This window comes from Pipistrellus kuhlii, unplaced genomic scaffold (assembly GCF_014108245.1).
Source record: "Pipistrellus kuhlii isolate mPipKuh1 unplaced genomic scaffold, mPipKuh1.p scaffold_m20_p_13, whole genome shotgun sequence".
NCBI classification, from domain to species: Eukaryota; Metazoa; Chordata; class Mammalia; order Chiroptera; family Vespertilionidae; genus Pipistrellus; species Pipistrellus kuhlii.
In genome coordinates, this window is record NW_023425438.1 from 40,468,048 (window position 1) to 41,621,480 (window position 1,153,433).

General features: G+C 35.9%; 1 protein-coding gene, 1 non-coding gene and 2 pseudogenes across 3 annotated transcripts; 2 read left to right on the forward strand and 2 right to left on the reverse strand.

Moving 5' to 3' along the window:
- Positions 1–8,626: 8,626 nt before the first annotated feature.
- LOC118717782 lies at positions 8,627–9,765 on the reverse strand (annotated as a pseudogene).
- Positions 9,766–72,502: 62,737 nt separating this feature from the next.
- On the reverse strand, positions 72,503–754,635 carry LRRTM4 (leucine rich repeat transmembrane neuronal 4). 2 transcript variants are annotated; one of them, XM_036435848.2, is made up of 4 exons: positions 754,335–754,635; positions 753,878–754,028; positions 750,404–751,950; positions 72,503–73,743 (listed from the first exon to the last, which is right to left on the reverse strand). In XM_036435848.2, the coding sequence occupies exons 2-4, from the start codon at positions 753,879–753,881 to the stop codon at positions 73,522–73,524; spliced, it is 1,773 nt and encodes a 590-aa protein (XP_036291741.1). In that variant the 5' UTR covers positions 753,882–754,028; positions 754,335–754,635; the 3' UTR covers positions 72,503–73,521. The 2 variants fall into 2 exon arrangements, with proteins under 2 accessions (XP_036291741.1, XP_045436899.1); XM_045580943.1 differs by lacking the exon at positions 753,878–754,028.
- LOC118717727 lies at positions 249,276–250,317 on the forward strand (annotated as a pseudogene).
- On the forward strand, positions 555,114–555,216 carry LOC118717906. Its single transcript, XR_004987654.1, has one exon. It is a non-coding gene; the product is annotated as a U6 spliceosomal RNA (small nuclear RNA).
- Positions 754,636–1,153,433: the final 398,798 nt, after the last annotated feature.

Below are 1,153,433 nucleotides of genomic sequence, written 5' to 3' on the forward strand. Positions count from 1 at the left end.
CTGTTCAGATAGCTAATTTCTTAGTCACTTACATGTGACAAAGTAGATATATTTAGATTAGTAGATTTTAGCATTGTGTCAACTTAACCCCTAAAATAAAAAATAAAAAAGAAGATGTGATTATTGGTATAATAATTGATAGGAAACATATAGAGAAACAAGAAATCCTACCAATTTTCTCACATAGAAGCAACTCTATTTACACAGCTTCATCAGACCCATTCATATAATTGTAAAATATAGATGGTTCACTTTAATTTACAGATTCTGAAAACTGTGCAGAGTCTTATAGTACCTCACTTATTTATTTTATGTTGTTGAGATTCTATTTTTCCTAAATAGTATCATTACACACAAATTCCTTAAAACATGATAAATAAAAATAAAATCATCCTATTATACCCACCAGAAAAACAAAAAAAAGGACGTTAAATTATTTGTTCTGTGGGTTAGTGCCATACTTTTCTTGATTAGAAACTGCAAGCTGGAACTTTTTTTTTTTTTTTTTTTTTTACCTCCCCTCTCCCCCGCCCCTTTCTTCTTCTATGCCATCTGGGTAGGCAAACCCAATTAGCACATGTTGAAATCTAGCGACACCTTTTACAACATTTCAAAGTTTTGGCAAGCTTTAAAAGTTACTGTGTCACATAAAAGCTCATTTGGCACATTACTAGGGTTTTGCAGTATGAATTTATCATATGGAATGATCATTTTCCAAGTGCATCCAGAACATACAGCGGGCAATTCGATTTGAAAAGATCAGTTGAAATAAACATCATAATTGTGGTTCTAGGATCAATGCATTCAATCTCTTTAATGGAGTTCTTCACCTTCTTTTCTCACACAAAAGACTACGGTCCAGAAAGGCCTCGTCTTGGTTTAAGGCAGCTTTATTGCTGGCACTATGTCAATTCGCTAAAGGAATGTTGGAAAAGATGGAGATGAAGGCTCCAAGTTTACACTACAGGTTTCATAACATTTCCTGATATCTGCGTCTTTCTCATTATGCTAATGGTTTCCAAGGCTGCTCAAAGCTCAGCCATCATTGCTTTCCTCAACAATTAACTCCCTGAAACTGGTTGCCAATTACCCACCAATTTCTCCCTTCTACTTCAGGAACACGCATTAGACAAATTCTCTGGTGTATTACACTTGTCTATTATGGTGTCTATGCTAAATTGTGTTATTCACCATCTGTTCCAAACTCCTTCAAGAGTGCCCTCCTTTATTGAAGAGGCTGGACAACAAAATATTACATTTCCCAGACTCCATTTTACCTGGAGTTTCAGATGTAATTTAGGACCCATCATTTGGATACGCTTGCCTGCGTGCTGAATCTATAATTAAGTCGGGAGATGGGCAATAATTCTTGAAACATCCATTTCACTGTTGCACATCAAGCAATCCTTACAGGGCTCTGGGGCAGGCAGACTTGACAGCAGCTCCCTACTCCCAGAACAGGACTCAAGCAGCTTAGTCAACAGCTACCCCAGGTTTCAAGATTCTGGATTGTGGCAGAATTGGCATTTCTTTTGCTTGGCCAGTTTTATGAATTTTTCCTCCCTTCCTCCCTCCCTCCCTCCCTCCCTCCCTCCCTCCCACCCTCCCTTCTTCCCTTCCTCCCTTCCTCCCTTCCTCCCTTTCTCCCTTTCTTCCTTCATTCCTTCCTTTTTTTTGTTAAGATATTTTTTACAGACAGGAAGGGAGAGGAATAGAGAGTTAGAAACATAGATGGGAGAGAAACATCAGTCAGCTGCCTCCTGCACACTTCCCACTGGGGATGTGCCCACAAACAAGGTACATGCCCTTGACCAGAATCAAACCTTGGACCCTTAAGTCCACAGACTGACACTCTATCCACTGAGCCAAACCGGTTAGGGCTGTTAAGATATTTTTTAAAAAAATTTTCAGAGCAGGAGGGAGAGGGAGAGAGAGATAGAAGCATCAATGATGAGAGAGAAGCATTGTTCAATTGCCTTTCGCACGCCCCACACTGGGGATCAAGCTTTCAACCCAGGCATGTGCCCTGATTAGAAATCTAACCATGACCTCTTGGTTCATAGGTTGACTCTCAACCATTGAACCATACCAGCCAGGCATGGATTTTCTATGTGGTGACCTTCTGTGAATCTCAGACAGACCCTAGCCTACCAGTCCTATCAGTAATTTGTTTGAGATTCTACTTCCCAGTAGTAAATGTCTTTATGTTCAAAATAACTAGTTTTCATCTGGACTGAATTCTGACTCATTCAGATGGTGTTATAAAAAGATTACTATGTCCTTGATATCAAACTACATTTATAAAACTATTGCAAATTCTTTTACCTCATTGCCCACACAGAGATGAGAACATGAGGAATAATTTTGGAATTCAAGTATCATGGTTGTTCAAGAAGACAAAAGTTTGTTATAAAAATCTTGCCATCATGCTGGAACCGGTTTGGCTCAGTGGCTAAAGCATCAGCCTGCGGACTGAAAGGTCCCAGGTTAGATTCCTGTCAAGGGCATATACCTTGGTTGTGGGCACATCCCCAGTAGGGGGTGTGCAAGAGGCAGCTGATGGATGTTTCTCTCTCATCGATGTTTCTAGCTTTCTATCCCTCTCTCTTCCTTTCTGTAAAAACTCAATAAAATATATATATCTATATATTTTTTAAAATCTTGCCATCAAAACAGATAATTCTAAAACTATTTTTTTAGGTTTCTATCAGTAAAAAGAACTATTTTAATGCATGCAACATTTACTTCCATACACACATACCAACATTTTAACCACCCAATGAATACATCTGTTTGAATGCTCCATTGTAAGCCTGCCCACTCTCCCAGTTTAAATCCCAAATTTGGTAAAATACAAAAACAAAACTGACACTGAAAATATTACCTTCACTCTATTTATGGTCATATGTTACTCTTTTAAAAAATTATTCTTAATATCTAAACAGATTCTATGTTTCATTCTTCTATCACAACTGTACTTCATCAAGAAAAGCAGGTTACCTTCACTCTATTTATGGTCATATGTTACTCTTTTAAAAAATTATTCTTAATATCTAAACAGATTCTATGTTTCATTCTTCTATCACAACTGTACTTCATCAAGGAAAGCAGGATGCAGTGGGGCCAACAGGTGCTACGCTACCACATTCTAGATCTCTGTGAGTGACTGACATAATAGGTGCTCAATAAATTGTTGCTTCCTGTCTGCTGTCATCATTCTCCACCCAGCAACCATCATTGCATACCCTTGTGTTGCAAGGTTTCTGGCTGGGACAGAAGCTATTTAGATTGAGAGATCACCATGTAAGAGGTCATTATGTGGGAAGACCTAGTTGTCTTGTAGAAATACATGAAATCATAGTTTTTTTTCCATAAATTTCTATAATGATTCCATCAAAGTAGTATTAAGTCTTTACTGATAAGACAATCGTTAGCAACTTCTTCCTCTATCACAGGTTTATAATCTTTAACTCTATATAATTCTTACATTTTCACATATTTATGTTTTTCTAATTAATAAACTGGACCGATGGGTTGTGCCAGGGCTCAGGGCTTATTCTCCAGTCTTTGCTGCTTATCACATTATAGATACCTTAAAAAGGCGCAGATTGATCTAATGTTTAGGGTTTTAGGATAAGTTGCATTCTTGAATCACTGTAATACTTTTAAGTCCCATAGTAATTTTTCACCCATATAGCTGCCTCTGTCTTATTTATTTTATTTTTGTACACTCTTAAAATACCACTTATTTTTTTTTTTACAAATATCTAATTTGTTAATCTGACCCTTTGCTACCAGAATTGAAATCTGTTCAGTCTTACAAAAATAGCTATTTTTTAAATTACACTCAGTCTCAAAATTTCTGATTTACTGATGCTAAAATGCCACTCAAACTTATCACCTTGTGAGAGGTGACCAAAAGCCATACTGAATGGACTCTGCTTATCATGAGATACATCAGGCTGTCCCAAAGTGATCTTTTAAGTGGCTAACACATCTCACGTGTCATAATGAAAATTGTTTAAAAAGTAAAAATGGCTGACACATCTCAAGTATCACAATTGTTTAAAAAGTAAGGGCTGGGAGGAGGTAAATGGGGAGAAAAAAAGGCTGCATATGACTACTCTTTGTAATACCTTAAACAATAAAATAAAATAAAATAATAAGAAAAAATAATAAAAGCAAATAAACAGGAAAAAAAAAAAAGTAAATGAGATGCTCTAGCTGCTTTGGTTTAGTGGGTAGAACGTCAGTCTCTGGACCAAAATGTCCTGGACTTGATACTGGTCAAGAGCTTGGATATGGGTTGCAGGTTCCTCCCCGGCCCAGGCCCTGGTCAGGGCTCATGCAGGAGGCAACCAATCAATGTATTTCTTGCACATGGATATTTCTCTCTGTCTTTCCCTTTCTCTAAAAACCAACTAAAAAAATGTCCTCAAGGGAAGATTTAAAAAAAAGTAAATGAAATGAAGATCCTTAATAGCACAATGTCTGCAAGAGGGAAATTTTTGTATTGTCCTCTAAAGATAAACTAGAACCAATGATGGTTTATTCTCATAACGTTTAGTTTATTGTCTTATAATGTTATATTCATAAATATTATTATTTATTTTAGAACTTATTAAATATCAAGTGTGAAGCAGCACGTACATAGGAAAGTCTGATGTGTAAAAGTTGCCTATATATTTGGATTGAATTAGCCTGTTGTTGGCTGAAATGACAACATACCAATTCATATTAGTGGCCTGAGAGGTTAAATATGTCAACAGCGTTATTCTCTTAAAAAGAGTCATTGTTTCCTCACCCATTATGCAAAAACTTATGTAATATGGACCCCTGCTCAAAAGGCTCATTTCTACAGGGTAAAGAAGAAAGCCAAAATCTGAGTTCCCAACTGAATGAAGATGTGTTCATTCCTCCCACTCCAGGGAGGTGTCAAAAAAGACTGTCAGATATAAAATTATGCCTCTTGAGCAGATGGGTGGTGAGGCATTCTGTGACATTTGAGAAGAAAATAAATTTAAAACCCTAAAAATAACAATAAAGAAACTTATAAATAAAATGCATGCTCCAACACACAAGTAAAATATCTTCAAGTAGTAATGGGTTTTTTAAAATGACTAGAGACCCATTTGTTAGCTAGACCTTTCTTTGTTTATAGTACACACACCATCAGGTTTTACAGCAGGTCATAACAAAAGACAACCCTGAAGAATGTTCCAGAATAGCTACATACGTTTGGAGCCGATGAATTTATGCAGTATGAATCCACAGTTTGCTCCAGCTTTGACTCAGTCACAGGGAATAGCAGATGCAGTGAACAAGGTTAAAATTATAATATAAAGCAAGATTCAGGGGAGGGGATGTTAAGTCTCAGCCTTTGTTCCATTCATTCAAAAAGAGTGAGAAACACATAGGAAACTCACAGCTTGAATTCCTATCTTAACCTGAAGGCTACCTGGCTCTCTAAATTGTCAGGCTACTGACAGATGATAAAGATTTCCATTCTCTGAATCATCTGTACCCTTTCTGTATGCTGTCTTTTCCTGATAGGGTTTCTTTGGGTCCACTGAGTAGATAAACACCGCAGGTTTAGGTGTGAACAGGCCAGCTAGAGAGGCATGAAAAAGAATATTGACAAGTCATTTATTCCTCTTGTCTTTGTTGCCAGATCCAGAAAACCAAGGAAGAGGAAAAAACATAACAACAAAAGACTAAACCAAAACAAATAATCAGTCAAACAAAGATAACCACTAAAAGACAAAAGCCAGAAAGATTTCAAAGCTCACATCAAATTTTGGTTGATTTAGCAACACTACACATGGGTCCTACAGTGACCAGGGTTGCTTTAATAAGAAAATACCCTCAATTTTTAAATATAATGCATTTTCAAATTATACAAGCAACACAGGCTTATTATAGAATAAATAGAAAATAAAGATAAGCAAAAAAATGAAATTAAGCATAATTCCACTTTCTACAGGTCTATACTATAAATATTTGGTATTAGGTCTTTCTGGAATTTTCTATACACACATATCTATATTTGCAAAAATAACATTATTCTTAACTTAATTCTTTTTTAGGCTGATTTCCCACGTGTATTTGTTGACAACTTGCAGTGATGTTATATTCCTACTTTTAATGATTTATATTGCTTATGTGTATATATATATATTATATGACAGCTACAGGTACTACCTAGTTGCTATACATTTTTACTAAATTCTGGTCAGTATTAAGTATTTCACTTTGGTTATTTAGGAGTAGAGTTGCTTGGTCAAAGATAATATAGACACACACATTTTTAATGGTTTTTCCAGAAAAACCTCTATCAATTTTAGCTACCCCTAGCAATTATTATAATGCTCAATTCTCTATACCTTGTCAAACCTGTTATATTTTCTAACCTTTCTTATATCAAAAATGTCATTAATCAATTTTCCATTTAATTTATACTATTTGGTTACCAGGGATGAGGAATAGTAAAGGGCAAATGGGAAGAAATTCATGGTGACAGAAGAAGATTTGACTTTGGGTGGTGGGCACACAATGCAATACGCAAATAAAGTATCATAGGAAAATATGCTTGAAACCAATATAATCTTGTAAATCAATGTCACCCAAATAAATTAATAAAAAATAAAATATAACATGTATTTTTAAATAAAACAAAGGGATTTTATTGAACTAGAGCAGTGGTCGGCAAACCACAGCTGGCGAACCACATGTGGCTCTTTGGCCCCTTGAGTGTGGCTCTTTCACACAATACCACATGCAGGCGGGCACGTAAATTGTGATTGAAGGAGTACCTTAATTAAGTTAATAACAATGCACCTACCTATATAGTTTTAGTTTAAAAAAGTTGGCTCTCAAAAGAAATTTGAATCATTGTACTGATGATATTTGGCTCTGTTGATTAGTGAGTTTGCCGACCACTGAAATTGAGTAAATAAGACTATGAATGTTGTATTTCATTTTGTATTGTCACTGTATAACTAAAATTTGTTCATCAGTAAAATTATTAAACAATTTAAGGTGGTTAAGTATTATTTTTAAATCTTGTAATAAAATAAAATAGGATATAGATACCTTTTAATTTTTGTGATTTATTGTGACTAAAATTATGAATGAAAACTCTTTTAGACATATGTGTATATACACCTATTATATCTATATCTATATGTCCATATATCTATATCTATCTATCTATCTATCTACCTACCTACCTACCTACCTACCTACCTACCTACCTACCTACTATTTATCCTAGTGTAGAGAGATCTAAATATTACCTTAATTCTAGTTATAACATTAATTCTCTGTCCTTGGGTTCTCAGGATCTTTTATAGTACTACTAGTGGTCCGGTGCATAGAATTCATGCATGGGGGGGTGTCCTTCAGCCTGCCCTGCATCCTCTCCAATCTGGGACCCCTGTGGGATCTGGTCTAAACTGGCAGTCGCACAACCCCTTCACAATCTGGGACTACTGGCTCCTAACCACTCACCTGCCTGTCTGCTTGATCCCCCTTAACCATTCTGCCTACTGGCCTATTTGCCCTCAACTCTAACCCCTGCCAGCCTGATCACCCCCAACTGCCCTCCTCTCCTGGCCTGATCACCCCCACCCCCTCTGTCTCGGCCTCACCACCATGGCTTTGTCCAAAAGGTCATCTGGAAAGTCTCATGGTTTAATTAGCACATTACACTTTTATTAATATAGATAGGATATGACATACCACCATAATTATAACATATCTACCATTATTACTCTATGAGAATACGTACTTCATGCTATAGGAAGGCATCTAATACATTACATTGTATATGTTGTAAGTAGCAAGAAATACTGTATTTGTAGCAATAATATACACACTGTGACTTCCTTTCCTGATTTTGGAATGGTTCCCCAGTTCTTTGAATGTTTCCTGGCCCCTAATGTATTTTTTTTTTTGTCATTCAGTGTAACTTTATTTACTGTTTATTGCACATGATTTGGGGTCTTTAATTTCTTTTTTAAAAAATATATTTTATTGATTTTTCACAGAGAGAAAGGGAGAGAGATAGAGAGCTAGAAACATCGATGAGAGAGAAACAGCTGCCTCTTGCACACACCCTAGCGGGGATGTTCCCCCAACCAATGTACATGCTCTTGACCGGAATCAGGACTCTTCAGTCCGCAGACTGACGCTCTACCACTGAGCCAAACCGGTTTCGGCGAGGTCTTTAATTTCTAACCACCAAATATTCAAAGGACTGTTTTTTTTTTCCATGAAGTTTAACATTAACATTAGTGAATTCATGTATTCATGTGTTTTTATTGTAAACATCTGAATTATTCACATTGTCATAAATCCTGAACTTATAAATGTGGACCATACACAGGCTGGCAGCAAGCCAGGAAACCACTGTGCAAGCAAACAGATGCTCTGCATTAGGAGAAAAGTCACAACACATTTAGTGTCCAACCTGAGTCACCTCAGAACGTTATATATCGATATATTGACGTCTTAATTCATATAATATTGGGAACTCAACTGCTTGGTTGCTGATGGGGTTGACTTGGTTTCAGGAGGATTATTTTTGAAATAATTTAAAAAGGGGGGGGGAGCTCAATCTTTTCTTTGTTGCTTGCTCCTCCCCAGCACCTTCATCTTTCTTCTCATCATCAGCTTCTTGGGCATCTTCTCCTTCACCTTCACCTCTTTCTTCCTCTTTTGTGTCCTCAAATTCTTCCTCAGCCTTTTCCTTCTCCTCCTCTTCTTCAGCTTCTCCTTCAGAAGGGGCTTCGTCCTTAGCTTCCATGGCTTTTGCAGCCTCAATGGTCTCTTCCACTTTGATCTTGGATGAGGCTAGTGTATTAAGAAGGAAAGAAGTGAGCAGACATTAAGTAGGAGCGGGTCTGTAAACCACTGAAGGAAGATCAACCAAAGACCTGGGAACTCTGGGAGTAGCCGCTGGCTATGCTTCCCACGCTGGTGAAACTGAGCCGGGTCTCCTCACCTTTCAAGAGTTTCCTGTAAGCTACAATATCAATGTCCAAAGCCATCTTAACATTGATGAGGTCCTGTAATTCTTTTAAATATCGTGCCTTTCACTCTTTATAGTTCTCAACTCATTTTCTAATTTGTTGAGTGTGTCCTGCACAGCACTAATGTTGGAGTTCTGCTTATCCTCCAGCTCTTGCAGCTGTTGACTTAGAACTTTGTTCATTCACCGGATTGCTTCTATCTCCAGGATCTTGGCCTTGGGCAGTTAGCGGCTCTCAGATAGTTCATCATTGGCAGTGCGCACTGCTTAGGTGTTCTTGGCAGCACTCTCAGTCAGCATGGTGAAGCAGCATTTGTACCATTCTTCCGCATTCTGCATGTTCTTGACAGCCAGCTTCTCCCACTGGACACTGATGTCCTTGAGCATAGCGGAGAGGTTGGACTTGGAGAACACTTCCATCTCCATGGGGATCGGAGCATACTGGATCTGCACCTGCAGCTCGGCAATCTCTTCTTTGTGCACCCTCTTCAGAAAGGTGATTTTGTCAAGGCTGTGGATGCACTTTTCCAGCTCAGCACTGGCAAGAGCTGCCTCATCAGCAATTTTGCACGCCTTCATCAGCCACCTTCTGCATCCTCATGGTTTAGCACCTTTTCCTGGTAGCCTGCCTGCAGGTTGCTCCCAGCCAGTTCAGAGCCCCAGTGCCATACCACTTCCCTCTTCTCGCCAGGGACCTGGCACGGTGGGGCAGGGCACAGGCATCCCCTTTCCATTAAAATGTTCAGCCCGGGCCTTCTCCAACAGTGTCCACAGGTGGCCCAGGGGCAGACAGTGATCCCAGAGACCCTGGTCACATCCACCTACCAAGGTCCCTGATTGCTGTCTGGAACCCGAGGGTGACATCAGGCACTGAAGGTGCTGCCTGCCCTGTCCCTGATCGTCACCAGGACCCAATGGGCAGTGTCAGGCTCTGCCTGCTGGGCCTGGTCCCAATCAATGCCTGGACCTTCCAGGTGACATCAGGTGCTGGCAGTGCTATCTGCCCTAGTGCTCTATCATGGCCTGACCCTGCAGGCGATGTCAGGTGCTGTCTGTGGGGCCCACTTGGTCCCGATCTTTGCCTGAATCCTGTGAGCAACATCAGGCTCTGCCTGTTGCCTGCATATGCAAATTTACCTGCCATCTTTGTGGGGTTTGTTTGCATATCACTCCTAATTGGCTGTGGGCATAGCAGAGGTACAGTCAATTATCATCTTTCCCTTTTATTAGTGTAGATTTTATGTAAGCTTTACTTTAAATTTACCATATAAAAACAGATGTTATTTTTTTTATCTTCTGTAGTTAAGAACTAAGTTCATGTAGATTAGGTGGCATGCTCAAGAATTCAAAGTTAGTACATGATAAAGCAGAAGTCCATGGTGGGTCTCATTGGGTTACATTCAAGGGGTTGTCAAGGCTGAGTTCCTTTCTGGATACTCCAGGAAAGAATCTATTTTGTTGCCATCTCTAGTTTTTAGAGGCTGCCCAAATTCCCTTTCTGATCTGCTTTTATCATCACAGCTCTTTCTTTGAGCTCAGTCAAGAAGAGTTCTTTAATTTTAAGGATCCATGTGGTTAGACAGGCACACCAGGATAATTAAGGAAAGCTTCTTAATCCTGGAAGCCTTGAATTAATCACATCTGCATAGCCCATTTGTCATGTCAAGTAAAATATTCACAGGTTTTAAGGAATATCATGTTGACAAGCATGAAATTCTTCGAATAAGTACTGTATCAAAAAATAAAGACATGTCTTGATCAATCTGTCATTGGGCTTTAGAATGAATGGATTTCAGATTATTTTCTGAGACAAAGGTTTTTTTTTTTTGTTGTTAATCTTCACTCAAAGATATATTTCCATTGATTTTTAGAGAGAGTGGAAGGGATGGGGAGAGATATAGAGAGAGAGTAACATCAGTGTGAGAGAGACACAGGGATTGGTTGCCTCCTGCACACATCCCAACCAGGACCAGGGATTGAGTGCCCTGACCAGAATTGAACTCACGACTCTTCAGTCCACAGGCTAATATTCTATCCACTGAGGCAAACCGGTTAGGGCTGAGACAAAGTGTTAACTTGTGTTTTATGGGATGTTTCAGGCTTCCCAGCAGGAGAAGGTGGGACTTTTTTTAATTTTAATTTTAAAATATATTTTATTTATTTTTTACAGAGAGAAAGGGAGAGGGATAGAGAGCTAGAAATATTGATGAGAGAGAAACATTAATCAGCTGTCTCTTACACCCACCCTACTGGGGATGTGCCCACAACCAAGGTACATGCCCTTGCCCAGAATTAAACCTAGGACCTATCAGATTGCAGGCCGATGCTCTATCCACTGAGCCAAAACCATCAGGGCGACGGTGGTCACAGATAACATGTTGTCCAGGAAACCTCTAGTAATATTGCAGGCAATCCTTTTCCTCGACAAAGCCCCCTAAATGTATTAATATTCAAAATAGTGCGTTACTCAGGATGAGAAACACTGGTGTTTAGGATTCCATATCCAAGTCGGCTCCACCCTGTCATGTGCAACCTCAGCCACATGTGTGGACCCTAACAGGGTTGAGCATGCCATGTTTCTTCTGTCAGACTCACTCCCTAAGGAAAAAGAAGCCTGGGGGCTTCCCCAGCTCCCATGTTGGATGCAGTGGTTTCTACACAGAGAATGATCAACCGACTGTCAGCTGCTGTCATGTTTCAGCTGCTGTGATGGCATGGATGATACAGGCAGCTTTCCACTGGGCAGCCAGATGGAGAAGAAGTCTGTCTCCAGGAAAGCGCCCTCTGGATGAGTAACTCTTCTCCCTTTCCGTCCTCCGAAGCTCTGGGGAGATCTCCAGGATGAAGCGTCCTCCAAGCCCTTTCTCGTCACGCTGCTCTTTCTGTTGCTGCTCTCTCCCCGCAACCTCGCGGCACGTGCCCAGCGTCGGGCAGATGTGCTCATTCTGCCGCCTGCTTATTTTTCCTTGAAGTGGTTGGCACGGCAGATGTTCCTGTAAGTGTTTTCTCCTTCGGCTCTTTACAATTCTGCTACAAAATAGCAACTGTACGCATGCTATTGCCCTTCAGATTTCAAAGAGAAAGCTCTTCACATCCCTCTTCCTACCTCAATGGAAACTGCCTTCCTCCTCGCCTCCCGCAAGAATGTAATTTAGTAGGAGAGCATGTCCCATCCTTCTTTTCCCAGCTGCTTCTCCACTCCCAGGTGCCTTTCCTTGCAGCCTGATTACTGCATAGTGTTGTTTTGTTTTGTTTTTTTCTCTCTCCAGATTTTTCTGCTTCTTCTAACTCAGTCGCAGGCAAACTCATTAGTCAACAGAGCGGCAAACGGTGGCTCAGGAGCTGCATGTGGCTTGCGAGCCACAGTTTGCCGACCCCTGTTCTAACTTGGTGGCATTGCTGACAGAGCAGTTTTGTCATACCTGTATTTTTCTTAGTCCGTTATGCGTATTGCCCAGCTTCTGAAAATGGTAATACAAGGTCAAATACCATCGGAAAAGAAAAGCGCATCCCTGTTAATTGCATTATAGTAATGTCTGCAGTATGGTTTAAGTGATTATATATGTGCACTTTATAAAGCCAATACACTATTGTAGTAAGATCAAATACATTACATGTTAAGTTATTGAAGTGCATTTACTGATCCATTTTACCAATATTTCATCAACACCTAATACATGCCAGCTTTGTGTTAGGCTTGAAGGGCAGATGCCAGCCACCAAGTCTTATTTATTTTATGTTAAGAACTTAATATCCTATCCAGCATATGAACTTCCATTAAATGTGTGTGGAATATTCTTAAAGAACTAAAGCAGCAGCTAAATATAATGGCTCGTCTCCTTGTCATTAGGCAGCAGTAGGCAAACTCATTAGTCAACAGGTCAAAATATCAACAGTACAACGACTGACACTTTTTTGAGAGCCAAATTTTTTAAACTTAAACTTTTTCTAATGGCACTTCTTCAAAATAGACTCATAAAGGCCATAGTATTATGTGGAAGAGCCATACTCAAGGGGCCAAAGAGTCGCACGTGGCTTGTGAGCCACAGTTTGCCAACCACTGCACTAGAGCAGTGTATGCCCAGATTCAGACAAAACTGAGAGCACATTGAGATGCTGATATTCAATGACTGTGCCCTGGGAGAAATTATTTAACATTTCTAAGACTCAGTTTACTCATCTGTTAGACATTGTAAGATCAAACGAGACAATATCTGTAAAATCTTTCTGATAGTGCCTGGCATAGAGTGAGCCTGGCATATGTTTTAGTTCTCCAGCTGTTGGTTTTGTCATCACTTCCATGATGGCACATGGTTAGAGTACTGAGGGCTAGTGCCGACTGACTGCTCTAGCACAGGAAGAGAACAATTACACAACTTCCAATATGAAAATGCAGAAAATGATCATCAGAAAATTTGGAAAACTATCCTCCCTTACAAAGAGAGGATCGAGTTCTCAAACTGAAGAGTTGAAGAGAGCTGATGGGATGTACATGTTAGGCAGAGATGTGTTAGTTAAGACATTGAGGTAAATCCCTCAACCAACCAACCAACCAACCAAAGCCTTTGCTCATATGGTTGTTCTTTTGTGTAGCGCCACCTGGTGTCTAATGAGATAGCTAATGAAAACATCCTCTGTAGCTGTAGATGGGTTGCTATGTTCAGGGCCAGGAACAGTATGGATGCTGGATTTCACCCCTACTTTAAGTAAACCATTTTGACTCATAAGGTATTGAGTGACTACAATAGAAAAAATCAGCAACCACTTTCACCCCAATGCTAGTGGCAGTCCACTTACTCGACTGAACACATCAGACCCTCTTTCTCAAACATTTTCCTCTTTTCACACACAGAGTGAGATTGTCTAATAAAATATAGCACTCCTAGGTAAATTTTCATTTCAGCTAAACAATAAATAATATTTGGGCAGTCTCAAATTTAACTCAGATATTGCATAGAATGTTTATTGTTTACCTAAAGTTCAAAGTTAATTGGACATCCAAATTTTTTACTATTTATTTATTTATTTATTTAGCTAAATATGGCAACCTTAAAGGAAAGTTAATTTCTTTTGTCCATTTGCTTCTTACTCTTGTCAAAGGAGTTAATAAAATCTCTTTCAAACCATGCTCCCTGACAGAAAGCAAGGACCTGGGTCAATGTGACCTTAACAATGCCTCAGGGAAACCATTTGGTTCATCTCTAAGCTTTAAATAGAAAGTTCTGGAAGGGATTCTTATGCACACAAACTTTGGGAAACTATCTTGTATATGAATAAATGAGTTAATGTTTTAAAATGTATTACCTTTATTAAATATACTTGTTATTCCACATTACAGATGAGAAAATTGGGATGGTGCTATTTTAATTTACTTGATTTCCTGAGAGCTGATATTCAAGAGCAGGTTCTACTAATTGGAGTACCTACTCATAAATACCATGCTATTCTGTCTTCAGTTGATATAACTTAAGATGTAATATCCAAAATTAATTCAAAGACAAGAAATGACAAGAAATGACACTTTTCTTATATCTCATAAAAGTTTAAATTATCTAGATTCATCAACCAGTATGAGCCAGATGCCATGATAATCCCAAATCCTATATAATAAAAGCCTAAACAACCTGCAGCAGAGGTGGAGGGCTGGGACAGTGAACGGGCAGCACCAAGCTGGCCAAGGTGGATGCCAGTGGGGTGCCCTGATCCCGCTCAGTCGCCCCACAGATTAGCCCTGATCACTGGCCAGGCCCAAGGACACTATCTGTGCATGAATTTCATGCACCAGTCCTCTAGTATTATAATAAGCACACTAAAAAATGTTCCAAATTGGGCTTTACTTTATCAAGCAAATCTTTCCCCCCCCCCCAAAGTAAATTAAAGATAATATATGTCCAAATCTACTTCCTTTTTTCCTTATATTGTCAACTAGTGGCCCAGTGTATGAAATTTGTACACATTGAAAGGGAATTAATTAGAGGAAATATTGTAATATTGTTATTTGCCTTTTGTCTATAACAGAAGTGTCAGAGTTGAAAAAAAATATTAAAATGTATATGGAAATCGCCCTCCTGTCAGAGTCTGGGGTGTGCCTCAGGACTTAAAGTGAAGTCCCCACCCACCACCTGCATGTCTTTGAAAACACAGGAGACCCAGATCTGGCCAGCCTCCCTCCCATCAAGCCCTGCCAGGTGAGGGGCATGGCCTGAGTTCCCTCTCCCCAGCCAGGCACCATGCAGCCTTAGGTCCCTGCTGTCCTGGCAGTGCTGTTGTGGTGTCCTGGGCTAATTTGCATATTCCTCTATTATATAGATAGATTCCCATGCAGAGGAAGCATACACAGTCCTGGGCTCATTCCAATGCCACCACTGTTGCTCCTTCAGTAATGAGCGATCACTCTAATAACAAATCATTTACAACTTCCACATTTCTGAAGTTCCTGGAACTCACCAAGATACATACTATATACAAATAACAGAACATCAGCCCTGAACTCACAGCAATTCTAAAATATGACCAAATCTCAGATTAGTTCCCTGATGGCTCCCTTGAGGATCTATCATTTTTCATCCTGTTCCTCTCTCTTATTTAAAAGCTTTTACTTCCCCTTGGTTTTTTTTTTTTTTTTCCTAGCATTTCAGTGCTAGACTGATGTGGGCTTTCTATAAAGAAAAGTCAATTTTCTTATTGTCAGAGATTCCCCATAATTGAACCGGCAGCCTCCCTGCCTCCATATTCTAGTCCTCAAGATGCTTGTGTCCCAGGGCTGTTTATGATGGCATTTCCTCTAGCTGTGACCTTTAATCAAGTGATCTTCTAAAAATCATGCCTACCCTTGTTTTGGAAATGTGCTGCTCCAAAAACAGTATGGAGTCATATTAATGTTTTATTTTTCTACTGTAGCATATTCCTGTATGTTTGTTTTTGTGTTTTTTTTTTCTGGGTTAATATGTCAGTCACTCACCCCAAGAAGAAAATAAACTTTTAATTCTAAACACAATACCACCCACTAGTTTCTGGTCTCTCTAAGCTGGACCCTCACAGTGAGGTTCTGCAGGAAGTGCTTCTCTCTCCAGGAAATAAAGCCCAAGCTCCACCAAGGCTTTCTCTGCCTATAGGACTCTGCCTGAGTGGGTTCAGCTGCCTTGCAGTTTGAGACCCTACATAACTCTGCTTCAAATGCTAAAATTAATTTTTCTCCTGCCCAGGAAAAATTCTATCTTCTAATTTCTTCTACTCCATGTGAGATTGTATTTGAAAAAAAAAAAAAAAAAAAAAAAGCTGTTAGTTGGAATAGCAGTTTAAATCTAAGAGAAACTTTTCCAGCCTGAAAGCAAATATCTCGTCCTCATTAAAGCAAGATCCTCTGAGAGATATGAACAGCATTTACCAAGGGAAATACTCTTGTGTCAGCAGACTGAGATGTTACTCCATTTGCTCAGGTAGGGTTTATTCTAGCCCCCATCCATTGCATATTCTCAATCTGGGAAGCCATGCAAAACCTCGTATTCTAAGGGATGCTAAAAATACAAGTACTAATAATATCATGGTATATTACATTTTAATACTACTAATATTTCTTTGTGGAATTAAGACTTTATGAAAAATTATTGTTGAAGTATGAAAATTTTTTAAAAAAATAATAGATGAAGCATTCATATTAGCTTTGAGTTGTTCTTTAATCCTTGTATAATATCAATACAAGGATTTTTTAAAAAGTAGAATCTCATAGAGGAAATGAAAAAAAATTACCAACAACACTTGGGAAGCAAAAAGAAGGATGAGTGGAACCTGATTTGGCATATAGAGCCAAAGTAGAAAAAGCTTAGATATCACTAAGATGCATCAGAAATAGTCAATCACAGGTGATCTGCAAGCCAGAGTAAAGATGGGGCTAAACACAGAAAGATCACAATCTGGAGCAAAGCTGAGGGGAAAAAACATCAACCTAAGCTATTAGGGCAGGTAACAGAAACTGGCTATTATAAGTATGGGCTACTCTGACAGTAAAAGATTCCCACCCCAATGCTGCACAGCTGGGTAGCTCTCCCTTCCCCTCATCCAGGCAGAAGAGGGTAAACTGGAGCAGGACTACAGAAAGCCCAATTGACATCAGGTACATGTACATGATATAAAGGAATTAAGTGAGCATATATTAAATGGAGAAATAACCAGCCCTCTTCTCCCATTCACAATCACAGGCCTCTCAACCAGGTTGACACCCTCCTGGCAAATATTATAAGGTGGTCAGAGAGGTCCAAAGAACCTGAGTAGCCCAAAGAGCTACACATCAGAAAGCCTCAACCATATAGCCCAGGACATGATCTTTCAGAGAAACTCCCACATCAGTACATATTTATAGCACTTCAGTGAGCTTTCTGGTTAGAAACGTAACAACCAAGGATCAACAAGCATATAAAGAAAACCTCTAACTTGAAATTAGGCCAAAATAATAAAAAATGAAATTAAATTGAGGAAAGGCTGAAGGGACAAATACTTCCAAACACTGAAGATTTAAAAAAAAAAATCAAAAATTTTAAAATTTTTCTAAATTTTCAAATTAGAAGTTATTCTAATATAAATATGATATATATTAAATATAAAAATATGTAAATTACATACATATACACCCAAATTAAATAGATGTAAATATTGATATATAATATTACAAGTGTGAATATTTGTATAAAAAAAGAAAAACGGGCAAGTGGAAAATCACCATGAAGGATGAATGTATAGGATTCAAATTTAGAGCTTAAGTGTATTGCAGGGCCTTTTAATAAGCATACAGTTTCGCTTCCTTCTCCTCTTGATCATTGTTTGAGATTGGGAGAGTTCAATTCTTCATTGGGCCCCTCATTTGTAACAAAAAGATAATAAAATATACCTCCTATAATTGATTTGTAAATTAAATGAGAAATGGATGTAAAGTTCTGAGTATAACCTTTGTCACTTATGAGATATTTAGTATTGGTAGCTATTCTTATATGTATTGATAGAAATAGAGTTACTATTTGCTAGGTAAAGTAAAAGTAAAACTAATCAACTTATCATTACCAGTACAAACAGCCCTGCTGTTTACACATCCATGTATATTTCTGACCACACATGAGAAATCAGGGACTCTCCTGTTGGACCCCCCGAAGGAGACCCCTGCCCTTACCCAGGATCAGCGACGACCCAGTCAAACGCAAGAGACCCAGTCAAACGCAAGAGACGGCACTTGATGCAAATAGCAAGAGGATTTATTCCAGCATGCTGGGACCTGACCTGTTACTCACGCAGGAGCAGCCAAGTCAAGTCCCGAGCAGAACTTCTTACAGGCTTATAAAGGCAAAAACCGCAAAGTTAGAACAAAGGACAAGGGGAGGGGGTCTTCCAGAAAGAGGGACAGGAATTCCTTGAGGGGAGGATAGACATTATCACAAGGAACAGGGTGGAACCGCCTCAGGACGTTGATAATACATCCAGTTTACTACCTCTAGGGGCTGAGTCAGGTGGCCAGGTGCTGTGTGGCTCATACCCTGTTTTTCCTGGGGCAGTTCTAAAGGTCACATTCTCAAGGGAAGTCTGGGCTAGCAGGGGAATTTTTCTATATTATTTCTTTCAGCCTCTACATTCCCCTCTTTTTCTTTTTGGTAAGTTCTAATCATGGAACTTCTGTCTCTACATATCCTTCTCTGAGGCTATCTCCCTGACTGAGGGACTGGTAGTGCTGCCTGAGCATTATTACCTGTACAGCACTTATTCTCTCCCTGATGAAGCTGATTAGGTGATTCCTTGTCTAAGAGAAACGGGGAAAGGCACAAGGAGTTATTCCGTTGGTATAAGCCCACCAAGTCCCTTCAGGGGCAGCCAGCAGGGCTGCTTCTCCTCGAGATGGCTCCTCCGGTAGCAGGATGGTGGAGGCGCAGGACGAGGCGTAAAAAGAGTCCTTCAGAGGGTAATTTGCAGGCATCAAGCACATCCCTTGTCCTTGTAGATCCCAGAGAGTAAGTTTCGGGTTACAACTCCACTGGCAGTGACCCTCCGCAGTGTCCATGGAGATGTTTCTTCCTGTGGGGTATCTCCAAGAAAGATGTTAATAGCAATCCCAACAGTCATTTGGGATTAGGCTGGGGTGAGTCCTTGGACAGTGAACTTCTTTACCCACACTGAGTCTCCGGGCTGGAAGGGGTGTACAGGGTCCACGGTGGGCACTGGCAGTGTATCTGGAACAAGCTTACAGGTGGCTCTCTGGGTTAACTGCAGAGCTTATAAGGACTTGAGCAAGGGAATGGTTATGAATTCCAGCTTTCAGTTTCTCCCTGACCCCAGGATGAATGGAGGGAGGTCTACCATACACGATCTCAACAAAGGGGGGGGGGGGGGAACCTCTCCCGTTAGAGAGTACACCTGGCCCATAAGAGGGTGAAGGGCAGGGGGTTGGTCCAATTTTCACCGGTTTTTAGGACAAATTTAATTAAACTTTTTAGAGTTCCACTCATGCCTGTCCTAAGGCTTAAGCTATACTTTGAGATACCTTGCTACAAAGGCTGGGCTGTTATCTGATCCTATAACTACTGGCAGCTCGAATCTAGGTATGATCTCCTGGAGTAATTTCTTGACTACTACAGAGGCACTTTCTATCCTATGCTTCAACCTAATCTGAGAAGGTGTCTATAAAAACTAGCATGTACTTGTACCTTAATGCTGGTGGCTTAATCTCTGTGAAACCCACCTTCTAATGCTCTCCTAGGGAATTTCCCTGGGGCCCGAATTCCCAGGGGGTCCCTCTATTCTTGCTTAGCATTTACCTATATCTGCCTCACAGAAGTTTAGAAGTCTTGGTGACACCTAAGTGGGTAACCTGGGATAGCAGGGCAACTAATGTCCGACCTAGAGCCTCTGGGACCAGCAATCTGTCATCTGGAAGGGGCCACCAGCCATCTGGTCCTTTAATGACTTGCTTCTGTTCAGCCAATTCTTCCTCTTGTTTGTTGTAGGTTGGGGTCCTGCAGACTTGTAAAGGCCCTACTGGTCTTTGGGCATCTTCCTTAGCAGTTTGGTCTGCGGCCCTATTTCCTCTGGTTTCAATTGTCTCCCCTTTCTAATGTCCTTTGCAGTGCACTATTGCAACTGCTTTCAGGAGTCAGATGGACTCAAATAAGCTAAAATCTCTTCCTTATTTTTAATGTTCTTTCCGGCCGAAGTTGGTAATCCTCTTTCCTGGGGGACGGCACTGTGTCCCCATAGAAGGGCCTGGATTAAGGCCAAAAGTTCAGGAACTGTGCCCAAATGGTGTGGTCCAGGGTGACTACTGCTGCCCCTGTATATCAGATCCCATCCCGAACGTAACTGCTCCCATCTGTGAACAGTACCTTGTCTGGTGATGACGGCAGGACATCGGTCAGTATTGCGTCTGTTACCTCTATACGGTCATGAATGGGTTCCTCTGGATCATCTGGAAGCAGGCTGGCAGGGTTGATGGCCAGTGTCTTATGGAACCGGACGCATGGCTCACTCATATAAAGGTGGAAGGGCTTCGTAACATCTGGCAACGCTAGGGCAGGTGCTGAGATGAGAGCCTTCTTCAGCTCCTCAAAGGCCTGTTGTTCTACTTCAGTCCAGTTCAGCAGCTGTGTTCTTCCAGTATGTGTTCCTTCTTAGGTCTACAGTCCTTCTTGATGTCCAAGGAAAATAGTCAGTTTGTCTGGTGGCTCCCTGGACTGATATCTTCCTAGAGGTCCCATCGGCTCTGTCAAGACTGAATAAACTGCCCAGTGCTCACCAGGAAATTAATAGCTTTGCCTCTCACTTGTAAGGTTACCCTTGGGAGCTTAGTTGAAAGGAGCCCTGGTCCCATCAGGGCTCGAGGTTAAAAAACCCTTGGAATCTAAGTCTCCCTTTCTTTCAGATTGTCTCTATCTCTTCTGGCCTCACCTTCTGTCTCTCTCCCTCTCTCACATACACATTTACACTTATATACCCATATCACTTTCTCTTCCAATCTTTCTTTCTGCTTCTGTCTAAATCCTTCCCTCTCAGACTCCCAGAGTCTCTTTCTTAAGTCTCTGTTTCGTTCTTTCCCTCTCTCCCAGTTTCTCCTTCTCATCACATACATAACTTTCATAAAAACTTCCACTATTTTACATTAGCTTTTAAACCTTCTTTCTATGTCCTTCAAAAATCTATAACCATACCTCAAATCTTCTATTATTTTAGAATATTTAGAAAAGGCAGAGGGAAGAGAGAGCAGGTCTAGCACTCTGTTCCCAGTAGCCGCTTGAATTTTAAACTGCCACATTCTTCCTACAGATAAAGATCTCAGATTCTGATAAGCCTGGAAAGGGGAATGGGAGAATTTCTAACTGTGCCTTTAAGTCCCCTAATAGAACACGGTGAAAAGTGTCCAAGCAGTCAAGGGGGGGTTAAACCATGTTTTCACATTGTTTTAACACAATTCTAAATAAATTATAAACCTTTGTGATGAAGTCTACTTAAATCTATAAAGTAGATACACATGACTGAAACCAAAAATGATTCCCAAAGTTTAAACAAAATACAAGATGCAGGTACAAGCCCAAATTCAAGCTTACAATGCAATTAGAAATGATAACAATGGCATATGAGAAAAGCAAAACAAAACAAATTAATATGGCTATCACTTTTTCTACATTAAGAGAAAAATATATGACTTGGCCTACTTCTTCACAAGAGGCACACTATAAATTCCCAACAAATTTACTTAGGTCTGTATGAAACAACCTGGATAGGGCTCAAGCATCATATAGATTCCTCATCTGACAAATGAGAATAAACCAATCCTTGAGATCTTTGATCATTACTGCTTATTCTTATCACATGTAATACAATTTAGCCTGCCATATTCTAGGCATTGTTACTGCAATTAACTTTTCCTAATTCAATTTATACTTTGAACTTTTAAAGCTGGCAAGTAACATTACATTTCTCAATCACAATTCATACTTAAGTAGCTATATGACTCTGCTTAGCTGATACCAATGACAAAAACTAAACATTGTAAGCAAGGCCATGGAACCACCTGCCACCCCCTGCAGATCATAGTTTCTGCCTCATGGTGGGGAATTTTAAAAGCTGCTTACAATGACTTGGGAAACCAGTTTTAATTTATCTGCTGCCTCCAGCTACTCAAACAACTCTTGGAGGTGAATGGAGGCAGGGAGCAAGCAGGTCCCAGGTGGCGAAGGCGGTGCTGCCACCAGGGCGTTTTCATCAGACTGTCCCTCGCTTGCCTCTTGCTAGCAAAGGTGCAATGGGGGAACCGGTGACCCCTCCACTGCAATCACACTCCCTGAACTTTCTGACAAGCTCTTACTGATTTTAAAATTATAACTTGAGTTGACACACACACAAGGACCAAATGGCCCACAAAATATTTTCCTTTTCCTTTAAAGATTTTACAATGTACTGTAATCATTAATTACATTAAACTTAAATGGCTAATTGAAACAAACAGTTCTGAGACCGTTCCTCCAGCACTGATGAAGACTGGTGGAGGCAGGTGTCTGAAATAAGATTCATTTAGTTTCTGAGCTCGCTGGGCAGACTTGGCGACTTTGCCAGTTCAAGCTTCTTTCTTGTAAATAGTTAACTTTAGAATTTGGTCTCTGCTTTTAATTTTTTTTGTACCATAATTGTTACAATTTTATACCTTCAAATCAATAAACATATTGTTAGGTGGGCTGATACCCCTCTGACAGAAAACAAAGCACCCCTGGGAAAAAGGAATCCCAGTGGCCACTCGGGGCGGTTTGCTAGCCATCAGAGCACTCAGCTTTAAACAAATTAAAGGTTTCTTTCTTTCTCTCTGCTCGCCTGTGGCCGGGCGAATAAGACGGACCTGGGAGGTCTCTTTCCCAATTTTCCTTTGTCAAAGGGACAACCACACTCCTTCAGCCATTTGGGGTTATCAAAAAGAACATCAATCCAGATATCAATGTATGGAATTTGGTCCGGATGCCCAGGGCTCCTATAGACTATCCGCCGGACTCCTGTGCAGGGCCCCATGTCTAGGGTCCCTGTTGAAGGCCGATCAACCCCAAATGTCGGCCACTCCAACTCACAGAGTCTTTGGAGAGTGAAGGCATCTACAGAAACACCATAGCCTTCACCTCGTTAAGTCCGGAAAATTTTTAACCATGCATTCAAGGGGACTTAGGTGACTCTCCTTTGAGTTTCCTTGTCCCATTTTTCTCTTTCTTCCCAATTTATAAACAGTTAAGCAACAAATAATTCCAAAACAAATCCAAAAGAGTAAAAACAAAAACACTTTTACCAATTCCCACACACTCAGTTGAGGCCGCACTCTCTCAACACAACAACACTCATTCAGACCAGAACAATACCTGATTGCCGGGACTCGAACCCGACACCTGACTGCCGGGGCTCGAACCCGACACCTGATTGCTGGGACTCGAACCCGACACCTGATTGCCGGGACTCGAACCCGACACCTGATTGATGCACCCTTGGGGCGTCCCCCAGGGTTGCAGCCTGTGGCCCTCCGGCACGTCTACCGACCACTGTCCGGCCACTCTTACGAGTCACCGAACGGCTGCCAAACCAAAAGTGCGCGCCCAGAACCTGAACAGAAACTTTCACAGACAATGAACACGACACAGCACAGAACCAGACGGACAGACAATGAACACAACACAGCACAGAACCAGACGGACAGACAATGAACACAACACAGCACAGAACCAGACAGACAAACATGGGGTACCCCTTCTTACCTCCAAGGTCTGCTCCGCGGTTGAGGGGTGGCCGCCGATCCCGGACGAGCCCCCAAATGTTGGACCCCCCGAAGGAGACCCCTGCCCTTACCCAGGATCAGCGACGACCCAGTCAAACGCAAGAGACGGCACTTGATGCAAATAGCAAGAGGATTTATTCCAGCATGCTGGGACCTGACCTGTTACTCACGCAGGAGCAGCCAAGTCAAGTCCCGAGCAGAACTTCTTACAGGCTTATAAAGGCAAAAACCGCAAAGTTAGAACAAAGGACAAGGGGAGGGGGTCTTCCAGAAAGAGGGACAGGAATTCCTTGAGGGGAGGATAGACATTATCACAAGGAACAGGGTGGAACCGCCTCAGGACGTTGATAATACATCCAGTTTACTACCTCTAGGGGCTGAGTCAGGTGGCCAGGTGCTGTGTGGCTCATACCCTGTTTTTCCTGGGGCAGTTCTAAAGGTCACATTCTCACGGGAAGTCTGGGCTAGCAGGGGAATTTTTCTATATTATTTCTTTCAGCCTCTACATTCCTAGATGAATAGAGACTCATGGCTGGAGGTCATAGTCACTGCCATGTCTCCATTGCTCAATGAATGGTGTTGGAATGAACTCATAAGTCTTCAAAGTAGGAAAGACTGGAGAACATCAAGAATATAAGTGTAATATCTGAAAACCCATAGGGAATAAAGGACTCCATCCCACTGAAGAGCATCCCAGTTTGTCCTCCCAAACCCGGCTTTCCCTCCGCACTCATCTTCAGAGCACAGTGGGCCTACGGGAGTGTGTGCTCATAGGATATTCAGCTCACTCTGGAGTCTGATCCCTCCACCAGGCATCCTTCCTGTACTCTGTGGCACAGTCACAAGTAAATAATGAGATGATACGAATAAAGCACAATAGATCTGATCAGTATTGCGGATAAAAAAGAAATACACAAACAGAAAGTAAGACTCAAAGGAAATAGCCCAATGCAGCAGAATCAGAAATTACTACCTCAAGCCCAACAATAGCTACAGCCAAATGAGTTCTCCTTGAGGTGAGGTGATTTCCCCCTGCTGGCATTGTTATCAGGTTTGGCTGACCCTGCGCTTATGCCATGCTGTTTTGGTGCATTAGCCTGCTGCTCCTGTCTCCACCACACCAGAGGGAGCAGTCTTTGAGAAGTAAAACTGCTTGACACAATTGAATAAGACAAAGCACACTCTTCCCTTTCTTAATGTTTTAGGACAGGAAATCAAGCAGTTTATAAACAGGCTGGTCTGTCCGATTATGCGTTCTCTTTCCTATACTTTCTGTCCATATTGGAACAAATGGATGCACATATAACTCATAAACATTTACATAAATATACTCATGTCAATAAAATATACATTTAATAATTTTAAACATAGGAAAGCATCCCTGTTACAGACTAAAGTTAAAATAGACGCAAGTTCACAAGTACTGTGGCAAAGAAAGAACTAGAATTAAGAGGTGGGTGGTTAACATTTCAAACATTTTTCTCTCTTCTCAAGCAGATGTGTCCACACTAAGATTTGATGTTTTGTTAATTGATAAGCTTTTCATACTGAAGGTAAAAGCAAAGTTATTATGGAGGAAAAATGTACATCAGAAGAGAGTTTAGTTCTTTCCATTCTAAGAGGTCTTTGTTCTGTAAATAAACCCTGATTTGAGAAAGAAGAGGAACATTGTGATTTCAAATGTGATTGATATTCATGTGAAAACACCATTCTCAGTATTTTTGTAATTTGTTTTCAAGCTGAATTATATTTTAAGCTTATATAATTCCACCTTTCCACAGCTCTGTGTAGCAAATGTAATTATAGGCTCCCGAATTCTGAAGCAGGAAAAACAAACAAACAAACAAACAAACAAACGAACAAAACAATGGGCTTTTAAAAAATATATATTTTTATTTATTTCAGAGAAGAAGGGAGAGGGTGAGAGAGCTTGAAACATCAATGATCAAAGAGAATCTTTAATTGGCTGCTTCCTGCAGGCCCCTACTGGGAATTGAGCCTACAAACTGAGCACTTACCCTGACCCCAGGCCCTTGAGTCCGCAGGCCAAACTGGCTAGGGCAAACAATGGACTTTATTCTTACTTGATTGCTATCTCATTCTTCATGAGGCACTCATTTGGTCTTGTTACTTCTCCAAATTAAAGTAATAGCTCTAAGCTCATTAGCCACAAGTACTTCCCACCACCTGCTGGTTTTCCCATCCAGCCAAGTCTGTCCCTTTTCCCCACACCCTTTGCTGTTTCTATCTTGTCTTGCTTTTGTATGTTTTATGCACTGAGTTAGGTATTTTATATGGGTTGTCATAACACAGTCTTACAAAGTATACACTTTATTCTTAAATTTCAACTCAGATTTGTCCAAATCTTTGTATGTACTATAGCACATCCTTTGTAGAGTTCACAATTTGTCTGATATCCTGGCAAGTTTAGACTTTCCATTTTTATGTGGTTAGCTAGCTCATAGGGTGGGGATATTAAACGTCAAATAAAAATTATTGCAAAAATCACAGTTATTGCAGTTATTGGCAAACATTTAATATGATAGATGTTTATTCATAAATGAAGAACAATGTAAAGGTTATTAGTAATATGGTCCCAAAAGACATCACCCAAACCCACATGGCAGCCCCTAATGAAAAAGAATTTTTTAAAGCTCTCTGCTGGGCACTTATATATCACACAATATCCCAGAATTAAAGTTTTATATTAATGACAAGTGCAAGTGAGTGTTAAGATAAAGTTAGAACTATTGAGGCTAATGGAATATTTTCAGGAATAAACCTGCAAAAGTCTTGGTCATACATCTTTGCATTGCTCCAGGGTCTAAACAGAGAAATAGGAAAACACACACACACACACACACACACACACACACACACACACACACAGGCCACAGTTCCAGACGCATTCTACTGTTATGCCCATTAACTCTTGGAGAGAATACAGACGTGCCACCTAATGATAGCAATTTCCAGTCAATCTAGCAAAAGACCTGACCTGTTCTGGGTTTCCTGGAGGTTATAAGAACATTGACTAATTTACTGAGCCACTGTAATAAAATAACCAGATGGAGAAGCTAATGGGCTGAGACAACGACAGTTAAACATTATTTGCTAACACCGGTATAGTGGAGAATGGAGTATATTATAGGCCAGTACTTTCCTTTTAATTAAGATAATACTGTTTTCAGCATTATTTTAATATAGCCGTTAGGCAACATGGATTCAGGCTACCAGCCTTATTATGTTTTTTTTTTTTTAACTTCTTTTGGGATGACTGCTTAAGCAAAGTCAGACAACCTGAATCCCACAGTATTTTGATTCAGCTGTTGGAGGACTATTTCACTCTACCCAGTTAATATTTAAAAGAATAAGAAGCAGTAGAGTAATAGTCACAGGAATCAAAAAACCTTGGAATTGAAAATAAAAAATTTAAAGATCATCAAGTACAATCTCTACCTCCAGTCTTTGAATTTTAATGATCTATAAAACATTGCAATTTAAAATATCCCCTTTAAGTTTCTGTTTTTAAGTACTTTTCAGTTGATTATTCTAGCAAGACATGAAGATATTTCCTTAAGCAAATTCGTTTCAGTGGCTAACACTCTTCTACATCTATTTCTATGATCAATATTTCCAACAATTCGGAAATCTAAAGTCTGATCAAATACCATCGACCATTTGTGGTTTGGGGATACTTTTGCATCACAAAGCCTTGAAGGTATCTTTATATCTCCTTATTTCATATAGATTTTTTTTTTAAATCTTAACCTATGAACTTAATTAGAACAAATAAAACACATGTTTCCTTTTGCCCACTTAATCTACCCACTATTATTTTTCCTCCGTGTGCTTATCTTTAACTTATTGTCTCTGCCTCTTTCACTACTTTCTTTCTTTCTCTGCCCTTCTTTATCCCTTTCTTTCTCCCTTGTTTTACATTCCTCTCTTCATTTTTTGTTGTGCTTTCAGTCTTTTGAATTTACTGCTTGGTCTTATTTTAGTACTTCTGCATCTTTTGAGTCATAGTTTGGATTTTAATTTTATTTTTCTAGCTGTAATCTTTGAATGACATACACAAACACTAACAAAACTAGGGTCAAAATACACAAGACAAATATGCAGACACAGGAATTAAACAACAACAACACCACCAATAACAACAACTTTACTCCTCATTCTTCACATAAGTAGATAGAAAGTAGTGATAGCCAGTATGGATTAACTAAAATTTTGGCTCGCCAAATATGTATGTATAACAATAAAATCATGTTTGAAGAAAAGTCATTTTTAAGATACTTTAATAGACTATTTTTTTTTTTGCTTACTCACTCAATGTAATATTCTATTACAGGTAGTTGAACTAATAAAACTATATACAGCTTTTGTGTGTGGTCTATGCTACCATACAGTAGTCCACACCTATCTGCAGGGGACATGTTCCAAGACCCCAGTGGATGCCTGAAACAATGGGTAGTACTGGTTTCTAAATATGTCATATTTTTACCTAAACAGGCATATCTATAATAAAGTTTAATTTATAAATTAGACACAATAAGAGATTAATAACAACAAATACTAGCAAAATAGAACAATTATAAAAATGCACTGTAATTAAAGGTATGTGAATGTGGAAACTTGACTCAGGGGATCCTCTGCTGAAGTTCTCATATAGACTCAATGCTTTCTGGTGCAACATGTTGTTGCCCTCATTGGGAACACGTGTTCTGTTCATGTCTTCCACCCAAAAATTCAATGCCTTTCCCCTCTTTAAAAAAAAAAAAATACTTTATTGATTTTTTACAGAGAGGAAAGAGAGGGATAGAGAGTTAAAAACATCAATGAGAGAGAATCATTGATCAGCTGCCTCTTGCACACCCCCTACTGGGGATGTACCTGCAACCAAGGTACATGCCCTTGACAGGAATCAAACCTGGGACCTTTCAGTCCGCAGGCTGATGCTCTATTCACTTTCCCTCTTAACAGATTACTTACCACATGCTGTGGATGTAACTTTTGCAGTTTATGATGCAATGGCATAACTAGTTTAAATTTCTTTCTTTTTTTTTTTTCTTCACAATTTTATGGCTAGAAGCTGCATCCCTACCATAAATCTTAGCAACCTCAGTAGGCACCTTTTTTTTTCTTCTTTCCTTATTAAATCAAGAACTGTCACTCAGTGTCCTCACCTGAGAATGGAGAAAAAAGTGGACTTCTAGGCTTATGAATGAAACTGAACAGCAAAATTGGTGATTTTGTACCAACATTTCTGATGAGGAAAACTATAAAGGCTATACCAAATAACTTAAAAATCTGCATGAGGGCATAATAAAACTACTAAGTTGGTGACTTATCTTTGAGCCAGATCCAGGAGTCGTAGACAGAAGCTTATGGAGTTGGTCCTATTAGGTCAGCTCTTCCTTCTGGAGACTTGCTGATAACAAGGGAGATGATTGAGAGGGTTGGCTGCTTGTCATCAATCTTGAGAACCTCAGGTGGCAAGGGAGAGAGGGCTTGGAATTTAGAGTGCACCCAGGTGTGGCTGTGGTCCTGGAGAATTCCCCTTCATTTAGTTGGGAACTGTGGGGCTCACACCAAGAATAAGAATGGGATGGACATTAACATTCCATTGCAGGGGATTCCTGTTCAAAATCCTCTTCATATAAATATATGAAATTGAATAAAAGCGATCACGTAGTGATAATGCCCCCAGCTGTTTGGCAGAAGAAAACATCTGTCCTTTGTCAAGGAAGATAATATTATTAGCATAAAATTATGTTAGGAAGTTGTAACTAAAATGTCCTGTACACAATAAGAAATAACAAGGCTCAATAAAACAAAAACAAGACAATTAGAACATCAACAACAAAAAATCTCAGAAATACCAAATAATGAAAACAATGACCTTCTCCAGCCATTGAGCATAGGTTACAAAAATATATACAACTGAAAAAATAAGATAACCACAAATAAAACTCAGTGGGGACTTTTGGTTTTAGCTCTAACATATAAAATGCTTGGTAAATATCCACAGAAAGGTATATCATAATAAAGCTGCTTGTGACTAATCTTTATGTTGTTCACTTCGTTGTATGTATATTTTATAATAAATTGGAGTTTTACTTATAAGTTTGAATGGTTTAACTTTTATTTCTATTAGGAAAAAAACACAACACTTGCCCTAGCTCATTTTGCTCAGTGGTTAGAGTGTTCGCTTGAGGACTGAAGAGTCTCAGATTGGATTCCAGGCAAGGGCACATACCCCCAATTGCAGGCTCCCCCAACATATGCAGGGAGGCAACCAATAAATGTATTTCTCTTACATTGAAGTTTCTCTGTTTTTGTCTCCCTCCCTCCCTTCTACTCTCTCTAAAAATCAATGGGAAAAAATATCCTCAGGTGAGGATTAACAAAACACCACACACACACACACACACACACACACACACACACCCACACACACACACACCTCCCCACAATTCTATTATTTTTATTTGTCATTTTTTTTTTCCAACTTTGGTTATTGGGAGGTTTTTTCAGATGGCTTTTATATGCCTATCACTCATGTGTGTGTGTGTGTGTGTGTGTGTGTGTGTGTATACACTTCCTTACTTTCTGACACAGTTTTGGGCTGCTATAAATAAATTTTCTTACAGATTTTTATGAGGAAGTTTTCAAATCAGTTGGGCAAGTACTTAGAAGCACATTCTCTGGGTTATATAAGACTATGTTTAGCTTTTTTAGAAACTGTGAAACTGTCTAGCAAAGTAGCCATACCATTTTGCATTTCTATTAGTAATAGTAAGAGTTAACCTGTATAGTTCCCAAATTTGGTATTATCACGTTTTTAAATTTTTAGCCATTTAATAAGCGTGTGGTGGTATCTCACTGCTGTTTTTATTTTAAATTTCTTGATGAATATAATTTTAATCATGTTTTCATATGCTTATTTCCAATAGTACTGAACTTTGATACAGCTCAATAGTGATCTTTTGCCTATTTTTTAGTTGTATTATTCATTTTGTTACTGTTCAGTTTTAAGTGTTCTTGGGATATGTTGGATATCATTATTTATCAGATATGTGTTTTGCAAATCATTTTAATAACATCTGTTAATCATTTTAATGGATTATGTTTAATGTTTTATGTAAAACTATTGCCAAACCCAAGTTCACTTAAATTTTCTTCTACAATTACTTCCAAAATATTTATAGTCTTACATATAATCTTTAGGTATGTCATCAATTTTAGTTAATGTTCCTAAAAAAGTGTAAAATCAGCTTCTGGATTTGTTTGTTTTCCATAAAGACATTGCATTTTTCCAGCACCATTTCTGAGAAAGATAACCTTTTCCCCACTAATTTGCCTTTGCCCTTTTGTTAAATACCAATTGACTGTGTTTGTATGGATCTATTTCTAGCTGCTGCAGTTTGCCCCATAATCCTGGTTTGTATGTGTATAATTTGCCAGTACTACCCTCTCATTTGTAGCTTTCTAGTAAATCTCCACATGAATAGCATGTATCCTCTAGCTTTGTTCTTATTCAGTATTATGTTGGCTATTATAGGTTGCTTATTTTTATAAATTAACTTTAAAGTCAATGTCTACAAAATAATCTATTAAGATTAATTGAATTGTATTAAATTTATAGATCTGGTTGGGTAGAATTGATAGTTTAACAAGATCCCTCCTCTTATTTATTTATTTATTTTTAATTTCACCAGTGTTTTATAGTTTTCCACAAGTAGATCATGTACATATTTTGTTAAATTTAAACCTAAATATATTATGTATGTGTGTATATGTGTACTAATGTACCTTGTTGATAGAATGGTGAGAAATACTTTTACTTGATTTTAGGATTAATATTTTTTATTTAATTTAGTGAAGTGTGATTTTTACATGCTAAATAAACTCTCAAATTGCATTAGAAACAAAGCTTAAGTTGGTAGTTTTGTCCTAAAGATAAAACTTTAGAAAGATTAACTATAAAACAATGAGTTTTAGGGAAGAAACGTTAGATTATCAACATAAGAAGACATCAATGTCACTTTCACACTGTGCAGAGACTAGATGATCCCTCCATTGCCTTGTCTAGGGTTCTATATTGACTACAAAAGAAGAAAAAAAAAATCTAACTAAAATGATGGAAAACTGCCTCCAGCTCTCAAAAATACTCTTTGATCTCTCTCCACTTGAGATTTCTCTGCGGTCTGGTTCTATGAGAAATTTTATAGAAAACGTGATGAGAACTTCTGTTGGAATAAGTGAGTCACAGTAAAGATGTAGACATATTAAAATAGTATTTTATCCTGGCTGACCAGTCTCAGTGGTTGAGTGTTGAACTATGAACCAGGAGGTCATGGTTCAATTTCTAGTCAGGCACATGCCCAGTTTACAACTCAATCCCTGGCCTGAGGCATGCAGGAGGCAACTAACCAATGATCTCTATCATCATTGATCTTTCTATCTCTCTCTCACTTTTCCTCCCTCTCTGAAATCAATAATATATATATATATTAATATTTTATACTTAAAAATAAAGCAGGACAAGTATACTTATTTCAAAAATAAATTTCCAATAATTTTAATCTTGTCATTATTCACCAGACTATGATTCATTTGCTAGAAAATTCTAAAGAAAAAGTAATGTGTTATGTGTAGGCTGAAATGCTTATACTACAATATACTATATCTTATATAATAAAAGGCTAATATGCAAATTGATCAAAAAGCAGAACAACCAGTCCCTATGGTGCACACTGACCACCAGGGGGAATATACTCATTGCAGGAGCTGCCCCTTGGTGGTCAGTGCACTCCCCCAGGGGGAGCATTGCTCAGCCACAAGCCGGGCTGATGGCTGGCAAGCACAGTGATGGTGGTGGGAGCCTCTCCCACCTCTGCAGCAGTGCTAAGGATGTCCAACTGATGGCTTAGGCCCACTGTCATTCCGACATCCCCTGAGGGCTCCCAGACTGCGAGAGGTTATAGTCTGGGTTGAAGGACCTTCCTGAGTGCACGAATTTCATACACCAGGCCTCTAGTTACAATATAAAACATTATAACGTACCATATTATATTGAAAACTTGCCCTACCTTTCCCCAATTGTGCATTTCTTGATCAAGAAAAGGAAGTGCAAAATTAAAAAAAATATATATATATTCTATTAATTAAATAACATTTTATTTAAATGCCTATAGTAAGCATTCTGTGATTAAGATTAAACATGGAAGCTGGTTATTAAGTAGTTTGTTTTGAAAGACTGATGTACTTCTATCCCATCAGGTGATGCATCAAATCTCTGTATTCTTTAAGTTTTTTCTTGTACAATATTCTGTTTTTTAAGGAGGAAAATAGATTATTAACTAGAATTTTAAAAAAATATTAAGCAAATAAAAATCCTTGAATTGAGAAAAACTTTGTCTATAAGGGGTTTGAAAATTGCATAAATAAATAAATAAATAAATAACACTAACAAATTTCCATTTCTAATTTTTTTGGTTGTTTCTAATAATTGTTGAAAAGGTTGGAATACGACTGTCTTTTGTCATAAAAGGACCAGACTTGAAATGACCCTTTTGGTTTATAATGGACTCTTTCTGCCCACACCCCTATCTTCTCATTAAATTACCCATGGGGAAAGGAAAGGGGGCAGCAACAACATTAAGAACTAAGGTGAGCATGCATCTTGCTTTCAATTTCTGAGAAGAATGTAGCAGTAGCTATCAAACTGCTGCATTTGTATGGGGAGTACACATACCGGAGTGACATATATTGAATCTTTTCATGAAACAAGGAAATAGCTGTTTGTCATCTTGCCACCATTTGCTGTCAGTCTCAGAAATACAGGGTCTCTATCTCCCCGAAAGTCCAGGTATCTGTCTCCCTGTGTGTGTGTGTGTGTGTGTGTGTGTGTGTGTGTGTTTTAAAATCTTGTGCCCAGATGTTTTGTGACTAAGAGATCAGACACTTATTTCTACACACAGGGCCTTAATCCTGCTTTTGGTTATCTTACCTTGAAACCAGCAGGAACATAAAATTCTAGAAAGCAGTAGGAAGGACATGACAAGCGTGAAGGTGGGAGTAGGGTTTTGAGAGGATGAGACTACCTATAAAATAACAACTTTTAGTCTGCAAGATGAAAGTACCATAGAAATAGAAATAAAGCACCTGCTTGAGCAATGCAGCTTATTAGCACTCTGCCAACATATAAATTTGTTTAGGATATTAGAAGACAAGATAGTATAGAGAAGAAACATTTGATCTGTGCACAGTAAGTATCTCTAGTGAGCTCAGAATATGCAAAAAACTAGAATCGGAACACAGAATTGTGGATTCTCTGGCAAAGAAGCAGAGTGATTTTATCTGTAGAGTTCAGAAGAAAAGTTCATGAAAGCAATATCTTCAAAGAATTTAAAGGGACTTGATATCCTTCAAATAAAGAAGAAATATGACCAGCTTTTCTTGATATATGGTGAAGATGATAAAAAAGCATATTTTGAATAGTGTGCTTCCCAGGCCAGCATTATTAGCATCACCGGGAACTGGTTAGAAATGTAAATTCTCAAGCCCCATACCAGACTTACTAAATAAATAAATAAATAAAATACAAAAAACACACACAAAACTCTGGGGTTGAAGCCCAGCAAATACTGTAAGAAAGAAAAGTTTATTTATCATATGATATTGAGCAAAGTGACTGTCAATTTGTAAAAACAAAGTTATATCTCTAATTTGATCTCATTGCACAATAAATTCTTGATATATTGAAGAGTGAAAGGTGAAAAAAGGTGAAATAGTGGAAACGTTAGCAGAAAAGCTTATGAATATCTATATAAGCTGTGAAAGAGGTGGGTTATTTAAAACCTAACTACAGAGGTTAACTAACTAACAAAAATATACCTGAGTGGACAAATCACATTTGAAAAATTAGGAAAAGGTAACTGCTCTCCTCAGAGGGAATGGGTAGTTCTATGCAGACTCCCGTCCAGGATGCAGAGGTACCACCCCTCCTAAGAGATCAAACTCCCAATTCCACGGAATATTTTCTCTAGGCTTCTAATATCTGATAATCCCAATCTCTTCCTTTTGTTCCCCATCCTCCTGGGAAGAAGCTATATTTTCCTCAGTTACAGCTCTGCTAATTCACTATCTCTCTTTTCTTTGCTTTTTAAAATTTCTTCAAAATCTGTTATACTGATTCTTTATAATACCCATAAAGATTGTTTTCTTCATAGCACACATCAGAAATCCCTTTTTATTTTATAAATCACTTCATACTGATTTTATATTACAAATTTATCATACCTAATAAAAGAGAAATATGCAAAATGGCTGCATCTTTGCTATGACCAAAAGCCACGCCCATCAACCAAACAGGGCAAGTATGCAAATTAACTCAATCGAGATGGCAGTTACTTTGCATATCCAAGCTAGAGTGAAGACTGAAGACAGCATAGAAAGAAGGCAAGTGCTGCAGAAGGGAGCGAAGCTATAGAGAAGCAAGCAAGGGGGGCGGGAGAGAAGGGAGGGAATTAGGCCAGGCTGAAAGAAGGGAGGAAAGCAGATGGGGCAGTGACCTCAAAAGGAAGCCCTATTGCAGGAATCTTCCTGCAACAGGCCTCTAGTGTGTGTGTGTGTGTGTGTGTGTGTGTGTGTGTATACATATATATGTATATATATATATATATAATACATATATATGTATACACACACACTAGAGTTTGCTTACATATATATATATATATATATATATATATATATATATATATATATATATATTGGGTCGGCAAATAAGTAATTGCGGATTTTTTAAAGAAAATCAAAGACAATTTTTTCATGGAACTAAATAACTTTATTCTGTAATGTATTGCCCATTTTGATCAATGACCTTTTGCCATCTTTCAGGCAGCATCATAATCCCACGTTCAAAAAACTTCTGGTTTTTATTAGCAAAAAACTGAATCAGGTATGATTTGACATCATCATCATTATTGAATTTTTTACCATTCACGGAGTTTTGTAAAGATCGAAACAAAAAGTAATCAGATGGTGCAAGGTCAGGACTATATGGTGGATGTGGCAAAACATCCCAACCAAGCTCCATTAATTTTTGCTGAGTGACCAAAGATGTGTGTGGCCTTGCATTGTCATGATGGAATACAACACCTTTTCGATTTGTTAATTCGGGCCGCTTTTCTTCAACTGCATTGTTTAATTTCGTTAGTTGTTCAATGTAGACATCAGAATTGATCGTTCGGTTGGGTGGTAAGAGTTCAAAGTAGACAATTTCTTTGTAATCCCACCAAACTGATAACAAAACCTTCTTTTGATGAATATCAGCTTTTGATGTTGTTTGAATTGGTTCACCTGGCCTGCTCCACGATCTTTTCCGCTTGATATTGTTGTAAACAACCCATTTTTCATCGCCAGTTATCAGTCGTTTTAAAAATGGATCATTTTCATTACGTTTCTTTAGCAAATCGCAGCTGCTAATGCGTTGAGTTAACTGTGATTCTTTCAGTTCGTGAGGAACCCATGTATCGAGTTTTTGAACATAGCCAAGTTGTTTTAAGTGATTTTCAATGCATGTATGTGATACATGAAGCTTCTCTGCAATCTCACGTGTTGTACTGTGACAGTCCGAATTGATTATTGCTTTGATTAGGGCGTCATCAACTTCAACTGGACGACCAGAGCGTTTTTCATCTTTGAGTGAAAAATCACCAGAACGAAATTTGGCAAACCAATTTTGACACGGCCGTTCTTTTAAGGCTTCGTCACCATAAACAGCACATAACTTTTTATGAGCTTGCGATGCGTTTTTCCCTTTGCGGAAATAAAAAAGCAAAATATGACGAAAATGTTCCTTTTGATTTTCCATTTTTCAACGAACACCAAACGAAAACTACAAAACAGATCAAAAAACTTTTTTTACTGATTAACAGCTGAATAGCCAACTATCAAATAACAAAATATGTTTTACATTTGTACTACGTCTGCCAACCTAAAAATTCAACTGAAGCCATATATGTGTGAAACCCGCAATTACTTAGTTGCCGACCCTATATATATATATATATATATATATATATATATATATATATATATATATATATATATATATATATATATATGGGTAAGCAACCATCCCATCTGAAACAACTGAATGGACAACCAAACAGGCTGTGTAGGGCAACCAAGCTGGCAGGGGGGGTTAGTGAGAGGTGACCAAATGACTGAACAGCAGGCTTCATGGAGCTCCCAAGCTCCCTGGTGGGGGCGGGGGGGAGTTGGAGGTGACCAGACCAGCAGAGGGCACAGTGAGGGGTGACCAAGCTGGCAGGGGAGGGCACTAAAGGGGGACCAGGCCAGCGAGGGGTGGTAGTTGGGGGTGACCGGACCAGTGGGGGGGCGGGGAGTTGAGGGCTATTACATTTGCACAGGGAAGGAGGGGATTGTGGGTGACCAGGCCAGCAAGGGGATGGGGGGCTGTTAGGTGCAATCAGGCAGGCAGGCAGGTAGGTGAGCAGTTAGGAGCTAGTGATTCTGAATTGTGAGAGGGATGTCCGACTATGGATTGGGCCTAAACCAGCAATCGGACATCCTCTGACGGGTCGCAGATTGAAGAGAATACAGTCTGGACTGAGGCAAACCTCCCTTTGCCCCCCTCTGTGCAGACATGTCATGCATGGGGCCTTTAGTAGAATAATAATAATACCCTTTTGTAATTGCCATTTCTCATGGACTAAGGCTTGGGACAATCTCCACAAATCAAATTGTGTGAGTTAAGAGGCAAGCTTTGTTCAGAAATCTTATAAATCTACTGTCAGCAAGAAGAGAAGGCAATAGTTCAACAAAGCCCCCATTTTCTACAGAGAGAAGCAAGCCAGGGCCAGGGCATTCTGTGGGACATGCAGCATGGGTTTGAAATCCAGGACAGATGCCCACGTCCCCTTTTCTGCATGAAAGCAGCTAAGTCACTGGGAGGTATGCAGATCGCTGTGTGTCCAGCAGACAGGCCTAGAAGCCTGCTTATAGGAGTTGCTTGACAAGGTCAGTTTCCCAGCACCTGACTTTTGGACTCTTGGGAACTTCCTATCCAGGGAAGAAACATCCCCTGAGAAGGTAGATTTAGTTACATTCCTCTTACAGGGAGAGATGGAAGAGTCTATTTCAAGCTGCCCTGTTGTCCAGGCAACCCAGGATGGAATTAGTTGTTCCAGAGCCTCTTGTTTTTTTCCATATTTTTTGGTATTTTGTTTTTCACAGAAAAAAAAAAATTTTTTTTTTGCCTGTTAACATACTATATACTTTTCCTACTTATTATGTCTTGTCCATTGTTTTTTTTTTTTATCTATTTGAAATAGAATGGAAAGTCTGAGAAAGCAGAGCTTTTGGTTTGTTTAGTGATATTTGTGATTGTTTAGATTTATTCTGCATCCTAGTAGGTATTCAGTTAAACACTTATTGAATGAATGAGTGAATACATGAAAACTGGAGTTTTTTTCCCCCAACCTTAGCTGCCTTTTCTGCTCGCTTTCTCATCTAGACCACTAGCTCCAGCCTTCAGTACTGGAAAACATTTCCAAGCTCTGCTGTCTACATCAGGTTCAGCTTTTTGTATCAAGCAGCATCATTTTTTCTATGATTTTTTCATGTTTTCTTCCTCTCCATTTAGTGCCTCTCTCAAGTTTATTTAAAGGAATGCGAGTAAATAATAAAAAAAAGGCAAGTAATGTTATAAAGTAATGGGGAAAATTTAAATGTGTAATTGGGATGATCTAAGTTTATAAAAACAATAAAATGAAAGAAAAGGGGACCAAAAATGAATGGTGTTTTCCAGAGTCTCAAAGTACAATACTGGAGAGAGCAATCGAGTTATAAATCTGGTAAAATGGGTAATAGTCAGAATGTTACATTCAAATAAAAGGTTTTTGGAAAGGAGGGAAAGCCAAAAGAAGACAAAATGTGTGCTGCTGCTATAGATGTGGGTGCTCCAGGAAGGAGAGGATTTTGTTCTGGCTCTCTATCTCTCTCCCTTCCTCTCTGTAAAAAATCAATAAAATATATATTTAAAAAAAAGGGATTTGAGTTTCAGAGGGAAGAGTAGAGGATCTTGAGAGCCACAAACATGTAGATTTAAGCCACAGATATGATTTCTAAGGAGATCTTAAGCATAGAAATTTGTAGCTAACAGCTGCCAGGATAATAACTAAATGATGCTTAAATGGGAGAAGTTACATTCCTTATTTTCCTTTATTTTAATTTAATTATTTTATTTTTAATTTTATCGTCATTGTTGAAAGTATTACAGATGTCTCCCCTTTCCCCCCCATTGACCTCCACCCTCACTCCCACCCCCTGTCCAGGCCTTCACCGAACTATTGGCTGTGTCCATGGGCTTATGCAAATATTCATATCAATTCTTTGGTTACTCAGTCGTAGAGAAACTGCAGAGGGAGGTCAAAAGGATGGTTTCTTCTCCCTCATGTCCCTGAGCTAGAAAGAAACAGAAGTTTTAGCTGGAGAAGTTAGTGAGACCATACAACCAAATTCCATGGATGAAAACCTCAGGAGAAATCTGAGGTGAATAAACGCACAGTAGAGTGGGTGGGTATTAAGAGATCAACAACAACAAAAATCTTGAATGCATACATGCATACCCATGGACACAGACAATGGGGTAGTGAAGGCCTGGGGGGCGGGGAGGGCGTGAGGTGGGCTAGGTCAATGGGGAAAAAAGGTGACACATTAATATTTTCAACATTTCAACAATAAAGATTTTTTTAAAAATCTCAGGTGAAAAAAATATCTACCCACCTGCTACTCGAAGCTTGGTTAATTTTAGAATGCACTATCTGCCACAGACAAATTAGCCCAGGGTTTGGCTCAAAGTAAGAATTCAATGAGTGCTTTTTAAATATAATATTGATTTATAGAAATTTCATTTGTGTAATGGCAAACATATCCTCACACTAAAAGAGATAGGCCTCTAACTACATCAGCACAGTACTCAATCCTCATGGATGTCTTTGGCAATTTAGGCAACATTTGAAGCTAAATGCCACCATGATTCCCAGTTTGATTTTTCCTATTGAATGTTGATACACTTGTTTTCAACATCCAAAATTAAACTAATTTTATTAATTATTTGACCTACCTACTTCATTATCACAGTTATAGTTCATATATGCAACTCATTAAAACTATGTTCTGCCTTTGTCTTGTCTATTAATTGGCCATAATAGGTGAACTTAGGAAATGTCAGAGGTAAGTCCCTCACGTAGATGTAGAAAAAGGATGACAAAGCATGACAGCAGGAATTGTATATGATATGCCCTTCTATTCAATCATGTGTAGCACGTCACTTCTTGTCCAACTTATCACTAAAGCCATTGAATGGATCTGACAGGACATATATTTGACTGCTGGAATGATGGACGTCTCTGAATGTGTAGACCTGGCTTGATGGAGAAGATTATGAATGAGTGGCATCGAGGGCAGGTTCCCAGCAGTGAAAACTGAATTTCTACCTGACGCTGCACCAAGGTTCTGGGATATTTGCCCTATTATGATGGCTGACAGTTTGCATGTGTTTTAACTCTGGCGATCACTCAAACTGCTCTTGATGGGTAATTGCCAGCAGGAACCTATTTTTTCCACATCAATGTCACACATGCCTCTGATATTCTTATTCACCATTAACTAGATTGACGATGTTGTTTCAGACAAAAATGAGAGAAGGCAGGAAATGTTTTGTTTTCTTTGTAGAAAGGTGACATAAGAAAAAAACCTAACTAATCTTTGCAGCAGATGCTTAAGATTCAAATAAATGACAATGTCCAATGTTGCACTCATGCATAGATCCGTGTGAATGTGCTAATAACATTGTTGTCCAGGAAGTGAGCCAAATTACTTTAGCTTGTGGAACAGAGAGCCATGGATACATTTTGAAATTAGTAACCACTTTATGTGGACATGTTGCTCTTTTTCTCTAAATTTGAAACACATTTTAAACTAAAATAAATTACTTATTTTTCTAATTTTAAAAAGATTGTATATGTCATTGAAGAGATTCTGGAAACAAAATGAGAATTGATATTTATAATGAACAAAATACAAATTGCTAATGAATCCATCACAAAATAGCAATTTGATACATACATTTTCACATATATTGTTACATATTATCACTCTAATGAATGTTTAATATTCATTTTAATAGTTCTCTATTCTTTCACAATTGGGTGTCCTGTAATTTTTCATGTCCATATATTACAGTTTAATAAAACAAGATTATTGAGCATTTTTTAATGTCTTGGGTATGTATTTGTGTGTAAATGTTTTTATGAATGAATTTTTACAAAATCATGATAATTTTCCTCAGATTTTTCTAGATAATTTACTATTTAATTAATTTATTTATTTTGAGTTAGTTACAGAATCATGGGAAGTTGCAAAGCAAAATGCAGCATTCTTGTGTAAACTTCATCTTATTTCCCCAATATTTACATCTTAAAAAACTGTAGCACAATGACAAAACCAAGAAATTGACATGACACAATGTGTGTTTTTAGTTCATACAATTTTTATCATTTTCTGTAGCCAACATTTCAATCAAGGTACAGAAATTTTTCATCACCACAAAGATTTTATGCTATTTCTTTATAATCACACCCACCTCTCTTTTCCCAACATTGCTCCACTAATGTTTTCTCCATCCCTATAACTTTGCCATTTTAATGATGTTACATAAATAAAATCATAATTTACCCTTGTAGTACTCTTTGTATATTAAAGATTTTACATACTTATAATTCTTTCTTTGTGTTGCAAAAATTTTTAAAAGAACATTTACTTTCAATTTCTTATGAGATTTTAAAAGTTTTATATCTTATTTATTAAATATATTATTTTTTATACCTGCCTTTAATGTTTTTCTAATATTATCCATTTACTCTATAGTATTCTTATGAACTTAATGTGTTTGTTTCTATATTTGTTAAATTATCTAAATTCTTACTTTTAAATAGCTTTTCTTTACTTTTAAAAATATATATATATTATTGATTCTTTTTACAGAGAGGAAGGAAGAGAGGTAGAGTCAGAAACTTCAGTGAGAGAGAAACATCCATCAGCCACTTCTGCACACCTCCTACTGGGGATGTGCCCACAACCAAGGTACATGCCCTTGACTGGAATCAAACCTGGGACCTTTCAGTCTTCAGGCCTACACTCTATCCACTGAACCAAACCAGTTAGGGCAGTTTTTCTTTATTTTTATTTTAACCATGCTGTATTTAGAAACTCTAACTTCATTTTGTTGCTGTTAAACAATTCTCAAATATAAGCAATTGATGTATACATACACATATATATTTCTCCAATTATACATATGTACATATCTATATCTATATCTATCTATCTATCTATCTATCTATCTATCTATCTATCTATCTATATAAAAGGCTAATAAGCAAAGTGTCCTCTTTTGAGTTCAGACTGGGAGACCAGGAGTTGGGTTGCTTGCTTTGATGTGCACTGACCACCAGGGGGCAGTGCAGAATGAAGGAAGGCCCCAGCTGGCAGCTGGAAGGCCCAATCAACCCTGATCACCTGCCAGGCCTAGGGACCCTACCTGTGCATGAAGTTCATGCACCAGGTCTTTAGTATATATATATATATATATATATATATATATATATATATATATATATATATATATATATATATATAATTCTCCAATTTGAAAACACCAACTTTATATAATATCTAATTATATATGCACATACATAGATATACAACTATCATATATAATAAAAGGCTAATATGCAAATTGACCAGACAGTGGAACAATTGGTTCCTATGATGCACACTGACTACCAGGGGGCAGATGCTTAACATAGGAGCTGCCCCCTGAGGGTCAGTGCACATCATAACCACAGGGGGAGCACCACTCAGCCAGAAGCCTGGCGCAGGACTGGCCAGCTGAGCAGTGGTGGTTGGAGCCTCTCCTGCCTCCACAGCAGTGCTAAGGATGTCCAACTGATGGCCTAGGCCTGCTTCCTGCAGGAAGTGGACTTAAGTCTAAAGTCAGACATCCCCCAAGAACTCCCAGGCTGCAAGAGGGTATAGGCTGGGCTGAGGGACCCCCTTACCCCCGCGCCCCCCCCCCACACACACACCAAGTGCACACATTTTGTGCCCCAGGCCTCTAATATATACATATTCTGTTAAGTCTGTTTCTGGAATTTTGAAGTTTTACATAAACTATTTTTGTATTCTGTCAAAAGTGTAGCTGTCTGTCAAAGATTGTTACTTAATTATATATATTTTTTATTTCTGAAGATGTAATTTTCCTTTTGTTATGCTTCTTTTTTGATATTATTACAATTCTCAGATTTTTGAATCCCTGTGTGATGTTAAAATATAGAAAAGTCACATTAGAATTGTAAATACAATAGTATTAAATTTATAGCCTGGTTTGAGGAGAATTTATACCAACACGGTATTAATTCCTCTCAGTGACCTCCAATGCTTCTCCTTTTTATTCAAGTCTCCTGTCCTACAAGATATGTGTGGACCGGTGTTTATACAAGGTTTATACATTTATTATCAGATAAATCCCTAGGTCTTTAATAAGTTGCATCCTCTCACCTCACCCTAATAGTCTTGCCAGGTAGTACCACTGAAACGCTCCCTGAATCATTTTCAACAAATCAAATCTGACTCGAAGGAGTGTTTCCAAGTTGGCCCCAGAGGGAACTGGACAGCCAGCCCTTTCCAGGCAGAAGTTATTAGAGGGACTCAGCAAGCCGTTCTTCTTGCCTTTGCAGGCCTCCTGCCTCTCAGGGGACTGGACCAGGCGTAAGCAGGCAAAGGCAATGGCCCAGGGGGCCTCTGGCTCCTGGACAACTCAGGCGTTCTGTGTCCGGCTTCTCCTGCCACTGCCCAGCAATTAGGCTGTGCTTCCCTAAGGAGCCCTTGTACCGAACTCCTCACAATCGCTGTTTATAACATCCACCTCTATTCCCAAACCTCAGATCCTGCAACCTCTCCTCTCAGGCCCAGCAATGACTGGTTATCTGCTTCACAAAGGGAAGCCTTACTGCTTTAACTTCTCACCTCCTCACCTCCCACCTAACCTAGGTACCTGCATCAGCACCCACTGATATTTGTTGTTGTAATAATTAAGGAGTTGTCCCTCTTTTTTTTTTTTAATAGCTTATTTTCAACCTGCACTTTTGCCTTCTTAAAGACTTTATCCTACTAATCTTTTTTTTTTGTATTATTCAATACTTTTCTAACTATCATCCTCCGTCCCTCCAATTTAGAAATTTTAAAGCTCTGCCCACTTAAAAACAAGTCCAATGTTTATGTCATTTCAGGTTGCAGTTTCTTTGATTATATATTTCTATTTATTCTGCCTATACATTAGTGTTTTCTGACTACCCTTGTCAGAAGGCTGTCCATTATATTGATCTTTTCAAATGACCAGTATCAATGTTGTTTCAACTCTTAAATTTGTGTATTTTCCAATTTATTGATTTTGTTTTTATTCTATCTCCTAAATAAAACAAAATGTGTTTCCTATATTTTTAGCTATAGTCTTTAGGAATATAAATCTTGTTCTTTCTTACTTATTTAATTAAATGTGGGATTTGTTAGTTATTGTTTTTTTTTCAAAATGAAAGTATTTGTTGCTACCATTTTTCATCCGATTTTAGTTTTAGTTACATCTCATGTGCTTTGATGTATAGTCTTGTCATCTTCATTTTAATTTAAAGCCTGTAATTGCAGTTTTGATTTCTCTTTGACCCAAAAGTTATTAAGGATAGTGCTTTTGGTTTCCAAGTAGTTTGATTATTTTGGTTTATTTAATTATTACTTTCTGGAATCATCTAGTGGGAGTCAAATAATATGATCTCCATAAGATATTCTTTGTTACCTTACTTTAAAAACAACATTCATGGACATTAAAAACAGTACACATTTTCTGAAGAGTACAATGTTTAATATGAAACTATAAAAGCAACATTATTATTAAATATAATATTTTATCCATTTTTTAATATTTACTTTTTCTCTTTTTAATTTTTAAATCTAACAGAGCTAAGCCAAATTTTTCATTAAAATTGGTTTTAGGAAATAGTTTCATGCATGTGGATGCTATTTATCTAATTGTATAAATGCTTATGGCAATGCATCTTCACGCTAGAACAAAATTTTAATAAAAATAATATAATCCTCTTTATCTAATTTCTTCACCTGGAATATTACCTTGCCCACTAATATAGATTTGCCAATATGGTTTGCCTCATAGAGTTTTGTTAATCTCTTTATAGTTTTATTTTTTGATGGATTGTCTCATAATTACCATACAGATGAATTTTGTGTTCTGATCCTTTTAGAATTATATTTTCATAAAAATCTATTTATACATGTATTTATTAATTACCTAAGCCTTTTGGAATGTTGCAAAATTTTCAAGGTACACAATGGTATATGTAAAAAATAAATCTGCTGTTCTTCCTGAATCCCAGGCACCCACTTAGTGTTCTCAGAGTGACACTATTTCTTTATAATTGTCTGTCATATCTGAGATGGTCCATGCATCTGCAAACATTTGTTCACGTGCTGTTTGGTCAAACAAATAGTAGTATATTCTACACAATTTTTTGCCTGATATATTTTACTGATTGTATGACTATACATAATCCCTATCTATTCTTATGCAAATGTATTATTCTTTTCAGTAACTATAAAATATATCATTGGTTTTCTGTGTCATAATTTCTGCCAGTGTTTTTTTTGTTTTTGTTTTTGTTTTTTTGAGTTCATATATTTAGCTTTTGCTAAGTTTATTTATTTATTTTTTTGCTGTGGATGAATTTTGGTATGATTAATAGATCTCATGATCAAAATTAGTCTAAAATTAATAGATGCATAGGAATAATCCAAAATGCTTTCTGAAATTGGCACTCTGTTGTATTGAGCTACATAACTGAGTTAATCAAATTGCTCATACTACATACATTGACTGTATTGACTTATTGGTGAATGGGCATCAAGATTTCTCACTGAAACATATGCTTCTTTAGGCTCTTTTGTTACATATATGGACTGTCATTAGGAAAAAAAAAGTCACTGGTATTATTAATTTCCTGTGCTATGATACCTAAATTCATAAGTAAATACTAAGTCAATAAACATAAAAATTTACTTTTTTTCACCGAAATTCACACATATATCTGAATTCTACTCTGTGCTCTCATTCTCTCTATATATATCTCCCTCTTTCTATCTATCATCTATCTATCTATCTATCTATCATCTATATCTATCATCAGCTATCTATCTAGATCCCACAACAGAACCAAATTGCCATTGCTACTCCAATACCACTAGATGGAAATGAAATGGTAATATTTCATTAGCCTTGGTCTTAGAGTAAAAACAACATGGAACCATCAACAGTTATGAGGATCTGAGATGTTAACCTACTTGTAAGCTAACAACTTTAGCCTCCCACTGTTTTAGATGAGAAGGTATGATGAAATTTGTGTCAGAGGGGGGAAAAAAATTACTCAGCAGCATAAACTTCATGTTTCATGGAAGTCTACCTTGTCTCCCAGTTCCCATGGGGTGATATGGAGGTGGTCAGTGTGCAGAGCACAGGTCTGGGACCTTGAGGTAGGGAACTCAGATATTTTCTCAGAGATTGATACAACTCTGCACTACCTTTGCCTTGGAGGAGAAAATTACCTTTATTATACTGGACACTACACAAGCCTTTTCTTTGCTTCAAAGGGAACACTAGCTCCATATTCCAAGGTTGAAATTTCCCTAAAATGATAGTTCAGCCAAAACCGCTTTGGCTCAGTAGATAGAGTGTCAGCCTTCAGACTGAAAGGTCGCGGGTTCGATTTCGGTCAAGGGCATGTACCTTGGTTGCTGGCACATCCCCAGTGTGGGGTGTGCAGGAGGCAGCTGATCGATGTTTCTCTCTTATCAATGTTTCTATCTCTTATCTCTCTCCCTTCCTCTCCTTAAAAAAATCAATAAAATATATATCTTTTAAAAAGATAGTTCAGAGCAAAGTCCAGTAGTTCTGCTCACAAGATGTTCATAAATGAACAAGAATCTTGGGAATTTTTTCCCCAAAGAAGAAGGACTTTGCATTGAAGGCTGCACTGAACTGATAGCATGAACTACACATAAATCTGTGATGTACCCCACTGTGATTTGGGCCACTTACCCTCTTTGTTTGAAATTGTATGACTTCATAGTCTTGATCCATTTGCTAAATTGTCAGCAGCTAACTAATTCCCACAAATTCTTCCATAGCTCAAATTGATGACAGTTTCACTCAGTCTTCAATAGGAAACTAAAGAGGGTCTCCTCAGAATCTCAAGATAGATTTGTCTTAGACATTAAAGCTGCATCTGACTGGCTGACAAGAAACTTGTAAATCACTTATGAATTAGTTCAAGTAATGAGTAGACTAATTAATATTAGTGCAACTGATACCCTGTAAATATTTTACAAGGGATTTATTTGTTACCCATCATAATTTTATGTATTTTGTTACATGATAAATCATTTCATTAGGTTAGTGTGCCCTGTAAATAGTTTATAAACATTTGCAAACAATTTATCTCCTGTAATGACCCATAAACTATTTGTGATTTATACTTTACCACATGCTTATGATAGTCTGTTTACCATAAATATTTGAATTCCTGGAAATTCATTTTAAGGTCCCAAGCTCTGAAATGATCTATGATAGCTTGCTGTGACCGGGAAGAATAGCAATGATGCTTCACGGGGCTTTGTTTTCTAATTTATTCTCATCTTAGGAATCCCACATATACATTTATGTCTCTAAGTACTGTATAATGTGGTTGTTAATGGTGAGATAGCTAATTTTTAGCAATAATGAATATTTTACCAAAATAAATGGCTATGAATTTTTCAAATGTTTTTGGAAACCTACATAGATTAGATTATCGGGAAATACTCCTGTTTCAAAAATCACTTCTGAAACCTGCTTTTAGAGCTGTATTTATTCTTCATGAACTTGAACTTTTTTTGGTATTTACTCTATAAACTACAAAGTTTATTTAAAAACAAAACACAAACATTTCTTGTCTTTCCTAACATAGTTTCCCTAACTCCTTTACTTGCAAACAACTTTCTTATTGCATCACTGTGTCACAAATCCACTAAGACCTGTGTTGCCCATCAGTCTTCCATCAGAAATATTTCTCTTACATTGATAGCAAGATTTCTTGTATGCACGTATGTGTGAATGTGTGTGCTTAATTTTAAAAGTTAAACAAAATACTGTAGAACTTTAGAACAGTGCAGAAAAGTAAAAATAAGCAACCATTGCCATCAGAAATATGTATTGTTATTACTTGAATACATATCCTTCATATTTGTATTCTCTGTTTTTAAAAGTATAACTATACATTAACATTTTGCAGATGTCACCAATTTTTTTATTTTTACTTGCAATCTATATAGAAGGGGTCTTTGACTGAAGACAAATATTGATTTATACATTAGGAGGAGATTAACTGAGGAAATTAGCAAATCTTGAACAGTTTATTTTTTAGGCCTTTTTAGTCAAGTTCCATATTAAGAAATATTTTTCATTGCAATGAAATAATTTTTAAATGTCACATAAGACAACCCCTGTAGGAATGACACCACTTTTAGTATTTTCTACCCTCTTTTTTTATTTTTTGTAGATTTTTTTTTTTTTCGTGTGACAAGTGGTTTCCTTAGTGGATCATAGACAATGCGTTACTATCTCAAGTTTGGGAAACAATGATGTATGAAGTGCCTTTATTACCAGATCTGATAACAGACCCTTAAGAACTAATTCACTTATCTCTGAGTGCTCACAGCTTCCTTCAGTTTATTTGCTATAGGAGTCCCCAGACCTCTGTGGCCACCTGGAGTGAATTACCACTGATTCAATCTGTCCCAGAGCAGAGCTTTCCAGTATTTGTTTCAGTTTTAATCAGTAAATGTACTGACCTCACTAATCCATAGGTGTTTGATCAAATCAAAACACTATGTCTGAAAGTTTCTCAATAGTGGCACCACTGACATTGTGGACTGAATAATTCTTTGTTATGGAGGTCAGCCAGGTACAGTGTAGAATGTTTACCAGCATCCTTGACCTCTACCAACTACATGCCAGGAATAACCCTTCAAATACACAGTGAGTGGCAATAAAAAGTATTTCCTGGTTGAGTGTGTGTGCGTGGGGGAATCAAACCACATTGAGAATCATGGTTCTATGTGATCAGGCATTTAATGATAATAAATAAATAAATAAAAACTTATAGGGAGGAAAAATGAAATTCAAAATGACCCATAGTAGATCATTTTGTCATGCCACCCACTGTAAACTCCTTCACCCCCAACCACCATCAATGCCAGTGTTAGGTAAGAAGTTAAACATGGACGGCTGGGACGGGGCCTGCCCTGGGGTCCTAAATAGGGATCAGATCAACATTGCCTTCAATCCGCCTCTCTATGGCTGCCCAGTAGTCTCCCCGCTAGCAGGCTAGGAGCCAACCATTATTGGCATTATTGGTACAAGCTCAGAGGAAAACCACAAGGCCTCACTGCCAATGAGACCTTAATTAGGCCCCTGGACTAATTATAGTAAACTTTGCATTTCAGTTTTGACCCCAGCTCCCTGTGGGTTTTTCTGCAAACATTATGATTAAGGGCATACCCAGATGAAAGACAGTCTCTGTCGATCATCCCCGAATACAAATGAAATTCTCCACCCAGAAAATCCCTCTTTCAAACCCAGGAGTTCAGGGCCATGCTTTCAAACATGCTCTATCTCCATGGAGTAGCCCATGCCATTTCCTTTCCGCGTCCCTTCCCCCACAGCCTTGTATCTGTGGGGAGCAGCTACAGTGTTTGAACAGATTCAAGTCTTGGCCTGATGAGAGGGCACAGTCCTCTCATTGCCACATGCAAGTCCCAACTTGGAGGGCAGAGCCCTCCAGCACAATGATAGCCAACAGCTGTAGTTGTAAGGTTGAACCCATGGTCTGAACTCGTGGCCCCACGTGCCTGAGTGAAGTGGGCTTGATAGAGTTCAGGTGTGTGTAGTTGAGTAGAATTGAAACCAAGGAGAATGTTGTAAGCATCTTGATCAGGTCCTCACTTTGCCTCGTGGCATCTGCTATAAAATAAAGACAAGGCTTGTGGGCGTGGCCACTGTCTCTCAGAGAAGCAGAGTCCCGCCGAGACTCAGCTTTCATTCTCTTGTCTGTCTTTTCTAAGCCTTTCAGCTGCCCCCGCTCAAGTTCACCCTTGGCCTTGCTGGCACCACACATATATCCCCAATCTCTAAGGAACCCCAGGGAACTTGCATCCAAGGGTTAATTGGGCAGTGGCAGCTCATTCCCAGCTAACCCCCTGAATCTCTCCAAGGTCCTCTTTTCTCTTCTCGGTGAGATGAAACAGCCCAGATTCTCCCTCCCCCTCTCCCTCTCTCATATCTGTCCCGCTCCTCTTTAGAATGTACCTTCAATAAACTCCATTTTGCTTTACTTTCATTTTTGTGGACCTTAAAATATTTTCTGCATCATAGGAAAGAGCCAGGTTCTAGCCAGTAATCCCATTAGGTAACACCAGGAAGTAATATGGTCACCATGGTTATGTAGGTTATGTGCCACGTTCATAACTTGATTTGGAAGAGAATGATAATTTGCAAATATTCTGTTCCTGATGCTACTTTAAGTGCTATAGATAGGGCTTGGAAAGGCAGAGGACACTTAAATGCCTTGTTTTGTTAGGCCAAAGATGTCTATAAAGGGATGAAACCAACATTTGAACCCAGGCAGGATGGCTGCCAAGTTCACACATTTAATTAACCACTCTCCAATAAATGTTCTAAAAAATTCAGCATCTATATTTGATTTTTAACAGATTGGTTCCCACACATCTGTGCTTGCCAAGCAGCAATCTCTGCTGAAGAGAACTCCTGCAAAAGGGAGACACAATCATTCCACCATCATCTGTTTATCCCCCAGATCACCCCTTTAGCACAATTTTTAACTAAGGACATAGGGAGTAATTCATTCAGGGCACTCTACCCATATGCTACTTAAGATTTAGTCCTCGATGAGTCTGGTTCTCTAAAGCAGTGTTTCCCAACCTTCTCTCATGATGAGAATCACCTGGTGGAGTTGTTAAAACACAGATTCCCGGATCCCAACTTAGAAGTGCTAAACTAGAATTTTTGAGAACATATAGGTAAAATTGCATACCTAACTTAGTGCTCTGTATATAAAATCTGTCTTAGAGCACTAGTTAAGTATACAATTTTACCTTATATGTTCCCAAAAATTCTAGTTTAGCACTTCTTAGTTGGGATCCGGGAATCTGTGTTTTAACAACTCCACCAGGTGATTCTCATCATGAGAGAAGGTTGGGAAACACTGCTCTAAAGAATATGTTCAATGTGCCCAGCTGGCATGGCTCAGTGGTTGAGCATTGACCAATGAACCAGGAGGTCATGGTTCAATTCCTGGCCAAGAAATATGCCCAGGTTGTGGGTTGGATTTCCAGTGCGGACCATGCAGGAGGCAGCCAATCAATAATTCTCTCAAACATCATTGATGCTTCTATCTCTCTCCCGCTCTCCCTTGCTCTCTGAAATCAATAAAAATATATTAAACACACACACACACACACACACACACACAACACAAACAAAAAACAGACACACACATATTTTTTTACTTTATTTAAAAAAATATGTGCAACATTAAATTAGCTACTGGGATGGTGGAATCCACTTTGCTCAACAGTTGTATTCAGCTCACCCCTCGTCCCAGCATGCATAATCTCCCAGTCCACATGCAAACCACTGATTTGTGATCTTGAGAGAAATTTCAGCTGGATTCTTGGCTAATGAGTGGTGTGGTTGATCTTGGGTGATAACATTTTAGGTTTTATCAATTATGCCTGAGGCTGGGTGACAGATTGGTGTAAAAGGGTTCAAAATCATAATTTCTCTCTTCCAGCTTCTCTGAGCAAGGCACTGGTATTAAAAGAAGTGGAATTGGTTGGAAAATTGTCATGTGCAATTCAGATATTCATTTCTTTCCCCCAGTGTCCATATTTACCATGCTTCCTTCTGAATTATATTAAATTCTAATCTCTTTAATCTAAGTTAATTTTTCTATACTCAGAGAGAGGCATAGTCATGATTTAGATAGAAGGCAAACATCTTTGCGTATCAGGGCTGCAATCATTCCTTTTTCTTTTCTCATAGGCCATATTCAAGCTGCTTTCACCTTCCTAGGCATGTCTCTTATCTAGAGGACTGATTTATTTTATTTTATTTTTTTTGCCTCAGGTGATGTGTACACAACTCCATTTTAAAGTCTTCTGTTTTATGAATCTTCCAAAAACAGAACTACTTTCAAGCACTGGGAATTTCATTTCATGTGTTTTAGAATCAAACACATTGTTTGTAATCTATTTTTCAAAAAGATAAGTTGTCACCCTAAGGTAAATATCAAATGGGTACAGGAAAATATTCTGCTTAACTTGTTAATTAACAAGACAATCAACAAGATGTGATGGCAGGTTCAAAAAAGTATTTAAGGGGCAGCTTGTTTATAATCACTCTGACAAAGAAAAGTCAAATTAACCTGTAAGTTAATAGGTAATTTCACTAAGTCTGACACCTTTTGTCACTGATGAACAAGTAGATTGACTGCATACAACCCCCTAGTTAATCCTTGATGACCTTTTCTCCCATATAACATTTACAGATCCTGTCACTCACCTTTTCTACCTTCTTTCCATTTGGGTATTTTCTTTTGTATAAAATTAGTCTTTCTACCGTGAAATTCCCTATTGCATTCCAAATTTTTAGAAATAAAGTACAAACAAAACAATTCAAAATTCCATTCCAAGACAGAGAATCAAAGAGCTGATTTTAATTCCTTTCACTTCTTTCTTCTAATCTACCCTTCACAACACTTACAAGTATTCTTTCAAGAAGTGTGTGTTTTTCCTTAAGCATGTGACTTGCTTTCAAATATGTTACTGGTCTCATCATTGATTTTTTTAATCTCAACTCAGTCTCTGAAATGTCATTTTTATTCCATATTTTGTCCAGACAAGAGACCCAAAAGATAATTGCACATGACAATTGTTGAGCTTGGACCTGACACCATAATGGCATGTCTGAGTATTTGATGAGTGTGTGTGCGAAGTGTGTATATTTGGATTACTTAACTGAAAGGAAGTATCAGATAAAGTCAAATTGTATATAATAATCACTACATTCTTTTCTTTCCTGGGTCAGAGGATTTATGTCCTATTAAAAGTTGATGCTAAATGGATCTAAGGCTTCTAGGATTTAGTGGAAAGTCAGGTCTTGGGCATTTTATCTATATCGGCAGGATGATCTAGAGACCAGTAGTAACTAATTCTTCTGTAGTAGCAAGTCTATAAATATACATGCTGCAAACTTGGAAATATGGTTAAATGTGAATTTCAGGGCCAAAAGCAGTAAATCTGTCGTAACACTTCTTTTCGAGAGTCATGATGCCACGCTGATGAATGTGTGATAAACAAGACTTGGAAGCATAATACTATATTGGGTTGCTGTAGACACTTATAAGTGTGGAACAGAAGGTTGCTTTGAGCTGTACTCCAAGTAGTCAGGCAGGCGCATTATCTGCTCTGAGAGCTCTGCTCACATGGAGAGCTGCTGCTTTATAATTGATGACTTTCTTGATTACCTTCCATTCTAGGGAGTTACTGATTTTTATTTTATTTTTTTAATTTTAGCCCTGGCAATATAAGCAACAATTCTAGAGATGGTGCCCACTTCACCATACTGGTTAGCATAGCCTCCTGCCAGCCCTCAATAAGTTATGTAACATGAACTAGCCATGACCCTATGCTATTTTAAACTGTTGAGATTTTAGGATTATTTGTTATTGCAGCATACTTTGCTTCTCCTAAGATAATCCAAAAATTATTTTTATCATTAACATGCAGGTAAATAAACAAGTAGGAAATAGACAAAACAAGCAGAAAAATCACCTAGAATAGTGATTCTTGTGCCTGAGCATGCTGATCAGGATCACCTGGAGGTAATTTTGAGGCCCAGCACCCAGGATTTCTCAATCAGTAGGTTTGGGAGACAGGACTCAAGAATTTGTGTCTCTGACACATTCCCATATGATACTGATGCAGTGATATGGGAAACACACTTTGAGGATTTACAGCCAGAAGTGCATATCGAAAGAATATTAATGATCATGAGATTGCACATAGTTTATCATACAATAAAACTATAATAACTCAAGAAGGCTGGTCCTCTGATACCATTGAAGACATAATTCAATGAAATTCACTAGAAGACCCAGAAGCAGATATAATAATATATGTACATGTTTTACTATTGCAGTTTAAACATAAAATTATTTTAATTTTCTAAAAGTGTTAACTATGAGCACCTTTCCTCTTGAGCAATTGGGCCTTTTTAATGACATCTTGGTCCAATTGCATAATTATACCGTGGTTATTAAAAAAAAAAAAAAAAAAAAAAAAGTCCAACCCATTAAAACATTCAATTGCACATAAAATTTAAAGTTTCTCATCTCTCCTACAACTTTTTTCATCCTAGGGTGGGGAGATGAGGAGAGTAGTATGTTATCTCTCCAGCAGCAATCACTAACCTGTTTCCTGGTGTCTGCTTCTCAAGAGCTAGTTGGGGTGATAAATGGGATTTTTTTTTTTTTTTTTTTTTTGTGGCCGCAGAGTGTCAGCTGAACCTTTCTTGTTTTGTTTGTATGTAATTGTTGTGATGCAAGGAATTGCACATCTGTGGTGGCAATGTTCCTGATCACGATGGTTATCTGCAAGGCATTATGTTTTGAGTATTGGTGGAGGCCCCAAGGGCTGGTTATTGGGAATGAATTTAATTCCAAGCTGCTCAGCTGCCATTCATGACCCTTTGTAGGGCACAGACGTCTTTGGACTTACCCATGATCATGTTCCTCTCCTAGGGTGCTGCTTTCAGAGTTAGTTTCCACTGATCTGCCTTCTCAGCTGATACCAGGTTAATGTTTGGGGTCCATGTTGATGTTTTTTTGGGCACAATTGAAGAGATACTTTTTTTCCTTTAATTAAAATTCTTTTTTTAAATACATATTTTTATTGATTTCAGAAGGAAGGGAGAGGGAGAAAGATAGAAACATCAATGATGAGAGGTAATCATTGATTGTTTGCCTCCTGCAAGGCCCCTTATTGGGGGATCAAGCCCTCAATCTGAGCATGTGCCCAGGCTGGGAACTGAACCATGTCCTCTGGGTTCATAAGTTAATGTTCAATCACTGAGCCATACTGGTTGAGCTGACTTAAACTTTTTAAACTTTTTGGGAAATCTTATAAAATAAGGTAGGGAAAAGCAGCAATTTTGTCCTAATGGGGGTTGCTACTCTAGGCAGATACTCCATGGAGCATCATGCTTTCAAAACTTTTCAGACCAGAAAAGAGCACTGTTTTCTAAGTTTAGAATAGCCAACATTCAGTGAATAAACATTCAGCAAAGATGTTCATTACTCAGACCTGGAGAAATTAGAGTGCTATGGAGGATAGAAAAGCAACACAATATGAAACTTCTAGAACTGCAGAATGTCCTTCCTGGTTCTGCTCTTCTCTCTCAATGTCTCCCTTTGACTTTTCCTAAGGTCACTTGCCTTAGGTGTATTGGGAGTCATTTGCCAAGAACCAGACTTACTTTGAACTTAGCTTTAGAGAATTTGATAATTATATTTTCAATGGGCTGATTTTTCTAAAGGCTAATCTCTATTATATTTGTAAACTCCCAGGGCAAGAAGGAAATCTTAGCCAGTTCATATTCTGTAAGTGTGCATTACATGGTAAACATAGTTTTTTAATCAGTGAAGAAATAATTATTTTATATTGGGTCCTAGGATGAATAATTAACACTTTGAAGAGAAAGCATGTATTATTCATAGTTAACATTTATTGAATATTTACTAGGCTCTGTGCTAAATCCACACTTTTAATATCCCATTTATTCCTCATGATAATCCCAAGAAGTGAGTCATTAGCATTCCTGCTTTGCAAATGGGGAAACTGAGGTTTGTTGAGGCTAAGAAAATCATCAAATGCCTGGTTCTGTTGAATTACAGAGCCAGGGTTTTTATCTAGGTAGTTATAAGACAAAAAAAGTTCTAAATGAATTCTAGACACAAAAAAATGAAACCCTAATAAACAAAGATGTAATTATATATAAAGATATAATATTGATTAGACAGACAATAAACCAGATCAAATTAGCTACTTAAAAATTAAATATTAACACAATAATCCTGCATTTCTGTTTTGGCCTAGAGCTGTCTAACTCTAAAATAAATTTCAAACCACACAACCCTAAAAAAACCCCACACATTCTTTTGATTCTAGGTTTTGTCATCAGCATCTGATGTAGTCGTTCACAGATGGTCTTTGAAATAGTGATCAGAATGGTAAGGTATGAAGTCTCCCTCTTATGACCTAACATTCTAAAAACATTATGGGTGATTATTTTTGACATGGGAAAATATTAATAATATATTAGAAACAAGGCAAAGTCAATATGCAAATAATACTGAGATTAACACACACTCATCCGTTTGTAAATTATATATATGTATATTATTATACAAATCTTAAAAGTATGAAAGTATTTAGTAGTTGTTTTCTGGACTGTTAAGGTTATAAAGAATATTTTCTACATATTTTTTTTCTTTCTTACGCAACTACTTTAAATTTCAATAATAGTATTTTAATAATTAGGAAAAAAGCTAATGTGGACTATAGCAATGGTAATATGTAATGGCGGAAATGTAAATAAGGTAAGTCATGCACTGCATACTTAGGCTTCTGCTTTTCCACCACCAACTCTCAGACACCAAATGAGTGTCCTACCATTCAAATCAATTCAGTTCTGATACTAACTGCCTGCAGTTAGTGTAAAACCCACAGGCTAAGGACTCAGTCCCACAAGACTGCCCCCACTTTAGATGCTAGCCACAAGTGGGGGTCCCCAGGTTACTTGCACTTCTATCTGACAACTTTGGAGATTCCCACAACTCCCCCTTCATGTTCAATGAATCATTAGAATCGCTCAGAAAACTCAGGAAAGTGCTGTTATTACCACTGCAGCTTCATTATAAAGGGTACAGCTCAGGAACAACCAAACGGAGAAGGTGCATAGAACAAAGGGTGGGGTAGTACAGAACTCCCATGCCCTTTCTAGCTGCTTTAACCCCCCACATCACTGATGTGTTCTCCAACTGAGAAGCTCCCTGGACACATCACTCAAGAATTTTTTTTAATAGAGGCTTTAATCCATAGGCATGGTTGATTAAATCACTGGTCATTATTGGTTAAACTCAATCTCAAGACCTCTTGCCTCCTCATATATTATTATCATGAGTATTATTATAACAGCCAAAATCTGTTAAGTATTTGGTGAAAAAATTCTAGTAATTTCTAGAGAAAAAAAAAAAACAGCAGAGATAATTAGTAAGCAAAATTAAAATTTCAAAGTATTTTCTGTTATATGGAAGATAATTAATAACATTTATTTACATCTTAAATGTAAAAAAAATGTGTAAAGCTGTCCATTCGAAATGCCAATTAACCAGTCAATCACCATGAACTTTGTAGCACAGAAGGAACAACTTTGTCATGGGTGCCATGGAAAATTATCTTTCACTCATTAAGACATTTACTATTCTTAGGTAAATGGATCATTTAGCTGATGGACCTTTGCAAGTTACTGAGTTCCCTCATTTTAGACTCTGACTCAAACAGTGTAGAATGAGAGAGCTTGCTTCTCTCTGTGGTCAGATCCTACTGAAATAATTTTTATCTGTTAACCATTTTGACCTGCCTCACCATTTACAAAAATGCTTAAAACTCATGAAATGAACTGATATTTATTTTTTTAAATATATTTTTTACTGAATTCAGAGAGGAAGGGAGAGGAAGAGAGATAGAAACATCGATGATGAGAGAGAATCATTTATTGGCTGTCTCCTGCATGCCCCATATGGAGATCCAACCTGCAACCTGGGCTCTTGCCATGATTGGGAATCAAAATGTGACTTCCTGGTTCATAGGCAATGCTTAAATGCTGAGTCCTGACGGCTGGGCTGATGTGATAGTTAAATATTTAGACAGTCTTTGCATCATTGAAACAGGGTAATGTTAAATGCTGCAATAATTGTCTGCCTTTGCTCAGCAAACTCTAAGGTTTTAGATAATATTTTTAATAGCACAACTTAATTTATGATCAGTATGTACATGTGCATGTGGGTTTGTACATCCTGGGTGTCCCATACATTCTAGGTGCAAGCATCTGTATAGGTTTATAGAACTGTATAAAATGGGGTGTTACCAGCTATATATTGTATTTTATGAGATAACTTTAGAAATATTTTGCTAAGCAATAGTCTTTATGTGATATAGAGATTTCTAATAGTTTAAACTTTAGGAAACCAAGAGTTACAAATAAATAATGCTAAGTAACATTATGGAATGAATAAAAATGTAAGACAATAATAAAAGAGGTAAAAATAAAAAAAATAAAAGAGGTATATAATTGTCATCTGATAAAGTACCAAATAAACAGTACAAACAAATAGAAGGTATTTAGAGGAAGAAAATATATTTAATGTGAACCTATTCTAACACTCAAATCTCAATTCAAATAAGGTATAAACTTGATCAACAGAAAAACTATCATTGCTATATGATCCAATCTAAAAAAAATATAGAAGTCATATCTTTAAAAACTATTTTCAGATTTGTGATACTCAAATGTGTCTGTCTCAACATATACCGCAATTTATAAGTCATCCATAATTCTCAGTTCTAAAAGGTTGCTATTTACAATTAAGTTAAAGATGATGTAAGCAGCTGCCACATATTAATTAACAGAGCATTATATTTTATTATTTGCTCCTTCACACCTTGAAGAAGTTACATTAATATTTGGGTGGGTATTTTAAGTTTTTGTATGTATTAACTGTTATATTGTAATTGAATGGTTATAAAACTCTGACGATATGTTTGCACAAGGAAAATATACTTGAAAATGAAAATTACTTCCTCAGTGCAGCAGCTAGTTAATAATTCCCAAATTTCTTCATAGAGAGGAGGATAAAGCTACATTTAGCCTGTAAGAGCACTTTGAATCCTAAGGGACCCAGCAGCACTGATTGTAAGAAAGTAATGATTTCATTAGCATACACGCAGGCAATTTACCTTGCTCTTTGAAATAAGTAATAAGATCTTGAGAATAGACATATACAAATTAAGACATACTCCAGGCAAAGCAATGTATCTTATTTTTGAGGGTACATTATTAAACAGGTTCTGTGATTGCTCTGGGGACAATTTCTAATGCCCTGGCAAGGATACCTGTTCCCTGCCCCTTTTGATGTATTCATTAAGAAAGTAGATGCTAAACGGCAAGATTTTCTTTGAGATGGTAACATGGCTGATAAATATAAAAGATAAAGAGCTTTAAAAAAGAGAGAGAGAGGCAAAGAGAGAGAGAGAGAGAGAGAGAGAGAGAGAGAGAGAGAGAGAGAGAGACCTTGAAATATGTGAGATCAATCAAGAGATTTGAGGGCAGAAAAAAATGTATTTTTGAAAAACGTAAAAATACTACAGTAGTGGATGCAGAGACATTTAGGATTTGTTAAATTTGGCACAAAGGAATTGGCTAGAGACATTTCAAGGTCATAGAGATCTTTTATTTACTTGATAAAGTAATTGTTTATGCACATTTTTGTGTGTGTATTAGCTATATTAAGCTGGTTTGCAGCAACCAGAGAACCTATGAAATGTCAGTGGCTTTGTACAAGATTCTAATTGCCAGCATTGTTAAGTGTGTGCTCTGCTAGCTGTATATGAAACCTTTTTCTTATGGGTAACTCAGAAAGCCAGGGTTTTTTCGATAGCTACATGATCAGGAAAAAGACAGAATGGAGAGTTTTCACCTGCTTTCAAGTGTCTCAGGTTGGAAATAACAAAATCACTTTGACTCACTTTTGTGCCAGCAAGAACCCAATCATTGGGTTACATGTAACCATCAGGAGTTCTTGGAACTGTAGTTTTTCAGGATTCTACAGGAGAGGACAATGATGTAGTCAGCACACAGCATAGCCTCTACCACAGTACTCCAGGAAACATATGAAAAGCTAAATGAGTGACCAAAAGCTTTTAAAATATATACTTGCATAGGAAAATGGCTTCATACATGAAACAGCCAGGTCAACCTTTCATAAATTTCTGCACAGAACATAGAAGGCTAGTTAGAGTTGATAGAGCAGAAAATGAACTCCAGGATAGTTTTATCATCTCCAATGAAAATCAGCACACGGTTTGGGACTTTGGGAATGAATATCATGTCACTTATAATGGAAAATGTACCAACTCATAAAATCTTATAGTTAGAAAGAATCATGGTGTCGTTTAGTTCAAACTCCCAACTAATACAACCCACTTTGTACATGTTGACATTTTGCAAAGTCAGGCTTCTCTTGTTAATATGTCCACGAATCTGTTTTACCTACAAAAAGAAAGAAGACTTAGTTCAAATATATACATTTACCTAGGAAGCATAAAGGAGGGGAGACAAATGAGAATCATTTTTTTTTCTGAAAGGAGAAAAATATTGATTATGTAATATACTATAAAAAAGAACATGACCCTTACTAAGTGCTGTTATGGAAATGTGTGCTAAATATTAGTCAGATAATTTATGGCCCTCAGGAGAGTCTCCAATGCTCATTCTATTTGAGTTTTAGCTTTGGCTTGGATATTGAGACTGATGACATCTCACCTGCAGCAAGAGGGTATGGAAAAGTTTATTAGTCACATAATAAACTTTTCTGGAGAGAATAGAGCATGCTCCTAAGCTGGTTCAAAATGGTATTGAGAGAGCAGGGAAAGAAGTCTAGCTTGCGATGTATGGTAGCTAAGAGTTGGAGCTAGAGTTGGGTTGCCACTGGTTTCAAGGGAGGAAGTACTCAGATTTTCTGATCAGCTTACCCAAGTGTGGGCCAGAAAGGAGTGGTGAAATTTCAAAGCTATCAGCAGTCGAACATAAAAATGGAGTCAGTATTAAAAGTACTTTTCCTGGACCTGTTCTGTTTTTTTTTTTCTTCAGTCTTATTATATAAATAACAGCTTATCTTACTTTTTCTCAACATTTTAAAGTTGTGTGGGGAAAGGGAGAATTATAACACTAATAAGAATTGGCAATTTCATTCACTTATGTGTGGTGTTTTTTTTTTTTTTTAAGTAGTCACTGTTGGGGTATCTTTTTAAATATTTATAGCTATATATGATGTTAATAGTAGGCTTATTTTTTAAAAGCATTTTATATTGATTTTTAGAGAGAAATAGAAAGGGAAAGAAAGAAAACCATCGATGTGAAAGGGAAACATCCATTGACTCCCTCCTGCATGCCACCTACTGGGGATTGAACGTGCAGTCGGGGCAAATACACTGACCAGGAATTAAACCAGCAACCTTTCTGTGCATGGGATGATGCCCAACTAGCTGAGACACACTGTCCAGGGCAAGAATGGACAATTTAATTTGTATGACCTGAGAAGATTCCTTAGACAATCTTTGTAACTTGTAAAAAACACAGAAATTTAATATTAAGAAGTAAAAATTATGAGACTACTCAAGTATTCTTTTTCTGAGAAGGTTGTAGATTGTCCTTGGGGTAAAAACCATCCATTGAAAAAATATTAGAATATATTCTACACCTAGAAGATTTAAAAAATTGATGATGAACCCAAAGAGGCCTACACCAAAAGGCATCATAATTAAAATGCTAAAGATTAAAGACAAAGAGAGAATCTTAAAAGCTGGAAGAGAAAGGCAGATAGTTACCTAAAAGGGAGTGCACATTAGACTGTCAGCTAATTTCATAACAAAATTTTTCAGGCCATAAGGGAGTGGCATAAAATAGTCAAAGTGATGCAAACAAGGACCTACAACCAAGCTTATTCTACCCAGCAGAGTTATCATTTAAAAATCAAAGAACAGCTAAAACTGGTTTGGTTCAGTGGATAGAGCATCAGCTTGCAGACTGAAAGGTCTCAGGTTCCATTCGGGTCAAGGGCACCTACCTTGGTTGCGGGCACATCCCCATTGGTTGTGGTCAGATACCCCGTAGGGAGTTTGCAGGAGGCAGCTGACTAATGTTTCTCTCTCATCTATGTTTCTGACACTCTCTCTCCTTTCCTCTCTGTAAAAAATCAATAAAATATATTAAAAAAATTAAAGAACATACGAAGAGCTTCCTAGAGAAGAAAAAGCTAAAGGAGTTCATCACCACCAAACCAGTGTTATATGAATGCTAAAGTGTCTACTTTAAGAAGAAGAAGGGAAAAATGTTAAATATATAAACAATTCAATGACAATAAATATATATCTATCAACAATTGAATTTAAAAACAAAATAAATAAACAAGCAGAACAGAAACAGATTCATAAATACAAAGCACATTTTGGGAGGGGACTTAGAGGGATGGGTGAAAAAGGTGAAAGGATTAAGAAATACAAAGTAAGAGTTACAAAATAGTCATGGGTATGTAAAGTACAGCATAGGAAATATAGTCAATAATATTATAATAACTATGTATGGTATCAGAGAGGTACAAGATTCATCAGGATGATCACTTAGTAAATTACATAATGTTTACTCATGGGGTATACACCTGAAACTAATATTGTATGTCAACTGTAATTGAAAAATTAAAAATGGCCCTAGCCAGTGTGACTCAGTTGGTTGGGAGTCATCCAGTGCACCAACAGGTTGCTGGTTCAATTCCTGGTCAAGGCACATGCCTGAGTTGTGGGCTTTATCTTTGGTAGAGGATATGCGGGAGGCAGTCCATTGATGTTTTCCATTCATATTGATTTATTTATCTCTCTCTCCCTTCCTCTTTCTCTTAAACTCAATTTTAAAAAATCTTAAAAAAAAAGAATACATGATTTAAATAAAAAAGAAACGAAAAAAGATTTATAATCAGAAGTAGTATCCTCACACTAATTTCAAACTATTTAAAAAAATGATACCATGGATTTATTTTATTTATTCATTTTCTAACAAATGTTTATTGTTTCACTACTACACAAATGTCAGTCTCTGTAGTCTTGGCAAGTTTGAAAACATTGAGTAATTCATAGGCAATTTAAAATAAGTACCATAAAAGTTCTCCAGTCATTCAGCATTCAATTTAGAGATTGAAAAGTTTGACAAACAATATGTGTCATGAAAAATAAGATCTGAATGCAAAATTAAAAATTTATATAAATCGAAACTGAAAACATGAACTCCAGGATATGTTTTTCATCTCAAGTACTGACAGTCAATGCACAGTTTCAGGCTCTGGGAATGTATATCATTTCAGCTATATAGTACAAATGTGAAAATCATAAGAACATAGAATTAGAAGGAATCAAGGTATCATCTATTTCAAACTCCTAACCAATACAAACTGCTTTGTACATTATCTCTGAAGTTGGACATCAGATATCCTTGTTAATATTTCCAGTGACAAGTTTTCACTACTTACCAAGACAGGTCTTTCTGTTATTTGTTAAAGTTGGAAAATTCTATCTTCCTTCAGCTTAAAAACAAACAAACAAAAAAAACTATACTTCTTGTTTTTCTGATAATTTTCTAGATAATCTTTTTTGTTCTCCTTTAATGTCACTTTTGCTCTTATCAAGGGTTCTGATATGGTCTCCCTTTCCTTTTCAATCAATCTACACCTAGTTTATGATTAATTTATATAATTCCCATGAATTCAACAACAAATTCTAGTGTACAATGGTCCTATCATTATTCTTAATTTTAGATCTATGTATCTCACTGGCCCCTGAATGGCACCAGTCAACATATCAATAATAGTCTCTTAAAAGTCAATATATCCATAATGGAATTCATAATTTTCTACAGCAAAACAGGTCATCCCTCCTGTGGCTGCTATCGCAAGGTCTTCATTGCTCAAACCAGAAATATGTACCTCCCAAGTACTCAAACATCCCCTGCTTCCATTTGCATAGTTCTGCTGCTTTTAAGAAGCCATAGAGCAGCAGTGCTCAGAGACCCTCTTTCTTGAAGAGATTTCCTGGCTTTGAATACTGGTACTATGACTTAATACTTTAACCTCTCCATTCCTGGCATTGTTATCTGTAAAGTAAAGCTAACAACCATAAGTTGAACATTTACTTCCAAATAGACTTGTTGTGGTTTGTTAAATGTGAAATTATTGGAACTGTGCATGATATATAATAAGCACTCAATAAATCTTAACTATTCTTTTAATTATTTTCTGCTTTTATTTCCCATTGGAATTTTCCTAGATAAGACCTGCATCATCTCTCAAGTGTTATATTACAGTGGACTTCTAACTGGTATCTAGGGTTCTGATCTGTCTCCCTTCACTGTCTTCCTACCAAGGCCAAAATGATAGGCGCAGTACTTTTACTAAGATGCATCTGTCACTCCCTGGTTGCTGGTAATATAAACTCCTTAAGCTAAAGCCTGTACTCCTCAGTATAGCTGCCTCCACACGCATGATCTGGTCTCTGCTTACCTTCCCAGCTTAACATGTAATTTCTTTGGGTTCATCATCAATTTTTTAAAACTTCTAGGTGCAGAATGCATTCTAATATTTTTTCCCATGGATGGTTTTTTTACCCCAAGGACAATCAACAACCTTCCCAAGACTACTGCCACACTGAACACTCTTGTTTCTCTTCTTTAGGTTTGCTTTTCATGTTCCCTTGTTTATTATATTCTGGTTCCTTAAAACTATCATATTCTTTTTTTCTTTGGGTTGATTGTTACATCCTTAGAATACTCTTTCCATTTTACTGACCCTCAGTGTACTACTTCCATTCTTGCCTATATGTTACTTTAGTTTGTGTGTCAATTCTACCCATTCTTCTTTATTATAGCACTTTAAACATGGAATACAATAGCTAACTTTCTTGTTCATAAAATGCCCTGCAGGATACCGTAATCTCTAATAAAACAAGTGGCTGGCACAAAATAATGCTTATTAAATACTTATTGAAAGAATGAGTACATTAAACTAAAATCTGCCATCTGGTACTGTCTATCCTGATTTGTTTTACATTTGGAAAAAGGAACAAGTACATTTCCACTTTTTATATTACAATCATTTCAATCATTGAAAACAGGAATGTTTTGCCCTAACTGAATCTCTTCCTTATTATAAAGTTCTCCAGTGTATTCCACAATTTTGTTATTATTTCCAGCATCTCAATTCTCTATTCATCATACTTCAGTGAATTTCAAAGCGTAAGTGAATATAGTATCCTAGTTTTCTTCAAACCATGATAACATATTGAAAACCTAGTTACTCAGCTTATGTAGAAGTTGTTATTCTAGGCATTGTTTGAGTATATTCTGATTAAAAGCTCTAAATATTTAATTTTGATAAAAACCCAATACATTCTTAAAGTGGTATATTTTACAGAAAGTAACATTTGTATTAGAACTCTACCACTCTAGCCAGTTTTGCTCAGTGGATAGAGAGTTGGCCTGCAGACCCAAGGGTCCCTGTTTTGACTCAGGTCAAGGGCATGTACCCTGGTAACAGGCTCCTCCCTGGCCTGGGCCCTGGTCTGAGCATGTGCTGGAGGCAACCAATCAATATGTTTTTCTCACATTGATATTTCTGTCTTTCCCTCTCCAGTGAGGAAAGAAGAAGAAGAAGAAGCAGGAGGAGGAGGAGGAGGAAGAGCAGGAGGAGAAGGAGGAGGAGGAGGAGAAGAAAGAACTCTACAGCCATTCTAAACGCTCTTATCTATTTTCCCTAGGTTAGCTCTTCTTCACATAGGTGAGCTCTTCATACAGTCCATCACAGAACCCTAGTTGGGCATATACTGTCTTCCTAAATGTACTCTGTTGAAAACGAGCAAAATAGTTGTGATTTCACTAAGGAACATTTCATAATCCAACAGCACAGGGACATGCTGAATTCAAAGAGCTTCTTTGCTATAGGAATTTGGAAACCTTTTACTATATTAATGAGCACTGAGTATATTTAAGAGGGCGGATAAAATATGCAGCTTTTCCATAGGGTTATCTGACCTTGGAACCCTTTGGCCAAAGCACACCATGGGAGTAGTGTAAAACCAGCTTGGGAAATGTTTTATTTTTTCTAAGTAATGGGTCTACTTAAAAACACTAAAATGTTGCATAAAACGTATTTAATTAACTTCTTTGATGACCTTCTTAAGCGATATTTTTAGTACTCTGCCACTAAAATAAAGCAGACCATATTATATCTCCTTATAAATGTAGTCAGAGCACATACCCACTTGAAATTCCAACTTATCGTTGCTGTTTTTTTGTTTGTTTGATTGTTTTCCCCCTCAAGCATTCTTCTGCTAGAATAAGCTGGCTCTTTTCCCTACTCCCCCCCCCCCCCCCAACCCTTCCTGATCCCCCCTCCCCCCAAAAAACACATAAAATCATTTGGGTTACTCATATGAATCCTGCAACTGTTTGTTTATTTTTGTTGTTATTGTTTTGTCTTTCTTGTTGACTGTCTAGACTGAGTTGTGTTCCCTCCAAATTCAGATATTGAACCCTAAACCCTTAGTGTGACTGACTATATTTGTAGTTCAGGCCCATAAGAAAGTAATTCAGTCTAAATGAAGTCATAAGGTTGGGGCCCAGGTCAGATAGGATTAGTGTCTTTATAAGCAGGGGCACTAGAAAGCACACTTCCTCTGTCTGCCACCTAAGGATACAGAGAGAAGGTAGTGATCTGCAAGCTGGGAAGAGAGCTCCCACCAGATACCAAACCCTGACTTTCCAGACTCCAGATCTGTAAGAAAATAAATTTCTGCTGTTTAAAACATCCAGTCTATGGCATTTTGTTATGGAAGTTTGAGCAGAGTAAAATACTATCTGATTAAGCCACTCTTCAGTCATCTTCCATCAGATTCCCTTCTTTCTCTAATATCAAATGTATTTTCCCCTAAAAGGGTATAGTCCCTCTCAAGAATTTAAATAATATAAATTTTTTAAATCCTCATCTGGGGATATGTTTTTTTTAATTGATTTAGGAGACAGGGAGGGGGGGAGGGAGAGAGAGAGAGAGAGGAGAGGGTGAGAGGGAGAGGAGAGGGCGAGAGAGAGAGAGAGAGAGAGAGAGAGAGAGAGAGAGAGAGAGAGAGAGAGAAACATGTGCCATGACCATGTATTTAACCCACAACCTTTTGGTATACAATGACGATGCTCCAATCAACTGAACCATCCAGCCATGGCTACTGTGAATATTTTTTAATCCCAGGGCATAGTCATCATACAGTTATTCATTTTTGCTCTAAGGTAACTTTCTTAATTCATACAAAATCTGAGCTCATGTCTAATCTCATTTTTATTATTATATCATTTTTATAAACAAGCCATAAGGAGTATGGAAAGTATAAAATCCATTCTGACATTGCAATCAATTGCCTGGATCTTATAAAGAAATGACTTAGTGTGAGCCAAGTGAGTTTGGTCTTCTCAACTTCCTTCTCATAGCTTTTTATTACCTGTCTGAGGGGACCCTCAGGCCCAGGACACACAGATGAATGAATGACATCACCTGAGGCCAATGAAGTGATCAGGAGCTTGTCAACTCAGATAATAGGGCTGCTTACATTTCTACGTGTTCTTTGTTGACTTATTATATTTTTGCAATGCCTTACACAGTAGAAACAACAGACCTAATTTCTTCTAAGGAAAAAAAATGTCATATATGGAGACATCTATTTTCTATTCATGGTACAAGTCCCTATCATTTTAATTATTCACTCTCATTTAATCCAGCAAATGTGACATTTGCTTTATTATTAGAGATATTAAAATATATTGAGCCCTTGGTTTAAAAACAAGCCTTCATGCATCTCGTAAGAGTACATCATTTGTAAATAGGGAAATAGCTATTTGCAAAGGTACATGCTTTTCCTGATGGCCAAGGGAAGAGGAATCTAAATGAACATTTCCCAGGTGAGTTCTGTAGTACATTAGTTCTGCAGGAATGTGTTAGGTAGTAAATTGAGGAAGGGTATTATGTTTGAACACATTTAGAAAATCCAGGGATAAACAAAGTTAAATCGGTTTTGGACTACACTATTTCTGATATCCTTTAAACGTTAAAGTGCTTTGTGAATTTCCAAAGGGAACATGTCATATGCAATATAATACAAATTAAATTTGATCATAAGAAGTTTTTGTTGTTGCAGCTGATGTGTATTTTTTTTCCTCCTTTTCTTTCACAGAAAACATATTCTAATATTGTTATGCAGCACATTTTGTAAAATTTTCTGTACATAAAGTCATGGGCCTTGCAAATTGCAGGATTATATAATTGCTTCTACTTGTCTTTCTTTTTTCTGTAGGTTGCTACTTCTACTTATCTTTAATCAATGCTTATTTTAAAGCTTCATTTAGCATTAAATCCTAAAGTTTCATTTGGCATTAAATCCTGTCAATATGAAATATAAACTTTGAGTCCCTGGGCAGAGTCATTGACCTATAAGGAATATAAATAGCTATTCTGGCAATGGTTTCCAACATGTGGTCCACATTCTAGAAGGATCAGCATCACCTGGAGACTTACTAGACATGAACATTCTCAGACTCTACCCCAAACCTCCTGCAACAGAAACACTAAGGATGGGCCCAACACATATTAAAAAAAATAAAAACAAAAAAAACCTTTTTGGTAATTGTATATGCTAACATTTGAGAGTCTAAGCACCAAACCACTGATCTTCTATTATGGAAACTCAGTTCTCAAATGTGCAGAACGGGCCTTTTTGAAGCTGGATTGTACTCCTAGAATAGTGCAAGCTCAGCAACAGAGGACAGGACCTCAAGTTGTTAAGCAGCAGAGCAAACTATCAAGAGAATAGAGCACCTGCCAGAAAGTTACTGCAAGTAGAATCAAGACTGGCCTAGCAGGGCAAACCGGGTGTTTGAGGAGCAGAGTATTATTTATACCTATCGCAGAGCAGGTTTGGTAACTAATGACTGGGATTTATGGGCAGAAATCAGGTGCCCGGTAATATGGGCAAGAGAAAGATGGTGTTCAGCCTTGGAAGAGAACCAGCATCCTAGAGATGAATCAAGGCAGGAGGAGCTCAGCTCTCCAGGGAACAAAACAGCAGGGAGTTACTGAATTTTATTACAAGAACAATGCTGTGCCCTGTCACTGAAGGCATGCACGTGGGGTGAGAGAATAAAGCTCAGATAACCTGAATTTCTGAACTTAGACTAGTTATATTTTCTGAATGGAAGTCAATTAAAGGCTTTATTACCTGGAGTACAACACGTATGCCCTCATGGGTGGCCATAAGGCTTTAGAAATTAGAAAGTCCACAGAAATGAGGAGCTTAACAAGGACATAGACAGGTCATTGCCCCAAGGGCTTTGCATTCCTCAACTAAATAATCAATTATCAAAAAGGTGAAGGGATTAGAAGTATTAATTGGAAGATACAAAATGGTCATCCTATCTAATAAAAGGATAATATGCAAATTAACCATCACTCTGTCACAAAGATGGCTGCACTCATAGCCACGAGATGGTGGCACCCAGTCCTCTCAGTCCTGCTGGCGTTACCCAATCCCAGGGGGCTGGCTGCTGAGAGCAGACAGAGTGAATGGCCTGGAGAAATGCTTGCTTTGTCACCACGGTGACAAGGCAAGTTTCAGTGCCCAGCAGGGTGTGGATGGTCCTCTGGGCTGCAGAGAGCCTCTGGGCAGCAGGCATGGAGTGGCCAGGCCCCACAAAAGCTACTGGTGCACAGATTTGTGGACAGGGCTACTAGTGGAGATATAAAATACAGCACAGGGAATATAGTCAACAATATTATAATAGCTACTATAGTGCCAGGTGGGTGCCTGGAATATTGAGGGGAACACTTTGTAAAGTAGAAGTTTGTCTAACTATTATTCTGTACACGTAAAACTAACACAAAATAATGTTGAATGCAAACTATAATTGATAAATTATACAACAAACAAACAATTACCAACACCGTGTGGCAATCATGGATCTGTAAAGCAGGGATCTATGCTACAGATTGCATAACTTCCAATATTCTGGTTGCTATTCTTATAGATCTCCCCTTGGAGGTATGACTCTGATACTGAAGTCCCAGTGCAGTTTGACCAGTAAAGCTAAATTCAAATAATAATTTTTTTTATTTTTATTTTGGACATTTCTATGACTTGTTTTTCTTTGGTCATCTTGCTATATTATTAATAAGAAGCTGACGACCAAAATTCCCAAATTCAACTCACACTTATGAATTGCTCATAAAATACAAAGATTTCCAGATTGGAATGTTGCATCTTCTTCCATTTCTCATGACATGAATCACTTTGTTATGTACAGACACCATATTTGCATTCAAGCTATTGATATAAGTGTGGCATGAAAGCCAATAATATATGTCAAGACATCCTCTTAGAGTCCTCCTTCCCCTCACATGGCTTTATTATGAGTGAAATTATTTGAAATGTTATAACATAGTCTACTTTTGATTTTAAAAAGTACTTGGGTTTTTGGCATTCTGCAATTGATGATTCTTATTATTTTTTTCCTTAGTTTTAAAAGGTCATGAAATATTATAAGTAGAGCTCTGATAGAATAAACATTTAAACCACAGTTACATTTATACATATATTAATCAAGCTTTTGATTTTAAATATTTCCTTATTGCATGATAAAATAAGTAAAAGCAAACTCAGCATTACTAAGGATATTTATGAGATAAATTAATCAAAATGTTTGAATAATTGACTGTTCCAATCTGTATGTTTCGCATTCACAATTCCTTGTAGACACAGTTTTGATGACTTAGCTCTATAAATACTCCATGATACTCCCAAATGTGCATAGCTTTCAGAGTTTAAATAAAAATTATATTTTAGATTCAAATGGCTAATTAGAATAGCCTTGAAATGAAGCATAACATTTCACACAATATCAAGCTTGAATTTTCCCATGAAGGGCTTTCCCAAGTTTCCTCAAGCAAAATTGTTCTGGGGGTTTTATTGTATTTATCTTGGTTGTTGTTTGATCATCAATAGATTTCTAAAACTCAGTGCAAACTAGCTCTGGCATATGTAAATGATATACTTTAAAAAGTTATTTTGAAAGTTTTCATTCGCAAAGGGCAAAACATTTTCATAATGCCACCTGTTTTGCAATAGTTCACTATTTCATGTTAGACTTGAGACAACTTTGGCCAAGCATGCAGTTGTAAATTACATGAAGGGTGTTATCTATTTTGGACTCTTTTTCTTAGAAGAAACAATAGAATCAATAGTTGACTTAAGCCAACTTTAATCAAACATTTTCAAGTATGCCTTCTAGAACATTGACTATGGCAGGAGTGGGTGGTATGGGTGATGCTGGATAGATGAAGAAGATGGGAAGGGAGTCCTTGTCTTTTGGGAAGACACTAAAAAATGTTCTGCCTCAATGCTATTAAATAATTTGTAATAGAAAAATTATAATGCCAAAATTTATTTGAATATGTGAATTCATAATTCATTCTACATAAATGGTTAGGACATAAACCCAGATATAATAAAATCCTGATTGTAAATGTTAATAGAAAAGTTAACCAGAGTTTGACAGCAATAGCCCCTATGTTCCAATGTGAAAAAACTTCCTTTTATAGAATTTTCTTTACTATGGAATGATATTTTATCAATTGAGATAGAGTTTAAATTCAAGTATAATATAAAATAGTAGTAAAACAGAAAGACTTTTTGAAAAAAATAAACATGCTTATTACTCTATGCCAGTTTACTTTGACACAAAAGTATTCACAAGGCTCTTTCGTTATTATTTTAGCAGAATTTGGAATTAAATGGAGGGCAGGTATCAACTTAACTCTTCAAATAACCCACTCAAATGACTCCATCTTAGCACCTTTCAGAATGCAAAACCTGACCTAACAAAGAATGACATAAGTTTGTAATTTCATTTTGTCTTAAAAATAGAACACAAATTAGACTTGTGCCTAGATTAGGATGAGTCCATAGTGAATCAGAGAATTACTGAAAGCTGGTATCACAGCCCTAAGGAATTCAAGTAAAAGTGGTTCAACTTATATGTATATAGTTATCTCTCTGGTTAAAAAAATGAGTGATAACTATGTTTCTCTCTGATAGTAACAGATTTCCGCACGGTTCTTTCTTTTCTAGAATATCATACAACCTCTAACCCTTTCATGATTACCTACTGTCACCTCGTATTTGTTATGGTATATAATTTTGCATTGCATCATACATCTGGAAAGAAATAATTGTGAAACAAGTTAGTGCATTAGCCACACCTTATACTTATTGTCTATACTATATAGAGCCTCTCTACCTGATGGTGGAACACTGAAGACACATGACAGACACCAATGCATTCTTATTGAATCGCCCTCATCCAGGCTAGAAGGAGTTCACATTATAGAGATAAAACACTCAACCTTAGATGGGCTGTGGCATACCAACCACAGAACAATATATTTATTTTTTGGACCTTTTCTTTTTTCTTTTATTGATAAAACTACACAAAAAAGTAATTGATAATTTAAAAAAATCAATGTTAGACATTATCTTGTATTTAGAAATTTGTTGGCTTGGCAGTTGCATTCATTGACCACATGACCATGGTAGTTCATAGACCCCTGGTCCACATGAGGATGTTTCTGCTGGTAATTTCTCTTGGAGGCCTTCAGGGATCCTTCCTTCAGACTTCCTCCAGTGAGAACACACAGTGAGGGCGGCCCAGAGGAAACAAGCAGAGCTCCTCACACCGTGTGCCCCGGATGTCAGGGTGTCAGGAAGTGCTCTTTGCCCACGTTCTGTTGGATCTTCATTGCAATAGCTCCGTCAGACTTGGTGGCCAGCTTTGCTAACCTGTGGTCTGTGGTAAAGCAGATTTTCTTTTGGTACAACATAAGCCTGATGCCCATGTTCAGAAGTGGAAACAGTATCACTTGGCTAGGTAAACAATAAAAATCAAACAAACCAGACAAGAACAAACATCATTTTTAAAGAAAATAAAAGAAAAAAAGAAAAGAAAATAAAAGCAATCAAAACAAAAAGTCCAAGAGTTACACATACCTAACAAGGAAAACTGGTATTGTTTCCCCAACTCCCCACCCTCCCCAGGTTCTCCCTGCCCTGTGGTTCTCCAGGCCAGGAACCATGCAGTGTAGAAAAAGCAAATATACAAACAAACCTATGTGTAGCTAGGATGGAATCTATTTGTATAAGAACTCAACACGTTTACTATTTACATCCAGGAGCACGTTGGTTGGTTGGTTTGTGGTACGTTTTAAAGCAAAGAAGGTTCTGTGGCTCTCCTGGTTATGGTGCAGGTGCTCTCTGGTGGCAGTTTTGGTTTTCCCCTTCCCATCTGTCATAACTGTTCTCGCAGGAACAAGAGCCGCCTTGGTTGCGCAATGTTGGACAGCCATTCTTTAGGATGGAGACCCTCCCTCCCGCTCTTGGAGTCCCCCAGTGAGGAGCTGCTTTTGCATCAGTTTGTTAATCTCTCCAGGTAAATGGTGGGTGCTGCCGACCTGGCGATGGTGGCGATGAAGCTGTGGTCACGGCCGAGCTCCAGGCCGGGGGTTTCGTCCTGCTCCAGGGACACGGCTTCATAGCCCTTGTTGACGTGGAGAGGCTGGTGAGCCTGGCAGTACCCGATCACCGGCTGGTCGTAACTGTAGTACGGCAAGGGCTTCACGTGGTGTGGGACCTGGATGCGAGAGAGAGAAAATGGAAGATGAAAATGTAAGATAAGAAGATGACACAGGATTGCATTTTGTTCTCTTTCATGCTGTTTTAAGTCATCAACTGTTGATTCAAATATTAATGAACATTAAATAAAACAGTGATTGTTAGTATTTAACTCCATAGTTTTGTGTATGTATCCTTGAATATGATCTTATCTATCATATATATCTATCCATCTATCATCTATCTGTATTTCTCTCTCTCTTTTCTCTCTCTCTCTCTCTCTCTCTCTCTCTCTCTCTATATATATATATATATATATATATATATATATATATACACACACACACACACATTCACACATTTTGCACTTAAAATCATATATAAAGATTTCTCATAAAATCATATGTAAAGATTTTTCAATGTTTGTTCTATCATGTATTGCCATAACAGAGTTAGAAAAACCCTAAATTCCTATCAATAGGATAATTTAAAAAATGTATATTATGTGCATTCATACATTTGAATGTGGATAATACAAAGATTGGAGAGTAGCAATCTGTTGTTATATGTCAAGATTTGATATTCAGCAAAGAAATTAAGCTGAAAGAATGTCTAGTATGAACTATTTTGTGTAAATAGAAGTGTAAATAAATAGAGATGTGTTTTTTTTTTACTTTTAAAAACATTTTATATACAATTTAAATATTTATGGACATGTGTAACTTTTAAAAAAAATTTTTAAGAATTTGCCATAGATTATTTTTAACAACTCAATAAATTCTGGACAAAAGAACTCTAGAGCCATAAAAGTGGGCATATCTTTGTGTTCATAACAAGCAATTTTATTTTAAAATTGGACACATACTTGGCTTTTTAGTTTGAAAGCATTGATTTCAAGTTAAAAAGCCAAATATGTATCTACTTTTAAAATAATAGTCCTGAATAATGGTCTACATTAATAGGAAAATCTCAAAATATTATAGTGAGTTTGACTCTATGTTCAGCTTTTAATTAAACCACACATGTCTGATAAATAGAAGTGTCCCAAACTTAGGAAAAGGAAAATTAAGATGGCTGGATATCATGCTAGAGTGCTTCTCATAACCCACTAGATCTAATCTGCTATTTTTGATTAATAGTCCACAGATTATAAAACTGTGAACACTTCATGGCTCTGTAAGGTTAGAGTTGGTGGCATTTGAGCTGTTGTCTCTAGGCTCCAGCCCCACTTCTCTAGTCAGCTTTGTGATCCTGGGCTGGGGCTTTGCAAATTCCATTTCTGTTGGACCTGCTGCTCCCTGTCAGACCTTGCCAATGGGGTCTCCTGTACAAAGGCAGCCAGGCAAAAGGGGGTAGAGGGGATTGCTCCCACAATGGACTTCCTCTCTGCATCTTCCTGCTCTAGGGAACTACCCCAATCATACTTCATTCTGGTTGGAGCAGTGTTTATCCATAACAGCAGAAAATCCCAGTTTGTAGTCTTTCCAACATTTTCAGCACTTCCAACATTTCATCCCATCCCATCCCCCTCATAGACTTCAGCACCAGCCAATGTGAAGGTCATTTCCCCAAAGCTGCTCCTTCAATATTTTATTTTATTTTAGTGAATCTAATATCTTTATTTAGTCCCTTAGTTCTACAGGTGATAGGCATGGTAGTGGTTTCCTGAGGGTCCTGTTTCTGTTATACCATGGCAATATCTTTTAGCCTTTGCATAATTTAGCTAATAACTGTATTTAGTTAGCACTTTTTTTTTGTTAAATATGTTTTTTAATTGATTTTAGAGAGAGAGGAAGGGAGAGGGATAGAGAAACGGAAACATCTATGGGAGAGAAACATTGATAGGCTGCCTCCTTGCTGGGGATCGAGTTGGCAACCAAGGCATGTGCCTTGACCAGGAATTAAAACAGAGACCTTTGGTTTCATGGATTAATGCTCAACCACTGAGCAACATTTCTAGGCTAGTTAGCACTTCTTTATATTATTTTTTTGTTAAAATAACTGATATGTTATCTCTCTCCTGATTGGACTATGTGACTTTCTCTAAGTTAAACTTCAGAAATTAAAAAAATTGTTATAACTTTATAATTTGGTAGATAAATTAACCCCCAAAATTTCTATGGCTAAATTGTTCTGTAGGAAATTAATCAGTCTTATATCCACCTTAGCAAACTTATTTGTGGAAACAATTATTATTACTATATAAATCCCTAAAATGTTCTTCCTAGTATCCTCATTAATACGTTAAAAACAATTTTGACACACATTCACTATCAGTTTGTATGAGAATTATATTTTTAACAACTTTATACTAAACTAAGGTAAAAGTTACTTCCTCATGTTTTTAAAGATATAGATTAAAGCAACATTTTCTATTGCAGATCACAACTCAATAAGTTATAAAATTGATTTAGTGAATCTAAATAAACATATCTAAAATTAAATGAATTAGAATAGAAAGTATCAGAGTGTATCATATGAGTAAATTGTTTCATAAAATTTTGTTTTCTATGTGTGTGTGTGTGTGTGTGTGTGTGTGTGTGTGTGCATGTATGCTTGTGTATCTACTGAATCATATTGAGGTATTTTTAAACTAGAAATCAGTGTACAAATTATTTTTAGAAATAATCACAGCACATATTGAGATTACAGTTTATTTTCATGTGATCAGGAATAGCCTGGAAAAATTTCAAACTCTTCCCTCAATTCATATTATTCACTATATTTCTCAATGAGTAAGAACATTAAATAAATAAGTGTTGATTTTGTTTAGGAAGAAGGACAATGACTTCTACTAGAAGTCAAACACTATTTTCAATAACTTTAAGAAATGGCCAAAAACTATTAGTTATTATTATTGGAGCTGCTGCTAAAAGCTGTGAGGTCTAAATATCTACAAATAAAACTAATACTTGAGTTCCTAAAAAAAAAAAATTAAAATAAGTAATTTCTCATCAAACTAAATGTTGATATAACCTTGAATATACCATTCTGTAATAAAAACGATGAAAAAGTACATACTAAGTGAAATTATGTTGTGGTTGATACAGATGTATTTTAAGCATGAGGCATTAATTTCTATGCTGACAGTGAGAACAAGGCACTAATTATAAAAAATAAATGATGGAAATACTAGATACAACAGTTGTCCCACACTTTCACTTAAGGCAGTGGTCGGCAAACTGCGGCTCTCGAGCCACATGCGGCTCTTTGGCCCCTGGAGTGTGGCTCTTCCACAAAATACCAAGTCCTGGGTTAGTCTATTTTGAAGAAGTGGCATTAGAAGAAGTTTAAGTTTAAAAAATTTGGCTCTCAAAAGAAATGTCAATCGTTGTACTGTTGATATTTGGCTCTGCTGACTAATGAGTTTGCTGACCACTGACTTAAGGGAATCACTGTCTCCAAATTACTCAAATAAAGAAAAGTCATCAAAATAAACATTGCTCAGTGGTGTGGTTCAGTGGCTGATCGTAGACCTATGAACCAGGAGGTCACAGTTCAATTCCCAGTCAGGGCACATGCCCAGATTGTGGAGTAGATTTCCAGTGTATACATGCAGGAGGTAGCCAATCAATGATTCTCTCTCATCATTGATGTCTTTATCTCTCTTTCCCTCTCTCTTTCTCTCTGAAATCAATACAAATATATTAAAAATAAACATTAAGCATAGGTTGTGGTTTTGTACACTGTCTTGTTGCACCACACAGTATTTCTCCAGTCATTACAATGAGCAGATAATCAACTCTACAAACATAGTATATGAATAGTGAATGCAAGAGTGAGATGGGATCTTACAGACTCTTCTGCACAATCAGGTTAATATACAGATGAAAACCAGTAGCTCATTTGTTAACATGACTGCATTTTCAATGCAAAGTAATGTCCTTCAAGTTGAAATATAATGGAAATAAACAATTTCATATATTAGACACCATGGTATTTGTCTTCAAATTAAATTGATTCAGATGTCAAGCAGCCTGCTTTAACTGCAGAACTTTAAGTTTATATACTGCATCATCTCTGAACTCAGGAAATTTGTTTTACTATTGCAGTTGGACCAGTTTATTTTTTACTTCAATTTACTGCCATTTTCTCTATTGTATTTGAGATAGGTTTAGAACATCTAACAGAACAAAAAACATTGTAAAATTTCTTGCACAATAGCCAAAGAGCCAGAATTCGAAAGCCAAGTGAGTTGGCAAGTTCTAAAAGCATATCTGAGATGTTCGCTTATTTACTCTTAAAATGTATTTTGTAGGGCACTATGTGATCAATTGACTTTGTGGTTTCTGAGGATCTGAGAGACTGAGGTCCGTACCGTGTAGTAATAAAGTGCAGTACATTAACCACCTGAGTCCCCATGTGTAGCATGGTTTCCCTTCCAGCAATCAAAAAAAGTATCCTCAAGTTCCCCTTAATGTGCATTTAGTATTTTTTGGTAAATGTGTTCTTAGAGTTTTTCCAAATGGTCCCTGTGCTCCATCAGCTCTTTGATAGACTTCATTCTGTAGCAGAGCAAAACAATACTTAATGATGGCCTCATTTGCTGGCTTGACTGCTTATTGATTGCATTGGAAGCCACACTTTATTTACAGATAATGGGTGTGGTACATAGAATGAAGGATCTCACTGGGGGAATGAATACATTGCACTATCCTAAAATTCATATGAACATTTTAACTCCAATTGAATCGAACCTTCTATAGAGGTGTTACCAGTGGAGAGAGGTCCTCATCCCCACCTGCTGCTCATGGGAGAGAAATTCTTGTGCTATCCCAAGAAAAATAATTTTTTGAAACTTGCATGGGAGGATGAAATATTATAGAAAGCTTTATTTTCTTAGTTCCCAAGGTCCTATTTCCCCTTGTCCCACCAAAGAGTAAGTCCCATGTTGCTTCACTGGCCTAAAATCAGAGCCAGTGTCAAGAGTTTCCATTCCATGTTAGAAGAGTCCAATCCAGCACCAGGCGGGTTCAGCTTGTGCTCTCTGCTGCAGTCCATCAGGCCATTGCTTATAGGGTCCACAGAGCCGCATGGCTATGGAGGAAACACTGGCGAATGCAGGGAACAAGAGAGGCCCATGAGCTAAGAGCCACAAGAGAGAGCCAAGAGCAACAAGAAAGCAAACTTCTTTGTTTAGGAGATTATGTTCAGGGGCTTGCAGTGGCCACACCCATTCTGGCTAATGATCTCTGTTCCCAGGTGTGACTGACAGACACCTTTTTCCCTAGTCACCCCAACTTGACTGTGCATGCTTCTGTCTCCCATCTGTGGTACTCCTTCCTCCCATATTTTGTGGGAAATGAGCTGGGGATTGACTGGGGATTGCAAAAATTGAAGCTTCCTGGTGAAGTTCCCAAATGAAATGCCTATAATGTCTGGCCTTCCCTTTGCTTCTTTTCCACTATTAGTAATTAGCTATTTATTATGGAATCAGTGGCATATAAACTTCTGTAGAGCCATATTTTATAACTAAATATGAGGTCGATTACAAAGGGGAGGAACCATTATTATCCTTAATTAAAGTCATTTTAATTCTCCTGAGTTTCCTGTGAATCCTCTAAAAATAAGGATAATAAGGACACTTTATTCACCTCTATAAACTTTGGATAACTTTGAAAGCATTCCCTGATTATCAAGAAAGAAAGAAGAAAAGACATATTCTCACTCTACTTTACTAAATAGTGACAGTGTATTTCCTGAACACATCTTTTGTCTTCTAGGTTCTCTTCAGAGAGATGCCAGGGTGTGAAGGGTCACAGAAGGGTTCCTAAACCATGGATTCAGTACCACTTTGTACACTCAGAAGCTTAGAAACCTTAGTATATGTTCTGATTTCCTATAAACACCATATACCTTTTGCCTACAATGTGTTTTGCTTCCGACATGTTGGAGGGCGTATCAATTCCAGTGGCTCATAGCATTAGTCATTCAAAGAGGGAAGTCAGTGGTAGGGAGAATTTTTAAATCTTGTGAGGGAAGGTAAAATTAGAGAGAAACATGTGGAGCTTAGAAGTCTGCAAATTGATTCAGATCCCATAATTTCATATCCATAATAATTATATTTAAATTGAGAAATGTGTCTGTATATAAATGTGAGAATATTGTGAAATGGGCTCTTAATATATGCGATCATGAAAAGCTTTTGAAGTTCAGTTTTTTTTTATGAGCATGAAATTCCAATATTGTTACCCTCTTTTCTCAAAGGTATTAGCATTAGTTATAAGTAGTTTAATAGCTCTGATCATTCTAAAATTACTATGCACTACCATCAGTCTTATTTATTAACTTTTCATGAACATTGTTCACATTTCAATATGAGTTCCTTCAATTGAAGTCATAAAAAGTTGAATTTCAATTTCCTAAATGACATTTGGTCTCTAATTTTTAGAATTAAAGGGTAGTATCTGACTACTTGGGCCATTTAAAAATACCATCCTATAAATATGGATGACAAATTCAATATAGTGGAATTGCTTAATTAAGATCGACACTTGGTTTGTTGGAAATAAAATTAGTTAAACAATGAAGGGCAATAGCTCAATGAATATACAATAGCCTTTATTCTATTCACTTTATTAATAGGTGACAAGAATGGTCAGGAAATAAGAAAATGTAAACAAGTTTGAATAAAGTTTTGTGGGTTTTTTGTTTTGTTTTGTTTTTTAGGAGCCTTAAATTTTACAGAACTTCACATCATTTATATTAATTGGATAACAGGGAAACTTAATGGACTCATAGACACAAGAAATAATTTAATAGTATAACTGGAGGTTTCACAGGGTCTCGAAACAACTGAAACTAGGAACATAAATGTCACCAGGGTCCTCTTCATATACTGATGGTCAAAGAGCTTCCTCTATCTAATTTGACACACGACAGTAACAGCTCCAAAGTATTATATGTTCCACCCAAGAATTGTGCACAAATAACTACAATTCTTTCTAGCTCTTCATATCAAGAAGTAGAGTCTATTTCTTCTTGGGTGTAAAGCCTTGTGGAGTCACTGAGGTAGAGGACCTAGCACCCCCTGTGGATCACAGAAGCTCATTACAGGTACATGAGTCCAGGAGCAAAAAAAACCCCCAGGCAGCTGGCTCTGAATAGGCAGAATCACAGCTCTTTCATCTCATTTCAAAAAAGCATATGATTCATTGGACTGAGCTGTGAAATTCTGGGTTCCTATAGATCTGATTTTATCCCTCACTCCTCAACTGAGATAATTAAAATAACAATTGCCTTTCCATTGCCTTTATAAGTTTTGAATATCTGAAGCCATTTATAATACAAAGAGACACAGGATAATTAATAAATCTAAGTCAACACATCAAATTATATTATTTAATTCCATTCTGAGATGAAACAGCCTATTTCATTTTTTTTTCAATGCAGGCTTGCTTCTTAATTAGAAAACACCAATTATCTAAGCATTAGTTTCTGTGACTTAAAAAGTAAAACTTTCAGCATCACATGATGTTATTTTAGAAAGTATTTGTTTTAAAGTTAATTTTAAAGCACAATTTTGAGAAATACGTTGAACCCAAAACTTAACAATTGTTTTCTGTATCAAGATGCAAATTAGAGCCATGATTATTGCTCTTCCAATTTACTATTCAAATGAACAATTTTTTTTAATAAAGATGTTCGTTTTTCCATCAAAAAATTAAAACAATGCTTCAAAATTCCTACAAGATACATTAGATAAATGAATGAATTAAAAGAGTCTTATGGTTCCTTTTGTGGAGCATTTTGTTTTTCAGTGACAAGCAATTTAAGCATGACTGCAAAATGCCATTCATTTTTCAAAGAGTTAATAGAAAAGTAGGCAAATCACACTCTTCTTTTTCAAAGTTCTTTTGAGCCATGACAATCTTTATATATAAAAGCCTAAGTGACCTAATGACCAAACTATTGGTCAATCGGTCACTATGATGTGCACTGACCACCAGGGGGCAGACACTCAATGTAGGAGCTACCCCGGATGGTCAGTGTGTTCCCACAGCCAACCTCCCATAGCCCATTCTCCCAGCCAGCTGGCTTCGATGGCCTTGATGTGCCCTGACTGTCAACCTCCTGCACCCCCACTTCCCCAGCCAGCCAACCTCCCACTGCCCCAAGATACTCTGATCGTCGGCCAGGCTGAGGGACCCCAGGAATTCGTGCACTGGGCCTCTAGTACAACTATAATTTTCTATGTCAAATCACAAGTGTTCAGTCAGTAAAGACCATGATATATATTAATATGGAAGGACCTAAAGATGTTAAATGAAAAAAGCAACAAGCAGAAAAATGTTTAGGAAATATATGTTATTCACCTCAATATACAGGAAAATGGCCAGAAGCATAAACCAACTTAGAGTGGGAAAAGTGCAAAAATGGACACCCATTTTACTCTCTACACTTCTTTATTGCTTGAATCTTTTCTTTTGCTGAAATATTTTAATTAATTTTTATGTAATAAAATAGTTTTTGAAGAGTAAAAATAAATGTGATTAAAAAAAATAAAATGAATAAAAGAGGAATTTACTAGCTTATTGGTCCATATAACTGGAGGAAAAGTTGATTTTGGCTGGGAAAAAATGTCTTTTGCAGAATTTTGAAACACTCACCAGCTTTGAGTATCCAGAACTAGTAAAGAAGAAAGAAAAAGACAGGGTTTTGAAAATTCCCTGGCTGTGAATCTCTTTTCCCCTTTCTCTCCCTCTTTCTCAGCTAATGCAGTCAAAACTAACTTCAAAGAATGGCTAGTACCTTATTCATTAACTTAATCAACTCTCTAGACACTACATAGGCAAGGCATCTTGGTAGGAGAGCAATAAAGATGTAAGTGGATGCCCCAAAAAGGCAGGGATAAACTTGCAGCCCAGGTGCTGCCCTTTTCCAAGACAGACACTTTGGTGCACAGGCCAATGTTCTAAACATTGAATCACACTGGCCATGGATTAAAATACTTTCTTAATGATCATCATCTAGACATTGTTTGGATACAGAATAGGTATTCACATATTTGTTGAAAAAAAGAACCATAACAATCTTTCCCCCACTTTGTTTCAAAGATTAAGTAAGTAATTCATCTGAAAAATATAAAATAATATATTAATATTTGTTAAATACACTCATTAAACTTATTAATTTTTGTTTTATAAAATCTTTTAAGGAAAACAAGAAGACAGTGGTACAAACTGGTAATTGTCTCAGTTCCATTTTGTTTATGGGCATGCAAAATACATAATGCTCAACACACTGAATACTATCTTTTTATTGACTATATTTTCCAAATCATTGTAAACTTAAGTTCTGACAACAGTTGCATTTGCTTTCCTTGTCCTGTTCTTATTTAAAGGTGGCAATGTGTACTATTTGTGCACTCCTGGTTGTCCAGATTTTAAGGTTCAAGTCAATTGGAGGACAAGAGAACACAACATCCACTTACATCTTTATTGCTCTCCTACTAAGATGCCTTGCCTATGAAGTGTCTAGAGAGTTGATTAAGTTAATGAATGAGATACTAGCCATTCTTTGAAGTTAGTTTTGACTGCATTAGCTGAGAAGCTTATTACATTGGCAACACTCTCAGCATTCAGTGAGATTTTAGGCTAATGAGCTGGATTAATTAGCCAGTATTAACTTGTAAAAAGCTTTCCTTCTGCAGCTCTGGCCCTTGAATTTGAAGAGTAAGGTCTCCCCAATAGTGCATTGCAAGCAAACATCCTATTTAAGTGAATTCTACATAAATTTGCTTCTAAAATTTAAATAAAAAAATAGAGACACTGAAATTTCAAAACCTGCATCTTTCCTTTCTAAAAACAAAACCCATAGATGTTTCAATGACATATAATGAAATGCAGAAGACAAGTCTTTCCTAGTAAAAGAACACAATGATCATTACTTGAGTCCATATCTTCTCCTGCAAAATTAAAAATAAAACCATACAAAAGAAAGAACCAAACAAAACTAAAACTTATCAGCACTTCTAATAGATTCCATGTCAAACTTATTTTGTCAACCCTTCTCATAAATTTGTAAAAGGAAATAAAGGTCTGCTACTGAGAAGGTACAAAGCAATAGGAATTAAAGGTAGGACCACTTTGCTTCCAAATTCAATTTCTCCACAATGACCAGAGTAACTTATTTCTATTTTCATTTGAGTTCATGTAGCATTCTGTATAGTTTTGTGTTAAATACTTAAAAATCGTGTTTGTAACTTGTTTTAAGGAAGAGCATGCTTCTTGTCTAATCCAAATGTGACTGATCACATTTTGAAGATATACACTATTTTGTAATCCTCCCAAAACATCCAGTTCACTAGTGCAGTGGTAGTCAGAAGAAAAAAGAAAGAAAGAAAGAAAGAAAGAAAGAAAGAAAGAAAGAAAGAAAGAAAGAAAGAGAAAATTTTAAATGTGTAAATTAAATGAAGTTTATATAGTAGGAAGGTGATTACGTTTCTTGCATTTCTATATACTTGGGGTAAATGTTTAGAATCAAATGACAAACACAGAAGGAAGAAAGACCCAGAAGGACATACACATACTTGATAGAATATGTAGCTGGTTTTAATAGAGTTTAAATAGAACTTTTTAGGGGACTGGCTGATCCTAATGAACAGAAGCTTGCAATATATATTTAATTACTAAAATAGGTGAAACCCATTTAAAAAAAGCAATTAAATATTTTATTTTGATTGAATATGTTTTAGAACAGCATGGCAGAATGGTGCATAAATAATACTAGTCTCACATTTTTAATAAAATATGCTATGACCTAGGTAATAACTGGATTCTGCAATGGAGTTTGTACTATTAAGAAGTAATTATATATAAGTGAATTGGCCATGATAGTTCAATTATTTATGTATTCGTTCATTCTCATGGAAAATATTTGTCACAAAGGTTGACAAACTTTTCAGTCTGCTCAAGTTTCTAAGCTTTCTAAATCTCCATTTTCCAGCTAATGACAAGAAAATAGGATTCCACCGAGTTTCCTATCTATCTACTCCAGGACTTCTGTGAGGATCAAATGAGATGATGAGACATGGGAAAACGCTTCACAGACATTTGGTTAAAATGTAAAATGTTTTCAACTGGCTATACAGCAGGTTGTGTTCCTGGGTTGAAGAAACTGCAAGGAGGCTAGGTGCTAGGGAGTGGAAGCCGGGCATTATTATGTAACATCATTATCCAGCACCCACAGCCACAATTTCCAGGCTTGGCTGGGCCATGGGCCACATTTTGCTCCATGGGGTCTTTGCAGCATAAGGGCGATTTCGTGGGCTGTCACTCTGGGGCAGTGGTAGGGCCTGTGTCCCACTTGGGGGAAGCTGAGTGTTGCTTTTTGGGCTCCAGGTCCACAGTGCCATTTCTCTGTAAATAGGCAGTGCATATCATGGCAGCTCCTGCATTGAGCATTTGACCCAAGGTGGTGGTAGTGTGCATCATAGCAACTGGTCAGATGGCCAGACACTTAGCATATTAACCTTTTATGTATATTTTCCATATAAACAACTGTAAATCTACTTTTGTTCACCTCTGCATTTCAGGCTTGTGAACCAAAGTCTGTCAACTCCTGAAAGCAAGGCTGCCATTACAGTGTGAACGTAGGCTTATGCAAAACATCAATGAGGGGAGTGAGGCTCTGTTTTGATGAAAATATGATGTGCTAACACTGAAACTTGAATTTTGAGTAATTTTCAGTGTCACAAAATATTTATATTCTTTGATTATTTTTTGAATCTTAACAAAAAATATAAAATCTACTTAGCTTGAGGCTGTCAGTGAACTAGGCATTATGGTAGGTGCTGGGTATATTAAAAAAAAAAAAGGTTCTTTACTCAAAGAACTTATTTTGAATGAATAGAATGAGACAAACCTGATATTTGAGACTACATGATTGAAATCAGCAAAGCAGAAGGAGAAAAGGGCTCCCAGCCAGTTTGCATTGCATGTTTTCTTGTGAAGATGCTGGTCTTCCAACTGTGCAATAAAGCTTTCAGTGGATCACAGACAAACAGCTGCACTCACAGGACCTTGGTACTTAGAAGTCAGACTTGAACCTCCTGGTGGGAGTTCTGAAGTCACCATTCAGGTCATTTAGATCAAACATGCTCTGGCAAAATAGATGCCCAATGACCTTTTAGTGAAGATCTTAAGCAACACTCAAGCCATTGAGCCTGCCCCTGGGTGCATGATGGTGTGTAACACAAAGCTCAAGAGAACTTTGGTGATTTTCTAAAAGAGGTTAGGTTCAAGGGTCATCTAATGATAAGGAGGTTTTGTTTTGTGGATAAGTTAGAATGCCTTTTTTCCTGTTTTTCAACCTCACCAAACCTCTTCCCATGTTTGAGCCTAAGTATCTGAAGAATTCCCTTTGACTGGGATATTCTTTTCCCAACTATTTACAGTGGGATTATGGTGATCTTTTAAGTCGTGGCATAAATGTCATGTTTCTAAAGGGGCCTCACATATGTCAGCCATTCCCTATTTATTTCCTTTATAGCATTTATCGAAATGTTAAATATATGTGATTATGTATTTCTTTGCTCTTTTACTGTCTGCTTTCCCCCAAGGTAAGCTCCATGCTGTCAAAGAGTTATTTCTGACTGGGTTCTTTCTATCTGGTTAACCTATTTCAAAAAATGTGTGCTAAAAGAATGCATGAATTTATGAGAGACATTTGTTAGAGAACTGGGTTTTATTTAGAAGAATTTTGACTTAAAAACCGAAAGCCCCACCCTTTTCCTTTCTTTTTCTACCATCTCCCATCTGTTCTCAGCTTTGAATTTAAACAAGGGGAAGTAGAATGGCACACAAAGATTTTCTATCTACAAATATTTGCATGCCTGTCATCCTGAGAGCTAAAAATATTAGAATGACTGAAGATATTCATGACCTTAAAAAACCTATATTCTAATATGGAAGACAAATGTGACCATATTTTCCAAGGTGATATCATTTATGGTACAGCATAATACTGTATAAAAAAATTACAAGGAAGGAAAAAAGAGGGAGTAAGATGCCTACAGTTGATTTCTGATCTCAGGTACAGATGCTTATGAAGTCCCCAAGAGAAAGCCTGATGCCACATGTAGCTTCTACATGTCTGCTATTGTTGGCATAGCACATGGCTTTCTGTAAACCATTGGAACCTGCTGTCTAGGTCATGTTCATGAAAAAGGAACTTTTTAAAAAAAAATTTAGAAATAACAATCTATCCAACTGATCCCAAACTGCTCTTGTGAAGAATAAATTCCACACCTTCAATCTCTATAGCCATTTTCCTCACCTCTCAGCCAAATACTCAGCCTTAGTCTTTCATGAATGATGCATCCCAACGTTATGATGAGCAGTAGAGACAGACTCTGCTTTCTGGATATGAAGGGGGCAGGATGCTGCTACAGCTGCTTTCTCAGCTTCTGCTGAGGAACAAAACAACCAACCCTGCCACCCTTAATGGAAGCCGAGAAATGGAGTGCTTCATTTGCCATCTGGAATTTCATGAACCACACAAAATGCCTTTTAAAGAAATAGTTCCCAGCTCTAACTGCAACTTTGACACATCTGAGGTGAATATTTACATGGGATCCCTATCCCAGGTCAAGTACAACAGAATTTTAGGGGTATCACCAAGGCCACCCTATTTTAAAATAGCACCCAGCTGATTCAAATGTGCAATCAAGATGGAGAAAGCTGCTTCTTATTACAATTAGATTGACTTTTCCTTAAAGATGCAGTAAGCATAGCAGAGAGTACACAGTTTGATTGACCTAATTCTCCATGCCTTCCTAGAAAATACCTGACTCCAAACCAAGCTGATTACTTCCCAACCAGAAGTCACCAAACATGGTGCACATATGTGTGTTTTTAACTCTCTAATTAAATTGTCTTTTAAGTTCAATCCATTACTGCTAATTAGTCTGTTTTCTCAAGTTGAGCTTCCACAGTTGGACTATTCATACTCTTGTCAGTTTTTATTCTGTCACCCTTTTAGTTATCATCAATTCGGTTGTGTGTGTTTTCTACTCTATTGTCTGAAAGTTAGGTGCAATTTAGTTGGGTAAGTTTAACAACTATCATTATACACATGCTTTTAAATAGCTACTTGTAGGTGAATTTACCTTGCCTTGATGGCGAAGCACCCATAAATGTTCAGTCAGCTGGAGAACTGCTTTGGCTAAACATTTTCACAATCTATTTCTTTTATTTTTTTAAGTAATTTAATTTACTGGGGTGGTAGTAATAGCCCATTTCACTTTGCACTATGGGGAAAAAAAGATATTTTTATCTACTTAAAAGCTAATAAAGACTCCCACTGTTGAAAAATATTCAAACCTCCCAATTATTTTCCATTAAGCAATAAATTTAAAAGGAAAGGAAAATAATTAAAATCCAGAAGTATTAGCCAGTAAGCAATAAAGACAAGGAGAAACTTAGAGAAGGGTCATTAAATCCATCTTTTTCCTTAAAGCAACTGGGTACTTATATACATATAGACTATGTCCTCTGCAACTGGAAATAGTAAGAGTTGACAAAATCCACCATCTGTGGTAGTAAATCTTAGGAGGAAATTATCTGTATGTGTGAGATTACAGAGAACAGCTTGAAGGAGCTGTTTCTCTCCCCCAACTCCATCCACCACCCCAACTGCAGCTGCCACCCACCCCAAAGAGACAGGGCTTCCCTGCTCACCTCTTCCTACCAAGTTCCACCACAGATCACCACGCTCTCATGCTCATGGTTCCACAGAAAAACACCAACTTTGCATGCTGCCTCCATTGGTCCTTATCTCAGAATGAAATAAATTGAGAATCTGGATTGTTCCACATATTCCAAAGGAGTTGGATAATTCTACTATGCTACACTTCATTGTTTTCCATGGCTAACACTCAAAACCTAACCTCTTCTAGTTATCTATACCCCCTCATTCCTATAAAATTATTTTCCCCTGTCTAAATTTTAATGTTTCCTACCAAAAATTCCACATATCTTCTTAAATTATTATTCCATCATTAATTACATTTTATCCCAAATCACTTCAATGAATGTATGTGACTTCCTCAGCTATTTATTAGGATTCAATACCCTTTCCTTCTGATCATCTAAGCATGTCCCTTCTAATCTACTATTACGTTCTAGTTTTATGTGTTCCTCCTAGATCCTGAACTCTGGATGCTTGACTCTAGTCATAGTATTTAGCATAGATTTCTAATTTCATTCTGTTCTTAACACTTTGATTTTAATGTTCTCATTTCTGAATTGTACCTTAATATAAATAAACCATAACTTTTTATCAAGAAAGTTGATGTTCATTGAATATTATGAAGAGTGCTCAATGGAAATATTAATATTTTACAAAGCCAACTGCATTGTAGTTTTCTAGTTTATCATTACAAATAATAATGTTTTTTCTTTATAATAGTACATTATAAATAAACTTTTAGCATATTGATATTAATTATTATAAAGAAGTTTATTAATTTATCATGAACTGAAATCCTGAGAGAAGTCCTAGATTCTTGAAACTGAGGTTACCATTGGCAATTTGATAATAAAATTTGATCTGATAATAATAATACCCACAATATGCTTAGATTGATTTAATTTATGTGGCTTCCATGTGGCCACCCAAAGTAAAATTTCATGGATGGCAGATCATTTGTATTTAACTAACTGAAAATGTGGAAAGGCCCAGTTATCATTTTAGCTAAATATCTAGTAAAACCTCACTGTTCAGACTAATAAATGATCACTCAATGGGTGAAATAATAAGTTTGTGTTTAACTAACCTAAGGTCAACAAGCCACTAGTTGATCCAATACTTTTCTACCTCTATCTCCCTGATGGGCCAAATCATTTTGTAAAAAGAGCAATGGTAGAAGGACAATCTATGTAAGCAGGGACTAGGATGACTGAGGAGAACAAAAGGGATAATGAAATGACATTTTCTCCCTGTCTATTGCCTATTGTTAATAGTTTTGGGAGGTCAGAAGTTAATGAAAAGGTCCATGAAAGATTTTGAGACACACTGAATACTAAAGGTGGCATACATTTATCAAGGAAATCATTCCCCACTTTTCTGTGGAAGAAACAGCACTGTTTTCTCGCTTACCTAGGCATTGGTATTCTCAAGGTGGAGCACAGTTGTAATCTCAATTTTTGTGCCTCCCTATTTATATGTTGAAGCCATAACCCCCATTTGTGGTTCTGTTTTGAAATAGATCCTCTAAGCATAATTAAGGTTAAGTGAGGCTAAAAGTTAGAGTCCTGTCTTCATATAAAAAGAGGCATTAGATAGCTTCCTCTCTCCCTCTGTCCTTATGTGAATAAGGAAGAGATAATATGAGCACACAGTGAGATGATACTTCCTATAAGCCAGGAGAAGAGGCCCAGAATGAAGACCACCAATGCCAGTAACTTGAGCTTAAACTTTCCAGACTCCAGATTTTTGTTTAAATCACCCAGATTGTGTGCTACTTTGTTATGATAGCCTGAATTGACTAATACAGGTATCATGACCATTCTGAGTTTGCCTGAAGTTGGGTGGATGCTATCACAGGATGAAAGAAATGTGGCTGTAGCTGATGATCCTAAAACTATTTTGTGAGAAATTATTAATTCTTCTACAGACATTCAGAAACAATATATATAGAGAGATGAATGAAATCCTGTTATTTGATAGCAGAGTTTATGGCCTTTAGTGGTATTTATCTGATATATTGATGCTGGATTGAGAAGACTGCAAGTATCAGTATACTGGCTGTCACAAGATGCTGAATTCTGCCTCCTAGGAAAATGTCTGAGTTTAGGGAGAAGTTTACAGAAGCATGATGATTTATATTCTTCTTTCTTTAACATTTTCATTATATGATGAAACCTTTATACTATTATGTAATGTTAAACTTAATACTATTAAATAAGGCTGAAGTTGGGAGGTGGTTATACATGGAAGGATTATACAGAAAGGGATTTTTCCCCTTCTTTGTGTCTTATTTTTAATGTCCATTTGGAAGCCAAGATGGAAACATTTTTAGATCTCATGGTATCCAGCTGGGATCTATGATATCAATATATTTTCCTAAGATGCTACAAGCCATTGTGTTCCTTGTCTTTTTGTTACTCCAGGGGGTCATGGCTACTGAAAATGGGTCCAGGTAACTCTAACGTCATGCATGTCTTTGGACTGCATATTATTTATTCTCTTTTTATCCTCTAAGACCATTTTTTACCCTTCTATACTCTACCTTGGGTCCAAAGAGGCTCGATCTATGACTATAGTCCTTCACCAAGCTTCCTTGATATCTGGCTTTGATTAGTTCAGTAATGTGCGGCACTCAGTGGTGGTAGGAGCTGGAGGTCAAGAGTATTTATTCCTTGCTACCCATTCTGGCCTTGCTGCAGTTCTCCAGAGGCTGGTTCTTCTACGGCAGTGGTTCTCAACCTGAAGCAATTTTGCCTCCCAGGGAACATTTAGTAATATCTGGAGGCAATTCTATTGTCAAGACTGAGGTTGTCAAGATAAGATGTTGTCAAGAATGAGGTAATATCTGCATCTAGTGAGTTGATGCCAGGGATGCTATTAAGCATATTAGAATGCTCAGGACATCTCCTCCCACACACAACAACAACCAAGAGTGATCTGATCCAAATGTCAAAGTGCTACTGTCAAGCTTGTGCTGTAGAAACAGCTCCTATACATCGGCCCTCTTCCACAGCTACTGGGACCAAGTAACACTACCTTCCCTCTTCCCCTTCAGGCCAAGATGGTGGGAGTGGGTGGGTTAGGGTTTCTTGCTATTTCTATTTGAATTCTTCACTGGCCTTTTTAGGTCATCTCTTAAACTCCTCCAGATATAACCTCTCTCCCGCTCATTAAACTCTCTTTGATTAAAACTTTGGTGTGCACAATGTCTCTTTTTGGGACACTGACAAAATTTTATACTCACATGAGAAACTGATATGGGCATTTAACATCATGTTCCGTTTTCTTCAATTGGACGTAGAATGGCAAACTATCACCAGTCCTAATTGCTCACATTTATTTATGGAGTGATAAGTGCTTGACCTGAATGCACTCGTTATTAACAAGAGTCCTATGATTTGGATGCTTATGTGATTGTCATGTAAAAGATGTTAAGACTGAGGCACACAGGTGAGTGACTTGACCAAGATCATGTACTGAAAATGGCTCTTAAGCACAGGCACTTACCCATGCTGGGAAGCCTTCAGAAAGAAACCACATTATAATATTTGCAACACAGAAGGTGACAGTTGGCTCTCATGAATCATTCAAATGTGAATCAAGGGGAAATTTTAGAGTGGCATCTGAGGCAATTTTTGGTGTCATTCTACACTCCCATTGGGTGCATCATTTTAAAAACATGTTTTCCTTAATTTCTTTTTTAAAATATATTTTATTGATTTTTATAACAGAGGGGAAGGGAGAGGGATAGAGAGTTCAAAACAACAATGAAAGAGCAACATCAATCAGCTGCCTCTTGCACACCCCCTACTGGGGATGGGCCTGCAACCAAGACACATGCCCTTGACTTGAATCAAACCTGGGATCCTTCAGTCCGCAGGCCAAAGCTCTATATCCAATGAGCCAAACCACTTAGGGCTCCTTAATTTCTATGTCCTTACTTTTTTCTTATCTCATGTCTCTCTTTTCTGTTCCCTTTTGTTTCCATTTTCCTTTTATTCTTCCATATCTTTTCACTTCCATTCTTTCTTTTCTCTGCCTTGTCTATTTTAGCAAAACTTAGGTCTGTCTCTGGCACCTTAATGTTAAAATAATCTAAGTTCAGTTTTTTTAGTCAGAATAGCATTCAAGCCATAAGAGACAGAAAGAATGTGTGAAATGTTAATTAAGCCTATTCCTGAGACTTAATGAAATTGTAAGCATAAAGTCATTTAAATGTTATTTGCCAAGTGCCAGTATCATAAAACAATATAGCCAATTTCATACGGAATTTGTGATATATAATCAATTAAGTCATAAAACCTCTGCTTTAGAAATACAGAAAATGCAGATTTTAATTTATATGCATATTATATAGAAATATGAAGCTTCTAAAATGACAAAGTTCATTTATATAAAGGCTTTTGTTTGCAAATATGAAATGCTGATATTTGAAAATAATAGTTTCTCTGAAAATACTTTTCAAAACTGGGCAAATTGATTCATTCTCTAAGGAATTGTGACAGTTAGGAGAAAAATACAGCTGCTTTTTTACATGCAAAAATCCTGGAGATAAGAACCTACTCTATCCATTTTTTCACAACAAATATGTATAGCACTTAATATCAAATCTGAGTCTGCCTGACATTGTGATAAATGGATGCATTGGTAAATGAGTAAAATAAGATTTTGTCATAGAGGAAATATTGGCTTTTCATTAGGTCAACTGAGAATTTATAGCATGCAAAAGAACCACCTAGAAAGTGATGGTTTCTCTAAAGAGGTTTAAATACACTTTCTTAAGATATGCAAGCATAAATTTTTTTGTAGGAAAAAATTATTTCCAGCCGAAACTGGTTTGGCCCAGTGGTAGAGCGTCGGTCTGCAGACTAGAAGGTCCTGGGTTTGATTCTGGTCAAGGGCATGTACATTGGTTGCAGGCACATTCCCAGTAGGGGGTGTGCAAGAGGCAGCTGGTCGATGTTTCTCTCTCATCGACGTTTCTTGCTCTCTATCTCTCTCCATTCCTCTCTGTAAAAAATCAATAAAATATATTTAAAAAAATTATTTCCAATTTCTCTGACTAATTGAGAGCAATGTACTATATCCCTGTCCTACACTTGCATATGGAGAGAGTTAAAACTCAACGTTTATGCTTGGAAATTCAAAATGTTCTTCTATTTGTTCTCTTTGGACAAAAGTAAATCCTCAACAATTAAGAAAACAAAAACTCTGTTTCTCATGGCAAAATTTCTCTATAAATATCCTTCTCACAGCACAAGAAGAAAGCAATTCTCTTAACATTTCAGAAATTTCTCTGAAATCAGCAAAACTGTTCATGATAACTGAAGAATTGGGAGAGATTGTCTCATTCATTCTTTGTAGAGAACAGAAAGTGCTGGGAACACACTCTATGGAGATTCACATGAAACTGGCAGTTAGAATTGTCATCTTTTGATGTACACTTCACCCAAATTATCAATAGCTAATTAGCGTTATGAACAGGTTTGAACTAAGATTCCAAATGAAGATCCTGCTCCACTACTTAAGAAATAACTGTTTTGGGGGGCCTGCTTGTAACCACCAACTAGGTTCAGGGGGCTCTAAAGTATGTGTTTCATTTTATAGCCATAAAAAGAGGCAGGCAAAGGTCATTGTCATCTTCATGGGACTAAAAAGGATCATTCTGCTATTTTGGTTTCCTAAACTGCCACTGTTATCTAAGAAACTTTTACATTTTAGACTAAATCTACCTTGAAAAATGCAAAGGAAGAGGTTTCAAAGGATTACACCCTGTTCTTATTTCCAATCAGGTGTAGGACTAGGAAAAAAATGTCCTGATACATAAAATGAAGGAATTAATTTGAAAGATATCTAAGGCACATTTTACCTTATTCTGTGCTTTCTGTGATACAGAAGATCTTTTCTATTGGACAAGTTGATAGTCATATATATATATATATATATATATATATATATATATATATATGGTATATTTTTATTGATTTCAGAAAGAAAGGGAGGCGGAGAGAGATAGAAACATCAATGATGAGAGAGAACTATTGATTGGCTTCCTCCTGCATGTCCCCTCCGGGGGATCAAGTTAGCAACCTGGGCATGTGTCCTTGACCAGAATTGAACCTGGGACCCTCCAGTCCGCAGGCCAATGCTCTATTTTCTCATCAAAACCAGCTAGGGCGACAGTCATAATATTATTGAAACTGTTAATTAGGTAAATTTGGGATATGACATGGCCCTTAAAAAAAGCTCTTTTGTAACTGAAAAACATAATATGTTTGTTAAGGTGCTATGCCTAGTATCTGTTAGCACACTGATCCTCCTAGCGTCCACATCATAAGACCTTGTTAGTAATGCCAAGTCTCAGGTCTCACTCCAGACTTGCCAAATCTGAGTCAGCATTTTAACAAGGCCTCTAGATCAGTGTTTCCCAAACTTTTGACATATGTGTACCCCTTCTATCGATATAATTTTCGTAACGCTGAGTACCCCTCGTACTCATGAGAAGATAGAATTAGGTGCAGCTAAGCATGATGCAGTGCATATCCCCACCAAACTCCAGTGCAACTTGTACCCCCTCCAAACTCTTCCCGTACCCCTAGGGGTACGCATACTACACTTTGGGGAACACTGCTCTAGATCATTCATATGCGCATGAAAGTGTGTGGTGCACTGTTTTCATGGGTCACTTGTTTTGCAGTACTCATCTATCTGAAGAGCAATGATATTTTCACTGAAGGAGCCCTATGTCTCCACTAGACCAAATATGTATTAAGAGAAAAATTAATATATATATTTTTCAGAACCCAGAAAAGCTGTCTTCCAGGTGGAATGCATCAGCGTGACCTGATAACTTATTAGAAATGTAAGTGATCATGCCCTGCCCCAGCCCTACTGAATCACACCCTGGGTTTAGGGCCCTGGAACCTGAGTTTGAACAGGCTCTACAGGCGATTCTGACTTACAATGTGACTTCAGGGTAGGATCTGAAGAGTCACTAGGTGTAGGTGATCAAGCTGAAAGGCAACTGACAGGACTTAGCAAATAAGAAAAAAAATAACAAAATATAAAAGTTCCAAAAGGGGGCTATTAGGGAAAATGGACCATAAACAGTGTTGTTTTAAAGGGTTAGTAACGTAATAATGTAGAATGGACTATGGTTGTTATATTTTCTCCAACTCCATAAATTGTTGTCCTTCAAAACTCATATGAAATGCCAGCTCCCCAACAAGAGTATCTTTTTGCTGTTCTATCTCATTACTGCAGCTCGCAAGCCACATGTGGCTCTTTAGCCCCTTGAGTATGGCTCTTCCATAAAATACCTACAGCCTGGGTGAATCTATTAATATTTTGAAGAAGTGGCGTTAGAAGAAGTTTACAAGTAAAAAAATGGGCTCTCAAAAGAAATTTCAATTGTTGTACTGCTGATATTTGGCTCTGTTGACTAATGAGTTTGCCGATCACTGCCATAGACCATGTGGTGTTTGTCACTTTCCAATAATTGTTACCAGGGCACCCCACTAGGGGACTACTTTATATGTAAAGTTTCCAGAGGGTATAGGTTTTATCTTGTATCTATGTAGCCCCCTGCAGCCAGCACTATATATTTGGGTTACTGTTGATGTCTAATGTTTTCTATTTGTTTTGTTTTTGTTGTTGTTGTTGTTTTTTTTTTTTTAATATTTTTGTTTTGGGATAAAAAGGCCTATTTTCCCCCTGTTTTAGAGGGCATTCTACTTCTTTTCTAAAGATGAATAACTACCTGTAAAATATGTTGAGATCCTCCGATTAAAAGTAAGTTTTGTTAAGAATGTCTCCCTTTATACATTAAGCATTAAAAATCCAGCAACAATGTCATAGAAGGTCTTTTGCCCCCCAGTAGTACAATTGAAACATTTGATATAATATGAAATATGTCTCCATTTTCATGCACTTAAATTTCTAATTGTTTCTCAGTCCATTGGAAAGACTTTCTAGGTCAACTAAGTGCTCACACTGTGCTATATGTTCCAAGACTCCAAGCTCATCTCATCTCTGTAATCCTCAAAAGAAAGAATGCCAGTCAGTGCTCCTCATTTATACAGTAATTAGAAAAGATCCAAATTAAAAATTGACTCTTTGTCAAATGCAAGTCCTGGCAGCTGTTAGATTATGGGCTCACAATGTTATTCCTAGCCCCTTATTATTCCCTTCTCACAGGTTGGCTTTTAACCAGGTTTAATCCTGAAGAACAAAACAACAACAACAACTACTACAAAAATGACAAAGACTTGTTGAAAATATAGTGATGTGATCACAGATTCCTTTCTAAACATCCTCTCATCCCACTTTCTACCCAGAAAAGTAATTAAAGGTTGAAAAAAAGTGTTGTTTTTTTGTTTTTGTTTTGGTGTGTGTGTGTGTGTGTGTGTGTGTGTGTGTGTGTGTGTGTTGACAGGGTTGGAATTGCTGTATCAGCTCTTTGGAAACAATGTAAGTGACATTCCTTTGCCATTACCTTAGAAGATTTTTGTGAGATTTTTATGCAGCGGGAGCTAGACAGAGAAAGAAAACAATGGCTGACTCAGAACTACTCGATGTGATTTAGATGCAGTTCAGACAAAGTCCCACTGAAATGATCTGATCTGTAGGAATGAGGAATGGAGGTGAGGTGGGTTGGTAGCCATGGCACCACATGGAATCTCTTTAACCACTTGCTTCCAAAGTGTTCCTGAGGAGCTGCCTGGGAAATGTGAGGCCCAGCACTGCCACTTCTGACAGCTGTGACTGGAACCATTCCCAGAAACATGGAGAGGCTGTGTGCGGTCCCTCCTGTCATTGCCAGGTGACCTGAAATACCAGTGCAGTTTACAGCTGGCCTCCATGCACCTCATGACGAATGCAGCGGCAAGCCAAAACCAGCCTGCACGCTGTAGGACCCGAAATTCAGTCTGTTTGTATCAACAGCCCCTCATATCCAGATGTATCCAGGAGGACTCTAAGGTTCTCAGGTGAGCATTGAGGGATCTGAAGAAAGGCTGCCCAGGTGATTTTTTCTAATATATTTTTATTGAATTCACAGAGGAAGGGAGAGGGAGAGAAAGAGAGAAACATCAATGTTGAGAGAGAATCACTGATTGGCTGCCTCCTGCATGCCCCCTACTGGGGATAGAGCCTGCAACCTGGACAACCTAGACATGTGTCCTGACAGGGAATTGAACTGTGACCTCCTGGTTCATAGGTCAATTTTGAGGGAACATCCAGTACAGGATTTCTCTTGTCTCAAAACAAACAAACAAAAAACAAACAAACAAACAAAAAATACTGGGACAAGAAATCCACAAACAAAACAAACATCATAAAACAGAGGAATGAGCCTTGATTGGTTTGGCTCAGTGGATAGAGCATCGGCCTGCAGATTGAAGAGTTGCAGGTTCGATTCTGGGCAAGGGCATGACCAGCACATACCCAGCTGGTCAATGTTTCTCTTTCATTGATGTTTTTAACTCTCTATTCATTTTCCTTCCTCTCTGTAAAAAATCATTAAAAAATATTTAAACAAGCAAACAAAAAACACAGAGGAATGAAAAAAATTACAGAAAATTACTGAAGTCAAGATGTGGCTGTGAGCAGAGAGAACAGTATGCTTAGCAATGTCTAAATACTTGTTGATTGACTATTAACTACTAAAATAATAGAAAAAAATATTAAAATATGTAAAAGAAATAATAAATTAGCTATAAAACTGACAGCCTCTGCCTTCTCCTCAGTTGGACTAAACTTTAGATCTTAGATCTTTTCTTCCTGACTATAGGCGCCTGACCTCCATTTTGTAAAAAGAACATTTACTTTAGAAAACTTGCTATTGAAATTATTTTTCTGTCCTTGAGAGATGTAGTTCTCTTAGGCTCTTATCAGTTTTACAACCCAGGAATCTCTTTCTCAAGGACCGGGGGACTATTCCTTTGAAATGCAATCATTAAAAAAGATAGCATCCCTGTCTCTCAGTGTGTGTGGGAGGGTAGGAATCTAACTTAAAAAAGTACCAGCTAGCAAACACATACAGACTGATCATATTGATCAACTTCCACCTTAACCACATCCAGTAACTTGACATTAGCTCACTACAGGGCTTAAATCTGTCCAGACTTTTGTTTCAGCAAGTTCAGTTCAATATCTGTCCCTTATTGCAATCGTCTCAAATAAAATCTTTCTTGCCTATTTAACTCTGCCCAGTGCAATTTTGCTTTGACAAAACCCATGCCATTTTAACAAAAGCTGGTATAGAATATGGAATATATGTGAGCCAGTAAAATAATACATTTTTCATCATCATTTTATACAGCTGTGTAATTTCATTCTAGAAGTTGAATTGAAAGAAAACATAATGTTAATTTCAGACAAAGTAGACTCAAAGCAAGGAAACAAAAATAAACAAATAAAGCTTTAAATTAAATTGAAGTTCCCAAATATGTGATCTTTACATAGAATAGCACATCAAAGAAATATATAAAGCAAAAAATAGTTTAGGGAAAAAAACACACATAAGAAATTCCAAGAGAAATTGATCAATTTCTTTCAATTTTTGACAGACCATGTGGACAGGATAATAAAGAGGGATATAGGAGGTTTAATCTTGGTCTCAATAACTTTTATTTCCTAATTATAACATATTCTCAGACTGCTTAAATGCTATCAATGCCAAGTATATCTTAAATTTAAGATTACAGCTTTTTGTAAAATAATAATTAACCATATTACATTGATTTTAAATATCTTACTGATTTCAGAAACTTTAAATTATTGCCAGGGGGGTGTATCTTGGAATTAAGGACATATCAAACAGTGCTAATTAATATTGGGAACAATTCAGATCTCACCAACATAGAATTAATAACTGAATTGCACTATTTTCATTTACAGGAAAATTCAGAACTTTTTCTTTTAGCATTAAAGATTATAAAAGTAAGTGAACTAAACATTTGCTTCAAGAAACTAGAATTAAAAAAAGATACTGAACTAAATCTGTGGGAAAGAGGCTACCTCAAGAAGGAATTGAACAAATTATTAAATAAAATAAAAAGAAACATGTTAGCCATAATTTTAAATGAATCATTTAACCCTCATCTCTAGAGCTAGCTATAAATAGCACAAATACACTTTCCTTCTGTTAATCCATCTATATTTTTTAATTACCACATAGTATGTAACAAATATTTTAAATATGTTTTTATTGATTTTTGGAGAGAGGAAATGTGTGAGAAATGAAATCTCTTGTTGATGTTTCTATCTCTCACTGGGGATCAAACTGGCAACCTGGGCATGTACCCTGACTGGGAATTAAACTGGTGACCTCTTGGTTCCTGGCTCAACACTCAACCACTGGACTACAGTGGCCGGGAATATGTAACAAATATTTAATTGCATTAGCCCTAAATTAGACCCTGGGGGATAAATATACAGTAGACAAAAATCAACAGGTTCCCTGTACTAGCTCATAGCTTGTTGAAAAAAAGAGACAGGGTGATCATTATGCCAGAGGGTTTAAAGGTAATGTAATGAGAAGGCAGATAGAGCACTCTTCAATCAAACTAGAACTGTGATAACCAGTAAAATTTTGGGAAGATGATATTTCAGGCAAAGGAAAGATGACATTTGAGACAAGGAAACACAATAGCCTTTTTGACAGAATGTCAAGTTGATAGTACTTACGTATTTGTGTTTGTGTGAGCCATGCATGTTAGCTATAATGTTAATTATGAGCATTTCAGAATGAGATGGGAGAAGGGTGTATGTGAACTTACATTATTAATAACCACAACAAAAGTGCTTAGTAATATCTATATTGTTCTTTAGGAAAAATGTAAAACTGGAGGATTAACAAAATGTTTGAATTTTGAAGAGTTGCTACTTGCATTTTCCTTATTTTATTGTGAAAGTGAGAAAATATGAATAACTATTTAGTGAAAATTAAATTAAACTTTTATATTTTGCATTAAAATAGCCCCAAAGCTTATGATATTTTTATATTTATCTGATTTAATATTCAGTTCTTATATAGACGTATCACAGGATGATGCATAGGTACCACTAGATAAGTGTATCACAATTTCTTCAGTTTAAATACATTATTTTAATAAATAGCTTATACTACATTAATTCATGCATCATAATTGTATGCATATGGAAAATTATTAAGGAAAACATATTTAATGTCATAAAATACTTGCATACACATGGTAAAATAATATATGAAGATCAGGAATTATTATGCTTCCATTAAAATAAATCTAACACATACGCACATCTACTAGTACAGATATGAGTGGATGACAAGAGTAAGCTGATTTTTGAATTCTTTTATAATCACATAAAATGAATAAATGCCATATTTTTAAAATTAGATGTTCTATGTATTTTCATTCATTTAAATTGTATTTATGATTATAATGATCACTGATTTTGAAATGATAAATATAAATGTTCTCTTTATTTCATGCATGAATAACTTCTTATCATCTTGTTAATGTCATTATTCCACATCTGAACAGCTTTTAAAAATACCAGAAGCTGTACAGGTTGGCTAGTAATTTGACCAAGACTAAATTTCTTTTTGTGTGTAATTTTTTCATTTAGCTACTTTCACAAAAATAAAACACTTAGACAATTTAATAATGTGCCTTAAAACACTGTGCTCAGCTCAGCATGCACTGAAATGCTTTCATTGTAGATTCAATTATTTTTTACAAAACAAAATCAATTCAAGTAAAAGTTCATAATAACTCTGTGGCAGATTACTCTCTTCTAGGATGTACTGTAGTGATTTAGGACTTCTATTTTTTCCTATTCTATTCTAATTTCCTATAGACAACATTCTCTAGTTGCCATTCTTGTAATATCCTATCTAATGAAAGGGTAATATGGAAATTAACTGTCACTCCATCACAAAGATGTCGGGCACCCAGTCCTCTCAGCCCTACTGAAGTCGCCCATTCGTAGGGGGTGGCAACTGAGAGCTATTAGCATGAACGGCCTGGTGGAATGCTTGCTTCGTTACCACAGCAACAAGGCAAGTTTCCACACCTGATCACAGATGGTTGTCTGGGCCTTGGAGAACCTCTGGGCAGTGGGTGCAGAGTAGCCAAGTCCCGCAGAGAGCTACTGGTGCACAGATTCATGCGCAGGGCTAAGAGTACCTATATAAACATTTAATTTATTCTGCAGTCGGAAATACACTATTTAGATGTAAGTTCTCCAATAGTAGCTTGCTTTACACATTCTTAAAAAAGCAAGTATAAACAACTAATTGAAAATGCTGATCTTCTGTTTATACTGTCATTTACATTTTGAATAGTCTGAAATAAATTGGAGAGTGGGAACTTTAATAATTGACTTAGAGTATTTGTAACAAGAGGAATATTTTCTCAAATGTGAGACTATAATTTTCCTTCTGAAGTTAAGCATGCAGAACAAATAGTCAGATAAGTTTAATAATTAGAAGAATTATTATATTTCAAAGAGGGGAGAGGGAGAGAGAGACAGAAACATCAATTAGATTGATGCAAAAGAGAGCATCAATCTATAATAACACATTTTATGATAACATCAATAGTGTATTTGTTAAAGTGACTCAGACAAACTTAAAATTAAGGCATACTTCATGAGAGTGAATTTTGGTTGGGAAACCAAATAGTTCTATCATATTTTATTTTAAAAAATATATTTTATTGATTTTTTTACAGAGAGAGTGATAGAAACATCGATAAGAGAGAAACATTGATCAGCTGCCTCCTGCACACCCCCTACTGGGATGTGCCCTCAACCAAAGCACGTGCCCTTGACTGTAATGGAACCCAGGACCCTTCAGTCTGCAGGCTGACACTCCATCCACTGAGCCAAACCAGTTTTGGCAAGTTCTATCATAGTTTAGAAACAGATTACCATTAATCTGCTTCCAGAAGCATATTACCAGTTTTGTATTATAATCCAAGAAGAATATTTTCTATTTAATTTAGAACGTTTCTAGTATTTATATTTTCTACCAAGCATTTAATTTTAACATATATTTGCAACAGTCTTCTGCAAAAAAGGCCAGTCTGGCCAGCGTGGGTCAGTGTTTGAACATCAAACTATGAACCAGGAGGATGCAGTTTGATTCTAGGTCAGGGCCTATGGCAGGGCTGCAGGCTCCATCCCCAGTGAGGGGTGTGTAGGAGGCTGCTGTGGATTAATGATTCTCTCTCATTATTGATGTTTCTGTCTCTCTCTCCCTCTCCCCTCTTCTTAGAAATATATATATATATATATATACACACACACACACACACACACACACACACACACACACATACCACAGCAGGGTAAAAGGTTAGACAGTATATATTAAGATATTCAAGTAAGAAAATAATTTTTTTACCCTCCTCATATTTATATCATTGAGATGTTGCAAATACCTAATGGGAAATTCAATTTAAGTAAGGGGAGCTTAATAAATATGTATTTAAACTGATAGCATGGCCTGAATCCATTATGTTCTTGAATTTACTTATTTTTAAATTACATGTTTACTGATGAAAGTATTACTTATGCTCCCCTCTTTCCCTCATTAACCCCTTCTAGCCTGCCCCCCATTAATTCCTCCCACATGTCTTCACACTCTATTGTCTGTGTCCATGAGTTATGCATATATACATACAAGTTCTTTGGTTAATCTCTTCCTACCCCCAGCCCCCATCTCCACCTTCCCTTTGAGATTCTATAGTCTGTTTTGAAATTTTTAATAATACATTGTTATTAAAGGACAAAGATCAATCAGATAAAATTCACAAAGCTGCCCAAGGAAGAAAAACCCCCGCCTGTGGGTTAGCCAGGAATAAAATGAACTATGAGTAGAAATATCTGCAGTGAAAGTTCATCAGTGACAGTGCACTTGACTGATTTCTGAACAATATGCACTTTAGCTGCATGATACCTGGCTGTGTCTATCTTTTCATTAGTTTGTGCATCCAGAAAACATAGCTATATGAGTATCTTGGCAAGCTATAACTTCAACCCCACCTAAAATTGAATTCATCTGGGAAACCTGCCACAATTGATCAGAAAAGAGGTACAAATGCTTTCCTATTCAGAAGCAATAAAGTTTCTAGCCTCTCTTCCTAAATGAACCACGAACCATTAAACATAAACTACACTTAAAACCATCTTTCCAAGGGATCGATTCTCTTTACATTAAAAGTTTGAAAATGGCAGAAAATATACTAAATTTATAAAATATGAAAAAAGTCAAGAACATACTAATGATAAATTAGTAAACTGATTATTATGTTTGCCATCATTTCTGTTACTTAGCAGTGTTTGCATAATATTTGCAATTCTTTAAAAGTTTAATTGTCATAAATTAAAAAATAAGTCATTATAATTAAATTTAATAGAAACTTTGAATATTTGTCATGTAGCTCTTTCTACCCTTAAGGGCCTTGTCTAATTCAATTTTCCTTTACTTTTTCTCCACTTTAACCTACAGAGGCCCAAAATAACAAGAGAGCTAACAGCAGAGGTAATTGGTTTTAAAAATGTCTGGGGAAGGTGCAGACGATTTCAGACAATTTCTCCCACTTTGATTCCTGTTCTCTAAGTGGCCTCCCTTCCTCCTTCTTTATCTGGAGTCAACAGGCTATAAGATTACTTCGAAGGAACACATCATTTTCTGGGTTGACAAACTAAATATAGTTTGTTTAAAGAATGCAGAGGGAACAGGCTTTTCATATTGCCTTCCTCGCTGTTTCTTTTCTTCATGCTGATAACATCAAAGTCAAACTCATTCCAGTCAGCAAGTTCCCAACATCTTGATTGGCTGAACACAATGCAAACTTGTTGAGGAGCAAATTTAACTGTTACCTTTCTATTTCCACCCATGACCAGGTGACTTAATGGATCCAAGAGCTTATATAAAGGAAGTTCAGAGGAGTGTTCTGGGGGAAATTGCCACTTTGTTAAACACTGAGAAAGGCAATGTTTTTGGCGAGGGTAATTGAAGGGCAGTAGCTGTGCTATAAATGAAGAGGTGTTCCGTCAGACAACAAAATTTTATCTCAATAGGAAAGAGAGAAGGAATGTGGCAAATAAAATCTATTTGGGAAACATGCCGTTTGGGTAGAAAAAGATCATTCAATGTTGAAGGGTGAACAGTTGGCATAAGATATTTGAATTTGCACAAAAATCATTAGCAATTTCCAGCCCATCATGATCTTTCCTTTTTTTCTGTATTGTTATATGAAGCATGTTCTGCATAATCTCACATATTTTTTCCCATTACTTTGTACATTTCCTGTGTTCAAGATTAACAGGTGGAAAGCTCATTGTTTACTGAGGTCAATACAAGATACTTAGTGTTTAAGTGTTGAATTGAAAATGGAGAGTGATAGTTAAAAGCAGGAGAAATAAATATAACTTCTATAGAGTTAATGGGGAAATTTAAGGATTTGGTTAAATATAACTTCTATAGAGTTAATGGGGAAATTTAAGGATTTGGTTAAATTTTAAAAATATTGCCTATTTTGTGAGCATTGAATGTTATAGGAAAAACTGGGATTCAGTGGGAAACTATGCATTTTCTAGAGTACACTTTCCAGTTATCTGATTCTGATACTGTGGGAGTTATTTTACAACTATGTAAAATAATTTTTTATTTTAAAATTTCTTTATTGATTAAGGTGTTACATATGTGTCCATTACTCCCCTATCCCCCCCCACTCATGCCCTCACCCCCCTGCTGTCTGAGTCCATTGGTTAGGCTTATATGCATGCATACAAGTCCTTTGGTTGATTTCTTTCCCTTACCCCCACCCTCCCCTGCTTTCCCTCTGAGGTTTGACGGTCTGATCTATGTTTCTCTGTCTCTGGATCTGTTTTTGTTGAGCAGTTTAAAATAATTCTTATCTATAGACAACAAATATGTTCTGTCAGATGGATTTTCAGATGACTTTGCTCCTTCTCCATGGAGAAAGCTAGTTTCTGTGTATTTGTAAATTTACTTCACCAGTGCCTTTTTAGCTTCTTCTTTGAATGAGTTATAACATCTGTCTGATAACTTCATTATGAATGAAGTAAAATCATTATCATTCATTTGTGCTTGTAAAAGATTCATGATTTTACCATTTTTTAAAATTGTTTTTAACAAAGTTAAAATGTGTAAAAACCATTTAGAACCTTGCCTGATATAAGGAGAAATGAATAAAGTAGCAGTTGTTGCTAATGTTCTTATAAGCCAGCATTCTTGATTCTAAGTACTGGGATACAATCATGATTAAAACTGGAGGAGGGGGTGGGGTTTAGGGAGTGACCAAAGGACTTATATGCTGGAAGCCAGTTCCAGCATGTCATTATTGCAAGAGTTTCATGGAAAGGTTGATGGAACTTGGGGACTCAACAAGGGCTGAGTCACGTATGTTATCACCTGCTGGGAATAGCTGAAAGGCATTTCCCCAAATCTGAAAAGGATAGTAATTGCTTGCTGCTAGACAGCTCAGGGAAACTTAATCTACATGTTATTGCCTCCTCCTGGCCAAACACCTGAACAGCTGGAGGTAATTCCCCAATCTGAAAATGGATTCTTTAGCTAACCCTACCCTTTGATGTGTATATCTCCACCTTGCTTTAGGACAAATTGTGTTAATAAAAAGCAAGGGGTCCTGAGATGAGGAGAATTTGGTTTTCTTTAACTAAGCTCCTCTGGCCTCCAAATGCCTTCCAAAATTATGTTTCATCTCTGGATTCCTATTTAACCTACACATAGTCCCTTCTCCAGATTCCAGAACCCTTCTAGATGCCAGATCAAGTCACCCAGCATTACTTGTATGCATGTATATTAGCATGGCCAATGGACACAGACACAGGGTCAGTGGGGGCTTGCCCGGGGCAAGGATGGTTGGGGGGTGGGTAGTCAATTGGGGGAAAAGGAGACTTATGTAAAATTTTAGACACACACAAAAAATGAAGGAGGTCAAAGTGTAGTGGAAGAATCAAGTAAATAAATAGTTCCAGTACAATGTGTTAAGAAATTACATTTGAAGTAAGCACAAGTTCTTATAGAAATGTGAATCCTATAGCAATTGACCCTACCTAGGGTCAAGAGAAAAATGGATGGTGGGGAACAGGGCAGTATTTGAGATTTGAATGAGAAAAGGAGTTAGCCAATCACATTATTGTCTCTAGCTACTCCTGATGAATAACTGTAATCAGACATTGTAACATTAAACACAGAATCAGGGCAAAAGCAATGAGTGATTCAGCGCTCTTTTACTAAATCAGAACTAAAATGAGCTTGAACACAAGGTCACATTTACTAGTTCTATGAAGCCAGCAAAGATACAAAGTGTAATGTTCTTTATTTAACCTGTGAGATTTAGATATGGCTAGAATTAATGATAGCCATGGAAAATAAAAGAGAAAATTTAAAAATAAATGCAAGGAAGCTTATAAAACAAGGTTAAATTTATGTAAAAATGCATAGCCAAAATTTAATGTAATCACATAAGAGGGAAATCACATAAGAAGCAAAAGTAAGCCTTAGCTTGCTTGGCTCAGTGGATAGAATATAAGCCTGTGGACTAAAGGATCTCAGGTTTGACTCTGGCCAAGTACACTCCCCTGGGTTGTGGGCTTGATCCCTAGTAAAGGGTGTGCAGGAATCTCTCATCATTGATGTTTCTGTTTCTCTCTTCCTCTCCCTTCCTCTCTGAAATCAATAAAGAAATATATTTTTAAAAAGAAGTAAAAGTAATAATACAAACTTGTAGTACCGTGTCTCTGCCCAGTGTCTTATATACCCAGTCTATCATTGCACAATAGAAAACCTTGTAAAGTTATTAATGAAAAGGAATAGTTTTTGGCTGGTGTGGTTCAGTGTTGAGTGTAGATCTATGAAGTAGGATTCATTCCTGGTCAGAGCACATGGTGGGGGTGTGCAAGAGGCAGCTGACCAATGATTCTCTAGTCATTGATGTTTCTATCTCTCCTCTCCCTTCCTCTCTGAAGTCAATAAAAATATATTTTTTTATTAAAAGAAAAGAAATAGTGACATTGTTTCACAGTTAATAATTCTTAAAGGTAGAGACATATTTATATTAACATATGTGATAATAATGATAAATGCTTTCATGTGCAGGCAAGTAATAGAAACAAAAATAATTTCTATATTCAGTGTTTCTTTTAATTCCCTAACTGCTATTGAAAAGGAATTTTTATTTTTCAAATTTTACAGACTGAAAGCTGAGTCTTAGAGAAAGATATTTTCTCATGCCAACTTAAACAGGTAATATATGGCATCCTGCTTTTCTGTTTCTGCAATCTTTATTTTTTACACTACATGCTGTTTCTTTGAAAAAAGAAAAGCAACCTGATGCTTCAAAGATGCTAGAGTCACAGAGTTCAGGTTGAGGACACATTAGTCATAGGGATATAGTTTGAGATTAGAATCATGTGTGGAAGCTTTGTCTATAATCCCAATATTTTTAAATGTCAAAAGAATAGGTGGGAAGGAGATGGCAGAGGAGCCAATTAGACCTTCCTTCCTTCCTATCCCACGCTCATACTATGATACTTGTAGATAATAATAAAAAAAAAAATTGCATGTTATGCCTTGCCTGCATGGTTCAGTGGTTGATTATTGATCTATGGATCAGGAGGTCACATTTCAATTCCCAGTCAGGGCACATGTCGGGGTTTCAGGCTAGATCCTCAGTACAGGTGTGCAGGAGGCAGCTGATCAATGATTCTCTCTAGCTCTCTCTCCCTCTCCCTTCTTCTCTGAAATTAATAAAAAATATATTTAAAAAAGATATGCATGTTTTCCTGATCACTGTTATACGTCATTTGTCATTTGCCTTCTAAAAGAAATGCACTTCAATTTTTTTCAAAAAATTGACATAGTTTTATTTATATTACAAAAAACAGGTAAGGAAAAGTCCTAAGCATCTCCACAAAACCATATCCATTTCAATAATGTTAATGTTAAACAAAGAAATGTATGTAGCATCAGCTACCTAAACTTTTCTTGCTTAATTTTTTTTTACAAGGACCCAGAATTCCAATTTATTCTCAAGTTCAGTGTGGGCCATTTTTATTAGATGCTGTATGCCCAGGGTACTGACTCATTTATCAAACATTGCAGAGCCACTCCTTAAGGTTTGTCAGGTTGTGCCCTTCAGAAGCTGCCCAGCCAACTAATGAGGGTGCTCAATGACAGCACACATTCTACCCATACTCCTTTCCTCGAGGGGAGTGGCTGGAATTGGGCTGCAATTATCTGGAGGGGATGCACGGTCTTTCTTTATTCATATCAAGGCATTGTACATGCCAGCTGAGATACTGAGAAAAGGGAATACAAACAGCAGAAAGGACACTGGAAAAGGAGGTCAGTGCACATTTAGGAACCCCCATTTCTATATCGCTTCTATTGCTCAGCAGTCTGGAATCCTCATCACTCAGCTCCATGCTAGCCTCCTCTTCCAAGAACACTGTTCTTTCAAGGATAACTCAAATAGCGTGAGTGATGCAATAGACCTTCTTTGGGAGAGCATTTAACTAGCTAATAGGATGGAAATATGAGTTTGCTAGAGAGCTTTGACTTTTTTGTCTTCGAGTCAGCCCAAATGGCTTCTTTTTATCTTTTGGTTTTCACTGATTTTGCTTACAGATGCTTTTAATCTTCCTTGCCGCCACCAAGATCCAAGGGCTTGCTTCCTTAGATGAATAGTCAGAGATAGGGAACAACTCAGCTGGGAAAAGTTGGGTATATGCTCTCTCATGCCTATTTATTTTCCTAGACTTGCTTCATCTTATTGCTCTCACATAAAAACTTACCTACCATCAGAGTCTCTAGTTTACGCCTAGCAGTATCAAAGGAGTTATTCCAGGCTTAATGAAGGAGGCACCACAAGGCTGATTTGGGCAATAATGCTGTCTGATTAACATTGACCCAGAAAAGGTCATTGTTAATAAATGAACACTGTGCTGCTACAATAGCAAGGCATGTTTCTGTATCTGGCTCTCAATATGGAAAAACACTCCACAGGTCTTTTCTCAGCTGCTTGATAAGCTACTTTGATGTTAAAATGGCCAAGCGATAAATTACTGAAAACATAATTTACTGGCTGTTACCTTTGTAGCCTCACAGAATACAGAATTAAAATTCTGTTTTATTCTCCAAGTTCCCTGGTGTGTTGCAGGGGCTACTTCTTCTTAAGTCAAAATTGGAATCAGAAAATGATAGAACCATGATACATTAGAAATATCAGTGATTTTGGGAAGTATCTTGCCTAAACCCTCACACAACAAAAAGATGTGGAGGGCACTTAGTAGGCAGCCTCCCAACCTTTTCTGTGATCATTCCAAGGTGTCCAGGTCGGGAGGCATAATCTATTTAAAGAAAATAAGTTTATTGACCAAGTGTGTCTACCCATGTTCATTAGTAACTCTGAAACTCAACAGAAGCCTTTCGAATACAAAATTGGTATATCCATCTCATAACTAATCATTAATACTGCAGCAGATAATTTAGAAAAACTTAAACAGACTATCTTATGGACATCAAGCTACCATAGGAAGATGCAGGGCTCAGGAACTTAGGGCCTCTACTTCAGCATAAGTATTAATAGAATGATTTCTACCTGCCAGATATAGCATAGGAAACACAATAGGACAAGAGAAAAACCCAGGGGATGTTTCTGGATTGTATATAAAGCTTTTTTAAGCTGTGAGGGGACCAGCTAAAGACACAATTTCAGTGCCTATTATGTTCTCATATGGAGAAATGTTATAATGCAAATTAGTGACAGAATCAACTACATCGAGTACACATTCTACAATACACAACAGAGAGGCACTGAAGGTTTACCAGCTATACTTATTTTGCCAACAATGTCGATCATACAAAATCAAGTCAAAACATTATAATAAGCTAGTTTCCAATATTGAAATAGACTTTTAAGCCCCAGAGAATTGTTAAAGGGAAGTGAAAAACAAAATCCAAACAAAAAACCCTTAGCCAGCTTAGCCTCTCATGCACTCATGTTTCTGTATCAGATCTGGGTCATAAATTTCATCATATTTCTGTTTTCTCTATTACATCGTTCCATTTCAAAGAGAAAGTCAGATCTTATCTAAGCACACAAACCTGGAGGCAGGCAGAATACTTAAAATAAAAATGCCCATATTTAGAGAAATGAAGTATTTCTAATCATAAAAAAAGTTTGTAGAGTCAGAATATAATATCATATACATGCCTTAACATAATATCATATACAGGCACAGTACTTTATCTGTACTATTACTATGGCCCAGCATTCAACATAAAGTATATTAAATTAGCTTACAAACAAATAATCATAATAACCATTCCTTCTCACCATGTAAGAAGAAAGTGATAAGACTGTCTTTTACATATTAAAATAATTACTAACCCCCTCTCTCAGAAATCAGATTATAAGACATTTGGCCAAGTGGTTATAGAATGCTAATGTTCCACTCCAGATAACATTTATTTTGCTTATACTCTGTACAAAACACTCTGCTAGAAACCATGAATGATCCAAAGTTAGAAAGGCATATGTCCATATTTTAAGAGTGTATAGTATAGTGGGAAAGACCTGTGGTGTGGTGTGTGTGTGTGTGTGTGTGTGTGTGTGTGTGTGTGTGTTATTCAATCATATACCTAAGGCACAAAGTAAGCTGTTATTCTAGTAGGTAGCACCTAATGAAGCATTCCAGGCAAGAAAAGCATTCCAAGCAAGAGAAACCACCCCATGAGTAGAAATGCTGATGCTAATGATTCCTTCTTTGCTGAATTCTTGATAATAAGTCTCTACAGATCTCTGGAATTCTCTCTTAGTGCTTTTCTCTCTAGTATTTTGTTCTTTAAAAGCTAGCCACTAAGGAATCAGGAAGTCAGCAGGGATCTGCCTGGGTTCCCCCTCCATGTAGTGTGGCCTAGATACTCATCCAAGGCAGTAGGCTGGAGCCATTACCAGGTTCACTTTGTTTCCTGTCTCTCGGGGATTGCTGTCCTGCACTGCTTGATGCCCAGTGTCTTGAAAGCATTGTTTTATATATATGTTTTATACAGATCTTTGTTTATTATGTGTCTGAAAGGATGAAACTTATTTCTGTAATTCTATTTTGATGAGAAGTGGAATTGATTCTCGCTTTTAGAAGAACTTGCCAGTGAAGAAAATGTGGCTTTGGCAATATTAAATGACTTCCTGAATTTCACACAGAAGATGGACTATGGACATATGAAAATGAACAAAGTGGGTTCATCTGCCTGAGGCAGTAAAAGCCAAACTCGTGAGATAGGTTCTGGTGCAAAAGGAAAGTGGTTTATTAAGGTGCCAACCTGCAAGAGTGGTGGACTCCCATCTCAAAGACCATCTCACCTTCCTGCTTAACCCATGATTTTATAAGGATAGGGAGGAGAGGACTTTTCCCCCTATATAATTAGCTTGCTATTTTTCCTCATGCTTGGTTATGTCCATTCATCTTTTTAGTATTGGTGTGCTGAGTGTAAGAACTTCACCCTGAGCCATCTCAGGCAATGGGTGAAACTCCAGGCACTCACTGACTGTCTACACTATCAGAGTCAGTGGGTGATGTGGAGGGATATAGGATCCACTCTCAGGAAGCCTGGAGATATCACATCCCTCAGCCCATATCCTGAAGCTGGACTGAGCACTCATCCATCTAGGGAGCTAGTTGTAATCTGCAGGGATCCCTTGAATTCTAGTGCAACTGTGTCTTCTGCACAGCCTTCCAAAATTTATGAACTGTATGCCCTTTGATTTTGAGTGTGCAGCCCACCTCTCTGATTGTCTATAGTAACATTGATATTTACAGTCAAGTAAAGTAAGGTCAAGGGGCCCCTGGATTGAGGTGAATGGCTACACCATTTATTCTAGGTTTCAGGGAAATCATTCCCCCCTTGATATTCATTATATTTGTTTGTTCTTCCTTGACCTTTCTCACCATCAGCATGCTTGGGTACAAACAATGTGTTTTACTTGCTTTCTTCCAAGGAGTCTGGAAGGTGCCTGCATAACCAGGCACCAATAAAAAGCATGAACTCAGAGTCTCTAATGAGCTTTCTTCCTAGACAATATTTCACACTTGCCACAAGTCACTGCTTGAAGAATTAAGCATGTCCTATGTGACTCTACTGGTAAAGGAGTGTTAGAAGCTTGGAATGGTTTCCCTAGAGTTTGCTTTATGTGATTTTTCCCTTTTGTGATTTTACTTTGTATAATGTTGCTTACTAAGCTTCAGCTGGGAGAAAACTAGATACCAAGTCCTTCTAGTGAAACTGCTGGTGGTCTTGGGCATTCCTAACACAGGGTGAAAATACCTTTGTTTGGCGTTATTATGTAGAGACAAGCACCCTATCTTGAGAATTTTATTTGGTTCATTATTTCTGGAAAGAAATTTGGAAATGTGTATCAAAATTTACTAAGTGTATACCCTTTGATTTTGTGTTTGCATTACTTGAAAGTTTTGTAAGCAAAAGATGCATGAAACACATACACACAACTATATAATTTTTCAGTATTATTTATAAGTGTGAAAACCTGGTGACTATTCATGAGTGTAGGATAAGCTAAATAAATTATGGCATATGCATGAATCAGCTATGCCTGGTTCAATTTGTGAGAAATAAACTCTAATTTGCTGGTGATGTTTTTGATGTCTTGTTAAATTGTTTAATTATGTATATATACCATTATATATACTATGCCACATTGCAAAGAAAAATTTTTGATAGGTAAGCACTTCCCCAATTGCTTAAAAATGTGTGATTTAGAAAAAAATGTTTAACTGCCACTAGATAGTTGAGGCAAACAAAAAAGAAATCATATATCAAGGAACAGAACTTTGATAATTTCCTAACTATTTAAAATGGTCTGTTATTTATGTTAAAAAAAAGTGACTAGGCACCTATTGTCATAGGGAAATAGTTTATTATGAATTATTTTTTCCCCTTGACATATTTCTCAAAACCTCTCTACAGAGCTAGGTAAAATTTTAAAGAAATAAGGAATTTGGACCCCACTTCCCTCCTTTTGAGTTTCAGTGTTCTATAATCTCAATGTATAAAGATTATCCAGACCAAGTTCTACTGGTGCGAAAGAGCTCTGAAAAGACTAATTAAAATCACAGCCCTATTAGACATAGCCCTCCTTGTTCTCATTGGAAGTGGAGTCACAATGTATTTTCAGTAAGTTTGATTTGTACAATCTACATCTTATTGATAAATTTATGATTTTACTATTTGGCACTTAGAGTAAATCTTAATTTGTTTAAATATATGTTACCTGTGTCCTTGCATATTTTATAACATCTTTTGTCACCTTTATATAGAAAAAAGCTTATTTGGGTAAAACGCTTTTCTTGAAAATCCAAAGGTTTTGTTCCAATATATTTTTTGTTCCCTCTGGTTGAGGCAGAGAAACTAAAGTCAAGATAATTTTAGGTCCATATAAGTAAGTCTGTCTATCCTCTGTCCCTCTCCATAGGGATGTTTGTAGGCATATTTCATTATATTTGCAACTCAAAAAATTAATTCCAGGATCTATATAAAAGAAAGTTATATCTGTACATTTTATGTAAAGCATAGTGAATCCTTTCAGCATTAATATGCAGGTATTTTGCAGTTCGAAACTATTTCCTGTTATTATCTTTTAAATACTGGCTTGTTCCTTTATTGTGGTGCTTATTTCAGTTATGTTGATAATCTACACCAGCAATTTAAACCAGTGTGTTACAAGAATTTTTATTTATTTATTTATTTGTTTATTTATTTAATATATGTTTATTGATTTCAAGGAGGAAGGGAGAGATAGAGAGAATAAAAACATCAATGATAAGAGAGAACTACTGATTGGCTGCCTCCTGCAAGTCCTCTACTGGGGATTAAGCCAGCAACCGAGGCATGTGCCCTTGACCAGAATCAAACCTGGGACCCTTCAGTCAGCAGGCCAACACTCTATCCATTGAGCCAAACCAGCTAGGATAATTTTTAAAACATTCAGTACCTGAGTATTAGGTTAGTGGCACTGATATCTTTTCTCTTAAATTGTCAAATTAAAAGAAAAATGACAAGAGCCAACAGAACAATAGCCATTCAGTATGAGTGAATCAAAACTATACCTTTTTTGTGTGCATATGAGATCAGTACAAAATATATTTTTGGTGTGTCATATAATTTTAGTAATTGTGTGCCAGCCAATGAAAGAGATTGAATATCACTGATCTACATGGATATACCCATTTCTCTATGCAAACATTGTTTTTATGTATTTGTGGCTCACAATCTATAACACTCAGTTGCATTTCTATAGTATCAATTTTGTATTGTCTCCAAATGAATTCATTGCAAGAGAAAAGAAAGCTGATTATAAAAATCTCAAAATTCACACTAGCTATTTTTGTACCTGTAGCATATTTCCTTTCTGCTAGTTTCCAGAGGGGTTGGGGGAACTACACAAACCAAAAGAAATTCCTTGGTCTGTTTCTATGTACAGTATCAATAAAACTATTTTAAAATATTAGAATAAATTGCACAACATGATATGAACTTAAAGCAGTCATAACGTAGCGCAAATAATTAAAATGTAAAAGCTATCAAGATTACATTATAAAATTTCCAAAAGTCTCCTATTATTTAAATTAAAAAGGGGGTGAATATCATGTAAGGAAAAATATCCTGAGAATAATTTACATCTAAAAAATTTGTAATACTTTAGAAAATTAACCTTCATTTGAAACGCTAACAGCAAAATACCCATGAAAATACACACATAGTGTCAAAACAAGCCAGAGGAAAATTATTTGTGGGGGAAAAATGAAAAAGAATCCCAAGTCAAATTTAAAGAAAATATCCCTTTATTAACTTTTGGTCAAGAATATGTTTGTATATTTTCAGGAAACAACTCTGAGACCATCTGGAATCTTATAACAGAGAGGAATAGACTGAAAGGCTCCAGCCATGAAGACAGAAGAGATACAATTCAGAGATGGAAGATGCTGACGACGCTTCACCATACCAGCAGACAGCAGCTGTGTGTTGCTGAAGGATGCCAAGGACCAAACCAGAGACGGTCGGGCCTGTATCAACACCATTTGTCCACCAACCAGATCTGAAATAACATGGCTGACATGTACACATAAGGAACTATTTGACATTGAAATTGGGACTCAAAAGAACTGTTGGCCCAGAAAGGAACTCACTACAGACTGATTCATCTGCTTCTCAGCATAACCATTATGGCTTATTGCAGTTTAGGTTCTTACAAGGGTATTTCTTGGATCACATGATCTCACACATCTAGAGGAAATAATGAACAACATAAACTGATGAACAAAAACAGACTCAGAGAAAGAGAAGGAGCGATCAGACTCTCAAACCTCAGAGGGAAAGTAGGGGAGGGTGGGAGTAAGGGGAAGAGATCAACCAAAGGACTTGTGTGCGTGCATATGGGCCTAGCCAGTGGCCATGGACAACGGGGGTTGGGGGGGGCATATGTAGGTCGGGGTTTGGGATGGGAATGGGGGGATGAGGATAATTATGTGATACCATAATCAATAATAATAATAATAATAATAATAATAATAAAAGATACAATGGTTTATAGGAAAGATAAAGATTTCAATAGTTAAATGAGTAAAGAACCTGAAAATACATTTTATTAATTGACATGTAAACTGCTTATAAATATGACAATTTGCAAATTCACTGGTAAACATAGAAATGTAAATTTAATAATATAATGAGATTTCAAAAATTATCAATAAAGGAAAATTTTAAATGTATTAAAAATGCACAATAGATGAAGTATGGACAAATAGACTACTGCTATATTTGTGTAAGTGGAGTGTGCAAACCTTGCAATATGTAACTAAAGATTCCTTCTATTTAGTTACTCAGCAATTCTACTTCAAGGAATTGACTCAAAGGATGTAATCAGCACTGCTTGGCTACAGAAATGCTCACTGAAATAATATATATTATGATGAACAACAAATTTTCAGTTATAAGGACAAGGTAAATGAATTGTTATATACCCACCTTATTTAACACTGCAAATATTGAACATTTTAGAGTTGAAAAATAGATAATTATGGGTAAATATGTTTCCAGCATATGCATAATAAACTTTCAAACAGGCCTATTTATATGCAAAACTATAAAATAAAATATTGACCATGGTGAATTTCTTCTGTGTCACAATATTTGTTTTCTATATATTTTCATTTTCATAGCTTTTTACTTATTTTTTATTTCCTTCTACCTTTATTATTCTGTTATTTATAAAGATCATTTGCTTCTTTTTCACAGTGAAATATTTTCTGATTACATAAATAATGCATGTACATTGTTTTTGAAAAATACATACACATAAACTCATAAAATTTAATCACCCTGAAATAAACACCTTTTTGGTGTGGAGAGTTCCTTTTCTCTATCTCTTCATGTCTACATTCAATTTATGGTACTTAAAAAATTGTTAAACTTATTTATTTGAAAGTTATATATTGATTTGTTGTTTCACTTACTTTTGCATTCATTGATTTTTTTCCTTGCATGTGCCCTGACCTGAGATCAAACCTGCAATGTTGGTATGTCAGCATGACTCTAACCAACAGCTACTGGGCCAGCACCCATTTATGCTATTTTTAAAGTTGCAAAATTACCATAGACATTATTTTGGCATGCATTCTCCTTTTCCTGGAGTGTAAAAACCAGTATTTTGAAGGCCACTTCTCAGTTCCTAGAATCGGTGTGGAAGGATTTTGGGATAGTTCATTATGTGCCCCAGCGATATAGGAGAACAATGCATGGTCAATGCACTTTCCTGCAGTGCTGTGTTAGGAAATTAAAAAAAAAAAATGCTATGGATGACTGAACATTTTCTGCTAGGATTCTTTTATTTTTGGTTCAACTTAGAAAAAAGATGATAATCTTCTTATTTTAAAGGAATGTTTCCTTCCTTCATTTTCCATTTTAGCAAAGACAGTAAAGATTTTAAATTATATAATATCTCTGTTTTCCCAAGCCAGCTGTGTTTTGTGTTTGTCAGATGCTTCAAGCGATTTTCCAACAGCTGGGCTTTCTCAACCATATTTTACCCCAATTATCTTTCTCCATGATCTTCAAAGCTATTTCAAATGATTTTTCTCCTTACTCAATGCACATGTTTATAGTTTAAAAAAAATTGGAAAATAGAAAATGAAATGATAAAGAAAAACAGAGTCAGCTATAATCACACCAACCAGTGATAAATAGTGTTTACATCATTTTATCATTAGTCATTTTCTATATACACACACATACAATCCTATTGTACATACTGTTTCGTACAATTTACACCTCATAATATAGCTTTAATAGTTTCCATTTTTAAGTATTTTTCTACAGTATGAACATCAATGTTTGCAATTTATTGCTATTATCTCATCATCACCTGTCCCTCCCTGGGCCCCCCTATCAGCTATGCCAACTCCATCACTCAATTGTTCAGGCCTAATACCATTATTTTTCCATTATTTTTTTCTTACACAATCCATAGCCAATCATCAAAAGATTCTAGTAACATTACCTTCAAAAACAAACATAAAACAAACATCATAATCTACAGACTTCCCACCTTTCTACTCCATAGCCAGGCAATCATTATTACCTTTCTAATCTTCAACAGAAGCCTCCCTTCTTCCACTTTGCCATCCTTACCTTTGATTAAATATGTCAGACCTGCCCAGGGCAGTGTTGCTCAGTGGGTTGATCATCATCCCATGCAACAGGAGGTCATGGGTTTGATTCTCTGTCAGACTCATGCCTGGGTTGAGGCCTTGATCCACAGTAGGGGGCATGCAGGAGGCAATCAATAGATGTTTCTCTTTAGAATTCTCCAATGACCTTCCTTCACTCTGAAAAAATAAAATGGCCTACAAGCCCCTAGATGACTTACCTGTATATATATATATATATATTGATTTTTAGAGAGAAAGGGAGAGGGAGAGAGAGAGATAGAAACACCAATGATGAGAGAGAATCATTGATCAGCTGCCTTCTGCATGATCAGGGATTGAACCTGCAACCTGGGCATGTGCCCTGACTGGGAATCGAACTGTGACCTCCTGATTCATAGGTCCACCCTCAACCACTGAGTCCCCATAGGCGGGCTGGCTTCCGCTTTAACTTGTTTTATCCTTCTCTCTCTCACATAGCTCCCACCATAGTTGCTTTCTTAGTGACTCTTGGATGTGCCATTTTTCTTCTTTGTACTTTCTGGCTGTTAAGACCTTTTTCCAGACACCTTCGTGATTCCTTTTTTTACTTCCCGCAGTTCCTATTCAAATGCCACCACCTCAGAGACTCCTGCTGACTTCCTATTAAAAATATCATCACCTGTGACTTGCTGTTCTATGTTTTGCTTTATATTTCTCCATAGCAGGTATCACCAGCTGAGAGTATATTATATATTTATAAATTCATTTAACATATTTTCTATTTTCTGAACTCAAACTATAGTTGAATAAAGATAAGGACATTGTCAATTCTTAATAATTACTATGTTCCCAAAGTGAGTGGTACATAATATTTATCTAATTGATTTAAACACTTTTTCTTTAACTGGACAGTTTTTAATTTTCTTGTAAACAGCGAGTCTCACCCTGGATTATAATTTAAGAATAAATTCTAATACCAAATTATATCATTTAAAAGAAGTGAACATTTTGCAAAATAATTCTCAATACCAGGTTTTCCTAATTTATAATTTTACTACTACGGTATAAAATATCTATTTTCCTATAATCTTAGGAATATTGAGTTATATGTTTTTCTCTTTTATTTTCCATTTACTTGTGAGGGCAGGTGCTTATTTTCATATTTTAGATATTATCAATAAAACTGCTCTGTGATCATTTATGTAAACAGCCTGATACATACTGGGCCATCAATGCAGGTTAGTGATTTTTAAAAGTTAATGTGTTTTTCCAAGAAGTCTTAAAATCTATAGAAATTGTTTTCCAAATACAAAATATTTTTGCAACTTAACTTGCTTATTGGGTTTCTCATTGTTTTCACTAAAGTATTAAAGTTCCTGAATCAGTAGCAACATTAGCCTCTTGATGAAAAGGCTGCTTTGAGATCAATGGATGAACTACCTTACAAAAGCATGCTGATTAGGCATACATTTGTTTTCTTCTTTTTCATTAAATTTATTGGGGTGACTTGGTACTAAAATTCTGGGTGTTTTTTTTATATATAGATTTTATTTAGCATTGCAAGCTCCCTTTTACTAATTATGTATATTTTGGGTTAATTTGAGAAATAGAAAACTATTCAATAGTGTGGCAATACTGCAATCATTGGTGGCCGGGTAGCTCAGTTGGTTAGGGCATTGTCCTCATACATCAAGGTTTCAAATTATATCCCTCATCAGGGCACATACTAGAATCAACCAATGAATGCATAAAGCATAAACAGGTGGAACAAATTGCTTTCTCTCTGTCTCTCTCTCTCTCTGTCTGTCTGTCTCTCTCAAAAAAACAATTAAAAAAAAAAAAAAAATATATATATATATATATATATATATATATATATATATAAAAAATATATTAGTGACTAAATCCACTCACAACAAATTAGGAGATATTTGCAGATGGCTCATTTAAGGAAATACAAGGTTCTTATTTGGATGAGCTGCATCAGCCACTCCACCCCACCTTAGCTCCATCCTTATCTGATGTTTCAGCTGCAGACCTGGAAAGTTCTGTTAAGGCTTTGTTCCCAAGCCTACCATTACCATGCTTAAATACAGAGCTCCTGACATTTTATAGGCACCCTCAAGTTTTGAACATTCGTGAGTTAATATTGCCAAAGAAAATAAACACTTGCATCTTAGAGCCTCTTAGCTTCAGTATTGTATTCAATGCCGTAGTCATTGCAAAGCAGCTCACAGATGCTTGAAGGCCTAAGGACAGATGTACAGATATGTTGAAACATGAGAAGCAGGTGAGGACAACAGAGCTCATTTGGAGGCTGTTGGGCATCCAGAAGGCTGCAGACGGACACTGGCTATGTGATGGGTGGGTAGCAGATCCCTGGATGCTCAGAGGAAGCAGCCATACCTTCAACTCTGCGCTTCAGAGTGAGTTTACCTCTGGCCTTTCAACTAAAGCAAAACCCTTTCCTTTTGGGCTACCACTGTAAACAGCGTTTCCTGTCTTTGTTCCTACAATGCCTACATCTACAAGGTGACTGTGTTTATGTTGTGTGTTTATATAAGGAAACTGCAAGCACTAAGGGACTGACTTCTTGTGAGTCTGACCAGTGCACTTGACCCTGACAAGGGTCCCACGCTGGCTCTTCTAAATAATTTTTGAACAAAGGCCTTCCATTTTTAATTTAATGGTCTTGAACTCCAAGGAGAATCTGGTTTCTCAATGGTTGGAAGGAAGCCTTCATTGATTCAAAAAGAGGAAGCCGCAGTGACGCAGAATAAAGAGAACACATAAACTCCCCTTCCTCGGTCTTTCTTTCTCCGTCCCATTTATTGTTTTTGTCCTATAATAAGTTTACTCATATACATTTCTTATGTTAATCTCCCATTTTCCTCACTCCCATTATACTTAATATGTTTTATGAGAATTATATTTCAAACACCCAGCTTCTTTTTTTTCCCCCCCTGGAGCAATAAAACATTAAAATAACTTATACTCCTTTTGATAAATGGAGTTATTTGAACTTCATAAAGCACGAAGAGAAAAAAATTATAGCGTAAAATGAATACTAAACACAGCTAGTGGAAGTCTTTGAGGTCTGCACGGAAGGATGAAAGAATGTGTGCTTCTTCCTACCTCGTTTATCTAATCTCATTCTCAGATCTCAGATCCATTCTAGTCACTTAAACATCACATAAACTTCTTTGACATTTAATTATAGTATGTATATGCCTGGTATTATAGGAGGACTGACAGTACAAAAACTTCATTGAGTGTTTTCCTGGCTGCTGACCAATGAAATGTTCTGTGGGAAGGTACCGTGGTTAACAAATGCAGTGGCCCAGCAGTAAATTCTCCAGTCGTAAGAGACTGTTGAGAAAGCCTGAGAGTGGCAGCTTGCTAAACTGTGGTCTAAATTGATTGGGGGTACTTGTTAGGATTGAAATGAGGTTTAATAGTCTCAGCCCAGGCTTGATAAGAGCCTGCATCACGGAGAGACACTTAATTCAGTGTAATTATTGGCTTTTGGTTATAGATGGGTCGTCTCCTGCCCAAGTGCTTTCCTGTGAAGGAGACTGTTATGAAGCAGCTGTTTTACAATAAGACAGCGTTTCTGTGTGTTGGATGAAGGTGGGATAAATATTTAATTGCAACCCGTACCATCACTGAATTTCTGCATTAAAATGGGCTTTTTCCAAGGTCAGATTTAGAGAAAGTTTGCATAGGATATGTGTCTGCTAAAATAAAGATTCAGAGGTACTGAAGGAGGGATATGTATACATATTTCATCTGGAAAGGTGTGCACAGAAAATCACTCCCCTGGGGAATTATGTGAAGGAACTATTTTTCTTTGTTTAAATCAACAGGAGAGGTATAATCTTGCTTCTGTCAGACAAGGGCCATCTCTCATCAGGTGTTGCATCAGTTGACTTTCATTAACCCTGGGCTTGTCTGACTTTGCCTCAGTCAGAGACATACAAAAGTCCTGGGTCTACCTGGTATGGACAGTCTCAAGCCAAGAAGTCCCTAGCACATAGGATATGAAAATATCTATTCCAACTTTGTTCTTTGCAATTTCCCTCCTATTTGGGGGGTTTGAAAAATATATATGGATATTTATGTATTTTTGGCTTAAGCTACTCATATATGTCAGCAGTAAAAGAAATAATCCCAGGCAGCAAAATATGGTTAGTTCAAATTAGCTTTTGGTACATTTCTTGTGAAATTCAGAACTGGTTGATAAGCTTTAAATTGCATCACTTCTGCAGCCAGGGGATGGAGCATATGAGGAAGATAGAGGGGATGTTATTTTTTAATACATGTTATTAGAATAGGTTTAGATTTACCAAATATTATTAGAATTGTTTTTACCAAAATGACAATACAGAGGGTTCCTATACACTGTTCAATCAGTTTCCCCTACCACTGACATTTTACATTAGTAAGGCATTGGTATTACATTATCACCATTAGTGCACCGAATTGGCACACTGTTGTGAACCAAAGTCCAATGACTCTTACACAGAAAAACTACAGTGATATGTCCAACTGAAATTTAAAGTTAGATTAATTCTGTTAAATAGGTTGACAGGTCTTGCTTGCAAATGACAGAAAACTAACTTGAAGATCTTAGGTTAACATCACAGAGAGGGGCCTGGCCCCAGGCTTGCCAGAAGCAAGGGACTCAAGTTGAATCAAGAGATGTCTGGCTTCACTCTCTCTGCTGTGCTGCTCTTTGCAAATCCACATGGTTGGAAATGGCTGATGCCAACTTAAACTGGTTATTCACTTATTTGCCATCTATTAATTGAAATATTTTAATATCTGTAATAGCTAAAAGAACCTTGCAAAAAAAAAAAAGAACTGTGCAAAGTTAGCATTTATAATAGAAGGAGCAATAGTAATTGTAGTATTTATTAGTAATGGATTGTATGAATGGATTCTTTTGAGGAGTACAAAAAGTTGGGAATCCAGATGGGACTGGGCAAAATCATAGACTTCTGCTGAATCCAAGCATTAGAGGTAAGAAACTGATTTTTTCAGGCTTACATAAAATAAATATATATCAGAGATGAAAGGTAATGATATTGAATGGAACAGGTGGAGTAATGGATTCCTATGTTTTGAGTATTTAGCTGTCACCACACGTGGGACTCTTCTACAAACTGCTATCTTCCTTCCGCTATGATTTCCCCCTCTACTTTCTCTAATAATTTATTTTTTCATTTTTGTTTTTGGTTCTTGTTTATTACCATAATCATTTTTATTTTTATACATTTTGAGATGCGGGCTAGAATTCCTTAGACTTGCCTCTGTTTAATCCTTCGAGAACAACAGATACAAAGTGGAGAAGATCAAAGTTGGGAACCTGTACCAGTTTATTCCTATTTTCTTCTATCTGCCTGGAGAAGGTGACCTTGCTGGTATCAGACTGAATCTGATTAAAAAAAAAATTGTTTGTATGCAAAGGAGTTAGTTAGACTAGTGACAGGAGCTGTTCTCTCCCAGATCGTAGCAGACCTTCCCCACAGACTGCAGTCAGCCTTCAGAACTCCGGTCACCAGCTGTTTACTGGCTGGTTTGACCAGGGACCCCACGGAGACCAGCAGTGTAATGACAGGCTGGTTTCTGGAACACAATGTTCTCCAGCAGCCTGCTCATCAGAGTATGCGAGCATTCAAAGAAGGCTGATTCATAGGTCTATTACGATACATTTTAATTGGTAGGAGAGGAACCAGGAATCGACTGAAGTATTTTTCTAAAAGACTCCAATATAATTTTAAGGATCAGTGACTCTTGTACATTTTCTTAATAATTATTTCCAGCTCACTCCATGCTTCATAAGCTAGACCAACCCTTCAGAGTCATAAATTTCGGCTGGTGACACAGGTCACCCCAGAGTCTGCCTTCTTATTTTCTTTCCCTTCTCCTTCCTTGTCACTTGTCTCGGATTTGCAGAGGATTATCTGAATAAGGCCTTTACTTAAGGTAAATATTGCTAGTGTTTAAAGACATTAATGCTCTTCCTTAAAAAAAAATAAAACAAATAGGAAACAGAAATGGCTTTGCATGTGCGGGGGGAGTGCACCCATGGTGAATTGCAGTGCACTGGAGAAAAGACAGTCATGTAAATTGCCCTGTAAATTCAGGTTAAGTCACATAGTTCTATTAAATCTTGAAAAAGAGATTAATACTAAATGTATTTGCAGGGGTCAGAGGAAATATTAAGAAAAAAGTGGACCTTACTCTCTGAATAAACTTGGATCCAGACTAATAGGAGAAAGGGAAAGCATTTCAGAGGGAGGGAATAGCTTGAAAGCTTTGGTGAGTGCCAGGAGCTGCATGCTGTTTCTAATATCAATGAGTAAGCAGTCTCACGAACTTGGTAATTCATGGGGATACATCGTGGGGAATGATAGTTCATAAATAATGCTCGATTAGATTAAAAATTCGATTGAGGTTGTTGCTGAGCCTAAGTTTTCACTGGCATACTAAAGTTGCCATTGATTATTATAGAAGTAAAAGACAAGAAGATTGAGGTTGTGCAGGATGGAGTCGGGTCTGGGATATAGGAAATGGAGCAACCAACTAACATTGAGCAAATTAGTATGTTCGGGATGAAATGAGTACCAACTTGTTTAATCCTCACAGTGATACTAAGGTACTTTTAAATGACAAAAAAAAAAAGTCCTTGGGAAGGAAAGATAACTTATCCAAAATTGTACCGCTAGTAAGTTAGCAAGATCACATTCTGTTACTCCATTCTTGGCACTAGAAGTTCTGGGGAACAATAAAAAGTGCAGCTAGAGTGAGGCTACGCCCCTATTATATCTGCTCAAGTCCTCTACAGCCTCTTGGAAAACCCCAGTTAGTATCATTTCAATAGGAAAAGTGCTTTAAAACATGCTGGGATCCTCTTTGAACAAGAGATCTTGTTAATGACCCCATCAAATTTGTATTAATGAACCTGGGCTACTGAGTAACACTATCTTGCTTGGGATATGACAGGTTTATGTGAAAAGACCGGTTTTCATCTCCAGGGAAGAACCCTGGTGGTATTAAGCACTGAGCATATCATCTCTCAGAAAATATAACCATATTGGACCTAATACTAAGCGTTTCATACTCCCTTAAACTCCTAATGAATGAAAATTCAGAAAAAAAATTGTTAAAAAGCTAATGAGGACATGAATAGCAATAGAAGCATGGAAGTTGTGGTTTTGTAGACTTTGGTCAAAGTAAGGAAAAAATAAGGCACAGTGCCTTATTCTCTGTAACATATATTTATTCTCCCCTAAACATACAGAACTTTATTTTTAAAATAATGACAAAGAGTACATTAAACTTTATTATTTTAAGAATTTTCTTTAAACTTATTTTAGAAACAATGCTTTATTGATCTGTTGTGCTTCTTTAGTGGATGAATAACACAGTAAAAATTATTTACTAGGGCATATCTCTCATAATATCAAATTTCTACTTTGAAAATTTTTTTGAAAACTATGTTTCCCTCACAGCTATGACTTGTCTATTGTTGAACATTAAGTCTAAACTAACATGGTCTCTCAAAATCCTTAGCTAGAGTAAGCAAATGCTAAAATGGAAAAAAAAATATTATAAAATGAAAACAAAATGTGCTAACCAGTTTTCCCTCTCTCAGTTCCTCAAAAATAAAATAGGGATGCTTTCCAAATTATCACTTAATATTGAAGGTCATTAGAGAGATATCCTTGAATATGAAAGTCAACCGTATATCATCAAACCACACATGCAGACACCCATATATAAATATATAATTATGTACATGTTTCCAGAGAATAATCTTTTTTTTTTAAATGGTTAATCCCCTTAAAAACAGAGACAAAGTAAAAAAAAAAAAATCACATTTAATATTTACAATTAAAAGGTGAAAAATCATGGCATATTAAATATTAGTAAAACAAGTAAAAATTATGTTTTAAATAATTGTTGACATGGTTAATAAACAAATCAAATACCAGAACAATTCCTGAAATGGAAATATATTTCACTTCATAACCTTAAAATTATATTTCAAGAAAAGCAAATAAAATTGGAATTCAAAGACTTTGCCATACCTCAAAATGGTGCTTTTATATTTTTCCACTCTTAAAAGTGTAATTCATCTTCTAGATTGTTATTTCCAGCCCACCACTGTGATTAAACCTTCAATTAATAAATAAATAACAGAATTTTCTCAAATTTCCACCGTCCTATCTAAATTTTGACTTTCATGTCCAACCATCTTTTCTTTTTTCCTCCATTTTTAATAAACTTCTTGTGAAAGGCTAATCCATCTACTTTTTGCCTTTTCTGGAATTCCAACTCATCAGTATATCCACTTTGTGATCTGTATTTTCAACCTCAGTATCTCCTTGGCATGCTGCAATAGTACTTATCTTAACAAAAATGGCACTACAACAAAAAGAGTGTCTGCATTTCACAGCTATTCAGCTGTCCACCTTACAATTCTCTTTTTTGTTAGTAAAATTTATTAAGCAAAATAATAATAACAAAGAGAAAAAACTACACAACTACTACATCAATTCTCTACTTAACACAAATTTTTGCTCATTCTACTACAATGAAAGCTATGTAATTATTATTCAATATAATTGATGTTTTTTGAGTTTCCATGGCCTCTCAGTCTGTTAGATAGTCTACCTACTACTTGGCTTCTTAATATTGGTGTTCTTCAGGTCTCCATCTTAGACTTGCTTTCTTCCACCAACATCCTGTCCCTATTCTCTCTGATTTTTTGCCACATCATATTGGAAAAGACAATACAGAAAGACCAGATTAAGGCCAAGGCTATAGCAATGTCAGTGGAATCCAAGATGAATGAAAATTTTAAAATTGCCCCAGGCTTTCATGCAGGTGAGAATGTAGACAAAACAGAAATCTAGGATGAATCATGGCTTTATTTTAGCCTTAATCTCTGGGGCATGCAATCACTAAAAGAAATTTATCATAACAATAATAGACTCTGTTTTAGATATGTGAATCTTGAAGTAATTAGATGGATATCACTACTCAACTATGTATGATATTAAGTGTTCTTTTGCCTGTAGAGAATTACTTAGAATTCATTATCAATTATCATAAAAAATAACCAAGAGACTGAAACTATCTTTCTACTAAAAATAATAGAAAAAGTCAGCTTAAGTATCAAGATGGTAATACTGACAATGTACATTTATAGTTTAAGACTATATGAAATTGTAAATGTGGTTTATTGCACTAATAAAATGGAAAGTCATTGAAGCAAAAAAGAGAAGGAAGCAATTGTTGTATGTGAACTCAATTATATCCATTCTCTGAAGTCTGAGAATTAGAGCAAACAGGTAGGACAGTGGTCGGCAAAGTCATTAGTCAACAGAGCCAAATATCAATAGTACAACGTTTGAAATTTCTTTTGAGAGCCAATTTTTTTTTAAAAATAAACTTCTCCTAATGCCACTTCTTCAAAATAGACTTGCCTAGGCTGTACTATTTTGTAGAAGAGCCACATTCAAAGGGCCAAAGAGCCGCATGTGGCTCGCAAGTCGCAGTTTGCAGACCACAGATGTGGGACATAACCTAACGCATCTGACAGCCATTTTATTTGAAATAAAAATAAGGTGACTAGATCTATATTTTCATGTAAAATCATGGGTGATATCAGTCTACTGAGCAGGTACTCTATTTCACTGACAATATGAGTAAAAATAAATAAATAGAGGATGTTGATGAATATAAGAAATAAATGAGAGGTGGATTTTTGAGCAGTCTGTGCCAAGATAAATTGAGTTGCTCTTACAAAGTAATGTGTCATATAATTGTATAGCAAAACAAAGCTAAACATTTATGGAAGCACATATTTAAGAAGGGATGGTTGTGCTTTGTTTAAGTGTATCCCAAAACTAAAGTTCAACAACTTGAGAAAATCATAAAGAGTGAGTAAGCTCCCTCTGCTCCAGGTGGAATTAAATTAAAATATAGAAGAAAAATTGAGTGCATCTCTGAGTATTATATACACTTAAAGATATATTATCTCTATTTTCCCTGAGTTATAATATAATTTCTATATATCTTTAAAAGAAGATAAAAGTCTTCATTTCTGAAACATCCTGGAAATGTCAAAAATAAAATATTATTTTGTGTATAAAATTAATAGAAACAATATGAAAGAGATCCCGGAGACCTATCCATTTAAAAGGAAATCAGGCATTAGGTAATAATAAAATACAACTAATCAATATTGACATAATTTTATTTTCCTGACAGGATCATCTTCTTTTATTTCCATTGTATTACCTGCTTAGAAAAGAGGGATCCTGGGAGATAATGTAATACATTTGGCAAATGCCCCCAGCAGGGAGAGTGTAGAGGGCTTTCTCCCTGAAATGGTAACATTGCCACCTTATTAAAATAGAGTATAAAAAAATACTAAAGTTTTACCAGACAGGAGGGCAAAAATTCACTTCTTGGCCATCTGCATAGCAAGTGTGTATTGAAACAGAGTCTAATAACTTTTTGAAAGATCACAAGCAAAATAATCTATCATGGTTTTGGGAAATAGTAGAGCTGAATTAACCCTTAAAATGAACGAGTATAAATAGAAAACCAAATTTGTCTCATTAAAATATTTAGTAAAATTTTGATATCAAGAAAATATAATATTTGAGTCAAAGATCATATTTTCAGAAAAACTGCTCTCGAGAATACATTTTTAAATAGCATGTGTTTTGTGCTCTCAAAAACAATTTCAATAAAACATAAACTTCATGAAATTAGAGCTGGAAACAAGACTTGCTAAGATCTGAAGATGATTGGAAAAAAATGTGTTGGCTACAAAAAATGTGGAAAGAGAGTTTGATATTATAATAAAGAAATGTAAGAAAACTAAAATATTATATTAGAATTAAAAATGTATTAGGATAGTAAAAATAGAAATTAACATGGCAGAAAAATTAATAATTTATTAGCTACCAAAAAAAAAGTGAACCAGAGATTAAAAACTGATTTAAAAAATTCTTCCTAAAGAAAAAAAACTAGTAATATTATAGTGGATCATAATAAAAAATAATAGGAAACAAATAAGGGATGGAGGTGGGCAAAGCGGGGAGAGGAATGGGTATCATCTATAAATGATGTCAACAATAAAAAAAGAGAAAAAGGTTATTTGAATGATGGGTGGGGAATTATATTCAAAGTGCTAAGTGTTGAAGCACAGAGAATAAACTATTGCAGCAGCCTAAGCTAGAGCTAATGGTTGGTTGAACCATTCTGATTGCAGTTTGGGATGTAGAGAAGTGAGCATACGACAAGGGATATAGGGGGAATTGGTCTAATTTATGGTTTATTCTGCATGTGAGTTAATATACTAATGGGTTGCATGTAATGAAGAGAGAAAGGTATTACTAATGATTCTAGCTATTTGACTTAAGCAATTGTGATACCAGTTAAATGGAAATGGCTATGGGAGACATAGAGTAAGGTAAGCATTTTGGAGTGATGGTTATGAAAACAAGTTAACTTTTGTAAATATTAAGTATACTATTTTCAAAAGACCTCTGGCTATTGCATACACTCTCTAGTGTGCTGGGGAAAAGAGCTATAAATACAAATGTGTGCATAGAAATGGCCTATAAATTCATGAGACTGAATGAGGTTACTTAGCAAGAAAGTCTGGAAATTGAAATGAAGAAGGCGTGGAACTGAGCCTGAAGCATTAAAGCACTAAGGGTGTGTTCAAAGAGAAAATGCACAAAGGGACAAGAAGGAAGTGCAGGTGATAAAATAGGAGGAATCCAAGAAATTATGGAGTTGCAGTCTCCAAGAGAAGAAATTATTTTATAAAAGAATTATTTACTTTTTCTGAATATATAGAAACCAGGCAAAGAAGTGAACACTGATTTGGCTAACATAAATTAATTGATGACCTTGATATAAGTAAGTTTGACGAGGTTGGATAGATGGAAATTCACTTGGTTGAGGAGTCAAAGAGAAATAGAAAGAGGTGGTTGCGTATGAGAAAGTGTTATCTATTAGTTTGGCTATGAATAGGCCCAAAGAAAAGCCATGGTATATGTACCGAAACACTTTTTCTGAATACTGAATATGCTAAGTCATTATCAAATGAAAGTGTTAATGACACAATGAATTTAAGAAAACTAACAGAAAAAGGTTACAGAAAAACATTTAAAATAGTGGCAAAGAATTTAGGATTAGGAGTGGCTTTGAATCTCATTATTATTGCACACCAGATGTGCAATCTTAAATAAGTAAGTAAATCCCTTTAATAAAATCTAATCATTTAGAAAAGAAAAATATAATAGCATTGCCAACATTAAGAACTGTGTACTCATGTACACCCTGAGATTTAGGTAAATAAGAAAATGGATCACTTTTGGAACAGAAACTGTTATATAGATATAAAAAATACATTTATTTATGTATGTAATTTATATATTCTATAAATAATGGATTATACATCTGATGGATTTTTAAATACACCTGTAAGAGAATAGCTACAATGCTAGACTATTTATCAGGGCTTAAAGTGAACTGCATTAAACCACTTCTGAAATCCTGTGTCATTGGGACAAAGGATCTGGCCAGCCATAAAAGCAGAGATAGAAGGAAAGTCAGCAGGGAAGATGTTCATCACACTGATTCAAGTACAGCACAGCAACAAGTGCACATTAACCGTGGCCTGAAAACTTGCCTTCTGTGAGGAATCCATCTCTGAGGGAGAAATAACTGTAAAGTTCTGTAGCCCAGGGGATGTGTATTTCCATTCTTGAAGGAGAACTCATCACCCGCATGAAAGTGGCCTCCAGCTTTCTCAGGCAGGCGCTGAGTAAGCTGTGATTCACCACTTGCCTTGTTTGTTTCCAGGCTTATCAAGCCATCCTCAGACTCTTGTACACACCTGTCTCAGGAAGAGAAAGGGCTGATGTGATGGACTTTTTGAGTTCTCTCTTCTGAGACCATTTAGTTCTTGTGGTAAATCAATATAAAATGATTTCTGATTTTGATTTGCTTCCCATACTATTGGATGGGAGAGGAGAAAATGTGCCGATGGCACTAGCATAAAGGATTTCCAGGCCCTGTAACATTACTTTCCATTGTAAAATAGTAAACCTACAAGTTGGTGTTTCAACCCTGTAAGCATATGAAGTGGCAAGGGTTAGAGTAGTCTCTCAGAACCTGATCATCCCCAAGTACTTGAAGAGAAACTTTTGGGGTCTTTAAAGAGAAACATCAAATCTCAGGGGTCTGCCTTTATGAGTTGCCTGTCATAATTGTTTACTGACAATGAGTTACCACTAAAACAAAAATTCATATTTTTGCTCTGTTTCCTCTGACTGCTGTTCAGATTTCACCTAAGATCATGGTTATGCTAGAAACTACACACTGTGATGACTTTTGTCTTGATGGATTGACATACATTTCATAGCACTGAGAACTTTTCTCATTTGATTCTGAAAATGTGTCATTTAAATTGACCAACTTTCAGATTCATGCATAAATAGTTGGATTTGTGAGGATAATGGAATCAGCCAACTGATTTCATTTCTTTTTTAAAATTTATTTTTTTCTTAATTTCAGAGAGGAAGGAAGAGGGAGAAAGAGATAGAAACATCAATGATGAGAGACTCATTTATTGGCTGCCTCCTGCACACCCTACGGTGGGGATGGAGCCCACAACCCAGGCATGAGCCCTGACTAGGAATCAAACTGCCACCTCCTGGTTCATAGGTTGATGCTCAACCACTGAGCCATGCTGGATGAGTTGATTTCATATCTGAGTTTGTGTATTTAAGATCAATATATTGAGTAATGATAAGATTACAAATAAATTGCTTGAGTTTTTGATAATACAAAGTTTGTCAAGATATCAGGTCCTTAGGGCTATTGTTTTCTCTTTTCTCATGTCTGACTTTGAAGCTGTTTCTTCATGGGTACTAGGTAGTTGCAATAATATTACTGTTATTGTTTCTTTTTCTCAGAAATCAGAATTTCCATTTGCCACAGTTACTGATTCCAAATATAACAGTTTAGTTTAGGAACACAATAGAACAAGTGAAATGTTATTTTCAGAGCACATTTTCCAAATGGCATTTGCTTTTACTCTTGGGAAACCCTAAGCGAATAAAAAGATCTGTTCCCTGTGTTAGGAAAGCCTTGCTTAAGTATATGTGTGTACACACTGATTCTGAACTTCATAAAAAGGAGAATCACCGCTTTTGTCATTTCTTTGAAATAGAATGATCTCTTATGAGTTTCTCTTTAACATTGAGTGATCTGATGGTAAGCGGTTGCCTGATTGCCTAAGCATGTCCCTTAAGACACTAGTGAGTGCTCTACAGAGCTGCGGCTCCCTCCCCCACTGCAATAAAGTGGTAAAGCTCTTAAAACTTCAAGAGGCAAAGGACATCTCCATTTCAACTCTTTCAAAATTGCCTCTTATTTGGCCTTAACTGTGTAGTTTCTAAAAATGGAGCAGTAATATGAAGTGGAAGTGACATCATCGTAATGCACATTTCAAAGAGAGTCTGGGCTAGTTCTCTTGACTCCCTATGCTTTGAAGTGCTCAGAGAATGAAATGGCGACACTTGTGAGGAAACTGAAAAATTGCTTCTCAAGTGCTACTGTAATGCAGTCCTTTGAGAGAGAATAAGAGAAGACTGTACATTAGGAAGTTAACAATTTCTTCCTACAGCTATTAAGCTGTGGGTGCTACGAGGGCTAAGTACAACTGAACTTCCCTTTGCATTTCCAAGACCAGTTTAAACCTTTCTTTGTTTGAAAAAGACACTGTAACTAACTGAAGCACACATGGTCACAGTGCCTATGTCCTCCTCATGTGAACTAACAGCATATTCGTCTTCCAGCTTCCACTTTTATTTTCTTTCATTTGTAGATGTAGAAGAATGGAAACAAACTTCAGTCAGCTGCCTCCTACATTGAGCGTCCTCCCGTGTATTGAAAGATCACTGGTTCAATTCCTGGTCAGGGCACATGTCAGGTTGCAGGGGTTTTTTTTGTTTTTGTTTTTGTTTTAATATATTTTATTGAGTTTTTACAGAGAGGAAGAGAGAGGGATAGAAAAGCTAGAAACATCGATGAGGGAGAAACATTGATCAGCAGCCTTTTGCACACACCCAATTGGGGTTGTGCCTGCAACCAAGGTACATGCCCTTGACTGGAATCGAACCTGGGACCTCTCAGTCCACAGGCTGACGCTCTATCCACTGAGACAAACCAGTTTCAGCAGGTTGCAGGTTTGATCCCCAGTGGGAGGCATTTAGGAGGCAGCTGACTGAAGTTTGTTTCTTTCTCTCTCTCTCTCCTTCTCTCTAAAATCAATAATAAAAAAAATTTAAAGTAATGTAGCAGAGGCTCTCACTTTTGAAAATGTGTTTAATAACACATCAGACACAAATTAGGTTTTGTTACTTAGGGATGCTTGGGTTCTGTTTTATATTATTTGCTTTGTTTAGCTTGCCTGAGTCTCCTATCACAAATTTAATTATATATAAAATATTTGGACATTCTTCATAGGTTTCTTTGCATCCCTACTGAGCCCAGAATATGCTGATTGTGAAGCAGGTACTTTACATGTGCTCAGGTTAATTAAAGCTTCATACACATGCACCTGTGCACCATGCATAGACACACACTCACACACACACACACACAGTTTATTTGACTACTACTTGGATTGCATATCTTATAATTTCCTGTAGTTCATTTTCACATATCTATATCCGTATCCATATCCATATCCATATCCATATCCATATCTATATCTATATCTATATCTATATCTATATCTATATCTATATCTATATCTATATCTATCTATCTATACCTACATCTATACCTATATCTATACCTTTATCTGCACCTATATCTTATCTGCATTTGCATCTACCTCTACCTCTACCTCTACCTCTACCTCTACCTCTACCTCTATCTCTATGACTATCTCTATCTCTATTTATCTATGTATATAATAAAAGCCTAATAAGCTAAGTGTTCAGTTGACCAGTGCGCCTTTCAACCAAGCAAAGTATAATATGCTAATGATATATGCTAAGGCCACTCAACCACTCGCTATGATGTTCACTGATCACCAGGGGGAGACGCTCCAACTGGTAGGTTAACTTGCTGCTGGGGCCCAGCTGATTGGGACTAAATGAGACAGGAGGGACACACCCTGGAGCCCTCCTGAGGCTTCTCCCCAGTTGGCTAACTTCCCGCGTCCCTCTCCAGCCCCAGTCGTGCACCAGTGGGTTCCCTTGGCCTGGCCTGTGCCCTCTCACAATCCAGGACCCCTTGGGGGATGTCAGAGAGTGGGTTTCAGCTGGATCCTGCAGGCCAGGCCGAGGGACCCCATTGGAGCCAATTTCGTGCACCAGGCCTCTAGCCTATATAATAAAAGCCTAAGGAAGTGTTATGGTGGAAAGACTGGTCACTATGATGCACATTGACCACCAGGGGATAAATGTTCAACACAGGAGCTGCCCCGTGGTGGTCAGTGCACTCCCACAGGGGGAGTTCCATTCAGCCATAAGCTGGGCTTACGACTCATGAGTGCAGCTGCCACAGCATTGGGAGCCTCTCCCAATGCCACAGCAAGAGGCACAGCAGGCCGGGATGAACACGAGGGGTGCCTAGCCCCAATTCAGGCTCCTCCCTGGCCATCTGCTGGTTTAGGCAGTTGGACATCTCCTGAGAGGTCCTGGACTGCAAGACAGTGCAAGCTGGGCTGAAGGACTCCCCCTCAACCCTCCAGTGCACAAATTTTATGCACTGGACCTCTAGTCTATGTATATATCTATATCTATATCTATATCTATATCTATATCTATATCTATATCTATATCTATCTCTATCTCTATCTCTATCTCTATCTCTATCTCTATATATCTATATCTATATCTATATCTATATCTATATCTATATCTATATCTATATCTATATCTATATCTATATCTATATCTATATCTATATCTATATCTATATCTATATCTATCTATATCTATATCATCTATATCTATCTATATCTGGCTAAAGGCAAATTGTCCCCTTGGAAGTTCCACTGGGAGATTAGGAGTTTTATCACTTGCTATGATGTACCCTGACCACCAGGAGGCAGTGTGGAACAAAGGAGGGCTCTGGCCAACAGCCCTGATTGCCAGCCAGGCCTAGGGACCCTAACCATGCATGCACTGGGCCTCTAGAATATATATATTGATTTCAGAGAGGAAGGGAGTGGGAGAGAGAGATAGAAACATCAATGATGAGAAGGAATCATTGTTAGGCTGCCTCCAATATGCTCAACACTGGGGATGGTTCTTATAACCTGGGAATGTGTCCTGTCCATGAGTGGAACTGGAACTGCCATTCAACCACTGAGCCACAATGGCTAAGCCCAACTTGTGCTATTTTAAATTGATTATAGCTCCTGGATGAGGCATCTGCAACAGCTCTACTGCACTCAAAGACAACCAAGACAAAGACAATACAGGTCTCTAGACATGATGTGATGAAGGCTAGGTTAGAGTGCTGTGGTTGCAGTAAGAGGCTGTGGAGGGTTAGTAAAAGAAAGACTCAACAGAACATGCTGAATGATCTAACCCAAGAGTTAAAGGGCTCTAAGGAGTTGAGACACTAGCAAGTTGTTAATGCGGAGAGAATTGGAAGGGTATGGTACACTAGGCACATTTGATGCTATTAGCGAAATTGGAAACTTAGAAAATAGAACATGTTTATTGGGTGGGGAGAATTATGGTGGGCTATTTCGAGTTTGCAGAGACTGTTAGATGTCTAAGTGGAACTGTGTATGAAATATGAATTCAGAACTGGGGTGAGTGATCATGGCTGGAAATACAGATTTGGGAGTTGTTTGACATAGAAATAATGGTTGAGACCATAAAAGTAAATGAGCTCTGCAAGGGAGTGATCATAAAGGGTGAGGAGTTTTATTTTAAAGCTCCTATTTTCCTTTAAAAGAATCCTCTGTGACTTACCCATCCACATCCGTGCAGCAAACTGTGATTGTAAATATGCCATTTGTTCTCCAACTTTGTATGGATGTTCTAAGTGGGTCAGAGTAGTTGAATCCATAAATTTATCTATGGCCAACACATTTTATCTCAGCACTGGAGAAAGTAAATTTAAAACAAGAAAAAAAAACTTTAAAAGACCTCAGCTGTTCTTCCTTATAATGCACCTTTCAAATATATGATAGTTTAATCATTATACAACCTAGTAGAAGAAGGCTAATGATTGATTTTCTCAGTTTAATTAACTCTGTAGAATTAGAATATTTATTTATAAATTTATAGTAGTAAATGTATTATCAATAAATAAAATACACATCATTATAGAATATGTTATAAATATGTAATTCTTTTAAGTGTTATTCTTCAAAGTATTTAAATTTATAAAATGTTTAACCTGTTAATCATAGAACATTTTAAAAATATATATAATTTTAATTTATATAAATTTAAGATATTTTTCATTTTAGAGAAAATATAAAAATATTATTTTGATATGTCTGCACTTTAAGTATATACTATTCTATTTAATTATAAATAACAAAGAAAATCTGCACTTTTCTATCTTTCCTTTTTTTCTTTCCTTCAATGCCATTAAATATTTTTTATAAGTAATTTTTAAAGAATATCTATTTCTTCATTAAATAATCATGATTTCATTGAACAAGCCCTTATTTTTTAACTTAAAGGCAATTTTTCAAATATCTGTTTCTGTAAATTATTTGTCAAAGAGAAACTCTGCATATAAAACTCACCTAGTTTTTACTTTGCATGTATTTTTAGAATTAGGATAATGAGTCAAGGCTTTCAGGCTTACAGAGGCTCTTGGTCCACATTATTGCAATCATGTAAGGTAACTGCTGGGGATAGAAATGTTTGTGAAAGTGTTACTAGTCATTATTTATTTACTATTTATTTATTTATATTTTATTTACTTATTTACACTGATGGCCTCAGAGAACAGATTGCTTAAATATCTGTAATAGATTTAAGATCAGAAAACAATTAAGAGTGTTTCATGCCACTTTCATTTCTGCTTACTTTTTAAATTTGGGCAATAAAAGTGTATTATCCCATCATAATCAGATTCATCCTGTCTTTTAGATAATATGTAATTTGGGATGGGTAGTCTTTCTCTCTTTTAGTGACTCAAATGTCTATTCAAATACTATTTAAGTATAAGGTAGGATTTGTGAGACTAGTAAAATGTTTAATTTGCTAACTTATTCTCTATTTGTATAGATGACATATATATTGATCACTTTGGAAAGATGAATCATATAACATTCACCAAAAAAGAAATAGAAGAAATACTACATACAATGTTATACAATAGTACTTGAATAAATGCCAATGAGTGATTTCAAAGAAGGCTGAGGCCATTGTGCTTGTATACAATGGCCAATAAAGGAAAGAGTATAATAAACATCTGATCCTCTCTACATATGTGAAAAGATAATAATAGACAGAAGACATTGTGATGTATAAGAACTATATATTTAGTTTTTCAGAGGACCACAATTCCCTGGCTCAGAGCTCCCTAAACCCAAAAAATTTCCTGAGCAACAAGAGCAATGGTAGCATATTTTTGTCCTAATATTTGGTATCTGGTCTTCAGTTCCTGAAATCAATTCAGAGTACTAAAGATTTTCCAAAGTTCAACAATAACAGAAGTTATTGAAGGAATAATTAGTAAAGTTTATTGTACACATACCACAAAAACAGTTTATAAACAGGAAGCACTCAAACCAAAAATTGGTATTGATACAGTAGACACAGATATGAGCAGAACAAGGATGATGAAGTAGATATAGGTCACCAGGGCAGAAAGCCCAAGGAGCCTAACAATGGGGAAAATCAGGAAAACAAGAATTTTAGGGTGGGACCTTGCCCCCAGAGTGACCTTTCCTCCCTTAGCATATTGCTGGTCACACCGTTTAGAACCCCTGACTTTTCATGTTGGTAGTCATTGAGTTTGTACCCTCCCCTGACTTTTCCTCCCATGGTATGTCACCAGTTATGCAGTAGACTCCATAGAGGAGGAACAAGGGGGGCAGAGAATAGTTTCTTATAACTCCCATTCAAGTTCCTCTCAGGACCACTCTCTTAAGCATTAAGCCCTCAGGACAATGAAGTTCTGACCCACATCAAGCAATCTTAGAAACAAAGCCTCAGGTCTGTGGATCTTAAAGACAGAGTTTTTGTCAAACTTGAGATAATATGGAGACCTAAGTTTTCAACTCTGGACCCAGAAAAGAAGCAAAACCAGATGAAATGACACCATGACTAAGATCTGTACCAACTGCAATGACTAATGACCCCCTACTCTAGTGCAGATCAATGAGTAGAGACCATGATCATGAAAAGCTGATGAATATTCTATTGAAATCCTCCTCTGAGATTTCCCCTAAAATCCCTGCCTTTAGGGATTTTAGAACAGATAAAAACCTTAAGAGGAAGACCCAATGTGCCCACTTGCGCGTTCTCTCTCTCTCTCTCTCTCTCTCTCTCTCTCTCTCTCTCTCTCTCTCTGCCTTTCCTCCCTGCTTTCTTTCTCTTAAGCTCCAAGGGCCCTTTTTTTGCCTTTGCAACATGTTTCCTGAGTCCATGCAGCCCAGCTAGCACACCTTTTCTACCTCTGTGGCTTTGTAAAAACTAGTATACTTTCACTTATACTTGAGTTCTTGGCTCTGAATCCTTTCATAGCCAAATTCAAGGACTAAGGTCTAACAAATGGTGCTATTTCACTATTAACACAATGAGGCTCAGGTGAATAGTGTTGTAAAATAGTATTATAGTAAGAACAGTGATTTTTATTCTTTACAGTGATTGGTTATATTATTAGAACTTTCAGTACTTAACTCATATTAACCTTGGGAAACAGTTCACCTTTTTCCTATAATTTTCAGAGGCATAAGCAAAAAGTAACCCAAGTCAATCCAGTCTTGCAAAATAAGCTACATTAAGAATTATTTGTACAAGTAACCTAGTTTTGTCTACTCGGGGGATTTTCAAGGCTATTCTCCACTTGTTTTTGCTTTTAACAAGGTGAGATGGGTGTCTTGTTATTTATCACAAGCCCCTTTCATCACATCCTGGATTTATGGTGACTTTTGTAAAGCACCAAAGGATGGGGACTGGTTGCCAGGATGACTAGAGGGTTAGAACTTTCAACCCCCCAAGAGGGATAAGGGCTGGAGATTGAGTTCAATCATCAATGGCTATTGATTTAACCAACCATGTTTTTGTAATGAAGCCTCCATAGAAACCCAAAATAACAGTTCCAAGAGCTCCCAGGTTGGTAAATACCTGGAGAGTGAAGCACTCAAAGAGCATGGTTGCTCCTTTCCACATACCTTGTTTTTTCCATCTCTTTCATTTGGCTATTCCTGAGCTATATCCTTTTATAATAATCCTGTATGACTAAGTGGTTGGCCATTGACTGTTGAAGGAAAATGTCACCAGTTTGATTCCCTGTCAGGGCATATGTCCAGATTGCAGGCTTGGTCCCCAGTAGGGGCTTGCAAGAGGCAGCTGATTGATGTTTCTCATATCAATGTTTCTATCAATTTATTCCTCTCCCTTACTCTCTAAAATCAATAAAATAATTATTAAAACAAACAAACAAACAAACACACAAAAAACCATCAGGATTAACATCAAATTATGAAAATATTTTCTGGTAAAAAGGTATAATAAGAAAAAAATAGTACTCATTCAGTCACTTGGCAATCTTCATAGGTATATATTTGCTTATACATCTAACTATTTTTGAAAAGGTCATTTGATGAAGGTTATCCCAGAGGACCAGCATCCTATTTATAACTGTAACCTAAGCCATAACTAGAAAAATGTTTCAGTAAAAGCCATTAGGAAGTAGATAATAATTATAGTTGAGGAAATAGTTGAAAATATTCTGGATGGATTCATCATGAGATTTAAAATCAGCAGGGCCAGATTTAAGTTGATATTAGCAATGTTTTAGCAATTAAAAAAATTCTAGAGTATTACCTACCTCTTAAATCCTCAAGGATATTTATTTTTCTCCCTTGATACTGTGGAAAATTAGATGGCATAAAGTTGGGTAGAAGCTGAGAGATAAGTCAACGGACCCTGTCCCCTGATCAAGTTTTATAAGGATCCATTTTAAAGGGGAAAAGAAGAACATTCTTAGAGGAATAAAATTATTAGATGGTATATTTTGAGTTAGTTTCCCAGCCTTCAGATATTACAAATGATATGTGGCAAAATAAAAAACAAAACAAAACAAAAAATGAAATATAAATATTTAACTATTAATTTTTTTTTGTGAGTAATATCTTAGGTACAAGACTTTGGTTCAATTGCATACCATTTCTGAGCTTCCATTTTATTCTAAACTAAAAGACAGTATAATCCCTATGATGTAAATTAGAAATGACTTAAAAATATGTTTCAATAGTTCTTGGCATATTATAATTGCTCAAAAAATATTAGCTTACTTCTTTCTTGTTTTTTTCAATGTCTTTGATCATGCCATTGCCAACATTTGCAAGTGTCTGTACCTTCCCATTTTCTTTCTCATCTTCATTTTCTTCCATATATCATTCTATTCACTCTATCTCATTTTTTGTTACATCTTTAGTTATAAAGACAGAGAAGATAATAATGTTGGTTATTAAGAGTTAACGAACAATTAATATATTCTAGAGACTATACTACATGCTTTACATACATGACATTTAATTCTGATAACAATCCCATATGTAATGTATACCACTACCTAACCTTATATATGAAAGAATAAAGGTCAAAATATTAAGGTCATGCATCTAGTAAGTATACAGTTGTCAGAATCCAAGATCTTAGCAAATTCAATACAGACTGTTTCCCAAAGTTTAAGAAGGCAGAAGAATGAAACAAGTTTTTAAGTTTTATGTTTGTTCAAGGGTTTTTTAAATTAATCTGAGAAAATTTGTTTTAATTTGTCTTTTCCCTTCTGTTGCAAAAATATATTAATATAAGTTTTATTACTACAGTTAATCAAAATATTTTACAATATGAAATCAGAATTTTTTTTCATGTTGTGAAATGTAAAAATGGAATTATTCTGTCACTTTCAAAGGTTAAGCATTTATAAGAATGGAAGCAGAAGCAAAATTTTGGGGATGCTTACTGGTAAGCTACTATAGTACTATTTAAATTTAAAATTTCAGAATTGTCATAAAAGTCAATTAATTAATATGCAAGAGATGCCTAATCACATTTGTCATTCAATTTATATCACTGTAAGAAATGGTTTTGGCTGTTATCCAAAAGTATATTTTCAACTTGTTAACTCTGTACGATATTTATAGTAGTTGTTTTCCAACTTCTAAGGTTATAATTAGTTTATACGGGGAAGATTTTTGGAAAGTTTAATGTATACTCTAAATCAAGGACGATAACTTATTGAGTAGGAACAAATAATGTAAAAATTTAAGGCCCTATCGTACTATTCTTCATCACAGTGTAAAATAATTTCCGCTGTGGAAACTAATTCTAATTTTGTTATCTCAAGTGTCTTTGCAAATTAGTTTTGGAATCCATTTCTCATTCCTTCATACAACCTCAATTTCATTCCTAGAGAAACAAACCAACACTCTCTACTTAAAGTTGGTATTAACACTTATTGAGTTCTGAAATATTACAGTTTCTTCTCTGTATCAAACCTGGAATAGCATCCAGAAATACATAAAAATGCATTTTTAAGAAATTGATTTTATTTGAATGAAATATTTTTGTATTTGACAATGATATGGCAGGAATTAATATGAGCTCATTGATAGACTTAAAGGGCTATATAAACTAAATATCACTTTTGAAGTTTATCTAAGAAAATATTAATGATTTATCCTCAATTTAATAATCACTTATTTCAGGATGTCTATTTGTTTTGTGTAAAACAAAACAAAAACAAAACGAAACAACAACAAAAAAAAACCATCCACCCAATTTGATTTACTTTACATAATTAATTCATATTTACTAACAACAATACTAGTAATGAAATGCATAACATCCATTCCTCAATTAAAAGAAAGGGAATTCAGGTCCCATTATGGAAGCCAGATTACATCAAGTGTTCTGTAATGTAAATGTTTCTCACTGAAATATTTTTGAAGCATTTTCCCAAGGATATTTACCACAATATAGGATTTGTTATGAAACTGTTAAAAATAGAAATAGAAATTAAGAGGCAGCATGAGGAAAATAAGAAATGTTCTTCAATGACTGTGACAACAGAAGGGAGTCAGTGAAGTAGAAAGATACAGACACTTTATCCTCAAACTGCAACAGCTTCTGAAAGGAAACTTCTCAAAGCAAGAACACAAGACTGCTTTAGCCGTTCCAGTCAGGTGTCAAAGAGGAGACTCACAGAAGAAAGGGGAAAAAAAAGATGTACCATTAACTTATATATAACTGAAACATTTTGCTGTTCCTAAATCCTCAGATGGTAATCTTACTAAGAAATCAGTGAACTATTTTTACTGTACAATTACTTGATAATTTACAAACAATATCCATTTTCCCTATAATTAATTAATTAGTTTCTAATCTATTATGCCTCAATTGTGTAGCAAGCCATTTGGCTAGATCATTTTGATCCTGTCATTTCCAATTAATTATTCTTGTTTTCTGAAGATGATCATTCTGGAAATTTCTCATGAAAATATTATTATTCTATACAACATTACTCACCTAGTTGAATAGGTTTTCTTATTTGGAAGCACATATTTGCAAGTACTATATGACTGAATTATTTATTTGTTTGTTTATTTCAGAGGGGAAAGGAGAGAGAGACATAGAAACATCCATGATGAGAATCATTGAGTGGCTACCTTCTGCATGCTCCCTACTGGCGGGGTGAGGGAGGGGGTGGTGGTGAAATTGAACCTGCAACCCAGGCATATGCCCTTGGCCAGAATCAAACCTGGGACCGTTTAGTCCTCAGGTTGACCTTTTATCCACTGAGCCAAACTAGCTAGGGATGAATTATTTTTTAAATAATACTTTGTCTATGCTTATAAACATTTCTAAAAACAACTTTAGTTTTGTAAATGATGAATATTCTAAATGTGAACAGTGGGAGGTATTTGTTCCTGGGATATGAGGCGTAATCTCAATGTCAGTAATAAATTAGGAAATACTTGCTTTATCATATGATTCTGAACTCTGGTTGCCCCCAACTGCCCTCCTGCCAGCCTGGTCACACTAACTGCCCCCCCCATCCACCCCCCACTGGCCTGGTCGCTCCTTACTGTCCTCCATGCCGGCCTAGTTGCCCCTAACTGCCCCCCTTTGCCAGCCTAGTCACCCCTAACTGTCCCTCCCACTGGCTTGGTTGCCCCTTATTGCCACTCCCCTGCTGACCTGGTTACCCCAAATGCCCTCCTCTGCCAGCCTGGTTGCCCCTACTGCCCCACCCCCACCCCGCCCCTTGCCGACCTGGTTGCACCTAACTTCCCTCCCTCTTCTCTGTCTTGATCACCCCATGAAGCCAGCTGTTCAGTTGGTTGGTCGAACCTCACTAATTCTTCTGCCGGCCTTGTTGCCTCAGGCAGGCTGCTGGTCATTACGGTTACTGTGACAGTGTCCCAGACAAGTTGCCCACAACAAATAGTTCTCCCACTCTTGGTCCCTTGGTTATGCTCTGCTTCCCTGAAAGCACTTGCTTGGTGACCGATGCCAGCCTGGAAGCTGCAGGCCCATGGCTACATGGACTTCATATGCAGTGGATGGCAGCTGGGAACATAAGCTGAGCTAGCCAGACTTTGGACTGGATTGGCCCTTCATATGGAACAGAAACTCTGGGCAGTGGCTTTGATTCTAGCTCTGATGAAGACAAAATGAGACTTTCTCCATGGCAGGATGGCGGGAGATGGGACCTTGGAGGGAAACTCCCTTAAGGTTATATCACCAATAAAGCTTTCCACAATACCTCATCCTCCCATGGGAAGCCTCAGGACCCTAAGAATTTTACTTTTACCAGCAACAGGTGGGGACACAAAGGACACCCACCGATCACTGTTCAAAAGGAGACTGCAAAAATAACTCTAAAATTGTTTGGGCAAAGGCACCCTCCTATAGCTGTTGTCCACAACCCAGCCTTTTGAGAGTAGTAACAGAGGTATTCTTTCTCTTTTATTCTGTCTCCCATAACTGAATTTTGGACATATAGCAAACGCTTACGTGCACTTGATGGATGGCTCACCTTCACCAGATAAGGCCACTCAGTCATATCAGTGAGTATAATACAGATGGAGGATCATAAAAGAAACAAATGAAAGATCAAATGACAAAACAAAAATCTAACAACTGGTTGGATTTTTCATAAATCCCTGACTAGCCGTAGTTTTCTATTTCCTATGAAAAGAGGTAAGAAAACAAAAAAGAGAGAGGTACAGTTTAAATTGATATCTGGGTTCTTGTTTCTGATCATAAATTGGTCAACTCTCTGACCATACATCTAGCAAAATGTCACTTTCAATTTACCGTCTTTAAAAGACACTCGGGAGGGGTAGATATTTATTACTATGAAATATTCTGACATGCTCAACTTTTAAAAGTCATGTAATTTCAATGATAATAGGTATTCAAAACACATCATACTAGTAAAAAAAAAAATGCAGGCAGTTCCGAATCAGTCTGGCAACCTGAAAAAAAGAGAAGATGAGAACAGTGTTGTGTACATACGATAAAAACATTCAATATGAAAAAGAAAAGTGCCCCAATAGAAAAATATAAAAAGTATATAAATATGCATAAAAGGCAGATGGAAATAGCCAATAAAATAGCAAGTATTAAACTGTAGTACAAACCAAAGAAGTATAGTTTGAAACAAAGAAATATTTTTAAAATAAATCAAATGGGTAAAAAGGTATTAATGAGCTTGGTAGACCAGGCTCCCATAGTCACTGCTCATAGGAAAAACTTAGACATTTATTACTAGCAATTGAATATTATTATCATTAAAATGTATTTGGACTTCAGCTTAAATTTAGCAATTCGGGCCAATATATTTAACACTTACTTTTTCTTAGTTCATTTGAAATGATATGAAAATAAGGAAAATTTTGTTTTTGTGACAGATTAAAATGGGGAAAGGAATTTCTCTTTTCACAGGAGGGGAAAGTGATTAGGATAAATATTTATGAGTTCTACCTACATTAAAGGAACCTAATTTTATGAATACCTAGTTGGAGTTACCTGTCTCTTCTATGGATTCAGATGCACAGAGAAATTACTGCTTCTTAAATATTGCCATAGTCTCAAAATTATTTTTTACAATAAATGAGAAAGTTGACATACTGCCACCCTTTTTTTCTTTTCCATCTTTTTAAAAAATATATATTTTATTGATTTTTTTTACAGAGAGGAAGGGAGAGAGATAGCTAGAAACGTTCGATGAGAGAGAAACAGCTGCCTCTTGCACACCCGCTACCGGGGATGTGCCCACAACCGATGTACATGCCCGTGACCAGAATGGAACCTGGGACCTTTCAGTTCACAGGCCGATGCTCTACCACTGAGCCAAACCGGTTTCGGCTTCTTTTCCATCTTAACTTCAACATCATAATGCGGTTTTGTTTGTTATTATTTCCAAGTGACCAACAGGTGATAGGGCACAAATAGGTTATATAGCTATATATAATATTATTATATAATTATAGCTATATAATAATTTAATTCACCTTTCAGGTAGGGTTTTAACATTATTTTACAGGTAAGGAAAACAAGGCCATACAGAAATAAGAGGAAAAATAGGAACTAAAACCCAGTTTCTTATTAATGAACAAGTTGGAAATATCAATGTGATAATAATAAATTATTTTTAATTTTTACACCTGGTAATAATAATTAGTTATGTTAATAAAATGAATTTGTGAAAGTACACACAGATACATTAGTAAATGAAATGATATAATTTCTTAGACCCATTCAAAAATTTGGAGGAGGTGAGGTTGGGTCAGGATTGGCCAGGGCTAAGTTAAGGTGATAGGTACAAGGGGGTTTATCAAACAATATTACTCATGTGTATGTTCAAATTCTCCATTATTGAACATTAAAACAACATCCAAACTAAATCTTTATTTCTCCAAAGCCCATGCTTTGAAACACTCATAATCCTATCTTACTTAATATTGCTTGAAAAAGAGTCACCATTTTTATAATTTGGAGGAGTTGAATAAACTCTTTTTTTTGTTGTTCCCATATCTATGTCAGGAAAAGATAAACGAAACCCCTTTTCTTCATTTACTACTATTTAATTAATTTTGTTTTCAACTGAAGTTTGGCAAACAAGCAAAGAAAACCACCATGTATCATTTCCAATAATGTCTTAAAATCAAGAGTCCAATGCTAAAAGTCTGTCAAGGAGGGTTCGATTGTTTTGGATAAAAAGACTGTTTGATTCTAATGTCTTTTCATCACCACTTGTAAAGTCATTGAACATCTTACGGATCACTGGTGCATAGAGGTTTAATGAAGAAAGATGGCACAGGTCTACCAGACCCACACGCATTGTGTAGTTAGATTACAGCGGAGAGGCCGATTAGTCATTTTTTAGAAACAGAGTGTGTTCCCTTCACTTTGAGAAATGACCGTAGGATTCTTTTATTACCCATCAGGAGGCCGTGGTAAGCAGAAGGGAAAGGCAGGCTGGCAGGGCTGGGCTGGCTTCAGGCAGAGGCAAGGTGGGGTTGCAAAGGTGAATTCATTTGAATGATACAAGTGAGACACCTGACACCAACACATATAGCTTCCTTCACCCTATTTCAGTCTGCCTCAGTGTCAGAGAAGTAATGGTTTGTGCTTTATTAAAAAAAAAAAAAAAAAAAGAGTCTGGATGTGGCAAAACCTGACTGTAAAAAACTAAAATAGAATCAAGGTAACAAAACACCATGCATGTAATACAATTGAAAAATAACACTAAATAAGAGAGTAAAAGTGCGTGGAACAAACTAAGAGCAGGGCAGGTCTAGTACAGACTGCAATGTGCATGGCAGCTCCCTGTACCTGTAGACATCAGAGGAAGAATGTCCCTGAAGGAGGCTCCATGGGGGCTGTGGAAGGACAGGGGCACCTGGTCATGCAAGCAGAGACAGGAAGGTGGAGAGGAGCATGGAGGACACTAAAAATACATGCCTTAGTATTCTGGCATTTCCCTTTAAAATGCAAGTACTACCCGGGGAGCTAACATCAAATGCTTTTCAGCCTGTTTTTATCTCTAAAAATAAATGGCTATTTATAAAACCGTCTACAAGGCAGTGTTCTCCCTCCGAATGGTACAGATACAACTGGGCTTTGTTGGGGAAGTAGGAGAGAGCAGATCCTGAAAATGAAGGGTTCAGAGCTCTAGTAGAGGGGGCACCTCAGAAGTTTGTCATCAGAGGAAGATGATGGAAGTTTAAAGGGAAATGGGGGGGGAAAATAAAGGGCAGTTGCAGAGACCTGGGTGATATGAGTGAGTCAGCTAGGAGTCACAATTTATGGAGACATTCTCAGTGGCTGACCCCATACTTGCAGCACCTTAAGATCTCCTTAAATGTATGCTCTAGGCACCTTCTCTGTGCCCTGATCTAGGTTCCATAAAAAAACAAAAAACAAAACAAAAATATCTTTACCAGAGTAATAGAGTAACATTTTGTTCAAATGTTACTCTATTACTGGCCGGGTCAATCCCCAGAATCCCCAGTGTGGTGTTCAGGAGTCAGCCAATCAATGATTCTCTCTCATCATTGATATTTCTGTCTCTCTCTCCCTTCCTCTTCTTTGAGTTACAAATATTTGTTAATAATTAGAATATTCAGTTGTTTTGTTTGCCTTGTACCATTAGATACAAGTGTTACAATTATTCACCCCTTCCCCCTACTATATACTAAGAACTTTTAGGTATTTTGGAAAGAGAAAATTGAATTTATTTAGACACTTTTATGAATGTAATCCATCATCTGGTAGGTGAAAGATACAATGTGCATAATTATCAATGAAATTAAAGACTAAAAAGTGTCACATACTAAACACAAACAATGAGTTATTTAAATTAAGATAATTTTTACAACTGAGGGATTCAGGAAAGATTTTTGTGAAGAAAGTTAAATGTAAGCTGAATTTTGAGACAAATTGGCAACAAGTTATTAGATGAGCACTCTTCAGATAGATCAGATATCACAAGACAACTAGGAATGTTCCAAAGTGTAGTTCTTCAAAAACTATAAAGACATGAACATTTATTGTCAAGGCAAGTATGGCAGAGAATGAGTGTAAGTTTTACAAAATACTATGAGGTGATCTATCCTTCCATCACCTCATTCCCACATCCCTTCTTCTGCACTCAAATAGCTTGTATTGAAAATTCTACTAAACATAATATGCTTTATGTGGAATTGGCTGTCCAATAAAATGTATGTTTTCTATAACAATGGCCACAAATATAATATTTTAAAGGCATGAATAATATCTAGAAAGAATATCTTTATGTGTCATTTGCAAATAATGCCATCATATTTTTTCATTTATTTTTGCTTTGCCTTAATACCCCAGAATTATATAGTCCCCATTTTAATTTGTTTACCCACAAAACTTTCTAAATAAATTGCCTTCTTAGATAGTAGTTTGATGATTAATATTTAGGATCTCACTTAGTTCATTTTACGTTCAGATTTTACATTTCATTTTGAGTCAATTTTAGATATGAATTTTCTTAGTTTTTCTCTTAGAATTTTCTTAGCAGTCATTATTATTTTAGAGTAGATTTCCATTTTATTATTCAATATATTTGAAATATATAAAGTTTATATCTATAATTTATGCTGAACATCTCCAAAATTGTATTATAACATGCTAATGTTAATAAACAATTACAAAAAAAGAAAAGAAAAATTTTACCTGATCAACAAATCTTTGAAAAACACATGCTTATACCAAGTATGAATGTTCATTTTCTATAGATCATTTGGAGCAATAGAGACTTTACCTATTAAAACATGTTTATTACAGGGGAATGGAAGGATATGCAGGATTCTGGAAATTTATTTTATGAAAGCACCTTTCATGATGGGCACACTTAAGCCAAGCATGTTAAGGAAATCTAGTTACCAACTACCCAGTTGTAATAGGTCACAGGAACCAGATCTATATTCTGTGACATATCAGACCACCTCGTTTGTTCTCAGCACTACTCTATACTAAAGTGTCCTTGGGACAGAATGGAAATAAATATTATTTTTCCTGGCTAAATGTAACATTGGATCTTAATAAAAGGTGAGAGTTTCACGGATGGCAAACGGTGTGGGACAGAAGTGCAGAGTGGGATGAATCAAGGAAAGGCAATCAGGTAGGTGACCATTTCTCTCCTAACAGGCTTCTTGCCTTTGTGCTCTAGACATGCTTTATCAGCATGATCCTCCTCTACCATTCTTTAGGACATCACAATTTGTCTTCTTGGAAAAAATGGAAATTTCTCTGCTTTGATGTAGCATATTAATGTAAGTAAAAGAAGTCTAAAAACACAGAGCTGGAATATCACCCAGCAGTATCATGATATACTACCATAGAATAAAATTGTACAATAAATTATAGTCATTTTTAACAAAATAATGAATTATGGTTAATTATACTTCTATAAAAGATAGCTTTTAATAAGGAATCATTTGATTTTTTTAAAAGTATCCATGCTGATCAACAATCTCCATCAAATAGTTCCTTAGAAAATAAGTTCCAAAATAAAAACTTTGTAAATTTTTACATTGACCCAAAATACCTTACTAACAAATGCTTTTTACTAGATTATAATCTCCTTGTATTTGAGTCTGTAGTATATAATTTTGGTTTTCTCACAGCATTTAAATTAATATTCAGCAACAACTTAGAAGTTCAAAATAATTTTCTAAACAGAAAATGCTAATATTATGTTCCTCTCATGCAAAGAACTACTTTGTAATTCTGTTTTCCCTTCTTAACCACAAGAAGAGGAAACTGACTGACAGGGAATTGGCAGAAGGCAATGAAAGGAGTTGACTATTGAAGCACAGGTGCAAATGGTGCTGGAGAGAAATACATCCCTATGCCCAAGTGGCAACCATTTGATACTAATAGGTAGTTACTAGTCTTGAATTTTAAATTCTCCACCATTTTAAAAATTTCTAAATAATATTTTCAATTTTCTAAATTTTGTTTCTCACAAGTCTTGAAGTTAAACACATTATTCTAGCCACACTAGCTTGGTTTTCTTTTTTATGCTACTCACATCCTTCATTTCTCATCTGCACTTTCTCTTTTCTCCTTTACAGACATTCATTTGCACCTTATCCATCTTTTAAGACCTGCCTAAAATTCAACATACTCCATGAATAGGTGCATTTACTAGAAACTCAATGAAAAGCAAGCTTTTGAGCAGTGGAAAGATCAGACCATGACATTCTAGAGAGACCATGAGTTAAGACCAAGAAAAGTGGATTCAAATCTTGGTTGCATTACTAATTCAGTGATGTTAAGCAAATGAATGAATAGTCCTAATCCTTAATTTTGTTATTTGACAGGTGAGAATGAAAGTAACTGGGAGCCACAATGTCTGCCATGATTAAATGTCATGTTTAAGCAAGAACTTTCAGAGAGAGTAAGAAATGGAAGTTATAAGTTATGTGTATTTGTTTATTATATGTTAAGCACTCTGCACATAGTAGGCACTTAACATGTAAGTGTTACTCTTCTCTCCCCATCTCTGCTGATCTTAACAGCAGGGACCATGTGACAATGTCATCAGATATGTGTGTGTGTGTGTGTGTGTGTGTGTGTATTTGCACACATGCTTTGTAGCCCTTGATCCAGTGTTTTTTATATATATATATATATATTTTTTTTTTTTTCTCAGTAAATATTCTGTTATTGTTTCACTTATTCTTAAAATTAAATTTATTCATCTTTAATAATGATAAGAAAAGTGGAAAAAGCAGAGACAGCTAGAAATGAATCAAATGTCACAACTAAGATATATGGCATATCAATTTATGTTCCCACATGCCTTATTATAGACTTTTTTGGAACATCTAAAAGATTGACATTATTTCTAAATATATTTAATTCCCAAAGCTCCAATTGATTTTGACTACATAGAAGCAACCAATTTGGGTAAATCTGGAGCCCCACTTGGGCCAAGGGCCCAGATTTGCTAACAGTGCACATTCAGGGAACATTGCGAGCCATTCTATTTATCTAGGAGTTCAGCCTCACGCTTGGGTTTGCAGGTGCAGCTGTAAATTTCAGGTGATTTACGGAGTGGGAAGCACACCAAATCTGAAATTATAATGGGGCCTCAAGGCTCATAGCATCTTTTGTTAGATGTCCTGGTTTTATGATTTTGGGTGGGTGCCACTACATTTTTCCTCCAAGTGCAATAAAAAAATGATGCCTTTCAAAGCTGAAAAGCTTAACAACCACTTTACCTTTATTGAATCTGTAGCTAATGTACTGAAATAGCAAGGGTTTTGCTGCAACCATAATTTGGATTTTTTGTCTGGACATCTCTGTATGCCTTAAAAATGGGTTTGCATTGAGCGCAAGGGAGTTAGCTAATAAAGTTAAAGCTAAAGATGCACGGTCTGATCTCACTGTTGCTGACAGAGACCCACCTGGGCCCAGTGCGAAGGACTCCTCCTTTAGAGATCAGAGAGATCTGGAAGTCATATTCTAGAAGCCACCCTGCTGCAATGATCGTGGCCCTAGGTACTTGGTTCATCTCCCCAGGGCTCAGTTATTTTACAAACAGCTTGATGGGATTGGAGATAATAACCTTTAATCCCTTCAAAGTTCAAAGTTCACTATGCATACTCCTCTAAGGAAACTTGCACGTTTAGTCAGTTTGTTTATTCAGCACTCCATGTTTTCCTGGGTCTTTCCCCAAAGGGATGTTATCCTCCTGGAATGTAGTAAGCTAAACAAAGGTTTTTGAGTCTGAATTATGATATAAATTTGACCCTACTGGCTCATCACGTAGGAAACAATCTCTATTATTACCAAAAGAGGAGAGAAGGAAAAGTACAGCTTTTATGATTGTGAGATGTTGAAATGTATTTCATGTCCCTTAAAGCCCCACGGAAACTTTATTTCTTCTAATCTTATTTAGATTTATCTAATATTTTTGAATCTTTACTGTTTACTACACATCATGCTAGAGAATTTCACCTGAATTATTAATTAATTTATCTTAATTTAAAATTTTTATTGCTTAAAGTATTAATAAGTCTCCTTTTCCCCCCATTGACCTCTCCCTGGTCACCCTCACGTCCCAGCACATGCCCTCACTTCTCCGCCCTCCCCCCAATCTGTGTCCATTGGTTATGCTCATATGCATGCATACCAGTCCTTTGGTTGATCTCTTACCACCTCACCCCCCTTCTTCCCTCATAGGTTGGACAGACTGTTCGATGCTTCTATGACTCTGGTTCCATTTTTGTTCATCAGTTTATGTTGCTCATAATATTCCATAAATAAGTGAGATCATGTGATATTTATCTTTCTCCGTTTATTGTTGGAAGTAATAAAGATGTCCTCCCTTTGATCTTTCCCCCATTAATCCCTTCTAGTCCACATTTGCCCCCAGGCCTTCATGATTGTGCATATATGCTTACAAGGTCTTTGGTTAATCTCTTCTTATCTATCCACTCCCACCTTCCCTCAGAGGGTCAACAGTCTGTTCCATGCTTCTATAATTTCTGGATCTATTTTTTTCATCAGTTTATTTTGCATTATTGAATTTTGTCATCACAACAACCCCACTGATGGTCACACATGAGCAATCAGGACTTGGATTCAAACTCCAAATCTTCTTATTCTAAACTTAGCAGCCTTTCATTACACCATTTTCTATTTAATCAAGCCTTTTACTATAATATAGTATAAATTGAAAGCACCAGGCAACCTAACTCTTATAATCGCAGCTTCATTCCATCCTCAGTTACCTCTGCTTTTCAGCTTTTTTTTAATTCTTCCCCTATGGACAATGCAAACTTTATGTTTGTGTTAAGATTCAAATGATATAATTCTCATCAAAACTCTAAATCACTACATCAGATTTCTTTTACTACTTTCTCTAAATATTTCTAGTGAATTTTGACTGTATCATGTTTAGATGTACTTTTGTGTTCTCTTATGTTATTATTTACTAGAGGCCTGGTGCACAAAATTCATGCACTTAGGGGGGTCCCTCAGTCCAAATTCTGAGAGGGCACAGGCCAGGATGAGGGATTCCACTGGTGCACGATTAGGGCTATTAGCCAGCTGGGGAGGGAATGCAAGAGGGCATGTCCAGCTCATCTTGCTCAGTCCCAATCAGCTAGACCTTAACAGCAAGCTAATCTACCAATCGGGTGTCTACCCCCTGTGGTCAGTGCATGTCATAGCAAGCAATTGAGCAGCCTTAGCATATAATTAGCATATTACACTTTGATTGGTTGAATGGATGACCAGACACTTAGCATATTAGGCTTTTATTATATAGTATTAAATTTGTGTGTGTGCTGATAAGCCCCTCCTTGAAAAAAGGGTATCAGTATTTGTCTCCTCATACAGAAGATTTATAATAATTATTATTTAATACATTAATTTAATAAGAATTTCAACTTTTCTTGCCCTAAACCATGCAAATATAATAAAGTACCCTTAACCCTTTGGGAATTTGAAGAGTGAGATGATGGATACAGACACCCAAAAGAGTAAATTAAAATACTATACAAAACAATTGATAATTAAACTTGTCTTAAATATTGTTATAAGAACAGATGTGAAAAACAGCTTTGTTGAGAGAATTAGTTTGAGAGTTATTAACTAATTTGGAAGAGGCTGCAAATTAGTGAAAATGTGATTTTCTTTTTTTTTCAGATAGGAGAGCACTTTGCTATTAGAAGAAACAATATATGCAAAGGCAAGCATGAGTGTGGTTTATTCTTGGAAAAGGATGGCATTCTGTGTGGTAGAGCTAGCTGAACAATGAGGGATGGCACAGGATTCATAACTTGGTACCTGCGCATTAAACAGTTTATGCTATGCTGAAAAACTTAGGCTTATCTTTGGAGACACTAAAGATTTTTCAGTTTTGTTTTGTGTTTAGGAGAGCTTTGATGTGATAGGATTTGGTGTTGGAGAGATAAGGCTGGGTATAGTGTGGAGGATGCATTGGGAGGGGCCGCTGACACTAATATAGCTGTGGTGAAGAAGGAGAGGTAAAAAATTGATTCAAGAGATGCTCAAGAAATATAATCAACAGAACTGATTGAATCAAGATAGGCTCTCAGTCCCCATAGATTTTTTTTTAATACAAGCCTGCCTTTATTTCAACATCCCAATACTTGAGAGTACCTGTCACAATCTAAATAGAACTCAATTGCTTTCTTGCTGATATTTTTTTTCTAGGACAAACCAAACATTGGTTCGTGCCCTTTGGATGTTAAAGCTGTCTTTAAATGGAAACTACTGTTCAGTTGTGGATGATTTGTCTAAGATATGCTACCCAGAACATGTACTTAAAAAGTGACCCTCTTAAAATACTTCTTGAAATGGGTTAGTGGCAAATACTTGTGCACAGAAAATATAAAAGGTTAATTCTACATAACTTGAAAATAGTACTTTAAACTCTTTCCATTGTGACTATCAGGCATATAATACATCAAAAAATGGTAAACTAAAGTCAAGATCAAGTCATTTTCTAAAGGGAAAAACAAAATATAAGAATTGACATTCTTCAAAGACAAATGTAATCACAGTATATAACTGATCCTACATGATGCTAACCTACTATATAGGTATCTAAGGAAAGTATTTTCTGAATAAAACCAATCAGTTTGTCTTTCCATTCCAGTTATGAATTTTGTTGAATTTTTACATAAATGTGGCTCCCTCAAAATTCCAGATGCTCAACTGTCTACCTCTTATATAACTCAATACTTAAAAAATCTTTCATCATGGCTTGCATTTAGTAACCACTCTGAGGTGTCAGTCTTATAGCCTTCATACTCCTCTTCTTTCATAGCAACTAATTCTTGATACTGTTTAGAAAATTTAATTCTCAGGAGTTGAGTCATGATTACTGTAAGGCAATAGTGATAGAATATTTTCCATTCCATTGCTAAACATTTACTTTGCAGTCTCCTGTGCAAGTAATAGATGGTCTGTGACAAATATGGGCCGGTGAGAGGTTAGCATTCATGTTTTAGGAGGCATCTGAGGGAGCTTTGGGTGTCTGATAAAAGAGCTAGTCATACTGAGAGTTTGTTTTCATCTTTCTTCAACAAATACATAAATCCTTAAAATGAGTCAAGATATTGCTGAAGTGACAGTCATCTTTCAGTCATGAAGTAACAATCCAATGACCAAAATCACAATCAGTGAGCATGGTAGAACTAAAGAAATGAAATACATGGGTTCAGATGTATGCTGAAAACCCATCCTCTGAAAGCAAACAACAACAAAAAAATAGTCCTAATTTATATTTTGTGCAAATTTTAATAGTGTAAATGTTTCCATTATGGGGAAATTGAAACTACTAATCACTGGACATTCAGCAGGCCACCACCAGAATACCTGATGACAAAATTTGAGCTACTGATCCTACTTTAATGTATCTACTTTAATATATCCCTTTTATTATTTAAAAAATATTTATTGAGTGCCTACTATATAACTGGAGCTATTTAAGGCATTTGGGTTACATCAGTATGCAAAGTGAAAGAAACACATTTCTGCACTCATGGAAACAATATCCTAAAGGATGGAGAAGTCAATCAACAATAAAGATAATACATAACTGTATAATATTTTATAAATTAATAAGTATTAAAATAAAGAAAATAAATCATAGTTTAGGGTAAGTAAGATAAGAGTCTGTTGGTCAGATGGAATAAATCAGATGGTCCAAATAGGATGCACTGAGACAGTGACATTTGACTAACGATTGAAAAAGAAGAAAGATTTATCCAAGAAGATATCTGGAAGAAGAAGCATTTCAGGCAAAGATGATTGGTAGAGCAACGGCTATTGGTAAGGAGCCTAGGAGGCCTGACTGAAGGCACTTAAGAAGCAAATTGAACAAGAAGGAAGAGGAAGGGGGTGACAGCTCAGATCAGTTATCCCTTGTAGGTCATCAGCTGTTAAGGCAGTGACCATCATTGCTAAAATAACTGAAGGAAGTTACTGATGCATATCTGGGACAGTGATAGATGTTTATGAACACCCTATCTCATAGACTTTGACAATTCTTTAATGTTAACTTCTGCTCTATGAGATCAATTTCCCCTTTGTACTTAAAATATTCCACAAGAAAACATTTTTCTCCTGAAATGACAGTTACAGCCAAAGCTATTAAACTTTCATAAAATGTCTGCCTTATTATAAACTCAAACAAATTCTCTCTTATCTGACAAATGGTAGAACCATATCAAATACTTTATAAAGTTTCATTTTAAACCAGACCTACAAAACACATTCAGGGAACATATTATTGTTAGAAAAAAATACACCTCATTTATAACAACAACCTCTTCTTTTGTCCTCCAAACTGTACGCAATGAAACCACCAAAAGCATATACAAGTTGGGTTATTTTTAGTCAATGTTAAAATAAAAACTAGAAAATAATAGCATTAGCATGCTATAACATAAAAACATTTTCTGAAAACTTATAAAGCAGATAAGTCTCAAACGTGGATCTGAGGGTATTATTGGGGAAAGAGAAATGACCTGCTCCTTGGTACTTTTGGGTACTGTGTGGGGCTTTGGACAATGGATAATAGGCCCCAACAGGCATGGGGAGCTTCTAAAGAAAGCACAAATATCTTGTTGATGGGCAAGAGGCAATAGCACAGTTCACTTAGATAATGCCTACTATGAGAAAATTTAAAGTCGGAAATTGAAATATACAATCCATAGGTGAATTACAACTGGTCACTCTGATAATCACTCAATCACTCTGGTATGATAATCAAAGAAATGTAAATTAAGAAAGGAAATAAAGTGTTATTTTTATTAACTCATGTATTTTCAAATTCATTTTATGTTGGATATGCTATTCAATATGTTTTATGTGCAGGAATGCAAGTATTGAAATGGGCACATTTGCTACCAAGAAATATTAGGCTATGTGTATCTAAAGCATTTTTAATATGCCTAGTTTTACTCAGAAATTTGATATTTGGGAATTTCTATAAAAGGTTAATCTTGCTTTGTATAATTGGTCTATAAGTATCCTTCTAATAGGAAAAATAATGTGTAAATAACCTAGATACTTAATATGTTATTGCTTAGAATAAATTATTATTTATTTATCAATAAAATATTTTATGCCATTAAGAAAAACACATGTTAAATAATTTGGAACTCCCCCTGTATATTATTAAGATAAGTGTGTATTATAAGTCTTCAGAGTGTTCTTGTAAAATATATATAAAATATATATATATAATTGTTGAAACATATTTAAAATATATATATAGTAAAACTTTAGTAAAGCATGCATCATTACACAATAAAGTCATTGCATGGCTTTTGCTCATTTGCTTTCATATTTTCCAGTTTCCCTCTCCCAAGTTTAAAAAAAAACCATGCATTTATTCTGTTATTAAAATAATTGCAATAAAATAAAAACTTACAGCAAAGAATTTTTAGCTTGTTAACAGAATTAGTTTCCCTCTTATTCTTCTAGCATATAATTTTTTATTACCCTTTTTGTTTGAAACATATATTTATTACATTTTAAATTTATATGTAAAATTATATATTACCTATTCATAAGAAAATATTTGAGCAGCTTGTGAGAGTCCATAAACTCCAAGAAAATGTTTAGAATTATTGGTTTACAAAGGCAAGCAGCATGGCATTTAGAATTATCTTTGTCACACATTTTCATGTAACTTTTTTATTTTCTCTATATTTTGCATTTAAACATACACTGTCATATGCTATAGATATTGGCCCAAGGGTTGAAAGAGAGCAACTTCTAAATCCAACTTTGTCATTAACTGTATCTCTTGACTTTTTGTCCATCATTTGAACATTTCTATGTCTCATTTTTCCATCCAAAAGCAATACCATCTATATATTAAAAAGGCCAATACACTAAGTGTCTGACCATTCGACCATTTGATTGTTCAATCATTTGGCAGTTTGACTGGTAGCTATAATGCTCACTAACCACCAGGGGACAGACGCTGAATGCACAGGCATAGAAACATGGAACAGATTAATGAATCTCAGAGGGAAGGGGGAAGGGTAAAGTCAGGAAGAGATCAACCAAAGATTTTATATGCATAATAGAAGCCAGGTGCATGGATTCATGCATCAGTGGGGTCCCTTAGCCTGGCCTGTGCCCTCTTGCAAGCTGGGACTCTGCAGGAGATGTTGGACTGAAGGTTTTGGCCCAATCCCCGCAGGCCAGGCTGAGGGATCCCACTGGTGTATGATTCTGTGCACCGGGCCTCTAGTTAATACATAAAATGGTTAACACATTGAAAGTGTAATGCATTCTGGACAGTATTTAATGTGTTTAACATGTAGCCTATATTTCTCAAATCAGGCCTTGAGTAGATAATACAATTACTTTATTTAATAACTGGAGAACTGAAGGAAAAGAGAATAACATTAAGAAAGGAACAGTCAATAAGTGACAAAACTGGGAGTCTGACCCCTTTGTCTTTGCCCTTGACCAGTACCTTTACCTCCTGATTAAGTTAAAGAGGATATTTTTTCAACCTTTCCTGCTTTGTGCTTTTTTTTTTGGAAGTGCAATTAAGAAGATAATAAGTACATTACTTTAGAAAATACAAATAGCTATGTTTAAAATATAAATTCACTAGATTTCACTCATCTATGGGTTGGTATGGAAGAACCCCCCACAATGTGGTCTTTTGCTGGAGAAGCTTGCAAATGGGCTTCTTAGACACACATATGAAGACATTTTCTTGATAAATGCACTGGAGTTTTGAAGTTTAAGAAACTTGAACTATTCAGTATCTCAAGGACTCTGGGACTTAAAATATTGTTTCATATAAATTAAATGAGCAAAAAAGTAAGGTATGCACAACTCAAGAAAGCTTTTTAAAATTGTAATAATAAAAAATAATCTTTAATGTGATAGACATCCATATCTTAAGCCAGCACTATCTCCTTATAATCCAAGAAAGATCAGTTGACAATCAATGTGATCATCAATTGACAATGAGGGGACAATTAGTTGAGCAAAATGTGAATCTATGACTTGATATTTGTCACTAAAGGAATGATCCCACTACAATAACCACAGTTTTACCTATTGAAGAGGAATGCAAAACCCTTCAGAACTCTAAGGACATCAATTTCCCATTTACTTTTTCACTCAGATGAGTCATTGCTAATATTCTTTCAGTAGTTATGTAGAAATTGCACTAGATAAAAATTTAGGACATGCTAATAGTGCCAAGAATTATTTGAGCCTGCACTCTGGTACCTTGTTAGGGGAAACTTCCAAATTGCTCATTGACATTTTGTCCTTCCATAATCTTATTCTGAAAAGTCACATTCTCAAAATATCACATAGGGACATTTCTCTAGTTGGTTCTTTTAATGTCTAAATGGTATGTTTATTTTCCTATTGGAGATTAATGTAATATTATTGAATTAAAAAATCAATTAAAACATAGTTACAAGGGCATTATCTCACAAAAGCCAAGGAAAGAGGTAGAACTATTTAAACAAAATTTTGTTATTAAAAACAGTAAAGTGTGCATTCATATAAATACAGTGTAGGGCATGCATCCCACAGGTTGTTCTGATACCATTTCCTTTTTAAGAATATTTTTTTTTGTTTACAGAAAGGAAGGAAGAAGGAGAGAGAGGTGGAAACATCAATGATTAGAGAGAATCATTGATTGGCTGCTTTCTGCACACCCCAACTTGGGAATCTAGCCCACAACCCAGGCATGTGCCCTGACTAGTTATTGAATCCTGGATCACAGTTCGATGCTCAACCACTGAGCCACACAGGCCAGGTCCCCTTTCCTTTTTTATAAAAACAAAACAAAACTTGCTTTTCAAACACAAGCTACCTGGATATTATTTCTTGCCCTTCTTTGGTTTCAGTAAACATGGACATTACAGTCTTGTGTAATGTTTATCTCTGAAAACATATTAACATTTGGCTTCCTCATTTATACATTGGCTAGTCAGTGTAAGCTGGAACATTTCTTAAATCCTCTAACCAAACCATAGATTCTAGAATGCATATTTGTGGTATAATAAGTGACATTTATTTTCACTATGAGATATCAATTAAAGTCCATGGTGGTCTGTCTGCTCAGGTCAGAAAAGCCCGGGAATTCATTTTGACACGATGCCTTAAGAAGACACATAACAAATAGACATATGTCAAAGGGTTAAAAAGATTTGCCAAACTTCTAAAACATTCTAATGATTCACAAAGATACATTGTTCTGAGGCTTAGTTTAAAATGGTCAGTCAGCCTAAACTGTTATATTGCTGCACATCTCATATCATAGGGAAGGCTGCAAAGACATGTCACTTAGATTAGCTTCCAGAAGATGCTTAGAGTTTTCTTGGGCAGCAAGGAGCAGTCAGAGCATTCCAACTTATTCACATGATATCTAGGGTTACTAATGAACACAAGTTTGTTTGTGCACATGTGGAGCTGATCAAATAATTGAAAGCAAGAACAGATATTACTGTGAAAATTAGTAAAGATTATTTTACAAAGCACCCCTCTGGGCTAGCCACAGATATTATGATATTCTAACATTCACACCATAGATAGCCAAAAGTTTTCCCTTGGTTCAAATAATATCTGTGTATGTTTATATATGTGGGCGTATGTGTATATGTATAAAATATTGCTTAGGGAACCCCTATGAGAGTAGAACTTAGGTTTCTGGATTTCAATTATGTTCTAGCTGTTTTTTTTTGTTTTGTTTGTTTGTTTTTTTTAAAGAGAGACCTGACTGTATTGGTAAAAGGCAGGTTTAAATAGTGACTTAAAATCTTTTTATAAGCTCCAGAAATTTAAATTTATTTGCCCAGATTTACATATTGTGATTAAAAAAAATAGAGACCACAAGGAAAGATTACATGTCACGTTGGTGATGAATGTGGATCAAATATGGATTTATCTAAGACTTAATAAGATAAGAAAAGAAAGCAAGCTATAAGAGAAAAGTCCTCAGTATTACACCACATGGTATACAAATACTAAGAATAAGTGAAAAAGAAACAAATCAAGGCACTTTCTCTTTGACTAAAGAAAGTGGTTGATCTACTTTTTCCAGGGAAAACAGTTCTAGGGGTAAAATAGGAAGATCTGACTTTGTATTTTAGTGGTAGGTAGTTTGTGACTATTTATTTTGCCTCTTAAGGTACCAAGTTACACATATCTAAGTTCAGGCAAGTTGTATTTTCTGGAGAATAAAGTCAATTACAATGCAACCTTTCAATAATTAAATAATTTAATTAAATTTATGTATAGTCTCATATGTGAGAATTCCAAAAATGCAGGAAAAAAAGATCAGCCTAAGATTTCACTTAATACATTTTGAGTCACCAAAAATCATTCTTTACATTACCAATCAATTTGCTTTTTCTTCTCATCGCTACATTATGTGTCACTTACCTAAGGGATAGGGAGTTACATTCCACTTCTTTAGCAAAGTGGTCTGCTTAATTCACAGTTTCAATTTCTTCCTGATATTTTGTTGACTACAGTACTTTGCTTTCTCAGCTCAATTGTCAATCCAATGTTTTCAACAGTCACAGTGTGTGTCCATTTTTAAGAAATGTGTGTTGTTCTTTGCAGCTCCTTAATTTTTGACTTAGACATTAAAATCTGCCAGAAAGAGCACTCACTAGCTTATATGGAAAAAAAAAAAAAAAGTATTTCCTCACTTTCCCTTTCCTCTTTTTAGGAATCCTATATAATAAAAGGCTAATATGCAAATATGCAAATGAACAGTAGAATGACCAGTTGCTAGGATGTTCACTGACCGCCAGGGGGAAGATGCTCAATGCAGGAGCTGCCCCCTAGTGGTCAATATGCTCCCATAGGGGGAGCATCACTCGGCCACAAGCTGGGCTTATGGCTGGTGAGTGCAGTGGCCTGCCTCTGAGGCAGTACTAAGGATGTCTGACTGAGACTTATTGGTCCCCAGAGGGTTTAAGCCATCTGTTGGACATCCCCTGAGGGCTCCTGGACTATGAAAGAGTCCAGGCTGGGCCGATTGACCTCCCTACCCGAGGCATGAATGTCATGCACCGGGCCTCTAGTCATAATATAATTCAAATGGACAAATGGTAATACAGGCATTTAGTGTTTATGATTTCAAACTAGAGCATGGGATGACGATTAAAAAATTTTTATGCTAGCTTTGAAATTCTCATAAGTTAAAAGGAAGTTTACTCTATCCTTAAATATATAGTAAAATGTATCTGAAATAATAGAGACAGATATGAAATAATTTCAACAAATCATGTGATTTTACCTTGGTAGGTCTAGGAACCAAATCAGCTATAATAATGTGTCTAATTAGGCATTCTTTGGCTGGAATATTTTTTGTAACATATCTCAGGCTATTTCCTTTTTTAAATATATTTTTATTGAGTTCAGACAGGAAGAGGTGGGAGAGAGAGATAGCAACATCAATGATGAGAGAGAATCCTGCCTCCTGCATGCCTCCCACTGGGCATCAAGCCTGCAACCCGATCATGTGCCCTTGGCTGGAATCAAACCTGGGACCCTTCTGTCTACAAGCCAACATTCTATTCACTGAGCCAAACCAGCTAGGGCTTCTCAGGCTATTTCTATGCTTAGCACAAATACAATCATATTGAGCCACAGGTACAGATACTTGCTCATTAGAGCATTTAAAAAATAATTTTAAAAATTCACATTGCTATCAATACTGAAACTTGTTTGCCCCATTATTTTAATTAAATTAAAAAAAAAAAAGAGAGAGAGAGAGTGTGGGGAGGGAGGACTGCAACCTCTGAATCCCTGAAGGTTTGGTGACATTTGGTAGGTAGCCCTGCTCATGAGGCTGCTAATGCAGGGTGGTGGTTGGGTTTTGTACTTTTAGCACCCAGAGCCCAGTCTTTCTCAGGTCAGAATAGGTCCTTGGCAGGTGAAGAAGCTTGGATTAAATAGCAATTCACAGCAGTGCTCAGAAAATACTTTCTTGGGGATCTAACACTCATTTATCTGTTGCTTCTACCTAAAATTGCTGTGAACTTTGTACTTTATTCAGGGAAGTGCATGGAAGAGGTGAAGGCACCAGCTGTCACTTCTCAGGTGAGAAAGAAATGCTGAGAAGTTGCCATTGTCCTAAAAAGATCACCCTGAAGGTTATTGCTCTGGACCAAACAAAGTAACAATAGACAGTAGCAGCAGGACCTTCCTGAATGAGAGAAAAAGAAGACTGTACTTTGAGGAGAGAGGGGAAATGTTATTTTCAAATATTTATAAATGTTTATGTATTTTATAAAAATGTTACATATACAAAAGCAATGATAACATGAGAGGGTGCTTTATAAGTGTAATTTTTCTATAGAAGTGAATTCTGCTGACTCCTATTTGAACAACCCAAGAACTAAATATGAGGTTCTTACAGATATCGATTGACTTAGTTGGAGAATTAGAGCTAAAGGAAAGAAATGAAACTTTTATAAATGAAGACACCTAGCTGGCAAGATGAATTTTCATGTGTATAAAATATCTCTTTGTTAAGGATAGTACCATCTCTGCACTTATTTTTGTTATCCAAATCAGACCCTACTTCTAAACTACTTCTCTTCTCCCAATTATCTACTTTTTCCAGGAAATAATTGAAAGTATATACCATCACACCAGCATTACAAATTGGAAGCATTTAGCTGGTGACATTAACACATCCAACTCTGGACAGTTCTATCTCCCAAGTCCCCACCACTTTCATTCAAACTCTTCTATTATTTGTGAACTTGTCCATCTTCTCCAGGCCATTATAACCTCTGTGAAGAGAGAAAATGTAACCACCAGGAACCAGGTTCTCACATATAATAATTCAGTTCTTACAATGTCTTGGTAATGTGTGTGTTCCATATCAGAATCAAGAATCAGAGATTAGTTGTTATATCTACTAGGTCACACAGCAAGTGTAGCAGGTACAAATCGTGAATCAAAGCTTAACATTGTGTTCACTATAATCTATAGATTTTTAATTTTTAAAAAAATATATTTTATTAATTTTTTACGGAGAGGAAGGGAGAAGGATAGAGAGTTAGAAACATCGATGAGAAAAAAACATCCATCAGCTGCCTCTGCACACCCCTTACTGGGACTGTCCCCGCAACCAAAGTACATGCCTTTGACTGAAAACAAACCTGGGACCTTTCAGTCCGCAGGCCAATGCTCTATCCACTGAGCCAAACTGATTTCAGTTATATTTACTTATATATGATTTCCCCCTTTCATTGCCTAAAGCGAAGTCTATAGTTTTTTTTTCCAAATTATAATGACCAGTAGATGCTAATTATATATAAGTAACAAACCACCCCCCCTCAAAAAAATTAATAGAACACAGAGAAGAGAAATTCACTTTTCTATTTATTAACACTTTTATTTTAAACAATTCTAATGATAATATAGAAGGTAATGTAATAATGTTACACAAATCATTAACATTCAGGGAACTGAAATACACTGGGAGATTAAGTGAGACCCAAATGTTCTCACCTACTCAAAATAGCAGGTGGCACTAATAAGATTAAATTTAATAAGAATAAATGTTAAATCCTGCACTCTTATTTTTAAAAACCTGAAAAACTTAAAAAAGATTTAGGCATTGACTAGCTTACCACATTTCAGGATGGGAAACCAAACAAATTATATCCCAGTTAGAGAATGATGCTCATGATTATTAAGTAAATTGAAAATATTTCATCAAACAAATTTTACTAAGCAGTAAAAGTCTTGGGGAAAATATAATAACCTTCTTGCAGTGCTTTCATATGGCCATGTGGAACAAAAACTAATGCTATTTGTTTTAAAAGTGGTGGAATTCAAATTAAAAAAAAAAACAGATGTAGAATAGGAAATTTACTGTTGTAACCAAGTTGAACAAAGATGGAATAAAATATCCAGAAAGTATAAATTGTCTCACCACTGGAATTGTTATGCAAATATTTTTAAAAAATGTATTGGGGTTTTTTAATACATTATTTTAGTATCAGATGATGCTTATAATCTACCTAAATATTGATTCTTGCTTATGTTTCTCATACTTTTATGGGAGAAAATTGTTACTGGGATACTGACTACATTCTCTACCCTCATTCCTGGTTAGGTTAGCTTGCCCCATAACACTCTCTGACAGCACAAGCAATAACTACGTAGCACTTTGCACACATATATTTTTAAGAAGTTATTTAGCATTTTGTATTTAATTCCTCTCCTTCCCTTTGAACTGTAAACTCCATGAGGACAGGAACCATATGTATCTACATATTTATGGTCTATCTTCCATTATGGGAGGAAGAGCTAGTAAATATTAATGGGCAGATTAAGCACATACTAGGAATCCCTTTTCAGGAGCCATTTTTAAATATCATCAGATAGGGAAAGAATTAAAGGGCAGCGTAGCATTGAGGCCAACAATACCAGGATCTAGGGGATGGGCATAACCCACATAGCACAAGAGTCATTTTTTAAAAATTAGTATTACAGATGTCTCCCGTTTTCCCCACTTTGCCCCCTCCACACAGGCACCTCACCTTGACCTTCACCACATTGTTATCAGTGTCTATGGGCTATGCATATATGCATATATGTTCTTTGGCTAATCATTTCCAATCCCCCCACACCCCTCTCCTCTAAGAACTGTCAATCTGTTCCATGCATCCATACTTCTGGGTCTACTCTGTTCATCAGTTTATTTTACCCATTAGATTCCACATATAAGTGAGATCATATGGAATTTATCTTTCTCTGACTGGCTTATTTCACTTAGCATAACAATCACCAGGTCCATTCATGCTGTTGTAAAGGGTAAGAGTTTCTTCTCTTTTTTTTCACAGCTGCAGAGCATATTATTCCATTGTGTAAATGTACCACATCTTTTTTATCCACTCATCTGCTGATGGGCATTTGGGCTGCCTTCAGGTCTTGGTTATTGTAAATAATGGTGTCATGAGCCCAGGGGTGCATAAATTCTTTCCCATCTAGATCAAGAGTCATTTTGAATAAAGTTTATAAGGTTAATAAGGATTTATTCAATATCTGGTCATTTAAATAATATTTTAGAACCAAGGATATCTCTAAGATACTTTCTATTTAAAAAAATAATTTAGCTGAAATTGGTTTGGCTCAGTGGTAGAGCGTCGGTCCAGACTGAAAGATCCCAGGTTTGATTCCGGTCAAGGGCATGTACATTGGTTGTGGGCACATCCCCGGTAGAGGGTGTGCAAGAGGCGGCTGGTCGATGTTTCTCTCTCATCGACGTTTCTAGCTCCCTATCTCTCTCCCTTCCTCTCTATAAAAAATCAATAAAAAATATATTAAAAAAATAAATCAAGCAGAAATAGCCATGCTTACAATAGATACTGACTTTAAAATGTGAATGTCATACATTTAAACAAAAGAGAGCTAGTATTACCTGATGACCCTATTAATATCTATACTAATAAAAGGTTAATATGCTAATTAGACTGGATATCTTCTGGACATCCTTCTCGATGTACTTCTGGACAAATCAATGGTGGCGGTGGCTGAAGCAGAGGTGGTTAGGGGAGATCAGGCCAGCAGGGGAGAGCAGTGAGAGGCAATCAGGCTGGCAGGGGATGGCAGTTAGGGGCGATCAGGCAGGCAGGCAGGATGGTTAGCGATGATCAGGCAGGCAGGCAGGTGAGCAGTTAGGAGCCAGTGGTCTTGGACTGTGAGAGGAATGTCTGACTGTTGGTTTAGGCCTGATCCCTGTGGACATCCCTCAAAGAGTCCCGGATTGGAGAGGGTGCAGCCTGAGCTGAGGGACCTCCCCCCCTTCCCCATGCCTGAATTTTGTGCACTGGGCCTCTAGTATAAAATAAAAATGTATTAATACTGTCACATTCCATATTCCTAGAGAGTAGGAAATCACAACATATTTATTTCTAGATTTCTAAAATTTAAGAAGTAAGTGCAGAATACTACTTTCCCATCATAACAATGTTTTGAATATCAAAATTCACATGTTGAAATCATTTAAATTATTTTGTAGAAAACTCATATGTTACTCTTAGGCTGATCGATAAAACTCCAGATAATATTTTGTTTAGTAGCTGGAGTGAAAGGAGCAGATGGAGAAGGGGGCCTTGGTACCACTCCCCATCCCATCTCTGAATGGAACTGTAACAGAGTAACCTGGTGCTGGCCTTACCAGTGCAGGACAATTACCTGCCTCCTTGTGAAATCTATCCTAAGGTAAGGAATTAAATCTGTTTGAGGGCCACTGAACATTTTGGAACTTAATTTAAACCTATCAGTATGCATTTTCATTGAGGAACAATCTCAGTTCCCACCATCCTTCTCTTTGAAGCCTTGACGAGTTCACCGGCATGAAACGATTATGATGCAGGGATCTCATTTGGAACATTTTCCTCAGGGTTTTCATCAGCGTGGCTGGTTACCTTTCATTCCTTAGAGCATTTTCAATTTCCTTATGACTCAGCAAGTAGCATTTGGATCAATACTGTATTTTTTCCTCTTTCAGTTTTGGATTAGCCCTTCATCTTTTTATTTATTTATTTATTTATTTATTTATTTATTTATTTATTTTTCTTTAAGACAGATGTAAAAGCTTTTTTTTTTTTTTTTTTTTTTTTTTTTTTTTCCATAAAACAATACTTTTAAAACTCTAAACTGTATCCTTTTCCAAACAATCTTCGATGGATGTGTCTTGTTGTGTCACATCACTTTAGGTAACTCTTGTCTCCTTGTATTGCACCAATCAATAAGCAAGTGAGAATGATGGACTGGACTGAACAGAAGCACTAAGATACTTCTTGGTGCTTATTCAATAGATTTCTTCAAGGCTTTACAATAAATCCTGCCGATGAATGGAAATATGAAAGCTTTAGGTCATATTTGAAAACCAAGTTGGACACAAATAAATTCAAGAATGAAATATTTAAAGATAAAACACCTGGGATTCAGCCAAAACCCTGGAAACATCTTTGCAATTGATTTCCTCTGGGTATATTTGTGTGGATGTTAAGTGTGGCTGTTTAATTTTTTTTTTTTTTTTGCTCATTTCCTTTCGTGAATGTTAGAAGTAAGCTGCTGTAATAAATCCTTCAGGGATTTTTTTTTTTTAGTTGAAGAGATGTTTCTTATTAGCTTAATGTGCAACTGATGCTACAATGATTTTGAAATCACAAACAGTATATTCCAATCACTGCTCATGAATTTCCCCTATTTGATAATGCACCTTAATAAGTAATCAATGACATAACCTTGTGAAATAGGTTGCTCTTACCAATTTACAATTTTTAGCACCATGAGGCATATGTTATCTGGAAGAGAATATATTTTCTACTGGAAATACCCTTTCCCTATAATACACCCATCTACACATATATCTTCTTATTCCAGTTAGGAATAAAATTCCACCTAAGTCCTAGCATACATGAGGTTGAGGTTTGATGGGCTTAAATAGCCTTTGGTATTTTCTAGAGAATTCAACTCAATTAGAACTTTTTATTTATTTTTCCTGCCAGTGTAACCAAAACAGCCTTACTGAATCAATTTAGCCATGAGGCATTTCCTTTACACACAGGCATTCTGTCCTACCAGAGATTTCAGGACCCTGTCTAGTGTATCAGACCCTGAGTCAGGAAAATATACTAGTGAAGTCATCTCAAGGAATCAAGGACTATTTTTAATCAAGGAACTCAGTCAATCTATGGCAAGATTTTAGAAGTAGATATTTATCCCAAGATATCAAAACATAGCTAGATTTCTCTGATATTATTTTTTCAAGTTGATTAAATTAATAACCCATGGAGGGATTATATTTAGGGCCCAATCTATAATCCTACACAAGTCTGAATCACATTTGTTAAAATTTAATATGCTCTGTATTTTGACATATTCCATGGTCAGTTTTCAACAATGTTTTTGAATGTGAACAGAATAAGGAAAAAACAAACAAAACAAAACAAAACAAAAAAAAAACCTCACTTATTTTACATCTGTACATGGTTAATTTCCCCCCCTCAAATACAAGTGTTAAATTCCCACATATCTACCAGCAATTTCATGGGGCTATTTTATTTATTTTTTAAAATACATTTTATTGATTTTTTACAGAGAGGAAGGGAGAGAGACAGAGAGTTAGAAACATCAATAAGAGAGAGTCATTGATCAGCTGCCTCCTGCACGCCCCCTTGCTGGGCCTGTGCCTGCAACCAAGGTACATGCCCTTGACCTGAATCAAACCTGGACCCTTCAGTCCGCAAGCTGACGCTCTATCCACTGAGCCAAACCAGTTTTGGCTCATGGGGCTATTTTAGGATTATTTTAGAGAAGGGATTTTATAGAATAAAAAAGCTTGATGCAGACTTCACTCAATTCAAGGAAGTTTAAGCTATTTTTATATAGTCTAGTTCTATGAGAAAATGTTGCAAAGAATGTAATTAGAATATCCAGCGGATCTGCAATAGGTGATGTGTAGGAGGGAGCCTGGTCATTTAAGTAAAGAGAAGCATAAAAACTTAACCTGAACCCTAGCCAGTTTGGCTCAATGGCTAGAGTGCAGACCTATGTACCAACAGATCCCGGGTTCGATTCTGGTCAAGGGCATGTACCCAGGTTGCAGGCTCTTCCCCTGCCTAAGCTCTAGTCAAGGTGCTTGCAGGAGGCAACCAATTGAGATGTTTCTCTCACATCATTGTTTCTCTCTGTCTTAACCTCGCTCTTCCACTCTCTAAAAATCAATAGAAAAATATCCTCAGGTGAGGGTAAATAAATAAATAAATAAATATTTGTCTTTAAAAAACAAAACAAAAACAACCTTGAGTCAGAACCAGGTGAAAAGGATAAAGGTGATTGCTGATCGGTGTGGGCAATTTTGTTCTGTTGTAGAGGTTTTTTTGCCACCATTAAATCACGCTTCATCCTTTCCTATTTTCAAGTTACTATATTGTCATTACTCCTTTCCTGGGCACTCTATTAAAATTGCTTTTGGGAAAAGATAGGACATTAACTTAACCTGTAGCATGTCCAATGGTTTAGTTTATGTGACCCCTTTGGGGTTTTGTATTTTAAAAAGCTAATAAAACGTTAAAGGTAGGAAGATAATTTCAGGTAGTAGGTTTAAGAAACCGAGGCTTCTCTTTGTCTTTCAGATTCTGTAACAGAATAGTCATCAGTTTTTTGTTTTGTTTTGTTTTGTTTTTAATATTTCTCATATTAGGCTTGTCTTAAACTTATAAGTGCAGACTGGCAAAGCTAAACAGTCTCATGGGATACGGCTTGGCTTATTGGAGGCCAGTTTTTAAAATTAATGGGAGGTGGGAAAGGGTAGAGGAATTATATTTTTTTTAAAAGGTCAGATATTCTGGGGGAACTTGTAAAAATGTCTTCCCATTCCAGATATAGTTAAAACATGGCTGTTATTAGGTAAGATATAAGTAAACTTTTGATACTAAAATCGAAATCCCATATAACCAAAGGCAAAATGAATTTAACATAGGAAACAGGATTGTGTTAATATTATAAGATTAGAAGAGGATGTGACAGAAAGCCTCAAAGTAAAACAATACCCCAGGACAACAAAATATTCTAGGAGATAACTACATACAAATGAATGATAGTGGTGAAAAGGATAATAGCATTATGGACTTTATTTGGCTTTTACACACACTTTACATTTGCTTTTTTATAATATCCCCTCTAGGTGAGTGAGAGTGTAGTTCGTCTAGGACAGACACTGAGATGCTTTCAATATATAAATAAAAAAGGAAAAGGCATTTAGGGAGGCAGAAAACAATTACACGCATTGGACTATAGCCAGAGCACACAGATTAACGGTCCCATCCTGGGGGGAAGTACGCAGGGATCCTTAGTGCTCAGCAGTGGCCAGGGTCCTCTCTCATTTCTTACCAGAAAGACATATGACCTTCTGTCTTCCTGAAGTCCTCCAGCACTTCCTGCCTGCTCAGCATGTTTTGCATACCACTACCTTTTACTACCTTCTTCAGGAAGAATAGATAGCTTGCTTTGGGATCTGTGGACTTGCTGAGTAGTCCGACAAGGTCTTTTCTAAAGGGCTGTGTGCTGTGTCTTACAATAAAATTATTTTATAACCCTTCCTGGCATCTCTCACCAAGTTCTATATTATGGGATAATGATTACATGTGAATTATCAGAACACTGCAAACTCAACCCTTAGGATTTCCTTACCCCATGGAGAAAACACTTTCCTTAACAAAAACAAAACAAAACAAAAACAAACAAACAAAAGGAAGCTCCTGGGAAAGGTTACCTATATATCAAGCACAGGTCTACAGCAGGTTAATGGATCTTTTCCCAGTATCTGATTCTATTGCTACACAGAGTAGCAGGACCATTCCTCTGTGATCACATTGGAACTTTTATTTTTTTTCTCCATTAGAGAAAAAATGCCAAATTTAGAAACAATAAACATCTTCATACACAAGTAATTTTCTTCACCAGGAAAAGTCAAGAAAATGTACTGGGTACAGCGTGGGTCAACCTGTCTGTAATGCCATGGAAATTGCTTGCTGGTCGCAGGACACTCTGATGATTAATTATATGGAATCACCACGCACAAGGGTTCCATCAATTCACATAGTTAAATAGTAGGATGTCAGGAAACCACACATAGGAATGCCTTAACTCTGCTGATCCCCAAATGTATGCAATTCAATCATCCTACCTTTGTACTGAACTTTGTTTCTGAATGAATCCAGGAACACTGCTCTTGATTATGCTTGCACAGTTCTACAATTTACAGACTATACAATTGGGTTGCGACATAATGTTACATAGATTATAAAACGTTTGGAAAATCAATACTGCATCAGCATGGTTGCCCATATATTAAAGTGGCATATTCTGTGCTGTTGAGAACAAACATTATTTCAACTTTCATATCATGTTAAGATTGCTAAAGCAGAAAAAAAATGAACTTCCACTTAAAATAAATATTAAAATGTTTGCAAAACTCACCTTGAAGGTTCAAATAACTGTGTGTTATACACAGTAGGAAAACATTAGCATTACGGTTATTTTTAGTTCAGTCTCTTGATACCACATATAATGGAACTGAGCAAAAGTGGAACTGAGTATTGACAAACATTATATAACTAGAGGCCCCATACATGAAATTCATGCAAGAGCAGGCTTTCCTTCCACCAGCTGCTGGCACCAGCTTCTCTCTGGCATCCAGGTCCCAGGCTTCCCTCTGGCTGCCTGCAGGCACCTGGGACTCAGGCTTCTCTTGCAGCCCAGGCTTCATCCAGAAGGTAGCCGGAAGGACATCCAGTCTAATTAGCATGTTACGCTTTTATTATCATAGATAGTTAGAACATGTAGAGTTTAGACTGTAGTTTACTTATAACCAGTAACGAGTATAGCAATCTAAATAGTCTTACCATATTTTCTAGCCATGGATATCTTAGTAATCACCTGTACTTAATTAAAAATCTTATGTTTCTGCCATAATTGTTACATCCCATGTAAGCAAAAATCATGTGTTTTGTGATACCCAGTGATCTCTGCCTCCTAGTACTCATGCCCTATATAAACATTTTCCATTAACTGGGCAGGAAGTGTGATTTGCTTCTGATAGAATACTGTAGTTGATGGATCTGTCACTTCCATTATTACATTGCATATAGTTTCAAATTTTGTTTTGATAACAGAATAGCTTCTTTCCTGACTTTGGTGAAGCCAGTGGCTATGTTATAAAGAGGCCCAGGTGGCAAGGAACTGAAGGTTATCTATGACTGCCAGCATGTAATTCAGTCTCCCAGTAACACAGGCCAAAGGAACTTAATCTGTCAACAGCTATAGAAGTAATTTTGCAAGTGAATTCTTCCCCAGTCACATCTTCAGATGAGACCTCAACACCTTGATTGGAAACTTGTGAGACTCTAAAGTAGAGGACCCAACCCAGTCATTTCTAGACTCCACACTTGGAACTGTGAGCCTGTCAACATATGATATTTTGAAACACTAAGTTTGAGAAAATTTGTTATGTTGCAATAGATTAGTAATACAATTTACTTATTAATAAAATCTATAATACACGAGTGGGCAAAGTAGGTTTATAATTGTAAGTACATGAAACAGTTCATTTTTGCATTTTTATTCATTAATTATTGTATTCTTTTCCATAAGAATAGCTGAAAACCTACTTGTGTCCACAATAAATTTTGTCTACAATTAAGGGCTGGGAGTGCAATATAGGAACCTTACTTTTTTATATTAAGGATTGGTTTACCTCATAAAACCTCTATAATAATAAAAACAATTGTGCAAATCTTAACCAGTAAAAACAATAATAATAGAAGATTACGGTTACTTTCCAAAATGTCTTTGCTTACAACAAAGCAATTCTATGAATGCCACTCTCTATTTGTCTGTATTTCCCCTTCCTGAAGTACTTATGTGACACCTCCAGGAATCTCTCTCTCACCTCCTGAGCCCATTTGTTTTGCTAATAGACTATCTACCTTCCAGGTTTGGATGAAGCTGCCACATTATGAACTTTCTTAAAAAGAGGCCAGGGTGGTAAAGAACTGAGGCCTACCTTTAACAGATAGGTTTTGCCCTCCCTAGGAACTTATTGTTTGAGTCACTGACAGGAGGGGGCACTGAAGGTGCATTACAGATACTGCTGGTGGGTGCACAGACATAGCTTATATGCCCTTCCCTGCTATGCCCTTCTAAGTGAGTGAAACTTCCAAAGGGAAGGAACAATGCCCTTTATCCCTCTCACGACAGAGAATATTCTCAGAAATCTGTCTTTGAAGATCATGGTGTTGAAATTGATAACAGGAATAATTTATGTCTTTTCTCTTTAAGGAAAAATTTACATATCAAAATCTTTCAAAATAAGAGAAAATACATTTGCATCACAGTGGTAGAATACCAGGTAGTTCGGTTAGTACTTTAACACCCAGTGTCCTTCTAGAAACAGGTACATTTCCCATTATCTAGTCAATCATCTCTACACACAGCTTAGTTGTAAACCAGCTCTGAATAAACAGCTAGATCCTGTAAGCAATTATTGATTTTTCTTATGACATCAGGCAGGTAATTATACTAATACTATGCCCTATCATTAAATTCTGGGACAGCTTTGTGACACTGACATGTGTGAGATAAACATGTGCTGCAGGTACCATATGACCTTATTGTTCATCATCAAGGAATCCTGCTTGAGATCACAAAATGTGATAGGTGAAGCAGGTGAACAGGTTGATGGATAGACATCCCAACTTTGATGCCAATATATTTAAACACAAGAGAACTCTTGAGCAGTGTGCACAGAATAAATTTAAGTATTGACTACTTCTTCTGAAGGTCACTATCCTCTGAGCATTTGAATCTATTTAAAATTTATAATGTTAGTTTTCCCTAATTCAATAGCAAATTTGTTTACAGTAAACTGTATTAATAAAATTTTTGAAATGAGGAAAATGTCAGAGATATCAACTCAAAATCTACCTCTTATAGTCATTCTTATTATGTTGAAGTACTTCATGAAAAATTCATATTATTCATCAAGATATACTTCATGAAATATATCTTTCTTTTCTTTGAACATTGGCATATAATATTTATTCTTCCTGGAAAATTCTTCCAAAGACATTTTGTCTAAATCCTGCTCATCCTTCTGGTTTCATCTTAGACAACAATTGAGGAAATCGACAAGTCAAAATTGACTGCCTGGGCATGCTTTGCTTTGCCAAATTTTTGTTCTCCTTGTAAATTACTCTCCTATCTCAACATACACACACACACATAATATCCCCTTCTAATTGCATGCCTCTTTGTTTAATTTCATAACTAGACTATAATTCTCATGAGGGCAGTAAAATGCCTTGCACACTTCTATACTCCCAAAACAGGTACAGAACTAGCTATGCCATAAAAAAAAAAAAAAAAAAGCAATATAAGTTTGGTAAATGAATGACTGGATAAATGAATGGCCTTATTTAATACATACTTTAAATTATGAGAATATTTTATGATAACTAAATATTGAGAACAAAATTTTGAATAGCTGGGAAATATTCCATCATGTAATCACATCATCCTTTATTTTGAAAGTTCTTTTTATTTCTTTGTTTACTGGTGTTATTTCTAAGGCCTTGCTATCTATATATATATAAAGGCCAAACGACCAGAATGACTGGATGACCAATAGCTATGACATGAACTGCGGCTGGTCAAGTAGTCTGATTAGGGGTGGGGCTGGTGGCTGGTGGCAAACCTCCTGCTACCACTCCCCCTGGCCGGCCTGGCCCTGATCAGCCTTGATCAGGAGCAGACCATCCAAACCCCACCCATGCACAAATTTATGCACCAGGCCTCTAGTTTTAGATAATTAATTCAGTTGTCAACCTTATAATGGACTCTTAATCTTTATTTTTTATTATTTCTTCAGAATAAAATTTCTAAAAGTAGAATATTTTTAAGAAGTTTTGGTACTAAGGCCACACTACTTTTATGAAAATTTAATGACTAACAATGTTAACAGTAGGTATAATTTATTTCTTAAAGTTTACTTATTTTATAAGTGGCAGCCTCAAATTCTATGTTATGTTTATGTGATAAAGCTCAAATGTTCTGTTCCTATATTTATCATATATCTATTATAATAATTTACACCTCTTCATTTGTTATAATTATTTATATTTCTAATCTACAAATTGTTTTCCACTATTTTTGCTTCATTTTCTATTGGAATGGTATTTGATTGTTGGAATTATTTAAATGCCCATATATTCTGCTGCATGGTGACAGAACCTGGAAGATTCTACATGAGCCCAGTAGCATACAGAAAAAAAAATAGCCACTTGTTCACTAAATGATATAATTTTTTTAAGTGATGCAAACATAAAGGGCATATATTTGCCTGACATAAGTTAGGCAACTATTCCTGTTGGAAAACTTAAGAGACATAAAAGATGTGTCTGCTACAGCTATCAGTTAACTTCTACCACATTCTGACTATGCAAGGACTTTTCAGAGAAGTAGCACTGCACCTTCTTTAATATTTCTCACTTTTCTCCTTTCTTCATACTTGTGTGTTATGTACATAAACTTCTCTATTCACTCATGCTATGGCTTTTACATTACACACTAGTTTAGGTTTGGTTCTCTAAGTGCTTAGAGGCCACCTTGGTTGTCTCTTGTCTAGCCCATATGTGACAGATTTTGTTGCAATGTGTTGCTGAAAATAAGTGAATTATGGGTAAATGAGAGAATATATCAGTAAAATTATTAAGATAAATTTTATCCATTTTGTCACTGTAGATAGTGGGGATATAATAGAACAGGGAAGTTTAATTTTAATACCCAGCAACTGTTTGGGAAAAAAAAAAAAAAAAGACTATGGCCTTTGCCTGTTTCTCTGTTTTCTAGAACTACCCTTCAGTCTAATTAAGCATTGCTGTTAAATAATCATTCATAATATAGAAAAGTTTGATATGTTTATATAGGTTATAATTTTTTTCTCACATGAGTTGCCAGGTTTTCTCAATTGAAATTATTCTTCCAAAGGCAACAGTAAATTTTGAGACAATGTATGGGAAACATAGGCGATTGCTGCAAACTCGTACTTCAGCTGAATTTAGTTAGAGTGTATAGTTAAAAATGATTGTTTCATTAGAGTGGTGTCAACATTAAAACATGTCTCCCGTGTGAGTATTTACTGACTTGGAATACCAGTAACAGGAAAAAACATATTTCAACTTGTTGCCATCTTTAAAATGATTGAATTTAATGAACTTTATTCTACCTTTTCCCCAAGGAATCATTTCCCTAATCAAGTCTAATTGATGTTATCCCTTAAGGTGAGAATAAAATACACATCACAATGAACATAGTATACCTAAAGATCTTAAAGAAAAAAGAAGGTATTTTATTCAAGTAATGAGTAAGATTTAAATTGATTTATGTTAAATTCTGATATACTTACAACTATTTTACAATAATGCTTATTTATAATATTTCTTAACTCAAAAACAAAACAAAAAACTTATAAATGCTAACAAAGTTCCAGATGTAATGCTCGGGGACAGAGAGATAAAACTTCCTAAAACAATAAATTATTGCATTAAAATTAAGAATTATTCAGAAATTTCACTAAAGATCTGGGAAATGTATTAGGATGAATATTGTTTTTATTAAATATCTATCTATATTAGGTATTATACTATAATTTATTAATTTTATTCTCTTAGATAAAAATATGAACAATAATATAATGTATATTTATATATCTGATCCTATAATTAATATATAATGCCTATGATTTCTATATTTGGCTCAGATCTTATCTGTTAACAAATATGCATATACAAGTTAAACATCATTCTTTATGCTCTTTTCCTCTCTCCCTTTTTGCTCTATTCCCCTCCTTCATAATAGGCAGCCACTTTATCATGACTTTTTGATATATCTAGCCCATGTTTTTATATATTGAATACTTATTGGGACTCTAAAAAAGCAATATCGAGTGTTTTTATTTATCTACTTTGGTATATAAAACCCTAACATGCAAATAGACCAATGGGAGAACAACTGAAACAACAGAACAACCAGTTGCTACGATGTGTGCTGACCACAAGGGGGTGTGTGTGGAACATAGTGGGCATTGGCAGCAGGCAGCAGAGTATGGAACATGGAGAGCATCAGCCATGGCTGATGGCGGAGCAGGTGAGCTGGGGCACCAGACAAATGTGGGGCACCAGTCACTATCATCGGGGCAAGCTCCTGGTAGTTACTGAAAATTCTTTGCTCCTGTGCACTATGGTTCCACCTAGTGCTCACAACTACTGATGGTACTGGAGCCACCACTCACACCTTCCACCTGCCCCGATTGCTCAGCATAGTTAGTGAGTGTAAGTGGAGGCTGCTGGCCCTGATTGCCCCTCAGGGTTTTCCACCTCCCCCTGCTCCTGAGGGCAATCGGAGATGGTAGCCACCTCTCACACCCACTGCGGGTGCCAGAGCTGCTGTTCCCATCTGCTGCCAGCACCTGGCACTGGTCCTGATCATTCAGCATCATCAGCAGGTGTGAGCGGCAGTTGCTGGCCCAGATCACGGCTAAAAGCTTCTCCTTCTCCCCATGCTCCTGAGGGGCAATCAGGGCCGGCAGCTGCCACTCTCACCCACTGCAGGCTCCAATCTCTCCATGTTGGCGGCAGTGGGAGTGGAGCTGCCAGCAGAGGGCATGGAAGATGGGCCCTGACTCATGCCTGTGCTCTCTGCAGCCTTGCAGCCCACAATTCCTTTCAAGGTGCATGAATTCTAGTGTGTGTGTGTGTGTGTGTGTGTGTGTGTGTGTATTCATAGAAATAGAAAAATCACTCTGGAACTTCATAAGCATTAACAGATTGTTGTTTGAAGGAGGTGGTGATTGGGATAGGTGAATTTATCTGATTTTTGGTAAATAAGAGATCTTGTACATTTTTAACACTTTTTTTTTTAAAGAGCTACAAGTAAACTTCATTTTAGTTTGAGCAGTTTCTATCTGCTCTGCTTCTTTAGTAAGTAAGGTGTTTTGATAATTTCATTTATTTCCTTCAATTTTAAATGAATACTCTGAAGAAAATTTGCTAAAAATGATTTTATTAATTAACATGTCAATAATATTTGTCCAACTCTTTAAAAGGAAGAGTTTATATGCTTTAAAAACAGTCCACTTTTAAATTATTTTTCTGCTTAAATTTTAAAAAATCAGCACTAATGACTAGTTTACCTTGTGAACAATGGTTTATAAACTAAAGAATCAGCTATTGTTACATTTCCTATAATTATTGTAATTTTAAATTAAAGTAAAAAGGAGAAATTAAAAATGAGTTACCTCTGTGTTTTACATTCTAATATTAAATTTGTGTTTAGTTATTTTTATAATCATTTCAGGAATGGAAAACAAAAATTTCACTATTCTTCTATTTCTTTTAGAATTATTTTTTCTTCATAATAAAAACCTTATCAGAGTCACTTAGATATAAATGAATTATAAAATATATGTAATAAAAAAGGAAACCATTGAGGTTTGAGAGCTGAAGTAAGGCAATTTTCAGAATACAGAAGAAAAGTTGACAGGTATGGAAAAGACAAAGGAAAACCATGAAAATAGTTGGGGAATAGTTTAAAAAAACAACTATTTGGGGCAAATAGAAGACACGTGATGTCAAACTCATTAGGCCAAGGTGAATGAACAACTTGGCTTAAAATTAAATTTTTAGTACAAAATCCTTTCTCCACAATACTTAGCACACAATGGGCTGCCTCCACTGCACATGTAATAATTTTGTACTATGTTTTAAAATTGAGTTGTAAGTGCCTGGAGTTGAGAGACTGGGTCCAACTTACATTTGCATCCCCACTAGTAGCAATAATGCTAGCAGAGTGAGTGCCCCATAAATGTTTGTATAATAAAAGATGCACTCAGTCATCAGAGTGCTACCCTTCATTTTCAGCAGAGTCCCCGCTCCTAAACCCTTACTCAGACCTCAAAGAATTTTCTTCCAGAAGCTTCTACCATGCTGCCACATACCAAGATACCAAGAAGACCTAGCCCTGTAAGACAAGGTTGCCACATTTCCATCCCAACACTACACAGTACTTTAAAAGGAAGGTGTGTAATGCTAAATTTGGAAGATGATTTTTGTAGATAGACAAGCTACAATTTGAGAGTCATATTCACATGAGCTCAACCAAAAAGAAAATCAAAGAATCTCAACAGGGTATGCATGGTGGGGGCAGGAGGATTGGGACAAGAGGAAAAAAAAAACCTACTAGAAAACAAAGAAGCCAATGCTTTCTCAGTATACCCCATTCTTCACCTCAATTCCATTTTTTAAACACACATGGTGACCTCAGGAATTGAGGAGCTGAAAGCAGTCACAGTTCCTACATTTCTTCCACTCCCCACCCCGAAAATTGTGTTAGCAATCTCAGCTTCAGGGACCCAGGAGAACTAAAGTTGAGCACTGCAAACAGGCTCCTAGTGAATATGAGTTGGAGGAAAGAAGGATATTTTATACTAATCTTAGCCTAATCAAGATTTGGGTGAATGATTAGCAGCTAATTTAAATTAAGCAAGGAAAATGATATTTAAAAATATCTTTAAATCTTATTTTGTTGAACACTTGATTTTGTAACAGGAATTATGTAAACTCATTGTGATATTATTCATTATGAAGTAGATATTTCCAAAACTATAAGTTTTAATAAGGAAGAATAGAAGCTCAAAGAAGTGAGCTAATTTGCCCATCTCATAGAACTAATTAAAAGTTAATAAGAAAATCAAAGCCAGTTTTCACAAATCAGAGTATAAATAGTATTACTAATCAAATCATAAGGTTTAATTTAATACACAAAATTATATTATGCACATAACTATTGGAAAAACAATAAATTCCAACAATAGACAAATGCTTAAACAAACAAAAATTACATGCAAAGATTATTATGTGCTATTAAACTTTTTATAGATAGTGTGTAAAAATATGGAAAACATGTTCTTGTTAGAATGTAAAATTATACATAAAGTATGATTACAAACATACACACACACACACACACACACACACACACACACACACATATATATATATATATATACATATATATATATATATATTAAACTTTAAAAAAATCAATAACAAATCAAAACTTGTGTCTCCTGATACACAACTGGATAAAAAAAATCTGTTATATATGTAATGAAATATTACCTGGCCATAAAAAGTAATGAAATTTACCCATTTGAAAAATGGATAAAGCTAGAGGGTATTATTTTAAGTGACAAAAAGTCAGGTAGAAAAAGACAAATGCCATATGATTTCACTTATGTGTGGAATCTAAAAAACAAAGTAAACGAGTAAATAAAATAAAAACAAACTCCTTGATATTGAGAACAGATTGATGGTGCAAGAGGGGAGAGTGTTTGATGGTCTGGGTTTAAAAGGTTGAGGGATTAAGAAATACAAATTGGTTGCTACAAAATAGTCGCAGGGATGTGCAGCATATGGAATTAATAGTCATTGACGTACTAACTTTGTATGGTTCCAGTGGGTACTAGACTTATCAGGGGGAAATCACTTTATCATATATATATATATATATATATATATATATATATATATATATATATATATATATGGTAATATGCAAATAGACAAGAAAGGAAGAACAACCAAACAACCAATCAAAGTGTAATAAACTAGTGATCTGCTAAGGCTGCTCAACTGCTTGCTAGGACATGCATAACCACTAGGGGACATACAGTCAATTGGTCTACCAGTTGCTGTGACATGCACTGACCATCAGGGGGCAGATGTTATGACCAGTAGGTTAGCTTGCAACTGGGGTCCAGCCAATTGGGATTGAGTAAGATGGGTTGGACATGCCCTGGACCCCTCCTAGGTTCCCTCCCTAGTTCGGATTGTGGAACAGTGGGGTCCCTCAGCTGGGTCTGCACTCTTTCACAATCCAGGTCCCGATGGGGGATGTCAGAGAGCTGGTTTCAGCCTGATCCTACAGGCCACACCCCTGGGAGGGTGCCAGAAGCAGGGCTCATGGCTGGTGAATGCTGCTGTGGCAGGGCAAGACTATCCAGATTGGGACTGATTGAGTGTGAGCCCATGGCAGGCACAGTGGGGCCAGGATAAGCAGGAGCAGTAGTAGGAACTGAAGGCAGCATTGAACTGTGGGTTTCAGCCCAATCCCTACAGACCTCCCAGAGGGACGCCCACCAATGCACAATTTCATGCACCAGACCTCTAGTAAATTATAAAAATATTTACCCATTATGCTGAGCATCCTCCCTAATAAAAGAATAATATGCAAATTAACCATCACTCTGCTATACCCAAAAGCCACACCCACCAACCATGCCCACCAGCCAATCAGAGCGAGTATGCAAATAAACCCAACCAAAGTGGTTACAGCTGCAGAGAGCAGGAGGGAGGTGTTTCCCCAGCAATAGAGGAAGCCAAGCTTTTCTCCTGCCCTTGCCATCCTAAGCCTTCACTCCAAGCAACAAAGTTTCAATTGTAGAAAGTAAACATATCCCAGATACCAGGGCCTCTGCTTGGGTCACTAGCGGGGGAGGGGTTGGTGTGTGGCATGGCCGGCCTACAAACCACCACAGGCCCTTTGCTCAGTTTGCCCCATGCCCCAAGGGAACTCCCACCCTGATCCGGGACACCCTTCAGGGCAAACCAGCTGACCTCACCTGAGTACCAGGCTTCTTTTCTATCTAATAAAAGAGTAATATACAGATTGACCATCACTCCAACACCCAAGATGGCTGCCCCCATGTGATCAAAGATCCTGCCCCTATGTGGACACAAGATGGCCAGCAGGGGAGAGCAGTTTGAGAGGGACCAGGTATGCAAGGGAGGGCAGTTGTGTGTGATCAGGCAAGTAGCAGAGGGCACTTGGGAGGCACCAGACCTGCAAGGGAGGGCAGTTGAGAGGGACCAGGCCTGCAAGGGAGGGCAGTTGAAGGCAATCAACCCTTCAGGGGAGGGCAGTTAGGGGTGACCAGGCCGGCAGAGGAGGAAGTTGAGGGCAAAGGAGCTGGCAGGGGAGCAGTTAGACATCAATCAGGCTGGCATGGGAGTGGTTTAGGGGTGATCAGGCTGGCAGGTAGAAGTGTTTAGGGACAATCAGGAAGGCAGGCAGGCGAGCAGTTGGGAGCCAGCAGTCCTGGATTGTGAGAAGGATGTCCTCCGACTGCCCGTTTAGGCCCGATTCTGGTGGGATCGGGCCTAAATGGCCAGTTTGATATCTCTTGAAAAGTCCCAGATTGAAGAGGATGCAGGCTGGGCTGAGGGATTAACCCCTTCCCCCACCTAGCTCCCGTGCATGAATTTTGTGCACCAGGGCTCTAGTCTTAAATAATATAATGTTGAACATCAATGTAGTTGAAAAATTAAAATTGATTAAAATTAAAAAATAACTGGCCTTTCTAAAATAAAATAAAAAAAATATAAGACACTGAATTTGGGCATGGGGGAGTAAAAGGAGTAACAACCAACACTATTTTTCTGAATATATACTAAAAACATTTAAAATACTGAGACTTTTCAGCTAGTAATTCTATTTTTTATAATCTTTTTTGAAGAAATATACTAAAAAGTAGATAAATACTTGTGAACAAAGATGCTCATCAAAGTGAAAAAATATAAACAACTTAAATGTCCAAGTGAGCACTTTCAAGAACAGTGTTGTGCACATAAGATGTAATTTTATGTAATGTTTATTCCTTCAACTTCTTTTTAGTGTCAAAGAAAACTGCTTTCAATATAATGGGAAGCAGAATTACAGTATTCAAAATTGTATGTGGATGATAAAAAATATAAGCACAGCTAAAAGATTGGAAAGAAACATGTCAAATGTTTACTGGTTTTTCTCTGGAGAATAGAAGTATGATTGATTTTTCTCTTTATAACTTTCTGTACTCTACATTTTTTTCTGTAGTCACCATACAGTATATTATTTTATTTAAAATAAAAAGTCACTAACGTATAAATTTTCTCTAATGAGCATGAATTTTTTGTAAAAATAAACACATTAAAAGAGATATTGAATGGTGACTTGTTAAATAAGACTCTTCCCTATTAGACTAAACTATAAAAGGCAGCAATAGTATCTTAATTATACCTGTATTCCCTTTACCTACAATGAATACTAACAGAACCAACAACAGCAAAGGACATGGAGAATTGGAGCTGACCCATAAATAACAAGAAGCTTTTGCAAAAATAAAATAAAATAAAATAAATAAAATAAAATAAAATAAAATAAAATAAACACAAAAAACAGGCTAGAACATATCACAAATCATTTTAAAGGTTACATAAGAACTTTCAACGAATAAAGAATAATTTTGCATATAAACTTTTCCAGATCATAAGACAGAACGCTTTTCAATTTATTTGGAGAAGCCAGCAACAACTCAGATAAATAAACCTTACAAAAATAGCATCCTTCAAAAAAACTATAAATAGAGTACACTGTAACAAATAGAACCCATTTCTAAATTTTAAAATGTTCAACATAATTTATCAAGCCGAATGATAAACTTAAAAGCATTGGATAAAAGTCTGTATCTTGAGTAGATAATCAAAGCAAAGGAAAACTAAAAAGAGAGGGGAGGGGGATTAGGAAATAAAAACGTTATAATGCTGTGTTAAAGGATTCTTATCTCAAATAAACAGTAACAGTTCACTTCTTAATGAGCAATAGTCTCAGCATTTGATTCACAAACATTTTTGAGACCATCATTGATTATAATTAAACATCCTTAAATTTGTACATACGCACATTTTTTATGTGATATCTAGGGTTACATGAATTAGTTCAAATGTCCTTCTAACTTCAGTTAGACATGTCAGCTTTAGAAGCATTCCACTTAAAGTCAAGACTAAGTAAGGATTTATCATGACCTGTTTGAAACAATGCCTTATCTCATGAAAAACAAAACAAAACAAAACAAAACCTAAACACACACAATATGAATGAAAGGATGAATATGGAGAGGAAAAGAAGAAACATCTTTACTTCAAGATGATATATTTACTACCTGTAAAAACCAAAGGAAAAAAATGAAAAGCCAATAGACAATAAAAATGATTGTAAAAATACGGGTTACAAAAATAAAACCCAAAGGACTTGCCTAGATACTAAAAATGACCATTTAGAAAACTAAGTGTTTAAAAGAAAAAGAGTGACAAAGAAAAATATTACTTTTTAAAACTTTTAACACCTACATACAGGGTCTCTACAATGTTATTTTTGATAGACTTAAAAGAATAAAACAAGTCAAACTCTATAAGACACTATCTCTAAATGAAAGTTTCAACACAAGAAAAACACCGATTCTATCAAAACCAATCTATAGTTTTAAGGAAACTTTTTGAACTTAGTCCACTGATTCTCACATTTGTCTCCAAGTCCAAATGTGCATTTCATAATATTTTGATGAATTATAGTAAGAGAAGACTTGCATTTATTATTTTTGCATCACTATCATTTGTTTTAAAATGTGATGCTAATACCAGAGTGCCCTGAGAGATCTGCTAAATAAAATATAAATCAAAGAAAGATATACAGATAAGCAAATGCCTTCCCATAAGGAAAATCTAAATTATTGAAAATGCTTTTGAATGAACTCTTTAACTCATTAAACAGAAAGCAAATCTTGTCTACTCCATACCAAAACAAATTAAAGAGGGGAAAGAAATATGGGAAAGTATAATGGGAAAGAAAATGTACAAAATATTAAAAATTTGTAATCTTCAATTTAATTTGGTATTTTCTAAAACCACATGTAGAATGTCATGTACATTTTCCCAGAGCATAAAAAAGAGAGTAACACTATATGAGGCAAAGTTATCATTAATGCCAAAACATATCTGTATTCATGTACCCCAAATAATAATCTGTCTCATCTATGCATATTGATATAAACTTCCTAAATAAAATATTTGCAAAAAAATTTTTAAACACATTAAAATACTGCTTACTAATTAGGTGGGATTTATCTTAAGAAAGTAAGAATAGTATAATATTCAGAAATATTTTGCTATCTGTATCAATAGTTCTAAATAGAAAAAAATCATGATTATTTGTATAAACACCAAAAAATATCTGTGATAAAATTCAATATTGTCTGGTAAAAGCATAATAAAATAGGAAGAGATGGGTACTTTCTTTAATGTTAAAAAAAAATGTATAACTAAGAAAAGCCATCATTTTACTTATTTTTGAAACATCAGATGTACTAAAGATATACAAAAGCAAGGATGCCCAGGATCTCCACTAACATTTAACATTGTATGGGTGGAGTTAATTAACCCATTCAGACAAACAACAAAACAAAAACTATTAATCTGAAAAAATTGGACACAAAATAAAAAATATCTTATTTCAGATCTCATAATATTATTATACGCAGGGATCAGTAAATTATAGCTGATGGGCTGTACTTTATAATTTTGTAAATAAAGGTTTATTGGAGCAAGCTCTGTTTACTCATTTATGTATTGTCTGTGGCTGTTTTGCACTACAACAATAGAGTTGAGTAGTTGTGACAGAAAATGTACTGCCAACAATCTCTAAAATATTTATGACTAAGAAAAAGTGTTTTGATCCTAACCTAGAGAATCAGTCATAAGATGAACACAAAAAACATCATGTGGCAAAATATGAAATATACAAGTAAAAGCCAAAAATCTTTTTATATTACTAAGATCTGGTTAGAATATTGAAAGTAATACTAAAATTAAAATAATAAAATTTTAAAATTGATATAAGAAAAAATAAATACAAATAAGTGTCATAAAATTGATATTATCTTAATTGAATCAACTCTTTACTCATCTGTTTATAAACTAAGAGTTTGATTTTAGTTTTGAAAATGCCTCACCACAAATGTCTTTAGAAGCAGCTTAGATTGAGTGACAAGATGTTGATTGTGAGAAATAAATACTTCCTATAGACTTAAAATGTTGCTTTAGTATGGGTAATCTTATAGAAATGACAAGAGCATTTACTTGAAATGTCTTTCATTTTCAATGGGATCAAAGTGAAAAATCAAGTATCATATCCTTCAATATTTTCATGAAACTTAAAAATTATTAAGAATTCATGTTTGATTTATGTGTATTTAAGAACAGAGGGTAATAAAGATAGGCTGAACACCTGGCCATGGATACATAAAAATAGAAATAAAAATCCAAGAACCCTGGTTAAATGGAAGATTAAGCTAACTGATGATCCAATTAGGCAGGTAGCAGGCAGGCTAAAAGACTGTACTTCAGTCTGAGCAGGGGCTCTTCCAGCATCCCCAGGGGATGTTTAAATAATATAGCAGGAAAAGAAAATATTGTTGCTTCTGTCTTCCTTTACATTTCTTTTATGTAGGAGAGGAAGAGAGACAAAGAAGAGCGAGAAGGGAAGGAGGGCAGAGAATGAGACTGAGATAGAATGATTGCAAAGAGAAACAATCAAAAATGTGCAAGCCATGGCCACAGGAATTGAACTACCATTCACCTAGGGTCATTTTGTTTTGTGACCTACTCTTAGATGGATGACTGCAAGGATATTCAGGGAGTACTTTGATTTTGTCAAGGGAAAAAAGACCTGAGGTCATTTTCCGGTGAATGTCCCATTCAGGATCAATGAAAAGAAATAACTGTAGATAGAATCTGAGAGTTGGATTTCTCTTGGAGTTAGATTTCATTACCCTGCCACACCAATCCAATAATTTTATGCTGAGAGGGCCTAGGCTCACGATTGTGAAGACCAATCAGCTAGCTGTCCAACCTTGAATGGTTATTAGAATCTAGGTCTCATGTTTCCCCATCCAACAGTAGTTTTTTTTTTTTAATTTATTTTTTAAATATTATTTTATATTAGGTTCACGTGTACAGCATAGTGGTTAGACAATCATATACTTTAGAAAGTGTTCCCCTTGATATGCCCAGCAACCACCTGGCCACCACACATAGTTATTACAATATCATTGACTATATTTCTTATGCTGTAACTATATTTCCTGTTTTATAACTACAAATCTGTACTGTCAGTCTGTTCCCTGGATCTAGGAGTCTGTTTCTGTTTTGTTTGTTCACTTATATTGTTTTAGATTCCACATATAAGTGAAATCATATGGTATTTGTCTTCCTCTTACTGTCTTATTTCACTTAGCATAATACCCTCAGTAGTGTTCTTAGTTTCCAGTCATTACTTCCACAAATTAACATTTCAAATAGGGATGAGCCAAAGCCTCACAAGAACAATATATATATATATATATATATATATATATATATATATATATATATATATATATAGTTCTTGTATATATTGTTCTTGTATATATATATATATATATATATATATATATATATATATATATATATATTGACCATCTTAATGTTCTACTCTACAAGTTCTAACATATGGGTTAGCATGATTCATGTTAATGATCAAAAGAGGCTTCAGAGACCAAAGTGATCACAGGAGCTTGTCATTGTTACCTTACATTTAAAATGGTTCCTGTCCATATTTTCTCAGACTCAATTGATACTTTACAGTATTTAAATGCACATTGAAATGCATATTTATTAAAATAAATAGCTGAGAAAAATACAGAAGAAAGCTTCAAATTATATATAATGAAGGAATATGCAAATTTGTCCAGTATGCCATCACGCTACAACTATTCACAGGGTGGATGTGGCTGCAGGGCCGCTGGGCAGCATTCCAAGTCTAAGCATGATTTTGTCCTGACCAGGTAGACTCCCCTGAGGCCCACAGACGAATCCCAATGCCAGCCTGAGGTTTACTAAACTTTACTAGAGCTGCTCCCCACACCCCCACCCCCCACCCCCTGCTCCAGGACCACACTGCCCTCAGCAGGGTGCACAGTCAGAGTCGTATAGAACAGGGGCTACAGGGAGCCATGGAGGGGCGGGGGCCACCAGAGACAAGGTCCCAGAGGTCTGAGGAGAGTGCCTGGAGGAAGAGGAATCTTCAGCAAAGTGGCCAGCCAGGAGTCATGGCCAGGGAATCCCACCTGAGGGGCAGCTCCTGGGTAAGTATCATGGGCTTCAGTGAAGTGGCCAGCCAGGAGGCAGATGGCCCAAGGGGTACAGAGCAGCGCCAAGGTGGGTGCACTGAGGGGGCTTGGGCTGGGGAAGGGTGCTGGTGAGTGGGGATCTGCCTCACCCATTGAGAGGGAGGTTCTGCAGTGGCCCCAAGATGCTGGAAACAAGAGGCGATGACTACTGGCATGGAAGAATGCCTAGGTAGAGGGGTGTGGACCCATGGCCCTGAGGTGGGGATTGAGGAGCTGTGTCACCTCAGTGGAGGGCCACTGCACTGCTGGGTATCCCTCGGTAGCGGTTCAGAGAAGCTCCTGGTGCTAACCGGGCCTTACCAAGGCCTTCATACTTGAGAGGCTGGGACTCCTGTTTCTGCCTTGGCCCAAAAGCAAGCCTATGTCCACCCTGCCCTCAGTTCCCATCTCACTCCATGTGAGTGTGCACCTGATCAGTGAGTGCAAAGCCTACTACCTGCTCCCCAGAATGGGGGCAGTAAAGAATGGGGGCAGGGGGCAAGGGAGAGGAAAGAATATGGAATGTCCATGATGAAGAGGTGCTTGAGAATGAGGCTTGGAAGCCTGATGGGGAGGTTTGTTCTGTTTTCCCCATGTCTGCCCCATAGGAAGGGCTGAGAGCATGGCTCTGAAGGCTCCCTGTGCACTGAGTCAAGTTCCACAGCCAATTGGAATTGGCCTCAGTTTCCTATCAGGATCCAGCCTAAAAGGGCATACAGACATTCCTCAAGGGGTCACAGATTGGAGAGGATGCAGGCTGGGCTGAGGGACACCCTTCATGCACGAATTTCTGTGCACCAGGTCTCTAGTACTATATAAAGAAAATGAGTGAAGAAATGAAAAAGAAAAGAAAGGACAAGCAAGACAAAAGAAAGATTGGAAGGAACCTGTAAACCAATTGTTACTTAAATAGGGAATATAATCAACAGTGTTATAATGATGGTAAGATGCCAGGTGGGTATTGGAAATATCAGGGAACACTTCTTTGTAAAGTATATGATTGTCTAACCACTATTCTGTAACTAATATAAAACCTGAAACCAATACAAAATAATATTGAATGTAAATAAATGAAAGCAGGAGTGAAATTTTTATAAATTTCAAAGTTTAGATAAAGGCTGTAAAGGAGGAAGGGGGGAGAATAAAAATAATGTTTTTCATTTTACCACTTCATTGTCTTTTCAGTACAAGAAAAAGACAGCTGTCTTTATATGGTACTTTTATACTTTTCTAAGTGATTATCTCATTTGATGTTCAGGGCAACTTAAAGACAAGCTAATTATTCCTTCACTATTCAAAGAAAGGAAATCTTGGTATTTGGCCCCAATAATTCAATCATCAAGCCCTTATTGTTAAGCAGGGTTAGTGAAATTTTCTGTGAAGGGTCATATCTACACTAATTAAAGCCTTGAGGATGAACAGGCCAGCAGGGGAGGGCAGCTGGGGGACAATCAGCTTGGCAGGCAGAAGTGGTTAGGGCCAATAAGGCAGGTATGCAAGTGAGTAGTTAGAAGCCAGTGGTCCTGGATTGTGAGAGGGATGTCTGACTGCCAGGATCATGCCTAAACCAGCAGTCTGACATCCCCCAAAGGATCCGATATTGAAGAGGGTGCAGGCCGGGCTGAGGGACACCCCTCAATCCAGTGCACGAATTTTATGCACTGAGCCACTAATACATAAATATAAAAATAATTGCATAAATGGTAGTGAATGCCCATGTTTTTAAAATATTTCAACAAAATTAACCCAATACAGTGGTCGGCAAACTCGTTAGTCAACAGAACCAAATATCAACAGTATTATACAATGATTGAAATTTATTTTGAGAGCTATTTTTTTTTTTAACTTAAACTTCTTCCAATGCCACTTCTTCAAAATAGATTCACCCAGGCCTTGGTATTTTGTGGAAGAGTCACACTCAAGGGGCCAAATATATCTGACCATTACTAAAATATGATTAGTAAATAGATAATAATGCATAGTTGACTTTTTATAACAATAAATACCTAAATAAATAATAAATATTGAAAGCAGAGCCAACCCTGACTCATATTTCAGAAAAGAACGTTTGGAAGAGACTGTCTGGGAAAGAATAGAGCTGCAGGGCCTAACAGTGGCATAATACAGGTCAGATAAGTCCCAGAAAGAGAGAAGCACACCTGAGTGGAGAGGACTCAGAACAGACATAGGGCTGATGACTCAGAGAGGATAAGAAGCCTTCAAATTCTAAGGTAACATATATGTCAGTCTTAAGTATGAACCATGTAAAAGGAGGAGGCATCATTTGAAGCCCTGTTTAAGAAAAGAAGATTCTATAAAAACAGAAAAGAATTATAGAGCTAGGAGGAATGCCAATCCCTTGCTAACAACCCCCCTCCAATAAGACGTTTGCTGAATAAAACAAAAAAAATGTCTTAAATATTCAGTAGCACCCCACCCCCAAATCTACTTCTAGGGGTACCTAAAGCCATGCATAGTGCTACTGAATATACTGCATATAGTATATACACTAGAGGTCTGGTGCATGAAATTCATGCATGGGCAAGGGTGTGTGTGTGAGTCCCACAGCACAACCTGCATCCTCTCCAATCTGGGATCCCTCGAGGGATGTCTAACTGCCTGTTTAGGCCCAATCCCAATAGACTGCTGAATTCCAACAATGCTGGCTCCCAATCACTTGCCTGCCTGCCTGCCTGATTGCCTTGAACTGCCTTCCCCTGCTGACCTGGTTATTCCTAACTGCACTCCCTTGTCAGCCTGGTCACCTTTAACTGCCCTCTTGTGGCAGCTTGATTGCCCCTAACAGTTCTCCCCTGCCAGCCTGGTAACCCCTAACTTCCCTCCCCTGTAGGTCTTGCCCCCTCCCCCAACTTTCCTCTCCTCCCTTCCCAACTGCCCTCCCTTGAAGGCCTGTGTCACCCCCAATTGCCCTCTGCTTAGCCTAGTCACCCCTAACTGCCCTCGCCTGCAGGGCTGATCATCCCCAACTGCCCTGTCCTGTAGGCCTGGTCTCTCCCAACTGCCTTCTCCTGATGGCCTGATTGCCCACAACTGACCTCCCCTGATGGCCATCTTGTGGGCAACTTAAAGACAAGCTAATTATTCCTTCCACTATTCAAAGAAAGGAAATCTTGGTATTTGGTCCCAATAATTCACATGGGGGCAGCCATCTTGTGTGTTGGAGTGATGGTCAAGTTGCATATTCCCACTTTATTATATAGGATGTAAGAAAGTTTTATTTACAAAATTAGGCATAGTAAGAGATTAACAAGAAAAACTAATAATGAAATGGAATGATTATAGCAATATACTGCAATAAGTCAGTTGAATTTTGTTCTCTCTCAAAATCTTACTGTACTCTATTCATCTTTTTATGTAAAGGAAGCTCTTCCCACTTCCTCTTTGAAGTGTATGATTTGGGCAACACTACTCTGGAGCTTTGGGGCCATTATTAAGTAAAATAAGGGTGACTTGAACACAAGCACTATGATCCTGCAACAATGGATCTGATAACCCAGATGGCTACTGAGTAACACGTGGGTAGTGTATAGCATGGAGGCGCTGGATAAAGGGTATGATTTATATCCTGGGCAGGATGGAGTAAGATGGCATGGTATTTCACATGCTACTCAGAACAGCATATAATTATAATTTGTTATTTCTATAATTTTCCATTTAATATTTTTGAAATGCAGCTAACCACATGTAATTGAAATTGCAGGAAGCAAAACTCCAGATAAGAGGGGACTAATGTAAAAACAAGAGAGGCTCTTAAGAAATATGGTAAACCAACTCAACCACTCACCGATGCTTAAAAGAAATAAATATTATTGCTGGTACAGAACATTAGAATAAACTTCAAAGTAACCAAAGAGTAGATAACATACTTAAAAATGAAAGTATATTAGCTGGTAGAATGGAGAAAATCTCACTGAACTACTTGATGCAAACACTTGGCAGTTTCAGAAAGTTTTACAATAAATTATATCTAATTTTCCAAAACCATATATAGAATGTTATTTGACATTTTCCCAGAGCATAAAAGGTAGAATAACACCCAGATTCTGTATATGAAGCAAAGTTAACATTAATGCCTAAACATATTCATATTGTGTATACAAATCACTAATCTATCTCATTTATGCATATTGATGTAACTTTCTACATAAATTATTAGCAACAAAATTTTAAACACATTAAAAACAATGCTTGTGATTAGATGGGATTTATCCTAATAGTGTAAGAATAGTTTAATATTCAGAAATATTTTACTATCATTAATTCTAAATAAAAATATCATGATTATCTCCTTAGATACTGAAAATGTCTTTTATAGAATTCAATTCTATCTGGAAAAAAAGCATACATAATAGGAATTGATGGGTACTTGCTTTATATATTAAATATGTTTAATTAAAATAAGCCATCATTTTACTTATTGGGGAAACACTAGAGTCATTCCCACTAAAGGTATACAAAGGCAAGGATATCCAGTATCTCCACTAATATTTAACACTAGAGGCCCAGCACACAAAATTCTTGCACAAGTACAGTCCCTAGGCCTGGCCTGTGATCAGGGCCATCTTTCCTGGCTGCCCACAGCAGATCCTGCCCCCCACTGCCACCCTTCCCAGTTTCCCATTGGCCATCATGCCTTTGGAGCCTGACAGCCAGGGAAAGGGACCAAAAGGTCAGCCATTCCTGCCTGCTCATCGGCCCCACTCCTGCTATGGGTTGCCCTCTGTGTGTAGGGTGACTGGTGGGGTGGGGGCCTTGGCCTGGTGCCACCTGCACCCTCCACCACCCACCCCGGTTCCCCGTTCACCATGTGAAAATCAGAGCTTGCCAGCCAGGGAAAAGGACCAGCAGTATGCCTCATAGTGACTAATCAAGGTCTTTCTGGTCTTTCCACTCTTAAGGTCAATTTGCATATTACCCTTTTATTATATAGGATTGTATGGGAGGAGTAAATGAACCCATTCAGACAAAGATGAAACAAAATGAAACACAACACACACAAAAAAACAAAAACTATAGCTTTGTAATAAAGAATAAAAAAATATTATTCCATATGGCATAACACTATTATATGAAGGGGTCTTTAAATTATAGCTGATGGGATATACTTTATGATTTATAATTTATGATTTTATAAAGTTTTACTGGAGTAAGCTATGTTCATTCATTTATTGTCCATGACTATTTTGCAGTACAATAGAGTTGAGTAGTTGTGTTTGAAACTCTATTGCCAACAAAGCCTAAGATATTTATGACTATTTAAGAAAAAGTGTTTTAACCTTGCCCTAGAGAATCTGTATAAGATTAACACAAAAAATGCCATGTCATTACAGTGGCAGAATATAAAACAAACAGACAAAAGTCAATAATATTTTATATGAATAAGATCTGGTTAGAATATTGAAAGAGTGAACCCACTTTATAATAGCAATACAAAATAAAATATTATAATACATCTTAAAAATTGATACAAGGAAAGATAAATACAAGTTCAAATGGATATTTAGTATATTATAAAGGTGGCATTTTAAGTCAATGGGGAAATGCAAATTTATATAGAAAAGGTGTTAAGCAATTAAAGAGCCATTTGGAAAAATATGAAATTGGATTCATACCTCACATCAGAATTAACTTCAAATTAGTAAAATATCTAAACATAATAAATGAAGCCACAAAGTACTAGGAAAAATCATTGATGAATTAATTTATAAACTTAAGGGGGATGGGAATGGGAGGTTGAGGAAAAATATGTGATACCTTAAACAATAAAAAAATTTAAAAAAATATATAAACTTAATAATAATGTAAGTCTTTCTAATTATGTCTCAAAATCTAGCTGCAAAAAAAAGAAAAATATGTACTCATTTGACAAAGATATCATGAAAAAAAATAAATAAATAAAGGCAAAAGACAAAAGATAATCAAGGAGAAAATATTTGCAGCATGTGTTATAGATGAAAAGTTACTCTCCCTAAATCTATAAAAATCTAAAATATGAAACAGAGAAATAATAAAAATAAATGCAGATTTGCCTCTATTTGGTATATATGTAGAACATAGAAATAAAATTTAGTATTACTCTTGTATTTTTGAAATCAACCTAGGACATTACTGTAAACACTAGAATTTTTTTTAAAAACTTTAATTTAGTCTCAGTAATTATATAAATAATTTATATAAGAATCTCTTGAAGTAGAAATGTTTATTACTTCTCAATTTCCAATAGTAAGAAGTTTTGACTACTAGAATAGGGAAGTTTTTGCAAGATAGTTAGATATTTGGTTATTTGGGAGAAAACAGATATTTTTAAAGGGTTGTAATACTGATAACAATTTGAATAGCTGTAATAATTGCTATAATTTTAGAAAGCCCAATATGTGCCTGATATTGCTTTATATTGTATATTATCTCCTCTAAGTTAATAAAAAAAAAATTATTACCTCTATTTTTACATGAGGAAACAGAATCAGGGTTGTTGAGTAAGTTCACCAACATGGACAGCAGGCAGGGTTGAGGTTGGGACTCACCCTGGCAACAGCACTGTGCTTGATGTCCAGACTGACAGAAAATCAGGCTTCCACCATACATTTTCAGCATCTCCTGCATCTCTTAAAACCATCAGTAGGGAAAGACTATGGAGCCATCAGATAAAAAATTGACCAAGAAACCAAGTCTTCTAAACCATTGAACCCCAACCCACACTTCATTCTCTAATTTACCTTTTCAATTGGGAAATTATGTATTTGGTGATCTTCCTCCGTCTCACCTTGTCCTTTTAGATACCAAAGTTTGAGATGGTTTTATAGTTGGTTTGCCAATTTTATATGTTGATTACTTTCTTTTCCATTTTTAGACCTGGAACAATAAATAGTCCCTTCTTTCCTAGCTATTTGATGGTAGCACAGACCATCCATGCCAAAAGCCCTAGCTGTTTCATTGTGCTGCCAAAGTCGCTGCCAGGCCCATGATGTGATGCTATAATGCTCACACTGTGTTTATTGCTTCTGGGGTAGATTTTAGGAAGTTAGGAAGAGCTAATCGGCCTGTGAAGCAGAGTTCCTCCCATTTCAGGCCTTTTGAAAACCAAGTTATGTTTACACTGCAATGTTTTTGGCAAATCTAAAAACAGTGGTATATATTATCAGGAACTTCCAAAACATGATTTAAGGAACCAGAGAATGCTGATAGGTTTAGCTCTAAAAGAAAAAAAAAGTCCTTGGGGTAGGTGAAGATTCAAAGTGAAACACATTTAGGAAAAGCCGGGTGATATTGTATATTTTACACTCAGAAAGTGACAGCATTTAAATATTTGTTATGGCCCTCTAAGAAGGAAATGAAGTTTGTTGCACTTCCCAAGTATATTTATTGCCCAAGTCATTTTTTCAAGGTGCATCATGAAGGACTAATGTTCCCCAATAGCCTTTGGGAAATATTGATTTAGAAGGAAATGTGGTAAGAAACATTGAAATGACACTTCAGTGGCATACGTTGGGGATTGTTAAAAATATTTTCTACTAACATATTTGAGGTTGTCCTAAAAGTGTGAGAATATGCTGAAAATCATAATTAGGACCGTTACTTAATTTGAATATCAGAGAAAGAGACTATTATCAGCAAAAAATAATAAAAATCTCAATACACAAAATGTTCAAGGAACACTCATCACAGAGTTTGAATTTATAAATCAACCATCAAATAGGATTAAAGAAGTAAAATTATTCTATTATTTAGTTACAAAAAACTAATTCATTAGTTTTAAAATATATATACTTTTATTGATTTCAGAGAGGAAGAGAGAGATATAAACAATAATAATGAGAGAGAATCATTGATCGGCTGCCTCCTGCAAATCCCACAATGGAGACCAAGCCTGCATCCTTGGCATGTGTCCTTGACTGGAATCAAACCTGGGACCCTTCATTCTACAGGCTGATGCTCTATCTACTGAGCCAAACCAGGTAGGGCAGTTACATTTTGTACTAAAATAAAAATAAAAACTTTCACATTTGAATTTTAAAACCCAAGTATATGTTGTTCATAAGAAGACATGCAAGTAATTATGTTTCTGAAGAGTCACATCAGGTAAAAAGTGTAGTTTTCTAAGAAAGGGTGCTTTAAAAAAAAGAAACAGTAGAAGCAGGAAATCTCTAATACCTTTGAATAACATTGCTTTAAACACACACACACACACACACACACACACACACACACACACACACATATTGATTTCAGAGAGAGGAAGGTAGAGAGAGAAATAGAAACTTCAATGATGACAATGCTGAGAGATAATCTTTGATCAGCTGCCTCTTGCACACCCCACATTGGGGATCAAGCCCACAACCTGGGCATATGCCCTGACCAGGAATTGAAAAATGATCTTGTGGTCCATAGGTTGATTTATTTATTTTATTTTAAATAAAACAAAACAAAAAACTATCCAAATGGCTCTGAATACAGATAATTCCTGGTAAGTTATATGAAACTTTCAAAGTGCAAATAAGTTTTAGCTCATTTGACCTTTTTCAATGGATAAAACATGTGTAAGCAAACACAAAATGTTGCTCCCTGGTAGGGTAACCACATGTAATCAAAGAAAGGCAAAAAGCAGGCCAATCTATCACTTGCCAACTATCACAACAAATAGTTGTATATTTTTGTCATCAAAATTATGTTGATTATGCACAAAAAGAGGGTAATTTTAGTGATATTTCACATGGGTTTTGACTAATGACTCATTATTCATGACTCATTCTTTTCTTTTCTTTCTTTTTTTGTTTTGTTTTGTTTTGTTAATCCTCACGTGAAGATATTCTTTCCATTGCTTTCACAGAGAGACTGAGAGGCAGGGAGGAAGTGAGGGAGGGAGAGAGAGAGAGAGAGAGAGAGAGATCAATGAAAGAGAGACACATTGACTCGTTGCCTCCCACTCACACCCCCATCTGGTGTGGGGAGGGAACCCAGAACCCCCAACTTAGGTACATGCCCTTGATTCAATCAAACCCATGACCCTTGGTGCCTGGGCTGAGGTTCCAACCACTTAGAACACTGGCCAGGGCTTTTTCTTATTTTTGGGGTGTGTGTGTGTGTGTGTGGGGACAGGGTTGGGGGAGGGGGTGTGTGGGTGGTGGGATGGTGTGAGTGTGTGTGAATACCTATGTAGGATCAACTTAGTCCAGATTGAATCCCCTGCTCAGTTAAGGCATGGCTTCTCCATAATCTATTTGATGGAAACACTTAGAAATGCCCTGAGAGAGAACCCATCCTAAGGAAATGAGCATAATTCCTGACATGCTTGACCCAATATTTAAATTTCAGTGTCAGGGGTAGAGGAGATTCTAGCTGTATCAAGGCATTCTGTCCTTATTTGTGCCTCCCCTACCCCCTCTCCCCCCCAAAAAAAAATTCACAGACTTGTCTCTGGTAACCAAAGTTTGGTTTTTTGTTTTTTTTTTTAAAGCTCTATATAAGATCTGAAAGATTTATTTTGCCAGAAATCCCATACAATTTAGTACACATGTAGAATGCATGTCTCATATGTTTAACATTAGAAGAGCAGAAAGGCATTTTTCATTATTTAATCATGAATCCTGTGCAGCACACAACTTTTCTTCCTCAAGTATTAGAATTGTCATGTGAGGATAAGTTAGACAGGTTTTAAATGACCTGAATTTAAACAAATTTGAAGCACAGCTGGCTTAGTCAACTACAACTCCTCCAATTAAATATAACTCAAAAATAACTCAAATATAATCATATACTTAAATGCTAATCTATTGTATGCAGTCATGGTTTTTATTAAAATCTGTTGTTAAAAATATATAAAGATTACTTGTGGTGAAATTTACAGGAGATATATTTTGGCTACTAAAAACTCCTTTTCTCTGGATTTTGATGGTATTTACATTCAAATAGACTTCCCCCGGAGGCAGTGGTCCTGGACCACATGCTAGAACACCATGTTATGACGTTGGCAAGATTTCAAGCACTGATATGTAATTGGATTATGTGGCAGATTGGGTCCATTGGACCAGGGATTCTAGGATGCTATGATTTTTGTTTGAGTCCTCTGATTTCCAAATCTAGAGAGAGGCCATGTCTACTCTGGTTTTCAAATTGACCACTTCTGAGGAGAATATGTTTAATCCATTTTATTAATTAGTTTGTAATTGACTAAAAGTTTTGGACTATTAGCAGAATAGCTGATTTTCAATAAATGTTTTGAACTAAATGGGAGCTAAGTTAATGTTCCTGTTTGCAAAATGGGTCAAGCACTAATTCTTTTGTAGGTTTCTGAAGTCTATTTGATGAATGTATTATTAAAAAAAATCACTATTACAAATATTTTTCAAGTAGCTTGAGTGACATTTTTTATTTCTTAAAAAATAAATTGGCTACTCAGCTCATTGAATAATTTTACTCATTTGGCTGTAAGCTTGCAAGTAAATTTCTGTGTATAATGTACACATATATGATATGTTTAATATGTATGTATGTGTTTATACATATGTGCATATAGTTAGGCTTACATGCATATATAGGTTTATAAATACACACATTGTTTCTTAATATATGTGCACAAAAACACAAAGCTATACTATAGAGTTAAAATAATAAATTCAATACCCACTTGATTTGTGCATTATAAAATATTATCTCTTAACAATTATAATCTTGCATCTTTTACTTCTTTAAAAATAATTTATAAAATATAAGAGAAGGACCTTTCATTCTTAAATTTTCATTTTAATCACCCAGGAAAAATGCATGGCAAACAATGCAACTGTTTAATAAAAAAGAGCCCAATTTTATAGAACAAGCCCAGGTTGATATTTTCCCATTATAAAATTGTAGCACTTTATTTGCATTTCTATTTGTAACCTACCTACTTCTTATAGCACTCTGTGATAATTGCCAACTCTCTTTATATAAAACTTCTGGAAAATGGTAGGCTCACTTGCTATGGATAAAAATACCCCATATTCAGGTAAGCTTTATTAAATCAATTACCTATAAGTTCTTTACTACTGAATCTATTCTCAATTGTTGTACCATTTACCCATCAAAGAGAAAGTTTGGTTATAATAAAAATAATGACTTATGGATTATTTGTGTAACCTGTACAATTTATAAATGGAGGTCACAGATATCTCATTTTGATATAGATTCTCAGAATAAAGAGAGACTTGGGTACACATCAAACTAAAATCATTCATCCTCAGAGCCAATGGCAGTAGAGTTGAAAATACTGTCCTCAGAATTGCTCTTCCCTCCCAGTATGGTTTCTGACAAGGGGAAGCAATATTTCTCTATTTTTACCTTGAACTCCGAGCTTATACATCATCTGTTCATCCATCCAACATACTCTTTAGGTTGTGTAATTAAGACAGCAATCTGTGCTTTCATCACTCCATCTGAAAGGAATGTACTAATAAAGAGCCACAGGGATAAACACACTGCAAAACATATAGTGGTGGTACTGAGCCCAATTCTGGTTTTTATACACAATTAAGAAAATGGCAAAACTCCATGCAGACTAGAGAGGGTGACAACATAACCTCGATTACTTACACTGACAACGGAATTAATCTTCCTTTTTCTTTCTCTCTTTTCAATAACATATGGGCTCCACTCAGCTGTGGAGTCTGGTGGACCCTCACTGGGATCACATCTGCCAGGTTTCCAGGGTGAATAAAAGCTCTCAGCAGGTTTGTGAGCTGCCGTGTGTGAATGTGGAGAAGAACGAGTGCCAAGTCATTGTCCTTGGGAAAACACTTTACCTCGTCCCAAACATGTTAAAGATGTTCATCTATATCATAGAGGGACCCCACAAAACATTATTTATGGGAAAGTTTCAAAGAGGAAACTGTGTCTAAAATGCCTTCTATTAAGTTAGAGTTTATTTGCAGCTCACACACACAGTTCAAACACTTGGTTACGTTTTTCCCATAATGTGTACTAAAAAAATTCTTGAAAAAAAAATTACATATTAAACACCATGCAGACATGGTTAATAAAAATAAAATAGGGTGAAAGATTTTTAAAGTACTAGGCTATAATTGGCAAAAGTTATGGTTTAAAAATCAACAGGGCACATACCAGTTATTTAGAGTGTTCCCAGAAGGGACTCACTTTATTTAAAACTATGCTTTCTTTATATTTTCACTTTGTTGATGAAAGTGTCATCTTATCAAATCTTTAAGAGTCAGGCTGCTTTTCAAATCCTTTCATCTGAAGTTAGCGAGTGTTTATTGGACACATTTTGAGAGCACTTCCTCAGGGACTGAGAGTGCTGTTTAAGATTTACATGACATGTTCCGGGTACCAAAAACTCATTATTTAGTCATGCCAGCCATAGAGAAAAGACAGAGTTAAATAATTTCATAAAGTAATGTCTATATAACTAATTGAAATGTATAAAAAGTGTAAGCACATCTGGCCGGTATGGCTCCTTTAGAACATCATCCTGTGCACTGAAGGGTTACAAGTTGAATTCCCAGTCAGGATACATATCCAGGTTGTGGATCGATCCCCAGTCAGGTCAGCAGGTCACATGCATATATGCATACAAGACACAGTCAATTGATGTATCTCTCTCTCTCTCTCTCTCTCTCTCTCTCTCTCTCTCTCTCTCTCCCTCTCTCTCTCTCTCTCTCCCTTCCTCCCACCTCTCCTTTCTTCTCTCTCTCAAATTAATTTTTTACAAGTGTGGGTTGCACATGTGTACAAAAGGAAATTTGAAGAAATCTAGAGTCTGCACTTTTAATTGTTCTGAATTTGGTGAGAATATTGTGATGAGTGTACCTAGGGAACTTAACAAAGAATGACATTCTTAGGTTGAGTTTCAGAAAGGATTTCTTTACAACTCAATGGTCATTAATGATTCTGAAAGAGATCAGTTTTTTCTGAGAACTTGAGATGAGGCAGCAAGCTTTGAGCTAATTTTTGTTGTGGTTGTTGTGATTTGTCCCGTGCAAAGTAGGGGTTTCCTGATAATTCAATCAACCATATTCTATGCTGCATTTAGAGAAAAGTTAGCTCTCGGAAAAGTAAACTTCTGGGTGGATAGAGGGAAAGAGAATGTGGTCATACAACTCTGTGACATCTTAAACTTCATCCTCACATCTAAAATAAAAGTAAAATTTTGTATAATAACTAATACTTTTATTACTAAGTCTATTGGATATAAATGAAACTAAAAGGAATCCTTTTTAATTTTCTCTCTTTTATTTTTTACATTATGGTATTATCTATAGAGTATATGACATTATGACAAAATTGCCCATAATTAATTAATCTCTGGCATATAGGTATAATGTTAGATGTGATGAATGAAGAGAGAAAAAGGGTAATATGGAGTCTTGAATTCTAGATGTTAGTTTGTTAAAGCATCATAGATGTTTCTCTACCTCTGTCAATGTTTACCTCTAATTAATAGGAGGTAACATACTTCAGACCAATGCTATATTTAATTTATTTTTTTATAGAATTCTCAGCAAATTATCAACTTTGGAATTTTCTTAATCAGTGATCATTATACATGTAAATGAGCCTGGTTTTGCTCTACTAATATAAATGGCTAACATAAATCTCACACAAATATTAGCTACCATAAACATTATTTTTTCTATATGTAAAGTATGTTTTATACAAAGATTATGTTTTAATCACTAGTTGGGCTATAGTCCCCTAAACACTAATTCCTACAGTGACTTGGGCTTGTCCATATGGTAATTTCTAGCCATATACTCTATGGACCCTTCTCCTTGAGTCCCACTTCTGTTCTTGCCTGGCCAAATAATAACAGCAGTGCCATTCATTCCATGGAGGCAGGAGAAAAAAAAAAAGGAAAGAAAAAAAGAAAGAAAGAAAGAAAAAAAGAAAGAAAGAAAGAAAGAAAGAAAGAAAGAAAGAAAGAAAGGAAGGAAGGAAGGAAGGAAGGAAGGAAGGAAGGAAGGAAGAAAGAAAGAGAAAGAGAGAGAGAGAGAGAGAGAGAGAGAGAGAGAGAGAGAGAGAGAGAGAGAGAGAAGAAAGAAAGAAAGAAGAAAGAAAGAAAGAAGGAAGGAATTAAGACATCTGGATAGGGAATACTTTATATAGAAAAAATATATTTTACTCTCTATTTTTTCAAATATAAACTTCAACCCCTAACAAAATGGCCTAAATTCGCTCCTTTGTCTAGTTGTTTTTCAGAGTTTATCTGAATAAAGGTGAGGGTACAAGTGAATGAATAAAATCTCTTAGTGTCAGAAAAGGCTGGCAAAAGAAATGTGAGAGCTTCCAACATGCTCTCTTCCTTTATAAATAATTTTTCTGAATATTCTAAAGCATGTCTACTGAGATGCACATGCATTGTGTCCTAACTCTTGGCTGTTTCTGCTTATTAATTTTATATTAAGTATATACTCATTGGATGGTGACTCTGTATTTGCTTTTAAATACATAAGAATGCCTCTTCAAAACCATATTCTTCTTTTTACATCATAATAATTAGAAAATTTAAATAAACTGTTTGCTGTCTAACACATTTTTGGAAATCAACAAATTATACAGCTATATTTGACACAATATGATGAACAACCACTGAAATAATTTCCCCTTATGTGCTTTGTAAGTCAGAATTTTACTGGTGTAAAAAAGGGCAATTTCAAAACATTCATTATGTTAGTACAGTAATGAAGCATGGTAAAATATAATTTAATTAATCAAATATGTTTTATTGCTTTTTATTGTTCACACCCTTTAGAGTCTCCTGAGAAAACAGCTCAGAAGATATGGAATTTTATGAATGATATCTACTAGATCTTATTATAGGGAGTATAGGATATATATAATTTTACTTGTAATTTTGCACATAAATATATGTCTCTAAAATCAATAAATATATTATAAAACAAAAACAAACAAACATTCCCCAAGAGGTCCTGGATTGTGAGAGGGTACAGGCCAAGCTGAGGAACTCCCACTGGTCCATGACCAGATGATTCGGTCTGGGGAGGGACCCTTGACATTGGCCAGCTGGGGAGGTACCCCTGGAGGGCTCAAGGGTATATCCAGCCCTTCTTGCTCAGTTCTAATCAGCTGGATCCCAGCAGCAAGCTAACCTACCAGTCAGATCATCTGGCCCCTGGTGGTCAGTGAACATCATAGAAACTTGTTGATTGGTCAACTGTCTAGCCCCTGGTGATAAGTGCATGTCATAGCGAGCAGTTGAGAAGCCTTAGCTTATCATTAGCATATTACTCTTTGATTAGTTGACTGGAAGGCTGGACATTTAGCATATTAGGCTTTTATTATATAGGAGCATCACAGATGTCTACCATTCCCCCCCCCCTTTTTACCCTCCTCTTCCCAGCACCTGCCTCTCAACCCCCATAGTTCTTCACCATCCTATTGCCTGTGTCCAAGGGCTATGCATTCAAGTATATAAGTTCTTTGATTTATCTCTTCTCATCCTTGTACCCCCATGATCGGATTGGGGAGGATCCATGGGAGGGATCCTGGGCATGTTGGGCCCATTTTGCCTAGCCCCAATAAGGGCCAATCATGGTTGGCTGGTTGGGAAGGGACCCCACTGGTGCACAAATCTGTGCACTGGACCTCTAGCAAAAGTAATAATTGAACAAAGACTTGAAGGAGGTAAGGAATAAACCCTGAAGATCCCTGGTAAAAATGTTTCCAAGTGATGGATACAGTCAATGAAAAGCACCTAAGGTGAATTCAGGACTGGAAAACTTAAAGAAACAAGGAAGATAACGTAGGTAGGAGAGGAAAAAAAAAAAGGAGTATTAGACAAATTATTAAAACTATAGGTGGATTACAAAAAAAAATGATACATTCAATTACATATGTATTTACAACTTCTAAACATTAAATACAATTATAAATAAAGAAGTAAATGACAAACTGTTGTAAAATATTGGAAATGAATATAACAAAAGGTAATCCACTAGCTAGCAATATCTATGAAAGCTAGAATATTTATTTTTGCTCACTGTAGAATCTACTTAGAAAAGTGTCTTTTATATGTCTGCTATAAATAGAGCTTAAATGTTAATAACTTAATATATGCTAGTAGAAGTGTATAAAGTGGGATACTTACATTTGTAGATGTAGTATATGGATTTCTTGAAAATATTTGATAGTTAGAAATACATACCATAAGTCTTAAAATTTCATGCTATTTCTATTTCCTCAACTTGTTTTATTAATTTCAAAGCATTAGACATTCCTAATATTATATTTTATATTTATTTTGTCATAATGCACCTGTTAGGATACCATGTTTGTTATGTTCTTCCCTCTATGGCAAATCATAGACTAATTATTGGTAAATCATAGCTCTCTATAAATATTTCTTGAAAATAAAATGAAAAAATAATTGTACTTCTGGCAAAAATTCCAATTGAACTAAGAAATGTGGCTGAAGACTTATGTACAAGGATGTTAAAGTTCGTGTAATTTAAAATAATAAAACATTGGAACACCTTAAATTTATAAAATCAAGTTGTTGACTCCTGTATGCATCCCAACCAGGAATCAAACATGCAACCTAAGCATGTGCCTTGATTGGTGATGGAAGCCACGACCTTTTGGTATATAGAATGGTGCTCCAACCAACTGAGCCACTTGGCCAAGACTTCAAATCTTTTGTAAAATATACTGGCACCTTGACCCCTGTTGCTATTGCCAAGTATTTCTGTTCCTACCTACCACACTATAAATAGGCCCTCAGTCATTTATATTTACTTTTTCCAAATCAGCCTTTCTTAAAATTAAATAAATATTTTAAACTTTTAAGTGAATTAAGCAGTTTATCTCTATGCAGTCAGATTTAAGAAATTGTCTACATGAATGCTTTACATGAATTTGAGTATTAGCACACCTGATTAACCACAGTCTCAGAGAAAAGAACACGAGGTGTGTGGATTTTGATGACTGAGGGTAGGGTGGACAGATTAGAATTTTGGGATAAAGATAGAAGATGATAGCCATGAATGGGGGCCTCTTAAATCCAAGGACTATAACGGGAGCCCTAGGATAACTAGAAGACAATTCCTGGATGAGATTGGGGTCAGCAAGTAAACTTTGCCTACTTTTAGTTTTACCTGAACTTGTACTCTTATTGAGTTCAATTTTGCCCCACCTTTATTTCTCTTTGAACACTTATCTGGAATCAAGCTGCCCTTTTTAAAATGTTCTATTGAGTTATACATCATCTAGCCCAAATTGGTAGATTTCCCTGGTGCATTTGAAATGAGTTTTTGAAAATGTTATATTCACTGAGTTCTGAACATTTCTTGGTGTCTCTTAATTAGCTCTATTTCCAAGAACTGTTAGTGACTTTTTTTTCTATAATAAACTATTAAATTGGGTGGGTCAAGGTTAATATAATTTTATACTGTCAATCAAATTTCACAGCTTCTCTGCTCATTAATATATGTTGAACTGTTTCATTTATCTTTCACCCAGATTTCATTAAAACTACAAAAGCTTTTTTTTTTTTTCAATTTTAGAGAGAGGGAGGGAGAGGGATAAATAGAAGCATCCATCAATCAGCTATCTCCTGTACACCTTCCACTAAGGATTGAGCCCACAACCCAGGCATGTGCACTGACTAAGAATTGAACCGGTGACCTCTTGCTTCATGGGTCAAAGCTCAACTACTGAGTTCTACTGGCTGGACTACGAAAGCTTATTTTATCTAAGTATGGCAATGTTTGTTGATGACATTGTTGTCTATAGAAACTGAGGTTCTGGGTAGCAATCAATAATATGATACTCTTGCAACTGAGATAAACAGAAAGAATTCTCATTATATTTAAAGGATAGATTTAATATTTGCCTGGGTTGCAAATATTTATAGATCCAGTTATTGGTAAGCTGATCATAGAAAGGTTGCATCCAAGGAAAGTGATTTGCTTCTTTTCTTAGTTATGTAAATTTTTCACTATAATGTAAGCCCCTAGTGTATCAATTATTCTATTCCATCCATGAGTGGCTCAGAGTGTTAAAAGATTTAAATGAATTCCCTTAAATGTGTCAGCATCAGTTTCCATTCTTCAAATGTAGGAATCCAATTTAATGAAAGTGTGAAAGCCAGTATCTCATTTAATCTAATTGCTGCAGCAATACAGGTCGTATCCCCACCTACTTATAAGGAACTGAAGTTGGGAGGAGTGAAGTTACTTCCCAGGTTTGCACAGCAGGGTGGTGTCAGGATTCAGACAAGCACTTGCAGTGAAGCTCTCACTACTGCTATTATCCTTGGGGCACAACAGCACTTGACTTAACCTCAGAGAACGTCTCAGGTTGTGTGACTGGAGTATATTAATACTTAGCAGATATTCCTGTTTTCTAATTAAGCTATAAAGCTAATTGTCTAATAAAAATTTTACTAACTTTCTTTAGAACAAATTCTTCTTGAAAAAATAATCTGGGGAAGATTATAAGAGAGAAAAATGTATTTGCTTAAAGGGAAGATGGGATGGGTATTTTCTTATAACAAAAAAAAGAAGAAAGAAAATAAATAGAAAGTTGGCAAAACTTTGGTTAATTTGGGATAAGATGGCATATTACTTTTATTTCTAAGTTTTTATTTCATACTATGAAATGCCAAGCATTTTTAAAATTTATATCCTCAAAATTATAAAAAAAATTTGGGGATTTTTGTGTTTTCTTAAATATATTTGTATTAACTTCAGAGAGGAAGGGAGAAAAAGAGAAAGATAGAAACATCAATGATGAGAGCAAATCATTGATTGGCTGCCTCCAGCACTCCCCCTACTGAAAATCCAGCATGCAACCATGAATCAAACCATGACTTCCTGGTTCATAGGTCATTGCTCAATCACTGAGCCATGCTAGTTGGGCTAAAAGGTTGTTTTTATAATCCTTGTACTATACATACAAAAAAGGTAAGGCTCATGGTTTAAAATGCTGGGCTAAATTAATTAGATAAAGAACAAATAAATTGAGCTAATTATAGGACTATCTCTCTCTAAGTCCATACACTGTCAATGGCTTAACATTTAATATTCTGTCAAACCAATATTCCCATATGGATTTTCAAATGAAAAGAAAATAAATTATATTTCTTTCTCAAAATCATAGTGATGATGTTGTTACTGTAATAGAAACATCAAATAAATATATTTATAATTTTCTGGAATTAAATAAAAACATATACCTAAGGCTCAGAGTGTTAATTATCATAATAATGTGGCTATTGGAAACATTTGATAATGAAATTAAAGTACACATCATTTTAATTGGATTTTACACAAGGTTAATGAACATATGTAATTTTATATATATGCAGAACTCATTAAAATAACTATATTATAAAAACAAAAACACTCTAAAACAGTAATGAGCTACCCTTAGCAGATCTGACTCAAGTAATAATAATAATAATAATAAAATTAGAGATTTAAATGATACCCCAAAAAGAGTCTTCCAAGATTTTAAGACCTACTGACTAAAATAAGTCTTAAGTTTTGGAGTTGAATTTATAAAGAGGTATTTTTTCAACTCCATGGTAGATAGGAATTGCCTGCAATAAAAGCTATACAAAGATGGATCGAACTACTTAATGAAGTTAATGAGCAAATCATTGCTAGAAGTTTCAAGGAGGGACTAGGCAGGCTTTTGTTTGGGAAGCTGCACACAGGACTCAAGCAGGCAAAGAAAGAATAAACTGGATGCTAAAGTCTCTTCAAACTTCTAATTGCTTATGATTTTATTTCACTAGGGAGTATGAATGTATAAATATCTGTTTACTTAAAAGCTATGCCTCAGTTGCTAAATGTGTTTCATATGTTCACCCCTTTGAGGATGCCAAGATGGAAGAAGTCATGAAGTTTCTATTGTATAGCCAGATAACTTCTAAGAAGAATATAACTTGATTCCTTGAGCAGCAGTGATTTTAGAACATAAAACCCACAACCCCCTAATCACACCTGATTTGATTCAGTGATTATGCTGTAAAGAAGAAAATAATCCAAATAGTGGGATTTGATGTTGGCCTTACATTTTATAATCACACTAGAGGCCCAGTGCATGGAAATTAATGCACTGGAGGGGGGGTTTATCCACTGGGCCTGCCCCCTCTCACAGCCTGGGAGCCCTCAGGGATGGGAGGTGACATGGCAATCAGGGGAAGGCAATGACCCATGACACCTCTGCTGCTGTCACTGCCAGCAGCACAAGCCTCAGCCAGTCCTGGTTATCTGAGTTTCAGGTGGCCCTGGGCAGCTGGGCAGCCACCATCCAAGGCTTGCCTGTGCCCCGGGCCTGCCCTGGGTGGCTGGGAGGCTGAGGGTACTGGGGAACTCCAAAGGTGGTCACGTGGAGTGGCCGGACCCACCAGGGGGGTGGGCTCAGCCATGCAGCTCGCCAGCCGCCCCTCTGGGGCTTAGGGGACTGGGCACCACCATCTTGTGGCTATGAGCACCATCATTTTTGATGGTGTGGCAGTCAATTAGCATATTCTCTCCTTATTTACTGTAGACGCACCATCTTTGTGAGGGAGTGATGGTCTATTAGCATATCCCATCTTTCTTAAATAGGACAGATTAATACAATAACCTATACTAAATAAAAGGAAAACATGCAAATTAATCACCACTCCACTATACCCACAAGCCATACCCACCATTCAATCAGGAGTGAGTATGCAAATTAACCCAACCAAGATGGCGGCCAACCATGCAACAAGTAGGAAACTTTAGCATGCTTGCCCTAGCCTCCACTCAAGGCTACAAAGTTTCAATTATAGAAGATAAATAAATCCCAACAAAAATGGCTGAGGCTACAGAGTGAACAGGAGGTTTGGGTTCCCTGGCGATGGAGGAAGCCAAACTTCCTGGCTGGCCCTAGCCTTCACTCAAGGCTACAAAGTTTCAATTATAATGTAGAAAATAAATAAATCTCAGACCCCAGGGCCTCTGCTTGGGTTACCAGGGGGCATGACTGGCCTGCAAACCACCACAGGTCTCTCATCCAGGCCACCCCATGCCCCAAGGGAACCCCCACCCTGATCTGGCACACCCTTTAGGGCAGGGGTCCTCAAACTTTTTAAAGTGGGGGCCAGATCACGGTCCCTCAGAGAGCTGGAGGGCCGGACTATATGAACTACTAATTCCTACTGTAACACCTCAGCTGCGCTCACTGCCCAAAAAACCTGGCGGGCCAGATCAGACTCCTCTGTGGGCCGCATGTGGCCCGCGGGCCGTAGTTTGAAGATGCCTGCTTTAGGGGAACCAGGCCTGCAGGGGAGGGCAGTTGGGAGGGACCAGGACAGCAGAGGAGGGCAGTTAGGGGTGACCACGCCAGCAGGGGAGGGCAGTTGGGAGTAACCAGGTCTTCAGGGGAGGATAGTTAGGGGCTATCGGGCCAGCCAGGGAGCAGTTAGAAGTCGATCAGGCTGTCAGGGGAGTAGTTAGGGGGTGATCAGGCTGGCAGGTAGAAGCAGTTAGGGGCAATCAGGCAGAGGCAGGTGACTGGTTGGGAGCCAGCAGATCCTGGGATCTGGTCTAAGCAGGCAGTTGGACATCCCTCAAGGGGTCCCAGAGGGTGCAGGCTGGGCTGAGGGACAACCCCTCCTCCATGCATGAATTTCATGCACAGGGCCTATAGTATTTTCATAATACAAAATAATATATTTTTTTCATGCAAGAATGGTAAATATAACTGGCTGAAACATTGTAGATATATCTCTCAGTAGTGTTAATGTAAATCTTCTGAGAATATACACCATACTCATTGCCTTTATAGGACCCATTTTCATAAATCAGAACAGAGAGGAATGTACCAAAGGCTGTTGGTTTAATGGGAAAGAAAAAAAAAAATGACTGGGAAGTTAGAAAACTCATAGTCTAACTCTATCTGCTATTAACAAGTCTTGTGACCTGAGATAGCATCAAATGTGACATATGTAAAAGTTGTATATCAACTTGGTGTAAATTCCTTTATATAATTCAGTTTCACCCTTATGTCTCATTAATCCATTAGCTTTAATTTTTTTGTGTGTGGGATTAAGTAATTCCAAATATCAATAGGCTTGCCACACAAGTCATACAAGTATGGACCCTGAAAACATCCCCAGTAATGTCAATGGAAAAAAATACATTTAGAATTAATGAAACTGGCCCCCAAAAAAGAAACAGACATAATGAGGGAGTGAAAATATAGAGGAAGCTCAAATTAACTATGCCATGGCTCTCAGTGACCTAGTTAACAGCCATTTCCTTAATAACAGCCCACATTCTCAATTAGCCTCAGTTGCAGCTAGGAGTGACCCTGTGACCTGGTTCTGTGACCAAAGAAAATTAAGCTGTCTTAGGGGAAATTCTGGGAAATTTTTCCCTTTGTGGTAAGAAGAAACATGAGTGAAAATGATATTCTCATTACTTCACAATTTTTGACACCGATGCAGCTGGATGTCCCCAAAACCACACTCAGGCCGGATCATTACCTAGAAGGACTCACAAGACTCAAAAAGCTGTTAAGGCAGCACTGTGGTTTACTACAGCAGAACATAGGTTAAGATCCACAAAGAACCAAGATGCATAGTGTAAAATTTACGAGAAATCAGGTATAAGCCTCCGGGTGAACTTTCCCAGTAGAGTCATACCAACATGCTTTTTCTCCCAGCAATAATGTGTAGTACACATAAAAAGCATTGCCAACCAGGACAGCTCATCTAGCCTCAATATCTGTGTGTGTGTGTGTGTGTGTGTGTGTGTGTGTGTGTGTGTGTAGGGGTTTGGCGAAAGTGTAATTAGTCATATAAGCATGCAGCACCTCTGTGGCTGGCCTTAGGTATTCAGACTTCAACCCCTCCAAGAGCAAAATTGGCGTTCATCATAAACAATACTCCTGGTATAAAATGTCTGATCAAACTGGATCCTCATGGCCCAAGTCGTGCAAACAAAATAAAACACAAAATATTAAAAACAGCCAGAATATTCCAAGGGCTCAGTGTTCATCTCCCAGGAGCCAGCCAAGTGCCAGTCCTGAAGGCAAATCTTTCTTGGGAATGTATAGGGCTTGAGCAGCCCAAGGGGGTTGAACAACCCAGACTTTCTAAATTAATCCTCTCCCACACACTTCGAACATGGCTGTGAGCTGACATAGTGTTTGGAGCTGTAATCTCCATCCAATGGCTCTAGGAGAACAAGGAGAAAACTGTGGAAATTGATAAGAGCCTTAACATTTTTGAACTTCTGATTTACCAGCTTTAAACCACATACCTGTGAATGCCATTCTTACATGAAATACTAGAGGCCTGGTGCATGGATTCATGCAGCAGTGGGGTCCCTCGGCCTGGCATGGACCCTCTGGCAATCTGGGACCTCTCAGGGAATATTGAACTGCAAGTTTTGGCCTGATCCTCATAGGCCAGGCCGAGGGACCCCATGGTGCATGAATCCCGCACTGGGCCTCTAGTATGCATAAGATATTTGATTAATCTCTCCCCAACATCCCTCTCTCTGACTTCCTCTGAAATTCACCAGTCTGTTCCATGTTTCCATGACTGTGCATTGAGCATCTGCCCCCTGATGGTTAGTGTGTGTCATAACTACCAGTTGAAAGGTCGAAAGTCTATATATATATATAGAATTCTTTATTAAAGTTATGTTATTTGACTATTCTCTTTGATTCTGATAAATGGATTTTAATTAACTCATCATTCAATGCAAATCATGGCATATATATATATATATATATATATATATATATATGAAGTTTGAAGGTTAAAAATATATACATATATTCTGATAGAATTGGGTCTTAGAATGAATATTGATATAACAGAAAGTCTGCCTTCGTGTCTTTTTTTCTGGTCCTCTCTCCAGTGCTCAGTAGGCACAATGACTGCAATATCCTCATTGCTACAATTCTAAGAAATTATCATTACCTTTTACTTAGTTGTATTTTCTTAAAATGTTATTTATTTTTAGTAACCAAGCTTAGTGTTTTTCACAATGAACTTTCAATAAATAATAATTTCAATTAAATATTTTTACAATGAGGTTTTGCCAAAGAACTCTTTCAAAAAAAAACACAATTGAGGGTCCTGTTCTGGGACCAAGAGATAATAAACGTCACTTTTGCAGGAAATATTTATGACATTTTAGTCTCGATGGAATAGTTAATTTATAGCCATTCCACATTTTCTATAAAAATACATTTTCCAAAAAAGAATAAACTTTGATGTAACCCCTGTTAGTTCAGATAAATTGCTTTTCATCCTAGTGTTTCAGCAGTCCCATCCACAACACTTGGGAGTTCTTCAGCACAATTTTAAAAATATATATCTTTTATTGATTTTTTACAGAGAGGAAGAGAGAGGGATAGAGAGTTAGAAATATCGATGAGAAAGAATCATTGATCAGCTGCCTCTTGCACACCCCCCTACTGGGGATGTGCCACATCCAAGGTACATGCCCTTGACCAGAATCGAACTTGGGACCTTTCAGTCCACAGGCCGATGCTCTATCCACTGAGACAAACTGGTTTCAGCTTCAGCACAATTTTAAACCATAGAAGCACCTTTTTATAATCTCCAGGCTTGAATGCTCAGTTTTGAACACAGGCTTAGTTTCCTATAGAATTCTGGTTTTGCATTTGTGTGAAAGAATGACATTGAGGTTTTATAATTTGTTTTAGAACCTGGAGAAGACATCATTTTCCTACCTGTCACACTAGGTGAAATGTAAGCCCTAATGACATTCAAAAGTTGTCAATTTGATTTATTTGTAATTTGAGAAACTTGGCTGGTAGCTATTTGGAGCTGGTATATTGGTTTAGACGGATTTTCTGTGTGCCTAACTATAGAGTGAAGCAAAGGCAACAAATACAATATGTTCTATAAAATGAAGCACCTGGCACAGACGCTAGCCCATGGTAGATTCTCAACATGTGGTCTTTGTCTTTCATTTCATTTGCCAAAACACCATTATTCTAGGCCCCACTTCTACTATCATACATTTTAATTAATTCATATATATTTGAAACATTTTTACTAGTGCCACTCTATGTTTTTTCAATTTAATTAAAGTAGTTATTTTTTAATTTTTTTCACATTAGATTTTACAGGGAAGTTACAAAAATAGCTCAGAGTTCCCATCTACTGTTTATCCTATTTTCTCTCTCTTTTTTTTTAATATTATACTTTAGTATGGTACATTTATCAAAACTAAGAAGCCAGCCTTGATATATTATTATTAACTAAACTTTATACATTATTCAGATTTCACTAATTTTCACCTAATGTTCTTTTTCAGTTCCAGGATCCTACCCAGGATATTAGCTTAAATTTTATCGTATCTCCTTAGCTCTGACAGTTTCTCAGACTTTGCTTATTTTTCATGACCTAACAGTTTTGAGGAGCACTGGTCAGGTATTTTGTATAATGCTGCTCAATTTGGATTTATCTGATGTTTTTCATAGGGTTAGATTTATAAGGCCATGGGTGATCAAACAGGTGAATTTGTCTTCTCATCCCATCATATCAAGTGTACTTGCTATTATGATGACTTATCACTGATGATATTAAACCTGATCACCTGGCAAAAGTAATGTTTGACAGATTTATCCATGGTAGTTATTCCCCCCCACAACTTTTCATGCTCCATTCTGTAAAGGCAAGTCATTAAACACAGTTTGTACTCAGTGGTTGGGGCATAAGTTCCATCTCCTAGAGCAGTTAATCTAAACTAATAAAAGGATAATATGCAAATTGGTCAGAATGCCTTCACAATAATGACCAAACAGCAGGCTGTGTGGAGCAACAAGGCCAGCACGAGGTTAGTAAGGGGCAACCAAATGACTGAACAGCAGACTGCATGGGATGACCAGCCTGGCCAGGGGGGTTTGTGAGGGGCGACAAAACGACTGAACAGTAGGCTGCATGGGGCGACCGGGCCAGCAGGGGGGAAGGCAGTGAGGGGTGACCAGGTCAGCAAAAGGGATAGTTAGGGGTGACCAGGCAGGCAGGAAGGTGAGCAGTTAGGAGCCAGCAGTCCCAGATTATGAGGGGGATGTCCAACTGCTGGTTTAGGCCTGATCCCCCAAGGGGTCCCAGATTGGAGAGGGTGCAGACTGGGCTGAGTGGAACCAACCTATGTGTATAAATTTCATGAGCCAGGCCTCTAGTATATCTATATAAATGTGAAATTCTTCTGTATGAGAGATTTGTCTTTTTTGCCCATTTATTTATCTGCTTGATTTTTTAAAATAGACATACATATTTATTGATTTCAGAGAGGAAAGGAGAGGGAGAGAGAGATAGAAACATCAATGATGAGAGAGAATCATTGATAGGTTGCCTCCTGCCTACCGCCCACTGGGGATTGAGCCTGCAACCCAGGCATGTGCCCTTATGGTATTTGAACTAATCTCCTGGTTCATAGGTTGACGCTCAACCACTGAACCTCACCAACTGAGCTGATCTTTTATTTATAGCACATGGACTCATGGACATTTTTTATAGACTGTAAGTTATATTGATTTGTTGTTGTTGTTTGCTCACATTGTCCCAGCTTTGGAAATTGACTTTCTTTCATGTTGGCTCCTATGTCCTTTGACATATCCCTATTGTTTCAGTTTTGAGCACTTTCTTACTTTCTGGCACAAGATGCCCCAGGCTCATCTTGTTTATTCATGTCCCAGTCCTAGAGCCAGACATTTCCCCAAGGAGATCTGGGTACTTTCATTGAGAATGACATTTGAAACTAAGAGCTGGGTGCTCAGTGTGCTCATTGCCGCTGGGCTAATTTTTAGTTTTGTCATGCAAAATTTCACACATATGCATAAGTAGAAAAGTTATTGAATCTCTCAAAACCTATCACTCAGTTATCAACATAGGCAAATTTCCTTTCATCTTCCCCTTTACATGCTTTTCCCACATATTCCCAGCCCCATTGTAATTATACATGTGGTGTCTAGAAATTTTTTAAAAACACACCTTTTTGTGTTTTTTTAACGTAACCATAATGCCATTATCAAACTGAAAGAAAGTTGATTCTAATTTCATCCAAACTCCAGTTAGCATTCAAATTTTCTTGATTATCTCATATCTTTAAAGTTGATTTGTTCCCCTCCTAAGGTTATGTAAAATTTGGAAAGTCCAAGAATTTTTAATAACTTTAATCATGAATGAGCTAAGCTATCCAAACAACAATACCTCTTCAGTGATTGTCAAACAAAATTTGTAATTTCTAGATCACCATATTAGCAGGGATTATGTGTATCTTTAATTGTATTTATTTTTTTTTTTTTTTTGAGAGCAGGGGAATAAAGCTTATGGTATTACTCTGTGATTAGTAAAACACTGGTACCTAGGATTATTTAGGAAAGACAGAAATTATGAGACCTGGCTGAGGCAAGGGAAAACTATGAAGTTTTTTGTTTTTGTTTTTTTAATCTTCTCCGAGGATATTTTTTCCATTGCTTTTTAGAAAGAGTGGAAGGGAGGGGAAGAGTCAGGGAGAGAGAAAAATATTGATTGGTTGCTGCCTGCACATACACCCAACCAGGTCTGGGGATCAAGACTGCAAGCAAGTATATGCCCTTAAACAGAATCAAACCTGGGACCCCTGCAACTTACAGCCGATGCCCTATCCACTGAGGCATAAAGCTAGGGCAGACCACAAAATGTTTTATCTGGACCCGATCATTTCAACACTTAGCACTACTTCTGGATATGGCAAGCACTACATAAAAATATTTGTGGAACGAGTCATACTTTTCATCAGAATTGTACATTGTCATATATTATCTAAGATGGTCACTGGCATTATTTTTTGTTTGTATTTATCTAATGAACAGTTATTATTCCTGTATTATCATCATTCAATGCTATTTTCTTTTAGATGTATTTATTGCAGATGACATTCAGTTAATTTGTATTTGAATCAGCTTGAGAGTACTGACTTGCATTAAAAAAATTTTTAAACAAAATTCACCTTTGTTTCAATAACAAACATGATGTTATTTTTGTGTGTTTACTCTTACATTATTTAGCTACTGTATTTATATTACTTTTCTTTTCTTTTTTTTTTAGTTAGCACCAACTTTTTCTTCTCAACCCCACAGATACTCCATATATTCTAGAAAGCTTTCCTGTTTGTTTATTAAGTTACAGTTTGTTTGACACTTCCTTTAGTCATATCACAATGCACTAGTATTTTGCTCAAAATTCTCAAATGTATCTTGTTTTGACTCTATTTCCTTACTGTATCTAACAAAGGATAATAAGAGTACTCTTATTTTATGTATCTTTTGTTATTTCAGTGGTAATTTAGGTGCTAATTTGAATTAGTTGTTTGGTTATCAATCTTTATATTCAAAAAAGAATATCTTCATATGATCTTTCTCACATTATTTTAGAAGTTACACTAGATAAACTACACACAAAGCATCCTAATTTTGCTACTCCACAGATGAAAACTATTTTTGACAGTTTGTTTTGACACTTTGCCTGCTTTTGTTTAGGTTCCTGATAATGTTTCCGTGGAGGAAGCACGATTGGGGAGATATATTTAAATTTCTTCAATATTGCAGACCCTTGATCACCTAGGAAATATTTTACAAATACCTCAAATAGGAAAAAGAGGCAAACCTATTTATGTGATTTTGAAAGGTTCTGTTACAGATGCTCCTTTACTTTCAGAAACTCACTTATCTCAAACACATTTTAAAACAAGGGGAAATTCACATAATAGAGATCATCGTAATAATATTTAAATTAGGATGCAGGTATCCAAACTGCATCATTCTGCCTTCACAATGTGTTTTCCTGAACTTTTACCATTTATTCTCTATGAGTTCTACATGATTATGTAGACAAACCATATATTCATCAGTTTCTCTTTCTCGTTGTCTCATGGGAGCCATGAACACAAGGCAGTGAGTACATGATGGATTGAACTAAAGCCCATATGTGTATCTACCCCAAATTCCAAAGTCTATTTCAATTTTGTTCAATTTAAAAGATATTACACAACTTCCACTATATGCCAACATTACTCTAAGCATTAAAGACAATAGAAAGATAAATATGTATAGTTCATTCTGCTGTAATGCTGGTTTTAAAAACATGCATTAGTCCCAACACAACTGCTCTATTAAGGAACGATCTGAGCCTAATATGGATTTCACATTTGCTTATGCATGATTTCATCTGTGAGAAACACTAGCTGAATGCACAAAACTACACCCAGCTAAGCCGAGCTACCACATAGGAGTTCACTAACCACACACATACACACACGTGTGCGCCAGCTACCTCAATTCACTGCATGTGTTGTGAGCCCCATTGATTCACATCTTATGTTAAAACTTTCCATGTGATTTTACATAGTCCTCCTCCCACCACGCCACAATAATTCACAGGCAGCAACTGTTCTGTCTTATCCAGAACTCAAAGATGACCTTCAGGGATTCATATCCTTGTGTTATCTCCCTGCTTTTAGATGGGAGAAACATTGCATTTGCTTCTACTCAATGAAACATGGCCGAGGTGAGGGTTATCTCTCCCATGACTCTGAAACATTATAAAGATGAAGGAAATGTACAGTTATAACTAAGTACTCTAATCAGTTACCTTTAAGGTAATAGAAAGGTAGATTATTCTGGGTGAACCTCAATTATGTGAGCCTTTACTAGAGGGCCCTTCAAAAGAGGCTCGGAGATGGCAAAGTTAGAGATGTCCTCCTGCTGGCTATAAAGAAGCAAACCAGGGAGCCTATGGAGAGGGGCGGCCTGTAAGAGGTGAGGGTTCCACTCCTACAGCCCCCAAACCTATTGTTCTAACAACCGGAATGAGTTCAGAAGAGGATCAGAGCTTTTAACAGCTTCAGCTGACTCTTCATTTCATCCTGTGAGACCCTGAGCTCAGGATCCAGCTATGCTATGCTAGACTTTTGGCCCTATAAACCTACAAAATAAAAAATAAAAAAAATGGGTGCTGCTTCAAGGCAGTAAGTTTGTGGTGATTTGTCATACAAGCAATGAAAAACTAATATAGTTTCTGAAGCTCACATCCACAAACTTAAGGCATGTTTTAAGGTAAAGTGCCATTTTTGAGGCAATATTCATGTGTTTCTTCACCATTTACTATGTATGAAAGGGCACCACTGTTTTTATTAGGTTCCTATCTGAAATGTGTCACTAACAAAGTTTTTGAGTGCTGTGACCCAACCCCATTTTTCCCATAGGCCCTGTGGTTTTTATGGTGCAATTTTACACAGCACAGCAATTTTTAGGACTACATATGGTATGTTATATTAGAACTGGCTGTACTCACAATCTATTTGGAAAGAAACCATTTCACAAGTATTTATAATGCAAGCATCCTATACAGGGTAAAACATTTTTCTAATAGTATAATGTAGTTGTCATATTTATTCTCAAACTACCTTTAATAAATAGTTTGTGAGGCCTTCAACAATAAAACCAAGTTATTACAAGATTGTTCTTTTCAACTGAGCTAAATCTGAGACTTCATTTGGGAATTTGAACTCTAAGTGAATTTGTTCTAAGTTCTACTTTTTATAAATTGAGGAATCCAGTCCTTTCCTCATTTGTGGTTCTTCATTCAATGAATACTTAAAGAAGCAAGTGAAAAATGTAAGCACATAAGAGTATCTTTATAAAAGGTTAATCAAGATCTTAAAAAACATTTATTGAAATACATAAATATAATCAAATTATCCTATATATAATAAAAGGCTAATACACAAATTGACTGAATGGTGCAACAACAAGCCACTATGAATTGCACTGATCACCAGAGCAGACACCCAATACAGCAGCTGCCTCCTGATGATCAGTGTGCTCCCACAGGGGGAGCACTGCTCAGCCACAAGCTACAAAGAGGTCTGGAGAGTGCAGCAGCAGTGGTGGGAGCCCCTCCTGCCTCCACAGCAGCACTAAGAACTCCTTGGGGGACGTCCGGCTATTTGCTTAGGCAGGGGTCAGGCCTAAGCCAGCACGCAGACATGCCCTGAGGGGTCCAAGACTGTGAGAGGCACAGCCCAGGCTGAGGGATGGTGCACCCCCCCTTTCCCCCAGTGCACAAGTGTCCTGCCCCAGGCCTCTAGTCCAATCTAATAAAGAGGGAATATGCTAATTGACCCTCATGCCATTGCAAAGATAGTGGTCTCACAGCCAATAAGTAGAAATATGCTAATTGACTGTCATGCCCTCAAAGATGGTAGCGCCCACAGCCAATAAGAAGGCATTATGTTAATTGAATGCCATGCTTTCAAAGATGGCAGCACTCACAGCCACAAGATGGTGACACTCAGTCTCCTCAACCCTGCTGGCATGGCAGGTACACAGCAAGCCCCGAAGTCCCCCAGTCCCCTCAGTCACCCAGCCTTCCAGGGCCAGTGTGTGGCATAGAAAAGCCTCAGATGATGGCTTCCCAGCTGATGCCCAAGGCACAGGCAAGCCTCAGATGCCAGCCATCCAGCTGCCTAAGACCGCCGGAAGTTCAAGTAATCAGGGCCTGCCAAGGCTTGCACTGCTAGCAGTGGCAGCAGCAGAGGTATGATGGGGCATTGCCTTCCCCTGATCCAGGGTCACTTCCTTCCCAGAGGGCTTCTGAAATGTGAGAACGGCAGGCCAGGCTAAGGGAACCCCTCCAGTGCATGAATTTTCTTATAAAATAATCTTACATATAAAAACAATTTAGACAAGCCTATGTACTGCCCATTAGCAATATTGCTAATTTATCCTATATTAGATCCAATAAATACATAACACATACATTCTTTTGTTAACTTCTTCTAATAAAAATCCATTATTATCTATTATTAAAGGGTAAATTTGATAAAATAAAAGGGACTTGAGTTACAGGTGACATTTACATGAATCGCTATAAACTAAAATTATAAAAGTGCTTAAGCAAGATAAAAGAAATTACCTCCCAACTGCGTCCACATACTATTCTTTTCTTAAAATGTCCCTAATCCTACATCATAAAAGCTCATGTGCACATGAAACCTCCTCCTAGTTTCACTAGTACCCAAACAAAGGCTTAAAAAAAAGTGTCAAGATGATGAATGGAGACATAAGGTATTCTATCTGCTTACTTTATTTCTCCATTAAAACCAGCAATTGGAAACTTATTTATGGTGTTTTTGTTTATGATATTTGAATTTATGGTTATTAGCCATTTGCAATATTTACATTTTATATGTCAGTAGTCAATCTCTATAGAGGTCTTTCCTGGGACCGCTGCCTTTTTTATACCTACCTGACCCACTGAGGCACTGGGTCATTTGATATGTCTTGGGAGATGAACCTTTTTCAAATTGAACCAATCAAATTATTTTCACAGAATTCTATAATGATGGGATTAAGAAATCAGTGAAGTCCTCTCTAATATAAAAATTAGAAGATTTAAAACTTTGTTCTTCTTGATAGCCATAATTTTTAAAGATCAGGCATGAAAGATGATGAAGTGATTGCCAGAGATAAACAGAGCCAAAGATGAAATGGAAAAGACTATATGGCAGAGCTGAATTCTTGGAGCTAGCAACCTTTCCATGGTTTGGTTTTCTGAAAGTTGTGTATTTTCAAGAGTCAATCTATTTCTCTGTTTTCCTCCACTAATGTATTTGGGTTTCCATCACTTAAAGTCAATAGACCTCTAATTAATACACTGTTAGAGAGGTAGCAAATAAATAAACATATGTTATTTTGCTTCTTAGTTTGTACCTTGTGTTTTCTCAGTTTAAAAATTTAGTCTAATGTGTTGGTTTCATTATCAAGATTTTTTTTTTTTCAAATCACTAATTTATCTCTGTAAGGGTTCTAAATAGCTGGGACAGGAGATAGAGAGACCTAGCAAGTAAAAAAGAGTAATTTTCCTCTAATCCAAGTAATAAGATTCATTTTCTCATATATAATTTATTACTCCTTAGGTGTTTTCTATATTGAATTTAGAAATAAAGAGGAAGGAAGGTGGGGGGAGAGAAAAAGAGGGAAACCCATTTGCTGTTCCACTTATTTATGCATTTATTGGATGAGTAGAAGGCCAGTCTATAAAAATTCATGCACTGGAGGGGATGTCCCTTAACCCAGCTTGCCCCTCTCACAGTCTAGGAGCTCTGGAAAGTGACCTGGTGATCAGGGGAAGGTGATATTCCATCATACCTCTGCTGCTGCCACTGTCAGTAGTGCAAGCCTCAGCCAGTCCTGGTTACCTGCTCGTCCGGTGGTCCTGGGTAGCTGAGCAGCCACAATCCAAGGTTTACCTATGCCCTGGGCCAGCTCTTGGTGGCTGGGGGGATGAGAGGACTGACAGACTCCAGAGGTAGTTGCATGGAGTGGCTCCAGCAAGACTGAGGGGACTGGGTACCACCATTTTGTGGCTATGGGTGCTGCCATCTTGGTGATGGTGTGAGGGTCAATTAGCATATTCCCTCTTTATTAGATACAATTCTTGTATGTGCCCTGATCAGAAATCAAACCTGTAATATTGTCATATCCAGATAATGCTCTAACCAACTGAGCTACCCAGCCAGGGCTACTTCTGAAGTCTTGTTCTTGAAAAAACAATTACACAGAAATGATTCAAATAAGCTGACTAATTTTGTAAAACACATACCCTGATTGCTTTCCTAAATTTATGCTCCTGGAAGGCAGATAATATGCTTTTCTCATTGTACATGGCTTTGTATCAGACATAATAAATGTTTGTTGAATCCAATAGAAGGACAGGAGCCATGTGGATGTGGACATTTTGATTTGTGACAAAAGTCACACTTTAGAATCACACCTCATAGCTGATGCTTAAAATCCTTTAAAATATTGATAAAATAAAAATTCAGTGTTAATTGGAATTCTCTATTTTGACTGTCAGCTCTCTCATTTAAAACATTAGAAGTGGTATCATGTATAATTTACTGAATAACAGCAAGAGCCATCCTGAGGTGTAATGAATATGTTTAAACAAATGTAGGACTGGAGGCTCAGTATAAAGACTTCCAATTTTGTGGTTTCAAGATCAAACTTTTCAGTGTGCCCATGGGCCTGACCACTGCTCATGGAGGAGCTTTGAGAATTTTTGATGATGTAGAACCATCAGTGATGAAAGATCAAAGACTAGAACATTGAGGGCGATGTATAGGCTCGTGCATTTTAAAAGCAGTCATGCCTTAAATAATTTTAAGGCAGAAGATGAACTGCTGGTGCTGGTGAGCTAGGCGTTCAAGGAGGCCAACTCACCTTCTCTTCAGAAGAACAGGAAAAGAAAACTATGGCCCAGACATTGGCTCATTCTCAATATTTCCAAGCTAACTTGATGACCTTTAATCAGTTCAAGGAATAAAAATGCTTGTCAGACTGCTACTTAATCTGTGACAATTTAGCTTCTCCTTTTCACTTTATGCCAGGAAAAAAACCAAGCAAGAACTCTCAAAAAATGAAAATACAGTAAATATATTTCCTGAGATTGGCTCTATGTTATGATACTTAATTTTATAAAATATTTAGAAAGTTGTATGTAGTGTTCTATGCTCTTACTTTAGAGTGATTGAATATGGTTTTTGTGGGGGTTGCAAGTGTAGGCAGATGATTCAATTACAGGTCTAGGTTAATAATGGGGTTACTGATGAGGAAAAACTTTCTTGGGATATCATTGACTACATCTTTTAACTTGAAGCTCAAGATTACAAGTTCAGCCTCTTAGAAACAGCTCTGAATGCTTCAAGAAAATATAACCAAATTAGGCCATAGAGTTAAGGGTCAGAGTTATCAATGAAACAAAGAGAGAGTTGTGTATTTTTCTTTTACTTTTTTTTGGGAGGGGGTGTATTTATTTTATTTTATTTTATCATTTAACGTAGTACAAATAGCAGTACATATGTCTTTTTATTTCCTATTGACCTTTCCCTGATCTCCCCTATTCCACCCCCTGCACATGCCCTTTATTCCTTGCCATTCTTGTAATTTCTTCCAGGAGCTGGCTTGAAGCTTCCTCATGCAAGGAAGAGGGACAGGGTATTCACTAAACACCCACATAGTCAGTATAAGAGGCCCACGGGCCACATCCAGCCAGTTCTACTGCCAATCTGGCCATGCCCACTTGTTTCTGAATTGTCTGTGGCTGCCTTCATGCTGCAGTGGCAAAGCAGAGTGGATGCCCCCAGGGTCTTCTCAGCCACAAAGCTGGATTTGCATTTGCTGTCTGGATGTTTGCAGAGAGATATCTGTTAGCCCACCAGATGGGGACTCAAGTGAAAGAAGCATCAACTGAGAATTTTAGGGCTGTTCTGCTCTAGTTCTCATTTTGTTCTACTTTGGTTTTTGATTGGAGACTTCCTTTGGCATTAGAGTTCGAAAGTCTAAATGCTCTATCTAGGACAGACTAGGAAAAGCGAGAGTAGGTATGCTTTGAGCCTTGACCTTTTGTCAAACACCCCAAATAAGATCTTAGGCAACATGTGCAGTCCAGCGTATTTCACCAGGGCACAGACACAGGGGGGGCTCAGAGAACTCTTCTTACACTGTAATAATAAAGTGACCATTTGTCTGGCATTTCCTCCATGAAATCCCTCATGGACCTAGGGCAAGTCAGGACTCAGGTGCAGCATGTGTTCTAGGATCAGTAACCTCATGAAACACACTGCTTCGAAGTGAAAAATCAAACAGACCTCACATGTCCTGTCTTTTTAGCTTGTTTTCAATATTAAATACACATATTTCAATGTTTTTTTGCAGTGAAGGTCTAAAGATATATAATCTTCAATTATTTTTTATGTTACTTAAAGCATATTTTTTATTGGAATGGAATCCAGTTTAAGTTGAACTACTATGGGATTTATTTGCTTGTTGCTGTTTTTACCATTTATTAACTGCAGAGCGACTGGAGATCAGTACTGTTTTGACTTCAAGCTCTATGTACTAATAGTATAATTTCTAACAGCCTATCTGCAACCAACGCATAAAACTTGTCTTAATGGGATTTTGCCTTGAGCACCATCTGTAATTAGGTAGGGGGTTACCACTGCAACTCCATTACTGTGATTTCTAGGTGAGTCTCTCAGGGCTCCTTTGGCCTCTGGGCTTCCAAGCTTTACAGCCTTCGCTGAGCATTAGGTAAGCCTCTTCTGGTGCGTAGGCAGACAGGCACGCGTGTACGTGCGCGTGCGCGCGCGGACACACACACACACACACACACACACACACACACACACACTCTCACACACACAACACAGTGTGGCTAATATCCATCAGCAGTTTCATAATTAGTACATGTGTTCATACTAAAAGTTTTGTTCTTATTTTATTATGATTTTCTTTCTTTCCGAACATATTGGCTCTTTTAATGTAAGTACAATCCAATGTAGAGGCACAGAAGTAACCGCAGATGCCACAGCAGACGTGTGCTGTTGATACCATCTGCTTTCTACAATTCTCTCCTGGTCATTGATTTCGCTGGGAGATTTTCTTCAAAATAGTTAGAGAATCTTATGGCATGTTGTGTGACATACGGAGGGCTTTTTCACTAGTGACTTCAGGACGCTGTAGTAGAGAGAGCAAGGATTGTAGAATGAGAGGGCCAAATTTAGAAGTCTGAATTGCTTTCCTTACTAGACAGTCATTTTTCTTCCTGTCCTTAGCCTCCTAGCCTGGAAAATAATGGTCAGTGTTATGAAGCTTGCTAAGTAGTAGCTATGAGAAAACATCACAATTTATTGATTGTTAGATCAACCAAAGGACTTGTATGCATGCAGATGAACATAAATAATGGACACAGACAGTAGGAGGTTGAGGACATGTGCCAAAGAGGTGGGGGCAGCTGGGGAGAGGTCAGTAGGGGAAAAAGGAGACTCATATAATACTTTAAAAAATAAAGAATTTAAACTAAAAATATAAATTAAAAAAATTCTCTACCATTTTATGTAAACAAAAATCAATTTTATGTTGCTTACAATGTTCTTATTGGGATTCAGATCATTTCTAAAATATAAAAGAAAAACAACTTTTCACTTCAGGTCAGTATTGCTTGAAGCTCATAGACTCTGTCGAATGTTTTTAGGTATTAGGTTTTTATTTGAAGAATCTGCACAAATTTGTTTTATGGCAGTATATTACCTACCTATGTAAGCCAAAGGCTATAGCTCCATAGATGAAAGTCAATGAGAGAGAGAGAGAGAGAGAGAGAGAGAGAGAGAGAGAGAGAGAGAGGGAATGAAAATGAAAAGTACCTTTTAAAACAAAAATTAAGTAAATTCTATTGAACTTCTTTATCACTTAAAATTGGTTAAAATAGGATAGGGGAGGCCTGGCTTGTGTGGTTCAGTTGGATGAGCATCTTCCCATACACCAAAAGATCACAGATTTGATCCCTGCTCCTGGCACATACCCTGGTTGCAGGTTCAGTCTCTGGTCAGGGTGCATACAGGAAACAACTGATCAACATTTCTCTCTCACATCAATGTTTCTTTCTCTCTTTTTCTCCTCTAAAATCAATAAAATATATATTTAAAAAAATAAAATAAGATAGGGAAAACCATTTTCTTATTCTCCCCATAATTCCTTGCTTTTTGTGTACTGCTCGTCTTTACATTCACCATAATGTCTTCATTGATTCATGAGTACAGAATAAAGTCCCAGGGGGGCCCATCACTTGCATGCCCTCTAGCTGTTCTGTCCTGCCCTCAGAATTGGAAAGACAAAGTCCAGTTGTCTGGCAGGTACATAAGTTCTAACAAGATCCATGAGTCCCTGCAGATAGATCCCAAGGGCTTGATTTAAAAGAAGAAAGTATCCAATCCCATTTAGATCTAATCTAATGTACCTTCTTCAGTTTAAATTTAGCATCCAAAAACTGACCTTTTGATACCTATCTTAATCTTATGTCAGTTTTCAAATGATTCAGAACCATTAAATGAGAAAGTTATGACTAATTAGCATGTTTCAAATTCTAAAAAAACAAACAAACACATAATTTCAATATCAAGGTACTTTCCATTTGGTTGAGACACAGAAGGATGGGCAGAACAGAGAGGCTAATAAGCAAAAACAATAATCACTGAAGACTCAAAAATATTTCTCCACAGGATATTTGGCTCCAGTTAGTTTAACTTGGAATTTGACCACAACAATCATAGTGACTACTTATTCAAAGCTATGATTTTGCTTGTCCTGGGCCTCTGACATACTCTATGTTGGATGAGGCAGGAACAGCTGTCTTGAGCAAGGGACATCATACCCAGATGGCACCTTTTCCTGAGTTGCTGGATTTTGAACCGAAAACATGAATTATCTACAACCTTCAGGTTATTTCCTTAGGTGGGGGACAAATATGTTCATATAGAAGAAAAAGGGCTCCTACCATCATTTGGAGAGTCAAAACACTAAATTATAAGAAATAGGTGTTGTCTCCCATCAATATCTTGTATCTCCTTCTTTTCCTTAGTAATAGAATCTCAAAGTTGTATCTAGCCACATAGCCACCCTACAATAATAATATTCCCCGTTTTTCCTTTAAGCTAAGTTTGACCACTGCACTAAATTGAGGCAAAGAGATATGAATGGAAGTAATGTTTGCAAGGGCATCCTTAAAGGGAGGAAGGGCACAGAATTCTTTTTGTAGTCAGTCTGTACCTCGGTTGTCCTCTTTGTGAATAGACATTTTCTAGATTAGTTATCAACGTTCACTTCAAAGTCACTAACCATTTGAGAAATGCAAATCAGAATGACAATGAGGTACCATTTCACACCTGTCAGAATGGCTATCATCAACAAATCAACAAATGACAAGTGCTGGCAAGGATGTGAAGAAAAGGGAACCCTCATGCACTGCTGGTGGGAATGCAGACTGGTGCAGCCACTGTGCAAGACAGTATGAAGTTTCCTTAAAAAATTAAAAATGGAACTCCCATTTGACCCAGTAATCAACTTATAGGAATATATCTCAAGAAATCAGAAACATCAATAACAAAGGTCATATGTGCCCCTATGTTCATAGCAGCACAATTTACAATAACTAAGACTTGAATGCCCATCCGCAGATGAGAAGATTAGAAAACTGTGGTAAAACTACACAATGGAATACTACCCTGCTCTAAAAAAGAAGAAACTCTTACCATTCACAAGAGCATGGGTGGATATAGAAAGCATTACACTAAGTGAAATAAACTAGTTGTAGAAAGATAAATATCACATGATCTCACTCATTTGTGGACTATAATGAACAATATAACAATGAACAAAAATAGATCCAGAGACAGAGAAGCCTAGAACAGATCATCAAACTTCAGAGAGAAGGCAGGGGAGTGAGGGAAGGTAAGAGACCAATCAAAGGGCTAGTATGCGTACACATAAGCATAAGCAATGGACACAGATACTACGGGGGGTGAGGACATGTGCTGGGGGGTAGAGATAGATGAGGAGAGGTCAATGGGAGACAAAAGGAGACATATGTGATACTTTAAACCAGTGTTTTTCAACCTTTTTTGGGCAAAGGCACACTTGTTTCATGAAAAAAATCACGAGGCACACCACCATTAGAAAATGTTAAAAAATTTAACTCTGTGCCTATATTGACTATATATAAAGTAATTCTCTTGAATAGGAATCAAATAAACACAAAGAAAGTATTTTATAATTACTTTATTATGAAATATTAAGTAAACAAAATAGTGAAAAATTATAAAATTCTTGTCTTGTCTGCACCTACGGCACACCAGGCAACATTTCGCGGCACACTAGTGTGCCGCGGAACAGCGGTTGAAAAACGCTGCTTTAAACAATAAAAATTAAAATAATAATAATTAAAAAATAAAATAAAAAGTTCACTACCAGGCCTAAAAGCCTATCACTATTATAATCTTCTGAAATCTATATAGCCAGAACTTGCCCTTGGCAAATTTTAAAACAGATTATGCTTGTTTTTAAGTCCAAAGACATTGTTCTTCTATATTTTTATGAAGCATGAATTCCTCTTTCAGAGGAAAGCCAAAAGTTATTTCTGGGAATGAAGGTGGTGAAGGAAGCAAGGTAATTCATAAAGATGTTTAGCCATTCACACACTAACTTTTTGAGGACACATATACATTCCATATATACATTAACACATAGCTATTCTCTCTATATATATACAGATATATGTATTTGTTTATATACATTAAGAGAGAAAAATGCTTACCTTAAATAAATAAATTTCAACTGATAGACCTTCATACCTTTTGTTGAAATCTATATAGAAAAATAATTTAAGATATGTGCATATTCTTCAACTTTTCAAATCTTAATTTTGGGGTGCAAACCTTAACCAATAAGATAAATAACATTGAATGAAAGAGTAAGTAAACTTATAGTAACTAGAACCCCACCCGTCAGTGAATTTCATGCACTGTGGGGTGGGGGTTGCCCAGCCTGGATTGGGTCCTCTCACAGTGTGGGGCCCGTGATAGATTGCCCCAAAGAGGTAGGCCCCATCCACCCATCCAGGGGTTGGCGATGGATTGCCCTAAAGAGGTAGGCTGGAGCCCTGGGACCTGCCTCCACATCGCTCATGCAATGTCAAGCCCCACCCACATGCTGCACAAGCAACCACCTGGTGATTGCTTGTCATGGTGTGAAAGCATCATGGCGTGAGAGTGTCACAACCAGATAGGCTTTTACTAATAGGATGACAGTAAATTTATCTAAATATCACATTTTAAAATCCATGAAATATCAATTTCTTTCACCTGAATCTCAAAAGTATTCAGTGAGTAATCAAGGGCATATGCTTTCTCAAACAATAGAGTTATACATTATTCCATTATATGACTGTTTAACCTGCAAATTAGTGCATATTAAAATATCAGTGCATTGCCCTGGCTGGGTAACTCAGTTGGTTAGAGCATCACCCCAATATGCCAAGGTTGTAGGCTCAATCCTTGGCGAAGGAATATACAATAATCAATGAATGCACAAATAAGTGGAACGACAAATTGATGTTTCTTTTTCTCTCTCCAATCAATAAATAAAAAATTAAAATATTAGTGCATATTATAATGTTTATTTTGTCTAAAGTAAATATTCTTTCTATCTTCATACTCCCATACAAATAGCTAAGTACCCAAAGAGGCTGCTCAATCTTTCAGTTCTACAGTAAGAATCAGATTTTGCATATTTAACTACCTGGAGTAATTCAAGGAAGATAAATAGAATTGAGGTATGTAAAAGGAAAGAAGTACTTACTAATTTTTTAGAGTTTATTACCATAACTAGAGGCCCAATGCACAAAATTCATGCAAGAGTAGGCCTTCCTTCCCCCAGCTGCTGGCACCAGCTTTCCTCTGGCACCCGGGACCCCAGCTTCCCTCCAGCCACTGCAGGCACCTGAGACTGGGGCTTCCCCAGCAGCCCGGCTTCATCAGGAAGGACATTGAGAAGGATGTCCGGTCTAATTAGCATATTATGCTTTTATTATTATAGATTAGCCTATGGTATTAATAATTGCATTCCTTCTAGGGTATCATACTTTGAAATAATTATTTGTAGGGTTTGAGCCATTGGTGCACTAGCAGTATCCATTCTATTGATTGAAAGCTGACAGATAAATCTCTCTTTAGTTACAAGTTGTTGACTGGATCTGAGATTGATGATTTAAATAAATAAAGAGGGAGAAATTTCTGAGCACAGCATTACTGTCAGAATCAATGAATTATCCCTGCTGGGTATTTATTAGTGCACCCAGTTTTAGAGGCAAACAGGACATTTCTGGGAAAGTTGATGAAAAATTTAACACTTCACTCCAAATCCTCTTCTAGAATATTAAAGGTTAAACATTTTAAATATATTGGCAATAGTCTCCCCTATGCAAGTACTCTGGGGCTGACAAATAACATCTTCAAGTTCATGGCCCAGATGCCAATAACATTCACATTGATTTATTGGTGTACACTTTGGATGGGGAATCTAGTTTTCCAAGCAAGATTCTATATTAAATGGAAATAGAGAACTCTACTTTTCAGAAACATCTCATAAGAATAAACATATCTTTGTCCTTACCACTCAGAGGTCTTCCATAAATGTCAATAAAATGTAAATAAGTATAACAATTAATAAAATAGTGTGTGTACACACACATACATACATATACAAACCTGTACAACTTTATCACAGAGATAAACAATATTGGAAGACTTAATTTACAGTGGCACAGAGAAATAACTGTAGTGGAGAGTAAAAAAAAGTAACTGAGTTTGAGTTTGAAAGCCTTCATTTCATGCTGATAACATAGTCAGGATGAGGGGCAAGCCAACTGAGACTGGAATCTTATATGTCTTATCTGTAAAATCTGTGTTCTTTTCTCAGGTAATTAGTTGTTGCAAGGCCTTCATTCAGTGGTGTTAAACAACCAGTGCTCCAGGCAAAACAAAAATAAAACAAAACAAAACATTATTAAAATGTCCATAACTACCCAGAGCAATCTATACATTGAAAGCAATTCCTATTAAAATACCAATGACATAATATTTCACAGATTTAGAACAAATAATCTTAAAATGTATTTGGACCAGGAAAGATCCTGAATAGCCTTAGCAATCTTGAAAAAGATGAACAATGTTGGAGGTATCACAATATCAGTTATCAAACTATGTACTACAAGGCCATCACAATCAAAATAGCCAGGTGCTGGCATAAGAATAAGCATATAGATCAATGAAACAAAACAGAAACCCCAGAAATCAACCCATATCATAAAAATCATATCACAAATTACAAAGACTCTTTTACTGATTTGTGAATTATAGTATTTACACTAATAAAAGAGAAACATGCAAATTGACTGTGCCCCCTGCTACACCCGCAAGCCACACCCACCAGCAAATCAGGAGAGAGTATGCAAATTAACCCAACCAGGATGGCAGCAGCCACAGAGCTGGAGCAAGCAGGAGGCTTGGGTTGCCTGGCGATGGAGGAAGCCAAGCTTTCTGCTGTCCCTGGTCAGCCCTGGCATCAGTTCAAGGCTACTAAGTTTCAATTATAGAAGATAAATAAATCCTAGATACTTGCTTCCAGCCGGCTCTGGCCTCTGCTCAAGGAGGCACTGAAAAAAAAAAAAAAAGAAAAAAAAAAGAAAGAAAGAAAGAAAAAAAGTAAGGGGCTGGGAGCCTGGGTCACCAGGGGTTGATCAGGCCAGGATGGGATGGCAGTTGTGGGTGATCAAGCTGGTGGGGAGGCAAGGCCATTGGTGGTAAGAACATAGGTAGCAGGGCCAGTTAGGGATGAGCTGGTCATCAGTGGGGGTCAGTTGGAGGAGATCAGGACAGTGGGGGGGGGGGCAGTTTGGAGTGAGCAAGCCAGCAGGAGGGGCAGTTGGAGGTGAGCAGGCCAGTGCAGAGGGAAGATGCGGGAGAGCAGACCAGCGGTGGGGGCAGTTGGGGGTGAGCAGGCCAGCAGGCAGAGTAGTCAGGGGCAATCAGGCAGGCAGGCAGGCAGGTGAGCAGCTGGAGCCAGAAGTCCTGGAATGTGAGAGGGATGTCTGACTGCAGGATTAGCCCAGTTCCCTGTAAGCCAGTAGTAGGACATCCTTTGAGGGGTTCCAGATTGGAGAGGGTACAGTCCAGGTTGAGGAACACCCCTCCTGACACCACCCCCTGTGCACAAAATGAGATACTACATTTGAGTAACCTAGAATGTTTCTCTAACATTTGTCCTATTTTTAAATAAATTGGCAAATAAATTTTAATACATAGGTTTCCTTCTTTTTTTTTTCATCAGGAAGAGATAATGTCTAGATTATGAATTTCATGCATTATTGGATTTTCTAAAGGTTCACTTATGAACTTACTTCACTTTGCATTAACATTGTCCTCAAATAGATCATTACTCAATCATAATTTATTTTACATATTTGCTTTGGATTTCTATAGGGTAAATTATTAAAATAAAGTTGTTTAAATTTTATTATATATGTAAACACATCTATGCAAATATTTCATATGTTTATACACAAAAATTAAGTAGTTACACAGATAATGTAATATTTTTGCATATTTTGTGTTAAGACTTTTGACACCTTACACATTTAAGCATAAACCCAGAGGAAATGTATGTATGGTGTGAAAAGTCTTCTAAATAATAGAGTTTAAAACTCAAATGTATAAATTTTAGGCCTTGTGTACAGATTTAGGCCTTGTGTACAAATTTTAGGCCTTGTGTACACATCTGGCCTCAATGTGCACATGTAGTTCACTGGAATTAATTTATTTGTAACCTTAAATATGGTGTCTCATGCATAAGAGCACAAAAGGTATGATCATTATAATAATGATGACAATAACCATAAATACACTATTATTTTATCATTATTATCCAATACTTGTAGACTTCTATGAAGAGCTCAAGGCTCTTTCATTCTGCACATTTCATAATCTGATGCCCCTTAAATCTAAAGTAGAAATATTGATAACATTGGATCATGACTAAGAGTATTGATAATATTCAAAGCTAGGAAGCTTTTAATTTCAAGATCTATAACAGATCTAACATATTCAAACTGTTGGCTTTAGCATTTTCTCTCTCTTAGGTGATTTATGGGATAATCACAAAGCTTGAAGCTACCTGCTTTCTGAAATATACCTCTTTCTTAAGGCCTGTGGCAGATCATTTAGATCAACTCCATATTTAACAGTAAGGAAAAATACATTTTCCTCTCCTTTTTTACTTAGAATTTTTCTTTGATGTCAAAATAATGATAGTTTTATAGATAAAATGTAAGGAAAAGAAAACTAAGGATTCCACTATCTCTATAACAGCAAAGATGGGCAGCCTATCATTTCAACACAAGAGAATTTTGTTTATATTGCTCCAAGTTTATTCAAGAGGCTCTAAGATTAAGGTTCACATGAAAACAAGGATTAAAATGTTCCTTCCTTGTTGACTTCTGTATCTACATCTTCCTGAAGAAATTTGTACTGCAATAGTTGTGCTAAGATAGATTTCAGGAATGATAGTACATGGTATTCTCTGATAAACGTTTCACTAGGCCCATGGACTATAGAACCTCATAGATAACTTATATTTTCTTATTTAAATCAATTAATGAAAAGAGCCCATTTTGTATCTAACAAAAGGGAACTGGGAACAAAATCAACAAGCAAAAAACAAATATCAGACATGGTAAGTGGTAACAGTGGAATGACATGCCATTAATGAAAGAGCAGGGAAATCTAATAGAGTAAGCTATTGACCAAAATAAAATTTAATAAAATAAAAAATTAAAATAAAAAAATAAATCTAGAGAATCTAGAAACTCTCCTCATTTCCCACCTTCAAAATGAATATTCACATTTTAAAAACTTTCAAATTTACTGGAACATATGATAGTACATCCCTGCTAGCAAATTTTTAAAATGATAACTGACTTTTGGAAAAACTCTGGGGGTTATACTCTTAGGGAATGTTTGCACCTACAAAACAACAACAACGACAACAATAAAACAAACAAACAAAACAAAACAAAACAAAAACCTTGAATGTGAGATGACTTAACACAATAAAAATTTCTTAGGTAGGTTTTCTTGGAGAATTGCCTGTTAAAAGATTCATGAACCCAGATTACTTTAATTTTGTAGCTCCAATATACTCTCTATATTTAGAATCCACTGCATTCAACATAAAATGAGGAGGGGAGAGAGTATTAAAGCATACTTCTATCTTACCAATCAGGAAAATGTTATGTGTTACTTCTGCTCACAATCCATTTGTGAGAAGCAGTCACATAGTATTGCCAGAATGAAAGGGAAGCCTAGGAATTGGGAATGCCATTCCTCCCTATATAGCTCCCTCTGTCTTGCTATGAGAAGTAAAATACATTTTTGCTACCTATCTAGTGCTTCTGCCCTCGTATTCAAAGACTAAAACAAATATTTCATCAAGTTTTTGATAGGAATGATTCTCTCCTATATACATTTTGTATACCATACATTTTCTCCTAGCCTCCAAATTGTGCAATATACTTTATTCAGAATATTGCAGATATTTTAGACAGTTCTAGGTGGCTTGGTTTTTACATGGTATCTTTTTGGTAAATTGGTATCTCGTTCCTTCTAACTTGCAAGAAAGCATCCATAATTCTCTGCATTGCTCAGCAGATTTAGAAGAAAAATAACTTAGGGAATTTTCCTGGATCCACTTGGTTGATACTATTGATTGTTATATTCAAATAAACATGTTACTGACAATTATTTTTATTTCAAGATTAAGATAGGTTTGGTTCTTCAACTATTCTGTTTTGTTTGTTTGTTTTGTTTTTGTGTTTTTTGTTTTTTGTTTTGTTTTTTTGTTTGGATGTGCAGATCTGAGATTACATTTGCTACCCAGACATCAGGGAAAGAATTATTGAAATGGGAATGCAGATTAGGTCTCCATTCACCCTCATTACACTGTGCTAATCTGGCTAGCCTTCTAAACCCAGAATTTAAACCAGTAGTCTACTTCTGCCAAGAGTCATCCTCCCAGTTACTCTTTTCTTTCTTTCTTTGTTCTTCAATCAGGCTAGCAAGTCAAGCTTCATATAGCATTTCAGTACAGATTGACTTCTTACCACTTTAGTTTTTTTAGAATTGCTGTTGATTCTCTTAACTGCTTTTAGCAACCCAAATGTTTATTTCCCCCCCCCCCCTCAATTCTGGCTGTAATTTTATTTGTTGTTTGATGAAATGTAAGAGGTAAATAAAAGTTAAGCTAAGACACTTTACAGAAAAAGATAAAAGAAAATATTATTTCAGAAATGAAACAAAGAAGGAAAAAAAACACACAGGAAAATATTATATAATGGGCAGCATTCACTAACAGGATGCATGCACATAATATCTTTTATTACATTGAGTCATTTTTTAAATTAATTTTCAGGCAAAAAAATGTGTGTTTATATTAAGCACAGAATCAGATGATAGAATATTAAGATTTATAGATAATTGCTTTGCCCCCTAATGAGAATAAATTAAATAATACATATTTCTGAAGCTTAAACCTCTGTGCTAACATTTTTTTTCCAATAAAATACCCTTAAACAAGGAGATTTAGCCAGATAAAAATGAAAATGTATAAATTTGTATTATAAAAATGATATGCCCAATAAGTTCATCCCCAGTTTTTATAAATACTGGTGTACCTGTTGGTATATTTACAATGGAACTTTGGGAAAGTAAGCAACCTTTGACATTCAAACATTTTTATTTGATCAATACAGAGTCAACCTAGATCTTACATTCTTCAACTCTATGAAATAATTTACATAAAAGTCCAAATAAAAGTGTGGGGAACGCTAAGTGCTAAATTTCTTTTCTGAAGCTTCTAGTTCCAAGAACATATATGTTGTAAAGATAGGTAATTAATATTACCAATGATTAAAATCACGTGTTGCAACAAGTATTGCTAAATTATATACTATTTTGTTATAAAGTATCTATGTACTGATCCTTTCCATTTCATTTATAAAAAATACGCAATCAATTTTAATTATAAATATAGAGATATTACGAAATACCCTAAAATGGTCATTGGTAGATCAACTTTAGATCAATAGTTTTTAGCTATCAATTCATATTAGAATTTTTAGAAAGGTATCAGAACAATTCTTGAATCCCCTTTTTCTATTATGAGGTCTGAACCTCAACATTCTTAAAAGCTTTCTTGATGACTAATATACAGGCAGTTAGCATCACTTAATCAAAAGATTACTTGGAAATGGTCATCATGCCATAAAAAAGTGTTTACATTTATGACCTATACTTTCTCATTACAATTGATTCCTCTCCATGTAAAAACTGGACTGCTCTACCACCTGTGTGAGCTCCAGACTTCTATATTCCACTGCTCTCTAAATGGCTTCAATTGTATGGCCTCCAGAAATCTAATCCTTAAATACCACAAAATGAATTTATTACTTTTGCCCCAAATCTACTATTCCTTTATTATGTATTTCAATGAATGACACTATAATTCACTCATTTGTTTAAGCCAAAGAATGAGCATAAACCTTAATGCCTTCCTGGTCTTCCGCTTTCACATGGAGGCCCACACACTAACTATCTGATAGTTTTTATTTTCCACATTTTCTCGACCGACCTATGTCTTTTCATACTGAGGGATCATTACCCTAGTGCCAGCATTCTTCCTTGCCTGGATTATTTCTATAGCTCTATCATTGGTCTTCCTGATTGCCCATCACTGATTTAATTTCTGTGCTGATCCACCAGAAGAAGATATGATCACATCACACTCCAGCTTAAAATGTGGCCTCTGGTGCTCTTAGAATTGGCCCTCGCTTACCTCTCCCCCCCCCCCCACACACACACACACTTTTTTTTCCTTCACCTTTGTACATTCCAGTCACACTAACCTTCGTTCTGTTTCATGCATTCCCTTACCTCTTTGTATGTGCTTACAAGCCACTCTAAAAGTCATAATTGCCTAATTCATTTCCCTTCTACTTATACTTTTCATGCCATCTTTTCCAAGGAGCCTTCCTGACACACAAACCTTGATGAAATTTCTTCTTATGGGCTCTTATGGTATTCCTTCTCATAATACTTATAACATTGTATTTAACTTTTTTTCTACTTATCTGTTAAAAAATACTGAAAGTTCTCTAATGGGACCTAACTGCTTTGCTCCCAGCTGTGTCTCCAGTGATTTTTCCAGTGCCTGAGAAGTAGGAGACACCTAATAAGTATTTTATAACTACTCTTGCGTGAAAGAGAAGAGGTAAATGCATTGTTTATGAGAATAAAATAGTACACTGTATTACAAGCAGGTATGGGTAGTTTTACTTACACATAGGAAATAGTGAGAGGCAAATGAAGATGAAAGAATCATAATGTTGTTGTCTCCAACTTGGTTCTAAGTGTATAGTCATATTTATCTATTGATTTGTCTATATTATGATTATAAAGTATTCCATTATTAAACTGAGAAGTGCTCTTCTAGGTGTTCCTAGAGTTTATTTAAGAGAAAATGGCAGAAAGTAAAAAAAAAATTATTCATAATAATGATGAGATATTCAAAATCATGTGTTTGTAAAGGTGCATGTCTGTATTTCTTGAGGTCATTACATTTTTTTCTTCAGCTAAGGTTTTACAAGGATGATTACAAATTATAGGGTTTCCACAGAATTTACTTGGAAAGTTTTGTGCGGGTCCAGACCTGCCACAGAGGTCACACAAATTGTCGGAGGTAGACATCACCTTGCGGAGTCAGGGCTCAGATTTGAAGATTTAAAAATCCTCATTTAGATTTAGAACAGGTGTATGTTTTGTCCAAAGCCATGAATATATTGATAGTAAATAGCAGGATATTATGACATAGATTATTACAAATAAAATGTAATAAACTAAAGATAATCTTATCCAGTGCATTCTATCCCTTCATAGTTTTCCCTTTACTTTGTAAAAAGAAGATAAGACTATGCAAGTAACTTCAACGCCAAGGAAATTATTTATAAGATAAAGCAACCAATATATTTAAATGGTGCTTTTTATATTTTCCTGAGGAGAGGAAGATTCACTTTAATATATATTTATTGGTCTCTGAGTAGCAACTTTTTTTAGTGCAGAAACATATGTTGTGGAAACGCCACCACCATAAAATGTATCATGTTTTAGTTTAGCAGATTGAAAATGGCCCTACAAGGCATGGGGCAATATTGGTGAAAATGAAGAGTAAACTGCTCTGGCAAATGTGCAATGTGATAGCTGGCAGAAAAAGGATTTATGGTGTCATATAAAATATTAAATAGCTTTCCATAGAATAAGAAGCAGCATTTTGATTACAAAGCCATTTGCACCTAAATATCTATTGGGCATTGAAAAAAGACCTGCATCTCTTTAATGCAATCCTGTACTTAAAGTCTTGCAATGAACCTCATGAGCAAAGAGAGCAGAAAAGCAATAAAACATTGACTAGTATAACTATAAAACAATTTGGAGTAAAAAATGAAATATGTCAATCAATCATATTTTGAGTGATGAAGTGTGTATTTTTTTTCATAAAGCATTACATGAGAGTGGGTAGTTTAAATTGCAAACAGTAAAGCTGGTTTTTTACTTTGAATTCATTCAAGTATGCGACCATAATTATATCCACAATTGAGAAATCATGGTAAGAAATCCACATACCCCTTCTCATGCTCATCATCCAATCAATATTTTCTTAAAAATGATAATGCTATTTTAACTGTTTAAACTTCTACTTGAAATCTCAAGGCAATGTCATTAAAGTATAGCATTTGTCATGATTCATAAAGATAGGCTCATTGTATTTTGTTTGCATGGATAATTAAGGCCTTAGAAGTCAATCTTTTTCCTAGACTAAAATATATTTCTAAAATATAATAGAAAGCCTCTGAGGAACAAGTATTCTAAGAAAATCACACTATTAATCATTCTAAATGAAATTCATATAAATTTATAAATTAACAAACTTTTCTAAACATTTGCATTATCATTATAACTTCCTACAGAATGACTGTTTGTGTCCCCCCAAATTCATATGTTAAAACTTGACTCCCAATGTGATGGCATTTGGAGGTGTGATCTTTGGAAGATAATTAGTTCATGAGGATAGACCCCTCATTAATGGGATTAGGCCCTAATAAAAAAGAGATTCAGCCCCACCAATGTGGCTTAGTGGTTGAGCCTCAACCTATCAACCAGGAGGTCACAGCTCCGTGGTCAGGGCACATGCCCAGGCTGCAGGTTCCATCCATAGTGTCGAGTGTGCTGGAGGCAGCTGATCAATGATTCTCTCTCATCATTGATGTTTCTATCTCTCTTCTTCTTTCCTCTCTGAAATCAATAAAAATGTATTTTTATAAAAAAGAGATTCAAACAGCTCTTCCCCTTTCCTCCATCTGAAAGCATAGCAAGAAGCAGGTTCTCACAAGAATCTCTGGTGCCTGAATCTTAGACTTCCTAGCTTCCAGAATTGTAAGCAATAAATTTTATTTTTTAACAATGTATTTTTACTCATTTCAGAGAGGAGGAAAGAGGAAGAGAGAGACAGAAACATCAGTGATGAAAGGGAATCATTGATTGGCTGCTTCCTGCATATTGGACAGAGCCAGCAACCCAGATATGTGCTCTTGACCAAAATCAAATCTGAGACCCTTCATTCTGCAGGTTGACCCTTTATCCACTGAGCCAAACCGGCTAGGGCCTTTTCATTCTTTATAAATCACCAAATCTATAATATTTTTGTTACAGAAGTTGGAACATACAAAGACATACTAAGTAGGAAAGCCAATGTAAAACACAAAAAAGTGAAAAATATCAAAATTATACTTCTTTGCTTTGAAAGAAGATATCCAATGTTCCTTCATGTTTTTGGAAATAAGGTCACAGACTAGCTATAAAGTCAAATGAAGATTCAGGATTGGAAGCAGGCTTAGCAGTGAAGTGGTGAAAAGATACTCTAAGTAGTTATACACATTGGTTAACTCTTCCACTCCTTAATATTGAATAAACTTAGCAAGTGATTATTTCTGAAATAAACTTGTTTATTTTTAAAATAAGGATAACATTTTTGCAATGCTACCTTCATTGGAGAAAAACTTACAAATAAAGCCTGGTCAGTTTCAGTAAGAAGTTGACCTATAATCTTCAAAATTATTAAAAAAAAAATAAATAAAGAGAAGTTAATTTTTCCTATAAAGTTTTTTTCTTGAAATTTTTAAATATCATTTGAGCTATCATTCAGTATACATGAATTTATATATGTACCATTATTTAAAATCTGTCTTTTTATACACTATTGAGGTATACACACCTGTCATATACAGGTGGAGAAGAGAACAAAAGACCAAGTTCCTTTCTTTAAAAAGATCACATTTAACCAGAAAGTCCTGGAAGGAGAGAAAAAATTTTAGACTACTAGATCAAGAAGTATAAACCAGTTAGAATGGTAAGTAAAACAATTCATAAGTGATGAAGGAAACAGGAGTTTTGAACTCTCAGTTCCTGATCTTGGAATTTCAAGGATATATTGAGATTTGAGTTAGAGAAAATAGAACTCTTAAAATGCTAAATGCACTTGTCAAGTATAATCAATCATGGAATAAGAGAGAAGGATGTGTTAATAATAATAAGTCACAGCACATTATCTATAATAATAAAAACGTAATATGCTAATTAGATCATATGTCCTTCTGGATGTCCTTCCGGATGACCTTCCAGATGAAGCAGGGGCTGTAAGAAAAGCCTAGGTCCTGGGTGTCTGCTAGTGGCTGGAGGGAAGCCAGTGCCAGCAGTCAGAGAAAGGAAGGCCTACTCTTGCAGGAATTTCATGCATCAGGCCTCTAGTAATTAATATTTATTGAAAGCATCCAATGACCCCAGGCTACAATGAGAGGCTATAGGCCTCTCTCATTCAAGCCTCATAGTTTTCCCATTGTAGAAATGAGAAAGTTAAGAACTAAATTAGGTAGTATAAATAATTTGCCTAGAATAACAAATCCAGTAAAATGCAGAGGCCTGGATTTGAAGCCAGAATTATTATTTGGAATTGTCATTTTAAACTAAATACAATAATTATGAAAATAATGACTTGTTATATAAAGCTCTAATTTATCAATATATTAAAAATATCCAAGCATTACTTAGTGCCTAATATCTACTTTATGTTTGTATGTTCAAAGAATTAATTTACATATAAAAATGAAAAATGAGACCTCCTTATGCAGAAGGATGCATAGACATTTGCACATACCCTTGCCTGCAAGCACGCAGACACATATACACACATATAAACAACATTCAAATTTTGATAACCTACTTTAGAGGCAGCTGCCTATTACAAAAGGAGCAGATATATAATTAATGCAATACATTCAGTAATCACATTATCAAAACACTTTTAATGTGTTTTGTATTCTAAGTTTGAGAGAATAGGCACATTTATACTAGATTCTTAATAAAGACCCAACAAAAGAAAGAAATTTCAAGGTGACTTTTTACATTTAATATATACTGTATATGCTTCCCAAATACTCAGATCTTCCTCCCTTGAGCCATGGCCTGAAGTATCTTTTTAAATTATACAACATAATTTTGCTTTTGCAGTTTTCTCCTTGTGCAGATCTTTAATCTATTTTATTCATAGCAGGAAAGAGAGCAAGAGAACTTTGACTTTAGACAAAGACCCCAAATATTGTGAGGAGAGAGTTGCACAAATACTGCAAGGAAACCATATCACAAAGTGAAAAATCCATTCAATGTCAAGAGGGACAAGACTGTCTTTTGTTTCTTCCTGCCCTCATTACTTGCTGTTATTGTGAACAGGAAACTTTATAGATAGAGGTGATGACAAATATACCTGGGGGCTACATTCCTATCTTACCCATAAATCCTTTTCACTATTTAATTACACTAGAGATGTGTGTAATCTACATGACTGAACTCTCTTGGGCTTGTCAGGTAAAGACAAATGTCCTTGCATTTTCATTTTTTTCTCTCTTTGAAGTCTACCTGAACTATTTGCAAAAATTAATAATCTTACACAATTTTAAAATACTTTATTTTGTGGTGCCTCTTTTTTTTTCATTATCTGATTTCCACTTCGGTAGAATTGGTCATAGTAATTTCAATTGGGATAAATTTCTTGGTCTGATTATAATTCTGCAGGTGTTATATAGTAACTGAACAATAGTTCTTTGTCAGTTAATTCACAGAAGCTAATTTACAGTGGAAATGCATATGGAATAATAAATTACCATTTCACTGATTTTCAAAGAGATTCATTGTGATTAATAATATTAAAATAGCAATTGGAGGAAGTAATGATGATTTGCCACAAGTCCCAAGAACTCACTGAGTAGTTTTAATCTTACTATATTTAAATATTGAACTGCAAGTAAATTCAACAATACTGGGTAATGAGATTTGGGATTCATAATAATGCCACTAATCATAACTAGATTTTGTACATTTTACGGTATGGGATACATGATATTCAGTGGGTTTAAAATATTTTACTGATCTTAAATTGAGCTATCTGTGTGAGATTTGAAGCCTGCAGCGATTAAGTATTTACAAAAGCCATATTTGCTTTAAGTAATTGATGTGCTCAATTATCTCTAGTGAACACTTTATATTTACACCCAAATCTCACTATTTCATACAATTAAGAGAAACAGAGTGATCTAGGGAAAAATAAACAGTGCTTTAGCTAATAAAAATGCATTAACCTCCCCTTCTCTGTTTCATAGGCATCGCCAGGTATTGGAGACAACATTGACTCTGGGTACAATTTTTTAAAATGAGTTCAAGTAAATGAATACTTATTAAGTCTCTGGCTCTGTGTTAAACACCTGGGATACAAGTGTAAAGAAGCCTAGCTGTTCACTCTCCTGGAAATTCCAATAAAGTAGATGCAGAGGCACATGGACTAAATATAATACAATGTAAAACGTCTTCTGCTAGGGATGGAACAAAGTACCCCAAGGAAAAAACAATTCTTTGTGCTTGAATAGTTCACAGAACATTTCATAGAAGAGATAACATTTTCAGCCAGACTTGATGGATGAAAGGAATTTAAAATGTTGGGGGTGGCATGGAAAACGTGCCAAAAATTATTAGTAGAGAAATGGTGATGCTTGGTTACCACAGGATGTGGAAAAATCCAAGACTCTTTCCTGATATGCAGTCTCTTTGTATTTCAGCTAGCTTATCTGGAAAATATGTTCTCTCCCTGTTATTGTGATAATTTGTTCATATCTAACAGGGTTATCGTGATTGAACAGGGTGCGGTTGGTGAAATCACCTTGTGATATTATAAATATGCTATTTATTTTGATACAAAATATGTGTGATACTAATATTAGAAAAATGTAGGAACACAACAACTGTTTCAATGGAAGAGAGGTAAGTAGCATTATCATTGACTGGTCAAGATCATAGACTAAGTCTCACTATAGCCAGAATTATGAGTCATGGAAAAAATATATAAGAAAAATAAGAGAGAATATATAAAAAATGTAAAATTATTAGACAGTGAGAAATCAGCAGTAAGAAGTATACTCTTGAGTAGAATGAGAAGAGGCCATAATGAAAGCAGAGAAATGGATTCTTATGATGAGAAGAGTAAGGATGATGGCAATTGATGGGAAAAGAGTTAATCCCTCCCAGATTTCTTGTCATATCTATGAGAGTTTGTAATCCTTAAACAGTTTTGCCAAGAAAAAAGAGCAATCCAAAGTTCTGAAGAAAAGTCTAGACATATATTATAAAAGGTCATTTGAAGGCCTCTATGTCACTGCATTTTAGCTCATGAATATCTAAAGGCATATCCACCAAGGCGTGTCAAGTATCAGGAAGGAATTGTCACAAGTAGGACATAACCTCAGGCTTAACGTAGCCCAGTTTAACCAAGCAAATGCAGAACATCTTCCCTGTTTATATTATATCTTCCAAACTCAATCTAATTCAAAGTAAACAGAGTTATTCCAGAAAAGTCTATTAACTTTCAAAAGCAAAACATAAATAGTGTATCTGAATTAACAGCTTAGGAAAAAAACCTGAATCTTTGGATGGATCAAGGCAATACTAACTCATTTGCTTGATAGAATATTTCAATCAGAATATATTGCTGTCTAAAACCTCTGATAATAGTTTTTACAATTAGTTAAAAAGCACTTTACATCCTGTATAGAGATAAATTTATTTCCATATAAGAGTATTTTTAAATAGGCCTGACCCAATTTTTATTAAAAACAAAAAATTCTTAAGAGCAGTTGCAGTTGAATGTGCTTTTAAAAAGGGCTCTGCCATATATGGATTTTAAACCACATGAAGTCAGAAACATTGTTTTGCTGTTCTTTTGTCCACAAGATATTTCAATAAATATGTGTTTTGTTGAGTAAATGACAGTTTTGATAAAACTTTATGAAAACAAGAATATACCAAAAAGTAACCTGCCAAATAAGTGTGCAACTAATTCAAGGAAATACATTTCTGAACATTATTGTCTTCTTTCAAAATATTAATAAAACTTTATTTCAGCATTTCCAAGTTGTACTATAATTGGTGCCCAAGAATCAGTTGTCCTTGTATTGAAGGAAATATACTAATAAGACAAGCCGGTATTTTAAATGTGTGAGTGCTGCAGTCCCTTATAAAATAAACTTTTGGTGATAAAAGAATATAATTTTCCCACCCTATGAAAGCTAAAAAAACATTCATTTATTGCTTCCAGAGTTTATGTTTATGTTTGAATAAGAAATGACAAATATTCCCTAACTGGCTGAGTCAGGCATTTCTATCTTTACTAATATATTCAGAATAAAGTTCAGCTCTTCTATTTTTGGATAATTATAAACCTTATCACAAGGACAAGCAATAAAAGTCTCTTGAAAACATAAGATTTGGGTTATTTAATAATAATGTCCTTTACATGCTTAATGGCTTATTGATTGGGAATTAATGAAATGCTATCTGGAAGTACATTCGTCTATTTGAATGGAAGCAATTCAGACTCAAGCAATTATCATATTTAGTGGCATATTCTCTTGCCTTCCTGGAAAGAGCTTTGTTATCACCATTAATACACAGTGTAATTGAGTTATTCAGTGGCTGTTTTGCCCAATATCTACATGTGCATCATTAATGAAGCTAAAATGAACTTGAGTTTCCCAGATGTCAGAGAAAACCTCATTGTTTCCTGACAGTGTATCTCCAAATAGACTAGACAGATGCATTCATATGCAGCCTGTTCTATTTCATTTCAATACTTTTGAGGAGGAATACATCAATATGATTTAAGGATAGATCTGCATGTTAGCATCATTTCTATATTAATAAATAAAATATAATAAATATGCCACATGTAATTTAATGATGATTTTGGCTCTAGAGAATATATATATTGAGATATATATATATATATATATATATATATATATATATATATATATATTGATATATATATATAGTCAACTGATAGATTAGCTGTTATTTGAATAATACCTGGAAAATATTACTAAGTAAAAATATATGTAAATAAGTTATTTTTATTGTACTTGTTCCAAATGTTTAAAATAAATTGACAAGTATCAAATAGTAATAAAACTGCAATGGATGAAAGCTAAGTAGACTTACTGTGGTGATCATTTTGCAATATATACAAATATCAAATTGTTGGGTTGTAACCTTAAACTAATAAAATGTTATATGTCAAATATACCTCAATTTAAAACTAAATAAATAAATAAAACTTGAGTGTTTAACAGACTAGAAGTGTCTGTCCTGACCCAGAGATAAGGAGCCATGGGTCAGACTGTTGGACCTCAAAGGGAGGGTGGGGATAAAAGGGAGAGATCAACCAAAGAACTTATGTGCATACATATGAGCCTAATCATTGGTCAAGGACAAGGGTGGGGGTGGGGGCATGAGTGGGGAAGGGTAAGGGATTGGAATGGGGGGTTGAGGACAAATATATGATACCTTAATCAATAAAGAAATTTTAAAAAAGGGTCCTGGGATTCTGCTGATCAATATGAAGACAAATTGAATGATAAATGAGTAAATTAGGAATGTATAGTTGACTTGAGTCTTATTTGATGATAGTCCTAAAAGTGGCTTCTTTTTCACTCACTTTAAAAGACTTCCAACCTTATCTACAAAGACAATTTCTTTTGAACTCTATTCTCCATAATGAGAAAATATGTTGTTAGTTATTATGAGAAAACAGGTCCCTGCGCCACATCTTTCTATCCCAAATATTTTTTCAGCCTTTGTTCTCCTTGTAGTGGAGATGTAATTTAAAAATTTCAAGGTAACAAATAGTGCTTTACTTTCTAAAGTAACAAAAATGCATTAATTTTAGTAAAAATCCTATTTGATTTTTAAATCGAATCTTACAATTTCAGGAGGATTCCTTATTTTCAGCTCCATAGTTTACACTTTAATCTTGGGGGCAAACTTGGATTATCATATTTCACAAATGTACTTTCAGATAGCACTTCATTAATTCACAATCAATAAACCATTTGGAATGTAGAGAACATTGTAATATTTGACTGACCTTACCTGATAGTGCTAATTGATTTAATATTATTTTAAATAGTATTTTAGGATCCATATTGGAAAGTGAACTCATCGAGAAAGTGACTTAATTTTAACCTACATTTTATTAATACTTTTGAGGAGGAATACATCAATATGATTTAAGGATAGTATTTCAATAAATACTTTTTGGGATACAAAGGACTATTAATAATATATCAAAAATAACAATCCAAGTTTTTTACACTGGCATAGTCATATGATTTCAGAAATGCTTATTACATGAATTTTTGATTTCTGCCATACAGATCAGTTTTTTCTCAAGAGATATATGCTTTTATTTTAACCAGGCTTATCTTCTCTGCCATTGGTTCCAATTTCAGCAATTGTAAACTGTAAACTTTGTATATCTTTGAGACATCAAGATCAGCTTTAATATTTGATAAGAACCATGAGGTGGCAAAAATGACTTACTACAAAAATCCATGGACTGAAATATTTCCCCACCCTTTCCTTTAATATGACATCAAATATTTATGGAGAAACTAACCACTTGCACCCAATAGCTAAGTAGAGGGCCTGTGCCATAAAATTAATGACAAATTCATTGTGACAATCTCTTCCCAGGAATACAAATTAGGAACATTTTTTGTAATGTCTTGATTAGTGGAAGTTTTGAGGGTGACTCAGTGGCTCTCTAGCATGACATGCTAATAGATTTTCCAACTCAAAGATGGGCAACTGAACCCCATAATCATCTAAAAGGGAAAACCTTGTAATGCACCCACCCCTATACAGAAAATAGGAACTTTAGTGAGACAATTGAATGTTCCAATTATAATACTTTAAACTTCTACTTCAGCTGATTTTATCATCATTTAAGTATTAAATATAATGAAAAAGTAAACTTAGCATCCATTTTCTTACAAGATCTTCTTGGTTTACAATCAGATCCTGAAGTCTCATCCTGACCCCAAGCCCAGCCTCCAAAATCCTAGAATTGTGACAGGGGATAAAAATGATACACTGTTCTAACTTTCCATGAAATAGAATTAGAATAAAATGTGCTAACAAACTTATAAAAAGAACTCAGATAATGACAGTTTCCTTATAAACATATTGTAGGCATCAGCAGTTCCAGTTCCTGCTGGTACAAGAATCAGCTTTGACCATGACTTCAGTTGATGCAGATGGCCCAGCTGCAGGAATTTGGCTGGCCCTGACCAGTTCCAGTATGCTGATATTAAAAAATCCATATTGGGGCCAGGAAGAACACTGCCTTTACTGTTCAATGCACAACCACTGAGCCACACTGGTCTGGCCTGTGGATCATTTTTATTATGTTTCTATCTCTCCCTCTCCCTTCTAATATGCAAATAGATGGAATGGCAGAACAACCGAACAACCAGTTGTTATAATGTGCACTGACCACCAGGGGACACACATGAAACATGGCAGGCATCAATAGAGGCGGGATGGTGGAGCAGGTGAGTGTGGGCTCCAGACCAAGGCAGGGTACCTGTCACTGTCATCAGGATGAGCCTCTGCTGGTTATAGAAAATTCTTTGCTCCCATATGCCAAGGTCCTGCTGGGCACTCATACCTGCTGCTGGTGCGAGTCCCAATTGCTCAGTGCCATGAGTGGGTGTGAGCAGTGACTACTGGCTTTGATCACCCCTGAGGCCTTCTCTACCTCCCTCTGTTTTTTGGGGCAACTAGAGCAGCAGCCACCACTTGCACCTGTTGATGGTGCTGGCCCAGCTCACACCTGCTGCTGGCACCAGCCCCAATTGACCCACACCATCAGCGGGTGGGAACAGCAGCAGTGGGAGCAGGGATCCCAGCAGACAGAGTACCAGAGGCAGTGATGGGAGGGGCCAGATAGGGGCACAGATGATGGGCCGAGACCCGCCCCTGTGCCCATTGCAGCCTTGCAGCCCACAGTTCCTTTCAAGGTGCATGAATTTGTGCATTGGACCCTAGTATTTAAAGTAAAAAATGATCCATAGGTTTTGTAAATTACTGCCTAGATACCCAAACTGACTGCATACATAGAAACTGCATCATAGACATGATATCCTAGGTCACCACATGGATGTCATATCCAGCTCCCCTGGTCACTGTCTCAGCTGAAGTGCTGGAAGACTTGTCATGGGAGAAGTTTGGGCCATTGCCCCAACCGGCCACCATCAGCCAGCTCAAGAGGCTTCCCTGGAGCAGTTGATTGTCTACTGAGGACCTAGTTAGCAGGCATGGCCCATGCCAAGGAGCATGCGCAGATAAAATATCTCAACCATGTAGAGCTCAATAAAACAATCGTCTGCATACCACTTCATATGCTCATCACCCAAAGTCGATATCTTTCTGTCCCCATTAATCCTCCCTTTGCCCACTTTTGCTACCCAGACCCCCTTTCCCTCTGCTATCACCATACTGTTGTCTGTATCTATGTGCCATATAATTTGAATTTGAACTAATGTCACCCCAATAAATTCAATAAAAAGATGAAAATAAAATAAGAAAGATCAAACATGTATAAGTAATGAATTAGACATAGCTCATGTTGTTCTTATTTTACATTAAACATGGGAACAATATATTAACATGCATATGTGCAACTTATTGCTATATAGCTAGAATTCTGAGTTCCTACTTCCTCTCCTTGAATTTATTTATTTTTTTTCTTGAACCCAATGAAGTTCTGGAAATATAGATATTAAAATAATCAATATTAATGTAAAAATTTTTTCAGCTGTGGTTTGGCCAAACTGAAGGCACTAGTGCCATGTCTTTCGCAAACCAGGAAGCCTAGTAAACTTGGTATCCTTAAAGGTGCAACAATATACATGCAAGTCCTCCAATGATATTTTGGAAGGGGCCACAGACTCTAAAAAACAAGACCTAGATCATTAGAACTATATCAACAATACATCTGGACCACATATTCCATAGCTAAAGAGCTGTTGAGAATCGATACCCAACATGCTAGCTATGCTGTGTTCTTGAAGAATGAGAAGAAAGAGCCCTGGGCAGATGGTGGCACTGGTAAGTTGGCATCCATTTATTGCCAGAGCATGATGTCTACAACTGGATTTATCTCCCCAACCAGGAGTCTGGATAGATTCCCAGAAGTATAATAGAACTTCTGAGTCATGGCTCCCCCAAGTGAAATGTATAAAAAGTGAAAAAGCTGGTCTAGGCTATAACCTAGAGACAAATAAATACAATATTTAAAGTAAAAAAGATTAAAGTAAAAGAGAGAGAGAGACAGAGAAATAATGTCACATCCTTTGGAATCACAGGAAGATTCTAAGTCATAAAACTATATTATGTGTTGGTAGCCATATGAATTTAAAAATAAATGTCATGGTGAAGAAGACTGCAATTTGAATATAGGAATCCAGCAGCACCATAAATCTAGCAAAAGAGAACACTACATCAGTATTAAAGGTGGGGCATAAGGATGCTACCAATATCTTATGTCTAATATCACAAACAACAAAAAAGTGAAGACCATCAAACATCAGAGGGAAGGTAGGGGAGGGTGGGGGTAAGGAAGAGAGGTAACCAAAGGACTTATATGCATGCATATAAGCATAACCAATGGACACAGACACCAAGGGAGTGAGGGCATGAGCGGGGATGGAGGGGTGAGGGACAAGGGGTGGATAGGGACACATATGTCATACCTTAATCAATAAAGAAAATTTAAAAATAAAAGTGAAAACAAAATAGAACACAGAACAGAACTTATTCTCTCTCTTAACAATGAATTTAATTTCATTAGAACTGCACAAAAGAAAGCTAGGAAGAACAAACCTACTTCCCTTAATTTAAATAAAGAAGATATAGAGGAGAGAGTTGTATCTGGTACAACTAAGGCACAGCCTACTGGAAAAACTATAAGCAGTATGATAAGTAACCTATCCCAAATATTTGATATTGCCTAGGCAGAATTAATAGACCATATGTGATGCAACTCTTCCTTTGTCTTGGTAGCTGTGTGATATGATTATAATGATAAGGAATAGGAGGTCAAGGAGCATATGTATGTGTGGAGTGGCTGCATCCAGGCAGAAAAGAATACAGTATCACTTAATTTGTATTAAATAACAGTGCTTGGTGGTTTAAAAATTAAAAGGTTAACTCATTTTATGTTATTATTACTTGTTAAATCTCTACAGACCATGCATCCCATCATTGCCAGTGCTTGAGGAAGACCACTTCAATCATTACCACCTTCACAGCCACTGGTTTATCGTATATTAGAAACCAAAATATGGCCATGCAGAAAATTAACTATTGGAAATCCCCTGATGTCTCACTGACTTTCCTAGACTCTAAAAAGAAAGAAGATAAGAGGCAAGTTATCTCACTATGAAGGACTGCTCCCACCACATCTCCCTCTCCATTCCATCCTCCAAATTACCAAACTGTAAGAAACTAATCAAACTCTAACATCTGGAAGGTGGGAACAATAATTTATATAAAATTATTTTATATTATGGATAAATATTCTAAATATATTGGTTACATACACCAGTGTTACAATGGAGAATTGACAGGATGTTTATCAATTTGTTAAAAATACAAATTGGTGGTTATACTGCAAGTTCATATATATATAATATATATATATATATTTTATATATTTGTATATAAAATGAGCAGTGTAATTATTGATATATATATAATATATTTTATATATATATATAATATATTTTATATATTTGTATATAAAATGAGCAGTGTAATTATTGATACATAAAACTTCTATTTCATGAATTTCTATTTTGAAACTTTTAAAAAGAAACATTTTTATTAATAAGATAAGAGAGTTGAAATTTTAAAAGTATAACTCATTTCATTTAAAGGAAGACTAAAGCTAAAAAGTTTTACACAGCAAACAAAATCATTCACAAAATGGAAAAGACAACCCACTGAATGGCAGAACATATTTGCCAATGAAACATCTGATAAGGACTTAATATCCAGATTTTCAAGGCACTTATAAAACTCAACACCAAAGGGGGAAAAAAAATAAGAAATGGTCAAAGGACCTGAATAGATACTTCTCCAAAGAGGACATGCAGATGACCAATAGACATAGAAAATTGTGATGGAAGGAGACATTTTGGGGGGAAAACATACAATATAATATACAATGTATTGTGGAGTTGTATACCTGAAACATATATACTTTCATTAACCCAATAAATTCAATAAATAACAAATTAAAAAGAATACATTTACCATTCTAATAATGAAAAATAAAAAAGGAAAAGTAAATATTTATGGATTTGCATATTCTATTAATTATTTCTAGTCAAACACACTCACCCATTAAGAAATGCCAGAACCCTTTTCAGCAAAAGTTGGTTAACAATGGTTTCCTGAGGTTCTAAGAAGTATAAAAAACAAGAGGACTCTTGAATAACAAAATATAAGTTTAGGAGTTGAATATTTAATGGTCATATAATTGTATGCACATATTCTAAAGAAATAATCTCTATAAATGTATAATCTAATCTCTTAAATATTTAAATTTACACTGTTTTTATAAGGATTAAATTGATAAACATATTTAAAGTGGTTAGCAGAATGTTTGGCATGTTGTAAACATTTAATAAATGCTCGCCATTTTTATTGAGTCATGACTATTTCTAATACACTGTGCTAGGACTGTGGGGAAAATAAAAGTAATACCACAAGATGATTTAATTTTAGAGTCAATACTGTGAAAGATTAGAGAGAATGTAAAATCTTATTTTTAGTTTGCCTATCAGCATCCATGGTGTAAATACATTAATTTATTACATATTTTCATTATATTTTATTATAATAGCAGGATATAAAACATTTCCCTTATTAGTTAATATAAAATACTGACTTTTCTGCTCAAATAAAATAATAATAGCATTATTTTCAGGTGCCATGTGCGAATATTTATCCTATCTATCAATAATAAATGAGAAACATGCAAATTGACTGTAACTCTGCTACACCCACCAGCCACACCCACCAGCCAATCAGGAGTGAGTATAGAAATTAACCCAACCAAGATGGTGATTAATTTGCATATCCAGGTGCAGAGCAAAGACTGAAGACAGTGTAGCAGGAAGCCAAGCTCTGCAGAATGGAGTAAAGCTGCTGAGAAGCAAGCAAGCAAGCAGGGTGGCATAGAAGGGAGGGAAACAGGCGGAGTTGGGGATGCCACCGAAAGAAGACCTATTTCAGGAATCTTTATGCAAGGGGCCTCTAATTTAACATAATTGGAAATATTTGGGCAGTGAGAGGAGATTCTGACCAAATAAAAAATATTTATCCACACAATCATTTTCTGGATCTTGAAATCCCCAATTGCTATAATTGAACTTACTTAAAGTGAAATTTTATAAATATGTAGCTTGCCAACATTCTTTTTTTTAAAAAATATATTTTATTGATTTTCCACAGAGAGGAAGGGAGAGAGATAGAGAGCTAGAAATGTCGATGAGAGAGAAATATCGACCAGCTGCCTCTTGCACACCCCCTACCGGGGATGTGCCCGCAACCAACGTACATGCCCCTGACCGGAATCGAACCTGGGACCTTTCAGTCCGCAGACCGATGCTCTACCACTGAGCCAAACCGGTTTCAGCGCCAACATTCTTATACATCAAGAAAGACCTATCATTATAATTTCAGATCTTTGTCTCTATCAATGAGAAAAATTTTATCAAGGAGCGACTACCTTAAGTGGCCTTTCAGAATCTAATTTATATATATATAATTTTTTTTTTGAGAGAGGTGTATAATTGAGTAGTCATCAGGAACTAGGCATTGGCCATCCTCATTGTTTTATGCCAGAGTGTGGAAAAGGAGTTGGGAGTGGGGAGTAATGGTGAAGTAACGATATGAGGCATTCATAAGAAAGTTTATTTTTTTGTTGACGCATCTGTCCTGTGTCTTGATCATCATCACAAAATATTATTAACTATTTATAATATTAAATAATATATGCTTTATAAGAATTTCAGGGCAATTCAGAAAATAAAATAAAGAATGGGCTGATATATAGATGAATCTTCAGTGAAATTTTGTTACCTGATTTGACAGATTAATATTACATAAACTTCTACTTTTTGCCCCTGCTAGTTGAAAGTTATAAAGTCTTATAGATTTTCTTGGTCTCTTCTGTTTTAAATGACATTTTCATTTTCTACCATGGGAAGTTTCAGAGGCCAATTACAATTATTATTTTTAAATCTTGTCAAATCAATCATCTTACAACTCTCCAACTCTCCATCACTCCTCAATAAAGAAGTTATTTTTGTTTGAAAATCCTTTTGTGAATTAATAACCGTGAATTGCAGAAAAGTGAAAGACTATGCCAAAACATGGGTAAAACCATGACAACATATAAAAGTGAATTAAATGCTTCCTAATATTTTGCTGTGTAGATTGTAATAATAGAGCTTCATACCATAATAACTTGAAACAATGAGCCATGTTAGAAAACTTTGAGGGATATAGAATTGGCATTGTATGCCCCTAAAAAGAATCACTTCCAAGTCTTATTGCATTACTACTAAAGTCAACAATTTTTAATTTCATCTAAGTGTTATTTAATTGGTGAATTATCCAACTTAAGTTGCATTCTACTGAAATGAAAGAATCAATGTTTCAATAAACACAGTGTAGTAGATTCTATATATATGTATAGAAATAATTCCAATTAATTACTATTTACTATTACATTTATTCTGTAAGGCATATTGATAAATAATTAAAGGTTTTTAAATAGTTTGGCACTGGAGGACAATGCTTCAGCTTTCACATCCAAATTGGAATTACTGCTTTAAAATCTTGACATTTGTAAGTTTGGATACTAAAAGAACTTTCCACTTTAAATGTGTGAAATTGTTCTTACTAAATTGACCTTATATTTTTTAACAGTGTAGTAGATTCTATATATGTATAGAAATAATGCAAGCCACACTTACATTATACATTTGCCAATGAAGAAATAAACATTAAACATTTGAAGATATTTATCACCAATATAGAAATCTTTGATTAAATGTAAGGAATTGAAAAGGCCAGAATATTAAAAAGACTTGTTTAAAGAGGAAAATGCAACACTCTTACACTTTTTTCTGCCTCTAAGATTTACAACATTAGGCCCTTCCTGTCTGTGCAAAAATAAAGAAGGTTAATTTCTCAGTTCAGGAACAAAACAAACAAAATAACAAAATCATGCCTTTTGTAATTAACAGAAATGGATTCTGTATGGGAGGAAAGAGAAACTTTTCTTTTGCCTAGATCCCTTTCCCACCGTTGGTAGATTTGTAGTCCACTGGCTCAGCAAGATTGAGTTCACTGAATGGGAAGCTCACCAATATTCCAGTTGATAAAAGTGACCTTTTTATGTAGGCAACCCTAGTCTGGCTTGTGACTCTTCCCTTTTTACCCAGCAATGCCATTTGCCAGAGAAATATCTCCTTGTTACTGAGTGACCTAGATGTGTTGAGTCCTTCTCCTGGTATCTCTATAAATAGGTAAGCAGCACCTTGGGAGTGAGGAGTTGTGGGAGTTGGGGCAGGGAAGAGTAAGGTCCCTTTCCTAAAGTTTGCTGTGTTCCGGGTCTGGCAGACCTTTCCACGGGATAACAGGAGGACAAAGGCCTTTCAGCTGCTGATCCTCTGTCACTGAGTTATCGCCAATAAAACATTTTTAAGCCCATTCTGTTCATCTACTTTCCAGTATGTGTGTGCATAGAAGGGCAAAGGTAGTACCCACATTCCTTGCAAACCAGTATGACAACTAACACAGACATCAAAATCCTTAGATGGTTATCATGTTAAGAAATGATAAAACCTATATATGTCAATAAAGAGGATTGTTTTAGAATAATATCGATAATTGATGGTTCGTAATAGATTTAAACTAATATTTTCTTTTCCAATGACATCCATCTTTTAAAATGTGAAGCATTTTGCTACCTATCTTCTGCAAATTCTTTTTTTTTAAAACTTTTTAAAAATTTATTTCATAGAGGAATGAAGAGGGAGTTATAATAATATAAATGATAAGATAGAATCATCAATCTGCTGCCTCCTGCACACCCTGTATTGGGGATCAAGCCTACAACTGGGCATGTGCCCTTGACAGGAATTGGACCTGGGACTCTTCAGTCCACAGGGTGACTCTCTATCTACTGAGGCAAATTGGTTAGGGCATTTTCTGCAAGTTCTTATCAAGTTCCTATAGTTCTACATAAGGGGCATGATTATTTATCACCAGTGGCCAGGAATGTCTTGTTATCCCTAAAAAGCATCAGTGTAATATCTTTTCTTCACTCTACTAATAGCCACAATAGTTGGAAAAAGCAGTAGCCATTAAGCAGTTGAACAGAGACCTGTAGGAAATGAAATGTATACTGGCCCAACATTCTAAGACATAATTTTATATTAGTAGGGTCATTTCAGACTCCTGAATGTTAGTTTCTTCATTTCTAAAATAAAGGGGTGTAATTAAATAAGGACAAATGTTCATTCTGGCTCTCATACTCTGAGTGATTCATTATGTACCTACTAGAGGCCTGGTACACAAAGTTCATGCATGGAGGGGGATGCAGGGGAGAATTCCCTCAGACTGGCCTGCACCCTCTTGCAAACCAGCATCACTCTCACAATCAAGGATCCCTCATGTAATCGGGGACCACTGGCTCCTAACCGCTGACCTACCTGCCTGCCTGATCACCCCTAACTTCTTGCCTGCCTGCCTGATTGCCCCTAACCACCTCTGTTCACCCTTTGCCACAATGGCTTTATCCAGAAGTAATTTGGCTGTTTCATCTAATTAGCATATTACATTTTTATTATTATAGATTGTGTATCTGATTTGCAACAAATTTTACTTCAATAATATACTGTTAAACTCTGTTTGAGGCCATTTAATCTTTGATAAATTAACAGATGTATTAGAACTGACAAAACTTTAGTATTATAATTATGAAGCTATTTTTACTTATTAATTTTTATAACAGAACTGTGAGTACAGACTTTGTGGGAAATGGATCAAGTTTATGTCATAACCATAAATATCTTGGATTTATTTTTCATAGCACATGAATCCTAGAAAATGCTACAGATCAAATACTGGCAAGGCATTTTCTTTTACCTTTTGTCTGTTTTACTTTAGTCTCTCTCTAAATTCCCTTTTGCAAACTTTGACCTTGATTCATTAATTTCTCAAAATTCTTGTTAAATCTTAAAGTTGAGAAAAAAATAATTATAGCTTTTATTTGAACTTGGGTCCTCTTTGCAGTTACTCATCTTCTCAAGGAAGTCCATCTAATCTATAGGTATAATGTTTCTAGTTTTCTGAGGATTTTTCTCCTTGGTATAACTCACATATATTGGAGATAACCATACTATGCTAAATGCATATGTATATGTTGATCGTAAGTCCTATAATAGGCTTATGGATTCTCTACTATAGGGGTGTCGAACTCAATCAGAGAAGGGGCCAAAATCTAAAATCCAGCCTAAATCGCGGGCCGAATGGTTTACTGAACAGTCATAAACTGTCATTGTGATGGAAACGCAGCGGAGTGCAGTGATGACAGCGCGGTGCGGGCCACATTGCAAGGCCTGGCGGGACGGATTTGGCCCGCGGGCCTTGTGTTTGACACATGTGCTCTACTATAAAGTTATTTTACACATGATTAAACTGACACTTGGAGTGGAAAACACTGTGTGTAAAGAAGATACATTTTAAAACTGAGGGGTTTAATATAATTTTGACATCACTACAAATTACTTGTTTGTAATTTAAAAGAGAAAAGAAAACAAATTAAAATATATGAAGGCCCAGGTTTGTACAAGACAGTTTGTACAAGATCAGATACGTACTAAGATTATAATACATACAAAGTAGAATTTGTTACAGAATAAATAAGTAATGGTGGTTATAAATGCTTATAAACTCATAATCTTGTGTAATTTTATTACATTTTTCCTCCCTTCCTGTATCTCTCCAATTTTGTTGGTTATATAACAACAATATACTGTCTAGATTAGGGGTGTCGAACTCAATCACAGAAGGGGACAAAATCTAAAATCCAGCCTAAATAGCAGGCCGAATGGTTTACTGAACAGTCATAAACTGTCATTGTGATGGAAACGCAGCGGAGTGCAGTGATGACAGCGCGGTGCGGGCCACATTGCAAGGCCTGGCGGGACGGATTTGGCCCGCGGGCCCTGTGTTTGACACGTGTGGTCTAGATACATCAGAAAGAGAGGAAGAGAGGTATAATTAAACTATTTTGTGCAAGGCTAATTAATTAACAAGAATATTTTTCCTCTTGGGAGAGGAACTGGATGAAGCATTGGTTGTGAACTGAAGTGATTTGTACTATTCACAATTTTAATCCAGGCATGTAATAACTTAAATAGATAGATAGATAGATAGATAGATAGATAGATAGATAGATAGATATAGATATAGATATAGATATAGATATAGATATATAATAGATATAGATATAGATATAGATATAGATATAGATATAGATATAGATATAGATATAGATATAGATATAGATTTCAGAGAGGAAAGGAGAGGGAGAGAGAGATGTGAAAAATCAATGATGAGAGAGAATCATTGATAGGCTGTCTCCTGAATGCCCCTCACTGGGAACTGAGCCCAAAACCCAGGCAAAAACCCAGGTAAAAGCCCTTCACTAGAATCAAACTCAGGATCCTTCAGTCCACAGGTTGATGCTCTAATCACTGAACCAAATCGGTTTGGGTTCATGTATTAATTTTGAAATCAAAATAAGTAAAATAAGTATATGAACAAATACATAGCAATATAATTAAAATGTTTGGTGAAATGAATGGTTTTATAGTATACTATTAAATAATATTATTACCAAGATAGTCAGAAAATCTGAGAAAATATAATTAAAATGGGAGAAATCCCAGAAAGGATTACAGGTTAGCTCATTCGATTCACTAAGCCACAGATAATCCTAATGTTATTTGAATAATTTTAGAGGATTGAAAAAGATGTCAAATTTTTTAATTCATATTTAAATGCCATAATGACTCAGAAACCAAAAAAGTAAGTGTATTCTCCCTTACTCTGTGAGTATAAAAAATACATCTAAAATGCAATTATAATTCTTGAAAAAACAAAGATTACTAAAATTCAATTTTAACACAATTAATGTAACAGTTATATGTATTATAAACCAATAGTCAACGTTAAGTGGTTAAATCTAGAGGCCTTTTTTTTTTAAGTGAAGGATATGTTATGTTAAATTTCAGGTCTGCCATACAGAGTATGTCTATAATATCAAAAGGCAGTGCAAATAAAATTTTTCTCTGATCCCTCTTTATTGTCCTTCAAGGTTTATTGGAATTTAACATTTTTTTTCCTGTGTCTAAGTGAAACTTAATAATCTTACAGGCATCTGTACCACCTATCGAATATTTAAATTGTCTCATATATTGAAAACTAAAATGCAGTTATGCGATTAGAAGGGTTTGAGTAATGCATATATTAGAAAAAATATCTAAAATTAATAATCTAAGTTTCCAACCTAGGAAAGTAGAGACAGAAGAGCAATTTAAAATTAAATCAAGCAGAGGAAAATAAATATAACAAATTAGGACATAAATTCATGACACTGACAACAAGGCAACAACACAGAAAATTATTAAAACCAGAATTTAGGTCTTTGAGAAGATCCATAAAATTGATGAATCTCTAGCTAAGCTAACCAAAACAAAAAGGTAAAAATATACAGATTATTAATGCCAATAAATAAAGTTGAGTACTCAAGACTTATCCCACAATCATTCAAAGAAAAATAGAGGAATACTATGTTCAGGTTTTTTGTTTGTTTGTTTAATTGTGGATGCTGCTTTATTTACAAAGGTGCTGGCTGGCCTGTGGCTGGCTATACTGGCCAGGTCCACAGAGCCATGGGGGCATGGCAGGGGGTAGGGGGGGGGGTATCACAGCTCAGCTTTGGTAAGTAAGGCAACTTGGCCTTGTCATGGACGCAACGATCCCTCATGGGGCCCACATGGGGACCTGCTAGGTAGTAGGAGAGTAAACAGTTCTATAGCCACAAATTTTATTTATTTATATTTTAATTTTTTAAAATATATTTTATTGATTTTTTACAGAGAGGAAGGGAGAGAGATAGAGAGCTAGAAACGTCGATGAGAGAGAAACATTGATCAGCTGCCTCCTGCACACCCCCCACTGAGGATGTGCCCACAACCAATGTACATGCCCCTGACCGGAATCGAACCTGGGACCTTTCAGTCCGCAGACCTACGCTCTACCACTGAGCCAAACCGGTTTCGGCTATAGCCATAAATTTTATAATTTAGATCATAATGAATCAGTTCCTCCAGAGATATAAATTAGCAAATTCAAAAAAAAGAGAAAAGAGATCGTCGGAATCATATTATATTCATTTATAAATAGAACCAATAATTAATAACCTTGTGTTAGGTCCAGATAGTTTCATTGGTGAATTCTACCAAACATTTAAGGAGAGAATGTTATCAATTCTTCACAACCTATTCCAGAAAAATAGCAGCAGAGGGAACGATTCTTAACTCATTTTCTGAGAACAGTATTATGCTAACACTAAAGCCGAATTAAGATATTACTAAAAAGGAAAATAAAACTACATACCAATATCTCTCATGAATATAGATGCAAAAATCCTTAATAAAATATTAGCAAGTCAAATTTAAATGTGATGAAAAGAATTACACTCCATGACCAAATGGGATTAATTTCAGCTATGCAAGTCTAGTACACCATTCAAAAATCAATTAATGTAATCCACCACATCAGTAGTATTAAAGAGGAAAAAAATTAAATGATCATATCAATAACTTTAATTTCTAATCACTTACCTTGGGGCTATGTAAACTGTTTCCATATTTTAGTACCTGAAGTAAATATATATTTACATACTTAACTCCAAAATTATCACAATTTGCAAAATCAAAAATAATTATTCAGAACTGACTTGGTCTCTTGTATTTGAATTCACATTTGATAAGGCTTAGTCATACTACTTAATTTTTTTAATTTTTAAAAATAAATATTATTACATTCTATAATTGTAAATTACATAGAACTTGAAAAAATATTTATGTAAGCAAAACTATTTGATAAAATGTCGTCATTATTACACAAATTGTTCTTGCTTACTTAAGACAGAAACTGTCTATGCAAATACAAGTACAATTTATCATCCCTATGTGTGCATCAATAAAGTTGAAACAGAGAATCTAACACTGCTTTTGTACAAGCCCCATTGAACCATGTTCTTAGAGATGGTTGAAGTCACATATACAGAGCCTGGAGCCTGGCTTGAAAATCAAATTACAGCCAAAACCGGTTTGGCTCAATGGATAGAGCGTCAGCTTGGGGACTGAAGAGACCCGGGTTCGATTCTGGTCAAGGGCATGTACCTTGGTTGCGGGCATATCCCCAGTAGGGGGTGTGCAAGAGGCAGCTGATCGATGACTCTCTCTCATTGATGTTTCTAACTCTCTATCTCTCTCCCTTCCTCTCTGTACAAAATCAATAATATATATATTTTTTTAAAAAAAAGAAAATCAAATTACAAATTAATTTCCTAGCAGCTACACCTGGGGCAAGAGTAGGCTTTAAATTGTCATGGCTATGTGTGTGGCCACAGTTTCAGGAAAGGTGAAATCTGTACTAGGATTGACAAGGGGTTCTATAATAGAGGTGATCATTCCAAATCCAAAATCTCTTGACAGATTTTATAACTAATGGCAATAAATATTTTGAATTTTGTAACATAAAACTTTGAATTGAAAATGGTAAGGATAAAGAAAGAGGAGAAGAAAGGGTGAGGAGGAAAAAGAAGAAGAGGAAGCAGCAGGTGAAATAGAAGAAGGAGTGGGTAGTGGAGAATTGGGATTTGGGCTGGAGAATGAGTAGAAAGGAGACAGGAGGGATGGGATTGGGAGTTTTACCTGAGTGTATGTATCTTTATATCTGTTGTGTGTGTTTACTATAGATACTGCCCTCAGATTTATACTTCACTTGGTAATAAAAGGAAAAAAATCATTTCATCATTTTTAGAAGCTTTTAAACATTCTTAAGCTTCTTTCATGTCTAAAAAGCAAAGAAGCAAGCAATTAGTTTGTTGCAAGCATATGCAACAAGACAATCCCTCAATTCTGTTTCCACTTTTGAAACTGTTTTTGTCATTCTCCTTCCATTGAAAAATGAATTTTCTTGGAAAAATTGCCACTTTCTCATCCTCCATTTACTTCTCCATCATACTAGAATCTTGTTCCATCAAATTAACTCTACAGAAAATAGCAGTGTTGTGACTTAAAGGGCAATCTAAGTATCATTTGCTGTACACTTTTTAAAATTCTCATATGACAACTGATTATTGATTAATCCTCTTTGAAGATTTGAATACTAACCTCTCCTGGTTTCTCTTCCTCCTCTTAGACTAATTTACAGGTTACTTTCTTGCTTCTGTTTTTCCTCTTGATCCTTAAATATTTCCCTATTTGACCTACTGAGCCTTTCAATTTTTACTCTAAGGTATTTCCTGTAGTAACAGAATCCATATTTTTGGCTTTTATGATCTTCAGCCCACCTATTTATTAAATAGAGGCCTGGTGTTCAAAATTTGTGCATTGGTGGTGGTGGAGGATGTCCCTCAGCCCAGCCTGCACCATCTCCAATCTGGAGCCCTTTTGGGGATATCTGATTGTCAGTTTAGGCCTATCCCTGTGGATCCTTGTGGGATCAAGCCTAAACTGGCAGTTGGACATTCCTGTCATGATCTGGGACTGCTGGCTCCCAACTGCTCACCTGTCTGACTGCTTGATTGTCCCTAATCACTTCTACCTGCTAGCCTGATCACCCCTAACCACCCCTGCCAGCCTGATTAACACCTATCTGCTCCCCTGCCAGTCTGATTCTCCCAAACTGCCCTCCTCTTTTGGGCTGGTTGCCCCTAACTGTCCTTCCTTGCTGGTTTGATTACCCACAACTGTCCTCCCCTGCCAGCCATCTTGTGGTGGCCATCTTTGACCACATGGGGTGGCCATCTTGAACAAGTGTGTGAGGGTCAATTTTCGTATTGCTTCTTTATGATATAGGATGACTTTTTAAATGAATTAATTGGTTTCAAAATCTCTATTTCTAAAACATCATCTGTAACTCTCCTAATCCACCTTAACTCTTTAATTTTTTTATTTTTATTTTTAAAATATATTTTATTGAATGTTTTTACAGAGAGGAAGGGAGAGTGGTAGAGAGTTAGAAACATCAATGAGAGAGAAACATCGATCAGCTGCCTCCTGCACACCCCCTACTAAGGATGTGCCCACAACCAAGATACATGCCCCTGACCGGAATCGTACCTGGGACCCTTGAGTTCGCAGGCCGGCTGACACTCTATCCACTGAGCCAAACCAGCTATGGCTACCTTAACTCTCTTTTAGATATTTGCATAATATATATCTCTCCTCTCAAAACTGGGTCCTCTCTATTTTATCATTTTCAGAAGAGGCACAACCATCAAATGAGTTAACCAAGTTAGCAACAAGGAACTTATTTTAGGTACTTTCCTCACTATAATACTACAAATTTAATTAGAATGTTTTCCAGGTTTTATCTCCTTAATATATCTAATTTATTCATTTTTAGTCTGTATTAAATCAGATTCTAATATCATACATTTCTACCTACTGAACCGTTCTACAATTGGCTTATTCTTTCAATGTGGCAATTTTGATCATGTCACTTCCAACATGAGGCCATTCAGCAGCTCCTCAATGTCTACGGAACACATTTTAGTCTCCTTTATATTTTGGAAAGTGGGCATGGGCCTCTTTCCATAATTAGCCTGTTTTACCACCCTGTAAAGTCCAGGATCATTACTAAACAATTTGTAAATCCTCAATCTGGTCATGGTTACAAAAGTGTGTCTCTTTTCACATAATGATTCTTCTTATCTACACTAATAAAAGAGAAGTATGCAAATTGACTGTGCCTTTGTGAAACCCACCAGCCAATCAGGAGTGAGTATGCAAATCAATCCAACAAAGATGGTGGGTTAATTTGCATATGCAGGCATCAAATGGCCAGGGTGGGGTGGGATGCTAGAGTCATGCCTTCCACACACCACCCTGCTGCTCCAGGCCTCTGGGCAGCTTGGGAAGGCAGGAAGGAAGCTCTGGGCCAGAGTGAAAGCAGTGCCAGCAGCTAAGGGAAGGAAGGTCCATTCTTGCATGAATCTTTGTATTGTATATTGGGGCTTTAGTTAGAATTTTTTTTAATTAATCTTACACATTACACTTATTTCATTTGAGAAGCAGGTTTTTTCAGTTTTTTTAAATAACAACTTGTAAACATTATTGATATTAAAATACTCATTATATCTTGTCTAGATATTGGACTTTAAGTGAAGAGACCCTATGTCTTATTTGTAACTCTTTCCAGCAACTATCTCAATACCAGATGCATTATAGTTTTTAACGAGTATGAAAATAAATTAATTTTGACTGAACTCTGGCATGTTTTTGTCATTTATTTATTTGATTAAAAAGGCAATAGAGATGATTAAAAGATTCAAGATGTAAGTAAGCAGAAGGATGAAAATCAAACATCAACTACACCATCCATCCCCCATTAACATTTGGCACACATTCAGGTATTCATTTATGCAAACCTTACAAAAGAAAAAAATGATGTAGCTAACAGAGCATATTTAAAAACTGCTTGATTCACTCATGGTAATCAAATGTCTATACATTAAAACAGCATTAGAAACACTTCTAACAAGAAAAACAAAATCTGGTAATAGATCTAATATCTAATAATACATAGTGCTGGTAAAATGTAATCCTAAAGGTTGATAAAGCACAAAAATCAAATTAATGTCATTTTGATTCTCTCTCCTCCAATCTATATCTCTTTATTTATCTATCCTCTATCTGTCTTCTCTCCCTTGATATAAGTATCTGAAATATATGTATTCTTCAGGTTAAACTTTAAGAAATGATTATGCTTCCACATTTATCCAGATCTCCATTGATAGCTGAAATTTTATCCATAGCTCATTTTGCCTTAGCTAACTCTTCTTTCTTGAGTTGGGTAGGAGAGGACTAATTTGTATGTTGGTGGGGGCAGGGGAACAGGCAAAAAAACAAAAAAAAAAAAAAAAACAAAAAAAAAACCAATAAATTATGTATACATGTCACCTTTTAAGTTCCTATCAGATAAGGTTTCTTATACCCAGTGAAAATACTCCTCTCTCAGTCCAGACACATCCCTAGGCTTTTAGAGTTCAAAGGTTTCTGCTCAACAAAGTACTTAATGTAAATTCCCATTCATGTATTTGTGGCTACTTTATAAGGATCTTGCAAACCAGAGTTTTGTTGTCAATGTAGTAAATAAAAATCTAACTCCTCCTGCTTGTGTCTGGGGGGAGCTGCCAATTACCTTGTAGTCATTTATATAGTCTTTGCTAACTGCAAAGTAAAGAGACTGCTGCCTTTAATAGTGTTACCTCCCTCATGGCTTCCCTCTCCTCTATACGGTGCTAGTACATCGAGGGATTTGCTATTATCTACTTCACTTTTTAAAGTTGAAGGAATCTGAATTCCATAATTTAGAAATGTGTAAAAGGAGCAACTTTTGGTCCTCTCAAAGATCCGTGCTTTATGTTAGCAGTCCACCAAACAGATCATCAGTGTATTGTGAGGGTGGTGTAGGGTGCTAAAGGAGTAGCACCATTGACCTAGCTTCCTGACAATTCATTCTGTAAATTGAATTTTATCTTACATTGAAGAAATTCTGATAACTTTTCTATATAACTCATCATTTTTCATTTTCCGTCATTCCTGTTTTCAACTGATGCCAGATATGGTAAAGTAGTGGTTTTAGTATTTGCCTCAATCCAGAAGCATTTGTCTGAGAGTTTCTGCAAAAACACAGCTCAGGAAAAGTAGCAAGTTTAGCTGTAATTGTAGAAAAAATGTAAGCCATTCAGGTAGACATCCATAGAGCTACAAACTGATAACATACTGAACAAGACTTTGCATTTTCCAAATGGTAACCAAATTTTCTAACTAGCAAAATGCCATGACAACAAAATGAAAATAATCCTATATAATAAAAGGCTAATATGCAAACAGACCAAACAGGGGAACAACAGAACTGGTCACTATGACATGTGCTGACAACCAGGGGGCATACACAGAACATGGCTGGCATCAGCCACAGTGGGATGGTGGGGCATGTGAGTGGGAGCACCAGATCAAGATGGGGCACCAGTTGCTATCATTGGGGCAAGCTTCTGAAAATTCTTTGATCCCAGATGCTGAGATCCCACCTGGTGCTCTCACCTGCTGCTGGTGCAAGCCCCTCTTGCACCTGCCCCAAGTGCCAGAGCTGATGCTCACACCAGCTGCCAGTACCTGGCAACCAGTGCTGGTCCAGATAGCTCAATGCCATCAGCAGGTGTGATTGGTGGCTGCTGGCCCTGACCGCTCCTGCGGGCTTCTCCACCTCCTCCTGATCCTGAGGGGCTATCAGAGCACTAGCTGTCACTTGCACCTGCTGCTGGGGCTGGCCCTAATCACTGCACTGTTATTTGGTGTAAGTGCGGCCAGTGCCCTCAGCATTTGGGAGCAGCAGTGGTGGAAGCAGGGCTGCCAGCAGACAGGGGACTGGGAGCCTAGGTGGAATGCATGGGGCCATGGAGGATGGGCTGAGACCTGCCCCTATGCCCACAGCATTCTTGCTGCCCGCAGTTTCTTTCAAAGTGCACAAATTCGTGCACTGGGCCTCTAGTACATATAATAATACATAATGATGACAAAAATAATGATGATATAGGTAATGATGTTTGAGTACTAACTGCATTCTCAAACTATATTATGGACCATTTTGCTACTTTTTTAAGCTATGGTTTCTTCATCAAATCTCACAACAATCAAAGAGTTGCAATTATCTCTATTTTCATTTTTTTTTTTAAAGAAATTGATGATTTCTCTATTGGTCTGTGACTTCTTCAGAATATTTCTATTTTGCTGAACTTTGATAACTGTCATATAACTTCATATCAGAAACAGTTTTAGAAATCACACAGTCCCATCCCCTCATTTTAGAGAAAGGAAACCAAAACTCACAGAGTGAAGTGATTTGTCTATAGTTACTCAACAGGGTAGTTTCAAAGCAGGCCTCTAAATTTAATCCCCTGGTGCACAGCACGGTCTTCCTCCCATGATATCTAAATTAACTCTAACAATGAGGACTCATAGTTTGATCATTGTGAGTAAGTGAAAGTGGTAGGTTATTTAAAATCTCGGAGAAGCCAATGTGTGCATTCAAGGAATCCACCAGGCTGCCTATTTGGTTCACAGACAAAAGTGATGAATTTGTCATTATTCACTTGTGAAAGTCCTTTCTTCTCCTGGTACTCACGACAACTAATGGTATTGTATAGAGAGATCATTTCTATTTTCAAATGCCCCTTTCATGTTAAAATAATAAGCCCATGGGTGTGGGTCCTTACTCTACAAGTGTATTATTGATTTCTGACAAGGCACATAAATTCAGCAATATTCGTGGCATATCATATGGATATTATAAATGCTATAGAATATCTATTATCCTTAGCTCAATAATTCCTGAAAATAATTGGTTTGCATTATGAAACCTGTAATTTCTCACAAAAGGAAAATACCCTGAAGCAATTTCACACCAGCTTCACATACGTTCTGCCAAAAGTTATATAAAGCCAAACCTCCTAGCCTAGAGCTGCAGCAATGTAATTAGATTTCTATTTTATAACTAGATATGCTGATTTCATTGGGAGGCGTTTAACCATATATTTTCCTTATTATGCAAAAATGTCATTGTTAGACAGGGAGAAGTTGAGTTATAATTAATTACACAGTTCCGGGGAATGACTTTGAGACAATAACAGGATGGAGTTCCCATTGAGATGTAAATGAGGCCCACTTAAATCTCCAGATCATTGATTTCTTTGCTCTTTAGCATTAACTTCTCAGCTCAAAGATCTCCAGGGCTTACAGTACAGAAAACACAGGGAGAGTAGGAAGCATCATGTGGGGTGAGGTAGGCAATTTGGTGGTCCAAACATCCCAAGATTCTTGAAATGGAGATAAGACTGATACTCTCTGTGGTGGGACTTTTGCTGGAGCTGAGAGCAGCCGCCCTAGGGAGCAGTCTTCCCAGGCAGATAAATTAAAGTCTCAACAACAACGTCCTCAGAATTTTGTGAGAATTATCTGTACCTGCAGCAGCCAATGTGTTCCTTAAAAATGCACATTGCCAGCCCAACCTACCTAATCAGAATGCCTTGAATTGGAGTCGTGGAATATGCACTTCTGCAAAGCTCCCCAGGCAGTTCTTAAAGCACTGAAGTTTGACAACCACTGACCCCTAGAGCTCCGTGACAAGTGATTGGTGAGAGACAAGCAGATGGTTAACAGGTGCTAAATCCCACACCAAGTATCAGGTGAGTTTCATTGGGGAAGGCCAATCACTGCCTCCTGGGAACTGGGAGAGTTTCAGAGGTACCTCCCAGACAGAAGGGTAGCAGGGCTAGCATAGCTCCAGTCTCAGGTTTGAGTTCTGATTTCAAGGAAGAAATATGTGTGGCCCTTTGTTTGAGGAATATCAACGCAAGGCTGGATCATAAAGAGAAAATAAGGAGTCAGCTTGGAATTGAGAACTCAGGGCCAGAGTTTAGCTGTATTAACTGTAATGAAATGTATTTACAAATACATTCAATCATTCATTTGTGGATTTTTTTCCCCCCAAAGGTCCCTTGGCACACAAGAACAGAAAACACCCATCCCTTTCTTCCAGAAATACATAGATGAAACAGAAAGGGAAAGATCAATGAGGAACTGTAATATACACATTTTAATGGTTATTTACTTTTCTATAAAATGAGGACTGATAATCATTGTGATGATGCTATACTTCATCCCACGAAGGATGCTGTTTTATTGGCCTCCAGGGAACAAAAGCCAATTTCTGTGGGGACATTGTCATTCCTCTTTTGTGGCCTCCATTTAAAAAGCAGCACAGAATCTAGTTATTATTCTAGCACTTTTCCTAGAAGTCGGCCAGTTTACTAAAAACTCTAGCATTCTCAACTGATGTTTCTCAGAAGAATGTCTTTTAGTGAAAAAGAGGAGACTGAATGAAGAGATGAGAGAAAGCCGAGGGGAATGTCCTGTGGCTAATACCCATCTGGAGCCTCTCAGCAGGGAGATAAATCCCTTCCTCCTCCTAGTAGAAGCCAGCTCCTAATGAAGAGCACATTGAAGTCACCTATTGCTCTCCTCCTGGACTAGTACATATTGTGGGTAATTCCTTTACTTTTAAATCTCCACACTTTTTAAATTTCCTTTTGTGTGCCATATGGCAGTCTAGGCACATCCATAAGTAAGATGGACAATGTCCCTAATTCTGTGTTTCCTTTTCCTGCATTCTCTTTAAAAGATAGGCCAGAATGCCTGGCTAGTGTGGCTCAGAGGTTGAGCTTTTTCCAGAGCACCAAGAGGTCTCCAGTTTGATTCCAGATCACGGCACATGCCTGGGTTGTGGGCTTGATCCCCAGTTGGGGACATGCAGAAGGCAGCCAATCAATGTTTCACTCTCATCAATGTTTCTATCTCTCTCTCCCTCTCCCTTATTATCTAAAATCAATAAAAATATATATATATTTAAAAATATAGGCTAGAGAAGTGGTCAGCAAACCCATTAGTCAACATAGCCAAATATTAACAGTATGATTTAAATTTCTTTTGAGAGCCAAATTTTTTAAACCTAAACTTCTAATGCCACTTCTTCAAAATGGACTCGCCCAGGCCTTGGTATTTTGTGGAAGAGCCACACTCAAGGGGCCACAGAGCCTCATGTGGCTTGAGAGCCGCAGTTTGCCGATCCCGGGGCTGGAGTACTGTGTAAAGACTTTTGTCTACCAGTGTTTTTGTGCTTGTCCAGTTTTGACCAGATCAAAATGGGAATGCTTTCTATGATTCCAATACAACAAAAACAGGTACCCTTTGAGTAGATGGAATATCTATCTGGTGAGATATTGACTAATTTTATTGCATATAAGTGGCACGTTAGATGACAATTGGAATGAAACTCTGATAGCTACGAAGAAAGGGTTGGAAAGGGTTAGTGGTTTTGAATTAGGAGGTGATTTCTATGATTTTAAAATTATAGATGAAGTGATTGAGTATTTTAAAAGTAGTAATTACAAAGCATCCCATGTTGTGCACATTTCCCCCCGTTTATAGTTTATAAAATAGAAGATTATTAGTTGTTCCTCCTTCCATTAGTTTAAATTGCTGAGCATTTGTGGATTTAAAAAATATTCTTAAGAACTATGTTCTCAAAAGTTTTAGTTTTCTAGTGCATAATACACAAAGGATGTAACATATTTAACATGCACGGCTCCTGAAGAGTAGACATGCTATTCACTTTCCCCCTGTGTAAAGTTTTCTGATAGAAAGAGCTTTTCAGCAGTAGAACCCCCTGCCCAAGAAAGTACAGCCATTCCTATGAGGCAAAGGGTATGGCAGACCCTATTCCTTCTAATGAGCGCTAATATATACTTTCAATGGCAATGCTTATTTCTATTCTGTCAGTGCCAATATGACTGAACAACCTATTTATGCAATTTTCCATCCTCCTACAAGATGACTCAGTAAGCGTAATGTATAAGAGCTGCCTAAATGAAATCTGGACAGAACAGAATAACCCAGGTAGTACATACAATTACTAGCGTCTGTCAATTCTTCCCCGTCATGTGTCACTCATTCTGTTCCTAATTCTACTGTTGAAATTATGTGTCACAGGCTAAATGTGATGGAAAGTTACTGTTCAGCTTTTCTTAAATAATCAATGAAAAACACATTCAGTAAAACAAATGCAACTGGCTTTGCTTGTCACGTTTCCATTTTCAAGAAGGAGGAAAATATACTCTCCATCTTTCTTTTTTTCTTAATGAAGTAATCCAGTTAAGAACACAGTAAGTATGGAAAATAATTTCCAGTTTCTTAGAAAAAAAGTGGTGGTTTTTTTTTTTTAATCTGTTTAGATAAATGCACAGTTTCTAATGCAGCCATATGATTATTAACACATTTGGTGTAATATACTTATTTTTTATTCTGACTTACCAAAGTATGAACAATGATTTAACAGATTTAATCACATTTTGAGAAAGTTACTCCTAAAAGTTACTAAAAAATGTTTTTAAGCTATAACATTTATCTTGAAAACACTAGAAATTTAAAAACACCTAGTGATTCTAATATTATTATGACATACTAGGAGCCCAGAGCGCATTCAAAATCACGTTGCGCTGCCCACCCTCCAGTCGCCAGTCTGGCCCTGCCTCACTCTCTGGCCCTTGAAGCAGCCACAGCCATTGCTGATCAGGCCCTCCCCCAGTGTAGGCGTGCAGAGGACCCTGCCACCTTCCCCCCAGCACTGCACATGCAACCTCCTCCTGTCTGGTTGACCCATTACAGTGTCCCAGTTAATTAGCATATTCTCTACTTATATATATATATATATCACAATATTAACTAAACCCTCACTATGCCTACCAGCTTGTAATAGATAAAACAGTGTGGGATTACCACTGTGATACACACACTCACATAATGAAAATGAAGAGAAAGTCCAAAGAATGATCCAGGAAGATGTCTAGACTCTACTTTCCAATAAAAGCAAAATTTTCTATGAATGCAAATGATAGATTTTCCAGTAAATGGTGCTAGCATTTGAAAGGAAATTTTATTACATTTAGAGAATAAAGTCCAATGAATATTTTGGTATACCAATGTGAGAAATTAAATTTTTCAAACTTATTTGTAAAGTGTATACAACAATGTATTACAAAAGTTCTAAAATTGTACATTTTTTAAACCCTTAAACCCGTTTTAAAGTTAAGGAACCATGTTGAGCATGCAGAAGTAGTTATGCACATCAATAATCATCTTGGCATATGTTTTTAAATTTTTTTTATTTCTGTATTTTCTACCTTTCCTGTCATTCAAAATTGATAAACTAAGTGGCACTTTGGAGAGTGGTTAATTGTTTACAGATATCACATGAGCCATGCACACTGGTATTCTGATAAATATTTAGCAAAAATAAACAAAGCCTTAATTGATGGCATTGGGTACTCGCTGTGTTGTAAATACTCTCACAGGAACTTTCAAACTAACAACATGACATCATTGAAGGTGTAGATGGGAGGAGATCTGCACAATTGGCCCTATCTTCCAGCAGGTTCTGGCACACCACTAAACCCATTTATTTAAAAAAAAAAAAAAAAGGCCTGGCCAGTGTGGCACGATGGTTGAGCTTTGACCTATGAACCAAGAGTGTCATAGTTCAATTCCTAGTCAAGGCACAAGCCTGGGTTGAAAGATTGATCCCCAGTGGGGGGGAAGGGGAGGGGTGTAGGAGGCACCAAAGAGATCAATGATTTGCTCTCATCATTGATGTTTCTATTTCTCTCTCCCTCTCCTATCCTAAAATCAATAAAAATATTTAATTTTAAAAAAGGAACTTCACAGGCTAGAGGAACTCATTATTTGTTTTTTTCTGAGTCTATGTTCTGCATAGTGATTTCCTGAGAAACCAGATCATTGTGCTGCTAACATCTACATTACCAGTAGGCAAGGAGAAAGTAGCTTAAGTTGCTAACTAGGGATCTGTGGACAAAATCTAATAGGAAAATTTTAAAGTGCATTTTTCTAGCACTTTTGAAGGCGAAAATCTGAGGGAAGCTGTTTTCATAAAATCTTAACAATGATGTTGAGGATACTAAGGCACTGCCAAATTCTTTTAGTCACTAATATTTCTTATGATTCTGGGCATTTTTTTTTAACATCACTGCAACTCAGTTTTTATATCTCTAACATAAAAGGAGATAATCAGACCTCCACTAACAATCAAAAGATGATCATGAGGTGAATGTGAGGAGGTAATTGTGGAAATTACTCTGCTAAAACATTAAACAAACATGGAGATTTATTATTGGACATTTTTGGCAGAGTCCTTTAAAAAAGACCCTAAGGTGTCTTTATGATGCCAAAATAACTGGCCAAGTTTATAGGAATCTATGAGTTAAATCAGTATCTCTCTCTCATCTATTTCTTGCTTGTTTTGAAGCTAATTAAATAATTATGAAATAATTTAGAAACAATATATGAATTCTTAAAACATAAAATAAGTCATAAGAAATTTTTGGGTCTACGGCCATACCACCCTGAACGCGCCCGATCTCGTCTGATCTCGGAAGCTAAGCAGGGTCGGGTCTGGTTAGTACTTGGATTGGAGAAATTTTTTTGGGAAAAAAGGTAACTTCCTGTTTCTTCCCCTCCTTAATTTGCATTGTTGTTCATTCATGCCATGTATGAGGATTCTCTTCTTTTCTTACCTCTACTGTAATCTCTCTTTTCAGGTGTCTTTGCTGTTTCTGCCTTCTCTATAGACCTCTGAATATTGCTGTGTCCAGGATCAGACAAAATTTTTTTCTACTCACACACACACCATTATCCAATCTCATACATTTTTATGGCACCAAAAGGTATCAATATGCCTATAGTATTGTGTGTGTATTTGTGTGCACATGTGAACATGTGTGCATGTGTAGATAGTTCTTGCTCTTGGTGGAAGCCTTCTCATTGGGTCAGCAGCTTGGTCCTTCCCTCTGGGTGATCATTAATACCATACATATTAATAAGTAAAAAAAACTGAACACTTGATTCTGCATCCCCTGGAATTCTTAATGGGATTAGCAATTATCTTTATTTTACAGAACACCAAGATGTGGCTGTGTATTCATTTCCAAATTTTGCTTCTGAATATTTGAAATCTTTTGCTAAGGCTTTCTCCTGGAAATAATATATGGTTTTTAATTTTTCATCAATTTAAGCACAAACACCCATAAACTTACCTGCCTGGTGGCAATCACAGTTTCCTATATAGAGTACACACAGCATGAAGACATTTTATTACCAGCTAACTCAGAAAGATTGCGAGTATTGGCTCATTCTCAATGTGAAACCAAAATTTCAGAAGGCAGGTAGAACATTAACCCACCGCAGTCATTCTCACCGGAACCAGTAGCCTGTTGATTTCCAAAATATCTAAGACTGCCTCTCAAAGCCTAAGGCATAAATGCAATAAACATCACAAACAGTTATTGAATTCCCAGGTCCTTACAGTTGTAATTCACTATAAATTTTTATTTCTTTTTGGAACATTGATAATGTTGAGACAGGGGAAATGTCACGTTTCATTCTTCTTGGTATAAAGGTTGTTAATTGGTGAGTCATTATATTTCAGTCATGAAGTAGCAATGTAAAGCCTAAGATATATGTTTTCTCTTTCAAAAACCTATTAGGAGAAAACAAATAAGGATTAGGGCATAAACTATTTTTTCATCCAAATGTAGTGAAAACAGTGGGATGCCTTTTTATGCTAACTATGTCTAGGAAAGAATTGAAAGGCTTGCTGAGCCAGAAACATAAATGGCTCTGATAGCTCTGGAGTTGAAAACCTTTATTTACATTCACTCAGTGTGAATGTGAGCTTCCATATGGTCAAAACCATAGCTTATGAGTCTATAGAGAAGGTTAATTTGTTATCTGGCTCTTCTCACACAAATTATATTCTGATGGCAACCATTAGCCCTCTCATAGTTTTCTTTCTTTTATGAATCTTCCCAAATTCTTCTCTCCCTTGACCTACAAACAGAGTCCCTCCTCCAACAGGCTAAGTTCAGCATGATTGACTCTGAAGGCAAGGTCTTCTGTTTTCTAGTACAGAAGAGTAATGCTTCACACTAAGGCATTTCCTTCAGAATCATTTGGCTGTTTAGATATAGGAAAAAGAAATCAAGGCACATACTTGGCTTAAGTTAGAGGATTTTATTGCTTAGTTATGTTGATGATGATGAATGTTAATGGATCTAGACATTTTTTTTCTCATATAACATTAAAATATAGTGTTTTCAATGCTCTGTTTTACATTTATTTCCTGCAATCCAAATGCTCACTTGCTCATGTAGCCTCTAGCTTAATATTCTTGTGTTCCAAATAGTGGATGAGATAGACAGTCATAGAAAAAATGAAAGTAGTGAGATACTACAGTGCATTTAATCACTCTTTCATTAATTCTGCCATTTATTCGATCAACATATTTCTGGAAGTTATGCCTATCAAGTGTACTACTTTCAATACAAATTGAAACTTAAACTTGCCTGGGATTGCCTGGTGAGCTGGTAAACAGATCTTAAAGTAGTTCGTTTGCATGAAAATGTATTTATTTTGGTGGAAGGGAAAAAGGAAGATTTTTAGATGTTGATACTTGTTGACTGAGACCAGAATGGGGACAGTGCAGAACAATGCATTGTCCTCCTTTACCTTGCAGCATGAATTGGGTCTGAGGTTTGAGCATATAGAGATGAAGAGGAATCTGTAAAAGCTATTATTATGTAGCCTGGTATTTGGCACTGAGAGATTATCTGAAACCTATGTTTCCAGACAATAAAAAAATGGCAGGATGGTGGGTCGGGCATTAAGGTTGTATCATGTGGATTTTCATGGTGATTCTCAGTTATCAGAAAAGAGCCACAGAGATCAGGAGCTCCGTGGTTAATGAGGTTGCCTGGCCTCCACTTAGTACTCAGCAGTTGCTCATCTAAACTAATAGCAAATTCCAGTATTATCAGGAATATATATGGCCTCATAGCAGAAATCCTTTGGGGACTCCTAGGAACATTACAGGATAAGTTCAAGTCATTTAGATGCTAACAAGCATAAGTAGTTTTCTGTTACTAGTGTTAAATTAACCTCACATCTACCTTCAGATTGCTGGAGTCTTGGAAAGACAAGTATCACTTTCTGGGGGTAATTGAGATTTTAGGTAATAAGCATAGAAAGGATGTACCTGCATGACATGAACCCAAGATGCTCATATGCTGGGGGGCAGAGGATAGAGACTGGAAAAATAAAGCAATAATAAGTAAAACCTAGTGGGAGATGCTTTGATAATTTGGGGAAAAAGAGTGATGTTGAAGCACAGAAGATAAATATACAATCCAGACTGGAAAGACTGAATTTTGAAACATACAAAGAAAAAAATTAGAGGAAGCATAAAATGCATTACAGCAAAGGAATTAATAAGACTTTCTAAAGTATATTCATGGACTTGCAAGAGCTTAGTTGTATTTTAAGCATGGATTTCAATTAGAGTATAAGCAATAGCTAATGGTAGATAGATTAATATAAATGATAGACACTGTGATAGAGAAATATATAGACATATAGATATGCATTCAGTAGACAATAGGGCCCATTTCATGAAATACCATGTCACCTACCCTGGTATAAGGTCCTATGAGGCCAACGAACATATCTGTACTATTCACTGATATATCTCAAACAACAGATCAGTTACCAGTAAGCAGCAGACACTCAATAAATAGTTGTTGATTGAATAGATGAATGCATAGAAATATGATTCAAGTTTATTCTATACCTAATGTAAGTCACCAGACAACAGTAGATAGGTAAATATTTTAAAGGAAATAAATAATATATAATTGTGGTCCAAGAGAAACAAAAGTTTGGCTCTTATTGTTTTCTTTTTAAGATGTTATAGTTGACCATATTTATATGCTCAAAAGAAAGAACCAATAGGAAAAGAGAGGATAAATAGTCAAAAGAGAGGGCAAATGTTGGCATGATTGGCATAAAAATAATGAAGAAATAGATCCTAAATAATAGGAACAATTTGCATTGGAAAGATGGCATTATACCTCTTCCACTGAGAATATACATAGGTAGAAGAAGGTGAGCAAATAAGTTATACCACTGGTGAGAAGAGGTTGGAGGAAGAATGGAGGCTGAGAAAAAGACTCTCCTTATGTCCTATGTTTTCTCTATGAAGAAGGAAATAAAATAGTTTTCTCAGAAGTGCAGAAGGAGACAAAAATAATAATAATAAAAAAAGGCAGAAGACCCACCTGATCACAATCAGCTTGATGGATGGGGAGAATATACTGAATGTCTTGGCTAAAGCTGGAAATAGGATTAGTGTCAGCAATAATTTCAATGTATAATTTCTCTTCTACCAATTTTATTCATAAAGGGGTATGAATAAAGATCTATGGTATAGGGAGCATACATTAGAAGCAGAACAAGTGTTTTTTTTAGAGTTTATATAATGTAAGCTTCTATAAGACAGTGGACATTCTAATAGTATAAAGAAATATCTCTCATGACATTGTACATGATTGTGAATTTTACCTCCCCGAGTTGACTCCTTCAGCTTTAATAATATCCTTAGTCAGGGCTTCTCTTCTTGTTCTTTATTTTTGAAGTACAGTGAGGTAAAATGAATGATGGTAATATTATGAGACACTGAGACATACATTTAATGCCCACTAAGACTTTGTGCCAAAGGCTGAATCAAGGTGGCTACAGTTGGTCCCATGTGATGCAGTCCTGAGCACATTGGATGAGAAGCAGGTACTGAATCCAAGAGTGAACTTCCAAAGACTGTTCAGGCACCTTTAACTTATATTCCAGCCCCTAAATTACTCATGAGCAGTGCCACTCATATCCTAAAACTCCTGTCTTATAACCTGGAACTACCAACAGAAAAGGTAGATTAGGTTTGGGAACTGATGCTTAAAAGATTCCTTAAGAAAGTCAAGGATTGTAAATTTTATGATGAGTCAAGCACAAATTTAACTTGTAAGACAGAAAAAATTGTGAGTAAGCAGAAAAATATAGGCAAAAGATAAAATAGGATGAGATACTAATGCAAATCAGAGAATATGAACAAGCCAAAATGCAGCCTAAGAAAAATATGAAGCAAGTCTATGGACTACAGGCACTTTGCATTTTTGCACTTCACAGATATTGCCTTTTTTACAAATTGAAGGTAAGAACCTCCAGCAACAAAAATAATATGATTCTCTGAAGTCTCAGATGATAGCTAGCATTTTGAACAATAAAGTAATTTTAATTAAGGTATGTATATACATTGGTGTGTTTTTTTAGACATAATGATACTGCACACCTAATAGACTACAATACAGTGTAAACATAACTTTTATAAGCACTGGAAATATAAAAAAAAATACAAGTGATTCACTTATTGTGATATTTGCTTTATTGCTATGGTTTGGAACTGAACCCACAATATCTCTAAGGTAGGCCTTTATGTCCCTACTAGCATTTTATTTCAATATTTATGAATATCATAAAGGTTAAAGGCACAGGCTATGAAAACAAGATTTTTAGGTTTGCATTAAAGCTCTACTATTCATTAAACACATGATCACTGGAAAGTTAAAGCTTTCTGGCCTCAATATTGCCATCCATTTGATGTGGATAATCCTATTGAATAAAAGAGTAATATGCAAATTGACTGTCTCTCCAAGACACAAGATGGCTGTCACAAGATGGGGTGCAGGGGAAGGCAGTTAGGGATGACGATGCCAGCAGAGGAGGGCATTTGGGGGTGACCAGGCCAGCAAAGGAGGGCAGTTGGGAGAGACCAGGCCAGCAAGGGAGGGAAGTTGGGGGAAACCAGGCCTGCAGGGGAAGGCAGTTGGGAGGGGGAGACAGGTCTGCAGGGGAGTACAGTTAGGGGTGACTAGGCCAGCAGGGGAGGGCATTTGGGGGCAACCAGGCCTGCAGGGGAGGGCAGTTAGGGGTGACCAGAGTGGCAGAGGAGGGAAGTTAGGGGTGACCAAGATGATAGGGGAGAGCAGTTAGGGGCAATTGGCCTGGCCTAAACGGGCAGTCAGACATCCCATGAGAGGTTCCAGATTGGAGAGTTTGCAGAATGAGCTGAGTGACACACACCCCCACTCCCCTGCATGAATTCCATGCACCAGGCCTCTAGTATTATTATAAAGATTACATTAATTACTAGAAAACACTCCTGAGACATTCTTCAGTACAAATCTCTTGCTATTATTTTAATATTCCTTATAAGCAATTAGTTGTGCCTAAAATCAAATCTTTCATTTCCCACTTACCAATTGTTTTATTCAACCATGTCCCAATTTTAAGACACTAAAATATTAAACTGTATTTGTAGGCTAAAAACATCTTTGAAACTTTTATAAATAGAAAAAGAATGAGAAGTTCTTGTTGAAGATGTGACTCTTTGAAGTTATTTAAGCTAACACCAATATGATAGTATATGAAAATAGTGTATTATCAGGAGACCAGTCTAGATTCCTATCTAGACTGCTTGTCCATTAGTCCATTTATTATGGTAAATTTCTTTCCTTATCACCCATTCTTTTGGGCATTTCTTCTGATCCCACTCATCTTACACTACATTCAGATGTTTACTTTCAGAACCCGAACACAGTGCTTAGTCCATGACTGGCAGGTGGAGGAACCTGATCTCAGTTCAGACAATCATCCCTTTCTCTGGATTTTAGATAATGGAGACCGAGATTACACTTTCTTCATGTAAATATAACTATCCTATCTAATAAAAGGGTAACATGCAAATTAAGCATCACTCCATCACAAAGATGGCAGTGCCCATAGCTACAAGATGGCAGCACCCAGTCCTCTCAGCCCTGTCAGAGTCTCTCAGTCCCAGGGGGGCAGTCACTGAGAGCAGGCAGCTTGAGCAGCCTAGCAGAATGCTTGCTTCATTGCCAGGGAGACGAGGAAAGCATTCCGTTTCCTGCAATGGATGGGCCTCTGGCCAGGCAAGGACACAAATGGGCCTTGGGCCATGGTGAGCCTCTGGGCAGTGGGCACAGAGAAGCCAGGCTCCACAGAGAGCTACTGACACACAGTTTCATGCACAGGGCTACTAGTAATACATAAACTCAGATACTATAGAAAACTATGTATTGTTTGCATACTGGGGAGCATAGAACACCATAGATTCCCAGAGAGAAGCAACAGTGAGAAATAGAGAAAATGAATATTGAGTCTGGGTGGGGCTAGTGCTAAAGCCTGGCATCCCTGGAACCTTTAAGTGCTATGGTCTGAAATATGTGTCCCCCTCACTCCTATTCCCTGCCAAATTCACATGTTGTATTCCAAATGCCCAGTGCGATGGTGTTAGGAGGTGAGGTGGATTTGAGAGTTGGTTAAGTCATGAAGGATGGAGCCCTCGATGGGGTTAGTTCTCTCATTAGAGATTCCCACAGAGCTCCTTAGCCTCTTCTACCATGTGAGGACACAATGAGACCTCTGCATCCCAGAGGACAGCCCACAGCCAACCACAACACACTATTTCCAGCCTCAAGAACTATGAGAAACAAATTTATGTTGTGTATAAGCTACCCAATATGCAATATTTTGTTACAGCAACCCAAACATACTAAGACAAGTCATACATTCATTCAAACTAATTTGTACCTAGCTTTGTATATTTTCCAAAAGAACAAAAAATGTCTCTGAAAAACCAATGTGGGTTGTTTAATTATCTTTCAAATATATGAATTTTTAAAAGAAAGTTAAAATTGGCAGGGAAATAAATGGGATATTGGTATAATCTATGTGATTCTTCTGGAAAGATTTATGAAAAGAGAAGATAGTTAAGAAGAAAAAAGCCACTCTTTTAGAAGACATGTTCTTGGCACAAGATTATTAAGACACATAAACTCTATCCTGGTATGTTAGCGAGTGAAATACAGGAGGCACTTTTATTTTTTATTTTTAAAAAATATATTTTATTGATTTTTCACAGAGAGGAAGGGAGAAGGATAGATAGTCAGAAACATCGATGAGAGAGAAACATCGATCAGCTGCCTCTTGCACACCTCCCACCGGGACTGTGCCCGCAACCTAGGTACATGTCCTTGACGGGAATCAAACCTTCAGTCTGCTGGCCACCTCTCTATCCACTGAGCCAATCTGGTTTCAGCAGGGAGGCACTTTTAAAACCAGTAATTGTGTAGTGAGAGTTATACCCTCGTGCTTCAAAGTTCCAGAATAATGCCTCCTGAAGTGAGGACAGCCAGCCTTTGATGTCCAACAGAAAATTCATGTTTCCTTTCAGAACCTGAATACAGTTGCTTGGTTCATGTTTGGCAGGTGGAGGGACCTGACCTCAGTTCAGACAATCATTCCCTTCTCTGGATTTCAGATAATGGGGATTAAGGTTACGCTTTCTTTAGGTAACTATAATTATAATATGTAACTCTGATAGTATAGAAAACCATTTATACCAATGGAAAAAATTCCTAGTGTGTAACCTCAGATCCTAATGAATGACAGAGGGAGTGACTAGGTACAAAGCACCAGTAAATGATAAAGACTAATGAAGGTACTAACAATTTATATTTTAAAATTATATTTTATTTGTTATAAATGTTCATGAAAATTTGAGAATTAAGTCTGCAATGGTTATATCTTGATATTTAAGAGTTCTTATCCACAGTTAACAAAATAGGCTTGTTCTTTACCACAGGCCTTTAATTTTTGGGGGGGCACAATTACAATGAAATGATTAATGTAGTTATCACATGCTGTTTCGCTCAATTACAAGTGCTTGCCACCATAGTAAATGCTATAAAATATTCATATTCAGCTAGTAAATATAATTATTGTTTATCTTGCTACATTAAAAAAGTGATAGTGTTCATTCATTCCATATTCAACATTTATTGACCTTGTTTTAGGCAACACATACTGGTTATGTGTGGGAAATATAGAGATGTGACTCTGAAAAATTATAGTTTCTGCCCTAAAAGGAAAACTCAGAAGTTATCTCTCAAATATTCCTTACTCAAAAATTCACACTTTGGAATAGCAACCAGAGGCACCATTGACAGAAATCTCTATTCACCTCAAGGCATCAACTCCTACTGCATTCAATTTGCCAAAGCAGAGCCAGCTGGGCTTTGAAAATCCAAACCTATTTTAAACATAGACATTTAATATTAGCACTATCTGCAAATACCTTAGAAGCATAATTTTAAAATATTTATTATGAAAGAGCCTATAGGCTTCTATGTACAATAATGTAACATATGAATTTTGCCATAGACATTGGGCAGAGGGTAAATATAAAAATAGGGAAAGTTGAGAAGTCTGGGTTTCCTTAACTGGATCGGTCTTTAAAAAAACTGAAATTAAAGTTTCTTGGAAGAGACATCTTTGCTTTTGAATAGAAACGTATTTGCTAACAAAACAATTGTGCTTAGTGAGTTTTTATTTTCTTATGTCATCAATCCTAGGTCATATTCTATTATACTACATATTTTCATGAATATGCCATTTGCTACATTTCCTCTAATTATCTGACCTTGAAAATAAAGTCAGCTACCAGTCTCCATTAATTCACTCAGTCGTTGTTGTATTTGAATACAAAAAGGAAGAAAAAAAAAAACTGAGTAGGAAATCATCAAAGTAATATGAATTCCTAGAACATTTCTAACATTAATATAATGTTACTCTAAAAATCCCAGTGATGCAAAATGGAAAATGTATTTTAACCATGTAGAAATTTTACTTTCAAGCAAGCAGGTTCTTTCTTTGATTTCAATTAAATGGAAAGGAGAGAAGAATTTGAACTCCATTACCTGCATTTCAAGGATGATAATAAGAGTGCAAATTTGCATAATTCTTTACAATTTTCCAACTATCTTTGCCTGCAGTGAGTGCCATTGGGTTACGAAGGAGTTTGTGGCTAGCTGGAGAAACCAGGTTGAGTGATAAAATGTGACCTATTCCAGATGCTGCAGGATGTGGGGATCAAGAGCCAATGGGTAGACACAGAGAGGTTTGGGGGAAATCCAGAGTCACTTATACAGGGAGAACATGAAAGTCTGAGATGAAAGGGAAATCCAGCACCAGGGTGAATTGTGAAGGCCAGTTTTTAAACAGGTTTGCAAAAGCAGCATAAACTTGTAAACTGAATGAAATGAGGGTGGTGACTTATAAGTTGTATTCATTTATTGAAATCTTATTTGTATAGCTATAGCTAATGGCCACAAGTAGAAAGGCATTTTTAAAACAATTTCTCTTACATCCAAAATGCAGATAAAGTTGAGGTTCTGGCAGTTACATGATTTACTCTAGATCACCCTTCAAATTAAATACTTCTTGTTGCCAAAGGAGTTAATGGGCTAGATATTGCAAACTCCTGTGGGTGTGAGGTTCTTGGAGTACTGCAGAAATAAGCATTATCAGAAGCCCAAGGGAAGAATGAGATGTGGTAAGAGGCTTTATTTGTGTGTAGTTACGTTTTGGGGATTGCAAAGTCCTAGGCCTCTTAACCCAGTCCCGAAGGAGGCAGGGGTCTCAGTAGGGTCAAAAGCAAGGCCACTGTCCAGAGCTTACATTCCATGTTGCAGCCAGATGTGGTTCAACATTCAAGCTAAGCAAAATCCTTTAGTCCATTGTGTAGAGTCCCACATGGCCATGATCATGTGGGCACCAGGGAGGGCAATCCCTGCAACAGGAGATTGGAGCCTGGCCCAGTGAATGAGAGAGCAAAGACTAAGAGCAAGAACTTCCTTTGTTCAAAAGTTTAAACATTCAGGTTTCCCATGCTTGCAGTGGCCACGCCCATTCTAGCTAATAATTTGTTCCCAGGTGTGACTGACAGATAGGTAGGCACCTTCCCAAGTCACTCAGCTCTTACTGGGCATGCATCTGAGTTGCATTTGACCATCCCTTACCCCATCAATCAGCACAGAATAGACTTGGAGAGTATTAAATGCAGCTTTTTGGTAAAGCCTATATTATCTAGTCTTCACTTTACTCCTTTCCTGTTAATAATAACTAGATTGTTACAACAGTATCATTCAGACTGTAAATATTATGATATTTATGCTATAGTACAGTTACCCTTAAAAAATTTTAAGTAGCTCATTAATTACAGCATTACAATGAGAAAACCATTCCTTTCTGCCAGTATAGAAAAGTCACCGTATAATTCAGGAATGTTTTAATAAACCTAAATGTGCAAGATAATCATAGAGTTAGAATGGAGCAGGAGAAACCAAGTTGGCCTTAAATACCTAATCCTTTTTCTGGACTCTAACCTGCACATTACTGAACAGTAGACTTTCTTAGTTTGATCTTTGGGTTTACATTGCATTCTTCAGAATCATAAAAAAACTGGAATGGAAATAATTTGAGAATTGTTTCCAATGATATTCACATTTGTTGAAAATAATTTCAGCAAAATGAAAGAAGAGTAGAGCATGATATATTAAAATGCATCTGCCTTCATAATGGCCTTGGTGATAGACAAAATGCAATCACAACAGTGGTAGTGAAACCACAAGGAAGTCATGCTCTCAGATGACATGCACCTATTTCTCTGTATACTTTTTAAGATGAAAAGTATCAAAAATGGAACAAACACCCATTTGAAAACAAGCAGGGTGATTCCCAGTGTGACTAGCAGACACCTGCTGTTTGTGATCATTATCTGAATTAAGATTCACCACATGGTTAGTTAAACAAGTATGAATTATTTAGTTTTAATGAAATTTACCTTGTTAAAATGTTAACAATCTCATTTTGGAAAATAAGCAGAACACAAAGGGATTGCCTGATAATTAACACATCGTGGCTCATACATGACATGTTTTCTCAGATTGAAGACACATGACTGATTTAATAACAGCTGATTTTTTTAAGTATAAAATGTATTTGATAATAATACACAGTGACTAAAAGTTGTTTCTCAGATTCAGAAATGTTTCAATATAAAACACAGTAGAATTCTTCCTTGTAGAATTAAGGATCATTTAAGTATCAGGCAGCTTTTACATGTTTATCTCATAGAAAATAAGCAAGAGAGTCATGTAGCAGACACTGTTGCCTAGTTTTACCTGTGCTATACTCACAATCCTCTTTCTGGGGTGACTTGTAGGTACAGTAGCCATGTGATACAAGTTTGGCCCATGAGATGTAAAGGGACATCTTCTGGATGAGACATACTCAGCCAGAAAGCCCTTGGTGCCACCTTCCTTTTTCTGACAAAATGGGATGCGATGCTAGATCTGGAGAAGGCTTCTTGCAACCTGAGGCCAAGGACTTACATGTTAGAGTTCATAGATCAGAAAAGCAGCAGAAGCCTGAGATACTGAGGGCACTATGGAGCCAATAGATCAGCACAAAATTGCTCTCCAAATCATTTATATAGGAGGATAAATTCCTATGTATTTGAGGCTAGAGGCCCAGTGCATGAAATTAGTGCACTGGGGAGAGGGGAGTCCCTCAGCTCGACCTATGCACTTTCATAGTGCAGGAGCACTCAGGGGATGGCCAACTGATGGCTTACGCCCATTCCTGTGAGCCCAACTTCTAGCTGAGCAGTACTCCCCTTGTGGGAAAGCACCACTGACCATCAGGGGGCAGCACCTGCATTGAGCATCTGCCCCCTGGTGGTCAGTGCATGTCATAGCGGCTTGTCAACCAGTTGACTCTGCTCCCTGGTGGTCAATATATGTCATAGAGCTTGCCGAAACCGGTTTGGTTCAGTGGATAGAGCGTTGGCCTATGGACTGAAAGGTCCCAGGTTCGATTCTGGTTAAGGGCATGTACCTTGGTTGCGAACACGTCCCAGTGTGGGGTGTGCAGGAGGCAGCTGATTGATGACTCTCTCTCATTGATGTTTCTAACCCTCTATCCCTCTCTCTTCCTCTCTGTAAAAAATCAATTATATATATATATATATATATATATATATATATATATATATATATATATATATATATGTGTGTGTGTGTGTGTGTGTGTGTGTGTGTGTGTGTGTGTATGTCATAGAGAGTGGTTGAGGGCTTTAGCATATCATTAGCATATTATGCTTTGTTAGTTGAATGGCCAATTGGATGGCTGGACACTTAGCATATTAGGCTTTTATTATATAGGATGGTGTTAATTTGATTTGCTGTCACTTCCAGCTCAAGCCATTCCTAACTATACCACTTGTTCTCTGGCAAGTTAACATGACTAAAAGTCAGAAATGGGCATAACATATTTAGATTTGCATAAGTAGATAGGAAATAGAAATTTGACAACATAAGAAATACATTTAAAAGCAATATAAGAATTTATTTCTGGATTTTAGAGGAAGTCAGAGGATAACAGGTTCAATAATATAGCATTATAGACATTCAATGTAAAGTATATTTATCCTTGAACAACACATGTTTTAACTACACAGGTCCAATTATCTGTGGATTTTTTTTTTTTTTTTTTTTTTGGTAAGTACCTGCACTCTTTTGAACCACAGTCCACTGGTGTGGAGGGCTGATAGTATGCATTAAACAATGCCTTTGTATATAGGGAGCTTCTGCAGAGTTTGGTATCTGCAGGGGGTCCTGGAACCAATCCCCTATAGACACCAAGGGACAATTTAATTTGGGGGGTCAAAATTATACACGGACCTCCGGTTGCACAGGGGGTCCAAATCCCCAATCTCCACATTGTTCCCGGGTCAATGGTACTTTAAATTTAGGAGAAATTGTGTGTGATTGGGTCTTTCAAAATCTCATAACTTGACACAGTTCCTCTTATACCGTTCCTCTGAAAGTAATTCTTTACCTTGCATCAAAATATGGATACTCCGGGAAAGTCTTTATTGTTTAAAATTATTATTTTTTTAATGTGATACATTTCCAGTTCGGAATTGGTGAGAGGGTCTGCATTAAAAAACATGCAAACATTGCGTCTATTTAGAGAAGTTCCAAGCTGTGAACTAATTGGGGGGATAATGTTTCCTTAAGAGTAAATTGAGAAATTACCTTCTCTGTATTAGAAAGAATTTCCAGAGAGACTTGCTTTCAACTTAGAGGCCCAGTGGGGTAGCATTTCTTTTTTAATGTCGGCCAATCCCACAGAAAAGGAACAGAAGAACTAGAAGAAATAGATGGCCCTTCCAGAGACCTTGAGCGGCAGTAAGGCAAACAGGGGTCATCACTTTAATTATCTTTAATAACCCAAAGCAGGATAAGAGAGCCCCTCCTGAGACAAAAGTCGCCAGCTGCTGAAAGGATGTCAGGGAAAATTCTATTATGTCAAAAGTCTTGCCGCATGATTTGAAGTTTTTATTAAGGGGTCCAGGAAGATAGAGGCTTGGAATAACATGTAAGAGGCAATCAAAAAAGGAAATGCAATGCAATGCCTTTTCTTTTAAGCTGAAAGCTGACTTCCTTTAATGGTGTGGTCTTAGTGTATTATGGAAGCTTCATTAACTTACCAGACACTCGCCACTTTTAATGATAAAAGAGAATGTTGAAAGAGAATATGAAGCATTAATGAATGCCTGGGAAAAAAGGCATTTGCTTCCCTGCACCCTACTCACCACACTCCCTTAGAGGTTTCAAAGAGCTGCAAACAAACAATTCCTTTTCTGAACCTCTAAACTCTCGATTCTTGGCTAATTCTAATAGAGGGGGGACTCCATGACCCTGAATGCACATTGTAACTTTGAATTTTATCCTTTGCTTTGCCATCAAGAAATAGGACTGACGGAGTTATATTTCAAATGATAGTTTTTAAGCAACACCAGTTTGTTATCTCAGTCTGTAGGTTAGAAGTCCCACACAAGAAGACTGGATGCTCCTCTCTGGGTTACACTGGGCTAAAATCAAGGCATTAATTGGAGCTCTCACCTAGGACTTGAGGTGTTGACAATATTTCATGGGACTCTGGTCTTTTGCATTTTAGCAGCCTTGCGTGTTCCAAAATGTCCTTTCTGGGTATTGACTTGAATTTCCATTGGTTGACTTGAACTTTAGGGTACATTTAATAACCAGTTCTTTGTCAAGCTAGATCTGATTATTCTCTCATCTGATATCAATGAATGAATGGATTGCCCTGCAAGAGATTTAGCATCTGAGGAGATATGCATAGTCTTCAGCCAGAAAAATAGTGGGTGAATTCAGTCTGGAGTTCTGATGTCCACCTGGGCTGCAAAACCTCGATCAGAGTTCCTCCTGCACATGGCAGATTTGATCTAGATTATTCATGTATTTTCCTTTTGGAAGTAAGCCTCCTTCTGCAGGGAAATTAATCATTTGTTAGTGCTTCTGGTTTCACAGGAGTAAGCAGAGAATCGGCTGTGGCCAAACTGAATATATTTGCTGCGTGCAACATGAAAGACATCTCTTGCTACTAAAACCTCAGGAGTTGAAGGTGATGGAAGCCTGAACAACCTGGCACAGCTGTCCTGGCACTGAGAGTAAGTTTGCTTGAGAGTGAAATCGTCAGAGAGAAAATGGAGCAATGAATGGAGGAAAGGAAAGATCAGTGATGATATTGTTTGCTCTCCCCAGTTCAGCCATAGCTGGAGCAGATTTTACTCCTTGGACTTGGAGTAAAAAAATCTACTTCTTTTGTTGGTGTGTTTGTTTTAGTTAATTTGTTTCTGCTTTCTATCCTATGCAACCCAAACTAGCATGACAAATACACTGCCTCCTCTCCAATTTATAAGGTAGTTGCTAGAAAACATTTCAAACAACTAGGTAGCATGAACTATATTGATGCTGTATTTATCTAAAATTCAGTAGTCAGTGGTAGATAATACTGGGGCCAATAAAATATTCCTTTATTGATTCCATACAAAACAATGGAAAAAGATCATATTTATATTATTTGGAAGAGTGGTATGGGTTAGTAACAATGATTCTGATTGTATTTACATGGTCATCACTTCTTTGTAAATTTTATGTAAGAATCAGCTTTGTGGTATTCATTTTTTTTCTATATTCTTTGTTTATTAAACAGTGTTTGTTTGTTATTTTTCTTTTTATAGCCAAAGCATGCATAATATCTGCTTGTACTGAGAATACTAGAACTTCCAACATGTGAGGCAGATACCCACACTTTACCCAGTGATAAAGTACAAACTCCCCAGTATTATTTAATGTGGCATACGTTTATTTATTTTTTTTTTTAACAATTAGAACACTAAAGAAACTGTTTTACAGTTTCCCTTTTATGGCTCTCTATTCTGGTGATATCGAGTGATTTCTATAGCACTGGCTTCCAAAGGAGAGCTCATGTGTCCCAGGGCATGTTCAGAATTATGTAATGGGTACAGACAAAAAATGCAGTTGACCCTTCAACAATACAGGTTTGAACAACCCAGGTCCACTTATACATTGATATTTAAAAATAAATGTATTTCCCAATTGCAGATTCAATCATCTGTGGATCAAAAACAGTATTTTCAACTCAAGTTTGGGAATCTACTGATGTACATGGTTGACTGTATGTATTGTTCTGTGCCATTTTACATGAGAGACTTGAGCATCACAAATGTTGGTATCCTCGGGGCACTGGAGAGACAGCTGTTGCTGTTTGGGAAGTCAAAGTTATACATGAATTTTCAACTGCACTTGCATGGGTGCCCATAATACCCTATATGTTTGAGGGTTAACCTTCTATGAGTTTGTATGTACTATATTTATATTTATGCATATACTAGAGGCCCAATGCACAAAATTTGTGCAAGGGGCTTGGCCTTTGCAGCCACAGCTTCCTCTAGAAGGTCGTCCAGTGTTTGGCTGTCCAGTCTAATTTAGCATATTATACACACACACACACACACACACACACACACACACACACACACACACACACACATATATATATATATATATATATATATATATATATATATATATATATATATATATATATTTATTTATTTATTTATTTATCTTTAAATGTTACCCCCTAGTATCTTGTGAAAAATGTCTTAGTTAAGATCATTTAAATCATGATGTGGCAACAAACAATTCCAAAATCTCAGTGGATTAACACAATAACTTTTCCTTATCTCTCATGTTCTGAGTTTAGAATGGGTTGGCTGAGGCCTTTTCCCACAGTCGCTCAGAGACCCAGGATGACAGTTTCCACTATCCTCTGCACCATTCTTCTGCAGACGCCTATATGGGAATGGCAGGGAATTCTGCAGGGCTTTTCACTGCTTCAGTACATTTAGTTACTCATATGCCCCCCAAGAAATGAAAGCTGAATATCGGCGGGGAATATTAATGCTTGCTAAAGAGTATGTTTATTATATATTCACTATATAATATATTTGTATAATACTGTACAAATATAGTTTTTGAGAGGTAAATGTCTGGGAAAATGTTTAAAAATTTTAGTACTGTGTATGATAAAATATTTGGAGATTGCTAAGCCACTTTTATATGCTTTCTTAGCACACCACCTTTTTTCTTTGCCAACTTGAATTATTCTGTGATTGCTTCTAATCATTAGTCTTTTCTCCTGTGTTTTCTAGTCTACAGCCAACCTAATATCCCCTAATCTTTCTCTTCCCAGATTCTGTCATTCTTATTGATAACTTGAAAATATGAACCAATAATTTTATAGCAAGTCTTCTTAAGTACAAAACAAGAAGGAATAAAAATGTGCGTTTCACATGTTTATGTTATATCAGGAATCTACCAAATCATGGCAAAGATACCAATAAAATTTAGATCTGGGGCATCAAGGTAGTTCATGATAATAATATACTATTGTAAGTTCAGGGAAATTTATTCCCTATGACTTTATGTTGATGGAATAATCCAGTAAGCATGAAAGTTTGAATTTTTTTTTTTTTTGTATTACAGACAACAACTGATTTATTCTTTGACTACAGAAATCACATATTTCAATAGCCACTTCTTCAAATTTCTTAAAAAGGAAAAAAACAGAAACTTTTAAGAACCAATTTTGTCTACTAAATATTCTGAAAAACATAGATGCAATGATTATAGTGCACATGCCATAGTAAAACTTCTTTACAGTCTAAGGGCCCATTAGCAGATGAGTGGATTAAAAAACTGTGATACATCTACACAATAGAATACTACACTGTGGTAAAAAAGAAGGATTTCTTACCATTTGCAATAGCATGGATGGAACTGGTGAGCATTATGCTAACTGAAATAAGTCAGTTGGAGAAAGATAAATATTACATGATCCCACTCATTTGTGGAATATGATGAATAACACAAACTGATGAACAAAAACAGATGCAGAATCAGAGAAGCATTGATCAGATCATCAAACCTCAGAGGGAAGGGCAAGGGAGGGTGGGGTAAGGAGAAGAGATCAACCAAAGGACTTGTATGCATGCATATAAGCATAACCAACGGACACAGACACCAGGGGGGTGAGGGCATGAGCAGGGGTGCGGGGCGGGACCCGAGGGTGGGAGGGGAAGGACACATATACAATACCATAATTAATAATAATAAAAAAGTCTTATTAGTATTTCCATCCACCAAGCCTTCTCAATTTACATAAAAATGTGAATGTAAAAGGACTACAATGTTAAAAGAGAGACTTAATCTGCTGAAAATAATAACATATTCTAAAAGATATATTCAAAATTCTAAATAATAGTAACAGAATGTGGAATGGGGAGCCTAGAGAGCAATGGTAGAAGAGGCTATGTTTAGTTAAGGAGAAAGGAAGATTATGTAAATAACCTTGTATTTTGATAGAAAAGTATAAAATTACAAGGTATAATAATATATTGAGTGGGATGTATATACAACATAGGGGAAAAGCAGGTTTCCTGCTGTAAATATGCGATACACAGAGTTTATTTTTTTATTATTATTTATTACTTATTGTATTATTTTTTCATATGAACACTATAAACCTACTTATGCCCAGCTTGTATTTTATTGTATAAAACTATGTTATGGAATGTTCTAACATAAAATTGAAGTGACTAATGAATTGCATAGCCAGCAATATGCTGCCAAATTCAGATCACAGTTAGCTCATCATGAAGAGTCTTAGGTAAGTATGAGGCAGAAGAGAAGCTATATGCATGGATGTGGAAATTTCACACTTTCAAGTAGGTCAGGTCATGTTATAAAAATCATTTGAACATGGCTACTTTACTCAAAGTTGACTTGATATATCTGGTCCATTTTATATGCTAAGCCGTTCAATGCTTTCTTCATTGTTCCTGACAATATGCAGAACAAGAAGCTGAAGTTTCCCTTAATATAAAAATTCTATATTATGCCCACACCAACCAACAAACCAACTAACAAAATGGATAACTGACCAATTGTATTGGTTTACATGAACATGGCTTAGAAAGCTCATGGAGTGAAATCAAATGTTGCCAAACCTTTGTTGAATAATCATTAAATAAATAAGAGGATGAAAAGGTGGTCAACATTACTAATCCTTACGGAAATGGAAATCAAAACCACAATGAGATATCACCTCACATGTGTCAGATGGCCATTACCAATAAATCAATCAACACGTCTTGACAAGAATGTGGATAAAAGGGAACCCTCGTGAGCACTGTGGGTGGGAATGTAAATCGGTGCAGCCACAATAAAAACAACATGGAGGTTCCTCAGAAAAACTAAAACTAGAATTACCATGTCATCTAGCAATCCCACATCTGGGAAAACAGAATAATAAAGAGATAGCTACACCCTGTGTTCACTGCAGCGTTATTCATAATAGTCAAGAAATGGAAATAACCCAAGTGTTCATCAATGGATGAATGGAAAAGAAGATGTGATACAAATATAATGAAATATTATTCCGCCATAATAAAGAAGGAAATCTGACTTTTGCTAGGAAACACATCAAATGCACAGAAAAGTGTAGAAAAGGAAAAAGGATTGCCAGAAGCTAAGGAGTGGGAATAATAGCTACAAGGTAAATAAGGTCTGAGGAGCTAATGTACACCATGGTAAGTATAGTTGATAATACTGTACTGTATAGTTAAAATGTGTTAAGAGAGCAGAAAATATTTTTACATACACAAACGATAAAAAGTGAAGTGATGGATGTGTTAATGAGCTAGGTGAGAGGAATTTTTCACAATATATATATATACATATAAGAGCCCCGGTGCATGAAATTCGTGCAAGAGTAAGCTTTCCTTCCCCCTGATACTGGCACTGGCTTCCCTCTGGCCACCAGGATCCAGGACCCCGGCTTCCCTTGCAGCCTGGCTTTGTCCAGAAGGGTGTCTGGAAGGAGGTCCCATCTAATTAGTGTATTATGCTTTTATCATTATAACTGTCAACTCACCACAATATACATTTTACGTATCTTACAATTTTATTAGTCAATGGTACCTCAGCACAGCCAAAATTAAAAAATATATATATATAATAATATATATATTATAAATATAATAAAATTAAAGAAAAAAAATAATACTAATCAGGAGATTCTCATTGTCCTGCTAATGAAAGCTGTGTAAACTAATATGCTTTTGCTTAGTGTCTTGTAAAATGTTATATTTTCAACTTTACCAAAACAGACAAAAATATTTCAGAGGGAAAACTATAAAATGAGAATACTTCATTGAATAATTGTAGGGAGAAAGCAACTCCTCACGATGGTATATCATAAAATAAAATGTTGCTCAAAAAGCATATATCATTAAAAATTAATGGGAAAAAAAGAGTTATAAGGGTGTACTAATTCCTAAATGCTACCCTAAAACAAATGATCTCTTGCCTGAAAAATAAAATTAAGTGCAGTTATAGAAAACAAACTTATGTGTTTTGTGCAACTGAGTATTGGTCTAAGATTCATGCTTAATACAATCTTTTGCTTAGAGAACCCCTCCTACAGATGCTTTGCAGGAACTTTTCTGTGATTTATTGTATCCAGAAAACAAGCAAGAGCACATACTGAGTTTGGCAAATATGCTGTGCAGTGGGCAGATGTTGGTTCTGGTCAAGGGAAAAGGATCCAGAGCCATAGGATAGGTATTGGAGGGTTATTTTGAGTATTTAGGCAAAATAAAACTTTTCTGAGATGGATTTCTCAGAATGTCTTATTTCAAAGCCAGTGCAATTTTAATTAACTTAATTTCCCTCATTCTGATTCCAGGCTCCCTGGTCAACCATCACCTCATGAAGCTCAATCAAATAGGCTTCAAATATTTATGATCTCTCTAACTGTGATTTCTAGAAGTAAATTACTACTCAATCCTGGTTTTGTGGGATTTTTATTTCTCTCTCTTTTTTTTTTTTTTTTTTTTTGTTCCCAAGCAGTTTGAATATAGTGACAGAGTTTGTTGATTGCACATATGTTGGTATAACTGTCAATGTCAATGTTTTATTTTTCACTATAATTTTGGTGACTTAGCAATTTGTTGTTTACTTCTGTTTTCCGGATATTATATTTAGCATGACACAGTCACCTGGTTCAAGACTCTTCACCCATAAATGGATAAAATAAGCATCTGGGATACTAAAATGATGCTACCAAATTGAGGTACTACTCCCACAACATCCAGCAGAGCTTAAGCCAGTCTTTCTTGAGACCATATCACTCCCATGTCTGATTCATTCTATTAATGTACACAATTCCTGTTTTACAAAATAAAATAATATAAACAAACCAAGCCAAGAAGTACTATGATGCTGCACTTGAGGATATGTGTTTGGTAACAGTTCCAAAGGAAAGAGAACTAACATTTTATGGAGTACCTACCACATTCCATACACTGTGCTCCATTTTTTTTTATAGAATATTCTATTTAATCCTTCCTTTTGCCTACATAGGTTTAGAGGCTAATCACAGTCCCACGAGCAAACTGAGGGATCATACCTACAGGTGGCCTGCAGTGTCTTCCCAGGCCACCTCCAAATGAGGTCAATGTGAAAGTGCGGTCCCTTTATTATCTATGTTAAGATCAACTTGCTTGCTGTTTCCCCACCACACACATCTCATACAATTGTCCTTCCCTCCCCTCCTAAAGCTACCCTCCAAATATAACAAAACTGTGAAGTTAATACCTCCAAGCTGAGCCCCAGAAACCTGCCTAGCAAGTGACCCCATTGATTTCTGTCCACATTGAAGCCTGGCATTCACCACTGTCATCGGCTGTCTCTTCGGAGAAGGAGCCAATGTGAAAGTCATTGCCACCATCCTGCTACCCTTTTCTCAGCTTTTCCTTCACCTTTGCCTTTGTTTTTTCTCATCAAGCGTAAGTTGGAGTTTCTTTTAGTCAGTCCTGACGTATAGTCCCTTTGTGGTTATGACTCATCCCCAACACTTTCAAGCTGAACTGCAGCAAAATCAATACATCAATGTAATTAAATCACGATCATAAAGAGTATTGCTCAACAGGATAAGAACTGTAACTACTTGCCCTAATGTGAGTTTCTTTCCGTTTCCTATCCTGGGAGGAGATATAACTCTCAAGTGAACAGTTTCAGAAAAGATAGAATCTCAAGATGTGTTTGAGCAAATGGTACAGAGTAATGATGACTCTGACTTAAGGCTCTCTGGGGGCCAATCATGGGGCCATAAAAAATGCTTAAATCCAAGAAAGAAAACACAGAAGGAAACAAAAAGGGGGCTGATGAGGAGTGTGTAAATACTAATGGGAAGGATGCACCCAGTTTTTCTCAATTTAAAAAAATCAATACGCATTTAGCTTAGGCAGGTTAAAATAGAGCTACCCTATTTTGACTCATGAGAACAAAAGAAGGACATTTGAAGTTCTTCTACCTTTTTCCCAACTTCCAGACATTAACACTTGAAATACTTAAGCTTTTAGTTAACACAGTACAATCTGCATGTGTCTGGTACGTTGAATTTTCTTCACCAGACCATATGGAATTCAATTTTGTCTTCCACAGCACACCACTTAGAGTTTCCATAGCTCCACCCATGTTTCCATTGTTTCAGGACCTCAAAGCAGAAAATGCACTGGATAACGATATAATACAGATTCCAAACTTTTATCAAACTACCTCAAGTGCCATTGTCAGATAGTTTCTATTGTACTTTAAAACTCACTTGTTACAGTTTAAAATGGTATAAGGGCAGGAAGATAATTCTATATAGTATGGAAAGCACTAAATGGATAATGATAATAGCTTTTTAGACCAGGAAACTGTACAATAGATCATTTCTTTTTATACGTTACTGAAAGTAGATTGAAAATAAAGCCTACATGGTCTTCTTTCTTTCTTTCTTTCTTTCTTTCTTTCTTTCTTTCTTTCTTTCTTTCTTTCTTTCTCTCTCTCTCTCTCTCTCTCTCTCTCTCTCTCTCTCTCTCTCTCTCTCTCTCTTTCTTTTTTTTTTTTTCTGGTTCCTAAGCCTCATGTAACTTGATGAATTGACACAAGCCTCAGATAACTTCTAAGAGGAAAAAGACTGGCAAAGCATGTCCACAGGTAGAAAAGCATGACCCTAAATCAAAGTGTGAATGAATCTGTGGGGGCACTGAGGCACAGAAGAGTCCTTTGCCATCATTGGGGAGCAATTTCCCCTTCAGGACTGAGCTATAGTCTATGTACTTACCAGCCTTAAAGGATTTCTAGGAGAAATAAAGTATTAGTAATTGTATGGTCATTCCCAGTTCTGAGGGCTGTCATAACTGATAGCTTGGGAGAGAATGTGGCAGGTATGGGATGCAGAGCGGCTAATGGAATGGTAGAACATGGCTGTGCTCTGGGTCTTGGCAGTTGCCTCTATAATGTATGAGGGGTGAACAGATCACCAGAAACCTGTAACTTAACATTGTTAAGTGTCTTCAGAAATAGGACATTGCAAAGGTGTAGTGTTGCCTGTTTGTAGACAAGGTCATCCTAAGTAAGAGGAGTTGGGAGGTGTTCCTTTACTGTTCCCTCATTGTATAGTGGAGCAAAAGAATGTATATCTTGAGTTGTCCTGGAAACATGAAGATCTTAAGAGTAATAGAATAAGTAAGCTTACTCTGGCCATTTCTTCATCTTTCTGCTGGTTTTCTTCAGAACTGTTATTGAGGATCTGCTTTCTGTCTTAGGAAGCTTCTTTTTTCCATTCCTGAAATCAATAAATTTATCTTCATGGGGGGAGTTTTTACATGGGGACCCCCAATTATTATTTCCTGGGAACCTCTTTGTCCTTGAAAAAGAACTGTCCCTCTGTAATACTATATATATGTATATATATATATATATATATATATATATATATATATATATATACTTTATTGATTTTTTTACAGAGAGGAAGGAAGAGAGATAGAGAGTTAGAAACATCAATGAGAGAGAAACATAGACCAACTGCCTCTTGCCCACTCCCTACTGGAGATGTGCCCGCAACCAAGGTACATGCCCTTGACTGGAATTGAACCGGGGACCCTTCAGTTCACATGCCAAGGCTCTAACCACTGAGCAAAACCGGTCAGGGCTGTAATACTTGGTTTTAAGAGAAGCCACCACTGCCTATGCTATAGAGAAAAACAGTTTGAAATACTTAAACAATGATGAGAATAATAATTATGCCACAAAAACAAAATGTTCTTCCTAAGCCCAAGGGATAACAAAGAATATGTGTGCACATATTTAAGCTAACTAGTAAATGATATTCTAATAATGCTGTCTTAGGCTATAGGCCCCTTCCCCTCAAAGTGTTACTCACTGGGTTGTGACAGGTGTCATCTGAACAGCCACTTCAGAGAAGCTTATACTCACCCTTCTTAGAATCTGCATTCAAGGAATGAGGTCCCAAGAGAGAAGACAGCTCTTCATCAGCCTGCTTTGGACTTTCTTTGTGAGTTCTGATTTTTTTGATTTTTTTTTTATTTAAGGATCACACTTTCTCCTTGAATGATCAACAGGGGATCTGGAATGATTAGCATATTCAATGGCAAATCTGGAAGTCTGGGTCTGCAGTCCTAGGAATGTGATCAACTCATTCCTGAGACTATCCTAAAGCCATGTGTGCCTATGTGATAGGGGGCTCAGTGGATGGGGAGCAGGCAGGACTGCAGATCAAACACTTTTTTTTGTCTAAGAAGAATTTTTCATTAATACTTCTTTGGGATAAGAGGGTAGAATAGAATCAATGGTTGACCAAAAAAAGCAAGGCATCATTGTTGAGCTGTTGCCTTCCTAACCCTCATAGCCACTTCTCTCCATGTACACTTACTACAAAGCCAACCACTCCAGACCCAGCAGATACCACATAAGGGATTCTAACATTAAAACAATGGGAGAGATGTTGGAGATTAAGAATTTTCTACACTGCTTCAAGTGCTTTTGTCCTGGCTCCTATACTTCCTCTATCCTCTTGTACATGACCTCACTCCTCACTGATAACCCGCCCTCTTCTTCACAAGATTCATATTGCATAAACAAGGGCTAGTGATCAGCACAAATGAGTCCTTCCTATTCACAAAGTGTCTGTGATACACTCTTTCTAAAACCAGCCTGTTAAACTTCCTTAAATCATTCTACCCTCCTGCCCCAAGTTAGAATGTTTCTGTGGAGCCTTTTCAAACCTGCTATTTTTAAATGAAAGTTTATGTTAATGAAGATTGATGGAATTCTTCCACACAATGTATAATACACATGCTTGACATTTTATTCCATTAGAATCCTACCACTATACCTTTGCAAACCTTCAATGTCATTCTCTGTGTTCTTCAGAGGTGATATTGTGATTCCCCTTATTTTCAAATGTATATTTGGCCTCTTTTCCAATGTATATATCAGTTTGACTTTCAAATAGCCTTTTAAAGACTATTTGCAGAGGACCTCAAAGCTACTCTGGAAAAGAGTAGAAGTTGGGGTCCTACTCATGCATGAAGATTGCCATCAAATGCCAAAAGCTATATTCCTCGTATGTAACCCTTTTGCTTCATAACCACCACTGCTGACTTTGTTTCTGTTGAAACCATCATGAACTATAACATATTGCCCTATAAGTGGTATACCTGCTTCCATACTAGCCCCTAAATATATATATATATATATATATATATATATATATATATATATATATATATATATATATATATATATATATATTCGAGAGAGGAAGGAGCAGGAGAGAGAAAAACATCAATGATGAGAAGGAATAATTGGTTGCCTTCTGCATGCCCCCTACTGGGGATGGAGCCTGTTACCCAGACCTGGGTCTTTGACTGGAATTGAATCTGGGATCCTTCAGTCTATAACCACTGAGCCAAGCCAGCTAGGCCTCAGATTATTTTTTATAAGAGCAAATAACAGAGATGTGTCACTCCTCTGTTTAAATCTCCAAGGTTTCACCCCACAGTGCCCTTTGAGCTCCCTGGAAACAAAGAGATAATTTTTTCTCTGCCCTTGATGTGCCCTTTGGCATCCATGCCCTCACATTCTCTCAAGACTGGCTTCTTCCCTTCTGTGATTCAGGCCTCTGCTTAAAAGAAATGTCCTCTCAAATACTGAATCTATCCTGTCTCTTCCTCCAGTCACTGTTTACTATGATACATTAACTTCTCCTATTTATTTAGATTACATTTTAGGGTATGTATCACTATTTTATTCATTTTTACTTCATAGCTGAGAATTTATGCTACCTAGGGCCAAAAACATGTTTGTTTTCTCTACAATGCCTATAATAGACCTGACATAGTGGTTATTTATTTAAATTTTTATAATGTTTCAAATTTGTTTTTATATGTCTAATATTTTCTTTTGCAATAAGAAGATATACAATTTCTCTTCCCATGGAGTCCTTTAGTCTACAACTTCAGCTTTTTATGTTACTTATGTTATTTTCTTCCTGTTGATGGAATTTTCTTTGTGTGAATGTTTTTATAGGTAAACTTTTACTTTGGGGATAACCGGCATTCCCAGCTTATTTTTATTTGTGCACTGTCATTATTATCATTGGTGTTACCATTATTATCACTGCTTATATAGATCTTCTAACATGCAGGAATTATCCTAAGAACTTCACAAACAGTAGTTCATGTATTAACATCCTCCTGTGGTTGCATGGAGACTGTTAGTATCCCTGTTTTACACACAGAGAATGGGAGGCACAGAGAAGATAAGCCATGCCTGACATCACAGAGGTTGTGAATAGAAGAGCCAGAATTTAAATCCAGGTTCAGGTTGTCTGTCTCCCTGTCTCCAGAGTCTAAGCTCTTCAGTGAGTAAACAGATCAAAACCCACAGATGACAGATGTAAAACATTTTCTCATGTATGTTCATTTCTTTTCAATCATGCTCTTCTGAGAATTCATAATTCTTAAACAAAGAGCATTCATTCCTCAGGGGAGAAAGAATATGACTTGGAATGAAAGAGTTACTGATCAGTTTTGAATCTCAAAACTAACATTTTGAGGAATTCCAGTTATTGCAATATTTTTTTTTAACTCAGGCACTGCTGAGAAAATGATTTTTTTTCTAAATTCTCAAAGCTCATTTTCATGAAGATCAGATAGCAAAGAGATGTTCAGAGGCAAAGGGTAAAGATGGTTGTGGATTATTACCAAAGAACATTCTCTTCCACAGGTAAAGCTTCGAGAAAAAAGTTTCATTGGGAGCTGAGAAGGAAGATATGAGAATCCTAACCTTAGGATCAAGGGCCATTGCCCTCATCAAAGTCCTATAGTCTACCTGGCATTCTGAAGTGTGGAGACATAAGGTGTCTATGTAAGGTGTCTAGGTCATTGGGCTGGATAGCAGCCCCTCAGAGTCTGCAGGTACCTCTGTGATGGCAATCTGATGCAGAAAAATAACCCGAGATAGCCCAGACTTTGGGAAGTTATGAATACTTGATTCAATTAGAAAGTTTTGTGATCATAATAGAGGAGCTGCCAAAATAGACCTCTTAGCAGAGGTCTCTGGTTTGTGGCAATAAGCTGCCCACAAGAAACAGGCAAAACCAAAAAACGTTCAGTGGACACTGGCCTTCAGACTCGAAGAGAAGAGGCCAGGACAGACCTAAACCCTGGGAGTTTTGGTAGAGGCTTGACAGTTGGACTGAATGTCTCTAGCCAAATACATTCACACAAACTTCCTCTTATAACCACATTCAAGGAGGACAAAGGTAAATTTTATAAAAAGAATACCCCAATAGGATTTTAAATGTTAATTGTTTTCATCCTTTAATGACCTTTGGTTAGGAAGAGTTTGAGTTAATTTGAGAAACCTTAGGAGAAAGTGAAGAAAATTATAAGAAATAAAGAGAAATTTACAAAAAATAAAGAGAAATAATTGGTTTTGTGCCCACAAGGTGTAGTATACGTACATATGTGTTCAGTCTTCTAAGAGAACTAAGACTAAATATTCACAGAGGAGATGTAAGTAAAAAGAGGAAGTGAACATGCAGGCTCCCTTGTGTATTATATTAATGGAAACAGTGAGTGCCTTTAGACACAGTGCAAAATATTACAGCAATTTAAAAAGATCAATATGAAGATAGCAGTCATGCATGTAAAATCTGCTGAGTTATATTGCTATATGATCAAATTCCATTCCCATGTGAAGGAATATATTTGGAAAGCAATAAAAGTCTATAAATAGGAATATGTAGGCATTTCTGTCCATTGGAGGACCAACGAAACAAATGATTCCAAGGTTTGAGACAGAATTCATCTGCAAAAGTCTATTTCGTGTCTAATAAAATGGTAACATGATTGTCTTGATAAATTGTACATTTTGCTGGCGTATTAGTGGATGTTTTTACAATGAAATATCACTACTCAGGTCTCTTGTAAGGGGACATAATAAAGTAAGTTATTTACAGCGATCTCGCAATGGGTCGGTGAAAAAGGTAAGCTGTGTGTCTTGTTCTTTAGAGAGAGTTATAAGAATTCCATGAAAAGAAATGGACACTTTTCCTAATAACTCACTAGTAATCAGCTGCCTATTGCAACTCCATAACCTAGATCAACTTACAAATGACACAGCAGAGGTTAAGCGATTCTGTCCTACTTCCAAGATAGATTGTATATAGCTTCATTGTTCCTGCGATTAATTGAGTCATTCACTGAAAATACACACTTCTACCGTGCCCCAGATATATTATCTAAGGCATTACTCTTCACAGCATCAAATTGAAAAATGGAAGGAAAATGTAAACCACAACAATTGAACTATTGTAGAAGCCCATTGTTAAGACAACCACTTATTATATCTGGCCAAAGGCATTGAGAAAGGAGACAATGAAAAAGAGATAAATGAAAACCTTGAATGTGGTATGTGCTCAATTAAATTAATGGCATCCCTTAATGCCTCTCTTTACATATAAGTCAAAATGACTAAAAGAAAAGCTACATGAATTGGTGGTACACAGATTTTTATTTTATTTCCACATTCTAAGTAAGAGCTGGTAGGTAAAACCTCTTGCCTTGGTTTACTTTATAATAAGATCTAATATACATTTTTTTTCTTAAACTCAGTCATCCCAAAAAGAAAAATCACAGAGATCTCATAGAACATATGGGTAAGTTTTTCCACTTATTCAAAATAATGCAGCTATACTCAAAAGCTGGCATAATTGTGGGTAGTTTGACTTAGTCATGGATGTGATATTGGTTAAGCCTTCTGAATGAGGTTGCTGCAGTTGTCATCAAATTATGTAGGGGTTGAAAAGGTTAAATTGACTAAATGTTGGCAAAACAGTGTCTGACAGTTGTATACTTGAATAGCATCTGAGTAACAAACTAAACTCTTGTCTTTCTTGTTAAGGTGTGTTTGCCAGACAGCACACATTTATATCAGCAGTCAAATCATTTACATGAACTCAGTCAATTTATTGCTTCTACTTGAGATCCACTGATTTCCAATATACCATTTTATGATTGTTTGTTTTCTAGGCCTCAAGTCATGACTAGACACAGGCAATGCCTTTCTGATAGCTTATTGTTTTCTCCTTGTGGATTCACTGTTTCTAACTGGGTTGGCACTTTCTGTCTAATACTTATCTGTGTTAGACAGAATGCCTAGTCTAGAGCCACATTAAAACCAAAAAGAAGAGAGAGAGAGAGAGAGAGAGAGAGAGAGAGAGAGAGAGAGAGAGAGAGATGAACTGCAGCTACACCATCTTGCTGACATCGTCCTATCTCATTTCATTCACAGAATGTAAGCCCTGGGGTCTTACAACCATTTGAAACTTAAAGTCAAATGCTAAGAGCACACCCCCCTGAGAATTAGCACCAAAGAAAAAATTTATCAAAACTGCTTTGGCACTGAACAACTGAATGTTTTCAGCACAAGTAGAAAGCTGACACCATTCTTAGACAACTCATGGGCCAATCCAAAAGAAAAGCTGTCAGATCCAGTGAATTTCTTCCCTTGCAATCACTATGATTTCAATATTTAAGTCTCGAAAAAATACTACTTTTCTCTGGACTATGTTTTATGGCATTATTATTATTATTTTTTTAATCATGAGAGGTTGTACTCTCATATTTTCCTTACAACTTGGACATGCATTTTAGAAGCCTGCTAGTGTACCAAATGTGATTCACTATGACTCATCTCTTTTAAATGTACTAATTGTATAAACTATATCCTTCAAGCACCCTACAGATACATTAATATTAATAAACATTTAAAAGCCCCATGAGATATGATTCCTTTATGTTCACTGATAAGACAGTAACTGATTCTCTACTTGTCTACAATTGAAAATAAAGCTAGGAGCCTTGTAAACTTTGAATTTTCACATTAATGTGATCATACTAGCTCTAACATTCAGTAGCCACACCTTGGATATCCATGGCAATCAGCTCCAATGTTACATTTGTTGTTTTCTATAATTCCCCCTTTGTTGCTTCAAATAAATAAAATTGAAAGTGTTATTGTATTTTGTGCAATTTTTTATGAATAAATGAATTATTTTTAACACGCGTTCGCTTCTATCACATAATAATTTGGAAAAATAACGGTCATTATCCACACCATCTGAAGAAAAACACTTTCACTCACTATCATATTACTTTTATTTTGCTCAGGATACTCTTCAAACTCTCTAATCATCCCTTTGGCTCATTTATCATTTGACTCCCCTCATTAAACTCTGAAGTCCTTCAAGGCCGGGCCCTTTGTAACATGTTTAAAGTGGTGCTGAGGAAGTAAGTCTTCAGAGAATATTTGTTGACTTATTAAATAAACAAACGAACCCACTATTCAGAGTGCGGTTATTCACCTAAAGTCTACCCAGAGGTAATTTTCTAAATTGAGATTGATTATGTTTTGCGGTCATGTAAGAGAATCTTATTTCACCATTCTCATCACATTAAAAGGGGGATGAATTAATCAGTTGTTCATTAAATATCAAGTTGAAGGTTTTCTCTAATACTACTCATCCATATAGGGAACTGAAAATATTAAAATTAATAAATTTGACAGTTTTCTATAACAGCATCAGAAGTGTTATGAATCATCTATTGTAGAATAGCAATAATGTGAACATGATTTGACCCGAAAACGTAATTTAAAATATCCTTGTGGTCATGTTAAAAAAGTAAAAAGAAACATGTTATGGAATGATTGTGTCCCCAAAAATTCACATGTTGAAACCTTAACTCCCAGTAGATGGTACAGGGAGGTGAAGTCTTTGAGAGAGAGGTAATTAGGGTTAAATGAAGTCATTTGAGTGGAGCTACCACGTGGGATTAGTGTCCTTATAACAAAAGGAACAGTCTGGAGATCTTTGTCCTTCAAATGAGGATATAGCAAAAAAGAGGCCAGTGCACAAACCAGAAAGAGGCCTTCACCAGACACTGAATCTGCCAACACCTTGAATTTGCTCTCCAGAGAAGTAAATGTTCGTTGTGTAAGTCATTCCATCTCTGATAGTTTGTTATTGCAGCCAAAATTGACTAAGACAATATGATGAAATTAATTTTAATATATTTTATCTATTGCAATATTTTCCAAATATACTTCCAACACAAAGTCACAAAAATATTATCATGAGATCCCTTGCATTCCTTTTTACATATTACATTTTTAAAGTATTTGTATTTTATATTCAAAACACATTTCAATTTAGAGTAGTTTACAATTATGCACTCAATAACCCATGTGTTAGTGACTGTCATATGGGACAGAATAGAGCTAGAACAGGGAATTTATTATTGGGGTTAGACACTACAGAATTATAAAGAATGAGGGAGGCGTCCATGAAAGGCTTAATTTCTGTGTTTAATGTTAAGCCTGCTGTCTCTAAATGTCATTCCAATTGACAACTAGAGAAGATTCCTTTTGTGTGTGTGTGGACAAGAATGAAAAAAGAGTGAACACAGGGAGACAAAGTACAACACAGGTACGTTTCTCACCACTTCCAACCGCGATCCAATAGTGATTCGCAGGACAGACTTTGGCCATTCACCATTGATCCACCTGCCCCCTCCTGTGGTTCAAAACCCAAAGTTGTTCTTGGAAGAGAACTGATAGGAGGTGGGGTGGTACAGGTTTAGATGCTTTTTCACACGTGCAAGGTGAGATAGCAAATCAATGACAACCTGTGCCAGCCACCACAGTGTTTGAAGGCCCACTTCAAAAAAATATATAGCAATTGCTTTCCTTCCTCCTTCCAAATCTTATGCAAAATATCTTTTGTGGTTAATGTAAACCTCAAAGCATGCAGGGAATAAATTCTGGGAACTGTAGTTCCAGCTAAATTACATTGCTGCAGTATAAACACGCCACAGACAGATAGGATAGCTTATGCTAGTGTATCCAAGTCCTTCCCAAATAGAAATTACTCTTTGGAAATTTCACTTTAATAATATTACAATGCAGGGTTTTGAAACAGATGTTCTAAGGTAGCCTTCTGAAATGCAGAAACAGTTTTTACACACAAAAAAAATGAATGCCTATGAAGTTTATAAGGGGGCATTTCTCCCTTCTCTTTTTTCTTCTTTTTAAATCCAAAACTATAAACACTAATACAAAATCATTTAACTACAGAGAACCTGAACCATATAAAGAATCTACTGGAGCCTGAAGGATTGATGAGTGCTGATTGAACTGGAAGTCAAAGTTCTAAAGTATTTTTTCAAGTAAAAGGATCATAGGCTTTTAGAACTAGAAATGATTTTGTTAATAGATTTAATTTCCAGATTTAAAAAAAAGAAAAAAACTGAGACCTAGCCCTACCCAGTTTTGCTCAATGGATAGAGTGTTGGCCCTTGGACTGATGGGCCTGGGTTTGATTCCAGTCAAGGGTACATAACCTCAGTTGTAGACTCCATTCCCCAGCCCTGGTCAGGGCATGTGTGGGAGATAACCAATTGATCTCTCTCTCTCTTTCTCTCTCTCTCTCTCTCTCTCTCTCTCTCTCTCTCTCTCTCTCTGTCTCTGTCTCTCTCTGTCTCTCTCTTTCATATATATATATATATATATTTTTTTTTTTCTCTCTCTCTCTTTGTCTCTCCCTCTCCCTTCCACTCTCTCAAAAAATCAATGGAAAAATATCAAAATATACTAGAACTCAGGTGAGGATTAACAAAAACCCTACACACATCTGAGACTCAGAAATATGAACTGAGTAACTTCAAATCAGTTGATTAGGTAGCAATTCTGCAAAAGCTAGGGCTCTGTTTTTCAGAGAAGTAATATATTATAACTGAAATAAAATGAGAAAAGTAAATAAGATTATGCAGTCAAATAAGTATTGTTTCTCTGGTTAAGTCTAACTCACCACAGGATACATAATACCTATGTAAAATAAAATCTCTACCCACAATGCTGCTACTCACTTACCTATATAATAGGTGCAGGGCATTTTCAGTAATGAGTGAGCTTAAGGTACATTCCACCAAGAAAAAGATAAATGTTCAAGAGGTATATTCTTAATAGCAACAGATTCAAATAGAATATAGCCTGAATGATTAAGATTTGATAACCTCTTCACATCTTCCATCCTTATTGTTTTCTTTCCTTTAAAAAAATATTTCCCCCCCACCCCTGCGGCTTTCCCACTGGGACAGACTTTCACACAAAAGGCTTCAATTTTCCTGACTTTAGGTTGAATCTCAAGGGGAAGAGGTAGGACTACTCAGAACACTTGAGATAGAAGCAGAGTGGAAGAAGGTATGTGCCTTTGATTCCAGTGTGTTTTTGTTTTTTTGTTTTTTTCTGCTCCTCTGTTGGCTGCATAGAGCAGATGTGATCTTGTCACATGTTTTGGCAAAGACAGAGCCTGAGGAGGCACCTGCCATTCTCTCTCAGTTCCCAGGCAGTACAGAGGGTCTTCCTGTTGATCAAGCTTGTCTGGGAGGTCACCTCTGTGAGGGAGAAGTGGCTTTGTAATGAACCCTGCAGGGGTAAGTAGGAATCAAACAGAAGTCACAAACAAGCCTGGGAAGATCTGAAGCGACATTAAAATTTGAAATGACTAAGAATATCAATATCAATAGAGACCCTCTCTTCTGAAACAATTGCCTCAACAGCCTCTGCTGAGAGAACAGAATATGTGTTATAGTACCTCTGGCTTCTTATCAGGTTAGTAACGGGGACAGAGGTCAATGCAAACCCAAAGCCAAAAGCAATAGCAACCTTCCCAATAAATTGACACATTCTTTTGGACAGAAGAAGGGGCAGAGAAACTCTGCATACTGGGAGAAATAACTTGGGTGATAAATTTAAATTTTGAAATGCTTAAATATTTACAGTAAGGTCATGTTTACTTTAAAGAGGCTATTTTAAGCTGGGAGTGGGAGCATCTGTCACCTCAGCTGTATGTGTGTTACTTAACCCCTCAATGCCTCAGTTTCTCAAGAACAAAATGAGGATCATCATACCCATTTTGAAAGGAGTTTAAAGGCTAGATTAGGTTTTGTTATAGAAATTAACTTTTTTTTTTTTCTTTCTTCCATTTGAGAATCAAAGGGAGTAAATTTTCAACCCTGTGCTGTGTGTATGCTGAATATGATCACGTTTGCATGGTGAGGTGAACATGAACAGTTTTTTGTTTGTTCACCTACAAGCTATGGATTTGCAGGGCATGATGGAGACAAAGGATAGAGAGGTGTGTGTGAGCAAACAAGACCAAGAAGGCCAAATTGGGAAGAAAGTGACAACTAGGCAAAAGCTGATGCTCAAAGGACGGGCCAAGTGTGAGCACAAGTATGTTTTGAATGTAGAGCATATGAGCAGAGGTGCTAATTATAAATGAAATCTTAATTTGTTATAAAAATATCTGCCCACTGAAACATTTCAAATTTATAGCATACAAACAATTCCATCCTCTGATATGAACCGTTTCCTGTCATCTTATATCTAAGAAATTGTATGTAGTTAATTAACACTGTTTATATGATTGACTATCTCTTTCCTCAATAACATTAGAGAAGAAGCATTTCAGCCATTTCATGAAACATTTAGAAACATTACTTTTAATGACTATGTAGTAATGACTGTGTAACATTCAATAACATAGCTGTACTGTAATTGACTTTTATTTCTTGCAAGGAACTATATTACTTAGAGACTATGAATGTGTTTTGATGTGTTAACTTGGTTACATTACCATCTCCAGTTATTCACCATGTACTGATGCTGTATGAAGGTATTTTGTGGATGTGATTAAATCCATAATCAGTTGACAGGCAAGAAACATATCTTGGATAACCATGTTTGGGTCTGATTTCATCTGTTTAAAGATCTTAAAAATGGAGCTCAGGCTTCCCCTCCCTGGACAACAGCTTTTCTGGTGTCCAGAGTTCCAGTCTGCCCTTCCTGACAGCCTGCCCTTCCTGACAGGATCGTAAGAGGTTCAGACCTAAGAGGTTCAGACCTGCCATTGGATCGTAACTGTGTAAGTCAGCTCTATGCAATATCTTGTGTTATATAGCTCCCATTGGTTGTCTTTTCTGATTGAACTGAACTGATGCAGGGAGGAAATTTTGCTTTTTAGAAAGAATATTGCCACAAAATGTACATTGATGTAGTGGCTAAGTGACCAAGAGAAGCTCATCAGCCTAGTGCAGTGGTCGGCAAACTCATTAGTCAACAGAGCCAAATATCAACAGTACAATGATTGAAATTTCTTTTGAGAGCCAAATTTTTTTAACTTAAATTTCTTCTAACGCCAATTCTTCAAAATAGACTCACCCAGGCCATAGTATTTTGTGGAAGAGCCACACTCAAGGAGCCAAAAAGCCACATGTGGATGCAGGAAATACCTAGGAAAACAACTACAACAAACCGGGAATTTGAAATCTCTCAGAAATATCTATAAGTACTAGATATATAATGCCGAGAAACTAAATTGCCAAGGTGATTGCACATGTGCTAACATAGCCCTGTTTGGTGAGGGAAGAGTGAGGGAGAAGAGGAAACGGAAACAAGTTCTAATTGATGAATACACTTCATCTAATTGATGAATACGTTCTTAAAATGTAGAGCATCAGAGCAACCAAGATCTGAGTTCCTCCTCTGGGCACCACGAAGCCTACAAAGTATTGCAGCTATGCTGACGCAGTAAATCAGCTGGAAAATACCTCCACATCCATTGTAGCTGTGCCGCATGAACCACCTCTCTCTTCTCATGCAAGGTTCCTATTTCTGATGAAAGGCAGAACATTTTGCCCCTGAAAATGCAAATATACTTACCCCCACAGAGGCGACCACTCACAGATGATAAATGGAGGCCTTGAAGTATTTCCTCTCATGGCTTACATATTAGAATTACACTTTCTATTTCTGGGAACTTCACATTCTCACCTATTGCCTTGTTCACCGTGTGCTGCTTCTGGCTGCAGAAACTGATTAGAAAGCAAGGCCAATTGGAGATTTGAAATGATACTATATTGACTTTTTTTTAATAAGGGAGACATGGCCAGTAGAGAAATATGTAGTGGTGCTTTCTATTTGATTCTAGTTAGGGTCATATCTTGTTTTCTCTATCCCATAGTGCAAACCACTGAGTCTCAATGACACTCAGCTAAAATATATTGGGTGTTACTCATTTTAAAGGCCTGAGGGAAGAGAATCTACAATAGGCTGTAGGCACTTTGCCCTTTGTTTGATATCCCCTAAAGGCCATTAAAAAGTATTCTTGGGGACCTGTATCATTCCAAGTGAGGGCACTGCAGCTGCAGAGTTTAAGTTTCATAGCCATGGCAGAAGTGGGATTTTAACTAAGGCCTGATCTCTTTTTGCTCTGCCATGCTGCCACATTAAGTAATACATGTGTTCTCTGAAACTCATATTTTAATGAACTCCTATTTTAGTAAATATATTCACGAAATATCTACTAAAGAGAATTACCTACTAGAAACTCATTTTTTGTAGAACAAATACTATCCTTATTGGCCTTATCCATCCCCCTTTCCATTTATTTTATTTTTTAATTTGGAGTACTATGATTTTTTTTTTCTTTTTAGTATCCTCTCCATTAGCTATACATCTTAGGATCTGATAAATCTGGTTAAAATATCATTTGCTACAGCTTAGAGAAAGCGACGCCTGACTCTCCCATGTTCTTGCGTTCTATCTCTATAGAAGCATTTTTCCACCAGTAAGGACAGTGGCTGGACATTTGACAACAGTTGTGGAGTACTTATACCAAAAACACTGTTTCTGAAAATAAATGTTCTCTTCCTGCTCTTCTCCCCACAGCCAGAGTAATCATAAGAATATCTAAAAATAAAAATGCATGGTAGGCATAAAAGACAATTTTAGGAATGACTATCTGAATAGTCTTAATTTCAGTATCCATTTCATTTAGCTTTGTATAAGTTTGCAGAAATGGTAATCCCATCCACGTATATTTAGCAAGTTTGCATGATAATTAAGAATATTTATCTCAAAATGTCCTTATGTAAAAAAAAAAAAGTATAAGCTCAGTAGAGATAAGATGTCAACAAATAACTGTAATGGAATGTTGAGAGGTAAATATATTTTGTATATAATTAATGCAAATTTAAATCTCTGGTTCATCTATATGTATGATTAAATCAATATGTTTTGACCTATTTATAGATATGATATACACATCGTTCATTGTAAGAAACAAATTAAAAGGAATACTTTCATCTTGATGTTTATGAAATCCAGCTTCCATTTCAAATATTTAATTTCTCTTATGAGATAAAATATAGCTCCCCTAAAGAAAAATGCATTCGTTTTCTTTATTCAAACACACATTCTGCTTAGCCATGAAGTTCTGAGCTCTCAATGGCTTTCATTTTTGTTTTTGCTCCTTTTCTGACAGTGAGCAGATGAAAAGAGAACTGGAGGAGTGTAAGGCCCTCTTTGGTACCTGAATGATTCCTAGGGATTCTTTTATGTGTTAATGTCTGAGACTATCTCATTTACATCCTTTCGCAGAACAAACTATGTAGTTGCCATATTATACCTGTGTCTGGCTAACTCTTGGTGCAGTACTGTTGTGTATGGATTTACTCAGGAGGGCTGTTGACTCAGACTTCTTACAGCATTACTCAGAGCAGAAGGCAGAAGTTAGCCTCTTCCCTGCTTTCCTCTAACAACATCCAGATCAATTTCTAGAATCATTATATTTTGATTTTGAAAGATGTACAGTTTTTCTTACCTTAAGTTACATTTTGAATTGCTAATAGTTTAGAAGAAGTTAGGGTGAAGGTCTACCTCAGAAAGCTCTTAACTAAAGAAAAAAAATACAATTGTTAGAACAAGATTTAAAGCCCTTTAAAAGATTTAAGTTCCCTAATGCAGTGTGAAAAGTATAATTTGCATATAAACAATTTGGATGAGAATTAGAATTATTTTCCCTTTCATGAAAGTAAATTAGAGACTTCTAAGGGGTAGCGCTGTTTTAGTTTAATTTTAACATTTATTTATGTTTGAATGTGGTAAAGCATAATTTCTTTAAATTTTTTTTGTTAAAATATGTACACAGATAATTTCTTTAAATATTTTTATTAGCATCCCCATTCAGTCTCTAAGGGAAAAAAAAGGAAGACCTTGTCACAGAAATGTAGTGAATTTGCAACTCCATTCTCCAATCTCACACCTTGGAGCGCCCCAATCTGCTGTTCATTTCACAGTGCTATGTGGAAGAGTTTTTGAATGAAATATGGAAATTCAATTTTTAAACTTGTTATATACAGTCAGAATATGGCTCCTCCAACAAATAGATCTTATTGAGTTTTAGAAAATTGGATTTATTGAAGAACCTACTACTGGACACTAAGCTTGTCCCCATTTTACAAGTAAAGAAGACATGGTGTATTGACCTGATTATTGATAACCCTTGTGATCATTAAGTCCCTGAAGGCCTTAAAGTTAGATATGCGACATTTTAAGCAACAATGTGCAGTGTTTAAGAGTATTGTTTCTACAGTCAGAATAATAAAATTCAAATGGCAAATTTATCACATTCTATGGGACCTTGAGAAGTACAAGAACCTTTCTTAAGCCTCAGTTACAATACCAATGATGCCATGAATCTCATTGAAGAAATGATTGTGAAGGAAGAATCAGAAAATATGTTTAAGTCTTTAGCACAATGCCTGGCACACAGTAATTACTTACAAGGATTAACATATATTCATACTGCTGGGTTATAAAAATTAAATCGGTTGCAGATAAAGCCAGTTTCTTGTTTCTAATACATGCAAATCAATTTTAAGAGAGACAAACTTGGTTACAATTACATATTATTACATTAATGGTACTCATTATGCAACAATAGATAACTGATCAGACAATTTTATTAGAAGTAGGGGTCTAATGTAACAGACATTTGAAAGACATAGTTAGCTCTGGCTGTGATACTCCATAGTGAGTAGGCAAAGCTTAGAAATGTGAAAAGAAGGCTGTTGGGGAAAGTTGGGAGACTGGCAGACAAAATGTTAGTGGAAAGTGGAAAGGAAGTGAACAAATTGTTATTAGAGTCTGAAAAAAGTGGTCTTAATGTGATTTTTTTTGGTAACAAAACAATTGGCAATGCCATATTCTGTGGTTAACTACAAAACGTAAAATGTTCTTAACGAGCTTTTGAATCCAAGATTCCAGGTTCAATACTATGAATTTGTTTTTATTAGCTGTATACATTAAGGTACAGGAAGAAATGCTGAAATAATGTAGGAAATTTCAGTTTGAAGTGGTATGAATAGAAAATATAGAGGGCACAAGACTCAATTTAAAGAAAAATCTGTATTCTATCCAACTAGTAAAAGATTCTCAAAAGAAATGGCCTTAAGAGTAAGGATTAAGTTTAGTGTAGCTTTAGGATCCTTTGTTAATATTTTAGAAACAGTTATGGGGGCATAAAGTAGAACACAAAATGGTTCCTACAAATTTTTAAAGGCTTTATCTTCTCAACACTCTACAAAACATATAGAGAATTCTATTTCAGAAATAATTGTAGATACATGTTTTGAATCATGGTATAAATAACTGTTACATGCATGTGTAATTCACAATATTTTTAAGGATGTATTATTAAATTGTATTAAAAGTGCTGCCCATCTGTTAAGGCTCAATGGTTGAGCATTATCCCATGCACCAATAAATCACTGGTTCTATTCTCACTCAGGGCACATGACCAGGTAGCGGGCTCAATCTCCAGTAGGAGGTGTGCTGTGGGAAGTTCTGCTTGTCCCCAACTATTGCCAAGGGATGTGGGCTTCTTGTGATGTCACGAGAAAAATAATTTTCAAAATCTTGCAAGGGAGGATCAGATACAGTAGAAAGCTTTATTTCTGTGGAATCATAGCCCTGAGTTTCCATGTTCCCATTTCTCTTTATCCTCCCAAGGAAGAAGTCCAGCTGTCCAGAAGTCCTTTAGCAGACTAGAGTCAGGGCCATTGTTCAGTTTTCCCACATGTTTGTGCACAGTCTAATCCAGCATCAGGCTAGCTTAGTTTGTGCTTCCAGTTGTAGTCCATCAGCCCATGGCATGGGGGGTCCACAAGGCCATGGGAATCGTGAGGACATTCACCAGCTATTTTCAGAATTGTTATGGACCAGATACTCCTCCCATTTTTAAATGTTATATATATATATATATATATATATATATATATATATATATATATATATATTACTGATTTTTTTTACAGAGAGGAAGGGATGGATAGAGAGTTAGAAACATCAATGAGATGCCTCCTGAACATCCCTGACTGGGGTTGTGCCTACAAGATACGTGCCCTTGACCAGAATTGAACCAGGGACCCTTCAGTCCGTAGGCCAATGTTCTATCCACTGAGCCAAACCGGTTTAGGCCATTTTTTAATTTTTTGAGTTGAAGTGTCAATTACAGTTATCTTATACTGGTCTCATCATTGTGTGCTGCTAGTGTAAAAGCATAATTTGTCTTTAGTTTTATGAATCTCTAGAACAATAGGAACATAATAAAGGGACTGCATGTAAGGAGCATTATTGATATTCAGAACTGATGCAGATAACAGTCATAAACTTCAAAACTAATGCTCTGGTTGGATAAGATATTGCAGTATAGGAAGGGTGAGTGTATTTTACAGGCAGGGTTGGATCTTAATCAATGGACTTAGAGAGCATACCAGGTTAAAGTGTGACATAAGGGGCCCCCTATCACTGAATCAGTCATCCATGATTGAATATAATGCCTTCCCATTTTGACTCTGGGCTTGTCCAGCTGTAATACTTTGGCCAAAGGAACATCAACACACATGACAAAAGCAAAGAAATGATAGTCGATTGCACTTCTAAACTCTCCAGCTGTCACTTTTATACTATGTGTGAAAGATCATTCAGAGATCCCTAGTTATCTCAGTCTTCCCAGTTAAATCCATTCTTCAATCAAACATGCCAACTAAATGTAGCTGCATGAGCGACATAAATTGAGATTAGCAGGAGAAACTCTCTTCCAACCCACAAAATAATGAAAAAATGTATTTTTAATTTACTCTCTAAATGTTGTGGGTAGTTTTGCAGTATAGATAACCAGTGCAATTACTAATGTAATAAATTATTAAAACCAGTGACCTACCTCACAAATGCATGTCATTGGTTGCAGAAATGCTAGAATAGAAAGAATAAAGTAGTCCAAGCCATTCTTTAAAAAAGGAAATAATTAAAAGAAAATGGGAAAAACATATTTATTTGTTACTTTTTAGTCATGTAGTCTCTTCTCTGTTTTTAGATAATTTTTTTTCACATGTAGAGAATCATAAAACTTGTTTTACTCATCTAATATTTTTCCCATTTGAGGATTAAATGAAAGAAGATATGTGAACTACTCTGAAAAATATAAAATACCCAGACTCAAGAAGCGTGTAAAGTAGACAATAGGAATTGCATCCTTGGAATTTGAGCACTAGTCTATCACATTGTTCTCTAAGGCTCTTTGGAAAGCCTTTGGATTATTTCTTGTTTGAAATTCAATGGCCTTCTTTACTGATAATGCAAGAATATAATAGTTCTTAAATTTTCACCTATGTCATCAATTGAAGAAGTTACACCTTTGTGTTTGAGATCTAGTGAGACTCCTGATGCATATTTTTGAAATTCTAATATTTTAGCAACTCAAAGACTGTGCATTTTCACTTTTTGAATTATGATAAGGGAATCAGTTCCTCCATAATTATTGGAATTTTATGTCAGATTCTAAAAATTAAATGTATCAACTAACAAAGAAATCTGTAATGCCTTATTACTCTGGCTAAACACATTACCTCTTTCCCAGATCATAACTATATTCTTAGAAAGACATTATGAGTTCTTTAAATAATAATAATCCCTTCAAATAATACTTTGAATAAGGCTAGTTTATAAACACAAGATCCACTTCTTTTCTTCTGTTGTTTATTACAATATCTAATATTTCCTACTTGAATATCACTATGTCCTTCCATCCCTAATGAACAGAAAGCATCTTGGGAAAGGTCCTGGGCAAAAATGACATATCTTGTCCCCACTCCTCAATGGATGAGCATTCTCTTTATTTTATTTCTGCAATGCAGTTCTCAGAAATGGCAACTATTGGTTCATAATTCTTCCTTCCTTGATTTCTTATTTTAATGCCACTTCATCAACAACCATTTCAGCATATACTTGATAGCAGACTCTAGTCAGGTCAGTATTACAAAGATTGAAGCCAATTACTACTTCTTACAAACATCAATAAATTATCTTGCTAAGTAAACAAATTACAACTACTTAAGTTATATTATAGCATGTGCAGTGATTAAACAACAAATGTACCTCCCTAAATTTAACTCATGCATTATAAACTGTGTGAAAGAATATTTTATTTTATTTATCTTGGTTTGAAATGACACTGGAGTATACTCTGTGGAATGCTTTTCAATAATTAGCACAAGAAGAAAAATCTTCTGATTTATTACAATAATTGCTAACATTTATGTTCTAGAAGCTGTTTGAAGCACTTTACCTGCATCATCCTATTATATTTTCCTGATTTTATATATAAGGGAAACAGGGTGCAGAGACATTAAAAAACTTAGGGCAACTTGAAAGGTTAAACTGAAAAATAATTACCTGTATGCTAGATTCTAAACGCTTGTTATTTGTTTATTAATTATCATTATCATTATTTTTAGAAAGAGAGGACAGGAGAGGGGAGGAGAGAGAGAAAGAGGCATCAATGTGAGAGGGAAACATTGATTGGCTGCCTCATGCAGGGATCAAGGCCACAACCTGGACATGTACACTGATCAGCAATCAAGGGGCAATCCCTTTGTGGCATGGGATGATGCCCAACCAACTGCACCAAACCAGCTAAAGTTGAAGCTTTGTTTTTAACAAAATCAATGATTATGGGAGTAGTTTCTCTCCAACATATGCATTTTCAAAATATTTAAATGATTATATAATTAATAGTGTTAACCCTTTTTAAATTAAGCCAAAGTAATACTAAGTAACCAACCTAATATTTGAAAAAATATATATTAGGAAGGCTCTATTTAAATTCTTATATCAATATATGTAAAGCTACAAAATCTGAGAACCAGCTTATTGTCTTATAAACATTAACTTTCTGAATGAAGAATGATTTACTTGCATTCTTATTTGTCTATTGTATACTGTACATACACTAACCTGAATAGTGCTCTAAAAATTTATATGAACTACAATTCTATTTTTTTTAAGAAACTCATAATATAATATTGATTTGTATGGATATAAGATATTCAAAAGAAGATTTTAATAGCTAAAAATACAATGCAAATAAGTATTAGATGCAACTGTGAATATTTAGTAAAAGGTTATTTGTAGAAAAAGTATCTATGGTAATAAAAGTGTAATATGCACATCGACCAAACGGCCGAACAGTGGAACAAACATCCTGATGACTCTCCAGACAAAGCCCGGGCTGGGATGGTGGGTGGGGCTGCAAAGCCTTCTCTTGCACAGATTTCATGCATCCAGCCTCTAGTATACTATAACAATAAAAGATAAGCAAAGGAAAAGTATCTCCTATTAGTTATAATTCTGGGACAAAATTTGAGTTGTCCCATTCCCCTTGTGATCTCCTAATATCTGTCATATTTCTAAGACCCACTGAAATTACAGTAATCCCTAACGTGCCCATATCACACACCCATGCCATTCTTCCTTGCCTTCCCCCTGTGTTATTTATGGACTGTAGCTACCAGCAGATATGAAGTGCCTTCTCTGACACATAATCTAAGGTCATTATTCCTATGTCTCTTCATTTTATTATTATTTTTAAATATGTTTTTATTTATTTCAGAGAGGGAGGGAGAGGCAGAGAGAAACATCAGTGATGAGAGAGAATCATTGATTGGCTGCCTCCTGCACCCCTCTAGTGGGGAATGAGTCTGCAACCCCAGGCATGTGCCCTTGACTGGAATCAAACCCAGAACCCTTCAGTCCACAAGCTGACCCTCTCTCCACCAAGCCAAACCAGCTAGTGCAAAGCCTCTTCATTGTACAAAAAAGTACGATGTCAGAACAACTTTCAACTTTTAATGGGGAAATAGAAACTTTAATCGGAAGAATTTTTAAGGTTATAAAATTGGAGAAGATGAATTAAATATCAAAATGAAATACATTCTTTTAAAGCTAGCTTATGTAATAGACTGAGTAATCACAGCATGCTAAAATTAATTTTAGCAGCATATGCATGCACCAGTGATTTAGAGGTTTTAGGAGCAATGAAGTGCTCCTAATCTCAGTAGTCAGGTGGCAAAGGCAAAATAGGTGATAGCCACTCAGGAAGCTCATAATAAAAGCTATTTACCAATCAGTATGGAAGCAGTTTAATGTTTTAACAAATGGCATGTCTATACCAATCCTACTAGTGGAATACCAGCTCTGGTTGCATAATGTGCATTGTGAGTCATTGGGAGTCTTCTAAATGATTAGAAGTGACTTGTCAAAGATTCACTTCATTTAGAGTTTAATCTTTTATTGACTGGCTTAAAATAATATGTAAGGGAAATATAAATATCAGGACATTTGAATGGCAATGTGCATCACATTAACTTTAGCATGGTTGTCTGGTTCATACCATGTGGATTTTAACACATTCTATTTGCAAAATCCAAAGGATAAGTTCACTAAACTTCTATTTGATAAGCAGCAATACTGCTCAAAAGCAGAATAAAAATTATCAGTAGAATTAACAGTAAATAATTTTTTACTGCTTCCTATAACTTTTAAAAAATATATTTTATTGATTATTTACAGAGAGGAAGAGAGAGATAGTTAGAAATATCCATGAGAATCATAGATCAGCTGACCCTTGCACACCCCCTATTGGGGATGTGGCGGCAACCAAGGTACATGTCCTTGACCAGAATCCAACCTGGGACCCTTCAGTCCACAGGCCAACACTCTATCCACTGAGTCAAACCGGTTTTAGCATGCTTCCTGTAACTTTTTATTCTTCTTCTTCTTCTTTTTTTTTTTTGTAACTCTAAATTTAAAATATATATATAATGAATTCATTATAGGTACTGTGAAAAAAAATGAACTCATGAATTTTCACTTCACACCTACATCAGTTTTTATAAATTTTTACTCAAAATAATAGTTATTTATGGTGCTCCCTCTATTAAGCTCTGCAAGGATCAGGAGAGGTTAGCACAAAGAACTGAGCATTCAGCTAGGAAAAAAAGGCAAACATATGTTGGAGCCCATGGCAGGCCACCCCAAAATATCCCACCATGACATATTGACTATTTAGAATTAGAATCACTTGACAAGCAGCAGGAGTGAGTGAAGTTTTCTGACCTTCCTTTCTCTCCAAATGCAGGATAAGGTGCTTGCTCTGCTGTAAAAGAGCAATAATCATGCTAAAGAAGAGAGATAGTCTTATCGCCAGAGATAGGGAATCCATAACTGAGAAATCTATGTAAATAAACCCTTATTAATTTTATTAATTTATGACCCTAAGCCTCCATTTTACTGGAAATCAGAGGATTTCCAGGAAAAATGTTGATTTGAGATCAGTTTTTGAACCTTCCCCCACTCCATCACAAGACTTCTGGGAAAACCAAGGGAAGGTAAAATGAAAAGAAATTATCCACATGACTAAATCTTCAAAAATTTGGCTTCAATATTAGAGCCTATGAGACAATATTTAAAAGAAAGATATGAGGAACCACTCTCAAGTCATCCTCTTTATAATTAAAAGAAAACAGACAACAATAACCTCCAAAAAGAATAAATCCTTTAACATGAAATAATATGATGTTATGAATATAAAATTAGATGAGCCAAATGCCACAATTAAGAAAACACACCTTTTATTTTTGGAGTAAAATATCCCAAAATGTTTTCTAGGCCAAAGATTGTTGGAATCTTTAAAATTTTGATCAATAATGCTAAATTATCTGTCAAAAACTTATACCAACATACAACATACATTTTTCTTAGCAGTGTTTTAAAAAAAACTTTTATTTTCATCCTGTCTATACTCAAACCCTATTCAGTTTCTAATATTGCCACTTTCTTAAGTATTATGTTTCTTAAATTGCCACTTGTTAAGAATTCTTAATATAAATGTTTTGAGAGATTTATTGAAATATGTTTTTATGTTTTTTATTTACTTTAGTGAGGAAGAAAGAGATAGAGATAAATGGAGAGAGAGAGGAGGGAGAGAGAGAGAGAGAGAGAGAGAGAGAGAGAGAGAGAGAGAGAGAGAGAGAGAGAGAGAGAGAGAGAGAGAGAGAGAAACATCAATCTGTTTCCTGCAACCCGCTATGTGCCCTGAACCAGAATGGAACCTGCCAACATTTTGAACACAGGATGATGCTACAACCAACTTAGCCACATTGGCCAGGGCTACCCATATTTTTATTGGTGTATTTTTCCCTCTAGATTTATGTAAATTTTATAATATGTTATGTAGAATGTATATGCATATTATTTTTCTCTTATTTATATTGCAAAGGATATATTTATGTATTTACCATTTACTTTGCATTTTATACTGTTCATTGATATGCCATTTTTTTCAGTGTTTATGTACTTGAATTAATTTCCCATTTCCTCCATTGGAATAGATTTTCAAATGTTTTTACCACTTTAAGATCAAATAAATATTTTCTCCGACTTGCCCCATGATTTTATATCTTTATTTAATTATTCATTCCACACAAAATTATTTTTGGGGGATTAAGCTTCTTCAAGTAGATCACAAATACTCTAGGGCCATTAGTTAGTTATACTTTAATTTTCTCACATAACTAAAAGTAGACATTGTTCAAGTAAAAAGCATTGGAAACATTAGACATGATTATAATCATGGATTACTCAGGGAGCAGAATATATTGCAGAGCTCCAAGGTTTAGTCCCATGCCTCTTTTTAATGCATATTTGTGTTAGTGATCACATGAAGCTTAATGGGTTTAAATATCAAATATGAATGATGACCCCTAAATGAATGTCTCCAGACAGGAGTAGACACCATTTCATTTCTGACTCTCTCACTGTCCCTTCACATACAGCATATTTGTGTGTTGTGTGAATCCTACATAATAAAGAGCTAATATGCTAATTAGACCGAACAGCAGAAGAGACTGTGCAGATCACATTCTGGATGAAGCAGGGACTGTGAGGGCTGAGAGGGCTGGCCAGAGCCATAAGGGCCAAGCCCCTTGCATTGGGCCTCTAGTAATATATAAAATAAATGTAGATATATTTTTATCTGTCTATTAACATTTCTATTGGAACAACTGTCTCCCCTTCTTTTTTTATCCATGTCAGAATAGCAACTCTAGACTTCCAGCGGCTCAGGTGCCAAAGCTCAGCATGATCATCAACTCCCCTTCGTCTCTACCACACAGCTCATACCTCAGCAAATCAAAGTTCTTTTTAAAAATGCCAATATTGTTTATCTCTTTTTACTGCCTGACAGCAACTTGCCCTGGTGCAAATGCCATCATTGTGGGCCTGCATTGTTGCATATGGATCCTCATCAGACTTTCTATTTCATTCTACCCTTGTACTTTCTCCCCAACTCTGGAGTGTATTTCTTCATAGAAGCAACTCTGCAATTTTTTTAAATATAAGTCAGTTCAAGATCATATCTTCTCTTCCAAAATGTCTGCCAGTTTCCCATGTGAGTTAGTGAAATCCAATTTCCATAGCATGTCCTACCATGCTCCGTGTGATCCGTCCCTCCTTAGCCTCACCAGCCTGTATACAGCTGTCCTTGACCTTCTCACTATCCAAGTGTTGCAGGGCCTTAATTACCATTTCCTTTCCTGAAGCTTCTCCATCCTTCATTTACATAAAGTCCTTGCTCAATTTTTACCACATCAGAGATACTGGCCTAATCATCCTTCACAAAATAGCAGCCCCCTACCCAGTCCCATTTTTCCTTAATTATATAGTCAGGTTCCTTCAAGCATTTACCTTTTAAGGGGTTATTACCTATCCATTTCATTATTCATTTCTTCCTCTTTGCACTATGTTATAAAGCCTATGACCACACAACTCAGTTAAGTTCATGTCTCCATATTTGTAGAATGAATGAGTAAATGATTGAATAAATGAAAGAAATACTGAATCATTAAGATTTGATTGATTCTGTTATCTTCCATCTTTTTTCTAAGAGGTGTATAGTTTGGGAGTACATTGATCATTAATGTATTTTTTATAGTCATATAATTAAGTGTCATTCCTTATTATGTGCTAAGGCTGTATCTGAACTTTAAGTAATGCCTGCTTAATTGTTTTTTACATTGCCTTAATTTACAAATGGTATTGGTTTATTGTAATTATGTTTCACTAATGATAGGTTTGGAATTACTTATTCATTTTACCACCAGTTTTGTCATAGTTCTTTTGTGGGAATTTATACCACACAATGTTTTTTGTGTGTTTTTTTTCCTGCTGAGACCTAAGTGCCTCTTATGCCACAGAATGTGTTTCTACTAATTGTACAAGGGGTGATCTACTTATAACACATTTTATACTTAATAATATGTCCAACTCGCAATAGAACAGCACGCAAATGTAAACGAAGAAAGAACTTCTGAGACAATCACAATCTATGGTTACCTGCTATTTTTTAAGTTGAAAAGTAACTGAAAAGCTGCAACAAAAATTATGTCTCTTGGGGCTTTAAATTTCTGTTACAATGGAAGAAGAAGAATTCAAAGGAACCAACATAGGTTGCTATGTATTCAACATTTAAAACTCATGTTTTCCAAACAAAATCATTGTTAAATGCATTTATTATTTTAAATGGGCTCTCTCAGGAAAGCATTGAATTTATATTTATGAAGACATTTATTGCACACTAAATGCCAACTAAAGATTATAAAAAATATCTTTATTAAAGTCTAACAGCCAGAAAAGACATTTTCCATTAGTAGTATAATTAGTTCAAAAGTATGTAAGCAATAAATGCATAATTAGGTTTTTTTTATTCTTAATATATTAATATGGTATACAATATTGGCTATAGAGCTGTAAATAATATTGACAAATTAAATCACCATTTCCCTGTGTACTGAATATCAATGTAATTGAAGGAACAAATACACAGTTGGGCAAAAGTAGGTTTACAGTTGTTTATATGGATAATAACACAATGCTTAATAAATAATAATACAAGAATATATACTGCTTCATGTACTCACAACTGTAAACGTACTTTTGTCCCACCATGTAGTTCATTTATTTATTTATTTTTAATATATTTTATTGAGTTTTTTACAGAGAGGATGAGAGAGGGATAGAAAGCTAGAAACATTGATGAGAGAGAATCATGGATCAGCTGCCTCTTGTACACCCTCTACTGGGGATATGCCCGCAACCAAGGTACATGCCCTTGACCTGAATCAAACACGGGACCTTTCGGTCCGGAGGCCAAGCTCTAACCACCGAGCCAAACCGGTTTCGGCGTCCCACCATGTATTTCAAACACAGAGAAGTGCTGAAGAAATTCTCCACAGTAAATCTACATAGAACCCTTCCTCTTGTGGATTTATGAATAAAGTATACTTTCCTATATTTGAGCAGGTGGGGAGAGGTGAGGATAATAAGCTACACTGCAAAAATCAACATTAAAGTTAGAACTTATCAATTTCATTTGCTCCTCAGGTCATTTCTAATATTAACAAGGGGCTTTTGTTTTATACAAAAAAGCAGGCTTGTTTTACTCAAAATGTAGTAATGTCTAAGTAGATTAATTCCCTCCTGACTCCCCCCAAAAACAACCTATAAGGCATTAGAAGGATTGTTTAAATGTTAAATAAAGACTTAGATTGAAAATGCTCAGGTCGTGACAGCTTTATATTTTTCTTACGTTGGTGGCAATAAGCAAAGGACCAGCATGCCTGATGCTAAAACCATAACACAGTCAATACTTCAAGATTTTTTTATAAAACAAAAAGCATGCTTACTGTACCTTTAATAATTATAGTACCGTTAATTAGTGATAATTAAAAACGAACTAACTAAACAAAAAGAACACAATTGTCCTATTATAGCAAAAGACTAATATGGAAAGTGTCCCCTCATGAGTTCAGCTGAGAGACTAGGAGTTAGATTGCTTGCTATGAGATGTGCTGACCACCAAGGGCACCGCGGAACGAAGGAAGGCTCGGACTGGCAGCTGGCAGCCAGAAAAGGGAGGCACCAGCTGGTAGCTGGAAGGAAGGCCTCAGCCAGCAGCTGGAAGGCCCCTATTGGCCCTGATCGCTGGCCAGACCTAGAGACCCTACCCATGCATGGATTTCATGCACAAGGCCTCTAGCTGTTATATAAATATTGTGGTTCCTAAAAATGGTATATTATAAAAATGATTTCATATAAGGATTTCAAAGCATTTTTAGAATTTGAAAAAAGTTTGATAAAAAAAAATTCTTTCTTAAAGCTTTAATTAAAACATATAATAGAAAATATATGCAGAGCTTACCGAAATATATTGATAGTTTAAAGTGAGCATCCCTGTAACCATAACCCAAGTCAAGGAACAGAACTTTGCCTGCCCCCTGAAAGTCTTTTCCAATGGTCCTAATTCAATTACAACTTCCCTTCCCTGTGAATGAAGGGCTCTCCTGATAGTCAGAGGAATCGTGTTCTCATGAACTCTTCTAGTTTTAATATCAGATTATGCTTCCTTAGAACTACAATTTAATCTTGTTCTGTTTTTAAATGTGTTTTAATTGGCTGCAAATTCTCACACCATCTCTTATAGTTCCCTAACTGTTTATAAAACAAAACAAAAACAAAATCCCACAGACTGGATTTTTTTTTTTTTTTTCTGATTTCATAATCATGGTATAGCTCAACATCCCTAGTCTTTTCTAATTCCTGGAAAAAGGCAGCAGACCCCAGAGGCTTCATTAGACTCAGTTTTGTCAGGTGGTCAAGACTGTAGATGATGTTTTCTTTATGCAGGAAGAATATTGCCTCTGCTTGCTTGTGAAGGTAAACTATTATTTTGGAATGCATGAAATCATTTATTTGTAGGATTGTAAAATTATAATATTCTAATTCAAATTTTGATTTGAGAGAAGCTGTCACTTATCTACTAATGTAGTTACCGTTATAGTTAATATACAAAATGCAAGATAAACGCAAGGCTTTCCCCGCTACTATTTTCTATTTTTAAAGAAAATGAAGACTCAGTTCTCAGTAGTGCATCAAAGATCACAAACTAGGCTCTTTCTTCCTTCCTTCCTTTCTCTCTCTACCTATCCCACTCTCTCTCCCTTCTTCTCCTCTATCTTCCTTTCTTCCTTTTTTAATAAAATTTTTATCTTGAGATAATTTTATATTCACATGCAGTTTTAAGAAATAATACAAACAATTCCCAAGAAACTTTCACCCTGTTTTCTCTAATGAGAACATCTTACAAAACTATCATGCAACATTACAAGCAAGCTATTGATATCCACAGGGTCAAGACACAGTACATCCCCATCACCACAAAGGCCCTTCTTGTTTTCCTTTTAAAGCCATAGCCACTCTGTCATGCTCCCACCCTCTCCATCAATTCTGACGATGACTAATCTGTTCACAATTTTTATCATTGTGTCATCTCTAGAATTTATAAAAATGGAATTATACAAGAAGTAACTATTTTAAATTTACTTTTCCCATTCAGTCCAATTATCTGGATAGCTAGGTTACTATGTGTATCAAAAGTCTATTTTTTAAAATTTCATAATTATGTTATGAATATACTAGAGTTTAATAATTCATCTCTTTAAGAATGAATTCCAGTTATTAGCTATGACAAAGCTGTTATTAAAAAAAAGTGATCCCCAATTCCTAAATGTGTTAGTTTGTAATACCAAACTAAATTTTTATTAATTCCTATAGCATTTTAGAATTATCAAATAATATTAGGTTTTTAAAATCATTATTTAGATAAACCCACAGCCAACATTATACTCAATGGGCAAAAACTAAAACCATTCCCTCTAAGAACAGGAACAAGACAGAGATGCCCACTCTCGCCACTCCTGTTTGACATAGTACTGGAAGTACTAGCCATTGCAATTAGACAAGAGGAGGAAATAAAAGTCATCCAAATTGGAAAAGAAGAAGTAAAGTTATCCTTATTTGCAGATGACATGATATTGTACATAAAAAACCCAAAAGACTCCATTAAAAAACTAATTGACTTAATAAATGAATTTGGCAATGTAGCAGGATACAAAATTAACGCCAAGAAATCCATGGCATTTCTATACACCAACAGTGAAACTACAGAAACAGAGATTAAAAAAGCAATTCCATTTACCATTGCACCAAAAAAATTAAGACACCTAGGAATAAATTTAACTAAGGAAGTAAAGGACCTATATGCAGAAAACTACATGACACTGAAAAAAGAGATAGAGGATGATGTAAGGAGATGGAAGAACATACCATGTTCATGGATTGGTAGAATCAACATCATCAAAATGTCCATACTTCCTAAAGCAATCTATAGGTTCAATGCACTCCCCATTAAAATACCAATGGCATATTTCACTGACCTAGAAAGAACTCTCCAAAAGTTCATTCGGAACAATAAAAGACTCCAAATAGCCACAGCAATCCTGAGAAAGAAGGGTAAAGTAGGAGGGATCTCAATACCAGACTTCAAACTGTATTACAAAGCCACTGTTCTCAAAACAACCTGGTACTGGCACAAGAACAGACATATAGATCAATGGAATAGAATCGAGAACCCAGATATCAACCCAAATCAATATGCTCAATTAATATTTGACAAAGGAGGCACGAATATACAATGGAGTCAAGACAGTTTCTTCAATAAATGGTGTTGGGAAAATTGGGCAGACACATGCAAAAGAATGAAACTAGATCACCAACTTACACCATACACAAAAATAAACTCAAAATGGATACAGGACTTAAACATTAGACGGGAAACCATAAAAATACTAGAAGCATCCGCAGGCAGCAAAATCTTAGACGTATGCCAAAAGAACTTCTTCACTGATACTGCCCCTAGGGCAATGGAAGCTAAAGAGAAAATAAACAAATGGGACTACATCAAAATAAAAAGCTTTTTTACAGCAAAAGAAACCATCAACAAAACAACAAGAAAGCCCACGGTGTGGGAGAACATATTTGCAAATAACACCACTGATAAAGGTTTAATTTCCAACATCTACAGACAGCTGATACAACTAAATAAAAGGAAGATGAATGATCCAATTAAGAAATGGGCAATGGACCTAAATAGAATATTTTCAAAAGAAGACAGAAGGAAGGCCAAAAGGCACATGAAAACATGTTCAAAGTCACTAATTATACGAGAGATGCAAATCAAAACAACAATGCGGTACCATCTCACACCTGTCAGAATGGCCAACATCAACAAATCAACAAACGACAAGTGTTGGCGAGGTTGCAGAGAAAAAGGAACCCTCGTGCACTGCTGGTGGGAATGCAGACTGGTGCAACCACTGTGGAGAACAGTGTGGAGTTTCCTCAAAAAACTGAAAATGGAACTCCCATTTGACCCAGTAATCCCACTCCTAGGAATATATCCCAAGAAACTAGAAACACCAATCAGAAAGGATATATGCACCCCTATGTTCATAGCAGCACAATCTACAATAGCCAGAATTTGGAAACAGCCTAGGTGCCCATCAGCAGATGATTGGATCCAAAAACTATGGTACATCTACACAATGGAATACTATGCTGCCATAAAAAAGAAGGAATTCTCATCATTTGCAGCAACCTGGATGGAATTGGAGAACATCATGCTGAGTGAAATAAGCCAATCAATGAAAGAGAAACACCACATGACCCCACTCATTTGTGGATAATAAAGATCATTATAAACTGATGAACCAAAAGATAGATATAGAGACAGTAAAGCAACAAGCAAATTGTCAAATTACAGCGGGGAGGGGAGGAGGATCTGGGGGAGATAATAGATCAACCGAAGGACTTGTATACATGCATATAAGTACAACCAATGAACATAAAACTCTGGGGAGGGAGGGGGGCAAAAAAAATCAATAAAATATGTAAAAAAATAAAAAATAAAATAAAATAAAATAAAATAAAATAAATAAAATCATTATTTATAGCATAAACATGGAAACAACTGAAATATCCTTCCATAGATGATTTGATAAGGAAGATATGATACATATATACAGTGAAATACTCCTCAGCCATAAAAAAGATGAAATACTGCCATTTGCAACAACATGGATGGATGTTGAGAATATCATGCTAAACAAAACAAATCAGAAAAATAAAGTTAAGAACCATATGATTTTCCCCTTATGTGAGATATAAAACTGAAAGCAACAAATGAACAGACAAGACAGACTTACAAACAAGCAACTCTTAGACCACAGCATGGTGGTTATCAGAAGGAAAGGTGGGTGGAGGGGAGGTTGAATTATGATGACTTTTGGCAGGTTTCATTGAGTTTCTATCTTGTTTGTGCCTCTTCTTGAATTTATAGGTTTATGGCCAGATTTGGATATCATCAGCCTTTAATTGGTTATTTTTTCAACTTTGCTCTTTCCTGTCTTTTCTTCCAGGACTCTGATCACATAAGCATTTAAACATTTGTAATAGGCCTACAGATCTCGGAGTCTTTTTTCATTTTATTTTTTAGTTTATTTTATCTATAATGTCAGATTGAGTAATTTATGTCGTTCCATTCTCTGGTTCACTGATTTTTTTCTCCTCTGCCATCTACATTTGGCTATAGAACCCACACACTGAGCTTTTTTTATTTTTATTAGTTTTATTGTTTAATTCTAAAATTTTTATTTTTATGTCTTCCATTTCTTTGTGAAGCTCATAAATATTTCCATTTGTTTTTAACTCAATACATACCAGTAATTACTCATTGAAGCATTTTTTATTGGGGCTTTACCAAAATCTTTATTCAATAACTTTAACATCTTAAGTCATCTCAATGTAGCATCTATTGATTTTGTGTGTGTGTGTGTGTGTGTGTGTGTGTGTGTGTGTGTGTGTGTTTCTGTTTTTCTTTCAGTTTGAAATCTCCCTGGTGTTTGATAGAATAAGTGATTTTCAATTGACACATGGCATTTTTGTATTATGTTCCATTTTAATTGTCTTATTCTAATACCATTTCAGAAAAGGAACACAGAAAATGATACCATCTTTGTATTCCAGAAGTTGCACAAATCTATGTTTTTTTTCATTGGTTTTTATTGGCTCCTAAGGGGCTGTGGCTACTCATTACTGCTAGGTGTAGAATAAAGTTCCAGATACACATGTGGTCTCTACTGACACCAAGTTAGTACCACTGGGTGTTGGTAAAAGTCCCAACTCCTCATTTGTTCCTTCTGATACCATCTCAGCAGGAAAGGAGAAGGAGACCAAATTATTGTTAGGTATGCATGTAGGTCCATATTGCCCACCTGATCTCAATTGTCATTGTGTTGTAGTGGGTCTTGTTACCAGCTGACAGTAAAGCCCAGATTCCAGATTCTACTTCCTTTGACATCCCACTGATGGTGTTGAGATACCTTATTCCATCCTCATGAGAATAAAAGTTGAAAATCCTACTTTGCTGTTGCTGCAGTAGGTAGGGACTGGGCTATCTGTTTCTCTGGTGTTTAGATGTTGTAGACTATAAAGCATTTATCTTGTAAAAAAAAAAAATGTCTTGCTAACTTGTCCCTTTCCTGGTTCTTTGGCTCAAAAGAGCTGACATTGCTAAGTCTTGGTTTATCTGTGAATATTGGCATTTCTAGGTTACCAGCTTCTTCACCTTAAAATCTTGGGAATAAGAAGCCAAGAGAAAAGCTGAGGAACTCATCACTACATTGTTCTTTGAGTCTAAATTTACAAATTAGTGTGACTTCTCTCCATATTTTAAAATGTTCTTACATTGCCCTGGCCTTTATGCTCAGTTGGTTGAGCATTGTCCCCTGCACCAAGATGCCACTGGTTCAATTCTCAATCAGGCCATATGCCAGGTTGTAGACTTGGTCCTTTGTGGGTGGCATGTAGGAGGCAGCTGATTGATGCCTCTCTCTCATATCAGTGTTTCTCTCTCTCTTCCCTGTCCATTTAAAATGAATTAACAGTATTTTTAATGTTGATACATTTGTTCTATATATAATATCCATGACTTTTGGCTGTAATTATTGGAAAGAATAGGGCAAAATACATCTGTTTCAGTTTTCTTGGAAGAAATATCTTTTTAAATAATATGATAATTGTTTGAATCATATTTGATGGATTTCAAATATATTGCAAATTGTTATCATTAATGAAGTTTAAATAGTTCCAATTCTAATTATTAGGAAACTTGTTGTGTTCTGACTTATTTTTATATCACCCCAGAAGTCTTGTGTAGACCTAGAGTCCTTAACTATAATTATAATCTCTCCCTCTTTTAGTTTTAAATCTATAAGAAACTACAATATATTTCATATTTACCACCAGTTCATGCCATTTTTTTTTCTGTAGTAATTTGGTCATCTTATTCTCTAATATATTTTTTAGTGAGTTCTCTTGGGGAAATATATTCTGAAACTTGCATATTGGAACAATTTGACTATGACTTTACACTTGAACAACTTGACACTTGAACATCAAGATGGGTATGTATAAGGTGAGGCAAAAGTAGAGTTATAGTTGTGAGTATGTGAAACATAGTTTATTCTTATATTATTATTTATTAATTATTGTATTATTTTTCATATAATTAACTGTAAATCTACTTTTGTCCCACCCTGTATAAAACTCTTAGCTAATATTTTTTTCCTCTTTATTATCTAACGTATGTATAGCTGTTCTCAAGGGAAAAACAAAACAAAACTATTGCTTTTGAAAATGTTGGCAATAATTATTTCTTAAGATCACTTTATTGTTTTTCCTACATTCACAAATAGAGTTATTCTTTACTAGAAGCCCAATGCACAAAATTCATGCACTGGGGAGTGGGGTTAGAGTGGGGTGGGTGTCCCTCAGCCCAGCCCGCACCCTTTTCAATCTTGGCAGTCATCTCTCTCCCAATCCAGGACTGCTGTCTCCCAACTGCTTGCCTGCCTGCCTGCCTGATTGCCCCTGATTGTTTCTGCCTGCCAATCTGATCACCCCTTAAACACTCCCTTGCCAGCCTGATCCATGCCTAACTGCTCCCCTGCTGGCCCAATTGCCCCTTGAATTATATTTCACTACAAGAAATTTTTCCTCAATAAAAGAAACAAAAAGAAAAAAAAAATTCCAGAAGGAGTCCAAGTTGGTTTGTGTTGAGCATTCACAAATAGTATATCCCTGAAAAGTCTGTAGACCTGAGTCCAGGCAACTTGCACTCACTTTGGGGTAAGTGAAATGATTTTCAGTTTTACCCTGAATTCTCAAATTGCCTCCTCTATGTTTTTTAGTAAATATGTGTTGGATATTTTGGGGTTTTTCTATTATTGATCCATCAGATGCCTTAATTGCTTTTTTTTTTTTAATTCTTCTCTGCTAAGGCCAATAGGTCTTGTGTTTCTAACTACTGAATTTAAGAGTTTATGGGGATTAACTTGTCACCTATTTTATAGTAAATATTATACATGGATTTTTTTATTTAGCCATCATTTATCTGTCTATTCTTAATTCTTTCATAGGTTTTTGGGAGTTTCAAGCACTGTTCACATATAAAACTGTATTTCCTCACAATATTCAAGATAACTAACTTTTACCTTTTTTTTAAGTGTTAATAAATGACCCTTCAGAATCCCAAGGGGGATACACCATTCTCCATTTTCAGTCCTCTCTCAGGCACCTATAATTTTACCAAGGAAACAATAAAGAAAATAAGACTGGAATCATCCCCATTTTGGCAGGTCTTTTCCTGAGAGATGACTCACCTGTCAGATAAAGGCAAATGAGGAGTAAGGTTTTAGTAGGTATAGATTTGCTTTTTTGTTGAAATTACTGGATTGACAGGCCCCATCAAAAATGTCAAGTTCACTATGTATTAATTTTATCCAAGTATGACAATGACTGACATGTTAATTTTGTGAAAATAGGCATATGCCTTGTGGGGATACTAGTAAGATTATGTAGTGTCACAGCTGGTTCAACAATTATTGCAAAATGGAGTTGATTAATAACTTCCCATCACTCTAGAGGGAGGTGTTAGGTATCTATTAAAAATTTCAAGAAAATTATGAAAGCTAAGTTTAACAGATTTTTAGATGGCAGAAGGTAAACTAACAGGATAGTTCACAAAATTAACATTTAATAAATGCTATCATGCTAATGTGCTCTTCCATAAACAAAACAATAAAAACTCATAATATAAACATTAATGCTCAGACTGGCACAAATAGGGAATAAAAGGGATCTAATAGCTAACACAGGTTTTAGTCAAGCAGAATTTCTGAACACCATGTGATGTAAGAAGAGATTGACAGGAGCAGCTTGTGCTATTTAACATATCCATATAGACTAGCTATATTGGTCTATTAGAATAGAGTTTGGGAAACACTCCCATGCATTCAGTCGAACTATAAATTACCATGAAGAACACAGATATTTTATAGTTCTGTTAACTGTCACTTGTATTTTTAAAAAAATACATTTTATTGATTTTACACAGAGAGGAATTGAGAGGGACAGAGAGTTAGAAATGTCGAGAGAGAAACATCGATCAGCTGCCTCTTGCACACCCACTACCGGAGATGTGCCCGCAAACAAGGTACATGCCCTGGACCGGAATCGAACCCGGGACCTTTCAGTCCGCAGGCCGACGCTCTATCCACTGAGCCAAACCGGTCCCGGCTGTCACTTGTATTTTTAATTATTAGATTTGCAGTTAAGTGGTTCTGACAAATTTTTAAATTACCTTAGAGTTTCTGAATAATCATATTTGAGAGTTTAAGAGTACCCAGGTTCTCTGATTTGGTAAAATAAAACATGAGACACTTGCCAGATATGCTATATTAACTGTTGATGTTTTCTAATCAATGAGATATTAATGAAGTACTAGAGAGTAAGAAACCAAGGACCTACACATATCTCAGGAATTTCTACAAAGATTTCTACATACATATATACTTGCAGGTAAATGATGTGTGTGTGTGTGTGTGTGTGTGTGTGTGTGTGTGTATTTTACCATTAAAGAGGGGGAAAGGAAATGGTATTTCTATTCACTTTATCAAAACTGTTAATCTGCCAGTCATTATTTTTTCACATCCAAATGTAAGTACAAGGGTGCTTCTCAGAATTAATTTGGAATTTTTTTACTTAAAATTTTACATGTTGCTTTTTTTTATTACAATAGATAACTGAGAGTTAATATTTATTATTTGTGCCTTTGTGTCTTTCTGTATTGTGTGGGTGCACATATATACATATAATGAAGAAATGAGTATACCCTATAATTACATTTTGGGAAAACATAAATAGTTTTATTAGTATTTTATGTCAATGGCTTTCCTTTCAATGTAATTGTTGTAGGTTTAACTATTTTGAAATCGTTTTTGTTAAAGTAAAACAACTCTATTTGAAGAAAATTAAATAGTGTCAAAATAGCAGTTAATAAAAATAGACCAGATGGGAGTGTTGGGGAGGAAGGGAAATAGATCAACCAAAGGGCTGGTATGCATGCATATAAGCACACCAGTGGACATAAGCACTTGGTGGGTGGGATGAGGGCATATGACAAGGAGTAGGGGGAGCTGGGGGGAAGTCAATGGGGGCAAAAAAGGAGATATATGTACTAATACATTTAATATTGTACTTTAAAAATTAAAAATATATATTTAGAAAATAAATAGGAAAAAAATAGACCAGGTGTCCTTGGAGGCTTTTCATAGGACGTTAGGTTAACTGTTATCTTGTTCACCTTCTGACTTGTTGGCAAACACTAACCAGTTTATGTTTGCACTGCACCAGCCAATGAAGATTCACTCCCTCATGAGTACCCTTTGAATGTATCTACATTGTATGTCACATGCAGGCCAAAATCTGAACTCTACTTCAATATTTTATTTTCCAAATCATGTCCTATACCTGATACATAATAGGCTTTTGATAAATATACGTACTTAATTAAACAATAATATATTGCTAGCCATTCAGAGATTAAACATGTAATCAAAGCATGAATGATATGCTAATAAATCACCCGATATTTCAAAACTAGATTGAATAAGGAATTTTAGGTAAGAAAGGAAAGCAGGACCAAATAATTAGAACTCCTCTTTCTTCCTACAAAATTAGAGGTAGATTAAGAACAGAAGCGACAGCAAGAGAAGCTGAGGATTGATTTCCAAGGCAGAAGAGGAAATCCAGAAAATTGTGGTGATCTGAATTGAACAAGAAAAGCAGGCTTCAAGGAGAGCAAAGTCAGCTCTATTGAAGGTTACCGAGAAGTAGGGTAAAATCAGAACTGACAAGTATCAACTGAATTCAGCCACATAAAGATTATTGATGACCTTAGCAAGAGCACATTCTGGGAGGTGGGAAGGGATTATTTTAAATCTATTTATTAGTGGTAAAGGTCACTTTGATCTTAGATATGGTGGTCACATATTTTTGGAAAACATATTTGGAATAGGTTAAAAAAGAGTGAGAGGTTGGGAATATATTTTTTTAAATAAAATAACGCTCTTTTCCAACTTCATAGTTTTCACATTTCCTCACACACTCATATCGATATAATCCATAAGAGACGGTTGAATTGAATGTCCAGATAAAAAATTTTATCTCACAAGAGTGACAGCTATCATACAGTGTGGCACAAAAGGAACTAAATCCTCTGTATTCTCATTTATGGCCTAGTGCTGTTTTCACAACAAAATACAATGCAGTACTCTCTGAAATATACCTGTACTATAAGATAACATATACATTTAATACTTTACAAGAATCTGGAGTACTTGTTAGGAGTTAAATCTAATCAACAATAGTTATTATCAGGGGCTTTCTCAAAAATCTTTCCTTTTATAATTTGATTGGCTTATGCTCTAAGGAATAACCTAATAGTTTTGAGATTCCAGGCTTCAACCACACTTCCCCAGGGTGTTAGAGTGTCTGACTCTCAAAGAATTAGTTTGGACCTTTATTAATTAAGACATATTATTCCCATAGTGATGTAGATGTTGCTATATGAAAGCTAAAGAATACAAATTAATATTTTATTCACATGTAAAAATGAATCACATGCTTCAAAAAAAATAATAATGAAGACCATAATAGAAATGTAAATCAGAGGAAAGCATTATGCTGGCATGAAAAACCAAAGTGAGGAAAAATGTTGAAGAGAAAATTGTGGGCATGGAGAAGATAGAAAAATAAAATGATTGCAAAATAAATCTTATTTATTGGACATAGCATTTCTGGCTCTATCCATAATTTAATAAACAGATTACATAATTTCATGGACTAACATAGGGGTGTCGAACTCAATCAGAGAAGGGGCCAAAATCTAAAATCCAGCCTAAATCGTGGGCCGAATGGTTTACTGAACAGTCATAAACTGTCATTGTGATGGAAACGCAGCGGAGTGCAGTGATGACAGCGCGGTGCGGGCCACATTGCAAGGCCTGGCGGGACGGATTTGGCCCGCGGGCCTTGTGTTTGACACATGTGGCCACTAACATGTTATTAGCTTATCTAATAAAGATGGAATATGCAAATTGACCATCACATCATAAAAAGGTGGCTGTGCCCACAGCAGAGGTTGAGTTCTCATAAGGAGCCTTAATGAGCAATTAGCAGGGACCTCAGGCTTCCTGGCTCAGGGCTGGGGCAGGGGGCCTGAGGCTGTGTCCCCAGCCTGATAGGGTTTGACAGGGGCCCTCAGGCTATGCCCCCTGCCTTAACGCCTGGCCAGGGGACCGACCTCGTGCTGTGTACCCTGCCCAGCGGAGCTTGACAGGGGACCTCAGGCCACATCCCCTGCCAAGCGGTTGGAGACCTTAAGGCAAGCCCCCTGCCTCAGATCAGGCTAGGGGAACACAGGCTGGGCCCCTCTCCCTGGCACTGGGCTGGGGTCCCGAAGGCCATGTCCCCCACCTGAAGGAGTTGACAGGGGAACTCATGATGTGCCCCCTGTCCTGGTGCGGGCCAGGTGATCTGAGTCTGTGCTCCCCACCTGGTGGGGCTTAATGGGGGTGGGGCCGGTCAGGTCTGGATCTAGCCCAATGGGGGTGGGGCCGGCTGGATCTGGGTTTCATGCAATTTTCAAGCACACATGGGTGGGCGGGGACTTGATTGTGGTTCCCATGGTGTGCCCTGGACTCAGGAGGAAGATTTTCATATACATTTTAACAATTTTTCTTTCATCTCTGACACTTCTATTATAGAGAAAGGGCAAATAGCAATTTTAAAATATATCATATAATTAATTCCCTTCTAATGTGCACAAATCTTGTGTACTGGGTCCCTAGTCCCAATATAAATTCCTTTGTTTGGGCTAACTTTTAATGCTTAAAACATTATTAATTTTCCCAGCAAACAAAGATTTGTCTTCTAAAACTCACTGTTTAAGATTCTTGCTCAGATAGCTCATTTTCAGTAGTCATTCTTGACTGGCCAAGCTCATGTGGTTCTCTCTGCCAAGGCATATTCTCCTGCAATCCTTACCATCTATTGATTTCTTGGCACTCTGTAAATTTTGCATTTTTCTTTTCACACATACTTATCTCTTAAAATATTATGTATACTGTGGAGTAACAACACTATTTTTTTTTAAATAAATTTCTATGCACTCAGTATAGAGACTTTCAAATACTGAATGTACTAGAGTGATAAGTTTGGTTTTAGGCTATTAAGCATAGATAATGCTGAATCTCTAGCAGAAGAATCTTTCCCAGGTGACCCAATAATAATGATTTTAAAAAAAAAGAAAGATGGTGAGAGATGTTTTATCTATCACCCTCCCACTTCAATTTAGAAAGTTTAAAAATAAATATTCAATTGATTCATGTGAAGCATAGGGATTTTTTATTAACTAAGATTGTTGGGGAGTGATCTAAATATTTATAGAAGTGGTTGAACCTTATTTAAATCTGCAGAAACTGGTGGTTATTCACATGCTTAGAATTCTTGGTGACCCCTTGCCTACTGCTCCCTCCACCAATTCCTTGGCATTTCCCTTAGGTAGTCTTCAATTAGATGGAACTGTGAGAATTAATTTTACCATTCCTCTCTCCTCAAAATGAGGCCCCCAAGACAATGGGATGGAGTTCCACAGATAGTTAAAGTCATCAAGGAAGCCAGGAGTATAAACTGACTAATATATTCTTCACTATAGAAAGATGTGGATTTTAAGGATCCTGGCTTCCCAATAAGGTCTTCATTCAACTCTGTGAGTGTTAAAGTAATGTATACAAACTACTAGAGGCCCAGTGCATGAATTCATGCACAGGTGGGATCCAGCTTGCCCAGTCCCATTTGGGGTGGATTGAAGCCAAACCTATTAGACCCAATCAGAGCCAGGCTGGCTGGGGGGAGAGGCTGAGGGCGATTGGCCAGTGAGTCCTGTTCCCAATTGGAATGGGAAGTTCATTGGTGGTGAAGCTAGCTGGGGGAGGGTCTGTGGGTGGTGGGTTGGCCCCACCCCCAAATGGGGTAGGGGAGCCAATCAGGGGCCAGTGGCCTGGGTGAGGGGGGTCCATGGATAGTTGGCTAGCTGTCCCTGCCCCTGTTTGGAATGGAGGGAACAATGGGGGGGAAGAAGACTGAATGGAGGGTCTATGGGCCAATTGGGGTGGTGGGGGCCCACTGGGGGTGGGGCCAGCTGGGGGAAGGGGCCACAGGTAGTTGGCCAGATGGCCCTGTACCCTATTGAGGTAGGGGGGACAATCAGGGGTGTGGCCAATTGGGGGGGCTGTGTGAGGTTGTTCCTGCCAGCCACACCCCCTAATTGGGCGATTCACTGGCCACAGTGGGCAACATAGCCACTGGTCATTCCAGTCGTTACGGTGTTTTGGTCAATGACATACATATATATATATATATATATATATATATATATATATATATATATATGTTAAAGATGAGATTAATATTGTGAGCAAACAATATGGTCTCCTGTATTTTTGAGCATTTAATTTATTATTAATTCATTCACTTAATATCTGTGTGTCATAATATTTCCCTGTTTAACTGTTGTTTATTTCTGCCTTGCTGACAATTTCAAACATTACATATAAACTCAGTGTTCTGTATGTCTCTCAATGCTTGAGGCATTACTTACAAATATAACCTTGCCAGTGACTGCTTTCATAGTTATTTTCCTTATTCCTAGACTAATCAAAGAAAGCCTCATACTCATTTAACACATCCTGTCTCCTGCAGACAGGAAAGACAACTCACCATTTAAAAGAAATGTAAAGACTCTAACACAGGAAGAAAGACTTTAATTGTATCTTAAGCCTACAATTTAGATATAACTGTATAGTCCACAATGGATAAATTTTGTTTATTTGTTTTTAGTTTGGAGTGTTTACAACTAGTTTACTTTTGCCCATAATAAAATTATTATAGATTTGAAGTGATCTCTCAATTTTATATAAGGGAGAGGAAAAGAGAGAGAGAGAAACATCAATAATGGTCATTGATCAGCTGCCTTCTGCGGGCCCCCTACTGGGGATTGTTCCACAACCCAAGCACATGCCCTGACAGGAAATTGAACTGTGACCTCCTAGTATAGGGATCTACTCTCAATCCCTGAGCTACACCAGTTGGACAATGGTATCCCCATTTTAAATTCACAATTGAAATCAGCTTCATATTATTTGGTGGGGTGTACTCATTTGTCTGGCCACTATCACAAGAGTTTTAGAAATGCCTGGAGGCCATTAAAACTATCTGCATCCACAGGCTCATGTTCTTTGCTGAGTCCAACTGAGCCTAGTGGTCTTCAAAGTATTCATATAATTAGAGTAAGATATTTTCTCCCAGTGAGGTATCTATCTGTTTAATTTTCAGAGCACTTACATTTCTTCTTGAATATTTATTCATGAATATACACTATATTTCCAAGAAAAAATATCTATAGGCTTTTAAGTATTAAAATGTAAGGACTAATTTAATATTGTTACTAAGCTTTTCAATAATTTTTTGCAAATTCTTTAAAAAGAGGCAAATTAGGACTGTGGTTTAATCACCATATTTCATTAAAAATTCATCATTTTAAATTTCCTAATAGACTGTTCTTTGCCATGCACAGTCAGGCACAGTTTTGCTATTAGAATTCACTTGACCTTAGGCATGTTAACAGCAATCCTAAAATAGCATCTATTTTGTTTGGATTTCATAAGCTACCCCTTATATTCTGATGGCTAAGCTTTTATTTTAGAAAAATTTCAATATGTTTCAACATTATATAGTAAGTCACATGTCAAATGCTGAAGTTATGCAAAATTCTGGGCTCCTTATAATTTCTATCCTTGTGCTCAAAGCACCTGATAGAACTGAGCAGTTGGCAAAGCTGTATCTTCCTCACTGGTTTTACTCTCTTCCTGTCTTTTGTATAGACCATCCTGGAAAACTCATTCTGAAAAACAATTAATGAAGGGTTTTCTTCCTGCCTCAAGTCAGTATGCAGTACAATATTAACAGGGGATTCCATTGAAGAGTTTCTTTTTCCATTAGCCTACCCATTTCATACTGTATTTTATTTCTTTGTACAATTGTCTCCCATATGAGACTAAACAATAACTGAGTATAGGCACTATATTGCATGTGACATTGCTCCTGTTATACATTGAGTGCTTTAAAAACATAAAAACAAAAAGAAAGAAAGGAAGATAGAAGTTGCAAAGCTAGAAGTCTGAGGAAGGCCAATATATTAAAAAAACAAACCTTTCAGTTCATAAGGAATTTCATTTAGGCTATAAATATTTTCAGTATATCAATGAATCCAACTAATTTAAAAAATGAATCAAAATATAATTTTTAATTTTTTAATATATTTTATTGATTTTTTTACAGAGAGGAAGAGAGAGGAAGAGAGAGTTAGAAACACCGATGAGAGAGAATCATCGATCAGCTGCCTCTTGCACACCCCCCACTGGGGATGTGCCCACAACCAAGGTATATGCCCTTGACCAGAACCGAACCTGGGACCTTTTAGTCTGCAAGCTGATGCTCTATCCACTGAGCAAAACTGGTTTCGGCTGAATCAAAATATTTCCTTGCTCAAGTATAACAAGAGAAGTAATTAATATATAAAATGGTTTACCAAACAAAACAAAGATATTACCTATATAAAATTTAACAGATCTGTCATCTTAGAACAAGGGCATCACAAAATAATTTTGGTGGCTGAAGAGACTAATAGCAACTAAGTTTTCAATTTGATAGAGGCTTTAAAACCAAGCCAGGGACATGTGGTGAGATGAGACCAAAACATCTTCTAACCAATATTTTCAAATTATAATATTAGCCCTAGCCAGTTTGGCTTGGTGGATAGAGCTTCAGGCTGTGGACTGAAGGGTCAGGTTCAATTATGGTCAAGGGGTACCTTGGTTGCTGGCACATCCGCAGTAAGGGGTATGCAAGAGGCAACTGGTCAATGTTTCTCTCTCATTAATGTTTCTAACTCTCTATCCCTTTCCCTTCCTCTCTGTAAAAATCAATAAAATGTATTTTTAAAAATAGTAAATAAAATTATAATATTATTTTTATGAAGCAAAGCCACAGAATAATGTTTGTAAAGGGTCAGGTGTATTTGTCTTACTCAAGTTCTGTTTGTTTTTTAAGCATTAATGTCAGTTCCTTCAGTGTCACTAATATTATTCAATTTGAGAAGATGCATTAGGACTAGCAGTCAGAAGCAATTTTGAAGTTATTATATTTTAATTTCTATAAAACAAGACCTCCCACACATAAACACATATAAACCTGTCTTTAATTTTTATGAAATTATACTATTTTAAAATACATAAGAAAACCTGGTTTTTATGCCATATCATTATTAATGAATATCATCTTAGTAATGTCATTATTAATTTAATGTCCTTTGTGTTTACTGGCACAGATTAGATTCTTGCTTTAGGATCATCTGTCTTTTTTTTTCTTCATGTTATTCATTTTCAAGAAACATTGTTTGATTGCTTTTACATTTGCTTAGTTTATACAAAACCAAAACCTCTTGGACAACCTACTATTGGGTCGGCAGCTAAGTAATTGCGGATTTTTTAAAGAAAATCAAAGACAATTTTTTCATGGAACTAAATAACTTTATTCTGTAATGTATTGCCCATTTTGATCAATGACCTTTTGCCATCTTTCAGGCAGGATCATAATCCCACGTTCAAAAAACTTCTGGTTTTTATTAGCAAAAAACTGAATCAGGTACGATTTGACATCATCATCATTATTGAAATTTTTACCATTCAAGGAGTTTTGTAAAGATCGAAACAAAAAGTAATCAGATGGTGCAAGGCCAGGACTATATGGTGGATGTGGCAAAACATCCCAACCAAGCTCCATTAATTTTTGCCGAGTGACCAAAGATGTGTGTGGCCTTGCATTGTCATGATGGAATACAACACATTTTCGATTTGTCAATTCGGGCCGCTTTTCTTCAACTGCATTGTTTAATTTCGTTAGTTGTTCAATGTAGACATCAGAATTGATCGTTCGGTTGGGTGGTAAGAGTTCAAAGTAGACAATTCCTTTGTAATCCCACCAAACTGATAACAAAACCTTCTTTTGATGAATATCAGCTTTTGATGTTGTTTGAGTTGATTCACCTGGCCTGCTCCACGATCTTTTCCTCTTGATATTGTTGTAAACAACCCATTTTTCATTGCCAGTTATCAGTCATTTTAAAAATGGATTATTTTCATTACGTTTCTTTAGCAAATCACAGCTGCTAATGCGTTGCGTTAACTGTGATTCTTTCAGTTCGCGAGGAACCCATGTATCGAGTTTTTGAACATAGCCAAGTTGTTTTAAGTGATTTTCAATGCATGTATGTGATACATGAAGCTTCTCTGCAATCTCACGTGTTGTACTGTGACAGTCCGAATTGATTATTGCTTTGATTAGGGCGTCATCAACTTCAACTGGACGACCAGAGCGTTTTTCATCTTTGAGTGAAAAATCACCAGAACGAAATTTGGCAAACCAATTTTGACACTGCCGTTCTTTTAAGGCTTCGTCACCATAAACAGCACATAACTTTTTATGAGCTTGCGATGCGTTTTTCCCTTTGCGGAAATAAAAAAGCAAAATATGACGAAAATGTTCCTTTTGATTTTCCGTTTTTCAACGAACGCCAAACGAAAACTACAAAACAGATCAAAAAACTTTTTTTACTGATTAACAGCTGAATAGCCAACTATCAAATAACAAAATGTGTTTTACATTTGTACTACGTCTGCAAACCTAAAAATTCAACTGAAGCCATATAGGTGTGAAACCAGCAATTACTTAGTTGCCGACCCAATAGAATAACAATGAGCTCACAAAAGGGAAGACCATATTTATATTATTATAGCAGAATAATTTTTGCAGAAGGAACAAAACTCAACATAGTGATTTTATCTTTAGATAATATTAATAACTCATTTTAAGAAGTATTTTCTTAGCTTTTAATTAATTAAAATTATTTTAAACTCTCTTTATAAGCAAGATTATTTGGATTTTGGTTGTGCCTTTTGGCTAAATTGCATTACCTTGAGGTGTTACTTGGTATTACTGTCTGGTGGTCAGGGAAACAGAAAACAAAATCAATGTGCTCTGATTTACATAATCTTAGCTTTCATTGTGGTCCAAATCGTTCAAGTCTTTTAAAATATAGGGATTGTTCCATGCTCTTCTAAATCTGGAATTATGCTAATTAAAATATAATTGTTCTTCCTTTGAAAAGAATGGATAGCTTGAATCTTCTTAATGTTGTATGTGTTATATATAATCATTAGGTATCCAAATTAGAGCACTTCATTTGCTGAAATGCTTGCAGAGATTTTGACAAATGATACACAGGTAATAACTAAAAATAAACAGGTCTTGTTTAATCTACTGAAACTCTAAATGAAGCTTGAATAAGGTCACATCACACGAAGCCAAAAGAGATTGTCAAATTGATAAATTTTAGCTAAGCCTCAGTAAGTTCAATAAAACATTAAAAAAAAAATCATCAAGCTCATGATTTGGTGGTTCAACTTAGAAGCACTATTAAATGGGCTTCTCAGTAGATCAAGCTACTCTGGAATCTTGGCATGTGGAGATTGCAGACATGAAACACTCACATATAAAAACATGCATTTCCAGTATATAAGGTAGGAGAGAGAGGTGGCATGATATAAAGAATGGGATTGAGAAAGCAAAGGAATAGATATTTGGATGCCAACTCAGTAATTAATTATTTTTTGTAGACCTAGATAAAACAAACTGTGCAAGTTCACTTCCTTTATTTGTATAATGAGACTGGGGGAATGTTCCAAGTTGAAATGAGACCAAAGAGATGAAACAACTGAATGTAATATGTGACACTTTTTTTTTTCAGTGAGACGTTATTAGAACTATTGGAAAATCTTGTAGAAAGTCTGTGGTTTAGATATCAAAAATCTGTCACTCTTAATTTCTTGATCTTGACAGTTATACTATACATGTATAAGGTAATGTCTTTGTTTTATAAGAAACATACACTGGAGTATTTAGAGGCAAATAATCATTATTTTTCTATTTATTCTCAAATAGTTTAAAAAACAGAGAGAAAGAAGGAAAATGAAAAACTGATATGAAAAAATGTCAACATTTTTGAGAATGAGAAAAAATTTTGTTCAACATTTCTATAAATCTCAAATTATGTCAAAATAAAGTTAAAATTTTAAAAAGTTATGAATAAGAACAGCTCTTTCTTTCATGAAATTTTTATTTTATATATGAGACTTAGTTTTTACTTAATGTCTGGGTTTTTTTTAAAAAAACATTTTTATTGATTTCAGAGAGGAAGGGAGAGGGGGAGATAGAAGCATCAATGGGGAGAAAGAATCATTGATTGGTTGCCTCCTGCATGCCTCCTATTGGGGATCAAGCCAGCAACCCAGGCATATATCCTTGACTGGAATCAAACCTGGGACCCTTCAGTCCTCAGGTCAACGCTCTATCCACTGAGCCAAACCAGCTGGGACCTTAATGTCTGTTATTATGGCTACTTAGCAAAATCAGAATTATAGCAAGACTGTAATTTATGTGTGTAATAGAGTATAAAATAAAATATGGGGTCTTTCTATTACATGGGACATATTTTTAAAATAAAATTAATTTTATATAATCCTTATAATCCTTATGTGTAAAATATTTATGTGAATATTACCAATGCAAGGTTTATAAACATATACATAAAAAGCTCTTCTAATAATGAACCTTAAAGATATAATAACAGCAGTTGTAGCCTCAGAGACAGTAGGCTACTCCTTCTTATCCACCTCCCCTTCCTCAGACTCCTCCAACTCCCCTTTAGTAAAGTCTTTGGATGGACCATGTGGGTGAAGGATAGCACTTTATCTGAGTTAAGCAATGGGATTAAAGCTACAGCTGATGTTTTGGTCAAGGGGAGTCTTTGTTGGACTCTGTCCGTCTTCTCTCAAGATGCCCTGGTTCACCCTAGCTGGTTAGTTCAATGGTTAGTACACTGGGCCTCATACTGAAGGGTCCCACGTTCAGTTCTGGTCAAGGGCTCATACCTTGGATGCAGGCTCCATTCGTGATGTGCATGTGGGAGGCAACCAATGTTTGTATCTTTTTCACAATGATGTTTTTCTCTGTCTCTCGCCCTCCATTTTACTCTCTCTAAAAATCAATAGGGAAAAAAAAATATTCTCAAGAGAGGATTAACAAAAAACAACAACATAAAGATGCCCTGGTTATATTAGAAGATACTCAGGCCTAAGAAAGCTTGTGTGTGGTTTTGTTAAGCCAGCTCTGCTCTTGGTTTAAAAAACATAACCCTTGATTTTCTACTCCTGATGCCTAGCTTCCTGTTTTACTCACCTTTCATTGATGCTGATGCATGAGTGGTTTGGGGAGGAAAATAGGGCACTTTATTTTAGTTGTAGGTCAGATGCTGTCTGTATTCTAGGCTTTCAGATTTGGGTTAATGTTCCAACTGACAACTGACCTTCTATATGCTTATATATTCTCAGTATCTGTCAGAAGTTTTGTCAGTAGGAGGACACAAAACAAGGATTCAGGCATCCTAGCTTCTCAACACGTATTACCCTTCAATTCTAACCTAACATATAACCTTGCAACAAGAAGAGCTTCTGAGTGATTTCTGATTCCCTGAAGGGTCTTCCTGGAATACTTGCATAAGAGTTTTTAAGATGTTTAAAAGGATGCTACTTTGTTCAATTTACATAGTCTTTTGAATATAGCATGAGAGAAGAGAAAGAGTTAAAGTGCTGTGTTCTTCAAAAGGTATAATATGGGAACACTTAATCATAACTGGAATATTATCATATAAATGGGCAGATTACAGCCAAGCTTTATGAAAGATGATGAATCAGGACCAGTCTAATGATCCTATAATCTGGCAGAATTCCTCTTGCAAACATCCTTCATCTTAAAGTGATGAAGGATTTCTGCTGGAATAATAACTAATGGGTGTTAATCTCTGTATGTCAGCTAAAAAATTAATCAATTATAATTTATTTGCAATTAAAATAGCAAAACAGTAAATTCTTCAGTCCACAAACAGGCAAGGACAATTTTCAGCCCACATCCTTGGTAGGAGATTAGTAAGCATCCCAACTTATTAACGCCTGCACATCTCCTTACTGTAGGATATGTGTGATGCTTCAATAAAGAGATTTCCTCATTTCCTCCTTCATTACTGTTTGCTTTCTTCTACCTCATCTTCCCGGATAATAAAATTGTAAATGCATTAAATTTTCTAGGGAATTTCCAGTAGGTATTTTAATGACTGCTGTAGGAGTTAGAATATCTTGCTCATAAATGGGAACACATACCTAAAGGACATGCTGTCCTTTACACTTGAGTACCTTGAACCCATTTGAATATATAATATGCATAAAATTTGTAAAGGTAATATTATTTTATTGGAATTACACATAAACTACTTATATAAAAAGTAGTTCAACTGAAGATTATCTGTACAATATGGTGCTTAGAATATTTATTAGAAACTCTGCCAATTACATCAAACAGTCGAAATGTTACTTTGTATGAAAAGGCTGAAAATGTTAGCCTTGATCCTGTTCTCTTTGAAAATGGGATTTTTTTTAAAGAGGGATTTCATAAAGATATTCAAGTTGACATTAAAAATCTCATGATAATGTATTTTTCTAAAAAATGCAAACATTAGTTAAATGTGTGTGTGTGTGTGTGTGTGTGTGTGTGTGTGTGAGAGAGAGAGAGAGAGAGAGAGAGAGAGAGAGAGAGAGAGAGAGAGAGAGAGAGACAGAGAGAGACAGAGAGAGACAGAGAGAGACAGAGACAGAGAGATAGTTATAAGTGAACACAGGTTTACTTGATATCATTTCATGAATAATCTTTTTTTTGCCTTAACATATACACACACAATATTATAGTATAAAAAATAGTGTGAATATAATAATCACTTACCAACTGTACCTATACCCATTAAATATGTTAAACATTGTTTTTACATGAAAAGTTAACATGGTGTTTTTTAACAGAATGGGAAATTAGGTTATAAAAATTAGTAAATAAGTGAACCCAGCAGAAAGCTAGTAAATTTGGAGGGAAAAGTAAAATTTTAATAAAGAATTATGGGATTCTAAAGCTGGTATTCTTATATTTTGTATGTTTGCTCCACAAATTTTCAAACCTTACAAAATAGTAGAGAAAATATCACAAATGAACTTCCATATGCCCATCACTCTGTTTCATCAGCAACTATCAATATTTTTACCTCGTTTATTTTACTACCGTTTATTTTTACAGTTTTTAATGAAGTATTATAAAGCTAATCCTAGGCATCATGTCATTTCAACTGAAAATTACATCTTTATTCATATTTTTAAAAAATATACACTGACTTACCTAAGAATAAGTCCATCACTTAACCTAAAATAAAATTGGCAATATGTTTGCTTCATCAAATATCTATAGTTCATGATCAAATTTCCCTGACAGCTCCAGAAATAGTTTTGTTTTGAATCAAGATCCAATTCATAAGTTGCATTTGGTCTTTATGTCTCTTAAGTTTATTTAGTACTGAACAGCCTCCTCCCTTTTTCTTTCATACACTGACTTGTTAGAATTAGTTGTCCTACTGAATGTCCTATAGTCTGGGTTCTCTGTGTTTAATTTGTTTTAGCATTATTAAATTGGTCCTTTACTCTCTCATATAACCTATAAATATATCCAAGTCTAGCTTCTTAATTTGGTGGTAATTCAAATACTTAGGGTGGGGGGAATATTTCACAGGTGGCCCTAATACATTGCATTAGAACAGACTCTATAATCTTAAAAGAAAGGGTATCAGATGCTAAAATGATGCTCTTTCCAATATGTCATATTACCTCCCTTCACATTAGTCTAGGAAGTTTATCTTTGGGAACAATTGTTAACACAAAAGGCCAACAAAAGGCCAAGATGTGCAATAGGCAGATATTTTCCCCTCTAAAAATAGTTATAAATTTGGGTAAATGGAAGCTTAGTATCAGCCTGTATGTTCTACTATACCACCACCTAGGACACTCAAACATAATCTGATATTCAATGGACACAGAGCCCTGGCAGACAATCTCAATCAGGAAGTCTCTGTAGGAGCCTTTGGCAGAAGAATTAGAGTAGATACTGCTCAGCAGGGAGACATCCATGTGTCGGATACATGAACTCTTAGGGTTGCAGAACAAAATTATCCATTTTCTCCATAGAAGCAGTTGCCTCATTCACACTGTGAAAATGGTAGAAGGGATAAGATTTTTTAAATAAAAGCATAGGAACAAAGGATTTTTAAATAAAAGCAGAGGATCTCCATAGTATAACACACACATACACACACACACACACACACACACACACACACACACAGATTGTGTGATTCTGTCACCAAAAAATTACAGGATAACTTTGAAGTTTGAATTATTTACATCAGAATTATCGTTAAACCAAATGAGGTGAATTGAATCTGGCTGGATGGATGAAAGGGAAGCAGAAGCTTGATATTTAGAAATGTGTTCACAAGGCAGAGAGAGATTTGTGGAAGGAGGAAAGGGCTTGAACTCCAGTTCTGTGTTTTGATTGCTACTTTGTCTGCATGATGTCCTTCTCTTGTTTCAGAACAAGCATCCAAGAAAGAAGACACATTCTGTCACCATTCAGAAGTTCAAATGTGGTTAGTGGTCCAGAAATACATTACATCTCAGCCTGGGAGAAATCTTCACAGGAAGAAATCCTGTTCTTGGCACCCTTGCTGTGTCTTGGCACATCTTTAGAAAAATACTTGTTGTCCCTGTTTTGGTTTTACACGTAGCATTGGCTTCAGTTAGGTGAGCGCATCGCTACATGAAGTGAGCCTCAGGCAGTTCTTACAGGTGCAGCATATCGTTGTTATTATTATTTATTTTTTACAGCTGTTCGAAAACAGAATCTTTAAGTAAATATCAATAGCATAGTAACAGAGGCGTTAACTGCACGATGTATTAGTTTTCTAGACCTGCCATAACAAAGTACTGCAAAGTGAGTGGCTTCAACAACATTATATAGGGTGTCCCCAAAAACGTATACACAATTTAACAGCTGATGGATCAATTTTGAAAAAGAAATGTATTTTAGTAAACATTGCCTTTATAATTATGCAAAGTGTGTGTATACATTTTTTGGGGGGGACACCCTATGCTTATTGTCCCAGAGTTCCAAAGGCAGTCAATCTGAGACCAAGGTATCAGCAGGATTGTTTCCTTCTGAAGTTGGTGAGGAAGAGTCATTCCATGATTGCCCCCTAGCTTCCTGTGCTGTGCTGGCAATCTTTGGTGTTCTTTGGGTCAGTGGTCGGCAAACTCATCAGTCAACAGAGCCAAATATCAACAGTACAACTATTGAATTTTTTTTTGAGAGCCAAATTTTTAAAACTTAAACTTCTTCTAACACCACTTCTTCAAAATACCCTTTCCCAGGCTGTGGTATTTTATGGAAGAGCCACATTCAAGGGGCCAAAGAGCCACATGTTGCCAACCACGGCTTTGGGTAGCAGACTCATCACTTTCATTCTGCTTTCATCTTCATATGGTGTGTGTGTGTGTGTGTGTGTGTGTGTGTGTGTGTGTATCTAAACCCCTTTTTTTGAATGACACCAGTCATTGGCACAGGGGCCCCACCCTATTCCAGTGTCACTTCACCTTAACAATTACATCTGCAGTGACTTATTTCCAAAGATCCACATTCTGAGGTACTGGGGATTAGGACTTAAATATATGTATTTTTGAAGGATACATTTTAACCCATAACACCCAATTGACTAGTTGTGCTTAGATGATAAACTATTTAGGTTTCTCAATGTTGGCCTATTGACATTTTGGATCTGCTGGCTCTTTGTTGAGGTGGGGGTATGGGCTATCCTGTGCATTATTGGTTGTTTTTAGCAGTATCCCCGACTTGTATCTATTAGAGCCAATAAGAACTCCACCCCCAGTCATGACAATCACACCTGTCTTTTTTGGGTAATAAACATACAATACAATATGCAGGTGATGTATTATAGAATTGTATACCTGAAACCTAGGCAATTTTTTAAACAATGCCACCCCAATAAATTCAATACACATTTTAAAAAATGTCTTCAGATATTACCAAATGTCTCATGGAGAGCAAAATAGCCCAAGTTCAGGACCACTGGACATTTAAATAGTTTTCAAGTTATTTCTGTAAATCCATCAAAACTTGAAAATTATCATAAAAATAGAAACAGTTGACCCTTATTATTACTCTCAGCAATAAAAATAAAATTAAATATTTTTTAACATTTGTGTTTTATTTTAAAAATTAAACAGATTTCTCTGTCTGATCCTGTATCTCTGCATTTTTATTTTCATCTCATAGAAATTATTTGAAAATGAAGTCAGGTGCAGGCAATAGAAGATTCTGTGTTAAAAGGGAACAATAAAGCAGCATATACCTCTGTGTATGTATAGAACAATCATGATTTAAACTAGATAAATGTGTGTTTGTGTGTATAATGTGTATGTGTGTGTGTTATTCAGATGTGCCTTACTAAGCATTGGCAAGAAAATATAATTTTATGGTCAAGTGAGTCAAGAGAAGTGGAAATATACAAATATTTGGGTGATATAAACCTGTTTTGGCATAAATTATTTTAGTACATAAAAGCACTTGCCATCTGAAGTCCATTTTTAGAAATAGACAGCAAAGTTGGTTTGTGTTTAGAGCTTCTTAATATAGCCATCTGAAAACAAAAAAGTTCAACAGCAGAATTTCTATATGCATATGAATAAAACTATACTTCCAAAGTCTGGTCTAAATAAATTCTGTTCATTTGAACAAAAAGTTCCCTGGTTTTGTGCATTTTTTTGAAACAATGTTTTAGAGTTTCTCTTATTAAATTTTGATAATATGAGCATAATATCTCTTGCTTGCTTGGAAAAGGTACAAATAAGAAATGTAGACGCTTTTTTTTTTTTTTTTTTTTTGAGAAGTAGTCTCAATATCTCTTACTCAATGATTCTCTGAAAAGCAATATAACAAATTTAGGTTATTTGAGTAAATCTGTAAAATGGACATAACATCCTTTAAGGTGGCAAAATCATTCATGAGAATTTAATGAGATAGTTTCAAAAGTGTTTGTTAGACTTGCATCTCTTCTAGAAGTGAGAAAAAAAAGCAAAATTACAAAACATTTAGTAATAAATAGTTGTTACAGAAACATTCCCATGTCTTTGTAGAAAGGAATGAACCTTGTGCTCTGCTGTAACTTACGGACTTATTTAAAGGTCAAAAACAGTACCCAGTGGACTGCATTTGTTTACAGCTGTGTTTTGTTTGGTCAAACACTTCCTTTGTACTCTATTCTATTCTATTCTATTTTATTTTATTTTAGTTCACTATAAATAAAAACATAAGAACATTTTATTTAAAAATCAGAGATGTCTGCTTTTGTTGAGAAATTTTCAACTTTTGGATCAATCCCTGACCCCTTATTCTTGTGCTGAAAACATCAGTTGAAGCTCAAAAGCTGTCGCCCTTCTGACTATAATCGGTCTCCTTTCAGTGGGCCCCACCATTGCCAGTTTCCTTCACTGAGGCCTGATGCTAGGTGCCATTTATTCTTGTTGGTCTGGTTTAACTTACCCCAATTTTACTAATCTTACTGCTCTGTAGAAAGCGCATGGGTTTACCATCTCAACTTTAACTGATGGAAACCAACTAAGTTCAACAAAACCACAAAGAACAACTTTAGGTGTCAGAACACTTTTATAAGGAGCAAGGCAAAAAATATAAGGTATCATTATGAAGGCCAATAACCTAAACCCACAGAGGTTTCTTCATTCATGCATTCAACCAAAGATATTGTCACTAACTACTTTGCATTGTTAGAAACAAATAGGTCTCAGATCTAAACATATCCAGAATATCCCAAACTGTATCTCTTACTTACTTATTTTTTTTTGCTAACTATGTGATCTTGGCATTATTTAACCTGTCCAAACCTCATTTTCCACTTACAGAAAATTGAAAAAGTAATTGTATTTATTTCATGTGCTTAAATGAGTATTTAAAAAGTTAACACACTTTAACTGCCTAAAATTATGTTTGCCAGAATAAGGACTGTTATCTACTATTATTTTTACTACAATTATTTTGATTACCCAAATACCCATTCTCTAGTCTTCAATGTCTCAAATGACTCAAATGGATAATTAACTTTATTTTTGTGATTCTAGGTCAAGTAGAATCACACAAAGGCAATAATCAAACAAAGGCAATAATCAGCATTACATATTAGAGCAATGGTTCTCAGCCTGGGATGATTTTGCCTCACTGCCCCTTCCTTCACAATGGGACATTATTAATATCTGCAAACATTTTTTCCTCTCTCTCTCTCTCTCTCTCTCTCTCTCTCTCTCTCTCTCTCTCTCTCTCTCTCTCTCTCTCTCTCTCTCTCGGTGTGTATGATATTATCTAGTTGGCAGAAGACCAGGATGATGCTTCTAAATATACTTCAGTGCCAGGAAACCCCTCACCACAAAGAAATATCTCGCCTAAACAAAACAGTAGTAGTGTGCAAATCGAGGAACTCAACATTAGAGATCTTTTCTAACACAAACCAAATAATGACTGTTATGACAAAGGCGGAAAAAAAGATCATCAGAAATGGAGGATGTGTCTAGAGAAAAGCCAAGTGACAGTTAAGAAACTGTTCCCATTCCCACCAGAAATTACTCAGAGAAGTTTGCATTGTCAAATGAGTTAAGGACTTTTCTCTGGACTACTGAAGTCTGACTTTCAAAAGAAAGCTTTTAGGATCAGGATAAATCTATCATCTTAATGCCCAGGACTAAGCTCTTGAAACAAAAATAAATGAAATCCCCCAGTGGATCATTAGCCATGTGTGTGAGTCTGCTCCTAAAATTAATACATGGAATGTCATGGCTGGCAACTACTTTCCATACTTTTCCTCCAGGATAGATAATATACCAACCTTTTAAAGGTCCCCAGACATCTATAAAGTCAGCATTTATGCAAGGCTGTCATCTGTTAGCATTAACTATTTACATAAAGACTAAATTGATTATCAAATTTGCCATCTGAGCACCTGCATAAAGACTATACTTTTCTCCCCCACGCTTTGTCTCACCTTGTCAAACAGGAAGCTAAAACCAGTGGGTACTCACGTGACACTAGAAGCATCGATGAAAACCAACCAACCATTTCCCTGCAGTATGCTACTGTTTTTAGAAAATGTAATTTGTTCTCGGATCCTAAATGCTTTCATTTCCATTTTTCTTCAAGGACCTGCAGTAAAGGCTAAAAAATGTATTTTATTTGTAAATGAGAAGTAGGTTATGGTAGGAAACGTGCTTAACTGTTGATCATAAGGAGATCAATAAAAGAGAAGCAACAGCCCTCACGTGGCCTGGGAAAAGGCATACAAAGAAAATCAGGTTACAACTCCTTTTTCACAAAAGAGAGAATCATGATCTTAAAAGATCTACCTCCATATTACTCATTGAATAAGTTATAAAGTTTCCTTTTGTTTTTTACTTTAAAAAAAAAACAAATTGGATAAAGTTATATGCTTCCAGGTTTTATAATGATATTGTGTTCAGAATCTACACAATAAATTTTATTATAATATTTTATAAACATTGCATGTACTTCTCTATAATAAAACTTGTCTGTCTCTCTGTGTGTATCCTTGTGAAAGTTTCTATTAATTTTCTAGTTTTTTCTTACAATACCAAGAATGCGACGCTGAAATTAAAAACAAAGTGAAAAATGTGCTTGATGTAAAGTTTAGCCTTATTGATTTTTTTCAGGGACATATACAGTAGAATAGCTTTCCATTTGAATTCAGGAATATAATAAGGTTTCAGGCCCCATTCAGTAATTTTTGAAAAGAAGCTAGGAATCTTAGGATAGAAGGAAAAAAAAAAGACAAAAAAGTAAGATGAAGATAAAGGGATATTTATGAACATAGTTTAGAAGAAACAGAAACTGTGTTAAAAATGAGATACAGATGAGAGTCCTTAGTGATACCTACAACCTCATTGATTCACCATAACTAGAAGACAAAATGCAAACGTATCATCCAGACAGAATTCAGATACTGCATGAATGCTATGTTTATAAGGAATTTTATTTTAATTTGGGGAAGCATGGCAACTCTGCCTCCTATATTTCTATAGATGATCACTGTGAATGCTTAAGTTCAAATAATATATTCATACTTAACAAATACAGTAAGTGAACAAAATTACTAGTTCAGTAAAACAGCACAGCAAGGATAGTCAAAGAGAAAAACAGAAGAACTGAGGGTCAGTATAATATGAGTAATATTAGGGGGTCAGAATAATATTAGGGGATCAAATTATTTATAAATCAATATATATGTCACCATGAACCAATGACAACAAATCTGTGAAACTGGATAACAGAAAGACAACCATAGGCATATGACTCTCAATTTTAAAAGAATACACTTAAAGGTTGTTTTGTATTTTCTGCAGATTTATCCCAGGCCTAAAAAATGATTGCTTACAGCTGACAGCTTGCTAGTCTCCTAGTGATTTCAATAATTATCTCTATTGAGTTAGGGTATTGATCTGTAGCTGCCAGCGATCTCAAAATTCCCCTTTTATCCTGCTAGGGGTAATAGAATTAATGAGTCCCTTTGCCAAACACAGTAGGAACATGAGGTACACAATTAGGTCACAATATGAGACTGAAAAACAAACAAACATAAAGAAACATTAAATAAAATGTTTGACATAAAAGAAATTTATATAAAGTAATTTTTAATTTACTTTGTTATATATAGGTATGCTACAAAAACAATGGCAAAGAAAATTAGATAAATTTTCAGTTCATCTTCAAATCATCTCATGCTAATAAGAGTGGTGGAAGAGTTAGTTAAAATATAAGTGATTTTGAGTTAAAAATGACGTCTACAAAACATTTTCCTGTGGTAGTTAGTGTATGGTAAGTTTCTGAGTTCTGACTTTGAGTCAGGATGCCTTTAAATGAATTCTGTGTTTGCCTACTTTCTAGCTGTGAGACTTTATCTAGGTTTCCTTGTCTCTAGGATGGGATTGGATAGTACCTACTTGTGGGGGTTCTTTGGAGGAGTCAGTAAGAAAGCAGGCTACAGGAGGGTAGCTACATACATCCTATAAGTTCCCATCCAAATGGACAAGTGGTTAGAAACCACAGGAATAGTTCCAAGTAAATGTTAAAAATATATATGTATTGGTTGACAAAATATGTTGCACATTGTTCAAAATTAGAAATTAATAGGATGTAAATTGTCCATTAATTTAAAAATTAATCTTTTAAAATTATTTTTCCAGACGTGTCCATTTTTACTTTGCAAATAATTAAGCAAATCAGGGGATTCAGACTACCTGATAGATTGATCAATGAGAAGGATATTAGATACATTTTTTTAGACTCCGACAAAAATTCATATTTATTTGCTTCACTGGGAATTTTAGTTTTCTTATAAAACATACATTTTTTTAAATTATTGACACTATAACAGATACCCCCCATCCCTGCCCCACTTTCCCACATTCCCCCAGCCTGACCCCCTCACCTGGCCATCACCACACAATTGTCTGTGTCCATGGGCTATGCATATATGTTCTTGGGCTAACATTTACACCTTCTTTTACCCAGTCTCCCCTACCAACTTCTTCTCTGACATTTTTCTGTCTGTTCCGTGTATCCATGCCTATGGTTCTATTTTATTCCTCAGTTTATCTTGTTCATTAGTTTACACATATAAATGAGATCATATGGTATTTATCTTTCTCTCACTGGTTTATTTTGCTTAGCATAATAATCTCCAGGCCCATCCATGCTGTTGAAAAGGATTAAGAGTTCTTTCTTTTCTATAGCTGTGTAGTATTCCATTGTGTAAATGTACCACATCTTTTTTATACACTCATTTGCTTATAGGCACATGGGCTGTTTTCAGAGCTTAGCTATTGTAAATGATGCTGATATCGCCTTTTTGACCCAGTGATTCTATTTCTGGGAATATATCCCAAGAATCATGAAACACCAACTAGAAAGAATGTATGTTCATAAGAGACATTTATTTTTTTAATGAAGCTATATATTAATAAAAAAACAAAAACTATGAATGATAAAAAAAAGAGTATACATAGCTAAACAGTTAAAATAGGTATTATTAAGGGGGAAATTTTCATTTCTCATTAATTTGTCATCTTACCTAATAATAGACAAACATGTAAATTGACCATACCTCTGCTACACCCACAGCCAGCCAGAGTGAGTATGCAGGGATGCTCACTCTAATTGAAGGCCAAAATGGCAGCCACCCACCCACTCCGGGCATAAAGGGGCCAGGCAGGGCAGGAAGCCTGCTATGAGAGGGAGGGCAGGGACAAAGGGATCTAAAGGAGTGGAGTGCCACAGTGAAGACAAGACTGCAGACTCCGGAGTCTGCAGTGAAGATGAAGATGGAAGACTCCAGCTGGAGTCTGCAGCAAAGACAAAGAAGACAGACTCTGGCTGGAGCAAAGGCCTGGGTCCTGGGTGTCCGAGGAAAACCAGTGATGGAAGCCAAGAGAAGAAAGGCCTATTGCTTGAACCTCTTCGTGCAACAGGCTTCTAGTTCCTAATAATTATAGATATTATTAGAACCTTGGCCTTAAGTGTACCCATTTACAATTAGAAAAGGTTATGTCTTTAGATTAAATAATCATGGCTTGTAAACAGAAAGGTAACTACCGTTGGTTGGCCACTGTTTTTTAAAAGTAGAAACAATCGGGCTACTTCTTTAGTTTGAGTAATTGCTGTTTTTAAAAGTAAAGCAGGCATCAGTGACTGGACAAATTGCAAAATCAGTGACTGGAAAAATTCATTTTTGACCAATTTATCATTTCAACAAGTTTGTTTTCAACTTACTCATTTGCAACATTTCACCCCCAAACAATTTATTTGCAACCAGATCGCCTGCTTTCAACACAGTAGAAATTGAGCAGCTGTATTTATCCTTGCCCCGGTGGCAAGGCTGGGCCCTGAGATAGCTGGCTCCCAATGAAGGGGCAGAGAAGGAGGACACAGACTCCCCTAGCTTAGAGTTTCCATAGCAAATTCAGGAAAGGAACTGTTAGGCACAGAGGTGAGCAGCCTGCCATACCTGCCTCCTGCTCTGCTTTTCCCATTCTTTCTGCCTGGGCAGCTAGATACCTGCAAAAGCTAACATCTAAATTGCTCCTTTTCTCTGTGATTCAGCCAGATATCTCAACGATGAACACACCCAGCTGCTGATAGAAACTAGCTGTGCTCTTTTATCTGCACATGGATCTGATTTGTGAAACCACCTTGAGAATGATCATGTGGTATACAGAAAGATAAGGCATTCTATAGGAAGGAAAACCAGCCAAAACATTTGAGATGCTCTTCTGTGAAATCAACTTACTTAAAAAATGAGAAGTTTATTTGAAAGAAGTCTCAGATTTATATTTTACTCTAGATTCAAGAGTATCACACCTTGTATATTAAGAGCTAGTAACAATGAAGTGATCAAAATTTGAGAGCAAAGATATGGGACTACAGGTCCTCATTCACTGGGTATTAGACTGAGAAGTCAAAGCCATATAGGAGAAACTTTATTACAGACCAAGTAGCCACTGCTAATAAGGAATCATCAGACAAAACAGTTCTTCAAAGTAGCCCTACAAAGGGGCTGCACAAAGCAGCCTTACAAAGTAGTCACACACAGGCGAGTTCAGTAACACATCTTTTTACAAAAGAAACTTCTTGCCAAATAGTGACATTACCATTTGGGTTATAGAAAGGTATGCCTGCACAGTGCATACAGTAAAACTACTGTGTCATGACCTTTGCACATGCATATAGTAAATTGGCCTTGAACATCTGGTGTACTTTGGACAGGGCCACCACAAAAGACAACTACAGAAATAAGACTAACGTAAATTTAACATACAAAGTGGACAACAGAGAGCAGATTTGCTGTAAAATAAATATGTAAGATTTTTATATTTACTAAATAAATCACTAAATAAATATGTAAGATTTTTATATTAATGTGTACCTGGCAAAGTTGTATATATCTTGATATATAATTGGCTAAGTTTTGAATCCTAATGATGGAAGAAAAAAGTCAGATTCTCCTCCAATCAAAAATGGTTGTCTATTTGGGGTGAAAATCATTTTGGTTATCTAATTTCCCTGCACAAGCTAAATATCTCAAGACAGGTTCATCATATCTAAAGTTTTAAAAGACAATGATTGTAGCACAAGAGTTGTTTACACAGACAAACTATAGTTTGTACAATGCAGGGTCTGGTGAACAACAACCCATGTTCTATCAACCTGTTTTACTACATAATGTTTTATGTTAATACTGGAGGCCTGGTGCATGAAATTTGTACATGGGGAGTCTCCCTCAGCCCAGCCTGCACCCTCTCCGATCTAGGACCCCTAGAGGAATGTCCCACAAGGATCGGGCCTAAATAGGCAGTCGGTCATCCCTCTCACAATCCAGGACTGCTGGCTCCCAACCACTTGCCTGTCTGCCTGATTGCCCCTAATCGCTTCTGCCTGCCAGCCTGATCATCCCTAACCATTTCCCTGCCATCCTGATCAAAGCCTAACTGCTCCCTTGATGGCCTGATTGCCCCTAACTGCCCTCCCATGATGGCCTTGCTTGCCCCTACCTGCCCTCTCCTACAGGCTATCTTGCAGCAGCCATCTTGTGTCCACATGGGAGTGGCCATTTTTGACCCCAAAGGGGTGGCCATTTTGTGTGTTGGAGTGATGGCCAATTTGCATATTAGCTCTTTATTATATAGGATAGTCATACCCATTCATTTGCATGGGATATGTGGTTGCTTATAACATATTTTATATTATTAATTTGGGGAAGAATCCTGTAAAATGTGGGGTAGAGCCCAGCCAGTGTTGCTCAGTGGTTGAGCATCAACCCAAAAACCAAAAGGTCACCAATTCATTCCCAGGTCAGGGCATATACCCAGATTCCAGGCTCAATCCCCAGTATGGTTGCCAGCAGGAAGCAGCCAATTAATATTTATCTCTCATTGATGTTTCTATCTCTCTCTCTAAAAATCAATAAAAACATGTTTTTTGAAAAAAGTAGGGTAGAGCGTAGATAACTGTGATGTTATTATGAAGTCTCTGTATATGTAAAAAAAAAAAATATTGTGGAACAGAGCAGGCCAACGGTGCACTTAACATTGAAAGCAATTGGGATTATGTATGTGAAAATGCTCTGAATCTCGAAACAAGCAAAACAACTTAATGGGATTATCATTAACTATAAGAAGGCCATTAATTAGAGGAGTAACTAGCTCACAGTATAGTAGCATGCAACTTAGTGGTTAAATTCTAGTGCAGGAGTGGCTAATTTTACCTTTCTGTACTTTTTGCAACATGAATTTCAGTCTAGCTCTTTTAATTTCAAGACATTAAGCACCAACCAAGCTAGTCCACTGGTTCTCCATCTGGCTGCACATTAGACTCACTTGGGAACATTCAAACAAAATACCAGTACCCTTCCCACATCCTAAACCCATTAAATCAAACCTATTGGTAATTTTTCAAAGCTCGCCAAATGTTTCTAATGTACAGCCAGGTTCAACAAGCAGGAGCTATCTTCATTCTAATTAATTAATAAAAGGAACCTGCACTTAGGATGCTTATTGACTTGGCAGACAAAGTTCATGGAAAACTAAGAATAAGATTTGCCCAGCCAGTGTTGCTAAGTGGTTGAGCATCAACTTATGAAGCAGGAGGTCACAGTTTGATTCCCTGTCAGGGCACATGCCCAGGTTGCTGTCTCCATCCCCAGTGGGAGAGGGTGTGCAGGAGGCAGCCAATCAATGATTCTCTCTCATCATTGATGTTTCTGTCCCTCTCTACCTCATATATTAGAGGCCTGATGCATGAAATTCATGCAAGAAGCTCAGCCCTAGCAGTCTAAGCTTCCTCCAGAAGGTCATTCAGCTGTCCAGTCTAATTAGCATATTACACTTTCATTATTATAGATAGATTTCTTGTATAAACTCAATACTGTAGGTAATAGTGGACTATTAGTTCCTTTAAATCTTAAGATATCAAGTCCTGTTCTTTACTATTTGTTTGGTTTTTTTTTTTGAATATTTATAAATATATTTAGAAACAAGAATTTTCAGATTCAATGAATATTGGAATAAGCATTTCTAAGAAACTTTTACAAATTTCTTCTTTACTTAAATCAGTCAAGAAGTCATTATAAAAACAAAGTATTTTTCTTCTTCCTCTAAACATTGTCAGATAGTCTTTTTTTTTAATGTGTTAAATTTGGCAATGGTTTTCAGAATCTGAAACTGAATTTAATATTTTATATATAGTGTAGTGATACAGAATACTTCAATCAAAAGAATTAGACTATCATCCTAAAACAATGTACTTCAAATTATATTCCATTCGATTTTTATTTTCTGACAAATGATTTGAAATTCGAAAGACTATTTGTCTTTCAATAATAAACTATTATCTTGTCAAAGTAGATAATTCCTGCAGAAGAGTTGTCTAAATATTCCCAAGCTTTTTTTTTTTTTTCTTTTCCTTTACTATTTTTCCTCCACTTGATAGCATCAGCATTTAGGTAGTATTGAAATAGCAAGAAACAAAATGTAATGGCTTATGTTTAGAACTTGAATCAACACAAGCTCTATAAGGGAAGTGCCAACTCCTCTCAATCATTTGGAACACAACCCATGTGTCTGACCAGCATCATTTGTTTAGAACACATGTGTCAAACACAAGGCCCGCGGGCCAAATCCGTCCCGCCAGGCCTTGCAATGTGGCCCGCACCGCGCTGTCATCACTGCACTCCGCTGCGTTTCCATCACAATGACAGTTTATGACTGTTCAGTAAACCATTCGGCCCGAGATTTATGCTGGATTTTAGATTTTGGCCCCTTCTCTGATTGAGTTCGACACCCCTAGTTTAGAATCAAGTCAAAGGCAGGAAACCCAATAATTTTGTGTCTGTTTTTTCAATGGATTTGCATTGGCTTTCTTAAACCTGAACGACATGCTACTTTTATGGGCAGGTTCTACACCAAGTGATTGATTAACCCACACACAGTGGCCCTTCAGAAGGCAACCATAAAGGCCAATAATTTTGTTCAATGAACTATACGTGTGCCCTTTCAGGAGAAGTGAAATGTAAAGCAAAAGACATTTTGCTCATACCTTAATGTTACTTTTTTTAAAAAAATATTAAACTAGTACTCCAGTGCACAGATTCTTGCACATTGAAAGGAAATTAATTAGAAGGTGGCCAGCAGGGTGGAAATGGGGGAGACAAGCCTGACATGCCCTGAAGCCAACCTCCCACTGTCCCTCACCAGCTGGCCACACCTGGGACAGTGCCTAGGTTCAAAGGGCATCTTACAGAGTGAGTGGGGTTCCTGGCCTACAGGGGTCAGGCTGAAACCGGCTTTCCTAGATCCCCCAAGGGGTCTTGGATTGCTAAAGGGTGGTTCTTGGGTGACACAACCTTGAAGCAGGCTCCCTTCTCTCTGGTTCTGGGGTTCATCACCCAAGATTTGCCACTGCAAAGTCACCTCAGCTCAGCAGCTCCTGCATTGAGCATCTGCTCCTGATGGTCAGTGCATGTCATACCTACTGAATGGTCGGACAGTCACTTAGCCTTTTATATAGATAGATGTATTTTTTTTCTGCCTCATGTCATTATATTATACTCCAAATTATATTTCTAATTCTTCTCAAGAACCCCAGAATTGATATTTCCAATTGGCTTGACAAATAGGCATCTCAAGGAATAACACAGTCAAAACAAACTTTGTTCTCCTTGTCTTGTGTTTTGTTTTGTTTTCAAGAGGCAGAGTAGAATAGCAATCAAGAGCAGGCCAGCAAACTATGGTCCATAGGTTCAATATGGTCGTTGAGCTAAAAGTGCTTTCTACAGATAAACATTTGCAATCTATTTGATGATATGGAAGGTTGAGTCATTTTTTTTCTGAACTGCATCTTGGTTTGACTATATGACCTTAATCCAGTTATGCAATCTCTCTATGCTTTAACTTTCTCACAGCAGGTATGCTGAGAAAAAAAATGTCAAGGCTTATGACTAAATGTTAATAATAGTGGTTGGTGAAAAAATTACTCAGGACTTTTTCTATTTTCTAAGTGATTTGGGGGGAAGAAAGGCATTTTTAAAAGTTTCTATGGTAAACACACAATTATTATTTTTTTAAAAATTATTAAGCAGTACATGGAAAGAGTTCAGATTAAATATTCTTTGAGAAAATGGGTTAGCATATTTGGGAAATGGATTTTGGAATTTTAAAATATTACTTTAAGGAAACATAAGTATATATTTTCTTATTTGTATCAAAATTGATTCAAATCTTTCGGGGAAATCAAGCTTGAACACAGGATTATACTATATAATTTAACAATTATTATTTAATTCAAGGTAAAATAAAGTGCAATATTAAGAAAAGGAAATATCTTTATATGAAATATAAATGTAAAATGAAATATAAATGCTAAACAGCTTTAGATCAGGAGTTGGTTTCACACTGGCTTCTGCCATTTAATAGCTCTTAACTCGGATAAGTGCAATTTAAGATTCTGTTTATTTATTTCTTCCAAAATGCAAGAAAATGTAATATTTCCTTAATAAGGATGTTTTGAGGGAGAAGTAGGGTAATTCTTGGAAAGATTTTAGCACAATGCCTGGCACATAAATGTTTAATTATCACTCAGCACAATTTATGTAAATTTATTATCTATATGTGCTTTTCTTTTGCAACATAAGTACTAAAAAGAAACAAGAGCAAATCATTTAATTGTATAATTAAGAAGCAAACCATAGTTTACTAGAAAGTTAAATGAAGGGTGTCACTTAGAGTAAAAAACAAAACTCAACTCAGGTTTTATTTTTACCACTTCATTGATTTATAACTTAGAAAACATCATTAGATTTATTTTCATCTCAATTTCTTTAAATTTATAAAATGAGTTCATATTCGTTGTCCTCCTATCATAGTGTCATAGTGAGAAGCAAATTAGCTAATGCAATATCCTTCAGATTATAAATAGTAGCAACAATTTTAATTAGTGTGATTATACTTGACAACTTTTAAAAGTAAGTTCACATTGTTAATGTCAATAATTCAAATGTTAAGGACAAGGTTTTATATAAAGCTGCCCTCATAATTCCTTAATTTACTCTATTTTAGAAAAATGTGAAAAAAAACAAGTGTTCTTGAAAATCAAAATAATAAACAATTAACCTGCTGAAAATCGGAAAGCCAACACTTTAATTGTTTCCTCACTTAATATGATGCAGAAGCTCTCAAAGGGAGCCCGGTACTGCTTTGGCCTGGCCTACTGAGTCTGTCTGAGGGTTTCTGACAAACATTCTAATTCCTCCAAAAAGAGAGTTCCGCAAGGGGACAGTTGGTATAATTTACCCTGCTTCATCCGTAGCATTGCTAATTCTCAAATGAGTATGAAATATCATACTTTTATATATGTGAAACCAACTTCCAAATATGATTATCCATTGTCCACCATTCTGAATGATCTACCATTAAATTCCTGAAACAATGAGTCAATAGTGTACACTCATGAGTTAATTGAACTATCTTTCCCTCGGCTTATACATATCCCAATGATTCACTGTGTTATTCTCATTGCCTGATGAATAAATTGAACCCAAGTTGACTTTCAAAGTCATCTACACAGTATTTAATAGTTGATAGCTGTTAATGAGACAATTAAACAAAATGTGTTATGCAGGCTCCTTGAGAATGCGTAAAGCATAAGTGACCTTATCAAGCATGATACAATGAAAACAGTGTTCTGGAAATGTTTGAAGGGAAGAGAGAGGCGACAGGGGTCCAACACATTGTATCATTGGTTAACTTTGGTTTGAATTACTGCTTTTTTTCCTGAGTAATATTGTGCATATATACATTGTTGGACATATTTCTAACTGATAATTTCTGGGTGTATTAGACAATAACTTCAAGATTTAAACAAAATGGAATCATCAGTGTTTGCAGGGTTTTTTGTTACTTTTTTTTTTTATTTGTTTCTGGTTTTGTTTTTTTGTGTTTTTTTTTTGTTTTTTTTTAGCTTCTAAGCTAGGTAAATCAAGAAGCACATGGCAGAAATAAAAGCAGATAAGAATTTCTCCATTTAAGATACTAGAGTTCATTCTATTTAGAATAATATAATGTTGTCTTCTTAGTCTTGTGTATTTGTTAGCTATGAGGCCATTACCATATGATATGTCTCTGTATTTCCACCAAATTATATGCACAATTACTTTCTTGGGAAGAAAAATATATAAGACAGGAAAGTATGGTCTTCTTTTATTGATGACAATTTTTCTGTAAACAGAAGATCTGTGTGTAGTCTCATCCAAATTATTTGTTTCTTTCCCAGAAGTCTTTAAAAAATGTGATTGAACATAAAGGGCAAAGGTCATTCAAGTTCAAAACCAAACCAACCCACTTTATAACATTCCAAACTTCAACAACATCAACAATTGTCCATTATTTTTAATTTAACAAAATTAAATTGAGTAGAGTTTAAAGCAATCATTTTCATATGCTGCCCTGAGGGGTCAAATGTCTTCTATAATAAAATAAAAATTATGAATGTGTTGTATATTTAATATTTTTTCTTTGTGTCCCCAATTCAATCTATACCATTCAATAATTACATAAAGTCTAGTACTAAAATAAAGATTATTAATGGCCAGGAATTTTTTTTCTGAAGAAGATTAAAGTTATTTGTAAAACAAGTTCTATATTAAAAGTAAAAGTGTGAGTAGGAAGAAACATTAAGTGTGTGTGTGTGTGTGTGTGTGTGTGTGTGTGTGTGTCATGCTTTATGATTTCTAATGAACTCATGAAAGGTGGAAATATAATTTAGAAGAAATACATGGAAACAAAACCTTAATATTTTTATCTTAAAACACACTTCAGCTTTAAAAAACTAAGTTTGGGGAACTCTAATTTTATCCATTAAGTACTCCTACCCTAAATAATATTGCATAAGATTAAGAAAGTAATAGGTAACTAGAACACGATGTGTTACGACAGTATGATTATCTGTTATCTAAAATTGGCCTTCAGTGGGCAACTTGATAATTGTCCCACTTGCTGGAGTATATATAGTAGAGATAAAGCATTGAGGGCTACAAGGAAGCAGAAAAGGGTATCTTAATAACTTAATTTAAAAGTAGATTTCAAAGTTGACATTTTCTCCCTATTGAGTGTTTTAGGAAAATCGTGATAGAAGACACAGATATAGATCCTTTGAAAATCGCCTGCCAAAAATAATTTCACAGAGCAACTCTCAGACACGTTTTTCAGATCAGTGAAGTATGTGCCTATCTCAGTGGGGTCCATTTTATCTTCAAGCAAGAGAGTGTTTGGTCATTCAGTCCAGAATGTATCCCTCAACACATTTCTCCCACACGATAAATGATTTTTTAGATACGCTTGATGCCTTTTCTTCATATTCTCTATGGAATATAGGTCCATAACATTATCCAGCACCTTGGGAAAGTTTTTGTCAGACATAAAATACCTTGTTTCATTTCTCTCACTATTCAGCTCCTTCTGATCACTGAAATATATTTTTATTGATTTCAGAGAGGAAGGGAGAGAAAGAGAGAGAGAAACATCAATGAGGAGAGAGAATCATTGATTGGCTGCCTCCTGCATGCCTCCTACTGGGCATCAAACCCACAACCCAGGCATGTGTACTTGGCCAGAATTGAACCCGGGACCTTTCAGTCTGCAGGCCAATGTTCTGTCCACTGAGCCAAACCAGCTAGGGCCTTTCTGATAATTCAATACTTGATATTTACCACCTCCCCTGTGAAGCCAGTTCCCAGCTTGGGGTAGTGTTAGGAACCCCAGGACCTTGTGAATACCTTGTATGGACATCTCTAATAATTTGTGGGCTTCATTTCCCTATTTCTAGTTAGGAATGGTAATGATACTAAGTGCAGAGGGTTGTTAGAAGGATTAAAAAAGGTTGAATGGCTAATTTTAAAATATATATATTTTTTTATTCATTTCTTAGAGGAAGGGAGTGGGAGAGAGAGATAGAAACATAGTGAGAGAATCGTTGTCAGCTGCCTCCTGCATGCCCCCAACTGGGGATGGAGCCTAAACCTGGGCATATGCCCTGACTGAAATCGAACCATAACCTTTTGGTTTATGAGTCAACGCTCACTGAGCCACACCAGCGAGGCAAGAATTTTTGAATATTCTCTTTGGGCTATGCTTTTTTGGTACCTTTCTCTTCCTACCTTTTCTGACTGACAAACTTAACACACTTTTGGAAAACCTCTCTAAATATCACCTACATTCTGAAGGCTGTCCATTCAAGCACTAGTCCCTCAGTATTCTAAGATCTGATAAAACTATAAGGTTGATTAATGTTATAACACCAACTGCAGTCTGCTCTGGTTCATTTTACACATATTAATTTAATACCTGTAATAATAATTAATATTATTAATGTTTTATTGGAAAAACTATCATGTGTGAAGTGTTATATTATTTCATTTAATTATCCTCAAATTCTTTTCAAGTATTTCTGTTCTCATTCAACAGGAAAGTTTATTACTTGCTGAATTTAATTGAGTGGCAGAAATGCTTTTCCACATAGATCTGCTGGACATGGAGCCATATACTTTTTCTCAGTTTTTATTACCGTGCAATGATGGGCCCAGCAATTACAGAGATAAAGACACAGTCCTTGCCCTCAGAGAACCCACATGATAATAATAGATATTAATTATGAAAATATATTTAAAATACAATGTAAAATCAATGCATGTCTAGCTCTTTATTGACCCATTTTTGTTGGGTCTCATTATTTTCCTCATTTCACCTTTCCTAGAGAGGATGCTAAATACTTTATTGAGTGAGTGAATAAGTACTACTATATGCTACTAAATCACATTTTGTCACAACAGAGTCTGACAGAATAACATTCTGGGTTACATGAAATGAAACTGCACATGATGCTGGGAAAAGCCTGGGGCCTGAGTCAGGAGACACAAACTCAATATCAAGAAAGAGGTGTTACAAGGAACAAAACATTTGGCTGGAGCTCCATAAATTCTGAGTTCAAAGTCAGGAGATTCCTTTAAACTTATCATTAGATTATTTTCCATTTAATAACAGAATGGAGTTTATTCCCAATTCGCCTATCAACCATTTGCATGGTTGACATCAACTTTGATCCTCCATTTTTATATTGGTCAGCTTTATGTATTTTATATTAATAAAATCACATGCATGAGATACTAGAATTCTAGGCACATAGCTAGTACTTAATAAATGTTTGTTTATGTGTAATGGAATCTGATAGATCTTTACTTAGCCTAACAATCTTTACAAAGGACATCCAGGATGGTAAAAGAAGCTACAGATTTTCAAAGAGAACAATGTTGTACTATAGCCTTTTATTTTGGATTCAGCAGCTTACATTAGAGAAAACAGATTAGCATACTAGTCAGGAGCTGAGATGCTGAATTCTAGTGTGTGTGTGTGTGTGTGTGTGTGTGTGTGTGTGTGTGTGTTTCCATCCAAATCCCAGCTCTTCAATTACTATTTCATGAACATCAATATACTACTGACGTGTTTATATAGCTCATTCCCTCTACCTATAAAATGGGGTTAATAGTTATATTGAATCTGCCTGGTCTGTTTATTAAATGAATGAAACAGGAATGTGGCTTGAACACCCCTGACATATAGTCAACACTTTAAAAACAGAAGACTAATGGGCATTGTCTTAGTGGAGGAGGAAGTCACATGTCATAGATTCATGCTCTGAAATTCAAATTCTCTTACTTGACTCATTTTAAAGTTCAACCTGTGGCTAAAAAAATCACTAAGACACAAAGGGTCTATAGTAATAGAAGGGATTTCAAGAACTTAATGTGAAAGTTTAGCAGGTTCATTTTATTTGAACATCTATAGTGATGGAATGCCACCATGAAGAAAAAAAAAAAAAGACTCTTGCCATTGACAGCAACAAAGATGGGAATTTTTTAAAAAACGGGATTGAAGAAGATATAAAATTTGGGTTGAGACTTGAAGACATACTGGAAATTTACTCAACCAAAGATGACTGGTGATTTTGTGTGTCTTATGTCCAGCACAAATATTTGGCAGACAGGGTGGTGGGGGTCCAATTCCAGCTCATAACTGATCTGATCACAAACCTAAAAGGCTTGCCTGAACTCCCCTGGGGAGAGAACCAAATTCCAAGTTCCCTCAAAGCCAGTGGATCGGCCTGGAGTGTGGGGGGATTCTGATACCCCGTTTAGATCTGGAAATAGTCCTATTCTGGGTTCTTTATACTTCCTATTGCAACAGAATGCTGGAAAATAAGTGAAGTGATTGTCAGGGGACAACCTAAAGTTAACATCACTTTTTCTTAATTCCTATTGAAATGACTGAAGGAAGAAAATAATAGGAAACATAAAAATCACTTATAAAGCTTGAGAAAAAAATCCTGAAAACTAGAGACATTTGCAAAAGATAAAAAGCAGGTGAAACAGGATGGTGGAAAGAGCTGAATGCCTGTTTATGGCAAGTTAGAGAAAAGCACTTCTACATAACAAAATCCAGGACTAAGATAAACCAACAATAATTTATGATTAGGATCAGTAGTCTAATCAAAAGGAAAGCCACAAAGTAGGTGATGGGGAAGTGGGGTGAAGAGGTATTTCTTGAAGTAACTAACTAAAGTTATAAAGTACTTCTTGAAGATCAGATGGGATTCTATAGAAATAGGCAATAAATTAGAAGATAAGACCATGCATTTTTCTAAGAACTCAAGGGAAAAATAAAGAGGTAAATGTATGGGAAAGCCATAAAGAGAAGAGCTAGAAATGTTGACTTTCAAAGCAGAGAAATATAAAACAGGATTTCAAAAGAATGAAAAAACAAACAAACATAATCTGGGGAAGCTATAATCTATACATAACAATAAAGATTATCTCTGAGCCAAAAGAAAACCTCAGAATTAATGAAAAAATATAGAATAATAAGTATATACTAATCTCATGTGTCAAAATTAAAAGGAACTAATGCTAAAAATTATATTTTAATGTGTCATAAAATAAATTTAAGATAAAATGAAAACTTGTAGTACATAACATCAATGTGTAGGAAAGATAACATAATAAATTTATAAAGAGTACTTATAAATCAATACATTTTATTAATAACATAAATAATATATACTTTTATATATATATATATATATATTAGAAGTAAAATATGGGTAATAAATACATAGAGACCTTTTGTTTGTTTTAGAAATGTAAATACTGGTTTATTTGTGTATAATCTGTTGTGGAAATAGCACAATTTTTTTCTAAAGAATTTTGCCTTTCCTATATAATAAAAAAGAAACATGCAAATTGACCTTACCTCCACTAGGCCCACAGCCAATTAGGAGCAAGTGTACAAATTAACCCAACAAATATGGTAGCAGCCATAGAGCTGGAGCAAGCAGGAAGCTTGGGTTGCCCCTAGCAATGGAGGAAGACAAGCTTCCCGCTTGCCCTGGCTAGCCCTAGCCTCCACTCAAGGCTACAAAGTTCCAGTTATAGAAAATAAATAAATCCCAAATACCAGGGCCTACTCTTGGGTTTCCAGGGGGCATAGCCAGCCTACAAACCACCACAGGCCCCTCACCCAGGTCACCCCACACTCCAAGGGAACCCCCATCCTGATCCGGGACACACTTCAGGGCAAACCAGCCAGCCCCCACTCATGCACTAAGCCTCTATCCAATCTAATAAAAGAGTCATATGCAAATTGACCATCACTCCAACACATTAGATGGCTGCCCCCATGTGGACACAATATGGATACAAGATGACCAGCAGGGGAGAGCAGTTGGAGGGGACCAGGCCTGTAGGGGGAAGGCAATTGGAAGGAAACAGGCCATCAGGGGAGGGCATTTGAGCGGGGAGGGGTGTACTAGGCCTGCAAGGGAGGGCAGTAAGGAGTGATCAAGCCTGCAGGGAGGGCAATTAGGGGTGACCAGTCTGGCAGAGGAGGGAAGTTGGGGGTGACTGGGCCTGCAGGGTTGAGCAGTTGTGGGGGACCAGGCCATCAGGGGAGAACAGTTGGGGGGTGACTAGGCTGACAGGGGAGCAGTTAGGCATTGATCAGGCTGGCAGGGCAGTGGTTAGGGAATGGGATCGGGCCTAAACAGGCCATCAGACACCCCTCAAGGGGATATTGATTTCTTTTCTTTTATATATAATTTATCATTTCCTGCCTGGATATTTGTATATATTTTTATTTTAATAATAAATTAAAAATTAGCATGGCTAAATATGAACCTTTGCAAAGTTTCCCCCCACCTCAGGAATTTGGTAAACATTTCATTTATATATTTCAATCTTTTTTTCATCTGAGGGCCTTTTATTAAATATATATAATTTTACCATTTATGTTTTTGAGAAATACATTCTTAATTAGCTCTACATTATTTTTCTTTTCTTTTTTTTAATATATTTTATTGATTTTGTACAGAGAGGAAGGAAGAGAGATAGAGAGTTAGAAACATCGATGAGAGAGTCATCTATCAGCTGCCTCTTGCACACCCCCTACTGGAAATATGCCCGCAACCAAGGTACATGCCTTTGACCAGAATCAAACCCGGGACCTTTCAGTCCCCAAGCCAACGCTCTATCCATTGAGCCAAACCGGTTTCGGCTACATTATTTTTCTTATCATTATGTACATTTGTACTTTTCTTCTGCATAAACCTTTACAAATTTGCCCTTCAATAGTGTACTGTGTCTTTTTATGTTTCATTGTCTTCGATGCAATTTTAAATGTTTTAATAGATATTTTAATTGTGCCTAATTAATCTTATCTATTTCTACTTTAGTTTTATTCTGCTTTCTGATTATCTCAACCTTTATACTGTCCTCCAGCATACAATTATACTTAAAATCACCCTTCGCTAACCTGTGGGGAGGTGGATTGTGTCTGTACAGCCTGTGTCCGTGAGCCTGGTTGATACTTCCCACTGTTGACGTTGACTTCGTCATGTGTGAATTATCAGTAATAAAAAGTCATGGTCTTTTTTCCCCCATTGCTTGGAATTATGAAAATCCAGGGCTAAATATTTAGCATTCCTAGATTCATTGTTCCTGTTTTTAAGCCTTCGGCACTCTATATTTGGTGACTGAATTTCCAAGATTGCATTTTCTTAAATCTGTCCTACCCACTTGACATGCCATCTCTCATTTTGGATGGAAGGATGATATGGTTGTGGAGTATGGTCAACAACTGAAAGTGGAAAGAGAAGTTTTGATGTGGAACAGAGGAAAGGAGGGCTGTTTCAGAAATTAGCTGTTTTAGCAATTTAGAACATAGCTGCTCAAGGTTATAATGACCGGAGATCATTTTTTACAAACCTGCCCTTTCTAAACAGAGGTGGGAAAACGAAGAATAGATTTTCCTACAGTTCCTGGTTGGTATTACAAAAGTATGCCAGCATTTTGAGTTAATTTTTTAAAAAATCCATCAAGTATGTGCTCACTTCGGCAGCACATATACTAAAAAATCCATCAAGTATGGTTTAAAGGAAAAGTAGATACACCAGTAGAAATGTGACTTTAAGCTTGATTTCTTTTGGAACTTTATAAGATTCTGCTGTTATCTATGTTTTAGTTAGTATTTCAGTGGAAAGGTGGTTGACAAAATTTCAGACTACTAGCTAATTGTGAATTTAAACCAGAAACTATCTCTGGATCATGGAAACTAGAACAACATTTTTACATCAAAATTAAAGATTCATATACTTTTTTTTTAACTATTAGTCACTTTTTCCTACAGAGTAGACAGTAGGTGGGATGTCTCTTCTATTGTAATATATGATAAATCTAAAGTTGAAACAAACTTCTGAAATGTATCCAGAGATTGAGTTAGTAGTGTTTATAAAAAAAGGTGAATCATTTGATTATATTTTTTTCTACTTGTAAAAATTAGGCTGAATCACAAATAGGCTGGATGTTTTGTCAGTTTATTTATTAGTCTTAGTAAGTAAATCTACAGTTAAATTGTTTCAATGTCTTCAGATTCAATAGAGCCATGGGTTTATATGTATTGTTTATTTCACAAAAATGTGTGACATGCTTCAGAGGGATCATGAGAATCTAGCTATGGTGGCAATAATACTAAATACTACTTAAGATCTGTCTATAAATTTGTCATAAAAATAAGCTATATACTGTTCTTCATACATGCAAAGAGGACTCAAATGTGATCATAAGAATCACAATTTAAAAGTGATTCTCAACTTTGTTTTAAATGGCGTGGGATGAGTCATTAAGCTGGGTCCTCTAGGGTCCTTTTGAAACTGGATGCAGATTCCTTTCAAAGAACTATTTTCATTTATTGCAGAATTTTTAGGGCTGTGTTGATCAGTGAGGCTCCTGACATTTACATGAAGCAAAAAGGCATTTTCGTTCTCTCAGAGCCATTCTTCGAAGAGAAAACTGCAGCAGCTAGGGGAAACATTAATTATAAGCACATCTACCAGAAATGGCTTGTCACTGAGTTACAATACTTAGCAGAACTCACACTGTCCTTGAAAGATAGAAAAATGCCTTCAGTGCTTGGCTTTCACTGGAGGTGTTAACTGCTCTAATTTGTAGCAGTACATATTATGCGCAGGCTGCAATGTATTTGCATATTTTAAATACTTTAAAGAATATTTCACCAAGTAAATCCCCGATGGAATATAATTTAATTCACAAGTTGAAAAATGGGATAACAGTTTCAGCCTCCGTCACTCTCCTAATGTTTGAAGTATAGCTGGCGAATGAAGTAAGCAGTGCATAAAAAACAGATATTATAGTAACAACTATCCATGATAATGAGAAGGAAACATGGCAGTGTTTTTGCTTACTTATAACAAATGAGCATGGATATCTTCTTGTGTTTCTTCGGGGAACAGTATTAATTCTTTTTTGCTAGATTGAAATGAAGCATGGGTAATGCCATTGAAAGTGTGTCTAACTGACTCTAAAATGTTACATTAGTAGAAATGAAAGGATAAAAGTCCATGCAAATAAATGTAATGTTTATGTTGTCCATATTCTCTAGTTTTAAGTTATGTGATTTTGAGATTACTCTTTCATTGTCCAAATTCATTATCCATGAATGGCCATTTTATTTATAAAAGTAGCCTTGGAGAAAACAGAGACTGTGCACCAGATTTGAATGTACCAAAATTTGCATCAGTTTATCCCTTTATCAAGAAAGTATTTTTTTTTCTGCCAAAACCAGTTTGGCTCAGTGGATAGAGTGGCAGCCTGCAAACTGAAGGGTCCCAGGTTCGATTCCAGTCAAGGGCATGTACCTTGGTTGCAGGCACCTCCCCAGTAGGGGGTGTGCAGGAGGCAGCTGGTTGATATTTCTCTCTTATCCATGTTTCTAGCTCTCTATCCCTCTCCCTTCCTCTCTGTTTAAAAAAAAAAAATCAGCCGGGACCGATTTGGCTCAATGGATAGAGCGTCAGCTTGGGGACTGAAGGGTCCCGGGTTCGATTCCGGTCAAGGGCATGTACCTTGGTTGCAGGCATATCCCCAGTAGGGGGTGTGCAAGAGGCAACTGATCGATGACTCTCTCTCATCGATGTTTCTGACTCTCTATCTCTCTCCCTGCCTCTCTGTATAAAATCAATAAAATATATATTTTTAAAAAATCAATAAAATATATATTTTTAAAAGAAAGCATTTTTTCTCTTCTCTCTATTTACTCTAACAACAACTTGAACACACCAATAAAAATGAAGCAATGCTAACACAGGTATGGTAAGTACTGCAATCTGTTCTTTTCTACATAGATTACTTAGCTAGTTTTATCTATATCCTCTAGAAAGCATACTGAGTTTTCCAGTGCCTTAGTATGTTCATAGAATACATCACAGCATGAAAAATTATATAGAAAAATAAGAGACTGTAACTCTATATTGACTTATGGGCCTAAAATAAGGATTTCTTTTCAAATAGGTAGCAACTTGCCTTATTGCTTAGAATCAATAAATTGTGTCACAGGTTTCACTAAGTTACCTAAATCCCATACACTTATTGCATAACTATAATTAACCTGACAACGTGAGATGAGGCAACTTGGCCAGTATTAGCTTATTCCCAGGCTAGGGACATTATTAGGGTTCCTATATCCTAAGAGATACTTCAGATGGGATGCATCATAGATATTTTCTAGTTCTTCCAGAAATCATTGGGATTAAGTCAGAAAATTTAGAAAATTCTAATATGACATTAGAGATAGACATCAGGCATTTCTAAACTGCTTGTGGACCAGAGTAGAAAATTCAACTGTCCATGCTGTTCCCGTGGGTTCTGCAATCACAGCCTATGATCCTGGAAGTTCCACCGACCCTCCAGTGCACAAGATCCGCAAGAGCCACTAGCATCTTACCCTGGCTCCTGTAAGATTTTAGAGACTGGGGTGACCAGCCTAGACAAAATTCTGGGTATGGTTTTTGAGGAATAAAAACAAAAGTTTCTTTGTCTGTCTTTGTATTTGTATAATGTATTCCGTATCCTCTAAAAACAGTACATTGACCAAGATGGAAGGAGCTTGCATTTTGATTAATGAGAAAGTTACATGGAGCACATTCATAGTAGTTAGTATATGTCAAATAATTAATCTTCACAGCTCCCCATAGCAGGGAGCACTGCATTTCTAAGTGAAGACAAAGAGACACAAGGAAGTAAAATGATGTGCTTGCTTCTGCTTTCAAGGGGTTTTCTAATCCCATTTTCCCAGGACTTACAGTCCATGAACTCCAGGTTTCAGTTCCTTTGTGGAGTAGTTGAGGTACCCTTTCAAGTCTCATAAAGCAAGCGTTCCTTAGCGATTTTATGTGTTTGCTTTTTTGCTATACGGCGATAAGCAACATCGAGATTAATTTTTTTGTTGTTGTTATATACCCCCATGAATCATCTGAGATTTCTTTAAGAATCCTGTCCTCTGACATCTCTATATCTACCACAAAGCAATCCAACAGGGACAGCAAAGTGGAACTGGTTCTGAGTGTTAGCTTCTTTTGTTACTATTTTCATTTCATATCCAGTTCCTTCTAAAACATAAACAAAAACAGAAAAGACACCATTCTTATTGAAGTGTATGTGTGTGTGTATATATATATATATATATATATATATATATATATATATATATATGGAATATATGTACATATATTATCATGTAGTGCACTGCAGTCCCACAGATGGTAAAAGACAGAGGAACTTTCAATGAAGCAGAATAATATAACAATATTGCATGAGCTGCCCTTGTGCTTTATTTATTATAAAGTATATTTTTTCTAATCAATATTTTATTAACTTAGCAAGTCATAAAGTCTTCTGTATGGATGAGCTGTCATAATATATAGTAGAACAATTGCCATTATTTTAGAAAGCTACTTATCTTTAGGGACTTTGGCAAAAATCAGATTATCTGATCCACATAGAGACAGTGCAAACCTTACACAACTAAAGGCTTTGGGAAAATGTTTCAATTTCTGTTAAAATCGCCTCTAATTAGATTAAAAATGAAACAGTTAATGTTTTGCTCTAAAATTAACTGTTTTATTTTTAATCATATTTAAGTATGACTGACATACAAAAAAGTATAGATATTTAATGTACACAATTTGCGGTTTGTAGATAAGTATATGCCTGTGAAACCATCATCACTATTAGTGCCATCAATTTAACCACTATTTACAAAAGTTCCCTTCCCACCACTCCCAACTTAATATAACATTTACACACAGCAAATCTTTAACTATGCAATGTAGTGTTAATCATAGCCCTTTGTTATTTTTTATTATTTTTAAATATATTTTATTGATTTTTTACAGAGAGGAAGGGGGAGAGATAGAGAGTTAGAAACATCGATGAGAAAGAAACATTGATCAGCTGCTTCCTGCAACCCCCGCTGAGGATGTGCCCTTGACCAAAATCAAACCCAGAACCTTTCAGTCAGCAGGCTAACACTCTATCCACTGAGCCAAACCAGTTTCAGCAAAAGGCCCTTTGTTGTACAGTAGATTTCCAGAACACATTTATTTTGCATAACTGACACTCTGTAGCCTTTGATCAAAACCTCCCCCATTTCTCCCTCACCCAAGTGCCTGGAAACCACCATTCTCTTCTGCTTCTGACTATTTTAAATTCCACATATAAGTGAGATCACCCAGGATTGTATTTGTCTTTCTGTGTTGTTGGGAGCTAGCAGAGTTGAGGCAAGCAACTCAGTCTTAAGGAAATAGAATTAAGTTCCTTCTAGCAGAGGTTGTGTGGTGCCCTGAGGGCTTGGCCAGAAGATAAGATTAACCTGGGGTTTAGCATCTCCTGTCTTCCTGCCTCTTACCCTTCCTGATCCTCCCCCCTAGATAGCCCAGCCTTGGAATGTTGCACTTGGAATGTCACACCGCCTCTGGCAATTAGTCAATCCTGTGTTGCCATACCAAAGACCCCCCTGCATAAGCGGCCCTGCCCCCCTTTGTCTCTGCTGTATAAATACAGCCATTTCAGAGAATAAAACTGAGGCTTGATCAGAACCTTGTCTTGCCTCCATTCTTTCCGCATTCCTTGTTTGATTCATTCTCTTAGGTGGTTCCTGCGTGCCCCCCGTTGTTGTCCCGCGGGTCGGGACACTGTGTTGGGCTTATTTCACATAACATAATGTCCTCCAGATCCATCCATGTTGTCACAAATGGCAGATTTTCCTTCTTTTTAAAAGCTGAATAATGTTACAGTATGGATACACCAAATTTTCTTTATCCATTCATCTGTTGCTAAACTTGGGTATTGTCAATAATGCTGCAATGGATATGGAAGTGCAAATATCTCTTTGAGATTTTCTGATTTCAAATATTTTGGATAAGTACCCAAATTTAGATTGCTGGTTCAAATGGTAATTTTCTTTTTAATTTTTTGAAGAACCTCCTTACAGTGTTCCATAATGACTGCCCTAATTTATATCTGACCCATAATGTACAAGAATTCCGTTTTCTCAGCCCTTGTCCAAGAAATGCTTTAAAGTACATTACAGAGAAACATTGATCAGAACATCAAACCTCAGAGGGAAGGTAGGGGAAGGTAGGAATAAGGGGGAGATATCAGCCAAAGGACTTGCATGCATACATAAAAGCCTAACCCAGTGGTCAGCAAACCATGGCTTGCGAGCCACATGTGGTTCTTTGGCTCCTTGAGTGTGGTTCTTCCACAAAATACCACGGCCTGGGCAAGTCTATTTTGAAGAAGTGGCATTAGAAGAAGTTTAAGTTTAGAAAATTTGGCTCTCTAAAGAAATTTCAATCGTTGTACTGTTGATATTTGGCTCTGTTGACTAATAAGTTTGCCGACCACTGCCCTAACCAATGGACACAGACAACATGGGGGTGAGGGCATCAGTGGGAGGGATGGGGGTAATGGGAGAATAAGGACACATATGTTACACCTTAATCAATAAAGAAATTTTAAAAAATAAAAGGTGAAAAAAAAGTACATTATAGACATTATAGATAAAGAGAAACACATTAACAAAAGAAAAACTACCTTCTCTGAGAGGAATGGATTAGGACTTTCCAAATATCAAACATTCAACTGTTTTTTTTTAATCCTTATTAGACGATATTTTTTCCATTGATTGTTTTAGAGAGAGTTGCGAGAAGGGAGGAGGAAGGGAGAGAGAGAGAGAAACATAGACACCTGAGAGAGACAAATCAATTGATTGTCTCCTGCTAGCACCCTGACTGGGGCCCAGGATCCAGTCTGCAACCAAGATACATGCCATTGACTAGGAATGTAAACCCGCCACCCTTTGGTCTGAGGGCCAATGCTCTAACCACTGAGAAAACTGGCCAGGGCCATTTCCACATTTTATGGAGTTAAAGTTAGAGGATAGAGTCTTAAATGCCGTGATAGTCTTTTACTGCGACCGGCAAACGGTGGCAGGCAGGCTAGACGGGCTCAGTGCCTGTTCTTATAAATACAGCTTTTTTGGAACACAACTCTGCTCATTACTTACATATTGTTTGTTGTTGCTTTCAAAATACAACTTCAGAATTGAGTGTTTAATGTGGTAACTGCCTGACATACAAGTTTAAAATACTTACTATGATCTCTATTACAAAACTAAAATTTATAATTCTTCGTCTTACTGTCCGATGAAGCACAATAATTATTGATTAAAAGTTAGGACAGTACGGTTTATTGAGTGATAGAATAATGGCAGTTTTATTTCCATTATTTTACTTTCTCCTTTCCAGTTTTCTGAATGTTCCAATTTTTTGGGAAAGTTTGAATGTAATTTCTATAATGAAAACTCATTTCATTTTAATTAAATATGCATTTACATATGTAAATGTGTAAGTGGATACTTATTTTTTTTAATATATTTTATTGATTTTTTACACAGAGGAAGAGAGATAGATAGTTAGAAACATCAATGAGAGAGAATCATCTATCAGCTGCCTCTTGCACGCCCCCTACTGGGGATGTGCCCGAAACCACGGTACATGCTCTTGACCGGAATCAAACCCGGCACCCTCAGTCCGCAGGCCGATGCTCTATCTACTGAGCTAAACCGGTTTCAGCTCTCTCTCAAAATTTTATTTATTTATTTATTTATTTTTTATTTTATTTTTTTTTCCCAATGAGTGTTTGTTTATTTCCTTAATCATCCACTCAAGAAACACTTTTAAAAAAACAAAGCTATTACAATTTCATCGGAATTTGGATATGAGAATTTTTTTTTTTTTTTGAGAAAAAAACATTTATTTTTCTTTAATCAAATTCAGTTTGCCTACATTACACACTTAATCTTGTGATGGCTTATGCTTGCGTTTTTTTTTTTTTTTATATTAAGTGGATACTTATATTTATATATGTTGACATGACTGTCTTCACAACAAATGAATTTAGGCTTTCATTATTTATAAGCATTATAGTGTAGAGAATTGGCTTTCTTCCCAATAAATACCAGGTATATTTTGTAGCTTGGGATTTTATATGTTTTTCTCAAATCTTACATGTAAGTAGCAATTTATCAGTTTGGGAGTACACTATGGATAGGTTTTTAAAATGTTCTAGACCTAATTTTCTGATAATATTGCACCATAAAAAACTGTTCAACTTTCTTTCCATAGGTGATTACTGAGTCAATAAATATCCTCCTAGACCAATCAGATATATTCACCTCTAAAAGCAATATTCCAATGGAGACAGCCACAAGATCCATTAGGAGATTTACAAAGACATATTTAGTCAGCTTTTTGTATTGTTTTGTTTTGTTTTTTAAAAATAATCAAATAAAAAAAACTGTCCTCCAGGTTTCATCCTACTTGGATTAGTTGTATAATCAATACATATTATCTGATTTAAGTTTAGCAACCTTAGTTTATTCCTATGCTTGACTTTGTTATCTTTTTTTATTTTGTTGTTTATTTATTTTTGCTACCTTTCAGGGAGATCATTAGAACCAGAAGAGTAACTATTTTCTTGCTGGCCTTTTCACATTGACTTTTCTGTAGTAATTTTCACTTATCTTTGTGCTTTATATAAAATTCCAGCAATATTGGTGTGTCTATTTGGATTTTGATCCTAAAGTCATTCATGTTTTTCCTAGTTACTTTGTGTCGATTCCCTTGTTTTGGGATTGTTTTTGTGTTTTTTCCACCAATTTTGGAATACATGTTTAGAGGAACTGAGATCCCAAAAGTTACTATCTTGTTTTATTTCCTTCTTTTAACAAATTTTATCATAGAAACAGCTGTTAATTTCAAATACATTTGCAAGTTAATGTTTACTGTGAAATTTTACAGCTTCCACTGCTAAGGACAACTTTACAGCTTTACTTAAAGATTACGTTACTTCCATATGATCCAGCAATTCCACTTCTGGGCATATTCTGGGAAACTAAAATATTAATTCAAAAGATATCTGCACCACCATGTTCATAGTAGCACCACTTACAATATCCAAGATATTGAGACACCTAAGTGTTCATGGATGGATGAATAAATAAAGAAGTTTTCACACACACACACACACACACACACACACACACGGGCATATTATCTACATATATAAAAGCCTAAGTGCCTGTTATGACAAAACAACAAGAATGACCGGTTGCTATGACACGCACTGTCCTCTGGTGGTCAGTGCGCTCCCACAGCCAATCTCCCCAGTTGGCCAACCTCTTGCAGTCCCTTCTCTCAGTAGGCCAGGCCCTGGGCTGGGACAGGGAACTGGGGGTGGGTGGCGGTGGACACAGCCCCTTTTCCCAGGGTGTTGAAGGCCAGTTCCCTCCTCAGGGCCTGTGGCCTCCATCCCTCCCCCCAGTCAGCAGGCCCTGATTGGCCCACCACCTGCCCTCTGCTATTGCAGTGCAGCAGTGAGGGGAAAATGTGGGGGAGGTGTGAAGGTGGGAAACCGCATGGTGGCAGGGCACCAAGAATGGCAGCATTGGCATCCAGTGTCCATTCTTTCTGCACCCAATTATAAGACAAATCAGGGATGTAATGTATAGCATAATGACTAGAAATAACACTGCTGTATCATATATAGAAATATTATTGAAAGTAAATGCTAGGAGCTCTCCTCACAAGGAAACATTATTTTTCTTTCTTTTTATTGTATTTATATAAGCAGTTAGATATTAGCCAAACCTATGATAGTTCACAATAAACCATCATGTCACATACCATAAATGTAAACAGTGATGTTTATCAATTATTTGTCAATGTAACAGGAAATAATAATTATATCCATTCAAAAGGGCACCATTCATATATAAAAAAGGTGTATATAACTTTATATTTTTCCTCTTTATATTTATTTTTAAAATAAGGTGAAAAGTACAAATATGTGCATGTATATTTGTCCACACCTGATTTATCTTTACCAATTCTCAGTTTAACAGGTGTGAACACATATACAATCACATATTTGTATTTCTCACCTTATTTTTAAACATCCATATAAAGTGGAGAAATATAAAATTATATCTCTTTGATTCTGACATACTATGAGAGAAAAGATATATTTCTATTTTGAACATATCTGTCCCTTTTTTACAAGAACTTCATTACTTCTTATGCTATGTTGCACATTTGCTCCTAAAGAAACAGAAATGTCCTATTGCAAATGCTATACATGATGTATAATAGTATAAGTGATATTTCATCATTTTCATTTATTTGTTTTGTATCCTATTGTTTTAAGAGACCAGCTTCCTTAATATATGAAATATCGATAATTCCAAGCCAATATCCTCAAAGACAAAAAAAAAGATAACTATTATGTACTGATATTTTGAGGGTTATTATTTTATTTACAACTTAAAAAAAAGCATGCCAGTACTCTAATTTCATTGATATAAAAAATGCTACATTTCTACATACGTATTTTTGATACATATATTAATTATTTTCTCTACGAACAGACTGGCAAATCCCAAGCTCTTTCATTGTCCATAAAACAAGAGTCGAATAGCAGTGGGAATTGTGTGGTGCACTAAAGGACACAAAGTATAGTTAGGATGCGTTTCAGCTTCCCAGGTCACCAATTAGCCACCCTATAGGGCAAAGGAGCTCATCAAGCAGAGTCTGTGAGGTGGGCTACATGTGACGGTTCTGCAGAAGTTTTTATGCTTCCTTGAGATCCTAAATCCAAAGAGACTCTGAATGATTTGTCCACACAGGAACCAAAATAACTTAAGATGTACCATGAGTCAAAAGTTGTGGCCAGTAAACAATCTAGCACACTTTTCATTAATCCATTATTTCAACACTGAAAGCCAGTAAGACAGCCAAGCAGGTGATGTAATTATCCGTGTTTATGGAAAGCTAGATTAAACCAAGGCTTAGCTGGTTTAATAATAAATAATTATGAGAATAGTACCTACTACATAATATTATCATGAGAAATAATTTTAATACTGCATATAAGGGGTTAGTTTAGCTGAGAAAACATATGAAGTATTTAAAATTTATATTATAGACTAGAGGCCCGGTGCACAGAATTTGTGCATGGGAGTGGTATCACTCAGCCCAACTGCACCCTTTCCAATTCAAGACCCTTTGGGGGATGTCCAACTGCCACTGGGATCGAACCTAAACTGGCAGTCAGATATCCGTCTCACAATCCGGGACTGCTGACTCCTAACCACTTGCCTGCCTGCCTGCTTGATCATGCCTGCCTGCTTGATCACGCCTAACTGCTCCCTGGCTGGCCTGATCACCCCTAACTGCTCCCCTGCTGGCCTGATCGCCCCTAACTGCCCTCCCCTGTTGGCCTGATTGCCCCTAACTGCTCCTCCCTGCTGACCAGATTGTCCCTAACTGCCTCTGCCTTGGCCCCTACCACTGTGGTTTTGTCTGGAAGGATGTCCAGAAGATGTTTGATCTAATTAGCATATTACCCTTTTATTAGTATAGATATATACACATGTAAAATTACAGCTATATGTATTTGGAGTTATGAGCTATAGGACAAGTTAATGGAAAATTAATGTATGCTAGCATTTAATACTTAATAATGGCAGTGATAAGTTTATATACACAAACGCATCCACAATAAATTTTAAATTCACAAATATCTATTGTAAAATTTAAGGTTGTCATCTTTTCTAAAATATTTTATAATACTTCAAATGTAACAATAAATACATCAACTAAAATTGACCTGGTTTATGAGTATAATTTCAAAAGCAAACCTTTCACTTTATTGCTCAGAAGAAATATTTTTATGAATTAGATGAGCTAGATTTAAGAATTTTAGCTATACCTAAGCTTCTAAGATCTATTACATAGGATTTTTTCCTTTAAAATATATTTATTACTTTAATATATACATATAGTTAATATCAATAGATCACATAAACATTTTTCAGTAATAGATGAAAATATTTTCATAGTCAGTTATTTTTTCAGACTTTTTTTTTAACCTACAAGTATAATATAGTAACCATAGCTTAAAAACCACAAACCACTATTTGAAGAATTGAAAGAAAAAACATACCCTCCCCCCACACACACACACATACTTTTTTTCTGTTTTAATTTTTGGAGGTTTTTAAGAATGACCTGCTTTTCCCAGAAAAAGATAGATTAACTTTAAAATTACTAGAGATTTATCTAATTTCCTATTCTCTTTGATACACAGAATTATGTATTAAACAGATATAGTAGTCTGGCTTTGTATTCTTGGGAAAAACTAATAGGCCATTTGTCCATTTTCAGCCAATACTCTATGAAAGACAATTTTATGCCTGAACATAATTCCTTCATTTTTTATCAAGAAAAAAATGTGATCAACTAAAGAGAACATTCAAATTATTTTGTTTCAAATTGATATCATATTCTACTTGTCTCTTTTCAGCATTTTGTACATCAGATAATGGTTTTCTGCTTGTTTAAATATAGCTTCTTATCATAAACTGATTAGCCAATGTAAAATATATGAATCTAAAATGGTTTCTAAATGTTCTCAGTTCCCACTCTTAAATCTCTCCCATTTGCCTGCATATGCTTATCCTCAGAAAATTTATGTGGATAAGGGCCATGGGGAGCAAACTCTTTTATTCTATCGTTACTGCACAGTAATGAAAGCCAATTTTTAAAAGGGGAAAATGCATGTGAGTTTAATTTAGGTTAAAAAAATCCTGTAAAATGCTGTCTTGACCATATTAATTAAGTAATTCAGAACTGCCCTGAAGGTGGACCCTATAAAGCGGAGGTGGGGAATGTCTAGCCCACAGGCCACATAAGGACCGTGAAACCATTTGATCTGGCCCTGCCAAGGCATTAGGGGTGTGTTAATTGGATATGTGACTAAATGAGATGTTTGACTAAAATATAGCAGGCTAATGTTTAAGTTGATAGTTTTGTATGGCCCTGGAATGATGTTATAAATATCCAAATGGCCCTTGGCAGAAAAAAGGTTCCCCACCCCCGGTAATAAAGCAACAATAATAATAGGAAGTATTCATGTTAAAGTACTGGGCACTTCTTCTAAACTAACTCATTTAATCATCACAGCCATGTGAAGAAGTAAAGGCTGTTATTAGCGCTCCTATTTTGAAGATAAGAGAAGTGAGTCACAGACAATGGCAACTGGCTCAAGGCCTAATGATACAGAAGCCATAGAGCCTCAAGTCAAGTGCAGGCTGTGTGCCTCCAGTTTATGTTTTTTACCAACATATTCTGTTGCCTCTTCAAGGTTGCATTTTTTTTTTCTTCGAGATTTTAAAGCATGCTTTCATGTGTTTTTTTTTGTTGTTGTTGTTTAGCACTTAAGTTGAGAAGCCATTCATAATAATTTAAAAAAAAAATACTTGGTGCAAGTCTGTTAAGCCATAGCACAGTGAATTAGCACCATAACTCAATGTCAAAAAACAGACTTCTGTTTCTATTGTAGCAGCAAAGTTATCTAAATAACTCTAACAAACTAATAAAACACACCTAAGCAGTTTAGAGGAAACATAAAAATACAACTTTGTAAATGTTGTAGCTGAATTCACAAGATCCTATCTGATAAAGAAGGGAGATGCTAATTGACCATCACACCCTCACAAAGATGGCGGCACCCGCAGCCACAAGATGACAGCACCCAGTCCCCGCAGCCCCGCCAGGATAGCAGGCATGCGGCATGGTCGAGTCCACCCCCGGGACGGTCCAACTGATCCTCCTGTCTGCCTCTGGAGTCCCCCAGTTCCCTCAGCGCCCCAGCCTCCCAGGGCCAGCCCGAGATGCAGGCAAGCCTCATATGGTGGCTGCCCAGCCACTCAGGCCTGCCTGAGGCTCAGGGAACCAGGGCCGGCCGAGGCTTGTGCTGCCGGCAGTGGCAGCAGCAGAGGTGTGATGGGGGGCACCACCTTCCCCTGTGGGCTCCCAGACTGTAGGAGGGAGCAAGCTGGGCTGAGGGACAACCCCCTCTAGTTCATGAATTTCCATGTACCAGGCCTCTAGTAGAATTGTAAACATCAGAGTCTCCTAAAAAGAGGGAATTAAACATGGACTGGTAAAAAGGTGAAGGGATTAGGCAAAAATATATATATACATAGAAAGACAACAGTGTTGCCAAAACCGGTTTGGCTCAGTGGATAGAGCGTCAATCTGCAGACTGAAGGGTCCCAGGTTCGATTCCAGTCAAGGGCATGCGTGTTGGTTGCGAGCACATCCCCAGTGGGGGGTGTGCAGGAGGCAGCTGGTCCATGTTTCTCTCCCATTGATGTGTGAAAAAAGTCAGAAACAACATATTATATATATATTAGAGGCCTGGTGGATGAAATTCATGTACTAAGGTGAGGGGGATCCCTCAGCCCGGCCTGCACCCTCTTATAGTTCAGGACCCTTATAGGGGTGTCCAATTGTTGGCATAGTCTCAGAGAGGAAGAGAGAGAATGAGAGAAATGGGAGAGAGAAACATGCATCAGCTCCCTCCTGCAGGCACCCAGACTAGAGATTGAGTCCACAACCTGGGTATGTGCCCTGAGCTGAAATTGTACAAGCAACTTTTTGGTGCCTGGGTTAATGCCCAACCATCTGAACCACATGGACCAGGGCAAGATTTCATCATTTTTTATGTTATGCTAAGTGAAATAAGTCATACAGAGAAATACAAATACCATTTAATTTCACTTTAAACAAACAAAACAGAAACAAATTTATAGATACAGAGAACAAACGGAAAACACTTGCCAGATGAGAGGTTTTGGGGATGGGTAGAAAAGGTGAAGGGATTTAGAAGTACATGTCAGTAGTTACAAAACAGTCACAGAGATGTAAAGTACAGTATAATATAGTCAACAATAATATAACTATGTATGGTGCCAGGTGAGTACTTGACTTATGCAGGGGGATCACTTTGTAAATTACATAAATGTTCAACCATTATGCTGTACACCTGAAATTAATATAACATTGAATGCAAATTGTAATTGAAAAATAAAAAAATAATTGAGAAATTGAGTATAAGTGTGGTGTTTGGAAAGATAGGACTCTTGCACTGTGGAAAAATTTACTATCTATTTGCACAGTTCCCACTGTGAAGTCCAAAACTTCCACACTGCACACAGAACTTTTATTATTATCAAAAACTAGAGTTTATTTCACAACTTAAATTACTATTTTCCATGTTCATTGAATTTAGCAATCCGTATTTTAATTAAGAGTAAATTTGTTGCCTTCAGAAAATGTTTCTCCTCATCACAGTGATCTCATTAATAGATACAAAGCTAGCACTTTTATCAAATACTGTCACTGCTAGAAATTGGTAGATTTCATAAAGACACTGCCATTGAGAGTGAGGCCCATTTAATGTCACAGTGGTTATGAAAAAATGGATAAAATATCTTTAAAAATAAAGTGATATTCTTACTTCCAAACACTATAAATTATAACTTAACTTAGCAGTATGCAGTACTAATATGGATGCAATACCTAGAAAAAACTACAACCACAAACTCAGAAACACATCTTCTTTCTTCATGAAAGAAATTTATATACTTACTAGGGGCTCAGTGCATGAATTTGTGCACCTTGAAAGGAATTGTGGCCTGCAAGGCTGTGGTGGGCACAGGAGCGGGTCTCAGCCCACCTTCCATGCCCTCACCAGGTCCCTCTCACCACGACCTCCAGTCCCCTGTCTGCCAGCAGCCCTGCTCCCACCACCACCACTCCCATGCACTGATGGCATAGGCCCCCACTCAAATACCCTGACAACACAGGGATTTAGACCAGCACCAGAAGCAGGTGCTAGTGGGGCCAGCACCAGCAGTGGATGCAAGCACTGGGCAGGACCTCAGTGTGTGGGAATAAAACATTTTCAGTAACCACCAAAGGCTCACCCTGATGACAGCCACTGGTGCCCCGCTTTGGTCTGGCACTCTGCTCACCTGCTCCACCATCCTGCCACACTGACACCCACCATGTTCTGTGTTGTGCCCCCTGGTGGTCAGCACATGTTTTAGCAACTGGTTGTTCGGTTGTTCTGTTATTCAGTCTACTTGCATATTAGCCTTTTATTTTATAGGATTAGTGGTAAAATCAGTATAGCTGACAAGTCACAGCCTATCTTCATTTTCATTGTTTGCTATGGTTTTTTAATTGGCAGGGGCACAAAGGAGTTTATTTACATTCTACTTGCTTATTTCTTTTCATCCTACTTGCTCAATGATGGATAAGTCATGACACATTGCTGAGGCATTGTTACATACATTTATTGCTGATAACTTCAGCTTTTGATAAAGTATAATTTTTGAAATCTGCTAGAACTGTATCAATCAAGGTGAATGTTTGTGACTGAATGCAAAGACATATTCCTGGAAAGCTGAAGGTGATAAAATTTAGTGGTCAAGAACATGCATTAATTGAGGCATAGCTCCTGACTTGTTATTTATTAATTATTTGAGAGCAAGGGATAAATAAGTTGGTTTTATCACCTCTCAAATGGGGATAATGATGACATAGAAATTATTTGAGGATCAAATGAGAAAATCCTAAGGAGCTAGGTAGATCAAATAAGTATTCATTCTAATCAAAACACTTTGAGAAAGAGAACTATCAATAATTATTCTGGAATAACACACATAAAATAATACTTCCTGATCAAGTAGGGCATATGATTATTCCATGTTAAAAGCACATTTAGCACTTTATTTGATACCTAGTAAGTATTAATTAGCATAAGCAAAAGTTAATGTTAGTTTAATTTTTATCTATTTGCTTGATATTTAAAGATCAAATCTTCTTTTAAAATATCTTGAACTAAGAACAACTAATCAATATTCAACCTACCCATTGCCCTAGGGTCTTTACTTACAGGTATGTTTATCAAGTTACCATTCATTCATGTAAGCCATGTTTAACTTTGCCTATTCCAAATACTAGAGCAGATACTATAGATAGAACAATGATGAGATAGTCCTTTTCCCTTGGAACTTACTTCCAAAATATAAAATCGAAATACAACAAAAGTGCTTCAGTAATCTTAAAAAAAAGAGATGGCCAATGATTTAATTTCTTTTTTTTTTTTTTAGCAGAATTTCCAAATGAAGCTTGGCTTAGATCTCTAGCATTTTAAATACCATTGTTCTAAGTAACTTTTTCTCTCTTCCATGCTTCTTTTCTACTCTTTACATCAAGACTGGAACTGAAATCGGAGGATATTCCAGGATAGCTGATTGAGGACATCCTGTGTCTGAAGATCTAGGACTCATATATTAGTAAGGATAACCTGAATTCATGCAAACCTCAGAGCTCAATGCCTTAACAAATATATATTTACTCTTTACTCATGGAAATTTTGCTACTGCCTAATTTTTAGAACAGGTTCCAAAGGGTGACTGAGTGATCAATCTCTACATTGGCCTTCACGGTTATTGCCAAAAAGAAAGAGAAGTGCTAAAGGTTGAAAATTAGCTTTGTTCCAGATTTGTTTTGCATTACTCCTCGCACCCCATTGGCACTGAATGATTACAAGAGGGCTGGAATATGTGGAGGGGGCATATATTGATTAAACCAGCAGCACATGTATTGGCCACATGAATCTATTAGTTTCTCAAGTGATTTTGAAAACTACTTAAGAAATTATCATGCGGAGTGGACACTAACAGTCTAGGAATAGATCAGAAATTGAGGTGAAGGGTGATGGTGAGAATTTCAAAAGATATGCTTTATTAAAATAATGAAGAAATGTTTTCATAATGTATCACTACTATTTAAAGCAGAGATCTTCCCTCAATATTAGTTCAATAATATAAAGTGGAGTATAAAAATGGGTCTTTGTAAAAGATTCAGAAAATTGAGGTGCATAAGGTTTTCAAAGACTTCACTAATTTCCTCGGTCAATAATGTAATTTCATGCTTCTGATGCTTCATTTTCAAAATTAGATTGCAGCATCTCTCTTTTGTAAGTTTGCTTTCTTAGATTCAGGTCCATTTAGAAATGCCTCAACAGTGCAGGAAAATATAGCTTTTATTTTCTTTGTAGAAAGGACAATATTTATCTTGGTAGGATAACAAAATTTGCACATGTAAATAATACCTTTGGCATCTTCGATTGAGCCAAACATTGCCCTCACTTCACTGATGCATGGGATTGTGCCAATGGAGGAAAACTTTCTTTCTATCAACATTTCTCGTTCTCTGACAATCTGCGAACATATAATTTAATTTGTCTTTCTAGCAGCAGCTCTAAGTGCAGAACCTCTAGTGCTCAGAATGATTTTGAAACCAATCTCGAAAAAATAACAACAACACAGGAGATGTATGTGTCTGTGGGTGGGTTGTGTGTGTGGGACTTCTGTTTGGAAGATAATGACAAGAGAGATAAACAAGCCAAGAGACAGAGTTTTAGTGTCAAGCCATCAAGTACAGGTAAAATAATTAGTATTTTTTGAAATGGGATGGGGAAGAATCTGAAAAGGCAAATCAGAAACTCACCATTTCATTTCATACTTCCAACAGCTGTGTGCTATATGCCTGTGCAGTCTGAGTTGGCTTCAACTCCTGGCTACTCTGAATGAGTGGTATCTCCAGGGTCCTGTCCTCAACAACTCTGTCAGTTCCTGTAGACTCATGCCTATTGCTTCTTACAGAATCAATTGCTCTCACATTTGGTCTTTCTCTTTTCCTGCTGCCTTGCATTTCTCCCAAAAGTATTGTCTTACCCAAGAACTCTGCCTCCTCATGTGGTGTCTGAAGTCAGACAGCTTCAATTTTGTCATTTTTATCACTGAATTTCGTTTACATGAGAGAAAATGTGTGAATCTTAAAGACTAAACAATTTCTTATTATTTTATTATTAGCTTAACTTAAGAACAATATGAACATCCTTTCTTTTCTTTTATATTTGTTAATCCTTACTCAAGGATATTTTTCCAATGACATTTTTTTTTTAAATAAAGAGAGTGGAAAGGAGTGGGGAGAGAGAGGGGGAGAGAGAGAGAGAGAGAGAGAGAGAGAGAGAGAGAGAGAGAGAGAGAGAGAAACATTGATGTGAGAGAGACACATCGATTGGTTGCCTCTCAAACATGCCCCACTGGGGCTGGGGATCAAGCCTGCAACCCAGATATGTGCCCTTAACTACAATCAAACCCAGAAACCTTCAGTCTCTAGGCTGACATTCTATCCACTTAGCCAAACCTGCTAGGGCAATATGAACATCTTTTCAATAAAACTGAACTACACTTACTTAAATAAGAAGATAGCACAATAAATTATCCCTCTAAGACAGAGGATAAATGGTGTTTTCTCCTCAATTTAAGAGAAAAAAAAAGTGTTAAGAATATTTACTTTGATGTTTCACATTAAAAAGAAATACTCTAAAAGCTTAAAACCAAGATGCTTGCTTTGAAAAAAAATTGTAGTATTTGGATTTATAAGGGGAGAAAAAATTTTCTCTCTATATAAAAGCATAATATGCAAATCAACCATTCAGCTATGACTCAAACTGACCACCAGGGGGCAGACGCTCAACATAGGAGCTGCTCCCAGCCCACAGGCCCTGATTATCTTATTGGCCAACCTCTCAGTCACTTGCCTTCCCCCCTCCCCAAGTTGCTCGCACACAGAGGGAGACCTGCAGTGGTGGTGGCAGTGGTGGGGCTGGTGGCAGTGCCGGCTGCACACACAGGGAGTGACCGGCGGCGATGGCCGGGGGGGGGTCGTGGCGGTGGCGGTGGGGTCAGCTGCCAGCAGCCAGGAAAGATTGGCCCTGATCGCAGACAGGCCTACGGACCCTACCCATGCACACATTTTGTGTGCTGGAACTCTTGTTTAACAATAAAGATTGTTATGCTACAGAAATTTTTAAACAGATAAAATCGTTTAAAGAAGATGATAGAAGGCTCTGGTGCAAACGTGTGTCCACAGGAGAACAGCTGTGGTGTTATTGTTATCAATCAGGAATTCATATTGACTACAGATGGTCCCTGGCTTTTCTACTTAATATTTTTCGACTTTTACAATGGTGTGAAAGTAACATGCAGTCAATAGAAATCATACTTGGGATTTTGTATTTTGAACTTTTTCTGGCTATTAATATGTGGCATGATAATCTTTGGTGGTGATGAGCAGTGACAGCTCCTAGTGAGCCACAGGATCGTGAGTATGAACAACACACACTCTACAGTGTACTCTGTCACCAGCATTGTTTGGATAATGTGTTTTGTGTGTTTGCATCTCATTACATCCAAACAATTCCCTCTGTGTGCCAGTGAGCTTTCAGTTGTATACATTAATGGTGAATGCCTATTCAGACAGTCAGTTTTTTTATGCTCAGAACAGTATTCTATAAATTACACAAGGTATTCAGCACTTCTTTGTAAAACAGGCTTTGTGTCAGATGACTGTGCCCAACTTTAGGCTAATGTAAATGCTCTTAGCATGTTTAAAATAGGCTAGGCCTGTGGTCGGCAAACTGCGCCTCCCGAGCCACATGCGGCTCTTTGGCCCCTTGAGTGTGGCTCTTCCACAAAATACCATGGCCTGGGCAAGTCTATTTTGAAGTGGTGTTAGAAGAAGTTTAAGTTTAAAAAAATTTGGCTCTCAAAAGAAATTTCAATCGTTGTACTATTGATATTTGACCCTGTTGACTAATGAGTTTGCGACCACTGGGCTAGGCCAAGCCATGATGCTCAATAGTTTAAAAGTACTACATATATCTTTTTGGCTTATGATATTTTCAACTAAACAGGGGGTTTATTAAGATATAACCCCATTGTAAGTAAAGGAACATCTGTATGCAGATTTTTTCTTCAATTTGGTGACACTATTATTATTCTAGAAAGTATACACAGGTACACTATTTATGTTTATACATAAATTTCATATAGTATATATTATTCTATAAACACTTAAATATCAAATATGTTTTAACAGGTTTATATTCAAAGCTAGAAAAGCTAGAAATCTTAAAGAACTTTTCATAAAAGGCACCTGCACAAACACTTCCTGAGTGAAATGTTTGAGCTCAATAGGAATGATTCACATCCAATATTATACGTGAATCAAATTATGCACCTTAGTGCAATGTCAAGTACATTAAAATATTTGTATAGTTTAAAAATAAATGTAATGAGTTCTCATAATAATATTTGTGTTTGGATTTCTTTTCAAATAGCCGACTTCACAAAAAGCCCACATGCTATAGGATTCAGTATATATAATATATATCTTAAAGGACATATTTTGAGTAGGCATACAACATTCTAGCAATTTTCATAATTGTAGCTCAGAAGATTTGATATTGGACAATTGGATATTAATATTCTAGTCAATAGCTCTGCCATCTACCATCCATAAATGTACACTTTTCCCCATGGGAGTCTGCTCACTGACTTAATTGAATGAATGATCAAAAATCATTTAAGTAACAAGCTTCTCTCAAATAATAAGGAACAATAAGTTCAAGGAGAGGTGAAACTCCAAAAATCCAGCAATTCGTAACGAGTGAGAAATGATTATTTTTGAAAATATTATTCGTGTGATTCTATCACTCCAAGTGACTCAGCAGTCCCTTGGATTTCCTCCAGGCTTTTATTTATTGAGGATATGTCAAGTTTTATATGTATCCACTCTAACAGTCAGAATATTGATCCAGAGCCTTGGATAAAACCGACTCCAATCCCACATAGAGAGAAAAGAGGGGAAGGAGGGAGGAAGAAATGTAATTCATAATTCATTCTTTTTACTTGTATTTTGGCTCACTTTTCACATTCTCACACTAAAGTAAATTAACTTTCCTGTTGAACTCCATTTAATTAAATATTTTCTTTCTGTGCTCTGGCTTGCAGCATCAAGTAAAAAAAAAAAAAAAAAAAAAAAAAAAAGAAGAAGAAGAAGAAGAAGAAGAAGGAAACCCCAACTGAACTGTGTAAAGTCCTAAATGGCAACGCTGCCTCATTTCTCCTGTGCTCATTAATTTCTGTGCATTCTGTGTGGGATGAGGCCTTTGCAAAGAACAGTGGAATTAATAAACACACATGGGCAGGAAGCATCCCAGTGGCATAAGATCATGAATCCAACATCTAAACTTATTATCATATTCCATATTAATATAAATGAAGGAAAAAAAAACATTTCCTGCATTAAAATTTAGGTGAGAAGTTATGTGCATTTTTTTCTATTTTAGAAAATCCTGACTCATCTCATATTTCTTTGCCTATCAGAGGAACAATGATGAAAACTATTGCCTAGTTAATGCAAAATCTAGGGTTTGGTTTCTGGTTTTTGTTTTTTTAATCTATTTTAACATCAGGAGTCAATATTTGCTATATTGATGTATATTGGTTGTCACCACAGTGATTTATATGGCATGCATACCAGTATTTCAGTTAAGATACCAATATGAGACTTCACCTGTTACTCATTCTGCCTCAACTGTAAGAGTAACCTAAATGCATCTTCCTGGGTTTGGGGAGGGAAGGAGAAAGTAACACACTTTATGTGGTTTTGCATGCTGTTATACAGTGGAAATAAGGAAGATCTAAAACTTGAAGAGGCAATTAACCCCACCGTAGCTATATACATAAAAGCCTAAGTGACTGTTAGGACTGGATGACCAAATGACTGACCGATAGCTATGATGTGCACTGACCACCAGGGGGCAGATGTTCAATGCAGGAGCTGCCCCCTGGTGGTCAGTGCACTCCCACAGCCAACCTCCTGAGGCCTGTCAACTTCTTGCAGTCCTTCCCCGAAGCCAGTCAATCCCGGTAAGCCCCAATCGCCAGCCAGGCAGAGAGACCCCACCTGTGCAAGAATTTGTGCACTGAGCCTCTAGTGTTAATCTAAAGGATTAGAAGCCAAGGATAAAGAATGCTTACTGGCAGGTAAAGAACTGAATTATTAATTTGTCTATATATAGCCTCAGGGATGTTGGACATCAAAGAAAATGAAGCCACAGGAGTTAGAGTTCAGGGGCAGAACCTTGGCCATAAGAGAAGCATGAAAGTACAAATAAGAGCCCTGTATCTGGAGGAAGTAATATGAAATAATGAAAGAACCAAAACACGAGAACAAGAGAAAGGGCCAAAGGGTGGTGGAATGTGGAAAGGGTTTGGGGCTTGTGCAGAGCAACAAGAGCAGAGGTCACATTAAAGACATTCAGGACCATGTCAAAGTGGACGGAATCAGAATGATATGGTTTTCTATATGCAGTGACATTCAAGACATGGAAAGAGTCATTTTTTTAAATCCTCCTACTTTAGGACAAAAAATAGATAATAAATTTTGACACAAATAAACACTAATTTGAAAGAATAAAATAAAAATTAATTAAGAAAACACCTCATAGACACAGAAACAATATGGTGATTACCAGTGGAAAGATGGTAAGGGAAGTTAGAAGAGGATAAAAGGGTATAAAAGATGATGAAAGGAGACTTGCTGTTGAGTGGTAATACACAAAACAATATGCAGATGATGTGTGTTGAATTGCATGCCTGAAATCTATAAACCAACTACAGGCCTGGTGCATGAAATTAATGCACGGGGAAGTGGGGAGTCCCCTCAGCCCAGCCTGCACTCTGTCTAATCTGAGACAACCCTCTCATAATCCTGGACTGCTGGCCTGCTGGCTCCTAATCACTCACCTGCCTACCTGCCTGTCTAATTATCCCTAACTGCCCTCCCTTTCAGCCAGGTCAGCCCCAACTGCCCCCTCTCTGCCAGCCTGGTTTCTCCTAACTGACCCCCCCCCCCCCCCGCCGGCCTGGTTACCCATTATTGCCCCCTGCTCCGCTGACCTAGTTGCCTCACCCTGCCCCCCTCCTTACTGGCCTGGTCACTCCAGGCAGCCTGCCATTCAGTCATTTGGTCATCCCTCACTAACCCCTCCTGCTGGCCTGGTCATAGGCAGCCATCTTGTGAGGGTGTGACAGTAAATTTGCATATTACCTCTTTATTTTATACAATGTCACCAATAAATTCAATAATTTTTAATTGAGTATCGAGAGCCAATTTTTGTATTAGAAGAAATATTCCAACAAGGCAGGGTGGATATCTCTTTTCTATCCAAGTCAGACATTACCAGATAGATGATCAAGGCTAGCTCTGTAACTCCTGGTTAATGATTGATTTAAGTAGCAACAAACATGAAGTCAATCTCCGTGTTTCCAGTTTCCTGAATGGTATGCTAATACTTCTGATTCAATATTATACTTAGCACAGATTATTGGAGCAGGTGTTTCAGACAATGGAATATGGCGACAAGGTATTCTGTTGACTGTGATGTAATTCATGACACCCACCTTCTTGAAGTCAATACATAACACTGTGCTGACTTTTCAAAAACATTTCTATTGTCTAGCATGTCTTGCAGATGCATCTTCAAGGAATAGGCATCAGTAGGAAGAAATGTGTAGTTTTTGCAGCATTCTGGGTCTGGTTGAGTAGAACATTTTGGGTGGCACCATGAATGATTTCCATTGAAGGACATTAAATAAGTAGCAAAAGTGTGTCAGTTACTCCACTATCAATTTTTGTAATTGGAGGTCCTCAAAATCTATAACAAATTACTATAGTATTTATTGCCTACATACAAGTAAAATAGACGTATATATGCATTCTGGTATATCCCCTGTGTGTGTTTATGATTTAAGAAAGACATAAAGATATAAACACTGTAAACTTCTACATTAAAAAAATATGAGAGTTCCTTTCCTAGTTTATATGTTTTGAAAAACCATTCTACATAATAGAAATTTCATTTGAAGCCAGTAACATTTCTGATCCCAGTGATTTAAAAAAGTAAGGGATTGCTCCTACATACATAATTTGGCTGTGTGTAAATAGATAAAAATATGTGTATAGTTATATATGTGTACTCACACACACACACACAGGATCATATATATGCATATATATTTGGATAATCTATATGCATGTATATGTGTATATACTGCTTAAAATAAAACTGATCTTTAATAGGGAATTTACATAACAAAGTTATATTCTCTATAGATACAAGTCAATTCCATTCATAGAATTCTAGTTATTAACCCATATTCAATTTATTTTTCCCACCAAAATATGCTATGCCTTTATGTTGGAATGCTAAATTGCCTTCATTGTTTTTTATTTCAAAGTGGCATAACCTAATAAAGAAATATATTAATAAATAGTGTTCTTAGAGATAATTGAAAATTAGAGAGATAAAGATTATACTTAAGCATTATTAACAATGACATGATAAGGAAAGAAATATAAGAACTTCATATTGGTCCTATGGGTATAGGACCAATGAAGAGAAGTAGAGGGAAAAAAAAAGCTTGGGAAAGTAGAGATTATTGTCTCATTTCTATATATAAAAGGCTAATATGCTAAGTGTCCAACTTTCGGACCCATCGCTATGACGCACACTGACCACCAGAGGGCAGACGCTCAACGCAGGATCTGCTGAGCTGCAGTGACATAACAGTTGCAGTTCTTTGTTAATGCACTCTGAAACCAGAGAAGAAGGTGCCTAATTTCTTGCGAGGCCATGTGATCCCACCTTCAGCCATGGGTTATGGTGTTGCTGAGGTAATGTCAGCCCCAAATCTGATTTACTGTATTCTTGCATTTGCATTCCACACCCTATATGACAGCAACTTAGCAGAGTGCCCTCTCGAATTCTGAGACCCCTCAGGAGATGTCGGAGAGCTGGTTTCAGCTCAATCCCAGAAGGCCAGGCCAAGAGACTCCACCTGCCAGAGGGACACTGTCATTCTGCAGATGCTGGGGAGGGACCATGGAGGTTAGCTCCAGGGTTTGTCCAGGCCACCTCTTTCAGTCCCACCCTGCCAGCCACCTTCTAATTAATTTCCTTTCAATATGCACAAATTTGTGCATTCAGTCACTAGTTTATTATATCTTCTCCTTGCTGTTAGTGTGGTAAGTCTCCTTGTGTAATGAAAGCAAAAGGTTCTGCTTTCAGCATCCCAGAGGTAAGTAAAATGGTGATTCCATTAGAAGTAAGAAAGATAGATTTCTTTCATGAGAAATCAATTCTCTAAACTCACTTTTTATGGATTTTTCTCATCCTACAAGTGAAATGTGGGATGTAGAGAAAAATGTGAAATGACAAAGGAGGTCTTGTCAGGTCATTCCTGGAAAGATTTGGAGCTATTAATAGGGTACTCTGGGAGTTGATTTAGTATTACCTAAAAGTATAAGATCAAAGTAGTTGAAGATTATCAGGATGATAAATGAAAAATCAGGCATTAAATCCTTGCAAGGTGTTTGCATCACTGTTTTTGTTTTGTTTTTTGTTTTGTTTTTGTTTGTTTGTTTTTCCTGGAGAGGCCTGTATTATTTTGAGTTCAAGGATATTTAGCCACCTTTTCATTTTGTACATCTCAAAGAGCTCCAAAGAATTATGCAAAGCCAAGGATTATAATTGTGAGTGGTTCTGGGGTTTATTTTTGGTTCTGCCACTGGTTTTCTGAAGAATTCTATAGTTTCTTTATGCACAAATCCATCTTTCTCCCCTTCCTACACTGAATATTTTATTGTCCTCTAAATATAATGAAAAACTTACAAGATATGCATGGTTTCTTACCTTCCCAATATTGTTATTTGACTCTTCTCCTCAGTTTATATATCATGCACACAGATGTTTGTCTTCTGTGGTTGGCCACCCAAGCCATCTCTAACCTTCCTCGCTTCCTTTTCCATCTCCTGCTATATGACCATCTTTTAAATTCCTGTAGCCCATGTTATGCATTTAACAAACATACATTGAATAAACTAATCAAATTATCCACTTTAATTAATAAAAACATCATAAGAACCCATAAACTAATAAATTGTATTGCAGCTAATATCCAAGATGGCCCACAATAATCCTCATTGTTTTTTTCTCTTCACCTGTGTGGATATCCATTCCACATTATACTAGAACTACAAGCCTGGTACACAAAATTTGTGCAATCAGGGGAGAAGGGCCTATGCTCTCTCACAGTCCAAGAATCCTCAGGGGATGTCCAACACACATGGAGCAGGCCTAAGCTGGCATCCTTAGTGCTGCTGTGGGGGCAGGAAAGGCTCCCACCACCACCGCTGCACTCACCAGCCATAGACCGGCTCAGGACTTTTGGCTGAGTGGTGCTCCCCCCCCCCCCCCCCCGTGGGAGTGCACTGACCACCAGGGGGCAGCTCCTGCATTGAGTATCTGCCCACTGGTGGTCAGTATGCCTCATGGCTACCAGCTATTCTGCTGTTTAGTCAATTTGCATATTAGCCTTTTATTATATAGGTTTGGTCTGTGTGACCAATAGAATATTACAAAAATGATGGAGGATTGTGTTTGAGATTAAGTTATAGGAAAAATGCAGCTTCCATCCTTATTGCTCTCTTCCTCTCTCCTCATTTGTTCTGGGAGAAGTAACATTATAGATAACCTTACAGAAAGATACATGTGTCAAAAAACAATGTCTCCCGTAAAAATGCACATGTGTGGTCTTGAAGCCCATCCTCAAACTCCTGTTAAACCTTAAAGACCACAGAGCCCTGATGGAGAGGTTGACTATAATCTCAGGAAAGACATTGAGCCAGAACTACAGAACATAGTAGCCCTTAGATTTCTAAGCCTCAGAAATTATGTGAGAAAATAAATGCTTGTTGTTTAAGCTACTGAGTTTTGGGCTTAAATGTATTGCTTTGAAGAAAAAAGCTCAGAAATAAAAAAAAATTCATATATATAGCCGAAACCGGTTTGGCTCAGTGGTAGAGGGTCGGTCTGCGGACTGAAAGGTCCCAGGTTCGATTCCGGTCAGGGGCATGTACATTGGTTGCTGGCACATCCCTGGTAGAGGGTGTGCAAGAGGCAGCTGGTCGATGTTTCTCTCTTATCGACATTTCTAGTTCTCTATCTCTCTCCCTTCCTCTCTGTAAAATATCAATAAAATATATATATATTTTTTAAAAAAAATTCATATATATTAAATGCCATTTCTAAGCAATAGGTAAACTTTAGATGTTTTCTTTTTGTGTGTTTTTTTTTTTTTCATCAGAAGTTTGACATCTGGGTTTAGAGTTATAAGACAACCATGACAGAGCATGAAATATAAAATTCTGCAAGTTACAAACACATGCTAAGAAGTGTGTCTTCAGAGTTAAGATAAAGTATTTTCCTACTCGTGTCCTGGGGCCTATGTATCTGTGACAATTACATCCACTCACAATGAAATCTCAATAGATTAAATGCGCCAAGAAATCCGGCTAGTAACACCATAGAAAACCTTTCCAAACCTATGCTTCTCTCTTGTAGTTAAAAGAGTTCCCATTGTGCATTATAATGAGGAAGGAGAGTTGTGCTAACATAATTATACTTGAAAATTGTTCTGATATTTTTCATATCTGTCTTCATGTCATGTTTGATTTTCCTTGCAAATAGGTGTTTCTAATCAAAAAACATATTTGTGTCTCTAAATTTCGTTTGTTTTTCTTTTCTTTTTTTCTTTTTATTTTCACAGTATGTTGTCAGGGATCCAGCTCTAAGCCATGGCCAACTAGTAAGAACATTGATTTAGTCGTGACTGGTGTGGCTCAATTGGTTGGGCATCACCCCAGTATCAAAAGGTTGCCTGTTCACCCTAGCCAGTTTGGCTCAGTGGATAGAGCATTGCCCTGTGGACTGAAGGGTTCCTGTTTCCATTTTGGATAAAGGGCATATGCTTGGGTTGCAGGCTAGATCCCCAGTGGGGGGCATGCAGAAGGCAGCCAATCAATAATTCTCTCTCATCATCAATGTTTCTATTTCTTTTTTCCTTTCCCTTTCTCTCTGAAATTAATAAAAATGTATCAAAAAAAAAAGTTTCCAGTTCAATTCTTAGTGCACATGCCTGGGTTTAGGGTTGCATTTCCCAATGCAAGAGGCAGCACTCTCACATTGATTTTTGTTTCTTTTCCTCTTTCTTCTCTCTCTAAAAAACATAAATTTAAACACAAATAGCATTGATTTAATCTAGAGAACAAAAGAAGTAATAATAATAACAACAAAAGAAGAGTCCACATTCCATGCCTCTTCACAGCCCACAGGACTGACTGAGCTCTTGACTCTCCAGTGGTCTCACCAAATGACTCAGCAAGACATTCACTGAAAGCAGACATGAAGCACTCCTATGGTTAAAGGTGAGGAAAGGACAGTACGTTCAGATCCTCCATACAAATAAATGCTTGTAATGCAGAGGTGGGTGTCTTAACTGTCTAGACAACTCCTGCCATGAAGACAAAAACAATCAATTAGGTCTGGGACAGTGCAAACTCAGAATGATGTAGAGTACAAACACAAAAGGCCCCTCTGAAGGAATGACAGACACAAGCTTTCTTAGCTTTACTTAGCATAAATTTTCTTCATAATTCAAGCTGGTTCTCTCAAACTTTTTCTATGTTTGATAAAAGTTGTCTGACCCAACACCCCCATGGCCTACCTTGGATTGCTGGCTTTACTGATGAAGTGCTACATTCATTCCTTTTGCGTAAGGATCAACTTACCCAACCTTGATCATAAAGGGGGGAATAAATTCTCCTCCACTGATAGCATAATACTAGTTACACAAAGCTTCCAAAAAATCTCTATGTAAACCTGATTGCCAAAACTATGGCCTTGTATATATCCAGTAAGTGACTGCCAGTATGGTATGACCCTGAGGGCTTTTACAGGATTGTACTCTTTCATTAGTAAGTGAAAATCTGTGACTTCTCCTTTGAGGTAATATAGGTGTCCTGAAAGAAAGCAACCCAGAATGGTCATCAATGATCTCAAATATCCTAAAATATCATGGTTAAAATTCAAATTGCAGCAACATAAGTAATCACAGACATATACCTGTCATATAGTCATCTTCCAAAAAAGTTCTAATACCACATTTTGGTGGTTCCTATTCATTTGGTGGTTCAGTAAGTTTTGGAATCTTCTAATCATTTTGCCTCCAGAAAAGGCAGTTAATTATAAGAATCTCTATAATATGCCTCATTTTACCCTTTTCAGTTGTTTTGAGTATCACAATTATACACTGAGTGGCCAGATTATTATGATCTCTAAACACATAATAATCTGGCCATTCAGTGTATATTCTATATAATAAAAGGCCAATATGAAAATTGTCTCCTTGACCAGAAGTTAGGCCAGCCAGCAGGCTGGCCAACCGCCCATGTTCCCACCCCCTGGCAAAGCTGGCCAGACCCCACCCATGCACAAATTCATACACACACATACTGAGTGGCCAGATTATTATGTGTTCAGAGATCAAGAGATCATAATAATCTGGCCACTCAGTATATTTAAGATTTTGCACAATATTTTCTACTGTGATTAAGATACTTGCTTCTAGTTTACAAATGAGAAGAAAAAAAAAGTGAGAAACAAGGCTCACAATTTTTTTTATCTAGAAATCTTAACTTTGTGTATGTTCTGGAAACAAGTTCAGGGGCCTTTCTACTTCCCATATGTTTCAGATCTACAGGGTGTGTTAACAGTTAAATTCTCCCTCAAAGTGCTCTCTGGTTTCCCAATATATGTCACTTCATTGTTCTTTTATGTAGCTCTCTACCATGAAAGGTATAATTTTATAATAACAGCAGAGCAAATAAGTGGATGCTAGAAAGTGTGAGAAAGAGGGATTTTTGTTTCATATTCTAAAGGGTGTGTGTGTGTGTGTGTGTGTGAGAGAGAGAGAGAGAGAGAGAGAGAGAGAGAGAGAGAGAGAGAGAGAGAGAAAGAGAAGCCTAAAACCATCAATGAAAACAAATTTTCCTTTCTTTTGAGTAATGTTAATTTTATGCCTGAAAATATTGCTAAGGGAAGCTTGCAGTTTGTTATATACTAGACAATCCATGTTTACTATCCAAAGACTATGAAAAAGAACACAAAAATTTGGATTGTGGCTTAGGGCCAAGAACATGAGTAATTTGTCATAGCTGTTTTTAATGTGTATCACTTCTTTCTAATGGATTTATTACTAGGGAAATTAGTTAGAGGGGATGACTTATTGAATTTCACAAAACATGAGTATAATTTAATGTATTATTCACTAACTTTATTAAGAAGTGCACATTATTCAATTGTTCAGATTTTCCAAAGGTCAATATACTCCTCTCAAGGCTGGTAAAAGTTATTAGTCTTTCATTTCATTATTTGGATTATTTAAGTCAGTGGACCTAAATTGACATTTCTCCTAAAACCACATACATGTTGCCAACAGATATATAAAAAGATGCTCAACATCACTGCTTATTAGGGAAATTCAAATTAAAACCACAGTGAGATACTACCTCATACCAGTCAATGGCTTTCATTAAAAAAATCAACCTTTAAAAAATCAACAAATAATTTCAGGAGAGAATGTAAAGAAAAGAGAAACATCATATGCTATAGATAGGATTGCAAATTTATACAACTACTGCAAAAAACAGTATAGAGATTTCTCAAAATAAATAAATAAACAACCAAACAAATAAAGTTGCCATGCCCTGGCCTGTGTGACTCAGTTGGTTGGAACATTGTCCCATGCACCAGAGGGTCAAGGTTTCAATTCATACTGAGACACATGCCCAGGTTTTGGGATAGATCCCTGGTCAGGGTGCATGTAGGAGGCAGCCAATCGATGTTTCACTCTCACAGTGATGCTTCTCTCTCCAAAAATCTATTTAAAATCTAAAATAAAATAAAAATAAAAAATAAAGCTGACATTTGGATAGTTATCTGAGAAAATAATACAGTATTAATTTGAAAAGACACATGTATCCTTATGTTCATTGCAGCATTATGTCTAATAGCCAAGATACGGAATCAGTTTAGGTTGCCTTTGAGAGATGAACAGAAAAAGATGTGGTGCATATATACAATGGTATATTAGTTGGCAATTAAAAAATAATGCAATCTTACCTTTGTGAAAACATGGATGGGCCTAGAAGGCATTATTTTAAGTGAAATAAGTCAGACAGAAAGACAAATACCTTATGATTTTACTTCTATGTAGAATCTAAAAACAAACAAATTAATAAGACAGAACATAAACGGACCTCTATATAGAGAGAATAAGCTGATTGTTTAAAAAAAAATGTGAAGGTGGGAAAGGGAGGGTGGGAATGGGAGAAATTAAAAAAAAATATATATATATATATACATATATATATATATATATATATATATATATATATATATATATATTCTGTCTTTTAAGTTATTATTTAAGGCTGAGAAGGCTAAAATCGACTGAGAGTTTTATTGTCATTTTAGCACTATTTTTAAAATGTAGAAAGTGTTAAAGAGATTTCCAAAGTAAAAATAATAGCAGTTATTATTTTGGTGTCAGGCACTATGCTATACTAGATAATTATTTATGTTTCATTTTCAAATATTTTACTTTCATATGCATTGAATATGCGCTAAAAAAGCTCCAAGTGAATGTTTTATAGACATTTAATTATCACATGTGGTAGGTATCAGTCTTATTCCCATTTTACTGACAAATCATTGAGACTCAGGAAAGTTAAAATAAACAAGGTCACTTTCCTTGTTAGTGTCAAAACTGGAATGAAACACCAGCTCTTTTGAAATTCCAACTGTCCTTAGCATCAGTGTTTCCATCACTGATTAATTGGCTGTAATAATCTGGTCCATTAGATACATAAAACTGCACTAATGAAGTTAGCTTGCCTTTTGTTCAGTAACATAAATACCTGGATTTAGGATCATAACTAAACAGAAATTATTGTTTACAATATGGCATATGTCATGAGAACATAATTTATTTGGTATAGAAAGGGAATCAAAGGCCAAACACAAATTTCTCTATTATTTAATTTTGCCTAAGACCAGACTAATCTGTGATGTATACTTTGTAAGAAATGTCAATGGTACGAATACTGGGTAAGGATTTGAATAATGTTTTCAAAGGTAGAACTTAAAAGTTCCCTCCTCCCCCTTATCAATAAACTTTCTGTGAATATACCTGACTGATAAATACTTAGGAAGAAACATCCCTGAAGCATTTCAAAGGAGAATTTTAAGAAAAAGATAAGGAGAAAATGAAGGGAAAGGAAACAAAGAAAGGAGGTGGAGGAAGTGAAGTAGGAAGCAAAGGAAGAGGAATATAGATAGAAAGCCACTGCCACCTGATACTTACTTGCCAAAAGCAAATCTAACAGTTTCACAGAGAATCTTCTTCAAGTTATTGACCATAGCCAGGGGCCATAATAAGCATTTTGAGTATAAATTATGTCTTCATTTGGTTTTACTTATTTAGTAATGAAACTGGGCTCGTATTGGCAGCTTTGCAAATATTGAAAATATCTAAGACAGAGACAAGCCAGCTCAGCAGTACCTGGGGTAAATATCAAGAACACGAAGTATGACATGACACAATTTATGCATCTCTGCCTTCATTATTTTTCTCAGTCTGCTCTATTTTCTTTGTTTTCTTGAAAAAAGCATTTAATGTCTTTGCTGCCTGTGCCTAAGCCTGCTAGGAACATCCACAGATCATGGTTTATACTTGCTAAAGCTCTACAAGACAAAGATGTGTCCGATCATATTAAGAAAATAGAAAAAAAATAGAGAGATAAAAACTACTGTCAGGGTCAGTTCCATATCAGTGTGAATTAACTTTTACTCTGGGATAATTGGGGAAGTTGCCATCCAGACTTTATCAGCTAGTATGCTAATGATCCAAGTTTTTTGTTATTGTTGTTTTGTTTTGTGTGTGTGTGTGTGTGTGTGTGTGTGTGTGTGTATGTGTGTGTTTTAATGTCACAGGCTTCTGTTCTGCCATGTAGTTAAGCATTTTAATTTAAATTTAGATGTTGAGTGACATAAATAATTTCTCCACATGAATGTGTATGCAACCTAGTCCTGTGGGTACCATAAAAAGAATAGCACAATGACAACTGTCTCCTCACTGTGCCATTAAATGTCATTCTGACTCATGAGGCATGCCTGGATTACCAAGAGCCATTTGGGATGAAAGTATGTGGCTACTTGATCCATTTTATTTCCCACATGTAAATGTGGGGAATTTTAAAGCACTCATTATTTGAAAATAGATTTTTTAAAAAGTGGGGTAAATCTGCCAAATCCCAAATTCACTGTTGATATACTCAACCTTTCTAGTTAACATTAAAAATAGTAAAGATTAAAAGGCAGTAGAAAAAATATACTGAATATAATATGAAATATATTCATATCTTACTAAATATCTATAATACACAGGAGGGGGCAAAATAGGTTTATAGTTGTTCAAATGGAAGAAGGCATATAGGTTATGATTATTACAATAGCTTTATTAACTCAAAAGAATGTCACTTATAACCGTAAACTTTTTCCCACTTTCATATACATTCAGAATATATATCCTCCTGGCCAGGCTGACTAGACCCCACTCATGCACAAATTCATGCACCAGGCCATATATATATATGGCCTGATTATTTATACGTTCAGAGATCATAATAATTTGGCCACTCAGTGTAGATTATATAACATACCATATATATTATAGTTGGTTTTTTTTTTTTAGTAAAAGTGCATATATGTTGAGAATCAAGAGAAAATGAAGATAAAAATGAACACATTTTTACTTTAAAGTAAGTTGCCACACTTCAAAATTGACCAAATTAAATGTACATCAAATTTAGATCTTATAGTGTCATGGCTTATTTATGAGAAAGCCATGCAAAAGATATCCTAGCAGGTAGCTTACACACTGAGGCACCTTGCTCAGCTTGAAGTAATTGATTTCACATTGATGACTTAGTCCAATATTTTAATATAGTTTTTTCCATTAGACAAATAATTTTCATTAGTTTGTGTTACCCCCAAGAATTTCAAGATTTGCTGGTAGGAGACATTTATTATTTTAAAATATATTAAATATATTTGAACTACTTATGGACTTTTTTTTCTAATTAGGAACATAAAATGGACTTAATGCTTCAATATACACATGACTAAAGGTATCTAGTATTTGGAACTCACAATTATAGTGATTTTTTTTCATTTTTAACTTTTAATCACAATTTTAGTTATTCATTTCCTATCATTATATATATATATATATATATATATATATATATATATATATATATATATATTTACTGATTATTTAGAGAGAAAGGAAGGAAAAGGAGAGAGAGAAAGAAGCATCCATATGAGAAAGAAATATGGATCTGTTGCTTCTTGCCTGTGCCCCTACCCAGATCAAACCCACAACATGTGCCCCAACTTGGAATTGAACTGATGACCTTTCAGTGTCCTGACTGGTGTGGCTCAATCAACTGACTGACTGAGCCACACTAGCCAGGTCCCCATCTTTGTAGACTTGAATGTATCATTCCTAAGGGGGAAAAAAGTAATAAAATCTTTACAGTAATAGAGTCCTGATGACATATTGAACGTTTCAGGTATTTCAGGTAAAGAAACTTCATGAGAATATATTTTTCATCATGTCAGTAATCATTCCCACAATGAATTAAATGGACATAAATAAATCCTTAATTCACCATATCTATATTCAGGTTATAGTGTAATGGGGGAATAATGCCCATTTGAAAACAAGACCAGCTAACAGTAAATGGCAAGTTTAGTTTTACAGAAAGTGAGTGAGATCCTTAAGGGCATCCAAAACATTCAGAGGTGTCAGTAACAGTTATTTGAAAGGCACTACAAATCTAAGTCCTGAAATTACTTTGACTGAAAATTATAGGTGAAACAATAAAAATGGATAAAAATGAATTGATAAAACATTCCATCTGAAACTTGAAACATTGGATTAAAGGTCCCCCACTTCCTACAGAATCAGTGTCCTGGCAGGAACTGGCCAACATGTGGAGCTGATATCATTAGCCATATACTTACTGGTGTTAAAGGACTCTAGAGGTCTCTCTGCATATGGCAGGCCATGAGTCTCTCTTCAGAGAGATAGAGCATTCCTTCTTTGAGGCACATCCATGTCAAATGGCACATGCCTTCGCACCTCTGTCCTCACCACAGCCAGGTCATCAATGAGGAGTTCTCCATCTTAGTGAGAGAACAAACTCTGAAGAGTTACTTAAAATCTTCTGGGATTAAAAAACCCCAACCATGCATGAACTAGAAACAATATAGTCAGTGACAGTATGATATATGTACAATGAAATGGCTCATGGGAGAATTTTTAAAAACATGTTTTTATTGATTTCAGAGAGAGGAAGGGAGAGGAAAAGAGAGATAGAAACATCAATGATGAAAGAGAATCATCTATCAGCTGCCTCCTGCACAACCCCTACTGGGGATTGAAACTACAACCTGGGCATGTGCCCTGACATAGAATAGAACCGTGGCCTCCTGGTCTATGGGTCAATACTTAATCACTGAACCACACCAGCTGGGAAGTTATGGGAGAATTTAAAATGAAAAATAAATGCTACATTTGCTTATCCCATTTTGATTATTTTATTTCACAAACATGAAATAAATCTGCTATGAAAAATAATATCCTATATAATAAAAGCCTAACTGCAAATCGATTGAACAGTGGAATGACCGGTCACTATGATGCACACTGACCACCAGGGGGGCAGATGCTCAACACAGGAACTGTCAGGAGCCTGCAGGCCCCAGGCCAGCCAAGGCAGGTATCAGCAGGGGTCCTTTGATTGCCCCACTGGTCGACCTGCAGAGAAAGGCGACCAGAGGCGGTGGTGAGTGACGCTTGGTGAACGGAGGCTGGTGAGCACCAGACTGGCCAAGGCAGGTGCCAATGGGGCCCCCAATCGCCCCGTCGGTCATCCCCCAGATTGGTACTGTTCACCAGCCAGGTCTAGGGGCCTTACCTGTGAATGAATTTTGTGCACTGAGCCTCTGGTTGGTAATATAAATGGAAATTGCTAAGGTAGAGTCACCTAAGTCAGGGAATCTAAAATTGAACTGGGGGGCCATACAGGAGTTTATCCTACACATGTTCCACCCAGCACCTTTATCCATTAACTTTTGGACTCCTCAGTCATGGTTCCTAATATTGTTATTATTATAAATGTTTTACTATTATATACCTAGTCTACTGGAGTATATTATGGCAGAATAGTACTAAGGATACAAGGATCACCAATCAGCAGTTGGAAAAACTGAAACTCAGAAATTTCATTTTAAGAAGGTAATGGGAAGAAGGTACAAACCCAGGGAGAAGATACAAAGCCTCTCAACTCTCTCAACTATACTGTTGTTTTACTTTCTATATTTACCTCTAGAATTCATGTGTGCTGGTGCCAGTGCTGGACTGGACTGAAAAATCTACAGTCACCAACTCTGTAAGTACAGCTGCCCCCCCCCCCCCTTATCCACTGACTCATTTTTTATCTTTTTTAGTTCCGTGCAATCAAATGCAATCCAAACATAATAAATGTAAAATTCCAAAAATTAAAAATTTACAAAAATTAACTCTTTTGTCATTTAAACTCATGTGATAAAGTCTCAAAGTCTCCTGATCCATCTCTCCTAGGGTTTTCATGCATTATAGACTCCCTGCCCATCAGTCACTTAGTAACCACTGTGTTATCAGATCAACTGGTGGGTGTAGTAGTGCTTATGGTACAGTAACCTTCATTTTACTTAAGAATGACTCACTCACTTCACTTCACCTCTGGATCTTATCATGTCACATTATTGCTAATTTAAAAACCAAACTTTACCATAGGTATGCAGGTATAGAAAAAAACAGTGTATATCAAGTTTGATACTACCCACAGTTTTGAACATCCACTGAGGATCTTGGAACATATCCCTGTATAGATAGCACAAGTAATAAGTGTACCTTACATGAAAGATGATAGGTTTTATAGTTTAGCCACAGGTTTCATGGTTCTAGAAAATTATTTTCTACAAGACTTCTTCAGTGATCTGAAAATTAGAATTAATACCCTTGAAAATGCACGAGGACATTTGCAACAACAAATTGTTTTGTACCTTTTTCACTACATATTTTAAAGATTGTTTTTAGCAGGATGAAAATTTTCTACTACATACCCTTTGGCTGAGTTCTTATGTCCATGGTTTCTGGGATGTTGGTCCCTAGACCAGACTAGATAAATAAACAAACAAACAAACAACTAATGAGGCATTTTCTTTTTTGTTGCTATTTGTCACCCTCATGTCTCTGTCTCTCTCTCTCTCTCTCTCTCTCTCTCTCTCTCTCTCTCTCTCTCTCTCTTTCTTTCAAACTTCACTAAATAAATAAAAAAATTTAGTTGTATTAAAAATATATAAGGTAATTTATTAAAAATATATAAGAAAATTCATAATATTCACTTTTAATTTAATACCTTATGTGTATTAATAATTAATTCTTGAATTCAAAGGCTAGGCATTCTTACATTCTAGATATTTGTCTTTGATAAATAACTCAGGTGAATCAGTTTTTAGTATAATAACAAAACCAGTCTTGATCCCTGGACCTCAAGTTCTACAAACTTTAGGAAAGGATATTAAGAAAGCTGGATTCAAGAGGAGAATAATAATGACGATGTCTTCTATGTTTATAAGACTAAAATAATTTTCAGTTTTTTACATATAGCTTCTAATCTGATTCTCCTATTACCAGATGTCGAACCAGTTTGTAAGACACCAGTTTTGTTGTGCTTTGTTTTGTTTCTGTACTTGTAGATGAGAACACTGGGTGACAGTGATGTTAAATATTTTTCAAGGCTTCACTCCACTTGTGACAAAGCTATAGTATGAACCCAAGTGTTCAGTTCAGAGAATGATGTTACACCAAATAATTACATCTTCTTTATATTGAGCTATCTACTATCCTCCCACTCAAACAAAATTAACAGCAACACAAAAACCACCAATATTGAGGCAAATATATGAAAGAGCCAGGATTAAAATCCAGATTGGATAGTTTATGCTCCTAATTCCTAACTGTAACTCTCTGAGTATAGCAACCTCACTTAGAAAAAAAATGTGGCATTTCTTTTCTTATCTATATGATCTTTGTAATCAAAGTAGTTTTAAGATGACTATAACTTAATTTCACCTTCAATATAGTTCGTTTGTATAGAAAAACACTGTAATATTTGTTCATGTTTTTAAAATAAATTTCAGTGCTCTGTTCTTCTTTCCCTCTATTGTGATGCAAGATATATTAATTTTGATATCAATAATATGTCAGGGACATTTCCTTCCAGATAGTCTTCTGAGCTCATGCTTACAGATTTTTCTTTCTCTCTAAAGTTTGGTATAAACAACCAATGGTATAAAAAAATTAAAAAAAAAAAAACACAGAGAAAGCAAGCAATAGGTGAGAATTGAGGATAACTGTATCATCCTCAAACCAGAAGCTTTTAAGAATATCTTCAAAGTATAAAAGAAGGGAGACTGGGTTGAGGGAAGGGCCAATCAATTCATTGTTTACAAAATGAAAAAAAAAAAAAAAAAAAAAAAAGAGCCCAGAGAAAAAATAAAGGGGCAAAACCACTGGAGGATCTTTCAATGCCAACTGCTAGATTAGGGGCAAGGGGTGAGATCTAGATATATCAAATGCTTTTTGTAAATTCACTGTTAATGAGTTCACACACAGCTAAACTACCCAGAGGTCATTCCATAACTTAATGTTCCATGGTAAATTCCCCTGGAATCGATTCAGGGACAGAGTTTAATGTTTAGGATATTTATCAGGGAATGTCCTTCAGGACAACTATGAAAAGGAGGGGAAGGATAGCGCATTAAGCAAAGGGAAAAGTTGAGATGCATTAGGGTCTGATTATAGGTTCAGCTAACCCAGAAGAAACTATGGAGCTAGAATGGCATGTCTGAGTTTCCCTAGGGTGAGCCAAGAGGGCCAGACTTTTATAACTCCAATCTAATCAGGTGCTGAAAATAGATCTTCATTGGTAGGGCGGCGGCCTTGACAGTAGGCTGTAGATCCTTTCTTGAAGGTGGTAGTGGGAGGGGATCAGGGCAACACATTACTACTAAAGTGTTCACCGCACTTACTCCAGACATGGCCAGATTACTGTATTAAATGGGAACTTAACACCATCTCCTTATGACAATAGTCATGCTGGGTAGAGAAGGGAACATAAAGCCAGTTACAAATAACATGAAAGAGAAACTCATAAGTCCACAAATAAGGCCTTTTTCCACGATGTTTACAACTATACGTAGACTCAACTCTGCTGAAAGAAGCAATAGGACTACAACTCTAGACAAAGAAAACATCAGAAAAGCTAAGAGTTTTCTTCTTTTTTCATGTGACTATGGAACTAGACGCGAGGGTCGCAAATATGGTACAATTACTCCGAGCTCCCAGACTATGTGATTGGCTATAAACTATAATTTGGAAAAATGATCAAGGAGAAATAAAAGGCATGAGCCATAGAAAGATACTCAGTAATTCTAAAGGAGAGAATATGTCTGTGGAGTAAAGGCAAATACATTTGTGACACAATGATTGCTGGAAGGGCCACTAGAAGATTCTTACACTCAAAGAGCTTTGAAACAAGCAAAATGGATGCACCCATAGAGAGCAGGCAGACAGCTCTGGTGTGGGGGTGAGGAGTGGAGGGATCGATGGGTTGAGCAAAAAAGAAAAAAAGAGAGAAGGAACTCTTGGACAGGACAACAGTGTGGTGATTGCTGGAGGGAGAGAAGTGGAATAAAGGGATACTGGTAAATGGTGATGGAAAAATAAAATAAAGAGCTTTGAAAGGACTGAATTTTTGAACTGGTGAAAGACTAAGATGAGAAATGTATGTGCTGATATGAAAAAAAAGTTGGAAACATATTTAAAAATGAAATAATGCAAATAACATACAACAAATAAACTGTGTAGGAAACAAATTTATGGACTTGGAAAGAAAGTCCAAAAATACTCATTTCAGCATGGCAAAGGGCAACATTGATAGGAAGAGAGAAACATAATAGAGATAGAGTAAAAAGCAAGAGAAGATACCAGAGTCACCGAAGGGTTACCCCCAAAGTAAAAAGCAGAGCAAGTGTCAGAGAAATAGTCATTAAATAATTAGTTTTAAAAGTCAGAAGACCTTGTCTTCTTTTGTGTCCCTAGTCTATACTTAATAATAGTGATATTGAACATATGTGTTAATTTCATGACCAAATCAGCGAATGATTTGAAGAAGAATATTTCAAGTAATTGGAAAATTAATAGGTCAGAGTTTTTCTCACATCATTTGCATGTATGCTTGGGTAAGAGGAGGGGATAGTCTAAGAACATTGCTTACATATTCTTTTTTTTAATTATTTTATTGATTTTTTTTACGGAGAGGAAGAGAGAGGGACAGAGTCAGAAACATTGATCAGCTGCCTCCTGAACACCCCCTACTGGGGCTGTGCCTGCAACCAAGGTACTTGCCCTTGACCAGAATCAAACCTGGGAACTTTCAGTCCACAGGCCGACGTTCTATCCACTGAGTCAAACCGGTTCCGGCTGCTTATATATTCTTGATATATGTTTCAAAGATTATCAAAGTTTTCCAAATTCAGTCACTACTACCACCCATCAATGTTACTTTTAATCTACAGTCTTCCATCTGCTTAAAGTTGTAAACTCAATATTAAAAACGTGGCCTTTTAATTTTTTTATTCAGTACTTTCCAGGTGATGATATAAATTTAACCTCTTATTTCAATAGATGCATTTTTCCTCTTAAACTCTTCCTTTAGAATTAGCCTTCAACCACAATACGTTTATGTTTGTCCTTAGAGAGATAATATCCTGTTCTGCATATTATTCTGTAATGATTGTGACTCTACGGACTGAGAACAGAATTACAATAGTGAAGGGTCCATGCCTAATTTTAAGGAGGATGTTTACAAGAACTGTTCTAATACTTTCCCACCGACCATTTTTACTTACACCCAAGCATGTGAACTTTTTCAAAGTCACTTTCTTTGCTTATCTTTGATTACATGTGGGACATAGCACAGCTTCTGGGTCCATCCTGATCTGTTAGATCTGAGCAGCCAAACTACACTGAGACACTGACTTAGGAGGAATTTATGAAACACGGGGCCCTGTTTCAATTGGGGGTCTCTGAGAATTAGCAAGGAATGGAAGGCTCTGAGGTGTGGGGCTAAAGATAGCTAGAAGTAAAACTTCCCTTTTTCCATTGCTGCCACATCCTCCTTTAGATCTTTAAAAAAGCTGCAGATTTCCATGAGGCAGAATCCAAAGATTCCAGAAAATAAAACATGTTTCACTAATCTATTATTTCACCCTAATGGATGCATTCTATTATAATATCAGGACCAGTTTCAATCTCCAAACAGTTAAGTCAGTCTTAAATATTTTCCTTTATCCAGTTAAGCAGCTTATTTAGACATTGTACAGAATTAAGGATCTTTCAGCTTTCCCTCATTCTCCTTCTTATCAAAAATAACTGGAGCATTCCAATAAACATAATTGAAACCATAAAAATATTACTGTAGCAATACCTGTTTCCATACAGAAAAAAATAATTTAGAGGGAGCCAGTTTACCTGAGAAATCAATTCAAATTAATGTATTAATAAAAGTAGTAAAAATTAGCTGGCACTATCTGATTTCATACAAATTAATAAAATGTTGAATTTTAAAAACTATACAAACTTTCCAAAGAAATATAAGGACACTGCCTCAGTGGATTTAAGCTAATCTTTTTTCTACACATATATTCCTTTCCCACTAAACCTATAAGCACACTGAGTTCAAAGCAATGGTTTCAACATTGTTTATTCTTATATGTGTGCCTGCTGTTCATTGTCAATACAATAAGGTACTCAGGGTCTCTCTGTGCTGGGAAGTCCTTGATACAGATATAAGCCTCCAGGAGGGATTTTCCATCCCAGATGACAGGACTCAGAAGTATATCAGATCTAACCACACAGTTCAGACAATAAAACATATGTTCCAGGAGCACATTTAATTAGGACAGGGACTGTTAGTGTGCAGGAGAGCAGAGCCAAATTAATGGCATGGAATTTCCCTGTGGGCTCCCGGGGGTTGGTTTTCATGTGCTTACAAAAGACCTGCCGCATACACTGCACCATCATCTTTCTATCCTGTTACTAGGGCTCCCTTAATTTGGGTTTGCATTCTTACTCAGGCAAGTGTTTCTCCCCTAACTTCAGTACTTTCCCACCTACCACTGAAGTTTTTTGTGTTTTTTTTCCACCTTGCTCTTCTGCTGCAAACAGTACTTTTTAAAAAGTTATTTGGAAGCCAGGACAGACTCAGTGAAAGCTCTCTCCAGTGATGGTTCAGGAAGGAGTTCTGTTTGGGCAGTCACAGCAATTCACACGCTGTCCGTGAACTCCTGTGGAGGATTTTCTACATTCGGAATCCAATGAGGAAATGAAAGGTGGGAAGTAAAAGATTTCATCCTTAGAGCAGAGATTCCTAATGCTGTTGTCTGCCTTTAATTTTTATATGATTGGAAACAATTTTATCGTAAGCCACATTTAAGAAATTTCTTCCAGGTACATGTTCTTTTTAAGGAACATTTAACTGTGTAAACAAACAAACAAAAAATCTTTCTTTAGGGTCTCAGAACCACCTAACATTTCATGCAAAAATTTTATTTGTATATATTCACACTATGTTGTTGTTTTTTTAACCTGGAAACAAGAGAATTTTTAGTAAATATTAGACACACATAGCTAGTAAGCATTTAAAATATGAGAAATTTCCATAGCTGGTGTCACTCAGTGGTTGAGCATCAACCTGTGAACCAGGAGGTCACAGTTCAATTCCAGGTCGGGTCAGGATCATTCTCCAGTGTGGGGCCAGCAGGAGGTAGCGGATCAATGATTATCTCTCATAACTGATGCTTGTATCTCTCTTACCTTCTCCCTTCCTCTCTGAAATCAATAAAAATATATTAAAAAATAAAATATGAGGTGTCTAAACTGAAATGTATAGTGAGTGAAAAAAATACAAGCTAGAATTAAAAAACATTATATGAAAATAACATAAATATATTAATAATCCTTTTACTGATTAAATACTGAAGTAAAATATTTTAGATAGAGTGTATTAAGTAAAATACATTTCATCTATTTTTATTTGTTCAATGTGGCCATTAGAAACTGTAAAACTTCATAGAGACTCACATGTATGTCTCCCATTATAATTCTATTGAACAACATTCACCTAAGTCTTATTAGTTTCACAGATTCCTTGGACTATTAAAGGAGAACCAGAGGCTCACCGGGTCTCCTCTGGTAAAGAAAGCATTTGTCATTGTGAATACGGAATAAATACTTGCTAATTATGTCTTATCTGCAGAAAATGTGGAAATCATTTTGTCAAGGGGCATACAAATCTACAAATCCTGTTTGAGTTTCCATTAAGGAGATTTGGTTTCTGACATGTCAGGATTTTCTGAGAGACTGTAAGTTGCTGAAGAAAAATTATCTCCACACAGAAAGACTCATGTGAGAGTTTCTGGATGTAACAGTGCAGATGCACATTTATATATATTATTGATTTCAGAGAGGAAAAGAGAGAGAGAGAGAGAGAGAGAGAGAGAGAGAGAGAGAGAGAGAGAGAGAGAATGAGAATTATTGATCAGCTGCCTCCTCCATGCCCCCTATTAGGGATTAAAGTTGGGCATGTGTCCTTGATCAGAATCAAACCCAGGACCCTTCAGTCTGCAGGCTGACACTCTATCCACTGAGCCAAACCAGCAGATGCACATTCTTTGGAGCTTCACACCTTATTGGTGGGCACTGCCTCACCGAACTTGGACTCCCAGGCCACCACCCAAATAACTTTCTGCCTCACTCCCCATCCTGACTTCAAGGAGCCCTGCCCTTGGATTTTCCAGAGAAGCAATATAGCCTCATTTATATACATTATTGACTTGGTCCTTTAGGCTAATTTTTTTTTAATCTAAGCAAGTAAAAATTTGTTTTTATTCCTAGTTAACGTATACATTGATACTTTTCCTAACTGCTTCTTGGATGCCATCTATTTATGGTAGAGAGAAAAAGAGCGACTACTTTGCCCTGGAATTTGTACCTTAAATAGTGGAGTTGAGCTCAGTTGTTAGATAAGCCTGTGCAAAGCTGGAAAGAGAATACTCCTGACAAGAGGTGATTTAGACCAGTAGTCGGCAAACTCGTTAGTCAACAGAGCCAAATATCAACAGTACAATGATTGAAATTTCTTTTGAGAGCTGAATTTTTTAAACTTAAACTTCTTCTAACACCACTTCTTCAAAATAGATTCGCACAGGCCATGGTATTTTGTGGAAGAGCCACACTCAAGGGGCCAAAGAGCTACATGTGGCTCACGAGCTGCAGTTTGCCAACCACTGATTTAGGCTGTTAGGTAGTAGGCATAGTAGGCTACCTGAAATACAATAATAGGACCTGAATTCTCTTTTATTTTTTGCCTTTTTCTCTTTCCTTCCAAATAGGGTACAAAAGACCCACCCTACCAAAATGTCACCAGGCCAACTTGGCTATAGCTCCACTGTTTTATTCTTTCTCTACTTTAAAAAATATGTTACATAACAAAGTTAAAAATTCAACATCCTTCTAATAAGACACTGCCTTTGCAAATCTGTAAGCCTGCTACCTAGTGACAGCCACAAAAAGACAGCTGAATTGATTGACTATCGGCATTTACAAGAATGATCCAGAGCTCACCACTTATTTTAAATTCTCATTTTTAGTGAACTAAGCTTGTTTTCAAGTGGCATCACACTTTTCATTTACATAATCACACATACAGACATTGCATATAAATAATATACACATGCACATCTTATTTTATGTAATATATATGTATATAATATATAACATATATGTGTATTGATATATACATATCTATGCACACATCACTTTATGTGCAGTTTTTCCTATACAATTGAAGAAGCCTATGCAAGAAACTAATATAATAATTGTCTGTTAAAATTATAAACTGAGTGGCTTAGAAACAGGTTTCTGACTGTCATTTTTACTTTCTTAATTCTGTATTTCTGTGCTATACACGCATATTATCCAAAATACATACAAATGATATTTTAAGGCACATCTCTGAGTCAGACGTTCTGCACTACAACCACTCCTCAATTGACAAGTCCTCTTCCATTGCCCTAACCCTTTTTTATTAGAGGTTTTCTCCATCAGTGTCTAAAATTATTTTCCTCCTTGCCTCACCTTCCATTTATTTAACAAGTTAAATGTATTTACACACTTATAAAAACATCACTTGAGGAAAAACATTTGAATTCACTTAGGCATAGTATGTAAGTTTAACAATGGAAATATTTTATTTTCTTATTGGATTTTAACCCAGATCAAACCATTTCTATAAAGGCTTTCTATCCCACTTACTGTTTTCTTATATTTGTGTTCATCAGCACACACACGTTAATTTTTAAACATGAAGAAATTTACCCAATTTTACCCAATAGTAAAGCTTGCAGGGATAAGCATGTAGACAAGATGTATGGCATTTAACAAACATTTAGCAAAAGGAAAGCAGAAAATTAGAAATAAGATTTATCTAAGCGTTCTGTGCTTAAATTTCTCAACCAATATCTGAATCACGAATGGTATGCTTCAGCTTCATGCTACACAGAATAACAAACTCCTTCTGGGAATACCTAAAGGAATTTGCACTGGCTGTCTAATGGGGGTTTATAAAGAAGCCTAACCAACATCATGCGGGGCTGGCTTTTGATTCTGCCAGAAAGTAGAAAGCATGGTGTCAACAGCACTTATTCTGGAGTCTCAATGCCAAGGGTCACCACATACTTGACAGGGAACTTTTGACATGTCTATACATCCTTTATCTTAGTTTATTTGTTCATAAAATAAAGATAATATAATTATGCTTCAAGGATGGCTCTCTGAAGTAAATGAGATAATCCATGAAAAGTACCTAAATAATGACTAATCCATCACTCGTTAGTTATCAATTATTCCTTATTTTTCCACTATTTAACCTTCAGCCTACTTTTTTGATATTTTGTGTTAGACTTCCCCTGTCTACGTATCTTTGCCTAGATGACTCCTTATTTCCCTTACTTCTCACAGATGACCTCCCCATTGGAGCCAATACTGAGCCTCCTGGAGAAAGATGCTGAGGTGTCTCAGATCAGCACTGTGCTCTCTACATCACAGTGATGCATCTGTGCTGTCTGGAGATGTGGGGAGAATGCTGCATGCCTGCCTTTCCTGTAATCATTTGTCAGATTCTTAAAGGTAGGGCTGCCTTGTTTCCTAAAGACATTGCCTTCACTGAAGTTAGCCCTCGGAGTGTGTTGCACATTCTCCAAGTTTAAGAGTCTAAGAAATACTAATTCATTTAAATTTAATGCAAAAAATAGTGATTCAGTTTTCTCTCTCTTTGAAAGCCAAGGTAGAGATAGTTCTTACTATGAATATGCATGCAGATTTTCTTTATTATTTTATGTCTTGAATTAAAGAGCCAGACACCTTCTTTGAAAACTGAATTTTCATTTCATGGTCAGACATATTTTTATATTATTCTTCCAGATAGAATATTCCTTTGAGCAAAAAGGGCATTTTTTAGGGTTAATGGGCTCTGTTCTCATTAATACTAAAACTTACGAAACGCATTTAGATTTCACCTCGGGGAAAACACCATAAATGCAAACTGTCAACTCATATATATGCATCCCAAACTCTCAACCACGCACAGTGAAGTCTAGTCAGGAAAAATAATTATCCTCTTGGTCCCTGGTGATGAATCATTTAATTATTAAAAGTTTATAGTAGTCCACAGTTGACATCTAATTCATTTCATCACACAAAATATGTTGTTAGATATATATTCAAACTTTCAGAACAATATTTTAGAATAAATTGGTATTGTAGTCAATATTTTGCAGTGACAGTCCTTTAAATAACTAAAAGTTTGGGTACTGTTAATCAACACCACGGGCAGATAAATTGTATGATAACAGAAAGTGTCCTGACTTGGTTTTTATGAAGACTTGAGTATTAATCCTAACACTCCTAAGAAAGATGTGATATCAACACAATCATTTAGCATCTTATCTTTTACTTTCCATGTCTAACAACTCTAGACTTTGTCTATATTCCACACTTGAGGCAAGTTATTTAAGAGTGCTCTTTCCCTAGTCAAACTTCTGTGCTCTTGATCTCTCAAAAAGAAAAGAAAAGAATAATTTCATAAATTGTAATTAAACAAAAGAATATATAGTTAAACCAACCAATTATCAAATAATTTAAATAAAAATACATTTCATAATTTCTGGGTTTTGACAATGCAATTGATGCTTGGTAAAGAAAAGAAAAAAGCTGACCATAACTCATATTGGCATGGACATAGAAAAAGAGACATTCTTTTAAAAAAATAATTTAATCCTCCATTGATTTTTAGAGAGAGTGGAAGATAGAGGGAAAGACAGAGAGGAATATTGATGTGAGAGAAACACAGCTATTAGTTGCCTCCTGCATGTATCCTGACCAGGGTCCAGACCATTGAGGTAGGTGCCCTTGACTGGAATCAAACCTGGAATCCTTAGGTTTACAGGCAAAGACTATCCACTGAGAAAATTTTCTAGGGCAACATTCCCAAACTGCAGTTTACACTGGAATATTAGTAAAAACTTTACAGATGAAAATTTGCCAAAATTCATTAAAAGCAATTTAAAAATTGCTATTTTATTTAACACTTCCACTTTCTAAGAATTTACAGAGTCAATAGAAAAATGCACAAAGTAGGTTCACATTTATACATAAGAACACTTAGTATTTAATTTTTATCTTAGCAAAAACAAACTATATGCAACAAAAACATAAATATTAAAGAATAGGGTATCAGTTATACGGATGTTGATGGGACTCTGAACAGGGTAATGATAGGAAATGGACTTAGGAGTTGGACTGCTTGTCTTATTCAGGACTCTGAAACTTCCTAGCAAGATATATTTTTATGAAATGTCTTAACCACTATAAAACTTGGTTTCTTATCCTTTAAAATGGGAATAATAATGTTATAATAATAATAATGATGTAATAATAATAATAATCAGTGGGTGGTTGATAGAATGAAATAAGATATCATTTGTATTGGGGCCTATACTATTTAATGCCCAATCCTATATAATCCTACATAATAAAAGCCTAATATGCTAAATGTTCGGTCATCTTGTCAGCTGTTCAACCATTCAAAGTATAATATGCTAATTATATGCTAAAGCTACTCAACTGCTCACTATGATGTCCACTGACCACCAGCGTGCAGACGCTCTGACTGGCAGGTTAGCTTGCTGCTGGGGTCTGGCTGATTGAGACTAAGCAAGGTGGACTGGACATGCCCTGAGGCCCTTGTGCGGTTCCTCCCCAGCTGGCCAACCTCACATGTCCCTCCCTGGCCCCGATCATGCACCGGTGGGGTCCTGCAGCCTAGCCTGTACCCTCTCACAATCCGGGACCCCTCAGGGGATGTCAGAGAACCTGTTTCGGTGGAACAACCAGTTGCTATGACATGCACAGTGGCGGTGATGGGAACCTTTTCCTCCTCCAAAGCATCACTAAGGATATCTTACTGACAGCTCAGGCCTGCTCCTTGCTAAGCCATTAGTCAGACATCCCCGGAGGGATCCTGGACTGTGAAAAGGCACAGGCTGGGCTGAGGGACCCCCAAGTACACTAACTTTGTGCACTGGACTCTATTTTTAATATAAATCTATATTATGGGTGCTCTTAGAATATGCTGGGACTCCATTAACAATGATGATGCAAAGCAATGTTAACTGACATGGGAGTTATTGCTTATCTACCCTCAATACTTGTGGAATTAAAAAAAATAAAAAGCCCAGTTTGGTTCAGTGGATGGAGCATTGGCCTGCAAACTGAAGGGTCCCCAGGTTCTATTCTGGTCAAGGGTATATACTCTGGTTGTGGGCACATCCTCAGTGGAGGGTGTGCAGGAGGCAGCTGATTGGTGTTTCTCTCTCATTGATGTATCTGGCACTCTATCCCTATCCCTTCCTCTCTGTAAAAAAATCAATAAAATATATTTTTTAAATAAATAAATAAATAAATAAACAAACAAACAAATAGTGCCTGGCTGGTGTGGCTCTGTGTTTGAGAACCAACCTATGAACCAGAGGTCATGGTTTGATTCCCAGTCAGGGCATGTGCCAGGTTGTGAGCTTAATACCCAGTAGGGGACATGCAGGAGGCAGCTTATCAGTGATTCTCTCTCATCATTGATGTTTCTATCTATCTCTTCCTCTCCCTTCCTCTCTGAAGTCAATAAAAATATTTTATAACAAGTAAATAGTTTCAAAGAAGTAGAATATTATAAAGTAAAATCCCAATTTAAGGTTAAATAAGAAAAGAGAATGGAAAAGCCTGCACATAAATTACTTATTTATGTTCTAGTTCTTTCATATTATTCACATATTATTGTTTAAGTTTTATAAAAGAAGATTACTTTGTTATCTATAAGCCGAATTTTGAGTCAAACCCTAATATTAATTGGGCTTTATAAATAAAATATTAATTATATTTAATTACACTGAAATAACTAAAAGATAAAGTACACATTTCCTAATCTGAACTGCATTTACATAATTTGAGAAGTCACCAGGGATACAATCAAACAAATGGTAAAATACGTTTTCAAAATTTTAAACATGAATATTATAATAGATCAAAGTGATTTCAAAGTTGTCTATAAACACATTACAATTTTAAATGAGATTAAATATATATTTGATAGCACCGCTGATGAAGGAGGGGAGGTGGCAGAAATGAAAAAGGAACACAAAAGGAATCTAAATGTGGGATCAGAAACCAAGGTGTTATATTTACATATGGGCCCTCTGGGCTCTGGTTGACCACTTCCACATGGAAGGTGTCTCATGTCTGCCAGCTGATGGAGCTGAAATTGAGCCCTTGTGTAAACACAACTTTCTGAAGGTCTGATCTATTTTTGAATAAAGGATTATAAAAAACTCTTTCAATTAACTGTAGATAACTTCTGAAAAAACAGATCCCTGACTCACTCTCTAATGCACAGAGGACTTCCAAAAGAGTGTGTGTGTGTGTGTGGTGTGTGTGTGTGTGATTCAGCTAAAAAGAATTGTAATTTATTAGCAACATGAAAAAAAAAGGAGAGCAGGTTTAGCAAATAGAAAACACAACTAGGATGTAGTAGAAAATGTCTATAAGATACACATTTTTTTAATAAGTTAAGAAATAGATAGGGATAACAACTACAATATAAAAACAGAAAAGGAGCACTGGTCAATATTGCTCAGTGGTTAGAGTGTCAGTCCATGCATGGCATGGAGGGGGTTGAGGATTCGATTCCTAGTCAAAGGGTGAATATGAGAGGCAACCAAATGATGTGTCTTTCTCACATGGGTGTTTCTTTTTTTTAAAACAATATCATTTTGTTGATTTTTCACAGAGAGAAAGGGAGAGGGATAGAGAGCTAGAAACATTGATGTGAGAGAAACATCGACCAGATGCCTCCTGCACATCCTCCACTGGGGATGTGCCCACAACATGCTCCTGACCGGAATTGAATCCAGGACCCTTCAATCTGCAGGCCAACACTCTATCCACTGAGCCAAACAGATCCTGGCGACATGGGTGATTCTTATTCTCTCTCTCTCTCTCTCTCTCTCTCTCTCTCTCTCTCTCTCTCTCTCTCTCCCTCTCTCTCTCTCCCTCCCTCCCTCCCACTCTCTCTAAAAAGTAATAGAAAAAATATCCTTAGGTGGAGATTAACAACAACAAAACACAAAACAAAAACAAAGAAACAAAATAGGAAAGGAAATGTTAAAAAAAAAAAAAAGGAATTTATTAAAAAAAAGATTTTCTAAAACTAAAATAAAAATGAAAGTTTTTTAAATCAATGTCCACAGGAAAATGATAAAATAAATTATAGTACATTTAAACTGCATGGTTCAACTTCATATGTGGATTTTTTTCCCAATAAATGAACAGTTGATCCTTTGTACCCCCAGGTTTTACATCTTCTGATTGGGTATGGGAGGCTGATTGCATGCATTGTTCTACACCGTCTCTATATATATTGTAAAAGGCTAAGTGACCAACTGACTGTCTGACTGATATGCACTAGCTACCAGAGGCCAGACACTCAATGCAGGAGCTGCCTAGCTACAGGAAACTTCCCTCTCTCAATCTGGGACCCTTCAGGGGATGTCAGAGAGCTGGTTTTGGCTCAATCCCTGCAGGCCAGGCTGAGGGACCCCCTGCTGGAGGGACCTAGCTCACTCAGCGGTTGTCCTTCAAGCCATGGGAGGGATAGTGGGAGATTGGCTCTAGGGCATATCTGGCCTGTCTCAACCAGTCCCACCCTGCCTATCACCTTCTAATTAATTTCCTTTCAATGTGCATGAATCTGTGCACCAGGCCTCTAGTTTTATATAAAGGATTTGAGCGTTCACACATTTTGGTATCCCCAGAGCTCATGGAACCAATCCCTTGCAGATACCAAAAGACCACTCAATTTTTTGGGAAGTCTAAAAAGTTATAGTATTCAGGTTTTCAACTTGTCAGGCTTTCGTGCCCCTAATCACCCCCCACTTCTGTGTTGTCCAAGGATCAATTATATATTTAAATCATGGAAATTTATACAGAAACTAGAGGCATGAATTTGTGCATGGGTGGGGTCCACCTGACCAGCCCCAGTAGGGGCCTATCAGGGCCAGGTAGGCCGGGGGAAAGGACAGCGGGAGGTTGCCTGGCTGGCCCTGCCCCTGATGGGGCCAGTTGGTGGACCATAGTGGGTGTCATAGCAACTGGTCATTCTGGTTGTTCCAGTTGTTCCTGTGTTCTGGTCCCTGGATATATTATATATATATCAATTCAAATTTTTTGTATTAAAAGGAACATTTGGTTTAAAAATGATGCAGAGAATATATGCATACAGTATGTTGCCAATAATATAAAATTAAAAACACTCAAAACAATGTCATATATTATTTAGAAATACATATATAGTAGCAGTGCTAACAAATACATTTAAATACTATGCTTTGGGTGACATAGGAAGATGGAATTAGAAAGGGACACAGTGGGGCCTTCAGCTGCTTTCTTTTTCTTAAGATCTTTAGTGGGCATATTTTTATTATTTTTTAACATCTTGCATTTCTGAAATATTTTACAATAATATTTACTAAGTTACTGTACAGGATTTAAGAAAAAATAAATACATAAAAAGATAATTCATGAATTAATAGATATATCCAGGAGGGGTTCCTTAACATTACAAAATCTAAATATTATATTGCTCACTGCTATATAACAAGGTTTGAAACTATATAATTGTGGAAGGGAGAAGGAAAAGGAAGAGGTAATGTTGGGGCAGGACTGCCAATAAACTTACATCATGCACTTTGTAAAGGGTTATATTAATTAGTATAAACTCAATAGAATATGGATATCATCATGTGACTAAGAAGATAAAGTTTTAAAACTAAAAACATGAGCGCTTAAGTTTGATGTTGTAGAAATCATGATGGGTTTATTTCTCTTGTTCTTGAATTTAAAATTAAGGTTTCTATTTCATCATTGCATATGACACTTGATGCATTTTTAAAAGTTAACCTTTTCCCAAATGCATGAGTATAGTTATCTTTTTTTATATTGATATTTAACTTGATATATTTGTGATAAGACAGTGGAGCAGGATTCTACATCTAACCAGAGATAAACTGTGATGTGAAATTTTTGTCATCTTATTGAATTTTTCTCTTTTCTTGATCTATTACTGAGAATCTGATGTTTGAATCTTCCACCTGGACACTATGAATAAGGTTTTGGTTGATATTGCTAAGCACACAAAAGAAACTCTCCTTTGTGGTTTTCACTGTAGTAAAAATACTCCAAAAGAAATTTTATTAATTATAATTGACTACATATATTCTCATGAGTCTTGGAGACAGCTGACTGGAAGAAAATAAAATGAAGGTCCCAGGAAAGGATAGAGAAAAGAATCAGAGTGTCATTGGAATCAGCTGTTCCCATGTGTGAGCAGGGGGATGGATATATTCATGGGGTTGCAGCTACAGCTTAACTGGAAAGAATCAAGACCTAAGGAAATAGTTCAGTACCAGCATCACTCAGGGCTTCTTGTGACAGTTTGGACATGTGGGCCTTAATCAGGCAAGTTGTTTAGACAGTGGTAGAGGGGGGCAAAGGGGCAATTCATGGCATCTGTAATACTCTCAACAATAAAACAAAATTTTAAAAATTATATTTTAGCCTTTGTGATTTATATTTTTAAAATTATTTTCATAATTTCATGATGAAAATGGGATATGGATAATTAAGGAACAGAAGTATTATGGCAATCTTATGAATGAATGGCCCAGTCAGAAAATAGTAAAGAAGCAAAACCTAGGGCTTTAAACACCAAGCCTAGAATTCTTTCCTATAGAAGCAGGATTTATGTCAGTAAGCAAATTTCCTGAAATATAGTGGTAGCAGCTAGGATCATTCACTCTATTTTAGAAAATCTAATTGGCATTGTACTTTACATCACTCAGAGATGTCAATGAACAAGGTCGGAATAAATGTACTTACAGGTGTCCTGAGTCAGTGGTCTTTGAAATACTTAACTCCCCCCATCTGTGGATTATTTGGGGTTTTGCTGAATAATGTGATGTGAAATTTAATAATTGTTCTTTCAGTTGACTGACAAGCATTACATTGAGTAAGTAATTACTTGTCATTCAGCAGTATTTCAGGAAGACTGTGTGGTTAAGTCTAGAGTAAGTCACTGAAGGTTTAGGGGTTTGATGTTTGATTTTCTATTGATTTATGTCAGTTTTTACTCTATTAAAAAAATTAGGCCATAAAACTGTCCTAATAAGGATGATTTGGTCTTCAGCTGGAGGGAAAAAAAAATGAGAATAAGAGCTAACTCATTTTATTACTAAGACAAGACTGATTGCTTATCAACATAATCAGCTTACAACCAGGATGCAGGTCTCAATGTAGTCAAAATTGTACTGTCTTGGCTATAGACATAAATAAAGAATTCTTTTAAATGGTACTTTCTCTGATTTTTAGAAAAAATAAATGCAAAAAATGTACCAACAAACAAAATTATTGATCAGAAGTACCTACATTTAGATTATGAAACGTTATAATAAAATTGTCTTTTTTTCTTTTTTTAAGGAATGAAAGCTATGTTCATGAACGGAAAGAAAATAGTCAAAACCAAGAAAATGAATTAGAATTGCTTAAGAGATTAGCTGTAGTCTTGGATATCAAAGTATAAGAAGTTAGCATCTGAAAAACCTATCAGAAGTAGTTTAAGAATACAAGAGTGTCTGCTAAGATCTTACAGGATTCTTTTAGTCTCACACAACAGAAATTACAACTTGAACATCAGACAGAAATTACAACACCCTGATTCTGCCTGATTCTGAGCCTCAGTGTACATTTCTCTGGTAAGCTAGTCTATCTTTCAATAAATGTAGAATACAATTTGAGACTCCAAAGTATGCCTGCTGGCCTACCTAATTCTCCCTCTTTCCCCCTTCTTTCTCTATTTATATTTTGTATATACTAAAGCAATTATCATAGTATTAATAACTTAGACTCTTTTGCAGCTATGGAGTCTAATGGTGTAGGTTTACACCTTAGATCCTCCGCTAAGCAGCTGTGGGGCTGATGGCATTGTAATTAGCCTAGTTATTAATAACAGGGAAGCCATTGGTCTGTTCCTCATCTATGCCCAGCAGATCATTGGGAAAACAGACTGATCAGGGGATATAGACACAAGCCCAGTAAAGCTGGAGGTGGGGGGAGAGTGGAGAGGAGGAAGCTAGTGAAGGCGCTTGCTGCCAGTCATGCCTGGGAGCAGATCATTGCCCAGAATAGGTTTGGCTTTGGCAAGGACACAAACTTTGGGATATTTAATCTCCTGAAGAAAGAAATTTACTGTCTTAGTTCTCTTGGGGCTCTTATTGCAGGGGTGCCCTCTCTTGCCTTCCCTCTCTTTGCTCACACACAATGGGCTAATGGGCTGCAGCTAGCCTGATGCTGAACTGGACTCAGCTGCAACATGAAATGGATGCTCTGAACACTGGCTTTTAGCTCATCTGAAACTTCATTTATACTTCTTCTGGGACTTGATTAAGGGAAATGAGACATTGGAAACTCAGGGGCTTACTTCCATACAAATAAAAATCACTCATTCTCCCATTCAAGTCCCATGAAAAGAAAATTCTTTTTCTCTAGATATCATAAAACTCCACATCCCGAATTCAGTAGGAAAAGGGATATCTCCACTTCCCCAATAACAGGACCTGTATTAGTAGTTTTAAGCTCTCTTGCTCAATTTCACCCAAGAGCAAATGGAGATTTACTTTTTCCAATCTTGTAGCCTTGTAGAGAAATCTATGTAATACTCTCAATCTAATAAAATAGAACTTTCATAATTTTTCCAGGAAGTTTATGAAAATTATGATAGTTATTTTTTTAAATATTCTGATGTTGAATATATGCCAGTTTTACTTTCATTTTGATTCGGAAGAGAATTCTGATTGCCTCATTTATGCCACATTTAAGCCACTGTACTATATATTGATGATATCCATTTGTCATAAAAGCTATGTCAAAGGATATCACACACACACACACACAACAACAACAACAACAGCAACACAAAAAACAGTTGGAAAAATAATGAATCCAGAAAGTTATGCAATACTTCTAATCTGTACAGATACAGTGTGTATATTCTCAGAATTAGGCATAGACAGTAAACATTAAAATTGTGAAGATTCAGTATACTTACATTTACTCTAGCAATTCTATCCTCTATAGCTTTATGTTTAACTCTGACACAGATCTCTAATCTTTTCTCTTTAAAAGATTTAAAAGAACAAACAAACATGAGAAATGGAGACCACAGTTTGAGCCCCTGGATTAATCTGTCCATTCTTAATCCCAAATGATTTTACCAAAGAAATATAATAATGAGTAGAAATTGATTCCAGCACAGGATGGCTTAAATCAGAAAGATGTTTTGAGAAACACTGCAGGTTAGGCTGAGCTGAGGGCAGAAATGTGATTTACTGCTTGAAGGAAAATCCTGCCTGGTTATATTAATGGCAAGGTGTTCAAAAGACCCATGGACAAATCTAACTTGGACCAGCCATTTGATATCTAATGTGGAGAAGGTGGGAAAAGGAAGATGGAGGAAAGTTGAATGAATCACTAAAGAGTTAAGATACCAGAGGCAGCACATAGCATTCTTACCCCAGTGCCAAGGATTGCATTTGACTGAATGGCTGGAGAGAAGAAAAAACAAACAAAGGCTTAAAATGGACTCAAAGAAAGGCAGTGGTGCCAGTCAGGAAAGAATTAACTACCATTCTGTTGACACCCCAAATAAAAGAATGCAAAACTTTAAGTATAAAAATAAAACTTTCTATAAAAATAGCAAACAATAACAACAAGCATGATGAATTACCCAGGCATACATTTTTCAAAATGTATGCTAGAACATGAGCTAGAATATGAATAGTAGTTTAAATATATCCAAAGGACACAGAATAAGAACAGATGGACAGTCAGCTAACACTGTTATATAAGGTATTAATTTTTCGCATGTTAACTAATCAATGTAATGAGATACCAATTAAAAAAAAAGTATAAGTTTTTTTGGGGGGGAGTGAGAATGATAATTTCACAAAATTATTTTAAAGTACACATTAAAATAATCAAAGGATAACTGCTGGTTCTGATCAAATAGTTGAGTCAGCACCCCTGCCCCTGGGAACTGACCTTTAGGCCATGTCACAGCCAACCTTCCCTTTCCTTTAGACCACATTCCACTTCTAAGACCATTATCCTTCCCCTTGGGGCCTTCCCAGGATCCTATTCCCTATCCCTGGGCACTGGCACCATTTGGGGGCTTATCTCATCCGGTTTTCCAGATGACCTAATAAATTCACTATTGTTTACCCCTTTCTGCCTCATGTATTCCTCCTTTGGTAACCCTAACATTTGGTACCAAAAACAGGGATAGGAAGTTAGAGATTTTTTAAAGGACTCTAGGCACGGTTTTCCTGGCTGGAGAATTCTCTAGGTGGGATCTGAGGAGAAAGATAATGGTCTTAGCAAATGGAATGTGGCCTTAATGAAGGGGAATGTAGCCTTATTGTGAAGTGGTCTAAAGGTCCGTTCCCAGGGGAGGAGGGTGTTGATTCAATTATTTGATCAGACCTAATAGTAATGAGTAGATATTAGCTGTTATTTTCATTACTTTGTAAACAAAGACCTGACATCCAGAGGAAAATAGATAATGCATTTTATACCACAAGGCTACAAAGTGGCAGAATGGAGACAATACTCATTGTTTTTAATATTTTTCAACATCCCATCTACCTCTACTTTTATGAACTTCAGTCAAACTAGTTCCCAGTAACTTAAGTGAAGATTGTGTACCTTGCTTCATTTACATATTATTTTCTTTGTGCTCCAGATATCTACATCTAATCTTCCTGTTCTGCAGTTCATTATTTATCAGTTCTAATATTTAAGATATTACCTCCTCCAAGAAACTCTCAAAGACTGTAAGGGGTGTTTGCTCTTTTATTAGCAAACTAGAGATCTGATGCACAAAATTTGTGCCCAGACAGAGGGGGCCCCTCAGCCTAGCCTACATCCTGCTCACAATCTGGGACCGCTGGCACCTAACTGCTCATCTGCCTACCTGCCTGATCGCCTCTAACTCCACCGCCCCACCCCCCAGCCTCATCACCCCTAACTATTTCTGCCTGTCAGACTGATAGCCCCTAACTAACCTCCCACTGGCCTGGTCGCCCCCAACTGCCCCCCTCCACATGCTTGATCATCTCCAACTGCCCCCGCCCCCTGCTGATCTGGTCACCCCCTAACTGCTCCCCCTTACCCCCGCTAGCCTGGTTGCCCCACACAGCCTGCTGTTTGGTTGTTACTGTGAGAGTGTCCTGACCAATTTTCATATTGCCCTTTTATTAGTATAGATATAGCCTATGCCCCTCATTTGGCACTACTCAAAGATGTTCTTGGGTTGAAATGATTTATGAATAGTCTTAGTTATCTTGCTGGATTTTATATTCCTGAGTAGCAGGATTTGTTTATTTCCTGGTTTAGTGTACTATCTTATCTAGAGTAGGCACTCAATATGTATTTGGCAAATTAAAAATAAATTAGAGAACCTGCCAATATTCACTTAGAAAGTACTGTATATCTCAAAAATATTGAAGTAATAAAATTGTAAACACAATAACAAAGTTAAATCCAATTAAAAAGCCTAGGTCTCATATAAGAAAAATAATTCTCTGCAATGAAAAATTAATTGGCAGAAAGTAACATCACACTCAAATGGTGCATCTATTACATTTGGATATCAATTATATGATCACTATAAATGTTTTATAGACAGATTTATATAGACATGTGCTGCTTAACAACTTGTATATATTGTAATATATGTGTTATTAGGTGATTTCATTGTACAAACACCATAGAATGCATTTATACAAACCTAGGTGGTCTAGTCTACTATGTGTTATTGCTTACAGTTTGTTTCTGTGCAAAACAACATGAGATGAAATAAAGCACAAGAGAAAATAAATCATGAGATATATGGAGCTGCTGCCAAAATATATTGTTTTATAGCAAAGTATTTTTTTATAAGTAGAAATAGTACACAAACTAAAAATAAAAGTATAGTATTGTAAATGTATGGAAATGACTAATAGTTGTTTATTTTCACTATTAAGCATTATGGACTGTACATATTGTATCTGTTATACTTTTATAAGACTGGCCATGCAGTAGGTTTGTTTACACCAGCATCTTGACAAACACGTGAGGAATGCTTTATACTATCACATATTGACAGCTATGACATCATCAGATGATAGGAATATTTCATCTCCATTAATATCTTATGAGATCCCTTCATAGTTGTGGTTTGTCGTTGACCAATATATCATCATAGGGCACATGATTGTGCTGGGAATTAATATCTGATGTCCAACTATCAGTCAAGAAAAACTTTGTTTTCCTACACTATTGCTAATCCAACAACAAAATCCCCAGGCCTACTAATAAATATTGGAGCCATCCAAATTAACAACTAAAATAGGATATTACACTGTGATGAAGACAGAAAATAGAATAATATATAATATATAGACCTATTAGCAACAGGTTGATAGATTTGCCTTTTAAGAGCTATTATATTCTTGATTCCCTATGCCACTTGCTAAGCAATATAATATCAGTGCTGACACTTGTTTAACTTTTAGTCTATTTTTGATCCAAATTATGGTTATAATTTTATACACAAGTTTAATTCACATTGAGAATTACATCATTATAAATGATAAGATGGTTAATTCATTAAATGAATGAATGAAACACAGTGTCATCTTTGCTACATTAAGTTTTAGAATGTTTAGAGAAGAAACCTGCTTAACACTTACTTGCAAGGACTTCTGTGATCTCAGGATTTTGTTGATATTTTCAGTTTTTAAGCATTTTTTTTACTAAGATCTAAATTTGGTGCTATCTTTATGCAGGGAGGATGGCGAATTATTAATAGTTGTTTTCATGGAGGATATATTTTGTTCTCCTGAGTAGAGGTAGGACTAGTGCAAGATGAATTAAGCATTCATCTCAGATATAAAATATCAGGGCTGACGAAAACATGGTCATCAAGATAAATATTATATTAATGCAATGTTTTATCAAATCAGTAAACTATGGGCCACAAATTAGCTGCCTATTTCATTAGTAAAGTTTTATTAGAAGTAGCAAAACTGTAAGTGCATGTTTAATGTCACTTGGATTTAGGCAAAGAATTTTCCTGACACTGATTAAATCATGTCACAATAGAAGCCAGTACTTAATACAATATGTTAATTTGCTCAAGTGGTATCTGATGAATACTGAATGAATAAAACATTTTGAAAAATTATAGAAAGACAGTAGTATTATAGACATTATAGCCTTTGAACTCCTTTTATTAAACAAACAAAATATGTCAATCACTATACTCTCACTTGGAAATGTTTTTTTCTGATTTTATTTAGACTACTTTAACTGCATTTCATTATATAGACCTCGATAGACCCATCTTCAGTTATTGAGTCCAAGGAGAAGACAAGAGCTATAAATATTTCTAAATTGATTTAAAAACAAACAAACTAAAAATGGTCTTAGCAACATACATATACTATACTGACAGCTTCAAATGGTATTTCACCTGAACCACAGAGACAAGGGTTATATTAGAAGGTAACATATATATTATTTATTTCAATAACTAATCATTTGTTGATGATGATCATACTAAAAACTTCATTAGATAAAGCCACAGCATTTGATTTAGGAATTATCATTCACTTTTTATAGATTAAAAAATTTGAGACCTAAAGTAAGCTACTTGCTGTTGCACAACGATTTGAACAGTTTTTGTTTTGTGTTTTTTTCCCCAAAAGTTCATAATCTTTCTACCAAAACATATTGCTGAAATTCAACTTAGAAGTTTCTCAACCCAACTCCCCTTTTCACTATGAAGAAAATGAAAGGAAAAATCAGCAGGAGAGCTAGATACTAATTTTTACATCTCAGGACATGACTGTCTCTGTTTCCTATTGCAGTAGAAGTGCAGTTGCTTCACCCAGCTCCCATTTGCTGCAGGTGCACCCATCCACGAGGAGCCATCACACTGTACCATGCTGAGGGAAGGAGGAGACAGGTAGCCATGCACTGAGTGATATGGAGATGCTAAGTATAGTCCCAGCGCTTCTGGATGGGACACCTGTGGTTCCACTGGTGCACCGGAGATCATGTTGAACCTCAACTTCAGCTGTACCATACCTTTGCTTGGTTTCCTTCCTTGTCTTACCCTGTGCCCTCTCTGTATCACAGTCTCTCTTTTGTGATCAATCCTTCAGCTAAGCACTTCTACATGAAACTGCCTTCTCAGAGACTACCTAAGATATCTGTGTTGTCTATTTCTTTTAGATATTTTATTTATGTATTTATTTTTAATAACAATCCTTGAATAAGCAAAAGCTGTGATTATTTTTAGTCCCATCACTGAACTGGGGGGAAAAAACAAAAATAAAAAGTATGTCCTTCATACAAACATGCAAATTAAAAGCTTTAGTAGAAAATGGACTGACAAAAAATGGTAAATCAGTTTAAAACATTTTCTTCTGGTTAAATACTAATCCATGCCTCTTTTGAAAATGTATAACAACATATAATTAAATTTTAAAAGTAACCATTGCAAATACTGTATTTTCTAAACATTGTTCAAGGAAGGTATCTATATCAAATTTATGTAATCTTACCAAGATATTTCATCGTGAGGCAGATTTAGAAAATAACATGTATATATGTAAATTATTCCATAGAATATCATTGCTATTAACTCAGTAACACAATCTAGACTACCCATGGAATAAAGAAAGTTTCTACTTTTTAATCAAAATTCTAATCTGTGCATTTTCCTTCTTATTCTCAAAATTTTAATTTATTTAAATAAAGTTCAAATTTTAATTTAATATTGTGTCAATAAATGAAATGCTAAATAATTTTTATAAAATAAAATAATTCTCTATTCTTATATTTAAGACTACATTTAGTTGCCAGTGTACAAACTGGTGTCATTAGTTACTCATATTTTTATAGAACTACATATATATACACATTTGAGAGAAGTACATTATTTTGAATATCACAGAATATTTTTCAGTCATCATGTGCAATTATGTACACTGGGAGGGCAAACTAGCCTGCATGTATATAACGAATATATCCTGACACAAGAAAATGCAAACTTTTCCTTTCTAGAAAATGACTATGCCAGAATTTATGGGATTCATGCTATCTAAGAGAAAGGACTTAGCAAATTAATTTGTTTTCTTTCATCTATGTTGCTTAAAATTTCTTTATTCTGAAATGAACAGACAAAACTCATACACTTACCAAGCATTCAGCTTTACTTACTTTTTTTAAGGATTAAGATGAAAGACACAGAAAAATGTCTTGCTGATGCTAGTGATGGTTATGGGGCCCTCTTCAACAGATCTTGGATGTTTACTGAGAAAAGAAGCTAATCCAAGGCCAAAATCTTGAAAATAGCATTGTAAGACACTGGATCGTTGGTAATGTTATTTATCCCCTGAGATAATCACCCTTAAAACACATCTACCTCTAGAATTCTTATATGACAAAATAAAAGTCAATTTCTTTAGGTCATTTCTAGTTGGCATATTAGTCAGAACTTGAAGACCAAAGCAAAACTGCTCTATGTAATTCGGATTTAATATTGAATTATGAAAGCCTTTAAATATGTGGAGAAATGAAAGTCAAGTAAGCCACCATGAATATTTCAACCCTAAAAGCTGAAGTGTGAGGTTCTTGTCATTCACATGGAAGTTGACACAATTCTCAAGAATCTGTAGAAGTTTCCACCAATTGCAAATAACATCATCAAATCAGAATGCACTCAAGAGCTTACTAGTAAATTACTTTATCTCCTGTCAAAGTAATAGCATCAATTACTATCAATTCAGATTGCTGATTTTAGAGGCTATTAGACCTAAAATAATACCCATTTTACAACTTCTTACTCAAGCATATTAATACAACTTTATTATAATACTATATATCTCTTTAATACTATTATGTTAATCTTTAAACTATAAACTATAAATCACATACTAAAAATGTAAATAAATTGTGAGACAGTGATGGAAAGGGGCATCAGTGAGGTATACTTTATAATTTTGCAACAATTTTAGAGGCCTTCAAATATTAATTCATTTCAGCTGAACTTCAGTTATACAATCTGTACAGTATCTCTTATGTCATCCATGCTCATTCTGTCCATCCACATACTGAATATATCTTTATAATAGAGAATAATATTAGGTTATTTTTTCTTTTTTTACTAAAAACTTGATGTTTTTCAAAGGCAAGGAGAAAGTTCTGAATTTTTTTCTTTGCATGCATTATATCAGTTAGGAGAAACACACTCTTAAAAGATAAAGAAATGTACACACATAAATATAATGTTATGTTGGCAGATAACAGTATCAATTAGATTAGATTAGAGCAAGTTGCAGTACAGAAAAACTGTCCAAACCTCAACAGTTCACACAACAAACTTTTATTTCTTCTTCATGCAACCTGTGCATTGAGGGTCGCTTCGCTCATCGCACATACTCTGGGACCAAGGGCAACAGAGACTTCATCTTTTTAAATTTCTATTTTAAATATATTTTATTGAATTCAGAGAGGAAGAGAGAGGGAGAAATGGAAATCCCAATGAGGAGAGAGGATCACTAATTAGCTATTTCTTGCACCCCCCAGCCCAATGGGAATGGAGCCTGCATCCCTGGCACATGGCCTGACAGGGAATTAAAACTGTGACATTTTGGTTCCTAGGCGGCAGTTAACCTGTGAGCTACACCCAGCGAGGCAAGAAACTTCATCTTGACAGCTTCCTTTGCATTGGTTCATTGGAAAGGGACCTCAGGATTTTGCACAGTTTGATGCTATGTTCTAGTAGAGACATGCCATTCTCTGCACCACTCACTGGTCAGAATGGTGCCCCATCTCCCCACATGCTGCTCAGAGCTTCATGATGTCAGTTTGTGATCATGAGAAGGCAAGAATATTAGGAAGCAGCTCTAAAAGCTCACATTAGGCAATGCCATTGACTCAGAAAACATAAATATCTTTGCTTACATTAATTTTATATGACACACAGCCAAGATGATAGAGTAATCCTAGCACTTTAGTGATCATTAGAAAGATCAAATGAAAATAAAAATGTGTTATTTGGAAACAAGCAGGGGTGAAAGTTCAGAGAGCATTAAGAAAAGCATCGAGATATATCTGGCATAGAAGTTATAAACCAGAGTTTCTAAAAGAATCATATAGCTATAAAAATCAGTGAATTTAGTTATTTGTTTTTAGTCATTGGCATTTCCCAAGCTACTGGGTGATCTTCATTCAGAGACACATTCATACAACACAATTTCCCTCTTCCTGTAGAGCCTTCTGTACTAGATCTAACTTAGTTCTCTTGTTACTCAGTCAAACATAGACCTAGAATGATCTCTCTCTAAGCATCCTGCCTATCTTCATAGTGCTCTTCATATTTCCTATGTACATTTCCCTATCTTACTTGTGATCACCACTTTCCCTATACTGTAAATGCTAGATAGTCAGGGACCCCATCAGCACTGTTAGCCCATGATCTTTAGACCTTACTGTAAGTGATGGCCCTCTCTAACTTCCCAATTCCTCTGTGTCTCTGGTGTCTATAGCTCTGGTTTGACACATTGGAACTTTGATAAAAAAACAAACAAACAACAATTCAGTGTTCTTCTGACAGTATTAAGTTCTAAATCATTAAATATTCCCTATAGAATCATTAAATTTTTTTTTCTGAAGACAGCTAAAAATCAGAGACTTGATCTTAATTATAATAGCCAATAATTATCCAGCACTCACTATGTATCAAATCAAGTTTTCTATATTTTAGTTCACTTGGCCCCAAATAACCACCTTGGAGGCAGATACTATTATTATCTTCATTTTGCATATGAAGAAATTAAAAACAACAGAATAAGCAATTGGTCTAAGCTCAAAGCACTAATTACTGGCAGAACCAGGATTTGATCTTAAGACAGTCTGACTCAGAGCTTGTGTTCTCACTCACTGAGCTATAGTCTCCCATAATGGTAGATTCCACCTTCATTAAAATTTCTAACTTTTGAGTAGTTATTTTTTCTGTTTTGCATTTTTTTTCACTTTCTGTAAAAAAAAAAAAAAAAAAAAGTTTCAGACCAAATGATCAAATAATCCTCAGATCCTACTTTCCACTTCCTGAATCTCTGAGTAAGGTGAAAGAAATGGTTTTAAATTGCAAATCTTTAGCTAGAGGAGTCTTCACAATTTCTCCCCAGATATGACAGAAGTGACACCAGTCTTGCTTGTAACATCTTATGCTGTCATGTTGTTATACTTCAAAGACAAGGAATAATTATAGCTGTTCAAATAAGGGAGGTTTACTCATTATAATTAATTAATAGCAAACATAAATCAGCTTCAAGAATGCCGTGCCCAAGATAAGTGGAAGTGTCATGTGTTATAACCAAGAGAATGCTAGGATTAAAGCCATTTGAAGAAATCAGTCATAAATAAATTAAAAATTTCTCTAAAAAGTTTAAAATTGCTAACTTTTTATTAGCACTCCAATGTCTCTGAGAAGTAGTTAGATCTAGAATCTTAATTTCAGAGACAAAGATGTGGAAAATGCAAAATTAAGCAAAGTTAAGCAAATTTCTTAGAACTTTTACTATGATAAAATCATACAGTAGGTAAGACTAGACTTTCTCAACTTAGCTATGGAACTTCTGTTTGTGTCATGAAGTATCCTGCTTGATTAATGAGCCCTGAAACATCTTTAAGAAACACTAATTTTGAAGTTAAAAATTAAAAAACAAACAAACAGTAAGTTTGTTTTCAATGCCATACAACTTGAAACAAACAGAATTAGCTTTCTTAATGTCACTTTCTCATCAAAAATTTAATTTTTCTGTGGCCTAATGATATAGATGATATAGATATAGATTGACAAGAACTATTAAATTTATATATGTAGATCTCTCCATACATAAATATGTAACTATAACTATATAGAAATATATAACTATATATAAATGCAAACCTCATCAATTGAGCTATGCACAAAGCAATTAATTAGTTTTTCAAAAATGTTTATAAACAATATGAATATCAGCGCTAGAAAACTCTCATTAATGGCTGTATCCACGTTCTGAAAAATTATTTTACAAGAGTGAGGACTGATAACAGTCACTTTAGCTAGGGTAAAAATGTTCAGTGACATATAATCTTCACTCATTTTTCCCCCAAGCTACAATTCGCTGCTACAAAGGTCAGCAGTATGGTCCTCAGCAGATTTTCTGAATGTAGAATAGGAAATTTGAAATTATTTGTTCTGTCACCTATTCCCAAAAAACCTGACATAATTTAATACAAAGACTGTTCTACTTTACCTCATGAAACTGGCAAAGAGGAGCTAGATAGAATCCTGTTATTTATGACTTATAAAATATGAATTTGGGATTTTAACCTCTTCTTGCTACAATTGCCTTCCTCTTTCCACCCACTAGCTAAAATCATCTGCATGCATATAATAGAAATCCTGGAGCAAAATCCCTTTTAAATCAGTCAAGGCAAATGCAAATAAGCATGTACAGCGTAAATATGAATGAACCACCATCTTTGGCTTTTAGCAAAACAATGAGAAGGCTTATCCTTTATACAGCCATTTCTTAGAATCATTGGGTTACAAAAGAAAGAAGAAGCATTCAAGTATGAATGTGAAATACTAAAGAAAAATTAAAAAACAAGTATTATGCTAAACAAAATAAGCCAGTTTGAAACAGTCACGTATCCCCTGGTCTAACTCTTATGTGGGATATAATGAACAAAATAAACTGATGAATAAAATAGATCCAGAGTCATAGAGGCATGGAAAAGACTATGAATGTCAGAGGGAAGGTGAGGATGGGTGGGTGGATGAGAAGAAATCAACCAAAGAACTTATAGGTGTACTAGAGGCCCAGTGCACAAAATTTGTGCATGGGGGGAGGGGAGTGTCACCCTCTCCAATCTGGGACCCTTCAAAGGATATCTGACTGCCCATTTAGGCCCAATCCCTTGTGGGCCTGGTCCCTCTCAATTGCCATCCCTTGCAAACTTTGTGCTTCCCAACTGCCCTCCCCTGCTGGCTATCTTGTGGTGGACATCTTGTATCCACATGGGGGCCAGATCTTTGACCACATGGAGGCAGCTATCTTGATCTTGTGTATTGGAGTGATGGTCAATTTGCATATTACTCTTATTAGATAGGATAGAGGCCTGGTGCATGGGTGGGGGCCAGCTGGTCTGCCCTGAAGGGTGTCCTGGATCAGGGTGGTAGTTCCCTTGGGGTGTGGGATGGCCTGGGCAAGGGGCCCAGGGCTTTGCAGGCCATCCACGCCTCTGGCGACCCAAGTGGAACCCCTGGTGTGTGGAATTTATCTTCTGCAATTGAAACTTTGTAGCCTGGAGTGAAGCCAAGCCTCCTACTTGCTCCGTGGCAACAGTCATTTCTGTTGGAATTTATGTATCTTCTATAATTGAAACTTTGTAGTCTGGATTGGAGGCCTAGGCCAGCTAGGATGCAGAAGCTTGGCTTCCTCTATTGCCAGGGGCAACTCTAGACTCTCTCCTGCTCTCTGGGGCCACAGACATTTTGGTTGGGGTCAATTTGCATACACATTCTGATTGGGTGGTGGGCGTGTGGTTGGTGGGTGTGGCTTGTGGGTATAGTGGAGTGGTGGTTAATTTACATATTATTGTACTATTTTATTAGGTAGGATTTGCATAATCTGTGGACACAGACAATAGTGTTGTGGGGGAGGGCTAGAAGGGGTCAATGGGGGAAAAAGGGGGACATATATAATAATTTCAACAATAAAGATCAATAATAATAATAATAATAATAATAATAATTTTTTAAAACATACTTTAAATAAGACTCCAATGTAGTGACTGATTAACTTCAGGGGTAGTAAGAGGTATCTGCCAAGTATAATTTAGAGTTTCAGAAACAAAATGGGAGTCATCTATCATAAGAGTATCCAGAGAAAACACACTGTAATATTTCCTTGCTTTTACCTAGAATTATTGTAAGCCCATGTGCTAAAGTAATGCTATCTCTGTGCATTGGAAGTTATATATGTGTTTGTTTGAAGTTTTGAAAAAAATAAATAATTATCACTTAAAAATTATAGCTTGGTTGGCCAAAACTTTTTAGAAACTGTGACAAATGGAGAGGCTTTAAGTACATTATTTGTATATTTAGGCTAGTATAATTCAACTCCAGAAACAGAATGCTGAGAGGGAAGAGGCAATTTTTCAAGCAGATAGGACTGTACTCAAAAGAAAAGGTTGGTGTCGTGCTCAGCTCCCTAGTGGAATAAATGACAAGGGCAGGAAAGCAAAATTCTAATATACACTAAGAAGAAGCAATATTTCATAGCATTTCTGATAAATCTTCTCATAAATTAAAAACACCGTTTTTTAGGCTTTTTTTTTTTGCAGATAAATGAAATAGTATATTAAAAGTTAGCCATGAACCTAACCTCCTTCAATTTATAAAGGACTTATCAAATTTCTAAATAAGATTTTTCATGATACTCCTTTTTCAGCGGAACTACTAGGGAAGGATCTCATGGGTGTTATTTCAGATCTGTCATATATAATCTTCTAATCTGCCAACGTTTTGTGACTAAAAGATGAGCTCATGTACAAAGTGACAAGAGGTGATGATGAGCCTAGGCTTTCTGGAAGGTTGTTAAAAGTTTAAGTCCCTCCCATTGTGCAGATGCTCTCTGGATTGGGTTGGCAATTTTTATAATGACAGCTGCTGTCAGGTGAGAAGGAAAATGAATCAGTTCAACTGGGAATATTGTCAGTAACACTTCAAGGGTGCTAGAAATAGAAGTGGTCCCAGATTGTGGAACGAGTGACTTGTGTAAATTTATCAAATCTCTCTGGGAATTCTGAATGTTTCCCTCCAGTGTGCTTTAAAATCATTGCTTCTGCTGACAAGTATACTTTCTTTACATGGAAAATGAAATGTAAAACTTAATCAGATTAGCCAAAATAAGGGGGATGGAGGGAACCGAGACATGTCAATCTGGAAATTTTGGCCTTGACATTACCAAATCTGACAGCTTCTTATAAATTATATTACTATCATTTGCTTCTATTAATAGAGATAGTACCAATACTGGTTTAAGTGTAGTACATACTTTAATGCTTTCATGTATGTATCCATAAATGCCTACAACTTTCAATGATCTCTTGGTTAGTGGTCAACCAAAATAGTCTACCATTTAATATTGGAACTTGGGTAATTATTTTCTCTAGGCAAGATGGAGTCTAATACTTAAGGGAAATTACTCAAGATCTTAGAGCTGATTGGGATATCCTAAATGAATAAAACTGGAATTATGTCAGCCTTGGATGGGAGATGAGATCCTAGGGCATTTGTTGTGGTTATTATTTGTGTGTTTCATTTTATTTTTGTCTTCTCAGTGTTGATTTTTTAAATTTCTGAATTAAGTTCCAATTTTTATAAAATTGGAGATTTCATATAAAAATACAAATTCTTATATATGGAATCACAAGAATTGCCTGTAGGCCGTGGTAAGAGTGAGCTTTTACTGAAGAGCTGTGGCTCCTTGGAAATGCTTGCATGTCACCACAGTCCCCTCCTGGCTGGTGTCACACTTAGATGACTTACCTGGTCTCTGTGAGCATCTGAGACTGATAATTTTGCAACAGACAATGAAAAAAATCCAATGGCAATAACCCTAACCCTAACCCTAACCCTAACCCTAACCCTAACCCTAACCCTTAAAGGTTCTTAAAGGTGAATAGAAAACAAAGCAAAGCAATAGGAAGTATCTAACTGATAAAACAAATTATTCAAATGTTACTTAAGATCTGAGAGGTCTAGCAATGGAGAGCCAGACTTTTAAGCAATGATTTTTACCCAGTTACCTTTGTGGTCCCTAGAAAATGGCTGATAAATAAAAGGCATATCTCCATTAAGAGGAAAAAAAAAACAAAACAAAAAAAAACAGGTTACTCAAAAACAATAATGACAGGGCTCAGGCAAAGGTTGAATTATACAATGTGAGGGTTCTAGTGATGGATAATAAATGACAATCAATAAAAAATGGATTTCAAAACTAGGTCACACCGTCATTATTGGAAAGCAGCAAATATAACTTAAAACAGAGTTCCAGATGACACAGCTTGTTTGCTGCTCACTGCCTTAGGTCAAGGTTGATGTGTGAAGCTGGCCATAGTCATAGCTTACAAGTAGGGCTTTAGGAAGCCACTACTGCTATGAAGATGAGAATGGGTGCAGAGACTCAAGTCTGAGCCATAATTATTGTGTATTTCTGGAGCAGAGGTCTAGAATGTTGGCATAGAAAACACAACTAATGGTTTTGTAACGATGACAAAACTTTCTAAGTGGTGGGGATATAGGATAGAGTCAAGGACAACAGTTTTGTTCAGAGGCAGTGCATATTCTTCACAGGAGCTGCACACTTTTGGTACAACAAGTACATGATAACTCCCTTCTGTCAAATGACTTTATTCTCAAAATGGTTTATTATAAGTTTAAGTTAAAGAAATATGCTATTCCAATAGAGACCTTAGAATTCAGGGTAGCACTGATCTTTAGTCTAGCAACCTGAAGGCACTTTTCCTCTTTCTAGGTCATAGAGTAAACCACTATAGTAACCCTAAACATATACTGAAGCTACATGATAACTGTCTAGTGTTGTTATCTGAAATATCCTTGAATTCACAAGGTCAGTGTCAGATGTTGATACCATTGTAATTAGTTAGTTATTAATAATAGGAAAAGAGCAAAGGGGGAAGGCCAGGCATTATAGGTATACCATTTGGGCAGCTTCACCAGGAAACTGTGGATTTCATATATCCCAGAGAACCACCAGAATCACCAGGGGGATGAGCTCCAACAAAGGAGAGAGAGACCCAGGTGCAGTGAAGTTGGAGTAACTAAGAAAGGTTCCTGTCAGTCATACCTGGGAACACAGATCTTTGGCCAGAATGGGTGTGGCCACAGCAAACCCATGAACATTTGAGAATACATAATCCCCTAAACAAAGGAGTTCACTCTCATTGCTCTTGGCTCTCTTGTGTGACTCTTGGTTCTCTTGCTTTCATCCATATGGTCCAGGGCCATTGGACCTTACACAGAGTGGACTGATGGACTGCAGCAGGAAACATAAATTAAGCTGGCCTAATGCTAGACCGGACTCAACTTCAACATGGAAAGGAAATTCTGGATACTGGCTCTTATTTTAGCTCTGCTGAAGGCCCAGCTACACCTCTATGATTGGCCTAAGGAAAATGGGATCTTGGAAACTCAGGGGTTTGATTCCACAAAAATAAAGCTTTTAATGATATTTCTTCCTAACTTGTGAGTCTCAGAACATCTTTTCCTCTAGATATTGCAGAAAATCCACTCCCAGGAGCAAGAGTGGGATTGAGGGCCTCTCCCCAGTGGTAACAATATGAAGATCTGGTCATTAAGCTATGTCCTGTGTTTACATTGACATTTTACCAATGCTAGTAACTGAGTCAATGCAGCCATTAAAGGGAGCATCAGAGAACAAAACTACAGAATAATATCTGGATGCACTGGGATAAAACATTGGGAGCTTCACTTCTTCCCATGTAAAATAAACATAATATTCACTATCTATTGCTATGGCTCTTGGGAAGATTACTTGCATAATCCATATAGAGTGTTCAGATATAATTTTCACTAAATAAACATTGATAAAGATGATGATGATGATGATGGTGATGTTGATGGTGGCAATCAGGTGGACCACATCAGAAAGAACACCAAATTTTACACTGCCTAGAATACAATGAAGCATCTTGAAGATTGGATTCCCGCAATTATTCTAGTTGCTAGATCAGACCAGGTGAATATATGGTTTCTCCTGACTAATTCTATTTATTCATCTAGTCTCCGGTTTGATGCCACTTCTGGGTAACATTCCCTGACACCCTAAATTGAATCAGTTCTCCAACTTTCTGTGCCCATGATATTCCATCATTCCCATAGCACATTTTATGACTCATTGTGAGGAGCTATTTAATTCTCTAACTCTGTATTAATAAACTATAAACTCTATAAAAGTTGGGACCATTATAATTTATGATATATATCAAGTACAGCACTCAGCAGATAAGAGGTGTTCAATAAATACTTGCCTAATATATGAATACAATAACATATTCATTGGCATAGTATACCTACTCACTCATCTCCAAACTCAGGTTCAGAGTTTCATAAGTAAAGACATCAGATATAAACCAGTAGCATTCAGAACTGATGTAAAAGTTTCCAACTTAAATCTGTTCTAAAACTATTATAAAGTAAAAGTACAAGGCTATTGGTAATTATATAAAGCCAAAACTAATTTGAGAAACATGTTTAGAAACTTTCCATGTTTAGAAATAAAACAGATGATAACTTATGTATTGAAAGGCTAGAAACATTTTCCAGTCCTGGAATAAGGCAATGTTTACACGCAATACATCACAACACTTAATTATTCATTCACACAGCAACTATTAGAGTAGCTCTTTTCCTAGATTTGGAGGATGCAATAGGGAACAGAGAATGTGATAAATATGGTTCTTTGTTTCCACTGAGATTATATTTAGGAGAGGAAGAGAGAAAACAAAGAAACAAGAAACCAAGCAAAAGTCAGCTGCCTGTGTTTTACCCGAGGCCACCCACCATGAGCTACAAAGTGATGTACAGATGGCTGCTACTTGTGCTGGGTTTGGAGGTGCCTAGGCAAGGCCAAGCTGCAAACGAAGGCCAGCTGTTGCAAGTGCTGGGCCTGGGGCCACTTAGCAAGAGGTACAAGGCACACTGGGGCCAGATTCTGCTTGTTTGAAAGATTTCAGGAGAGTCTGAAGAGTGAGCCAAGAGGCCATTTATAAGGAAAAGCCACTAAAAACAGCTTAGGTATGCCCATAAATTGGTTGGGGCAGGGTCTCAAGAAATCTTCAGGACTGAGCTTTAACAATAGCATGGGTGGACTGAGAGGGTATTATGCTAAGGGAAATGAGCCAGTCAGAGAAAACAAGTACCATATGATTTCCCTCACATGTGGAATCTAATGAAAGAAATAAACAAAATAGAAACAGATTCATAGATACAGAGAACAGACTGGCAGCTATCAGAGGGGAATGGGGTTGAGGGTCTGGGTGAAAAAAGTGAAGGGATTAAACAAAATAAATCAACAGCAACAACAACAACAACAACAACAACAACAACAAAACACATGTCATAGACACAGACAATAGTAAGACAACAGTATAGTGATTATCAGAGGGAAAGTGAATGGGAAGAGGTAGAAAAGTGCATAGTGGGGATAAATGGTGATGGAAGGAGACTTGATTTGGGGTGGTAAACACAGTGTACAATATACAGATGATGTATTATAGAATTGTACACATGAAACCTATATAATTATATTAACTAATGTCAACACCAATACATCCAATGTTTTAAAAATCAATAAAAAAGAGAGAAAAGTAAAAAGACCAAGGAAATGAAATGTCAGATACTGAAAGGAACCACAGAAGAATATAATAGTGGGTAATGGGATGCATAGAACTGGGAGGTAATGAATAGGGGTTACTTCAGATTAGATCATGATGGCAGCCCCTCTGAGGAAATTTCTTCTTATTTCAGAGATGAACAATGAGAGGCTTCTAGCACTGAGAAGATCTGGGGGTCACCAACCAGACAAAAGAAACAACATGATAAAGGCTCTAAGAAGGGAGTCTTTGTGACATGAGCAAAGGACCAGGAGAGGAAAGGTGTCTAGAGCAATAGTCAGAAAAAGAGGAAAAGTGAATTGAGGTGATGTCAGAGGAGGAGGGTTTAGATCCTGTAGCTTTTGTGCAGCATAGCAATTAGAATGTTATTCTGATTCCAGTGGAAATCCACGTTGTTGTTTTTTCTAGTATCCTTTAGGTTATAAAAAAAAATAATAGTTATTTTAAGGAGAACATACCAATTCTGTTATGAATGCTGAATGAATGCACACATTATATACAAACTTCAGACATCATTAATAATGATGTTGCTAGAGATTTTGCCTTTTTTTTTCTCAATGCTACATAACAATTTCAAAATCCTTCTGGCTGAATATTACAGTCCAATTGTTCGCTATTCTTCAACATCCCCAAAATGATTTTTGTTGATAGATCAATGAAAATAGCCTTAATTAAGGCAGTGGGGGGTCACATTTCACATCAAAGACAGCTAATTTATATCAGGACTAAAAATTACCAAACTACAGAAAAGCCTCCTGTAATAACTCTAGTTGATGTAGTCCCATCACACAAATCATCCCACAGAGGCAACAAGGTCATTCACGGACCATTTCCCAAGATGTTCCCTCAGAGACTGAGCCCCTCCATGCAAAATGGGACCTGCCACTTTTCCTTTTGCTTTTTGTTGGCTACTGATTGGAATTCAGATAGAAGAAACTTAAATTACGTTTTTTTCTTGATGTTTTTTTCTTTCTTTTTTTTTTTCCTCCTGAATTCATTTGTTTTCTCACCAGAATACTTTGGGGACGCACTTAGATGTTACCTTCTATTCTCCTTGTAACGTGTCACCAGGGTGAAGCTATAATTGATGCTGACTCTCACGCTAGCTGTGACTTATTGTCCGCTGCAGAGTTTAGCTCACAGCATTTGGCCATTTGTTATAAATCCATACACAGTTTCACAAGGAAGTATCCTTGCTGTCTCCTTATGCTATTACCTTTAAATGCCTGTAATGAGCACTGACAATTCTGGCTTATGTGGAGATTTTAGCCAGCTTCCTGGTTCTCCTTATTATTCTGAGCTCATGAATAAACAATGGATTGTATGTCCCAACAGTTATTTCACAATAAATCATGTTCTTTTTTTTTTCCCCCTCTCTGAATGGAAGTGTTTGTGTATACTCTGTTCCGTGCTAGGTATTGGTTGGTAAAAGTTGAATAAGGCATGGTTGCCTCTTATAAGACAAGAGTAGGGAATGTCTGGCCAATGGACCATATAAGGCCTGCAAAATCATCTGTTCTGGTCCTGCCAAGGCACTCGGGGTAAATTAATTGTTTGGCCAAATACAGCAGGCTAGTTTTTAAGTTGATAATTTTGTATGGCCCACAAAAATGTTATAAATAGCCAAATGGCCCTTGGCAGACAAGAGGTTCCCTACCTCTGTTTTAAGGGTAGTGAGGAAGACAACAATTTAATCAACAATTACATGTTATATAAAGGAACTAGGTAAGGAACTTTGACCCCTTCCTCTGGCCTCCTTTCCCACACAGCAGTGGAATCTAAATGATCAGAAGCTCCAACAGAACTTTGAATAATAAATAAAATTAATTTTATGAAGAAGGAATGTCTTCCATACATAGGGAGGTAGACAGGATTGGAGACTGTGAAGACTGTAGGAGAAAGACTTGGTCTACTCACTGAGTCAGAAAGGAAGAAGGAAATGTTATAGGTAAAGAGATTGAATACTGGTCAATTGTTGGAGGAGTTGGGGTGCCCACAATTATCCTAGAAAGTATGAGGTTAGATTATGCATATATATATATATATATATATATATATATATATATATATATAGAGAGAGAGAGAGAGAGAGAGAGAGAGAGAGAGAGAGAGAGAGAGAGAGGGAGGAAGGGATTAGGGAGTTTGTGAAGAAGAAAGACGGTTTAATGGTTAGCGTGGGAACTAGGAGACCAGAAGTTTAGACTGGAAAATGCAAATTAATAGTATATCCAAAAATGCCAAAGTCAGGGCCCTGGAAGTTTTGATGGAAAAAGTCATTTTACTTACATTATATACTAAAATATTTATATTTGGGGATGAATTGACACAGTTGGTTATTTGTACCCCATGAATAAAATGGAATTAGTGAACAAAACAAACAAAAACAACACTTGCATGTGTTAGAGATGTCAGTGATTCTATGATTCATTGGTAACAACTTATACACAAAAAATTTCTCCACAAGAGATTTCACTCCATATCTAACCCCCATTTCTGATTCATCCCTCCCCTCAGCCTTCCCACCCTTACCCTTTCCAGAATGCCCAACCTATCTGATAACCAACTTTTAGTTCTAACATGGCTCCTTCCAAACCAATGTCATATAGTATAGGCTTTAAATGGTTATGTATTTATCAAGATAATAAAGTCATTATAGGTGAGAAATGTCTCAATTTATGTTTCCTTTTTTGTTTCTCCTTTAGGACAATTCTTAACTAAACTGTATATTAAAATACACTGTTGCCTTCTCTCCACAGCTAAACACTAAATCATAATGCTCTAGAAGTGAAGGGCAAATTCTCAAATTTGGGAAAATTCTCCAGGTAATTTTAATGTGCAGCTATATCAACCCAATGTTAGTATCTCGTTGGCACTCAGAGAAAGGTACTGTGTTGCAGAAGCCTTTGTGCATAAGAATAAAACTAGCCAATTTAACACCAGTCAAACTACAAAAGCACAGACATTCCAATTTTTTGCTCTTCTTGCAGTGGAGGGTTAATGTCCTTAAAATCACAGATGATGTTTTAAAGCTAGATATTATCAACAATGGTGCACTTTCAATAAAGCTTAAAGCTTATTTGCTGGGACAACTCAATCACGTTGTCAATCTGACCATTACAGGCATCTATTGTAATTAATGAAAGAGATGAGAAAGGAAGGGTTCTAGTGAACTGTAATCTTCTCAGGCCATTTTCTAAAATGAATGAAAGGTAACAAAAGCAATTACATTGAAACAATGCTCTGACCTCAATAATCACAGGTTGAAAATACTTTTATCTGGCAAAACCATTAGGAGAACGTGTGAACTAGGTGAAAATCAGCTTCTCATCCTTTTGGATAACAGTAACTCAGCAGGACTGCAAAAGCAGAGCCCTAGTAAATCTCCCTCACATCCTACAATGCCTGCTTCTTCACAGAGTAACTCTTTGACTCCTGGTTTCAGAACTTTCTGTTTTCAACCCAGAATACAAGAGTATAACCATCTACCCAGCTTTTATGATCATTATACTTTTTGCTAGGATGTGTTAGACACTACATGAACCCATTAGAGATACACCCAGGTATGTTCCATTTATAGGATTATGAACTAATTTTGTTACTGATGATTTCTAACATGTCATGGGGTGGACTGGGCATTTAAAGGAAAGACAAAGAGCAAAAATGGCTTTAGCTCATCATTTATTACCTCAGGGCTTCATTCTACCTTTTCCCTTTTCACTCCCTGTATTAATAGCATCCCTGCTACTTGTCTCACAATAACACAAAATTCATGCAGCCCTGTTATTTCTGGAAAGCTGTGCTTCTGAGAGTTCTCTTTATCATGTCTTTCCTTCTCTCTCTCTCTCTCTCTCAGCTAGCTAACATCAAGAACTGATAGGATCATTTAAAATAAGTTAAAATTTCAAAATAATGACAAGATCACATTACACATAATTTAGGAAACAAAGAGGAGCATTTTGTATAAATTCACCATGCTCATAAAGCATGCATCATCATTTGGGTGGTATTTCTTTTTGTCTTTGTATCATATTTATGAATAATTCAGTATACCTTTGCCATTGAGCCTCCTTCCCTAACAATCTTTACCTGTCCCTTCCCCATAACCCTAAGTCACACAGCTGGTTAATTATGGAAATAAAACTCTGATCAAGTTCAGTTTGACTCTTAATTTGCCATTTCCGACACCCTCACCCTGCATTTTCAGCACTTGATGATGCCTTTTGAGTTACAACTGACATTGTAAGCTTGTTTAGAGGTTCAACCTGAGGTCAATCAGCAAATAGTTTCCCTGAAGAATGATCTTTTCTGTTAGGCAAGTTTGTCTTAATCCCAAATCTGTAGCTGCAATAGGGACACATATGATCATGAAGAGAGTTGACTGCACCATCTCTACTGTCTGATAAGTACAGGAAACTGCTGAGCAATGGCATAACAGATGTAGTGCCCATCCAGGGCTTGAGAGGTACAATGTATGTAACAGTGTAGTCATCTTACCAGTGGTCGGCAAACTCATTAGTCAACAGAGCCAAATATCAACAGTACAACGATTGAAATTTCTTTTGAGAGCCAAATTTTTTAAACTTAAAATTCTTCTAATGCCACTTTTTTAAAATAGATTCACCCAGACCATGGTATTTTGTGGAAGAGCCACACTCAAGGGGCCAAAAAGCTGCATGTGGCTCACTAGCCAGTTTGCCAACCATGACCCTACACTAATGACTTCATCAGAGAAAAAGTTCTTCTGAATCCTATGGTACTCAAAGTCCATCCAGAAAAGAGAGCCCACGATAATTTGATGGCTGAACCAGATATTGAAAAATCTGAAAACTGAGGAAGGTGAGTCTACCCAGAGAGAAACAAGTATAGAAAGTATACTCAGGCCTGGCTGGTGTTGCTCAGTGGTTGAGCATTGACCTATGAACCAGGAGGTCAACAGTTTGATTCCCAGTGAGGGCACATGCCAGGATTGTGGGCTTGATTCCCAGTGGGTGGGGAGGATGTGGCTGATTGATGATTCTCTCTGATCATTGATGTTTTTATCTTTCTCTCCCTTTCTCTTCCTCTCTGAAATCAATATATAGATCTACAACTAAAAATATTTTTTTAAAAAAAGGATATTGCTATCAGAAACTAAGTGCAAGAATCATAGTACAAGAGCTGAAAGATGGAGAGGGAGCACATAGTAGGCACTAGAATCATAAAGATAAACTAGATACTGGCCAAATTAGTACCAAAGCAGGAGAGAGAGAATGAGTAATATGGAAGCTTCTCTCACTTTGGTGCTCTCAATCTCTATCAGGGTCTATTAGGTGAAAGTAGCAAGAAAGAAAACATTGGATGAGTGAACAGAAAGGAAAATAGGTTTGAGAGCAAATAGGCAAGTGATTGACCTAACTTCCAATACACTTGTGATGTAATTCTGAAAATAAATTGTTCAAAGAAAATCAAATACTTATTATCTTTATTTAATAACATCCAAAAGTATATATTGCTTGTTCATTCCAATGATTATTACTATAGTCACTCTAACTCTATCATTTTTTTTTCAAAGTTGGCTAGTATAGAAATTCACTTTGACTAAACATGGTCAACTTAATGGCAGTAAGCCATCAAAAATTTCCATTACATAGCCCTGTCTCATCACTTTAAAAACTACTGAAGAAGATATCTATGTTAAATCTACCTTAAGTGCTCTCTAGATAATTCAACTCTTTCACCAAAGTATATCTTATATTTAATTACTATGAATAAAATTTAATTCTTATATTATGATATGTAACCGTATTCTCCAATGTGTCCATTCAATTAAAATTTTATGTGTGCTATTATGTTCATTAATTCTTCATAAACATTTTCTTTCCATTCATAAGCTCTTTGTTTATAGAAAAAAAATTAATATGTCCATTAGTACCAATAGCACCTAATCTAGTACTATGCATCTATTGATAAATTTTAAGGCTAATTAAATAATCTTCCTTTTTTTCTATCACACATTACATTAAAATTATAGCTTGTATGGGAGGTGACCTAGTACAGAAAAAAGACATCATAAATATTATTAAATAATAAAATTATAATAGGAAAAAATTATTATTATAGGTTGATTACTTAACAAAATACTAATAGTTGCTATAAACATAATAATTGCATTTTCTACAGAAGAGTTCTGTGAAAATGAAAGTCCACTATTGTTAATAAATGTTAAGTTGTTTTTATTATCTTTATGTAATCCTGATAAATAACTTGTGTGATGACTACCTGCATTCCTATTTTACATATGTGCGAGAGGAAGGTATAGCAATTTAAGTAAATTTCCTTAGATCAAATAACTAATAAATTGTAGCACCAGTTTAAGAACTTTAAATTGTGACTTTATTTGAAAATATCTGCTCCTCACTTTATACCATGCTGTGACCAGTGCAAAAATTAAGTTGGTTAGTGTAAATATTATATCTGGTCTAATTTACTTCAATAAAATTATTTATCCAATCTTTCCCTCGGATATAAAAAAGGTTTTTTTTTTATCTAATCTGTACACTTAGTCTTTGAGAATAAAGACAAAATATATTAGATATGAGTGGTTTCCACACAAGTAATCATATTTCTTTGTACCCGCTCATCATATAATGAACTTCACTAGAAATACAGAATATATACTCTTTGAAGATTTTGATCTTCCAAAATCTTTGAATCTTGAGCTTTGTCTCAAGTTTGTAAATTGATTTAGTAATCAAATTTAAGTTAACCATTCTGAATCAGTAGCATAGCAATTCTCATCAGCACTAATTAACACCTGCAAATGATACTAGGAAATGAAAACACTGATAGGTCATTCTGTCAAAAATAAAATTCTTAAATATAATTTTTTAAATTTTCTTCTAAATACTGTCAACATCAAGTTTATTTTGAAAAATAGGAGGAACATGTAACACCCAAGAAACACTGCCAATGTGATATCTAAGTGGACAGTGCAGACTACTTGTCAAAAGCAGCAGTTTCAGAGTTAGCTTCTTAAATCATTGTGTCACCTTGTCATGTCTTTTAATCTCTTGTGGCCTCAGCTTCCTCATCTACAAAACGGACGTGGTGATAACAGCACTTTTCTCATAAGGTTGTCATTAAGAACAAATTAAATATATATTAAGCACATAGAGGAGTACGTGGGACATGGTACACATTCAACAATGTTAGCTGCCATTATTAAACTTGACAACAATTTGAAACCAGGCCCTACATTATCTTCCAATAACAAAAGATAAAGAATATTTCACCATGAGCTGTCCTTTCTCAGTACATGCTGAGGTCTATAGCATCCAACCTCAACACGCTAAGAATCCCTGTGGGACTAATGGGATAGGCTGTTATCCTCTGCTCTTCCCTGCCAGCTAGCTTCAGTTCAGATATGCTAGAGTCGTAAGGGTTGTTGGGAAGGTGTAATCTATTCTTTGTTTGATGGAAATCTAGCAGAGATAAAAAAAAAAAAAAAAAAAAAAAAGGCTTTACTTCATCTATCCTAGTTGGAAAGATATAGAAGACACAGGGAATAACTGTGAAATCAAAATATAAATTGGCCATTCAGTCCCTGCAATAAAAGGCTGGGTCCTGAGCCCTAGAGGAAACAATGTAGGGGACTCAGTACCACGTAGTGTCTATAGTTACAACACGGTACTGTGCTCTCAAAAAAAAAAAAAAAAAAAAGGTTAAGAAGATAGATCTCCTCCTAACCGGTTTGGCTCAGTGGATACAGCATGGGCCTGTGGACTCAAGGGTCCAGGTTTGATTCCAGTCAAGGGCATTTGATTGCAGGCACATCCCCAGTAGGGGGTGTGCAAGAAGCAGCTGACCCACTTTTCTCTCTCATGGATGTTTCTAACTCTCTCTCCCTCTCCTTTCCTCTTTGTAAAAAAAAAGTAAAATATATTTTAAGAAAAGGTATATCTCATTTTAAGTGTTATATATTAGAAGGAAACACTTCCTTAAATTAAAGAGATGTAGGGTTTGGATTTCTAAAGGGGCAGTCTCTCCTCTTCATTCCAGGGTAACAATTTTCTGTGAGATAGCCTCATAATGTGTTCTTTTATTAAATAATCTAGAGCACACATGTCAAACACAAGGCCCGTGGGCCAAATCCGGCCCGCCAGGCCTTGCAATGTGGCCCGCACCGCGCTGTCATCACTGCACTCCGCTGCGTTCCATCACAATGACATAGGTGACATAGGAGGCTTGTGATCTCGCCGGCCACCTCGCCGGCCACTGTACTTGCTATCTATTACGCATGCGCATAGATAACAAGTCACTCGAGATTCAGGAGGTGTGACCTATAGTCCGGCATCTGATGTGGTTGTGTGGGTGGCAGAGCAGAGGAGAGAGTGAGTGTGCGGGCATAAAAAATACACAGCAGAAGCTGCCAGTTCCTGGCATAAAGTGCAGGCATAAAAATCGCAACAGAATCTGCTATCTGTACCCAGCCAGGCATTTATTGACTGACTTTTTTTTCCTCCACTCCATCTGCCAAATCAAGCTATCCCTGTGCAGTTTTCAACTTTTTCCTTCTAACGCAGATTTCCAATAAACTACATCTTTTACTGCCAATATTGATCCCAAAATGTCCAGGAAAAGAAAAGTTGACGGTGAAGGCAGACAATTTAATGACAAATGGGAAAATGAATACATGTTTGTGCTTAGAGAGGGCAAACTAGTGTGTATATTGTGTTATGAGACAGTGTCGGTGATGAAAGAGTACAATATATGTCGTCATTTTGACACCAAACATAATGTTAAGTATGGCAAATATACTTTGGAAGAAAAGCATAAAATTGTTAAAGAACTAAAAGGCAAACTACAATCACAGCAGCAAATGTTTACAAAGGCTACAGCTAAAAATGATGCTGCAGTGAAAGCAAGCTTTATAGTGGCTGAAGAAATTGCCCGTACTTCAAGGTGTTTTTCAGAGGGTGCCTTTTTGAAGCAATGCATGCTAAAAGTGTGTGAGCAAGTATGCCCAGACCAGATACAGAGTTTTCAAAATGTCAGTTTGTCAAGAAACACCATTGCAGATAGGGTTCAAGAACTCTCAGGAAATCTATCATCACAGCTGGCCGAACAGGCATGCAGTTATCTCGCTTTTTCACTTGCTATCGATGAAAGCACAGACAACACTGATACAGCGCAGCTGTCCATCTTTATACGTGCTACGAAGACCGACCTCTCTGTCACTGAGGAACTTTTGGATGTAGCTGCCATGCATGGGACGATGATTGGTAGAGATATATTTGAGGCTGTGGAGAAATCTATAAATAATTTTAAATTACCCTGGGAAAAGTTGGTGGGGCTAACTACCGATGGCGCACCTTCAATGTGCGGAGAAAAGAAAGGCTTGGTTGGACTAATGAAGGAAAGAATGCAAAAAAGTCACTGCCACACACCCTTGATTACTTATCATTACATTATCCACCAAGAGGCTATGTGTGGAAAAGTTCTGGACATGAATGACATAATGACCACAGTCATTAAAACTATTAACTTTATATGGGCACGTGGCCTGAATCATCGCCAGTTCCAGCAGTTTTTACAGGAGGTGGGTGCAGAGCATGGAGACGTGCCATACCACACCACACAGAAGTAAGATGGCTGAGCAAGAGCGCAGTCCTCAAAAGATTTTTTGAGCTCAGAGAACAAATTGCTCTTTTCATGGAAAGTAAAGGAAAGCCCTTGCCTGAACTGTCGGACCACCTGGCTATGTGATTTTGCTATGATGTGTGACATATGCGAGCATCTCGCCCAACTGAATCTGAAGCTGCAGGGACGCAAACAAGTCATCACGAAGATGTCTGACATGATCACAGCATTCCAGCATAAACTTCAACTATGGAAGTCCCAACTGGAACAGGACAATCTTGCCCACTTTCCCGTTTGTTTGAGTATCTCAACCACTATTTCTGGTACTTTTCCTTGCAGTCGGCTGGCTACCAAAGTTAGCCGTTTACTAAGTGAATTTGAGCGGCGCTTCTCTGGCTTTAGAACACAGCACTCAGGCTTTGACATCTTTGCCAATCCTTTTACAGTTGATGTCAACAATGTGCCCCATCACTTTCAGCTGGAGATAATCGAGCTTCAGTCTGACAGTGGCCTGAAATCAAGGTTTCAGGATGTTGAAATTGAGGACTTCTACCCTCTACTGCCCCCTGACTCAATGCCAGAGCTCTGACTTCATGCTGCCCATATTCTATCCATGTTCGGGAGCACCTATCTTTGTGAACAGATGTCTTCAATAATGAATCTGAACAAAAACAAGCACAGATCACGCATTACCGATGACAACCTCCATGCTGTTTTGCGGGTTGCTACAGCCCAAGAAATAAAACCGAACATTGACTCATTGATCCGGGGAAAACGGTGTCAGACATCTAGCCAGAAAACAAAACAATGAGCATTTTAGGTACATTCCAATATTACTGTTTTGCTTGATACCAATATTACTGTTTTCCTTGATAGCATGTGAGTTGGTTAACAGCACTGTCAAGGAAAAGATTGTTCCACTCATTTTAAATTCACATTTCTGGTTAACATTGTCAGTTTATGACTGTTCAGTAAACCATTCGGTCCGCGATTTAGGCTGGATTTTAGATTTTGGCCCCTTCTCTGATTGAGTTTGACACCCCTGATCTAGAGTCTGGGTTTTTTTAATTAAATCAAACCAAAGTCCCTATGTAATTCATTGGCTTATGTTATACCCAGTAACTTTCCAAATGTATTTTTTTCATAATCTGATAAGGACTACCTGTGTATTCCAGATGTGAATTAATGTAGTCCATTTTGAATTGTTACTACTTTATCATTTAACATAAGCAAACTTTATGCTTTAACAATAAGATTCCTTCACTGAATAACATGTTCCAAAAGATTCATTTTAAGAGGGGGAAAATACTCGGAAAGAGAAAAGAGAAAGAGGTGGTTGCAGAAGGTTTTGAAGGGAATGAAATCAGGAGAAAAGCAATCACTGCTAAAACCTGTGGCCTGTCCAAGTAGAAAGGTGTATTAAATGATTCATTAATGAGAACAGTAGCTTGCTCCAAAGTACACTTCAAAGTTACGGGGTACAATTAGGCACTTCTATGCCTAGATGCATGACTTGCCTTTAAGAAAATGTCATGGACTAATTAGGAGGTAGTCTAACACTGTATCTTTAACAAGGTAGAATTATGACCTATTTTTTAACTATTCTTGGCATCTCATCATTAAAAACCAATTGGCTTATTCTATCGTACTTAAAGCATAAATGAACTGAAGCCTTACTTTTGAGGTAAAACTTGTGCTGAGCTCCTGTCAGTTTCATTTGAAACGTCTAGGAGGCCCTTTTTATTCATCACAGTGGGAAATGGCTTCAGAACTGGCTAAACATCCAGACTTCCTTTTTTTTTTTGTCATTTAATTGAACTTGGGTTGGTCTGGTTTCTTTGGGATGGCTGATTTTCATTGCCCCAGTTGAACAATGCCAATTATAGTAAAACCTCATGTTTTACTGCTCATGCAATCTTGATAAATGAAAGTTTGAAATAATGCTTAAATATCATTTGTATTTAGAATCACTGTTGCTAATGGTACCATCAGCAAATTTTCAATCAGCTATAAGATCCCCTCAACACATACATTATCTGATCTTTGGTCCTATTCCTTGCCGGCTGTTGGAGCTGGCATAACATGAAGAGGAAAATTTTCTATTCTTTGTAGAAAAGCTGAAGACAACCGTGTTAGGCAAAACATTTCCACTGCAATGGAGATAGGACTTAGATAAACTAGAAAACATGATTAGTACAGCATTTCTGGGATTTCAAAAAGGTAATGGAAAACTTCCCGGAGCAAGAGTGAGGTGAAATATGCTTGACAGCATTGCCAAAATATAAGATGGAAAACTCGGGTGGATCTGGCTAAAAAAAATATAGATTTTTAAAAAATAAATGAAAGTTAATATATATATATATATATATATGTGTTAATATATATATAACATATAAAAATCATATATATATATATATATATATATATATATATATGATTTTTTTCCATAGAATAACTTGAAGGCAAGACTAACAAAGTATTTCTTAGGAGAAATGATAATGAGCTTATTATGAGACATATGTGATGTATTTGTAAATAGTAGTATTTAGTGAAGATGTCTCCCTTGAAGTTAGCTTTTTGCGTAAACCGGTAAAGCTGAGCCCCCTAGCCTTGTATTTTCTATTTGAAAGGGTTACCATGTGATGTGAATACAGAAATTAGCCCAGTTACTGCAGGCAAGTCACAGAGGATTTCATACTTACACATACATTGTGATCACTTAAAGAAATTTTTGAAAAAGTGGATGGGCACATCATTAGGTCAATGAATCAGGATTTCCAAAAACAGTTCAGTACTGGTACCCAGACACTAACTACTTTCTTAAAATACACACACACACACACACACTTCAGGCCTCAAGCATGGTCCAGTGGTTGAGTGTTGACCTATGAACCAGGAGGTCCTGGAGCAATTTCTGACATATATTCAGGTTGTAGAATTTTATTTCCATTTGGGAGCATTCAGGAGGCAGTCAATCAATGATTTTCTCTCATTATTGTTGTTTCTATCTCTTTTACGCCCTTCCTTTCTGAAATTAAAAAAAAAAAAAAATCTTCAGGTGACTTTCATGCCCAAAGATTCTTGTCAACCATCTTATCCTTTGATTAAGAAGAGTCTTGTTTACTTCATTAGCTTACTTTAGGTGCCATAATTTTGAAGTCAGCCTATTAGAAATATTAATATTTAATTATATATACCTTGATTACATATAGTCACTCGGTTATATTAATTGAGAATGACTTTGACAACATCACCGAATGAACTATATATATTTATTAACTCTTCCGTTTGAAGATAATATACAAATAATATAAATTGTGATTCGAGAATTGAAGTCAAATTACTCCTCACTTAAGGAAGAGCTAGAAGTGTCAAGGCAAACATGAGTTCCTGTTTTGGAGATAACATTGTACCAATATTCACATCATGGCTGTGCTGGAAGGAGAAGAGAGATAAAGACATTAACATACAATTCCAAAAAGCACAAAGAGTCAAAAACAAGATAACCTTAAAGAGGCCCATACCAAGACATATCAGAATTAAAATGCAAAAGGTTAATTGAAACCAGTTTGGCTCAGTGGATAGAGCGTCAGCCTGTGGACTGAAAGGTCCCAGGTTCGATTCTGGTCAAGGGCATGTACCTTGGTTGCAGGCACATCCCCAGTGAGGGTGTGCAGGAGGAGACTGATCAATGATTCTCTCTCATCGATGTTTTGTATTTAATATTAAACAAATAAAATTAATTTGTTGAGCTTAAGAAGTGGAACATTCTCAAGTATCCATTTTTCCTCTTGTGGAAAATATATATTCCATATGTTAAAGTATTTGACATACTTTAAATACCTAAATAGGACTTTGGTTGGGTAGACTATTATTCTTAAAATACAATTGTCTGCACAGGCACAAGGGAGAGTGTACTACTAATACTTGAGTGACTTTAAGAAGAAGATGGATTTGCTAAAGCCGGTTTTGCTCAGTGGATAGAGCATCGGTCTGTGGACTGGAAGTTCCCAGGTTCAATTCCAGTTAAGGGCATGTACCTTGGTTGCTGGCACATCCCCAGTAGGGGCGTGCAAGAGGCAGCTGACTGATGATTTTCTCTCATCGATGTTTCTAACTCTCTATCCCTCTCTCTTCCTCTCTGTAAAAAATTCAATAAAATATATTTTAATATATATATTTTTAAAAGATGATGGATTTTAGACAGAGTATATACATATACATAATACCTCTAAGATCTGAACAAAATCCTCTACTCAATATCCAATACTGCTTTTCCTCTGATCCATTTTATATTTGTAATGTGTTGCCTTATACTGTATTGGATGGAAAGTTAATGAAATGTTCTCTGCCCTGAGAGTTACTCCCAACCATATCTGGAGACAAGCTGAGACTGGGTTAATAGCACTGCCATCTGATTTCCTACTTTCCAGGGCTAGTTGATGCTAACACCTGTCTTCGTAGAGTAATATCTACATCACTTTTCCTGCCCTCGACTTCGGTTTTATGAGTGTTAGCAGAAATCTGCTTCAAGCATTTGATGTACACCTCCAAGAAACAAAAGAAAATAAAATTGCACTTTTATGAATTTCCAAATCACTCTAGCTCACAGTCAGTATTTATTTTATTTTAATATCACTGCCAATGTGTTTTATCAGTGAAGTACATTTATCACTAATGAGCATATTTTGAAAGTTTAAAATCAGGATTTAATTAATGATTCAATGTAATCTCTACAAAAAAATAACTTTAAGAGGCCATGGAGTCATTGAGCAGGAGGGAAACCATGAGAAGACAATAGAACAAAACATAAATAGGCAAAATAAATTATTATGTTTACATTAGCAATTAATAAAGGAATATTGTTTCTTTTCAACATCACAAAGACAAAGTTGTACAATGAAAAAATTAGGCCAAAATAATTATGAACATGCCCCAGCCTAGTTACTTCATTAAATTAATTCAACAGTTGCCCTGGCACACAGTAGGGCTTATACATATCCATTCCTTTCTAATCTCTGCTTCTCTCTTGTTTTATAGTTTTTTAAATAAATATCTGGTCTGGCAATTACTTTTAACCATTAGATTTATAAATAATATTACCCAATAATTTGTTGTCTTTTAAAATATAATCATTATTTTTCAATAATAAGTGTTTAAAAGAATACATTTTTTAGGCTTTAAAGTGTAGTTTTAGCCCTCGCCAGTTTGGCTCAGTGGGTAGAGCATCGGCCTGTGGACTGAAGGGTCCCAGGTTTGATACTGGCCAAAAGCACATGCCCAGGTTGCAGGCTCGATCCCCATGTGGTGGGCATGCAGGAGGCAGCTGATCAATGATTTTCTTATCATTCATGTTTCTATCTCTCTCTACCTCTTCCTCCCTCTCTGAAATCAATAAAGAAATATATTAAAAATTTAAAAAATAAAGTGCAATTGTAATTTCCAGACTGTCTAATGTATATGCCTACATTATTAATTTTTTTTTCTTACAAATTGAAATATTATAGGATTATTTTGTTCCTCTTATTACTACTATTTAAATAGTAATTGATTTGTTAATCTCATATAGGACTTTTCAAGCAAAATAAAATATAATGATCATAGAGATTATTATTCTTAAATCTAATATTAACCTTGTTTTGAAATTGCACATGTTGTTTAATTCTTATAGTACAACACAAGCCAGAGCAGAGAAAAACTCTGAGGAATCAAAATGAAAAAGATTCAATGTTTTGCCCACTTTCCATAACAGATCTAAGATTTTTAAAATTAAATTTATTGGGGTTAATGATATTACAAAGGTTTTAAGTATACATTTCTGTGATACATAATCTGTATAATTGCATTGTGTGCCCACCACCCAAAGTCAAATCATCTGTCACTATATATTTGCCACCCTTTAATGCTCCTCTACTCCCTTCCCTCAGGTAATAATAGCAGACACCACCCTAAACTATAACCCTCCTACTAAACTTTGTTTTTCCCATATATTAATTTTTAGATTTCCATTGTGTAGGGAAATTTATACACTTCCCAACCTCCCTTTGCTCTTTAACCCATTTTAATGGTTTTGTCCTGTAATGAGAGAGAAGAATTTACCAATTCTGAATTATCTCCTGCAGACTGGTCACTCAGAGAAGGCATTCTGCAAAACTCTGCAACCTCGATAGAGCCAGTGAATAAGGCATTCAATACTGGACAACCCCAAAGCTGATATTCAGTTTACCTGATCATGACGGAGGAGAGTCTGATGCATATCCAACCATGCATCTATGGAAGGAATCTTGTTGCCAGCTTTTTATATTACACAGCTACAAGCTCAAGGCTTGGACTCTAGCCCACTGACCACTCCAGGGAAAAAGATGGTGTTACTCCGACCATGAAAGCTGAGGCAGCAGGATTAGTCTGTAGCCAAGGTTCTGCCAAAATATATTCCTGTTGTGTCCTGCCTTTGTTCACAACAAGAGAAGAGCTAGTGCTGCCTTAAAGCCAAGTCAGACTCCTTCTCTCAAATGTTGATGTCCTTTCCTGCTAGATACCCAGAGGTTACCTTTTAATAAACTAGAGGCCCAGTGCACGGATTTGTGCTCTGGTGGGGTCCCTTGACCTGGCCTTTGCCCTCTCAGAATCTGTGACCCTCTTGGGGGTTGTCGAATAGCCAGTTCTACCGGATCCCTGCAGGCCTGATCTAGACAGGAGGGAGCCCTATCCTGTGCATTGAGCATCTGTCCTGGTCAGTGTGCATCACAGCGACCAATTGTTCCACTGTTCGGTCAATATTCATATTAGCCTTTTATTACATAGGATGTGCATCAAAGATCCATAAATCTGCTCCTGATCCTTCGCCATGAGAATCCCCTTTCTGAACCAGGGGGCCTAGTAGATATGCTCTTTGATTATTTAACCTCTCCCTTTTTTTTAAAGGAAAATCTCCAATTACTAATTCAGGAGGCAGAATTTGGCAGCACTGATCATAACCCCTCCCTGGAATACCACACTCTCCCTTTTATTCCTTCCTTATTTGTGACTTCACCTTGTTCTCCCTTGCCAGGTTATATTTGAATTAATAAATTATAAAATTAGGGTCAGGTAGAGTTTCAACCTTCTCTCTACTTCTCTGTCCTCATTCCCCAGATCACCTCATCCTGTTCCATGACTTTAAATATGATCTGCAATCAATGAGTAACAACTTTATATTTCCAGCCAAAAACCTCTTCTCTAAACCACAGATTCAGTTATATACAGACTTTTCAAGTATGTAAGACAGCCATAAGCAAATGAGTTCTAACCTTCTTTGATCGTAAGCAAGTTTTTACTCAGATTAATAATTAGTACTTCCATTTTAATAAATCCAAATTTCCCCAACCCTAAACTTACTACTTCTTTATTATTTCCATCATCATCATTAAAAGGTAACCATAATTTTCTAGATAATTATACTAATTTACTTGGCATCCTTCTTGACCCCTCTCTCTTCTCTAATACCTTTTATCCAAGCCATTAGCAATTGTTGATAATTCTGAACTATATCCTGAATTCATCTGCTGCTCCCCACCTCCACTGCCACTTCCACAGTCCTAGGAAACATCACCTCCTGCCTGGGCTTAACAGTGGTTTCCTAGTTATTCTCTGTCCTTTCACTCTTGCCCTCCTAGTGAATATTCTCAACAGCAGCAGAGCAAAGGTTTTCAGTACAGAATTGGTGCCACCTTGCTATCTAAGTATCATTAGTCTCATTTGCTCTCTCAAGAGCAGGTCTGCTCAGGACTTTTGCACTATATGTTCCTTCTTCCTGGGATGCTATTTTCTTAAGTAGCTGAATCCTACTATCTTATTTTCTCTAAATCTATGCTCACATATCACCTATTCCATTTTTTTATTTTTTATTTTAAAAATATATTTTACTGATTTTTTACAGAGAGGAATGGAAAGGGATAGAGAGTTAGAAACATCGATAAGAGAAAAACATCAATCAGCTGCCTCCTGCACACCCCTTACTGGGGATTTGTCTGAAACCAAGGTGCATGCTCTTGACCTAAATTGAACCCCTCAGTCTGCAAGCTCTAGTCATTGAGCCAAACTGGTTAGGGTACCTATTCCATTTTTTAAAATTCTCATATAAAATATCAAACCCCCCAGAATAATTTTTATCTGTTAATCTTGCTTTATATTGCTTCACCACTGAAATATTATGTCATTGTTTTTCTTCTTTTAAAAAATATATACTACAGAAGAGCAGGGCTTTCTTACTCTTGTCATTCTCCTAATTAGTCAGTGGCTATGTTCCTGTTTGGTAGCTTTAAAAGTCATTTCTTTTATAACTTTCAGTATTTTGCTGCAAATTTAGTTTCAAAACAAAAAGAAATAATCTACAATAATAAAAGAGAAAGATGCAAATTGACTGTACCTCTGCTAGCCCACCAGCCAATCAGGAGTGAGTATGCAAATTAACCTGACAAAGATGGCAGCAGCCCAACTTCCCAGCCGCTCTGGCCCTGTGGGAGTCAGAGAAGTCAGGCACTAGCACTTGAGGCTGGGTGCGGCCCAGGAGACAAAGAAGCTGCCTGACCCGTAATTCCAGGGCATAGCCAGCTCCAGAAGCCTCATGTCCACCCACCCCACACATCCTGAGGAGATGGAGAAACTGGACTCCAGACCTGAGTCTGGCTGGCTGCAACCCATGAGATGAAGAAGCCACCTGCTCTGTGATTCCAGGCTGTAGCCAGCTGCAGAAGCCTCATGTCTGCCTGCCCCATGTCCTGGGGGAGACTTAGAATTCGGATGCCAGCACTGAAGGCTGGCTACAGCCTGGTAGACAGCGAAGCCACCCACCCTGAAGTCCCAGGCACCGGTACCTGAAGCTGACTGTGACTTGAGAGACAAAGAAGTCACCCACCCCATGGTCCCAGGCATAAGCTGTTGCAGCTGAAGCCCAGGTGAAGCCACCTGCCACCATCCCTTATGACTGCAGTCAGCCCAGGTGCCTATGGTTGACCGGAGGGAGGAAGTCGGGATCCCAGATCCCTGGTGCCTGTGGTCAGCTGGAGGAAGGAATCCTGGGTCTCCTATGTGGGGCCAAGGCATAGGTGGTTAGGGGCAATCAAGTTAGCAGGGAAGCAGTTGGGAGCCAGCAGTTCTGGATTGTGAGAGGGATGTCAGACTGCCATTTAACCCCTGAGGGGTCCCAGATTGGAGAGGGTGCAGGTCCAACTGAGGGACACCCCTCCCCCACCTGCCATGTACAAATTTTGTGCACCGAGCCACTAGTAATAATATAACAGCATCACGCACTTTTCATGCATTTAACATATGCATTAGGCTGTGATATCATTAACTGTTAATATATAATTGTTAATTATTTAATGCTAATAACTTATTCAACAAATCTACTTTTAAGTCTGTAGATGAGACTGTGCTAAATACTGTTGGGAATACAAATATATATAAGATCATTGTTCTCCTTAAAAAGTACTCTATAAATAGGTCAGCATCATCAGAGACAAAAATATATAAAGATAACAGTTTAGTAAAGTTCCAGAGAGAGAAAAAAAAATGGTTCTTAGTTGGATAAAAGACAGCAATACAACTTTTTGTTGCATAGTTGGCAATTGCATTGAATCTTGATATGATTTAAACATAAAAAGATGAAGAAGATATAGCAATTTCATCAGTTGCTAATTATAAAAATCATGTTTTCTTAAACTTAATTAATAGTTTAACTATCAGATACTTAGTTTCCTCATCTATATAATGGAGGATTTGTACATATTAAATAAGAAAAAACGTTTGTAGAGCACATAACTTAGTGCCTAGGACATAAGTACTCAAATTTATAAAAGTAAGAAAAACATAGACTAAATACATAGCATGATGATACAGCTATAAAATGAGAAGGCATTTATTTTATATTGTTTTAAAAAAAAGAAAATAAATTGCTATTACTTTAATAAGGAAAAAGTAACACAAGGTGTTATGAAAAAGTAGATAAAATAGGATAGGTTTTTTTGTAATGGCCATTTTTATATATGAACAACATACTTAGTGTTTCTCTGTTCTTCACAAGACTTCCAATTAATGCATAAAGTTGCATATTTACCAAATTAAAAAAATTAAAAAAAACAATTTTCAGTTAAATTTGAGTTTCAGATAAACAAAAAATGATTTTAATATATTAGGTAAATAGGTCCCAATTATTACAATGTGCATACTTGCATTTTTAAGTGTTGTGACTGTTTTTCAACTGACTTTCAAATTTAACTGGCATGCCTGAATTTAATCTGGCAACCATAAATACAATCTCTGCTTTTTTTTTTTTTTTAACTTAGAGGTATTCTCATGAACAGACTCATCAAATGTATACAAAACACACACACACACACACACACACACAAATTCACACACACACACACACACACATATTCACACAGGCCTTATATACTTTGCCATTCCATCTATTCAGCTGGTAAGGACCAGCTCTAGAAGTGATTTTAGTAAACAAATTAAGATCCATTTAATATAAACATCAGGAATCTGTAAACCACATGTGTCAAACACAAGGCCCGCGGGCCAAATCCATCCCGCCAGGCCTTGCAATGTGGCCCTCACCGCGCTGTCATCACTGCACTCTGCTGCGTTTCCATCACAATGACAGTTTATGACTGTTCAGTAAACCATTCGGCCCGCGATTTAGGCTGGATTTTAGATTTTGGCCCCTTCTCTGATTGAGTTCGACACCCCTACTGTAAACTATGGCCTGTGGGCTAAATCTCAAATCTCATCTATTATTTTTTGGGCACGTCCCTCAAGCTAAGAATAGGTGTTGTTGTTGTCTTTTTATTTTATATTTTAATTTATAAACAAAAAAATATATAAGGAGAATTTATGTGGCTCACAAAGCTTAAAAGTTTATTTTCTGCTCTTTAATAGAAAAAGTCTGTGAACAGAGGAAGAAACTCATTTGTCATTCATTCATTATTGAGAGCTCACTATGTTGCAGGAACCCTGCTTATAGATCTTACAGTGTATTATTAAAGAGAAAAAGAGAGATATTAAATTAAATAAGCATTGAAATAAATCTATAAGCATTCAAGTAAATCGAGTACAAAAGTGTAGAGCATTATGCAAACAAATGATTCTAAAGTTAGGTATTTTGATTTCTTTACTCTGCAAGGTAACAATCTAGCCCTGACAAGAATGGAAACCTATTTTCTAATTTCAATAAGCTAATATTTTAGATACTTAATTGAAAATTGTACTTTTTGTATACCCTTTGCTTTTCTTCAGATTATTTCTTTGCTCAGGGTTTTCAGAGATCCTACCAAGACAGTGTTATTACATGTGTACTGCCCATAGAATGATTCTCATTATCCTCAAGGTCAACTTCTTTTATCTAAAATGCAAGTTCCAGCAGGGCACACATTGCATAGTAAAATGTGAATGGGAGAAAATAGGCAGGCAGAACCGTCAAATCCACTCTGCTTTTGAGTGTGATAGTAAATATCATTGCCCAGCAGACATTAGATCTGAACTTCATCTTTACTCAAATCTAACTCATTTTCCCAAGCCATCTCCTCCTTTGATATTCTCTTTAATGTTTAACATTAAAAGGTAAGGAGATGTCACTTATGTAACCTTAAGTACTGCTGAAGAACAGAATGTGAGTGCTTAAATTCTATTTAATGCGTATTTTTCCATGTCATTCATGAAAGTTATGCCCTCCACAGAGAAAATCCAGACTCTTCAAAGACTGATTCAAAATATGCCCGGTGTGGCTGGACTGGCCTCTTAGGAGGCTCCTGGTTTTCTTTTTTGTCTTTAGAACAGAGTCTAAGTCCTCCTTCCCCAGGCACCGAAGCTTCATTGTATAGCAACAAGAGAAATTTATATACCTGCTGCCTTCATCTGACCTCTCATCTTCGCATTCGGATTGCACATAAGAAAGGAAATCTCTAAACTCTCCTCAATATATTGCTAATGGCAGAATGGTGACATACCCTTAATGTTTTAAAAGCCAACATGAATGTACTGTCACGAACATTCAATAATTATATTTTAGGGTCTTTTCCACTGCTACATTGGAAATTCAATAGAAAAAAAATGAAATGTACTTCATATAAATGGTATTTATAAGACATGGAATGCATTTACATTTTAAAATTATTTCTCTAAATCAGTCTGAGAAAGACAAATACCATATTGTGTGGAAGAATGGGAACTTGGTTGGAATGTCTGTAAAGAGGATTCTCTGAAAGATTGGGGCCTCTGAGGGGACCTGGCCAAAGGCGGCAGCCCTAATCTTTTTTTTTTTTTTTTTTTTTTTTTTTTTTTTTTTTTTTTTTTTTTTTTTTTTTTTTTTTTTAAGATTTATTTATTTTATTTGTTATTGCTTTTTTAGAAAGAGGAAGAGAGAGGGATAGAGAGTTAGAAACATCAATGAGAGAGAATCCTCCATCAGCTGCCTCCTGCACACCCCCTACTGGGGATATGCCCACAACCAAGGTACATGCCCTTGACCGGAATTGAACCTGGGACCTTTCAGTTCATTGAATCAAACCGGTTTGGCAGCAGCCCCTATCTTGACTTTTCCAAACAGGTCCAATAGCTTGGGATGTTTTGCTAGAATCTCTAAGTTTAGTCTTTAAAGGCCTGACCTTGTAGAAGCATATACTTTCTCAAGATTACTTGCCCTGCTGATTGTATGTAAAGGTTAATTTGAGTTCAAGCTGTTGAAAAAGCCAAAGAGGCAGGCAAAGGGGACTGCTTTAACTACTAAAGTAAAAGAATCCCTTAGCCCTCTCTTTCACAGAAACCTGTGTCAGAGTAATCTGTTCATCTAAGCTCAGGATCAGCCCTGGCTTATGATTTCACTTTTATGTGGAATCTAAAGAAAAAAATAAAGAAACAAGCAAAACTGAAACAAACTTATGGACACAGAGTGGACTGGTGTTTTCCAGAAGGTAGAAGTTTTGGGGAACTTGGAGAAAGAGTTTGTAAAAGGATTAAGAAGTACAAATTGGTAGTGAAAAATAGTCACAAGAATATAAATTGAAGCACAGGAAATATAATCAGGAATATTGCACTATGTATGGTGCCAGTTGGATTCTGGTAATATCCAGGAGAGCACTATGCAAATGATATGTTGTCTAACCACTAAGCTGTACACCTAAAACCAATACAAAATAATATTGAAAACAAAAAAGTAAGGTCTATTAAATATATATAATAGATCTCAGATAAAAATCGCCCCTCAGAGGAATGATGTTTACCTGCTGAAGAAAAAGTGGGTGATCAGAATTATAATCAAAATGCAAAGACTGGTTCTGCAAAAAAAAAGGGTTAAGTGAGTCACAGAGATCCAAAGAAATGTTAAACTAATTCCTAAAGTTAAACTATTTCTGAAAGAAATTGTTTCTAACAACTGTTGTTTGAAGGGCATAAAATCACTGAGTCCAAGTAATAGTCAATATTTGAAAATTATATAAGAAACAGTCATTGTTTTGGATGCTTTTTTTGCCATCCAGTAGTGTCCTGAACTATGGGAAAATGATTCAGATCCACAAAAAGCAGTAAAAGTATACCAGTTAGGTGGTGGTAGAAAAGGTTACCAGCCAACAGACTGATGTTGGGATGAAAACATCTTTTTGGCTTCCCATACTACATTCTCAATTATTGTTAAGATTCTCCCTTTTCTTGATTTTTATGTCAATATTCTTTCTCTATGATATCCTTACTCTGCTTCTCTTAAGCCTTACAACTTTATATCTATTAACCTTTCTCAGATATTTCCAGCAATATTTCACAGACATCTAAAACACAATGTAGCCAACTTAAACTGATCCTACTGTTCTCACATTTTCCTTAAATATAATATATTGACTTGTTGCATTAATAGAAGAATAATGTCGTCACATACATATGTTGTTTCTCATTAATATATTGTATTTGCAGTTGAGAGAAAATGTTTCTTTAAATTCTGAGGTGAATTGTCAGATTGAAATAATCACTTTGGTTAACCTGTCTTTAGAAACAGTGATACAACTATAATAACAAAAAAGTCTGTAAAAAAAATTAAAAATGTACAAATATGATAGATGGATATGTATATATCTTAGATATATAGGTAGGTAGATAAATAGTATAGATGAAAGATACATCTAGATAAAATATTATTAATTTTTTTAAAAAATAGATAAAAATATTATATTGCTTTTTTGTTTGTTTTTCATTTTCTAAGGTAAACATGGATAGGGAGTTTATCTTTGGGGGTCAAAAATATTATGACAAATTAATACCTGAAACATTACTTTTTTAGAAAGAATCATGTTTATGAAGCATTTGAAGGCTTGGGCCTTGCTAAACAAGTTTTAAAAGGTTAAATCCTATAAATTTGTTTCCTTTCTGCCAAATCTTTAATCTGTCTAGGGAGACTGATTTTATAGTTACTTTTTTGAAACAACTCCTAACTGGATCTCAGGGAGCCTCCTCACTCCCATCTGTACTATAACAGAAAAGTTAAAATATTAAAGTTATCCCTATAAAATTCAGAGGTGACATTTCTTTTCCTTTAATAGGATGAATTCTGGAGTATCTCGGAATCATAGCTATACCTATGACTCTTTATTATTTTGATGTTTCTGTTGGTATTTCTAATGTACTATTTTGTCCTTTTATTTTCTACTAGAGGCCTGGTGCACAAAATTTATGCACAGGGGTGAGTGTCTATCAGCCCAGCCTGCATCCTCTCCAATCTGGGATCTCTCCAAGGATGTCCAACTGCCCATTTAGGTCTGATCCAGGGAGGATTGGGGCTAAACAGGCAGTCAGACATCCCTCTCACAATCCAGGCCTATGGCACCTAACTGCTTGCCTGCCTATCTTCCTAATTGCCCCTAACAGCTTCTGCTTGCCAGCCTGATCACCCATAATCACTTCCCTGCCCACCTGTTTGCCCTTAACTACCCTCCCCTGCAGGCTTGGTTGCCCCCAACTTCCCTCCTCTGCCGGCCTGTCACCCCTAACTGCCATCCCCTACAGGCTTGATTGCCCCCAACTGCCCTCCCTTGCAGATCTGGTCCCTCTCCCCTCCCCTCCCTTGCCAGTCTGATTGCCCACAACCACCTTCTCTTACAGGCCTGGTCCCTCCCAACTGCCCTCCTCTGCTGGCCATCTTGTGATGGCCATCTTGTGTCCACATGGGGGCAGCCATATTTGACTACATGGGGCAGCCATCTTGTGTGTTGTATTGACAGCCAATTTGCATATCATTCTTTTATTAGATAGGATTAGATAGGATAGAGGCATAGTTCATGGGTGGCACCAGCTGGTTTGCCCTGAAGGGTGGTCTGGATCAGGTTGGGAGTTTCTTTGGGGCACGGGGCAGTCTGGGTGAGGGGCCTGTGGTGGTACACAGGCCGGGCACACACCCCAGTGACCCAAATGGAGGCCCTAGTATCTGGGATTTATTTATCTTCTATAATTGAAATTTTGTAGCCTTGAGTGGAGGCCTGGGCCCACCAGGGCAGGTGGAAAGCTTGGTTTCCTCCATTTCCAGGAGCAACCAAAGTCTTTTGCTCTCTCTGTGGCTGCAGCCATCTTGGTTTGGTTAATTTTCATATTGCTGCTGATTGGCTGGTAGGAGTAGCTTGTGAGTGTAGTGGCAGTACAGTTCATTTGCATATTACTCTTTTATTAGATAGGATGCCTCAAATTATGCATTTCACTTTTGTGTCATAAATTCTCTTTCATTTCACTGCATAATTTCAACATTATGCTCACTCATAAATTCATATTTAATTTGATGGCTTCATCATTAAGAATATTTTATTAAAAGTGTCTTTCTGTAAATCTAAACATCAGAGGATGGTTCCTATTAATGAAATTTGCCTGGTAACTGTTTGACTTATTTATGTTTGTATATAATACTATTTCCTGAGTAGCAAGTATATGCCAGCTGTACAGTATATAATGCATCTAACAACATATTAACCAAATCTACTGAGTTGAGTCATAAGAAACCAGATCATATAAAGGAGATATATATTCTTATTGTTTCAACTCCTCTCTCCCATATTTCTAATATTCTATGCATTTCAATTAAAAAAAAAAAAAACCTCCATGAATGGCCTATCCAACCATGAAAATAGAAAAGCCCAAGGGAACTGAAGTAACAACTTGCTAAAGATACTTCTCTCCTTAGCTCACAGAACCAAGACACTGTAATAATTTAAATAATCTGTGACTATTGCTTGGATGTGGCCTAAGGCAGAATATGTGTCTACACGTGTAAAACATGTGACCTTGGTTAGTTTCATAGTGGAGAGTAGAATTAAATAGCATCTTCAAATAAGTGAGTGATCATTATAGATGTAAATATTCATGGTTGATTCATTATAACTTGTTATTTCATGCACTTATAGGACCATTTGGAATTATAAGAACAGTGATCTTAACCTTGGTTGTACATTAGAACTACTTAGGTAGATTTTAATGAACACACAGACTAAATTAATTAGAAATTTCTAGTGATTGGGATTTGAGCATCAATATTTATTTATTTATTTTTCAAAAAGTACCCTAGTGACTCTAATCAATACCCAGGGTTGAAAACTACATCATTGGAGGACATGCATGTGCTCAGTTTTCTGGGATTCTCAACTGCAATGGTATATGATACATGCTAATAATATTTTGTTATTGTTTTTGTTTAGTGCTATTGCAGTTTTGCTTCCACCAGGGATTGACAAGTCTATAAAACAATTTAAAAACAAAAAACAAAAAAAACAACAACTCCCAACCTAACAAGAAAAATCATACAAACTATAAAAATTACAACTTTTTTAAAAAAAACCCAGATTGCTGAGGTCACAAGGCCAAAACATAGCCTGAAATCTAAGATGCTTCTCAATTCTGCCAACTGGAAATGGTTTGCAAGCCCTGACTAACTTATTGCAGAGCACTGGCAGAAGAAACATAAAATGCCCTACTAACAAGTAAGAAGAATTTGCCCCAAATTTTTAATGAACTTCTGAATGCATGAAGTTCTGTGAGCATGAGCCACAGTGAGAGTACCGAATCACTGGAAGCCAGAGATGAGTTAACACCCATCCTGGCCCTCTCGTTCCATGAACCTCTACCAAGTTCTCATGGGGAAGATTGGGAACAATCTCATTCATATACAATCTCTAGATTGTGTGGGAAGGGGCAGCAAATCCTGGTGTCCCAGGGCTCAGGTAAGAACCATCATGACTGAGTGTAGAGCAGAGGAAAGGTGAATTCTTACTGAGCATGGGGTGTAGGTTTAGGGTCCAGAAGATAAACCACTGTCAAAGGTGGTCTCCTATCATTGGAGCAGAGCAGGAAAATCTCTTTCAAACTTGCCAAAGAAACATGACAGCGTTTGTCTGCTAGAGGGAGGTGACATGACAAAGGAATGCATCACTTCAACGACATAGGCACACAGTGCCTGCCAAGCATTAAATCTGGATCAGGTCAACAGAGATCATCCCCTGTTCCCATATGACCCTCCACTCCAAAGCCATGCTAATAAGCAAGCACCTCATAACAAGCAATAGCATTCTACTGCTGGGAGAAGGTACAGGGTATGCAAAAAGATATAACCAGAATAAATACCAAGAACAAAAATAAAACACTACTAGGCTAAGGTGAGCCATTATACTAGGCACATTATAATAAAATTGCTTAAAACCACAGAAAAAGAGTTAATATTGTAGGTAGTCATTTAAAAAAGAAGAAGAAATATCATATACTGACTAAGAATCAGAGGCAAAACTAGAGCAGACTTCTGCTCAGAAACTATGCAAACCAGAAAACAAACCAATAAACAAATAAAAAAACAAAAAAATATATAAATAAATGACCAAAGCCAAGATAAAGTTAAACCAAAATACTGCATCCAGAAAAAGTTATTTTATTTATTTACTTGATTGTTTTATATTTTTGCCAAGGGCAAAACGTTTTATTTTTGCTCAATCCTCAATCCTTTACACCTATCCCCCAGATTCCTAATCCTCTACTGACAGGTGTTGGCCTGCTCTCTATGAGTCCGTCTCTATTTTGCTTATTAGTTCATTTTTCTCATTAGATTCCACATATGAGTGAAATCATGATAAAAGGGTAAAAAAGCTGTAGTACACTGACACAATAGAATACTACTCAGCTGTACAAAAGAAGGAAATCTTACTCTTTCCAACAGCATGGATGACCTGGAGAGCATTATGCTAAGAGAAATTAGCCAGTAGAGAATGACAAGTACCATATGATTTTACTCACATGTGGAATCTATTGAAAAATAATTTAAAAATAAAATACATATTTTTAGACAAATCAGTTCTAAAAATAATCAATTACCAGCATACCTACACTATAAGAATATTAAAAAAAAATTCTTCATATAGAAATATACAATATCAGAGAGAAATTTGAAATGAAGAAAGCACTTCAGGAAAAGTTTTAATAAAAATAAATAGGGAATATATTTTTATTCTTAATTTTAATTGCTTTAAATATAATTGACTGTCCAAATAAAATTAATAGCAATGCATTATAGATTCATTACATATGTAAAAGTAAAATATATGACAAAAGAGGAGAGGAGAAAATATAAGTATAATGCTCTCTATACTTCTTTATAGTGCATGAAGTTGTATGAAATTATTTGAATGTAGATCATAATAAAGAAAGAAATAAGAAACTAATATTATAATTAAAATGGAACAATAAAATATATATCCAATCATTCCAAAAGCATGTAGTAAAAGAGATAAATCAGAATTTTTAAAAAATGAAACAAATTGAAAACTACTAGCCATCTCTGGATTTTAAAACAACCATATAAACTCTTAAATGTTTATTATCTAATATAATAATTAAGAAATAAATTGTTAGTTTGGATTTTCAAAAAGCACAACCCAACCATATGTTGTCCACATTTCACTGAGCCAACATATATACTATGACCGAAATTATACGAGTAAAATAATGGGAATTGAAGTATTCCTCATAAATACAATACTTATCTAAAAGAGAGCTGTGGTTGACTATATTAAGAATATCATCAGGGGTAATAAAATTCATCCTAGAATAATAGAGAATTTAATTTATCTAGAAGATATAATAATCCTAAACATTTTCCACCTACTAATAGAACTTTAGAATTCTAAAAAATAGATAGATCTAAAAGCAGATCATAAAAAGTCTACAAGTGAGCTTAGATACTTCAATGCAGTACTTCTCTTTCAGTAATTGATAAAATAAGTAGACAGGAAATCAGTACAAATAGAGAAGACCTGGAGAGCGCTATTTGTTCTTCAACCTATCAAGTCAACCCGTTTGTGCTAATTGACATTTATAGAACAATCTATTGACCAACAGCAGAATACGTGTTCTTTTCCAGTGTATATGGATCATTATTGCATGGAGTTGAGGGATAATGGGTAAGCCATTTCATCTTTTAATATGCAGGATAACAAGACACAGATGTACTAGTATAGTACATTAGTGATCTCCCTCACTAATGCAAGTGGGCATCATCTAATCAATTGAAGGCCGAAGAAAGGTGAATTTGCTCTTCCTGTTTGAGCTGTGACATCATCTTTCATAGCACTCCTGGTTCACAAGATTTTATACTCAGATCAGTACATATGCTATTGAACTTAATTGACCATATATCTAAGAGTCCATAATTCTGGGCTCTTTTTTTATATCCCATTGATCTACATGTCTAATTTTACTCCAGTACCACACTTTTGATTTTTGTAGCTTTATAAAAAGTTTGGAAATATGAACTGTGTGAGCTCCAAATTTGTTCTTTTTAAAGATTGTTTTGACTGTATGGGATCCAATGATATTCCATATAAATTTTAGGAGGAATCATCCTATTTCTGTGAAAAACTGATTAGGATTTTGGTAGAGATTGCCATTAAATCTACAGATGAGTTGTGATGTCCATTAACATATGAACAACACCAAATAAAAATGAGGTGTTTTTTTTTTTTTTTTTTTAATTTGACACGAAAAGCACGGAAAATAAAAGCAAATATAAACTGGGCTGTATAAAAATTATAGCCTACCTGATATTCATGAGTTAATTTCATCCCCTCTCCTTGACTGCAGGTTGAACCTAGAGGCTCATAATTAATAGAATGTGACTTAAGTGATAAGGATGGCATTTTTTAAAAAGTATATTTTATTGATTTTTCACAGAGAGGAAGAGAGAGGGATAGAGAGTTAGAAACATCGATGAGAGAGAATCATCGATCAGCTGCCTCTTGCACACCCCCTACTGGGGATGTGCCCGCAACCAAGGTACATGCCCTCAACCGGAATCGAACCCAGGACCTTTCAGTCCGCAGGCCGACGCTCTATCCACTGAGCCAAATCGGTCCCCTCAAGGATGGCATTTTTATGATTAGGTCACAAAGCACTACAAATGCCCTCTTGTTCTCATTTTCTTGCCTAGTCTCTCAGAGCATTTTCTCTCTCTACTACTTCTCACTTGCTCACCCTGATGAAGCAAGTTGCAAAGTTTTTAATGGTTCTAGGAAAAGGCCCACTGGTAAAGAACTGAAGGAAATTTCCATCTAGTAGCCATCAAATAAGTATGTCCCTCTGTCCAAAGCTCACAGATAAACAAATCCTAATAATGTCCACAAGAGTAAGCATGGAAGTGGATCTCGGCAGATTGTTGATATGAATCTTGCCTTGGGCAATGCCTTAATTTAACTTTAAGACCCAGAGAACCCAGTAAAGTCAAGCTGAGATTCTGGATCCATCTAAATTGTGGTTTTTCAAGTTATAAAACTTTAAGATGTTTTATTACACCAAAATAGATAATTATATTGCATATGCCATTGAGTGAGACAGACAAAAATAGCTAAAAGATTATGAGAAAATTCAAAGAAGGCAATACTCACCAAGAGTTAGGGAATAGGAGGCATAATTTCCCAAAAGTGAAACTCCAAATGTTTCTAAAGTTAGAAATTATTGATGTTCAGAATTATATTTGGGGATTGGGGAGGGGACAACAACCAATGGCATTTATTATAAACACATTTTCTTGGTAGCTTCTGATGTCACCATGAACCAGGCTACATTATTTCTTTCACAGAGTGAACTAGCTCTCAATTGAGTTTGTGAGATTATATTTTTACTTCTACATATAAGGTGTATTTGAGTTTTTGAAGCTGTGAAATGGGAAAGAATTGAAGTGATTCATGTAACTTTTTTAATCATTAGTAGGGATATTTTTTGTAGTTTCTGAATAAGCACTGGGGCTGTGAAATAATATTTGGATGCCACAGATTTTCCCCTAGGATATTACAAGAAAAAGCCCAGTCCTTGTTAATTTCCAGGAACCTACAGTGCTCAACTATATAACATGACCAGTTAATTCCATTAATCTTAAATGCCACTAAATTCTCTGTAAATCCTGAGCTGAATTATTTATCTTCTCTGTTTTTTTCCAATGCTTGATTTGATGAACCAACTTTAGTGATGAGTAGGCAAAGCTTTCTTTAGTTTGGAATGTGTTTTATTCTAGATATAAACATTTGCAAGTGACAAAATAAATTATTCCACTAGATTCATCTTATATTCTACAATCTAATTGCTTAGCAATTAAAACACATCTCCATCTGAACGTGCTTTCTATTCTCTGTTTCCCCATGAATTGGAAATTAGGCAACTTTGCCAACTCCCTAATGTAGTCAGCATGATGGAAGGACTCAAAAGGCATAGGTCTGAATCTATTGCCATTTCTCACATATATACACACCTCAAATATAAACAAGTGTTCAGTATATAAATGTACAACATGTATGCCTGTGCTTTTGAAATCGCCCCTTGTGACTATTAACATATATTACAATGTTTAATTAAATTAAATATTGTACTCTTCAATCACTAAGCATATTTAATGTACAAGTAGCCATATGAGTTCAACGGCTGTTAAAGTGAACAGCATGAGTATAGCACATTTCAATCATTACAGAGAGACCTATCATACAGAACATTTTTAAACAGAGCTTATTTAAACTCTTTGAAATTTTCCCGTCTTTAAAATAAAAAGAAAACCCCTGATTACCTCACAAATACAAATAGGGTGATCAAATACATGATAATGGTTGCAAAAGCTCTTTACAGATATAATGGCATATTACTGTAATCGTTCCTAGATGCCCAATGCATGAAATTTGTGCAGGAGTAAACCTTCCTTCCCCTGGCTGCCAGCACTGGCTTCCCTCTCGCACCCAGGGCCTGGGCTTCCCTCACAGCCCCAGCTTCTTCTGGAAAGATGGAAGGACATCTGGAAGAATGCCTGGTCTAATTAGCATATTATGCTTTTGTTATTTTAGATTATTTTCATTGTTTTAATTTAAGTTATATAAAGATAATATGCAACCTCTTAATGAACTTATGAGACTATTCTCAGAGACAATGATGCCAGCTTATATAAAAGTATTTACAAAATATGATGTTTTACTCTTAGATTCATAGGCTACTATTTTTAAATATTTTAAAAATAACATTTTTACCATTGCAATAAATGTAATCTGTATTTCATTTTTCTAAATAAACGTCCTTCTCATAGGATGAGATTTTTTAAGTTATATTGACTGTTGTATAAATAACATTTTGCTTAACAAAAGTGAAGAAATGTGTCATGCATTGTTTTGGTTTTTTTTTTAATAAATCTTTATTGTTCAGATTATTACAAATGTGATCCTCTTCCCCCCTCAATTGCTCCCCTTCACCAGGTTCCACCCCACCCTCTGTCCTTTCCCCATCCCCCATTGTCCTCATCCATAGGTGCACAGTTTTTGTTCAGTCTCTTCCCGCACCCCCACTCCCCTTTTCCCTGAGAATCATCAGTCCACTACCCTTCCATACCTCTGATTCTATTATATTCACCAGTTAATATTGTTCATCAGATTTTTAAATTCCCTTGGTTTTTAGATTCACTTGTTGATAGCTACGTATTTGTTGATCATAATTTTTATCTTTATCTTCTTCCTCTTCCTAAATAACCTCCTTCAGCAATTCATATAATTCTGGTTTGGTGGTGATGAACTCTTTTAGCTTTTTTTTATTTGTGAAGCTCTTTATCTGTCCTTTGATTCTGAGTGATAGCTTTGCTGGGTAGATTATTTTTGGCTGTAGGTTCTTGTTATTCATCACCTTGAATATTTCTTGCCATTCCCGTCTGGCCTGCATGGTTTCTGTTGAGAAATCAGCTGACAATCTTATGGGTGCTCCTTTAAAGGTCACTACCTGCTTTTCTCTTGCTGCTTTTAATATTCTCTCTTTGTCTTTTGCTCTTGGAATTTTAATTATGATATGTCTTGGTGTGGTCCTCCTTGGATTCCTTTTGTTTGGGGTTCTGCGGGCTGCCTGGACTTGTAAGTCTATTTCTTTCCCCAGGTGGGGGAAGTTTTCTGTCACTATTTCTTCTAGTACTCTTTCGGTATCTTGCTCTCTCTCTTCTGGAATCCCCATAATTCTGATGTTGGTTCACTTGAGGTTTCTTACACTATCTTCAACTTTCTGGATTCTCTTATCTTCTCCCTTCTGCAGAGGAGTGTCCTCTGGCTCTTTGTGTTCTAAATCTTTGTCTTGATTCTTGCGATCTTCCAGTCTGTTTTTAGGACTTTGTATAATATTTTTTATTTCAGACAATGTTTTCTTCATTTCTTGTTGATCCCTTATTATTTCTAGTTGCTCCCTTTTCATATCCTCATAGGTCTCATTTATTTTATCGGCCTTTTTTAGGATATTGTTGAATAACCTTATAACTGTAGTTTTGAACTCAATGTCCAATCTTTTCTTTTCCTCCATCTCCTTCCTTTGTGTCCTTCTTCTTGTCTGCATTTTAGTTGTTTCCCTGATTTGATGGAATAGCTTTGTGTGCTAGGTGTTCTGGTAGAGCCCAGTAGCACAGCCTTCCCAGTTACCTGCAGTGGACAGTCTTGGTGTAGCCCTTTGTGGGCTGTGTGTGCAGTCTTGTTGTTAAGCCTTGCTTATCACTGGGAAGCGTTGATCTCCAAGCCAATTGGCTGTGAGGATCAGCAGTGTCTCAGCTAGGAGGGTTTCTGTACTCTGCTTGAATAGGGCGGGGTCTCGGGGTGGCACAGACAATCTTTGGTTCCCTGTCAGTCTCGCCTTAGAAAAGTCCTGTTCGTGGAGAGTTTTGGAAGATTGGTTGCAGGCGCGCGCGCACCTCTTTGGTTAAGGCGCAGACAAGCTTTGGATTCCTGCAAGTCCCTCCTTAGAGAAAGCCAGCCTCTGGGAGAGCTTCTGTGCTCAGCCACAGGTAGGGCGGAGTTTCGGGTTGGTGCAGACAAACTTTGTTTTCCCTTCGGCTCCTCCCCAAGTCCCGCAGTAATGGCCTCTGGCTTCATACACCTCCAAGAGATCTCTACCCACTGCCTGACAGTCTGGCGTCTCCCTGTCTGGGGTCGTTTATCAGAGCAATAGGGTGATTCTGTTTTCCTCTCGGACAAGAAAGCCAGCCTCGTTAGCTGTTCGCCCTCTCGGCGCCAGGAGTAAGCCAGTAGGGAACTCAGCCTGGCCCGCCCTCTCTGCGTGCAGGGAGTAAGCCAGCAGCAATCTCGGTCCAGCCCTTCCTCTCCGCACCGGGATTAAGCCAGCGCCTTTTCGCGCACACAGTTCTCCGTACCTTCACAGTTACTGAGGTTCAGCGTGCCTTCTCTCTCCTTCCCAGATGGCAGAGCCTCCTCTCAGCCAGCCGTTCTAAATTCAAATTTGTTGTGGTAGGCTGCATTCGGGCGTCTACCCTATGCCGCCATCTTGGTTTCTCTCCATGCATTGTTTTTAATAAGATAATAATCACTTGAAAATGTATTTTAAATTAACAAGTTACTTAAAATTAAAGACACATTAATGGTAACTGACATACAAATAAAATATAACTTTGAAAGGAATGGAAAATGTGCAATGTACAAAATTGAGTACCTGCAATTTCTATTAATTTAATCTTGCTTTAGGTGAATTGAATGATCACAAAATCACACTAGTACATGACTATTGAAAAATTTCTTCTATCTTCTTATTAGAGACATGAAAAACCTTCCTTATATTTTCTAATTTCTAGTTATGGTGACTTTTAGGTAGGTATTTTAAGAATAATGGGCCTATTTGTTGTTCATATACAGCACTCAGAACAGAACTGCTGTGCAAAATCCATTGGTGTTGTGAAGATATTGTGCCTTGAAGTTATAAATCCCCTAATAACCATAAGTAGGTGCTTATTTTTCATAATAGTTGCTGACCATATCTCCCAGAGCTCTTGTTACTCTTCCAAGTTGGAGAGAAAAATCTGAGTAACACAAAAAGTCAGAATGAGGTATTCTCCAAATAATATATACATGTGTAACATTAAAGAAAAAATATTAGGCTTACATCTGCAATTAAGAATTCTGCACATAAAAAATGGGATGAATATTTTGAAATTGTGCTCTTGCATTTAGTACTTCCTATAGCAGCACTTGGTGATTTTAAGACGATAATATTGATATTAATTATGTTATTGTAACTAATAATGAACATATATTAATATATATTATTTAACATAATTGATATTAAAATAAGTTAATATATTAATAAATAGAAGTTATTTTATATAATATTAATTGCATTAATTAAATCAACTATTATTGCTATATTCTTTTAACTTTGGAGACTATTTTCTTTGAATTTGATAATTCTAGGGCACCAGAAATAATGATCATCAGCTATTCAAACATAAATTTTGAAAATTGCTGAAACGAGATCACATTATCAAACATGTTTAGATCTTGCTGTATGTGGGGCACTGTTCTGATAAATTCACCTATATTTATTCCTCACAAAAATCTTTGAGAGCAAGTATTAGAATCTGCTTTTTACAGATGAAAAACTGAGGTAAGGAGAGGTTATGTAATAGGCAATGCCGCACAACTAATAGTAGAAAATGTATGTGACTCAGAACTCCGCTTACCCACATACTCTTTCACTGCTAATAGCTGTGTAGAGTGCCAGGCTTCACCTACATGGTAGCCTTTTAGCAAATGCCTCACTGTCATGGCAAGAAATAAAGCCCCCAGGAGAGTTTGTCTCTTTCAGGGTGATGATATTTAAGGGTGTAATAATTGTTAGAATATGAATTTTCTGAGATTGAATTTTCTATCTGCCTGGTGAAATGGGGGCTCGGAGGCATAATTACGTTAATTAAAACAACATTTTAAAATGTCAACATTCCCACACACTTTCAGATAACAGTATGAAAGAAACCTTGAGGAACTTAGGCAAAATATAATGTGGAGAGAACTAGATCTGATGAAAAGTTAACAAACCCACCATTCACCAAATTCAAGACAACCATTGACCTCAAATATGTGGAAGAGATTCCAGTAGATCTGCATGCTTGTTTCAGAATTTTCGGTCTTAGAGGAAAGAGAACTGCTGGAGCAGATGGTTTGTATAAATCTTCATCTAACTGTGTCCATAGGGAAGATCACAGATGCCTGAGGGACACAGAGGAGGGATCCAATACTGGCAGATATCGCTCACTGTTTATATATGGCTAGTTGAACTTGCTAGGCAAATGGGTTTGTTGGGGGGTTTGTTTGTTTGTTTGTTTTGAAAGAACAAATAAGCCTGTGAGAGAATGGTTGTACAATAAATGTCCTCACTACTTTATGGGACAGAAAGACTATGCCATGCTTGCTGCTGACTCCTTGGTCCCTCCTAACTCTTCATAGTTGAGGGTCTCTGAACTGAAGAAGAAAGGTAAAACACTTTCTCTCCTACCACCCTTGGGTATAACTGATTCAAACCTAAACCAACCCAGTCTCTGAGATGACTCTTCTAAATTTTCCATGAAGTACAAGCACACTGAGTTAGCAAAGAAAAAAGCCACTCCAACTAAAGTAGATATGGGCAGGCAATCCTAGTGAGGAGATAGAATTTCAAAAAAGAAAAAGAAAACATTATGTGCATTGTAGGAAATACCCCTGGGTTGTTGGGGGTGATTGTTTGTTTGTTTTCCTTGAAAAAAAATGGAAGAGTGGTTTTTTAAAAAGTTTAGGTGGGTTTTTTGTTTGTTTGTTTGTTTTTAATAATTTTTGTTTGTTTTTTATAATTCTGGATACTAGAAATTAAAGATCAAGGTGTTGTCAGGGTTAATTCTGAGGCCTTTCTTCTGGAATTGTAGTTGGTTGTTTCTCCGTATGTCTCTACATGGCCTTCTCACACTCTTGTTCCATCTCTGGCTCTTAAATATTTGTAAAATTGCCTTTAATCCCTTTTTGCCTGATTACACTATCCTCGTGATCAATTTCATAGCTCTTGGAAGTCCAAGAAATTCCCAAGTATTTATGCTAATGTGAAGGAGTTAATTTTGCTTGCTTTCTATGTCTCCTTTATTTTTTTTACTGACCCTAACATATTAACCCTAACATAAAGCACAACACTTAGACATTCCATTTTCAAATGCCCCACCAGGGACATCATGATGAGGATCTCAGGACTTTCCATGGCCTCCCTGATTTTGTCCCCTCTTCCCTTATACCTTATAATCCAGAAATCATTCTTTATTTCATAACATTTTCTCAGTTTCTCACCCATGAACAAAATATATTTACAAAAGATTTTTTTTCCCTAAAAGGAATTTTTGTGTGAGCTGTTTAGAGTCAAACCTCAGTTTTAGAACATTTTAGTTATCAAACATCTCACATCTTGAACAGTTCACTTCCGAACATCATAACCCTTTCATGCTAATGCCTGTATGATCAGTCACAGCTTTCTCTGGAGGAAAAACAAAGGAGAAAATGCTCAAGTATGAGTCAGTTTACCACTAAAGTTTATGTTGTTAACATCTCCAGAAATTGTGCTGTGAATATTTTATTGTGTGTTTGTGTGTGTGTGTGTGTGTGTGTGTGTGTGTACTTTTTTTCTTTTCTTTTTTTAATTTACCGTACATTTTATTTCATTTTTTAGAATGGTGGCTTTGTAATACAGCTTGAAATCTGGTATGGAGATTCCCATCTTCTTTGTTCTTTCTCAAGATTGCTGTGGCTATTTGGGGTCTTTTTTTATTCCAGATGAATTTTTGGAAAGTTCTTTCTAGGTCTGTGAAATATGCCATTGGTAATTAAATGGGGAATACAATGAATCTATTGATTGCTTTGGATAGTATGAACATTTTAATGATGTTGATTCTACCAATCCATGAACATGGTATGTTCTTCCATCTGTTTATGTCTTCCTCTATCTCTTTTTTCAGTGTCCTATAGTTTTCTGTGTATAGGTCTTTTACCTCCTTAGTTAAGTCTATTCCTAGGTATCTTAATTTTTTTGGTGTGATGATAAATGGGATTGTGTTTTTGTTTTTTTTTTTAGTCTCTCTCATCACATAAACAAATTAAGAGATAAAAATCACATAGTCTTATCAATTGATGCAGAAAAAGCATTTGACAAAATCCAACACCCTTACTTGATAAAAACTCTCAACAAGATCTGAACAGAAGGATCATACCTCAACATAATAAAAGCCGTAGATGATAAACCCACAGCCAACATCCTACTCGATGGGCAAAATTAAAACCATATCCCCTAAGAACAGAAACAAGACATGGATGCCTACTCTCACCACTCCTGTTCAACATAGTTTTGGAAGCATTAGCCATTGCAATTAGACAAGAAGAAGAAATAAAAGACATCCAAATTGGAAAAGAAGAAGTAAAACGGTCCTTATTTGCAGATGACATGATAATGTACATAAAAAACCCTAAAGACTTCATCAAGAAACTATTAGAGTTAATAAACAAATTCGGCAATGTAGAAGGATACAAAATTAATGCCAAGAAATCTATGGCATTTCTATACACCAATAGTGAACTTACAGAAAGAGAGCCTATTTCATTTTTGTTAAGTTTTAATTTATATCCCATGTCCTTTTTAAGTGTTTATTTATAGATTAAACAGTGCATTAAACATTGTACTGTATATAAGAAAGGTTAAAACAGGCAATCATCTTGGGATCTGGAATGGATTAATTCAATTTACATTATTTCTAATGGGAAAAAAATTATTTGGATTTGAACAGCCTTCCAGAATGAATTAAGTTTGAGAACTGAGGTTTCACTGAAAATATTTCACTTTGGATTAAGAGCATAACTCATATGAAAACTGTATTGAAAGAGTATACAGAATTTGGATATTGTAGAACCTACATAAGTAAATCAGATGTCAATTTTAAGATCCCTTTACAAAATACCTAAGGGAAATGGAAAGGAACATAAATTATGAGAGAAATAAAGAAACAAAAAAGTACCCTAAAATACAATTAGTAGTCCAGATTATATTAAGAATATGATGAAAATTAATGATCAAGAAGTAATGAAATATTTTTGTGATAAACACATGAGTCTGAAGATCAAGATACTTGAAAACTACCAGGCAATATAAATTCAAGTTTATACTTAATCCTGTAGCAAGTCTTAAATGTCAAAGATAAAGAAAATAAACATAAACTTTAAGTATTTCCAAAAAAAGCAAAAAAAAAATCCAATTCACACCAATGTTGATAGCAGCTTATTCCTTTACATCAATAATACCAAAGAGCTGCAAAACAATTGTATCAACACCATTTGGGGGAGAGGGATATACATACACATTTACACATATTTATATACCAACATTTATGTATATATACACATATGTATATTTAATTATTTTAATCCTTTAACCTATAATACACAAATTGTGGCAGCAAAGGGACATTTTCAGAAATGTAAGAGTTCCAAAATTCAATGTAATCTAAAAAGTAATCTGTCTTAAAGATGTACTCCAGATGAATAAGAAATTAATCACATGAAATATGTTTAATGAATAAAGTTAAAATAAAAAAGCAAAGGCTTCTGTGTCCTAAAAGATAATGTAGAAATAATTCATTCGTCATCCTGCTAACTAAAGTGAAAAACACTGGAGAGAAGAAGGCGAACTGGCAGAGTGCTTTGGCATCCAGGGAATGACACAGTGGTGGGTTCTACTGGTTTTCTTCTCTCTTTATACACCACAGACATAATCTGTAAACACTAACGGGCATAGAAAAACCAAAAAGACAAAACTTAAGAAAAGTCTGATCCTCTCTAGTAAAAGGATCAGAGAAGGGGAAGTCTAGCAAAGTAAAAAAAAAAAATAAATAAACAAAGTAGAAACATTTTATAAAACAGTTCTCTGATTCAAACACCACAGAACAATATTGTGATCCCACCTCCATCCACACCATCAAATGTCTATAGTGGAACCTAGACTTCCACCTCCACTGGTTATAAAAATGTTTCCCAGACCTCCTCTCAATGAAGGTGGATTGAAATAATCTAAGTGGTGAGCAGAGTGAGTGATGATGAGCCTGTCTTTCCCTTTTTGCCATCAGTGGAGACCGTGTAGAAACCATGCGCTTCTCTTCCCAACAGACATTGTGCCAGAGTGACCCTAGTAGTAGTAGAGTCAGGACTGTCCCTACTAAGTACTAAAGAGAAGTTCATCGCTGACTCCAGTGTCAGTGAAGGCTGAGTGGAGAATCTGGACTTCCACTCTAAGCCAGTAGTAATGAGCAGCACACCAGCTTTCCCTGCGAGAGCAATGTCAAAAGACCAACTAAAACAGGATTAAATGAGATCCAGAGTGTCATGTATCATCTCAAAAATATCAGGATTTCACCTTAAAATCTACTGCCATACCAAGAATCAAAAATATCTCAATTTGAATGAGAAAAAGTGATCAATAGATGCCAATACCTAGATAATACAATGTTAGAAATATCTCTCTGACAAGAATTTTAAATCACCCATCATGACATTGCCTCTATGAATAGTTATGAACACACTTGATCTAATTTATTTTAAAAATGAAACACTTGGCAAAGCAATAGAACATATAAAGAAGAACGACAAAGGGAGAACAACAGAAATAATGTTAAATTTCATTAATAATATGGAAAATAATCTGGAAAAATAACACAAAAACAGAGCCTCAGCAATCTGTAGAACTATTACAAAAAAATCTAACACCTATGTTATCACAGTCTCCAGATAGGGGGAAAAGGGCTGAGTTGGGAAAAGTATCAAAAGAAATAAAAAATATTCAAAAAATAAAATTGGCAATAGACATAAACTTACAGATTCAAGAAACTGAGCAAATTTGAAACAGTATAAACCCAAATAAAAAGAAAAATTTTGAAAGTAAACAGAGAGAAATAGAACCTTACCTATAGAGGGTACATTTATAATAGTAGTTAATGTCACATCTGAATTCATGGGGACAAAAGGAAGTGTTACATTTTAAAACTGCTTAAGAGAAAGAACTGGCATTCTATAATCTATCTATATTCAACAAGAACAAAAAATGGCCTTTAGGAAAAAAAAGGAAATCAAGACAGTTGCAGAGGATGAAGAATGAAACAAATCAGAAACAAAAGCAAATAAGAATCATTGCCAGATAACTTATCTTGAAAGAATGGCTTCAGAAAAATTAGCTAATCAGAAATGATAAAAGCGTACATCTTGGAACATCAAGACAGAAGAAAAAGCAACAAAATGCAAAACTTTGGGTAAATACAATAGACTTTCCTTTTGTTGAATTTTCTAAGTTATATCTGATGGTTGAAGCAAAGAACATGATACTATCTATTGTAGCTCTCAAAGAAGGTACAGGAAATATTTAAGACAATTATATTATAATTGAGAAAGTTTTCTGTACTTTACTTGAACTGCTAAAATGTTGGCGGTATATTTTTATGTTATGTTTATGTAATATCTAGAACAAACATGCTAAAATTCTATTCAAAGAGATACTTAAAAACATCATAAAAACATCATAGTTAGATTAAAATGGATTTCTAAACAATGTTAAAATAACCCATAAGAAAAGAAGAAAAACAGAAATGTGAAAGAGACAAAAACTAAAATGACAGCCATTCATAAGTCCTGAGATATCAATAATTACATTATATGTAAATGGTCTAATAGATTTAATAAATAATTTAAATACTGACATAACTATTAATAAATCAATTTTTTAAATTCTAAAAAGATCCTAGGCTTAAATGGTTTCATTATGAATTTTACCAATTATTTCAAGAAGAAAGAACAATTTTGAACAAACTTATATAAAGAATAAAAGAGGAGTGAAGACTTCCCAATTGAGGCTAATATTACCCTGATAAAAAAAATCCAGATGACAAGGACTATAGAAAGAAAAGAAAAGAAGGAAGGAAGGAAGGAAGGAAGGAAGGGAAGGAAGGAAGGAAGGAAGGAAGGAAGGAGGGAGGGAGGGAGGGAGGGAGGGAGGGAGGGAGGGAGGGGAGGGAGGGAAGGAGGGAGGGGAGGGCGGAAGGAAGGAAGGAATTAATGAAGTAAGGGCAGTAGGGAAGGGAAGGAGGGAGGGAGGGATTGACGTTCGGGATTTATGAGGTCGCAGTGCTTTCGGGATCTTTCTTTTAGCTTCTTTAGTGAGGGAGGGAAGGAGGGCGGGAGGGATGGGGGAAGATGGAGGGGAGAGGGCGAAGGAGGATAGGAAAGGAAGGAAGGAAGGAGGGAGGAGGGAGGGGAGGGAGGGCGGAAGGAGGGAAGGAGGGCGGGAAGGAGGGAGGGGAGGAAGGAAGGAGGAAGGAAGGAAGGAAGGAAGGAAGGAAGGAGGGAGGGGGGGGAGGGAGGGAGGGCGGGGGGGAGGGGAGGGAGGGGGGAGGGAGGAAGGAGAGGAAGGTGAGGGAGGGAGGAGGAGGGAAGGAGGAGGGAAGGGAGGAGGGAAGGCGGTAGGACCGGAGGGAGGAGGAGGGAGGGAGGGAAGGAGGGAAGGAAGGAAGGAAGGAAGGAAGGAAGGAAGGAAGGAAGGAAGGAAGGAAGGAAGGAAGGAAACTATGAACAATATACCTCATAAATATAGACACAAAAATCCTTATTAAAATATTAGCAAATAAAACTAAGAAATAAATAAAAGGTGTGCGCCATGACTAAATGGGGTTATTCTAGGGAAGCAAGGTTGGACCAATATTCAAAAATCATGAAATGCAACCCATCATATTAACAGGCTAAAACATAAAAATTAGGTGATCTTAACAACTGATGCAGAAAAAAAAAAAGTATTTGACAAATTTCAACACCCACTCATGATAAACATTCTTAGAAAACCAGGAAGAGAGGAACATTTGCAACTTAAATAATTACAAAACAAATTCTATAGTTAATATGACACTTAATGGTGAAAGACTGAACACTTTTTCCTATAAGATTAGGAATAAGGTAAGGCTATGCAATCTTAACACTGATGTTCAAAATAGAAGTTCTAACCAACAGGATATGATAAGCAAAGAAATAAAGACATATAGATTGGAAGAAAGAAATAATTGCTATTTGCAGGTGACTATGTAGAAACCGCAAACCCAAAATATGTTTCTGGAATTAATGATTTTGGAAATGTTACAGAATACAAGATTATTTTTTTTTTTAAAGAAAATCTATTGCGTTTCTATACACGGGCGATGAACATGTGAAAATCAAAAATGAAATGTAATACCTGTTGTAACATATTTTCCTCAAAAATGGAAAATATTTAAGTATACATCTAATAAACTATATACAGCTTTTGTATGTTGTAATATACATACAAAAGTGATGAAATCAGATAATAGTTATGAAATCAGATAAGATGTAAATAAATGAAATACATAACATGATTGTGGATTGGAAGATTCAATATAGGATAAATATCAATTTTTCCATGAATTAATATATATTTAATACAATTTTAATCAAAATCTTAGCAAGATTTTTTGTAACATGTACAAGATTTTTCTAACATCTATATGGAAAAGCAAAGGAAATAAAAGAGCATGTTATTTCTGAAAAATATAATAAATTGTTGGAATTATCAGTTGCCTGATTTTCAGACTCTTTATAAAGCCCAGAAATCAGGACTGTGTTATAAGTGAAAGGATAGACACACATATTAATAGAATAGGATAAAGAACCCAGAAACCAACCTATGGAAGAATAGCTAACAGATATTTGACAAAGGGACAAAAGCAATTCTATAGAGGAAGAATAGCCTTTTTAAGGATTGTGCTGGAACAGTATGCCAATATCATACGCTAAAAAAATGAATCTTATTCTAAACCTACAAATTTATACAGAATTTAAAGCATGCAAATTTAAATGAAAACATTCTATATAATAATAAAAGGCCAATATGCAAATTGACCAAACAGCAGAACCACCAGTCACTATAAGACACTTGAGGCATGAACTGCCCCCTGGTGGTCAGGGCACTCCCACAGAGGAAATGCCAAACAGCCAGAAGCTAGGCTCACAGCTGGCAAGCGCAGAGGCAATGGTGGAAGTCTCTCCTGCCTCTGCAGCAGCACTAAGGATGTCCGACTGATGGCTTAGGCCTGCTCCCTGTGGACACCCCCTGAGGGCTCCTGAGCTGCAAGAGGGTGCAGGCTGGGCTGAGGGACCTCCTGCCCCTAAGTGCATGATTTTCATGCACTGAGCCTCTAGTAAAACTATATAACTTGAAAACTTAGGAAAAAATGTTTGTGACTTCAGCTTTGGTGAGGAGTTCTTAAATACAACACCAAAATCCATAAAACAAAGATAAATTGAACTTTGTTGATATTAAAAATGTTTGCTTTATAAAAGACCCTGTAATCAGAATAAAAATTAAGTTATGGACCTGGAAAAAATACTTGCAAACTACATATCTGGAAAAAAAAAAATTAGATCAAGGATTTATAAAGAAATTAAAAAAAAAAAAAAAAAACCACTCAGCAGGGAAAAGAAATCTAAGTAAAAATATGGGCAAAGACCTTTCACTAAAGAAAGTACATGATGGAATAAAAGCATGTGAGAAGATGGTCAAAATCATTAGCCACCAGAAAAATGCAAATTAAGCCCACAGAGCTATATCACTGCACATCCAACAGAACAGCTTCAATTAAAAATAGTGACAATCCCAAATGCTGTTGAGGACACGAAGCAACTGTCTCTCCCACATTGCTGGCAGGAATATAAAATGGCAGTCACTGAAAATAAACAGATTGGTAGTTCCTTAAAACACTAACCCATACATTACTATACAACAGATCAATTGTACTTTGGGAATGTATCCCAGAGAAATAAAAACTCATATTCACATAAAAACCTGTACCTGATTTTTCATAACAATTTTATTTGTAACTAGTGGTCCAGTGCACGGATTCATGCACTGGTGAGGGAAATGGCCTGCGGGGATCAGTCTGCTGTGGGAGTGCCACTCATCATGGTCAGCTGAGCAGTGCTTCCAGTGTGGGAGCGTACTAACCACTAGGGGGCAGCTCCTGTGTTGAGCGTCTACCCCCTGGTGGTTAGAGCACATCATAGCTACTGGTCAATCGGTCATTCTGGTCATTCCACCATTTGGTTGCTGGGCTTTTATAGATAGATAGATAGATGATAGATAGATAGATAGATAGATAGATAGATAGATAGATAGATAGATAGATAGATATAGATGATAGATAGATAGCCTAAAACCGAAAGTGACAAAAATGGTACTTAGTACCTTCATAGTTAAACAAAGTCTAGTATCTCCATGTCATGGAGTACTATTTATACTAAAAAAGGGTAATGTGATAATTAAGGCAGGCATCTTCCAGGCGTCCATCCAGACAATGCCACAGTGACTGCAAGGCCCAGGGCTCAGGCAGCTGTGGGCTCAGGCAGTCATAAGCCCTGGATGCTGCGAGGCCTGGGGCTCAGGCAGCCATGAGCCCCGGGAACTCAGGCCTCGCAGTCACCATGGCTGGCAGTGGCGGCGGCAGCAGGGTGACATGGGTGGCACCTTCCCCTGATCAGTCCAGTTGCTTCCCACAGAGGGAGGCCAGACTGTAGTTTAGTCTGCAGTAGGACATCCCCTGAAGGCTTCTGGACTGTAAGAAAGGGCAGGCCATGCTGAGGGACCTTCTTGCCCCCCCCCCCCCCCCCCCCCCCAGTGCATGAGGCTTCTAGTTCATCAACAAAAAATAATAAAATATCAGTATATGCATCGGCATAAATGTTTCTTAAGGGCATTGTGCTGAGTGAGAAAACCCATTCTCTAATGATCACATACTATATGAATCCACTTATATAACCATCTAAAATGACAAAATTAGAGATGAAGAACTGATTCATACTTGCCATGATTTAAGATAGCAAGGAGTAAGAGGTTTGGGCATGACCACAAGGGTATCACAGTGGGGATTTTGTGATGACAAAGTAGTTCTGTATCTTGATTGTGTAGTACAGTGGTGGTTTCATGAATATAGATGTGACAAAATGACACAGAACTATATTTACATTTTATAGTATGTTTAATTTCCTGGTTTTGCTATTAGACTATAGACATGTAAAATGTAACCTATGGAGAAAATGGAAAGAATGCTACTACCATGTTTCCCCGAAAATAAGACATCCTCATATGGAAAGATAAGACATCCCCTGAAAATAAGACCTAGTGCAACTTTGGGAGAAAAAATTAATATAAGACACTTGTCTTATTTTCGGGGAAACAGGGTAGCTAACTTTTCAGTGCTATTTTTTAAATTTCCTATGACACTATAATTACTTCAAAATAACAAAAGAAAGGCCAAAAATGATAAATAAAATAAGCATAGTCCATTTCAATAAGAAACTTTAATATTCCTGCTAAACAATTGACTAAGAAAAATTTTTTAAAACTTTAATATAAGGCAAATGGATAGCTGCATGTCTTATTTTTATACTTATAAATTTCATGATTCAAATTAAAATTTCAGTAGGACTTTTATTGCAATGAGACTAATTCTTATAAGGTTTACCTAGAAAAAATAGTATGAGCAATACTTACAAGGTATTGGACAGAAATGAAAATAAAACACCAAAGATATATGACACCAGTGATTTGGAGAAAAAGCAAACCGAAAGGAAGAGGCACTTGTACTAGAAGACAACAAAATATATTTTAAAAATTACTACAACTAAGTTTATACATTATTGACCAAAAATTAGCTTGAAGATTTTGACACTGATTTAAAAATCCAGAAACAAACAAAAAATTTAAAATAAAATTTACAGTACTAATAGTAGTGACACAGTATGCCAAGCATCAAGATTATGGGTTTAGGAATCAAGTTAAGCTTAGAAGTGAATCCTGGCTTTTACATTAAGTGGCTGGGTGACACTGAGCAAATTATTTAACCTTCCAAAAACATCTTGCAAATAGTTTTAGTGTGGAAATGATAATACTGTTGTCGCTCTTAAAATGAGTGATAAGTATTGATACAACACACACAGCATACTAAGGGCCTGACATATAGATAGTATTCAATAATATTTGCTATCATAATCATAACTACTTACTGAATTCATTTAACGGTGATTTTGTGAGGCCTATCTATGTTTCAAGGACTATGTGACACATTAGTAAAGAAACAATAATCACGATGAGGAAATTTAAGAAGGATGTAGACACATGAACAAGCTGTTATGATAAAGTGAAATATTTCTATCTAGCGGTCAATAGATAAGAAACTAGATCCAAGTTTGAAAAGTAAAAGTACATTTTCTGGAGGAAGTGCTCTATACGGTTATATATAAAAGATGAATAAGAGTGATTTAGGTTAGTGAATGGATAGAAGTGAGTGAAGATTGTAAGCATGATTCAATCCAGTGGGCATAGCATTGCAAGACTGAGATGAAGTAATTTATTCAGTATTGATATAATCCATTGACTTTTCATTTTTTTAAAATATATTTTATTGATTTTTTTTTTTCACAGAGAGGAAGGGAGAAGAATGGAGAGTAAGAAACATCCATGAGAGAGAAACATCAATCAGCTGCCTCCTGCACACCTCCCCCGCACTGGGGATGTGCCCACAACCAAGGAATATGCCCTTGACCAGAATCAAACCTGGGATGCTTTAGTCTGCAGGCTGACTGGTTCCAGCTGTCTTTTATTCTTTCATGTGTAATATATACATGTTTGATGAATGAAGAGAGTTAAAATAGTCCACACAACGTGCCTTGAGGGTCAATATAGTCTCATAAAATGTTGCTTAATTATCGAGAATGGAAAGAGAAATACAGAGAGAAAAGAAGAGTGCATTATATTTGGAGAGTGATGAAGCAAACAAAAGCTCAGTTTCAGGAGGTTTAAGATGTGAATTAAAGATCAGCCTTCCAGATCCTAGGATTCTTTCTGGGACTAGCAATAGAAAATTCTGTATGAAGAGATCATAGAAAGTCTCTATTAGATTACATGGGTCACAGCACAGGTTCGAGATATATATATTCTTCTGAAATTCCACAGAAGAGGTCAGAGAGATCCATAACATGAATAGACCATGAATGTATGCAGAAGTCTCCTCCAGGTTTCCTACATTAGATTTTCTCTACCACTTGACCTATCATTATAGTGGTTGGCACTGCCAAAAAGGGGTGTGTGTGTGTGTGTGTGTGTGTGTGTGTGTGTGTGTGTGTGTTTAGTCAAATTGTTACTTACAGTAGAGTGTACAGTGTAATCTATATTTTGGGTTCAGAATATAGTCTACAAAAGTGAATTTAAACACTTGTAATTCATAACACAACACTACACAAATGGGTAGAAGCATTTAGATATCAAACCACTTCTTGACAATGTTTGGCACTCTTTTAGTAACAACTATTAACTACCACAATGTCATAAAAGATACTCTAATTTGTCATCATTTAGTTCTTGATGTTATTAAGAAAGGTAAATATAAACTCAGCTTGTACTGAGATGCAAAATCTAATTCAACTTTGCTCAGAGGCACAGATGCAATAAATGCATGTCAAAACACTGTTTTCATAAGCAATTGAGCATTTACATTTCAGAGCAGGTTTAAAAAATTATAATTATCCAATGTATAAGGGAAGAGGATAATTTCCTTAAGAAAATAAAGCTTCACCAAGACTAATAAAAATGCACTTGAGGACCTCATACTAATTTATGACACTGGAAATGGAGATGATCTTAAAATAATGATTTCAGGAGATGAACCATAGAGTAACTTGTACATTCTCCCATCATCAGGCAATAACTTTAAAATAATCACCTCCTATATTCACACATATAATTATTTCCTGTTTCTTATTATTTCCATTAATAAGGCTTAGAAAGGCACAAATTGAAGGAAGAATGTATTGCATTTAGTCTACAGGGGAGGAAAGACTATCGGGATTCACAGTTACTCTAGGAAAGGGATTGGAACTATTGTGAGTATTAAAGGTTAAGTAGTGTTCCTAGAAGGATAGTTCTAAAATATTATGGAAGTAGTAATTTTAAAAAAGAAAAGTGGATACAAGTAGGCCAATTAGTGGTAAAGAATCAGGAAGTAAGAATGGCTGGTAAATTAATGCTCACCACATTTTCCATTGGTTTACCACATTCCCTAGGCTTCTTGCAGTTGGCAGTTGTCCTATGACAAATTCTAGCCAATGGGCTGTGAGGAAAAGTAACATGTGCCATTTCTAAATGAAGGCACTGAAAAGTCTCTATGTAATTATCCAGGATATCTTCACTTGTTCTGGTGAACCTGGAAACCATTGTGCTGTTATATAAAGCTCCCATTAGGCTCGGTCCTGGAGTAAGCACCCTTGGTGTCCCCAAATGAAAATGAAATATGACAAAAAATAATAAAAGCTAGATTACTTTACACCACTTAAAAAAATCTAAGCCTAGCCTCTCCTGACTAATACTCAGGGTGCCTAGGAACAGGGTGCTAGGATGTAACATGGATAAGTGAATGTTTGAAAATTTCTCAGAGCTTACCTCTCTTTCATCAGAGAGGCTCTAACATTGTCTATGAGTCTTGTTGACTTTAGGTAAAAACAAATTTAAAAACTGCATCCTTTGCACATGCTGTTTTAGAACATTTATTACATCACTTTCAGATGTAGCAAAATGTTTTGAGAGTTTCCATAAACCCCACTAGGGGTATCCTGTTTTTTCCCTAATGTTAGCATCTTAGATTGGTATGACACATTTATCATAACTAATGAACCATCACTGATACATTACCATTCATTAAAGTTCATACTTAATTTGTATTTTTTCAGTTTTTACTCCAAGTCCTTTTTCTTGTTCCAGGGTCCCATCGAAAATGACATATAATTTTATTTGTCATGTCACCTTAGACTCTACTAGATTATGATGGTTTCTTAGGCTTCCCTTGTTTGGATGAGCTTTGGGAGAACTGGTTAGATATTTTGTAGACTATCTTACAATGTGGTGTGCATGTCTAATATTTCTTCATAGTTAGATTCTGCCTATGGACTTGGGGCAGAACCACACCATACCAAGGGTATAATAAAATTGACTTAACACTGATGAAGTTATCTTTAATTACCTGACTGTGGGAGTGCTGGTTAGGTTCCCCACTTATAGTTAATCCTCATCTCACTTTTTCATGTCACATCCCACAGAAGAAAGTCAATTTACTTACTTACATATTTTTATACTTAGATAATTCTACCTGGATTTTCATTCTCCACTAATTGAATGTCCCAATGTTTCTTGTTACCTTGTCCTAATGGTATCTATACAAAAGAAGACCTTAGGGTAATAAAGGCTCAAATTGGTAGAAAGATATGTTAAGCTCATCTTCTTTAAATATTTCTATGGAATTTCATTTAATACTTACATACCTTCTCTTACAGCAATTCAAAGCCTGAGAATCTGACATCAGAAAGCCAGTATAGTTGGTTTTTGGTGATGACTTTCCTCCTGGCTTGCAGATCACAGCCTGCTCCATTTCACATGACCTCCTATGGTCTTACCTTATGTGGGGGAGAGAGAGCCAGTGAGCTCTCTGTGTCTTTTCTTATAAGGTCATTAACCCTATTAGACCAGAGTCCCAATCTTAAGATCTCATTTAACTGTCATCACTTCCTTAGAGGCCTATCTGCATATACAGCCATGCTGGGAGTTGGGCTTTCAACATATAAATTTTTAGGAGACAAACACTTAGTCTATCACTGAAGGTAAACAACTAACAGCAAAGCCAAGTAATTAATAGAAGGCAATATATGAAATCTACTTTCTCTTTCAAGCAATACAAATAAAACAACATCAAATTACCAGGATAAAAACATGCTCTGTTTTTATAGAGTCTATTTGTCTCTGCGAAAGCAGCAATCTGTACCTTTCAAATGTGTGCTAGGTGTCAAGATGTGATTAGATATAAATCTATTCAAACCAACCCTAAAATAAGGCCCCTTGTATAAACACACTGCACAATTAGAATGAAATGGTCACCTCAATAGTGTGCTGCTAATGAGAATTGCCTCTATGAAATGGCTATATTCATTTAATTAAAAAGCCCATTATGGATCTCATTCAAAATGCTGTTCACTGAACTCTTCAAAATAAATTTAATTTGTTTTAGTGGAGTGTTTAGAAGTGTCATTTTTATTTGTTCTCAAAGATGGTAAAACAACAGGGCCTTGGAAAATATAATGAGCCATTCACCAGGAGAAGTCACAATGAATGGCTCTTATAAGTTGAGAAAGCTTTACAACCCAAAGGGAATTCATGTGGTGTTAAGAAAAGAACAAGGGCGAGATTCCGTTTAATGCAAGGGGCAAAAAAGGAACAATGATATAAAAGCTAAAGCACTCTTCTGCTTTCTACTTATTAAGCATATTGATAAATTTGCATTTAAGTACTCTGTCATATCTGAGAAGGAAATAGCAGAGTTATATTTGTTATAGTAGTAACATGTTCAAAGAATGTGCTACACAGTTTTACATGTAATTTTCTTTTATTTAATACATGTGAGACATTAAGAAAAGGCTTTTGAAACCTCAGGAGGTATATGAAAGTTTTTAGTCTATAATAACATGAGAATAACTAATTGATGAGAAAATATTGGATAGTTAAATATATTGTACAAGAATAGCTAATACTTTAGCAGAAAAAAAATGAAATTCTTACCAAATATTATACTATTCAAAAAGAAAATTGACATTGAATAAATTTTTAAATGTAATTATAATTGGTACATAATATATTGGGTCGGCAGCTAAGTAATTGCGGGTTTCACACATATATGGCTTCAGTTGAATTTTTAGGTTTGCAGACGTAGTACAAATGTAAAACACATTTTGTTATTTGATAGTTGGCTATTCAGCTGTTAATCAGTAAAAAAAGTTTTTTGATCTGTTTTGTAGTTTTCGTTTGGCGTTCGTTGAAAAATGGAAAATCAAAAGGAACATTTTCGTCATATTTTGCTTTTTTATTTCCGCAAAGGGAAAAACGCATCGCAAGCTCATAAAAAGTTATGTGCTGTTTATGGTGACGAAGCCTTAAAAGAACGGCAGTGTCAAAATTGGTTTGCCAAATTTCGTTCTGGTGATTTTTCACTCAAAGTTCAAAAACGCTCTGGTCGTCCAGTTGAAGTTGATGACGCCCTAATCAAAGCAATAATCAATTCGGACTGTCACAGTACAACACGTGAGATTGCAGAGAAGCTTCATGTATCACATACATGCATTGAAAATCACTTAAAACAACTTGGCTATGTTCAAAAACTCGATACATGGGTTCCTCACGAACTGAAAGAATCACAGTTAACGCAACGCATTAGCAGCTGCGATTTGCTAAAGAAATGTAATGAAAATGATCAATTTTTAAAACGACTGATAACTGGTGATGAAAAATGGGTTGTTTACAATAATATCAAGCGGAAAAGATCGTGGAGCAGGCCAGGTGAACCAACTCAAACAACATCAAAAGCTGATACTCATCAAAAGAAGGTTTTGTTATCAGTTTGGTGGGATTACAAAGGAATTGTCTACTTTGAACCCTTACCACCCAACCGAACGATCAATTCTGATGTCTACATTGAACAACTAACAAAATTAAACAATGCAGTTGAAGAAAAGTGGCCCGAATTGACAACTCGAAAAGGTGTTGTATTCCATCATGACAATGCAAGGCCACACACATCTTTGGTCATTCGGCAAAAATTAATGGAGCTTGGTTGGGATGTTTTGCCACATCCACCATATAGTCCTGACCTTGCACCATCTGATTACTTTTTGTTTCGATCTTTACAAAACTCCTTGAATGGTAAAAATTTCAATAATGATGATGATGTCAAATCGTACCTGATTCAGTTTTTTGCTAATAAAAACCAGAAGTTTTTTGAACGTGGGATTATGATGCTGCCTGAAAGATGGCAAAAGGTCATTGATCAAAATGGGCAATACATTACAGAATAAAGTTATTTAGTTCCATGAAAAAATTGTCTTTGATTTTCTTTAAAAAATCCGCACGTACTTAGTTGCCGACCCAATATAATAGTTATATTAGTTTCAGGTATATAATAATAGTGATATAAAATTTTTATACTTTATAATGTGATCACTACACTAATTCTATAATAGTAATCATCTGTTACCATGCAAATTTATTGCAATATTATTGAAAATATTCCCTTTTACCATTTCCACTCATCCATCAACCTTTCCTTCAGGTAACCATTCCTTTGGTCTCTGTTTTTATGAGTCTATTTTGTTTTGTTTTGTTTGTTTGTTTTATTTTCCACTTATATGTGAAACCATATGGTATTTGTCTTTTTCTGCCTGATTTCACTGAGCATAATATCCTTTAGCTCCAACCACCATATTCTCACAAATGGCAAGATTTTACTTTTTATTGCTGCACTAATATATATATATATATATATATATATATATATATATATATATATATATATATATATATATTGCCCCTAGACTTCAGGACCCAAGTCAGCCCATGGCGAATGCCAGTGTGGGAGCCCCCAATCACCTAATCTCCAGCCAGGCCTAGGGAATTTACCTGTGTATGAATTTTGTGCACTAGGCCTCTATATACATTGTATCTTCTTTATAAATTCATTTATGCATGGACACCTAGGTTGTTTCCAACTCTTGGCTATTGTAAATGCCATTCCAATGAAGATAGGCATGCATACTAGTATATCTTTTGAATAGGATTTAAATATGTAAGCAGACATTACCCCAAAAATAATATTTCAACTGAGTTTTGGGAAGCAAAGAGATAAAGAGTTCTAAGTGATTTAATAGTCTGGAGTGAAGTGCATTACTAATGTCTACAGAGGGGATTCTAATAAGAAAAATGCCTATTTGTCCTTCTGATCACCTCATAAAATCCATAAGAAATATAATGGATAGTGGGAGACTGGTGCTAAAATGTGTTGAAAAGGCCTAGTTTGACCACAAAGAAACAGGGGTATAAGTCTACAGATCAGCAGAGCTGTAAGGCTCTGAAAGCGGGGGACACCACAATGCAGAGATAGGCTAAGCATCAGGCTGAAATGAAGTAAGTGAGTGACAATTCACATGTGAGTCCTCTCTTAACTCTTCCAGTCTGTTTCCTGAAAACAAGTCTGGAATATGTCCAAATAAACTGTACTACCCAGAATAAACAAACAAAAATATTGAAAAACTGACGTTAGAGGGAGAGGCCTCCCACCCACCTCCAAATGTCATACCATTTTCCTCTTGATCTCTGTACAGGGAAGCCAACAGAAAACAAATATTGCCATGTAAACCTTCAATAAGCTTTCTAATGCTTCAATTACTACTGAAGTAATCCTCCAGAAAGTAGAAAATTAAATAATGGAAATTAAAAAAGAATATAGTAGAGAAGGTAAAATAACCCAGACGATTTAACATATGACTAATGTAGAGAGACAATATATTCCAGTTCGTCCTGGTCAGTCCTATTGAGAACTGTCTTCCAGCATACCTATTGATAATGCCACTTTCAAATTCAAAAATATTCTAGTTTGCACTATGAATAATAGATCACACTATTAGACAATTAGAATTTCCAAATGAATAAAAAATAGTAAAGCATGAGAAAAAGTTTCAGTAGATGGTGTTAAAACATCAGAGCATGAATATTACACAGAGGATTCTAAACATATTCAGATGTGAGAAAACACTGCATAAATGTCCCTATGAAAATGATTAGGCACCTGAACAATTTAAGTAATTTTTCCTTTTAAGTCTCTCGCTCTTATCCCTCCATTTTTTAATCAGCTCATATTCTTTTCTGTCTAGTTTTGTTTTCTTCAACTCAATTCAAAGCCTTTTCATGGTTTTTTTTTTCTTCCTGTTTTAATTTTAGATGATTGGATCCATACACAAAACTTTATATTCATCAATGAGTCAAATGACTTTTAAATTTGTATTTTTGACACATATTTGTCTTCTAAGTTCTAGGTTCCAATATATCCAAATGCTAATTTGACATTTTCACTGAAAAAAATAAAATAAAATCTCAATGCCATAATTCGATATGATAGTTCCCTCTTCCTTTCATTACCTCCATGACCAACCTGGCCTTCTTCAGTAAATCTTCTTCCCCGAATGGTACCACAAAGTACAATTTAAGCATCAGAAGGTAGAGTTCTTGGAGTCATCTGGACTTTTCTCTCTCACATACAATTATCGAGTTGTTTTGTTTTGTTTCCCTCCCGAATACTCTCTCTCTCAATATTTGCATTGCCATTCCCATCACCCTGCTACTGCTCTCCTCTGAACTCCTGGAATAATCCCCAACTATACTAGTAATCTCCATAAAGCATTCTTCTTACTTCCCCCTCTAATTCATTCTACATTCTATATACCTAGCAATCTTTCTTAAAAACAGATGTGATCACATCAGTTCCTTGCTTCAAATCTACTAAGGCCATTCTAATTTCTCTTAAAACTATTTTTTTAAAAATCATACAATGGCTGAATTAATTTGTCTTCTCTCTACATTTGGCCCCTCCAGTATTTGACTCACAGTGGACTAGCCATAATGACCATTTTTAATTTATCTCATTCAATGGTGCTCAAAGTATGTTCCCCAGATCAGCAACAGCAGCATCGCCTAAGAATTTGTTAGAAATGCAATTCTTCAACCCTTCCTCAGGCCCACGGAATCATAAGTCTAGAGTGCAACTCAGAAATGTGTGTTTTAACAAGCCCTGCAAATAATTTAAATATACTCTAAAGCTTAAAAAAAATCAAAAATTTTCCCTATTAATTCCTTCACTTGCAATTGTTGCCCTCTTTCCCCTTTCTTACTATCTACTTGTTTTCAATATTTCAGTTACAATTTTATTTCTTCTGAGCATCTTTACTGATGATCTAATTTTGATTCTTATTATAAATTCTCACAGCTTTCAAGATCTTTTTATTCAAATCACCTATCACAGTATGTAATCATATATTTGTGCAATTATTGTAGTTGATTGATGTCTACCTCCTTCACTACACTTTGAAAAAACAGGAGGCCCTGGCCCTGGTTAGATTAACTAGGAGTTTATCAATAATAGTAGCTCAGCCCTGGCTGGTATATTGTAGTTCAATGGATAAAGTGTTGGCTTGTAGACAGAAGGAATTTGGGTTAAATTTCTGGTCAAGAGCATACACCTGCATTGCAGGTTCAACCCCAGCCTGGGTTGATCGGGATACATGCAGGAAGCAGCAAATCAATGTGTCTCTCTCACATCAATGTTTCCCTCTTTCTCCATCTCCCTCTGTTCCTCCCTTTCAGTCTCTCTGAAAATCAATTGGAAAAATATCCTCAGGTGAAGATTAATAAAAAATAATAAGAAAGAGTGGAGATGTATATAATATATTCAACAAATATTACTAGTTATAGTGAATATGTTAAATATAGAGATAAATGGTGGTAAAACAAAGTAAAGGAAGACAATTAGCACACTGTAATGTCAATGACAAGCATTCACTGATTTAAATAAGACAGTAGATTATAGGTCATTATATAAAACTTACTGAATCAAAACAAAGTATGTGCCAAAAATTCTGTCAGTACCATTTACCAGTATAAATGAAATTCAAAGATATCATTTGCTGATAATCACGAATGCGTTTAATGACAGGAAAAAAGTGCATAGTTATACAAAGCATGATTATACAGTGCTCACTTGTAAATAAGGACCTTTGTTAAATATTTTTTTTCCTTAATTTGTTTTTCTTTCAGAGCACAAGGAGCTTTGTTCAATCTGTGCTTTCCTGCATAAGTTTTTATGTTAAGTTTTTTTTATAATGTTCAACAGAAAACAAATAATAAAAGAGACTGAATAGTCAGATGTTTTATCTCCGGGAACAGTGATTTATTGGAAAGAGCTTAAACTAAACTCCTAGAGCCCTGGTTTCTTAGACTCTGAATCACGTTGCCTGGTTACTAAACTATATGGGTGCCTCATGGAGGCCCACGCTTACAACACCAATTTAGCTGCATCTCTCCTACCTGTGATTGCCAAGAGACACAGAAGTTGAGGTTGTCTGGCCACAGGCATGCACTGCAGTGGAAAGATGCTGACCAGACCCGAACTGTGACACATGTCTGGATTGACTGATAAGGCACCACTTGTTCATCTGCCTCCCTCAGCCCAGGCTTGTTCACAAGTTAAAACCTCTATCTTAATAACTTATGCATTTGGGTCACTGGTGTTAAGAAAGAAAAGGACAGCTTAGGAAAAATGACCTAGAAAATTAAAAAGTTAGAGTTTAATTGAAAGAAAAATATTAAAAAGTATACACTAGGTCTTGCTCCCAGTGTGCAAAGGAAAGTTGTGAAATTGCATCCTGTGGCTCATCTTTCTGTATGTCCACTACTAGGAGATTATTTAGACCTAGGTCTGTCCATGAGGACTGGTGTGAATATAAGGTCACTCTTGCTTGGTTATCCTCCAAATGCCCTTTTTCTATGAAAAAGATAATTCTGATTTGGTGTGGTACTAAATATATGGTAAAAGGCTGTGGAGATTAATATCTATGAGGGAATTTTCTGGAAGAAATGTCTATTCCTTTTTAGGAGCTGGAATCTCAAGGATCCTCATTTCATAGCCCATGTTAGTCTTCCTCATTGTGATTTGATTATTTACATTTTTAAATTAAATTATTGGGGTGACAGTGGTTACTAAAATTATATAGGTTTCAAGTGTGTATTTCTGTGATGCAAGATTTGTATATTACATTGTGTACCCACCACCCAAAGTCAAATCTCCTTCTGTCACCATATATTTCACCCCCTTTCTCTTTAGTACTCTCCCACCCCCCTTCTCTCTGTGAGAATAAACAAGTCATCTTTTATGTCAAAGAACAGTTTAGATGACCACCTGTTGGACTGCATGACTTGGCATCCACCATGTTGGCCCCATGATTTGCAGCTCCCCTGGGGGCCACCATCTTGAAATGGCAAAGGCCAACCCCTCCCTTTGAATTAGCCAATCATGAAACACTGTGTGCCTGAGCTCCAATTAAGAGTGAGGGACAAGTCATGTGTGTCAAGATTAAAGAGCCAAGTTCTATATTGTACCCATTCTCATTGGTCTCTATTCTTCTTTTTCAAACCCAAAATAGATAATCCTTGCCACCTGTGACTTAGAGTTGCTTGTTAGTTGATGACTCGGGCATATTAGCACTTCAATGGGAGTGTCTTGAAAAATAGAAAGATTTAAAGGTCCTTTCTGAAAATAATGAAAAGGAATTTTCAAGCAATTTAATTATCCTAATAATAGTTGTCAATAAAAAGTGTGGAAAGCAGAGAGAGGAGTAAGAGGCAAAGGAAAGGAGCAGCAATTCACTTTGCCTGAGTTGGTAGTTTCCATGAAATGAGGTCATTAAACAAGTGTTTTCATCACCATGTCCAAGTCCTTGACCATCAGGAAGTGAGCTTATAAATATTGAGCTTTTTGGTTTTTTTACAAGATGCATTTTTATTATTCAGAATTATAGAAAACCATATTTTTGCATAAGATTTTATGATTTGACAGTTTTAAAGTCATGCATTTTATAGTACAAAGAATTTCAATGGCATAATTTTTTTTTTTTTTAGTGAATTTTATCATAACATTTCATTCTGTAGCATAACAAATTATAATGGGACCATTTTTAATCAACTTGTTTTTTCACCCTGGTAATTTCCATGTCTATTTGGGATATCCATTAAAGTCAATATCCTTCATTTAATGGAAGATTTCCTTTTGAAGTTGCTACATTTTTCTGTCTAAATTAACAGTGAGGATATGTAATGGATGTGTTAAATGGATAATGCTATTAATGGGAAAACTGCATAAATTAAACACAAGCCTGATAATTTTAAGACCATCTGTTTTATTTTCAACGGTTCAGATTCTCTTATGTAATGAATAAGAACTCTGAGCAACAGACCTTTACTCTGAATTATCTATTTCCCTAAATGTATAATCACTATGGCAAATATTTCAGTTACTAAACCAGATTTTTATTTTTATATGGATTTAGCAGAAGGAAGAGAATAAGCTCAATCTTATATGGACAGCACCTTCACACACACACACACACACACACACTCACACACACACACACACACACAAAATAAATAACTCAGGTTATAGTTAGATTTTTATGTGGGAGTTGTTATTTAAGAAACCTTTAACATGAACAGTGAGTTAAGAAATTTCAGGAAATTAGATTTAAAGCTTAAGAATGTTTAAAGTGACTAACAAAATTCTCTGTTCTAATGTTCTACTTCCCCTTTAGAAACAAAATATAAAGACCAACATATAAAAGAACCCCAAGAATTTAAAATATATTTTGGTGGTTTTTTGTTTTGCTCTTAATATCTTCAGGCTTTTAGAAATAGATCCAACTTGTGAGATTCTTAAACTGATGATTATATATTTACCACCTACTGATTTTACAAAATAAAAGGCCAGTTATACATCCTAATGTTCTGTAACCAGATTTTTGTTTTCTCCTTGCTGATGTGGTAAATGTGAGATACCTACTTCTTATTTATTTTAATAATAAGAGAATTCTTAAGAAATGACCCTCACAAAAATATTTTGTTAGTTGCTCCTAAAAATAAAGTTTAACAGTGTTTAGAACCATTAATTTGATTTCTCTGGCAGCATTTATGTTCACTCTGAGGAAATAATGCTAAATTTTATATTTCCAGAGACCTCATAATCTTGTTCTTTTTTACTTTCTCTCTCTTTTTCTCTCCTATATGTGGCCACACACACACACACACACACACACACACACACACACACAAAAAAAATTAATGAGCATTTACATGAGCTGGAGCCCAAGGATTTTAATGTTCATTCAGTGATTTTAAGTCTGGCCTTGGATTCCTGCTATGTCTGTACCTATGGAAAAATATCTCAAATTGCAGAGGACCATGGGAAAACCATGGGCATAATAAAGGTGGTGGTGTTTGAGTGATAAATGTGCTCACCTAGCTATCCATAATTTTTATGAATATAAATTTTTTAAAGGAACAACAAAAATGCTTTCTAATGAATATTTTGAAATATTTCATATCTCTGTGTGGTTTTGTTCCTAGTGTACTTAAACACTAAAATTTAGTTAGGTATTGAGTCAGTAATTCTCAAGTAACATTAATACATCCATATTACAATGTGTCAAAACGTTCTGACCAAAAAAATTCTGATGTTGTTATTATATTAAATGTATGACCTTAGGGGCTTTTCAATGACATTATTATCATAAATAGCTTCTGGATTATTAATATAATGATCCATTCACAACCTCATGAAAGCCCTGCATATTTAATTACTAAAATGAATATAAAGTGAGCCACAAACAAGTTAAAGAAACATTATGGTTACTAGGTCCTTTCTTCTTTCCTACATTGAAAAACTTAGAAATCTGGGCAGAGTGTGCAGTTGGAAAGGAAACCCCATTGTGCACGAATTCCATTCACTTATCCATGGGTTTCATTGCATGTGTCTGGCTCTGTGAGGGCCCCTAAGGACAAAAGATGGACACTAACGTGCAAGAACATTGGAAACACATACTATCTAAAAGCCAAAGTTTAAATCTTAAAAGAAAGACGAAGAGAAGAGACAAGAGAAAGAAAGGGAAGGGGAAGGAAAGGAAGGGAGGGGAGGGGAGAGGAAGGGAAAAAAATAGAGGTGAGGAGAGGAAAAAAGAGGTGAGGAGAGGAGAGGGCAGGGAAGGAGAAAAGAGGGGAGGGGAGTGGAGGGGAAGGAAGGGGAGAGGAGAGAAGAGGAGAGAATTGTTGCTAAGGATTATTTAAACTCATTCTGATGTATATGCATAAACCATTCTGGTTGCCTATAAATAATCTCTTCCTTTAAAACGTCTACAGTCCTTTTCTGTGCCACACATTTAGTGCCCACCTACACTCATCTACATTGTTATTTGCTCCTGCAAAGATTTCTTTATAATTTCCAGATATATCATAAAACCTCTTAGATGTGATTGATATTTTATGTTTTGATTCCCCCCTCCTTCCAAAGCATGGATCAATCTCTTCCATAATTGGGGCTAAATAAATATTTTTTTTGTTTTTTTATAGAACCAAATATAGACTCATACAATCAATAGAAGCTCAGAAAAGGTTCTTGAATGTAATTTAAAAATATAACTGGTAATAAGACAAAGTTATTCTGTAGGGATATGTTATTGTGCAAAAGTGTCCCCCAAATAAAAGTAGAAGCATACAAATGGATTCAAGAGGCTTACTGCTACATAAATAGTAGGACTTTTAAAACTACTGTATCTCTTGTTTGGCTTCCCGAAGATCTATAGGAGGAGATAGGTCTCCAGACATCTGCAAATGCACTCCTCTCTGGACATCACCTGTGCTCATTTTTACTGAACAGGTGTTACAGTGCCCAGCTTTTACACTGCTATTAAACGTAGGCATTAGAAAGTACATGAATGCTGAAGGTTAATGTGACATAAATGGGAAGAGCTAGATAATACAGATAGACAAATAAATTAAGGGATACATTAGATAATGAAATAATTTTTAGAGATTATTCCTGGGAAAATATTGTTGATATGTTTTCAGTTTTTTGGCGGCCTGGGTGAGGGGCCTGTGGTGATTTGCACTGGAATTCCCTACACTTAAGATGATAATCCTGCTGGGACCGGTTTGGCTCAGTGGATAGAGCGTCAGCCTGCAGACTAAAAGGTCCCGGGTTCAATTCCGGGCAAGGGCATGTACCTTGGTTGCAGGCACATCCCCAGTGGGGGTTGTGCAAGAGGCAACTGATCGATGATTCTCTCTCATCCATGTTTCTAACTCTCTATCCCTCTCTCTTCCTCTCTGTGAAAAATCAATAAAAATTTAAAAAAAGATGATAATCTTTTCCTATTAATGCTCTAGGAGAGAACTGATTTTCAAAATTGGGAATTAAATGGGAAACGCAAAAGTCATTGAGCTGAGAAAAGTTAAATGACTTAAATATTAGGAGAACAGGCAAAACAATAATCCTATCTAATAAAAGTAGTAATATGCAAATTAATCATCACTCTGCTACACCCATAAGCCATGCCCATCGGCCAGGCCTACTAGCCAACCAGAGCAAGTATTCAAATTAACCCCAACAAAGATAGCTGCTGCCACAGAGAGCAGGAGGGAAGCTTAGGTTTCCCTGGCAATGGAGGAAGCCAAGCTTTCCACACACCCTGAAAAGCTCAGGCTTCCACTCAAGGGTACAAAGTTTTAATTATAGAAGGTAAATAAATTCCAACAGAAATGGTGGCAGCCACGGAGCTGGAAAAGCAGGAGGCTAGGGTTACCCCTGGCAATGGAGGAAGCCAAGCTTCTGCAGCCCTGGCCATAGCAGTCCTTCACTCCAGGCTACAAAGTTTCAATTATAGAAGATAAATAAATTCCAGATACCAGAGCCTCTTCTTGGATCCCTGGGGAGGCGTGACTGGCCTGCAAACCACCACAGTCCCCTCACCCAGGCTGCCCCACACCCCAAGGGAACACCCACCCTGATCCAGGACACCCTTCAGGGCAAACCATCTGGCCTCCACCCATGTACCAGGCTCTGTTCTATCTAATAAAAGAGTGATATGCAGATTGATCATCACTCCTACACACAATATGGCTGTTCCCATATGGTCAAAGATCCTGCCCCCATCTAGACACAAGATAGCTACCACAAGATGGCAGGGAAGTGCAGTTGGGAGGCACCAGACCTGCAAGGGAGTGCAGTAAGGGGCGATCAGCCCTGCAGGGGAGGGCAGTTAGGGGTGACTAGGACGACAGAGGAGGGAAGTTGGGGGCAAACAGGCTGGCAGGGAAGCAGTAAGACATCAATCAGGCTGGCATGGGAGTGGTTAGGGGGTGATCAGGCTGGCAGGCAGAAGTAGTTAGGGGAAATAAGGAAGGCAGGCAGGTGAGCAGTTGGGAGCCAGCAGTCCTGGATTGTGAGAGGGATGTCTGACTGCCCATTATCTGGCCTAAATGGGCAGTCAGACATCCCTCACCTCGAAGGATCCCAGATTGGAAAGGGTGCAGGCTGGGCTGAGGAACACCCCCGCCCCCATGCATGAATTTCGTGCACTGGGCCTCTAGTCTATATATATATGCCTTCAATGCTAAGTGTCCCTCCAAATGTCCGAATGGTTGCTATGATGTGCACTGACCACCAGAGGGCAGACATTCAACACAGAAGCTGCTGTGATGTACATTGGCCATTTAAAAAGAAATGGTACCATATATCTGGTGCAGACAAAGCAATACTCAGCTTCCCCCCATGTGGGACACAGGCCCCGCCACAGCCCCAGAGTGACACCCTACCAAAACGCAACTTATGCTGACAAGACTCTATGGCGCAAAATAAGGCCCATAGCCCAGCCCAGCCTGGAAACTGTCACTGTGGGTCCCAGGTAACAATGTCACATAGCAATGCCTGGCTTCCTCTCCTTGGCGATTAGCCCCCTTGCAGTTTCTTCATCTAAGGAACACAACTTGCTTGATAGCCAGGTGCAAACATTTTACACCTTAACCAAATCTATGCAAAATATTTTCCCATGCCTCATCTCATTTGATTCTCACAGAAGTCCTGGAGTAGGTAAATGGGAGATTGATGGAATCCTATTTTCTTTTCATTAGCTGGAAAACAGAGATTTAGAAAGTTTAGAAACTTGACCTGCCTGAAAAGAAATAAGAAATGGTGGACCTTGAAAATGACTTCAGATTTTCTCAACTGTGCAGAATAGTCAAACACTGTTGCAGTTAAATATTTTACCCTTTGTTCTTCCTGCATGATCTACAATAACCATCTGCTTTAGTGTCGGTATTTACTGCTATGTTGCTTATAATTACCTGAAAGAGAAGGTGAGGTGCTTCACTGGCCTGGAAAAAAGTTTAGGTAAATCAGAAAGCAGGTCTAATTAAGCAATTTTATTCTAATCTATAAAAGGTTAAGTTTACTCATGCATGTGCCATACATATAAAGCTCTCACTGGCACCAATCACACACATGTGTTTCTACCTGTCATTGTCGATCATGAATTTGGTTGACACTTCTATTATAGAGAAACGGTGAATAGCGATATTAAAATATTTCTTTTAATTTCTTTTCAATGTGCATGAGTTAGTGCACTTGGCCATTAGATGATAGATCGATCGATCTATAGATAGATAGATAGATAGATAGATAGATAGATAGATAGATAGATGATAGATAGACAATTTATAAAAATCTATCCTAACCTACTGCTCCTGAAGTATGTCATATTAAAAAGTTTCATATTATTCTCTATCCTTATTATCAAATTGTCATTCTACTTATTGAAAGCTGGTTAATGGGAGGGATTTTGTTTTGTTTTTTATTATCCAAAAATCTTCCAAATTGCTCACTTCAGAGTTTCAAAGAAGTATACTGTGCAAATATGTGGGTAGGAGAAGAGAGGGGAAGGAGAGGGAGGGAGGGAGGGAGGGAGGGAGGGAGGGAGGGAGGGAGGGAGGGAGGGAGAGAGAGAGAGAGAGAGAGAGAGAGAGAGAGAGAGAGAGAGAGAGAGAGAGAGAGAGAAAGAAAAATGAAAAGAAGGAAGAAAAAAGAAAGGAAGGATGGGAGGGAAAGAAGGAGGGAGGGAAGAAGAGGAAAGAAGAGGAAGGAATGGAGGAGAGAGGAAGGAATCTCATCAGAGGAAGTATATATAGACACAAAATTACTGTAAACTTAAAGATACTTTTAAATATATATATTTTTATTGATTTCAGAGAGGAAGAGAGAGAGAGAGGTAGAAACATCAATGATGAGAGAGAATCATGATCATCTGCTTCCTGCACAACCCTACTGGGATCAATCCCAAAACCTTGGCATGTGCCCTGATCAGGAATTGAATCATGACCTCCTGGTTCATAGGTTGATGCTCAACCACTGACCCATGCAGGCCAGGTTAAATGTATTTTTTTAATTTTACATATATTTAATTTTATAGTAGTGAAGTTACTGCCAGAGTAACTATGCAAGGAAAATGCTTAGAAGCAAGAAACAATATGGGGGGTTGAAACAACCTTGTATTCTAGGAATAAAGAGATAGCAGACCTGTCTGATAAAGATAAGAAGGGACTCAGCAAAGCCAAACAAATATATTGAGAAGAGGCTATATTCAGAGTTCAGGAGAAAAAGGCAAGGTGCCAGGGAGCATTTTTGTTGCTTTGTCCTTCAAATAACAACCTTATATCCTCCACAGGTATTCTGTGCTTTTGTATGTTCATTATTCAAAACAGAATAGTAAAGGCCCATGACTTACAGCAACAGAGCACATGTCAAGACAGAAGGAACAATCCAAAAAGTTCATTTAAATGATTGTCTATCCTGTGGAGCATACCTCATTTTCTAGCCTTCACATTTTGAAAAAACTTACATTTGAAAGCAATTACAGGTAGTGACAATGGTATACAGAACATATTTCTTTAAAAAAAAATACTATTAATATTTGCAGCCTCCCTGTGTAGCAGGGAAAAAAGATTTTCTCTTTCTGATCTGGACAAATAAATCACAAAGAAGATAATTTTTTTTGCTGATCACATTGATTGTCACAGAAAATTAGAACATTAGAACATTTATATTATGAAAATTTATAGTTCAGAGACCTAAAATAATAAAAAGTTTAAACAAAGGAGATATCCACTGATCTTTTATTCACTTACCAGTTAACACACATAAGGTTAAGGTTTTACACATATTCTTCAGGTTATCCTTTCTATTCTCCACCAGCATTTATCACGAAAAAGGGCAAATAGGGGATATCCTCACTGTTAGATTATTTGAATGCAAACCACTATGGATTTGGATATTTTCTGGCTTGGACTGAGTTAAAACACTGTTAAATGTCTCTCTTCATATGTAAAAGCAGATGATCTCATTTCCCTAAAGTGACAAATGGATTCTGTGCATTATAGCTCATTCATAGTGAACTTTACAAATGACTCATACCATATATGACTTGTGTCATCACATTTACATTTGCTTGTCATATTTACTCTAAAATGTCACTGAGTACTTTCTAAAATTGCTCTATATGGCAAATTAAAGATGGGAAAACTGTAGCTATTCATTCCAGATTAATTCCAGTACTGATTAGGTTCATAAGGAAAATAAATTGAACTTATTTGCTAGGGTTAACTGGAGTGTTTCATTTGGGATTTTTCTCTCTCTTTTTCTCTCTCCAGATATTATATATTTATAATATATAATATCATCTCTTATCTCTCTTCCCTAGTAGAATCACTGCCTCAAAGTCACACTGAAAGCTAATTGCCATGTTGGGAAAATGTGACATTTTACTTAGAAAGGTCACATAGCATAGTGAAAAGAGCACTGAACTTATAAATAGAAGTCCAAGGTTCAAAGCCTGTTTCCCCCCTGTGTGTGGGATCAGTACAGGATAGTGCCCTGTTTCCCCAAAAATAAGACAGTGTCTTATATTACTTTTTTTCTCCCAAAGTTGCGCTAGGTCATATTTTCAGGGGATGTCTTATCTTTCCATGCGCTGGTCCTCCCATAACTACCCGTCTGCCCTTATTTTCAGGGGATGTCTTATCTTTCCATGTGCTAGGTCTTATTTTCGGAGGATGTCTTATTTTCAGGGAAACACGGTAGTAGCTCCTCTAAAGCCCTGTGACCTTGAACCAGCAATGTGGCCCTGGATAAAAACATTGGGTCTCTCATGTTCCCCTCAGGACACTTTTCTTTTTAAAGAGCAATTGTAATGATCAAAGGAGAGTATAGCTTTGAAACACTTAAAAATATATTAAATTTATACACAAGTGAGTTTAAACACCAATTAATACATCAAAAAACATATTTTTATATGTAACACTCTTCTACGACAGCTGTAAAGAGCTTAAAAATTCGCCATATGTATGTCTTTGCATAATTGATTGGCATCATCGAAATATGGTTTTTTTTATTCATCTAGCATTTCATAGCAATATATATGAGACTGAGAATGCCAGGAAAATCATGACGCTAGAGCACTAAATGTCACTTAAAAAAAAAAAAAAAAAAAAAAGATTTTCCCCAAACTGCATAAAGTTATGTGGAAAGAGTTAGAAAAAAAAAAAAAAAAGTTAAAAGCAAAACTATGAGTTTCAGGGCATTTCCAGAGGGAGAGAAGAGGCAGTTATCTTCATAAAGCTGAAGAAGAAGGAACCAGGAATATGGGGGGGAAATAGCTATCCCACCTGTAATATCTTACTTCCCCTCTTTGGAAAGGTAGGTTTATGAATGTGAGTATGCCAGGTGGACTCCAGCAATGTCTGCCTCAATATTCTTTGGCAAGTATCGTGAGTGTTTTTTTCCTCCCATAACTACCCATCTGCCCTTCGTATTTCATTACCCACCAGCTTCAGGCAAGTAAGATGTATAATGTGGCCGTTGTATGTTGTATCAAACCAATGATACTTCACTTGTCCAAACATTTCAGTGTGGTTATAATAGGCAATGGTGACTCTGTAAGAGTTAGAAATTGTGTAGAATGTGATGCATGATTTGGAGGTCATTACTAACTAAAAGGGACAATGTTTCATCCATTACCAAATTTTCAGTATAGGTTAGAATAAACTACACTGAAGTCCAACAAACTATTGCTTGGATCCTATTCATGGGCTCATCCAACTCACTGTCATTTAAGACAGTGCTTTCATCTTTTTATAATTCAAACTATTATAAACACAAAAAGCTCTTTCATGGACCTTCTGAATAGTGGCATTATCAGGAGCCAAAGAAATAAACCTACTTATTTTTTAGCATGATGATTCTTTACATACTTGATAACATTATTCCAGCATTTTGTGTTTGCTGTGCTAAATATTATTTTTCAACAAAGTTTCTGAGGATTGCTATGCGTGTATAAATTTAGACTCTCCTATGAATATGTCCCCATTTGTCTACATTTCTTTACACTGTAGTAGTCACAGGTGGATATAAATCAATTGTTTAATCACCACAGTACCGTGAAACATCTCTCTCTTGCTCTACATATTATAATTCTATTATTGTAATATTTATTTTATTAGCCTTTAGATTATTCTCGTGATATGCCTCTTCTGTAGTCTAATAAAACTCATATCTATTTTTAAATTTTTACTATTAAAAACTTAAAACATATACAAAAGTAAACAAATGCAATAATACACCCATTCATATATCTTATGCTGATCACCCAGCTTCAACCATTTTCAGCTTCAGGACTGTTCTGGGTCTTATAATCCATGAAATTTGTTGAATATTACCCATAAGGTAATGAGGAAAGCACACTAGGTTTTAAGTAGTACATATTAAAGTAGAAATTACACTGGAAAGCTCATGCCAGTGGTTACAGGAGGAAAAGAAACAAAACAATGCTTACCAAATGACAAAGATAGGTGTATGCCTTAGAAACTTCACTATGGTATTATGGAGGGAATGAATTATAGGAGAGTGTGGTAGACATAGGAATGGCCCACTCAAAGTTATTGATATACTAATTTCCAGAATGTATAACTATGCTAAGTTACAAGACAAAGGGGACTGAGTGAAAGATATAATTAAGGTTGTTAACTAGCTGACCTTAAAAATATGAGATTAGCCTAGATATATGGGTGAACTCAATATAATAATCACAAATGTGGTATAGGGAAAAAGAGGAAGAGATTCCATAGTAGATTTAACCATGGAGGAGATTCACAGAAAGATCCAACATTGTTGGCTTTGGAGATTGAATAGGCCATGAGCCAAGGAATGAATAGTCTACAGAAGCTAGAGAAGGCAGGTTAAAAGATTCTTTCTTAGAACCTTTCGAAGTAATGTAACCTTGCTCACACCTTCATTTTAGCCCACTGAGACCGTGTTGGACTTCAAGCCTGTAGAATTATAAAATATTTTCTAGTTTAAAGCCATTATATTTATGGGAATTTGTTACAATAATCATAGAAAACTAATTTTAGAAGGCAAACTCTAATGTAAATTTATATCATCCCATATATTTCCTATTATTTCAGATATAGGTTATGCCAAAACTGATGAATATATCCTTTCTATCTTACTCGTTATAATAAATTAAATTATGTTTTTATACAGAACAATTCAAGTGGTATTATCACATAGTAGTTAAAGGTATGCTTTAACTACATTACAATTACTGGGTTCAAATTGTAGCTTTGTCATTTAATATCCATATGACTTTATACAAAGTTCTTAATTTTCCCTTGCCTCACTTTTCTAACTTGAAGAATGCTTAGAACACTTTGAAGATTTTGTGATTTAACAAAGTTAGAGCAGGCATGTAAAGCACATAAGAGTGGTTTGCACATGAAGAGTTATAAATATAATAAGTAATCATCACTAGTTTAATATATTTTTAATTATTTACGTATTACCATAACTTTTCTTCAAGCAGAAATTCCTCCTAAGTCAGGTTTATTTTATTTTCTCATCAACAAGGTAAACCTCAGAAGACTTGTCAAATGCCTGGCTGAAATTCAGACCCTGTCTGCAGTGTCTCTAATATCCCCTGATCTATTAAACTACTAACCCTATTAAAAAAAGAAATTGAATTAATCTGACATGACTTAGTTTGTGTGAAGCCATATTAAAGCTGATGGTATATGTATCTACTTTCATGTGCTCTCTAATAATTTCCTTTATAATTAGTTCACGAAGTTCATCTGAAATCAATGAATTTCATTTAGCTAATGTTTGTCCAGTCTTCTGTTTGTGGTTTCATTCCAGAATCCCCTGCTTAGAGCTTCCTCTGATAGTGAATAAAATATTGTGAAAGTCTCTAAGCAGCTCACAGTCTGGCAAAGGTCCTCCTCAGGGTTCCAGAATCTCATATTAACCATAATTTCTGGAGATGACCACAGCGTTTTCAGAGTTTATAATTTCTAGATTTTTAATAAAGTGTAAATATTTCAATAGAAAATAATTTCAGCGAGAAAGCGACCAGCCAAGCTTCTGTACTCAAAGTTTTCCTTTCTTGCATCCTGCTCTTCTTAATGTGATAAGTGAAATCTTCCCTCTGAATGTTTTGAGTGAACATGCAGGATTATTAACTATGGACACAGTGCTGTCTAGCAGATCTCTAGAACGTTTTCATCTTGCATGTCTGCAGCTCTGTTCCCATAAGACAACAATCTCCTTCCTCCAATCACCATTCTAATTTCTGTTTCTGGAGTCTGACTACTTTAGGTTCCTCATGCAAGGGAACCCGTTCAGTATCTGTCCTGTGACTGGTTTGTTTCACGTAGCATAATGTCCTCAAGGTTCATCCATGTTGCACAGTATGACAGATTTTTTATGCCCATTAATATTCCATTTGATGTATATGCTACATTTTCTTTTTTTATGTTAGTCTTATTTTTTCTAGTTTTATTAAAATAGAACTGTGTAAAGTTTAAGGTGTATAATATGATGATGTGATACAAGTATATATTGGGAAGTGATCACCATGATAAAGTTAGGTAACACATCCTTCATTATACATAATTTTCTTTTTAACTTGACATTATTATTATTGGGAAAACATTTAAAAGTTAGTCTCTTAGATATTTCCAAGTACACAATATAGTACTGTTAACTATAGTCACTATGCTGCTGTATATAACATGCCCAGAAATTATTTCTCTTATAACTGGAGATTTGTATCCTTTAACCAACATCTCCTGACTTCACAATCCTCAACCTCTGGTGACCACTAATCTAACTCTCTGTTTCTATGAATTTGGCTTTTTTTTTTTCCTTTCAATTTTACATATAAGTGAGATCATGTAATACTTGTTTTTCTCCATGTGACTTATTTCACGTAATGTCCTTAATTTCTGTTATGTTGTTGCAAATGCCAGGATATCCTTTCTTTTCGTGGCTGAATAACACTCCATTTCATACACATACCATATTTTCTTTATGCATTTATCCATAGACACTTATGTTTTTAGCTCTTAGCTATTGTGAATAAGGCTTTAATGAAGCTTAGAGTACATATATCTATCCAAGATCCTGTTTCAGTTCTTTTGAATGAATACCCACAGGTGGAATTGCACCTGGCAGTTCTATTTTTATTTTTTGGAGGAATCTCCATATTGTTTTCCATTACAGTTCTACCATTTTACATTCTAGAATGATTTCTCAACTGGAGCTTCTATCACCATTTGGACAATGTTGGTGCTTTCTCATGCTTGTGAGCCATTATGACTGAAATATCAATTTATTTTTTAAACAAATGATCAAGGCAAATTTAAAATTATTGGGGGTAAAAGAGGAAATTTGATATATCATATCCAGCTGTGGCTCAGCTTTGATCTGATGTGTGACTTAGGCAATAGGTCTGCCAATATGCAGCTGTTTCCAATTGCTAAATTCTCAGTAGAATGAAAAAAGAAATCTTGACAGAAATGATGTGATTTGCATCCTGACAGCTTCAGCCTTTCAACTATAGACAAGAATGTGCAAATGGGTGAGAGAGAAGCCCTGACTTGAGTAAATGTGTTAAAGAAAATATGCAAACAAAGTGACAAAAACAGCAACAAAAAGAAAGAGTTCTTGAACAGAAAACCTGACCAAGTAGACTTGTCAGTTCTCTGGCTTCTGTAGTGTTTCATAAAAAAAATAAATAAATAAATAAATAAATAAATAAATAAATAAATAAATAGAAATAAAATGCAGTTTACATGTTCAACAACTTTCATTCACATTGTGTGTGTGTCGTTAAATAGAACACCTGTCCCTGTGTTGTCTCCTGCATATGTAAAAACAGTGCCATGCAGTACCTTAGGTGAATTCTGAAATTGTCCAATAAGCAAAGTGCATTCCTTGTTTAGTAGTTCATAGACAATAGGTACTTATAGCCCAAGTCTTTCCTTGGGATGGGAAAGATGTACACCTATAATAGTGGAGGCATCAAAGATGTACACGTTGGTCTGTTAATAATTATCACGTGTATTCATTGTCCCAGATAATATCCTTTTAACATTAGTTAAAGTAAGATGATAATACACACTAGAAACTCAAACTTATCTAAACTGGTGGATGATTACATTTTATTTCAGATGTAAAATGTTTTTCTCTTTCAATCAAATGTCTTTGCCTTAAACATAGAAAGTAGTTTAAAAATAAAAAGACAACTCTATTTAAAATTCCATGTTGATGGGTGACATATTTTCTTTTAAGTGTCAGCAAATCCCTGACAAGATGATTAGATACATAGTACTTATTAACTTTATTTTTTAATAATCCCAATATTCCAAGTCACGTGGTCTCTGGGTTCTCCCCTGCCTCCCATTCTGAAGGTGACACATTTTTCCTCAAGGTCAAGATCATTAGAAAACAATGATGGAGTTAGGAATAGAATTTCTTTTTTAAGTCCTTCTGTGTTCCTTGATATGGTGCTTGTTTGCATGACTTCACAGTAGTGAGAAAGAGATGAATTTTAAAGAAATTAGAAACTCAAGAAATCAGAGGAAAGTGAATGTTGATAATCTCAACAGTCCTTGAAGTCTGCTTATCTGCTACTAAACAGGCAATTCACTCAGAAACTGGAAACCTTAATACACTCATCAAAGCCCTCTTGGCAATTACAGAGATATTATAGAAAGTATCCAACAGTGGGAGGTGAATCTTAAGTAGTTAAAGATTGCATTTTGATGATGAAGATAACAGTAATAATACTTAATGCTACTATAGAGCCTTTATTTCTGAAGGCTTAGAGTTTTTAACTAAAGGTCAAATGATATAAACTTCTGATAGCTGCCAAATTGAGCTGAAAAATTGTATCTGCCCTAATAATGCTTTGTCTTTTTTTTCTGCTTTTTTATTTTCTTTCATTAGAAATAAACTCAATGCCTATTTGTGAGCATTCTAGCAGAAATTCTCTTTAAAAAGTAATGATAGTCTTTTCAACTTCAGTAAAAGCAAATACGCCTTAATGCTAAGTTTGAATAATTGTCTAGAGTAATTATATCCATTAAATGGCATTCTATCTCTAAGACAAAATTTTTAAAAAAATTCTGCTTGGTTCATCAAAATACTACAAAATATAGCATCATGAGTAATTACTAGCAAGTATTACAGAAATCCTATAAGAAGAAGGAATATTAAAAATAGATTCCAGTAGTCTAAAACAGAAGACTAAAAGCAATAAACATTTAAGTGTTCTATACCCTCGAAATTTTGCCAGTTGGGTATACCTTTATCTTCACAACATAGGATAAAACAAACCAACCATGTTGGATACAATACTTTAAAATTAATGTAAATCTGAGCTTTACAAAGTAATATATAGGCTGAGCAGATGTGGCTCAGTGGTTGAGTGTTGACTTATAAAGCAGGAGGTCAAAGTTCAATTCCTGGCCAGGGCACATGGTCAGGGTTTCAGGCTCAATCCCCAATGGGGAGAGGCAGCAGATCAATAATTCTCTCTCATCATTGATGTTTCTCACTCTCTCTCCCTCTTCCTCTCTGAAATCAATGAAAACATATTTTTTAAAAAGTAATATAAAAGTCTGTACTGCCAGACAGAATTATAAGCCATTTTTCTTAAATATAAATAACTTTTTCTTATATATAATTATACCTGTCTAGCTTTGTATTTTGTGAAGTGTTAAAGCTACATTGCAAAGGATGATGGTAAGATTATAATCTAGTAAACCTTGAGAAGATTATAATCTTGTGTATGGCCAATTTATGCTTCCTGCTATTTATAGAACTGGAAAAAAATGCTGTAGATGAATTGATTTGAGGAATTGTTTCAGTCCTGTAAGTTCAGCTGGGGTTTGCAGACTGAAATCTCAATTAAAAAAAGGTTAAGACTCTATTCTTTATATTTACCTTAGTGAATAATTCAATAAAATGAAAGCATGTTTTTAAATACATAAACATAAGGTAATCAAAGTTTACCTTAATAAATCATTCTAAGTCATTTTATGTTATGATATTTAATTTAAAAAGAAATATTAGTTAAGGAATTTTAATAAGTAGTCATCATACTTTTTCATCTAATTTAACAAAGATTTAAAGTTATAAAACTAACATCATTGATTAAAAACACATTAAATGTTAGGTAACATTTTAGCCTTTAAGCATCTGCTATTTTAGCATTATAAAATGCAAATGATTTTTCTCTCAACTGGCAGTTTTCCTTCACTATAAATCACCACCAACAAAATATACATAGAGAGAAAAAACTCTAGCAAAAAATAACTTCATATTGTAGAAACCACACAGTGGTAGGTAAGACAGAATAGGAACTAAGAAGAGGGCTCCTATTTAAATTAATAGGTATCCCTATTTTAGTCTAGACAGGTTTCATAAGAATATTCATTAAGACAATGAGAAAGATCATAAACAAGGAAATATCTTGGAATTGTAATATTTTTAGAGGGGGAAAAGGACACTAATTGAAGCTATGGACTATCTAAACAAAGACCTATTCAAAATTAAACTTATTAACGTTCTTGCCCAATCCTATCTCAGACTCTCCATCTTTGCACAATGGGGAAGTAGAGAGAAAATAATCAAGGGTAATGCTGTGCTCATAGCTGCAATCCCAAATCAATTCTCCACTGGGCAACTGGGTAAGTTAGTTCTGCTTATGCTATGCAACATCCCTGCATAGATCACCCAGCAGACAAGAAGAGAGGTGAGGGGATATGATGGAAAAACAGGAAGTGAACTGTACTTTGTTTATAGTACTTGTTTCACACACTATGTTTCAAAATGTGGAAAACCGAGAAGTACATGAAGGTGCCATGGAAGAGCAACAGAGGAATTATATGGATATCTATTACCAATAAGGTCCTCTTCTTAGTTACTCATGTTTTACCTTGGGGGGGAAAACAAAACAAAACAAAAAAACTAACATACTTATCTGCTGGAAGCCAATTCAAGCATGTCATAAATGCAAGAGTTTCATGGAAAGGTTGATGGAACTTGGGGACTCACATATGTTATTGCCTGCTGGAAATGGCTGAAAGGCATTTCCCCAAACCTGAAAAGGATGATTGTTTACTGCCAGACAGATAAGAGCATCTTAATCTACATGTTATTGCCTCCTACTGGCCAAACACCTGAACAGCCATAGGCTATTCCCCAATCTGACAATGGATTCTGTACCTAACGCTACCCTTTGATGTGTATATCTCCACCTTGCCTTAGGACAAATTATGTTAATAAAAAGCACAGGGTACTGAGATAAGAACTTGGTTTCTTCAGCCAAGTTTTTTGCCCATCTATTCGATATATGCCTTTCAAAATTATATTTTGTCTCTGGACTCATTTAATTTACACACAGCCCCTTATCCAGATACCTGAACCCTTCTAGATGCCAGATCAAGACCCACTGGGGTGAAATGGCACTCAACATTGGTGTTATTATCCAAAACACAAGGGTACAAAAAAAAAAAAAAAAAGACAACAAAAAATCTATTCAGCTCCAAAGATTGGACAAATCTATTGTCTGTGCATTCTTTAAGGATGAGTAAAAATAAACCAAAGATAACAAGCTACAGAATTGGTCTGATGGTTATAAAAAGAAGAAAATAAAAGCTTATTTGATCTCACCAACCCAATAGAAGATGTAGAAGGAAAATACAGAAAACTGACATACCAATAGATGATAACAGAGCATTGTCCCTACAAATCAGAAGCCCAGCATGAAGCAGAGAAAACAGACAAATGGAAACATTAGATAAAGTAATATATATGAAAGATAAACACAAAAAGGAAGAATAATAAAGGGAGTTTTAAAAATGAAAATATAATACAATTCAGAGGCAAACAATAAAAATAATGTTGCAGAAAAGGTATAGAAAACAGACTTGTATATAAAAATAATATAAATTAGATGCTGTAGTATAGATATGCTAAAGTGGAGAGTGTGTGACAAGTTGGTGTTTCTAAAGGATAGATGACAAATAAAAGAAAGAGAAGTAAAAAAGAAATGCCATCAGAAGCTAATATTCATAAACTATGAAAAGATATATACATACTATTTTTAAGAACTCATTATTTTTCATGATAATATTGTTCAATCCATTGACAAACAATTGCAATGTTTTTGAAATATAAAGCACACAGGCAATGAAAAAGAATATGAATGAAAACGTGTCTGCCTACAAAATTTTACACTATAAGCATTAATGTCTAGAAGACAATAAAATAGTATCTATATAGTTGTTAGGAAATACTGTGATTTGTTCAAACTCATCTTGGTATCCTATTTCTCATTTTCTAGTGTTTCTATACCTAGGAATGCTGCTGGATACTGTTTCTGCTCAATGGTAGCTCAAGGGAATCCAGCTGGGGTGGAGCCACAAAAATAATTACAAAGTATTACCACATTACTTATCTTTAAACATTGTGGAAAAAAAAACAATAACACAATTGATTGACTAGTTCCCTTCTCACCCATATAATGGAAAATTGTTTGCCATTTATAATATTTTGAAAATGAATAGATATTTTTGGATAGATCAATATGTTTGCAATATATTAATGGGCACTTTTTTCCTCTAAAAAAAGTTACAGTTCTTTTTGTATAATTACATTCTTTTATTAAAACAAGTGGCCCAGTGCATGAAATTTTTGCATTGGGGGGGGGGGGGGGTGTTCCTCAGTCTGGCCTGCACCCTCTCCAATCTGGGACCCCCTCAAAGGATGTCCTACTGCCTATTTACAGGCATCAGGCCTAAACTGGCAGTCAGACATCCCTCTTGCAATCCACTCTCCTTGCTGTCCTGCTCTCCCACAATTGCCCCCCCCAGCCAGCCTGATCATCCCGAACTGACCCCTTGCTGGCCTGCTTACTACAATCTGCCTGCACCCACTGTCCTGCTCAACACTAAATAACCCCCCTGATGGTCTGCTTACCCCCTGCCATCTCATACTGGCCTGATCACTCCCAGCGACCCAAGGTCCCAGCCCCTAAATTTTTTCTTTTTATTTTTCAGCGCCTCCTTGAGCAGAGGCCAGGGCCAGCTGGAAGCAAGTATTTAGAATTTATTTATCTTCTATAATTGAAACTTTGTAGCCTTGAGCAGGGATGCCAGGGCCAGCCAGGGCTTACAGGAAGCTTGGCTTCCTCCATTGCCCGGGGCTACCCAAGCCTCTGGCTTGCTCCAGCTCTGTGGCCATCACCATTTTTTATGGGATTTATTTATCTTCTATAATTGAAACTTTGTAGCCTTGAGCAGAGGGCCAGGGTGGGCAGGAAGCTTGGCTTCCTCCATTGCCTGAGCAATCTAAGCCTCCTGCTTGCTCCGTCTGCATAGCGGGCACCATCTTGGTTGGGTTAATTTGCATACCCGCTCCTTATTAGCTGGTGAGCATGACTTGTGGGTGTAGCGGAGTGGTGGTTAATTTGCATATTTCTCTCTTATTAGTGTAGATAGTACTATTTACATAAACTGAACCTTGCCTAATATCTCTAAGATGTGAAAGAAGTTTAAACAGAGTGGTAGCATTATGCATATTTTTACTTCCTTTCTTAATTCACTTATTTTTTTTAATCCTCACCTGAGGATATTGTCCCACTGATTTTTAGAGAGAGTGGAAGAGAGAGGGAAAGACAAAGAGAAACATTGATGTAAGAGAAACACATCTATTGGTTGCCTCCTGCACACACCCCAAAGGAGACTGCAACTAAGGTACATGCTTTTGATCGGAATCAAACCTGGGACCCTTTGGTTCACAGGCTGATGCTCTGTCCACTGAGTCAAACCTGCCAGGGCTTAATTAACCTTTTTTTTTTTTTTCCGTGACATAATAATGTATTAATTTAGGCACTAATATAAAATAGGTGGTTTCATTTTCAAAAGGAATTTTGTAAAGCAATGGATTTACAGCATGATATCCCTAAACTGTGTGTCTGGACAGTTTGTTAAATGATTGTACCCTTCATTAACTACATATTTACACTTGAATTGAAACATCCATGCTTGCATTATATGCTACATGATTACCATAATCCCTGGAGCTACAACCATAACCCTGATTAACATTTATATTAACCATGGGCTTCATAATGCACAATTCACAGTTGACAATGAAACCTATTATCTTTTTTTGTGCCAACAACACAAGCAGAATCAAGAGAGGTGTTTGTGTCTTTAGAAATTGCTTGGAGGACAATCTGGGTTACTACTGACAACTTGGACTTTGGGGCTTGGCCTCAGGCAGGCCTATTTCTGTCTCCAAAGTAAGCATGCTGGTTGATTTTCATATTTAATAAATATGCAATGTTCCATTCTGTTTGAAACAGAAACATTTCAATGTTTAAAAACTCTGAGGTGAATCTTTAATATGAATAATCACATATTTTGCCATTTTCCTGTGAAAGAAAAGGGCCACATGCTGACCTGACAAGCTCAGGTGAGGTCTTGCAAACTCAGAGACCTAAAGTAACCACAAAGGATGGTCTGAAATTAAACTTCAACTCAAAGCAGTTATGGTGGGCAGTTACATCCTAGGCCAGTATCTTCACAGACAAGGTCAACCTTTACCTTAACTGAGCCTTATCTGTCTTTTTGCATCTATGATAACATACCCTTGAAGTGTCTGGGTAACTTATAACTTCCCTTTTTCTGGAGCTCCTAGGGCACAACCAAATGTGCTGGGCAGCAGGATAGATACCACAAATCCCTTCAGTATCATGTTAATTATTCATAACCTACCTAAGTGTGTGTCCATCATTTTACTTTTTATCAAATCTCAAGGCCCCCCTCACTCCCTCTCTGCTTTATCCCACCTCCTTAATCTATCACCAATGAATTTCATGTCACCTACCTACATCCCTCCTTTGATTGCAATGTATAAATACAAATGCAACCCACCATTCTCCAGAGCATTACCTCAATTCATTGAGGTTCTGCTTCCTGGCATATGTCAACTGTCTAGCTCAAATAAACTCACAAAAATTCTTTACAGGTTTTAATGTGTTGTTGTTTTTTCCTTAACATTCCAAATTTTTCAAAATAGTGTTCATTTATCCTTTCCTTGCCCACTCAACTCCTGGTTAATTTATCTCTTAATCCCTCAGAGAAAATTCATGGAAAACATCCTGGAGAAATTATTTCTGATCATAAAATTAAGATTAGTTTTACTGCATTACTAATTGACTGCTTATTTAATTTTTTAATGCTTTGTAAGAAACCTTAAATATTTTGTAAACCAAGACAAGGTGAAAATCAATGAAAATGGACACACAAAAAAGAAAGGAGAATCTTAAACTGTGTGGTGCATTATACAACTGTGTTGCAGGAGGAATTCAGGAGCCAGATTTCCCAGACCAGTGGGAATGAGATTCTTAAGGTACTACTGAAATTAGCATCTTCAGAAGTCCCCACCTGAGGATGAGATGTGGAAAAAGCCTTGTTATGCATAAAGTTAATGTTCTGAGGTTCCAGTGTCCCATCTCCCTCATGCCAGTCCTGAAAGAGGGGCAGCTAGGAGTTCAGCAAAATCAGAAGCAAGGCCAGTGTCCAGAACTTCCGTTCCATGTTGCAGTTGGGTGTAGGTTAGCATCCAAGCTAATTCAAGTCCATTAGCCTATTGTGGAGTCCATTAGCCTATTGTGAGTCCAACATTGCTGTGGGCCACTGCAGCATGCTCCCTGCTACAGGAGAGCTAGGAATCCTAGCAGAGAGAAGAGAACTTCCTTTGTTTGGAAATTTTTAAATATTCAGGTTCACGTGCTTGGCAGTGGCCATGTCTAGTTTGACCAATTATCTGTTTCAGGTGTGATTGACAGGCAAGAACCTTCCATGTCAATCAGACCTTTACTGGGCATGCACCTAAACTGCCTTTGTCCAGTCCCTTCCCCATCAATCAGCAGGGAACAGACTTGAAGTGTTAAATGCAGCTTTTTGGCAAATCTGCATAAATGGCATGCCTTTATTATCTAGCCTTTCCTTTCCTCCTCCCCTGTTAAACAATAACCAGGTTATAGCAATGGCATCAACTGGAGCAGATAAAAATCCCAGTCTACACATATGTGGACAATAATGTCATCAGTAGCAGGAACTGTTAGGCTGCTTTCCCAGTCATCAAATATTATTTATTGAAGACAGGTTAACATGCATTGGATAATTTTCTTTGGATGCCTGAGTTCATCCCCAGTGGCCACCCACTGCTTTCAAAGTCCAAACTCCAGGATTATACTCTAAAGCCCTTCACAGTATAGCCCTACCCATAATTCTAGCTTCTTTCCTACTGGCCTTCCCTATCATTTCAGAACTTGTTTAAATGCCCCACCCAACCTCAGTCACTTACAGTTCCTGGAATTTGTGTTTCTTCCATGCTGCAGCTGTTTCCTGAATTGTCTGTGACTCCCGAGTTCCCATTGACAGCCAGTCCAGACATCTTTCTGGCTCATTTTAAGACAAACTTCATACAGTGGGCATTTTTGCTGGGCTACATCCCCCTTTTCTGCTTTCATGGCCCATAGGTAACTCCACATTCTAACCTATTAAGTAAGGTAAGGACAGGACCCTATTCTGTAGTATTTTCCCAATGGATGGTATCTAGAAACTGCTATCTATAATAATAAAAGTGTAATATGCTAATTAGACCCAAAGTCCCTCTGGATGAAGCCAGGACTGCAAGGGAAGCCTGGGCCCAGGTGCCAGAAGGAGGCCATTGCTGGCAGCCAGGGGAAGGAAGGCCTACTCTTGCAAGAATTTCATGCATCAGGCCTCTACTCTAGTGTGTGTATATATCAATATATATATTAATATATATATTAATATATATATATATATATATATATATATATATATATATATATGTAGTATAATAGCCTCATCCTCTGCCCACCCCAGGCCTTCACCACACTATTGACTGTGTCCATGGGATTTGCATATCATAGATTTTCTTAATACTAGAAAAAATAGTTGTGATTTATTACACAGCTGGGAGATAGAGGTAAAACTGTAGTTGTGTTAGTGAGATAAGGCTTTATTACTTCTTCCTAGTAAGTATATTGAGATTAACTAAAATTGTAGCACAACCCAAACTAGTTTGGTGTAAAATATGGAATTTTGTGAGTGAAAATTAATGTTGTCAAATAAGCAATGTTAAAAGAATTGGAAAATAAAAAGGCAACAAAGATCTTAGCATCATTAAACCGGTTTGGCTCAGTGGTAAAGCTTCGGTCTGCGGACTGAAAGGTCCCAGGTTCGTTTCCGGTCAAGAGCACGTACACTGGTTGTGGGCACATCCCCGGTAGGGGGTGTGCAAGAGGCAGCTGGTTGATGTTTCTCATACATCAACGTTTCTAGCTCTCTATCTCTCTCCCTTCCTCACTGTAAAAAATTAATAAAATATATTTAAAAAAAGATCTTAGCATTGATTTACACTATTTGTTCCTCAGATTTTACCTTGTGTATTTGTGATACCTTCTCAATTCAAATATACAGTTCAAATCTTAAGAAACCATAAAATCATCATTTACTTTGTATCACATAGATGTGTCTAATTACTTCCAATGATAGCAACTTAAATAATTGCCAGTAAAAATTAAACTAGTATGACACTATTCACATACAAACGTTTAGCAAAGTTTCTGTGTGCTTTATGATTTCAGATAAGAGCAAAATTTAGAGGAAAGAAGAAAATAAACTTCTACCAAGTGGCACAGGGTCTGTATTTTTCTATTTCATAACTGTTATCAAAATCTGTTATCATCCCTTTTATTTTTGTAATGGTAAAATAAACATTCATCTTCATTAGATTATTTATTTAAAATACATCACTAGCTACTAGCAGAACTGGAAACTAAATTCAGATCATATAACTTTATCTCTAGTATTTTTTTTTTAATTTACCACAATGTGTCAGAGAAAAATGTTTAGTTTCATATCAAGACAGTACATGGATCATGTATGTTTGATTCTTTTCCTTTTCTTCTCATAGACACAACAAAAGTTTTTGGGAAGCATAAGACTTTGACTGAAAAGTTTGTAAGGAGGACATTCTGATAAAAGGGAAGTGTGTGGAAGGCTGCCTGCCCTGTTTATCAGAATTCTGACCTAGGAGAGACTTAGGGCAGTGTGGAAGGTGGCACCCTGTATCATTCTTTGACCTTTCCAAACAAATCTGTGCATGTGCAGACCCCCGGGTGTTTACTGGAATCCTTATGCTTATTCCTGGATGCCCTTGCCTAGAGGACAATGTAAACACAGTAATCCCAAGATTACTCACCCTACTGATTATATCTAATGATCAAAATTCCAATAAAAGGCTAGTGAGGCAGGCAATCCAGACTGCTCTGGCTACTAAAGCCAGGGGCCCCTTAGCCCACTCTTTCACAGTGAAACTGTGTCTGAGTAATCTGTTCATCTGTCCTTCAGGGGCTGCTGGTCAGCTCCAGCAAAAGGTGACGACACTTTGGGGACATAGGAGCAAAATGTAAAACCAAGAGAAAAAAATGTTATCAAATAAGAAACAGGAACTTTCATTAGGTATATTAAAAATGGGACCCAAGTGAGAAAAGTGGTGATTATGGCCACAAGTTGTAAAAGCTAGCATTTCTATGTATGAGTATATATCAAAACATTTATTTGTTTAGATGTCTTGAGTGGTAGATATTGCTTTATCATCATTCTCTATTTTCTGTTTTTGGGGGTTTGGTTTCATTTTCTACTTCAGATGCCATGTACTACATATTGAATAACTTAATCAATTATTCAATTAGTAAAGTGCTTCTGATATTTGGTGAAAAATTAATTAGTTATATTAGAATTCACCTACGTAATTTACAGAGCTATTAAGAATGCATACATTTGGCAAAACATGTTCATACAAGCTAAATATTTTAATTTAGCATTTAGAAGAAAGACAAAAGCAAGCAATATTAGAAAAAAGGAGGGTTAATAAAAGCAATCATTTTTACTTATTGGTTTCACAAAACATTGTAGTAACAAAAGCAGATGTAATGCATAAAGACAGTCTTATGTATGTCTTCAGACACTAACTACATGGAATTTATCTTCTGAGTGGGCAGGAGAGTACATATTAATGGATACCAGTGTGACACTTTTCCTGCCCCACTTGTAACAACACTCAAGTGTGACCTGAATGGCTCCCTAGTGCTTGAATTTATATTCTTCTCAGAGGCATTGGATATTGTACTTCACTACAAAGAGCTAAAAACATTGCAATCATTATTTATAAATCTTTTAGAAAAATGCATTTTCTTAGCAGCAACTATGGCAACAAGGATCTCAAAATGACACTAAAAACGAATTGAGCTCAGTTGCAATGGGTAATGCATGCAGGATTTATATTTTACCACCATCTATATTTTAAAAGTGGAAAAATCAAAACAAACATTCACTAGATAAAATCACTTTCTACATTCAACCCACATGTTATGTTTAAATAACATTTAAATGTGGAAGTATAAAGTACAGTAACTTAATACGTAGTCATGAAACCTTTATAAACATAAAATGACTCCAGGTGATCAATATCATCTTATTTCTAGGGTACAATCCACTTCACATAGTTTCAATAAAACTAATATTTCAGCCATAGTGCTTATATTACTGTCACTCGTTATAAATTTAATAAAGCATTTCCAGAATTAAAGAATGGTCATTCTTTCCAAGTGTTTAATTTAAAACAAACATTATTTACTTTGACATTAGAATACCCTCTTATATTACGTTAGACACAGACAGTTTATTTCTTAGCAATTGTTTCCCCTTATATTAAGACAAAACAGAAAAGTTTTGCCACTTATAGTTTTTCTTGCTAAGATATATATTTTTTATAAAATGTAAAGCCCACATTATTTTAGGAGTTAAGAGTCCTTAGGTCAATCCAGTACTTATAGGTCCATGTTAGGAGATATAAGTACCTTCCTCCTCTCAGTAATAATACTGACAAAATTATTCTATCCAATTACAGGACTTGACCATCACTATATTACTTTGTAGGACTATCTTAAAAAAAAGTACCACAGCCCACCTGCCTGGTTCAGTGGTTGAGCACTGGACTGTGAACCAGTGGTCACAGTTCAATTCCTGGTCATGGCACATGCCTGGGTTGCTGGCTCAATCCCTAGTAGGGGTCATGCAGGAGGCAGCTGATCAATGATTCTCTCATCATTGATGTTTCTATCTCTCTCTCCTTCCCTCTTCTTCTCTGAAATCAATAAAAACATATTTAAAAAAGAAAGTACCACAGATTGTATAGCTTAAACCACAGAAACTTATTTTGCAGCAGTTCTGGAGGTAAGATCAAGGTCTAGGCAGGGTTGCTTCCTTGGGAAGATTGGGAGGGAAGAAACCATTCCAGGCCTCCTTTTGTTTCATTAGTGTCCCAGTAATTCCATAAGGGACATACCCACAGGTGACCTACGGTGCCTCAGCCAGAAATCTGACGCGTACGACCCAAGGTACTTAATATTCCACTGAGCATAAATTACACAGGAGACAAACATGCAATGCAGGAATCACTCCCGGTTTATTTACCAGAGTCCTGGTAGGTTCCAGAATCCCAGGCAGGCCACCCGGGGATCCACACTGACAGACACACACATGGTTCATGGAGGACTTTGCAGCTGCAGCAAGGCTTGAGTTGAGGCCTCTCATGATGGCTCACGGTCCGAGGCTCAGGGTTCAGGGTTCGTGGCTCGGGCAGAGCTTTGACTGGTGCAGGCAGAAAAAGTAGAAAGCGATCCTCTTTGGAGGAGCAGAAGGAATGTCTCTGATCTTCTGTGGAGCCTGCTCTTTTCATGTGTCTTCAATGCTCAGATGTATCTTCAGTGTGTCTTATCAGCGAGTCGCAGGAGCCTTGCTATCTGGTCTTACATATGGGGTACAGGTCACTTTATTTATTTCCTACATACAGGCCACTCAAGGATGCTTATCAATTTGTTCACATGCCATTCCATACTTTCAGATATCACACTTCAATTCCACACTTTAATACTTATTTTATATTATATTTATCCTTATTACTATTATTATAACAATTAGGTACAACCTGGAATCAGCACAGAAGAGTGAGCTCTCTATCCAGCCCAATCCTCACCACAGCTCCATTAGGTAATAAGTGGACATTCTCATCTAGTATCCTAGCATTAGTTGTTTTCTAGTTTGTTTTTGCTACCTGTCTCTTCTGCAACTATATGGTATTTGTATTTGAATATTTTGGGTGGCATAAAGAGACAGTAGAAGTTCCATTCTACCTTTGACTCTTAAGAAAATCCTCTTTTATATCAGTTTTACATCATCCTAATAAATCAAAGGAATAGACAATTTGACTTATTAAGTTCTATAAAACGTTTGCTAAAGTGTAATGAAACTAATTACTTGACTTACAGAGATTTTTCTATAGTTTCCACAGTTTATTTTACAGCTGAGGTGAAGGCCTTCTGTTTAGGGACTTTGTCTCTGAATGAGAATTGGGGTAAAGAGAAAAGTACAGGCAGACTTCAGAAGGTTGATCTCAGGGATGCTCTTCATGTATACAGTGGCCTATGTTTCCGTCTCTCTTTCTGCCCCTCGAAACTCAGGAAGTAAGCCCGCCTTTTATCTGGTTTGTTTAAACCCACGGTCTCTTCTTCTACAAAGCCTGCCTGTGAATTTTTCAGAAGCCTCTAGATGCTGTCTCTGAAGTTAATCATGCTATGGATTTTTGCCTTAATTAAAAAGTTCAAAGTATATTACTTAAAAATAAATTAATGATAATATAATGAGAGAAGCTTTCTACTCAATGTTTCTATTGCTCTTAGTCAATCAAGTTTAACTTCTCCAGATTATAGACAATTAGAGGCCCGGTGCACAAAATTCATGCATTGGGGGGGGGGGGGTAGTGTGTCCCTCAGCCCAGCTTTCACCTTCTCCAATCTGGGACCCCTCAAGGGATGTCTGACTGCCCATTTAGGCCCGATCCTCCCAGTGACCCAAGAAGAGGCCCTGGTATCTAGGATTTAATTATCTTCTATAATTGAAACTTTGTATCCTTGAGCAGAGGCCAGGGCAGGCCAGGAAGCTTGGCTTCCTCCATTGCCAGGGAAAACCCAAGCCTCCTGCTCTCTCCAGCTTCATGGCTGCCACCATTTTTCTTGGGATTTAATTATCTTCTATAATTAAAATTTGGAGACTTTAGTGGAGGCTAGGGTCTTGGGTTTGATTCCAGGAAAAGGGCATGTACTTCTCACTCTGGTTCAGAGCGCATGGAAAAGGCATGTGTCTTTCTCCTCTTTTTCTCTCTCTCTTTCTCTCTCTCTTTCTCTCTTGCTCTCGCTCTTGCTCTCGCTCTTTCTCTCTCTACCTCTCCCTCCTCCCCTCATCCCCTCCTCCCTTCTTTTCTATGAAAGTAATGGAAAAAACATCCTTAGGTGAGGATTAAAAAGAAAGAAAGAAATTAATCAGTCATTGACAATAATGTCAACTAGCATTCTGTGTGGATCTATTATCAAATAAAGGCAATCTAATTAATATAGATACTTGATTCTGAAATTATCTCATATGAAAACCTCTAAATGAACTTTTTAAAAAAATTCTGCATCTAGGTTCAGAATTACTACATCACCACCTCAAATAGCAGAATCCACAACAGACATTTTCTTAATATTCTAGAAGCAATTTTTATGCAAAGCTAGAGTTGAAAAACACTATGATAGTTGGTAAACTGAAATCATGAACTAATAATGCATAGGCCAATCCCCTCCACAAATTAATCTCATGACATTTACAACTGACTAATTAATTTTGTATTCATTAGAAAGTGTCCTACTGCTATTTTAACAGAAGAAAATAACTAGAATAGAAGCAATGTCATTTTTACATTCATTTTCCAACAACCAAAAATAAATTATGCTGGCACTTAATTGTAATTCTAATCTAATAATGATAAACAAGTTTATTGATTAATGTCTCTGAGAAGAACCACCTAACAATATAGAGGATGACATGTATAAATGTTTACATAAAACATTGTACAAAGAAATCTTCATGCAATGTACAAAAATGTTCTTCTAGTGAGATAGAGATTTCCAATCTGGTTAAAGTGAAAATTAAGAAAACTGATATAGGAATAACAATTAAAATTGAATATAACAGTCTACATTTTTTTTTTTTTTTTGCACCAATGCATACCAGTTTTGTTGAGAAGAAATTAAAATGCATAGATTTCCTGGCCAGTGTGGCTCAGTTGACTGAGCATTGTCCTGTGCACTGGAAAATGCTGATACAATTCCTGGCCAGGGCACATGCCCAGGTTGCAGGCTGGGCCTCCTGTTGGGGTGCATGTAGGAGATAGCCCATATTTTTTTTTCTCTCTCTCCCTCTTCTTTTCTCTCCCTCAAACACACACACACACACACACACACACACACACACACACACACAAAATATATTAATAACAAAGAAAAATGCACAGGTTCTTCTTACTTGCCATTAGTGGCCTGGTACATGAAATTCATGCACATTAAAAGGGAATTAATTAGAGGAAATATTTTAATATTGATATTTGTCTTTTCTCTATTATAGAAGTGTCAGAGTTGAGAGAAAATTAGTAAAATATATATGAAAATCTCTCTCCTGTAAGAGTCTGGGGCGCACCATGGGACCCAGACTCAAGTCCACACCCACCTCTGCACCTAAAAAATCACGAAATACCCCAACCCTGTCAAGCCCCACAGGGCTGGGGATGCAGCCTCAGGTCTCCTCACCTGGCGCCGGGTAGGGGGCACAGCCTGAGGTCCCCTGTCAAGCCCTGCAGGGTAAGGGGCACAGCAAGTCCCTTATCAGCCCTGCCCCGGGGGGGGGGGGTAGTTGTAGGGGGAGGGGAGAGTGGTGAGGGCCACAGCTTAGGTCCCTCATCAAGTACCATTGGACTGTGGGAGGTGGAGGGTATGGCCTCAGTTCCCCCGGAGGGAAGGCACAAAAATCATGTGCATATTAGTTCTTTGTTATATAGGATATTATGTGTGTGTGTGTGTGTGTGTGTGTGTGTGTGTGTGTGTCTGTGTGTGTGTTTGTGTGTATGAATGCATAGATGCATATTTCACTATGTTCACTTTATGTGTATGCTCTCACAATATTTTCTTCATTACCATAGTATGAGTGGTGGAACATAATCAACTTCAGCTTTAAGACAATTCACAGAGGATTCCTGAGGTAAACAATTTACTTTAAAATTCAGTCTCATGACTATAAGAACTGGGAGATTGTTTCATTTTCTGTGCCAGCAGAATATTTGGTACTTTTCACCTTCTATTTCTAAAATCAAGTGCAGAAAAAATAAATGCCTCTTTAAGCAAAACTAACACATTATCCATTGTAATATACTCTAAGACTAAAAGGGGGTAAGAAATCTAGAGGAGTGTGTCCATTATAACACTTTGAAAAGAAACAATTTGTCCTTTCAAAGAAAACATGTTGACAGATATATGGAAACATAGCAAGGCATTGTCACCAAGTGGGAGGAGTTGATGTGAGATGATTTTTTAAAGTTTATTTGAAGCCCATGCTGTCTAATAGAACACATATAAAAAGTCATCTAGAAAATGTGGAGTTACTTTACATCTAACTTTTAGAAAGGATTATTCATAAGTCATTTTCTCCCATCAGAACTGTTATCAAGCTAAGACAGCTTACTAATCTTTTGCTACTAATATTTAGGCAACAAATATATATATATATATATATATATATATATACATATATATATATGTATATATATATATTATTTGGTTTGATTCCTAAGATATTTTTATATGGAAAGCAAGGGAAAAACACTACTTAACTATTTAGCATTACAAACAAGGATTGTGGCTGAGTTTTATCAAAGATTAATTGAATAATTTCCATAATAAGTGGATCAATTCTTCATTTGTAAAATACAGTTGATAATAAATAGCATATAGGGTTGCAGCAAAGAATAAATTATAACAACTATCCATGCCACTTAATACAATGTCTAGCACAAAGGAAGCATGCAATATTTGGTAGGTTACTTCAGCTGCATGTCAATCAGATGCATACACTATGCATGCAGATCATTTATTAATTAGTTACTACTTTCTTTATAAATACATTTTTATTGATCTCAGAGAGGAAGGAAGAGGGAAAGAGAGAGAAAAATATCCACAATGAGAGAGAATCATGGATTGGCTGCCTCCTGCAAGTCCCCCACTGGGGATCGAGCCCACAATCCGGGCATGTGCCCTTGACCAGAATCAAACTTGGAACCTTTCAGTTCGAAGGCCAACACCCTATCCTCTGAGTCAAACCAGCTAGGGCTAGTTACTACTTTCTTATCTTCACCCAAAAACATGCTTCTATTGATGTTAGAGAGAGGAAGAGAGAGGGAAAGAGAAAGAGAAACATCTATGTGAGAGTGAACATTCATCAGTTGCCTCCAGCAAGCACATTGACCTGGGAAAAACTGCAACCTATTATAGAATTGTGCTTTGACTGGGAATTGTACCTGCAACCTTTTGGTGTACTGGGCCGTGCTCCAACCAACTAAGTCACATCAGCCAGGGCTAGTTAAGACTTCTTATAAAAGGACCCGAGGTGTGTATTTATATGCAGATTCACATGTTCATTTCATGCTTATTATCATTATCATCATCTATTTTATTAGGATATCAACTTGAATTTGACAGTACCCTGTGCCTTCATAATTAAAAACAGCAGCACAAACTAAATTAAGAGAATGAAAATCCAGTTGTAATAAGTGGAAAGGCACCTCCAATGATGCTATACAAATAAGATGTTCCCCCTCTCCCACCCTTTCAGTAGGAAAGCCATACAGTGTTTCTTTTAAAGCTACTTAGACTTTTCAGTGTGTCTAGGTTACTAGTATAAATATGAACCTACTACAAAAAAAACACACTTTGTACATTTTCAATATACTCTGAAACAGACACTTCATGACATTATAAGATTGCTTTTTTATTTAACTGTATAATTTAATCTGGTTTAAAGAAAAAGGATCATTTTTATGCTTCCAAATTTTATGAACATTGAGTGTGGAGAATTTCTAATTTAAAAAAAAAATATGTTTTTATTGATTTTAGAGAAAAATCGAAACATCAGTGATGAAGAGAGAATCATGGAACAGCTGCCTTCTGCATGTCTCCTACTGGGGACTGAGTCCAAACCTGAGCAAGTGCCATGATCAGGAATTGAACAGTGACTTTCTGGTTCTTGTGTTGACCTTAACCACTGAAAGACATCTGCCAGGCAAGAATTTCTGTGTGTGTTTTTTTTTTAATTTTTTTTTATCATAAAGTAATTAAATTTGAAAACTGTAACCCCATGGCTAAAGAAATAAATCACTTCTTGCTAAAATATTTTAAGGAAAGATTACCAATATAAAATATTATCAAAAATGTTTAATAAAAGAAGTGGCATTTCATAAAGTTTTACCTTGAATGGTGTATGTCCTATGTTATGTTTATGTTATGTCACAAGACTATATTAAATTGTAATTATTTCTAATAAAATGTAATATTGCACAAATTACCAGAGTCATTCTTTTTGTTAAACACAACTTTAGAAAAAAGAAGAAAGCTATTGCTAAAACTATCATATTAATATCCTTCTGAGATTTGAAATATAATTGCAGTCACTTTTCTTCTGCCCCATGAGATATAAGAAGGATGCGGGAGGCAGCTGGCTATTCATTCATGTAATTATATTTCTCCCTATGTTTAAATTGTTGGGCAGAATTTTTGCTAAGAGAAATGAAAATGAATAGATCCCATTCTCTTCTGATTGAATGTAGTTATTCTTGGACCACAGGGAGCTTAAAATGCAGGGTAGGAATGGCATATTGTGTGTGTGTGACCTTTACTCAAAACTTATCTGCAACATAGATAAGCTAAGAAATCGCAAGAAATACAGTTAAGACATTGCTTAGCAACAACAAAAGAAAGAAAGAAAGAAAGAAAGAAAGAAAGAAAGAAAGAAAGAAAGAAAGAAAGAAGGGAGGGAGGGAGGGAGGGAGGGAGGGAGGGAGGGAGGGAGGGAGGGAGGGAGGGAGGGAGGGAGGAAGGAAGGAAGGAAGGAAGGAAGGAAGGAAGGAAGGAAGGAAGGAAGGAAGGAAGATAAGAAAGAAAGAAAGAAAGAAAGAAAGAAAGAAAGAAAGAAAGAAAGAAAGAAAGAAAGAAAGAAAGAAAGAAAGAAAGAAAAAGAAAGAAAGAAAAGAAAAGAAAAAGAAAGCAAGAAGCAAGCAATGGAAGGCTCACCTGAAATGAGATCAGGTGAAATAATTTAAAAAGTCTTTGAGACATAGTTTCTCCACTTCTAAGTCATCTAGGCAGAAAAAGAGAGCTAAGCAGAAACAGGCTTATTCCCATACATCAAAGAAGCAACAGAGGAACAGATAGAAATAGATACTTTTCTAGTCATCACTGCAGACTCACATTGGGGCAGTAAAAGTTCCATCAGAAATACTCAAAAATGATTTCCAAATTTACAGCATGAAAATATAAATCTAATGCAAAAATAAAGAACTGTGTTCCAATACTATTCAGTTTGATTCAGTGGCATCATAAAAAAACTTTTCTAGTTCTCTTTATTTATTTCGAAAAATAGTAGCTAGACCTAATCTTTATTTTAAATCTTTACATTAAATATAAGCATATGTTTACATTTTTAATCACTGAATCTGACTGTTCAAATGTTGATTTTTTTCGAAAATGGCTCTCAATAGCATTAAGAGTGGGACTCAAGATGTCCTCTGAACCAGCTGTGATATAAGGGCTAGGATGTAAATGAATGCCTTTCTGACTCCAAATCTTCTTAAGATGGAACACTAAATCTTACTAAAATGACATCTCTTATGGTCACTATATAATATACCAAGAATTACACAGTCTAAATCAACCAGTCTTTTAATTAATTTACTGTGGATCAATTTTTCATATAAAAACATCATGGCATGTACATATATGAAATGAGGTAGCATTTTAATGCACACCGAACTCTGAGAACATTGGACCATATTAAGTCAGGTTAGAAAGAAAAGATAACAGTCAATTCTTTGAGATTACTAGTTAATTATTAGTTTTGTTTTCGTTTTTGTGTGCGGAGGTAACATTGGCTAATAACATATAAGTTTCAGGTATACACGATCAATGTTGCTGAGCACAAAAAGTCTAGTTTCCATCAATTCCTGTTCTGGGTATTTATCCAAAGAATATGAAAATGTTACAGAATAGCGAGAAGCTAGAAACATTCCAAGGGACACTGAGACAAGAAAATTAAACAAGGCCAAAGAGTTTGGCAGCTGGCAGGCCATTTGTAAATAGCAAGCCCTTATCTCTCCCCAAACAAAGACACTTGTGAGCAAATGGTTAATGTCTCTCCCAAGGCAGCAGGGGGGGGGGGGGGGGGGGGGGGGGAAAGAGTGCAGACTTGTCTCCTCCCACTGCCTAAGCAGAAAAGCCAACATAAAATCGCCAGGTGCTTCTCTTAAATTCTGAGAGAGCCACAACAAAGTAAAAGGGGGGGGGGGGGGGGGGGGGGGGGGGGGGGGAAGACACTGAAAATGAATCTGTACCCAGTTGTTCAGCAGAGGAATTTTAGCATCTATAGTCAGAAAAGTACATAAGGGAGATACCCCCTCCGGACTCCCTCCTCAGATCGGCCTAAAGAGCCCATCCTCTTTTTATGTTGGATGATAGATTTGTTTCCCTTGCGCCTTTAATAAATTTGCATGTTTTAATTTCTTAACAAACTACTTTATTAATAAATTTGCTTTAACACAATGCAGTTATCTGGAGTCACTCCTTTGAATTCATTCATAGGAGGAGAGAAGAACTGAGGAAGGATGGCCCTCTCCCTCTGACTCAGGAGGCTGTGTGATAATGCTTTCCCTAAGGTTTTGTGTGCCTTTAACCACAATACGAATTTGAGAAGTTATATGTGCCCATATAGTTATCGCAGCATTCTTCATAATAGCCACCAAATGAAAATGACCTAAGTGTCTACTGATGGACAAATGGACTAACAAGGTGTGGTATACATAAATAATGGAATACTATTCAGCCATAGAAAGGTGAAATATTGTCTTTTGTGACAACATGGGTGGATGTTAAGGCTGTCAATTATTGTTTTCAAACCCAACACTAGGTAAGTCAAGCCCAATGTAACACCAATTGTCTAGTTTTCTATTTTGACTTACACATGACTTAGGCTGTTGTTTTTTATCTCTTGTCAAATTTCTTATATTTTTACACTTCAAATGCAAACCTTGTATAGTGCATAACATTTAAATTGCAAATGATTTGAGACTCTTGAGCTCATTTAAAAGTGTGCTGCTACTTAATTTAAATTGTCAAAACATTCAAATACTAATCACACATACAGTTTTTCCAACTTTATACATTTTAAAGACAAAGTTTCAATACAAGCAGTAGCTAAAATAATTGATTTTAAAACAAACTTTCTTTGTAGTAAACTTCCTTCTCAACCTTGCTCTTCGTTTATTAAAACTGGTGCCTGAGAATAGTTCCAAGGTTTATATACATTATGCTGAATGAAGTGCTTTAGGCACTAGCAATTTCAGTGTTTAATATTCAACAGGCAGTCCTAAAAGTCAATGCACACTTTAAAATTTTCATTTTCAGTGCTATTGCTGAGCTCTTAAAATCATTGCTTTGTTATGCTACTAAAAGTTGCCAGGATGGCTTTTTCGTATGATATCTTCCATTTAAAGTAAAATAAAAAAGACCAATGCTGTATTTTTCTGAAAATTGTACAAATTTACATGCTTAAATAGCCTGTACATTCTGTTTCTAAAAATATACCTATCAAATCATCGCTACTGTTTCAATGCAGATTATTCTGAAAGATAAACCAAAATAATAACATGTGCATATATTTGTGCATATTAATGGATCACATTATTTTTAAGTCGATCTTTTCCTTAAACGTAACCATGTGTTAGGAGCATGGGTCCACACCTACATCTTCTTCTTCATGGCTGCATATTATCCATTGCATGAATGCATCATAACCTATTTATTCTATCCTAGGTATTCTATCATATATCGATATATATTATATACATTCAACTATTGAATAATTGAATCTATATATATAGATTCAATTTTGAATATCTGATTCTACATGTAAGATAAATTACTATAGTTAAAATTGCTAAGATAAAGTAATGATTTTTCTAGAAGAATTTTAACATTGATTGTCTTTGTGATATCTTAACTAACAACAGAATCAAATGCTCTAGCCTTTGGCATCCTGCAATGTCTGATGGGTCACTCAGCAATGACTGGTTATAGAAACAAGACCTCCCCTCAGGATGGTGTGCAACCTGTTTGCAACAGTTCTACTGCCGTTTACTATGGCTTTCAGATATTGCTGATCACCCTGTGTTACAAAACCTTAAGCTTGATGGTTTCCATTAACTCACACCTGCGGCACTGGGAGACTACATATCCCCAAACGGTATGCAAATTTGGTATCACTAGGATTTAAATGACTATTCCGCTTTTGCAGCTGATAAATCCTTAATATCTCTTTCCTATCCTTCCCAAAGCAGTTAACCTGAGGCCAATTAGGGATAAATATACTGCAATTTTCTGTGATACAGTTACCTTTCAAAGTTGAGAAACAACTATACTTGGAGAAGAGTTTAGTACATGTGAAAAAATATCAAAATAAAGTCTTTTTTTTAATTCATCCATTAGATTATAAAATGATGAAATCAAAAAAAAGTGACATGAAAAAATCAAATATCAGCAGTGAACTGCAACTGATGAAATGAAATTCATAATCATTTTAAAAGTAAAGTAAAGAACTACCTGTCATTTCAAATACTTTTTCTAAAATAGAGGTTATATCTGCTTGTATATATTTTGGTAGTCTACTTTTAGTTCTATAATCTTATAAAAGCAAATATAAATTGGCTAGGGACAAAACTGGAAATTTGCTCTGAAATATTAATTACTAATTTTTTTTCTCCTCAGCTCTGCTTCTTCTTCTTATATTTATCTATCTAGTATCCCAGATGTCATATATAAACATTTATTAAGAAATTTGAAATAGACTTTTCTGTTTATGACATAATGTTTATGATTTGTCTTTGCTTTTAAAATTCAATTATTCAATGTTATATACCTTGAGTGCCAGATTATTATGACTTCTGAATGCATAATAATCTGGCCACTCAGGGTACTTCTCTTGAGTACCTCATTTATTTGATATTAAAGATAGTATAAATCATGCACTTGATCAGTTTTACCCTTTGCACTGGCTAGCTGATAGAAAGCTCATGGCAAATAGATGGCTGATCTCCAGCAAAAGTCTAGAATACTTTTGCTACCCATTTTAGATACTGAGTGGCCAGATTATTATGCATTCAAGATCCCAATAATCTGGACATTCAATCATTCAATATATATTGTAACAGAGTGCACAATATAGTCTGTAACAGACACACACATGTAACTTGGCATTTTATTTTCTTCTTTATAGGGAAAATGTTAAAAATAATATTTATAATGAAATTGTGCATGTGAAATGGGATATTTCTTTTATTGTTAATAAAATACAATATAAATTCATGTGTAAGAGGTCCATGGTTTAAAGCACATGTGTCAAACACAAGGCCCGCGGGCCTTGTGTTTGACACCCCTAGTTTAAAGTATTATACTAAATAAAAATGGAAAGACACTAGCATGCCCCTGTCTCATTTTTAGTCCCAGTATAACAAGAACCATTTAAACTCCATATGTGTGCTTTTTTGTTCTTGTTGTTTTTATTTTAAAGAGTTTTATTACAGGATGTTAATGTTCAGGACACTTCAAAGCACCTAATACCACTACTAATCATATTTTTTGGTAACTGGTTTAGAAGTGCTCCTAGAGATTGTTTTCATATTGGTTTTAAGGCAAAAGTACTACTTAGTGATTGTTTAAGAGGTGTTAACTTGATGAAATGGTTTATCCTTAAAAAGCTAAAACTCCAATCCATGGATAGGTTCTAATTGTACAGCGTCTCAGGTAGCTTATGCAAGTTTGTCTTCTGACTTTGGGTCCTGTGTTTCTAAACACAGTGTGAAACTCCCTCATCCCAGCTGGGCTTCTATTTTAACTTTTCAGACAAATCAAAGACCTGGTGGTGGGCTTGTTTGCATTAGGAAGCAAGTTAGAGGAGCTCAGCATGTTCACCCAGTATTTATTCCAGAAAAGCCCAAGCAATTTTCAAACCAAAGAGGACTCAAAATATGAGCCTTCTTAGTAAGACATAATATTGCTGGCAGTACACCAAAGTCTTCTATTTTATTAAGTGAGATAGTCTGGGACTCAAAAGGTCCTTCATCGGAAAGTTGTAGCCTTTTGGGTGTGAATTAAAGACTCCAAGATTCACTTTCCTTGCAGATTCTGTTCTGGTTGGGTCCATGACCACTGTTAGGAATGGCTCCTGGAACTGCTGACTGAGCATGTGAGTACTGACATGGATCCCAGAAAGCTAGCAACCATAGTAAGAGGGGGGCCATGAAACCAACCAATTGTCTTTCCAAGGCAGCCAACCTGTTTGGTGGTTTCTACATACTTTGCCATGTACTCACATGCAGCTGCCTAAGCATTTACTCAAGTTTCAGCGCCCTCTACAGGCAAAGCAAAACAGTCCACAAAGATCATCATTTCACCATCCATCTTTCCCAGCATCTGCCATCACTTCCAAATTGCTTCCTGATCTGATGTGCATCACCATTTTCAGTCCAGTCAATGCTGAGATTTTGCTTTTTCTTGTTGTATTTGTAGATTTCATAGAGGTGCTTGGTTTCCTGCATGTTGTTGGTTAATTCCCATGTTTTCTAAGAAATACCACTCCAGATGCCACCATCGCTAGTAACTGGAGAAGCTTTGGCTTCCATGATCAAGATGTTACCTTACCTCACCAGGTGTTTGGGTGAGGGGAGCGTGGGCTTTGAAATGTCAGAACCACAGGTGCAAACTCATAAAGCTTCATATTGATACGGAACTTTTGGATTGGAAAACAGATTCTTTGTCTCCTGGAATCTAAGAATGAATCCATGGACTGAAAGTGGTATAGCAAAGGTGGTTATTTATTGAAGAATAAGTATAGACTTGCACATGGGGAGAGGGAGAGTCCCACAGAATGGACTCCCAAGTAGGGAGGGGGAAAAGGGTCCCCCTGAGTTTCCCCGCCCCCCCTATGTCTTATAAAAGCTGCCAATCCTGATGCCTTGATATCCCATCTGATTGGTCACTATATCCCTTAGATTGGTTACCATAGTAACTCCTGAGCTCAAAGGTTGATTCTCCTTCCCAATTGTTCCCTATCCCCTCTGAGTTTTTTTCTCCTCCTTTTGAATGAAGGACTTTCTTTTCTTTATTTTGTAAATATAGACATTTTGAGATTCCCAGCTCCCTCATTCTATGGAAATGTACTGGTTGCAGCTTTTCAGTTTCCCCATTCTATGTAAATGTGCCTTCTGCTGCTCTGCAGCCTTGTGCTTCCTTGATGGTCCCCTTAATTTATAAAATTTCCTAAATCTGTCCTATTTTATCCCTAAAATTCCTGTTTTAATATATATATATTATTGATTTCAGAGAAGAAGGAAGAGGGAGAGACAGATAGAAACATCAATAACGAGAACGAATCATTGATCATCTGCCTTTCTGGGGATCCAGCCCGTAACCCAGGCATGTGCCCTGACTGGAAATCCAACCATGATCTCCTGGTTTATAAGTCAATGCTCAATCACTGAGCCACACCAGCCCAGCTTAATTCAGTTTTGATTATTAAATTGATTACTGTTCTAATCCTACCTAATAAAGAAGTAATATGCAAATTAACCCATAAGCCACACCCACCAGCTAATCAGGAGTGAGTATGCAAATTAACCCCAACCAAGATGACTTTGGCTTTGGAATAAGCAGGAGGAAGGCTTGGGTTTCCCTGGTGATGGAGGAATCCAAGCTTTCCACAGTCCCTGGTGGGCCCGGGCCTCCACTCAAGGCCACAAAGTTTCAATTATATTATAGAAGATAAATAAATCCCAACATAAATAGTGGCAGCCATGGAGCTGAAAAGAACAAGAGACTAGGATTGCCTCCAGCAATGGAGGAAGCCAAGCTTTCCACCTGCCATGGCCTCTGCTTAAGGCTACAAAGTTTCAATTATAGAAGATAAATATATCCCAGACACCAGGGTCTCCATTTGGTTTGCTGGGCAGTGTGGCCAGCCTGCAAACCACCACAGTCCAAGCCACCCCACACCCCAAGGGAACCCCCACCCAGATCTGCAACACACTTCAGGGCAAACCAGATGGCCTCAACCCATGCGCCAGCCTTCTATCCTACCTAATAAAAGAGTAATATGCAGACTGACCCTCACTCCAACACACAAGATGGCTGCCCCATGTAGTCAAAGAACCTGCCTCTATGTGCCACAAGATGGCCAGCAGGCGAGGGCAGTTGGGAGGGACCAGGGCTGCAAGGGAGGGTAGTTGGGGACAATTAAGCCTGCAGGGGAGGGCAGTTAAGGGTGACCAGGCCAGCAGAGGAGGAAAATTGGGAGTGATCAGGCCTGCAGGGCAGGACAGTTAGGGGTGACCAGTTGTGGAGACCCACTCCTGTAGGGGAGAGCAGTTGCAGGGGGTGGAGGGGGCGGGGACCAGGCCTGCAGGGGAGAACAGTTAGGGGTGACCAGGCTGGCAGGGGAGCAGTTAGGCATCAATCAGGCTGGCAGAAGAATGGTTAGGGAATGATCAGGCTCGCAGGCAGAAGCATTTAGAGGCAATCAGGAAGGCTGGCAGGTGAGCAGTTGGGAGCCAGCAGACTTGGACTGTGAGAGGAATGTCCCACTACCCGTTTAGGACTGGTGGGATTGGGCCTAAGTGGGCAGTGGGACATCCCTCGAGGGGTCCCAGATTAGAGAGGGTGCAGGCTGAGCTGAGGGGCACCCCTGACCCCATGCATAAATTTCATGCACCAGGCCTCTAATTCTCAATAATATTTGGTTTTTAATGTCAGTCAGTTTCAACTACTAACAATTTTTACTTTGAGGATTTTAGTTCAAATATTCATATGAGCTTTGTAGGTATGTATTTCTTTGTCATTTTAAATAACACACATTAGCCTATATTTATTGTGCTGTCATCATGGGATGCTGTCCTTTAAGCCACACTATGTAAGAGAGGGAATAAATGTCATTACATTTTCTGATATTTCTTATATCATCCACACATCTATCATCACAGCTATGCATGTACATTGATAAGGTTTGACATAAGACACATCTATTCTTTTCTAGACAGAACTATTTTATTTTATAGTAGTCTCTATCAAAGTATGCTATATTCAGGCATTTGGTGTGTTAGCTAAGCACATTCTGAATCTCTGTACCATGCACACAAACTTTAACTCAAAAACAACAACAATAAAACACTAACCCCAAACTAAAAATCACAAAAGAATCTAACTTAAAATTCAGAATCTCCTTTGCATAGATCATACAAATTGCAAATCAAATAAAAGTATACCTAAAAGAAAGGAACACAACACCTAAACATTTCAATTCATTAACACATTCACAAAAAAAGAATGAGTTAGAAATGAAAGGGCAGACATAAACTGCTTAATGAAGATTCTTTGTTCATCATGTCCAATGCAGAAAGGCAGAAGCTGGAGCACATTTCAAATAATGCTCTCTAAATGACATTAGAATATCAGCATATCCTGAAAACATCAAAGGAACAGGTCTTGCAAGAAGGGCACAATGACAAAAGGCTGAGTTCCTCTTCCTCCCTTGCCTAGGGCTTAGGAAATGTGCAAACATGAGAAATAAACTTCCTTGACCTTTTCAGTTTTGTAAAATGACCATTCAAATGCAAAAAAGGTTGCAAGAATGTCTGCAATGTGGTGTGCCAATAGGACCGTAATAAAACAGCACGCCCATTAAAGCTGCTTGTAATTAACTTCTCTCATGAAATGGGACACCTTAGAGACATTGTTGTGTAGGAAATCCAAAGTCCACAGGGGCCCTCTGGCTAAGAAGGAGGCCTAGAAGTCCACTGAGGCTGGGAGACCTGTTAATTGATAGAAAAGCTACCCCCCAGAGATGCTAGTTACTGCACTGGGAGGAAAGCCTGTCTGCCATAGGATCCTTGGCAGTGCACAAGTTTTTATAATCATGGAACGATGAAAGCACGTGGAATATTCTATTGGAGCAAAAGGCTTAAAAAATCATAATATATCCATTTCATGGAAACTTATGCTCATATTAAAATAATAGCGTAAGTCAAGGATGGTCAATGTTACTTGTCAGTCAGTCTGGCACACTTCCTGCTTTTATGAATAAAGTTTTATTGGAACACACACATTTATTTAATGGTCTGCTTTTAGCTACAATGGTGACATGGAGAGTTGTGGCCATCGAAGTCTAAAATACAGGGGTAAATTTTTTTTTTTTTTATTCCTGGAGGAGCAGAATTTTCACTCAAAATATGATTATTTTAAGCTGGTTATTTTCAATAAGTCACATGACTCAGGAGGAACCTTTGACTCTCTGACTACTCACCTAAAATAATTTAGATAGAGGACCTGCCCAAGATGGGAGATAGCATCATAGATAACCATAGTTTAAAATGAACTAAGTGTGAGAGAGATGAACCTAGCAAGCCTCTCTGATTGGTGATCTCTATGTCCCACTGTTAAAGATGGTCCAGCCAACATTTATTTACCAACATTCATTTTTCCATTTCCCTGTGAATTTCCTTACCTGTCAAATGTGCTGTCATTTGAACTCCCCAACCACAATCATCTTTCTTCTTAGCTCAGGATATATAAGCCTCAACTGTCTGATTTGTCCAGTATTCTTAAGGGAAACTTGTATGTACATACATAATTATATTTGTTTATTTTCTCCTGTTCATCTGTGCCATGTCAATTTGATTATTCTAGGAAAAGCAGGAGGAAAAAGAGAGAAAGTTTTCCTATCTTCCTGTTAATTAACATAGAAACATTTTTGCTAGGTAATATTAAGTGAAAGGGGAAGTTAAAAAATCCTATGCTAAGCTTATATTTTTATTTACCTAAAATGTGTGCATATGTTGTGTGGGTATATGTAGCATTTGTGAATGCCTGGAACATTAAGCACTATAATATTAGAAATGGTTATCTCTATTAGATAGGATTATTAATGGCTTCCATTTTGCCATTATTATCTATTTTTTTAATTACCCATAAAGAAAATATATTACTGATGTAACAGAAAAGATACATTAAAATGCAAAACGAGCAAAATCACCAAGGTGGGTTTTAATACTGGTTTTGTAATCATTGGTTCCAACAGCAGAATTTTCAGAAGAGGAAAAGAAGCAGGCCTGTGTTTCAGTAGTGCAGAGCTTGCCAGCCTCCAGGACTGTGTGGGCCTCATTCTAGTGTAGGGCAAGCTGCAAATTATTTCAAGGTTCTATGAGTTTGATAGCAGTTGTCTGGAAGGGGGACAACTGCTCATTTTCAGCTGTGGACTCACAAGCATGGAGAGACTGTTATTTTCATCTGCACGCTTCCCATTGGCCACAGAACATCTGTCACAGGACTGCTGTCTGATGTGGCAGCGAAGGCTTCTCTCCATGTATGAAAGCCCAGCATCTGCTACAGGAAAGGAGATCAGACAACTGCAGCCAATATGTTGATACTTATCTGTACCAGACCACCAGGATTAATTAATTTTTAATAACAGTAAGCACTGCAGCAATGGATGTAATAATTTTGTTATTGTCACAGTGAGCTAGTGATTAATATTGATAATAGGAAGAGAGCCAAGGGGAGATGAGGCATTGGTCATGGGGCAGCTTCACGAGGAAACTGCAGTTTCCTGCTCCCCAGGGAATCACTAGCCCAGTGTTTTTCAACCTTTTTTGGGCAAAGGCACACTTGTTTCATGAAAAAAATCACGAGGCACACCACCATTAGAAAATGTTAAAAAATTTAACTCTGTGCCTATATTGACTATATATAAAGTAATTCTCTTGAATAGGAATCAAATAAACACAAAGAAAGTATTTTATAATTACTTTATTATGAAAATATTAAGTAAACAAAATAGTGAAAAATTATAAAATTCTTGTCTTGTCTGCACCTACGGCACACCAGGCAACATTTCGCGGCACACTAGTGTGCCGCGGAACAGCGGTTGAAAAACGCTGCACTAGCCCATTCCCCTCAGATCCCAGGGGAGGGATCCAACAAAGGGATGCCTGCACAGAGAAGTCAGAGTGAGGGAGGATAGGTGCTTTTCTGTCAGTGTAGTCCAGGGAAGGATAATCATTGGCTAGAGGGTGGGGCCGATGCAAGTTGTGAAAAATTGGGAATATATAATCCCCTGACAACAAGTTCCCACTCGTTTGTTCTCTGGCTCTTGTGAGTCTCTGGCTCCATGACCTGCACTCACCAGTGAGCTATCCTGCCATGTGGACACAAGCTAAGCTAGCCAGATGCTGGATTGGCCTGTGCTTCAACATGGAGAGACTCTGGGCACTGGCTTAATTCTAGCCCTGTGAAGACAAGATTGGACATTTCCATGGTGGGAGGGAAGGAAATGAAAACCTTAAAACCCAGAGGTTTAATTCCATGGAAATAAATATCACTCATCTTCCCAGGTGAGTCTCAGGAAATTCCTTTCCTTGAGATGTCTCAAGAATTCCACTTCAAAAGTAACAGGTGGGCCTGCAGAAGGCACCCCACTGATAACAATTACCACATAATATATATCTACTAGAAGCCCGATGCAGGAAAATCATGCAAGAGGCTCAGCCTTCACAGACCTGGCTTCCTCTGGAAGGTCACCTGGATGGTTGTTCTGCTGTTTTGCTGCCTGGTCTAATTAGCATATTATGCTTTTATTATTATAGATAACAAGTATATGTATTGTAGTAGGTATATATTATAGATATGTGTATATTTAAATGATTTGTGTTTAGCCCATCTTTGAACTAAAACAAATTCTTATTGTTAAAGGAAGAATGTGATAATATATTTGAAATATTTAAATCTCTCTCATAATTCTTATGTTTTCATTTTCAGTAGACTGCCAAGTTAGGTTTTCATTGTTAAGTAGAGCTTTGCAAATATTGCCGCAAAATATCCCCACGTTATTTGAGGGTACTGAGTACTTTCTGAAAAAAAAAAAAAAAATCAATGGAATTCAAATGTAACTGTAAAACAGTGCCTCAGGTTCATTTTAAATGCCTGGGCCTTTAAAAAACAACAAAACAAACAGTTTCTTTATATCATTTTTGAATGGATTAAAACTCTTCTATTTCTGCTGGTTCTAAGGATATGGGTGAAATCTGAAATTCAGAAGGAATCAATTTGGGACACCTAAGGGATAGGTGTTGTTGATACGAAGAAAACAGAGTATCTAGGCCCTAGGGTAAGAGCATAATCTCTGGATCTCTGGAGAGAATATTTGGGATTTAACTCCGTTTATTGGCTGTAAGAAACTGTGCAAGCTTCAAGTCCTCCATTTCCTCAATGTTAATGTGCAGGTGATTGCACTACTACATATCTCCTTCATCAGGTTTTTCTGAAAATCACAAAGGTTAATACTTATAAAGTGGTTAGCACAGCAGATGGCATATATCAAAGATTGTAAGTACTATGTATTGGTTAAGTAAATGGTAGTGAAACAGGAATTTTAAGGGGGCATAGGCAGGCTTAGCAATTTTTTTTAGGATTGGGGTCCATGGCAAAAAGTATGGGGCTGCAGACTGGGAGAATGTACATTTCCATAACACAAGGAAGCCAGCTGCAGTTAGATTTCCATAAGACAAGGAGGCAGCAACAGGTATATTTCCATAAGGGAACTGAAAGTAGCCAAGAAAGGTCACATTTACAAAATAAAGAGAAGAAAGCAGTTTATTCTGAAGGAGAAGAAAGCTTAAAGGGAATGGGAAAACAATAAGGAAGGAGGGGGGGAACCTCATGTGTCCCATTTGAGATTCAATCTTTGAGCCCAGGAGTTACTATAGTAACCAATTTGAAGGGGAATAGTGACCAATCAGAAGGGATATCAAGGCACCTTGATCTGCAGCCTTTATAAGCCATTGGGAAGAGGAACTTAGTAGGACTTTTCCCCCTCCCTACATTAGAGACTGTACTTGTTCTTCAATAAATCTCCACCTTTGCTATACCACCTTCTGTCCGTGGGTTCATTCTTTGGTTCCAGTGGACAAAGAATCTAGGTTCCAGTCCAAAAATTCGGTATCAGTAGCACCTGTGATGTTTATTGAAGGATCATGATGGGCCACCACAGGAGAGTCACAAGTAAGAGTTAGCATGAATAAAGAAGCACTTAGGAAGGGAAGACGAGTTTGGTTGTTAGCTGAGGTATAGGCTAGACATGACTTAAAAATAAATTTCAAAAGGACAAGACGTTTGTGAATCCCAGCTAGCCTTGTTAGAAAATGAGGACAAGCTAATATTGAACTGAAAATCCCGAGTTGTCAGGAGAAATGAAAGTAATTTTTTTTTATTTACCCTTACCTTGACATTCTAAATGTATATAAGGCAATCTATGTAGAGGGCACTGGACTCTGGTAGTTTTCTGTTTACTATTCCACAAATGACTAGAAAGCACAGTCCATGACTGGAATGGGACCTAGGACCCTTGAGTTTGCAGGCCAATGCTCTATCCCCTGAGCCAAACTGGTTTTGGCATTATGCCTTTTAATAATCCATTAATATTAAAGTGTTAGTGAGTGCCCATAACCTCCATTTATACCCCCAAACCTCACCTTGGACACCTAAGCTACTGAAACATGTGATGCTTCTTTTAAAACTTCTCTGACTTTAATCCATTTAAGTACCTGAATGTCACTGTTATTAATCTGAATTTCTCCCATTTATTACTCAATAGTGTTTTCTATTCTATAAAACTATATAATCCCTTAGTGCTAATTAGATGTCACTTAAACCTTTCTAATGATATAAAACTGACCTGCTTATTCATGTTGTATTTCAACCCCTTCTATATTGTGATTGCTTCAATCAGTGAAAAATGCTTTTATTGAATCCCATTCAGTTACATCATAAGTTATTAAGATAATTATGTAAATTCAGTGTACAGGGCTGACATTACTAGATAATTTTAGATAAGTACACATAACTTCAATTATCTACTTTGAATCTCAACTTAAAAATTTCATGTTTAGAGCAAAAAAAAATCAAATTATATAGTTGTGTGTTTTTTATAAATTTATATTAAAATTCTCATTTATTTCACTATGGTTTATAACACTCATATTTCCATCATTTCAGTTTTGCATAATGATCTATATGTTCTTAAATACACACACACACACACACACACACACACACTTCAATTTTGTGACTTAAACCTTAAGTCCTTTTTAAAATTTCATTGAAGTAAATGAAAATTCATCATCTAATAATCTTGACCTACTCTGAAGAAAAGAAAAATGTAAACAAATACCAACTCCAATAATGCTAAAACCAAAATCAGTATTTGATATGGTTGACTTAGATCATGCAATGTTAAGGAGAATATTAAGATATTGACTGAGTACATATCTCAATATTCCAATGAGTACATATCTAATATTGACATGTTAGTGCCCTGCCTGGCTAGTGTGGCTCAGTGGTTGAGTGTCGACCTATGAACCAGGAGGTCATAGTCCGGTTCCAGGTCAGGGTACATGCCCAGGTTGCAGGCTCTATCCCCAGTAGAGGGTGTGCAGAAGGGAGCCAAATCAATGACTCTTTCTCATCATAGATGTTTCTAGCTTTCTCTCCCTCTCCTTGCTTCTCTGAGATCAATAAAAAATATATATTTTTAAAAATAAATAAGTGTTTTAGTACTAAAATCTCTTATTTGATCACTGTGATGAAAACAAAAAAAAAGTAATTGAAAAAAAATGGTATTCTGGTATGCTTACAGCTATAGTAAACACATTTTAGAGTAAATAAATTTGTAGAAAAAAATACATCATGCTTTTAGGTTGTTTTATTTTCTTCCATCATTTAGGAAAATCTAACCCATATCATAGAGGTAGAATATCAGACTGTTTAAAACAAAACCTATCTTCAATAACAAAATAGCCTCCTGGAAACTATTGCTATCATATCCCTATCCACCTTTTCCCCTCATCCTGACATCCCTGAGCATCATTCCTAATGTTCATTTGTCCCGTATAATCTTCCATTTTCTTTATAGGCCTAGCACATATTATCTGCTGTTTAACTATTGCTATCCTAATCACTTGCATGATATCCTTTTTAAAAAGTACATTTTGATATTGATTTCAGAGAACTCCAGTTCTGGGTGAGACTCTGAGGACCCAGACTCATTTGGGGAGAAACTGGACAATCTGGCAATGAGCAGAACTTGAGGGTGACTTTCTCAGAAGTGCTTGCAGTGATTACCCCTGGACACTGATACACAGGGCAGGGCTCATTTGAAACCAATGCTGTCTGCTCTGTCCTGAGACTCAGCCCCATCCAAGGTGAACACAGATGATTTTGCAAGTCTTCTATATAGGGTGTCTCCAGCACAGTTCTCCCAGCATAGACACAGATGATCCTCAGATCCATTTGGCCTGGAGGTCAATTCTTCCCAGTGATACCAAACAATCAAGGCTTAACTACAACAAGAATGTGCACACAGCCCAAAAAGGGGTTCAACAAGAGTGTCCACCTCAGCTAACTGGGAAGGCAGAGCCACTGGGCCCTGCTAGGACACCTAGCACACAAAGCGACTCTATCATTCAGGGAAGCAGCCAAAATGCAGAGACAAAGAAACAGATCACAAATGAAAGAAATGGAGGAAAGCAAATGATTGAATATAGAGTTCAAAACCACAGTTATAAGATTTTTCAAGAATTTTCTAGAAAAGGCCGATGAATTTAATGATATCCTCAGCGATATGAAAAAGGACCAACTAGAAATTAAGCATACACTGACTGAAAAAAAAAAAAAATCAGAGATTTAACAGCAGACTAAAGGATCACTAGAATCAAGTCAAATATTTGAAATGCAAAAAAGTAAAAAACACTCAATCAGACAAGCAAAAAGAAAAAATAACCCAAAAATATGAAGACAGTGTAGGGAGCCTCTGGGACAACTTCAAGCATACCAACATTCGAATTATGGGGGTGTCAGAAGAAGAAAGATAGCAAGATACTAAAAACTTAGTTGAAGAAATAATGATCAAAAACTTCCCCCACCTGGTAAAAGAAATAGACTTATAAGTCCAGGAAGTGCAGAAAACCCAAACAAAAGGAAACCAAAGAGGACCACACTAAGACACATCATAATTAAAATGCCAAGAGCAAAGACAAAGAGAGAATATTAAAATCAGCAAGTGCCAAAACTGGTTTGGCTCAGTGGATAGAATGTCAGTCTGTGGATTGAAAGGTCCCAGGTTCGATTCCAGTCAAGGGCATGTACATTGGTTGCAGGCACATCCCCAGTAGGGGTGTGCAGGAGGCAACTGATCGATGATTCTCTCTTATGGATGTTTCGAACTATCTATCCTTCTCCCTTCCTCTCTGTGAAAAATCAATAAAATATATTTTTAAAAAAAAAGTAAAAGCAGCAAGAGAAAAATAGTTAGTTAACTACAAGAGAGCACCCATATGATTGTCAGCTGATTTCTTAACAGAAACTATGCAAGCCTGATGGAAGTGGCTAGAAATATTCAAAGTGATGAATCGCAAGAACCTACAACCAAGATTACCCAGGAAAGATATCATTCAAAATTAAAGATCAGCTAAAGAGCTTCACAGATAAGAAAAAGGTAAAGGAGTTCACCACCACCAAACCAATATTATATGAAATGCTGAAAGGTATTCTATAAGAAGAGGAGGAAGGAAAAGAAAAAGGTAAAGATAAAAATTATGATCAACAAATACATATATATCAACAAGTGAATCTAAAGATCAAGTGAATTAAAAATCTGTGGAACAGAATAAACTGGTGACTATAATATTGATAGAATCAGGGGCATAGAAAGGGAGTGGACTGATAATTTTCAGGGGGGAAAGGGTGTGGGGGTGCGGGAAGAGATTGCATACCCCCCCCCCCCCCACTGTCCTCACACCTATGGATGAGGACAGTGGGGGAGGGTAAGGGCAGATGGGGTGGGAATTAGGTGGAGGGGAGCTATGGTAGAAAAAAGAGGAACAATGATAATAATCTGAACAATAAAGCTTTATTAATTAAAAAAAAAACTTATTGTTAATGACTAAGAAGGTCTTAAAGTTTTCGGCTTTACTAAACTTTTTATGGGTTTCTTCCTGACTTTAGACTCCTAACTTCCGTTTCCTTAGAACAAATTAATCCAAAGGGCAATGTGATTTTAAATTATTTCTCGACCCAAAGTCTCTTTCCAGTGTTACAAGCCAGAAGTGACATTTACAAGGATCTGAGAACTATGTCCTTGAAATGTAATCATCAAGGAAGAGAGTACCCCTCTCTGATAGTTTCTGTAGGATGGTTCCATGGTAAAAGCCTAGCTTTGTTGAGAGTTTTACTTCAAATTGTAAATAAAATCAATTGTGTCTTCTCATCTTCTTGTAAGATTTCTCTTTTTTAAACAGAGACTAAGTGGTTCTGGATTTGAACCGCTTGATTCTTAGTATAACTTGGGACAAATTACATGATTAAACTTTAATTTCCTATTTGTAAAAAGATATGTATAATCCCTCCCAAACAGGGCAGTTGTAAGGATCAAATGAGATATGTAAAGTGTTTTAAAGAATAATACATGGCAAAAGCTCTATAAAGGTTAGAAATAGCATAGCCCTAAGGACCTGAATAAACAATTACAACAATAATCTGTAATTCAGCAGGTGATCCATGTCAGTTGTAAATTGTTTCAAAAAATTCAAGTTGAAACAGTGAATTGTTAGTTTTCAATCCAAGTGGTGTAGATTTTTTTTTCAAATGTTTCAACACAGTTGAAAACTGGCAAAGCAAAAATATTATCATATACCAGGGTGGAAGTAGAAATTGTGACTACCTTTATAGAGGATAATTAATAATAAGTATCAAAAAAGTTTCAACATTGGTAAATATTAATCAACACTGATGTTAACAAAACATTGGAAGCAACTGAAGAAAATAAATAATATTGTATAACTATTCTTTCTTATATTAACAAACACACACACACACACACACACACACACACACACACTGAGTGGCCAGATTATTATGATCTCTGAATGCATAATAATCTGACCACTCAGTGTATATCCTATATAATAAAAGGCTAATATGTAAATCGTTACCTCCACCAGGAGTTTGACTAGCAGGCAGGCCAGCCAACCACCACGTCCCTCCCCCTGGTTAGGCTGGCTGGACCCCACCCATGCACAAATTTATGCACTGGGCCTTCAATATATATATTGAGTGGCCCAATATGTGTTCAGAGATCATAATTTGGCCACTCAGTGTATATGTACTGTGTATGTGTATATCTATCTATCTCTATCTCTATCTCTATCTCTATCTCTATCTCTATCTCTATCTCTATCTCTATATCTATATCTATATCTATCTATATTAGCGGTGTCGAACTCAATCAGAGAAGGGGCCAAAATCTAAAATCCAGCCTAAATCGTGGGCCGAATGGTTTACTGAACAGTCATAAACTGTCATTGTGATGGAAACGCAGCGGAGTGCAGTGATGACAGCGTGGTGCGGGCCACATTGCAAGGCCTGATGGGACGGATTTGGCCCGCGGGCCTTGTGTTTGACACATGTGATCTATATTTATATATATCTCACACAATGGCAAGTTTTTTCCCATCATTATTTATCTCCTCTTTACTCTTTTCTACTTCTTTCCACCCACCTTTCCTCTAGTAATCTTCACACTGTCATTTGTGTCTGTATTTTGTTTGTTTGGTTGTTGTTGTTTTTTTTTTGTTTGTTTTTTTGCTCAATCCCTTCACCTTTTTCACTCAGTCCACTAACCTCCTTTCCCTTTAACAGTTGTTGGTCTGTTTTTTGTATCTGTAAGTATGTTTCTATTTTATTTTTTTTACATTAAATTCCACATATATGTGAAATCATATGGTACTTGTCTCTCTCTGACTGGGTTTTTCACTCCACTTAATAATCTCCAGTTCCATCTAGTAGTATTCCATTGTGTACTAAATGTACCACTGCTTTTTTATCTACTCATCTACTGTTGGGCACGAGGGCTTTGGCAGGACATATGCTAAAATTGGAATTGTACAGTGAAGATTAGAATGGCCCTTGTGAAAGGATGACATGCAAATTCCCACTACACTTTATATTTATAAATCTATCCCTAAATAGACATTAAGATATCAAGTGGTATTCATAAAATTAGATGATGCTACTTAATGATCCCACAGAATCAATGAAACATTAGTTCAGTTAAGACAATGCTAATGAAAGTCTGAAGGGCAATTAAAAAAAATTAAATATATATATCATTGATTTTTTTTTTTACAGAGAGGAAGGGAGAGGGATAGAGTTAGAAACATCAATGAGAGAGAAACATCAATCAGCTGCCTCCTGCATACCCCCTAACAGGGATGTGCTCGCAACCAAGGTACATGCCCGTGACCAGAATCGAACCCGGGACTTTTCAGTCCATAGGCCGACACTCTATCCACTGAGCCAAACTGGTTTTGGCATGAAGGGCAATCTTTTTTATTTGACTTTTTATTTTTATTTATTTATTTATTTATTTATTTTTAAATATATTTTATTGATTTTGTACAGAGAGGAAGGGAGAGAGATAGAGAGTTAGAAACATCGATGAGAGAGAGTCATCGATCAGCTGCCTCTTGCACACCCCCTACTGGGGATATGCCTGCAACCAAGGTACATGCCGTTGACCAGAATCAAACCCGGGTCCCTTCAGTCCCCAAGCTGACGCTCTATCCATTGAGCCAAACCGGTTTCGGCTTTATTTGACTTTTTAAATAAATATTTTTGATGAACTAGTTTATTTCTGTTCTCCAGATAGATAAAACTTAAAATCATTGACTATGTATTGGCTATTGAAAACAGCCTCTCATCTAAGAACTTTCAAAGAAATGGACTCATTCTATATTGGTGATGATGTTAATAAAGACAAGTATGAAGGATTTTATTTGCTCAGAAGATATAAACCTAGTGTATTTTTGTTTTACTCTCCAAATCAACATTTTCCTTTTCATTTCTAGCACTCAATTTTATTTAAAGCATGTTTTATGGTAAATGACTATGCTTAAATGACACATCATGAAACTGTTATATGTGGCTCACATGAAGATACACAGAAGTTCAAATGAAACATTTATGGACTTAAAAGCACCACAGGAAAATAAACTCAGACCCAAAACTTCCAAAGAACTGCTGCAGAGTACATTACTTTTGGCTAAAAATTAAAATGACACCTGGAAAATATTTTCAAGGGACAGACACCAAATCTAATCATTTTCTTACTTAATATCATTTAGGCTTGAAATAGGATAGTTTATTTAATTTGGGTAAAGGAACAGCCGGTGTCAATTTATTTATGCAGTATGTTTACTGTTTTCCTTGATACTACAGTGATAATTACAATTTTAGAATGGATAATTTTTTAAGAATAACACTTCTTTCACAGTTTCTCTTTGTTTTTTTTTGTTTTTTTTTGTTTTGTTTTTGTAAAACTTCCCTCTATTGACCCAGAAACCAATGAGTTCTTGAATGCTTTCAGCTTGTTCGCATTTCTCCTCCTCCTGTCAAAGTGATTGGGAATTATGGAAGATTAAACATACCTAATTTTGTTGTGAGAAATATTCAATTATGAGTATAAATTGAATGAGTGCAACACTTTGGGCACAATTCATAATAAGCACAACAGCTTATCAGCTTTAAAATTAAGGACAAATGCCCTTCTGAAGTGGCTCAGTGGTTGAGCATTGACCTATGAACCAGGAGGCCACAGTCCAAATTCTGGTCAGGGCACATTCCTAGGTTGTGCATTCGATATCCAGTGTGGGGTGTGCAAGAGTCAGCTGATCATTGATTCTGTCTCGTCATTGGTGCTTCCATCTTTCTTTCCCTCTCCCTTTCTCTTTGAAATCAACAAAACCATATTTAAAAAGAAAAAACAACTAAGGACACCTCATTTTCTAAGGTCACTGTCATGTGCAGATTTTGTTTACTAAAGTCAAGATCTGTTGTTTCTGGAGGACGCCCTACTCACCCCTAAAGGTAAAAACTCATGTGTGCTTTTTAATCAGGGATTCAAAACCAGGTGGAACTACATTGCTGACATTTATGAAAACCATCATCAAGTATCCCATCCAGCACTGCCCACTTACAAGGCAAGTTCCCTTTTCATTGACTTTTAAGGAAGTACAAAAAGTGAAACATAAAAATATAATCCCCTACCTCTTGGGTCTTTCAGGTGAAGGTGCCCCAGTAGCTTGAGGCTCACCATTTACCCTCCATCACTCCTAGTTTGCTATTTTCTAAGGTTTCCACGCACCCTAGTGCCTGTGCCCTCCCTTTTCTTTATCAATGTCAGATTAGCTGGGTTTATTAACACTCAAGGCAAAAATGAGAGATCCAATTGAGCACAACACACAGGCTTAAGACACTCAAAACAAGGGACAAAAGGGTAAAAACAATTATAAAAAAGTAATTGCAGTTTCCTAAATTTTAGGTGACAAAAGAGAGTTGTAACATAGTCTTATCAACATCCTTAAATTTCCATCTACTAAACACTGGCTATGGACAGAGAATGAAATCGTTCATGCTTTTAGAATGCACTTAGTCTTCACAATATGATGAATTCAAATGGTTCTGTACAATTCTTCTACAAAAATGAAATTGATTTGTTTTCCTTGTGATTCCCTTCAAACAACTCATGTGTGATCACTATTATGCTGTTAAACGCTGCATGTTGCCTAGTATTGTATATTTATTTACAGTCAATTTCTGATTAAAAAGAATTTGAGATGGCCAACTAGAAGAGCATGATACAAATAAGTTGACTTAAGAGAAATGGAGGTCAGAACTGAAAGAGACCAAACAAAACATGCCAAGAGCAAATGCTAATATAGCTGCTCTTATTAGAGATCGAGAGTTTACCTTCATGGTGATTGTACCATGAGCCATTGAACATTTTAATAATTATTTTACAAACAAAGAAGATATAAAATCAAAGTAGCATGAGTTCAAGCAATACATGTGAGTTTATCTGTAATTAAAATTATGCTGGCAGTTAAATTAACTCCACCTACATAAAGATACAGCACCTAATTAAATATAATACTTATATTAATTTCAACTTTTAACATATTTCATTTCATTATCTGGAAGGTGTCTAATAGGAGTGTTGTAAAAATTATGCTGAATTTTATAAGTATATACATTACTAACAATAAAAATATAGAATTTGCCTCATGCCATGGCAAAATATTGCCATCTCTTATTTATAGTTAGTTTTATCAAGACAAACAAACAAATAAAAACTCTACAGACAGGATATTCAAATAACCTTTTATAAACATATTACTAAAAGCACCATCTGCTGGTTACTAGAAACTGATGCATTTCAATCTGTCTTAATACATCCTTTGATAAAATAATATAAAGCATCAAACAGACTGTCAAATTACAGCAGGAAGATTAGGGAGAGGTGGGGGAGACAAGAGATCAATGGAAGGACTTGTATGCATGCATATAAGCATTACCAAAGGATGAAAAACATTGGGAGGTGAGGACATATATGGGAGAGGGGTGAAAGGGGTAATGGTAAGATATGTACACATATAATGTCTTAATTAAAAAAATAAAATAGCCGAAACCAGTTTGGCTCAGTGGATAGAGAGTTGGTCTGTGGACTGAAAGGTCCCAGGTTCGATTCCGGTCAAGGGCATGTGCATTGGTTGCGGGTACATCCCCAGTAGGGGGTGTGCAAGAGGCAGCTGGTCGATGTTTCTCTCTCATGGATGTTTCTAGCTCTCTATCCCTCACCCTTCCTCTCTGTAAAAAATATATATAATAATAATAAAATAAAATAACCAGAAAAATAAAATAATAGAAAAGTATTTCTCTCTTGCATGCCTGTATGGATTTCCCCTCTGAAAATTACCAGTCTAGAGAAAGAGAAAGTAGATTTTATTGGTAAAATGTTTTAATCTATGTGTGTGTGCTTGCAATGGAAATTAATTTTTCAGCTTGCCTTTTATAAGCTAATGGATGTATTTTCTCTTCTAAATCGTCTTACATAACCAAAAGGCAATTGTAGTTCAGTAAGTGCAGAGGCCTCACTCACAAGAGACATTATAAAATCTAAATAAAGGGTTTTAACTAGCCCAGCCTGCAGCCTGATTCTAGCACACAGTAGGTTTGAAATCAGTTTTGGCTCAAAGAAGAAAGAAAAAAAATAAATTCAGTGCTCTGACCTGGTGTGAGATAAGACCAAACTGAGGGGGGAAACCCTCACATTTCAGTCATTAGATATTTTTAACCATGCCAAAATTTGATGTGTGGATTTAACTGAACAAGGAAGGGAGTGATGCTTTTTATTTTTAAAGAATGATCATCACAGAAAGTAAATTTAGAATTTTTTGAGATTTCAAAAATGTGGCAAAGTATAATGGATCTTTGGTATGAGCATATGACCCAGTGGAATATAAAGATAAGGCAGATAAATCTTCTATTGCTAAATAGCTTTATTGTAAACTCAATAAAAATAATTTTCCACATTCTCTTGAGAGCATTGAATTAGATTATTTTAAATTAAAACTTAAAATATGAAATTCTGACCTGTAGGAGGAAAGGTTTTTTTTGGTTTCTTACTTTCTTTCTTTTTAAAAATTCTCCCTATTACAGATGGAGAAGTTGATTCAAGGGTAATCAGAATGAAGTCTTACAGAATTGGTAGAGTTGGCATTTTAAATTGGGCCTTTTGTTTAGGAAAGCATTGTTTTTCAAATTGATGAAGAAGGCCCTCAATTATACCAGCACACTTTCCTGGGATTTGGAAGGATGAATACAACTCCCTCAAGCTTCACTATGATGGGACTTTAGCACCTTTCTTACATGATCCAAATATACCTCTTTAAGTAAAATATATTGACATTAAAAACTATGCATCTGGAAACTGTAACCCACTTTGAGAATAAACTCTTAGCATTTTTCAGTGTGTGATTCCACATGACAGTTGAACTGCAAAATGACTCTTCTTTCACTAAATAATTGGACAAATGTAACAGTTTATACAACAGACACTTTCTAAGTGTTTTTGGAACATTTATGAATTCAATAGGAAGAAAAAAGGCTTTCATACAAACTCTGTAGGTGATGATAAAAAATGTTTAGCATAGCTTTAGGGGAAAAATGCTTCTGCCAGTAATGCTTTCCTAGTTTTACAGTAAAAATAAGCCTTCATAAATGCCAATATTAATAGAACTCTTCGTCCATGCATCAATATTAGATTTAAAAAGTGAAATATCTAGAGTCTACACACAATTCTTAAAAAAAAATCTTTCTGATTTTGGTATATACTATATTCCCAAGAAGGTCCAAGACTGAGAGTTGGAACTTAGGGATTTGGAACTATATGAACTAGTATTTCCTTCCTTCTTTTTTCCTTCCTTCCTTCCTTCCTTCCTTCCTTCCTTCCTTCCTTCCTTCCTTCCTTCCTTCCTTTTTCCTTCCTTCCTTCCTTCCTTCCTTCCTTCCTTCCTTCCTTCCTTCCTTCCTTCTGTCTGTCTCTCTCTCTCTCTCTCTCTCTCTCTCTCTCTCTCTGTTTGTTACATAGAACCAGTTTTGTAATAGAAATGTCAGCTTCCAGTATGTTACATAGATATTTATATTAATAACAAAAACACTATAAGAGTGTTTTTAGTAAAAATGCATTAAGTGTCAGCCTAACACCATTTCTCTCCACAGCATCCAGAAGTTCTTTGTGAGAGCCACCCTTCTTTCCATCGTGTTGAAACACAGGTTTGGGTGGCACTGGCTTCCGAGGAGAGCTCTGAGGACCACACTCTACCCTCTGGGCTGCCATTCCTCTTGCCCCAATGAGTAGTAGCCCAGATCATCTAGTGCCAATCTCCTCTGTCCTTTGCTTCCTGACCAAAGTGATTTCAAACAGAGTAAATCGCAGAATTTCCATGCCCAGAATTTGTTTGGTGGTTGGAGGAAGAATACTTTCATTCAAACAAGGAGACAGCACCCTTACGGGCGCCATCATGAGATCCTGAAGGGATCTAACTTTTAGATTTGGCTGCTACTGCAGAAGAACAGAGTTGGAAAAATTCAGAGTCCTGGGGAGCATTGTTCTAACCCTTGCCTGGATTTCAGTTTACATTGGGTTTATCAGTTGAATGAGCCAGGCATTTCTCTTTATTGCTGATCCCAGCTTAATTTAGGCTTCCTGTTACTCACAAACACACACCTAATAATTAAAAGGCATTGTGTTAAATACTGGCTTGGGAGGCAGATGATTTTATTGCCTCCATTTCACTGACAAGAAAACAGATTTGGAGAGTTTAAATGGTTTCCTTAAGATCACACATCTAATAAATTATCAGAGCTGCAAATCAAATATGTACTTTTTATTACAAAGTTCATGCTGTTAAACCTTACACTACGGGTATTCTAGATGAAAGTGTGGTTGTTTAGAAAAGCCGTCCTGGGCTGGAATATTGGCTTCACCATTATTAGCTGTATGACCTTGAGTGAGTTGTTTAAACTCATTGGGTCTCAATTTCTTCAATGGGAAAATAATAGTTTCTAACTTAAATGAGGATTACAGGAGTTAATATATATTAAGTGCTTAGGAATGTACCTATATAATATTAATCACTTAAAACATTAGCTCTTAATATAATTACAAGTGATAGAGTTAGTTTGTACATTGAGATGCACAACCTGGAGGGAGACAACCCCAGTATTCTAGCTCCATGGTAGACAAACTGCAGCTCACGAGCCACATGCGGCTCTTTGGCCTCTTGAGTGTGGCTCTCCCACAAAATACCACGGCCTGGGTGAGTGTTTTGAAGAAGTGGTGTTAGAAGAAGTTTAAGTTTTAAAAATTTAGCTCTCAAAAGAAATTTTAATTGTTGTAATGTTGATATTTGGCTCTGCTGACTAATGAGTTTGCCAACCTCTGTCCCTGCCCACATCACAAATCCAAACGGAAGTAAGCCAGCTCCTAGGGGAAACACTGTCCAGGGAACCTAGCATACACCAATCAGACTCCTCCAGCTCCCTCTGGCTCCCTCACCTGCCCTGGAGAGCGGGACCTGCCAGCCTCCTAAGCCAATCCCTGCCCTCCAGCCAGCCCTGCCCTGCCTCCGTGTGGCCTGTCCCAGCTCTGTGACCATCTCCTCCCCAAACCCCTCATCATCCTCCAAAAGGAAGCTGAGATAACCTGCCCCTACCTTCCCTAAGGGAAAATAATTTTGCATAAAACTGATATTTCTCTCTCTCTCTCTCTCTCTCTCTCTCTCTCTCTCTCTCTCTCTCTCTCTCTCTCTCTCTTTGTGTGTGGGGGGAGAGAAAGGGGTGGCTAATAACTTTCTTGCCCTGCCCAGTTTCTTCCTATAAAAGCCTTCCATGTTGTACAGCATCTTAGTATCTCTCTACTTGCTAGATAGGATGCTGCTTGATTCATGAATCCGTAAATAAATCCAATGAGATAATCAAATTTATTCAACTGAATTTTTGTTTTTAACAAGGGTCAAGGCCTCCCTCAGAGATGTGTTTTTTATTTTATTTTTATTTTTTAAAATATATTTTATTGATTTTTTACGGGGAGGAAGGGAGAGAAATAGAGAGCTAGAAATGTCAATGAGAGAGAAGCATCAACCAGCTGCCTCCTGCACACCCACTACCAGGGATGTGCCCACAACCAAGGTACATGCTCTTGACCAGAATCGAACCCAGGACCCTTCAGTCCTCAGACCGACGCTCTACCACTGAGCCAAACCGGTTTTGGCCAGAGATATGGTATTTCCGATGAGCCATTTGCTAACAGAATTCTCTCCACTTCTCTGAGGGCACCTGTCGTGCTGAGGTTTGGGAAATTCACCCCTTTGGTTTATATTGGTGAGGGCACTCTTTCTAAAGAGTTACCAGCTGTTTCTGCAGGTTTCAGCTCTCAGCTTTATCTGGGGTCAACTCTGGCAGCAGAAATATTAGTGGGCCTGTTTAAACCAGTTAAGAGTTTACCTTTCTATCCTGAAAATAGATCGCTCCTCTCCCCTTCTTTACCATGAATTCGTTCTAGGAATCTAACCTTATTTCCTGCCAGTGAAGTAAAAGAGTCAGCATTTTATCCCACTGGATTAGTCTCCCCTCTCTGTTGCCATCTTGCCATGCTTACGTCATGCAGGCTGGAGACTTATCATTTAACAAGAATGTTTTTCACTGACTTACTTGTGAGCTTCCATTTATCTTTCCTGGCTGCTAAAATTTCTGAATGTAAAATATTTCCTCAACCTGGGCCTGAGCTGTCTTTGCTGCAGGACATGTTTTAGAAAAAGGGAAGATTTGTTTCGTTCTGTTTTCTAATCTGTAGTTCTCTAAAAGGAAGGAAAAGGTTTCCTTCCCAAATTAAACGTGGAGGGCATCTCATCACCCGGAGGCAAGGATCCCAACCTAGCTAATTATTTATATGAAGCTATTTATAGATACTGTAGAACTCAAGGGTAACACTGTGTGGACCAAACAAATTCTGGGCCCAATCACACTGTACAGGATATAAAAAGGTCATAAGAGATTCATTAACAAGATGGAGTAACCCGAGAATGTGATGTAAAGTGTACTTTTATATAATTTCAAGGCTCTCAGCTCCTGCAGCTCCCAATATTACTCACTGCTTAGGTGGGTGTAGAGCTCCTTTTCCCAGCTTAATTAGTAACATATCGATAACAATGAAGAGCTATTTGCCTATGTATTAAAAGACTGTTATATAAAACTGTTCCTTAGTCCTGGTACATTTCATATTTGAAAAAAGCCATTTAAATTCTCTATAGGTAAGGGAAAGAAAGGAAGAATTATAGGTTTTAAATTAGGGGGTGAAGAGGAAGAAAGGAGAGAGGAGTGGAGGGATCCCTTATGCTTCTATGTAATTACCGCCTTTTGGATTGATGCCATTGTCTCTTGCCTTCTATTTTTTCCTCCTCCTAATTATAGTCAGGCCTATGTTCGCTATGAAGTATGCTTGGGGCAACAGGGAGCCAGCAATATTCACCTGGTTATCCCCTTCAAAACGTATCTCAATAGCTGGTACGTAAAAGAAAAAAAAAAATGCAAGTGAAATGTAAGTGTGTGTCAGTAAAAAGGAACAAAAACAGAGTGAAGGGAAATAAGCATGCACCGCCCATGGAAAGGGTGAAGGAAGGGTGAAGTGGGGAGGAGAGGAAAGAAGACAGTCACAGGAAAGAAAGAGAGCAAAGAAGCGAGGAGAAAACACAGGAAAAGAAAGGCTACCTGGTGGATTTGTCATGCCAGATTTTATGTCTGGAATCTGCCTTTTATCGAAATGCATGTGCTAAGAGACATGCCATTGCATTTCTTATCATACACCCTGCTGAACCCTTGGTAACCTCTTATTTTTAGAAACAAAAGTTATAATTTCAGCCACTAGGTTTTACCCATTAACTCCATAGCCCGCTTGATATAACCTGAGATTAAGTTACATTTAAAGTCCAAGTGAGCTCACACGTGTAGGAGTAGGTTGGAGCTATTAGGTCTGACAATAATAGTTTTCTGCAAGATCCCAGTTACATGGCAACCCCGCAGCTTGCTGTTTGGGTTGACATTTTTACAGCTGTGTGGCTGAAAAAAGAGAGATTTCCAGCATTGGGGTTAATGTCATCTTTCTTTCTCCTCTCCCTCTCTTCCTTCTTTCATTTCTTCCTTCTCCCTCATCCTCTCATTCTCTTTTTTTTCAGTGAACTCAAAGACTGCATTAGAACATTTCCAGCCCACAGTTTGAGGGATATAAGAATTGGAGCTTTACAATGACAGCTTCTAAAACTATAACTTCCCAAATATATTATTCACTAGTGAAGTGCAAAGCCCTGAGAGAGAGTACAGTGAGCTATGATCTATGGATTCCAAGTGCTGTCATTGGGAGAAGTTGCACAGGACTCTCCACATAACTTGGCAGGTGATTTATTCCTATTTAGGGATTTTAAGTTGCACTATTGATGCATAAATTGAAATAAGCTGACACATGGCTTCTCTACTACAGCACTGATGTCTCAAAAGGCACAGTACATGCTCCAGGTAGAGAGTTGCTTGGAGCAGAGATCTCTTGAGGGCTCAGTGAGACAGTAACAGGCCAAATCGTCCAATAGCCACCTGAGAACCCTGTGACCTGGTAACCTCAGAGTTCCTGAGTTTTCTTACTTGAGAAATTTGGAGAATAGCTAGGGTTTTGAGATGGCTGCTAAATGTGAATCACCAGTTTGTCTTCTCCTGAGTGTAGAGCAGTTAGGAAGCTATATAACTATGCAGAAATATCATCTCTTTATTTCTTTTCATTCTTTTTACAAGAGTTTATTGATTTCTAGAAAGATAAAAAGGTTGAGAAAGAGAGAGATGTTGATGGGAGAGCACTACATTGATCAGCTGCCTCCTGCATGTCCCCCACCAGAGATTGAGCCTGCAAGTTGGTCATGTGCCCTGACCTGGAATCAAACCAGCAACCTCTTGGTGAATGGGAAGATACTCAACCAACTGAGCCACTTTGGCCAGGGCAAAACTTTGTTTCTTTAATCTGACCTTTTCTCTTTCTTTCCTTTTGATTCAAACTGGAATTTTGAATCCAGCACCATGATTAATCCTTGCATGCCCAATCCCTTAATTACTAAGCCCACAGGACAATGAGGTTCTGCGTTAGCATCAAATAATCTTAAGTACAAAGTTTCAGGTCTGTTGACCAACGAGATAGAATTTGAGTCAAAGTTGAGACAACATCTGGGCCTCAGTTGAGTTTCAGCTCCAGAAAAACAAGACAATCAGACCAGACACGCCCTTGTGTATCCTGACAGAGCAACAACATGGCTGATATCAGGACCAAACGCGATGATCAACTACCCTGTACCGTAGCAATAACCAATTAACAGAGGCCATGACCCTAACTCTTCCATGATTAATGACTTTCCCTTATATAACTAACACCCTCCCACCCCCCCAGAAGCCATCAGGGAGCCAGGTCTTAGCAAAAGCACTCCCCTGTTTTGTGCCCTTTCTTAAATAAACCTTTACTTTCTTTGCTACAGACCCCTTTTTCAAATGTGATTGGGCTTTGATGTGTGCAGGCCAAGGAACCCAATCAATTCGATAACACTTGTCCAAGATAAGATTAACCCTAGGATAGCCACTTGCTCATCACAGACATTCTGTGGTGCTCCACAGACTGGTTCTAAGATATTTGGCTTTGTGTTACTTTACAAAATTCAGCCCAACTTACCAGAAAATTGCTCATATACAATTGCATCTATTACTTCCTTGTCCTCTGAATTTCTTATCAAACACAGCTTTTCATTCAATAAATATTTAAGCGAGGCCCTAATACGTACCAGGCTGAGAGTTTCTCCAGATGAAAACTGGTGTGAATACAATGAAAACAAAGTCTTATTCTCAGCAAGTTGACATTCTATTATACAAGAAAATGCAGGCAAATTGAAACAACAACTAGGAAAAAAACAGTAAAAAACTATGCTATGCTTAACAGTGCCAAGTGCTAAGGAAAAAGCATAGCCGGAGAGGCTCCCTGGGCTGTTCACGCACTGATGCTCTAAAGCTGCATATAGCACAGCCCCTGGCTGTAGGTGTTCAGGTTAGTAAGGGTGTGGAGGCATTCCAACAACAGGGTGCATTGAGCCATGATGTCCTCACGGCAGTATGTGGGAGGGGAGCGCAGGAGATACTTAACTTTGATGTAATCTGTGTGAGATAGAGAAAAAAAAAATAGAGAAATCTTTTGGGGAAGGGGTGGGCAAAGGTTTGGGGTTTTGAGGGATGTACAGGATTTTTCCAGATGGCTTGATTAGCCCTGGTAAAGGTGTTAGAGGAGTAGATAATACCCCATTGTTATAAGAAGAAATTGACTAATCCTCTTCAGCCAGAAGTTGTAAATTATTAAGGCAAAGAATAATCAGGAAACTGAAAGAACTGAGACAGAGCCTGACCTGAGTTTCACTGAAATATGGCGGGAAGACAAGAGATGCAGAGAAGGCAGGGTCAGATCACACCATCTGCCCTTCCCCCTCTAAGCAACAGTCTGGATTTGGGTTGGACCCAGAATGAGAGAGTGACTGACTCAGATTTATATTTTTGAAATGTCACTTGCAGGGGGCGTGATCTGGAGGGGTAGAACTGTAGGTGGACAGTCCACTTGCTCAGTATGAACTGAGCATTAAGCACAAGGTTTGGAGGTGTTTTGTGATTTAATTGTTTGCTTCCCTAAACTTGATTACTGATGTACCAGCTTGGCTGGAATGACTTGCTAACTACCCACAGAATGAGCTGACATGCATCCAATTAATAGTGTTTTATTCAATAGAGCTGACTGCAATCAAAATAGTGATATTTAAAATATTACTAATTGTTTATATTCTGTTAAGTGGCAAGAGGAGTAATTCTTCAAAGGGTTTCATCCTACACTAAATGAAGACAAATAAGCTGATAAGCTGCCATACAAAAGTATGTTTATAAAAAATTTTAATGATGTGAAAGAAATCTTATAGAATGGGAAGTAAAATGAAAATTAAAATATTTTAAGCTGGTTTCTATTTTTATATGCATGTGTATATATGTGTGTATGTATATTATATTAATGTGAATAAAATATGACAATTTAATAGTTGCTATATTTAGGTAATTAGATAATGGTGGTTTTCTTTTTTTTTTCTTTTACATTAATCTGTTTTGTCAACAAAACCTGTTTTAAATTAACTATGAGTGAATTTTTTTATTTGAACAAATAAAATATAGAAACTTTCCTGTATTTAATTCTTTTCAATGGTGGAATCAGTTTCAAAGCCCAGAAGTTCATAATTCTTTTTCATGTTATGGGAAATGGAAATGATTAAGTTGTCAAAATATCAAATTGGTACTTTTTTCATTATAGAAATTTAGTGGTATGACTCAAGGCAAGTCTTCTCTATATGTTTATGTTCATGAAGACTCTGGAAATTGGGAATAATTCATTTTTTAAACAATAGTTTATGTTATTTTAAAGACAAAAGTTGCAACTGGTAGGCTGATCTAAGGAGGCAAAGAAAAACAACTTTAGAGATCTAATTTAGGACTCAAACAATATTTTTATCTTATTTTCTCTTATTTTCTTACTCTACTGTTCTCTCTTGAGTTTGCTTTCTTCTTCACATTGGGATTAATTTCTCTTATTTCAGACATATATTTTTACCATGTTACAGGTTTAGAAGTCCCAGAAGGAAAAAAAAATCAATCTCCCAGGATTTATATATCAATTCCAGGAAAGATCCATTGGCCTTCTTTAGTTTACATCCCATACATTGAGTCAATCATTATTACTAGGGCAGTGTGGGATAGGGGACAATGGTTGTGTAGGCCTACTCTTAAAGTTTGGAACTCTATAATCCCTGTCACAACTATTCTGCTCCACAGATGGAGCACAGTAACAGCTTTAGACATACATAAATTGATGGATATGGTTGAGTTCCAATAAAATTTCACTATAAAAACAGGCATTGGGTGGATTTGGTCTGCAGGTCATAATTTGCTGACCTCTATCTAGTGATTTTACTCTTTTGTGAAATTATTTCTAAGAAGAAAAAAAAGAGACTCCTTTAGTATGCCCTATGGCAGCCTTAAACCTTCAACTGTTGGCTCATAAATAAATTTTGATCAAAATTATAATATTCTCTTATAATTCCTTTAATATATTGAGATATTCTCAAGAGTTTCTTCAAATTACTTTCCATAACATACTTTAAACATTATTTTATGTAGTTAATCTTTCCTAAAATTAATAGTTTTATGATATATTTTTCTACTATCAGTGTATTGAAAGTCATTGAAGGTTATCGATTCTTAAACCTTCTATAGTCACGTGTTTCTCATGACCAGTTTCTACTACAGCTATTGAAAAGGCTAGTACATTTACCGTCTTTGCTTTAAAGGTTCAAATTGTCTTAAAGCTAGTTGACCAGACTAAATAAATCCTTTTCTATAGAAGCTACTTTTATATCTAAGTAAAACAAGGATGCCAAATGTCAATGTGGACTTAACTGATGTTTATACAGGGTGAGGAAAAAAGTAGGCTTACAGTTGTGAGTACACAAAACAGTTATTCTTATATTATTATTTATGAATTATTATATTTCATATGAATAATTATAAACCTACTTTAGCCCCATTCTTTATATTGGAATCCTGTCTAATTTTTTAAAGTCACTCATCTTTTAAAGGGAAGAATAAAGAAAGTTTTTGTGACAGAAAGGGCATTTCTTATTCCTATTAAAGTATAGCCACTTAAGGGACAGTAAACATATAACTAATAATCACCAACTTAAAATGGTTTTGTGGAATAATTCGGCATGCCAAAATTTAATTGTGCCATTGACTTACAAACATTTGATTATTCACATATCCACACAGACATATTTACTGCTTCTCTTCCAGGGCATAAGAAAGCCCTGTGCACATGCCTGGATGAGCTAGATGTTTCTGACAGTCATTGCTCACTTATCATCACTCTCTGCCTTACCTATCTACAGTTCCAGGAAATTTATCTATTTCCCACCTGTGTGACCCTCTGAATACTTTTGAAGAGAATTAAATTATTAAAAAAAAAAAAAAAAGGAAAAAAATAGCATAGTGCTTCACAATTCAGAAAGCCACAGCTTGGACCATTATTTCATTTATGCCTAATTCAAATGCCAACTTCTCAGGAAAAATTTCTTTGTCAGCCCTACCCAAAATAATTTCCCCTGCCTCCCCATCAATCTCCATTCTCCTTTTTTCTGCTTATCTTATCGAAAGCAATTATCATTGCTTGATAGTGTTATATATTTATTTATTTAATACATTTCTTCCTATGTAAATCCATAGAGGCAGCATGGCCATGTAGGTGTTCAATAAATATTTAAGAAAATACTAAATAAACTGTGTCTATTGGCAATGCATATATATTAGTGCCTTAATTTAGAAATGAGCAAAATGAGACTCTTGAGATATAAATCAAGTGTTCCAGACCAAATAGCTAATTACTAAGGTTTCCAGACACTTTTTAAAATTTCTGTGGCATATTGCATTGCCTCCATCTCCCCAAAGTAATGGGTCAGAGGCAGATATACTATAGAGACTAGAATGAAAGAGGACAAAGTCTTATCTCTCCGAGGCTGGGGATGGTGTGACAAGTGAAAAAGAAGACTCATCTCCTGAGCAGAGGGAAGGTCCTCAGGGAAACTTGTGTCCTCTTAACCCTCACACTTGATTTTATTCCCACCAATGAATGTTGCTTCATTTCTTAACTAGAATAATACACATTGACAACTGTGTCTAAAGTGGGAAAACACTTTAAAATCTAAATCTATATTCTGAGTATGAATTTAAATGGATTTAAAGGAAGGTTATTTAAAATAGATTCCATATGAAATGTGATACACCACATGTTGATAGATTTTTAAGAAATTAATAACATTTTCAGTGTATATACAAGATGAAAGATCATTAAGTACCTCCGTTTGGTTTCACAAAAATATATATTCACTAAATATACATTTTAAATACACCCTCAGCCATGCACTGTTGGTAGCAAAGAGTAGTTAATACTATGGCTTTGGAGTCATTAAGTGTAAAAATCTACAATTTATGAGCTCACATATCTTAGTATCTTCCATTATAAAATTAGGATCATAAAAGAATCTACTATATAATAGTACTGTTACATAACTTGATACATCTAATGAGTTCAATATACAAGCTGGAGTGTTGTCACTCCTTACTAAGTGGTAGGTATTCACTTAAGAAGAGTCAAACAATCTGAGTAGAGCTTTATTATGATTAATTTAGTGTTACTTCAGCAGTTAAGTATATGTTGACCTTTTAATCTTTTTCACTGTCATATGTAGAAAATCAGAAGTGCTTACACTTGGGGAATTATTGGTAGGAATAAAATTATGAGCCAGGAATCCAAATTACTGCAGAAATAAAAGAATTGATAGTACTGCTATGTTTATATTCTCTTATATTGAGGATCAGAAATTATTTTAATTTAGCTTCCATAACTCATGACTTCAATATTCTTTTCAGGTATTTAATATTACAAGTTGCTTAATAGAATAAAAATATGGCCCTTGCTCAAGGAGCATGATCTACATTTCAAAGTAAAAGGACATTTGTAAAAAGTTATTTGGTGAGAGCATAGAGAGGAAATTTTACTTGCATATCATACACAACCTCATAAAATACCTCTGAGTCAGAGAACATCCAAGAAGTATAAAACCCTGATATAAAAAAGCATTTTGCAATTTCAATTTCAGATGTTCTGCCAGTTAAACGAAATCCTCTGCGAGCAAAGTGACATACAGTGCATATCTGCTACTATCCAACGGATTATCGGGAACATGAGGGTCCATTCACTCAAAAATACTTGAATAACTAACGTGAGTCAGGCATTCTGCTAGCCACATGGAAGGGCAGATATGACGACTAAGATATAATCCTTAATATCTAGCTGAACATATGTAGGTGGAGAAAATCCCCATTTGAACTAGACTTTGCTTCTCATGCTCAAAATCAATGATCAAATCATCCTAGGACTTCTGTTGCTGTAGCAACTCCATTAACAAAACTTGTTCTCTTTGCCTGTGAGCCATTGTTCATGCTCTCACTCTTCCTGAGATGCTCCTCTTCAATTCCACTCTTTCTTTTTTGGTGGACCCTGATTAGCTTTGAAGTTCCTGCTGAGACATTGCTTCCCTATGGAAGACTTTTCTGTATCCTATCACAGGTTTATTTCAGCCATTATGGCTATATAGAATAATTCATAGATCTTCTAAAATAGTGTTTATCACATTTTTATTGATAATCACATGTTAAATGTTTTATCCCCTGCTAGCTAATATGCCCATTGAGTGAGTCTGAGAACCAAATATGCCATCATTCATCACAAGAAGATGTACTCAATAAATATCTGTTGAATAAATTTAAAAAAATACACAATACAATTTGGGCTAAATGCTGAGAGGCCACTAGGATAAAATAATTTAGTTGGGGGGAAGGCTAGGGAGTTTACATTGTATAGTGACTCTTTCTGGTGGGCATTTTAGGCATGAGTAGGAGTGCAGCCGAGTGAAGAAGGGCATTTATGGACAGAGAAAATGTGTTAGTATAGACCAGAGGACTTTTTCTAAGTTTGAATTGGAAAAGTTCTCTATAAAGAATAATAGTTTGTCAAAGGCTATGAAGAGCTTATCAGAATATGCAAAGGCATTGGGATCAAGATGGATGAAGCATCACTGTATCACCAACGGTCTATGTCAGTTAATGGGTATATACAAAAACAACAACATATAAGCTGAATCATTTTGAGACAGGTTTTATAACTGCAGGGTTCCTTAGCACTATTTACTATACCAATGACCTGTGCAATGTACTTCACCAGGAAGTTATAGTCTATAGAGAATCTTTTAAATATGTTTTAGGTTATGGAGCTCTCTTTTCCATGGAACATCTTAAAGGATTTATGTGCCAAGACACATGCTAGGAATCAGCTGTGTAGTGCAATGGTTCTCAACTAGGTAATTTTTATTATTAGTATTATTATTATTATTATTATTATTATTATTATTATTTTGCCCCAGAGTCATTTAGCAATGCTAAATGGAGATATTTTGGATTGTCACAACTGTACAGTTAGGTGTTACTACTGATTTCTGGCAGACAGAGGCCAGGGATGCTGCTAAGTATCTTATAATGATCAGGCTATAAGGCCCCCTGACAAAAAAAATTATTTATCCGAGAATATTAGTAGTGACAGAGTTGAGCAACCTTCCTGTAGCATAAAGTGCAACACATGTAGATTCAACTAGAAATCTCAATCTCTATTCTGCTGCTCATAACTATTGGATCTTAAATTATTTAATCTGAGTAGGTCAGATTTTTTTTTCATTGGAATGATAAAAATGAAATTAAACTAATTTGAAGGGAAAGGTTGATTAAAAGTAATATATATAAAATTGTATGGTGGACTGTCTGCTGCAGAATCCTTAATTACTAAATGAAAGCAGAACAGTCACTTAGCTAGATGTTTGTTTTCCACACCCATGAATCCTATTCTCTGTCATCCTGTTGACAAGCTGTTCTTCATGAACGCAGAAGTGGGATGTGCCCCAGGCCAATTTAAACTTAGGATCCTATGCCAGGATCCATATTAAGAATCCTGAGAATGGGCAGCTGATCCAAACTGGCCATTAGTGCCATTCCCAAGGATCCCAAAATTGGTCAAAGATAACACTCTTGCTTACTACCCAGAGACTGTGACTCTGTTACAGTGTATATGACTAAATCTTCTGTAAGGTATCTGCTCATTGCTGAAGCCTATTCATCCCCCTGTCATTTTAGGTAACAAAAGACAATATATCTTCCAATTTCCATTAGCTGCATCATTGGTTTTCTGTTACTTGTAAATGAAAATTATAGAACCAAAAATAACCTAATGGGCTTCATAGAAAAATAGGAATTACATAGGAAAGTGAAGTGAACTTAAAGATATATTATAAGAAAGCATTCAACCTGAACAAGAGGGTGAAAAATGATTGAGGAAAAAAGTGAACATGAGCCTTAGGGATCTATAGGGCAATAGCAAAAGTTTAATATTTGTGTTATTATAGCACCAGAAGAAAATTGAGTGTGGTGCAGACAAATATTTAAACACAGTGGCTAAAATTTCCAAACTTTGTGAAAGTAATGAATTCGCAGACTTAAGAAGCTCAGAGAATAACAGATATGGGTAAATCAAAGAAATCCTTGCCAAGGTATGAATAAAACTTCTGATTAAATTAAAGACCAAACACTCTAGAACAAACACTAAAGTAATTATACAAATAGTGAAGCACTAAACAAAATAACCCAAATAAAATAATAAAAATATTCAGACTTAAAGAAAAAGTAATTGAAAAATAAAGAAAAAACAAGGAAAATAAAATAAAAATTCACACATATCAATGACCATATTAAATATAAACAATGTAATCATACTATTATAAAGGAAAACAGGGACTATAAAATGTCCCAATAGAAAATATAATAAAAGGGCAAAGGTTGTGAACAGATCTCCTTGAGGAAGAGATATAATAGCTAATAAGGACATTAAAGGATGTTCAACCTCCTAGTGCAATACAAATTGAAATATCATAGATGACCTGATACAAACACTATAATGAAACAATAACACAAAACTCTGACAATACCATTTGCTGGTGAGGCTGTGCAGCAGTTGGAGAGTTCAAGCGTTGCCGGTGAGGATGCCGAAGGATAAAGTTCACTTAGAAAACAGTTTGGCAGTTTCTTTTACAGCTAAATATGCATTTGCCATATAGATTCGTGATTTCATTTCTAGGTATATACCCTAAAAAAATGAAAGCTTACATCCACACAGAAGCTGTACGGTAGGTCCTGGGGTTACGCAGGAGATCTGTTCCTACAGCGCCTACGGGGTGACGTATCTCGGTTTCCGCCGGAAGTCGGGACCCACCCGCATGAGCACCTACGTCACTCACATGGAGCATACACACAGCAGTAATGAAGTGACACAGTAAAAAAGAAAAAATTGAAAGATAACAATGCCTGACCTTTACTTGTGGTAAGTAAATAATAAAAAACATAAGCACATATATACGTACATATGTCAAAATGACGGAATCTTTTTAAAAAATAAATAAATGGGAGATGGTGACATAACCACAAAATGACATATGTCGAGTACACTTCGGCTTTCAGTTGATTTGGCCAACATAAGATGGTGACATAACCACTCAAAGTTGGAGGGGAAGGAGACTGAAAGTGTTTCTTCCTCAGCTCTCTCCTTGTAGGCTGTGATATTAGAGTGGTTACAGGCCTCGACCAGAGATCATGACGCCAATCAAGTGGTTACACACCATAAAGCTATAGTTTCCATAGATTTTCAGTAACCAGTGCCTCCTTTTCGGACCAGGAAATAGGGTAGTTTCACACCGATCCAAACTGAGCAATTTTCAGCATTTTTTGTCAGTGTGTCTTTAATGCCTTAATAAGTAGTATATTTGTTAAATTTTCTCTTTTATCACCTCCTTTTCATTATCAGGATCCTGACCAATACTTTCACCAAAATACTAGAAGTTATTCCTTGCTATGAATCATTATTTCCTTATTTATATTACTTTTCTTATGTATCCTTTGTGTGCTGTTTACATTTATGTAGATTTTTATAACTACAAGGGGAAAATAAATAATTTACTAAAATAATGTTTCTCAAACTGTGGTGAAAGATTAATCACACATATACAGTTTTATAAAATATAAAAATGAATTGCAAAAATGTAAATTTAAAAAATAAAAATACAATACCACATTTTTGTATTTAAATTTAGCTTAGATATAAAATTACTCTGTTAAATTGCTTTAAAATGTTCTAGTTGATCAACTTTATATAGTGTTCATGAACTGCATCAGTTTAGAGATCACAATTTTGGTAACAATGAACTAAAATATGACCAAGTAAGTCTTCAAATAAAATAATAACTGTAGCTATCTATCTAATAAAGAAGGAATATGATAATTGGTCCTCATGCCATCACAAAAATGGCTGCACCCACAGCCAATGAGGGGGTATATGCTAATTGACTGCCACACCGTCAAAGATGGCAGGACCCACAGCCTCAAGATGGCAGCACCCAGTCCCCTCAGCCTGACTCCGGAGTCCCCCAGTCCCTTGAGCCCCCCTGCTGCCCAGGGCTAGCCCAAGCCACAGGGAAGCCTTGGATGGCAACTTCCTAGCCACCCAGGGCCGCCTGAGGCTCAGGTAACCAGGGCCAGCAAAGGCTTGTGCTGCCAGCAGTGGCAGCAGCAGAGGTGTGATGGAGCATTGCCTTCCCCTGATCACCAGGTTGCCTTCCACCCCTGAGGACTGCCAGACTGTGAGAAGGGGCAGGCCAGGTTGAGGACTTTTCATGCACTGGACCTCTAGTAGCTACATAATTATAAATATTAATATCTACATCTATCTCTTACTACACATAAATTATTTGTGATGGCTATAAGATTAGTACCTTATCTATTTAGAACTCAATAGATATTTGTTAAATACATAAATAAACACATGTTCAAGAAAATTGGATAGGTAATAAAATGCAGAATATACACAAATACATATACAATCTCTTTTACTGGTAAAGTTGCAGAGAATATGTTTTTTTTCTTATACTACCTGGGCAGTAAAGATAGACACAACCTACCTAAATGTTTCAATGAGCTGACAATGAAACTTAAAAGTATTATACAGAAGCTCAGAGAATTTAGGATAATCCAAATAAACATCCAAGCAAAAGGAGTTTAAAATGCTTTCAAAAAATCATAATGAAACCAAATGCAAATCCTAAAATAAAATTGTAGAGGCATATGTAATATTATGGAGAGATACAAATGTTTTATTAATTGAAATATAAGATTAAAAGTATTAAAAGTGAAATGTCAAATTTTAAAGAATATGTGTCTGGGAAAACATGCAAACAACATGTGAAAAGTTATTTCTGTTAGGATTATGAGATTTGTTCCATTTTATTTTTTGCATACATACCATCTTAAAATATGTTCAATAAATCTATATTTTTAAATAAATAAATATACCCATAGTTCAAAAATTATTTTAAAATAGTGTTACAAAGTATACAAAAATAATAGCAAATGGAATACATTAATATAAAAAGATTATGTTTAAGTAGAACTCATTAAGTAGAATATGAATGCAGAGATGGTCAGATAAAATTTATCAATATAATCTTACATCCACAAATTAATGATAAAATTAAATGAAAAGGCATTTGATAAAATACAGCAGCCACTTAAAATTAAAACTCTAAAGGAAACAAAAATAAAAAACCATTAAAACTGACAGCAAATATGATTATAAATGTCAAGCCACTAAAAGCATTTCCAGTAATATAGTAAGTAATATGAGGAGGTGGACAGGACACTACTCCATTTTTTGAATGAACAGTTCTTTGGAGGATCTGGTGAATGAAATGAGAAAATGAAAGAGCATCATAAAAGTAGAGATAATACCCTACTTATTTTGATGCTATCAGAGACTAGTGAAAAGCCATTAAAATTAATGGTCATATTTCATTTGTTGGTTGGATACAAGGTAAATACTATTCTAGCAATATTTTCATGTAAAAGTAGTTGGAAACTTGAGGGGAAAAAAATCTCCCATTCACAACTGCAGAAACACCTAGAAAGTACTTATGAGTGAATGTTAAAGCAATGATCAGAGGAAATGGTGAAGAAACTAGCCCCTTTTCTGAATCATATAAATAATATGGAAACAAATAGAAAGTGAAAATTATGCTCTTAACCAGAGGTTTATTTTCCTCAAATTTACTATACATTAAAATAATTATGAAAACACCCACTTGTGACATTTTTGTTGATTTTGTGTGTGAGTGTGTGTGTATGTATGTGGGTGTGTTTTATGTGTGTTCTGGGGGTAAAGATAAGATGACAAATTTAGAAGACAGAATAAATACATCAAAACCAAATACATTTTTGCTAAAGAACATAGAAAGAGGGGATAGTCTTTAGCAGATATTAGAAAACCTATAAACTTACTGTAATAGAATCTATTTGGAAATTTAATAACAATTAGAGCATTTGAATAGAAAATTCATAAAAATAAAATCTAAAGCATATGGGAAAAATCATGAAAGTTGTGTTATCCCAATTCATTAATAAGTGAATAACAGATTATAAATTATTGTCAATGAGAAAGCTATCTATCTTAAGAGAATGTATAATTATATCTCCTATCTTAAACCATATTCTATATAATAAAAGGCTAATATGCAAATTTTCTCCTCTATTGGGAGTTCAACGAGGGAGTGGGGCTGGCTGGCCAACCACCTGTAGCCCCTCCCCCCAGCTGGCTCCACCCCAATCAGGGGTGGGGTGGGGACTGCCAGCCAATTGCCTGTGGCCCTTCCCCCTGGCTGGCCTAGCCCCAATCAGCCCCCGCCCCCACCCTGATTGGGGGCAGGGCCAGCCGGCCAAACGCCTGTGTCCCCTCCCACTGGCCAGGCTAGCCTGATTGGTCCCACTTAAGGCGAGCCGTCTGGACCCCACCTATGCACAAATTTGTGTACCAGGCCTCTAGTATAATAATAAATTATAATTATTCCCCTGGAACTTGGTTCATCTTCTTTAATGACAAGGACTGTAACTTTAAGAACAGCAATTTTGTTCTTCATAAATTTTTACCCACAGAGAATTTCATAATGCTGAAATGTCAGAGAATTAAGTTGGAATAATTTTAGAAAATGTAATGAATTGAAGTAAATAATTATTTAAATGGTTCTTAAAATTTTTTTTTAGTTCTCTGAAATCATATGTATAATCCATTATTAAAGAAAAATCGATACTTGAAATCTAAATTTATGAAAGAAATGGAGATATATTTGAGTATAAAAGTAATTTAATGTGCTGGCCCAGTAGCCCAGTTAGTTAAGAGCATTGTCCTGATATGCCAAGGTTGTGAGTTCTATTTTCAGTTAGGGCACATACAAGAATCAACCAACGAATGCATAAATAGGTGGAAATCGATCTCTCTTTTTCTCTCTCTCTCTCTGTTTCTCTCTCTCTCTCTCTCTCTCTCTCTCTCTCTCTCTCTCTCTCTCTCTCTCTCTCTCTCTCTCTCTCTCCTACTTTCTCTCTTTTTCTCCCCATCTCAAATCAATAAATTTAATAAAAAATAACTTAAAAGCAGTTTTTAGAAATACCATAGACAAGTTAAAGGTATAATCAATATAACTGAAAAAATTTGTTCCTATCAGCAAGCAGAAAATTAATAATTACAAAATTTCTAAAATCACATAAAAATTGTATTTTTAATCAGTACTTAAGAATATGCTGTTTATAAAATTGTTTGAAATATCATTTAAGCTTATCAACTGAAAAATTTTTAAAAGGCAAACAAACTAATAAATATTAAACAATATTTAATGATATAGGTAGAATGCTGTTTACTGAAGCATTTTTATAGTGTAATGGTAAAAGACATGAAACAAATTGAGTTATTGAATTCCAATTAGTAAGTAGTAGGCTGGCTCATGACCTTATGGTACATTTGTACCATGAAATATTAAAAAATAAACTGAAAAAAAAAACACACCAAGTAATTTGGAAGCATTTTTATGAGCTATATTTGAATGATAAAAGCAAAATGAAAAAAAATTTAAAACACTTGTGAAGAAATTATAAATCCTTATATTTGTATGTTTATGAGTATAAACAGACATACATAGATATACATACACATACACACATACCTACATAGTGAGAAATATAGAAGGCACAGTTAATCATTAAGTTGGTGGTTCATGTGTGTCATGAGGATGCAGGAATGAAGCAAATTGGGAACAAAAAAATCACATCACCACAAACAGCAGCAGAAAAAAAAAATGATAAGAAATTGTATATAGGAAAATAGAATTCCTTCATGACTGTGTGGGTGTATAAAATTTGTATTTGTATATTTTAAAACAAAATACAGTCATTCACTGCTTAACTACAAGGTACATTCTGAGAAATATGTCATTAGGTAATTTTGGCATGGTGTGAATATCATTGAGTGTACTTACAAACCCCTAGATAGTTTTGCCTACTACACACCTATATGGTACAGCCTATTGCTTGCCTATTGCTCCAAGGCTACAAGTCTGTACAGTAGGTTACTGTACAAAGCAACAACAGATAAATCAAGCATAAGAGAAAATTATGCAATCAACTGACATTGTAAACATCAGATCACTAGATGTGCGTGGTTGCTGCTGGCATAACAGGCCATATAGTCTTGTGAAAAAAATACACACACACACACACACACACACACACACACAAATACACACACACTAGTTGCCCAGTGCACGAAATTTATACACATAAAAAGGGAATTAGAGGAAATATTTTAATACTGCTATTTGTCTTTTCTCTATAATAGAAGTGTCAGAGACCGAAGAAAATTAGTAAAACGTATATGGAAATCTCCCTCCTATCAGAGTCTCCTGTGCACTGCAGGACCCAGAGTCAAGTCTCCACCCACCCATGAGTGCCTGGAAATTGCATGAGACCCAGACCCAGCCGGCCCCACCCCCATTGGGCTAGACCCAGACTTGGCCTGCCCTGCCCCCTTCAGCCCCACTAGGCTGGGGGTGCAGGACACAGTCTCACATCTCCGGTCAAGCCCAGCTGGGTGGAGGATGAAGCCTCCTGCTAATCACATGTAACTACAATTTGCATATTAGCCTTTTATTATTAAGATATGCATTACCTGTGGACACAGACAGTAGGCTGATAAAGACTTGGGGCAGAGAAGGAACAGGGTAGAAATGGTAATGGAGAGGAAAAAATGAGACATTATAATATTCTCAACAATAAAGATTAAAACAAAATTGGTGCAGCTGTGTTCCAATAAAACTTTATTTCAAAAGCAGATGGAGCTGGATTAGGCCTGCAGGCTGTATTTTGCTGATTTATTTTATTTTAATTTATTTAATTTTATTTTATAGAAGAGTTTATTGATTTTAACTAATTAATTATTTAAAATATATTTTATTGATTTTTAAAGAGAGGAAGGGAGAAGGATAGAGAGTTAGAAACATCAATGAGAGAGAAGTATTGATCAGCTGCCTCCTGCACTTCACCTCCCCTCCTTCCCCCCCCTGCCCTCCCCCGGGGATGTGCTTGCAATCAAGGTACATGCCCTTGATCAGAATCGAACCTGGGATCCTTCAGTCCCCAGATCGATGTTCTATCCAGTGACCCAAACTGGCTAGGGCTAGTTATTGATTTTTAAGGAGAGAGAAAGGGAATGAGAAAGAGAAACATCAATAGGCCCACAACTGGGGAATGTGCCTTGACAGGGAATCCAGCAACCTCCTGGTACAGAGAATGATGCCTAACCAAGGAGCCACACCAGTCAGGACTGCTGACCCTTTTAAGTAAGTTTACATTTCTGCTAGGATATTATCTAAGTCTAAGAACTTAATGTTTTGTTTTCTTCATTCTCAGAGTGTTCCCCCAAAAAACAAAACAAAACAACAAAAAAAGCATCTAATTTTTATTTCCCATATGCCATATATTTTCTTAAGTCTGAATATAGTAATTATAGTTTTGTTTTGAAGTTTTCCCCCCTGCATATTGTTTCCTCAAAATTCTGTTTTTGTTATATTAGAGGTTTTTATCAAATATTAATGACCCCAGGTTATCTGCTCATGTCTAAGAGACTGAATAGCATAGTGGTTGCCTCTGTGGTGGGGGAGGTGTTGACTGGGGCCTGATGAAACTTTCTGGGGAGATGGAAATGTGCTATATCTTGAGTGAGGTATGGGTTGCACAGGTGTATACAATAGCCACGTGTTATTATACTGACCATTTAAGACCTTTGCATTTTCCTATAATTACTTAAAGAATATATATTAAAAAAAAAAAACAGTTTATGAAAGCAAGCTGCTGAGTAGCCCTATGCGGGTTACTCTTTGTTGAGTTAATTTGCATACTCACTTCTGATTGGCTGGTGGGCGTCTTGAAGGTATAGTCAATTTGTATCTTACTCTTTTATTAGTGTAGATGATATGTGCTACACTTTTATAAGATTGAATATGCAGGTTTGTTTGCACTGGCATCATCACAAATACATGAGTGATGCATGGCCCTATGACATTGTGACAGCTACATCAGTAGGTGATGGGGATTTTTCAGCTCCATTATAATCTTATAGAACCACTGTCCTTTATGGTATCTGTGACCAAAAAGTTGTTAAGGGGTTCATGACTGTCATAATTACTAAAATATATGTAAAGGGACAGTTGCTATTTCTCGTCTATATTTCTCTGGCTAAAGTCCTTGTTTCATTTTGTGTTATTGCATTAATGCAGTCACCTTCATTATATATTTGAAATATGTAACATTGTATGTTAAAATGATAAATGAAGTATCCAGGTGCATAAACATGTTATAATCCCTAGTCAATCGGATGAACATCAATTGGTACTGAGAGGAGATTCATTATATAGTACAAGTTTTCTTTGCCTCTGTTTAGCATTCATGAGAAGACAATCACCCTTCTCTTGATGTGGAGCCTGACCTTCCATTTTAGGGAATAACAGTTTAAAGCTATTTGTTCAGTTTTTCCTTCCAATATTTGAATAATAGATAGATTTTAGAAGTGAAGTCATATTACTGATTTGATGTACAACTCACCAGATGGTCAGAAGAAAATGTGTTAGTTGCCTACATTTGATTGCAATGAAGAATAAATTCAAGCTCTCCCTCAGTGACCCAACACAGGGAAGACAGATTACTCTGGCAATTATGAAGTGATCTGCAGCAGCCTTGGATCATTCTGTGCACTACAGGGATGGCAATTAATTTTATGCATGACCCACCTTATTTCAAATCCTCACTATCCCAGGAAATTGCTCGGAACTAAGTTGTAATCAGCTGTTCTCAATGTTCTAGGTGTTCACATTTGAGAAGAGGCAGGCTTGTTTCTGCTTGATAAAGCTATATTTTACCATGAGTTACTGGACAAAATGTGACAACACAGGGATCCATAAGCCTCACAACAATTTATCTTCCAAACTAAGATAAGATTTTATTGCAACCTGGCTTGCAAACTCCAGGATGTTAAGGAGACCAAGAAGAGTTATTTTTGTTGTTCCTTACTAAAGCTATTATACATTCCTTTTCAGTGAAAGTTGATGTAAAAACAAGAACAGACGAGGAGCCCTAATTGTAAGACTTTTAGCAAAAAGCTTAATTGGTAACAATAAACCAATCAAAACAAGATCTAATTAATGTTACACATATGTCCTTATAAATAGTTTTAAGTAATTAAAATTTATAACTAATTTTATTTATGAATTTTATTTGCACAAGAGTTAAGCATTATAAAATGTTGATTTATAAACTTTAAGCACCAGATTACCACATATGCAAAACAAAATCAGATTCAAACTTTTATTTAGAAATGCTTTTACTTATATCATATAAGTTACATAGTGGCATTAGAAAATGCACAGAGTAAGCTCTCAAGATACTATACCTAGTATACTGTACATGAGTGCCAAATAGCTAAATATTACCACTATAATATAAGTAACAGTACCTTAAATCATTCATCACTTGGTGTGATGATATTTTTCATTAAATTGTAACAATATAACACTCTTTAAAAATGACTTCGTCTTCTTCTTTGAATTATTTTAATTCTTAGGAGAAAACATAAAAGAAACATGAAAAGGTGAATAATTACTAAGCAATGACCATTTGTGATCTAAATTATTCATTTGTTTAGGAGTAGAGGGATAAAAATCTGATTAATCTTTCTCCCCTGGCATGAGGGGAAAAACTCTTTGAGGTCATTGGCAAGCCTAGAAAAGGGGTAAGGGAAAATGCAAATAAATGATGCTAGGTTCATTTATTTATCTTGCTAGGGAGATGTGGTAAATAATATGTGATAGCTAGCATGACATTTAGATGAAAGGGAGGAAGGGAAGCAGGGAGGGAGGCAAAGGAAATGAGTGAATGGTAGAAGAGAAAACACTGGTAGAAGAGATCCACAGAGATGTTCAAGAGCCTAGACTAGGAGCTAAGGGATACGTTGACATGTGGTTCTTCAACTTTAGCATCTGTACACATCTTTTGGAGAACTTCTTAAGACATACAATCTTTGGAGATGTCTCCTGGAAGTTATATTCATTGGAGCTGAGGTGAGGCCACACACACACACACACACACACACACACACAGATGTCTCCTGGAAGTTATATTCACTGGACCTGAGGTGAGGCCACACACACACATAGACACACACACACACACACACACACACACACAGAATTCTTAATCACTTCTTAGATGCTGCTACTGTTGTGGTTTTAGGACTCCATTTTAACTAGCTGTTCCAAACTTGGCTCTCACTAATCCCCGACATGACTAGGAGAGTTTCCCAGAAGCAAACCTTAACACCAGGAGACATCCAGGGGCAAGTCTTTTATTAAAGGACGTGCTCCCAGGGGACACTGGGAAAGGAATTGAAGGCACAGGGTGAGAAAAGGGGAAAAGAGCAAGCAACAGTGTGATTCCTTACCACTCAAAATATCAATGTTGAAAAAGTTACCTGATATATCAAAATGATTCATTGTTAACAATTGCCAGTTTTTTATCTGTGAATGGCTATGAAGTTCTATAGCAATAAGGCTATAATTGTAAGACACATATATTAAGGAAAGGCACAAAAAAAAAATCACAGATTCTATTTGTTCTTTTTCAGTATCAAAGTGCTTAACCAAGAGGTATAAACTTATATTGTGTGTCTATCTACATCTCTGTCATCTATATCTATATCTATATCTATATCTATATCTAATCACACCCCAGTAGAGAAAAAGAAGTCTGATAGAGCAAACACACAGAGCCCATTCCTTAGAATTCATATTGGAACTAAATTATATGTGGTCCTTAAATACTACTATAATGTTGTTTTTTAATTTTGACCACAAATTAATTGAAACATTAAGTGTCTATTCAGAGCTGTATCACGACCATAGCAAAAATTTAAGACTATTTAATGAATCCTAGCCGTAATGGTAGTTAGAAAAATACTCTAAAGGACATTAGACCAAATCTGGAGACTCCTTAAGTTTTCTAGCCTTGAACTTAAAAGAATCTCTACTAGTCCGATAGCAGTGGGAGGAATTGCAGCAAAAATGAAAAACGGACAATGCAAAGGAAAATATTAACTGAAAACGTATGAAGATGGAAGAACCTAAGAGAAGGAAGCGACAAAGATCACGCTGAGGTTCTGACCCTCAGACACTGGAAGAAATTCATCTCTATCAACTAGCGTAGGATCACAAACCACATGGAAGGCAAAAAAGCGGTTATTGGCAAGCCTATAAAAGGGGTAAAGGAAAAGAGAAATAAACCAAGCTAATTGTATTTGTCTTGCTAGGGAGATAATGGTAATGACAGATGACAGCTAGCTTAGCAGATAGATGAAAGAGAGAGGAAAAAAGGAGGGAGGGAAGGATGCAAAAACAAAAGTGTGAATGGAAGAAGAGACACACAAAGAGGCTTAAAATAAGAGCCAGGATCAGTTTGATTTGAGAAATGCCTATTCAAAAGTCAGTAAGACAATGTGTTCATATGTTTGCTGGGCCTTGACGCTAGACTTTCATTTCAGCAGAAAGTCTGGTGAACATATATAATGAACTCAAGGGCTAATGGGCAAGGCTAAGTGCAAATGTCCACAGGAAGTAATTATAGAACCCCAAACCTGGAATCCTGTCTGGGCACTAGGCTAATTGAATATGGGATTTTAGATTCGATGTATCAGTTTCTCTCTGTAGAACAAAGGTAATATGCTATATTCTAGGTACCATAACTGCTATGATAGTCAAATTAACACAGTTAAAAATTTTGAAATAGGGCAATGTGCCATTAGACTATCATAATTATGAAGCATTGATAACTAGTAATTCACCATGTCTTCTTCCTCTCAGTCTGAAGAAGTTTACAGTGGCATCCTTAGTAACATAATAGCTAGAATCGGTACTTTATAATCTCTTGTGTTTCATGGTTCTGACTTAGAATCAGATTAAATTGTTTTGCCTGAGATATTTTATTTTTTGTGGGCATGGCATTCATATTCCTTTTCCCTAATTTTAAAACATTTAAATTGATTTAATTTTTTGGTTAGACAGTAAAAGGAAAGCTAATTTCGTCTTTGAAGAAGAAAAACAAAATAAAAACAAGCTTTGATAAGAAGTGTCAATAATGTTGCAAAATGAGCAGGGATGATACTAACCTTTTCCTGTTTCTCAGAAAACACAATAAGCTAGCAGAGCTGGAATAGTCTGTACAAGATCAAGAACCACAGCCATATATTCAATCCCACATTGCACAGGACAACCCTCCTCCAATATTTCAGATCCTGCTGAGTACTCATCAAACGGAAAACTCTGGTAAGGCTAAATGTCTGCTTCAAAGTTTCCCAAGAGTTATGTATAACAGGTTCAGCAAAAGTAGGTTTACAGTTGTGAATATACAAAACACAATTTATTCTTGTAGTATTATTTATTAGTCATAGTACTATTTATTTGTATTACAACTGTAAACATGCTTTTGCCCACTCCTGTAAATATAAACTTCATTCATTTGTCAAACCAAATTTGATAGTTTGCTGTATTCCTGTAGATGTGGGAGATATGAAAATAAGGAGTGAATTTAAATAAAGACGATAACATAATTTATTACATTCAACAGCATTAATCCAATATTTTAAAAACCATAATTTCCAATGCATATAATATTAGTTCTCTCTCTCTCTCTCTCTCTCTCTCTCTCTCTCTCTCTCTCTCTCTCACACACACACACACACACACACACACACACACACACACGCATGCACCATTTTAAAAGTAATGAATGCCCATTATAGGGACTTAAGAAACACAGCCAGGGATAAAAATAAAGAAAAAAAGTAACTCATCACACAGAGACACTGTAATTATTTTAATATATTTCCTTCCTACATTTTTCTATAGTTATGAATACTATGTTTGAATATATAATATTTTAGATAAAATGAGGAACATACTTTGTAGTCTATTTTAGACTAAGATATTTCCTCATTTATTATATGTATGTTGAAATCATTTTCCTAAAACAAGTTTATGCCAGGGAAAATTTCTATGTTGTGCTAGTTTTCAGTTTTTAATACCATTCATTTCTGTATATCATTTTTCTACATCTTTAACATTTGTAAATAATTCTGCAATTTTTTTTCAAATTGTATTTAAAATGTAGTTTATTACTAGTGAGATCCAAATATTTCACATATACTTTGGCTAACACATAATTTATTTTTTTGTGTGTGAATTACTTCTCATGATACTTTGTCTCTCCTGTTAGGTAGTTCAACTTCCTCTTTTTGATTAAACAAAAGCATTTCATCACTTATGTAATAAATTTTAGACTTTATATAAGAAGCATATCAAAGTTTTATTATTTTGCATTTGGGCTTGGTCATAACTCTTTTGCTTAAAACCAGATAACTATTCTCCCTGGGTTCTAATTATTTTCTGTTCTTGTTTCTCAACTTTAATATTCTAATCTAAATAAAATTTATTTTTATTGTCTGTTGGGAATCAGGGTTCCTCCAATTTTATTTTCCCCCCTTCAAATCCAATTGAATTATTTAAATGAGATGTTTGATGTAAGGAATCCTCTCTATCATTTAAAATGGCATATGTAAAATCCTGGCAGATTCTGGGCTCTCAATTCCAGTTTTCCATTCTATTTTTTGTCAATACGACATTGTTAATTATTGCAATAAATACACCATTTCATATTCCTCTTCTCCATTTCCTATTATTTGGAGAATTTTTATAATTAGAAAAAATAGTAAGGTTTTACCATATTGTATCGTTAGGTCTTACGAAATATATTGCTATAAATTATATTGTCATTTAAAAGGTGTTTCACCTATCTGAAAACTAATAGCAATATAATAGTAAGAAGCTGAGGTTATGAGTACTGATACAAGAGTAATATGCTAATTAGACCAGATAGATTAGATGTTTTTCCGGACAAAACCACAGTGGCTGTGAGGGCCAAGGAGGGCCAGCAGCCTTGGCAGCTGCAAGGGCCAGCAGTGGCCGCAACAGTGGGGTGATGGGGGTGGTGCCTTCCCCTGATCTGCCCAGTTGCCTCCCCCATCACCCTGAGGGTTCCTGGGGGCTCCCCCGTCATGCACGGATTTTTCTGCACAAGTCCTCTAGTCTTTAATAAACCAAGAATTGAATCCTGGATGCACCACTATATACAATCTGTTGTCTTATTTTTCAAGGTAAATTAACTTACTTAATATTTTATGACCAATTTAAGTTAAAGATTACTGATAGTGAAGTTTTATGTGTTAACTTAGTTGCTATAATATAATACAACTTGAATTCTTCTGACTCATATTGTAAAAAAAACACACACCAGGATACATGTTTAAATATATGATAATTGAAAATGTGGGGTCATATAAATAAACAAATATTGTTATAATAACTCTTTTCAATTTTATCCTTAAACTTCAATGACTCCATTTACTAATTTATTCACCTAATAGAAGTTGATTGCCTACCAAAAATATATAGTAATATATATATATATATATATATATATATATATATATATACACACACACACACACACACAAAAGGCTATTGTTCCTTCAGGAGTTTGACCAGGAGACTGAGAGTTTGATAGCTCACTATGATGTGCACTGGCCACCAGGGGGTGGCATCAGATGAAGAAAGGCCCAGGCTGGCAGCTGGCAGCTGGGGAAAGGAGGCCCTGACAGGCAGCAGAAAGAAAGGCCCCAGCCAGCAGCCGGAAGGCCCTGATCAGTCCTGATCACCAGCCAAGCATAGGGACCCTACCCTGTGCACAAAGTTTGTGCACCAGGCCTCTAGTTATGATATAATGAATAGCATTGAAAAAAATTCAACAAAGAAATTTGGACTGTTAGCTTTTAATAGTCAATAGTCATTCTTCTCTCCAGGGTAATATTATTCTATTACCTACTTTTTAAAGTTGTATTGTAGCATCCCATATCATTATTCTCCCAAACCATTAATTATTTTTCCTCTACATTTTATTCAAAATCCATCACATGTGCCACCAATTTAATTAATATATCACCATTGAGCTTTTCTTTGCTTTTTAGTTACCCATCTTTTGTCCCAGGCTGGGGGTGAATCCAACCATTTAGCTTCTCTGTTCCTAGTCTTGGACCACTTACTGCATGCATAAGAAAAATCTCACAGTCCTGTTACACTCTCACAAAATATCCAGTTTCATTCAGGTTCTACACTCTGCCAGATTCTCCTCAATATGCTCCTAGTTAGTTCTTTAAGAACTCCTTCAGGAGCTCTTTATACTGATGTCTCTCCTCAAAGTCCATATGCTTCATGCCTTCCCTCCTCTCAGCAAATGCTCTTTTCTTCTTTATTGAAACGTGTGCACGCGTGCACGCATGCACACACACACACACACACACACACCAAAACAGGCAATAAGGAAAGAACTTCTTAAATTCTTCTTCTTCCCCCCCCCCCCCCCCCGCACTGGCAAATGAGTCAAGGTCTGTGCATTCCTCCATCCCTCCCTCCATTTTAGTCAAAGAGGTTCCCATTCTGATGTAAAATATAACCCTTTCTCCAGAATTCTTTCCCTGTTACTCTGAGATATTGTTCTATTTAAATCATCTTCATTTCATTTTATCCATTCTTACTCTTTACTTTTTCTTGACTTATTACCTTAGCCGTGGGCCCTAAAGGGCCCAAGAAATCATTTGGTCTGGCCCTGCCAAGGCATTAGGGGTGAGTTAATTAAATGTTTGACCTAATGTAGCAGGCTAATTTTTAATTTGATAATTTTGTATGGCGCTTGAATGATGTTATAAATATCCAAATGGCCCTGGCAGAGAAAAGGTTCCCATCCCACTAATGATTTTCAACTGGTATGCTGCAAGAATTTTTAAAACATGCAATATCTGACTATTCAGTCAATAGCACTGTCCTCTTTTCCCTTAAATTGTCAAATTAAAAAAAATGACAATGACCAACACAACAATAGCCATTCACTGAATGAATCACCTATTTTTTTGTTAGATTGGCAAAAAGTATATATTTTGGTGTGTGGAAGAATTTTAGTAATTACTTTATGTGTGCCATGAGATGAAAAAAGTTGAAAATCATTGCCTTAGTCAAATTATAATGCTCATTTTTTTCTCATTTAAAAAATATTTTTTCAAATTTACTTCTCTAACTAAGGTTCTATATATTCTCTTCACAGCTAAACTACTCAAAAGAATAGAGGACATACCACTTATCTTTGCAGTGGATAATTATGCCTAATATACCTTTAAATATCCATTAAAAATCCATAAAAGATAAACAAAACTGGCAATCCTTTGTACAGTTAGGATCAGTGACAAAAATCAAAATCTGGGTGCCATTTTAGGATTATTTTACCCCAACATCCCATCTTTTACCTCTTTAATATTTCTTAAACCAATCTCCCTTTCCCCATTCCTCTCACTGCAGCCATGGATTTTTTAAAGAAAACAGAGGCCCAGAAAGATTACTTAAAGTGCAAACAGTGCTATTTTCTGGCTTTCCATCCAGCCAGTCCACATTCTGGCTCCAGAGCCCAGAGCCTTAGCCATCATGCTTATCTGAATCTTACCTATGCTCCGCATTTCCTGGTCATGAGAAGATCTAGCATATTTGACTGGTTTCCTTAAATAAGTGAGGAAACATAGAATTAGATTCACATCACTCTGACTGGGAAAACATAAACCAATCAGAGATCAATTCAACATTTCTAATATAACAGCTTTGAGGGAGAAACTGCTTGTTTTGAAAGACCAGAGTTAGGGACAAACTATTAGCAAAAACTGAGCTTTGATAAGATACTTGTATAATTATGGTCCAAGTTATCTCAATCTGTTCAGAAGCTACCTTAAAACTAAACCAATTCCTCCTTCTTCCTTGTGAACAGTAATAATATGGAGACTGGCCTAATTTAGTTGTCATCCCAAAAGAGAGAAGGATAGTCACACTGGGTCTGCTGTACTATTAGGGTCAGAAAAAATATATCGCTACTACTGAGGCTGCATGGTGCCTAGCTGGGGTGGGGGACCTCAGGCTGTCTCTCCCCCACCCCCCTTGCCCTGCCTGGCAGGGCTTGAATGGGACCTCAGGCCATGCCCCCTGCCTCTGTGCCGGGCTGGGGGACATCCAGCTGTGCTCCCTGCCGAGCACTGGGCTGAAGGACCTCAAACTGCGCCCCCTGCCTGGCAGGGCTTGACAGGGGACCTGTGGTCGCACCCTCTGCCCCAGTGCCAGGCCAGGGAACCTGAGGCTGCACCCCCTGCCCAGAGGAGCTTGCTGGGGGTGGGACCAACCGAGTCTGAGTCTCAACCAATGGGGTGGGGCCAGCCAGGTCAGGGTCTCCTGCATTTTCAAAGTACATGTGGATGGTGGGCACACTCCAGACTCTTAACAGGAGGGGGGTTTTCATATACATTTTACTAATTTTCTTTCATCTCTGACACTTCTATTATAGAGGAAGGGTAAATAACAATGTTAAAATATTTCCTCTAATTAATTCCCTCTTAATGTGCACGAATTTCATGCACTGGGCCACTAGTATTATATATATATATAAAACACTTAGAATTTGCAAATGAAAGGAATTCATTTACAATAATTGAACTAGAGTTCTCTGTATAATGGAAAGATTTAATTATCGGTGATGTATAATTCCACATGTGACTGAAATATTTACCAGTTACAAAATTACTAAAGAAAAGTGATTTAAATGTGTTCCCTCTACTAGTTAAATACACCAAAATTTGAATCTCAAAAGAAAAATTTCAGTTGGTAAAGGTTCTCTCATAAGCCATACATTTAGAAGCAGAGAATGCCAAGACTAAGTAGCACACACACACACACACACACACACACACACACTTTTTACCTCTATATGTTTTCACAAACATTTGCATTCTACATTCAACATCAGCACACCTGCCAGACTGTGCCAGGATGGGTGGCTTTGAGCACAAGAACGTTTACTTTCTGCTCTTCAGGACACATTTATTTAAAATTCCTCTAAAAATTGAGTCTTCAAACTAACTGCTGTATATAAGGGCTGCACTGGGAGAAAGCTACAAAATTGATTCCACTTTAAAGGACTTAAAGAATTATAGAAAATTGTAGATTTAAATCCAAACACGAAAGGAGGAGTTACGAGCAGAGGACTAAATGTTCACTTACAGACAAAACCTCTCTACCTAGACATATTTTAAAGGAGCAACTCTCTAACAGCCTCGTGGCCATAATGAAAACCAGAGATACCTCTCTGAATTTATAGAACCACCTAAATTCCTACTGAGCCTCTGTAAGCCTCATCCTGCCCTTCCACTCCCTCCTTTTGCTACATCCTCCATCTCCTGGCAGTTCGCCTCACCCTCAGTGAGTCAGTAGCCTCTAACGCAGCATCTATCCCCAGAAGGAAGATAGCAGTCAAAATAAATCCATTTCAATAAATAGCTGTCTTAACAGTAAGGCAGCATATGAAATGAGTCCAGAGATCATAGACTCACCATCATAACCAGTATCAAGTCTATTATTTTTTGTTATTATCATTGTTGTAGTAATTTCTGTGTGGGAAAATCACTGCTTTTAGATTCACCAGAGTAAAACAAATCCCCAATAATCACATAATCCTACCTCTTAGCAGATAAACAAACAACGTTTATTTAAATTATACTTCTAAACCAACACTGATCCTTTCAGTGAGAAGGATTTTACCTTTATGGATTCTGTCAGATCTTTCAGGGACCAAAACTTTATTTTCAGGACAGAAGTTGAACACTAATGAGATAAAAGAACTCAGAAACTTTAGAAGAAAAAAAAATTAAAAGAATAACATCTATTTCATTAGAGAGAATCTACATCTATATTTTGACTCTTATACATTAAAAATATTTTCAGCCCTAGCTGGTTTGGCTCAGTGGATAGAACTTCGGCCTGAGAACTGAAGGTTCCCAAGTTCCACTTCAGTCAAGGGCACATGATCAGTTGAGTGCTGGATCCCCAGTAAAGGGAGTCCAGGAGGCAGCCTGCCAATAATTCGCTCTTATAATTGATGTTTCTATTTCTTTCTCCCTTTCCCTTCCTCTATGAAATCAGTAAAATATGTTTTAAAAATATTTTAAGTGGGATAATATTTATCAAAAACATGTTTACTGAACATTAATGTTCTCAGAGAAATGCTACAGAGTTAACTATTATACAAAAAAGTATTTTTACCACATAGGTAGCTTTAAATACCACAAAATTCAGATTCATCTCCAGATATAATGCTTAATTACATTTCTATAAGCCTGTGTTTCAGTTCTGTGAAACATTTTGTTTTTTAATTTCATGAATAAAAGTATGGATAACCTGAGGTATTAAATGATCAAACTGAGAAAGCTCTCATGAATTTCTCTTGGCACAGGTCTTTTTTTGTTGTTGTTGTTAATTTGTTTTAGTAAGTCTCTTAAATAAGTTGTAAGACCTCAATCTAAGTAGAGGGAAGGTAAATAATAAAAGATTGATTATCTTACTAATATAAATATAAATATTAATAGATGTACATAAAATGTGTTAGAGTAGACTAGGATTATAGAATTTTTTATTTGCATTTTTCTTTAAATAATATTTTTAAAAATCTAAATAATAAATTCCTACTTGCTGATGAAACAATTAAATATATATGGGGGAAAATGTGCCAGATTGATTGATGCATCTCTAAAAGTGAAGTTAAAAATAAATACAATTTTCCTCTTCACAGGCAACTCTGTTAAAAGCATCATTCATAATTTCTACCTCCATACCTTTAAGTCTTCCTCACACAGTCACCTAATCCAATCTGGCTTAACTGTCCTCCCCACAACACCAGAGCTAATGGTCACTAGATGGGATGGCCATTTCATGCTACTCAGCTTATTTAACTTTCTAGTTGGGTTCACCTTAGTTGACCATGCTTTCTCATAGCTTCCTAGACATATCCCTCCTCTTCTCTTCCTCTAGTTTCTGCTTTTCAGGCTTTGAAGCTATAATACCTTCTATTCAGACGCCAATCATTAAAATTATTCAAGTCTTAGGTGACTTCCTTTTTACTTCTACCCTGGGTTGTCTCATTTTTATTCTAAATTTGTTTGCCCCCATAAGCAGATGACTCACAAATATATATCTCTAGCACTGACCACTTCTAAAAACCCTAAGCAATTATATTAACTTTCTATCTACTATCTCTAATTTGGCTTTGCTCAAAGGTCAATCACATAAAAAATTAATCTATAATTCATTTTATCTCTCCCAAATCCTGTCCATTTACAGTGCCCCTTATTTCAGTGTAAAAATACTTCCTCCCAAGCAACTGTATGAGACACAGAAAAGTCATCAATGTTGCTATTAATCTCATACCTATTTACAACATCCAAAACCCTCTCCAGTCTCAAGAATTATACTCACCATTATCATTTTTATATATCAATAACTATCAATATATATATTTTAATTGCAGATTGAGTCACATCACTATCTCTTTCTTCTCCCATCATTAATTAATTCCAATTGCATTACTATATGAAGATAAAATTCTTTTGCAGCTCTCAGCTGAAGGGGTACTTCCACAGAGAAGCCTTCTTGAATTCTCAAATTAAGTCAATGCCCCTCCCCTCTTCCACACAGGCTTCTGTGGTGCTTATGGGTGCTGGTGTCATTCTTCGATTTGTGTGTGTGTTACATACTGGACTATAAACTACATGAGAATACTAGTTTGTCTGATTTTGTTGTTAATTGCAACTCCAGCTACTACCATGAGACTGTGTACAAAAGACAATGATTAATTATGAATAAATATCTCATTTTCTACTTGATGCAGTAATTTGTTTGAAATTAAGTAACTTGTCTAAAAGACTTCTAAACAGGCACACCTGTGAAGTTGTGGAGAAGGCAAAGATTATTAATACATCTGCGCTCCCTTATTCAATTTTGGCAATTCCCTCGCCTTAGGTAACTCGGTGACTTCCAGTGCAGGCATCAGAGGGGTCTATTCTTGAGTGAAGGATATTTCTTTTTTCCAGGTATCTGAAGGACCGGGGAAATTACAGGCAACATAAAAACTGCACGATTTCATAATATGGGACACTATGTAATTATGCTCTGTCGCCTTCTAGGTCTAGATTGGGAGAGAGAGGTTCATTAAACAACTATAGATTGCCTCACCCGGGCCAGGAGAATCAGTTGGTAGGAGCATCATCTGTATACCAAAAAGGTATGGGTTTAATTCCAAGTTAGGGCAAGTTGGGGATTTGACCCCAGTTGGGGAGTGTACAGGAGGCAACCAATCAATGACGATACTCCCTCTCTCTTTCTCTCTCTCACAAATAAAAAATAATAATAATAAAAATATATCCTGGGGTGAGGATTAAAAGATGTTAATAATGATTATAGATTGCCTGGTACTAACACATTCCATTTGTTGACTCTAAGATTCTATAGCTGCACTGTCCAATACATTAGTCACTAATCATATGTGGCTATTTACATCTAAATTAATTAAAGTAAAATATTTCCTTGTTTGCAATAACTATACTTTCAGTAATATTTTCCATCATCCATTGGCTAATATTATTCTATCATCTGTGTCTTACTTCATGAATTCTGTGGTTGAAAATATTGCTTCCTCTGGATAAACTTTGGCTCATGCCCTGATACATATGTTCCCAGTGGTGGCTTTAGAAAAACCAGATTTCTATTGTAGGGTTCTTTCATTATTCACTACCGCTTTCACCAATGAACATGTGTGGACATATGCCCAAGCTAAGAAAACATGTCTTTTCACAAAGAATTTGGAATTTGGACTAAAGAAAGTAAAGATCATTTTCTCTCCAGGTGACTTACCTACTTCTATGATATGTTTTGAAGAGGAAGAGAAACCGGAGTAAAAAAATAAAGAAAATGGCAGATATGCCATCAAGCAAGTATAGAATAGAAATGAAAGCTATGGCAGTATTCACACAGACTCTCTGAGTCCTTCCTTAATCCTTGCCCTTGGGGTACTATGAGCTACCCTTGAATCCTTGAACATAAACTACCTTTTAAAAAACATAATGTACTTAAGTAGGTTTTATGTTATCCTCGTAATAAATGATGCAGCATATCTTAATATTTCTATTTACAGATGAGAAGATGTTGGTTCATTGGTTTACATAAAACGAATAGAGTCTAGATTGAAATCTATATAGATTTTTGTGAATTGAAAACATGTCATATATCTATTATGATATAATATTTGCAAGATGCAAGGCTCTGTGCTAGAAGCTGAGAGTAAGTAAATAAATAAGTCACTGGACTTGGGCAATTATATTTTAATCCAGTGTGGCTCAGATTAAAGGAAATGAACAAGATTAACAATTGAGGCAGTGCTGTTTGCATTTTATAAGTGAATCCCGAGGAAAGAGTGAGAATAAGGTCATCCCACACTTTTTTTTTAATTAAAATATATAATTTTTAGTTATGGCTGACACACAATATTATATTAGTTTCAGATATATAACATAGTGATTAGACATTTATAGAATTTGCAAAATGACAGAATTTTTTACATATTCCTTATGCTGGACTTCATTTTCACAAATGGCAAGTTCTACTTCTTTTTTTTAAATATATTTTATTGATTTTTTACAGAGAGGAAGGGAGAGAAATAGAGAGTCAGAAACATCTATCAGCTGCCTCATGCACACTCCCCACTGGGGATGTGCCTGCAACCAAAGTACATGCCCTTGACCAGAATCGAACCCGGGACTCTTCAGTCCACAGGCTAATGCTCTATCCATTGAGCCAAACCGGTTTCAGCAATTTGTACTTCTAAATCCTTAAACTTTTTGCATCAATGAGAGCAAGTTACCAGGAGCACTTGAGTAGGTTGACATTGAGGGATCCACAGAGACTGTGGGTCAGATATTAGGCCCAACAATTATTTACAAGTATGTACTGTACATGACATGTCCAGAAAAAACATGTTCCCCACTAAGGCAAATCTAAACCCAGGGCTGGAAATAATCAGGATAGATGCTGAGTTTGGCTTGAGAAAGCAGGGGTGGGGGGTGTCAGAAACAGGGTCAAATCTGATGTAAGGCTGTAGGTTTATAACTCATCAAGTTACTGAGTCTAAGTTTAATAACTACTGCCCCCAAAATACTACTTCCTGAAACATCAATGTTTGCATATAGTTGACTTGAGAGTAATCTTTATGCTCCTAACTTTGGGGAAATAGCATATTCAAACTGTAAATGAGAGAATGTTTCCATGGCTGCTGAACAAAAATGAAAAATAAAAAGGGGTTTGATTTGTTTTTGAAGTTTAGAAATATGTCTGTAGGTGACTAGCCAAAGATGGCAGAACTCAGATATGATGAGATGGATTGATGTAGCTTCCTGCCAAGCAGCATGATTAAAACCATTCAGACCCTGAAAATGGAGCAGAGAACATTGGCCTTATTTCTGTAAAGTAAACTGTCACCATCAGCCCTAAGTGCTCTTGTCTTGTCAGGGGATTTATTATTACTAAGGATTTCTCTGACATGCACTTGCCAAGGGTTTCATTGAAGTTTTCCATCACTCACAGCTTCTTGATGACATGGTCTGGCTAGACTTCACTAATAAAAAAGAACTGAAGCATTCATGCAAATTAGCTTTAGTTTCATGCCCCTCATTAATACCTGATTTCCTTATCTGGATTTAATCTGTAACATGATTATTTCGACATCAGAGGACAGAATCATACAGTAAAAAAGGTGTTAGAACATGTGTGTCACTTTCAACTTTTACTGGAGAAACAAAGGGTGATTGCCCTGTTAAAGGGATGTTACTCTTCCATCATCTTAATGATCAGCTTTGTCTGTAGCTGCACAATTAGCTAGGACCTAGAATAGGCATGTTGCTTTAAGGCACATCCCAATATTATCGATAAGGGATATTATTCTTCGTCCTTACCTGGAAAGTAAAACTTCTAAAATGGGCCTTCTATACCTCAGAGCAACTTGATTCTATTGTGTAACAGTATGAATTAAAAACTCTACAGGTTTATAGTTTCTGAACTCAGCTCCATCTGCCAATCCTATCACCTGTCTTTAGTTAGCTACTTCTACCATCCTCTTCTTGACAATTTCAGAACTATCTTTTTTCCTCAGACATTTCCTATACTCAATTTCCACCCCGCTCCCTCACAGCAGACAGTCTGACTACCTAGAATACTGTGCCAACTTTTCACCTCTTTACTGTCAGCCATCTTTTCTTCCTCTTCTGAAACCACACAGAATGAAGTGTCATTCCTCTTGCTGTAGGCTATACTTTACTCTTGTGCCTTTGAAGTTCTCCCCCTCATTTTGATTTAGATCCTACTGCATCAGTCATATCTTTTTTACATATCTTCAACTTATCTTTTAAATTTGATTGGGAGGGAGGGAGGGAGGGAGGGAGGGAGGGAGGGAGAGAGAGAGAGAGAGAGAGAGAGAGAGAGAGAAAGAGAGAGAGAGAGAGAGAGAGATATTTACATATATGTTGTCCCATTCATTTATACATTTATCAGTTGATTCTGTATGTGCCCTGACTGCGGATTGAACCCACTATCAGGATGCTGGTTTAACTAACTGAGCTATCAGGCCAGGGTTCAACTTCTCCTGTCTGCTGGCTCTTCCCACTAAACTTCAGCCTCCTAGTACTAAAGATCTTCTCTTGGCCTCATGGTTTTCCTACCTATTCACAAAGTCATAATGTGTTCCATGCTAAATGATTGTGCCAAGAACATTAAAAGAAATGAGATTTTACTCTACTTGGAGACTAGCAAGTTTAGCCCAGTTTTATACACATTGGCAGGACACACAAAACTCATTAGAAGGAGACAAAGGACTTTATTACACATTAGAGGCCTGGCACATGAATTTCTGTACCAGTGGGGTCCCTCGGCCTGGTCTGCTGGATGGGGTCAAAACCGGCTCTCTGACATCCTGTGATGGATCCCAGATTGCAAGAGGGCACAGGCCCGGCCAAGAGACCCCACTGGTGCATGATCAGGGCCTGGGAGGGAACAGGAAGTTCTCCAGCTGGGGAGAGACCGAGAGAGGGCTCCAGGATGTGTCTGGCCCAGCTCTCTCAGTCCCTGTCCGTGAGACCCCAGCAGCAAGCTAACCTACCAGTCAGAGCATCTTTCCCCTGGTGGTCAGTGTATGTAATAGCAACTAGTCTACTGCCTCCTGGTGATAAGTGCACATCATATCAAGTGGTTGAGCAGCCTTAACTATCATTATCATATTACATTTTGATTGGTTGAATGGACAACCGGATGATCAGACACTTAGCATTTTTATTATATAGGATGATACAGCAAAAAGTATGGGCTTTTTGTTTGCTTGGATTCCCTGTGTCCTCAGTTCCACCATGGTAATGCATATGGCCAAAGGAGTGCTGTACACGTAGTGGGTTTATGCTATAGCCAAGGAACCACCAACACTTAGAAAATACTCCAATACACTAATAGGCTGCTAGGAGTCTCATCCAATTTTGTTCAGGAAAAAGACATTACTTTTGCTATTCTGGTCAGAAAAAAATTTGCCCTCTGTTGTAGAGATGTTATACAAAGATTCTTGGAAACATAATCTAGGACGAAGCTATCTCAAGACATGAAAAAAAAAATGCCACAGGGAGTTGTTCCAAACAGGAGTCTTTCATTTATTTATATTCTGATTAATTAAAAACAGACAATCTACTAAATGTTCTCTATATGCTAGCCATTTTGCTAGATGGGGAGTTTTAGAAATGTAGAGCACAATACTAGATTTGAAGAACCTACGAATTCTTAATAGATACAAAGAACCTCACTGTGCATTCCAGGAATAATGGTGATTTTTTAAAAGCCTTTAATTATAAATCATAAATCACACATAGTCATTTCATTATAAACTACTGAAAGGTTACTAGGCATTGAGATCTGCTAAAAATTATCCACACATATTAATATTGATCCAATAAAGAAGAATAAATCGCAAATAATATTTCAACATTAACAGTGCTTTCTACACTTCATAAGGCACAAAAATGGCACTTCATGGAAATATACCGTTGCAGTTGCTGTAAGCTTCCATTTCATTTTAAGCCAACAGTCAAAATCACATTATATTAAATAACTCTATGTGCTTGGTCTTTTGGGGTAGGAATGAGAGAACACATTTTGCCAAGTTTAGCCATTATGAGTTCAGAGTTCAGAAGCAAATCCAATTCTTTCTGGAAATGAGTGCAATTGAACAGCTGGTCAAACACAATTTACTTGCTCATAGAAAGAGACATAATGATTTCTAGGGGGGGGGAAGCTTAGTAAAAAGGGTCATAAGAAATACCAACCAGATTGGGGATACATTGGGCTTAAAATCACATCTGTTTATTGACCCTTATGCAACTTTCCCCAATCCTAAAAAAAATAATAATAAACCATACAAAATAAAAACAAAACAAAACTAAAATGTTGGAGAATAAAAAAGAGTCACTTAAAATGTCTAAATCTTAATCTAATGGACCACTTACAATGAGGATTTTCAAAGATATTTCATTAACAATTAGAATAATAAAAGGATGTGGAATTAGTAAACAAAGAATGCATAGAATGTTTGTATTATATTCAACCAGGTTTTGCTTTCTAAAATAAAATTCACTTAGGGAAAAATTCTAGAAAAGGATTTTTTTTCAACTTCTATTTGCCTCCAGAATCAGAAAGCCAAGGTTAGTAGAAAATGTGAAATGGATCCTAGCCAGTTTGGCTCAGTGGATAGAGTGTAGGCCTGTGGACCAAAGGGTCCTAGATTCAATTCCGGTCAAGGAAAGGTACTTTGCAGGATTCTCCCTGGCCCAGGGCAACCAATAAATGTGTTTCTCTCACATTGATGTTTCTCTCTGTCTTTTCCTCTCTCTTCTATTCTCCGTAAAAATTAATGGAAAAAATATTCTTAGGTGTGGATTAACAACAACAACAAAAAAGTAAAGAAATGAAAATGTGAAATGAAACAGGTGCTGTCCTACAACATTGGTATGTGTTTCAAAGTATATGGGACACTCATTGTCTTACATCTTCTCCCTATTTTTGGTTTTTATTTTTAAAATATTTAGATTTCTTGTACACATAATAAAGACAGTGCTCTGTACCAAGTGTTCAATGAAAACATCTTATAAAAACATATATAATCAAAACCAGGAATTGGACTTGTATATCATACTATGAATCAAACTATAGACATTACTTAAATTTCATCAGTTAGCTTGTCCTTCTCTTCAACTTTAAAGCTATATTCATATATGCAACTCATTCTATATGATAAAAGGCTAATATGCAAATAAACAACTGAACAGTCACTATGATATGCACTGACCACGAGGGAGCACACATGGAATATGGTGGGCATTGGCTGCGGTGGGATAGTGAAGCAGGTGAGCGGAGGCGCCAGATCAAGATGAAGTTTTGTTTGCTGTCTTCAGAGTGAGCCTCTGGTGGTTACTGAAACTTCTTTGCTCCTATGTGCTGTGGTTTCACCTGGAGCTCACATATACTACTGGTGCCTGCCCCACTTGCACCCACTCCCAACACTGGCCCCAATTGCTCAGCACCTTAAGCAGGTGTGAGTAGTGGCTGCCAGCCCCAATTGCCCCTGAGGGCTTCTCCACCGCCCCCTGCTCCTGAGGGGTGATTGGGGCCTGCAGATGCCTCTCACACCCCCTGCCAGCAACAGCCCCACTAGCACCCACTCAGCCCTGCTTACACCTGCTGCTGGCACTGGTCCCAATTGCTTCATGCCATCATTAGGTGTGAGTGGGGCCAGTGCCATAAGCACATAGGAGCAGCAGAGGTATTGGGGGCTGTGGAGGGAGGGACCAAGCTGGGTTGTGTAAATAAATGGCCAGGAAGTGCAGTGGGAAAGGAGTGGGAGTGGATGTGGGGGTTCCTCTTTCAAAGGGGCATTCCTGTTAATATAGCACCAGATAACCTTGGCAAGAATTTGAAACAGTCTGGCTCACTGCAAAATGAAATATCTTTTTAAAAAATATGTTCACTATTTGATAGTAACACACAACTACATACCTGCTCAGAATCAAACAAGACAAAGGCTTGCTAGAAGTAAGAAATGGACAAGAAGCTTTCAACATGCACCCTTCCCCTTGCTAATTTCTGAAACCCGAGGGCAAGCTTAAGTCTATATCCTGCCAATCCACAGTTTCTATTGCTGAATAAAAATATAACATGCCAGAAAGTTCAGCACACTCAGAAGATTGCATGAAGATGTGAGTCTGGAGGAAATTGCTGTAGGAAAGAAAAGACTAAATTAAAAGTAAATGAGCTGCAAAGAAGTGTGAGATCAAGGATCTCAGAAAAAATTTCAAAGCAAGCGGAAATAAATATATTGAAAACAGAAGAGAATACTGATTTGCAGGGAATTAGTGAAATTCTTCTCCCCATCACTTACAAAATTGTTAAAGAAAATTAATTCAGATACTAAAAGCTAGTAACCATTTGCCTATGGCTTCCTTATTAGATAGGTCTGATTATTTCAAACAAACATACAAATAAAAAAACATACTATTTATCTTCTCAGAAGTATTTGCTTAAATGTGATGGTGATATCTTCACACAGATCTACGACCTTTTAAATATGAAACTCAATAGATGGTAAATCTACAGTTTATATAGACTTTACTTTCGGTTGAGAGTCTACTTACTCTTTAGGCTAGAATGGTTCTAAAAGGGAACTGCTCTCAATGACTGTTGGCTTTTATTGATGAAACTTTAATGCCAATCTTCATTGTGTTCAGAATCTCGACTAACGATCATTTTATGCCCAAATTGATGAATGTTTAATTTATAAGGGTAGTATCAAAATTTATGTGATTGTAGCACATTGCTGTAAATTATAAGTTCCAAAGTCATTTTGGAGAAAAAAAATCTTCCTAATTTCTTTAGTAAAAATGAAAAAAAAATTACTAAGTTTTTTTCTCTCTCTACTATGAACATTTAATTTCTAGGAGAACCTCTCCTGAGATTATTGGATGACCCTAGTAATCTTTCTGTTAAGTTTACTCAATTTCTTCTAATCTTCTAAATTTCCCATTTTCTCTGCTTTCTAGATTTCTTCTGAATCTTAATCCAAACTTTTTAAAACTATATATTTGATTGATTTTTTACAGAGAGAAAGGGAGAGGGATAGAGTTAGAAACATCAATGAGAGAGAAACATTGATGAGCTGCCTCCTGCACACCCTATCCTGGGGATGTGGCTGCAATCAAGGTATACGCCCTTGACCCGAATTAAACCTGGGACCCTTCGGTCCGCAGGCCGATGCTCTATCCACTGAGCCAAACTGGTTAGGGCCCAAACTTTTTTATAAGGCAAAAGTTACAAGTCTTACATCCATTCGATTTTTCTTTTTTCAACCTCATCTTTTCTCTGTTACTGTGAACCTCACTAGTCAATAAGAATTCAAACTGTAGAAATTCTGATTGCCATCTTTTCAAGTTCAGGAGGAATCTTTTAATTTGATTTTTTAAAATACATGTATTATTAGAGAACATACGTTTTTATATTTTGCTACAGTCGCCTAAGCTCTCTGTGGAAGAAAGGACACACAGAAAAAATGAGGAAAAATTAAATAAGGCAAGAAACAGAGAGCACATCATATTTATAACAGCCTGTTCTTTCTACAACCCCTAATACAACCACTATCTTAAAATTGTTATTCCAATCAATGCTTACAAATCTATGAACACTAGAGGGAGACAGCTTGAATTGTAATCTATACTGTGTTTATCAATAGCTCTGCGACCTTGGGTAAATAAGCATCTTATTCTATGCCTTGGTTTCAGTCTCTGTAAAATGGAAAAACATGGCTATGCTTTATAGAGTGTTTGTAAGAGGAACAAAAATTTGAAACAAGTGAAGTCCTCATAAAAATGCCTGACAATGAGTAAGTGCTCTATTCGTATTAGATATTATTGTCATTATTACAAACGTATTTCTGAAAGGGCCAGATATTAAATATTGTAAACTTTGGGAGACTTGTTATAAGCACACTGGGCTGGGGGAGGGGAGATGGGGTCAGGTTGGGAGAGGTCAGTGGGGGAAAAAGGGGACATATGTAATACTTCCAACAATAAAGATTTTTTTAAAAAAAGAAGGGAAAAGCATTTGCAAATGAATAAATTAAGATAAAATTTAAAAATAAAATAATTATCAATATTAGATTAAATTTTTGGTGTAATATTATTCTGCAGGTGACAGTTGGATGTTATATATGAATAATTACTTTTTCTTGGCAATTTTCTTTCTTCTTTCCAATTCTTACACTTTTTACTTTATTTTTAGTCATTATTTTGAATAGCTTTGCTAGGATATTGCTAAGATGTAGCATGTTTATCATATATCTGACTTTAAACAAATGTTCTACTGCTTCCTGTAAAGTGTGAAGTTTTCTGTAAGATTTTGATAACTCTACTTATCAGTTTAAAGAAATAATCTTCTCTCTACAAACTGCTAAGAAAAATAAGTAAATGTTATAAGAATACAGAATATTATCATATGCTTTTTCTGAACCCCTGAAGATCATGTACTTTTTAATCTTTTTAAGCATTTTCCATGATGAATTACATGAATTAATGTTTTTAATACTAAGACAACTTGTGAGTCTGACAAACCCTCTCTGGTCAAGACATTTTTTTTTTTAATTTCTCTGCAGAACATTCTAATATTTTATTCTATAATTTTACATCGATTTTCCTAAAGTGAAACTATTAATTTTTTAAAAACCTAATTTGATCTCCTGAATGATAGTATTTCTATAAAAATTTTATATCTTTAAAAAATATTTGGGGGCCCTGGCCAGTGTGGGTCAGTTGGTTGAGCATTATCCCATGCACCAAAAGGTTGCTGCCTCCATCCCCAGCAGGGGGCCTGCAGGATTCAGCCTCTTGTTTCTCTCTCACATGATGTTTCTCTCCCTCTCCTTTCCTATCTCTCTAAAATCAGTAAAAAATACTTTTAAATGTTGTGATAATTTAACTTGTTTTATAAAAGTCCATTTTCTTGTTTCTAGATTTATAGGTTTATAATTATTCAAAACATCCATTTATAATTCTAAAAACTATATCTGTTATTGCTTCATTTATGTTATTTTGTTGAAATTTTCATATCTATTCCTCCCTTCATAATCTTGTCATATATTTATCTATTTTACTTTTTTTACATGGCAATTTTAAGGACATTATATTCTATTTTTCAGTTCATTTTCCACGTTATTAAGTCTGTTTTTATCATTTTCTTCCTACTCTTGGGAATATCTCCCCTTCTTTCTTTGTGATAAATAAAATTAATTCTTTATCTATTTTTATTCTAATCAAGTTACAATTTTTATTTCAAAGTCTGCTTTAAATTCATTCCACATATTTAGATATGTAGTGTTTTATATTATTTCTATCATGGTTTCTTTTATCTAATGTGTACATGTGTATCTGTATATATTTTTTAAAAACTCTCTACATGTTATATTTTGGAAGCTATATATATATATATATATCTTTTGGAGATAATTAACTGAACATGTTGAAACCATCCCTGTGTATTTTAGACTACTAGGTATTTTTGAGACATTCTTTGTACCCTGGGACCTGATCAGGTGTTTTTAAAAGTTCCGCATGTGATGGATTCAATCAGCAGTTTTTCAGATATGAGGTGAAATCTCTTGGTGTGATCATCATATATTCTGCATCAGCCCAGGCTTTGCAAACAGACTTATTGGATACATATCTGGCTTCATTGATGGCTAAATGTGAGAGCTCACACTAGGCTTTCAAAGTTTCACAGGTCTCAGTGTCCTCCTGTGTACAATGGACCCTCTTGTCTGATGGTGACAAGCATTGAACAAATTAATGTGTCTGACACACCTGGAGGCTTGTCTGGAATATTAGGGGATACCGTATGTGATATTGTACATTTCAAGGCTCAGAAATATACCGCTTCGAGGAAGTCTTCCTTTTGTCACTATGTATCACAATGCTCTTTACCAGCACAAAACACTTTTTTCTCAGTTTGTGTAATCTTGACCTCATTTGTAAGTAAACTGCTTAATATATTTTCTATTTTTATTTTTAATTTATATATTTTAATGTATAGTTCAAAAGTATCTATTTTAAAGAATATATATATACATATATATGTATATATATATACATGTTTCCATTGAATATGTATTTATGCCCTTTAAGAGAATTTATTTGCCATCTTTTTATTATTAATATTTATTTTTCCTATATTTTGTACTTTTATGGTCAGTGTTTATTCTTCTCTACCTATTTAATTCACATCTATTCACTGATGGAATTTTTTAATTAATTTTTTTCACTCTCTTCTCACTAATATGAAAGTAATATTGTATATTACAATGATTTTAATACTTATGTGTGTATTTTTAACAGATACTTGGCATGGAAACATATAAAAACATTTTGTCTGCTCTCTGTTCCACTACCCTCTGGCACTTGGATGAACTTCAATGGCTCTTCTCAGACATGTTACCTTGAACTTAATTTCCTTCAATAGTTAGTGCTGCTAATATTATGTTTACAGTTACTTATGTACAGATTTCCTTACATAATTATTGATTTATTTGCTCAGAATTGTTATTTTTCTGAGTTAAATAACTTTAGTCTTCTTCAATTATATCTTTGTGGTTGTTCCATAGAAAACACTTATAAATAAAGTCTTTTTCTTTCATAGCAGTTCATCTGGTTAGTTAATCTGCCTAGAAGCTATTTTTCTCAACAAGTTAAAAAGGTCATTATTTTCTGGCCTTTATGTTGCAAAGTCTACTCTCTGTTCTTATGGTTATTAATTTGAGTTTGAACAACCTTTTATTTCTGGTTGCTTTAAATCTTTTCATTTAGTGTATGGTAACTTACAGTTTCATAATAGTTTGATTATATGCTGATAACAAGCAACAAAAGGGCATATACAGCTCACATTTCATTAGGTAATACTTGTAGCCAGTAGGCTATGAACTTATAATTATTGGCCATTATCTTAAATAGTACAGAGCTTTAAAATTATGGCTGCTTAGGTAATGTTCTTAACCCAAACAAGGGAAAATATTACATTAAAACATACATTTTCCAATGTTAGTATTGTTATAGATTGACTTTAAGACACATTATTAAATATTGGCAAAGTTTGATGTAAGTGAAAAAGCTCATGCATGACTCAGGAAATAATAGTCAGTGAAACACTCTTTAGGAAATTTGATAACGTAAAAAAAGCTAAAAATGTATTTGTACAAATTGACCCAGAAATTTAACTTCTAAGAATTTTCATCGTGATCATTTTATTCAGAAGACTATGAAAAAATATTCAACATAATTTTTAATAAAAATAAAAAAATTAAACTGGAATAAGCATGCTTAAAACTGTAGCTTATCTATATAATAAAGTACTTATGTGGCTTTTAATATTTCCAAGAAACTTCAGTTGAAATAAGATATATCATGGTAAAATTTTAGTTTATTGAACAATATCTATACTGAGATAAAAATATGGTCAAATAAATTGATTAGCACAAAAATATATAGAAAAGAACACATATGAAAAATGAGTAATATACCCAAACTAGTGGAAGTTTTAGTATTTGGATAATATCATTATAAAAAATTTTAATATTTCTTTCTAAATTTCTAAAATTTCCAAGTTTACTTATGGAAATTACCGTTATAATAAGGCAATTAATTTTTCAAAATGAGAACACAAGAGCCCAGCTGTCATGGCTCAGTGGTTGAGCATCAATCTATGAACCAGGAAGTTACAGTTTCAATCCTGGTTTGGGCATGTGCTGTGGTGTGCAGGAAGCAGCTGATTAATGATTCTCTCTTATAATTGATATTTTTCTCTCTCTCTCTCTCCCTCTCCCTTTATGAAATCAATAAAATATATTTTAAAAAAGAACACAGGAAAATAGTAAAAGTAGATATAAACCAGATGTTTATAATACAGAGCATAACTAATAATATTATTTTATTGAGAGTACCAAAGATAAGAAAAAGATTTATATGTTAAGTATTTCAGTCTCAGAAAAGTACAAAAAGACTTAGCAAGCAGGTAACATACATCAAAAATAGAAAAGGAAATTTCAATTATCTTATTGTGAAAAATTATATCTTGCATGGATAATAAACAAAGCTAAAGGATTAATAACAAAATAAAAAATGGCAACTGTATGACAGTAAGAGGGAAACATTTTTTTAACATAAAATGTCTCTTAGAAATCAACAAAGGAAAGTCAAACAGACCAGAAGCAGAATTGGCCAATCCTATAGAATAAAAGCTTAATATGCTAAGTGTCTGGTTGTGTGGTCATCCATCCAACCAATGGATGCATAACATGCTAATCAAAGTATAATATGCTAATGATATGCTAAGGCCACATAGTGAATGGTTGAGTGGCCTTAGCATATCATTAACATAATATGATTTGATTGGTTGGATGGATCACCAGGCCACCAGACACTTAGCATATTAGGCTTTTATTATATAGGATGATGTGCACTGACCACCGGGGGTAGACGCTCCAATTTGTAGATTAGCTTACTGCCGGGATCCAGCATATTGGGACTGAGTTAGATGGGCCAGACATGCCCTAGAACCTTCTCACAGTCCCTTCCTGACTGGCTAACCTCCTGCATCCCTCCTCAGCCCCAATTGGTGGGAACCCATAGCCTGATCTGTGCCCTCTCACAATCTGGGACCCCTTGGATGATGTCACAGAGCAGGTTGTGGCCCAATCCCACAGGCCAGGCCAAGGGACCCCACCAGTGCACATATCTTAGTAAGTATATAGTCAATAAGCATACATAGCTGCAGTCTCAGTCATAATTAAATAAATTCAAAGTAGAATAAGCACACACCATTTCTCCCCATATGCCGGGTACAGATGAAAAAATTTATTAATAACTAATGTGGATAGGAAGATGGACAAAATAGTTGCTTCATTTAATATTTTGATAAATGTGTAAATTTGCACACCTTCTAGGTACATGATTTAGTGCTATTTTGAAAAATGATATAAATAATACCACTTCCAGATACTCAATAGTCATACATACATTTTGCACAGAAAAACAATGTTTGAAACCATTCATTTCTTACAACAGGATGATGGACAGTGACCTGATTTATAATCTAATGTCTGATATATAATAAAAATATAAGGCATTTCATATTCTCAATTGGAATACTAATAGACAAGCTATAGGATTCATTTTTTTTATATTGTATGTGATATGTCATTTTTAAAGATATGTTTAGGGTGAGATTACTTGTATGAGAAAAACATTTTTCTAGAAACTTTTTACTGTCTTAAATCATGGTCAAGACTCAAGTGTGCAGATTTAATATATACTCTGAAGAGTTACTGTATTGAATTAAGCTAAATATAAAATAAAATATGTATTAATATGTGCTCTATTCTCTAGGCATATATTTTATCACTGATTGGCATGCTTAGTCTATTTGCATACTTCCTAACCTGAAGGAAGAAAAGGTAATTTATTTTTAACTATGTAATTTCTCCCAAGAAGCCTGTCAACATCAGATAGCTAATGGCTCAGGAAAGAGTGTCTGCAGAATCTCTAAAACTACTGTATCATGAGCTAATTTTTAGTTTGTTATAGTTTGTGAGGCATTGGTCCCAAGAGATGCTTAGAGACCTACATGTTTTATTTATTTTTTCTTTCATAATTTTATTGATTTTTAGAGATAGAGGAAAGGAGAGGGAGAGAGAGACTTCTATGAGAGAGAAATATTATAGACCAACTGCCTCCTGCACGCCCCCTACTGAGGATTAAGCCCGCAACCAGGGCATGTGCCCTAACTGGGAACCTGGGAACCGTGACCTCCTGGTTCATAGGTCAACACTCAACTACTGAGCAACATCAGTCAGTCAGATAAGACCTATATTTTTAAAAAAACAACCTGTGAGATTCTGGGTCAAGCACCTGGAGACTATACTTTGAGAAACACTGGCAGCAGTGTTTGTCCTTTACGTAAGTCCAAGCAATGTTCATCTATTTTTATGACCCTGTCGCTGCCTCGTGAGATATGCAAAAATAATCAGGAGCATATTCTCAGAACAGTGGCCACAGAATGACCTTTTGCCTAACACTGTCTAAATCAGAAACCATGCCACTGCTGTCTTTCCTCCTGATATCATTTTGGATTAGAATAATGTGATCTTGTTAAAAACAGAAAGGAATATTTTACTTAAATTGAAATTTAAGTGTACAAGGAATCTAATCTAAAAGTAGGCCAATTTGTACAGTCCTATCCATACCATAAAGCAGATCCTTCATATCTTTAGATATTATCCTATTACTAGGTTACCTTCGCTGTTTAAAATCCCGATATTAATAGAACCATAAAACGATACTTCCTGTTGATGAAAAAAAAATACGCGCTTCCTATTCAGAGCAATAAATTTTGAAACTCTCCCAGTTCCTGTTTTTTATTGCTCACATGTTCACAAGAAATCGAGATAATATTTGATATATTTTTGTACCTCAAGTTAGGTTTTAGAAATTATACCAATTTCATGTTTCATAAATTAACGTAGCACAATTGAGAAAACTATAGATCATGTTAACCACCCAGAAAGCAGTGATAATTTTATGCTTAAAAACTCATCTTGCATTTTGTACATTTCAGATTGGGTCCCATGTTTATTAAAAGTGTCCTGACTTTTTGACTTCTACCCTATTCATTTTAAATCATGCTGTATTTTCTCTCTTCTCACAGACACTTTTCCCTTCGGGAGCTCTGTGTTCTCTGCGCAAGTGTTTTGGGTCATAGTACAACTGTTCGGATTTTTCGCTGGGGCTTTTCTCATATTTCATGCTTTTCTCCTCTGCTATTCTGAGAATCACAGCTCTGAGTCTATTACTCAATGCTTTCCTTTTTGTTCTGTAACACAAGAGGCATTCTAAGAAGGAGCTAGTGATACGGGATTTTTTTCTAATGTAAAATAGTTGATATAAAAATAAGCATGCTTCATAACCCTTGAGAACTTGTTACATTTGTACCAGGCCCTGTTATAAGCAATTTATTTTTTCTAACTCACCAAGTCCACACAAAATATTTTAATGTCTGCTGTGCATAGATGAAGAAACTGGTATATAAATATAACAAAATAAATATTGCTCAACTTCATACAGCTTGTAAGTGATAGAGTTGGGGTTCTAAGTCTACCCTTCTCATTCTAGAATCACTAACCAAGGGACCTAGAAGAATGGTCCTTGGGATAGCAACACCAACTTTGCCAGGAGATTTATTATAAATGCAAATGACTGGATCTACCCCATATCTACTGAAACTCTAAGAGTAGAGTATAACATCCATGCATTGATAAGCCCTCTACAGGACTCTGATGGAAGTTCAAATATGAGAACCAGTACGCCAAGCTGTACTGTTTCAGTGCTGAAATCAACATAGAGCTGGATGTAAATGAATGACAGAAATATGCTGGAAGAAATAACACTATTGTTGATTATTCCATTATTACTGTTAATATTTGTATTATATTGTGTTTACAATGTATCATGTTAGTGTTCAGTTACTGACAATAGTTATGAAAGCTTTTCAAAGTCCAATAAATTAGTACCTATTAGAAGCCGGAAATGTATCAGACATTGTCCTTTTCCTCAAAGAACTTATAATATATTGTAATTAGGAAAATAAGAAAGATTAAAAAGCAAAGGTCACTAAAAATGTTGTCTATAATTTAATGGCTTAGTTTAGAATTTGTCATCTTGGACTAGAAAACCTGGGTTTGAATCTCTAATCCGACATTGATTAGTTGTGTGACTTTACCCAAGTAAGTTGGCTGTTCACTGGGTTTCTCAATATTCCCTCAAAGAACTTAACATATTAGACTATCGTGAGAATTAAATGTGAAAATGTGCATTCTCTATAATGTCTATATATATATTTAGCTTCCGCAAGTGTTAATTTTATATCACTACTTCCCTCGCTGCTTATTAGAAGTTAATGAAGCTGAAAGATAAATAAGGACTGGTATATTCAAGGAAGTTTTAAAGAGAAGATGGGAACCTAAGTTGAGCAGCATCTGTATTTATCTCACTCTGGGGAAAAGGAAAAGGAATTGGTAAAAAGAGGAATTTTAAAGAATATTTCTGGGAAAGTGAAAAAAATCACTTTGATGATGCAACAGATTTGTGAGTTAAAGTGGGAGATGATAACTCAAGCTCAGATTGAAAGTTTACATGTGTGGGTTTTATCTTGCTACAAAGGAAAACTCATCCCTACTAAAGGCAAATTTCGGGTTATAGGGATCATTTATATATGATAGAGCAAAACGATGAAAATTATAACACTCAAGTAGAAGGCATTTACAAAGATCCAATAACCCCCCAGCTATACTGGACTTCTTTTAATCCTCTAAATGTAATGCCAAGTGAAAACTACATAGAAATAAAATGTGAAGTAAAGAATGGAAACACCCTTGGGAAGGTTAAAATAATATTTTTTTGACAATACATTTTAAGAGGTAATGATCACAGTAAGAACTCTATCGGCTAAAATTTGAGCCTGAGAAATGGATCAAGGGATAAGAGAAAATATAATTCTTCAAAAGGGATCAGAGTAGATTGCACTCTAATAACCCATTTGATTCCACAATTCCATTAATAATCCTAGCTGTACATTTCTCAACCTTTTATCCTTAGGGCTTAGCCAAAATTAAGTCAACTAACAATAACATTAGCAACAAGCAAGAGAATAGAATTGTGTTTACTGTGGTTCCAAAGAGATTTCCAAAGTAGATACACAGGTAAAGAATAAATCCTCTTAGCTATTTTTGGCTTTAATATGTTTGTGCAGTGCAATGCTTTGCTCCTAGATTAACCCACTCCTTCACTCACTCCTCACTCACTACATAGGCAGTTGTCCTGGTGGCAATCATGAGTTTTAAAATAGGATTAGTTTTCTAAGGAAAACTTCAAGTTAATAAGCACAACGTATCTTATTCTTGAAGTTATCTGAAGGATTACTTTAAAATCTTGCTTTGTCAATAGGTAAATGTTAGCCTTTCTAGCTCCATTAATAATGCCTGATGTATGAAACTAATAATAGACTTTATTCTTATTTTCTTTCTCTATTTTTTAAAAGTAAAGATCTAGAATATTCTTTAAATGTTACATGGCACAATTTCAGTAGTTCTAGTGTACACAATAAACATTATCTCTAAAAGTATTTTAAGATATGTTATGGAGTCTAACTCTTCACCAAATTGTTCTAAAATAACTGCAATTGAATTAAAAGAGAGAAAAAAAAATTCATGCTAGAGATGTTCTCTTAAAAAGCTTTCTAAAATAAATGAAGAGTGACTGATTTTATATATCTATGAATCTATTTGATCCTATGTTAGCACATTTCTATAATGGACATTGCTATCACTTAATGAGGTGATTATATAAATCAGTGCATCTACTAAGAAAAACAAAATCAGTAATTTTATGATTAAAAGTTGGTTATTTCTTTCACACCATTTTAAGGCCTCATAAAAATTATTTCTCAATGTGCTGTACTGGATTGAAATTCTAGTTGCTGTTATGGGAAGTTTTATGAGCATGAGGTGGGTTCCTTTTATGAACATTTATGTCCCTGTTTGTAGACTTGAGGATGATATTCCCTATAGAGATGCTTTAGGAATTAAACGTATATATAAAAAACGCCCGAAACATGATAGCCATTTAATAGATGTTAGATGTGGCCAGATTTGGTTGAATATATCTGCTTCTTCCTTAGGCTAGAGGACAAACCAATTTTTACAAGCATGCTGATTTGTATATGAAGGAGAATTTCCTGTGTGCTTGGTTTTTGATTTTTTGTTTGTTTGTGAGGAATATTAGGGCACAATTCTCCATGGATCTTACATGTTTCTGCATGTCTTCTCAGCAAAGGGTAGGATGCTTTGTTCTTTAAGATATCTCCATTGGGGGAAAGTTGGCAGGTTTGCTAGTAGTCTTCTTTAAAAAAGTTTGGGATTCCCTAACTTCAAGGCTTTCAGCTGACACAGAAGCAGATAAGATGTTCACCATCAAGCTGGATGAATCTGTATGGCCCCACGGGGCTGAGGGAGCAAGAGCAAGAGAAGCCATGTGAACATGAAGCTTATGCTGTCTGCTGTGCCTTTAATTCTCAAGCACCTTCTGCCAGCCTCTGTGCAAGTGAGACAGGCTAACTGGTTAGCTTGCAAGCAGGGTAACATCTCAGGCCCTTCAAGGATCTTGACAAGGACTAGCTTACCTAAAGGAATATTATTCCACCCGATGAAAAAAACTATGCAGAGACTAAGGTCATGGTAATGAGTTGGAAAGCATAAAGCTAAGAGTTAATAAAATTACTCCACCATATTATGCTTCTTGAATAGAGACAATTATTAAGATGTCCTCAGACTTTTATCACATACCGTTATAGTGACAGTGAAACAAAAATTAGATGAAGGATATGCAAATTGGTTCTCTACTTCATATTTTTACAGGACCTGGGATAAGATCATCGGGTCCTTGTTCTTTTTTCTGCTCAAATTACTCTTTTGATGCAAACTTTTTGTTCCAGCCTGGATGAGGGCCTTTGTGGTAACTGCATGGTAAATTGATTTACCTGACAGTGTAATGGAAGACTCAGAGACATGACCGTCTGCAGAAAAGGAAAAGTCAGATTAGTAACTTCAGTCTTCCCAAAGAAAAAAAGTAAGGGTTTCTGAAAATGAACAGTCATTCAGGTCCTGTGTGTAGAGAAGTGAACAAAATGAATCTTCACAGAAAAGATTAGATTCGATATAGAAAGTTAAAGCCAGATCAGACCATAGATATCATCTAGTCCAGGTCTAGAGAGATTCGGTCACTTGTTCAAGGTCACACCAGGCATTTGGCGGCAGACAGATCTCATAACTACAAGGCCAGCATGTTATTTCTCTATATCAGACATTCAAAACTCTGACAGCAATACAGGAGTCTGCACAACCTGAAAATAAATCTGACTTTCTCGTTTTAATTTATTGTCTCTTTCCTTCACTTAGTGGAGCCATTCAATTAATTTTCTTTTATGCTACTGTGTTACTGTGATAGTTATAGTATAAGCATTTTAAGATTTATAAATATTGTTTCTTACCTAGGCTAATTTATAAAGTTTCTATTTTTATTACAATCATTTTATATCAAATACTTTATAACAAATATGAATGAGTACTATTTATGAAATAGTAGTGAATTACTTTAGTGTTATTTGTATTTCAAACGAACCTAGTTGAATGTTTTCTATAAGTGTATTTGTTAACATTTTCCAAGGCAGGCATGGTGGTGAATGCATTTTATGTCATTAATGTATTATGTTATGTATCACTTTCATTGAATTAAATATATATGTATTGTATATATATTTTAGTTTAAATGTCCAGTTGCAATGAAAGGGTTCTTTAAATAGTAGATACTTTGGATGATACAAATAGCAATTAAGGCCATATCTAGAAGTTAGGACATATTGAAAAATTCCAAGGGAATATTAGATGTCGAATTCCCCATAATGACTACAAAAAAAAAAAAATCTAGATTTTTACAAGTGTGTGTGTGTGTGTGTGTAATTGAGTATAAAATAATGCCAGGTAAAATTTTTACCATCTTACTCTGAATTATATCTTTAAATAGATGCCAACAATACTGCCATTCTAAATCAAATTAAGTATATTTTTAGTATAACTATACTTTAATATACCTATAGAACAGAGTTAAGAATTAAAAGGGCTGAAAACTGCTTGGTTTTGACCCAAAAAGAAATGTGGAAAATGTGAGGGACTGAATCAGACATCAGACCCTCCCTGCAGAGATGGTGCTGAAGTCTTTCTGAAGGTCAGGGCCCAGGACCAAGCCAAAGCAGTGTTGTGATCAAGTGTAACCATTCAACTGCTAGTATGTTAAAGAGACAGAAGTAATCATATGTGGATCATTTTGAACAGATGATTATGAGGTTATTACTTCTTCATTGACTTCTTTTTTCTTAGATGGAAAATCAAAAGACAGAGGTTTTAAATGGCCTTGCTATTCCTGAATCCTTAAATCCTTAGGTATCCAGTTAGAAATATTAATTGGCAATTTAAATATATCTCCTGACTGATCATCTTGAGGAGAAGACCTGTACCTTCTTATACTCAAACTACCTACTACCAAAAAGAACTTTAAGCTCCGATTTATTTATATATTTTATTGGTTTTTTTACAGAGAGGAATGGAGAAGGACAGAGTCAGAAACATCTATGAGAGAGAAACATCAATCAGCTGCCTCCTGCACACCCCTACTGGGAATGTGCCCACAACCAAGGTACATGGCCTTGACTGGAATTGAACCTGGAACCTTTCAGTCCGCAGGCTGACGCTCTATCCACTGAGCGAAACCAGTTTTGGCTAAGCTTTATTTAAAGATGGTATGGCAAGTAGCTAATAAATCCCCTCTTATCCCATCACCATGACAATTTAAAAATGTTATAAATTTGGCTTGTTTTCAAGCAAAATTAATTCTCTGCTTAAACAATATAAATTATAAATAAGGACTTTTCTTCCTTATTGCTACCTTCCTCTTTTCTCAACCTCTTTCACCCTCCTTTTATTATTGTTATCTCCTGATGTATTCCAGACATTGTGAATGAAACAGGAAGTCTTTATGGGAATCAGTAGGACATGCAGATGATCCAATGACTATGGTGGTGCTACCATTACCCCTGGACCTCAGAGGGGCCTCTGACTTGAGTCCTGGGCTTTAGAGGACAGGTTATATCACAAACATTTGCATGTATACATTAAATCCACAGCTTTCTCATCACCCAGAACCTAGCATTTGGGTCCAGTTGAGTATAACAATCCTAAACATCTACTTTCATGATAATACTTCTCAGACCTCAAAGAAACAGTTTCACACATTTACCCTATTCCTTCCAAACCAAAGGCAACTAACTGTACATGAACATTGTAAAAATTTATGAATTGTACAGCATTGGAATATGAAAATTTGGACACTGTGGAGAGAACTGAGCAGTGGATGGCCTTAGGAAAGAGAATATGCACATGTATTTACCTTCACAATCAGTATGAAGGTAATAGCTTCTTGCATAGTGAAATAGCATTTCCCAGAATTGTGCAAGATCCATTTTTTTCCACATTATTCCATTTAGTACTTTCAGAGGTACCCATAATTTAGTGCAATTTTCATATTGCAGTTGAGAACAATTTGCAGTATGAAATAAGCCATATCACTGGTAAATTATTATATATGAAGGATTAGGCATAATATGTGTGAAGTGTGATTCTCATTCCTCAGCCAGAATGTTCTTTATATTCTAGGAAGCTAAAATTGTGAATAGCTTTGTTACTATAAAAATGTTATAAATTTGACTTCAGTTTTCAGAGACCTACATAAAATTATCTTGATATAAACATTATTTAATGTTTTAATTTACACTAATTAATATTAAAAAGCAAAACACATTCTAATTTTGAATAATGTAGAAGAAAATATGTTGTAAGAAGTTAATATTTGATTTTAAAATTTTATTTATATTTTTAGTAAAGGATATTTAATTCTATTACATGGTAAACAAATCATCTTTTAATTTTTAATCCTTTTATACTTTGAGACTGTATAAAAAGATTGTTAGAGTAATAGGAAATTTAAAAGGGTGACATTGAAAAGATAAAAACTGAAAACAAAAGGAAATATATAATCTTCATAGAGACTGTCTGATAAAACCTGAGAGAGTGAAATGGAGAATATCTTTATGGTACACGGCCCACTTAAAACTTGCAATCAGAATATTACAAATGTTTTATTAATTAATCTTTAATTACTTAACTGCTGATCAAACAGTGAAACCAATAAAAAATATTATTCTCATGAAATCCATTCCTTGAATAGGTCAAATGAAAACTTTATAACTTTATATGTTTTACTAGCTGATGATTTAATCGCCCACAGAAACAATGGAAATTTATCTGTGCTTCTACTTGCATATATTTGCTAATTTATGCATAAAATGTCTCTGGAAGGTCAATGAGAGACCTCTGGCTGTTGTTAACTTCTGGAAGGGAAGTTAGTGACTGAAAGGGTGGAAATGGTGTTGAATATTGTGTACATGTTACATATTTTAAAGTCAGTTGTTTTTAAATCAAACATTTTTAAAGAACCTTTGGTTAAAAGTAAGAAATTTTTTTTCAGTCATGCTAGTCTGTTCACTTCTGTCTGTAATGCATATAAAAACAAAATACAATAGCCATAATTTTATACAGTATTTAAACAGATAAGTAGATATCATTTACAAAGTATGTCAAGAACTGTGCTGCCAATGAACAAAGGTGAGCAAAACATGAGCTGAGAGCCTTGCTTTAGTTTTACTACTATAACCTCTAAAAATATTCTCATTTTAGCCTGGCCAGTGCTGCTCAGTGGCTGAGAAACCTATGAGCCAGGAGGCCATGTCTTGATTCCTGGGAGCATGCCCAGGTTGTGGGCTCGATCCCAATGGGGGGTATGCACAAGGTTACTGATCAGTCATTATCTCTCTTAATTAATGTCTATCTCTCTCTCCCTTTCCCTTTCTCTCTGAAATCAATGAATATACATTTAAAAAGATACTCTAATTTCATTTTACTTGCTGCCCTGATGTATTATTAACTAAAGATCTATTGTATTTCTTCATTCAACACACTTTAAAACTGCTTCAAACAATGTGTATTAAAGTTAAAAAGGATACAGTCCCTTCGTTCTCAGAGCACAGAATCTACAGGGAGCCTAAAAAGTGAAAAAGGCAATTGCAGTATCTTGTATAATTAAAGTGTAATATGCAAATTGTCCCCTGAACCAGGAGTTGGACCAAGAGTTCAACCTCTCTCGCTATGATGTGCGCTGACCATCACAGGGTTGGCCGAACTTGATGGGCATCAGCGTCACAGCACTGGCAGCGGGCTACAGTGGAGGCCACGGCGGGCTGGTGGAGATAGTGAGTGTGTGGTACCATGCCTAGGCGGGTGTGAGAGGGGCCCAATCACCCCACCTATCACCCCTGCAGACGGTGATGAGCACGGCAGCTGGCGGTGAGGCTACCACCCAGCTCCTAGGCACTGAGGAAGCTGGGCAGGGGCTGGCCCTGATCACTCGCCTCACAGAAGGTAATAAGCAGCCATCAGGCCCTGATTGCTCAACTGGGGCCAGGCCCTGGGCTGGGATGGGGAACCGGGGTGAATGGCAGCAACCAACCTGCCATGCTGTCCAAGCAGGGGGCTGCAACCGCTTGCCTGCTACCTGGAAGTAGGAGTAATGGGGTCAGAGGTGCAGTGAGAATGTGGGGTGTCTGCTAAGCTTGCTCTAACCCCCCTCTTGAGCCCTCCCCTGGTATGCCAGGGCTTACATGCTGTGGAAGCCCCCATGCTCTGATGCCGGACCCCAGCAAAAAGCCCACCCCACACTCGCATGGTCTCTTCCTGGTGAGCTGGGCCAGAATTGTTGGGATGGCAGGGGCCGTTCAGGTTCCCCTTGGGTTCGTGCAGGAGCTGGAGAGAGTACACTGCCCACCTGGCTTCCATGCAGTGCTGCTGGGTGGCCCAGAGGCCCATGCTGTGCCCTGGCCCATAGTGTCCAGCTGTGCTCATCACATCTCCCAATGGGGACTCGGACACTGTGACTCAGGTGGAGCAGGGTGCTCAGGGGCCCAGGGCTCAGCTGCTGCCCAGGGCCAAGAGGTCATCTGAGACATGCGCTTTCATGCCAGACACTCAGGCTTTGATCACCAGCCAGGCCTAGGGACCACATCTATGCATGAGTTTGTGCACCAGGCTTCTAGTTATTTGTTAATTAAGAGTGTATCAGCCTGAGGGTTGATTCCAGTCAAGAGCACACGCTGGGGTTGTGGGCTCCATCCCCTGTAGGGGGCATGTAGGGAGCAGTCGATCAATGATACTCTCTCCTCATTGCTGTTTCTAACTCTCCCTCTTCTTTCCTCTCTGAAATCAATAAAAAACATTAAATAATAAATAAAAAAGACATAATGAGGCTCACTGTTACCTGGAGCTTAATTTTCAACAGATAAATTGGAAAGGAGAGGAGATCACCAACTTTTTATATTATATTATTTACTAAGGGGTTTAAAATTTATCCCTAGGGTCTGAAACCACTGACAAGTTTTTAACAGACAAGTCACTGTGATCAGATTTGTGTTCTAGAACAAGCACTTTTGCTACTGGTAGAGAATAGATTGGAAGATGGAGAGAACAAAGCCAGAGAACATTAGGAGGCAGTTGGAGTTTTTATGAGGGTCAGGATGATTGCAGTATAATGAAAGGAGGTGGCAGCAGGGACCGAGATGAATGCACAGAGTTAACTGTTGATTGACTTGGTTTTGAGGTAACACACTGGGGATTAGTGAGCTTCCTACAGCCCCAAGGTTGCCAGATTTATCAAATAAAATAACAGGGTGCTGACTAAATGTGATTTTAGATGAATAGAAGAAAATGTGTTAATATAAACTTGTGCTATGTAATTTGGGACATTATGCTATAAAATTCTACCTTGTTTATCTAAAATCCTCATTTAAGCAGGTGTGTTGTATTTAATCTGTCAGCCATGTTGCAGTGGAGTAGTGAAAATAGTACCTGGGTTTTACAACATTCAGAAATACCTCTATCTTCTAACACAGATAAAGGTTTATGTTTCATTTAATACAATTAATAATTTTAAAGCCAGAATACCAGACAAAAATAAATCTTGGGTCAGAAAAAAACTGGAAAAAAAGGAAATCTAACTGTATAACAATAAAATAGATTTGAATTATAAAAAATCAAGAAACTTAATACCATTGGTTCCCTTACAGATTTTCAGGCAAGATTATAAAGAATGATCATGATATTTGTGATGATTTTCCCATCAGCCTTTTCTCCCTCTCTTTCTTGATGTCAGATTTTTGTTTTTGCTTTGTGGGCAAAGTTGCTGAGAGTTAATATTTGAAAAAATACTAGTCTTAAAATTCACATATATAAACTGGTTTAATTTTTGAACAAACAATGAGGTAGTCATAAATATTATCCAAGCTTTAACCTATGTACTTCATAAAAGGTTCAGAAAGGTTAAAAAATTTACCTAAAATCGTATAGCTGAATCCCAAAGTAGCTAGTGCTTATATTTAGATCATTTTTCACTATCACAATAACAGTTCTCTCAAGCCTCTTTGATTAACTTATAGAATTTTAGAAGATGACAATGCTTAATAAGTTGCTCCCATACGGCCTTCATATTTAGGTGGACCTCTCTGAACATTCATAAAATATAACATATGCTTATCTTGATATAAAATTAAAATATATTTGCTCTTTCTCTATGCACAGAGACAAAGAGACTAGCTGGTGAGTGCTATTTTCAAAAGTTCATTTCTATACTTTGAGTTCATTGGGCCAACACCTTATTTCAAATTATCTAAAGCACTCAAAAACACGTTTTAATGCTTTAGCATTCACTTATATTCATTTCATATCAGTTGTGTGCCTTAGTTTTTTTTTTCTCCTCAAATGATCCAGGCTTTCTTCCTAATTATCACCACTTTCTAAACAATTAGATATTTTGGGTTGTGTTTCTCTGACATTTGCCATGGTGCAGGATTTAATTTTGCTCATTATAATTATTTCATATCTTGTAATTGACATTTGTATTAAAACATTACTTTGAACATTATTAAAACTAGGATCAGAAGGAACTCTTATCTTTTGCAACAGCATGGATGGACATGGTGAGCATTATGCTAAGTGAAATAAGCCAGTTGGAGAAAGATAAATATCACATGATCTCACTCATTTGTGGAATATAATTAACAACATAAACTGATGAACCAAAATAGATCCAGAGGCAGAGAAGCATGGAACAAACCATGGAACCTCAGAGGGAAGGCAGGGGTTAGGGTGTAGGGGTGGGGATAAGAGATCAACCAAAGGACTTGTATTCATATAAGCATTACCAATAGATACAGACAGCAGGGGGGTAAGGGCATGTGTTGGGAGATGGAAGTGACTGGGAGAGGTCAATGGAGGAAAAAAGAGACTTTAGTAACACTTTAGTCAATAAAGAATTAAAAAAAAAACACATTTTGAATCATTTAGATTTTATCATTAGGACATGCTTACTTTGGTTGGTTTATTTATTAAAACCACCATGTTTTATCCGTTTAAAGACTGGTAAGCATTTTAAAGACCGATTAAAACATAAAAGAGCCCTATAAACATGCATGATCTGTGTGTGTGTGTGTGTGTGCATGTACATACATACATGTGTCTATGGATAGGTATTCCACATTTAACTTCAGGGGGAAAGTAGTTAACAGCTGTTGAACTCACAAGACTTTGTTTACGGTCCCCTTATGGCATTTATCATTTTGGGGCTTGTGTTCAAGCTATTAATATGCCTTTCTAGTCTCCCCTAAGATTTTTACAGATAGGCACTGTGTTTAATTCATCGTTATATCTCCCACAGTGTCAACACACAGCTTTGCATACTGTGAGTGCTTGCTAAATGTTTGTTAAATGAATGACAGAAGAAAGTAAATTTCATTTATTTGACCCCTCAGCCAAGACATTTTTTATTAAAATGCAGTAAATGCAGTCTCTACAAAAGCTTTTCCCCAGACCTTTCTTTTATTTCGTATTGATGTATTTTATTTCCCAAACCTTAAATTACTTTTTTATCAATAAAGTATCATCTTCTACTGCAGCTATGAGGTTAAAAGGAATTGAAGATGAAAATAGAAAATACTTGAGATGTATTATCCTGCCTCCTGATTATCCAATCCTTCTGTACTGTCCAGTGAAGCATAACAATGTCAGTTTCTGATACAGCAACTTAACTGACCAGTCTGAGAATGCCTCACAACCAAAAGCTAATTCCATTGTCTTCAGAGAATAGTAATGCGTTCAGGTAGGCAACCAAAGTCCCCTCCTGCCTATCATAATAAATGTTAACTGAAATGATCAACACTATATAAAAGTAGAGAAGTTTCCATCGGCATTGTTAATACAGAAGGAAGACAGCCAGCCACATTTTGAAATCCTCAAGGGTCTTTGCTTCAGATATCAAAATAGAACCTAATTGAAGGGTTGCTATTTATTTCCTGAAACACAATGTAAGCTGGTACTAAGTAAATGGGGGCACGGGGAGGAGCTAAAGGAAACCCACATGCCTTAATTTAGAAATGTGAGAACTGGAGGGAAAGAATAGAATTACGGTATTGGGTTTGGGAATCCCTTTGGCCATCTCAGATAAAAAAATATTTCCAAGTCAGTTGATTTGGAACAAAGTTCAAGAGCAAGAGTAAGTATTCAACTGAAATCAGCAACATTTCAGTTTGGTGAAGGTTTTGCCTGATGCTATAGGCCCTCTCTTGTCGCCATCAGTGTCAGAGAAGAGGCAGGGCGCACCACCCCTTGCTTGTGAAGTACAGAGAAGTAGAGCAGAAAAGCTGGTCTCTAGAAGATTTAAACAACACAGAGAAGAAACTTGAGTTTCAAAGAATTCCTACTGGGATTCTCCATGGCAAGCCTTACTCTTCAGTTTTGAGATCACTGACCCAAACAACTAAATTTAAATTAGTCACTTTCCACATCTGAATTTCCAAAAGGACTACTTCAGCAGCAGATGTGCTGGGAGTGAAGACGTATAAATAGTTCACTTACATTATTTTTTTTCTTTTTATTGAAGGTATTGGAGTGACACTAGTTAATTCTATAACACATCATGGGTAGACTGAATTCTATGCTCATCACCCCAACGCAAGTTTCCATCATCGCCATTTATCCCCCCTATACCCACCTCCATATCTTCCATCTTCCTATCTCCCTTCCCCAGCAATCACATACTGTTGTCCCAGTATATTACTTCTCTCTCTCTCTCTCTCTCTCTCTCTCCCCGCTTTTGTTCATTAGCTCTACTTCCCCACCTAGTCCCTTTTTCCCTGACAGCTGTCAACCATTATTATTTTAAGGTGAAAGCAAAATCATAAAGATAATTTTTCTTCTACAATAATAAATAAAAGCAAATGAAACCATTATCGTCATAATTAGCTAGCTAATATTAGTAATAGAAAGAGAGCAAAGGAGAGGCCAAACATGAAAAGTATGGTCATCTGAGCAGCTTCATCAGGAAGCTACAACTTCATGCTCCCTGGGGAACCACTGGTTTATTCCCTACTGATCACTGGGGAGAGGGAGGAGCAAAGGGGTCAGTGGGCATACGTGCAATGAAGTCAGGGTAGCGTGGGGAAAGTGCTTGCCTGTCAGTCTAGCCTGGTTGGCTAAGGGTGACCCCATCAGAAACATGAAATAATTGAAAAGTGAAAATTCCCAAAGAGTTCCCTCTCATTTCTCTTCTTCTTGCTCTCATTTGCTCTGTGACCCACACTCGCCCAGGTGATTGAGTGTCCTCTCACCATAGCCCTGTGGCCTTCAGCAGCAACAGATATTTGGCCCCCACACACATGGGCTGCAGCTGGGAACACAAGCTAAGCTGGCCAGATGCTGGACTGGAAAACATTTTAATATGAAACAGTGGTCCTGCTGAAGACAAGATTGGACTTCTTCCATAACGATACAGAGATGAGACCTTCTGCTAAATTATTAACAAACAATAATTTACACTAAATTCTCTGTGTGATAAACTCAATTTTTGGTAATTTTCAGTAGCAACCAAACAAGTATTTGTTTAAATTACATAGCTTTTTTCTATTTCTCCAAAAGATATGATAAACAGCAAATGACTATCAAAATGTTATCCCGATAGCCTGGCCGGTGTAGCTCAGTGGTTGAGTGTTGACCCATTAACCAAGAGGTCACTGGTTGGATTCCTGGTCAGGGCACATACCCAGGTTATGGACTCAATCTCCAAAAGGGGGTGTGCAGTGGGCAGCCGACCAATGATGTTTCTCTCATCAATGTGTCTCTCATTAATGTTTCTATCTCTCTATCCCTCTCCCTTTCCTCTCTCTCTAAAAATCAATTAAAAAGAAACATTTGAAAAAAACAGAAAGGTTCATCCTCAAGCAGGACTAGGAGCCCTTAGAGCCTAAAGGACTTTGAAGGGAACTTTTGCATCACCCTGGTGTCGATTAAAAACAAAAATAACAACCATAGATAATTACTCTCATTTCTAGAAATCAAGGCATTTCAAGCCAATTTCAGCATTGAACACAGAGGGGAAAAAATAAATAAAAGCAGTTTGGCTTCTCTATTCAGAGGCACTTGCCATCCTTAAAGCTGTCCTGAAGATATGGTCTCTTGAGGTAGCAAAATTCTATTATTTTTTAGCCGCTGAATTAGTTGAAAAAGTAATGCAACTTCCTATGTTTCTCAAAGCACAACTCTTCCCTAGCAAAGATGGAATGTTTTTAGTGCAGTTAAAATTGGTCACTATATTGAAAAATGCATGCAAAATTTTGAAGCTACTAGGCACTGTTTGTCCACAATACTTGTTTTGAGTAGCAAGAAAATGATTTTGAAGTTTCACATACATTTCTGGGCTAGTTATATATTATTATATTTCTTCTGGATCTCAGTCCATTGCCCAGCATTTGCATCCTGACTCTCACTGATTGGCTGTGTGATTTTGAGCAAGTTATTGAAACTGTGTCTGGGCTTATTTATAATACCTATTGGACAGGTAATATATATTTTTATTGATTTCAGAGAAGAAGGGAGAGGGAGAAAAAGAGAAACATCTGAGACAGAATCATTGATTGGCTGCCTCCTACACATTTCCTACTGTGGATTGAGCCCACAACCTGGGCATGTGCCCTTGAGCGGAATAGAACCCAGGACCCTTCAGTCCACAGGCCAATGTTCTGTCACTGAACCAAATCAACTAGGGCTGGACAGATTTATTTTAAATATTAAGTAAAATAATGTTAATCATAATGATTGTAGTTTTCCCCATTGTTTTTTTTTCCATCTTATGCTGAATGCATCTATTTCTTTTTCCTTAATGTGGACATATTAAAGAAAATACAGCCATTGTTTTATTGAATAGAATGTACCTATTGATGGAAATAATATATAATAAGAATATTTCATAGGTCAATATAAACAAGGGATAAAAATAGCATTTATAAAGCACCTAATACACTCTAAGGTTTTTAAATGTATTGTCTATTTTTAATAGGTGATTTTATACTTGTTTTTTAAATATTAATTTTCTCTTTTCTTTAACAACTTATTCCTCAATATTCATCTCTACTTATTGGATAATAGAGGTTTAAGGCTTTTCAGAGACCCTCACTTATGTAATACTCACTCTGATGACTATATTTAGTGAGTTTATCTCTTGATGTACTTTAAGTGAGATGTTACACTAAGTCCACATTCACCCCCTGGTTCTTCACTTCAGTCTCCAGACTCCAGGGTCATCCATAGGGTGCAGATCACCGCACAGGTTGCCATTCACTCCTATTTTCAGTTCATCAGAGAAGAAGCACTCAATGGCACACACTACAGTAAGATTCCTGACCTAGAAGACAATTCTCCTATTTCTCAAAAACCCACAATGTGCATTTCCCCCTTGCCTGCTCTATTATGTCTGAATTGGAGTCTAATTTTTCAGGCCCTGCAAAGAATATTTTATTAAAAATAGAATAACATAAAGAACGATGAAGGAATAAGGAAGATAAGACATGGAGAGGGTTTAGGAGGTACGGAGGAGAAGCGTGCACACACACAAAGAAACAGCTGACATCTGTCTCTAGCGTCTACACTTGTGAAAGTTTCTCTGCATAAATCACATGAGGCTCAGACACATGGTGTGGTCTTTTCCTAGGAAATAAGGAACAACCTCAAATCCCCTTCAAACCAAGAGAGATTACAGAACTTACTTTTCATGATAGACCAAAAACAATGCCTACGATTATAAGAGTGTAAGGAATGCATATGATTATGAGAGATGAAGAAAAAACAGCATCATATTTTTATGTTCGGCAACATAGCTGACAGTAAGTTATTGCTAATGAGACCAGGCACCTAGGCACAGTTGTTTCCTGAATATCACACAGAACAACAAATTGATTAGGTGGCATCGCTGCTGTTAGAATGCTAATCAACAAGGTCAATTGAAATCAGTCTAAATATATGTTTCTTAAGAGAAAGCTGTTCTTAAATAGACTATAGTACATTGCTGCTGTCTTTTTATTTTATTGTAATCCTTCATTTTACCCATGGCTAGGTTAGGCATTACAGGTGGCTTCCCATACAGCAAGACACAAAGAGTAACTGATGGACTGACCCTTTGATTTACTTATTCATTCAAAAAATGTTTACTAAGTGTAGAGAGTGTGCAATAAATATATGCTGAAAGCTAAATAAATGCAATTTAACAGATTTTTGTAGTTCTCAAGGTTCTTCCTACATGCTGTCTAGTTGATTATCAAAATAAGAATGAGGCCATATTAAAATATTTTATTCACACAGTTAATGTGTATCAGTTGCAGTAAGAACTCCCCTCTTAGAATAAGATATAAAACTGAGACTAGAACTCAGGTTCCCTGATTCAGTATTCTATGGTCATGGCTTATATGTATTTTCAACCCTTCCTGAACCCTCCGCACCTTAGAAACAGGAGGTGGGGGGAAGACCTCTAAGACTGATTTCTGTTAATTAAATGCAGACATCAGCAGATAATGAATCAGGGGAAAGATAAGAAAAGGCATTTTACAGAGGCTCGATGGCTTACAGGCAAGCAGGATGTGATTATAACCTGATCAAATTATTTATCATCTCTAAAAGATAATGCATCTCTCTAAGGGGCTGTAATTGCTTGCAGGGAGTAGAATACAAAAGAGAGTTGCAATGAACAACCTCTGCGATGCTCATTCCAGAGCTGTGCTGAGCTGTGAGGTGCCCTGGCCCAAGAGTTTGATTTGTTCCCTTGGTGTCTACAGATTCTTTACAAGAAACTATCCTTAGTTTGTTTTATGCGTATACCAGTAACCATTTAACCTTTAAAAGACAGCATTTAAATTTCCGTAGTGGGGTCTCCCAGCCAGAGCTTTTTTTGGCATTTAAATTCAGCTCTACAAGCATTTACTTTTTTGCCTCTGTCTTATCTAGTTTTTGAGTTATTTATGAAGAGTAAAAACATTTATAAAAAAAAAATGTATTGTTTATTACTAAAGTTATCTTGACCCATTCCTTGTCGGGAACTAAAGTTCCCTTTGGTCCGATAAAGGTTAAACTCATGCTTGCTTTTATTCCTTGTTGTATGCTAATTTAACAGAGTTAAGCATGTCATTGTCTTCCCATGTGTTTGACCAAATATGCTACCTTCCTATCAGTTAATTTTGAAACTTACATCTTGATGATAGTTTTACTTTCCAAACCCCTTGCCTATTGGGAGATTCTGCACCAAGTATATCTGACTTCATTGGCAGTGATGGTTCCCACAGGAAATTACTAGGCTGGCATGATAGCTTTCACCCCAGTCTCATGAGCTTCACTCAGATGAGTCAAAAGTCAGGTTGCAACTCCGTGCTTGAGGAAGTGTTGACAAATTTCTTAGGCTAAGAGGCTTAAAGTCAGACTCAGGATTCTCTGGATGTCATGCAACCCATCAGGTTTCCATAGAGCCAGCTGGCTAGCCTGACCCAGAATTAGCTCCCACTGAATTGTGCCCTACTTTCTACTTTCAAATCTTCAATTTCCGCACAAATTTCCAAATATTCTCACCCATGTAAACCATGTACTTCTAATTGCATTATGACTCAAGGAAATATTTTTCTTGCAAAGAAACTAGTTATATGTTATTTTCCGTGATCACATCAATTCCCAATTTATTCTAATAAGGGATATGGATAATGATAATAAAACGGGTCTAGAATACCTTCACTGGAGCCTATGGAGCAAGATATATTTGGGATTTCATACTATTTTAGATTTTAGAAAAGTAAATAAGAACATATTATGTATATTGCATATTATAACTCAGAGTCCAAGATACACCCTATAATCAAATATGTTAATATTTTTCAGATAAATGTAAGAACATCTAGAGTAAATGGGAGAATTAAAGGTTAAGTAGTATCATGTAAGTTCAAGTTAAATTTTGATGTCAAATAAATTATAAAACAGCTTTCAGTTTTTTTCCAAAAAAAAACCCTGTGGATTTCAGAATTATGAATAAATGATTGTGAGCCATTAATAATAACCAATGAGCATTTAGTGAGTTCTCATATTTCCACAGTAATAGTATGAAGTGGTTTCTTACTGTCTTCATATACATAAGGAGGAATCAAACATCAAAAACATTTCATAGATTTGCCCAGTCATGCAGTTAGTAAATTGCCGAGAACATAATAAAAATTCAGTGTCTTGTTCTAAAACAAGGGAAATTGGGGAATTCCACAAGGGAAATTGGGAAAATGTGCAAGTTAAATCTTTTAGCTCCTTCATCACTTTGTCTACTTAGAAGTGGCCAGAAGCATTGACCATAAAGTCAGATAACCAGATTAAAAGTTAAGGTTTGGGGAGGGTGAGTGGGGTCTGGCAAGAAGGGACCAATTAGAGGGAAAGGGGAACATATGTAATACTTTCAACAATAAAGATTAAAAAAAAGTTTTAAAGCTATTTCAGAAAAGTTGGGAAAAGGCACTTAAAAAATCTCTCTAATTTCGGAATTGTAAGGCAAAAGGTCCTTTTAATGTATTGTTAAGATGACTAATTAAGGTAATGTCAGGCGGCATAGCAGAGTGTGTTCACAAGTTACCCTCATCACTGATCCCAAAAGACTGAATGACAAGCCACAAAACTCTGCTTTCTCCGGTCAGTCAACCACCCTTCCCCCACATTCACATGTCACCTCCCAAACTTAAGAAACTGCAATAGTTTGAACTTGGGCACATATCCCAGTTATGTGCTATCCACAGTCTGATTTGAGATCCTTTCTGAATCCCTTCTACTGGCTCTAAATTATGGTCTCATCAACAGACTCCAATTTCTTCTCTGAATAGCGCCTTCTGAAATCACATTGCTCTTGAGGGGAAGAAAAAAAAAAAAATCCCTTTCCTTTATTTCTCAATCCAATTCATAGGACCTGGAGGTATGCCGATTTTTTCCTTGTTATTTCCAGACCAATTAAATAGATTCACCAGAAAGTCACATGGACAACCTCCCCCTACATTAACTGTGTCTGAAGCTGCACATATTACTCTTACTTCTCTCCTGTTATATGATAACAATCCTTCAGTTATGAGCAAGAAGCCATTCCTTCAAGCAAACTCAAAAACCTAAGTCAGAAAATTGTTCCAATCTCTTCCCCTTCACCATTTTTTTCATTTTACTTCGATAATATATACATGTAATATTTCCAACATTTACCAAAACAGGGGCTGAGGGCTGCTGCTTTATTCTATATCCTTCCAGCCATTTCTTCCTTCTCTGTTGCCTGTGTCAGCAAAACTCCCCTGGAGCTATCTGTAAACACTGCCTCTACATCTCCTCCCCGGCTTTGTGAACCTCAGCCACAATTTCACAATTTAGCACCACAATTCCACAGAAACTGTCAATGTGATGCCTGTGACCAATTCTTCATCCTCACTTTTACCTTGTTTCCCAGCATCTGACCATGTTGATCCCATTCTTCTTGAAACACATCCTTGATTCCGTGGCATAATTACCATATTTTTTTATTTTTTTCTTCTCCATCATGAGTATTCACCTTTTCACAATTTCTTTTTTTTTTTTTTTGCTCTAGTGCCTACAGATGAATAATTGACCCCACAGTTTGCTCTAATGCCTACTACAGTTAAGTAATTGGCCCTATAATTTGCCCTAAAACCTACAGCTGAGGATTTAGCCCTGTTTACTTGCTTCCACTACCAAAATCATTGACTTCATTTCTCTTTCATCCCACAGCTCATCCATTAGCACATGTAGGTGGTTTATATCTCAGAAAAACAAAAACAGTTTCTACCACCAGTTAAACCATTGCCTGAGTTCAAGCCCAAAATATTCACCTGGACAATCAAGGGAGGTTTCTGACAAGCCACCAAGCTTCTTTTCTTTCTTCATTTCCCCATGGTTTTGTCTCAAGTTCATGTAATTTCTTTGCTGAAAATTCCCATAAATTATTTACTCATTAACATACAGCCTGTGAAGGGCCTATATGACCTTTCAAAAATGCTTCCACATATTTATTGAATATCTAACATCTCCAGAGCTCTATATTTTAATGGTAGATAAGAATATCCTTTTGCTCATAAAAAGTTTACACAGGTTTCTACTTCTTACAAGACTCTATCCTAATTGAGATCAATGTTATTAATCCTTTGATTTCTAAAAGAGTATTTTTGTGTTTCCCTTACTCTCTTTAAGCAATTCCTCACACTGAACCATAAAAATCAACCTCAAGTACAAAGCCTATCATACCGTTTTTGTGCTGAAAACCTTCTAGCAATGACTCCTTGCTAAACTTGAGTAAAATTTCAAGTCCCTAACTTGACTTCTCAGTTTGCCTTTCTATCCTAATCTTTTTAATACTATTATTTCATGACCCACCCCCACCCAAGAAAAAGAACAAAACATAACAACATAACAAAAAAGACACCCCTCTCCCCATTAAGCTGCCATCTTGGTTCTTGGTTTTAGGGCTATAATCCTACTGAATAAAGTTCAGCCTATTGATTAGTATCTTTTATTACACAGCTACATATTGATAATAGTAATTCAATCCAAAACATCTCTTACATCTTGTGGAAATGAACAAAGGAAATAGAAATCAGAAGGGAGTCAGGAAGCCATAAAGGAAGGACTCTCAGGCATGTACTTACTCACTGTACTTGCACACTTGGCAGGAAGAAAGGATTTCCTTCTGACCCAACAACAACAAGCTGCTCACTGGTGCAGCCAATGAAAACCTGCCACAGCTCTCCCCAATTGCCTCCTAATACCTAATAAAAGCCGACCTTCCATTTGTCTCTTCTTTTTGCCTACGGTTGGTTGGCTATAGTTTGATGTCCCCAATTGCAATTCCTCTGCTATTCCTGGATACCTTATTGGCCAAATACTTTACTATTTCATTTTAAAGGTTGTCATCCTTTTTCTGCTTTTGGATTTTAGCAGAATAACTCCTGTTTGTGCAGTTTTTAATGTTTTATTTGTTTTTATTTGTTTATTTACTTATTTATTGTTAGAGAGAGAGGAAGGGAGATAGAGAAAGAAACATCTGTGAGAAACATCAATCAGTTGCCTCCTGCATGCCACCTACTGGGGATCAAGCGCTGTCGCCCCCACCAGAATATGCCAGAGGTGGGAGGCCTACTCACCACATGCATGCATGCAGACAAGGACATAGCAGGATTGCTAGAGGCCCCTTAGCCCTATGCATGCGCAAGTGCAGTGACTCAGTAATAGCAATATAGGTACTAAGCAAGCGCACCCTTAGGTAACCAGTTCATGTTAATATAGCCTGAGCTCTTTTGTTTGAGCATGTAAATAAGTTATCACTGACCAGCCAGTTTGGGCTGGTTTGTTCCTAATAAAGCATGTCCCATTTACCCACCGTTACCTGTGTGTTCTTCCAATTTTCTGCACCCAGTGGGGTCAAGTCCCTCCTTGAGAAACTTATCCCCAACACTGCCCAAAACCCAGGCATGTGCCCTGACTGCAAATCAAACTGGTGGTCTCTTGGTGCATGCACTGTTTTAACCCTGTCTCCTCTCAGAAATCCATAGCAATAGACAGCCTGTGTACCCACAGCACTGAGCATGGACCCAGGAATCACTCACTGCTACCTATTGGCTTGTTACTGCCAGGATTGCAACTTCCTTGAGGCTAGGAGCTGTCTGCTGCTTCAGCTGGATTTCTAGTTCTTCATATAGTACAGATTTGGAGTAGTAGCATGGGTGCTTAATATTTACATAAACAGGGGCTAAATAAACAAATGAGTGGTGAATAAGATCATGGGAAATGAAAAGGCTTTATGTAGGTAATATAAATATATTTATGTTTAAATATAATGCTTTTAAAATTCACCATTGACTATACTAAGAATCTTTTTTTATTTCTTCTTTATCATTTTGATCTACTCAATAAGTATTTAATGGTTGATTTCTACCTACTCAGTAGTGGGGTTGGAACCTGGTAGGTCCCATATAATTGTAAGATAATTGGCTGGTCTTAGGTAATTGGGTGGATCTTAGATAATTCCTCCCTTCAAATCATGTTCTCTGACAGCTCTCAGATTTGTATCATATTTTGCCATTATCATCTTTAAGCTTAATCATACTCTAAATGTAACTATCATGCAATGAAAAATACTACATCTAACTAAATTGTTGTTGTTTTAATAAATTAGTATGTTTTCCTCATTTATGAGAAACAGACACATATTTTAGGAAAGGAGATTAGCATTTGATTGAGGGGTTTTACTTTGTATTTACCGAAGGAAGAAAAATGCTTACTGCACTTTTTATCATTTTATAAAATATTTTATAAAAATATAATACAATGTAATTTATTGCTATAGTTTCAAAGGATTCACCTGGGCCTTCAACAGAAGTTAGAATCATAAGTTCCCTTATCTACAAAAACAAGACAATAGTATTTCTATTCTAATGTATTTTTTATATAAGAAAATGGTCCTTAAATCAGCTCTTATTTACAAGAATGTTGCATGATGGTTTTCTGATTTAGCAAGTCACTCGACTTTAAAATGTGGCCACATAACTAATTTACAGAAATTGAAAAGCAAACTTGAAATTGTTGTAATTGTGCACTGGAAAAAAGCAAATTCATCAATTGTCACTATCTCTAATTTCCCCATCATCAATTTTTAAGATGATTGCTACTTAATATAGGCAAACATTTGTGATTTTTTAAAAAAATTTGATGTGTCATCATTTTACAATAGTAACATTGAAATTAATTTGTTAAAAAATATTAGAACTTCATGGAGTACTACATTTCAAAAAACAACAACACATTTAAATAATTTAGGAACAAGGAAAATATTTGCCTTTAAGGTAACTTAAAAAGGCAAAAATAAATAAACAAACAAATAAATGAAACAATCCAAAACTTCTTACAAGGAGAGAAAATGCTGTAAGTATATAATAGTTGGATATACTGCTTAACATATTTATCACAATGATAATTTGACCTCTGATTGCCTCAGCTTAGTGAATTATCAAATGTACTGAAGAGATCTGACGTTTTCTTTGAACACCATCGTAAATTCCAAATTTTATAAAATGTAGGTATAGTTATCTAACCCAACACATTATGCTATCGGCTTGTCTCACAGGAGTGGTGGGAAAGCTAATTAAAATGGCCACAGGGAACCTCTAACTAGGAAGCTGCATGAAATAAAAGTAAAAAATAGAATTTTTAGTTAAGCAACAGGAATTATGTGGGGTCTTGAATTTAATGTTTCTAATGTTTCTCATGGATCCTTCCAACCCCCTCCATTTTTAATCAGTGAACTTTCACATTATTGGTAAAGGTGATGCCACTTTTTAAGCTAAATTTATAAATTTATTAAACACTCTACAATCAGCATTACTAAATAGCAGGTGTAAGCCATGATTTTAATTACTCCTATAATGTAATTTTTAAAGTCTAATATAAAAGCTCAGTTTCCACAGATGTTCGAGTTGAACGATTCCACTTATCTGCCTCACTCTAATTGCAATTGAATTAATACAATTTACTTTGATTTATGGGCAAAATGCTAATTTTGATTTGGCTGCCCTTTTATATTAATTAAAGCATACTATGCAAATTGACCAAATGACCAAACAGCAGAAAGACTGTCCAGACAATCTTCCGGATGACTATGCTATGACACCCACTGGTGCCAGGGCAGTCAAGGCAGATGAGATGCAATTGGTTGGGGACCCTGCCATCACCCCTTGATTGCCCCAAAGAGGGAGGCCCAGGCCACTGACCAGCGGGCTATGGCAGGTGGGTAGGGTCTACCTCTTTGGGGTGATCCATTGCAGGGCTCCTGCATTGTGAGAAGTCACAGGCTGTGCTGAGGGGACCCTCCCCCTAGTGTAGGGGTGTCGAACTCAATCAGAGAAGGGGCCAAAATCTAAAATCCAGCCTAAATCGCGGGCCGAATGGTTTACTGAACAGTCATAAACTGTCATTGTGATGGAAACGCAGCGGAGTGCAGTGATGACAGCGCAGTGCGGGCCACATTGCAAGGCCTGGCAGGACGGATTTGGCCCGCGGGCCTTGTGTTTGACACATGTGCCCTAGTGCAAGAATTTCATGCACTGGGCCTCTAGGTATATATAAAGGAAAGCTTTACTTTCAGTTCTTTACCATTCAAAACTGTGGGATTGGTGGAGAAAGCAACTAAACATCCTATTGACACAGGGCTATCCATGAAATGGGCCACCTCTCACCACCTTAACTTTAAAGTCTTGTTTTTATTCTACAGAATAACACGCATTTACCTACAAGAGATAGATCTCTTAGACTTTGAATATAGTTTCAGTGAAGCTTTGGCCATTACCACACAACATCATTATACTACTCTTCACCAGTGTCTCTTCCTTCATTTCCCTTTCAAACCTCACATGGCTGAGACATATTTGTGTTCAGTATTTGATACAAATATATACTCTTTCAGGAATTCTCTTCTAATTATCTGAAATTAATTTAGCAACAGAGCTATTACTGTAACAAAAGAGGCATTTGCAGTTATAATTGATGGCCTTAAAGGTGTAGGGGAATTAGAGGGCCAAGAATTTGGACGTCCAGCTACCCCACATCAGCTCAGAATCTTCTTGCATTGCATCCCTTGGGTTATCTCTTTTATTGTACTCTCTCCTCAGTCTAGTAAGTCTCATCCTTTGGTTTCCACAGCTTTTACTTTTTTTCTACTGTCTTTGTGTATTCACATGTCTTATACTCACACTAGCTAATGAGCTTCTTTAGAGTAGCACTAGCTTTATTATCTTTATCCCTAAAATAAAGCATAATACCTAGTCCCTAGCCAGTAGGTACTTAATACAAGAATGAAAGAATAAATTAATAACAAATTATGGCAAGCCAATAGCATTATGCATGTTTTTATAGACTATTTGCCACTCATGACTATCTTTCTTCAATGGTTGGAGGGATATAATTGTTACTATGAAAATTATCATCAGACAAATTTGTATAGTACATGTATTTAATTCAACTGTCTTTTGTCAGTGAGATGAGAGCGTTTCCATTTCATATAAATACATACAGAATAAAATAAGAATATTTTGTTCTAACCCACAAATCACAATGCAAAACTGGAATACAATGATCTTGTATCTTAAAAATTATGACCCCACCCCACCCCCAAATAGGACTTTCCATTCTAATGGGAAATAACCTAAAAATGTATTGCCCAGTGCCCAGGGAGAAGCAAATTCTCTTTCTACAGGCTGCTGATGCATATCCTATGAAGTTAACTACTCTAAAGTTGGTCAATAATACCAATCTTTTAAGTAGATAATTTCTAGTTGTAGAGGAAGAATGTATCCCTTAGATCTGGATTATTGAGTTCATGTGCAGTTAACAGTAAAATTTACCAAGAAAATCTCACAAAGATTTGGTATTTGCTTTGTGGTATTCATTAGGAGAGAGGGATGTATACATGTATGCAAACTTCCATGCCCCTGTAAGAGAACAGTTTGAGACAGGATCAAGGAAAACAATGTTTGGTTAGGAGAAAAAGAAATTTATATAAACTAATTACATTTACTTTTATGTTATGTTTAGAATGCACCCTGATATACTGTTTTCTATGTGTAAATGCAATTCCTGCATGAAAATCTTGAGAGCTGACTCTAATTACAATGTGTTGGTTCCAGACTAACAATACTCTGGAGAATGAATCTTTGGAGTTGGACCTAAGTACATCCACTGTTGAGTGCGTGTTTCATTTTAACTAGAAGTCTATTGTTGGTTATTTTGGGGTTTGGCAGCCAAGGTCACTGAGAAATCTTGACAACAAGAGCCTTTGTAAAAATCCTATGTTTGCATTTAAAAGACTGGCAGTATTCACCTACCACTCTCAAGCACTATTTCAATGCCTTCAAAATTGTCTTAGAACACTACTAGCTCAGGCACTTTTCCAAATCATGACTGAATGATTTTCCTTTGATCTGGGTGTAGGTTTTGAAGATATAGTGGTAATTCAATTACATGGACATGTATTCTTTTGGTCCAAACTCATACCTTGCCCTTTTACTCTTGGTAATTCTCATATAGGAATTTGTAAATCATTGTAGACACACACAAGCAAGAATCTTTTGTATTTTGACAAATAAGAAACAAATAACAACCCTTGTTGGAAAATCCATTTTTCTATAAAGATTTCCCCTTTTAAATTAGTTTTCTGCATTGGTGCTTTGTATATCTATCCTTTAATCTCTCCTCCTAATAAGAAGGATTTTTTCTTGCTACATTTGTTTTTGGTTGTTTTCTTGTTCTTGTTGTTTTTGCTGTTGTTTTTTTAAGAGTATGGCCTCAGCCTGGTCCAGGGTATTCTTCTATGATGCTTTCTAATTTCAAGAAATTGGGATATTTGCTCTCATTTCTACTACTAAAATTTATCTCCCAATTTGGTTATTCTTTGTTACCAGCTGAATATTTATCATGGTTTGAAATATTTATCTGGACATAATTTTTATAGAACATACTGGATCAGGTCATAAATCTCAACTTGAAATAACTCATTAAAATAGGCTGCTACTAATTAGGTTTTTCATCTATCCGTTAAAGTTAGAGTTTAAACCTCCAAGAAACATAACATAAAATCAATACTCAATTTGCTAAAATTCAGTTCACAATTATCATCATGTGCTTTGTCATAACAATAAGTAATGGCAGCAGCTGGGCCACTAACTGCGAGGTTCCCCCCAATTGCCAGTGAGCCCTGATGCCTCCGGGAGCCTCCCAGTCCTCTTGGCAGTGTCAGGTGCTCCTCCTCTGTCAAACTCCGATTCCCATTGAGGTCCTTGTCACTCTGTGTTATAATTGCTTTCTTACTTCTCTCTATTCCCCCATGAGACTGAAGATCTTAATAAAAAGAAATTATGCCTGTGTGAAATCCCTAGTGTCTAACACAGGTGTTATAGTTTCTGTTTAAATAAGTATGTTTGCATAAAATATTAATATCAATTAAACAGCCAATTAAGAAATTATGTAATGAATCGCATGTGCATCCTCTGCAGTCTACTGGTACTAATTATTTGGCCTTTTTGAGAAAATATTATAACTGAGTCAACTTCTATCAGGAAAAAAATCTAGCTCTTTTCAACTAGTCATGCAAATAGCTAACATTCTTCCGTCACTGAAAGCATTGTTTTGATTGAACATTCAATCCTGTTATGTGTGATTTTTTATCAAGACACTTTAGTGGCAGAAAACAAATAAAGACAGTAATAATTTACTCTCCACAGGATTAGTATATGAGTTAAATATAATAAATATGTAATAGCATCTGATGATCAGTATCATTTAAACAACTGGAAGTCTTTTCTTTATATTTTAGTTTGTGTATCTGTCTACATGTGTGAGCAAAGGCATGCATGTTTTTACCTACTTCAGAAAAAGTAAGAAAGAAAAAAAGAAAAGACAAATAACTGGCAAATTCTCTTAATAAGAAATACCATTTCCTTAGCCTTTCCTCTTAGAAAAATAAAAACCAGAGTGTTTTACAGTAAAAGCATCCTCTCCTCAGTTCTTTTCTTATCTGCCCTATGTTGACATTGAGGTTGGCTGAGAAAGTTTAAAGAGCAATGCTAATCAAACCCAAAGTGGAAAAGAGAGGCATTTGCAACCTCCTGGGGCAGCGATTCTTTTCTGGCGGCAATTCTGTCCCTTCTTGTCCCGCTTAACCTTATTATGAAGGAAGTAGAAAATGTTCCCCAACAAGTAAACTTTGATTTGGCTCCTGAAGGAAAGCAGTTTGAATTAATTAAGTTGGCATCACTAAACTTTCCCCCCCAAGTCATGATTTCCTAAAGATTCTGGAGGAATAACTACATAACAATCTATAATAATAAAAGTGTAATATGCTAATTAGTCCGGACATCATTCCAGATATCCTTTGGAGGAAGCCAGGGCTGTTTGGGAAGTCTGGGTCCAGGGTGTCAGAGGGAAGCCGGTGCCAGCAGCTGGGAGAAGGAAGGCCTACTCTTGCATGAATTTCGTGCATTGGGCCTCTAGTATGTATATATGTATGAGAGTGTATGTGTGTGTATAAACACACACACACATACCTTATACATTATATATTAGATATATAGCATATTAGATATAATACATATTATACACAATCCATTTTTAGAACGTATTATCCAAAAAACAATCTGTAAAAATGCAAAAATATGTTTTCTACCATTAGTTTATTAATTCTCTAGATAAGTAATCACCAGAAACTTTCATGTCAGATGTAACTGAGGTCTGCTATTTGAGGAAATGAGGCCACCACATGAGTAGGAAGTCACTTTTGTTGTGACTTTCAAGGCCTATTTTAAAGACTTTCCTGCCCTGAAATAGCTCCTACACCGTACTTGAAATTCCTATTAGATATCTTAAGCCCCAAAGATTTTGGTCCTCACATTTCCCTATTAAATTTAAATTGTCTTCAAGGATGTAACACCATAGGAAGCATCAGGTAATACCTGATCAGGGACTGCTTTCCAATCTGGCAGACAGCTAATTAAGTGAAATAGTTCCTATGGGAAAGTAATTTGAGGATGGGGTGCCCATAGGAGGAGAGGAATGCTGACTGAGACGAGGGATGCTAAAGAAAAAATGGTCAAATTGAAATTTATCCTAGGGATTCATGTATGGGAAGTCAACACCATTTTCTTTCCCATTCTCTGAAGTAGTGATTTTTAATCAGGAATATATGCCAGAATTATTGGGGTAGAGGGTTTACTAAAACTATGACCTAAGCCCCCAAATTAAGGGAATGCATTAGAATCTCTGGTGGATAGATCAGGACTGAATATTCAAAATCCCTCCAGACAATTCTGCTCCATACACCATTGCCATAAATGGCTAGCAAGTTTACTATATTGGGGTCAATTCCATTCAACCAAAATTCATTGGAAAGTATGTAGAATGGCCAGTGTTATATAATGTGCATGTAACAGATGAACTAGACATAAACCTTATTTTCAAATATATTATAATTTATTAGGAATACTATATCATGAGCCTTGGATTATAAAACAAACAAACAAAAAACTACTAATGAAATGCAGAGAAAAATGATTATTTTAAGGAAATATTACAAAAAGATTTTCTGGAGCATGTGTGCAGGCTCCTTTCCTGTTCCCCTACTTCTCTGCTCTCCAACAGCCTTCATCTTCTTTATGCCCCTAAGCCTTGTAGACTTAAAACCACAAAAATTGGGAGTTGGTGGCACCCTAGATTCTAGTAATTATCCCATATACCTTGCCCCCGGATAGGGTACCCAAGCATCCCATCCCAATACATTGGGCTTCTACTACAATGCTCACCCCACCACCATCCAACACATATACTGAGCAAATTCACAAAAGGTTCACTACCATATAGAGTAGAATGAATGGCTCTGAAAGACAGGAGTGAATAAAACTTATCAGTAAATTACCAATACGTAAACTATTGATAATGGGATCTTGGTGTTAGGGTTCCGAGGCCATGCTGCTCCTTTGCTTCTCTCACAGTACTTTAGGAATGAGCTTCTGTGGGGTATCAGCCAAGTCGCCTATCTCAATCCTCATGCTCCTATAGGAACGACTGTGGTTGTTACATATGTTCTCTAAGGATTGACCACCTGTTCCTGGATTCCATGGGCTGAAGTTCTGCCTCACTTTAGAATTATTCATGGGGACCTCCATGTATTCCTCACAAATATATGCCTCCTTAGTGCAAGGAATGAGAGATAGCTCAGTGGAGTGGACAAGAATGAGACATAGGTAGATAATTTTTTTAATACTCACCCGAGAATATTTTAGTGATTTTGAGAGAAGCATTGATGTGAGAAACACCAGTTGGTGGACTCTAGTATGTGCCCTGACCTGGGGTCAAACCTGCAACCTAGATATATGACCTAGGGAATCAAACCAGCAACCTTTTTTAGTGTATGGTTCAATGCTCCAGCCAACTAATCCACCCCACCAGGGCAGGTAGAGAATCTTCAGTCAGCATTTTACTTTGTAGTATGGCTAAAATTCCAGCACTATATCTTTAGGGGGAAAAAAGTGATATCTGAACAAAGAGTGGTAGACAGTAAAAAAAAAAGTATCTTGTCTTAATATGTTCCACTTTTAAGTTCCCCCAAATCTCTACAGCATACTACAATTGCATCTGTTCAGCCACCTAGCAAATATTCTATATTTGCAAGCATTTTGCAAGCTGCTACCAGTGTTTAATCTTGGGATAATGCCTTCTTAATGTGCTAACCCTGAGAGTATTTTGAAGAGTCTAAATATGAATTACTGGTTGTAAAAAGGAAATCTGGCTGTTTCTAATCATGTCTGTCTGTAACCAAAGACATGACAGCATTGAAATACAAGGTCATGTCTGTGCAATCAAAGCCCAATAAGGGTAATTCTGACTGCAGGAGTATCAAGGGAGAAAGATACCATAATTAATGGGGAACGACCATCATTAGCAAAATATAATTTTGAAAATTATTTTACATTTTACTAGCAGCACAGTGTGGCAGAGAGAAACTTGTATGAAAATGTGAATTATCTTTCCACTATCTACTTTTGGTACTTTACTTTCATTAACAGTATGAAGGAAATACAATGATGCTCATTCTATGAGGCATTATTGAGTCCCCTATATTTATTTGTTTATTAATGTACTACTTAAAAAGTATTTTCACATACATTGTTTTCATTGAGATTCACAACAGTATTTTGAAGTAAAAAGGAAAGAAGATTCATTTATGTATATTATTGTTGTCAGTTTTCTCTACTATAGGGTTGCCTTGTTCTTAAGGGCAGTTGGTTAGCGGCAAGATTATTGACTCAAATACTGGTATTATATTTCCTACTTTAAGGTATCATTAAGAATTTTTTTCTTATTTATAATGAAAAGGAATCCTGTCCCACACGGTATTAAACTAAAAAAAATATTGATTTATAGATCTCAAAGGGTTAGGGGTAGATCTGGCTGTACTTCAACCAGGTCTTTCAACCAGGTCATGAAGATCCTATCTCCAGTTCTTTCTTTTGTTCCTTCAGCGTGCAGCCTCCCTTCAGGATAGCCAGTTGGCTTCATCAGTGCCAATCTCCTAAACCCACACTCCACACTCTGCAGAGAGGGGAAGGTTTTTCTTTTCACAAGTCCCAGCAAGTGCTGCCTTTGATTAATTTTGTTCTGAATGCACTACATGTCCTACTCTGAACCAAATATTGTGGCAGGACCAGATGGATAGGCTAATTAGTTTAAGTCAATATGGCTGGTGTTGGAGGAAATTCTACCCAAACATGAAAAATAGAGGGATGGTTTCTCACAGGAAATTTGGAAGACTATCTCTAGCAGGAGGAAAGATTTGATATTGAGAAGAATAACACAAATGCCTACTACTAATGCTCTGCCTCATGTAAGCCTCCACTCCATACCCACACACCCACACACACACACACACACACACACCCACACACAAAATGCACACTATTACCTGCTGGAAGGAAAGTATGTGTTTGTATGTGGATCCATGTTTTATAAGGATAAAGCACCTGGCAAGTAGTAACTATATCTGTTGAGCTATATGTAGGGTTGTGTTAATTCCCTCAAATAGATCCTCAACTGTGTGAATGGCTGGGATCTTAGACCCTAGTTTGGAAGGCAACTTATTCACTAAAAGTCAATGAAACTTTCTTCCAAGCAGAGTTTTTCACAAGTTGGTTTCATTATGCCAGAAAAATAAGAAAATATTTGCAGTGCCTCTAATTTATAAGGTGCTTGGGGGGGGGGGGGGGAGTGTAGCATGAGAACATTCTCTCTATAGTCCATATAACATCTCTTTTTCTTCAAAACAAAATAAGGTTTGTACTTTCCATTTGTGTGATGAGTCCATTTCCAAACCACTTCATTATAGTATAGAATAATATTTTATTCATGATGTCCTCTAAATATTTTAGACTTTCAAATCATGATAGCAACACTAAAGATAAACATAACTAATAAATATTTACCTTCATGATATGAATTTAGTTTCATATGGGCCTAGAAATAGCAAGCCTGATATCATTATACTTTCTGAACTTTACTAACAAATAATATTCTATGGTTACTTATAGATTCTTCAGTTCATTTAGAATTTCTTTATTAAAATAAATACTACTGGCCATTTAACAATGTAGGGTTAGGAGTACTAGCCCCCACACAGTTGAAAATCCATATATATATTTTCCCTCAATTATTAAGCTTAATACGGTAACTTTGCTTAATAAAATTATATAGGTTTCAAGTGTACAATTCTATAATACATCATCTGTATAATATATTGTGTGTTCACAATCCTAAGTCAAATCTCCTTCCATCACCATATATCTGAACCCCTTTACCCTTTACTTCATCTCCCCAACAACCTCTTTCCCTCTGGCAACCACCATGCTCTTGTCTGTGTCTATGAGTATTTGTTTGTTTATCTGTCTTATTTATTCCAAGATCCATATAAAACTGTTGGTTCCCAAAAACTTAATTGTAGTAGTGCCTTGGTATCCACAGGGGATTTGTTCTGGGACCCCCACCAATACAAAAAATCTGTGACACTCCAAATGGTGTAGAACAATGCATACAGTCAGCCCTCTGCATTCCTGGATTCCCAATCAGGGATGGAAACTAGTGTTTTCCATTTGTGATTGGTTAAATCTGTGGATTTAAAACCCAGGGATATGGAGGGTTAACTGTATAATTATTGGAAAAAAATGTGACTATAAGTGGGCCCCGCAGTTCAAACATGCGCTTTTCAAGAGCCAACCATATTTAACTCATACTCTGTTTCCCCGAAAATAAGACAGTGTCTTATATTAATTTTTGCTCCCAAAGATGTGCTAGGTCTTATTTTCAGGGGATGTCTTATTTTTCCATGAAGAAGAATACAGTACACATTTATTGTTAAATGAAAATAAAGGAAATTTATTACTTGTATATGGTATGGTAGTATGGTAGTTGTCAACACAAACCAGACAAACTGTGAATCCTACAGTATCAAGAATTTACTTGACAACATGTCATCATCTTCTGGAACATCATCATAACAATCCAATTCCTGAATTTCCTGGTGAATTTCTTGTGACTCCATTTCTTTCAGAATCAGTGGACCAAATCTTTCATGTTTAGCCTATGGGGGGCCTTATTTTTGGGGGGATGCCTTATATTTCACTTAGAAGGAAATCTGTAAGTAGGTCTTATTTTCAGAGGATGTCTTATTTTCTGGGAAACACGGTAGTATGCACTAAGACCTTTACTTGAAACAGTTGTGATTGAATGCCTTGAATTTGTTTAAACAATACACCACCTTTTACAAAGGCTTAAAATTGCTGGCCCTTAAAATGGCTATGACTTCATTCTCAAGAAAAAAAGAAAATCTGACTTTAAAATGCACACAGCAATCTGGTATTATCAAAAAGTTTTTTGTGTTTTGTTTTTGTTTTTTTCAGATAGTCATTTATTAATGGAATATTTGTAAAGGCATAGAACCTCAGACAAGACTATAGCTTAGAACTAGACCTCCCCCCCCCCAAGTTTAGTAATATTGGCTCCTTGCAGCCAGAAAACTGATGGGGGGGGGGGCACTATAAAGATATTAGTATGGTAACTGAATAAAGGGATCTCTAAAAGAATCAAATTTCATTCAAATACTATAAAAGTTCATCTTTCATTACATCTAGTTATTAAAAACAATAATTCAAAAGCTTTCAAAAAATGAGCTGATTGGCCTTTATACCTCACTTCTTAATGATGAAAAAATAAACACACATAATTATGGTATTGTTTGTTCATTCAAAAAATATATTTTGAGTACTACCTTTGTGACAAATATGGTTTTAAGTGCTAGAGGTAGATCAGGGAACAACAATGACAAACTTGCCATGTTTATTTATTCCTTTAAATACTGACTTAAATGTCAAAGGATATTTTTGCTATATAAATGTTCATGTAATTTTTACATTAGAATAACTTTAAAAAGTATAAAAAAATTTGTACTATTTATGTTGAGAAAAGCTAATATAATCTAAATATGTTACCTATCTATATAAAAGCCCAAGTGACTGTCACAACTAAATGGACAACCAAACAGGCTGTGTGGGGTAACCAAGCCAACAGCGGGGTTACTGAGAGACCAAACAACTGAACAGCAGGCTGCGTGGGGCAACAAGGCTGGCTGGAGGAGGGGAGGGCAGTTGAGGGCAATCAGGCCGGCAGGCGGAGGTGGTTAGGGGTGATCAGGCAGGCAGGCAAGTGAGCGGTTAGGAGATAGTGGTCCAGGATTGTGACCAACTGCAGGTTTAGGCCCAATCCCTAGGATACTGGCAGTCAGACATCCCCTGAGGGGCCCCAGATTGGAGAGGGTGCAGGCTGGGCTAAGAGGACCTCCCGTGCCTCTAGTATATTATAATAAACAAACAAGAATATATGCAAAGAAAGTGGATTCTTATTTACTTTAATGGTATGGTAATGTTTCCTGAAGACAAGTGGGACAGTTCACACTCAATTATTATATTTCTACTAGAAGCCAGGTACACAAAATTCATGTACTCAGGGGTTTCTTAGCCCAGCCTGCACCCTTTCACAGTCCAGGAGCCTTCAGAGGATGTCCGACTGAGGGCTGAGACCTGCTCCTCCTAAGCTGGCCGTCAGACATCTTTAGCGCGGCCACGGAGGTGGGAGAGGCTCTTGCCACCACCTCTGCGCTCGCCAACTGTGAGCCTGGCTTGTGTCTGAGCAGTGCTCCCACTGTGGGAGTGCACTGACCACCAGGGGGCAGCTCCTTACTTGAGTGTCTGCCCCCTAGTAGTCAGTGTGCATCATAATGACCAGTCATTCAGTCAATTTGCATATTAATCTTTTATTATATAGGATTATCTTCACAATAGGATGCAGACATTTCAAAGAAGCATGGCTGTAGCTAATATCAGATGTATTTTCTTTTGCTATTATAAATTATATTAAATGTATAAGAATAAAAACTTTCTCCCAAAACTGAGATGGTTTACTTTTTTGAAAAGGTAGAATCAAATGTCAGACATAAGAATTAGGGTTGAAAAGATTATAGTCCCTGCCTTCAAGGAGATTAGGAAGAGGTATATAATATGAGTTGTGCATAAGGGAAATAATGGGACCAGACTTTAGGCACATAAGTTATCTCACAGAGAGGGTTGGGAGAGAAGAGGCAAACTTGTGATCCTAATAAAACTACAAAGAATGTCAGGCATATATTAATAAACAAATTGCTTTCAAAAAATAATGAAAGCAATGCAAGTTAATTTTTAAATTATTTCATTCACAAAATTTTTCTTTTGCTTAGAAAGTATTTATATCAAATCTTATTTTGTACATAGACTGGCAAAATGCTTTTAACTCTATGAAATATCCCTATAAATAGATATCTCTAAAGTAGTAGGCAAAGAATTAAGAAAATGGTAGAAAGTTAACCATTTTTAATAACCACATGGCAGTAACTCAGTCCTCTAAAATTACATATTTTAATGTAATATATATATATATTATTTTAGACATTTTAGTGAATAAACTATTATTCTGTATTTTAAGGATTGCAAAATAATTTTTTAAATTGCTAATTTAGAGTAAAAGACCATCTGATTCACGAGTTTCAGAGTCAATAGCAAGAAGGATAATGAAAAAGCATTTTTTTTTTCCATTTGGTTCTTCCCTCATCATGATTTATTGGAGAAAGACATCAGCAACTAACATATTTTGGACCAAACTAATGTCCATCAGATTCCCACTAAAATTCTTGATTCTCACCTTTTTCAAACTATGTTATTTGCATCATTTCAGTGTTTTTGAACATTTCCTATGTATAATAGATTTAATAGTCCATTGCTAGGGAAGGCCTTTATCCTCAAGACTCTTTTATATTTTATCTAAGGTTAGGTCAGAGGAATAAAAATAACTTTCTTATTATTTTACCATTTCTATGCTGAAAACTGGTTAAATCAGAAAATAAGACATACATACACTATATTTTCATGTAATATAATTACTAATTATAATTGTAGAAATCCAATAATAATTTTTGAAAGATCATTTAGTACTTCTGGAGTAAGCTTAAAATTCATTGAGTTACAAAAACAATGTTTACTAAATGTAAAAAATATATATATATATGCTAAAGTATATTTAACATTATTTAAAAGCATATCAACTAAGTTATATATGAACTATGCTTACTTGAAAATCTTCTAATCATTCTTGCACCTTCATTTGTTCTTATATTTGCTCCTTTTTATTTTATTTTTTTTAAACATTTGCTTATTTTTAACATAGACTAGGTAACAATTTCCAACTCACATTCCCGACTTCCTTTAAAACTGCTTCAAGACATCTTCTTCGATAAATCTGGTGAACTCTAAATTCATTCTGACCACCATTATTCTGAGTTTCCACTGAACTCTATATGACAGCAGCAAGAGGTTATCACAGGTTTATTTCAGCATGTTTATTTAATCATGTCTGAATTTCTAACTATATAATAAATTCAGGAGGTCTCTTTCGGTTTCATTATTTATCTAGTTATAATTAGTACAGAATTGTATAAAAATCAACAAGACAGCAAATGATTGCTAAATGAGCATTTATTAAATTGTTAAACTTTTCCTTTATAAGAGAATAAAATGAGAACACAAGATATAGGAAATCCTTTAAAAAAATGAGACGAACTCTGAGCCCTGGGACAGAATGAGGGAAGAAAAGAGATCTTGGAGCCACTGACTTCTGCAGCGCAAATAGGCCTAGGAGGATGTTGCCTCTATTCTGCTATGTATTGCTAGGCTGAGTCAACTAGTATCAGAATAAGGTGCTGTTAGTAATGATGCAGGAGGCTGTTGAGTGTGGTCTGCTGGGATTCCACATATGCAAATGCTTGGTACCTGGGCACCCTTATATATTTCTTTATAATGAAGTCTTTAAAAAAAAAAAAAAAAATATATATATATATATATATATATATATATATATATATATATATATATATATATATATATAAAATTGATTTTTCACAGAGAGGAAGGGAGAGAGATAGAGAGCTAGAAATATCGATGAGAGAGATACATCGACCAGCTGCCTCCTGCACCCCCCGCCCCCACTGGGGATGTGCCCGCAACCAATGTACATGCCCTTGACCAGAATCAAACTCAGGACCCTAGGTCCGCAGGCCGACGCTCTGTCCACTGACCCAAACTTGTTTCGGCAATCCTTGTATATTTCAATCAGTGGAGCATACCTGCAGGCACCCAATGACTCTAGATATCCCTCTAACATAAGAAGATGAATTGCTTCTGCCTACATCCTATGCTACCAAATGGGGAAATACTGTTCTAACTTTAACTCTCCTGACAACCTTCTGAGGGTTCAAATCAAGAAGTAGAATTATTTTTCTATCATGCAATTGAAAGAGACCTACTCCTTCTCTTGTCAAAGACTGAGAGCCAGGGGCCTCCCCTTGCTTCCCAGGAAGAGACTCAGCTCTGAAACCCACTGACTGTCAGCCAACAGGGAAAGAACTGTTTCTGTTTACTGCTTGGTGAGTGATAACTTCTTCGTCCCTGCACACGAAGCCTATAAAACACCCACTCATCTGAGGGTTAGTTAGTATGGATGGAGTAGTCTACATAGACAATGGAAATGTACCGTTTCTTTAAGGGGCTCAGTGACTTGAACAATAGTGATCAAACTGACAATTGGCATAGGTGTTTTCTCCATGATTTAATGGAGATAGTTTTAGGATCAGAATATTATTTATTTCAAGTTATTAAAGCAAATTAAGAATCTATTACAAAAGGAATTATTTGGGAAATATATCCTATATAATAAGAGAGGGATATGCTAATTATCCATTGTGCCGTGAGGCATAAAGACCAACTGCGTAATGACCAGATCACGGATCTGCCGGAGGGTGGGGCAGTGAACTACAAGTGGGTGTCAGAGGTACAGGAGGACGGCAGAGAGCTATGGGTGCACAGGTTCCTGCAAGGGCTACAAATGCATTTGCATTGCAAACCGTTTTATCTCATGACACACATAAAACCAATTTCTAATATTCTGCAACACACCAAGAATATATTTTTGGCAATGTGAACAAAAATAGGTATAATTTTGATTGATTTATAAAAATAGTATAATAATAGTAATTACCTATACTTTTTTCTCAAAAGTAACTTTTTAAAATAACAGGTGACTATACTTGTATATAAGGATTTCTGATACCAAGAATTAACCAATCAAATGCAACCCTATTATGTGGTATAACCAATAAGACACAACTCTGTTATATGATTTATATATTTATGGTTCAAGACAGGGCATTTATACCAGACCAGTTCCGCTGGCTGTTTTCATTTTTTTTATTTGGCAGTCTAAGTGAAAAGAGGTTAGTGCCCCTGAGTAAATAGTCAGGTATTACATGTTTTAAAAATTCTTGCAGCACAGCAGTGTGCTGCTTCTCACAAGTTGAAAAATCACTAAGGTATATGTATGTAAACATGCAGATATATACCACACATACACATATAAGTATATAAAAACTTTTAAAAATAAAAAAAAATATTTTAACAAGTTAGCTATGTTGCAATAAAATAAAGGGTCTAGAATGCCAATAAATATAATTATTTAACAATACTACTATGAACTGAATTGTGTCACCCCCACTGCCACAATGCATATGTTACGCTCTAACTTTCAATGTGGGTGTATTTGGAGGTATGGCTTATTGGAAATGGGAAGCAATTAAGGTCAACTGAAGTCACGAGGGTGAGGTCCTAACAGAAAAGGAGTAGTGGTCTTCCAAGGAAAGGAAGATGGTGAAATTTCCCTCTTTCTCCAGCACGTGAGGACATAGCAGGGAGGCAGCCATCTGTAAGCCAGGAAGAGAGTTCTCCTCAGAAATCGAACTCTGATGGAACTCAACCTGCGGGCACTTTAAAAACTATGAGAATATAAATTTCTGTTGCCTAAGCAGCCCAGTCTGTGGTATTTTGTTATGGCAGTCTAAGCTAGATCAAGCATTGAGCACATTTAAAAAAAAAAATGAAATGTGAGAATGAAAGCTTAAGAAACAAGGAAAATATACCACTCTGTTTTCTATTTGGATTATGGAAGTTTTAGAAGGAAAAAAATAACAAATGGAGAAAACAGTTATATGATGACTAGCCCTAAAATTAGTTGACGGCATAGGATAATATCGAAGGAAACAAACCTGGACCTGTAGCATGAAGCCCCTCAGCATTAAGAAGAGATGCGCAGCCGAAACCGGTGTGGCTCAGTAGTAGAGTGTCGGTCTGCGGACTGTAAGGTCCCAGGTTCGATTTCGGTCAGGGGCATGTACGTTGGTTGCGGGCATATCCCCAGTAGAGGGTGTGCAGGAGGCAGCTGGTCGATGTTTCTCACCGATGTTTCTAGCTCTCTATCTCTCTCTCTCTTTCTCTCTGTAAAAAGTCAATAAAAAATATATTAAAAAAAAAAAAAAAGAAGAGACGCACAGGGCCCACTTCTAGTTGCTCCTGTGCTGACGTGTTTTTAGTTTAGGCTCCATCTAAATGTTCATCAGTATGTTTCTCAAAACACAAAAAAGATGGGCTTGTGGAGTTCTTCACATTGATCCTTCAAGATAGAGATAACAGCATTGTTGCACACAGTACTCTTGATTATTAAAAAAAAAAATGTGTGAGGATCTGGCCAATTGATATAGTGTGTTTATTTCAATCTTCTCATGATTTTGTAAAAAAATTAAACTAAGAAAAGTGCTATGTTTTATATCAAAACACACAGAAATTTGGCATCATGTTAGAAAATTATTAGGTGTTACTCCATCACTGAAAATTTTCTTTTTTGGGTGCTGAAATGTATAAAAAGCATGCAAGATTATAAAGGGATTTTTCAAAAGGCAAAAGCAAAAATGAATCACACCTGTGCAGTCCTCTTTCTCCCACACACTTCAGGACTGAAAAGGAAAGGAATGCTTATTCAATCATTGTCCCCAATTAAGACAGAAGTTTAAATCACCAAAGAATAAATAAAGTTGTTACAGAGCACAAAACCAAAAAAACGTAGGTCCAACTGGCCTCGGTAAATTTTCTTCTTAAAAGAAGAAATAATGGATAGCTCATGCCAGAAATTACATCTTTCTCAATGGAGAGTTATAAGTGCATTTTTTGATAATGCCACAAATAAAACACAATATCCCATATCTCTGTCCTTATTTATATTTTATTTTCAATATCTTATAGCCCAATTATAAAAGAGAAAGCAGTTAGAAGCATAAAAGTTGTAAAGAAAGATATAAAATGGTGTTTTTTTTAGATGATACTATTATAAACATAGAAAACTCTAAAAGTTAATGGGATATAAACTGTAAACAACAAGACAATTGAACAAAGCAGAAAATGATAAAAATCGACACAATTATAAAAACAACTTGATACAAAATGTAACAGAAGAGAAAACAACAAGAGGTAATGAAAGAGATTATGTGACAAAACAGAAGAGAACCAAATAGACTCAAAAAGAAAAGCCTAAACCCTACACTTTTGAGAGACAGAAAACTAGATTTGGTACAAGCTTAGGCCAAGACTTGGTACAAATGGAAAGATGTAGCTCATTCTTGAACATTAAAAATTAATATCATAAAAAGCAAGGCCCTCCTACATTCCATAGATTTAATGTAATCTTAATTAAATTATCATTTTTTCAAAAGTGAAAGTACAAAAAGCAAGAATAGGAAATACCTATTGAATGGGGTCTAGCTTTTTATACATTAAAATATATGTATTTTCTTTAATTAAATTAGTGTGGTTTATACACATGGACAGACCAAAATGAAATAATAAAAGTTCCTTGATAACAGTTTGGAAGTTGTTTTTTTAAAGTTAAACATTAAATTTACCACATGACTCATGAGTTTCACTCCTAGATATATTTCCAAGAGGAATAATATAGCTGGTTTAGCTCAGTGGCTAGAGTGTTGGCCTCTGGGCTGAAGAGTTCTGGGTTTGATTCTGTCTAAGACCCATGCCTGGGTTGCAGGCTCAATCCTGAATAGGGGCATGAAGGAGGCAGCTGATCAATGATTCTCATCATTGAGGTTTCTATCTCTCTCTCTCCCTCTCCCTTCCTCTCTGAAATAAATTTTAAAAAAATATGTTTTAAAAAAATATCAAAATGTTTTTTTTAAAAGATCTCCTAAATGAAAATGAGAATAAAATAACAAAAGAAAAAGAATAGTAAATGGGCAACAAATATGAGAAGACCTAACTGCTTATCAATAGGGTCTGGTAAAACTAAAAATAAGTACAGCATATAGATTGAATATGCACACAAATGAGTATTATGCAGCTGTTAAAAAAATATTTGACTTCTAAGATGGTGGTTCTCAAAGGGCTTGATATTATTCTCCAGGGGACCTTTGGCAATATTTGAAAACATGTTTTGTTGTCACAACACTGTGGGAATGTGCTACTGGCATGTACTGGGAAGAGGGGAGGGTACTGCTAAGCATCCTGAAGTACAGGATAGCCCCCTCATAAGAAATAATTTCTCAGCCCCAAATGGCAATAATGTGGAGATTAAAAAGTCCTAAGTTGGGATATATTGACAAATAAGTAAAAGCCAGGAAAAGAACAATGTATATATAGGATGGGGTAAAAGTAGGCTTATAGTTGTATGAATAATAATACAATCATTAATAAATAATAATATAAGAATAAACTCTGTTTTGCATACTCACATCTGTACATCTACCTTTGCCCCACCCTGTAATATGCTTCCATTACCTGATATCAGTAACAGAGAATGTAAATATATGTAATTATTTTATGATATTTTTTGGAGACAAACAGTATTAATCATGAGGTGGTTAGATAAATAATATTAGTAGGATGGCGGGAATAAAACCAAAAAGGAGAATTTTCTGAATATTTCTTGGTTGTGAACTTTACCTTAGAACTATGTACTTTCATAATTATAAAACAAAACTAAATTATGATAATAAGAGGCAAAATATAATAATTAACCTAATTTGATATTGATATTAAATTAGTAGTATAATCACACAATAGGGATTGTATTAAGTAAGTGTAAAATACAATCATTTTTTTCTGTCCATCTCCAGTAATTTATATATCATGAACAAAAATTAAAACAAATGATCAAAACTTTTAAACTTTTAAAAATATATTTTAAATATTTAAATTGTTCATGGCATGAGTGAGGGGCAACTTAACTGGATGCCTGCATTGCATGTCTCTCCAAAGGCTGCAATCAAGATGTCAACTGTGGTTACAGACACGGGGGTCAATTCAAGGATCAACTGTGAAAGGATCTGTCTCTTAGCTCACTCACAGGTGTTTGACAGGATTCAATCTCTCCTGGCTTGTGGGACTAAGGGCCTTGGTTCCTCTATGGCTGGTGGTGAGAGGTCTTTCCCAGTTTCTTGCCACCTGGGTCTCACCATAGAGCAGCTCCCTACAGAACAGATGCATTTCCTCAGAGCAAACCAGCCATAGAACTAAAGAAAGCCAGCAAGACAAAAGTCATGCTCTTTGTAACCTAGTTTGGAAAGTGACATTCCCATTATCTTTGCTGAATTTTACAAATTAGAGGTGAGTCACTACAGTCAGCCCCGCTTCAAGATAATAGGATGATTCTAGGGCATGACTATCAGGAGGTGAAGACTTAAAGACAACATTAGGGTTTGCCTACTGCAGGTATAAAGTAAATGAGAGACTATGCTCATTTCATTAGTAACTAGGGTTTGTAGAAAAGAGATGCGGGTGTGATGTTAAAAGATTAACTAAAAATCTTATAGTCCTGCATTGAAAAGGAAGTATGAATCCAAACATGCAGACATACACACATACACACAGAGAGACAAATATAATTACATGTGTAAATATATGTACAAATGTTCAATTTTTGTCCACTGAAAGATCTAACAACTAATGAGCACCTCAAACGTCCATTGCACCCTGTAAATTATATTTTCTAAAAAAAATAAAAATAAATAAAAAAAAGGGACTCCAGGAGGAGGCCTGATCAGGAAATCTACAAAATTAGTTTACATGAACTTGTTATAGCAGAAAGCAAGGCCAATAAATGCATCAAATGAATTTAGGAAACAACTTGAAGAGGGTCAGACAGTCTCAAAAAAGTGCCACAAATCAGAATGATAAGTGCATTGACTTGAAAGACATAAATACATTTTAAGTCAGAACTTTATAACAATATTAGGGAAATATTCCATCTATCTCTTCTAAGGAAAGCTTAAGAACTAACTAAACATTTATTTTTTTTTAAAAAATGGAATCAAGTATGTATTCTGTTTTGGATGAATGAACCTTAGAAGAAGCCTGTGGTTCTTAACTGGGAGTGATTTTGTCCCCATGGGCAATTTGGCAGTGTCTGGGGAAATTTTTAGTCATCATTACTGGAGAAAGGATGCTATAGCCATCAAGAAAGAAGGGGTTAAGATTGTACTAAATACGCTACTGTGCACAGAACAACCTTTCAGAATAATGAATTATCCAGTCTAAAATTATCAATATTACATCAGTTGAGAAATATTTGGATAACCATATAGTTGAAGAAATAAAATAAATTTACAAATATTCCAGTTAATAAACAAAGTAGGGATGTTTGATGTATAATCCTACCTTTTTTCAATCTCTAACAAAATATGGATATGTTTCTGGCTAGATGGCTCAGTGGCTGAGTGATGACCCATGAACCAAGAAGTCCTGATTCAATTCCCAGTCAAGGCCCATGTGGGCTCGATCCTCAGCAGTGGGTGTGTAGGGGGCAGCTGATCAATGATTCTCTTTCATCATTGATGTTCCTATCTCTTTCTCCCTCTCCTTTCCTCTCTCTGAAATAAATTTTAAAAAGTGGATATTTGCATTGATCATTAATGGTTGTTAATAAACATTAAAGAGCCCAACCATCGACAAGGTATAATTGTCAAATTAAATCCATGTCTGATGAAGAAACATAATAAATGTCACCAGCTAGATGTAATTTGCTAAATCCATGCTTTGAGAAATCCCACTGTATCTCAGTTTCTCTAATAAGCAAACTGCAAAAAAATCAATGAGACAAAGGAGACACATCAATCAATTGTAATAGCTGGAATATGCTTGGATTTTAATTAACACATATAAGTAGTAAACAATTTATAAAGGTATTCAGATAAATTTGAAAGAAAAATAAATACTTGATTATGATATAGAAATTATGTAAATTCTTCTAGGTATGATAATGATATGGCTGTCATATTTTTAAAGCATTCTTATCTATTTGAGATATGGATTGCAATTGCTACAAAAAATGTTGGTAGTTGCCTTAAAATAATATATAACGGAAAGAGAATATGTGTAGGAATATAGGTGAAATAATTTGAAGCTATGAATTTATGATACAGTAATTCAGTCTATTTATGTTTTTTTAATTTTGCATGAAAGTTTTAAAAGTTTTAAAGTTGTATTTATTTATTACTATATTATATTAAGGAAAAAATAGCTAGTAAAATAGCAACAAAATCTTTTATAATCTACATCACCTTAAAAGAAATCTTAGTATTATACTTGCTTCAATAAAGTATTTTAATCATGCTATATATAATTTAAATATTAATTTTAACTTTCTATTTATATTAAAGTAAGTTTTGTTTTAGCATTACTCATTTTCAAGAATCATTTTAAGTGTTAAATAATGGTTCTTTAAATAGACATCACTTATTTACTTTTCAGTTCCTGTTTAGCATTTTTTCCCTACTTTTTGATATTATAAATAATGCAGAAATAAGTTCTTTTGCATATGATATAATTTCTTATCCTAATTCATTCATTATAGGGCATACAGGTCTGATATAAATCCATCTCTTTGGAAGAATTCCCAGAATTTAAATAACTAAGGTCTCATTATTCTAAAGATTTTTGAGACATAAAGACTGATCACTCTGCAGAGATTATGAGAGCTTTTGGCTGCAAAGAAATGAATATCCTCTAACAATTACTTAAACAAGAACTGTCTTGTTTGTCTTACATAATAAAATGTTTGGGGATAGTACAACAGCACCATGATGTCTTCAACAATGCAAATTATTTCTATTCTTCTGTTCTGCCATCTTTAGTACTGCCTCATGGTCACAATTCATTTGCTCTAGCACTGTATCTACAGTCTAGACTGGTAGATAATGGAAGGGGCAAAGGTATCTTTTCAAGGGTTGATCTTAAAAGTAGTTAAGCAACTAATTCCAGAAGCCATATTTTGAATTCTCATTGATGAGAAACATATTACAAATATATACCTAACTAAAAGTGGTGTAGAAAAATAGGGTGTTTAGTTTTCTAGCTTTCATACAAGAGATAAGATAGGAACAGATGCAGAGTGAGCCTGCATCATGATACATGACCTCCACAGGAATATCAAAGTGCTAAATGACAATCAGTTATTGGTACTATCAGTCACATTTCATTTAATAATTATCCTATCTAATAAGGCAGGAATATGCTAATTGACTGCCACACCCTCAAAGATGGTGGCACCCACAGCCACAAGATGGCTGTGCCCAGTCCCCTCAGCCCTGCTGGTGTGGCAGGCATGTGGCATGGCCAGGCCCACCCCTAGACAGGTTAGCCACTCCACACACATGCCTCTGGAGTCACCCTGTCCCCTCAGCCCTCCAGCCATCCAAGGCCAGCCTGAGGCACAGGCAAGCATCAGATAGTGGCTGCCCAGGTGCCTAGGGCCACCTTAGGCTCAGGTAACCAGGGCCAGCCACGGCTTGTGCTGCCGGCAGTGGCAGCAGCAAAGGTGTGATGAGGGCATTGCCTTCCCCTGATCACTGGGTCGCCTCCTGCCTCTGAGAGCTCCCAGACTGCGAGAAGACTGGACTGAGGGACCTCCCATTCCAGTGTATAAATTTTCATGCACTGGGCCTCTAGTATATAAGATGATAATTTGTTTTTAAGTTAAATTTATTTGGTTATTAATGAAATTAAATTTGTTTTTATTGTTTAATTTGATTTGATCTTTTGTAAATTATCTGTCCATATGTTTTGTTTTTATTATGTAGATATATGTGTATTTATTAAACAACTTACATCAATAATTTTGGGGTAGGTAGATGTTATACTGATTGAGATGGTTCAGAATCTGAAGTTAAATATACTATTTTAATGTGATGCTTAAATCAGGCATTAGTGACTACACAAACAGCATAGTGCTGGGCAGATAGTAAACATTCTATATACTAGTATTTTAATTTGCTTTTATTGTTTTTGTTGATGAAACAAGTGATCATTGGAACATTTAAATGTGAGAAAAAGATCTTTGAAATAATGTTTTTCTAATCATTCTCCATGGATATTGCTTTGGCCCTGGGTTCTTCTACACATTGGTCTTCAAAGTTTTGCATAATATGTTTCATTATATAATGAGCTGTTATTATTTCACTGTTGATATGGTTAGGATTAAATAAACTCATTAGTGATGAATTGTCAATAATAGGCATGAGGTAATATTTTAATGTTAACTAAGTTTCATATCCTAATGGATGCATATTTCACAAAGTGTGATGTCACTATTGGCAGCTGTCTGATGGGTGAAATATTTTAGCAAAGGAAGATTTCCAGAACCCATCAAACAACCTAAAGATGATTGTGTAAATTGCCACCCTGTCAATATGAATTTCTTGAGATTTTTCAACTAAAAATGCATCAGGACAAACAAATGTTTTACACCTATGCTGTAAACTTGAGGAGATTCCAGCCTTAATCGCATGCATACTCCGGTGAAAGTTATACTATACTTGGCTATTAACCCAGAGATGTCTACAGATGACAGAGGCAAGTGTTGAGTCTATTATTAGTGTTAGTTGTACTTATTAAAATATCTCAGTCCTCCAGGAGGTAAAATAATATATTATTATATATTTTTTTTAATTTTAGATGCTTGATGTTTTAAATGGAATATGAAACATCTGTGAATCACAGTGGCAGATTCTTGAGGATGATTAAGCATGGTATCTATTAAAAACCTATGTGAATTACAAAAAAAAATCACCCTGTGATACATAAAACTAAATAAATGTGATGAAAATTTAGCATTTTTTAATTCAAAATATTTTCATTTTGTTTTCTTAAGATCTTATTTGGTCAAAGTGACACAGTGTCTGCAAAGTAGGAACAACATTCAGATATATTCCAGTTTCATTCACAAACTTCTTGTAAGACCTCTTTATATTCTTCTCCCCATTTTCTGGCCTTTTATACAATTATCTGCTTAGTTATTAGTTTATTCTATCACTCTATTTTAAAATTATTCAGGATGGTCAATCAATCAAATCCATTTTTATGAATCTATTGGCCATTTTCCAACCATCATATTACTTGGACCGTGAGCAGCAATCACTTTAGTGATATATTTTCCCTTGGCTTCTTGGTCATTTTTCTTTTGTACTTCTTCTATGTCAGGCTACTCATTCAGTGTCTTCTTTGGAGCCTCTCTTTCACTAGTTATTAAAATTCTCCAAGGTACAGTCTGAAGTCTTTCTTTTTATTTTTATACAACTTTCCCAGGTACTTTCAGCAATCATACATATGCCAATAATATCTATAAGCAGAGACCTAACAAACTTGTATCTTCAGGCCAGATCTCACCCTTTAACTTCAGAAATCTATATACACAGCCTCCTTGGTAGGATCTCTTAGTTGTCTCGAAAGCACTGTGGTCTCTAAATGGCCTAAATCTATGTCTTCTTTCAAACCTTGTTTTCACATGTAATGGAATCCCTATGCATCTACTTACTCAAGTCAGTTTATAAGGGGCAACCATCACATATATTTCCTTATTTTTTTTCTAACTGATTCATCAAAAATTCTCCAAAGAGGACATACATATGAGCAATAAAACATTAAATAATGCTCAATGTCACTAATAATCAGATAAATGCAAATTAAAATCACAATGAGATATCACCTAACATTTGTCATCATGGCTATCATCAATAAATCAACAAACAACAAGTGTTGGCAAGGATGTGAAAAAAGGCCATGCTTTTGCATAGTTGATAGAAATGTGGATTTGTACAGCCACTATGGAAAGCAGTATGAAGTTTCCTCAAATTTAAAAATGGAATTGCCTTATTAACTCTTTTTTCACTTCTGGGAACATATCTGAAGAAACCAGAAACACTGATTTGAAAGAATATACTTACCCCTATGTTCATTGCAGCATTATTTATAATAACCAAGATTTGTAAGCAACCCAAGTGTCCATCAGTAGCTAAGTAGATAAAAAGGCTGTGGTACATTTACACAAGAAAATACTACTCAGACATCAAAAAGAAGAAAATCTTACCTTTTGTGAAATTGTGGATGGACCTGGAGAGTATTATACTAAGTGAAAAAAGACAGTCCCAGAAAGACAAATGCCATATGATTTTACATATATATGGAATCTAATGAACAAAATAAACAAAATATAAACAGACTCATAGTTACAAAGAACAGACTGACAGCTGTTAGAAGGGAAGGGGGATTGGAGAGATGGGTAAAAAAGGGTGAAGGGATTAAGAGAAAAAATTACCTCATAGACACAAACAACAATATGTTGATAACCAGAAGGAAAGGGAATTGGGGAGGTAGAAAAAGGTAAAGGGAGATAAATGGTGACAGAATACTTGACTTTGGGTAGTGAATACACAATACAATATACAGATGATATATTATAGAAATGTATAACTGAAGCTTATGTAATTTTATTAACCAACTAGAGGCCCGGTGCAGGAAATTCGTGCACAGGGGGCGGGGTGGTGTCCCTCATCCCAGCCTGCACCTGCTCCAATTCGGGACCCCTTGAGGCCAGTGAAACATCCCTGTCACAATACAGGACTGCTGGCTCCCAATTGCTTACTTGCCTGCCTGCCTGATTGCCCCTAACCACTTCTGCTTGCAAGCCTGGTCACCCCCTAAACACTCCTCTGCCAGGATGATCAATGCTTAACTGCTCCCCAGCCAGCCTGTTTGCTCCTAACTGCCCTCCCCTGTAGGCCTGGTTGCCCCCAACTGCCCTCCCCTATAAGCCTGATCCTCCCCAACTGCCTTCCCTGCAGGTTTGTTCCCCGCCAACTGCTCTCTCTGCATGCCTGGGTTCCCCCCCTTCCACAACTGTTCTCCCTTGCAGCCCTGGTATCCTCCAACTGCTCTCCCCTGCAAGCCTGGTTGCCCCCAACTGCCCTGCCCTGCTGGCCATCTTGTGTCCACCTGGGGGCAGCCATCTTTGACCACATGGGGGCAGCCATCTTATGTGTTGGAATGACAGTCAATTTGCACATTTCTCTTTTATTATGTAGGATGTCACCCCAATAAATTCAATTTAAAAATCTTCTCAGGCTGAAACCGGTTTGGCTCAATGGATAGAGCATCGGCTTGGGGACTGAAGGGTCCTGGGTTCGATTCCAGTCAAGGGCATGTACCTTGGTTGCGGGCATATCCCCAGTGGGGAGGGGTGTGCAAGAGGCAGCTGATTGATGACTCTCTCTCATCGATGTTTCTAACTCTCTATCTCTCTCCCTTCCTCTCTGTATAAAATCAATAAAATATATTTTTTAAAAAATCAATAAAAATATATTTAAAAAACCAAAATAAATAAATAAATAAATAAATAAATAAATAAAAATCTTCTCAGACATACCTGTTAAATGCTTTAAATATACCTGTAAATTTTAACTTAATTCTGAACATCTCTATAGGTAACATCATTTTTAGTCCAAGCTATAATAGAGACCTTAATAGACATCTAAATCACTTACCCATGTGCATCCCTGTGGCTCCCCTATAGTCCCCTCTTTACATTTAGTGAGAACAATAAATGTATCATGTTAATTGGATAATGGTATTCAGGTAAAACATTTATAGGATTCCCTTTTCTCCTAGAATCATTGAATTATCTTTATCAACCTTTCATTGTAGCCCTTCACATTAACCTGTTTCCCTAAGTCTCAAGGCCTTCACCTCCTCCATATACTAGTATGTAAATGAATATGTGTATACATACATATTCTCATATTCTCTGTTTTCAAAATAATAAATTTTTATTATCTTGTAAGTCTATTGATGGATGTTTACAACCCCCATTATTCCTTAACCTCAGAAGGACAGGGGGTGTGGATGATTTTATTTATTTCTAGCACCAAGCCAAGTTCTTGGGACCTTTTTTTGTATCTAACAGATATTTGATAAATAATAAAATACCATCAAGTAATTTACCCCTACTTTATACAGATTTTCATATATATTATATTTTATTAATGAAGGCATTTAGCAATGAAATAATTTTCCCTTGGGAACATTTGTATTAAAATGAAAAAAAAGTACGTATTTTCAATAATACATTCAGCAATAATCTATCAACATAGAATACAGATAAATTTATCCTTTATTGTTTGTTTGAAGTTAAAACTCTTAGAGTATTGTGAGATGATTAATTTGTGTTTTGGAGATGGTCTATATGAAGCACTATATAGTTGACCTGTTTACTTAACATATATTTTCACTTTAGATTATATTATGTGACTTCCAGTCTGCCATGGGGAGAGAAAATGGGAAAAACACACTATGTTGAGGGTAAGCAATTTTTACTAAGATCCTGAAACCAAAGCTGAGCAGATTAAATTATTGGTTTATCGGCATGTCAATCAATATTATTAATATTTAGAATTTTATAAACCATATAATGTTTAAAAAAGTAAGGAAGATAAGCATACATTTTCCAACTTTTTCACTTGCCAACTATGGATATTAAAAATTCCCACATTACTTATTCAATAACCACATCATCAGCAAAAAAAGGATATATACTAACACACATATAGACACACATGTGCACAGACATGCAAAAGACATAAGAATAGACTTTTCAATTAAATCAATGAGTTTTTGTTAAATTGGGGTGAGTTTTGTTAAACTGTCCTTATTTTTATCATTTCACCTTGGCCTACTAATACTGCCCCCAGGAGGCTGGCCCAGTCCTTAACTTGCCATTTGTGAATCATTCAAATAATGTAAGTGAGGACTCAACCTACAATAAAATATTTCCTTTTCCCATTCTTAGTAATAATTCTAGGAACTGTTTTTAAGGAACAAGTTTAAAATAATTTCATTATCAATTGGGTGAGTATTTAAAACTGAGACAAAAATTTGAAGTTGGCCTATGTACTATAAATAGGAAACACAATAGGTAAGGCCTTCCATTAATGGAAGAATCAGAACTGTAACAGTGAACATAGCTAATGCATGCTCTTAAGCAAAGTTTCATCATTAATGCTCTTAAAAAAGCAAATAAAATTTAACTGCTTTGCAATCAGGTAGGATTGCTTTAATGTCTTTGAACTCATCAGTATGACCCAAGACACTAGTGTACTTTTAAGCACATAGTGTGCTGCTTCACAAATGTACTAGTGTCCCAGGGCATGGAATTCATGCATGGGGACATGTCCCTCAATCTGGCCTGCACACTCTCCAATCTGGGACCCATCAGGGGATGTCCAATGCCTGTTTAGGCCCGATCCCACAGGAGCTGAGCCTAAACCAGCAGTCAGACATCATCCCTGTCACAATATGGGACCTCTGACTCCAAACTGCTCACTTGCCTGCCTGATTACCCCTAACCACTCTGCCTGCTGGCCTGACCTACCCCAACTGCCCCCCACTCTTTGGCCTGATCACCCCTAACTGCCTGTCCCTGCTGGTCTGCTTGCCCCCAACTGTCTTCCCCTGCTGGCCTGATCGCCCCTAACTGCCTCTGCCTTGGCCCCACCACCATGGCATTGTCTGGAAGGACATCCAGAGGGTCTCATAGAATGTCTCCCAGTCTAATTAGCATATTATCCTTTTATTAGTATAGATATTATTATGGATAAGGAATATTTATAATTAGAAGAATAAGAACAGACTCCATTAATTATCTACTGGGTGGGTAAGTTTAATGATGTCATTCCCCAGGTTTGACAGTAATTTTATTTAAAGATTCTTATAAATAACCTCAAAGAAGGAGTGCACAATACATTATCCAAGCTCTTCTAGGCAAAAGAATGCTGAGTCAGTGGGAGTGAAGTGAAGAGAGAACCACGAAGCTGTGTGGGGTATGACAAATGGCAGCTGAGCTTCTAAGTGGGCAAGTGTGAAGTAATGTAATAATAGATACGTAATAATAGATTATGAGAAACCATTTATGATCCAGGAAAATGATCTAAGAATTATAATATTCCCTTTCATTCAAAAAGTATTTGCCATACCTTTACTCACTATGGGCTCCTTCAACACTGGAGTTTTCTTAAAAAATCACAAGATTTTGTCTTTTCCCTCCTATAACACTAAGTTAATCTGTTTCCAAACCTGTCCTTTTAATATGCCTAATGGATTTTTTTTCAATATTTTCTCCTTTGGGTTCATGTTTTTGCCTGACAAGCATTCAATTTCCCTTCAATGGCAACATATTAAAATTTTTCGTGGCAGAACTGTCACGTTCTCTGCTCTTGGCCAAAGTGATGCTCCACATGGCTCCAAAGAGGCAGGATTAGGTTATAATAGTCAGCATATCCTCTACCCTACCCATGGTGGTTCAGTTCAGGAAAGAGCAAGCAACCCACACTCAATAAATAAGTTTTGTGATGTTTGGTAAAGGTTTTTGGAGAGAAAAAAAATCACTTTATCTTGTGTAGGTTTTGGTGACATGAAAATGTGGGTTCTAACAAAAGTCATTATTAAGAGAAGCCTGTAGCAGATGACAGCCTTCAAATGTACCCTGGAATGGGCCAAACTTGAGGAAATAACAGAGACATGATCTTTTAATGTCTACATGAATAAATAAATAAATGTCTACATGAAAGTAGTCCTATATCCTATTTAATAAATAGGGAATATGCTAATTGACCATCACTCCATCACAAACATGGCTGCACCCACAGCTGAGGCCAAGATTTCAAAAGGAGCCTTTATGAGCAATAACAGGGATCTGAAGCTACGCCCTCCGCTGCCCCCTTGAGGCTTAACAGGGGACCTCAAGAAGCACTTCCTTTCTGGTGCTAGGCTAGGGGACCTCAGGCTGCTCCCCCCACCCCAGCACCAGGCCCGGGGGGCCTCAGACCACACCCCCTGCCCAGCGGGACTTAACAGGGGACCATAGGCTGAAGGGGGACCTCAAGGTATACCTCCAGTGCTGGGTCAGGGGAATGCCACAGAGCCAAAGTGGTATAGGAAAATATCCCAAGTGGCATAGGATATGCCGAAACTGGTTTGGCTCAGTGGATAAAGAGTCGGTCTGCAGACTGAAAGGTCCCAAGTTCGATTCCGGTCAAGTGCATATATATTGGTTGCAGGCACATCCCTGGTAGGAGGTTTGCAGGAGGCAGCTGGTTGATGTTTCTAGCTCTCTATCCCTTTCCCTTACTCTCTGTAAAAAAAAAAAAAATCAATAAAATATATTAAAAACAAAACAAACAAACAAAAACAACAAAGTGACAGAATAATATTTCCCTATGGCAGACATAGAGGTGCATAGAGTGACATAAGGACTGGACATCAAACAGGCAGAGTGAGCTGTGTGGACACTATCTGGGCCTAAATTGGGGGGGAAAAAATGTCTTCCAAATACCAGAAGAGTATAGCTGTTACTAAGGAAATGAGGGAAATAAAGTTTCAAAAGATATCAAATTAAGCCAATAGTGACTAAGAACCCACCCACTTTATATTAGCTTTGATGAGTATCAGAAACATATATGCAACTTCAACAATGCAAAGAGAACATAATGACTCTTACTGTATTAAGAAACTAGTGAATTAATTGAAGTTTACCAACAACTGACTACTTTTGTATTTTATACCAAGCTAGAAAGAACCAATGGCAGAAATTAATTAGAACTATGAAAAAAGTTAAATATTTTTCTCACCACAATTGATATATCTACATAAACAAAGGTGCCATTGATTACTTATTCTCCAAGTTAGGTGTTCAGTCCTTTGACTTCATTTACCTTCAAAACAACTCCACAACTATAAATCATTACTATAATATTCCAAGAGCAGACCCAGAGATAAGGAGCCATGGGTCAGACTGTTGGACCTCAAAGGGAAGGTGGGGATAAAAGGGAGAGATCAACCAAAGGACTTGTGTGCACACATATGAGCCTGACCAGTGATCAAGGACAATAAGGGGGTGGGGGCAATAAGGGGTAGGATGGGGGATTGGAATGAGGGGTTGAAGGGATTGGAATTAAGGTGATACCTTAATCAATAAAGAAATTAGTTTTAAAAAAGGTAACATTTAAGTGACTTGCCCAAGGTTATAACCAATACATGGTAAAATCAGGAAATAAACTCAACTATATTCAAAGCAACTTTACTTCTAAATATCATAGCATATATTCAAGAGCATAGGGAATGATAAGGATGATGTTGAGTGAATATATAAACTGAACCAAAATTGTAAGTTTTTTTGTCCTCCTCCTATCTCAATAGACCTGCTCCTCTGGTTTTAGAGATTCTAAGTCTTGGCACTATTGAGATTTTGAGCCAAATAATTTTTTGTTATGATGGGCTCTTTTGTGCATCGTAAAATGTTTAGCAGAATCCCTGATCTCTATCCGCCAGATGCCAATAGGAATCTTTGGTTGTCACAGCTTCAACTCCAAGTTGTGACAACCAAAAATGTTTCCAGACATTGTCAGAGGTATCTTGGGGCGTGGGATGGGGGAGGGAGGGACAGTTGCAAATGGCTCCTATTTGAGAAATGCTGATTTACACTAAAATGGCCATTTTCTTTATCAGCTGTCCTGATTCTAATTTTGAGATTCCTATGAGCTTATAATTGATGTTGAAGACTTGAATCCAAGTAATTAGAAGAATTTAAGATATATCTACAATTCATGAAAAGAAATTGCATCATAAGACAGGTTTTTAAGTATTATTATTCAACCAGTTCTTAATCAAATTGCTTGGGCGAATATTCTTAGACAGGTCAAATACCTGTCTATGCATTGTCTGTCATTTCTAATATAAAAATCATAAATACCCACTTTATATAATAGAATTATGGGGATAAAATAAATCGTTAAACACAAAACTTGTTTAATTGCAAAGCTATTAATCATGGGGAACTTGGGGGAAATCAATGACAAAGAAAAACATCAGAAATATGTTTGATCCATGCCCTCATTAATTTTTTACTTCATTGTTTTCACTGCATTAATGTATCTTCCTAGGTAGTTTTGAATCTCTATTTATGTGATAATATATTTATTCAGTAATGCCTTAGGAGAGGCATTGATAATTTCCAATAAGATAGAGTTTTGAAGGAAAGATATCAAAAGCAATACCAACATTATTGAATTGTCCTTCAGTGTGATGAAAAGAGTCTGTGTATTTTTATGGACTACTACCAGAAAGAATACCGAAAGTAGGAATGAAAATCTTTCAGGACTATACACACCACCTCATAAAGTCAAGTATCTTGCAAAATAGTAGAATAACAATGCAGACCATGACATATGCCCTGGCCTCAAGGTGATGTCAATGATGCTGGTCAAATAATGACCAGAGTCCTGAAAATAGAAAAGTCATCCATCTTTGACAATCAACACTGTTTGTTAGATAGTTATATCAATATCATTAGTATATATATATATATATATATATATATATATATATGTAATACGTCATGATATTATATATTTAATATAATTGATTTTATATAATTAAATGCCAAAAATAAAAACAATATTAGGAGTCACACCTTGGGGTTCAGAGGAAGTAAGTTTAAGACAAAGGGAAGAGAGATTAAATTGTAGAAATCATTACCTCCAGAATTAACATGCATCTAAACAAACAAAAATATTCCAGAAACTCTCAGATGGACTGAGTAAGTCACAATATATAATCTTTAGGTGCTGAAATATAATACAAGAGAAGTATAAATGTTGTGCCGTCAATCTTACCAAGATTAGGTACAAAGATAATATTTTATTTGTATAGACAAATCATTTGTCATCCTTTTCTCTAAATAGCAAACAAAGTTTAAGGATGTACACTTCATGCAACTTGCAAACAGTTCTTATACAACTAAAACGAAGGGTATTTTTCTATTAGCTGAGAATCCACACAAAATATAGGATCTTATATATTAAAATAAATAATGGATCTATACTAATGACTCATGTTTGTTTTATAGGAACAAGATGAAAATTAAAATTATGTGTTTTGACAGTGATCTGATTAGAAGAACTCAGGGTATAATAATTTTCCTCAAAGTATCACTTATAATTAAGATTAGCTTTCTATAATACTGACCTATTACAGTTTCAGTTGGCTAAACGTGATCATTTTTTTAAATAAGTTTTGATCAAATAAGATATTTAGGATAGTTATAGAAATTAGAAATATCATGATCTTTTTAAATATGAAAACTTGTGTTTATTAAATATGCCCTTCTGAGCAGGCAAGCATGAGAAATATTAAATATGGTTTGCCTTTCACAGCAGCTTCTTATTATACAGAGATTCAACCTTCTAATGAACTCTATTTGTTGACTCATGCAAGAAAACAAGGTAATTGTATTATCTCAACCCCACTGACTTTTTAAGCCATGGTTTTAGAGCTATTACACCCAATATTTAAAAAGAAATATATTAAAAAATAACCAAGCTACTTTGAGGAAATTGGGGCATAACCTTTTCATATTAGAAAAAAATGAAAACTCATTGAATTGGAAAAAATAATACTTCTAATAGGGGCATTTAGCTCACTAGATAAATGTAAAACATTAACATTGCTCTTGTAAAGTTATCACACTGATTAAAAAGAACATAAAAAGTGCGATTCTAAAATTAATTGACTCATGTTTGATAGAAAACATGGACCCGAATATTTATTTTAGAATTTTGTTTCTATGGATAATTTAATATTACCTCTGTTCCCTTTAAATTATTTTTTCTCCCCTGAATATAACAATGAAATAAATAACAATGTATTTACTGAGCATTCATATTATACTAGTTTCCTTTTAATTTCCTCCAGTGGGATCAGAGGAGAAACTATCCAGGGATTATTAAACAATTATAAATAATCAAGAGTATTATATAAGTATAGCTACTATAAATGTATAGGAAAATTATTTTTTAAAAAAAATATATTTTGATTGTTTACAGAGAGGAAGGGAGAGGGATAGAGAGTTAGAAACGTCGATGAGAGAGAATCATCAACCAGCTGCCTCCTGCACACCCCTCACTGGGGATGTGCTCGCAACCAACGTACATGCCCTTGACCGGAATCGAACCTGGGACCTTTCAGTCCGCAGGCCGATGCTCTATCCACAGAGCCAGACCAGTTTTGGCTATAGGAAAATTATTATCAAGCTGTTTTACAGATTTCAGTTCTTCAAACCGAGGTCAATTATTGTATAAATATAATTTTCACTGACTTTCTTTAAATTAAACAGAGGTAGATCACAATATAATAATGAGTATATTCTTGTTTCAGAGCCTGTGAAGTTTATGTAAAGTATATGCAAAGTACATTGCCAAACTATGAAATGAACAAAATGCATGCTCTGTATTACATTGGTAAATATTTTTATAGAACTGAATAAAAATGTCAAATATTATATAATCTTGACATAGATTACATAAGAATGAAATTAATAGTATTAATATGAGTAATAATGAGAGTTTAAAACAACATTTTAAAATGCTTATTTTGTAGGTAGGGTAGATATGAAATATACACTGAATCTAAAAGCTACTTTTTCTATCTTTAAAATGAGCATTAGAAAAATAAAAGTTAACAAAAAACTTTTTTAAAAATAAAGGTTGTTATTAGCATAGGTAAAGGCAAAGACTTATCAAACTCTGAATCCATTATATAGAAAATTATTCTAGGAAGCATGGACTATTTTATAAAAGCAGATCTCATTTGTAGCAAAAAATATATCTCAAAAATTTCCGAAAAGCATAAAATATAGAGACCCTGTTATGTGGGCATAATGCAATATAACTAGGAATTAATAATAAAAATAAACCAGATTATCCTGCCTGTTGGAAGTTAAGGAATAATATTATTCTTTAGGTTATATGAAACAGAATAACTTCACCTGTTCTTTTAAGTTCTATAGAGAACAAGGAGATAAAATAGAGCAATGTTAAGTTCATGATCATCAAATTCAGGCTGAAGTGACGTGAAGGTAAAATTATCTGATCTTTTTAAGCTTAAGATGCTATACCTATGAAAGGGCAAAAAACCAGTACCAAACTGAGAATGTTAAAAAAAAATTACAGAAAATTCGCTAGTTTAAGCTAATAGTAGTCCTATGTCCAAGGATTTACAAAGCTAACCTCTTTTTTAAATCTTTTTCTTCTCCTTTCCCCCTCCCCCCCCATCTCTTCATGTTATGAAATAAAACCAAATATGGTCAAATGTGGTAGTAATTGTTGCTTTATTATTTTTATATTATCTAATAAGAAATATGAAACATCTTTATTGAATTCAGGAGCTTCAGAAAAAAGTAATCATCTTTGAGGAAGGAAGGAAATGAAAGAAAGAAAGAAAGAAAGAAAGAAAGAAAGAAAGAAAGAAGAAAGAAAGAAGGAGGGAGGGAGGAAGATACTGCATAAGAACATATATTATACTGAAGATTACTATATGCAAATTTTACTCTCTAAATTTAATGCAAGGTCAATCACAATTGAAACAGAACTCTTGGGATTTCAACAGTCTTAGTATGTTAAAAATATACATCTTCCATGACATAGCATAAGTAATATTGACAACAATAGCACTACCTAAAGGCCAGTACTGTTTTTATTTTACATACGTTATCTCACTTAGTCCTCAGAACAAAACGATATGGAGGGCAATACTATTATTGTCATTTTATAGATAAAGCAATTGAAACCAGAAATGTTTGACTATTATCTTAAACTAGAAGCTCAATGCACAAAATTCGTGCACGGGGGGCAGGGGAAGGGTTGTCCCTCAGCCCAGCCTGCACCTTCTCTAATCTAGGACCCCTCAAGGACTCCCCTAAATGGGCAGTTGGACATCCCTCTCACAATCCAGGACTTCTGACTCCCAACTGCTCACCTGCCTACCTTCCTGATTGCCCCTAACTGCTTCTGCCTGCCAGCCTAATCACCTCCTAACCACTCCCATGCCAGCCTGATTGATGTCTAACTGCTCCCCTGCCAACCTCTTTGCCCTCAACTTCCCTCCTCTGCCAACTTGGTCACCCCTACTGCCCTCCCCTGCAGGGTTGATTGCCTTCAACTGCCCTCCCTTGCAGGCCTGATGCCTCCCAACTGCCCTCCCCTACTTGCCTGATCACCCACAACTGCCCTCCCTTACAAACCTGGTGCCTCCCAACTGCCCTCCCCTGCTGGCCATCTTGTGTCTACATAGGACAGAATCTTTGACCACATGGGGACAGCCATCTTGTTTGTCGGAGTGATGGTCAATCTGCATATTACTCTTTTATTAAATAGGATAGAGGCCTAATGCATGGGTGGGGACCAGCTGGTTTGCCCTGAAGGGTGTCCGGGATCAGGGTGAGGTTCCCTTGGGGCATGAGGTGGCCTGAGTGAGGGGCCTATGGCTGTTTATTTCAAACAGGCCCCAGAATGTATAATAAATATGTGAGAGACAACACTGCATAGGAGTCAAGAATCCAAGGAGAACAAAAATCAGAAATAATTTTCCCAGTGTTTACTAAGGAATTGAATATTTGCTACAAAAATAATTTTATTTGGGACATTGGTACTCAGAATTCTAATGCCAAATAAAATAAAACTCAGCTAATTCAGTGGTGATGAATTAATTAACTCATACTGAATTCATTCTTACAAAGGCAGTGAAAATACAGTTTATTTCTAATGGATGTGGTGTCTTATGTTAGATATTATTTTCAAAACACAAAACTAAGTTCAGGAATAATTTTGCTCAGATAAGAATAGTTTCAAATGTCCTAGAAACATATTTATATATGTTTTTCTTTTGAAGTCAAATTTTATTTTGCAGGAATGAGTATAACAATTTACTGGAACAGCTTTGCTTGGCCATTTCATACATAAATTAAGAGATACTCTTCTCAATGAAGAGGACTTGTTGTTGTACAATTGTAGGAGTTGAAATAGCTTACATTACTTAATCTTACAAAAACCTTCATCATAATGAACTAAAACTGCTGAAATGGTTTACAAAAATGCTGACTTTGTTAATAAATGTGTATACTTTAATAAAGTAGGGAAAGTTTGCTTAATGTCTAAACATCCCTATCTCACTTTGAATGGAGATGATCTGGTATAATTTATTTAAACAAAGTTCTTAGTATTGAAAATGAAAATCTTTATTAACATATAGCAGAATAAATTTCCAAGAGAAAAATGATTAAGGCTTTATTGTTATCATTTTTAATTATATACATTGCCTAGAACAGTAATCTATCCCAGCTAAGTGCTCAAAAATACTTGCTGAACAAATGAATGATATAAACAGTTAATATGCATTGGGTACTTACTATTTTCCAAATGTTGTGCTAAGCACTTTAAGTGGATTACCTCATTTATGGCTCAAAATCACCTAATTTTGCTATTCCACATCTACAAATAAAGTTTAATCATCAGCTTTTACAGTAGCTATTTTATCTGGGGCAAGTCAATGAAACTCTTTCTCTCTTTGAGCCTCACCTCATCTGTTAAATGGAGATAATAAGCTTATCTGGCCCCAGTTGTGAAAAATAACGACTAAAAAGACAAATATTTATCATGGTACTAGACACATAGTTGACAGTATATAATCACTAAATACATTTTAATGAGACTTCAAAGCACATATTTTTCACATCTGATGACAGTCAACTAAATAGAAGTTGGACATAATTGTCCTTGCTTGAATAAGTATAAACTTGTTATTTCAGGTTGCTTAGCTAGAAACTATGACTGTTAATTGTTTTAATCAATAAACCATTCAAGATCCATTTAGAGTAGGGATATGAGTCCTGACTATTGTCTAGAAGTTGACTTTTGGTTAAAAACAATAAAATAACATTAAAAAGACTTTAGGCTATGTCATTGGCTTGAAAAAAACACACAAAACAAGACAAGAAAATGAAGCAGAGACAATAAATATCTTCTTCAAAAAATCTGCACAACCAACATTCTCAGTGTTCTAGAGAACCATGTGATAGGAAAGTACAAGATTAAAAATCTGGATCAAAATCAGTACAGAAGAACAGAGTGCTGATATAAGGAGGTTTTAGAAATACCATAAGCAACTTATTTTACATATTGTATATTTCCTTTTGTCAAAGTACATAACATCTAGATAGTCTAAATGCATTACTTTGATAAGAAAAGTACGCAAAATTCTGATAAGAATGTATTATGTATTTTCATTTTCTAAGAAGTATATGTAACGTAATGGTGAATCATATAATTGGTTGCATTTCATGTATTTGGATGAAGCAATAAGAAATTGTATATAACACAACTCAAAATTAATTTTCCCTTCAGAAACAAAAATGTGTGACTAATTGATACCTCCTACAACAATTGCATGGCGATGACATTAGCACCTTCCAGGGGACTTTTCTCAAAGCTGCATGTGTGTTAAGCAGTTCTTTCTGTTATAAATGTTGCCAGAAGATCTGAAAATGTTTGATTATGTGTGAAAGTTCTTTACATCTCCCCCATATCAAATAGGCATTCTTGAAAGAACAAATATGTGTTGATATCATGTTCCAGGCCCTGTGAGAAACTGAGATTTCAATGGTGAGCAACAAATGACATTTTCCTCCCTCATAGCACTTGGAATTTAAAGCCCCATGGAGAACACTGACTTTTGGGGTATGCAAATCAAGGACATCAAAGAAGATATTCCTAAAGAAGAGATGCTTTAGGTAGAGATCTCAGATGAACCAAATGGTTCTAACTCTGTGGATAGGGTATGGAGGATCATTCTAGATGTTCGTGTTAATAGTCTCATTCTATTGGCCCTTGTGGCGATTTGGTTATACATCGCCTGTTCTTTGATCAATTTCTGGAACATAGTAAGGGCTCACTCAGTACATGTTAGCTATTTGTATTCATCTACTTATACCATCTCCCTTCTTCTTCTAATTATTATTATTAGCAGAAATAGCAACATGATAAAAAAAAATTCCTGATGTCATGAGAGATTGTGTCTAATAAAAGGGTCTCAAAGAGCAGTATAATTCCAGTGGAAAGAGAAAATGGAAAGTTGTGTAAGATGGATAAGAAATAGGTTGGAGTCAATCCAGTCAGGGCTTTGTCTGCTATGCTGTTTTCTTTTCATTCTGGAAAGGTTTCAAAAGAGAGAGTGAAAATAAACTAATTATATTTGAACTTATTTAAGATGACTCCTGCTCCACTGAGTCACAGAGATTGGAGAGTGTCAGACTGGATGCAGATCCATTAGTTAGATCTATTGGTAGTTGTCAAAAAAAATAAATAAATAACACAAAGATGTCATGGAAGATATAATATCTACATGGGACTCAATAAATAATTTATTTTTTTTTTGCATACTTTGAAAATACAGATGGGTCAGTGAATGGTACATATAGCTATTTTTATTAAACTGGGTATTAAAAATAAAATCCTTGCAATCACAGAAACAACATATACTTGAACTAAATGTATAAGTTTAACTGTCTTTATCAATTTCTGACACTCAATAAGAATGCTACTTAGTTATTCTTATTATAATTACTATTACATGAGCTAAATGAGATCCTGGTATATAAAGCATGTAACATGTGAAGCATCCAAGATTCATAGAAGATAAACATGTAATATAAATTTAAACATATTTCAGAGTCACAGCTGTGTGTTGTAATATTTCACATAAAATATACTAGCTTTCCAGATGTAGACATTTGATATGAAGTTGTGGATTGATTCATTTATAAATTAAATGTCTTCACCAAAATGATCCATAATTCCAGCAGTATCAGGCAACAGCACATTAACAACAATAAGACTCTTACTTAATTTGAATCCTAAGAAAAAATATAGTAAGTAGGTGGAAAAAAGAAGAGATAAATGGACAGGAGCAGACTTATCAGGTCTAAGTCACATCGTAAGAGTTTAGTTTAAAGAAGTTAAATTAAATGCCTGTGAAGTCCCTTTAAACAGGTAAATAAAAAGTAATTAGATATTTATCAAATAAGGTTGATACAGCAAAATTTGACAATCTCTAGTAAGGTGATAATTAAGAATTAAATGTATTTCTTATTACCATAACACCCAATCATTTGAACAAAATTTATTCTGTAGTTTAATGCTCATGGATAGACACAACATACTATTTGCCTACAGAAGACATGGATCATATGGGTACACACAAAGCAAGTCACATGGTCACAAAGTTTCTAGGAAACCATTTATTCAACAAATGTAACCTTTATACTTTCAGAAAAAATTCATAATTTCTGAAGTTAAATCTTTCATTGTAGTAATATAATTGTATATGTTTCTTTTGATTATATTACTACCTGCTGGTGCACAAATTAGGGTGGGGATCCTGGAAATTGGGGCCAATTGGGGCCATCTTGCTCAGTCTCAGGGGAGGGACCAGAGGAGGTTGGCTGGCCAGGGGAGGTTAGCAACCAGTCAATATATATATATATCTTGGATCTTGATGCTTCACATGTTTATATATATATAAACATGTGAAGCATCAAGATCCATGGAAGTGGATACAGAAATAGGTTGGAATCTATATACATAGTCTGTATATACAGACTAGAGGCCCAGTGCATGAATTCATGCATGGGTGGGGTCCCTTGCTCTGGCCTGCAAGTGGGCCATCTCACTCAGTCCCTATAGGGGCGATCAGGGCCAAAAGGCTGGGGGAGAAGGACCATGGGAGGTTGGCCTGCTATGGAAAGTTGGCTGTGGAAGTACACTGACCACAAGGGGCAAATCCTGCATTGAGAGTCTGCCCCCTGGTGGTCAGTGTATGTCATAGTGACTAGTCAACCAGTGGTTTGGTCTTAATGGTTGCTTAGGTTTATATGTGTGTGTGTGTGTGTGTGTGTGTGTGTGTGTGTGTGTGTATATATATATATATATATATGGTTTCTAATAAAGAACTATATGGAGGGACAGACTCTAGGCTAACAAGTTGACTATTTCAGGGATGGGAGCAGATATAAAGAGATATAACAAAGGCACATGATATTTTTATATAGATAATTCTCTGTATGTATTATTTCACTTCATACAATAATCATATATTACTGTTCTAATTTGCAAGACATCAAGTAAAGTAAAAAAAGTAACAATCTTTCAATACCAATTTCAGCCAAGCATGATAAAAACCAGAGTGTCTATCAACTGATTATTGACAACTTCTTCAATAAGTTACTTCAACCTCTAGCTTTCTATCTGTTAGAAAATACCAGAAAAGTGAATCAGTTTCGCTAACCTTCATGTCATGTCATTTACCTCTATTATTCTATTTTAGAGGCTTTAAATATGTTAAAATGCACAGCAAACACTTTATCTCTCTCTCACCCTCCTCTCTCTCTCTCTCTCTCTCTCTCTCAATAAGCCAAAATAGATCAATTCCTGAGTTATGCTTAGAAATGTTGTTCAGATATTTCAAGCATTGATTTTTTGTTTGTTTTAAGCCTCAAGCATCTTCTTTAAAAATTGAGTATGATTTATTCCATGAATGTTAGTGCCTTAGTACCCAGATTCAAGAGATGTTGGGATTTCTTAACATCTGCAGGGCCTGGACACATTATTCAATCTCCTTGGGCCTCATATCTAAAATGGTGGTAATAGGCAGACTTGCCTCATAGGGTTATTGTACAAATCTTGTGAGTCAACACATATGACACACATATAACAGTGCTTCATATCTATCTAATAGGTCTGTTTTTATCATCTTCTCTGCTTCTGTGAAACTCCTTCTCTTACCCTTGAACCTAGCATGATTTTTCTACCACTCAGACAGCAAATCTCTAGCATATTTTTAACTCTACCCTATTTCCTTTTTTCCATCTTTTCATTCATGTCTTCTGTGTAATCTTCAAATGATATTTGAATATCTAGATGGAGGTGTAAGTGTAGTATATTGCTTTCCTAAGCATCAATAAAGCACATCTGGAAGTAACTTTAATAGGCTCAGAATATGAATGCATAATCTTATAACCAAAACAAAATAGCATTTGTCCCAGTTACAATAAATTTGGGATCCCTTGATTTCAAAAATGTTAAAGGGTTTTCATGAGTAAATCATCTTGATTCTCAAATTCTTGGTTCCACTACTGCAAACTGTCTAACTCGGGTATTTAACCTCTCAGTTCCTTACCTGTAAACCAGTGAGAAAAATCATATGTATTACATGGGTTGTTGTTAGAATAAAATAAAATATGCAAAGTATTTCAAACAGTTTCTTGCTCATGTAAACAGTCAGTAATGACTAGTTATTAATATTACTAGTAATAATATTAATTTATTTTACCAAATGATATATTACCAAGCAAAATATGTGTGACATGACAACATCTGAATTCTTTTTGGATAGGGTTGGGGACTATTATGCAATATAATGTAAGCAGTTTCAAAACAGCAGAATCATCATATAATTTTTATAGATGGAACAAATCAATAGTTTACTAAATGTAACACTCAGCACATAATCATAATAATCAAATACATTTAGTTTATTTACATGAAGAAAATGTTATGTATCATCTACAGAAAGTTTTCATAACCATGATATTACTGATAGATATTATCAGTGCCCAGGTTCAAATGCCATCTTGGTTGGGTCATATAATCCATTTCTGTGGAAGGTTGTCCTGCATATTGTAAGCTGTCTAGGAGGATCCCTAGACTCTCTCTGCTAGATGCCAGGTGCACATCACCTACTCCACTTATAACAATGTCTTCAGACATTTCTAACATATTAGAAATTAAATTATAAAAAGCTTTAGGTCGATCTTATGACTAACCATTAGTAATCTTCAATAATTAGCTCTTTGAAGTGTTTAACCTGGTCTGTGTCCAATGTGAACTCACAACATTTTCATTTCATTGAGATTTAACATCAACCATACTGGTTTACCTCATCCCTTTAATTGATGTAAGCAAGAGTCAGAATTTGGATTTTACCCACAACAATACAGATAGCACTGCAAACATGGATATTGTTAAATCACAATAACTCTGTTATGTGAATTTCCTACAACAAGTGCACTTTTCCCTATAAAAAAAATACTCTAGCAATCTCTATAACCCAGATTTGGTAAAACAAAACAAAACAAAACAAAACAAACAAACAAACTACCCTCTACAAGCATAAAAAAAGGCAATGAGGAAAATAGCACAGGCTTTGGGGATTGACAAAGGAACAAACAATTATGGAAACATATTTGGGAATGAAGTCAAAACTTTTTCAATGAATCAAAGAAATATTTGGTATTTGATTTTACAGTTTCCAAAGTATGAGTCAAAACAATTACAAAGTAAAGGTAAAGAGGGTACATAAATTTAGGATGCAAAAGAATGTTTTAAACATGATGCCAGTGATAGAAACCATAATGAATGGGAATCTTATTTTATACAATGTGCTTTAATATATGCATATATCGATATATGTGGATATTTCTGGAAGAAGGATGAAATTTTTCATCAAGTTCTCTAATACTTTAATAACTCCATATAATACTATACCATACTGTATCACTAATATTTGCTACAGTCTGTTCTATAATAATATCTTTTTAAAAAATGCAAATTTGTTTCAAGGCACTTGATTCAAGGCATTTATATATACAATATAAGCAAATATATCTATATCCTTATAGATATTTTTGCATGTCTAAAGATGTAAATATATTTTCTTATGCACAATTTATCTGCATGAACAATAGGTGAAGACAGAAAACTGTACTCACTTGAATGGAGCCAGGGAAAAAACACACTTAGTTCTATCAGCTATCTCAATTCACTTTGTTATCAAATATGCCCTTCACATCTGGTGTTCCGTTTCGATAACCCTCCTTCTATCACTGTATAATATCTCACAAACTCTAATCATTCTAAAGTCCACTTCTATAAGAAGAACTTAGGTATTTTTCAAGATTATATGCCATATTCATTGTGCCGTTTCTATATTTCTTAACCATTCAATACATATAAAACTGTGTCACACTTTCATTAGGTTCCTAGGATTGTTTTCTTAAAATGTCACTGATGGAATTTTGAGTGCTGCACCTTGACTCCATTTTCCCACAAGTGCTGTGGATTTTATTGCACAATTTTGCATATTGCAGTGCTTTTTAAGAATACATATGTGAAGTAATAGAAGACCCAACTGTAGCCTAATGATGCCAGTGGATATTTCTACTGCTGTTGGAGTTAGCTGTTCTTGCAAAACGTTTTTGTAAATAATGTTACATGTAGAAATGTTAGCATTGAATGGTACAATTCAGTTCTGAAATACTTTCCTTTTAATAGAAGCAGAGAAGACATTGTTTTTTAAAAGAGCAGGTAAGATGATAAAAACACAAGGGAAACAGTACAAAAAGAGAGATAACAAATTATGAAAATGTTCCCTTTCCTTAATCATTTTATAATTAATTTCTTATCCACTCTCAAGGGGCTAGAAAGTAGGACAAGTGCTATATTACACAGAAGGTGGCATTAGCTCCTTTGTCACTGTCAGTAAGATTTGCATAAGAATCAGCTGCTGAGATGTGGATGGCTCAGCATGGTCTGACCTCCTGTCTCACGCAGTGGTGTAACTACAGACACCCTCCAATGATTGGCAAGGCCTGATTCTACCTGGCTTCTCATAGATCAACCCTTTACTGAAGTGATGAAAATACCATCCTAAGCCACATAGTATCTTCCCTAGCCTCATCTTTAAATTATTATTTTGTTTACAATAATAGTAACCAGATCCCTAGGGGGAAACAGTTTACAATTTTGCCTCTGTATCATCCTAATTGTGTTATCAAGAAAATAACAAAATTTTTCAAGTGATGTTGTTCGTCTCTGCAGCTTAAATATTAAAGTTATTGATGTCTTTTATCTGGAAAAGAACTGGGGGAGGAGCCCATACACATGATATTACTCTGTTCCTTTTTTAGATCCCTTTTCCCCATAGGAAACAAAGGAAATGATTGCAATCATATGTGGAATCTAAGTCACAAAATAAACTGATGAATGGAGTGGATCCAGAAATATGGAAGCATGGATCAGAGTGCAGAATCTCAGGGGAAAGGTGGGAGGTTGGGCAGGGGGTGGGGGGGGGGGTAGGGAGGGAAGGTAATCAACCAAAGACCGTGAACACTGAGTCCAAAGAGTAAAGAGAAATAAAAATTGGGGAGGAAGAGGAAAGAAGCAGTCACTTTCTTCTATTCCTAGTTCCGCGTTAAGAAAAGAGTAACTTGGCTAACATGTGAAAGCAACATAGGTGCCCATCAATAGATGAATGGATAAATAAAATATGATACACACGCACATACAGTGAAATGTTACTCAACAATAAATAAGAGCAAAAACTTGCCATTTGAGACAACTGAGAGTATATTATGCTAAGTGAAATAAGTCAGAGAAAAACAAATACCATATGATTTCACTTATATGTGGAATCTAAAAAAAAAAAAATCCACGAAAATAAATGAATAAATAAAACAAATAGACTCCCAGATACAGAGAACAAGCTGATGGTTTGTTCTCTGGGGAGTGGAATGGGGTGATGGGTAAAAAAAGGTGAAGAGAAACAGAAGTACAAATGCCCAGGCCAAAAGAAAAAAAGGGGTGGAGATGTCATTTAACAGCATAGGGAAACGAGTCGATATTATAACTTTGTACGGTGACGGGTGGTTACTAGACTTATTGTGGCAATCAGAAACGGCGAGCCTCTCTGTTGCTACCTGAAATGCGTGTCAGCTAGACTTTAATAAAGAGAAATAATTAGAAACAAAACGTGAGCTGTTCACTGTAGTAATTAGAATCTGCATGTCAGTTATCTCATGTTTTAAAGAATCACAATAACACCAGGGTTGTGGCAACTTAGATTCTGTTCAGGGAATGGCTATTTATCAGTTTTGTTTCTTGTTTGTTTGCCTTTTTCAGAATGTTGAACCAGCTTTCTCTGTTTAAGGACTAACCCATCTCAGGAGGCAAAGTACTCTACAGAGTACTTTGGCACCTACAGAAGCTCAAACTGCCAGCTCATGCTCCAGCCTCCTGTATTACTCAGGGGCAATCCTCTTACCTGGACTCTGACCATTAGAGGGACCCTCCACAGATCTGGAATCAGAAGACAGTGATATAAAGCAGCAGGGACTAAACAGAATTCGTGGTGAAAAGAGGGAGCCACTGGCACCAGCTACACCTATCGATAGCTCCAGAAACAGCAGTTCCGGGGTCCACCGTGCGGTGTAGGTGGAGTCAGCGTCGCCAGCTACAGCTTCAGGTGCCCAGTGAGTGTGATTATAGTGAGACTTCACTGGGTCATTTCCTTTGGCATAAAGTTGGACACCAGTACTGGCTATGTCACCTCAGATCCAGCTCTCCAGCTCCACCGTTAATGAATTCTGCTCTTACTTAAATCAACCAGTTTCTCCTGCCTTTGTCAATAAACCTTAACTGATTCAGCATGCTGAAGACTTAAGCACTGCCAAGCCTGTGGTTATAGTAGATATAATATCCAAGAAGTCGGAAATTATGTTCAACTTATTCAACGTTACATTTCCAGCACCTCGCTCAGGTTAGCAGATAGCGGGCACTAAATAAATATTTACAGGTTGAAAGTTTCCTATTGTTATCTCAGAAATAATTGTCAAATGAAAATTTAGTCATAAAAAAATATAGTCATTGAAATAATTTTTAAAGATTCATGTATTTTGATAGTACCTGACACTATTTGATAGCTTAATATATGCTTTAAAGAGACATAATTTAACAGTTTTGGAGTTATTTCATATTTACTACCACCACTACTAGCCCATCCTCAACACACACACACACACTCCTCAGCATCAGATACAAAGTTACAGGGACATAATACATTACATTACATGTTGTTTCTTTTTTATTAACCAGATATACTTTCCAATTGCAGTCTACCAGTATAGAACTTAAATCTAAAATTTTAACTTAACATGGGAAGGGAAGCTTAATACAATATTTGCTTCTGTTTTAAACTTTATATTTTCTTACAATAAAGCTAAATAAAGAAGATAGACAAGTGTGTTTATTCTTCACCCAGGTGCTGAAAATCGGCATTGTGACCGTACTGGACTTTTAGAAGCTGGGAAAACAAGTCTTTTTATATAAGCAGAAATCATGTGTAACGGGAGTCTCCATTTACTGTTCCGGCCCCATTTCATCTCCAAATTGCAGAGTTGAAACAAAGAATTTGATTCCTCTTCTCTCAAGAGTGACTACATCTGGTCACATATTAAACACTTGCTATTTTTACATCCTTAGTTCCATTTTCACTGTAGATATTCTAGCGGAAGCACTTATCACCTCACATCTAGGCAATTATAATATTCTGATTTTTATTTTCAGTTCCAACAGACGGCTGGCCCTGTCAATTATATATATTTCTACAGATTAAATCCTAAAAATACTACTTCCCCCAAATTACTTCCCTGCTGAAAAGGCTTTCTGACTTTTTATTACCTACTTTTTAATTTTTAAATGCACTTAGCATACAAGGGTCTCCACAATCTAAGTAAAGATAACTTTCTAATTTATTTTATATACTATACAGGTATACTTTTATAATCATCAAAATAGTTCATGTACTGTTTTATAAAATTCCTTTAGAGAAGATCAGATCCACATGTGCAAGTCTTATTCTCCAATCCCAGCCTACTTTTTAAGCCTTCTCTATATCACTCATGGACACAGACAACAGTATGTTGGTTACCAGAAGGGAACAGGGGGAGTTAGAAGAGGGTGTAGAAGGGGGATAAATATTGATGGAAAGAGATTTGACTTGGGATCATAAACACACAATACAACATACAGATGATGTACTATACAATTTTATACCTGAAGCCTGTATAATTTAATTAACCAATGTCAACCCAATCAATTAAATTTAAAAAAGGTTTATCTAAAGATGATCTCTTCCTGAAGTCATCTGTTTTGTGAATGTCTTTAGCTTTTTCAATGTAGCCCATGTCAGATAGCATTGTGAGCATCCAGTCCCCTTTAACAAGTGACAAAACATTGCATTTTTATATTTTTCTAATTTCCCATATCACCTAATCCTGTTCAATGCCTATAAGAAGCAATCAATAAATATTTATTGATTGATTTTTAGATGCATCCTGAGTGCTATTTTTCCTGAAGGTAGAAAACGAAACATGGAAGTTCAGTGGACTTGATTAGTGGTGAGTCTCAGAATACAAAATCAGATGTGGTACATTTTTATCTTATCTTGCACTGGGGGATAACGCGTCTGTATGCTTGCTCATTCTTTTATTGGTAATTCTACATTTCTTACAGGAGTTGGAAAATGAGGCCTGTATGATTTCGCCTTGTAAATGTTCATTAAAAAACGTTGTCTCCTAAAGCCTACTAGGTACTATTCCAAGCACCAATAATGCATTAAGATTCTACTCATACAATAGATACTGCTTTGCAGTGCATGGATAGAGAACTAACAAACTAAGGGAACTGCCATGTAGATGTTAGATAATGACAACTACTTTAAATACAATCCACAGGGTTTGGGTAAGGGGGAGAGACAACTTAAGGTTCAAAAGTCTGTGGATGTGATGACTGAACACCAACAGGAATGAGGAGAAAGAGCTGTGGAAAATTCCAGGCAAAAGGATTTGTAAAGAGTCCAAAGGCCTTTAGTTACCAATGAGTTTGAGATGTTTAAAGGTAAAAGTCCTAATTTTTCAGATAAAAGGCTTTTCTTTACAGGATACAGGATGGGTAGGGAACGAGGGGGAAGGCAAGTAGAGAGTTGAGCTAGAGAGCAAGATATGTGGGTTGTCCTTGCAGATTGCTTGGAGGAGTTCAGGTTTTATTTTAAATGCAGTTGAAAGCCACTGAAAGGCTGATATGATTTATGGTTTAAAGTTTTACTTCCCAGTTATGGCTTGTTAAATATAAAAACAGAAAAAGGAAGACCATTAGGAAGTTATTATAGTGCTCCATGTAGCACGGAGTAGGATAACAGCATCAGGGTTCTGGAGATAATACTGACAAATTCAGGATATATGTGAGTGGTACAACCCACAGCGTCCTGATGGATTGAATGTGGGAGTAAAAGAAAGAACCTGGAGTCAAGAAAAGCAAGGTTCAATTACTTAGTGAGAACTTCGCATTTAATTTTAAGAGAGATAAGAACATTTGGAGGGGTTGAGAATGAATGCACCATGAACTCGTTGCAATGATCTTTCTAATGAATAGATTCTTTAAATGTAAGGGGAAGTGCAAGATAGTATGATCTAAACTGCAATAGTAAAAATAGTGTAAAATCCTTAAAATTTTTTTGCTGCGTATCACTTCTTGGTAGTTATCAAATTCAAATGCACCTCTCTTTATTTCAGTACTCCTAAATGCAAAAAACAACCCCCCCACCAAAAAACAAACAAACAAACATAAATTAGGGTGAGTAATACTATCTATCCAAAGGTAATAAAACAATGCATGATCATCACACTTAAAGCAAAGGGCTCAGGATAGATTAAATTGATCACAAATAAATGAAAATAGGAAGTTGATACTGGCTGGCCTCAAAAAGCACTGAGAGTAGAAAGATGGAAGGAAGAGAGTTTCAGTAATTTTCCACGGATCACAGTGGGAGGCAGAGGAATATGCCACAAGGGAGACCGGATGAACAAGTGATGTGTGCATTGACTCAGGGCCCCAAGCTCAGAAGGGCACTGCCATTGATTTAATGTTCCGCTGTCATTGTCTTGATGGTTTTTCGTGATTTTTAAGCAAGGACTTTGTGTTTTCATTTTGAACTGCGTTCTGCAGTTCATGTACTCGGTCTTGCCAGAGAGTCATACACAAGAATAAAAAGTGATATTGGGGAAGATTTAACAGCAGCTAAAATGATCCAAGATCTTACTATTTAATTCAGTATACATTGAGTGACCAGATTTTTATGATCTCTGAATGCATAATAATCTGGCCACTCAGTGTATATCCTATATAATAAAAGGCTACTGTGCAAATTGTCCCCTCAACCAGGTGTTTGACCAGCAGGCAGGCCGGCCAACCACCCATGTCCTCTTCCTCTGGCCAGGCTGGCCGGACCCCACCCATGCATGAATTCATGTGCTGGGTCTCAGTGTATTATGGTCACTGGAAGAGTTAAGATTTATATTTTCACCTTCCAAGTCTATATTCAGTATGCTTTTTAAAAGATTAACTGCTTCCTATTGCCTCAACCAAATATGTTGATGATTATATTGTGATATTGTAAATGATCTTTTATACAAACCCTGTATGCATATTTGAAAATAATTTAAAAATAATAGGAAACATTTTTATATAGAATTACTAATCTAAAGTTACTGCTAATATTATTTAAGTCAAACATCCATATTTTAATAATTTTGATATGTCAAAATAGATACATATATTAATATATTCCACATAGATTTTATCATTTTTTATTAAACTTTTTATTTTCTTTGTAAATGCTCATTCTAAGATATTGGCTTAGAAGGATTCATTGTAGTCTGCCTTAACTCTAGTTTACACACTTGATCTTTACATAATAATGATTATTGCTATTGAGTAATAATCTTTTAGCCTTGAATTTTACTTTTCTTGATGTAAATCTATCTAGTCATATTACCTTTAGCATTTCTTTTGTTTGTCTATATATTTTTCTTATCTTTTTGTTTTTGATGTTACTACTTTGTTTTGTTTTGGGTCTATACTGCAAAGGCATATTATTGAATTATCTTTCTATATATTCTTCAACCTCCTCACATTTCTTTTGATAGCCTTTCATTTATACTGTTACAATTTTACTTACCTTTTGCTTTCCATTGTTTTCTTCCTCCTAGCTTCTACCATGTTGGCCAAGTTTATACACGTTTCTATTCTCCAGATTAATTTCTTCTGTGCTTTATTTAGTATTTGCTTATCTTTCAGATTTCAATGGAAAGTTACTTTAAATACTCAACATAACAGATACTCTTCTCTGTTATCTACTCTCATAACTCCTCATTCCCCTTTATATTTTAAAATTACATATTGTGTGATTGTTACAGGAGACTGGAACCATAATTGGTAAATTATTCTAAAAGATCTATTAAAGCAGGAATTTATAAAATAACCCAAGCAAGTCTTTTCTGATTTTAAAATCATTTTTTTAAATTTAAACTTAGTGTCATCTATTTTTCTGATGAAGGTCCTTTTTTATTTGTTTAAAGTAGAGCAGAGTCTTACACACAGTAGGCAGGGAATCGGCAAGCAGAACTGCTTTCTTATTACTTTTCTTCCAATCAGGGATAGTGGTTCTATCCACAACTAATTCTATATAACAATGGTTTTCAGTGATTTTTTTCCTTACCACATTTCTGAAATCACTCGTTAGTTTTCATGAAATAAACAGCTCTCAAAGTTTATCCTCTATTTCATCAAGTTGCACCATTACAGAACAAGCACAATGTGGAAACACATTTGGGAATAAACTCAACAGATTTTAGTTAAGCATAAAATACAACTGATTGCAGCAGAAATTTTCTGTGTTTTCTGAAAAGCAACTAACTGCACCTGCTCAGAATGCTAAGGACTTATCCAATCAGGGCTATGGAGAGAAGGTGTTTCTGGTTTTGCTTTTGTTTTAAATCTTGCTAATGATTTAAATTGAGGAAGGTTAGGATAGCTAGACCAGTAATTAAGTCAGAAAGCATGCTTGTTTTGCTCAGTAATGTAGTGTTAACACCTAGATTAGAATCAGACACATAGATGATACTGCATAAATATTTGTTAAATTAAATGACAGGTGTTTTTTTTATTTTTTTTCTATTCTACTCTAAAAAGCTCAAGGCATTTTGAAAATAACCTACAATTTTATGCAATCCTGAGCATAGAGACCACAGAGTTTATTATATCATATTTTCAAAAGGGTACTGTTAATATTTGAAGATATATATTCTTTTATTAGTGATTTTTATATAGTTTTCAAGTATCACAATACCTATTTCAAATTTAGAAAATGAGGAGATCAAACTCAAGATCAGCAAAGTTTCTTATATATTCAAGTATTCCCTCTATGTTTAACTGTTGCTCAGAATCTGATTGGCCTTTAAGACACTGTATAGCAGACTTTGGTGCAATAGTCTTTCCTCCAAAAAATCACAGGCTTCTATCTCTCACTCACCATTTCACTTCCATATCTCTTTCCTTCTCACTCTTTCCAAACTTCAGTCTCTCTTCCTCCCTCCTCCCTTCTCATCTCCCCTGTCTTTTCTCAGAGATGCTAGTGTCTCTCTATCTCCTGTCGAATCACCATGGTGTCCTCATCCTTGATCTGTCCTGATATCCTGTCTTTTACTTCCTGGATAGCTTACACCCTATCTCATAGTAGCCAGCCACACACATAACAATGCTTTCCATTATATCAGAAGTTACACTTCCAATAAAATCTGTTACAAACAGTGCACTGTCCAGTATTGCTCTCCACCATTCCAGGACACTTACTTTAATGGCCTCAATCCAATATCCCTTTGCCTGTAACCCACTGATTTTTATCTATTTTGTGAATCCAACACCTTCTTCATGATCTCACTTCCCTCCTTACATAGCTTAGGGTGTACTCTTGATAACCAGTACTTTTGTCAACATTCTTAAATCCCTTTATTTCTTCCACATCAAACTCTTCTGTCAAAATAGCAAAACTGGTTGTACCCAACCAGCCTAGCATTGCATCAGATAATCATTAATTCTTGCCATGAGAACTCACTTCACACTTATGTCACCTATTTCAAGTGGACACTTAGTCCAAAAAATCCTAGTGCACTCTGCTGCTTACTATTTACTGTGCCACTCTAAAATACCTCTGAAAACTTCAATATTTTTCCTCAAACCAAATTCTCAACTACTGGCATTGCCTAATGCTTTAGAGAAAAATGGATAAAATAAGAAGCTACTTTATTTCCTTCTTATCACATAACATGGAAAAAAAACAAAAACAAAACTGCTTACCTACCTCTTCCCACAAATCCTCTTAATTCTCAAACTAAAGTACTTTACCTGTCTATGTTTTAACAGCCAATCTTTCCCTTTGTAATATAGTTTCTATCCCTTCTTACTCTACTTTTGGCTTCACTCCTAAAATTGTCTCTTTTCTCTCCAACATCCTTAGTCTCCCTCTTTCTATTGGTTTATTCCCATCTATCTCTCCCCAAATAAGTTTTCATATAATTTGTATAAAATGGAAACTTCTCATGGCCTTATGTCTACATCTGGAGGAGCCTCTTTTTCCAAATTCTTAAATAAAGCTAGCACCCTTTCATTCTTGAAAAGGTTCATATCAAGGTCACCAATGACATCCATTGACAATGAGATCCAAGGTATATATCCTGCCTCTATCTTTTCCTGCCTATCTTATTATTTATCACAGTTATTTAAACTCTCCTACTAAAATACTTTCTTCATGATCTGAAACCCTATTTTTCCATCTGGGGCATTTTGGCAAGCCTTTGCTTCTTTTCCCTTGATTTCTTTTGTCTAGTGTTTTTGTTTTAAATATATATATATATATATATATATATATATATATATATATATATATTTCAGACAGGAAGAGAGAGATAAAAACATCAATGATAAGAGAGAATCATTGACTGGCTGCCTCCTGCATATCCCCTACTGGTGATCAAACCCAGACCAATGCTCTACCCACTGAGCCAAACTGGCTTGGACCACTTTCTTTTTGTTTTGTTTTTTAATACTATCTATATACTAATTAATTTTAAACTATAACCCTAACACTGATCATCCCCAGAGCTAGATATTTCAATATCCAACTCCTTAATGATAATTTAATTATAAAATCATATAAATTTACTGTAGTCCCACTTCTTTCACAACAAAATATTTTTCTTTCTCAGTTTTTCATATCTCAGTAAGTGGGAGTTGTTTAGATTACAATTCATCCTTGATTATTTATTTCCCCAGTTGTCCCTGTCCCTCAACAGACAAACCTAAAAATTCTTCAAGTTCTGTTATTGCTCAGCATAATCTATTCCTCTATTCACAACTCTAATCCAATCACCTTCACTTCCCAGCAAGAGTTTCCCCACCATCCTCTCTACCTCGGTTCATTGTCCATACAATAGCCAGAATGATATTTTACAAGTATTTTAAAATATAAAACATGCATATATCTCTCCTACTTCAAAACACATAGACAGCATTCTATTTCCCTTAAACACACACACACACACACACACACACACACACACAAAATAATAATAATAATAATAATAATAATAATAATAAAAATCCTAGAGCTGTAACATGAACCACAACCTCTAATGTGTTCTTCCTACTCACTGATATACTGCTTCATTTTTCTCTTCTGTGAGTGCACTAAAACCATCCAAACCTGTTTTTGTTCCTCCATGAAGGCCTCCTGAATTAGTGCCTTGACCTTTTGGTTCTTCTGTCTAGATCAGTCTTTTCAAATATCATCACCTGCCACCTTCCTCATGCCTCAGTTCAAAGGTCACTTTTTAAGAGACGCCTCCCTGCATCACCCTGCACTCCTGACACGTGTAGGTTAGAGAACACTCTGGCTGCAGTGCAGACATGAATGCAGAGAAAGGAAGGCCAAACGGACGGTAGTTTAAATTATCCAGGTGAGAAAAAGGCCAAATTTGTGTCACAGCTAGTAGCATTGGCTTACAACCTCAGATTTACTGGCATTTTAAATCCCTGAATATGTCCAATGTATTTGTCTACCTCTACAGAGCGCAGAGAGTCAATAATTCTCTTCCATATTTGAGATTTGAGATCTGTCAGAGACTGGGTTGATCTCTGTTCAAATATTTCCAGACGGGACAAACTAAGAAAGGGGAAGTTTTAGAGTTGCTCTATTTTCACTTGCCAGTGTGGAGTAGCAAGGGAGCTGTAGCCAGAAAGAGCAGAGACATAGTGCTTACCCTTTCTGCCAAATCTTTCTCTCTTTTTTTAACTTCTCAGCACAGCAGGCATTAGCTGGGTCAGTGGCACTCTTTAGAGCTGGCTCCACTCCCTTCATTGGGAGCCAGCTGCAGCCCTGCCCTGCTTTACTTAAAAAGCCATGCATGCCAAATGCCCCCTGGAGGTGGCATCCTGCAGGGTCATCCCATGGAAATGACTGCAGTGTTTGGTAGAAATCTGAGGGAATAATGAGATCAATTTGTTACTTCCCATCAACTGCTTAAAGGCTTTTGCTGATGCAAATGAAAGAACTAATGTTAATGGGATTCCTGGTGCAGCTACTACCAAGTGATCTTATCTTCCTTGCAGAGACTCACTAGATGGTTCATGGTTCTATTATGATGCTCCTGACTAGAATTTATTTTATAGTAATTCTTCAATATGTTCCACATTGGAGTGGCTTTCAGATTTCAATATTGATAATGGTTTTCACTTGCATGACATTACTTAGTCATTTTAGTAGAAATGCAAAAAAAAAAAAAAAAAAAGTGATGCCTAAAGCTTAGCTGTGTGAGCTCTGATTGCTATCTAAAATATGCATCTAACTGACCATTTCAAAGAGCAGTATTATATCCATGGGTTCATGACATCACACCCTTTGGTTCTTCCCTTGCTCTGATATGACATCACCTATGCACATTGTTTTAAGTTTATAATACAAACTCTTTGGAATTTTTTTTTTTAATCTGGGATTTATCACAACCTGTTCGTTTTATTTGTTCAAACAGTTCAAATGTTTACTTCAAGTATCTATACCCAAAATAGAATAATAAACTTGCCTTTCCAAAAAACTTCTGAAGAAACTATCTATATCTATTATATATAAAAGCCTCAGTGACTGGTCCATGTCTAGTAGCTATGATGTGCACTAACCATCAAGGGGCAGATGCTCAACACAGGAGCATAAACAACAGGAATGGAAAATGGAACAGAATGATGAGTCTCAGAGAAAAGGGGGAAGTGGGGAGGGGAAAAGATTAACGAAAGATATTGCATGCATACTAGAGGCCTGGGGAATGGATTTCTATACCAATGGGGTCCCTCAACCTGGCCTGTGAGGATCAGGCCAAAACCTGGGGTCCTGGATTGCAAGAGGGCATGAATCCATGCACTGAGCCTCTAGTTTTATATATTGTTAAAAAGTGTAAATCATTTCAAGGGAGCAAAAGGTGACACAAAAAGGTGATTATTTCCATTGTAACTAAAACTCAGCATATTAAAGTTAGGATTATGATTTTTATGTTTTTACATAAACATACACACACACACACACACACACACACACACACACATATACACATATACACCAGTGACTGACACTATACTTTCCAGGCTGAAGACAAAACAGGTTGGGTGCTTAACATGTTAAGTGAGTTCCCATGAAAAATATTTTAAAAGACCTGAATAAAAATACAAATTCAGCCTAGCCGGTGTTGCTCAGTGGATGAGCATTAACCAATGCACCAAGAGTTCATTGGTTCTATTCCCAGTCCAAGTTGAGGGCTTGATTCCCAGTGGAGGGTGTGTGTAGGAGGCAAAGGATTGGTAATTCTCTCTCATCATTGATGTTTCTGTCTCCCCCTCTCCCTTCCTCTCTCTGAGATCAATACAAACATATTTTAAAAAAATAAAAATTCAGATTTTTTAAAAAATTAAGATTCAGCACTTGATTATCCCCAACCCTCACACAGTTTCCACTATACAGTAATTCTGTAAAATATTGATTCCTTACAAACATTATATAATAGCATCCATGACATTTATATAAACAGCTCATATTAAATGTACTTAATGCCAGGCTTCGTTGAGGCTCCAGTGAAATATATTTCAGTAAAACAAGGGACAGAGGAGTGAATTTGTTTTTCATGGCACACTTAAGGCTTTATACTCAGAGTGCATAAATTGATTTTGCTTAAAAAAAAACTTGGTTCTTGAATAATCATTTATGCTGATGGAATTTCAAATGCTCATGAGTTAATCTTGCCTTTCAGCAATGGGCTTCTGCCTTGTATTATGCTTACACACATAATTCTTCTTATTACAATGACCATCTCATCAAGTCCCAATCTTATGATCATGATGAAAAATGATAATCTCCAAATTACTACATTTCTCTTTCCACTTGAGTGATCTAATTGAAAGATTTTCACATTTACATTTTCCATGGATACACTGGAGAATATACAAAACATATAGAGAGTTGACTCAATACCTAAACATCTGTATAGCTACTAAACAACACTCGTTTTCTATACATTTAACATATTAATTCCCTGATACTCCCCCATAATCAAGCTAACCTAGGCTACTGTCCATATCAGAAACAAGCTATAATTTTCTTGTATTTTAAAATATATTATTAATCAAACTTAATTGTGTGTGGTGGAAGCAGTATGGCTGCTGGATTAAGACAAAACTGAATGTGCACCTTTGTCAAAATGTATGCTATTGGTCAAGTTCTTTACTAGCTTTCTGTTATCAGAAAGAGAAATACCAGTATAGCTATTTGAATGAAGATCATGATAACACGTTTCTTTTGCATGTCCATTTGTTCCAGGCAAGAAAAACAAATTGTTTCCTAGGTGGTTTATTTCTTGTGTTCATTTTAGCAAGTCTTGACAACCTTTAAAAAATTATTTTAAACCTGGCCTGTGTGGCTCAGTGGTTAAGTATTGACCCATGAGCCAGAAATTCAGGATTCGATTCCCAGTCGGGGCACATGCCCAGGTTGCAGGTTCCATCCCCTGGTTGTGGACTCAATCCCCAGTGTGGGTGTGCTGGAGGCAGCTGGTCAGTGATTCCCTCGCATCATTGATGTTTCTATCTCTCTCACCATCTCACTGCCTCTCTGAAATCAATAAAGTATATACACTTACATTTTATAGTGCAGGTGGAGATTTATTGAAGAATAAGTACAGACTCCCCAAAAGAGTCCCCAAAAATATATATATATATTTCAAAAATGGCTTTAAAACTATGATTTATATAGCTCATTTATCAAAATAATTATTCACCTGCAGTAAGAAAATGGCTCATGAAAACTTTTTGAAGGATCTGTGATTATCTTAGATGTCTGCTTGGAATGACTAAATTACTTTAATTGACTTGTTGGTTAGAGAATGCATTTCGAATTTCTTAGAACAATTGTCTGGAGCACCGGGAAAGAGCACCACAATAAAAGCCCACAGGAATTTAGTTGGGCCAGTAACTTCCAATAAAGCAGCTGCACTCTAGTAATTATTGTGACAATGAGAATTCCAACCCATTTCCCTACATTCTAGCAAGCCCTACTTCCTTAAAGTAATGTTTTTTTCTCTCATTTAATATTAGGAAGGAAATGTAAACTAGATTTTAGAGCATTTAAAATTATAAAGAAGTTATTGAAAGAAAACTTTTTTTTTTCAACCCAGAATCAATAATTTTTAAATAACCTTTAATGTACTTGAATTTCTTTCTTTCTTTCTTTGTTGGAAATTCAATGTATTCTTACATACATGCATACTAGAGTTGTATTTGCTGATTTTGAAGGTTTCTTTCCCCTCTGACTTAGAATTTACTATCCTGATTTCACAAAACATGAAAATATATGAGAATAGATTATAAATAACCCAGAGGTATCCACTGTTACCATGGATTTTATTTTCTTGTCATTGGACGCATCTACAGATACAGAGAATTTTCTTCAGGCTCAGTTCTTGCCAGGAGCCCTGGTATTTGGATTTCCTTGGCTCTGCTCATTTGAGTGCTGGTTAAATATGTTCTCAGATTTGTAACAGAGTAAACATACCTTGCTGTCATGGGAGGAATTAAGAACTTCAGAAGCCATATGGACTGAAAATGTAAAAATACCCCAGCACCCACCTCTAATTTCCTATATGCAATGAAATATAAAAACAGTACAAGAATGCAAACCCACCATAAATAATATCATTTTACTAATGAGGACTATTTTTATGATTATTTTGAAACAACGAATATCTTATTTTCAAAAAAATGTTCACAAGGAAACTCCATACTGTTCTCCACAGTGGCTGCACCAGTCTGCATTCCCACCACCAGTGCACCAGGGTTCCTTTTTCTCCATTTGACCCAGTGATCCCACTTATAGGGATATATCCCAAGAAAATAGGAGTACCAATCAGAAAGGATATATGCACCCCTATGCTCAAGCAGCACAATTCACCATAGCTGAGATTTGGAAACAGCCTAAGTGCCCATCAGCAGATGAGTGGATTAAAAAAAACAAGCTGTTTTACATCTACACAATGAAATACTACGCTGTGGTAAAAATAAATAAATAAATAAATAAATAAATAAATAAATAAATAAATAAATCTTACCATTTGCAAAAGCATGGATAGAACTGGAGAGCATTCTGCTAAGCGAAATAAGCCAGTCAGAGAAAGATAAATATCACATGATCCCACTCATTTGTGGAATGCAATGAACAACATTAACTGATGAACAAAACCAGATCCAGAGTCAGAGAAGCATCAATCAGACCATCAAACTTCAGAGGGAAGGTAGGGAAGGTTGTGGGTAAGGGGAATATATCAACCAAAGGACTTTACGCATGCATATAAGCCTAACCAATGGACACAGACACCAGGGGGGTGAGGACATTGTGTGTGCGTGGGGGGGGGGGGGACTAAGGACACATATGTAATACCTTAATCAATAAAGAAAATTTTATAAAAATGTGCATGCATATTGCTTTTTCTCTAGGAAACTAAGCAACTTCTTCGCAGTTAATTGAATTCATTCTGAGATTTTGGGAACATTATAGCCTTTTCACACAGCGGCCTCTGCTCAGTGGCTGATTTTGGTCTCTCACCCTGGGAATATTGAACTATACCGAGCAACCAATGGAATGAATTTTCAGTCAGTAGCCTCAAATGGCTGAGTGAACTGCTAGTCCTTTTTCCGATTACTTGTTTTATTTTTCTGCTTGCCTTTAGAAAAAAAAAAATGTACTGGTTGTTTTTGTCTTTTCGCACATATTCATTAGCATCAGTCAGGCCATATCCCTTCAACATTTAAATACAATGGCACCTTAAATCCCCTTCTCTCCAAGAGAAACAGACTGAGAGCAATTGAGAGCATCCTTTCTCTTTAACCCTGCAGCTCAGCTGACACTTCCTTGGAAAGACTGATTTAAATGCCCCGCCTACTCGGTTCCCACAATAGCCATGCCTAATTCTAACAAAGCACTTCTTATGCAGAGTTGTAAAGGTCTCTTCCTCACAGTATCACAAAAGCCAAGATGATAGCTCTGGAGTATTCACCATTATGTAGCAGAATGTTTGACAGAGAGAAGTGATTGTCAAAATAAAGCCAATATTCTCAAAAGAATATTATAGTTACAAAGGGAGACTTATCCGTCCAGATATTTTAGAAAGTCTTAATTCACATAAGAATTATTGTGGCATAGCATTCGTCCCAGATAAGCAAGACTTTGGGAAGCAAGACTGGAGTAAACTCCATGGAGAACAGCAGCAAGGATGATTTAGAGCTCAGCCTCCTCCTCACAGGTGCTGACCCAGGCCTGCTCTCTCCTGACCGCCACCAATCAGTTAACAAACTGCCTGTCTTGACACTAGGAAACCTCACAAGCAAATGGTCTAGCATATGAAAATGCATGACTGGCTCACCAGGAAAAAAATTAAAAATGAAGACAGGTGGCAGGAAGACCTACCAAGAGCTCTCTCTCTGATATTCATGCTGTCACTGGATTCACAGATGATGAAAAAGTCAGAAGCAAAGGCTTTCAGGGAAATCAAAGCAGGGCTTGCATCCACACTAATTAACAATCAATGTAAGAAAAAGTGAAATTACAAATCGCCTACCTTTGCAGAAGAAATTGCAAATATGATTTCAAAGATGTTTTAGAGCTTAGGCAAACCTCACTTTAAGGAGCCTACTAGCAGGGCTGTGTGTGTGTGTGTGTGTGTGTGTGTGTGTGTGTGTGTGTTGGGTTGAGGAACAAGGAGGCAATCTAAATTAACAAAGGAGGCTTTAAGCAAAGAACAATAAAGTCTCAAAAAAAATGACTAGGGAGTCAAAGAGGATAATTATTTTGATTGTTAATGCTGATTTAATTATTGTTTGATTTTTATCATCCCAGTAAATAAATACCCTGTTTCCTTTTATGTTAAGGTATTTTCAAGAATAACCTGTCCATTGACAATCTCAAATCCTATTCATGAATATCAATACTTTAATTATTTAATAAATCAAAATATTTTGCATGTTCATAGTTGCTAAACTCACCATAGCGCATAGGCACTTATATTGTAACACCAGCTTGGAAAATGTGTATGGTTTCTAAGTGCATTTTTTATTATTGTGATTATCGTCCAAGAAAACTCACTAGAGAATAGCAATAATAATTTGTAAAAATATAAGGTCACCGCATATTTTGTAGTTCTGATACTTATTCTAAGGTTGTATTTTTCTTCTCATTCACAGACCTTGCTACTTGCCTCCTAGTGGAGTCCCTTTTTTACAAGTGGAATGATGATTAATGAAGTAAAGGTGCAGACTTCATTATAGTTGCAAGGCTGCACCATCTCTAGTGATGCATTTGATATTAGTGGCGCCAGTGACTGCACGCCGCCTCCGCACACCACATCTCTGGTTGCTGCCATACACGAGGGTAAGAAACATGGCCATTGCACCACTTCAATCACGTTTTAGTGAATCAAGTAACGGATGGATATTGAGCAAATATTATAGGTAAATGGGTATATTTCTTAAGAGGATGAGATTTGAATTGAGCCTGAATGAATAATAGGATTGTAGAATAGTAGCAATGAATTCTTGTTTGGAAGGACAGGGTAAATAACCTGAATGAAGGCTGGTGTAGAGCATAGAAGCACAGAGTCTAGTTTGGCTAATGCATGGACTAAGACCAGGAGAACATCAGAAAAAGCCGTATGTGGCATAATAACATGCCCCTGGGAGGCAAGTTTAAAATACTAGTAGTCATTTTCTATAGATTTTTAAATAAACAAAGGCTCATAATTTACCTAAGTTAGCACAATCCAAAACAACTATAATGTGATCCATACTTAAAAAATTAAATTTTCTAACAGCCACATTAAAATGTTTAAAAGGGTAAATTATTGTAATAATTTAGTCCAATATATCCAATTGATTATAATTTTCACATGTAACAGTATGAAAATGGTTCATAAACTATACTGCAGTCTTTTATTTACTATCTTCCAAATTGAATGTTTTTTTATTTTTATTTTTATTGTTTACAGTATTACAGATGTCTCCATTCCTTCCCTTTGCCCACTTCTCCCCCACCCCCTCACCCACACTCCCCATTTCCGTCCAGCCATCACCACACTGTTGTCTGGGTCTATGAGTTATGCATATATGTTTTTTGGCTAATCCCTCCACCTTCTTTCATCTAGTTTTGCACTTTCCACCTATCTCAGTTTGGGCCAGGAGTATTTAAAGGATCCCAGAGTCACAGTTGTTGAACAAGGCAGTTCTCTAATATGAATTGGTCTTAGGCAGGTTTGTTCTCCAGACCCTCACTGGTGGGGCCTGCTATAAAAATGGATAACCAATGTTAATTATCCATTATTTGAGGTAATTGCTTTTATTAAAAAAATGGCCAATGAACTATTTGCATCAGTATACCCTCAAATACTTATTAAAAGAATCTTTTACCAAGGTTTATTAGATTAGAATCTCAGGGTAGAAAAATAAAATTAGCATTTTTAAAATAACTCAATCAAGTATTTCTAATGTATATTAATATTTGAAAATATAGCTTTTCAAAAATACTTTCCAGATAAATGACTAGATGAAACTATTAGTATTTTAGAGCCAAATCAATTCTAATCACACTTTACCTTAAAAGGAAGCATGGGAGAGAGAGAAAGAAAAAAAAAGCTATGCATATTTGTCATCTTCTCAGAAGCTCAAATCTTTAATTTTCCATCACAGCATTGATCACTGCCTTACACTATAATATTGCATGTTGATGCCTTCTCTGCCACCACTAGCATATAATCTTCTTGAAGTTTGGGACTGGTATTTAGTACCCATATAATATATATTATGTATTTATTAAAATAGTGTTGTCAAAATAGTAAGTGTTCAACAAATATTTGATCAAAGAATGACTAAAACCTTTACTTTCTTTTGGCCAGTTACTTAAATATGTGAACTAAAAATTGCACATCCATTAATTCAAGATAATATTCATCTTGAAGAATTTTATACTGCTTGTCTATTTTTCCTGTGAGAGAAAGAGGAGTGAATTCATAGTCACGGTTATAAATAAACACCTGTATTCCCTTTTTCAAGGACAGTGCATTTTAAAAGCAAATATCTGACGAGATTCTCTCAGTTCATAAGGAGTTGCTCTAATGGTTAGTCTGCCTTCTGATCTTAGTGAGGGTCATGGGAAATTCCCAATAATGTTAATGTGGAGAGAGGCACCTAAGATTCTCCCAACCCCTTAAACCTGGTTACACCCAACAATTGCTTTCTGCCAAAGATTTTAACTATAGGTTGTCTGGGGAAGTATTTTTTTTCAGAACACACAGCAATGCTAGGATTTCTGTTTGGATACACTGTTGTTAGCGGAATTTCTTTGGTTCCCATGGATAGTATGGTCCTGCTCTCTGCATAGATTCCACTGGTAGTACAGAACAATACAAGTGGGCAGCTGGCCCCTCAGGTAATGATAAAAACATAGGCTTCTCAAATGCAATGTGGACTGTTTTTCCTTTCCATCTCTATTCTCCTTCCTGATGATAATCCATTTATAGAAAATAAAACGTGTCCAAAACAGGCCCTAAGCAGCCACCACTCTTTTTATGTAAGGAGGAGATCTTTGTTTTAGAGAAAAAAACAACAAAACTTGAACTATGGGACACATTTCTTAGGAACAATAGAATTAAATTCAGATCAGTTCTCCACAGAGTTTCCATTCTGAACAAAGCTTATCAGAAAGGGGCATATGGAGACAGTAAAGGCTCGTGAATTTAATTGGATAGAAGTGAAAAGAATTCTGCTTCTTTAGAATTCTGATTTTTAAAAGACCCCAAATTAATTACTTCACAGGAGTTGAAATTCAATTGGTCTTGGTTACTACTGAGCAAGGGAAAAGAAAAAAAAAAAGATATTTGGCAGCTACATGTAAGTATTTTGAGTTTTATAGCCTCCAGGATGAGTTTAATGGTCTGGGAGAGATGCCTTAATGCAAGGAAGTGAATGTTTTGATATATTTCACTGTAGTCACTAACTAAACAATACAATTTGTCAACTATTTCCTGTCTTACAACATTCTTCACTTTATAGCCTTATTCACTCAAGTGATAATATCATGCTGTTTTTCTTTGTCAATAATCAATAAAGTCAAATCTGTAAGAGATTAACACTACAAAAGTTCCCTTTCCAATCCTTTGCTTTGAGAACAATCTGTCACCAATAAAATATTTGGTGCCCTTGCCAAAACCGGTTTGGCTCAGTGGATAGAGCGTAGGCCTGTGGACTGAAAGGTCCCAGGTTTGATTCCGGTCAAGGGCATGCACCTTGGTTGCAGGCACATCCCCAGTAGAGGGTGTGCAAGAGGCAGCTGATTGATGTTTCTCTGTCATTGATGTTTCTAACTCTCTATCCCTCTCTCTTCCTCTCTGTAAAAAATCAATAAAACATATTTTAAAAAAATATTTGGTGCCCTGATAAAAGCTGCCAAGACTATAGCAACTTTCACTTCCTGTTTGCTAATTCATGATCCTGACTGAAAGTAAGCATCACATTTCACAGGCTAACAACTTCCTGTCAAACAGGCTGTTTTCTTTTGATTGTGATTGTTTTCTTGGGCAGTGGGGAGAGGGAACAGAATTTGCAAGGCTGAGTGCTCACTCATTTTTCACAGGTCTGGTAGTCAGCACATTAGGTTTCTGTCTTTCCTCACATATTCTCAGTTTGGAATGGCCCTTAAGACACCTAATTGCAAAATTCAATCACCTCCACTTACATTTCCAGAAATGCCTCTCCATCTGTGGGTATCCAGGAAGGACAAAAGCCACACTTTGATGCTGTAGATTCTTACCCACCAGGGCTACATACACTAAAGCCATCCAGTCATCTTACATACCCTTAAGGAGTCTGAGTGGTTAGATAAAATTCCACTCTGGGTGGTCCAAGAATACAAACATTTTTACACATTTATGTGTGTGTGTGTGTGTGTGTGTGTGTGTGTGTTAGGCAAGCTTGTACACTTGCATTCTTAACCACCAAATCTATGGAACATATTGTAAGAATAATAAATGTAAAAAAAATAGTTACTTAAAACATGTCAAAGAAACTCGAATTTTGGTGATTAGTGAGGCTGAGGATATGAATAATGGAACAGTGGTTTTAGGCACAACTTAAATTGACATTTGAGTCTGAAAACCATACATTTTTTTAAGAAGAAAAAAAGTAACAAAGTGATCTGAAGTTCTGAAGTTTGGTTTGTAAGGAAAGTGACAGGACCTTTAGGAAAGAAACACATTTTGTGTGTGTGTGTGTGTGTGCTATAAAATCAATGAGTATCAAGCCTGAAAAAAAAATACTTTTCATAAATGTCAGAGGTTATTTATTGATTGGTCTTTTTCCCCCACTACTGTTTGTTTTTTTGACTCGCAGAGCACTTGTATAGCTTTTTTTGTCAGCCAAGGGTGAAAAAGTCATGCCATATGCATTTCTGTTTATTTATTTTTGTCTCTTGCTTTTATTTCATTGGCTTTTCCCTTTTTTTTTAAAAAAAATGCCTAGTATATTATAAATATATATCATGGGCTATTTTGTCAGTGACTATCGTACTTGTTTAATACCACACCTCCTCTTTTTCTCCAAAGAATAAAGACCAAAGGATTGGGTAGTAGCAAGGGAAAAATGTCATCGAAACCACATTAGTTAGTTTTATGTTAGGCTATCATGAATTTTTATTTTTTCATTCTTCTTTTATTTATGTCCTCATTTGACAAATATTTAGTTCTTACTATGAGTACAGTGCTATCTTATTCTCTGGGGAAGCATATGAACTAAGAATCATTTATTGAGAATGCATAGATGCTTCATACACATTCCTTGACCACAGAAAGCCCAGTGCTAAGCTTATAGATCATTCTACTGCAATGCCTTATGAAGTAAATATGTGCTTAAAGTATCTTTGATGCAGTCTTTATTCTTCAAATATTGAAAAGCTGTTATAGTCTGGGCATCAAGTCCTCGCCGAGCTAAGAGTCTTAGGGAAGACAGACATGTCAAGGGACAATTGCCAGGCAGCATGGTGAATGCCAAAGAGAGTGCTGCCTGCAGAGTGCGCTGGGCTGATCAAAGGCATACCACCAAAATTTGGGGATACTAATTGTGACTGGCAGAGTCCACAAGTCCCCTGGCTTCTTCATGCTCCCCCCTGGGTGCCTGTCCTATGTTCCCATGTATGTTTGCATACACAAACTCTTATGATGTGATGTCCACCCCACAGAGGTTATAGCCCTAACTTCTCAAGGATGCTCTCTCCTTTCCACATGGGGGCAGCCCAAAAGCTCTACTCTCACCCCTGGGAACATGAAAGACAACAGATGCTAAATGGGTCCACTCTGAGATTTCAATGCCTTACAACAAGGATGTCCAACTCGTGGCCAGTGGGCCACATGCCTCATTTATCTGGCCCATGTTAGTCTTTGAATTTGACATGCTTGCCTTACAAGTACCTAGCACGTTGCTTGTTTTTGGCTTATTTGTGCTAAAATTTAAAGTGAATCCAGATCTTCACGTGAAGGCCAGTGGTACCTCAGTTAGTTACAGAGCACAAACTGTCTTTTGGATCCCAACTTCAGTCACTGTCTGAAAAGGGAGGGCTGAGGAAGGGAGTGAAAAGGGAAAGAGGTTAGCTTGGTCCTTGCTCAAGCATTTACATAGCTAGGCTGCAATGGTGATCTCTGAACGCCACAGAAGCAGCCTAGGCAAAGGAAGCAGCAAGGGTTTGCGTCTGAAAGCAGGGGCACCAGGGAAACCACAGTCCACACAGAAGCGCCTTTATCTCATAGGCGGCCACTAATAAACCACTCAAACAGAAGCCTATTTGATGGAGAAAGAGAGAATGTGTCGGGGGGCAGAAAAAAATTCCTACAAAGAATTCAAACTGAATTTCAGTAATAGAGAGTTAATGTACTGAGAAAATAAGCTTGCTGCTAACAGCAAAGACACTGCCAAGAAATACATGGGAATTAGTGCCAGGTTAACACATAAATCAAAATTTGGCAATTATGCAAATGAGAAAGCCCTAGACTATTTCATTTCCATCTGATTCCAGAATAAAGGCCCTAATTTTGATGAATATATAAAGAGATTTTAAGAAACTGAGATGATGAATTGCAGCAAACTAAAGATATCAATCTCCCTCTGAAAAAGGAAGATGATTAAAATATTTTATATATGTACATCATATATATTCAAAACAGACATATGAATGCACATACTGCTATAAATATATTCAGCATTTAATTTATACATATTCAAGGGCAACTCTCTTTTTCAATAGTACTTTTTTCTGACATTTTTATACAGCTCTAAAGAGTACATAAAGCTGATATAACTATCTCCATTTATGAGATGATTAGTTTAATATCATAATTGAGTAACACAAATGTTTATTATTTATAAAAGTGCAGCTAATCACAGTAAATTTCTATTCCTTGAAATGTAAGATTACATGCTGCTTTGAAAGGCCTGGGTGGGTCAGATAGTATAAGTGGGTGATTCAGGATTAATTTGTAGTTGCTCTATTAGGCATGGTTTTTTAGAACCGACACAGAACTTCTACAAAAAAACAGGGGCATATGCTTAGGCAAACACAGTTCAAAAATGGATAACATTAGGCAAACAAGTTGGGTTTTTCATTCATAATTTCATATCACATAGCAAGGTAGAATATTTAATCCTAAGAGTCTAACTATTCTCTTAAGATCTAAGGATTAAGAGCCATTCATCCTGGTTTTTGGCATATGGACAAGCAGATGGATGGACATAAGAATTTTGGAAGGCACACCAAGTTGATGCCAAATATGATGAAAATTACATAAAACAGAAACCAAATGACACAAAGCAAGTGTTTGATGCATAAAATACTTTGAAAAAGAATGACAGGAGCATGTACTTTTTGAATAACTATGATACTAAACCACAAAAAGGGATTTGGTTTGCTAGCCAGTGAAGCTATCGATATATAAAGGGGAGCAGAAGGTAAGTCAGCTGAGCAAGCATTAGATACTAGTAGATCCAAAGACTGTTCCATCAGTTACGATAAGAAGATTTATGGCATAATCATAACCCATGCTGTTGGCAATCCATACAAAAGCACCTAAGCATCATAGGTCAGAATTAGCAATCCCCTTTGTATTTTATGATATGTCTTCAAGTTTTGCTTTTGCAATTATAGAAGTCCAAATTGCACTCTTGGAAGATAGAACACAATTATTTATTAAATGTACAACTTCTTCTTTCCATTTAGATTATATGAATAAGTATACAACAAGATGCCAATTGTTTCAGAAATTTTGCAAGATTTAATTAGTACCAATAAAATGGGCACAGACATTTATTGAGAACACAAATCATGTGGTGATTTACTATGCAGGATTCATTCTTTTCTGGAACCCTCTTTCTCAATGAGCTTCTCCAGTCACTTGGCTTCAATTCCCCATCATATGTCACTGACTCCAGATATAGATCTCCAGTCCAGAACTTTCCCCTAAACTTGAAAATCACACACTATGGACTTGGCATAGCCACTTGTTTTTTCAAATCTGTGTTAAAATGTGGCATGCACCAAACCAGGTTCCTTCCCTTCAAGCCACCCTTCAGGTTCCTCCTTCTTGTTGAATGAGCATTATGTAGACCCAAAGACAGTTAAAAGCAATCCCATTCTTCCAGCTGCCCAGAGAGTCACTATGGAATTATTATAGACTCCTCGTTTCCTATACCTTATGTGCAATCAGCAAATCAGAAAACACAAATAACAAGTGTTTTCCAAATATTGCCCCAAATATGATCACTCTTGACCACCTCATTGCATGGTATCGTCTCTCACTGAAAAATGTATTATTCTCTGGAACTGTAGCATTCTCCTAAAGGAGTCTTGGCTTCCTCTCACTGATTCTCCACAAAAGCCAGAATGATCCCTTTACATATGCCAGATTATGATATTCATGATCTTAAACCCTCCCTTGAGTTCTCCTAGACTCTCTAATGCCTCATCTAACCTGTCCCTTTATAATCTTTCTGACTCCACTACTCTACAATCTCTGCCTCTCTCTGCTTCAGCTCCCAGGCTGTTTTGCTGATCTTCAAACAAATCAATTATGATGTTGTCTCAAGGTATTTGCTTTTACTGTTCTTTGGAAAGTGTTTTTGATATATAACCACCTGGCATCCTCTCTGACCTTCCTAAGATCTTTGTTCAAATGTCAATTTGTTTTAGAGGTCTTTGCTAGCTGCCTGAGATACAGGCCAACGCCACCATCACCATCCGCAGGAGCACTCTCTAGCCCCTTTGCCTTGATTTATATTTCTCCGTATCACCTTTATCACCTGACCCATTGTAGAAACCCACAAATGCGCACACACAGTCTTTCCTCCTTATTTGGAAATCCTGTATTCTCAAATGTGCCTACTCACTAACATTTATTTTCATCTCAGACCTAATATTTGCAGTGTTTTCAGGGTCACTCATAGCATGCGCTGAGCTGCAAACCATTTTCTACCCAGGAGGCTCATTCTCACTAGAGGTAAAACTCTCCACCTTCTTGTTTCAGCTGGAATACTATAAACAAGTGTCCTTTTGGCAGTCTCTTTTGTGCCGTGTTTTGCACATTTTTGTGACTATTGTTGGTGATTTTTTTTCTGTTTAAAATGGCCCCGAGTGCAGTGCTGAAATGCAGTGCTGTCTAGGGTTCTTTGGCATAAGAAAGCCAGGATGTGCCTTACAGAGATGTGTGTTTGATGAGCTTTGTTCAGCCATGAGTTACAGTGCTGTTGGCCATGAGTTCAATGTCAGTGAATCAACAACAGATATTGAATGAGGTGTCTTTAAGCAGAAACACACATAAAACAAGGTTATGTATTGATCGGCTGACAAAACTGTGATCAGAGCCTCACAGGAACCTACCTTGTACTTCCCCTAGGAGCAAGGATTTAGTATGTGCTAACTCAGTGTTTGCGGTGACTTTCTAAGACATAACTAATGCGAATAAGGAGATTGAAATGCATTTATTGTCACATTCTTCCCTAGGACGCAGGGGAATCTTAAGCAGGGCCTTGCTTATTTTCCTCACTAATATACCTCCAGTGCTTTACGCTGAGCCTGAAAATATAGCAGGTGCTCAGAAGTAGTAATATTTTATTACATTATCCAATCCTCCCAACGTGTCAGTGTTGCAGGAGTGTTGCACTCATTTAACATACGCCAAAGTGGTCAATCACTTGCTTAAGGTCACGCAATGGTAATTATCAATGCTAAGATGTGAAATCAGGAAGTGTGGTTGGGTTCCTAGTCACCTCGGCATTGCTCTGGGTGGAGTGGGTGAATACCTTATGATTGGTGAATAAAACGAAATGAGAAACAAATGAATGAATTAAATAACAAGTGAGTTTGAGGTATATCTCATTCTAAACTGAATGCATCTTTTCATGACAGACAAGCCCATAGCACTTGTTATTAAACTAATCATGACATAAAAATTTATTATCCCTAAATTAAAACTCTAAATAGAGGCAGCAATGAATATAAATCTTAATGCAGCCTAGGGTAGATACAGAACAAAGTTACAAAGTCAAAAAATGTGGACTCTACTCCTGTATTAGGCTGTCTTCTGTGTGTTACACACACTCAGTCACAAACATATACCATCTCTCCTCATTTTAAAGTCACCAACACCTAGAGATTCAGATTTTTCATTGTTATCCTATATAATAAAAGGGTAATATACAAATTGATTTTAATGGCAGGATGACCAGGAATGACCAGTCACTATGATGCACACTGACCACCAGGGGGCAGTTGCTCAATGCAGGAGCTGCCCCCTGGAGGTCAAGGCTCTTCCAAAGGGGGATCTCCACTCAGCCACAAACTGGGCTGAAGGTTGCAAGCAAAAGGAGGTGGTGTGAGTCTCTTCCGCCTCCTCAGCAGCACTAAGGATGTTTGACTGCGACTGCAGGAAGCAGGCCTAAGCCATTAGTTGGAGATCCCTCGAGGGTTGTGGGCTGCCAGAGGAATGTCTGACTGCCAGTTTAAACCCGATCCCCTGGGAAGCAGGCCTAAGCTGTCAGATGGACATCCCCCAAGGGGTGTTGGACTGTGAGAGGGCACAAGCTGGGCTGGAGGACCCCAGCCTCTTCCTCCCCCCCACCCCCTGTGCACAAATTTTCGTACACTGAGCCTCTAGTGTACTTATAAGAATATCCTCTCTGTTTGCTTTTCTGGCTTATTAAAACAATAATGGGGGACAATGAATATAAAAGAAATTTGAAAATGGCTAAATGTTGTGAAATAATATTAAAATGATTTATTATTATGCAACATGAATGATTTTTTTAAAAGTATTTGAAACAATTTATCCAGGAATTCATAAGGAGGTCATTTTAGGATAACCATGCTTATTGTTACAATAAGAAAGCATGTAAAATCAGACACACAGAAATGAACATCACTCAGACACAAGAGTTTTGTTTTCCCTTCAGGCTAATGGGATTGATTTTATGCACAGTGCTCACCTGATAACTCTATTAGCCTGAGCTTTTCTTCTTTTCTTCTTTTCTTTCTAGAAATGAGTGGGACTGGTATACAAGTAAAATCAAATAAAGACAGGACCATTGACCCAACTGCAGCCTGACAACTGTGACACAGAACACCTTCCATTCACAGACTTTGAGCTTGGTTTTGCCTCATGAGGCCTTCTGAGCTGTCACTTTGCCTTAATTGTTTCTTTGTGGAGTAAGAACCGATAGCCGACCATGATTTGTGTTGATTTTCAATAAAGTTGCTGCCAGGGTATTTTAGCCAAAACATCAGCCTGACAGCTTTAGTGTGCCCAGTGTATGTGACACTAATAAAGAAATGGAAAAAAAATTTCCTTGTATTGTGAATTTTCTCCACTTCCTTTCACAGGTGGAATTCTAAATACTGCAATAGGCAAACCAAACCTACTTGTATGTCATTTGCACAAATAATAAACATGTACTCAGTTAGTCCCAGCTATTAGAAAGCATTCATTGTCACTACCCTATCTTACAATGTGAGTTGAGGGGTCGGGGGTGTCTGCTTTGTTCTTGACCTCTCATTGGTATGGCACTAAAACACAAATATAATTTTTTTTGTTTTCTTATTTCTGGGTCATGGATGCTGAAAAAATCAACCACAGGATTCAACATTTAAAGTGTTGTGTGTGTGTGTGTGTGTGTGTGTGTGTAGAAAGTACTGACAACATTAATTTGCTCTCCTACCATTTACGTGAAGATATGTTGCATATGTATAGGAAGAGTTTTGAATATCATATCTATAATGAAGCATAAATACCATGATGTCCTGATGCCAGGGTGGAACAAGAGCAGGAGAAATTTATTGGAACATAGTGTGTATTTGCAGGGTTGGTGGCGGGGGGTGAGGGGGCGAGTTATGTGCTTGTTTAATTTTCAGAAGAAAAACAATCAAAACAATTATTTAAAAAAATAATATGTGTGGAGAGCTAGGCTAACAGAGGGAGGGGAGATGGGAGGAAAGGAAGGAGAGAGCAAAGGAGGAAGTTTGTAGCCGAAAAACAGAGTGGAAAGGCTCTGAGGAGATTTTGAGATTTTTGCACAGGTTGCAGCTGTTTGTTTACCTAGGTAAGATTTCATAAATTATCACTCCCATTGCTCGCTTTGTTGACAACCCTGTTTATGACTTTCTTACAGAGCCAAGCTGCCAAATTTTATATGATTCATTGCACAGAAAGGAGTCACAAAAGCTTATTTCAGTGTAAACCTCCCAACGCAGAGACTACAACATCAAGACTAAGGTTTAGAACAACATATATAAAAATTAATTCAAGATAACAAAATATTTGAAAGTCAAATAAATGTTATAGAATTTCTGGTTACAAAAATGTTATCAGAAAATAATAAATTCCTATTTACCCTTTACTTTTCTTCTAATTGACCTGTGTTATTTCAATTCAATATGTTTATGATTAAGGATCAAAGTAAGTTGTTTTCTGTCACTGTGGCAATGGTCATCTGATTCAATTATTTAGTGTGTAACAATCAGCAAGTCTTTCATATGTTAATGTTGTAGTGTATCCCCCCATCTTACAAAGGACACCTCAAAAAAAGTCAAATTATGGAGTCATTTATTTAAAGGCCAGCAGCATAGGAGGGAGCAAAAATGTTCAAGACTTCGCAGCCCTGAACAGCTTGCCACTCTGGCTTATATTGGCAGAATATCACAAAAATATCTATTAATCTTTGGGTCTGAAATGAGGAACCTGTTTTGCGATTTTACAGAAGTAAAACTGAGCAAGTTAGTTATCTAAAGTATCTATGAATCACTGAATGGATAGACAGAAATACTATCTGGTACGGACCACCTGGACAATTTCGAATAATTGTGCTGTCCAGATGATCCCTGAGTCAACAGGAATGCACTATCTGTAGCAACTGAGGCAATTTAAGATAACTGAACTGTCTTGGGTCCCAGGAATGTGCTTTGATGACCGGTGAGATCACAATCAATGGAATATTCAAACCATCATCAATGGAGTATTGGGATAGCATACATACGTTAAGAAAATCAAAATAACTTTCTATTGTCCCAGCAAACAAATAAGTACAGAACCCAAACAGCAGTTGCTACTTCCATACCTCATTAATCCTTATAGAATAAAAGCACATGATAGCATTTTCAGATACTCAAGTTAAGGTTTTCACAACTTGGTTGTTGACTGCCAAGTAGCAGCACAGCATCACAGCATCATACCTTGGTCATCCCATTGCTATTCAAAAGTACCACTTTGTGAAGCCAGTCTAATACAGGGGCAAGGGACAGTTCAGTACATTGCAAACAGCTGATTGTGTGAAAGGCAGACATATGGAAAAATTTGTGGCCAAGGGAGATATACCTTGATGGCAAAACATTTTCTTCTAAAATATGTAAAAAAGGAAAACATCCTTTTGCCTAATACGACCCGCTGTGTATTGCAGAGGGAGCAACTCCAATTCACACCTATGAAGAAGCACAGGTGGTGTTGCTTTTACAAGTCAGTTCATTCAGAAGCAATTGATTTTACTTAATTTGGGAGGCACATTAATCCTATGATGAAAGAAAAGAAAAGAAAAGAAAAAGCTTTGCTCTTGTACCAATAGCCTGCATCATTTTTATAGCCAGTTGTATATTGCTAGATATCAGATTGCTATCATAATGAGCAATGTCTAAACTACTTTTCAAAGATATCTATTTTATTTTTGTATCTTTAAATATATTTTTACTGATGTCACAGAGGAAGGGAGAGAAAGAGAGAGATAGAAAATCAATGATGAGAGAGAATCACTGATTGGCTGCCTCCTGCATGCCCCACACTGGGAATTGAGCCCAAAACGGGGGCATGTACTTGACTGGGAATCGAACTGTGATCTCCTGGTTCATAGGTCGATGCTCAACCACTGAGCCATGCCAGCCAGGCACAGATATCTATTTTAAATGGAGGTAAGCTACTTTTCACAAATATCTATTTTTTATTCTTACTCAAGAATATTATTTTTCATTACTATTGATTTTTAGAGAGAGAAAGAGAGAGAAAGAGAGGAACATCAACTTGAGAGTGAAACATCCTTCAGTTATCTCCCGTAAGCCTCCCAAATGGGAATCAACACACAACCCAGGTATATGACCTGACTGGGAATCAAACCTGCAACCTTTGGTGTAGGAGACAGTGCTCCAAGCACCTGAGCCATCAGGCCAGGGCACAAATATCTATTTTAAATAGACATATATTTGCTATGTACAGCTACCTCATATAGAATATTTTTTCCTGTTTGTAGAATTTGTTTTTTTCTATAGACGAAGCAAGGATGGTTATTTCTTTCAGCATATTATATGGATATGTATTTTTTAGGTTAAAGATATGCATGTTTTAAAGTATTTTGATCATGTCTACAAAGTTTTATCCATTCTCTACCGATACTCGAGTTAAGTCAGTTTTTAAGTATTCACTAATATGACAAGAAAAAGACCATTATTTTTAGTGTAATTTGCATGTCTTTTTAAATGTTTATGTTAGGGCATTTCAGCATATATTGGCAGTTTCTATTATATTTCTGCTTTCTCAGATTGCCTATTCACATTCTTTGCCCCTTTTATTGAAAGAATATGACACTTTGTCTTTTATTGATGTGTGTGTAGTTCCACTTTTCCTACATAATAAAGTAACTAGTTTTTCATCATAGCATTCTACATATTTTTAAGGTTTTATAATACACTACAGGCCCGATGCATGAAATTCAGCCCCTGCAGCTCCAGCTGCCTCAGTCGGCACTTGCAGCCCCAGGCTTTGTCTGGAAGGTGGTCCAGAAGATTCACCCAGATGGTCATTCTGCTGTTCAGTCTAATTAGCATATTGGCACTTTGTTATGTAGGATAATAATAAGATTTTATATTTCTTTATTGATCAATAATGACTTTTATATCACAGACACATTGAGAAATTTAAGTAAAGCAATGATTCTCTCCTTGGGGTAAAATATTCATTGAAATTTTTATAAGGAGAAAAGATTCAAAAGGAAGTCTCATGAGTTACCTGAACTCATTCATGGAGTCTGTAAAGAAGAAAATTCCTTTCCTGTTGTCTCTTCTGAGCCATACCTGTAACAACGCCCAGTGATGCTTTTGTAAACATCCATTAAATTGACATATATTTGATTATGTACAGCCATCTCATATAGAATATGTTCTGGTTCTTTTATTATCTAATTTATTTCCATATGCCCATTTATTCAGAATACTATTACTATAATTATATGATATATAGATAAATTACCCCTTTTTTAATAAAATAATATTTAACCAGTTATATGTCCCTTCAATTAAGCTAATATCCATTTTCTCATTGAGGAAAAAAAAAACACAAACATTTATTTGATGAATATATTTGAGACTTATAAATTTATTAGATTTCATATGTTAAGTTTTCCCCTTTGGGGAAGACAGAATTTTAATATCTTTTAAGTCCTTGACAAATCAAGCAATAGGATAATGTAATTGATAGGTGTCCATTTAAAGCTATGTATTGAAATATATACAATACCATTCTTAGGTGCTCATAAGAGCATTTACAAAATATAATTACAATCTAAATAAAAATACAAAAAATTTAAGACCAATACATATATAGCTCAAATTATCCTACCTCAATGCAAAAACAAACACACACACACAAAATTCATTTTATAGTAAAAAAAAAATAAACTTAGAAATTTAAAAGTAAAGCACAACACATTCTCTCTAATAACTCTTACATCAGAAAAGCATAATTCCAAATATGTTAAGGATATAAAGAAAAAGTAGAAACTATGAGTTGCAATTAATTCTATAAACAAAGCCAAGTTTATTTTGAAAAATCTTTATAATGGTAAAAAATGAAATTTGCCAATAATGTTGCATTAGAATAATGAGTGACAGAATGATTGCTGTGCTAAACTCAGTTACAAATATTTACAGCAATAATCCAAATTTTACAAATTAATAGTCTAAGTCAAGCCGAGACCGGTTTAGCTCAATGGATAGAGCGTCGGCTTGGGGACTGAAGGGACCCGGGTTCGATTCCGGTCAAGGGCATGTACCTTGGTTGCGGGCATATCCCCAGTAGGGGGTGTGCAAGAGGCAACTGATCGATGACTCTCTCTCATCGATGTTTCTAACTGTCTATCTCTCTCCCTTCCTCTCTGTACAAAATCAATAAAATATATTTAAAAAAAATATTTACAGCAATAATCCAAATTTTACAAATTAATAGTCTAAGTCAAGCATGTCAAACTCAAAGGCTCACATAGGCCAAATAAATGAGGTTTAAGTTTAGGTGGGCTGCAAAAAAAAAACCCCAAAACCAAAAGCTTCAATTTTCATAGAAACATAGGTTTATTTCTATAGAGACATGCTAAATACAAAGGGCTGAGATAAGTGAATAATAGTGAACATAAAATAATAGAACACTTTAATAAAAAATAATATTTTTTCTTGAACATTAACTTACCAGACACTGAATAACTGCACAAATTAATAAGCATAATGCAAATAAACCTACTTTTCTTATTCTCTGAAAGCAAAATTTTCCTGTTGCGCACACCAAACAAGTCAGTCCAAGACCAATGACGTGGCAATCGGCTGCTAAAATATTCGCTGCTAGTATTATATTAATGAAGAGAAATGCTGCGCCTGCGCATAAGGCACTTAAGGGAAATGAAGGGAACGCGATTATAGTAATCAGTCATTAGGGAATGCTGTAGTTCATTATTAATAATTATGTATAACAGAAAATTGTAAAAATTAAGTTATGAATTTTTTATTAAAAGATTTGTTACATACTGTTATATTAGCTGAGCCACAAGAATATGCCTGTGGGCCACAAGTTTGACATGCTTGTTCTAAGTGAACAACTTATTACATTTTACCAGGAAAATAAGGGAATGAAGGATTTCTTTAAGGACTACAAATACAGATGATTCTCCTTTTATTTTAAAAGTGTGCTATTAATCTTTTTACAAAAATTCTACTTCAAAAAGAATTAAACTTAATACAGTTATATGTGGAATAATGTGTATGTGGAATGTGTGTATGTGGTTTATCCTATACTAATGGCCTGGTGCATGAAATTCATGCATGGGGGTGTATTCCCTCAGTCCAGCCTGCACCTTCTCCAAGCCAGGAACCCTCGGGCATTCGACAAACTTCTCACAATCCTGGACCACTGGCTCCTAATCACTCACCTGCCTGCCTGCCTAGTCACGTCTAACTGCCCCCCCCACCCCGCCCACCTGCATGATTGCCCCTAACTGCCTGCCCTGCCAGCCTTGTTGCCCTTAATTGATTCTTGCTGCCAGCCAGATTGCCCCCACTACTCCCTCCCTGCCCATCTGGTTGCCCCCAACTGCCCCCTCTGCTGGTTTGGCTGCCCCTAATTGCCCCCCCCCCCCCGCTGGTCTGGTAGCCCCCAAATGTCCCCCCCATTGGCCTTGTCAACCCTCACTGCCCCCCCACCATCCTAATCATCCCCAACTGCCCCTGCTGGCCTGGCCAGGCGCAACTGCCCCCCCTGCCAGTCTGGCTGGCCCTCATGGCCCCCCTGCCAGCTTGGTCGCCCCACAAAGCCTGCTTGTTCAGTTGTCATCCCTTACTGAACCCCTGCTGACCTGGTCATAGGCAGCCATACTGTGAGGGTGTGAGGGTTAATTTGCATATTATATCTTATTATATAGGATAATGAAAGCTTAATATGCAAATTGACAGCAGAACCACCAGTGAAATGACCGGTTGCTATGATGCACACTGATCACATGGGGCAGATGCTCAATGCAGGAGCTCCCCCCAGCCTGCAGGCCCCAGGCCAGCCAATGGACCCTCCCTAAATGCCCCACTGGTAGCCCCACATATAGGCCCTGATTGTTGGCCAGGCCTAGGGACCCTTCCCATGCAGGAATTCTGTGCACTGGGCCTCTAGTATTCCATACATGCAATGAAAGGATGATAAGTGTTAACTTCTGAGGAAGCAGTTTACTGGGCTGCCCTTCTCCAGAGACATCAGAGTAGAGTGGAGGGGAAAGAGCAAGGGAAAAGAGAGAGAGGTGGAAAGGAAGATACTGAGTAGGCGATATAATGTCTTGATTAGCATCATGCTCATATAAAAAAAAAACCTAAGGAGAATTCAGGGAACCAGTTTTTACACAACCAAGATCTACTATAGAAAATAAAAGTATTTTGTGAAATATACCTAAAATATTCTAAACAACAAATTCTGAGTTTAAGACTTGCTCTCATCCTGACTAAAGGAGGATTTGGCAAGTTAATGGCCTTATTCTAGAGAGTTGAATCTTTATTTCAAATTATTTCTTAAATACCAGAGGAAATATTGTGTTACTGCTGTCCTTTTAAGGAATGATTCACTTTAAAAGGTTTATCTGTGTCATATAGTATTTGAAATCTATTCATGTGTATTGCTCTTTCAACAGCTACACGATGCTGGTATTGCTAATTCTATCTTCAGAATGAGGGAATCAAACTCACAGATGGTCAGGATCTTCTTCATGGCTACACAGATTCTAAATTGCAAGATTAATTAAATTAAAATTCTGTTTTGGCAGTTTTGAATGTTCTTCTGCTATTACTTGCTCCATCCTAAATATTTGTCTCACCCTCTGTTTCCCTTGCTATCTCACATAATATTAAACTTGGTCAGTATTTGTATGATGGTAATGGAGACACACAACTTCAAATTCTAGGAACCTCCTTTTTCATTGTTAATACAAATGTAATTTAAGAGACCATGTTCAGTGCAAATGTATCTTCACAACCATGCAAATATTATTTATCATCCAAGACAGCTTAGCTTTCAACATTTTTATGATGAAGGGCCAGTACCAAATACTCCTGAGTCTATGCTTTAAATTATTAGGGTCCTCACGTGTTTAGAAAACTAAATGTATTTAGTTTTATCTTAACATAGAGTGTCCCATATCAGCAGTTAGTATTGTAAATATTTTATTTTCTGGATTCCTTAAGCAGAGAAACTTTGCCTTCATAAGCTCTTTGCTTGGTACTGAGCAACTTTCATGCTCTTGACAAAAACTCATTGAGAAGTATTTGCCTCTGTGCATACACTGGCCTACTAACGCTCCTCCTGGACAACAATGTGAGTTTGTAAGATATTCAATGAAAGAAAATGAACTATTATTTGTTGATGTCATTTCAAAGGCACTTACTTCTAAAGACCAAAAGTAGTACCTGATATGAAGACAATGTCTGCTATAATTGCCACATATGAGGGAGGGGTGGGGGAAAGACAGTCTTGATTGGTCCCCTGCAGTAAAGGAATTTTACATAATCTGGTATTTATTTTCATATAAGGACTTTTCTTTCTCCCATGCAATTTAATTTTCTTGTTGACCTTTTCATTAATAGCAATGTCTGTTGTTTATTTTTTTAATATGAAAGTGAATGTGAGAATCACTTAAAGGGCACTCCAACACCCATCAAAAATGTATAAAAAATAAGATCTTCCAGAAATAAATATATTTCTGTTAATTAGATATAGCTAACAACAATTAAAAAAATCCAATAGTCAGTGCTCTTTATAAAAGCTCAGGAGGTTTCAAAAAGCAAGTCCTCAGAGTTTACAAGAGGATGTGCCCCTTAGCAGGATACTGATCTCTGCAGACTCCTAAACAAAGCTAGCCAGCAGGCAGGTGACTTTGACTGGGAAAGTGATGTGACCTGGGGGAGTACATGGTGCATTGCTGCCCTGTGTGTCCTCCTGTGCCACAGTGGGTCTCAGGGTTAGAGGAGGCCTCCTTCTATTTTTTCATGTCCTTTCCTGCCCTCTCTCTTCCTCTCATGCCCATGGCCCCCAGTTTCCCTCAGAAAAACTGTACACTTTTCTCATCAAGGCTGCAAGCCACCTGCTATTCAAATACGAAACTAGTAGAAAGCTAAATATTTAGGGAACAAACCAAAATTTAAATAATACTTTACATCTGATGCAGTTTTCCCATCTTGGATCACATGCCACCCTAACCCCCCAGTTTAATTTGGCATACAAGGGTGATGAGGAAAGGGAACTGCCCAGAACTAGAGGCCTCAACAGGCTCCGACCACATGGGACGGTAGTGTAAGGGAGAGACAGGGTGGGCATGAGCCCATGGTCTTTCCTTTATACTGTGGTGCCTCTGATTATCTGCCTCAGCAAATCCTGCCTACCCGTTCAGTTGATGTTTGTTGGTTTCTCCTTTAAAGAGAAAATAATCAAGTATAACCACAGAGGAGGGGAAGGCAGAGCCTTGCAAATTGTCTCCAGCACTACTGCCTGCCAGCAGATTATGTTCAGATGACTCAGAGGATGTTCACTCTTCTCTGGAGATGCTTTGTGCTAATCTTGTCCCAGTTTCCCAGCAGAATAGTTTATTTCTCCTATTTCACCGTGTTAGCAAATGCAAATGCAAAGAAAGAGTGCACAGCCTGTGGAAAATTGACATCTCTCTGCCTCACCATGATTAATGTTTGGCTGCTCACTGGACACTCACTGTTCAATTCACCATTGTGAGGGCAAGCAGGCTTAAGCAAATCTACTAATGCATCATTTCAATTCCTAGATAGATCTCTTTCTCTTACTCCAAACTGCCACTGTTAATAAAGCAGGAAAATTAAGCACTACCAGCAACAGGGAGTAAAATGAAAGTGCAGGCATAAAACCTCACAATTTACTAAAGAATATCAGAGTCATTCAGCACCACTTCCCAACATTCTGATGCTCAAAATATGCTATATATAGCTGTTTTAGGGGAGTGTTTGTTTATGGTATATGTGTAAGTGTGTGTGTGTGTGTGTGTGTGTGTGTGTGTGTGTGTGTGTGAGAGAGAGAGAGAGAGAGAGAGAGAGAGAGAGAGAGAGAGAGAGAGAAACAGATGACAGATAAATAGCCAGAGATAGTGATAATGCAAAAATACAGATTGCAAAAGCTCTTGTACACCCCTTTTTCTTCATGTTGAACTCTAAATCCAATGCAACAGAGGGTCTCTGATTCACCCAACACATCCCAAACTGCAAATTCAGACAGGACCTCGAATTGATGTAAGAATTTTCATATATGACCTGTATGGAAATATAGAAGTCACTACCCTTCTTGCACTCTGCCTAGAGAATCCAAACTCTTCCATCAAGAGTATTCAACTATTCCCTACTTATTGGCACCTTTCAGGAAAAAGTGATATGAATAATAACTAAATTTTTAAAAATATATTTTATTGATTTTTCACAGAGAGAAAGGGAGAGAGATAGATAGTTAGAAACATCGATGAGAGAGAACCATCAACCAGCTGCCTCCTGCACACCCCCCCCCTGGGGATGTGCCCACAACAAATGTACATGCCCTTGACTGGAATCAAACCCGGGACCCTTCAGTCCACAGACCGATGCTCTATCAACTGAGCCAAACTGGTTTCAGCAATAATAACTGAATTTATTGAGCACATTCCTTGTGACAAGTCCTGTTCTAAACTGATAGGTATGTTAGTCCTTTGATTCTCTTTCCAATTCTCTAAGGCATGGCCTACTATTATCTTTATTTTACAGAAGAGAACTTTGAAGCTCGGAGATGTGAACTAACCCACAAAGGATCTCAGATCTAGAGTAAGACAGAGTTGAGATTTAAATGAAGCGATCTGATTCTAGAACCTGCTTGTTAAACCATAAACAATATCTGACTTCAGCAAGGCAATCCATTACTTGTCCCCTCCTTTCTGCACATCACAGAGCTAAGCAGACAAGAGCAGCTGGACTCTGCCTTTGCCTAGGTACCAATACAGAGACTTTATGAAATTAAAATGATGCACGAATAGTGGATCTCTAGCTATTGGAGCCAGAGTTTCCTTCTAGATGAAGCTAGAAAATAAAAGTGAAGGGCAGAGATTTCACCAGCACAGGTCTTCTCATGTAATGGGATCCATCATGTGTGTGTCCTTGAATGTTCTTGCTTCTTAATTTGGAATAGTGAGGTTGTTTTTTTTTTGTGTTTTTTTTTTTTTTTTTTGGGGGGGGGTCTTTTTAAAGTGTGTGGTATTTGTCTCAGGCATCCCTTGCCAGTTCTTTCTATGGCTATGTAAAATGGAAAGCCCCCCTTTTTTTAAAGTATATTTTATTTATTTTTTACAGAGAGGAAGAAAGAGGGATAGAGAGTTAGAAACATCAATAAGAAAGAAACATAGATCAGCTGCCTCTTGCACAACCCCTACTGGGGATGTGCCCGCAACCAAGGTACATGCCCTTGACCAGAATTGAACCCGGGACCTTTCAGACCACAGGCTGATGCTCTAGCCACTGAGCCAGACTGGTTTCAGCTGGAAAGCCCTTTTTAAAAAACTGTATGATTATCCAAAGTATGAGGGTAACTACTCTAGGTTAACTTCTTTCACATGGCTACAAATTAATATAAGAAAAGGGTGCAGGTTGTATTTCTGTCTAGTTATTTTTGGACTTGACACTAGGCATGAATTCCATCAGGTCTCTCAGCTGTCCTTGATTGCTGTAAAGTCCTGTGACAATTTTTATGACCTAAATCTAATGTACAACTCTAATTTCTAACCAACTGTATAGAGATAATAAAAAATGTTCAAATCAAATGTTATATGTTTCAGGTCAATGGGTAGCTAAACCTCTCCTGAGTTTGAATCAGTGACTTCAATATAAAGAAGATAATGGATGGGGAAGCATGTTATGAACAATGACCATAGATGATTGTCACTAATTTGAAGTTGCTGGTGCTTTTTTCCAGTATGATTTAGTCAATCTTTACTTCAACTGTGACAAAATAATAGGAATCTTTATTTCTCATTTGATTTCCAACAAGGCATTGGCTTGTAAATTGAATACTCTACATGAGATTTTTGAGACTTCATGAAGTAAATAAAAAGGCAAAGAAAGAAAGAAATAGAATATAAATCACCATAAAACAATGCATTTTTGAACACAGAAACAAGTACAGAAATATTTCTAAAGGGCATATTAGTACATGTGGCTAAGATTTCTTAATATTTTAATGATTTATTACTGAGACTAGAACTTGACATTGATTACAGAGCAATCTCCATTCAGAGAGAGAGAGAGAGAGAGAGAGAGAGAGAGAGAGAGAGAGAGAGAATATGCTAAATTTAAAAGTTTTTACTAATTAAATAATATATTGACTGTATATTTTTGGACATAGGATGACATGGCAGAATATATTTTAGCCTTCTGTAAATTTATTACAAATAATTGTGATTTAGATTATTTTCAAAATCAAGTTTTAACAATGTATTATCTCCTTTACTTATTTGGACTGCTTTAACTTAATAGGGAAACTAATTACTATTAACTGACAAATAATAAAACTTTTTGTCCCCTCCCACAGTATATTTTTCTACCAGACTATAATTTCAAGTTATTAAGCTAAGTGCCTTTAGATTATATGTAAAAATGCATACATGTCATCTAACAACTTATGTATGATGAATGAGTTTTTGTTTTAGATAAAAATCTAGATGACTACATAGAAAATAAGTTTAATTTATGTGGAAGTTAGACAAGTTTAGAATGGAGAATGACAAAGTCTTGGGAAGACTTTGAGGGGATTCACCTATTGGAGAAAAATTCTAGGTAGCTAGAGATAAAAAAAAATAATCTTGGGTGTGAATCAAAATCTGAATGAATGTGGACTACAAAATGCTTGGTTATTAGTATGAAAAAAACAACTTTATGTACCTAATAAATTTTAGCAACAGTATTATTGTTACATATAACAAACTGGCCATCAAAGTAATAGCTGGAATGGTATCTTTAATAATAGCTTGTATTTATTGATTGTCTAGTATATGTCAGAGGTTCAAGCTATTTGTCTATTTTATCTATTTTATATAGACTTATTAACCTCAATACTTCAAACTAGGTGTTTTGTTTTTACATAATTGCTAACTCAGTGTTAAGTTTTGTTTAATAAAAACCATGTGTTGCTCTGGTCTAGAATATGAGGACTTTCTTTTTTTTAAAAACACACAAAATTATCTTTTAAGAATTCCTTCATCAAGGATAAAGACACTGTGCAGAGTCAGGGTATTAGAAAATACAATAAAATTTGCTTAAATTTCTAACTAAATATTAGCAATTAAGTAGAAACACCTGTTTTGAATATCCACAAAATGAGTTTGACAGTAGTAAGTATAATTCTAATTTAAATTATTTGTATTTGATTACATAGAAATTTTGAGAGTTAAGAAGAAAAAAGTGTTCAGGGTTGTTTTATTTTTTCCCCCTCTTTCCTTTATATTAATAAACTCACTTTCCCTTTATTGTTTTCAGCAGTTAATAAGGAACAATAGTGCAATCACTAGATTAATTACTGTTACTCAAGTTTACTGGAGCACAAATCGGAGTTAATGACATGTGTAACAACAGAGAACACCAAAGAATATCTGGGTGTAGTATCTTTGCAGGCATATTAGGAACACACAGGTTAAAAACAAAAATGCTCAGTAAATCAGGATCTCAGGTAGAATTATAATAAGTTCAAGAATTTGTTTCTGTTTAATGGGACATTCATAAATTTAATATACTCTTCAGACCATGTTTACTTTTAAATTTTATTGTGACAACCTTCTATGTGTCAGGTAGCTTACTAAAACCTGGATATAAAAGAAATACAATGTAGGTTTTGACTACAAACATTTTTTAAGTGGATGGTGTAATGTAAAGAGGAAGCCACAGAGGGAGCATACAAATCTTGGGACTACAGAAGAAGGAGCCTCTAAGTCACTTGGAGAATTAAAGATGGAATTTGAACAGGATCTTAAATGAGGGTGATTTTTACAAGTAGGTAAAGTAGGATAGAGTATAATCTACATAGACAGGAAACTGTGAACAAAGATCAAGTGAAATATGGTAGCAACCATACTTAGGTGAAAACCACTGTTTGAATTTTAACCCTGCTGTTCTGGCTTCGGCACTCGCTAAACAAAAGCAGTTGCCTCAGCTTCCAGACTGAGACCTGGAGGCGGAGGCAGTCTTCCTGTGCCTGTGGACCGGGACCTCAGGAGATGGATTCCCACGGACTCAGTAGCTTCAGGAGTGGAAACTGCAGATAACCTTCAGAGATTAACTGCTCAGCTCTGCTTCTGTACTATCTGCTTTCGTAAGATAGGGCCACATTCCAACGTCCAGCAGGATGTGGCTGGGAACGACCCTGCGGGCTGTTCCCAGCCTTTAGAATTTAGAATTTAGAACAAAGGAACATCTTTGTGGTTTGGACCTTTTAAAGGACTGCCTCCACCTGGAACAGTGCGGTCCTGAGTATGGCCACCTGCGTGTGGTGCTCTTGTGGCCGTCCTGGCCAGTTCAGCAAATCCTTGCCTGCTTTTTTAAAAATCAGTCATCAGCCTCTAGTGGTCTTATGCTGAACCCAGGGTTCGACCCCACAACACCAAGTAAGTGGAGAAAAAAGTGTTGTTCTTACCTAGCTATGGATCAGAGGGCAGCTGTGGAAAAAAAAAAAAAAAAAAAAAAAAAAAAAAAAAAAAGGCCCAAGCAGTGTTGAGCTTCCACTCAAGAACCAACAAGTCACTGGTTTGATTTTGGTCAGGGCACATGCTTGGGTTGTGGGCTCAGTCCCTAGTAGGGGGTGTGCAGGAGGCATCCGATCTATGTCTAATAGATGTTTATCTATCCCTCTTCATTGCTCTCTCTCTCTAAAAAATCAATAGAAACATATATATATATATAAAATAAATAAATTATATATATATATATATATATATATATATATATATATATATAATTTATTTATTTTTTAAACTGTGTGATAGGTATTAACAAGGTTTTGAAATTGACAAGTTTGAAATCAGCTTATGAAGATTATAAAGAGACTAGGAGTTTGGATATTATCAGGAAAAGAAAGGAAGTCAGGAGGTTTTTTAAATCAGGAATGTGACATAAGATTGTTCTTTCAGTAGACAGCACTGGAGTCACTCAACAAAAAATGAAAGTTGCCAGCTTTGCCCATATATTTCCTCAAAGGAGGAGCTTCATTCTTAAAAAAATAAATTAAAAACCTTTATAATGCCTTGTAGAATACACTTAATAACATGAAGTGATTATTACATATCTATGTTTCTTCTACAATTAAGTCATGAGGACTATTTTAATAGGCAATTGCTTCACATTATTTAGAACGTGCATTTCTTTCCAGCTCAATAGAGCAATTTCATCAGAAATGAACAGGGATGGCAGCTATTCTCATGGAAGTTAACAATATATGAACTTTTTGGAAATACATTTTAAAAAAGGAGTATCTTTCTCTAGCTTATTAAAAAAAAAAAAAGGATGGAGGGAATATTGCTTTCCATTCCATATATTTGCTTATCTTGGGAAAAATAATATATCCTTTCCTTCACTCATTCTGTCAAGTAGGATTATTTTTTTATTTTATTTAATCCTTACCCAAGGATATTTTTCTATTGATTTTTAGAGAGAGGGGAAGAGAGAGAAAAAGACTCAGAGAAATATTGATGTGTTTCATCGACTGATTGCCTCTTGCCCGCACCCCAACCAGGGCCCTGGAGGGAGAGGATCCTGCAACCAAGATACACGCCCTTTTCTGGAATCAAACCGAGGACCTCGGTCCACAGGCTGATGATCTATCCACTGAGCCAAACCAGCTAGGGCCTGTCAATTAGGATTTTACATAGGAAACTATAATGAATTTGACTTGTGGCCACTCTAAGAAAAAACATGGCATAATTATGGATTATAAAAATGGGTCCACCCTAACAGCATATTTCTTATTTAAAAACAGACATCATTAAGCAACTTGAAGACTGTTGCTTTTAACATTTTACACATCGGTTGTGATTACTCATTGGCCTGTGCTTTTAAAGAAGTGGACTGAAATGAAGAAATAAGTTAATGCAAAGAGGTGCGCCATGTAGTGTTTCAGAAGAATGATAATGTCCATTTCCAACTCTTTTGATAAACATCTAAACATGTCAGGTCTATGTGGTGCTGTTCTCTCTCAGAATGGAAGAAGACTGTCAGAGGCAACATGGCATGCAGAAAGAATACAAAATTAAATAACTAAACATTTCTGGTAGCACAAATATTTTTACAGAACATCAAAGGATGGTGTTGTACTTTCACTGAAATACCAGTTAGTTAAGGAATAAAAATTGTTAAGTTAAATGGAAAGAGCAACATGTTGAAACTTCAATGGAATTTTAAAGTGACATGTTTATAAATCAATCAAGCAAAATAACAAGCTGTTCCTTTGTACAACTACAAGTACAAACAGATAGGAACAAAATTCCAATACGATAGTCTAGTCAATTGTAGGATTTTATAAACTGAATTTTATCCTCTCTTCTTAGCACTCGCAGTCTTTGCAATGTTTCAAACTGGCGCTAGAATGAGACTTACACAGACGCTGAAATCTTTGGTAGGGAGCAAGAGGCTTCCATAATCCATCTTTACAGGTGACCTCATAAAGTGTTACAAATCATCACACAAAGTCTACACTTCTGTCTAACAGGTATCTGTATTTGTATTACGTACAATGATGGTGAAATAGTCTCCATATATCTTGATTTTTCAGTACTATTCTAAGACGTTTACTTCTGATCTGTTCAAATTGCCTCTTGTCCAGAAAACTATAATCTGTCTGAATCTGTGCAAATATTACCCTTTGGCAGCAGATAGCACATTAGTTATATCCACAGGTGGCCCTTCGGGTTTTCATTTACACAGAACTGCAATTGACCTACTATTTATTGGTCTTTCTCAGAAGCCCGCTTTCATTATAATTTGGAGAAGTGAAGACTGATAGTCAGCATATTTAAGCAACCGTCTCTAACATCCACTCTGATTTATGGCTGCACAAATCAACAAGGCAAATAACCGAGAACAGCTTGTTCACCAAAATAAACTACTTTATATTAAATAATTCTGCTATAAGAAACCTATTAAAAATTTGGGAAAATATGCATCTTTAATAGTTTTCTGTATTTTAAACATATGAAGAGCAGTGCTGGAGGGAAAATTATCAGGGTTAGCCTCGCAGCATGCCTCAATAATTTAGTGTCTCAAAGAAACCAGTAATGGCCTCTTAGAACATGTAAGAATCATAACTCGAATGACTAAAATGACAAAACCTGTACTCCCAGACTTCCAGCAACTTTCATGTACTCTTCCCATCCTTGGTGTTCTCTGTGTGCTATCCAGAGATCTAGAGTGTGATCAGAGATGCAAGTGTATACATCATCTAGCCCCCTGCTCTCTTGAGTTTTAGATGTGTTCATATTTTTTTCAAAATGTGATGGAAATTATTCATCTGCTGTCTAAAGTTAAGGACCATATATCACAAGAGGGGAAGTGAAGCCTGACAGGGAAATGAATCACAAAAAGCATGCTCTTTCATTCTCACCAAGCACAAAGGGAACAGAGGTTAGGAAGTCAAGTGAATGGACAAGACTGCACATAATGTTGAGAACTGATTCCATTCACGGATAAATAATTTGAAACTTAAAATTTGATTTAATAAACACTGATATAGCATAAAGATTTTATATCTCTTACAGTGGATCAGTTTAATTTCAAATAATTTCAAAATTGTGTATGTCAAGCCTATCCAATTTAAGGGAACTGATGACAGTGACTGATATTGTAGATATAAAAATCGTATGCATTTTATAAGTATAAAATGACATACACCTAATAGTCTCTAATACATATTCTCCCGACTCATCTTTGAATCATATACAAGTGATGAAAAATTTAAAATAAGATAAAAAACTAAGACAGAGAGATAATCTTTTTAGAGATTGGATGAGTCTCCAAACCGTCAGACAAATAGAGCATAAGACAGTCCTAGATGGAATAAATAAGTGCCATAAAGTAGTGATTCTTGAAAATAGTCAGCCAAACCTTTCATCCCTCCTTTATTTCTAAGATCCATACAGTGCACCACAAACAAACAACAACAACAAAAATAAAAAATAAAAACCTGGCAGTCATTATTCAATCATGGTTCTCAAACATGTATGCAAGATCATGAAATTAACATAAAATCTTATCGCACATAAGTGGCAAAGCAAATCAATATATAGTTCTAATTTGTATACTCCCTAAGTACATATAAATTTCCAAAACATTTTGTGTGTAATAATATAGAGTAACAATGTATGCACACAAACATATTCACACTAAAAATGAAAAGTATCAAGATATAAGTATCCATTATAAAATTGAAATTAAGAATTGAGGTGTAGGAAAACTATACATTTAATATAGTTTTGAAAGATCAAAAAAAGGAAAAGGCTAGCATGAAATTTTATAACTTATATAGTATTATTAAGAGGGCTATATATTAAAGTTGTGCCTTAGAAAGAAAATACATTTTCATACTCAAGGTCCATAGCACTTAAATATTGTTTTGTATTGATCAACAAAGAGAAGCATCAATTTGTCTCACAAAGTAAAAATAAATTAATGTAATGGAAATGAAAATTAATATAATTATCTTTAAAAGTTTTATAAAATCAACAATACAACACAAAAACTAAATATAGCTTCTTCCCTAATAAATCTGAGGCTAAAATAGAAAATAAAATAGCAAGTAAAATCTATTTGAAAATTATCAATAATTAGTTCTATACCCATAAGAACTCATGGAATGTAGCCAAAACTATACTTTGAGAAATGCCATGAACTTAACTTCTTTTTATAAAATAAGAACAAAAAAAAAATAAAAACTAAACATCATGCTCAGTAATATAAATAGTATAGAAATATATATTTAAGGGAAGATATAAATTAAAAATTAAACAGGAAAATTAAGTAAAACATCAATAAGAAATCAGAAAACAAAGACAAAGTGGTATATTCAATAAATCTTAAAGCCATTTTTAAAGCAATAACATATAATATATGCAAACTCTTGAAAACAAAATTTAGAGAAGAGATAGGTATACTAGACTAGACAGCAGTATTTAAAATAATGGTTAAGACCACAGAAAAATAAGTAATTAATAAAACTGTAAATAGAAAGCCTACCCTTTTACTTTACTTTAAAATCTAAAATTTCTATTTATATCACTCTGAAGATATTGAGAATCTCTTAAAAATAAACTTTTAAAAAGTTGAAAATTTCAAATCTGTTTCATGAGGATTGTATAAATAAACCCTGACCATAGAAGTTACATAAAGAAAAGAAAAAAAGTTAAGAAAGGTCCTGTGTCTTCCCCAAAAGATACAAGATCACAAGAATTTTAGAGATGACATAAATATAGTAAATAAATTTTATCCTCACCCAAGGATACACTTTTTAAAATTTATTTTTTTAGAGAGAAACAAAGAGGGGGGGAGAGAGAGAGGGAGAGAGAGAGAGAGAGAGAGAGAGAGAGAGAGAGAGAGAGAGAGAGAGAGAGAGAGAGAGAGAGAGAGAGAGAGATGAGAGATGAGAGAGAGACATGGGATTGGTTGCCTCCTTAAGTGCCCTGACTAGGGATTGAACACACAACATAGGTTTCACCCTAAACCAGAATAAAAACCACAACCTCTTGGTGCATGGGACAAAGCTCCAACCAACTAAGCCACCGGACCAGGGGCATTTTTATATTCTTTAAAGTATTGCAGAATGAAGAAATTATGAAAAGCTTCACATGCTTTTAGCTAAACTAATTAAATACTACTAATAACTACAACAAAGGAAAAAGGATACTAATTCATTTTATTTACATATATAGATATAAAATACTTATAGCCAATTTGCTTCAGCCTTATATCACCATGATATTCCATGATAATATAGCTTCCAATAGTAAAGTTAACATGGTTGAAAACTAGAAAATCACAGAAAGTCTACTTTATTAATAAGTTAATAAAGAAATTATCTTCATAGACATGACAAACTATATGATAAGCTTCAATATGTATTTCTTATCAGCCCATCATAAATTGGGAGAATAGATTATCTACTTCCTTAGCATGTTCAATAATTTCAACTAAAAGCAAGTGTTCTCTACAAAAGACCTGCCTCCCTTCTGTCTAGGAGGGTGGAGAATATAGAAGAGGAAAAAATAACTGAATTTTTTAAATTTAGAGATACAAGTGTCTTTAACAACTTTGTTTTATTTTGTTTCTTGACCCCCACACGTCCCACTTCCTAGAACTCTGCTACCAAATCATCTGTAATCTTGCCAGTGGCTGTCACTGGCTCTTTTTCATGGTGGTGGATGGTGGTAATACTGGCTTGTGCTAGTGGTTTGCCAGATCTGGTTGCCCAACATTTAAATATTTCTAGATAATTCTTTAGGCTGACACCTGTGGCCCGCCCTCAGCAAAGAGATCAGCAACTGATTAAATGTGAGGCTACCTTTCTTATTACTGCTTCTACTACGCTAAGAATCTGTCACAGAAAAAAAACACCTAAATCTGCCTTTCTCCCTTTTTTAATTTTTTTTCATTTATTTTTTATTTTTATTATTTTGCATGCTCCAGGCAAGACATTCTTTTTCAAGACTGCGGTTACATTTTTTTAAACAGCTTTACATAGGTCTAGTTGACATACAATTTGCTGCACATATTTAAAATGCATGATTTACTAAGCTTTGCCATGCTTTTACACTGAGAAACCATCAACACAATCAAGTCTGGGAATATATTCACCACTCCCAGAAGTTCCCTTCGGCCTTTTTCAGACTTCCTACTAGCAGTCCCCTCCATCTGCAGGAAAGCAGGGATCTTTTCTCTATGACTCTAGATTCATTTCTATTTTCTATCATTTGATACATCATTTCTATTTTCTATCATTTGAATCATATAGAATGTTCTATTTTTATTTGGCTTATTCCAGGCAGCGAAGTTACTGAGATTGATCTATGTTGCAGCATCATTAGTGTGTACCTTTTTATTTCTGCCCCATTCTATGGATAAACCACAATTTGCTTATCTGTCAATTTGATGATGGACATCTGGATGGTTTCCAGTGGTTGGATATGACAAATAAACCTGTTTTATTCATTCATGCACAGGTCTTTGTATGAGCATATTTTTTCATATCTTCTGGTTAAATATCTAGCAATAGGATGGCTAGGTCAATTGGCTAGACTCATGAAAAACTCTTTTTTAAGAAACTGCCAAATGGTTTTCCAAATTATTTTACCAGATTATATTCCCTCTAGTATTGTATGAGAGTTCTCATTTTTCCACATTTTTGCTAACCCTTGGTTTATTAGTTTTTCCATTTTAGCTTTTCTCTCAGTCTGTTTTTTATATTTTCATTCCCTTAACATTGCCTTTCCAATAGTAAAGGTTTTACTTTTGATAGCCTAAATTATTTAATTGTTTTTTATGGATCAAGCTTTTTTTTATAACATCTAAGAAACTACAAATATTTGCTCTTATATTTTATTCTAGAAGTTTTATTCTTTCAGGTTTCACATATAGGTCTGTGATGGATATTAAATTGGATAAGGTATGAAATGTTTTATGTTTTGCATATGAATATCAAACATCATTTTTTTTAAATATATACTTTCTCCCCTGAAATGGCTTTACATCTTTGTCAAAAATCAATTGTCCATTTATGTATGGGTTTACTTCTGTATTCTACTATTTCATTGACTATTTGTCTCTCTTCATCTCAATTCCACACCATGCTGAATACTAATGCTTTATAAACCTTGAAATAAGATAATTTTCCTTCCAATTTTACAGATTTGTTTTGGTTATTCTAGACCTTTAAAATTTCAATATTTTAGTATTTAAATACCAATATTTCATTCTACACACACTGCATGTTTGTGTGCACACGCATGCACACACACACATGCGCATGCACACACATGCACACACACACACACAGCCTGCTAGGATTTCATTTGGGATCATGTTGACTGACTATATATGGAGTAGGGCAAACATAGGTTTACAGTTGCTCATATGGAAAATAATACAATAACTAATAAATAACAATACAAGAATAAGCTCTATGTTTTTTGTACTCCCAACTGTAAACCTACTTTTGATCCACCCTGTAGATCAATCTGGGTAAAATTGTCATCATAATAACAAGTTGTGCCTCACCTATTTTTGTGTATTTTTAAATTTCTATCAGCAATATTCTGTAGTTTTCAGAGTACAGATTTGATCTTAGACATTTTTATCAGACTTATACCTAAGAAATTCATAATCTTGATGTAATAAACAGTACTACTGTTTCCCCCATCTTTTTTTTTAAATAAGGTATTACATGTGTACATATCTTCCCATTGCTCCACACTTTTATTTAAAAATTTTTGTTGATTAATATAGAACTAGAGTTGACTTCTTGCATAATAATTTTTATGCCCTGTTACATTACTAAATTCACTTATTCTGAGAGTTGCTGTGGCTGTTTTATAGATTTTCTACACAGATGGTCATGACAATTGCAAATAAAAGTAGTTTTATAGTCTTCTTTCAATCTGGATGCCTTTAATTTCTTATTCTTGCCTTTTGTCCTGGCTTGGATTTTTACATTACGTTAAACAGAAGGTAAGAACAGACAACTTTGTCTTATCGATACTATTGATCTCAGAGGGAAAGTATTCATTAGTCATATTATGCATGATGTCAGCACTCACTTTTTTATTAATGTTCTTCATCAGGTTGAGGAAGTTTCCTTCTATTCTCAGTTTGCTGAGTTTTCACTAAAAAGTCATGTTTGATTCTGTCAGATGTTTTATTTGCATATACTGAAACAATTATGTTAATTATATCATGTAATGAATTATACTGATTGATATTCACATGCTAAATAAACCACATATTCCTGGGATAAACCCCACTTGCTCATGATCATATATTTTGGGATGTAATTTATTAGAATGTGCATAGAACTTTTGCACATGTTTATTAGGTGCATTTGCCCAGTTTTCTTTTTCTAACATTTATTTATCTGCTCCTGGTGTTAGAGTAACAAAGGCCTGATTGAATGAATCGGAAAATGTTTTTCCTCTTTTAGTTATCTTCAATCCTCTTCAATTTGTGTAGAATTTTATTATTTCTTCTTTCAAAATATGGCAGAATTTACCTTGATGTCATCTACACCTGAAGTTTTATTTGTGGGAAAGTTTTAGGGACATATTTAATTTCTTTAATATTCATAGGGATAGGATATTCAGGTTATCTATGTCTTCTTGAGTAGCTCTAGTTACTTGTGTCTGTCAAAAAAATTGTAAATTATATCTGTCAAATTAATTTGCAAAAAGGTATTTATAATAGTCTCCTAATATGCTGTTAATACCTTTAGAACCTAATGACCTCACCTTTCTAATTCCAGAATTGATATTTCAGTATTTGCTTTTTGTTGTTGATCAGTGTAATTAGAGCTTAATCAATTGAGTTGCTTGTCTCAAAGAAACAGCTTTCACTTTCATTTTCTTTACAATTTTTTATTTGTATTTGATTTCAAATTCTATCATTATTATGTTCTTCTACTTACTTTGCCTTTGATTTGCTTTTCTTTTTTTTCCCAGCTTGGTATAAGCTGAGGTCATTGATTTAAGATCTTCCATTTTTCTAATATAGGCATTTATTGGTACAAATTTTTCATCAGTACTGGCTGCAGTTTTGATATTTTTTCAGAGTCTATAGTCAGGATCTTCTTCCACATCTACCTTATATTATACTTTCACGCAGCTTTGAAAAGTCAAGGACACAAATATTTTAAGTCCAGGTCTACATTCACATACATTCTCTTTATATATATAGAGAGAGTTGAATGTTATATACATACTAGAGGCCCAGTGCATGAAATTCGTGCACTCAGTGGATCCCTCAGCCCGGACTACACCTTCTTGCAGTCCAGGAGCCCTTGGGGATGTCCTAATGCCAGCTTAGGCCTGCTCCTCCCAACCTAAGCTGGCAGTCAAACATTCTTAGTGCTACCATGTAGGCTGGAGAGGCCCCACCACCACTGCTTCGCTCACTAGCCAAGAGCACAGTTTCTGGCACACTGATCACCAGGGGGCAGCTCTTGTGTTGAGCATCTGCTCCCCTGGTGGTCAGTATGTGTCATATCAACCAGTCATTCCTCTGTCCGGTCAATTTGATTTTTATCTTATGTAATGGCATATTACAAAATAACACCACATATTCTATTCTATGCTTAAATATTCGGTAACAATAACAGACAACATAACCAAACACTATTGCTATCTGGGTAAAGTAGGATGTTACAAGCATAATAACAATATCATAATAACAGCTATCATTTTTTAAGAGCAATATATATAATTTTTTTAATTCCAGCCTCTCTATGGTACCAGTCAGACTATGACATTTGTTCAGATCTCATTATATGTGAGCCTCAAACTCAATTGAACGAAAGCTTTCATCAAGAATTAATAACATGTCTCCCAATAATAGAGGGAGATTCTACCATCTGTGAAAATTGTATCCTCCGATAGAGCAAGTCACCTGGCAAGCTATCTTCTTAGAGATTGTAGAAGCTACAGAAATGTGTTGGCCAGTCCTCAAGCTTTCCTGAGGCTAATTTCCTCCTGCACATTTTCATTTGGTGTGTTCAAAACCTTTCATTTGCATTTTAGTTTTCCCCTGACTCTTACTCTGCAGGGCTTCCCATGGTGAACTGAGCTTAGGAATTCTTCCTAGTAGGGCTTCTCTCTTTCACGTATACAGGGATTTCCCCTAAAATGTATATACACTGTGGTAACTGATAGCTTAATTTTGAAAATAAAATGCATTTTAATAAATACTGCCTTTATAATTATTCAGAGTATGTGTATACATTTTGGGGGATACCCTATATATAATAGGCAAAAAGTCTAGTATTGAAATCACTGATTCTTAACTAATTTTGAGGCATTAACTAGTCTTAGATTTGATTGGTACTTATTTGTGTTTCCCAAATTCAATTATTCCAAAACCTTGGGGGAAGATGTTCTATCTGCCATGTACTTATATCTCCTAACACTGTCTCTCCTCACACAAAATTCCCCGGGCTTATGTATGACTGTTGTGCCAACAAAACCATGTATTTATTCTCATTCTTTCATGGAACATGACTATTACTGTTTTAGCTGTAGAAACGTCTTAATGCCTGAATGTTGGCTAAAAGTCACAATAAACCAAAGCATAATGTCCATGTCATCAACAAAATCCCAATACCATTTTGTTAGAAAAAGCCTGCACACAAAAATTCTCTCAGTTTTGAAGTGAGTCTAAAATTACCTTAGATACCAACCAATCTCTGCATGGATTACCCCTCTCCCTACATATGACATCTAACTCTTGAAGTTTTAGCTCACTAGCAAGCCTTCCTGGGCTACAGAAACGTATCCTTAGAGAGCTAAGACCGATTCCATGTGCTACATCAGTGATTCTCAGCCAAGGTTGATTGCTTCCGCTTACCCTGAGGGTCATTTGACGCTGTCAGTTGGTACAATTGGAGGGCAGGGATAGCTGCTGGCTTCTAATGGATAGAGGCCAGGCATGTTTCCTACAATGTTCAGGTCAGAACCCTATCTCCCTCATTTCCAAATACCTGGCCCTCAATGTCAACAGTGCTGAGGTTGAGAAACCATGTTCTATTTTATTTTGCATGAAAATGTGTCCCTGGGGAGTACATCCACCTCAGCATTTGTAAGTCCCTGAGGGAATGTACCCTGGTTCTAGTGCTCTACACACTTATCTGAGCCTGCCCAGATGTTAACTTTGTCTCATTATCTTATAGGTAAGCAAATGGGTTGACTTACACTAGCAGTCTGCCCAAGTTATTGTAAATTTCCACAGTCCTCTAATTCCTCATCTTTGTACATGCTGCTTCATATACCAGCTATGTCACTTACCTCGCTTGCCCTTGATGGCATGAGTCGTCCTATGCTTCAATAAATGCAAATTCAAACAGAGCACTTTTCCAATATTTCGACCCAAACTTGCATGCTTATCTTAGCTTTCTTGGTCTCCAACACAAGCTTATAGCAGACAGAGGAGGCCAACTAAAATATACCAAAGAAGAAAGTAATACAGCTCAGAGTAATTCATCTAAGTCTGCTTTCCCAGAGTGGGACACTCTTGTTTGAGGATGGCTGCATCCTCTTCTGGCAGAAAAGTGTTACCATCAGCTATAAACATTTCTCCATCACTTTGAACATTCCATGTTTTTCACTCAAATCCGCCATAGTAATTCTTTTCTTTCTTAGAACTACTGTGGAACTACTATGGAGCTTCCTAATTGTTCAACATCATTTCAGAAGATAGACTAATAAAATTTTAAAAGTGTGAATTCTCACAGTTTGGAGGGTTGACCATAATGGATAAATAAAGTCTGTCTCATTAATTAAGCCAATGAAAATATACTGAAACACAATTGGAATTAATGTTTGGAAATTGTTTCTGGTTATGAAGACACATACACAGATCTGCATTGCAGGGATAATAGCAGAAGCCAGGAAGAAAATATTGAAAGGGAATACTCATCATGTTCCTCCTAAGAACAAAAATACAATGATTGTAATATGTGTAAAAATACATTTTCTCCCATATGCAGAATATTTTAGTGTAAACATGCTCACAAATAGAAGTCAATGTAAGTCAAGTTTATAATTCCAAGATAAAAGTTAAAAGATTTAGAACTTAAAGTTAATTCACTCCAATTATTCTTTAAAAATAACACAATTCAGATAAATTCATCAAATAAATTTTATTAGGGCATTGACATAAAAATTCTAATGTTTGTCTATATCCTCAAACATTTCACTTATTCACCAATAATCATTTTAAGAAACTAAAACTAATCATTGACATAAAAATTCTAATGTTTGTCTATATCCTCAAACATTTCACTTATTCATCAATAATCATTTTAAGAAACTAGAACTTTATTTACTGTCACAGAGCAATGCCAAAATATACTAGATGAAACAAATAAATCCAAAAGCATACAAACAGAATTTAGATCTGTACAGCTAGTGTAATATTGAAAAGAAAAACATATTCTTTGTTATATGCACAGAAAATAAAAATACAGAGCAAAGTGTTAATGATAGTTTTATGGTTCTTGAGAGCATAAAAGGCAATGGAAAACAGGATAGTGAGAAAGAACAACTTTTTATATATCTATTATTTTACACCAAATGTAGACATGCGATGAAAATGATAGCCAAAAATATATATTTAAAATATGAATGATGAAATGGAATTTAACCTATTCAGTTAATTAAACAGCATGATACAAACATTGCGGAAATAACAAAAAATTAATAGTAGAGAATGTGTATTCATATATATTTGTATATATATATATATATATATGAAAATATGTGTGAGTACATAATTTATACACATAACACAAATATATATGCATAAAACTTTAATATATATATATATAACTATTTAATACTTTGTAAGTTAACAAGTGAAACATTTCATAGCTGTGAGTAAATGACAAATGTGCTTGAGAAACAGGTAAAATTTTTGACAACAAAGTTAATAGAATTAATTATTTGAATGCCAAAAATAAAATAACGAAACTATTTGAGAAAAAATTAAAATAAGTATTTTTTAATATTTTGAAGATAATTTTTGTACCATACAAAAATGCAGAAGCAATAAAATAAAATATACAATAATTTGAAAAGATGAAATTAATTTTGTAACCAAAAGCCCACCTAAAATAATTAAGAGATGAATGACAAGTTACTAGGAAAACATTCATGATGTTTATAGAAGCTAAAGGATTAATACACAAATTTAAAACCTATTGTAAGTCAATAAAATTATAAATTGACAAAAATGAATGTATAATACAGAAAAAGTATACAAAGTCAAACATAAGAAATTGAATATATTATTAGTAGTCAAAGTGGTGAATATTAAAAAAACAAAATACCATTAGATCTTTATGAAATAAATCGCCACCAATTTCTTTTAAATTTTGAAATGGAGAACATGAATTGAAATATAAATATATAATTTTAGTTTAATTATTTTGTAAAAGGACACAGTGCATAGCTGGTTGTCGTATGTTTGTTCATTCTAAAAATTTTGAAATAATTACTCAAACAGCACTGGATCCCATGTAAAATAATATGATCCACTAAGTTATGTTGCAGATGGTTGATTATAAATGTATGAATATACTCACTATATAGTTAGTTAAAAGATCAGTATTAACAAACTATTTATATTAATTTTATTTGTGTACCAAAAATACAAATATGCTAGTAAAATGATAATCAGTTATTTGAGAGTATTTTCCTTCTTTTTGCTCTTACATATTTTATCATCTTGAGCATATACCATATTAATGAAAAAAGTCAGTGAGAAAATGTATATTTAAAAATGTGCTACTCCCAAATCTATACCATAAAGTTAATTTATAGTTTTATACTTTAAGAAATGAATAACCTTACTAATTTTTCAAGATAAAAACGTGTAAAAACTTTTCAAAGAAGAAAGTCTTATTATTTTTTTAAAGGCATGAAAGTAAAATTTGAAAATGTAATAATTTATTTTTTCATTTTTGAAGTCCCTATTCTATAGAAGATGTGGAACAAGGCACTGGAGGTATAATGTCAAACAAAAGCAAGTATCTATTACCTTCCCTCAGGTAAATTAGATTCAAATAAAAAAATATAATTGGAGGACATTAGTTAAATCATTATGTTAAAAAGAGATGAGAGTGAGCATGAATAGAATAGTATTGTTTGATATTGCCAGGGTTTCTGCAGTGGCTTCCCTAGGAGGTGGTGAATGGAAGAGTCTAAGTAGAGGATGTATCATTCTATGGCTGCCTTAGTCAATGATATTGCCAAAGGGAGAGCATAGCAAATAAGAGTGGATTAAAGGAAGCCAGTGTAAAGAGTGTGAAGGCTTCCTTGGATAGATACTGGTGCCAGAGCTGATATGGGAAGGCTAAATAGGACGAGAAGGTGGTACTGGTAAAGCTAGAGAGAAATGGATGGATTTGAGAGATACTTCAGAGGTAAAGCCCAACAAAACCTCAGAATAGATTGCTGATGGATTGTGAGACTGAAGATGGGGTCAAGGATGAATCCTATGATTCTATCTTGCAGAAATGTATAGCTTCATTCACAAGACAGGAACCAATGAAAGAAAAACAGACTTGGGAAGAAAAACTGTGGTATGGTTTAAAAATGGGCATAAGACATTTCTTACTTTTTAAACCAGACGCCAAACAGAAAATTGGTATACATGTCAGAACTCAAAGAAGAGGTCAAGCAATAGGGAAATAACATTTATTCTTTGCATGGAAATGGTAATGCATGCCATATATGTAAATTTGTTGGAAAGAGAGAATGAATATAAATGTATAGGGCATAAGAAGGGATATAGGAGGGGGCCATGAGCATATGAAAAAGAAGCCTTAAGGAAAACAGGATAAGGAATTCGAGCTTTATTATAAATGGATATGGAAAAGGAACATGAAGAAATAAAGATGAACAAAAATAGACCCAGAGACACAGAAGCATGGAACAGACTATCAAACCTCAGAGGGAAGGCAGGGGAGGGGTAGGGGAGAGATCAGCCAATGAACTCATATGTACATAGGCACAATCCATGGACACAGGCAATAGGGTGGTGAAGGCTGGGGTGGGGAGCAGGGGCAGGATGGAAGAGGTCAATGGGGGAAAGAGGGCATGTTTAATACTTTCAACAAAAAAGAAAAAAGAAAAAGAAATAAAGAAGGAATGATCTGAGTATAGAACTCCAGGAAGAAAAACAATTAAAGAAGGAAGAAAAAAACCCCACAAGTATTGAATGTTACTGAGATATCAAAGTAAAGCAAAGAGTAAAAATAGAGCATCCCATTTAGTGATAATAAGGTCAGTGGTAATCTGAGCAAGAGCTGTTTTGAGGGCTTGATAGGCTCTAATGACAGATTATAGTGGGTTGAAGAAAATGATGGATGAGGAAATGTAGACTGGTACAGAATTTTTTTTTTAAAGATTCTATGAAGAGGGGGAAAAGCAGAGGAAGGTATCAGGTAAGGAGAAAACTCTATGTTATTTATTTTTGAAAGATAGTACTCCTGTGTGTATAAAGCCTATAATTAGGGATCAGCAAACTAAGGCATGAGTTTTTGTAAATAAGGCTTATTTATTCACTTTTTGTAAATAAGATTTACTGGGACAAAGATGTACCCTCCCTTTATATATTTTCTACGAGAGGCCCACTGCACGAAATTTGTGCAACGGGCTTGGACCTCACAGCCCCAGCTTTATCCAGAAGGTCGTTCAGCTGTCCGGTCTAATTAGCATATTATGCTTTTATTATTATAGATGCTTGCTTTCATGCTACAATGGCAGATTTAGGTGGCTCTGATGGAGATCAAATGTCCCCCAAGTGTAAAATATTTACTACCTGGCTCTTTACAGAAGTAACTTGGCAACCCCTAATACAGATCAAAGAAATGATTTTGATATATCAGAAAGCAAAATGCAACATAAGAATGATAAGGTAAAATTACTTAGAATGTAAAGATTATTAGTGGAGGGATTCTTTTAGATGTAGATGATATTAACCTCAGGAAATAGCTAATAAAAGAGTAACATGCTAATTGATTGTACCTTCATGACACCCAGCAGCCAATCAGGTGTATGTAAATTAACCCAGCAAAAATGGCAGATTTTTGCTGATAAACTGGGGGCAGGGTGTGACACTTATGTCATTGCATTGGCAATGACACTGGCATGTCACACCACCCCAGCTGCTCTGGGCTCTGGGCAGCGTGGGAAGGCAGAAAGGCGGCTCCAGCCAGAGCAAAGGCGGTGCCAGCAGCCAGGGGAAGGAAGGCCCTTGCTTGCACAAATCTTCATGCTTCGGGCCTCTAGTATTAATATAATTTCCTATAACTTAAAGGTAATTATCCTCAAATTCTATTAAAAATACAACAATAAATCTTAAAAGCATTAGCAATTATGAACCAAAATAAACTGATGAAACTAAAATTAAAAAAAAAAACTAAAGGAATTTTATATATTTAAGGAATTTAAAGAAAATGTGCATCTAATGATCTAATGATTTTATTCTGGATTATAAAAGCAGGGATCAAAGGCGGGTGCATGCCTCATTTATTGTTTCTAGTTAGTGGTTTATAGTAACAGAATGGACAAATATATAACTAGAGAAGATGTTTAAGAAAAGTAATTATTACATAAAGTAAGTCTTTATAGGTGCTACATTTTTAATAAAATGGGTATTCTTCTAAGAAACTATCCTTTAACCATCTTATTTAAACACACAACAAAGGAAAACAATCTGGATTAAATTTATAATGTTTCTCAGTATTACGTCCAAAAAAAGGTACTACAAAGGCTGTTTTTAGTAGATATTTTTAAATTTCCAGAAAAATAAAATGCATATATTTTAACTATATCTGTTAGAAAAAGATAAATTATTTAATATAACTACTGATAAAAAGGGCATACAATTGAACCACCTTATTAAGAGAGATTTTAAAATTGTAAACGAAATAAACTCAATGACAGCTGTTCTAAGAAAGATTATTATGAAAGGAAATATAATAATTCAAGTAACATGTAACATGTAACATTAGAAAATAAAAATATGTAATTTCAATAACTAAAACCTGCAAGCTTATTGTCCACTGCCAGAATTTGATCATTCTTGTGACTAATTCTGTGGCAGTTCTTAAAGAGCTCTCCTATTTCTGTGTGAAGCTAAGGTTTACCTTGGAAATTTTGCAAGATATATATGAGGGAAAAGTAAAATATATTTTGAAAAAACAAAACACTAAAAAGTGGGGGGAAAGACATGCCTCACTAAAAAAGAATAACATGCCAGAAAGAGATTTTTAGTAAAATTTCCAGTTCATCATGATGAATGTTTATTTTATAAATAAGACTTTAGGTAAGATAAATGTTATCAATATTTACCTAAAATAAAATGTTTTATTCATTATTGTAAACACAGCAACAAGTCCTATGTTAACACCTACTAATTATATAGATACAAAATGCATTTCTGATAAACTAGTGAACAAATAAAATGACAAAATGGATAAAATCACGGGAGGCAGTCTATGCTAAAATTAGAGAAAAATATGTTCTTAATCACCATAATTATTTAATATTTTTCTAGAAGATTTAATCAGAATATAGAAATTAAGTAAAAAAAAGTAACTATTAGAAAGTTAACTCATTTTCTATTTTTCAAAATTATTTTTAACTAGAAATTTCCAAAAATTAGCTTATTATGTAATGAATTGATTTGGTGAAAACACTGATAATAATTATATATGCATATATACACTTATATATGTATTATAATTTTAAAATAAAGCAAATCAACTCATCCTTATTGAGGATGTAAGAAATGGGTAACATAAATGAAGCTCTATGCAATTTTTATGCCATTCATAACATTCCTTTTGACGACTGTAAAAATTAATTATTTACTTATGGATTCATTGAACCACATAATTTCAGTCAAAATAAATTGTGTGTGTATATGTTCAGAAAAAATAAAAAATAAAAAACAAAGAGAAAAACATGCAGAATTTTATTTTAAATGCTAATAGCAAAGAATGACTAAAATAATTGTTTTAACTATATGACATTTAGTAGTAGGAATAAAAACATTTATAAAAATTAAAAATGTATTTCAAAACTTTAATAGCGTAAAATATAATACTGACACAAGAATAGAGGGAATTATGGGAAGAATACAGAGTTCACAAAAATGATATGGACATATGAAAATTACATTAATGTTAGGTAAAACACACTAAAATTGTGTTTTAGTAAGAAAAAAAATTGGTCTATGTTTCACATGATATACTGAATAATATTTTAGGTAGCTTAAAGAAGTAAATATAAATATAAGCCTGCAGAGGAAATGATCAAAATTCAGTGAGTGTTTACTTACAAACTGAATGGGAAAAGCCTCTCCCCCCCCCAAAAAAAGCTGTGAATTAAAACTAGTTTACTACAGACTCATGGACTGTTAATATACCATATTTGAAAGTAAGAAATTCGATACTACAACATATACAGAAAAAATCTACTGCATTCAATCTGAAAATATAAATCTTAAACATTAAACATATAATGTGTCTACTTGTTAAATTTAAGAAGAGCAAATAACATTGGTGTACAGATGGGGAAAACGATGACTTATACAATACAAGTTGTAATACAAACATATTTTTGAAATAGTTATTTGTTAACATGAGTTAACTTTAAAGCTTTCATTCTTTTGACTATGAATTTTCTCTCCCAGTAATCTATCTAGATGAGGAGATAATTAAGAAATATTATAATAGTGAAACAAAGCATCATCAATGTCTAACAAAAGAAAGACATAAGTAAAACATGACACATCTTAAAGATGTAATTTCAAGATATAATATTTAAAAAATGATTGTAATCACCTCAAAATTTGAACTTCAAAGTTATAATATATAAATATATATATATATATATATATATACTGTTTTCAATATCAAGTTATTTTTATAAATATCCATATAGACATACATATGTATATGACAAAAATGTATTTTAAATATTTTATAATTATTTGAAATATTTTATAATTATTTTATTTTTATAAATAACCTCATGCTTTCACCATTTTCTCTAGAAGCATTCATTTATAATTAGAAAGTAAAATGTCAGGTTGACCCATAAAATTTTACTTGTTCATAATTCAAAATAATATGTATCTAACCATTTAGCATTAATACAATAAGAATAGTCTGACAACATTAATAAAGAAATATATTTGCATTTGTGATTAATCACTATGTTCCAGTAAATTGTCAGTAAGAAATGCAATGAGAGAGAACGGATGCTGTTGTCCTCACCAATCTTCCTGTTTGAGTGGAGAATTGTACACACATTCCCGAGGTTATACCATGGTTAAAGGGCCAAAATGTTGAAAGAGGAATTTAAAATTCTCTTTTTCTCCAGTCCTTTGAGAAGACAGACCATGAGTAGAGAGCCAATGGAAGTATGGTTTGCAATACGTTAAACATTTACATTTATATCTTATATATATATATTTTATCTTTCAAGTTTCATGATTAGAGTCTAAGCAATGATTCCTCCAGTTTTTTTAAAAAAATTTTGATTAGAATACTATAGACCATATCTCAAGATGTAAACTTGATTGATAACCTTGCAGCTGGAGAGGGAAAGGAACTGAGAAAGGCAATATCAGGATTAATGTCTCTGTTGCCACTCTTTACCACCTACAGGGCAGAAACTACAGTAGGAATGGCTACCACTGAGCTGGCATCCCTAAATGCAAAGGGAAAGTGAGCTCCCTGGGTGGCATGAACCTGGAGCCAGCATTTCATTGCCGAAGACAGCATAGGCATGGTTGTCATAAGGAACAAGACTCTCAAAATAGTAATAAAAATAGTTTAATCCAAAAGCCATATAATGATGTTGTCTATGTAATCACAGTGTCCTTAGATAAAAAGTACAAATAGTGGGTAAAGGCCTGGGAAAGAGGAGGGTCAATGTGAGAAAAATGGGACACGTTCAATACTTTCAACAATAATGATAATTAAAAAAAAAAAAATACACGAGAAAAAAACAAGTATGTGAGCAGTCTACTAAATTCTTATCTATATAAATTATTATCTTAACCTGTGGTGGCAAACTGCGGCTCGCAAGCCACATGCGGCTCTATGGCCCCTTGAGTGTGGCTCTTCCACAAAATACCACGGCCTGGGAGAGTCTATTTTGAAGAAGTGGCATTAGAAGAAATTGAAGTTTAAAAAATGTGGTTCTCAAAAGAAATTTCCATCATTTTACTGTTGACCTTTGGCTCTGCTGACTGAGTTTGCCGACCACTGCCTTAACCTGTGCAAGTGGAAGAGTGCTAGGTCACGTGAAAAGAAATCTTAACTTGCATCACCATAAGCAGTTCCCAGACTTGAGGCAGTTTCCAGATCCAGAGCATTCTGAATGAATGGCAGGTCTGATCGCATTGAGGAGAGACCCTACTAAACTATCAAACATTCAGACTTCTATTCCTGGCCTTTCCCAAGAGGACTTACGGCTATTTACCAAGCTGACTGTGCACTGGGGAAAGTAGAGTGATCTTTGGAGGATTGCTGGAACCTGCCTCTAAAGAGACTAATTCCTGGAGATCCAAACATCCCTGTGGCCTCCTAGTCAGAGTGTGGCCTCGTGGCCACTAATGGACTTTTAGTCCGGGTCCATTTCACAGTGGGTTCAGCGGGCCCTCAAACCCATTCTGCGGTTATTTCCCTAGTTCCAAAATGCATAATTGGAGGAGACATATTCAACAACCGGCAGAATCTAAAATTTAGAGTACTTTTGTCTTTCTAATCACAAAGAACACAATGCGTAGTCTTTTCTAGCAGAGATGCCATTTTTTCTTTTGTCTGTAGGCTGTTTTTGCTTTTGTTTGTTTGTTTTTTTAAGCACATGTACCCAGTGGTACCTTCCATTACAGAGCACACAATAGTAACAAGACATATGTTGTGGGTATATTTAAAAAGAAATGCCTTTCAAATTAAAATATATTACAGGTATTGGGGCAAAAATAGGAATTGTATAATATACTCATGCAAAAATAAGAGTTCAGATGGTATTTAAGCAACTGTACATTCCAGAGAAACAGTCTTCTTAAAATCACATATTAATTTCTTATTCAAGGATAACCTGTATATTGTTTAAAAATTCCCAGTTGTCATGAATAAACACGTTGGGGAAATTAAAACTGCCTCCACTTGTTAAGAAAATGAACCCAAGGACTCTAAACTTAGGTTAGAAATTTATGTTATTTCTATAACCTATTTCCTCTTTAGAGTTAATACCAATAAGAGAATTATAAATGCTGCTTCTTTAAAATGTGAATAATAGATTCAGCCAATGTATTTTACAATCCTGGAGTATTACTGAAATATTTACAGCTCAGACAAGGGACTGAAAGGTCAGCTTTATTATTCATGTTAGTAAAAATGTAACCACAACACTTGTTTCTACATCAGGGAGTATTATAACCATCATTAGAATAATAATAATAACAATGAAGATAATACAGCCACATTGTATTTTGCATTTTGCAGTAGACAGTGGGGTTTATGGCTAATAATCATTTATATTTACACTAAAGCTTTTTATGAAGGAGTTCAGAATGGTTTTTGAATAGTAGCTCCTTACTCATTTCAACAAGTTAGTTGAAAAGTTATTATCCCAGTTCAATAGATGGAAAAATTATATCACAGAAAGGTCAGATTTATATTTACTTGTCCAATATTACAGAAGTAAAGTGAGTAAGTTTCAAATCTCTGAGACCTCTTTTACAACCCTTGATCTAACCAATGGACCAATGCAATTTTGGTCCATGGTGTGGTTTGACCATCCACCTAAAAGTATTTTAAGACTGACCTCTTCGCTGTTACTTTTACAGACCTACAAGCACAGAAGAAAATAACAATTTTTCATGTGTGGAGACCACACTAAAAAAGACTCAGGAATAATTAATTTATTTTTTTCTTTTTTAAAGTCTTACTTGAACCACTTAACCATAGTTGATGTCGATCAAAATTTATAAATATCAAATACTTAATAGTGAAATGCATCATCATCAAATGTATGCTAAAACAAACAAGCAATGTTTTTAGGACTTTATTTGAACATAAATATATTTAATAGGAGTTAGTTAAAAGAAAACAAAAAAAATCAACTTTCAGAAGTTGCGTTCACAACAAATAATTAGATATGTAGAAAAAAATTAAAGAACCAATGTTTCAGGAAAGTGATTTGAAAGAGGGAGGAACAGAAAAAGTAAACATAGAATTTATACTCAATGTTGCTTGTTTTTTTGTTTTGTTTTGTTTGTTTAAATAGTTTTAAATAAATAAATTGTTTAAACAGTTTTAAATAAATTGAAATAAAGTATAATCTAATGCTTTATCTAATGATGCTTAATTTTAAAAGAAGACAGCAAAACAATTATTTTTCTTTAAAACTGAAAATATACAGTGAATATAAGTTATGTTACACATTAACTTTCCAAAATAAAACAATTTTATTTTCCCTCTTTGTCTATATCATGTGGCTATTTCAAATTCAGTGTTCTATTATTTTGCTATAAATGTAAAAATAACCCCAAAATGGAATTAATTCACAATTATATTCCCATTGAAGGTATAGATTTGCTTACAGAGATCTTAACAGTGAGTTTTCTTAAACCCATTATTTTCTCTTGTCTGCATCAAATACTCAAACATACTATAAAAATAAATATACACTTTAATTTTTAAATTCAATGAGATTTGAAGATTCCAACCATTAAAACATTAATTAAAATTGTAAATTTTGTAGAAAATTTTGTTTTGCTATTATAGTTACTTTGTTTACCTTAAAATGTTCTTTTAAACCAAAGTGATAAAAGTGATTACTGCACCTTAATTTATTTTACTAAAAAACTTTATATTAAAAAAAAAGAATAAAAAATGAACCTTCTTGCTAGTTTTAATGATTACGACTTTACCACTAACACTGAGTTTGAGACTTCAGTACGTATATAAAAAAACTGTAGTAAGGGGGAGAATATAGCCTTCCAAGAGATGGTGATATAGATGTCTGAAAATACAGAAAGCAATCACAATAAAAGGAGGTAATGACAGAATTAACAATCTTCTTTTGATTTATTTAAATACTTTAACATCTCTCCCAAATATTTACTTTTGAAGCAATTGATGTGAACTGAACAAGTTAGTAAAGAACAGGACTTATGCCCTAACCAGTTTGGCTCAGTGGATAGAGATTCGTCCAGTGCAATGAAGGGTCCTAGATTTGATTCAGGTCAAGGGCATGTACCTTGGTTGCTGGCACAGCCCCAGTAGCGGGTGTGCAAGAGGCATTTGATTGATGTTTCTCTCTCATCAATGTTTCTAACTATCTATCCCTCTCCATTTCTCTCTGTAAAAATCAATAAAATATATACTTAAAAAAAAAAAGGACAGGACTTATTCTAAAGTATAATATATATTACTCTACTGTGTGTAATATATGCTTCAGTTTTTTAGAAATATTTATGGGGAATATATGGATGTTTAATTTTACATGGTTATTTAAATGCAATTATATCTGTTACTTTGATGTTTATATTTAAGAATACCATTTATATAATATTAAAATATAAATATATCTCATTTATATGTACAATGATAAGGTCAAATTTTATCATAATCTTATTTAGTTATACATGTGTTTATTATTAATCTGATATCCAGGCCTCAGCTTTTGTTCAATGTTTTCCTTTTAGTCAAGTTTATTCATACTTTTTGGAAGAAGTTTTTTTTAAATTGTCACAGTTACTTTAATATTTTATTAATGTATTTGTTATCATTTCATTCCCAAACTTTACATTTATGAATATTATATAATATGTAAGATCTGACTCAAAGACCAACTCTGTCTTTTAAAGGACTAATCCCCATAGCCACATTTGTTTCCACCTTAATTGCTCTTGACAGTGAAAGCATTATTTTTTAAACCATTTAGCAGGAGTATAAATCATAGTCTTGGCATATATCAAGCAGTTTCAAGGTTATTAAAGCAGTTTATTTAAAAGCCAGTGATTTTAGTATCATAGAAAACACTGTGCTTTTTCGCAACCTGTCGTTTAACTTACAGCTAAAATTTCTTTACTATGAGAGCATGAGAAAAATACCCTAATTCTTTTTCATTTTAAGAACATGGAGATTTTCTTCAACTGACCAAATGAATTCTAGTTCTTTGGGTACTATAAAAGGCAATTTTAATTTTTAAAACATATTCAACCTAACTTTCATGTTGCTCTTTGTTTCTGATCCAAAGGCATACTAATTATTCAAAATTCCCAGTATCTAGTAATATACAGGTTGCCACTGTTTCATTTTGTTTTAATGATTCATGAAAAGCTAGAGACATGAAAATTCTGATAAGTCACTAGTCCCAATGATACTACTGAACAACTTCCAAAGCATAAAGTAATCTATAAATGTATAGTTACTGAGAATGAGGATGCCTAGATTCTATTGAATATAGAGAAGTCTCAAGAAGAAAAATCCAGAAATGATGTGAATATTACTGGGGTGTTTCAAAAGCTAGATATTCCTAAGACATCTCAACTCGGGATCCTAGAGAGTAAGCAATTATTATAACCTTGTCTATGAATTCTGAATGTGAGCTAATTTCAGAAAAAGAAATCGAACCCTGTATCGTCACTTTAAATTGTTCCTAAATTGGAAATGTCAGGCCTTTTTGACAGCTGTCACTCTGAAAATGCTATTCACAAGTGACTTTAATTGGATCAAATTCAGGCTATAGATTTTTTAAATAGAAGTAATACTTTCAATGCTGTCAAAACAACTAGTTACTTGGTAGAATTTAAAAGATATGTAAACGTGTGTGTTTGTCTTTGCATGTGTGCATGTGTTCATGGGTGTTGTAATATATTGTACTTGTCCCTGAAGCAGGCCATTTTTTAAAAATTAACTCAAGTTCTTTCTTTTCTCATTGACAATGAATATACATAGCTCAGTTTCTCAAGCATCTCCCATCTTACGCTTGTAGTCCTGGGATTGGTCAGAGAAATTTTACAAAGTTTACTAATCTGAGAAATGTTTTGATTTGAGTTATGCTGTGCTAGTTGGATAGATCAATTCAGTGATGGGTCACGGAGAAATGGAGTAACCAGTCCAAAGTCACACCAAATATGACCATGTGTAATTTAAATCCTGTTTTGTTTTTTTACAGAAAGAATAGTAGACTATCTAGACATTAGATACTTACAATTATAGAGAGGATTAAATATACATTTTCAGAAGTATGTTAACAAATTCTGGTAATTTAAAACTGTTTTTTTTCACTAATATGTCAAATCTTCAAAATGGACAAAAATTTTAATAGAATTATATTTATGTTATCTCTTTCCCCTCCTCCTTCTTCCCTCACTCTCTCTGAAAACATACAAACACACATAGATATATACACACATAAATATACATTATATGAATATACAAAGTATAATTTCAATGATAACATTTTCACATAATACAACAGTAGACAGCCACCAAAATAAAGGCTATTTTCTGTAACTTTATATTGGTAATTTGTAAATTTAACTCAATGATACTGATTCTGCTCCACTTAGAATCCTCTTTGAAAATATTATGCTTTTTAGTTCTTCAAAATTCAATCTGTGTACTTCAAAATGTCAACTTCTAAAGTGTAGAAAGATGTTAATAACTTCTTTAGGTCAATAGTTTTAACTTGACCTAATACATTCAATAAATATAAACTGTTAGTAATGGTCTATACAACCCACTGCACAGCAGTGAAAGAAGTAATAAAAGCCCCTAATAAGAACCAATATATTTATATCTTACTCGACTCTGAAGAATATAACAAAATATCAAGTATTTGAAAAATATATAACTAATGTCACCTATACTCCCATTTTCCTAATGGCAGTACTTTTAGCACTATGGGGTCATTAAACTTTATATTTCAATAACTTAACTCTTAAAAATCTTGGATGGAGGATCTCATTCATTTTTATCAATTTTTTTTAATTAAAAATACAAACTTGAAATGTTCTCTCTTATACTGCATTCCCAATGACTAATTTTATAAAGGTCCTTGCTATTTCCAGTTGATAAACACATCCTAGAAGAACCAGGTATATCATCTCTACCTAAAATTTTGGCATGCAGAATGAAGTGACTTTACAATCCTATATATTTTGTAATGAGATAAAGCTATGCAAAAGTTCACAAGCTAGCTTCAAAGTATGCATTAGCAATTTTCTCTTAATGATACCTTATGAGGTTTTAGGCAAAGCTGTGACCATTTGGCTTGAAGTTATCTTTTCTGATAACATAGTGAGGACAAATTAAATGATTCAGTTCAACCACACACACTGATCCACTCAAAGTCTGATGATTGAGAAGTATGTATCTGTTAGAGTTGTGCCATATATCATATTAATTATTCATAACTATCTACTCTATTCTTCTTTTATAGATACAAGTGATTTTTACTGCCTAACTTATTATAATATTCTCCTTCAATTTATTTGCAGAGAATGTGCACATGGACTTGTCAAAATTAAATTCTGTAAAGAATAGTGCCCAACTTACTTTGTATACTGCATGCTATATTTGTGTGGTGGCTCACAGACATCATTTTAATCATACATGTTAATATTTTTATTTTCTTCTTAAAAGAAATACACATGAATATTTTTCACTGTTTAGATCTTAACTAAATATGACATTTGTGTATAAGTGGAAATTTCAATTTAATGAAACTTTTTTTCAAGGCACTATCATGGAAAATTAGCATTTGGTGTTAAGTGTTCTAAAATATGTATGGCTTTGTTGGGTACAGTTGAACATTTTGAATAAGAAAAAAGCTACCTCACAAAATTATAAATACAGTAATGATTCTCTATTGATATGTAAGCATTATAAAAACAACAGCAGACTAAAATTTATCATTCCTCTATTGTCTTAAGAAATCATTGTCTTGGGCAAATCATTCCTGTTGCTTGGGTTCATATTCCAGAGAATTTTCTCAACAAGAGAAATTTTACTCCAGGATGACCAAGAAATAAGAGAAAATTATGGTTTTCATAACAATTTATAAAAATTTGCTTTCCCTCATTTGCTATATCCACCCATCACTATGACCTGTCAAAAATGGACAGTGGTTTTTGCATGCTTATGTTTCAAAACAATTTAGTAGTCATTTAAATGTGGCTTGATTGGACCCCTTAAAATGGAAAGCAGAGTTATATTCTTAAATGGATAGCCTACCATTTTCTACTTTTTAGGATACGCAGAGTTTGGTCTACTTCAGACCATTTTAACACAACAAATTCTTTTAACATTTAACTAAATTCTTCGTTATTTATTACCTTAACACCATGTCCATCCCCAACAATGCCACTGCAACTTCATTATCATAAACTCAAATCTCATAGAGTATATAGTATCAAACTGTGTTTTTAAGCACGTTTTCACAGAATAAAGTGATTTTTTTTATCTTTTTCCAATTATGGTAATAACTAGGGTCTTTGAAAAAATAATCTGGAAAAGTTTTGGACCCACAGTTCTTAATCCAAGTTCTTTAAGAATTCACCATTCTATTACAAAAGTCAAGAGAAAATGAATGAATGGACATGGAGTTTTCCTTTCTTTTTAGATCACTAGCCTTTAAATGAATCTCAAATTATAAGAATCTAGAATAAAACAGGATGAACTTATTTTGCTAATATTCACATATCTTCTATAAGTGTCAGACTGTAATAAAGACATCTTTCTATAGACTTTTATATGAAATCTTTTATTCTCTTTAATGTTTAAGGGCAACTGCATATACAAGTATTTGGGGGAAATTTATTATCCGAGGTTACTTTTCTCATTTTCAGTCATGGACTAAAAAGGAGAAAATGAACTCTGTGAAGAATAGCTCAATATAGCAAATTATATTGAGTTAGAGATTATTTCAAACTCAGTGTATGTCTGAAAACATTTGCATCAACATCTACATTTAGACTATGTAAAGATTTGGGTATACATTATCAAAGAACATATATTTTAACTGTTATAACTAGTATTAAAAAGAGCAACGTCTTTAAATACTCATAAAAACTTTTTATTTTGAAAAAGTAAACATCTAAAATTGGATATTAAGACCACATAGCCAGAACTTAACCTCTCTTCACTCTTTTATTCCAGTAACAAGGCCCTGGCACCCACAGTCTTTGAGCTTTCTGATCAATTTTACCAAGAATAATTTGTATCCAGCATTACTTACTGACAAGTTGAAATCTGTGGCTATTTTTCTATTGATAAACATGTTCCTATAAGTGATCTTTAAAATAAATAATCAGAAACTGAGTCCAAACTTTTTCTCATGAAAATGAAGAGAGAATAACATGAAATGCCTTCATTTGAGGCAAATGACACAGAAAGGCTAGTACCCAGAACCCAAATCTCTCTTTTTTTATTTATATACATTTGCATCGCGTACTTTTGGATAAGTTTCACAAGAATACACATAATTTCTTTTGGGGATGACAGCAACACTGACAAACAGCCCCTGTCTTGCCTGTCATTATGTTACTGCTAAATCATCCACAGCATCATGACCTGATTTTAGTTTCCTAGGATATAGCCCAAAAATGAAACTTAAGTTGCATTCTGATTACATACAAAGAGCCAGCACTTAAGAAAACCCTTGAAAAGTGATCTATGTCTGATAACTAAAAAACAAACAAAAACAAGAAGGAGGAGTGGGAGAGGAAGGAAGGAAGGAAGGAAGGAAGGAAGGAAGGAAGGAAGGAAGGAAGGAAGGAAGGAAAGAAGGGAGGAAGGAAGAAAGGAAAGAAGGGAAGGGAGGGAGGGAGGACATATTTAAAAGCCTCATACAATTACACAGTAGGCCTCTGACATTCTCTATGCTGGTATAATAACTAAATGGCAGGTAACAAAAATAAAAAAAGAAAGAAGAAAGAAAAGAAAGAAAGAAAGAAAGAAAAAGAAAGAAAGAAAGAACAAACAACAACAAGCAGTTATCCTTGTGAGATCCCTGTTGCATGCTTTAATTAAAACTAAAAGTTTACAACAAAATCAACCCTTGGATAGATTGCTCTTTGGTTTAAATCTTCATTACCTTCTGGAAATTTTGGTAAAACCACTTTGCTTTTAACTTAAGCTGGCCTGTCCTTCTCTACTCCATCACAAAAGTCAAAACAAGAACCAGCTAGAAATCTTAGAATAGTTTTGTTTGTGTGTATGTGGGTTAAGTCCAATCCCTGTATACAAACTGGTTTAAAAAAAAATAGATGTTGCAACATAGTACTTTATTCCAACTTACTCTCATCCTTGAATGAACTTCCTGCAAATTTCAACCATTAAACAAACAAACAAACAAACAAAAAAGCAGTCAATTTCCTGGTTGTCGGAATTTAATTTAAGTATAACCTTTCACACCGAGCAAAACCCAAAAGCAAAAGGGTCATTCCTCTTTCTAGTGATTTAGAGACACCTCTATGCGCTTGCAAACATTCATTTACCTCTCCTTTCCCGCAGTAGAAATGCTTTTTAGGAGGATCATGGTTCATACCTCGCATTCCCTGGAGCCAGAGATGGTATATGTGCAGGGCCCAGATCCGTTAACGGATATATCCATGGTCTCAGAGTTTGTAGGCTTGTAGTCCACGTAATACTCCTGCAAGGGGGAATTCATCTGCCTCTCAGACTCCCTGGTCTTTTTCCGCCGCCTCTTCATGAGCGAGTGCTGCTGCAGCTGCTTCATGCTGGCGGGGTAGCGCTTCCAGGACACGTAGATGACCAGCAGGATCATGGCCACCGAGAGGAAGAGGGCCACGCTCCCGGCAATGATCTTGTGAAAGGACACATGCTCATAATCCTGTTCTGCACCGGGGATCGGAAATGCCGGGGAGGGGCTGGGTGTCCCCAGGGTGGGCTGCAAGGGGTCAGATTTGGAGACGGTGGGCTTGGGGATCACCAGAGGCTTCTGGGGCGTGTGGGGCACCAGGTGGGCCTTCTCCGTGTTGACCACCGGGACCTCGGAGCAGATGTTGTAGGTTTCCACCGCGTCGCTGACCTTCTCCCCCTGGATGTGCTTGGGTCCCGCACAGATCATGGTGCTCTCCTTGGTGCCTTTGAAATTCTTAAGCCAGAAAAAGAGGGGGCAGATACTCCGACTGCACTCCCACATGTTGCCGGATAGCGTGATGGATATTAAGGATATCCACGCGTTGACAGTCTCCTGGGAGATGTTGGTGAGCTTGTTGGAATCCAGGTTCAGCTTCTGCAAGTTGGGCAGGCATTTGAACGTGCCCGGCTCGATCCCTTGGATGTCGTTCCCCGATAAATCCAAGTTGTGCAAGGAACTCCAGGTCCACGTCAGGCCCTGGCTGATGGAGCGAATCCTGTTCCATTGCAAGTAGATGGAGCGCAGGTTGAAGAGCCGCGGGAAGTGGGCGAAATTGATCTTGGAAAACTGGTTGTGCTCCAGGTGGAGCTCCTTTAGCTTCAGGAGGCCCGCGAAGGCGTTTCGGGACAAGCTGCGGAGGCGATTGTAACCCAGGTCCAGGAAGTCCAGGTTCCGGCAGTCTTGGAACACTCGAATGGGCACCGTCTTTAACGAGTTGGACCTCAAGTGCAAGATGATGAGCTTCCGGAGGCCTCGGAACTGCTCCGACTGCAAAGTCTGCAGCTTGTTGTAGGAGAGGTCCAGGTTGCGGAGATTGGGAACGGGGTGGAAGGTCTTATTGTGCAGGTAGGTGATTTTGTTGGAGCTCAGAATCAATTCTTTCAGTCTGCGGATGCCTTGAAACGCATCCTCGTCCACGGAGCTGATGTAATTATGGTCCAGATAAAGCCATATAAGCTGGTTAAGGCCAGCGAACTGATTGGATTTGAGTTTCTGAATGCTGTTGAACCTTAATGACAAGCCCTGGGATCCTCCAGAGATGTTCTCCGGGATGTCTGCGAACGCGTGGGACTCGCAGTACACGATCTTGCCATCGCACCTGCAGTTCTTCGGGCAAGCTCGCTGGGCCCCCGCGAGCATCACCAGCAGCAGCGCGGAGAGGAGCGCCAGCACCGCGCGCATGCCTCGCAGCTGCGTCATGAAGCGGAAACCTACAGTGTTAAAAAGAAGACAAATGCACATTGTGAAGCTATTCAGACCGATCCTCCCCAGCTCTCCGAGATCAAGAGCATCCCATCAAGTGCAGGGTCGGGACAGCCGATCTCAGAAGCATGCCTTTCACATGGGAAGCTTCTCTTGTCTTTAGGGCTGCCTGTTTCCTAGCAGGCTTCATTCGTTCTTCCTTGCTTTTGCAATCCCCACAGAGCTGCGGACCCGTAAACAGCTCTCCCGAGTTTCAGGAGTTCATGCATGCATCAGCAGAGAAAAGCAAGGAGTCCGGCTCCTTGCTGAATGCCGACATTTTAATAACAGTAGTGTTTGGCTAGTCGGGATACCAATACCAAAAGGGGGAGTACCAAGTACTTGTGGTAACGGGAGGGGAAAAAAAGTGACTTCCTAAGCCCCCATGCGTGTACATCTTTCCTAGTTGAGTACGCAGGATGTGATTTGGCAAAGGAGCTTCCGTCCTATGTCAAGGGAATCCGAGTCTGTCCTGCCTGAAACTGTATCATTATTGCATAACAGAAAAACAGTGTTTGAGCTCTGGGAAAAAAAAAAAAAAAAGGCATTGGCACCAGCACAGGCAGCCAGGGAAGCCTGGTAGGAAGACTAATTACAGCCAAGGTACTCTCAGCATCCAGGAAGAGCTGTCCTCCGTAGCTCTCCTGCCCAGGGAGATACACACAGCTCAGGCTCCTGACTGTGGCTCCCGCAAAACACTCCGAAGTTAAGATCCTCAGGTTCTCCTTAAAATATCTGCATCAAGGTGAAAAACAAGCCCGCGTCGTGTTCGCTTTACCGTTACATTTAACAGAGTTGCTTTTGCAAATGCGGGGGGATGAACAAGGAGGGAAACGCAGGCTGCCAGACCCCTCCCCACTATCCCAGCCTGCTCAAATGCCTGACGGACTTTCCATTCCTCCCCTGCCCCCGTTAACTCCGGAAAACCCACAAAGTTGCAATCTGTGGGCACTGAGGCTGCATTGCCAAGTCATAGTATCTTAAGGGATTTCTTTCCCCCTGTCAACCGTGGATTTATTAGTTCTTCCTGGTAGGAAGAAGGAAAGGAAAACAAACAAAAAACAAACAAACAAACAAAAACCTGTGTGCTACGGTTTCAATATTTCCCTTAAATATTCATTTTTTTTAACCGAGAGAGGCAATCAGCCAAACCTCAAAGCAAAAAAACAACCTCTCCTTTTATTCAACCAGTTAACTCTTTTTTTTTTTCCTTCCTATTTGAAACCCGATCTTGCTCTCTGTCCGCTTGCCAGCTACAGGCTCATTGAAATACATTCCAGCTCTCCCAGACAGGGGAAGGGGGGCAGATGGAGGGGGGGGGGGGGGGGCAAGCCAGTCACACTTGAAAAAAAGAAGCCGGGCAAATGACTGCTGGAAATTCGGATGCCCTGGTCAGGATGCAGCTCCAGAGATCAAGCAAGCCCTTGTGCGACCTCTGAGAAAGTAAGGACCCCACCCCACCCGCCACAGACGCAGCAAAGTGTTAGCAACCCTCCTGCCGGCAGCCAGAGACACACACGCACCCGTTCCTGTTATCAAGACACAGAGGCAAACACAATGTTTATCTCATGCTCCAGCCCCAGGCTGGGGATGCGCATACGGAGGAGGCAGTCTGAAAGAGATTCCTCCCAAGTCTGGTTCAGTCTTTGCTGTGCATTGACGAATTTTAAAGGAAAAAAAAAAGAAAAAGAAAAAACTACAGAAAAGGAACATGCTCTAAAAATATAATAGCAACTAGAGCGAGTCAACTGGCAAACTCAGAGGCTGCTGCTTTCTGCCTGTTTCCCCCCTCACCCCCCCTGCCTTCTACCAGCTCCTAACGCAGCAGCAGCCGCGACTGAGCATAGCAAGCCTAGAGGATCTGCTTGGCTAAGGAAACAACAAAAGTTCACTTACCCATCCTTTGTCATCCGAAAGCGGTCCCCCCCTCTCTCAGCTCTCTTCTTAATTGGTCTCTGGTGCCGAAACCACCGCCACCTTCATGACACAGTGCGGCTGTCATTCACACCATCCCGATCCCGCATGGGAGCTGGGAGCCCCATGCAAACTTCCCCGGAGAGGACGGGCAAAAAAAAAAAAATGTATATATATATATACATATATGGAAAAAAAAATCAGCATGGGGTGGGATGGGGGGCAGGGAGAAGGAAGCTCAGGGGTGGCGGGAAGGGGATGCGGGGAGGGCTTCTAGGCTCTGAGGACCATGGTGTAATTCACCAGAGACCCATCAGCAGTAATTGGCAATCTGTGCGGAAGAGCTACAGCCCATCTTGAAGGTAACCAACTTCTCTATAAAAAGACGGAGAGAGCGAGAGAGGGGAAAAAAGAGAAGAGAAGAAAATCTTCAGAATACCTGGCATTCCTTATTGTGCTGGCTTTTGCCATTCCCAGATAAAGCAATTCATCCTCTGGATCTCCAGTTCTTGAAGCAAGTAGGCCTCCTGTGCTGTCTGAGACCCCAGTTTAAAAGCCATGCAGGCTAGGTGTATCCATTTAGCTGGTCAGGTTTAAAGTGTTTTGTAGCTGTGCTGAGAGGCAGCCCTTGTCTAATTCAGAAGGCTTTCCAGAGACTGATGATGCTCAGAGCTTGTTGGTGCTAATGCTTGAGTTTGTGATACACTGAGTGCCCTCCGCTGGAGAAAACAGATTGCACATTAAAGACGGGAACAAGTGAGCCTGTCAGTGGTGTGCAGCCTTCCCTCTCTCAGAAAGGGAAATTAAAGGCACAGGATCACTTTTTTCTCCCTCTCCAATAATATCTGTTATGAAAGGTTTGTGCAACGGAGTGCCATTGTCTGATATCAAATATTAAGTAAAACACTGCTTCTCTAAATACTATGTAATTTGTAATTTTTTTAAAAAGTTGCATTGGCCCTATTTATTTATTTCTGCTGCATATGCAGGCATCACAAGGGAATTTATTACATTTTTTTTCAACAACAGAACTAATTTGAGCTTTAGTTTTGTTGCTGTTGGTTTGTTTTATTTATTTACATTTTTTAAGCAAACCACATATAGAATCAATCTTATTTCAAGGGGGGGAAATGTAATAAAAATCACTTTTAAAGATAATTGCATGGACAAATCTTAGGTCTAATTTTTAGATTCCCAACTTATGGTAATAAAAAATAAAATCTGTAATTTTGTGCATTGCATTGAATATTCTAGACTATTACTTTGTAAAAGTGTATATTTTTAATCTTAAGTCAGTTATCTTTTAGAATGTGCATTTCTATTTTAAAAAGCAAGTATGTTCTAGATCATTGTTGTATTTCTTTAAAAAATGTGCAGAATATCCTCTGTATTAGGAGGGATGAAATGATAAAATATCTTAGATATGTATTTTTAAAAATCTATACACTATATTTGAGCCTGAACTGAAGTTTCAAAAAATAATATAACATCACACTTCTATTTGGTTATCTTCTTTACTTATTTATTTCATAATCCTCTGGCTAATAATTTTGGAACAATACAGAATCACCAATGTAACACAGAGAAAGACTGCTGGATAAGTTTGCTAACCTAATTTACCATATGTGAAAAGTTTAAATGATTTTACATAAACAACTGGAATTACTGAAAATAAATATTTTTACAAATACTTCTTAGTTTTAGATTATCTTCCAAAATATTTATATGTGGGAAAGGCTTATCATATATGTAACAAACAAAAATATTGACTCAGATTTAATAGTGTGTAGTGACAGGCAATTATCCAAATACTAGGTTTTCTGAAGAAGAAAAAAAAGATAATATCTAACCCAAGTATATTGCTTTTTCATTAACTGATACCTGAATTTCTATTTTAAGAATGTTTACATTTGGGCCAAAACCGGTTTGGCTCAGTGGATAGAGCGTCAGCCTGGGGACTGAAAGGTCCCAGGTTCGATTCTGGTCAAGAGCAGGTACGTTGGTTCCAGGCACATCCCCAGTAGGGGTTGTGCAAGAGGCAGCTGATCAATGATTCTCTCTCATCGATGTTTCTAACTCTCTATCCCTCTCTCTTTCTCTCTGTAAAACATCAATAAAATATATTTTAAAAAAGAATATTTACATTTGGTTTCAGGATTAATACTGGTTGAAATGCAAATGCACACCAAAAGAGGCAGTATTATTTGGTTAACGAAGGGGATATATCTATCTACAAAAATAAACATAAGTAAAACACATATAATTTGTTCACCATTGTGTAGTTCATATAGAAACAAAACCCCACCAAAATATTCAATAATAGAGGATTAATTCTGAAAAAAAAAAAAACAAGGGAAAAAAAAAAAAACTCATGAAATGGAACACATGCTGCCATTAAAATTAAAATGGTTTATTCATGCTGAGAGGAAAGGATGACCACAACTTACAAAGTAAGAAAAGAGGGAAAGAGAACACCAGTGAAGGAGAGTCTATTGCTCTACACGTTTTTGTTTGCATTGGGAAAGGGAGCTCCCAAAGTGAAAGGGAGCTCATTTAAATGGATTTTACATAAGCAGCTAGAATTACTGTGCATCACCAAAAATGAATATTTTTAGAAATACTTCCTGGTTTTAGACTATCTTCCAAAATATAAGTTAAGGGGGAGTACCATATGTGTAACAAATAGAATTAGTTTTTATTTCATCTTTTATGATTTTTTTCTTCTACATTTAAAATTGTTAAATATGATGAATATATGGTGCCTATATGTACCAAACACATACAGACATGTGAATGAATTTTTCTTTGCCTTAATATAAGATATGAGAAGAGCTTTTGATAGTGGATTGGAAAAAAACACACACACAAATGACATTACCCACATTTATGGTATAAACCTGCATACATAGAAGTGTTGTTTGAAGTACCAAAAGCTAATAGATAATGTATTTTAAAGTCATCACCAGATCATATGTAGAATGTATAAAAAATGATGTCAAAAATCAGTTACAGGTCCCTTGAACACACTGTGAGGACATAAGAGGGTCAAGAGATTACAGAGTGACAAATGATGTTCTGTGAAGATTTCTAGATATTACTTTCACACACACACACACACACACACACACACACACACACACTCACCCTTCCAAAGGATACATTTTGGAAGGAGGGAGAATGTCATCTACTACGTTTAATTGTAGTGAATGGGACTTCTATGGGCTACTTGAACATGATATGTGTTTCTAGCAGTGAGCCCAGTACAATAGAATATTATCTGATTTCTGTCTGGGAAATCCAGGAGATAAGAAGAAATAATACTTTCACCAATAAAGATTTTTTTTTTTAAACAGAGGAAGAGATGGGTGAAAAAATAAAAGGGAGAAAGAAGAGTAAAACTTGTGTTGAGATTGGCTTTTGGATTTCACTTGTAGAGTTTATCTGGATAAAAATGTGCACAAGTGTTTTCCATGGACTAAAGGAGAAGTATGTGGGAGAGAGAGGGATCTTGGTGTTGTTTTCATTCCTAAGGAGAACAGAAAAGGTCTATATGAGTACACTGCCCAGACAGACAGAGGGTAACAACAACAACAACAGAACAAATCAAGTTTGACAAGCATCACATGGATGAAAAAGAAAAAAAAAGAGTCATTCTCATCATGGGAAAATTGACCCATTATTTCTAATGGGGAAAAAGGGGGAATATCAATGAGCCCATAAGAAACAGAAATACCTTTGGCATCTTCTAGGTGCAGACATCTCAAACCTTCTTTACAGTAGTTCCAGTTTTACAGCCATGAAGTTTCCTGGTCGTCAGAAACAGCAATGAGTAAGTGTGAGAGGAGGTAGGAAAGAATGAGAAAAGCTGGGGGACATCTGTAATAGTGTCAACAATTAAAAAAAAAATGAAGAAAGCTAACTATGCTTTCTCTGTTTTCTATAGCAGATGGGTCACTTGCAACTGGTCCAACATTTGAACACGGGGAGAAGGTTTGAGCTTTATATAAAACTAGAGACCTGGTGCACAAAATTTGTGCTTGGGGGAGGGTCCTCTCAGCCCAACCTGCACCCTCTCCAATCCAGGACCCCTCAGGGGGGATGTCTGACTGCCAGTTTAGGACGGACCCTGAGAAAAGGGCCCAAACTGGCAGTCAGACATCCCTCTCACAATCCTGGACCACTGGCTCCTAATCGCTCACCTGCCTGCCTGCTGGTTGCCCCTAAGTGTTGCCCCTTGTTGGCCTGATTGCCCTTCACTGCCTCTGCATGCCGGCCTGATCACCCTTAACTGCTTCCTCTGCTGGCCTGTTGCCCCTAACTTCCCCCCTCCCACCAACAGACTAGTTGCCCCAACTTCCCCTTTTGCTGGCCTAGTTGCTCCTCACTGCCATGCCCACCAGCCTAATCTTCCTCCAACTGCCCTCCCCCTGTCAACCTGGTTGCCCTTAACTGCCCCCTGGCCAGCTTGGTTGCCTCTTATTGCCCCCCTGCTGGCCTGGTCGCCCCCAACTGCCTGCCCCATCTGGTTGCCCCTCACAGCCCTCCCCTCTTCCCCCTCCCCACTGGCCTGGTTGCCTCATGCAGCCTGCTGTTCAGTCCTTTGATCATCCCTCACTAACCCCCCTGCCAGCCTTGTCACCCCATGCAGCCTGCTTGTTCAGTTGTTTGGTTGTCCCTCACTAACCCCCTTGCTGGCCTGGTCATAGGCAGCCATCTGTGAGGGCATGATGATTAATTTGCATATTAACTCTTTATTGTATAGGATATGAGCTATTGGCTAATATAGTAAATTTAATACTTCCATTTACTAATTTTAGACATTATGAACTAAGGCTAAAATAAGATCTTTTGTTACCTCAAAGCATTTACTGATCTCACCTTGGTAACTTAAAATTGACCATGGTAGAAAGATTTTACAATAAATAGAATGTTTCATTTGTTCTATTTTCCAAAGATTTTTCATACATCATGGAAATCAGCAAAATCTAAGAATGAAGGTGTGATTCATTTCCTGAGTGTCCAGACTTAAAGAAAATGATGAAAACAGTAATAGGAATTAAACTTAAAAGTATGCTGCATCTGTAGCTATTTAATTATAAATAGCACAAAAATTGAGAATTGTATTTTGCAGTATCTGAAAACTATTATGTGGACTGAGTAAAAAAGTCACTCATATTGCCCAGGCTGGTGTTGCTACATGGTTAGACTGTCAGCCTGCACACCGAAAGGTCATGGGTTTGAATCCTGGCCGAGGACATGTGCCTAGGTTGAAGGTTCTATTTCTGGCCTTGGTTGGAGCATGTGTAGGAGGCAATCAATGGATGTCTTTCTCACCCCCACTCTCTTTCCGCCCCCGCTACCTTCCACTCTCTCTAAAAATCAATGGGGAAAAAATATCCTTGGATTAGGATTAACAAAACAAACAAACAAATGTCACTCATGTCATTAACAAATGAGCAAAATGTCAATATATGTCTGTTATTTCACTTTTGCTTTACTCATTAATGCAAACAAAAATATCACATAGTATTCATGTGTGACTAATACTGACCTAGCTGGTTGTTAAAGAGTACACCAGTCTATATATTTATTGTCCCAAAAGCAAACTAGTCTGAACACTTAAAAGCTAGTGCTAACCTAGTTTTAATGAATAAATTAAGTAGTTAATCAATTGCTATGATTACAATCATTGTCACTGTCAGTACCCTCAATACATTCTTTCCTAAAATATTGTTTTTCCCAATTAAAAATTAAAATGGTATGTGTCATTTAAAAAAAATTAAGTTACAATTTTAAAAAAATCTCAACTCAAATAGAAAGAAAATAAAATGGAAAATTATTTTAGTTCATGCAAATGAACATTTTATTAGAGTCAGATATAATTTGATTCAGAAATGAAATGTATCACTGGTAGCAAGTTTCTTTTGGTCCATTTCTCAGGTCTAACTTCCTTGTTTCCATTCTAATTCTGGTTTCAAGAAAACCCCCGTAGCTCTAGCTCCATGTGTATTACAATTCAAGAACTAATAATCATTTCGTTGCATGCAGTGGCTCTAGTGGAGTCTTTTTCTTATTCCACCCCTGAATAATTTTCTGTTCCACAGGACTGAGAGACCCTAAGTAGTTTAGTTTACATATAGGCCATACATTCCTTCTCTGTAGTTGTTTTGGGCATAGCTTATAGAAACAAAACAAAACAAAAAACTGAAAGTGAGAGGGGAAAAAAATGTGTGTATGTCTTCCAAACTATACAGTCATCACTAAAAAATGGCTGTCCTACCAAATCACCTCATGCATTTCAGCAGGGACTAATTACTTCCAGATTAACACTAGCAAGAAAGAGGATTTCTTTCTTCTTCCTCTGACTAGAACCCTCTAAAGCCCCGTTTAGATACTGGGTGACAGGGGATGATATATGTTACCAGTATAAATGGGATGAGGGATAATGATGACTATTGGGAGCAAAAAGTATACACCATGCAAATAAACACACAAATGGACCAAACATATAAACAAATGAAAATCACAATTAAAAAGCAAAAACAAAATAAGGAAACATAACTATGTCCCAGCAAATTTCTTCTGCTCTTGCTCTACCCTGGCATCAATACATCATGATACTATGCTTTCTGTATTCTCAATATGTAAAGCTCTTCCTACACATATGTAACATATCTCTAATCCTCCTAACTTCACATTTAAATGATAGGAGAGCAAATTAATGTTGTCAGTACTTTCTCCTACACAGACACACATGCTCGCACACACACACACACATACACACACACACACACACACATACACACACACACGCATAGAACCACCATACATGCGCATGCTTAAGAATAATTTACTCTTCAAGGGACCTTTGAATTACTCACATAATTCAATTTCAATACAAAACATATCTTTTTGAAAATAAGCAACTTTTGATCCTTTTCCATTTTACCCATAATGACTTAACAACACCTAATTTCTGAGAGTAATGATAGTTACTTAGCTTGTTAAAAATTTGAAGAAAAGTAACATTTTATTATGTGTATTAGTTGAGTAAATGTTGGAGACACAGACTTAAAAATAACTGTGGTTTCTATCTTTTGAAAAAGGAAGTCATGAGATAGGGATTTCATCAGATAAATAGAGTTTGTAAGCAAGAATTAAATCAAAATGATAAACTTAAAACAGAGTAATTGAAAATAATTGAAATTAATATCTCTATATATAAATTAAATAGAAATTGGGGGGAGCTGAATGGGAGATTATTTAGTGATCTAGATAAAAGAATATAATATCAAATTGAGTTTAAGGGCTTTCATGAATATCTCTACTTATTTTTCCACCATATACCATGAAAAAAAGCCATTTTACTGAATTGAAAATATTTTTAATAAAGTATTACTTACTCTGATATGTTTAACTTTACTTAATTTTACTTAATAATGTGCCGATAGTCTATTTCATTGACTTCTAAGTGTATATAGGACATTGATATAGACAGATATAGAAACTAAAATTAAGATAAGCCTAATATCCTTTCAAAATCTCACAAATAGTTAACATTAGTTTTATTAATAGAATGGTGCAATGATTGCAGTTTGCTGATACAAGATTTTGTCTACTTTACCCAGATAGTGGAAACATCCATTGGGAAATTCTGTTACCAAAAAAGTAAATCTTGGCTCAATCACTTATGATTATTTATCTTCAATGTCTTCTGTTTTCATAAACTTTGAGGTTACTTAATAAATCATATCCCCCCCCCAAAAAAAAAATAACAAACTCTGATATATAGAGACACACCACTTTGGTTCAGGAAAAAAAATTAAAATGAAGAGTAATAGATCAAGGATTGTTTCCATGTCCTATTTTAAAATATAACAATATAGATAGGGGTAATAAGTTATAGGAAAGTCAGACTAGAAAAAACAAACAAAATATCAGGAAAAGAAAGAGAGGTTAAACACCACTTAGTAACTATATTATCAGTTATTATAGTTTCAATTATAATGCACATGTTTTTATGCCTGTGTTTATCTTCTATAAGGAAGGGGATGGTATGAATTTAAATAGCAGAAATATTTTGAGAGCTAAGTAAATAATGACAATAGAGCTATTACAATATTGCCCATAAAATTCAAATTTAGATAGCTTTTACATATAGCATTTAATAGTCAAAAAGACATTTAATAAACAAGTACTAATCTCTATGTATCTGGATATAAAAAATTAAGTTAATTAGTCTTAACTTAAGTTCCTTATCTCTAAGATGGATACAACAGAAAAAATAGTATATCATGGTTATTGTTTTTAATATGTTTTTATTTATTTTTAGAAAAAGAGAAAGGGAGAGGGAGAGAGAAACATCAATGAGAAAAAGACATCAATGTATGGCCAATGCTAGGAATCAAGCCCAAAACCTGAGCCAGTGCCCTGATTGGGAATGGAACTGGTGACCTCTTGGTGCGTGGGATGAATGGGATTTATGGTTATTTTGAGTATTGAATATATATTTCATATCAATATCCCTATATTAATAAGGATATATATTTGTATTTAATGTGTATTTGTTGTTTTCTCCAATAGATTTGATAATATTCTACTCAGTTAGTCTGTATATATTTTATATTTTTCACTAACAACTTTTCCTTGAAGGAAAATTCAACCTTTACAGTTTTGTTTTATTTTAATTTACTAACACTGTCAATATATTATTGGACCTACACAGGCCTTTCAGTCATACATGTATTTTTGTATTGGCACTATCAACAAGGGGACCTGTGTATGTCCAGGCTCATCCATAAAAATAGCAAAATGACCTTAGTAATATTACAATTTCTACAAACAATTTTTCTCATCACCTCTAAATGAAGACATCAGTTTGTTTTAGGTACTAACAGTCTTTGATCAATTGCATGCTCTCTGAATGACAGAAAACAAATAATAGTTTATAACTACCAGGAAAATTCAAAGGCATACAATCATACAGTGCAAAATGATGTTTCAGTCAACAATGGACTACATATATGATGGTAGTCCCATGTATAATATATATATAAAACCCTAATATGCAAATAGACCAAATAGCACAACAACTGAACAACCAGTCACTATGATATGCACTGATCACCAGGGGGGTTGTGCGGAACATGGTAGGTGTTAGCTATAGCAGGATGGTGGAACAGGTAAGCAGGGAACCAGACCAAGGCTGGGCACTGATCACTGTCATTGGGGCAAGCCTCCAGTGGTTACTGAAAATTCTTTGCTCCTGAATGCCATGGTCCCACCTGATGCTCGCACCTTCTGCTTGCATCAGCTTTGCTCATACCCACTGCTGGTGCCCAGTGCTGGCTCTGATTGCTCAGCACCATCAGTAGGTGTGAGAGGTAGCTGCTGGCCCCATTTGCCCCTCAGGGTTTCTCCACCTCCCCCTCCTCCTGAGGGGCAATCAGGGCCAGCAGCCACATCTAGCACCCAGTGCTGGCGCAGGCCCCAATTGGGGAAGCAGTGGTGGCAGAAATGAGGCTGGTAGCAGACAGGGCACCCAGGGCTGTAGTGCAAGGGACTGGGCAGGGGCACAGAAGATTGGCCAAGACACCCCCCTGTGTCTACCGCAGCCTCGTGGCCCAGTTTTTTCAAGGTGCACAAACTCATTCACTGAGCCCCTAGTAGATTATAATGGAGCTAAAATAAGGCTATTGCCTAGTGCAGTCTTAGCCATCATAAGGTTGTAGCACAGTGCATGTCTGTTCCCTGCTGGTCTTAGTCTATTGATAGTAATACCAACAGCTAGAAATGTTCAGGGCACTCACCTGGGCCCCAGTGAGCTTCCCAGACATCTCTCCTTTCCAAAACAATGTTATAGTTGGACTGATTATTATGATTGTATGACACCCTTAAGTGATAACTTTTATGAAGCTTTGGAGAAAAAAAGAGTTTATTACTTACAGCCTCTGGAGCATACAGGCCATCAAGGGGGCATACAGAGAGGTAGAGGAGACAGAAGAGAGAGGGAGAGAGCGGGAGAGAGAGAGGACACAGACGTGGAGTTCTGCATTGAATGAGGTAGCAGATAGAGACGCAGGTTTTCTTGGCTCACTCATCATTGGAGAGTTTAAAACATAAGAGAGAGCCCTGGCCAAGTGGCTCCATTGATTGGAGTGTCAATGGGACCGGTAACTTTTACACCAAAAGTTACAGGTCCCATTTCAGCCAGGGCACATATTCAGGTTCCTGGTTTGAAATCCTCTTGGTCATCCTGCTTCCTTGACAAAATTGGACTTACCATGGGTTATTCTACCAGCCGTTAAAAATTCCTTCATCCATCTCATGCATTGCATCCAATATAATAAAAGCCTAATATGCAAATTGACCAAATGGCAGAACAACAGGCAAAATGACCAGTCCCTAGATGCACACTGACCACCAGGAGGCAGATTCTCAATGCAGGAGTTGCCCCCAGCCTGCATGCTCCAGGTCAGCCAAGGCGGGTGTTAGCAAACCCCTCCCCCCCCCAGCTCCCATCACCCAGCCTGTCACCCCACAGAGGGAGGTGACTAATGGGGGGCAGGGCTGGTGAGCAGATGGCACCAGACTGGTCAAGGCAGGTGCCAGCTGGGCTCCCCCAATCATCCTGCTTGTCACCCTGCAGAAGGGAGGTGACAGGGGGAGCAGGGGAGGGCCAGTGATGGTGCCAGGTTGGCCAACAAGGCTGCCAGTGGGGCCCCCTAATTGCCCCACTGGTCACCCCACAGATTGGCCCTGATCACCAGCCAGGCTAGGGTCCCTTCCCATGCATGAATCTTGGGCATTGGGCCTCTAGTTATAATAAAGAGAATGTTTGAGAAATTTTAGTGAATTAGATGAGAAGACATTTAATATTCACCTGGCAAGATTAAAGTCTTCTATAAATGAATCCATGACTTCACAATGAATTTAGCCCTCTACTTCTAAAATAAATAAATAAATAAATAAATAAACAAACAAACAACAACAAAAATTAAACATACCTCAAATGCAAACTCTCCTTATTTTTAACTATAAAGAATCCAACTGAAAAAAATAAAAGAAACCAAAGATGTAAATGTTGATTTAGATGTATGTACCATTTTATAGCAACTTCAGCATTAGTATTGCAATTATTCAGGGATGTGAGCTATATACATTTCTGTTACAAGGTCCCCCGCTGACCCTGAAAAACTCTCATCTAAGGCAGACAGCATGGAGTCACTACATAGCAAATGGGCAAGTGAGCATCCTCAGCAGCTGGGAGCAGATTCCATCTTATTCTGCAGGAGAGTAAATAACAAGGCGACATGAATTTAGATGTACTGCAATTCCTATACCAGCTTAATGATTAACACATAATTACAATGTTAATAACAGCCACCCAGATATTACCCTGAAACACATCTCTCATCAGAAAATTCTACCATACCAGAGCAGATTTCTCATACACACACATGCCCTCGCACACAAACATCTAACACTTTTCCCACATACATTTTTGTTTTTAAGCATTTTGCTTGCCATAAATTATTGCTCATGAAAATATAGTTATATATTTTCTACATCTTAACTTATTTGAAATTTAAGATTTCAATAATGAAAAAGACAAATAAACAAACAACAACAAAAATACACACCAAAGAAAGCCAATGCCATTAGAATTCAGTAGAGGAAATTGAAAGTGTCTGCCATGGTTGGAGGGATTATTGATTTTAGTTCCAGCCAGAGACCAGCTAAAGAGTATGACTTTGTTCTAGTTTTTTAAAAATTCAGGATGTAGTAGTTGTTGTTTTTTTAACATCTGTATTTAGTCTTATAAAATTTACTATATTTTCTAAAGGTAATGGCAAAAATGAATAGGGATTATCCGAAACCGGTTTGGCTCAGTGGATAGAGCATCGGCCTGCCAACTGAAGGGTCCCAGGTTCGATTCCAGTCAAGGGCATGTACCTTGGTTGCAGGCATATCCCCAGTAGGGGGTGTGCAAGAGGCAGCTGATTGATGATTCTCTCTCATTGATGTTTCTAACTCTCTATCCCTCTCTCTTTCTCTCTGTAAAAAATCAATAAAATATATATTTTTTAAAAAATGAATAGGGATTAACAGTTTAAAACAAGCACTCCTGGAAACTTCCATAGGCTAACTAAAACATTTCTAGGGCCGTGGCCAGCAAACTGCAGCTTGCAAGTCACATGTGGCTCTTTGGCCCCTTGAGTGTGGCTCTTCCACAAAATACCACATGCAGGCGCACACATACAGTGCTATTGAAATTTTGTGGCCCATGAGCAGAAGTCGGTTTTTGGCTCTCAAAATAAATTTCAATTGTTGTAATGTTGATATTTGGCTCTGTTTACTAATGAGTATGCTTACCACTGTTTTAGGGGAACAGGAATTGCATTTCAAATTTAACAGAAAGGCTTTATTTCAGTAGGTGGTATTTTCCAATTAGAGGACTGCCCACTCTGGTAGGCATGTAACTCACTTCAGCATATGGAATGAAAAAGGGGCCACATACTCAACCTGACAAGCTCATGGAGGCCTTACAAACTCAGAGACCTAAGTAGGATGGTGGGAAAGTAAAACTTTCTAACTAAAAGAGAGCCTTGGAAGGTAGTCATGTCCTAGGATGGTGGTGTCTTCCTTGACAAAGATCAATCTTTACCTTAACTGAGCCTTTAGTCTTTTTGCACCTACCCTGTTTCCCTGAAAATAAGACAGTGTCTTATATTAATTTTTTCTCCCAAAGTTGCTCTAGGTCTTATTTTCAGGGGATGTCTTATCTTTCCAGGCGCTAGGTCTCATTTTCGGAGGATGTCTTATTTTCCGGGAAACACGGGTATGATCACACACCTTTGGAATGTTAGTAATCCTCTTTTTTCATACCCCTCTGGGAAAAATCTCTCTAGAAAAGGAGACCACAGAACCCTCTATTGTTCTCCCAGTTAGCATCTCTATGTGTTGTCAATGTCCATTGTTAACTAATCGGGAACCCACCAATGTAACAGAAGTTTGTGTCTATCTGTTTTACTTTTCATCCAATCTCAGAGATTTCCTCCCTTTGCTTCCTTCCACCCCGTAATCAATCACCAATGGATTTCATGTAACCTCCTTATGTCTTCCCCCTTTGGCTCTGATGTATATAATAAATGGTAAACCTGCCATTTTCTGGAACATTTTTCAATCCATTGAGATTTTGCTTTCCCTGCAATTGTTGTTATTTTGGCTCAAATAAACTCATAAAAATTCTCCACAGGTTTGGATGTTTCTTACATCAACAAGCAATAGGACATGAGAGCTTGTTTCTGAGGACAAATGGGCTGGGGAGATGTAAGCTCTATACCTCAACACAGAAGTTAGAGTCCCACAGGCGCCCTGTTCCATCCATTCAGACATGAAGCTTGAGGGTTCAGCCAAAGTACAGCTGGCAGAGAGGGGTCTGGAAGGGCAGCCTTTCGTCTGACTGGGACAGGCTACATGATCACATATCAGAATTGTTGGTTGATCATAATGAAAACAACAAACATCTGTTTAACCCTTACTGTATGCCAGTCACTCCTTTAATTTTTTGTTGTTGTTCAAACATATGCGCCAAGTACTGTCACTAACTTCATTTTACAGATGAGAAAACAGAAAAAATAGATTTAAAGATAAATTTCTCAAGATTGTACAAGGTTTACATGGTAAAGTCAGTTTTAGAATCCATGAGGAAAATTCCAAAGCCTCTAGGCTAGCCCAGTGCAAGCTATTTTACATTAGTTCCTCTTGAGAGGGTGGGAGAACATAAGCAGAAGCTGTAAGCACCATCAGTATGGGATATAGATTCATTCCTATCAGGTTTGATTTTTACACTAACTGAAGTAGTATGGACAATGGCTAATCTGCAGAGCTAACTTAGAAAATGAACTCACTCTGAGTTAATAAAAGTGTGGAGCTAGTCTGGCCAGTGTGGCTCAGTGGTTGAGCATCAACCTGTGAACCAGGATATTAGGGTTTGATTCCATGTCAGAGACAATGCCAGGGTTATGGGCTTGATTTCCAGTGCAGGTTGGGGGCATGTAAGAGGCAATGGATCAAAGATTCTATCTCATCATTGATGTCTCTTATCTCTTTTTCTTTCTCTAAAATCAATAAAATATATTTAAAATATATTTTTAAAAGCATGGAGCTATATGACCTCTCTGACACGTGTGGACTAAGATTCCCTTCAAGGGGACAAGGAAGAATATTGACTGCTTCCAAGAAGGAGTGACTGAATTTTAGGTCAAATGGAGGATGACATTGATATCCTTGTGATTAACCAGTTATTAATAATAGGAAAGAAGCAAAGGGGGAAGCCACACATTATAGACATACTAGAGGCCTGGTGCCTGAAATTCATGCACTTTAGGGGGTCTTCTCAGCCCACAGGCCAGGCACAGGGACCCCACCAGTACACAATCAGGGACGAGGAGGGACGAGGGAAGTTGGCCAGCTGGGAAGAGATGGAGGGAGAGCTTCAGGGCGTGTCTGGCATTCTCACTCAGTCCTAATCAACCAGACTTCAGCAGCAAACTAACCTACTGGTCAGAGCATCTGCCCCCTGGTGGTCAGTGCATGTTATAACAACTAGTTGACTGGTTGACTATCTGCTCCCTGGTGGTCAGTGCATGTCATAATAAGCAGTTAGTGACCTTACATATCATTAGCATATTATACTTTGGTTGAACGGACAACCAGACAACCTGACACATAACATATTAGGCTTTTATTATATATAATTGTTTGGGTAGTTTCACCAGGAAGCTGCAATTTCACACTCCCTAAGGAACAGGACATATTCCCTGGAAAATACTGAAGGAAGGGAATGAACAAAGGGAAGATAGATGCAGTAAAGTTGCCTATCAATCACACCAAGAAAAGAAATCATTGGCCAGAATGATGTGGCCAATGCTAGCATGCTAAAATTTGGGAATACATAATCTCCTAAACAAAGGAGTTCTCTTTCTCTTGTGCTTGATTCTTGGCTTGTGGAGTTATTTTTGCTCCTACTTCCTTACATTCACCTCTATTGCCCACAGCCATGTGGGCTGCACACCCAGTGAACTAATGGACTGCAGCAGGAAACACAGCTAAGCTAGCTGATGCTGTATTGGACCTGGCTCTCACAATGAAAAGGAAACTCTGGACACTGGCTCTCATTTTAGCTCGGCTAAAGCCTCAGCTACACTTCTATGGGAAATGAGAACGTTGGAAACTCAGGGATTTAATTCCACAGAAATAAATATTTCTATTATACTTCACCTTTCTAAGGGGGCCTTCATAATTTCTCATTTCAGCCATACCCCAAGAACCCCACCCCTTGGGCAACCAGGGTGGATGAGTCCCCCTCCTATCCTGTAACACTATCATTCATATAAAAAATGAACTGAAGGTTGGAGCTCATACCGATGGAAGGCTACTGCGGATTACTAAACTCTTCATCATTCACTTTTTTTTTTCTTTTTTTTTTTATAAACCAAGCAATCTACCAAATAGAAAATTAGAACACTTAGAAGAAATTTATCTTTTGTTCTCAAAGTCTATAATTCTCTCTCCAGCCACATATTTTACAAATGCAATTCACTTACTACACAATGAACGAGGAAAGGCAAACATATATATTCTGTGAAGAGCCATTTAGTAAATGTCTACTTTTGCTTTGCCTGGTATTAAGCTGAGAGCACAAATAAATATGACATAGATCTAATTTCAAGGTATTTTTTTTTCTTTCTAAAAGAAGTAATGCATATATTTTAAAACAGTTCAAAATAATACTTAAAATCTTACAATAATTAAAGTAATTAAATGAAGAAATGAGGACATAGTCAGACTGGGGTGGCTCTCATGCCACAGTAGCCTACGTAAGCAAACTGGAACCTAAGCCAGAATCTATACTGTGGAATCCAAGAAAACGAAACTTGAGAACTATCCTTCGCAAACAGCCAGCCAAATAAGACAACCTTACTTGATAGCCAACCAAATAATTTTCTTAAGCTGATTCCATACCTTCTCAATAAGAACCTCTCCCCTAGCTCCTGGTTTAGTGATGGTAAATTTGAATTAATTGAGATAGAAATAAACTCTGGAGATTTATTTTTTTTTAAATTTTTAAAAATATGTTTTTATTCATTTTTGAGAGAGGAAGGGACAGGGAGCGATAGAAATATTAATGATGAGAGGGAATCATTGATTGGCTGCCTCCTCGCATGCCCCCTCCTGGGGATCCAGCCTGAAATCCAGCATGTGCCTTGACCTGGAATCTAACTGTGACTTCCTGATTCATGGGATGGTGCTCAAACACTGAGCCACACTTGCCTGGTAGCTCTTGAAAATTTTAATGTGCCTCAGTTTATAGTTTAACACAATGCATGACAAAGGCGTAGGGGGTGTGTGTGATAAAACTAAGTATTCAAAGTGTAGAATGTGAATGTGGCGAATTACTTTTGTGGCCCATGAAGATTTTGACAGATTACAAATCTGTACATTTAGAAGCCATTTGTCTCTCAACAGAAGTGTCAGCAAAATTCTTGTAATTCAAATTTTCTTAGGCTGCATAGCAATTCCTTACATATATTGTCCTCTTAGGTAAAATTGTCTGTGAGCTAATCACAGTATTAGAATGTATCTGAGCTTTAATTTGATATTAACTTTTAATTGGAGTCATAAAAAGGTTTATGCTTCACAATGAATTTTCATATCAATAAAGACACATAATTATGACTAGATATCATACAATGCATGTAGAAATAAATGTTGTTTGTGGGGGTTAAAAATTATTAGTACTTTTCTTCCCTCCTAAGTTCTTCTGGCTGGACTAATCATCAAAATGACAAAGACTTACTAACAGGAGAAAATCAAGTCTGAATGCATGAGCATGGGGAACTCACACAGGCATGGACATTCCTTTGCAGTTCCAAAGACAGTGAGGCAAATATTGGGTATGTAACACACATTTGGACAAATGAGAAAAAGGTAATGGGTATTACAATAGATTTCACAAGTGAGAATGGGCAATTTACTGGGGAATACCAGACTATACATAGCAGGCAAATGTTTTTTTTTTAAAAAAACAATATATTTTTATTTATTTCAAAGAGGGAGGGAGGGATATATATATATTTTTTAAATCAATCAGCTTCAAGACCAAAATAATTCATTTATCCATATAATTTAAGATCATCTGAATTTACAAATTAGGAAAATGTAACATTTAAAGGTACTCAACAGGCTCTTTTACTCGGAAAGTCTTAGGCCCTGAAAGCAGATTTTCTCCAATTTTCAAAATGGAAGGTTAAAGTAGTAGTATTTTCAGAATGAGGTATTTGTCACATCATCTTATCAATGATGGCATTTTCCAATTATTAATCCTTTTAAACCAAAGGCTAATTGAAGGTACAAAAATGTATGTTCAATGAGAGACATTATTTGACTATTTCAGAACATGAAAATATTATTTAAAAATGGTTGGACATTAAATTAGTTGTTCAAACAGTCTAATTACTCATTAAAAAAAAACACCTCAAAACACAGAATTATGACAAAGAAATGAGAAACACAATTTCATTAATATAACATTTAATTAACATTACCCTTAAATAATGTAAAAATGATATTAAAGAAGACCTGCATTTACAAGCCCCAGTTCCAATTCTTTCCTTAGACAGTAGAAACTATCATTTATATTAAAGAGCAGCCTAGAGTTAGTTAATTGTGGCTTGAGTGCCATAAAAATAATTCAAACTTGGCAATTCTTAATAAATTTAAACTCCATAATTTGTGTCAGCCTCAGAACAATTGAGCAGACTAAGAAGTCACTTGTCCTTATTCTTAATGTTATTAAGAAGAAAACGTATGATATATGCTATATTCTTATACTACATTTACATGTGCTCCTTTATAGCCACGGGTAGAAAATTAAACTTCTGGCATTCCTGCAAGCCAGAATGTGTCAATTCTTAAATCAAGACAAGATTTATTAATCACTTCTGTACCGTATCACAGATCCTCTTACAAGCTTCACACTGTTCCCCCATGGTGAGACCTTAATTCCTATAACTAGAACCGCTTGGAAAACAATGTAATATTATAAGTACATGAAGCATTACAAGGGATTTCACAGACAAAATATCCTCCTTCATACTGCCAGTGAGCTTCCATCTAAAGGGAACTGACGAATGTCTTACTGCACTATTCACTCCCTCTGTGAAGTTAACCCTAAGGCCGCCTTTAGAGACATATTCAAATAGAGTCAGGCCCAATTTCTATAGGAAAACATTGTTTGCTAAAACTCTTTTATTCTCAGTAGCTTTTAAGTTCCTGAAAGCTTTATTCTAGGCTTGTATGTAAAAGTAAAACTAAATGTTAAATGTCAGTTCAGCTTCAGAGAGAAAATTCCTGATTCCACTGAAGCTCTGTTACTGTCTGTGGACCCCAGACCTCTGTGGCAGCTTCTTGGTTATCCTCCTCTGTGGTGACATTGGTCAACATAAGTTGCTGCAGATGCTTCTTTATTTTTTATTTTTATTTTATTTTTTAAAACAAAACATGTGTCCTTTAAAAAAAATATATATATATATATTTATTGATTTTTTTACAGAGAGGAAGAGAGAGGGATAGAGAGCTAGAAACATCCATGAGAGAGAATCATTGATCAGCTGCCTCTTGCACACGCCCCCCTGGGGATGTGCCCACAACCCAGGTAAATGCCCTTGACAGGAATCAAACTTGGGGCCCTTTGGTCCACAGGCTGATGCTCTGTCCACTGAGGCAAACCGGGTTTGGCTGCAGCTACTTCTTTAAAGAGAGGAGTACAGTCTTCCCTTAAGCGATGTCATTTCCATGGTCTGGGGTTATATATAGTTTTTTATTGGATAGTTGAATTTCTAAAAATTCATGTGTGCAAATTTCCTGTCATAAGCAACATTAAATCTCAAATGAGCATAAAAGTTAAAGTGACATTTAAAAATAGAGAAATGTTGATTCAAAATAGAAAGTTGATCAGATTGTTGAAAAAATCTAATTTATTAGTCATTGAGGTGAAAGGAAAATTTATCTATGGCTCAATTTGCTACATAAAATTAAAAGTAAGTTCTCTATTAAAAATGGAAAGAATATACAAGTAGATATGCCAGTGATGAATGTGAAAATACAATTTGTATTTGGTAAATGTAATCAGGAATTCTGACAATGGGAATGTATCTTTTGTGATAAAATATGTGCAAATAAAACAAAAAGGAGTGCATTTAAGAAGCACTAAAAACATAATAAATGTTTAATATGTATGTAGAATAATCATTTCCTGTGAGATATATAAATTAGCACAATTTCTAAATCAATTTTACAAAGTCTATCAATCATATACTAATATATGTAAGTATGTATATTTATATGCTTTAACTTGGTACTGTTTCCTGTTAAAACTGATATAAGAGCAACAAACTCTAAAAAAGAGAAGATGCTCAGTATAGCCTCACCTATTTTTAAATTGGAGCTAATTACCTATTATTTTATCTGTTCTTCAACCAATTTCATACTGCATTTTTAATCTTTAGCTAGTAGTTATTGATATTCTGTGGCAATAAAGGGAACATAGTATTAGGTAAGTAAAGAACAAATCAAATGTATATCCATTATGTGATAATAGCAAAATAAAATTATACTTTTTTCTAGATGCAAGAAAAGATAATTAACCACCTAAGAGTGGTAAGGATTATATCTTTTTTGTCTCAATTTAAAATTTGTAAATTATAGATAAACATTTCACTATAAAAACACACACACACACTTCTCTCCTATTTCTCAGAAGAATAGCAGCAAGGCTTTTGCTACTTCCTTTATGAGGGTTTGGTAAACTCTGGATCTTGTGCCAAATCTAGCCAACGACTTACTATCTATAATAATAAAAGCATAATATGTTCATTAGAACCAGCGACTTTCCAGAGGACATTCTGATCGACCTACTGAACCAAACCACAGCAGTGGGGGCCAAGGCAGAGGCAGTTGCGCCGGCAGTGATGGGGATCGAACTCTTTGTATGAATTTTGTGTACTGGGCATCTTCTTCTCTGAAATTAATATACATACTAATCAGAGAAGCAGGGAGAGTCAGAGACAGACACATCAATGATGAGAGAGAATCATTGACCAGCTGCCTCATGTATGCCCCCTATGGGGATCAAGCCTGCAACCTGGGCATGTGCAGGGAATTGACCTATGACTTTCTAGTTCATAGGTCCACCCTCAACCACTGAGCCATGCCTGCTGGGCCAGCCACTTGTATTTTTGTATCACTGAGGGCTAAGAAAGGTATTAAATTTTTGGTTAATAATTTCCTTCACTGTTATTTTTGGGTAAATGCTTATTGTAGTTATTTTGGAGTATTGGCTTAGTTGGCATTTTTGTATGAAATAGCAAAACAAGAAAGAAAAATTCAATGGGAGAATCTGTCAACATTATATTTACATATATATATATATATATATATATATATATATATATATATATATATATATAAAGTTTCCTGGTACAATGCAAAGATACTTAAATTGTTCCCTTGCTTGAAAAAACCCATAATATCCTATAACTTCTTTACTTTTTTTTAATCATATAATTAGAAATATGAAATGCTGTTATGTTTTCTTTCCTCTACACTGTTAAACCATTCAACTGCAAAAGCAATATCCTGTGCATTCTAAGCCAATATCATTGGGGTGGTCTTGACTTGGCAATAGCTGCTTTAGGGGTGAAAAAAAACAAAGCACTGAGAGGACACCCCAGTCAAGGGAGAACAGCGTGGGCTCTGACATGGTTCACTGTCTTGAAATGAACCTACCCACTTTCTATACCAGGATAGGCTAAAAAAAAATGTCTGAGAAAAATAAAATGGAGTGGATCAATTCAAACACAAACATGAAGGTGAGGGTGCTGTGTCAGGCAGGCCATTTTGCAGAGAATGTTTAAGTTTCTTTTAAGATTTCCGTTACTCTATTCAGTGCTATTTAAAAGGAACTTAAAACAAATTGGTTGTCTACTGCCATTATTATTAGTTGTGATATGTGAACTCAAACAAGTGTACAATTCAAGCATGCCATTTTTGTATAGAAATTGTCTTCTTTTTTCTGAAATTTATTTCCGGAGTACTATAATTATTAAAATAGACAAAACAAAACAAAACTGGGTTTTCTTGTACTTTGACCCCTATTCCATCTCTCTAAAGATAAATACTACTTAGCTTTTAATTTTTTCTTTTTGTTCATTTAAAAAAACCCAAACACTATATAATTGGATCTGCATAAATGCATATTACCTCCACATATAAACAAAAATATATTTTACCCTTACCAACTTCATCCTCTTGCTCTTATAACTTGAACATATTTTAAAACTGTTAATGATAACTTCAGAAATTATAGCTGACCCTTGAAAATATAGGTTAGGAGCACTTAGCACCCACAGAAATGAAAATACACGTGTAACTTTTTGACTCCCCCCAAATTAACGAATGTTGACCAGAAGTATTACCAATATACAAACAGTCCATTAATACATATTTTGAATGTTATGTGTATTATTTACTATATTCTTATAACAATTTAAGCAGGAGAAAAGAAAATGTTACTCAGATAATCATAAGGAAGTCAAAATATATTTACACTATTTATTGGCAAAGCTCCACATGTAACTGAACCAAAATAATTGAAACTTGCATTAGTTATGGTCAATGGTTCACCAGAGTTTTTAAGAATCTATACTATAAAATAAATCCTTTTCCCCTAGACCAGTGGTCAGCAAACTGCGGCTCCTGAGCCACATGCAGTTCTCTGACCCATTGAGTTTTTAGCAAAAACCAGCTTAGGAGTACCCTAATTAAGTTAATAACAATGTAACTACCTGTATAGTTCAAGTTAAAAAATTTGGCTTTCAAAAGAAATTTCAAATGTTGATATTTGGCTCTGTTGACTAATGAGTTTACGACTAACCCTAACCCTAGACCTAACTGCCAATATTGGTGGTCCCTGCGATTTCTTAATTGATCACAGGTTTTGAACAACCAAATGACATTAACTAATAATTACTGTGATTTTGAATAATCAAACACTTAGCTTAAATGTCATTTCAAAATTTACCAGCATGAGAAATATTTGTTCTCTGGAGATACATTTTTTGCCATGTCATGAGCTAGTCACTGAGTTCAAACTCATTATAGGAAGACAAAGTCACTTAGGCATGTGCAAGAAGCTGTTGAGAAGTGATCTGGCCCTCTGTATGGATGGAGGTCTTTGGTGATGCAGCATTTGGAATTGATAAAAATCCTGCTTCCTGCTGTTGACATGAGTTGGTCTTTCTCCATATCGTTCAAAATCCAGGTGAAATTAGAATGGAACCCCTTGTACTGATTGTATTTTCCTTTATCTATTTAGAGAGGCACAGAATAACTATTCACAGAATGAAGAAGCAATCAGACACAGCTAACAGAGACCATTCATATAGGCTTGTTTTGGAAGAAATAAAAACAAAACAAAAACAGAGGGGTATAGGCTCCTGAGCAACATAATCAGTTGTTAGTACAAATGTCACATTTCTTGGGAAATCAAAAATCAGATTTGCTTTGATATAAATTATTCCCTAGGAACATTATTTTCTGTATATTTGCTTAAAATCTATTTAAATTTGGAGAGGGTAGAGAACATAATTACTTCAGTAGTCTACATTGGCATTTATTTCTTTAGTTTTGGATTAGAGATTTGAAAAAATTGCTTAGGATGGTACATTCTGTAAAGCCAAATACTTGTATATAAAATGTTTAAGGTATAAAATGCCAATCTAATTTCACCATAAGCAAAAGTAAAAGGGAAAGGACAAGTTGCCACAGTACTGGCAAAACATGAATGTCAAAATGTCTTAATTTCCTTAAGAAGATATATCAGAGTCATAATTAAACTTTAAGGATAATAAAAGTGAAGATATAAAAGACAACACGCACATGCACACAGAGAGACCCTCAGATAACAAATACAAAAAGAGTTCACTCTGATAAATAGTAAAATAAATGAAAATTAAATAAAAATGAGTAACCCTCTACTATGTCCACCATGGGCCCAATCCATTGACAATTCTTTCAAAATAAAGTGAGACTATGTCCCCTGTGCCCTCCCTAGTCTAAGGCACGGTCATCATTCACCTGAACTATTGCAGGAAACCTCCACAATTCTACTCTCGCTTTCCTCAAATCTATCCTACACTACATAGCCAAGAGGAAATATTTAAAATATAAATAAACCATGTCATTCCTGTGTTGAATGCTCTTCTCAGGGCTGCTGCTTCCAGACAGGGCAGCACAAGCCATATGTATATTCTTTTCAGATGCATGAGGGCACCTAGCCAATATGCTCAAGGGTTTCTACTTAGGTATTTAGAGGTGTGCAGTGAATTGGGACACTTGCCTGCTTCTCCAAAGAGCATAATTTAGCTTATTGGATACTTGTACCAAGGGGGTGAGGGTATTATGTTACTGAGAATGTAGACGGAAACAAAGCAAATAGCATTTTTGTCTGTGTCAACACAGTGAATGTACATTCAGAAACAGCTAGTATGACTAAAATTACTTCCTTCAAAATCCAGCAGAAGCATCCCATTCCCCCCTCTCCCTCCTCATTTATAACTTGTCTGCTACGCTAACATTGGCAGTGCCAGCACCATTCTTCTTTTGTTTATAAGTAAATCCTCGGGTTAATTTACCCTTCCCTCAACCAGCCTGCAGTGTCTTAGAAAATTCTCTCAAAGTGCTCTTCAGGCAGATAGCATTTGTTAAAATTACTACTGCTGTGTAACAAATTAATCAAAATTAGCAGCTTAAAAGGTGTAATTTGTTATGCTCCTTGTTTCTGGGCACAGGGATTTGGACAGGGCACAGAAGAGTGGCTTTTCTCTATTCCACGGTGTCTGGGGCCCTAGCTGGGAAGATTCAAAGAGTGAGACTATCCCTAAACCCTTGTTTACTCCCAGGACTGGCACCTGAGCCTCAATGTCTGGAACACTTGGGCTGCTGATGAGAGTCATACGGGTGGCTTCCCTATGCCTCCGCTTCCATACAGCATGGCAGACTCAGGCTGGTCTAATGACTGAATGACTCCAGGCAGGATCACAAGTGTTACAACAACACAAGGCAGAAACTACATCCCCTTTAAGGATCCAGTCTCAGGAGTCAAACAGCATCATTCACCCCATGATGGTCCAAGTAGTCACAAGCCTGATTAGATGAGATTGCCAGAAGGAAGGGAGCGTGCCAAAGAATAAGAAGTCCATGCCTTAAAAATTGCACTGATTTGTGTATTTTTTTTAATTCTACTATTATTTATTTTTTTAAATTAAATTTTATTGAGCTGAGAGTAGTCAACATGAACATATGGGTTTCATGTATGGATTTCTATGCTATAAAATCTGTATATAGCACCATATGCCCACCACCCAAAGTCAAGTTTTCTCCTGTCACCTCATATTAGGACCCCCTTTTCCACCCCAGCAACCACTACACTGCTGTTTGCTGTTTGTTTGATCTGTGTATTGGAGCAGTTATCCATTTTGATGACTCCACCAGGACTGTGTGGACTTCGGTAATCCTGGAGTGTTTTGAACTCTATATCTGGTATATTGCTTGCCTCTATTTCATTTAGTATTTTTTTGGAGAGTCATCCTCTTCTTTAATTTGGAACATGTTTCTTTGTATGCTCATTTTGGCTGACTTTTTTTTTTTGTGTGTGTGTGTGTGGTTTTTTTTTTTTCTCCCTGTATAATAGGTAGATCTGCTGTGTCTCCTAGTCTTGGTAAGGTGCCTTATGTAGTTAGTGTCCTGTGAGACCAAGTGGGGCAGTCTCATTGGTCACCTTAGCTGGGTGCTCCAAAAATGTTCCTTGAGTGGGTTAGGTGAGATCTGCTATTGTAATTGAGACTTGATTGCTATTGGCCCATTTGTGTATGAGGACAATCCATGGGCTGGCTAACTTGAGGATCAGGTATTGACTGCATGAAACAGAATTTGCCTCTGCAGGGTCTAGTGCCTGCTGACATCTTCCTTTGGATATACTACAATACTTGTGAAGCTAATTGAATCCAGCTCTGATCTCTGAAGCTGGCCACTAGGTGTGTCTGTTCTGGGGCCTCTTAAGAAGGCTCAGTAGATAGAGTGTCCGTCTGCAGACTGAAAAGTCCCAGGTTTGATTCTGGTCAAGGGCATGTACATTGGTTGCAGGCACATTCCCCGGTAGGGAGTGTGCAGGAGGCAGCTTGTCAATGTTTCTCTCTCATCCATGTTTCTAGCTCTCTATTCCTCTTCCTTCCTCTCTGTAAAAAATCAATAAAATATGTTTAAAAAAATAGAAAGAAAGAAAGAAAAAAAGAAGTATTCTGGTGCAGGACAATTCCAGACACTGCCTATGGCTGGCTTTGGGCAATCTGTTTGGAGCTACAAAGTGAGCCACAGTTTGTGGCTGCCTCTGCTCGGCCTTGATGTGCATGGCAAGGACCAAGTTTCACACCAAGGCTAGCTTCTATCAGCACTGAGCCCAGGAGCAGGTCAGCCAAAGGAGTACAGCAGCCCAAGATCTGACTCCACCTGTCTCCATCTGCCTGCTGCTTATTAGGCTCAGCCACTAGAGGTACTTGAGTTGCATGAGGTTGGGTCTCATTGAGTCACCAAGTAGGGATGTTTGCCGAATTGACACAGGTTCAAACCAGGTGCCAGTGCTGAGTTTGAAGCCACTCAGCAAATGTCCTATTGCCTACCAAATCCAGCTTCTACCCACCTGGTTCCCATAGATCTTTGTGGTGGGATGGGGTCTCAGAGAGTCATTAAGGTGTGGTCAGTAGAGTTTATTAGGTCCAACAGACCAAGGTTTGGCTGTGTGAAGTGAAGGCTCTGCACCAGGTGGGTATGCATTAGTTAAATGTTCACAGTACTAGAGCCATACAACTCAGTCTGTCTCAGATTTTGCTGGGAGCTCTTGCTCAGCAGGGATGGTCTGTCTGGAATTGGGAGGGTGGGCCTAGTGGATTAGTGAAAAGAGAGAGGTGCTGGTCAGGCTTGGGGGAAGGTGGGAAGGCCCTGCCCCATAGAAACACAGTTTATTCACTGACACCTCCTGAGTCTGCGCAGACCTCTACAGGCGGTTGGTTCCTCAGCAAGGTGTTAGCTCTGCAGGGGAGGGCAACAGGGATTGCAGATGTTGGGGTTTTGCATTCCCCCAGATTGATCTTTAAAGAGAGCGGTGCTCCACCTAAGAAAAATGGCATCTGCAGTGTGGGAGAGGGACTCAGCACAGGAACCTGGGCGGCTGTCACTTCAGCTCTCTTCCAGGAGCCACAAACCCTAATCTCTCCTCACACAATTGTAGTCCATTCTGCCCTCCCCTTACCAGAGACCAGGGTGAATGGATTGCAAATGAAATTTTGTGCATTGGCTCTTCAAGAGGGTGCTTATGTGTCTAACAGACTCTTGTGTCTCTCTGGCACACAGAATCCTTGCTGATTTTCCAGGCCATTTGTTATGAGAGCACCTCTTCCTGGCTTTGATCCTCTGGGTTTAGGAGCACTGCATGGGTTGAAACCCTACATTCCTCAGGGGAAAACCTTTACAACTGAACTATCCCGCCAGAATCTCAGTCACTGTGCATTCAAAAGGGACCAGGCTTTTTGTGTCTCCACCCTTCCTACCAGTCTCTGTGTGACTTCTTTTGTAAATCCTTGGCAGTAACGTTTCTCTTCAGCTAGTTTTCAATTGGTTATTCAGGATGATCGTTGTAATTCCAGTTTGGTCCTGGGAGGAGATGAGTGTACCTTCCACATACTCTGCCACCATCTACTAAACTTTATACTCTTTTGAATGTTGTTGGGGAATTTGAGAGATTACAGTGTGGAGGTGGCTGTCCAGGGAGAGGAGGTTCATTGGAAAACACGATTTTCGCTACTCCATTTGCAGAAATAAACAGACGTGAACCTATTCCAATTCTCCTGCAGATTAGATATTTGTTGATAATGAAAGTGATACTAATGTTTTACTTATTAAAGTTCTTGGAAATATTTTTTTAAACTCTTCTTTATAAATAATACTTTATTGATTTAAGAGAGAAAAGAAGAGAGAGAGAGAGAGAGAGAGAGAGAGAGAGAGAGAGAGAGAGAGAAACATCCATGATGAAAGTGAATCAGTGATCTGTTGCCTGCTGCACATCCCACACTGGGGATCGAGCCTGCAACCCAGGCATGTGCCCTGGCCAGTAATCGCACGTGACCTCTAGGTTCATAGGTGGACACTCTACCATTGTGCATTGTCACCCGGGCTTCTTGAATATTTGGATATTCTATATTAACTTACTTGGAACCTAAGAATATGGAAGTCATTATAAAGACAAAGATATAGACAGACATTGCAGAGTAAGGGCAAAATTTTATGAAAATGAAAATTATAATGCAACAGGAAGTTGAATTTCTTTGCATGTTTTGTTCAGTATTGCATGCATTATTAAAATTATTCTAGAAACTGAATACACATTAAATTTATAGATATGTATATATATGATTTTTGCTTGATGTTAAGTTTTTTTTTTTTTTTTTTTTTTTTTTTTTTTTCTAAAAGTCAACAGAGAATGAAAGTTAGTATAGAATACATGGAAAGAAAGAAGAGCTTTCACAATGTATTATAAGTAGAAGTAACATGTAACAACTAATTTATAAAAATAAACGGTGTGTGTGTGGTCAAAGGTAGTTATATATCAAGTATTCAATAAATTTATGGACCTATGTCTTTTTTAAATGAAAATATTTTGATAAGTGTGGTATGCAACATATTTGGTATATTTTTCTTAAATATAACTAGATATAGTTAGTAATTAAATTGTGCTAAAATACTTTCATGATTTTTATTTTTAGAACATCTTAAAACATGTGCATTTCTGGACTATAATTTTAACCAGCATCTCTTTACAAGATAGGTTTTAAAAAAATATCAGCACAGAAAGAATTCTGGGTAATTCAACAATGGCTCTTTAGGACTTGCTCTATCTACCTTCCTTATAATTAAGATATTTTTATAGTAAGAATATTCTTCTGCTAACACACAAATGTCCTTTAAAAAACAGATGGCATTTTTATACTCAAGAGTTCAATTAGTGCTTCATAGTGAATTCTTATCCTAGTGTCTGTTTGGGGATTGGGGACTATTATCCCTTAAAGAAACATATTTGTAAAATATTAGTGATGCAAATGTCTCTTAGCCTCAAGTGGAAATGCTAAAAATGATCATGTAACATCATTAAATACCATAACTATGTCATATCATTTTCTTCCTCAGAGGAGCTCTTTTAATTTTAAAGTTCTTATCTTTTAAATCGCTATGAATTTTATAATTCACTCCATTATTCAATCATAAGCAAATAAATAATAATATGTTGTTATGGCCCAGCCCAGTGTTATATTTAAAAAAACTACAATAAAATAAGCATACATTCTATAAATTATCATACACTAATGGTATCAAATAAAATATTAGGTTCTATCACAGTTCCTACTTTCTCTTATGTGATAGAAGAGGGGTGGAAATAGCTGATCAATACATACATTACATTTTCTGTATAATACACCTAGTAATTTTTTATCCAAGTTGTTTGGCTATCACAAACAATATATTATTTAATAAACAATTTAGAATAATATCAAATGACAAAAAGATTAATATTTAGCAGAATGGCCAAAGGAAGATAAAACCAAATCATGTTTGAGTTTCCAGAAAACAACATACCATATTTTTCAGAATATAAGACGAGCCCCTAATTTTACAGTTAAGACATATCAATACAATAGGTTTAGGCCTATATTCGCTGTATAAGACTACCCCCCACTTCCGAGGCAACACCAGTTCTTTTTTTAATAGACCACCTCTCTGACTCTGGCCAATCTGAGCAGGCTTTTTACTAGTTTCAAAAGTCGTCTTATATCCCGGAAAATATGGTAATATAATTCCATAAACTAAAAAACCCCAGCCTCTTAATTTTTTATAGAAATTAGTAAAAAAAAATTCAAGAAAAAGGAAACATATTTTTCCATGTTGAAAACTAGGACAGAGTATGCTTCAAAGCTCAGAAACTTTATGAATTCCTTACCAAAAGAACAGATTGAGAAATGTCTAACCAACCTGATTGACTGTATGAGATTAGCCATCTCATTTTGTTTTTGGTAATAAGGGTCAGGAAAATGAATACTGAAGAATGAATAGTTGAAGTTATAACAACTGGATCCAAATATAGGAAGCACAAGTATCAATGAGGGAAGAGCAGTTATTGACTTATGAATTGATTCTCCTTTCACATATTATATATTGACTAAATCAGTTTTATTTTCTTTGAAATTGATAAATAGAAAAGTCAACAAATTAATAGCAAAGCAAATTTTATCAAGACTGTAGAAAAACTCATAAAATATTTGTGTTGCTAATATTAAAAATTGTCTGAAAATACCAAGGCAATGTAAACTTAAAATGTTTAAGGGCATACACATATTGTATAAAATAGTATATGTATGTGTGTGTGTATGTGGGTGTGTGGGTGTGGTTGTACAAGTATATGCACACTATTAATATTAGTAATATTGTAACCTGTGAAATATTTTAAAATATGTAAACATGCTTTAAAATACTATATTATATCAATAGAGAGGAAAATTAGGGAATATATAATTTAAAAAGTTAAAATTAGTTAATTGTCTTATATTCTATAAAAGGGGTAAAGATATTTATATTGTACTGCATGTTGTTTAAAATATTTTATTTTATTTAAATTGTTTTTTATTTAAAATTCATATAAATGAGCTTTTGAAAACTCATGATTTAATAGGCAACTAAAATAAGTTGGTATTTTAAAAGACATACCTATGTGTTTTATTGATTTTTTTTTTTTTTTTTTTTTTTTTTTTTTTTTTTTTTTAGAAAGAAAGGAAGGGCAAGGGAGAGGGAAATAAAAACAACCATGAGAAATATCTACATGCGTCAGCTGCCTCCACCTCCTGCACACCTATAGAGATCAAGCCTGCAACCCAGATATGTGTCTTGACCAGGAGTTAAAACATGGCACATGGGTTGATAGTCAACCACTAAGCCACAGTGGCTGGGTAAGTTGGTCTTTTTTTTTTTCTTTTTCTTTTTTTTCCAAATTGCTAGCTGAAGAAATAAATGTAAGGAACTATGAAAAGCATATAGCAGTCTGAAAAGGCTATATAATTTACAATTCCATTTATACAACATTCTGCAATAGGCAAAACTATAGAAATGGTAAACAAATTAGTGGCTGCCCAGCATTTGGGAAAGAAAATGTGTTGAATAGGTAAAACATGTTTTTAGGGTCATAAAACTACTCTGCATAATACTGTAATGGGTTAGTGCATGACATTATGCATTTGTCAAATTACATAGAACACCAAAAGATTGCACATTAATGTATGCAAATTTAAAAAATCATTTATAATATCATGGTATCCTGGAATGGAATACAGATTATGACATAAGAATTTCACTGTATTAAATATGTATAAAATAGATGCACTATGGGAGATAAGATAAAACTGCTGAGCTAAATCACAATGAAAATATGAGGAGATTATAAGACTAAATGCAAAAGGAACTGTTCAGAAGCATTGTAATCTAGTGTATAACATTTTTCCCCATGGGGAATGGGTTAACAGTTTGAAACCACTATATATGTATACTGGATTCCTACATAATAAAAGGCTAATATGCAAATTGGCCTAACAGCTGAACAACCAGTAGCTATAATGTGCACTCACCACCAGGAGGAAGACACTCAATGCAGGTGCTGCCCTCTGGTGGTCAGTACACTCCCACAAGGGGAGCACTGCACAGCCAGAAGCCAGACTCATGGCTGGCAAGCGCACTGGTGATGGCAGAAGCCTCTCCTGCCTCTGTGGTAGTGCTAAGGCTGTCTGTCTGCTGGCTTAGGCCTGCTTCCAGACAGAGAGAGGGCACAAGCTGGGCTGAGGGACTCCTTGCTCCAAGTGCATGAATTTTGTGCACTGGTTCTCTAGTTACAAAACATAACTAAATGGATGATGGGTTGTGGGAACCAGGTTTCTCACTGTTGGAAGTGACAGGGTAAATAAGAGGAGAAGGCTAGAATGTAATGGGTTAGAGAGGAGGCATCAGTAAGAACTTATTTAGCTTAATCTTGATATGGAGAGATACATTTATAGATATCTGTATATACATTGATTAGCATACACACATATGTTTCTATGTTCTGACACCTGAGAAGACATAGACTATTGAAACCAAGGGAATGACAAGAAATGTAACACGCTAATCTTGCTTATTGATACCATCCTCCAGAAAAAGTAGAATCATGGTTCCCTGAAAAAAATGACTGATTCTGGGTTTGGGATAGAGAATGTATAGATGAACCTTGTACAACGTTTAGTGCTAGAAATTAAGGAAGCACCTAAAATAACAACACTAACAACAACAATAAGAGTTTGTGAAAGTGACCCAGGAAACAAATGAAAGAGCTCCTAATAGCCAAAGCTGGAACAATGTGAGCAACAGATTAAATAGCATATTGAATTATAACTTGACCTATAATAAGATTAATACCCATGAGTTAATACTGACATAAGTCATTGAATAAATAAAAAGAAATGGAGAAGAGACAGATTTCTCATGCAGAACAATTCCAAACAATTGATGTGTATACGTCACCCCCAAAAGGGGACAGCACAACTCTCCAGGTTTCAAGTGTGGGCTGCACACAGTGACTTTGTTCATAAGTACAGTATGGGGAGGGAGAAAACAGAGTAACTTTATAGTAGAGATACTGCACACACACTGCCTGCCCCATTTCAACAAGGTTGTAGTAACAGCAATTAATTATTTGATACTCTGTATCCCTGATATTAAGACAATTTACCTCTGTAGATGTCCTCTCCAGAACAAATAGCCTCACTCTAATCATGAGGGAAAAAATGTAAGATTTAAATTTAGAGCAATTTACAAAATATACGAGGATTATATACATCATCCTCAAAACTATTGAGATGACCAAAAACAAAGAAAATCAGAAAAACTCACAGCCAAGAAGATTCTATGGAGACATGACTGCTAGACATCATGTGTACTGAATAGGATCCTGGAATAAAAAAACAACAACATTAAAATATGGAAATATGAATAATGTAGGGTCTTTATTTGATAATAACATAATCAATGTAAGTTCATTAATTGTGACAAATGAACTATATGAATATAAAATACTTTTAGAAGAAGAAACTGTATGTGGGATATATGGAATGTCTTTGTACTATCTTTATAACTTTTTGTAAATCTAAAACTTGTCTAAAATGAACATTTATTTTTTTTAAAAAATTTTAGTCATATGTGATAATGCCACCTAGACTTAATCATCTATCCTATAAAATAGAACATTTCAAAAAGGGCAGGTAGCATAATAAGATAAACATTTGTGACTACCTACCCTGCTGGTATTGCTCAGTGGTTGCTTGAGTGTTGGCCTATGAACCAGGAGATCAAACGTTCAATTTCTGATCAGAGCACATGCTTAGGTTGTTAGCTCAAACCCCAGTGTAGGGGGGTGCAGGAGGTAGTCAATCAATGATTCTCTCTCATTGATCTCTCTCCCTCTCTCTCTCTCTCTCTCTCTCTCTCTCTCTCTCTCTCTCTCTCTCTCTCTCTCTCGTTTCCTTTTCTCTCTCTGAAAGAAATAAAAACATATTTTAAAAACACACACACAAACATTTTTGTGACTATCAATGTCAGATAACTGTCAAATGAGAACACAAAGACTAATACTTGGTTATTCAAATCTAAAAAGCAACAATTCAGAAAGGGTAAAAATAAATAAGAGTTGAGGATAATAAATGGTACTTGTATTCAAACAAAAATGTAGCCTGTGCCTCATAGCAATATTGTAATATGCACAGCATATAAGATCAAGAATTTTAGTTTTAAAACTAGAAAATAATGTCCTTCAATAAGGTCACAACGGGAGCACTCTATATTTCACATGGTCATCTTATCCAGAAGTTCAGAGCACTTCTCAGAGTTACCATCCAACCTGTATTTCCAATACCCCCATCTTGTTTAATACCAAATAATGAAGCTGGATATCAAAGATGCTTTCTTTGAAGCTGGAAAATACCAAAAATTCTATTATTTTCCTCATTTTAAACATATGTTGTGCCCAAAAGGCACCCAGGTAGAAAAATGAGAGTTCAGATATGTCTTGTTATTCCAGCTCCGGAGCCAGAATTTTACTTCCACATACAAAATTGACTGAGGTTTTCCAATGAACAATGTGTTTGTAGAGATTTCTTAAAGCCTTTTCTGATAACACTTATAAATTTGTGTACCACCAGGGAATTCAATGAAATAAGCAGTACCATAGATGTTGGAAAACATATATGAAAGTTTCTTAATAACGCAGGATGTTATTTTCTTAAATCACCTTCTTTTTGAAACAGGGATTTTTAGCCTCATTGTTTTGCATTTCTTTCCATACAGAGTTTCCTTTCATTAACAGTTTATCTTTTAGGGTGTGGTTTACATTTATTATTTGAGTAGTTTTTCTATGGGATCAAAAGAAATCCCATACAGATTAGATTTTTTGCCATTTCAATACCAATGATTTTGGCCAGAAAACTTGTTTAAGAAGAAATTCAAAATTAATATGTAATTAAAGATACAGACATGCCAAACTAAAAAAAAAAAAAAAATGAGCATATTTAGAAATACGCCGTGGAAAATAAACACTTTAAGCTGAGCGATGTGTGGCCCTGCCAACAGCAAATAGAATGTGACAAGCTGCAGGCTCAGATATTACCCTGACTACAATAATAGACATCCAAGGATATAGTGTAATGAGCACACAATTATGAGTTTTAATAAGGATAGGCTACAGCTGAAGTTGGAAATACTTTTAGGGGTAATGGACCTTCATAATTTAAAGATAGGCAGTAAACTGCAGACAGTAAAATTCAATTACACTGACTGAGATGCATTCACACATGCTCCCGTGAAGCACACGATTCCCAGCATCTATTTGCTGGTAATGTTTCCTACAGTGATGGCTGGACACACTTTTATTCTGATCATTTAGTTTATGAACAGAATAGGGAAACTGAATGGTTACTTTGGGATTCGACAAGACTGCTAGTTTATCATGGTGATATATTGCTTCTTCCAAAAAGCCTGTGTGGATTTTGCCCAATCACATCGTTTTCACAAAAGGGGGTAATTGTTTACCCAGGGCCCCAAATTCATTATGAAATGAAAATACTATCTATCCATGGGGGAAGTAGTGGTTATGGAAGGAAGCTGGAAGAAAACACGGTAATGGACAATGCTAGTGAGGGTGCCATTCTGAGAAGGATAAGGCATTTGGTTGGACTATTCATGTTCAAGGTCATCAGAGGAATTCAAGAGAGAGAGGGAACAATTCCTTTAAGTCTTTTAAAAGAGGACATAGCAACTTAGTGGAATCTCGATTTCATTACTTCGATGAATATATCTATGTTATGTTTCTTAGAAAGAGTCATTGCTTCCTGTATGGGGGTTTTAAACTCCTATATTACAGAATGCTAGTGTTGCATATCTTTTATGAACAGAGTGTTTAAGAGTACTTCTTCTGCAAGAAAAATCAAATTGCCCACAATATATGCAAATTGCTTGGGAACTGTTGATCTGAATGAAATGTTCAGACCCTTAACTGGCAGGTTATTAGACACTAACAAGAGGATATATGGCATTAAATTTAGCAAATTTACAGGCCATAAAAGGAAAACATACATTAGAGCTGTTTATATCATAACATTGCAGGCGATTGAAAAGTAACACATTAAGTTACTTTATTTTGTCAGCAAACACTATCCAAGCGGTGCAGCTATTTTTCATTGTGTAACAGTGTCAATGGACTAATTTTTTTTTTAGAAAAATTAAGTCATTACTTAGAAAATGCAGTGAAATATTAATCTTAATCTTACATTTTTTTCTTCCTTGTGTTCCCACCTCTACTTACTGAAATGATAAAGTTATATATAAATATCTTGTTAGAGTCATCTTAGTAGCAGTGCCTTCAGTCATAAAGAATAAGAAGAAGCCAAAGATAAGGCTTTCATAATCTTGGGAAATGTACCAAGCTATTACCTTTTTATACTATTATAATTACATTTTTACTTGTATTTTCTAGATGTCTCCAAGTCAAGGATGAAGTTGAAAAGCAAACATAAAGATCAGAAAAGAAGGCTTTGCCTTAGGGCTTTATGGCTCTTTGGCAATCCTGCTTAATTACTTTCTCAAGAGTTTTTAAAAAACATGCATTTTTTTCAAGCTTTAATAGATTTTATTTTTTAGAGCAGTGCTAGGTTTATAGAGAAACTATTCAGAGAGTACAGATAATTAATATATTTTAATATATTCTCTCTACCTCACATCCCAGCATACAATTTTCCTTATTATTAACACTGTGCATTAGTGTGGTATACTTTTCTGCAATTGATAAATCAATGTTGATGCATTACTAATAAAAGTTGTGATGCACAACAGAAAGAGTGGATCCTAATGTAAACTATGGACTTGCATTAGTAATGCAAAAGAAGAAGAAGAAGAAGAAGAAGAAGAAGAAGAAGAAGAAGAAGAAGAAGAAGAAGAAGAAGAAGAAGGAGAAGAAGAAGATTTCTCATCCTGCCTTGGATTATCAGCTTACTCTGTCCTTTAGAGCAAACCAGTTCTACTCATTTTGACAATGCCTAAGATTATAAAACTATCATCTATACTAATAAAAAGGTAATATGCTAATTAGACCATTGGATTGGACATCTTCCAGAAGTCCGAATTCCTTCTGGACAAAGCCACGGTGGCGGGGGCTGAGGCAGAGGCAGTTAGGGATGATCATGCTGGCAGGGGGATGGTTAGGGGGGCAACCAGGCTGGCAAGCAGAGGCAGTTAGGGGCAATCAGGCAGGCTGGCAGGGGGGCAGTTAGGGGGCAACCAGACTGGCAGGGGGGCAGTTAATGGGCAACAGGGCCAGCAGGGGGGCAGTTCTGGGGTGACCAGGTTGGCAAGCAGAGACAATTGGGAGCAATCAGGCTGGCAGGGGGAAAGTTAGGGGGTGACCAGGCCAACAAGCAGAGGCAGTTTGGGGGCGACCAGTCTGGAAGGAAGGTAATTAGGGGGTGACCAGGCCTGCAGTGAATCAGTTAGGGAGTGATCATGCCAGCGGAAGAAGGGGGGGGGGCAGTTAGGGTGTTACTAGGCCAGAAGGCAGAGTGGTTAGGGGCAATCAGGCAGGCAGGTACAGGTGAGCAGTTAGGAGCCAGTAGTCCTGGATTGCTACAAGGATGTTCCTGGGATGGGCGTAAACTGGCAGTAGGACATCCCCCGAGGGGTCCCAGATTGGAGATGGTGCATGACAGTCCAAGGAACCTCCCTGTGCACAAATTTTGTGCACCAGGTCTCTAGTGATACTATAATAGAGAATAATTTTCTTATTCTAAAAATCTCCTATGTTCCCTGTATATATCCCTCCCTTCCTCCCTCCATCTCTTCAAATATCTGGCAGGGAACCAATGATGTTTTTACTATCCTATAATTTTTTCCTTTTACAGAATCTTATATAGTTGAAATCATACAATAAGTATGTCTTTTCAGATTGGCTACTTTAACTTATCAATCTTTTTTTTTAATATGGAGTTTTCATCAAAGTATATGAAATCTTACTCCTACAGAACTCGTGCCACTTAGAGACAAGTATGCTATTGTCTCCAAGCTCAGTTCAAGCAGCGATTCATACATTTTACTTTTTGAAAGAAGTAGGCTGTTAAACTGCCCTTAATCTCTTCCCAAACTGACTTTGTTTTCAACAGGTTGTGGAGAAATTCAAGCCTAGGGGCACTTCAAAAACACTTGAGTTTGTGCCAAAAATGTAATTAGGAAGTGATATGTAGATTCACTGGACATATAGGCAAAACTGTAGAGAGATATTTGCATCAAAAATGAAATAAAAAGCAAATATAGACTCCAGAAACAAAACCATTTGTCTATACTGCACTGACTTTCAATGAGGATGTGGAGATCACTCAATGGAAAAGAACAGTGTTGCAATAATGGTTCTGGGACAACTGGGTGGTGACATGCAAGATAATGAATTTTGATCCTTGTCTCACATCATATATAAAAACGAAGTAAAAATGGATCAACAACTTAAATATGAGGTAAAATGGTGAATTGTTGAAGAAAGAAAACACAGAAGCAAATCTTCATGATCTTGAATTTGGCAATAGATTCTTAGATATGACACCAAAACCACAGAGAACAAAAAAGAAAAATAGATACACTGGACTTTATAAAATTATTTTTACAAAGTCTAACAAAGGATACTATCATTAAAATGGAAATACAACTCACAGAATGGGAGAATATATTTGCAAAGCATATGTCCGATAAGAAATTTGTAGCAATAATTATTACAACTCAAATTTTTAAAATGATCAAAATATCTGATAGACATTTCTCTGAGAGCAACATACAAATGGCCAAGAAATAAAGAGGTATTCTACATCAATAGCCATCAAAATGAGATACCACTTCATACCCATAAGATGAAGAGATTTAAAAAAAATCAGAGAATAACAAGTGGTGACAAAAATGTGGAGAAACTGAAACCCTCACACACTGTTAGTGGGAATATAAAATGATATTACTGCTTTGAAAAAAGTCAGAAAGTTTCTCAAATAAATAAACAAGTTACCAGAAACTGAACTTATACATATTTACAAAAAGTAAAAATTAAAATATATGTCCATGCAAAAATAAGTACATAAATGTTTATCGCAGCATTGCTTGTGCAATTTTTGCTAAAAGGTGGAAGCAATCCAAATATTCATCAACTGATGGCAGATCATTATAATGTTATAAATACACATACAATGGAATTTTATTCAGCCATAAAAAGGAATGAAGTGCTAATATACACTACAACATAAGTAATTTGAAAAAAAAAAATTTACTAAGTAAAATAGACCAGACAGAAGACGGTCACCGTAGCTCACATACTATATGATTCAATTTGTATGAAATGTCTAGAATAAAAATTTATATTTAAAGAGACACAAAATAGATTATTCAGCTGAGGGAAGGATGGGGAGAAAGTAGGGTGATAGCTAGGGGTACAGGAATTGTTTTTGAAGAGATAAAAGTATTCTAATATTGAGTGTGGTACTGGTGTCAAATATATTTGAATATACTAACGCCCTTTGAATTGTAAACTTTAAATGGGTGAATTGTATGGTAGTGAATTATATCTTGATAAAACAATTTTAAAAATGAATAAATTAAGAAAAAACAACATAGTGCATTTTTTCAATTGAAAATTTATCTATAATAATAAAAGTATAAAAATGAAAATTTATCTATAATAATAAAAGTATGATAATAAAAGTATTAGACCTGATAGCCAAAAGGCTTTCCGGACATCATTCCGGATGTCCTTCTGAACAAAGCTGTAGTGACAGGGGCTGAAGCAGAGGCATTTAGGGGCAATTAAGCAGGCAGGAAGAGTGTGGTTAGGGAAGATCAGGAAGCAGGCAGGAGTGGTGAGGAGCCAGCAGTCCCGGACTGTGAGAGGGATGTCTGACTGCCAGTTTAGGCTCAATCCCCCAGGGATCCTCGTCCTTCCCCATGCACAAATTTCATACACTGAGCCTCTAGCACTTATATGTAAGTTTACTGGATACACAAGAAAGAGACAATGTAAAGTATAGTTAGGTTAGTAAGATTTCCTAGAGACATCAAAACTCAAAACTAAATATTATCAGCATTCACCACAAAAATGTGACAAAATAGTTTAAGTGAAATGATTATTTAGAATTATTGTCTTTAATAAAAGAAATATTTAGACTCAAAAGAGCTAGACTATGGCCGAAGCTTCCCTCTTGAAGCTTGGATGATCTTGTTTAAACTGTTTTTCTAAGCCACCATTCCTATTCTGTAAAAGTTGACATATCTTACACTGTAAAACACTAGAAAAGTTAATGATATAATAAAAGTATAGGATAGAATCAAAGTCTAATAATGAGGACATATATTAGCAAATATTCAGCTTGTAAAATTGCTAACTTCATTGATCTTTCCTAAATCTCACCACAGGTTTGCTTCTTCAAAACATTTGGTAAACGCCAATCATGGTCTACAGAGCCAATTTTTGCACAGTCTCCTTAATGTTTTTTCTTTCTCAGTGAGATAAGCATACAACTATAGTGGTATTAATTTGTGACTTACCTGAATTTTGAATAGAATACCTTTAAAACTGAAACTTTGCAATTATTTTTTTCTATTTACATTTGCTTGCTGTTACTGATATGTGATCTTTTACTTTCTTGGATATCACACTTTTACTACATAAAATTAATTTCTTCCAGTTATTTTCAAAATGTCAAGCAGTAATTAAACATGTAAAATAACTGTCAAAAAGAAATCATTACTGAAGTAATAAGAACAGATTGACTATTCAAGCACCTAGGACTACATGATAATTAAGTAGAGCAAGTGCATAGTGTAGTGGAACCCTTTGGTGATACTATTATGAGAACAGGAAACTTGCCAATCTAGGCTAATGTTAATGAAATTGTATTATATGACACTATATTAGATTAAAACATTTGAGTGAAAATAATTATTTTTCTCTTATAAGTTAAATTTCCCCACAGAATAAGAGCAGTCTATCATACACCATAATTTATTCATGTCATATCTCAAAACTGGTTTTCTTTTCAAAATCCTATTACAAATTAAAATTTGAAATATATTTTATGCCATTTTAAAATTAAATCATAGTAAAATGGTTTTGTACAATAACTTCCACAAATTTAGGAAAAGGTTAACCAAAGGTCACACATCCTTGCAGTGCAGTTATTATGCTTATGGTGCGAGGAGCTTGAATAGACCTAGAGCTTATTATTAACTGTCTTTTCAAGCTTTGTGATTAAGACTCAGAAAATTTTTACTTGAATTAGCTAAGTAACATAGTAATAAACTCTGCCTTTGCCCTAACTCTGAGAGATTTAACAAAATCTTAAACTGGTAAGATACTCCAAGTTATATTCATTGTAGTTCCTTTAGTGACACATATACTTCATTGCATAAACATTTATATTTCTGTAAATTGTTAAAACTATTTCTCAGTTTTCATATACATATTTTTAATTGTTTTCAATTACACTTTATATTTAGTAATATTTTATATTAGTTTCAGGGGACAGCATAGTGGTTAAAAAATCTTATACTTTGCATAGTGATCCCCCAATGTTTCCATAACTCACCTGGCACCATACATAGTTATTGCAATATTATTGACTGTACCCCCCTATGCTGTACTTTACATTCCCATGAAAATATTTTAATTACACCCACATATTACTTTTTTATGATAAATACCCTAGACTTACTATTTGTAAAACTAGTCATCCAGTAATACAATAAAGCGGAATATTTACTTTCACTCACTTCTTTCTTCCCAGTCAAATATGCTATCTAAACTTTAGTCACAAAGTTTAGTGGGTGGGAGGATTATTTGGATTCCATCTAGTCGCATTGTCTCTGAGACCAAAGTAGCATAAAGATTAAGAAAACAAAACAAAACACAGGACTGTAAGTAATCAGATGTTCTTTATAAGCAAATTTTAGACACAGAAATTTATTTAGCCCACACCATTAAATAAAATACTGAAAAATGTTTCCTCAATTGCTTCCACTCTCAGAAAATATGGATTGGTCATTATTCCATGTTCTTGTTGGTTTTCTACTACTTGCACCTGGTCTCAGATGATTCCATTAAACACACATATGCCAGCACTTTGCCCTCAGTAGAAATCCAGAAATGAAATAGATCCCTCACTTATGGATAAATAAGATCTTATATTAATGCACACTACAAGAGCTGAAAAAGTTTGTCAATATTTACTAAATCAGTTTGTCTTTACAATATTTCTGTGAGCTTCTTATGAGTTCATGGCATGAATTAAGTGACAGGGAGAAAACTTTACATTTACACATTACCTTGTATGCCTTGACAAGGATGTCAGATTTTAAGAACAATGAGAGCTATTTTCAAGTTTACAGTAAATGAGTGACATAGTATGGTGTAGATTTAGATACAGTAGGACTGTGGAAAAGGATTTAAGCTGACAGAATTAAAAGTAGGGTCATTGTGATGGTCTGAGGTGAGTAATAATAGTGACCTGAATGGGGCCTGGGGAAGGCACAGAGGTAGAACAGGCATGCTTTTTTTTTTTTTTTTTTTTTTTTTTTTTACAGAGAGGACGGTAGAGGGATAGAGAGTTAGAAACATTTATGAGAGAGAATCGTCGATCAGCTGCCTCTTACACACCCCCTACTGGGGATGTGCCTGCAACCAAGGTACATGCCCTTGACCGAATCAAACCTGGGACCTTTCAGTTCGCAGGCCGACACTCTATCCACTGAGCCAAACCAGTTTCGGCGAACAGGCATGCATTTCTATCTAGAGGCAGAATCAGCCGAAACCGGTTTGGCTCAGTGGTAGAGCGTCGATCTGTGGACTGAAAGGTCCCGGGTTCCATTCTGGTCATGGGCATGTACCTTGGTTGCCGGCACATCCCCGGTGGGGGGTGTGCAGGAGGCAGCTGGTCGATGTTTCTCTCTCTCATTGACATTTCTAGCTCTCTGTCTCTCTCACTTCCTCTCTGAAAAATATCAATAAAATATATTTTAAAAAAATAGAGGCAGAATCACTTGATTTCTTAATATGAAAAGGAAAAGAAAGAATATATGCTGAGGCTTAAGCAACTGGGAAAATCATGCCTTATAGAGTCAGGGAAGAATGAGAAAATCAAATTTATAGGGAAATATCTAGAGCTGTTTTTTGTTGTTGTTGTTGTTTTTTGTTTTGTTTTGTATTAATATATTTTTATTGATTTTTTACAGAGAGAAAGGGAGAGGGATAGAGAGCTAGAAACATCGATGAAGGAGAATCATCTACCAGGTGCCTCCTGCACAGCCCCCACTGGGGAGGTGCCCACAACCAATGTACATACCCTTGACTGGAATCGAACCCGGAATCTTTCAGTCCCCAGGCCAATGCTCTATCCACTGAGCCAAACCGGTCTTGGCTAGAGCTCTGTTTTGAAGCTTTTTCAAAGATGTAACCTACATTTAACCTATGTCATCCAGGACAGTAGCCACTAACTTCATGTAACTATTGAGTAGTCAAAATGTACATAGTCAAAATTAAGATTATAATAGTAAAATATATGCACTGGACTATAAAAACATAGTATAAAAATAAAATAATGTAAAATATTGAATTAATATTTTATATTGATTACAATCTGAAATAATATTTTGAATGTATTTGATTAAATAAAATATTAAAATGAACCACTAAATGAATCACTCTGTATTTCTATTAGAAAGTCCTGGAATAGCCAAAACCGGTTTGGCTCAATGGATTGAGCTTTAGCTTGGGGACTGAAGGGTCCCGGTTTGATTCCGGTCAAGGGCATGTACCTTGGTTGCGGGCACATCCCCAGTAGAGGGTGTGCAAGAGGCAGCTGATTGATGACTCTCTCATCAATGCTTCTAACTCACTATCTCTCTCCCTTCCTCTCTGTACAAAATCAATAAAATATATTTAAAAAAAAAAAAAAAGAAAGTCCCGGAATAAACCAGTCGTCAGCAAACTTGACCTTTTTTTATGATATGTGAGCTAGATATGATTGATGGTTTAAAAGTAATTGAATTATTGTTTTTATTTTATAAAACTTAATAATAACCTCCTTGCATCTTTTCATTTGCTATACACAATTACATAGACTGAGGGAGGGGGGTCCAATCCTATTATCCCTATAACATCTATTTATTGTAGAAACATTTTTCCAAATTATGAAATATGTGTTACCAATTCAGAATAGTTACTATTTTCACATGAAATCCAAGCATGGAGATATTTTTTTTTCATTTAAAAACATTAATATGGTAAGCTTCTCCATTAACTTATTTTTAAAAATAATTATGATGCTAAAATGTAATTTTGTTTTATTTAAATCAAATCTATTTTTTTTAAATTTCCCTTATTTAGGCTATGAAATTTTTAGTAATTAAAGTGTAATGTGTAGGTTAAAACTGAATATGGTATATAATCATGCACTTAGAAAAACTACTTGAAATATGATTCTATGTGCACATACACATGCATGATATTAAGGGGCTAAAGAGAACTAGTCAACAGTATTGGGAAGAAAATATTTGTGTTCCCAGCCCCCAAGTTAGTATCTGTGGATAGGAACTGTCAAAATATGTATGCTGGTGATGTTTAAACAATAAAAGACACATAATAATTTTTTTCTTCCTATTTTGCAGAAAAGACATATGGGAAGATCATCCAGAAATAAAGAACACATATTGTTGTAAAATAGTTCTACTAAAAAAAACCTACAAAAATAAACAAACAAACAAACAAACAACCACAAAGGCACAAGTCTGTTACTATAGCTCACATGTGAGAAAAATAAATAATATTTCCATACTGAGATATTATAATTTTAAAATATATTTACTAATGAAAACAGTTATTTAATCTCTGCCTTACTATTCTCTATCCTCTCACAATATGTAAGCAAACCAAATATGTTTTTGCTTGGTAAGGCATTTATTATTATCAGAGTACAATGGACTTGGTGGTTATATATAAACCTAAAGTATTGGCCTTTCTTCCTATGCTCAATTTTTCCCCTATTTTATCACTTTGAGCAGAGATGCAGAACACAGAACTGACCGTGTTTTATATGTAGACTCTGCCACCGAGTTTATTGCTTCCTTTGATCTGTAGTGTTTTGTAAACTTATGTTAGAACAGATATATAATCTATGGCAAGGAAGAAACATCGGTGTAAGTCTTCAACAGAATCTATTTCTTAATATTATGAGCTTCATAGAGTAATTTCAAAGGGGGGCTAAACTATTCACTTCTATGTGTTTATCATAACATATATTCATGTTAGGTCTAAAAAGCTGGAAAATTTAAGGAGCTGTAAACACATGCTCCAATCTTTGGAAACAATTCTCAAAAAATCAACACTGTCTTGTAAATATAGAGCTGTAAACAGAAACAAATGAACTAGAGGAGAATCCAATATTACTTTTAAATCACGAGCAAATTTTTTTTTAATGTGCTGTGCTTGAGTATTCAGTGTTTTCTCAAAAAAAAAAAAAAAAGGAAATTCCATCTTCCAGATACCACTTGGCTCTGGAGCCCACTTCCATATCATACTGCCTCCTACTGGGCTCTGTTCTTGTCACCTTTCTTTAATCCTTTTTGCATTCCCATGTCAAATTAAACTTTAGGGAATATCACTTTTAACAGTTTACTGCCCTAATCACAAAAACTCATTTGGTTACACATATTTTGGCAATCAAGATCTTCTACAATCATATCTCTACTTTTTTTTCTATACCAACAGACCAAGAAAGAAGTTCTACTTTGTTTGTTTGCTTATTTATTTATTTTCATCTTTTCCCACACTCCTTTATTTATCGTTATTTCTTAAAATATCTTTTTATTGATTTCAGAGAAGGAGAGAGAGGGGGAGAGAGATAGAAACATCAATGATGAAAGATGTTTAGTTGATTGGTTGGTTGATTGTTGGTTGCCTCCCACAGGTCCTCTACTGGTGATCAAAACCATAACCATGGCATGTGCCTTGAACAGGAATTGAACCATGACCTTCTGGTTCACAGGTCAATGCTTAACCACTGAGCCACACCAGCCAGGCCACACTCATTTCTTTAAAGTGCTAGGGCAGGCCGAATTCAGTTTGGCTCAGTGGATAGAGCATCTGTCTGCGGACTGAAGGGCCCCAGGTTCGATTCCGGAAGGTCAAGGGCATGTACATTGGTTGCGGGCACATCTCCAGTGGGGGGTGTGCAGAGGCAGCTGGTCGATGTTTCTCTCTCATTGACGTTTCTAGCTCTCCATCTCTCTCCCTTTCTCTCTGTGGAAAATCAATAAAATATATTATTTTTTAAAAAAGTGTTAGGGCAGGACAGGCTTAGTCTTGCCCTAGCACTTTAAAATTAGTCTGTTGAAATAAATTTAGGATTTAAAGGAAAACCAAATTCTGGCAGGGCATGTAACCCAGCCATAAATATAAAGAGATAAATCTCAAGTTTGGGGACTAGCCCTAATAATGTTCAAGGAGAGACATGATAAAATGAAGAGTCAAGAGTCAAGAGTGGTTCCCTGAGCCATCAGAACATTGCAGGTGCATTGGAAAGGGTTCTCAGGTAGAGTGTATGTATGTGGAGATTTTTTTTTTAAGGCACCAAAAAATGTAAGTTGTGATAAGTTAAGAATGGAAGAATGGAAGAGATAGGAAGAAGAGAAGGAGCAAGGGAGGGAGGGAATGAGCAAGGGAGAGGAGAAAGAGAGAGAGAGAGAGAGAGAGAGAGAGAGAGAGAGAGAGAGAGAGAGAGAGAGAGCGAGCGCAAAAACAGAAAATAGAAAGACTGTAGAATTTCTATGGCCCTCTTGCCCAGAAAGTATTTCTGTCTCAGAGTTTACTGTAATGTAGATTCCAGAATTAGGCATTTAAATACACTTTTTAAATGCTAGAATTTTCAGAATGGGAAGAACATTATAACTAGATGAAAGATAATTTTTCATCATCTTCTTATATGTCAAATTCCTTTGAGCAATTTACAGCATTCAAAAGTATATTGACAGATCAGCAAAAATGAAAGGGCATTTTCATCACCTTGAGAAATGGTGATCAAAAGAAATGTGCCAACCAATTAAAACATGATCAATGCCTCTATTTCCTTTCTTTTCTGTCATAAACTGTGGCTAAAAAGAATTAAGTTATATTTTTTCAAAGCCAGTCTCATCTTGATAATGTCATATAAAAAAGCAATTTGGATCACAAGAGTTTAAATATACCATGTGGTGAATTACAGTGATACAATTTTATGAAGGCAATATTAATCATATTTGAAATTCATGGCAATCTGTCTAGTAGTTGGTTCAGTTTAGAACAAAGCTATTGGTATCTGTAGGTTTAAAATGTTTTTATGCTTTTGTAGAAAGATATGTAGAAACAAAATCTGAATGAGATACCACCTTAAGAATAAATTCCTTTGTTAAAGCCATTTGTAATAAGGTATATGTATTTTTTCCCAACATATCCGTTTCCTTACCTCAGGAGAAGGCCTGTGTTTTCAGCTGGTTTGATAATTTGAGTATATAAAAACAGGAGTACATCTACTCTATCTGCTACACAGTACATGTACATTTAGGACTTTGATTTATGGATACTGGATAGCTCAGGAAGGCACATAGGTTAGGCATATGCTCACATGTCAAAATATTAAAAGCCTGAACACATCTGGAATTTTTACGGTTCCTGAGCCACTGATTAAAAACTGTCAAAATCTCACAGAGGAGAGAAGGAGTCAAAAGAGACTCCCAAGGACAAATGTCTTAAAGGGAAAGGTGTGTGAATGCTTGCTTCTTTCACCTCGCCTACAGGGCCTCTGTTCTGCTCTTCTACTCTCTTGTTTGTAGGGGCTACTGAATCCTTCTTTGACCCACCGTGAGCTGTATCCCCAATAATTATTATGATGCATTATTCAGAGATCTGCACCTCTGTGGGAGCTACCCCCTCTATGATGTCTGTTCTGCGATAGTAATTAGATGAGTCCCCTAACATACCAGCTGATGCTCCTACACTGAGTGGCCAGATTATTATGATTTCTGAACATATAATAATCTGGCCACTCAGTGTGTATCATATATAATAAAAGGCTAATATGTAAATTGTCCCTGCAACCAGGAGTTCGACCAGCAGGCAGGTTGGCCAACAGCCCATGTCCCCTTCCCCTGGCCAGGCTGGCCGGACCCCACCCATGCACGAATTCATGCACTGGGCCTCTAATACACACACACACACACACACACACTGAGTATTCATATTATTATGTGTTAAGAGATCATAATAATCTGGCCACTCAGTGTAAAGTAAACCATCTCTCACCTCTAATCCACTTGCCAACTCGAGAGAAGGCAGCAGAGGAACTAGGAGATAGGAAGGACTTTTCAAGAATCTATGAGAGATGATCATGTGGCCACATGATGGATGGGTGGATGTCAAGGGATGAATCTGATTTCTCTTAGCCTGACTTCAACTATTTTCAAATGAAAGAAAAAGCAAGGGCTAGCATCAGAGAATGAACTTGGAAGAAAATATAATGGGCTTGAAGGATAGAAAAAAAGGGGTTAGAAAAAGCAGTCAGCTAAAGAAGAAAAGAACATACAATTGTGAGTGGCCTAGGGACACAATGAAGCTGCCTAGAGGCCTTAAGGTGAATTCACAGTTCATGATCATAAGCCTGAATTAGGTTTAATCATTGTGTTTGCAAGTTTTCCTCCAGTCATTCAGCAGCAGAGGAATAAGTTATTTATAATCAGGAAAAAAAAAATAGTGTTTGTGAGTGTGGGTGTGTTTTATATAAAGAGGAGACGAAGTAAAATAAGATAGAGAGACAAACTGAAAATAGTCTCCATCTTTTCATCAGAGTGCTATAGCTCCTCTATCATAAATAATGCATGCCCTTTGTCCAAGTCATATATTTTATATCTATGTGTTTTGTAGGTGGTCAGTTTATATAACTTATAATTAAAGGTGCAAGTATATGTTATTTGGAAGGCATCTGCACTAAATGAAGTAAAAGTTTTCGGAAAGCCTGAAAGTTGGCCTGTAGACATACAAATCTATATTAACAGTGTTGCATAGTTATGTTCTTATCAATGAGTTTTGGTTAAAAAATATCATAGGGATGGGAATGGGGGGATAAGGACAATTATGTGAGACCATAATCAATAAAATTAAATTAAAAATTAAAAAAATAAAATAAAAAATATCATGGACATGAGTTAAAAAAATTGCTTAGAAGACAGTAAAGAAATACTTTGCCTATCTACAGAAATTCTCTGGTAATTAGCATTGTTAGAGTGGTCAACCCATCCTTAGATGGACTCCATATGGTTTCCCCTCGAAAGCCCAATAGCACGTTGAGCTCCCAGGAAGGGAGCCTGGAGTTTCCTGGACGCAGAGTAGCAGGACCGGGGAGCAGCCCCGCTGCAGCGATGCTGAGGAGAGAGCTCCGGAGCAAAGGCAAGGACATCGACAAATTACCCGAGCAAAGTCTCACACAAGGAAGTCCATCCCATCTTCAAGGTAGTATTACAAAGACAATGTTCTAACAAGTTCAACTACATTGCTGAAAGGATTAAAGCAGCATCCTAAAGAACAGCACCTGCACATAGAGTTCAAACTAAGAAATAATGGTTGGCTAGTATCAGTGCAACTGCTTCTATTACTGTTAAGAAATCTATACCCACAATTCATGTATCAGTATATAAAAATGCATATGATCCTCTTAACAGCGTGAAATATAATTTAGTACAAACTGACAAGCATTTCTTTATCATCCTATTTCAAAAATAGTCGCTAATGCTACACCTTTTGCTCCTACTATCAATAAAAAAATGCCTCTCTTACACCTAATATTATTTCAGAAGGTCTATTCCATCCAATCAGAGAAAAAAAAATATAGCATAACTAATGAAATGATAGCACAAAGAATTTAAAAGGATATTTAGATTATATATAACCAGAAAGTCATAACTACTTAAATTTTTTGAATATATATACTTAATATTTATAAAATATATAAATATATATTAGAAAATAATAATGCTTAAATATTTTAATAAAGCCAATGCTACTCATTTTTTGTTTGTTTTTGTCATGAATCTGTCTTGAATCTTTAGTAATGTGGACTCGGGTTTTTCATATTAAGACAACCTTTTACTGCATGTATTAGATTATGCCTGGTCTTACAGAATAGATATTCTAAAATACTGTTTTATTCTCTTTACTATTACTTAATCTTTTTGCATAATAATTTATAAGAAATATTATTTTTCCTATCTCTTATTATTGCAATTATCTTTTTTATAAGCATAATTATGATTTAAAATATATCCTAGGTTGTACTATATAACTTTTGGGTAGTTTGTGCATTTTTGCCTAATTTAATTTAATTTACTATAAAGTTAAACTTTTAAATGATCACTGTAACTGCACAAACAATGAATAGCCACTGTGAACACTTTGGTGTGTAGACAGTCTCCCAGGCCTCATCCTTCTCCATTTGTACACCCTTTTGTCGTGGCAGTTTATTTTTCTTTCTTCCCATTTCCCCCTCTCCCCCTGCTGGCATTATGAAAGATTGTTATAGAGTTGATCTCTCTTTGAACCTAGACAGTCTATCAATTATCCTAGAATTTTCCTCTGGAAATTGAAATGGAAAACTTTAAACTATTTGTTCTAAGTCTGTTGATACTGATTAGCTCCCTACCGAGACTACTATGGTACATTCATATACCACCTTTTAATGCCTGTGTTTTCTTATTTCTGAACAAGGTAAATAAATCTGGGTCAAGCACTAAGAAAAGAGGTGTAGGACTTTCATTTTCACTTGTTTATGTCCATGCAAGTGACAGCTTTGCAATAATCACAAAATGTTTGCAGAACGATGAAATGCCAGGTCTTTGCTTCATTTTATTAACTTCTTTCTATTACCTATTATAGAATTCATAAAATTTTGTATTTAGAAAAAATGAAATATTTTAAGTAGATTTCCTGCATGCTATAATCCCTGAAGTTCTACCTTTCACACATCTCCCAAGCCAACAAATTGCTTTCTTGAGTCAAGAGAGAGGCTTTGGCAGAGCTTGGGGTTTTTGGGGGGTTGAGAGTAGCAGGTGGGAAGAAGTTTTCCATTCTTTATACCAATGTATGTAAATACAAACATGCTTATTTTTCACAGCTCCAAAGAGATGGTTTTATCTGTGGCTCTAAGAAGTGCTCTTTAGCCTCTAAGAAAATACTTTTATTTCTTTCTTTAGCATAAGTAAAACTATATTTTCACACTGTCAAGAATTTCTCAGTAGAGAACTCTACTAGGCTTAAAGTTCAAAGTTGCCTGGTTACATATTCCATTGTTTACCATTGTCACCTGCATGTGCCTTTGCCTTCAGTACCTGAAGGGGAAGGAAAGCTGGATGAGAACCTAAGAACATAACAAGATATCTACACCCAAGCTTTATTATTAGTTCTCTATAAATCCCTCTTCTCACATAATTTGAATATTCAAATTTGATGCACATTCAGGCAAAGCTATGTGTACATCAATAATTAGTAACCAATGTTCAAAATGCAAAAATGGAGAAAGAACTTTTATCTAATAACCAATTTAACCCTATTTAACTATTGCAAAAAGAACACTATCTGACTGTTAAAACTGGTGTCTTTTTTTTTTTTTTACTTGTGTTTCAGGTGTTACTTAGTTTATTCAGGAGAATAAAGATATGCAAAACTGTTTTTCACATGTTTTTAGAATATATGTGAATGGCTGATACAACTAACATGGTTTTTCTATTAAAGACTAGAAGCCCGGTGCATGAAATTCATGCATGGGGTGGGGTGTCCCTCAGCCCAGCCTGCACCCTCTCCAATCTGGGACCCCCTGAGAGAAGTCTGAATGCCTGTTTAGGCCCAATCCTTAGACATCCCTTCTTACAATCCTGGACTGCTGGCTCCCACCAGCTTGCCTGCCTGCCAGCCTGATCACCCCCTAACCACTCCCCTGCCAGCCTGATTGATGCCTAACTGTCCTTCCCTGCAGGTCTGGTCTCCCCCAACTGCTTTCCCCTACAGGCCTGGGTCCCCCCAACTGCCCTTTCCTACGGGTCCAGTCTCCCACAACTTCCCTCCTCTGCTGGCCTGGTCACTCCTAACTGTTCTCCCCAGCAGGCTTGATAGCCCACAACTGCCCTCCCTTGCAGGTCTGGTCCGTCCCAACTGCCTTCCCTTGCTGGCCATCTTGTAGCAGACATCTTGTGTCCACATGGGGGCACCCAACATGTGTGGTGGAGTGATGGTCAATTTACATATTACTCTTTTATTAGAATATTATAGACATGCCTTTTAGGCTCACATTATTTGTTTTTATTGGACATCACTATTCCAGATATGCAAATGATAGAGTAGACAGATAAAAATATAGGCATGGATACATACATTAATTTATGCAATATGCATTAATGCATATTTGAATGGAACAATAAATTCTGCAAAAACATACCTCTCAAACAATGACAATCCCTGAGGGATAAATTTATGAAAGTTTTAATAATTCTAATGTTGGGTTATACTGAGATCTCTACTAGATTTTTTCAAATTTGTCTTTTTTTTTTTTTTACAACCTTTTTCTTAGAGAGAAGAGAATTTGTTTCTTATAAAATTATCATCTTCTTATTTTCCTATAGCCCATGTTAACATCCTTTGACCTGGACTTCATTAAAACTAACTCCATTTACTTATTCTAAGCTCAAATTTGTGAATTTTTTTACATCTGACTTCCATCCCAGGCCTTATACAACACAAAATCTTAATCTCTGTTACCAGCTCTGATATATTGTTTTGCATGTTCATAAAATGGGAAGCAAACTCTTCCTGCATTTATAAAAGACTTTGAATCTTAACTCATGAGCAAAAGTTAAATCTTAGAATATGTAAAAGGTATTTTCAGAGAAAATGCATTTTAATAAAAGCATATATAACTATTTTATAGGCAAAATTCCTCTGTATCTGGTTGAAACATTTCTTCCGCAATAATTAAAAGTATGTAATAAATGTGAAATATGTTTTCTTTGTAACACCTGGGCTCTCCATCATAAGAACACTTTATATATTACCTCATAAATATTCCCTCTGTATCACAGAAGCCTTAGTTTAAGGAAGACAGCTTTTTGAGAAATATTAAGATGTTGATTCTGAAATCAGTCAGGGAATAAAAATGAAGTTATACATATTTAATCTACTCAGTGAGGATATGGGCTTCCTCTGAGAATAAGAGAGACAATTAGTAACTCTCCAACCAAATCTCACAAGGTTATTTATAAAGACAGAATTATATCAAAACATATGAGAAAGCATTTTCAGAGTATAATAGGATATAAAATGTAGAATATTTTATGACTGATTTTTAATTGATAATTATATTATTTAAACTTTATAAGAAATATTCATTTGACTTTTGAAAATGTAAGCCTTAAGGGCCAGTTCCTTTTTTACTTCATTTCTTTCCACATCTATAATAGAATGCATATATTGTTATATTTTTATAACCTTTTAAGAATTCAACTTCATGGAGATCATTGCTTATTTTAGCCGTTACCACCTTTTCTAAACAGTCTATGCCAAGGGGACTCTAACATGTTATTCCTCCCAGCAAAATAAATAATGTATAGAACATAGTTTCTTTCTGAGTTATATAAGAAACAACACAGAAGAGAGAGAAAATAGATTTTAATTTTATCCTTATTTTCCAATATATATAACCTTTAAAATATTGTATGTTCATTGAGTTATTTAGTTTATTTATACCCGAAGACTTTAGAACAATTTTTTTTTCTAACTATGCTGTACACATATTGAAAGAATGAAGAAGCAAAAGAGAGAGGGAGATGAAGTGAGGGAGAGGGAGAACAACAGAGAGAAGGAAAGAAGGAAGGAAGGAAGGAAGGAAGGAAGGAAGGAAGGAAGGAAGGAAGGAAGGAAGGAAAGAATCGGGAATCTGAAAATAAAGGAGAGGTAAGGAAAGAGGACAGATGGAAGTTGGAAGGAAGGAGGGAAGGATAGAAGGAAAGAAGGGAAATATAAATTAGGCCCTGAATTGAATAAGCACTCAATAAGGTCTAAAATTTAACTATATTTCCAGGTATAAAATTATCTTGTTTAGTATTTAAGAGTTTCTAGTTTAGAGACTGGGACTCATTTTGAGGAAATATTCTCACTTTATTCTGGGACAGACAATAGCAGGGTAAACCTTTTAAGTCATGAGGCCCTATAACAATACCTACCCATTGTTGTCCTTTTTAATAGTGAGGTAGTCAAATGCTATCTTTATTTCTAATAATTTATTTCTATATATTTTCCTTTAAGTCTGCCAAAGGAGTAAAAAAGCATTGTGTATTTTGTGATATGTTAACCATATGTGAAATACAAGGATTAAAGCAGCTCAGAAAAGGTTGATGAACTCAGATTAGAATTGTCATCTCTTAGAGAAACTGCTTTCAATTATTGTGGTCATCTAGCCTCTACTGTATTTCCTCTTTTTGTGCAATGACTTGCAGAAAGATGGCAAGATCTTTGGGTTATGTTGTTTGTCTTTGTTTTTGGTTGGTTGGTTTGTTTGTTTATTTTTGTCACCAGTTTACAACATCAATGGCCAGCTGAGTAACAAGAGCTCAAAGATCCTCTGTGGCAGAGACTAACTAAAAAGGCCAGAAAAGAAGATGTGAAGAACTAGTTCTGGAATATATGTAAGGTGATCATTAATTTACTCACATAAAAATCAAATGTTTAAAAATAGCCAAACTGTAACATTAGTGCCACTTCTCTATCATTGTTTTAACCCCTCAACCTGTAGCCTTACAAACAAACTTACCAATGAGCGATAACTCATTTATTTCTAGAATATGTAATCTAGTATTTTCAGCCCAAATATTGATTCTATCTAATAGTTATCACTTAATGATGAATTAAATAGCCCCTTTTGATGACTTTGGTCTTCATGTTTTCCAAAGTTGAGTTCTCTCCTATGGATGCTCACCATCATCTCCAGAGTTTTTCTTACTTTGAATAATTGCTGTGTGAGTGAGGGTCTTCCTGTGTTTTCATTGTAATGGTGAAAAGGAATAGTGGGCTGGGACTAGTGATACTTGCATCGTCAGCTGGTCTCTGTAGTGAGAAGCAGGTAAAGACTGTTCCCAGGAATAGTGATTGCTTTAGTGCAGCTGATTCATATGGCCCTGGAGTGTGGAATTCTGGCATCTGATACTGGAATCCATTTTGCTACATATGACTTATGGCAGGCCTGACAAGTAGACCTGATTGGGGCAAAAATGTCTAGTATTGCTTTCACTCAATCCAGCCTATGATATTTGCTAAGAATATATTTGCTATATTTATTTGCTTATGAACAACTGCCTATACCAAATGCTAAATTAAAAGTGAGAATTAGATTAAACATTTCCAGAGCAAGATCACCTTTGTTTAGTTACTTGTTGATTTTTGTATTCAATTTCTGTCATTTTGCGCATGGACACGAATGGAAGACAAATGACAGCGGGGACTTCTTTTATTTATGGCTGTCCTTCTACACTTAGAAAACTGCCTGGGACATAGTCAAGAGTCAATAAATATTTGTTGCATGTGGCTCTGGCCAGTGTGGTTTAGTTCATTGGAGCATCTTCCATATACTGAGAGGTCATGGGTTTGATTCCTGGTTAGGACACATATTCAGGTTGTGGGTTTGATTCCCTAATTGGGGTGCTTACAGAGGCAACCAATCCATATTTATCTCTCTCTCTCTCTTCTTTCCACTCTCTCTAAAAATCAATGGAAAAATATCCTTGGGTGAGTATTAAAAAATAAAAGGATATATATAGTGATATCATATATATCATATAGTATATATTTATAATAGCATGTGTGCACACATGCATGCATGCATCTTAATTTATACAAGCCAAAAATCTCCTTGATAAATGGCCATATAGCCTAAGCAACTGGCCAACTAGCCAGTAGCTATAATGTGCACTGACCACCAGGGGACAGATGCTCAACACAGGAACCCTCAGGCATAGAAACATGGAACAGGCTTATGATTCTCAGAGGAATGGTGGGAGCGGGGAGGGTGGGAAGAGATTAAGCAAAGATCTTATATGCATAGTAGAGGCCCCATGCAAGGATTTGTGCACCAGTGGGGTCTCTTGGGCTGGCCTGCAGGGATCAGGCGAAAACCAGACTTCTGACATCCCCAGAGGGGTCCCGGATCGCAAGAGGGTGCAGGCCAGGCCAAGGGACCCCACTGGAACACAAATCTGTGTGCACTGGGCCTCTAGTTGATTAATAACCATTTATGACCTTCATCCTCAAAGTGCAGACTGTAAACTAGCAGCATCTACATCTCTTGACAGGTTGTTAAAAATGCATAATCTTGTGTCCCAACCAAGATCTTAGAAAACAGAATCTATGTTTCATCACCTTCCCTAGGTGCTTCATATTTCCCATGACAGTTTGAAATGTCCAGGGTCTTGTTAAGTCCTCATACAATACATAGTGCCATACCCTGACCTATATCATTAATTAATCAAAGCAACTTTCCCACTGGTCCTTACTCAAAGTACCTCTGACTATCCAATCCCAAGTAGCTTTGGCTGATTAAATAAAGCAGACATATGGAAAGTTATAGATCTGGGGGTGTTTATTTAACAATATCAATTAGGATCTCTTATCTGGACATGGGAATCTTGATGCGAGGCTCTGGGACTGAAAACTGCTGGAGTTATTTGTTGGCAGCCCCTAAGGAAGTTTCATGAATTCATGATCCTGAAATCTCCAGGTGGGTCTGAGATCAGGCTGATATTTTAACGTGGCTGTTACTAACAGTGCAGTTTCAATAGCATTCTTGCTCCTTCCCACCACCCCGGTTCACTAGATTTGGTTTCTGTCACATACAAGGAAATCCATTTTTTTTTTTAAATGAATTGATAAATAAGGAGGAATATAAGCAAAAGACTCCAGGTAAAATATAGGAGCATTTGCAACTAATGTTAGAAACAAACGGTAAAAGTCATCAAGGTACAATATATATATACACACACACATATATACTAGTAGCCCATGGTATGATATCCCGAGCAATAGGCCATCCGCTGCTCCCACAGGAGCCTGTGGGAACTGGAGCGTGCCGCTGGGAGCCACACTGCTTCCCAGGGAGCTGTGTGGCTTCCGAGGGATGTGGGAGCCAGCCGCCTGTGCTCACAGGAGCCGGGAGGGAGCCGTGATGCTTCCGTGGGAAGCGGGCCCATTGTCTCCTCCCCGGGCCTGCTCAGCCACAAGAGGCTGTGGGCCAGCACCCCTGTCTCGGTTTCCATCTCTGCTCCTGGCCTCACCTGTTCACGCAACCTTCTCCTGTTTGGTGGTGACTCATTATGCATGGCATCCCGGCCTAATTTGCATATTTCATCCTTTTTTTCTTTCTGGGCTAGATGGCTTTATACAGGATGCATTGAAAATCCAGATATTCAAATAATTAACAACATACTCATTGAGAATGAAACCTGGGGATAAGGAGTCAATATGGGAATAAGGTGAATTAATTTTTTAAAATATATTTTTATTGATTTTTTACAGAGAGGAAGATAGAGGGATAGTTAGAAACATCGATGTGAAAGAGACATCAATCAGCTGCCTCCTGCACAACCCCTACTGGGTATGTGCCCAGGACCAAGGTACATGCCCTTTATTGGAATCAAACCTGGGACCTTTCAGTCTGCAGGCTGATGCTCTCAAACCAGTTTTGGCGGGAATAGGTTAATTTAAAGAAGATAAATAATATCAACTGTGATAAAGATGACTTTTTGCTCCCCTTTATCAATTTTGCTCTTATTCCTTTTAAATGAAACCCACAATAATTTTCTAGTATATGGCCATCAGTAAAAGAGGACATACACCTGCTTACCTGCAGCTAGGTATAGCACTTTGCTTTAGTTCCAGTCAGTGGGATATATGCAAAAGTAATTGTGTAATTTCTGAGTTATTCCATTAAAGGGAAGAAGCTTACTCTTCACTTCTTCCACACTTTTCATCGGCTAGAAAATAGTCATGGGGAACTGAAGCAGAAACAGCAGTTTTAGGCCATAGTATGGAGTCCGTGATTTGAGGATGTCAGAGCTGTACTCAGAAACACTCACAGAGCCCTGGGCTACTTACATTTGGACTACAGTCTGGAAGGACATTAAAATTCCACCTTGTTAAGCCACTGCTATTTTAGCAGCTTTTGTTGGGAAACTTGTTCATTATCCTCCCTACTACACAAATGGAGGTTGCTCATAGCAACATTAAAATTGAGAGAGCAACAAGCACAAACTTTGAATTCTTGCCTCAAGGTATGAAATAAAATGCAAGTCTTTTAAGCACCAAGGTTTAGTGCTTCAACCTGTATAGTGAACTTTACTACCTATTAAACCAGCAACTGATTTCGCATAATTTGGAATACATAATGGCAATTGAATACATAACTTTCAGGATGTTTTTTTTTTTTAACATAGATATGAATAAAGATTAGGATCTTAACTGTAGAAACAGTAATATCTCTGAGAAGTCAGAAAGCCTGGATAATCTTAAACCCAAAAAACTTACAGGAAAAAAAATAAATCTCTCGAATAACTTTCTTTTGCCTGAGAAAGCTTTCCTTAAAACAAAAACAAAAAACAAAATAAACAAAACACCTAGAAAAATAGTTATTTATGCACTCTTCTCTTTGTTTTTCTTAATCAAAAAGTGATTTTGCTACTAGTGGTGAAATGCAAAAAGTAGTCAAAATAAACTTCATACCCTAAATTTATTTAAGTAAATGAAGAAAAATAATATTATACAATTTTGGAATTATTTGTGGGAATAGAAAGAGAAAGAGCATGATAAAGTGTATATTAAAGTCTTTTGTTTTTTTCATGTAGCTCAATTTTGACATGAGTACACCTAACCAGAGTTACATTAAACATTATACCCCAGGCTGTACTTTTTCCTGAAGTGTTAACCTTTACTGCATAACAGAATGTGCAAAAATTCCTCAAATGTAAAAACAAAATATTGAAACAAACAAAATAGTGCATTACTTTGGAAAATTAAACTTATCATGCTTATATCACTAACTCTGAGTGATGTTTGTGGACTCTATAGTGCTAAAGGCCTTTGCTGATATTGTTCAGTTCCTGCTATCTTCCCAACTCACTAATGATTTTGATTTGGATGTATATTAGCTTCATAAATGTAACAAGTTCAAAACAGAATTATTAATTCTCACATCCACCCTTTTAACCACAAATTCCTTTCCTAGACTCTCCTGGTACCAGTTTTCCTTAATTTGCTGATACACAAAAATATTGAAGTTGTCTTATTTCTTTGCTTCCCTTATATTCACATCCAATCCTTTATTAAATAGGCTGGATCTTCAAATATGTTCAGAATCAGACCGCATAGTATTTTTACATTGACATCTTTCATCCAAGCCACTTTCTTTTTCTGTCAGCATGAGCACAATGGCCTCCTAACTGTATCATGTTTTAAAAATATATATTTTATTGATTTTTTTACAGAGAGGAAGGGAGAAGATAGAGAGTTAGAAACATCGATGAGAGAGAAACATCAATCAGCTGCCTCCTGCACACCCCGTACCAGGGATGTGCCCAAAACCAAGGTACATGTCCTTCACCGGAATCGAATCTGCGACCTTTCAATCCACAGGCCAACACTCTATCCACTGAACCAAACTGGTTTCGGCGGTATCACATTTTCTTTCTTGGCTCTCGCGCAGTTTCACCACTTCTAGGCCAACACAGAAAATATAGATTTAAATATGTATTACGTAAAAGTTATTTCCTGAACCAAAAAAAAAAAAAAAAAAAAAAAAGAGTAAGAGAAGAAATAATTTTTTTTGAGAAAAAAAAACACAACACATTAAAATAATACCCATTTATATTGAATAAAAAAAGAAAGAAAGAAAGGAAAAGGCATAGGTGAAATTAGAGTAGTCAATGATTTCTGAATTGATTTATAAACTGTGGTATTATCAATATTTATTTTTACTGGATCAACACTAAGCAAACAAAGAAGACATTATAAGTGCCTTTCTTAATTCTAAGTCACCTACCTAATTATTAATAGTTGATCATCAAAGTATTATTTAGAGTTTATTCTTCTTTAATTTCCACTAATTCTGTCCCCAACATTCTCTAAGAAGATCCATAATCTCTATAGACTGTAAATCAGATTCTCTTACCTTTGACTTTTACTAGTAGTTGAATTTGGTCAGAGAGGCATTAGCGTGATGGCAGGTAATAGAAAAGAGATTTTTTTTTTTTTAAGGCAGTTTTCTTTTGTCAGAAGTAAGAGCACCGGTTTGAGAGTTTGCTAATAAGAAATATCTTATGCTATTAATTTCCCAGCAAACACTGCTCCATTTACAGCCCATGCATTTTTATGTTTCAGTTTTAATGCAAATTGAAATATTTTCAATTTTCAGTGTAATTTCCTATTTGACCCATGAGAGTTGAAGATTATATTGTTTGACTTCCAAATATTTGGGGATTATCTCATTAATTTTTAGTTTAATTTATCTCTTAGGGAACATGCATTTATTTATTTATATTACTTTAATTTTATTAATTTTTTTTTCTATATTCAGGAATATGCCCTATCTTGGTGAAGGTTGCATATGCACATGAAAAGAATGGGTAGTCTATGGTGCTGGATGAAGTGTTACCTAAGTGTAAATAAGGTGATGTTGGCTGATAAGTCTCTTTAAGTATCTTATAATTTTTATTGATTTTATCTGGTACTGGTTTTATTTATTACTGAGATAAAATTGTTGAAGTCTCCAAATATAATTTAAGTTTTTCTATTTCTACCACTTTTTGCTTTATATAGTTTGAAATTCTGGTAAGTCAACATCTTTATATATATTTATTTGTTTTTATCCCTGACAATAATTTTGGGAATCTACTTTACCTCATAATAACCTAGGTATTCCCCTTTTTTAACTTAGTGATGACATAAGTATATTTTCCAAACTTTCACTTCTAACTATCTATGTTGTCTTTCTATTAGAAGCATTGTTTAAATATATAGTTGTGACTTACTATTTTATACTATTTATCAACCTCAGCTTTTAATTTGGGGTGTTTTAAAATTCAGTTTTAATGCAATAATTTATATGATCCTATTTGAGTCAATTATTATTTTAGCTGTTTTTTGTTGTTGTTTCTTGTTTCATTTGTTTCTTCGTTTTTTATTTTTGTTATATTATTGACATTTATTCATATTCTGTTTTATCACCTCTATTGGATTATGTGCTACAATCCATTTAAACAATTTTCAGGGGTTGCCTTAGAGCTAATAATGTATATTTTTATTACAATTGGCCTGTAGGTATTATTAGACTAGTTTGCTTATAATGCAAAAACCTATCACCAACACTTATATATGGTATAAACCCACAACAAATTGTCACTGGTTTTTGCTTTAGACATTAAATTATCCTATAGACATATTAAAATAAATGGAAAAACTTTTAATAGATTTGCTCCCCTTTTTAACGTTTCCACTTGTCTTTATTTATTTTTACAGAAACACATTTCTCTCTGGTATTACATTCCTTGCCCTAAGAACATCCTCTATTATTTCTTGTAGCACATGTCTGCTGGAAGTAAATTCTCTAAACTTTTGTTTAAAAATGTTCTATTCCACTTACTTTCTGAAAGGTATTTTACTGTGCATGAAAGTCTGTGTTGGCAAGAGTTTATTTTGATTTATTTATTTTTTTTCTTTCAGTACTTTAAAGATATCACACCATCATTGACTTTCAGAGCTTCTGGTGAGAAATGTTCTATAACCTTTTTTTAAAATTCTTTATTAAATTTTTCCATTGCCATTTATCCTCACTATACCCTCTTCCACCCCCCACTCTCCCACAATCAATAGACTGTTGTCTGTATCCATGAGTTCTTTCTCTCTTTTTTTCTTTTTTGCTCAATCCCTTCATATCCCTAACACTCCCCAACCCCCACCATTGTTGCCAGCCTGCTCTCATGACTCTGTCTCTATTTTCCTAGGTAGTTCAGTAGTTAAATTCCACATATGAGTGAAATCATGTGGTACTTATCTTTCTCTGACTGGCTTATCTCACTTAGCATAATATTTTTCTATATACATCCATGCTGTCCCAAAGGGTAAAATTTTCTCCCATTTTAGGGCCTGGTGTTATTCCATTGTATAAACATACCAGACCTATTTTATCCATTGTTTCTCTTTAGATAAATGCCTATTTAAAGGAAATAATAAATTTCCTTTATTATTCATTTATCATAGTTTAAGTATGCTGTGGGTAAGTATGTTTTATTGATATTTAGCCTGCTTGAAATGACCTATGATTCTCAGACATGTGGTTTGATATTTTTATTATTTTGGGGAAATTCTTGACTGTTATCTTTTCATATAATAATTTTGCTTCTCCTCTGCACATGTTAAACCACTTGAAATTGCCTAAAACTGCAATGCAGTTTATGTAAATTTTATCACTCTATCTTTAAATTTACAGATTCTTTCTTCAGCTTTTATGTGTCTACTGATGAGCCCATTGAGAAATTATTTGTCACATATAATGAAAAAATACATTTTTAGCTTCCTTCTAACTCATGTTTTCCATCACTCACTGAATTCTCAATCTTTCCATGCATGTTGTGGATATACTTTATCAGTATATTCCAGTCTTAGAGTAACTGTTCCAAATATGAGACACTTAAGTCTATATATTTTGGTTGTTTTGTTTAATACATGTAGTATCTTTTTTCTTGCTATTGAATGCACCTTGCAATTTTTAAATGAATGCTTAACATCACTAAGGAACAACAGACACTGAAGAAAATCGCATTACATCTGGAATAGGCATGCCTCTTCTGTCATATCTTTCATAGAGTCGTGTACCACTTAGTGACACGATACATTTAGGGAAATGCATGCTTAGGCGATTTCAGTATTGTGCTCATGTCTCAGAGCACACTCACACAAACCTATTACTCACCTCAGTAAGATGGCATAGCCTATTGCTCTGTGGTTACAAACTTGAACAGCATGTGGCTATCCAAAACAACATGAGATTAATTCAGCACAAGAGAAAATGATGCAATCCAGTAACATGGCAAACATGAGATGGATAAGGTTGCTGTCAGCATCATACAACATACTGTGTTACAGTACACTTTTCTTTATAAGTGTGAAAAGTGCACACTAAAGTAAAATACAAGTGTAGTACAGTAAACACAAAGCCCAGTAACATGTTATCATTTCACATAATACATACTATATATCATTATGCATAATTTCACAAGCTATGCTTTTTAATATTTTATTGATTTTTTTACAGAGAGGAAGAGAGAGAGATAGAGAGTTAGAAACATCAATGAGAGAGAGACATCGATCAGCTGCCTCTTGCACACCCCCAGTTGGGGATGTGCTTGAAACCAAGATACATGCCCTTCACTGGGATCGAACCCAGGACCTTTCAGTCCACAGGCCGATGCTCTATCCACTGAGCCAAACCGGTTTCAGCACAAGCTATACTTTTATACAAACCAGGAGCACAATAGTTTTGTTTACACCAGCATCACCACAAACATGAGCAATGCTTTGCACTATGACATCACTAGGCAATAGGAATTATAATCTTAATGGACCATCGTAATATACCTGGTCCACCATTGTCTGTAAAGTCTTGAAGTGGTGCATGACTGCATACAGTTGAGTTACTCTAATTAGGATTTGAGTAGGGTTTGAATTTTGGTTTTGCTATCGTTAATTTCTTTGGTGCCACAATATTCACATGTACCTAATGAAACTTGTTCTTCGGGTGGGAACAGAGATGCTGGGAGGTTTTCCTCTAGCTGACTTCCCAGCTTTAAACTGTCCCTCTGGGCCTGACCCTCAGAGAAACCACTCCCCATACTCTTGACCCTACATTATTCAGTAAGCACTGCTGCTGGAATTTGCATTTGCTTGTGTAGATGTGGATGGCAGAAAGTGACCTCTACTAACCGGATCCAGTCTTAGCTTTAAGTACGCCATGCACTCCCGAGCCTCAGGGAAGGGGTTTTGTCATCATTGTGGCTCTTCCTCTCTGTGGCCGACAAATTCGGTCTTGTATCTACGTAGGTAGGTCTTATATGGGAAAGAGGTACAAGCTCCTGGCCAGAAGTAGAGAGTATTGATGGCATTGTGCCCAGAATTCTTTTTTGATTATCTAAATAACCATGTAGTGTAAAGGCATTTTCTTTTGTTTTTCTGGTTTTCTCTTTTTTTCTTACTATCTTTTTCTCAGAAATAAGTCATTTATTTTTATATCCTGCTGAAGTGGTGTCTGATCCCTACCATTTTTATACTTCTGAAAAATGCTCTCTCCCTTTGTTCTCTATCTAAAGAAGAAGGAAAGAAGAGGAGAGATGAGAGAGGGAGGGAGAGGAAGAGGGAGAGAGAGAGAGAGAGAGGGGGGAAAGGAAGCCCATGACTCAGTGAGAACTCTTCTTTTGTCTGTAACTGCAGAAGTTTTCTTTAGAAATTCATTAAACTTATTGTTGATATTTTCCTTGCTTTTTTTGCAGCTATATTTTATTTCTGCACTCTGCCTGCATTTATTGTACCTCACTAGAAGGACATATCCATATTTAAACATTAAAATACTATGTACTCTATAATGTCAGCTTCCAGTTGGGATATTTTCTTTATTAGGTAGAAGGGACACTCCTTCTCAGCTTTTTTTATTTTTTTAAATTTGTTTTTATTGATTTTTAAAGAGAGGAAGGGAGAGGAACAGAGAGTTAGAAACATCCATCAACTGCCTCCTGCACAACCTCTACTGGGAATGTGCCCACAACTAAGGCACATGCCCTTGACCGGATTCGAACCTGGGACCCTTCATTACACAGTCTGATGCTCTATCCACTGAGCCTAAGCAGCCAGGGCTCAGCTTTTTTCAAATCATTTTCATAAGAGGAATCATAAATTTTAAAACAGATTGTGCTAGATGCTTTGTATAATATAGTTTGTAGAGAAACAATAGTGAAACCTGGAGATCAAATATGAGGTTCTTAGAACAGTTCAGAAAAAGAAAAAGAAAAAAAAGTTGATTCTGTGGCCAGGGTGGTAGCAGTGATAGTCAGATTTTTAATGTATTAAAAAGGCAATATTGACAGAGTTCACTGATGGATTCCTTGCAGTGTATGAAAGACTAGAGTTAAGCATAGCTTTGCTATTTTTGACCAAAGATACTCCCAATATTGTCATTTGAGAAACATAGGAAATAATGATATAAAATCTCGGTTTGGAGGTGGGATTTAACATACACACAAAACATTAGTTTCAGATAAATTTATTTTCAGATATCAGAACTCTGAGTAGGGATGTTGGATAGTCAGTGTAATATGTGAATCATCTTCAAGGAGACTGATTAGTTTAAAAATTACATTGTGTTTATCCCATTGCATTTTGTACTCAACTTTAATACAACCAGTGTTCCTATAGTACCTACTATGCACAAGACATAAGAGTAAATGTGATAAGATTCTTGTTGCCCAGCAGGTCATAATCAAGAAAAACACATACAGATAGAGGTGGGGTTCAAATAAAAAACAAATTAATAGTTTCTTATCATTTTTAATTAAGTGCAATTGAAATATATGGCTATTGATTTCAGCTACAATTTTAATCAAGTATGAGTTAAAGAGTGGAGATTATGGTAATTTATTACTACATGAATAAGTAAAGAAATTGTGGCAGTAAAGTATTAACATTGGAGGGACAAAAATTGAAGACTAATGATTGAGACTGAAATAATTTTTTATTGATGAAAAATAGTCATTTAAGAATAGGTGGCTGAACTGGACATGAAAGAATACGTCTTATAAATGACAAAAAAGAAGTGGCCATATTGTATGAGTTAACATATTGGAATCACCAAGAAAAATACACTCAGAAATAGGTTTAGACAGGGGTAGAACATTAAATAAAGCATTGGGAGAGAGACAGTTTGAAAGACAAGCCACAGAGAGTCAAAACAGTGTAGGCATATAGTGTGTGCAACAAAAGTATACACACACCACATACATATATGCTTATAATTTAAACATATCTAAGTCTATATACTCTATTTTACTTATCCAGTATATTTACATATATGTGAAACAATTTTTATATTAAAATAATGATATTAAAAAAATTATATATACAACATGTATAAATATTTTTCCCCAGGAGGAGGAGTTGAAGTAGTGGTTTGGACTGACAAAGCAAAAACCTTTTTTTTTTCTTCTAAATAGTAATAATATTAGAGAAAAGACATGAATGACCTAATTTTATAATTCTGGTTATTCCATTCCATAGAAAAACTTGCTAAGGTTATGCTTCCTGATCCTTATCCACATTGGTTGAAATAAGACTTATAAAGCGTGTCACCTAATATTTAAATTAAGTCTACCTCCTGGGAAGAAAGACTACATCTTCATTCTTAGAAAATAGCAGCTATTAGAATGGCCAAAATCCAGAACACTGACAACACCAAATGTGGATGAAGATGTGATGGAGCTCTTATTGCCCTCAATAAGTAGGAATGCAGAATGTCACTACGGTCTAGGAAGACTATTGGCCTTTTCTTACAAAGCTAAACATACTCTGACCGAAAGACCCAGCTATAGCAATCTTTATTATTGACCCAAAGGAGCTGAAAGCTTATGTCCATACAAAATCTGCTCACAGATGTTTGTAGCAGCTTTATTCATCATTTCTCAAACCTGGAAGCAACCAAGATGTCCTTGGGAGGTGAATGAATAAATAAACTATGTTACATTCAGACCAAGGAATATTATTCAACACTAAAAAGAAATGTGCTATCAAGCTATGAAAAGACATGGAAGAAATTTAAATGCACATTACTAAGTAAAAGAAGCCAATAGAGAATGCTATATACTGTATGATTCCAACTATGTGATATTCTGAAAAAGGCGGAACAATGGGAAAAAGTAAAAAGATCATTAGTTACCAAAGGTTAAGTAAGAATGAGGGATGAATAGATGGAGCACAGAAGAATTTTAGGGCAGCAAAAACTACTCTGTGTGATACTATTAATGGTGGATATGTGTCATTATATATTTGCTCCAAGACATTGAATTACAACACTATTAGTGAACCCTAGTATATAAAGTATGGATTTGAGGTGATCATAATGTGTCAATGTAGGTTTCTCAACTGTAATGCACAGTGGAGGGTACTGATAGTGGTGGAGTTATGAATGAGTGGGGGCAAAGAGTATATGGGAAATCTCTGTACCTCCCACTCAATTTTGCTATGACCCTAAAACTATTCTAATAAAGTTGGCTTGATACAAAAAGAAAACCCCACATTATTAGGTAGAGTATGAACATACAGTCCTTTGACAGTTCATACATAAAGTTAAACGGAACCAGACATTTATCACAGTGTGTGTGTGTGTGTTTAATTCTTATTGGGGGATATCTTTCCATTGATTTTCAGACAGAGTGTGGAGGTTTTGGGCGGGGGGAGATGGTTTGGGGGGTGGAATCATCTACATGAGAGAAACACATCCATTGGTTGCTTTCCACACACTGACCAGGCCGGAGAACCAGCCTGCAATCAGGTAGCCACCTTTGACCATCTTTTAAAGCCAGAAGGTGTATATAGATACCTATTTCCTATTTCAAACCCTCCACCCTTCCATCCTTGGACTGATGCTCTAACCACTGAGAAACCATCCAGGGAAATAAGAGTTTTGTTTTATTTTCAGTAAATGAAAATGACAATAAAAAGTGACTTTTTTGTTCAATGTTTAGTCTTTGCCAAACACTCTTCAAATAAATTTACATGGATTAATTTAAATACATGTAATTTTTTATTTACATGTATTTAAATTTATGACAATAAAAAGTGACTTTTTTGTTCAATGTTTAGTCTTTACCAAACATTCTTCAAAGAAATTTACATGTATTAATATCCACACACAAAAACTTATGAATGCACTTGCAGTATTTCCTGATTATTTAGATCAGGGAACTGAGGTCTAAAGAATTTATGTAGTTTTCCTAATGTCACATAGCTCCAAACTGGTAGATTCCAGTTTCAAATTCAAACATTATAGATGTTGGGTTACTAACACTATTACTATTCATGTATGTAGTTACCACCTGAATCTTCCTTATTATGGTATTATGATTCTGCATTATTGCATCTGAAGAAATAGAACACTGTAGTGTGAAAACCAAGTATCCAAACTTATTTGTCTAAGTGAAGTAATGTTGGAAATCATTCAGAAAGACAATTTCTTTCATCCTTGCAGATAAGATTGAATGCCCTTTTGTTCCCATCAGGTTATACACTGGATGATATAGCTGAAGTGATTATTTACCATAAAAAAAAGTTATATGAGGTTTTTAGTACTTTGGTTTCCAAGGAAAGGAAATCTATTGACACTTTCTTCTATATGTTTTCAAAGATAGGAGATTTGAGTTTATATTTTTTAAAACCAGAAGATGTATGTAGATCCCTAGTTCCTATTTCTAAGCTATTCTCCATAGAAAACAGTTTTTTATGAGATATTAAAGTTTAAGAGATAGTTGGTTGGCTATGTTTGAAAAACCCTCTGTAGGCAAGGTTAAATAAATAATCCCTCCTCCCTCCCCCCAATATTCCACTCAATGTCAAGGAGAACAAATCATGAAGTATTTCCCAAACTTTACACCTATGTTACAAATCTTGGAGTGTGTATCTATATTTTTAGGATCACTGTTTAAAATTTGGCTCTCCTTGAAAATGTTAATGATTTAATTGACGTAGCTATGCTTATAATAACTCTACTTCAGTGAAAAAGCATGGTAGGGAAACTTTCAACGAGATAAACCTAACAGTTACTAGTTAGTGTTGTTAAATGGAATGATGTAAGTGGACAATTACCCATTAACACCTGAGACTAAAGTATAAATAGAATCAATTTACAAACAGATATTTTAATCTCTCCAAAAGAATGATACACCTTTTTCATTTGCAGAAATTGAAAACAGATCCATTTAGCTATAGAAATTTAATATGCAATATTAAAAGAGACATTTGACAGAAATGAGGAAAAGTTGGAGTATCCAACACATTGCTTATATTTGGGGCTGAGGGATGATTACTTCACAATACATTAAAAAATACATTATAAATGGGTGAAGGAATTATTTTATAGGACCAAACATTATTTTTTGGTGAATGTTTATAATATTAAGTGGATAGAATGCCATCCTATCTAATAAAGAGGGAATATGCAAATTTACCATCACACCATCACACCAAAGATGGTGGCACCCACAGCAGAGGCAGGGTTGCCATAATACAAAATGGCTGCACCCACAGTGAGGCTGAGTTCTTGTAATGAGCCTTAACGAGCTATCAGCAGGGACCTGAGGCTGTGTGGTGCTGAGCTGGGGCAGGAGACCTGAGGCTGTGCCCCCTGTCTGGTGGGGCTTGACAGGAGACTTAAAGGTACACCCCCTGCCTTGGCACCAGGCTGGGAGACCTCAGTCTGAACCCCCCACCCAGCAGGGCTTGATGGGGGACCTCAGGCCATGGGACCTGAGGCTGTGTCCCTGCCCTGGCATCAGGTCAGGGGACCTGAGTCATGTTCCCCACCCCGGTATCAGGCCACATCATGGGGACCTGAGGATGCATCTCCCACCCAGGGCTGAAGGAACTCAGGCCACACACCCCATCCTGGCACTGGGGGACCTGAGGCTGACTCCCCACACCTGTGAGGGCTTGACAGGGGACCTCAAGGCATACCATAAGTCCCTGTGCAAGACCAAGGGACCTCACACTGTGCTGCCCACCTGGTGGGGTTTGACAAGTTTGGGGCTGGCCAGGTCTAGATCTTGCCCAATGGGGGTGGGGTCGGCTAGGTCTGGGTCTTGTACAATTTTGAGGTGCATGCTGGTGGATGGAGACTTGACTCTGAGTCCCATGGTGTGCCCCAGACTCTGACAGGAGGAAGATTTTCATATACATTTTACTAATTTTCTTTCATCTCTGACACTTCTATTATAGAGAAAGGGCAAATATCAATATTAAAATATTTTCTCTAATTAATCCCCTTTTAATGTGCATGAATTTTATGGATTTTGTGCATGAATTTTGTGCACTAGTATTAAATAAATCAGTATACACAAAAGCCAGAAATGCTAAAAATAAACACCACAAATACTGAGAAGTTACTCTGTGTTAAACACTATCTAGATTCTTTATTTGAATTATTTAATTTAAATTATCTAACCAGACCTCACAATCAACATAGGACCAGTTAGTATTATTCAACTCTATTTAAATATTAATTATCCTAGCCAAGAGAGGTTTTATCTTTGTCTAACATTCTAATTGCCCAATTTTATAGCTAGTAAGTGGCACAATCAGAACTTAAACCAATTTAATTTGGCTTCAGAAATGCAACAAAATACCAGATAACATTTTCTAATTGTCATAATTTTTTCCATCTTGTATTGTTCAGTGATCTCAAACAAAAGAAGGAGAGGTTATTCACATATAATGCTGTGACTACTGCAGTGTGATACTTATTTTTGAAGCTATTCTGATACTAAAATGTAAAATATGGTTATCCCTTGATTCAGCCTTTGCACTTTTAAGTGTTTACCTCATTAGTCTCCTGCTGGACTTCTCCCCCCCCCCCCCCTTTGTTTTCATTACACATGAAAGAACTGTGTTTGTAATGTTTGGTTTCTAATTGGGTTTTTTGAAAACAGACTTTAACAAATATGGAGCAAGGGTTGGAACTGAATATAGGTCTTGCCTAGTCTATCCTTCTGTTTGGTAATTGGCACAATTAAGACCTGGAGAGGTTCAATATTTATTTCTAGTCATAGAGCTAATTATTATGGAGACGGGAGTAGAAAATAATATGCTGTTGTCTGTTCCAGTAATGGAGCTTTCTATCCCACAGACATTTTGTTATTTGTATTATTCCTGCAGACATCATTTGTGTTTTTCTGCAGATATTTTCATGTTATTCTGCAAACGTTTTGTTATTCATGGAAGATAATCATAGAAATTGTATGTACCACAGTTTATGAAATCTCGGGTATTCTCAAAATCCTAGCTCTTCAAATTACATATGTGCCCAGTTATTCTACTGCAATGAACAGCTAGAAATAAAGACTTTTGGCCTCAGGAAGCTAACAGATTATGTGTGAATTCATTGTTTGAGTTATTTATAGACGCCTATTAAATATCCTTCATACCTTCTGCCAGTGATATTCATACTCAGAATAAATTATGTCATAGTTTAGTAATAGCAAGATTCACAAGAGTGTTTTTGAAAATTAGTATCATGATTATGTTTTAGAAATAATTTCCAATTGAATAATAGACATCATTTTCCTTTTAAGTACAGCAGAATATTCTCTAAAATTTTTCCTAAAAATGGACATTACTCTGTTCCAAATTTTCTCCATTATATAATATGTTCTAATGGATGCTCTTTAACATATAATTGCATTCTGGGGCTGGTATTTCTAATAAATAGAAGAAATATAATTGGTGGGTCAAGTGGTCTAAATATTATATTTGTTACTCAAATAATCCAAAAAGTATTCTAGTTTAAACTTCCAAAGAGTATGTATGGAATAACTGCTCCCCCATAATATTGCTAATCATTAATTATAAATTAGAATTATGATATATATATATATATATATGCACATATATATGTCTTTAAATATTTAAAGTTTGGTTTCTCTTAATGGCATTTTACAAGTATTTTAATTTTAATTTTAATGTTAGAGATTATTTGATATATTTGATACCTTTAACTTATGGGTCATTTGTATTAGTTCTTAATATTAACTGACTTATGTCCATAGTTAATGACAGTTCATACCCTATGGTCCCTTTTTATTCTATGGGGCTGCTTTCTTTCTTATTACTTTGAAAGAACTATATATGTAGTTCTGTTCTAATTTATTAATTTTAATATATATATTGATATATATATTTGAAATAAATTCTTCCAGTCTTCTTTATTTTCCATATTGCCTTTTTCCATCTGAAGATTAAGTTTCATGTAGTCAAATCCATCAATCTTTCTCTTTCTGTGAAAATGCTTGTCTTCTTGTTCATTGAGGTGAAAATAATATTATAATATATAATATATCATATTTTTATCTTTAGCTGTAAATATGTATATCGATACATTTGTAATATATGAGTGTGTGTATGTACTATTCTGTGAAGATCTTTCACTCATCTGGAACTATTTTGTATATATGAGAAAATAATTTTTTTTTCTCACAAATTGATGGTCATTATTTCAATATAATTTGAAATATTGCTCAATAATCATCTATAGTACATGTAAATCCCTTTAATACATGGAATTTCTATTTAGTCTTTTTCTTGGCTTGTTTATGATGTGAATTGGAAGCAGGCCCTTTACAAATAAAGCTTCCACTCAAAAAGTCTGCATGGGTTCTGTAACCTGCTTCCTACTGGTGTAGGTTTAGGGGGGTCAGAGTATAGGTTAAATCATCACAACATTCTATGGCAGTAAATTTCCTGCTAACACTTCAAACTATTGAGTCTTGTTTCTTTTTAGGTACTTATAGTAAACCTTCAATAATTTTATTTATTTACCAGAGACTGATGCACGAAATTCATGCAAGAGTAGGCCTTCCTTCCCCCAGCTGCTGGCATTGGCTTCCCTCCGGCCCTCAGAAGACACCTGGGGCCTGGGCTTCTCTCTGGCTGCTGACAGGCATTTGGGACCTAGCCACAGCTTCAACCAAAATGTCATTCAGAAGGATGTCTGGTCTAATTAGCATATTAAGCTTTTATTATTATTTATTCCCAGTTTTCTTGAGTATAATTGACATATAATATTGGATAAATGTAATGTGTACAAATATTGATTACAGATTTAACCCACAGAAAATAAAGCTTCGGTTTTCAAAACTGTATACCTTTTCATTTTTCTGCAATAGGCTAATTCTTCCCTGATATTCTCTCTCTTTTAATTGGAGATTAGGATGTAGCCACCCTATCTGTACATTCTGTTTGGTGAGATAACCTCATCCAGATCTATGATTCAAGAGTCATTTGTTTGGACTTCCCAAAGATTTTGCCAAGGCCTGGCTGGAGCTTTTATTTTTTAGTATGCATAATTCTTTCTCTTCCTGTCATATAGTTAACTGAATACCAATTGCTTTGTTGATGATTTTAAAATTAACAATTGACAAAATAACATTGCAGAAACACCCTATTGTCATTTATTAGAATGGCAAGGTAAACAAGCATACTTTATTTAGTGTCTAACACTGCTATGTACACAGGGAAATAATTACATCATTTACAGAAAAACATGCCATATCCTTACCAGTTAACAAAATTACAATTTCATATGGTAAGTCCATTTAAGATTTTTACCTCTAACCCCCTTATTTTAGATATGATTTTGAAACCTTGAGATGACAGTAAATTCTAAATCAGTCAGTGATCATGGCATAATTGGCCTAATACCAGGTCGTTGCATCCTTAAGGAAGTTTGTGTTCCACTTATGTTTCCTGCCTTACACTTTTTAAAAAATATATATATTTTACTGATTTTTTACAGAGAGGAAGGGAGAGGAATAGAGAGTTAGGAACATAGAAGAGAGAGAAACATCAATCAGCTGCCTCCTGCACACCCCCTACTGGGGATGTGCCTGCAACCAAGGTACATGCCCTTGAAGGGAATCGAACCTGGGACCTTTCAGTCTGCAAGCCCTATCCACTGAGCCAAACCGGTTTCGGCCTGCCTTACACTTTTGAATTAACTTCCTAGGAGCAGATAGTTTGAGTTATGGGAATTTCTATTTTCTGTTTAGCCCAATGACAGAAGCAAAACACAAGAATGAACCTTAGATTCCTAAGCAATATGTAAACAACATACATCTTGTCCTTGGCAATCCACATTGGATTACACTGTTTATAATTAAACTATTCCCATACCAAGAATCACATCTCCAAGGACACTATGTTCTTTTCACGACAGAAACATTGATTCTTGATTAGAGAGAACTACTCACCAGCTTTGTTGTCTACATCCTCTGCCAACACTTAAAACCACTTGATGTTAAATAAGTTTGTGAAAATATAATATTAAATACCACAAAAGAATAAAAATTACAATTATGAAATAAAAGAATGGAGAAAATACAAGTGCTGTTGCACTTGAATAGTATTTTGAAGTTGCTTTTCAAAGAGAATTAGTCATGGAATGCTACAATTCACAGCATAAAAATAAAGTCTTTGGTATCATACACACAATTATTTTTTTCCTTTGGAATTCTCATTGTATTAATCATAATCTGTCATTATGTTCTTTTGAAAGATTTTAAAAGGATTTGCATAACTGGGGAAAAAAGGTTTTAATTACTATCTCTCAGATAAGAGATTTCTACTCTGTTAAAACAAATAAGTTTAGGTCAAAATGCATAATATAGCTTATTTTAGTTATATATATATATATATATATATATATATATATATATATATATATATATATATAATTATGCTAGTATTTCACAGAATTATGCATGGTAAAAAATCTTCCTTTTTAAAATTTAAGTGAGCTACAGGTGGGAGAGAGAGAGAGAAAGAGAGAGAGAGAGAGAGAGAGAGAGAGAGAGAGAGAGAGAGAGAGAGAGGAATACACTTACAATTAATTTGGTATCTTTTACTATTTTCAAATACACATATCAAATGTCCTCTCAATGGAATATCACAAAAACAGTATTTCTTCAAAATCAGAATTAACAGGTTTACTTATGGCTTTAATAACATAATCAATTATGAAATAAAATGAAAATATATAAGACTTGGTAAAAATAGGTTTACATTTGTAATACAAACAAATAATGAAATAATAAATCATAATACAAGAATAAACTCTGTGCTTTGTATATTCACAACTGTAAAACAATCTTTGCTTGCCCCTGTATTATGTGAATATATTTTTTAACATCACTAATAAAAATAAAAAAGCAAATCAAATAGATACATCACTTCATATTTTGACAAAAAGGTAAGCAAATAGTTGAAAGATACCCTAGTCAATGTTGCAATAAGAAGCCCCTTCTATCAAATTTGTATTCACTGAATACATTCTCAGTGAAGGAAGAAATGGACTCGACACTGAAATATTTGGATGGTTTTTAAGATTAATAATTTTCAGGCATTAAATAATTATAGCTGAAATTGTAATATTTAGATCTGGTAGTGTAAGGCTCAGGCACTATCCACAGCTTTACAGAAATCCAGTATAGTACCTCTTCCAACACCTCCAGCACATGGTTCACATGTCAATCAACTGTCATCAGAGATAAAGAACGCATTTATAAAAGCCCCACTGAGCGCTGTTGGTGCCCACAGACACATATTGTAACTAGAAAGAGCTTTAGAAACCATTCTGTTTACAGCAATGAACTGGACTGGAAGCCCTATCCGCAGTTCCAGTGTCTGTCCTTTAGTATTCAAAATTTATTTAAAAAGTGAAAAATTGAATACATTCCTCCGCTGCACCTGATAGATATGGCGCACTCAGTTTTAGTTTCCAGATAGAAATACAGACATTTTCATTAAAACCCCCAAATCAGCCACTAACTGTCCATCCATATGGCAGCATTTAACAGAACTGAATTCATTCTCATTAACAGAAAAGATCCTGGCTCTAAGCTTTAAAGTAGTCATATAACTGTGTACACACCTTAAAAAGTGTTTACAAAAACGTATGTGATGATGTTGTAGGTAGTTAGACAGACATGAGCAGAGCAAGGTCCATGGACTAGGTATAAGAAGTCACCAGGGTGAAAAGCCCCAGGCTCCTAGATATGGACAATCAATTGTAGGGCGGGACCTCACCTCAGGGTGATTTTCCCTCCCCTAGCATAATGCTGGTCTGGAGGTTTGGACCCCTGATCTTTCCTTCCTAGAGATAACATCTAGGCTCAGTTGTATTTCAGCTCCAGGCCCAGATAAGGAACAAAAGCAGCCCTGGCTGATGTCAGGATCAGATGCATTGAAGTATGACCCTTTGCCTGGTGCTGGCCAGTCAATCAGTGGAGACCACAACTCTGAATGGACACACCTGGAAAGCTACAGAATATTCTATTGAGATCTCCCTCTGGGACCTCCCCTAAAATCTCCATCCTTAGAACCCTTGGCCCTTGCAGCCACTGCAGCTTTGTCTGGAAGATGTCCACTCTATCCAGTCTAATTAGCACATTACCCTCTTATTAGTATAGCTATGTTTAACTCTCTTATTGCTCCACTAAATAGCATGACTTAGAGCAAAAGCCAACAAATGCCCTCCTTGCCTTATTGATTTAAAATCTTATACTAGATGTAATAACCAGTTACTACACTCACAATAAATGCGTTCTGCTCCCAGGCAAAATGGGTAGATGATTGTGTCAGAGTGTAGTAATAATAATTTTATAAAATATGACAATAAACAATTCAACAGAAACTTAAAGTGTAAGACATTTTAGCAATTTTATATTTAGGTATATTTCAATGCTGATAATACTTGAAATGGATTGGCAAGCAGGTAGAAAGAAAGATGAACCATGGCAGAAAAACTTGTAGGTGAGGCATATAATACTATTTTTTAAAGTGATAAACCTTGCCTAAGGGCCTATGTCATTAATGTCTAATATATTTTCTTTTGAAATCACCATTTGCATGATTTCTATTTTATACTCTTTTAAATTAATTAAAAAATTAATGAGATAACATAATTTATTGCTAACACCTTTAAAATTATCATTAAATGTAAAAACTGAGTTGTAAACCATTTGAAGAGGGCATGTAGATCTTCTCTATAAATTTCAATATACAAAGTACAGAAATGAACCTTCAAAATGTAGGACAAGGAGACTCAACTAAAATATAGAAAATTATCAAGGGGGAAATTTTTCATTTAGAAAATCAAAGCCAAACCCTATATTACAAGCATTTTAAATTTTAAATATAATTTTAATGGACTTACCATAGAATTGATTTAAATGTGTTAAAACATATACATTTCATAATGTAAAGAGCTTTCTAACACTTAAGTATATATAAATAAAGAACAGATCACTTTAATCTTTTTGAAAATTTTATAATTTTAACCCTAATATCTTTTTAATAATTATAATAATAATACTAATATATGAGTTTAATAACTAAAACCAATCCCCAAGATTTGTACATAGACACATATTTTGTGTGAATGTTAATACTTCTTTACTGTTTTATGTATTGAATATTTCTTTATCTTTAGTTTCCTTTAGAATGCAGCTAGAAAATCACAAATAGCTAAAATCATGTAAAGCATGTAATATATAAATACCAGCATGTTGATAAAACCAGGATTCATTTTCTCTATATTCAGAAATAAGCTTGCCATACACTGAATCGTGAAGAAAAAAAAAGTCAAACATGGAGGAAGAAATATAACTAAATTCCTGAATGATAAAAAGAGTGTAGACTTCACTTTCCTTGGGCCAGTGTCTGCTCTAATGATCTTACCTTATAATTAGTTTATGCCCATCATGTTGAGAAGAGAAACCTGCATTCTTACTGACACTGAAAAAATATGATTAATTAGCTAATTTCTTAATTGCAAACTTAACACTTTACTTGACAAAAAAAATTAACTCTTTTCAGAATAAAGTAATTCATTTTTAAAAAGTGCCCATGGAGAAGCTCAGAGGAACAACTAATCTAAGATCTTTTACTATTATTTGCACTTATCTCCATGTTTAAAAGAATTCTAAAGGAAACCTTCATTCAAAATGGAGAATTTGTGAATAAGAATTATGTCTTTGGTTCTAAGAGAAAAAGATCCCAGACCATTTGAGTATAATTTCTCTATTTTTACCAATTAGTCATTTTCACAAGGCTTTCTTTTACATGCATTTTTTTATCGCACAGCTGGCAACAATCATGCAACTTACTACTTTAAAGGATGCACTGTAACATGTGCTCACAGTATGTGATGACCCCATGTGCTGTCCATGTAATTAAGCTTATGCCTGGCATTCATCATTTCTAGGTTCCTCTTCTTCACCATTCCTATAAATTCACCACTTCCAGCTTTATCTGCAAGTACCTGTCCCATTAGCATGCTTCTCTGCAAAATCACTCCCAAACCCAAGCTCAGAGCACTACTATCTCTTGACAAGTTTGTCTCAATAGTATTTCTAGCCATCTCATGTTCATATGCTCTCTTCTACCACTCCACCAATTTTTCCTTCATGTTGCAGCCTTTACAAAACAATCTTTTCAAAACTCAAATCTGATAATGTCTCCTTCTCTTTTCCATATGCCACACTAAAGAACTGACAAGCATAGTGACTGTGCTTGTCATGAGATCAATTTCCATTCATCACTCATAAGGCCCTGGACCGAAGCCTTAAAAAGGCATGCCAGATTGATAAAAATAATTTAAAGGAATGAAATAGTGTTGCACGAGAATTTAAGTGAAGATGAACATTTAGTTGGCTCTATCTCGGTAAGACAGACTCATATTGCCATATGAGTAACATTTTAAAATAGAAAGCAAATATTTTGTAAATGCCCTCAAATAATGTGTGTGTCACAAGTTTGCTGCACACACTAAATTCTCTATTTTATATAAATTAGCCTTCAGATACCACCACATCCACTGAAATCAGAAATCAATACTTTTCCTTCTAGCATATTGATACTATCCTTTACACAATGACAATTCTCTCAATGCCTTTGGAAAATGGAGTAACTAAATGTCTCATCAGTTACTGCATTCATCTCAAAGCCCATGTCACTGAGTGTTGTTCACTCATTTATATGTTGACTATATTAATTTGTATTCTGTAATTGAGAAAGAAAATTGTAATTTTTGCTATGACCTACAATGCTTAAATAAAATTATAAAAAATTAGAGAAGAAATATTAAAATGGATATGTAACACATTTATTATAAAACAGAGAACCACAGGTAACATAGATTATTTTGTTTAATAGTTTTGGGTATATAAATTAGGTTGTATTCACCACACACACACACACACACACACACACACACACACACACAGGCCTGCAAGATAAAGGACAATCATAAAGGTAGATCCTCCAGTCCTCTCTTGTTTTTGCAAATAATCAGGACGACATCTACTATCCATTTTCTATTTCCTTGTCATTTGGAGAATATTTCTATTGATATTCTTTGGGGATAATCGTACATTCAGTCTTGAGAGATTTGCAAACTTGGTGATGCTATTTGACTGCAGACCTCCAAAGCCTTTTATTACCAGATATGGTAAAGGTAAGAGGAGTCTCAGGGGTTCAACAAGAGTCCCTCTACCTTTTTTGTGAAGAGGTGATATTCTTTCCCCTACATAGTGAAAAATCAAATTCTCCTGGTCACATAATATTATCTTTTGTTGGCTGTTCTATCATGGCATTGGGAAATTGAAGTGACTAGGGGCAGCTTCAACTCTGAATTCAGTGGAAGTGATGTGCTATTCTTTTTTCTTTTTTCTTTTTTAATATTTTAATGTGTTTTTTTTGTTTTTGTTTTTTTTTTCAGAGAAGAAGGGAGATAGACAGTTAGACACATTGATGATAGAGAAACATCAACCAGCTGCTTCCTGCACACCTCCGACTGGGGATGTGACGGCAACCAAAGTACATGCCCTTGACCAGAATGGAACCTGGGACCTTCCAGTCTACAGGCCAACACTCTATCCACTGAGCCAAACCCGTTAAGGCATGATGCGCCATTCTTATTCAAATCCCAAGTTACCAGCATTTATTGTTTCATTTGCATTACCAGGTTTTTATTGATCTTTTTTTTCCCTCTGGGTTTTTTATGTTCTATCCTTTATCCATTTATCCATAAAAATAAATGTTTCAGGAAAGAATAATAAAAATATTGAACATTGATTTAGCACCATATATGTGCTGGTGACTTTTCTAAACGTAAAATATTAACTCATTTTAGCTTCTAAATGATTCTGTAAGATAGGTAGTGTTACTACCCTAATTTTACAATGAGCCAATAGAAGTATACAGAGGTTATTACCTGCCATAAATTAATAAATCATAGTGGCAGGCTGATATTAGAATCCAGGCAGAAACATAATGCTGTGCTTTAATTTTAATCATAAAAACACTTCTGATTTTGACTGTTCAAGGATGCCCTATTTTATTCTGGATAACATCCAAACACCTTAACATGACTTACAAAGATGCTTCTCCAATGATATATCTTAGTATTCTCCACATACTACACTACAGACATACTGAAATATTGTTATTTTCCTAAAATTTCCAAGTTTGGTTTGATTTTGAGTCTTTATATAGTTGTTTCTCCTTTCCTAGGATTAATTCCCTTATATAAAGGAATTATTAGCTTAATACCTTAACTGAAGAAGTAACCAGCCTTAGATATATGATGTAAATTATGTTATTAAAATGTTTGATGTATAACCTACTGTAGTACTCACCAAATTCTGCTAGAATTATATATTTGCCTCTTCATAAAGTTGTAAGGTTTATGAATGTCTCCAACTTGGCACAGAGTAGGTAATAAATATGTTAATTGAACAAATCAATGAGCAAATGGGTATATAAAAGAATTTATCTAATTTATTTACTGTTATAGTACATATAAGATACATTGCATAGAAAATATAATATGATTTACAGTATATTTCTATTATATTTTTGCAAATATATAAGTAATGACATTTGTAAATGTGACTTGTTGTTTACTACTGCAATTATATCAGAAGTTATAAAGTGAACACAATTCAGTGGGTGGCATGGTTAACAAGAAATCCTAGTTCTCAATCCTTCTAATGTAGGTTTTGATATTTTGTTTTATAAGAATTTTATGAGCTTTGTGTGCATATAGAATTGTGCTGGTGTCAGGATGGATTGAAAATATAAATCACAGTATTTTTTTTAGGGTCTGTCTGATAGGCCATGATTCAATGAAAATATAAAATATAGAGTCACATGAATTGCATCTAATGAGGATTTTAGAAGATAAATGCCAGTAAGCTCCTGAGTACTGGTAGAAAGACCTGAAGAGAATAGAAATGCCTTCACAGAGAGATGAATTTGGGGGCAATTGTGGACTAGAAGAATGTACATAGGTAATGAGGCGATACTAGGACACACAAAGCATGAGGAACATGTAGTCTATCAAGACTTTTAAATATTCTGCACAAGATGGAGTATCTGTATACCAGAAACAAATACAGGCAGACATGATATAGATTAGACAGGAAAAAGAAGTACAGTCTATGAGGCAATGGAGTCATTCAGTAACCACTCAAAAGCTTTCTGATTTTCTCACTACAAATCAAATCATTCCACCTTGCATCATATTTCTCATTATTAACTGAAAACAGTCACAAAATCCATAGTAACAGTCTGCTAAAATAATGTCTTTTCTAATATATCAGGCAGCTTTTGACTTTTTCATCATAGATAAGAATAGAGGGCCAACTGAGACAATTCTTCCAAATATTTATGGTACCGTTGCAGGAAAAGGGATAATTGAGTACAGCCGATCCTTGAACAATGGGGGAGGGATGGGGCACTGATCCCCACTCAAAAATCTACCTATAACTTTTGACTCCCCGCAAACTTAACTATTAGTAGCCTTACAAATCATACAAATAGTTAATTAAAATATGTTTTGTGTGTTTTATGTATTAAATACTATAATTATTAAAATAAAATAAGCTAGCAAGATGATTATGTTATTAACAAAAACGTAAGATTGCTGACCAGTGTAGCTTGGTGGTTAGATCATTGGCTTGAGTATCGAAACATCACAGGTTTGATTACAAATCAAGGGAATGTGCCTGGGCTGCACATTTGATCCTTGGCTCAGCCTGGGTTGAGTGGAGGAGGCAACCAATGGATGTCATTCTCTCACATCAATGTTTCTCTCTCTCTCTCTCTCTCTCTCTCTCTCTCTCTCTCTCTCTCTCTCTCTCTCTCTCTTTACCACTCTCCCTTTCTCTCTCTTTTCCTCCCTTCTATATACTCTCCCTAAAAATTAATGGGAATATCATTGGGTTTAACACACACACAAAAATTGAAAGACAAAGATAAATACATTTACATTCATGTTAAGTGGACCTGCATACTTCAAATCTGTGTTGTTAAAAAACCAACTGCATTATGTCCACAAAAATGTTTTACAGGATATCAATTAACCTAGGTCTATTTTCAAGTGCATGAGAATTAATTAATTAAACGATTTGCCATTTCTAACTTAGGAAGATCCAGGACACCTCTAGGCTAGAAACCCAACTTTGATCAACTGCACTGTCTCTCTTCTATATTTATATCTTTTGAAAGCATAGATCAGCTAATTCTTTTCATGCTCTCTGTTCTTCAGACTCCGTTTTTCCAAAAAGTACTTAACTTAAAACAAGTGGAAGAAGTGGAGACATCTGTTTAAGTGAAACTATTCTCTATCCCCATAAGTGAATAATAAATGTTTCTTAGAAAACTTTTAAAGTAAATGTAAAATGCTGTTCCATTATATAATTTAAAATAAAAACATTTTTTATTCATTTGGCCAATTACTCTAAGCTTTTCCAGGTAAACTTTTGCTTTTCTTGGAAAAATATTTTTTATATGTTACTAACATTCTTGATAGTATTTGCTAGAAGGAATAATTTTAAAGCAGATTCTTTGTTAGCTTTTGTATGTCTCAAAAATCATGTGATTGAAATCAATACCAGTAGAATAAATAGAATGTAAGCACTTTATATTTTTTATATAGCAGCTAATCAAGATCCTTTTTGCTGTTCCAAACACATATACTCAAACAAAAATAAATTAAGTGTGTTTGCTGACCTTACTTTCCACCCAAGATTTCCACAGCTGGGTTCCTAATACAAAATACAAAGTAACAGCCTTAGTGGCTTTTAATAAAAAATGAAGAACTGTCCTAACCGGTTTGGCTCAGTGGATAGAGTATTGGCCTGCAGACTGAAGGGACCTAGGTTTGGTTGCGGGCAAATCCCCTGTAGGGGGTGTGCTAGAGGCAGCTTATCTATGTTTCTCTTTCATCAATGTTTCCAACTCTCTATCCCTTTCCCTACCCCTCTGTGAAAAAATCAATAAAATTTATTTTTAAAAATAAATAAAAATGAAGAACTAAACTCATGCCTCAACTCCTTTTAGTGATTGCATTTTATTTTCTGAAAGAGATCCAAAGGGAAGTAATTAGCAGGAGCAAGAAGCAGCAGAAGTGAGCAATAGGGGAAGATCTTCCATACATTTCTAGGAAAGTGCAGGCAGATGATGGAAGGTTAGCAAATGCCTTGGATGGAGTAAACTCCAGAGGCAGCCAAGATGGAAGCCCCTACAGTGTGGGAGAAAACCAAGTCACAGATGATAAGGTTTAGTGGGAGGCAGAAAGCAAATTATATAGATGGATGGGGAAATAATTTTTCATCACAAACATCTCCTTAAGTTTAGTTTATAAAGGTAATACTAGTCATTTATTATCCCAAAGAAGTTTATCTTTGTGATTTGACTATATGAGATCTATGAAAGGTTAAATATAAAAATGTTGATTGAAAAGATTAATAATGTTGAATTTGCATTAGCCAGTAACAAGCCATATTAAAGCTATCATAATTAAATCAGTTTCAGACTCTCTCAAAAATGGTCAGATCACTGGAACAAAGTATAAAGCAAAATATAAAGCAAGATGCTCACCTAAGTAAAGTAGTATAATACATGATAACGTTTATTTCCTTGAAAGATTCAATCACAAAATTCTAAATACATATAAATACATCCACATGTGTTTACACCTTTCTTATTGTCTATGTAGATGACCAGACTTCCGTTTGTCGACTTGATCTGCCTATTTCTGAAAGTGGCTAACTACATACAATCACTGAGATTATCTATTGTCTTTTTATATTTAATAGTTTCATTATAATGACTTTAAGGTACATAGAGATTTTTGTTGTTAATCTTATTAGATTGTAGACTAGTTTATTAAAGTGTCATTGTTATTATGTAATTTTGTTTTTTTAATATTAATATTATAGATTCTTCTTTTAGTGATATTAAAATTTGCCTAAATATCTTTGTTCACAACTTTTATTAACAATTATTTGCCCATTTTTCATTCTTCTGTTTGTATATTTTAGGAGGAAAAAAAGGAAAATTATTCACTCACACATTATAACTTTTTTCATTTTTGGAATTCTTAATTATAGTTATTCTAAATTTCCCAACTGAATCATCTGCAATTACTAAGCCTAATTATATGGTAATGTATTTACTTGTTTTCCTCATCTTTCTTATAGTTATATCTTCTCCTTTCTTAGATTTATTTATTTAATTTTTAAGGAAGGTATATGAGGTATGTGTACTTTATTAATCTTCACATATTGAGAATATATTTCTTTTGCCTAATTCTTTTTTTAAAATATATTTTATTGATTTTTTACAGAGAAGAAGGGAGAGAGATAGAGAGCTAGAAATGTCGATGAGAGAGAAACATCAACCAGCTTACCAGGGATGTGCCCACAACCAACGTACATGCCCTTGACCGGAATCAAACCTGGGACCTTTCAGTCCGCACACCGACAATCTACCACTGAGCCAAACCGGTTTTGGCATCTTTTGCCTAATTCTTAATCATAGGTTTGACCAACAATGGGATGCTAAATTCAATATTTTTCTTAAAATTTGGGGGAAGTGATCCACTGCTTTCAATAACCTGAATTTCAAATAAAGGGTCTGAAAATGGCCACAACTTGATTTCTTTGTAAATATATTCGCTGTTCTTCTCAAGTTTTAGGACACCAAATACTTCTATTTATCTTTAGACTTCAATATTTATTTATATGTATTAAAGTCTCTCACAGTACTAACATTGACAAACAAGTTGGTCACTTTCCTTAATTTATTCATAACTTTTTTATATATTTTCTTCAATTATGCTTTTGTATTTATGCATGTGTGCTATGTTCTCTCTCATTGAATTTCCTAATAACTAATAAATGGATATGAGTATTGAATCATTAAATCAATTTTGAATTTTCAACTTCTTCATAATTTTAATCTTTATGTTGTACTGCACTATATTTTGAGAAACCTCCTCAGCTTTTTTTATATAATGAATATGCTATTTTATTCTTATATTTGTTTAATCTCTACCGTAAATACCATTAACAATTACTTAATTAACTTACTTACAAACAGAGTTAGTTCTTCCTTCTCTCTCTCCCTCTTTAACTCTGTCTCTCTGTCTCACTCTGCCTCTTTCTCTCTCTAGATAGTATATATCATACAGAACACACAGGTAGTTAAGTTTCAAATATGCAGAATCACTTGCTTTTTAGTTATTGTTTGTTTTGTTTTTTCTAAGGCTCCTAATTTGAAGCTGATCACTATTTTTTAAATATACTCTCCTGTTTGTTGCCTTGAGCATGGGTTATTTCTTCTTCAATTAGCAGGCTGAAGATAATGAAAAACTGTGTAATACTTGTTTCTTGGATACATATATGCATACGTGCATATTGAATTAAGACTGTTCGTGAGCAAAATGAAAGTCGGGGTGCAGGTGCTAACTATGGGAGCCCCCACCATCCCAGTGAGTAAAGAAGTTAAATGGGGCTGTTTTCCATCTGTGGGAAGAAGAAAGCCTGTCTCTTTTTCTGAAGTGTCTTCCAGCCAGATCTTTAAAATCCCTGTGCTTGCATCATAAGACACCTACCCACTAAGTGCACAAACGAAAAGATGCAGTTCAATGAGTTACCACAACATGCATATCTATACAGCCATTGCTGGTGGGAGAATACCGTCAGCACCCCAGAAGTCCCTCCTTGTGCCCTCTCTAATATGCACTCCACTCTGTCCAATTCAAGGTAATTACTATATTGACATTATATCTTTATTAATTTATATTAATTTCAAAGAACAGACCGTAATGCTGGCTCTGAGAATAGCAGCATCCAGAATGGGGATCTCAAGAATGAAATGGCTGTTCAGGTTGCGACAGCCTTGAACTTTGGAAATACATGGAACAAGGGCACAGGGTTTGGAGCCAGAAGCCCAGTGGCTGCCCATCTCCTCTGGTTCCTGCAAGACCACAGGTTTGGACCACACATGTGCTATTCACTCCCTGTTCCTGACTTCTGGTGGTCCCTCCAGCAATTGGGCCAGAAGGCACTCTTGCACCTGAGGGGACTTTGGGGGAAGGGGCCCTCACACTGACCCTGATTGGTTGGCAGGGGGGTGGGCAGTGGTCAGGTAGTCCACAAGCACTGGGGATGCGAGCAGAACTGCTTACAGTTGAGTCTGGGAGGAGCTGCCCTTTGGTACCAGGCACCCAGGTGTTTATCATTCTCAAATTAAATCACACACACACACACACACACACCCCTAACCATCTTAACATCGTTATTTAAGTTTGTTCTTGAAAATCAATACAAACAAAATAAGTGTGTACTATTGTATGTATATCATCTTTCACTCAATATTATGTTTGAGATTCATCATGTTATTCCACGTGGCATCTTGCATCATTTAGTTTCTTTTCATTGCTATTTAGTAATTCATTTTATGAATATAACACCAGGTATTGTGGTTTGTTTTTAGTTTTGGGGCCATAATGAACTGAACTATATTGATTATGTCTCCAGGAAAAGCTTTATATCCATTGACGAAGCTGAAAATCACTTGTAGATACTGATATGTTTTCTCTCATCTATCTAAAAGTTTCTGATGGTTTATCATCATTATAAAATGTAAAAATTTTCTGGATTTTATCTAGGGCCTAAACTCACACGCTATGAGAATTGAAGGCAGTATTCCCAAATTGTGTAATTAGTTATCCTGCTGGCTCCTCCATAGACTTCCCGCAACTTCTGGTTTCTGAAGCATGGAAACTCTGGAAAGGCTGTAAAATAACAAGAACTGAACAACTTAAATACTCTAACTTAGTCTGTATTTGGACACCTCTGTCCTAAAATAAACTATAAAAGAGCCCATATCAAGGAAGTTTTGAATCTCCTTGTTCCTTTAATTATACATGGATCTGGTAATTTGGGCTATTTTCTTGGGAAAACTCACCGTGGCGAATGCTATATGGAACTGCAATTTTCTTCACTGATTAACTAAATAATTTCTTTGGTATTGGGAAATGTCTCAAGTGTTCTTCTTTAGTAATATCCTTCCAAGTGTCCCAATAATGTTATGGGTTTATTTTTATATCAATAACCATTTATCAGGCAATTGAAGAGCTAAATAACTCTCAGAGTATTTAAAAGTATAATTCAGGACTTTAACGAGTGAAGAGACAAAGGAAGGAAAGTAAAAGTAGCAGCAGCAAAATAGTCACAGAAATCTTCTGAAACTACTAAATAGTTTATATATTAACATCTAAAAGGATAAGTGAGTTGAGGTAAAAATTAATATCACATGCCCACTGAGAAATATCCAGAATGAGGTATATTGTTGAATGGCTCAGAATCTATTCCACACTCCCCCCAGTGTTCCACTTCACTGAAGAAATAAGACACACACACACACACACACACACACACACACACACACACCAAAAACAAAAAACAAAAAACAATAAAAACCCAAAAACTCACAGGAATTTTTCCAAAGAATCTAACAACTAGGAAACTAGAATTTGGGATGTTATTCTGCTTCTCTTCTCTGATGCAGTTGAGGATGCAGTGGGTAGTCCTGAGTGTCAAAAGTAGGACGCACACTTCCTTCCTGGATGGAAGTAGTGTTTCAGTCACCTGTGATACTGCAGCTTCCTGATGTCTGGGTCATAGATAAATTGTGTGTCTCCGCCCTGGCTGGTTGACGCAGTTGGTAAGAGTATCAATTTTATTATGCAGTAAAACTTAAAAAATAAAATTGTAATATCATAACTTAGATTAGATGTATGATTAGAGGACCGAGTAGCTTCAAAACTTTCTTAATATGGCCTCTTTAATAGTTTATTTTAGGACAGAGGTGTCCAAATACAGACTAAGTTAGAGCATTTAAGTTGTTCAGTTCTTATAATCTTACAAACTTTCCAGAAATCCAGTTTCAGGCATTACTTGTGAATAACTGAGAACCTAAAAACTGCAATAGTGATGCTTTGGAGCATTTATATGATTTCAAGTGTACTTGAATTCCAAAGTTCAAGAGTCTTTTTATCTGGAGAAGTAATCTACTCTCCACTATCCGATGAAACCATTTATTTTTATTTTCATTTTTTAGAGATAATGATACAATCTGAGGATGTGATTACCTATTTCTTCTTATACCCTACACCTTGCAATTTTTCTTGCCATCAGATATCTATAAATAGCAAATCAAATGACTCATTAATTAAATCTAATGTCTAACCAAAAATATAAAAATACTTATAGACTAAAAGGATTATATTTTTCTGATAAATTTATGCCCAAAAGGAATAGATATGCAAAATGCTTTCAGTCTTTTACTTTAAATACTTTTTTTTTTCAATTGCACTTTGAATCAGGACAAATTTGTTACCATAGAGTATTGATCAGGTTTATCGCATCTTGTGTTCCAGGCCAATCTGCTAGGAATGATTCTATTTATTTGCTTGCTCAGTTCATAAAGGACAACCTAGATTTAACAGTGATTGACATTAAAATAAGAAGAGATAATAGGAATCAAAGTCTAATGTAGAGAAAGGAATCCACAGCCTTGAGGGGATAGGGGAGTTAGCTTAATTTATCCTTTGGACTCAGATCTCAATCTCAACTGAGTCCCATAAAGATCATAGAGGACAATTCATTCATGAAGCTTTGTCAACTAACTATGAAAGGGGTGAGTATTAAACTGAAATAGGCTTCCCAATTTCTCCATGGAGAATGTTATCCTAGAGTTTCAAAGATTAATAACCAGGATTTTACCAGTTATCATAAAAATCAACAGGTTCCTTGGGTCAGACTGATTTGATCCAAGCAATCACTGGTGGCTGTTAATTAATCTTTGTGCTCCTAGATTAGAATATATATAGAAATATGTTAACATCTAATTTAAATTGTATAATTGGTAACAAGAGTAAAATAGGTCCTATTGTTTGGTGAAGAGATGCATTCATGATCTTTCATTTAGTTCACAGCATGGTTCAGTTCACAGGCCTAGATACATTCAAATGAAGGAGGAACTTGATAGTAATTAGGAAGGACTCTGCAAAACCCCAGAAGTAAATCTTTCTAGCATGATTCAGGGTGACCCGAGGTTGTTTTCAAGGAAACTGCTCTAGGAGAAAATAAAATTCTCAAGTCTTCTGAGAATTACTGGACACCAGCTCTCTGTCAACACTATTTGGGGGAGATTCAAATATCTTTTTAGTCCATCAGTTATAGTAAGAAGTTATAGGGGTTGAATAATAAATAGATTTTTATTTGGGTTTTCAGTGTGTGCTTGACCAACCTCTAGTTATTTTCTTCAAAACTAAATATTCAACCAATATGCAAATAAAACCCACTAGGTTTCTATATTTCTTTTGCATGTATATATACAGTTATAATTTGATAAATATGTTGTGCTGCATGCTAGCCTTTGAAGCAGAGAGTTGGACTCATTCAATTGGTCCTTGGTTAAATGAAATTCAATATTTCTACCTATTTAAATTTTTGGATTCTTTCTTCTACACTTTATGTAGGAATTTCTGGCATATCAACTTTATTTAATGTTGGCCACCTGACCACCTGGGAGAATACTCATAATGGCCCCTTGTCTTCTAGAATAAGAGTTATTGTTGCAGTCAGTGCCAATTTGACCATTAGGAACTGATCCACTTTCATAGTTAATTCAAAGCAACACAGAATCCTTAGGGAATTGCAGTGGTTAATAAAAATCTTAAAAAATTTAAAAGATGAAAGTGTGATGAATCCAATCATGTCTCTATTTAATTCTAACTGTTTTGACTCAGCAAAAGAGTAAAGCTTTTTGGATAATGACTTGGATCATTGAAATCTTATGTATGTCAAGACTCCAAGGACCTTCTAAAGGTACACCAGTTCAGAAGAAACACTCATAAAGTATATGGTACCAAATCCAGAATGCAGTGTATTTATTAAATCTGAGACCATTATAAGATGTGCTATCTCAATAAGAATACAACCCCACATATCATCACTCCAAATTACCTATTTGGATTTTATGATTTTTCACCTCCACAACTGTGGCCTTTACCATCTAATAATCCAGATCCTAAGCATAAAATGGAGAAAGACTGAGAACTTTGCCTTAGAATTGGGAAGAGGGAAAAGATGTCTAGATGTCTTCTCTCAACACTTGTATTCAATATAGGCTCTAATCAAGTAGTTCAGCTGATTAGAGCGTAGTCCCAATATGGCAAGATTGCAGGATCAATCTCCAGTCAGGACACATACAAGAAGCAAACAATGAACGTATTAATAAGTGAAACAACAAATCTGTTTCTTTCTCTCTCCCTCCCACTCTCTCTAAAATCAATAAAATAAAAAAATAAACAAAAATACTACTCAATGTAAAATTGGACATTCTAGACAGTGCAAAAGAACAAAAATAATGATAAAATATAGAGATGAGAGTAGGCCAGTGTCCAGAGTTTTCTTTCTATGTTACAGCCAGGAGTAGTTTAATATCCAAGCTAACTGAAGCCTAATAGTCTGTGTTTGGAGGCCCATGGGGCCGTAAGCCACGTGGGTACAGGGGTATGCTCCCTTGCAAAAGGAACTTGGGGTACCCATGTGCAGGAGAAAGGGACTGGGAGGGAGCACACTGGCTTTTTATTTAGGGGCGGAGACAGCATTGCTAGCTCCTGATTGGTCCTTCCTACAATTCTGCCTTAGTAAACATCCTTGGTTTACATGCCTCACTGCCTTGTGATTGGTTACCTGCACACTGTCTGTCTTAGCAACAGGCATACATGTTGAAGTTCATGTGTCTCAGGCTTGCTCTTCCTTCCTGGCATAGTTGGAGTGTCTTAGTAACTTGACCTACCTGGGTTCTTGGGTATTACCTTCCCTTCCAATGGTCCCACCCCTATCTACCCAGCTTCTTTCTGTCTCCTCAATCAATATCAAGGCCCAAATATGTTGAAATTTGTTCATTCAAATATTCTAGTATTAGCTAATTTCTGATATTTAATGCTTTCCAGGTCATATAAAACATATTCCATTTTAGTTGTTTTATTCAATAAACAAAATAACAAAGGAAAATAAAAACACAACTACAGTAAATGTTACTTAGAAATATTTGGAGGTCAAATGCATAAAACTAGAAAATTGAAATAATTTTGTATTAAGTACTTAATTAACTCTTTTTAAAATAAATTTATTTCATGGACATTTTAATTTATAGAATTTATCTTGTGAATAATACAGAGATAAAATTTTAATTACTTTCTTTGGAAGAATTTAAAAGCATTTGATAAAAGCTATGTAAATGTTTATATAGACATATTCATACATCACAGAAGCAAAATTCATTTAAAGATGAGGCCTTATTAATATTTTTTAATTAGGACCACAATTCTTATAAACATAAAAATGGTCTGACATACCCCCCTACCCCAGAAATTTCAGCAATTTAGATAAGAAAAAAAAAATTATTATAAGTATTGAAAAAAAGAAAAAAATATTCCTATTAATTAGTGCTATTATTCTTTTTACAAAACCTAAAGAATCAAATATAAATTGAAAAAGATCAATGTGGCATGCAATAAAAAGGTAGGGTTATGCTACATAAATTTTTTGAGAGGCCAAATAAAAAAGCAAAACAAAATTTCTTTTGTGATATTTTATTACAATCTATCTAATCTATTCATTGCACAAAATTTCAATAAAGATCTCAGCATAGCCAAAACCGGTTTGGCTCAATGGATAGAGCGTCAGCTTGGGGACTGAAAGGTCCTGGGTTCGATTTCGGTCAAGGGCATGTACCTTGGTTGCGGGCATATCCCCAGTGGGGGGTGTGCAAGAGGCAGCTGATCAATGACTATCTCTCATTGATGTTTCTAACTCTATTTCTCTCCCTTCCTCTCTGTACAAAATCAATAAAATATATTTTAAAAAAAAAAAGATCTCAGCATATATTTTGATACAATAATGTTAAACATTGAAAAATGCTCAATTAGTGGAAAAAATAGATTATTTGATGAATGGCTTTGATAAACTCCCTTATTACTTAGGAAAAAATGAAATGAGATTTTATTCCACAGTTACTAGAAAATGAATACATTGTATAGTACATGTATATATATGAATGTAATAAGAGATTTATTAAAAATATTAGATTGTAACATGTGAGTATGTATAGAATTTTTGACTGGAAAAAACCATCTACTGATTCAGAGGAGGTGACAACTAAGGGACATATATATATATATATATATATATATATATATATATATATATATATCAATAACTTTAGAAATGAGGAATTCAGAAATGTCTGCAATATATGACTTATAATTATTTTATTAGGAGCACTTACAAATCAATAAAATACTAACTAGTAGAAAACTTGAAAAAAAAAGTATACTTAGTCATTTATTAAAAACTAGAGGCCCGGTGCATGAAAATTCTGGCACTGAGGGTTTCCCTCAGCACAGTCTGCCTCCAGGTGATGTCCTACTGACGGCTTAGGCCCCTGGATGGGGGCGGGGGGGGCGGGAGTGGGCCTAAGACACAGTCTGGGCTCTCTCTGTGGGAGGCAACTGGGCTAGTCATGGGAAGGTGTTGCCCCATTTCCCTACTGCTGCTGCCACTGCCAGCCACAGCTATTGGCCCTCGGCCCTTGCTTCTTAGCATTGGCCCTGCTCCCCACCCGTTAGTGGATGGGGGTGATCTGGGGTTAGGCCAGCTAGAAAAGAGGCTGTGGGAGGTTGAAGCACAGCAGGTTATACCCTGACCAGCCCCTGCGGAGGCCTGGCTTCAGGACTAGGCCTGCACAGCTGCCTCAGTGGCTGCCTCTGCAGAAGGGGCAGCATTGAGACTGGGGCATCACTGAGACAGGGCATCACTGAGAATGGGACCTCGCAGCCTCCTCTCTAGCTCGGCAAACTCATTAGTCAGCAGAGCTAAGTATCAACAGTACAACAATTGAAATTTCTTTTGAGAGCCAAATTTTTAAAACTTAAACTATATAGGTAGGTACATTGTTATTAACTTAAATAGGGTACATGGTATTTTGTGGAAGAGCTGCACTCAAGGGGCCAAAGAGCTGCATGTGGCTCACTAGTCGCAGGTTGCCGACCACTACCCTAGGCTCTTGCAGCCACTGTGGCTTTGTCCAGATGGACATTCAGATGGACATCCAGAAGATGTCTGGTCTATTTAGCATATTACCCTTTTATTAGTATGGATATTGTTTGAATAACTAATATGCACTTAAAAAGTGTTTCACTTCAGTAAGTAATAAGTTACTGGAATTTAAAAAATGACTGTTTAATATCTTTCTGTAATAATCAAAGTTAAAAATAAGGTATAATTTTTATTACTGTCTCTAATAAACTTATGTGGATACTGCCCTACATATATAAATGGAATAAACACTAGTAATCCTTATAGATGTCTATTTGGAACCTCTTAGAAATAATTTTTTTAAATGTACATTTTGCTTGATTAAAACATTCCATTTCAATAAATTTACATAAATAAATAATTAAAAGTGGCATATATATAGTTATAAGAATGTTGATAGAATTTACGTTCACAGAAGCAAAAAAATTCAAACCGTATTAGATGCTAAACTATTATTTATTTAAATCTTATTAAGGTCATATTACTTCCATACAATGACACCATTAAAATGTGATAGAACTTGGAATTTCTCTAATATACACTGAAGTATAAAATAGGCATAGGGTTCCTCCATTGTGCGTGTGCATGTGTGTGTATACTTGTGTGCATGTGCATGTAAACATTGATATGTCATATTAATATGAAAAATCTGGATGATAATAACAGTGTTAGATGGCTTTATCTAATTGGTATCATAGGATCTGTTTTATTCGAATTTTTAAAATATATTTTTATTGATTTCAGAGAGAAAAGGAGAGGGAGAGAGATAGAAACATTAATAATGAGAGAGAATCACTGATCAACTGCCTCTTGCATGCCCCACACTGGGGATTATGACTACAATCTGGGCATGTGCCTTGATCAGGAATGGAACCTTGACCTTCTGGCTCACAGGTTGATTCTCAACCATGGAGCCATGCCAGCTGGGCTTAACTTAATTTTTTGGTATTTGTTACATGGAGCTCATATAATGATAAAGAAAAGAACAGTAACTATATTAAAACTAAAAAAAATTACAAAGTATCATAAATATTGATTAAGGAAAACTATAGGAATGGAATACCGATTCATGTAAAGAATACCAATACTAATATATATTGTCCCCCCAAACTAAAGAATTTCCCTCTATTAACCAATTCCTCACTCTGCTAATGTTTAGGCTTCTTATTGTATCTTTAATTCCATAATTAACTGATAGAAAGATAGAGGCTCTTTTATCTTTCCCATTTGAATCCTGATACCACTTTGATAACTGGGTAATTAATTGGTTTAGTTATCAAATATTAAATGTCTAATCCATGACAGTTACAGAACAAGGTTCTAATGATAAAAATGTCTAAAATATAATTCCTCCTCTCAGTTGCCAGTTAAATAAAAATGTTTAAAGTTATGTTGCTCTGGCTATGTTCTCATTTCTATTCTGCAATTTAATTTATATTTGGATTCTTGCCTATATTCCTGGGATGGTTCAAGTAACATCTGATAGCTTGAGAATCTGGCTCCCTAATCGACTTTTAGCATACATGCTGAAATTTATACTTGAATGATTCACCTTAATTTACCTTAGATAGTTAATCTTCATTCATCTTAGATGATTAGCCTCTGTTTCCTGAAGTTACTATAAAAGCCTCTGAGATCCTGAAATTTTTACTTTCCAATCTAGCAGGAAGGTACACCAGAATGTTGGGCAATCGTAGCAATGATTTAAAGACAGAGGATATACCCTATTGAGGCATTATATGTCCTAAAAATCCCTACCTACAGAAATGCATTTTTATTTAGTTATTTAACAGAATTATTGAGTCATTATTATCTTCACTTGTTTTGAGAGATTGTGAAAAAGGTAATACTTTCCTGACTCTACAAAACTAAACCAAGTTATTATAGCACGCAAAAAGTTAATATTAGTCCTTGAACATCATTTATTTTTGTATGTCTACACAAATGCAAGCTGCAAGTCTCTTCTAATATACCTGATTGTTTGATAATATAACTTAATTAGTATTCATCATTTGTTGAATTTAGCAAAATAATAACTGTTCTAATCCTCACACAAGGATATATTTCCCCCCATTACTTTTTGGGGATAATGAAAGGTAGGGGGAGAGAGAGAGAAAGAGAAACATAGATGTGAGAGAGACACATCGATTGGTTGCCTTCTGCATACATCCAGATCTGGAGCCAGGGATCAAGCTTGCAACAGAATTACATGCCCTTGACCTTAATTAAAGCCAATATCCTTCTGTCTGCAGTCTGATGCTCTAACCACTGAGTAAAACTAGCTAGAGCTAGCAAAATAATTACTCATTTAATTGTTGAGGACATTGTTTGCCTGGGAATCTTCTTCCAAGCCTTTTAACTGAAGAATTTCTAAAAACAGTTAAGATGGAAAGTAATCTAATATCGTTTGGGAGCAAGAGGCAAAGTAGCAAGCAGCAAGCATGGAGTATATTTGAAAAGTCACATTTAATTTCCTAACTAGTTACTGTTTTCTTTATGTTTCAGAACATTCGTTGTTTCTCATAATAATGTTTGTGCCCTTCAACTCTTTGCATAAAAATCAATCAAACATTTATTGGGATTTTCATGACTCAAAAAAAAAAATCAGCTAAATTAGACTACTGACATTTCTTGAGTATCCCTCAATTACCGAATACAGTTTTAAGCAGATAATGTTTATGAACTCACATTGTACTCTTATGAATCACAATTTTTTATATCACCTAATTTTATGCCTTTGCCTTGTTGTAGACTTAAATCACTTGAGATATCTCTATTGACTCAAAAAGTGCTATTACAATCCACTTTAAATGAAAGTGTCACTCGCAATCTTGGCAATTAACCCAGTTAACCTGCTGTGTGAAAAAGTCAGCATCAGCCTTAACCTCTTGCACTGAGCTGTTTCTCACCCTGTGAGATGTGCATTTCATTTCTGAGAAAGCCACTCTTTGGTTTCTTTTGCAATTAAAATTTATAAATAATTATACAACTTGGAGATGCCATAATCGCTTTAATTACAAAGCATTTTGATGTGGAACATGAGAGACCTAGAATGCAGAGGTAATAATCAAGCCATATAATAAATAATTCTATACTCTAGTTAGAAAGCTGCAATAGTTGCTGACATCTAAATGCAAAGGTTGGTGGGTTCATTATATAACAGTGAGATTACTTGTGCCTTATCTCTTCTTTAAAGCCAAATTTAATTTCCCCTTCTTCTGGGAAGCCTTCCTGCACATATAAAAGATGTTATGTTATTGTAATTTTTATCCCTTCTCCATAGGGGGAAAATGTTTCTCCTCTTCCCAAATCTCACCATGATCATTTTATGTCTTTTTCATTATACTGAACTTTAAAATCGTAGTCACTATAATTGCTTTATGGCTTATCTTCCCTGTGAATATTCTGATACGTGACGATATTATTCCTGATTGCCCACACATTGAGAATCACAATGTTTTCCCCATGGTTAGTACTCAATCCACATGGAAGAAAATGAAAAACCTTGTTGGAATTGTCTGCCACTACCCCACAGAAATATTTTTTTCCTTTGTAATGCTAATAAAATGTCCATGAGTATTAATGTGTGAACTAAACTTTTTTTTTTTTTTAAAGATAGAGCATGGATATTATGCTGCCCTTGAAGTTTCACAGTTTTTAATATTATTTCTAGTTAATCATTATTATTCTGCAAGAGAATAATAGTCATGCAAAATGGGTTGGGGTTTTTTGCCTCTGTATACCCATTGGGCATCATAGAGGCAATCAATTCATTAAAATGTTTAATTATGCCATTAAATGGTAAATTATGTCCGAATAACCTAAAGTTTTGGAAGAAAGATTAAGAGACTGAGAGAAAGATGATAATAGGAAAACATAATAAATGATAGAGGTCTCAGTTTGAGATCCATCAGAAGTAGTAAATGAATGAACTTGTGGATGAAAAATTGCACTTCTATAAAATAATAACAAATCTTGAACTACATGCCTTTTATATAACTAACTCATATAAAGTTATGGAAATTGATGACTATACAAATATACTTCTAAATATTTGACATTTCTTTTCCTTCAAATAGTATGACTTGCTCTATAGAAGTTATTTGAAAATGATAATCTCTTTAAAAAAACAACAACTTGTTTTAGAGAGAGAGAAACATTAATTTGTTATTTCACCTATTTATACATTTATTGGTTGTTCCCTGACTAGTGATCGAACTCACCAGTGTATTGGGAAGATGTATAGGTAGGATGCTCTAACCAATGGCCGGGGCCCAAAGACTATTTTGTAATGCCCAGATCAATTATGGTTGTCAGTTATGCTCTTTCTTACTCTCTCCAAATCACAGAAGCAGTATGCAAATCGAGAATGAATATCCTTAGTCACACTACTCATAAAAATATTGATCATAATAATAACTAAACTTAATATTCAAGAAGTAATAATGTTACTCTTATTTTCTATTCTATTATATACTTAGGTTAATTATGAAAATATTATCCTATATAATAAAAGCCTAATAGGTTAAGTGTCCATTTGGCCGGTAAGCCATTCAATCATTCTAAGCATAACCTGCAAATGATATGCTAAGGCCACTCAACCACTCTCTATAACATGCACTGACTACCAAGGGGCAGGGAGTAACTAGTTGACTGGTCACTATGATGTGCACTGACCACCAGGGGGCAGACACTCTGACCCATGGGTTAGCTTGATGCTGGGGTCCTACTGATCAGGACTGAGTGAGATAGGCCAGACAGAAACCCTCCCCTGTCCCTCCTGGCTGGTCAACCTCCTGCACCCCTCCCTAGCCCTGATCATGCACCAGTGTGGTCCCTTGGCCTGGCTTGTGCCCTCTTGCAGTCTGATGTTAGAGAGCCGGTTTCACCCTGATACCAGAGACCCAGCCTAGGGAACCCATTGGTGCATGAATTCATGCATTGGGACTCTAGTGTTTAAGAAAACCACATTTCTAAGAACTTAAACTAATTTTAATGCATTGCATTAAGTATACCTTGATTTATTGTCAATATTCTCCTATTGTCAAACATAGCTTAGTTATTGACAATAATATTCTTACTGACAGTAGAGAAACTCCAAGAATACAGCTACTTTTTCTCCATAGAGATCACAATGCTATTTCTTCCACAGAAATCTTAATAGATTGAGTTGTTTATTCATATTAAAATGGAAGCCGAAACCTGTTTGGCCCAGTGGATAGAGCATTGGCCTGCAGACTGAAAGGTCCCAGGTTGCATTCTGGTCAAGGGCATGTACCTTGGTTGCAGGCACATCCCCAGTGGGGGATATGCAAGAGGCAGCTGATCGATGATTCTCTCTCATCAATGTTTCTAACTCTCTATCCCTCTCTCTTCCTCTCATCAATGTTTCTAACTCTTTATTCCTCTCTCTTCCTCTCTGTAAAAAAAAAATCAATAAGATATGTATTTTTAAAAAGTAGAAGATTAAGTCAATTTATAATGCCTTCAACTAATTGTATTAATCTCTATTAACCAGTAAACCTACTTGATTTATAAATAAATTTTGATGTTTGATGTTAAAACAAGTAGCATTTTCTGTGCTCAGTACAGACAAAATAAACAAACTTATTAAAATTATTTTGGATAATTTGCATAAAATCTTTAAGAAATGCTAAACTTGAAATTTATTTTAAAAATAATTTTTATGGGATTTATGATAAAATATAGGTTTGCCATTGATGACTGGAAAATAAAGATAACTAAAACATGAAAAGTAATCACACACATTTCACATTTTCACCAGAGATCAATACTTTTATTAGTCTGATTTATATCCTTCCAGGAATTATATAAAAATATCATAAATATGTTTTTATATCAACAAATATTCATTTCCATAGTCAATTATCTCCAAGCCTGACTGTGCCATATTTGGTTTACATAGCTGGTATATTTGAAAATTCCTTATTTTTGAGAATTTTTCTAGCTGTAAATAATTATGTGATGAGCATTGTTAAAGATGGCTCTAAGTTGGTAAAAACTGAAAGGAAATGCTTTCTTGTTTAGAGTGTTTGAGATCCAATCAAGTCCTAGAGGATTTATGCCACTGCCAAGAACCTACTGACAGATTATGTAAAAATATAGAAGGATTCAGGAAACCACTGTGTGCGCAAAATTATTAACATACCATAGACAATAATTTCTGATTTTATTAGTATTTTTAATGTTATAAACAAGATTACACTACAGTCATTTGCTTGGAATTGGGTTCAATATATATGGCATTCTCTCCTTAGATGCTATACTTAGATGCAAAGTAAATCAAGATCTGACAAGATTTCTTATGGAATCCATGTCCCTTATGTGGACTAAACATATGAAGCATTCTTAGTATCAAGATTTTTTGTTATATTTTGGTAGTATGACTGAGAAAACTCATATTTGTAAATATTTTAATTGATATTTTTATAGTGGCTTAGATTCTAGGTTATCAAGATGAGATCTATGCATCTAATGTATTTATTTAGTGAATTAAGAAAGGCAAGTAGATGTTTCAGAAATAATAAATTTAGATACTAATGGATCTAAATGAATACATTTCTATTAACTCATATATGCCAGCAGCTTTTATCTATAAAATCATCTTATTAGCCCAAGGGTAGACGTAGTCTTATAATTTATAATCCAGGAAACTTGGGCATAGGAAAAAATGCAAAGTCAGTATTGCTGCTATACTACAAATAAAACCTGATTTTCAAAGACATGGCTCTTTCTACCTTTCCAAATAGCTCTATAATAACTATTAGGCTAAATATTATTCAGAAATATGATGTTTCAATACTATGATATACCATTATGTACAAAATATATAGTTCCTTACAGCTTTAGAATCCTGTATAATAAAAGGATAATATTCAAATTGACCCTAATGGCAGAACCACCTGGAATGACGTGTCACTATGACGTGCACTGACCACCAGGGGGAAGATGCTAAATGTAGGAGCTTCTCCCTGGTGGCCAGTGCACTTCCACAGGGGGAGCTCCACTTAGCCAGAAGCTGGGTTGATGGCTGTAAGATCAGTGGTGGTAGCAAGAGCCTCTCTCCCCTCCATGGCAGCCTTAAGACTTCCAACTGGTGCCTGGGGAGCGGACCTAAGTTGTCAATCGGACATCCCCCAAGGGATCCTGGACTGTGAGAGGATGCAGACAGGGCTCAGGGATCCCCTGAGTACATGAATTTTTATGCCCTGGGACTCTAGTGATATAATAAAGATCTGAAAATGTACTGTAAATCATATTTATTGAAAACATTGATTTAAAAACTAACTATGGATGTTGATGTTAAAACAAGTAAAAATAAATTATCTAATAAGATGACAATGAATTAGAATATTACTTTTCAAATTTCCTATACATGTTACATGTGCATATTGTTAAAATGCAGATTTTATTTTTTCAGTAGCTCTAGAGTGGGATCTGTGGAATTACATTTCTAACAAGGTGATGCTGATGTATACTGTAATAATAAACTATAGGATTAATCATTTATAAAAAAAAAGCTTCTTTTTTAGGAGGAGCCATTAAAATGCTGACAAATCTACACACGTATTTTTAAACCATATTAAAGATAGCAAGTACTAAAATGCATTTTTGTGACTTTTTAATCTTCATTGATTAGATTGATTAACATTGGTACAAAGTCCGCAGTGTCTATTGTATCTATATATCTACATAAAATATTCAGCTTCTCTCTCTCTCAGCATGTATGGTCTCATTAGTACCTGTGATTTAAAAAGCCCGAATTTTTTTCAGTAAGAACTTTTATTGGTACATGTTTTATTTCTATGTCTCTCATTTTGTGATGTTATTATGTGCAACCAAATGTATAGTTAGTGCCCCAGGACATCTTTAGTTCATACATATTGACTACTAAAGATGTGAAGCATTATCGGTTCCTCTGCATAACTAGATGAGAATAAGCATTAAACAAAAATGACTTGAGAATAAATTAAAATAACTTGGCTCAAATGGTGAGTAAGATGACAAGAGTAACAAAATAAGAGACAGAAAGAATATGTTTGCTAGCAGCTGGTAAATATGAACGTTGTTATTTTTGAAGAAATCAATGTACAGCTATCTATCATATCTCTTTTAGGAGAATTATGAATTGTTTACTAAATATATTTTCTGAAATATCTTTTATTTGTTTTTTTCTTTGCACTGTGGTGTGAAGATAAATTTTTAACAACTAGTTTTTTGGTTTTATTTTTTTTTTAAATAAAAAGGCCAGATTTGTAGCATTTTCATATTTCCACAGTGTAAAAAAAATTGTCATGGTCAATTTCAAGCAACCAATATGACATTCCTGAGCACAGAGTTAGAAAAAGATGTATAGAGAGGCTTTTGCAAGCCAGTAGAAGTCATTTGCAATTCTTCACTGACTTAGTAAAACTGAGCACCTTAATAGTGTTGCATCACAAGAATTGTCAATGATATTCTTTACATAACCTATTATTTGTTTTCAATAAACAAAATGTGGAAAATGTCAGTAAAATAAAGATATAATTAGTAATAAATCTAACATTTAAAGAATAAAAATTACCTATTGATACATGCCTTTAAACATTTTAATTAATATATCTATATGCATATTTATAACAATTTGAAAAAATTCATCTGTATTCCAAATTTATTTGTAATAAAGTAGAATTTTAAAAAAGTATTACTTGCTCTTTAAAAATATGTAATGCCCAAATGAAAATATATTCTATCAGTATAATAGGATAATTTGACTCTATTCTCTGTAGTTGAGTCATCTGTATGTTTAGACTGGTTTCACAATTATAACATAATAGTTTAAATAATATTCTCATACAGAAATCTTTATATTCATTACATTTGTTTCCTCAGGAGAAGTTAATAAAAGGAAAATGTCAAAAGATGCAATCACTTTGAAAATTTTTCATATGTGCTTCTAAATGACACTCAGGAAAGTTCCAATTAGCACATTTTTATTATATCATTTTAATAAATAGTATATTCCACATGGAAATTAAGTAGTGAAATTTTTAGTTACAGTGTCATTCCCAAAACACATTAGCTATGCATATTTATTTCAAGGGTAAGTTATTAAAGATATAGAATTTATCACTACATATTTTATGTTTTTAATGTATTTTAAATAGTTTATATTTACATTTTAATTATTTATTATATTATATAAATAAAATTATATTTATCAATATTAACCTAATATATATGGATGTACTATATCTAACTTGATATGTATATATATATATATATATATATATATATATAAAATATAAAACCTTGATATGTGTGTGTATATATATATATATATATATATATATAATATAAAACTTGATATGTGTATAATATAAAACCTTGTTTCCCTCATTAGTCCTAAATTTGAAGGAATATTTCTTACAAATTTTACATAATCATTACTTGTAAACAATTGCATTATACTTCTTGATTTCCAGTCACTGTTTGTTTTCTTTTTCTTGCCTACTTAAACTAGCCTAGATCTCTATGATAATATTAAGAACATTTTCCCCCTGAAATTATGGAAATTAATCAATTTTCAACACTAACATGATATTAGCTGTAGGACTTTCCTTTATCCAGCTATTTATATTCTTAAAATATTCATCATGATTAAATTTTAATGATATTAAAATATTTTTCTTTATCTCTTATGATGATTATATATTTTTTCTATTATAGCAATCTGGAAAATTCCATTAATTTACTTTTTATATTATACCAAGATTTTATTCCTGGAAAAAAACTGTTTTATGTATTGACTAGAGGCCCCATGCAAGAATTCAAGCATTGGTGGGGTCCTTTGGCCTGGCCTACGGGGCCGGACCCAAATCGATGTTCCCTGAAGGGTCCCAGAAGGGCAGTTCTTGGTGACACATCTTATAACTAGGCTCCTCCCTCTCTGGTTATGGGTACATCACGTGAGAACCACAGATACCAATACACTGCAGTTCGGCAGCTCCAGGATTAAGCATCTGCCTCCTGGTGGTCAGTGCACATCATAGCTACCTGTTGGAGTGTCTGCCTCCTGGTGGTCACTGTGTGTCACAGGTACCGATTAGATGGCAAAATGGTTGCTCAGGCTTTTATATATATATATATATATATATATATATATATATATATATATATATATATATATATATATATATATATATATATAAACTAGCAGCCCAGTGCATGAAATTAATGCATGGAGGGGTTCCCTCAGCCCAGCCTGCACCCTCTCAAATTGGGGGATGTCTGACTGCTGGTTTAGGCCTGATTTGGGGACCACTGGTTCCTAACTGCTCACCTGCTTGTCTGCCTGATTGCCCCTAACTGCTTCTGCCTGGCTGCCTGATTGCCCCTAACCCCTCTGCCTGCTTTGCTGATTACCCCTAACCTTCCTGCCTGTCTGCCTGATCAGTCCTAACTGCCTCTGCTTGGCTGCCTGATTGCTTCTAACTGTCCTCCCCTGCTGGTCTGATTGCACCCCCAACTATCCTCCCCTGCTGGCCTGGTTGCCCCCAACTGCCCTACCCTGACAGATTGATCTCACCCCAAAAGGCCCTCCGGTGCCAGCCTGATCTCATCCCCAACTCCCCCCCCCCCCCCCCCCACTGGCCTGGTTGCTCCCAACTGCCCTCCCCTGCTGGCCTGATCTAGCTCCCAAATGCCCTCCCCTGGTGCTCCCAACTGCCCTCCTCTGCTGCCCAATTTAGTTCTGATTGGTCAGTTTCTATGCCAGTCTGTGTCAAAAGCTTTGCCTCCTAAGCAGCCATTGGCTCCTCACAATTGACCCAGATTTGGTTCTGATTGGACGGTTTCTATGCCAGTCAGGGTCTCTGGCCTATCAACGGGACCTGATCAGAAAGGTGGGGCTGATCAGCAGCCCCAGTAGAGGCCTGGAGAGAAATGGAGGCACAGCTGCTGGCCCCACTGGGAGAAAAAAGAGAGTGGCAATTGCTGATCAATAGCTGCCACATAGGCTACGAATCAGACCCTGCTTCTCTCTTCAGGTCTTTCTCTGGGCCTGATTCATAGCCCCCTCAGCAGTCAGTGCTGGGTCATCTGTAGCTGCAGCATTCAGTGCTGGATAGCCACAGAAACCCAGTGCTGACTGAAGGACAAACTTCTGGTTGGTCGAGCCTCTGGTCATGATGGACCCAGGGTTATATATTAGGATGGGTTTGATTTTTATTTCTATAAAGAATCATAGTATCTATGTTTAACAAGAATAGCCATCTGAAATTTTGTCCTTTATGGAATTGGAATGAGGTTTAAAATAATTAATCATAAAATTAGTTAAAAATTATTTCCTTTTCTATTTTTTTTAAAATCTAGAATAGTTTACTTTAAACATTATCTTACAATCTATTCATGTTCTTTTTGGTGACTCACCATTCAATTTATAAAAAAAAAAAAAAAAATCAATTATAGCCCATCAGGCATGGCTCAATGAGCATCAACCTATGAACCAGGAAGTCAGGGATCTATTCCTAGTGAGGGCATATGCCTTGGGTTGCGTGATTGATCCCCAGTGTGGGACATGCAGGAGGCAGCTAATCAATTATTCTCTCTCATCATTGTTACTATCTCTTTTTCTTCTTTTCTTTATGAAACCAATTCAAATCAATTTTTAAAATTTAATTACAGTTTACATTCAATATTATGTACCTACCTGGCACTATAAATAGCTATTACAATATTATTGATTATAATTCCTATGCTATAATTCCAGAATATTTTAATTTATTTATTTATTTTTAATATATTTTATTGATTTTTCACAGAGAGGAAGAGAGAGATAAAGAGTTAGAAACATCGATGAGAGAGAATCATTGATCAGCTGCCTCTTGCACACCCCCTACGGGGATGTGCCTGCAACCAAGGTACATGCCCTTGCCTGGAATCGAACCCGGGACCTTTCAGTCCGCAGGCCAACGCTCTATCCACTGAGCCAAACCGGTCCCGGCTCCAGAACATTTTAATCACCTCAAGATTAAATCCCATTTATATATAATAAGAGCCACTCAATTCTTTGGTAATGTGAAAGTAGTCATAGATAACCCATTAACAAATGCTTTGTGTATGAATAAAATTTTATTTTCAGAATGAATTCCCAGGATGCAGGCAGATTTGCTCCTTAGCCTTAGATTACTTATCCCTGACTTATTAATATTAATAATAAAGTTGATGTCTGCAATGTTGTATCTGTTCTATGACAGATATTCTCTATTACAGTTTGTATTTTCTTCCATTTTTCCATACCTGATTACCAAGTGTTTTGTCTTTTACTTACCTTTGTGAAGAAGTATATTTTGATTTGATTGATTTCTCTATGCCTTGCATCTCAATTTACAGTATTTATGTTCTTACCTATTTCTTTTATTTACTTTGGGTATAATTTACTCTTCTAGATTTTAGGGGCTGACTAATATATTTTATCCTGTTCTTTTCCAATATAAGTGCTCAAAATTATACCATTTCTTCCAAGCACATAGAAGAAATATGCACAACATATTTTAATATGATATTTTACAATTTTATTCAGTTGGGAATATTTTCTAAATGTTTTAGTCATTTTTCTTTTTGACTAATGAGTTGCTTCATTTGAAAGTGATAATTCTTTCAGATTTCAAAAACTTAATTCTAATTTAAATTTCTTATAACCAGAGACCATCCTCTGCATTATTTCAAATATTTGAATTAGTTTATTTTAATTTACTTTATTTTTCCCATCACAATTTATCTCCCCTATACCCTCTTTCACGTCCATCCTCCTCCCACCCACAGTCACAGCACTTTGCCCATGTCCATGAGTTCTTTATGTCTCTCTTTTTTTAAACCTATGTTACTCATTTCCTCCATGTCCCCTACTTCCCCACCCTCTACTCGAGAAGTTATTTTATTATGTCATGAGATTGTGAAATGTTATCTTGGTGTGAACTTGAGATTCTTGCAAAAATTCAGTGTTGAATTAATCTTTCTACAAAATGCAATAACTCATAATAAAACATATCAATAATTATAAAAGGGGTTGTGAAAGGGTCAGAATTCAGGCAAATATGAAGATGAAAAATAGTATAAAAAGTCTCCAAATGAACATTATGTACATAAAACCTTTGAATCTCATGATTGATAAACTGAAGCTTCTAATTTATTTGTGGTTCACTCTGGAGTGCTTCAACCTAAATTGATTCTTAATAAACATAAATACTATTTTACTGACAAATCCCACTTCTGAGGCAAGTGCCAGAGTCCCTGTCACATTTTGAATAATGTTTTATTGCTATAACACACGGAGACAAGATTAGGTGGTAAATCGATTTCTCAGGGCACTTAACTGAAATTTTAAATTCACTTCTATGATATATCCCACAGTGAAGTGTGACCAAAATAATCTGGCTTTATAGAGACCAAATTTATAAATCATTTGATAGACATTTTCTTTAAAAGCAATCTCTAATTTGTTATTTACCTATATAATAGGAACACTTTGTGTCCAACTCTCTGAAAAGAAAAACACTAAGTTTATACTTTTTAATATGTAATTGTACATAATTGAGCCATTGAAAATATGCATCACATAAAATGTAAGTCCTTCTCCTTTCAAACATAGTGAAATATTATTTCACAGCATGCTTTGGCATTAATAAGAATGACTAATGGGATTTTTATCACATGAACAAATTGTATAACACATTAAAAACATGCAAACTGAAGATTTTAAGTCTTAGATTGTTTTAAAATGTAATGATGCTTCTTACGAACTCAACATAAAAATGGGATGCAAGAAAACAATCAATAGTGTGAAATTTCCCTTCACATCCAGAGATTTTGCATGGAAATTTTATATTAGTTTGGCTTATAGTTTATTTGAATTTATCAAAAATAGAGTCAGATACTTAATGGAAACATAAAACAAAATACTTAACCTGAGGATCAGATATGTGTATATGGCTGTGTTAACTTTTTAATAGGAAGAAAACAGTATTGCATGAAATAAGGAGAAAATATAAATGTTACCTCTAAGATTTTAATAAAATGGAGTGATAATTTGGAAGAGTCAATGAAAATGATAGAAGGTGAAATGGGGCAATTGGCAGAAGTTTAACCTTATGGGGTATTCTAAGTTAAAAGAAAAGAAAAGAAAAGAAAAGAAAAGAAAAGAAAAGAAAAGAAAAGAAAAGAAAAGAAAAGAAAAGAAAAGAAAAGAAAAGAAAAGAAAAGAAAAGAGAAAAGAAAAGAAATCTCCCTTGTGAACTGATTAATTTCCTCCATAGGTAGAAGGTTTATTAGACAGTAATTATCACGTGTTTGCCATTACCATGGAGAAGTTTTAAGTTAACCTACAAGACATTTACATCAGGTACATTTATGAAGTTCTTAACTAACTGCTTTTATGGCAAATATGTCATGATAGCATTTCCAGGAAGATAATAGGCTATGTACCCCAATAGAAAGAGGGTGCATAGTCTATTAGAAAAGAATGTCTTCATAGCAGACAGCAGTTGAACAAGATGGATTCTCAACTCTCTTTTACCTAAAGGTTACATTTTTTTTTCCTACAGAAATTATAACAGAATACTACTCTGCCATTAAGAGGATGACAAGTTTACCCTTTGTGACAACATGTGTAGACCTGGGGAACATTATGCTAAGTAAAATAAGCAAGTTAGAGAAAGACAAATAGTGCCACATGATTTCACTCACATGTGGAATCTAATGAACACAATAGAGACACTCAGAGATGTGGTGTTTGTGGTGGGGAAGCCTAGTGAAGGTGGAAGAGGGCATAGAGAGGATAAATGGTGGTGGAAACATTAAACAAATAAAAAAATAAAATAAATAAAAAAACCAGAATAAACTGCTTTTAGAGCGGGATCCTCAGAGGACAAAGATGATGTGTGTAGGCTTTTACTTTTGAGTTTAACAGTCATTCTTTTTATTTGACCCTTTAGTTTGGGGGGGGGGGTGTAAAGTAAAGAAAAAACGTAACTATTCACTTTATCTCAGTAATGCATGGTTTTTACATCCATCTTAGTAGACAGAGAACTTCCTTTTGATTTAGGATAGAACTCTAACTCGCATGAACTTCTGAACTTTCTTATATAGCAGTCAACAGATTGTTGTGCCTGACCTTTTTACTACATTACGCATTGGTCTTTTCATTGAAGTTCAGCATTAAAACAAAGTTGATGTTTGTAGTGAAAGTTCACAGAGAAGAATGGGGTGGGGGCAGTAAAAGGAAAGGCATTTTCATAGACCAGTCATCATCCAAGGGCAATCTTATGGAAATCTCCCTCCAACAGCACATGGATTTGAATATCAGCTGATATTGTGTACAAGTAAGTTATTCAATTTGAGGAAAAAAACAAGTTCAGTTTGATAGAAGAGAACAAAATCATAAAAGGAACTATGTTTATGTGTGGCAAAAATGTTTTGTATTAATTGCTTCAAAATAAAAAAAATGTTTTATATTAATTGCCTCAATTATTACTCATGGTGTCTTTTGTCTGTTGGGTTTTCCTTGTCTTATCTAAAAGAAATACAGTGTTTCTTTTGGTGGTTCTCAGGCAGTAGAAGGTGGCAGATACATATATTCTGACCTTTGGCTATCCTAGAACAATAGCCTTGTAACCATGCTTCTAAAGACAGGTAGCAGAAAATGGGCAGGCCAGCATAATAATGAAATTGAAATGCATAGAAATTTCAAGTCTGGGCCCCCCTAGACAGATGTAAGCCACCAATACTTTTGAAATCCATTGACAAAATCTATTAGTATGATTGCAATTTTATAACTTACTTTGCCAAAACCAGAAGCTCTGGTTTTTAGTGTTTGCCAAATATTCTCAATGATGTCGTTTTTAAGCTAGTGGCAAATCACTAACCCAGGAGGGAAAATGTATAGCAGCATACTTTTATTTATATAAATGCATATATTTATTTTTTATAGCATCCTAGAAGATAGAATACATATCCTGAAGAATATAAATAATATCAAAAGGTAGCAAAATAATTAGGAAGTAATATCTCTTAGTGTTGGAAGATTTAGTTAAATAAAAATAATTCATTATAATGTATACTTAAGCAATTTATTTTTTAAAAATCATTTTGAAATTTTTCTGAAAATTATAAATTTGATTTTATGAGCCAGTACAAGTTGACTCTAGCAGACTATTGAGTAAAATTATTTCTTTCATATATATATATTACATGTTTTAGGTATGCATATCTTAATTCAAGCTGCTATATTATAAAATAATTATAGTAGTTAGCCTTATATCTAAGATCTCTGATGTTGACTACTTTATGGAAGCAAGATAACTACTAGATACAGAGTTGAAAACAATGGTTATAAGGATACTCAAGAATCTTAACAAGAGCTTCAAGGGACTTAGTGAAAATTTCAAGTGAGAACATCAAAGACATGAAAAGGACCTGTCAGAAATTAGGCATACACTAACTGAAATAAAGAATAGTTTACAGTGGATCAACAGTTGAGTAGAAGATATTCAGAATCAAATCAGTGATTTGGAATATGAGGAAGCAAAAACCATCCAATCAGAAGTGCAAAAAGAAAAAAAAGAATCCAAAAATATGAAGATAGTGTAAGGAGCCTTTGGGACAACCTCAAGTGTAGAGTACCAACATTTGCATTATGGGGATGTGAGAAGGAGATGAGAGAGAGCAAGATATTGAAAACCTATTTAAAGAAGAAATGACTGAAAGCTTCCCCTACCTGGTAAAAGAAAAAGACTTACGAAAGCATCCCAAACAAGAGGAACCCCAAGGGGCTCACACCACAGTATGTCATAATTAAAATGCCAATGTTTAATGACAGAGAATCTTAAAATCAGCGAGAGAAAAGCAGTGAGTTACCTACAAGGGAGCACCCATATGACTGTCAGTTGATTTCTCAACAGAAACTTTGCAGGTCAGAAGCGAGTGGCAAGAAATATTTAAAGTGGTGAATAGCAAGGACCTATAACTAAGATTACTCTACCCAGAAAAACTATCATTTGATAGTTTTGAAGAATTGATAGAATTGAAGGTCAGATAAAGAGCTTCCCAGAGAATAAAAAGCTAAAGGAGTTCATCACCACCAAATCTTCCTGAAAAAGAAGACCAAAAGTATGAAAAATAAAATGGCAATAAACACATATCTATCAACAAATGAATATAAAAATCAAGATAAATGTGAACAAGGAATCTAACAAATAAAATAAATTGATAATAAAATAGAAGTAGGAGTATTGAAACATGGAACAGACTGATGAATCTCAGACGAAGGGGAGAGAGGACAGGAAGAAATTAACCAAAGTATCTATATGCATACTAGAGGCCTAGTGCATGAATTCATGCACCAGTGGGGTCCCACAGCCTGGCATGCAGGATTGGGCTGAAACCAGCTCTACAACATCCTCTGAGAGGTCCTGGATTGTGAGAGGGTGCAGGCCAGATTAAGGTACCTCACTGGAGCATAATTGGGGCTGGGGAGGGACTGCGGCAGGGCTCCAGAGCATGTCTGGCCCATCTTGCTTAGTCCCAATTGTCCGGACCTCCGCAGCAAACTAACCTACCAGTCAGAGCATCTGCCCCAGAGTGGTTACTGCATGTCATAGTGAGCAGTTGAGCAGCCTTAGCATATCATTAGCATATTACACTTTGATTGGTTGAATGGCTAACTAGACTATTGGGCATGTAGCCTATTAGGCTTTTATTATATAGGATATGCATTACATATGGACACAGACATTAGGGTGATGAAGGCCTGGGTTTGGGCAGAAACCAGGTGGAGGGGGCAACAGGAGAAAAAGGAGGGACATCTGTAATACTCTCAGCAATATAGATTTTTTTAAATAGTCACTACAAAATAGCAGAGTAGTCCCCCCTGATCCTCAAGAGATACATTCTAAGACCCCCATTGGAAGCCTGAAACCATGGATAGTAATTAACCCATATATACTATTTTTCTTTCCATGATAAAGTTTGACTTATAAATTAGGTACCGTAAAATAAATAAGGGTTACTTGAACACAATTGCAATAATGAGGCAGTTGATCTCATAACTGAGAGGGTATTAAGTAAGCTCAGCATGGATAAGGTGGTCCTCCAGGCAGGACAGAGATTGTGGAAAAATGATTTCATCAAACTACTCAGAACAGCATGCAATTTAAAACATGTTTGTTTATTTCTGGAATATTCCATTTAATATTTCAGACTGTGGTTGACCTTGGTCTTGAAATTGCAGAAAATGAAACCGCAGATATAGGAGACAACTTATTTGTCTTGAGAGTCTTGGTTGAAAGCTTAGGGGATTCTCCTTAAAGCTTCTTACCAAGACATAGAATCACACTAAATCCCCCAATCTCCACTGCATATTGACACCTGGGACTAAATTTAGGTTATCCACCCCCATATGACATAGTAATTCTTTTAATTTTTAGATGATTTTTCTGTCCCAAATTTCTAGCTGGGGTCTTATCTGTGTGTGTACAGTAGTAAAACTCTTGGCAAGTGTCCATTTACCCCATTTTTTTAAGTGAAACAAAAGCCTCTTCATTTGTTCATTCTCTACTTGACATTATTCTGCTCTGAAATCCCCATGTGAAGAAAAATATATATGTATATATTAGTAGATGAATACTCTCTCCCCAACAAGAGATGAGACAACATTATGCAGTAAGCAAAAGGAATAGAAATTGACCTTATTTATTTTTTCTTCTCTCTCACACTTTCTTTTACTTTCTTCCTTTCCTTCATGAAGTCTTTATAAAAAAAGATGACTACAGTGTTTTCTGTGACTAAATGTCATTCATGAAGTTTGATTTAAGAATCACATCATAAAAATCAAACTCTTAATTTTGTTATTCATCATTTACATACAAGAAGGCAAAGATCAGAAAAGTGAAATAATTTGTCTAAGGTTAAGTAAAATATAACAAGTGTTAATGTTTGACCCCGATTATTTTTGGCTTTAAAGTTTATCTTACCATCAACTCCTTTTAGTTCTGTATTAAATCTCAAAATTAAATGATCAATGGAGCAAGGGAAATATTCATCCCCAAATACTCTTCTATTTCAATGGATCAAAGTTAAATTTCAACAAAGAAATTGCAGTTACTTTCAAGGAATAAGCAGTATAAAAGACTAAAAATTTAAAATAATGCTGAGTAAATAAAATAAATTGATTAAAATGAATTTACTAAAAAAGTCTGCCAATTTAACACTTATTTACAAGAATCTTTCTATCATTTCATCATCCAATTCAATCAAATTTGTGCAAATTAGATATAGAGACATGGCCTAAGACAGTGTTTTTCAAATTATGAACATTGTCCCAAGTAATAAACAGATTTTATGTCATGTCAGACTATACCACCACCCCACCACCCCCAAAATAGAGAAGTTTTGCAAAGCAAAACATGTTAACCCTTGTTAGGTGAAATTTTACTCTCACCATATTTTATCTAATCTATTTTATTCACTTGAGAATACTCTTCTAACCAATTCAAATGGTTTGAAAATCATTTATGTCAGGTATGTGATACTTAATAGTTTTTGTGACATTTTCTACTCCATCTTTATAATTGATCTTAAATAAATGAGGTCGGTATCTTTGGTTATGTCATTTCACCAAATCAGAGAAAAAATGAGATTTAAAAATTCTATAAATAGCCAAAGCCGGTTTGGCTCAGTGGTAGAGTGTCGGTCTGCAGACTGAAAGGTCCCAGGTTCAATTCCAGTCAAGGGCATGTACATTGGTTGTGGGCACACCCCCGGTAGGGGGTTTGCAAGAGGCAGCTGGTTGATATTTCTCTCTCATCAACCTTTCTAGCTCTCTATCTTTCTCCCTTCCTCTCTGTAAAAAAAAAAAAAAATCAATAAAATATATTTTAAAAATTCTATAAATATGTAGTATTAGTTTTCTATCTGTAGCTTCATTCACATCAAAATACAGAATTACTAGAAGCCTGTTGCATGAAATTCATGCAAGAATAGGCCTTCCTTCTCCTGACTTTGCTCTGGGCTGTCCGGGAGCCTGCAAATCCTAGCTCCCAGGGCAGAGCACCGCTCCTGTAGCTCCCTCCACAGATAGTACTCCCTCCATGGATAGAAACATTCTGCCCCACTTGGCTGCTCCTCACCTGCATATGCAAATTATCCCACCTGCTTTGTTGGGTTAATTTGCATACTCACTCATGATTGGCTATGGGTGTAGTGGAGATACGGTCAATTTACATGTTTGTCTATTATTAGGTAAGATTTGCTTGTAGTTCTCCTAAACAATCCACCAAATTCACTCTAATTTTTAATAGTTTTTCTTGATATGCAGTTCTTCTATTTACTAAGTGAAAAACTTACTCATTGAAACTTTTATTTTTTCATCCTTGATTTGAACTCTGGGATCCCATGGAACTTCCACAGGATAGCTTCTCAAATATTTGATAGCTTCTCAAATATTTGAAGAAATCTTCCCTCTGCCTGTCTTCCAGAATGTAAACATCCTAGGTATTAATATCTTCCTTATGAAACTGTCTTGAGTATCATCATTGTCCTGGTCATACTTCTTGGAATTCACTCCAACTCATTTAAGTCCCAATTAAAGTATTTTGCATGAACTGAACACAAGTCCTAAGGCTCGTTTCTTACTAGCTCACTTTAACACTTATAAAATTCAAAACATTTATTCACAGATTGCTTTCACGTAGTTTTAATCTAGCTCCTTTTTACATGTGAAAAAATTATTATGGTACATAAAATACAGACCTCAACTATAATTTTAGAATTTTCTCTTTTAGTTATTTTTAAATCCTGTATGCAGAAAAGAATCCATGGCTGCTTATCTTTCTTCAAACCACATGCTTCAGTAGGATTTATTATATGCCTACATAGATCTTTTGTTATTTTTTAAATGTTGAAAACCAAAACTCTAAACAAGAATAATTTTCTGTTAATTAAAATTTACATTGTAGATGGATACTTAAAATGGTGACCTTCATTTTCTCCTCTCTTAAAAGAAACAATAAGAATATTCTCTTCCACTCTAGTTTTCTGTGAAAAGAGTTTGGACACAATGGATCCATTGTAATAGGGTGTTGCTTCATAGTGAATTGAACTGATAGATAATTGAAAGAAAGAAAATAAATTAGATTAAAAAAATTAATCCAACTAAAGAGAGTATCTTATAGACCTGAAATGTATCACTTATGTTCATTTAACACTTATATTTGAGCATCAAAATGCATAGATTCTAGTTGGCTGGCCCTGCTTTTATTTTGTATTAGTAATTGCTTAACAATAGAAAGCACCATTTTCGGGTAACTGTCTGTTACATTGAGCCTTTATTTTATGAATTTATGCTGTTATGCTACTATGCTATTCTTTTTCAAGAAAGTACATTTTAACCTGGAATAACCTGAAACATAGTCTCTTTTTTCATCTAGCCAAAATTAACTACAAGATTGCACCTTTCCAATGCCTTTTCCAAACTAATTTTCCAACTATCAGTTTCACATGATATAATTTAAATGCCACTGGAATCCAAACAGAACAATTAAATAAGCACTGGAATGAAATTGGATTATGGCAGTCATAGGTTTCCAGAGAACAATACTGAAAAGCAAAGCACCAGTTTGCCCTAATGGATGAAGACTCCATGACTATATCTCAGGTTTCCAAGAAGGAGAGTGTGGCTGGAAAAAAAATTAAGGGAAAAAATGCATTAGTTCTCATGTTCTTATTTGGGGGGGAAAAAAAAAAAGAGTTTTACTGGCACAGAGTATATAGGAATAAATGTTAATAATATACTATAATGTATTGAACATTATCTTGCTACTCCTCCCCCATTTATTTATTTATTTATTTATTTTTTATTAAATTATTATCTGTGTACATATTTTAACATTGCCCCCCCTCCTAAACATACCCTCCCTCCCCAGAGTTTTGTGTCCATTGGTTGTACTTATATGCATGTATACAAGTCCTTTGGTTGATCTCTTATCTCTCCCAGATCTCCCTACCCTCCCCACTTTGACAGTCTGCTTGTTGCTTTACTGTCTTTATATCTGTCTTTTGGTTCATCAGTTTATAATGTTCTTTAATATTCATAAATGAGTGAGGTCATGTGGTATTTCTCTTTAATTGACAGTCTGGGAGCCAGCACCCTGGCAGCCTACCAGGACAAAACATAGAGCCATAGAGAAAGAAGGCTAGAGCAACCAAAAAGACTGGGAAGTCAAATCAGAAACACTGACACCTAGGGGCTGAATTACAAACTGACTTTTTTTTGTTGTTTTTCCTCTTTTTTCTTTTTATTTTATTACTTTTAATTAATCAAAAATAAACAGACACAAATAACTAAGATATAACCTACTTAAAATTAAGGACTAGCTTACAAAACTGAGGTACAGTGGAATGCTTAGAACTGTAATACTGTCTGGACCAAGAATCAGGCATGTCAAATAGAATAACAGAGGAAGTGAATGACCACTAAGAATTGCTACTTTTTTTAATCCACACTCGAAGATATGTTTATTAATTTAGGAGATCTCTGATTGGAAATCAAACCCACCTTTAAATATATATATATTTTTTATTTCAGAGCGGGAGGGAGAGGTAGAGAGAGAAAGAAACATCAATGATGAGAGAGAATTATTGATTAGCTGCCTCTTGCATGCCCCCTACTCTGGATTGAGCCTGCAACTCAGGCATGTGCCCTTGACTGGAATCAAATTTGGGACCCTTCAGTCCACAGGCCAACACTCAATCCACTGAGCCAAACCAGCTAGGGCAAACCCACAACCTTTTTGGTGTATGGAACAATTCTCTAATTGTGCCTCTGGCCGGCCATAGCACATTTTGCTGCTTTGAAATACTGTATAAATAGGGTGGAGAAGGAAGTGTATGAGAAGGCACAGTCATAGTTCTAGAGAAAGTAAACAATCAATATTCATTGGGGGGAGGGTAGAGCTTTTCTTGCCCTCTATTTTCCTGTATCTCTCTTCCTGATGTGTGATCATCATTGTGGCTTCTCTAAAGTTATTAACACAACTTCAGATGTGTCTTTCAGTTTAATTCACATGTCCCTTCTCCAGTCAGTCCCTTCCTTTCCAAAATCCCCAACACTACTATACCATGGTTTGTATTAGTCTCACAAATTTTGAGTTTTGCATATTCTTCATTTTCAGCATCTTAGCACATCGTAATCCTATTCTGTGTTATTTTTTATTCTCTTTCTTCTTCTCATTAATATTGGCAAAGATTCTTAGGAAGATGATTGAAGATGAACCAGAGGCTATAACTTCTTGGTCTCCTATTCTCACAAACATCTGAATTATTGATTAAGGCTCTAAGTTATAGTTAACTGGCCAAATTGGATTTTAGTTATATGATTATCTCCCAAGAATGCAGTGATTCTGAGATTGAACACATAATATTCTCTCTGCTTATGACAAAGGGAATGTACTTCAACTAAAAGTTATAGAAGTTGCTGGCTTTCATTTTCAGTTAAGAGTCTTTGGCAATTTCAACCAAAATTGATATATTACTCAAAACACTGCTTTAAAGAATTCCACATACAACTTAAATTCCAGCCAATGAATAGGTATCACACAGTGGGCCACATTTATTAGCTTATACGTAATCATCTACCCTTTTGTGCGCCTAGTTGTTCATAACCATTTTCTGTACTTCCCCTATTCTGTCCCATATCCCTGCAAATTATATTCACTTGTTACCTTTGTGCACGTTGTTTTACATTAGCTTTGATAAATGAGAGAAGCCTGGAAGATTGGAATTGCATGCCCTCACTCTTGCTGCATGGAGCTGTGTACATTCCCTCTGTGCTTTGAACCCCCATGAAGACCTTTCTTCCAAGGACACTGCCCCACTGGGCAGCCCCCACTGTTTCAAACCTTCCTTCCAAGTGACCTGAGAGTTTAGGTTCAGGTGAGACCATTTCCTTTGCCCTTCTATCTCTGGAAAGACAGGAACTATCATTGTTAATCTTCCATTACGTTAACTGTTTTTCTTTTGGATATTGATCTTCTATAAGATTTTTTACTTACTAATTTAGATGATTCAATGTATTGAACTAATTGGAGTGAGATTTATTCTTTTAACCTAACCTAGAATAATATGTATTGAAGGGGATCTGCACATCCCTGATCAATGTGAGTTGCTGGGTTTCAACTTTGATTAGATTCCTTGGCAAAGCAGTTTGGAAGTTAATTTTGGAATGTTAGGAGTAAGGATATTTCTCAATTCTATTTCTGTGCTCCTACCTGGAACTATACAAACTTCCATTTATATAAGTAAGCGGGAGAGCTATACCTGGATCTATTAAGTTAACAACTAAACGCAGACACTTAACATAACTATCAGAAGATGCACTTATAAGGTCCTGTCCTTCCTAAAATATGTCTGACTTCATGACTAATATATCTCCAGGCTAGCTTTGTGATATTAAGCAGAGAGTTTATACCCTCTCTGTCTATTTTCTTATCTTTTTCTAAGAAGTCAGAAACATGTATTTTAAAAGGCTGTTTTGAATGTAATTAAGAGATTAATTCATTATACTATTTATAATAGTGTTAAAGAAATTTAAAATAGTGGATATTATTAAATGTTCATAAGAAATGAAACTTTTTGACCTGACAAATATTCCTATTTTGCTTAATTCTTCTAAAGGGGAAAAATAAATGAATTTGTAGCCCATAAGAAAATTTATACATAATATATTTAAAAATATACCTTTGGTAAACCTCTAATTTTGTAATCTTGTTTCCATGACTAATTTAATTTTCTTCACCTTTATGTTTAAATTATTCAACACTGCCTTTCAGGCTCCATCAAAACTCAAGTCATACTGTATTTAAAAAAATAATGTAATATATTTAATTAAACACCCAAAGTTCTACCATTTAGACCAAAATAAGCATAAAATGTCTACACCCAATGAGGGGAAGTCAGTTCTTCCTTAAGACCTATTTCTTTGACCAGGACACAAAAAGGCTACACTAGGATTTTAATGATATGAAGTAAATGCAACACATTGTACAAAGTATGCGCACTATATGTACCAAGTATGATCCTTGCTACATGGTAGATGTCTCAACTAAGAATTAGCATTTTATAAAAAAACATTTTACTCAAATTAATAGTTTGAGTGTACACATGTAAACCTCTGAGGTAATGTCCTAATTCTTATAGCTGAGTAGAAACATATTAAATAATGTGGACCCTTTGAATATTCCCAACTACTTCAACTGCATTGACATTGCTCCCCTGTATGTCCTGGTCAATTCAAGTGTATGGCAGTGTAATTCAGCTGAAGTCCCTCTGCACCTGATCTGGGAAATTCTTGATGACCTGCTGTATTTCTAGACCACCAATTTCAGTTTCTGGGCTATTTTTGTTTTTGTCTGCCTCTGGTCTCTTTATTGATATCAAAGGACACAAAAGTTTGGTGTGGAAAGTAGAATATTCAACTATAGACAATGATGGCTTTTGAAGCTTATAGAGGTCTTTAAGTGAGGTTGAAGCCTTTACTTATTTTTTTAAAAGTAACAGAATGTAAAATAAAATTTGCATTATTATTAACAAATAGATGAAATAAACAGCCTAGCTATAACCAACCTCTACAACTGCAGGTCTTGTTTGAAAAATTCCTACCTAAAAAAAATGAATTGGCTATAATTTCCAAGCAGCAGATGAATATGTTTGGATCTAATTTTCTGCTACTGCTGAATGTAATCTCACAATGTCCTAATTCATCTCTTCATTCTCTCTTACCATTGTTTCTTTCAGATTCACCATGAAAACTGCATTTCTCTTCACTTCTTCTATAGTCTTTTCCATATTATAATTTAAAATCTCCTTTGCTTTGCCTAATAATGTTCTTATCTTCAGAGGATAATATATATATTTCCTATAAGTGCCACCAATATTTCATTTTCCAGTGATTTTAAAAAAATATTTTGGATGTGAAAAACAACAACAAAAAACTATTTGTTCACTTCTCTAGGCTGCCTTAGAGAAGATCAAAACACAAAAGATTAAACACAGCTAGAGGCCTGGTGCAGAAAACTCATGCAGGGTAGGGTCCCTAAGCCTGGCTGCCCCGCCTTCCCACTTCCTCCTTCCCTTGCTCCCTCAGCATCCTGTTGCCACTGCTGGTTGCCCACTGTGTTCCATGTCACCCCAGGTGGTCAGCTCACATCATAGCGAGCTATAAAACTCCTGAGCAGACAATTTGCACATATATATGGCCTCAAATTCTAATTCTCCTTGCCTAGGTTTCTGGGAGCCCCCAGACAACACATAATTCTAGATACCCTGCTGTAGAGACCAGATGAGAAAGCCTGAGGATCCATGGAAGAAAAAATGATCCAGCTATCAGTTGTGCCAAGGTCTTCAGGCCATTTTTTAATGAAGTACCAGACAGATGAATAAAGTTAAGTTGGACCATCCAGACCACAAGCTATCGATAATTAGCACTGAGTGACTCTTGTCAATGTTATGTTGGAGCAAAAAGATCCCCCCTGCAGAACTTTTCTATTACTACAAAGGCACAAAATAGTAATTTATAATAATATGGCTGTTGTTTTAGGCCACTAAGTTTTGAAGATGTTTTGTTATGGAGCCATAGGTAATTGGAACACAATTCCATATCAAATTCATTTGCTGTATTTGTTGGTCAAATTTCCAATGATGGCAGAAATATTGCTGTCAGCAAGTATTACCTGTAACTGTGATGCAGGTTAGATTTTATATGTAATGATTCAAACGACTGTGGAGTCTAAAGCATCTAAATTACTAGTTAGACATTTAAGTCATAAGCCATCTTATATTAATGTCATTTAATTTTATAAGAATTATGAACTTCTTTAAAACTATTATTTAAAATCAGTAATTGTAATAGATTAGGAATGAGGAATAGATCTATTTAGAATGTAAGTAACTATTAAAAAAACTTAATCTTCCATTTAAAAGGAACAAATAGTGTGTGTGTGTGTGTGTGTGTGTGTGTGTGTTATGTATGTCTGCACTTATTTATCTTTTAAATTTGTTACCTAGTGAGTTCATGTAGAGCCAAAACACAATCTTGCTAGGTCTCAGTCTACAGCGAATACAAGACTTTTCACATTTTTTTTTTTCATTTTTAATTTTCATGAAAGGGTCTGCCAGTAAACAGAATCTGCAGACATAAACTCTGAGTCTCCCACTGTTAAGCAGTAGAAATGATGAGAGAACAGCAGTTGGTGCCCAGGCAACTCTCTCTGATCCTGAGGACATTGCTGACGTTTCTTTTGTTTTTGTTATGTTTTAAATACATACACACCTGCATAAACATAGGGCTGTCATTGTGGCTTACTGCTAGGAAAGACCGAATTCCGTAGTCAAGCCTTTCGTGGAAGCAGGAGAAGGAAAATAAAGCTTATTTAAGCTAAATGTGTTTGGTACCAATCAAACTTGAATTGTAAACAAGGCCAACAGCAAATTAGCTAACGAGCATAATTAGTTTTATTTTATTTTACCGACTTTATCTTTACTCTCCTTTTCCACTATTTTTATCACCTGTCCTCTTGAAAACAACAAACCTACCAACAGAAAATTCTTGTTTTGCAAGTGAGTACTGTGGCACTAATTTTAGATATTTTTCTTTTACTTTATAAAATAAAAATCATAAGTAAGCCAATAACATGTTACATTATTTACCTTCCGTGTTTAGGTATATCTGACCTTAATTTTTGTGAAATCAGCAAACATCTCTGATATCTAAATGCCCCACTAAAATCGATTTAATCTTTTTCTGTTATTAATAGTTTTCAAAGTCAATCTATTTGGCTTCTACATATGAGAAATGCATGAGCTTTTAAAACACGGACCATTTAAAAATTAATACTATTGTGATGGAAGGGATATTTAAAATATGCAATTTGAAATAAAAAAAAAGAACACAACAATACAGTTTTATATATTCTAATTCCCAGAGGAGCAACTGGGTAGTCAAGTATATCTGCCTACAAAGGTAATCCTGATTTTTCAAAATATTAATAGGAGAATCTGAATAGTCAACCCCAGTGTAGTCTCTCTAAAGTTCCATTGAAAATACTTATGAAGGCGTTAGAAGTATAAAATAACCTTTCCAACACTCATTAAACAAATGGAAAATTCAAAAGCAAGACCTTAAAGAAACTCCATATCCACAATATGCTCATCAAGAAAAACCTATTGTTACCATCACATTAAAAAAAAAAAAAATTCACACCGAAAATGGTTTGGCTCAATGGATAGAGCGTTGATCTGCTGACTGAGGGGTCTCAGGTTCGATTCCGGTCAGGGGCATGTACATTGGTTGCGGGACATCCCTACAGGGGGTGTGCAGGAGGCAGCTGGCCGATGATTCTCTCTCATTGATGTTTCTGGCTCTCTATTTCTCTCCCTTTCTCTCTGTAAATAATCAATAAAATATATATATATATTTTTAATTTACTTCCGCCGAAACCGGTTTGGCTCAGTGGATAGAGCATCGGCTTGCGGACTAAAGGGTCCCAGGTTCGATTCTGGTCAAGGGCATGTACCTTGGCTCCAGGCAAAACCCCAGTAGGGGGTGTGCAAGAGGCAGCTGGTCCATGTTTCTCTCTCATCGATGTTTCTAGCTTTCTATCCCTCTTCCTTCCTCTCTGTAAAAATCAATAAAATATATTTTTTAAAAAATTAACTTCCAAAAGTAAGCAAGGTTACTTATACCTCCCATGCTGCCTACATTTATACTAAAGATTTCAGGAAGCCTGCTATACTACTAATAAATGAACTTCTGTGCTTTATAGGAGCCAGAATTTGTTATTTCTTATGCTTGTCCCATGTCTAATTCCCGTTATTTCTTTTATAATAAATCCTCTTGTTTTGAGAAATAATGCTGCCCTCAAATCTACTCATATAAAGAACGTCAAAGCACTGATTTGGATGCTTTTGGGGAGGAGCACACATATTTAGTTGTACAGTTTTGATAATTTAAGAATTGAAACAAAAATAAAAACAACAAAAATTAAGATGTGAACATGAAAAAATTTTCCATTTCTGAAGAACAGAGAATCAATAGAAGAAACCTATATTCCAAGGCCCCAGGAATAAACAGGACAGAAACAGGAGAAAAACAAAACAGAAAACTCTTCTGCAAAGATTCAGAACATCTCAGAAAATTATCTTCTAGAAATATAGAAGATGCCATGCTATTTTCACAAATAGAGGTAATAAGATAATAGAAGGACTGGAGAAAAAAAAAGGAAGGAAGGAAGGATGGTTAACTAGAGGGTATCTCTTACAATAAAGCACAACACAAATATTCCATATAACAAAAGGATAATATGCAAATAGACCTAACAGCAGACCAACCAACCAACCAAAGCCCCACTAAAATATACTTAATCTTTTTATGCTAAGATATGATAAGGCTGCTAAACACCTCCCTATGACATGCACTGACCACCAAGGAGCAGATGATCTGATTGGTAGGCTAGGTTGCTGCTGGGTTCCAGCCAATCAGGTCTGATCTTGCACTGCTGGGGTCTCTCAGCTTGTCATGTGACCTCTTGCAATCCGGGAGCCCTAAGGGGATGTTGGAGAGCTGGTTTCAGCTTGATCCAGCAGGCCATTCCCCATGGGAGGGCCTCATACACAGGGCTCATGGCTGGTGAGTGCTGCTGCAGCAGTGTAAGCCTCTCCCTATCAGGACTGGTTGTGCACGAGCCTACAGCAGGCACAGTGGTGAGCAGGAGCAGCAGATAGAAACTGCAGGTGTGTTGGACTGTGGGTTTTGGCCCAATCCCGATCCCTGCAGGCCACCCAGAGGGCCCCCACCTGTGCATGAAGTTATGCAATGGACCTCTAGTATATATATAAAAGCCTAAGTGGCCATTACTACTGAGTTACCAGAATGACCCAAACAACTGGTCAACCAGTTGCTATGACATGCACTGACTACCAGGACACAGATGCTCAATGCAGGAGCTGCCTCCTGGTAGTCCCTGTGTTCCTGCAGCCCCTCCCCTTCTGCCTTCCAACCACCCACAGACCCCTCCCCTCCAGCTGCCCTACCCCCGACCAGCCAACCAATCCCTTCTGGTCCCAACCCCCTGCAGTCTGGCCCCTCAATAGTCCTTGATCACTGGCTAGGCCAAGGGTCCCCACTCAGGCACAAATTCGTGCACAGGGCCTCTAATATTTTATAAAGGAAGACTTACAAATAGGAAAACTGCATGTGAGCCATTACTGAAGAAAATAATGTGTTGGATAGAAAAGAATTAAAATAATATTTAGAAAGAGTAGTTCTTGAAAGAAGTGATTGATTAGAGAAGGAATAATACTTGGAAGATAAATAAATAAGATAACAAAGTCTGCCATATGACACACTTAGATTTTCAGATTAAAAGTTTTAATTCTCAGGTATGCTATCTTAAAAATATCCACCTGTATTTCATGGAATTTGTGACATCATACAAATAAAGAGAAAAATATATAATCCACATAGAGAGAAGAGTTTATGTATAGAAAAAAAATCAGCATAGAAATCAATTCCCCATCCACAATACTAACAGCTAGATGAAAGTGAAATTTATAGACCTCAGAAATATACACTGTATATTCTGAAAACTTTTCTAGCTATAGAACACCTAAAAATGCTGAATAAAATAAAGTGATCTTTCTCCTCCCAAATGGAGAATTATGCTACTTTCTTTAGGGAAGACTGTCTATAAATTATTTGAAACTCTTCTGAATGGGATATTTTTGTTTTCCCTCCATTTATTAATCTATGCAGTCATTAATATGGACACATGAATATTTGTTTAATACTTTGGGTTATAACCCAATAAAACATGATGTTTTGCTCAAATAGTTCCAGCTTTGACAAGTGGAAATTTTCTCAACTGCTACATGTGATATACCTTCATTAGCTGTTTTATAGCACTTTATTTTTTGGTACTATGGGAAGACCCAAGATCATTTTATATATTTCCCATTGTAGTGTTATAGAGAGCCATTTCTCCATTGTCCTCTGGTTCTATTTGTTTAAAAAAAATGGAAAAAAAAGAAAAGAAAAAAAGAAATGGTACTAGAAATATAGCTTTAAGTGCTAGGTGAGCTCACTGCTACTGGGATGCCATTTATTTTAGGTCCTCTAAGCCAATAGTATAAAGAAATGCACATATATTAAGCATTGAGGCCCGATGCATGAAATTTGTGCAAGAGGCTCGGCCCTTGCAACCCCAGCTTTGTCCAGAAGGTTGTTCTGCTCTCCGGTCTAATTAGCATATTATGCTTTAATTATTATAGCTACCATAACCTTCTATATCTACATTAACCTAAACATGTGTTGATAACAATATCTCCAATTCTAATTCATTATTATGTGGATTATTTAGTTTCTGCTTCTTGTTTATCTCTAAATTCCCACCTACAACAATGATGCACTTGATTTCCATCATTTGCAATGCATTTACTTAATTGTTTCATTCCAGTGTTCATATATATATATATATATATATATATATATATATATATATATATATATCAGAACTGTTAATGTATACCCTGGCATAAAAACTTTATCAACTAGAGTTTAGTGTCTATATGTAGCATCTCCTGTCTTAAGTCTTCAAAGAATTTCATTCATTTCGCAAGTTACTTAGGTTAGCACTTCTTCCTCCACGCTCTTCAGTGAGATTGATTGTTTCATGTATTGGTAAAACACTAAGAGTCTCTTGAAACCATCTGCATTTATTCCTGGGATCTCCCAATCTCCTAACTGATATGATTAAAATTATATATAATACATTAAGATTCACCTTCTATGTGCACTAAGTTGTTATGGGTTTTCACAGCATGCACCATTGGAGTTGTACACGGGTAGTTTCACTGCAAACCTCAAAGGGCCACATTAGGAGGTCAGGGCAAGGTGCAGGCATTGTGCCAGCAGCAGGACCTGGGCATATGCCTTTATTAGTATTCATGGGTGGAGTGTTTATGGGTTCCCAAACCAAGGCTAGTTTGGTCCATTGAAACAAAAAAGTGGGGTTTCAGTAACCTTTGCAGGGTTCTTATCTAAGGAGTGCACAAGGACAAGGAGACAAGAAGCAGGAGAGACTGTTTATCACCAGGAACACTGAAAGACTCATTCATATCAGTAGCTTACACTGACTTGTGACTCCCCTTGTCTATCATCTACATCGGGAGTGACCAGCCTCAGTTTAGCTTTTACCCAGACAAAACGGACATTTAGGCAGAAATTCTTTGCTCATTGACACCTTCAGTGTAATCACACATCCACCATCCTGACTCTTCTCAACTCACCTCAGCTTAAATTCCATGATCATCACAATCACTTCCATGCAAATATTTTCAGTTGTTCTACCTTCAGATTTACTTTTCCATCATCGTGTTCAACTTAGTAAAATCGCAATCCTTATTAAATAGGATGCAGTCTATTCCACATCCACACTCATGCCATTGAATGAGGCTGTAGGATTAAATCATGACCACAATCATGAATGATGCAGTCTACATGCAGCATAGCAATTGCACTGTCATTTTCTAATCATCTATATTCCAACATTTCCCTGGATAACTATTTTAACTTTGATTTATCCTTGAAACCCACAACACATCTTTCCCCATACTTAATCTCAGCTGATGACATTTTTCTATTTCACTGAGAAAAATTAAGCAGTCAGAAGTAAATTCCCCATATGCCCACAATTTCATTCCCCAACCGTCCACCATCTGCACCCATGCTGCCTACCTTCCCACCTGTTTCTCTGTTAAACAATCTGTGCTCTATACGAAGCCAATATCTCAATATCTCTGCTTGTATACTCTAATAGATCTCATCCTCCTCAGTTCCTTAAGGTTTTTCCCAAGGATCTCTCCTTTTTTGCTTCGTTAATTTTCCCTCTTTCATGTAGAAACATGCTATTCTCTCTCTAACACTATATTAAAAAAAATATCTTTATTAGTTCTTCACTTTTCTCCAAGGTTATGTCCCATTTCTCTGCTCCCATTTTCAGCAAAATTCTTTTTTAAAAAATCTCTTGTTTCTCTCTTTAACTGCTGTATTCTAATTCTCTCCTAATTTCACTTAAATCAGGCTTTTGCTTCCTGAACCATTTTATTATTCATGTGGAGTTCATAAATAACTTCATAATTGCTGCATCAATATAACCTGGTTAACTTCAAGTAACTATCCTATTTGAAACACCGGACACTGTTCATCACTCATTCCTTTCTACACTTAATTGCTAATATAGTGTACTCACCTGGTTGTGTTCCTTATCATTTATTATTCCTTCTCAATCAGATTGTCTTATCTTTTTTTTTTCTTTCTCAAAGCTCTTACCATTGAAGAGCTCCTTGATTCTGTTCTTGGTTCTCTTCTTTGTTTAATAACACTAATTTCCTTTGCTATGTTTTAAAACACTACCCAAACCCTGGTGACTCACAAATTTGTATGTATAGCTCTGATTTAAGTGAAATTAGGAGAGAATTAGAAGTTCTCTAAGTCTAGATCCATACACAACTCTCTCCTCAGCATCTCCACTTGGAAGTCTAATAAATATCAATATTCATATCCAAACCTAACTTTTTTTTCCTTTTAAACACATTTCATACACAATCTGCCCCTCTCAGTTAATGACAACTCGTAATTGCTCAGTTGGTGTGTTGGAGGAAAAATATCATAATCTAATTGCTCAGTTGGTATGATGGAGAAAAATAATCATGCCTTGTTAATTTTCCCTTTCTTTCATGTAGAAACATGCCTTTCTCCAACACACAGAATATATTATACTCAATAATATTCCAGGGATCCTTACTGATCTATCTTCACAACATGTCTAGAATTATATTACTTGTTTAAAACTCAAAAATAATATTTTAGTTCTTTCCACCCATTATGTCTTTGGTAGTTTTTGGAATAAAGTCTTGTTTCTCCATTTCCAACCTTGTCCTCATCAGTAGGTATATAAAAAACAATGATCTTTTTAACAGATAATACATTTTTCCTTTTCTTTAAAGCCATGTGATGGTTCTGCATCTTATTCAAGGTAAGAGACAGTCACAGAGAACTGTGCAAACACCTCCCCATTATTTCTTTGAGCTCACATTCTACTATAACATATCTCACATATGCTGTTGATCCTCTTTGCTTTTCCTCAAACAAGCGAGGTGCCCTCTAGCCTTTATATTTTAGTACTAGATGATTCCTATCTAGTAAAATTTTACTCCATATCTTCATAAAAAATACCTCTACCCACTTCAAATTTTTGCTAAAATGTTACCTTTTCTATGCACTTACACTAACCAACCTATTTAAAATAGCAATTTATTAACTCTGTATTCATTTATTTTTTTCCATAACACTTTTAACTTTCTCACATTTTATGATTAAATTATTAATGACAATCATTGTTTGTACCTGTTTTATTAACTGATATACTTCTAAGGAATAATGCCTGGCATTTGGTACGCTCTCAAAAAATATTTATTAAATGAATAAATATAAGATTAAAAATTAAGAAAGAACAACATTATACCAGCAAAAAGAAGAGCTGGTTTAATCCAAGGTTATCACAAAGGACAAAAAATTATAAACTGGCAAGATAAAAATTGGAACAAGGATATTAAAAATAGTACACATTAGCCCTAGCCAGTTTGGTTCAGTGGATAGAGCATCAGCCTGCGGACTGAAAGGTCCCATGTTCGATTACAGTCAAGGGCATGTAACCTATTTAAAATAGCAGGTTGCAGGTGCAGCCCCTGTAGATGTGCAGAAGGCAGCTGATCGATGTCTCTAACTCTCTATCCCTCTCCTTCTTCTCTGTAAAAAATCAATAAAATATATTAAATAATAATAATAATACACATTAATATAAAATAACTTAATTGAATATAAACTTGCAATCTAGATATTTTTATGATAGAGAATTATCATTATATTTATATTTTCCAAACACTATTTGAAATAGATGTTTTTTCCAAATCAGTATATATAATTTATTTATATTCATATATATTTAAATTCTAATCAAAATCTATTAATGTAAATAATTCGAATTCCTTCTATCTCCACTTTTTTTCCTCACCTTTTTCTCTATCATCAATTTTTAGAGAGAGTGAAAGGGAAGAGAAGAGACAGAGAGAAATCAATGTGAGACATAGCAATTGGTTGCCTCCCACACATGCCCTTAACAAGGCCCGGGATTGATCTTGCAACCATGGTGGTATGTTCCCTTGACTAGGAATCAAACCAGGGAACCTTCACTCTGAGGCCTGACCATCTACCCACTGAGCCAAACTGGCTAGAACTACACTGTCTTTTGAAAAGAGTTCTCATATCCTAATTTATTATATATATTAACTATTGTGATTTATATTATTTTTCTCTCTTCTTACTCAAAATTTAAGTCCTATTAGGGCATATAATTTAAACTGCTTGTTTTCCATAGTCATTTAATTGTGGTTGGCACATAGTATGTGCTCAATAAAAGTATGATAAATAAATAAATAAATTATTATATTTTTTATTACTAAACCAGTCTTGAATTTGTAGGATATTTCATTCTTTGAATGTTGTATTAGTACACTGCTCAACAAAATTAACTTAAATGTATCAGTATTTTAAAGTTAATTTTTATAAATTATGGGTCTATAGATTTTTTTTTTAGTGCACTGTCATCACAATTTTGTATTGTTGCTATTAGTATCATAAAATAATTTGAGAACTATTTTCAATGGTTTGCTTCATTTCTTAAGCCTGGGAACTTATTTCTAAGAAAAAAGGGGGGGAAAAACTAGTGGTTTAATAACGAATTTAAAAGACCGTATTACAAACATGCTAGTAGTAATTTGTCAATGGCCGTGCAATATGAAATCTAAAAAATGTTATTTTCACTGGTATAATAATATATAATTTAATTGTAAATTTTAATTTAGCTATTTATATAAATATAAAGTTAAAATATTTGTATATTAATAAGTGCTCTTTGTGAGATCAAGTAATAAGAAAGTGTATTAGGTATATGTTACTATTTCCCTACTTATTGAATAATTTATCTCTGAACTTCTTAATTATAGTTTTAATGAAGAATAAACAAGATAGTTACTTTAGCTTTATTACAAATCATTGCATGATGAACTGAGAAGTTATTAAAGTGCTTTTGTATACTTGTATATGTGTATGTGTGCTAATACATGTAAGTAATTTGAAAACAATAGTTCATTTTAGCACTGACACTGCATTAAGAGGCAGAGTGTAGCCCTGGCTGGTGTGCTGGTTGGTTGGCCTCCTCCTGTGCACCACAAAGTTTCTGGCTCAGTCCCCTGTAAGGGCTGTGTGAAGGCAACTGATGGATGTTACCTCTCACACCAATCTGTCTCCCTTCTCCCTTATCTCTCTGCAAAAAATCAATAAGCTCTTCTTAAAAATAAAAGAGAAAGGTAGAGTATAATGCCATCTGCCATATAACATGTAATACTTTGAGCCTGGTGATGGGAATTAACCTGCCATTTTGAAAAAATAATAATTAGCTAGTCTGGGACAGAGGTAATGTGAGAGGTGTGTAAGGTAAGGTATTAGAGGTACTTTGGCACCAGACCATATAGGGCCTTGTAGACCATGGAAAAGCTCTCTCAGTTTTCTCCAAACATTTAAAAATTATATGTTTTATTGATTTCAGAGAGGGAGGGAGAGGGAGAGAGAGATAGAAACATCAATGATGAGAGAGAATCATTGATTGGCTGCCTCCTGCATGCCCCCCAATGGGGATTGAGCCTGCAATCTGAGCATGTGCCGGACCTGGAATGAAACCATGACCTTCTGATTCATAGGCCAATGCTCAACCACTTAGCAACACTGGCCGGGCTCTCCAAATCTTATTTTTCACTTTGATTGCAAATTACTTTTTCAATATAATGAACACACAAAGTAACCATATAGCGATACTTGTTATCTCAAATGTATAAACACAATTATTTTTACTTTGAAGTTTCTTAGGTAAGTGTAAGTACTTATTATGAAATATATTAACTTATAATATCTTCTTTACATGAAAACAAAATCAAATTACTTCCTACAACTTAATTTTATTCATGCAGTGGGCTTATTTAGTCCATACCAAAAGAGGCAGTTATTTAAGAAAATGAATTATTTTTAAAAGATGGTTCAAATAAAAGTTATTCTCCATTCCAACAGTTCTACACATTTTGCCATTTTAGATATCTTTTAAGCAATTTAAATACGAGGGAATATAAGAATTATGAGCTAGTCCTTGTTTTAATGTTCCTTACAGATTATGGGAGAAGACTCTGGCATTCAGGCCGGGAAGTATTGTGCCATTCTGCAGAGAATATGACTTTTTAGGAATACATTAAAGAAACATCAATAATGCCATTTGAAAGACAAGCTGATGAACATATTTTAAAAGGGTTGCAGTGTTCCCAGGTGATGAAGCATTCAGAAAGTATTTATTTTCCTAAAAAGGCTGATTTCTTTGGTGCCACTGCCTTGTATCAGCAATCCGGTTTTAAATCAGAACAGTCATTCCCAAGCTTACAGTATCTGATCTTCCCTTTCTTTGTCATCACATCGCTCTATACCATAACCCAACTCCTGGTTTTGTCCTTCCTCCCATCATAGAGAGAGGAGAATGTGTTCACTCTCCCTTATTTCTTCATCTTTGATCAACCAGGAATAAACTTCTAACAGCACAGTTCTCTTCTGCTAAGTCTCTTTGTAAAAATATGTGAACACCTTAATCTTGGAAAGGAAAACGAATCCAAATTAATTCTTCTTTAAGGTCTGCATAAACAAAGTTGCTAAATTAAAATTGAAATGTATGTTTAATGCTTTGAGTGTGAAAAATTAATATATTTGTTGATTTTATGAAGACCTTTCTGTCATTCGCTAACTAATGTAATTATGTTGTGTTGAGAGCACACAGTTCTATACTAGCCCTATGTAAAAACAAACAAACAAACAAACAAACAAAAAAAAACCCAAAAAAAAACCCTTATAATTATCAACATGGAAAAATAAAACAAGCATAAATGTTAGATACGTGTTTAATCATTTATCTGCCCTTTTGTTTTGATAGAGAGATTGCGTGTGTAGGGCGAGATGTTTTTTTTTTTTTTAAATGAAAAGTAAAATATTTGAATCGTATTTTTAAATTTTTCTATTTTCTATTTGGATTTTAAAACACATCATGCATATTTTGGTAAGGTCTTTTATATGGCATATCCCATGGCTGCATGCTATTCATTCTATCATGTGGTTGTATAGTAAATGTTGACATAAATATCATTAATGGCTTTTGCTGATTTGCTAGTTCTTGTCCTATTGGTCTCTGAGCCATTCCAACCATGATCTCTGCATCTCAGGAGACGCATTTCAGCATTGTGTGTGTGTGTGTGTGTGTGTGTGTGTGTGTATGTGTGTGTGTGTGTAGGTCAGTTGTCTTCCAGTTTGACCACCGGGTCTTTAGAAGACAGGAGGAGAGAGAGTGCCTTTTACCCTTTTCTCTCTCCCGTGGGTGAAACTTTGATGTCCTCTTCCCTGACGCCCCAGCACCCCCAGGAAATGCTCACCAGGGTTCCAGCACTTACCAGGTGACCTTGACCTCTCACTTATTTTGAACCTCCAACCTCAAGTAGTGACAATTTCCTGCTCTTGTCAACTTCTAACCCCCTTAGATCTTCCACCACCTGTGCAGCCTGGTCTCTAGATTAAACTCCCTTTATTTTGCTTATTGGGGCTGGCTGATAATTAGGAATATCCTTGTTTATCAATCTTGGCATATCATTATGCTATTTTTGTAAGAAGATCTCTTAATTATTCACTTAATTAAAACAACTTTTTGATATATATTGCCAAACTATTGTTCAGAAGTTTCAGATTCAATAATAATTTTAGAGTATGCTTCAAGAATTCCTACACACTTTTCCTATTTCCTAATGCTGAGATTAGCACTAAAAAACAGCATTGTTAATAGCTCACCATGTTATTTTGCGGTTTTCTTAATTTCTGTTTCTTTGATTGCAGTGATGATTGCAAGGAACAGCTAATAGTTTTTTACTACATAATTGAAAGTTTTAAATAAATCATGGCACACGCATTGACACTAAATTAAGGGTGGCTCTATGTTTTATAATTGCATCATGGATGTTTTCTCTCATAAGTTAATTATAGCTCTTAAGTCTGCCCATGTGATTTTAACACACTACTACTTAGCGGTGGCAAAGGTGCTTCAAACCTCTGATCAGCTTCACTTTAAATTAATAATTAGATGTGTGGAGAATAAAACCGCATAAAGTATAATACATTTAATTAAGGGTAGAAAAAGCAATAATTTCAGAGAGTATCATAATGGACAGATTAAGGTAAATGACAGATTAACTTGTATTTCTTATTATGGCAGTAAAATGGACTATTTTAAAGTTATCTTTAGAAAAAAACAGAGAAAACAAACCAAATTAACCAGTTTTCTTTTTAAAAAAAAATATATTTTATTGATTTTGTACAGAGAGGAAGGGAGAGAGATAGTTAGAAACATAGATGAGAGAGAGTCATCGATCAGCTGCCTCTTGCACATCCCCTACCGGGGATATGCCCGCAACCAAGGTACATGCCCTTGACCGGAATCGAACCTGGGACCTTTCAGTCCCCAAGCCGACACTCTATCCATTGAGCCAAACCGGTTTTGGCCCAGTTTTCTTTTAAGTAGAAGAAATCCATTGCTAATATTGTCATCATTTTAGTGAGGTCATTTCCAATCTTTATGTAAAATTAGGTGTTGTTTTTTGTTTGTTTGTTTGTTTTTTTGTTTTGGGAGGGGGGAATGTATACAACTTTTACAGCTGACAGCTCAATTTGAAAATGAAATGCATTTTTAATAATCATGGCCTTTATAATTATTAAAAGTCTGCTATACGTTTTTGGGGATACCATCCTATCCAATAAAGAGGGAATATGCTAACTGACTCTCATGCCATCATAAAGATGGTGGTGCCCACAGCCAATAAGGAGGGAATAAGCTAATTGACCGCAATGCCCTAAAAGATGATGGCACCCTCAGCCACAAGATGGCAGCACTGAGTTCCCTTAGCCCTGCTAGGGTGTCTGCCTCCAGAGTCCCCTCAGCTCCCCAATCACCCAGGGCTGGCCTGAGGCATAGGCAAGCCTCTGATGGCAGCTTCTCAATCACCCAGGGAAGCTCAGGTAACCAGGGCTGGCCAACGCTTGCGCTGCCAGCAGTGGCAGCAGCAGAGATGTGACACGACATCGCCTTTCCATGATTACTGGGTTGCCTCCCGCTCCTGAGGGCTCTCAGACTGTGAGAGGGGGCAGGCCAGGCTTAGGGACACCCCCTCCAGTGTATGGATTTTCATGCACCAGGCCTCTAATAGGTATATAAAAGTGTATATATTATATGTTACATGCATAATGTTATGTATGGAAATCTTTTGGTCAGTGGAGTAAATAATTTATTAACTTATTTTTATCTAGTCTATCATTTACCTTTGAATCAAATGTGAGTAGAAGAGAGCTGGGCTACCATTCATATTATTCTATTAAAAATAAATAAGGATGGAAATAAATTGTCCATCTTCTGACGTAATTAATATATACTGAAGTGTTAATTCAGAATTTCTTTTATTATAATGATTTTGTTTCTTTTCCAAGCTGTTGCATCAAGTAGATGGAGGAGGCTCAGAGCCCTTTTCTGTGGCTTAATGAAGAAAACATTACCTGCCTGACTTTAAGTATACAGGGATATTTGTGTTTCTTCTGGACAATGGATCTCTGTTTTGCTTGTGAATAATTAACTTTATGACTGAGCAAGCTTTCTCCTTCACGTTGTCTATGAGAAATCATAATCAACTTTGGGGCCCAACTGTAAGAATTTTGTGAGTCATGAATAACATACTGAATTCTTTTCTGATTCTATTTTTATCTTGCCATAGTTTGATCTATCTTTGGTGTGTTTCTGTGTGCTATATATCTGTAGAATCCACTTGTTTGGTGCTGTTATGTTGTTAAATCACATATTTTGTAACTATTCAATAAATTATGTAACTTAAATAATAGTTGAATAACTTACATTATGAACAATGTGTATATTAGGCATTACATTTCTGGGTTATTCATTTAAGTTATCTATAGATTTTTCCTTTGTGTTGCACTTTTTTAAAAAAGTGACTCAAATATGCATATGGTTTCTCTAGTTTCTTTTTCTTTTCTTTTTCTTTTTTTTAAATATATTTTTTATTGATTTTTTAAAGAGAGGAAGGGAGAGAGATAGAGAGCTAGAAATGTCGATGAGAGAGCAACATCGATCAGCTGCCTCTTGCACACCCCTACCGGGGATGTGCCCACAAACAAGGTACATGCCCTTTACCGGAATCTAACCGGGACCTTTCAGTTCGCAGATCGACACTCTACCACTGAGCTAAACCGGTTTCGGCTGGTTTCTCTAGTTTCTTAATCCCATCTGTTTTTTATTCAGCAAAGGCTTCAGAAGAAAGGCAAGAAAATTAGAGTATCATAACAGACAGACACAGAGCTTATTTAAGCTTACATTGTAATAAAAATATTTTAACTAAACACAAATTGCTATTGAAATAGCTTACTAAAATATAGCAGGAGTCCAAATTTTGCATCTGTTGACATATTCTTCCACCTGTGAATTCAAACTGGCTGCATAACAAGTTAATCATAGGACACATCTTTATTCCCTGTAAAAGTAATGTTATAATAAAATAATGTGTTGGCCTATAAATGGTCCTCTTGCTATGCTACATATGGTGAGTTGAGAAAAAAAAGTGTTAGTATAAAATAGGGGTACACAAACATTTCTGTAAAAGGCCAGATAATGAATATTTTAAGTTTTTTTTGGCTATACTGTCTCTTTAACAACTATTCAGATTTGCAATTATATTATAAAACAGGCTAAAGATAGTAAATAGCAAATGGGCAAAAATGGGAATACTTGTATTCTAATACAACTTTATTTAAAAAAATAATAAAACATGTGGGGCCATATTTGGCTCTTGGGACATAGTTTTGTTGACCTGTGAAATTAAAAGTCTATTTCATTCTTAATAAATTTTTGTATTGTTTTATTGAAGGAGTTTATGAAATACAAAAAGCACAAAAATAAAAACAAAATTAAGAGCAGATTCCTAAAAAAGAATAACTCACGTTAATGCCATGTTTTTAGTTTAGTACTTTTTTTTTAACATGCACAAACATAATTATGTAGTGAATATACACTTGTTAATAAAAATTTAATTGTGCATATATTCAGTCTATTTTTTATTTAAAATTATGTCAACATCTGGGAAAGAAACTGAATCATGTTTGTGTTTTAAAATGCTCACCCTGTGGTACCTTCAACTACATTTCTCCAAATTCTATGATAGGTTATTACAGGACCCTGGACTTCAATTATATTCAATCATCACCATCATAACCATAACCAAATTGCTTACCAAAAAGTTAATGCCATTATACATGCCACACAATGATTTATGAGTATGGATTTTTAATAAGGTAACAGAGAAACTACCAGGCAAGAAATATTCAGGGACCATCATAAACAGCTATGAAACCATCAATCTCTGTACTTCTAGTTTCTCAGAGGTATGGGACTTAAAATTCATAATATTCAGCTATTACAAAAAGGATAAATATAGTGTTTTCAAGGACTTATACAGCTCCCAGAAATATTTTAAATGTGGGTAAGATTCCTTTTGCCTCAGCACTCTCTATTGAAATCATAAAATTGCCATATATTAATAATGAAGTTTTTAAGGTTTTATTTGTCATTCATTCCTTGGTATGAAAGTATTGGGGGGGGTGACATCTATGTTATCTATGTGTATACATATAGCCAGATTCCTTCTCTCAATGATGATTATTGAAGTATTGGTAAAAGAAATAGTCTGAACATTTCATATAGATTCTGATTTTCATAGAGGTAATATTCAAGACTTGGTAATTTTTCAGGTAAATAAACTAATTAGGGTACAGTCAAAAATAATAAGATTCAAAAGTAAATGCAAAGATGTGATTATGTCAGAGAGATAACTTCAGGTACCCGGAATAAAGAAAGATTTGAGGAAGTTCTATAAATTCTCTTGAACTTTTTCATTAGAAGATAAGATTGTTTTGCATTGCCTCTTCAGTATTTGGGAAATTCCTTCCAGAATGTGCCGCCAGAGGAACAGTTATAACCTTTGTCTGTGCTGTTTTAATTGTTAAGATAAAGTAAAAACATTCTGGGGGACACAAAGGAAGTTTTTAGTCTAAAAATTTAGAATTATTTAAATCATGAATATCTTGAAGTAGAGACCACTGCAGCAACCACATGGTCACCAGAGAGAAGAAAATATGGCTATACTGAAATATCCTAATGCATTGATTTTTTACAGGGAGGAAGGGAGAGAGATAGAGAGCTAGAAACGTCGATGACAGAGATGATGTACCATAGAATTGTACACTTGATACCTATATAATCTTAGTAACCAATGTCACCCCAATAAATTTAATTTGAAAAATGTTCTTGCCACTTAAATTTCAGAATGGCCATAGATTAGTGGCAAAATCTTCTGGCTGACTGTATCTAGAGAACACTTAATATCTTTCAACCATCAGTCAGAAATTTTGATCTGTATCTAATACAATCAATCTTGCATTGATAATTTAGGCTTAAGAGTTTTCTTGGCTGAGTTATAAACTTTTTAATGCCCTTTCTAAAAAGGCTTATGTGACTGTAAATCATTTCAATTTAATTCAGTTCAAAATGTTAATTGTTCCTGCTGTCAGCATGGTACACTTTGTAGTACCATGCTGTCAGAGAACTTACAGTTATGTAGAGAGAAGATAGGTAAAACAATAGTTCTAATATAAGATAGAGAGTGTTCAGTCACTTAAGAAAAATACAAAGACCTAGAGATTTGGAAAGAAAGAGATCACATCAGAAATAACTAGAGATGGCCATGAAGAATGACATGATGTTAAGTTAAGCAAATTTGCTGAAATAGGGAAGTATGGATCATATTTGTAGCATATGAACAATTCTGTTTGATTGAAGTCAATTGACTACTGTGATAGGTAAAAGATTATAGAGTGAAAATAATGTGAGAAGGGTAGTCTTAAAACAATTGTTTAAGATATGGGGAATAACTTGTTTTACTGATTTTGAACATGGTGTCTGCTTTCATACTAATTTTTTCATCACTTTTGCCGAAGGTCAAAGTATTTCTTTTATTTTCTTGTGAAACAGAGGTATAGAAATGCTAAGTCAATGAGAGTTAGATGCAAGAATGAGATAATGAAGAAAAAATAGAGAAATACCAGTGTTGATCAAAACATCATATTACTATAACAATAGACAGCATGTTTCATGAGTATTTTTTATGCTTTAAAGCACATGTGTCAAACACAAGGCCCGCAGGCCAAATCTGTCCCGCCAGGCCTTGCAATGTGGCCCGCACCGCGCTGTCATCACTGCACTCCGCTGCATTTCCATCACAATGACAGTTTATGACTGTTCAGTAAACCATTTGGCCCGCGATTTAGGCTGGATTTTAGATTTTGGCCCCTTCTCTGATTGAGTTCGACACCCCTACTTTAAAGAATACAAAGCAATATCATGGATATTATCATATTCACTTCCCAACTATCATGGATATTATCATATTCACTTCCCAACTCTAAAGCAGGAATAGGATACACAGTTATTTTCCAGATAAGGAAACAGTCATCATAATATGGGAAGTGTGGTGATGGGGACAGAGCAATAACATTATCTAAGAAGTCTAACTTTTCTAAAGCAGAATCCTATATAATAAAAGCCTAGTGACCATAACGGTGTAACAAATGACCAGTTACTATGAGGTACATTGACCACCTCTTGGTCCCTCCCCCTGACCCTCAGGCTCCAATCACAGCATGGTGAACAGGAAACCATGGGGGACCAGGTGGGTGGTAGCAGGGTGGGACTGGGGACTGGAGAGAGAACGAAAGATGGCCCTGATTACAAGTTAGGCTTAGGAACCCTACCACACATGATTTCGTGCACCGGGCCTCTAGTGAATAATAAAACATCAGTATTTACTGGCACTAGGAAATGAGTTGTCATTGTTCTGGGCTAGTATGGCTATTGAAACTCAGAGACATAAAGAATCAAGAATAAAATAATTAATTTGTTACATAGAAGTCTTATTTTAGTTTTGAATTAGGAAATATAATTCAGTTGAGGAACATCATATTGAGTTAAAAAGTGAGGGTTAATGCAAAGTTTATTCTGACCAGAAACAGAAAATAGAAACGAGCACAAATCGAATCAATGCAAACATTTGTAATGAAGGAAAAACACACTGTGACCACACTCTTAATTTCCCTTGTGGAGCAAGTGAGGGGTCTGTCATGTAGGGTCACCCAAAGCATGTGACAAGTGCAAAGCAATTTTGCAGACTGACAGCAGTAGAAACCAACTAAGCATTTAATAATGGGATATGTTTGTACTACCTGCCAACCCAATGTTCTCTCTTGTGGAAGAATGATATTATAGTGGACCCTTGTCTGATTCCTGCAATTAGAGAAGGTCTGCCCTGGTGGGACATGAATGTGGTATATTTATTTAGAGAGACTTCTGGGGAATAAAAGAAATAGGAATCTGATCTTTTAGATATTTTTCACAGAGGCTCAAGGTTATCTTACAATATTTACCTACATTGGTGATACCGCCTCCATCCCAGAGCCAATTGTTATTGCTGGGTTTCCAGTTACACATCTGTTTAATGGACATACTAATTTTTAATTTTATTTATATAATTTTATTTCATGGACTGCCATAATATGTTCCTTTACATTAGCCATTACCTAATCTATTGATAGAATGATCATGTCAACCTAACTACTTATCTATCTTTGAAATGCTACTTCTTGCTCTCTGTTTTTCTTGAATATGTCTATTCCCCTTAACACCAGGATACTATGTTGATTGTCCATTGCTGAAAATAATCACTATTCAGAGGTCTTTAGCTAACCTCTCAAGAAATTGCTGAAGGTATCTTTTGTATCCTTTTGGGTTACAATGAGTAACTCAAGAACTATTTGAAACCTGGTGAGTGTGGGCACTAAGTGAAGCAGAGCAAAGTAAAATCCCATCACAAAAAGAGTTGTTTAGATGTTACCCACTGTCCAACCTGCCGATGCCCATTTACTGCCTTGCCATTGGGTCCTCCTGATTGTTATATCTGCAACAAGTAATTTAAAAGCAGCAGCATCAGGGGTTGAGGTGATATAAAATCTTACCCACAATAACACTTGTAGAGATAGGTTAGACTCTACCTACTCCTAGCTTATTTTGTCATTTTATTTTCCCGAGAGAAAGGGGTTGGAAAACCAAAATTGACAAAAGTCTACTTTATGTTTATTTAACTTTATTTTAAATCTATTTAGTAATTAGACTTCTTCCTTTTACCAAATATCATCAAAATTTGCCCCTGCATGGCCAGTGTTGCTCAGTGGTTAAGAGTTGATCTATGAACTAGGAGGTCACAGTTTGAATCCTGGTTAGGGCACAAGCTCAGGTTGTGGGCTTGATCTCCAGGTCCCCTTGGGGGCCGTGCAGGAGACAACTGATCAGTAATTATCTCTCATCATTGGTGTTTCTATCTCTCCCTATAGATATCTTTTAAATTTCCCTCATGTATTAGGTAGCTTCATGGCATAAATAGTGATGGGTCAGTAAAAGCTGATGGTAGGAAAAGAAAGATATGCATGGGCTATATTTCAAATTTATTAAGATCAGGAACTTTTGTGTCAGCAGGATCTTGAGTCAAAAGCCAACTTTTGGTTGTGTGGTATTAATAATTTAATCATCATTAGCCTTAGTTTTCTTTCCTAATCTAATAAAGGTAACATATCTGCAATGATATTGGAATGCTTCTTGGCTGAATTTGTAGTAACCCACTGTTTCTTCCAAAATCCATTTGTTTTTTAATAGGAGTGAAAAATCTTCACATGTGGTGTGGACTATGGCTCCTATATCATCTGGGTCTTTAATAATGTCACTAGTATCTATCATTCCTCTTATATGCACTATTGATTCTGATTTACTATCTTTACTGAAGATGGAAAAGGCAATATCATGTCAAAAAATTCTATTTGACCTCCCTTACTATGGTATTCTCAAAAAGGCAATTGTTATTGGGTTAGTTAACAAATATGTCAATTCCAAGTACAAAAGTCAAGACTCAGGAAATACCCTCTAGAGCCGTGGTTGGCAAACTGCGGCTTGCGAGCCACATATGGCTCTTTAGCCCCTTGAGTGTGGCTCTTCCACAAAATACAATGGCCTGGGCAAGTCTATTTTGAAGAAGTGGCATTAGAAGAAGTTTAAGTTTAAAAAATTTGGCTCTCAAAAGAAATTTCAATCGTTGTACTGTTGATATTTGGCTCTATTGACTAATGAGTTTGCCGACCACTGCCGTAGAGGGTCTGTGTACCCAGTAAATCCAATGTTAACCACACCTTGGCCAGAACTCCATTTGTTACCTATTTCATATACTTTTAATATATTAAAGAACTACTAGTATAATGACACTTTAGGTTCTTAAATGTCAATGTCAACATAGGTCTTTATTTAACATTTCTCAAAATGTCTGAGTATTTCCCTTTTCCTAGTATGTGATGACCTGAGTAAGACTATTTGAAGAAGGACTCGGGGAATCATTACTATATACTCATTAGATATGATTGCCCGGGAATCCCATTCCACTTTCTCATGGGGTCATAGCCTCTAATTTAGTTAATGGTTTTGGGGTTTAAGACGGGGATTTCAATTTATTTTTAAGTGGTGTGGTTAATAGCCCTCAGCTTCTTAATCACTCACTCTTACTTTTTAATTGTAAAGATTGAGGAGTACTCTTGTTGCTTGTCCATCAAGGAAGCATGATTGGTCAAAGGAAGAAATTGTATTTTGATGCAGGCACATCATGGGCTTTATCTAGTCTCATGGGAGCTTTAGAACTGGAATGGCCTTATCAAAATTGTCCTAATGTAGGGTCAGAAGCATGCATTTCTCCATATTGACCAGTCATAGTACACAATATGCCTCTGGGGAACACCTCTGGGGAACAGAAGAAAGTTTTGTGGAGGTGGCTTTTTTCAGCCAATAGTAAACTCCAGGCAGTGTGTGTGTGTGTGTGTGTGTGTGTGTGTGTGTGTGTGTGTAGTAGTGTAGTAGTAGAGGGTAGGTGGATAGTGAGATTCAGCTGTCAACATTTTCAGAAGCTAAAGGCAAATGGTTCAGTCCTCAAAAAAAAATACAGTCTGAATTTTAAAAAAAAATATGTTTTATTGATTTTTTACAGAGAGGGAGAGGGATAGAGACTCAGAAACACTGATGATAGGGAAACATCAATCAGCTGCCTCCCGCACACTCCCTACTGAGGATATGCCCACAACCGAGATACATACCCTTGACAGGAATCAAACCTGGGACCCTTCAGTCGATGCTCTATCCACTGAGCCAAACTGGTCAGGGCTGAATTTTTCTATAAAAGTCTTAAGCCCAGACTGTCTAAATTAATAAGCTGGAAGGCAGATATCTCCTGAAGAGTCTTGGACTGAGAGAGGGTGCAGGCCAGGCTGAGTGACCTCCCCACTGTCCCCCAGTGCACAAATGCTGTGCACTGGGCCTCTAGTATGTATAATAATATAGAATAAATGTAAATAAAAAATAAATTATAGCATAAATTCAGGCAGATTTAATATAAATTTCTAAAGCATGCAAAACTAAATGATAAATATTTTTGAAAAATATACAAATTATTTGAACTCTCAAGGGAAAAGAGGAGAATCCTATATAATACAAGCCTAATATGCTAAGCATCAGGTCAACCTAATATGCTAAGCTGTTCAACCACTCAAAGCATAATATTCTGATGATATGCTAAGGCCATTCAACCACTTGCTATGACATGTACTGACCACCGGGGGGCAGACCAGTCACTGTGATGTGCACTGAACACCAGGCAGCAGATGTTCTGACTGTAGGTTAGCTTGAGTGAGATGGGCTGGACACATCCTGGAGTCCTCCAGCAGTCCCTTCCTGGCTGGTCAACCTCCTACATCTCTCCCTGACCTTGATTGTGCACCAGTGGGGTCCCTCGACCTGGCCTGCACCCTCTCACAATCTGGACCCCTCAGGGGATGTCAGAGAGCCAGTTTTATCCCAATTCCACAGGGGAAGTGTCAGTCAGCCAGAACCCAAGCTTAAGGCTGGTGAGTGTAGAGATGGTGGCAGGAGCCTCTCCTGCCTCGATGGCAGCACTAAGAATGTTTGACTGCTGGACATCCCCTGAGGGCTCACAGACTGCGAGAGGGTGCAGGCTGGGCTGAAGGACCTCCTTGAGTAGAGAATTTTGTGCACCAGGCCTCTAGTAATAAATAATTTCAGGTAGGATAATTGTTTGCATGAGTTTAGGAGAAGTTAAGAGAAGACATAAATAGAGAGGACATGAAAGGGTAAACTTCTAGGGTTAAGATCTAGATTTATAATTACTATTTGCTAGGAAATTCACATTATAAACATTTTTTTTTAGCAATCCAACCTCTAACAGAACTATTTTTAAAGGCAAGTGAATGAACATCTATTTCTAAGTTAACTGTGGGTTATTTTATAACTGAATTTTATCAGACTTTTAAGGGACAGCTAATTTACGTGGCATATAAATTACTATAAAGTAGAGGGGGAGATAGCTCTTTTAATTTTTCCTTCCCTCCTACATAAAAAATTCAGTATGTAGGCTGTGAAAACTAACAGGAGGATTCTGATTCACTAGGTTAAGCAAAGGACTCACATTTTTTTCCCTTACCCTCCCATCTCCTAAATTATCTCTGATCAATATAATGAGTCACTAAACACTATATCCAAGTTCCAAAGTAGGAGAATTTGGAACACAATCTTGGAGAGTTAGCTGCTTTCTTTAAAGGACATGACTTGCAAATTGTACAGACCTCATCTCCTCTATCATGGCCTGAAACATGGTCCCATGACCTATATTAGTGACATAGAAGGCTCAGAAATGTAGTCTTCAGATGTGCCAGGTCTTCAGCTGAAGTGTTAGGTTTTATTACTAAACAGAAAAATCTTGAATACATGATATTTTTCCCAATTTTAAGGCCTTCAGATATGACATGCAGAACTTTTCATAGTAAGCTTCTGTACAGCATTTCCAGTTATAATCAATATCCAGTCACTCTGATCAAATTTATGTTCCTTCAACTTTATAATTTGTGTCTTTGCAAATGTTATTCACTTTGCTTATACTGAATTAGATCCTTCGTTGTTGTGTTCATAGTAAGCAACATGATTTTATACTGTTCTCTCAAATTCTTTAGCTCAACACTTTGCTTCTGAGTTCCCAATCATATTTGTACCTTTGCTTATCGATAAATATTCTCTGATAGACTATGCTATACTGGGTCATATATCTTACTGGTAAATCCACAGGACCTGGCACACATTGATATAATGGTATGCACCCTTTCTGTTTCATATACTATCACTGTTTCAAGATCCCCAAATTATTCATGATTTACTATTAGAGAGAGTGGTTAGTTATTCATGTCCAGGAAGCTTTTTGCATTGTTTTTTTGCCATCTACACACCAATCAACCATCAATATTTGCAAACTAAAGGCCCAGTGCATGGAATTCATGCACTGGGCGGGGGGGGGGGGGGGGGGTGGGGTCATTAGCCCAGCCTGCACCTTCTCACAGTCTGGGAGCCCTCAGGGGATGTCCAACTTAGGCCGGGGAGTAGGGCCTAAGCTGGCAGTTGGACATTCTTTAAAGCTGCTGTGGAGGTGGGAGAGGCTCCCTCCACCACCACTGCACTCGCCAGCCTGAACCTGGCTCAGGCTTCTTTAGGCTCACAGCTTCTCGTTGAGTAGCGCTCCCCCTGTGGGAGTGCACTGACCACTAGGAGGCAGCTCCTGCATTGATTGTCTGTTCCCTGGTGGTCAGTGCACATCAAAGCAACTGGTGGTTCTACTGTTTGGTTGATTTGCATGTTAGTCTTTTATTATATAGATTGGAGATCCTTCATTTTGATATACAGGGTGGGGCAAACCTGTACAGTTGTGAGTATGTGAAACACAGAGTATATACTTCTAATATTATTTAGTAATTATTGTATTATTTTCTGAACAAACAACTATAAACCTATTTTTTATTTCCAGAACTGTAGGGCATGAGGTCATCGCTTGAAGCTCAATTTAATTAAAAAATCAATTCCTTGCCGGGACTGGTTTGGCTCAGTGGATAGAGCGTCGGCCTGGGGACTGAAAGGTCTCGGGTTCGATTCCAGTCAAGGGCATGTATCTTGGTTGCGGGCACATCCCCAGTGGGGGGTGTGCAAGAGGCAGCTGATCGATGATTCTCTCTCATCGATGTTTCTAACTCTCTATCCTTCTCTCCTCCTCTCTGTGAAAAATCAATAAAATATATTTTTAAAAAAGTCAATTCCTGAAAAAGTTTATTACTGTATCATGTAGGAATGTAAAAATAATCAGTAGCCCATAATGGTTTGGGTCTACATGTGTCAAGCCATGATTAGATAAGATTTCACACATTTTTGTTTATTCCTCCCCACTACATTCCTACATCCCTATACTGTGCTCTTATTATTATATTTGTATATTTACTTCTTCTTTTATATTTCTGTCTTGTTTCTAATCTTCTTTGATTAAGAGGCTGTGAGTGTCTTTCTTGACACTTAACCACAACCTACAGTGTATGTTATATTAATATTAAAGATCCAAAGTGATTCATAGCTCCAAGCACATTGTTAACATTTATGGAAGTTGATCCACAGTGGAAAGGGTATATTTATGCATGTGGGTGTGTACATTTCTGAAGTATGTAGTTATGTGATGAATCATACTATGGCAGAGTAATCTGTGATTATCATCTAAATTGGAAATAAGGAGAACTGGAAATAAAGGAATAGCAATCTAAAAAGTTACCCAGGATTCAGGAACAAAAGCCACCAGAGAAAGTGAAAGAAGAGTAGTATCCTCTTCTTCCCAATTGTACTTTTTCTTTTATGAAGGTTTCAATTAAATAAAATAATTTACTTTACATTAAATGGAGGAAAGCTAGTTCTATTCTCTAAGTGCTTCATCTAAAACAAAGAAGAGCCTTTTTTTTTCTTCAGGTTTAAGGGAAAAAACAATTATCAAGACAACCTTAAATCTTCTCTGCAAATTTATGGGGTCATGGTGAACTCATCAGTAGATCTAGCTAAATACAGAATCTGGAATTTGTGTTGTGGTTGACACACTTACAAAGTGTAAAATGAGTTTACTTTCCTTATGACTTCAATAAGGTGCTTGCAGAATTCAAGGCTGTATTTGAGCTTAGCATTTACTTGAATAAGTATTTGTTCCTGTACTATCTGGGTGGGTCCCAGTTAATGCTAAACTCTGGGATATATTAGGTGTGGGAGTGTGGGAAAAATATATACAAAATATTATCATTTTAAAGGAATTTATTAGGTTAGAATTTTAACTACATACAAAGATGGAAATAAATACTCCACTGGGAGAGAGTACTATATTGTGATTATCAACATGAATTACTTTATGAATGGTTGCAGATTTTATTGATTTGACTACTTTTGTCAAGGCACGTCAGGGCATAATGGATTAAAATGTTGCATAATGTCATAGATTCTATGATTTCCTCAAATTTCAGATTGCTCTACAACTCCAGAAACAAAGTTCCCTGATGGATGTGTTTTGCTCAATTCACTGTACCTGACTGAGGTACATGCTTCACTTATTGAACTGAATACTTTATAGACGAAGATTGTATAGTTTTTATCAATGGCAAATATATTTGCATCTTTTTGTTTTTCTGGTATAGAAATCAGAGTATGAAAAAATCCTCTTTGGAAGGTAAGCTTTGGTGTTAACATGACTATCATTTTTTAAAATATATTTTATTGATTTTTCACAGAGAGGAAAAGAGAGGGATAGAGAGTTAGAAATGTCAATGAGAGAGAATCATTGATCAGCTGCCTCTTGCACACCCTTTACTGGGGATGTGCCAGCAACCAAGGTACATGCCCCTGACTGTAATTGAACCCGGGATCTTTCAGTCCACAGACTGACACTCTATTGACTGAGCCAAACTGGTTTCGGCATGACTATCATTTTTATTGCCATTATTTTTACTTGTTTAAGGAGATTTCCAGGCTCATAAACATTGTCAACAATGTAGTTCTCAAACAACAAAAACAGAAACAGTATTCACACCAACATGATGACATTAGTTCTCACATTTAAGGAGTGAATATATGTGCATTAATGCGTTTTTCCCCCCAGTGTTGCTTCTTTCCACTACCCATGAGACAGATTGTTTCTGAAGGATACACTTTCATAATTAGAATAATGACTTTAAAAGATTTTTAAAGTAATAAAAATAAAATAATAATCATTTTCCTTAAATAAGCACCAACATATTTATGTTATGGTGTTGTTCCTGTATGTTGAGATTTTTGGTACATAACAGCAGATCTTCAGATTGGTAGAAAGAGACCACATATATATTTGGCAAGACTAATTTAGGTTTCTAATTTATATATCAAAGCAGATAGAAATTAGCTGAAGCTCTCTGGCAAGATGGAGAAAGAGAAGTGAAGCTAACATTTAATAAACTTTCTCTACTTTTAACTAGTTTTAGATTTTCAAGAGTCTCGATATGATAAAAGATTTTTTAGTTATACTCTCTCTCTAGGATCCCCTACACCTCAGATCACCTACAACTCAAAAGAAACCTCACAATAGATAAAAAATATAAGAACATACCGTTGACAGAAGAAGAAACCTAAAAGGCCAATAATCAAATACATAAATGCTGAACCTTACTACTAATCATTAATAAGTGTAATATAACAGTAAAGTGGCATTTATTGCTAAATAAATTAACAAGAAAACCAATGTCTAAGATTTGGAAAATGAACAGGAGAGGAGAAATTCATATATTTTAGAAACAGTAAACAATAATTACATACCAAAATAAGTAAAAAATGAGCAAGTAAAGGGAAAAAAACAGGTAACCTACAACAACCAATTCTTCTTTTAAGTGTCTACCCTAAATAATTTCTTATGCTTTCAAAAAGAAACATATAAGAAAGTTTATAGTATCACTGTTTATAAAATCCAAAAAGCATGAAAATCTTAAATGTCCCTCAACAGTGAATAAAGTAATTACATTTTACCTTATTGTACCAGTGGAAAAAAGTAATTAAAATGAGCTCTAACTTTATGTATGCCTGACTCAATGTTAAAGACATAAGTTTTAGTTTAAAAAAATAGATGTCAAAGTATGAAACACTGTGGAAATGGGACAGTTATATAAGTATTAAAGCATAAATCAATTTTTGTATATATTTAAAAATTTATAGAAAGTACAATGTAAAACTTTTTTATTAGGATGGCTCACTCTTTTCTTACGTTAGGCAAGGCCGCATTGGAGGTTGAATAGAGAAAATAAGAATTGGAACGGGAAATGAGCAGTATAATTTTTTAACAGATTGTGATCTGATACAAATATCTACTGGTAGATATAAGCTATGTTTGCTTGTACTCAATTGTATGTTCAAAGTAATAAATGCAATTAAAACTAAATGAAATTTTAAAAATCCAAAGGAAAAAAAATACCATCTCTTGACTTTGTAAGCCACCCCAATGTTTTTCTATCACTTTCCAGTTCTAAATAGGCAAGTCTTAGTGAAGTTGAAATATCTTTTTCGGTCTTTCTCTACCAGGAATGTGTTTTTTTTTTTGACTCATTGTGACATGAATACTATCCCAACACTACACAAAATGCCTTCACACTCAATTACTAGTGAGCTTATCGTTAAATCTGCTGCACATGAGTGACTGCTTAAGAGAATTTAATTTATTAATATTTTCCTGACTGTACAAATTTGGCCACATTTTATCATTTTTTATTTGACAATTAAGTTACTATTTCTGTTATTCTCCTGTGGATCTTGCTGCTCTCCACTCTCTCTGTACATACTCATTTATTTTTAAATCTTTACAAAAATAGCCAGATGCACTCATTTTTCAAATTTTCAGATCAAGTCCAGACCTTTCTTTTAAACTCCATGTATTCAACTTCCTATTGACATCTCCCTATGTACAATATGTTCTACATTTTTCTCAAGCATAGAAAGTCAATAATTAACTTTTATTATCTCATTACAAAAATGTTTTCTTCCTTTTTGTTATCCCATGAAGTAAATGTTACTCCTTATACCTAGTATTAATGCTAGAAATCTTGACATGTCATTTTCTTTTACCCTCCTACATCAAAATCCACATCCAAAATACATTCCTCATGCCATCTCTCTCCATCTACCCAAACCACTTAATGCATGTCAGCGTTGTCTCTAAACTTCTGCTATCTACCTTGGAGCTTCCCAATTCATTTTACATGTAGCTGCCAGGACATAGTTCCTCATGTGATACAGCTTCAATCTCTGCAATCATATCCCATTGTGATTTGGATCATAGCTAAAATCATGGCCAACAAAGATTGACTGTAGGAGATTCCTTCTTAGTCTCAATACTCATTTCAAACTAGTTTCCTTTTCCTCATTATTTTTCAGACACACAAATACTCTCTCAGTTCCTTGAGCACATGATGTTTCATCCTACTAGAATCCTTGCTCCCATACCTGGATCAAATTAAATCTTATTTATATGTCAATTTTCAATTCTAGTGACATTGTTCACTGAAAGATTAGCTGGCCCCTATTATATTCTGTCATACCTCCCTGTTCTTTCCTTTATAACCTTTGTTATTGTTTATAACCAGATTGTATTTTCAGTTTATCCTAGCTATTATTACTAGTTTAATGCCACTGGATGACACTAACATTATAAAAACAAAACTATAGTCAAAATTTACTGTTCCTTGACTCTATGTTGACTATATAATTGACATATATAACATCTCCAAGTTTCAGGTATATAAAATTTTTATTTACACATTTATATATTGCTAAATAATTACTACTATTGTTAGCTATGCATATATCATGATCACATTATAACCATGAGTGTATGGATGTGTGTGTATGTGTGTGTTGAGAACACTTAATATCTCTCTTAGCAGCTTTTAAGTATAAAATTGACTACAGCTATTTAGAAGAGCTTATTTGGCTGTTTGTGAATGGTTGTTCTTATGTTTTATTTTCTCTGATTCAAGTACATTTACTGTGGCTGAGGTTTTGGTTTGCTTACTGGGCTACCAGGCATTAGTCACCCCAGTGACTGGCCTCAATATTTAATTATTTTTTTAAAAAAGTTTTTATGTTATTCTAGAGCTGGTTGTTGACTTGCTGTATTTTAGAAAACAAGATGTTTAAATAGTATTAAGAAATGTTTTGTTTTTGTGTATGTATGTATATCTGGTGTGTGTGTGTTTGCAAAGAAATACAGGCAATTTTGGAGGAATTTCATCCTCTTTTGTTTTGGGTATATGTTCTCTTTTTTTGTCAAGTTGTTCTGGTGTCCTTGTATCAATTCAAATTTAATTAGGCAGAATTTTTATTGCAAACCTATTATTTGTCATTCATATTAATAAAACCTAAGATAAAAATAATGAGTACATAAGCATAATTTAAGTTCATTCAATCATTTTTATAACTTAAATTTTCCCCTCAATTTCAACTTTAAAAAATGTTTATTTGTATAAATTTCTTATTACTTAACAACAGCAACAATACCAAAGTTCTTCTAGTTACAAGAGGTGATTTAATATTCAATAGCAATTCCCTTTATATTCAAAAATAATATGAATCTCCAATTCCACAGATGTCAAAAAAATACATTATAGGAAAATAAATATCCACTTTTACTTATAGTTAGAATCATAATTAGCTCCTTTTGAAAACTGCTAAAACTAAATTTTCAACTTCTGAAAAAGCTTATGGCAATTTATCATTTCAATTATCTACCCTATGCTATCTAAATACATTACAAGTAAGATACTAGGAACTGCCAGTATCTTTAGTAACACATTTTTCTTTTGATTACATGCTTTGTTGTTGGCATTGTTCATTTAAGTCATATACTTTGGCAACATTTTAACTGCCTTTTTAAAATTTTACTTCAAAATTATCTTTGTTGGTGGGTGATGTTTACTTCTGTGTTAAAGTTTCTTATTCATAGAGTTGTTAATAATGGCTGATCACTTCAGCCAAAACTCCATGGTAAGAGCATTCATTGTAGAACATTGTAATCTTATTTCCCCCCTCAATTCTTACAAATATATATTAATGTCAGGCTCTGTGTAATAGGCTCCCATAGTAATGTTCTGAGATTTTTTAAAAAATCATGTGGCCATTAACTATCCATTTCAATGAAACTTTCCTATATTGTAAATGTATAAGAAATTATCAAATGTTTAAAAATGGGAAACACACATACACAACACACACAACAACACAACAACAACAAAAACACACGTGTATGGAAGTGTCAGGTTTTCTTGTCATCAGCGGTGCTCTGTGAATGTAAAGTGTTTGCTTTGACCTAAAGTAAAAGGCCAGGGCCTAAAAAACTCTAGTAAATGTCCTATATTTTCTAAATTCTCTAAAATCTCCTATAAATCATTCACAAATTAAAATGGTATAGATTTTAGGAATCAATTTGGAGAAAACCCAGCAATCTACAAATTCAATTTGTATGAATTTAGCAAATATTAAATTGGCTTGCTGATGGCTTTAATCCTCATATGCTGATTTAGCATTATGCAAACACTTCCAGAAAAAAAAAGGGGAAAAGCATAGTTTTGTCAAGTAAATTTGAAACAATCATTCAAATACATAAGGCTATTTTTACATTACGGGTTAATATTTATTTGCATTAAGGGGATTTATTTTTAAATAAGTAAACCCTAGTTTTAATTACATGGCTTATTCTTAAGGTTATTAAATTGTTATTTTTAACTAACTTTATCAAGCAATTGCAACTCTCAGATAATTTCAACCCTGCCAAGATATAAAACAACAAGAGAAATTTATCTAACTGCCTGAAACAAAACTGACATTTATGAAACAATGGCTTTCAAACATATCTGGCCAGTGATCCATCAGACTGGAAAACAAACAGGTGAGCTTATGAATGACACAGTCTGAGGAAGATTCTAAGCTGGTGAATAGGGTACTCAGGTGAAAACTGGTGGACTTCCTGAATTGAAGAGATAGACCTGCATTTCCTGGTGCAGGTGGTTCTAACCAACAGGACCCAGTGCGGGGTAGAACAGAGCTCCACAGAGAGAGAACTTCAGGCATATCTAGATGTCTAGATATGTCCCTTTGCATATTTCACTAACTTCTGATCAGGGCAAGTATGCAAGGAAATTAATGAAGGCTTGGAAAAGAACCATCAGAAAAGATTAGTGATATGTGCACAGTACTCATAGAGTTCTAAGAATAGTCATTCTCATTATCGATGCAAAACCTCTTGATTCACAGGACATTGTGTAGAGGGCATGGACAGGTAGTGCCTCCACAGTGGAGTATAACATGGCCTTCAGTCTCACAAATTATAAAACCAAAACCCCAAAATCAAACTCCTTTTAAATAACGTAACAGCATATCAGAACAAATTCAAAGAATAGGAATTATAACATTATTAACAGGAAGATGGCTATCACCAAAAGAACTACCGTATTTTTCAGACCATAAGACGCACTTTTTCCCCCCCAGAAGTGGGGGGAAAAAGTCCCTGCGTCTTATGGTCCAAATATAGCCTACACATATACTTTTTTAAAAAAAAGTTTTTTTACTTGCCCGGCTCTGTGTGGTCTCTGTGTGCTTGCCCGGCTCTAAAATGGTTCTAAATGCTGCTGTTTACTTTACAGGGTTGATTACATGTGTTTATGATTGTGATGTTGGGTTTTAATGCACATAAAATATTTTAGGACACTATTTGTTTCAGAATCTTTTTTTCTTCATTTTCCTTCTCTAAAAACTGGTGCGTCTTATGGTCCGGAGCGTCTTATGGTCCGAAAAATATGGTATATTACTTAAGTCCTTAAGACAGAATGAAAATGACAATGGATGAAAATATTAATCCCTACACAAATGAATGAAGAGTAGTGGAAGAGGTAGCTTTGTAAATATATACAATTGTTCTTAATATTTAAACATATTTTTAAATAAATGAGTCTTTAAATAAGATAAATAAAAATGTTGAATAAAGTTTATAACATACTAGAGTCCTGATGCATGAAATTCATGCAAGGGCCCTAGCAGCCCCAGCTTCATCTGGAAGGTCCTTCGGCTGTCTGGACTAATTAGCATTTTATACTTTTATTATTATAGATAAGTGAACTTTAAGGTATAAGTAAAATGTACCACAAATTAGTACAAAAGGCAAGAGAGAAAAAATGAAGAATATTACTATAAGGCTCTTATACTCTGTGTGAAAGAAGAACCTAAAATGTTACAAGTGCATATTATACATATATTTCACAAATATTTTATAACTTGCCAAATGACGTTGATGCTTTTTAAAAATTTCATCAACATTCAGCAGCCAAAATGATCACAAATTGGTCATATTTACACCTTTATGTAAAGTGATGGGCAACTACTGATAAAATCTTAAAATATTATCTTATTGATGTTCATGATTGAGTTTTAAACTTTAATTCCCCTTTTAATATTACTCTTGTTATGATTTTCTATCAAGCTGGCCCTGTAAGATAGACTGCAACTGTCACCAGCCTATCTCACAAGGACAGTTCGATAATATCATTTTAAGGTTGAGGGTTATTTAGAGTTTCTATTCTTAATTGTGTTAGTATTGGTAAATTGTATTTTTTATGATATTGCAATTCCATTTACATTTTCAATTATATTAGTCTAAAATATTGTTACAATATGCTTTTCATCTCTTTAATATATGTAGATATGGATATATCCTTCATTTCAGCTATGTATAGTAGTACAGTGGGCTCTCATGCTATATTGTTTTGTTCAACATCTTTTTGTTATAAAGTTGCTGAGGAACTTAATTCTTATTTATTCCGCTGAGCCTGTGATAAAGCTGATGTTATACATTGATTCCTTTAAAGTTACAGACCCAAATTTTAAGTGAGGACTTACTGTACCAACTTTGGCTGCATGTTAGAATCACCAGTGGAGCTTTGGAAACTACCCTTGACTGGTTCTGCAGATGTTCTGGGAGGTCCCAGGTGATCTTAATAGGAGTCACGGTTGAGTCATGTGAACTTAATTTATTTTGCTTCATTATGACTTGGTATACCCTTCTACCTAATATCTATTAGGTGAAAAACAATTAGGACATTTAAAACTGAAAAGAGATTTTGGATCAGATGTTAGAAGACTGACATTGAGAAACTACAGAGACACAAATGGAAAGAAGTAAAGCCTATTAACATCATTACATCTGGATCATATACTTAAAAAATAAAAGATTAAAAACAGAAACAACAACCATGAAGCTCACCTAATTCACAGCAATTTTGGTCTCTTTAAACAGTTGCTTTATCAATATCTTAAATAATATAAGCATGTAATAGGAATTAAAGTCTATAACAACCATCAGTGAGAGGGAAAAGAAAAGACAAATACAATATTTCACCCTTATATGCACTCTATGTTTTTCTGAATATTACTCTTCTTCTACTGAAATGCTTTTTTCCTATGTAAATCATCATTGATCATGATCATAACACTGCCTTACTTATAAATCTGAATATTTTAGGAATAAGAATACTGAATATTAAAATGATGTGTTAATATTAATTTCTCTCTTTAAATACTTAATTCTTCAGAGCCTGAATAACTTTTGCTTTAATGTATTCTACTATTCTAGTTGACTGTTACTAATATAATTCCTCTATTAATGTGCATCTCAAGTTTAATCATTTCCCTTTTCTACCTTACTCTGAACTTTTGGCTCACTGAACTAAAACAGAACCACTAATTTTGACAATTATTCCCATATTTTCTTTATAATTAAGTTCTCTATGTCTATGAATATGAAGTTAGAATTAGCACCTTATTCTTCTTTATAACCTTTTTGATTCCTGGCATTATTCTGAGTAAATGGCATATATTCAATAAATATGACATAATTTATTTTTATCATTAAACTAGTTACATGCATCTAGTTCAAGAAAATAGAAACATTATAGAAGCATAAAATTTAAAAAGCCTACTATATTCTTATTTTTTAGAGTAATCCATAATAATAAAAGTGTAATATGCTCATTAAATTGGACATCCTTCTGGACAAAGCCGGGGCTGTGAGGGAAGCCTGGGTCCCCAGTGCCGAGGGAAGCTGGTGCCAGCTGCAGGGAGAAGGAAGGCCTACTCTTGCATGAATTTCATGCATCAGGACTCAAGTTATATATAAATAGTTGAATATTTCATTTTCCATTAAGTTTTGCACTGGTATGCTATCATCTATTCATTTTATCATTTACTTTTCAGAAATGTGTTCATTCTATAAATACTCTTCAGCAACGTCCTGTTTGCTATTAAACATTTTAACTCGTTTTTTGATGTTAGTATACATTTTAAACTAATTTAAGAACTACATAATCCCATTAATATTTCTGTCCCAATGATAATATTCCCATATTCCCAATTAAACTCAATAGGTTTAATTGAAATTTATAAATTTGAACACAAAATTAAAGATTTTAAATGTCATACATTTAACATGAAAATAAAATAATTTAAAAAGTGCAGTATCATCCTTTAGTGTTAAAAGTGGGTAGAGTGCAAAGGATTTTTCTTTCTGAACAATTTTTCACTTTCTCCTGCTCCTTTTGAGCTTTTCTGTCCTCTCTTACTGGACCTGAACTGACAAAAGGCAGTAGCATTTGCTTTTTTATTGGACTACTAGAGGCCCAGTGCACAAAATTTGTGCCCCTCAGCCTGGCCTGTGCTCTCTCGTCGCAGTCTGGGATCCCTGGGGTGATGTCCAACTGATGGCTTAGGCCACATGTGTCAAACACAAGGCCCGCGGGCCAAATCCGTCCCGCCAGGCCTTGCAATGTGGCCCGCACCGCACTGTCATCACTGCACTCCGCTGCGTTTCCATCACAATGACAGTTTATGACTGTTCAGTAAACCATTTGGCCCGCAATTTAGGCTGGATTTTAGATTTTGGCCCCTTCTCTGATTGAGTTCGACACCCCTAGCTTAGGCCATCGGAATCCCTAGCACTGCCACAGCGGTGGGAGAGGCTTCAGCCATCACCACCAAGCTCACCAGACATGCACCCTGCCTCTGGCTGAGTGGCACTCACTCTGTTGGAGCTCACTGACCACCAGAGGGCAGCTCCTAAATTGAGTGTCTGGCTCCTGGTGGTCACTGTGCATAATAGCAACTGGTCATTTCACTATTCGGTCTATTTGCATATTAGTGTTTATGCCTGTGGATTGAGCTGAAACTGGCTCTCTAACATCCCACAAGGGGTCCCTGATTGTGAGAGGGCACAGGCCAGGCCGAGGGACCCCACTAGGACACAATCGGGGCTGGGGAAGGATGCCAGAGGTTGGCCAGCTGGGGAGGGTCTACGGGGGCGGGGGGGTGTTCCAGGACATGTCTAGCACATCTCACTCAGTCCTAATCGGCTGACCCCAGAAGCAACCTAACCTACCAGTCAGAGCGTCTACCCTCTGGTAGTCAGGACACACCATAGCAAGCGGTTGAGCAGCCTAGCATATCATTGGCATATTATACTTTGATTGGTTGAAAGGCTGAGCAATTGACTGGAAACTTAGCATATTAGCCTTTTATTATATAGGATGCCCCTCCTATGCACATAGGATTAAGTATAAAATAAGATAGTTTCTAGAACAGAAAGCAGGGGATATTACATCTCTCTATCTTGGGTCTAGGCTTAAGAGTAGAAATAGATTTTTGATACTTATTTTCTAATTAGCTTAGATCTCTAGAGAATTAAAACAAATTTCAGAAATAAGTAAGATTTAAAAAATCAACAACTCAGGCATATATGATATCCTCTCTGCTGTCACCCTAAAACTTAATTAGGAAGTATATGAATGAATGAATGAATGAATGAATGAATGAATAAATGAAGATTGAGCTACACAAATTTTTTTCAATTCAATAATAAAAATTAGGTGCCTTTCCTAAGGACAAAGCTAACTTGAGAAAAGGCAACAATATACCTGATATTTCAACAAACTTTGAAGACAAGAGAGGAATGGTAACTAGCTTAGGAAGCAAATTTATTATGAATACCTGAGTATGAGCTATCAATGAGCTAAAAGAAAAGTTCTTCACTGAACCCTGCAAGACTCATTATGTGAAGGCATCAGGTAGTGCAGAAGGCAGAAATTGAAAAGAAAAATTGTCAAAATCAAAGTACAGAGCAATTGGAATCTCCATGTCCTCTCACTCACATTGAAAGTAACCTAGCAACAACCCTTTCATACACTCACAGGGCGCATACTCTGTAGGCAAACTGAATGTTAGTACACTGCAGGCACAGGAGCTCCTCACTTGAGAAGGCTGGAGTAAGTTACCTACTGAAAACTAGAGAATTAACTAACAGCCGTCATGTTAATTGCTACACATCTACCCCTACTTAGATCCAGCTCCCGCAAAACAAGTGAGCAGATTTATACCTATGGACAAGAGATAGGCAAAAGGAAGTTCCAGTTCACAGCTAGACCAGCCTAAGACAGTACCAAATTTAAGTTGACTCTGAAAGACCGAGCACTGTGAAATCTCCATAGTTGGGTGGGAGAGGGCCCTAGGGGTTATTGAACAGCGAGATATTTAGTTTAACTTTGGTCAAATTTTTAATAAGTATACAGGGGATCTACTTGAGTATGTGGAAGAAAATAACAACAGTGGAAACAATATTTAGATAAAATAAAGACGAAGTAACTGTAGGAAGAAACAATAATACAGAGGGACTAACTCTGAGAATTGGGAGTTAGGGTAGAAATAAGGGGACAGGCATGTTGTTTTCCATGTAAGTGTTTTTAGGCTTTATTTATTTATTCATTTACTTACTTACTTATTTCTTGTTTAAAGTATTACATATGTCTCCCTTTTCCCTGGTTGGCAACCCTGTTACTCTCAACCTTGAGGGCAAGCCCCCTCGCCCCAGTGTCTGTGTCCATTGGTTATGCTAATATTAATACATACAAGTTTTTTGGTTGATTTCTAACTCCTCACTCCCCCGCCTTCTCGCTGAGGTTGGATGGTCTGTTCAGTGCTACCTTGTATCTGAATCTAGTTTTGTTCATCAGTTTATGTTGCTAAACTAAATAAGCCAGTTGGACAAAGATAAATATCACATGATCTCACTCATATGTGGGATATGATGATCAACATAAACTTATTTCATTTTTTTAAAGCCATGCATTTATACTAATTTGGTAAACAAGGTGATTTGAAAGTAAGTAGAATTTAAGATTCAGAGAGATACTATGGGGTGAAGAGACAAATCATAGGTAATTTCCATTTGTTCAGTTCATAGCTTGTCTTTATTGATAGTCAAAACCACATTTTTTTAGAACACACATAACTTTACGAGTGCCTTTATTATCTGGATAAGAAGTATTATTGGGTAAATATTAAACTAATTTTATAGAACTTATATAAAAGGACTGTGGATGAAATAAAAAATCAAAAGATAAAGCAGGAATGAAGTAAAATCCTTTTGGAAGGAATGAAAAAATATAAGAGGGAATAGGTAAAATAAAGTTTTATTTATTTATTTATTTATTTACTTATTTATTTATGGTTATTCTTCACCTGAGGATATTTTTCATTGACTTTTAGACAGAGTGGAAGGGAGGAGGAGAGACAGAGGTTAGAAAAAGTCAATGTGAGACAGACCCACCGATTGGTTGCCTCCTGCATACACCTGGACCCTTCTGGTTGATACTCTATCCACCTAGGGCATAAGGTTGCTTTTTGAAAAGCAGATGTCAGTTACAAAGCAGAAATAGAATAAAGCAGAACAAAGAAAAAAAAACTTTAAACCAACCATTAATACTTTAATTTTTTTGATTTTCAAATAAATTATAATACATGGTGGGTGCTATGTAGCATCCATTTTAGCTCAGAACAAGAGAAAATACTAATATGTGTTGCTGAAAACGTTTCCCTGGTAGCATAATTTTTCTTTAATTCTGTAGCAGAGATAGCAGAGTATTTATCAACACTGCTGTAATACATTTACTCACCTATCATAGAGCTGTGGGGGAGGGGGCCCTAGGACTAAGACATAGGCAACAGAGGTGATCAGCAGTGATGTGCAACACTTCCAAGTCTGTCCATAAAACCTTCCATAGATTGTCCTGCAAACTCCACTGTCACTTGCTGATGGTGAGCACCCAGGCCTTGGGAGTCCCCTTGTGAAGACCGGTAGAGCTGCAGAATGGAGCAGGCCTGGGTAAGTCTATCAATGCCACTTTGAGAAACATCACATCAGAAATATTCGACCCACAAGTTGAGAACCACTAGCAGGGTCACCTAAGACCATCAGAAAACACAGATATTTACATTACAATTCATAACAGTAGCAAAATTACAGTTATGAAGTAGCAACAAAAATAATTTTATGGTTGGGGGTCACCAAAACATGAAGAACTGTATTAAAGGGTCGCAACATTAGGAAGGTTGAGAACCACTGATTTAGACTCCACGTGAGTGAAAAATAAACTTCTATCACATGAGTCTTTATACTGTTTGTGTCCTGTGTGTTACAACTGATATCCTAACTAATACATTTCCTATATAACAAATGAGATGTAGCATGGGGCAAGCTAGTGATGTCAAAATAGGCAAGTCGTTTTCTATAACTGAGATATTCAATAAAGTAAAATTAAAAAAAAGTATACAAGAATACTGGAGAGAAGAAAAAAAAAGTGCTGTCAAGTTGCCAAACACAATCCAATAAATTATTAAGACCAATTACTAAAAGAAAGACATCTTGACTAAATATGATGCTTTTAAAAGACACAATTCCAAATCATACTGATGAAATGTTGCAAAATGTAGTATCTCTATCTGGAATTATAATATTACATGACTGTGCTTTTCTCCCCTGAACTTTGCCAGTTATTTCTCAGTTTGTTTGTTTTAAATCTTTTTTTTTCTCACTGATGCATGGGAATTCTTCCAGTAGTTAGGAGTTCTACTTATAAACATTAGGTACCTTACATTTGTTATAAACATTTTCCTAGTGTGCCAATTTAACTTTTTTACTAGTGGATCTTTACTATTAATAAAATAATATATATTCACTGAAGAACATTTATAATTAATAATAATAAAATATTCATTAAAATCAGTCCCACATAGTCCAGACCAACACAGCTTCAATGGGCTTTTGATTGGTCTTTTCTCCCTTGAAAATTACCAAATATTTAAACAATTAATTAATTATTATTGCAATTTCCTGCTTTAAAATTGAGATAAATTCCACATTCAAAATTGTGTAAGTTTGAGATGCACATGTGATGATATGATACATGTATGTATTGGAATATAATTATCACCATAACTTTAGGTCACCTCTATCATGTAACTTAATTATATGACTTTTTTTGTAGTAATAACATTTAGGAATTTTGAAGTATATAAAATATAGTATTATATACTGTAAACACTATGCTGTACTTTTATAGCTCTAGAACTTACTCATCTTCCAGTAGAAAGTTTGTGCCCTGTACCAGTATCTTCTCCCTTCCCCCTAATCCCAAACCCCAAACCCTGGTAACCACCATTCTATTTCCTGTTTCTATGAGTTTGGCTTTTTAGATTCCACATATAAATTGTATTAGACAATATATTATTAACTTTATTGAGGTGACATTATATATATGATGACATAGATTTCTAGTGTACATTTCTGACACATGATCTATATAATTGCATTGTATGTCCACCACTCAAAATAAAATCATTTTCTGTCACCATATATTTGGACCACTTTACCCTTTACTACCCCTCTACCCATAACATACAATATTTGTCTTTATCTGCTTTATCTTACTAAGCATGCTGCCCTCATGGTTTATCAAAAAGGCAGGGTATCCTTTTTTCTCATGGCTGAATTTTTTTTTTTTTTTTTTTTGTGTGTGTGTGTGTGTGTGTGTGTATCAGGGATAGTCAAGGGGATGAATTATTGACTATGGATTCAAGAGTTCACATCTTCTTTATCCATTCATCCATTGCATACACTTCCTGGTAGGTTGTTTCCATATCCTGGAGAGGACTATTGTGCACAAAGTTGCAATAAACATGGAAGTGCATATATCTTTTCATTATCTAGTTTTCATTTCCCTTGGAAATCTAACCATATGGTAGTTTCATTTGATTATTTTTGAGGAAAGATTATATTGTTTACATAATGGCTGCTGCACTAATTTACATTTCCATAAAAAATGCACAAGCATTTTTGCATGTTTTTTTCCACATCATTTCTGACATTTATTGTCTTTTGTTTTCTTGATGATAAGCATTCAAAGAATTGTGAGTTGATATCTCTTTGAGGTTTTAATTTGTATTTCCCTGATGATTTGTGATTTTGAGCACCTCTTTATATACCTATTGGCCATGTACATGTCTTCTTTAGAAAAAAAATGTCTATCCAGTTCCTCAGCTTATTTTTTAAATCATATTGTTTGTTTTTTTTGTTATTGAGTTGTATGACTTATTCTTATATTTTGGATATTAATCCAATATGAGGTATATGTTTTGAAAGTATTCCTCCCCATTTAATATTTCCTTCTCATATTAGATTGTTTTTATTCTTTGCTAGAATATAGTAACTGCTTTCACTTTTCCATGTTACTGTTTATTATTTTTATATAATATGCCTCTTGTATAGAAGTGTAAAAATCACACCTTGTTCATATTTTCATAAATAGCATAACATACTGTAGAAACATGTGTTTATTAGTTCATTCAGAAATAGCTTACTATTTACCAAGTGATAGTTGGTCATTTATTAGTGTTAAAATGATGAAGAAAAAGTGAGAGTTCCTATCTTCACAGGACCTACAGGGATGACAAGAATTATGTTTAAAAGCATTTGTAGGTGTTATTAAATTATTTTCCAAGGAGATACTGGTTGAACTGTGGTCTGGTTTTATAAGCAATCCAATATAATATAAGGCTAATATGCAAATAGACTGAACAGCAGAATGACTGATCGCTATGACATGCACTGACCACCGAGGGCAGACACTCAACACAGGAGCTGCCCCCCTGGTGGTCAGTGCACTACCGCAGGGGGAGCCCTGCTCAGCCAGAAGCCGGGCTCACAGCTGGTGAGTGCAGCAGTGGTAGTGAGAGAATCTCCTGCCATTGTGGTGTGCTAAGGATGTCTGACAGCTGGCAGTTGGACATACTACAAGGACTCTTAGAGTGTGAGAGGGCACAGGCCGGGCTAAGGGACATAAGCGCACACACTCACACACACACACACACCCCAGTGCACCAATTTTGTGCAACAGGCCTCTTGTTTTCCTATAAGTAGATACAGGATGATAGAGGACAGTGGTTCTAGACAGAGGCTCACAAGTGATGCAACCTGTTGTTGCTGGAGGATTCAGTTGGTTGGTTGCCTCCTTCACTAGTGGAAGTGGGGTGGCTCTTGCACATCTTCAGAAAATGAATTTCTAAGACTTGCACATCAGAGTGAAAGTTTTTTATTTGTGTAGAGCTACATGTCTTGTTTTGCAAAGCCCATTGTCTTTAAACCAGTCCTGGAAAATGTACAGTGTCCAGAGTTTCCATTGTATGGTGAAGTTAAGTCCAGCAGAGCATTGGGTTAGATTCAGTCCATCACTCCATTGTGTGGGTCCCACCTGGACACGAGCCATGTGAGCAAATGCAGGGAGTGTACTCTGCAACAGGAGACAGGTAGTACATGCAGCAGGAGAGTGGGGCTCCTTTATTCCAGAACGTAACCATCAAATCTTCCTTCTTGCAATAGCCATGCCTATTCTGGCCACTGACTTGCTATCAGGTGTAACTGACAAGTAAGCGCTCTACCCAGAATAGGTGCGTGTCTTCTCACTTTACCCAGACTTTCCTGGGCATGTGTCTATTGTCCAATCCCTTCCCCCAGAGATCTTCCGGAAATAGAGAATGTTAACTGCACCTTCTTGGCAAAACTGCATAATGGTATTCCTGCATTATCTACCATGTTTCCCCGAAAATAAGACATCCCCTGAAAATAAGACCTAGCACAACTTTGGGAGAAAAAATTAATATAAGACACTGTCTTATTTTCAGGGAAACAGGGTAGTCTCCATTTACTCCCTTTCTGTTAATAATAACCAGGTCATTAATAGTATCAATTTTACAGTCATAGAAACAAAAGGATGTTAGACTAGAATAGGGACACATAACATGGATGGCAATATTAGGCAACACATCTAGAGAAGTTACAAAGAGGGAGAGGCAGAGTGGAGGCCATAAAAGTTAGGTGAGTTTCTTTAAAGAGCAATAATAAAGTCTGAAGAGCTCTAAAAAAGAAAATGCATGTGATCAGATTTCCCTCTGTGTTATTTGAATGGATGAAGCTGAGTGCTAAGTTAAGAAGAAATGGAGGAGATTGGGCTGTGGGATTGTCAACCATGGCTTTAGTTGTTGACATACTGAATTTGAAAAACCTTTAAGGAATCCAAAGAAGATCTATTAGGTAGACAGATTTATGAAGGCACTGCCTGACTTAAAATTGTAAATCATGAACACCTCAGTATACAAACAACAATTCAGTAAATTGGATGAGATGTTATAGAGAAAATGTACATTGTTAGAAAAAGAATGGCCAGAATTGAGTTTTAAGGAACTCTATTACTTAACAATAGAGATAGCATGAGGAAATTGCAAATAGATAAGAAGAACCAAGGAAAGCAGAATGACTTTCAAAAGAGTAAAATGACCTGGAGATAGAAAAGCATCAATCAGACTCTCAAACCACAGAGGAATGGTAGGGGAGGGTGGGATAAAGGGGGAGAGATCAACCAAAGGATTAGTATGCATGCAAATAAGCCTAACAAGTGGTCCCAGACAACAGGGGGTGGGGGCATACATGGGGAAGGGTTTGGGGTGGGAATGAAGGGATGAGGACAATTATGTCATACCATAATCAATAATTTTTTTAAAAAAAAGAGTAAAATGACATGATGTTAAAGAAATAGTTTATAAAAAAAAAAAAAAAAAAAAAAAACAAAAAAAAAAAAAAAAAAAAACAGGCAATGCCAAAGTATGCAATGCATTATCAAATAGGTTAAGCACTAAAATGTTAGATTTCAATGCATGACCAAATATGTAACTAAGATACAGATACACTCATTAAACCACTAATTATATTAAATGCTATACATGCAACTCTATGTTAAGCATAATTTTTTTTTTAAATTTCCTTTTTAGCAGGTAAATGCTGCATATACAGCAGCCCCAGGAAGTTCCACTAACACAAACTCTTAAGTTTCACTGTGTACAATGGTCACTGTCATCAGAGATTCAGCCCTGTCCTTGGTCACTAAAACAATAGATGCCACACTGCAAGGCAAGTACTACAGTTATGATGCATGATTTATCAAGAATGAAATTGAGCTAGGTGCAAAGCCCTTAAATCTTCCATCACAAGACTACATGAGTTAGAAGTTGGAGACTAGACAAAGTCTTCTGTATCTTTAAGGTTGTTAGTGTTTCTGTTTTACCCTAAGTGAAAAAGATGTGTTGCCAGGAGACCTCCTCTCACATGGAGAACTTCATACATGATTCCTACAGTTTTGAAGGACTGTGTGTTTACTTCTCTCTAGAGAATCTAAAGGGGAAGAATTGGTCAGCCCAGATTGCTTTGAAAATGGGGGCAAGGAAAGGTGACTATATTGGGATTGGACTGACATTCCAAAGTATTTCAGAGGAAGAGGGAGTAACTTCTATGGGACAAGACATGGGCCACAATGGTGAGAAGTCCATGGTATGATTGTCACATGAAATGGGGAAATTCTTCAGCAAAATGAAAGTGAAGGCCCCTGTGGTGCTCAGTGGCTTAAGAAACAGGGTAATCAGCCGAATTTGGCTCAGTGGATAGAGTATTGGCCTGCGGACTGGAGGGTTCTGGGTTTGATTCCTGTCAAGGGCTTGTACCTTGGTTGCAGGCACATCCCCAGTAGGAAGTGTGCAAGAGGCAGCTGATCGATGATTCTCTCTCATAGATGTTTCTAACTCTCTATCCCTCTCTCTTCCTCTATGTAAAAAAATCAATAAAATTTATTTTTAAAAATAATAATTAAAAAAAAAAGAAAAGAAAGAAAGAAAGAAAAAAAAAAGAAACTGGGTAATCAGCAAGTGCTGAAACAGTGTTCCTCTTTATATTGCCCAGGTACTTCAGGCTCCAGAGCTACAGCTGAGCAGCTGCGTTTCCAGTAAGTTCCCACAAAGGGACCCTTAATAAGGAATTAGCATTAAGTACACTCGATAGTCTAAGAACATGATGCCACTTAATGCCAATATTAGGCAAACAGAGGTTCACTCCTTATTTTCTCACCTACCTCTCCACTGAGCACATCAGAATAGCTAAAAAATAACGAGTAAACTGGGATGGAAATGGATGTGGAGATTATGCCTCCCTTTATCAATGCTGAAGCCATCCTGCTTCCTGTACAGGCAGCCACAACTATGAATGAAGTCTAAAGGCTTTATGATTATGCTAAACTGAATAGGCACATTCTTTATTAATAAACATGGTTATCTTTCCTGATAGAAACACAAAAATTTAAGGAACTCGCCCAAATTTTTACCCATGAACAGCAAAGCATCATTCACAGAACAAATGTAAGGAGATGGTGATATAGTATAAAACTGCTTCTGCTTGTAGTCCTTGAGCTTTGTTACTTTTAGTGCTATTATGAATAAATAAATATATCAATTTGTGCATTTCCTTGGTATACATTACAAATTAAACCAGCATTTTAATAGCTTTATATTATTAACAAATTAACATTAGTTTCAAAATTTAAAAGCTTACTATTTTTTTCCAATGCTTGACTGAAAGTAGAGGTCAATAAATTAAAGCTTGTAAGTAAAATCTAGGTTTCCACTTGTTTTTGCAAATAAAGTTTTATTGAAACACAGCTATATTTGTTTACATATTCTTTTCTACAGCCACTGTTGGCCAGAACAGCAGATTTGAACAGTTGCAACAAAGACTGTCTTACTAGGAAAATATAAAGTATTTACTATGGAAAATATGTTTGACCACCTCTTATCTACAGCAATGTTCTACATAACCTCTAGAACCAGATGCAAGAATTTTTATCATATTATAAGAATTTCTACTCAACAGATGATTTTCTAGTTGATAGTAACACATTGATGTTAAAGGAAAATAAAACATGTTAGTGTGCTTATGTGTATTGCATGCTTTCATGAAATACTGAAAATTGCCAAATTATGCATCTTGCTTACAAATGTTTACTTCTCCCATGTGTTTATTGCAAAGACATGCCAGTGCCACTACCAATTATACACTTATTTAGAATGAAAGGTGTGACATGTCAGACTTAATATATCAGTAAGCTGCAATATTATAATATACTAGAGGCCTGGTGAATGAATTGGTAAATGGGAGGGGGGGTCCCCTCAGCCTGGCCTGCACCCTCATGTAAATCTGGGACTGCTGACTCCTAACCACTCACCTGCCTGTCTGATCACCTCTAACCACTTGCCTGCCTATTTGATTGCCCCTAAATGCCTCTGCCTCAGCCCCCTCAGCTGCAGCTTCATTGGACATCTGGAATGATGTCCAGAAGGTCGTTTGGCTGTCTGGTCTAATTAGCATATTACACTTTTATAATTATAGATATGTAATGAACAGGACCTGAAAAAGTACATTTTAAAATTCTTAATAACCCTTTTATAGCATGAACTGAAGTGGACTTTAAAATTTAACAATATAAATGTTGTAAAAGACATGAGACTAAGACACATCTATTAATTATTAACCTGATAACTAATATCCTGACATCAAGCAACAACAGTAACCTTGCAACCCTTTAGTGACATATTTAAACACTTAGCAGAAATACAAAGTTTCAATTACATTGACAACTCGGTATATTATGTAAATAATATCTCTAGAAAAAAATTAAAATAACAGATAAAGTATTTAAATCATGAAGTTAAAACCAGGCCTGAAGATTCAAGTTTTCTTTGTTGCTGAATATACTCACACATGTAAATATAATTAGTATTATAATTGCCAGAACTAAAATCACAAAATCTCCAAAAGTACAAAATATCATGGGAGAGAAAGTGGGAGAATATGATAGAAGAAACCAATTCACTGTGTTCTGAACGTGAAATTATCTCATTATATATAACAAGAACCAAATTAAGGACTGACCAGCTTGTCAGTTGCCCACTTCACTGAAATATAAAAGATGTTAAAACATAGTATTTCCAAAATGGAATAACTTGGAAATGTAAAAATTGCCTCTGTTTTAATCTAGTGTTGTCTAATGGAAGTCAAACACACACACACACACACACACACACACACACACACACACACTCACTCACTCACTCACATACAGAGGCAGAGAAAATAATTAATTAAACAAAACAACAAATATAAAACTTATATCCAGTACTATCACTTTGTCTCTCTCTCTCTTTCTCAGACATCACATAAAGTGATCAGTGCTGTGGGGGAAAAAAATAAAGCTAGAGAAGGAAGACAGAGGGTGAAGGAAATGAAGAAGCTCACCATGTGGGTCCTAGGAGAAATTTACAGAGAGAGGAAATAATAAATGCTAATGTCTTGAACATTTCTAATTTTGAATTCATTTTATACATGATTTCAGCCTTTTACACATTTTAATCCCACATTTTTTTCCTCACTAAATCTGTTTCTGGGTTCACTTACACATCTTTAGTCCTATAGAACAAAGAACATATCTAAATGATATAATTATCCTTTAGCCTTTGAAGCAAAAGGATGATTACATTAGAATTCAGACTTCTCCATGGTAATCAACTTCACATTAAGTCTGTATTAGTGTATTGTCTCATGGTTTGAAAAGCAACATGGGTAAAATGAAATTATTTATGTGCCTATAAATGTATGTGCCTGTATGTTTACCAGCTCCACAGATAACTTCTTGAGAATAACTAAAATGAATATCCCTTGCTGATCACTTTTTCTCTTCCATTGCAATAGACTTGCTAACATCTATGAGATTTAAAAATGCTGATACCTTTGACTCATTAATTTAACTTCTTTGAATTTATAGTTAGTATGTGTGGAATCCTGTAGAGGTTATATATTTTGTCATGCATCTATATTTATATTATTAAAACATGTATATATTTATATTTTGGAGGAATAAGGTAAAAGCAGCTAATAACATTAAAGTGTCAGAGAAAAAAAGGTATTGGTTCAACATTATTGAAAAAAAAAAGCCAGCAACTATGTTTTATATCTATTACATGGTGGACTCTAAAAATATGCAGAGGAAAACTACAAATAAGATTACAGTAAAATAGCAAGAAAAATTTTACATTAATCCACGGATTACAGGTAAATTTTTTGCTCTTGACAAATCCCTATACTTTTAAAACATAAGCCCAGCCGGTGCAGCTCAGTGGTTGAGAATGCAAATAATCAGTGACTCTCTCTCATCATTGATGTTTCTATCTCTCCCTCTTCGTGCCTCTCTGAAATTAATAAAAAAAATATTTTAAAAATTTGAGGTGTATGGTTAAACACTGGATGGATGTTTGATGATTATTGATAAACACTTGTGTAACTAAAACTACAATGATTACATTCTACATACCTTTACAGTGAATCACCAACCTCCCTGAAGTAAAACCAATCTCTGATTTATAGTCCTACAGACATCCCAAGACTGGGGCATATGCCAACTATATGTTGAAATTTCATAAAGCTGCTAAGGAGTTTTGTTCCAGTAATTTATGAGTCCTGTTGTTAGGTATCTTAACTTCTTTTAATTTTAGCCATTCTTATGTGATTTTAGTAATAATTCATTTTGGTTTAATTGCAGTTCACTGATGACTTGTGGTAATGGGTACCTTTTTTCATTCTTATTGGCCAATCAGATATCTTCTTTTGTGGAGCATCTCTCAAAATATTTGCCTATGTTTTAAAAACTGGATGTGAGGTATTTTATATATATTAGATATGAAATATTATATAATAATATTTTCTTTATATCTGAAGCTGGCCTATTTTGATAAGCAGAGGGTTTGATGTTTAATAATTTAATCAGTTTACTTTTTTATTATGCTTGGTGTTTGTGAGTTTTGTCTAAAAAACATTTTATTATTCTACACTATTAATATTTTTTACATTTCTTTTTAACACTTTATACTTTTTACTTTCATATTATGATCTATGATCCCTTCCTATCAACTTATATATGTGGTGAGGTAGAAATCAAGTTCTTTTTTCTCTTATGTGTATATGGTTCTAGTAATACTAATAACTATTTTCCCTATGCATTCATTTGTACTCCTGTCAAAAATCATTTTACTATATTTACATATGTTTAACTCTTCCATTGATCATTATCTAGTCTTGTATAAGCACCTATGTATTTTAATTATTATAATTAATATGCAAAAATCACATGAATTTTTATTCACAAACAAAATATAATTGAAAAAAACTACTTATAATAGTAGAAAAATACTTAAAATAACTTAAAATAGAAAATATGACAAAAGATGTGCTAAATTCGCTGACTTCAAACCAAAAAAATAGTGAGAAAAATAAATATGATCTGAATAAATAAACATCTATACAATGATTATAGTTGTTGTGTTCAGCATATAGAAATGTCTCTTTTATACCAACTGATCTATAAAATTAATACAATTAAAATTCATATATATCAGCAAGTCTTGTATAGTGATACAAATTTTATAGATTTATAAAATTAATCTTGATAAAGAAGAATAAATGTAGAAGACTCACACTACCGTATTTTAATTAGGAGAAAGTCAATTCATATTTTATCATTGAGTATATAAATAGCTGTACTTTTCTATGTGGCCTTTCTCAGTTTGAGAAAGTTCCCTTTGTTTCTACTTTGCTAAGACATTTTATCATGAACAGGTAATGATTTTGTAAATTATTTTTCTGCATTATTAAGGTAAAAGTTAATGTGAAGAAATAGATGTTTGGTTTTAAAATATTGAATCACCTTTACTTTCTTGATCATAATGTTTTCTGATTTTTAACTTCTCTAAGAAAATTTTTCAAATTTTCTCTAATAAATCTAAATTATTTTTGTATTTTAATAGAAACTGCTTTCTTGAAAATAAAGGAATATTATTGAGTTTTTAAAAATTAGTTAATATGTTTGTTTTTCTCTATTTTCTCTTATTATGCTTTTTCTTTTCTTTTTCAAAAATGAAGCAATAACTATGAATTTGCCTTTGGTTGTTTTTTTTTCTTCAGAATCTGGAACTGATTGTCTTTCCTTTTAACTTTCTCAATTTTATGAAAATATATCCTTTCCTGTAGACTAATTATACAGTTAGAATAAACTGAAGAGGGCATAATTTCATTGGCCAGTCTAATGTGCATTGATTATATTTCTGATGGATTTTTACCCTGGCAGTTAAGTCTAATAAAGTAAACTATAAATTTCTAAGTTAAACAAAATGTGTAAGTATCTCTGAAAAAAATTTAATATGCATTTTCTTACAGAATCATTGCCTTATAAAGTTTTCTGTAATATTTCTATTTATGTAAAGATACATATTGTGATTAAAATAATAAAAAATGTTTAATAATCATAACACTTGGGTTTGAATTTAATTTTTGTATTGAGTTAACCTGTGCTATTTTTTTTTCTGTGTGAAATAATGCTGTGTAGATATCTGCCTTCTATGCTGAAAGAAAAGGGGTAATGGTTGCAAAATGTTTGTTTTTTATAAACAGAAGATCACTATATAGTTGATCTTAGTACTTAATATTGTATTTAGCCTAGGATACTGCTAGAAGAGATCCAGGACTGAATAAAAACAATAATAATAATAACTTGCAATGTAACTGTTACCTGAAGGTGAATCATAAATGAGCTGAGTGTCACTTGTCCAGAGCCAGCTGGCAGGAAGCCTAAGTGGAGTTAGTGTTTCAATTTCATTATGAGTATTTAAAGAGCACACACATTCAGACACACACACACACGGGCCCAGCTTTGTACATTCTATTATGCCAATGGCAGCCTTGGCACCATCACTAAGAAGAGTCACTATGAAAATGTCACTTTTACTTATTCCTTTAAAGCAATCCTATATAATAAAAACATACTATGCAAATCAACTGAATGGCTGAACAGTGGAATAACCATCTGGGCGACAGTCTGGGACCACACTATAACACCCACTAGCACCAGGTAGCCAAGGTGGGTGCGATGGGATTGATTGAGGGCCCAGCCATTGCTCCATGATCACCCCACAGTGGAAAGCCTAGGCCACAGGCCTGCAGGGCAATCAATTTGTGGGGCTCCACAATCGCCCCAGAGAGGGAGATCTAGGCCACCCACTGGTAGTGGGTGGGTGGGGCCACACCTCAGCAAGGGAAGCCCAGGTCCCGGGTGCCAGAGGGAAGCTGGTGCCAGCAGCCAGGGGAAGGAAGGCCTACTCTTGCAAAAATTTTGTGCATCAGGCTTCTAGTTAAAGAATAACCATCAATTAGATATCTTGCCTTGACTATTAAGAAGGTCAAAATACCACCAAAAATACATCCAAACATATGTTACATTTTAAAATTTTAATTTATTTTCCCTAAATTATTTTATTAAGTGGTTTCAATCTCAAAATTAATTAAAGCAGAGGAAATAAAATATAATAAAATAGAGAAATTGAGGGTCAAAACCTAGAAAAAGCATGCTAACTCTTCATACATATCATTTTAGAATTTTAAAGTAGGTCTTTCTCCCCCTTCCTCCCTCCCTTTGGCAACCACCACACTGCTGTTTGTGCTGATAAGTTTCACTTATGAACAGCTCATATATATAGATTTTGTAAATTACTAATCCACACATATAACCTATATGTTCATATTGACTAATGTCATCCCCAATTGTTTTTAAAGAAAGTTTAGAGTACCCAAAACCATAAAGTTTTTGTTAAAAAAAGAAAAAAGTAAATTATATATCTAAAATGGATCACATTATAAATATTCTTTTAATATATATTTTCAACATATTAAGCATTTACTTTCCAAGTACCAATTTGTTTTCTGTGTGTATCACTGTTTTTAGTGGCTAAACATTATTGTATTAGATAGCTGTACTTAATCTTTATTATTGAAAACTAGAGGCCTGGTGCACAAATTTGTGCACAGATAGGGTCTGGCTGGTCCGCTCCAATTGGAGCTGATCTGGCTGGACTGGCCAGGGGGAGGGGCTGCAAGAGGTTGGTCAGCCGGCCTCGCCTCCCCCCCAGTCGACTACCAACTCCAGATTGAGGAGAAAAATTTGCTCATTAGCTTTATATTATATAGGATGTATTTCTAGTTTTTCATTATTACACACACACACACACACACACACACACACACACAAAAAAAAAAAAATCCTTTCTCATATATTTATACATGTTCCTGCATATGTCCTTAGTAATAAATGACAGTTATAGTATCAATCAATCAAGGATAAGAAAACATTTAGGATTTTTGTCCACATTAAGTTTTCTCCAGCTACTTGCACCAATTTCTTTGTCTAGACACAATGTGAGAATATTTAGTAACTAATCTTTTCTATTTACTGACTATTGAGTTTGGAATTCACAAACCAGTCAATGATTTAGATACCTTAATTTCAGAATAATTTTTATTTTTGTATTTCAAACTTTGGCATTCTCCTTCCTTTGCACTACATTGAATTTTGTGACAAGTGAACAAAACACAAGCAATTTTAAGCCCAAACTTTATCAACTGTGTGTTCTACATACAGCAAAAGTGCCTTTGATCCATACAGTCTGTCATTCTCACATTTCTAAAAATTTAGGAATCAGGATGTATAAATTATTATATCCAGGTCTCATTTATTTCTTTTCTTTAGAAGAAAATAAATAAGAACATTGCATGTGATAAAGAAATTATAGGCTATTTCCATGAATCTAAGAGGCGAGATACAGTGGGGAAGGAAGAAAGTAAATATATTACCTGTCATTACATAGGGGAAGTAAATAAGCATGGCTTTATCCTTAAAGTTGGTTAGTAGAGAAATTATATGTCTTAGAAGAAATTTGTACACTGAAAAGTGACTATAAATGGAGAATTATGTATTTCCTAAAATACAAAAAGAAAAAAATCATATGCACAAGCCCACAGATAAAAACAAAACAAAACATATAGTAAAGAAACCATAAGCATAAACATTCAAATAAAAATTATAAACCAAAATAGATAACTTGTGTTGAGCACTAATTATGCCTAGGAAGTTTCTTGGAGTTTTACATATTCTAACTCATTTAATCCTCCCTTTTAACTATTATAAAGCTCAAGCTGTAAAGCCAGGTTATTAGGCATTTTCCTCAGCTCTCCCACTCTGTAGAAGTATAACTTCACTCAAATTAATTAAACAATCAAAGGCCTCAATTTGCCCTCTTAAAAAGTGGGGGTGATAACAGCATCTGCTTTAAAGGACTAGTGAGAGGACTAAATATGTGAAAATGCATAAAATTTTCAGTTAAATGCCTGCAAAGTTATATTAATTTTTGAAGCCCATTTACATTTGCTTTCTAGCTCAGGATCTCATTTCCTACAGCACTAGGTTTGCTGCATGTTGAGTCTAGGTAGCTGTTTTAATTTTGTAATGTTTGATGGTTTTCTGAGTCTGTCACTTCTCTATGTTCACTTGTTTATTTAAAAGATATAGATTGCCCTCCATAATCAGCCCAACCTTCTTCCATGCACTACAGTTGTAAATATAAACAAAAGTATTGACATGTCTGTCCTTATAAAGTGACCATGCCAACCATAAATAGAATAAATAAGAAATATGTGGTATATGAAATAATGTCTTAGCAGTACATTATGGCAATGAAAAGGAGGTGTGTGTGTGTGTGTGTGTGTGTGTGTGTGTGTGTGTGTGTTTGCATTTTCAACCTTAAATATTGTGGCCAAAAATGTCAATGATGATATTTTTAAATCTATAAGAGGCAAATTGTTTCCAAAAGAATCATGAAGACATCTTTGTGAATCAGCTCTCAATAAAGGGGACATTCATAGCGTTTATGAAACTAAAGAATGCGCACTGTGTTTCTATTGTAGTAACATAAAGGAGGCCAGTGGGTTGATAAGAATAAGTAAGGGATAGAATAGTGGACAATAAAGTAAAGGGTCCAGAGAATGAGAGCTTCATTGGCAATGGCAAAGAGAAGGTAGGTTACTAAGTAAATTGGGACCCAACAGCCAGCAAGGTTGGGGCAAAACTAAGTGAAGTGAATAACTTTGAATTGAATAGTTGAGGGCAGTAAAGTTCTAATAGAAATTGGGGAAAACATGACAAAGTGGGGGTGAGGGGCAATGAAAAGTGGCTGGAGTGGTTTCCTTGAATTGGGAGAAGGAAGAAAAACCTGGAGCTCAGGGTAGGGGTGACATCCTATAGAGGGAAGCATAAACAATGCCACCTTTTCACTAGGAGAGAATGTCATGGGCAAATACAGAAAGAGGTACGTGCCTTAGCACACTCTGATGTGCAAATACAGAAGGAGGTACATGCATTAGCACACTCTGCTGTGCTACATCCTTCAGTGAAAGGTTCCCAGACAAACTATCGATAGCATCCAAGTGTCATTTCTATCAGGCTAGTTCAACTCCACTGAGGTGAGTGAGAGTTTGCAGGTCTGTCCAGTTCTCCAACAGGTTTTAAAGAGGACATGAGAAAAAACATCTAACCTGAAATGCTACAATAGTTTAACCTCCAATTCTGCTTAAGATTGATTTATTTGTCTGAACTAATAATGCTTTTAGCTAACATTACTTGGATACTTACTATATGCTTGCTAAGTTTAAATGGAGTACTGTACTTAAAGTGTTACTTCAAATTTAATTTATATATCAATCCTGCCAGGTAAGTATTACTTTGTATTTTATACGTTACATATAACATACTGTCCAAGATCTCATTTCAGAAATAATATTTTAATAAATATATCATAACTTTTAGTTTACAGAACACCATTAATATTACACTTTTGATGTATTGTTTCCTGAAATACATAAGAGATGTAAGAAAGTATAATGTGAATGTCTACTGATTAATGGGGGAAGAAAAATGGGTCCCTGAGTCTCCCATAGTTAGAAATGGAGTGAATATAGGATATTTCCCTGCTTTTTTCCCCTCTCCCCTCATCCCAATTATCTATGTTAATTAAGCTTCTGCATATTTTGTTTTGTGTTTTGTGTGTGTGTATTTAGTTCAGTGCTACATGCTTTTTAGAGAGGAGAGATTTCAAAATTGTAGATTAAATCTCCCTTAGTCTTATTTTTCAGGGTCTTTTTGCCTTTTCATAATTTCTGCTACTCCATGACATTTTAGTTTGCAGTCGGGACAAATTGCACCAGCTAATTTCCAGCTGCTTTTTTTTTTTTTTTTTTGGCTGAAATTTACTCTATTTTAATAACTCTCTGTATTAATTAAATATAAAAGCCAACTATTACTTTTCCTTTTTCTGAACTTAGATTAGTTTATTGAAAGGGCAAACCATGCCACATCCCTGAAAATCTCTGAGGATACCATCATTTTAATAATGATAGTAGAGCCAAAACTGGTTTGGCTCAGTGGATAGAGCATTGGCCTGCAGACTAAAAGATCCCAGGTTCGATTCCGGCTGAGGGCATGTACCTTGGTTGCGGGCACATCCCCAGTAGGGTTGTGCAGGAGGCAGCTGATCGATGTTTCTCTCTCATTGATGTTTCTAACTTACTATTCCTCTCTCTTCCTCTCTATAAAAAAAATAATAAAATAAAATAAGATGATAGATTATGTTCTTTACTGAATAATTATAGTGTGACTCTTAACTTGTCCATTTTATAAATTTGTGAAAATCTGTGTTCCAACAGAAAATACACACATTGAGTAATTTTTAAATTATTAAGAGAAACTTAAACTGCCTTTAAATGTCCACAGTAACATAGAGGTAAGCATTTTAATTTCTTTTCTACAGTAGAGGGCTGAAATTCAAAAAAGCATTTCTATTGTAGTGTGCTAATGAATGACAGAAGTATATTTTTGTATCCAGATCTCTGTGACTAAGAAAAGACTCGATTTTTACTAAATCACATCACTAGCTCCCTATGCATCCCACCCATGTACTTGAACTCAGGGGATTAATTTTAAAAAATGAAGATTTTTACACCGAGACACATTATGTGTTATTTGCCATTCTGTAATTTACAACTTTAATTCTGTGAATAAAGTCCTATAAGGCATTAGGCTAGTTTTCATTCATTCGTGAGCCATTTATGTCAAACAGAGGATAACCATCTAAACACTAAAAGCATTCATGGGCATTTTACTGGTTTTAATGACTTAAAAAAGGGAAGAATTGAAGATCTACACTTAAAGTCCAAAGAACCTCTGGGTTTTAGTTATTGTTCTACTTCTTCCCAGTTGTGTGATATTTGGACCAATTACTCCACTTCCTAAGCTGGTTTTCTCTAACAGTAAAAAAGACTGGCCCATAATAAACCTCTCAAGCTTGGAGGGCTATCTTAATAGTTATAAAACCAGCTAGCAGTTATTATACGATTCCTTATTCCAGGTATGATTCTAAGGATATTATACGTATTCATTCATTTCATCTGTGCACAGCCCTGTGAGCTCGGTCCTATCAGCACTGACGTTGTACAGGTAAAATAAAGAAGCACAGAATTAAGTATTTACCAAGTGCACCCCTGGCACTCAGCCTCCAGGACCCATGCGGTTAATCACTGTGCTCAGCTGCCTTTCATCAAGGGAAAGCATGGTTTATAGGGACTTCCTGAACTGCTTGCTATTCAGCTGTTAGTGTTCATTGATTATTTATGTTCTTTTATCTCATTATCTATGCCTAAAATACATATGCCCATTCTATGCCTCAAATACATATGCCCAAAATAGATATGCCCATACTGGGTATTTTTAAAATCTAAAATGTCATTTACTACTGATATATTAAAAGCTTTTACATCATTGGTAATATATTTCAAAGTTCAGAGTAAGACAAAAAAACAAACAAACAAACAAAAAAACAACAACCACGGTGTCCCATATATTTACACAATCCAAATGAGTGGTCTTGCTTAACAATATTTCTTTTCTAGTAATTGCTTGCATGGAGCATTTTTTTTTTTCAATTTGAAGACATTTGCAAAGGATGCAAATGCAAAATGAGGTGTCTCTAATCGTAAGACTTCCTGCTTAGTTTGGGTGACTTTTCTCCTTGAGCAGGCCCCTTATGAACATTGAAAGTGATCGCCCACAGATTGTCCTGTGGCTGAGACCATCCTGCTCATGATACACCCTGTCCCTCACCCCTTCTTCTGTAGAAATGGCAGAGCTGTACTGCCAATCAGCCTAGATCAGGAGTGAAGAGGGTCTTCTCTGCCTCTTCCCTTCCACAGGCCACGCACTGGGAGGCCAGAGCCACAGAACTGCAGCCCTCACCAATGAGCAGCTCTACCGAGGTCAGCAGCTTCTAGGTTTCTCATAACAACAGAGGATCCTATATAATAAAAGGCTAATAGGCAAATCGACCCAATGGTGGGATGACCGGCACTGAGCACCAGGGGGCAGATGCTCAATGCAGGAGCTGCTGCTCAGCCAGAAGCTGGGCTCACAGCTGTTGAATGCAGCGGCAGTGGTGGGAGCCTCTCCCCTCCTCCCAGAGGGAGTTGGCCTAAGCCAGCAGTTGAACGTCCCTCAAGAGGGTGCAGGCTGGGCTGAGGGACCCCTTCTTCCCTGAGTGCACGAATTTCGTGCACTGGGCCTTTAGTTTTGTATAAGCAAGAACAGATTCTGTGTGTGTGTGTGTGTGTGTGTGTGTGTGTGTGTGTGTGTTTGTGGATGTGAATGTGTGTGTGAGTGCATGTGTTTACCTAATTCAAACTTATCTTATTTTATCTTGATTTAGACAGCATTTCACATCTGCTCTGGACTATTTAAGCCATAAATGGATATCAGTTTCTGCAATTATAACTGGTTTTTATTATAATTGCTAAAGTTACCAGCACCATTGAGAATAAGCCCTGACATTCTGCAATCCAGGTTGGCTTAATAACAATAGGGATCACAATAAACAAACAAACAAATAAATAGAAAGAATGGGAATCATTGACTTTTTTCAAAATGTCTAAATTAGGGCAGAATAATCATATTTATTGATGTCAAATATTCAGAATTTTTTACCATTTCCCCTTGTCACTAGAATTTGGTAAGCTTTTTGACCCTCAAATAGTTTCAAATATGAATCATCCAAAACTCGTTGGTAAAACACAGAAATGAAGATGATTGCTGAATCTCAGATGCCTTGGACTTGAAGCAGTACATCTTACTGTCACTCTGTTGGTGGTTTTTCTTTCAGCTTGATATGCAAAATTGTTTGTGTCCTGTGAAAGATTAATCACAACATGAACTGATTTTCCATGGCTAACATATTAGATTCTATGTGCTTGTCAAATTTTTGAAAAGCACATTTGCGTTCTTATTTGCTTATCATGTGAAATAACTGGTTGGCATAATTCTTCATGCACCACCCACGGTGTTGGTGCTGACAGCTCACATTCATGGTCATATATAAGAGGCCAGTGAGTCTCAGTACCTCTACATGGAGTAAGTGTGGCCATTCAGACTTGATCTGCCATTGTCCTGATTGAACCCATTTCTTATCATTTGAATGAGTTGTTATGGTTATGGGCAGGGTAACTGTAAACCATATTACAATGTGAAGAAAAATGTAACTAATGAGAAAGAACATGAAAGTTCTCTCCCCTAAGTGTGGCAGAAGCACAGAGCAGCTCAATCCTTGCCTTTCACATGTTATTTCACTGACTTATTGAAGTCCATTCCTGCGATGTTTGTGGGTCTCAAATTATAAAGTTTAAGAAATTTTATAATTCCCCACATTCTCAAGAAATGTTACTTCAAGATATTCCAGCAAATTACTGCATGAAGAACTTCATGTGATATAAAGAAAAAATGATAAGTAAAACTTAGCACATTAATGGGATATTTAAATTGGATTCCCTCAGATGCATCTCAATTTTTTCCAGAACCCCTTCTGCATGTCAATATCAATTAGTATTTTCACATCATAACTTTCACCAAAGTTTTTGATATTTTTTTAAAGCTTCCTTCTTTTAAAAAGTACATTTGTATCTATTTTATTAACTACTTTAAGACTGGAATTGGACAAAATGCCTCATATGGTATAATCAATCTATGGGTATTTATTAAATAAATTAATTCAAGTACTAAAATATTGACGTTTTTCACTAAATAGAATTATTAACTCCTTCAGTATTTACAAAGGCCAATTTTGGAAAAAATTATCAAAATTTCAATAACATGTTTTTGCAAAATGATTTCATAGGTAGGAATTTTACCTATAAAAATAACTTCAATATGTCTAAACGTATGAGTGTAAACATAGATTTTACAAAATTGGTGTAAAATTTTTGTTTGGTATTTCATACTTACATGTATTTAACTACATGATCTATGTGTTTTTATAACTTATATTTTAAAATTCTCAGTACATATCAAACATGTATTAACTATAATGCCTTGATAATTTTAATACTATTATAACACTATTAACCAATCATGAGAATGTAATAAATCCTTATGAACTAACATGGAAAGATGTATGATATATAGTTAAGAAAAAAATGAATGTAGACCAGGTGGGTTATGGATCAGCTGGCGTATCATCCCTTACACTGAAAGATTGCAGGTTTAATTCCTGGTCAGGGTACATGCTTAGGTTATAATTGGGTACATATGTTTCTCCCTCACATTGGTGTTTCTCTCTCTCCCTTCTTTTTTATCTTAAATCAATAGAAATATCTCCTCAAGTGAAGACTAAAAAATAAAAAAAAGAGTGCAGCCGAAACCGGTTTGGCTCAGTGGTAGAGCGTCAGTCTGCGGACTGAAAGGTCCCAGGTTCGATTCTGGTCAGGGGCATGTATGTTGGTTGCGGGCATATCCCCGGTGGGGGGTGTGCAAGAGACAGCTGGTCGATGTTTCTCTCTCATCGACATTTCTAGCTCTCTCTCTCTCTCCCTTCCTCTCTGTAAAAAATCAATAAAATATATTTTTTTAAAAAAAAGAGTGCAAACATTCTCTATAAAACAAAAAGACTTAGAATAGTTCTATTTATTCACCCATGAATATTCTCTATGGACACTTTTCCAAAATATATTTAATACAGTTTGCCTGTTGGAATGGCATGAATTACCATTTTTAAAATAACTGAACATATTTTTTACAGAATATTATAAGACATTATTTTATGAATAAGGCATGAGATGAGAAGGGAAAATATGGCAACCTCAAAGTGGCAAAGTAAAATCGTAGTTTAAGGTGGAAAAGAATATACACAAATATGATATTTTAGATAACTGTATTAATGGTGCCAGATAATCTACTTCCAGTTTTTTGTTGGAAAAATTAATTCAATTCTTAAAAATTTCTTGCTTCCAATTATAAGTAATATATGAGCCATGGTAGAATATCCACACACCCAGCTCCCATTCCCTTGCTGCATACACCACATTGAAGTTTTGAAGCTGCCAGAACTTAAGATTTTGGAAATGCTCTATTTAGATAAGTACTGATTAATTCAGTATGTGCTTTTTAAATGTCTCTTTCTTCCAGGCAGTTTTGCATGATAATAGCATATTTTTATTTCTTAACATTTCAAATTCTCCAGCTTTTTCATCCTTTCACACCAAAAATCACAATTATTTCCATAGCAACAATGCTCACTGTCAGAGGCAGAAATCTTGACTTCTGTTGAGTATTTTTTAAGAAGTAGAGGGACAATTAAACAACAAAAGGTACTAGTTTTTGAGAACTGTCAAGAATTGAGAGGAAAAAATTATTGGATGTTTCTTTTAATAACCTACATTAAGTTATTATCATTATAAGTTATTGTCAAAACTCAGCACTGTTATTTCTTTGGTAATCTTAAGTTATATTTAATATCTCCTTTTTTATAGTCATAATTTCTTTCTGTTACAAGAGACAAATCTTAATATATATAAAATGGAGAATAAATATTTTCATATTTTCAGTTAGGATTTCTGATCTACATATCTATTTTTTTACCATTGTTTGCTCTAGTTTTTAATTAAAATACAGTTAGAATGAAATATTATATTAATCCTACCTAGATGTACAACAGTGATTGGACATTTTATACATCTTATGATGTGATCAGCAAACAAGTCTTTTTCTCCTCAGCCCCATCCAAAACAGCATGAGCATCTTTAGTATACTATATCTCATAATTTAGAAACAAAAAGTTTTATTATGCTGTTTTATGAGCAACAGATAGTATTTGGCATAATATTCTCTTGAATACCAGAATGATGAAGCATCTCAGAAGCAAAACATGTTTTTCTTCCTGCAGCTTCTATTATGTGAAGTTACTGTTTGGCACCACTGGATGGAGATACTGAGTTAGTAAAGTGGAAGGGTATAGGTTTTATTTGATCATACCTATAACTTTGCTTACTGATGATAGCTAATTTTAGCTGAATATTCTTGGAAATCATTACCACCACCACCAACAGCACATGCTTTATAAGGAGGAACATGAGACACAAACTCTCAGGACTGATAAACCCCAGTCACAAAACGAATTCACCAGATTCCAAACTACTAGTTCCCTTTCCCCTGGTTGGTTGTTCAGAGAATCATTAAGTAAAACAAAATGTCAAACAGATTAAGTTAGCCAAATGTTACATTTACTTGTGCCATTATATGAGTTTACTGATGACATTTTAAGCACCGAAAAAAGTTATCTTTACCTGACTTACGTATAAAATAGAAACATGCCAAACAACTATTATGTGAAAAGTGCATACTGCAGTATTTCCAGTAATGAATGCACGCATTCTCTTGTCACAATTTAGCAAAGGTGACAAATTTTGAAAGACTTAGAAATAATGTTAAAAGTGAGCAGAGTCTGGAGCTAACACTTTGAAGTTTCCAAATTGAAATATGCGGATTCAGTTGTGCAGCACATGGCAAAGTCCCTTGTAGGAGCAGGGTGCTCAGCAGGAGGGTAAATTCTACTGAGAGCAGATTTGAGCTCCCTCTGAGTTCTCAATGAGGTCCCATATTTTGCCTAATTATGCTTCTCTTTTAGATGCTGGTTGGCGATCTCCCCCTGATTTCCATTTCTCTATGACCATTTTAAAACATTTTCTTGTTTATTTCTCTTTCAACTACCACAACAGATGTGAGCCTCTCCCGAAAAGGAATTATTCCTAGTTTTTCTTAGAATCTAAAGCCATATTTGGCAAAAGAGAATAATTCAATATATATTTTAAACTGAGTTGATATAAGTTGATGGAAAAAAAATCAATTAAATAAAACATTATAAACATAAATAATAGTTATCCCTGGATGGTTTTTATTTTTTGTTCTTTTTTATTTCCAAATTATCCCAAAGAATATACATAAGTTTTACATTAAGAAATATCAGTACTTTTTTGGGGGGAAAAATAGAAGTAGGATTTCTACTGTGAAACATCCGCTGAAATGGCTAATATACTATCTTTACATTTTGCTTTGTAGCACACATAGAGTATCTGGTTTGAGCCAGGCATGATGCTAAGTTAGGAACTCATGACTAAGCGCAGAAAATATGTACAGCAATAACAATGCAATTGAAACAGGAATTTTGGGGGTAAAATAGGACAGGCTTAGGAAATACTAGAAATTTTGGAAATGAAGGGAACCATGAAGGAAAGATAGGGCTACAGAGCAGCAGAAGGTACATTTCCATAGAATGGGAGAAACTGGAAAGCTGCAACAGGTACATTTCCATAGAATGAGGGAGCTGGGGACAGCAGAAGGTCTATATTTACAAAATAAAGAAAAGGAAGCCCTTCCTCCAGAAGGAGAGAAAGAAAGCCCAAAGGGAATAGGAAAACAATAAGGAAGGAGAGGGAAGAAGCTCATGTGAGGTTCAACCTTTGAGCCCAGGAGTTACTAAGGTAACCAGTCTAAGGGAATAGTGACCAATCAGAGGGGATATCAAGGCACCAGGATCTGCAGCCTTTATAAGCCATAGGGAAGAGGTACTCAGTGGGATTTTTCCCCCCTTCCCTACTTGGGAGTCCATTCTGTGGAACTCTTTCCCTCTCCCCATGTAGGAGTCTGTACTTGTTCTTCAATAAATCTCCACCTTTGCTATACCACTTTCTGACCGTGGATTCATTCTTCGAATCTGGCAGACAAAGAATCCGGTTTCCTGTCAAAAAGTTGGGTATCACAATGAAATTAGTGTTATCATAGATGTTTGAATAGAAACTAAATGAAAGCCAGAGAAAAGTTTAACTTATTTTGAATCTTTTTATTATACTCTTTAACCTTGGGTTTGATTATTTTACTGTTCATACACTCCAAATTTCTTTTACGAGTTTGTTCTCCAGTGACTTTGATTTGTTCAATATTTTCTAAGCTAATCCTAGACATTCATAATGCATTCATAATGCACACAGCTGCTGAAGTAATATAGATTACACAACTTTTCTTCTCAGCCACCTCCTGGTAAGATTCACTGGTTTTAGCTCTCCTTTCTGGAGGATTCATTTAAACAATGGTTTCTTTGGAAGAATGTGAATCTTCTTAATACAGTTTCTACCTTCTTAATACAGTTTCTACCTTCTTATAGGGGCATATGATTTTCATTTTGGAAACTCCTGAGTTGAGTGGGTATGTTTGAACTTCTAAAATGCAGGGGTAACTTTAATATATTTATTCAAAATAGTCAATGTTCCTCATGTTTATACTAATTATACTATTTCATATTTTTAATGAGAGAGATATAAAGCAATAAAAAATGAAACATTTACCCAAATGTATGGGAATCTGGAATGAACCATAAGATGCAGAAATTGTTTGAGTAATCTAAATTAGAGGACTGCTGAAACTGCATCTTTACATTGCTTACTATTCACACATGAGTAATATAAATTGAGCAAAATTTTATAAAAGGATTAAAAAAAAAACCTTTTGAGAGAAAGTGGTAATTAGTGAACATTTCAGACAAGTGCATATCGGATCCATATTTTGTCATTCCATATATAATCCAAATGCAGACTGTCCTTTTGTTCAGGACATTTTTCTCCTCTAGATACTGAAGAGAACAATTGGTGTCATATTTATCATATAATCTGTACTGTTTTCACCTGAGACTATCCTCCATTTTCCCTCCTTTTCTAGGAGAACTACATTAGTAAGGCTGCATCTCAGGGTCTCCATTAAACAGGAGGAATGTAGCATGGCAACAAGCCATGCTTTTCTGTTCATCAGAGGGAGGCCATATTCTTATTTTATTTTTGTTTTAAATTGTGGGAGTGGAAAAAGGGGAACTAATTTTCAACTTACAGAGAAATTGCAGAACTAGTAGATAGAAAATTTCCATCGCAAGGTAATTTTTCTATTCTAAAATATCTGTTTGTGTAAGTCTAATTCTTTTGGAAATGTAGATTATAAATTTCTTGAGTTCATGGTTATTTCACTTATGTTGTCTATTGTCTTTATTTTTTTTAACTTTTATTATACTGAGGTGTTTTACATGATTCTTAGTTTAATTATACTTTCTGTCAGTCTACCAAACTCCAGAATTCATGGGTTAGGATTATTCCCTTAAATTAAAAAAAATGTTCCTTGAAATCACAATCACAGCCTGGCACTTTTTGTAATGTTTGTCCCTTTAAGAATTGAATACCTTGAATCCTTTCCACATAATTCACAGTCTGATATTCTTAAATACATATTTTCTAATGGTTTTAATTTTTAGGATAGAGTTAATCTTTCCAGTTTCATCTCAGTCTCAGGACTATGGTTCTGCCACTAAGCTCTGGCAGGGAGAGGGTAGTTGGAAGCATAAGAGAACTTGGCATAGAGATATTTTCTCTCTCCTCCCTCCCCCATTACCCCTCCACTACTAGTTATGCCCTCACCACCACCACCACCACCCTCCCACCCCCTGGTGTTTGTGTTCATTGGTTATGGCTTATATTCATGCATACACATCCTTTAGCTGTTCTTTCCCCTTACCTCCACCTTCCCCTATCTTCCCTCCCCTCTGAGTTTTGATGGTCTGATTCATGCTTCTCTGTCACTGGATCTGTTTTTCTTCATCAGTTTATATTGTTCATTATATTCCACAAATGGGTGAGATCATGTGATATTTATATTTCTCTGACTGGCTAATTTCACTTTGCATAATGCTCTTCAGTTCCATCCATGCTATTGCAAATGCTCTTCATTTCCCATCCATGCTATTGCAAATGGTAAATATTCCTTTTATACAGTAGCATAGTATCCCATTGTGTAAATGTACCACAGTTTTTTAATCCACTTATCTTTTGATGGACACTTAGGCTGTTTCCAAATCTTAGCTATGGTAAGTTGTGCTGCTATGAACATAGGGGTGCATATATCCTTTCTGATTGGTGTTTCCAGTTTCTTGGGATATATTCCTAGAAGTGGGATCACTGGGTAAAATGGGAGTTCCATTTTTAGTTTTTGGAGGAAACTCCATACTCTTCTCCACAGTGGCTGTACCAGTATGCATTTCCACCAGCAATGCAGGAGGGTTCCTTTTACTTCACATCCTCACCAGCATTTGTCATTTGTTCATTTGTTGATGATAGCCATACTGACAGGTGTGAGATGGTATCTCATTGTCGTTTTGATTTGCATCTCTTGGATGATTAGTGACGGAGCATGTTTTCAAATGTCTCTTGGCCTTCCTTCTGTCTTTTCAAAAAATATCTATTTAGATCAGTTGCCCATTTTTTATTGGGTTGTTTATCTTCCTTTTGTTAAATTTTATGAGTTCCCTGTAAATCTTGGAGATTAAAACCTTATCAAATAGAACATTGGCAAATATTTTCTCCCATGCAGTGGATTTTCCTGTCATTTTGTTGGTGGTTTCTTTTGCTATGAAAAAGCTCTTCATTTTGATGTAGTCCCATTTGTTTATTTTTCTCTTTAGTTTCCATTGCCCTAGGAGCTGTCTCTGTGAAGATATTGCTTTGACATTATGTCTGAGATTTTGCTGCCTGTGAATTTCTAATATTTTTATGGTTTCCCATCTTATGTTTAAGCCCTTCATCCATGTTGAGATTATTTTTGTGTATGGTATAAGTTGGTGGTCTAGTTTCATTTTCTTGCATGTATCTATCCAATTTTCCCATCACCATTTATTGAAGATACTGTCTTGACTCCATTGCATATTCTTGCCTCTTTTGTCAAATATTAACTGAGCATAGGGGTTTTGGTTGATGTCTTGGTTCTCCATTCTATTGCATTGCTCTATATGTCTGTTCTTGTGCCAGTACCAAGCAGTTTTGAGATCAGTGGCTTTATAATACAGCTTAAAATCTGGTATTGATATCCCACCTACTTTGTTCTTCTTTATCAGAATTTCTGTGGCTATTCAGGGTCTCTTTTTATTCCAGATTATTTTTTTTTTTTTGGAGAGTTTGTTCTAGGTCTGTGAAATATGCCATTGGTATTTTAACGGGGAATACATTGAATGTATAGTTTGCTTTAGGTAGTATGGATATTTTAATGATGAATTATTTTGTAGTTTTAACATTTCTGTTTTCAGATAATCTTGAAGATATGGTATTGCATAGGACTTTTGGTAATGTGAGGTCATTTCATACCACTTGGGGAAAAGATTTGAAGAGGTACTGCATCGTCTACAAAAGGCAGTTTTGTAATGAACATCCTCCAGTATATGTTCTTATCAGCATTGGGAGTTATCTCTTACTGGCCTGTATTCTCTGAATGTCAGTCAAAGAATTAGAAACTTAGTTGTTTTTGCCTCAGTGGCTTTTAAAAAAAAAATCAGAATTTAAACAATAATTGGGTTTTTTAATATTGCTGGGATTTTAATGGTGAGTAGCACAAGGCTCTCTCTGATTCATTTATATTAAAAGCAAACCTTCTCAAAATGTCATTTGCTTACATTTCAAGAAGTAACCATAATTACCTATTGTTTAGAAAATTACCTATTCACCAGCTGACATTTGTTCTTCTTTTCTTATTCATCAAAGGTAATATAAATAAAGGTGTCAAAATCATTAAGAAAATTATAATTTAGTATTTTAAAATAATAAGTTATTTCATAGGAACCTTGACCTTCTGATCAAGAGGCTATTCAAGAGAAGAAAATAGGTTTCCCAGGAAACAAGTCCTAAAGCACATTTTCAAACTAACACTTCATTAGGAGAGGACAGAATAAGAGAGATAGGAAAATGGAAGGGGTTAAGGAGAGTGAATAAGGAACACACACACAAGGAAATGCCTTCTGGATTTTGTAAAGTTCTTAAGAAAACAGGGGCTAGGGTGCATGTAAGACATCTTCAATATGCCCCTTGCTTCTCATAACGGTCAACAGGAAGTACAAACTATTCATCTGTTGGGTCCTTCCAGCCTTCTCTTTTTATTGGCACTCTTGCTTATGCTACCTGGCCCCTCCATGGAGCTTCAGAGAAACTAGAGCTTTGGTGTTTCATTTCATTGGACCTAAGTTCAAGACCTGTTTCTCTTGATTGATACTTCTCTTGATTGATGATGATGTGGTCTAATCAATAATGATGCCCTCATGCTGAGTCATATCAGCAGAGGCAGGTTTAACGACCTTGGGAATGACCTCAGCCATCATGGAGCTGCAGAACCAAGGTAAGTAGCATATAGACCCAGAGGGCAGATACGGTGACGCTCATCTGGGATGATACAAAGTGCAGCCCTATTTATAGCACCTAATATAAGGCTTACACATGCCAATCTGTGTATGTTAACCTATAACTTAATAAAAGCTGAAATATGCAATATTCCCATTTTAAAACTCTGTGACTTTGGGTTTTATGATGTGTAACTGACTTTATTTTCAGTTGGGTGTAAAATGCAATTCTTTCTTAATCAGGCATGGGGAAATACAATGAAACAATAATTGCATTTTCTATTCCTACAGGATACTAATTAGAAAACGCAGATAACAAAATAATGCTATTTTGTTTTCATAGACCAACATCAAGGTTTTTTTTAATCTTTTATTATAATTTAAGAATATATTATTTCATTTCAATGTGTAAGGAAAGAATAATTTTCCTTTTATCTTAATAATAATTTCTTTTTGAAAGCCAGAAGATGCTGAGCAGATTATTTCCTTTTGTAGAGCCATAGAGCAATTTTTCTTAGAGTCTTCAATGGGAAATACATTAGCTTGATGCACATGATAATTTTGGAGCTGTTTTGTTTTCTTTTATTTTCATACTCATCTTTAGACTTTATATAAACTAACTTTTTCTCCTGCATAACACAACATTATAAAATTAAAACTGAGGACTAGTATAATGAAATGAATTTTACAATGATCCTTTTTTTGGTCCTGATTAATTACACTTCCACTCCAGGAATTGTGGAAATTAAAAGTATCTCTCTCAACAAGCTCTGGATATTGAGACTGAAACATTCTAGCTTTAGGTGGCACTAACTAGTGCATAAGAAATAAACCTGGCCCAGCTAGTGTAGCTCAGTGTTTGAGCATCAACCTATGAACCAAGAGGTCAGGGTTCGGATCCCAGTCAGGGCACATGTCCAGGTTGCAGGCTCAATCCCCAGTGTGGGGTATGCAGGAAGCAACCTATAAATGATTCTCTCTTATCATTGATGTTTCTATCTATTTATCTCTCTCCCTTTCTCTCTGAAACCAATAAAAATGTATATATTTAAAAATAATAAAAAATAAACTGATGTTAATTTACTTATTAAGAAGGTGAAGCAAGTAGGGGCAAATTCTTTATAGTTTGGTTTATATAATAGAAATAAAACCAAGCATTGAGAGTGTATATAAATTTCAATAGAAATAATGAGAGTATAATTCCAAGTTCAATAGAGATCAATCAGCTTAGAAAAAAAGGAAGCTTAGGGGACATTCAAAAAACAGAAAAATGTGAGTTTCAGAAATCTGGATGGAATATATACAAATAATGTTCATAAGTAAATATTTTCATATAATTTATGTAATTATATTTTGGAGATATTAGAGAGAATAATAAGTACTCTTTATTGATATTCTGGATGAATTTTCATTAATGAATTAATAAAATGAATTATTCAAGTTCCCTAATCCCTTACTCTCCTTATCAGTAGAGGTAAAGAAAGAAACATGAGAATGGTTAGAATCTGGACCTATAGTTTAAAGATATAGACAGCTTTTTAGTGATTTCCTACCATTTTCAGATTCCCTTCATGTAGACTATGGCAGCTAAAAGTATGAGATCTCAGCCTTGCTGCTAAATTTAGTTCATATGTCTCTTGTCAACAACATAAGTGGATACTGAGTTCACATGAGTTTATTCCTGAAAAATAAGTTTTACATAGCTTGGACAGAAATCCTTTAGCTCTGATGCTTGCAAGTTTCTTATTATTATTGCAATGTATTATTAGAACCTAATTTTTACTAGTCATTGCTGACATTTTGAGTTCTCAGCAAACATTTTTTTGTTTGTTTTTGACAATGTATAACCCTGTAAAAACTTTATTTTTGATATGAGTTTTTCTCCTTTTTCTTCTTTTGATTCAAACTGGCCTCATTGAGGACCCTGACTTACCTGCCTCCTTCTCCTCTGCACCTCCACTCCCTTCATCTTTAAACCCTCAGGACAATGAGGCACTGGTCAGCATCAAATAATCTTAGAAACAAAGCCTCAGGTCTATTGACCACAGAAACAAAGTTCTGGTCAAACTTGAGATAATATTTAGGCTTCATTTTTTTTAATTGTTTGAAGGATTACAAATAGTAGTACATATGTCTTCTTTTTTTCCCCTTGTACCTACCCCTCCACACATGTCTCATATCCACTGGTTATGTTTATATGCATGCATACAAGTCCTTTGGTTGATCTCTTACAGCAGCGCCCACCCCCACACCCCCAACCTCTTTTGCCTTCCCGCTACAGTTTGACAGTCTGTTCTTTATCTCTATAACTATTTTCCCCCATTTCCTTTCTTTGAAAACTCTTGCAACTGCGGTCTAGGAATAAACATATAATAACAAAAAATGTTTGAGTCCCAATAGCAGTCAGTTTTGCTGTGCATTGCTGCAGGTTGCCCAGAATCAAACCAGCATTGCCACCATCTGTCCATCATCCAGATATCATTGCTGGCATGTACACATAAGGAACTATTTGACATTAAAACTGGGTCTCAGAACTGTTGGACACTGAAATAGGCTTCAGTTTTGTTACAGGTCCAGGTCCCAGAGCAGGAAAACCTAGGAAGTGGCATTATGACTGACATCAGGACCAGATGCAATGGTTAACCACCCCAACCCCAGTGCCAATCGATCAGTAGAGACTATGACCTTAACTCTTTTCATCCCATGATTAATGAGTTTTTTTTCTTATATAAGTCTTTCCAGGAAGCCCCCTAGAGCCAGGTCTTTGTGTATCAACTCACCTGTCTCCAGACCTGGGCCTCTTCTTAAAATCAACCCTTAGTTCCTTTGCTGCAAATTCCTCTTCCTGTCTTACTGGACTTTGATGTGCGGAGGCAAATAGACCCCATTAGCCTAGTACAAACTCCACTTATTTTCCTTCTAATAGATTCCAGGATTATTGTTATTAATTTAAGATCTTGAGACTTTTTAATTCTTTTTTTATTGTTGACACTATTACAGATGTCCCCATTTCCACACTTCCACTCTGCCCATCTCCACCCAGCCACCCAGCCCCCATCCCCACCCCTTCGCTCTGGCCATCACCTCACTCTTGTCTATGTTTATGGATTATGCATATAAGTACTTTGACAAATCCCTTCAATGCTACTGTAATAACCTGGTTATTGTTTAACAAGAAAGTAGCAAAGAAATACCAAATATTATAGGCATTAATACAGTTTTTCCCCTAAAGCTGCACTTAACATTCTCCAGGTCTGTTCCCCACTGATCGATGGGGAAGGGACTGGACAGAGCAGTTTAGATGCAGGCCCAGTAAATTCTGAATAATGGATAAAAGTGCCTGCCTGTCTGCCAGTCATACCTGGGAACATATTAGTGACCAGGCTGGGTGTGGCCACTTGCAAGCATATGTAATCTAAACATATAAACTTTAAACAAAGAAGCCACTCTCCGGGGCACGGGATGCCTGCGATGCCAGTTGCAGAAGCACACTCCCTGGGGTCATGTGACTCATAGCAATGTTAGACTCCACACATGGACTAATGGACTTCCATTAGCTCAGATGCTGAGCCACACCCATAGCAACAAGGAATGGAAACTCTTGACACTGGCCCTCCTTCTGACTCTACTAGAAACCCAACTGCACGTTTTCCAGGACTGGCTTAAGGGGCATGGGACTTTGGTACCTGAGAAATATAACTCCATGCCAATAATATATTTCCCACATCCCATTCTCCTGTGTGGACCTAAGGAAATTTTCATTTTCTGAAGATATGGCAAGAACCTCTCTTCCGAGAGCAACAGGGGGATTTGATTGTCTGGTAACATGTTCAACCTTCTTTCATCCAGTCACACCCTCCCCCTATTCCTGTCAGTCTGTGCCATGTATTCATGCCTCTGTTTCTATTTTGCTTGTCCATTTATTTTGTTCATTGATCCCATATATAAGTGAGATTATATGTACTAGAGGCCCAGTGCACGAATTCATGCACTGGTGGGCTCCAGCTAGCCTGCCCTGATGGGGGCCATTTGGGGTGGGGCCAGCCCACAAATTGCCCCTGGCTACTTGCCCTAGCTGGCCCCATCCCTAATAGGGGTGAGGGGGCCCTCTCAGGGGCAGGGCCAGCTGGGGCAAGACTTTGGGCATTCTGTCATTCCTCTGTTTGTTCAATTTGCATATTACCCTTTTATGATATAGGAGTCATCGTCCTCTGACTAATTTTTAGCATAATAATCTCTAGGACTATCCATACTATCACACAAAGTAAGATTTCATTCTTTTTTAGCATGTGGGCAAATTATCCCCAGTGGCAATTTATTAAGAATGAGTCTAGGTAATATCACTTTTGCCTATTTCTGCCTTCAATGGGTAACTTTAGAAGTATTGTACAATTCACACCTTTTCATAAGAGAGCTTTTCCTCTTATCAGAATAAATCGTTGAAGAAAATGCCTTCTAATGACACTGTTTCTCTACATTTCTAAACTTTCGTTCAAGTTTCCTCAAAAGCACTGTTAATTTTAAAGGGGGAAAAAGTGGCAAAAGTAATGACTTTTTTCAATCAGCATTGCTTCTCTTTTCAATATAAAATACTGCTACCTTTCAAGCATTTCAAAAGTGTTCTTCAAGCACCTTTCAAAAGCCTCTTCTCTACTTACATATTAGAAGCCCAGGCTTCTATGCTCACTTCCCTTAAACTCCCCCAAGTTTCTCATTGAGAAGAGCACAGAAATACACAAATACTAAGTAAGGAAAAACCTGCACTAGCAATTGAAACTAAAGGATTGTGACATTCATTAAAAAGACATTTATGTGCCTGCTAGACATAATGCAGGTAAGAGAATTCTCATTGAACAGTGAACTTCTGTCATATATAATAATGAGTTTATTTTTAAACTTATAGAAAAGGACTCAAGACTTTGCCATAAAATCATTTCTATTTCCAGATGCCTTTGTTCTGCCTCTAGTTAGAGCATTTCCTGGGTGGGATGAAAAGGTGTGGAAATGAAGCTTATATAAAGGAAAAAAACCTAGAACGTACTAGCTTTTTTGAGATGTGACTCAACTAGCCCCAAAGATAATTTCTGCCATCCAGATTCTATTTCCAAATTTTCTGCTAATTCAGAATTCAGAATTTCTGTCTAAAGACTCTACTGGCCTAGCTGGTTTGGTCCAGCTAGGCCAGTAGAGTCTTGGTCAACCTACAGACTGAAGATCCTGCATTCAATTCTGGTCAAGGGCACATGCCTGGGTTTTGGGCTCTATTCCTGGTAGGGGGTAGGCTGGAGGCAGCCTAACAGTGATTCTATCTTACCATTGATATTTCTCTCTCTTTCTCCCTTTCCATTCCTCTCTGAAATCAATAAAATATCTATAATAGTAAAAGTATAATATGAAAATAGACCGGACAATGGAACTGCAGAATGACTGTCTGGATGGCTTTCCAGATGAACACTCTATGACGGGCACTGGTGCCAGGCCAGCCAAGGCTGGTGCAGTGCTATTGGTTGGGGGCCCTGCCATTGTCCCATGATTGCCCCACAGAGGGAGGCTCAGGCTACGCTGCTGGCAGCCCTGGGGAGGGTAGACAAAGCTTCCCTCTGCACAGTGATCTATTGCAGAGCCTCCGGCCAGGTGAGCTGGGCCTCTCTCTGGGAAGTGATAGATCACAGAGCCCCAAAATGAACTGCCCCAAAGAAGGAGGCCCAGGCCACCTGGCTGGCAGAGCTGTGGTGGGTGGGTGGGGCCTCCCTCTGTGGGGCCATCGCTCTGGGGGACTCTGTGGTAAATCACCCTGCAGAGAGAGGCCCAGACCAACCAAGCAAATGCATCCCACTTATCACCTGCAGAGGGAAGCAACTGGTGGCAGGGGAGGGGGCAGTCAGTGCGGCACATTTGGCAAGCAGTGGGGGTGGGTCCAGCTGCTGACAGCCAAGGAAAAGAAAGCCCCAATATGCCCTAATCGCCAGCCAGACCTAGAGACCCTATAGGAGGGGTCCCAGATTATGAGAGGGCGCAGGCTGGGCTGAGGGATATCCACCCTATGCAGTAATTCTGTGCACCAGGCCTCTAATATATATATATATATTTACCTACAGAAGTGTAGTTGCAAATAAAATAAGTTTAAGTTTAAAGATCTGATATGACTTGCCTCTCAGATCTTTTGTCTGGTTGATTAATCTAATGTTAATCTGTTGAACTATATCATTTATTTATTTATTCTGATGGTGAGATGAGGCATCAATGATGAATCTTAAGAGAGGAAGGGAAGGATAAGTAAAAAGGAATAAAGTGGTCTGTGACTAAGATCCACAGAAAAACTAATCTAAACTGTTTATCCATAGAAATTCCCAGAGTAGAAATTTAGCCAACACTCTTCTATTAGAATGAGATTAAAGTTGATGTCTTTGAGAGATAAAGAAACATAAAACACAAAGCTACAGTATTTGAGAAATTTACTTTTTAATCAACAAAATCATTTTCTTAATATTGTCTTGAATTAGGTGCTTACCTCCCTTGGGGATAGAGTATGATAGAGATAACCTTCTTCTATATTCATACTAAAGGCCCGTTGCACGAAATTCAAGCATTGCAGGGGGTGGGTTGGGGGTGGGGGGCTCATCCTGGCCTGCACCCTCTTGCAATCCTGGGCCTTTCAGGGGATGTCTGACTGACAGTTTAGGTCTGATCCCTAAACTGGCAGTGGGACATCCCACTTCCAATCTGGGACAGCTGGCTCCTAACTGCTTTCCTGCTTTCCTGATTGCCCCTAACCACTAATCTGCCTGCCTGCCTGATTGCTCTTAACTGCTAGCTGGGGGGTGGGGCCAGCCAGGGCGAGGGGCTATGGTTAGAATGACCAGAGACCAGAATGACCAATCTGCCATTTTAGTTGCTGGGCTTTTATTATATAGGATATGTAATCAACACTAGAGAATAGCACCAATATATATTAAATAATGCAATCAGAAATGAATTCTTAATTTTTTTAAGTGATGTAGTTCTGACATCTGATTTTTAAAAAATATATTTGTATTGATTTCAGAGAGAAAGGGAGGAGAAATAGAAACATCACTGATGAAAGAGAACCATTGTTTGGCTGCCTCCTGTACACCCCACATTGGGGATTAAGCTGCAACCTTAATATGTCCCCTGACCAGAGTTGAACTCTGACCTCCTGGACACTCAACCAATGAGCCAAGACAGCAAGGCTGATTTTTTTCTTAAGAAGCCTTTCATAGTTTTCCTTTTATTATTTCCCAAATAACAATTAAGTTTCTTTCTATTCAAAGTCCTCAATTTCACCTCAACCAAATATTTCCTTTATCTTATCATTGTCTAATAATGCTTTAAAATTACTGTACAAAGCTTCCCAAAATTTAATATTTTGTCTTTTCATTTATTTTTTCCTTCAGTGGAAAGTTTACTTTTTCATCACTTCCCCACATATACATTTGCCCCACTTTAGGAGTTCAATGATAGAGATTTCTGAAGCTCAAGCACCCATACAGTATTTTTTTTCTCTCTCTAACCCCTACCAACTTCCCACAGCCCTGCATATTGATTTTATTTACTTTAATTCCCTTATAATTTCCCTAGTATTAAGGATATTTATATATAGATATTCCATATATATTATTATTAATAATATTATTATTTTCGGCATATAAGACAACTTTTGAAACTAAAAAAAGTCAACCAAAAATCGGGGGCAAAAGACCAAATTTGCACAAAAATTACCTGCAGATCTTGACGGCAAAGTAAGTCTTTTCTTTGAAGTGGGGGGTAGTCTTATACAGCAAATATAGGCCTAAACCTATGTTTTAACTGTAAAATTAGGGGGTTGTCTTATATGCCAGAAAAAGATGGTATAATAAAAATATTATATATAGGTAAGTATTATATATATAATTACATATTAAAGCCAAGTGACAAGAATGCCAAAACAACTGGAATGACTGGTCACTATGATATTCATTGTGGTAGCCAACTGACCAATCAGAGCCTTGATAGGGCCCTCCCTAACCTCCCACAGTCCCTCCCCCAGGCCTCCCCAGCCCCCAATCAGCCCCCTTCACCCCTATTGGGGGCAGGTCTGATGGCCAATCTCTGGCATCCCCTCCCCCACACTGGCCTGGCCCTGGTAGGCCCCCAGTGGGGCAGGCCAGCAGGATCCACATTTGCATGGATTTGTGAACTGGGCCTCTAGTCATCATCATAATATTATTATGTGTATAATCTATTTTATAATAATAAGTATCAACTCTCTCATATTATATTTAAAGTAGAGAGGCTGTGGCACCAACCCAATTTCCTGCTCAGTTAGAATCAATGCATGCATCTGAAGAGTTCCTGAAAATACAAAGCATGTTGATGTTTTCCAAATGAGTGAAACTGGAGATTGCAAAGCCAGCACTGACCATCCCCTCACATGAACTATCAGGGTGCCTGGTGCTTAAGGAGCATGCAAATATATCTACAACACTAAATATTCATTTAAGAAATAGAATACATTAAAAATAGTAAATACACAGTTTAAATTTTTAACTCCATGAGCCCAGCCCTATCTCTATGCACTGTAGCAAGATTTATAAAACTGCAAATCCTTTCCCCTACAGGAATCTGCAGTCACTAAGATGATTTTATTTTATATTGTGTTGTATTTTATATTGTGTTTATATATAATAGCATTGGGTTTTATAAGAGACACTATTTTTATAATTATTCTTTAGAAATGTTTTCATATTCCATTAGTAAATCTCTTCCCCACCCCAGCAAAGATTGATGGAATTTCCGGCACATCTATCATTTTTATCCTCTCCCAAAGACAGAACTCCTGTGCTTGGATATTAATGCCACATCCTGTAGTAGGATAAACAGGCCATTAGCATAAAACATGCATACCTCTTTTTATTGAAAAACCCATTTTATGACAGAAGGAAGCTAACATTTGCATTTAAATAGAGACTATTCCACTAAGATACTACTAGATTTTTAAAGTATATGATTTTGATAAGGTTGATAAATACTGCCACTAACACAGATTTTTGGGGAAAGAATTCAAGGAGTGAAAAACTGTTTTCCATGCTAATAAACTTAAACATGTATAATCTCTTTGTTCAGGACTTTTTATCTCTTATATTCTCCACCAATAACAGTCACTTTTCAATATTGAAAATGTTTGAAAGTTTAAAGCATTAGATGGTATGGTTAGATTCTTATTTATGTAAAAATCAGTTATACTCTAGATGTGACTGCCCTGTACTAAAATCATTTACTGTCAGTTACCTCTTGGGTATACAAAAATGTGAATATCTCTCTAAGTGGGCTCTTGTTACTCTGCAGTATCTGAGCTTTTCAGATACACACTCGGTCTGGGGAAAGAAACCATAGAATAATTATTATCTAATTATTTTTAGTCAATAAAAAATGCAGCCCATGTCAACGATGCTAAAATTTCATGAAGCTTAAAACTACATGTGAGCTTACAAAAAATATATATATTCAGAGGTTCTGATTTGAGTCGAACATTGACAAAGCACCCCAGAAACTATGATGAATGTTGTCCACAGAAACACAGATAGTGGGTGGTAATGGATGATGTAAAATAACAAAGATGTATTTGTCTTGTGTTGACACAGACAGTTAAATTGTTGAAACAGAATCATGTAATGATAATTCTTACCTACCACCATGTTTAATGATTTAAAGAAGTTAAACAAAAAACAAACAATAATGTAGGATTTTCTTTTGAAGGAGCTGTCCACAATCAACCAAGGTTCCCAATAAATTTATTTCTTTTATATTAGGACCTTGTGTGGTATTGGATTAGCAGATACATTCTGAATGATGTATGCAAAAAAATATAACTCACAAAAGAAGTCTTTTGAATTTGAGGGCTTCCCAGTTTTATACTCTGTTAGATGCACGAATGTAAAATGTTTATTTGATTACCACCCCATCTCTAGGCACACATGAAATCTATAATTCTAGGATGATTCATAAACAACAATCTATAGAAACCAACTATATTTTTCTCAAATGATTTACTTTTTAAAAAAATAGAAACTCTGTTCTTTACCATTAGCACATTGACAAGACACCTGGTCCACATCATAAACATGCTTATCAGAAACTCTACTGGAGACCACCAATCATTCTGACTCCATCTTCTCAAAGATTTTCATCTCCAAGAAGAGAATCATGGACTTATGGTTAAATCTTCTCCTCACACTTCCGTTCTTAAACTGATCATAACCACCCACCCCCCATTGTATTAAAACAAAAAAACAAAAAACCTTTCTGCTATTCTATCTCTGCAAATATTCATAATAAATTTATACTTATTCAAGTCTTGAAAGAATAATCCACATTACAAATAGACTATTTTTCTGATTATACATATCTCCTTTTTTTTTTTAAAGTAACTACAATTTCTAGCTAGAAACTTACATGAATATGAATTTGCACCCCTTTCAGTATGCCTGAACACACTTTCTTGCATGTTTTGACGAAATGTATTCAATGTATGGTAAAAATTAGTGGTTTATTTACATTATCAGCATTAATACATTTGTCAAGTCAAAGTATCTTTACATAAGAAAGAATATGACATTAATTGACCTTGTACACTATTTTCTGTACAATCTTCTAATAAGCTCTGCCTGAATAAATCCAAGGAACTCATCCCTCTTATACCCCTATCACCTTCTGCAGAGTAAGTGATGTCCAAAACAATTCATAGGATGACAGAAGGAGGAAAAAGTGCCTGAAAAACTCACAGGTTCATGACAAATGTGTGGATAAGTATGAGAGAAAGACATTAAAACAAACTTTTCATTTTTACTTTAAAGCTTACCATATTGCTGAACATATATATTTATTTAATCCTTAAGATAAGCTTGTACTAAATTATCAACATTATTTTAGACGTGAGAAACTGAATCTTCAGACATGTAATTCATTTATCTAAGCTCACACATCAAATAATGAAGCAGGATTGAGTTGGGGTGTCTTAATGCCTAAATTAACTTTCTTTTTATTAACAGCATTTTCCAACGGGTACTCTGTGGAACAGTATTATGGTTAGAAGGGAGATACTCATGTTAAGTTGTTTAAAAAGTATTGAAAAAAACAAATATCCCTATATTTCTTAAACATAAGACTTCTCATGTTTTATAAAATGTATTATCATGTAAGTTTAATCTTGCAAAGGGAGATATATATTTTAATATTTATCAACTTAATTTAACTTTGGGTATACTCTATATCACATTAAACCCTGAAACCAGGATTTTCTAAAATTCTCTCTGAGAAATGTTGGCTTGCGTTTCTGTATGCTAAGATTCTAAGTATCTAAGTATCAGAGAAGAAACAATATCACTGTATCTTTAACTGAGCAGAAAATTCATCTCCTTAATCTGACCTTTTCTCCCTCTTTCCTTTGACAAACTGGCCTCATCTAGCACACTCAACTCTCACCCAACTCTCTATTTCTCATCCACTCCCTTAATCAGTAAGTCCTCAGGACAATGAGGTTCTGGTCAACTACAAATAATCTGTCTTAGCAAAGCTTTGGTTTTATTGATCACAGGGATAGTTTCAGTCAAAGTGAAGATAACATCCAAGCTTTAGTGTGTTTCAGCTTCAAACCCAGAAAATCAGCAGGACCCACCAACCACACCTTTGAGAAAACTAGACAGAGTGATGTTATGGCTGATATCAGGATCAGATTCAATTGTCAGTTATCACCTACTATAGAGCCTACTAAGCAATAAAGACCATGACCTTAACTCCCTTAGTCTTCTATATAATCCATCCCTGGAGCCATTTCTGGAGCCAGTATTTCCAGCCTGACCTTACCTGTGACCCTGGGCATTGCTCCATTTCCTTAATTAGCCAACTTGTACTTTCTGACTGCAAATTCCTGTTGGAGTTGATTGGGCTTTGATGCAAGGTGGAAAATAAATTCCTTTAGTTCAGCAACAAATCTGTATTGAAATGCTGGCGGGGGGGGGGGGGTTGGGAGGGAGGAGAGGAGATTTCTACTTAGTAAAATCATCTGGAACCCATGATGAATAAATAAATGCAGATGGTCTTTTAATTAATATTAGCTCTAAGAGAAAACTGGAAATCAATAGGTTAATGATGCATCTTCACTTCTGCCTTTTGCTGATGCAACTGAAAATGTAAAATATGTTAAAATATAGTACAAGTGACACTAAAATAACCTGAAACTTCAGCCTCAATATTGAGAACACAAAATACCATAGTGATTTAGGGTGAGTATAGATAGATTTCCAACACTGAGCAAGGAGATTGTCTTCTCCAAGTTTTACTATACCAGATATATGATTTTTTAAATTAAATTGTTCTCTTATCTCAGACTGACTTCATTTTCTTGAGCTTCCAAAAGTCCTCATTTTTATTTAAGAAGAAAACAATCACTGCTGTGTATTGCGCTGAATTACATCTAAAAATCCAAACCATTTGTGCAGCAAATTCTATTTAACTGTCTTAATATCCTGTTTTAATAAGGACTTCACTATTGAGATAAAAATTAAATGTTTGCCAGAGTGATGCCTTAATAACTCAAAACCTTTAATTACAGCAGTGCCCAACTTAATTAAACTCTACACTACAAACTGTCGGCCTCATATCATGGACCCTTATGTTGATTGGATTATAGCTGAACTATTAAAAATTTATCCCATGTTTCAGGAATATGATACACGTTCTCCACTTATGAGCAAATGGTCTTTGTTTTCAATTGGGAGAAAAAAAACACTCACTGCAAACCCAACATTAACAATGAAGGCCCAATTATTATTTTATTAATTTTATTTCTGAACAGTTCATGGATGCTTACCACTAACATAAGTTTTAAGTAATTGTTTTTAAAATGAAGCAAAAAAAAAAAAAAGGAAGACAAGTGAGGTGTGTCTGTTCAAGTACTGCTGAGTTTCTTAGTGATATTACTCTTCAGTGAAGGTTTCTCGATGCTCCTCCTTTTTCTTCCTTATTCCATGGCTACTAAGGGCTTGGGGATTAGAATAGAGGATTGCAAATTTGAGCATTAATGAGAATTGCCTGAAGGGCTTGTTACAAACAGATTGTTGGCCCTCTCTCTGAGTTTCTGAGTCAGTAGACCTGAGTGAGGCTCAAGGCTGCATTTCTAAAAAGTCTTTATATGTCACTACTGCTCCTGCATCAGGGACCACACTTTGAGAACCCTTGGTATAGAAAAAACAGAGCTCAGTGTTCCTTATGGATTTATATGGAGAAAAAGAGAAAGAGAGAAAGAGATGGAGTGATGTAAAAAGAATGTCCAAAGATAAATCTGATCTTTTCCTAAACCCTAGGTGGTAACTTCTAAACCCTTAAAATGTTTGAGTGATCAGAATGCCTTTTTCACTCTTGGTGACCCAACATGACCTTAACTAATAGTTCACACTACTGAGAAGACTCAGAGATTGAGCTGCCACACCTGATAGTCTTAAGGTTCAGGCTAGTCATGGCAGAAAGACTAATCAGGTGACTGAGGGTAGAGCTTTTGTCAGAATTTTCAATTGACATAGAGTCTGAGTTCAACCATGTGACCAATAAATTAGTCATGGCTTCATAATGATTTTCCATAAATCTCTAGACCCTGAAGCTAGCGTGAAATGCCTGTGTAGGCAATATCCTATGTATATTGTTATATGAATGCTTGGAGGATAATACATACTAAGAACAATGGAGACTCATTATGGAACTCTCAGGCACTCTGGGTCTCTTCCTTTGGCTGGTTCTAATTATTATATTTTCCCTCTATTGAGCGTTTTGTATGAATAGAGCAGCTTTTTGTGTATCCTATGAGTCTTTTTGGAACATTATCAAATCTGAGGTTGGTTTGGGAAAAGCATTAATCTTGCAGTTGGTGTCAGAAATATGGGTCATCTTGTGGGGACTTTTCCTTCTAACTTTGTAGTCTGATCCTAATTCCTTGCAATTGGGGGTCAAAGTCCTGGATAGACCTGATATTCTGAAGGACTGTGCCTTAACCCTCAAAGTTCAGCTAGCGCTAGGGGTGAGGGTAAGGGGATGAGGGAGAGAGACTGAGAAATGACTGTAGGATGCCAAGTGAAACGATGAATGACCCAATTTTACATAAATCTCAAATAAGAACACTTTCACCAAAATAGTCACTTTTCTCCACATACTATTATCTCTCTATCCACAAAAATACACCCATCTAAGGGACAAAAGAAAGCATCCATGTAGACTTTAGCTATTGCTATTTTTAATATGTTAATCTCTTTCCTAGTTTTCTACACATCTCGAAAGCTACCACTCTATACCTTGTAAATATGTAAATTCAGATATCTATGCTTTCAACTTCCTATGGTTTGAGGAATGTTTAAGGTTCCATAGGACCCAAGAATACTCTGTCAAAAATCTGAGAGCATCCATTCCACATATTAAAAGGGAAAGAGAGCATTCTGCTCTTCTCGTGTGTTTTAATCCTAAGAACCTTTACCAGCTGCAAACAAGGTATGAGAATTCCTGTAAAATGTTTCTCCTTTGAGATCAGACAGACCTTTTTATAAATAAAAAAGACTATTGAATTCTCTTCAGTTCTTTACAGGCTTGGTGGGGGCAGGCAAGGGTGGGAAAGGGCTCACTCACTTGATATATATATATATATATATATATATATATATATATATATATATATATAGATATATAGATAGATAGATAGATATATAGATATATAGATATATATATAGATATATAGATATATATATAGATATATAGATATATATGTATATATATAGATAGATAGATAGAGAGAGAGAGAAAATTAATGTTAATTTAAATATATTCCTTCCCCTCCTAATATTGCTTAATTGTTAAGTACCTGCAGAGCAATACTGTGTCTCAAAATAAAAAAGCTGAAGTCCAACAAATTGTCATTGATGGCAATTATTTAGCAATTTAAAGTATAATGACTTGTAACATGTTCTTTTCTCCCCTGAATATTTTATATACCCATCGTTTACTTTGAATTGTATTTTTTCTCAACAACAGTTTTGCAACTGGATTAGGATTTCTATATTTAAATTCAACAAAGAATTGAGCACTCTACATGCAGGGCTCCATGCCAGGCTTCAGAGATAAAAATATGAAGAACAAAAGGCAAAAGATTTCTGCACTGGGAAAAGCAAAACTGTGGCTGCAGCATTTTCCATTCAGCTTTGTAACAACATATTTAATTAAAATCCCTCCGTATGCTTGGCACTCAAAGATACTAATGGACTGTTTGAACTTTTTATAGTTTAAAGCTTGTAAAAATATGAATATATTTGTAAGCATCCCATTCAGGTAGACTATTTCCAATGGGAACAAAGAAGAGAGAGCTATACAATTTAAAATTAAGTCTTGTAAGGCAGTTCCTCTTCAACTTAAATATATAGTACTATTTAATTTCATAAAATGTAAAAAACACACACACAAAAATAGATGCACTCTATTTCTAAAGGTAAAATGGATATTAGTAGACAATTCATACTCATAAGTTAATATCTTTTATTTACTTACATATTCTGAAACTTAATTTGCTAGGAATACTCTTACTCCTTTCCCCAACAACATCATTCATTCTACTATTTTTATATTTTATAGACAGTGAGGTGCAAAAGTAAGTATATAGTTGTGAGTAGGTGAAACATAGTTTATTCTTGTATTATTTATTATTGTATTATTTATTTGTGTTACAACTGTAAACTTATTTATGCCAACCTCTGTGTTACCTTATCTGAAATGCTCATTGCTTTAGAAAAACATTTCCCTGCAAAAAATTCCTATACAAAAGTGAATTTCCCCCAGTTAGGTTATATTTCACAAGGATTAAGAGCAGTAGGTGTCTTTCTTTTGATATCTGCTATGAAAGCACTTGCTTGAATAATGACTCAAACTGGCCAATCTTTCTCAGCTATCTCTGATAGTCACTAAGCATGAGAATGATAAGTGAGAGATGCAACCCAAGTGTTCCCAATGGGAAAAGATTCCATCAACATCTGTCTAACGGTGATGTAGCTCCTTAAAGAAAGGATTCAATACTGAGCTCATTTTGGAAATATGCCAATGTCATCTTTGCTCACTAAACCCTGCTGGCAGTTGGAATGCTTTAGTAGAAATATTGCAAAAGTGACTCTAACTAGAGAAATTCATATATTTCCCCTGAAGTTTAGGATGGTTCATTTTCAACACCTTTCTCTCATCACATTCCTTCTCAGAATAATGGTTGGTTCGCATAGGTATATATTAATATTTAATAATTCTATGTATGAGCTAATTCATGAACAACTATTGTTTACCTTTTACTTTATTAGGGTATAGATTTGAACTAATAAGACATGTACCACACATCAGATGTGGTGATGTAGCACACTAAAATATGATTACATTAGACAAACTTTCAGATTAGCACATGCTAAAACAAACTAAAAATATAATCAGTGACAACAATAAAATTTCAAAGAGTGAATATAGAAGAAACACTAGCTGATGCTAACTTCATTAAGAGTAATTTGACCATATATACAGTGGTGCCTCGCATAAAGAACACCTCGCACAGCGAACGCTGCACACAACGAACTTCATTTCATGATTCATACAACGAACTTCGTTTCACACAACGAAGTCGCCCGAGCTTCCACGACTGCTTTGCCCGAGCTTCCACGATCGCTGCCGATGTATTGCATCCTTCTGCGCAGGCACTGCAGGCAGTCGTTAGTCACTGCGCTTAACTTAAGCACGTATCGCGGCAATTGTTCTTCATTACGAATTAAATCACACACGTATCACGGCAGTCGTCCTTTTAAGTTAAACTCAATATTTTTTTTTATATCATGGATTCTAAAAAAAGCAGGAAGGTGATTTCTGTTGAAATGAAACAGGACAATGCTCAAAGGGAAGCGTCATCTGATAACGAGGAGCAACAATCAATCAACCAACCAATCCCAACTGCTGACATCAAGAACATCCTGGTCAAATGGAAAGCAGTTCAGGAGTTTACCAATGCCCACTATCCGGATTCAGCTGAAGCAAACAGGATCAACGATCTTTACTCCGATACTCTTGTCCGTTATTTCCGGCAGATGTTGGAGAAAAGAGAAAAACAAACGACTTTGGACAGGTTGTTCATGAAACCATCGGCCAAAAAGCAGAAAATGGATGAAGATGTGCAAGATTCGGTAGACTCTACTTAGTCTGTCTTAAAATTAAAAAAATGTGTTTTGTTTTTTTTTTTAAATTATGTTTTTAGATGTATCTAAATAAAAATAATAACAAAAAATTTAACTTTTTTATGTCATCTTAGCATATTTTATGCTACAGAACGAATTATTTTTTTTAACATGTATTGTTATGGGAAAACGCGTTTCACATAACGAACTTTTCGCATAACAAACTTACTCCTGGAACGAATTAAGTTCGTTGTGCGAGGCACCACTGTATTAAGGTCTAAATTCAATAATTTTCTATTCCTGTATTGACCAATACTGGGCCATTTGCTTGTCTTAATCTTAAAATGCTACCAACAAGCTAGAGGATGTGACAGTAAGCCAATTAAAATCACTTCCTTATCTAGACTAATAATAGCTAGCCTAAGAATGACTTCAAGAACCTTACTTCAGTCTGTACATCAATCCAAACCCAGATTATCATAATCTCTGTCTAATCTCAACCAGTTCCACACCTTGCAAATCTCATCTTAAATCATGTAACTCTCTCATCTTAATATCATACAACTCAGGTATTCCAACTCTATAAACGTACTCTCTCCATGTTCCCCTTCTGATGCACTGCTGACATTATGTCCAGGTGGCAGTCACCCTTTTTGTAGCAATCTAATAAACTTAGCTTTGTTTAATCAACCTCTTTTACTATTACTGTTCAGAAGGGCAACAGTCAATAGTATCAAAGCAATTGAAACATTACATGGAAATGAAGGTTTTATTTGCACAAATTTACCCTTAGAAAAGAATCCAAATTCAACTCATATACATATTTATTATAGAAAAATATTTCACAATAGAAGATGTCCAAATTAATTAGCATATTCATAGGGTACAATAGCATAACATCATGAAAAATAAAGTATTAAAAATAAGATATTGTACTGTGTTCAAAGGGAATAAAAAATGATACTCAAAATGAGTATTGTCTTCTGCTCCACTAAATCTACATTTATCAAATTTTGTCTATTTCTGCAAAGCTCCTTCACATCTATTTTGTTGCTCCAGTTAAAATTTAGGGGATCATTTTGGTTCCTAATTTGTTTTTTATATCTTTTCCAAAATTATATTCCATATTCCATGCTTTAATGACAAAATATATTTGGCTACTTTTTTTTTTCTACTGTATGTGTATTTTCTATTCTTGAAGCCGCTACTTCTCTTTCCAAGGATAAAGCAACAATTGGACTTGCATTCTTAACTTTTAAATTAATTCTCAACACAACCACTGATTTGCTCATTTGCAAATGTAAATTAGATATAGCCTGAGCCTCTTCAGCATTCACTCATTGAAACTGGAATAAAACCTAAACTGATTATGGGAAATATGCTTACATAATATAGGTAGATATATAACTCTTTCCAACTTCATCCCTTTTTCTCTAATGCCAATCAACTTCACTAATTTTATTACAGTTGTTCAATTATATAAAGCTCTTACTTCAATTTGGGGCTTTAAATGTGTGTCCAACTTAATGCAGTTAATTCTCCAGTATATATATATATATATATATATATATATATATATATATATTATATTGTTGGAGAAATACAATTTTAAAAAACTAAAAACTAAGCTGGTAGAGAAAGAGGACATTTTCACTTTTAAATAAACATTAAATAAGAATGAGATATACATCACAGGCAATCTCACCAGGGGTGGGGAAACTTTTTCTGCCAAGGGCCATTTGGATATTAATAACATCATTTGTGGGCCATACAAAATTATCAACTTAAAAATTAGCCCGCTGTATTTGGTTAAACATTTAATTAAGTTACCTCTAATGCCTTGACAGGGCCAAACCAAATGATTTTGTGGCCTGCATCCTTGGGCTAGATATTCCCCACCCCTGCTCTAAGAGATTGCAAAGACAGAAAGTAATCTCACCCTTTTATACAGACAAATAGATACAACCAATTACAGACATGTTCTGGAGGTAAATAATAACTAGTCCTCAAGTTAGAGGGGATGACAGCATCTTTGGTCACATATGGTGCATCCTAACTTATCTGATAATTGAGATGATGATCTATGTTAATTAACCCAATTTCCACAGAAAGAAAGCAAACATACAAAAAACTAATATCTTTATGACTGGAGGTACTTTCACAACTTAACACATTGTGGACGAGTAGTTTTATTGCTAGCTTTACCCAGTGGCTAGATAAATTTCTATTGAAGGAAGACAAAAAATGCTTTATATAAGTGTTAAAGGCGCGCCTTAAAATTAAACACCCATAGCATTTTGAAGTTTTTTACTACAGATACTTACAAGATAATATCTTTTTAAAATATATTTTGTAAAACACTGTGTATTCTGAAACACAAGAATTCTCATGATCCATCCGCAATGTTTAAGATATCCACAAAAATGTTATAATCCCATAGGAATTTGGAAATAGGAAAGTGTTTGCATTTTTTTAAGAGCTGGGTTTCAGTTCTTGAGGAAGCTATTCTAAGAACCCAAAGTTTTTGTGTGTGTGTGTGTGTGTTTTTTTTAAAGGCTTATTTATTTTCTGAAAGATAAATTTCAAAGAGACAGAGAATGAACTTGCTATGAAAAATAATACAAATGAAGCCACTCCAAAATGGAGTCAGAGTTGCTATCCCAGAGGAACTGCCTGAAATGTCTTACTTCTCAAACAGCTGGAATTGGGCAAAATAACCTTTGGACTGGGCCAAACCAACATAGAATTTACAAAAATTGTTTGCAAAACTAACAGAAAAGCAAACATTCTGACTACCGGACTAAAAATTAAAGACATTTTTTTAGAATTGGCACCATCATTTATAGTTCAGGAATAGCTTGTTTGCACAACTACAGAAATTTCATCCTTGACGTATTAACATCAATACAGATTCCTTTTTAGTACTTATGGAATTATTTCCCTTCCAATTTTCATCAAAATCCCTGGCCTTCACCCCCTAATTAGAACACTATTTGGGTTTCTGCCTGAATCAGTGCTTCCCAGATGGCTATTATTTTGGTCCTCAAATGAATGTTTTTTGCCTCTCACTTTGGCCTTTTATTTTTAGGTTAACATTATATATTTTCTAAGGTAAATATTCTGACAAAAGGAAAAGGAACTTCTTCCCTTATTTTCAAAAGGAGAAATTATGTCTGTATTGTTTTTATTTGTTTTTTTTTTTAAATTTGTATTTGTCCTTATAATATTTTCTGGACTGTTATTTATAAGTACAGATACTGTCAGAAATTGCCTTCTTTTCTCTCTACCTATTTTCTGATTGCCATTTCAAAATTTCTAAGTATCTTTCTTCCTTTATTGTTTATTACTTATATTCCCAAAGGAGCATAGATTCCATTGCCAGTCTATCTTGATTAGTTCATAAAAGTTAAATTGCCTTTACATCAGAAATAGAGCATAAGGGTAAATTTGAGAAATAGTGAAAAAGATCTGAACTCTAGAAAACTATGCTAAGAACAATTGAAAAAGTTCTAAATCAGTATATAAATGTGACTTTTTCATGTGTGAAACACTCAGTATTGTTAAGATAGCAATTCTTCCAAAATTGATCTGCAAATTCAAAGAAATTCCAGTGAAATCCCAGCTTATTAGTAGTAATTGATAAGCTTATTCTAAAATTCATACAGATATTCAATGGAATTAAGAATACTCTCAACAACTATCAAAAATAACACTCTTGAATAACTAACATTGCAGAGTACTTGTATACCATTCTATCAATAAAAGATAGTCTAAATTGCTATTTCTGAATTTAAAGTACCAGCCTCACCTCTAAAGATGCATTTTTAACTTTGTGGCTCTAGAAGAATGTTTGCTTGCCTTTCTTTTTACCTATCTAGGCTTCATTTTGATTTATATTTTGAAAAATCAGTATTCTATTTCCTAATTTCTGATAATGTCTTTCAAGTGTTCTTTCTGCGTAGGCCACTTAAAAAGGGGGAAAGTTTACTTTTGTTGAAGGACTTGATCCAATCTCCATAAAGGAGACATTTTTTAGTCTTTATTGCATGTAGATAAGTAATAATATGTAGATAATCTTTTCTCTTTCTTATTGATTTTGCCTATGAATCTCCAAGCAACTGTGTCAAAATGGTCTGCATTTAATATTAGGTAATTTTGTCTTTCATGATGGATTCATTAGAAAATCTTTACAATTTATATATTTAAAAAATATAATAGCATTCATCTAATTTAAATATCATACTTAAAAGTCAATCATGACACTGAAATACTCAGTAGGTGTTAGTTTGCATGTATTAGTAACAAGATAATTTATCCAATATCCAACTAGAAAATCAATCTCAGATACACACATGCATGTTTGCACACACACACACACACACACACACACACACACACTCACACACTCACAATTCCTGCCAAAGGTCTTCAGAGGAATCCTCCACAAATTGTTCAGGTTAGAAAAGGGGAGACAATATCACTTTCACTGAGCATGACTGATGCTGGGCAGCTATTCAAGACAGAAATGGTCTTTTTAAATATAGACTCCTATGAGTTTGATATCTTTCTTTTCAAGTTCTTGAGGGTATTACTCTTCTCTCACAAAGAAAGGCCAACCTTTTGTGATGCTCTGAAAAGGAAGAGAGTATTTAAAGCCTAGAAGGTACAATGCCTGAAAAACTCCATTCACAGCACAATTAAGCTGCAGGCCATGTCTTCTAACACTGTACAGCCAAAGTTACTGCGAAGCTTGCTAGCCCAGAGATCAGGACAGAGCACGCCTTGAAAACTGACCCTTATTCTGCATGGTTACTTTTAAGTTGTACTTCCCCTAGGAAAACTTCCCTACTGCTTTCTTACTTCACCTCATCTGTATTCCCATACCTCTTTTTTGAACAACATAATATACCATTTATTATGTGGTCTCTTTTTATACTTCGCATAGACTATGTAGGTATTATTGGGAGGTTGATGGTGCATATAGAAAATAATACCTTAAATTCTTGAAGTGCTAGGTATTAATTCTGCTTTATATCTCACCATGCTTACCTGTTAGCTGAGAATACCTGAAATATTAAATTGATGCTTTTAAATTAGATAATCTAAAAACTTCTATTTTCCTATTAAATTGTTTTACAGAGGAAGTAAGGCTCTGTGTTATGTTGACTATTAGGGTTTGCTTGAGTTGGTACTATTCACATACAATTTAGTAGGGATCAGTCCAATTATGTTTTGCTTTTTTCTTACACCCTCCTATGCCAGAATAAGTAGATTCCACAATGGAAAATAAAATTTAGTCCTAAATATTTTATGTGGGTTTTTTTGTTGTTGTTTGTTTGTTTGTTTGTTTGTTAATGGGTATATGCTTAAGCACTTACTCAAAATTAAATGTGTCAAATGGAGAAAATAATTGCCTCTTAATGTTGGAAAACAAGAGGTATATATTAAAATATTTTAACAAGTTGATATTTCAAGAGAATGCACATTTCTGTGTCAATGAACTACTAAAGGTTCAGAGAATAAGACTTCAAAAATTTAACATCCTACGTGTGAGAAGAATGTCTAAGGAGCAGCTCTGCCTTCATTTTTCACATTGGAGTTTAGTGCAGTGGGTGAGTGAAAACACTGGGGTCCTATTAATAAGATAGCCAATAAGGTAAATCTTTAATTCACAATTACCATCCCTGTAACATGTACTTTCCAAGTTAGATTTTCAGTTTTATGACTATGTCTGAATTAAGATGACTGCTAATTGACTATTCTCATCTTTGGTCATATTTACTGTAGCTATATTTGCTTTTCCCCAAAAATACTCACAAATGAGATAGCATTACCAATGAGAAATGGTGTGTGTGTATGTGTGTGTGTGTGTGTTTAATTTCTTATAGGGAGTCTCTTTTATATTTCAGGTATTTCAGGTGGAACAGGACCCATGAAATGTCACCAGTAAGTTGTTCCCTGAGGAAACTTCCATAACCAGGCTTCATTTTCAAAGTGTTTTCTCATTGGTTACCATGTAGAACAGCTGTGCCACTGTCCTATGACATGGAGTACTATTCAGAGTGTAGATATAATTATTATAGGAATGTAAACTTCATTGGCTTCACATGTGTGACTTCGTTCTATTTATTTTTTGTATATATAACTAGAGGCCTGATGCACGAGATCTGTACACTCGGGTGTGTGCTTGGGGGATGGTGGGGGTGGCCTGCACACTCTTGCATTCTTGGACCCCTGGCTCCTTACTGCCCATCTGCATCGGAGGTGGGAGAGGCTCCAGCCACTGTTGTTGTGCTCGTCAGCTGTGAGCCCAGCTTCTGGCTGAGCAGCACTCCCCCTGCGGGAACACACGGACCACCAGGGGGCAGCCCCTGCATTCAGTGCCTGCCCCCTGGTGATCAGTGCATGTCATAGCGACCAGTTGTTCCACGGTTAGGTCAATTTGCATATTAGAGTTTTATTATATATGATAACTTCCAGCAAAACTTTAATTCTCAGACTTTGGAAGTCAACAGAGTATTAACTTTAAAAATGTGGACGATATGCACACATTATGTGAAAATAAGACATTGGTATCTAATATGTTAAACTAAACAAATGAAGTAACTTTAGAGGAAAGGATTATCCTTTAAATGTAATTCGTTTACCTTTATTAACATTTTTTCACATTGTCCTTATTTTATTTCACCGCATACCATTATGAATTTTATCACGAACAGAGAATCTATTTCTGAGACAGGATGTTAAGGATCACTGGTCTAGAGTAATGGTCTCTGAAGTCACATGTAAGCTAACCACATGGTGTGCAAGAACATGCATCACTGTGCTAGGAAAAATGTTAGTGAGCTTTAATTTATATTTAGATTTTTAATGTAAAACTTGAATGTTTTTATTCAAATATTTGTGTATTATGTACAATATACACTATGCAAATATAGTGGTACATGAGTATAATTTCTCAGTTAATAGAACTATAATGGGAGTTAAGACTTGTTTTTTAAACTGATAGGATATACAATCAAGTAATTATGGAATATTAATATAGCTTATTGGTGTGCATGATTCTTATGTTCTAGTCTATTGCTTTTTTATACTGTTAGAAAATCCAAGGGCATTAGATATCTCCTTGAAAAGAAACACAAAGAAAAGGGAACAAAACTCTTTCAGGTCTTCTTCAATTGTACTTAGTTTTATACCAGGATATCTTTAACTATGTTTTATAGAATGTGATTTAGTATTATACATTATTTGTTGGAAAAATCCATTAATAATTTTTAAATAGTCATTATAAATCACTACAATGGGGTAACCTTACATTGTTGTTTTAAAAGAATAAATTTTGTTAATCCTCACATAAGGATACGTTTTCCATTAATTTTTAGAAAGAGTGAAAGGGTGGGAAGGAGGTGGAATGGGAGAGAAGAGAGAGAGAAACATGGGGGACATTGATTAATTGATTCCCATATGTACCCTGACAGGGCCAGGGATCCAACCTGCAACCAAGGTACTTGCATTAACCAGGACAAACTTGTAACACTTTAGTATGCAGCTGATGCTCTAAACCACATGTGTCAAACACAAGGCCCGCGGGCCAAATCCGTCCCGCCAGGCCTTGCAATGTGGCCTGCACCGTGCTGTCATCACTGCACTCCGCTGCATTTCCATCACAATGACAGTTTATGACTGTTCAGTAAACCATTTGGCCCTCGATTTAGGCTGGATTTTAGATTTTGGCCCCTTCTCTGATTGAGTTCGACACCCCTACTCTAAACACTGACCAGGGCTGAGTTGTCATTTTGAGCCAATAGAAACAATGTTAGCTACAGTAATAGGGGGAAAAGAAGATGGAACTGCAAATGGTGTTTTACGCCTGGTTTCCATGTGTGTCAGTTGTGTCTCTAGTAACAAATAGAAATTAACAATCTAGTGGGAAAAATATATTCTATAGAATGTCAGGTGGTACTGTGAAATTGAGTAGTTAACAAAACTATCTGAAATGTTTGGACAACATGTGGACCTTAAAGAGTGTATAACATTAGGGCAAGTGGAATATAAATAGGATGGAACAACCAGACTTATTGTCAGGATAAAAGTGAGTCCTACTTAACAAACGGTGTCTAACCCTTACGGTACAGAATGTTCCCCATTAGGTTCCTGGAAAATAACATTAGGAGAAGAAGGGAGAGGGAGAGGGAGAGGGAGAGGGAGAGGGAGAGGGAAGCATCAATGATGAGAGATTATTTGTTGGCTGCCTATTGCATACCCCCTACTGTGGATCAAGCCTGCAACCCTGACTGGAATCAAAGCAGTTATCTATTGCCTGGCTGGCATGGCTCAGTAGTTGAGTATTGACCTATGAACCAGGAGGTCACAGTTTGATTTCCAATCTGGGGCACATGCTGTTCGTTTTCTCGTTTTCTCTCTCTCTCTCTCTCTCTCTCTCTCTCTCTCTCTCTCTCTCTCTCTCTCTCTCCCTCCCTCTCTCTTCCCCTCTCTCTCTTCCTCCCTCCCTCTCCCTCCCTCCCCATCTTCACCTTTGAAATCAATGAATATATATTTTTTAAAAAAAACAATTATCTCTTGGTCCCTGGGTAGATGGCTCATTTGATGAACTATAATGGTTGGGCTGGAATTTCTTACATTGACCATGCTGTCATCTGTAGTTGTCTATAATTTTATATTTTTATTTCCATTATTTATGTATTGTTTTGTCATATTGTACTTGCTAGAACTTCCAATATAATGTTAAATAAGAGTGGTGGAGAGGACATTCTGGCCTTCTTCCAAATGTTAGGGAGAAAGTATGCAGGTTTTCAACATTAAGTAAGATATGGGAATTTGTAGATTTTTATATCAAATCATGATGGTTATCTTCTATTGATAGTTTCCTGAGTTTTTAAAAATATCATGAATGGTTGCTGGGTTTTGTATAATGACTATTCATCAAATGATGTGATATGATTTTTTTTAATATGTGGATATGGTGGCTTACAGCAACTGATTTACTATCTTAGGCACTGAAAATTGCTGTAAAGTACTGTCCCAGGTGCTAATTTTTATCTCACAGAAGTCAATTGTATTAATTTTCAAAGGAAGATTTAAGAGAAGTTGACTCACCTCAAAGGTCAAGTTCCATTTATTGAAGAGAAATAGCAAAAATTTAACAGAATGTATTAATGACAGTGATGACATATTAAGATTTCTACATGATGTCATACATCCTGTTTTCATAAATAAGATAAACTTGGAGAAATTTGAGTGTTAACTAGAGAAAACAAAATTCTAGAATTTGATGCCAAGAATTTTTTATTTAGCAATGTTTTTCCTTCAAAAGTATTTCAAGAGAATGAGCGATCCACTGTCAGAAGAGTTTGGAGGCAGACATATCCAATCTCACTAGACCAAACACATGAGAACCATCAAGAATGTGGTTAGCAGTCAAAGTCTAACTTAATCTATAAGCACTAATTTTAGGTGAAGTTTTTTGGCATTAGCATTCTAGTGTCAAAAAAAGTACTTATTGGGCATTATTTTCTTTCCACTTTGCTCCAGTATGAACCTCCTAGCTGTAAGGTACCTGAACACTATCCTAGTTTTATTTTCTGACTGTTACTATGAGTCTTGCATCTTATCTAATACACTGTTATGAGTATACAAGTATAATAATCATCTTCCTTTTTTATTCACTTTAAGATGGCTTCCAGGTTATTGTGTAATTCTTTTGTTCTCTTAATTTACTAATCAGAGATATTTGTTGATTCTTTTTTTCTGTTACCAGTCTTTTAATACTGTGTATGTTAGAGGTCAGTTCTTGTCCCTCTCTTTTATATCCACATGCTGTGGATCGCCATTGTATTTAGTTGGATGGCTTCACAGTCAAATATTTGCCAAGAATTACAATGGTATCTTTAGATCAACTCTCTCTCCATAAATTTAGATGCCTATGTCCAAATGCCTACTTAACATCTCCACCAAGATATCTAATACCAACACAAAGAAAGCATACAATACAATCTTCTTCACTCCAACTGATGGCAACTCCTCCTTTTTTAATGACTCAGGACAAAATGTTTGAGTCATCTTTGACCCTCCAATTTCTCTTCAACTATAGCTAATCTCTCAAGAACTCCTGTTGGATTTACTTTTAAAAATACATTATGATACAACCATTTTCTATATCACTACAACTCTGATCAAAGACATGCTTATCTTTAGTATAAATTTATACCAGGTCTGCAAGACTAGGTGTGCAGTTGATCATATGAAAAATTATGATATAATTAATAAATACTAAGACAGAATAAACCTTTCTGAAGACTCACAACTGTAAGCCTACTTTCACCAACCCTGTACAATAGCCATCTGTACAATTAATCTCTGCTTTTCTCCTTCCCAACATATTTATTATCAGAAGTCAGAGTGATCCATTTCAACATATGTCGGATTATGTTGCTTTGCTATTAAAATCATTCAATACTCACGTTTTATTCAGAATACAAATGAAAAGCCTTAAAATGGCCCAGAAGGCCCTAAGTTATTTCATCCCTATTGCCCCTGTGATCTAATTTCCTCCTAATCTTGTTGCTGCAGCTTCTGCCACAGGGAACCTGTTGCTCCTAAAACACACAAGTCGTACCCTATTTCAGGCATTTAGCAGTGGTGTTCCATTTGTCTAATTTGCTCTTCCCCCTAGTATTTTCACATTTATCACATGATTTGTGAAACTTGCCCCAAAAGCTATATATAAAATTACAATTCATTGCTTACTATCACAGACCTGGTTTCCTTCAACCTACTTTATTTTTGTAACATTTATCACATGCTAACACACCATTACATTTAATACTTTTGTGATTGTTTTGTTATTTCATATTCTTCCCCCATTCCACTTTGCCTCATCCATTTTATTATAAAGCACATAGTTAGGGAGAATTATAATTTGTTTTATTTACTGCCACATTCCACAGATGGAAAACTCTGCCCAGCATATAGTATAAACACTAAGCATAAATAATTTTATATTAGTTTAAATAATAGTTTATATTAGTTTAAAGAATAGAGTCAAGCTAATGCTTCCCAATTTGAATGAAGTACAAGGAAAATACTAATGCTATAAAGGAGAAAAAAATCCTGAAAATTTTAAAAAATCAAAGAAAAACCAAGTGCTACAAATGATTTATGAATGTACCTAATATTTCATAAAACCACACAATAAAATAATAGTCCAATGAAGCCATACTCAGAGCAAGTTCACTAAGACAAGAAAGCAATAGATTCAGGCACATCAATGGAGGACAAAAAAAGGGATAGCAAATCATCCCTTAATACACAGAAGTAATTTTAATAGGAAATATCTTATAAAGGCAGGGTTTTAAAGGATTGCAAAAATGAATGATTTCTCTGAGATTTTAATTTCACATATTCATGAGGTATAGGGCCTAGGGACTATTCAAACTCAGCAATTGCAATTGAACTCTTGCTATTGATATGCTTGATAAAATTAAAAGAAAATAAATAATATCTGAATAAAAGGCAAAGAATAAATTGAGAAATTTCTGGGGGGAAAATAGAGAGGCTTTCAATATACCGTATTTTCTGGCATATAAGACGACCCCCCACTTCCAAGGCAACACCAGTCCTTTTTTTAATAGATGGCCTCTCTGACTCTGGCCAATCTGAGCAAGCTTTTTACTAGAACACAGTGTACATGTTCTGTACCCAAAGCTACACTGTGTTCTAGTAAAACTCCTGCTCAGAACTGGTGTTGCCTCGGGAGTAGGGGGTAGTCTTATACAGCGAATATAGGCCTAAACCTATGTTTTAACTGTAAAATTAGGGTGTCGTCTTATACGCCGGAAAATACGGTATTACTTTGAGAATTTAACAAAGTTACAGAGAGAGTGTAACTCACATATGAACAGATATGCACACATACAGGCACAACTTAATTACAATAAAGAGTGTTATGTGTGATCAATGTTACACCTAGCTTCTCCAGAATTTCACAAGCAATCAAGATAGTGCACAGACATCTAGAATAAGATCTCTCCTTCTGCAACAGGGAGTCAGAGTGATTTGGCACATAGAATCTAAGATCATTCTTGCCGGTTATTTACACCACATGTGTCAAACACAAGGCCCGCGGGCCAAATCCGTCCCGCCAGGCCTTGCAATGTGGCCCGCACCGCGCTGTCATCACTGCACTCCGCTGCGTTTCCATCACAATGACAGTTTATGACTGTTCAGTAAACCATTCGGCCCGCGATTTAGGCTGGATTTTAGATTTTGGCCCCTTATCTGATTGAGTTCGACACCCCTAATTTACACCATCTTTGACATAAAGAGAGAACGTTCTAGAGACATCCACCCCTCCCCAAATCTTGACCCCAAAACTACAATCTGGCTCAAACATATCATAATTAATCTTTGAATATATGTTATCCTTCTGTTTCAGTCTCAATAATGCTCTCTTATTCTCAGGTAACATATCCCAAGAATCCACACTAATCTTCACATGCCTTTGTACCTCTAGTATTGTCTCATTTTCTATCCTTGCTCAAATTCTGAAACCATCCCATATGTCCTCTGAAATTAGTGGTCCATTATCACCTCACACCTTCATCACACTCTAAATATTTCCTTCAAATTTTGTTCAAATGTAAATCTAAACCTCTCCCCGAGGATCTTGGTTAATTCTATTTACCATAGATCTCTTTATTCTAAACTTGTGTGCTCCTTGTTTGACATTGCTATATTCAACTTTAATCCATCCTTCATCAGGAAGGAGAAGGAGGAAGAAAAAGAGAAGGAGGAGGAAAAAAGGAGAAGGAGGAGGAGAAGGGAAGGGGAAGAGTAAAAGAGAAGAAGCAGAATTGCATCCAATTTCATTGGATTATATCATATTGTATTCTTCATTGTACTGTTCTCAAATTAAAACTTGAGTTATTATGATTAAATGTTATCTATTCTTTGAGAAATTATGGGGAAAAAATTGAGGTGTATTTATTAACACACTTTGCATACTCTTACAATCTGTTTTCATCACATAATGTTCTTACACCATTAATTTTAATAGTTGCATATTATTCTATTACATATAAATTACATTTATCAATTTAACTTTTCTGTTATTTGTTTATATCATTACTATTTTTAAAATGATGTTGTTATTTTTTTAAAAACATTATAATATTATATTTTCTGATTTCAGAGAACTTGATAAGTTTTTATTAAATGTTTCTCTAAAACTTGCCCTTTTAGTTCTGAGCCTATTTATTAAGAAAAATAATTATACCTTAGACCACAAAGTAAACCTCAATGAATTTTTTGAAAGGAGATGATTTGCATGCTACAATCCATATTTACAGTACATCCAACCTAAAATGTGATTTCAAAAAGAATGTAAAGGAGAAAAATAGCCACATCAACATTTTAAAATATTTTAATTAAATACTCTTGAACCTAAATGTTAAAAGCCATGATTATAGGAGACTTAGAAAACAATAAACAAAAGAATGCTGTATATTAACACCTATAACATGGAACAAGAGTCAAGGAAGAAAGAAAATTATGAATTAGACATTTTTTGTTCAAGGAGTTACAAAGAAAAGCATAAAATAAACTTATGGAAAGCAGAAATGCCTCAAGAGTAGGAAAATATAGACTTCAGACCTGCCTGAGCTCTGCAGTTTATAATTTATTATGCTCAGTTAATATTTGACAAATGAGGCAAACAAAGTCACCAGTCATCTGAGAGATTCAATTCAAAATGACAATGAGGTACCATCTTATCTGTCAGAATGGCTATCATCAACAAATCAACAAAGGATGTGGAGAATGTGGAGAAAAGGGAACCCTGGTATACTGTTGGTAGGGATGCAGTCTAGTGCAGTCTCTGGAAAATAGTTTGGAATTTCCTCAAAAAATTAAAAATGGAACTACCATTTGATCTAGTAATCTCACTTCTAGAAATATATCCCAATAATTCAGAAACACTCACCAGAAATAATATATTCACCTCTACATAGCAGTACAACCTAAGTGTCCATCAGCAGATGAATGGATTAAAAAGCTGTGGTATATCTGTAAATGGAACACTATGCTGCTGTAAAAAAAGAAAGAACTCTTATCATTTGTAAACAGCATGGATGGACCTAGAGAGCATCATGCTAAGTGAAATAACCCAGTCAGGGATAAATATCACATGATCTTAATCACATGTGGAAACTAATGAACAACACAAAGTGATGAACAAAGAGAGACCCAGAAACATAAAAACATGGAACAGACTGTCAAATCTCAGAGGGAACGCAGGGGAGTCTGAAGGGGGGTGGAGAGATCAACCAGTGAACTCATATGTGTATATGCATAACCCATAGTCCCAGACAATAGGGTAGTGAAGGCTTGGGGAGGAAGGAAGTGAGAAAGGGCAATGGGGAGAAAAAGGAGATATGTGTGTAAAGATGTGTTTTAAAATATAGAATTGTTTCATTGAAACTCATTTGGCCTATGTCAGAGGCCTTAATAAATACTATGTTTCTCATAGCATCTGCCAAATGCCCGCATAGACAATCACAATTTTGAACTGCAAAACACTAAACGTTTCAAGACACATGTTGCAGAAGTTCATTATGTCAAATTTCCTTATTTCTATACAGCAAGTCTTTAGAGTAACTTGTGAATGAATAAACAAGCTTCATATGAAAGACAAACTGAGTATCCACCAAACATTTTGTAGCACCTTGTTAATGCTAATCATCCAACTCCTCTTGAGCTCCTGCTTCTGTTTTGGTGATTTTGAAGCAAGATGAAAGTAGATAAAGCGCTTACTACAAGAGCGGGTGCCTCTGTGACATACAAAGGGATTTGTAAACTCAGCCCTATGCTCCCTCCATTACTCTTGTTAATGATTCTGAGCCACAACCTCTCTGAGATAACATCTTTTTTCTCTCTATCCTTGAGCTTTGAGAAGCCTATTGCAATCTTGATATATATTTTTTTTAGCCTTTCATTAAACTTAAGCCTAGAATTAAGGGAAGGCTCAAGAAAAAGGATTAGAGAGGTTTACTCAACACTGTCAGAGAAAGAAAATCCCTGCCTTACTGCCAAATATATTAAACTCCCAATCTTGAAATTGCATACAATTATCACTGGCATTAGATTTATGTCAATTAAATCTAGTGTTGGAGAAAATTATTTAAGAACTCTAATTGGTTTGAAAAGTGTGTTTCTTTCTTAAGTAGTGCTGTAGTAATCTAGGTATTATTAAAGTACATCATTAAAGTTCATTAATAAGAGAGTATTTCAGAGAATTTATGGGCTTTGGGAAGGATACTTCTAAGACATGTGTGTTCATGGAAAATATTTCTAATTAAAAATGTTAGAGTACAGTGCTTCCTACCATCAAACATATTTTATGTGTTATAAGCAGATTCATAACAATTTTGCTTATATTTCAAAGGTCCAAATTTTTATAACATTAACTAATTTATATTTATTAATAAATTTATAAATGCAATTTTATTCAATAATTTATTTTTTATTTTTATTTTTTGTAAGGAAGAAAATAAGGCACAAACTTGTATGGTACACTTCTTCTTCTGCTTCTCTCTGATATTTTGATGTTGGCCCTAACTGTAAATAAACTATTAGAAAAATAATAGATTTGTAAACTTAGTAAGAAATTGAATATTGTTTTTGAAAGCATAGCATAGAGACATTCTTTTTCACCCTTTCCTTTAGAATTAGTGCAAAAGCTCATAGACTCACCTATGCATTGAGCCCCAGAGGGTTTTTGGACAGTCTATACTGACTTGTAAAGCCTGCCTCATTAAACAAATCACTCTCAAAATCAGGACAGAAAACTGATCTAAGTATTAAAGCTCTTCCTATTTCCATAGTGCACAAAGAGGTAATTTGCTACTTTTTATTAACCACTTTATTCTCTAAATAGGGCAGCTAAAATCTATAATAATCCTATATAATAAAGAGGTAATATGCAAATCGAACGTCACTCCAACACACGATGGTTGCCCCCATGTGGTCAAAAATGTCTATCCCCATGTGGAAAAAAGATGGCTGCCACAAAATGGCCAACAGTTCAGATCTGCCAGACCTGCAGGGCAGATGGGGGCAACCAGGCCTGTGAGGAAGGACAGTTGGGAGGGGACCAGGTCAGCAGAGGAGGGCAGTTAGAAGCGGCCAGGCTGGAAAGGAAGGGCAGTAAGGTGTGACTTGGTCAGCAGGGGAGAGCAATTGGGGGCAACCAGGCCTATAAGGGAGGATAGTTTGGGGGAACCGGGATGGCAGGGAGTGCAATTAGCAGTGACCAGGCCAGCAGGAGAGGCCAGTTAGGGGCAATCAGGCTGGCAGGGGAGCATTTAGGCATTGACCAGGTTGGCAGGGGACTGGTTAGGGGATGATCAGGCTGGCAGGCAGAAGCAATTAGGGGCAATCAGGCAGGCAGGTAGGTGAGTGATTGGGATCCAGCAGTCCTAGATTTGAGAGGGAAGTTGGACAGTTCTCAAGGGGTCCCAAATTGGAGAGGGTGCAGGCTGGGCTGAGGGACACCCCTACCCATGCACGAATTTCCTGCACTGGGCCTCTAGTAAAGCACAATATGCTAATTAGATAGACATCCTTTTGGACATCCTTCCAGACAACCTTCTGGATGAAGCTGGGGCTACAGCCTTAAAATTGAGGAATACCACTGAGACTGCGAGGGAGTGATTCAGGCAGCTGCCATGGCTGTGAAGGCCTACTCTTGCATAAATTTCACGCATCAGGCCTCTAGTTTAATTTTAAAAAAATCTTTGTTTAAATGTTTTTACTAATTAGAAATATTTGTGAGGTATTTTAATGTGTTTATATAACCAGACCTTAACAAATAAGTTATATATGTCAGGCACAGTGTAAAGTGAAAGATGCAGAGATAATTAGGATGAAAACAAAGACTTCAAAGGGCCCAGTATCCAGTAGGGGAGAGGAATAAGTAAAATAATAATTATAAAACTTTCTACATGCCCAAACTGCAGAAAACATAGAATAAGATGAACATTTAGATGAGTGATTCTTAACCAAGGATAGGCAAACTTGAGGACATGGTCCTGGTGTTAGGGAGAATGGGCCAGGTTTCCCATAAAAGAAGATACAAAGCTAAATTTTGAAGAAAGCAAGAATGATGTATTATATAATTGTACACCTGAAATCTACATAATTTTATTAACCAATGTCACCCCCATGAATTTGATTAAAATAAATGAATTTGTAAATTAAAAAAAGAACAAAAAATTAAATTAAAATAAATGTTTAAAATATGCCCATGAGGAAAATTTACTGAAGAATATTTAAGGCAAAGAAAATACGTTTTGCTAAATCTGATAAAAACCATGGGACAGATAAGGAGCTGAATATTTATTTGTATATTTTATTGTATGCTCCCGACACCAAGTCAACTTTCCTTTCATCACCACATATTCCACCTATGCCCTCTTCTGCCTCTCCCCAACCCCTTTCAATTTGGTAATCACTGTACTGTTTTCTGTGTCTATAAGTACTTTTTTATTTTCTTAATATTTTCACATTGTTAACTCAGCCCTCTAAACCCTTTCTCCTCTGATTGCTGTCAAGTCCATTCTCTTTTAGTCTGTTACTATTTTGTTTGCTGATTTATTTATGTATGTATTTGTTTCATTTCATTTTACTTTTTTTATCACCATTTATCCCCCCATGCCTTCTTCTGCCTCCTCCCAACCACCTCCACCCCTGCAATCATCATACCGTTGTCCATGTCTGTGAGTTCTTTTTTCTTTTTTGCTCAGTTTTTCCATCCACCAAGGCCCCTGTGTGTTAGTTTATTTTGTTCACTAGATTTTACATCTAAGTGAAATCATATGGTACTTACCTTTCTCTGACTTGCTGATTTCATTTAGCATAATACCCTTTGCTATTTTGCATGGCAAAATTATGGACAACTAGGCCTCAAGGTGGAAGCATAAATAATATTACAAAATATGAGTTTATTAATTTGGTCTTACACAAATATAGTTTTTACATTTTCCCCCTCTTTGTTTTCTTTGTGTATTTAGTCTTACATCCTTTGCCGGAAATGTCTGCTAAGTAATATTAGCCTACTGGATAGTCCTGAATATGTCTATGATTTCTGATTAGCATCATTATAGACATTGATTAAAATTATCTCAGAAGCAAATTATTGAAGATATTATCAAAGAGAATACATCCTTTCTAATTGTGCAACCAGATAAATAGATTAGACAAGGCAAATAGTAATTACAATACCTATCTATCTCTGTTAATTCAATCATTCAGGAACCATCAATTGACTGTCTATTCTGTGTCAGCCACTGTGCTAAGAACCAGAAATAAAGCAGTTAATATGAATACTTTTATCCCTACTCAGCTTAAAGTACATCTTCTATAATAAAATTTTTATATAATGATTATCAGTAGCAATATATTAATATTTACTCACTTTTGAGTGTGATCATATTATATGACATATCCTATTTGTTCTGGGTGCTAACTGCTGAATTTGCAATAAATTAAGTTTAACAGCCCTGCTTTTTATTTTATTAGAATATTAAAAGTCTTAAGTTAAAAAAACACACCCTAATTAACATGCATATAAAAGAAGCAATTTAAAAGGGTAACTTATGAACAATTTTAGTTTACTTTAATAAAAAGCCATATTAAAATAGGAAATTATTTCTTCTCTTCCCCTAAAGCCCAATTATCTAAAATCTCTCCTGTTTACAACAGATTGGCTTGAGGCATCTGTCTAAATAATTTCATGTTCTTTCACAAATATAAGAGTGGAATGTACCTATTTGTGTACCTTTTTTACTATGCCTTGCAAATGAAGAAATGTGCATGACACAATTCCAATAAGAATGAATTTCAAAGCCAAAAGAGGGAGAGCCATAGGGGAAAAGTCACTTAAAATAAATCTATGAGGTACAGTCAAGTATTAAGAAAGAAAAGCTAAAACGGAAAGAGAAGAATGAGTCCTAATAACTGGTAGTCCATGATAGTTGGTTAGGTCAAAAGGCAGGTTTTGAGGATGAAAAACATAAAAAGAACTTCTCATTAACCTACCTTCAAATTCTAAAATCATTTTCATAAAAATATGTACAAAAATAAAAATGAAATAGAAAGCTGATCCCAGTTTTAATTGAGGAAAACTTGTATTAAATATGAGTCATTTATAGCTTCATTTGGACAAACTACCTGCACATTGGTCTTTTTGAGTTTTAACTTATTGAAACTTAAATTATTTAATAAATAAGAGGACTTCACTCTTCTAATCTATTGCTTGTGTCTAAACTCCAAAGTGTAAGGCTCTCATCCATGAACCTAATTGCTTCTATTCCTGTGATCAGTTCACTGAAGTATTTGGCTCACCTTTCTATAATCCCTGAAAGTCAGCAACTCACAGGAGTCATCCTAGATTACCGTATTTTTCGGACCATAAGACGCTCCGGACCATAAGACGCACCAGGTTTTAGAGAAGGGAAATGAAGAAAAAAATATTCTAAAACAAATAGTGTCCTGAAATATTTTATGTGCATTAAAACCCAACATCACAGTCATAAACACATGTAATCATCCCTGTAAAGTAAACAGCAGCATTTAGAACCATTTTAGAGCCGGGCAAGCACACAGAGACCACACAGAGCCGGGCAAGTAAAAAAAAATTTTTTTTTTTAAGTATATGTGTAGGCTATATTTGGATCATAAGACGCAGGGACTTTTTCCCCCCACTTCTGGGGGGGAAAAAGTGCGTCTTATGGTCCGAAAAATACGGTAACTCTTGCTGAGCTCATGTTACATGTAAGGTAATATATGTAAGCAGCTTTGCATAGTTTATTTGCTCTAAAAAAAATAAGGAAGTAGTATTAAAGTACTAATTTTTGCATGCAAGAAATGTTAAGACTTGAAGGGGTGACTTGACTGATGAAATAACTTGCACAAGACACGTGGCTAGGAAGTGTCAGAGCTTAGGCACTGCTATTCCATCTCACTAAAATGACATCAGGAAACACCAATGGAGAGAGCAAAGAGGAAGACAGACCAAAATGGCCACAATACTTTTGGGAAAGTAACTATAGTATGAAAAAATGTGTCCATGTCAGAGATAAAGTCAATAATATGCAGAATTTTCAGAGTCCAAGGAGACAGATGAGAAGTTCAGATAAATAAAATCACCTGGACAGAGGAAAAGACTAGGTCCATTGAACAATTAAAAGTAGCTCAAGGTGATGGATCATTAAATTTACCCAGATGAAATTAATATGCAATAAAGAAAAGAAAACAAAGCCAAAAATAAACAGTCTAGAGTAGGACAATACACACTAGTAACTAGTAACTGAACAAGTACAACATCTTGGATTCTAGAAATAGGTTTAGTGCCACCGTGCAACAATCCCCAGATAAATACCTGGTCCTGCTAACAATGAAATCTTATCTCTTTTATAGTAATATAAGCAGTCAGTGGAAGAGTTCAGTAAATTTTTATTTTCAAGACAGAGAGGCATTGCATAACAATGAAATGTATGTACTGTAAATTCAGGGGTGGGAATCTTAGAGGGGGAAAAATACTTAATACCCTTAAAAGAATATAAAACTCCAATGAAATGGCCTTAATAAATCCAGGTGAGAAAAGCATGAGCAAGGAACAGGCTAGGTCGAGATGAACACATATCCAGGACTAAAAATCACTCAGAATGAGATAAGAAGGGAGAATCATGAGATAAGAAAGCATTTTTAAGAAAATACAACATAATAGCAAAACTATGAAGAACATTGGGGACAGTAAAGAAAATTTGCTCTCCAAAATCAAATCTAGATGTGAAGGACAAACACAAGAGTCTTCACAGAATAAGGAATTATATCAATGAAAATGTTGTTTTTAAGTTATACATATGGCAATCAAGGACTCAGAACCACATTGACAGAAACAGGAGTTTCAAAAGAACAGAAGAAGAAATAGAGAGCTCTAAATCAAGAAGAATGTGTAAGAAAGCATTTTCTAGGTTAAAGCTTATGTATGTACATTGCAAGTATTTCTATTTTGGCAAATTGTTTAAAAGACATTGTTCCCAAGAGACATAGTGAGGGGGTGGGGGGTGGCTTGTGTGTGTTGTTGTTATTGTTGGTAATGATAGCAATACCCTGTTTCCCCAAAAATAAGACAGTGTCTTATATTAATTTTTGCTCCCGAAGATGCCCTAGGTCTTATTTTCAGGGGATGTCTTATTTTTCCATGAAGAAGAATACGGTACACATTTATTGTTATTATAAATGAAAATAAAGGACATTTATTACCTGTATACGGTATGGTAGTATGGTAGTTGTCAACACAAACCAGACAAACTGTGAATCCTACAGTATCAAGAATTTACTCATTTATTCAATGACAATCATGTCATCATCTTCTGGAACATCATCATAACAATCCAATTCCTGAATTTCCTGGTGAATTTCTTGTGACTCCTTTTCTTTCAGAATCAGTGGACCAAATCTCTCATGTTTAGCCAAGGGAGGGGGAGCTTATTTTTGGGGGGATGCCTTATATTTAACTCAGAAGGAAACCTGTAAGTAGGTCTTATTTTCAGAGGATGTCTTATTTTCGGGGAAACAGGATAGAAGAAAAACAATTAAGATCATAAAGGCACTGAGACATTTAAAAACAATGGAATAGAATCATTGGAAGGAATATCAGAAATAGCTAAAAGATAAGTAAAACTAATTTGTTCACATTGGAAATGTCAAGCTGTAAACAAGTGTGGCAAGGGATAGTGATGAAATTAAATGGATCTAATTTACTGTAAAATTGAATATAAATCCTGCTAGGCTGAATTTTTCTGCCCCATCAAACCTCTGTATTCATATGTTGAAGCACTAACCCTGGGGTGATGGTATTTGGAGACAAGGCCTTTGAGATGTAGTTAAGGTTTGATGAGGCCATGAGTTGGGAGCTACATGATAGGCTTAGTGCCCTTCTAAGAAGAGATGTTAAAGAGTTCTCTACCTGCCATATGAGCACATAAATGATGGCCCCCTACAAGACTGGAAGAGAGCTTTCATTAGGATTCAAATTGGCCAGCAACTTGATCTTGGACTTCAAACATCCAGACTCTGAGAATATACATTTTCGCTGTTTAGTCACCTAGAACATGGCAGTTTGCTATGGCAGTCCAAGGTGAATAAGACAAATATCAATGTCATTATTTATTAAAAAAAAATAAAATTCTGTACACCAGTTTATTAAGAATGATTTGAAAGTAAAGATCCATATTTGATATTTGCAAACAAGTTGATGGGGAGAGAATTATTCATGAAAATGAACAGAGGAATGGAGAAGGCCTTACTAGGCAGCATGAATATATATGTCATTAGCCTGGACAGCTGTCATTCTTCATTTTCAAAAGGAACTGATAAATGATGAGTTATGTACTCAACCTATGAGGCAATGTGAAAGCAAATCCAAATATTAAATACTTCTTAATATTTAAAGACTTGTAAAAGCTTATAATGAAACAACTGGTTAACAAAATTGACTACAAATCAAAGTTACTTAAATATGCAAGAGAATTGGGAGGAAAAATATACTTATTCAAAATGTAATATAAATGTGAGAATGGAAGCTTATTTCTTCATCAGCAGATTTAATGGCTTGTGCTAATACCAGGAATACCAGTATTAGTTGCATTCTCACATATTGAAATCAGCCAATGCAAAAAAAAAAAAAAAAAAAAAAATGGCTTTGAAAAAATCCTATTGTTTCTGGGCAATAAATGAGTATTTACCTGCCCATGGTACTACTGGCCTCAAAACTTTGCACAAGTGCTATGAAGCCTTAAACATTTGCATTGCTTCATGTTTGTTTCATTGTTTGTTCTCCCTTTATCAGAGGATTGGTTATCTCCCTATCTCCCTATTGGTTATCTCCTTCCTCTCACACTTGCCCGTATTTGTGGAAAGTGGTAACAATATCTCCTGTGACGTTAAGGGCCCACATGTAAAATATCAAAATCAATGTACCTACAAAATAGAGTTTACATCATGCAGTGTAACTTCACTTTATAGATTGTGCATCACTGAGAGTTAAGGATGAGGTAGATATCAAGCAGGAAGGAAGTACATTAACCAAGTTCATTAATGTCCCAAAGGAGTCCTCAGTATGAAGAATGCAACAATAGCAGCAGGAGCCTAATGCTGAACTCATAGGAGGGAATGACATTGGTGCATGTGATGGTGGAGGAGGAGTGATGCCAGAGAAACTTCTAGAATGATGAGAGAGAGGAGAAGAGTAGACCTTGCAAAGGAAATAATAATGAGTAGGAGCATAATCAAATACATCTCTTCTAAACACTGTGTGGAAAACTATGTGTGCTTTTGAACTAAACCAGATTGATTAAATGCAACTCCAAAGGAAACAAGGAAATAAATAATACATAGCTAAATTTAAGCTACAGGGTCATTATTGAAATGAGCTTTAGGGGCCTGAAAAGATTATTGAAATTAAGCAGCATCTGAATCAAAGTTTACACGTCAAAAAGCACTCATCAAATATTTAGAAACACAGACAACTGGGGAGTTAGGGGTTAGAGGGGGATGAACATATAGAATGTAAACAAGAAGCCAGAGAGTTTGTGTCTCGGAGAAGCAAATAGTGGAAATGTCATTCTGTACTCTATCAAGGTCCCCCCCCCCATTAATATATCTTGATGAAATGACATGACATGCACTTCGAAGACTCCTTTGCTACTCATTTTCTCTTCAGAAACCAGGAGAGAGCCAAAGCAAAGGGACAGCTGAGGGGAGAGTCAACTTTGTCAGTTTTCTCTACACACTACACTTTATTCACATCAGTTCTGATTTGGATCTGTATTTCACCCTGAGGAGCTAATGGTCAGTCTGTATTTTTTTTTTACTCTCTGATAATGGCAGGCAATGACAACTCTATAATCAGCTTCTGAATAAACACTGGCCCCCAAAGAGAATAATGGTCAAGCAATTTTGCTGCTTTTTCACTCTGACTTTTGATTGATTAGGTCTTCAGGGGATACACTTCTGGTAAACTGAATGTAGAATATTATCTACATGTTTTAACACAGAAAAAAACAAAACAAAACACTGTTCCATTTTATAATCTAGGAGACAAAACACTATTGATTCAAACTGATCACGAAGCCACAAATTCTCCAACATATTTAAACTGATATTCACAAGGACACTCTATTCACATGCCTATAAACAGTAGAGGAGACCTAGTATTTGCAACCATAATTCCTATCTGACTGATGAAAAATATTTCTACTGCTTCTCCTAGCATCTAAATGGTGATAACCTTAATTTTTCTGCCTGTCATTTATTTTCAGAATTTCAGTTGCCCACAGGATATTTACACTTGTATATTTCACAGATATCTCAAACATTTTTTTAAATCCACAAACACACAGCTTAGAGCTTGTAAAATCTCCAGTCCCAACCTCTGAGCGTATTGCCTGGTACTACATATTCAGTGCTATACAACTGAGAAGAAAGCTATGAACACAAAATTATTTTTCATTTTTTTTCTCTCTGACCTTCTCTACTTCATATCCATTCATGTGCAAGCCTTGATTAATCATATTGCAAAAATGTCTCAAAGATCCTGGCTTTCTTCTCTAGACTCCCTTTCTGAGCATGAATGAAGGTCTTCATCAGCTTTATATCCCGGCTACCAGCTTCTTCCACTCCTCGCCCTAAAAAATGAATTCAACTCTACCACTCTTTTGCTTAAACTCCATCATCTCTCATTGTCACAGAATATATTCAAATTCCAGGAAATCACCCACTTCAGACTCATTGAACTCATTATATTAACTATCTGGGGTTGGGGCTGAAAGTTGTCTCTCATTCCTATCTCCATAACTGTAAATACTGCTGCCTAAACCTCCAGTACCCTGCCATCTTTGTCTGCTATCTCTAATAATCCCCTCTGTGAATATCTCTACATTAACATCTCAAAATACCACATTATATTCCAAAGAATCTGTTTCTCTATCTCCCACAAATGTATGTATAGCCTAAAATGATTGTTAGCACTATCCTTTTCTCTTGAAGGGCCCCTGAAAATCATAGACATTTACTACTCTTTGTAGACTTGAACTCAAAAGAATGGAACTCACAAAATTTGGTGCAAAGAAACCAAAAACAAACCAAACTCTTTGCAAAGCATCTATTTTCTCAACCACAGGTAACTTTCATCCAGATTTTGTGCTTCAGTGTAATGTTGTTTGTGTGTCTATAGCATAATTTGAGGTTTGCATTTTAATTTATATATTTATATTTATATTTATATTTATATTTATATTTATATTTATATTTATATTTATATTATTTATATTATTATTTATATTTATATTCACTTTCACAGTTAGATTGTGAACAAAGGGAAGCATTTTGTTTATATAGATTTCAATCAACTCCACATGCCAAGCAGGATTTTGGGGCATCACTAGAATTGTACCCGGAAGTTTGTTAATAAAGATGCTTGCTGCAAATTAAACTCAAATATTTGAAAACTATAGACTCCACCTCTAAACCCTTTCTACTGTTCCTGCCACACTGATGTTTTTCTCTATTACTTTCTGGATGGTGTTAGCTAATCTACCTGTCTTGCATATTGTAGGTGTTGATGAAGCATATCCACTTTAATTGAACTGTTAACCCAAGGGAAAATTTCGCTTACTCTCTCTTATGGCATTTATGTTTTTAGATTATTTAGTGGCTTTAATTATTTAGAAGAACCCCTTACGGTTTATCAAGTGAAATGACATGATTAATGTTGTACATTATACTTTCTTTAATATGACTTTACAAGTGGAAAAAAAGCATCTGGATTTAATCACAAAATTACATTGAACATCAGTGGTGCATATAAAGCAGCTCAGACTCGTCCTAAATATATCATTTCTCCAGCAATTTCAGACATCTATTGGCTACTCCAGCCTTACACAGACTCCTCCTTTTAGCCAGTTTACAGAAATTAGCAGAGGGCGGGAACAAGCACAGTTAAACGTGGCTCAAGAGTTCAGGGAACCCTTGTAATTGACTGTGGTTTTATACAATGTTATTACTGTGGCCCCGTGGTCTTCCGTTTTCCTAGGAGTGAACTTCCGTGTAATTTTCTTAGAAAAGGGAAAACCACGGTGATTTGCTTATTTCACCATAATACTGGCTACCCTCTCCTCCTCCTTCTCCCATTTCCATTTTTTTCCCCATCATTTTCAGCTTTCTATATGTTTGCCTTGTGTCCTATTTAAAGATATATTAGTATGTGAGTATTGCTGGAAATGCTGGAAGAAAACATTTTTAAACCCATGGTATGTTAAATAGCCCCAACTACAAAAAATCAATTTGTTGCACAGATAAAAAGTTTTTAGAATCAGATTTACTTTTGCTCATTTCCTGTATATTAGATGTGCGATCGTGCAGAGATTGCTTTAGCTGCCTTAACCTTAGTTTCTTTATCAAAAAAAAAAAAAAAAAAGCAAAAGTATATATGCCTTACATGATTGTTTTGATTACTAAATGAGATATGCTTAAATGATTTTAACATTATGCCTGACAAACATTAAGTGCCTCAAAACTACCAGGTATTATTATAGTTAATGGGGCCATGTTATTTTGTTTCTATTCTGACAATCTTTCTATCAAATAAATAAATGAAAGGCAGTGTTTTGAAGATAGTATCCACTATTCATTAACTAAATTCTAGCTCTTTATATATGCTTCAAACACTGATTGTTATAACTTAAATTTTTAGATTTAGATGAAAAATAATGTTACTGTTCAGGCTGGATTGATACAGAATATTTTTAGAGTTTATTAAAGGATAATAATTTAAATTAATATGATTCTTCTTACTTTTAATAAATTTATTATTTTAATTAAGGCATTCCATCAGTGTTTTTTGAAAACTCCCTAATAAGTTCAGTAAACTTATCTCCCCATGGTTTCATTGTTGAAAAGAAAGCAATTTATGAACTTCTGAAATTAGTGCCTGAAACCTAAACAGAATCCATTAAATTAGACAAAAGGCATATAAAGATTAAGAATTGAATGTATCATTAGGATGCTGGTAGCAATTAGGAACTAAAAAAAAATTACACAGAGCTACATATTCTGTTTTCTTTTTTCATTCCTTTTAATGAAAAATACTTGGGATTGTATTACCCTCATAGATTCCAATTAATCCAACACAAAAGCCTCTCCATGAATACCCATGTGAATTTTTTTTCTTGTATGTTTTGTTCACTTTCAGAATAACAACAACTAATTATGTGAAACTTCAAATGAATAAGGGGAGGTTATTATCTTTTAAATGCCTTTTAAGTAGGCAACACTTCTGAAATTAGCTTTAAGACACTGCCAGCATTCATTTCTATTATCCCTATATGACCTTGCTTACCTAAAAATCATTTAGGTAACCTGATTTTTCTGGTTATATTTGCAAGCTATGGGGTTCTGAGATTTGGTAAAATAATTATTTGAATAAGTAATTGCTTACTTAATACCTTTTACATAACACAACTAGGTGATATTTAAGAAAAGTCCATTTACTTTTTTACATATTTTAAAAATGAAATAGTAACATTTACTCATCTGAACTCTAGTGAGGGTGAAAGGTTTACATATATTTATTTCATATTCAGTAAAGTGGGATCACTAAAATTTTTCAAGAATGGTAGGAATTGAACTTTGTATGAATAATAAGCTGGAATATTTTCAAAACCTGGGACTATTCCCCTAATACTTACTCATAATCTTGTTTTCATTCAAACCATTAACAACCATGTGCAAGAATATTATATTTGCTAAAGACAAAAAATATTATACCGTACTCTTGCTTTAGATTTAGAAATGATTTATCTTTACTTACAAATACAATTCAAATGTTTTGTTGTGTTTAGGCACTAAGTGTTCCTAAACAAAACAAATGTTATGAATTGGATTTTATCTACAATTCAGATTAATATCTTAATGTTCCAGCATAATATACCCTATTATATCTCATTTAAAATATTGATTCTTTTTTAAATGTGTTATACATTAGCCAAGTATTTCTACCTTCTGACACATAACATGCGATTCTTCATCCTAGAAATACCTTTGCCAATAACTTTGCTCATTTTTTTTTATTTTTGTTCACCTCCTACCTTTAGTATGACATACCATTTCCTCAGAGAAACCGTCTCTCCATGAGCATTCTAAGCCAGACATTTCCTATCTCTTTGCATAGATTTCTAACATATCACATACTATGCTTTGTGTGATACTTTTCTTTTCTGTCTATCGCTTTCAGAAGACGGTGAAGTGTTTGGTGACAGGGCCCATGTCCTTTTCATCATTGAATGCCTCACGGGCAGCACAGAGCCTCAATTATTGTAAGCACTCGAGTCTTCATTGATCGAATAAATGAATAAATATGCCTTTTGACCTGAAGTAGATCACTCTTTTCTTGTGACAGGAATGCTCATATCTGCCAGACAATGAAGTATGAATAAGACCAGCCCTTATTTTAGGCTGCTTTATTCAGCATTCCAAATGGCTTATCTTTCTGACACAGTAATTCAAATAATTTGCAACACAGAGGGACTTTTATATTCGCTTTTACTTTTTTGCAATCTCGACTTGAATGTACTGAATTCCAGAGTATCTCTTCTTTCTTATTTTAAAACGAATAAATATTTGTGGATTTTGATCAGCCTGACTCTCAGTTCAGAGGTTTTTAAATTCTGGTGGCCTTTATAGGCTAACCATACTAAGCAAATAAAAGATAGGCAAGGTTTTAAATGAAGTTTCTGAATCGAAGTCAATTCTAGCTGCACCTTTAGAGCAGTATCACAAATTCACTCGACTACTTACACTACTTGAAATGTAGCATCTTTATATCCTGTAGCTGGATAATCACTTTCATTGTTCTCTCATACTTGGGGAGCTAGGGATTAAAACAATATATTTTTTTTAAAAAAAAAAAAGCTCCCTAACTAATGATCTCATAATATCTTTCAGTTTGCCTAGTCACTTAAATTCACAATCGATTCAGATTCCTGCTCCTTTTTTGAATAGTCTCCTTTCGATGACTCAGCCTTCTCCAGGTGAGTGCTCACATTGCCATGTGGCCTGCTCATGTCCTAGATGCCTTTTGGGAAAAAGGGTTTTTGATGCCAAGTGATTTTTCTGGTCTGTGCTGCCTTATGCTGATCCGGTCAATGGATTTCTCACCTCTGATATGCAACCTATTCAATCTGGTGTTCTGGGCACTGTAACAGTACCCACTGCCATAGTTTGTTGACGGGTGAATCTGCACCAGACTAAAAGTATCCACATTCTCCACATGTCTGTTCTACCCTAGACTGTTTCCCATTGTCCACCTTCTCAGCCCTTCCATGTTCCCTCACTATGGGTTACTGGAATATTTGGAATGCATGGAAGCCCTGTACAGAACTCGATGAGCCAGGAATGCTCTGTAAGGCTATTGCCAGTGGCCAGCAAACTGCGGCTCACAAGCTACATGCCGCTCTTTGGCCCCTTGAGTGTGGCTCTTCCACAAAATACCACGGCCTGGGTGTGTCTATTTTGAAGACGTGGCGTTAGAAAAAGTTTAAAAAATTTGGCTCTCAAAAGAAATTTCAGTCCTGTTGTTGATATTTGGCTCTGTTGACTAATAAGTTTGCTGACCACTGCATTAGGGAGCATCATGTTATTTGTTGTATAGTCAGTGTGGAATTATAATGCAAAATATGTACAGAACCAGGGAATTAATGAGTAAAGATTTAAAACTATGCCTTACCCCTCCACACAGCATAATGGCTTTTATATCCTTGTAGTAGACACAGTAGTGCCCTTTAAGACAAAGGTTCTCATTTTCTTCAGATGCAAGGAATATTGCCTGTTAATGGTGCAGGACTCAGTTCCTCTGCCTCAGCTGATCTTGACTGAGGGGAGCAGTCTCACCCAAGGTTATGACTCCTCCTGAAAGGGCAACTAAAATGATTCTAATACCAACTTTCAAAGTGCAAGCTTTCCCCACACCGTCAAGCTCTTCGCAGGCACCTGCTGAGTGTTCTACAATTCCTCTGTGTTCTGACACTAATCATGTGGAGATATGGTCAGATCCCACAGGATAAAGGTTCCGTTCTCACAAAACTGCCTCCTCCCACACTTTAGATGCTAGTTGCAAGTCAAGGTTGTGTTATTAACCAGAGGTTCCAAGGACACGCTCCCTGAGTTGAATTAATTTGCTACAGGGGCTGACGGAACTCAGAGAAACATTGCACTCACTAGATCACTGACTTATTACACAAGGATACATATAACTCACCAACGGCCTGATGGAAGAGATGCACAGGGCAGGTATAGGGACAGGATACAGAGCTTCCATGGCTTTCCCAGCGCACCACGCCCCCAGAATCTCCACGTGTCCACCAACCTGTGAGCTCTCCGAATCCTGTTTTTGTGGGTTTTCCTAGAGGCTTCATTCCGTAGGCACGATGGAGTAAATCATTAGCTGCGGACAAGTCAGCCCCCAACCATTTTTATTTCTATAGAGGTCATGGGGTGGGGTTCAAAGTCCCTCCAATCACATAATTGGGCCCCTGGTAACCAGCCCCCATCCCCTCATTAACATAAACTCTGGTTGATTGGCAAGCTATTGTTAGGAATGCTAAGACGCCTTCATCTCTCTTATCACTTAGAAACTCTGTGCGGATAGCAGGAGCAGGAACAAAGACTACATATTTAATCACAGTATCACATGGCTATTGTTCAATAATTGGGTGATACAGAACATAAAAACCCAGATTTTTAATTATTATTCTTAGTTAGTTAGTTAGTTAGTTAGTTTTACCTCAGTTCAAGACAATGATGAGCTGCAGCTGCCCATAACTTACCTCAGTTCACCCTCTCCCTCTGTAGAACCCTGGTTCTCCCACTTTATGTAGGTGTTGTTACTGTGAGCTCTCTCCAATATACAGTACTTCCTCCAGGTACTTCTCTATTTCGGAGTGTTTCCCAGCTGATCTATGAAAATTGGAACAGGGATTTTGAAGACAAATTGACTCTATAATTTGTGGCAATGGAAACATAATACAATATATCTTCTAATCAATTGTGACCTCTTTATTTTCTCTTGTACGTTTTTGCCTAAAGCTCTCCCCAATTATTACCTCATGCATACAAATCTGTCTTAGAGTCCATTTCCTATCTAGAAAATCCAGATATTATCTTTGGTTCCAGGCATAATAAAAGGAACAAAATATTGTAAGATGAAAAATTGGTATTAATCCCTTAACTTTGCTAAGCAGGTTGATACTATAACTTCTGATTTAATCTACTTGAATAAAATATTAGGGAAAAGAAAGACATTGAAGAAACAAGGAAGAAGTATATGCTAAAAGGTTGAGCTTGAAAACCTATAACATTGACTTGAATTTCTACATATTAATCTTCACTTCTTCTGTTCATCTAAGAAGTTATTTTACCTCATTAGTAAAAATTAATAATAAACAGACTGATTACAATTCTATAATTCTTGTGACTATAGAAATTATGTGCACTGCCAAAGTAATAATGCAGTAATAATCCACAAGAACTTAAAATGTTCTGCTTACACACTATCCTGTATAAATTACACATATCCTCTGTAACTTTCACAATGACATTAGCAAATACACATTTATATTTCTGTTTTACAAGTTAGTAGAGAATGCTGACAAAAATAAAGTTTTCTCCTAATGATGACAAATTAAAGAATAGGGAAATATGTTTTATATCATGGGTTTCCAGACAATAAATCCCCCAAATATTCTATTTTATTCATTGCTTCAGTAAAAGTACACAAACACTCCACATATATTATTACTAAAAGAAAGATATTGATCCTAAATGAAGGATTAAATATAGCTCCCTACAATTATCAGATGTAGTTTTAAGTTAGTTATTATTAATATCCACACTCTCTTATTTCCCTATCAAGCAATCTTACTTCATTCTAAATGCCCCATCTTTTTATCCCTGGGTGCAATTCATTCTAATTCCTTTATTTCTAGAATTATCCATTCTCTCCCATTTTTTTTTTAAAATATGGCCAAAGACATCCTTTTCTAAGGCCCACTGGCTTATTCTTAGTCAATTAGAATAGATAACTACTTCCCCTTGCTTATTTTGTCTCTATCTGCTTCTATGTAGCCATGAACAAATGATAGAATCCAATTTTCCTAGCGCAGTACCCATATATCACTCTGTACTATATTCCACAATCTCCCCTACTTGGCCTGCAAGGACATGATCTATTGTTCTCCCAGCCTGATGTATCAATCATACCTCTTATTGGGTTCAAGCCTGAAAGTAGTGACATACAATGGGAAGTGCATGTACTTTGAAGGTACACTGGCTGGAGTTAGAATTCAGAATTCACCATTTGCCATCTGTGTGGTTGACAAAGTTACTTTGAAATTATTTAAATTTCCCACAGAGTAATTGTATTTTTTTTTTAAATGAACATAGTAACTACACTGTAATGTTTGCAACTTCATTTTTATTGAATTTATTGGGAAGACATTAATGAATAAAGTCATACAGGTTTCAAGTGTACACATCATTAGCATCGTCATGTGCTCATTATCCAAAGTCAAGTCTCTTATTGCCACCATTTATCCCCCTTCTTTGGCCTCTTCTACCTCCCCCTCCCTCTTTTGCTCCAGCAATCATCATACCATTATTTGTGGGTGTTTTTTTTGTTGTTGTTGTTGTTGTTTTGTTTTGTTTTGTTTTTAATCCCTTCACATTTTTCACCAAACCCCCCAATACCTCTCCAATCTGAAAGTTGTCAGTCTGTTTTGTGTATCTATGAATCTGTTTCTATTTTGTTAGTTTATTTTGGTCACTAGATTCCATATATGATTGAAATTATGTGATATTTGTCTTTCTCTGACTGGCTTATTTCACTAAGAATAATATTCTCCAGATGCATGAATGTTTTTGAAAAAAGTAAGAGTTCCTTATTTTAAACAGGTGAGATGTATTCCATTGGGTAAATGTGTCACAGTTTTTTTTTTATCCATTATCTACTGAGGAGCACTCGGGTGGCTTCCACATTTTGGCTATTGCAAATAACACTGCTGTAAACATAGGGCCACATATATTGTTTTGAATCAGTGTTTCAGATTCTTAGGATATATTCCCAGGCGTGGAATTTCTGGGTCATAAAGCAATTCCTTTTCTTTTCTTTTTCTTTTTTTTTCTTTTTCTTTTTTTTACTTTTTTAGGAAGCTACAATATATTATTTTCCATAATGGCTGCACCAATAAGCATTCCCACCAAAGGGTACATGGGTTCCCTTTTGATTCATCCTCACCTGCACTTGTTTTTTGTTGACTTATTGCTAGGAATTTCTGTTCTGGGTTTGGGGATCCCAGTGTTATGCTGAGATCCCATGCTGCTGAGGATGGATTTTTGCAGCCCTCTGGTTTCTCAGCCATTGCAAGTGAGCGCAGTGGCTGGCCCTCTCCACATTGTTGCACTTCATCCCAATGTCTATGCAGCTTCTTCTGTAAATCCTTGGAATAGCACTCCTGATCAGCTGTACCTCATTTGGTCATTCAGGCTGATTGCTCTATAATTTAGCTGACATTCCAGTAGGGCACCAGAAAGAGGTGAGCATAGCTCCCACCTAATTACAGCCATCTTGTCATCTCCAATATTTTTGTAATTTTATACCTTTCTGAAATTAGTTACCCTTTCATTGGGGTATAATAACCCTAACTTTCAAAAGGAATGCATCTTTCAGTTGTATTAGTAGTTGTGTGTTAATTTTATAATTGTAGAATATTCAACATATGTATTTTTTAAAATATATTTTATTGATTTTTTTTTACAGAGAGGAAGGGAGAGAGATAGAGAGCTAGAAACGTCGACGAGAGAGAAACATTGACCAGCTGCCTCTTGCACACACCCCTACCGGGGATGTGCCCGCAACCAACTACATGCCCTTGACCGAAATCAAACCTGGGACCTTTCAGTCCGCAGACCAACACTCTACCACTGAGCCAAACCGGTTTTGGCAACATATGCATTTTTTATCCTGTCATTTTATCACAGCTGTGAATATACTGCTAAGTATGTAAATATTTAAATGTTAAAATGGAATGTTCATTCTCTGTGCTTTTATTGTTGTTATTGCTTTAGCTTTTGACTTTTTCACCCTTAGAAAGAAAAAAATATTTTACCACTCTTGAATAGCACATTTACAAGAATCAATAGTGAAATTTATAATAACAGATAAAATTTATATGGCAGAGCATAATTTTATTTGAAATTTGTCAACTAAGAATGCTTGAATGTACATAATAAAAGATTTGTCACATTGTCATCTACTAGTATAAATAATTCTTATTATTAATTACTAATATGTTGAAAGATCATACGATTTTAAAATTCTGAACTTTACATGAAAATGAGAATGTTTTCCATTGTGTGTGAGAAGCTAAATAGCAGTCTTCTCTATGAAAAGAATGGGCATTGAAACAAAACTTTTCAATAGCTTTTATTCCCAACTCTGCTTTAAGAAATTTAGAAATACTATGAATATTTTATTATACTAATTAATAGTACAACCAGGGAAACTCCATAGGTATGCATAAATAAATCTATACATGAAAATACCCAAGTGTGTACTTACTTGCAGAGGTCCATATGGTATATAAATAGATAGATAGCTGGACAGATCAGTAGATGGAGAGATGATAGATAGTTGGGATATACTGCTAGCAATACTATTGTTTTCTCTATTGTTTATCATCAGGATTTTTCTTTTCACTACGTAGAATTTCTAAATTTTATTTTAGAAAGTAAAAGTAATAGACCAAATTTTCTGAATTAAGTCCCCTGACAAGATCATATTTTTGAAACCATATGAAAAAGGAAACTTGTTGCACTGCTGATGGGAATGCAGACTGGTGCAGTCACTGTGGAAAACACCATAGTTTCCTCAAATAATTAAAAATCAAACTTCCATTCAACTCAGTAATCCCACTTCTAGAAATATGTCCTAAGAAGACAGAAACACCTATCAGAAAGGATATATGCACCCCTATGTTCATAGCTGCACAATTTACCATAGCTAAGATTTGGAAATAGCCTAAGTGCCTATCAGTAGATAAGTGGATCAGAAAACTGTGTTAAAACTACACAATGGAATACTACATTGTCATAAAATAGAAGGAATTCTTACTGTTTCCAACAACATGAATGGAACGGGAGAGCATTTTGCTAAGGAAAATAAGCCAGTCAGAGAAAGTTAAATATAACATGACCGCACTTATTCAAACTAATAGACAAAAATAGAACCAGAGATATAGAAGCATTAAACAGACTATCCAATCTATGAGGGAAGGCAGGGGTTTAGAGGGTAAGAGATTAACCAAAGGACTTGTATGCATGCATATGAGCATAACCAATGGACACAGACAGTAGGGAGTGAGGACATGTGCTGGAGGGTGGGGGTAGCTGGAGAGAGGTCAATGGGGGGAAAAGGAGACTCATGTAATACTTTAAACAAGAAAATCATTTCATCAAAAAACAAACAACTATATGTACAATTCAATGCCTACTTTGTATTTTTTTTAATTCTCTCTACTATGTGGATTAGATTTGGAAATATGCAAAATCAATAAAATGGAAAAGAGGCAAGAATTCACAATATTATGGTAAAATTATTTTAAAAGAATATGTATAATTATCTTTTGGTACAGGTTGATTAAGAAACTATAAAACAATGATAAGAATGTCAACTCCTTAGGGGGAGAAAATGGATTATTTGGAGTTATTAATATAATTAAATACAAAGCTTTATCTTTTCTAGTGGGTCTTTTTCTGTAATAAATAAAAAGCAGTATTTAAATTATGTTTAATTTAGCATTCCCATCAGCACAATTCATTGGGCAGTTTCTTTTTTTCAGGCATTATAGATACAGAAATGAAGGCTTATACTTTGCCCTCAAGAACCTCTCCATTTGTAAGAGATATAGACATAACAAAATATAATGTTTCAGCTGTCATAAAAACTTTTAACAGTCATAATATATTGAACAATGAATCTTTAATAAATTTATAAAAATAGAAATAGTATAAGGTATTCTCTTATGGAAATCCAATAAAATTATAAATAACAAACTATCACACAAATAAACCCTTATACCTGAAAAATTGTAAACTCCCTTTAAAATAATCATGGTTAGCTCTAGCCAGTTTGGCTCAGTGCATAGAGCATCGGCCTGCAAACTGATGGGTCCCGGGTTTGATTCTGGTTAGGGGTACATTCAGGTTGTGGCTCGATCCCCAGTGGGGGGCTTGCAGGGGGCAACCAATCGATGATTCTCTCTCATCATTGATGTTCCTATCTCTCTCTCCCTCTTCCCTCCTCTCTGAAATCAATAAAAATATTTAAAAAATGATAACGGTTTTACTAATATTTCATAATATAGAGAGTAAAATAAATATCAGAAGTTATGATATTTGACTATACAAAAGTTGTAAGGTAAATACATGTTTTCAAATTGTTACAGTATTTAAAATAAGAAAGAATTAAAACTAAATAAACCAGACTTCTTCTAGTACTGGCTATTGTGGCTTCACTTGTATCAGATCAATTCTACTCCTAAGAATAACTATAAAACTAGATAATGTAACATGAAAATAAAAATCCCAACTGTTTGAAGGTATAGGAGAGCAAGCAATAAATCCAAGACTTACTAAGGAGAAGAAATCCTCCTTTCCTGTATCTTTTTGCCCTCTCATGTTATTTTTTTTAAATTCTTGATGCCAATTTTTGCAGGCCAGCAGAAAGCAGTAATCAAAAGATTTTTCAAAGTATCAAAAGTCCAGATTTTTAAAAAAATAATAATAATAAAATGGAATTCAGGCACACTATAGTTGCTAAGACTTGGGTCAAAGATCAGAGGACCAGACGATAAGACCAAAGAAAAGGAAACTATAGACACAAGCCTGACCTTTATGTAAAGTTGGTCATAGTTTATTGCTAAATTCTAAGGGGGCAAGAGACATAGCAATCAGCCATAAACCTGTCTCACAGCGCTAAGGAGCAAAAACAATGAATGCACAGAATTCGTAAGGAATTATGTACTTGGTCAACATGCGAATGTTTCCATTGAGGTTTTTAATGAGTTGTTACTTAGAAGTAAGGGCAAACTAGTATTATACATGTCTCCTCTCCCCTGCCCACCACCTAAAAGACCCAAACCAATACAACTGCTCTCTCCCTCCTCTTCCTCTCACTGCTCTCCCTACAATCACTAACTCTTCCTGAGAGACATAGGGCATCATTCAGAAGTTAAATTCCCCAACACGATACTTAAAGAAAATGTAAAAATGATAGGCATGTCATGGAACAATACTAATGAGCAAAAAAAACAAAAGATAACGCAAAGATACTTGAAAGAGATTCAGATTTTGTAATCAAACCTGGACTTTCAGATAAAGGTGGTTAAATGTTTAAAAAATAGAGGAAAGATACAGAATCTCATCAGAGAATCTCAGTCTACAAAAATGAAGCAGTTTGAAGTTCAGAAATAAAAATATAACTACTAAATTTAAAAATGGAATAGACCATATTAGAGAGCAAACAGAAAATCATCAGAATATTTCTAGATCTGTAGAAAATATTCACAAGGAAGAAGAAAAAAGAAAACAGTTGAGAAATACAGAAAATAATATGAAGTGATTTTAAAATATTTTTCAAAAGTCCTAATATAAAGGTAATTGAAATCCTAAACATAAATGTGAGAAAGTGTCACAAGCAATTTTGAAGAGATACTAAAAGAGAATTCATCAAAATTAATGGAAAACCTCTTTAAGAGGTCATACAAACCCCAAACACAATAAGCCACACACACACACGATACATTAAATAAAAGTATTGAAACTCTGGCCAGTGTCACTATATGGTTACAGAATTTGCCACACAGGGAAGGGTCTTGGGTCTAATTCATTGTCAAGGGTTTCAGGTTTGATCCCAGGCCCTTGTGGGGGTGCATGTAGGAGGCCACCAATCAATGTGTCTCTCTCACAATGATATTTCTCTTTCTCTCTCTTTCTCTTTCTCCCTCCCTTATTTCCACTCTCTCTAAAGATCAATGGAAAAATATCCTCACATGAGGATTAACAACAACAAAAATGTATTGAAAATATAGACAAAGAGGAAAATTTATAAACAGCCTATTTTTTTAAAGAAATATGTATTTTTTCAATAAAGAACAGCTTATTTTACCAGAAATTCCATAAGTTAGAACATGATAGAAATAATAGAATGGCATATGCAAAGTAGTGAAGAAAACATTGTTTGTCCAGAATTTGGTGCTGTAAGAATATCCCTCCACCTAAAACACTGAATCCAGTTTTTATTTATTATCTTTTTGCTTAATGGACTCATATCATTAAATCCCAACTGATATAATTTTTATATCTCTGTCAGCTAATTCACACACACACAACTATATAACTATATATATGTATATATATAACTATATATGTATATATATAAGTGTGTGTGTGTGTGTGTGTGTGTGTGTGTGTAAGAATGGATGGCTAAGCTTAGAGAAAGAATGCTATATTGAGTATTGAAAGTATTGAAAGAAAGGTAACATACCTCTTGCAATGAATGTCAATGAGTTGATTTTGGATGCAGCTGAACAAATTTACAAAAGCTAAATTAGTTTTTTTGTGTGTGTGTTTTTGTTTTTTTGTTTGTTTGTTTGTTTGGTTTGGTTTCCCCTGGGATAATAGGGCTGCAGAGAGCATAAGACCTATGTGGAAAGCATAGCAAACACTACTTTGCCACACAGTAGGGTATAAACAGGAGATAACAGCACAATATAGTTGAATAGCATTTTAAAAATGTTATATGGAAAATTATGGCTTGTTGTCATGGCAGAGAGGTTATCACATGCTTTTATAACACTTTATTACATAATATGTTATGTGCCAGTTTAGTTTCAATAAATGCTTTATCCCTGCTGATAAGTTTTCTTATTTTCTACAATTACAAAAAAAATAGCAAAAAAGCAAAACACGAAATAATGCTTCTTGGGAATGCAAAGAAAGGGGCATATGTAAGGTATAATATATGGTTTCAGCTGTTCTGTTGTCAGCATAAAAAGAAAATTCATTGCACTAGTTTCCAGTGTTTTGCAACCGCAATAACAAACACCACTGGGCACATTTCCACCTACTCAAATACTTTCTATGTATTCAATCCGACGGCTTCTTTATTCTTTGTGTCAGTGAAGCTACAACAGGCAACAAAGGCTTGTGTCATTGGAACTGTTGTTCATTAATAAGTGTTCGCACAGCTCTGATTCATGGAGAAAACACCTGGGCAAACCTGACTTTAGAATACTTTCCAATGTTCCAAATAAATAGTAACTTGGGACTTCTGCCTAAGGAGAAAAAACACACCTTAGGAAAACAGTGCCAGAGTCTTCCACTTCACTATTGCTTTTCCTCACATCTATGAAGACATAATAAATAGTCATAATAGAAAAAGGGTAGTAAGCATAAAATAAAGTGGTCCATCAAGTACTCAAGCCAAGTTTATTACTGCAATGGACTTAGGTTATAATTACCAATGGAGGAGAGAATAAGTTATTTTTATGCAAAAAGCATATTATACTAAGCCAGCATAATAACACAGTTTTATGAGGCACAGTGATTACACTGAAGAACCACAAGTGCATTTTCCTAAAAGAAGGTAAGTGTTGATAAGCTACTATAAAATTTTACAATTGCAATGAACAAAAATAATTGTCATGGCAAAATAATAAAAGTTCATTAAGTTTTGTTGCAATGCTTGAAAGATCTTAAATAATAAAATTTAAACATACTTATTAAATAATAAAGGTTTTGCTTCATATTTAATGTCTTTCTTTTAAAATGACATTTTTCATGAAAACCCAGTGCATATACAAAGTTGTTTATTATCCCACACCAGTGTTATGTGTGAGTTCTGTTTCTAAAAATGCTTTCCTGTAATACTTCAGTCTATTAACATAGAAGAAAATGGCTTTTAGGTGAATGAAAATTTAAATATCAAGTTTATAAAACTCTAATTAAGATTTCAGCTCTAGTCACTGTGATTTTTATCACTGTATTGGCTTTTACATTGGGAAGCTTATAGAAAAGTCAAAACTTATCACCAGTTCTTTAATGTCTGGTAACAAAACATATTATATTGATTCACATTTGAAGGTAAATGTCAGACTGTGGAAAAAGAATACAAGATCAGGAGCAAGCCATAATATAGGGATAATATGTAGAGATGTATAACTTTGTGCAAAGGTTATTCATACAAATTCCAGGGTATACATTGATGGGCTATATTGATCATAAAGACAACCACTGAGATTAAGCAGTTGAATATATTGAGTAATAAATAGGAAACTTTATAAATATAAGTAGAAATAAATAAGTTTTTATTTAAATTTAACAATCAGAACTTTCTTTAAAAAAAATTTTTAAATATATATTTTCTGAATTTCAGATGACGAGAGAGATAGAAAAAGCAATGATGATGGAGAATCCTTGATTGGCTGCTTCCTGCACACCCCCTACTGGGGATCAAGGCTGAAATCTGAGCATGTGCCTGTTAAGATCAACAAAGGCGGAATGCACAAGGCCAAAGTGGTAATGGATTATAAATTTATTAGGGCATCTGGCTACCAGATGGGCCAAGCCCCAAAATGGCGCTAGCCCTTAGGGATGGGGAGTCAGAGATTTTGAAGGACTCTAGGCAGGCTTTTCTTAGGTGGAGAAATATCTGGATGTGTCCAGAGGGGAGAGATAAGGGTCTTAGCCAGTGGTATGTAGTCTAAGGGGAAGGGAATGTCCGCTGTGAAGTGGCCTAAAGGTCAGTTCACAGGGGAAGGAATAAATTCAATTATTTGATCAAACTTAACAGTGCCCTGATGGGAACTGGAACCATGACTTCCTGGTTTATAAGTTGATGATGCTCAACCACTGAGCCACACAATCAGACCTTTTCTAAGGCAGAGAGATCATTGAAGATCCAGACATGAATATTAGATAAGTAACTTCACTATTTAGACATTCTAGAAAGTACCAGAGGGAGGTCCTAGTATAGAAGACGTATGACATCTACAATTTCACGGAAGAAGATAGAGGGGAACACATTGACGGCAGGTGCGAGCACATCTGGGTGAAGCACTTGGCTGTTTTATCACAGAGTCTCAGGGCACATGGGACAGCTCCTTCTGGGAGAAGATCCAAGGTCTGCTGCTGATTCTCAGGGATTGGGTTTTGCCTGAATGAATACCTGTTAGCCAACACCTATTGAAGTTGGCTACAGTGATTGTGCCTTCTGGTCCAGGCTTCTGCTGAAAATACTATTTCTGAGAAGGTGAAAGATGAAGGCCGGTTTGGCTCAGTGGATAGAGCATAAGCCCAGGAAGTGAAGGGTCCTGGGTTTGATTATGGTCAAAGGCACCTACCTACCTACCTTAGTTGCAGGTTTCTCCCAGGTCCAGGCCCTGGTCAGAGCTCATGCAGGAGGCAACCAATCGATGTGTTTCTCTCACATTGCATTTTCTCCCTGTCTCTCCCTCTCTCTTCCATTGTCTCTCTCTCTCTCTCTCTCAAAAAAAAAAAAAAAAAAAAAAAAAAAAAAAATATATATATATATATATATATATATATATATATATATATATATATATATATCTCAATGGAAAAATATCCTCAGGTGATGATTAAAAAAACAAAATAGATCAATGACTCTCTCTCATCGATGTTTCTATCTCTCTCCCTTCCTCTGTACAAAATCAATAAAATATATATTTAAAAAAAAAAAAAAGCCGAGACCAGTTTGGCTCAATGGATAGAGCATTGGCTTGGGGACTGAAGGGTCCCAGGTTCGATTCTGGTCCCGGGTTCGATTCCGCAACCTTGGTTGCGGGCATATCCCCAGTAGGGGGTGTGCAAGATGCAGCTGATCGATGACTCTCTCTCATCGATGTTTCTAACTCTCTATCTCTCTCCCTTCCTCTCTGTACAAAATCAATAAAATATATACTTTAAAAAAACAAAATAGTGCAATTTGCAATTTCAGGGAAATATGTATACAATCACACTGTAAAGTTATGTATTCACTAATCCCAGCTGTATTCCCCCTAAAGTCTTCCAGTGTTGACAGGGCAACAATTATTTATTGAAATAGAAAAGGTGAGGAGGAAAAAATATATTTCTGAACCAGGGTATCCCACAACAAAACACCCGATGAATTGGGGGCGGGGAAACACATGGAAAATACCAATGTGTATTTTATTTATATATATAGTTTCGTGCACTGGCCCCTAGTGTGTGTGTACACACACTAGGGGCCAGTGCATAAATGCGTGTACCTTGAAAGGCACTGTGGGCCTCGAGGTTGTGGTGGACCAAGGGGCAGGTCTTGGCCATGTGCTCTGCACCCCTTGCCGGGCCCCTCCTGCTGCAGCCCCCAGACCCCTCTCTGTGGGCAGACCCGCTCTCACCATCATGGAGGGAGCTGACCTCACCTATTGGCAGCCGATCAATCTCCCACAAACCCTCCCCTCAGCCAGGTGGCCCCAATGGGCCCTGACTGCTGTCCAGGCCAAGTGCCCCCATCTGTGCACGAATTGATGCTCCAAGCCTCTATTAGTAAAATAATCACCACATTGCTTTCCATATTTAAACAAGAGAAGTTAATTAAGTCTGCATCTACATTGTCATCCATAATTTATTTTTATTCTTATTTGATGTTTATTCTTCCCTGTTATTCCCAGTTTCTTATTTTAGAAAAATATTAAAGATTTGCATATATGGACAGACATCTATTTTTATAACTGGAATTTCTTTAAAAACATACAATATTACTTTATGTATTGCTTCAACAGTATCCTAACAAGACATTTGCACTGTGACAGTGGGGTTGGAAGAACAAAATTGCTCTTGAATAAAAGAAGACAAAGAAGATTTGGTCATGTGATTACTTGGGTAGAACAGAGACTATTTCCTTAACCATAGTTAGTATTATAAGTCAGTATCACCATTTGCTGCTATGATGTATTTAAGAATATTGAAATGTGTGTTTTTTCCCCCATGAAATTTTTTCTTCCATGTCTTTTTTATATTACACTGATACTGATATGGCTATGAATCCAACTATTGTAGTTCCCTATTTTCTTGTATTTTATTTAACTTAAACTATTTTAAGTAAAGCACAGCATATAGTTAAAAATTGAACAAATCATATTTAAAGCTCAGCAATTTGTTACAAATAAAGACACACTATAACCAACCATCAGACTGAGAAATAGAAAATAACTATACTCAAGTACTTATGTCCTCTTCTAGACCTTTTCACCTCAAAATTAACTAATTCTGATTGTAATACATTAATTTTACCTGTTTTCATAAATTGTATATAGGCATGCATTTGTATGTTCTCCTCTCTGTCTGTTATTTTGGTTCAGCCTACATCTGTGAAATCGTCCATTCTGGGGTACAACATAATGTGTATAATTTTACTAGTGAATAGTATTGTATGAATGTGTACAAACCATTTGCTGCTTCTACTGTTGATATTAGTGTTGACTAGAGTGGATTATAGTCTGAAAATGGAGAATGACATGCTACGCATAAAAGTTCATTCAGTGTTATGAATAGATCATTATACTGTGTCAAATGAAAAATGTGTGCATTCAATCTCATGGTGACAATAGAGGAGAACTCTGCCTAGCTTCCTGAAATAGTAAAGTGTCTCAACAAAGAGAACACAGTGAGACCAAAATGGAGTTAGCTACTTCTTGCTGCTTCCACCAACATGCTAAGAGAGGATATGAAACAATGTCTTCCCTTCTTAATCCAATAAAGATTCACTCACTATTCTACAGTTCCAGGAGGCAGAGTGCTAGCAATGGCTGATGGTGGTGTTACAGATATCCTGAACAATCAAACAATGCAGGAGAGTTTGGAGTTTCACTTTATTCACCACGGTGGGCTCAGAGAAAATGAAGTCAAATTCTAAGCAAAGCTACAAGCCGAGCTTCCCTTTTTATTAAGGAGCCAGCCCTCTGTGCAATTAGTGGTTATCTCGCTGCTGTCTTTGAAAACAAACAGTTCTAAATTTATGGGCATACCTAGTCTTGACCTGCAAGGTCAGAAAGCTAAATTTATGGGCATACCTAGTCTTGACCTGCAAGGTCAGAAAGCTGCATTTATGATCCTCATTATACTAGCAGACTAAAGCAGGCTAGAAAGCAAACATTTTTTTTAGAATAAGAGGCCATGTAAGAAAAACAGCAGAAAATTCCAAACAGCAAAATATTTTTACAAAATAGGGGTTTGCCTTCTCTGTGGGACAAGGTAGACACTCTTCTCCAACCTCCAGTCTAGTTGGGAAGCACTGGGGAATAGGCAGCAACTTTGTCACATAGAACCTGACAGCAGTTTTGGCAACTTTCACCTCCTTCGGGTGGTTATTTGAAGATGTGATGACTGGCTTTATGATGCCAGAGCGGAGGGGAAAAGGAGGTGGTCTTACAAGAACTGAATATTGATCTGCTCAATATATGCCTCAGTCCAATTCAACTAATCAGATATTTATCTGGAAATGTATCTGATAGAGAAACATCTTGAAACACATTTATCAGCCAGCAAATTAAAAGGGAAAGATTATATTGATTGCCAATATTGAGTAGGCCCTTGGAAAAGAGTAGAAAAAATAGATTCCTTTTCCTCTCTCTTTCTTTGTAACTACGTTGGTGTTATATTTCAGGTTTTGCTCGGAAACACTTGGTAAATAACTCAGCACTATCTGAATTCTATCCTCCCTGAATTCATTAAATGAAGGATTTTATTAGGCAATGGGGAAACATGACTAGAAAGAAAATTTCTGAGGTCCTAATGTACAACATGGTAATTATAATTGATAACACTGCATAATAAATTTGAAATTTGCTAAGAGAGCAGAATTAAAATATTTTCCCCAGAAAAAGAGATAAATGTGTGAGCTGATGGGGGTGATAATTAACTAGATGATAGGAATATTTTCACAATTTATACATACAGCATATCAAATCATCATGATGTACACTTTAAATACCCTATTATTTTTATTTGTGTATTATGCCTCCATATAAATGAAAATAATTTCTGCATGGGATGTGGTGGTTTTAAGAAATGCTACAAAAGCCTTTAAACATTTCTGATTAGTACTTCTTTAAAATACCAACAAAGGCAATTCTGTAGGGACAAATAAGCACATAATTATGTACTTGATGAGATGTGTTTATTAATCAATTCTGAAATGTCTTAGGGGGAAATCATCATAAAATCTGAGAAATTTTATTAGGGTACATAGTTTGCTATCTACATACAGTTAGCTAATACCAATTTTGAGCATGCGCATGCGCACACACACACACACACACACACACACACACACACACATATAAAGGGAAAAGTAAATAATACATTACGCCTGGGCTAATAACTTATTGACTGCTCAGAACCAAGGAACAGGTCGATGTAGGAAACAGAAGGAAACAGAAGAGAATTCCTTTCGTTCTTCCACAAATTAATGAACCATGGTGTGAGATAAAATGCCCTGTAGAACACATATGAATAAAAATAATTATTTACCAGAATATCTGGCCATAAATCAACTTGCCCTTTGAATGGAACTAAATAGTTTACCAAGCTTGCTTCAAGAAGGTGAATGCAGTGAAAGAGAGTCTTCTCTATGGGACAAAAAGTACATAATGCATTTTTATTAACTGGGAGAATAATGTGGACAAAGAATAGCAGGATAGCACACTCTGCCTTCTAATGTTCCTAGCGCAGACAGTAATGACATATCATTCTTCCTCCAACATCATCCCCAGAATACTTCATTTTCCTGGCTGCTTTTTGCCTGGATTGATTATTTGATTTACACGGTCCTTCCCTCAGAGGCTGCAGCACAGAATCCAAAATTGTGTTTAAATAACCTTGGCAAAAGTAATCATAAAACTAATAAATGCACCTGGACTTCAATGTTTCCTTTCATCAAGGTAGTGTACGGCTCCTCACAACTCTTGGTTGTTACAGTAACTCTGACTTCCCTTGTTTTTATCTGTATCATTAATGATTCATGGCTATTTAGTTTATTCTTTGGTGATGATCAAACAATACTTTTTTTTTTTGCATGAATTGTCCTAGCTTTAGCTAATCACAGATCTTTCATTCAGTTGGCTCCTGTGTCTGCTTGACATACCCCCAGAACTTTGTGCATGCATGTTTATGTGTGGGGTGTGTGTCTGTGTGTGTGTGTGTGTGTGCATGCAGACAAACAGTTCATTAATTTCTGGCACCTAAAGGTGCTCCAGGCTTATCATATATTGTCTACCCTGGTCTTAGAATCAGACACTTTTATAAACAATCCTCATTTTATTTATCTTTTGTACAGTTAAATATGTGTATATTTTTGGATATCACTATTAAGATGATGTTACTTGACAGTAAAATAGATTAAGCAGATTAAGCTTTACAGAAACACATGAATTAATATTTTGGAACCATCCTTGCTTTATAAATATATATACATCAAATTAAAGTATTTCTTTTCTTTAGACTTATTTTGGGGTATACTAAAGTAGTAATCATCCTTTCTTCACTTACAAAGTTTATAGAATCATATTCTTATACACCCTAGAGTAATTGTTGTTTAAATGTTATATTTATTGGAATGCTTTATATTTTTTGGTGTGTAGGCAGAGTCAACAAAAAAATCAATAATTGAAATATTTAATCACATGAATCCAATTGCCTTTCTTAATCAATTTTTTTATTTAAATTTATATATTAATGTAAATTAAAGAAATTAAGGCAACAACTAGATAGTTTGTTCCATTATAATATGTAAATTTCTGAGTTGATTGGAAAAGCAGAAGAGGCAATAATCATCTTAAAAGACTGTATTCAGGATAACAAGACAGTTAAGGTTTTAGTTTTAGTTGTTTATTTTGACATTTTTTAACATTTTTGTCTCAGAACAAAAATAACTATAACCCAGAGCCAGATATGTATTATGGCAGAAGTAAAAATTTGGGGAAATTATTTTATTTTGAGGAGTGTTTGAGTTAAAAATAGACAATAATTAAAGAAACATCAGCATTGCAAAATCCCATATCATTGTTTTATTTAATTTTAAAACTGCAGGCATATTTTTTAACCGAGGAAGTAAGAAACCATATAACATTGTCTAAATCTGCAAGACACAAATAATAGATAGCATGGATTTATAGTGTTAACTATACTTTATTTGACATAGATTAGTAGATACTATATATATAAAATATTATCTGTTCTTTTCAAGAATTAAGTTTTATTTATTACATTTATTAGAGTAACATTGGTCAGCATGACATATAGGTTTCAGGTGTGTACTTTTTTCTATGTTACAACATCTGTAAATACTTGAGTTTTAAAAATGATATTGAGAAAGCAAAACAATTTTCAGATGAAGACTTCTCTTTATTGACTTGTTGGTGTGCAGAAAATATTTTCTTACTTTACAATAATTTAAATTCTTGGTTTCTGTGTTATTGTTTCATGTGTGTAGAGGTGAGAAAGGGATGAAGGGAGTGAGAGATGAAATTCATATATGCGTTGTATATTTGGTGCTCAGTAGGATGGGGAGTCCAGGAACTGGGAGGGTGGGGCTAGTGGATCTCCTGGGAGGGAGGTGGTGCTGGTCAGGTTTGTGGGAGGGAAAAGGGAATGATCCTTGCTCCAGAGCCAGTTTCTCCTGGATTCTGCCCACACCGCCGGGAGAGCTAGAGCATGGGAAGGCAGTCTGGAAAGTGGGGCTTCTGGGGGGCCTGAGGATGCTGTTGGTGGATTTCCTGGTGAGAAGGAGGTCTGATCAGGGAAAAGAGGGTAATGGCACCTGCCCCATAGCCAACAACTCAGTCCTGACAACCCACAAAATCTGCCCAGACTTCTACACCCAGGGCCCAGACAGCTGACTCCCCCATAGGGTGTGAACTCTGTGGTAACTGACCACTGGGAGTCTGGAGGGTGGGGCTGTTGCATTCCCCATAAAGACAGGAGTGCTCTACACAAGAAAGATGGCATTTGTGGTGTGGGAAGCTTATTCAAATGTAATTAGAAAAAGCAATCTGTTCAGGCAGCATTCTAAACCTGAACCTTAGACAAATATTTATTTAAACTACCTGTGTTCAGTTTATTCTGAGTCAGATAGCCATTTATAAATAAGCATAAATACTAAATGGTTATGAGTCAAAATTATTGAACATGAGACCCCTTGGGTTAATAAGTCCATTTAACATCTATAAAAGGAAAAGCAACTATTGTAATTGTAGAGTTTTTAAACCAGACATATCTTGCTTTTACAAATTCTCAGACCTATTCTAGCTTTCAATAAATATAATGAAATGCCAGATGCCAGATGATTATAATATTAATTTAAATATGTACTAGAATTTATCATATATATATATATATATATATATATATATATATATATATATAAAATTTGAATAATGATATATTTTAAAATAGAGTGTCCTTATTTTCAGAACTCTAGCTCAGGTCAAAAGCCCAGTTCCTGCATTTAGACTATACAAAGAATTTATGGGATTAAGTCTCTGAAGATAAATTAGGCAGAAATTTCCATGCCAGCCAATAGTACCATCCTAACCCTTGAGGCCCAGACACAGTATATATTTAGAATGAGATATTCAGATGGACAGGTGGGTGATACAGGTAAATTGTTGAACTTCCTGCTCAAAAGATAAATTATTGTTGCCATTATTCTGGTGGGTTTTAGAGCATAGACTCTGGATCTTGATGTGCAATACCATCTAACTGTGTCTGTTTCTTTCTTAGCAATAACAAACCATGAATGTTTGGGGCAACAAGTTACAGAATCTTACTCCCAGGGATATAACAAAATCAGGCCTGATTTTCTCTCATGACAGGAAGTCTGGAAAAGATCTGTTGCTGTTGCTGGATTTGGCTGCTGAGTGATGTCAGAGTGCCCAAGGTCTTTCCTAGGCGACTTATAGCCCACCTGCTGTGCCTCCAGTCATCCACTGTTGAAATGAAGGAGGTTGAGGAAGTATATGACCAATTATTTGTTTCTCTTAAAAACTTTTCAGGTAAACTAAAGCTTACTCAAAACTATCTCATTTTTAACAATTATTACATAATCTAGGGTCAATTTAATAATCACATGGAATTTATCAAATTAACTCCTACTCATCCACAAAACCTAAATTTAAATTATGCAGGGAATGATTTCCTTCCCATTAAGTGTATTTCATTTTAGTAGGCTAAATTATCTTAGCCAAAGATCATGGCTGTCCCTTTGTTTCTGCTCCTTCATACTAAGTTTATCGGTTTCCTCAACCTCCATTGTGTTCTGTCATCACATCATCTTTTAAGCACCCAGTAATTCTCTAACCTCATTCTTCAATTGCATTTAAAATAATTTGGTGGGGGAGGGCTAGAATGGGTCAGTGTGGGAGGAGGGGACACATCTAATGCTCTCAACAAAAAATATTTTAAAAATGTAAAAACTATAACTTCCATGTACTATAATCTATAGCCTTTAGAATTCCATTCTGGAATCACATTTAACATTTTAAAAATCTATTATAATCTACTAGAGGCCTGGTGCATAGCATTCGTGCACTGGGGGGAGGGGGATCCCTCAGCCTGGCATGAGCCCTTTCAGTCCGAGAGCCCTCAAAGGGATGTCCACCTGACAGCTTAGGCCTGCTTTCCTGTGGGAAGCAGGCCTGATCCATCAGTTGGACATCCTTAGTGCTGCCTCAAAGGTGGGAGAGGCTCCTGCCACTGCCCCTGCGCTCACTAGCCCTCAGCCTGGCTTCTGGCTGATCAGTGCTCCCCTGTAGGACCACACTGACCACCAGGGGGCAGCTCCTGCATTGAGCATCTGCCCCCTGGTGATCACTGTGCGTCATAGTGACCAGTCATTCTGCAGTTAGGTCAATTTGCATATTACCCTTTTTTTATATAGGACTAGAAGTGTGTGTGAGGTATACACAAATGCAGGAATACATACAGGAAGCAGTTGGTTAAGACTTACATGGAAAGCAATTATAAAAGTTAATATAAAACTACAATATTTGAAAGCTACACAAACATTGATACGGGTAATAAATACTTTGGCGTTTAATTCCAATTGTTTAGACACAACATAACTATTGGGTCCTCACAATAAAAGAGATTTTTCTCCTTAGATTTTGGGTTTTGGGTGAGTTTTTACACACACACACACACACACACACACACACACACACACACAAAACAAAAAAAAAAAAACTGTGACTCTTAGAAAAACTGCTTTTTTAATGAGCTATGTGAACCCAGCTTCCAAAAATTCTAGAGAAAGGCGAACTAAAGCCAAGAGTTATAATTAACTACATGCTGATTTGCTAAAATAAATGTGTAATTCTCACTTCTATTCCTGAATGGAGTCACTGGAACTACTATCATTAGGCTGCCATCGCAGTCCTATCATTATGGAAATAATAAGAAACATGCTTTTGAATCTGCCTTTGTCTTCAGTTTAGGTATAATGTGGTGATAAAATTAGAAACAAGTTATTTTTAGATGCATGTCATAATTCTTATATAGTGATACCTACTTACATTTGTAAATAAATATGATCTCCAATCATTTTGAATAGTGGCTGATAGTAAAAATAATAATGTACATGTGATTAGCATGTTACCAGAACCTATAATTTAATTTGATTGCAAATTCAATTATGCTTCAGTAGAAATGGTCCACTATTTGTTTTTATAATTTACTATTTTTTGTGTAATTGGGTGCATTGAATATTTTGAGCATTTCTTACAGCATAATATTGATTCTTCTACAGTGCACACCTTTTCATCCTGCTGGTTCTCAGACCTCTTTTCTGTTTTGGTGGTTTTTCATGCTTTTGATTTTATGAGGTTCTCTCTTAAGTCCCATGGAACTCCCACTAAGTGTGCAATGCTAACACCACACAACCAGACAGCTTTTCTGCTGTATGACTTCTCTTGGCTGATCCAGAGGCACCAAAAAATGTGCAGACCTTACATACTTTTTATTGAGCTGACAACCTCAATCATCAAGGGTACTCTGGAAACATGTAAAATGGGCTTTATGAGAGAGTCTATCATACACAGAGAAATACTTATACATATACATATACATATACATATACATATACATATACATATACTAACTAAACTCAAAATAACCTAAAATAACCTTACCATTATTCTGGCTCACTTACTCTTCCTCTATCTCAAATTATTTCACATGATACAAAGATGAGGGAGGGGAGAGAGAGAGAGTTATTCAGAGAGGGGAGGGGGAGGAGAGAGAGAGACAGAGAGAGACAGAGACAGAGAGAGATATACCATCTTTTCAAATGTTGCACAGAGACAGATAAAAAGAGAATTAAAGATTAGATTTGCAGCTGGAAATTTCTTGATAATCTTGAAAGAAGATCCTGAAAACATACTGGAGACAAAGCCTGATGGATGCAACTTTGAAATTTTCCACTTTTAGAGAATTGGAGAAACAAAAATATTTAATGTTTTAAGTAATTTTACTATGAAAGATGACATGGGAATAAGAAACCAATTAATAAGTAATCCAGGTTCTAAAGTTTTTCTTTGCATTAAATTTTAAATAGGATAGCTATTGATATCCTGATTGAAGTGAATAAGCAGAAAGAAAAAATAGATTGTACTGCAGAGAGATGTGCTAATTTCAGAGAAAATGCAATTTAGTGAGTTTATGGAGAAGTTAGCCTTAGAGGGGATTCAGAAGATATTATAAGAGGAAGGAAAGCTGTGGTAGTTTTCAAGATTTTGTAGAGGATGACAAAGATAAGGAGAAAAGTGAGGAAATAAACAAAAGTAATGGACTTTGAGAAAATGGTAGGTAGATCCATTGGAAGCTATAATGGGAATGACACGCTCATGTAATGGAGTTACTAAGGAAGGCAGAAGGTAGTGATCAAGAAGCAAATGAGATATTAGATGTGCTCCCACAATAGAAATGAATAGGTCAAGAGGAGAGAGACAGAAGGAGGGAGAAGATGATGGAAAGTGAGTAATTCAGGAAACTTAGGCATGGGACTGATTATGGACTATGCAAAAAGGATGGTAAGAGAAATAAAGGAAGGAAAATAATGCTCTGGTACTAATGATCATCCATGGATAAGGGAGAATGAGCTTGTTCATAATTGCTTTAAAGAGGCAGAAGGTTTGTAGGAAGAGGCAGGTAAATGCCATCTGAAACAAGAAGAGCCAACTGCCCCACGTCTAGACTTTGTTATATTTGCAGTGTAGATGAAAAAGGACTTCTTTTATTGGGAGAAAGTATGGCGAAAGAAAACATTTAGAATTGGAGTAAAAGTGTTATAGATTTTATTTTATCATGAGTTAAAAACTAGAATATTTTTTTGAATCATAAGTAGTTAGAAATTGAATCAGGTGACAACTGTAAAAAGACAAGAAACATATTTAAGGTCCCTTAGCGTTCTTCAGAAAGTACCTGAAATAAAAGGAAGTTCTCATGATTGCACTGCCTTGCATACAAGAAAATTACATAATAATAATAATAAATCATTTAAAAAATGTTTCTTCACTACTTACAGACGCTTTACAAAAAGTGTTTCTTCTCTGATGATCATTGTTGTAGAAGAAAGTCATAATTTCCATCGTTACTACAATTGAGAAGAAAGGTCAAGTGATTGTTCAAAGACTGACAGTGGCATTGAAAATAACAGTAAGGGATTTAGAAACTAAATGTTAATCACTGTGTTTAAAATTAAAAAAAAATAAAACTGAATAAAACAACTCTGGATTTTTGTTCTGCAGTGATTTATCAAGAAGACCAGAAATGGTTTAGTATAGCAATATTCACCCAGTGTGCCCTAAGAATTTTTAAAACTTGCAATACCTGACTATTTAGCCAGGGGCACTGACCTCTTTTCCCTTAGATTGTAAAAAAAAAAATGTTATTATTATAATGATAACAGCAACACAACAAGAGTTGTCCAGTATGGATGAATCAAAATTACACTTTTTTTTTTGAGAGGACAAAAAATATATTTTTGGTGTGTCGCAAAATTTAAGTGATCAGTTTATGTGTGACATGAGTGAAAAGGTTTGAAATAGCTGATCTAGTAAATAAAGTATAACCAGAAGGGATTTTTAAAACAAATTTAACTAAAATAATAAAATACAATTTTAAGAAGTTGAATTTTGCAAAATGAAATAGGTATGCTTTAGTCATAGTGGTAGAATCCCTAACATTTCCAGATGAGTTGTATCATTTCCCCATTCTGGATTCAAATAAAATACCTGGCAATTCTAGTATGGACTCAGCTTAGTTTTTATTATTGTTACACCTCTCTGAGGCAATTAAAGACTTTCACAGATTTGTCATTTGACTTGCAACTACCACAAATTTAATAAAGACAATAATCTCTTTTTTACATGTTAACAGCTCCCTAAATTCAAACTCTTAAATTGCTAACATTTTCTTTTAATTGCTTGATGATGAAAATAATCAATTTAATTAAATTGATAACATTTAATTAAAAATGCAATCAAGGAATTAAACTCTGTATACTCAGATGAGAGTATAAATACAAAATAAAAATATTAATCACTATTGATTTTATGTATTGATTATGACAATTGCTTAAGAGACTACCACACATATAAGCAGGCATTTAAAAAAACAAAAAAAACAAACTAACTCTCAAAATTATTCATCTTACTTTATTTTACCGTTTTTTTAAGATAGCATCTAAATGTCCAATTTAAATTACATAAATAAGGAATAATTAACTCTTAAGATTAAAAAAAGTTTTTACAGTACACTAGCTAAAGGGTGAATATAATCTGACTTTTAGCTATTAGAGAATAACCAGGAAGATATGGTTAGCTCTCGGACATCCAGATTTATTCAGGAGCAAGGAAAGTTGATTAAAAGAACACATTATGTTTAAATCCTCATTATATGTAAAATTAATATGTAACTACATATCTGTGTCTATTTCTATCTCAAAATATTAAGTTTACTAGAAGCTGATAAGCAACCTGACAAGAAGAAATATAAGTGATGCATCTATAGGCAATAAAACAAAGCATGATGTAATCTTCTTTCTTAAAAGATTGATTAGACAAAAATTATTGAGGAAATGGCCACAGTTTTGAGAGAAAAATAACATGGGGATAGAGCTCACATTCAGGGCATATTCCCTGAGCAGGGATCGAAGAGAATCAGAAAATAATCTCAAGGTCACATGGGCTAGTACAAGATGTCTATTAGTTTACTCAATTGTAATATTTATTATGATTATTTATATTTCTGGTGCCAGTTGGTTTCATATACTGACATTCTTTATAAGTGCAGTTATACAGCAATAAAAAAGAGTGAAATCTTGGCATTTGCGATAACATGGATAGATCTAGGGGCTATTATGCTAAGTGAAATAAATCAGGCAGAGAAAGACAAATACCATTTATATCTATATTCTTAAATGGTTTGGGGATATTTTGGGGAAACCTAATTTGAGATAACAGAGAAATAGATATAGTTAAATGCTATTAAGGAATTGTAGTTCAATTTTTTAAATTTCATCAAGACCCACAATATATTGAAGGGTCCATGGAGATTACTCTTTATAGATCTGTTTGTGATATATAATACGGAATTAGGTAAATTCCATCATAGGATGAAAAGATACATGAATCACTTCGATATTTCTATCTGTAATCTTTTTTTTATTATTAATACAAAGAAATGCAGGTTGTACTGAACATTTTCATGGTTTATATAGTTTAAATGTGTTTTGTTTAAATGTGCAAGCATAAAAAAATACTTCTGTATTAATCATTACTCTCTGGACAGATAAATTTTCTTTTTAACTACTTTTGCTAAATATTATCTTTCTAAAGTAATGCAATTTAACTAAAAATATATCCTCTGATTTTTTTGTCTGTAATTTTGGAATATATGAACACTAATTTCCTCTGGTCTCTGGTTGTTATCTCCAACCCTCAACATTACCATAACCCACTCACCTTCCCAAACAACACTGTATATCCAAAACTTATTAGAGCCATAGAGAAGTACCAGGTGGGAAGTTGGTGCTGCAACACAAGACTTTAATATTTAGACTATTCCTTGAGACTAAACCAGAATATTTAAAAGCAAAACAAAAAAACCTATCCAACCCAAGGAAAACCCAGAAGTTTTATTTTGTTTGTTGTTTGTTTTTAATATTGGGTTCAGGTTACCAGATTTGGAAGATTACAAATTATGTTATTACCCATTTTTTTTTTTTTAAGTCTTTCTGGAGGCAAAGACCAACAAGTAGTTAGCATAATAAATGTGAGAGTCCATCAGCAGGCTGATGGACCTTGGGCTTTAGCAAGGGCTAAAAGCTATGCACCAATTATTCTGTCAAGACAATGTTGGCTCAGAGCAATACCCTAACCTGATAATATTTTACTGTTTATCAAACCTTACCTTTGATATGCATGTTTGCATTGCTAAAGGGAAAATGTATATTCCAGTAAATTAAAGGCTATGGGTCCGGTGATTCAGAGAGCCATTCCACTAGAGAAGAGCCTCTACCTGGTTCCCCCAATGCCTTCCAAATTTATATTTCTAATCTAGTATATTTATTTGTGCATGGCCCCTTCTCCAGATTCTGAATTCTTGCTGCAAAAGGTTGTGGCAAGTCTATGCCACAGGTGAGCTAAAAACATTGAAATAAGTAATTTTTCCATTTTAAAAGATATACACAAATCATCCCACAAAAGTTTTTGTCTCACTCTTATTTTACATAAGCTTCTTGCTCATCTCTAAATCAAGCAAAAGCAGTACAATATTGTACTATTGATTTTATTTTCTACAAGAGGCCCGGTTCACAAAATTTGTGCACATGTAGTGTCTCTAGGCCTGGCCAGTGATCAGGGCAGATCAGGGCCTTCCAGATGCTGACTGGGGCCTCTCTCCCTCAGCTGCCAGCTGCCAGCCAGGGCCTTCCTTCATTCTGTGCCTCCCCCTGGTGGTCAGTGCACATCATAGCAAGTGATCAAACTTCCATTCTTCAAATCAAACTCCTGCAGGGACAATTTGCATATTAGCTCTCTCTCTCTCTCTCTCTCTCTCTCTCTCTCTCTCTCTCTCTCTATATATATATATATATATATATATATATATATATTCTCTATACCATATTATAAAAAGACTACGTATATAAAATATAGGTTCCAAGAAAAAGTCAATCATTTATATGTAGAGCCTATTAACCAAATTATAACAGCAACATTGAACAATGGGTAGAAATAGAGAATATTAAAAAGTTGTATCCAATTAATTATAATCATATAGCATAACTTTTAATATAATGTTCTCATTAGTAATGATAACATAATTGATGTAGATTAGACTTGGTGAGGAAATGTATTTATCAAATACTTTGTAACAAGATAAGGTTATTAAATATAATGAAATATAATTACCTCAAAGTAGAGAGGCCAGATTAAGAACAAAAGTGAGGCCAGGAATAATTTATCAGCAAAATTATTGTAATTAGAGTGGACAGAATAAATTATGTTAACTTCTTGGAACAGAATAATAATAATCCAAATAATACAGAGATTGTATAAAGTTTTAAAATAAAATAACTAAACATTAACTTAGTAATTTTACTTTAAAGTCCTACCTTATTTATTATTTTCCTCTTCAGAATGGCTAAATCATGCAGATTAAAGTTAATAACATAAGCAAATCTAGTTTTGTGATTGTTACCAAGTAATCTAAGCTCTTTGAGTGTAGTTTATTTATCCATAGGTATGTATAATTAATTCTGAATATATTAAATTCTTAATTTCTATATAGCATGTATGGAAGTTCAGTTAATAAGATGTTATAGTTATTGTGATTGTTAATATGGTTATAATTGAAAAACAACAAGAAAAGGTCATGAAGACATGACAAAAGCTAACATGTTGCATTTATTATATCATTCCCAGTAACCTCTAAGATAGGTACTATTGAGAAATAAAAATTGAACTGGAGCTCATGGTGTTCCCCTGGGCAGGATGCAAAGGTGGCTTCCTGGTTTCTTGTCCAGATGGATTCATAGAGTGAAGCCACGAACAAATGATAGAAATTTATTGGGAAACAAGCACAGGCTCCCACATGGGAGGGAGAAAGAGAATCACCAAGTCCCTCTTTCTTAGTTTTATAAAGGCTTCAGTTTTCTGTGTCCTGTTATCACTTCTGATGGGTCATATGGTGGCTTCAGAGCTCAAACCCCACTTGAGGTTCCCCTCTTCTTCTCCTTTTGTTTTTCTATTCCCTTTGGCCTTCCTTGTCCCTCTCTGAATGAGTTGGTTCATTTCTTTTATTCTGTAAATGTATGCCTCCTGGCAGTTCTCTTATCCTGTCACTGTACTAGTATTCCTTTCAAAGTTCCCAGCTTTGTAGCCTTGTGTTTCTTCCCTATGGGCCCACTATTTTCTAAGACTTCCTAAACCTGCCTATTTTACCTCTAAAAATTCCTTTAACTATGTCTAATAGAGGCACACATAGGCATACATCTGGTAGGATGTGGGAAATGAGTTCTATTCCGCACAGGTGAACTTGAGAATACTAGTTTTCTCCCTAATTTTTAAAAATCCTATCTAATAAAGAAGGAATATGCTAATTGACCCTCACACCATCACAAAGATGGTGGCACCCACAGCCAATAAGAAGGGAATATGCTAATGACTGTGATGCCCTCAAAGATGGCAGTACCCACAGCCTCAGGTGGCAGTGCCCAGTCCTCTCAGACCCCCAGCTGCTCAGGGCCAGCCCCAGGTGCAGGCGAGCTTCAGATGGCAGCTGCCCAGCCACCCAGGGCCACCCGAGGCTCAGGTAACCAGAGCCAGCCATTTGTATTGCTGGCAGTGACAGCAGCAGAGGTCTAATGGGGAGTCACCTTCCCCTGATCACCAGGTTGCCTCCTGCCCCCTAGGGCTCCCAGGCTGTGAGAGGGGGCAGGCTGGGCTGAAGGACCCCCTTCCAGTGCATGAATTTTCAGGCACTGGGCCTCAAGTAGATGTAGAATTTACATACTTTAAAATGCACAGATTGCTGAAACCGTTTGGCTCAGTGGTAGAGCGTCGGTCTGCAGACTGAAAGGTCACAGGTTCAATTCCGGTCAAGGGCATTTACATTGGTTGCAAGCACACCCCGGTGGGGGATGTGCAGGAGACAGCTGGTCGATGTTTCTCTCTCATCAATGTTTCTAGCTCTCTATTTCTCTCCCTTTCTCTCTGTAAAAAAATCAATAAAATAAATATTTTTTATAATGCACAGATATTTAGTGTCCAATAAGCTTTGACATTTGTATGCACCAATGTAATCACCATATTACAGAACATCCCCAACATCTTAGAGGCTCCCTCCTGCCTTTTTCTATAGTAAACCACAATTTTTAACAAAGGAACTGCTGTTTTTATTTAACTTTTCCTGTTCGTGTTCTTTATATTAATGGAAATATAGTATTTTTTTTTTATCTTGAAGTCTTTCACTTAACTAAAATATTTAAGTTTCATTTATATTTTTGCCTATCCAATTATCCATTTTTTTAAAAGTTTCTAACAAGTATCCCAATGTAAAATATACTGCAGATTCTTTATTCATGATTGCATTGATGGACTTATAGGTGATTTTCAAGGTTTTTTAGTGGTGGTGGGGAGGGGAGCAACAGGAAGAGAGTACAGAAAGTGCCCTAGTTCCTCTGGACATTCTTATACAGAAAATTTTTAAGACTTATTTTTTCCTTTCTCTCAGATAAATAACTGGAACAGAATGGTTGAATTAGAAGGTAAATGATGGCTTTCAAGTTCTGCCAAACAGTCTTACTAAGTACTTCTCACATTAACATTTCCATCAGCAATCAATATAAGTTTTGATTGCTTCATATCCACTCGGCTATTGGTGTTTTGTGTTCTTAATTGTAGTCATTCTTAGTGGTGTGAAGGAGTAAGCTCATTTTCAGGCATATAGTTCTTGACTACATGGTTCTATGTTCTTATATATAAATCTCAGAGGCTTTCTGATTCTGTGAACATATTTTAAGCCACAACAAATTCATGAATATGGCTTTTAGGTTATAAGACAGGGTAAAATTTCAGCACTCTTGAGAGAAAGTACAAAAATATTATCTGGAGAGAAACAACAGCAAAATGATAGAAAGGATGAGTAACTTTAGTTCATTTAAAATTCCTTCAAACCAAAATGAAAATTTCTTTCATATTATAATTCAATTCCCTATAAGATAGCTTAACTCAGTAAAGCCAAGATCATTTTAATTTGACTCCAAAAGCTAGCTTTATTTTCTTTTTCTAGGTGTTTGTCCTCAGAGCTCCTGTCAAAAATCCTTACTGTGAAGCTAAGAGAAAAAGATATAAGAGATAGATACCACAGGTAAAGATAATAACTCTATGAGGTAAACCCTCCAGGGCCCCATTACCAATGGAAAAATTGAAGAAGTCAGATTCATTTCTGTCTTCAGACATTCTATTATCAATTTATTTTGCTGTTATATCACAAATTTTAGGTAAACAAATGCTTTATGTATAAGTTGAGTTAAATATTTTGCTGAAGTTGGTACATTAAATAATAAATTATAAATCCCACTTAATAACTACAGATGATTAGAATTGTAATTCATTGTGTTCCTTACTTTTTATTATGAAGACTCAGAATCCAACAATGCAAATCTTATGCTTTTAAAAATAGTGTAAGTATATTTGAGCTATTGCTGGCTAACCAGTACCAGAATGTTACCAGCAATTGGACTCAGTTCAGCAACCTGGTACTTGAGTTCTGGTTAAGAAAGAATTCAGATTCAAGGCTCACACTATATGAGAGTTCACTTAGAAAGCCACAGAGGTAGAAGCAAGTCATAAAAGAAATGGGCTCAGGAAAGAGTTACAAAGGCAAAATAAGGGGCCCTTGGAGCTTAGAAGGGAGAAAGGCACAGGTAAAGGAACTGGGAGAAAAAAACTGGGGGGGCGGGGGAGGGGTTTAGGGGGGTGGAAAGGTGAAATAATGCTCCTGAGGGAGAACAAAATGCTGAGTTCTCAGTCCGAAGGACTTTTAAGGGTGGGGGTTTCAAGGGAGGTCCCAGGGGAGGTTCTCAATAGAATATTCATTAGCTTCCCGGGTATATCCTTTCATGGTCCTGGTCTCCTTTGATTATCAGCACCCAGGCAGGGAGTCATTAATCACTGAAGCTGGTCCTGGCTCCACCAGGCTGTTTTTGGCTGTTTTTCTGTGCCTGGAGTTGAAACACAATTGAGGCCTATATATAATCCCTGGGAATAATGCTTAAGGGAGTTGTTGTGCAAGGGTTCCCATGGGAGCCCCATAAGGCCACTCTTCTGCCTCTTGTTCCTTCTTTAAGGGATTCTACCTCATGATTGCTGGGTCAAGGGAAAGCCCAAATTACATGACTAGAGATATGAATGGTCGTGGGATCTAAAGCACATGACCAGTGATAAGCCAGGAGAAAAAGATTACCCCGGAGGTGAGATCCTTTTTTTTCAATTTTGCTCCATAGCTAGGCACCTAGGGCTTTGTGCCCTGGTGACCTTACGAAGGAGGCTCATTGTTCAAGGTCTACTTGTATCTGTCTAGCTGCCTGCCACAGAACCAGCAGTTACTTTTGAAGAGAAAAACTTACACATTCGTTTTAATTTTTTAAAGTGGTTTTCATCACAATTTGGTAAGAAAAACTAATGTAAGATTTTCCCAGAGAACAGCCACTTGAAAACTTTTTCTGGGAGTTCATAAATGGACAACTGAATCACTGTTTGAAGAGATGAAAATAGGCTGCTGTTCTATTTATCTTCTAGACCAAGGCATTGTTGACTTTGATCCTATAAAACATATAAAAAGATGAAAAATTCTTGGTTGAGGCATTCTTTTTCAAATGGGAATACTGGAGAATATTAAGGAAACAGATTCATTCTTTGACTTCTGCGGACAAAGAATAGGAATTTCAGTCTAAAAATTCCATTTCAAAATCAAAGAATATTATGAAATAAGGAAATCAATACATGGAAAACAGTATGAAAGGAGAATAGAAAATATAGAATATGAGAGCTTCAAGATATCTATAATTGATATATTGGTGAATTAATAACTATAAATAGAAATAATAATGAGAAATGTGAACTAGCAGTAGGACATCCTTAGAGGGGTCCCAGATTGGAGAGGGTACAGGCCGAATTGAGGAACAACTCCCCCCATGCACGAATTTCATGCACCGGGCCACTAGTAATTAAAATAAAACAATAATCAAAACAGTACATAGTCACTGACTACAATAATAAAAATAAGGTATCTATCAACTTTTAAATTAAATAAGATTGTATACTTTTGGGGACATTTAAGGAAAATGTCAATAAATTAAATTATTCTTTCATATTTAAGTTGGAAAACAATAGGGAGATAAACAGGGACAGCATATTCAGGCAAATATACCAAAACATTTAGCTTTACTACTGTAACAACCTAGCATTGGGGGGCATTATTTGGACATGTAGAAACAACGGGTTTCTGGAAAGTGAACCTAAGAGTTGTACTACCAATCCAGCCTCCTTCAGGGCTGCACAATTGCCTGCCTTTTCAGTGGGTGTCTGACCCTCTATTGAAATAAGGAGGAGCAGACCAGAATGCCTGCTATTGATCGCTGACTGAATCCAATGAGAAAATGAAAGGAATCTGGTTGAACTAAGCAAGCGAAATTTGTCTTAACTCCAAGCATCAGTCAGCTTCATCATTCCACCAGCCACAAAGAAACATCAGGAAATGTGAAGTGGAGACAGGATGAAAGTGTTATATCGATGGGTGCATTTCCACATGTCAACATAAACAATAAGAAAACAATGTCCTTCAGCTCTGCCCCAACACTAGCACTCATCTATCTGGCCAAGTTGCCTTCCTGTGTGAGAACAGAACAGACATCCATCGTCATTCATTCCCACACTGGACTATATAGCCCTGTTGTTAAAAACTTGGGCACTCAGGGCTCATCACTTAGATCTGAATCATAGCCCTCCCATCTTCTTATTTTGTGACTTTGGCAATCTACTTATCTAAGATTATTTATGCATTATTGGTTTAATGTGCAGATTAAGATTGTGACTCTGTAGGATGTTAGGCAATAATTCAATTAAAACATAATTATTATCAGCAATGAGGCCCTCCCACAAACCACAAACACTTCTTAAAATTAAGTCCTTAAAAACATGTTTCCCCATTTAAGATATAATGGAATTGATTTAAAAAACAAAACAAAACAAAACTGAGGGCTGAAAAATAAAACTGTTTAAAGAGGCTTATTAAAATAAGTTCTTTTTTAAACTAAAAATCTTACAAAGTTGTATAAATATGATGAAAATACTGACATAAAATATGAGATATACTCCTAAAGGAAAAATATAAAATAAACATTTAGGTACACTTTCTGAGAAAGCCTCTACTTTGATATTTTGAACAGCACAAAACAGAAGCTGCAAAGTACCAAAAGGCATAAAAGAGTCAAAATAGTTCTTCTCCCTCAATTTCTAATGAATCACAAAACTATCTTTTATGCAGGTGTTTCCTATGCAGCTTGAAGTTGGGCTTCTGCAATCATAGGAATAGTCATTAGGTCATAGAAAAGCTCATTCTCCAAGAGAAATGGACAAAACAAACAAAAATAAAAACAAAAAATAGCTTTCCCATGATATGCATCTGCACTTGTATACGTAAGCAGCGCCAAAGAAAAAGGGTGAACCTCAATTTTTTTTTTTCATGAAAAGTAAAACCCCAACCCCATGAAAACATCTAAAGAAAGGATTTCCCTTGACGCATAGGCACTCCATCTTGTTACTATAATTTCTATTTTGTAGAAACTGCTGTTTGAAATGTTAACCCTGCTATTCTTGGCTTCTGTAAACATGCTTGCTTACTTGAATGATAGGGGGAAAATGACCAACTATCTGACCTTGCAAGTTTCTCTGCTTCCATCCCTGGTTACTCCCATCCCAGGTGCCTGCCAGTTATCTTAAATATACTATGCTCAAGGCTACTGAGTTGTGCTGTGCTCAAGGTTACAAGCTTCTTGCAATAAATATCTACATAGGGCTCTTTGAAAAGCCTGCAAACGGTCCGGAAACTCCATGTTGAGGAGGCAAAGGAACTGGGGGGTATAAAGGGAAAACTACCTCCATATTGCTTTGCTCAGACTTTGAGAGACAACTCCTCTGAGACTGTTAGCGTAATAAAGGCTCCAAATTAATTTGCTTATTGATTAAGGCATCTTCTGTTTAGCCATTGATGTATAATATAACACCCTTATCTGACTCTATGGTTATACCATAATAGGCCACTATAATTTAACCTTTACTCTAAAATTTTTTGAAGTTGTATCATCTAGCACACTAGCTAGCAAGTGTTAGGCTCATACAAAAAGGTAGCCTTCACAAAAGTAAACTTTAAAATGTACGTTAGTCATAGCCTTCATTTTCCTGCTTTAGTAAATATGGCCAAAGTATTATTGGAGTAAGTGCAGAGTTCTTGACATTTTTCACGTTAAGGGTCTGGTTCCTTATACACAATGGGGGGGAAATTGCATGACAATGACATCTATCTATCATCTATCTATCTATTATATATTAATATTAGTAAAGCACAATTAATATTAGTCAAAATCCATTACCAATTACCAATTACCTTACCTCTAGAAACACAGAGGTCAAATGTAGTACATAATAATCCTTTTCTTTCTCCTAGAAATGCTTTTCCAGGTATAAGGGTCCACCCCAAATAGGACCTTGGAGACATTCCCTCTGCCATCTTCCATTCTCCACACTGGAGTATAGTTGCATCAGCTTTTGTTTGTTTGTTTTGTTAATCCTCACCTGAGAAGTGGAAGGAAGGGAGGGGGAGAGAGAGAGAGGCATCCATGTGAGAGAGACACATTAATTGGTTGCCTCCTGCACACACCCCGACCAGGCTGGAGTTCAAGCCTGAAACAAAGGTACATGCCCTTGAGCTAACTTGAACCCGAGACCTTTCAGTCTGCTGGCCAATGGTCTATCCACCGAGGAAAACCAGCGAAGGCTGCATCAGCTTCTAAACCAAATGACTTTCCTTCAAGGCCTGCTCTGCTTCCACACTTAGCTGCACTTGTCCAAAGCACCAGGCATCCAGCTTATTTTATGATTTTCCTTCTCGATCCTTGGAGCCTGGGGATTTGGGGAGCAGACAAGCAAGCACAGAGGGTATTTTACATTCTATTTATGGCCATTTCAGTGGAAAGGCATCTGAATGACACATGAGCGTCTTTAATTCTGATTGAAAGCAATTCTCAGGGGCTGAAAAGACTGGAGCAGAACAAGCACTATATCAACTGTGAACATTATGTGCCTTTATTTACTCATTTTGAATATTAATAAAGTTATGTATTTTCCATCCTCACAGTTTTCTCTCTCCTCCTAAATTTATTCTTTGGCATATTATGCATTTATTTTATCAAAAAAAAATGAATGTATCATGGTTTTACAGAAAAAATATAATTTTATACAATGTTTGGCAGTTCATTTTCTGTTACCCTTTATTAATTATGAGAATAAAAATGAAATAATTATGGGTATTATTGAGTACTTATTCCATGTCAGGCAAACTATTCCAAGAGCTTCTCTTATGTTTTTCATTTTATACCATTCTCAAATAATAAAGTAGAATTGCTATTTTTATTTGTGCTTATTATGAAATAGAAATGCTGATCAGTATGTATAATATATAGCATTATTATTATTATTATTATTTTATAAAGAAGAAACTGAAGTTCAAGAAGCTTAAATAACTTTCTGAGGTTATAAAAGCTGTTTACTGAGGGCTGGAGCCAGGATGTTAAGTGAAGTTGTTGATTCCCAGATCCCTTAGATGGCAGTTTTCTTATGATTATCATCATATCATTATCCTGTCCCATAATTATAATTTCTTTTAGTGATGAAATGTTTCCTTGACTTTTTATATTTCTTGGAGTTTTGCATTTGTTTTCACCTTTGAAGCAGCAGTAATTTTCTATAAACTATACTAGCTGCTTCAGGTGTGAAATTCTTTTCATTGCTCCTATTTATATCTAGAGCTTTGCCTGATCGTTTATAAATACACCTGATCACTACTTCTTGTTCCCTTTTGTGAAGGATTCTCCCTCTTGTATGACTTTTCTAATTCTTACAGTGCCTCTGGTCAGCTATTAGTCACATCTCTTCTATTTTCCCAAAGGTGGCACTATAGTTCAAGATTGTGGTGTCCATGCACACAGATTCTGTTTTGTTTTATGTGCACACTCACTGTGTACTGAGTTTGCTTTTGTCTCTGCCTATTGGAGAGTGCACAGGAGCCATCCCCAGAGTGGGGGAGGTGTGGTTTGTCACTAGGACATTCATTGCTCCATGGGCTAGTTGGGGTCATCCTCAGATGATGTTTTCTATTCCCTTCTTGCCTGTGGGCAAGCTTTGCTGGATCCTTGAATGAAGCCAGTAGAAAGCATGTCTCTTTAATACTCTTGGATATTTTTATAGACTACTTTCCTGAACTGCTCTTTAACCCTCGTCAGGAAACTCTTGCTTTCATACTCAGGTTCCTTAGTTGTGTATTATTTAAATTAAAACCATAAAATTACAAAATTGGTTATAAGTATGGAGATAGCTTGAGAAAATATCTTTCATAGTGGAACAATGCAGGGGATCTCCTTCAAAGTTTGACAAATAAGGTTGAAAGATAAATTAATCAAGAAGGATAATGAAAGGAAATAAGGAAGCAAAAAATAAAAATTAAAAATAATTTATACGTAAATCCCATTTACATCTTTCTGGATGATTTTAGAAACCCCATTGTTTAAAAACAGGGATTGAAATGTCACAAAGGTATTTCTATGTCAATGAGCCCATGATAGCCAACCTTTTCTGTACCTTCAGAGATGGAACCCTGTCTCCCTACTTTTGAACAATAACCCACTCATGACTGAAAACTCTCAGTTTGGGAGTCTTTGATAATATAGTCCTGTGATTTGGACTATATTCTGGCTATATTCTATCCTGTAGGACTCAAGAAATCCCATAAAAAATGGCCGGTGATTTTCAAGTTTCTCTGGTCTCCCATCTGCTCCTGGGAGTTGCTCTACTTAAAGTCCTATTTTTATGTCCTCAGATTGACAGTGCCACTCTGCCGAAGGATGGTTTTACAAGCATTTACCTGTCAGTGGCCTGAGCAAAAGATCACAAGAAAAAGATCTGGAGCTGGGGATTAATGCGTAGGAGATTTTAATTAAAAATTCAATGTATTTAATGGGTATGGGCTATTCGAATTATCTGTTTCATCATGGTTGAGTTTTGGTAATATCTATTTTTTAACTGACACATTTAATCGGAGTTTTCAAATTTATGGCTAGAAAGTGTTTATAGTATTATATTACCTTAATAGTCTTTTAATATTATAGAATTTGTAGTAATATTTTATTATTCATATAGGTGATTTGTGCCTTCTTACATTTGTTTTGTCAATCTTGATAGAGATGTATTGATTTTATTCAAGTTACTACTTTTTCATGTGTTTTGTCATTTTCCTTCCTATTTTCAAATTTCTAAAACGTATCTTTATTGTTGAAAGTGTTTCTTCCTCCATCCTGCACCAGCCCCTCCCAGGCCTTCATTCACCACATTATTTTTTTGTCAATTTTACTAATTTTAGTCAGTATCTTTACTAACTTAAACCTTCTCTTTGGTTTGGTTTTACTTTGCTCTTGTTTCTGGAGTTTGTTGACATTGAAGGTGATAATTTGATAACTTACTTGTTGTTAGCATAACATTTAGTTCTATATCTTCTTTTATTCGTAATGGTACTAAACTAAATTTTTATTATTTATTTATTTATTTATTTATTTATTTATTTATTTATTTATTTATTTTTATCTAAGATCAAGAACAATGCAAGAACATTATGTCACTACCACCAGTTCACATCATACTGGAAGTCATAGCTAATGCAATAACACAAGGAAAGGAAGTAAAATGTAGAAAGATTAGAAAAGAAGAAAGAAAACTGTCTTTGTTCACAGATTAGATACTTACATGTGTAGGAAATCCTAAAGAATAGCATTGATGATACCATTTGGAGATGGAGCCTTTGGAAGATAATTATATTTGGATGAGGTCATGAGGCAAGGGCCTTGTAATGGGTTTGGTGCCTTTATACAGAGACACCATAGAGCTCACTCTCCCCTTCTCCCTACCAAGTGAGGGCACAAGAAGGCAGCCAGCCAGCCACCAGCCAGGAAGAGCGTCCTCAGCAGAACCTAAACCTGATGGTGTTAGACTTCCAACCTCAAAAATCTTTGTCTAGACTTTGTTTTCAGAAGGAGAGGGAAAAGTTCTACTGTAGGACTTTTTAAAAGAACAAAATGTTTTTAAAAGAACAAAAGTCTCTAAATTTGGTTAATTGTTACTACTACTATAATGAAAGATCACTTGTCACCCTTCAACCACCAGATTCTTCTTGTTCATTTGAAAATTTATTCCAGAACCAGCTTTGTTGAACAGTTTCCCCCCCTATTATTTTAAATGCTATTAACAGTCAATCTCCAAGTACTAGATGGATAGAATTCATTTGAGCTTATAAATTTTTAACTACGTTTATTTACAACTATGTTTCTGCTTTGAATGCCATTATAGCTTAGAGGATGGTAGGAACTAAAATGGAACGCTTGTTAATATTGCAAAATACACTTCTCAATCTTCCTTTAGAGAAATTTGTTTTGGTACTCAAGGTTTTATTAATTGTGCATGAATGGATTGTGGTCTTGTGTAAAAAACCTAAGGAGTCTGTGACTTCGTGCACCAATGTTAGAAAAAGTTATAAATCATCATATATCTTTCTAATAACAAAATACTTCTAGATTTTCCCAAACTTCACTTTATCACTCAGGTATGTAAAGTGATGATGACAATAGCATCTAGTTTAATGGCTATGGTGGAGATGAAAAAGGATTTTATATATAAGGCATATGAAACTGTGTGTAACAGCTAAAAATCATTATTTTTATCAGCATTTCTCATTATATTTTAAATTTGTCTCTCTTTAAATCTAATAGACACTTTATTATAGAAAAATGTGGCTGTCATACACTTCAACATTAGAGTTTAACTTACTGTATCTCTCTGAATTCTATACCTTTTCTTTTCTGAATACAAAATAAATAATCTGAATAAGAACTTTGAGCCAAACCTCTTTTAAACAATGCATAGAATTTTCAAACTCCATTTAATGTCCTAGAATTCATTAAGAAATTATGACATTTAAAAATGCAGCTTTTAAATAAAAATGCCACTGTCATTCAGCTAAAAAAACAAAACAAAACAACAAAAACAAACCTGAAGTATCAATTAAAGCTGTACATGGAGTAAAGACAAGAATGGGAATTGTTAGACTCTGACGATCAGCATACTTTAAGGGCCATTTTTGCAGTAAATATTATTACTTTGTTTTTATTATTGACAAAATTGATACAATTTTCTAAGAATGGGTTAATCAAAAACATCAAGTCAAGCTGCTGATAGATTCAAGTCTGCCAAAATTCATTGCATCTGTTTAAAAAAAAAGAAAGAAAAGAAAATAGTTTGAAATAAAAACATTTATTCTTTTAAACAAGGATCAAACAAATATTAGGAAAAGTATAATAAAAAAGGACTGTCCAATATGATTCCTGCCAACTCCACTAAAATCCCTCATACAAATCACACATTGATTTCACAGAGGAGCGACTGTCAGGAGGATAAACATATTTATATTTATTGCACTGGTGCCCGAGTTACAAGCCAGAAATAAGATTTGCAAACACAGTTTTTAAAAGTTGCATATTGTGTTTTCTCTAAATATCTATGTGTATATGTTGTTTTTTTCCGCATTGTTTTCTCCTGGCCATATAATCTCCAATCTAGTGCCCTTCCAGCATTCTCCCCATTTAAAGGCCAATGCATATTACAGGAAGCAAGAGACTAGATCACTGGCCAACCAGATGGTTAGGAACATTTAATTGACCCACTTGAGAAGATAATGAGTAACACAGATTATGGATTCATCAAGAGATATAAATAATAAATTACACCTGTTTTAATGAATTCAAAAATGAAATGCTTTCTCAACTGCTAATGTCAAACAATATAAGAACAGTATTTATTTAATATTTTCATATATTAACCCCTTGTGCTGATGATGATTAAGAAATTTGGATGAATAATTAATTTTGATGAATAATTAAGAAATTCACCCAGGAGCACAATGAGCCAAGAATGAAACCTAGGCAAATTTTGTCCACAGTCCTTAAATAACAACTTTACATTCCTGCTCGGAATCCTAGGATTCTTCAGAATACATTTATAATTATACAAGTAAAATGTGGTCACTGAACTCAATTTAGAAAATATCGAAAAGTAAAAAAACAACACAGTCCAGCCCATGTGGCTTACTGGTTGAGCTTTGACCTATGTATCAGGAGGTCACCATTCAATCCTGGTCAAGGCATATGTTACAGGCTCGATCTTCAGTAGGGGGCATGAAAAAGGCAGCCGATAAATGATTCTTTCTCATCATTGATGTTTCTATCTCTCTCCTCCTTTCCTCTCTGAAATCAACAAAAATATATTAAAGACAACAACAACAACACAGGCAATCAATCAGCTGCTATCCTCCAATCCAAAGAAAAGTATTTAAAACTGTTGGTAGATTTGACAGAATTATAATCATTTCTATATGGTTTGCATTTTAATCTGTTTTCTTTCTTTAAACATCTAGTTTTCTTTTAGTATGTATTGCAAGAATTAGACTTCTGGCTTTAGCTTAAATCAAAAACAACTTGGTGGCTTAACCTCTGTTTTTACAAGAAAAACCAAGAATAAGATAAACATCAGTGGCTTTTCTTGGACCCACCAGAGAATTGAAGTCACACGTCAAAATCTACTCTGAAATCTGGATATATAGGTGAATGCAGAGAATCACAGTTGAGATCCACTTACCTGGAACAGAATCTGTTAAAACCATAAACTGATAGGAATATTATGGGTAATTTGGACAAATAGTTGGTGGCTGAGTGTGGAGAAGGATGAAATAAGATATAGTTTTGAGGTTTTTACTTCTAGGAACTCCAGTAGGTTCTCCAGTAGGTGAAAAACCAAGGGGCAAAAAATGCCCTCATATTTTTGCATGGGGATGGGGAGACAAACCATTTTGACATATGCCCAGAGTAATCTCCATAACAAAAGCCTGCTTCCAGGAGAGAAAAAAAAAAAAAAATTTGACCTGATCATGATTGTACCAGGAAGGGGCAATTACCTAACTCCAGCCTCCTACCCTTTCTTTCTCACCTAAGGGTGAAAGAACTCTAGGAAACATCTGTGAAAGTCATGGTATAGCGACACAAGATCCCTAACATTGAATCACAAGTTATAGAAAGCTTCCCCTCCCCACTAACATATAGCTTACACATTAACAGGTCTCCAGCATGGTAAGCAGGGTTTACAGATGAAAGAGCTGTAAGGTTCTGGTTCTATTTAAGTAGAAGTCCTTAGGAGCACACTAAAACAAAAGGCAGACAAAATTGAAGGAATTCAAAAAATTTAAAATTTCTGTCACCTATTACTACCAGGAACATTAAACAAAGTCTAATTTTAGTTAGCCAGATAAATAAAAATTCTTACACTAAAGACCTGTTTTCCTCAATTCATATATGATAAAATGTGGCGGTATTTAACAAAAAATTACATTATACATGTAAGTAATAACAGTCTGAAGAGAGAAAGCAAGCATCAAAACCTAGCTCAGATGATATAGAAATTAAAATTATCAGAGAATTTAAAAAATTATGATTATCAATGTTATGAGTAAAAGTTGACAAATGCATGAACAAAGAGTTAATGCAAGCAGAGAGATAGAAACTCTAAGAAATAATCAAAAAGAAATTATAGAAATGATAAACACTAACACAAATTAAGAATATTTTTGATGTATCAGTAGACTCAACATAGTAAATAATTAGTAAGCTTGAGGACATATTAATAGAAATGCCTTAAACTGAAATGCAAAGAAAAAAAGAGGAGAAACAATCAAATAAAATATTCAAGAATTTTTGGACAATTTTTAAAGGTATGACATGTATGTAATTGGAATACCAGAAAAAGAAAAAAGAATAGAGTAGTCAAAATATTTGAAGGAATGTTGGTTGAGAATTCTACCAAAATAATTACAGACTCCAACCCACAAATCCAGGAAGCTGAGAGAACACAAATAGGATAGAATCTATTCAGGTAAATCATATTCAAACTGCAGAAAACCAAAGACAAATAGAGAAAATCTTGAAAGCAGCTTGGGGTAGGATTGGGGAAGCAGGAAAATATTATTATACTGCAAGTATTCTCTCATTTCTATAATTAATTTTCTAAAATATGGTTTGGAATGGCTATATAACTATCATTCATCTATACTTTGATATTCATAGTTATGAGATTATATTTTATCAATTTTGTAATGTAAATATAATAGTACCTAAGAAAAAATATTGTTCATACAATACTTTGCAAATTTCTGATTTTTTACAAGTATACTAGCAAATACTCAGAGAATTGGAATGCCCAAAATTTGCTGAGTTTATGTCAGCAAAAAATGTTGAGTAAGGCTGTCCAAAAAGACTGTGCACTTTGTATTCTAATCAACTGTATTTGAAATTGTCTGTTCACACCAAAGTGAACTCTATGATTGGTTTTCTAATTTTAGTAAATCTAGGCAATATAAAATGGTGATTAATGATACAATTCCTAATGTAAGTGCTTAAGATGCTTAATATATCAGTATTCTTAGACTTTACTTGAGTTAATTCTCATGTAACTATGAAGCAGGTACTATTAATATTGTCACTTGTGGGTGAAGTAACTAATAGTAACAAAAAGTGATCATTTGTTCTTTACAATCAGGAACTATCAGGGTTAATATTTGAATCTGATCAGAATTGTTATAGAATTAACTAGAGGCTTGGTGTATGGATTTGTGCACAGGTGGGGTCTGGACAGAGGCCCCCATCAGCTGGAGGAGGGGCTGCAGGGCATTGGCAGCTGGCTGGCCCCCATCAGGGTGATGAACTCCTTTAGCTTTTCTTGTCTGCGAAGCTCTTTATCTGACTGTCAATTCCAAATGAGCTTTGCTGGGTAGAGAAGGGCATGACAAGAAATATTCAAGGGCAAGGACCTGCACCCAGCATGACCTTTCTTTTGAAGTGACATGTCTGCTCCAGGCAGAGGATTTAGTCTCCTTGAAACCTGGGTCAGTCTGGGCAAGTGGATTGCTGAGGCCTATTTGAGAGTCGCCAAGGCTGAGAGCGTGATTTGAGAACAGTTAAAAACACGTTCATGAAGGGACGTTATAGATTCTCATCAAAAAGCTCACACGTGTCTGTGTTATACCAACAGGGTTGCTTTGACACGGAAGCCTCCAGCCACAAACCCACTGCTCCAGGAGCTGGCGAGAGGTTTACCGTGGCCGTGGGTAGATGAGGCTCCGCCTTCTGAGCCCCAGGAGTGGGGAGACAGGCTCTTACATCAGTGTTTTTCAACCTTTTTTGGGCAAAGGCACACTTGTTTCATGAAAAAAATCACGAGGCACACCACCATTAGAAAATGTTAAAAAAATTTAACTCTGTGCCTATATTGACTATATATAAAGTAATTCTCTTGAATAGGAATCAAATAAACACAAAGAAAATATTTTATAATTACTTTATTATGAAATATTAAGTAAACAAAATAGTGAAAAATTATAAAATTCTTGTCTTGTCTGCACCTACGGCACACCAGGCAACATCTCGCGGCACACTAGTGTGCCGCGGAACAGCGGTTGAAAAACGCTGTCTTTCATCACCACCATGCAGAGCTTGTTGCTGTTTTGTTTCATTTATATCTCCTTTTCCCTTTAATCCTCTCCAGGTTGCATTCATTCAAGAGAGGAGCAATCTTTGCAGCCTCCTGAGTGGAGAACAGGCCTTCGATCTGGGTTCACACGCAGCCGAACAGAGTCCTGTTTAGAAAACACGTGTGGGTCTTGCATTATTTGCTCTATAAAGAGGGTTTTAGATTCCAGCATGAAAATATGTTTCCTACTTACCCAGGAGGGCAGGAGGCAGAGCGCAGCCACAGATACAGCCACAGTTCTTCACTTCTTCACAGGCCTCTGTCCAAGAGCGGTGATGCAAGTGCTTCACATACAAAGGGGACAGGATCAGGGTGGGGAAGCCCTGCTTTTCCTAGACCTCCCATCTCTGTCCGGATCTTCCAGCTCCAGGTCTATAGAGTCTTCCTTTTGAGATGAATTCAGGCATCTGGGGGACATGATGTTTATCACACAGTTTTCTGTGTGGGTGGTCAGCACGGTGTGTTCCTGAATCAGGCTTCCTTCAGCATTGCAGTGGAGGCAAGGGACAGAATGAAGGTGCAAACACAACCAGTGGGGGCGCCTCACTGAGCACCTTCTGTATACTTGGTGCCTGTCCTGTCCTCTTGAGATTGAATCTGGAGGACTACTAAGGGAGCCAGGCTCCAGTTCTGCCCCGCCTCCGCCACAGATTGATTGGAGTCCGAGGACTGGAAGGAGGGACCAAGAGGCCTGCCTTTTAGCCGCTCACCAGTCACCATTGCCACTCAGCTCCCTAGCCTAGCGTTCCATCCAGTCTTAGGTCGTTTTGGATGTATGGATCCTGCGATTTTATATATTAGGATATTATTAACCTCATTGTTTGCTTACTTATCTGAGATGAAACTCATTGTTTTGTGCAGATATCCCAAGCTAAAAATATTAATTCATAATAAATTATATAAAGACTATTGGATGGGTGGGACAGGGGCAGGAGTGGGATGGAGGGGGTCAACAGTGGGGAAAAGAAACATGCAATACTTTTAACTATAAACAAAAATTAAACATCTCTAACTTGAAAGTAGGGGTACTCGGAAGCACTAAGCAACATCTGGATTATTGACAAACTATTACCTTTGGATACAAAACAGTTTTTGTGTTGCTATCTAATCACCATTGTGTATATTCTTAGGTCCCTGTGGGTTGCACTAAAAACGAAGTGCCAGTCTTTTACAGGAAATGCTTAGGTTTTAGTCATTATGGAGGATTAATTATTTCTCTACATTCAGTTAATTTTCTGCTGCTCTTGTCACTGTCATTTTTACTGACCAATATAGACACAGATATTACATCATGAACTAAAGAGTATGCAAAACTGTAGATTTTTGGAAGAAGAATATGTTTGGATTTGTATAGGGAATTATATTTTAATTCCCTCAGCCATAAGAAATCAAATATTTCCATAGAGTAAAATGGTCAAGGCATCACTTTCTTGTTAAGAATCCAAAATGTCAATCTCTGTAATTGGACTTGTACAGAGTACAATCCTGGTATTAAGTAAAATGAAATTTTTGGAAACAAAATTATGCTTACTATGAGTGCATTATGCAGATATGCTAAGGCAGAGAGTTGCAAAAGAAATGTTCAGTTGAGTCTAGATATATATTTTTGGCATGTTTTCCAAAGTTTTTAAATGTCTACCTGTTAATGGAGCAAGATATATATATATATATATATATATATATATATATATATATATACACTTAATATGGACTAATGAAATTAAAAATAGTATATTTAATTTATGGTTGAATTTAGACACAGTCTTTAAGCTTGGGAGAATCAAGACCTTTCTAAACATCTGATGAATGCTTGTCACAGGAAATAATGCAAATATAAATACATGTAAAACTGCATGAATAAATGTACTACACCTGTTTAATTTCCACTGACCTTCACTTCTAAAATCCTCCCACCCCCTTCCATCTCTTTTGTCAAAATTAGCTAATAGGCATTAGAAATAGAAAGAAAGTAAAGGAGAGGCCAGATGTTATAAGCATGGTCTTCTGGGCAACTTCACCAGAAAGCTAAAGCTTTATACTCCCCAGGGAACCATGGCCCACTCCCTGCAGATCACAATAGGCACCTGTTCAGTGACATTGGGGTGACTTGGGGAAGGTGATTGCTTGTCAGTCTAGCTTAGGGGTGTCGAACTCAGTCAGAGAAGGGGCCAAAATCTAAAATCTAGCCTAAATCACAGGCCGAATGGTTTACTGAACAGTCATAAACTGTCATTGTGATGGAAACGCAGCGGAGTGCAGTGATGACAGCGCGGTGCGGGCCACATTGCAAGGCCTGGCGGGACGGATTTGGCCCGCGGGCCTTGTGTTTGACACATGTGGTTCTAGCTTGCGAAAAAGATGATTGGCTCGGAAGGTGGAGTCACTGCAAAAGCACTAAATCTCAAAAGCGTAAAATCCTTGGACATAGAGTTCCCTCTCTCTTATGCTCTTGTGTGCTTGTTCTCGCCTGTTCTCTCTCCATAGCCATGTGGCCTTAAGCAGTCTCATGGCCCATGGCTGTGTGAATCTCACACACAATGGGATGCAGCTAAGAACACAAACTAAGCTAGTCAGATGCTGGACTGGACTTTAATATAGGACAGAAATTCTGAACAGTAGCCTTACCTTGGCCCTGCTGAAGACAGGATGGGGTTTCTTCCATGGCAGAGGAACAGAGATGGGAACAGGAGGGGGACTCCCATAATTTTACATCATCAGTAAAGCTTTTCATGAAACCCCATCCTCCCATGGGGGCCTCAAAAATTCATTTCCTCATGGTACTCCAAGAATTCCACTTCATACAATCACATTTCCATATGGGCCAAAGCCTCAGGTGGACCCTGCCTTACAGTGTGAGCCCCTTGGTGAAGAAGCCTAGAAATTATACTATTCAGAAAATAAATAATAAAATCCAGAATTAACACATAAACAGCAGAATTAAATTAAGAATTTCAAAAGCTCCCACATCCTGATACTGAAACTGAAATGAGGGTTTTTTAAATGTGAGTTCTTTGTCTCTCAAAATTGAAAAATGAAGTCACAGACAAAAATGGTTTGTGGAACTGAAATTAATTGTGAGAAGCCAGTCCTGGAAAAGGTGCAGCTGGGGCTCCAGGAACAGGCCAGTGTCAGAGCTTCCTTCCCATGCTACAGTGGGGGGTAGTTCAGCATCCCAGCTAATTAAAGTCTATTAGTCCATGTGTGGAGGCCCACGTGGCCATAAGCCATGTGGGTGCAGAGGAGCATATCTCCTGCCATCAGGCTAGAGCCTGGGAGAGAGAGGAGGAAGCATGCAGGGCTTTTTGTATATATGCTTGTTAGTTCCTGATTGGTCTTTTCAAGGAATTTTGCCTTAGCAACATCTCTGGGATTGGTTTATAGGACTTACTATCCCGTGATTGGTTTACCTGCAAGCTGTCTGTCATAGTAACATTCATACATTTTAAATCTCATGCCCCTCTTTCCCTGTCCAGTTGGGGTGTTTTATTGAAACAGGAATGTTGGGGGGGTGAAAAAGACAGGTTTTTAGGAAATTTTAGAAATTTTGGAAATTAAGGGGACCAAGGAGGAAACAGAGGACTGTTGAGTCCAGAAGGTAATATATTTCCATAGAATGGGGGAGCTGGAAAGCTGCAACAGGTACATTTCCATAGGTTAAGGGGGCTGGGAACAGCAAAAGGTCTGTATCTACTAAATAAAGAGAAGAAAGCCCTTCATCCAGAAGGAAAGGAAAAAAGCCCAAAGAGAATACAGAAACAATAAAGGAGCAGGGGAGAACTTCACACCCCATGTGAGCTTCACTTTTGAGCACAGGAGTTACTATAGTAACCAGTCCAGGGGAATAGTGACCAATCAGAGGGATCTGTGCTTATAAATATTGGGCTTCAATAAATCTCCACATTTGCTATACCACATCTGTCTGTGGATTCATTCTTTGACTTTGTTGGACAAAAAGAATCCAGGTTCCAATCCAAAAATTCTGTTTCATTAGTAACTGCACCTACTTGTATTCCTGGTTTTACCCACACCCCCATGGTCCCTGTCCCTGTCTACCTAACTTTTAAAAGTAAGAAAAGAAAGGAGCTGAAAAGGAAGGAATGAAAAAAGGAAGAAGGAAAGAAATGGAAAGAGATTAGCTAGCCAACTATCAGTTTATCTGTTGATTTCCCCCAAAGATTTTCCTCTCTATGGATCTGAATTCTGCTGACAAAATAAAAACCCTTTTTTTATTATTATGAATATTTGAAATGTTTACAGATAAAATAAGAACTTATGCAAAAAAGGACTTGCTCAAACTCAGTCAAGCTCCTTGGTCTAAGAGTGGTATTGTGATTAGGGATGAAACTCTGCATAATGGAATAACAAATTGAAGATGCCCACATTTGTGCCTTCCTGTCTCTTCTGCTTCTCTCAAAATTTCAATATTCAAACTCTTCACTACAATATTGTAAAATAATTTATTTCTACTTTTTAATTCCTTAACTTTATTTCTTTTCTTCCAAGTTGACCCCTATTTATCATTCAAATGGACCTTTTACTCATATTACTTTGAGCCATAAAGAAGTTAAAACATTTGCTCTATTAAAAGAAATGCTGTTAAATTAAAAGGATTTACTTTTGAGGGTGAGATGATATTTCTCTTTGTGATATGTAAGATTTTTTTTTAACAGAAATCTTTGCCCAGAAGCCCAGTGTTCTAAAAATCACATAGTTTATCAAAAAGGCTACCTTCACCCTCCCCTGCCCAGCTTAGTAGTCTCACTTTATGTTTGGGTCAGCAGTGAAAAGGAACAGAAACAGGCTGGGAAGCTCTGAAGAATTTTGCCAGAGTTTACGGAGAACTGAAAAGCATTAAACTCTCTTGCTACAATTTCTGGATGTATTGTTTTGTACAATAGATGGTCTTGCAGGATACGCTGCCAGTTGCAAAAGACTATTATGCATATCATGGACCATTCTAATGGCAATCCTAGGGGTAAAGTGACAGGCAACCCAGGTTTAGCCTCTGGGATTACTTGATCCAGACAGGATTCCCTCATTTTCTGAATCCTTGAAGTTCTGTGATAGGGTGTCGTAGCAGCATTGCTATGAAGAGTTAACAAGATGTGTATGAAACACAACGCTACACACACAGACATATCTTAACTGCTGAGTAAGTTTAAGTCTCCATCTGTCTTTTCCAGCCTACTTTCATTAGTGATGTGCTGCTTGGAGGAAAGGGTGCTATTTAATAACTGGAGGCTTGGTGCACAAAATTTGTGCAAGGGTAGTCCTTCCTTTCCTGGGCTGCAGGCACCAGCTTCCCGCCATCACCTAACTCCCAGGCTTCCCTCTGGCTGCCCACAGGCCCACAGGACCTGGGCTTCCCTCATAGCCCCGGCTTCACCTGGAAGGTCGACTGGAAGAATGTCCTGTCTAATTAGCATATTATGCTTTTATTATTATAGAATTATTATAGATTAAATGGAGATAAATATATCTTAATAAACATGTAAATGATAATGTAAATATATGCAAGGTGACCAGACGTCCTGCTTTTGGCTGGACAGTCCTGATTTTTAATAATTTGTCCCGTGTCCCTTGGCGATTTTTGGAAAGATTCAAAACTTTTTTAAAACTCTGCGGGACACTGGACTAATTGTCACCTTAAATAAATGTCAAAATATGAGACTATATTGTTAGGGCTTCTCTCAACATCATTTTTCCAGTGTGTTTGGCAACTCCTTAAATAGTATTTGATGATCTTTTAGTAGCTGTATGATATTTAATTTTTAAAAATGACAAATACAATTTTGAATTATATACTATTTATAATATTGTTTACATATGTATTTCCATTATATATATGAAAACAATGAGGTGAGTAATTTCTTGGTCCAAATTTCCCTTTCTCTAGGATTAAGAATGTCTTTTTTCCTCCTAGTTCAGGGAAGGTACCTTTCACAAGGGAGTTATATGGGCAATTTGGAGGAGGTCTGTGAACTTTCAGTTTCCACTGTTGTCAGTTTTTTAAAGGATATTTTGTTGATTTTTAGAGAGGGGAGAAGGGAGAGGAAGAGAGAGAGAAACATTGATGTGAGAGAGTAATGTCAATAGGTTGCCTCCTGCTCACTCCATACTGAGGATCAAGCCTGAAACTGAGTGTGTGCCCTTGACCAAGAATCAAACCAGCAACCTCCTGGTGCACAGTTCACACCTAAACAACTGAGACACACTGGTAAAACCTTTATTTTCATAAACTTCTTCAGCTTATGATATTCAATTTGCCAAGGCACCCTTTTGGGGGTGAATGTAAAAGCCAATAGTTTTAAGGCTCTTACAATTAAGTTGTGTTGCGAAATTTTCATTCAAAAGTATCAAGAAGACTTCTGTTCCACATGTACAGAGTTTGGAAGTCACTATTGTGTCCTAACAAGTAAAAGCTAACCAGATTTAAAAAATCAAAACTTTTATTTAATCCAGAAGAGAATGGAGGACACAGGGCAAAATGACCGCCCTGAAGACTGGAGAAACAGACAGGTGGGTATAGGAAGCTGAGGCTTCCTAGTGGGGACTACACAAGTGAATGGAACCCACCTTGGCATTCAGCATCCCAGCCAGAAACCCTGAACTGTCACTGAATTCCTGGAGACTCCATGTCAAAGGCTCTGGGAGTTAAAATGTCCAGGAGGACTTAATCATGGCGGGTGAGGGAAGGGGACAAGCCACAATAATGGAAGATTTGCCTTCAGGAGTTCTACCAGGTTCCCATAGTGACTGTCAGAGAAATACCTGCTCATATTTCAGGGGCAGCGAAAAGGAAGCATTTGGAACTATGCCAAAGCATTTTGTTCTCACCATTTTGTTCAAAGTCATGCTCTCAGGCAAACTAGCTACCCAGGTGCTAATTATCCCATTCTAGCCATCCTTTCTCTTTAATAGTGGGTGGCTAAGAAACTCTGATGAAGTTCATAGACCAGAGTCATTGGCTCAGTAAAATACTGAAATCTAATCATGCTGCCATAGAAGGTTCCTCCTGCATGCGCCGCCCCCCCTCAATCACATTACTAAAGACATTTTTGCAGCAGTTCCTATTATCTATCTATCTATCTATCTATCTATCATTTATCTATCTATCTATCATTTATCTATCATCATTTATCTATCCTCTATCTATTATCTATCTACTTATCTATATTTATTATCAATCATCTATTTATTTATTTTTATCCACTTTATTAAGGTATAATTGACAAATAAAAATTACATATACTTAAGGAATTGACATGGTTTGATATATGTATACACTGTGAAATGTAGATATCTTTAAAATGCCAAGCATATGGGGAATTAGATAAATCAGTCATTATAAAACCACACAATAAAATGTAGCAGTTAGGAGTTACATAGATGCATATTTCTTGATGTATTTGTCTTTGGTAATGCTGCAGATTTGCAAGAGGCATATTTTCATTAGAAGAGCTCCATTCTCTAACACAAATGTCTATATATGCATATTTTGTTTTTCCTCTCTGGCGTTAGCTTCTTATTTAGTATTAATATCATAACTCCCACTTATCTTATAGTCATTTTTGTAATACATTTTTGTAGACTATCTTTTGTCTCTTTCTGATTCATTTACCTTAAATTTTCATTTTTACACTGCATATGGTAACCTTTTATTTTTCTACTGTGCCTGACAAATTTGTCAATTTACAATGTCATGTAAAACTTGACATTTATTGTTACAATTTCTATGTTTGATTTACCTCTTTTATTTTATTTATGCTCTGCAGCAATATATTATTTTGGTTTTACACTTTCTTACTTTTTCGTAGTTATTTGGGTAAACAATACTTTTAGTTTTCCCTTTAAGAGTTTAAAGTACAATCATTCTTTTAAAATTTCTGCTTCCAGGTGTATTAAATTGTTAATTATGTATATGCACTGGTGGTAGGTATATATATTAAAATTTTCAACTTAAAAACAATAAAATAAAATAAAACCTGAAAGCTAAATGTGTGTTTGCTACTGTGGTAACGAGCTAGTTATTAATAACAGAAAAAGAGCAAAAGGAAGGCCAACTTTAAGAGCATGTTATTTGGGTAGCTTCATGAGGAAGCTAAAGCTTTACTCTCCCCAGACAGCAACTTGTCTCTTCCCTGACTATGAAGCTCACCAGGGGAAGGGACAGAATAGGGAGGAGCATAGATGCTCAGTAATGTCAGGATGACATTGGGAAGGTGCTTGTCTGTTGGTCACACCTGGGAATAGGTCATTGGCCTGAATGGGCATGGCCACACCAAGGATGGGCAGATTGGTACATTTAATCCCTTAAACAAAGGAGTTCACTCTCCTGGTTTCTCTCGGTTCCTCTTATTCTCTTGATGTTTTCCAATTGATCCTGAGTTGCAGGGCTCTCTCACTCCTACTTCCTGGTGTTTGCCCGCATGGTCCATGGCCATGTGGACCCACAAACACAAGGCAGTAATGGACTGCAACCAGCTTGGCAAGAATCTGGACCTGCCTGCAACATACAAAGAAAACTCTGGACACTGGCTTTGCTTTTAGTTCTATTGAAACTCCAGCTACGCTTCTTCTATGAGTGGAAATGAGGCTTTGGAAACCCCAGAGATGTAATTCCAGAGAAGTGAAGCTTTCAACTATATATCATTCTCCTGTGGAAGCCTCTGGAAATGCTTATTCCAGCTGTACCCCCAAGAACCCCACTCTCACCAGCAATGGAGAAAGACCACCCATGCTTTTCTCCAATAATATTAATATATTCAGTATGCACTAACACTGTTGATTCAGCTTTAGTAGTATTTTAGACTCTTGCATACTTATTAGGTACCACAGGATTTGTTTATTTTATTCTTCTCTTTCTCACCCACCTTTGTCTTGCTCGCTTGTCCTTTAACACACCTGAAACCCACGGTGCCAAAGTAGATTCTGTGACCCTGTGAGGTCACACAGATCTAAGTGTCAGGATCCTGATTCTAGTCTGACACCGGAGTACTTACTCTTTATCACCGTGTTTATTAGTTTTCAATCATCCTTTTATCATTTACCAGCAAAATACCAATTCTAGCCGAGATCCTAGAAAGCAGATTTTCTTTAAGACACAGGAAAGTTTCTGGGACAGAAGATATTAAACTTGAAAAACCCATTATACTGAGGATTTGTTAGACTTTTCCAATATCCTCAACAGTCAACTCTTAATTTTCATTTACAAGGTTAAATTTTACAGTGACTTTCTATTCTGATAAAAGAATAACAAGTTTCTTTGCTACAGGCATGAATTATAGTTTCTGATTTAAGTATCTTTTTTAACAGCACCTTTATTCCTGGCTCAGATAATGTAGATCATCAGTTTCTTTCTGTAATGCAAGATGTTTTTGATAAGATACTTTAATGCTTTCTTGTAGAAGAAAAATTCCTGCAACATATATTTTCCCTCCACCATGATATATTTTAGTGTTGTTGTTTTTTTTAATTTTAAAGATAAAGCTAATCTGTTGATAATTTTATTTTATTAGGTGATCCTAGGTATAAGGAAGAAAACTCTGGCCCTTCCCTACAGCTGATAAGTGGGTACTTGTCAGGAATTATTAGTACTGTGTTTTGTAAGTGGAACTCTCTCTGGAAATAGATTTTGCTGAAAAACCTAACATAAGCTATTGTAATAATGAAGAGAACAGAACATACTTGGTTACTTTGATAAACAAACAAACAAACAAACAACTCATCAAACAGTATCATCAAATAATAATTTAAAAATTAATGGAGTTTATTTTCTTCTTCCCTTTATTATTATTTGGCAGATATTTCAGCAATATTTTTTAAAATATGTTCATACTTATTTCAGAGAAAGGAAGAAGAGGGAGAGAAGGATGGAAAGATCAATGATGATAGAGAGTCATTAACCTGCTGCCCCCTGCACGGCCCCTACAGGGAATTGAGCCTGCAACCCAGGCATATACCCCAAATGGAGAATCAAACCATAAAATCCTGATTCATGGGTCAACACTTAATCACTGAGCAACACTGGCCAGGCTATTTGTACCAAATTTTATTCACCTTAATTTTTTTTTATGTTCCAGACTAAAATATTTGGTTGGAAAAAAAATTTTAATCCATCATTCCATATAATATTCTAAGCAGTTGTTTTTTATTAATATGAAAAATTAAAAGTATTCATAAATCTTCTCTGATTATAGATGTCTTACCAGACTCGTTAGGAAACTTATTTTAAATGATAGGTATATGTTGCAACTAACCGTAGAGTCTAAATGTGAAGATGCCCATTATTTTTAGTACTATTGCTGACCAAAAATCAGAAAAAGACAACCTTATATGTGGTTCAAGTGTATGTTTTAGTATGTGTCCTCCCAGAGGTAGACCCAAGTATTTGAGTGTAAATGATTTAGCAACAGCTGCTCCAAGAGAAATTAGTAACAGTTTGGGGAAGCAGGCTAAGAAAGGGGAGAAAGCCCAAGAAGCATTTGATTTCAGGTGATATCCAGGCTCTTCCTGTGCTCTTAGGGAATTCTGGAGGATCAACTAGCCTTTTGGCCACCCCATATACCAGTTATCAGTCATGCACTGTCCCCAAGGTCATGAAGTTCTCAGAAAATTCTGGTTTTCCTAGAATGTCTAGCAGCTCTAGTGGCCAAGGGCATCCAATGATGACCTTAAGTAGGGGCTGGTAACAGAAAAACTTGAAGATCATGGCTTAATGCAGAGAACTTGTAAGAGAGGCCCCAGGATTCAGACTGAGCTCCAATGGTCTTTGATACCATGTGGTTAATTAATATTATTAAACTTTTGGAAAGCTCTGTAATCCTTTAGCTATTCTGTGTCTTTTTAAAAATATTATTTTTATTATTATAATAGGAAGGAAGAATCAGCAAAATGAAGTGGAGCGATTACTTTTTTCCAGAAATATACTGAAAAAATTACCTGCTTAAAAAAAAAAAAAAGTTAAAAAGTTAAGTGTATCTCTCTTTCCCAAACTTCTTATAGCCCATTTAGCTTCACCCAGACCTTCCACTGCACAATATGGATTGCTTATTTGTTCCAAATCTAGGAATAACCCGTAACTTTAAAATTGGTAATAGTCTGATGTTAAATAAGTTTACTACTTACAAGTAAAAACACGATCCCTTTCCCTTTTGTACTCCCATTCATAGTAATTCTAATGACTTGAAAAAATTACTAGGAGATGTGTACTTTTCATTTTTAAAGTTTTAAGTCTATTTTAGAGAGAGAGGAAGGGGAGGGAGAGATAGAAACATCAATGAGAGAGAATGGCTGCCACCCGCATGCCCCCCACTGAGGATCAAGCCTGTAACCTGCACACATGCCTGGACCAGGAATCTAATCAATGACCAGTTGGTTCGTGAGTTGGTGCTCAACCATTGAGCCAAACCTGCCAACTACCTTTTTATTTCTTTATCTTCCATGTAAACCTGCTGTCACATACATAGAACCTAATTATATTAATTTAAAATAAAATAATTTTCTTTATGTCTGTAAAATATTAAATTCTAGTCAAGGGAAAAATAAACACAAATAAAAAAATATATATATATATATATATATATATATATATATATATATATATTTGAGGTTCTTGATATTTAACAATTTTAACATTGACCAACTTACCAACTTACATAAACAGAAATGCTAGGCATGAGCGGGACATCTCATTTGGGTAGTTTCTTCAATGAAATTCTGCAACTAGCTATCAAATTAGCCTCTCTGTTAGACTCAGAAGGAGGCACCAAAATGATCTATAATTAAATTCCTGGAATCCAATTTTGACTTGCCAACCCTAAAATAAACATCATTAAACTATGCATTGCTCATCAAAGCAATGCATAAAAGCTTTCTAGATATTTTGAAAGACATAAGCAAAGGTGCGAATTATGTATAATATTTGGATTCATCTATCTAACAAACAGAAGCAGAATACATAGCAAATGGAGGTTATGAAATTGCTGTCCCCTGGAGAGTTTGATGCATAATATATTATGTATATCTTTTATTTATTTGTCTGCTCTTAGAATATTAAAGTCACACCTCTTCCTAGCCCCCTACTTTATCTTTTCTTGCAAACATAAATATTCTAAAGCAATACATATCTGATAAGTTTGCCTCCTACTTTTTCAGATGACTTCTTTCTATATTTCAAAATGAAATTGATATATATTTTTCTTTATATTACATGTATCGATAGTATTGCCTAGTGAATATTAACAATCAGCAAATTGTTCATAAAGGAGTTAATGTATGAGGACATCTTTTCTCTCACTTGAAAACTTATATATATATATATATATATATATATATATATATATATATATATATATATATATATATATATATGTATATGTATATACTAGAGGTTGGGTGCCTGCAAATCCATGCACTGGAGGGGGAGTTCCTCAGCCCGGCCTGCCCCCTTTCACAATCTTGGAGCTTTCAGGGGTGGAAGGTGACCTGGCCATCAGGAGAAGGTGGTGCCTCATCACACCTCTGCTGCTGCCACTGCTGGTCCTGGTTACTTGAGCCTTGGGTGGCCCTGGGCAGCTTGGCAGCCTCCATCTGATGCTTACCTAAGCCTCAGGCTACTTGGGCAGCTGATCTCTCTGAGGCTTGCCTGTGCCTTGGGCATTGGCTGGGCAGCTGCTATTCAAGGCTTTCCTGTGCCTCAGGCAGGCCCTGGGTGCCTGGGGGGCTGAGGGGACTGGGGGACTCTAGAGGCAGGTGTGCAGAGCAGCTGGGCCCACCTGGGGGCAGGTCCAGCCTTACCATGTGCCTGCTGCCTTGGTAGGGCTGAAGGGACTGGGCATTACCATCTTGTGGCTGTGGGCACCACCATCTTTGAGGGTGGGAAGGTCAATCTCCTCTTTATTAGCATATCTCCTCGTTATTGACACATATACCCATACTTCTATAATTGGTGCCATTAATGCTCAGTGGATAGAGCATCAGCCTACGGACTGAAATATCCTGGGTTCGATTCCAGTCAAGGGCATGTACCTTGGTTGCAGGCACATCCCCAGTAGGTAGTGTGCAGGAGGCAGCTGATTGATGTTTCTCTCTCATTGATGTTTCTAATTCTCTATTCGTCTCTCTTCCTCTCTGTAAAAAAATCAATAAAATATATATTTAAAAAAATAAAAGCTATAATCAATTGTCTTATTTATCATGAGCTAATGCACTTTTTATTTCAATTCAATGTGTTCTATATGGGGGAGGGGGACATTTTTGAAGGAAAGCAGTGATTATAACTATAAGGAACCATTTATTATTTGAAAGCGTGGCCAGATAATTCTTCCAGGATACTTCTATTTAAGAGATTATTTTGCCTACAAGCCAGGCAGAAAAATTATTGGGCTCACTCACTTTGATTATTTAACCTTAAAATTTTGCCAAATATTGGCATTAACGGAAACTTTAACTGTCTGCATCAACTTTAGAAAGCAAATAAGCAATGAAATGAAATGCCTAAACATACATCTAATTATATCTATTGAATTTTTATTTAAAATTTTAAAATAACAGTAGTTGAAATATTTTCAAAATTAAGTGATTAAATTGGAATGCATTTATATTTACTGTATTGTAAGAGCAATAAATATTTTAGAGAGTCATAAAATAATAAATTCAGTGGAGTAGGATGGTGTTTTAAAATTGACTTCACAATCATTGTTTAATAGAAAATTACTTAAACTTTACAAAAATAATTCAACTAAATTTGGGAAATCTGGGAAAATCAGAGCATGCATTAAAGTAATTACAGAAATAACTTAGAGCAGAAATTAGCAAACAAAAATTCATCAAGGGACAGATAGTAAATATTTTAGGCTTTCTGGGCCATGTCATATAGACTCTGATTCAACTACTCAACATGGTGTTTATAATAAGAGTTGCCATAGAAAACATGCAAATGAACAGACCTGATTGTGTTCTAGTGAAACTTCATTTATGGACACTGAAATATAAATTTCATATAACAGTCACATGCCACCAAATATTGTTACTTTTGTTTTTTTAACTATGTGAAAAATGTAAAAATAATTCTTAGTTTACTAGGATAGAGAAACAGTTGGCAACCTGGATTTGGCCTGTTCTTAGTAGGCTGACTTCTAATCTGGAGTATTACCTTTTATAATCAGCAGTGCTCACATTTTGAACATTTGTTTCTTTTTTTTCCTCTGAGTCAGCTTTTAAAAAAATATATTGAATCATTTTTATAGACAGTAGAAAACAGATAGAGATTAAAACATTGAGTTGTTCCACTTATGTATGCCTCCCTGATTCATTCTTGTATATGCCCTAACCAGAGATCAAACCTACAACCTTGGCATATCCAGATGACACTCTAACCAACTGAGCTACCCTGCCAGGGCCAGTTCTATCCTATTTATATAACATTTTAAATTTAAATGCATACATATTTACCTCACGTATAGAAGAATCATTATAGTAATTTATAATAAATGCACTCTGATATCAGTAAGTGGCTTTATACATTGGTGAAATTGGTTCATACAATATGAACATCACCACTATCAATATATTTTCCCCATTTTATAGATGAGTCAATTTGGGCTTAGATTAGATCTAAATTTTCCAGGTTTGGCTCTCTGTTTTGGTGATAAAGAAGCTGAATTAGAAAAAGAAAATTCTAAATACAGAAAAATTAAATGGGAACCACTGTATTAGGTAAAATGGGGGAGGGGGGTGGCACATAGAAAAACAATCCTATCTAATAAAGAGGTAATATGCAAATTGACTGTCACTCTAACTCACAAGATGGTCACCCCCATGTGCACACAGGATGGCCTCCACTAGATGGCTAGCAAGAGAGGGTAGTTGTGGGCTATCAGGCCAACAGGAGATGGTAGTTGGGGGTGACCCAGGCCTGCAGGGGAGGGCAGTTGGGGGGGGGACCCAGACATACAGGAGAGGGCAGTTAGGGGTGACCAGGCTGGCAGAGGAGGACAGTTAGGGGCAATGAGGCCAGCAAGGGAGCAGTTAAGCATCGATCAGGCTGGCAGGGGAGTGATTAGGAGGTGATCAGGCTGGCAGGCAGAAGCAGTTAGGGGCAATCAGGCTGGTAGGCAGGCGAGCAGTTGGGAGCCAGCAGTACTGGATTCAGCAGTACTGGATTGTGAGAGGGATTTCCGACTGCCCATTTAGGCTCAATCCCACTACCAAACGGGCAGTTGGATATCTCTCCAGGAATCCCAGATTGGAGAGGGTGCAGGATGGGCTGAATTATTATTACTTAACTAGAGACCCAGTGCACAAAATTTGTGTCTCTAGCTAAGTAATAATAACTAAGTAATAATAACTAACATTTTAACCAAGAGAGCTAATGAATTATCCCTTTTCTTTAAAAATAAAAAAAAATACATCTCACCAATATGGCCACATTGAAATCATTAATTATCATCTAGACTCCAGTTCTATCTCAGCCAGTCAGTGTTGCATAAATACTGATCCTTTTGGGTTTTATGTTTCTTAACCATTTCAACAATCAATTCTTCCTTCCTTTCTTCCTTCCTTCCTTCCTTCCTTCCTTCCTTCCTTCCTTCCTTCCTTCCTAACTTCCTAGCTTCCTAGCTTCCTAACTTCCTAACTTCCTAACTTACTTCCTTCCTTCTTTCCTTCCTTCCTTCCTTCCTTCCTTCCTTCCTTCCTTCCTTCCTTCCTTCCTTCCTTCCTTCCTTCCTTCCTTTTTTTGTGTTTTAATACTCACCTGAGTATATTTTCCCCATTGATTTTAAGGAAGAGTGAAATGGATAGGGAAAGAGACAGAGAAACATCACTATGGAAAACAAACATACATTTGCTGTCTCCCATACTCTTCCCAACCCGGCTGGGAACCTGCACCCTGAAGTGCCCTTTACCAGCACCGAACCTGCCACCTCAGTCCATGTGCTGATGCTCTAACCACTGAGAAAACCAGCTTGAGCCATCAACTCTTGACTAACAAAAATTGCCTGTTGTGTACAATAAATTCAATGTGTTTCTTGTACTATAAATTGCCAGTCCTGAGTTTAGACTTACCACCGTGATTGGAGTTATTACGGTCAAACTCCTTGGGTTTTCCTTTGCAATCCACTTAAAAACTTGCACTATGATTGTATATTTTGTCATATACTATCACCTTACCTAGTTAGTGCAATTAATTAGCCCAAGATTTAGAAAGCCCCCTTATCCACCTTCATTTTTTCTAACTTTCTCAGAGAAACCTAAACTTTCCCCCTAAGTGCTTTCTACTTTACATGGTTATATAAACTAAATTGAATGAGGCTTGACTTACAGTAGCTGCAAAATGCACCTTTGTGGTTTCTTACTTTCCTTCCTTTCTCTCAACTCATGGCAAAGAAAAATAGCCCATATTTTTGAATACTATAGGTGCTTGATAAAAAAAAACCAATTTCTTTCTTTTTCAGTTCATGATGCCAGCCAAAAGTTACATCTTCTAGCTCATTTGTGGTGTGTGTGTGTGTGTGTGTGTGTGTGTGTGTGTGTGTGTGTATGCATGCAGTTTAAAATCTAAAGCACAATTATCTGGGGCAATACTTTACATTTAAATTCTTAAGTGTTATTTCATTTTATACATATCTGTTCTGAGATCAGTTTCAAAATCATGCTTTATAAAGGCAAATGCTTAAGATATTCTCAAAAAATTGATATTAGTTACTTTTCTAGAACATTTATATAAAAGTCAAAATTTTACCTTAAATAAATTTTTAATTTTGCCTTGACTACATTTTCGTCATTTCTACCCTATATCAGCTGTAAAGCGATGGGCATTGTGGAAGAAAGGGTAAATTCGCAGTTTTTCAAATATGACTATGCATTGGCATTTATGTTAGCAATTCATGAAAGTGACATTATTAAATACGTTGATTTGTGAATATTTTGACATTTTTACCAGTAAATTGTCAAAACAGTATTATGAGCACATTCAGCTCCATATTTTCAAAAGTATTAACTGACAGCTATTAACTGCCTTTCTTGGGTGCCAGACAGTAAATCAATGATATGATCAATATTCCAATCCACAGACTCTGAATCAGCTATAAAATAAGTGGATTTTGTCCAAATATTAATGTTCACATAAAAACAGTCATTAAGGTCATTAGCAAGATCACTTGCAATCATCCATACGACCAATTATTTCACAGTTTGGTTATTTTCTCCCCGAAAAGGTGGATCATAGCAGTTTTCATTTTAAATTTCTGATCTCTTCAGTTCAAATGTTGAGCATATATTACTTAAATGTTGGGAGGGTAATATGTCCCTAAGAGTGACTTTAGCCAAAGAGCAAAGCAAATGCCTGGCAAACAGCTGGTGCTCAATAAATGCTAGCTGCATTTGAATAAATTAATCTGAACAAAACCAGAAAAATGTGTTGTTTATTCAGTATACTTTTGATTGATATTTAAACATTTACTGATTATTATCTTCAATTATACAAATATTGGTCTTAAATTTTAGAGAAAGATTGAATTAAATGTCTCAAATAATGGATTATGCCTTTATATACTATGAAGGACCTCAGATAAATTAATATCTTAACTCCAGGAAAGTGAGAGAAAAGTTTATATAGAGCTCTGTGCCACTCATATTTGCTGTATTGAAAAACAGTGATGTCTATCTTCTAAAAAAAAGCAAACTGAAAACCTGAAACTGTAAGGAAGGAAGCAGGGTGGTAATCTGAATTTAGCGCAATTTAAATATATCAGGATGCTATATTTCACACGTTCCAGGTCAGGGAAAGTCCCTGTTCCTCCAGATTTAGGCTTGTGAATTTTAACTTAGAAATGGCTGATGTTAAGGCAGGTTGTCATCTCAGGAACTCACTTGTTCATTTTCCTCTCATGTGAAGCTGGACCTCAGATGTAATGCTGAGGTCGGCTTGGAGAAGTAAAATCAGGTTCATCAAAGCTCTGGTCCACAACAGCATGGGCACTGAAGGCTTGGGAAGCTTTAAACATGGGCTGATTCCACAGAGATAGGAACATTTTGAAAATGGATCAGCAACAGGTTTTTGTACCATGTATTAGAAAGCCTAAAATTCCTTACTTGTGGAATTTCTTTGGTGTTCATTAATGTTCAACAAATCTACTAAACTGTCAATTTGGTCTCAAACCCAATGTTGGGTCAATGTGAGTGAAGCCTTTGCTTTTCCTAATGATCTGAAATCATATTTCAGGATCTTTGTGATATTGTAAACATGTCATATAAATATTCTCCTGAGACTCAACAGATTTCAAAACATTGACTAGCACTGACTAGTCTCAATAATTCTTCTCAATACATATCTCTATGTACTAATTTATTAGGTTGAATGATAAAACCTATATAAAATAGAAATAATCCAAGCATGATATAACAATAAGCACTTTTAAGTATATTTTTCCTTGCAAAAATTACTGAAAGCAATTTAGCAATACTAATTAAAGAGTATTAGATTTTATCTGAATTTAACCTGAGAATTCACATGCAAAATATTTATGTCAAGGAAAAATATACAGTCTTATGGCAGGGTTGCACTGCAACAATGTTCATCACTCTCTTCATTAAAACAGTAAAATTAGGAATGCTATAGTTATCTACATAAAGTGTTGTTTAGATAAATTATAATGTATCAATAATACAATGAAATGCAATATAAATTGCAAATTGTTTACTAGAAATATCTATCTGCATAAACTTATTTAGGACATGTTGATAAATGAAAGAATTATAAAATTGGGTGTATAGTTGATTTATTGTATTTAAGAATAAAGGCACAGTATAAAATGCTGAGAGAAATAAATTTAGCAATGATTTTTATGGAGTGAGATTTAGGCTGTAAATGTATGTTGTTTGCTTAGGTACATTTTCTAATATACCAGTTATTTTTCTCATAAACATATTTAAAAAGATGTATGTATTTCTTCATGCCTCCATATTAAATAATGTGATATTGCCTAAAATTTTATCTCTTTTTTTTCCATTCTTTCCTTGACCAAAATAATAAAAAAGAGATGTATTTTTCAATAGTTCTCCTTACATAATAAATTGCAACAAATGAAACTGTCAAGAAATACCAGAGGAAAAATAAATCTTTTTTATAACTGCCTAACAAAATGTCACTTTGGGATATTTGACATTTTGATGTGATCATTGATAATTGTTGTGAAAAGCTGCGTAAATTTGTAAACCAAGTGCAAATACTGTGGCATAAAATGTTTGTTTTGTTAATTAGATGGTTTAAATCTTCACATGTAGCTAATGTGTATAGGCTGAACTTGAAGGCATTTTTTCTCTTCCCACCTAGCAACACTCAACTGTACATACTTCTAATCATCTTTATGTTGAGAAAACTATTTATGTTGATAGACAAACTCACCAAAGAAAGAATAAATAAGACATCATCATATTAGTCCTGATAACTAAGTGGTATGATAGAAGAAAAGACTTAAAGATAAAAGGACTTACACACAATTGTAAATAGGAAAGAAACTTAGCAATCAAAAAGTCTGTTGATGGCACTTAATGAGAAAATTGTAATCTAATTTAATTAAATTTCTCAATTGAATTTTATCATTAGTGAAATAATTGTAGTACAACTCTAGTAAAGTCATAAATTTCCTACATATTACATTACATGTGCAAAGGAAATTATTTTTTTAATTCCTTTGCTGCTGATTTTATCCCTCTTACCCTGTATTTGTTGAAAGGGGTGAGGTGCAGAAAAGGAGAATTTTCATAATAGCCAATCACCATGTCTTTTGGTAACTTACTGTTTATTAAAATATATTTTATTGATTTCAGAGAGGAAGGGTGAGGGAGAGAGATATAAATATCAACGATGAGAGAGAATCATTGGTTGCCTCCTGCACAATTGGGGACAAGCCCACAACCCAAGTGTAGGTCCACAACCCAATCATATGAACCATGGCCTTATACTTCATAGGTTAATGCTCAATCACTGAGCCACTGCTGCAGGCAGTAATTTATTCTATTTGATAAAAATTCATTTTCTGATTTCACATCTTTTTTTTTTTTTATGTGTTGTATAGGTATATGGAGAAGTGATGCAGTAAACATGACCTTGTGCAACAGAATGTGTCCACAAACACACATGATATCTATCTGCATAAATATGCTCTGTGGGGCCTGCATGAAATTGATGACTCTCTCCTCTTATCAGGATGATGACAGTGAGAGCAAATGGATTTCATCTGGCTTTTGTTGAGTTGATGATATACTGGCATTCCTTGCTGGAGGTGGTATTTCTAACCATTTGCCTATTGTCACAAATTATTCTTCCCAAAATACTCTTGCCTTGACACCCTCCTAATTTTCTACTGAAATATATAGGTATATTAGACCATTTTCATAGAATTCACTAGCCTTGACAAACTAAAGATGATGAGAGCAGAAAAGAAAAAATAACCACAGTGTACATCCTCCACAGCTCAACCCTAAATAGAATTTATGTCATCAAAGTAAGTCCTCAGGATCATCAGTCTAATTTAGACCACCACTCTTGTATCATAAAATGTCCTCTTTATTGTTGGTTCTTGACACTGAAAATACAAACACTCCTATGCTTATTTGCCTGTATCCCCAAAGCCTCTTTTAAAAGTTATGATTCTGGCCAAAACTGGTTTGGCTCAGTGAATAGAGCATCAGCCTACGGACTGAAAGGTCCCAGGTTTGATTACAGTCAAGGGCATGTATCTTAGTTGTGGGCACATCCCCAGTAGGGGGTGTGCAGGAGGCAGCTGATCAATGATTCTCTCTTATCGATGTTTCTAACTCTCTATCCCTCTCTCTTCCTCTCTGTAAAAAAAAAAAAAAATCAATAAAATATATTAAAAAATAAATAAAATTTATGACTCTGTAGATAATATCCACCATGGAGACTATGTAGTTTTGAAAACTTGCCTCCATTCTCAGAATCTGTTTTAAGTCTTGAATAAGTTGTTTTGTTTGGTTGTTTATTCCCTTTGGCAAGGGTCAGGGGTCTTGATTTGTGTTTTCTTTGGCCTGATTATTCTAACAAAACTTTTCAACTCTTGTTTCTGGAATTCTACCCAAAGTTCTTCCATTGACACTGTACTTCAATTTGCCTTATTTCTCCACTTTCTCAGCACCAAGTGTCTCCCTCTCAACCTAACAGTGACTATATTGAGAACAACAATGTTTCAGGTGTAATTTGATACAAATTTTAAATAAAGGTCTTTCCAAAAGAATCATTAGAACAAAGTGACTGTGAAGAACAGAGTATGAGGTGATTTCTGCCAAAGACTGGAATCAAGGCTTAATTAAATCTTTGTCACTCCAGGAAAGGGGCCCCTCACAATAGCTGCTCAGAATTTTAGAATTTCTGGTAAGTGCTGACTACTGCATGTTTCACATTTATTGATCAAGATAATTTATGGACTTATTCTGTCCCTGTTACATCTTTGCATAATGGGGTGTAAATGAAAACAAGGTACAAATAACTTGTCTTTTGAAGTTTATTGGTTGCCAGAGGGAGAAAAAATCTAAACTTAATGAAGATAATTGATTATTATCCAGAAATCCTTACCCTTGGCATCAATGCAGTGACTGGGAGGGCAGATAATGGCAGGGGCATGCTAGATGTTCACTAATATCAGGTACTTTTTTTCTGGGTATCCACCAAAACTATCTATCTTTGGCTCCTTTATAATTAGAATGGATTACATAAAGAAGTGATAAATCCTATTTCCAGGCTTTGCCATAACTTCAAGCATGATTATCCAGAATCTCTCTTTCTCTTGTGATATCCAAAAGACACATTCCAATTATCAAAAATTTGCATCATTTGATGGCGAGCAAAGAGAACCTGTGTTGGATTGCAGTTATAAGAAGTAAATCTTTGTGGGTTGTTTTTTTTTTTTTTTTTGCATTGGTTTCCTATTGTTGCTGAAACAAACTTTAGTGACTCAAAACAGCATACATTCACAGTATCACATTTCTGCAGATCAGAAATTGGAAATGAGTCTGTGAGTCTAAAATTAACTTGTAGGAATGATTGCATTGGGGCGGGAGGGACTTCAGGGAAGACTTCATTTCCTTACATGTTTCAGCTGCCTGTATTCTTTGGCTTCTGGCCCCTTCTTCCATTTGAAGCCAGCAGCAGAGCAACTTCCAATCATTATCTATTACTCCTGCCTCAATCCTCACACCTCCTCCTCTGACTTTGACTCTGCAATCCCCTTCTTATAAAGACCCTTATGATTGCATTGCAGCCACCCAGACAATCTAGGATAATCTCCCCATTTCAAAATCCTGTAATAATCACATCTCAAAAGTCTCATTTACTAAGTAAGATAACATATTCACAGATCTGGGCATTAGGGCCTACACATCTGTGAAGGGCCTTCATCCAACCTCCCACATGTGTTCATCTTTATTGTGCAAGATTGGGTGGTTGTTTATTGTAGCCACTACACTATCCCAACTAATAAAGAGGGGTTAGAAGTTAATGATTATTTTTTTTTTATTTCAGAAGATGAGTTTAAAGTAACAGCAAGAGTGTCAAGTGGCTATGGCTAATATCACTTTTAGTGTATAGAATTTAGAATCAAGGGAAAAACAAATGTTGTTATCCATTATTACTTTCAGGGATACCATTTTCAATTTATACATTTTCTATATTTACACCTTTCAAGATGCTGCATGGAAAAGTGGTTTGGTGGAATTGTCTCTAATAAAAAAATAACTGTCTTTACAGTCAACTATTACTAATGTGAATGCTCTCAATCTAGGGCATATATTGAAACAAACAACAACAACAAAAGTTAACAGATGAAGACATTTGAATGTCATTATCCAGGAAATACATATGGTAAGAACAAAAGTTCCAAGGATAAAAACTCAGAAAAAAGCAACATTTAAACCAGGGATAACAGAAGAGAACCAAGTAAAGAAGCTAAGAAACCGATTTGGAAACAGTGAGAGGGTAATAGAGGCATAGTTTTCTAGAAGTCAAGGGCAAAAATACATTTTCATGATTACATTTTAAGGATTCTTTAGAGAGGTCAAGTGTGATCAATTCTAATTAGTATTCATTGGAATCAACAGTACATGTGCCTTTTGTGATTCAGACAAGATAGATTTTCTGGAGTGGCAGCTCATATTTCTAACAGTAGGAGTACAGGGAATGTAAAAATTAGAAACAATAAGATGTAAAATGGAGTCAGGAAGGGTATTTATGAAAAGTTAAAAAAAAGTGTTTTTCTTTTTAAATTGTTTTGCTTATTATTTGGGAAAAACATGGAGTCAAGAAATAAGTTTTTCAATGTGAGAGACTATAAAATGTTTTAAACATTATTAGGTTAGGTGCACAGGAAGATACATGATAGAAGGTGTAGTAAATTGGTGTCAACATAAGTTAATATTGTGATGTGAGGTGGGTGTAAAAAGTTAATGACATCCCTTGAAAGTGGCTTCTATTTCTCTGCATGTTGTTTGAAACAAAGGGAAAATACAGTAGAATAGATTATTTGAGAAAATTAAAGAATATTTTAAATAGTTACTGTGATCTGGTAAATACAGAATGAGTCATGAGCAGCCTGATGTCACGAGTCTGCCTAAAATTGATTGTTCCAGCAGTTATTAAAAGCTTGGTTGGAAAGCTGAGAAACTAATATTTAGACTTCTGCAAAATTGCATTTTTATTGGCAGCATGTATAGAAGTGCAAACAAAAAATGAATATGTTGGCATAAGAATGATTAAAATGATGAACCATTAAGTTTAGAAAAATAGGAAAGATAGAAAATGCAGTAGTGTGGATTTGGGAAGAGGCTAATTAATGTGGAGGTACAGAGCAGTGATAAGACTATAACTCCTGGTAAGACGGAAAGACATGTAGTGGGCAGTCACCTGTGAGAGCTGCAAGGACAGATTTGATGAGGAGGTGGGATATATGATTTCAAGAGCACAGAATTGAAGAAATTCTAGGTAATGATGGAAACAGGTGGCTGAAATAGAGTCAAGAAGATCCCAGGAGTTGAGAATGTTACAGAACTAAGGAAGTTCACATGTTGGCCATCTGTTTGGATGCTTAAATCACTTCCAATGATAGATTACTAGATTTAAAGTAAAGAGGCAAACAATGAGTTGGGTGACAGAACCTTAAATTAATGATGAAGTGTGACTAAGAAATCTGTAGGTGGGGGCCACTCAAATGAATGATGGGTGATATCAATATATGACACAGTGAGCAAAATAAAATGAGGAGGATTTGACAAAAAAAAAAAAAAAAAAAAAAAAAAAAAAAAAAAAAAGAAAAAAAAAAAAAAAAAAAAAAAAAAAAAAAAAACATAAAAATTTTAAGTAAGCGCTAACCGATTTGGCTCAGTGGATAGAATGTCAGCCTGCAGACTCAAGGGTTCAAGGTTCAATTCCAGTCAAGGGCATTTCTTGACCATACCGTGGTTTCTGGCACATCCCCAGAACAGGGTGTGCAGTAGGCAGCTGATTGATGTCTCTCTCTCATCGATGTTTTAACTTTCTTTCCCTCTCCCTTCCTCTCTGTAAAAAAATAAATAAAATATGTATGTATTTTTTTTTTTTTTTTTTATAAAAGAAGCACTCTTCCTCGGGTGAGGTTTAAAAAAAATAAGTAAAAATCCTGCATATTCTAGGGATTGGATGGTACAACAATGTTTTTGGGATACACTGGGCTGGAGGAGGTTTTCTTCAGAGATTGGTTATGAAATGACTATTTGACAGATAAGCTTTAAAAAACAATACCTAAAGAATCTGATGTATTACCTGCAGAAATGATTCATTCCAATAGATGTCCTACAATTAGATGAGTGACAATATATCTAAATCTAAGCAAAATGGCTACTAGATCATCTTAAACCTGGCTAACATGAAAGAAGTGTAATGTAGAAAACTTTATGCACAATAAAATCAGTTAAGCAAAGTGAGAATTTCTCAGTGTAGGAACATACCAGTGTGACTTGAGCTCTCTCCAGAGGCCTTGTGCTCAGACAAACAAAGGTGTTTTGAACTAGATAGCAAGGGCGTTTTATAGCAGTGCTGTGTATTACAGTCCCCATAGTTTGTTCCCTCCAGGTAACTTTCCTTGCTCTGATTCTGTAGTGTAGAGGAAAGAAGAAATGCTTGTTTATACACTAGTTCTTTTGAAAACTTGGGGAAAGTAAGTTTGGGAAGAAAAATCATGTCTAAAACTAAGGGTCAGATTCTCACCTTCAAGTTTTTACTACTTTATGAAGTCCTGATGTAGCAATCAACCTTCCTCTTTCTTTACAGTCCCAACTCTGACAATTTCAATGTTTATGCAAAGGTGAGTTTAAAAGCATGACCTGCAAAATATAAGAAAACATATGAAAATGCTATGTTTATTATCCCTATAGTATGTGTAGGCATGAATAAGGTCAAATTCTTAACTCACTGAGAATACTTCACTTAAAAAAATATATATATATATATATATATATATATATATATATATATATATATATATGAGAGAAAGAGAGAGAAACATCAATACATCAATGACGAGAGAGAATCATCGATTGGCTGCCTTTACTGGGGATGGAACCCACAACCCGGGTACATACCCTGAATGGGAATCAAACCATGACCTCCTGGTCAATAGGTGGGCACTCAACCACTGAGCCACCTCGGCCAGGCTATTTTAATTCTAAACTGAGTGATGGATTGCAGGATTGTGACTTACCAGTTGGCAGGATTCAAGTGTACTGAATCTGATGTGCATGGAGTTGCTTTTCTCTGTCTCTGCTCTCCTCCTTTCCACACCATTATGCTGCAGAGAGCCCCAGCCTAGTGTACGATATAAGATCCAGGCATGCTCTCAGAAGTCTCCTTTCTGCCTTGCCCATATGCTGTCTAGGCGGCAATGGGTCCCAAGGCATGCCCCCTGTGTGCAGGCCCAGATGTCTGCTATGTGTTCTCTCCTCCCATCTGACAGCCAGAAGGAGAGTCTCACCAGCAGCAGTCTAGCAGCCTAAGCCAGATCATCACTAGGCCCCTGAGACAAATGCTAAATCCTGAGCTATTTCTTCCCTTTCTCTTATAGAATATCTTCCCCTGTAATTAATAAGTGTGTTGTTTTGGTATGAAGATATTTCAACTATAGCAGTTTATCAAAAACCACATTGCTGCATATAGTTGGGTTCAGTTTCCTAAAACTGTGAGTTTCAGCATCAATATAAAATAAAACAAAATAAAAAGTGTGCCTCTGTTTGTTTATTTGTTTTTTATTGCTTTTTATGGCTGTATCACCTTCCAATATTTTGATGAGATCAAATGACGATAGTGTAGAACAGAGTCAATATTCAGAATTTCAGCAATTCTTAACCCATCAGAATACAGGCTGGCTTTGCAGCTGTAACAGGATCCTAGATATGCCAGCTATGCCAGGAATCAATTCTTTAGCTGCTTCAGCAAAGAGATATCTAGGAACCAGCTGGGTATCTGAGAGGTGGCAGCATTCAAGTGAGCTCACAGCAGCAGGATTTTGCCTACAAGTAATTGACAACCAGCACTTGGGCAACTTCTTCCAGATAACTAAAAATGATGATTTAGGTAGGTTTGGTAGTAATAATTTAAATGGCTAGAAGCTATTTTAATAAAACCAAAAAACTATGCTTATTTTTAAGAACATTCAAAATATTATATCGAATATTTTAGGAAACAATATTGTGACCTAAGAGTCATCTGTTTGATTACTTGGATTGGGTTAATGAAATTAGTAGTGAATACACAGGTTCACAACTATTTAGTAGTTAGTGTTAGCAAGTAGCATTTTTCCCCTATATTTATTTTTTATATATTTGTTATATATTTGTCTGTTTTAATCACCTCTAAATCAGAGAGCATCTTAGTAAACTTTAATAAAGTTATTAAAGAAAATTTAGTTATGTTTTAAACCTTCCATGTTTCTGTACACAACACATAGCACTGTAACACCTTACAGCTATAATAATACTTTCACTCATGCTTGAAAAATTGAATATGGCAGCCCTAGTCAGGTGGCTCAGTTGGTTGGAGCATCATCCTATACACCAAAGTGTTGTGGACTCTATCTTCAGACAGGGCACATATAGGAGGCAACTAATCTATGTTTCTCACATAGATCTTGCTCTTTCTCTTCCTCTCTCTCTAAAATCAATACAAAGAGTTGAATATGTCAAGGATCTTCTATTAGTGTAGTATCTAGGTATTAATAAAGGAAGGGAACAATGAGAATCAGATATCAAGAAGCCCAGTAAACTGGAAAGTTGAATCCAATATTGGGCCTGCTTCCCTAGGAAGCTAGAACTTCACCACTCCCCAGGGAATCATAGGTCCCTACAGCAGATTATTGGGGGAAGAAATAGAACAATAAATGGGAAATTCCACTCTGAGAACATTCCCAGTAGAAGCTAAGGTGGCAGAGCAGAAGGTCCTTCTCCTCTGAGGCATGCCGGTAGGAGCTACCAGTAAGATGGAGATCACAGAGACCTATCTGTCTAGCCTGGGAAAAGGATCGGAACCTCGGAAGATATAGGAAATGGGTTGGTTAGTGTAGCCCAGTGGTCAGCAAACCATGGCTCTTTGGCCCCTTGAGTGTGGCTCTTCCATAAAATACCACGGCCTGGGCGAGTATATTTTGAAGAAGTGGCATTAGAAGAAGTTTAAGTTTAAAAAAATTGGCTCGCAAAAGAAATTTCAATCATTGTACTGTTGATATTTGGCTCTTTTGACTAATGAGTTTTCCTACCACAGGTGAAGCCTATGAAAGATTGGGAACTTGATTAGTTTGTTTGAAAGGATACCTGGTCTTTCCCAAGGCTGCGGTAAGATAATCAACTTAACAAAGACCTCTCTCTTTCTGTCTCTGCACTTTTTCTTTTCATAGCAATCATGTAGCCCTAGCAGCTGCTGTGGCCGGGCTATGTGACCCCACAGGGAGCCCGGCACAGTGCCAGCCAGAACTCAGCCAGGAGTACAGACGGCACTAGCTGATGAGGACAAAGACACGGACTGAACCAATGGCACAGAATGTCTGGACACTGGCCCTGTTTCTGGGCCTGATGAAAACAGGGTTGGATTTTTTTTTCTTTTTCTTTTTTTCATGGCGGACAGAGATGAGACTTTGGGAACCTGGGAGCAGCCTTTCATTTCCACCCAAATAAATATCACAGCTAGACCACACCCTCCCCTATGTGGGTCTTCCAGAATGTTTTCCCTGCAACTCTGTGAAAGAACACCATTTCCACTGAAAATATCCTGGTATCTAAAATAGCTTGAACCAAAGTAACTCTCATTGCCTGCCTGACCTCTGATATTTCAGTAAGCACATCAGCAAAGTGCAAAATAATACATGAAGATGTAGGCTTTGCACATGACACACTATACACCATACACTCACACTCACCTATATTTTCTTCCCTGTTCCTCTCTGTTTCTCTCTTTTTCTCACACCACCATCCTCCCCACCCCCAACACACAAAAATAATTTTTTTATTGGAGTCTAGTATAATATGAAATCCTGGAAACCCAGTAGGCTCTCTCTATAGATAACTAACCAAATTGAGTGAGATCAATTGATTACACATTTCAGTGTATTCTTATTTTTTGGTCTGGAGAGCTCTTAGGAATTGAAACTTGAGGAATAAGAGAAAGACACATTAAAAAAAAAAATCCCTGGTATTAATTTTTTTAAAAAACACCTTTTATTCCATACTATCCAATGCATTTGAGTTCCTAAGTTTTTGTGATTTTGCTTATGTTCTGTTTGGTTCACCTCTCCTCCACATAATGGGTCAAACTGCCACATGTTTCCTTTATGCAAAACTGCTTCCAGAGTGGATGCACTTTCTTCCACACCAGAGAGCACTAAAACCAAAGGTCACGGTGGTAGACATGGGTGCTTCATTTGAAAGTTAAATGGATCTGCCTCTGAATGTCAGTTGCCCTTCCAGGTAAAGTCCAGGCTGCCAAATGCTCAAATTTTAGTGTTACATAATTCTGATCTAATTCAGTACAGGAAAGGGAACAGACAATGAACTTCCTCATAAAAAAGACTAGGGAACTATCTGGTACTCAGAATGCCTTAAACTTGGCCCAGCCGAGGTGCTCATGATGGCAGCCACTACCAGGCTTTCTCCATTACAGACTACTAGTATGTTGCTCCAAATATTCAAATCCTCAATCACTTTCCATGAGTATTTATCTTACTTCCTTTAAGTAAAAGGTCAAGGCCATGCTAAGCTTTTCATATGATCTGCTGATTTCCTTGGGGCAAGAACAGGGCAATGTTAATTGTACTAGAATGATGAAGTAAGATATTTGGGGTGTTCTGGAATAGAGAACTTTCTGGTTTTCCAAAAGCTGGTGACAGTACTCATTAAATTGACATACCTATTTGATGAAGGCATACTGAATGAACCAGTGGCTGCTGCATAAAGCTCTGCCCTTGTATTTTCTCTTGGTCTCTGATTCATTGTTGCTCAGCTTTCTATCCACCGGGATGACATAATCCAATCATATCACCTAATTCGGATCACCAAAATTAGCAAGACAAGTCAGACTTGCATGTGGCCATTAGTCATTTTACAGATTCACTATTCTTTATTTTTTTTTTCTCCTCACTTGAACATCAATCATTAATGTCAAAGATTTAAAGTTTTAGACTTTTACCCTCCCTATTTTAAAATGTGTAGGCTTTAATTAACTTTACTTCATATCTGACATGCTCTTACTGGTTATAAGTTTTATCAGTGATTTTTCAACTCTAATTTATACACAATTATCTGGTTTATGTCAACAATGGGGAGCTGTTGGCAGCACCCTCAGAGCTTCTATTACATCTGGAAGGGACCCTAGGGTCTGCATAGTTATAAAAACTCTAAGCAATTCTGATTCAAGTAGCTCTCCCAGTCACACTTGGGGAAACACTAAGCTAGATAGTTTTATCTCCAAGGGCTCTTTCACCATATAAATATTAAAATCCAATGCTATCATCTTTGGCCACAATCTCATAACCTTTTATCTCTGCACTCTCATTCACAGATGGTAGAACTTGTAGAATTATGCTCTTGTGACCCCTTCAAGTTTCTCAGAATACAAATCAGCTAACCACCCATTCAGTCTGTATCTTATGTTTTACACTTACAAGTTCTCTTACCAATACCTAGTGACTTTTAATGATTTACCTCAGCCACAAATATCCGGGAGGAGGGGGACGGTGAGGGGGGGAGTGGATAACTGTTATAACCCTACATCTGCATTATCATGTGCAACTAGAGAAAATCATTCATTTGGATAGATGATCAAAGCTAAAACCACTGGTTTCAAACTGGACAGTCTTCAGAACCAGTTATCCATCATTTATTTCACCCCTACACCTTTCTTCACCCATTTCTCAAACGTTATCCAAAGCAGAGAGCAGTGAGAGAAATTCCAACTGACTTTCAAAGGAGAACTTTGCTCTTTCCTTCCTACTGCAAGATAACTGGAGCAATCCTGCATAATTTCCCACAAATCATTGTTCCTTTTACAAATTTAGAAAGGTTACTGAAAACACAAGCCTTGTCTACTTGGTCTCATAAGTTGAAGTAATTGATCCCAGTTCTCCTGAATTAAATCACTGTTGCTCTTCCTGGCCATGTAGTTTAAAATCTTCCTGCAGTGTACATATACTTTTTCTTTTGTATAATCACTTGTGTTCCAAGTAGTGAATTGTCCTTAACTAATATTATGTGTTCAATAGTCCCATGTTATAAAAATGCCTCTTAAGCCCGGTTTACCTGTAGCTACCGCAGTACTTTTAAGCTTTTTAAAATTGTAGGGAGTTCTTCTTTGGCTAATTTATGTTGATTATTGCCCAGATGTTATCCAACCATTTATCTACTTTCTAGTCCTATTATCTTATCTCATCTCCTCTATAAAATATTGGCTCGTACTCCCTCCAACTGCTAAGTCTATTCATCTTGTTCTCTCCGTATACATATTACTTTTCTTAAGATTTTGCAACCATTTAGTAAAAAAAACTTAAACTAAATAAAATATATCTCTAACCTGCTATATTCAACAAAACACTGCAATATGTGTCTTGTTAACTATTTTGTAAATTATATTTTCTTGGAGCTCAAAATAAACAGTAAATATATCTCCTTAATCCATTTTTTTTCTTTTTACTTTTATTTTGCAAGGAATAGATGTTCCTGATGCTTCACATCCTCTTTAAGGTTTGGAATTATCAGATTTATGAGGTTTGGCCAAGCTAATAGATGTGTAAGGGTTATCTCAATTTAATTTTAACTGGAAAGCTCTGAGAATCTTTTTATATGATTTTATATATATATATATATATATATATATATATATATATATATATATATATTCTTTGTTCATATCATTTGCCCATTTTTAATCAGGTTGCTTGTTTTCTTATTGTGGATAAGAATTTTTACATATTTTAAATACAAGTCCTTTCTCTAAAATTCATTCTTTGTAAATATTTTTTAGTATGTTTTATAAGATAATCACAGTTTTGCCAAAACCAGTTTGGCTCAGTGGATAGAGCATGGGCCTGCTGACAGAAAGTTCCCAGGTTCGATTTCAGTCAAGGGCATGTACAATACATTGGTTGCGGGCACACCCCTGGTAGGGGATGTGCAGAAGGCAGCTGGTCAATGTTTCTCCCTTATTGATATTTCTAGCTCTCTATCCCTCTCCCTTCCTCTCTGTGAAAAATCAATAAAATATATATTTTTTTAAAAAGATAATCACAGTTTTAAGCAAATAATTTTGAAATTTAGGTACATCAAAAAAGACTGCCTTAACTTATATTATACATGAACGCTATGGCATAGTGACTTTACACTTGGGTTTTACCTCAAAGTAGTGCTTTGAGATGGTGTTCCACAGTCTTAACCAATTAAACAACTGATTTGAAATTTCTAATTCTTGTGTGTGTGTGTGTGTGTGTGTGTGTGTGTGTGTTACATACAACTTATCCATAGCATAATACTTATATCTGTATGAAATTGAGTTACAAATAAGACTCACTTTTTGCATGTAATTTAAAGTTAACAATCAAAATTAAAATAATAATGACCATTACATGTTAAATAAAATAAATGAGATATATAACAGTATGAAAGTGTTATTAAAAATTATCCATTTTAATGCCAGCTATTCTTCCAGGGGAATGAAAAATAATGAAGGAGCAACACAGGTAGGATTCAGAAAGTCTTCACTGAGCAATCTCTATATTTTTTGTGATTTTGCATATATTTTATAAATTTGAAATTGCCTCTGGGAAATTAATTCTGATGCTGAATATATAAAATTAGACAAAGCCAGACTTGGCAATTTTTATGGGAATTAGGCTTCATCTGTCATTGTCTATATGGTATCCAGACAGAAACAGACAAAAACAATATTTTAAAAGTATATGCAGCCGAAACCGGTTTGGCTCAATGGATAGTGTGGGCCTGTGGACTGGAAGGTCCCGGGTTCGATTCCAGTCAAGGGCATGTACCTTGGTTGCGGGCACATCCCCAGTAGGGGGTGTGCAAGAGGCAGCTGATTGATGATTCTCTCTCATCGATGTTTCTAACTCTCTATCCCTCTCTGTGAAAAATCAATAAAATATATTTTAAAAAAATAAAAAATAAATAAAAGTATATGTAATAATGGAAGCATATACTCTAAGTGGAATCAAGGTGCAATATCTTCAATATAATCTACAAATAACATAAATAAACTGAATTCTGTTGAGTATATGTTCTATTAAAAAGATAACCCAGAAAGATAATTTGATTGTTTTAAAAATTAATAAATTAAAGGGATAATGTACATTACCTTAGTAATTTTAATAAGAACATTCAAATGTAATATTACATGTGCTATAAGTGGAATTGTGTCTCTCAGCAATTCATGTGTTGAAACCCTAACCCCCAATATGATGGCTTTTGGAGATAGGGTCTTAGGGAGATATTTAAATTTAGATGAGGTTATAAAAGTGGAGGCTTCACAATGGGATTAATCCCTCATATGAGGAGACACCAGAGAGCTTGTTCTCTCTCTCCCCCATCATGTGAAGACACAGAGAGAAGATGGTCATCCACAGGTGAGGAAGAGATCTTTTATCAGAAATCAACCATTCTAGCATTGTGATATTGTATATTTAGGCTCCAGAAATGTGACAACATGAATTTATGATTTTTTTAAAACCACCCAGTGTGAAATTCTATAATGACAGACCAAGTGGACTAAGACAACCTGCTATACATAATTATGATAAGCAAGAAGATTGGTGTGTGTATGTGTGTGTGTGCTTTGTCCGTGCCTGCACACAAATATATAGAAGTAGAAATAGTAGACTGTAAGAAAGAAGGAAATAAATAGCAAGTTATACAAATTTATCATTTTCCCAGTCTTCTTTGACTATATTTCATTATGTCTCATTGTTGATGTATATATTATGATTTCTATACTCTTGTAGTATAAACACAATATCAATTTGGAATAATAGAAAAACAAAAAAATAAAACTGAACTACATAGAAACAAGAAGTATAATGATTCCAGCATCTATTCTAAATATTACAAATGAAATATTTTGTCTTGATTAGGGTTTCTTTGGCACTTCCCCCTATATTTTACATTATGTAAATTAATTAAAATGTATATGTGTGTGTCTGTATATGTATGTGTGAGAGTGTATACATAAATGTATACACATTCTTTTTGTAATTTGAAATTTCTTAATTATATACTATAATGATCTCTTTTCATAAGCTTATTTACTGTTTATATATACATACACATAAACACACACATTGGAAAGGAGAAAGAAATGAAGGTAAGGCAATAAATGCATGTTAGCAGTCAAATGGTATGCCTATCATTCAATAACTAGGGGCACAGTACACAAATTTGTGTACCTTGAAAGTAACTGTGGGCTGTGAGGATGCAATAGGCACAGGGGTGGGTCTCAGACCATCCTCCGTGTCCCCACCTGACCCCTCCCACCGCCTTCCCTGGTCCCCTATCTGCTGGCAGCCCTGCTCCTGCTGACACCACTCTTACATGCTGCTGGCACTGACCCCGCTGGCACCTGCTGATGGCACGGAGCTATTGGGGCCAGTGTCAGCAGCAGGTGCAAGTAGGGCAGTGCCATCAATGGGCGTGAGTGGAGGCTGCTGCCCTGATCACCCCTCAGGAGCAGAGGGAGGTGGAGAAACCATCAGGAAGTAAGTTCTATAAAGAAAATAAACAAGGCACAATAAAAACAGTAATTTTACTGGGTTAGGACACCAGAAAGAAACTATATGATAAGTTGGCATTTGTGAGATATATTAATTTTTTATTGTGATATAAAAAATTAATTTTTACTGTGATATAAAGAATTAACCACCAATTTAAAGACATAAAGAAACAGCTATTTATTTTTTAACATTTTTAACTTGATTTTTAGATAGATTGGAGACAGGAGCAATGTGGGACAGTAAGAAAAATGATAGCTATTGAATAATCATTTGTAATATAATCTGACTGTTGGAAACAATGAATTGATATGAAATAAGACAATGAGTTATCTTCAGAATGTCCATATGACTAAGTTGAAGAAGAAAATACATGACCTGCGTGTCTTCACATCTGTCAAAGAGGGAGGAAACCTCACCAGGAAACCAGATGAGTCAGTCTGGTAGGATTGCCCATAGAAAACAGTCAGGAAGGCTGGACAATCAGCTTGATGACTGAAGTAGTTTTCTTCACTCTGAATTAAAGTGATCCAACTTTCTGACAACATAACGATGGACTACTTTTTCTACAGAAGCAACAACTTGATTCAAATCAAGTCAATGAATGTCTTTTTATTCTTTGCTAGGCAAAGTGAAAGATGCTAAGGTTTTAAAGACAAGTGGGTTTTATTATTGGTCTTTTAAAACAAACAATTCTGGGCTAGCTAACAGCAAGCTGCAATGTAGCTAATGATGTGGTAAGTGCTTGTGAGTAAGGTGCTTTGGGAACACAGAGAAAGCAACAATTAATTTTTCTTGAAGTGCACAGAAATATTTTACAAATGCAGTAATAAGTCAACTGAGGCCTACCCAGTGAGCAAAAGCTTGCCAGGGAGAAGAGGGGAGCATCGTAAACAAAGGACAGAAAATGCAGCATCTACTTTAATCATCACAACAACTGTTAGGTTTTTATTACCCTCAAAGTTCTCCTTCAAGTTTCCTCCTTGAGTTAAGGTAAAAAATGAGGTTGTAACACATTTCTTTTGAGGCCAATTACAATAGCATTGCTATTTTATTTTGTTGTTGTTATTTTTTTGTAAAAAAAATAAACAAATTAATGACAAACAGACATGCAAACTAGAAGTCAGATTCAATATACACTGAGTGGTCAGATTATTGTGATCTCTGAATGACAAATATGTGTGGTTAGGGGCAATATATATATATATATATTTGAGGCCCAGTGCATGAATTCGTTCATGGGTGGGGTCCAGCCAGCCTGGCCAGAGGGAGAGGACATGGGCAGTTGGCTGGCCTGCCTGTTGGTCAAACTCCTGGTCAAGGGACAATTTGCATATTAGCCTTTTATTATATAATATATATACTGAGTGGCCAGATTATTATGAGTTCAGAGATAATAATAATCTGGCTACTCAGTGTATATTTATTTCCATGGTGGTTATGGAAAAGCAAAATCACAATGGAACACTTTGCTGAGAATAAAGCTCTAGGTATCAAAATGTCTGGGACCAAACAAGAAGGAGACATGGACTTAGGCCTGGCAGCCCTGGAGGGAACAGAAATGCCATGACCAGATGGACATGCAAGGCCCAGAGAAAAAGCATTCTAGCCACATTTCATGCTAGAACTTGGTGCCTAGCGACCAAATGAACTGTAGGTGGCAAATTGGCAAAAATGAAACAGCTAATGATTTCTGCTAATACTTAACATTGTACTTTGAAATTCAACAATACAATGATAAAGAACTATAAACATAGAAAAGAAGAAAAATTACCTTTGTTTTCAGAACACAAAAGAGCCTTTCTGGAATGGCAATGGTAAATATTAAAAATAAAAAATGAATTGGAGTCATATAAGCAGAAAAAAATTGAGTTTGCCTGCATTCTCATACACTGATAGATGAATTATATATTTGTCCAATCCATCTAGAATATGTTTGCAATAGTGAGAAACCTTAAAACCATCTTATTGACTTTTGTGATTTCATAATTCTATCCAAAATATGGGCATAAATATTGAATTTTATGACTGTTGTTCCATTTAAATGGTAAAAACTGGACATGCTATTGGTGTGCAGGAATATGCTGAGGAAATTAATTTGCACACCATGTGCTAATCCAGCATTAACATCAATACCCTAGGATGAAATTGCTTTACATATAAATTTGCCCAGGCATATTCTTAATTTAGTTATTGAATAAATTAATTTATCTGAAGCAAATATTTCTTGCTTATGGCTGGAAAGACCACAATTATTACATCTCTTAGCTTTGCTAACTTTTTTTAATTTTTCTGCATTGACTAAACACATTTTAAAATGAATAAGTTTAAAGTAATTATAACACCTTGTTAAACAAGAGATAAAATTTTAATTCATTCAGTAGATTAAAGGTATATTAATGGTTATTAATATACACTAATAAAAGAGAAACATACAAATTGGTTGTACCTCTGCCATGCCCACAAGCCAATCAGGAGTGCATATGCAAGTTAACCCAACCAAGATGGTTGCAGCCACAGAGCAAGCAGGAGGCTTGAGTTTCCTTGGCAATGGAGGAAGCCAACCTTCCTGGCCACCCTTGCATCCACTGAAGGCTACAAAGTTTCAATTATAAAAAATAAATAAATCCCAGATACCAAGGTATCTGCATAAGTCACCAGGAGGGTATGGTCATCCTATAAACCACCATAGGCCCCTCACCCAGGCTGCCTCATGCCCCAAGAGAACCCCCACCCTGATCTGGAACACCTGTCAGGGCAAACCAGCCTGCCCCCACCGGTGCACCCAGCCTCTGTCCTATCTAATAAAAGAGTAATATACAGATTGACCATCATTCCAACACACAAGATGGCTGCCCCCATGTGGACACAAAATGGCCACCACAAGATGGTCAGCAGGGGAGGTCAGTTGGGAGGGACCAGGCCTGCAAGGGAAGGCAGTTGAGAGTGATCAAGCCTGCAGAGAAGGGCAGTTAGGGGTGACCAGGCTGGCAGAGGAGGGACGTTGGGGTCAACCAAGTCTGCAGAGAAGGGAAGTTGGGGGGGACTCATGCCTGAAGGGAAGAGCAGTTGGAGGGGACAAGGTATGCAAGGTAGGGCAAAAAGGGGCAATCAGGCTGGCAGGGGAATGGTTAGGGAGTGTTCAGATTGGCAGGCAGAAGTGGTTAGGGGCAGTCAGGATGGTAGGCAGGCAAGCAGTTGGGAGCCAGCATTGAGAGGGATCCCAGATTGGAGAGGGTGCAGGCTGGGTTGAGAGACACATACCCCATGTGCACAAATTTCATGCACCGGGCTTCTAGTTGAAAATAATTATCAAATAGTTTATTAAATTAAAATGTTGGTAAAAAACAAAATTAATTATAAAAAAATGTTTATAGCTTTAAAAAGGCTGTGATTGAAATGTGGTAAGCAGAAAATTTAAGAATGGAACCATTAATCTGTTATAGGAATTCTCATTATCTAAATGTAAAATAAGATAATGTTAGAGATTATCCAAACCAATTATATCACTAATCTTATTTCTCTGATTGATTGAAGTATGCCTCATTGTTTTTATTTTTAGAATCTGAGTCCTGTTATTGTATACAGAATAAGACAGGGATAAATGAGATCTGGATAAATATGCTTCCCTCACCCCCAACTCGATTGAGTATGATTGACAAATTAAAAGTCTATATTTTACATATATATTTAAAATATAAAACATAATGTTTTGATCTTTGTATGTATTATAAAATGATCACCATAACCAAGCAAATTAACATATACATCATCTCACATAGATACCGTGTGTGTGTGTGTGTGTGTGTGTGTGTGTGTGTGTGTGGTTTGTGTCTGTTTTGTGTGGAGTGAGAACAATTGAGATTCATTTATTTATTTAGCAAATGTCAAATCCATGATACATTATTATTCATTATATTAACTATTGAGTTTTCAAAGCTTATTTGATTACAGCTGAAGTTCTTTGTTATTAGTTTGACTTTTTTAGATTCTGTATGTAAGGGTGATCATGCAATTTTTGTCCTTCTGTGTTTGGCTTATTTCCCTTAACATGATGTTCTCCAGGTTTATCCATGTATTCACAAACAGCAGGATTTTCTCCTGTTTTAAATGCTGAACAATTCTATTGTGTCGATATCCCACTTTTTTTTTTTTTTTTTTTTTTTTTTTTTCTTTTGTCCATTGACCAATACTTAGGTTGTTTCCTTATCTTAGTAACTATGGATAATGCTGCTGTAAATATTGGAATGCAAATATCTGTTCAATTATACATTTTTTTTGCAGTGATGGTTGAGTTGTTTACTGACCAAAACTTATGGCAAGCAATAATAACCTCTCTTTCCAAACAACATACTTTCTAAATGTCTGGAGGAGTAGGGAGAGAGAGAGAGAGAGAGAGAGAGAGAGAGAGAGAGAGAGAGAGAGAGGAAAACAAGACATATTTAGCAATATAAAGCCCAAAGATATATATTTTATGATTTGCTTTTGTAAATCATACAACTAAAACCATCATAAATATTTCTAAATGTATTATAGCAATGACACCTGACTTCTGGATAAAGTATAATTTGCCTCTGGCGAATCTTTTGCAGCCTATTAAAATGCAGAATGAAATTTTATGTGGACTCATTGCTTTGCTAATCCTCTATTTCAGCACACATTGATTGTGAGGTCAAAAGACTGAATTATTTCTTGAGGTTGCACTTGATTTTTCCAGAATCTTTTTGTTCCACCTTACCCTACTCCCTCTGCTTTATTTATGTTCCAGTCTTGGCATAAGGCATTCCCTAGATATTCACTATGCCACTAAGGAAAATTAATATAATTGATATATGAATTTACAGTTCGCAGCTGCTTCCTTTTCATCTAACAACTGGATGCCCTAACTCTGTTCATGATCAAATAACCAAATTTGTCATGATGCCCAATTCTTGAGCAATTTAATCACCCTTGTATTATTGCAATATATACTAATCCAACTAGACATATTGATAATATTTTTATGTTTTAAACAGAAGCTAGGATTATAAAGTAATATAGGAACATATGTTCAGGACAACAAAGAGAAATAAAAAATGTATTATTTAGAACTAATTTGCAGAGTGTCTGAGTAAAATTTATATTCTAAAAACACTAATTGCATGAATTTATTTAATCAGATTCATTGTAAAGACTGCTATATGATAAAATGTAGGATAGCCAAATAAATTGTATATTCATCTAAATAATGAATAATCATTTCATATAAGAATGTCCCAAATATTGTATGGGACATACATATGAAATACGTTATTTATTTGACATTTCAATTTAACTGAGTGTGCAATATTTTTATTTTCTGAAATCTTTTCCTGCAGGTTAGCTTAACTCAGTGAATTTTTCTTCTTTGTAGAAATGAGATCAGTGCTCATTTTCTGCACAGTTGTGCTTCCAAACCATTTTCTCCTCTCAAAAATCAAATAAATAAAAGAGAACCAAACCCCTGTAAACACATTCCCCTTAAATATTTCTGCCTAGTTACATGCAATCTCCTAACCTCTATCGAGAGTTAACACTCATTTTAAATTCAAAGCCTCATTCTCATATCACATTTTATTCTTTGATTTGGTTGTTTGCTTTACAAGCTTAGTTATTTGATGAGTTCAAGGAAAGTCATTGATTTGCAGGGCGGGAGGCAGTGGTGTTTCTCCCGCTCTTTATATCTGTAACTGAAACCAGGGTTATATTCCTTTTAATTCAGACCAGCAATTTATGCAAGTGCCTATACTCTAAAAGAATTGTCAAGAGAATATGTCCTCAGAATTTTAGATATTGCCATATACCAAGAGAAAAGCTTCTCATGTTATTTTGATTAGGTTCACATCAAATTTATAAATACACACAGGGAAAAATGAGTTATTTGGCATTTAGTTTTCTAATGTAAAGATTTTCTTTTTATGCAAAAGTAATCCCTTTCTATGCAAAATCATGATAATCTTAATAAGATCTCTCTCTTTCTACACTCACAAACACACACACACACTATATATATATGATTTTTTTTCTGTATTTTTTTTATTCTGTTACTTTTGTATTACCTCAATAAATGTTAAAACTACCCTGTTTCCCTGAAAATAAGACAGTGTCTTATATTAATTTTTTCTCCCAAAGTTGTGCTAGGTCTTATTTTCAGGGTATGTCTTATCTTTCCATGCGCTAGGTCTTATTTTCGGAGGATGTCTTATTTTTGGGGAAACACGGTATTAGTCTTATCTTCCTTTTTGATGTGGTGACTGTTTTCCACTAAAGAAACAGTCCAGAGATGGAAGACACTGACGGCGCCTTGACATACTAGCAGACAGCAGCTGTGCATTGCTGAAGGATGCCCAGGACCAAACCAGAGACGGTTGGACCTGCACTACCACCATTTGTCCACCATCCAGAACTGAAATACTGTATCAGTGCTGACATGAACACATAAGGAACTGTTTGACATTGAAATTGGGACTCAAAAGAACTGTTGGCCCAGAAAGAAACTCACTACAGACTGATTCATTTGCCTCTCAGCATAACCATTATGGCTGGTCTGATTTTTGGTTCTTATGAGTATATTTCTTGTATCACATGATCTCACACGTCTATGGGAAATAATGAACAACATAAACTGATGAACAAAAATAGACCCAGAGACAGGAAAGTGTAGATCAGACTGTCAAACCTCAGAGGGAAGGTAGCGGTGGGGGAAAGGGGAGAGATCAACTAAAGAACTGGTATGCATGCATGTAAGCCAAACCAGTGGTCATGGACAACAGGGGGGTGGAGGCATATGTGGGGAGGGATTTGGGGTGGGAATGGGAGAATGAGGACAATTATGTGATACCATAATCAGTAAAACAAAACAAAAAATAACATTCCAAAATTCACTACCAATCTCTATATCCCTTTCTCTAGCCTCACTACAAAAGCACATTTAAGTACTTGTTACTTAAAGTACTAGCCATTCTACACCAATTTCCCAGGTACTTTTTCAATATATGACTTCAAGTCATATAAAGTATATTTTAGGAATAACAAGACAATAATACATGTATTTAAGATAACATTTATTTAATGTTAATATATTTTATTAGATTATAATATTAATATTTATGGCAGTTCATCAATTTGATTTTTTTTTAAATTTTAGAGTATACATACTTTAGATTTTTAAATAGTTTTTTAGCTTATCTAAAGACTTATAGCTGTACATTTATCTTGTAGATGTACATATTACTCTTTTATTAGATAGGATAGAGGCCTGGTGCATGGGTGCGGGCCAGCTGGTTTTCCCTGAAGGATGTCCCATATCAGGGTGGGGGCTCCCTTGGGGCATGGGGCAGTCTGTTTGAGGGGCCTATGGTAATTTTTAGGCTGGCCATGTCCCCTGGTGACCCAAGGGGAGGCCCTGGTATCTGGGGTTTATTTATCTTCTACAATTGAAACTTTGTTGCCTGGAGCAGAGTCAAGCCTCTTGCTTGTTATGTGGTGGCAGCTATTTCTGTTGAGACTTATGTGTCTTTTATAATTGGAACTTTGTAGCCTTAAGGTTGGCCAGAGTGTGTGGAAAGCTTGGCCTCCTCCATCACCAGGGATAATCCAAGCCTCCCTCTTGCTCTCTCCAGCTCCGTGGCTGCCACCATTTCTGTTTGGATTTATGTATCTTCTATTATTGAAACTTTGTAGCCTTGAGTGTAGTCCTAGGCTGGCAAGGGCAGGCTAAAAGCTTGGCTTCCTCCATTGCCAGGGAAACCCAAGCCTCCCTCCTGCTCCCTGTGCTGGTAGCCATCTTGGTTGGGTTTATTTGCATATTCACTCCTGATTGGCTGGTGGGTGTGGCTTGTGGGCCTGGCTTGTGGGTACAGCAGAGTGATGGTTAATTTGAATATTGCTCTTTTATTATAGGATAGATAGTAAATTTGCATGGGTTTTAAATTTACAGTCCTTATCACTGCTCTTATTTAAGAAATATATTTTGTTTCACAGTTTCTGCAAGGAAAGAAGTTTCAGAGAAATTTTCCCACCTGTACAATTCTACAGCTCCTTCTTTCCTTTTGTGATGACAATGTTCCCTCCCACTTTCTGACAGGTGCCTCCCCTGCTTTAGTCTTCCTTTTGTGTACACTTGCTCTTTGTCTCTGTTCTGCCTGATTTAGTTTCTACTTCAAGCAAAAATCCTCTCTGTAGGTATTTAAATGACTATTTCAGTTCATAACACTAAGATTTCTATAGTACTTTCAAACCTTATCATGGTCATCCTCATACACTACGATGTAAATTTAAGAGTACAAATCATCATAGTTCCCCTGATTCTTTCAGTAGGACCCAATAATCTTCTTATTGAGTACCTATTGAAAATTTATAGAAATTAAATCTTCTAGCTCTTTTTGCCCTATGCTTATGTTTTATTTCATGGATGCATATTGGTGCCAATTTTGTTTTAGATATAATTTTGTTTTCTACACTATTTACTCAATCATATTTTAAATATATTTTAAAATATAATAAATTATATGTAACCATGTTGTTGTTTTTTATTTATTTTTGTTTGCTTCATTTATCTTTATGGATCCTTATTTCCATAGGTATTATAATTCTTTTGCCAGAATAACTGCCTTTAACAATCATCACACTTTACAAATACTAGCAATAAATACCATTAATTTTTGTTCATGTTAAAACATATGTTGACTTTAAGTTAAAAGATTATTTCACTAGGAATAGAATTTGAGGTTGACAATCTCCCCTCCCCAGTCTTTAGCAATATCACCCTATTGTCTCCTTACTTGAAAAGTGTCTGAAGAATGTTCTGATATTCTTCTAATCTTTGTTTAAGTTGATATATATATATACTAGAGGCCTGATGCACAACATTTGATGCACTCAGTTGGAACATCCATCAGCCCAGCCTCTGCCCTTTTGCAGTCTGGGAGCATTTGGGGAATGTCTGGCTGATGGCTTACCCCAGCTCCCTATGGGGAGCGGGCCTAAGATCAGTGGGATATCCTTTTGCAGAGGTGGGAGAGGTTCCCGCCACCACCTCTGTGCTCACCATCCATCAGCTCAGGCTGTGGCTCAGTGGTGCTCCCCCTGTGGGAACACACTGACCACCAGGGGGCAGCTCCTGCATTGAGTGTCTGCCACTGGTGGTCAGTGCACATCATAGCAACCAGTCATTCCACCATTTGGTCAATTTGCATATTACGCTTTTATTATATAGGATACATACATTTATACATACATATCTATACTAATAAAAAAGAAAGATGCAAATTGACCATACCTCCGTGATGCCCACCAGCCAATCAAGAGTGAATATACAAATTAGCCCAACAAATATGGCAGGTTAATTTGCATATCCAGGTGCTAAGTGGCCTGTGTCCTGGGAACATCCTCGGAAGCCAGGCCGCTCTTAGCCTATAGGCCCACACAAAGGCCTTGAGTGGCCGAGTTCCCAGAATGCCCTGGCCACTCCGAGCCTATGAGCAGAGGCACCCAGTGGCTGTGGGCTGGGCTGGAACATCTGCTGCAGTGCCATGGTGATAAGGTGGATGTTCCTGCTCCATGGCCCCTTGCACATGTGCCAGTGCCAAGCAACCTGATCCATGTCTCTACCCTGGCAGACACAACATGTTACCATCTTTGGGGGCAATTCCCCAGCACAGTGGACAGAACACAGGGGGTCCTCTGTGTGTGAGCTGCAGAAGAAACTCCTTTTCTTTTTTTAAATTTTTTTAAATATAAAAAAATTGATTGATTTTTTACATAGAAAAAGGGAGATGGATAGATATTCAGAAACATCGATGAGAGAGAAACATTGATCAGCTGCCTCCTGAAAACTCCCCGCTGAGGATGTGCCACCAACAAAGGTGCATGCGCTTAACAGGAATCAAAATTTGGACCCTTCAGTCTGCAGGTTGATGCTCTATACTAGGGGTGTCAAACTCAATCAGAGAAGGGGCCAAAATCTAAAATCCAGGCTAAATCGCTGGCCGAATGGTTTACTGAACAGTCATAAACTGTCATTGTGATGGAAACGCAGCGGAGTGCAGTGATGACAGCGTGGTGCGGGCCACATTGCAAGGCCTGGCGGGACGGATTTGGCCCGCGGGCCTTGTGTTTGACACATGTGCTCTATACACTCAGCCAAATCAGTTCAAGTGTAAACACCTTTTCTGACCACTCATTGACTAAGTTCCCTGTATGCTGCCATTTGCAGTGTTCTTGGTAATTTGGGTAATAAGACTGCAAAAAAGTGATCTAGGGTTTTTCCACCACACTCCTGGAGGAAAAACGAAGAGTGCAGCTGGAGGGGCTGAGAAATGTCATATCCCGCCTTATCCTATTTTGCTTAGTGGATAGAGCCTTGGCCTGCTGACCACAGGGTTCAGGTTCGATTCTGATCAAGGGCATGCACCTAGGTTATAGGCTCCTCCCTGGCCAGGGCCCAGGTCAGGGCTCATGCAAGAGGCAACCAATCAAAGTGTCCCTCTCACACTGATGTTTCTCTCTGTCTCTCCCTCTCTCTTCCACACTCTCTAAAAATCAATGGAAACATATCATCAGGTGAGGATGAAAAAAGAAAAAAGAAAAAGAAGAAAGAAAGAAAGAAAGAAAGAAAGAAAGAAAGAAAGAAGAAAGAAAGAAAGAAAGAAAGAAAGAAAGAAAGAAAGAAAGAAAGGAAGAAGGAAGGAAGGAAGGAAGGAAGGAAGGAAGGAAGGAAGGAAGGAAGGGAAAAAAAAAGAAAAAAAAGAAAGAAAGAAAAATGTCATATCCTATGCAAGAGACATCTTGAAAATACCTAAAGAAAGTTGTCAATTTTTCATGGTGAAGGGACTGGAGTCCATGTTGATGAAACACTTTGGTGGCTGAGGTGGCTGGCAGTGGCTGCGGCAGTGGGGTGATTGGGCTGTCCCACAGAGAAAGGCCAGACTGTGGGTTAGGCCTGCTCCACTGAGGGCTCCCAGTCTGTGAGAAGGGGCAGGATGGGCTGAGGGACTTCCCCCCACCCCAAGGCATGAATTTTGTGCACCAGGCCCCTAGTATTATATATACTGTATATATCAATATAAAGTTCTTTTCTACAATATTTTCTCTATATTTTTGGTTTTCAGAAGTCAGACTGTGTTGTATCAAATAACTTTTTCTTTGTATTTTTTCTAAGTGTCTCTCTCTGAGCTTTGGAATGCATGGGATTTTGTCTTTCATTAAATTTGGGAAATTCTTATGCATTATCTTTTTTAATACATTCTGCCTTGTTCTCTCTCCTCTCCTTTTAGGACTTTAATTTTCTGTGTGTGTCTTATAGATCATTTGATATTCTTATATAGCTTTTGGATAATCTGTTCTATTTTTACTCATGTTTTCATTTCAATGTAGATTCTTTATATTGATTTATCTTCATTCATTGATATTTCTTTCTTCTTCTTTATCTGTTCTTATGATAATCCCAGTAAAGGAATTCCTCATCTCTAGTAGCATGTTTCTCATTTCACTCTACTTTCTCCTTAATTACCCTAATCTCTTTCAAAGTGTTGTCTTTTTCCCCCACCACAAGAACTTTTAACATATTTATCATAGTTATTTTAAAGTCTCTATTATCCTAGAATGTCTGGCATACCTTAGTGTTTTTTTCTAACAATTATTTTATACTTTTCAATGGATTGTTGGTGTGTGCTTTTTTTTCCCCTTTTGTATATTTATTTTTATTGTAAATCTGGACATTGTGTGGAAAACAACAACAATGTCTGTAAAAAATATTTATGCTTTAAAATTGAGCATTACTGATTATAGGATATAGGATAAGGCAGGATATGACATGACTTTAGAAATACCAACCATGTTGGATTCAGTAAAACTTTTTTCCAGAGTAAATAATATTATTTGTATCACATTAAGAATTAAGGAGATTTGGGGTGCTATTGTATTTCTGTGATTGTAAGAATTTCAGTAGATATTTTACATCTCTACTGTGTAGTACAATTGGTATGTATCTATTAACCTCACCATAACATAGTCTTAAACGTGTTTGTTCAGGAATTTTCCATTTTATTGGTCTTTCAATATGTTTTCTTTATTCCTTTTATTTTTCTTCTCTTCATAATTCATCTATGTTAACATTTATACCTTAGGACCAAAAGACCAGAATGCTTGGTCAATCAGTCGCTATGATGCACACTGACCACCAGGGGGCAGATGCTCAATGCAGGAACTGTCCCCTGGTGGTCAGTACGCTCCCACAGCCAACCTCCTGCAGCTGACCAACCTCCCATGCCCTTCACCCGCCCCCAGCTCGTTCCCCATAGGCCTCAATCACTGGCCAGGTCAAGGGACCCCACCCATACACAAATTCATACACTGGGCCTCTAGTTATTATATATATTAATATATTTACATTAATTTATTCAGTTCTATTATTTTATTTTCTTTGCCACTCATTCTTCATCCCCATGTTTTCATCTTTATCAATTTTCTATAATCTTTTTCCTTGCCCACCCAAAGAATAAAGGGAATAATTAACCTGATTGGTGAGTTATATGAATAATCATGTATGTGCAAATCAGCATTACAGTGCAATAGATTATAGGAATTCTCCCTGGGGTGAGTCTAGTTTTACTATTTTGCTGGTGCCACAGACATTTAAGTTAAATTAGACTAAGGAAGAAGTGAAACACAAATAACCCAACTTTGCTTTTCATGTTTTTCTCCAACTATTTAATTTCTGTCTATCTTCCTTTTCATTTGCTCAGAAAGCCAGTAGGGGGAAAATGTCTTTGACTAAAAAAAAAAAAGGGAGGAAGTGAAAATGTATCAGTTCCAAATCTCGGCCTGAGGATGTTTGTATTTTTCAAAATACAGATTTCCTATGCAGCTGCTGACTGTTCTGCATGGACCCTTGCTTGAACACACTTGGGAAATGGCCTTACTTAATCTCAGTAAAAACCCAAATGCAAAGTGGAGCCATGCAGCTGAAACTGTCTAGATCAAGCAATTTGCAGCTGATCTGTATATCCATGAGAATACATGATCAGAGCTTTCAGTCATGCTGTAGTGTGCAGCATTTTTGTAGCAATAGCTCATTGATACAAGTGGTGTTATTTATTACCCTTTTAAACTCCAATATCCAAAGCATGGGCTAAATACCATGAAATGCAGATACAGGTTGTTATTAGGCATGAAATGCTAAAATCAGGTGTTAGATTGTCGGCTTTAGCATAGAGAGGATATATTAAGGCTTTATTTTCCTTTTTCCTTTTAGTGTAAGATATATGCAGAAAATACATAAATCATAAATATATAGTTTAGAAAATTATTAAAATATAAGAACTTGTATGGAAAGTTGAAGTTCTGTATACATTCTAGCTTATTAGCATCTTAAGGCCCCTCCCTCCCAGAATCTGAATGAAGGAAAGAGACAAAAAGTTGTGATATCTCAGAGATTAAAATATTTGGGATTTAGATTCAAATACCTTAAAAAGTAAAAATCTATCTTTGTAAGCCAGGTTCTTAAAAGGGCATGTTGTATGGAAATTCTTGTTAAGAATTGGGAAAAGAAAATGTCAATAAAGGCTATTTTTTGGTTAGCACTAAATACTTGGTATGGTGCCAGATAACCTTAATCTTCCTTTATTAAAACAAAAAACCAAAACAAAACAAGAAAACAAACAAACAAACAAAAAAACCTTATTAGAATCCATTATTTTAATAATAATGATATACATAAATGGAATAATAAGTTTAGATTAGTAAATATACCATACAAAGTGAAATGTTTTCCAAGGGAATCATGCTGCATATGTTGATAAAATAAATTTCCAATTATCTGACATTTTTCAAAGTCAAGAGAAAAAACCCATTTAAATGTCAACACAATATGTGTATTCAGTTAAATCCTTATTCAAATGAAATCATATTTCTCTACATTCATTTTAAAGAGCAGTTAATTTATATGTTCTTACTGGAATTGAGAGTAAAATAAATTTGGGAACTGACACAATAAATGTGTAGATAAGTAACTTAGGAAAAAATCAATAAAATTCTTGTGACAATAATGTTACCACATTAAATTTATAGCAGGTGGTTAAACAATACACATCTCCTCCATACTTCTAACTTTGCTCCAGGATCTTTTTTATAGACCATATTATTTCATTGTAGAATTGTAAAGAGGCAGTTGAAATAATTTTTCTGAACTTAACACTCAATACATTTAAAGAAAAGTTCTATTTTGAAGACTTCTCTAAATAATAGCTTACTTAAATATCTCGCAACAGTTTTCTCTAGGGTGCATGCAGGTTTTCACCATGGGTAGTTTTAAATAGAGCATTTTACCCAATCAGGGAGCCTTCCACAGAGAATGTTGACCTTCTAAAGATATAATCAAGATCACACTAGTTCTGGAAGAATTACTGAATTTTGACATCTGTTTTTTAAGCATCCCCCTTTCATATATATATATATATATATATATATATATATATATATATATATACACACACACACACACACACACACACACACACACACATGAAAGGGGAATGCTAGTTTACCTTACCAGTTACTTATATATTTTTTTACTCAAAATATTAAATTTTATACCATTATTTTACGGCCATCAGACATTATTGCGGACAGAATAATCAAACCTGTTACTGTTGTAAGAAAGTAGTACTGCCACAATTACACATTCCAGTATTCTCTCTAAGTGGACAAAAAGAGCAAAATAAACTCAACTCCTCCACCTGGAAAACCTGTGCTTCACTGATTTGACTGTTTAGTAATCCTGTTATTGACTTAGTGGTTTGATGTCTAAAGAAGAATCAAGTTTATGGTTCATTTCCAGCAGATGTATAATATTCTATATATGCATTTATTTTCTAATGTATTTTTCTTACTTGCTTAAATTAATTATTTAATTTTAATTTTATATTTATTTGTACTGAACCTAATTGTTATACTTATAATCATACAAATTAAAATACAATATTTTCTAATGTGAAAATTACATGGTCATTTGAAAATGCTGAAACAGCAATCACAATGAAAGCATTTATAATACTATTATATGACAACAAAATAACAAGTACTATACTAAAATGATCTATACTAATAAAAGGGCAATATGCTAATTAGACCAGACATCTTCCAGACAACCATCTGGAAGTCTTTCCAGACAAAGCCATGGTAGCAGGGGCAAGACACAAGCTGATAGGGAAGATCAAGCAGGCAGGCAGAGTGGTTAGAGGTGATCAGACCAGTGGTTATGGGTGATCAGGCTTGCAGGCCAGTGGTTACGGGCAATCATTCAGGCAGGCAGAGAGTTTATGGGGGTTTAGGCAGGCAGGTAGGCAGAGGGGTTAGTAGCCAGCAGTCCTGGATTATGAGAGGAATGTCCGACTGCCGGTTTAGGCCTGATTCCATAAGTCGGACATCCGCCGAGGGGTTGTGGATTGGAGATAGTGCAAGCCAAGTTGAGGGACACCCCCTCCCATGCTCAAATTCCATGCACCAGACCTCTAGTGGTAAATAATAATACAAGAATAAACTGTTTCACATACTCACAACTGTAACCCTAACCCTATTTTTACCTCATCCAGTATTTTATATATGGCATAAATATTCTGTGTTTTATGAATGAGCTTTAGAAGCATATATAATTTTATACATATTGTATAGATCAACACACACACACACACACACACATACACACACACACATATATATATATATATATGTGTGTGTGTGTGTGTGTGTGTGTGTGTGTGTTTTTGAAAATGACAAAATGGTCTATATATTTAAATATTTTCTTTAATTCCTATTTTAAAAGTATTTTAAATTTATAAAATATGTTTCATAGAATAATATGACATCAGTTAATCACATTGGTAAACAGTCCTCAGTACCTTGATATAACTTTGTAACAAGTTTTTCTACATAGATGGGTAATTACTGAGTCAAAATTTGTACAAAATTATTAAATCTAGGCTATGCCTTGGGAATGAAAAGAATATCTGGCAAAAATTCTCAGCATAAAGTGGGATAAGTAAAAAATGATGCTTAGATTTCTAGCTTAATTAATGTTATTAAGAAGATTGCCAATGAATCAAATAATAGACTATAATACTATAATCCCTTTATCATCAACCCAATTATACTAGTATTCATTCTGGCAATAAATATAGAGAAATTTAACGATAATGATAATACTGTTACAGAATTTGTAAAATAACCTACAAGTTGCTAAAGCAGCCCACATTTAAAAAATATAAACTCAGAATAGACTTATATTTTATTTATATATAAATGAAAAGGTATGCAATGTCAAAACTTTTTAAACGAATGTGATTAAAAACATTGATATTGTTTCACCTATTCAAAGGGCAAAAGTAGCATCATTATTAAACTGAGTGGAAAAAAAAATAGATAAAAGAGACATTTCAAATTATTGGCAGTAATGGAAATGGGTGCAGCCTCATTGGAGGGCATTAAGGCACCTCCTGTAACCGAGCACATATCCTTCACAAACCAATTACACCTCAGGGGATACCTCCTTTAGACAGATCACATGTGAATGTCAAATTTTGAAATAATAGGTTAAATGCTATTCTTTTTGTATAATCTCATTTTCTGTATCAAGTTGTAAATATCAATGCTGTTACGTCAGCTATAATACTTCATAGCAGAGGCTAAACATGTCTGAGAAATTGTGAATCCAACTCTTGTAGGACTATCCCTTACATAACCAGTAATGAAGTTATTGTTAATAGAATGAACTAAGTATTGCCATTTTATTAATTGTTTATATAATGTCTTATCATTTAGTATTTTTTCTTTCCTTGCTGCCTTCCTTTTTGGCATGGTAAGCTTTGATTCCTTCACATTTCCTTTTGTGGATATTCTATAGATACTTTCTATTATATCGAATAATTACATATTTTATTTTATAGATATCTTAATTATTTTCATACAATTTTACACCTTTACATTTCCACCCTCCCTAGTTTGTGTTAGCCACATCACTAATTACAGCTTTATATATTGTTTACCCATTAATATAGATTTATACTTAATAAACATTTTCATATCAGTTCTTTTGAATATATTTTATTGATTTTTTTATAGAGAGGAAGGGAGAGGGAGAGAGAGTTAGAAACATTAATGAGAGAGAAACATCGATCATCTGCCTCCTGCACACCTCTTAACAGGATGTGCCTGCAACCAAAGTATGTGCCCTTGACCAGAATGGAACCTGGGACCCTTCAGTCCACAGGCTGATGCTCTATCCACTGAACCAAACTGATTTTGGCTCATTGAAATTTTATACACCAAAATTACAATATTATAAGTTAACTAGAGGCCCATTGCACAAAGCTTTGTGCAATAGTCATTCCTTCCCCTAGCTGCTAGCACCAGTTTTCCTCTGGCACCTGGAACATAGGCCTTTGCTTTGGCTGCTTCCTTCAGCCTTCTTTCCAGCAAGAGCACCACTCCTGTAGCTCCCACCCTCCTTGCATCCCCCCACCCCATTGCAACCATCCCACCCTGCCTGGCCACTCTGTGCCTGCATGCATGCTGTCCAGAGGCCAAGAGTGGCTGGGGGCGGGGCCACAACAATTTTGTTGGGTTGATTTGCATACTCACTCCTAATTGGCCTGTAGGTGTCACAAAGTGACAGTCATTTTGCATATTTATCTTTTATTAATGTAGATAATTTTTTCATGTTTTTAGCTTTACTGCAGAAGCTCTTTATTTATTTTCTGTTGTTGTCTACTCTTCTTTTGTTTAAACTAGAAGGACTCCCTTATAACACAGGACTAGTGGTGATGAACTCCCTTAATTCTTGTTTATTTAGAAAAAAATTTTAATTTCTCCTTCATTTTTGAAGGACAGTTTTGCTACATGTAGTGTTCTTGTAAGACAGGTACTGTTGTTTTTTTGCTTGTTTGTTTGTTTTGTTTTTCTTGTAGCACTTTAAATATATCATTCCATTCACTTCTGGCTTACTAGATTTCTGCTGAGAAATCAATTGATTTCAATTTCTCACATGCATATTATTCTCATTACTGAGTATACTAGAGCAACTTCTATAATGTACCATTCAGGTCTTTTTCCCCCCCTCTTGTTGACTGTTGATGGCTGGGACAAGAGTCTCAGCCTGGGATTTGCCTGGGGGAACAGCCTTGCATGAGTTTGCACACTTTTTCCGAGAGCAGCTAGCCTCCAGTGACTGTTTTGCATATAGTTATAAGACTTCCATGGTGCCTCAAGGGGGAACAATTCTGGGGAGTCTAAGAATTTCAAAGTTTTTCATGAAATCAGGTGAAGAAATCAGTTCTTCCTCTCATCCCTGCTTCCCTTTCTTTCTCAAAGATGTTCATGGGAAAACTTCTTGATAAATTTCTACTATTCACACTTCTATCTCAACCTAGCCTAGGGAATCTGACTGAAGTAATTCAGATACATTTTGATCTCCACCAAAATATATCCATATTGTTTTTTATGAACCTTCAAACCCCTCTGAAATGTTATTTTCTGAGGATATATATATACTAGAGGCTCAATGCACTAAATTCGTGCAAGAGTAGGCCTTCCTTCCCCTTGCTGCTAGCACTGGCTTCCCTCTGGCACCCAGGATCCAGGCTTCCCTCCAGACACCAGCAGGCACCCAGCACCTGGACTTCTCTTGCAGCCTGGTTTCATCCAGTAGGTTATCCAGAAGGATGTCTGGTCTAATTATCATATTACTATTTTATAATTGTGTGTGTGTGTGTGAGTATACGTGTACATGACATCTTTTGTGCTTCATAATCCTCATAGAAATGCTTTCTATCTCTAATCAATCCAAGGATGTTGTTACAAGAGAATATTGCTACCCTATTGATATCCTTACTCTTAATGTATTATCTTTCATTAAGTTAGGGAAGAAACTTTTCACAACACTATAAATGCCATCCATCTCCACATTTCTTCCTGGCTAATTTTTATTTGCTCAAATGGGATTATTTCTCTCTCTCATGAAACCCATTAACCCTCCAATGATGCAAATCACAGACGCTTCAACATTACAAGGATTTGGAAGTAAAAAGTTAATTAGAATCAGCAAGTTCAAGCTATATCTTAAACAAAGCTATCTTAAATTTAATAGAGATCCTATACCTTATCAAAAGCAAAACAAATGAGGAGGTTTTAAATATCATCCTTTTTTATGCTGCATATATGAGGTGACATTTTAAGTTTTTAGATATCTCTTAGGAGATGTCTTTAGATAATAAGTCTATTTAGTTTGTTAAATATATTAGCTTTTTGTTTTTTTTATAAGTTTTATCTCCTTATTTAACTTTAAACATCCTGAAGTTTAATTCCTAAAAACAGCCCCATGAGAATGGCATTTATTTATTTCTGCATGGCAATTTTCAAGACTACAAACATATCAACTTGTTTAAAATTATAATGATCAAGAGATCATCCAAAAATGCAAATTATTATAAGAATATTCATCTGAAGTATACTTATTAATAAACCTAACACTGAATGTAGCTTTAAAATTTTAATACTGTGATTAAATTAGCACTGTTTATGTTTTCAGTATTTAAAGTCTGAAACTGCAAGCAATAACCATAAAATAAAGTAATAAATAATGATAATAACTAATTACCGCAGAAATGGAATGAAACTATGGTAATAATCACAACTTTTATTGACAGCAGCTCCTTTATAGCACTCCAAATGACTGGGTAATTGCCCCAAGATTATACTTATTAGCAACAAAACTTTTGGTTCCACCAATTGAATACGGCAAACAGAAGAGAGCACTATCTTACAAGAGCACTATCTTTTCTGTTTTTGTTTTGTATACTACACATGAAGCCTTTCCTTTCACATACTTTGCAACCTACATTATAGATTACAGAGGATAAAGTACGTAATTGAAGTACACTTCAAATCATTAAATTTGGACACTTTAAAAATTAATGCATTACTAGGGGAATAATTGGGACTGGTTATAATTATAAAATAATAATAATCAAATACACACACACAATTTTGCAAACACACACATATACAATTTATTCTGTTTATTCCTTCTCATCTACTACCTTTTTTGCATTTTTGAATTCTATAAAACACAAATGTTAAAATCATTTGAAATCTATAGATGCTAGGAAAGTGTGGAATAAAACTGCTTGACTATCTGATTTTGATGATACTTGATAAATAAAGGGCTCTACATGATTCTTCCTAAGAGTTCTGTGAAGCATAGAGGGAGCATTGGTGGAATCTACAATTTAAATGGATGAGAATTAAGCAAAAATAAAATTCCTGGTGGAGGGTATATATTAAAGCAAAATAATAATGTTCTGGAAAAAAAAGAACTAAAACCTTTATTATCTCACAGGTGGTAATGATTTCTTAAATAGAACACAAAAAGCACTGGCCATAAAGGAAAAATAATGGCTAAATTGGATCATGATAAATTCAGAAATTTGTTTTGTAAAACACAACTTTACAAGAGTATAGTCAAGGCACATAATGAAAGAAAAATAATACTTTTATAGAAAATATACACAATAATGGATCTGTTCCTAATGTGTGCATGTGTGTGTGTATTGAGCACTTTCTTAAGTTAGCTCTATACTCAGTATAAAAGATGGCACAATGGAAAACTGAGCAAGAGACTTGAGAAATTTTTTTACAAAATAGAATTTCTAAAGTTTACTATCTATATGAATATTCTTAAATTTTAGTGGAAGTTCAGGAAATGCAATCTATATTGTAATGAGCTGCAAAACATATCTCTGGAGTGATTAAAAAAAAGGCACATATTGGCATTTTTAGTGTTAGCAAGACAGCAGAGGAATTAAATCACATAAACTGCTTATGAGAATGTAAATTGGGACACCATTTTGGATACATTTCTACATTATTTATTAAAATGTTTCTATAGTAATCTTATAATCTTTTAATTCTACTCCCAAGAATACACTCAAAGAAACACATTCACATGTGTGCCAAGAGATAAGAGCAAGCTGTTCATGGCAGTATTATTCACCATAATAGCTCTAAACTCCAATTATAAACAAAAATAAAAACAACAATCCCTCAAACTCAAAATCCATTTACAGCGGAATTGATGAAAACACTGTACATATTCAAACAATGGGGTGATACACTTGAAATGAATGAACTGAAGCTATACATAGCACATTGATTAGCCTCAGAAGATACACTATTGAGTAAAATAGCCTAGGGAAAATAGCCTGTGACTGTCAATCCAAAGTTTGAAAAAGTACAGAAAATTGTGGTGTTGAAAATCAAGACAGTATTTACTCTTCATGAGGAGGGAGAGCTTCACGAACCAGCAGGAACCTCAGGGGGACTTTTTATTCTGACCATTTCTGGCCTGGGTGGTGTTTTGTGACATTTACTTTGGATCATTCTTTGAGTTGTACTCTAGCAGTCTGGGCACTTTTCTCTGTGATATGTTTAAATATATATTTGTAAAAATTATATGGGTAGATACTAAAACTTCTGGTTTACAAATAACCTTATTTTGTGACTTTAAAAATGCCAATAAAAACTATTTTATATTAACCTTTATTATTTAATAAAATTCAACACCGGAAATTGTATAAGATATATATATATATATATATATATATATATATATATATATATAGAGAGAGAGAGAGAGAGAGAGAGAGAGAGAGAGAGAGAGAGAGAGACTAATAGAGATGATAAACTATAGAAATATATATCACAAGTATACATTTAAAATGCTTCTTTGTGCTAATAATATTAAAGGATTATCACTACCAGTTTAAAAAACAAATAAAAGAAATTTCAAAGATATTAGGTCATTGTTTCACAAAACATCAATATTAAGTGAAAGTATTGAACTCATTACTCATAAATTTGGACTCCAGAAATCAGTATAAATTTGTTTATAGTAAAATAAAAAATAAATCAATAGCATATATTATAAACATTCCAAATGCCATGCTTAGGGCAAAAATTGTGCAATAATTTAATAGAAATCTCTCTGCTAGATGCTCATTAGCTCTTTTTCCTGCACAAGCTTTGTTTCATATGTGAACATTCTTAGTACCTCCAGTTTATCTATCTGTAAGACTGTTGGAAAGATTAGGAAATTTGGGAATTAGCAAAGGAATTGGTGGAGTGGTGAAATCTACATTATACAATGAGAACCTATACATGTTTTCACTCTTTGCTGTCTTGTCAGCCCTCCTTCATTGACCTTTCCCTTTAGTGGCCTCTGGTATGACTAACTCTTGACTCAGGGACCTTGTCATTTAAATTATTTTTTTTCTTTAATTAGACATTTTATTAAAATGCACTTTTAAATGTTAAGGTTCTGTGAATTAATTTTTATAATTAATAAATGGTGGTTTGTAGGTCAGCCATGCCCCCAGGCAACCCAAGTGGAGGCCCCGGTATCTGAAATTTATTTACCTTCTAAAATTGAAACTTTGTAACCTGGAGTGAAGCCAAGCCCCCTGCTCACTCCTTGGCTGCCGCCATTTCTATTTGAATTTGTTTACCTTCTATAATTGAAACTTTGTTTCCTTGAGTGGAGGCTTAGGCCAGCTAGTGCAGGAGGAAAGCTTGGCTTCCTCTATTGCTGGGAAAACCCAAGCCTCTCAACTGCTCTCTGTGGCTAAGCACCTTGGTTGGGGTTAATTTGCACACTCACTCTGATGGGCTGGTACGTGTGGCTGATGGGTGTGGCTTGTAGTGGAGTGATGATTAATTTGCATATTATTCTTTGATTAGGTAGGATATGAAATAGTTTACACCACTGAGTCAAAAATATTCCCCATAATGGTATCCCAAAGAAATTTATGTTTTAGGGGTTTTTGTCTCATATGTTATTGTTGTTTCCTGACATCTAGTTTTATATAGTAAGTATAAAGCCAAATAAATTATTTTTAAAATGCCAATTAATTTAAATGAACAAATTCACTCTATGACATTTCATTTGCACACATATTTTTCTATTAATATTTTGCTAATTGTTTTTTTGAAAATTTATATATTTTAATTGACTAATTTAAAATTTTATTCTAAGAAGTGGTCCATAGGCATTATCAGATTGCTACAGGGTCTATTCACATAAATCCTAACAATGTCTGATCTGTGTTTTATGCCTAGCAGTAAAACTGCTACTTCACTGGATATGAGTACTTCAACTTTAGTACATAATGTCTATATTTTTTTCCTGAAATTATATTACCAATGCATTATATTCCAAAGGCAATATATGAAGTTACCCATCACTACACATTCTTACTAACATTTCATATTCACAGACTTAAAAAAAATTCCAATTTAATGGAGATTAAACTTTAATTTGCATTTATTTGATTCCAATAGGTTTTTAAATATTTCCATTATTTAATTTTAATTGAATTTACCTTCTATGAAGTACTTTAATCATGATTCTATTTTTTGGCTTTTATACTGTTTTGTAAACTTTTATAATAACAGCATACTGTCATAAACTTGTATGTAAAATATTGTGGTTAAATATACATATTGCCAACACTGTCTACTATTTTATGGCTTATTTTTTATACTTTTATGTGGCTGAACTTGGTTTTAAAAATCATACCTATCAATAAATCTTTGGACTATTTCTTCCTTCTGGTATTCCAGTGTTTTCTTTATATTTTTGCTAATATTTCAGATGAATATTTAGCTCATTAATATCCTTTTATTATTATAGATGTTGTTATCATGAAAGCTTACAAATCAATATGAAAGCCAAAAAGCAAAATCATGAGTAAAATATTTCATAGAAGGTAGATTCAATTAAAAATAAATAATGGAAAGGATTGCGGGGGTGGGGAAGGGACATATGTAATACTTTCAACAATAAATAATTATTTTTAAAATAATGAAATAAATAAAAATAAATTTTCTCTCAATAATACATTTAAAACACTGTATATTATTTTCAAGCTTTACAACTTACATGTCATTTATTTTTCTCATAACTTTTAATTCTATCCTATTTTATTTTATTTTATTTTATTATATAATTTATTGATTTTGTACAGAGAGGAAGGGAGAGAGATAGAGAGCTAGAAACATCAATGAGAGAGAGTCATCAATCAGCTGCCTCTTGCACACCCCCTACTGGAGATATGCCCTCAACCAAGGTACATGCCCTTGACCGGAATCGAACCCGGGTCCCGTCAGTCCCCAAGCTGACGCTCTATCCATTGAGCCAAACCGGTCTCGGCATCTATCCTATTTTAAATCAAACCTCACAAGGCATTATTATTTACCTCATATTTTAACACTTTACCTTTACACTGATTTTTTTTATACCATTCTCCATCTGTCTGTTATTTTTACATATTCTTTAAATTTTTACTTATTAAGGCTTTACTGTAATTAACTCATAAATGTGAGTATGCATCTGTGTGTTTGTATTTTAGAAATATGTTTTTATTTTATTCTCATTTTTGTAATCCATTCTTACTAATCTTAGGAGTCCAGGTGGATATTGTTATCAGCTCACTTGAAAAATAACCCTAGCACATTCAGGTTTCCATTAGATTATAAAATGACCTCAGTGTTTTAAAGTAATATATCATTTTTCTTAGGCTACTTTTACAGGCAGTTCTTACCTTTTGTTTGTTTCTTTTTTGTGTGTGTGAAAATATTTTTATTTAACACAGATTCATTATGAAATTGCATTTGGAACCTGATATTTTTTAGCACCAGATAATTCTTTTATTGTGTTGTTGTTTTTTAATAGTTGCCCCTGTTTTAATCTTTCCTCTTTTTTTTTAATATTCTGCATAAATATATCTTAGTTTTTCTTACACTATCCTTTAAATCTTTTTCTTACATTAAATTTTTTGTCTCTGAGCTGTATTCTGGATAATTCTTATTATATTTTATTAACTTTTTATTCTTAAATCACAGTTGACATACAAAATAATAGAAGATTCTATGTTCAACCTTGTCATTATACATTTATATAACTGATGGAATAATCACCCTGATAAATCTATCAATAGTACCCTCCTGGCACCACACATAGTTATTACAATATTTTTTTTTTACTATTTCCCTAAGCTATACTTTATATCCCCATGACAATTCTGTAGCTACCAATTTGTACTTCTTAATCTCTTCTGGGCCACCTGGAATAAACTACTAAGCATTCTGCAAATGGCTGCTAGTTGAGAGGTGCCTGTGAGAGGCCAAGCTGCAAACCCAGGCTGGCTGCTGTTAGTGCCTTGACTGGGGCTACTAAGTGGAGGCTGCTTGTTTGAGAGATTTTAGGAAAGTCTATAGCATGAGCCAAGATGGGCCAGTTGTGAAGAAAGCCACTGGAAAAGATTTGGGTGGGCCCAAAAGTTGGGTGGGGTGGGTCTCAGGGGATCACCAGAGTGAGGCTAAAAGTGATAGCCTGGTTAATGAAAACTCAAATATGGCTCCGTGGTGGCATGGCTCAGGAAAGGTACAATGGCTGCTACCAGCACTTCTAAGATAAAGCTACCCTTCCAGCCCTCGTCATTAAGCCAAGACAATCCATGTGCTTCCCATAGGTCCCTGGCATCTTTTGAGCTGCTGCCCCAGCACTGGAGCTCTGACTGAGTCTGAGTAAGCCCATGCACAGGCCCTTTAAGGGGAAAGCCTGGCATGCTAGTAGCCCTCCATCTCACTCAGCCACAATCCCTACTGTTTATTGTTTGTTTGTTTGTTTTAATCCCCACTGAGGACATGGCTTTATTGATTTTAGAGAGAAAAGGGAAAAGAGAGAGAGAGAGAGAGAGAGAGAGAGAGAGAGAGAGAGAGAGAGAGAGAGAGAAGAGAGAAACAGTGATAGGTTACCTCCTGCATGCACCCTGACCAAGGATCAAACCTGCAGCCTGAGTATGTGCCCTGACAAGAATCAAAATCACAACCCTTTGGTGCCCAGAATGTCACTCCAACCAAGCAAGTCACACTGGCCAGAGCAGACTGCTGGTTTTTATAGCCAGAATTTATGGAACATTGTCTTCCTGGCATTAGAATCCTGGGCTGAGGGGCCTGGTGTAGGGCTTGGGGCCCCTTGTTCCTCAAGGGGAACATCCAAAGCTGATATATTATATCTCTCCTGGTTTAAAATTGCAAGTGTGTGTGTGTGTGTGTGTGTGTGTGTGTGTGTGTGTGAGTGTGTGTGTCCAGTCCATTCCCCATCTCTACCCCTCCTACCTGTCTCAATCTAACTATCCTTAGTTATATGACTTCTGTTCAACCAGATTTCAGGCATTTTGAAATTGCTGGTTCTTCTGTAATTTAGTAATTTTGATGTGGTTGTGGGAGATACTGGTACTTTGTTTACCAACAACACGATCTTGACCAGAATCTTCAATTTCTTCTCCTTTATCTTCCAGTTCACTGATTCCCACCTTTGTTGTATAATATTTGTTGGCAACTGACCACTGAATTTTTATTTTGTATATTTAATTTTCCAATCTTAACTATCTGGTATGTTTTATAATTTTCTTAATTTTATAATTAAAATTTGTGCTTTATTTCTTTAAAAATGTGATACTTTATTGTTTTATAGTCTATGTCTAATAATTCTTGATCTGAGGTATTTTCATATATGCTATCTTTTGTGCCTATTTTTTTTTTAATGGAATGATGCTTATATAATTTTGTGGTTTTCCTGAGACCTTGAAGGAAGATCATTCCTTTCATAGAGAATTATCATTTGCTTCTGCAAGACACTCAAGTCTTTGGAAGTCAGAAATTATCTTAAATTACCATATATTATGGCATTACAAATTCTCACCTCCTCCCTCTCTTCCCCACCCCCACCCCCAAATAAATCCTTAAAAGAGACTCCCTCCCTTTAGTCCCTCCCTCCTTTCTTTCTTTCTTTTTCTTTCTTTCTTTCTGTCTTTCTTTCTTTTTTTCTTCTTTTTCTTTCTTTTTTTAAATCAACCCTACTCTTGCAATTTCCTAGGAGTGAGGTTATCATGGGAAAGAATCGGTTTCTTTAATTTTATCTTAATTTTATGTCCCTTTGTGTTCACAGCTTATAAGAGATGGGTTTCCTATAATGGGTAGATCTTGAACCTAGACTTATACCTTTTTTCCTCTATAGGCTGCTGGCTTAAAGCCTCAGTTTTCTCTAACCTTAAAATTTCCTTATATAAATAGAACCTTAAAAAATAAAAAAAGAGTTAGCATTTAATTACAAGATAGCTTATTTGAGTAATATACTCATTCTATATAAATTAAAATTTTCAATTTAATAATACAAAATAATATAAGTATTTCAAAACTTTATTATCTATGTTACATGCTCTATAAAATAATAATAAAAATCAAAGATATGCCTTTTTTTCTTCCACAATCAATATTTAGGTATTCTAGAAGTCATAATTAATTATTAAACAATAATAACTAACTAGTTTTAGAATTATAAAGAAAATAATTTTAAATTATAAGCTTTGCTCTTATAACTCCATATGCTCAGGCACACACACACATACTACTGATACCGAATTTTTGGAAAGGATCCCAGATTCTTTGTCGGCTGGAATCAAAGAATGAATTCACAGACAGAAGATGGTATAGCAAAGATGGAGATTTATTGAAGAACAGGCATGGACTCCCAAGTAGGAAGGGGGAGAAGGGTCCCCAAACTGACTCCCAGGTAAGGAGGGGGAAGAGTCCCACAGAATTCCTCTTGCTTAGAGCTTATAAAGGCTGTAAATCCTGGTGCCTTGATAACCCCTCTGATTGGTCAATATTCCTTTTGGGCTTCAGTCTCTTTATTTTGTAAATGTGACCTTTCTTGTCTACTTCTAGTCCCTTGTCTTATGGAAATATACCTGTTGCTGCCTCCTTGTCTATGGACATGTAACTGCACTAGGCTTCCTAGTGTTACCCTTCTCCCTGTCTGTGGCCCTATGCTTCCTATGGACCCCAACTCTAAGAAATCCCTAAACCTGCCTATATCCCCCTAAAAATCCTGCTTCACTAGTCCAAACATTCTTTTCTATTTGACTAAAGGTGAACATTCATTTTTTTTTTTTTTTTTGCAATTACTATTATTTTAAGTCCTTGAATAAAACTCAAGACTTGGGTAAAAATATTCTTATTAAAAGACAATCAATGAAGGAATAAATTAAAATTACCAAAACAAACTGTAATAACAGCAGCAACAAATAAACCAAATGCAAATTTTGGGAGCATTATAGTTAATGGTGTGTCATCCCCAAAGAATGTTTAAAAAATTGGTAGAGGTATGAGACCACATACCTCCGAAGCCATTACATCAGAAGTATATTTCATTGGTCAAATTATTAGGGGGGAAAAGAATGTTATAAAGAAAGAAATTGCTTTCTTTATTGAAGCTTTAATCATTGACTGCACATTAAAACTTTTAGAGTACACCTACATAAAATTAATAGCACCTACTAAAGCAATGTGCTTTGTAGAGTCTAGAGATTTCTTATTTTTATTTTATTTTTTTTAAGAATGTAAAACTTTGTGCATTTTTTGTAGACAACTCTCCTGATCTAAACACAGATAATTTTATCATTCCTTGTCAAATATTTAAGGATTCGTTCATGGTATTCAGTTGTGGCTATTAAAATATGAGAGAATACAAGGCTTTCTTTATTGAAACTGAATAATGAACCATTGTCTTTTTTATCTTTATCTAGTTCTAATATACATCAGGAAGTACATGAATCTGGCATTTTTAAGAATATAAAAAGTTACATTTTCCATTTACAAGGATGTGGGAGTGTGCCTTGATATACTAGTGAAATGAAACTCATAAACCTTTATTTTTCCTCTTCTCTCAATTAAAACATAATGGATGGTTATTTTAAAATTTTCAAAAAAAAAAAGGATAAAAATTATTTTAACTTCTAATCCTATGATTATTACAAATAAACATTTTTCTGGGATTGATATATCTATCTATCTACTTTCTCCACATGGTTAAATTCTCACATGTGGGAGTACAATAAATTTTTACAGCCTATGTTTACCTGTAACAGATTCCCTACAATTGAATATATTGTTCTTTATTTTATTATTTCATTTAACTAATACTTAATGGAGTTCCTAGTATGTGACAGGAACTGTTACAATGACTGGGAATGTAGACCAGAGCTAAATAGATAGAAATATTTGCCCTCACAGAGATTACATTTCAGTGTTGGAGGGAAGGGCAGGAGGAAGGAGAGAGGTGCATGTACATCTGCCAACACTGAGGGTGAGTGTCTATGTACACTGTGCGCCTTAATTAGGTGACTTGATTACCTCACACTGATCCAGGCCCTAAATAGGAAAACCCTCTGTGATCCTGGCTTAGACTAACATTTCTTAGACATACTGACAGCAGTACAAGCTGCAAAAACAACATACTGATGCATTGGACTTCATCAAATTCAAATCTTCTGCACTTTAAATGAGACCATTAAGAGAATGAAGGTCCTGGCCTGGTAGCTCATTTGGTGAGAGCATAGGGTTTGATCTCCAGTCAGGCAGGTTACATACAAGAATCAACCAATAATTACAAAACAAGTGGGGGGAAATCTATTACTCTCTCTTTCTCTCTTTACCCTCTCTTTTTCTAAAATCAACCAATCAATAAAAAAGAGAATGATAAAATAAATCACAGATTGGGTGGAAATATTTACAAGTAATATGTCTCATAAACAGCATATAAAGAACTCACTAACCCAGTAATTAGAAAAATTGGAGAAAAGGATTTAAACAAATACTTTACAAAAAAACAAAAAGATATATTGATGATAAATAAGGACAGGAAACCATTCTTTATATCAATAGCATTAGGGGAATATAAGTTAAGCCATGATGAAATGCCATTATATACTTATAAGAATGACTAAAATGAAAAAGATTGACTATAGCCCTAGCTGGCTTGGCTCAGTGGATAGAGCATCAGCCTGCAGACCCAAAAGGTCCTGGGTTCGATTCCAGTAAAGGGCACATACTTTGGTGACAGGCTTCTCCCTGGCCAGCCCTCTTCTGGTCAGGGCTCCTGCAAAAGGCAACCAATTGATGTTTCTCTCACATTGATATTTCTCTCTGTGTTTCCTTCTCTCTTTCACTCCCCTCGCCACAAAAAAAAAAAAAAAAAAAAAAAAAATCAAAGGAAAAAAATTTTTTGAGGGAAGATTAAAAAAAGAAAAAAGAATGACTATATAATTCTTGTCAAAGATGTGTAGGCACTGGAACTTTCATGTAATATGAGGCTACCTGTGATTTTGTATATAAATATTTACTGCATAACAAACCACCACCAAACAGTTATTTGAAACAATATTATTTGGATTTAATTGCTCAATTATGTATTTTGTTTCCTGTGTTTTTTATTGAATTTAGTGGGGTGACATTCCTTAATAAAATTATATAGATTTTAGGAATACAATTCTACCACATATCATCTGTGTATTGTTTTGTGTGTTTATCAGCCTCCCATCATCATCTCCCTCTTTACCTTCTATCTTCCATCTCCTCTCTCTGGCAATTACCATACTGTTATCTGTATCCATGAGCCCATGAGCCAATCTTTTCTTTTCCTTTGCTTAATCCCTTCACCATTCTCACCTAGCCTCCCAGCTCCCCTGTGATAGTCATCAGTCTGTTCTGTGATTGAAGGGAATTGCCCTGACAACTCTCTCCATTAAACACATTTAAGCCCACCTTCTCAGTCAACAAACATCCATCATTACATATTTGTTTGACATTGCTGGGCTCCTTTGCTATAAACAAGGCATGCATATGGAGGTCTGACTTCTGGAATAATAGAAACTTTAGATTCAGTGAAGTGTTGTTGTTTTTCCCCCAGAATAAGCACATTTCTTTGATGATCCTAAAGATCATTTTTTTTCCTTTCAGTTTTAATGATATATAATTGGCATATTTCACTGTATATGTTTAAGGTATAAAGTACAATGATTTGACTTTCATACATTGAAAAAATGATTACCATGGTAACTTTAGTTAGCCTCCATAGTTACCAGGATTAAAAGAAAAAAAAGAAAGAAAAAAAGTGTTTTATTTTTCCTTTGTGATGAGAACTTTTAGCGTTCACTTTGGGTTTTTTTTGTTGTTGTTGTTGTTGTTGTTGTTTTATTGATTTTTTACAGAGAGGAAGGGGGAGAGATAGAAAGCTAGAAACGTCGATGAGAGAGAAACATCGACCAGCTGCCTCCTGCACACCCGCTATTAGGGATGTGCCCACAACCAATGTACATGCCCTTGACCGTAATCAAACCTGGGACCTTTCAGTCCACAGACCGACGCTCTATCCACTGAGCCAAACCAGTTTCGGCTAGGATTCACTTTGTTAGCAACTTTCAAATATAGCCATAGGAGACAGACAGTTTTGGTTTAGGCCAGCTTGGGGCTGGGTGCTCTTGGAGGGCATTGTTCATATTGTTGGTGTTTGGCAAGCTGGAGGGTCTGTTAAGAAATGAGTTTCTCAAGAAGATCTTCCAGCTTAATAATTTGTTTAGTTGTGGTTGTTGGTATCTTTTATTCATATTTTTAAGCACTTTTTAAAAAACTCATTTTCAATTCTTTGTTTCCACATGAGTCTTCATAAATGCAAAAATGAACTCAATGGCCTCCTAGCTTCCTTTTGCCATTATCAGCCTGCAGGGCTTGTCACCTTCTTTGTAATAGTGGTTGTACTTCCCAATTACCTAATTATTTTTCCATTAGTGCGTGTCCCTTGATGAGATTAGCTACTTTGGCAGCTAATATGAACCTGGAAAGAGTGGCAGCAGTCCAGGTCTCTCCTATGCCCTTTTGGTGAATCTCAGTTGGTGTGTGGCTTAAAGCAGACAGCCTCAGCGCCACAGCCTGGGACTGCTCACTCCCCTGACAGCAAGCACACCCTGCCTTGTACCTTCAACCTAGACACTGGTTTTTGTTTTTGTTTTTGTTTTTGTTTTTCAACAGCATTTGTATTTTTTTATTTATTTATTTTTGTTACCATTTCTGCTGGATCAGATGAACACTCACATTTATAGAAATGTCCATCCTTCATTTTTGACACATGGCTCTCTTTACTGCCATTTTCCTCCTATAGTAAGTCAGAGTTGCCTTTTTATTTCTTTCCAAGTATAACCTTATCTTAAAAACTATGTTGGTTTTTATGGAGATAGATCTGCCATATGACATCATATTAGTTTCAGATGCACACCATAACGGTTCAGTATTTGCTTTTTTGTGAAATGATCACCACAATAAGTGTAATTAACACCTATCTCCTTACATAGTTACATTTTTTCTTGTGATAAGAACTTTTAAGATCTTCTCAGCAGCTTTCAAATATAAAATATTCTTAACTAGGTCCCCATACTCTAGGTTGCAACCTTTGACATTTACTTTATAATCGGCGATTGTACCTTGGGCCACCTTCAAGAATTACTATGAATGTGTCCCTTTCCTATAGTTCCCGGTGGCTTTTGTGGCATCTCCAGTGATGGGCTTGGGACAAAAGACCACTAGCAGCCCTGATTTCAGTTTGTGGCTTGTCATGTATTAAAAATCTACATCACTGCTAGACTATACTCGAATGGCATCATGATCTTCATTTCTTATTATGGTCACAAGTTAAGTTACAGGATGACAAAGAGAAGCTGGCATCATGTTCATATATATATGGGGCTCCCAATTTTACTTTGTAATCATGGCTCTTAAACTTCAGTATGCATTTTCATTACACAGATGGCTTGTTCAAAGGCATGTTCCTAAGGCCCAATAGCAGAGCGGCTGACTCTGTGCACCTGGGGAGGTGCCAGAGAACTTGCATTTCTAACAAGTGCCCAGGCTGGGCTGCTGCTGCTGTATTGTCGCTATAAAATAATGAGGTTTGCCTTGGATACTTGCTTTAGCATAACACAAAGGCAGTTTCATCGGAGGCCAGGGCTTACTTACTGCCAGCCAGGGAACTTTCAAGACTTTTGATTATCCTTTTAGCATCCCCTCGATGATTTCTAACTGTCTTTATGATAGTCAGTATGACATAGCTACATGCAAAAACCTGTACACAAATCCTTCCTTTAGGCATTCAGCTGCTAGGAGCTCCTTATATGCAGTATGAGAGGATGAGGGAGAAAGAGAAGGGAATGGGCAGAGAGAGAGGGGAGGAAAGGGAGAGATTTTAAGGAATCATTTCACATGATTTTACGGGGCTGTCAAGTTCAAAATCTGGCAGCAAGCGAGACATTAGGCAAGAGCTGATGGCAAAATCATGAGTTGAAGGTTGCCTGGAGGCAGAATTCTTTCCTCCCAGGGGTGCCCTCAGTGTTTTGCTTTATTTTTTAAGGTCTTTTACTGGATGGAGCCCATTCACCTTATGGAGGAGAATCTGCTTTATTCAAAATGTACTGATTTATTTTATTTATTTTTTTTTCAAATTATTATGATACCTTTATAACAACCTAGTTATGATTTAACATGAATGAAGTAAAGAGGATTTCATTTATTTATTTTTATTTATTTATTAATATTTATTTATTTATTTATTTATTTTATTGATTATGGTATCACATAATTGTCCTCATCCCCCCATTCCCATCCCAAACCCCTCCCTACATGTGCCCCCACCCCCCTGTTATTCATGGCCACTGGCTACACCCATTTGCATGCACACAAGTCCTTTGGTTGATATCTTCCCCTTACCCCCATCCTCCCCTACTTTCCTCCCGAGTTTTGAGAGTCTGATCGCTGCTTCTCTTTCTCTGGGTCTGTTGAAAAAAATACTTTCACAGGAACATCTTGGCTAGAATTTGGCCAAAAATTGTGTACTATATTATAGCCTAGTTGGTGCATAAAATTAACCATTATTCTGTTCAACATCAAGTTTGGATTATTCAATTATGAACTCCATCGGAAGATCTGAGGGAGAAAGCATGAGGTCTGGGAATTAGCCACTTGGTTTCCTACTGGATGTTTTATCATAGACTTCACACTTCCTGCCATGGAGACTGGAGACTGTCTTTCCAAGTTCACTAATTACCTCCTTTCCTCTGCTCATTCCCACAGGGAAGTGGTAACAGACTTTCCCTCCCACCTTTTATTAGGATGGTGATAGCATACTGTCATTTATGATTTACTGGAACTCTTCTCAAATCATTGAAAATAACCCATTTATTTATTAAACTCTCCTCAAATGACTCAAATTGATTATGCCATTTTTTCCCCCCTTCCCACAACTGAACAGACTAATGGACCTCAGGGCTGGGAATTTATAGACTATTCCTGTGGATACTTGAATCTCCTGTAGCAAAGCTATGCATGTTGCTTCCACTTTTAAAGAATTTCCTTTTCACATGGAGCTTTCAACTGTTCAAAATAATTTCCAGTTTTACCTTTGAAACCGCTTGTTTGCAAGGATATCATTTCTCAATTCTCCACTGACTGTTAACACCATGAAACAGGATTGATATTGGGAAGTACAATGAATACTGAACTTGGGCTGAATAATAGTACAGAAAATAGAAAAGAATCTTCATGATCAAAATGTTTCAATCATACCTGGCTCTGTTGGAAGAAAAAACACGACTCAGCAGTTGGTGTTATTTATACAATTGCAGTGGAAATATGGTCCTTTATTCACTTCTTTTCCCCCCTAGAAGGCCTAGAGCCACCACTTTACTCTTTTTAAATAGTAAATAAGGGGTGGGCAAAAGTGAGTCTACAGTTGTGAGAATTTGAAACAATTCACATATGAATGACTGTTCCCATCCCCACATATTGTTTTGATTGACTTAGAGAGAGAGGGAGAGAGAGAGAGAGAGAGAAACTTCAGTGAGTGAGAAACATTAATTGACTGCCTCCTGCAGGCCTCCAATTGTAGATTGAGCTGGAAACTCTAGCATGTGCCGGGACCTGGAATAGAATAGGAGACCTCTTGGTGCATAGGATGATGCCCAACCAACTGAGCCACACTGGCCAGGGCGATATCTTGCTTTTTGCCTTGTTTGACAGAATTGGTATAGCCAGCACTGCGCCCGAGCCTTTTTCAAAGATTAGAGCAATCTTCTCCACTCCTACTTGCTGCTCAGCTAACTTCTCCCAGCATTCCTTCTGTGTGACCCAGCTGTCATTTTGGCTCAGTAGCTGGACAGTCAATGATAGAATTTTTAAAGACTTACATAAAAAGTCAGAAACAATAATTTGTGAATTATTAAACTACAACAGATGCAATCTGTCCATGTGCTTCTTTTTCCAAATTAAATGTTTTGAACCAATTAGCATCGAGGATCATAAGAATTTTATGATTATTTATCTAAACCCATTTTAATAACACCTACATAAATTTTCATCTACTAGCAATAATATAATTTCACAGCAACTCTTCTTTTTTCATATATTTAGATTGCTTCTAGAGATTAACAATTAAATGACCCCTGATAATTTTATTTGTAAAATTTAAATGTTAATCTTTGAATATGAAGCCTATATACTGAAAGGCTAATATGCAAATCTACTGAACCACAGAATGACCAGTTGCTAGGACATGCACTGACCCCCAGGAGGAAGATGCTTAACGCAGGGGCTGCCCCCTGGTGGTCAGTGTGCTCCCACAGGGGGAGCGCTACTCGGCCAGAGGCCAGGCTGATGGCTGGCAAGCGCAGTGGCGGGAGCCTCTCCTGCCTCCGTGGCAGCGCTAAGGCAGTTGTACATCCTCCGAGGGCTCCTGGACTGGGAGAGGGCCCAGGCCGGGCTGAGGGACCCCCCTGAGGGCACTAATGTCAAGCACCAGTCCTCTAGTACATAATAAATGCTTTATAAGCACATGAACTGACTTTCTAAGCAGGTCACAAAGTACTACAGACTGTGTGGCATAGACAACAGCACTTTGTCATAGTTCTAAGGAGGTTTGTAGTCCAAGGTCAAGGTGTAAATGGCTCGGTTGCTCTGAGGCCTCTCTCCTTAGCTTGCAGATGCCACCTTCTCGCTGAGTCCTCTGTGTGTGCACATTCCAGGTGTTTCCGTGAGTGTCTAAATTTCCTCTTTTTATAAGGACATCAGTTAATAGACTGAATCAGGACCCACCAAATGACCTCATTTAACCTAGATTACCTCTTTAAAGATCCTGTTTCTAAAGTACATTGGCATTAAGGTTTTCAAACCATGAATTTTGGGGCTATACGATTCAGCCCTAAACAGTATATTATCAGGGGGAATAAGGATATATATATACTAGTATGTACTCATTTGTGAAAAAGGAGTATAAAAATGATAGATGAAAGATTAATGGGATATTTTTCTGCAAGGGTGTGTAGTAACGGGATGGCGAGGGTGACAATGAGCCATAATGGAAGGGATGAGCAGAGGTGACATTTCCCAGGGTTTGTCTATGCACAGTGCTGATGTTTGGGGGCAAGTTACTGTTTTATTTTTGATAAATACAAGTAGATAGGTAGGTAGATATATGAATAGATGATAGATAGATGGATGGATAGATAGATGATAGATTGATAGATAGATAGATAATAGATAGATTTAGATACATAATGGAACCATCACAGAGGGAGGAAAACAAACATAAAATAAAATAAAACATATAGGAATGAAATGTATTTCAAATGACTAACATGTTTGGTTAACATGCCGATGTCTATATGCATTTATTCATCTGTACATCTACTATTTGAATGTATTCATTAGTAGGGCTTTCTATAAAATGTAATATATAAAATTTTTAGCACTCATCACACTCATCTTATTTTTTATTTGTTTCTTACACATTTTTAAAAATATTTCCTGTAAAGATGTTTTTGCAGTTCTCATTTGCTTCTTATTTTTGCTTAAAAAGCACTTAGGCTATAATATATTTATGAAATTAAAATTATTTTTACTTTTATCATTCTTTCATTATTTCTATATACTGAATATCATATATTCAGTAACATTAGCATTAATATGTTAGTGTTGATGCTTCCTTAAATTTTATGAATATGTATATAATTATATTTCTATATTTTTATTTTGGATATATTATAATTATTTCTATCAATCACAAGTAACTATTCTGGCCATATTTGATTGCTATATTTGTATTATATTTTAATAAAATATATATGCATATATATTTAAATGTATATATTTATAAAAATAAGACATACACTAAATATTTATAATTTATAAAAATTATAGTACCTATTTCTGGACTTTTTATTTGGTTCTTTATTTAAGTCTTCATTTTCCCTAATATGGAGAGAAAACATGATTTACAAGAGAATAAACTTTTTTCATTATATGAAAAGGTATCAATAGCTACGAAAATTTTCTATTTTATTATAACAGTTTTTAATTATTTGTCATAATAGATTACAATGAAAACTTTAAAATTTAGTATATTTTTAAATATTCAACAAAAATGAAAATTAATGTATTGGCAGACACATGTAAAACATCTTCATACTTTTTTATGGTGGCAACTTGTTGCTTCATGCAATTAAATTATTTATATTAAAGCATTTCTCATTTTTAATATCAACTTGCTCTTTTTATCATAAAAAACTTATGATTAGAGGCATATTGCATGATTAAAACACTTTTTGTTAATATAATTCCATATTTAAACTCAAAATAGTGAAGAAGTGGAAGGAATAACTGTCTATGTAAGCATATCCCTTTGAAGTTTTTTTTAAAATATATTTTTATTGATTTTAGAGAGGAAGGCAGAGGGGGGAAAAGATAAAAATATCAATGATGAGAGAGAATCGTTGATGGCCTGTCTCCTGCACATCCCCTACTCAGGATCAAGTCCTCAACCCTGGCATATGGCCTGACCAGGAATTGAAAAATGTCCTCCTGGTTCATAAGGCAATGCTCAACCACTGAGCAACCATGGCCATGTTAAAGGAGAGAGAGGAAGAGAGAGAAAGAAAAAAAGAAAAAGAAAAAGAAAAAGAAAAAGAAAAAGAAAAAGAAAAAGAAAAAGAAAGAGATAGAGATAGAGAGAGAGAGAGAGGGAGAGAGAGAGAGAGAGAGAGAGAGAAAGATAACCCTTCTCTCTCTTTTGCCATGAGTAATGATGGGCTGGGACATGCACCTTAGTAAATATGTGGGGATTTGTACAGCTATGCATATAAACTTAGCCAAATAAGCACTTTGCTTACAACTCAAGCAGAAATTACTTATTCTAGCAACATACCAAATCAATTTCATTTAAGTATATTAATGTTCAGTCCCATTCTTCTTCTTCTACAATTGAATGATTTCCATTATTTATTATCCTTTTTATTATCCTTTAACTTTATCTATTTATGTCTAACTAGAGCAGTGTTTCCAAAACTTTTGACATATGTGTACCCCTTCTATAATTTTCGTAACACTGAGTACCCCTCGTACTCAGGAGAACGTAGAATTAGGCACAGCTAAGCACGGTGCAGTGCATAATCCCACCAAACTCTAGTGCCAACGTTTACCCCCACCAAACTCTTCCTATACGTTTACCACACTTTGGGAAACACTGAAGTAGAGGCCTGGTGCACAATTGGCATCTGGCCAGCCCACCTTGATGGGGTCCCATTAGGGGTGAGGCCAGCCTGGGGAAAGGGCTGTAGAAAGGCTCCAGGGAGTGTCCGGCCTACCTTACTCAGTCCTGATCAGCCAGACCCCAGCAGCAGGCTAATTTACTGGTTGGAGCATCTGCCTCCTGCCTGTCATAGCTAGCACTTGAGCAGCCTTAGCATATCATTAGCATATTACACTTTGATTGGTTGAACAAATAACTGAACACTTAGCATATTAGGCTTTTATTATATAAGATCTGGTACATCCAAAACTGTCCATAGACACTTACAAACTATTGTGGACATTTGATGGAATGCATTATCCTTTCATCCAGGTGTTAAAGTCCATTATTTTAAAATCAGTATTTTAATATACCCATAACACTCATCAGAACTTATTCGATTTACATAATCCACCACAAATACAAAACTATTTTGTATCCAATACTATCTGAAGAACACTTCTGAATAGTATTTGTATGAAATAACGAAAACAAAATGAATATTGGTAAATCTAAAGTTTTATTGAAAATGTAAATGTTTGAAACGCAAATATTTTGAATAATGTGTCCTGATTTCTAGAAAGGCAGTAGAACTTTAGATTGTGGCTGTCATTTGGAGGCTCATTTTATATTCCTTTAAAAAAATAAATTGATTATTGATTTTTTTACAGAGAGGAAGGGAGAGGGATAGAAAGTTAGACACATTGAAGAGAGAGAAATATCAATCAGCTGTCTCCTGCACGCCCCTTACTGGGGATGTGCCCACAACCTTGACCAGAATCCAACCTGGGACCCTTCAATCTGCAGGGTCTATCCACTGAGCCAAACTGGTTAAGGCATGTATTCCTCTTTTGACACTTAATATACTCTGACACACTCATCAAGGTTTTACTTTAAATAACACTCTATTCTGTTATTTTTTAGATATAGTATGAGAAGTATGATATGCAATACCTCAACATTTCAGATATTTCATATGAAAATGTAAGAATTGATAAAGCAAATGCATAGAGAAGGACTATAAGGATATTACAATTTTTCATTGTCCTGGAATTCAGTTTGGATTCTATATTAATAGTGGTTATAAAGCTGAAGAGAAGCGCTAAAGAATAGACTAGAAAAGAAACTGTGTGTTACTTAGATAGATGGAATATATCTAAGAAATAAATCATTTATCAAATTGCTGAATCTCCTAGGATTTTTCATTGTGATGGCAGTATCATTTTTTTTCTCTTTGGACATTTGGAGAACACAATATGTATATTAATGTAAATTGGTGTGAACATGAATTTTGCTGTTATTCTTTAATTTAGTAAAAAAAAAAAAAGTTAGCTGTCAACGGTTTTAGTTGATTATCTTATTTCTTTCTTTTAAATGCATCCTGCCTTAGCTACAGAGAACACTGCATCTTCTATCAATCACCTTGGGGATACTTGGAAATGTTCATCCACAACTATTTAATATATTGTCAGTTAAGATGTCAAGTGGGATTGCAGCTGACATAGAGTATAAATGTAAACACTTACATTTTAAAAACATAAACTATCATAACTATCAATCTAGTTGGGGAATGACATGAGCAATTTTGCATCTTAGAAAGTTAACTGCATCAGCAGAGAAAAGAAAGGTTAGAGTCATACGAGAGGAAAGTTTTATTTGTCAGTTGTTGTATTTGAGGTGAGATATGATGATTTGAACTAAGGGAAAGGCAATAGAAATGGAAATAACAAAATAAATTGAAGAGATGTTAAAAGGGAAAGGGCTGCCAGGATATAGTGACTTATAGTTTGGAATGTATGAATAAGACAATGGCCATATTTCTGAATGGGGAGATCATGGTAACATTAACTGAAATAGAAAATAGAGAAGCAGGAGCAGCCTTTGCAGACAGTATAATTATTTTTGTTTGGACAATACTATATTTTAAAGAGCATTTTTAAAGGAAATTTGACATTTTCCCCTGGAGTTTTCTGCCTTGACTCCAATTTAACATTATTACTTACACAGATGTTTAAATTTTGTAGTTAACTTTTATTTAAAAAAAAAAAAAAAAGGATATATGCTCACATATGTCAAAACTAATAAATACTTTATGGGCATAAAGAATATAGAACTGTAAATATACTAGGGGCCCAGTGCATGAAATTTGTGCATGGAGAGAGTCCCCTCAGCCCAACCTGTACCCTTTCCAATCTGGGAGCCTCTGGGGATGAGTTACTGATGGCTTAGGCCTGCTCCCCATGGTTCTCTGCTCTCTGCAGACTTGCCTGCTTGGTGCCACCACAGGCCCGGGTGTCAGCTCTCTGTGGTGGCCTGCTTGCCCTTAGCTGCCAGGTCCAGGTGCAAGTAGGGCCCTACTTATCTACTTGTTCACTGCGGAGGATATTCCTATCCCTTTCCTGGTCGCTTGCATGTGCACAGCTCAGAGCGCCTGGGTCCAAGGGATGTTCCCGCCCCATTCCCAGCTGCTCCGCATCTGCGCACATAGGCCCGGGGTGCCCAGGGTTTATTCCGGGACCCCGGCTGCTCTGGGCCTACATGCAGGCCTACAGGCTCCGAGTGACCTGGATCTCGAGAGCACCCGTCCCTGAGATGCAAAGCCACTTGGTGCCAGCATGTGCGCAAGTGGCTGCTCTGCCACCAGCCACTCTGTGCCTGCATATACAAATTAACTTGCCATATTTGTTGGGTTAATTTGCATACTCACTCCTGATTGGCTGGTGGGCGCCGTGATGGTACTATCAGTTTGAATATTTCTCTTTTATTAGAGTAGATCTTATATCTCATATTTTATTCACTTTTAATAACATCTGTTTACACTATTTAAATCATAAAATTGTTTTTGTCTAATTTTTAAATTAGTCCTTTCCTCATGTTGGATAACCATTAGTCTTCCCTTGGCCACAAATGGCTCCTAGGTGAACTACCTTCGGTGACCTTACCAAAGTCAATAATTTTAATTATATTTAACCTAATTCTAGGATTGCATTTAATTGTCTATCAAAATTGAGAAATATTTCAGGCAGATAATTTCTCTAGTTAGTTGATCATTTAACTTCTGCTGCCACTTCATCTTCTCCACTTTCAAGTAATCATAATTACTATCTTAAAATAAGTCATTGGTTGCCCATAATGTCACCAGATATAAACCTTCTATAAAATTGCTAAGCATTTCATTAATGTTTATTGAGCACCTAGAATTTAAACACCCAGAGCATATATTAGCTCTCCCTGAACATTTTTTCTCACACTTGGACCTTTGCTTTCATGCCACCCTTGTCAAATGGGACCTATAATACAGCTGTAATATTTTCAAAATGTAGATTAAATATATCCAGCCCATACTTATTAGTCTCTATGGGTTTTTGCTTGCTCTTAGTATTTTCAGTGATTATAAAATGTGTTGTTATAGTTTAATTTTTTTTTTTTACTTTTTATGTTTACATTTATCCATTCTTATTCTCTTAAAGAATTTAGTAGATTTTTAGAAAAGAGGATTGGAAAGTTGTATCCATGCAATATTTTTCAAAAAGCCAGATTTGATAAGATTTATGTTTTTAATTTTTATATATTTGCAATGTAAGTCATTTTTCAACGAATAATGTTGTTTGCTTGGTGAACATTCATGTAATAAATGATAGTGTTGACTTATCTTTTCCAATAGTTATTTCCCTTCTGTTTCTTTATTTCCTTTATTTTCACCATTGGATAGTCCCAATTACATCACTCATAAATTTTATGTTAAAATCGTTTGAGTGTAAATCTGCTGCCCATAATCAAAACTGGACTAGAGGGATTCTAGAAATAGGAGTGTAAGCTCCTGAAGCTTCTCAGTGAAGTCATCAAAAGCAGAAATTCTCCCACATCATGCTCTATATCCTTCTTTGAGACTTTTATCCTTATAGTTGCAAAATGATTCCTGAAATTCTAGATGTCACATTGAAATCTCAGTAGGAAGCAATAAAAGAAAAATGGAGATATTTAGTAATTTTTTTTGTTGATATTTTGCCTTTTTCATTTGTAAAAGATACTTTCCTCAGGAACATACTTCTTTCTCAGGATCACTGAGGAATCTATTTATTAATAAAGAGAATTGGATCACATGTATAAATTAGAAGAGATTGTTGTAACGTTGCATAAAACATTGGCTACAGATTGTCTTTTGAAAATTGTTATGACATATTTTTATTATCATATTGTCAAATCTTTTATAAAATTTGAAAGTGCATGCTAAAATTTTATTTTATCTGGTGAGATAAAAATCAGTCTGTTTACACACTTTCATGAAATTATATAGACAATAAAATATATTTTTAACAATTTCTACCACTTTCTCATGACTTATAATTATAACTATTTACTTGGTCTTCAGTGAGGATTATTTCCTTATTTCTTTAGTTTTTTTTTTGTTTGTTTGTTATATTTTGTTAGGTATAACTTTAGGCTATTTGTAAGTGAATATGTCTCCTGCCCCAATTTATATTTTTTGTGCTCTAAAAAAATTTAAAATATTATGACATATTTAGCTTACAGATTTTGATCATAAGCAATTGAAAAAATATTGTTTGAAAATATTTTATTATAATTCTATAAAACAGGATATTGGTTTAATTAAGTTTTCTACTTCAATAAATATTGGCCATTGATAGTACACATGTAAAGTTACACCAATAATCATTATTTTTATTAACTTTTAAAAATGAGAGTATATTAAATTTACATAATTTTTGCTTAATCTTCTTACATCTAATATTTGACTTGCATATATTTTTCTAATACTGTTCAATATATTTAGGCTTTTTATATACAATTTTGCTTTGAGATTTAATTATATTTTGTAATAAAAAAGACAGCAAAGAAAAGAAATATGTTTGTCTTGTTTATTTCCAATTATCTATATATTCTATTCGAAATTAAATTAGTCATCACCAGAATGTTCTCATTATTTTACATTACTAAATACTTATTTCTCCATTTATTAACTGCTTGAAACAGGATTAATTTAACTGTTTCCTCTCTTTCTTTACTACTTCTTCTTTTCTCAGCCTTCCAGATTTCCAATTATAGATTTTAAATTTAAATAGTTAACTGTTACACTTTTAGTGGAGTCTTATAAAAAACATGAGCAGTATTAACCACTCTGTTATATCGTGTTGTAATTTGCTCCTAAGTATTTTATAATATGCTGAGTTCAGATTCAGAAAGATAAAGGCTTCCAACTAGCTCTTTTATTTTTCTCTGATTTTTACTTTCCTCCCCAACCAGCGAAGAGCTAAGAAAAATTTTCTCTCTTGTTACAGAGTTTAGTTTTGTATCATACTTCATTTTACCAACACTATAAATTATTGTCTCAGCGTTTAGCAAATCTATATATGTTTACAGTTAGGAGATATACAAGACATGGGGAGGGAGGGGGAAGTCACAGTGGAAACTGGGATAATATCCTTACTCACTATGCCAGGATACATATAATCATTTTGAAATATTTTTTTTTCTTTATGGATCATGAATTCAAACATGTAACTTCTTCCTCCCCATTAACCCTTGTCATAGTTTTGGAAAATGCATATATAGTTAGAAGAAAATTAATGTCACAGTAAGAATAATTTTGAGAAATAGAAGGGAAATTATTTGTATATTTAAGGTTCAGATAGTTGGAAGGTCAGTTATGTAACAACAATTTTATTTCAAGACTAAGAAGTTTAGTGGCCTGGAAAAATTCCCTGTTGAAACCAATAGCCATATTTTTGAACAGCAGCCTGTCAAAAGCAAAGAGCAATTTCAGATCTGCACATGGTATGAATTTTGGGAGGAGAGGATTCTCCATGACAACTTGCAAGTAAAAAATGAAAAAAGAAAATTCAAATTGGTTTTAAATCTTCATTTCTCTTGTAAACACGTGATATATGTTTCTTATTCTGCAAAAATAAATAAATAAATAAATAAATAAATAAATAAATAAATAAATATATAAATAAATAAAATGGGAAAGCAAACATTCAAATAACAAACTGGCCAACAACTTAGAGACAATAGAAATATATGGACATACCACCTATAGAATTAATACTTGGTTTATATTTAAAAGTGTTAGTAAAGTGTAAAGGGCTTCCTGCTTTACTCTATATTAATTCAAAATCAGACTTTTAAAAAGAAACAAATGTTCCATTTATACCTCTTACCGAATTCATCAGAAGACCTTGGAAGAATACATATCACAATCCATATGTGTTTAAACATAATGTTAGTCTTTCAGCCAAAATAGTGGGGTGGTTCAAAAGAGTACTCACCTCCTCCAACTACCACATCAATATTACAACTAAACCAAAGAACAGCCAAGATTCAGAACCACCTGAGATCCAGTTGAATAGAAGTCCTACAATTAAGGAATTACACTGAGACTGGTTTTACACTAATTGTATAGGATAAAAATCAGGAGGGATATCTCAGATGTGGTTGTTGTTCCTGAAGAGCAAGTAATCTCAGTCCCACAACACCCCCTCCCAGTCTAGGGCTCCAGTACCCAGAAGATAAGACCCAATAACTTGTGGCTGTAAAAACCAGTGAGGATTGAAGCTGAGGGAGACAGGATCTGCTGAAGTCCCAGCCAGTTCTTTTTAAGGGGCTCATGCACAAACTTACTAGGACTCAATCTTTCTGAGCTCCAGCATGAAGGAAGTAGATCAAAAGGCACCAGATAGATATGGGGAGGAATTGAATTTTCTGGCATCAAAACAAGAGCATCAGGGGCAATTTTCTCCTAGACAGAAGTGCTTTCAGAGACAATTGTTCCTTTGATGAGCCCTTCCCCCACAGAGTGGGCAGATAAGCACCATATCTAAGATTCTAATCAACATTGCTCACACTATTTGCCCCACTCAGGTTATTCCCTGAAGTCCTGCCTCCCCAACTTTTTGACCCACCCAAGCTGTTTTCAATAGCTTTTCCATATAAATGTCCTGTCTTGGCTGATGCTTCTAAATATCTTAAAATCTCTCAAATAAGCAGCATCTCACCTGAACATGCCCTAACCCAGTGGTTGGCAAACTCATTAGTCAACAGAGCCAAATATCAACAGTACAATGATTAAAATTTCTTTTGAGAGCAGAAAACCAGCCTCTGTGCATGTGCCACAAAGTTTCAATCGCACTATACATACATGCCTGCATATGGTATTTTGTGGAAGAGCCACACTCAAGGGGTCAAAGAGCCACATGTGCGATTTTTGCAGTTTGCCAACCACTGCCCTAACCTCTTACTAAGTGGTCCCAGGTCTGAAACAAGCAGAAGCTGGCCTTCATTCACAGCTTAATCTCACCTGGGCACCTCCAAGCCCAGCAAAAATTGCACCCACCTGCAGATCACTTTGTAACTCATGCAGGGTCGCCCCAAGAAGAACATAGGTGGCAACTGACTTTGGCCTGCACCTCCCAGAAGCCCAAGAACCAGCACACCAAGTTGTCATATTCAGACCACTTGAAGCATCACCACCCAACCACCTCCACAAGTGACACACAAAGTCTGGACTCAGAGGGCAACAGAGCCCTGATGAAGTAATTTCTGCTCTGTGGGGTAAGATCCTGCACAGCTGATCCTCCACTGTGGTTAGAGTCAGTGGTCAGTGGTTACAAGTAAATCTCTCCCATTGATGTGCCAACGGCAATCAAGGCCCAATTATAAGAGGAGGGTGTACACAGTGTGCATTATGTGGGTGCATCTTGAGAGCTTAGCTTGATCAACAGGGGCACTGTGCCTCTGGACACTATAGGACATCTACCACATTAGCAATGCTACCAACCCTAGGAGAGAGAGAGAAAAAAAAAAAAAAGAACTAAACAAAATGGAGAACAGCAATATACTAGGTTCAGAATTCAAAACACTGGTTATAAAGATGCTCAATCAACTTAGTGGGAACCTTAATAGCATAAAAAAAAGATCCAGTGAGAAACTAAGGATAAACTCACTGAAATGAAGAATAATTTACAGGGAATTGTTAATAGTAGAACCAATGAATCCAAGAATCAAGTCATTGATTTGGAATATTAGGAAGCAAAAATACCCAAAAGGAACAGAAAAAAAAATAATCAAAAATAAATGAGGACTTCTGGGACAACTTCAAACATACCAACATTTGCTTCACAGGGATGCCAAAATTAGAAAAGAGAAAGCAAGAAATTGAAAACCTATTTGAAAAAAATAATGATAGAAAACTTCCCTAACATGGCGAAGGAGATAGACATGTAAATCCAGGAAGCTCAAAGAAGTTAACAAAAATGTTTCTATGCTTCATGAGAGTTATATATATATTTTTCAATCAAATACCATTACAGATAAAAATCAGAATGTCTCTTTTTATTTAAAAAAAAAGTTATTTTTAGTTGGAGGTATTATTACTCCCACTTAAAATTATTACAAAAATATAAAACATTTTTCTGAGTAAACGTACATATGTTTCTTAATAGAGAACATTTAAAAATATTTTTCATATCTGTAATAAATATTAATTCTAAAGATTGGTGCCTCTTTTAATTTAATGACTTTTTAAAATTATTCATAAATGTCTGGGAATGTTTTTTTTATATCTAAGTACATTTTTATTTCCTTTTTAATTATTTAGAATCAATATAATACTTAACATAATCCAATTACTAAACTCAACAGATTTTCAGTTTCCCAGTATATGACAGCTGTCCTGTCCAGAAACATCAACACTCATGATTGATAGGTCAGGCACTTTACTCAAGAGTCTCACACTGGGACAGTGATTCTTCCTTAGGATCAACAAGAGTAAACACAAGCAGATGGAAGCCATGTGTTCTGGAGCTTTCATGTCACATTATGTCTGAATATATTTCCCACATCATCCTTTGAGCTCAATATAATCCATGAATTATTCCTCCTTCCTCACTCATATCACTTCTGTAAAGCCATTTTAGTGACTTTTTGTTTTGCTACTTTAAGAAAATTGCCGGAAAAAATCCTAACATTACACAAGAGATATGAGTCCTTCTGCTTTTGCTAATACTACAGAATGCTTTATCTTATTCTTGATAAGTAAGTGATTTTCAAATAGCTGAAAATAAACTATTATGAAAATAAAAAAATAGTGCCCGATTATTGAACATGATTGGGTTTTGTTGATAAGGTCTTAGAAGATATATTTTGCAACTTGTAATAAAAACTAGGATGTTGTCCTCCAGAGATTTTAAGTTGCTCAGCTATGTGTATATTTGGAGTTGCATAGTTTATTACTCTTCTATTTATTTTGTATTTAGATTATAGTTAGTGATGATTATAGCTCACATTCAGAATTTTGCAAATGTCTTATAAATCATTCTCTATATTAATCATTTACTTTAAATTGCTAAGGAATGTGAAATTAAGAGTGTGAAATCTTAGTTTTTGCCTATTTTACCTACTCTCCATGAATATAGCAATGGCCCTAAATAGATACTTTTTGAAAAAAAGAACATAAGGAAGGCCAAGAGACATATAAAAACATGCTCAAAGTCACTAATCATCTGAGAAATGAAATTAAAATGACAATACAGTACCATCTCACACCTGTCACAATGGCGGTCATCAACAAATCAACAAATGACAAGTGCTGGGGAGAATGCAGAGAAAAAGGAACCCTTGTGTACTACTGGTGGGAATGTAGACTGGTGCAGCCATTGTGGAGAACTATGGAGTTTCCTCAAAAAACTAAAAATGTAACTCTTATTTGACCCAATGATCTCATTTCTAGGAATATATCCCAAGAAATCAGTAACACCAATCAGAAAGGATATATGCACTCCTATGTTCATATAGCACAATTCACCATAGCTAAGATTTGGAAACAGCCTAAGTGCCCATCAGCAGATGAGTGAATTGAAAAACTGTGGTACATCTACACAATGGAATACTATGCTGCAGTAAAAAAGAAGGAATTCTTAGCATTTGCAATAGCATGGATGGAATTGGAGATCATTATGATCTCACTCACTTGTGGAATATAATGAACAACATAAACTGATGAACAAAAACAGATCCAGAGACAGATTAGCATCAATCAGACCATCACACCTCAGAGGGAAGGTAGGGGAGGGTGGGGTTAAGGGGGAGAGATTAACCACAGGACTTGTATGCATGCATATAAGCCTAACCAATGGACACAGACACCAGGGCAGTGAGGGCATGAGCAGAGGGTGGGAGGCAATGGGAAGATAAGGACACATATGTAATACTTTAATAAAGAAAAAAAACGAAACTCTCTGCTAAATAAGAAATTCAGTTATCTTAAAAAAAACAACAACAAGAAAAACAAAAACAAAAACAAAACAAAACAGAAAATCTAGTGTCACAAAGAACACAGCTTGAGCTATGATAAAACTTAAAAGATGAGAGTTGCCATTCTTGTTCTACTACAATAAATGTATGGCTGTAGTCAGCTGCAATATCTTAAACATTCCCTAATCTTCACAATCATGTATGTGAGTTGAGGATAAATACTCATATTCTTTTGGAGCCACCCTGTTCAACAGTCAGGAGAGGGATCACTGGCCTGACTAACCAGCAAATAATAAGGAAGACAGAATTTTGGATTGGCAGAGTGGAATTAAAGGTCTCTACAGACACCAGATTTGTGTTTATGATTGTGATCATGGCCTTAAATAAAGTTGAGAATGGGTAATGGCAAAAGCAGATGAGAGTTATCCAATAGATACAGACAAGCAAAGAGAAACTCCAGTGTAATTTCAAAATATTTTATTTTATTTCTCATATAATTTAAATATGACAAAAATGTTATGAAACTTTTTGAAAGATAAAGAAAATTACAAATTAATCATCCTAAAAATAAATTTATTGTTTCACATTTTCTATCTCCTTAGAAAATAGAAAAATATGAAATATTTTGATAATTTGTAATCTTGAGTAATTTGTAATTTTCCTTCCCTTTTTCATAATATTAATTATACGAAATATTCATGTATATGTTCTACATTTTTAATAAGCAAGACTTCATGACCACTTTCAAGTTCCTAGTCTTTATATTTGTAATTTTAATGGTCAGAAAATGTTTTTAATCAGGACACACCAGTATTTTTCTAGCCATTACATAATGATTTATACTTTTTATTAATATAAATTTTGTTTTTAAATTTAGTTATTACAAAGTAGTATCTGCAAGTCCTATTTTAATATGTAATAAGTGTGCATATTAGCAAAGCATATTCAAATGTGGAATAATTAATAAGTACCCTTGTTTGTACCATAATTAAGTTATGCTAATATTACTGTTACATAGTATTTTAAAAGTAGATTACTTTCTTTATTTTTAACTGCAGTGGTCCTATTTCATGAGCCATGTGTCTTGCTTATATACAACAGCAAAATCTGAGAAGAAAAAAATTAATAACAAGAAAGTCTGGATTCAAATATTCAGCTGTTTCTCATTAACTAGGCAAATTTGGACAATTGTGAAGACTATTTTCCCAATTGTAACTCTGAGTTGTAAGGATCAAGTAGAAAGAATTAAGTAAATCGCTTTGTAAAGTAATGAAATATAAGTAAACGTTATTCCTTATTGACATATTTAAAAGAAATGTAGACGCATTAGCTGTTATTGCAGTTATTATCATTGTCTATCCTGACTTTCCTTTTCTATATGGTTGTAATAAAGAGTTTTCATAGTAATGTTTCTTGCTTATGTTATGGATAAAACAGTCTATTGGATGATCATATTAAAAAAGAGAGCATTTGTCTGGTTTAAAAAATTAGGTTATATCTATCACTGGCAAGAGGAATACTACTCTAGTAATGTACTCTTTCCTATTATAATAACATTTTGAACTCAATCTTATATATAAATTCAATCCATTAATTCTTTAAGCTTTATTTTAAATAATTTTGAATTAAATTATAAAATTCCAGTAATTTCTTTTTAGTATGAAGTATAATAAAAGTATTACATATTTAACTGGACATAGGTAACTATAATTTATTTTTAATTTTTGTGCCAAATTTAGTCAAGCCACCAGATTTATATTGAATTCAGGAGCTTAAAATATTCTTATTCATCATCTTATTTCTCACTGTCCTTGAGTTATCAATGGATAAAATATTAAAATGAGAACATTTCTTTGAATTCTTCATCTGAAACCATGGGAAAATGGAAATAAACTGAGATACACAACCAGTTATTTTTTAAAAATTGGTAAAGGTGCCGAAACTGGTTTGGCTCAGTGGATAGAACATCGGCCTGCAAACTGAAGGGTCCAGGGTTTGATTCTGGTCCAGGGCATTTACCTTGGTTGCGGGCACACCCCCGGTGGGAGGCATGCGATTTTATTTCCATGTATCATTTATTTACTTTTCTTCATAATTTTCACATATTTCAAATATTTATATATAGTTTTTTACTTGGACAACTTTATGTTTTAATTAAATTTATTGGTACGACATTGTTTAATAAGAATATATTGTTTTCAAGTGTACATTTCTATGATACATAATTTGTAAATTGCATTGCATGCCCACCACCCAAAGCCAACTTAGCTTCTGTTTTCATATATTTGACCCTTTTATCCCTAACCACTCACCCTTCCCTCAGGTTACCACTATACTGATGTCCGTTGCTATGAGGTTTTTATTTGTTTCTCATGTTTGTTCATTTTCTACTTTCTTTTTTATGTCCCACATGTGAGTAAAATCATATTTTAGACTGAAAAACATATTTTTGGAATTTTTTTAGTTTGTATTCCAATATATGGCTGTATCATGATTTTTTAATCCTCTATTACTGAATATATAACATTTAAAGCTCTTTTCAATTACAAATAAACATACTTTTCTCATATTTCAGAAGTTTAAACAATAAAAATAAGATTATTAGGTCAATATTTGAGCATATTTGGAATTTTTTACAGATTCTAATGCTGTTTCAGAATTCCTCCCCAAATTCAGGTTCATGGACATGATTCACTAATAGGCCAAAACATTGAGAGATCAGTCCTTGGAGAAAGAGAAAGGTTTATTCAATAAGGCCAAGAAGAGAGGACAGGTGGGAGTTTTTTATGTAGCTAGGGACTAAAGGTGAGGGAGTTTCAGTAAAACGAGGAGAAAGTCTGTGTTTCATTAGTCATAGATAATATTTTGTGCAGTCAGACTCCTGAGAGGTAGCAGCTGGTCTCTGTAAAACCAACTCATCAACTCTCCTCAAGACTCTGAAGCTATCTTCTGCCTGGCAAAGAAATAGTATTTCAGCAACACAAAATTATATGAGAGCAAGGGGTGCTGGGTTGAAGGTCCAAGATTCTGCAAACTATCTCATAACCATGCGTCTTTGATGTTATCTTTAAAGCAAAATGCGGAAATTAGATATCTTGTGACTATTGCCACTGTTTAAGCTAGAATTGTTTTGTGCTTAACCAGCTATATATTTGTATTTTGTCAAACAGAATGTATTTTTAAATATTTCTTCTGGAACTTGCTATATAGGCAGTTCTTCAGAAAATGACTAACATGCTTTCTTAATTTTTTACTATAAACAGTGTGACAACCAAAGGAATTGAAACATTTAGTTAAAGCCTGTATACCTATCTATAGTAATAAAAGAGAAAGATGCAAATTGACCATACCTTCATGATGCCCATCAGGAGTATGCAAATTAACCCAACAAAGATGGCAGGTTAATTTGCATATACAGGTGCTTAGCAGCTAGGGTGGTGCAGGTTGTCTCTGGGTAGCATGGGAAGGCAGAAAGGTGGCTCTGGGCCTGAGTGAAGGTGGTACTGGCAGCCAGGGGAAGGAAGGCTCATTCTTGCATGAATCTTCATGCATAGGGCCTCTAGTATTTTAATAAAGAGTAAGTTATTTAATTCCAGCTGCCAAAAAATATTGGGGGAATTAAAATTACAAGGGGCTCAGGTACATTCCTATATCCAATGCTTCTCTGCTTGTTTTTTTTACATTTTTGCCAAGAGAATGTTATGAAATATTTTTGGCAATGCTGTTAATGAAAATGGTATCGTTATAAATTTACTTTGTGTTTTCTGATATAACAATAAGGTAGATTATATTTTCACATGTTTAAATGCCATTATAAATTTCATATATGTATACTGTGAGTTATGATCTATTTTTCAATAATACTTGCTTTCTTTTTCTATTGATTCTCATAAAAATATTTACATGTTATTAAGATTTATATTTTTTAGAGTTTGCCTCTGATAAAAATTGCAAATCTCCCCCTAGATTTTATTTCTACTTAATTATATTTAATGGTATACAATTATGCTTGTTGTTTTTATAGCATACATTTTAAAAATTATTTTCTTAAATTAATTATTTGACATAAATCATATATCATATAGAAGTAGTACTTAAGTGTTTTATGCTTTTTGTAAAATGTTTCTACACACGTAAACCTTTGATTAATTTGGAGCTTATACTAATGTATAAGGTAAGGTTTCATTTCAAAATTATTTCAACCCTGTTTATTAAAGAAAAATATTCCAACTCTGTTTATTAAAACTTGTATTTTTTCATCACAGAATTAAGACAGCTCATCCTCCAACATTAATTCATGTTTCTGAATTTCATTATTATTCATATTGTTCTTTCTATTTATGTGCCAATACCATTTTTTGTAACTTTTAATAGCCAATAAGACAATCCACATAGATCTATTTAGTGCTTTCTTCCTGTTTTTACAAGGTCTTTTTCTGTTAAATTATGTTTAGCAATAATGAACAAAAAATGTTATTTTTATTAGCTATCCCTACATAGGTTATGCTTACTGAATTGTCTACACTTCTACCATAAATTCCAAATGGTTCTTTATATAAAAATAAATGTCATAATAATTTATGTTCTATGTTATTATTGTGAGTGGAATTTTACTCTAAATTTGTGGTTATTGGTGTTAGAAATAAATGCATACTAATTATTTCTAGTAGCAATAGTTTTAGTTTTAGTGCCATCATTTATTTTATTTTAAAAATCATATGATAGCTTCAGATTTATAAGAAAAATTATCTGTTTAAAATTATTTCAAATTATTCTCCTTAAAATATGCTGGGCTTCATCTTGATAGGAAATCTAATATCTTCTTAGTTTTTCAATATGGTCACATTTTTCTTGCTTTGAGATAATATTGCTATTGTGCATTTTTTGTAGATACCATCTATATTATAGTTTTTCAAATTGTTTTTCATGGTGCTATATTTTACTTTGCTATGGGTTTTCTCTCTGCCTAATATCCCAGTTATGGTACATGTACAATAAAATCAATCCAATTCTTGCATTTTAAAGGAACTTTACATTTATGCATATCTCTTTAATAAAACTATTCACCAATAAGTATCTATAGCCATAAACATATTCATATTATATGAAAAAATGGCCAAAACTGGTTTGGCTCAGTGGATAGAGAGTCAGCCTGCAGACTGAATGGTCCCAAATCCGATTCCAGTCAAGGGCATGTACTTTGGTTGGGGGCACATCTCTGGTGGGGGGTGTGCAAGAGGCAGCTGATTGATGTTTCTCTCTCATTGATGTTTCTATTTCTCTAAATCTCCCCTCCTCTCTGTAAAAAATCAATAAGATATATTTTTAAAAAATGATACCATTTCTGGGAAGTGATCCCAAAGTAAAAAACCAATCCTATCTAATAAAAGAGTAATATGCAAATTGACTGTCACACCAAGATACAAGATGGCTGCCCCCATGTGGACACAAGATGGCCACCACAAGATGGCCTGCAGGGGAGGGCAGTTGTGGAAAGTTAGGGGTGACCAGGCCAGCAGAGAAGGGCAGTTGGGGGAGACCATGCTGTAGGGGAAGGCAGTTGGGAGCCAGGAGTCCTGGATTGTGAGAGGGATGTCCGACCACCCATTTAGGCCAGACTGCAGTGGGTCAGACATTCCTCAAGGGGTCCAAGATTGGAGAGGGTGCAGTCTGGGCTGAAGGACACCCCCCACCTTGTGTACAAATTTCATGAACCAGGCCTCTAGTGTAAGTGAACAGCCTTGGAAGTGGAGATGTTATAGTGGTATAGTGAAAAGTTAGAAACAGTATAAAATATAACTGACAGCTGGATATTTATATCCCATGTTAGAGTGGAGGAAATATTAAGACAATCCTCTTTGTTTCTGATTTTCTTACTACCAGTAGACATTAAATAAATTCATGTTAATTGTTGATTGATTCTTTGTGTCACTGTATTTCCAAGTTTTGTCTTCCTGGATAGCAACGATATGTTTTCTCATCTTGTTATACTCATCTTGTTTCTTACAGTTAAGAAAAGTTTTCCACTTCATTTGATGTCCTTTGAAAATTCCATCCAATTTTAAGTTGTAACTTTCTTGAACTTGCACCTATAAGACCAAGCAATTTTCTTACACAGGTTGATAATTTGAACTTCTATTTTATTTGGCACTCTGTTCTGTTTCAACTACTTGAACATTTCTTTGTGAAATCATATGAATTTTTTCTTTGTTATGAATATTTCTATCAAACTCATTTTCAAATGATATTTAATTTATCAATATATTGATATTCATAATACATCTAATATAGATAGATACCTATAAGTATGTATGTAGTTAGCAATCAGACATTGGTAACTAATGATTACAGCTATATTACACTTAGTAAAAATATTTGACTATATTCAAACTAAAGTAATTTATCAGACTATAAAATAAATCCTAGGAACCAATAAATTTTCACATTAATAATATGTATATTATAATGACTGAAAGACTTAAGATTAAAGTTTTCTGATGGCATTTATAATTTTTTTGTATTTAAAACCTTTTATCTGGATTGTAGCATCTAAATAATAACACTTTTTATACTTACTTTTTATTCTCCAACTTATAACATGCATTGTATATTCCTCTGTTGTTTTCAGGAAAGAATGCATTGTCTATTTAAATGCACTTTAAATTCTTAAGTATTTAGTGAGTACTGAGCCTTTTATTTTTATCATATATTCTGCACACACATAGAGTAGGTTTTAAATGAATATCTATTGTTAAACTAAAGTATATAATTAATATAAAACTTCATTTACCAACCACATTAAACATTTAGGATCATATTATATGTAATACTATCTTATACTTAAGTTGATAATAGCTTCTACCTTGTTGAAAGTATATTCTTATTTATAGCACTATTATTATATAACATATTATTAAGATATGTTAAAGAAATGTAAGGTATGCTATGAGTATGCTACCCCCAAATCAGCATTGTTTAATAAAAGATTATAACTAGGTAGCTTACTTATTATTCTGCAGTTGTAGTACTATGAACATTTCATTAATGGAATATATCATTTGCATAATAATGATGATACATTCTATGAAATAAGCATTAGGTCACTTGTTCACATTTTCTTTCTTTCCTAGACCTTTCTATCTCAGGCTGCCTTTATAAATATATGTAAAGTGAAGGATAGAAAATTTTTGTTCATTTGAATTCCTTTCAATAATAATTTAATATATTTTCCATATAAACGAATACATTTTATCTTTTAAATAATCAGGATGGAATGATTTCTAAAGTTTTTACTAATAAAAACAATCTGAAAACAAGAAAGTATTATACAACAATCTGGAAAACTATCCATTGTAGGGCAATGAAATAATACAAACAATTCTAATGCAGAGGGAGACATCCAAAATAAGTTGCTAGCCCTGGCCGGCGGCTCAGTTGGTTGGGTGTTATCCCATGCACTGAAAGGTTGCCAGTTGGATTCCCAGTCAGGGCACATGCGCAGGTTTCAGGTTTCATTCCGGAAAGAGGGTGTGCAGGAAACAGCTGATCAATGTTTCACTCTCTCATCAATGTTAATCTCTCTCTTCCTCTCCCTTTCTCTCTCTTTTAAAAAGTAGGTAGGAAGAAATATGTGATAAAAATATAAAAGGATAGAAATGATATATATGTACAGAATAAAAATAGAAGAACCAAGATTAGCAAACTGGAAGCATTTTCTTGGGAGCTTATGCATGTGAGCTTAAACTTTCATGACTGCTATTCACATCTACACTCACCATGTATTTGTATATTTATTATAACTATTTCTTTGTAGATAGTATATTGTCTTGCAGCAGCAGATTATTTTCTAATTTTCAAAAATGTACCACTTATTTTCCTGTGCAATCTAAGAAGGAGTTAGCTCGCTAAAGACAATCACTCTCACAGATCACAACCGAAATCATGTGGTACTTGTCTTTCTTTGATTGTCTTATTTGCCTTGTGACCCAGTGATTCCACTTCTGGGAATTAGAATATGAATTCAAAAGTAAGATTTTTACATTATTTTATATATCAATTTATTTTTTTCTGGAATATATTTTATTGATTTTTTACAGAGAGCAAGAGAGAGGGATAGAGAGCTAGAAACATCAATGAGAAAAGAATATCAACCAGCTGTCTCCTGCACACCCCCCACTGGTGATGTGCCTGCAACCAATGTACATGCCTTTGACCCGAATTGAACCTGGGACCCTTCAGTCTGCAGACTGACGCTCTATCCACTGAGCCAAACTGGTTTCAGCTATGTATCAATTTATTGATTTACATGTCAATTTTATTTGTGTAATGCAAATCGTTTTTAAGTCTGGTTATAAAAAGTCTTATTTTACAAGTACATATATAAGACCTATGACTACATATATTTAAAAGTATTTTTTCCATTTGGTTACACCAAATATATCAACAATAATGGTGCACACTTTTTTTGTATATTTCCTGATCACTATTGAATTTTAGCAATTTTTGACATGCTAATTAAACATTTGTGTTTATTTTTCTCTGAAATGCCAGTTCAAGAATTATGCAAATTTCTATTGGCTTATTTGTCATTTTACTATTTATTTATAAATATCTATGTTTAACACTTAAATATAATAATACATTTAAGAATTGGGACATGCTTCTGTGTGGTTTTTCTCCTATTTCTATACCATATAACCTCTAGCAAATATACTGATAGCCTTTTCTTGACTATATTTTCAATAATGTTTTTAAGAATAAATATCCTTAAAGATAGAAATTTTGTGTCCCTCCAAGGAAGAGGAAAGTTCTGTTGCTATATTTGCTGCTGTCTATAACATTAATTATAATATATTCTCCTCATGAGGCTGAAGTTGGACATGTTAGCTACTAAACCCCTTTAAAAGCTTAAGGTTCTTCAGCTGTGACAAAAAGCACTGAGTGTGCAGAATCCAATACAGGCTCTACCACATCACCTGAGTTATCCTTAATCTCATGCTGTGCCCCCAGAATCTCATGTCTTCTGCTAGTATCTATGAAACTGTGGCAGCCTAAATCACTAATTTGCCCATAAGTAAAATGGAAGATCCTTCATAACATTCTCAAAACTAAGTTCTTAACGAAAAGCTGGTGTGACTAAGTGGTTGGAGTATCAGCCACACACCAAAAAGTCACCAGTTTGATTCCCAGTCAAAGGCTCATACCTACGCTTCAGGTTCAATCCTTAGCACTGGTCATGGTGATTGTAGAAGACAACCGATCTATTTGTCTCTCTCACATCAATGCCTCTCTCTCTCTCTCTCTCTCTCTCTCTCTCTCTCTCTCTCTCTCTCTCTCTCTCTCTCTCTCTCTCTCTCACCCCTCCAGCCTTCCACTCTCTCTAAAAATCAATGAGGAAAAAAATCCTCCAGTAAGGATTACAACAACAACAATTAAGATTAAAATTAGAAAAGTTTAAAGTTGTTTTACCCTTTATGAGAAAAATAAAATACTCCAAAGAAACAAAAACATGAAATTAGCAGGGATGTCCCACATTATGAAACAAAATATTTAATGGTAATTGTGTACAACATCTTAATCTCTGATTGAACATGTTATTAAAATTATACACTATTCCAAAATCATGTAACCATCTGATTAGATTATCAGTGTACCTACACAGTTATCAACACAGTAAAATAGCGGCTTGATTAGTAAAATATGCTCTTCTCCCATATACAATTAGTCCTTCATATTTTCAACCACAAATGCTTTGCATTTGCTGTTCTACTTAATCCCATATTTTTCCTTTTAGAACATATGCCTTTCTCAGTTTGTGTATTAAGAAAAAATATATTGAATCCTAATAAACTAAACATTAATTACTAAGACAAAACTGGATGAAGAAGAGGGTACAAGAAAAATAAATGTACATAAAAACAAAAACAAGAGATTAAAAAGCAAGTAGGCATGAGAAAATACAGAAATTCAAATGAATTTTAGAGGAAAAACATAAAAATTACTAATAAAAATGACCAGCAAAATATAATAACTATTATCTTGTGGAAGGACAAATTTGGCATTTAAATGTTAAAAGAAAAACTTGTTTCACTACAACTCAGAATGCTTTTGAAATTAACTGTGTGGGTTTTTCCCTACACCAAACAATTCTCCAACTCTCCAGATACAAACTGGCGTTCTGTAATCCAAGTATGGTGTAACTCCCTGCAGTTAGACGGAATCCCCAGGTTAATAATTTAGTCCTGCAAGACTGCCCACCTCCCACCTTAGAAATCAATAAGTCCCAGTCTGCCACCTGTACTTCTGCACAACAAGGTATAAATTGGAGATTCTCACAACCTTTTTGTAAGGTTCTATATTTGTTGTAACAACTCACAGAACTCAGGGAAACATTTACTTACGTTTACCAGTTTAGAATAAAGACATGATAAAGGATACAGATGAAGAGACAAATGAAAAGGTACATAGGATAAGATCTAGAAGTGTCCCCATGGAATCAGGGTGCACCACCCTCCCAGGTACACCAACCCATAAGTTGTTGAATACTCTAGTGTAGGGACTTTTATGGAGGCTTCGTCACACAGGCATGATAGAGGAGTAACTCAATTTCTGGCCACGCTCTCATCCTTGGAGGATGGGGGTTGAAGATGAAATTCCCAAGCTTGTATTCATGGTTTGGCCTTTCCCTTGACCAGACTCCATCCAGGATCCCACCAAGAGTTGCCTCATTATAACAAAGGACATTACTATCACCTAGAAATCCCAAGGGATTTAGGAGCTCTGCATCAGGAACAGGAGTTAATGACCAACTATTAGAATAAAACATGCTACTAGCATCCCTCTCACTCAGGAAATTATAATGTTCTTAGAAGCTCTGTGTCAGGTATTGGGGCAGACACTAATATATTAACGAAAAGCATATATATGCTTAAGCGAGCATTATGACTGAACAACTGGAACCACCAGAACAACCCGTCACCTCAAGAACTCCCCCCTGGTGGTCAGTGTGCTCCCATAGCCAACCTCTCATGACCATCTAATCTCACCCCATCACTACAACTGTCCGGCAGGCTCTCTCCAGCAGCCAGCAGGCTCCACCTGGCAGCCAACACACCTCCTCTGGCGGCAGGCAGGCCCTGGCCCCCCCACCCCAGCCCCAATCAGGACTGGGCAAAATGGCCCCTATAAGCCCTGATTGCCAGCCAGGCCTAGGGACCCCATCCATGCATGAAATTCTAGTACATTTATATTTTTCCAAGATAAGCCTATGTATTTATTTAATAATTTAAATAATATGACTTTCATGAATATTTTACCTATATTATAATATTTAATTGCCATCATCATTAATTTGAAAGTTATAATGATGATGATGATGATGATTACTTTTACAAATGAGAAAGTTGAGACAAAAACTTTAAGTTATTTAATATTGCTAAACTGCCTGCGCCAGAATTCCAATTCTAGCAATATAATTCTATAGTTCACATTTTCAAAGATTGTATCAACATCAATATAGTCATAATTGTCATATCTTATATAAAATAATTCTGGAATATTTTACATATAGCAGATTGATTCTGTAACAAGTGGGTTTTCATAGTTCTCTTCTCATCATCATATAGGGATGCCTGAGTTTACCCCCTTGAACAGAATTGAATGATAATTTGTAAAACTAGAAAGTTTCCTGGAAATATTAATGATGTACTGTAAGTGCAATAAAACTCAACTCTAAAGAAATTGTTTTGATCTATGTGTTGTGTTTATTACTTTTCAAAGAACCAGTTCTTCTGAGAATATCAGAAAATGCTAATTTAACTTGGAAACACTACAAAGTTATAAATGAGTTTGTAGATTAAAACAAATTTATGTGTGGAAGACTCATTAAAAGTAATTTGTTATTTTTCCTCTTAATGAATTGTATCAATAGCAATAATTATATATCCTACAGTACTATAATCAACGACAGCTCTTTTTTTCTATATAATTTAATATAAATCAGTAGATCAAAATGTTCATATTGATACAATATATTTTTTTCAGTTCATATACATAAAAATATAAAGACTTACCTGCTATCATATAAAAGAGCAGGGATTTAAGCATTAGGAAAATCTTTGAATACATGAGGAAACAAAGTTGAAGCCATACATGCTGAGAAGTCTTATATGGGGGGGTGGGGGGGAAAGGGTCCAGAGGAAATGCACAGCACTATTAAGGGTCCCTAGTATTGGTTTCAGACATACCTTCCCCCATTCAACTCTTGACTCCATTGTGATTCCATTGTGATGTATTAGGCATAAATAATTAAAAATAAAAATAAATTATATATATATATATATTAAAGTCCTAGTGCACAAAATTCATGCATGGGGGCGTCCCCTCAACCCAGTCTGCACCCTCTCCAATCTGGGGATCTGGCCTAAACAGGCAAACATCCCTCTCACAATCCTTGACTACTGGCTTCCGACTGCTCACCTGCCTGCCTTCCTGATTGCACCTAACTGCTTCTACCTGATAGCCTGATCACCCCTAACCACTCCCCTGACTGCCTGATTGATGCCCAACTGCTCCCCTGACAGCCTGTTTGCCCTTAACTGCCCTCACCTGAAGGCCTGGTCCTCCCCCCCCCCCCCAACTATTCTCCCCTGCATGCCTGGGTAGTCCCCAACTGCCCTTCCCTGCAGGCCAGGTCGCCTCCAACTTCCCTCCTCTGCTGGTCTGGTCACCCCTAAATTCCCTCCCCTGCAAGTTTGATCACCCACAACTGCCCTCCCTTGCAGACCTAGTCCTTCCTGACTGCTCTTCCCTGCTGGCCATCTTATGGTGGCCATCCTGTGGTTCACATGGGAGCAGCCTTCTTTGACCACATGGGGGCAGCCATCTTATATGTTAGAGTGATGGTCAAATTTGCATATTACTATTTTATTAGATAAGATAAAGGCCTGGTGTATGGGTGGGAGCCAGCTGATTTGCACTGCATCAGGATAGGGGTTCCCTTGGGGCTTGGGGTGGCCTGGGTGATGGTCCTGTAAGTGGTCTGCAGGCCGACCATGCTCCCTGGTGACCCAAACGGAGGCCCTGGTATCTGGGATTTATTTATCTTCTATAATTGAAACTTTGTAGCCTTAAGTGGAGGCCTAGCCCAGTCACAGTGTGCGGAAAGCTTGGCTTCTTCCATTACCAGGGAAACCCAAGTCTCCTGCCCACTCCAAGGCCACAACCATCTTGGTTTGGTTATTTGCATACACACTCCTGATTAGCTGGTGGGTGTGGTTTGTCTGTGTAGGGGAGGTACGGTCAATTTGCATAATACTCTTTTATTATATTATCAGTTGCCCTACACCAGTAGCTCTCTGTGTGGCCTGGCAGCTCTGCACCCTCTGCCCAGAGGCTCTTTGTGGCCCAGAGGTCTATTTGTAGCAAGGCTTGGAATGCTTGCTTCATCACCAGGGTGACTATGCAAGAGCACCTTCCCCCCCCTCCCTGCTGCCACAGTGACAAAGCAAGCATTCTGCCAGGCCACTCATGCTCCCTGCTCTCAGTGGCGACCCCCTGAGGACTGGGTGACTCTGGTGGGGCTGAGAGAACAGGGGGCTGCCACCTTGTGACTATTGGTGCCACTATTGTATATTTGTGATGAAGTGATGGTTAATTTGCATATTATCTTTTTATTAGATAGGATATATATGTCATTTTAAACATGTAGTATTTTTTCTAGTACATTTGTGTTGTGTTGATGCATAACTTGTATTGAACAACTACAACACAATAGTAATCCATTTTCCTATTATTCCAATATTATTTGTACTTGTCCTTGATTAAACAATGCTAATTTTATGTGTGTGTATGTGTGTGTTTTCTTTTATTTCATCTAAACATGCCCTTGTGTTCTTTGTCTCCTCTCACGAAATATGTGTCCTTGGAATGTGGACAGACTTATTAATTCACTTCCAATGAATAGAAGTAGCATTTAATAATGTTAACTCTAAGTTAAAAAAAAAAAAAAAGGGCCATACAATTTCCACCTGGCTCTCTCAATCTGGGAATCTGAACTGACCATCAAAAGTCTGGCTACTCTAAAATTTTATTCCTGGGAGTTCAGTTGCTGAGACTGAGTAAGAGCGACAGATACCTATTCTGTTTGACTTCATCTAGCATCAATCAGCCTTCAGGCATATGAGTGAGGGAGACTTCAGATGTTCCACCTCCTTCTCAGATGTCCTAGCAGACACCAAGGGAAGCAGACATGTCTTTCCTACCATATTTTGTCTGAATTATTGACTTACATAATCCGTAAGCAAAATGAATGATTACTTTTTACATGTAAGTTTGGGGTAATTTGTTATAAAACAGTCACTGCAATACACATAGATCAACTTTTCAATTAAGATGCTTCCTCCACTTAGACATTGTAATGGGTTTCAGGCTGATCACATGGTATATACTTATCCGGTCAGAACTGATTGTTTGTTTGCTTGCTTGATTTGATTTGATGTATATTTTTGTCAAAGCAAAAGAAGAGGCATTGAAAGGGAAACTAGAAAAGAGGGTTCTCTGTATTTAAGATCCTGAAAAACAACCTCTTTTTCCAACTAGAGCTCTATGGGCCACATTCACAATAATGAAGAGATTATGTTTAGGAAATAAATCAGAACCAAGACATGCGGGAAATGGCCCAGGTTGCTAGTGACATACTTGAACCCTGTTATTCATTCTCATCTGAAATAGGCAAGGCTATTAGCCATCCCAGTATGAGGACCAATAAGTACTCTTTTGTGACAACATAGTTTGAATTAATGTCACTTTTAGACAAAAGATTACTAAATAATTCAGCACTAAAATGTGTTTTGTTTTTCTCTTACAATTCTGATTCCCATAGAAATCTAAGCAGTAAACCTTTAGCTTTCATCAGCATTGTTCCTCAATAATTCCCCAAGAGACAAGAAGTCCTCGGAGGGCTTCCATTTATTGAGAAAAATAAATCAATTTAATTTATTTGGTTTGAAATTGTTTCAGTGAATAGAAATTTAGAGACACATTTTTTAAGGATGCTATTTTTGAATCAGTTGAAATTGTGAGCTATTACAAGTCAAAAATCACAACCTGAAAATGTCAAAAAGCTGAGCAACTAACAGTGGAATTCTGATCTCCCTAAAATAATTGAAAAGTGGTATTTGACACTACCTCATTTACATATTCATAAAGTATGGCAAGTAGAATTGCAGATATATGTTCCCATTTATTGATATGATATGCTGTCAGATCCTGAGTCTGAAAGTGCATAAAATTTCAGGTGTTTATGAAAGCTATTTTTAAAAAATAAAAAATATTAATTATTGTAATTTTATTGGAGGAACAAACCAAAATATTTTTCTCTTTTAAAATACTATATACTATTGGAGAATTAATATTATAAGAGACTAATTTTATTCTCCATTGCAAACTTGATGATTATAAATATAAAGAATAAACTTAGAAACTCATAATTTTAGAGAAATAATGATGCATTTGTTATAATATTCTCTTCTCTATCTTTTTTTTCAAAAATCCTGTAGCAGCCAACCACATTTTTCCATATGACATACAATATTTTGACTTTATCCCTTTCAAATCCAGTTTTTCCCTTGGGGGAAAAATATATATATATATATTTTTTACAAACTTCTAATTGCATAACGTGATGTAATCTCTTTTTCTCCCTCTCTCCCCTTTTCCTAGTCACTCAATCTTTAAGAGAGCCAGATGCATGACAAATTCACCCAAAATGGATAGATTCAAGAAGAGTAAAACATGAGAGCAATAGTGACTTAGGATCTACTTTTCTGATTGTTTGTGTGTGTCAGTGTGTGTGTGTTCTCTATTTCTGCCTTATTGTCATTTCACAATATGTAACAGAGCAGTCTGGCTGTGAGTTAGCAAACTACTTTCTAGCAAAAGAGCATAAAACACAAACCTCTTAAATTAATGTTTAAAATGGAAAGAAAAGAAAAATAAATTTAAAAAAAGAGAATAAAAGAAGGGAAGGGGAGGGGAGGGGAGGGGAGGCAAAGGAAGGGAAGGGAAGGGAAAGGAAGGAGGGAAGGGAGGGGGGGGAAGGGAGGGAGGGAAGGGAGGGGGGAAGTGGGAGGGCGGGGATGGGAGGGGAGGGAGGGAAGAAGGGGGGGGAGTGGGAGTGGGAAGTGCAATGGAGGGGCGAGGTAGTTTAGGGGTGTGGAGGGCGGTGGATTTGACTGCTTTGCGGTAGGTGTCGTGCATTTGAAATTCCAGGGGAGCGGGGACTTTTGGCTTGAGCTGCCTTTCATTTCCGGGTTTAAATCCTCCAGATGACGCTGTGCCGGCCAACAGAAGGTGAGAAAAAGATTACAAGAGAGAATGCTGCCAAAACCTGTTGCCATAAACATTAATTACTTAGAAAAAAACAACACATTAATTACTTAGGTAAGACTCAAGAGAGAGAATTCATTGGCTTAACCTATAAGAGAAATCAAAGGCCTATGAGCATATTAACACATAGGAAGTATATTTTACTATCACATATTTGATAGGATTATTTAATGGATCATAATTTTTGTTTTATTTTTGCAACTGTATTCTAAACGCCAAAGAATGAGAAGCATCTGCTATCTTCATCCTGCAAGTCAGATAAGCATTTGGTCCCTAGGGATTGTGGCTTCTCTAGAGTTGAGGGTAGAACTGTGAGAACAACTTTTGTTATCAATATTCAAATTTTAGAAGCAGAGTGTTCCAACATATGTTAAGGCCAAAGAAGGCATAGCTGAAAAACAGAACTGTGCCCCCAAAGGATGTGTTGTTTCCTAAGGTATTATCCCTAGGGCCCAGGTCTGCCTCAACATTTTCAGCTGTGTACCTCCTCTGGGTCTTGTCAAGAGATGAGCTGATGGAAGAGAGAGGAGCTGTCAGAAGTTGACATAGTTGATTAAGAGAGCCAAGCAAAATTAACATAATGGCCAAACCTTTAATCATTGGTTGAAATAGTATAGTAAGAAGCAATACAAGAGGAAGTGCCAGCTGACCCAGTGGTCCGCTTTCCCCCATGAAATAGCATCGGTTATGGGCCAATGTATCAGTGCTGATTTTGTGTTACTGTCCAGGGATCCCTCAAACAAAAGATTCCTGTCACTTTGGACCTTGGGGGCTGAGAGGAGGCAAATGAGAAGGACTAGGAAAAGTGCAAAAAAAAAAAAAAAAATGTTTCTAAGGATCCCTGATAAGGTGATCTGGGCAGAGTTGCCTGATAAATCTCTTCAATTGGCCCCTGATAAAGAGGCCTCTATCCCTATCCAGTTTGGCTCAGTGGACAGAGTGTCAGCCTGCGGTTCGATTCTGTCCAAGGGCATGTACCTTGGTTGCAGGCACATCCCCAGTGGGGAGTGTGCAGGAGGCAGTTGATTGATGTTTCTCTCTTACCGATGTTTCTTGCTCTCTATCTCTCTCCCTTCCTCTCTGTAAAAATCAATAAAATATTTTTTTAAAAAATAGGCCTCTAACTGGATATATTTAATGGGCCCTGAATCCTTATACTCAACTCTTTAAGAGACTGCAATGTCCTGGCTGTGCATCAAGTCTGGTGTGGGCAGGACAGTCTCCCCTGTAAGCCTTGTCAGGTAAAGTCTCTGCAATTGTCTATGTTTGGACCTAAAAAATCAGACAGGGAGTTTTGGCCTGGAGCCAGACAGCTCAGGTCTGTCTATGTGAATGATCATAGAGACAATACATTAGCCAACTAAGTTGGAAGCTTTCAAAATGAGCACAGGCCTTAGTTTGACTTGTTGAATGGAACATGGCAGGGAGTAGGTTTGTGTGTAAGGAAGTGCTTTATCCAAATATAATGGTCTGTGACACTCTCCTGGAAAATGTGAAATCCCACTGAGGAGAAAAACAGCTACCCATTGCGTTACTATGGCTTAATAGGATAAATTATTACTCATTAAAAAAAATTAAACAAATTATTTTTTGATTGAAGACATGTCTGCAAAAAGGTTGTATTCATGTCCCCATAGCATTATTAACTTTTTAAAGCTATAGCTTTACAAGATATACATCTGTTTATGTTTTCTGAATATAATACATATAAAAGACATTTATGATTTATTTTCTGCTTAATGTAAAGTATATTTAAGATTTGAACATATAAAATTTTCATTTCAAATCTCAACCAAAAAAATAATTTCACTATGGAATGCTAGAACCGGTATCTTTGACAGGCGGGGATACTCACCACTATACTAACGAGGAAAACCGCAAGAACCGGTATCTTTGTAAATACCAATATGTTTAATTAAAAAACAACAACAACAACATACTCATCTCTTTAAGGAATTTTTCTGCCAATATGGTATAATTATAAACATAAGTTATATCTCCAGATATAACTTATGGGTGATTTAGAATTAAAGATAATGCAGATAGTCAACATTTTAGTATTTATTTTCTGGTGACTAATATAACATTGTAATCTTCAAATACATACTATTTTATGTAAAAATAATGTATTTTATATATATGCACAGTTATTTAGTTCAAGCTTTTTTGTACAGTATGTGAAAATCCTTATTTCTTACTAAAGTCTAATTTTAATGTCACTGTTACAATCAAACAAAATTGTTTCTCATCTTCAAAAACTTATATATCTCCCACATAAAAATATGTGTATACTCTCATGCATAGTTATTAAGACTGTAAAATGGAACAATTACTTGACCACATATACTAAAACTAAAAAACACATGTACCCTGTTACCCTGAAATTCCACTTCTAGCTATATGCTCAACGCAAACATGTATATATGTTCATCAAACACATGCAAAAGAATTATGCTCACAGGAGCTTCAGCCTCAGTAGACTGAAACAGTACTCAAATGCCTATCTGCAAAAATCTACACTAATAAAAGAGAAACATGCAAATTGACCATCACTCCATTATAGCCAATCAGGAGTGAGTATGCAAATTAACCCAACAAATATGGCTGCGGTGATGGAGCTGGAGTGAGGAGGAGGTTTGGGTTGCCCCAGGTGATGGAGGTAGCTATGATTCATGCCCACCCTGCTGGCCCTGGCCTCTACTCAAGACTACAAAGTTTCAATTATAGATGATAAATAAATCCCAGATACCTGCTTCCAGTTGGCCCTGGCCTTCACTCAAGGAGGTGCTGAAAAAAAACAAAAGAAAAAAAACAAAAACAAGAAAGATCTGGGATCTTGGGTTGCTGAGGGCTATGACCAGCCTGCAAACAGCCATCAGCCTCTCACCTAAGCTGGCCACAACCCCATGGCCCAAACCCTGTAAATAGGCAGTCAAACATCCCTTGGGGGTTTCCAGATTAGAGAGAGTGCAGGTTGGGCTGAGGGACACTTCCACCTTCTGTGCACAAATTTTGTGCACCAGGCCTCTAGTGAATAAAATAATATACACATCATAAAGAACATACAACATTGAGAATGAGTAAACCATTGCTACATGTAAAAATAGAAATGAATCTCTCAAAGGTGTGAGCAAAAGAATTTATATAGAATAGAACACTAATGGAATCATCCCATTCTTCTGACTTTCAAGATATATCTGTTTGAGAAAATATAATATTATAATTACTCATGAAGGGGAGAGTTGCAGAGGGCATATGGACACTCTGGAATGCTGGTCAGGTGCCATTTATTGATGTGAGGGTTGGTTACATGAGCATATCCTCTTTGCAAATTCATTGAGTTGAATACATACAATTTGTAAAAATGAATAGAGTTGAATACTTATGATCTGTTCATATGCTATATACCCTGTTTCCCCCCAAAATAAGACAGTGTCTTATATTAATTTTTGCTCCCAAAGATGCGCTAGGTCTTATTTTCAGGGGATGTCTTATTTTTCCGTGAAGAAGAATACGGTACACATTTATTGTTAAATGAAAATAAAGGAAATTTATTACCTGTATATGGTACAGTAGTACTGTAGTTGTCAACACAAACCAGACAAACTGTGAATCCTACGATGACAATCATGTCATCATCTTCTGGAACATCATCATAACAATCCAATTCCTGAATTTCCTGGTGAATTTCTTGTGACTCCATTTCTTTCAGAATCAGTGGACCAAATCTCTCATGTTTAGCCTAGGAGGGGCCTTATTTTGGGGGAGATGCCTTATATTTCACTCAGAAGGAAACCTGTAAGTAGGTCTTATTTTCAGAAGATGTCTTATTTTTGGGGAAACACGGTATATGCTATCAGCTGAAAATGTTTTACTAAAGAAAAGAGTATATTATTGTTATGAAATTAGCACAAAAGTTGAAAAATAAAAAACCAAATGTCATAAAGATTATAATAGATAATAAATCATTGTTTACATGTGTGGAAATTGGACAACAAAAACCAAAACGCCTTTGCAATTTTCCAACAACAAACAAAACAGTCTTGGGGAGAATCTGGATGTGTGAAATTCAAACAAGACTGAAATAAGAGAAACCAAGATGGCAGCATAGGGTAGACACCCGAATGCAGCCTACCACAACAAATTTGAATTTAGAACTGGAAATCAGGGGAGGCATTGCCCTGAAGCACTGGACGGCTAGCTGAGGGGAGGCTGTGCCTTCTGGGAAGGAGAGAGAAGGCGCGCTGATCCTCGGAAACTGTGAAAGTACTGAGAACTTTGCGCGTGAAAAGGCGCTGGCTTACTCCCGGTGCGCGGAAGAAAAGTCAGACTCCTTATGATAAGTATAGTTCCTGAGACACTCAGTTTTCACATTCAGATTGCATCTCCCAGGGATTCTTATCAGAAAACGTGCAAAAGATAATTATGGTTATTAATTTTTAAACATGGCCATTAGCTTATATTTATCTTGTACTTATCTAAATGTTAATGTTCCTGAGATTATTTATGTGGGAAGTGGGCAAAGCTGTTTGCCCTAATACAAAATGCCATCAAGACAGGGTAATTCCTTAGTCTTAAAAATCTGTTTGTGTCAAAATATTCTCCCTGTGAAATGTAAATATTACAGCCATTTTCTATTGAAAGATACCCACATGAATTGCCCAAAGGAAAAATTGTGTAAGTAAATTTAAATTATTATGAAATTTGATGGCACTACTTGCAAGAAAGAAGAAGTGTAAGTAATGTTGATTGGAAAGTTGTTTATTATGCATATTACAAAAATAAGGAAAATAACAAAATCATTTATATTACATGATCAAATCTTTACAAAGTACAGGTATTTGTATGTGTGTTCATGTTCATTTCAAAAAAGAATATAAAATAATACAAACCAATTTTAAAAGTCTGTTGAAAGAAAGCAAACATTAGGGATTTGCTTTGGCTACTTGTGAATTATTCAAAATGTACAAATGACATTAAGTTAAATGATTGAAGTAAAATTTATTTTGTAGCTAAAATATAAATATTCCTGGAAGGCAGCTAAACCTTCATTTGTGAATCACTGAAGTATATAATTATGTAATATTTATTGCTAGCAGAGAGATTATCTTTTGAACTAAAAAGAGTAAAATGGGACATATACTTAACTCTTTAAAAAAAACAAAACAAAAAAACAACAACAAAAAAAAAAAAACCTGAAGCCAAAATCGGTATGGCTCAGTGGATAGAGCGTTGGCTTGCGGACTGAGGGGTCCCAGGTTCGATTCCAGTCATGGGCATGTGCATTGGTTGCGGGCACATCCCCAGTAGGGGGTGTGCAAGAGGCAGCTAATCGATGATTCTCTCTCATTTATGTTTCTAACTCTCTATCCCTCTCTCTTCCTCTCTGTAAAAAAATCAATAAAATATATTTTTTTTAAAAAAGAGGTAGGAATACATACATACTGCTCAAAAAATGCAGGCAACCTTTACTTTTTAGGAATACCTTTGGTATAGGAGGAGAGTGGTCTTGACTTCTACAGAGGAAAAATGTATATTTGAATTTTTAGCTTTTAGTTTTTTAAATTTATTGGAGTGATATTGGTTAATAAAATTATATAAGTTTCAGGTGTACAATTGTACAATACATAATTTGAACACTGTATTGTGTATTTACCACCCCTGTTAAGTGTCCATCAGCATTTATCCCCCCTTAACCTCTCCTACATCCACCACCTCCTAGTTCTCTGGAAATTATCAGACTATTGTATGTGCCCATGAATTTTTATTGTTGTTGTTATTGTTGTTGTTGTTGTTGTTGTTTTGCCTAATCCCTTCATCTTTCCCCCCAACCCTGGAACCCCCTCCTCTCTGAGAGCTGTCAGTTTGCTTCCTCTCTTTATAAGTCTGTTTCTATTTTATTTGTTTATTGTGTTCATTGGGTTTGATATATAGGTACAATCATATGGCATTTGTCTTTTTCTGACTGGCTTCTTTTATTTAGCATAGTACTCTCTAGGTTCATCCATGCTGTCACAAAAAGTAAGATTTCTTTTTATGGCTGAGTAGTATTCCATTGTGTAAATGTACCACTGCGTTTTTATCCACTCATCTACCAATGGACACTTGGGCTGCTTCCAAATTTTGGCTATTGTAAATAATGCTGTATATATTCCCATCAGTAAAAGCACTTTGTATATATTCCCATCAGTAAAAGCACTGGGTCATAAGGCATTTCCACTATTAATTTTTTGGAGGTAACTCCATACTGTTTTCTACAGTGGCTACATCAATGCTCATTCAGTCTGCCATTGTTTCCTATTTAGAGTAGATATACTTTTTTTTTTTTTTACTACAATCAGCTGTTCTATATAATGTAAAACACAAACTATTGACTCTCTCTATATATATTTTTCAGTTTCTATATGTAATTTCCTCACCATAAGATGCTTACTATTATGGTACAGTTAATCATCCAAGAACAATTCTCAGTCCAGGAGGCTACTTGATGCTAATCCAAGTAAGTTAAGAGCTAGAATGGTTAAAAACACAAAGGTAAAAATAAGAAAAATGTGGATTTGGATCTTGACACCAGGTTATCTGCAACACTAATATTTCGTGTGAATACTGAAAGACATTAAATATAATATGTTGAAAAAATAATAGCAAATTTTATAAAGTTAATTATTGCTTTGAGTCAAAAGTCAAACTATTTAGGAACTATCTTAGGAAGCTATGCAATTTGAATACAAGCTTATTATTTGTTTGTAATCATTTAAGGTATCAAATATTCATTTTATTTGAAATTCTATTGCCTGTGCATGCTGTTCCTAAAATTAGGACTTTGATTAGACACATAACATGATGATAAAGCAAAAATAATGAAATAAGAAGTATTCAAATCTAGACTGTCTATTCAACAAAACTGCACTATTCTACAGAGCATAAATCCATATATAAGGTGTCCCAAAATGTACACACACACTTTGAATAATTATAAAGGCAGTGTTTATTAACATACATTTCATTTTCAAAATTGAGCTATCAGTTGTTATAACATGTATACATTTTTGGAACATTCTATATATGTAGAGATATATATTTATAGACATGTATGCATTAGATAAAATACATGTGATGCTAAAAAACAAAACAAAACAAAACAAACAAACAAAAAACTGTGTGTGGTACTTTTGTTTGGGGATCACTTGTAATAAATATATTGACATTACATGTTACAAATAAAATATGTTCATATGAATCTCTCCTTAATTATCTAGGTATGGTCATTGAGTAGCTGACAGATTTGCTGGTGTCTCCCAGAGGATAATGCTGTCATACTCAGTGAACACAATTGATCCTGTTTTCTATCTCTCTCAGCTCTCTGTGGCTTTCCACCTATTTCCTGTTGGCCTATCTAACTTAGTAATTGATTTGGAGCATCATCACAGGACAGATCCCATCTTCTGAGAATAACCAAGCAAGAAAAGTCACCCAGCATAGCCTGGAAGCAAGCATCACTGAACACAAGGCCAAACTCTGAACACAATTCTGAAATGTGTAACATTGGCCACAGCATTATCCATTCATCTTTTTCTCCCACCCCTCCCTTTTACTATCCTCTTCTCTCCTTTTCACTTTTGGCCTTTGAAAATGTCTTCTCAGAAAAGAACGGGGGGGGGGGGGGGGGGGGGGGGGGAGGAGAAAAAAAGAAAAGTCTGACTGGCAAACAGAAAAGAAATGCCAGGCACATCAGGACTTTCAGCTTCTGAATGATGTTATATGTGTAGACCAATGTCATTTTAAGAGAGAGAAAAAAAAAAATGAGCCATGTTAACAGATGCTAAATTGTACTTCCAGTTCTGTTCCTGATTAAATAGTGACTTTGGAGTTGTTGATTGTCCTTGTTAAATCAGTTTCTCAATTGGAAAGTGAGTTGAAGTCTATCAAAGGTGTTGAAAGCAGCTCTAGGGAGCCCTGGGGGCGGGGGAAGGGGGAGGGGAGGTTGTCTCCGAAGCCTCATGGAGCCATTATTGAATGAAAAGTCAGGGGCTATCCATTAAATATAATTTCAAAACAAAGCATTATCCACCTCAAAATTAAGTGAGGGTTTCTTTATCTCACAGCACTTTTAAACTTTATCATATTGAAAACTACATTTTACCCTAGGATTTTATTGATCCTTAGACTAATTTTTAGGCACATTTAAAATACCTTAGACTTCCAGATTTCCCAGGAGCAACTTCAATGACTGAGAATGGGGGAGTTCATTCATGAGACAAGAAAGAAGGGTTTATTTTTATTTTTATTATTCTTTCAAAGGAGTAAAAAATTTCAACCTCTTAATGTAAATCATTTAGCATGTATTTTTATTCCATGTAAATATCCCATCTACAGTGTCATTTTCCTTTTTGAGGGTGATAAGGAAGGGTGACTATTCTCTTTTAATGGGCGAATAAAGGGTAAGAAAAGCTGGGGAGGGGAAGAAAAGAAAAGATAACAAGTTAATGCTTTAAGCTCACATCACATGGGTGCGCTGAAAAAGCAGAGAACCCATTTAAGTTTTTCAGATGGAAAGGGTATTTGTAAATTAGTAAAATCAACATGAACATGAAGCTTTGGGCAGCAGGTGGGTTTTTGAGAGCAAATATAAGCACATTTCTTCCATGAAGAGAAATTGTGCCATTCTCCTCACTCCTACATCTTAATATCTTATGAACAGAGATTACAATCTTGAATTTGGCTGTGAGGCATGTTTGTGAAACACAAAGAGCACTTTGTATGCAAAACTTCCATTTTATAGCTATTGACAATATTGGCATCATTTCTTGGTAATGGAACATTTTCTAACATGTAAAAGCAAAATCTAAGTTTAGGGAAATGCTAATGTTTAATTTCACTTTAATTTTATCACTTGAAGTGTAACATATAATTTTATTAGGAAATTATCTCCAATGCTCTACGATAAAACTGGGAATAATTTTCAGTGTGTGAATTTCATTTGGAAATATTTCAGGAGCATATAAAGGAGTTCAAATCTGATTTTTATTATCTTTGTTTACCTTTTAGTGTTTTTTTTTTTCTTTTTCTTTTTCTTTTCTTTATGCTACAAATAGAAAAACCAAAACTTTTAGTTCTGTCTACCTATGAGAAGGATACTAGGAAGGTCTTATCCAAAATGTAGAAGTTAAATCCTGGCCCTGAGCTTAACAACTTTTAAACAGTATTTCTTATCTGTCAGATCAACACACTTCAATGTCAAGGCTGTGAGAAAACAGGCACTCTCAATCATTAGAGGAACTAGACAATCGTTTTGTTGTTGTTAATCCTCACCCAAGGATATTTTTTCCACCAATTTTTAGAGAGTGGAAGAGAGGAAGAGAGGAAGAGAGGGCGGGAGGGAGAGAGAGAGAGAGAGAGAGAGAGAGAGAGAGAGAGAGAGAGAGAGAGAGAGAAATATGAGACCTGCAACTGAGGTACATGCCCTTGACCATGGATCAAACTCACTTCTCTTCTGTTCAAGGGCTGATGCTCTAATCATTGAGTAACATTGGTCAGGGCAGAACAATTTTTAACTAAACTATGCGTGCATTTATTTTTGTCCCAGAAATTTAAGTCTGTAGTTTACTTCCACATATGTAAAACAACATGCAGAATTTTACTTACTGTCATATTTGTAATCTAAGAATACTAGTACTTAGGAGACTAGTTGAATAGACAAAGATACTTGTATTTGGTGGAATATTTTACATAGAAATAAATAAAATTACATATGCACATAGGTTGACTTCTAAGTTATACTATCCTATATAATGAAGAGCTAATATACTAATTAGACCAAACAGCTGAATGACCTTCCATACATCCTTACAGATAACCTTCCAGATGAAGCCAGGGCTGCAAGGGCTGGCTGAGGCAGCCAGGCAGGACTATGAGGGCCGAGCTCCTTGCACAAATATCATGCATGGGTCTCTAGTTGAATGTAAAAGTAAGATACCAAAAACTGTGCATATGTATTTTCTGAGACTCACATGGGTGAATGAGTGAAATTTATTGGCATGGAATTAAACCACTGAGTTTCAAGGGCCCAGCTTTCTCTGTCCCACAAGGAAAAGTCCAGTTATGTCTTTAGCAGAGCAAGGATTAAAACCAAGGCCCAGAGTTTCCACTCCATATGTTACAGTCCAGTCCGCCTCGGGTTAATTTAACTTGTGTTTCCAGCTGCAGTACATTTTGGGGGCCACATGGCAATGGAGGGAACACAGGCACAAGAGCGAAGCAAGAAGCAAGAGGAACAAGAGAGAGAGGAGATTCCTTTGGGGATTGTGTATTCACACGTGTTCTCCCGCTTGCATTGGCTCCACCGCTCTGGCAAATTATCTTTGTTCCCAGGTTAGACTGACAGAAAAGCACTCTCCTACATCGCTCCCACTCACTGTGTATGTCCAGTCCCTTCCCCCAGTTATCTGCAGGGAATGGACCAGGGGTTCCCTGTGGGGAGTGTTACGTGGCAGCATCCTGGTACAGCTGCCTAGATGACCATGAGTGTTTGGTCTTCCCTTTGCTTTCTTCCTATTATTAATAACTAGCTAATTACAATGATAACACTTCCATCCTTAAAACAGTTGCAACTTTCATGGTGAACAATATATTTATTGCCACCTTAATTCTTTCTTAAATTATATGTTTGAAGGATAAGAGGATATCATTTGATTATTTTCATAACTAGACAATTGGCACTTTAGTTATCCTCTAAATTTGTAGTGAGATCTCTACCTCCCTCCCTTCCCCAAATAGACTGTTTTTAACACATTCACATAATATATTAGATATATGGTTGCTATATATACCAGAAATGTCTACCTAGCAGACATAAAGTATCATGATTACATTCATTATAATATGTTCTTAAATCCATGCTAAGATTTTATTTGTCACTTAAAATAAAATTGAATGTTATTCAATTTCTTTTAGACTTTCTCTTTAAAATATTCTAGGTTTTTATTACAGCAATTCATAATGCAATTAAGTTTAATAATATGGGCAACCAATTGATTTACTCTCTAAAAATGTGCTAGACATCTTAATGATTATATTCAGTTTTTAATAAAATTGAAGTACTCATAAGAAAGCTATTTTTAAAGAGAAGAAAAATGCAAAAACTAAGTAAGCCAAAACTTAAACTTTGAATGCATCAAAAACAACTAGAAATAATGGATAAGTTGAAAGATACTAACACATAACAAAATAAAATGTCATTATAATACACATATTTATAAAGCATCTCCCATGAACTAGACTTAAGAAAATATATGTAAATATATGTTATATCTACTTGGGCTCCAAAAGATCACTGCATTGGTTTCTAGTCTCCCCCACCCACCCCAAACACACTCACTTGGTAAAAAATAAACCAATAAAAATTCACTACTACACTGGGTTAGCCCTAATGGCCTCAGGGATGTATACAGTGTCTGACAGATAATTAAAGGGCATGATTTTGGCACAACCAAGTTTCCTTAGGATGCTATCTTTGAAAATACAGCTCTGCTTTGTCTTTATTATCTTCTGCTTTTGTTGTGGGGAAAATAGGTGTTTATGCGAACTAATATATTTCTATCCTATCGCCTAATACGTATCCCATTTATTTTTAATTTATTTTTAAGTTTACTATCTCCAGGCAATAGTATTCTTGGCAGTAGGAGACTGAACCACCACCAGCCAGTCAAAGATGGTTGAGCCTCTTCTCATAATTCTGTGAGATCATTTTTGCTTGTGGGTGACAAAAACTCACTCTGATTTTATTTAGGCCGGAAGAAGAATTGCTTGGCCCAGGAAGGAAAACCATCTGAAGAGCAAGAGTTCAATTGGACCCTAAGGACAGAGACCATGCCAGGAGTCTCCCTATCTAAATATCAGTCTGACTCTGCTTTTTTTTTTTTTTTTTTTTTTTTTTCTGGCTTTATTTGTTCCTTCTAGCCCACATCTTCACAGCCTCACCATCCAATAGAAGGATTCACTTTAGTTCAGTTTTAAAATTCTCAGAGAAGTAATTGCATTCACCTGGAAGTCAGGGAGGAAACATTCCCACGTATGGTGCCATGGAAGCTGACTAGAGTCACTAATCATCTCCCGAATATCATGTGACATAAAGCCAGACCAAGAAAGAGTTCTTCAAAACAAACAGGAAGGCAGCTGGGCAAAATGAATTAATTCCTTTTAAAAATAACACATTTGCATCAAATAGCATATTTTACAAAGTGCTTTCACATCCCATCGCTCTCTAAAAGAATCATTGGTAACAAAAATACTTCGGAAATGGTAAACCGTGAAGGCTTAAATGATTTACAAAGTTGACACACACAGTAAATGCCAGAGCTCAGAAGACAGCTCAGAGTTTAAACATTGATACCCATGCTCTCTCCACATTTCAGTTTTGGTGCTCACATCACATATTCAGACATTCAAAGGCATGGATTCACAAATCTTTTAATATTTTAATTAATACTAATCTTACAAAGGAATACTGCTCAAAGAAAAACAGAATAAGGAGCTGACAGCCAAAATTTCAAAAATCTCCCTCTGCTGCCTCTGACCTCCACCTCCCTCTAACCACAACTGTTTCCTAAGCTGGTTGACAAACTTTGTGACCTAAAACAATAAACATTTCTTACATTTCAGTTCTGGAGATCAGAAGGCCAGATTGGGTCTGACTGAACGACATTTATTGCTATTCCCCACCTTCTGCTTGTTTGGGTTTATTTTGCTCTTTATTTCATCTTATTTTTATAAGTTCTTGAGATAGATGCTGAGTTTACTAATTTGAGACCTTTATTGTGTTCTAACACAAACATTTAACATTATAAGTTTACTTCTAAACACTGCTTTAGCTACATTCTACACATTTTTAATATTGTGTTTACATTTGTTTTTAATTTAAAATATTTTAAAATTTCTTTTGTGATCCCTTTTTGATACAGAGGTCATTTGAAAGTGATTTGGTTATTTCTAATTATATTGGTAAATCTACATATCTTTCTCATGATTATTTCTTTGTTGTTAAATGTATTTTTATTGATTTCAGAGAGGAAGGAAGTGGGAGAGACAGATAGAAACATCAATGATGAGAGAAAATCATTGATCAGCTGCCTCCTGCATGCACCTTGCTGGGTCAGAGCCCTCAACCCAGGCATGTGCCCTGACTGGGAATCAAACAATAACCTCCTGGTTCATAGGTAGATGTTCAAACACTGTGTTATGCTGGCTAGGACTTATTTCTGATTTAATAACCCTATAGTCTGAGAATACTTTTTTGGGGGGGAAGATTTAATTATTTTAGGTTGTTGATAGTAATTTTATGGCTTAGGATATGGATTGTGTTGAAGAATGTTCCACGTGTATGTGAAAGCAAGTATATTTTGCTGCTGTTGTGCAGATTGTCCCATACATGATAATTCTGTCTACACATTTTACACTGGGTATGTTGTCTTCTATCATCTTACCAATTTTTTATCTACCTTTACTGTTAATGACTGAAAGAGGAATTTTGAAGTCTACTATTATAATCTTGATTTGTCTACTTAATTAGTTAAGTTCTATCAGTTTTATCTCAGGTATTTTGATTCTCTGTTAGATTCATATATAATTAAGATTATTATCATATATAATAAAAGGCTAATATGCAAATCGACCAAACTTTGGAACAACTGGTCTCTGTGATGCACACTGACCACCAGGGGGCCAGAAACTCAACGCAGGAGCTGCCCCCTGGTGGTCAGTGCATTCCCACAAGGGGATTGCTGCTCAGCCAAAAGCCTGGCTCACAGCTGGCAAGTGCAGCAGTGGCAGTGGTGGGAGCCTCTGCAGCCACGCTAAGGACCCCCCAGGGAATATCTGCCAAGGGGTCCTGGACTGCAAGAGGGCTCAGGGTGGGCTCAGGCTGGGAACCCCCTACTTTCCTCCCCTATGCACAAATGTCATGCACTGAGCCTCTAGTTGTCATGAATATTATGTAATGTTCTTTATATCTATAATATTTTGTGCTCTGAAGTTGTATTGGTTTCTTTTACTTCTGTATCAGATAACTACAACCTTAATGAATCAAAACAATCTAATTAATTACCTTACATTTCTGTGAGACTCAATTCTAAAGTCAGTTTCACTGGGGTTAAATTCAAGGTGTCACCAGAGCTGCGTTCCTTTTGAAGGCCGTAGGGGAAAATTCATTGTCTTGCCTTTTTCAGCTTCCAGAGGCTCTCAGCTTTTCTGTCTCAGCCCTTTCCTTTCTCTTCAAAGGCAGTAGTTTGACATCTTTAAATCTTGCATTTTGGTGACCTTCATTTTCATCACTACATTTTCTTAAATAACTCTTCTGTCTTTCCCTTCCATCTTTTAAGGCCTTTGTGCTTACATTGGATTCACATGGACAATTCAGACTCATCTCCCTATGTTCACAGTTTTAATTTATTCACGTGAGCAAAGTCCCTTTGCCAAGTAATATATATTCACAGACTTGAGGGATTAGAACATAATCATCTTTGGAAGGACCAGTATTCCATGTAATGCAGAAATCTATTTTACCTGATATTAATATAGGACTGTGAGCATTTATATATTTTTTCTCTTTTTCATTATAATCTATCTATGTTTTTATATTTACAGTGAATTTCATGTAGACAGGTAATCCTTGTTTCTTTACTCAAATAAAATCTATCTTTTACCTGTTATGTTTACACAATTCAATGTAATGTGAATATTAGTAGGATCAATTAAATTCAACCATTTTCTTAGCTATATTCATCTTGTGCCATCTGTTCTTTGATTCCCCCCCCCCCTCTTCTTTAATTAAGCCTTCTCTGGCTTAATTCCAAACATTTTGTGCTCTGTTTTCTCTCCTCTACTGTCATATTATTTATATCTTATGAAAACAAGGATTACAATATTTTTATTTTTAAATATATTTTTTATTGATTTCAGAGAGGAGGGGAGAAGGAGAGATAGAAACATCAATGATGAGAGAGAATCATTGTATGTCTGCCCCACATTGGGTATAGAGCCCACAACCTGGACATGTGCCCTGATAGGGAATTGAATTGTGACTTCCTGATTCATAGGTCAACACTCAACCACTGAGTCATGCCGGCCAGGCTGAGGTAAATAACCTTAAAGCCTGGAAATTGGCACAACACTTCTACTAGGCTCTGTTATGAGTGTTTGACTTAAGCTACTGGTAGTTAGGAGTTTAGTTTTGAGGGTTTCTATTTCTGTGGTTATCTCAGGGCACCTCACACTTTGAATACTGTAGTGATATGTTGGTTATTGGGTGTGGTAAGTTTTCTTGACCATGTCTGTGAGATTCTAAGCCTAAATCTTCTCCCTATACACTGAGTGGCCAGATTATTATGGTCTCTGAAAGTATAATAATCTGGCCACTCTGTGTATATCCTATATAATAAAAAGCTAACATGCAAATTTCCCCCTCAACCAGGAATTATACCAGCAGGATCCCACCCATGTATAAATTCATGCACCCGGCCTCTGATAATACTCTGGCCACTCAGTGTACATCAAACATAGCCTTCCTCTCTGCTCTACTTCTACCCCTTCCTTTCTCCAAGTGGGATGCTGCTGTTATTTGTTATTTAAGGCTTATTAGTTTGGTAGCAGGAGTCTCTTATTCTGATAAGACTAAGCTTTTGACAAGCACTATGTCCAAGGACTCATGAGTATGGACCTCTTATTTCTTTTACCCTTTCTTTAGCCACACTTATGAGTCTAATCTATAAACCTATGTCTCCACTGGAAACAGGTTTTTTTTTTTTTTGGTTTTCCCTTTCCCAGCTGCCATGAGTTTATATTGATGCCCAAGAAAAGCACTGTTTGTTTTTCTTTTCCCCTCAAGTTCAGGCTTCCTCCCCGACAAAGATGGTAATAAGGGCTTTGGATCTGGGAAGATATTCTTGCCCTTTACTTACAGCTTCTCTTCCCTCTCAAGGGACACCACACTGTGTAATACGTAGTATTCTAACTGGTAGATTCAGTGAGAAGGCAGTAGTTCACAGAGGAAGAATAAGCAAAAGGCTTTGGGACTGCCATTCATTCAGCAGCCTCCTGGAGTTTCACCTTGTTTCATCAACTTGACTTCCATGTTCATCAAGGTCACCAACACTTTTATCCGAACTTTGCTTACCTGTATTAAGTTGTATTCTTCTACTCTACATGAGCAAGTGCTTCGAGTTCATCTCTCCCAGTAGGTCTCTGTCTCTATTTAACTTGAGGCTAGTTGCTTCTCTGTGACCTTAGAGGTCTATGGGTTTTATAAAAGTGAATTTGAAGTTAACATTATTTATTTTATGGAGAGAGCAACATTCCTTTTAGCTGTCTGTATCATGAAGTGAAAGCCAGATGTACTCATCTTTTATTTTTTTTTAAATAATACAGATTTTGTTAATGATTTGAAAGTTACACTGTTTTGAAGATACTTCCAGTTTCCTTAATGGAGTACATCATTCTTTACCTCTGTGATCTCAGCTCCCACAAATTTAAATATATGTCCAGTTTAGAAGATTTCTTATGTGCACTTGAATTTTTTCATGGACTTGATATGGAATTTTTGGACTGGAACCCAGATTCTTTGTTCATTGGAATTAAAGAATGAATCCACGGACAGAGGGCAGTAGAGCAAAGGTGGAGATTTATTGAAGAAGTACAGACTCCCATGTGGGAAGAGCGAAAGAGTCCCACAGAATTGATTCCCGCTTGGGGAGGGGGAAAAGGTCCCACTGACTTCCTGTTTCCATGCTTTATAAAGGCTGCAGCTCCTGGGCCCTCATATCCTTATGATTGGCCAATATTTTCTTTCAAATTGGTTACTATAGTAACTCCTGAGGCCCTCCTCCCTCATTGTCCTCCTATTCCCTCTGGGTTTTCTTCCTCCTTTATTTTATAAACACAGACCTTTTTAGCTACTTCCAGTTCCCTTGTCTTATGGAAATGTACCTGTTGCTGGCTTCCTCATGTTATGGAAATGTACCTTTTCCTAGTCTGTAGGCCTGTGTTTTTCCATGGACCCAATTCTAAAAAATCTCTAAGCCTGCATATATTCCCCCAAAATTCCTGTTTCAGATTTACATTATATACTAGAATTTAAAATGTGCATACAAGAGTCTCTTGACCCTGACCTAGACACCTCACAGTGTCTTAATATCCAAAAATAGCACAGATATTTTTATAATTTTATATACAAACATCTATTGAAAAAGTCACATTAACAGGTCATTGATGCAAATAAAAAATAATTATAAAGTTTGTCAGATGCTCTCAAGAAAAGTTACAGAAGTAAAATAAAAAGAGGCTTATGTATGGAGTATCTTGCCTTAGAAGTAGGACCCATCCTTCTAATCAGAGAAGTCCCACAGAGCCTGTTTCAGAGAACTACCGGAACTGAGTGAAGGAGAGTGGGAGCAACAGGTAAAGATAGATTATTGAAATCTACAGCTTTTCATATTTTACAGAAAAAAGGCTTTTAATGGCAGTCTAAATATGTTGTATCTGTGTAACTTATATAATTGTAAGTCATATTACAACATGTTGATAATGTACTACTCCATTATTACAGACAAGTCTTGTGGATTCAAATTTAATAGAATGAACTTTTAGACAACTAAACTATTATTAATAGGACTTAAAAATTTTATCATGACTTTTAACATTTCTGACCAGCTAAAATGTAAAAATCTGAAGCAAGCCTAAACATAGTAGTTCAGTATGTCAAATACCTATTTTTGGCATCATCATCTTTGACTTTAAATAACTTCTGCAATTAAATAATACTTGCTCCATTTGACTTAGTATGTTTTAAAAATAAAAAAGAGAATGGAAAATGAAAGGACTGATGAATGCTAAGAATTTTAGGTATAAAAAGTAGAATACAATTTAAAAATATGTTAAGATACCAAAATGATCATTACTCTCAAACCAATTTTTATTCTCATGAGAAGGCTAACTCCTATTTTGTAAAACTACTGCTTAGAATTCTCTGCTGTTTTTAGATAGCCTCTTATTCTGAAAATAATAATAATAATAATAATAATAATATAATAATAATAATAATAATAATAATAACTATTTTGCTTTCTAGCCTGCTTTAGCCTGCTTGAATAATAAGGAAGATAAACTTAGCTGTCCGACCTGATAGGCCCATAATTTCAATGCCATGCCAGGTGCATTTTTTAATTGGATAGAACTGTGTTGCTTTCAAGGCCAGCAGCGAGATAACCAAGTGCATGTAGGGCTGGCTCTTTAATAAAAAGGGAAGTTCTGCTTGTAGCCTTGCTTAGAATTTGAATTCATTTTCTCTGAATGAATTTCAGTGAATAAAGTGTGACTCCAAACCCTAAAGCATTATTTGATTATTCCGCTCCTCAGGCTACATGCCTTTCATCATAAAAATAAATAAATAAATTGAAAAATATTACAAAATTATTTGTGTAAACAAATTACAAGTATAGACAAATGGACTACCTTTTTTAAATTATTTTTTATTAACTACTTTGGCACTGCAAAATTACTGGTAAAATTGTATGAGTTTTCTTGAGCGAGAGTTTTGGAAGGTTATGAGTGAAATAAAAACATTTTTAAATTTGAGTTTGAGGCTCCCTATAGTTTCAGAAGGTTTAGTATCTTATGCAAGATTGAGAACTGCACTTGATATATGGTTTCACTATAGGCATTAAGGAGAATTTATTTCCTGATGCTTTTTTTAACGTTTCTCTTCATTTGTAGTTTTCTAACCATTAGAGTGATAAAAACTGAATTACATTATTTCAGTTATGAATCCAAATATTCATGCTAGGCTTGGGATGAATAGGGGTGTGTGTATTTGTTGTTGTTGTTGTGTGTGTGTGTGTGTGTGTGTGTGTGTTTTATGCAACATGAATGATACTGATATACAGTGAAGAGTCACAGTTTTAGACTGCAAATAGGATGGAAACAGTAAAGAGTTCTGGAAAAGTAGACTATTGTCTTTTTGGCTATTATTAACTTAAAGAATGTTTCCATAGTTTACCAGGGGAATTAACTAATTTGGGTTCAAAATCCAGATGATAATAAAATAAATATTCAATCTTGACTTTATTCTAGATACATTATTGAGTTAAGACAAGATTTAGAAGTGCTAATTCTCCAATCTACACATGAATGATGTGATGCTTCAGGACTTGGTCCTTCCACAAAACATAAAATGTTGGGGAGTTCTATAACTTTGTAAATTCATAAGCCAACAGAGTTTAACTTATAAATCAATAAAATGTAAAAACTCCTCAGTTGGCGTGGTTCAGTGGTTGAGCTTCTACCTATGAACCAGGAGGTCACAGTATAATTCTGGTCAGGACACATGGCTGAGTTGCATGCTCTATCCCCAGTAGGAGGCATGCAGGAGGCAGCTGATCAATGATTGTTTCTCACTATACATGTCTCTCTCTCTTTCCCTCCTCTCTGACATCAATAAAAATATATATTTTAAAAAATAAAATAAAATGTAAAAGCTATTAATAACAGCTCCTGAACCCAAGTTTAAGAGACCAATGGATTTCAGCTACCTAACCTGAATCCAGACCAAGGAAGAGGCTGTCTCCACAGAATACACAAATACCAGAAAATTACTTAACTAATTATGAGTTTGATTTTATACACACACACACACACACACACACACCACAGTTAATGAAATATTTCATTATGGCTGTTTAACAAGAGCTTTCTATGTTTGATCAAAACATCTAATGCAATTCAGATGTTATTTCGCTTAGCAGAAAGCTGATTGGGAACTTCCTTCAGAGATCTCTGAGTCTAACCCCATTTAAAACTTAGTTTATGAAATGTGTTCTGTATAATTCATATTAACATAGGCTCTGTTTTCTGTAGTTATTATAAAGATATTGGGAATTCTTAATTAAACATCCAAGCAGTTTCATAACTTAGTGCAGCATGAGAAATTAAGAAAAGAATCTTCTTCAGGAATTCAGAAAAATCATTGGAATGTATTTCATTTTACTAATGTAGTAGGATAATTAATGGTATTAATTATTTTATTGGTTAATATTTAAACTCTTCATATTATAATTATAGTCCCCATTTTGAGAATTTTCAATGGGCTAGTAGGCTAATTGATTTTTATACCTTTTCTCACATAATGTTTATAAAAATCTAATTATATTTATATTGATACTATTTTACTAACAAGACAATAAAAGTTTAGACATGATTTTGAGAAAAGACACAAACTAGTACATGATAGAGCTAGAAATTTATTGATAGTGTACCTGACTCCTAAGAGAATATTTTGAACAAAAGAAAGTCCAGAATACAAAGTCCTTGACATTTTTTTTTTTTTACATATTGTCTTTCTTTGATGTTCCGGGACACATTTATTATCTTGACTTTCTGCTGGGTTTCAGGCTCAGAATTTTTTATTGTTGAACTTGTGAGGGCCTATATTTTCTTGCTACTCCGAAGTTAAGCAATGGAAGTTAAATTAGTGTGTGTTTTCTTAAATTTTTAAATATCTTTGCATTTTAAGCAATATTGGTATTTTTTTCTTGTAGAAACAAGTGAATGTATGCTTTTTCATGTACAATTGTTTTCATGCTAAAAAATTAATTATGATAACAGACATATACATAAAAATCAAATTTATTGTAGAACAGTTTTAAAAAACAGTTAAATTTAAAGCTGTACAAAATAAACCCTGCAACATTCCATAACAGCAAAACCTCACCTCTCATAGCCAGCACACCTCTCTTGGAGCTGGGGCTATTAGCCACACAGCTGTGTCACCCTGCTCAGGTGTGGCAATTTCTCCTCCATGCACTGGGACCTGATATCATGGTTACTCTGTTCCAGGGCAATAACTCATTTTATACTTGCTGCCCAGGCAGGGCTGAGGGAACTGGGTGCATCCATCTTTGAGGGTGTGGCAGTCAATTAGCATATTCCCTCTTTACTGGCTGGGGGCACTGCAATCTTTGCAATGGTGTGAGGGTCAATTACAATAGTATATTCCATCTTTATTAGATAAGATAACACAAAACTGTTTTAAGAACATATCTTTAAATAAATCAATGCAATGGTTAAATTTTAACATACTGACTAAAGAGAAAAAAGACAAACTTACACTAAGATAGCTAAAAATATAACTCTAAATACTTGAGGCAGATAAATAAAATAATTTTACATTATGGATTATGTTCAGATCTTTGAAAATATTGATAATAGGTTGGTAAACTATAAATATCTACAGGATGCATCATCAGATCAATTAAACATTTAAAATAAATAAAAGAGTTGTTAAAGAGCTACCTCAAATTACTGATTACTAAGATTGTGGACTAAGATTTATTTTTACTAGGAAAGTCTTAAATAAATTTTATTTTTTCAGCACATAAATTAATGATATTTTATTTATTTTTATGACTATTTATCCCTCCCCTCAACACACAATCATCCTTCTGTTTGTCTATATCCATGGGTTCTCTCTCTTTACTTTTATTTTTTGCTCAATCTCTCTACACCCAAACCCAACAGTTTTTAAATTGTTCTTTAGTTTAAATCATATATGTGTTTTCTCCAAACTAATACCATTTTCTTTTCAAACATCATTTGATGGAATGGATAAAAAATAATTTATGATTTTTTGTTGTTTTTAAAAAAATATATTTTATTGATTTTTCTCAGAGAGGAAGGGAGAGAGATAGATAGCTAGAAACATAATTGAGAGAAAATCATTGGCCAACTGCCTCCTGCACACCCCCTACTGGGAATTTGCCCACAACCAATCAAACTTTCAGTCCGCAGACTGACACCCTATCCACTGAGCCAAACCGATTTCGGCTTTTTTTTTTAATGTTGTAATTATACTTAGAAAATATATTTTATATATTTTTTTGTTCATGTATATAATTTATTATATCCTTAGAATAGAAATTCAGAATCCAGGAGTAATCTCACTTTGTACATTCACCTACATAGCATAAAAAGCATGGGAAGGAGGAAGGGACATCTGTATCTTTCAATAGTAAATATAATTTTTTTAAAAAGCACATAATCAGGAATTTCAAAAATCTTACTATTTATGTTTTATTTATCTATTCTGTATATGACTCATACTCTTATTCTTCCATACTATTCTACTTATTACTTATATAATGAACTTTTATATTTTAATTAATTTGCCTAACACTCTGCTTCTTGCAAAAAAAAAGTAACTTGAAATAAAATAGTAATTTGCAATTACAAAAATATGATGTAATAGGTTGAAAATTCTCAGAATGTGATTTTATATGGAAATATATTTTGTGTGTGTATAAGTAACTAGTTAAAAATCTTGAGAAAATATATGCCTAGATTTGAGGTATGCGCTAAATTCAATGACTGATGTCCTTATTTAAAGAAAAGAAAAAGAAGAAGAAGAAGAAGAAGAAGAAGAAGAAGAAGAAGAAGAAGAAGAAGAAGAAGAAGACATGGAGAGGTGCACAGAGAATAATGCCATCTGAAGCAGTGGCAAAGATCATAGTGATGATGCCATAATGCCATTAGCCATGGAGTGGCTTGGGATACAAGAAGCTGGATGATGCAAGAAAGAATGTGTACCCAGAACATCCAGAGGCAATAGGCCCACTGGCAACTTGATTTCATGTTTCCACCTCCAGGGCTAGAAGAGAATAAATTCCTATTATTTTAACCCTGTGGTAATTTGTTATGTTGATCCTACAAAACTACTCATAAGGCATGAATTAGCTTTTTTCCTCACTTTCCCAAAAATTCTTAGCCCGTCTTTCATATTTCATAATGGAATATATAATCTTGTTCTCCTTGATTTGTAATGCTACTAATCATCTTTAAGATACTTTGGTTAGCTTCTGGAAATTTTAGTAGAAACAATATTTTTAAAAAAAATAAAGTTATTCAATTTCTTCCAATACATGACTAAAGATGTCCGCAATCAGGCCAGTGTGGCTCCGTGGTTGAGCAATGACCCAGGAACTAAGGGGTCACCTGTTTGATTCCTGGTCAGGGCTTATGCTGGGGTTGTGAGCTTCATCCACAGTGGGATGTGCATGCAAGAGGCAGCTGGTCAAATATGTTCCTCTTTCATCAATGT

Bases quoted from the DNA above. Each gene is read 5' to 3' on its own strand.
- LRRTM4 (XM_045580943.1), bottom strand. The intron at 73,744-750,403 runs GTATGAACCATG...TCTCGCATCCAG, and splicing joins CTGGCTCCAGGGAATGCGAG to GTCCCACACCACGTGAAGCC.